This window comes from Emys orbicularis, chromosome 14 (genome assembly GCF_028017835.1).
Source record: "Emys orbicularis isolate rEmyOrb1 chromosome 14, rEmyOrb1.hap1, whole genome shotgun sequence".
Lineage (NCBI taxonomy): Eukaryota > Metazoa > Chordata > Testudines > Emydidae > Emys > Emys orbicularis.
Genome location: NC_088696.1, coordinates 30,067,082 through 31,182,741, shown reverse-complemented (window position 1 = coordinate 31,182,741; position 1,115,660 = coordinate 30,067,082). Strand labels below are relative to the sequence as shown.

Here is a 1,115,660-nt window from a genome sequence, read left to right as displayed (position 1 = left end):
TAATCGTGTACACATATTGTACTGTGATAGAAAACGCCGAAGCATTTGTGTACGGTTTCCATATACGCATCAATACGGTCTAGGAACGTATACCCTGTTCTGTTAATCTTCTCCTATAGTCTATCTTGAAACCGTCTTAGTTCAAGGGTTAGCAATTGACTGGGGGGTGGTGTATTATATACAGAGAGAGAGGGTCCACAACAGGACTCTTTGAGAAGTGCTATAACTTAATAGTACTACCAAATATACCGCTAGCTCAATCTCCAAAAACCCGGGCTCTGTTCTCCGATGTTCTGTCACCGTGGTTTGACTCTGTGCAAAGTTGCTATGATTGTAGTAAAGCCAGCCTGAGCCAGCAATCTTCCCTCAGGATCCCACCCAGAGTTAGTATCCAAAATTCCCTAAAACGGGTTTAGGGACTGTACAGCCTTGTAGAAATTCAGAACGGTTTGCTGAATGTCCACTAAAGTAAAAGACAACCCCACTAAACACTGCTCTCTGAAACCAGCCTCCATATCATAGTCCCATATGTTCGCTGGCCTTATGCGAGCTTTTCATTGCGTCTCCTTTTCACCATCACTAAAAGGTTGCTGGCCCAATACTTTATCTGCCCTCGTCTTTATAGGACTACGCTAATTAACGGGCCCTGGCGAAGTTTGGCCATTCCCATCCGTGTTCATTAGCGTTTCCATTTAGTTTAAGGTGGTTTCCAGTCCACTCTTTTTTTAACCAGTTCAGTTCACATTTTGAATGTTATTTTCAGTCTATTTGTTCCTGTAAGTCGGGTTCAACCCCCCACTCCTCTCCATTTCTTCACCTGGCAACTGTAGAACAGTGGAGTCTGTTGAGGGGTCAAGTTTCTGGGCTGATGACAAATTCGGCATGTGCAGCGACATTCCTGTAATGAGGCAGCGGATAAAGGACTTAGTGTGACCAACGTACAGAAAGGAACCTACCCAAATGGTGCCAATGTCAGGGTTAAACCTGTTGAAGGGATAACTCTGCCCTCGACCGATTCGTGTTCCTAAAGGTGATGTCAGGCAGGTGTGCGGATTTATTCCTCCTCTCCCTTCTTCTCCTGCTCCTTTTAAGGAAATTTAGGGAATACGCCAGTTAGAGGAGTAGATTTTTTATTTTTATTTTATTTTTTGCACACCCACTTTCTTGTTGTTCCAAGGTCTATGCCGAATCGAATTTTAGGCTTGATTTTTTTAGGAGCCTCTCAGCGGCCAGTTATTTCGCAGGATATTTCCCTGGTATGAGGCCAGTGTGAGCTGCTGATGTTTTCAGCTGCCCTGGCGTATACAGGTATATCTGGAATGAGTGGGAGAGAAGTAAAAAAAATAGGGTGGAAGTTGGTTTTCCTCATCTACGCTCTAGATCGGTCAAGGTCTCCTCTTTCCTCTAGACCCAAGCAGCCCTTTCTTGTCGCTGTCTGACTCCTCCCTCCCTCCACACACCGACGGCTCAGGCTGCCTACATATTTCCTCCATGCTTATTGCTTTCTAAATTGTAATCTCTCTTCGTTGTCAAGGCTCAGAGAGGCAGCCTGTTTCCCACCCAGCCAGCCGAATGCCTTTGTGACCTAGTGGATTTTTGCAATGACCCACACCCGAAGATTTGGGGCAAAGGGTCTCCTCCTCCTTCGCCCCCTTTTCTCTTCCTCCTAGCAGAGGTTTGACACTTGGTAACCCGGTCCATGCCCCAGTGTCTGTGCTCTCTGGCTGAAGGCGAGAATCTCTATTGGAAATCAATGTGTGTCACGGTTTCAATAATGATGGCAGAGCTGTAAAAACTAGCCATGGAGAAAACAGCAGATAAACTGGGGCAAAGGCCACCAATACAGGGAGCGTGGGTCATGCTACCCCCCGTCGCTTAGATCACTTCCCTTTCGGTGCTCGCTTTTAAAATACCTAGAAGCTTTTTGGGGGGAGAGGAGGAAAAAACTAAAGGGGGTGGAGCCCTTTGTGTCACCGGCTTTTTAAAAGCATCTTGCCTTTTCTAAGTATTAACACCATCTGGGGAAGTGGGAAACAGAACCGTGATTTTCTGTTCTCCTGCCTTGAAGAATTTGTGTCGTTCGCCTAAGTCATTTCCAAAAGCCAGAGCGAAGTGCCATACCAAGCACTCTCATTACGGTCTGGGTACAAACCGTGTGTTAAACTGTCCTCCATTTGAAATGGCTGCATGCTTTTCAGACCCAAACGCCACCATTGGTAACATCTTCATGCAAACTTTCTGTACACGCCGGAGTTCATTTCAAATGTGTTCCAGGCCATTGTTTTATACAGCATTATTACCGATCCAACCACTTCCACCAAACAACAGATGCAGCCTCGAATGCAAATATTGCCATTTCCCTGCTGAATTAGCCTTGTCACTTAGCCCAGAAGCTGGCAGCGTCAAGCCAGCTTGCATTTTAATTTGGCCCTGAAGTTACTTATTTCATTATTGATCAAACATAATGCTGAATCAATGTTCATCTTGTTACCTGGGCCATTTCCATGTAATACAGTGATAGCACTGCCTGGAGTTACTCATTCCCATCCCAAAGTGACTTTACCATAAAATCAATGCTTGTTTGTTACTGATATAAGGCAGCATCTATGGAATGAGGAGCAAATAAAGCAGTTATGCAATAGTAATCGCAGTATAAAAGTTGAGATAGAACATGTACCTGCACAATGGCTTTGATATTTAAATCAGAATGAGCTTCTGATTAAAAATATCCTACCCCCGCTCAGGGAATGGAAAATCGCAGGTTGAGAGATTATGGGCTTTTTGATACCTTGGGCGTTGCCATCTCTAAAGGTTACCTTTCAAGCTAGTGGAGAATTTGTTTCTGAATCCAAGTAGCATTCCAGGTGGATGTGGGTTGTAAGATCTTCGGGCCTGTTTGAATAAGTGTAATTAATACAATAATATTATTATAATAAGATTACGTCTCCCGGGTGATGAATGTAGAATGACGAAATGTACAAGATGTCAAAGGTCAGGAGCTACTCTGTGGTATCTGGAATCACATACAAGGGAGGATTACCTTTTATTTTATACAAATTGACCATGTGGATCTGATAGCGTCAAAATGCCCGTCTACGTGCAAAGTCACCAAGCAAATATGTTGGCTGGGGTCAGAAACATTTGATCCTGGTAGGGGTGATCGCTGTGGGGCAGGAGACGGGGTGTTAGTACATTTGAGGACGACCCATTATCAGACCCCTTTGGGGCAGTGCAGTTTTTAAAAGAAGCCCGGGGGCGGGGAGATAAGGGCGGGAGTAAATTTACAAGGAGCACGGTTGGTTAATGCAGGCTCTCTCCAACCTGGCAGGGTTTCTACAGACCTATCGAAGGATCTCTAGTCTTGGGAAGCACGACATAAACCGACCCGAGTTTGGTGGTTTCGAATCATGCCATAACTTCAGCTAATCTAATGGGGAGAGACGGGGGGCGGCCGTGGCTGGTTGGTTGGGGCTTGGCAGCCCATGAGCTGGCCCTAGCAGGCTCTGTTTACACTGATCAGTTAACGCGTCCCTGTGGCATTTGTCTAGAGGCAGCTCGCGGGGGGAGGAAAGAAAGGACACCCCCCCCGCGCCCATCTCAGCCTCAGAGTAAGCATCAGAGATTTCACCGAGGACAAACAAGGGTAAATAGCACCGTGCGGCAGGTGGGGGAATAATCAGGTCTAAAGTCCCTCATAAAACCCCAGGACCCCTGTTCAGCCCAAGATCAACAGAGGCTAATATTTACAAAGGAGCAGTGATGGGGGCACCTAAAGGACTAAAGCGACACTTGCAGCCCTGGCCTTCCCCATCAATTATTTCACTCAACTTCTCCGGCAGCCTCACTTTGTAGCCAGAGAGTCACTGGGCCAAACCTGTGTGTGTACGCCGTATAGTTTGTAATAGACGTGACTAGAATACAAACAACATAAAGAGTACGCAAAATGGGTCTTTCTGGCTAGAGCTGGCTATTAACCGGCCCGGCTGATACTAAGTGTGATGGGTGAATCTTTGATTTCAGCTTTGAAAGGTCTAGAGGAAAACGGATAGGGGAACTTTCCCCATCAGCATTTGTACTTTCTGCCTACTTTCCCCTCACCAAATAACCTCCCCTAGTTTATGAGCAAGGGAAACATCCCTCGCTGGATATCAAAGTAAAATAGCTAAATTAACACAAAAGCCACTCATTTCCATGGACTATGGAAACTCTAACAGTGTACATAAAATCTATTGGCATAAAATTAGTGGATTGTACTAACAGATTATAAATCACCTAAATGGTCAAACCACAGATATGAATCACGAATTCCTATAAAGATTAATGTTTCCTAAGATTCGCAGTAATTATGCATTTTTGGACAAAAGCCTTCTCCCAATCTCTCAGTCCTGAACACTGCTTTTCTGAAGTCTTTCCAGTATTCGGTGGGGTTTCTAATAAACCATTTACCAAGGGAAAGGTTTTATTAACACCTCAAAAATCTATAAAGTTTAAACAGAGAGAGAGAGAGAGAGAGAAAGGCAACAGATACGAAGTTAGGTAACACAATACAGTGACCGACTGGCAACATTCCGAATACAAATCTGCAGAGAACCACAATGGGGGGAAAGCTCCTAGAAATGAAAGAGAAACAATAATGCCGAGAGGCCAGCTTTTCCAAAGCGGTAGAGTCTTGTTTTCCAGAACTGCCCTGGAAGTCTAAAGCATCTGCTAATGGCCTCTTACCTTTGCTTAACCCTATATGGTAAATAGTATAGCTTGCTATGTTAAACAAAAACAAAAACTATTCTGTGCACAAAGGGGAACTATCCTGACAGGCGGTGCACAGAACTTTGGGAGTCTGAGAGGCACCAGTCTTCCATCTCGCCTCCATGGAGGACTGGAGATAATACTTAGGTCTACAGGTAACTGAGTCTGTTCTTATTCAATTTCCTTAAATGGCCGAGAGAGCACTTAAAAGCCCAGAGAGCTTCTGGCCAGCATTTTCTTATTAACTAATTTCACTTCGATCCTATTGAAGTGTATGCTTTATAACCTTCAAATGAACCTCTCCCTCCCCCCCCCCCTTTTCCCCCCTCTAAAACAAAACCATTACCTTTTAATGATAGAGTAAAGCTTTTAAAAATGTTGCTGCCTCCTTGGCTAATATTATAAAACGTGTGGCGCACAAATCGGTTTGAAACACACACCCCTATCAGGTTTTTTAACTACAGGGGGTGCGGCACCGATATGAAAATAGAACGTGGTCTCTTGTTGATGACAATTACTAAATACCTTTGAAATGGTCAGGGCTAGAGACGGCCCAGCAGCTGCCATGGACAGAGGGCGCTAGAATGTTATTTGGCAGAGTTTCTTTATTTCGCTTTTGGGGGGGGGGGGAATCTGTGTAACAATGGTTTTAAGATGGATACATATATTTACAATTTGAAAAGGGTTCTGCTGTTTCCTGGTAACGCTCCCCACAAATGGTAATAATAAAAGACAAAGTATTTTTTTTCTCTCACCGTAGGTCATTAGATTTACAGACAAGGCACTAAATCATTTTAGCTCCCAAACCCCTTAAGGAAACACACACACATTCTGGCCCCCTCCCTTTTGTAAAGAAACCTTAGATAAGAGGAGACAAAACAAACGCAAAGGTTTTATGAATGTCTCCTTCTAATAGCTTACAAATAAAAAAAGTTGATGTCGGTTGTAAAACGCGAATTGTCAGTGGCCTCTTCCCAAAGCCTTCACATGAAGGGTCATTAATTGTGTTTTCTTTCCAAATCATATGTCACTGCAATTAACAGATTTTGATCAAGAGACTCCTTTAAGATTGATTCCATATGTGATAACGAATGTGCAGCTTGTTATCTATCTGTCGCCTTGGAATTATGGAAAAGCTTCAAACGTGTAATTTGAAGAGTCTTTTACTCGGCTCTTTGATCTTTCCTTTTAGTTTTAACTCCTTTTTAACTGCCACCCTTTCCCTGATTTCACTTGTTTGTTTATACCCTGCCTTCCCCACCTCTAGGGCTTGTATATTGGCTGTTTGTTCAGTGTTTTCAGCCTTTTGTTTTCCCCGTGTTGATTGTGAAAATTGCCAACGCTTTGGCAATCCACAGTTCCTAATCAAGCAGTTATCATAATCGTCCCGGAAATTGGACTTCACAAGGGCAGGTAAGAGCCTAATTAAACTCACAGCTTCAGTGACAGCTTTTCAACAACTTCCAACAAGTAACACCCATTCTACCAGGCTGTGGTCCTGAATTCAAAGTCTCGACGGGTTATCTGGGCCATAGTTCCCCTTTTTCCTAGCTAGTATCTCTAGAACTATGGATGTTTATGGAGCGAGCGAGGGAGACGTTCAAAGGAAACAGAATAAAACATGGCACAGTGTCCACTTTATATAGTCTGTGACCTGATGTATCTGGGCGCAGCAGAATGTGAGTGGTACGAAATGTCAGGGCTATCAAGCCCATATAGGGTGTGACAGGAGCTTTGATTCACTTATATACATATTAAATAACAGTCCAAATACTTCTGGGCAGGGATGTTTTATGCACAGGGCTTGGGTCCTGCCTGCAGAATGTCTTCTTGCGCCCACAGAAGGACTGAGGCTCTGTTTGCATGGGGAGAAGCGAAAGCCGCAGCAGCTTCGGTACAAATGAACCCAAATCCAGCGCACGCTTATTGGTCTCACTCCGCATTTTCCTTATTACAGGGTCCCAGCTTCGGCCTCAGAGCTTGGAGTCAAGGAGGCTCTGTTGAAGTTTGAGGAGATTTGGTTTTAGCTCAGTGACCGTGTGAGTGAGCCGGAGAGTGAGGGAAGTAGACCCAGGGAGGGAGAGTATGGATGTTTGGGGTAATAAATCAGAAGCAGCTCTCCCAGCTTTGACAGATCCCGGCCAGAAGACACGTGTCTGTCCGGAGTAGGAGCGCTGCACAGAGACAAGCCGGCTGACCTGGGGGAGCAGCAGATACTTTCAGTCCTATTGGCTTTAGCCATCTTGCCCCTGAATAGGTTTCTTCTCCATCTGGACAGGCATATTCGCTGCTAGACAGCTGCAGGGTTCACTTTATTTCTCCTGTCTGTTGCCAGATGTTTAGCAAAATGTGTCCCACTTCTCTGCTTTGCATCCGTCTGCCGTCTATTATTTTTTTCTCTCTTCCACCCTTCCTTCAGCGTTGCTTTTTTCTTCCTTCCCACTCTTTAGCACTGCCTGGTTTGAAGGCAAGGCTGCTGTTTTAATGGCTCCACGCTTAGCAAGTTCCCTGCCCCATCCGCAGCCCTCTCCCTAGGCGGCACGGGCTGTCACATGCTGGTGTTTCCATCCTCCCGGTGCCATGTGCGTTTCTGGCCGGGGAGATGCTTTGAACATTCCCCTGCCATAGTTCGGCTGGTGTCTTTTCTCTCCCCTGCTCCTGGGGGTTGTTTTTCGGGTTTCTTTTGAACCTCTCCGCTTAACAGCTATAGCTTTGCAGATTTCTCCTCCAGTCCATTTGGTGCGGCTACATTTCCTGTCCGTTTCTTTCCCATTAATAAACCATCATTCATCCTCATCCTGACCTGAATTCATTCGCCCCCATAAATTTCTCGCCTCCCATATTCCCTCTGTCAGGGCTTGCATTTGCTCTCACGTATCTTCAATCTCACTTCTTTTCTCCGTGCTGTTTGATAGTAGGGTGAATTTCTACATTTTTATTTCACCTGGGTAGCGGCGGTTTCTCTCCCTCCCCCCCCCCCAAGTTTTTGGTTTTATCTGCACTTTAAAGAGCCAAAGAAACCCAGATTCCTTCTCTATACTATATTCAGCTTCTACTAATGTCAGTCATGAATTAGAATCAGTACAACAATCCATGTCGAACACGTGTATTTTCCCGTTCGGGATGAACTTATATTGATTGTATTGTTGATTAAAAATCTATCTTGATGACACAAGACAGTAGGATGAGATAATAAAATAATCTTGCCAGCTTCATAAAGTCAGTAAATGAGCAGTAGTGATGTCAATCGTGAAGCCACAATAAAAATACGCGTCAGATGCGTTAGGTCTGGGCTGTGTGTATGCAAATGTATCATGTGTGAGTGTGGGTACAGTATGTAATATGTATGTAGAATAGTAGGTAGAATTATGGGGCTACCTGCTGGGAATTGATCAAATGAAAATTAATTTCTCTGACACTTTTACCTTTCCTCCCTTCCTCCCTCCCCCCCGTATAAAATACATTCCTAAAAGTTGTGTTCCGCTTTGAAGCTATTTCCAAACCTTCTCAGAATCGCAGCGATCAAACCTTGCAATTTGTACAGAGAATTAAAAGAAACAAGGACACAGGCTTCACTCACTACTTTCCTTTTGAATTAAAAAGAAACAAACATACAACTGAATTTAATATTATCTCCATTACATTATATTATAAAAACCTATTACAAGAGCAAAGTTGACTAGGAGAAAATAAATTCCTCCAACCCAGAGTTGTTTTTGCGCTAGATTAGCAGATAGGGGATGCTATAAAGATGAACTTAATACGTTTAGAGCTGTTTCCTACAGATTTTCATATATTGATTCAGGGAATTTTAATTCTGGGTCTTGCTTTGCCATAATCCGTATTTATTACAAGATGATATAGTTTTATTATAGCAAGCTATGAAGGTCGATTCCTTTAACTGTATAATCTGACATGAATTTCATTTTTTAAAGAAATGTAGTTGTAAAAAGCCATACTGTGAGCACAGTTATTATACTGTAGCTAAATCATATTTTAATGGTAATAAATCCACAAAGTATTCAAAAACATGGGAGAATATGATTAAATGACTCTCCAGCATAACAAATATAAACGCCCCAGAAGAACCTTCAGAGGTTTGTTTTGAATTCATTTAATTCCAAAAAAGCAACAGTGGTAAATTCAGAATTTTGCCCCAACAAAGTCTTAACTCTACAGGTTGCCAAAACTTTTTATGTTCCATTTACTCGAGCCCTCCAACACAACGGTAACAAGTCAGGAGATACCTTTTCTTTCAAGACACCCACTTTGTCTCAAATGCATTTTAACTCCTCTTAAAACGCTACAATTACAATCCACACGCTGGTTGCAGAAAAACAGTATCTCAAACTGCGTTGATCATAAAATAAGGTTATCCAGTAATTAAAACACATTTCGACTTGCTCCCAGTAACTCTTTAAAACATTATGGCACTACACCCATTGCAATTGTTCTGTGTCCCAGGTAAGGCTGCATGTAGGGACTAAGCAAAATGATCATAAATTTCCTAATTAGAGATTTCGCACCAAGACAAAAAGGTGTTAATTAGTTTAATTCCAGTGCCTGTCATTGTCCCTTTCTTCACACCACGTATTTACTAATGGCCCAGAGGGCTGCTCCCGTCTCTTCTTTGTTAGGATTTTAATTTGCCTTCTTTTCTGCCTTTGATGTAAAATTGTGACCCTACAACTCTTTGAAGTCTCTTATTAGGAAGAAAATTAACTTCACTTTTTCACTGTATCTGCCCACTGTTAGGCTAGACAAAATGTAGAGAACTCCTTAAAGATTCAGAATTAGGAAATTTCAAACTGTCTCTGGAAATGCAAATTACAAAATCTAATAGACTTTAAATCTATATTAGGAGATGTAACCCATGCTAGGGCCGGGGGAAAGGGGAGGAGTAGGGGGAGGGAATATCTTAATAAAGAAAACAAAAATGAACCTACACTAGATAAGGTTGTAAACGTAAAATTCTGCAAGGAAAGAGGCTTTATTTAAATACGTCACATAACTTTTTGTTCTCTTTCCTGCGTGCAATTTTCCAACAGTTGCCAACCCCAGCTTCCTAATTCTTTTATTTCGGGGGGGACGGGACAAGGGGGCTATGAAAAAATAATTGTGTGTCTCTCTCTATATATAATACATATATAAATTATAAAACCGTAGGGCAGGGTTTAAACCTTTGTAAAACACAGAACTGATTGGCGATTGCTAAAACGAGATTTGAAAGCAACTCAAATAAAAGATCGCGACGTCAGTAAACAGATTTAGAGAAGGGGAGGAAAGAAAAAAAAGCTAGTGACAAACCCAGGGAGAGAGCTCTGGGCAGGAGAGGGAGAGAGAGAGAGACTTAAAAGAAATAGGAGGGGCTTGCGAGAGACTAGAAATGTCAATCAGAACCCAGAGTCCCAATAATCTCAGGCAATCTGTTAGGACCTGACCTGAGTCCACTCAGATCAATAGGAAAAGTGAGAGAAGAAAGAAGCGATCGGATCGTGTACAGCAGCGGCCGGAGAGCGAGAGGAGGAAGCTCACGGCCTCTCCAACACCCCTCTCTCCCCCTCCCCTCCCCACCCATGTCTGCAAGAGTTTGCGGGAGGCACTGAAAAGTGCAGACAGCCAGCAAGGGCGAGCGAGCCAGCTCCCTCCTCTTCTACCAGCCCTTCTACTTTCTCTCCTTTCTCTCCTTTTTTTCTCCCCCCCTCCTCCTCCTTTCCCCCCCTCCCCTACCCCCTCTGCCCACCATGTCTTTCCCCCAGCTGGGCTACCAGTATATCAGGCCGATTTACCCCTCTGAGCGCCAGGGGAGCGGCAGCGCTCGAAGCGGGACAGAGCTCACCCCGTCCGGTACTCTCTCCAATGTTTTATCCTCCATGTACGGAGCGCCTTACGCCGCCGCCGCGGCAGCTCAAGGATATGGTGCTTTCCTGCCCTACACCGCCGAGCTCCCCATCTTCCCGCAGCTGGTAAGAGCCGCACAGACCCCCCTGGCCAACCTCCGCCCGCATCCTCCACCCCCCCATGCCCCTGGCTCGCCCTCTGCCTTGAGGGGGCTTGTTTGTGTTTTCGGAACGATTCGGCTTTGGCCTTTGCGGAGGAGCGATTGGCACTAGCACGAGTGGAGAACCGGAGCGAATCTTTCCAAGGAAATCCGACTTGCCTGCCTTCCTGTCGCCTTAGCAAGCCCCCGATTGTTTTATAACCAAGCGACCATCTTCACCTGGATCTAATGCTTTCGATGGGGGGGCACCGGGCGGGGGGGGGGGGGGGGGAGAGTGGGGGAAAGGAAGGTTTTTTGGTGGTTGTTTTTTTTGGTTTTTTTTTACATTGCTTTCTGTTTGCGTGAAGCCGGGACAAGCGATACCGATTTAAGGACACGTTTGCACGTTGGCAGGATTTTAATGATTAAGGAGAAGAACAATGTTCTATTTTGATTTTATTTTTATTTTTTGGTGGCCGGTTAAAAGTAAGGCAGGTAAAGGGGGGCAGGGTTAAGAACTTTAAACAAACAAAAGTGGGGGCTTGTTGTTTCTTGCTGCGCCCAAGCAGGTTTGATAGGGGTGACAATCCGCCGGCGGTGTGAACGGCCGGGAAAAGAGAAAGATCCACGCACCGAAAGAGTGGCCTGGTTGAATTTCTGCCAGGAGAGATTTTGATTGACAGTTTCTGCTTGTGCTCTTAGGGGTCTCCGAAAGGCTTTAGAAGTGTTTTATAAACAGCACGTCACGCTACGGGGTCCGCTGCACTGGCCGCTGGCTGGCTGCGTTGTTGTTACAGAGGGTGTGTGTGTGTCGGTGTGTGTGTGCGCGCCTGCCTGCGCGCCCATTTTTATAAAAGCGGTTGCAAAGTTGCAAAGTGGGGCTGCAAAGGCAGGTCGGGGTGTCCCGCTCGGCGGGGGACGGCACCCCGCAAACGGGGCCGCCTAGGCAGCTCTGCGCGCTGCCTTTACAGCCAGGGAGAGACCGGGCCCCTTTCACTCCTGTCTGAAAAATCATCAAGCGTCCCCAAGCCCTGGCGGGGGCTCCCCGCACGCCTGCCCAGTGGCCCGGGACATCTCGGGGAGGGGAAATCCATCCAGAGCTCTATTCTCCCCCCCTGAAACCTTTCTCTCTCCTTCTCCCCGCTGGCTCTAGGGTGCCCAGTACGAGCTGAAGGACAGCCCCGGCGTCCAGCACCCGGCCTTCCCTCACCACCACCCCGCTTTCTACCCCTATGGGCAGTACCAGTTCGGGGACCCGTCCCGGCCCAAGAACGCCACCCGGGAGAGCACCAGCACCCTCAAGGCCTGGCTGAACGAGCACCGCAAGAACCCCTACCCCACCAAGGGCGAGAAGATCATGCTGGCCATCATCACCAAAATGACCCTCACCCAGGTCTCCACCTGGTTCGCCAACGCCCGGCGGCGGCTCAAAAAGGAGAATAAAATGACCTGGGCGCCCCGCAGCCGGACGGACGAGGAGGGCAACTCCTACGGGAGCGACCACGAGGGGGAAGAGGACAAGCGGGAGGACGAGGAGGAGATCGACCTGGAGAACATCGACACGGAGCACATGGAGAGCCACAAGGACGAGCTGGAGGAGGACCCCGACCTGCTGCACTCCGACTCCAAGACGGACTCGGAAGGCTCCGAGGGCTTCGAGGACTTGCCCGGCTCCGAGGAGCGCTTCCTCAAGGCCATGGAGGGGGAGCGCCCCCACCCGCCCGCCGGGGGGCTGGAGCCCCTCAAGCTGCCCCACCAGCAGCACCGCCTCTCCCCGCCTGCCCCGGCCTCGCCCCCGACGGAGGGCAGCTTAGCCAGCGCGGGGCAGAAGCCCAAGATCTGGTCCCTGGCTGAGACGGCCACCAGCCCGGACAACCCCCGCAAGTCCCCCGGGGGCGGCAGCGGCTGCTCCCCCCCAGCGGCGGCCCCCCAGAGCCTGCCGCTGGCTCCGCCTCCGCCCCACAGACTCGTCTCCTCCTGTCCGCTGGGCAAGTTTCCCAACTGGACCAGCCGGGCTTTCTCGGCCCACCACCACCACCCGCACCCGCTCACCTTACTGAACACTCCCCACCTGCTGGGACTCGGGGCCACCCCCGGCGCAGCCTCCAGTGCTGCAGCCATCGCTGCCTTCTCCAGACCCGCCGACCAGGCTCAGAGCACGGACTCCGCTGGAACAGGTGATGGCTAAGGGGTCTCCTGGACCTGGGGGCTGGGGTGTGTGTGTGGGGGGGAGAGGTGGAGGGGCAGAGCGCAAGAGGCCCACCCTGCCCTGCGGGCAGAGAAACTCCCCTTCTGTCACTGTCCCTTGCTGGCTGGATTCCCCCACCACCACACACACACAGACAATCAGCGCTTCCCCTTTGGGCTGAAGTGGTTACAGATTTTGATCCCTTTGACTCATCTCGGAGCAGCTACATAGAGGGCTGGGGGACCCATCAACCCAGAAACAGTGAAATGGCTAGTTTTAAAAAAATGGAACGACCCCAATGCTTAAAATCCCAACTCTTCCAAATTACTAGCAGCCCAAGAAAGGGGCGGGTGGGGGAACTGAATAGATAAACAATAATTGGTTAATATATAACTTCTTTGTTTTGAATGGTAAAATTCTTCTAGCTTGGCTAGCGGGGCCAGTTATATTTCAGGGCTAGTTCTCGATGTTGTTGCTTGTGTTTGTTTATATTTTGAACGTCTACTTTTAATTTAGCATTAATTGTGATGCTATGCAGTGACCTGCAAGTCTGAATTGCATAGTTGTCAGTCGCAATAGTCACTTACTGTGTTTCACGTGGAAGAGAATAAATAGGCGGTGCTAGTTCCTTTTTAATGTAACAGGGCGACGCTATTTATTTCGTACAAATAATTACTTGCCACCAACGGAGATTTTTGTTGTTGTTGCTGCTAACATGGTCATCGCTGGAACTCTTTTATGGGGAAGACTGGCGCTGAGACTTGCTTCAGTACTTTACAGTCACTTCTACAGTCAACCAATCCTTCCCCCTAAGCAACAATGTTATCCCCAGCGGCTTAATTCGGGGACGTGGAAAAAAGAGGGAGTTTAAAAAGGAACATTTTTTTCTTCTGTTTTTAGATCGATCTAGTGCCTTGGAAGTAGAGAAAAAGTTAATAAAGACAGCTTTCCAGCCAGTTCAGAGGCGGTAAGAGATTACTTCCTCAGTCTCCTATGGATATATATATAGAGAGAGAGTTGTAAATAGATCATTTTCTCTGCTACTTTAGTTCCCTTTACAGTATCTAGTCATAAGGAAGCAGCTTTTTCTTCCCCGGAGCGTTTTGTGGGGGTGTTATGATCATTTTTAATGTATAAGTATTGTTGACTTTGCAATTTAGTGTTCTAGACTTTGCAAACGATTCCTTGTGCAATGCAAAGTTGCATCAGGCACTTCTTGATTTGTGGGCTTACTATTTTTGTTTGTGTTAAAATAAATAGGCAACGCAGCAGGAATAGTTACCATAGTCCTTATCCCTTAAATAGTGCAGGTAAAAATCAGGCCTGGATAAAAACAAAGGGGGAATTCAGTGAATAATAGCAAAAGATACTGGACGGGTGGTGGGATACAAGAAACTTAAGCCTCATTCAGGCATAACTCCCACTCAAGTCAATGACACTTTTGCCGGAAAAAAACGGATTGGGCCCATCCTATATCACAGCTAATTAAAATGGGTATAAAGTTTATAGACATTTTTAATATTTATATTTAAATATTTTTTATTAAAAACAACAAAATGCTATCTAAAGTTAAAAATCAACTGTACCAACTAAGCCTGAATAGAAATCCTATTAAATATTTCTTCTGTGTCATTTTTTTTCCAGGCCCCAGAACCAACTTGATGCAGCTATGGTTCTATCAGCGTTGTCATCATCATAGTTAATTTTTATTATTATTAATATTGTAATGATTGTGTAAAAAAAAACAAAAACAACAACAAAAAACTCTGTATAGTTACAACTTGTAAGCATGTCCGTATATTAAAATTAAAAAAAAAAAAAAAAAAAAAGGAGGGAGAAAAAAAGAAAGAAAAGAAACCGCTTCTATACTATCATCTGGATTAGCTGAGTTCGTGAGGTTTTTTTTGGAAGTCCAGTGAGAATTAGGTGTCTCGATTTTTTTTGTATATACAGTAAAAATGTACATATGTGTGAACCAAATTGTACAAGAAAGTATATATTTTGGCTAATAAATAAACTGTTGCCACTTTGACTACATTCTCTTCCGCCACCAATGGAGTTACTTCCCTCCCTCTATTTTTTAAGCCTGAAAAGGTGGCTTGGAGAATTTAAAATAGGCCAGTTTCTGCCGATTCTATATGTCTTGTCTGCTCAAAACTTCTCTGGAAGGCGGAAGGAGTCTGGGGGTAGAGGATCGAGTCGTAAAATACAGGATAAAGGGCGAGTGGGAGAAATGATAGGGGAAACAATGGGAACGCGGCCGAGGAAAGGCAGGGTTGCGGAGAGGCATTTCTTTCTCGGGTCTCCGGTAGGGGAGACGCTGAAGTTCCATGTCTGGGGCTAGCACCACGTCCTTTCGGGGGTAGCGTTTTAATAGTGGGCGAGATTTAGGCGCCAGAGCTGCGGGGAAACCCCCTACAGAAACAGGAGCCCTCTTCAGTTATTCGCCAAAAAAAAAAAAAAAAGAAAAAAAGACCTTTGTGCTTGCCCCTGGCTCATTCCTGGCAGAGCTCCGAGGGAAGGCCAGACTTTTCGGGGTGTATTTTCGTGGGTACAGACTGTGGAGAGGGTGGGGTGCGGGGATTGCCAAGGCGAAAGCTAAAGGAATCAAGAGCAAAGCCTGTTTCAGAGGCTGGACAAACTGGGAGTGAGCTCCGGAGTGGAAGTTGTGCTGGGATCTGAGGGCTGGGGAAGGCTGGATCGCTATTTTACACGATTCTATTATATTTATTATGCTACCTTTTCTATTTATAAAGGCCTTTCCCAGCAAGTGATAGGGGGAAGGGGTGTCTTCATGGTAATGAGCCCAGGGAATTGGTGAAATCTGGAACTGGAGCGCCCTCTACAGGAGGAAAACACCCTTTCTCTCCTGCAGGCACCCTTGAAAAAATCACACCTCTACAATTACCTCGCCCTCTTCCCACCCCAACAACAACTGGCAACATTTTTCTTTTCTTTTTTTTAAATAGTTTCTTTTCCTCTCTTCTTTTGTCTTGCGTTCACAGTTTTTCTTTGAACGGTCTGGCGGTTATTTGTTTGTTTAAGAATCACAGCTGCTTTGGCTTCCAAAACCAATGGCCATGTAAGTTACAGCTGTAGACTGGTGAGGGTGATTTAAAAATCCCCTGGGGAAAAGTAGAAGGGGGTGGGGAGGCGTGAGTCTGGAGACCTTTCACTTGGTGAGCAATGGCTATCTGGGAGCAGCTCAACTGTGATCTATGACACCCCCCCCCCCTTATTACTCGGTGTTAGCTATCGCTGCCCTCCCCCCATACAAGTGGCAGTTGAATCATGGCGTAAGGGAGGTTTGAATTTAAAGAAAACTTTCGAGCGCCTCAAAGTCATAGAAGTCAGACTAGCGACGAGCGTTGCATTCTGTCCCTGGGAGGTAACTGCTTATGTAGGAAACCAGCTACACAGCAAGTTCAATTAATGGCAGCAAAACAACAACAGAAGGGGGAGAGGGGGGAGGAGTCTTTGTCGATTTGGTTTGACCTCTTTCTTTGTGCATTTCTTGGTGAGTTTCTGTTTTGAGTGAACGTGGCTTTTTAAGTGCTACCTAGTCATTTAAGGAATTGGAGACGGGGCCCGGCTACTCTTTTACATGATATTATTTAAAATAAAGATGGTTTGTCTTCTGCCAGCAGTAAAATAATGACAATAATTAATAGTATTTGGGATGGTTAAAATTTGTTGTGAAGTTGCCCTGCTGCAGGAGTGGTAAAACTTACAGGATCACCATGTGGATAAGTTATTGATGGGATGAATTCATATCATATGGGTAATATGTATACTCTGTATACAATATGCAAAGCTTTTAGAACCTGAGCCGCAGCTAGAGTGACCAGATGTCCCGATTTTATAGGGACAGTCCCGATTTGCGGGTCTTTTTCTTATATAGGCTCCTATTATCCCCTCACCCCCGTCCCGATTTTTCACATTTGTTGTCTGGTCACCCAACACAGCTCACTGAAGTCAAGGGGCATCTTTTTTCATTGATTTCAGTGGGCTTTGGATCATGTCCTGAGTTCTCAAAGTAAAAACAATATTCAAGTTCGAATACAAGTGCAGAAGGGAGCTGCAGCCCTAGTCAGGAGAATTTAGAGCAAAGAATTTTCTAATGAACTGTTACTTTGATTGGGGAGAGTGTTGCAAAACCTGCACAGTGAAAGGGTGGGGTTTACCCACCTAAAACGGGGGGTTTGTTATACCTAATCTAAAACACACCCTCAAAAGGCAGGGAGCTACTGAGATCCTCCCCGATTTGGTTTTAATTAAAATAGCTACAACTTTGCAAATTACATTTTAAGATGATGGCTAGCTGCAGCGTCGACAACTTTTAGCTTCATTTCCTTGGCAAAGTGCTGAAAATTGGTCAGATCTGTAAGAGGTCAAAACGCTTAGAGTCACTTCAATTCTACCTGCCAACTTGAGAGTGCTGGGAAAATCGTGTCTGCAACCTGAAAGGAGCCAGGGCTTCAGAGGGGGAGGACTTCCTCCTGCATTTGTCTGTGCTCATTAAGAAAATTAAAGCAGACACATTCTAGAGGCTGACCCCTTTGCTTTAGACTTAGTGAAATCACTACAATCAAATTAAAACCAGCCCAGGCCTTTCCCCCCCCCCCTTTCCGTCCCCCTGTTAGCTTCCAAAATTACATGTGAGCAATTATTGAATGTTAAAAGCTAAAGTAAAGTCTGTAATGAGGTCGAGCAGGGCGATGTTGAAAATGACACATCATATTGGAGCTAACAAACTATTGAGATTAACAACTTGGGCTGTATAAGCAGCAGGACAGTTCATGCCAGCTTGTGTTCAGAGCCTCTTGCTTATGTTCCCTCTGTAATTTTTTTTCCTCATACTGGAAGTGGCAGAATTTTGGAGGTGGTGATTAAATGGCTGGGGCCTTTCTTATTTCAGGGACAGGCCCTATGGGAAGAAGGGTGCTAGGTGCTAAGAGGCAAGAGTTAAAATGAAAGTTAAAGTACAAACAGAAGCACATAGCTGACATGCTTCAAGTTTAGACAGTGCAAGATATGCAAATGTGCAGGGGTGTGCAGTATTGACATTTTGAGGTCATAGTGATAGGAATGTATTATTTATAGGATTTGGTTGCAGTAGGCTGCTAAACTACATTTTAAATCCTAGACGTTTGTAAGCAGCAAGTTTTTTGTCCCCCCCCAAATTACATGATTGGTATTCCAACTGCCAGGCGTGTGTTATTGTTGCTGCACAGTGGAGTGAATATACCTTGCATTGTATGTGTGTGTGTGTGTGCACAAATCCCTGAGCTTGTGTTAATAATCACTGCAATGGAGCAGGCTCAAGCACACACAGAGGCAGGCAGAGGGGGCCCAGAGAGTTTAGCAGTTTGTAATCTGTGCGTTTTAACTTCTTTCTTTTTAAAAATGTGCTCTCCCAGCACCAATTACTCAGGAAATAAATAGGTTTGCTCCCTGCAGCCCTAGGTGTCTGTGCAACTCCAGCAGCCTAGCGTGTAGTTACTACAGATGAGCAAACTCCTTGGGTGTATAGCAGGAGGTTGTATCTCATGTAAATGGAACCCAAGTTGTTGTACTTTATTTCCCAGCTTCTCTTCCTTCTGGGAAAAGGTTAATCACACATAAGATTTCGGGGTGTGAGGGAGAGAGCCAGAGGCAGTTTCCTCCCACCCCTTCCTCCTCTGGAGTTGCTGGAGAAGTTGTCCTCCTCAGAGTGGGAGTTCTATTGAATGGGTGGTGTGGGCAGCCTGGAGGAGTCCATAGGTCTAGCCAATCCTCCCTAAGGTGGAGGAGACTCCCATTAATTTTGTGAGCAAAGATTTTGCAGTGCACGTTTCAGGGAGACATTCAAAATCCTGTTTACATGTTTGGAAAGCTCCTTCTCTCACTGTCACAGTTTACTGGAACTGCTTGAGACCTCTTAGCAAGGCCTCCCTGTCTTTCCCTCCCTCCCACTCTCTCTCTCTCTCTTACTCAGTCTCTTTTCTAGGCTGCTCTCTTCTGTCTAATCAATTATCTTCCTAGCTAGTCCTTCTTAAAGGTGAGAACTCATTATGCATATTCATAAATCACAGTGCCCAGGTCTGACACTGATTGATGTAATCATCTCCTGCTCACTCCCTTTCTCCATGGGGCAAGGATGGAGGAAGTGACACAGGAAGGAGATGGCAGGAGAATACTTCCAAGTTGTCAAACCAACTTCTAGCTGGGCCTGTTAGAAAACAGCTCTCAGAGTTAAGCAAGCCATGTAATGCTTGCCATTCATTGCAGCCAAAGTGCCTATCACAGACTTTTGATAAGAGAGGGGAAAGCTCCTCTGAACTAATAAATATCAGTGAGTTGTCTTCAGCACACTGCTTCCTCTCAGCGTACTTAACCATTTTGCTGACAAACAGAAAGTGGGAAGGAAAATATTATTTTAAAAACAAAACAAAACACCTTTTCTGCTATCTAGAATCAGAATATACCATAAAAATAAAAAAGAAACCTTTCATGTTAGCTTATACCCTTGCTTTTTATACTTCTTGGATAGTTCAACCCCATTTTATCCCAGTAGAAAGAATGCATTCTGTCACAGTACTTGATCATGTAAATCACAATATTAATGTCACAGTCTCTAATACGATAATATGATTACCATCCTTAATATTTAATCTGCAGCTGTTTTATTTGGATAAATTGGGCAAACTTTAAAAAAGAAAAATAAGTCTTGAATTAAATAAGTTATTGCTTCAGTGATTTGCAGGCTAACAGTCTCATTTTGACTGTTTCTATAGGGTTTCAGGATATTAATATATCTCTGATCTGTGATGATTTATGTTTTCCAATGTATGCTCAGGCATGGCAATTTTCAAAATGCAATTCAGACTATGCAGTTTACCTTCATGTCTAATATTTACACATTTAAAATACTCTTTTTTTATGACTGATGAGAAATATGAGTGAAACAAAACAATAATACAATCTGCCCTGGAAGCACTAACAAGATACAAATCAAAGTGAGCCCTAATCAAGTACTTTTGAAAGTGTTATCTTCCCTGTTAACAAATGGATATAAGAAAATTAAGGCTTATACCCAGATTGCATTTTATCTAAGAAAACCAATAAAGATATCACAGGTTCTTATTTTACATAGTTTTGACTATAAAACAGAATAAAGAGGAACATGCACCTTTTAAATATTCGTTTGGATGTTAACCCTTTAAGCAAAATAGTCTGAATCTGCAGATTGGGAAGAGGCTATGTTGCCGTTTGGGTTTTTAGGAAGCTGGTGTTTAAAAGTGTGACATATAATTAAGTCAAAATCTTTCATTAAATGCTGAAATGGGAACAAAGCGACAATGGCTGCTTGCTAACTATGAATGTCCAACAGGCCTCTTTACTATTCAGCAAATGGAAGATATTAAACAACATTTTGCTTAAAGGTACATTGAGGCCATTTCCATTAGGACATGGTGTCATTCATTTATTCACGTGTTAAGTGGGTGTCCTTGTGGCTAATGAGCAATAATCAACAGTGACTCCACTTTATTCCTTTGCTCCCAGCAATGCTAAATACTCTGATGGAGTCTCTTTGCTGACACACTAGAGAATACGATTAAAAAGTGCTACAGGACATTCTCAGCAGAGAGCAGTCACAGACAAACACATTGGAAATAGCACTTTTATTACAGTCTATTCTATTAGGAGCTTTGTTCTCGTTGTTTTAGGCAAGTCAGATGGAAAGCTCTGATATTCATTTGAAGATGTTTTATGCCTTAAATATCCAAGATTCTAAGCCTGAGAATCAGTTTGGCTATTGCTGTGAACCACCTGCTTTATAAAAAATTGGCCACCTGCTTTATAGAAATCAAAGGTATGAGACAGTACATTTGCAAGATTCTAGATACAATTATTCACAGAGATGTTCAGTAGAGGAGTGATTTAGGACAAAACCTTCTATGCAAAAATTTAGTTTGACATAGATTGTATAAAATAGAGTAACTCTGCCACCACTTAATTAATCCATTTTATTACATCAGCCTCAGCAGTTATGAGGAAAAAAACCTATATATTAATATAGTTTATTAACCTACTTATGATTGTTCCATTGCTTACGCTGGAGCCTGCAGCTTAGTTGTCTTCTGTGTCAATTCCTAAAGTTTGAGAGGTATAAATGAATCATTCTTGGTCATGATTAAGCTTAAGTTCGAAATAAAATATGTCAATCAATCTGGCTGAAAATGTTCCCGCTGTCTAAGTTGGTTATGCAAAGCACGCTAAGGTGTATAGGCATGATCAATTAGGTCAAGGGATGTGATGGCACTCCTAGCCATAACGGTGTGTCATTTGGATTCCTCATTATTTTTAGCAGTTGTGGAAATGCATGTCAGTAGGCCAGCTAGCCAGTCTAGAATAAAATTACTTACTAGCTATGCATGAAACTAAGGTTCTAATATATTAACATCTTATCACTACATTTATTTTCAAGCAAAACAGTGAAAAAGGAATATGGTCATCTCTGTAGAAAATATGTGAGCGCCACCACTGAATTGAATTCATCAATAATTATTAGTGTAACACACCAGAAATACACAATAATTGACACGATCCATATCCGCATAAATAATCCTACATACTACTGCAAGTGCCATAGGAAACAGTTAATTTGAGATGTATAAAATATAGATTTTAAATGAAATTAGATATAAACAGTAAGATCCTTCGTACTGATTTGCTTCCATTAACAAGTGATTAGCCCCTTCCCAATAATTTAATAAGAACAAGCATGTAAGAAATGTTGCAGGACAGCAGGGTTAGTGTGTGTGTGCTCATATGGAAGACATATACAAGGTATTATTTATTAATACAGCCCTGCAAATCTGCGGATAGCCATGTCTGTGGATCGCAGAGCCAAATTTTATAGCTAGAGCCCTGCAAATCTGTGGATATCTGCTTTATATCTGCAGCCCATGTTTGCAAATTTCGGATTGGATGCAGATACAAATTTAGTATCTGTGCAGAGCTCTAATTATTGAACGAGACTGTCAGGAAATTTAAGCTCAACATTTAGGTTTTGTTTAACAAATTAAATGAATAAACTAATATTAATAGAAATAGTTTCATGAAATTGAAAAACGAAAATTCAGTGGAAAGAAGTTTTCAGTCAAAGCCAGCTATCATGTTATACCCACTGAAGTCAACAGGACTGCTTTCTTGAACAAAGTAACAAAGATGTGACCCTTTGGTTTTAAACTTTTCCCTGCAGGTTCTGCACCCACAACATTGCAGCCTTATGCTAATACATGAGAAACTGGCAGTGAAATTGGCTAGAATCAAAAGTGAAACAGACTAGTCTGTTTTCACAATCCAAAAAAAGTAACCTGCATAAGTGGAGAAAACTAAATTAAATTTCAAAATGCTTTCACTTATCAACATCTAAGGTATAATCTGTGGCATGGGTATGGATGCTGGTTTTTTTAACATATGATTTTTTTAAACCTGACATTATCCCACTAAAAAAAAGACGAGGGGGATAATATTTTGTTCATTGCAAACAAAATGCAGCTAAACCTTGTGGATTAATATATTTAATCTAGTAAGAATGTCCCATTCTTTTCTTTCGGATATCAAAATGGAGCCATCATCAGTCAGTTAGTTAAATAGGAGAGTCTGGAGAGTAAGTAAATGGAAGAGCTTTCAAATACAGAGCTAAAACTGCCCAATGAATGTGTAGGGGACTCCAATAAAAAGATTTTGACTTGTGTTTTCACCCCTTTCCCAGTTTACTCATTGTTTACTGACACCTCTATGGACAGAGTATTCAGGCAATGCCCGCCCAAGCCCTGGGATGTAAAAATGTCATCTCTATTGTGCTGCTGGGCTGGCTTTGATGCTGCCGCAGCCCTTTGTGTACACTTCTAAATCCCTTTATAAGGCTATCCTGCTTGTCCATACTGAACATCACCACAAAAGCTTGTCTTATTGAGAAAATAAAGTCAGAGAGAAGCCAAATGATGGGTGATTGGGCCTTTGCTGTAAAAGGCCTACTATTCACATGCCGTAGTAATATTTTTTCATTCCAGCATTACAGGGTTTGGCTTGAAGTACCAGCAAACACGGACACCCTCATAAAAAGGCACATTTAAACAGTCTCTGCTCAAAGCTTATTTAAGTTATTATTACTATTATTTATTTGGAATGATGGCCTCATGCCTAGAACAAAAATGAAACCATTTGGACAGCGTTTACTGAAGAAGTTAGATTTTAGCAAAACAAACAAAAGAATTGTGCTGTGATTGTTTTGTCCCAGAAGTTTAGTAGGCAAGCAACTCAAGTTTAGTTCGGTGATTCTTAAAAAAAAAAAAAAAAAAAAAAAAAAGTGGCTAATGTTATGTTAAAGGAAGCAAAAAGGATAGGTTTGTCATTTATTATGTGAGAACAGATTTCAGCAAATCTTTTGAAAGACGAAACCAAGGTTGGGGGGATCGCTCTCTCTCTCTCTTGCTCTCTCTCTTTTCACCTCTAGCAGCTCTTCTGCTTCTTAATGCTATTCTAATTTTTTTTTAACTGAATGTTAGTGGGCAGGCTGGAGACAAAGGCTGGATAAGGTCTTATTCTTTAGGAATAGGCCGGCGGAATGGGAGGACAGTGATTTCATGGCTTTTGTTACTGAGGTTAGGGAACTGAATTCTCTCACTGAATTAGAATAGTAACAAGTGGGACTGGGGAATCTCTAGGGCTTTTGTAGTGCACTCATCTGAGAGATTGCGCTTTTCTCAGCCCTTCAGATTTATTTTGCCAAAGTTACAGGGCAATTATGGAAATGTGCCCTTTGAAGCTAGGCCGATTTCTCTTTATTTTCTTTCCCCTTCTCCTCCCGACAAAGCAAAGCTTCCCTTGCCTCCTTTTTTTCAGCAAGTCGGCAATCATTAGACAGTGGGGTTGCAAGTGGTGATTCAAACATTCTTTTGAATAAGTGATAAAAAGTTTTAATAAAAATATGTTAAAAATAGACTTTGAAGATTTTGAGAAGGACGTGTAAAATAACAGCAAGGGAATGACATCCTAGAAATGGCTTTGTGTCTGCAATGTGTTGGTACATGGAATCTCTCCTATGAAAAGAGCCTTAGTGAACTAAGACTGCAGATGACTGGCAGGCATGTAGTATGTTTGGCTAACTGATTGTCTCAGCTGTCTTAGTTCCTGCCATGCCAGTATAGTTGTCAGCTCTACAAATTTAGCAGGATAAGTGTTTTTCTCCTTTTACCTCACATCTTGGTAACAAGAGGCACAGAATAAACAGAATTATACTTTCTCAGCTTTGTACATTATTTATCATTGTAGTTCAGAATCTCAGTGCCGCATGTGAACTAATAAGACATATTTTTTCCTTCACTTGATACACTACCGTTAAGGAAATGTGTCTGAAACCAGATGGTAAGAGCTGGCGTTGGAAAGTACATGAGAAGGATTGTTCTTACCCCAGAAGCTCAGTTTTATAGCTCTGTGTTCAGCTTGTATTCTGTTTGTTTCTTTATGGCTTTTGGCTTACTCTGCTCTTGCAAGATAAATTATCATTTTTCTGGGACATTTAACAAATGCTATGGGCCAAATTCAGATTTGGTGTAAGTGGGTATGATTCCATTGACTTCTGTGGAAATTACACCTGCTTACACCAGGTCTGACTCTGGCCTGACATACAGCCTTTATATCAGCTAGAAATATGTGTGAACACAAAGTGTGATTGTTTGGTTTTGTAATTTGTGGGTGAACATCTTTTTTCCTCATGACATATTTTTTTATATAGCACCACAGCCAAATTTAAACCTGTGGTACAGATAACAGATTTTGTCCCTGTGGGTGCACTGTTTGAAAAATTTTCAGTAGAACGTTCCTCCTAAATACACAGCCACTTGACAGCATGCAAGAAAGGCTTTGCCTACCTATGGGAGTGGCTTTGCAATAAAATAATAATAATCATATTGGCCTCAGTCATTCGATTTGCTTCTGTGGAGTGGTTGCTATGGCAGATTTCTTATGGTGGGTGCAAAAAGGAGGAATGCTGCCTCTGTGGCATTGAGCCTCTGACACAAAGGCCCCTGAAAAAGAGCTTCGTGTGAACTGGGCTCAGTGGAGTTTTAGAAGGGTGGACTGGGGAAGAGCCACTATCTTTGGCATTTTTCCTCGTCCCATCTGTCCCTCATGCCCAAAGTCTTCTCTGAGCTTTAGCAAAAATGCTAAGGGCCCACTCCTGCAGTTCATCCGCCCCTGAATAGTCTAATTGATTTTAGTGGGACTAGTCACATATTTAAGGGCTGAAAAACCAGGCACCCAATTATCATAAATAATCAACTTGTCCAAATAATTCCAAGAGCAGGCGCAAAATAAACAAAAGAAGCATCAAGCCAGAGAATATGATGAGAGCTAGACCCACCTGCTAAGTCTGGATCCATATTTTAACACCCTGAAGTTTAAGGGTATTTGGGTCCTATTATAAAGTGAAGATGTGTTTGATGAGGTGTTTTAGTTAAACTTGTTCTAAAGATAGGGCCATTTATTGGATGCAGGTCTAGATGTAGGTGTGGATATAAAACTCATGAAGTATGGATGAGGTCAGATCTGGTGTTTTAGTTCAGGAGTCTCTTTAATTGCAATAGAGATCTGGTCATACTTAAAAGAAAGGAAAATGTGCTCAAAATATCAAGAAACCTGCTGATGCGTAAGCTAGTAGGGTGTGGAATTGGCTCCCAAGGTAAATGGTGGACGCCCCTCTGTCTGGTTGGGGCACAACACTACTAAACATGTATTGGGGAATAATCTTGTTTCAGCAATCCTGCCTTGGCAGGGAAATTGTCTAGATGATTTGATGGGGCTCTTTTCTGTCTGCTATGATTTTATGTTTTCAAACAACCTGACACTAAACAACATAAACCAAACAGGGTGCACAAAGATCCTGAGATCAACGAATGTCACAGACCTACTCTCCTGATTAGTGCGTGATGGATCAGGCCAGAGCTGCTGCCCCAAGATGGAGAACACTCTGCACTTGTTGTCATTAGATCAGATCATATTATATTTAGAAATGATTATAATTTTCAACCCCCACTGTTCACAATTGCCACAGTAGAGAACAGGTCAGTAACTGCTTCTTCAGGGATTCTGGCTCCATATTGTTTTAGCCTTTAAACAGTAATAGTAAAAGACTTTGAATCATACTTGCTAATGTAGTTTACAGAGCATAGGGGTTTGCCAACTCTCACAGATGAAGCCCCTTGAGCAGTCCTGCTTCTGTGTTCTGCATTATCTCCAGCCTACAGGTGGTTTTCAATGGTGCACATTACGGTAATCTGGCCTTGAGGCCGCAAAGACATAGATCGCCATGACAAGGTCTGTGCCTGGAATTAAAGGTCACAAATTTTGAATACTTTAGAATTTTTTTTTTAAAAAGCCACTTTTGACGATTGCTTTCATAAATAAAGAAATAAAAGCTTTCCAAGTTCAGATTGCTGTCAGAAATGACCCTCGGGATGCAAACCTCAGTTTGCTTGGGTTAAATCCCACCAACACGTAGGGCAGCCATCAAGCGATGAGCTCTTCCAGATGGCTTGTCCCACAATGAATATTTCCATATTGTCTGGGTTGAGTTTTAGCTGCTTGTCGTGTATTCAGTCTGCAGTAGAAGTGAAGCAGCAGTATTAAGATAGTCAGTGGCTCCCTACAGCTGCAGGAAGATAGGTATTAGCAATAGATATATGCTACCTAAGATGATGTTGCCTATTAGCTCTATGAGTGGACTTCAAATTGGTGTATTAATTATCTGACCATATTAAAAAATGTACAAGTAACCATTTTAGTAAGTAACAAAGCAGAGTACACAAGAATTGTTTGGTTCCTAGTGCAGCCTGTTCATGCTGACGCTTCTAATTTTATCATCATCTGCTACAAAACCACCATACCCACTGCTGTCTATACCTTGCTCACACTCTTAGAAGAAACATTGATACATTCTAAGTCTTTATGTGTGTTAAAAGGCGCAAAATCCACTTCAGACTTCCAAGGATGTGCCTGTGCAGCAAGGTCACTAACTATTAAGGGCCTGCTGCCTACCTGAGTAGCGAGAAAGAGGGCAAAGAGCATCTCCATTACTCCCCTAAGGGGGTACCCGCATCACCAGAACCTGTGCAGGAAAAGAAGGAGCAGTCAGACTACTATTCCTCCACGCGTACAATAGGGAATTTCCCACTGCATTACATTAGTTTTAAGCTAGTGAAATGCCATTGACTTCAATTAAGGTAGACTGGTGTAAAACTAGAGTAATGTAGTTCTCCACAGTTGTGGAGCTTTGTTTGAAAAGTCCAAGTGCAGGACAGAATCATGTCTGGTATTACTCTTTTGGGACACTGTGAAAGAGCTACTGAGGCATTCCATCATATTGCTCACAACCCTTAGTTCAAGGATATACCTGGAAGAAGTAAATCGGATATGGAAGAAGAACCTACAAGTGGCTAATATGTTAGAGAAATTGTTTCACTATATTTGATCCTTAAGCAAAGCTTAGCTTTAATTTGGGCACTCAAAAAAAATACAATGAAAAAAAGAATTTTTTTTTAAATCCCTCCCGTTTCCTCTTCCGGTGTACTTGTGCATTAGTTTCCTCTCACTCCTGCTAAGTGAGTAAGTATGTTTTCAGTGTTATAGAAATCTGGGTTGGAGAATACGCATTTCACATAAATTAGATGGGAGAGTACAGTTCCACTATTGTATTGTCTAAATTACATAGAAATTGGCCTTATGCAAGGAGTAAGTCCTCACAGAACAGGCCCTTAGGCTTTTTGGTTTAATTATCATAAGCTTCCATTTAATTAAACTTATTAAGTGAGTTGGTGTAAGAGTAGGACTACCGTTTTGCAGATGATTTCTGTGAAGAGAAAATATTTACGCTCTAAATGATTGGAAAAGAAATGAAACTGTTCTAGAGTAGTTTTCAATTTCAGTTTGTATGGGACAAGAATTTACCCATTTTTTTCCTCCAAAGCCTTGTCATGGTGATCCTCCTTCTGGCTTATTAGCCAGGATGGGAGGGCGTTAGGTGCTCTAATGTATATGAAATCTACTCCCTCGCCATTTGGCCTGTGAGTGAAAGCAGCCTCTTTGCAGTTGCTATTTCAGTTTATGGCCTGAAAGAGCAACTGCAGCGCCTCTCGGTCACTGGCATAGGTTATGGGGGTCAGTTGATCCATATAAATCAGTGGTTCTCAAACTGGGGCCGCTGCTTGTGTAGGGAAAGCCCCTGGCAGGCCAGGCCGGTTTACCTGCCCAGTCCGCAGGTCCGGCCAATCACGGCTCCCACTGTGGTGGGTTCACCGCTGCAGGCCAATGGGAGCTGCTGGAAACGGCACAGGCCGAGGGACGTACTGGCCGCCGCTTCCAGCAGCTCCCATTGGGCCGGAGCAGCGAACCGTGGCCACTGGGAGCCGCGATCGGCCGGACCTGCGGACGGGGCAGGTAAACAAACCGGCCTGGCCCACCAGGGGCTTTCCCTACACAAGCGGCGGCCCCAGTTTGAGAATCACTGATATAAATGCACAGCCTGCTCACTCTCAGTGCCTGCTTCTGGCCTCCCCCTACAGTGGCCACCCAGACAGCCCATACAGGGTTGGTACTGAGACCCTCTCTAGGGTACATGGTTGCTCCACAGGCCCTAAGTGTGGTAGAGGGCTATGTACTGATCAACTTCACCCACAGAGTTCATGCAGGCTCAAACCTTTATTTACTGAATCAATGCCAAGTGGCTCCATATGGCATGCATTAGCTTTGTTAACTTTTAGGAAATAGCGTATGAAAACATTTATTGAATAAATACCTATTATCTCTTATTTTATTGTATAATATTTAAACTTCCTAGGTGTCACACATGCAAGGAAGTGCTTCTTGGTACCATTCACCTAGACACGAGGTTGTGAAGCAGCAATACATAGTAGACCTTGTTGTTCTGCACTTAATTGCTTCCATTTTAGAAAAAATAATTAGGCAAAATTGTACAAACAAGATGCTATAAGGACAGGTGGGAAGCTGATTGAGTGGTTTTTCCTCCTAATAAATATGTTTAAGAACAAATAGGTAGAAGGAGAAAGTACACATGACTAATGTTAATAGAACATCTTAGCTGCCTAATGAATTTGAGAAATTGCTTGAGAATGGTTAATCTGTGTGATAATATGACCCTCCAGGTTAGTTAGATCTGTGGTGAAGTCTTAGCTTCTGGCTACTAGCAAGTTTCCTGAGATTCACACTGAATTCTTATAAAGGAAAAAACATTCACAGTTTGAAGAGCATATGCAATTCTGTTTTTTTTAAATGTTGAAATTATATAAAAAATAGAAGTATGGAAAAGCAAGCTCCAAGACTATGCATTGCTAATTATACTTTGATGACAATCTTTCATGACTTTTGAATACACTGCTGTGCAAGTTCTGATTTATCATAGACTCATATACAACTTTAGGTTAAAAAGGGTGTTTCTCCACAACAGTATTTGATTTTTAGATGTGTCTGCATGCTGAATTAAACCCTGCTCATGTGCTGAAAGGCAAACACATCATCTGAGTATTTTCCTTGTTCAGTCAGGCATTCCTTACACACCCTTTACAAAAATTTCATGGGAAAAATCACAGAACACCCACATAACTGTTTTTATAGACTAGAATTGTAAAGTGCTTAGTAATTGCAGCCTCGTCAGCATGGTATGAAGGGAGTTAATCGTGAGGTAGCTAAATATGTATATAGAGATTTTTTTTTAAAATGTTACTGTAGTAGACAGAGTCGTGTGTTACCATATGGGAGACCTCAGATCCAATATAACAATGAGATTCCTCCTTCCTGAGCCAGTGGAATCCGCTTGATTGCAGAGGGACGGCAATGGGGAGGCGAAATTAGAGGATGCTATGCCATGCTCTTAAGGCACTCCATGCTGGGTGCACCTTGGAGGAAGGTGGGAAGTTAAAGGAAAAATTCTACTGCAAATGTAATTTTTTTGATATCCATCAGAGCAAAACCAGAGAACCATTAGACTGATTTTTCAGAATGATCTAAGGCTGTTTGGTACCCAAATCCCATTGAAATCTCCACTGAAAATCTTAGCCTTAAGTGTGCAGTGACTTGCTGCAGCACCAGTTCCTTCTTTTTGAAGAATGGGGTAGATTTTTCTCTTCCAAATATGAACATACAGGTTTAGAAGAAAGGAAGAGGAGCAGCTGATTTTGCAGTAGGCCTGGAGATGCAACAGAGCAAAAGACAAGGCTGATCTTAAAAAATATTATATATAAAATGTGAAGTGAAGAAGCATGTGCTTTGCTCTGACTCAGTATCTATACTCCCAAACAGGAGTCTATGATCCACTTCTCTCCAGAGGTCTAAAGAAGCTCAAGAGAATGGTAGTCCTGAGAATGAAAAGCAGAGAGTAACACGTTTGAGCATACTCCCCACCATAACATGCAAATGAAAAGCGAGAGGGTATTTGTAACACCGGTGTTAATATTGCATAGTTGTACTCAGGAGGTCCTGCTGAAAATACTTATATATAATTTAAGAAAAAGAAGTTTTTATACTAAAAAATAATGGCTTAAAGCTTTCTTATTGGGAAAAATTCCAGCCTTTGTGCTCATATCCCAGTTATTACAGTAAAGACTTCCAAATGGGAAATATTTTAGAAGAGAACTGCACGTGGGTGATAAAGGTATCATGCTTATTTTTTTTAATGCAATGGTAAGCTTTTACTTTGGGAAGGTATTTTATAAAGTTCTGAATGAGCTAGTACAATAGACAAGCTCTGCTTGTAACATTTATATAACATAGATAAAGAAAAACAAAGGATACTTAAAAAAAGACTCAAGGAGCTATATAACAATACCATTGCAAGCAGGCATTTGTAGTCCCACAACTATTTAAAAATAGAGTTGAGGTGGAGGCATCAGGGTCTTTAATATATGGCAATAGAATAAGGAACAAGTTAAGAAGGACTTTGAAAGATTTTAGAAACTTACAAGCATGCTATTTAACTGCAAAATTGAATTAGTTATTCCACCTGACTTTTGTGGAAGAGATGTATCTAGGAAAGATATGTGAACTGATATAGTTACAGCTTTGAGCACTAGCCAACACAAGGTGATGGCTCTTGGCATGGTATTTGCTATTATGACAGCTGGAATATTTATTTTCGGTGATTTTATTAAAATACTGATAGAAATAAATTTTATCAGCAATGACAGAAATGCAAAGAAGATTGTGGAGTAAGATCTGGGTGTGTGAGAGGAAGATCAAAAAAGACATGACAAAATCTAACATCAGCATCATCTGTGATACATACGAGAGAAGCTTCAAAAAGATAAGAAGAAAACTGATGATGGGGGTGACAGAAGACGCTCCTCTCCAGGACAATGATGGAACAGTAATTATAGACAAAGATGACATGTGATGGAGAGTTTTACCCTCAAACTCTACAGGAATGGATCTAGGCAAACATGTATCAACATATTCTATGATAGCAGGAATGGGAAATGAAATGAAAGGTGAAATACATCTTCCAACTGAGCAATAACATCAGCCTTGTGATATCAGAAACGAGATGGGAGCCTAACAACAGCAGATAAACTAACAAATGTGTCCCTAGTAGAGAGACAAAAAGAGCATCCCTAAGACAGAAAGAACCTTGTCCCAGCAATGCATTGTCATGATTTATAAGAAAGCTGTCAAAGGACATGTAAGCCTTTGCATGTAATTTAGGGTTGGGCCTAGAAGGGGCTTCTTTCATGATGACCTACTGAAACCCTTCTAGAATATCAAAAGACCAGAGGTCTGGATGCTGCCTCCAATGAGCCTCAGAAGTGGTATTTGTCTCAGTTTGTACTATGTATATTTAAGAGTGCCCATCTTAGACTCTATGTGCCATAAAACAAAAGACTGTCACATTAAAAATTCAAACCACCGCAGCTCCTCCCCCCAGAACCAGAAATAATGAACAGTTGTTGAAATCAAAACCCCTTCCCACCCTTTCTGCCACAAAGACTGGATAAAGATCAGCCATGTGAGTGCCTTTGACCACAGTTACAAAAGCTGAAGGCCTCTCATGGAGAATGCCCTGTTGGCAGCTTCCTCTCTTTTAAACTGAGGGGGCTTGAACTTCTCCAATGACCACTCTCTGGCCTTGTGGAATTGGGGGGAGTGGGAGAAGTGGTCAAGCATAAGAGTTTCAAATGTTGTGAGGTGTGATCTGAGCCATTACCAGTCATGTTTTTATTCTGAACAGTACACTAAAAAAGGATGGCTGGAAGTGAGACCAGAGAAGTCAAGAGCCTATTAGACACCATATGGTTATAGTGCCCTAACACTGGTTCTTGCCACAGGGACAGTCTGTTTAAAAAAAAAAAAATCACACTTTGCCCTGCTTTACTACCACAATGCAAAAATAGTTCATTTTGTTCAAAGCAGAAGTAAAGCAAAGCATGGACACTGCCTTCCACTTTCACTAAGAGATCGGACAAGGTCCCAATTAAGACACACTGCAGCTTTAATGTGAGACTCTATGCTCCCAGGGGTTGCTCTTGCAGGAATACTTTCACCCAAGGATGGAGCAATTAAGTTATTAAATAATGTTCCATTTCAAACACCACAGAAAAAGTCATAATTTTAATTAGGATAATCAACAAACACATTTATGCCCTAGACTAGCTGTAAGATATTCACGTTCCATTAAAACATTTCTAGTTCACTAGGATATGACTTTTTATTATTGTACCTACATTGTCCTGTGGAGAATAATTTCCACACAAAAAATTTCCACACACAAAAAATGCCAGGAACTTTTATTATTTATATCACAGTCTCACCTATGGGACCAGATTAGGACCCCATTGTGGTCGGCTATACACAAACTTGTAACAACACTGTCTTTATATCTGTACAAAGCTAGCCAACAAGCTCATAGCAGATTGTAAATGCCCACCCATCACTGTGTCACTCTGAGTCCTCCATTACACCATTTTAGATACTCTCTATGAAAAAATAACTGTCCCATCATCAGCTCCCTATCATTTACATATAAGACACTGTCAAAGAGTTAGCTGAGACAGGAAATGCTATAGAAATGCTTGTCCTGTTCACACACACTTACTACTCATGAACTATGAGAACTGATAAAAGATCAAAAGCATATAAACTAGGCAAATTAGTGAAAATGAACTCAAACACTGTGAAAAGAACAGGAGTACTTGTGGCACCTTAGAGACTAACAAATTTATTAGAGCATAAGCTTTCGTAGGCTACAACCCACTTCTTTGGATGAAGTGGGTTGTAGCCCACGAAAGCTTATGCTCTAATAAATTTGTTAGTCTCTAAGGTGCCACAAGTACTCCTGTTCTTTTTGCGGATACAGACTAACACGGCTGCTACTCTGAAATCTGTCAAACACTGTGATCATGCTCAAGCATGCAAAAAAAAGAAACAGAAAAATTAGTATGGAATACAGAACTTCAGACAGATGTTCAAGTAGAAACAAGAGGAAATAAGTCAGGAGGCAAACCATGCAAAGTTGGCTTGAGAACATTCATGAATATGAGAAAAACTGTAAAGAACAATTTCCCATTTAGCCTGAAGCAGAATTAGGGCCTGATTTTGATTCCATTGAAGACATTGGTTCAATCAGCTTCACTGGGAGCCCCATCTGGCTACCCGAGTTAACAACTCAGAAACCCGTTTTCTGTATCCAAAAAAAAAAAAAAACCCAAACCCAGAAATTTGCCATCAGAGGAACACTTGTTCCAATCCTGCTCCTGTTGAAGTTAATTACAAAATGCCCATTGACTTCAGTACTGCTGGATCATGCCCACAACATATTATATATTGGCTAAGGCTGCACTTTTCTCTGTGGTCACTTATGATTTTTCTTTCATGCTTTAAAAGAAAAATATTTATGAGTTTAACATATTGGGATTCTTAAACATGCAAATTATGGTGTGATCATAAACAGATGAAGAAATGTCTGTGATGGCCTTGGGGGCTGTCGTGTTTAGTGGCAAACCTGTTGTGACTAAACCCTCCCCCCCCCCGCATCAGAGGATTCTCAATCAGACTTTTAATCCCCCAAAATGTCATGCAGTTCTTTGGCCTACCCCACATTGAAATCAATGGACGTTAGGAGCCTAAATACTTTGGAGTATCGGGGCCTTCCTGCATGAGTGAAGCAAGCAGAATCTGACAGCCTTGGGTGGACGTGAGCATTAAACTGTATGGGATATTTATCCAACAGTGGACTGATAGATATTGCTGCCAATGGTGGCACTGATGCAGATGAGTAGTACTGCATACCATGCTTACAAGGAATACTTAGCAGAAGAACCAGTGTTTGTCTGATATTTATTGTGGGATTGAATTAACTGCTAAACCGGCATCGCAATAGGGGAAAAAAACCCTTTAAAACGCAAATTAACAGATTGTGTGTTTCACTGCAGCATGTGTGGTCCTGAGAGTTACCCTCAAAAACCAATCAGCTGCCACCGTTGCTGGCATTGACTTGTGAGTCTCAGCAGAGAGGACAAGGAACAAATATGGATGAAGCTCAAACCACCTTCTCACCTCGCTAGGGTGTGGGCCCTGCAGAAAAAGGTTGAGACACATTCCCAGAGTGGTGGCAGAAAAGTTGTGTAATCACTGTCCATGCAGTAATTATCATGGATAGGACTTCAGCCACCTGGGTTTAAACTCTGATGCATTACATCTACTGACTCCTATGACATCTTTACAGGGCAGTGGGTATTGTCCAGGGTTCTCCGCTCAGGGTCTCATTCTGAAACCCTTGCTTTGACCAAGGCCTTCCCCCACCCCCTTTCTTTTTATTCATTCTTTGTTCCCTGTATTTAAGTTGATTCCATGGGGGCGTGTTTGGTCCTTCCCCACTGTTGAAGGGGGCACTCTTTGTTCTTTCTATAGACAGAGCCCCCCCCTTCAAGACACTGTCCATGTTTCTCTGCTCAGTGTATCCTTCTGGTTCCCCTTTAATGCCCCTCTGACCTCTCACCCATCCCTGCACATTTCATTTGTTCTCTATATTTGGGGAAATGTCTTTCACTGATAACTCAGGCTCTTATGTGTGTGTTGCCCCTAACCCCTATCCCATTCACACAAAAACCTCTGACCCAAATTTGGTGATGCATTCAACCCAAGCTAGCTGGCTTGTCTGGGGCTCTAGGCTGAAGTCTGAGTGAGGCTTTGCACTTTGCAATGAGGACACATGCTAACCCACTCAGGTGCTGATCGTCCTCCATTGCCTTCCCACAATTCTCCCTGTGTGTCCAGACAGACAAGTTCTTCCACAATTCCCTGGGAAAGCATCCTAGAGCAGCTCAGCTTACTGTAGCACAAAAAACCATGGCATAGTCCCCCCAAAAATTTTAGCAACACACACACAAGAGTGCAGCACTAGTGAGGACACAGTAACTCAAGTATGGTTTTGCAGTGTAGCAGCTCACATCAAGGCTAGGCTAACCCTGGTGCTCAGACCTGGGTGCCAATCACCCAAGTGAATGCTGCAGTTAAGACACATCCTTAATTGCTACCTGCCTCTTTGTAGTCTCTACTATCTCATGAGTGGAAGCCATGGCTGTTTTTGTGGGAAGGACTTTTCAGAGGTCTCACCCCTCATGCAAAAATTTCATACACTGATCCTTCATCACTACTCATTCAAATAGCATTTTAAAAATATTTAAAATAAATAATTGAACAAGTCATTAAAATAATTGTTCAGTGTATTTTCCCTCTCCACTGGATTGCAAAATCATCCGGAATAATGTTACCATCTCCTTAAAGTGAATCCACTTAGAGAGAATTCAGACATACTTAACTGTCTTCACAGTGGAATGGAATGAAAAGCCATGAGTTGTTTCAGAGGACTGCAGTGTGCAAAGTGAGATTCCAGAGATCCACCACATAAAATGGAATTGTTCTAAGAAAGAAAGAAAATCTATTCTCTCAAAGAGGGTTCTGCTTTATTTTGATGAAATATATTTTTTTATGTAACAATATAAGAAGTCTGGACGTTTTGTTACATACTTAAAAATAAATTTCTGAAATTGTCTTTACTCCATTTTTTTAAAATCATGAATTTTATCATGCTATATCATAACATAAAGTACACCTCATTGTAGCGTACTGATGCATGTACAGCTACACATAGACAACCTTATTACAGAGAAGCACTATTTACATTAATTAGAAGGAATTTTTTTTAAAAAAATTTAGTGTAAGCAAACCGTTTTGAACTGACTGTGCCTCTCAATCTACTTTCTTGTTATGTCAAGAAATTATGTGCAGTAACCTTGTCATTAGTCAGTTATGTTTGTGATATTAGATACATATGATGGCAATTAAAGGCAGAACCTCAGCAGATCCTGGTAGTATATTCAGGCCTTGCTACAGCTATTTTCAGCAGAGTTACACTTACTGCATCAAAGAATGTCATAGAGAAAAGAAAATATGGTAACTGTTGCTTTAAATTATAGCTATCATTACTTCAAAAGGATATTCAATCAGAAACCACTGCAGATTTAAACTATTTACTTTTTCTGACGCTGAAAGGAAAAGTAGGCAGTTTCAGCCTGTCATCTCTTAATTTTCTTGAATGAAAAAAAAAGCCGTTTGGTCTAAGAAAAGTCAGTTGGGAATTACCAGAAGGAATATGCTGAAATAGCTCTCCTGCTTTATTTTGACCTTTCCGTGCCTGTCAGCCTCCTTAAGTGTCCCAGGTTCCTTGCACGTTATTTTGCAGAGGCAACTGTAAAAAAAAGTCATGTTACTGTTTTGGCTACTTTAACATCATGTATGCACAGCAATTTAACAACAGGTGGAGTCCTTCTTACTCACACAGACATGTTTTCTTCCTAAAATGAGAAGGTAGAATAAATAAAGTCATGGTCTTCTGAAGAGTAAATTCCAAGTCAAAGCATAGGCTCATGTACAAATTAGCTGGAGGGATCAGAGACTTTTTCTAGTAACAGGAAAATACCATCTACCAAAAGTTTAAGCAAGGGAGTTCCTAGTCTAGTGTTCTATTAAATGCAATGTTTGTTTAGGTGGGTGTTGGCCGTGGGAAGGTCTGCACAATTCGCAGAAGCTAATCTTAAATAAAGTAATAGCAATTTTACTTATACAGGTATATCCTTTCTGCCCTTTCCCCTTGCCAACATGCTTAGGATGCTGAGCAAACAGTTAAGCTACAAGAATATTAAAGTATCATAAAAAGGAGAAAAGAAAATTTAAAAAAGCTAATTTAAAAGTGCAACATTGTTTAAAAAGGGTGGTGGGGGGGAGCAGTATCCTACATAGTTGCAAACAATGACCACTTTAAAACTAGAGAAAAACATTCACCACTGCAGGCAAGGAACATGTAGCACAAGTCAGGAATTAGGAGGTGAGTGTGGGTGTGAAGGTGGCCCCCAGAGAATCTATGTCCAGCGCAGACTTTGTGAGGTTAGGCAGTACAGTATGAAAACTCATACAGTTTAGAGGTGATCAATAAAGCTCATACCATAAGAAGGAAACTTGGTAAGCGCATAATGTGCTGATTGAATAAATAATAATGTATAGTTTAATCTAGGAGTGTGCTTATAGCACAGGTATGGAAGCAGATTTGAAAGGCAAGAGTTGATGGGTTGAGATTAGGCGTCAAGGGTGTTTATGCCAATTTCAAAGGTGGAATGTTTCTTCTGAACATTTTTGCTTGTAACCAGGTGGCTCTGAAGCCACAAACATCTCATGACTCATTCTTATTATTTTTTTATGTGCATTGGAAGTGATATCAGCCTTGCAAACATTTGCCTGTTCAAACCTCTCCAATGCCAGACATTTGTTATTCTTGGTCCCAGTGAAGCTGTTTTAAGGCCCAAATCACTCCCTAAGTACATCGATCCAAAACCCGGGCAAGAGATAAGGAGAGGGAAAGAACCTTTCCACCTATGGCATCCTAACTGCCTCATTCCAAATCGCCTTTGGAGTTCAGGGAGCTTCAGTGGAGTTGGGTTTTCTGGTATGCAGAAGATGTGCACCCTACACTGGGTCTCAGAGTCCTGTCCTCCAGTAGGAGCAGTGGAACCAGACTGATTCTCCTGTGAGAGGATCCTCTTCACCCATGGTGGTGTAAGGAGGGGGAGACAGACTTTACCCTGAACTGACAATCATGAGCACATGTGCATATACAACAGTGTACCATCAACTCTTATAGTCTCATCTCACCCTTTTAAAAGCGTCCTGGTTAAAAAGTTTAAGCACAAAGAATTGAGCCCTTTTCATTGCTGGAATTTCTGCCATATTCTAAATGTTAATTGTTTAAAAGCAATTTACCATTTTCCCACTGTTTTTTTAAAAGACTCCACCCAGAAGCAAGGTTTTGTGCTGTCTTGCCCCCCGCCCCCTAATTCTGCAGCATCAGTTAACATAGACAGCCACCTTCTTTTTACTGATATCAGTGGTCCCACTGGGATTCTAGATCAGAGTTTTGCCTAAGCAAGGATTGGGCCCATATCTGGATTGGGCCCATATACTTTTCCCAGGGCAGTGTGCATGTCAGTCAGTAACATCAAACAATACTAAGCCATGTCATTTTGTCTCTTGCATAAGTAAGAGAGTAAGAGTGAGGGAAAGCATGAATGTTTCCCATAAGTGGATAAAAATATTGTTGAGCTCCTCAAAGGACATTGAAAACGTAATGAAGAGATAATAGAATATTACATTTAAAACAGAGATTCAAGATTAAAACTGAGAGAACATCTAACCAGTGAAGTGGTGAAGAGAATATCAAAATTTGCCTGGATGTTTTACCCCAGGGGGAACACTGTACTTTCTTTATGCCCTAACTACTCAGTTACAATAGAATCAGTCTCATTGGTGACAAAGATGCATCAAGATTGTTAGCACTTCACACTAGACAGTCCATATGATAAGTCATGTAGAATGTAAAAGGTTGCTGACATTTTCCGTTATGTGTCTTTTCATTAAAGGTAACTACCACTTTAAGCAAATTGTTTCAGGGACTGGAATGTAGCAGTAGTGATCTAATTAGTGTAGGCTGTAATTTAGGAGGGTTCATTATGTCAGAGACATTATGACTCCTGGGTATTACTAAAGGACTCATTTGTAGTACTTGAAATGAATTTCTCATGAACACATATAATGTCACCCATATAACTAGTATGTAGCTTTAAGATGATTTGGTATATTTAAAATCTCTGATTTTGTTGGGGATTAAGTTTCCAGACCGTAATAAACAAATCAGCAAATAGCAGAGATTTACTTCTTGCTAAGAAAGAAAAAAAAAGTGGGGGGAGGGGGCTAATAGCCATTTCAGATTGAAACGGCAAGTGAACGCTGACAAAATTACAAAGGAAGCTAATAAATCATTTAAGGGGAAATATTTACAGTAATTAAACTAAAACTCACACACACCACAACAGGACAAAGACTTTTGTAATTTTGGGTACGATACCTATTGGCTTCAACCAACATAGCAGAAGTTTAGTGGTTCCTTAAGAGAAGCTGGTTTTATTTATTATTTCTTTTCCTAAAAGCCCCCACGAGCCCTACTTTAATAAAAAGGCAAGTTACAGACGTACAGGTAAAATTACAACTGTATAAAATACATGAGACAAATATATAAAGATGCCTTTTAGTGCAACTAGTTTCAGTGGCAACGTAGTTGAAATAGAAGCTGCTTTGTAATTAGGTTTAAATTGCTAAACTGAAAAGCTATTAAATATACAATCTCTAGTCTTATTTTTATATTATTTACTTTTCCTTTGGGGGCAGAGGGGTTTCTTACCAGTTTAGACATCCACTGCTTTTAGGAGAGAGTAGAAAATGTATTCTCCCACTAATGTTACTGCTTTATCCATTAGTCACTTACACCCTGATTCAGAAAAGCACCTAAGCATGTGCTTAACTTTAACCAGGGATTTAGCCCCTGATCCTGCATCCTTTGAGGTCAATGGCAAAGATCCCATAGATGTCAGTCATGTAGGCTCAAGGCCTTAGGGACCAATCCTGCACTATTAAAATCAATGGAAGTTTTGCCATTGACTTCAATGGCCTCTAAGGGTAAGTCTACACAGCACACCCGCCCTGCCTACACTTCAGCACCTGAGCCGCAACTTCAAAGCAGTGTCTACACAGCTATTTTTATGATCACTAGTCCAAACACTAGCCCGAGTCTGTCGACCAAGGCTGGGAGGCTTGCTCTAAAATGCTGACAGACATACCATAAGGGACCCTATTCTGATCCCACTGATCCAAAGTTCATTAAAATCAATGGGAGTTTTTCCATTTACTTCAGTGGGATTTGGATCAGGCCTTCAATGGCAAAACTCCTGTGTGTTTTCCTACTGTCTTCCAAAAAAACCCCAATTTTAGCAAATGAATAAAATATCCCAAATAATTAAGCAAAATATTGAAATGAATGCCAAAATTCAAAAGATAGTATTGCTCAGTCTTAAATGTGTCTACCCAGTTGTGCATTTTCAGGCTCTCATGAAAACAATGCAGAAGCTGAACTGTTTTATTGAACCTTTTCTCTTTCCATTATTGTTCAATTAATTTAAGATGATTTTGTCAGGCATAACTGAAAGAGTTTTATAAGACTACCAGAACTTTTTGGACATTAAATTTCTAACAGGAAATAGGTGGCTTAGAAAAATCTCAGCCATAGATTTCATTTCAGCATGTTGTTAGATTTCAGTTCCCTTACAAGTCTATGAAAACTTCTTTCATATTGTCAAGTTATTGTTACCTTGGTTGAAATAAATTAGCTATCGAATGCACCTTTATTACTACTGCTGGTTCCCTTTTTGGCTCTTACAGTTATTTTTTATATTTCTAAAAGTGTACAAAGAAACCAATTTTTTAAAAATACAATCAGACCATTTTTTCTAAAATTAAGTTTTGACAGGAGTTCCTTATGCCCACTATGTCCACTGTACCCATATGTGAAAAAGTGTCATTAAACCATGCTCTCGTACAGGCAGTACTCAGCATCCCTGTATCTGAGATGCTGTAGCACTGCATCCTAAAGAATGCTAGTTTCTTATATCTTTCATTATTGAGGTTCTTGTAACATGTTAGCAACCTTATTCTGTATTCAAGAAACATGAACCAAGCAATTGTCCAGGGGTGCAGTGGGTTTCTAAAAGTCCATTAATCTGATTAATAATTGGTCTGCTGACAACTTAAGTGTCTCAGTGCTGTTAAAACCAAGTATATTTTTAACATATCTGACTTCTTTCTATTATCTGTCATCTCATATGAAAAGATGGGCAAGTAAAAGATTGATAATTGTAAGTGTGTAGAAGCATCTATATCATTAACTTATTCCTTTTACACTAGCACTTGGTTTCTCATATTCAGAAATCTGTTCAAATAACGTATGCAATTCACTGACTCCTCATTTTGGTGCTTTCCTTATATAGTTAATGTCCCTAAGTTGCACCCTTCTATACTGAGGTATAATTTCCAATATCAACAAAGACCATCGACTTGCAGATATATGTTTAAAAATTGTGCTGCTGACTTTCATTTAAATGTATATGACTAAGTGGGCAGGGCACTGGCCTGCAACTAAGGAGACCTGCTTTATAACCCATGCTCTGCCACTGACCAGCTGTGTGACCTTGGACAAGTCACCTCACCTCTTGTCCATTTGCTCTTCAGAGTAGGGATTATCTTTTGCTATGTATTTGTACAGTGCCTAGCACAATCTCAGGTGGTGCCTCTAGGTGTACCTAGAGGCACCACCTGAGATTGTGCTAGGCACTGTACAAATACATAGCAAAATACTAATGTAATGCAATGTAATAGTAATGCAAATACTAATCATAAAGGTGATGGACTGACAATTGACATCTGAAGTAATCTGTTTATCCACAGCAGGACAGGAGTTGTGCAAACTCCTCTACAATGCCCCACTGTGTGTCTTAGTCATGACCTGGAGAGACAATTTGTATAGGTGAAGGGATAGGTCAGTCTTTACACCGGTTACATCCTTTGTCTCGCTGCTGAGTCTGCCAACGAGGTTCCTAGCTCATGTCAAGTGTGATAGTGTGCTTTGTGAGATGAAAACTTCCTCCCAGGAAACTGGACTAAGACCACCAACAACTCAATTCACCAAAGAACCATCAGATATGACTGATCTGGGCTGGATTCACAGTGGGTGTAATCTAGTGGAGAGGATACACTAGACTGGCAGTCAGAGGATGGGGTGAAAACAATGGACAAGTCATATACGTTCTTGGGGGAATGATGTATAAAACTGATCTTTCCCACTAACACTTCTGTTCCCAAGGCCCCTCAGCATCCCCCTGAACCTTGGTATTATTTGCACAACAGCAGCGGCTGCCTTAAAGAGTCTAGATAGATAATTATCTACATAAAGGCAGCAAGGTAGCTTGATTATAATAATTGTGTCTAACTTTTGAGTTACAAACCATATAAAAGCACAGGGGAGAGACTGGTGGTTTTGGTAAACAGGCTTCATTAGAGAAACTGAGAGAGTACAGAAAAACTACTCTTCAAGAATCATGGATAAAGCCAGACTCGATAAGCATTAAGAAATTATCAATTCCTTTCTTTTCTTTTTTTAAAATGATCTTGACCTAACATGACTTGAAAAGTTACCTGGTGTGCTCCTGTAAGAAGCCTGGTAGTAATTAGAGAACGAGGAATGTTTCTCAGAGCCTGGGGAAGCCCGAACAAAAGTTTTCACATAAAAATATTAACAACAGGATTACTTGAGAGAATGACTGCCCTGCATCTTTAAGTGGCGGGTGGGGGGAAAGGGTGCGTATTTGGCTGGCTGGCCAATGAAGGGAACTGTGCTTTATGGCTTGGGGGTGAGGGAGGTATGAAGATTGCTGCAAAAGGATCAGCGTGGTTGCTGAATCATCCCTTGGGAATGAGGGATTTAAAAGGGACAGCCCTGTGCCTTAACCCTCCCTTTTGCATGGAGAAGGCTGAGGCAGCATCCGTCCTTCCTCCATCTTTAGCTGGTAAAATATCTGGTTTGGTCCAGACCTGCTGTGGGCATTAGACTAGCCGCCCCTTTGTTGAGGGCTCTAAGAAGGAATTTTTCCCTTGCCACCATATTGGCCTAGGTGGAGTTGGGGTTTTTTCACCTTCCCCATAGCGGGTTCAGGTGGGCTCTGTTCATGCATGGCATGATGGGTGGCAGGCTATATGTCGCAACTCATTATTTAAGTGTAGGGCGGATGTCCAGTGCAGGTACTCCATAGGAAAGGTATGCAGTGACTGGATAAATGGCTTGGAAAAGGACTTTTAAAAGTGTTCGGTAAAAGAGCGAATAGGGGGTGGGGGCGCGGTTGGGAACTCCTATGATTGGTACGGCAGGGAGCCAACCCCCATTATTATGGCCCACCTTAACCCTCCTATGAGGGGGGTGGGGAGGTGGATGGTAAGGTCCCTGTAATGGATTTGCTGGAGGGACCTGGATGGAAAAGGAGGGGGAAGTGGTAAAAGTCCCCCGGGTAGTTATGGAATAAACATGGGGTTACCTGTACTGTACACTTTTATCTGCTGGGTAGGCCCAGACATCTAATAATAAAATTGTGGCCTGATTCAACCCATGTCAAATGTCTCCTGTCCTTCTTTCGGTATAGCCAAACAAGAAGACTGCAGACTGCAGAGCTGCAGACTGCAAAGCTCTACCTTTGCGCCAAGTTATTGTGAGTGTGAATGTCACCAACATATTCTGGGAATATAGTAATTTAGTAGGTAGTGGGAGATCTGGCAGTTCTGAAAATATTAGAGTAGAATTGTGAGATAAGATTAAATGCCTTATGTCTTGTATTATGTATCTAAGGTCTAGAAAAGAATACCAAGCTTTTGGTCATTCCTGTAAAAGAAAACCCAGCAACGGGTATCAGGCAGCCTAAGATAAGATCACAGCCTTTGGGGCTGGTGACGCCTGCAGCTAAAGAAGGAGCCCTGATTTGGGGAAACGAGAAATGTAAAGAAAAATCTCAGCTTTTGCTTTAAAAATAAAATAAAAAAACATTTCTAGCCCTATTCCTTGTAAAGAATCCCCTGAAAATATAAATGAACATTAATGGGTGAAAGGATCTGCAACAGGAAGCAGGAGGGAAAGAAAGATCCGATTCTGCACCTCACATACTTTGTATGTAAGGATTAGACTAGCCGCCCCTTTGTTGAGGGCTCTAAGAAGGAATTTTTCCCTTGCCACCATATTGGCCTAGGTGGAGTATGTAAGGATTAGTCTACATGCAAACTTGCATCAAAATAACTAAATCATTTTCAGTCCACCCCTTTTGTTATCTGTGTGTGCAAATTCTTTTTGTGGAATAAAAGTGTTCTCTTTCGCTTTTCCTTACGTCTTCATTTTTACTGTCCATGTACAGACTTGCTCTGAAATAACAAAAGATGTGAATCAAAACCAGTTCTTTATTTTGGTGCAAGTTTGTGTGTAGACCAACCTGTAATTTGAAGAATCATCTCCTTAACTCTCCTCAAAATATTTGGGGTGTCTCTGTGCATAGTTATGTGATTTTGGGAGACAAGATTCAGTTATTTGGGGGAGATAGTTTGGTAGGCCCAAACTGCTAAAGTTCAAGTGTGGATTGGATGGAATAAGAGGAAATTAATAAAATCTACCTCTTTCCCCCTCCCTCAAAAAACAAAACAAAAACCTCTAACGTAGGTTTTATCCCATATAGAAATAAGTAACCAAGCCTCCATGAAGTCCAATAGGGACTTAACTGTTGCTATTGGTTTTACATGGAAGGCATCCAGGTACTACATGGATGGGCAGCAATAGAAAAACCTTAAGATAGATGGATATGTCAATAGACCACGTGAGGGAACGTATTGATAATGGAATTGAATGGATTCCCAACTGCTTCAGAAAAATCAGTTTCATCTTGATTTGAACACTTTGCCCTGCACCTTGTACAAACAACCTTCAAGGCACAAGGGCTGGAATTTTCAGTCTGGCTCAGCATCTACAACTGGGGCCAGATTTTCAAAGACCGTAGCATGCTGGGTGCTGATCCCTTTTGAAAATCTCACTATAAAGCTATGTCTTCATTGCAGAGATAACTTGGGCCCTTACTTGGGCATTGCCCCTAATCCCCTTCCATTCATACACAAAACCCTCTCACCTGCATTTAGTGGTACTTTTAAACTCGGGCTAGCTGGCCCCACTGGTGAGATAGGCTGGAGTTCATCTATTTTCATCCAGGCTGGTAATCTGCCCACTTTGCAATGAGGACACAGGCTAAACCATTGATAGTCCTCCAGTGCCTTCCCACAATTCTCTCCATGTGCCCAGACAGACCAGCAAGTTCTCCCACAATTCCCCAGGAAAGAATTGAGCAGCTCAGTTTACTGCAGCACAAAGAACCATGGGATATGCTCCCAGAAGTTCTAGCAACACTCACAAGTGAGTGCAGCACCAGTGTGTTTTTAAACACCTTAGCCAAAAGTCTTAAAAACTGAGTGTAGACAAGGCATGCGCAATTTTGACGTGTGTTAGCTGGTCAAGATAAACTCTATGCTTGACCAGCTAACATGTTAAAACTGCAATTGCCTTCTCCAAAATACACCTTTTTCCTCGTGTAGACATGGCCTGAGAGAGAGACACAAGTCTAAAGCCCTTACTCCAGCAAAGAGAGCAGAAAGAAGCACAGGAGGAAGAGGATTAAGAGACCCGAGCATGCTTTGTCTCCCCTCTCTTCTGCCCATTCTTTTATTCCTATACCCTCCACTTAACAAATGGATCACTGTATGCTGAACCAACTGTAATTGTTAGATAACCCTCTTGGTCAGGGCTAGATACAGAAGAGTATGAAATTCCAGGCTAAAATAGGGACTTGGCCACAGAAATCTATACCTGTTATGGAATAGGCACTTGGCCAACTAAAGAAAGAAAAATATTTCTGAATACTACTGTTGTCATCCACTCATGATCTGCCATTGTCTCACAAGAAGCAGCAAACAACAAGACATTGCCTCTAAATATATATACAAAGGGGCAAATTCTGCATATGCCATGCAACCCCACGTAGGTCTCTGTGATTGCATGGGGTGAAAGTTCAGAAAGATTTTGTCCCCAAGTCCATATGAGCAAAATTCAGTTCCAGTGTAACTCACCTAAATTTTCACTAGGAATGAATTTGGCCCTATATGCCTGGTGCTAATCATTCATTCTGAGCCAATTTGAATGTTCTCCTCTCCAGAGACAGCATAAGTCTAAACTGAAACATTATGGGAAATAAAATGTCATTTCACTTGAGAGTGTAAAGTAAATGAGGAAAGAACCCCGTGAAAGGAACAGAATTCAGGAGGCACTCTTTTAAGCTGTCATTTATCACGTATGACACAAGAATGTTGACATCATCCTTGGATAAATGACATTGGCACCTGCATCAGAAAGATATTATTTGGCAAAATGGGCAGTTCTGAGATACAGCACCAGGGCACTACTTATAGGCTCTGGGAGCTTGCAAGAAAGGAAAAACAGATGATAATAATTTTCTTCCAAAGAGAACATAAGGGTTTTCAAGATCCATTCTCTTTTTCTCCCCATACCCCTTCAGGGGGCTGGGAAACTATTTTCTAGAACCTAGGAACGGTTTAAACTCAAGCTGTATATTATTTAAGAGCTAGATTGTGGCATTTAAACTACAGCCCTGTGTAGGGGAAGCATCAAGCCACATTGCTCCAGAAGGAAGACCAAGGATATAGTGCCTCAGACAGGCACAAGCTTGCCTGCTGCTGCTCTGTACACTCAGGAGGTGGCAATGTGCAATCTGTTCCATCTGCTATGCCTCTTCCTTGCTCCACCACCCTGTTTGGGGAGAACTTGTTCCCTGTTGAGGAAAGTAGGAACAAGCAGTGTCTGCCATCCCCAGAACATAGCGAGCACACAGACTGCTACTGTAGGAAGCTTTACTTTGCAATGTAAAGGGGTTGGAGCAGGAGAAGCTTCTTGCATAACTTATGCCTTGATACAATAGCCAATCAAGGGCTATCACAATCTGTTTCTAACTATGCAAGCAAAGGTGTCTAGAGAAATCATTTACAGCTTTGTCTCGAGATAGAGACAAAGTTGTTTTTATGCTTTGGAAAGTTGAAGACCTGTTGTATTTGTGGGGGGAAGTCCTGCTAAATTCAAAAAAAGAAAATGTCAGATTTGTTTTCATGTCAGATTTTCCATTGGTTCACGGAAATTAGAATGGAGATACAGTTAGGTACAAAGTTTAAAAATTTCCATGAGTTACTCTTTCTAGAATGAAAAGAAGAAGAGAAAAATATCTATTTGATTTGTAACAGAGGACTGAGGAGACTTCTTTAAGAGGAGGAAAAAAGAAGAAGATAAATCTATTACACAGGTATTTAAATCCATTCTCAGGTAATTTACACTCAGGGTATGTCTACACCCAGCCGCTAGTTCGGCGGCTGGGAATCGAAGTTCTGGGATCGACTTATCGCGTCTTGTCTGGACGCGATAAGTCGAACCAGGAAGTGATCGCCGTCGACTGCGGTACTCCAGCTAGACGAGAGGAGTACCGCGGCGTCGACGGGGGAGCCTGCCTGCCGCGTGTGGACCGAGGTAAGTTTGAACTAAGGTACTTCGAACTTCAGCTACAGTTGTGTACCTTAGTTCGAATTGGGGGGTAAGTGTAGACCAAGCCTCAGTGTCAACAAACTCACTACCTACCATCCAATCTCCAATTTATTCTAATTCTCAAACTACTGTCCAGTTTATTTATCATGTATAACCAACATTATTACATAACATATTTTCTAGGGGATACATAGATCCTTTTTGTCCAGCACAGTCAATACTATTTTCTAGAACTGTCAGGGCATGCAAGAGATTGGAACCTAGATGAAGTGAACCCAGGCAAGTCAATAGCAATACTAGTTGGAAGGAGGAAACACTCTGAGGAACTGAGGGGTCATTCTATGGATTGTATGGCTCATCCTCTGGGAGTTAGTACAGTGTTCAGCTTTGGGTCCTACCAGATTCATCTATGGTGTTGGGCAGTCAAACAGAAACAGTCACGATGGGATCTATCAAGTGGTTCCTATCAGAACAGTGACTCGGTGGTCATGCATCCAGGCTGTATTGTTGTAGCCTGGCCCTAGATAAGAAGTTGATGGGGAAAATACAGCTGATCTTCTAATCAAGATGCATATTACACTAGTGTGCCTCAGCCTACGCTGTCTTTAATATGAGGTCCTGTCTCATGATTTGAAAGAACCCAGCTTGTGGGCTGAGTTGCTTCCTTCTCTGGTCTCACTGGTCCAAAATTTGCTGAATCAAACAGGGAAGAAGGAAGGGGAAGAGCAGCACATGGCTCTAAGTGGTCACCAGCAGCTATAGCTGCCCCTTTGCCTGGGCTACTTACCTAAAGGCTGTTTGGGTTTGTCACACTGTATAGAGGGCAAGGACGTGTGTGTGGCCCAGTTCCAGCAAAGCATGTGATTTGTCCTGTTGAAGTCAATAGCCCTGCTCACATAAAATTGAATATGTGCTTTAGGCTGTGTCTACACTACAGACTTCTGCTGGCATAGCTACGTCAGTCCGGAGTGTGAAGAGATGTGATCCCTGACCAGCATAGCAGTGCTGGCAGAATCTCCTCATGTAGATGCAATTATACTATCAAAACTGCTTTTTTCGGTATAGCTCATTTCACTTGTGGGGGTGGTTTTACAATACCAGTACAAATCACAGCTTTGCTGGAATGACTGCATCCTGAATACATAGGCTGTCAGAAGCCCCTAATGTAGACACGGCAAAACACTCTTAGGCTTTTATGGCATGCCAGTATTCCTATACTGGTAAAGTGCTCCTAGTCTAGAGGGGAGCTAAGTACTCTGCTGGATCAGGGCCTGTGTGAGTGACTGTCAGCAACCTGTCATCTACTGGGGAGAAGTAATTTGTTTTTTTGAATGGCAAAATATTACTACAGGGTTTTAGTTGTTTTTAAATTGTTCTTTTATAAAGCACACATTTTCCTCCAACTCGGATTGGGGGCTTTTTTTGGAAAAATAACAATCAAAACACATCCTTGGTTCTCCTAACAGTTTACTTGTCACAACCTATTATTTGTTCAGTTTATACTGTCAAGTGCAAATAATGATGAAATAGTTTAGTAGTAATGAAGATAAATACTCTCCCAGAACACTGGGAGATACTACATCACAGTTTATATGTAATGCTTCCAAAATACCCTAAAGAAAATTCTTCTGGGCTGGTTTCAAAAAAGAATTTATACGGCTGATTCTGATTAAAATATGAGTTATTGAAATGTTATATTCAGTCCAAATCTTGCATCAACTGCTTGATCTGATAGATTGAAACAAAAATAAGGGGGGGAAAAAATCCTCCGAGGACGTTTTGTACTTTCTATGTTTTAGCCAGATTATGATCTAATAGCAGCACTGACTTCAGGGATGTTTGTTTATCTATTTTGAGCCCAGTTAAAATGATTTAATGCTGTTGTGGAGTTTCATTGGTGGTATGTTGGACCAAACCAAAGCATATCAATAACTCTGTCCTAAAGTAAAGTATTCACAGCAGCAGGTCAGTAATACTGACAGCATCATTTGCAGAAGCAGTACCTGAAAAATTGGCTGTATTCATTTATGAGTATTTGTGAACACGTGTTCACAGGTGACTGGATGTTTAAATACCTGATTTGCATATGCAGATCTATATCTGTGTGGCTGCAGTTTTACATATAAAATGTCAGGGCCAGTTTAGAAAATTTCTCCCCTAAGAGGCCTGTGAAGTGGTATGTACCCCACCATGGACCATGAATGGGTTAATGTGGGCCTAGGACGCCAGTTATGTTACCTAGCTGCACCTGGAAGGAGATCCGGGCTTAATTGATCATGAAGCCCAGCTAGGCAGGAGCGGGCTGGTTAGTATAGAAAGTATAGTAGTAGACATGGGCTTGAAAGGCTGCTGAGCCGAAAAAAACAAACAAACAAACAAAGACAAAGGCTGTGTTTTCACTAGAAATGCTGCAGCAGTGTCTCAATGTCATCACTCACTACAATGGGAGGGGAGGAGGTTCTCCGGTCACTGTAGTTAATCCACCTCCCCAAGAGGCAGGAGCTAGGTGGATGGAAGAATTCTTACGTTGACCTAGCGCTGTCTACACGGGGGGTTAGGTTGGCTATCGTTGCTCAGGGGTGTGGCTTTTTCACCCTCTTTTAAAAAAAAAAAAAAGACAAAGAAGGGGGGTGCAGGGAGACAAAGAAGGGGGGCTGCAGGGAGAGAGTCTGCAGTCCCTCTTTGGGAACAGGGAAGTGGTGAGGCGGCAGCCCGGGGAGGAGAATGAGCCCTGGGATCCTAACCTGAAAGAAGGGTCACCCTAGAGACATTGCAGGGAAGAAGGCCTGAGAAATTTGGGTAGGAAGGAGCCCAGGGAAACAGCAGCAAGGAGTTGGGCTGTGCAGACCTTGGTTGTAGAATCGAGATATGGGAGGAGAGACCACTACAGTGATGGAGCAGCCATCAACAGGGGGCTTCAAACCAAATGACAGCTGCTACAACACTCCGTCCATGGGGCGGCTCTCCGGAAGTGAGCAAACCCCTTCACAGGACCTGACTCAAGCAACAGGAGTTCCCCAAGAGCTGTGTCTCAGCTAGGAGTTCAGGATCAGGCCCTTAGGGTTTTGAAAATCTGCACTCCATGTTGGGCCACTTTTATAAAATCTCCTGTTAAAGGAAAATACAGCAAATTTGGGGGTAGCAGGAGGAAATCTGAAGCAATAAAAAATTCCATAAATATGAACTCAGTTGTATAAGGAGGCTAAGTATAAAAGACAGCTTCCTTGTAATGTCCAGCTGTTTCTCCTAAATATTTCCAGTGAACCCACATATGAATAGTTTCAGAAATGCACCAAGAGGGAATATTAGTACTTAGCTTAAAAAAATTATGAAGGATTGTTTAACGTTTCTTGCAGCTTCTTGCACTGAAATCTGTCAGGATTGGACAGGTGTTATTTCAGCATAGTACTAAATAGCTTTCCGACTGCCTTAACTGTGGATTGATCCATTTTCACCCCGTCTTGCCTTTCTGCAGTCAAACACAGATGTAAAACAGATTAAGGCTCTGTAGAAAATAATAACAATAAAAACAACACTTGAGACTTTTCTGAGTTCCTTTACAATAAAATGCAGAGAGGTGGGGAAAAAACCCCACAAGAGACTGAAACAAAACGACTAGGGTCTTGACTGATAGCTTCACGAGATGACAGCTCAGCAAGTTTTTAGACATCTGTGGCATGAAGACTGTTCTTGTCTATCCACAAGTTAAAACATATGTACAATCAAGGAGACTGCCTGCCTAGCTGTTGAAGTTTGTTTCTCCCCTATTACTTCTGTATAACAGAGCCTTTCTTTAGACTCTGTATTGGGCCAAAGGGCTAGAGCCACAAAGAGATTTAGGTGCCTAAGTCCAAAATGTAGATCCTCAAAAACTCAGCTGCCACTTAATCCCTATGCACCTACGCTTCCACTGGCAAAGCCCTATAGGTTCCTTAATTTCTGCCAGTGAGGTGTGCATAACCCCTAGGCACCTAGCACATGCCTAAGTCCCAGCAGCATTTTCAAACTAGGCAGGGCAAAACCTAGCTGATCTGTGAGGCCTAAGCCATCAGGTGTGCCCAATGCACAAGACAGCGCGAGGAGAGGGTAGTCCCCTTACAACTTTTAGCTCAGTGGTTAGAACATTCATGTAGGAGACCCAGGTTCAAATCCCTCTCCCCGCCCCCAACCTGATGTATAGCATGGATTTGAATATAGGTCTTAAACACCTAACTCTCTTTGTGCACAGCCCATCCCCCAGCCTACGTGTTTCCTGTTATCTGTCCTAGGTGGCTCCCCACTCAGATTGCTGACTTTTGTGGATCCCATTCAGAGGCGCCTAACTCTCGCCACGCATTGAATCAGGGTCTTGGGTGCCTAACTCAGGGCTGTAGATTCCACGAGGCTTGAGGGCACCCAAATGTTGGCCATTGCAATGCTGAATCTAAGTCCCCTTTGTGGATCTAGCCCAACACCCTTCGCTTTACAAAACTATTCTGTCTCCATTTTTAATGTTCTTAAGGCTAACAGTTGACAATGCCTGAGGACAAAGTATAACAACTAACGAACCATTATCAATATATTCGTATTTATATAGCACCCAAAATATGAGGTGCAAATAAAAAAAAATACACAATTCACTTTTCTATAGTGCTTTTCATGTATAGCTCTTTCCAAAAGATGGTCCATCCGATACACAGAGGGGGGTAAAGAGACTTGGCCAAGGTCATACTGAAGGTCAGTGTCAGAGCTGGGAATAGACACCAGAGAGTTGATTTTCTGTTGCCCTTCATCCTGTGTAGTTGTTTATACCAGTGCAAAATGAATGTGAAATGCTTCCATACTGACTTAGTAGCATTTTACTTTGTTCTGATGTAATTGCCTACACAGGGCAACAGAAAATCAAATCCCTGGGTTCTAGTCCCACCTCTACCACCAACCTTAAGCCTCAAGTCTCTTGCCTCCCCATCCAGTGCGCTGTTCACTGGAGCTCATAACACACTCCACTCATGACATTGTAGGTGCTCCAGCACAGGGACAATCTAATTTTAAATGTGATTGCAGTGAGTGTTACAAATAATAGGAGAAAAATAGGGGAATAAAATATATTTCATCCAAGGATGGGATGGGATAAAAGTTCCCCTTTGGATATATATCACTGTTACTTGTATATCTGAGCATAAGAAACGTAAAATCCCCTCTATAGCCAAAAGGCAAAAATAAGTAATATGTATTTTTAATTTGTACCCTTTCTCACCATTAACATCATAAAAAGCTATAACAGCTGGAAAACCTGGAGCAGGTTTTATACTTTTCAAAGTAATTAGTAAGAGAGGTCCCTTACAATTTAGAATGTTAAAATAGTCAATCACAAGGATAAGTGGTTAAAAATAGCATTTTTCATCTGTGGCTCTCCAAGCTTTTATCTGTGGCTCTTCTTCACAATGAAGGCAACGTGCTCTGCCCCCATTTTACAGGCGGATAAACAGAGTCACAGAGTGATTAAGTGACTGGCCCAGAGTCACACAGCAAGTGAGGGACACATAGGAGGCATATTTATTCTGAGGGTTAAAATATGGGATTTTAGTAACTGGGAGAGTCTGGATGGGTTAGAAATTAAGACAGATATTTCCACTGTACAACCAGAGGCTGAGCCTGTCATAGGAAAAGCATCACAAATGCCCACTAAAGCCAAGTGGAATTTAGGGTGGGCACCCTAAGGGATGCTGGAAATTATTGGGATTTTTGTTTTGTTTGGTCAACAGTTGTAACACTTTGGCCAGTTCCAGGACTTGAACTGGGGATCTTGGGCGCTAAAAGCATGAGCCAGGCTCTCAAAAGAAGTGGTGTAACAGACCCATGTCTTCTGTGCATCAGGCACAGTGGGGGACTCGTGCCCAGTGAGTAACAAATACATGAGGCTTGTTCATTGATTTAATTATATTAAATAAATGTGTTTTTGGTTTTTTTTAAAAAGATTGCCTTAACCGGGCCAGAATTTGTTATATTTTGATGTCAGCCAAAGGAAATATGTTGGCAACTCCACCAGTCAAAGTCTATTTTCCACACGCAGCATATTCTGCCAGGAGAAAATCCATCAGCCAGCCATACAAGGGACATTGGGCCAAGAGGCTTGAGTGACATGTGGCCACACCAAAAAACCTCAAAACACATGTCTGAGCTGCCACACGACTTGTAGAACACTCTTCATATGTACCAACCAGACAACAACTCAGTGAGCTGCATCTTCGGGATATTTTGCACTGTCTTGTAAACTGTTTAGTCAGAGAAATAGGGTTGGCAGCAGATATTAAAAGTGGTTTGGCCAGGGCAATGTCAGGGACCCTCTAATTAAAAAGAAAAAAAAGACAGAAACATTGAGTGGAAGGAATGCAAGTCACATTCTTATTTCAATACTAAGCACTTGAGCAGTGTAACTTGGTTATATACAAAAGACACGGTCATGGTCTGGATTGTTATCCAATGCAGATTTCACCCTGGAATTGAAATCACATAATTAAACAGTCGAGGCTGTATATGGTACTTGAAATGGTGCCAATCCCATAGAAATATTCTAATGATGTCGGGGAAATGGAATTCTAGACTGATGATTTAATTGGTTCTTCAGGATTCAGTTGGATAGACTAATCATAGAGAACTTGGAATCCCATGGCTGGATTCATGAGCAAGATGATAATTACAAACTACTTATTTTGTTAATTTCCCTTATTTTTTCCAGATTCATGAACCACTTTTCAGCATTCAGAAAATGATTCATGAATTGCTTGTGAGTCAGCAGGAATTATTAATTAGGCCATGTGCACTGAAATTGATATATTATTTAACCAATTGTTTATGGAGCTGGATTCATTTGTGGAGCAAGTAGGACATTTTGCAGGCACTAATATCCTGCTGTCTGTATACAGGAAAAACTAGAGACAAACAAAAACTCTGAACATACCAGACTTTTGGGAAATCAAGCTCTGGATCTGAACTTTGTGTTTTAAACTAATCTCTAATTAAATCAATCTAAGGAATCTTTTCAATGGTTTTCTGAATAATCTTAAGCCAAGAAAGTCTTTTCTTATTTCACATTCCTATTGACAGTGGCCAAACCCCACTCTCTGCTCCATCTAAGTACAGGGGAAATGGATGGGCCATATGAACCATAGAGTCTCCTATTCATTTTAGGATAGGATAGTTTAAATGTGTGAAAAATGCCTACGGCATTGACAAACAAACCTGTAACTACCTTGTTTAACTAAATCAGGAAAATCAAAATGAAATGAACAGTAAAAAAATATCAGCCTCTTCAAATTAATAAAGTATTTGGTGATTCCTACAAAAGAAATCTGACTCTCTAATCCTGGACTTGTCCATCTTCTGATGTAAAGTAGTATATATGTATGGTTTAAAGAAGCATTTCCCTTTTATGAAATCAGTGTCTCCTTTCCCCCAGTGGGTTATTATCTCAATTTACCTTTGTGCAAGAGGATTATACAGCCGCAGACTATCACTAAATGAACCTGGGGCCAGGACTTTTCTGTCTTTGCTCACATAAGTATTCATTTCTCACACACAAGTAGTCCTGTGGAAATCACTGAGTCTACTCATAGGACTAAGGGTTGTTCGCATGAGTAAGAGTCTGCAGGATCCAGCCCGTACTAATGACCTTTGATTTATCTTCTTACCTGGAAATTATTCAGTTTCATGCAGTTTGTTTTCATTCCATCTGTTTTCTGCCAGTAGATAGGGATAATTTCCCACTCACGTTCTTCCAGACGGTCAGTCAGAGGAAATCAAGAATAACTCCATTGACTTAATAGAGTAACTCCAGGCTTACAACTGTGTAACCAAGGGCAAAGTGTGACTCTTTATGCCCCTATCAGCAGCAGTACCTGGCCAGCCCCAGGGGTTCATTCTTATTCACTCAGTAACTGTCTTCTACTGACACATAATACTGCTTTTTGAAAGACTACACTATAGAGAGAGAGAGAGAGATTTTCATGGCAGCATTTCAGAGTTAAATCCTCCTTTGATACCGTCAGAAAATCCTTGCCGAGCTGACACTGTATGTTAAAGGAAAAGGGTTCACAATAACAGAAAGCAAAAATTAAACAGGATATTAATACCTTGTAGTTAAGGAAACATTCCCTTTTGATTTCACTCTTTCTTCGTGAATTAGCCAAAATGCATCACAGTATAATTGAAGCAGCTCATACGATTCTCCAGAGTGAGAGAGCAACAGGTCTCCTCCTCTTCCCAGACACACCGGTCCATAACAGCTGGTTAAAAGTAGCCCTCTGCTGAAAAGCTTCAGCTGTTAAGTATTCCCTTCAGAAATCTCACACGTTTAAAATAACCAGGTTTGCTTCATTTCCCCCCAATCTTTTATCCATCTTATTAGTTTCCAAAGAGACAAATATGAGGTGAGTTGCAATTAACCATCATATTAAAACAGCCCACGAATGCTAACTGCATCTTAGAAACTTGAAACATGTTTGTACCCTTCTGATTTGCTCCTTCTTCCATTTGGTGAAAACCGAGAGGTTTTGCTGTTGTTGTTTTGTTTCTCTCACTCTCGCTCTCTCTCTTTGCTGCAGAGAGAGGATTTAACATTAATGGGAAATACCTGTGTAAATCTCTAACCAGTTGAATGGAAAAATAGACCCTACTGACTTTTTCTCTGTTTTGAAGGGAGCTGTATTAACATGGTTGTGCTTATTTAACAACAACTTAAACCTAGTGGTAAATTCTTTCCAAAAGACCTATGAATTTCTTCTATTATGTACCATATGTTTTGGAGATCTAAGTCCACTTCTCTCGTATAAGAAACTCTTTATGATCCATTGTGACTTATTAGTGCTACACACAATAGAGTCTGAAGTGGCTCTTATGCATGACTTAAGATAGATGTTATATATTAAGGATAGTGTGGGATAAAATGTGTGACTGGCTTGTAAAAGGAATTTATCAGGAAACTAACTTTTTTTTTTAACTTCTCTAACTCAAATGATAGACGCCTACAGGGTTCTCTCCTTGCTAGCGATCTGCAGAAGGGACTATTACATTATGGAGTGGTCACCTAGGCCCAGTTCCTCAATGGGTGTTAGATGCTCAAATACCTTTGAGGATCTCAGCCTTCATAGTTAAGATTGCAGTCTGGCTTCTGTTTAAAACATAATGTTGAATTCTTTCCACCATCCACTACATATAATATAGTTTTTACTATATTTTAAACATGTTATTTATGCAATTCCTTGTGCAAAATTTACATGAGATTTAACCCCTGATTTTTGTGTGCAGATACTATGCTTTGTGTGCAGATTGGGTAACTGAGCCTGCAAATGACTGTCATTGGGTATATGCATGTACGTAACAGCACAGGCCAATTGGGCATATTGTGTCAAGCATGTTTTGAGCACATCACTGTGTTTGCAGATCAGACACTTTAATATTATATTAATAGCCCTGTACAACTTAGAGATGTGAGTCAGAAAGTTCAGCTTCCTGGCACAAAATTGGGGCCAAAACCATCATTTAATCCAAAAGAGGAAAAAAGCCTGAGCAATTATGCCAGTAAGATTGAAACAAGCACTATAAAATGGAAAAGCAACATGGCATAGGTTTGTGGTTCCTAGCGTAATGGAGCTAAACCCTAGCATCAGATGGTTTGTATTTTACATTATTGTCAAACAAAAATAAATCATCGGAATACATGGCAAAAATCAAGCACAACTGGCAGTACATATGTAAAAAACCAGCCAGTGGTTGAAGTGAAAATTAAGAAGTGCTGTTCGCCTCTTCCCAAAATGCCAGTGCCGTTAACCAGAAGAACCAGCTTACACTAGTAGGCTCTGCATTCTTGCCCCCATTTTTTGTAAACACTAGGCTGATATGCCATAGCAGAGTTCTGCTCCAGTAAGATTCTGCTTCTTGAGATTCAGAGATTAACATATTAAGTACATTATGTACTATATTTACATAACTATTGTACTACAGCACAGTTAAAATTTTGTCAGCATTTCTATTGTATACCCCAGTTTCATAGCTTAGAACGGTGATTAAAAATTATCTCCACCTGAACATCTTTATGGGGGTTCTGTGCTCAGGAAGTTTTTTATTTTGATACTATATATTTCACATTTAAAGAAAAGAAACAAACGGCAACTAAAAGCACAACAATTTTAATTAGTTCTGGAGGTTAATCCACCCATTTCTTCCAGTAATAGATGACCTTAAAATGTGTGATTTGGCAGGCAATTGTTCTTAAAATGACTCACCAGAGTTTACTATTGACAGTATTGCCAATCCCAAGCATTCAAAAATTATGAGTCAGGCCTCCAAAATCATGAGATTGCCTGAAAAAAACATGAAATGTTATAAACAATAAATTTGAGGGGGCGGTATTTGCCTTCTGGTTTTGGAGTCTTTGGGGTTTATATTTTCAAACTCTTCTCCAAGACTGTGAGGATTAGGAACCTACTTTCTTTTAATTAACCCTCTCACATCATCCCAGCATTCCAGGAGCTATGGCTTAAGAAAACATCAAAAATCGTATTATCTGGCAACACTGTATTTAATTGTTTTTAATATTTTGGTTTTTACTCTAGATTTTTCTAATACATTCTAGGAAGAAAGAAAATAGCCTTTGTCCATTTCAAAAATGTTAATATTTCCCTTTGGGTCAAATGAGCGCTGCACATACTTCCTCAGTATATTGGCATCAGTGTATGCATGCGCACAGTTGTAGGTAGCTTGTGCTCCCTCTATTGCCTGGATGGCTATTCTGCCTCATCAGAATACAATTAACATTAGGTCCTGACCAATGAAGTATCAGGAAGTGTGGATGTTTGTTTTTCCACCACAGTGGTAAACAGATTGTCTGTCTGAAATTGGCACCACGGGGCAAATCATTCTGCAAGGACACAACTTGCATAGCTGCGCTTTGCGCTCGCCTAAATGCTTTTGAAAATCATACTGGGGCCAATAGGCATCTTCAGGCACCTAAATACTTTTAAAAATCTGGCCCCTAGAAACATAGGCCCAAATCCTCGAAGGTATTTAGGTGCCTAACTCCCATTGAATCCCACTGACTTTCACTGAGACTGAGGCTCTTAAGTGCCCTAAGTCACTTTTGAAAATAGGACTAAGTCACTCGTGCATTGAAAAATTCACCTAATATCATCTAACCAGAAAGGATAGAATTGTAACTTTTAAAAAACTGAACACTTAAATCCTGCAGCAACTGAAGAAGGCACCAGAGAAGTGTAACACCTCCAGTCAGCTCAATATAAGTCCTGAGTCTATATGAATTACCATCTTGACAAAAATTCATTTTAAAAAATGAAGTCTTTATTTCTAAAAATTATTTATCGATTTCTTAGGATTATAAAAAAATGCCCCAAAAGCTGTAAACTTCACGTCAAAACAGATTTTATTTTAAAGAAAAGGTTCATTGGCTTATGCTGCATACCAAGTTGCAGTCATGAGGAAATGCTTATGCATGAGTTATAAAGCCCTGAAAATAGGTGGTAGTAGCAATGGAAATACATACAGACCATTAACTGTAATGGCTGGAGTGGGGCTATGTTGATACACACATATATATCAAATTTATTGACGAGTTACAGCATTTACCAGTTTCTAAAGTCCTAAAGTTGGAAAGTTTGTAGCATATGTGAAGCCGAAAGCCAAGCGCAATATTTCACCACTGAGGTAACTTTTGAAACCCATTCATTTACCTGGCAGTAGATCATCTTAAAATAGATCATGTGACAAATCTACATCAATGAGCAGTTCTTTTGGTCCCCAAGTTTACTATAAATTACACATTGCATTATGCAGAATGAGGTAGAAATCTTTAACGCACTGAAGCAGCTCACCTTGCTAAAGTAAACACCTGTCTTATTTTGAGTCACATAAAACTGAGCCAACTAATTTAGCGCAAATTTGGCTGTCCTCTATTTAACAAAACACTCACAAAACTTCAACTAGTTTATCCTTCAACATATTATAGAAATGTTAGTATTTGCCAATATGAAAAATTCTCTTTTTTTTGGCTCTCTATTTCCCAAACCTATTTTAAGATAAACACTGACAGCCGATAGTACTTGGGAATGCTGCCATGAATTCCCTTAGAAATGGAGTCCTCAAATATGGCCATTATCCACCAATTAGCATATTTGCTAATTAGCACAAGACTGCTCAAATATCTTCCATTTCCCCCTCTATGGAGAACCCTTCTGAAGAATTCTTATCTGATGCATCAGGACCTCCTACTAACTACTTACCCATTCTAACAGTTTCTGATTTAATGGTTAACACAAGGAATCAAACAATTATCCTGGAGAGCAAAGTCAAAATGTTAAAACTGTAAATCTTCAATTATCTTTTTTCCAGCTGAGCAACGCAACCAGCATTTGCAGAGTTAATATTCGAATGCCTTTTCTAATAAAACCAGCTTCCAGTTTTTCAGTCTTTTATGCAAGTTTAATAAAATAAATTTTGAATATCAATAAAGTACATTCTATTTTTCTTGGCATGTCTTTGCCTTGCTATATCCTTCTATTGCAGAAGTCATGCCATAGGGAGATCACTTTTCCACAGTCCATTGAAGTTGTGCCATAAAGGCTGGAGATGATTTGCTAAAATGCTCTAAAGGTATTCAAATTTCTTTAAAGAAGAAATTCAATTTATGTGCATTTATATTACAATGTCTGTCAGGAAGAAAGGTTATAATCACCAGCATATTTTAGACTTACATTTTCTTCTGTACATGAGGTAATGGTATTAGAGGTAAACTATGAGGTTTAAAGTTGAATTGGATGTATGGTACTATTTTCATTGCTGCTAAAAGCATGTTTTTGAAGTTCTAGAGGAAAGCATATGTTAGCATATGTTACTGAAATATCAAGAACAGGATGCTGGGTGGCTTAGAGGATAAACCATTTGTCTTTCTTCTCTACATCCATATGTAGAGTAGAGCTGGATTTGTCTAATGAAATGAGTTTAGGGTTCTCAGCTCACATGTTAGCTCTTCTCATAAAGTCCCAATATTTAGTTCACTATAAATGTCAGTCAGGCCTATCTCTGAATTAACATGAAAGCTAGAGGCCTTCACTTAAGTTACCATTGATTAAGGAGAAAGAGAGGCCTTTGGATTTTTGTGATACCAGTTATGTAATCCTCTAAAGAACAAATATTCATCAAAAATTAAAACAAAACCCCGTCACAACTACGTTGCTTTGGGAAATTTTTTCCCTCATTTTCTGCTGAAAATTTACCGCATTTACATTTACTGTGAGTGTATTAAATATTTACATGTTGATATTTTCTGTGAATGGAAAATGTTATCACAGTTCTTGTCAAGTTATATTACTTTTAAGTATATTTTAAAGATATCTGGAAACTAAATGGCCATTCTTATCTCATTTAGGTCACCACTGAATATAGTCAAAACACTTTGATCAGTAGACTTCAATTGATTCTGAAAATGTAGCTGAATATCCCAATTATATAAATACTCATAGACAGTTTGTAAATTTATTTTAGAATTTGACTGCTATGCCTTCAATCTTTCTCAGTAAGGAAGCATCAGATCTATTACTGTAATGGAATGCTAAACTATTTAGACACTAGGTGGCACTGTGAATAAAATACCTTATTTAAATCTAACTTTAGCCATACCTGGCAAAGCATTAAATGATCTTATGATGAACAGTCCGTATCTGGTACAGAAGTACATGCCATAGTGTCAACTGGGATTCAGAGCAGAAACAGAAGGAAAACAGTAACAAAGGTTCCAAAGAGAAGGAACAAAGCAACAAAGGTTGCAGGATCTCATCAACAGGCCACTCTTCAATGCACCAGAGAACTTCAGCTTTGACAAACCTTCACAATTGACAAACTGGAAACAAGATTTCAAATAGCAAACAAACTCCACAAAGAAATTGGAGATATACGGGTATCATCTTTAATTTATGCTATGGAGAACAAAGAAAAGCATATCTTTAAATCCTTTGACTCTACTAAAGACAATCACAAAGATGACTATGAAATGGTTCTGGTTATGTTTGATACATACTTTATACCCCAGAGAAATGTGGTTTAGAAAGAGCATGTTTTCACCAGAGAATTCAAGAACGAGGGGAAAATGTTGAATGTTTTATAAGAGCTCAGCATACATTGGCTGAAAACTGTGATTTTGGGAATGCACAACATGAAAATATCAGAGACAGGCTGGTGATTGGGTTAACAGATAAAACAGCTACAGCTGAAGAGAGATTTAACCCTGGCCACAGTTATATGGATAGCAAATCAGTCAGAATTAATCAAACAACAGAACAAAAGGCAGGAACCACTTGAAAAACCTGAAAGTAGCTTAGAAGATATAAACAGACACTGGAGTGCTAAACTCATCATTATAAAACCCCTGAGGCAAGGAAAGAGAACTCCGAGGCTAAAGGCTAGTCCACACTAGAAGCGCTACATCAACACAGCTGCACCGATGCAGCCGCGCCACTGTAGTGCATCTGGTGAAGACGCTCTATGTTAATGAGAGAACGCTCTCCCACCAGCATAGAGCTGTCCACACCGGTGCTTAGGTCTGTGTAATTTATGTTGCTCAGGGGGAGGGGGAGTGGATTATTCACCCTCCTGAGCGACCTAAAGTTATACTGAAGTAAGTGGTAGTGTAGACCTGGCCTTAGATGGACAAACTCCAGCCTACATGCACAAGGTGTGGAAAAAGTCATATCCCAAGAGTTGATACGTATCCAGCCAGAGACACACAGTGTAATACATGCCTGAAATATGGACATTTTGCAGCTGTTTGCCATGCCAAAGCAGTAAGGGAGTTGATTCATATTATAGACAATCAAGAGCCATTGTTTCTGGGATCTAACATTTGTGATGATATAGAACCTGCCTGGAGATTGAAACCTTATTGACTTTAAAATTGACTCAGGAGCTGATATCACAGTCATCTCAGAAGGGATTTACAATCCCTCCCAGAGCTTAAATCACCTGACCCAGCTCTGACCAACCCTATGGTATTCTGAACTGCATGGGTCAGTTCACCACAGAAACAGCTTACAAAGACAAAAGATATGCATTCAAAATGCAAGTGATCAAAGGATCAAAGACCAACAACCTTCTCAGCCGCAGTGTGGCAGCCCTGATGGGGCTAGTGAGAAAGGTGGAAGAACTCAATTGAGGATTTGATGATATTGGACTTTCAAAAGGAGATCCAATATAAATCAGTTTAAGAGACAATGCTGAGCCATATAGTGCACAAACACCCCTTGGAAGAAACTAACTACAAATGTATGTGAATTTAGAAGACACCATTACCTGGTCATCATGGATTATTTTTCCAGGTATATAAATAATGTACTTGAAAGACATAACTTGTCACGGAGTTATCAAGAAACTGAAGTGCACATTTGTTCACTTCGGTATTTCAGAACAACTAGTGACGGACAACAGGTCACAATTCACTGCAGCAGACTTTAAATCATTCTGAACAAAATATAATTTTGATCATATTGCTAGCAACCCACATTATCCACAAGTGATGCTAATAGAACTGTACAGCATGCCAAGAAAATCAGCTGGAAGATCCATTTCTTGCTCTTCTGATTGACAGATCAACACCATCATCAGCTACTAGATACAGTCCGGCACAACTCCTGGTGAGAAGACAACTCAGAAATATCATTCCAACTTTGGTAAAGGATCTCCTCCAAAGTGGGCAGACATGAAGAGAGTAGCCAAATCAGATAAAAAGGCTGAAAGAGCTTATGAATATTTTTACAACAGATTTCACTCAGAGAATTGCTGGGTCTAGAACCTGGTGACTGTGTTCATGCCAAATTGGATGGAGACCAGGGATGGACCACTCCAGCTGCCACAAAGAAAAAATAATTCAGCACCCAGATCACATGTTATTGAGACCAACAGTGGAGAGTTCAACAGAAGCCATCAACAGCTATAGTTTGTTCCTCAGAAAGAAAAATCCACAGAGCAAACTCCCCAGATGGCAGATGCAAAACAAGAGGAAGAAGACGCAAGGATTCCAAACCTACCACAGCCAGTGGTGGTTGCAACTCATGGACAGTCAGATGACCAAGTTATTATGCCTTTAGATGGTGTAATTAGAAAACTAGTAGGATTCACTTGGAGACACTTACCAGACTGTTCCATTCTGAACTCAAAGACAGTGTGCTAGTGTAAATATTGTAAATGGTAGGAACCTAGAACTTAAAGGGAGAGATGTAATGGAATGCTAAACTGTATTATACTGTTTAACCACCAGGTGTCACTGTGATTAAAATACCTTATTTAAAGCTAACCTTAGCCAGACCTGGCATAACATTAAAGGAGCTTATGATGAACAAGCTGGTGTGTATAAGCAAGCTCTGTAGCCAGTCCGTATCTGGTACGGATGTACATGGCAGTTACAAAGGTTATTGCATAGCAAGTTAATGGTATTTAAAGCCTTCTGCCAACTGAATTACCTATAGCTGTTCAACTTTGTAAACATTCATTTAAACAGCATCCTTTGGAAAAATACACACAGACACATTACTCACTACATATACTTTTCAGAGCTACAGATACTGTTCTTGGTGTATAGGCTTTAGTTTTACTACATTATGATTAGATTTTACCGGGCCAGATATTTAGACAAGCTAGGGCCCCAATCCTACAATCCTGTCCGCATGTGGAGCCTCACTGACTACACTGCAATCAAAGGGTATCAATGCACAGAAATAAATAACTTCAAGGAAGACAAATCTTTACAGATATGATAATTTTAGCCTTTTTGCTTTGGTTATGGTCTGTCCAGCATATCTCCCTTTCATTTACTCCCCCCATTTGCTCCCTTCCCTGACAGCCTCTCCACAGCTCTTAAATTGGTGTAAAATATTGCCATAGGCCAGCCTATGATGTCCTATGTTTGATTGCCCTCTGAAGATATTTATATGGCAGCTAACACCATAGTGTTTTACAATACCCGTGTAAGATATGGAAGCTCTATTTTCCTCATTTTACAGATGGGAGGTACAGAGAGACTAAATGACTTGCCCAAGGTCACTGTAGCAAAGCCAGTAACTGAAACCTGGTCTCTTGAGTTCTAGTCCAGTGCCTTAACCACAAGATCATCTTCTCACAACCATCTTCCCACCAATTAAAGGGGCACTGTCAACTTAAAAATAATTTCTTGAATGAAAACTTGACCCAATACCAATAACATCTAAGATGACTATGACAGAAGGAGAATAGAGGGGAAAAGATATATATCCAGTATGATTAATTTGTGCAATGCACTTTGCTTAAAGGGGCTGCTACAAAACAGAGAACTGGAATAACTGAGATCAGTTGAAATCAATAGGGCTGCTCACAAAATAAGTACCAAATGTGAGTAAGGGTGACAGAATCCATCTACTTGTTTGTATGGTCTGAGTTTTGAATATTTTTCAATGTCCTGGTTTTTGGTTTTTAATTTAATTTTGTTTTGTTTTTCCCTCTTGTGGGGGAAGGGGGTTGCCTCTGTTATATATATATATTAATTTTTGATTCTGTACTCATTACAGTTTTCTGGTGGTTTGAGTGCTCTTTCCTGCTATAGGTTGCTTCTGTCCGTTCTTACTTTCCTGTTCTTTTATACTGATCACAGTCTGTCCCTCTGCTTGCTTCTGCAGTGCAAACAGCCACTGAAAAAGGCTAGCAAACAGCACCCACCACCACAAAGCTTTTTTTTTAAAAAAAGTAATTAAAAAAAAGTTATGCTTCAACCTATCTTTAAAATTAACAGCTTACAATGGGTAACAATTGCTATTTACATTACTATCCATTCACCTCTGATACAGTGGGTAACATTTTTCCATGACAGCTGTAGGATGAGAAAATGAAAGTCCAACAGTTAGGATTTACCTACACTAGACTTTTATGGGGAATCTTCCAGTGTTGCATTTCTCTCCCCAGTGTTCTTTGGTTGTATGCTCCAGGCCCTATTTCTCCCTCAGTCTCTTTGCCTTAGCTTCACTCCACTGCTTTCCTTCTTCCCCTCTTCTTTCCTGCCCTGTTCCCCACCCCCCATCCACTTCCCTTCAACGTCCTTTTATTTTTCTTTCCACTTAAATTAGGTCCTCCAAACTAAACCCAGCCCCCACTCCCTCCAAATCGTGGTGCTAACATGTTGTTTACTCCTGTAACATTGTTCCCTCTGCTGGTGTATTCTACTCCTTCCCCTGCCCTGTGTTGGTCTTGTCTATACAGACTGTAAGTTTTTGTGTGCAGGGACCATATACTACTCTGTGTTTGTATAGTGCCTAGAACAATGGGGATCCCATTCCTGGTTGGTCCTTAGGCATTGCTATAATAAACATGATTAATAACATTGTCACTAGAGCAATTCCACTAGTGCTAACAACGGTAGCATGCTAGAGCAGACAAGATAACCTCATTTTTTAACACAGATATCACAACACAACTACCTAGTTTTGTGCTCCCATCACAGCTAGCACCAATTGCCTACTGTAGAGACAGCCAAAGAGAATCCATCTATTTCTTTGACATAGATCCTCCACACATGTCCCAATCTCCAGCTTCCCCAAAGCAGCAGCTTAAAGATAAAAGTGCTTCTCATGGCATGATCATCCAATCAGCCCTAGAAATGCTTTATCTCTATCACTCTGTGCACAAACAAGTTGTCTGAGTGCCTTCTTCAGTGAATTCCAATAGTGGTATGTTCTTATTTTTTAAAAGGGCCTCTGTAAGAGGGTTGGTGTTAGCACACACAGGCAGGTGATAATTGTAGCTTTCCCCTGTGGCTTGGTGTTAATTGACCTTCATACTTCTGGAGTTATGTGAGTGATTGGTGAGGGAGGTGCCAATTCTCTAATGCATTCCAGTGCAAATGGAAGAGAGAAGGAAAGGGAGTTTTAAGTAATACAAATAAGAGAGAAAAATAAAAAGCTAGAGTGCTAAAGAAAAGAAAGAGAAAAGATTGATTTGGATGCTAATTACAAGAACTTTTCTGACTTTAGAATTAAATTCAAAGGAGTATAAAATCAAAATTTTCTGATTTCAGAGCTCATTGAGGCTGGGGCCATGTCTTACATATTATATTAAAGTACCGTGGTATCTGCAGTGCGGAAAAATAATAAGTAAACAATGAAGAAAAACCATCCCAGAGTTGGAAGAGTTACTTTGCCTAGTACTACTAATCATTGCTAAATGAGAAATAAATAATAACGCTAATAGTAATGACACTGTGGTGAAAACACCCAAGCCTTTTCTATGCTAACTCGTGCACACGTGGATAAAGTGAGTAGCTGCCATGTTGGTAAAAAATGGGTGCTAATTTTCCTAACATAGACAAGGCCAGAGAGGCTGATGAAATACGGGAATGTAAGTAGTAGAAGGATGGGGCCATTAGGAAGGAAAACCAATGGGACACAAGCTCTGTGGTTGGGGAAGGAAACAGATATAGTTATTATACCGGTACAACAACCTAGTGTGGATGCAATTGTACCAGTATAAAGATGCCTTATTATCTAGATGTCACCACCTTCCACTCCAAGTGAAAGGCACACATCTCTGACCTTGCCTTCTCTAACAAAACACATAATAGCATATATGTTTTAAAAAAATTACCCTACCAAAACAAGACACTCTACTGCTTCTTCCCCCGAGGATCGGATGAGAGAACAATGACAGATGTTAATCACATTGCTTAGTGCACTAGGGAAGGTACTAGATACTATAGTAATGAGTGTGGTATAAGAATCTATATAGAATAGAATGGAATACTGATATAGCTCATCCCCTCCCCCTAGAAAAATATGCTATAAGCATGTTTATAACTCTTTAATAGTATTCACATGAAGGGGGGAATGTATTGCTTTAACTATATCAGTAGAGTCACTGTGGTACAACTTCTGTGTGTAGGCAAGGCCTGTGGGATTTTTGATAGCAGCCTGATCAATATGGTGATGTATGCACTGACACAGTACTCTAATAGAGATGATCAAAAATGTATTATATTTAAATTATGTTAAAAAAGAAAAAAACATTTTTCATTTTTCAGATTTTCAGCTCTTTATCAAAACCCCAAACATTTTGACAAGAAAATTTCTGTTTTGTCAAAAGGCCATTTTGCATCAGAAAACAATATTTGACCAGCTCTGCTGATTAGGGAGAAAGAATACTTCAGAGGATGGGTAAATATTCCCTTTAGGACAAACACTGAAGTGACATGTTTATGCCATGTTTTCTTATGTTTGTCTGTGCTTTTGGAAAAGAAGATTAAGTGTAAAGTGCTTAGTACATCCATTTCCTTCCCTTATTTTTACCATGTGAAGTTAAATTTCACTCAAGCAATTAGCAAGATCCAGAGACGTGTGTCATGTTTACTGTAACACAGAATACCATTTGTACATAGGTAATAAGACAGAATTATCTCATATTCTTCGTTAATGGAATTCACCCTAGAGTCTAAGATATTTACTGCATATGTGGCGGTTTTGTTTTGCTTTTTTTTTTTAAATTGAAAATGCAACAAGCTGCAAAAGTGCATTCACTTCTGGCAGCAGAAATGAAATCTCTCTCTAAGATCTACCTCTGCTGTGATACCTACAAGAAATTAGCCAACAAAAGTTAGGTCAACCCAACTTCGTTGCTCAAGGGTGTGAAAAATCCACACCCCTGAGCGGCACAGTAAAACCAACCTAACTCCCAGTGTAAACAGCCCTAGGCTGATGGAAGAGTTCTTCTGCTTATTAGCTATCGCCTCTTGTGGAGGTAAATTACCTACGCGGATGGGAGAACCGCTGCCGTTGGCAAGGGTAGTTTCCATACTGGAGTGCTACAGTCCTGAGACATTGATTTCTTTTATTTTTTAAAATTCCTTGTTGCATCATGCTGTACACTAGCTTCTCTACAGGGCCTCTCCACTAGAAAAGATTAGCCAGTATAGATATACAGGTATAGTATAAACCCGCCCAGTGTGGCCCCAACTTATACCAGCAAGAGTGCTTTTGCCACTGTAGCTTATACCAATTGCCTGAATGAAATAAGCTATACTTTGATAGTAAAACATTGTCTATACCAGGGCTTTTGCCTGTATAAAAATGTACACCCCTAGCCAATATTACCAGCAAAAGTTTTAAGTGTAGACCTGGCTTAAGTAACAACATTCTCCTTGTGATATTAAACCGGTACTTATTCCTGTGCCCATCTCTACTACCTTCTCACCCACCTGCCCTTGTTGTGCTATGTCTGAAAGTAGGCCCCGATCTGACTATTATTCCACAGCACCCAAGAGTGTGCTAGGTACCTCACCGCACACAGGGAGATAGGATCCCTGCCCGAGCAGGTTACAAACTATGGCCCTGATCCTGTAATCAGATCTGGGTGGGTGGGCCCATGCGCTCATGCATTGCCCATTTGGAACCAATTACAGGATCAAGCCCAGAGTCTGTAAGTTCCCTAGTCACAGATCATGTCTCCTTTTGTCCTGTGAGATAAATTAACACACACTTGGAGTGCTGTAAAATAATAGATAATGGTAATCAATTAAAATCTTCATTTGCTGTCCCAGGCTCCAAGAGCTACATTCAATCACTGACACTGCCATTGGAAATCCAGAAGCGGAAAAATAAAATAATTCTGGAAGGGGTGAATCAATTAAAATTATTTGGAAATTCAAAACCCGCCTACAGATTCAGATTATTGTTCTGAATGTTGTCATGGGAAAGAGCACATGATGCTGAATGTAAAAAATCACACTGGCAACAGCCAAATCAATGAGAAGCCCGGACACTTGTCTCTACTACATTTCATTGCAGCACTGCACACTGTACTTCGAAAAGCAGGGTAATCTGTGAAACTAATTTTGTGAAAGCTTCCATACATCTCCCCATGAAGAACAATTTGACTAGTATCTGTTACTAGCTGCGCGTGTGCTTTTAGATATTAGATGGATCAGTGCAGACCAGTAGCGAGGGGAAAAATGGAGAGGTTAAACACTTTAAAAATAATACTTGGCGCTTCTCTAGCAGCTTCCATCAAAGGATTTCAATGTGATTTACAAACATTAATTAATTAATTAAGCCTCACAAAGCCGCAGCAAGATAGGTAAGTATCATTAGTCTCACTAACTGCGAATCCAGCTAAGTCGCCACCCACCCTCCTGGGATCACAAGCTAGGGTGACCAGATGTCCCGATTTTGGGGTCTTTTTCTTATATGGGCTCCTATTACCCCCCACCCCCATCCCGATTTTTCACATTTGCTGTCTGGTCACCCTATCACAAGCCAACCTGAGTCAGAAGTTGCTCATCACAGAGAGCCCAAGCATTACTCCTACTTCATAGCTTGGGTGAGAATTCTTGACCCCTTTCTGAGGAATTACCCAGTGCCCGGTCTGGTTAACAGCTTGGTCACTGGGGTCAGGATTGGAGCCCAGAATACAAAAGTAGATAGAGTGAAAGCGGGAAATGTGTCTACCTGTTACGGCTTTCATGATCTGGCCCTGTGACACACTGCACAGCCCACATTATGGAAGCATTCAGCCAGATACTTATACATGACCAAAAATATCACTTCTGTTTCATGTGGCTCAGACTACCAAGGCAGCTGGCAGTCAGTGTCACAGGCAGTTCTTCTCAGTGTAGGCATATGGACACACTAATACCAATGGGCTCATTCTGAACGGTCTGGAGGCCAACATTGCAGGTACTCATTTCAAAAGTCCAAACAGTTGCATTGGTGAGCGCTCTGCACCACCATAGAACTGTAAAGCAACATATGTTTATGTTTTAAACTAACAGTTTTTACTTTTAATGCCCGAGATTGCTATTGAATACATTAGCAGAGCTCAATTTACAAGATTTAGGGCATCTGTTTAAAAAATGGAAATAGCGTTTTTTGAAATGGTATTTTAAATACATAATATGTGCTCATCACGATAGTCCCTGGGCACATGCACAATACTGAAAAAAACCAACACCAATATGTTGATCAGTAACAGTAGAAACAGACTCCTACCACATAAATGGCACTGTCTATGCATATACATAACCCACAATCAACCCCTCCCCCCCCCACAAGGCAAACAGATGGGAAGATAGATCGGCCTTGCATTGTGACTTAACAGTAAACAAACCTGGTCTCTGCTGGATCACTGGGGGAAGTAAATTCCAGAGCCCCTGACTATCTCCATTCATAAAAAAGGTGCCCGAGTTGGTAATAAAGTCAGCTAGTTGGCTGACGAGAGTTGGCAGCTGGACATTGAAAATAACAGCAGCCCCTCAGCTACCTGCCAGGCATTAACATGGTCAGGAAATAATTAGTTATCCACGGACTATAAAAATGATAAAAAGACAATGGTCCAGGTTGTCCACTGGCCATGTGCAATGGCAAAGGAAGCAAGACTCACAATGAAGGAAGGAAACATGTCCCTGGCCAGGCATGCTCTCCCGTGCAAACTTCCAAAAGGCTCAGTCCGATGACAGGAAAATAGCCAATCTGAATTTTACATGAGGGGCCCATCATTGTATCGAAGTGCCCCACCCAGAAAGGGAATAACTTTAAAAAAAAAGAAAAGAAAAAGCACCGTGGGCTAGAATATGTCCTTGGGCTATTTGGGGGCATACGGCAGCCCTAACTATCCTGTGGGGCTGCGTTAGCTTTGCCTGGATTGTGGCTTCAGTGTTGTGTATGTGTGGAGGGAAATGGGCTGTGTCTCCTATCCTCCCCTCACAGTCACTAACAAGTAACTAGGCAAGAAAGAGTGGAGAATGGGTCGGGAGTTGTTGGACCTATGTCTCTGTTCCCTCCCATGTACCAGCAAGTGGAGCTGGCCAGGCACAAGTGGTGAGTATGCTGCAGCTGGAAAAGGAGTGAAATAACTTCCTTCCCTCCTCAGAGGTAGGGAGACCCCAGGCACGGAATAAGACACAATACCTCCCCGTCCTAGTCCTGGGGCTGTATCGCTTAAACCGTTGACTCTGTGCTCAATCTAACCCTGTATTTGGTGCCTAAATACTATGGTGAAGATGAGTTAGAAATATATAGACAGGCAGGAAGAAGTTGATGTTTCCCTTGCCTTCCCTCTCCCATTCCCCTTGCTTCCCCCATTTCTATTCCATAGAGTCAAAAGCAGTTTACTAGATAAAAACATCATTTGCTTGACTGTCCTACGTGGAAAAAGCAGGGACATAAGTAGCAACAGAAATGTAGTAAGGCTAGTACAGTACATGAGATGGTTATTGACTTGAAATGTATCTGTTTGTGTGAAAAATAAGTCCAGATATTAGTAAGGCTGCTGCTCTTCTAAGGCAATTGGTTAACACACATGTGCAAAATAAGGATACATGTGGTATATTTGGCTGTTGCACTACTAATAGGGAAATGGTTCTGGTTTGTTGTTTACAAGGATCTCTGAATTAGAAAACAAGCCTCCTAATAGAAAAACTCCAAGTTAAATTATTTATTCAAGATTTTATATTAAATCTTGTAATAAAACATCATTCCTGCACAGAAAATGGATTTATTGCATACAGATGTGCCAAAACCAAAACATCTGCTCATCCAAAATAGTCAATAGCATGATATTTTATCTACTTCATGCAGATAAACCAAATAGCTAATTACTTTCTGATTAATTCAGTTTGGAAAGTCAATACACAAAATGTTTCTGGGGTATAAAGTAATGAAGTAAATATAGATTCCTGATATCATTTTCATTTGTACTTAGTATACTTACATTGAGTGTGCTTGCATCCAGTTATTGCTTTGTAAAATGATGTAGTCTGACTCAAACACTATGTCATAACATGGGTCTGACAATAGAAAACATATTTACTATTAATTTGCAAAGTATTAGCTAAGAATTCTAGATTTTTGGCTAATTAATGATTTGAGCAAGATCCTCTTTTTGCTGCTACTGAAATTAAATACTTCAGATCAGTAAATCTTTGTTTATTTACAGATGATCTCTTTGGGTGCCAAAGTCTTGTGTCATAATTACAATACTTTTATGAAAGCAGATGGAGAGCAGAATCTAATTTTTGACCAGTTCCTAAATGCCTACATTTAGCAGCAGGAAAATATTGAACAGGATCAACTAATAGTCTTCTTCCTGGACTGATTTGTCTTCCACTGTACGGCTTAAAAATGTAACCCAATAACCTAAGCACACAAGAAGTCTGTTTGTTTATTACTTTTGATAGAAAGGTTCATAACATCTTGTAATGTATGAGCATTTTTTATTCTGTCTAGATACTAGACACTGAAGTCACTGGGGACATTTATTAAAATGCATTCAGCTACTCTTTAGTATGATGTTAATGTTGAATTTATACTTCCATAGAGCACCATGTATAAGACTGTAATGACAGTTGTTTAGTACTTTATCCACGTACAAAACTGTTGGCTGTAAAAATTCAAGAAATATAAAGAGAGGTTGAGTAGTTTAAAAAATCATTAAAAGTTGAAAGATTTATGGAAGTTTGGGGAATAGCTTTATTGCTTGTTTTTAAATATACATTGCTAAAGAGTTGGGATGTAGATGTAGTAGAGACAAGTGATCATGTGTAGTTTAAAATCTGCTTTACTTTCAAAACTAAAATATCCACCAACACCTTTTTGCTGTTGTAGGAAGTTTTTAAGTCACAAAAATGTGCTACATTTTATCCGAAGATATCTTTGATATTTGATGGCAGCATGTGCCCAGCTGTACAGCTTATATGACAAATCTGATCTTTTTAGATAACAAAATCCCCTTCTCATTTTATAAGCCCTTTGCCAAAAAATAAGAAATGTACAGATTCCAAGTACAGCATATATTATGCAAAGCAACAGGTAAATTGAGACTTTGGGGCTAGTGTGGTGGAATCTAAACTAGGTACCAAAGCTGCCACTGACTGCAGGAAAAGCTGGTTACAAAGGATACTGGCTTAAGATCAATGTGGAATAAAGAGAAAACAATATATGCATCTAGGGCATAGTGCCAAGCCTGAGATCAGGCCCACTGGACAAATCTCCCCCAGGAATATTCCATCTACTCTTCAACGGAAGACATTAGCAGAGCTAGTTCACTCCCACTATTTGTTTGAGAGATCTCACATGCCATAGACAGTGGAGGTGGCCTTTCAAACAGAGGTTCTGGAGCTGTCATTCCAACCTCTTTAATCCAGACCTCCTCCCCCTTCCCCACATGCGTAGAAGCACTGATTGCACATGAGCCACTGAACCAGGCTATGGCAAAAAACCTTCTGAAAGAGCCTCACACAAAATTGTTAATGTGTAGGCTGCATTATAACAGGTGCTTTCCACATTCCTGTCCAGGTTCTGAAACCTCATGGTACATCTATCTCCCTGTAATAACATTTACAGATACTCTCTTTCTGGCATGTGTACGTGCCTGGACTCTTGCTACTACCGCAGCAGTCACTGTTTGCAGAGCTTGTCTGGCCTCTCTACAAGAGCAGATTAAAAAGCCTTCAAAAGAAAAATGAACATGACCTCCCACCAAGCACCAGCACCTTTTATATTTTGCATGATGACAAAATACATTAACAATAAAATAAACATGTGAGAGTGTTTAATGTTAAAAATGCATATGAGATGCACATACATTAAGACATGGCTTCATGAATTACATCAATATTATATTGTACATTATTCAATAAAAGCCAAAAGTGAAGGAAACTCTGGAGGTTTTTTTTTTTGCACTGCATAGCATCACTTATGTTTCAATATCTTCAGATGAGACAGTTCGTCAATTCTGCTTTCATTTAATAAGTCATTTGTGTGATGTGAGGGCAGATGAAGTGAACTGGGAATCTGAAAAAGGACTATGGGAAGACAAAGCTCTTATTTTAAAATTGGTAAGGTGCCTACTACAGTACTTTTAAATGTGAACCAAATGTAACTGTATGAAACAGTTGGGGGAATACACAGAAAAAATATAATGGCACTAAGTGGAAATGGCTACAGAGCAGCACTATTATTATATATTATTTGTGTAGCACCATCCGGGTGCTTGGTGCTTTATAGACAAGGAAGAAGACAATTCCTTTGACTCAAAGGGCGTGCAGTCTAAACAGCCAGTGTTCAAACTAAGGATGGTGAGGTAAGGAATAGCAAATCCTCCCACTGGCTCTCCTTTTATGCTTCACTAGGTTCAAGCTTCTTGTGAGGTGCTTTAAGACCCTTTATACTTATCCACTCTTCAAGTCCCCCTCTGCACTGGTAGTGATGCAGGTCTCATCTGCCTACTTGTGTGCTTCTACATCTTGGCAATTCCTTCTACTCTGCCCCTTATGCATGGCATGCTCTCTCCTTGAATTCATCCATAAAGGAATTGCCCTCTCCTTCAATGTCTTCTCAAGACCCACTTTTTTCATAATGCCTCAGGTTAGCACCAGCTACAGATAGCTATGCGGAGGGGCAGTGTGCATTGCATTTGTATTTATTTTAAAAAATAATGATTTGATTCCCCAAGTAATGCACAGAGTGTAAACACATACTTATTACTGTTACCAGCCTGTCCTTTGTTATACTCACTTGTTTTGTCTTAAGTTAGAATGTAAGCTCCTTGCAATAGGGACAGTGTCATACATGTTTGTGCAGCCCCAGCACAATAGGACCCTCATACTGATTGGGGTATTTGGGTATCACTACAGTACAGATACATTAATAAATTCATATTAACTGCACAATCCGATCTGATTTACTAGGATTATTATTGAAGGGGATCACAGATCTGTCTTCCTATTCACCTACATTAAAAAAAAAATAGGAACAAGAGTAGTGGGATCCCAGAAAATTATCTATCAGATACCAGTACAGTTCTGTCATTTCTAATGTGAAGAATAGAAGCAAGTCATTCACTGCAAACCTTTGTCCAGGTGGTTCTAAAGGGCGTGAGCTCATCTGACACTTTCTGGAGGAAGTTAAATGTACCACTGTGCTGTACTGAAGACGACATCCCCCCACCCCCGCTCCCTGCTGTGCAGAGAGATAACTAAGCCCCAACTGAGCCTTATGTTAAGGGCTTATGTGGTATGCAAGACCTGGTGTGGGCATTATGTGCTGGGGTGAATTTCACCCTGCAAGAAGGCAGATCACCTTCCACTGCTGGATTGCTGTAACAGAGCCTGGGGAATCTTAACCAGAAGGTACAGCAACTAGAAATCCGAAAATGGAAAAGTACCACTGTACATGGTGTGGATCCCATCCACCGAGCAGGCAGACAAATAAAACTCAGTAGCTAATAAACTAAGGAGATTAGCATCCTCCTGAGAAAGAGGGTATGAAGGGTCTCATCCTGCAAGCCCCAGGCACAGAAGGAGCCTTTGGCCTGTTCAATATTTTATCTGGTTTGTATATTGTTTTGTAATGTTTGTAATTGTCCGGCATTTTGAAATGTTTCTGCAGCCCCTCAGCTCATCTCAGTGGGTGGGTGTGGAGTGCACCTGTTTGGTTACTGTCTTCAGAGAACTATTATCAGTACGTGTTTACAAAAAGGGAATCAGGCCTGTTAAACTATTAAAACCAGCTTCTGCTTATATCTAAGGCGAATTACTGAAATTAATAATAAGGCGAGGTAGGAACAAGCCTTTCAGTGAAAGAATTTTGCCTGCCTAAACTTTGCATTTAAGCGGTCTCCACAGTGTTTTAATCTAAACATTTCATATATTTCCAATTAAATCCTTCTTCAGTCTCCCCCATGTATATTTAGGTAAATTAACTAACTCTAAACAGAAATAGGGATACAGAGATCAAAAGGAAATGCTAGGCTATAAATTACTTGATTCTGTCTCTCTCCTAGGACCATGAATGCCCACCAGTTAGTATTCATGCTTTTTCCTACCCTTTCTTTCCACTACAGAACTACAGGACCCATTTCTGCGTAGTCCAAGACTGAGGATGCTTTCCAGAGGAAGTGGGCTACGTGACACCAGCTGTAACAAAATGGGAGTTTCCATCAGTAAGGGAAGCCTTGGCCTTCCTGCAGTTTGGAGTTTTGAATTATCATCTTTAAAAAGCCTCTTCCGTGGCTCTGTTGCTTGAATTCTACAACTGGTCCTTCTCGGAGGGGTGAAGAAACTCACAGGGAGAGCACAGCTCTTAGCAGGATTGCACTCATGGATTGTGTGAATGAAATAAAGGGGGGAAACGCCCTAAATACATAAGCTGTGCTATCTAGATACAAAGGGCCTTGAAGTCACTTGAAAGACTTCCATTGACTTTAGTAGTCTTTGGAGCAGGTCCTAAATGAGGCTTGCAGACAAGTGTTGATTTGCTGTGAGGAAATAATGGAGGTCCTCTACAGATTGCACATTTTGCTTGTTTGTTTATATAGGGCCTGATTTTTGGTTGCTCCAGTCTGACTTTATATAATTTTCACTCTTTTTCTGGGGAGGAATTTACCTCTGTTATTTCTCTTACACAGAAATTCCAAGTAATTGGAAATGGAAATTCCATACTGGTCAGACCAAAGGTCCATCTAGCCCAGTATCCTGTCTTCTGACAGTGGCCAATGCCAGGTACCCCAGAGGGAATGAACAGAACAGGTAATCACCAAGTGATCCATCCCCCGTCACCCATTTCCAGCTTCTGGCAAACAGAGGCTAGGGACACCATCCCTGCCCATCCTGGCTAATAGCCATTGATGGACCTATCCTCCATGAACTTATCTAGTTCTTTTTTGACCTAAATATATTATAGATTCTATTTACCAGTTAGGCATTTGAGTACATATGTTTTGTTTGTGTGCATATGTGTGTATGTGTATATATATAAAACACATACACACATATGCACACAAACAAAACATATGTACTCAAATGCCTAACTAGTAAATAGAATCTATAATATAACATGTATGTGTATATATATATATATATATAACACATACACATATATGCACACAAACAAAACATATGTACTCAAATGCCTAACTAGTAAATAGAATCTATAATATAATATGTATGTGTATATATATATATATAACACATACACATATATGCACACAAACAAAACATATGTACTCAAATGCCTAACTAGTAAATAGAATCTATAATATAATATGTATGTGTATATATATATATATATATATATATATAACACATACACATATATGCACACAAACAAAACATATGTACTCAAATGCCTAACTGGTAAATAGAATCTATAATATATTTAGGTCCTTGTTTAGCCCAAATGATCTGCTAAATCAGTTCATGTTTACTTTAAGATCTATAAACCAATAGTTTTGTTTGGTTGGTTGGTTTTTAGTATTAGAGAACTCTTTGTCCAGTCATCATTTATAGTCACCAATGTTTCCTCAGGCTGCCTGGCCTAATGTGGCCAAGTCTCGCAAGGAGAGCTTTAGCAACAATAACTTTGTTTAATGCTGTTGATCACCTTTTTTTAAAGAAACTCCATTTTTCTTTAACACTCCCCCAGTATCTTATTTCAATTTTTTTTTAAATAGCTATTGCACTTCTATCATTTATGAAAAATGGACAGAGGTAAAAATGAAGCAAAAAGTAAGAAATTACCAAGTTCTGGAGCACAATTAATGCAGTCATGATTGGCAGTGTGGAAAAGGACAATCAAAAATCAATGGCAGGAAGGTGACCTGGCACCACCGTCTTCTGCAATAGCAATCAATATAATTCTTGCTGCAGACAGGAGACTCTATATATGTGATGTTTCATCTCAATGGATTTTATGCTTGTATAAATACTTTAAATAAATAGCACAAGAAGAACACCCAGGGCTCCTTAAAATTACATCCATATAAAGCAAAGGTGAAAATGGTTCCACTTGGTAGAATTTTCCCTTCTGTTCAAAACAAGATACTTAACAAAGAAAAAAAGAAACTTAATAATTGGTTATTTACACACTGTGCAAGTTTGTATTACACTGTATTCACATTATCATAAACCATTTCCAATTTGATAGAACTGCCTATAGTAAATATGCAAGCTCTGATCATTTCTTTTATATCCAGCTCAAAACTGCATAGAGCAGTGATTTTATTTGTTTGCAGTTTTAATAACATAAGAAATATGCAGTCCCAAAGCAAGTACCATTTGTTGAAAACATTAATTTTCATGAACTACTGTGTAATTCTCTTCAAAAATTCTCTGTGATAAACAAAAAACAAATCGAGAATGCTTTCCTTCTTTCCTCCCCCCTTCCCCACCCTTTTTCTGATAGGTGAATAGATTGGAAAATTATTGCTTAGCTATTTTGATATGGAAATAATACAAAGATATTGACATAGAGTGGTTTTGTATGTTGTTGACTAGCAACATCAATTATGTCTGGATCAATTTAATCAGGAATGCTATAAGCATATCCTTTACAAAAGCAGGTCTTCAGTTTTTTCCCTCCTTGCCAGGTTTGTTTTAGGCATGGAGATTCTGTTTTAGCAATGTCCATCCTATCTCTTGACCAAGTCCAGCTCCCATTGAAGACAAAGGGAGTCTTTCCATACATAAGCAAGGGTGTAAGGGCTATAAATCTAGTTACATTCTTGTATCCTTCTAATCAACTCTATTCATTTATGATGGGGTAAAAACCTTGTTCTTCTGGAAAAAAAAAAAAGTTACAGTGACCTACTGACCAACTTTCATCCCAAGAATGAGGTCTTAAATCCTCCAAGTACTTGCAGAACAAAAACAACAAATGTGAGAAGTATAAGATAGAGCTTATGTGGAAGGCACACTACCACACAGTATTTAATTTATCGTACCAAATCATACATTTGTATCACAATGCATGATCCTTTACATGATTACTGCTTGAAAACGGACTTGTAATTATCTGAACAAATGCTTCTCAGTAGCTCCCTATTGTTTACAGACTGTGAGACAGTGAGGCACCAAATAAGGGAAGTTCATTAAAATAATGAATGGGTGGTCACCCTGTCCACACATGGATTTGACTCCAAGGCTGAGAACTACTGTGTGAGAGTATCTGAGAGGAGCAACTACTTGCTTCCCTGGGTCTAGATTACATGTGGAATTACAAACATGTGGCATGAGCTGCAGAGTTATTTTCAGATTTGTTCTGTGGTCAATGTTTTTTATGGTAAATACTGAAAATTATTATATTGAATATTAAACACTTAAAGCGTATTGGAGATGTTTACATAAAAGTTTGCATTAAATTACTTTATCCTTTTGGTCCCCAATTCAGCAAATCACTTAAATACATGGTTAGGTCCTTGCATAGGGATGGTCTTCAGCATGTGCTTAAAGCTAAGCCCATGCCTAAGTGGTTTGCTGAATCAGGGTCTTGGAGAAGAAAAGTGATATAAATAGAGCTCAATACTGATGTCTTTAGCAGAGGGTTGTCTGACTAGCAAGACTGGATACTAAGCTTTTGGAAAGGTGTATTAATTAGAATGATGCCTCAGTCCTGCACATCAGCTATTGGACAAAATGAGTTTCAGCCAGAATAATATTGTTAAAGCCTGATAGAAAGGGAGCTATACCAAGTATTAAAACTATTTATCTTATATCTACTGTACTATATAAACACTAAATTTGTGGACTTGAGTAAAATAAGATGGTCTAAACTGATTGTTTTAATGGAGCAATAATATGAGATATTTATTAAGAAAAAATCTGTCTCTTTTTGGTTGGTGGAAGGGTTTTTAAACAGGAAGGAAGCTGGTCAGATAGCTGTCTTGTTACAGTCTGTTAGGAAAAATAGTTACTGAGAGAGACATTTTTTTAACACCTGATAAAACATGTGCAGGAATCAGGTGTAATTTTAAATGGCCAGAGGCAAATTTTCAAAAGTATTCATTAATTTTGGGTGTGTCAATTTTAAGATACTCGATATGAGATTGTGACGTTGTGCAGTCTATATGGTTTTATAAAAACATGATAATAAGTGAATATAATGTAACTGGAACATGCTTCATGCAAAAGGTCTCTTGTAAGGTATCATTACAAAGCTTATAATCTACTGAGTGTGATCATCCTATTTGTATAAATGTACCACTCTTGTATCTAAAACTAGAAATATAAAATATAACTCTGAGGGCCTATTGTAATTATGCAAAGTGTGGGCCATTAATGGTGGTTTGGAATCTTGATGACTCCCATTAACCAGGACCATTGTCTGCAGATGGCTGTGTTTACCTGTGAGTCTTCCTGTATATGTGTGTGCTGGCAAGTGGGTAATGAAGTCTTGCAGTGACAAGTGATCATGTCACCTGAACTGGAATCCATCTTTAACCTGGTGCTTTTCCAGTGAGGGGGGGTGGAAACCCAGAGGGACAAAGGGTTCCCGCCTTATGCAAAAGATATATAAAGGGGTGGAAGAGAACAGGGAGGTGGAGGAGCCATCATGAAGAATCCCTTAGCTATCACCTGGGCTGGAACAAGAGCTGTACCAGGGGAAAGAATTGTGCCCAGGCCTGGAAGGTGTCCAGTCTGAGAAAAAACTTACTTAAGCATCTCTGAGGGTGAGATTATCTGTATTCAGTTTGATTAGACATAGATTTGCGCATTTTATTTTATTTTGCTTGGTGACTTACTTTGTTCTGTCTGTTACTACTTGGAACCACTTAAATCCTACTTTCTGTATTTAATAAAATCACGTTTTACTTAGTAATTAACTCTGAGTATGCATTAATACCTGGGGGAGCAAACAACTGTGCATATCTCTCTATCTAAGCTTTATACAGGGTAAAACGGATTTATTTGGGTTTAGACCTCATTGGGAGTTGGGCATCTGAGTGCTAAAGACAAGCACACTTTTGTGAGCTGTTTTCAGGTAAACCTGCAGCTTTGGGGCAAGTAATTCAGACCCTGGGTCTGTGTTGGAGCAGACGGGAGTGTCTGGCTCAGCAAGACAGGGTGCTGGAGTCCTGAGCTGGCAGGGAAAATAGGAGTAGGGGTAGTCTTGGCACATCAGTTGGCAGCTTCCAGGGGGGTTTCTGTGATCCAACCCGTCACAGAGATATCTTAGGTAATGCTAACTGGAGTACCCAAACTTCTCAAAACATTGACCTTTGTCTTTTGTTACCTTGTATGAGAAAAGAGACTTTCACTTCAGGCATCTTGATTCCACCAGGGGCCCAGTTCAGCAAGCATCTAAGCCGTCTCATTGACTCCAATGGAACTACTCACATGATTAAAGTTAGGCATGTGTTTAAGCGACTTGTTGTTTCAGGGCACAAAAACTTGTTAGTACAGTTAAATTTCCTCACATCCCATTATATAGATATCACGGCATAAAGCATTTTAATGACCATCATAGAACTCTGTCAGCATTGTGCTAGGACAGCTACAGATTTGCCCAGTGTAGATATATTCTCTTTTAAAAATTTCCACAATAGAAGATTTAAAAAACCTGAATTATAAATCATTTGATGTCAGATTATTTGATACCATTGCCAACTCGTGCAGACACATTTGAAAATGCATGGTAGTGCAGACACAAATACTTTTTGAAGGAAAAGTGTTTAACATCTCTTAACTTTGTTTAATTAGTTGAACACTGTGGGGTTTTTTGTTTTTTGTTTTTACCCTGTAGCTTTTAAAAAGCTGATCTAATTTCCCAATGAATACTTAATGCCATTATATTTTGAAATATTTGCATTTGTTAGCTCTTGTGCAATCACCATTCATCCTTCCCCACTCTCCTCCTCTAACCCCTCTCACATCTGTGTTCCCTTGAAGGAATCGCTAATGCTAGTTTTTTACTTTCTTAGTCTACTCCCTACCCAAATGAACTCCTTCTTGCCTCACGGCAACTATTTCCTTAGCCTTAGAGAAGGGCTGGAAGAAGTAGCTTGTCAATGCTTTTCCAAAAAACTCCAGAGATGTGTAAAGCAATCCTTCTCCCGCTCCCCAGCACCACCTTTCATGCTCCCAATTCCTAGGGCTGAGTATTGAGCTTCCACCAGCACATCCTGAGCGGTTTAAAACAGAAAATTATAATCTCAGATTCAGGCCACATAATTGTACACCATGTTTGTGCAACTGCTAGACCACAAGGCCAATCTGTAATCATGATTCTTTGTGGGTGAAATTCACCCCATTCAGAGAGCCAGCACAACATCTCTGTGTCTCTTAAAATCTACTTTAAGCCCTCAAATGGGCCTTAATTGTACAAAAGGCTTGAGCTGGCCCTGTGCATAACAGTGAATTTTACCCAGTGTGCTCTACTCTCTGATAGTTCACAAACCACTAACAATCTCAATATTTGTAATATTGCATTAAGTCTCTATGAGAAATGTATGTTGTCATGTCTATGGCTAGGATTGTCTGGATAGAAATATTCAAAAAGTGACTAACCATCACAGCTATTGAGTGTTTGACCAGCTAACAGGATTAATAGAATAAATGAATTATAAGGTAAAGTAGACATTGTCTCAAAAATTTCTTTGAACTCTATCATGGCTTATAAAGACCTCAGTTCCCGGCCTGATAAAGTGAGCCTTCTAGCACCTATAAACTTATGGAGACATGTCTGCATACATTTTAGACAAACATTTCTTCGAAGCTGCTCAATTGTTTTTTCTTCCATTTTCATTTTTCATTTGCTTACTCAACCTCTGCAGCTCCTTTGTTGCTTGGTAATAAGTGAGATAGGCAAATACTGGCTACGGTCAGTGGCACTAAAGGGCCTTTCATGTTGTCGGCATTACAGAATAAGCAACTGATGTAAGCCGTCTTTGCAGTTTACATACTGTAGTGGCCTGCTATAGAAACTATGTAATTTGGTTTGCTTTGTTACTTGATAAAAGCAAGAAAAGCTTTGTAGCATGTTGACTAACCCTACTTGTAAGGTCATAGGCCATTGACTAGAGTAAGAGGATACAGCATGTTGCTTGATCCCAGAATGCCTTGAGATTGCCTGGGTGAGGTCAGATTTTTTAAAAAGTTACAGAGACCTTAAAAATAACTGAATTAGCTTTCAGGTCATTGGACAACAAAGTCTTATAAATAAAAGACAAAAGTGTTTTACATATATTCTTAATTGTGCACTCTTACACTGTCTAACAATGTAGAAGTTCATCAGAAATTAATTATGATCAAATAACATAAATAATATTATTTAGTTATTAAATGAAGATTGTGATCCACCTGGGAGAGAAAATCCCTTTTGGGCCCCAATCCTGCAAGCCTTTTGTTACATGAGCTATCCTATTAAAATCATGAGACTTCTCCCATGAGGAAGGGATTTCAGGATTGGGTCCTTCATTTTTATTTGACAAAGAATGATGTCTCAGCTCTTCCTGTGGCATACTAGAAAGAGAAATTAAGAAACCCTGGGGAGGGAGATGCAAAGACTGGGAGTGTGAGCTTTTGGCTCTGATTTGGCAGAATAGGTAGTAATACAACATGGAAATTAACAATGCGGAGCCTCCACGACATGCCAGCAACATGGCTGTGACAGGGACAGCTCTGAGCTGGTTAGGAGGCTGGTAGGAGAAGGAGGAAGAGTTGGCCTCTTCACCTATCCCCCTCTTCCAGAGCCTGGATTGGTTAGAGATTTGGGAGAAGTCCCACCCCTCCTCCTGTTAGTGGAGAAGCTCAGCTGCCCAAGTGGGAACAGTTAATTGGCTGTAGGCCACCTGTTCAACTCTAGGTCAATTGGTTGGTTTAAAGAGGCCTGTGGGGCAGACACAGGAGTAGAGAGCTTATTGTGTGTTCCTGGCAATGGATGTGTGCTTCTGTCCCCTGCAGCACCAAACACAACCTTGTCTCAGGCCTGCGATATAGGCTAGAGGCTGTTGTAATTTAGAGCACCCCCACAGAGCTCTAAATTACAAGGAGGCCATTTCTGCTCCTGCAGCAACACAGAATCTGCAGGGTGTAAAGGTAGCACATGGCTATCTTTGCCCTCCTCCTGTCCTGGTAAGCAGCCCCTAAAGGTGCAGCCCCTCAGGAAGCACAGTGTAGAATCAAAACCTTGTTGCAGAAATTTTATAGTTAATTAGCAATGTATGTGACTCTCAGTTGTTCCTTTTCAATATCATGATGGTTCCATTCATATCACTAGGTGGCTGATAAAGGTGTTGAAAGATATCTGCATATTGTAATTATGCCTGGGAAAATTGTTGCTTCCCTAAAGTATGTCCTCCACCCCAAGGCAAGGGGATGCTATTTGGACAATTTAGCAAAGAAAGCAATTGTCACCAGAACAGTACAAGTTCCACTCTAGGAGAGAGAACTGTAAGAGTGCTTGGCTATAAGTGGAAATTGTAGAGAAGCTGGTTTCACTCATGTTTAATTGAGATACAGTAACTGCATTATACTGCATTTTCACCATCTGTATTTTTATTATTTAATTGGGGGCGGGAAGGGTTGGCGCCCGTAAGCAGGGAAACAAGGGGAAGATAATTTGTGAGCTCTGGGGTTAACCTTGTAGCTTTTTCTGATTTTTTGTTATTTTAGCTAGTGTTGGCCTGCTTATATATTTTCTACAATTATCATCTTTTAATTACTGATGGGAACACTTTATGCAGTGTAAAGTACCAGAGTCACCAAAGGATTAATTGTACAAACTACCTATTCTGTTTGCAATTAGTGCACACTCCTCTCTATTTTTGTATGTAGAAATTCTGTTTTTTAATATGAATACCTGGCTTACTGTGTCTTGCTTAGTCCAATATAGTTGTGTGCCAATCTATGTTTAACTTCAGATTTGTCACCATTAAGGCATAGTGAGAAACAATCTAGGGCCTGATTCTGCAGGCGTGCCATGTAGATGATTGAGTGAATGTTTGGCATAGCTATTGTAAGGGGAAAGTATAGTTGTCTGCATTGGGTTATAGAGGCCCACCAAATTCAAGTGCAAAAAATTATTAAGTTGTCATTTCATTAAACGTTGTCTTAGGATAGGTGATATATGACTGATGTGTTAGTTCTCATGGATGGGAGAAGAGGGGTACAGACTCGGACCATCTATTCAAAACTTAACGTTTTAGATACTCAAATCCTGGGGTGGCCAACCTGTGGCTCTGAAGCCACATGCGGCTCTTCAGAAGCTAATACGCGGCTCCTTGTATAGGCACCAACTCCGGGGCTGGAGCTACAGGCGCCAACTTTCCAATGTGCCGGGGGGTGCTCACTGCTCAACCCCTGGCTCTGCCACAGGCCCTACCGCCACTCCACCCCTTCCCGCCCCCTCCCCTGAGCCTGCCGTGCTCGCGCTCCTCCCCCCACAGAGCCTCCTGCATGCCACAAAACAGCTGATCGGGCAGTGTGGGGAGGGAGGGGGAGGCGCTGATTGGGGGGGCTGCCAGGGGGTGGGAGGCGCTGGGAGCAGGGTGGGGGGAGCTGATGAGGGGCTGCTGATGTATTACTGCGGCTCTTTGGCAATGTACATTGGTAAATTTTGGCTCCTTCTCAGGCTCAGGTTGGCCACCCCAGCTCAAATCCAACCACAGTTTGTAATAAGAGTTGGGGAAGTTCAGATTCAGGGAATAGCAAGAAACCCGGGAGAACCCTGAACTTGACCCAATGACGCGTTGTAGTTGGAAGTGAATATGGCGATGTTTTTAAGGTTCAACTCCAAGCAGGATGCTCAATCGGTAAAGGGAATTTGTCCTGATATAACATAAATGTTCCCATGCACCAATGAAGTAAACAATGAAACGTGATGAGGCTATACTCTAAGTCCAAACTTACGCCTACAATGTTAAATAGCACCGTCACTGAAGACAAAATGTAGGATTATTGGGAATCTTCTGCTGAATCATTTGTCTAGCTTCAGATTTGGGGTGGGCTATTTGTGTTATGCTGTTTACGTGGTCAGAGCATTCAGAAACAATGAGTCATGGGGCCCAAAAAATAGTTATTGGCTTAAACCATGAGATTTTTTAAAAAGTGTGGTTAGCTGTTTGGTTTGAGTCTTTAGGTTACACTTGGGTCATATTTTCTGGATTTCCCACATAATTGTGAGGGCTGGAAATTTACTACTACTTTTTAAACAAATTAAAACTGAGATTTTGATGACCCCAGGAGCTGGAGAAAAGACATTGAATATTATGAGACTCGTGATAAAATTGTGAGAGTTGACAACACTGGATTTTTCTTCTTGAAAGAGCTAATCAAATGACAAATGTTAATCAATTACTGCACCACCCACCTGGGTAAAAAATATTATCTTCATGTGATAAGAACATAGGAATAGCCAGACTAGATCAGAGCCAAGGTCCAGCTAGTCCAGGAATCTGTCTCAGATAGTGGCCAGCACCAGATGCTTCAGAGGTAGGTGTAAGAACCCTGTAGTAACAGATGTGGGATAATCTGCATCCCCTCTGCATTAGGTCTCTTCATGGTCCCTAACAGTTAGGCCACATCTACACTATGGATCCACCAGCACAACAACAGGGTCACAGCTGTGCCACTGTAGCATCATAATGTAGCACACTTCCTACAGCCATAGAAGGCTTTTTCCATTGATGTAGGTAATCCACCTCCCCGAGAAGCAGTAGCTAGGTTGATGGAAGAATTTGTCTGTCAACACCAGCTGTGTCTACACCTGGGGTTAGGTCAGCTTAACTATGGAGCTCAGAAATGTAATTTTTCACACCCCTGAGCACCATAGCTATGTTGAACTAACTTTTAAGTGTAGACCAGGCCTTAGAGCAGGGGTTCCCAAACTTGGTTCGCGGCTTGTTCAGGGTAAGCCCCTGGCAGGCCGCGAGATGCTTTGTTTATCTGAGCGTCTGCAGGTATGGCCGCTCGCTCGCAACTCCCAGTGGCCGCGGTTCACTGTTCCCTGGCCAATGGGAGCTGCGAGCGGCAATACCTGCGGATGGTCAGGTAAACAAAGCATCTCGCGGCCCGCCAGGGGCTTACCCTGAACAAGCCGCGAATCAAGTTTGGGAACCCCTGCCTTAGAGATTGGCTTAAACCCTGAGTCATGAGGTTTAATGTACTTTCTAAAAAAAATTGTTTACATTATGAAAACATATAGATGGAGACACTGAGGCAAAGAGGTTAATTGACTTGCCCAGGGCCACAGAGGGAGCTTGGATTGAAGTTCTCCCAAGGACTATTCACAAGCTTAAAATTTAAGCATGTGCTTTGCTGGATCAGAGCCAGAGTGCTCATTGCCTTGCAGGACAGAGACCAAAGCTATCCTTGAAGAGAGTCATCTCTGTCCTGAAACCACTTTACAGCATCTCCATATAACAGCTAGAATTTTCCTCACATTCTCCTGTTCATATCCACATTCTCTTCTGTCCCAATCTCTCAAACTGTTCTGCGCAGGCAGAACCCTGTTGACTTCAGTGGTGCTCCATGTAGGTGTAGGGCTTTGTTCACATCAAGCAAGACACTCCACATCCTTCTCCCTCTAGAGAGAAGGCAACAGAACAAACAAGATGTGACAGATGTGTAGTCACATTGCACTACTGGAAGGCATTCAGATACTATGGTGATAGGCACAGTATAAAAACCCGAATAGAATAGAAGCAAGTTGCAAGAGCGGAGCCTTAGTCTTTTACCTTTCTTAAGTTTTTAAAAGAAGAACTTGCATTTTGAGAACAAAAATGACCAATTCTCATGAGAAAAACAATCCAGAAACCTTGGAGAGAGCAGCAACAGGGCATCATTCTGGCTAGGTTCTGGGCTCAGTCCTTGCTTGGTCCCCACAGCCAGCCATGAGTTCCTTCTTAGTTCCCCTGGTCTTCGGCAGCCCTCCCTGCACTCAGTCTTGCTCATACTGACTTGTCTGGGGTCCTGCTACTCTTCCAGGCAGCCAGGAACCTGATCTTCCCTCTTTCAGCTCCAGGCAGCAACTGACTGCTCTCTCCCTGTTGCTACTTTTTATATGGCCCTGGTGGCTCCTGATTGGCCGCACGAAAGGCCCCTCTGATTGGCTGACTCCCCTGCAGCCACTCTAGGCCACCTGGAGGAATTGTCCTCTACTCTTTTCTGGGGTGGGGTGTGGCAGGTCCGCAAGGCCTCCAACAGGGGGCCTCCAGACCTAGTCCACCCTTTCATAGTAATATTCTGCCTCTGCTGAAATCAATGGCAAAACTCCCATTGATTTCCATGGGGCCAGGATTTCATCCACTGTCTGGGTGCTCTGCATAACTATGCCCATCACTGGTCAAAATCTGAATAAATTATTTGACAAATTCAGTGAGTAGCTTCACTGCTTCACAGCTACAGCAATATATGAACAACTCAAAAATATTTACTGAGGGCCAGAGTCTGACATTTTTACTTACACTGAGAGCCCCTCACTCCCCCAATAGCCCTGTTGACTTCAATTGGTCATCTTATGGCGTAAGGTGCTACTCAACACAAATAAAAGTGGAATAATTTGGTGTCAAATAAACTATTTAACTGAATTAGCTATGCAATAGATAGTATTTGACCAGCTTTAGTTAAGTCAGGTTGAAGCCCCTTATCAAATGTGGCCTGTAACCTAAATGTTAATGTGCATCACATACCACCACTTCTAAGATTTTAAAGCTTTTCTTCTACTAAATGTTGTCGCTATTCACACTAGGTTGCTTATTTGCCTAATTCTACCTTCCTTTTAAGTTGCTTTCCCCTTGAGTGCTCTAAGTACACTTATATGACCTCAGCTCTATAGTAAATAAAGAATTGCCAATGTCTGTCTTGCAAAGGAGAATGAGTAAAAACCTGTTGTAGTGAGGTAGCTACATTAACAGAGCTCTAACAGAAGACAACAGATTAAGAGTATGGATGGGACAAAACCAGAAGCATGAGAATCCCCTACACCTCCTTAACATCCTGAAGAATCTCAAATTGCTTTAAAAAATCTCTCTATTTCTGCCTAGATACTCTGGAGATGATGAATCAGAAATCAGATAAAGAGATTGGGCAACATATGGCTTAAGAACATCCTGACTATTTTGAAACAACAAAACCTAAATGTTACAACATGAGCTGGGTGAATAACACATTTTTCAGCTCACTGGCAATTCTAAAAAATCGAAAAAAAAATCTTTTCAGATCAAATGAACTATTCTGTTTCAAAGTGTAAGTGTTTTTGATTAATAAAATCAAAGGCAATTTTGTACTGCAAAGTCATTTCAAATGGAAAAATTGAAACACTTTGAAATTGTCAAAACAAAACTTTTTATTTGTTTGTTTTTAGGGTTTTTCTAACCAAAACAATTTAATGAAATCAGCACAAATTTGCTAAATGTTTTTGTGTTGCCAAATCTGCCTCCCTTCCCAAAGTTTCATGTGAAAAATTTCTCCCAACGCTAGTTGCAATCATCTATCCTGACTGCAAGACGGCCCATATCCCTGCCTCTCCACTTGGTTACCTGTGACATGACCTCTAGAGGGGATTAAAAAAAAACTGGCTCACCTAGACCAACTATTTCAGAGTTCAGACTGGAAATCATTTGAACCTACTATCATATTCCAGGATGCAATCCAGATCAGTGAGCGGTTGTGTCACCCCTTGCCCTGCAATCTTGGGTGCCTCACAATGCTTTGCTATTATAGCTCCCAACTTGGGTCACTCACAATCAGCCTGTCAGCATGCGAGTCACACCCTGAGTGTCTGTGTACAGCCATAGCTCTGGGCCAGCAATTCTGACCCCAGCAGCCTGTCAGCTGCTGTCCAGTCATACTCTGGCTTCCAGTAGCCTTGGTTACTACCTGTAGGGTGACACCAACACACTCCCAGTCCCAAATTTCTCCCCAAAACACGTGCTTTATACACACACACACACACACACACACACACACACACACACACACACACACACACACACACACACACACAAATGTTCTTAAAGCCATACAGCTATAATGGCACATAATTTAACTGCACAAAACTACCAGTTATTTCTGTACCAACGATTCAACCATTCTTTGCTTTAAATCTGTAACACAAATGTGACTGTACGAAATATGCCTCCTAGTTGTGTAGCAGCTGGTGCGTAACTCTGTTCTTTCAATCTGTGTAACTATCTGTGAATGCTACTCACTTCTGTTTGTATTGACATATTTATCTAATTGTAGAGCTGGTTATATACCTACCCATAAATAACCCTTTCAAATATAAATAAACACTTAGTCTTTGTAGAGTAAAATTGTATATAAAATGGAATCATGACACTACTTCTGTTATTTCATGTGTGTAAATAATATACCACTATTTGACAAATATCTTATTACCCAATGTTCATAAGAGAACCAACCAAGAACCATTCCTCTTTCCTAGTGACAATACTGCAACCTAAATAAAAAATCTTTATGCAATATATTGATCTGTATCTATCACTACTTGATCAAAGTTTCCTGCCTTCTGTTAAGGTATTACTGATTTCCTAAGCCAAATCAAACAAGGCTACTTCAACTGTCTGAACAAGTTAGATGAAGTCACTTTAATTGCTGTCTTTGATGCATCCTTTCCTGCATACCAATTTCATCTCAGTAAGATGGTGAGCAAGCATTAATAGAAGCACTAAATTATGAAAAAAAAAAAGTCTTTCACAACCTGATTTTCTTATTCCTCCTTTCAATAAGAAAAGCCTAAGCTGCAGGGAGTGGCTGGCTGGAAAACAAGACTTCTGTGTCATGAAAAGTGTTTACATTTGGTACAATTACAATGTGCAAAGAAACTAAGATAATTCAAAAAAAAATTGTGAAACAATGAGTCTGTATAGCCCAGTGGTGGGAGACCCAGGTTTAAGTCACTAGCCTGAATCAGAGAGGAAGGATGGTTCAGTGTTAGGTCACTGGTTTAGGACTGGAGACCTAGGATCAATGGGAGCTCTGCCATGGACTTCCCGTGTGACCTTGGGCAAGTCACTTAGCCTCTCTATGCTCCAGGTCCCCATCTGTAAAACAGGGATAATAATGCTTCCTCACCTCACAGGGGTTTTTTGAGGCAATGTGTAAAAATGATTGTGAAGCACTTTGAGATCTACTGATGAAAAATGCTACATAAGCAATAGGCATTATTAATTATTAACAAGGCAGAGAAAGGACGTGAACCTAGTGCCCCAACCACTGGGCTCCCTGGTTGTGCTGGAGGAGCCTGGTGTGTAACATCCTTTTATGGGGTGCAGTACATCCTGCTTGTCGAGACCTCTTTGTTGGGTGGAACCATAGCCCCAGACCAAAAACAGGCTGTGTCTTGTTTGTGAGGAGGGAAAGAGGTAACCGTTACTCCCCTCTGCAACCATGTTGAACAAGGAGACAATCTAGTTCTTGAACTACACATCCTATCTGACTAGCTGTTCTATTTATTGCTTCCTATAAGCACCCAACACAAGCTGCACAAAGTGTTAATGCATTCATTGAAACAGAATGGAGCCTAATGACTCAGAAAGGAAACACAACCAATATCTTTGAGTAAATGGGCACAAAGTATTGCCAAGTGAGATGGGGTATGCAGACCCCAACCCTAAGCTGTCAGGGAAATAGTTAACCCCCTTTGTCAGGAAGGGGCGCAGCTTTCTATCCCTTTTGCAAAGACAGCTGTGGAGAAGGGAAGGCTGTCTCAGCCTTCCCTTCTACACAAAAGTTTGGGGAGGAAGAAGGACATGTGTGAATGGCAAGAACAGATACAAGTAAATCCTCAGACTGAAACCAGGAAGCAACGTAGCGGTATGAACCTTCCGTCTTCAGAGTTGGGAGAACCCAGGGACCGAACTGGCTTGAAAGAAGCCATTCACCCCTTTGAACGTGCTCAGAGACTAACACCAGCGTCAGCCTGGAGCGACTTCTTTTTTCTCCCCTGGAAAACTGGCTGAGGTTAGCCACATTGTGGCCCCAAGTGTACACCAGCACTGGAATAAAAGACCCCCAGCATGGCTGCAGCTGGCTCAGGTCAGCTGACTTGGGCTCGCTGGGCTCGGGCTGTGGGGCTAAAAATTGTTGTGTAGACATTCGGGCTTGGGCTGGAGCCCAGGCTCTGGGACCCATCCCCCCTTGCAGGGTCCCAGAGTCCAGTCTCCAGCCCGAGCCTGAACATCTACACAGGAATTTGACAGCCCCACAGCCCAAGCCCGCTGACCCAGCCAGGAGTATATAACTACTGTGTAGACATACCCTCAGAGGGCTGGGCTGACTTTAGACCATGGATAACAATGTTCAAAAGCACCTAAGTCACTTTTGAAAATGGGACTTTCCTAAATCACTTAGGCGCTTTTAAAATTTTACCCTTTGTCTATTGTGATGAACCAGCAAGGAAACTGACCCTGGAAGGATGTGGATCACTGACCCAGTGTATGTACACCTTCCATATGGGCAGTCATCTCACACCATGGGAAACACAGCAGACAGCATGCTGACTCATGCTCTCCTCATGTGCACCAATAGTCACATTACAGTCAAAAGAGCTACTCATATGAGTGGGATTTAGTCCCCTCTAAAATCTCTTTACTGTGCTTATATATATATATTATATTTAGACATATCTTATTTAGAGCCACATGTTAATATTAGTACTATTCAGACTGATCTTTACACCATTACCAAGTCATAACTCTAGACATGTTGTGTTATATCCATGATGGTTTAGATGCTACCAGCATGAGACTACCTGATGGTATTTGACAACTCGCTTGACAAAAGATTTGGATAGGAAGAGGAGAAATATTATACTTGAAAGTAAGTTCAGAGCCAGTTGGATTGAAAGAATGCTCTCTCCAGTTTTCCTTGTAGTGAGCACAGTTTGCATTGACCGTGCAATGGAAGTGAATGTAGCCCATTCATTGCCTTTAAGCTTCTATAGGTACACCCAATAAATAAAAATAGCCTATACAGTAATGAGAGCAGTATCAAGGCATCCAATCATCAATTCTGATTCTACATATCTAGAACTAAGCCATAGTGTTACCTGTGATCAATAAGCAGTACAACTGTAGAATCTATAGTATGCACCTTCATCTGTAGCGCTGTTATGCTGCTGTCACTGGCACCAGACTGCATCAAACAACTCGGAGGTAAAACACAGAGATCCACACTGACTTTTCACAGCTATCATAAGTCATCAGCTTCGACATAGTCAACTTGCTCACAGATCTAAGGGGGAATTCTGGAAAGCATATAAAAAACTGAAAGATCTGGATTAAAGAGATGAATTTGGAATATATAGGCCTAAATGCATCTGCTCCCAATGGCTCTGGAACACAATCTGTTGAAGATTTTTGCGGTGTCTGGAATTCTCATCAGAAACATTTCTGACATTGCTCCATCTTTGCTTCTTTAAAATTCCATATAGAGAGGGTCATGTTTTCTATGTCTGTATTTGCTATGTGATGAAAGAAAATAATGAAAGAGAATGGTACTCTTACAAGTGGTACAATCACATCACTATTGTTAACGTTGTGTCAAGGGCTTATAACTTGGCCATAGAAAAACTTGTTCTTAGCAGAAATCTGGAATATAAGTGTTTGGCCCTGAAGGGACTCTTTTAGAATATCAAATTAAGAATGTCAATTGGGTTCTTAGAGGATACTAAGGCAAAGTTAATAAAATAGATCTGCAACTTCCAGTGCTTATTTTTGCAATCAAATAACTTGTGTTAAAAACTGAAAATTGGCAAGTGATTAGTTTTCACTACAATTAATCACTGTCTCTCCCTCTCTCGGCATCTTATAAAAGAGATTACTTTATAATGTATCTGAATGGAAAATTACTTTATAAGGGCACCTTTATGGATTCTATCCCTAAACAGTTGTTTGTTTATAGAATACTCTGTAAGAACTCTGGGAACAAAATTTTCCAGTCCCCATACTTTGCACATCAAAAATTGCATGCCTGGGGGAGGTCCAACTTTTGGGGTGCCGAGCATTGTGTACGCCTGATTCTCTGGAAGGTGTCATATTGCTCAGTATCTTCAACTCCCATGAAAGTCATTGGAAGTAAAAGGTTCTCTGTACGGTGGAGTTGCATGTGCAAATCGGGCAGTTGGATACCTAAGTAGTCATTTTGCTCTCTTAAATACAGTTTGTGCACCTACATCCCAGTGATTGCACCCATGAAAAAAATACATTTTTTAAAACTCCCTGAATTTTACAGAGGTGCTAAGGAACTGCAACTCCAATGGAAGCCAATGGGAACTGTGGCTGCTTAGCACTTTTGCCAATCAGACGCATAAACAGTCAGAACAATTTTAAGCAAGCTTGGTGACCAGAATATGGCTTCTGAAAACATGGCCCCAAATGCCTATTATATGTCCTCAAATAAACATGTACATACAGTAGTCACATGACCCAAATTCTGGCTCATTAATAGACTTAACACCCTTTTCAAACCCTTACCACATTGTCCAGATTCAGGATTTTTTGTTGCTGGACTAGACAGTCTAAAAATACATGTAATTCGTCTCCCTTGTTTCACAATGCAAACGACTATGTTTGGAGCTGCAGGGCTTCAAACTGGCCATCAAACAAGAAGGGGAGCTTTACAATGATGCACCTGGGGCTGATGTTTCAATGAAAAATGGTAAAGTGTGAAAAACATTCATGCATTAAATTATAGCACTAAGTTTTGTCATTCCACTGTACAATGTTTTCGGAGGAAACGCCACTGATGTTTCCTGTGTGTTTTAATAGTTATTGCTCGTGTTTGATAGTAACACAGCATGTGTTGCTTTCTTCAGTCTGAAATATGCATAGTGCCGTTCCAGGGTGGGTAACATTCCGCCTACCTCAAACCTTCTGTAGCTTTAATTGGATGCATTCGTCTTCACTTTCTTACCTTAAACTATCATGTAACATTGCTGGCATTGCATAAAAGCGGCAGTGTTCCACCCTGGCAATGGCTACACTTCAGCAGTGGGTGAAATTAAGTGAAGTCTCATTATCATATGAGGCTACATTCTGGCCAGAATGTATAAAGTGGCTTAACTAACCCTAGAAAACACTTCACAAGCAAGATGCATATGCTCATGTATTCTGGCTCTAAGCAGTCCATGCAGAGCCATTTCTCTTGCTCTCAGAGTATTCTTACTCCAAGCAGAAATAATCTGCAATGGGGATTGATGCACAGGCCATTGCCAAGGCAGGTGGGTTTATACAGGCAGGACTGGCACTTCCACTAGGTGACCCTAGGCAGTCGCCTAGGGTGGCAGGATTTGGGGGGCGGCATTTTGCCGCCCTCAGCGGAAATTTGGCAGGGGGGGAGTCCTTCCGCTCCGGGTCTTCGGCGGAAATTCGGCGGCGGGTCCTTCACTCGCTCCGGGACCCGCTGCCGAAGTGCCCCAAAGACGCGGAGCGGAAGGACCCCCGCCGCTGAAGACTCCAGGCCCCCTGAATGTTCAGAGGAGGAGCGCTGCTGCCTAGGGTGGCAAAAACCCTGGCGCCGCTCCTGTATACAGATAAACATCATATGCCTAGGTCTCACCTAGGTCTCACCGCAGCTTTGGCTCCTGATATGGAGAGTCTAAGGAGCAGCATTTTTGTGGGATGTTTGAGAGAAGGCAGAAAGGTGAATGACAACTTCTGCCCTGCTACCTGTGGTGGGTTTTCTGGCGTCTTCCAGAATTTGGCTTCAAGTTTGTAATTAAGTAAACAGAGACTTGCAAATGGTTTCAGTATGAACGGTTCATAAGCAAGCTCTGATGTGCCCCAATCCTGCATTCTGATCCCCACAGGCAAATCCTTGTGTCCACTCAAGGTGCCGGTGAGGCTCTGTGTGTGTCTATGGATACACCTGTGTGGATCACATTGCAGGATTGGGGGAAATGTATCAAGATTCCTAGGCTCCTGTCTCTGTAAAAAGCTGGGTTTTCTATAGCCATATTCTACTTCCATACTGAAAACTTCACCTTGGCTGAGTCCTTCCCATTTGTACCTCTCTAGCCATTTATTGTTATGACGTGCATGTAAAATTCCTAATATAAATCTATCTCTTTACGCTATCCCTTAGCAATTAAAGGAACACATCCCTTCCTCCCGTGGGCAGCACAAGACAAGACTCCTTTCCAAGAGAACAGTACAAAACACCTTTCATACATAGACTGAATTATTTCACTAAATGATGGGCTCCTAAGTCTGTCCCAGGGCAACGAATAGCAACCATTTTTAAATTTTAAAATGCTTTGCATTCAAATAAAATAATCTGATAGTTTTGAACCTTCATAATCATCTTGGAGATGTCTGCATCTTTCCCCCTCTCTTTTTGTGTATATCGTAGCCAGTGTTACTGCAATACAAAAGGTAAACTGTTTTTGATTTGTTTCCCTTTATGCCCTAACACTATTCATTTAGCTTTAACAACACAAGTATTTACAATCTCAGGTTTTGGATGAATGCATTAATTGTCTTTGAATTCATGAGAGCAACCACTCTTGAGGTTGAGAAATATTTCTACTGTAAATACCAGATCAAAGATTGTATGTTTAGCTTTTGCTTTTCTCCATAGTGATTTTTGCATGCAGCTCATGACACAAAGGTGTACACAGTCCCCATAGCAAGTGGATATAGTACAGCTGCAACAAAACATTTCAGTTGGAAAGAAACTGCAATTTAATTTACCTGTTACTTGTGTCTATAATGCAGCTGTGCATCTAAACAAAAGAGTCAATGCTCTGTTCATGAGGGGCCATTTCAGTTTCTAAGGTCTGCTACTCACACCGTAAGTTATGCCCCTGCATTGAATTACATTGAAACAGGCTGATCATGAAACATCTTGCTGATAAACTTCTCTAATTGGGGCTGGAAAATAGCATTGCTTCAGTTTCAAAGCCGTGAACTCTTATGTGTGTCTGGAAATGTTTATTTGGGAATGGAACTAGCAACTCCTAGTGAAACTTTGAAAAAAGATCTAGTAAATTTTGCCTGTTTCAAATTTTTTTTAGTAAAAAAAGAGCTTGATTATTGGTTAGGTTAGTTATCTCAATTATATGGTGCTCCATTTAGCCACATGTGTGGCTAGCTCCTAAAACCACATATGTATGTACATTATATTCTCTCTTTCATACATGCTGTATGTATTAAAGCCTTGTATATGGGCAGATGACAAATAAATGGTATAGTTGTTCTCAAAGTCTATTTTCCATTCAGGGAAATAGTTAACTGGTCAGGCTTAGTAGTAAAACTGGAAATGGGAAAAAGAGTAAAATCAGACACAGGGAAAGAAAAACTTGGGTGTTTGCATTTTTTTAAATGAACTCTTAATGCCAGATTATCACTGGGCCTTTTTCATTACACCCAGAGCATTGGTGCAAGCTACAGCCGGTACCTGAGCACACCAAACGAGTGGGCTTTATTCTCCTTCCACTTACACAAGTGTCAATCAGAGGTAGCTCTGGAAATCATTGGAGTCACACTAGTGCAAAACAAATGAAGTGAAAGGAGAATCCAGCCCAGTGTGCGCAAATATTGTGCATGTCACTATGCAGTTGTGCGTGCAGTTACCAGTTCTACGCGCACTAATTATGTATCCACAATATTGCTTTGTGTGCTTGAAAGTCACTGAAGCTGGCCCGAACTTCTCAATTTACTAGTTTAGTGGATGAACTTAATACACTTGATGTTGGGGAACACGCTTTGAATAAGGGATTGTTGGCTAAAAAACACAGTATTATTGAAGGCTCAACAGTTCATTCTCCTCTAGTGTTAAACTATTAAATTATGCAGGTATAACAAATAAAAAAAGGCTTGCTTTCCCTTTAGATTCAGCTTTCAGGCTTTCTGTGTCGCAGTAGGATTCTTACTATTAAAGAGTCTCCCTAGGTACAACACTCTGTCATAGGTCTTAACTCAAAATCATTTATTTAACATCTGTTCCACGATCATTTCTTAAAGATTTACTTCCTTTAAATACAACTGGGACACTTGATCCGCCCTTGTTTTCAATCTGCAATATCCTTAAAAATAATAGTAAAAGATGTTATGAATACAAAACCAAAGCTGACACCAATAAATTTCAGTGACTCATTTCTTTTGCATTATTCCTGCTTGGCTGGTTTCTGGGAGGAGATGAACTATAGAGACACTCAGAGGCAATTTAGTGGTATTACAGAAAGACCCATTTGGTGTGGATTGAAGAGATCCACTCAACATTTATTTTTGTATTAGGGACTGAGAAACTTTTAAGACCCACCTTCCTAAATGAGAAACCCAAAATTGCTGTCTCTGCAGTTAATGTTGTATTCTGCAGCTAAGTACATTAGCCTGTGCTTTGGGAAAAACAAAGCACATACCTAGTTATGACCTTACTGAGTAGTCATTTATTTAAAGTATTCTGATTAGAGCAGTGCTTTCCTCTCTCTATTGCAGTGGGGCAGGTGGTCTTTCTGAAATCCACCATGGTACTTGCCTCAGACAACTAAGAATTAATTATAAGCAACAGTGAATGTTTATTGGGCTTTTATTTTCAAATGAGCTCAGGATTTAGATGTACATGTGCACTGTACTGCTCAACTAAGTTGTATCAAGTTTTGATGCTACAGCAGAGTGTTTCCAACTCTTGTGATTTTATCGCAAATCACGCAATATTTGTTTTTCTTATAGCCCCCAGTTTCTGGAGTCAAGTGATCGTGTGAGAATCCCAGCCTTCCTTTAAAAAACTTTCTTAAACCAGATGTCAGATCACTAGCTGAGGATTGGACCCCCTAGTCCACACAGCTGTGGAGAAAAGCTTGCAAATGTGACCTCAGTGCACCCCAAAGGCTCAAAAAGCAGCAGGCAAATAAAAAGAACACACAATTTATTATTCTTCAAAAAAAAAAAAACATAATTTTTTAGCCAATCTCATGACTTTTGGGGGCTTCACTCATGATTTTTTGAATGTATGAAGTTGGCAGTGCGTTAGCCTGAAGACTTTATTCTGCATTTGCTGGCTTTTAATTAGATTTTATTACCAACAGCTCAGAGAGTTCATGTCATATTGCTAAATTTGGCAATTTATACATATTAAAATATATTTTGTGTGGGAAAGCGTTTGATGAACAGTGTGGAATTAAAATCGGGTTTATGTGGGGTGAAGTATTGCTAATAACCTATATGAAAAAGGTCTTACTAGAGAGAGTCTTCACTGAATGACATTGATCACATATTCTTGTGTGGGACAGATTTGCCCTGGTGTTTGTCTGAGGTCTGCTCCCAAGGGCTGAAGGGTATGCTTCAGTTAGCTGCCTGTTCATAGTGGTGACTGGCTAATTTCATTGTGTCTAGTGGGGGTGGGGATGGGGATGGATTGGCATGGTAAGAAGTCACAGGTCCCAATAATCTGTGTTAAACATCAAGCAGCAGAGAAAAAAAAACAATGAGAAATCTCTAGAAACCAAAGTCATAACTAATGTTTTAAAATAAGTAACATTTTCCCCACTTATCCTATAAAAGGAAATGATTCTTTAAGCTGCACCCAAATATTTATCATTTAAAAGAGGTGATAACATTTTTGTGTGTCCCTTTTTTAGTGGCAATGCGCATGAAAAGTCCTGTTTTATCTTTAACAACAGTGAAAGAGCTAGGAATCTGAGAACTTCATACAATCTTATTTATAATATGATACATCTGAAAGTCAAACTAAAGTATATCTTTAAAAATAGATACAAATATTTTCACACACACACACACACACACACACACACACACAAGGCCTGACTCTACGTTTAGACCAATGGAAATCAGGAGTAACCCACTGAAGTCAGTGGAGAGAAACTGATGTAAAACCAGGGTGGGTGAATGGAGAATGAGACCCTAAATATGTTTTATTCCAAGTAAGGCACCACTGGAGTAAGATATAGAGCCTGATACTCCTCTGCATCACACCAGTGTTATATTGGTCAAACTCCAGTGAAGTTAATGGAATTAAAATGAAGAATTCGACTCATCGATTCCAGAAGAACCTCACTGGAGTTGCAGACACCACTGAATTATTATTTCACTAATGATGATTAGTGTGGAGCTCTGCTGCTCAGTGTATTTTACATAGCAACATTTAGCACAGCAATGTAGTTTATAATAGAGCAGCTTTGCTACCTCATCCCAAAAGGTTGCTTTACTAACACAAACTGCAATGACATCCATAAAATACTACACTCGCCAACTACACACATGAACCGGTGACTTGCATGCTCTTCATCTATCCAAACTGCCACCACAACTTTCTAAATACACCCTTAAAAATGACCCATGGCTAAGATTTGTAGTTTTGAACAAGATGGGCAGATTCGGTGTTCCTATATCTTCCCTTCTGTACACTATAAATCTCAGAAACTACTTTGTGAACATACTGTTTCACACAGGAACTTTTAGGAAAGCACTCAGGCCCGGATCCACAACTGGACTTAGGCACTGCGATGCTGAGAATCGCAACACCTAACTTGTAGGCACCCAGAAAATAACTGGAATCCACAACGCCTGAATTAGGCACCTAGGCTCCTTATACAATGCACGGGGAGGGGTAAGCATCTAACAATGGAATGCACAAAAGCCAATACTGCTAGGTGGGAAGCCACGGAAAAGAGCCAATGAGAGATGCTGGCGAGAGAAATGAGTCATAAACCCCACTCCTCTCAGGGAGTTAGGCACCTTCGCCCAAGTTGCAGGGAGGCTTCAGTCTCTGCTTGTGATCCGCAGCCTGGAACCCTCTCTTGGAGTCAGCCGGCTTAGCTGCCAATGCCGTTTCTTGCGTTTCTAACTCCTTTCAAACCAGCTAGGTGTGATGGGAGGAGGGTGTGTCCCACATCCCAGGGGAGTGCCCTAACCTGGTTTGAGGATCGCTCTGGGACTTAGGCACAAGCTAGGCCTCCAGGCGCCTGTCTAAGGCAGCAGTGCACATGCTCAGAGGAAAGAACTTAGGCACCTATGGAACCCTAATTTTAGGCCCCAAGAGCATTTAGGCACCGATAGGCTTAGTTGGCAGCTGCACCAGGGGGTTGTGGATCGCAATAGTGCCTGAATTTGAGATTTAGGAACACTTGTGGATCTGGGCCTCAGGGAGCCACAAATTAGCAATGGCCTGATCCTGTAATGTTTGTTCACAGCTATAGTGCCGTTGAAATGAGTAGCGATTATTTGTGTGAATCGAGCTTACAGGATCCTGTAATTGTACTTGGAATGAACTGTTAATAACTTGTAGACACTTTAACAAGAGTTATCTTAAAAATAAGTTACTGCAAGCTAAAAGGGCCAGCCAGCACCTTTGAGACTACTCCTCATGAACACCTGGGGGCAGAGTTGGTGCTAGCGCTGAGTCTGATATAGGGACACAATGCACACTTCCAATCCCAGGGTTTCCAGGGCGCCTTGGTCCCCCAGCACAACTTAGCAACGGCAGCCATGAGACTACCCTAATTTATTCTCCAGAAGTTGGAGCATAGGACTGTCACTTTTTACCCTGGAAATATCATGCCTATGTTGAGGGTGGAGGAAGAGTGTAGAGATGCTTAAGCTGGGAGGAATTCCCACTGGGGCAAACCATAAGGCAATGAAGGATTTTGCCCTTGGGGTTGTTTTTAAGGATTAGTGTAACTTGGCCTTCTTTCCTCACCAGTTGTGGATGCTGTACTACTGTGACTAGCACCTGATGCAGAAAAGCCTCTCCAGTGTACCTCAATAACAGCGTCACTGTGTGCATGCATGAAAAATTCCTTCCTGACCCATGCAGCGACTAGCTTGTCCTCTGAAGCATGAAATTTGATTCCCATAAATCCAAACTAGCAAAGCCACCTTACTATTCTTCAGATCCCTCCTAAAAACTCTCCTTTTTTGTGACGCCCATAAAAAAAAAACGTAACAGTTAGGCTGAGGGTATGTCTACACTATGAGAGTATTTCGATTTTACTTAAATCGAATATGTGGAATCGATATTACAAAGTCGAACGTGTGTATCCACACTAAGGACAGTAATTCGACTTTGTGAGTCCACACTAACGGGGCAAGCGTCGACATTGGAAGCGGTGCACTGTGGGCAGCTATCCCACAGTTCCCACAGTCCCCGCTGCCCATTGGAATTCTGGGTCGAGCCCCCAATGCCTGCTGGGGAAAAAAATGTGTCGAGGGTGGTTTTGGGTAACTGTCGTCATCCAACCGTCACTCCCACCCTCCCTCCCTGAAAGCGCCGGCGGGCAATCAGTTCGCGCACTTTTCTGGTGAGTGACAGCGCGGAAGCCACAGCACTGCGAGCATGGAGCCCGCTGTGACCATCGCTGCAGTTATGGCCATTGTCAACACCTCGCACCTTATCGTCCACCTTTTCCAGAGGCAGATGCTGAGAAATCGGGCGAGGAGGCTACGGCAGCGCGGTGAGGACATGAAGTCTGAGAGTGGCACAGACCTCTCACAAAGCACGGGACCCCGCGCCGTGAACATCATGGTGGCAATGGGTCATGTTGATGCTGTGGAACGGCGATTCTGGGCCCGGGAAACAAACACTGACTGGTGGGACCGCATAGTGCTGCAGGTCTGGGATGAATCACAGTGGCTGCGAAACTTTCGCATGCGGAAGGGAACTTTCCTGGAACTTTGTGAGTTGCTGTCCCCTGCCCTGAAGCGCAAGGACACCCGGATGCGAGCAGCCCTGACTGTCCAGAAGCGAGTGGACATAGCCCTCTGGAAGCTTGCAATGCCAGACAGCTACCGGTCAGTCGCGAACCACTTTGGCATGGGCAAATCTACCGTGGGGGTTGCTGTGATGCAAGTAGCCAACGCAATCGTTGAGCTACTGCTGTCAAAGGTAGTGACCCTTGGAAACATGCAGGTCATCATAGATGGCTTCGCCGCGATGGGATTCCCAAACTGCGGTGGGGCTATAGATGGAACTCACATCCCTATCCTGGGACCGGACCACCAGGCCAGCCAGTACATTAACCGAAAGGGCTACTTTTCAATGGTGCTGCAAGCACTGGTGGACCATAGGGGACGTTTTACAAACATCAACGTCGGATGGCCGGGCAAGGTTCATGACGCTCGTGTTTTCAGGAACTCTGGTCTGTTTAGACGGCTGCAGGAAGGTATTTACTTCCCGGACCACAAAATAACTGTTGGGGATGTGGAGATGCCTATAGTGATCCTCGGGGACCCAGCCTACCCGCTAATGACCTGGCTCATGAAGCCCTAAACAGGCGCCCTGGACACTGAAAAAGAACTCTTCAACTACCGTCTCAGCAAGTGCAGAATGGTGGTGGAGTGTGCTTTTGGACGTCTCAAGGGGAGATGGGGAAGCTTACTGACTCGCTCTGATCTCAGCGAAACCAATATCCCCATTGTTATTGCAGCTTGCTGTGTGCTCCACAATCTCTGTGAGAGCAAAGGGGAGACCTTTATGGCGGGGTGGGAGGTTGAGGCAAATAGCCTGGCTGCTGATTACGCCCAGCCAGACAGCCGTGCGATTAGAAGAGCCCAGTGGGACGCGCTGTGCATCCGGGATGCTTTGAAAGCTAGGTTCCTCAGTGAGCAGGGTAACCTGTGACTATTAAGTTTGTTTAAAGAGAAGCTGAACCTGCCCCTGTTTCTTTACCCGGTTAATGCTGACTATCCTCTCCAGCTACATACCCCGTTCACGCCGTCCCCCCCCTTCCAACACACGTTTAAAAATAAAATAAATGGAACTTTGTTAATGAACCCCGTTTTCTTTATTACGGGTTTCGCGGTAAAGTGTTGAAACTGGGACGCAGACTGTGGTGGGGAGCGGGCGTAGTGATGGAAAGAACGCTTCTAAACTCGAGGAATGACAGGCTCCTGCTCCTAGAGCGGTCCGCAGTGGTGGACTGGTTGTTTCAACGGAGCCTGCCACCCCTACTTTTCGGGATTCTGTGTGTGGGGGCTATGTGACTTTGTGGCGGGGGAGGACGGTTACAGATCCCCTGCTGCGTGGCTCTGTGATCCAGGATAAGGACCGCTGCATAAGATCTCTAACCACCCTCCCCCGCCACAAAGTCACATAGCCCCCCCCCACACAGAACATGAAAACCACCTCCCAGACTGACCAGGGTAACTAGTGACTGCAATGTGTGTGTGCCCTGCTGCTGAACCTGCCCCCGTGTCTGTACCCTGGTAAAGGTGACTGTCCTGTCCAATAACCAACCCCCTTCCCCCCCTTCAAACAGACTCTCCTCTAAAAGAACATGATGCAAACAGTAATTAACAGAAACGTATTTTTTATTAGCAACTACACAGTTAGGGGATGAAACTGGGACGGGGGCTTGGGTGAGGCAGGAAGGAAAGGGCTTATCAGATTTTTGGGAATGAGAGCCTTCTCTGGTACTTGAGCAGTCTGCAGGGGTGGAGTGACAGTTTTCACGGCCCCTGCCGCCCCTCCTTCTTGGGACTTTGGGTGAAGGGGGTATGGGACTTTGTGGCAGGGGAGGGCGGTTAGAGAGAGACTGCAGCGGGGCTCTGTCCTCCTGCCTCCGGTCCTGCAGAACATCCACAAGGCGCCGGAGGTGTCCGTTTGCTCCCTCATTAGTCCAAGCAGCGTTTGAGTCGCCTGCTGGTCTTCCTGCCTCCACCTCTCCTCCCGTTCAATGTGTGATCGATGGTATAGCAACATGTTCTCCCTCCACTGGGTCTGCTGGGCCGCCTCGGCTCGGGAGCAGCCCATAAGTTCTGAGAACATGTCGTCCTGTGTCCTTTTCTTTCTCCGCCTAATCTGCGCCAGCCTCTGGGAGGGGGATGCCAGGGTAGGTCGGGAGACAGTCGCAGCTGTGGGATGGGAAAAAGGGAGTGAATTCCTCAAAAAGATAATTTTTTGTGAACAATGAACATAGTCTTTCTCTGTGAACAAGACCATGCACAGCACCTATCACATGCGCACTCAGGACAAGGTCGAATTTTCGGCCTTCGCATTCAGTGCCTGGGGTCTTGCAGTGGAGATCAGACAAGCGGGGCAGGACAGCGGAATTCGGGTAGCAGGCTGACATGGTAAGCCGTAGACTTTTGGCTGCTTAAAACTTAAATTATAGCAGTTCCCTCCTTTCACGTTCAAAGCAATGCTCCTAGCGTTGGCCAGTTCCTGCTGCCGGCAATCCGGCAAGCATGAACTCTGCCCCTGTCCCACCCCCTCGCGGCTGTCCCCGGGAAAGATCCCTGTATGCTGCCCCTCTCCCGCTTCCACTGCGTGGCTGTAAACCGCCGGTTACAGTTCTGTAAAGGAACAGGCAAGCAGTCCCAATAGTAACATTCCCCTAATTCTAAGCAGGTCACCATGAGCGACATCACTCTGCTGAGGATTTCTGAGACAGAGAAAGAACGCATGCTGCGTCAAAGCCAGCAAAAACCAGGGCCGTATGCCGCCATGCTCTGCAAGGCAATGATCCCAGAGTACTTGATGATAGCCTGGCGCGGAAAAGTTTCCTACCACGGAGGACACAATAAGGCCGCTCTCCCCAGGAACCTCATGCAAAGGCTTTCCAATTACCTCCAGGAGAGCTTCGTGGAGATGTCCCATGAGGATTTCAGCTCTATCCCCGGACATATAGACCTTCTTTTCCAGTAGCTGCACTGGCAAGGACTAAAAAGTAGAGCGCCTAGGGCAAACTAATCATGATAAACCGGACATTGTTAGATTCTTTTGCAGTAGTTGCACTGCCAAGGACTTAAACGTTAAGCGCCTAGGGCAAACTAATCATGAAAAACCCATTGTTAATATTCCTGTTCTGTTCAAAATAAATGTTTACATGTTTAAAACACTTACCGACTGATCCTTCCCCTGATTCAGGGTCCGGGTTAACGCCTGGGGACGGTTGGTAGGAGATCTCTGTGAGGGTGATGAAGAGATCCTGGCTGTCGGGGAAATCAGCGTTGTAAGCGCTGTCGACTGCCTCGTCCTCCTCATCTCCTTCCTCATCTTCCCCGTCTGCTAACATCTCCGAGGAAGCGGCCGTCGACAATATCCCATCCTCAGAGTCCACGGTCAGTGGTGGGGTAGTGGTGGCGGCCGCACCTAGAATGGAATGCAGTGCCTCGTAGAAACGTCATGTCTGGGGCTGGGATCCGGAGCGTCCGTTTGCCTCTTTGGTCTTCTGGTACCCTTGTCTCAGCTCCTTGATTTTCACGCGGCACTGCATTGCATCCCGGCTGTATCCTCTCTCTGTCATGGCTTTTGAGATCTTCTCGTAGATCTTTGCATTCCGTCTTTTCGATCGCAGCTCCGAAAGCACGGACTCATTGCCCCACACAGCGATCAGATCCAAGACTTCCCGATCAGTCCATGCTGGGGCCCTCTTTCTATTCTGAGATTGCATGGTCACCTCTGCTGGAGAGCTCTGCATCATTGCCAGTGCTGATGAGCTCGCCACGATGTCCAAACAAGAAATGAGATTCAAACTGCCCAGACAGGAAAAGGAATTCAAATTTTCCCGGGGCTTTTCCTGTGTGGCTGGTCAGAGCATCCGAGCTCGGACTGCTGTCCAGAGAGTCAACAGAGTGGTGCACTGTGGGATAGCTCCCGGAGCTATTAGCGTCGATTTCCATCCACACCTACCCTAATTCGACATGGCCATGTCGAATTTAGCGCTACTCCCCTCGTTGGGGAGGAGTACAGAAATCGAATTTAAGAGACCTCTATGTCGAACTAAATAGCTTCGTTGTGTGGACGGGTGCAGGGTTAATTCAATTTAACGCTGCTAAATTCGACATAACCTCCTAGTGTAGACCAGGCCTGAGTCTCTCATGCTGACCAATACTGTCTCATTGCTTTCTTGTTCTCTCTCATCTCTCCATATGTTGTTCCTTGTCTTATGCTTCGATTTGAAGCTCTTTGTAGCTGGAACCTTCTTTTTGTTCTGTGTTTGTCATCCAGCCCCTGCTTCTGGAAGTCAGAGGTTTAGGGATACCCAGAGCATGGGGTTATGTCCTTTGGGCTCCTACATGCAACAATAATACAAATAAAGTAAAATAACTTGTGGTGCCCTTTGCCATAATTACTACAGGTAGATGCAATTTTTTTGGACAGCAAAGCTAACGAATATTATTTTAGCATATTCCTTTGCTACTTATACATACCCTAGCAGATCCAGGTTTAGAATATTATTCTTCAAAACAATGTATATGCCTGCATATGTAAACACATCCACTATTCACACTGCAGTTCTGACTTAGTCCACTCAGGTTCTTTTACTGGTAATTGACTGTATTTTAAATATCAGTAAATGCTGGCAGTGACTTCCCTCTTGTATCGAATTGGGATTGTTAGCTATTTATATTTACACTGACCACTCTCAGCAAGCCGGCATCTCTCAGTTGTAGCTTCCATGGGGTCTACTTCACAAGACTCCTAATGTGGTGGCCACTGTCTATCCATTACTCATGTGCACAGATCCTGGGCATATCATGCCAAGGCCTGCCAATTTACAGATAATAGTAATCATTTACATTTGTGTAGCATCTCCCAGGAACTCCCATACTCCAGGGATGAGAGCCACCTTAGTATAGATAGAGCTGAGGAACGCAAAACATTTTACAAACAGTAATGGAGGAGTCGGCAACATTTGGCACGCGGCTCGCCAGGGTAAGCACCCTAGTGGGCTGGGCCAGTTTATTTACCTGCTGACGCGGCAGGTTCGGCCGATCGCGGCCCCCACTGGCCGCGGTTCGCTGTCCCGGGCCAATGGGGGCAGCGGGAAGCCGTGGCCAGCACATCCCTTGCCCGCGCCGCTTCCCGCCGCCCCCATTGGCCCGGGACGGCGAACCGCGGCCAGTGGGGGCCGCGGTCGGCCGAACCTGCAGCGTCAGCAGGTAAATAAACTGGCCCGGCCCGCTAGGGTGCTTACTCTGGCGAGCCGCGTGCCAAATGTTGCCGACCCCTGCACTAATGGATTAACCTCACAATGCCATTTTACAGATGGGGAAACAAAGGCATAGAGTGCTAAAGAAAAATAGCTAGGGCCACACAGGCAGAGATACACCTAAAAAGAAAACCTAGACTGTCCAGACTACCATTACTGGACAGCCTCAGGATTTCTATTACAACTAAAACTGCTCAGGAAATGTGGTGAATATTTTTGAAAACTGACACTTCCGTGGATTTTTTTTTAAAATGAAAAAGCCATTTTCAGTCAAAACTTTGAATGGAATCGTTTTGACATGCTCGAGTTCTGCTGCCATAGCAAAGCAAATCAGGCTTTGGGGGAATATTTTCTTTTTAAAACAATAGTTTAAAAAATTAAAAAACTAGCAGCAAAGCTTGGCCTTCAACAGTCAGGAAAGCGCTCAATCTGCAGACACTGAAATACAAAGTAATCTGACAGAAGAGAGGTCATGTCTGAGTTTAGGACAATCCAATTTAGCCATTCTAAACCATCTAAAGAGATTGTTTTGCTGGGTTTTGTTTGTTTAGTTGCTTGTTTTTCTGGATTTTCAGAAGAGCTATCTTAGGCTGGTTCACAATTTAAACAGAATAAAATGTATGTATGGTTAGTGTGAAAACTCAGTAGAACTAGATTCACACATATAAGCCTGTATTCATGGGAACATGCACAACACCAAAGATTAGTGTTACCTATGGGGGGTTTTCCAACGGGGAAATTTAATATGAAAAAAAGGACCTTATTCATCTTAGTTATTGAAAAAACCTTCATTGTTGGATCTGCTCCAGATTTCCCACTTATCCACTTTGCTCCTGTATCTGGTAGTTATAGGTGCTTCATTCTTTGATGAGAAAGCCAGAAAATTAAAATCAATAACTTCTCATTACATTTACAGTGTTCTTCTTTTCACCCGAGTTTTCCAATCTTAATGTTTTACTATAACTTAAATACAAATCAGTGTTTGGTTTTATTAAAATGTTCCAATTTGATTCCTTTCATACAAATATTAAGAATAGGGATGCTATAGCTTTATTCTTTTCAAAGATATATGCTGAAAGGGTAAAAGCAAAGATCTCAGTCTTAATTCTTGAAATGTCCTGTTGAGTACAGCATCAACAAAAATACTTTGACAGTACCTCCAAGTGGAATAGAACAATTTAATCAAAGTCTTTTTAAAAAACAATGATCAGGTATCTCTTAAATTTATAATTTCATTTTCTGACAACAAGATTTCCTCCTAAATACTGTTCTTGTAGCTTTTTTGTATATTCAAATTAATAAATAATTGACACATTTTGTACTATATGAACTTCATGTATTATTAATTTGATGGAACTGAACAAATGATGGAGCACCTTCTTTATCTTTGTGGTTGTTTTCACCGATATGTCACCAATGCTGATATTGCATTGTCTGATGTGTCCTAGAGACTGCAAAATAGCTGTTGAAATATAGCCCCACCCACCATATCTTCTAAATACCTTGCCTTTCATTAAAATCATCTCCTGAAATTGTGGAATTGACTCTGAAAGACAAAAAAAGCTAGCAACAAATGAACCAAACTCTGAAAGTAAACCAAGTGTTAATATATCAGTGCAGTCTTTTGAAATCCTTTTTCTTAAAGCCCTAACAAGGTAATTGGAATAGGGCAGAAAACATATCCAGATATTAGGTCTTCATGGTGGCATAGCATTTTCTCTGCAAGAATTTTTGGGATTGCCATTCAATCAAAATGCTATCTGCCACTTCTATCTCATCTGAAATTCTGGCATCTCATAATGATATATTTCCCCAGTGATATACACACATGTAACCCCCATTTAAATTAATGGGTTTATGGCTGTTTTGTATCTAGGAAAAATACCCCCTTTTTTTTTTAGAGTGCTTGCTCACTATTCAGCTGGCAACTGAGATGTATTCAGATTTTCCCTAAGCAGGAATTAAGTCTCTACTGTACAGCATGTCATACTTGCCTGAAAGCAAAAAAGCTGCCTACTAAGCAAAAGACACCCTAATTAAAGTTGCCCAGCATAATACTGAACTATTAGTGTAAACTAAAGACCAAAGAGAATAATGGAAGTAATATTAGGATACCACTAAACATAACCTGAAGTCAAACACACTGATTACTTTGCTTTTGGCAATTTTTTCATTGTATACGTTTTCAGCCAGTTTCTGTCTCTTATGGTAGCTTTCCAAAGCCAAATCTAAACAGAGAAATGCATGTCAGTTTTAAATCACTGCCAAAACAAAAATAACAAATAAAAAACCAGCAATAAAATAATTGTCAATCAGATGCTCTGGCATGAACATTTCACAATAATGAGGTATGATAAATATTCATCAACATAGAATCCATACAGGCACATAGGAGCATATTTTATGCCTGTGTGTAACATATTATACTGGACAGTTACAGCTAATCACTGAATAATAACAGGGGCTCACAAAGCTTTACTGCACATTACAATTTGTTCACCTCCTAGACAAGCTGGAAAATCTGAACAGGTAAAAATTCTGTGTTTTTGTGTATACACTTTTTAAAAATTACTTTTCTTTTGAAAGTTGATCTTCAAAGAGGGCAGACAAAACTATAGAAGTATTCAACCCAGAAACTATTTTTTATGAAACATCTTGCCTAAAGAATAATCAATTATCTTAAATATGAAATTTTATATAGATCTATTACTTGAATTGAATGTTTCAGTAGCTTTTTATTCACTTAATGTAACAGCAAAAGGATACATTTATAAAACATATGATCAAGCTCTTTAGAAATGTCTACCTGTTAAAATTAGTATTTGTTAAAGAAACATAACTTTGAGTGTGACAAATATTAAACTAAAATTGAAAATTCCACAATAAAGGCAAATATCTATTAAATAAATACTTTCAGAGCATTGTAACAAACCAGAGCATGTTTCAAATGAACACCAAATAAAGGAACAGACCTATAGAGAATCTGTTTGGGGGCATGACAATAAACAGTACACTAAATCCTTTCTCCCATTTGAGACTGTATTGTACAGTTCTTAGAGCTTTTTCTACTGGCTTGCAAAAAGTAGCTGTGGGTTGCTGCAGAGTGTGTGTAGTGACAGACACATGAACATAAATTCTGCTCTAAATTGCATCAGACTTCCACCCCATGTAACTGATAGCACATTTCTCCAAAATTAATACGTGGGGCCAAATTCTGCCCATGTGGAGACACATCATGGTCTATCTTGACACCGGAACAAGTGAATACGGAGGTTTCATAGATTCTGAGGCCACAAGGGACCATTGTGATCATTTAGTCTGACCTCCTGTATAATACAGGCCACAGAACCTCCCCAAAATAATTGCTTGGAGTATAAGGCACCCTCTTACTCCCTTAAGTCATACCATCTCTTCCTGTGCGGCAGGGAGTGGGGGAGGATGGGAATGTGTGAGACATAGCAGACTCCAGAGAGCCACTATGTCCAACCTCATCTTGGATTTGGCTGTGAAGGGGTGGAGCCTTGACTCTCTCTAACACACGCAGCAGTTTAGCTGCGCCAGGGCATTGGATAGCATAAACTATGTCGGGTATAGACCTATCACACCATACTTCCTCACTAGGTGAGGAACTGGTGACTCAAGCAGTCTGTCTCCCTCCTGGGCTGCTCCTGGGGCAGCACAAGAACATGCTTCCCTTTGCTATGAGATAGGTTGTAATGTTACAGTCTAGCCCTTGATTCATCTCAGTGGCACTATGAGATGAGCAGAAATTGCCCTATAATTTAGTCTTGGGGTACGTCTATTAACATTATGAGAGAGACAAGGTGGGTGAGGTAATATCTTTTATTGGACCCAACTTCTGTTGGTGAGAGAGAAAAGCTTTTGAGCTACACAGAGTTCTTTTTAGGTTTTAGTGATCCATTCAAATGTATGTAAATTGTGTAGAGAATGATATGTATGGGTGACCAAATGAAATACTCCATTACTATGAATAGTAATGTAGTAGTAATTCTCTCCTCATTGAATATATCAGCATTTGGTAATTTGGCTGGCACTTTTATAATGAATTCTCTTTAACTAATTTTCTGTTTCAAAAGTATGTGTGTATTCTCCATTTCTTCTATGGGCTTCTGGCCCTAATAAGATGTATAAATCATGACCCTGAGTGCATGTAAACTGCTTAATTTGATCTCTATGCAGATTTTCCTTGTAAAACCCTCTTCAGCTGTGATTTAGTTTCTTTTGATTTGTAAGTTCCAATAAAAATCTGAATAGCTTTAGCCACTTGGCTATCAACTAAGCATCATATCATATCGATACCAAACATATTTCAATACAAAAGACCTATCCAATCAGTTCTGATAAAGTACATGGTTTGCTATTAAGCGTTACTCAAATACAAAAGCCCAATTTTTTTCGTAAACAATGAGTAAAGAAAATACCCAGTTTTGTAAAACAAATTAAAATAAGTCAGCTCGATACGCTCAAAACTAGTTGATTGTTAGGACAGGATTAAAAGCTATGATATCTACTTTTGAGCAGGGCAGACTCTCCCCTCAATCCAGGACCCAGATGTCAAATATTTTTCTCCCAGGCCAAGAATCTGGAGAATTTTTGTAGCTACAAAATAGCCACAAGTATGTACTTTAATCAACAAACTGTAATATTTCAGGTGGGTGGCTGCTTTATGAAGGGCCAGGGCCGCTCTCATTCAAATCAGTGGCAAAACTCCCATTGGTTTCAGTGGTACAGGAGCAAGCCTCGTCTATGAAAAAAATAAAAGTAGCTCTATAGATGAACAGCTACACAGTTCAGATCCTGGTAACTTGAGAGCTCTCTCCTTAGGCAAGTCTGCCACTTTCACAATTAGTAGTGGTGCTCGGGATTCTCGGGGGTTAAAATGGAGGTGGCAAGGCATCTATCAGTGTGGTCTGAACTTGAATGAATTTCTTTGATCTTTGAGGAATATGGATGACTTGATGGGGGCTGCTGGAATTTTATATTGAGTCCATAGAACGAGTGACTTATCTGTAGCTGTAATCAAGGACAGGTCTTGGAAAAGATGGGTTAGTCCTCTCATAATGGACCATGAGCTTTAGCTTGCCATACTCTTAGTCTTGTATGTACAAAGACATAGAACTATGGACAGGAGCTGTTAAAATATATTTCAACCCGTTAATAAATACAATAGTCATCGGATTGTTCTCAAAATAGTCGTTTTAAAAACCAAATATGATTAACGAGGATGTGTTGTGCAAGCTATGTTTGAAGGGCACTTATCTGGTTAAACTCTGCCCTGACTTGTATCCATTGCACCTTCAGCAGGTTCAGTGGAGCTGCACAGTCGAAAATCAGGGCAGAAACTGGACAGTTGTCTGGAGTTCTAGTGATGATATTGGACACGTCATTCACTGCAAACACCTGTACAGATGACCCAAGTGATATTTGTATCCCTGAGATTCTGCTCTCCCCCAAAACCTCATTAGTCTCTACAAGGTTTTGGCAGACCTAGCCTGGCCTGCTTCTGGGGCTCTTCAATTTGAGCATCCCTATGTGTCATCAAGGCAGCCTTGGGCCATAGTCCAGTAATTGCCAAGGCTTTCCAAGTGCCAGGAAAAAAACAAACTCCCATCAAATCTGAGTGGCTCTGCCAAGTTCAAAAGGTGAAATAAATGAATCTTTACACATTATAAGAACAAAATCAACATTCTTCTGTGGCATAAAGTGCCTGAAAAACTAGCAAGTAAAAGCAGGTGTGATGTGCTCCCTGTCAGCTAACGACACTGATAAGCTTGCTATGCCTGGTTCTGCTTCATTTCAAACAGACTGCTGGAAAAAAGAGGGGAAAAGCCAGAGCAGAAATAATTGCTGGAGCTTCGAGTTAGCTGAGAGAGCCTGCAGGCTAAGATCAACGCGACTGATTTCATCCTCTTCCTTTTATTTCTATAACCTTAAACGTTCTGCTATTATAAAAGTCATCATGTCAGCTTTCCCTCAAGCCTTAGCAGCGGCCTATTTTAAAATTGTATCAATTGGTAAAGCTCTTGGCTGGAGTATTTTCATCTTGATTTATGGTTTTTGAGCTTTAAAGATGAAGCAAAACTCCACTGACCTGATTCAAGCATGTATGCACATTGTCCCGGGCATATGTTTATAATCAGATCCTACAGAAACAACGTATGTTTAGGAAAGGCTTTAAAAATTAGATAGAATGAAGCAAAATTGCAAGTGAACGTTATTTATCACAAATTTGTCTACAGCAAACAAAATCACCCCCCTTTGATTAGAATATCTTCCTTTGCTGCTTAATACCAGAGATTTAAGACTTCCTGAGGCAATTGATAAGCTAAGTTTTTTAGAATGAAGAAACTCATAAATAAGAGGATCAAAATGTGGACATATAATACTGTGGCCTTGTCCTTGCTTCTAGATCAATGTAACTGATAAACAAAATCTGGAAGCATGAGGAATAATTGGTGGAGAAGGGTTTTGTTTGTTTTTTAAAAAACAGAGGCTGATCAAAAGCAAAACCATAACTTAGACCATTTCAGCAAAGAACCAGTCACCCAGTACTAAAGCACATTGCTTCCCTTTAAACCCTTGCAGCACGGACCCTAGAGAACACATTATTAAAATGTTCAAGAGGATCGTATTAGGACTTCAGAATAAATACCAACTTCCCACAACAATCTTCACACATTTGTCCATAGGGAACTATGGAATAATGACCCTTTGAATTTGGAATACAAAGGAAAGGGTTTTTTTCCTCCCCCTCCCCTTGCCAGCAGTGGGGTGGCACTACACACTAAAGAGACTGCACAGTTAGTGAAAAGGTTGAACTATTAGAGGAGGGAGGTGGAGGAAAGATGCTTACTCTAATGATTGAAACCAAAACTGGAACATAGAGACAAAATCTATCAGCATAATGGAGGAGCTGCATATTATGTAAAAGAGATGCCTATAATGACTCAAAGTTACACAGAAGATGATTGTCCTGTGCATTGTTTCAATCTTTAAAGTGAATTGTCTGAACATATCTTCCTTTGTCTGGGAAATGGTCACATTTGTGGAGCTATGAAACTCAGCTTTCTGCCAACCCATACTCTGCATAATGCACACAAGTAATCAGTGATTGCGTTGCACTTCTCAGCAAAGGCTCGAGAGCAGCGGTTGTAGTGAGATCTCACCTCTAGAAGATTTCATTCTTTTAACACAACCAGGACAGTATGAAATATGATCTTAAGTTACTACAACTAAACTACAGCGGACAAAGGCTGTGATTCAGCGCCACTGAAATCAGTGGAAGTTTTACAGAACTGGGCCACAACACGAGCCAGATCCAATTCCCAGTAAAGCAAATAGGAAGACTCCCTTTAGTTTCAATACGAGCTGGACCGAGCCCTGAATGAACATCCATACTGCAATGTTCTTTTCCTGTTATGTCGGTTTATGTACTCACTGACGTACAGAACTCATTAGTGCTCCTTTTGAGGACGGAAGAAGGCCCCATGACTCCAGATTTTAAATAATCCATTTTCTTTTTCTCTCTAGTCTCCTTCCTCTTTTCAAATCTATCTTGATAAAGCCACCTTATATATGTAGGTATCTAATAAATAATCTGGGCGGGGGGCAGAGAGGGGGAAAATCTCATCTATCTCCCTTCCAGATACAGGATTTCTCCCTGCGGTGTATTTTCTAGCTATCTTCAAATATATTCAAACGTGCAAATAATCGAAAGGGCTATTAAAAAATACAGTAGCTTTGGAAGCATTAAAAGTCACAATTTACTGTAACTAGGACTCTCTAAAAAAATCCCTGAGCTGGGAGGAAGGGGGGCTTGTGCATGCAGTCAAAGCCATAAAGGAAGGCCTTATTCTGAAAGAAGGTAATTGTGCTGAGAATGTTGACAGATTTGACAGAAAGTGTCTTCATTGAGAAATTGCATTTTGAAGTTCCTTCCGTTCCTTCAGAAATAAATGGACTAAAGCAACAGGGCTGGCTCTGACAGGAAGTGGGGATTCGGGACTTCAAATACAAACATTATGAAAAACAAGCAACATCTGCAAACAGTAAGTACTTATTTATATTTTATGGAGTGTGCTTGAGATTTTGACAGGTTTTTAAACAGAGCCTATATTAGGCCCATACAAAGGCGAGAATGTCCCTTTTAAAAATGCATTATGCTGCTGAAAAGAAGTCTAAATCTGCAGCCCAAGCCTCAGGTGAGCTCTGACCCCTCCTAACCAGGCCTAACAAAACACACATGCAGTGTTTGCAATAGAACAGTTTACTGCTACTTTCTCAAGGTCAGGACAAGACAGACACTTGAGGGTTAGCATTCAGCAAGCTTTTCCCTTGGCTGCCAGAGTGGCTTTGAACTTTTCCTCTTTGAACAAATAGGAAATGAAACTGTGAGGAAACAAGTGCTTGAAATCATAGAGAGGAACACATACCAAAAAGAGAGGGGAAAAATAAGCCCTAAACAGAGCCATTCCAACCATATAAAAAAGCAGCCTCACGTCTCATTTAAAATTATTCAGTGTGTAGTTTTGTAATTTTTAAAAACAACCTTTTTCATGAGCTAGCCCGCTACTTTTTTTTATAACAAATAATAACCAGTTGGCAGGTATGGCGCACAGTGCACTATAAAATATTTAGTGAGGCAATAACGACTCCCTGGGCAGCATAAGAAAACCACGATTATATTCAGAGAGAAAGCCATGAACAAACAGGAGGGGGAAAAATACAAAGGAAGATAAAGGAAAGCCTTTCATCAGGGCTTCCTGTCCAATAATACACTGAGGCTTGATCCATATGTTTTGAGAAAAATCAAAGTGTCACGACTATCAAAAATGTCAATAGCTCCAGTAAGGAATATTGTCTAACATTTTCTATTACACCGTTGAAGAATTTGCCTCCCAGCGCAATTTGGAAGAAAAAAGTCTTTTATTTCTAAAACACTAAAAAAAAAAAAAAAAAATGAACAAGGCACGCTTCTGTGTAACGTGTAATACAATAATGCTGTGGGCTCCCAAACTATCCTGGAAACTGATACTTTGATGAAAGTGAGTCCTTCTCCACACCTCTCATATTTTCTGTCCTTTCCACAGAGACAGTGCTGCAAGGCACATCCTGGTCAGTTTGATCTAATAGAGCAATCACCATTCCGCTTGAAATTGAAGAAGGCAAACTTTCATCAGCCCTAACATTTTTATAATCCTGCATAATGATCCCTAGGATTGGTTCGCAAAAAAACAGAACAAAACAACTAATTTTACTTAGCTCTGGGTGTACGTTTGTCTGTTCATTGTTTGCATCTGTGTGCATAGCCTGCACCCCCACTGCTTTCTGTCATCTGTAAACAAGCAATTTATTGCTGTCTTGGCAAAATGTAAACAAAACTTAGCACCTTGCCCTGGGGAGAGCTGCAGCTAACACACGGTTTGCCTGTACCTTGATGCGCAATTTCTATTGTATTTGTCTTCTCCAGCACCCTTCAAGTTCCAGCGGGGAGAGTACATCAGTGCTGCTGTGTCTTTATCTGGTGGAATCTAAACGAGAATTGAACATGTTGCAGACAATCAATATTACCCTGCAAATTAGCCTTTCTGACTGAAGCACTGGTTGCTCAGAGGAAATTTTTGAAAAAAAAAGTTGGAATGACTATAGTGTTATTTACAATGGGCCAGATTCTGCAGACCTTTTTCACAGTGAGTAGCACTTACTCAACCAGTCCCACTATAGTCAGTGTGCTACTCAACGTGCATGAGGGTTGCAGAATTGAGCCCGATGTTTTTTAGGCTTATATACTTGGGGCTAATCCTATCCTCCAAGCAGGGGTAGCTGGGCCCTGTGCAGAGGGGGAGTGTGGATTCCTCTCTCACAGGCTGTTGCCTGGAGACTGCAGCGCTGTGGAGAGCTCAATGTCTGGTGGATCAGTGAAAAAGCAGATCCAGCTGTCCTTAACCTCCTTACTCTTCCTATATCCCACTGATGCCCCCTCAACTGCCCAGGACAGGGAATCCCCAGAGAGTTGGGCCTTGCGATAAGCAGGATTTCTGCTGCTTCGGTGGTTGTGGAGCTTGAGGCAGGATCTAGGGTGCGATCCACCTCCTGTGAAAGTAAGTAGGACTGTTTCCATTGACTCCAATGGGTTTTGGATGGGGCCATTAATCCTTAAAGCAAGATTTTGAGTTCCTTATTCACTGAGCATTTACTCACAGGAGCAATCTCGGATTTCAGTGAGACTACAGAAAGGTACTATTCTGCACTGGAACAAGAGTCTGTGAATCTGGCCTTTTAAATGGTTTTAAAATTTATCTGCCCTAATAAATCTATAGTATGGTATTTAAAGATCCCACACAAAACACACATGCCAACATAATGTTGCTATGCAAAAAAGCACACAACTTTGCTCCATGGCACACAGTCCAGCGTAGTCCATCTTCCTCCTGTACACTATTAAATGGAATGGCTAACCTCAGGATGGACATTAGTAAACCAAAGCACAGACACTCAATGCATTACTAAAGAGATAGCGGGAAGATAAGCCAAATAGAACTTGTTTTCCTAAACAAAGCATACAGTAGGGGAAGAAATGTTATAGGAATCATTTTGTAAAGGACAAACCATGTAAAATCACCAGAGCTGGCTGACCTATTTCAAGTGAACAATTTATTCAACTAATGTAACCCCTTTTCCTGTTTGCAAATTAGCTGCAGACATTGATCTTATGAATCTATTTGCTATTTAGAATTACTCAGCAAATGGCTTATGTCAGCATATTGCAGTCTGTGGGTTCCTGGCAAATTATTTGCCATAACTATTACTTTGAGTATCCACTGTGTGTGTGGTTAGCTATTTGTACTGTACAATTGGTCACCAAAGTCACATGGTATTCTCATACTCTTTCTCTAGTTGGCTGATTCCCAAACCAACAAAAACTATTAAGATGACCATATACTTTTGGCACACATACATATGGAAAATATACAATCACAAGAGTACTCACAAGTTTTCTTGTGCACAGAAAGTTACTCATACTAAGGTTTGCAGAAAGTGAATAAAGACATTGTAAATACTATCAAAGTAATCTTCTGACCTTTCCTTTAAACTAATATTCATGGATAATTTTTTCATCTCTAAAAATAACCCACCACTTTCTGCTACAATAACAGGCTATATGCTAAATAATAAAGTTTAAAAGGATCATAAAATCCATGAAAGCTTCCTTCCTTTATGCAATGGATTTAAGGTTTTTTTTAGCTATCATACAACCCAGACGTTGCTTCTGAGACTAGCATACACAGAAAAATAGCCAGAAAGGATAAGATTGGATTGACTGTCACAGCTCCATATTCATTTCTGCCCCCAAATATACAACAGAATGATATTTTGTTCATCCTAAGGCTAGCTGCATTACTCTGGACACGCTAAGGCATGAGACTAATGTGTCAACAGCCTTTTTATTTGCTGCTACCCACTACATACATTTACTTTCTCACACTTCCATTAGCTGTGTTTGCCATGTACATCATTCTAGCCTGAATTTATAGAAAGAGCAAGATGGCAAGCATTTCAAACTTTTCCCTTCATAAGTTGCTTTTAAGACAGAAGTCCAGAAGGAGATTGTTTGGCTAAGATTTCAAGCATAGTATTTAGCAGAGAAATTACACAATTTTCCTTTAGAGAAAAGAATGATCCCCAGATGACTGAAATTTCCTTCTAGTCACTAGCAGTAAACAGCAACAGACATCAAAAGTCACAAGGGTACAATTGTCATTAGTATGTAAATTTTAAAAGCTCAGTCAAAAATATCAATACTTTCCACTTAATTTATTACTGTATAAAGATGGATGATAGTAAAGTAAAACATTGATTTTCAATGCCCTTTAAAACATGGTGATGAAGAAAATACTCAAGGACAACTACCTCAAACTGCACAGTCTCAAAATTAATTAGTGGGGGGTGGGTTGTTTGTTTTTTTCTTACAACTGCTTGTTCAGTTCAATCCTATTTGATTGCTTTTTTTAATGAAGAAAAGGAATAGACCATTTATGTAAAGAGCTTTGCAAAATTGATTAGATGTAAAGACAGGTTAGCATTTTTACAGTATTGGCAGAAAACCATTAACCAAGCAGCCTATAGACACGGTCACTGAAAGTTAATCGAAGTGAATAGTAATTCAGTGGTGCTTTGCGTGACAATCATACAAGCCTACTGCTGCTATTCACAGATTTTGGTTGTAACTGATCTCTGAGATGCATTGAACTGTCTCTTTTGACTGCACTGTATAATTACTTTTTGATTATAATCATTGAGTTTTAACATTTTTAGATAGTGTTTACTATTGTCACATTCTTGTTTCTAAAATTAACTACAGCATTTGAACATTGCATAAAGATTTGAGTTTAATAGCACTGTAAATAGTCTTGGTTAATGATTTCTCTTTGACTATATACCTTTCAGATTATTTCAGTCTACACTGTAAGATAAGGCTCCAACTAAGAAATTATTTTAAAGGAAACAATAGTTGTGGGCATTTTAAGTTGATGATTTTGCAACTTGTCCTGTACCTCTTGAGGAATACCACCTGCTGGCAGCAAATATGTTCTTAATAGTGATAAACTACAACTAGCCACAGATTTTCAGCCTATGAAAATGTCAGTAAAGCCAATATATAAAATGGTGAACAGACACTAGACAGAAGTGTCTGAAGAGACACTCAGTTTAAGCATATTTATTCCTCCCACATTTATAATTACACCAGGGTTTATTACATTTTAAAAATCCAGTTTTTTCCACCTTTGAAACTGATTTCATTGCATACTTACGTTTATAGTACGTTTTACTTTCAGGTTGTCAGTGCTGCAATATTTGGAGCATTTATGGACTGTATGGAAACATTAGTATCAGTTCTAGGTTGTTTTTTACAAAACTTAAATATTAGGCCAGTTTTGAGATGGCAGGGTCACTGTAAGGTCCCCTGCTTCTGAGAGTAATAATTTGCTACAGATGTTGGTATTTGGAGAATATGTTATTTAAATTTTTAAATTTTGTAAGAAAATTAAACTAAAAGTATTACACTTTATTCAGCTCCCACAGATTTGACTTTTTCCTGGAAATAATTAGTTTTAGATAATCTAACTGCAGATAAAGATTATTTACCAGCATCTGGAGTATCATCATCTTAATATTTAAATAGATGGGATTTCTGGATTGCATTGTGTATAGTGATGCAGTCCTCTTGCTTGTGTGTTCCTCTGAAAGGCTGCATCAGTGGGTTGGGGGAGCAAGTCTGGGTACAACTTGATTGTTTCACTGTCCTACGTCAAGATGATAACAAATAAAAGGATGAAAATTTTTTAAAGCCACTTCCAGGGCAAGTCCTGCCTGCCACTCAGTCCACAAGGCCATAAACCCATTGGGACTCCTATAGTTCTACTGCGCTTGACGTGAGAAAGGGAGCCAGACTGCAGAGAGGCCACGCAGGAGGCTCTGTGCTGCAAAGCTTTGCTCCAAGGCAGATTTCGCTGAACCCCAGCAAAGGGGGGCAGGTCTCAGAGCCCGGGGAACGTCTACACTGCTATTTTTAGCCGTGTGAGCCTGAGTCATTGACCCGGCCTCTGAGACTCGCCGCCCCATGGGTTTGTTTTTGTTTTGCAGAGTAGAGGTGTGGAGGCAGTTTTAGAAAGGGGCAGGAACAAAGCCAGTCGGGTCCTCCCCTGTATTGATCTACCAATTCAACACTTCCACCTGGCCCCGATAGAGGGGATTATGCAAGGCAGTGCTGTGGAGCTGTTGCACATATGCTCTTCGGCCCAGGGCAGAGGTCCCCTACACAAAGCTCACTTACCCATGGTTTTTGCTGGGGACCAAGATTTGGACCTTGGGTATTGCAAATACTTGGCAGGACCATGGCAACGTGTACTTTAAAAAAAAAATCAGATTAACAAATATTAAAGTGCCACTAACAGCAAATATTTAACAGCAGAACCACCTACAGTTAGCACAATCTGAACACAATCATATCCAGGCGCATTTGGGGCATGTAGCTGCATCTGTACACCTGGGCCATTAACACGGAATATCTCTCATGAAACATGATTAGCTCCATCACGCAAACATTATGAAGAGAAACTGTTATCTGGGTTGATATCCACTTGCCAAGCTTGACTGAAGTCTACCATTGTTTATTATGAGAGAAAATGCTCTGGCTTTTCGATGCAATTCCAGCCGTGAATGCATTTAAAGCAAATGAAGAAACTGAGACCCTCAAAGAACATCTCCCTTGTCAAAGTGAGAAGCGGTTATATTTGGAGTTTGAATATGCGGTGCCGGCTAAAAGCCTGGTGTGAAAAGAGTTCAATCATTTTCTTGTTTCGCTCCATAGGAAAACAGGAGCAAAATGCAAAGATGCTAAAAGCGGTAGACATGCAAACTCAGAAACACTCACCAAAGGTCATCCTGACCTGCAGCTGTTGCACAATATGAATTTAAGACCTTCCCCTAAGCAAATATCCTCCTTGCCTGCCTCTTTTATTAGGGAATTCTACGAACCCTGACCCAGCTCCGAAAATTTAATATTTTCCCCCAAATACTTTTAAAAAAATGTATTCTAGGGCCCTGGTGGAGTCAGGAAGTCTGGCAAGATGTAATTTGACATCTGAATTATTTCAAGGCCAATATGAAAAGCTATTCAAAGGCTTATTTGGGGATATGTCAATCAGGAGATCACTTGTACCACAGTGATGATGTCGGGAACCTAGATAGCTTTCAGGAAACTGAGATCATAAAAGGGAACTCTGGTGAATGTCATGTCTCAATCTAAGATGACTATGATTAAGAAAATTATCTTGGTAATATGCCTATTTCCACACCTGTAAAGGCATTTTAAAGTTTATTAAAAATGATAACCGTAAACAATGAACATGGTGTAAAAGCTCGCCTCTGCTAATTTGGTTGCACTAATTAAGATTTTAAGCGATGCTTTTAAATTAGAATGTCAGGCCTGGACTCCATGATGAGGCATCGAAGTTCTATGCTCACATTGGCTTGGCTAAACAACTGGCCTTTCAGGATTCTGTTGCACTGAGGGCCAGGCAATATTAAACATTCTTTTATTCATTTTATAGAAGATGTGGATGAATTAATTATCCTTGATTGTCCATGCAATGGGGCTTAAAATAAAATAGCCAAGCTTTTGCTTTTTCTTCTCTTAAGGTATTTCCCTGCAGATAAAAGAACAATGTTAATTATCCTTTGTTCTAATCTGAAAAGACATCAGCATTGTAATTATGGAAATCTGGAGCCATTTTGTTAGGACATGCACAAATTGTTTCTAAAAATTAATCAGCAGATAGGAAGGAAAACTAAATTAATGTTCGAATCTGCAAATTGTTAGTGGTAACATGTAGTTGACAGCTACTTGTCAGGGGAAAAGGAGAACTCTATTCATCTCCTGGTTTGCTGTTCACATTTTCCTTTGTAAGTGACACTGGCCAGTTTTTCATAGTTTTTCAGCATTTATATTGATCCAATATGTGACTCACTGGACAAAACCAGAGGGACGGGGCTGCAGACTTGGCTTCACTTCCCAGGTAGTGAGAGTGACCATAAACAGCTGGATCTGCGCACCACAAATTATTGCTAGGTTGAGGGGAGTGTTAGGCACCCCCACAAGCTGATCTGCTGCCCAAAGCTGCTACTGTGGCTTCCTTTGTATGGCAAGGGATTAGTGAGCCAATGGGTAGCTGTGGAAGTGGTTTGGTGTAAGCCTGAGATGGTGTAAGTCAAGCGATCGAAGTGGGTACTGATTTATAGTGTGGTCCATAGTTTGTGACTGGTGCCCACAGTCATATTGTGCATTATCTCTCATATTCCAGAGGTGTAAAAGATGACATAATCTGCTATGCACAAAGTTCATTTACTTAAATACCAGACTGACGGGTACTACAGACACGTCTTAAATGACAGGATTAGTCCAGCCATCCAGGTATCTCCTAGGCCCTTATCACCATAATATGTGAATGCTCACATAAGATAGAATTTGGTTTTAGGGCCCCAATTACACAATCTATCCTACAATCAATGAGTAGTGTTTGAATAAGGAATCTAGGAGCGGATCTTAAATCTATCTATAGTTAAAACATTTAATCGCATAACCAAATGTTTCACTTTATCTGTTTTTCAGAATTCATACACACCCCAATGCTCTTTTAAGGCTAATTACTATTTTGGCTCTAGAAAGCATTCTTCGGATGTCTTTTCCCTTTGCAAATATCTTTACTATATTTTAACAGACTTTCCCATTTTACTGGCCCACTGTGGTCCATTCCATATACAGAGCTGTAAATACCAGCTGCAGTTTCCATTCAGATCAATGCAAAGTTACAGTTCACGGACTCAATTCACTCAAGCTGACACAAGGACCAAGGTAAATGACTTCTCCCTGCACAAATCTGGACTTCTGCATCTTAGCGGGGATCCATCTCAAGCAAGATCAGCCCATGGCAACACAGCACTGCCTTCCCGCACAGTTTCCACAAGGAAAGGGCAGTTGGATGCTCCAGAGGAATCTCATCAGGGGAGGCTGTTGAGGAGGATGTGATGAATCAACACGGCCCTGACCACGCTCCATCCTCAGCCAGTGCTGCCCCATTTTGAACTCCCACTTTCCAGTTGTGCACCCTTCCCTCCCATCCCATTGGTCTTTCCCAATCTGCTTCTCCAGATCATGGAATGGTGACCATCATAAACAGAGAGGACACGACTTGATACTGCTAAGGTGGTAAACAAGCAGAAAAACTTTTAAAACACTCCCGGACCTTTTAGGCCTTCTTTATACAGCTTAAAGAGGCAAAGAAAAAGGGCACAGCCCCCATTTTCCCCTTCAGGTAACCCTTCAATGTTGAACTGTCCAGCCCAGCAGATCTGTATTGGTGCGGTCTCTGGTTCAGATGAATGGACCACTATTAACCTAGGGATATCTCTGCTGTCTGGACTCAGCCTCATTCTCATGCTTCACAAAGATCTTATCCACTTGCGAATCTCTTGAGAAAGGCTTGTTAATGCATTGCTGGCTGGAGAGATCGCTAATGTCTTGTTGCCAGGTGATTTCCATTTTAATTGCATTTTAAGTCTTCTCTAATTGGTCCCCTAAAAATTTCCCATAATGTAAATTGAATAAAGTTATATTGTGTGGCTGTCTTATTAGCTACCACCCTCTTGTAGAGCATTCTCTGCAGAAGATTTTGTCTTTGTGTTCTGGTCCTATGCTTCATTATTTTAAAGATTAAGATTAACCAGCAATTTGGTTATTACTGTTTAAATGCTGGCTCTGGAATTACAAACCTCTTCCTTCCATTAGAATTTTTTAAAATCCGAAGTATGAAATATGGTGGATTAGACCTTCCTAATTCTTGGTAATAGATTTTGACCTTTAACTACAGACATGTAGTTTCCTGGGCTTTCAAGAATGAACCCCAGCATCATGCCTGTTTGCAAGCTCTGTTTCATCTCTTGTGTGCTTCTAAGCATAAATGCTCCATACAGTCTCTTTGGTATTCACAAATCCCTCGTATATTAGGGGCATGGCTCCATTGACTTCATTTTTAATATTAAGGAGGCAGTACATGATGCCCTCAGTATTGACTCTAGTAAGTCCATTAATGACCCTTTTGTGGCATCACTTTAATTTACGTTTTGAAGGAAAACTGCTGTATTATGAGTCAGGGGCCAGAGAGAATATTGCTTATATTAAAGATCTGTATAAAAAGAACATCAGCTCTGACCTACTAAGGCAAAGTTGAGCATTCAGAATGATATTTCCTGCTATCAAGCACATAAGAAATTTTAATATGAAATTCCTGGGCTTTCATCTGATGAGGAAGATTTACAGATTCCATTGTTTACATAAGTAAGGAAAACAGGTTGCTAATATTTGTTAAAAGCCAAGATGCAAAAGAAGAGCACAGTGGTCCAAAATCAGAACGCACACACACACTATTCTCAGTCCATAAAATTATAATAGCCCTGAAACAGCATCCCTTCAATTTGCCCCATTGTGCTATATTTCTGCAGCACAAAGATCATTAAAACCACCACCGTGAGAGGCCTCTGCAAAATCTAAACATTACAGGGCACACTAAGGGTGGAGCTTCAGAACTTCCCGAGTCTTAAATCAGACCCTTAATAACTCTGAATAGCTTTGTGTATGTGTCAAACACTGCACCAGAACTAAGCGCCTTGTAATGAGATAGGACCAGATCTGTATTACAGTGAAGGATAAGGTGGGCTAATGGCTTTTGCTGCAGCGCAATGTGTGAGATTTCAATTGGTTAAAGTGAAGTGTAAGAGCGATATTTGCTAGAATGCGGTCATCTGAGGCTTGTTCTCTTGGATAGCCCTAGGGAAGAAACACTGCTGAAAGGATGTTCTGGAAACCGTCAAGGAGACTGTGTGAGAACTGCAGTCTGTTCTAAAAAAACAGCTTCTGTGGGTACAGTGGAAGGAACAAACTTGCTGTGTGCCAGAATTCTGGTAGTGCTAGTTTGTATGGCTAATTTACAGGAAAGTGCTGAAAGGAAGAGGTCTGGAGAATTCTACAATGGGCCTGCTCTATTAGCAATGGGATGGCAGATTGAGCCGCTGAATTAAAAAGAAAATGTAAAATAAACACATTATACAGCTGCATAGAGGTATGTTAAAGGAATTTGAAGCAATGCAGCAAATGCAAACAAACAAATTTGGATTAATAACACATTCACAAATGTGATATGTGTACACACACACACACACACACACACACACACTTTGTACACTTGAACACAAGTGCATACATGGATAGATAGAACATAAAGATTTCTAGTGCAGATCTTGCGATAATCTACAGGCGTGTAACTTGGGAGGTCATAAGAGTATTGCAAAAAGCTAGTGATCATTTTAGAAAGAGTTTCATTAAAAAATGCATTTGATCTCCTTAATATTCCAGCTACAAATGTAATAAATTCTGACAGCTCCTGGTCCAGCTGAACCTGAACTCGTATGGAAAGATGGTTGGTTGAAGCACCATCACCTAGCCTTCCTTGTGGGTCTGAAGAATCTTCTGTACCGTCCTTACCAGCAACCAACACCTAACTTCACCTGTTTGCTACATTTTGGAACTGGAAAAAGGCCAGCAAATTCATGTGAAAATATATATCTCAGTGGAAGGGCAATATTTCTCCATTAAGATCAAGGGTAGAACATGGGCCTAACTTTTTTTCCCCCCTTCAGTTGTCCCTGATGCAACATTTCCTTTCCTTTCTGGCCAAGTCACAGTAATGTTATTATATTTCAGTGAAAATGTGAACCATATGCCTCAGCATTTTAGAATTGTGTGTCCATGTTATAAAATCTCAAGACTACCAAAAAAACCAACCAATTTCAATTCATTGAGTTTTACCTGTCAGAAAACCAAAATGAAGCTTCCCCCCTCCCCTTTTTTTTCAAGGTCAGAAAAATCTGAAGTCTCAGTCAACCAGTGAGAACGAAGAAATCTGTTAAAATTATACCAATCCTCTTCCAGCCAGTAGCTTCCTTAGCCAAAAAAAAGAAAGAAAGAAAAAGCCTGGCAATAAGCAGCTAGGCAAATGTTCACAAAAAGCACGACTTTTTTTCATGTTTGTAAATGTCTTGTAAAATCATTAGTTAAAAAACAGATGTTGAAGAAACATCTCCTGGGAGGAACAAGCCTACATGTAATTATAAAAGGAGCCCAAGTTGTTAAGGTCTTCTCCTTGACTCAAACCTTAGCTATACCAATTTTACTTGGTTCACTGGAGAAATAGATTGAGATCAGTCTGACTATAGAACGACTTACTTTCACTTCGGTTTCAGAGTTAATGCCGCACTGCTCCTTCCTACGTACCCTGCAGTGGATGCTCACCTCTGTGCAGAACCCGAACATCACCCATCCTGCAGAGAGTCCCATGAAAAGGTAATATAGCCTGGAACTGGATTCCCTTTACTGCAGTCCCATGAGGGTTCTGGGGCTGCTTTTGCTGGAGGTGCCATATTGCCCAGGGGCTGCTGAAAATCATCCCTACTGCAGAGGCCTAGTGCTGTGCAGATGTCTCTGGTCTCCCTTGGCCCACCGAATTTCAGGGGCATGTTCAACAACCTTTCCTGTTAGAGGATCAAATCCACCCCAGTGGAACAATACAAGAGGCTCTCCGTGAGGGGGCTCCATGTCAACTTCCCATCCCCTTTCCATGGGTTTTACCATGGGAGTGGATGATCTGGGCCAATACAAGTAAAGGTGCCAGAATTGAGGCTGTAACATTTTGCAACGTTCTTTGCAGATGTATACTGTAAGTGCAAAGCATTTTATGTCTGATACTTTCTTAAGAACTGTTTACGCAAACTAAAGACCAAAGCCACCATTGAGCCATAGGAAAGAAAAGGCATTGTTTAGAGATAATATTTTGCACTTATTTTCGTGGTTATGGATAAAAATGTAGTTACAAATAGTAGATTACATTAAAGGAAATGAAAGGATAGCGATTAGAATGATAGCAACTCATTTTCTGGTTCATTAGTTTGTCCAATTTTTTCAATACCGTTTTCCGAGTGAGGCGACGTTGGGAGAAATAGATTCAATGTGAGGTGTGGCAGAGAGCGATAGAGAAAATGTTTCAAAAGCATCTAAGGGTATAGCTACACTGCAATTAGACACCCGTGGCTGGCCCATGCCGGCTGACTCAAGCTAATGGGCTGTTTAATTGGGGGCTTGGACGGCGAGGCGGGAGCACAGGGGACTCAGAATTCCACATCACTGAGGTGCTTTTGAAACTGTTACCCATAGGCTATAGGAGGGCAGCATGCAGAACAAATGGCTCCTTACCCCTCCTTATCTACTTTGGGTCAGATTTTTAAAGGTATTTGAGCGCCTGAAGATGCAGATTGGCATCTGGGACTAGATTCACAAGGGAGACATAGGCTCCTAATTGCCATTTTAGGTGCCTAAGTCCCTCAGTTAGATACCACTGGCAATCACAAAATCACCACTCAGCTACTGCTAAAATCTTGTGGCACCTACGTTTCCATTGGTAAATTTCCCTGGAACCTACATTATTTCTTCTGGGGGAACACATGCATAGCCACCTAAGTCCTGACACCACCAAGTAGCTCAGCACCTAACTCAGGCCTAAACCCCAGTGGGCTTCACAAACTAGGCATTCCTCTGCCGCAGGGCCTGATCCAGTAGGCATGCTCAGAGGCCAGCTAAGAGCCTGCAGAAGTGGAGAAGGTAGGGCCACCACAACACCCCTTGCTCATTCCCCATAATCCAGTGGTTTGTGCACTCTTCAGGGAGCTGGGAGATCAGGGTTCAAAACCCTGAGGTACATCAGGCCGAGTGGGGATTTGAACCCAATCTCCCATGTGCTGGGTGAATGCTCAAGCTATTGGGTATTAAGGGGGTGGATGGAGGGAGGGTAATGGCGCCACTGCTGCTGCCATCTCCTCCTTCAGCTGTATTTTGGGGGGGGCCTGATCGGATAGGCACACTCTTAAGTGGCCTCTGACCATGCCTCCCAGATGGTTAGAGCACTCACCCAGGCCATGGGCAGGTTCATATCCCCCTCTGCCCAATATGGAGCAAGGATTTGAATGCAGGTTTCCCATATTGCAAGTCAATCTCTGAACCACTGGGGTGCAGGGTATTTGGGGGTGATGCTCTATAAATATCTCCTATTGAAGCTGTTCCACTTTTTATAAAATACCTAATATTCACTGGGCCAAAGAGATGATGAGACTGACTCCAGTGTGAAGTTCAGAACAAGGCACGAATGTCAGAGGTAAACATCTTCCTCTGGCTATGATCTTTTGAATATTAACCTCCAATTATTGCTGAGAGCTGAGGGGATCACCTCCTAATGCAATCCCTTGACCCGTCCGCTGCCTCCAAAGGAAAAATCTTATGATGTCTTCTAGCTGTGGCATCCTGCACACTGGCATGTGTGGGGGACATTTTCCATTTTTGAAAAGAGAAGGAAAAGGGCTTATAAGGGCTTTAATTGCTTGATTTCTCAGGCCTGCGAACCTTTGTAACCAGAAATCACAAAAAGTATTTATGTATTTAATAGCACACTGTGGAAACAGTGGACCAAATTCTGTGGTCATTGAGTAAGCAAACTCATGGTCTTCAGTGGGAGTTTTGCTCAACATAGGACTGCAGATTTTAGTCCATTATTTCACAGATTTCTTCTCTTCATATAGGACAGTAATTAGCTTAACTCCTTCAGAATTAAGGACGCTTTGAAACCGTGTGCTGCAGAAAATGTCTTAGATTTTTAGGGCAAAGCTAATTTAAACTTCACGAGCAGTACGCTCCCTTAGGATACCCTAGGCAATATTGATTTTTCTTTGCAAACCCTCTCCTGTTAACTGTTGCCAAGTTTTGGGGTTATTTCATAATGCATTCACAATGTATATTTATGGGGAATATAACTAAAATCTGCACTGATTAAAATTTAATGTATTTAGTGCAGAATAAACCTGTGAATCATAGTCTATATAGTGACATAGATGCTTTTATATATATAAGGGTTGCTGGAGCTCCCTTCTACAGACCTAGTTTCCAGAGTAGCTGGTACAGCAGGTTAATATGTTGTATTTGTAGAGAGTCCCTTAAATCCTAACTAAGGTACATCACAAAAGAAAACTGAATCAGTAATCTCAGTCTAGTCCCCAATGGCCACATGTATGCATCCCAGAACTATTACACAATTAGCCATGATATTCAAAGTCTCAGGGTTGCATGGCTGGGATGTTAAGCCAGTATTAAGGTGCATTGGCAGTTATGTGGGAAAGGCAGCAGTCCTGGTGTAATTCTAGTACACACTTGATCAGCATTGTGCAGACCTGGTGGGGCTCTCATTCAGCTTGTGGAGTATAATCCTGTACCTAGCCCGTCTCATGGGAATATAGCATTTTCCCTCAAATCCCATGAAGGATTTGGCTTGAGAAATGCTTAGACACCACAATAACACATACGTGTTCAGGGAACATAAAGAAATGCAGCTTGAGCAGCTGATCAACTTGTGGATGGTACCTACCCAGAACTCAAATAGTCAGTACAAACAGGTGTTCATTTAATAAAGAGGAAAATGAGATTAACTTGAGTATGGCCTATAGACCCCAATATCCAATATTTTATGTGTGAATATTTACTCTGATAGCCCATGCCACAGCCCTCCAAAAATGCATTGATGTCTATGGCCTTCAGCACTTGCAGGTCATTAGTGATCCCATAGATTCTAATTCTGTATCTTATTCAAGTTCATCTGGAAAAAATTGTGAAGAGAAATAAGACTATATTGAACAGGGGCAAAATAAGTCTTGCAGCAGCGGATGCTGGGACCCAACTCAGCCTTCAAACAAACAACTGTTAAATGGAACATGCAGCATTTAACTGAGGGCAGAATTGGGCCTTAAGTATACATGTTAACAGGATGTTATGGGACAAGGTAATCCAAGTGAGAGAAGTCTTGATTCTATGCCTCTTCTATTATCCTTTGACCCAGTTAATAGCAGTTGACTCTGATCCAGCCTCTGGCTAGTCCAGCAACATCACCACCTTCCCCACCACTAGCTATTTCTCCACTAATCTTGTATACCGCAGAAATCCCCTGGCAGAAAACAACCTTTTAAGTCAGAGACTAATGCCACTTTTACTCACTGACATATTAGTTCTTTGATTATTTAAATGGAGTTAACCTGGTACATCTAGTCTAAAACTGTGGCTGAAACGTTCAAACCAGGATGCCTAAATTCAGCCACCTACATACATTTGCAGAGAATCTGCAGCACCTCTGAAAATCAAGTCACTCTTATTTAGGTGCCTGAATATAGATTTAGATGCATAACTTTAGACACTCATGTTTGGTGGGGAAAAATTGGCCTTTGACCATTGTTTTTAACTAACGTGGATTAGGTCACTTGTCATCAGAGTTCTTGTGGCTGTCACCTATGCCAGTCTCTTTTGTCTAGCATCCTTAATGCCCTTAAATAGGCATTTACCCCATCTCTTCTCCGGTTATTTTCTTAGGAGCCTCTAACACCGATGTGATGGAGTGTCTGGATGCATGAAGTCGTTAGAAGTGTATATTTTTTCTTATACAACGTGTGTGTGTGTGTGTGTGTGAGAGAGAGAGAGAGAGAGAGAGAGACGAAACCACCACTTCTGCTTTTCTGATTTTATCTATTATAGCAAAAAGCCCACATGTCTTTTCCCTCCCTGTTTTCCTTTTGACCTCTCAGTATCTGAACTTATTCTCTGACTTGGATAGTGTACCTCATCTCAGCAATGTACAGGGTTGAATGGCTTCCTATTTTCTAGAACTTCTGTTTTTTCTCCGCTGTATACAAGATATGACCATTACTGGAATTATGCTACGGCCCACCACTACTAAGCTCTGGGTACTTCTCATAATGGGAGGTCAAACTAAATGAAAGTAGGAGCCCAACTAGTTCACACAGCTAAATTTCAGCATTGGATATGACATGGCCAAGGGGAAAATATTGGATTTATTTTTATGAGTTAGTCATAACCCTAATGCCCTTAAGAGGTCCTGTGAGAAGTGAATCCATTCATGAGGCCAACAAGGTCACTTTTAACTTGTAAAAATAAATCCAATATTTTTCACAATGTCTGATTAGATCTGTACAATGCAGACAACCAGGGGTGGTTTGTTTTTAAAAATGTCACTTTGCACAGCTGCCTATATAACTTCCTAGCATGATCCTCATCGCCTTCATTGTGTCTCAGCTCCTCAGTTGTTTGTGAGGCGCTATCTGATCTTCTCTTACCTACCTTTGGTTAATGTTTTGAGATCCTCGGATGAAAGATGGTGAATTATTTACAGTTTTATATACATCCCTCACTCCAAGTCCTCTCTCCCGTCATTCTCCCTCTTTTCTTAATCTCTCCTAGTGTATGGTCTTCAATTGTTACACAGGGTTACCTTCTTAGAGCTCATCTCAGTGCCCACTGATAGTTGAACCATAATTAAGGGCCAAATTCCAAGCCTAGCATGTAACCTAAATAACTAGCCTACACACTGGTAAGCTCTGCACCGAGCAGGGGCTTCCTGAAGGCTGCAGGAGAGAGGAAGAACTGACCAATGGACTGGAATAGTTGCAAATCCATTGGTCCCACTCCTTCTGGTCTACTGGCCCCATCCATGTGGAATCCTATCATCTCAGGCAGTGGAACTTCATAAGGCCCAGGTATCTTCTAGGACCTGGGGGCAGTATCTGCCCCAGAGATAACAAAGGACCATTATAAGGCTGTTTTGAATTTTGCAGTTTATCACAATTTAAAAATAAGCTAGGCTAATGCTATGGGAGAAGGAGGAGGAACGGAAAGACCTTATTTAGGAGGTAGGTGAGAAAATGTCCATGGCAAGTTGTAAAACAGAGGAGGGCAGTTTTAACATGGATTATGATTTAAATGGGGGGTGATAGCAGCCTGGGGATGATGTGGTCCCACTTTTGTGTTTATACAAGTAGGTGGGCAGCAGTATTCTGTATATTTTAGAGTCTGGACTGCTGGGACTTGGGAGCTTTTTAAATTTGGGAGCCATAAAGGTTTACAGTGGTGTTTTGAGGATAAATTTTGCAACAGACAAAGCAAGAGGAGACGAGGCGGAACATTACAGAAGTGGTGAAAGGCAGATTTAGAGAGACACCTCTATGAGAGGTCAAAGGAGAAGATATTGTGTTAAGGAGGACACCAGCATACTGCGAGTGGAAGGTATGACTCAAGGAGGGAGACAGGCTAAAGTATTTAGATATAGCAGGACAACTTCCTAGCAGTTTCATTCAAACCTGTTGGCCAAATCCTGCTCTCAAGTGCATAAGGAGTTCCCATTTTCTACAAAAGGCCATGCACTTTTAAAGGCCAGAATTTGACCCTTAGAAAAATTTTAAAAAGGCACCTTCATTTATTGTGGATTATTAGCCCTTTTCATACACCATTGTAGTATGCAGAATAAATTCCCAGCCCAAGAATAAGAAACCTACCAAATCAACTGAAAAAGAGGGGCTTATGCCAATTACATTCTATTGCTTCCCCCCACCCCGCCACCATAAAAAAAAACCTGCAAAGGAATGTTGGTAAACCTGCTAACAATTCCCTCTAGTACATGTTAGCTTCTTCAGTCAAGCAGTGTTTAAAGTTTCTGAAAGCCATGAAAGAAACTTCTTGTTTCTTTTCATATTAACATTCCACAAAAGATAGCGTGAGAAAATCAAGCTCTGTTGCAGTTAAAGGAACTAAAAAAGAAAATCTTCAATATATGGCCTGATTCTCTTCTAATTTATCCTAGTTATCACCCATGTAGCAAACATTATCTTTAGTGTAATGACCCCTGATTTACACCAGTGAACATGAGAACAGAATTTGGCCCTCAGTGTTCCATGATTCAAAACTCTGCAAGCCTATTGTTTGTTCTCCCTACGCCCAAATTTTACAGTGCATTTCTTTCTGGCAACGACTTTCACTCACTCTGCGCTAGTGTAATTGACTACACAAGATGCAGGACAACGAAGAATCTGCGCCCATGTATTTCTAATTGAAAACAGGACATGCAATTCCAAGCTACACTGATGCACATTGTTACATATTCCTTTTGAAAATGGCATAGCCACAGCTTTCCGTTTTCAAAGCTTCAGCTCACCGTTTGAGTAGCAGCTTCTGACCATACAGTGCAATTTAAAATCTTGGCATTTGGCTTTCAATAATTCCCTGTTAGATTACTGTCTGTGGAAGAGTATATAACACAACTGCTACAAATGCTGGGAGCAAAATCTTCAATAACAACTTAGCGCTTATGATAACTTTCCCAATTTCCTGCATCTACACCACCTATCTCTTTACTCTGGTCTGTAGCAGCTTGTTTCTTTATTGAACATCTGCCTTGGGATCCACTGTCACAAAAAGTAATAAACACATCAATCCAAAAGAAAGAGTATTGCATGGTCCAAAACTACTTACCAATCAAATTGGCAGCTGGCAGCGTGAAACTAAAGAGATAAAACTCAGAGGTGCATTTTATATGGAGTATTTCTAATGATATTACACACCTGCTGCCATTTTGCACACCTAACTGCCTGAGCGCTCCTAATAAGTTAATTATACTTTCCAGCACCAATTATAGATTTTAACCTTTGTTGAAATATCAAGCAATGGGATTAATTTGTAAATCTGCTATCTTGCTGATATTTGACAGCTATTGCTTTGATTTTCCGTGCTACAAAATATGGATGGACTGTCTTGGGAGAAAGCGCTCTTTAACTAAATAAAAAAAAAACACAATAAAAAATGCCTTGTAGCTTATTATCCATAGACCCCACAACATGTAACTGTGACTGTAATTATAGTTGTTCTAGTTTCCTCTGCAGGTTTTCACCAAACAAAGAAACAAAAGATACTTGAAATGAAAAACAAAAGCAATTTGTGCTCTCCAGTTATCAGAATATAAATATCCACAAATTACTTGCATAGAGAGTTGATCAAATCTAATCTTTCAACAGTGTTCCTTCTATATTATAAATTACACTTACTTCAGATAGGGGTAGTTTGTCAGTTCATATCCACCTGTAAATTAGAGCAGTTTTGCCTTTTGGAGGAAAAATCCACTTTTGAAATGTGTCTCATTGACTTTGTATAAATTAGCAGCAGCAGATCCATGAAGCACTTTTCAAGATAGAGCTGTCTATTGGCACCTTTGAACAGATATAGATTGTACATTGATATTCATTAATATTCAGCTGATTTTTAAAATAAAATGAAGTAGCAATTTAACTACTAAATCTTTGTACAAATACGAGGAATATTAATTTGCATAATACTATAATTGACAAGCCATTAGTTCTTTTTGGTACAAGATTATACACCTAAGCTAACTTTCTTTAACTATCACATTGTGTGTGTTTAGAAAGACAAACTATTATTTAAACCAATATTTTCCTTTAGAGCGTATCGTGGTCCAATTTATTTTTGCTAGACCCAACCTTCCCTCAGAAGATTAGCATATGAAGGACTCAATCCTGTAAGGGGCAGAACACTCTGGCCCCAATTCTGCACAGCACTTAAATACATGCATTGAAGTCAATTGGATGGCTCATCCACTTAAAGTGTGTGCCCACGCACTTTGCTGGATCAGATCAAAGTGCTCAGCAACTAGCACAATGATGCACAAAATGTTAGACTGACCATTATAAGCAAAATTACCTTAACATTGTGCGTCTGTTGAGGGTAACTCTCAGGCCTGGTCTACACTAGGAGGGGGGATCGATCTAAGATACGCAACTTCAGCTACGAGAATAGCGTAGCTGAAGTCGACGTATCTTAGATTGACTTAGAATTACTTACTTTGCGTCCTCGCGGCGCAGGATCGACGGCCGCGGCTCCCCCGTCGACTTTGCTTCCGCCTCTCGCCGTGGTGGAGTTCAGCAGTCGACGGGAAAGCGATCGGGGATCAATTTATCGCGTCTACACTACACGTGATAAATCGATCCCCGACAGATCGATCGCTACCCGACGATCTGGTGGGTAGTGTAGACATACCCTCAGAAACTGTAATACTTACATAGGTGTTGTATAACTTGTCATCCATAGATCTCAAAGCACTTTACAAAGGAGGTCAGTGACATTACCTCCCTTTTACAGGTGTGGAAAAAGGAACCCCAGGGAAGCAAAGTGACTATCCTAAGGTTACCCAGCAGGCCAATGGCAGAGCTGGGATTCAGAACCCAGGTCTCCTGACTCCCATTGCAGTGTTATATCCACTAGGCAACATGGTCTCCCTTGTTCCTGTAGCTAGTGTCTCCCTTCCCTCCTCCCCTCCAGAAAGGTTTCATTCTTTAACAAAGACTGTGGATCTCCAGGAGCACATATTGCACTAAATAAGTGTGAGCCAACAAATTCTGCTCCAGCCACAGTAGCTTGAGGACACTGTGGCTAAACCTTCCCCCCCCCCACCCCCCAGCTATGGCAGAGGAGACTCATGAATGAGCAAGAATAATTCACCAGCTTGCCTCCAGCTTCTGTCATGCTTCAAAATTTCCCGTCATGCCTGCATTTGACTCTCTCGTGAATCACTGATTGAGACAGACAGCTAAGTGTTGATTATTGTATCACACCAAGTGTATGTCTGCACCCCACAAAAACAGTTAGAAGGACATGGCCCTGCCTCAAAGAGTTCATCAGCTGGACTTGACACAATAAACAAGGAAGAAAGCAAACAAGGGAAAGAGCTGCATGTGGCAGTTATCCTGTTTTCAGATGTGTTCAGCACAACAGAGTCCTGATCTTAATTGGAGCCTCTGGGTTCCAATGCAATATAGATATTCAAGTAACAGTAGTAATGGGCAGGGGGAGAAAATGGCTAACATAAATCAGGTCACACAGGGAGCTTAAGCACACATTGTTGGATAGGAATGGCTGTTTTTACAGGGTTGATCAGTTCACTTCTTGTAGACGCCATGGCAGAAGTGGGTTTGTTTAGGATGGAGACAAGGACGGGGGGTTGACAGATTGGTTCTGGGAAGGCATTCCAGGCATATGGGGAGAAGGCCTAGAGATGTTTGGGAGGCACTTCTCATTAAGGAAGAAAGCAGCACCTTAGATACAGCATAGTTTAACCATACTTTAAATGGTTCTTGGGCATAGGTGTCTAAGAAGCAGCATCATTACACCTTCCAAAAACTTTTACCCCAAAATTTATTACAAAGCCAACCACTTGCAATAGCCACTAGGTTAATAAATAACATATAAGGACAAGAATTTACTAGGTATATGTACACTGAAATTATTATTGCTAATTAATGGTGAAAATAATTAGGCCCACACCACTCACAAGTACCCATAAATTCTTCTGTTATGAGCGGCAGTGAACTTTGGCCTCTGCTGTTCTCTATAATGTTTGAGGGATTCTTCTCCTCTGTTGCTGATCACATTCTTTCTAAAACTGTATGCAGGGCCACTTGTGTGAGCAAAGTGGGACTGCAGTGCAGTACTTAATTTCAGAGAACATTACTCACTGGTAGGCAGGCAAAATGACTTCACTGCGTGGTTATCTGCCCTCCTAATGCAGAAAAGGTCTCAAACCCTTTCCCCATATGACTTTCCCATGCTTAAGTACATGAGTTTCCTGAGCTATTGAGTTGGGTTGCTTTTTAGCACTGTGCATGGCACAAAGATTTATGTTGCTCCATGTGACCATACCAATCATCCATCACTATTAGTTACAATAAAATCTCTCTCCTTTTTTTAAAAGCCCTTTGAGTTAGATTCCATTATGAAGTTCACACATCACAGATGGTCATGTGCTTATTCAATACAGGAGTGATTGCCTACTCTTGGAATTGGAATAGAGAGAGGGCAACATTTTCAAAAGCACCTTTGTGATTTAGGCTCCTAAATCTCATTGCAAGTCATCAATGAAAGTCAATGGGATTTAAGTTCCTAAGTCACTGAGAAACTTTTGAATATTTTCCCCAGGTTGGACCTTTGACCCACTAAGAGGCTCCTAAGATCATGACAACCTTGCATGCTGAAGGAAAATGGGGGCAGATATAGGCAGGAGGGAGATTAGTGAGCAAAAAACCATATCTGAGCACAATGATTGTTAAAAATCAAATGTATCAAATTTATCCACTGTAGTTAATGGCGTTGCACTAAGGCTGAACATGATTGAAATCATTATGTCTTCAGGATGTAGCCAGTGTGGGTTCTCTCTCTTCTTTCATCCTTAAAATTTACTTTCAAGTCGTTTCAAGTAGATAAAGAGATTATTTAACTTCTATTCACAAGGACACAGAACTACATTTGAACCATGCAAAATACTCTTATGATGGATTTCGTTGCTATATCTCCTTAACCTCGGCTCCATCCCATCACACATGAATTTGAACTATATTACTTCTGTTTAAAACTAAACTATAAAGCCATAGGTATATCCAGGTTCACAAATAAGCCAGGCCCACAAAAATCTTGAGGTTTTCTTATGTGATCTTTTTATTTCCTGCTAGCATTTGAACTTTTTGGATGCATTTTGGTGGCATTTCCAAGCTTTTTATTGCAACCATGAGGCCTAGATACTTCCTGTCCCTGAAAGCTGAAAGAATCTTCTCACATAATCACTTGTCTCCAGGAGCAGTGGCTTTAAGTGAGACCCGGAGCTGAGAGTAGACAACATAACTGATGTGACGAGTACCTCCCTATTACTTTAGATTAAAACCCTGATTTTGGGCCACATACTAATCCAGAATGAGAGGGAGTTCTCCCCAAGTCAGAATGTTCAATCAGATCTTTCCCTTCAGGGATCAAGAATTTGGGCCAGTATGGTGGGAAAAGAGAACAAAGCCAGGAAACTAATACATCCCATGGAACTACCAGGAAATCTACATAGACCTGTTTGGATCCAGGCCCATCCTAGTGCTGCAGGCCTACAGTTTGTACAGCACCTAGGACAATGGTGCACTCGTCTATGATTGGATCTCCTAGGCACTACCACAGTACAAATAATAAATAATAACAATAGATCTCTACCCCTCACCTCTAACAGCCTGGCTGCATCCCTTTGGAATAGTGCTGCTTGTTTGTAGCATAACAGAGGAATGGAGTTGGGCATGGGAAAGGCTGTTCATGTGTCCAGCAGGGATGGAAGTGGCTTTGCACACGATGCTCAGCAGCAAAGGATAAGGAATCCAGCAGTGTCCCTGCCTGTTTGGAATGAGGGGGCAATCTGTGCATGGAAGACTAACAGTGGTGGAGAGCAGGAGGATGGCAATGGAATAGGGTTTGTATATGCATGGGGGGGAGAGGCAGAAGCTGCCACCATACTGTTAAGGAGAAGCATAAAGCATATAATACCTGATCAGCAAACAACGAGGAAATTTGGGGACTTCTTAGTGAAAAGGGGAACCTAACCAAAGCAAAGGCGTTTAAAGACATTTCTTCTTTAAAATAATTTTTTTTTAAACTCAAGGAGGATTGTTACTGATGGTGTTTGCTATGAGCTCGGCAATAGCTGATGTCTTTCAGAGCAACATATTCAGGGACATGCTTGCATATAATGTCCTTACAGGATCAGACTATTAATCTAGTTATCATCAATTATTTTATAAATTAGAGTAATCTATTTCATCCAGTATCCTCCTGCTCCTGAAGACGATGCTCCCCTCCACCACCACCAAAACTGCACTTCTGTGGTGTGGGAAAATCCCTTCCTGACTTCCATAGCTGCGTGCCCTGAAGCATAAGATTTGATTACCCATATATCATTAGGTTTCAGAGTTATACATGTTGTTTATGGTAAGGAAATAAGCCCCACGACGCACACCCTTTAAAAAAAAAATCAAGACATTTTTTGTCTTACTGTATTGTGATCCATTCTTAGAGATCCCTCTATCATAAGCCCAGGTATGGTAATCAATGGGTATTTCAGCAGAGCTGCATTTGAACTGGGTATTTAGAGTCCTCTGGCTCACTTGAATCACTGTTTGCTTTTGAAAAAATCAAAACCCTAATCTTTCTCTTGCACAGCACTCTAAAAATCACATATTTTAGTACAGGACGGGTCAAATCCTGGGGTTACACCAATGTTCCTCAGAGGAGTATTTGGCCCTGTTTAAAGGTTTAAACATATATTAGGGAATGCTGTGTTTTATATGATAACATGATAAATGGCCTGACTTAAATGACCAAAGGGTATCTACTTTCCTTCTACTCTATTTAAAAGGTTTCTGTGAACATTTTACAAGCCTTATTGTGCGGATTGTGACTGTCTAATAGCAAAAGGAAACAATAGCCTCTGATGTCCACAAAGGCAGGGCTCACCACACAGGTGCCGTGTTTTACAACACCACTCTATCTTGTCATTCAGAACTGCTCCCTGAACAAATTGCCTGTCATATTTAAAGATAAAATCTGACAGTGTCACAGCTGACAAGTAGTCCTCAACCCTGACATACTACATGGAGCTGAATTTTGCTAGATTCACTGTAGATGGATTTGTCTTTAGAGATTCACAGCAAAGCCACCTGCTGGCAGAGCAGCAAAAAAATCTCACAACATTGCTACTAAGTGTCAGACATTATTAAGCGGTTGCTACAAAATAAAAATGTTCCAAGTGTTGATTTTTTGGTTGTTTGTTTACCCCACAGAAATTGTTTTTTACATATTGTACTTCTCTGTAAAATAATGATGTGCTCCTAAATTTAAAAAAACAGCAGCATTGCATTTCAGGAGATATATTTTCATTACTTCTTAATACTGAAGCATACAGTATTTATTATATAGACTGCTGTATTTTTTTAACCCCTTGAGGTTTTGAAAGGTATATACAGTAAATAAGAACTAAATAGTAATTACATAGCAGTTTTAGTCATTATAAATATATGGCTCTAGTGACTGCCTTTAAAAGCTTCTGGATTTTGCTTTAAACAAACAGATAAGGTTACCTCAGGACCTGCAGTATCCCTTATGGGAATACGTTGGGAATACCAAACTAATGTTACTTAACTGTTGAACGTGACTGGAAAGTTCTTAAGGGGGAGGGAGCCATTGCATAGTAATGTGAAAACCACAATGCACAATTGGTTTTTAAATAAACTCCTTGCTTTTTGCAAAATGGCCATATTTATCCAGTCTCTCACAATACATCTGCAAGATTTGCTAGTGCATCTCTTTGTAGCCACTTACATCTTTAGGCATAAATTAGATCACTGTACTTTCAACTATCCCTTTGTTCATGGACATACAAAGTTTTATCTGTACAAATGGAGGCCTCAGGGACTCTGTTCTCTTCTTTATGTTCTTTAGTCATGAATGCTGAGCTGTATGCTTGCTTTGAGGGGGAAATAAGGCCTAAAATATTAAGTGCAGCTCAACACATCACATTTCATCAAATCACCCTGCACAGACTCACTTGATGTGAAACGTCTTTTCATACATATTCCAGGTCTAGTGATGGACCAGTGTAAATGGAACAGCACCACAACAAGGCAAAAGTGACCATGCGTAGATCTGCACTCTTACTGACAACCCTGTTCCCAACTCTGGAACGTTTTGTGTTGTACATGGTTGGCTCCCCAAGAATATTTTGAACGTGTTACTTTTGAGGAAATCCTTGGCAATGGGGGGAAATGAATGAGAACACTTTCATAAAATCAAGAATTTTTCCAGAGAATATGTTTTGGGACCAGCCAAAATAGAGGATAGTGGCTGGTGCATCAGTGTAGCCCAGCAGCCTTGTGAGACAATTGTCTTTGTAAACACCAAACACTCAGAGTCAAATTGTGTCTTTGCTCCTTGAAGGAACAGGGACAGGTGATGCACACTAGTGCCTGAGGAGTGATGCTCAGAGGCACATGGCCAAAGCACTATGAAGGAGGTTGTATGTGTGTGTGTGTGGGGGGGGTGGTGGTGGTAAATGGGGGCTGAGAGCAGGGCTCTTTACACCTGCTGCAGAAATAGGTAGCGTGCACTCTCCCAACACCTACCTCTGGGTGGTAGCAGGCATGCAGGAAGGATGGGATCCGAACCACATCCTCTGAGGGCCATGTGGTGTCTCTTGGCAAGTTAGCCAGCCTCCCTCTTGTGCTCAGGCAGTGCTAGTGGTAGGTGTCTGGCCCATTCATATGTCGGTCACCTCCCTTTGCCTGTCTTCTGAACTTGGATATGCAAGATGGATGATGTATTTTAATTAAGCCAATACTGGCAGCTGGACAGGAGTGAAACCTACTGTAAGTAAGTCTTCAAGGGAAACAGGGAGCCAATAGAACTTTGGAATTACAAAGTTGAGAACAAAGGATCAGAGGCAGCCCCGTTCTCACCCATTCACTGGGAGTCATTTGTGCAGGCTCCAACTTATTTAAAGAGAAGTCGGGCTGTGATTTTAAGACTAGACCAAATTCTGGGCTGGCCTAACCCTCACGCAACTCCTATAACTTCAGAGAGAAGGGTAACTCAGGCCAGAATTTGATCTAATGTGTGTAAGTTTTAGAATATCTATAATTATCTCTGTAACAAAGCTTTCCAATAGCATGAACAAATCTCCTTGACATTTCCGTACTAACAAATTCTCTAAATACAGTATTAGCCTATATTTCCTATGGAATATGACTTTGTCTTAGGAATAGTGTTGGTAAAGGGTGTAATTACTGTTCTCTTCCACAGCAACAAATGTTATTTAAGGGTAGATCCTCTCACAATGTCTCTTAGAGGCACTTTTCCCAAGAGAAAACCAATCTATTATGGAGGAAACTGTTTTGACCCCATTAGCTGGACAGATGTGTATTTGAACTACAGACCTCTAAGCACAGGCAAACCATTCTCAATTCAAGACAAGCCAGGGCAACCATATGGAAGGGGTGCAACGTCTGATGTTCCCGAGATCTGCATTGTGCACCATGTGGGCAATTGCTGAATGCTCACTATGTGAGACAACTGGGAAACTAATATGTGACAAAGGAGTCTTAAAGAAGAGCGAATATTAGGGTACACAGAGGAATAAAAATTCCTGACAAAATGTTACTTTGGAAATATACCTTGCTAAAGGAATCAGTATTGGGAAGAGACTCTGTGTGATTTATGCCCTACACATCACCAGGCACTCTAAGATTAGTGTGTAAATATATAGATATACAAGATCGTATATGTTTTAGTATATAAACAGCTCTATTTCTATCTTTGTTCATGAATATTTGATTCCATCCCTTTGAGTGGACTGGAAGCTGCATAAGTAATCTTTAAGAGTGGAAATGTCACAACTTTAGTTAGAGAGACAAGAGAGAGAGTCCAATCTTTTATTGGACCATCTTCACCCAACTTGTCTCGCTGGTATCCTGGGACCGACATGGTTACAATTACACTGCATATAACTTTAGTTAGTTAGTTAATTGTGGTCTTCATTCTAACAATAGGGCTGTTGCACCACGAAATTTCACAATATTGATTTTTTTCTCCTACCAGCTGGGAGCTCTGCTGAAAGAACAATAGATTTAATAATATCAACAAAGCAAAGAAACCAAGAAAGAATGAGCTCTTGAAAATAAGTAGGTCAAGCCACAATCAATTTCCAGATTTAAAATTATGTTTTTAAAATGTATGTTTAATACCAGTTCCTGTTCTATGTTTAGCAAGTCAAAGCATGTAAGGTTCCAAGTTCTTGAATGACTGCTTTATCTGGTAGCCCAGAGTTAAGCCCCGGAGGTTAAGCAATAAAAGCGAAACAAAAATAACTTAACAGTTTTTGCAGCTAGTTGAACCCAGCAACAGCTCCTTAAACAGCTTTTACCTTGCTAGGGTTTGAAATGCTCATAAAGCTACAAGATGCATTTAAAAGCTATAAATTTGCTAAGTAGGATTTCGTTTCCCCTTCTTATTAGAGGTCATTAAATTTATTAGACGTTACTAAAATCCTTGTAAACAGAAAATATGAAGGCTTATAAAATGTGCTCTCTATTTTCAGCCTAATAATTAAGATGCAGATAGGAATAGGCTAATAACAGAGCTCTAATTTATGAGATGCCATTAGATCCAAAATCTCAGGAGTATGTATTATACAGTGAATTGAATACAATGCCTACTGAACCACAGTGATTAACCATACCACTATATAGAAATATAAACACATTATACAAAGGATGTGAGAGCGCTCAGAGTGAAGCAATGCATAGACATTACCTCTAACAGGATATATTTTCTATTGGATACAATCTCTTAAATCAAATTCACCACTCACTGAAAGGGCAACTATCCAGACTGCTATAGTAGGTCCAAATTTTCATATACTTTTCCTGGTTCTTTGCATCTGTATGACAAGCCCATGTATTTCTTTGGCTTTGTGCTGCTGTTTCTTTAATCCAAATGATCTTTAAAGAAAAGCAGCAATCTAATAAAAATATTTAATAAAAATGCGCTGTCATGAACCTGTGACAGCAAAATGCAGACATGGTGGCGGATAGACATAACGCACACACGCAGCATCAGGAATATAGCTTTAGACCTTCTGCTGCAGGAACACAAGCTTCACCACATTAGGTAAAGGAGAACTTCTATTAGCTGTAGTGGAGCTTGTATCCCTTGTGGGCCTGCTGCTCCAGGGTAACAATTGCTCAGTTGAGCAAAAGTGATGGGTGATAAGGGCCTTATTATAAAAGGAGGAGCATTAGTCTCCCCTTCTTGGATGATTTTGGTTATCGCAGGGCAAACTTTCTGTCCTGAGGGTAGAGATAAATTAAAATCTGAATGCCACATGAGATACTTAACCAGTCACTAGTAACACACACAGTGCACAGTGGCATTCATAGCAGGAGTCTGCAATCTCAGTAAAGAATGAGTGACGTGTCTTCTCTGGTTTTCCCATTTCACTGAATGAACGGAACTCCTATACTGGGTGTCACGAGATTCTGGAATTAACATTGCACATCTAAGGGCTTGTCTTCACTACCCGCCGATCCGGCGGGTAGCAATCAGTCTATCGGGGATCGACTTACCGCGTCTAGTGAAGACGCGATAAAATCGATCCCTGATCGCTCTGCCGTCGACTCCGGAAATCCACCACGGCAAGAGGCGGCAGCGGAGTCGGCGGCAGCGGTCGACTTTCCCCCGTCCTCACAGCCAGGTAAGCCGACCTAAAATACGCAACTTCAGCTACGGTATTCACGTAGCTGAAGTTGCGTATCTTAGGTCGGACCCCCGCTGTAGTGTAGACCTAGCCTAAGACCTAGAGAAGTGACTTCTTGACTGTAAATACTTAGGGCCAAATTGTGCCATTCGGGACTGGTCTGCATGGGGGCAGTGTGAAGCTACTACATGCCAGGAGGTAGCTCAGAGAACATGCCTCAAAGAAGGCACAGTCCTTTCCTGGGCAGATCAGAACACTGTAAAGGGGGGAGATGCAGAGTTTGTTCTATCCAGTATACCAGGCCTCCTCGGTAGACTGAGGCAGAAGGGCCCGAAACTTTTCCCTGCCCCATTCAGGGCAATGTACTGCCCTGAGGCACACAGATGGAGCAGTCCCTGCTTCTCCTGAGTGCATGAACTGTTACTGTCCTTGGCACTTGAGCTGGGGATGGTGAGGAACAAGCTCCTTGCATCCCAGTCCTTTCCCCTTGTTCGCAGTTCACACTAGCTCCTTTATGAAGAGGTCAGTAATGTGATGTGTTTCACCATTGCTAGGTCAGACTACAGGGCAGGAAAAATTAGGGGGTTCTTGGTTTTGAGATAGAAAAGTTGGAACAGACTGAGGGTATCTAGATGCCAAGCAAATTTGTCTTCATATTCCTGGGGGGATAGTAGTATAAAGTGTGTTACAGTTAGAGGAAAGAAATACATTTCAGGGCAATTCTTATTTCTTAATGGGCCTTCATAAAATTGCTTGTGCACTAACTTTTTTTTTTTAAATGAGGAAGTTGGTTAATCCTCTTCTAAAACCTAGAACTGGAAGAAAATGTTACATGCCAAGAAGTCAGAGTTGTTTGGAGTTTCCCCGAACAGCTGCCTAATTCTTTTGTTTCCTAGATTTCGATTTATTTATTTATATTCTATACTAACTCTTTTGGGCAGAAAGTCAGCAATCTCCATGTGCTTATGAAAAAAGAGGGAAAGATGATCCAAACAGCCATTCAGGATTTCAAACAGCAAGAAAAACACCAGTGCACATACAACCCTTGAAAGATTTCGCTCTTTCAAGATGATCCCTAAGCCAGTCTCTGTAAAATCGGTGGACAGTTCTTGACCCAATATATGGAGGGTCCAGAAAAACTGTAAATGGAGCAACCATTTTGGAAGTTCTAAAAATAGTACCACATTACAGAAACAGTGTACCTGTTCCAAAAGCTTACAATCTAGGGAGGAACTCTGAGATTGTGTGTCCAGGAAAGATAATTATCTCTTTCAAACCTAGAAATCAGAGGTAAGACCATAACCTTTCACTGAAGGAAGTCTACAGTTACCCAGGGAAAGCTAGTGAGAACCATTAATGGTAAGATTGCTATATCACTAGAGTGACTTAAGAATTTACCTTGCTGTGTTACCTGCAATGTAATGAAAATTCAGCCCAATTTGCTGCAGCTACTGCAGCAAAGCAAATCTTTAAAATATCTTTAGTGTTACCTGCTTTAACTCCTTCCTACCGCCATTTGTCAGCACGATCAAACTTACCATGTCCACGTCCCAACGATAATAGTTAGTACTTTCTAGAGTACAAACAATAGGCACAAAGTGTTTCTTAGATGTCATTAATATGAACAAAGACACAGTATGTACATCGATATACCACAATACATCTCATGGTGCTTTATAAACAGTCCTTAAAAGGAACACTAAACTCTAAAAAGTAAAAGTCTAATTGAACTGGCTAGAAAACAAATGTCATTAGACCAGGCTAAAACACCCCAAACAATATCTAAATACTGGACCAAAACAAAAAATGGAGATCGTTCCAGAACGGAGTTGTTCCACAACTCAAGATTTAACATATAAAGGTTTTTCTCTTATGCCTGTTGGGGGGCCACACAGCAAATACAGGGGTTGCCATTAAAATGGGTCATTTTACCTTAGTGATGTTTTAGATAACTACAATTAATTCCTGTCCTAAGTACACGAAAACATTGCAGTATCTAATATACCACTATGTAGTAAATATTGGAAAGGACTGGGGTTTTTTTGGGACAACCACTTTATGATCTTTTCATTAAGACAATACTTTTCGATACAAAATTTTAGATTTTTCATGTTTTGTGATCTTGATTTATGGAGTAATGATACTAGACTTAGAAACAAGGGTGCAGGAAGGGGTACAGGAGGGGAGGAAAGAGCTACACCTCTACCCCGATATAACGCGACCCGATATAACACGAATTCGGATATAACACAGTAAAGCAGCGCTCCGGGGGGGGGGGGGGGAGGCAGGGCTGCACACTCCAGCAGATCAAAGCAAGTTCAATATAACACGGTTTCACCTATAACGCGGTAAGATTTTTTGGCTCCCGAGGACAGCGTTATATCGGGGTAGAGGTGTACTAGCAATGAAAGCTGTGCAGAATGCTTTGATAAATGTTTAGGTAATAAGTTATTAAGAAGAAGTAAAAAAGTTGTGCCTTCAATACAGTGCTGCAGTACAGACTATAAAATAGGAGCCAGACCAAAAGGGCTAACAGGTTCATAGCAAGCATTCCAACACAGTTCAGGCCAATACATGTATATCTTGACAAACACCCCCCATCCTGACCATATCTGGATCTTTTCTGACAAGTTACTGGCAATTGTATCCATATTGTACGGTTGTACCATAAAACGGAGAAGTGTCAACACAGCTAAGAAAGAGAGAGAGAGAGCTGGACTAAATTCCTCCTTGTATATTATCTGTGGAACAGCTTACTGATTCCAATGAGTTGTACAGGCACAACCCATTGAAGGCATTGGGACAGCATGCATGTCACAGAGGGCTTTATCTGAAGACAAAGGTTTAACCCAGGGTTAAAGTGACCTGCAGAATCTCTATCACAGGTGAGGATGCATCAGAAGGAAAGCACCCAGCTTCACTTTCAGATCCCAGTGTGATTTTTGGAGGGAGGGCAGTCCAATAAAACATCTTTTAAACTCATTTAACATGGAAATAGTTGAGACAACAGCCATGGAAATATAGACATGCCATTTCTCAGAGTTACATTTGAAATCAAAACGGCACTTTTAACTTGTGTGCCTGAGTTTCTCCATGTAAAGCATTCTGAGTTCTGAAGATGAAAAAAACGCTTAATGTGCTAATATTATTAGTCATTCACATTTTCACTGAAACTCTTGAGCAGAGGTCCTTGACAAAACTATTTCTTCCCATTCCACATATGCTTAATGGGTACAATGAAATGGGATAAATTTGAGGGAAAACCTTTGGAAATGTACAAGGGTCTGCATCTCATTAAAAAAATTTACATAGACATTTATTCTCAAAGTGAAACCAAGTTTCTTAGGGCACATTGGAGATAGCAAATGGAGCCTTAGTCATACACATTTAGTTTCAAAGTTATGTTACTACTCACAGAGAGAAATCAATGTATAGTATATTAAAAACAATCATTGCAGCCCTTTAAATGATCAGATAGTTTAGCTTTGAATCCATTCGAGCTAATGGAGGCTTTAATGGCTTCTGACAGATTGTTCCATTGATCAAGGGATGTATGAAAAGCACTGCCTACCAAACTCTGGTGTGATTTTAAGAAAACTGAATGTTAATGATAAACAAAAGTAAATTGTTCACATTTTCATTGGAATAACTCTGTCTGACCTGTTCACAGAACCAGTGAAATAAAGGATAATTGGAATACTATACACCTGACTTTATTCTTTCATTCTGTAATCAAGAGGACTAATCAGACCAAGATTGTTGGCATGGAGGCAAGTATTTGACTATATGAGAAAAAGAGCTAATTTGAGAGCAAAATTCTGACTTGTGCCATGTACAATCGTAATGAAATCAATGGGGTCTCACAAGCCGTAAGTCAGGACAAAATTTTGTCTTTTACGTGATATGAACAATGAGTGGTGTCTGCATGCCAATGAGAGATAAATCTTAGACGATGCAATTTATATTTTGTAGGACTTCAGGTCACATGTGAACTGCTCTTCTCCATACCAAACTGCTGGCACTTTGATGTAACAAGCTAATCAGGTATTTCTGTAGCCTTAACAAATGCAGCCTCTGCAAATGTATGCATTATTTTCTCTTATTTAATGAATGGCCTGAAATGTACTGGCTTATTCTGAGAAGAAGAATGGGTATGTAAATTAAATGTTTATCTCAGTTTCAGTGGCACAGTTTCCATTGCATTGCAACAGGTCAATGGCATTACAATAGTATATCTGAGAGGAAAATTATGCCCATTGTTAGTCTCATAGCCTCGTCCATTTGCATTGTTTGTGATGGATTTTTTTATTCTTTTCTTGCCTTTTTTGTTATTATTATGGCTCTTGAATCCCCAAATCTGTCCTACAGCATTGCAGAGATCTTGCATGATTTGAAAGGACATCTTGCTAAGTAAATCCAGTTCATTATCAATTAAAATATCCACTATTTCATTATGATAATAAAGAGAACTGATCTGGATATTTAGATGTGGCAGGCTACACATCCTTGAGATTTTCCAGTTGGTAATTATTCATAGCATTCTTATTTACATTTTAGACATTCTCACTCTCTTGTAAAGCTCAGCGCGTAAGAATGGTGACTTTAAAATCTATGTTGGTGTTAATGTTTTGCATTTACTTAAACTTTTAATGAGGGGAAGAACCTGCAGGATGAAATAGTTTCATATGCCGTAATGTGAATAAAGCATTATGAAATAATTTCTGATCTACATGGCATAACACCTATAGTTTTCTATTGACCACCTTAAAATTGGCCGTCACCTTTCATCCCCTAACTAGTGATGCAATATTGATTAAAATGCATAGCCAATGGATTTTGACTACACTTGTGGTTCCTTACGAAAAATGTTCAAGAGACCTCAGCCAAGTTATTGACTATAGACAAAACATTATGGTGCAGGAAAGAAAGAGTTAATACATTGCCAATCCTTCTGGGAAGCAGGTTCCACAGCATATTCAAATCACCTGACACTGAAGATGTGCTCCCCAAAATACATCCCCAAAACCACCTGTATTCATAGAATGGTTGCTTTCAAGGTAGAAAGCACTTTATACATCACATGAGCTCCAACCCACCAGTTCCTTACCTTGTTGTTCTGTACCTTCCCTTATCTCTGTTTTCGATGTTACATTCTAAACTACTTGCCCATGAAGGTACCTATACTAAGACATAGAATAAATGTATCTTGCCTTTGACAGCCTGATGCCAAAGCTGACTTCAGCTTTGCAGAGTGTTTTGGGACAATTGACATGAGGGAACAAAATTGTGGGCAGAGAATAATACAGTCAGTTAATATAATTTCCCAACACTTTTATGTCATGCGCACAATGCCTGTTATAGTGGTGTGTACTATGCCTAACATATATGTATTGGCTCTCTCTCTTCTGCCAAAATTTTCCTTCTATCAGTATAAAACTAACTATAAAACTATTTTTAATAGTTATGTATCAATTTTTTTAAAATAAAAAGCCCCTGCCTTGAGCATTTCATTTGTATTGGTTCCATGTTTAGTCAGTAGCTTTTGTAAAATTGATGAATATTATCTAAAGGCAAGTGCAGACAGGCAAACAGATCTGTATCTTCTGTAATCCATTTAGCCTGACACACACATGCAAGGGAACTATTTTACCTCAATTCTTTCAGGGCTGATGAAAAGTAAATGTAAGCAAAGTCATGAACTTCACCATTTGAAAAGAATCACTGAATCCAACATTGGAAGCTAATTTATGCTTTTCCCCTGAAACAGAGTGACCTCAGTCCTCATGTATCTAGAGTATCTAGAGTCAATAAACAATTGCTATACATAGAACATCCATTAGAGGCCTCTGTTAAGAATGTTTCGTAGTGCATCCAAAATGGTAATGAGTTACCTAATGCTGCAATGTTAATGGCTGTGCTAGAGGTTTATTTCAAGAGGACCTCAGTCATAATTATTCAAATGAAATAAAGCAATTTTCTAAACCATTTTCTTATTATTGTCTGTTTCTAGTAGTATCTTGACCAAGGCAACAAGTATACCGAGTGCTCCTTTTTCTTGTCGGATTATTTATTATTATTTGTAACTGTGTTCAGGACCGGCTCTAGGCACCAACAAACCAAGCATGTGCTTGGGGTGGCACTCCGGGAGGTTTTTTTTTTTTTTGCTTCGGCAGTTGCGCTCTCTGAGGGTTTTTTTTGTTTTTTGTTTGCTTGGGGGGGTGGGGGGTGGGCAAAAAACCTAGAGCCGGCCCTGACTGTGTTGTTCTGAGTGCTACCATGTGCTCTGGACAGTTCCAATCAGCTTTACTAATTCATGGTTGCCCATCATGAGCACTGAGAAAATGGAGGGCTGTATTCGGATTTTACAGTGGCGTAACTTCAATGAGTTCAATGGAATTACTCGAATTTACAATGGTATAAGTGAAATTGGAAGCAGAAACAGAGCATTTAATCCTATCTGAGCCACCATTAGGTGTCGGAGTCTCGATATCTTGCTAGCGAACCTTAGGCCTTGTCTATACTGGGAATGTCCCCCCAATTACAGGCACCAGTGTATCTGCACTAGTGTAGACTCCTAGATTTTCATGGATTTATACCTGCGCCATTGCAAACTGTGGCACAGAGCAGTTGTATCTGCCTGCACTAGAGGCTCGGACTGGTGCGGCTAGTAATTTGGCTTCAATCCCCAGCCTAAGCAAGGCTTTAGACTTATGTATTTTTAAAAATTCTATTATAAACTGCCACCAGTCTTCTAAAAAAGAAAAGCCATTAATGGCCTTTGAATACTGCAGTAAATTATTGTTTGCCAATATATTTTTTAATAGTTATGCTTTCACTTGAGCAGCAGTCTACAACATTGAAGTGTCTTCTGTAATTATGGCGGTCAAATTCATTTCACCACTGCAATTCCCATGGTTTCTACCAGTGCTTAATTAAACAAAAATTAATCAAAGTAGCAACAGCAAAAACAAACAACTCCTCTCCCCCCCCCAAAAAATAAAACTTGTTAAATGTATTTTGTTAACTCCTTTCCAAAGGAATATCTGTCTGCATGAGAAACCGCCTTTTCTGAAGCAGAATCCCCACAACTTCAACTAGTTTATCTTTAAGTGATTCCCAAAGCAAACAGCATTTAGTGTGGCACTAATCCAAATGTATGCAGTTTGCCCTATGGTACAGCCAAGCCTTAACTAGAGCAGAAACAAAGCTGAGCTCATGAAATAGCATTCTTTTCAAGTCCTAAGAAAACTGACACAGGGGATATCAGTTAAATGGTGTGTACCCAGATCAAGATCCTAATCCAATCCAATCTAATTTAAGTACAATAGCTGCTTCTTTAAGGGTGTCTTACCTTTTTTTAAGGGTGGCTGATGGCCAGAGCAACAGTCCCAGAAATGTAGTGAATATACCATATACTCAGGGCAAGTCTACACTGCAAACTTTTGCCAGCATAGCTATATTGGCCAGGAATGTGAAGAGATGTGATCCCTGACTGACATACCTGGGCTGGCAAAAGTTCCTAATGTAGATGCAGTTATACTGCAAAACAGCACTTCTGTTGGTATAATTATTTTGACTTGGAATAAGCTATACTGGCAAGGACACAACTGCTATGAGCTGTGTCTACAGTCGGAGTGCTTTCCCAGTACAGTATACTGGTATAGCTATCCTGGCAAAGTGCACCTAGTGTAGAGTTGGCCCCAGTATGATTTTAAATAGAATAATCCCCTTCTTAGTAGCAATGTCAAACAATGAATACTACACGTTTTGGTTATATGACTTCAGGAAGTAAACCAGTTTAATTTAGAATACAATTTAAATTAAAGAAAATTAGCACTCTTTTATTCAGGATAGTCCTGCATAGTCCAGCATGGAATTGCTGGCTTTTCTGGAATATTATTTCAAAACAGATCACAAACAACCTTACTTTTAAGATCTCATATTTTGATGCTTAGTCCTCTTTTTTTGTGGCAATCACTAAAACAGTAGCTAAGAACCATAATCCAGTTACAAAGGGCATAAAAAGGGTAAAAAGCATATATCTGCATTCAGAGAAGACATAAAATAACTCATATGATTTAAGAGAATTTAAGAGATTTATTCCATTTTGACTACATTTCTTTCAAAAGGATGAACAGTGGAGCACTGGTCATTTTAAACTGGGAGCGCATCTTCTAGTGCTCCATCTACTCAAGCAGAGTTTGCAGGTTAGCAATTACTTCTTCAAGATCATATGGCAGAGGCATACTGGGATCGTCATCGTTCCAGAGGGGATGGCACTTTGGCTTTTGCTCTTCTGGCCAACTCATTGCAAGCTGGCATTGGCATCTGAAAAAAAAAAAAAAAAAGAGATGAACAAAGAATTACTTTTAAGAGAAGGAATGTCAAGAAACCAAACTCTCAGGAAGGTATATTTGTCCATCAAGATAAACAAACAAAGAGTGAGAGAGATAACAAATTTGTGGACAAAATGGGTTGTTCACTTATAGAGAAGCGACCGTGTTTTCTGTTGTAAGCTTTGTGTTATCTAGAGGGATTTCTTAGAAAGCCAATCAGAGAAAAAATTCAGTTTGCGTACCTTTTTATGGTGAATTATTTTTTCATTATCTCAGCTGTTATTTAAAGTACGTGATTAAACTATTATCAGATTTAAATGTTTGTGGGTTTTCAGTGTATTACTTGACTATTGAGAAAGATTAAACTGAATTTACTGCATTAAGGTCGGGGGATAGATTAAACAATATTACAGAAGCAGGATTGGCTTTGTAGATTCTAGAGATTTACAAGTGTATAAGCCTCCTTTGCTCTGAAAAAGGCAATGTAAAAAAGGAAAATTGTATAAAGATATATGCAAATGGAAGCTAATAACAATTTCCACTGATGAATTGGTAGGCAAAACTTCAATAAAATTAAATTAAGATGTTAGTGTATGTTAGTCCCCAGAGAAAACTTTTAAATTACAGTGTTTTTTATTAAATGGATTATTCATCAATACTAGTGAAGTCTAATTATAATATGCAGCTAAATTGCTGCCCAGCACAGGAAAGTTTTATGAGTAGCAACAGTCACATCTCTTAAGATTAGTTTGTAATACAGGCTGCCACTTATTTGCACTGCATTAGAAAATTTGTAACAATTCAGTGACTTTTTTTTTATTTACCATTTGCTGATTAATTAGCTAATGTCTGTAAAGCACTATGATGATGAAAAGTGCCAAGTACTATTACAATTATTTCATATGTTCAGGAGATGAATTCATTTCTTTACAAGAAACATCAGATCACATAGATAGAAATTAACTGCTTTATCCCCAGTAAGAAATATGCAAAATCATATTTTGTATGCAAAATGTAAATAGAAGTCTTTAATTATTTAAAAAATATAAAATGAAATTTATTTTTTAAGTGGCTTTATACCACTCAGGTGTCTTTCAGCTCTGTAAAATGAACAAGAACAACACACATAACTTCCTGGCCCCCTTTCGAGGCCTTCTGGAAGAGAATGTTCCCAAATGAAAGATGTCTTCTTCTCTTGGGAATTATTAATGGCAGTGTAATACCCATGAGAAAACATACTTCAACTTTACACCCATGTTGGTGTGCGGTTAATTGCGGCATCCTGTGCACTCAATCCATCGTACATTATACTACAAGGACAGTATTAACACATAACATTCCAATATATCTTCAGCTCTCCACATCAGCCCCTGATAATAGCATCTGTTAACATGCACTAAGTACTATTATGTAGCACATCACTTCATAAATAATAAGATTAGCCGACCTCAGGGCCCTGAGAAGAGTAATGTGTTTAAATGTTCTCATTATTTATTTAAAACAAGAATTAAAGGAACAGAAGCTACTTGTGACAATCCTCTTAGCATAAATATTAAACTGTTTGCATTGATAAGCTGCACTGTACAGAATAACAGAGGATTTGTTTTGCAGGCTGCTTTATAACAGTTGTTAGAGCAAATGCAGTTTAGTGTATGAGTTCTGAGAGGTACTTAACTGATTGTGCCATCATGTTCTGAAGACATTTTCCAAATTATATAAAGGAACAGGAGAAAATTAATATGCAAGAGAAGCTGAAACTAATTACAGCATAACTCTGTAAGGCTTTTAAAATCTTGCTTTATTTTCGGTCTCGGCACAAAATAACATGCTCAATTGGCTGGGTAGTATAAGATATTCCAGTGTAAGCATTTCAATCTAAAAGTGGATAAATTAAACCGTGTAGAGATTATTACAGCTGACACATCAAGAGGCTCTGCTAGTAAAGATTGCCAGGCCTATTATGTGCTTTAGCAAAAGTCAATTTATTAATAACAATCGCTTTAAATTCTTTGGGAGGGAACACGCATCACCTTTCAATGCTGTACAGTCATAATGTATATTCCTAACCTTCAGAGCCTCCCTATGTCATTTATTTCCTACCAATTGTTCCCTCACATTTGAATTTTGGGCATCAGTGTCACTTTAAATATACCAATAGTTACCAAAGTTGCTGTCATTTGGGCAGCCCAGGAGTGGCAGCGCAAACTGCTCCATTGCTCCTCTAGCAGAGACAGTCTGAGCGGTCACCTCACCACCTGGTATGGTTTGTTGAGCACATGCCTCATGACATGACAGTCGTGCACTTGGGAACCTTGAGCCACATTGTATTCTACATGAGGGATTGATGTCAGTGACCATCCACAAGAGTCTTCCTGATTCACAAGTCTGAGGCCAGAAGTGCGACTGAGAAGGGGAGAGAAATGGCCAGTGCCAGCATCCCATCATTTCCATGCCTTCCACAGCATATCTACCCAGTCTGGAGCTCCTCTGCAGGTCGGAGATGACTGCACTCTGATCACTTCTTCTACTTGTTCAGTCTACCTAGTTTAATGTCACTTTTCTAGTGAGAGAAGTTGCGAATGGTAAACATATACATTATGTAAATCACCTATTTTCAGCCGGGGTTTTCGGCCCTGGTACAGGCCCCACTGACTTATATGGGAATTACACAAGTAAAAAGGTGCCAGGATTAGGTCCTTCGAAATCACTGCTAAAGACGATGCTGTGCTGGCAGCACTCACCGTACCATAAACAACTTGGGTGACGCTGTCATCACATGAAGTAGCATCCACAACACTGAAATAGGCCATCTGATTATGTACCCCCTTTTTGATGTGAAAAGGAGTCAGTAGCCTTTTGGTAGTAATATTTTTAGTCCTAACTTTAATACATTTCCCCACAATTGTAAAGGGTATTGTCCCAGGTCTGGTCTTTGATACTGTAACAGAGTGACAGACCTGAGCAACCTGCATAGGGGCACAGGTATCTTCAACTGAAGCACTGTATCCACAGGCATTGAACCTCACATAAAAATATATAGCGGAATTACTGCTAAGCCACATTAACTCCTCCTAGGATATAAAGATGTCTCCTCCCAGAGGCAGAAGGAGTTAGGATCTACAACAGAGGAGGTGCTGTTGGGGAAACCCTAGGAACACCCTAACTTGGTGGGGAGTAAAAAGCTTAGGCTGAGGATTATATTTGGTGGTTGAAATTTGAGTAACCAAAAAAGGTCAACCCCTCAAAAGAGAGTAAGTTGGAACAATATGTATTGCATGTAGCAGGCTGGGAATGTCATGGGTTCATAGACAGGATAAGTGAGATGCTGAACTAGGCGATCCCTGCTGAATAACCTCACCGCACATTAAGCGGCGGGGGGCTGTTATCTGGCTCGTTCAAAGAGGTGTGTGCCCCTTTAAGGGCTAGAGAGCCAAGGGGGTGCTTTTGACTGCAGTGGCAGACCAGGTCAGCCTGGGGACGCGGATCCATCCTGCCCCCTCCCCCCCAAGTGACTGGAAGAGATGCGGGGGGAGGGGGGGACGGACTATATAGGTACATGCCGGTGTAGGAACAGCCCTCTTTTACCTAGACCAGGCAGAGCTACTGAATCTTGGATTCTTTCATATCCTGCTCACACAAGGCTGACTGACCAACAGCTGCAGCATATTTCCAACACATCAGCTGAGCGCCAAAGTGGCCCTCCAGCCCATTGGTAATATAAATCCACCAAACAGGAAGAGGGACAATTTAAAATATAAATGACTAGTACCTATAAACGTGTGGAAGATGTCCACATTTCCAAAGCCTCGCCTTCCCCAGGCCCTCACCAATACAACCCAAACCATCCCAGTTTCAATTACAATGTCCATTTGGAAGTAGCAGTTGATTACAATTCACTGTGCACTGATCTACATTCTCATTACCTCTCTCCTACCATATTCAACTGGTTTTGATCCTGGCTATGGGCATACAATAGGAAATCTCTTTTGCTTATTAATATTACCAACTAATTTTCCTTTCATAACAATTCAATTAAACAATAATATACCATTTTTATAAGAGTTGTTTGTTTCACCGAGATGGTGGCTAATCTCACTATGGGCAAGTATAAATTCACTAAAACAGATATTTCCCTGGTTATCATCTCTAGGGTTGCACTTACATTTTGATGATCAGGGTGTCAGCTACATTAGAGGACACTGATCATGATGCTAAAATTAACCACTTTAGCTAAAGTGTGTGTTAATTATGGGTATGCAAGCAGTCAATAAAAGGTTAATGCAAAAGTCAAGGGATAAATTTATTTCAGTATTGCATCATTCCACAGACTAAATGACTAACATTATACTTTGTGTTTTTAATCAATAGATTTTACAGTAATGTGATAGCCATTGATTTTAAAAACAGTATTCTTTCTTTCCCCTAAGTTTTGCAGCTAATAAGGAATAAGTATCAATATTCTTACATACTCTTATTTCAGGCAAATACTTTTCTGTTCAAGTATGCGGACTAGGATCACATGCAGAAAAATGTGGGTGCTATGGAAGTATGTGATTAATGCAACTGTGGAGTGTTGTCTCGTGATCAGAGTAAGGAATTGTGAGATATGACTCCTGGCTTCTAGTAACATGTTTATCTACCCCACAGAAGTGTAGGCACTTAGGGCAGGTCTACACTAACCCCCCAATTCGAACTAAGGTACGCAACTTCAGCTACGTGAATAACGTAGCTGAAGTTCGAAGTACCTTAGTTCGAACTTACCTCGGTCCACACGCGGCAGGCAGGCTCCCCCGTCGACTCCGCGGTACTCCTCTCGCCAAGCAGGAGTACCGCAGTCGACGACGAGCACTTCCGGGTTCGACTTATCGCGTCCAGACAAGACGCAATAAGTCGAACCCAGAAGTTCGATTGCTCGCCGCCAAACTACCGGGTAAGTGTAGACCTACCCTTAGAGTGGTTCACCCGGCACAGGGTAACTAGAATGGGGAGAGGGCACAGTGAGTCTATTCCCTGCCTCCCAGCCCACAGGAGGTAGTTGGCTTTTTAGTTGGCTTTGCTCAGGAGTGCAAACAGTGGTGGGGACCAGATAGGGGTTGGTGAGGCAAAACGGGGGGCATGGTGATGGCCTTGTCCCTACCACGTACAAGTAAGTGCCAAAAGCGGATAATTGAGGGGGACACATACTACATCTTTTATAGGTGCTTACTCCAGGATCCCTGGAGGCATTATGCTTTATACAGGAGCTAATACCCCCTATCCATCATTGCCAGTGCAGTAGGTATTCACTTAAACACTCCAGAGAATTGCAGAGTTATACCTGGATCCTTAATGTTGAAAATTGCTTTAAGATGCTCAGATTGAAAGCCCTCTTATTAGTTATGATCTCTATGCTCTCTCTAGAAACACTAACGCCACCCCTTTGATCACACATAGAAATGGAAAATATTGGGCACCACAGTGTGCTCGGTCAGTGATGCACTGGGCTGAAGAGATTGTCTAATATGTGGCACAGGTAAAAGGTCAATAAGACTGTTTCCAAACTGCAAGGGCCTGTTTTTGAATTCAATAGGAGCTGCAGGTGCTCAGCACCTTTGAACATCAGACTCTGAGGGCCTGAGCCACATGCTTAAGTGCTATACTACACCTCTACCCCGATAGAACGCTGTCCTCGGGAGCCAAAAAATCTTACCGCGTTATAGGTGAAACCGCGTTATATTGAATTTGCTTTGATCCGCTGGCGCGTGCAGCCCCTCCCCCCCGAGCGCTGCTTTACCGCGTAATATCCGAATTTGTGTTATATCGGGTCGCGTTATATCGGGGTAGAGGTATAGTTGAATAAAGCCAGCTGATGATGTCTCTTTAGGGCTGATTTTCAGCTTATGGCATTCACTTGTGCACATGCCAAACTGCATAGACATGTACATTTGGCCATAGTCCGCAGGTCTCCACAGCTGTATATGCACTTTCACTTGAACAGGTTTTAGAATTTTTAAAGTAATTGAATTTTCACACTCAAAGTCCAATTATTCTATTGAGTTTCCAGGATGCAAATTTTAACACTGTGTGCGCAAAGGTGTTAGAATTTTTAAAGCAGAAGTAAATGTACATCCTTAGGAAATTTTTCACATGCACAAGTGGAGGCTGGGTAGATGCCCAGATGAAAATATGGGCAATCTAGCATTCATATGCAATATTTGTATGTCGGTAGAATCATTAGAGATTTGCAAAGAAATGGGTTGTTATACTGAATAATCCCCCAATAAGACATGTGCATGCGTCAACCTTGATAAAAAGGATTTAACATTTCTAACATGTACACTGTTCTGAATAATAATGTTCTCTTTAGACAGCATGAAGATTCACAGAGATCTTACCAAGTTGGGTCCTGCCCATGCAAAGAGGTCTTCATGGTTGAACCACTGAGTCCAACTGAGTTCAACAGGGCTCTGCACAAGCACAGGCATCTATATACACAGTTCCCCTTGCAGGATTGTGGCCTAGGTCCTGAGCCTTCAAATCTTTCCTCTCCTGAGTAATTATGACAGATGAATAGTTCCACTGACTTTTAAGATTTTTCTAGTTCATTCTGAACCCACATCCTTAGCTGACTTAGCATTTTACCAGAGAATGCATTTCTCTCTTGAGTTATATATATTTATGTGCTCAACTCTATAGAAAAATATGAGAATATTAATGTGAGTACAGATTACTCAGGTGAGTAAACCTCAATAATTACACACACACAAAATGCCTCTCTTGCCAGTATAATGCAGCTACTTCTGGGGTGGTAAGCATCAGGCTTGGCAAAACTCCCATTGACTTCAACAGGCCCATGATTTCACCCTAAATGTTTACCAGCAAACAGCAACCCTGACAATGGCCCAAGGTAACAATAAAACATATCATATCCAACGGAAGCTGCAGAGAGACTACTATAAACTAGATGTAATTATCCAAGCTGAAATTTGGCCAGGACACTGAAATTTACATCCCTTTAAAAAAATCCAGACTTTTTAAATGTCTGATAGCAATCAGTTCTTTGGCCTTGCATCTCATCTGAGTAAATCAGCTGATGTAACTTGCAATCACAACATATAATCTTTTATCATTTTTATTTTAAGATGTCATAGAAAGAAAACTAAATCTGATTTGCTAAACAGACTGATTTGCTTGGTAAAGAACATGAAAAGTATTGCTTTTAAGTAAAGACTTAGTTTGCTGGTGGACAATGTCCTTCATCTTTGGTCATGGATGGCGGAGTGGGATCAATTCCTTAGAAAGTATCAAAACTGTAACATCTGCCATTAAAATAAATGATCTTGTACTATATTTTCATGGTAAATCGAAAGGTGTGAGGATAAAAATGCCTGACATGATACAGTGGGGTTAGGGGAAGCTTTGTAAAGAGAAAGCATTTATCCACTTAACCAGGTGGGTGTCCATTATGACATTAACAATTTAACAAATTATGATAGGCCTAATTTTATCCTTCCCTTCGCTCCAGGCACTTGTCTGGTCACAGTAGCTGTTAACGTGAAAATTTACAGCCACCAATTAAGGTTTAAGGCCATCAGGTAGAATGCTGAGAACAATTTTATACCCAGGTCTATTTGTCAGCATGTCAGTTACATAACAATGGTGATGAATGGGCTACCCTGACAGCTGAACAGTTAGGAGTTGCTGACCTCTGATCTCAGTCACATGATAGGGTCACCTGAAACTTGCATTGCTCCTACCTGACCGCATATAACAATATAGGGGTCAAATGGCTTGGAGATTATATGTATCATGTCTGAGGCAGCCCAATTATAAGCTTTAGGGAACGCAGTGTTGAATTCCATAGCTCTGCGGCATAGAGCTGTAGAACTCTGCAGAAATCTGTGAAACAAAAGGTATACAATTTCAGAGGTCTAAAGTAACTTTCCTTGCTGTTCAGTAGAATGGACTTATTGTCCTCAGAGAACAACAATGAAAATAAACACTTTTGAAAAAATGGTGACTCTACCATCGGAAGAAAAATGTACTGTACTGTAAATGTACTATGCATTTTCTCTCAGAGAGTTTCAATCTGGGGCAACTGTAATCAGAGTGGAATTACTACTATGCTCTGTCAGGAAGACCTTTTAGTTGGAGACTGGCCTTAGCGGCAAGGCTTACATTTGGAACTGGAGCTGAACTTCCCTAAGGTTCAGGGTTAAGGTTCAGTTCTAGGCATCTGGTTCAGCATGTTTTAGAGAAAGGAGCAGGCACAACGTCTAGATATAAATCAGAACTTCAGCAAAGTTCAGGGTGCTTGGAACTGGGGTGTGAGTTCATCTCCCTTGATGCTGCTTGTGCTTTCAAGGAGGACAGAATTACTTTCTGATCACTATAGTTATCTCTGTAAAATACTGGCAGGCCAACCCTATACACATTGGTTACAAGATTCTGAGTAAGAGATTCACACTAAAGTGCCCTATCAAACTGCTCTTGCTGAAAAACAGTGAGATAATGGAAATTTATTGAGTTAGAAGGAGTTTAGAGAAATGTAATCAGGAAAAAAACATAACAGTTTACTTCATATGGCTGGATGCTATTTTTTCCATCAGAAATAACAATAGGATGTCCTGGGATGATACAATTAAATTCCATTCTTTTTCAGAACTGGAATTTTGAGGTTCATTCTGAACCCACATTACCAATTTTCTTAGCATTTTACTAGTGTACTCACACCACGCTCTCTAGAGAAGAGAAAGGTGATCAATCTGTAGTGGAGACATTTTCTTTTTAATTCTTTGAGGTTGGCTCTTACCTGACAGTGCAAACTAAAACTTTCAAAAAAAAAAAAACAACCCTCAAACAAAATGCAAAATTTAGTCTGATTGACTTTAAGGGCCAGATTTTCAAAAGCACTCAGCTCCCAGTCAGGTCCTAAAATGAAGTGGCCAGATGAAAACTGAAGGGTGCTGAGCTCTTCTGAAAATCTGGTCCTAATGTGTTCCATAGTGGTCTGGCCCACTTACATTCAGCCTGTGCTGATGCTCTTTTATAAGCTGTAGCTAGAGTGTGCCCAACAGTGAGTAGTAGCTCAGAGCAGGAGCACTGCTCTTCATTTATAGAGGGAAGAGACAATTGAGAAAATGAATTTGTTCCCAGATGAGGAATTGGGAGAAGGAATGCCAGATTGAGGGTTGGATTGAGAGCGTTCCAGTTAAGAGTTTATAATCCAAGAAAAAATGAAAGGCTACACATGATCCTTCCACAGATAACCGCAGGGGTGGTAAAACATCCACTGCAAACTCTGACTCCAAAAAGCTGTAACCAAATGTGCCAGTGGTGAATTTGACTCTTACTACATTACAGAAGCTTGTAGTCCGGCTCACAAAAAAGCCTGAGGTTCCTGCAGGCATTCTTTCCATTGGTAATGAGGGCTCTGATGCAGCATCCCCTGGGGAATCACTCGTGACACAAGCATGATGACCTGAAATCAAACAGCATTACCGCTGTATGTGGTTTTGCAAAGTAAATCTGTATAAGAATCCAGTTTTTAACATTGTCCTGCAGAGAGTATTTTGCTGTTCTACATAGAGGCAGGGGTGAGACAAATGAATTTGACAATAAAGAGGTTTAAGTGACAGCTGCATGAGCTTTAAAAATGCCAGTGTTTCTATTATTACCCAAATTGCAAGCTTAATATTTCCCCCCACCCTCCATCTGCTCACCTGAGAACTGGATGGTAAGCTTGAGTCCAACTACTGGGTTTTACAGAATGTCACACTGATGGAAATAGCAAGGCACACACAAGTCAATACAGTGTACAAAAGCAGTACCTGTCTTTTCCCCTCACATAACGAATGTCCCAGGCCCTAAAACAATATCCACTTGGAACTAAGTAGAATCAATATTTTCATGCACATATATCAATGTATGTTAAAGGGAATTCACATATGTATACGCACAGGCACTCACATAGGACGGAGATTAATCAAATCAAATAAATTCAGAGGCTATGGGATATAGGAGCAATAATAGTAATTTTAATACTGTTAAGATTAGAATTTTTAGATGAGTTTTTATGTAACCTTTTGGAGAAAGCTTATATGGGCTTTAATCTCCGTAAGTCTGCTATTGTCATCACCACTCATATTTAATAACCTGATTGTGGAGCAGTACTGTGCTGATTAATCAAGGGCCAGGTAACGTAACACATCTTTCAAGGTTTCTTACATTTTTATATAGAAAATTGAATTCAAAATTTATTTCTCCCCGTCTTTGTTCTGGAATATCATGCAGAGAAAAATTAGACAAATAAGAAGTTAATCTCCTCCAAATGTATGATATTATAACAACCAAAGAGATAAAATTATACATTCAAAATCCCATGTTGATGAACTCACACAACAAAGATAGAGAGTTTAACCATGGGCATCAACAATTAGGCTCACACATTTAAAAAAAAATTATGGAAAACTTGTAATTATTGCAGTGAAAACGGAACTGACATCCAAGTTTTTCAATAGCAATGTTAAATAAACCTGTGCAAACATACTTCACTGCTTTTCTCACTTGCTAACATATTTAGCTGGTTGTAACTTCAGAAAAGAGCAAAGAGTGGACTGCAGGCTGACCTCTGAAGTGGAGGGTGTAAAATGAGGCTGAAAAGCCCCTTTTCCCTATCCCAAATCTTTCTCTCAACCCCAGGCAAGTGGAAAGTCCCTTCCTGGTGTATGGACTTTGCAGCTTTAGGTGGATGGGCTGGAGGAAGAAAGAAGACAAAGAAACAGTATGGTTGGCTCCGCTACATGAATTTCCAAGCAGAAATCCAACGAAGAGTTACCTCTGATCAGATTAGATCATGTCTGCCAAGCCCATAGTCCCAAATAGGCTGGAGGGTGGAGGTTCCTGGTGTAGTGACACTGGAGACTGCATGGAGCCATGCTACCCATAGGAGACCAGATAGCCAATGGAGTCCTGCTTCCTCTCTATGTCCTGAGATCTGAATGGATCTTACAAAGTCGGTGTGGTTAGTGGACAAGTCTCCTGCCAGTTCAGTTTGGGAACAAATTAGTCCCCCTGAGAGGACTAGGAACAAGCATAGTGAAACTCCCCATGGTCCCTGTTCCCCACATAGGAATGCCTGCATAGGGGTAGTGTGTGTGCCATGTTTGTCCGGTTATTTAATCAACAAATATGACCACTGTACTACAGGGGGTTACAAATCCCCCAGAGCAACACTTCATAAACAGCACAGCATTTGCAGAAACACGATGTTTAATCCAATCTAACCTACAGTTTTCATATTGTATATGTGCAACAACTACCTGTTTCCCAGAGACTTCTGTTCCCCGTTTCTTAGAATAACATGCGCGGACGCAGTGTATCCTGAATGCATGAGAATAATGTGTATGCATATTTATGCACACACCCCTCCATATGGACACTTACAAATAATCCCACCACTCCGAAGGGTTCAGCATTTAGAGGAAAATTTTCAACACCATAGGCGTGGATTTAGGCTTACTGTTCTCATTACAAATGACGGCTGTGCAGCAATTCTTGACTGAGAATACTGATTTGACTCCAGACAGCATAAAAATATCTCAACCTCAGTATAATTTATATTCCCTCAACAGGAACCTAAAATGCTCCATTTCTCTCTCATACAGTGTACGATCTGCTGTTTTACTTCACACACAATATGTGCTTTCCTATGATTTCTCAGACAAAGAAACAAAATGTCTACTAGGCACAGAGAGTATAAACACAGCTGACTTGTTTCCCTCAAAGTATTGATTTTATGCAGTTTTAAAATAACTATTTTCATCCTGTTTGCATTATCAACTGGGACATTGTTCCTCCATGTTCACTGAAATGCAGATGTAATTGCTGATTTAGGGCCTTTGGAGAGATTGTACTGTATTATCCAGAATCTACGCTTTTATTAACATAAAGTTTCTAGCTCTTCTGGTTGAGAAGATAGCCTGGACAATGTAAACTGATGCATGGTTATCTTGTTGCGTCCACAGACAGACTGATGCAATAGCACCTAGGGAGCTTTGAACTTCCCCCATTTATTTTACAAGGGGGTTTGCTTGGGGCCATATATGCTCTCCTCTGTTGTGCAGTGTGGCAATAAATAAAAGAGAGGAAAGAGGAGTGGTAATATAACCAACAGAAAATGGAGTATCAGTACCATGCTTCTCAGGAGGCTACAGATACTCTCCTCTGTTAACAGTAGGCTGGTGGGAGATTTGGGGGTGACCTATGTTAACAGTAGGCTGGTGGGAGATTTGGGGGTGACCTATGCACTACATGGACTGTTCTTCTCTCCTGGCTGAAACCCACACAAGAGTTAATGATGCTTCAAGCAGCATTTAATCTCCCCATCCATGCCTTTTAGCTCTCTTGGTAGGTGGAGAACGTCCAAGACTTATGAAGCAGAGAAAATGAACCGGTAGCATAGTTTCTGGGGAAGTATAGCAGCAGGGTGGGATTTCCATAGGAGGCCCCAAGATTTACAAGGAGGGAGCCCGATTTTCCCAAGAATCCTTAGTGTTTGAAGTCTGTGCCCTTTGTCTTTTCCAGGAAGCTGCACCCACGTTGCAGATTTTTGAACATGTGTTTTTCCACGGGAAAGGAGCATTTAGCACTTGCAGCTTAGTTATTAGGGACTACAACCCTACACATTTGTGGGAAAGGCAAATTGAAACCCATTGTTGAATGGAGAATCCTGATTTGGTGTACATGGGAGTGAGATCAAGAGAAGATTTTTTTAGACTGTGAAAGTTTCCCCCAAGGGAACTGATAGAAACCTCACTGTTTCACACACTTAAATGAGACTGAGCAAAACAGTAGAAAAATGTACTCTGACTCTTCAGCCACCAAGTTTTAAGATTCTTTCAGACCCAAACCCTCCACTGCTGCCCTCCCAGGTTCCTGAAACAATCCTGACCTGCCCCACCACCTCTGTTAGTAGTACCTCCAAATGTCCCATTTCACTAGCATCAGTTCTCACCTGCAACCCCCCTCTCAAACCCATCCCTCCCCCAAAAAACCCAACCCCCAAATCACTCCCCCCCCCCACCATTAACTCCCATCACTGTGCTGCTCCCGCCAACTTTGGTCCATCCAAACGGGATCTCTATTGACTGTAACGAAACCTGGTTAGTCAAAGAGTGAGCTCAGTGCAGCAAAGAAATGGTGACAGGCCGACTAAAGCCCTGTCTGCAGTGTGAAAATCTAATGTATTGAGGTACACCACAGTGCCTGAACTTTGAAAAAATGGTTTGATCTTGCAGTGTAGAAGGAACTAAGTCACATTTTCCAACATATTCCTCAAGTGTGCTCGAGCCTTGGAATCCATACCTTGGGGAAAACAATTAAAACAGGGTTCGGTCCTATTTACACTACAAGACATGCTGTCTTAAACATTGAATCCCACAGTAAGGGGGGAAATTTATAACAAAGATTGGGCCTGTGTCCCACAAGTGCAACACAATGCTAAGATTGAAAAGCATCGTTTTAAAAAAGTAATCTTTTCCCCTAGGTCATAGCAAGGTGAGAGGGAAGCAGGAAGGGGCAGATTCTGGGGAAAGTGGGAAACAAAAGGACAAAGAGCCACAAAAGGAGAGGGAGAAAATCTTTTTTTTTTAGTCAAATACACTCCTACAGTATCCAAACAGGTATTTTAATAATCCCTGAACTTCTACATGTCTATTTCTCTATCCATCCATATTTTATGGATAAAGCACTTAGAAATGTACTGTAAGGAACACTCCTGCACTGGCAGGAGGGGAATGCGCTAGATTATCTAAGAGGTCTTTTCCTAACATCTCTGATTGAATGTTCATGCTGGTACAAATAAAAATTGGATAACACCAATGAAATGCTGGAAAACAGTCTACCAGGGATTCTAAATCCTGGAAATATAACTTTACCATTGCAATCACTATCAACGAGTGTCCCTGATTATCAGTGGTCATGCAGGAGATGAAAAGCAATTGCTCATTTGTCATAAAATAATCAATGAGAGAAATGGGACACAGAGGAACATCTTTCAATTGCCATCTCCCAGTCACACCCACGACTATGACTGGCTGAGCAGTTCTATTTGTACTGAGAGAAATGTCAAAATGTTCAGCTCTCAGACAAAGGAAGGGGTTATATGTATCTTTTCCTATAAATAGCTGCAATATATTCTACGACATTCAAGGAGTGTGTGTGTGCATATACATATTCCTGGTTTTGCTGAAGAACTTATTTCAATATAGCAGAAACAGCAAAGATGATTTGTCCGGGCGAGGTTCCAATGAACTAGTGTTATGAATTGTATATAATGAATATAGGTTTGGTTTAGTGTTTTATAAATGGTGCAGCCATAACTTAGAATTTCTGCTACTTACTGTGTTCACCAATGCTAACAATAGGGTTTTCCTCCCCATCAGTAACTGTGATAGGTACCAAATTGTCTACCCTTGGGTTCTCTGTAATTATCTTTTTGCATTCCAGTATGAAATCTTCCAAAGCAATATATAGAGAGATATCTAATAACCACTTCTACTCCAGTGTAATAAAACACTATCCCAATCCATATACAGAGTCAAAGGATCACATTCTGAACTCTGTTACACTGGTACAGACCAGGAGTAACTCCAGTATAAAAGCAGTTTGAGAACAGAATCAGATCCCAAAAGATTACAGTTAAAAAAATTCTTCAATATTTTATTTTAATCCCACTAAAACTCCAGTGTGGACTAGAGAATGAATAAGAGTTTATCAGATGAGAACAAATTTTCTTGTCTGGATCCTGATCACATCCATCTTATTTAAAGAATAAGAATAAAACTGATAAGATGAATTACATGCATGTATCTGATCCTGCACTCCTTGCACAGTCAGAACTCCTATTGACGCCTATAAGGAATACAGAATCCAGCTCTAGAATGCACAAGTCAAAGTCATTAATTTTGTCCACCAACCACGACTGAGCCACCACGGACTGCAAAACTCACCTGCCAAATGCTTCCAACAGATAAAACGTGTAGCGCCCAGTATAGTAAATTTTCCATATTTATTTTCTATAGAGCAAAGGATCTTTCTGACCACAATGTCAGTACTGCTCACACAGAACGGGACTTTAGATTTTTTGGTGGTGCCAAACCATTTGCTTTATACAATATGATATACAGTACTGACTTTGAGCCATCTCACTACTGATGCCTTTGATGCTTTGTTCTCTTTTACTTTAAGATGGAAAAGAACAAATAATTCTGAGATCTTTCCTTACTCTTGAGTCCTTCTGATGTCTATCTTCAGAGCTCTTCGAACATCCAATTTATGTCAGTCTTTCTCTTTCTTATGCTGCGGATTCGAAAAGAATGAAGGTAATATAATATCCTGAGATCTATGGAAGATTGCAATTGCCTTCGGAGTAAACTTCAGTGTTTTTCTTAAAACTACCTTGCCTGAATGGAAACTACTAAATTGCTTTTCAATAGATAATGCGCCTAGTCTTGAAATTCCTTCTGGATAAAGTTATTGCCAGAGGGGAATATTTTAATGATAATAAAGTAGGTGGTGACGCTACCTTAAGAAGTAGTTCAAATGAGTATTTTGTGGGCATTTGCAACGCACAATTCAAATTAACCAGCAAGCACTTGTGAATTTTCTATGGATTAATCATTCACTGTGGCTCACTTAAGAAACCAAATTTGTCAATGCTGAAAACATAGGCGTTTGCTGAGCATACTGACCTGTAATGCCGTTGTGGCATTAGTCTGTCATATAAGATGTCCTTTTAGACCATCATGTAGGAATTCTAAAATCCTACTTCCATTAGCTAATTTAGGACCTGATTCAGCAGTCCACCAGAATTCAGCAAAGCTCTTCGCCATGTGCTTAAGTTCCACTAACTTCAACAATCCTTCAGAATGTGATTAAAGTTAAGCACGTGCTTATGTACTTTGCTGAGTAGGATGGACTTAAGTAAGTGCTTAAACAATTTGCTGAATTGGGGCCTTAGGGATGATCTAATTATACCAGAGAGTTTGAACCCTAGCCATACATGCATACCTGGTTAGTTGAGACTTTTCTTATGATAACAGTATTTTCTATTCTATTCAATATATAAGTGCTTATACTGTGCACATCATCATAGGATCTGAACACCTGCCAGTAGTGCATTAAGTGATGTGATGAACATTTGTCACATGTTGCTTAAAGTAACGCGTGGGTGAACTTTTCTAGAATCTACCAATGACACTATGAGTAGCTGTGCATAGTGACTTTGCTCAGTAGTCATTGTGTCAGGTGTAAACTGTATGGATCTTTGTGTAACATTACACACTTAAGAAATAAAGCCTTTCCTGTTTGACAGATGAAGCCAGATGAGTATGGCTAACTAAAAGGTTTAAATACCAAGACCTGTTTGATCAATAAGTGAGTCCATCCTTCCAGAGTTTCTGTGGATTAATGGGACAAGAGGGAACAGATACAATAAAGGATTTTTGCCATCTCTTTGACAATGGGTCCTCTGTTCCGTGCCTGCAAAAGAACAGCTGTTGGAGCCTGATGAAAAAAGGATAGTCTTGGCCTTCCAAATATTTTGTTTTGTTTATTTGAATGTTATTTGTCAAACTCCAATTTTCCTGGTTTCTTGTTTGCCAGCTGAGCCACATTAGTGCATGAATTGCTGATGAATATTTTCCCCTTCCCATTCCACAAGAGTCATTATTTCCTTGTGCAGGCCAGCAGATCTAATTCTTCCCATTTCTCTTCCTAACGGAAATTGCTATAATATTGTCCTGAACTACGAGTTCATCTCAGTCTTTGTTTAAATGAAATTACTGCTAATCCAGCTGTTCTTAATTCCAGGAAATTCATACAAATTTTGCTTTCTGATAGTGTCTACATACCATAGGTATATCATCCAATATCTTGTGCCACAGTCTCTCATTTTGTTTCTAGTGGAAACATTATTTCATTTTTTCATGAGATTACAAGTTTGGTTGAATGGTAACTGCATAGTTGTAATAGACCTAGACTTCTGCAAGGCTATTCTGGAAGTCTTCATACTGCACGGCATTCAGATTAAAAAAATAGCACTGTATAATATCAACAGCGCACACAGTAAAGTGATGGAGAATTGGCGTAGTCACAGATCTCACAAAGTAGTTGTCAGTGGGGAATCACCATCAAATGGAGTTTTTCTAATGGGGTTCCGCAGGGTTCAATATTAGGCCTCATGTTATTCAACATTTTCATTAATGATCCAGAGGTAAATATAAAATTGCTGCTGATAAACTTTGCAGATTACAAAAAGATTACATAAATACCAAGGAAGACAGAGCAGTCATACAGAGTGATCTGGATCGCTTGGTAACCTGGACCGATTCAAACAAAATGTGTTTTAATACAGCCAAATACAGCGTTATACACCTAGGAGAAATGCAAGTCATACCTATAAAATGGGGCACTGTATCCTGGAGCACTGAAAGAATTCTGAAAGAATCTTGGGGTTACAGTGGACTAGCAACTGAACATGAGCCACCAGTGTAATGTCGTGGCAAAAAGAACGAATGTGATTCTTAGATGTATAAACAGAGGAGAAAGGAAGGAATTTTACATCTGTATATGGCATTGACGAGACCAATACTGGAATTCTGCACACAGTTCTGTTGTCCCCATTTTTAAAAGGATATTGAAAAATTGGAGCGGGTGCAGAAAAGAATTCATTCAAAAATGATTCACGAGCTGAAGAAGATGCCCTACAATGTGAGACATAAAGAGGTCAATATGGTTACTTATCAAAAAGAAGACTGAGAGATGACTTAATTACCGTGCATAAATACTAGGGCTGTCGATTAATCAGGACAGCTTTCCCAGACCGACAATTAAAAAGGGCCCTGGGCTCCCGGCAGCGGCTGGAGCCCCTGGCCCATTAAATCACCGCCAGAGCCCCACTGCTGGACCCCTGGGGTAGCGGCAGTGGCCGGGAGCCCCGAGGTTCCAGCGGCAATTTAAAGGGCCAGGGGATCCGGCTGCTGCCGGGAGCCCCAGGTCCTTTAAATCGCTGCCGGAGCCCCAGGGCTCCCAGCCGCGGCTACCGCTACCATGGGGCTCCAGCAGCGATTTAAAGGGCCCAGGGCTCTGGCTGTAGTAGCAGTGGCCAGGAGCCCCTGGCCCTTTAAATCACCACCAAAGCCCTGGGGTAGTGGCAGCGGCTGGGAGCCCTCAGACTCCAGCAGCGATTTAAAGGGCCCGGGGATTTAAAGGCCCCGTCCCTTCCGCCCGACATCCCGCCCACCTTGCTCAGGACCCTGGCCCTGCGTACCGGTAAGTCCCTTAAGTTACTTTCACCCCTGGCCATATATTTCACGTTATAGCAGTCTCGGATGATGACCCAGCACATGTTCGTTTTAAGAACACTTTCACAGCAGATTTGACAAAACTCAAAGAAGGTACCAATAGCTCCAGCACTCGACCCAAGGTTTAAGAATCTGAAGTGCCATTCAAAATCTGAGAGAGACGAGATGTGGAGCATACTTTCAGAAATCTTAAAAGAGTAACACTCAGATGCGGAAACTACAGAACCCAAACCACCAAAAAAAAATCAACCTTCTGCTGGTGGCATCTGACTCATGATGAAAATGAACATGCGTTGGTTCGTTCTGCTTTGGATTGTTATCAAGCAGAACCCATTCTCAGCATGGACGCATGTTCTCTGGAATGGTGGTTGAAGCATGAAGGACATATGAATCTTTAGTGCATCTGGCACTTTCAGGTGACATTGTAAACAAGAAGCAAGCAGCATTATCTCCTGTAAATGTAAACAAACTTGTTTGTCTGAGCGATTGGCTGAAGTAGGACTGAGTGGACTTGTAGGCTGTAAAGTTTTACATTGTTTTATTTTTGAATGCAGTTATTTTTTGTACATAATTCTAAATTTGTAAGTTCAACTTTCATGATAAAGAGACTGCACTACAGTACTTGTATTAGGTGAATTGAAAAATACTATTTCTTTTGTTTTTTTACTGTGCAAATATTTGTAATAAAAATAAATATAAAGTGAGCACTGTACACTTTGTATTCTGTGTTGTAATTGAAATCAATATATTTGAAAATGTAGAAAACATCCACAAATATTTAAATAAATGGCATTCTATTATTGTTTAGCAACGCAATTAATCGCGATTAATTTTTTTAATCGTGACAGCCCTAATAAATACTTTCACAGGGAGAAAACACAAGGTACGAAAGAGCTCTTTATTCCAGCAGAAAAACACATAACAAGAACTAGTGGCTGGAAGTTGTAGCCAGACAAATTCAAATTAGAAATTAGGTACAATTTTTTTTTAAAAACAGAGAAGGTGCTTAACTACTCAAAAAAACTACCAAAGGAGCTGATGGATTCTCTATCTTTTGATGTCTACAAATTAAGACTGAATGCCTTTCCTGAAGATGTGCTTTAGCAATACAAGTTATGCTTCAATCAAACACAAGGTATCGTGCTCAGTACAAGTGATATACAGGAGGTCAGACTGGATGATCAAATGGTCCCTCCTGGCCCAAACTCCATGAAACTTTACCACAGAATTTAACTAACTGCTGAAAATTCTTTGCAATGTAGCTCTGTGCAAAATGGTGCACGGTAGCTGATATAGATATTCCAACAGAATGGAAGAGGATTTCTAGCATGATAGCCCCAAGAAAGGCAGTTTGGTATTTGAACCCTATGACAGTGTGGAGAGGAAGACCCTAAAGTGCTGACTGCAGACTGTCAAGAATATCTAATTGCAACACTGGATCTATTAACAGAACATACAGGCCAGATTCTTCTTTCTCTTATACATGTTACACACTGGCGTAATTCAACGGACTTCACAGGTCAGGGGAATCAGGCCAGATAATCAAGAATTAATAAAGTTAAAGAAAAAATAAAAAATATATAAAAATTACCCTTGATTTTTTATGTAAGTTTACAAAGATGCTCTCCAGGGGAAAGCTTAGGTATGGAATGTACCTATCTTCTCATTTACGCTGTTCCTCTTAAAGCATTCTGTAACCACTAAAACTAAGAAGGTCATACTGAATCAAAGGCCATCATCTGCCTGTTCAAAATGTCATTATGGAGGAGTCAGGAAAAAGGAGCTGTATTACAAGTCACCTTTTCAGCTCTCACAAACAAAACTATTAATGGAGAGAGTCAGCTCCTTGCAGTGCATTAAAGGACCAAGGTCACCTGGGAAACCACTTGGCCTCACTGCTTACCCAACTTGATTAGCTGCAAAAACTTCTGCCCTTGCAAAGGGACTGATGGAAAGTCAGGTTTCTCAGCAGACTGCTAAATTGGTGTTCACACTTTTTAGATGAACAGTTCTGTAGGCTAAAGTGCCTGGGAATTAACTGAAATATTAATGCTTCTCTGCAATGCTCATTATTAGGTTATCTATGGGATGACCAGACTCATAATTTGCCTACTAAAACATGCCTCTTTAAAAAAAATGAATATTTCTATAAATCCAAGGTTCTATAAAGACCCACAACAATTAATGTAGAATGAAACTTTGGAACTGTAAACTTTTGATTGTATTGCTCCATTTATTTATACAATCAAGGGACAGGAATATGACATTAGTAGATAAAGTACATTTTGGAAATAACGTGTAACTATAATGTCAGACATATTTAATCATTCTCTTTGGAATATACACAAACTAAAAAACAGGCTTTCAATATGTACAGAGATCATGGTCCTTTAGTGTACTCTGAATTGAATCAATCAATCATGTTATCTACCCTAACGTGCCTCTAGTTTGACCTTCTATAATGCACATGGAACCCACCCCCATACATGCAGATATTTTCCTTTTTTAAATCAAACGTGGGGAAAGATCTGTGGCGTTATCTTATACCTTTGTGATTTTTAAATTAAGAGTTCCATAAAATTAGAAACCATTTACTGCTCTAGCCACACATAATATTGTACTAACCTGCCATTTGGGGGGATTTCATAATAAAATCAATAAATAATATAGAGAGATATTATGTAGGGAAGGAAAATTCTCCCCACAAAGTAGCCACTCTTTTTTTAGCATAGAAATATTTGCTATCACATTATATTTGTTACATCTAAATTATTCTGAATATTTGTTGAATAATAGGTTTGGTTTATTGCATCTGTCATAGGCTAGGTCTACACTACAGCGGGGGGTCGACCTAAGATACGCAACTTGAGCTACGTGAATAGTGTAGCTGAAGTTGCATATTTTAGGTCGACTTACCTGGCTGTGAGGACGGCGGCAAGTCGACCGCTGCCGCGCCGTCGTTGACTCCGCTGCTGCCTCTTGCCGCGGTGGATTTCCGGAGTCGACGGCAGAGCGATCAGGGATCGATTTTATCGTGTCTTCACTAGACGCGATAAGTCGATCCCCAATAGATCGATTGCTAGCTGCCGATCCGGCGGGTAGTGAAGACGTGCCCATAGTCCCTCTACAGAGAATGTATCAGTCCTTACAGAAGCTATGACAAAAACCATTTCCTTTTAATAATTATATCCTGTGTTGATGATGTTATCAAGATACTACAGTCTTTTCAGTAGAATGGTATAACGATGTACACATTAAGTAAAATTCTACTGAGCGATTTATAATTTTAAAACTGGCAGTATAAAAGAAGGCAGCATTGTGCAGTGGTCCGAGTACAGTGGCAAATTGAGGAGCTTTGGTTTCTACTCCCGGCTCCACCACTGACCTGCTGTGTGACTGGGAAACATATCCCCTGAAGCTTCTCAGTGCCCTATTTCCCCCATCTTATAAAGCGGAAACCACAATCTTACATTAGAGAGATGTTGAGAGGGAAAATTAATTAGGTTTAACTTTTCAAAAGTGTCCGCTAATTTTGGTTGCCTCCATTTTTTGTACACCCAACGGGCTACAGGCACTCAGCACCGCTGAGAGATATCTCATTTGGGCACCCAAACCTCAAAACACCCAAAATTAGTGCGGATCTTTGAAGTTTGTAAAGCACTTTGAAAGAAGCTATAGTAGTGTAAAGTATTACAAATAATTTATTATAAAATCATTTTATTCACAATTCTAGAAAAAATACATCATTAAGAAAGTATTGAGGGAAAGATAAAAAAGGCATTTTTAATTTTAGCAGCATTATAACAATTGTTATCAATCTTATCAGAATACAAAGATCTCTAGTCATCTTGTGGGCAAATACAGGAAATAATGTAAGAAAAGAGTTAGTATAATTAAAGTTAAAATTTAACCTAAGAATATTGGGTTTTCTTCTCTACTTTCTGAGACTAGTGTAAACCAGGAGTAAACTGATTAAATTAAGAGAAGAATTAGGTCCCGTTCATTAGTTATAAATATTGCATTTTATGGTATAATATAGTTCTAATAACATAGGCTTTTAATTCAGCATTATCCAAAGTTAGGTAAGGATTTGGATAATGATACATAGTTAGATCCATTTTTTCCTTTTGCATATCCAAATTAGTAAATAGACTTTGATCCTTCAAAGACTTATATATATGCTTAACTTCATGCACTGAGTGTTGTCCTATTGAATGTCTCGAAGTACACATCTATTACTAATCCCGACAAGGAAAAGTTCCTTACTTATTTTCTGGCTATGATGATTCAGTGTTTTGATCTTTGCTCTAAATATGTACGATATGGAACTGAAGTAACATAACCAATTGTCCTTAATGAGAACACCCATGATTACTTTAATAATTTGTTACTATGTTTCTAAGACAACGTGATCTTGCATTTTTTCTATCACCTGTCACTTGTTTTCAATTGAGAAATGTTTAAAGATTCCTTCAGATGCATCAAACCCGGACTCAAGATTTTAGATGTCAAAAAGATATCTTCCAATGAAACATTGGATGGTGCAGTAAAGATTGATTTTTCTGGATTTACATGATTTATCTGCAAGTCGATCTGCTTCTAGTGCAACAGTGTTATTTATCTAGGTATTTTAAATGGCCCTCATCACGGTAGTATCTGAACACTTTACACTCATTAATGGATTTTATCCTCACAACACCCCTGTGAGTCAGAGCAGCATCATTCCCATGATAAATTACATAACTAGTCCAGTGCCACACATGATGATAGAGGCTAAGCCAAGAACTGAACCAGGTCTTCTGACATCTAACACAGTACCATCTTCTGGACCATTCTTCCTCCCCACTAACCTTCCTTCCTATGCTATTGTGGGAATAACAGACCATCTATTGTCAAATCACCATCCAACACCATTAGTACAGGCTGTAGGAGAAATGGGAGCAAGGAGAGGAAGTAAGGGCAAACACACAAGAAAAAAGTCCTGTTCCAGTGCTTTATCCCCTAGAACATCCTACCTACTCACAGCTGTCACGGGGATTGAAGTATGAACTTTGAAATGCCAACGTTTCGTTTTAATCTCTACAGATCCCTTGGGTGTAAAAAATCAGCTGAGAGTTTTTATTCATTGACTGATTGGCTAGTCATTTGGGAGATATTTTTAGAAACAAGATGACGCATATAGTACCTCCTCAAACTCAGTGAATGCAATATAGTAAAGATACTAAATTAACTAGAAGTAATTCATTTAAAATTCCTAACATGGGTTTCACTGTCACTTATACCTTTTCAAACATACAAATTACTTAGGAGTGTGGAACTCAATCTACCACTCCCAGGTTGCCAAATCAGTGTGGAGGAAATTGGCATACCTGCCCAGTATGGACAATTAATTTTGCCCTCCCTAAATCGCATGATATAAGAGGGAGTAATAGGTTTCCAGGGCCACTAGTTTTTAGATGTTATTTTTAGTGAAAGCATCACACTGCTTAGGAACTCAATGGAATCCTCAGTTCTTTACAGACCAGATTCTACAAGGTGCTGAGCACTTCATTCTCATGGATATAAACGGGAGCTGAGGTCTCTCAGCATCTCATTGGATTAAATGAATGAATGACAGCCACAGTTGATATTTTTAAGTGAGGTTCTAACAATTCAGCCCTGATCTACACTTCATACCTTGAGCACCGTAGCTATGCCAACCTATCACCCCTTGGTGTAGATGTGTCAGGGGTGACAGAAGAATGCTTCCATTGACCTAGCTCCAGAGTGGTGCATTACCTAGAGCAGTGGGAAAACTGCTTCTGTCGCTGTAGGAAGCATCTTTGCTACAGTACTACAGTTACAGTGCTGCTGTGCCACGATAGCACCCATAACATAGACAAGCCCTCAGTCTAAAGTATTGTACAGAGAAATAATTTTCATATTAAAATACTTCTTAAAAACATTAAATGCTGTTTAATATTTGGCATTATACTTATATTTGTTATGGAAGATGTATCAAATTCCCTTATTTAAAAAATATTTTTAAAGCGTTGTCGAAGCCGTGAGACACATTGGAGAGTGTGGTTACACTTGATAGCCACCCTTTTTGGATAGTTAAAGACATAAGGCCTGATTATCCATTCTCTCATGCCAGTTTTACACTGGAATAACTTAGCTGACTTCACTGTAGTTACTCCTGATTTACACCTAAAGCAAGTGGAGAATCAGGCCCACTGCCTTTCATTTCATTCCTCAAATTCACAGAAGATATGCAGGAATCCAATAAAACTGTACACCTTGCTCTGTGTTATTGTTTATATATAAACAATTTTATACTATGACAAGAATTCATATCTCTCAAATCTAGAGTTCATTTTTTCCCCCTGGAAGGAGGGACATCTGGTCTGTATAGTGCTGCCACATCAGTCTATAGCATGATCTGTACTGGTAAGAAATTTCAATTAGTTATTCTTTGCTTTCAGGTACCCTAGCTGCTAAAGCACTTTAACTTTAATTCCATCTGACTTCAGCTGTGTTCAAATTGCAGTAAAAAGGAAGAGGACAACAAGATGTAAATATGAAAAGAGACAGAAAATCATTGAGAATCCCGCCTTTATGAATATTTGATGAAGAAAGGTTAGATCTACTGCTGGTAAATTACAAGAAATTATGTCCATCATGTGACTCTGTCAGCAAAGGTTAATACAAATGGGTTTGGATTTAGTTGAGATGACAACGAGGATTAAAAAAGATTTGTCCTGTCCTCACTGCAATTAGTTTTTCTTCTATTATTAGTGTAACAGAGTTTATCATTAGGATTATGGCAACAGAACTACTACTCAATGAAATCATTTTGTTTTCCATAATACTGCAGCAGTTTTGCAATAAATTTTTCATGTCTACTAATCTTGCTCTTAATTGGCCATTTGCTGAGGGATGGATACAGCCATTAACCCATGTGTTGCTGTAATGTCTTTAATATCCACTGAACTGATATTTGGGCCCTTACAGGCTGTGACTACAGGCCCCAAGTTTTGCCAGTACTGCAATTCCACCAGTTATAACCACCAGGAAGTTGTTGTCTTGACAGGACATGATGCAGTATAACTTAGAGGTTATACTATTATAGTTAGACAATACAGCGGTGACATCTGGATCTGGTCTACAGTACAGTCTCTACCATTACTACTGCTGTTGAAGAAACACCGATGAAATTTGCCAGTTCAGATGCAGCCACAGAGTAAGGTCTACAGGATCAGGCCCTTCATTTCAGCAGTCTCAGAATGTAACAAGCTTCCTCTCCCTCCCCATCCCCCCCCAACAGAAAGGTTCAGTGAAGTGTGAAATGTACGTAACTGTGTCATAAGGGCTGAATTTGCTCTTCAGGCAATTTATGTTACAACTCTGTTTTTTTTAATCTGAAGTGAGCTTAAAACTTGGTGCATATATTGTCAGCCTGTCTAGATACGTTTTTTTTAAAAAGGGCTTAACTGGGCCCTATCTTGAAGACCTCATACAAATGCACACACACACAAGCCGTACTTATTCATGCAAGTTGTCTTGGTGATTCCAGGGTTTCCTCTCTGTGCATGAAGAAAACATTTCATTTGAGCCTCTATTTCTACACACCTACCTGTTAGGGATTTATATTTATGCATGTATACAGGTTATAAACTGACTTAAGTGGGACTGGTCACGTGAGTACTGCTTCCAGGCATATGCCCTGGAACTGGCTGAACGTTACTATTTATGCTAGAGTGCAAAATATAATGGATTTAAAAATCAATAATACTTTCTGCAGTATGAGTTACATTATATTACAACTACTGATGAGACACCCTATGCAAAGAAGCAGGGAGCTGACACAGAGCCCAATTCTCTCCCAGGCAATAGTAGCCTACATAAGGGATAAGAAACCTCACCAGTTTTAACTCAAAGTGCTTCCTAGGAATTCATCCATGGGGAAAAGGAGAATGGGGACGGGAACAGGGCAAAGGCCCCATGAAGGGATTTCCACAGGGTGGGGAAATGCTGAATCAAAATTCCCCACTCCTGTGGATCCAGACTTCTTTACCTATACAGACATGCAGGTGAACATTTTTGCCACTGCCCTCAAACTCAGTGTAGTTATTTTGAGAGCCTTAGAAAAGCAGGCATGGCGACATGTGCTGCAATACGCAGGTGCGTTGGGATGAATTAACGATGGAGTGGCATTCTCTGCTGGTTAACAATACTTTAACAGAGGTTATCGTTTTATATAATGATAATAAAGTTTTAGAAGTTTATTATACATTAGTAATATTCGTACAACAAATATGATATTTATATTTTCTGGATTTTTTAAATCTACAAGAAATAATTATTTAAAAGCTTTACTATTGCAAGGACTCTGCATTTTGTCATATAACTATAAGCTGAACTTAATATTTTCAGGGATACCATGGATACACAGTAGATGTGGTAAAATTTTATTCCATATACAATTCATTTTAAAAAATACACATGCATGACCCATTCCAAGGAATGCATAAATGTAAAATCCTAGAAACCTAGAGTGGACTAAAAAAGGTTTATATGAAATACAGATGCCGATGAATTACTGGAAAGGGTTAAAAGTGACTGGCAAATGACTAATTGGCATTGGCATGCCTGGCACAATTTGATCACAGGCAGTCATACTTTTGCGGTGTCCACTGAGAGTTGCTTTTGCAGTCGCACACACTTCTTCCACACTTACAGCCATGTGAAAGAAGGAAATTTAACACATCAAGGAGCCTGCTGGATTATCAGATCAACTAATCAATACCATTGACAATACTTCTGTCTAAAAGCACTGGAACGAGACATAAGTAAGATACAAAACCAGACACTGAGGACCTTTACCAATATATTACCTTTGACCCGTTGCTTCTACTGCGTGCCCAAGAGGCACCTGGTTTTTCCTTCCTCAGCTCTTCCACCTAACTGATTTCCAACTGCCTTGTTGAATAAAATGCACCCTTTGTAGTAAACTGTGACCCAGGGAAGAAAAAAATCTAGAGCCATGGCCATGGTCTTTGAGGCATAAGAAACTATGATTCAGGTCAGACCGTTGCTACCTTGCTGCAGCCATCTCATCAGCTGCATAGATCAGACTTGTGTAAATCTCAGCAACGCACTCAACATTACGGGACTCAGAGGGATACAAATGGCTTCTTCATGTACTAGGCTTGCTCACAGAGATTTGAGTTACCTGTGGAGTAACTTTCCCACTAGCTGACATACACCTTGTAGTCCTCAAAGACATCCTGACAAATTTCAACTCGCCGGATTTAACGCTCTAAAAAGCACCCAGATTTTATTGCTCAAGTTGAAGTTAACTCTAAAAGACAGAAAGACAGGGCTGCATATGTCTCAAAATACCTCAGATAGCATTAGGGAGATGAAGTGCAATGGAAAAAAAAACATTAAATTCATAGTATATGCAACATATCAAATTTGACCATTGTTCCTATGTAGTGGTAATGGGCATCTATCATCAGGAAAAGGACTAGATCAATCTATTCTGCAAAGAAACATCCCTCAGCACAACTCTAGTTAGTACACCAGAGTCATGGATCAGCAAGTAAACTTTTAAACATGTAGCTTCTATAAAGAATCACAAAGTAACACAACAAGGACAGTCATAACAAATGTAGAAGCTGTTCCCTAAAATAGGCACGCATCCCTTACAGAAAAGAATCCAGGGTGATGCAGAGCAGGTGAAATGTTTTTGTCAAACTTATCAGTGACTTGATTGTGTGTTTAGCAACGAGGCTAGGCAGCCTGCGAGAATAATTCTTCCATGTTGCATTGTGAAGTAATCAATGGGACACAGGTTATTTTAAGGACATGTTCCACATTCCATAGCTGAATCAGCCACTGAATTTACTCTCTTCTAAAAAAAAAAATGTGAGTATTATTTTATGATTGTCCAAACTATCACTCTTTCAAAGACTATCAAATTAACACCCCGGAGACATAGCTTTTTAAGTTAAAGAATGTGCTTTTTATTGTGCCATCGAAGTAGAATAGCAAAGCTGAAGTGTTCAGCTTTAAGGACAACATAATGAGATCAGAGATTTTGCTTGCAAAGAAATTAACTTACAGTTAATTAATGAAAGTAACTTTAAACAGTGGGCATGTTGGCAGCAAACAGGACACTGTAATAAATGGATAGGAAATAATAGGCCACTTTCAAAGAGCTAGAATACAGCAGCCTAAAAGAGAAATATGAGCAGGATACTGCTTGTAGATTTGATCTCAAATTCTTACGACCAATAAGTCTTATCTGCAACAGTCTTTTATAGTCCTTAACTCACTGTAATTTTCGGTTCAATTTAGATAGTAGATTTAATTAACTGTTGATGAAACAACAGTTATTAAATAACACTTATAATAAAAATCTAGTTCATAGCTATAGAAATTACCATAATGTCACTACAAATTAAAAAGACAAACATTTTGGAATGCTAATATTTGTTAAAAACCCAGTATCCCTCCTCAAAAATGCAGTAAGTGTATGACAAACACAAAAAATGTTTGGTGCACAACTCAACAGATATAATGTTTAAAGTTAAAGTGAGATTTGAAAATAACTTTGTCATACTTGAATATGTTTGTGTCAGCTGTACAATTTACAAGCCATATAGGCTCACTACTGCAAAGTTTTGAGTACTCTGACCCAGATCCAGCAAAACACATAAGCAATTTCAAGCGTGTTCTCTTCAACGGGATTACTCATGCTCTCAAAGTTAAAAACATGCTCATGTGATTTGCATGATCGGGCCTAGACTCTCAGCGCTTTGCAGGATCCTGGCCCATAATTGTATAAGGGGCAAGGATCATGACTTCTTCTCTATCTGGAAAGGCCTAGTAAATTACCAGAACTACTAGGAATCAACAAAAACAGTTCATCACAAGGAAAATGGCAAAGAATATGCACAACTTATTTCATGTCTCATTTTCCTGAAATAAAATGAAATCATAGTAATAAGACCTAGTAATATTGAATTGAAGATAGTTGGTTATCTGCCACTCTATGTGGATGGATGGCATATTACAGTATTATTCTACAAATCAGCTGGATATATCACTGACTGTCAGAAGAACTCCACCCGTTCCGTTCCTTTAACCAGCACCTCCTTTTTAAGTCCTTTACCAGGCCATTTATCTGGCCACTGGATGCCTTCCCTATGGCGTATCTGCACTGGACATCCGCCCCATACTTACATAATGAGTTGCAACATATAGCCTAACCCCCTGTTTTCCTCACCATAATAAGCCCTCCCTGAAAACCCGCTGGGGGGAAAGGCAAAAAAAAACACACACAAAACAAGCAAAACAGCAACAACACAACCCAGTCCATCTAAGCCAATATGGTGGTGAGGAAAAAATTCCTTCCCAGCCACCTCATAAAGGAGCAACTAGAACAATGCCCACAGCAAGTCCTAATATTCGCCACTTTGAGGTGAGGGAGGGTGGGTGCTGCCAGGCCTGCTGCATGGAGAAAGGACTTCTAATGCCAGGGCTTGACCCTTTTAAAGCCTCCACACTTACTTTCTGAGGGGATGAGTCAGCGTAGCCACGCTGACCCCCACCCACCTTTTTGCAGCAGCTTCTGACTGCCTTCCTCCCTCTGCCCATAAAGCACTGCTACCCATCCTCCAGCAAGCCCGGACAACGTCCGCACACACACCTCCTGCCCCACCCCCCGCTTCAGATGCGGTGCAGTCATTGACTTCAATGGAATTTCACCCACATAAAAGTGGAGTCACACAGTGAAGAAGCAGGCCCACTGCATTTGTGTGACATACTGTCTGTATGAAGTGGGAGTTTGCACAGTGCATGTCTTTCTAATAGAGGCCCATAGAATCAAACACTGCAGAAAAAAGGATCGTCCTAGGAGTATCACTGTTTAGGGCTGGGTCAAACGATGGCACTACCTTGGCTGTGCTACATACTGGGGATACCCATAGTGTTCCCTCAGCCACCACCAAACACCCTTTGTGCAAAGTAAGTCAGACATTTGATGTAATTTCTACACTAAGCTCTGACAGAATATTGTAAAAAGAGAAACAGGGAGGAAAGTTTTTGATTAATGACAATACAGCTCTATTTATGTAAAAATAGCGTGGTTATGGATATTTTGAAAGCAGATTGTTCATCTCCACACTGGGGGCTACTCACAATATAGTACTTACATAATAATGGACAATAGGAACATTCTTATATTGCAAATAAAAATGTTGATTTGCATCCAACTTCCCAAAGCAGGACTGGGGTGGAGGAGGAAGAGGAGAAACCAAACCTTTATTGATATAAACCAGGACATAGTGGCTTAACGTTTCAGAACTATTAACACTGTAATTAGGAATCATGAGTTTTTGCTTCAATTGTGGGTCTCTTACAACATCCTACTTTAATAGAATCTCTTGGAAATTGTGACTACTTTAAGCACAAGTTGTTCTTCCAAAGGGATGTTGACTTTTGTGGACTATTAAGCAAGCAATACATAAGTCAAAGAATATTCTTCCAGGAGCAAAGTGATGACGCAAGTACTGCAGGCCAAACTGCACATAAATCAGTTCCTTTTCCCCAGGGGCTTTGTATATTCACTATAAGACAACATTACAATAAACTTCAATGTTTAAACAATTACTGACCAGGCAACAATGGCAATTCAGACATCGTTACGTTGCCAGGTAAGACGCCAGCTGCTTTTCTCTAGTGAGATGGAATAATTGCAGGGGAAAAAAACCAGCTAGAGGTATTCTTTGGTTTGAGCCAAGTCCCAAGAGTCGATGTTAACGTACATTTCCATGCTGCTCGCAGCTTTTTTTGGTCCAATGAGATTCTGTTGAACCATAACATCTCGTGGTAAAATTCAGGGGCTAGATTCGAGAAACCTACCAGACAAAGGGTGGGGAGAGAGGAGTAAGGAAATAATTCACTGTGCTTCAGTACAGTGAGTATTCCCTTGTGAAAGGGAGATGAAAATCAGCTGCCTCTACAGCAGTGTCTCACTCTTCCCCTGGGCCCCAGAAAGGACACACTGTGCCTCCAGGGCAGGTCAGGAAAATTGAGTTCTCCAACAAAAGTTGTTAAGTACAGAGGCTGTATTAATGTTCCACTGGGCCCTCCAGGGTGCAGATCTTCCTTTAAAGACAGCTGGGATAGTCCTGGCCATAAGGCTCTAAAGAACTCATGCTGCAGGGGTGGGTGATACCAGGGGCACAGAACCTCTGCAGCAGATAGGGTCTTCTCACTGATGGTCTTGGTCTCCTACAGCTCATCGGGATCCTGCAAGATTTGTTAGTGTGCTCTGCTGTGGGGCAACCTCCCTTATAGCCCTTATAGGTTGTAGATAAACGCTTGAAAATATGACCAGATTGCACCCTGAAGGTGCAGAAACAAGAAGGCAAATAAAAAGAACTTAAAATGTATTATTTTTTTATCTCACGATTTTAAAGTCCATCTGATTATGATGTTTTTTGAGGGCCAACTCATACTTTTTTTTTTAACACTTGGGGTTGCTAATGTTGATTAACTATCTAGATTTCCACACTCTACCAATTACCATAATATTTGAACTCCCACTATTGTAGATCATCTTATGTGTTAAAATACCAAGGGGATTTAAAGGATGGAATATCAGCTTTGCCTCTGAATTACAGCACTTGGAAAACTTTAACTGGCTCTAATTTAGAAGCATTAGTGAAGTCTACTCTAACACTATGAACTTGGTTCATTAAGATGTTATTATTACAATGCCAAATTTGCAGTGGAATTCATGTAATCACTCAATCAGATGAGTAGAGGCTAGTGCACTGAATTTCATAAGACATCTCTAAATACATAAATACACTGCACAGTTAAAAACATCAAGATAGCAAATCCGCTATTAAATACTCAAAAGGCTCTATTAAAAATGCAAATACTGTCTGCCATCAAGCGTTCAACAGTGCAATTAATGTTCCTATACATTCCGGCCCAATGGCTTCCTCTGAGCATAAAAAACTGTTTTGGCAACTTATTTGTTGATTCAATTTCCATTTCAGAGAAACCATTCTTAATGTTGCTGTGAATTTTTATTTTATTTTATCTGTTTTTACTGGATTTTTTTAATGGAAATTCTTCAATTAGTTTCATGCTTGTTTGTTTGTTTTGTGCAAATTTAAACTATGGGTCAAATTTAAGTTGTCAGTGTCCCATTTTAACATGCCCTGTTCTAGATAGTCTTCTTAAATATATTATAGCGCCCTATTCTACAGGCTTTACTCACACAGTACTCCCATTTACTTTGATCAAAGTTATTCAAGGGTGAGGTAATATACACCTCTACCCCGATATAACGCGACCCGATATAACACAAATTCGGATATAACGCGGTAAAGCAGTGCTGGGGGGGGGGGGGACTGCGCACTCCAGCGGATCAAACCAAGTTCAATATAACGCGGTTTCACCTATAATGCAGTAAGATTTTTTGGCTCTCGAGGACAGCGTTATATCGAGGTAGAGGTGTATAGGAAGCATTATCAGGGTCAATTATCCCCAAAAGTTCAGAGGTCAGATTTTTAGAGAAAACTATTATTAATATGTAAATCAAGTTTCCTCTATACTTTCTTCAAATTCTGAATTACCTTTTTATTTCTAGTATTGATTAAAAAAAGTTATTTTCTTTCTATTCAGACTTCTAAATATTCCAGACACTTTTGTTGAGTTTCAACAATAAATGCATTATTTAATTTCTTCTAAAAATCTATTTGTAACTAAGCCCATATATTTATTATATGAATGCAGTAACTTCACCTTACATAAAAGGAAAAGCTTGTCATCACAATCTTAGTAGGATGTCATGCATTGTTAAACTGGTAAAATATTTCTGTATATTCCAATTAACGAAACCATTTACTGGCAGAGACGTTACAAAGAGAAATTTCAACTTTAAAAATAAACCCTTCCCATTGGGAACTCATCCTTTGTTTGACAATTCAGGGAATTTTATTTAGAGATTTTAATTGCTCCGTTGATCTGTGGCTGAATCTCAATAATCAAAACAATAGCACTGAGTTGGGTTCTTTTTTTGACAATTGTAATAAAATGCTGGTCGTGTTTGGGGGAAGTTAACTCTTTAGGACTGACACTGGCCGGATTTTTTTCATACTTTATTTTTTAATTTTAGACAATTAACAGTTCTTCGTGCTGCAAAACAAGAATAGCAATACTTAGAATGAGCAGAGCATTCTTCTACATTCAAAGCACTTTACCTACACTGTCTCAAATGCTACTTGCTTCATGCTTAGGAGCATTCCTTTTGACTATTCACGTCAATAGGGAGAGGAGGATTTGGTCCATTATAAATAATATTCTTCACTAGAGCTGGTTGGGAATTTTTCAACAAAAACTTCTTTTTGTTGGATAATGCCAATTCATCAAAACGGAAACTGTTCATAGGAAAGGGTTGATTTTGACAAATTTCTCCTGTTGAAAAAAACCTGAGATTTTTTTTTTTTTTTTTGAAAATTTGAAAGGTCCCATTTTGACATTTTCAAAACAAAAACATTCAGTTTTTTCTATTTGAAACAACTTTTTGTTTAAAAATTTAAGCTAATTATATTACAAAAATAAAATGTAAAAAGATCAAAATAAAACCATATTTTCTAAATTATTGAAACAAAACGTTTTGATGGACCTGAACTGAAATTTTGTTTGGATTGTTAGTTTGTGAAAAAGTTTGAGATTTTAACTTTTTGGCCTGACTTGTGATGGAATTTTTTTTTCAAAATCTCAATTTTTCCCCCAGGACGGGAAAACCATTTCCTGCCCAGCTCTAATCTTCACTCAGCCTTATTTTTATTATCATCATCATGATCATTATCCACATTTTACAAGTGTGGAAACTGATTCCCAGGGAGATTAAATGACTCATTCAAGGCCACAGAGAAAGTCCACATCCAACCAGGATCTGGAGTTGGGACTTTTTGATTTCTAGCACCATGCTTTAAATATCTCTCTCTTCCCAACTTATATGAGCAATTATTACTCAGTGCAGCCATACCCTATGTGAGTGAACAAATGAGAAGGAGCACAAGGAGATTTTCTCCCACCATTCCAGCCACTGTTCAGGTGCTTGCCAAAATCTTTTTACAGTGCAGTACCTGCTCTATCCGCTAATCCTGAGAGAAGGATCAGGGTGAGGGTAGACAACCAAGCTACCCAGATACAGAATGAGGAGCAAAGGAACTCAACTAACAGGAGGAGGCTTGTGAGTGCAGTAGGCAGAACTTTTACAGGAACTGGACCTAGACTATGAGACTGACTTCCTCAAGAGATAAGAATGACCATGGAACTACCTACTGAAATAACTAACTGCAAAATTCAGCTCTTCGATGTAGTGGTCCATCAGCTTTCTTCACTGACACACAACACACCCACTAGCATAAACAAAACACATTCCGACCAATCAAGCTATTTCTCCTGGGAAGGAGAGATTATTTCTTTTTCTAAACACATGGGAGATGCTCAAATATTATAGACAGCCAGACTCCTATTAGAGAGAAAGAATTCACCAGATGGGGATTTCAGCAGCAAAGCAGTTCCTCCACACCCCCTCTTACACAATCCACAATGTAGCTCAAAATCTTACCTTATATTGTATGTGCACATATTAGTAAAATTACACATTTATCAACAAATGATCAAAGCACTTCCTAAATTGTACAAGAAAAATGTTAAGTATAGCAGCATAATTTTATCTTGCAGAAAATAAAATTTTTGTGTAACATTCTCCAGCAGCTGGATTTAAATAGGAACATATTCTAAGAAGCTCTATACAGGTGTTTTTCTCTTTATTACATAACGTTGGCATTTGTGTAGTTACAAATAACCCGAGGAACTCAAAATTGCCATGTTAAAGCATCACAAAGACTGAATCAGTACTTAGAGCTGTCATCAAAAAGCTTGAGAAGTATTCAGAAAGCAATCATTTGTCCTTTGAATATTGTTTTGGTACTAACTCATTTAACAGGATGTAGGGAACCCAACAAAATCAGTTTCTCTGCCAAGGTAAAGATGACGGTTTGGCTGAAATTAACCACGCATGCCAGCAGAAATACAAACTTAACTAAACACTGAAGTCTGGATTGAGCTATAACTCTAAAACAGTTCAGCTGGTGAAGTTTTCATTTTAAATACAACTGGGAAGAAGAAAATTGCGTTTTTGTCACGTGGGGAGTTTCTAAGGCCTCCCCTTCACAATGGCAACAAAGAACCCACTGGCACTTACTAACAGACCACCCACATTATGTATAGTGTACTGGAAATCTCAGGGAAGCACTGCACGTGAAAGTAAAGAATACATGCCTTATTTCCTATGAAATACTCCAAGAAGGAATGCATATATTGGACCAATCTGGATTGTCACTCAAATATCAGAGCAGAAAGAGAAATTGCAGGGTTAGGTTTCTTGCCTACATTTTACCAAACTCTCCCCTTTCTTCCTCCACCCATAACTTTATTGCCTGTCACCACCTCCTGCTTGTTTCTTGTGCCTGCCCCAAAGAATCTGAGAGAATGCATGAGCAGCTTGCTCTAAGACCAGTACTCAAATTCACTATGGGTGGGCCAGCAAATGGGTACACTGTGATTGTGTAGTCTCAATCCTCCTGCAAGGCAGACAGCCTCCATTGGTACGAGGAGTAAGATTCCTGATTCCATCGCTGAATCTAAACAGCAAAGCAAGGCATTGTCACTGCATCATCGTGTTATGAAAAGGGGCTTTCGTCCTATGAAAAACAAAAGCTGACAAGCAGAAGTGAATTCCATTCAGCCTTGCAAATGTGAACTGGAGAACTCATCTTCACAGTGGTCCAAATGCTGCTGACTGGATTCATTTCCTGCACAGCTTAAAAGAACTAAATAATGTACAGCTTATGTCTGGTATACATCTGTATTCATTCTAGTTTATGCAGCAGTCTCACAAAGGTGAGAATGCAAGATACAAACATGCAAAATCAAGTTACAAATATTATGCTCTGCATAATTCTTCAATATGGAAAAATAAAACAATAGTGTGGAAATTAAATATGCAGGTCATCTGCGATAATTTGCTGCTCCGACTCGAAACCTCTAGATTTTAACATACAAATGCAAAGCACAACTTTCTAACGTTCCCTAGTAAGCAGCTGCTTTATGAATAACTGGAAGAAAACCTTTATGCTTGGTCACACCACCAGCAGGAGACAACTGGCTTTTCTCATGTAATACAGGGAACTGCAGCCAGTACTTCATTAAAACACAAGACACTTTGGCAGACATGGATGCTGAACATTGCTTACTGTTCACATCTGTGGATAATGACAGCTGGCTGAAACTGTTGCCTTCCACTAAAGAGCAAGTACATGATCCAGTGCAGTTAATCAATAAGATAATGGAATGAATCAATAGCAAAGATTTTTAGGAGGTCTTAATTAAACAAACACTTGCAGATACAAATGATGTCTTCAATCTATTGATGGTACCAAGGTGAGGGGTTAAACACGAACAAAACCATCAACTTTATTTTGCCGGCATGTATTTCACTAAACAGCCAAATAGCTTCTTGGCCTCTGAGTTGGTCCATTAATCGAGTCCCTGTTCAATTTCACCACCACGCTGCACAGGGAAATTAGTCTATAATCAAAAATTTTAATTACTGAACAAGAGGTCAAGATGTGATGATGAAAAATAGATGAAAGTGTCTTCACCCAGTGTTACCTCCTCTCTGAAGAAGTGTCGAATACCTGGGTACAAGGAACGGATGAGCTGATAAGACCTGTTTCCAGCTGTGAAGTGTAGAATTAGAATAATTAAAGAACACCTAAATTGATGGATTCCATTAATGCAGAGGAATTCTCCAGTGGGCCCTCTGCACAAACATGTTAAGTCAATATTTTTTTATTTCCCCAATGGTTCTGCACTAGGCACTGTTTTAAAGAGACATCAATCTGTGATGTCAGCATTTATCTAACAGTCCTTCAAAAATCAATGTCCAAGATGGTCCGCTTCCCGTATGCACCCAATTTGTCCATTCTCCAAGGGATGCTAGATAAAACTAAAACATCATAATAGCAGTAAACACTGACTGTGACCATTGTACCTGACTTTGAGGAGGATAACTTAAGAGAAAGAAGGAATGTGAGTGATTCCAGATTGTGTGTGTGTGTATGAGAGAGGCGGATAATGGGGTGGGAGTGGATGGCTTCCAAGGGAACAGGGACAATTCAAGGAGAATGAAGTGGCTCAGTTTAAAGCATTTTTAAAGCGCCTTCTTAAGCCATGCTACACCAAAACAACATAAGTAGATTACTGTTTATTTAAATTGATATAATGAGAAATGGAAGATTAATATCTACAGGATATCAAGATGACCTTATTTAATATATATTTCTCCTGTCGCCATTGCTAGTCAGTGTTTGTTTTCTGACAGTGCTCCACTCTACACCCGCCAGCCAGTTTTTTTCTATTCCTTTCATAGTTATTCAGCAGGAATAGCGATGTAGTTTCACTGAACTTGTGGATGCTTTCAGTTCTTTTCTTGTTAGCATTTATCCTCAGCTCATCTTCACGCTTCCGTCCACGAGATTCCTTGAAGCTAATATTTTGACATAATGTCAGATGGAAAGTGAAGGTCTAAGTTTGCTTCTTTCCTTCTCGTGTTTGTAATAAACTGGCCTGTATGGTTGCTATGAGGCAGGGCTGCCTCTAGTTTATAACTAGAGGTGACAGGTACACTGTTCACAGCTTTAGCAGATGGGCTGTCTTGTAATCTTTTTCTTTATGCACAGCAACTCCATCTCTTCCTTCTCTTTGGAGTATTTACTCTTGTTGGTAGCATGTAGTAGTTAGGCATGCCTTAGACAGTTCAAAGATGTGTTATGCGGTTGAATTAGTTGTTGCAGGATGCTTGTCTGCCTCCACTTGTATGCTACTTTCAAGCGTTCCAATTGCTAGACTTCTGTCCAATTAAATTATGACTAAAGGGCCTGATCCTGCGCTCTTTACTCACACAAAATTTCCACTGAAGTCAATGGGAGTTTTGACTGAGCTGGGTGTGCAGAATTGGGTCTGAATATATCGTAATTTCACCTTTCTAGAATGTCAGATTTCAGACATTCAGTTGTCTGCAAAATGTACACTTATAAAGCTACTTCTGTTCATTGCATAAAGTCTGTAATTTAACTTCTTTTATGAATGTCTTGTCTCAGATCCACAGATGATTGGACAGAGTGAAGATTTTTTTATACATAGAAAATATTTATAAATATATATTTGGCATTCCACAGAAACAGGGTGGCATATCTGAATTGATTTTCAGGGCATCCATTTTTTGTACTTCATACATTTTTTTATGTATATATAAATTTAAAGGTGTGACGCGCTTTTAGGATCCTTTGGGATGAAAGGCACTATATAAATGTAGCATCTTTTATCAGTTAGACACGTTTTTCTTACCCATTGGCAGCAGCAATATATATATAGTTAGAGAGAGAGTGTGTGTCTGTGTTTATTTACAAATCAGTATAGTTTTTGAGGAACACTAAGATCTCATAACATACATAAGATCTAATACTCTGTCAGGATTATTTTTTGTGTGTTCCACTGCGTTAGTGTGAAAGTTACTGTTGTTCTGTTTTTTATCCACAGACAGCACTGTGGGGCCAAGTCCAGTCCCCTGGGTCCAATTTCACTGAACCGAGTACAGTCACACCAGGGCTAAATTTGTCTCATGACACTTAGGCAAATCTAGCTGTTCTCTTTATTTAACTATCCTAATTCTTGACCCATAGAGCTAAATTGTCTCTACAGCTGAGCATACAATCTTTGCATGTTTACAAAACTTTCTGAAGTTTTCCAATTTTCTTAATATAAGGTGGGATTTTCAAAAGTGCCTAAGTGATTTAGGAGAATAAAGTTCCATTGGCTTTCACCGGCACTATGTATTTGGCTTACATATTGTTTTCCCCTTAAGATGACATTAAACATTGACTTAGATTTTGCATAAAAAGCATAGAGAACAATAAAGAAGAGTTTCTTCATAGTAAGTTTGATAGCTATTATCTGATTCTTCAGAGAGCAGCTTCTGAGGTATCTTCCATGGATATCAAATTCCATAACTGGCCATCGTAATATAGGATTTGCTAGACAAGATTACACCAGTCGTCTGTTAAGTCTAGCAGTGGTTAATACAAAGGAAGAAATAAAACCTTAGCAGCTATGCAATATTTTCAAGACTTTCTTACCCCCTGCAGCAATCAGTTTACAACTTGGCAGCATGTGACTTGATTATTTTTAATTTAGCATATTAAAATTATCCAGCTCTCTCAAAAACTCTAGCCACAGCGTTTGACTCAATGATGCTTTATGGTGAGGTGTATTTAATTTGCTTCCTCTTGAATCATTGTATATAGATGGTTGACGAATGGCCTCATTAGTTGTGGGAAATTCTTTTTTCCTAAGCTTAATATGTAAGCTGAGTACAATGAATAAGCGCTGCTGCCAGTGGGTAAGAAAAATGTGTCTAACTGATAAAAGGTGCTATATTTATATAGTGCCTTTCATCCCAAAGGATCCTAAAAGCACTTCGCAAACTTAAATTGATAAACACTCTAGCCAGACCCTAGGCTGCTGTAAATTGGCATAACTAAATTGACATCAGCAGAGCTAGGCTGATCTACACCAGCTGAGGATCTGACCCTCTATGAGAACAATCCTGCCTTGTTGGTTCAGTCCTCCTCAGACAGGCAAGGGCTCATTTTTAATTATAGTTTTGACTGTGCTAAGGATGTACGGTCAGGACATTATATATATGATGAGGACACACACACACACACACACAAATATAAACCACTATTTTAAAAACTGCTGCTTATCTTAACAGCGCTCAACAAGAGTACACAATGGATTAAAATAAGTGCAGAATACTATATCCAGTTGAAACTGAATGGGGAGGCTCTCCAATTTGTTCACTATTTGAAATTATTCACCAACTAGAGTCTGTGAATAATTCTTGGTCTGCAGATTGTACAAGAGCAGATCATTAAGAGTTTTCAATACATAACATAAAAGCTCTGCTGGTTAATTCTGAGAGATGTTATGGTATGTTTCTGCTCCCTGATTGGATAGTTTCTGGTGCAAATACTTGCATTTATACATTCAAAATATGCATGCCATGAATATTCACAATGTACACTCAAAGTAAGCTGCTTCCATGAACACTCTTGCTAATAAACTTGTTCATAGGAATATTAGTGGCAAGGAAACACAAAAGGGGCTTGAAGATAGGCAAAGTGAAATATTTCAAACATTCAAATAAATAGTTGTAGAAAATGTTTTTCAGTATTTACCCAGCTCTAGCAATCACTCAAGTTGGAATTTACCCAGCATACCTTATTTTTCAAACAGTGTGATAGGACCTTTAATGGCTAATCCCACAGTTTCACATCTCATACCAAAAAAAAAAGGGGGGGGTGGGGGTGCATCTCTGACGATATAGCGTCCTCTAGAACCATGCCACCATATTCATTAATTAATGACTTCAAGAGACAAATGCCACCTACAAATACCCAGTTTCTTTTAGGAAAGCACTATGTTGTTCCTTGAATGTCCCCCATCCAAGAACTGAATTGGCCTCATCCTTCTTAACTTGAGAAAGCTGGTTGCAAGCAATACTGATGCAAAACTAGTCCTTGTAAATACTAAAAAGTTGTGATTTTAATATGCAAGATTCATATTCTTACTACTAGGATCGAAATGACACTGTAGCCAGACGCTGCATATGTGCTAAGGTCCTTAGAAGTATGTTATGAAAACAATCTAAAATCAATAGCAAGAAACAATTGCTGCATCTGAATACCATATGGGTGAAACAGGCTGATGGTGGAGATGGTGAACCAGAGATGTACGTCAATAGCTGTAACAAAGTATTCTACAGCTTTTGCACAATGAGATATTGAGTAAATATCAATAAAGCAATTCCTATTATTACCAGTAAAATGATAGAATCAATATTATAAAATAAAAAGTTAGCCCCGTGGTTGAACTCTCTGTGAACTAGATAGTACTGTGGTTTGAACTGGAGGAAGCTGTTAGTCCCAGGCTTTTAAGTATATGGGCTCTGAGTGCAGAAAAGCTAACACAGAATGGCTGAATTTGCGCAGTGCTCTGATTAAAGGAAAGCAAAGTATGGGATAAATGGCATAAAAATAATTGCACCACAGAAATTCATTCAAAAAAGTATTTATGCCCTGGAAGGAAGGACCACATTTCTAGTGCACCTGCTAGCCCAGTGCACTGTTAAGAAACCTTCTAAGAGCCCACACTGGGCAATATGCTGCCAGCACTGTTTGGTTAATGGTAGACACTGAAGGACTTCATATTTGTCTGTGAAAAAGATAAATTAAGACTATTCCACTCCTGCCAAAAATTCATATGAAAACAGCAAGTCCCAGTAATTTTTTTAAAATGCAAAACGGGTAAAATTGTGAGTGACAGCCCATCTTCAAGATTCTGTTTGTAGCTCTGACCTGCATTTACACACAGGGCTGCTTAGCCTTTTGAACACCTAAAGTTAGCTTCCTTGTTTGCATTTCATAGAAACTACTATTGAAAGTAAACAAGAACCTTTGGTGAATTATTTAGCATACAAATAAACCAGCAAAGAAGGCTAAGTAGGCCAATATGAACTAACTGGATTGAAATATTCATCTGTAAATAACTCTTCAATCTGCTGCTTTCACGTACAAATACTACATGGAACATTAGACACAACTAGCTTCTAGGGATATTTAGGCTCACTAGAGAGCAATTTTTATGTCTACTGGCATCTGTGGGTAGTGATATGGACTGACTGTTAATATAACCAACATAAAATTTATGTGAACACTCACTGCAATAGCAACACACTGTCAGACAGCTGGTGGTTGATGCGTAGCACATGCGGAATTTATATGCGCTGCGTAAACTAACCTTTGCAATAAAGATTTAGCAGGTTTATTAGTTTAGGAAATCGCTATAATTAAGGATAATTCATAATGGCCGCTTATCCACTCTACAGCAATAGCTAGCTTAATTTAGGCTCCATTTCTTTGAGCCATAAATAAGTGTCGCTGCTATCTTCTGCACAGATGTGGCATTCAACCTGTTCAAGTTGGTTGGTTTTTGCTTGTGTTTTAATCAAAAGAATTAGTAGATAAGCCTATAAAATGCAGTGTGCTTGAAATAAATTAGCGAGAAATGCATATTGGAAGTTTTGAAACTCTACTAAAAAGCTGCCTTTTTTTCAGGTAGAACACTAAGAAATAGTCCAGTTGCACTGAAGATATTATGCTTTCACAGATCTGGCATGAGCTATAATGATGGAGCTACATAATTAATTAAGTGGAAAAGAAATATGACTGTGACCTTTGTGTGATTGAAGGTTTGACCTTTATGAGTATTTCTAACTATACTATAACTTTTTGTTACTTTCTTCCACCTCCCCAATTTTCTATGTACTATATGTTGTTACTTTAATGCCTATTAATAGTTCATATAAAAGGGTCCTTCCTTTTTAGATTTTCAGCCACTGTGGGTTCTAACTGGACGGAAACTCTCTGGGCCACCCTAACTATACAGCCACAGATGCCATTTCCTTTCCTCTCCTTCCCCTTGGAGAGGGGCTGTGTAATCTTGGTTTAGGCATTACATGGCTACTTATGATTGCCCCTCCCCAGGAGCAGAGTGGAATTTTGCCCTATCCAGTTGCTAAACACGCTAACAGTATCTTAGGGAGGATGTCAAGGGGACACAGAACATGGCACCAATTGCCTAATGTGTTCTTAACTTGGCTGACAATCTAAAACTGTGGTTTTCAACCTTTTTTCATACATGGGCCCCTAAAAAGTTTTGAATGGAAATCTTAGGCAGAGTCTGTGGACCCCCAGGGGTCTGGACCACAGATTGAAAATCACTGATTCAAAACAGTGTTTCTCAACAACCGGTCCCTGAGATCTCCCTGACACAGGTTAGAAAGGCAGCAAGCTGGTCCCTGGTTGCAAAAAGGTTGAGAAACACTGATCTAAAAGGGCCACACAAACCAAAGTTACTCCTTGCTACAACTGAGCTGGGGTGAAGAGAGGGACCCTGCCATAGTAGAGGTTCGCTGTTCTTGTTAGGGAGATGAAAGCATGGACCCTCCATGCTCCTGAAAGCAAGATCCCTATTAAAAAAAAATCTAAGCAATGTCTTCAAGTTGAGTGGCAGGCCTTGCTTCACTTGGCCAATAAAGCCGTACACGCAATTCATCATGAGAAAAAAAGTTTCCATATGTTTTCATCTGACAAGCTGCTCCGTGTCAAGTAATGACCCTAATACATGGTACACCTGCCTGCACATGTGGAAGGAGAAGAGGCATCCAGCAACTGAGTTATTAGTTCAGTAGCAACTGGTAGAGGCCCGGAAATGGGAATTGCGGGGTGGGGAGGGGAAGACAGGGCGTTGTGCAGTTAAACACTAACCACCAATAAATTGTCACTTACAAGCACTCAAGAACTAAGCTTCTGTTGCTATTTAGATGCAGAAATGCTGGGCTCTGATAACACAGTGCCCAGCACTATAATACAACTACACTTTCTGACCCACCATGGACATTCTTCTATGCTAGAGAGCTAAACATTGCTTCAAATAGTCACCTCATCACCATGTGCTGCTATCAGAAAGGCTTGTCATAGCTGATATGCCAAATGAGCTGGTCCTCTAACATTACCCTCCACATTTACCACTCGTAACCACTGCCAGATTTGGACTATCCACTTGTCACATGAAAGACGCATACACAACTGCGGGAGGATGATGTCAGGTGTCCACACATATTGTCTAAGGCACGGGGATGAGCTGCCATGGACACAAACAGCACCCTTCAGAACCAGAACTGCTTGGAATTTTTCACAAGGCCACACAAATCTGTGGCAGAGCTGGGAATAAAACCCAGATCTCCTGATTCCCAGTCTTGTGCATCACCCAAACCATCTTCCTTCACTCCAGTCATAATGATGGTGGTACTGCCCCTGTTCTTCCTGGAAGAACCATATATGGAAATGTTCAGTAAAAAACTGGGAAATCTAGCCCCACAGCAAGTGGCCAAGGGACACAGACCACATAGCAAAAGTGTAGGGTAGAGTCCTTCCTTCCCAATGTCTAGAACAACCTGTAATCTGTAGACATAAATCTGGAGAGTACTGGAGGAACTGTGTAGTGGGTCTGCTACTGCAGAGTTCTTGATATTTAAATTTTTGCTCTTTGGAGGCCCACTACATCTGCTCCACTTCAATTTTTGTAGGAACAGTGGGTCACACAGTCAGCTTGTGTGAACTGGCCAGGTGCCATTGAAGTCAATGGAAATACATCAATTTACACCACCTGAGGATCTGTTCCAGTGAATGGAGCAGTGGCTCTGGGGGGTGGACACTGCCCAGTTTTCCCATCTGCCCTATCTACTTTATGACTGGGGAATTTGCACCAGCCAATGCACTGGAGCTACAGAATTTTATCCAGGGCCCTATTTTAAATGCAGATTTGATGTTATTTGTTTTTTTTAAAAAGCAAAACAAAACTGGAAGTCCTGTGGTTATGATCACCCTTGGGAGATGCACAGGCATCTTATTTCATGAAAACAGCTATCATACTTTCCATATGTACATTGAACTTAGACTATCTAAAGCTGTCACCTATCACTCATTGATGGCAAATGGCTATACCATTCCACTCATTTGCTGTCCTATCTGATGAAGTGTTTGCCTTGAGATTTAAATCTCATTAATAAAAATCTTGGTGAAATAAAATACTAAAGTTGTAGGCTATAAAACAGGGCTGGACCTCAGAATTTAGGAACAAGTTAGGTCAGACTGTGACCTTAGCTTTGCCTCATCAAACATTAAGGTGGCAAGTATCAGTTTTGAATGAAGACCATGTTTATCAGCAAAACGTTTTTAAAAATAGTTTCCTTTCAGAGTCAAAGTTCACTGAAACATTTACCATTTGGGTGCACAAACTGACATCTGTACCAAAGCTTCTGAAATTTCAGATTTTAAATCACTGCTAAACCATAGAGTCAGCTAATGTCAATTCAAGAACACCATTCTCTGAGCCTTTAAAAGATTTCCATTATACCTCTGTGCACCCAAAAAAAAAAAAAACCTTCAGAAAAAATAGTCTGAGCAATATTAACAGCTAACGATATTTATATCATGCATGATACATCAAGGCAGGGAGATAGAAAGGGCTTGACATGGCTTTATAATCTTTCAGCGGGACAGATAATGGATGTTTAAATATAGAACACCCAGAAAGGTTTTCCTAGGCAAAACTATAGCATCTGAAGGAATGTGAGCATTGGAAACACAGATATCCCATTATCAGTGCTCTAAACTAAATCCTATAAAATGTTACTTGTCAGATACTGAGTATTTCTTTAGCTAATATAGGAACAGATCATGCTCAGCTGTTTCATGAGCATATGGAGATGTGGGGAGGGAAACGTAAGGAGCTCCCCACCCCTTTTGCAGCCCTGTGCAACAGCAAGGTCAATTGCAGCCCTTGCACTCTCCAGAGCACAGAAACTGCTCCTGTCATGCACCTCCTGGGGGCAAGCCCCCTGAAAGGGAGAGTGGAGAGCCTGCTGGGCATGCAGGAGAGAGCACGTTGCATACCCTGAAGGTATGTCGCAGCAAGTGTGCTCCCCTGCATGCTAGGAACTAAGAGAGGAATTCCACAAGGAGCTTCCCATGGTGCAGTGCATCTCTCACTGCCCTTTGGACGTAATTTTGGGGGGAAGAAGAAACAGGCATATTTTCCCCAACTTTCACAGGTGCGGAGGGAACAGTAGTATTTTTGATCTCCAAAACTTTCAGTCTCCATTGGAGGGGACGGGGAAAGAGGTGAGCTCTCTAGCCAGGAGCCCTGCTGTCAGTACAGCAGCTCTCTGCACCTTCTCTCCTCCTACTGAGATTCTCCTAACAGCTGTTGAGTGAGATAATAGCTCAGCCCAGTAGACCGGGCTCAACCAACAAGAGGAGTAGAAGGCAGAGGAGAAATGCTTTCTTTCTGGCATGCTGGGGGAAAATCAAAATTTGTGTCCGGTGGACAATACTTGTGTCTGGTGGATAATGTCCGGTGGTATTTCAACACCTGTACATAAAATATCATAATTTTTCATGGAATGAAACATGAGATATTCCTGAATTGCAATATTTCTTTTGGGTTTGTTGAACTGACCTGAAACACTTCATTTCCAGTCAATTTAACATTAAACTGCATTTCCTTAGGGTGCCACATGGCCTCACGAGAGTTATTATTCGTAAGCCTGATGCCCTCAACCTCCCCCTTGCTGTGCTACATCTCCCATGAAGCACCACGCAGCTTGGTAAAAGGGACGTCCATATTGCATCATAGGAGATGTAGTCCAGTCAAGGACCCCAACCCCTAGGAGAGAACAGGGACCCAAACTACAACTCCCAGAGAAATGCCAGTTAATGTTGAACTGACTCAAACAGAAAGTTTTGGGTCAGTCCAACAAACCAAAATATTCCAATTCAAGTCAAACTGACCCAAAACAAAATATTTTGTTTCAATAAAACAGATTTTTTTGGTCAAAACTAAAAATTTTACCATAGAAAATTTCAGTTTTGCAAGAATTACAGTTTCCACAGAAAAATTATTTAGACTCAGAGATCTCTGACTAGCTCTAATGCTGCCATCCCACAAACCTACATAACGATGTGGGAGGAGGAGAAGAATGTTACCAACTCTTGTGGTATTACAAGTTTCATGGTTTTGGGGGGCCTGCCTCATACTTTTTGAACACTTGGGGCTGATAAGAGTGCATTCAGAATTCAGGAAAAAGTACTTCTGTGAGGGGGGCAGGCAAACCCCCTCCACTGGGGTGACCAGGAGGATTTGCAAAGTACTTGGTTTGGGAGGGAACCACAGGAACAACAAAGAGCCCCAGGTTTGGGGAGACCAAAACAGGAATGACAGAGTCCTTGATGTGAGGGATGCAGGGAATGAGAGTGGCAGCCAGTTCTTTGCTGCTCTCTAAATTTTGGGTTAAAATGACTCCACTGACTACCGTCAGTAAACACTTAAAGGCATAATTCAGCTGAAAGTAGCCAGACTGAGATGAAAGGGGTAAATTACAATCAATAAAGCAATCAATTTATTTATAAATAAATAAATAATGCTTCTGTCCTCACCTAAAACTCACTTCCTCCCTAACAGATAAGCTACCGAATGTTCATATTCACAAATAGAAATAATGAAAAAGACAGACTGAGTAACTAGATTCCACAATGGTCTTCAGGGTAAGATTTTGTTCCAGGAACATTTTTTAACAACTGTTCTTGGGGAAAAAAAAGTTGTTGTTTTTTTAAGTCAGCAACACAACATTTCATCCTATGATGAGAAATGCACCATCAATGAGAATGAATTCATCCCCCTAACATACATGATAAATAGGAAAGGGACAGTTTCTGTTTTAGTTCCGGTGGTTGACAACAGCAGCTAAAGTCGTTATATTGAGCAAAAGGATTTTTTTTTGTTAATAATCATAAGTTGTTTTCATTTGATTTGCAGATGGGGACCTCTATTGGTATAAAAAATTACTAGAAATAAAAAGACTTACAAGGAAATAGCCTCACTGTCTCCCACTAAAATAACACTGGCCAAATTCTGATCTTAATTATGCCAACGTTAATCCAGAGTGACTCCATTTCAAGTCCAGTGTGTTAAAGGCAGATAGGATTCTTCTTTTTAAACCATAAAGAAATAAAAATAAAGATCACTACAAAGGAAGAAATAGTATACTTTGATGTTAACCTTCTCATACTTATGCCTGGGGCTCTTGTGCGTGTGTGTATTTTTACTACAGCCTTCGTGTAACCATGCAGTATTCTAGCTTTGGACTGACATATCTCTGTGTTGGGCAGGATTTTCAATCCTTCATGACTATCTATTTGTCACTGCAGGTGAGTGGTAGCACTCAGGCTGATCCCTAGCCACTTTCACAGTTACTTATCTGTCTTTATAGATTCATCCTGTGTGTCAAGTTGGTGCATAACAGCATTACTGTCAGGGTGACAAAATTGTCCCCAGAGTGTCACAAATGATTCCCTATCCTTATGGCTGCAAGCAGGTAGTAACACGTCGACACTGCCTTTCTAAGCACATCTTTCTCCAGTCATATGGCTGGGCCATTGTTCCCTTTCACGGGTACAAATATATAATTAACAGTTAAAAATGAAGATAGTTCTACTTTCAGTCTCTTAAAATGAATATGAGAAATGAGCAGAGCTTGTTTTATGGTTGAGATTTTTTTGAGAAAGTGTGAAGGCTCATTCGCTTTGTCTGATTTTTGAAGTATACAGTGTTTTGAGGGGGGAGGAGGGGAAACCTAACAGATCGACTGTGTCTGAATATAGAAAACCTGGTTATGAAATGCAAAATTATACCTAACATGTCTGAGAGGCTGTGGCTAGTGAATTCTGCTAAACTGAACTGGCCACTCCAGCTCTTATACTGTTGATGTGGCTTTATGATGTTTAGCTTGCATTTCCCTTCACTCCCACTGCATGTTAAATGTAGTTGTGTTTTGCACTCAGCTCCATTTCCCTTAAATAACGTGTTTTCTTCAATGTAGTGGTGGGGTAGAAATTTGCTGTGATTGAAGATCTTGTGAGCTAAGGGAGGGTCCACTTTTTCTTTTTTCTTTTTTTTTGTCTTTTCCACAACGCTACATCATTCTAAGAAAAAAAATTAATGTGTCAAGTTAAACACCTAATTTATAATGCCACCTGCAGCAGACTACAAATCTTGATTTAAAATGTGGGCTTGCCAACCAACCTTTATTGGAGGTCTGAAAATGATTACATGATGATGTAGTAAATCCAAGACTTTCACTGATCCCTGTATCAACCATGTTTAATGGGCAAAACTTACTGCACTTTTATCTATACTATACTTTAGTACTTCAAAACTCCTCCAAAACGAAGATATTTAATTAACTGCTTCTAGACAGTGTATTAGAGAGACAAGGTGGGTGAGGTAGTACTGTTTATTGGACAAACTTCTGTTTCATGAGAGAGACAAACTTTTAAGCTCATATAGAGCTCTTCTTCAGGCTTGTCTATCTCAGGCTTGTTTCTCTCACCAACAGAAGTTGGTCCAATAAAAGATATTACCTTACTCAGCTTGTCTCTCTAATATCCAGGCACCAATACGGCTACAACTATACTGCATCTAGACAGTGTAGGCTAATTGATAGGACATTGGGTTAGTTGTCAGGAGACTTTGGTTCTCTTCCTGTCTCTGCCACTGACTGTGGGCAAAACACCACACTGTGCCTCAGTTTCCCCTTTCTGTAAAAGGCTAACATAATACATACCCTCCTCAATAAAGCAATTTGAGATGATCAACAGATGCAAAGTATAAGATGTAAATATTATATTATTACTACAGGAGTCTATATTAAGGTACAACTCAGAAGGTAGGAGGCTTTTTTTCTGTTTGGAAGGCGAGCCATTTAAAGTACAGCCACAGCAACAACAAAAAATATGGCCAACTTCTGCTCCTATTTATATGAGTGAAAAACCTGAGTAACTTGCATAGCTTCAGGGTATCTAATCTGTACTAACATTCATGTAATGGAGAAGAGAACGATATGTGTACGCGCATCTCTGTTCGTTTCCTGATGGATACTCATTGTCTGGGTTTTTAACTAGGTTCAGTACCATTTCTGACACTGGAAAAACAAACCTAAAACCAATTTTGAAAACACCTGACCATGAAGTCAAAAAGCAAAATATCTAATCTCTGACCTCAGAGGTTGACATGGTTTGATAGGAAATTTAATGTAATACTCTGAGAAAGCCAAAAGGCCTATTGTCAGCAATGAAGTCTCAAAGTTAGCAGAATTAATAAAACTGTACAATGGAAGTGCCCTCGAGGGACAAGGCTGCAGAACCAGGGCAGAGGGAAAAATGACTTTTGAAGTCATTTTACTATGACATTCTGTCATCACTGCTAAACGGAAATAAAAAATCATCTGACTCACCATATGCTTCTGTGTGTGTCCTTTCCTTATCTAATATAAAGTAATAACACTGACGTTCCACGCCCCACCTAAGCTGTAAAGGGGATCTCCAGGGACCTGGGGAGCTCCATTTTGAATCGCTAAATGCAATAAGAATAAATGCAAGTGGGAGTCTGTTTAGCAGAGAGTGATGTCTGGTCTGTAGCCCATCAAAGCCCAATAAATCTCAATGCTTCAACAAGAGATGAAAATGGTTATCTCATCATTTCAGTGCCAGGGTGAAATTTTCTCTGAGCCAGAGTATTTCTACAGATGATTTATGTCTGGGAAGGGTAGTTGTTTAGCAAAATGGTTGATAATGATAAATAGATAGTAAATAGAAACAGCAGCAAGGGAGTGGTTCTTAGTTGCAGCAACAGAATAAACAATATACTTACATAAAGTATGTCATATGTAAGTACCATTATTCTAAACCCCAGCAGTTGCATATAACTGGGACTACTATAAAAATGATCTAGTAATATGATTTGTAGGATAATTGTTTTAAGGAGCTTTACATGAGCTCAAGGCAAATAAGGGTCAAATTCTGCTTTCAGTTATACCTGTGTTAATACAAATGCAGTGAAGTTATAAATAAGAAGAATTTGTCCCTATATTAATTGTATTTTAATAAATAAGTAGCATATTCATAAGGGAGGAATCTATAAGATGGAATACATTTTTCATCCTGCATATTTTCCTCCCCTTTTATGCATAGCTCTTATTCTCCATATATTTTAAAAGTCATCCATAATAATAAACTACTGTTATGGAAGAGGAGAAGATGCACACACATACGTGACTGCTATTTTTTTTAAAAAATCATCCTACACTATAAAAATTTTAAGGTCTAAATTTGGAGAGGGTGAGGTAACTGAAAGAAATTATTCATGGAGTAAGCAATGGGAGGAAAGTCTAGTTAAAAATAAACAGAACTGACTTTTTGAGCCTTTGAATAAAAGATAAGATGATTGCAAACAGAATGTCAAAATGGAGTTGGAAGTTGGGGGGGGGGGGATTCTGTAGCTGTACATGAAGAAAAAAAAATCTAATTATAGTTTTAAATGCCCAAAATGCCATGTCCACCAAAAGCCCGATGCTCATTAGTACTAGTAATTAACTTTACAACTGTCAACACAAACATCACACAGTCTGACAGATAGATAGCAGCTCGGAGGGTGCTAATAAATCCAGAAATAACAACTTGACACGCAGATGCACAAAAGGATGCAGGTGATAAAGAAATGTTGACATCAAATCTAATTATCTTCGAAACGGCCAACCACTGCACAATCCACAGTAATGCACTGTTATTGCTAGTGATGAGCCCCACCGGAATGGCTCTTAACCACAGCATATAACTGAGCTTTTACAGCCCCTTGTCATATCTAGTGAGGACAATATCCAAAAGGAAATTATGAGTGTCATGACCCCTCCAAGTCAAAAATCCAGTGATGAATATAGGCTCAGCAAGGCATAGCAGATTACCCCCTTACGAGTTTTAAAGCCAGGATGATATATGACATTTTTATCAGGCACTTTCTCAGGAATGTCACCAAGAGGGAAAATAAAGGCCCTGAAAAGAGACGACTAGGTGAATTATGCAACTGTAATTGCCGATCATAACCTGATATGAGCTGAAATTGCTCTGTTTTCATATTGAGATAGCATAAAATTGTCGGGAAATGCAATGGCTCCTTAATGTGGCCTAGATGAGTCTAATATTCTGATCATTTTTCACTCAGCTGCTAGGTAAATAGTGCTTCTTTAACACAACCACCGTGGCCCAGGGCAATCTGGGGGCCCAATTTTACACTTGAATTGAGAAAATATGTGTAAACTACAATTTTTCATATTTTCTGCATGCATAAGAAGATGAAACATCTTTATCATGTGTGTTGTCTGGCTGAGCTTATAGAAAATATTAGTTTATCTCTCCTACTTTGGTTTATTCCATAAGCGAAACACATAGATCTAAAGGACAGGCAATAATCTATATACAAAATAGGCCCATCTTTTATGCATTCTTATTTCAAGATTTCTTCCAGTATTTTGTTTTTAAAAAGCAAACAAACAAGTGAAGATATTTTTGCAAAAATAAATGAATAATTTTTTTTTAAAGGATTGCATACGTTTTATGGGAAATCAGTGTGAAAATGAAGTGCACAAATATCCATCTGCATGATCTGAGTTTTTATTTTAAACAATGACCTCTAGCAGGAAAAAGAAAGAATGCTTTATTATCATGTTCTAAGAGAAATAGTTTTTTCCCACCATTTCTGATGCATTAAATGGTTTATAAAATAGATTTGCTTAAAACCTGTGATGTAAAAAAAATAAAATAAAATTATGAAATGGAAAGCTCAATACTAACTATTCTTAGACAATGATCAGCAGTAATACCTGGGACAGAAAGGTCATAACCAAACTTCCAGGACAGTAATAATTCACTGTACAACTGTATGTTTAAGAATTAGTTTCATAGAGTCATTATCTAGACTGTTGGACGTTGTCTATCAACCTGACTTTCCAAAAGACTACCTACCATTTGAATAAAAAAACCTTTGCTCTCATGAGAAATACAGTCTTATTTATAATTATTTGTGTGTTTTGACAAAGCTCATGATGAAGGTGGCACAAATTGCAAGGAAGTCAAAATAGGAATGTAAAACACTGTGTATAATTGGGTTGCTTGTTCAAATTTCTAATTGCTTTCTCCCTGAAGGAACCCTTGCTGAAATGCAGTGCTCTCTTTCTCTTCTTTTTTTTTTATTCAGATCAAAAGTAAACAAGTGAAAAAAGTCAAAAGGATTAAGTCTCTTTGTTAGCATTTACCTTATCTGTTTTTAATTCCTATGTATCCCCACCTCATGTAGGTGCTTCAACACTAATTGCAAAGTAGCACTGACTAGCCGTAATGAGCCTTTGCACTTTGGAAAAAGCCAGCAAATGTTGCTGGTTACTGAAGATAAGAGTCCCTTAACAAAGTTGAATATATCTGGTCCGAATCAACTTACTTTCTACTTCGTTTTACATGTCCTGCTTTCCAGAGGCTGAGATTTGGCATGAAATCATGTAGTGCAGTGTGATACCTTGCTCCACAGAGAGGATTCTAACCAAGCTGACTCCAAAGGTTTCAAGATTTGGGATATATGGTATTGAAAATAATGCTCTGATGGTTTATTAATCCCATCAACCTTTGTAAATTATTTCACCAAATAAAATGAAATAAGGTTAAGATTTAGTATCTGGAAATTAATATTTTGTGACCCCAAACATAGAGTTGTTCAGATCTCAATGAATTTAAAATTAGAGACCCATCCATAATTATTACATAAGTAACCCTATTATGAACAGTCTTTATGGGATATTGCAGATTATGTATTCCTTATGCCACCTGATCTTAAACCAAACTTTGCACCCTCGATAATCTGTATGTTCTTCCCTGATAACCAGAACTTCTATACTTTAACTCTGTACCATTCACTTTTTTTTTTAACATCTTAATAAAAATTTTAAATCTGGAAATTAATATTTTGTAATCCCAAACATAGAGTTGTTCAGATCTCAATGAATTTAAAATTAGAGACCCATCCATAATTATTACATAACTAACCCTATTATGAACAGTCTTTATGTGAGTAACTCCCCAGCAGGGAATTTAAGAGATACCTGCATTAATTTTCACTACTCATTCTCAACGAATTAGGTACTGTACTGCAGTGATAAATAGAAGAAACACTGTTATGATCTTGCTTCTTTTTTGTTGTTGTTGTTGCAACTATTGGATTCAGCAGTGGAAAATATCTGATAATTTAACACAGGCTCATGGTTGATAAGAAAATATATTTATCCTTACATTTGCATTCCATTCTTATCATAATTTAGGAAGCCGAGTGCCGAAGTTCTTACTTTGCTCTATCAAAGCATCTGTTTATAGAAGGCTTTTCCTATAGTCATTGGCACTTACAGAAAAATAACTTACAACCTTAATCATTCACTAACAAAGTCAATCTCACTGAAACTGTATTTATTTTATCTTCCTGTCTCTGTATCCCCCTTCCGGAGACTTAGTGAAGAGACTGCAGCTCCTGTTGCTAAGCAACTATGCCATAGCGGTGCATCACCAATTACTAATTGTTCTCAGCATTTTCAGGCTTGCAAATGCGGAAGCTACTGTGACAATAGGAAGTGGCTAGGATTCCAAAAGTATGATCCAGACATTAAAAAGTTAGTGGAGGGATGGTAAAATAAAACAAAAAAAAAAAGACAATAAAATAGTAATAATAATAATGAGTAGTCATGGGTAGTATGACTGACAGTCAATAAGATTGTTGTCAGTATGGTGTCCACAAAATACTTAACCTATAGATTCATCATCTTTGCACTCGCCCCATAAATATGATCCCTTCAGTAGATGTTTTGTGGGTATGGGGAAGCAAATATACAGACACAGACTTTTGTCTCACTCTCCTCTCTCTATCTGTGGGTGTAAAAAAGCACCAAAATATCTCTGCTACTGAAAATTAATGCATGATCTATTAGTAATCAAATTTCAGCCTGGATTTTATGGTTAGTCTAACCGAGTTAATTTCTCTAATGTTAGCAATTCATAGAAGAGGTCTCCTGTGGCAGCACAAACCTGGGATTCACAGCAGCTGTCAGAAGAGACTCTGAGGAATTCCTTATTAGCTGGAATGCAACCAGGCAGAAAACTCATTACACAGTGCTAAATATACTTAATCACATCTATTAGAGAAAAATGAACTTGATAATTACAACAAATAACTAAACTGCAAAAAGTGTTCATGGAAAAACCCGTACCAGGATGTGTAAGAAAGGGGGATGTACACCAGTACTCTCTGGGTGAGCAAGCCATGGATTTGGCAATTATTTAGTTAGCAGTGGCGAAGGACATACCACAAGGTACACGATGATTTACGTTCCCTCCAAAAGTGAAATATTTACATTTCACAGTTTACGGTGCCTATGATACATGTTAAAAGAATTAACAGCAAAACTCTATTGAAAGTCAAGACAACTACTTCATCTCAACATGCTTCTTGAGAAAGAACGTACACTAGAGACATTTGATACAATAGAGGTAACTTTTAGTTATTCAACAGCACATATTGTTATTTTTAGTTATTCAACAGCACATATTGTTATTATAAAACATAACAGAAGGGATTCACACCCTGTGCAGCCCCGATTTTGGGATTTTGTGAGTGTAATTTGGTCCAGGATTTGGCCCATCAAGTTAGTCATATTTATTTAAAAAAAAAATTGCTGACACTTAATAGATCAAAGACTAAGGCTGTAAGAAAATTGTGGAGCACAAATTTGGCAGAAGCTGCAACTTTTAACTCATCACAACTTTTTATAGTTGCTGCAAATTTGAGTGGTGCTGTGACCCTGTGTACCAGGTTGTAACCCCACTCACTCAAATTTGGCCCAGCCATTCCTACATCATTTGAATGAATGGTGTTGTGTCCTGGCACATGGGGTCCTTCTCCAAATTTGGCTTGGGCACCCTTCTGTCATAACCCAGTGGGGGCGATAGCAGATGAAGATGGGGGAAGGGACCTATGTGGGCCCAGGCCAGGCTCCTCAGGGTGCTCACTCTGCTCGCTGTCCTGGTTTTCTGAATAATATGTATGTTGATTTTCCAACATAAATTTGTTTCAATAACCCTGCAATATACATGCAAGAGACTTTAGGGGTGCCAATGAAAGACACCAATACAGCAGGCAGGATTAGCATGGCACAGTAGCATTTAGTGCTGCAGGACTGGAAGAAGAATGGCAACTCTGCTATGAAATACATGGTTGGCACATATCAAATAATAAATAACAACAGTAATACATCAGGAACTGGGCATATCTCTATGGCATTCTCCACAAGAAATGACAAGTAGTAAATCTCAGACTTCCTGTAACATTCATAAATCAAAACCCCCAACCTTGATCATTTTAGCAGATGGTTCCACTCTTCTGTGATAGCAATTAAACAGATAGTGCCTAAGTGGAAAGCAAATTATCCAGGTTACGCACCCCAGTTTAAAAATGTGCAATCTTTCAGTATCTAGTGTCAATGGGACAGAATCCAAGAATCTCCAACCACAGCCTATGCCGAATTGCTATTATATTCAACGTCAGTCAGAACTTCAGAGAGTCCAAGGCCCTCGGCATATGTTCTTAGTTAAGAAAATGGAAACTTAAGCTTTCTAAGAACCCCTTGCCACCCTCAAAATAAACGAAAAAATTCTATCTACACTGATGAGGAATGAGTGTTATCTTCACATGCCAGCCAAGAGCTACATAGAGTATTTTGCTGAAGGTATGAGTTTAAAAGGAATCACCTAGGCTAATCTCATACATCCGTATTTAAAAAGGCTGGAAAAAATATTCAAAAATGGTAAAATTTTCAAAAGTACCTAAGTTCCATTGACTTTCAAGGGGATATAGGAACTTTTGAAAATGTTACCTATTCATAGAACTAAGCCTGCATTTCTCTGATATACTGAAAGTACTATGGACAAAAATGAGTGGAATACACAAAGGGAGAGGAGAAGGTGGGATGCTGCACTGAAAACAGAGGAAGTGCTGCATAAATGTGGTGATACTGTAGGATCTGGAGGACTGGACAGGATAACTCTTTAAAGTGAAATACACTCTTCAATCTCCCATTATCCTATGGTTAATGCCTCAACAACACTGCCAGTCCCTGCTGGCGCTGGGCTACAACGGAAGGGTACAGTAACCAAATTTTGGTTTCCTGTTCATTGGCAGTAGCTTTTCTATATTATGGCTCCAGTGGAAACACCCAAGTGAAGTGGCATTTCAAATTAAAGGTAGACTGGTTGCTATGAAGAGGTGCAAAACAATACCAATGTTTAAGAGTAAACAATGAATAAAGAGAAGATATGGAAGTTCAATTATACAACTAGTGAGCGTATATTAAGCCATCTAATGTCCAGATGACATGGTGTAAGTAAAAAAAAGAGGCACATATTTCAGAATCTGTACCATAAGAATGTTGATGCAGATTTTTTATATATATATAGCGGGTAGAGAGATCAGAGAACACTGGAATGTTAGCCAAAACAAGTTATCCAGCTGCACTGTGTTTCATCACATATCAATTTTTACTGAAAAGAAAACCATACAAATTTAATCAGTTCTTCATATGGTAATATTTAACATTTTTTTTCCAAGTTGTTTGATATTGTTTTAAAAATTCCTTTTTTCTCCCCCCAAACGTGATGTGTGATAGTGGCGAACACAGGGAAAATATCCATCCCTGGCAAGACTGAGAGTCTCATTTACAGTAGACTCAGTAATAAATGCACTGGCGTCTGTGTCAATTGACTGTCTCAATGAAGAACAGGTTACCATAGGGAACAGTATAAGTAAAGTCCACACTTGAACTCCCACATCCTCATCTGACGCATGTTTGCAGCATCAGTAGAAATTAAGTTGCCCTAATAAATCTTTCGGGGAAGGGGGATTTTCTGGCATCACTAACCCACATAGCTTTCCCCCTTTTTTGTAAGGCCATTGTCTGACATTACTTTAGCACTTTTAATTATTTGAAAATATATAATATAGTGGAGACATGGAAAACACTTATATAAATGCCTATTAAAAGGCTACATTTTCTCTCAGCAATCATAAAACATAAAACTCCTCTTAAAAGAATATAATCCCTTTGTTTTTAAGCCAAGCACATATAATAAGAGAGCTTGCTCCTTTTAAGTAAATAAAATGATTTGTATTAAATAAAACAAAATATTGTATGCACTATGTAATTTAACAATAGACACATCAAAGTGTGTTTTACTGTGAGCTAACCCATACCTCAAATGTGTTACTAGCCAAAGGCTTTAAATGGTCCAAGAAATGTGTTGTAACAGAGTAGCTAAAACCACAGTGCGTCATAAACTATTGGTCAGATGAGATGTCAAATCAAGGTCCTGACCATTTGTGGTCATTAAAATCCCAGGCACTTGCTGCACAAGTTAGGGTGTTAACTCCAATGTACTGACCACACATTCCAGTTTGGATAATTACATCCTGCCTATCTAAATTTTCCATGCCTTTTCAGTTAGAAAAGGTATTCTTCACTTCCTATCCAATATTATATAGTGTTGTTGTGCTCTGTTGCAATCTTGCCACGTTTCACCTCAGAGGTGGCTGCATTTCAAGTGGTGGTGGAAGTGATTCATTTGCATATGTCTCTCTATATATACATATATCTCTAAATATCAGCAGCTGCAATCCCACTGAAGTGACTGAAACAGGATTTCTTGGTTGCATTTGGTGGTGGAATTTGGACCATAGTTTGTAACACAATTTGAGATCCTTCAACTGTACTGTAAATGTAAGAAGAAGATTATACTATGAATAATCTTAAATAAAACAATGAAAAATAGCTTAGTAATGGAAAATATAACTGTATATTTGTAGAAGAAAAAATTCACTGAAATAAAATATACTTGGCAACATTTAGGAAAGTGTGTAGAAAAAAACACCTCTAGCTCAGGTAATTTTAGATCATGACATACAGTTTATAAAGTATTTGTGTCATTTTTATATGGATTAGGATTGTCACATGGCATCCCTTCAACACACACCTTCAGATTTATAAACTGCTCCTTAGCCTCCACCACTCTAGGTTAAAAATGTTTAACTACCTATACTAAATCAGAAGGCTTATTGTTCTGCTGAGTCAGTGTTTTTCCTAAAAAGTAAAAGATTTCTATCTGGGAGTGTTAACAAGGACAGTGTGGTTTTAAGCTCTGGTTGTGCCAACACTTTAATGGGGAGGAAATTCACTGTAGTTAGTAGTAATAGTAAAATCTTCCTTTCAAGCAGAATACGATGGAGAGAGGAAATGCATCGCAAACCACTAGATTTATATGGGGGAGAGGGGTGGAGAGTGAGTGAGTAGTGGCATAAAGTAAAGTGTGAACTGGAAAGTTATGGATTATAGAATAGGTTATAGATACTAGCATTATTCCATAGAAAGCAGCTTTTTTTCCAAGGCATGACAGAACAACCGATCCTATTCTGCATCCTAATTCATCAGTACAACATAACCAGCAAAGATACAAACTGTTATTTAAATACTATATTGTTATTTCTATGACTAAATATTTATCACTCAGTGTTCCTAATCACAAGGAGATTGATGGTTATGAAATCTGCATCGCAGTTGGTATAACAGGTATGGTGATAGAGAGAGCAGAGGAAGGCCACATTTATGTAATAGGTTTGTAAGAGATACAGAAAACTTGCTCTTTGCTTGTCAAAACAGTCACACATTCCACCAGAAAAAGGCCCCACTGACAACAACAATCATAATATGGTTATAATGTTTGCAAACCTCATTTTCAATCACAAAAGAATTATTACTGATAACCAATTAAACATAATGGAGTTTTTCAAAACTACACTTTTCAAAAAAATTTACTCCATTGTTCAGTCTAAATACACAATCTTAGACTAGTAACAAAACTATACACACTAGTATACTGCTCTACTTCATCTTTATACAGAAACAGCAGAAAAGAAATTAATAGATTTGGAGTTTTCAGGTACATATATCCATATTAGATGATAATATGTCATTAAGAATATATTTTAATACATACTGTCCATGAAAAATTATTTTACATAGATGTAAATTTTCATTTTGTATTTTAAATAACTTTATTTTATAATGAATATCTTATGCCCGATCCTGCAATTGAATCTGCATGGGCAGATCCCTGTGGCCATGAAGAATCTCACTGAAGTAGGAGGGAAACACTTGTCTACAGTCAGTTGCATGACTGGGACTTTACAGTATAAGAATTAAATATATAACATAAATGTAAATACAATGAAAGACACATACAGACTTATCACATATATAAATAAAGACATATATATGAGGAGCGTGAGTCTGTATGTGTCTGTTTTGTGGTATGTATTATTGTTATATATTTAAATATTACAATTTATATTATAAATACAAATATACACACACAAATATGGTGGATTTCAATGTTAATCATGAAATATTTAACAAAGATATTTTTGAATCTATCAGCAGCATTTTTATAGTAAATGTTACAACAACATTCTTATTGATTTTGATTTAATTGCATCCCTGCTTAAAAATAAACATTAATTTGCTTTTGATCAGATCCAGGTGTTATATCAGCCTGACACTGTTTCTAGCATGATGCCAAACCTCTCCTGAAGTGACCACACACCCATGCAGAATCACAAGTGTGTACACATAGAACAAACAGTGACCAAATCCTCATGTATTGGATCTTCAAATACTGCTGCACCATTCACAAAGACTGGCATCATTCAACTTTTAATAAAGGATTTGCTTCAATGACTGATACTTTTGGAACTAAACTGCTAAGAGATTTGTTAGGTTATGTGAGTAATTACATATGTAGAGCTACAGATGTTGAACAATAGTGGCTTCATCAAGATGTATACTGTAATATCAAAAAATAACCTGGCATCTGGTTTCTTTACCTAAGTACCTTTCTTAGGGTTTGGATCTTAATTTTTTACAGTTGACAGCAGTGTTATTTGAGCCAGTCAGTGGCATCTGGTTGCTGGGTGGGGAAAAAACAACTCTGTGCACTTTAATTAATTGTGGAGAGATTACATGGTCTTCCAACCGTGTAGTTTGTCATCAGAGCACATTACAGATTTATATTAGATGTTTCTCCATAGTGTCAAGAATAATTAAAAGGGGGTAAGAAATGATGCCAGCTAGCAATGCTTTACATCACTGGTGAAAGTTTTAAATTTATTAAAGCCATATCATTTTAAAAGAAGATGTCAATTCTGTAGTTTGATTGTGCAAGGAATAAATATTAGGTAAGTAAAGCAGCCAATATATTTAGTCTGCTTGAATAATGAGAGGTTCATGTTTAATCTATCAGACCTACTAGAATTGGTGTGGCATGTCAGAGTTATTAATGAAGCAGCATCCTCTTTTTTCATAAAAACATCCACTGAATACAATAACTAACATATGTTTTTTTCTTTTTCCTAAAAGGATCTCTGTCCAACTGTTCCTTCTGATTCATATAAGAACAGAAGTGTCAACTGTATGCAAATTTATTTTTGCTCAATTAATTTGCAATACACTTGGACTTGGGGTTCATTAATGGTATTGTTTTGGTGTGTATAAGCATAGAAATTATTCCTGCATTCGACTAACTAATGAGTCAGGACCATATTACTGCCCTCATCTATGTATGGACTTCCTTCCACGTGTCAATGAGGGCAATTATGGCGCTGACCTGGGGAACGTCTACCCAAAAGCTACAGGCCTAATTTTTGTTCACACATAGACTCAACCAAATCCCACTGAAATTGATGGGAACCTACATCTCCAAGACAGTTTCAGCATATTGCATTCTCAAACACTCCATTGTAAAGGAATGGCATAAACCCTCATTGTCTTAAGTTCAAATAGAGATTTTTGGATAGTCTGTCAATGTTAGAAGAGAATTACTAACTGCAGGTGTAAACTTTCCCCTTCGTGCTCCATCAGGTTTCCAGAATTTTCTAAAGAAAGTAGTTTCAGGAGAATTACTGCACATATTGGTGATCAAACTAATGTGGGCATTCATTTTTATTCTTTATGACCATAAAGCAGGCAACGACCAATCCCATATATGCAATGGGTGTTTTGTCTAATTTGTGTTTTTTAATAATTTCTATTCTGTAATAGGAAAGATGCACAAGTGTTACCCATGCATCTGCATCAACACCTAAGCCTTGCAGTTTGTCTTCAGAATTCAGATAGCAGCACTTCTGAAAAACACCTCCTTTGCGTATGCTAGGGAGGCAGTGTGGTCTAGCGAACAGGTCACTGAACTGGGAATCAGGAGTCCTGAATTCTAATCCTGGCTCTCCAATGACCTGCTGTGTGACCTTGGGCAAATCACATCACCTCTCTTTGCCTCTTGACAACCTTTCAATCATTGTCTGTTTTGTGAGTTCTTCAGAATAGGAACTTTTGGACACTATTCAGCCGTACAGACCTAGTACAATGGAACCCCAACCTGGGTTGGGACTAGAGTTGCTACTGCAACATGCATGTTAATAAAAACATCTTTAAAAGCCAGACTTGTGAAATTCCCCATCTTTGAGCGTTCATACTTTACTGGATATGAATAATAATAAAATACACTACACTTCTGGCGGTGGGGGTGGTGATAAAGTGGTATTACTGAATGTTCCAGGTGATTGAAGCTACTTTAAGTTTGACCTGCTCTACAACAATAAATGAATTGCAATAATCTCCCACCCCAAATAAATCTCCTGGGTTTTTGCTTGGTTTTGTTTTCTGCTGAATGATTACCTCATTTACCAAAAAACCATGACAATAGCTCTGTAAGGTTTCATAACTACGCTAAATCTATTTGGAAACTATAGGTCGGGCACAATCTGCTTGTTAAGTGGCGTTTCTTTCTGTGCTCATATTAACCTTGTGCTCTGCAATCTACACTGGCTGTCCTATTGGTTCCTGGGTAGATTTTAAGATGTAGGTTTTGACCTATAAAGCTCTAACTGTCCTAGAACTTACCTGTCTAAGGGATGTCTGCACTGTAATTTGGAGGTGTGATTGCAGCACAGGAAAGGGTACCCGAACTAGATCTGAATGAACGATTGAGCTAAAACTAGCAGTGAAACCGCACCAGCAACATGGGTGGTGACATAGGCTAGCTGCTCAAGTACAAGCCCATCCAGGACCCGGGTTACATACTTGGTGGCCAGCCCATGCTGTTCCCTGTGCTGCTGCAGCTTTACTGCTATTTTTAGTGAGCTAGTCGGATCAAAGCCAGCTAAGGTATGCCTCTAACGGGATCCCCGGGGTGCAGCCTGGGCCAGTGGGACAGCTGTGCCCCCTTAACTCTCCCCAGCCTGGGCTGTCTCTCACTATGCCTTGCTAGTGATCAGCAGCAAACCCCTCCAGGCGCTGTGATCACTCAGCACAACAGCATATGGAGGCCCACACCCAGCTAGATTGCATGAATGCTCCCAGAGCCACTCATGAATTACACAGAGAAAGGCACCAGAGCCAAATCCCCCCAGCTCCCAGCACTGTACCCCAGGAATATACCATCTTGCACTGCTCAAGATGAGCAATTCAGATTTATTAATTGGTTCACCACTTCATCAATGGAAAGTGGACATACACCAGCCTTTGCAAACCTGAGCACATTCGCCGCACACTTCAGGCAAACTCACTGGTAAAGATTTTACTCTGGAATTAAAACTAGGCAAGGCAACTAGGTTCAACTATATTTCTCACCTACAAAATATTATTTGGTGCATATCCCTTCACTGCTAAACTGGAGAGGAAGATCTGCTGTTTATGTTGACTGAGAATTAGACTGAAAAGCTGTTAGCTGTGAACTGATGGACCACTAACAGCAATGCACCAAACACTGTGCCAAGTTATACCTCCAGGAGAAAGGAGACGAAACTCTCAGTGTTTCTCCTACAGTACAAAATTTTAGCTCAATCGAATTCATACATCTAAAATTACAACTTAATACTTTAACATATGGTGTCAGGTATGATCCAAAGACTCCAGTATCATGAATTTGTCTGGGGAAATGGTCTCCCCATCTTGTTATTTTGTCCCTTGAACTGCTCTTTCTTTCTACCGTGCAATGACAGGTAGACAGTGAGAGCCATTAGTAGAGATAGGGCTGGTACAGTAGCTACCTTATACTTCGATGATCTGCTTTGATCATGATGCATCATATTCATTAGAGAACTCCTTACCCTTTCCATTCTCTGGAGGGTAGTTATCTCCTTTACAGATTCTCTTCTCTGATTACTATATCAGGCCAGGGGAATTCATAGCTTGCAATGTAGCTTTCGGTTCTGACACACCCAGAAGTGACAATGTTCAAATTTAAAGCTTTGGTTGTATCAATATACAACTATTTAGACTGAACCAATTCACTGATTAACAGTATTTTATTATTGACTTGAAATGTGGCCCACCTACATGCGGAGGACAAGCAAATAAGTTGTTAATATTCATTCAGCTATCTCCTATCCTAATCAAGGGGCAGCTGTCACAGCACATTCATTAACTATTATTTATATAATGAAAAATGTAAAGCATTATCTAATTACCTTGTCTTTCAAATGATTTAACAGGCTAAACATTTCATAAGATCCAAGTTTTGGCATTATTAAAAAAATATACTAAAGCCATTAGTTTGCATGAAATGCTAGGAAGGGATCAGAAAGGTGTCATTAGTATTACTGGTATTTCTAGGATTACTTCCCATATTGCTGGATGAGATATTTTTCCCTCTAGCAAATACCAAACAATAACAGTACAGTAATTAAAGATAATATAAAGTTGTTCCTAAAGTTAGTCTTCTGCTGCTTTGGTAAGAGCTAGGATTTAGAAGAAAGAAAATAATTACCGTTTTTGCTATTCTGGTTCTTTGAGTTCTTAACAATAATTTTATTTATTTAAAATGTTCTACCTTCACTCCATTCTGCTTAGGCATTCAAGGTTCCGCACAGAAAATTAGAACAAAGTAATAACCCACAGTTACATATCTTTTCACCGGTGGGTTTTGGGTGGGAGGAGGGAAGAGAGAAAGGTGTTGGGTGGAGCGACTGAAAAATACTCCCAAGCCAAAAGATCTCATGAAAACGGAAACAAGATTGTCCAGGCTTAACATATTTGGATACTCTGTGACTAATGATATTAAATGAAGGGGGATATTAGTGAGATTATCACTGGGAGAAATTAGGGTTATTTTGTTTTTATATCTTTAATATGCCTGGATGTGAACCTATCAACAGAAGGGCCCATGAAGGAATAAAAAGAGGGTCTGTGAATTTATTCAAACTTTCGTGCGTGACATTTTTAGCTAAATAAAAATGAATTAATCAAAGCATCTTAATTATTGCAGCTTTATTCATTCATACAGCTGCCTGGAAAAAATGTGACATTTTAAACTAAGGGATTGCACTGGGAATCAAATGGCTCTCAGAGCAGAATCTTTCCCCAATGCTACAGTGGTGCTTAGAAGACAATTACTGCTTTGCAAGCCAGGTCCTCTAAAGTGACTGTTACATACTGCTCTTTCCAAGAGAGTCCCTGGTGGTTCAGCAGTGACCCTGCTTCACCTCAGTGACTATGTCCTGTTCCTGATAAACATTTATCACCATATTCTTCCAGAATTCTTCATACAATGGCCTCAAAATTCTAGTAAAATCAAGGCTTGAAGACATCAAAGATTCTGACTCCACCGTGAATGATTACACTTTGAAAACCCTTGTTTGAAGAGCGCTTACATAATTTATGACTATCATTGGAGAATTATGGCCAGACAAATGGACTAGCTCATCTGGATCACACACTTGGGTCAAAGGGACCTGCAATTGCATGGCTGTCCCAAATCTCCAGGCTTCGGGCCCACATTTTGAAATGCCCAGCATTGTAGTTGGCTCTGGGCCATATTTACTCTTAATCCATTCCTGATGAATGGCTTCCTATAAATGTGGAGATAGTAACAGGAAACTCTGTTTGGAAATTAGAAACTGTGTATTACCAGATTGTTTAAATCATTAAATGATAGTAAAAAGAAGATTGAGATAAATAGGGTGAAGTCTAAATATTGAGAGGCAAGAAATGGAACAAGGCTTAAACTGGGACGGTCATTTGAGAACATCAGCTTTTGGGTGAAATTCTGGCCCCACTGACCTCAATAAGAAAACTCCCAGTGACTTCAATAGGGTCAAGATTTCGATCTTTGGTCTTATGCCTCAGTTCAGTAGTCTACCAGATATATTATATCATGCACTACAGATACTTCCTTCACTCCTTCCTTCACTTGTAAGAAGTTACATGTTCAAATTAAGAGGCTGTGGGCTACAGAGGTGATAATTGTGAGACAAAGAATTGAGAGACAAAAAACAAGGAGATTAAAAAGGTTTAAATTTAATAAAAAATTAAGGTCTTCCCCCCCATAGACTACTATTTTGAAAAAATAAAATAAAAAGGAGTTATTCGTTAAGATAATACTGTGTATGAATAGTAGCTACTTTTCATCAAAATCTCCATGTGTTCCTAGAAGATGGTGTTAGCGCATTTTTTCTAACAAATGGTGTCTGGCAGCTGTATTATCATGATAGAACTTAATGGCTCTGAAGAAACCTTTGTACTCAATTGTGTCAATAATGTGCAAATTAAAGTGTTCTCAGGTAGGCTTAGATACAGTAAACCAAAGGCGCCATTAAGAATCTATTTTGCCAATAAACCCCCAAAGCATAGAACTTTAGAGTTTAGAATGACAACTTTCTTGACTTAACCCCCTACATCTAAGTACTACATGGGGCTCAGAAGCGTGGCTTATTGCACATATAGTAATAGTGCTTTCTAATTGTATAGAACTAGGATATCAAGGTAGTTTGCAAACATTAATTAATTAAAATGAACATCTCCGGGAGGAAGGTATTTACACCTGTTACAAGAATGTAAAGATAGGCAAAAAGAAGTCAAGTCAACTGCCCGGGGTGGCACAGCCTGTCTCTGTCTCCTACACTTCCAGTATAAAACCAGTGTAAGTGGTTTTATGCTACACTCATCTTCCCCCCAGTGTATGCTGGGATGAGAAGGGCCATTACTGGCCAGTATAATAGCCCCCATGGGTCCAGTACTGCCAGGGCAAGTCAGAGCACCCCTAACTTGGTGCAGGGATTTAACTGGCCCCTGGCTGCCCCAAGTACTGGGAGAGCAAAATGGGTACCATACAGCTCCCACCCCAAGTCTCACAGTGAGTGCAGGTCAGCCAGATCCAAGAATATATGATTATATCAAAATGTACATAAAAACATTAACGGACGGATTTTCAAAAGATCGGAAGTCCAAGGCTTCATAGAAATATGTATGCAAAATTGTACAAATTGTAGTAACTATGCATGCCAGTTTTCACAACCACATTCACAAATCAGCTATCTCTGCCAGCAAATGAAAAGCAGTCACTGTCAGAGTGTTCCTGAATACCAGATTCGGACTCAGTATTGCCGTCGTTTCACATACGTTCTTAGACATGGTCTTGAGCACCTGTGCCTTTTTGAAAATAGCAGCAGAAGGAAGACAATGTTGTTGAACTGCTCCTTGCTGCTATCAAGGTTCCCGGTGTATGGCTTCATAAGCCATGGCATTAAGGGATAGGTGGGGTCTTCCAGGATCACAATGGCATTTCAACTTCCCCTTCGGTGATCTTCTGGTCCGGGAAGAAAGTCCCGGCTTGCAGCTTCCTCAACAGGCCAGTGTTCTGAAAGATGCATGCGTCACGCACGTTTCTGGACCAGCCTGCGTTAATGTCCGTGAAATGCTCAAGGTGATCCACAAGCCCCTGGAGAACCATTGAGAAATATCCCTTGCGATTAATGTACTCGGTGGCTGGGCGGTCTGGTGCCAGAATTGGAATATGCAAGCCATCTATCGCCCCACCGCAGTTAGGGAAACCCATTTGTGCAAAGCCAGCCACAATGTCACGCATGTTGCCCAGAGTCACGGTCTTATGGAGCAGGATGCGCTTAATGGCCCTGCACACTTCCATCAACACGAGTCCAATAGTCGACTTTCCCACTCCGAACTGGCTAGCGACTGATCGGTAGCAGTCTGGAGTAGCCAGCTTCCACAGTGCAATCGCCACACACTTCTCCAACCGCAGGGTAGCTCTCATTCTTGTGTCCTTGTGCTGCAGGGCTGGGGCAAGCTCATCACACAGTCCCATGAATGTGGCTTTCCTCATCCGAAAGTTCTGCAGCCATTACTCGTCATCCCAGACGTGCATGACGATGTGATCCCACCACTCAGTGCTTGTTTCCCGAGCCCAAAAGTGGTGTTCCACTGTGGTCAGCACCTCCGTGAATGCCACAAACAATCTCGTGTCGTAGCTACTACACGTGGCGAGATCAATGTGGAACTGCTATTGCCTTTGTAGTTTAAGGAACAACTCCACTGCCACTTGTGACGTGTTAGTGAGAGCGAGCAGCATATTGGTCAACAGTGCGGGATCCATTCCTGCAGACCGAAGAGACAGAGCAGAGTGCACAGTACACAAACCGTTGAAAGATGGTGCCAAATGCGGACGGAAGAACAGGGATTGCTGGGATGTGAAGCAATGCATCATGGGGCATTGGGAAGGAACCAGGATGCCCTGCGACCCTCTCCGCCTTCCCACAACTCTTAGCAGCAGAAGAGATGCTCTGTGGGGTAGCTGCCCAGAGTGCACTGCTCTGAATATTGCTGCAAGTGCCGCAAGTGTGAAGACACTATTCCGCAGGCAGCTGACAATGTGAACACACAACAGCAGTTTTCCTTCAGCGCTCTCTGAGCAGCACTGTAACTGCCGGCGCTGTAACTGCCAGTGTAGACATAACCTGAGGCTTCTCTAATACCCCCAGCACAAAAAGACAAATGAAAAGTTTCTATGGTCATACTGAATTGAAGAATTAATTCATTCCCCCTCCCACTAAAAGTCTTGGATTATGTACATATCATTACAAATAATGTACACCACAAACTATTACATAAAAGCAACATTAAGAGTCTACGCCAGTGGTGGGCAACCTGCGGCCCATCAGAGTAATCCGCTGGCAGGCCGCGAGACAGTTTGTTTACATTGACCATCCACAGGCACGGCCACCCGCAGCTCCCGGGCCGCAGGTTGCCCACCACTGGTCTACGCTAAACCCACAAAGGCACAGAAATTCTGAGTTAAGGCTGGAACTTTGTCCTCAGTCTTTAAACAACTCAGTTCTTGTTTCTTCGTTCTTTTTTTATTGTAGTTTTTGTTGGGTGAAGTCTTTATTTTTTAAAGCAATCAATGGAGGTTTTTTGGCAGTCTGAAAATGAAAATACAACTGGGGACAATGGAAACCATATAATCCAAACTCCAGCCAGGGCATCTGATCGTAAAAAATATTCACACACAAAATTACATCTACCATCTAAATTCAACAATTGTGCACACAGGCAGAGACAGAGAGCTTGAAAATATCATGACACTTTTGACTGTAGTTTGTCCAGTGAGTAATTTTTTTAAAATCAAGATCACCTTTATTTCAGTTAAAAAAAAATTGATCAGTATCCACTGAAGTCACTCTTTCAGCCTCTTTAATCCAGCCAAATTATTTACCTTTCAAGTCTAGTGGCATGTTGTTTCATTTTGAAACTCTGATGGTCAAGTCTGGTCAAAATTACCAATGAAAATAAATTTGTTGTTCCTCATTTGTGCACATCACAGAACGAACATCGTGACTGGATAAAGCAAGCAATTGATTAGATAACTTTGGCCAAAGACATCTCCCCTCATTTCTGATGTCTTTCATATGTACTCTTAACTAGAGATGAACACATAATTGATTTTTTGGTACAGTCGCCGAGCTGAAAAATCTAAAAAATAATTTATGCTGTGGTGACCCAAAAGAGCCATTTTTCGTTTTTTCTTGCTGAAATGAAAAACTGAAAAAAATTCATTTTAGGTCAAACAAAACATTTCATTCAACAAATGTGAATTTTTTTTCTTGTTTTTTTTTTTCATTTAATTTTCTGGTGTTGATTCTACTTTGTGCTTTAAGATAATGCAAACTAAATTTTGAAACAAAACTTCATTTCAAAACAAAAAGTCAAAATGTTTTGTTTTGGAAGTGTCAAAATGAAACAGTGTCTTCACTGTTGAGGATGTGAGGGAGATTCCCAAACCTGAGCCATTCTTTTTGGGTGACAGATCTGAGGAACTGTCCCAAATTGAGGTGTCATTAGAGGAGTTTTTGGAACAAATTGATAAACTAAACAGTAATAAGTCTCCAGGACCTGATGGTATTCACCCAAGAGTTCTGAAGGAACTCAAATGTGAAATTGCAGGACTACTAACTGTCATCTGTAACCTGTTATTTAAATCAGCTTCTATACCAAATGACTGGAGGATAGCTAATGTGACTCCACTTTTTAAAAAGGGCTCCAGAGGTGACCCTGGCAACTACAGGCCAGTAAGCCTCACTTCAGTACTGGGCAAATTAGTTGAAACTATCGTAAAGAACAAAATTGTCAGACACATGGATGAACATAATTTGTTGGGAAATAGCCAACATGGATTTTGTAAAGAGAAATCATGCCTCACCAATCTACTAGAATTCTTTGAGGGGGTCAACAAGCATCCGGACAAAGAAGATCCAGTGGATATAGTGTATTTAGATTTTCAGAAAGCCTCTGACAAGGTCCCTCACCAAAGGCTCTTAAGCAAAATAAGCAGTCATGGATTGGTAACTGGTTAAAAGATAGGAAACAAAGGGTAGGAATAAATGGTCAGTTTTCAGAATGGAGAGACGTAAATAGTGGTGTCCCCCAGGGATCTGTACTGGGCCCAGTCCTATTTAACATATTCATAAATAATCTTGAAAAAGGGGTAAACAGTGAGGTGGCAAAATTTGCAGATGATACAAAACTACTCAAGACAGTTAAGTCCCAGGCAGACTACGAAGAGCTACAAAAGGATCTCACAAAACTGGGCGACTGGGCAACAAAATGGCAGATGAAATTTAATGTTGATAAATGCAAAGTAATGCACATTGGAACACATAATCCTAACTATACATATACAATGATGGGGTCTAAATTAGCTGTTACCACTCAAGAAAGAGATCTTGGAGTCATTGTGGATAGTTCTCTGAAAACATCCACTCAATGTGCAGCAGCAGTCAAAAAAGTGAACAGAATGTTGGGAATCATCAAGAAAGGGATAGATAATAAGACAGAAAATATCATATTGCCTCTATATAAATCCATGGTATGCCCATACCTTGAATACTGTGTGCATATGTGGTCGCCCCATCTCAAGAAAGATATATTGGAATTGGAAAAGGTTCAGAAAAGGGCAACAAAAATTATTAGGGGTATAGAACGGCTTCCGTATGAGGAGAGATTAATAAGACTGGGACTTTTCAGCTTGGAAAAGAGGCGACTAAGGGGGGATATGATAGAGGTCTATAAAATCATGAGTGGTATAGAGAAAGTAAATAAGGAAGTGTTATTTACTCCTTCTCATAATACAAGAACAAGGGGCCTCCAAATGAAATTAATAGGTAGCAGGTTTAAAACAAACACAAGAAAGTATTTTTTCACACAACACACTGTCAACCTCTGGAACTCCTTGCCAGAGGGTGTTGTGAAGGCCAATATTATAACAGGGTTCAAAAGGGAGCTAGAAAGATTCATGAAAAATAGGTCCATCAATGGCTATTAGCCAGGATGAGCAGGAATGGTGTCCCTAGCCTCTGTTTGCCAGAAACTGGAATTGGGTGACAGGGCATGGATCACTTGATAACCTGCCTGTTCATTCCCTTTGGGGCACCTGCCATTGGCCACTGTCAGAGGACAGGATACTGGGCTTGATGGACCTTTGGTCTGACCCAGTATGGCCGTTCTTATGCTCTTAAACATTTAGACTAACTTTTTTTTTTTTTTCATTTTTTTCAGCTGAAGCTATTCTCCAAATTTGACCTGAATTCATACTTAGTTTTTGTTGACCTGAAACTGTATTTTTTGGCAAATAAACCATTTGTCCCAAAAATTTCACCCTGCTCTACTCTTAGTTACTAAGGGCTCAAATTCACTCTCCATTGAAATCAATGGCAAAACTCCCATTCACTTCAATGAAAACAGGATTAGGTCTTTAAAATATACTAATCAGAGTATCCTAGCCACATTTCAGCTACTTAACTAACTACACCTGCCTTGCATTTGCAACTGGAATTAGTATTCTCTATTTACTGTCCTAACTAGTTATGGAGTTTAGCCATGTGTTGTTGGAGGGGAACTGAAATGCTTGTAAAAATTGATCTAAAAGCTCTTTTAGGATCTGAAATAATTATCTGAATACATGTAGCTGTAAAATTACAAATAATTACATTTGAAAAGCAAACAATGTCCCCCCGCTTTTTTTTAAAACCTGCCAAGACTGAGGTCAGGTTTCTCTGTGCCTCCAACAACTACAAAAGCACCTCAAATATCTTAAACAAGGCTGGGAGCTGCAGACCTTACTGTGTTAGACGTGAGGCATGTCTTCAGCTCGTGTAGGTGAAAACACACAACCATAAAGTAAGATCCTAGTAAATACCACAAATAAGCAAATGGAAAATATTTCCATTAAAAAAAAAAAAAAGTACGTACCTATAGTTTTTAAATCAAACACTATTATCTGTTAAGATCTAGAGACCTCCCATTAAAATCAATGGAAAGACTTTAAGTGGTAGCTGGATTGGATCTTTAACTTTTTCCTTCTTTTGATATTTATTTTAAAAGCATTTTACTTATCTTTTAAAAAGCTGCTGTGTTGTAAACCAGAGGTGTCAGTATTTTAGTGATATGTGAGGTGATCCCTACCTATGTAGAGATTTTTCTAAAGTGTTTTGGGATCCTTTGGGATAAAAGGTGATATATAAATGTAAGATGATATTTTTGTAAAAAATACCAAAACCATGACTCCGTTATGGCATGAGTACACCTACACATGTGGGGTGAGGAGCTGCACAGGAAGATGCATTTTTGTTGTATAACTTATCGCTTTGCCCCCATGTGGCAAGGGAATTTTTACTTCAGATTCATAAACCTTCTAAAGCAAGTATTTAAAATGGAAAAAGTCTGGCCACTACTGAGTGCTACTATACTTCCTGGGCACAGGCATTTAGTTATGCATCGAGAAAGGTAAATGTTTATTATAAGATCTGTTTAAAAATTAAAGTGTATGTTGGATTTTAAATGTATGATATAAAATGTTTAATGTAGTTAGGAAATAAATAGCTTTACATTTTATTCTTTTGTTTCAAATGGTGTAAAAATTCTAGCCTTGATGTGCTTCTATACCAGCAGTCTTTGCAGCACACCTTTTAACCTTTCAGCACTCAAAAGTGGAGCCCAAATAGCTAAAATGTGGAAAGGGTAATGAAATATGGAACACATAATAAATTAAAGACATGGAAAACTGTGGTAATAAGAGCTTTGAGGTAAGTCTCCTCAAAAGTAGTAGCATTGTTTAGTGTACTTGAGCAATATGCCTGCTATTTAAGACCAACATGTACTGTGGAACTTTGCCTATTGGTTACATATAGGAAAACTCTTTCCAAGAAAAAGCTTTAAAATGTGATGCTATGCCAGAATGAGTAAGTGAAGGCCATAATTTTCACACAGGCCTGGTCTACACCTAAAATTAGATGGACCTAGTTATGTCGCTCACAGCTGTGAAAAATTTCATGCCCTGAGAGCCATGGTTAGTTAGACCTAACCACCAGTATCAACTCAGCTAGGTTGATGGAAGAATTTTTGCCATCTCTCAGAGAGGTGGGTTATCTACATCGACGGAAAAACCCCTGCTGTGAATGTAGGAAATGTCTACAACACCATCGTGCTGCTGTAATGGCTGTAGCATAGACATATCCTTAGCGACATGCACCTTGAGGTAAATGGGAGTTGTACATATGTAACCAATGGCAGAATGTGACCTTATTTTATGTGTCATGTTAATTGATAGGAATATATTTATATTAGCTTCTGACAGTATAAATTGCTGTCTAACTTCCTAATTAGGTGCTGGGTGTTGGTCAGGATGCAGGATGTGCTATGGCCCCTTTGTTGGGATCCATTAGTGCAAAAGGATCATAAGCCTAGCAGATCCATCCAGCTGAAAATTCCCTCTTCAGAGACCACCATGGAGCAGAACAAGCCCAAGGACAGGGGAGCTGTAAATGGCTCCTTTGCATGCCCCCTTTCTCAGCTGCAATGAACACACATGATTCACAACAGAAAATCTGGCCCCAAGTGTGCAACGTTGCTTATAGTGACCCTGATCCTGATTTAGGTCTTCAGGAGTCTTTTGTTTTCCTCACAGAATTACAAACGTGTCCTGATAATCCCATACAAAATATGACTAACTCTCTGGTGCCAGGAGATCTTATCAAAAAGTTTTACACAATGACATTGTTATGGAGGACCAGCTGAGGGGACAGCTACTTTGAAGTAAAGTGACATAAAGAACTTTATGCTGAAATAGGCAGCTGAACACTAATGAGGGGATGATGTCAATAATAATGAGGGGATAATGTCAATAATAAACTGATCAAGAAGCTGATCGAAATAGTTACAAAACCATGGTGGAGAATTCTCACATTAATAGTAAACAGATGAAAATAAAACTATTTTTGAGTCCCTGACTTTTTCTTTACGTATTATGTCTGAATGTCTCATTCCATCAGGCAGATAAAAAGGAAAAGAGGATACACAGGATGAAATTTAGTCCCCTAGGAATATAACTTGGAAGGCCATTTGATATTTTTGGAAGACAAGAAGTGGTTGTAGTTATGCATATTCTCTTTTATTAATTAATATTTTCTTTAACCTCAGCATCTAGCAATTTAGGCCCCAATACTGCAAGTATGCTTCAACCCTGTGCACATGATTAGTCCCACTAAATTCAAAGGGAACTACTCGCATGCATAAAGTTTAGTATGTATACTTAATCTTACCTCAGAGTGGGAGGAATGGACTAGATGACACAATGAGATCCCTTCCAGCCCTACATTTCTATGATTCTGTGTACAGAAGTACTTGTAGGATTGGGGCGGTAGTTTCCCATTGTGTTTCCTCCAGCCACTGGCTCAGCTCCCTACCACCAAAACCAAAATTTTTTAGTTGATGTCTAAAAACTGCAATGGGGAAAATACACAATAAATAATCAACAAGGGTAGGAAAAACATGAAAGTCATAGAATCATGAGGGTTCAAAAGGCACTGTAGATGATTGTCTAGTCAATCCCCCTGCACAGGGGCAGGACTGATATAATTATCAGCGTACATGGTTCCTGAAACTAGATGTGAAAACATGCTCTAGGTGTCATTTGACAAATGATAGCAAACATAGATCAAAATGAAGCAAGCGAATTGGCAGGCAAAAAGTGAATGACTGAATTGCCCCAGGGATTGCACAGGTGTTACAGGCATGACCATGTGAACAGAAATGTGCACAAGTTATCACATAGAACATCTTTGTACCAAGAAGTTTTTTTAATCTCCTTACTATTATAAAACTGTCAAATCAAATACATTTTTAGCAGCATGAAGGAAAATGAAATGACTCATTTCTATTTAATAGTTTGATATGTTAACTAGCGAGAGGGGAAAAAAAGAAACAAAATGAATTAAATATGTTGAGGCTGCCTGTTCTTAATGTCTCCAGTAAATCCTTGAACTATGGTAATTTCATGTTATTGTAGTGAGAGTGCAGAACTATCATTCATCTCACATATAAGCTAGGTACTCTTGCATGTCATTCTAGATCTTATCAAGAAGAAAATGAAGTCAGAGGTGGCTGTCGAGACAACAGGACGCAGAATGAGTAGAGAACCTCAAAATAGGATATATTTTTTTAACTTGAGAAATTTGATGGAGGAGGCCAGGAAATTTAGTCAGCCACTTTACATACACAGTACTTCATTGAGATCAGAAAGTTTTCCTCGAGCAAACATGTGCACAGGCATTTCATATGGATTTCCCAGTTTACTTCATTAGGATAGTGGAGAACTTGCAAAGAAATCAACAGTACAGCAGTTCAATGCACAAACGAAACAGAGTGGGTGGATATTGAAAAGGATCTCCTTTTATTGTTCCTTTAAAAGTTCCTGGAGAGATGGGATTGAGAAAAGGAGGAGATGTCTAGGACATGGGATTATTGACAGGATATTAAAAATAATCCTATGGTGGCAAAGTCAATGTAATTCTCATCACCACCAAAGAAATAGGCCTGAGGTATTCTATCAGTAGAGCGAGCATAAATACTATTCACTTTGGCTTTTAACAGAGCAGTGGCAGGAAAAAACATAAAAATTCCTAAAAAAGCAGAAATCAGAACAACGTCAGCTCTTTCAGTGCTGTTTGGAGGCACAGCATGCAGCTAAGAAAGCAGCACCCATGAGGATGCATATTGTTCTAAGCACTTGATAAGCAGACTGTCGCTTTACCTGCTGCTGCTGCATTATTGGGTGAGATGCAGAGGTTCTCCTGACGGGCACTAGTTACTGGAGGCATTCTGCTGGTGGTGCAGAGAGGCAGGAAAATGGCTCTTGGGCAGGGGACGTGGGGGGTGATGAGGAGAGAGAGGCTATAGCATGCACTGTTCTCAGCATCAGTCGGTGTAGAAAGGAGTGGGACCATCACCATGCTTCTGCCCAGCCCAACTACGTCCACTTTGGGGTCGTTACTACCGGTGTTGGAGTTATCGCTCCCCAGCACATCTCAATCAGGAAGCGTATGCACCAGGCTTTTGGAGGCCCTTTGCGCAGATAAACTAGGGGGTTGGCAGCAGGGCCGGCTCCAGGCACCAGCTTAACAAGCAGGTGCTTGGGGCGGCCAAGGGAGAGGGGCGGCACCTGCGGCAATTCGGGGGCAGCAGGTCCCTCACTCCCTCTAGGAGCGAAGGACCTGCCGCTGAACTGCCGCCGCCGATCGCGGCTTTTTTTTTTTTTTCCAATTGCCGCCGCCGATCGCGATTTTTTTTTGCTTGGGGCAGCAGAAATGCTGGAGCCGGCCCTGGTTGGCAGCCTCCTGAGCCCTCACCCCAATTGGCATACCGGCACAAAAGCAACCAGAGCCTGGCCATAAGGGTTCACCATTATAGCCACTTCTTTCCTCCCCAATGAACAATAAACATCGTTCATAGTCGTGAACTGGTCTTAAACTTAAACAAATAAAGATCAACTTTACTTAAAATTATGGCCACCATCCCATCCCGCAGATGCCCAATTTTTTCTGATACAGCAGCTGTCCTTTCAACTATCTCTCTAATTGGTTTAGAAAAACTCTTACATCAAACTGGTACTTTATTAAGTTTCTCATGTATCCAATTCATTTCAGGCTTTCAGGATGGCCAGGAGAGAATCCAAAGGGTACAGCTTCTGCATCCTGCTCCTACAGTTCACAGAGGTTCTCAAACTGTGGGTCATGACCTCATTTTAATGGGGTTGCCAGGGTGGGCATTAGACTTGCTGGGGCCCGGGGCTAAAGCCCAAGCCCCCTCAGCTGGGGGCTGAAGCCGAGGCTCGGACTTCGGCCCCCCCAGCCCGGGGCTGAAGGCGGGGCTCAGGGTTCCCCCTTCCGGGGTCATGTAATAATTTTTGTTGTCAGAAGGGGGTCGTGGTGCAATGAAGTTTGAGAACTACTCTAGCATAAAGCCTGTGCTGAGGGTTGAAGTGGGACTTAAGTGGTGCATATTCCTTGGGCTGGCCCACAGCACAAGGGTGAATTTCACCCATATCTCAAAGGTCCTCTGAAGAGGGGGGTATTCCAGTGTGGGACTTCTCATCTGGGTGTGATTAACACGTGGATGCTACATGACCTGAATATCCAACCAAAGCATCATACAAATTATTAGTCCAGTTCATGGCAGAAGGAATATATATTGGGGGAGTATATGAATACGGGCCCACATACACATTTCTTCTGCAGCACTGATATACCGATATATACTGATATATGCCCAAAAAGGAAAGGGCCTGAATTTGGCCATAATGCTTCAAGGTTGTTTTTTTTTCCCCTTCTACACTGAGACAAGACTCCGCCTACAACACATCAATTCTCTCCTTCATTTTCCCACTCTAATGTATTATTGACTACAATGTACCAAACTTGCACTTGCAGTCTAACCCACTATTACAGCATCTTGTATCAGTACTTTAAACATTGCTTAACAAGAAAAATATGTCAATATACAATGAAAGCTTTCATTTATGCTTTCAAATTGAACAAACTGCTGCAAGCTATGCTGTAAATTACCCCCAAGAATGTATAACTGGGCAAAATAGAGAACAAATTTTAGTGACATCAGACGTGACTGGATTCATAATTAGTAACACTTAACAATATATGAGGTTTATCTCCTTTCTATCCCAGTGACCCTTTCAGCTCTGAGCAGTGCTTGCATATGTTGCCATAAATCATGTCTCTGATTTGTCAACAAGCCCTGCGTACCTCTGTTATTTGAGAAAATTACAGAGTGAACTCCTTGTTCCAAAATTTGTTGATAATGCACTACAGGGTGGGCGGGAATAGTTTGATCACAGCTACACTCCACCCACTCTGTCCTGAACCTGGAAAAGGACTTTAATTAGTATATGTGCAAAGGTCCTTTGCTGTAATATCTGATGCTATTGACTGGTGGGACCATGCCAAACTGATCAGGTACTAATGCCAGGTTAGCACTCTGCCTAAAGCAACTGTCAACTAATGATAGATTAGACAAATCTGATTTCTCTATCAAAACATTCATCTCAAATCTTGATTAGTAAACCTATTGAATTATGATTAATTCACAAGAGTGCTGCTGACAGATAAGGTACTTTATCTGACAATGTGTAGTAGTTGCTTTGCCTGGAGCAAAAAAGCTCTGAAGTTGGTAAAATAAACAGTATCAACTACAACACACTGAGAAGGATAATGAAGCTACATGCACCTTTTAATTTAATAAAGGGCTGATCAGTGAGAACCTGGCCTCAGACACAAAAACTACAGGAAATGGAGAAGCAGGGCAAGGAAAGCATCAAAGTGTGTGCAGGGAGGGAGAGGAAGCACTGTATCAACACTAAGAGGTAAAACTGAAAGGCTGAGAGTATAGATCTCATTACTGAATAGGAATCCGCTTGTGTGGACTTGAATGGAATTCACTATTGGTATGCCACGTGGGCAGGACTGGGAAGAAAGTTAGGATTTTAAAAGTAGATGAAACAAAACTCCAAAACTGAACATCCACAAATATGGAAGAAGTTCAGATCCAAACTGAACTTGGCAACTGTCCTTTATCTCAATGACAGAACAAGCACCCTCAACTTTGGGGAAATTCAGGTCCTCAGATGTAAACTTGTAGCTAGACCTTATCTCTGTTTAAAATGAAGCATCTTGGTTTTATTGTTTATTATTCAGGAGTAGAACAGCACAGATTGTGACATTTTCTTTCCATTAGATGATTGTGTCTAATTTGGACTGTCTCATGAAGAAGGCAGGTCTCAGTAATTCTGGATGTTATCTATTATTTATAATTATTGTAATATATACATTATAAATGATAAATTATTATAATTGAAAACAGAGAGATATCACTTTTTATTATTTTATCTTTCCATGGTATCTTCATATAGTAGCAATGGGAATTGGATCTTTTCAATAAGAAAACAACTTGGATTAAGAAAATACATAGACATGAGATCAAACAATTTTAATGCATTTTATCCAACCCAAAGTTCAATACAAGGTCCTTCCTTTTAAGGATAAGGCTAAAATGTATTTCTTTCTATTCAGTTTTACTTAACTTCCTTAGCTGATTTCTGAATACTTGTAAAGATACAGATCATTAGACAGCACAAAATTATTTCCACTCACAGCAGTGTCAATAAGAAATTGGTATTGTAATATTTAGCTGTGATTTAGTGTAGAACCCACCATCTCAAAGTCATTTGTAAGGCTATAAGAAGGCATTTATTAGCTTATCATGACCTAACAATTTTACAAAAGCCTAATGCAGAATAATCCTGTTTTTGCCCAGCCTGTATTAACCTTTCTCTGACTCTTCTTTTTTCTTTCTTCCTTTTCTTTCTTTCTCTCTTTTTTATTTATATATTTATTTATTTACCCAGCCTCTGTTAATCAATTGTGAACTGCAGATGGGGGTCAAGGAAACCTACTTTCTTCTCTGATAGCCTCCAATGCTTCCACTCCTGGGGATAAAAATGCTTTAAATGGAGTTATATTCCAGGAAAATCAATATATGATTACTGCAAAGATTTGTATCGATTGTCCTGTTGCATTGCAAAGACGCTAAAGAAAAATTGCACAGCACATTTCCCTTCATTTTCTATTTCAAAGAACTTGCAGCAAATATTTTGGGCAAGCAAAAAGTGTTGGAACTTTATTTAATAACCCAAACTTTTCTTCCTTCAATCCAGTCACTTAAATGTTTACTCTGAAATGGTTTTATTCCTAAAGGCATCTTTTTTATAATGCCTGACATCAGACTGAGGTCTTGAGAAACAACTGCACTGCTGTAACTATCTAGTTTCTAATAAATAACAGCATTAGAGTTTTACACGTGTCCAAAAATAAAAACTGCACTATGTATTTTCACCCCTTTAACTGAGGGTGTTCACCCTCCTTCCTAGAACGTAAGCCATTGTTCATTTCAGCTCTGATCCTACTGTCACAGCATTCAGTGGCAAAAGTTCCACTGGCTCCAGTAATGCAGAAGCAGGGCCTCTGTGCCTGCTCCTATTCCCATGGAAATCAGTGGAAGGTCTCCCATTAACTTCAGCAGCAGCTGGATTAGACCCTTTTTTTCCTGTGGTATACAGGCAGCCTAACTTGAATAATTCAATTATTTCACTGTCACAGGAAGAAATCTTCAACAGAAGTGGAAAAAATGTAAAAAGGATAAAAATAAAACTTTGCATGCTGCTCTTACTTATGCTGTCTCTCAACTCCTTCCAGGGGCTGATCTAGCAGCCACAAATAAGCCAGCCACTTCCCTATACTGGAGTCTGGAAGGTGGGTGGTATAGGAGCTGTACAGTCACTCTGTGATATCTAAGGATGCCCCTTACCAAGGGAAATGTTCAGGTGGATGGATCTGCCAACATTAAAGCAGCTCTGACTGGAGCAGCACAAAGCAGACTAGAATTCAGGAGAATCAGGGCCAGAATTTGTTAGCAAATCATTTGTAACTTGTTCCCGGTTTTCTCTGAATGCATTCATGATTTGTAAGAAAGGGCCAAATACTTTGAAGGAAAATATACCAGTTTGCTTCGGTTATTTGGTATTCATTATTCATGTTGTGTGATTGGTCACCTACATATTATGGCATTGCTCCTTGAATGGATTGCTCCTGGAACTTTTTAAGTAGAAGACTAGCTCTGCCACTGGCCTGCTTAGTAACCTTGGGCAAGTCATTTTAACCTCTATGTGACTTAGTTTTCCCTCTATAAAATGGGGCTAATTCTTATCTCCTTTATAAAGTGCTTTGAGGTCTACATGTGCCTTGCCCTGACAAGAGGTTTTTCCAGGCTGCGCATTTCCCTGCCTACACTGTAATATCCCCAGCAAGTCAAATCACCTAAACAGGCCAGCTATAAACAACATAACTGCCAGCAGTTTTAAGTTACCACACAGATCTTTATGAGCAAGCACATTTACTCTTATGGTGAAAGCATTACAGAGATAACATACGAAAACAACAAAAGAACTTACATGCATGCTAATAAGTTTATCAGAGATCACCCCCCAACACCAACAAGGGCTCTGGTAGGGCTCAGTCTTTCAAATCCCACCAAGGGTTCTTCCCGTGGTTACAAGTCAATAGTGGCCTTAGCTCAGGACCAGAACAACCATGAATACTTTAGTCTTTCCATTATAGAGCCTGGGCCTTTGATCGTGGCCTCATGTAATAGGTGATCAGGAAACAAAGACCCATTCCTCAGGGAGTAGCTTCCAAAGGCTGGGATTTTGCATAAACAGGAGTGGGGAATTTGCATTCATCTCCCCCTAAATAGTTCCCAGGAAATCCACTTCATACATATTGTTCCAAAAAAAGTCCTCGTCTCACATGTTGTTCAATATAGTCCTTTGCTCATCCATGCACATAATAATTAAGGCTACGATTTAGTCATGGGTATTTTTAGTAAAAGTCTTGGACAGGTCACTGGCAATAAACAAAAATTCACGGCCCGTGACCTGTCCATGAATTATACCATAAATACCCCTGACTAAATCTTAGCGGGGGGGCACTGCTAGGGGCCTGGGGGCACACCAGGGGGCCGCTGCTGTGGAGGAGTTTGGAGGCCCCTGGGGGGCCTGAGGCCAGTGGCACCAGCTGCTGAGGGCCACCCTCCCACTGCTGCTCCGCCCACCCTGGAACCGCTGTCAGGGGCTGCCAAGCAGCGGCTGCCCTGGCGGCCCCTGGGACCACTGCTCAGGCAGTCCCTGGGGCCAACCGCATTGGCTGCTGCGGCTGGCCCTGGGGCCGCTCCAACAGAGGCTGGTGCGGCTGGCTGTGGGGCCACCTGAGCAACTGGCCCTGGGACCAGCTGCTTGGGCAGCCCTGGGGTTAGCCACACTAGCCACTACAGAAGTCATGGAGGTCATGGAAAGTCACAGAATCTGTGACTGCTGCGACCCCCAATGATGGACACGGAGCCCTAACATTAATACATAACCTATGGGTTTAATACAAAGGACTCCAAAGATACTTAAACTTAATTTAAGAAGATTGTCCAAGCATACTGCAGGAAATTGTCATGTGTCACACCCTTAATTCTTCCTACTGTACAGAAGCTCCCCGACTTACACAAGCGTTCTGCTCCGAAAAGCCTTGCGTAAGTCGAATTTTGCGTAAGTCAGGAACGTGTCTCCGACAATTACGCAAAAAAAAAAAAAAGTACAGAATTTACGGAACTTTTTCCGTAAGTCCGGATTTCCGTAAGTCAGGTTTGCGTCTGTATGTCTCAGAATGAGGTACAATGGGGGGAGGGATAGCTCAGTGGTTTGAGCATTGGCCTGCTAAACCCAGGGTTGTGAGTTCAATCCTTGAGGGGGCCACTTAGGGATCTGAGGCAAAATCAGTACTTGGTCCTGCTAGTGAAGGCAGGGGGCTGGACTCGATGACCTTTCGGGGTCCCTTCCAGTTCTATGAGATAGGTATATCTCCATATAAAAGTGATATTATTTATGAAAATACCTGGGTACTTACTAACATCATCACTGGTTAGTGTCACATATATGCAAACATTTGGAAATACAGGGAGGTATCAACCAGAACTTGGATTTGGTTTTTGAGACCACATCTGGGAGTTGCCAAGTGCGGAACCCTTTATACTATCTACCCACTTCATTTAAGTGATCTGGTGGGAGACGATAAAGAGTGGAAATGAGGTTTTTGCTGCTGGGTTGGGATTTACGTTAATTATTGGGTGAAAGAGGGTTCCTGGAGTAGTCTATTTGTAGAACTGTATTTTTAACAGATGTCAAGAAGTGCCTAGAGCAAAGTATGGGTGTGCCTTTTTTAGGGAATGTGTGTGTAAATTGAAAGTAAATAAATATATAAATAGCTCTTCTGAAAACCTGTCCCCTTACTTAGATGCTTAAATGGAAGGTGCTGGCTGCTGAGCTCTTTTGAAACTCTGGAACCTTTATGTCTACATCTGCCCACCTTTATGTCTACACACGCCTCATGCAGGGCTAGATTGGGACACTGCTTTCCAGCCATAAGCAAGGAGTAGTGCACTGCTATGCTGTCTCTGGGGCACCTGAGAGACACAGGGTATGTCTACACTGCGAAATTAGGTCGAATTTATAGAAGCCGGTTTTATAGAAATCGGTTGTATACAGCCGATTGTGTGTGTCCCCACATAAAATGCTCTAAGTGCTCTAGTCGGCGGACCGCGTCCACAGTACCGAGGCTAGCGTCGACTTCCGGAGCATTGCACTATGGGTAGCTATCCCACAGTTCCTGCAGTCTCCGCCGCCCATTGGAATTCTGGGTTGAGATCCCAATGCCCGAATGATGCAAAACAGTGTTGCGGGGGGTTCTGGGTACATGTCGTCAGGCCCCTCCCCCTCCGTCAGAGCAATGGCAGACAATAGATTCGCGCCTTTTTACCTGGGTTACCTGTGCAGACAACATACCACGGCAAGCATGGAGCCCGCTCAGCTCAGCTCACCGTCACCATATGTCATCTGGATGCCGGCAGACGTGGGACTGCATTGCTACACAGCAGCAGCAGCTAACTGCCTTTTGGCGGTGGACGGTGCAGCATGACTGGTAGCCGTGGGGCTGGCAGCCGTGGGGCTGCATTGCACCAGCCCCTTGCCTTTTGGTAGAAGATGGTATATTACGATTGGTATCCATCGTCATCGTACTACAGTGGCTGTCGATCATGGGCACCTGGGCAGACATGCTCAGTCCTATTGAACTGTCTTGACGATGATGGCTATCAGTCGTAGTATGCTATTTTCTGCCAAGCGCCCAGTATTTTCTGCTAAGCACCCAGAAGAGGCCGAGGGCGATCTGGGTGCTGGCAGACGTGGGGCTGCATTGCTACACAGCAGCAGCCCCTTGCCTTTTGGTAGAAGATGGTATATTACGACTGGTATCCATCGTCATCATACTGCAGTGGCTATCAGTCATGCTGCACCGTCGGCTGCCAGCTTAAGATGTAAAAAATAGATTTGTTCTGTATTCATTAGCTTCCCCCTCCCTCCGTGAAATCAACGGCCTGCTAAACCCAGGGTTTTGAGTTCAATCTTTGGGGGGGGGCCATTCTGTGTGACAGTTGTTTGTGTTTCTCCCTGATGCACAGCCACCTTTGTTGATTTTAATTCCCTGTACCTGTACGCCATGTCGTCACTCGCCCCTCCCTCCCTCCCTCCTTCCCCTGGTCCGTCAGATACTAGTTTCGCGCCTTTTTTCAGACCAGGCGCCATAGCTAGCACTGGGATCATGGAGCCCGCTCAGATCACCGCGGCAATTATGAGCACTATGAACACCACGCGCATTGTCCTGGAGTATATGCAGAACCAGGACTTGCCAAAGCAAAACCAGGACCAGCCGAGGAGGCGATTGCAGCGCGGCGACGAGAGTGATGAGGAAATTGACATGGACATAGACCTCTCACAAGGCACAGGCCCCAGCAATGTGGAAATCATGGTGTTACTGGGGCAGGTTCATGCCGTGGAACGCCGATTCTGGGCCCGGGAAACAAGCACAGACTGGTGGGACCGCATCATGCTGCAGGTGTGGGACGATTCCCAGTGGCTGCGAAACTTTCGCATGCGTAAGGGCACTTTCATGGAACTTTGTGACTTGCTTTCCCCTGCCCTGAAGCGCCAGAATACCAGGATGAGAGCAGCCCTCACAGTTGAGAAGCGAGTGGCGATAGCCCTGTGGAAGCTTGCAACGCCAGACAGCTACCGGTCAGTCGGGAATCAATTTGGAGTGGGCAAATCTACTGTGGGGGCTGCTGTGATCCAAGTTGCCAGGGCAATGAAAGACCTGGTGATATCAAGGTTAGTGACTCTGGGAAATGTGCAGGCCATAGTGGATGGCTTTGCTGCAATGGGATTCCCAAACTGTGGTGGGGCCATAGACGGAACCCATATCCCTATCTTGGCACCGGAGCACCAAGCCACCGAGTACATAAACCGCAAGGGGTACTTTTCAATGCTGCTGCAAGCCCTGGTGGATCACAAGGGACGTTTCACCAACATCAACGTGGGATGGCCGGGAAAGGTACATGATGCTCGCGTCTTCAGGCACTCTGCTCTGTTTCGAAAGCTGGAGGAAGGGACTTTCTTCCCGGACCAGAAAGTAACCGTTGAGGATGTTGAAATGCCTATCGTGATCCTTGGAGACCCAGCCTACCCCTTAATGCCATGGCTCATGAAGCCGTACACAGGCAGCCTAGACAGGAGTCAGGACCTGTTCAACTACAGGCTGAGCAAGTGCCGAATGGTGGTGGAATGTGCATTTGGACGTTTAAAAGCGCGCTGGCGCAGCTTACTGACTCGCTCAGACCTCAGCGAAAAGAATATCCCCATTGTTATTGCTGCTTGCTGTGCGCTCCACAATATCTGTGAGAGTAAGGGGGAGACATTTATGGCGGGGTGGGAGGTTGAGGCAAATCGCCTGGCCGCTGATTACGCGCAGCCAGACACCAGGGCGGTTAGAGGAGCACAGCAGGGCGCGGTGCGCATCAGAGAAGCTTTGAAAACGAGTTTTGTGACTGGCCAGGCTACGGTGTGAAACTTCTGTTTGTTACTCCTTGATGAACCCTCCGCCCCCCCCACCCAGTTCACTCTACTTCCCTGTAAGCCAACCACCCCACCCTCCCCTCCCCCCTTCGAGCACCGCTTGCAGAGGCAATAAAGTCATTGTTACTTCACATTCATGCATTCTTTATTAATTCATCACACAACTAGGGGGATAATTGCCAAGGTAGCCCGGGATGGGTGGGGGAGGAGGGAAGGAAAAGGACACACTGCAGTTTAAAACTTTAACTCTTATTGAAGGCCAGCCTTCTGATGCTAGAGCAATCATCTGGGGTGGAGTGACTGGGTGGCCGGAGGCCCCCCCACCGTGTTCTTGGGCGACTGGGTGAGGAGGCTATGGAACTTGGGGAGGAGGGCTGTTGGTTACACAGGGGCTGTAGCGGCGGTCTCTGCTCCTGCTGCCTTTCCTGCAGCTCAACCATACGCTGGAGCATATCAGTTTGATGCTCCAGCAGCCGGAGCATGGACTCTTGCCTTCTGTCTGCAAGCTGACGCCACCTATCATCTTCAGCCCGCAACTTGCTCTGTTCATCCCGCGATTCAGCCCGCCACCTCTCCTCTCGTTCATATTGTGCTTCTTTGTAGTCTGACATTGACTGCCTCCACGCATTCTGCTGTGCTCTGTCAGCGTGGGAGGACATCTGGAGTTCCGTGAACATATCATCCCGCGTCCTCCGTTTTCTCTTTCTAATCTTCACTAGCCTCTGTGAAGGAGAAACATTTGCAGCTGGTGGAGGAGAAGGGAGAGGTGGTTAAAAAAGACACATTTTAGAGAACAATGGGTACACTCTTTCACGTTAAATTTTGCTGTTCACATTACACAGCATATGTGCTTTCGTTACAAGGTCGCATTTTTCCTCTTATATTGAGGGCCTGCCGGTTTGGTGTGAGAGATCACTCACGCAGTGCCAGGCCACAGATTTCGGCTTGCAGGCAGCCATGGTAAGACACAGTCTTTTGGCTTTTTTAACCTTCTTAACATGTGGGAATGGTTTCAAACAGTAGCGCTCTCATTTCCCATACCAAGCACCCGTTGGGTTGGCCATTTAAAATGGGTTTGCAATGTAAAATGAGGGGCTGCGGTTTCCGGGTTAACATGCAGCACATACCCAACTAACTCCCCTCCCCCCCCCCCACACCCAATTCTCTGGGATGATCACTTCACCCCTCCCCCCCACCACGTGGCTAACAGCAGGGAATATTTCTGTTCAGCAGAGCAGGAACGGGCACCTCTGAATGTCCCCCCTTAATAAAATCGCCCCATTTCAACCAGGTGACCGTGAATGATATCACTCTCCTGAGGATAACAAAGAGCGATAAGGAATGGATGTTGTCTGCATGCCAGCAAACACCGGGACCATACGCTGCCATGCTTTGTTATGCAATGATTCCAGACTACGTGCTACTGGCCTGGCGTGGTAAAGTGTCCTACCATGGCGGACGGGATAAGGCAGCCCTCCCCAGAAACCTTTTGCAAAGGCTTTGGGAGTACATGAAGGAGAGTTTTCTGGAGATGTCCCTGGAGGATTTCCGCTCCATCCCCATACACGTTAACAGACTTTTCCAGTAGCTGTACTGGCCACGATTGCCAGGGCAAATTAATCATTAATCATTAAACACGCTTGCTTTTAAACCATGTGTAATATTTACAAAGGTACACTCACCAGAGGTCCCCTGTGCGCCCTCAGGGTCTGGGAGCACGCCTTGGGTGAGTTCGGGGGTTACTGGTTCCAGATCCAGGGTGATAAACATATCCTGGCTGTTGGGGAAACCGGTTTCTCCGCTTCCTTGCTGCTGTGAGCTATCTACATTATCTCCATCCTCATCTTCCTCGTACCCCGAACCCGCTTCCCTGTGTGTTTCTCCAGTGAGGGAGTCATAGCACACGGTTGGGGTAGTGGTGGCTGCACCCCCTAGAATGGCATGCAGCTCCGCGTAGAAGCGGCATGTTTGCGGCTCTGCCCCGGACCTTCCGTTTGCTTCTCTGGCTTTGTGGTAGGCTTGCCTTAGCTCCTTAATTTTCACGCGGCACTGCTGTGCGTCCCTGTTATGGCCTCTGTCCTTCATGGCCTTGGAGACCTTTTCTAATATTTTGCCATTTCGTTTACTGCTACGGAGTTCAGCTAGCACTGATTCGTCTCCCCATATGGCGAGCAGATCCCGTACCTCCCGTTCGGTCCATGATGGAGCTCTTTTGTGATCCTGGGACTCCATCACGGTTACCTGTGCTGATGAGCTCTGCGTGGTCACCTGTGCTCTCCACACTGAGCAAACAGGAAATGAAATTCAAACGTTCGCGGGGCTTTTCCTGTCTACCTGGTCAGTGTATCTGAGTTGAGAGTGCTGTCCAGAGCGGTCACAATGAAGCACTGTGGGATAGCTCCCGGAGGCCAATAACGTCGAATTCCGTCCACACTACCCCAATTCCGACCCGCTAAGGCCGATTTTATCGCTAATCCCCTCGTCGGAGGTGAGGTAAAGAAACCGGTTTAAAGGGCCCTTTAAGTCGAAAGAAAGGGCTTCGTCGTGTGAACGTGTCCAGGCTTAATTCGATTTAACGCTGCTAAAGTCGACCTAAACTCGTAGTGTAGACCAGGCCTCAGGCTCCCTCCATGTCTCCCCATTGCTCCATGGATATAGTAAACTGCAACAGGTCAATACCTAGTGCAGAGTATAGTGTCTGTTGCACCAGCATAGCTATATCACTGAATTGGTTGTGGTGAGGAGGGTGTGGGGACAGATTCAAAGCCCCATTCCCCCTCTGCCCCTTCCCACTCACCTGTGAGACTTGGGGATAAAATGGTACTGAAAGTAACAGTACAGTGGGCAGTGAGGCCTTATGCCCCCTTTCTCCCTTGCAATGGCACAATCTGGCCTGTTATTAGTATTACATACTACAAACAGAGAAAGAGTTTTCATAAAGAAATTCAAGCAGCACATTTTCGGCCAATTTGTGCCTTCAAATCTGAGAGGGAAACTCTACAGTGAGAGCTGTGCAGGCATATCTGACAGCAGAACTTGGCCTCTCTCTGAAAATGCACATTGCACACTCCACCCAATAAGGTCCATAGGAATCGCATGGAAATGAGCCAGATAATTATTTATGCATTGTGTTTAAAAAGAAGATTTACAGGAGACAAAGGAAACTAGATTTAGTGAATATCACTGGTCAGTATATTCATATATTCAGAAAAGTTTGTCCTGAATAAAACCAAAATGGATTTATATTTTTAAAAATTCTACTTTAATCTATTAAAAAGTGAACAAAACAAATATAGCTCTAAATGTCTATTCTACATCCAGAATGACTGGCTGTCAAAAACATTACTGAGATTTATAGAAAGCTTTCGCTAAAACAAATGGAAAAGTATTGCTAATGTTTCTGCATTGAGCTTCTCAAGTTGTGTCTTTTGACAAGTTATGTCACATAGTATATTGCTATAAAGAAGAAAATTCATCAACAGGGAAATATTTTTCTCCACTACATCTCTCTCTAAAAAAGACATGACAAATATTTTCCTTCAAATTTAAAAGCCTGCCAATAATTACTACACGTTTACCTCCATATTGTAACACAACATTCACTTTTAATAATATAATTTAAAATTACACATTATTTTTATAAGGATGTTACGAATTTCTGAAGGCCAGCCCACTAGCTTGCCAGCAGTATGTGGTAGTGCTAGATAAGAAATCCGGGGTTTGGAGCAACCGTGGAATTCCTGCACCACAGGCAGGTAAAGATCAATGCCATATATTAAAAGAAACCATTTGGTTGTGAACTGCACTGCCGTCTTAGCATCTTTTCCTCCCACACTCTCCCCCTATGAGCTATTATTTAAAAAGCAGAATGTCAGACCCCGTTCTCCTTTTCTGGCAAACCCACAACTCCCATCGAATTGAATCATCAATTGATATAAACTGTCAGAGCTCCACTCCGTACGTAGAGATAGAGCTATGACAGTTTACACAATCTGAGAATCTGCCTATCCCCGGGCCCTAACATTTCTCCCTGAGTCCAAGATGAGAAACATATGGGAAAACAAATTATGGCATTAAAAGGAAGGGACACAGTCCTACCCATAAGGGGCCACTCCTTGAAATGCGGTCTGTACCAGTGGGACAAAAACTGACCAAACGTAAAAGAACAGGGAGCTCCTCTCAGAAGAGTCACGCTGCTCACTTTTCATCCTATCTATTCAAAGATGTTATTTATTTATTAGGTGATTCCAATCATATTTGGATTCAGAAACTCTTACACTGATAGAGAGCAGTATCCAAAATGGCAGGCACATACACTATAGTACGTCAAACTGTATTTTGACAATCACGTACAAATCTGAAATCACCCAGATGGTCAAACAATAAGGTGATTGAGCTTGACTACGTAATCCAGGGAATTCTCTGTCATTGGTGATAAACACCACAGACTGACCAGAATACTGCAAGAAAGGGACAACTTATTAAAATAAATGTGCTCCAGCCCACATAACCGAAATTCTGCTGAGTGGTATATGGAATCTCTTATAGACATGAGAACACCACACAAGGTAAGATTATTGTATCTAGTAGAAAGTGATGCCGAACTTTATTACAAAATATATGAACAAAAAGAATAAAATGTTACCTTGACTACTCAGTTTAGAGATTTCACTCAAAATCTTCTGTGGTTATCAGACAACCTTATGAAAGTACCCTGGCACTGGTAAATAATTTCAGAATAGAAAGGACAGTTACCTGTTCCGTAACTGGCGTTCTTCGAGATTTGTTGCTCCTGTCTATTCCACAGTAGGTGTGCGTGCTCGCCACATGCACCGGTGCCGGAAGTTTTTCCCTTAGCAGTACCCGTACTGGGGGAGCACCGTGGCGACCTCTGGAGTGGCGTCTGTATGTCGTGCTATAAGGGGAGCTACAGGCTCCCCCCATCCTTGGTTCCTTCTTGCCAGACAACTCCGACAGAGGGGAAGGAGGGCTGGATGTGGAATAGACAGGAGCAACACATCTCGAAGAACGCCAGTTACGGAACAGGTAACTGTCCTTTCTTCTTCGAGTGATTGCTCCTGTGTGTTCCACAGTAGGTGATTCCAAGCAATATCTGTTGGAGGTGGGTAGGAGTTCACGATGGTTTGGGATGAAGTACCGCCCTGCCGAACCCGGTGTCATCCCTAGACTGGGAGACGATCACGTAATGCGAAGTAAATGTGTGAACTGAGGCCCAAGTGGCTGCCCTACAAATGTCCTGGATGGCGACATAGGCAGCTGATGAGGCCTGAGCCCTCGTAGAGTGTGCCCTGACAATCGGTGGCAGGGGAATCCCTGCCAAATCATAACACGTGCGTATGCATGAGGTGATCCAGCGGGAAAGCCGCTGGGTGGAGATGGGCTGCCCCTTTGCCCGCTCAGCCGAGGCAACAAAGAGTTGAGAGGATTTGCGGAATGGCTTAGTCCAATCCAGATAAAAAGCCAACGCCCTATGCACATCGAGCGTATGTAGGCGGCGTTCCTCGTTAGAGGAGTGGGGCTTAGGACAGAGCACGGGGAGGAAGATGCTCTGCTCCATATGGAAGGCGGAGACCACCTTTGGGAGGAACGCCGGGTGTGGGCGGAGCTGGACTTTATCCCTATGAAAAACAGTATAGGGGGTTCTGAGGTCAAGGCCCTGATCTCTGAGACACGGCAGGCCGACGTGATCGCCACGAGGAAGGCCACCTTCCACGAGAGGTGCAACCAGGAACATGTGGCCAGGAGTTCAAAGGAGGGCCCCGTGAGATGGGACAAGACCAGGTTGAGGTCCCATTGCGGCATGGGGGGCCTAGCGTATGGGAACGAACGGTCAAGGCCCTTCAGGAAACGGGAGGTCATAGAGTGGGAGAAGACCGAGTGGCCTTGCACCGGTGGGTGAAAGGCCGATATGGCCGCCAGGTGCACCCTGACGGAGGCAGGTGCCAGTCCCTGGGCCCTAAGGGATAAGAGGTAGTCCAGAATAAACTGGAGAGGTGCAGCGGAGGGGGACACTCCCCGCTCACTCGCCCACCTGGCGAACCTGGACCACTTCGCCACGTATGTCCGACGCGTGGACGGTTTCCTGCTTTCCAGGAGGACTCGCCTTACCTGCGCTGAACACCTATTCTCCTCCTCATTCAGCCATGGAGCAGCCACGCTGTCAGGTGAAGCGTGGCCAGATTGGGATGGAGGAGGCGCCCCCCGTCCTGGGAGAGGAGATCCGGGCAGAGCGGTAGTGACCTCGGGGGGGGGGGGAGGGGGAGCTGCTAAGAGGCGTAGGAGGGGCCCGTACCAGTGCTGGCGGGCCCACGCCGGGGCTATGAGAATGATTTTCGCCTTGTCCGCTTTCACCTTTTGAAGGACCTTGGCGATGAGGGGGAACGGGGGAAAGGCATAAAGGAGCTGGCCCAACCAGCTCAGGAGGAACGCGTCGGAGATCGCGTCTTCCCCCACCCCTCCCCTGGAGCAGAACCGGGGGCAATGCCGGTTCTGACAGGTTGCAAACAGGTCGATCTGGGGAGCTCCCCACTTTTGGAAGAGCTGGTGAGCGACCTCCGAGTGGAGCAACCACTTGTACTGAGGGGAGAAGACCCTGCTGAGACGGTCCGCTTGCGTATTGCGGACTCCTGGGAGGTGAGCCGCCCTGAGGGAGATGTCGTGGGCTATACAGAACTCCCACAGGTCCAGGGCTTCCTGGCAGAGGGCTAGGGAGTGAGTCCCGCCTTGCCTGTTGATATAGTACATGGCAGCGGTGTTGTCCGTGAGGACTCTGACCACCTTGCCTTGGAGGTGCGTGAGGAAAGCCACGCACGCCAGCCGTACCGCCCTGAGCTCTTTGACGTTTATGTGAAGGGGTAAGTCCGGGGCTGACCACGTTCCTTGGGTTTGCACGTCTCCCGTGTGGGCTCCCCAGCTGAGGTCCGAAGCATCGGACATCAGGTCTATGGATGGATTGGCCTCCCTGAAGGGAACCCCTTGCAGCATATTGCTCGGGCAGGACCACCATAGGAGGGAAGCAAGTATCGGGGACGGGACCGTGAGAACCTTGTCCAGACCGTCCCGAGCTTGGGAGAACTGGGAAGCCAGCCATATCTGGAGGGGCCTCATACGGAGCCTGGCATGGCGGACCACGTAAGTGCACGCCGCCACGTGACCCAGAATCCGAAGACACGCACTCGCCATGGTCACCGGGAAGGCCGTGACCGAGGCGATGAGATCCCTTAGGGTCTCGAACCTGTCCAGGGGGAGAGAGGCTGTGGCCCTGGAGGAGTCCAGCAGGGCCCCAATGAACTCTATGCGCTGAACGGGCACTAATGTCGATTTGGTCTTGTTCACGACCAGGCCTAGATCGGCGCATGTCGAGAGGAGTAGCTCTGCATGGGACTCCACTTTGAAACGGGACTCCCCCTTGAGGAGCCAGTCATCCAGGTAAGGGAAGATTTGTACACCCTCCCGCCTGAGGTAGGCCGCCACCACTGACATACATTTTGTGAAAACCCTGGGAGCCGTGGATAGGCCAAAAGGGAGGACCGCGAATTGGTAGTGGTCCCTCCCTACCATGAATCGGAGGAAGCGTCTGTGCCCCTCAAAAATATGGACGTGAAAGTACACGTCCTGGAGATCCAGGGCCGCGTACCAGTCCCCCGGGTCCAGGGATGGGGTAATAGAGGCCAGGGACACCATGCGGAACTTGGAACAGGTTATGAACCTGTTCAGGTCACGCAAGTCCAGAATAGGCCTGAGACCCCCTTTTGCCTTCGGGATCAGGAAGTATCGGGAGTAGAACCCTTTGCCCTGGAACTGAACCAGTACTCTTTCCACTGCCCCTAGGTGGATCCACCTCCTGACGCAGGAGGCGGACATGGTCCAGATCCCCCGGGGCCATCATGGAGGGCGGGTGATTTGGCGGGGGTGAGGTGAACTGCAACACGTAGCCCTTGGAAATGGTACTGAGGACCCATTGGTCTGAAGTTATGCGGGACCATGCCCTGAGGAAGGCAAACAATCGGTTGCAGAACACAAATTTTATTAATCGGGGGGTCGCCCTGGCAACAGGCCCGGTGCCCCCCTGTAGAAAGACTGCCTCTTTCCCTGCCTTTTGCCCTTAGAGGGACCAGGCTCCGGGGCAGAGCGGGACTGCTGCTGAGACCGACGCTTCTGGTCTCTGAGACTTTTGTATGGGGGCTCATATCTGCTCCTCGCAGGCTGAGCCGCCGGAAGCGATTTGGCCTTGTCCTTAGCCGGAGGGACATAGAGGCCCAAAGTCTGCAAGGTAGTGCAGGAATCTTTCATCCCATGGAGCCTGATGTCCTTCTGGTCCGCAAAGAGCACCTTGCCATCGAACGGGAGGTCCTGCATCAGAGATTGGGCCTCCGTCGACAGCCCGGACAACAAGAGCTACGACGCCCTGCGCATGGTGATCGCGGAAGCCATCGAGTGGGCCGCCGTGTCGGCAGCATCGGACACTGCTTGCAGGACAGCTTTAGCTGCCGCTGACCCCTCTTCTATCAGAGCCTTGAAGTCCTTCCTGTCCTGGTTCGGGAGGAGGGGCTCAAATTTAGGCAGGGACTCCCACAGGTTGAAGTCGTACCTGCTCAGTAAGGCCTGGTGGTTGGCTACGCGAAGCTGGAAGCTAGCAGACGAATAAAATTTTCTGCCAAAGGAGTCCAGTCGCCTGGCGTCTTTGTTTTTGGGGATGGGCGTGGGCTGGCCCTGACGCTCTCTGTGGTTTACCGATTCCACAACGAGCAAGTTAGGTGCCGGGTGGGAAAACAGGTATTCATGGTCCTTCGCCGGCACAAAGTATTTCCTCTCGGCCTTTTTTGAGATTGGGGCCAAGGAGGCGGGAGTTTGCCACAGGGAGTTGGAGATGTTGGCTATATCCTGGTGCAGAGGCAGGGCCACGCGGCCCGGCGCCGAGGGAGACAGAACGTTAAAGAGGGAATCAGACGGACCCTCCATCTCCTCGGCCTGCAGCTGGAGGTTGGAAGCCACCCGCTTTAGCAGGTCCTGGTGTGCCTTGAAGTCCTCCTGCGGGACCGATGGTGGAGGCGCCGCTATGGTGTCGTCCGGTACCGGAGAGTGGGCCCATACAGAGCCAGGTGCCTTGGTCAGTGCCGGGGCATCAAGACCGAGGTCAGAGTCCTGGCGCGGGTCCGCCGACTCATGACCCGCCGACTTGTCCTGTGGGCGGCCAGAGGAGGTCGATGGAGCTCGGGACGCTCCGGCGACCGAACGGGACTGCGCTTGGGCCGGCACCGATGGCCACGGTGCCCACTAGCACCACTGTCCTTGCCACGGGGTCCCTTGCCATTGGTTCGGCAATATGTGCCCCGGTGGAACGGCGTGTGCCGAGGTTGGGTGGACGGGTGCCGCGGGAGCAGTAGGAGCGGTGTCTGTGGCATTGTCTCCCTCGGGACCGGGATCTCGACGACGACGAACGGTACCCACGCGATAAACTGCTTCGGTACGCGTGGCGGCGATGCGAAGCTCGGTGCTGTGACGCCAAGGTACCCCGAGGGGAGCCTCTGGCGTGACGTCTAGACGAGCGGGAGCTGGAACGGGAGCGCCGACGTCTGTCCCATCAAGAGCGGCTCCGGTATCCACGTCTAGCAGGTGAGCGTTCCCGGTGCCTCTCTCGGTGCCTCCGCTCGCTGGCAGGCGGTGTAGAGGGTCCCCGCAAGTCCCGTCCCGATGACAGCCTGGATGGTCTGGCCGGCATCGAGGGTGGACGGGAGAGCGGTCGCTGCACGCCGAGTGGTGAGGGGAGCGCCCTTCGGAGCGGGAACTGCGGCTGCTCGGAGAGGTCTGGTGGGCACCCAAAGGGGGCTTGCCTCGCAACCTAGGACCTGTACTCGTTTGCGAGCTCGGGACGGGCAGAGACATAATGTCCTTTGCAGCCTGTACCGCCTCCGGCGTCGACGGCATCTGTACCGGAGGGGATGCCTGGGTCGACGGTACCAGGTTGCTCCACTCCAGACGAGTCGGAGCCTTTGAGCCCGGGGGGATCAAGGGCTGCCCAGCGCGGGACTAGCCTCCCCCTTGTCCTTATCGCGGCGGCGTTGGGAGGCCGAGCTTTTTGGAGGGAGAGCGGCGCCGACTGGTCGGAGGAGCCTTGCTACGTACTGATGACGCGGCGGCCGGCACCGAGTCCAATCTGCGCACCGGCGTCGGAGTCAGCGCCGACTCCATCAGGAGAGCTCGAAGTCTGAAGTCCCTCTCCTTCTTGGTTCTTGGCTTGAACGACCTGCAGATCTTGCAACGGTCGCTGATGTGAGTCTCACCCAGGCAGCGAAGACACTCAGGGTGAGGGTTGCTCCTGGGCATAGAACGGCGACAGGAGTCGCACGACTTGAAGCCTGGGGCATAGGGCATGCCCCGAGCCCGCTCTAACAACTGAAGAACAATCTACAACGGTACCGCTAAGGTCGAGAAGAAGGGCTGCAGCAGAGCTGGAGCACAAAAGTTCCGACTACTTTCACTGGCGGCAAGAAGGAACTGAGGGTGGGGGGAGCCCGTAGCTCCCCTTATAGCGCGATATACAGGCGCCACTCCAAGGGTCGCCGTGGTGCTCCCCCAGTACGGGTACTGCTAAGGGAAAAAATTCCGGCACCGGTGCACGTGGCGAGCACGCACTCCTACTGTGGAATACACAGGAGCAATCACTCAAAGAAGAACCCTAGATTTGAAGAATTCCAATTAAAAAAATCTCATTTTAGCACTGTATCCCATAAAAGGCTAATATTCTTAAATTAAAATGCAATATAGAACAATATGTAGAAGTCCAGATCCCATTTATACTGTTTGCATAATTGCTGTTCCTGTCTGATCTGTGAATAAAAAGAGGATATCATTCCATTTTCATTCAGGAACACTAAATTCATCGATGTGCAAACTGTAATATTTTATTAAATAAACACAAAATAGGATATAATGGCATACATTTGTTTTCATTACAAGTAGTAATGCACTCTTTCTCTAAGGCTTACTACATTAGCATTTCATTCCATGTTCTAAATGCCTTTGAACTTTCTGAAAAGCTACATCTGTTAGCTCCCTTGTATACACCAGAAAGTTAGCAAGTGAATTAAGTTTTAATATAAATTGCTTTGTTCACTATTAAGATTGATGTTGGACACACTATACTGTAAGTTGCAAACTGCAATTACAATTCACTGCAATTATCTCTGGTTGTTAATAGCACAAGATAGCATGTCATTTTTTACCAAGTGTATAATTTATCTTTTTTTTCCCCATGAACTCTTGTGGTATTCCAAATGTATAATCTTGTTGTATTATTTCCCAGTGGTCCAACAAAATGCACAGCAAGTGCTGACTAGAACAAACTAAAAAGCAGTGCTATTGACAAGCCGTCACTTGTGCAGTAATGAACACTCTGCCTCTACTTTCACCTCACCAAACTAACAGCTTTAATTTATGATAAAGCAAACGAGAGACAACCTCCAGTTTTATTGTACCCTCAGTGCTGTTTCAAATAAAGTAATTAGAAGGTCAAGAGACAGGTCTAGAAGCCAAATATAAATGCAACCCTTCTGCACCGACATTTAAAAAAAATCTTCAGTGTTCAAAGAGCATTTTATCCATCCTTCTTCTGCAGAGCAGCATGAGCCAGCTCTTTACCACCGTAACCAATCTGAAACAGTGGAGGTTCAATTCCTTTGCTCAGTAATTCAGCCCATATGTAACATGAGTGGGGTACCTACCAGACATCATCCTCAGGAGACTTCTCAAAATAGGGTTCTGCCCTCACCAGTGATTTATAATAAAGGTACAGGTGATTTTGAAAACATTTTTTATAACAAACAGAAACGTCATAGACGAGTAATAGATGAAATAGCTGTTTTGGCTGTGAGGACAAGAAACTTCAATGGATACCATAAGCTAATGTTAATAACATCTGAAGGATGAGTTGATGGCTAACAAAGAAGAAAAATGTGCATGTCTGAAAGGTTTGCTCAAATCCTCCAATATCCTTATTTACAATATGAGAAGAACTTTGCATAGAATAGTTGAAGAACCAGTTCTTGTTGTCTGGACTCACTGGAATGAATAGGCAGAGCTCTTTAAACTTGTTATGTCTTTGCAGCATTATTATACATCTTTATACATACAGATTTATAATCACGCTAATGCAGCATGTCTCTGTTTTCATTATACAATAGCATCCTAACTGTAAACTTCAGCTTTAATCCAAAAGGATCTCATAGCACCTAAGAAGCTAAATAAACTGATATCTAAACTATATGAGGTGAAACCTATACATCAAACCATTCTTATAAGAAAAACTCATGTCCTGAAACTGCCCCAAAGAATACTCCAATGTATTGATACAATTCTGATACATCTCAATTATAAAATTACCTCCTTTAAGTAGACAGAATGGAGATGCCTACATTGACATTTTAAGGGCACTGAGGTTAGCTAGCATACTTATAAAACATATCCTGGAACTTCTCATGACCACTAGAGGTCAGGACTTTGTTTAAATGTATCACCCACAATACGACAGTTCCAACGGTGTCCTAGCACAACTGGGCATGTATTGATCAGTAACAGACAGAAGAGTGCCGCCTACAGAACAGTCAATCTTACTTCCTGCAGAACCAAGATGTTCCACTGCAGTTGTCTACACAATTACTGACTCAGCTTGTCCCTTCTTAAATGATGAGACGTCAAGGGAGGATCAATACACAAATGGCTATGGCTGCATTTGAAACTTCCAATGTCTTTCCTACATAGCGAAGACACCATACTAACTAAAAGTTACACACACAAAAACTACACTAAAGGCACAGGATTGACAGTGAAAGAATAAACTTTATGGTTAAACACAACAGTGCACAGACAATTAGCATTAAGATAGTGCTGCAGTGCATATGGCTTATGCATAAAAGAGTTTTGTCCTCTGAGTATGAATTACCCTATTTTAGTAGGTGTGTCTCCTATACTTAATGGTCTTTTAATTATGGTTTTGTTGTGTAATTTTTCTCAAAGTAATTTTTGCACTATCATGGCATATTCACGTAATAAGTGTAATTGCACTTAATGACATAAGTGGTATAAAATATATGTAATCATATAATTAGAACATGTAATCACGTTGTAAAGGCCCTTGTGAAACTGTTAAAAAAGCCCAAAGATATTGCATGTACACATTAGCCAATTATCAGAGTTCAGCTACCTTTAACTTTGTTTTTCCAAACAATTCGAAGGGATTCACCCACAGGACTTTGTGGTAGGAACCATTCAAAGATATGATCCTTTTTTGTGATTCATTCTGACTGGCCTCCATTTTTCCACAATTTCCAATGGATACTTTTTTTTTACCAAGAGAATTATCTGTGAACTGTTAGATCTACAGCTCTAGCTGGGTTATGTGTGTATTCTGGTGCATTACAAGTTTTTTTTTTTTTTACAGGAGTATCTTAATTGTTAGTGCCTACCTCGCAGCTCAAAGGCTGATCTTAAAGATCTGCTCTACCAGCCACCAAATCGTATTCTTCCCTATATTTTGCAACAAGACCTAGTGAATTCATTTTTTAAAAACATCCCTAAAACATAAAAAACCCCACTTAAAAGTACACCTCTACCCCGATATAACGTGACCTGATATAACACGAATTCGGATATAACGCGGTAAAGCAGCGCTCCGGAGGGGGGGGGGGGCGGCGCTGCGCATTCCGGAGGATCAAAGCAAGTTCGATATAACGCGGTTTCATCTATAATTTTTTGGCTCCCGAGGACAGCGTTATATCAGGGTAGAGGTGTAATGATGAAAAAACCTCAATTGTGTTGCATCAGTTCACATAAGCATCTTAAAGTTGAATACTTATTCAGACTTTTGTTAGCCCTCCCACTAACCCCTGCAATCCTCACCACCATCCCTTTCACCAACGATTCTGCTTCCTCTTAATTATTCTTCTTGTGGGGAAGAAGGCAGAAGAGATGACCTGCTATCTCCACCAGGGGCAATTGGGGGTGGCTAAGCATCTTTAGTTAAGCTATGTACTCCCTCTAGTGTCTTCAACAAGGTATACACCCAATCTGCTTCTTCCCCAATGTCCGTCTGGTACATCAGCCCCCTATCTCCACCAGCTCCAAATATCTCTTCTTTGTCTTCCCCTTATCTAGTCTTCTCTTCCCCTAAGCAGGAGGGGGTCTCTACCCTTTTTGTCACCTCTTTCTCTATTCCCCCAGGACTGGGAGTTTCCCGCTTTTGGTGCACCCTCTTCCCAAGAGAGGGCCAAAATTAGTGGCTTTCTCATTGTCCTTGCTCCTCTACCTCTTTCCTCCACTCGTCCAAATGGGTTTTGCATGTAAACATTCTCTCACCTGCGTGTGCAGCTTTCGGTGCACAGAACTGCACCTGCCCAAGCAGAGATTGGGGTGAGCACATCAGGCCTGTAAATCCTAAACATGCTTGACACAAAAATAAAATAAATGGTAAATTACAAAGTTCTGAATTCTCTATATAACTCCAGTGACATCACAAACCACTTGGGTTTTCCTCTACTGCACAATGTATCTGTAGGCTCAAATCTGATATCTATTGTAGGTTTAAGGGATTCCTCTTTTGTAGTATTAGCTATTGAAATACTATGCAAATTCATAAGAATTAATTTCTTCCCTTCCTAATGTGCCACTGAAGAATTCAGAGAAAAAAATCAGTTTAATAATAGATAATATTCAGTGTCCAGCATCCTCCTTAGATATCATTAGTTGAGTTCTCAGAGTTGAAATAATTTGAGAGGTGGGATGAGTCAAAATGAGGATTCTGGGGAGTATTTCAGTGAGGCCTCCATTTTTCTCTCTGTGGCTTAGAAATGGTACTTGCAAAGCTTAACAGCAGTTCTCTTCAAACTGCTGTTATTCAAAGGGTATAAGCCCCAGAGGAAGTATAAAGGATATAAGGAAATCTTTGAATCAGTGAAAGATGTTGGTATGCAAGATTGAAGATATACCAGCTGGTCTACTGCTTCAGCTGGTTACCAGAGGGCCAGGAAGAAATTAGTCTCACAGCTCAGTTGAAAGAACACCTGGACATTAACCTGAGGCACTGGTTCACTTGCGAACAGGGTCATCTTTGTTTCCTCACCACACACACCTAGGAATTAAATAATAACCTGTTAAAAAGACTAACTCCCAATGTACTAAATCACTCAACTTCATTAAACCCCACCTCTGGCTCTCTAAAAAGTTTAGCAGAAAATACAACAGAGAATCAAGCTAAATCATCTCCTTATTCACAGATAAGACAGTGGCAGGAAAGTGCAGTGGTAACTTCAGCCTTTCAAAACTGGGAGCACCCAAGCTTGCCAAACTGAGGGCTGCCCTGGCAACTTCCCAGGTCCTGAACGATGCACCCAATTAGCATACAATAAAAGAGACTGCAGCTATCTTTACTTTTCAGTTGGAGGCTTGGCAAGTTTGAAAAGATATAGTATCACTCCGAGAACTAGAACCATGCTGAAGAGAACCCTGAAAGATGACTTCCACTGTTAGTACATGGAAAACCTGAAACAGAAGCTGGACCAGGGCAAGGCCTTCGAGGTGACATGCAAGTGGGACGCCAGCAACTACTTCCTCCCTGGGGGCAGCTTCAGCTGATTTGCCGACTGGAAGTTCATCCACACGGCCAAGCTCAACTGCATGCTGCTGAATGGAGCGGTCCACCACGGGAACTGGGACAAGCGATGCAGGAAGTGCGGCTATGCCAATGAGACGCTAACCCATATTTTGTGTAGCTGCAAGCCATATTCCAGAGCCTGGCAGCTGCGCCAGAATGCCATCCAAGATCCCCTGATCAGAGCCATCCCCCCACTCATGGGGAAGGTTGCCGTGAATTCTGCCATCCCTGGAATGGACAGACAACTGTGACCGGACATCGTCATCACCAATGAGGACTGGAAGATGGTGGTCGTCATAGTTCCCTTTGAAAACAGGACCCCGGCCTTCCACGATGCCCGATCTCGAAAGCTGGAGGAATATGCTCCTCTGGCCGACACCTTGAGAGCTATGGGCTACGAGGTTCAAACTCAGGCACTGATCGTCGGAGCCCTGGGTACATGGGACCTCAGTAACGAGCAAGCGTTGAAAGACTGTGGAATCAGTCAACGCTACGCTCAGCTGATGCGGCAACTCATGGTGTCGGACGCCATCAGTTGGTCGAGGAACATCTACCTAGAACACATCACTGGACATCAGCAATACCAAGAGAGATGATCTGGAGTGCTGATGAGAAGCAGTCAGGAAAGTAACTCAAATACTTTTCTAATGGACAATCTACCCTAAATTCTCAATTACTGAGGGACAATCTTTACTCATTGATATATTTGCTTTTGACAACCAACTCTCTGTATAACTTTTCATGAGTGATGTACCCAAATATTTGGATGCTAATATCTAAACTGTATTGTTAAATATACTCATCTAAATTTGGGTTATTGCTGATTATGTACTATATGTATCTTATGACTTTTAAAACAAACTTTGTATTTTTGGATAACCTAACCACTATACCCAGAGTGTACAGACACTCTTTTCTTAACCTGTTTATTATATAATTTTTTAACATGAGTTTTAATAAAATGTTTATATCTGATGTTGGGGCCCATAGCCTTGACAGACAGCACTGCTATATTAAGGGCGAGTGGCCTCACTATAGAACTTGTGCCACAATTTGGGCTGCACTTTTCCTTACTCTGCATTATTGCCTTAGGATAACATCATCCTAAAAATGAGCTTTGCACAATTTTTGTGGACAAAATCCAGCACACAGCTAACTACAAACTATTAGTGGTGGGCAAATAGATTGATATTGTATTTGGCATCATTGAGATTGAGATTGCCAAATTCAAATATCCACTAGTTCCAAATACATGACTGAATCTCTCTCTTCTGTTCCTAGATGACCTCTCTTCTCCACCACTTTTCTAAGGACAGACCTTTTCGCCCTCTCTCCAACACAGAGCTGATAAAAAAAATTCATTTAATTTTTGTTTCTACCAACAATGTATTTTTTTTGTAGGAAGCAAACATCTTCATGAAAAAAAAATCATTCCCTTCAAAAATTTTCAATTTTTTGAGGAAACAAATGCAAATAAAATTTTTGTTTTGTTTCAAATAGAAAATTTTAATTTAATTTCAATTGTCTTTTTTGTTTGTTTTTTATGGAAAAAAGGATGGAAAAGGGTGAATGTGCCCCTGTAAAAAAATCTGATTGAAAAGGATATTTTCTATTTAGACTGAAATGAAAGGAAAAGTTTTGATTAGAAATAAAACAAAATGAAAAATTTTGTTTTAATTCCTGTCATTGAAAAAATCTGTGAAAGTTTTCAAACAAAACTAAAATTTTCATTTAATTCGATTTTTCTATTGAAAATACCTGTCATTTTAGACCAGCCATATTCCAATACTCGCAGGAGATAAATGCTCAATTACCATCAAGCAACTGTAGTAGTTAGAATTTGCTTCTCCTGCTAGCCTTTTATGGAGCTGAGAGGTGCCCTATTACTACTGAGGCAGGAGGTATGGTAAATAGACATTCAGCAGGACCCACTGGGGAAGGTAGACGACGTTCCCTTTTATAGGCTAAAAAAGCCTGAGAAAAATTTACTCTCTCAAACATATAATCTGTCAGAAATTACTGCCAGAGGCATTAACCGAGTGCTGTTCACTCATTGACGCAAGGTGGGGTTGCTTCCCATGGGCTAGTGGGTTATCCATATGAAAAATGGGTCATTTGACGGTCTGGAGATGTTAAGAGGTTTAGAATAACGCTTCTCAGAGGAGAGTCAAAGGCTAGAAGCTGCTTGTATGTAATCCCTTACTTTTTAAATGACAAAGGGTTTTTACATTGCTGACTTTTGCAATAAAAAGTACAGTATGTTTTACTTTCCTACAGTGAGACATTATTTTCTCCCAATTAGTGTCAGCACTGCAGCCAATCGCAGTCTATCAGTTCTAAAATATACATACAGTATGTACAGCTATTCCTAAAGGATGACTGGGAGTTGGCAGCTATATTTAGGTGATTATGGAATTTATTAATATCACGTAGAAGTAGAGGCCAATTATGGAAGTATATATTATCTGAAGTTTCCCAAGTTAGCAATTGTTTCTTTTCAGTATGCACTTATTGAAGCTTCTGGCTCGGGGCATTTTTCTTTAACATTCTGAATTAGTTCTAACTATCCATATTCAGATGTCATGGAACAGAACAGAAACACTCTTCCCCCCCACTATGCTAACCACAATAGGTTTATCTAGTCTGGTAGTACAAGAGTAATAGCTACCCCAGCCAGATACGAGAGATTCAATTTTCCATTTTGGGGTCAACCTTCATTTGCATGTTATACACATGCTGAAATATTTTCTCTCTCAATCAGTTCATATCGGCACATAAAAGACACTTCCTATAAATTCTCTACTACAGCTTTTGATTCAGAAAGTATTTTATGGAAGACATATTTTAGGTTGTCCATCCTTTGATTTCCCACAGAAACTAATAAATAATCAACAAAAATATGATTAAAGACACTGCTTGAAAACTCATCCAAAAAGGAATACCAGCTAGTGGAAACATCTTTCTGATCCAAATCTATTTATCTTAGAAACAGAATTCTAACTTAGGTTTTGAAAAACCTGATGAAGGCTTCAGCTAAGTTTTGACATAACATTTTCATATTCAAAATATCTATGGAAATAAGGGGAAAGGGATATGGATCTTGAAATTGCAGAAGGATGAAATGGAGCTTAGTAAGCTAGAAAGGGAAATTACTTATCTGTAATTGGAATTTTCTTTTTAAAAAATCCCTTTGAAATCATATTCAACCAATTTTCAGTCATGTGTACTTGTGAGCATTGCTTTAACCCTTTGAAAATCTACTGCCGGCAACAGATTGTGGATAAGGAAATCCTAACTTATATCTGACTTCTAGTGTCAAGAGGTTAAGAAACGCTAAATGTCTTCAATTCTGTATAGTATATTTCCACTGTAAACAACAATACCCTTTGAACCTACTTATTAATCTGCTACAAACCATCACTCCAAACTTCCTGGATAGGTGCAGAAAGTGAGAAAGTGCATCTAAATATCTAGTTATTACATTAGTTAGAGAACATAGACATATATTTTTTCTTCTCTAAATTAAGATGTTGATCATTAGGCCTGGACACAATACAAAACTTAAGAGATGATGTAGCAGACATCATAAATCATGGTGCTTTGGGTTACTGTGCTCGTCTTTTACACAACTTCAAATTCTGGCAAACTGAGCTCATAGAGGAAAACGAGTTTAATGGTCTCAGCTGAGCCTCAACTCCACACGACCAAACTATGGCACAACTAATACAATAAATAATGATAATTCCAACTTGCACTTAAACAGTATGGCACTTTTTAAACAGCCCTGCCTCCATTTGCACACCCATGGTATGTGGGCACAGAACTACAGATATAACTTAGAGGCTATTTACTGGTTGATATCTGAATATATAATTAGCTTGCAATTTGACACAGGCAAAAATGAGGGCCAGGTTTGGCTATGGGTGGGCCTGAAATCTGGTCCAAGATGACTAAGCGTGAGAGATTAGATAGAAAAAAGGAGAGTGTTGTAGGTGTTTCCATGGCCCTATTACTGTAGTATCTGAATACCTAAGAGCTGAGAAATTAACCTTCTATTATAGCATAGAAGAGAAGTCTTGGAACAGAGAAGTCATCAGAAGGACAGTGAGAGTCATCACATAAGTAGGAGTAGAATAATGAAAAGAAGAAACCAGAGACAGTTTTCTAAGGAGCTGGGTAGCAGTGATTATAGTGTCATAGCACACTGAGATAATATGAATGTTATAGGTCATGATTAAATGCATTGTCAGAGCTATAGAAAATGCTTGCATGACATCAACATCTGACCACACTAAACCCAATTCTAGCTAGTCGTCTTAGTATGAATACATGCATAAAATTAGGAACAGTCATACTATTTGTTTGTCATAATGGGTTGAGACAAAATGAAACAAAGCTAAATTGAACTTTTTATTAAAAGTGCTCATCTCTGATCTGAATTAACCCTCTGGGGTTGCCAAGAGAAAGGTGAAAACTACAGACTAAGTCTGAATATAAACTATAACATATGGAATACGTTTGAACAAAGAGTACTCAGAACATCTAGTCCTAATAAAACTCAACAGAGGGTGGAACCACAGATAAAGCAATAGGTCGAGAACAGGAGGATGTACGGTTTGCCCCCTTTTATTTGCATCCTCATCCTCAGTCAACTGACTTAGAAGATTATTCCACTTCCCAATTTCTCTTCTGTAAGAACTTCTTCCCAAGTGCCTAGCCTAAACTGTCTTTTGGTAGCTTCTGAGTATTGCTTTTTCTCCCTGACTGGGAGAGGGTACAATACTATTTCTACTTGTGACCATCTGTGAGTATTGCTATCATAAATGTGACAGATGGACCTGTACCCAAGTTCTTCATCCCCAAATTTGGGGGAAGATCAGATCCAAACATCATCACTCAGACCCATCTTCAGTAAATATAAAATTATTAGGCAAAACAGAACACATAACTTTATCTGTCACCAATTCACACAGATGCAATATTCATGTAAACAAATTAACGCATAAGCCTATACACACCATAAGAAGTTACTTATTGCTCCAGTAAGAAGAACTGCTTGGTCCATGATAACATGGTATTCTAGCAGCCTAGCAATTTCTGTGATGAGGAGCAGATGCACAGAACCAGTCTAATTTGATTTGGAAGAAAGATGTCTCTTTAATACATGACCTAACACAGGGACTTTGGCTGTTTTAACACTAGCTAACAAAACCTTATTAGAAGTCATTCCTTTATAGTAGCAAACCAGAAACCCTGGCAATTTAGAAAAGTCCCCTGTGATACAACTGTTTACACACGTCTTCAGATGGTAACAGCTGAGTGATAAAGCTTGTACATAATCAGGAGGAACTGATCATCTTTCAACCCTTGTTTATTCCAACAGAAAATCAGAATACTGAAAGTTTACACACTAGAATAATGTAGTGCTCCCAGGTACTATATATCAGCAACGTTATTTAATTCTTAATTCCCTTTACATCTGGCTTGAAGCAACTAGGCTCTGTCCTCAGAAAAGAGAAACAATCTTCAAAACCAGTACAGGCACATAGTGTCCTATAAAAATACATAGATAAATTCACCTCTAGGCAGAAGGCTCTCAAAACAGTACTCAAGTGAGACTGTAGTGTGCATAGGCTTTCTATTGGTCTTTGTAATGGGCTGAATTTCTGCTACAAAAAGTCATAAACACTTCCCATATGTTGTATAACTGAAATATGCTGCTTTTTCATTCATGAGACCAAGCCAGGTTGTCAACCACTGTGAAAACAGCTTACCTTTTTCCACTCTCTAATGGTGATCCCTAAGTAGATTTTTTGAACTTTATGAATGTTCCCTAAACCCTAACCACAAGAAGCAGCCATGTCTGAGCTATGGATTCTGTGCCTTTGAAATAACATTTGATAAAAGAATCACGAGTTCTGAAACAACGACATCCCATTTGTGTGTTAAAATTGACTGTTTTTTAGCTGTTACACATATTTCCCCTGTGCGCATCAGAAAAGGTAGAGAAAGAATACTACCCCCTGAAAGACGATTTCACATTGTCAAAACCCATGGACCCAGGAGTATATGAAGTTCGGGTATATAGAGCAGTTTCTTATGCTGAAGGACTATTCAAGAGAGAACAGTCTTAACCCCAACTCATTGTGGTAACACATATTGGACTAAGAATCTGTACATTATTGTTTATTTGTAACATTCTTTTCAATTACAGTGTAGTTCCCAGCCTGCTCTGAACAGAATATACTGTACGTTGCCCAAATTTAGCCCTTTGCTATGGCTCTGTTTGATTGGTAACTCAAATAACTACCACCAAACATAAATCCCAGCCTAAGCTTTCTTCCCACACTTGGCTCTTCCTGTGGTTTCCCCTGAAGGAATTCTCAGTTCCAGACGTAGCTCCCTGTGCCCAGAGAGATAACCCAACGCCTCTTATATCGTCCTGGAGCTAACAAGGTTCTCTCTGTTAGTATGATTTAGCAGTAATTATATTCAAGCACCTGATATATTGATGACTCCACAGAGAAGCCCCGCAGCCCTTTGCAGGATTCTAAAGTATTCTTCCCTAATACAAGGAGAATGTTGTCAATTAAGCCACACTGTCATACAAAATAACTTCTAAAATATTAATTAGCAGTTCCATGACCTTATCTTACCACATCCTAATCACTAATACATAGCATGCAAGAGTGTTTTGTTACAGAGTCTTTGCAGGGTCTGTAAAACAGCAACACCAAAAACTGGCTCATGGGTTCAGAACCTGTAATGTTAGTCCGCTAGTTTCCTTTTTAAGATATTGGTCCAAGTTCTGCCTGAAGGTAGCCATTGGCCCATTATGTACTCACTAACATGTTCCTTCTGCCTCCAGCTGCAGTAGATTTACCAAATGCTTTTCTTTCAAATATCCATAGACTGTGAATAAATTTGACTTTAAATATGCCATATGCATAGATATTAGAGACATAAAAGATTGACTAAATAATCCAGTCTATTCTTCTGCCACTGCAGGACGGCTCCTTACAGTATACTTGCTAATAAACTGCCCAGTGTCATCTGCCCAAGGAGACACAGGGAGCCTGACAGAGCCAGGAACTGAACCACATCCTCCAGTTCAGTGCTTTAACCACAAGACCAATCTTCTTCTCCACTATGCAACCAGCTTCCATTCTCCTTTCAAAGGAAAATCAAAAAGCAACAATTAAAATGTAAATTAGTTTGCACAAATCTCTGCAGTGAATGACCTCACTGACCACTCTTTTGGGGGCAGTCAGCACAAAAAAAACCAGTTTAAACTAACCTTTTAAAAACATTCCCCCGCCCATGCATACTACACCTCTACCCCGATATAACACGACCCAATATAACACGAATTCGGATATAACACGGTAAAGCAGTGCTCCGGGGGGGGGGCGGGGCTGGGCACTCCGGTGGATCAAAGCAAGTTCAATATAACGCGGTTTCACCTATAACGTGGTAAGATTTTTTGGCTCCCGAGGACAGCGTTATATCGAGGTAGAGGTGTACCTGGTTCACTGAAGAAATTTCAGCATGAGACATCATAACTACTAGAAGGCTCAATACAATCTCTGTATATGTGAGGTCACAGAATGATGGGTACTAGGGTAACTTCAGTGAACCAGGAAGCAGCAAAAGGATTCCAGAGGGGGAAAAAATCAAGGTCAGTTATATATATATATATATATATATATATATATATATATATATATATATATATATATATATATATATATTTTTTTTCCTGTGCTGATTGCTCCCCCATCTAGTTAGTAGGATTTTAAGCAAAGATAGGTGCATTTTCAGTTTTCTGTACCAGTTTATAGGTCACCCTTAAACTAGTTTAAGATAAAAAAAAACTTTAATGTTTAATAGTTACACAAAATGTTTCATATTTACCTAGCTTTAAAATGGGATGTCTCATCATCTCCTCTAATTGGGCACCCGGACTGCTGGTGTAATGTTGGGCAGTTAACAGCTGCAGTGCAGTGGTCTGACAATAAAGCTGCCACAGGTGTGCAGCTTAACAAGGTGTTAATTGTGTAGCTGTTGGACATAAATAAGGAGCCCAAAGGGTGTGTAATGGGGGTTATTGTGCATGAAGGACTAGTGTGAATGCAGAGCACTGAAAACCAAAATAAAGTCTAACTGAGCTTGGCTTATCCACACTCCAGCACCTTGTAGTATCACCATTTTAAAAAAAGATCATTTTTACTGAGAAACGCTCAGTAGCACAGATGACTTCTATTTCATTCCTAAACAGAGAAAACTGTTTCGTCCCATATGACCTTTATGTTGTTATTTATGCAAAGTAAAATGGGGAAAAGGTGGCTAAGTCAATAACATCTGCAGATGCCAATAACAACATCACCATTTGTTGTCAATTTGTAAGCAACCACCTTGTGAATCATGATATAAATACTTGTTATTGTCCAGTGCTGGCTAGCGATGTGAATGATTACAAAAACAATGAACACCAGAACAGCACCAACATCTATGTGATATTTGTGTCTGTCCACTCCCAAGTGATCGGTCTTTGGCCTTTAGCTCATTTTCTATAAGGTTGTTCGTTCACTTCTTCCAAATTCTGACTCAGGCTATGTCTTCACTAGAAATGCTGCAACAGCAGCGCTGTAGTGCTTCAGTGTCGGCACTCACTACAGCAATGCAAGGACTTCTCCCATCACTGTAGTTAATCCACCTCCCCAAGAGGCGGTAGCTAGATTGACGGAAGAATTCTTCTGCCAACCTAGCGCTGTCTACACTGGCAGGTAGGGCACCTGAACTATGTTGCTCAGGGGTGTGGATTTTTCATGCTCCTGAGTGACACAGCTGGGTTGACCTAACTTTTTAATGTAGATATGGCCTTACATTTCTGACAATCCCATGGCGAGGCATTCCCTCTTGCAGCATGTGCATCTCTGCATCCATGATGGACCCAATCTCTGTGCATATCTTGGATGAAATCCTGGCCCCACTAAAGTCAATGGCAAAAACCTATTGATATTAATGAGGCCAGGATTTCACCCCTTATGAGTAATCCACCCTGCAGTTCTCCACACAGGGAAAATCAAGAGTGTGTGAAATTTTAAATAGAAAGGTGCTGGCTCCCAGTGCAGACTAAAATATAGTACCATTGCCAAATCCACACCTGCTGTTTGGCATATGTAAGGAAGGCAACCGTAAGATGGGATTCATAGGAGAGGTCATAAAGAAGGAGTGGGGCAACATGGAGAGTCGTCACACCTAATATGAAGTCCTAAATGTGTGAATTTTGTATACCTTAAACTCTGCATCATTGGCTTCAAATTAATACTTTTAATAAGTTACCCGAAAGCTTTCATTTCCTTTAATACAACACAACATCTCTTTCCAGTGTACAATATCCTTCAAGAAGGTCTGAATGTGCTTTGCAATCTTAAAAATTAACTAAGTAGTAAACATGTATTTGTTAAACTGATTTTAATAACAACAGTAGAGAAAGATCCATAACTCAAGTGAGTTATCACTACAGAATGATAACCATTTTTCTTTTCAATATCAGCATCATCATGGCCATTCCCTTCTCTGAAATATGAACAAATTCTCTCACAGAAGGGAGATAATTCCTTTTAACTTACATGAACATATTTGCCATTTAACTTTTTCCATAAGTTGCTTAAACTTGAAATGTCAAAAATATGAGATGAGTAAATCCTCATGCAACATAATCTCCTAACCATACAGAAAGTTTTCACAAAAAAATAGAAATACCATTTTGGGATACAGAACCCATTGGTAGTTTACTTCTCTAGGTCAGCAACTCTTGTCAAGTTTGACTGCTCACTACATCTAACACACTGTATCACAATATTTATGTAAAATGTGATGTAATATATCATTTGAAAACTAATAAATTACTGATCAGTAATATTCTTGTGTGATGCATGTTCAGGGTGCGTACAAAGAGTTATGAATATGTGCTAGAATTATGTTCTTGAAATGTGTTTGGCAAGCAATGCATAAGCACGGTCTGCCCTAGACAATGGATTGTGTATTTGCTTGACTGACCAGCCTGATCACCACGCAGAGACAATAAAGGTTCAGTTATATAAAAGGTAAACAAAGCCATCAAGTTCCATGAAGAGGAGGAGGTAACGACTCAATTATCATCAGTGAGGGAGGAACCAGCATGAAGCCTTCACCAGATCATATGGTGTTTCTTCCCAGGAGGAGAAAAGGAACTTTATCTGAGAGTACATTTCAATGGTTTACTGGACTAGAAAAGGGCCTGAACCACAAATGATAAATAATTGAACCAACTGACTGTACATAATATTGTATTTTAAAAGTGGATCAAGGAAGGTCTTTTCTGAAAACTAATGACACACCAGTGACTAAGATCACTGTGAAATTTATGTATTAGTACTATATGAGGAAATATGGATTCACACTAATATTATGCTTTCAAGTCTGTCACCAAACACAAGGAGAAATAGGTTTTCTCCCAGACAGGAGGGAAGGTAGCATTGTGGAATCAAAACATGGAAACCTGATGTATGTACGAATCAGCAGCAGGATGGGAAGTCACGGGAAGGGAAAAACAGCATGTGGTCATCCTGAGACAGAGGACAAAACAGTGAGTTTGGGAAGCTATAAGGAGAGAGAAGAAGCCATCTTAGAATCCATCACTGGGCAGACACAAGGGGCCAAGCTAAGAAGGATGGATCCTTCAACTAAGGAGGCTGACATTTCTGGGAACTGAATATAGGTGAGAAATCTGCTTAGGCAACAATCTTTCACCCAGGAAGACAAGGGAACCCAGCCTCTTGTACTTCTGTGGAAGGTCCTGATTGAGGAAAAGTCAGCCAAGTCTGGAAAGAAAAATACTGTAAGAAATCTACCTTGAGCCAAGGCTGCACCTTACTGAGTTAAGTCTTAGCCACTACAACACATACTTTCCTCTTATTTGCTTGTCACCACTGTGTCTTTAACCCTTACACTTGAACTCATGTAATACCGCTCTCTTTTTGTTAATACACTTGTTTTACTTTTAATCTAAACCAACCCAGCGCTGAGCTTGAATTGAAGCGATTGTTAATCCCAGTTAAAGTAAAAAGCTGAGCTTTTGTCTCTTTTAAGGAGCAACGAACCTTACGAATTCTCTGAGTGCTCCAGGAGGGGTGGACACTTCAGGGTAGATGGTTTTGGAGAAATCTGGGAGTGGGGTTGTTTTGGGGTCATCCTGCAAATAGTAACCAGGGCTGGTGGAGACCAATGTGGGGCTGTTGTGTTGTCAGCGGGCTGCTGGGGTCAGAGTGCTGAACCAGGGCTGCACAGCACAGAGACACTCAGGGAACTACACGCGAGTCTACTGGCTGTTGGTGTCTGGGCTGTGAGCCACAGCAGCAGAGCATTTAAAGCACCTACAGCTACAGGGCAAGCAGTGACACAACCTCTCACTGGTCTGAATGGCATGCCAAAAGATGACATGTTAAAAAAAAAAAGCCCAAACAACATGAAGATTCTTGAGAACTGGCGACAGCTGTCTCAGAGGGAGGAGCTGAGCAAAACTGTTGGTCACCGTACAAAATAATTCCCATTCACTATTCTAGAAAAGCCGATTTGTTTGGTTTTTTTTAAAAGTAACTCTTAAAATGAAAACAGAAAATTGTATCATATAGTCATTATGCCACCCATGTGAGCACTTCCCTCAAAGCATAAAGCAGCAGCTAAGATACCCAACACATAATTTTGGCGATTGCATAGGGCTGTCCCTGGGGGGGGGGGGGGGGGCGCGGGACATAGGCGCTGAGTTTCTAATCAGCCGGGGGTGCTCCCCCCGTCTCTGCCCAGGCCCTACCCCCACTCCACCCCTTCACCGAAGGCCCCACCCCTGCCTCTTCCCTGCCCAGTTCTGCCCCGCCTCTTCCCCACCCAGTTCCGTCCAGCGCCTCTGGACGCCGCAAAACATCTGATCCATAGTAGGCGCTGAGAGGGAGGGGGAGGTGCTGATCGGCGGGGCCCGCTGGTGAGTAGGAGGCGCTGGGGGGAGGGGGAGGTTCTGGTGGGGGGGACTCCTCCTCGCCTCCGCCCCACCCCCCCCGCCCACCTCTCGCTTGCCTCACTGTTCGCCTTTTCACCCCACTCGCCTGCCAGGCTCCCGCCTCACCTCCCCGCCCGCCTCCTGCAGGGCCCCCCAAAGCACAGGGCTCGGGGTAGTCACCCTGATTCGCCGTACCCAAGGGATGGCTCTGCATAGCACAGTAAATTAATGCTCCTGTATAATGCTGCCAGAATGAATATTTGTTTCTTCAGTTTTATATGGTTGTGCTCACTTTGTGTGGATTACATGACTTAAATGCATCAAGATTCAGTATGCTGGGGATGGCACTAGCATGGTTCCTTTGGAGGCTTTGGTTCATGTAGTTATTCAAATGTGACACCACTTACAGGACCCTATGTACGTACACCCCCACTTAGTATTAAAAATCATCCTTTCCTCCACCACTATTCTGGAGACTGGATAGAGGCCTCTAACAGTCTATTGAGTGGTCAGAGGCTGTCAGCCGGCCACTCTGGCCCTCGGGTGGTCTCTTCTGGAGGCTGATCTGGGGTAGACTTACTGGTCTATGAACATTTTGAAAATGCATCCCTTCTATCATCAAACTCCATCTATTTCAGCCTTCTGGCCACTTGTTATTTCAGGGGTACATTTCAAAGCTGTGCCGGATGAGTTCTGAACACAAATACCATTATTTGTAATGTGGATTTATGCACCAGAGTTCTACACAGTGTTTTACACTTAAAACTTTGTACTTAAAATCTTTTACATTTTTTATTTTGCGACATTTCTGAAGTGGGCTAAGCTAAAAGAAATCCAATCCCAGAACTCCTTTTCTCTAGAATATGAATCACTGTATAAATCCACATAATGATTTCTGAATGACATGGGTAGTGATCGTAATATGCTTCTGATTTTAAGTGAAGGCTAGATTCTTATGCCAATAGCTACTGTACAAGTTTCCAGAGAAAGATTTATTTCATAGCTACATAGCTTATCTTGAAATGTTACCAGTCCCTAACGAAATGCCAGAGGCAAAATTTACTACAGGGTATATGCCAGCAGGGGCTGGTGTAGACCCTATTGCAGGGCCCCTGGGGAGGGCATGTCCAGCTGGCAGTGTGCAAGGTGACTGCAACCTCACACTTCACATTGTGACTAAGCGCATCCCAAACATGGGGTGTAACTCTGGCTAGAGATGGCTGTGGTTACATAGCTAGAGGATATTGCTGACTCGGTGTTTATCTGCTGCAGCAGTTATAATTTGTTTCTATTTACATATATAGGGCCAGATTTTCAAAGAGGATTCAGCCAGCCCCTAATTTGGGAGCCAGCCAATCTGAGCCCAGAATTCATTGCTGGAACAAAACTGCAGGTACAAAATTAGAGCATAGGCATAATGACCTTTACAAATATGCCCGCAAATCAGGTATTTTGTTGTCCGACATTCTATCATTTGCACCTACATTTGATTGCAGGTGCAAAACTAGGCTTTTTAAAAAACCATGGCCCTTAATGCTGTAGGCAATACTCACCCTAGTGGAAATTCCATTTTAAAATGGGTGTTACGGGTTCCAGTTTGCAACTAGATTTTGGAACAGGCCAACAGTCCTATTGGAGCACTTTCCCCTGGGCTTACTGGTGCTCTACAAGAGAGAAATGCAGAAACCCATACAGACCATTTGAAAGATTCTAATGGAATCACTGGAATTTCTGCAGACTTTTAGCCCTTTCTAACTTCCTATTTTTGCTTAACTGATTTGTTTTTAATCTGAAATATATTACTTGCCAGTCAACAGCATTTGGAAATAAAATGGAGAATTTGGACCAAATTATGGCTGCTCCTGCACAACTGTGCGGGAGCATAAATGGAAACAAGACACCCATTTCCACCCCACGCACATGCAAGAGGCAGCCATAATGAGGTTGGTTTTTGCTGTCTGAATATAAGGATGAGTGCTGCTAGCATTGTCACTATTATTACATCCTTCAAAAGCACTAGGACTCCTGCCCTACGCTACACCATCTAACATCTGGTGAGCTTTACTGCAGGGGAGCACACCCTTTTGTGCAATGTATGGTCCTCCCGAGAGTTCTGGAGTTATTATGTATCAAGAAGGACTGTTAGCACTGTCAGCAGCATCAGGGTGTGGATGGGCAGGGTAATGCCCCATATCTATTCTAGAAACGTTGGCAACCTGGGCCTATCAGTGAGGTAATATACACTGCACCCTTACAACGGGCGTATGCAGCTGCTGCTCTCTTGGCTTCCACACTAGGAAAAAGGTTGAGTTTAGGTCAGGATTAGGTAACACAAACCAGCTAAGCCCAACTTGCGCTCTTTTTGTAGTGTCACTTAAGGTCAATTTTAGCAATTTGAGTTATAGCCTTTCCTAGTCTTGACAAGGCCAGTGTTTGCTACCCCTGCGCTCAAGGGTAATAAGAAGGGTTTCTTCAGGTATGTTAGCAACAAGAAGAAAGTCAAGGAAAGTGTGGGACCCTTACTGAATGAGGGAGGCAACCTAGTGACCGAGGATGTGGAAAAAGCTAATGTACTCAATGATTTTTTTGCCTCTGTCTTCACGAACAAGGTCAGCTCCCAGACTACTGCACTGAGCAGCACAGTATGGGGAAAAGGTGACCAGCCCTCTGTGGAGAAAGAAGTGGTTCGGGACTATTTAGAAAAACTGGACAAGTCCATGGGGCCGGATGCGCTGCATCCGAGGGTGCTAAAGGAGTTGGCGAATGAGATTGCAGAGCCATTAGCCATTATTTTTGAAAACTCATGGCGATTGGGGGAGGTCCCGGATGACTGGAAAAAGGCTAATGTGGTGCCCATCTTTAAAAAAGGGAAGGAGGAGGATCCGGGGAACTACAGGCCAGTCAGCCTCACCTCAGTCCCTGGAAAAATCATGGAGCAGGTCCTCAAGGAATCAATTATGAAACACTTAGAGGAGAGGAAAGTAATCAGGAACAGTCAGCATGGATTCACCAAGGGGAAGTCGTGCCTGACTAACCTAATTGCCTTCTATGATGAGATAACTGGCTCTGTGGATGAGGGGAAAGCAGTGGATGTGTTATTCCTTGACACATAAGCTTTTGATACGGTCTCCCACAGTATTCTTGCCGCCAAGTTAAAGAAGTATGGGCTGGATGAATGGACTGTAAGGTGGATAGAAAGCTGGCTAGATCGTCGGGCTCAATGGGTAGTGATCAATGGCTCCATGTCTAGTTGGCAGCCGGTTTCAAGCGGAGTGCCGCAAGGGTCGGTCCTGGGGCCGGTTTTGTTTAATATCTTTATTAATGATCTGGAGGATGGTGTGGACTGCACTCTCAGCAAGTTTGCAGATGACACTAAACTGGGAGGCGTGGTAGATACGCTGGAGGGTAGGGATCAGATACAGAGGGACCTAGACAAATTGGAGGACTGGGCCAAAAGAAACCTGATGAGGTTCAACAAGGACAAGTGCAGAGTCCTGCACTTAGGACGGAAGAATCCTATGCACTGCTACAGACTAGGGACCGAATGGTTAGGTTGCAGTTCTGCAGAAAAGGACCTAGGGGTCACAGTGGATGAGAAGCTGGATATGAGTCAACAGTGTGCTCTTGTTGCCAAGAAGGCTAACGGCATTTTGGGCTGTATAAGTAGGGGCATTGCCAGCAGATCGAGGAACGTGATCGTTCCCCTTTATTCAACATTGGTGAGGCCTCATCTGGAATACTGTGTCCAGTTTTGGGCCCCACACTACAAGAAGGATGTGGAAAAATTGGAAAGAGTCCAGCGGAGGGCAACAAAAATGATTAGGGGTCTGGAGCACATGACTTATGAGGAGAGGCTGAGGGAACTGGGATTGTTTAGTCTCCAGAAGAGAAGAATGAGGGGGGATTTGATAGCTGCTTTCAACTACCTGAGGGGGGGGGGGTTCCAAAGAGGATGGAGCTCGGCTGTTCTCAGTGGTGGCAGATGACAGAACAAGGAGCAATGGTCTCAAGTTGCAGTGGGGGAGGTCTAGGTTGGATATTAGGAAAAACTTTTTTCACTAGGAGGGTGGTGAAGCACTGGAAAGCGTTACCTAGGGAGGTGGTGGAGTCTCCTTCTTTGGAGGTTTTTAAGGCCCGGCTTGACAAAGCCCTGGCTGGGATGATTTAGTTGGGAATTGGTCCTGCTTTGAGCAGGGGGTTGGACTAGATGACCTCCTGAGGTCCCTTCCAATCCTGATATTCTATGATTCTAAGGAGACATTCTGTCTGCCTCTGTCCTGCACACACTGAATGCCTCCAGCCGCTGGTTCATTGCTGTGGCCCTCCACACTCCCTCCTTGTGTCAGTGGTTTCTAAAGCTACAATACAGCCCTTAGTCTAGTGGTACCCTTAAAGACATAGTATATTACATGGTGTCCAGTGATCACTCAGTACTTAATGTGCCTGCAAGAAATATTTATTCTGTGTCCAGTTCCAACTGGCTGTGCATAACAAGAACTTCATGGCGTCCTGCCCCAACTGTCTGCCTGGGAAGCTCACGGCTTAAAGACACAGTCCCCAATACTACATCATTGTTTCTCAAACACTTCCTCATATTTACTAGCACACTATAGATCAGAGTTTATTTGAGAAATGTAAATATATTAGGTCAAAGCTTAGATAAACATTCCTAAGTTTGTATAGCCAAGCTTTTGCTGCCCCAAGCTTTTTCTGGTCCCAACAGTCACATTTTGAGGTACAAATGGCCTGTTTAAGATATTGCCTCTAACTAACTGATTTGTCTCTGTAGAAACTTAGAAGGCGGTTTCAGGCCTCTTAGAAAATTTGGGTCTTGATAAGCAAAGCGAACACCACACGTTACAGTCATGGCAACCTTCACACTCTCAAGCGTGAAAGAAGATTTTGGTCATTTCTTCCTTTCCCCCATATTAAATGATGACCCCAAGTGTGCATTTTCCATTTGCAGGTAACAGGAGTATGAGGTAATATGTCCATGCTGTGCTTTGTTTAAATCATAATAAAAAGTTAATTTTAAAAGAAGTCTTCCTTAATGCTTCAAACATAAAAATAACTGCAGCCTGTCCAAGTTTAACACAGCGGATTCTATTTCCAGCTATAATAAATACAAAGCTCCAGCACTCCTCCTAAGTTATTACAAGCTTAATCTAATAATCACAAAGAAGCTATTATTATACTATTAGAGAAACATCTGTCAACTGTGTTTATAGTTTTTAAGAAACTATGAGATAATGAGATGCTATACTTTGTGCTCAGACAATTGCCCTGTAGATTATGTCTATGTCCTACAAATCCTGCCATTATTGAAGCACAAAGCACAGCTTTAGTTTTTATCACTCTTATAAAACATCAACCAGATTTTCATTCAGAAATAATGCTTTTTGGGGAGAAACACTTTCTTATGTAACATCATAACATTCCACACATAAAACAGAGATGAAAGTTTATGGTAACATGATGCACATTTTAAAAGCAGGAGTTGACTATTTAAGGGGCCTGGTAGGAGAGCTAGGCAGAGTGAGAGGCAGAAACGAAAAATGTAAAATAACCTGCTATTTTGTTATAAATTGTTGTGCTGCTTTTCCTAAATCCTTTAATAAAAATAGCAATTGTATTCCATGTTAGCAGTTATCTGCAAAAAATCACTCTTAATTGCTCTTATGGCTTCGTGTTTTAGTTTAGCCTGGTTCACATTTTATTACAGAAGACTAATGGGGCATAGGCTCCCAGTAGAGGTTATTTTAAACCTTGGTCCAGCCAGCAATAAAAAGAATATAAAAATAGTTACAGAGGCAAAATAAAAATTAAAAAATATAGCTATGCTTTCAGATTTACAGTTATAATAAAATGAGTCATAAACTTTTGCTTTCATTCCAAAGCTTTTGTGTTAAGAACATGCTGAATCTCTTGCTATTTTGCATATGTTCACATGTAAAACCCTTTTGTTTTCTTCATTTTATGTATAGTCTTGATTAGCTATCTGTAATTTCTTTTAATTTATTACTATTTCATTAAATATCCGAGCTGATCAGAGCACAGAGGTGATAAGACAAAGAACACATTACACAGTAATAATAACTTAATGGAGTTTCTTGTTAATGAGGTAATAACATGCAGCCTTCAGCCTCCCGCCTCCAAGTTTATTTGGCCAGAGCTACTGTTATTATTACCTTATTAACAGGAAGAACCCTCAAGTTGTCATTAACTATGGGAATCTGAAGATGTACTGGGTTCATTTGTCAAGCTAGTCAAGGAATCCAATCATAAATCAGGACTGAGATCTTCTCCAATATCACAAGCTTAGCCGAATCAAACCCACTTAGTATATGGACAGATGACATTTGACTTTGGTTTCTGGAGCAAGTGACTGGTGTTGGTGACTCAAAGAGAGGCACTGATGAAGGGCTTGTCTTCACTACTCTAGCTACGTGAATAACGTAGCTGGAGTTGATGTAGCCTAGCTCGATTTACCATGGTGTTTTCACTGCGCTGCGTCAATGGGAGACGCTTTCCCGTCGATTTACCTTAATCTTCTCAGGGAACTGGAGTACTAGGGTTGACTGAAGAGCGCTCTGCCGTCGATTTAGCGGGTCTTCACTAGACCCACTAAATCTATCCCTGCTGCATTGATTGCAGCAGTGTCGATCTCCCCGTAGTGAAGACCAGCCTTAGCGTGATGGGGGGTTGTTCTGCTGGAGATAACATCTTTTGGATGAGATGTAAGGCTGATGCCCTGATAATCTGTAGCATCTAATACCGTGAAGCACTTTTTGCACCAGTAGGGGTATTGGCTCTGGGGTCCTTGCAAAGTTCCAGCTTGTCCATTGCATTCTGCCTACAAACGTCCCCTCTGCAGTTCGAGTTGAACACTCTTCTTTTTCACTGTCTGCCTTAACTGTTGTGCAGCGTTAATGTGTCAGAGGAGCCAATGTTATTGCAAGACTCTGATATTTGGTGTTTTTCTGAAATCCCCAGCTCCTGAAGTCATGTTATGATATGAAAATCTCAGTCTACATTTTTAAAAAAGTAAAAGCACACAGCTGCCGAGAAAAACTTGGAAAAGTGACCTATGTGTAAGACTCAAAAACCAGAAGTAAAATAAAAAGAACCACTATTTTTTTTTTTTTATAAAACACATGATTTTAAGGGTAAACTCACTCATGATTTCTGAACACCTGGGGCTGACAATACTGTTTGTATGCTGTAAACTGCTGTCAGATTTCCATTCACATTAGCAGTTGGGCCTTATCTCCAATCAGCCAGCACAAGTCTGTAGGTCCAAAAAGTTGCAGAAATTACACATTACTGCTGCCATGCTAGGCAGTATAGAAGAGTGAGGGAACAGAACTCAGCAAATGCATTTTGTGCCCTCAGATCAGTTACACATGGAAGCTTAGAGAATGGATCTACCAAAGGCCATTAAGTGCCTGATCAGTCAAATGAAAGATTCCCATTTACTCCAGTGGGCTTTGGATCAGGCCAGCGACAACAGCTGTGGCCAGTAGAATCAAAACCCTTTGTATGTGGACTGTGTCTGCTAGTTCCTCTGTGCCACGTTTTAGTGTCCACAGCTCAGCTAGATGGACACCTTACCCAGATACATCATGCTGAGACTAAAAACTTTTATTCTCCAGTTCTGCGACATCCACTTGCATTTTCCTACAACCAGAGCCTGCATCCTGGGGCTTTGCACTATTTTTCAGGATGAGGATTCATAGAGCTTTGAGATCCTTCAGGATGAAAGCAGCCACAAAAATGTGCATCATCTGAATTAGTTTTGTGCGATTATTGTGATTTATCTAACTAGACTGCTCTATTTGCTACTGCATCAGAATTAATCTGAACCAATATTCTTCACGTCAGAAACATTCTCATCTGGTGGGTGTATGTACAGTGAATGCTCTATAAAGGAAGATGTTTCATTAAGTATGACAACAGGCAATTTGACTAACTTCCAAAATGGTGTGCATGCATATATGTATTAGAAATCCATGAAAATATCAGCTATAACAGTATTCTTAGAAGACAAACAGCCAGCATGTCACTTTATTTTTAATTCCCCACCACCCTCTGATGCTGCAAACTGTTTTAAATAGAAACATCTTGAGCTGGTTTACATTAGTCCCCAGCAGGCACATTTGTAAAGATAAAAAGAACAAGGATGTTTTCTCTTCCTCCATATTGTGGTAGTTATTTGGGGAGCGGGGCGGGTGGGGGGAGGGGGAAGAGGTTGGAGAGGGGATGGAATGTTTAGCTCAGCACTAAAGCCTGATTTTGTAGAAAAGAGAACAAGAACAGTCAAGTAAAATAACTATGTTCCTACACTTAGGCTTAAATTTCCATGCCAAGTTGTCTTTTAAACTTCTGCTTCTCAAAGTTTTCCTTCTCCTAATCCTACTTGCTAAAAAAATTGTTTTGTTTTTTCATCCTACAGCTTCTGGCAGCAAGTGGTATGTAAATATTCAATAGCTCATCTGAACCCTATTTTATAAACTGAAATTGTTTTGTTCCAAGTGTTTGACTTACTTTAACTAAATCTGAGGATTTACCTACTGAAGCTCGAGCAGTTCCCTTTCAACTCTGAATGAGGGAAGAATTATGAGACTGGAGTTATTCAATGAGAGCTATCTGTCCTGGCACTCAATCAAAGGGATTAGGATTTGGAAAGAAAAGCCTACAGGTGATCCTCCAGGAAGCATACCAAGCAGTTATCAAAAACATACAAGTTCAAAGCAGCTCAATTTTCATATGTTACAAGTATTTGGATGAAGCCCCAGGCTTGTTTCTAGGTAAAGAACTGTGTTAAAGCTGTTTGTACTTGCATACTTAATAGACAAGGGAATGAAATAGCATGTGGTGAAGCAGTACTAGGTCCATCTAACCCTGATGTAACACAATAAATCAATCTTGTTCTGTTGGTGAAACATGCTCTGATATTGTGTCCAGGTTTCACAGGCTCTTTCCTGACTTTGGCAGCTATAACAGATACTCATTTACCTCATCAACAAAGAGAGCTGTCATAACACAAATGCAAAGATGTTACATGCTACATAAGCATTTTAATAACTGTGATTAATCGGGTAGCTGGGTTCTTTCCCCCCTTGCCCTACCACACCATCCTAAAACATGTCTAACAGCTTTATTTATACCACAAACGTTTAAAAAAAAATGCCAAAAATGTGTTAAAATGTAAAGCCATAACTGATCAAAAGCCACGAAAATCCAAGTTAAGGCTGAAACCTTAACCCACCTCAATGCACCAGAGTGACTTTATTTACCACAAGTGTTGCAATACCTAAGCACAAAAGAACAAGTTATGGACAATATGCACTATGTTCCATTCTGTTGCCAAGAGCGGAAGGGAGCAATTGAGCAGTAACTGGAAAAATTATGTTGAAATGGGAAACAGTTTAGAAGGCAAAGTAGGTAAGAATTATGCTTGCCATCACCATGTAGCTAACAGTAGCTTTATCTACCAACTCTGTGCAAGCCATTCTGTGGGCAGGGGTAGGAAGTAGCCACTGTATACAGCATGCTCCTACCTAAAGCCAGTGTAAATCATATGGCCAGTTGCAATGTAACTTAATACTGAGTTATCCTTAATATAATTTGCCAACCTATTCTGTGACTACCATCGGAGAGGTCACAGAGAACTAACACACACTGATAAGCAGTGGTAGCACAGAAACTGAGTCATGCTTCCAGTGCAAGCATGTGGCTTTGTGCTACACACAGATGGTTAAGACCCAAAGATTTTAAAAATACATAGCCACCAATCTTAGTCTAACACAAGAGCTAGAGGCCAATCAGTCTGCCTCTGCCCGCATGAGGGGAGCATGCCAGGGATCTCCACAAACGGAAAAGCACTGGATCATTCAAGGTGTGTGTTTTTCCCCCCCGGCACACATTTCTATGCAGGAAGGTCAGGCTACAACCCAGTGTCTCAGCTTTCAATCCCTTCCTTACATTATTTTAATAAACTTTTCTGTATTTCATTCTCTCTGCATTATAATGTTGATTATTTAAAAAAAAAAAGATAAAAGAAAAATGTCTCATCGGATTACATGGGAATTGCTTCAATGGCTCTCAAGGAGTCACCGTATTATAAACTCCTGAAATACAAACTTTGTATAACAGGGCTACCAGGCACCACTGTAATGAGAAACAATCCCATAAAACTGACCTTTTGTGGCCTCCTTTTGCCCTTACATTAAGTGGAGAGTTTAAACAATCTTCAGGGGCAAACCTTGTAGTTCTCACTCAGGCAAAACTCCCACTGAAGGGCAGCAAGATTTGGCCCTAAACTATTTAATAATGAAATAATGGGGGAAAACTCAAATTTAGATTCTGCCCCTGCAGCTCCATGAGATGGGCACAACCATGTGCCTGTATGCAGCCTCACTTACTTACACATGCAGCTGCAGGATTGGTGCCTTACATATGCACAAGAAAGAAATACAAGAAAAAGCTTCCTTTAAAATTATTCTCTGAATAGGCAGAGAGTTGAATACTGACATGTACAGAAACAATAGCAAGTTATTAAAGTATTCACTTGTTCCATGTAGAAGAAATTATGTGAGTATACATTCAAAATAAATGAAATAAACAAATAAATCAGAGTTGCCTTATCTTACTAATGCAGGTTTCAGAGTATTATTTACCAGTATGAAGTGCAGTGTAATATATTATTGAATAAACATCTTAACTGTTAGCATTTTTAGGCCATTGTTAGTTTGTTCAAACAGTGAGTGACCATAGCCCCATTGTGCTTGGCATTGTATCCACACATAGTAAGACACAATCCTAAAGAGCTTACAATCTAAATAGAAAAGTCAGATGAAGGATGGAAGAAATGAAATATTATCCTGGTTGTACAGATGAAGAACTGATTCACACAGAGATTTAGTGATTCCCCAAGGTCACAGAGGAAGTCTGTGGCAGAGCGGGGAACTGAACACAGAGCTTCTGTGTCCCTGTCCATGACATCAAACGCAAGAACATCCTTCCTCATCTCCTTTAAAGTTAGTTGAGGGCAGTCAGTACCTTGTAACCTCAGGACAATAGACAGAAAAATTTCCATTTTCAGTAATTCAACTCACTAACAGCCAAATATTGTTGTTATTTACACTGGTATAAATCCAGGGGGACTCTATAGACTTCAGTGGAATTCCAGAGAATAGTATTTAGCTCATAAAGAGAAGGGTTATTAAGGATGATGAATTTTGTAATTAATCATAACTAACTTCAATGGAGTGCCTCTGGATTTACACTACTGTAACTGAGAGCAACTAACTGTGCAACTAAATGATACACCAATACTCTTATTTTAGCTTTTCACTTTGTCTCCTCCCTAAATATAGAGTGTTGTTACCATCACAACATACATTTTGTGTATACTAATTTTGTGTTAAAAAAAAAAAAAGATGTATCGCATGATTGGTACAATTTTGTTTTCATATCTTTTTGCCAGAAAGAAAATATGGCTTTAATAGAAGTATACATCTGCGTGGTATTACATGCATGTAAAACAGATGCAAGCTAATTACATTTTCATTTAAATTGCTAAATAGCTACTTAAGTAAAAAGCTAAAATAACATACAAACAACAGTTACTATAATAACAAGTGTACTTAGAATTAAATGAAAAGGATCAAAGCTATGGCATACAAAATTTGAGCTGGTCTTTGAAAAAGATACAGTGACATTACAACGCTGTATTGATTTACTCAGTAATTTAATGTCTCTACAGCTCAGCCAGAAGACACATCTCAGTTTAGCAAAGACACATGGAGGAAAATCCATAAAGTTTATATAAAGACTTTGGGTTTCATGAAGATTAGATACACTGTAGTAGAGATTATGTAGCAAAATCCCAAATTGGAAATTAGAATAGCAATGCAATACAGTCAGCTTGATTCTAGTTTTAGGTAGGCCTCTCTGAGCTAGACTCAGGACTCAAGTCCTAAGAGTGAAAGCAGAGCATAGGGTTTTTTTATTTTTATCAGAGGAGTCCAGTCTTTAAAAGAGTACCATATTCATTTCCATCTTTCACTATGCAAATACTGTATGTCCAGTAAAACTAAATTTTATGGGTCCAATCCAAAACCCACTGAGCTCAATGGAAAGATTCCCTATTGACTTCATTGGGCTTGGTCTCATTCTCTTAGTTTGAAAGGAAAAAACCCTCTAACAAACATTGAGATTAAATTTAACACACAGGGCTAAGATATCAAAGGCTGGACATGGTCACAAACACACGCACACATCCATGACATGCCAAAACCTTGCATTTGGATGCACAGACTGGGTAACTGCACATGCAGTTGGGAATCTGAGAGCACAATGACAAGTTGGCCCGTGCAGATTCAAGGTTTTGCAATCACAAAAATATATGATTCTTTTCTAAGGGAAATGGAGACATTTGGTGAAATCTTGCACTAATTTTTTTAAATTTCACGAATGTCACTTTAACATTTGTTACAATTAGGGCTGTCAACTAATCACAGTTAACTCACACTATTAACTCAAAAAAATAAATCATGATTAAAAAAATTAATCGCGATTAATTGCAGTTTTAATCGCACTGTTAAACAATAGAATACCAATTGAAATGTATTAAATATTTTGGATGTTTTTCTACACTTTCATATATATTGTATTCTGTGTTGTAATTGAAATCAAAGTGTATATTATTTTTATTACAAATATTTGCACTGTAAAAATGATAAACAAAAGAAATAGTATTTTTCAATTCACCTCATACAAATACTGTAGTGCAATCTCTGTTGTAAAAGTGCAACTTACAAATGTAGATTTTTTTTTGTGACATAACTGCACTAAAAAAAACCAACAATGTAAAACTACAAGTCCACTCAGTCCTATTTCTTGTTCAGCCAATCGCTAAGACAAACTTTTGTAGCCGGCACTGCAAGGTATTTACATGCCAGATATGTTAAACATTCATATTCCCCTTCATGCTTCGGCCATCATTCCAAAGGATATGCTTCCATGCTGATGATGCTCATTAAAAATAATAATGCATTAATTTAATTTTTGACTGACCTCTTTCATTGTATGTCCCCTGCTATGTTTTACTGGCATTCTCCCATATATTTCATGTTACTGCAGTCTCAGGTGATGATGCAGCACATGTTGTTCATTTTAAGAACACTTTCACTGCACAAAACGCAAAGAAGGTACCAATGTGAGATTTCTAAACATAGTTACAGCACTCAACCCAAGGTTTAAGAATCTGAAGTACCTTCCAAATCTGAAAGGAACGAGGTATGGAGCATGCGTTTAGAAGTTTTAAAAGAGCAACACTCCGATGCGGAAACTACAGAACCTGAACCACCAAAAAAGAAAACCAACCTTCTGCTGGTGACATCTGACTCTGATAATGAAAATGAGCATGCGTTGGTCCGCACTGCTTTGGATTGCTATCGAGCAGAACTCGTCATCAGCATGGACGCATGTCCCCTGGAATGGTGGTTGAAGTATGAAGGGACATATGAATCTTTAGCGCATCTGGCACATAAATATTTTGCGATGCCAGCTACAACAGTGCCATGAGAACGCCTGTTCTCACTTTCAGGTGACATTGTAAACAAGAAGCAGGAAGCATTATCTCCTGCAATTGTAAACAAACTTGTTTGTCTGAGCAATTGGCTGAACAAGAAATAGGACTGAGTGGACTTGCAGGCTCTAAAATTGTACATTGTTTTATTTTTAAATGCAGGGGTTTTTTTGTACATAATTCTACATTTGTAAGTTCAACTTTCATGGTAAAGAGATTGCACTACAGTACTTGTATAAGGTGAATTGAAAAAAATACTATTTCTTTTGGGGGGGGGGTTTCAGTGCAAATACTTGTAATCAAAAATAAATATAAAATGAGCACTGTACACTTTGTATTCTGTGTTGTAATTGAAATCAATATATTTGAAAACGTAGAAAACATCCAAAATATTTAAATAAATGGTATCTTATTATTTTTTAATCGTGCGATTAATCGCTATTAATTTTTTTAATCGCTTGACAGCCCTAGTTACAATATAGCTGTAAGAAAAGAGTAACAGTAATCTTCAATCTGCTGTGAATCCTCCTGCTTACTTTGCCCAAACACTTTTCAAGAACTGTTTGTTTGCTCACTCTTCTCTGGTATTTGTCTTTTGTTTGCTTTTCTTTTTAAGTCACTGGCTGCTCTTATTGGAGGTGGAGAGAAGATGCTGAAATCTATAACCAGTATTATGAAGCAACTGATTTTGAATCTAAAGCCTAGCTTAACTATACATTCTCCATTACTGATCTCTAAATTAAATTTATGCTTGTTAGTTAATTACATTATTCATAAAATGTTGGAGGGGATTCATACAGGCATGAGTTGGATGAAAGTTTTGATTAGATAAGATAATCAGTTCTTCTGCTTCAAGACTAATGGATACTGAAAAGAAAGTTTTTATTTGGACTTATGATACATCTGACCATGAAAAAGATTATTTGTCAACTTCTTAGCAAAAATAAACTGAATATGATAATTGATCTCAGTGTAGATAATAAAGTATCTACAAGAATAAGAGTATATATTTTTAATTTTCTGTCATTAAAATTGAAGATACAAAGGAATTCTTTACCAGGAAAGACTATATAAGTACACACAGGGCCACACAATTTCTTGATCTCTTTGGTATTCATACCCTTCAAAAATGAAAAGGGTAAAATTTTCCATCTTTCAGATAAGACAAGACAAGATAGGCACTTGCGATCATTAAAAATCCCATAGAATTTTCTGAAAAAGAATCAGATTTTTATCCCACCATCTTAGCCAAGTTTCTATTCCGGTAATTAGAGTTTGCCTACCTAAATTCCCACAGGAGGTTCAATGGATAGTCTTGGAGTATTTTTATTTCCCATCCTAAAAAGTTGTGTAGGGAGGCTGTGTGCTATTAAGCATTTGCTAGGTTTCTCCCAAGAGGTGACTACATTTTTGCTCTGGGAATTATGTGGGATGTATTCCTAAAGCACTTCAGGATGAAAGGCACTCTGGGTAAATAACTGGCTCAGTTGAAGTCAATGGCAAAATTCCCATTGTACCTTGCGAGTGCAATATTATTTCATATCTGAATAGAAATGCATTGTGTGTAGCAGGACGCAAATGAGCGCACAAGCATCCCGCCTCATTTAAAATTGCCATCTCCAGTGCCAACACTGCACCAAACTTTTTAAATATCCAGCATGTTGCTCCAGTTCATTGTAATCAAGGTTTGAGAGACTAACTGAAAGAGTGTGCTGTGCAGGTGTGTGCAATGGACAATGTGCAGGAAAGATACCGCCATGTGCATGTGTGGGTGTGTGTTGAACCCCTTCATACCTGTAGAAATGCTTTACTTTGTCACCCATGTTTCTGTTTCATTGGTAAGTTTTCTGCATGACTCTTTACAACATTTTGCTGAGCTGGTCAGAATGGCTTTGTAAGAACTTGTGAAAGCTTATGATTTTGTAGCAATTATTTTTATACTACAAAAGTGTTATAACAGTTATTAAATAATTGTTCAGAATAATGCTGAAGCAAACATTCAGATTCAACTGCCACCTCTAATACCTAGAGGCCATTCGTTAGCAGTATTAGCACATTAACTAAACTTCACACTCTTTGGAAACACATCAGAGAAAGAGTGGACACACCATAGTTACTCCACTCAAAAGGAAGGAAGAAAGAAAGGACAATGGAATCAACTATTTACATATGCCTCTTCCAACCAGAATCCCAGATTGGGGGAGTGGGCAGGGGCAAAGGTAGCAGATGTTCAACAAAAAAGAAACTAAAAATACCAAACGAAAGGTCAGAGTAACAATATTCCTGCTTTGCCTGAGGACTTAACCTCTCTAAGAGGTGATTATGCAATCAGTGATTAAACCATATTTTACATAGCTGGAGCTTGGGGTTGTCTTTTTTTTCTCTAAGTTCTCTTATCATGAACTTCTAGTGTTTGCCCCTAAAACATTTAGGTTTCTTGTACATACATACATCTATCTATACACACACACACACACAGCAAAAAGTTATTATATATATATATTTTTTTTTTAAAGCAATCCCACCCCTCCTTTGTAAAAAGCGCACTTTTCAATGGAATCACTTTGCTGACACTACAGCAATGCATCAGAATGACAGCTACAAGTCTCTAGGTTTCAGTTTGGGAGACTCCTCCCTGATAAGCTGCACCCCTTGTTCTTTTCTTATGTTTCTTGGAATTTTACTCTTGAACAACACCACAGCAAATTCTAAGAAATGGCAGAGTTGAACATGCAGTTTATCACCAGTACTGATAGCAACAGGAGGATCTGAGTGAAGAACTGAAGCTACAGAAGTTGTTCAACCCCCCTGTTTCCACGCACACATATAATGTTTAAACTGGAAACCTTGTGGCTGCTAATTGATACGGATCAATCCTCCGAGATTCTAAGCAATCTCAGCTCCCACTTAAGTCAACAGCAATGGAGGATGCTCAATACCTCATTGCAGTCAGAATAAGGCCCACAATGAACAGGATATTATTTGCAAACGAATGGAGAAAAAAATCCTTTTATGGACTCCATTGTCTATATTCTTTTTTGGTACATTATTGCAGTTTAGCCCATTGTTGGTTTTACCTAACACCAGTCTAGAAACCACTCAAAGAGCTAATGTAGCTAGACAATTTTTACATGGGTGCACAAAGTACATCTAGATTCTTGCCTAAAAAATCCAAATGTGTGTCAAGATTAATGGCCGGGCAACCAAAACCAGATTTTACCGTTAGGGCACAGGCCTGCTTTGGGGGTTGTGAGGAACTCCAGGATGCATTACAAAACAGTTAGGCACAATGACTCTCTGAGTTTGCGGTGCACAAAGAGAAGCAGCCCATTGCACTACTCATTACAAAGGAGCATAATACAGCACCTCCACTATCTAGTATGTGTATATGTGCTAGAGGACTGCAAGGTAATGGCTCTGAATCTTCCCAGCTCCCTTTTTAGCCTGACTAGAGCACACAGCGGTTCTAGCTGATGGTAGTCAGAAGAGTGCAGGGACTGCAAATGTCCCTGGCTCCTGTGAACAGCACTTGGTTCCTCTGTCCCCTTTGCACATCCCTTCTAGGACCAGACACAATATGGTCCCCCAAGTGTTTTGTTAAATAATTTGGTGGTAAAGAGACAAAGACCAACTGGAGAAAAGGTGTATTTGCCTTAAGATGAGCAAGGCTGTAGCAATGCTTTCATTGAGGAAATTATCTTCATTAAAAGTAACATGATTTAACTTGTCAGTCAGATGCTATTCTGGTGGTCTCCTCTGTGCGGTCCGGATAGAATAAATCAACTTTTTAACAACTTACATCTTCCCCAATACAGCAAAGTCTTGTTACACTATTTATAGAAATCTTGTGATCTTTAGAAACAAAAAGGAGATCTGTATGTTTCTTTTCAACTGGCAAAAGTAACAGTAGTTACTTTATCATGAAAGGCTCAGTGTTTGTAGTGATGTACATTAAAAAACCAACACTTCTAAAAGATGAACAAGTCTCTGACCCTGTTTTGAAGGACCAACATACTCTGGTGTTTGCATTTTAAAATATTTATTTCCTTCATAAAATATCTATGTGTAGATCTCAGTCCCTCTGGAGTAAATATTCTTATTTTCAAGTTAGTAGAAATCCTGAAGTAACATGATGCTGCAATGCAAAAGTACATTTTACACTTTCCATACTTGAAACTGTTCTGTCTTCTTACCAGTTTCTAACTTCAGAATCAGATGCATAAAACAGAGTGCACATGTGTATGTGTAAAAAATTGTACTGCCTTTCCTTATATTAATCTCTAGTCCATTCCATTCTAATTTTTCTCAATCTGGAATATTATTACAGGAAAAAGACACATTTAGTGAAGAAGTCATTTCACTTTTCATCCATATTTGCTCCCTTTTCAGATGAGGGTGTCCTTCCCTCACAAAATGGATCCTATCACCATTGAAGGCAGAGGTTCTGGATATAAGCCTGCTAGTCAAAGATTTGTGGAGTGCCATCATAGTGTGGTTGCTATTTTTCCTAGATTATCTGCCAAACAGCTAGGATCAATCCAACCTGGCAGGGTAAATCACTAGCTACCAAGAAAAACACCCCAGCTCCTGACATAAGTTGTCTTCCATAAGACAGGTCCTACCTCCAACTTCAAGGACAAGGCTAGTCTTCCTCAAGAAACCTGTTAGTGGTAACTGGTCAGCAGATTCCAGTATCAAGCCCCTTTGGGCTACTAACTTTACTCACCCCTTCCCTTCTCCTCTCTCCTCCTCAACCTTTTGCTTGCTATAGCAAGCTCCTCTTAAAGCAGAAGCATGCCCTGGTCTCTTCCATACTTGGAAAACCCCTCTGAAACCCCAACTTCCTCTTTAACTACTGCTCCAACTCCCTTCACCTTTCTCCTCACTGAACATCTACAAATGTTGCTTCGAGATCCTCCCTTCAAATTCCTTTCTGGATCCTCTCAATCTGGCTTCTGCCTGCTCCACTGTCCCGAAATTGCCTTCACTGAAGTTTCTAATCTTATTTCCCTAGCCAAATCCCAGGTCTGTATTCCATTCCCATCCTCGGCCACCTCTCTTTCAACACTGTTGATCGCACGTTCATTAAATCTTAAATCCCTTGGCTTTCATGTCTCTAAAACCACATCATTGATCACTCTTTCAACGTTTGCTTGTTTCAGAGGGTCCTCCTCCTCCCATGACCGACAGGGATCTCTCCTTAGTCCATTCTTCTTCTCTGTTGACATCTTTTCTCTAAGTGATCCTATCTATTCACACAGCTTTAACTACTAACTTTATGCCAACAATTTACAGCTCTTTTTCTCCACTCCTGACCCCAGATCTCAACTCTCCCTCCCTCCCCCCCCCCCCCCGACATCACTTCTTGGATGTCTTGCCATCAATGTAACCTTAATATGACCAAAACTGCACTCTCTTCCCTGGGCCTCCTCCAATTCTTCCCTTCTCTGTCACTGTACAATGGGCTTGGTGACTCGGAAGACTACCCCCAAGGTACATGACCAAGTTTCCATTAATAGAGTGTATCCTCTACCAACATATCTGGGATTATATATATGCAGTTAGTAGTGGCCAGAATGTTTCTAAAGAAACGGAGAGGAATGCATTTGCTATTTTTCCATTTTATACTATTTTATGGTGCATAATGGAGCTAGAGATATTCCACCTCCAGTTCCCCTTGCTTCCACTAATATTCTATATAATTGTAGTGGGTTCATATAATTTAGTATTATCTTCATGGTTTGATTAGGTAGTATGGTTAACTTGATAGTAATTTGCTGCTTAAAAAGATACCCCATATTATGTCCTCATAGTTGAGGTGTAGTAAAATCAATATACTTTGAATGTATAAAACAGTGACTACATCCAACAAGATAATATCCTGAAAAAAGAGCCAGAGCCCTGTGCCAGAAAAAATGTAGAAGGAACAGAAAACTCCATGAGCTGAAAGTCATTGAGTTTCCTTCAGACAGGAGAATGTGGAAATGTGGTTTGCTTCTAACAGAAAAGGCAAGGACCTTACTTTCCCGTAACCTGAAGATGCCCTGAGAACAGCAGAGACATCCTCTGGATCTTGGGACAGCAGACACTGGTGTAGTGTGTAAACACTGTCTTCTAGGACAGGGGTTCTCAACTTTTTTCTTTCTGAGGACACCCAACATGCTATAAAAACTCCACGGGCCACCTGTGTCACAACCACTGTTTTTCTGCATATAAAAGCCAGGACTGGCATTAGGGGGTAGCAAGCAGGGCAATTGCCTGGGGCCTCACACCACAGGGGCCCCCTGTGAAGCTACAATGCTCAGGCTTTGGCTTCAGCCCCAGGTGACAGGGCTCTCCCACCTCAGTTGCACCCACTTTATTTCTCCTCCAACTGTGCAGGTGAAGGAGTCGATGGAGACACCAAACTCATGATGTATCTGCTGTGGGCTTCTGCAGCCTCTGGGAATGGAGGGACATATCTTGGGATTGTTGCTTTCCCTACTTTGCATGTTTCTATCAAACATGCACCCACTTGAGTTCTCCTCCACTTGTGATCAAGCACAATGTTTTTTAAAGCAACTTTACCAATTACGCATGACACATGCACATTTTTAAATTTTATTTGGGTCTTTCCATGTAAATCTGCTGAAACCAACCTCTCCATGTAACAGGCTAAAAGCAATTTGATTTTAGTAACTGGCAGTTAGAAAGAGCCCAGCACTTTCAAAGAAATAATATGGAGAGAACAGAAGACATAAAATGGAAAGAATGGCATAGAGAACTCCTTCTGGGACCCTTAAAGTTTTATGAGAATAGCCCCAGCAAAAGATCTCTGAACATGTAAATGTCAATTAATTGAAGCAATTGAATCTATCTGTATAAATTTGTTATGCTTAACAATTAAAATCTGTTTAAATGTTAATGATCTAAATTTTAAAGTGTGCCCCCCATTAACTGCAAAGAAACCTTCTGCAGTTTAATCAATATTAACAGGGGGGAAACACTAAGGTAACATGGACAGTGTTAAACATTGATATGAAATGCTACTGGAGAGTAGGAATTCTTGGGGAAGTTTTCTATAAACAGTTACATATGACTCCACATTCTGTTATGCATATTGTGTGATTTTAAGAAGAAAGGAACTGACATTTCTGCATGCAACTTGGGAAGATTATTTCATCACAAAGGATTGGTGAAGTATATACTAACCAACAACTGTATATTAGAAGTCTAACTTGCAACTCTAAGAAGCTGTAGAATGACATTTAAAATAATCCATTTATCACTATCTCTTGTACACAAAATGTCAGTGACAACCTCGTAGCATTCAGAATTGCTAGGTAGTGACTGTCTTTGAAAATGAACCTGCAGTGTAATACCAGTTGAGGGTTGCTATATCCTTCAGCTGTGTTTTATTTGTGAGTTACTCATATTTTTGCATAATTTTTAATATGGTCATTTAAAACAACAAGCCTCATCTGTCAACATACACCTTTTTATTTGCTGAAAGATGAATTCTCTGCATGTTCATTTGTGTTCTAACCAAGAAATTAATTTGCTGGTTATTCACTCTCATAATTAGGCAAATGGTTTTTACACTGTCTTTTAACTTACATTTTTTGTCTAACTACAATTTTTATTTTTTATGAGCTCTCTTAACAACAGGGACCATATCCTGGCTCGTGTCCCTCCTGAGCTTGGTGCAGCTTGAAAGAGAAGGGAAAAGGGTAGCTATGAACCCATCTTTATGCTACTCCTGAACATGAGGCTGATCTCAGAGCTGTTCTACTTTTGTGCCCAAGTGGCACTTATAGCAGATGGGGGTCACCAAGGGCATAAAGACAGAGTTAGAGGAAGAGTGGCACAGGTGGCACTGTGTCACCTTTACATCACCAGATCACTCCACCATGCAGAGGAAATCCTCAGTTGGCCAGATCCCTGGATTTATGGCTACTCTGTCCTACTAGAGAATCCCTTAGGAACTGGCCCAGTCTTTAACTTTGACTGAACCACAGCTACAAGTAACCATTTTCTATCATACCCCTGGAGTAATTTCTCAATCTACTTTAATGGTGTGAAATTTCAGAGAACACTGTTCACACTTACTGCAATCAATTTGGATAGAGCAAACAAAAAACACCTAAGAATGTAATAGACTTGCAGATTTTCTCACTTTAAAAAAGCAAACTAAATCACTAAAAGGAATCTCCATTAATTAGAAGGAATAACTCGCTGACCTGAGGCTGTGGTAGCCGTGAATTGGGTTTCTGCACAAGAGACATAGCTTTGTGAGCTATCGTGAGTCTATCAGCTCCAAGGGATTGAAATGAGATGCCTGTCACTATGCTTATATGATGCTTGTATCCTGAATACTGTGAGAGAATTCTGTGTACTCTCTTTCCATGGACCATAAACATGATATTCAGAAGGGATGTGCCAGCCTCCTGCATACTGGAATTAAGATCCCAGTTTATTGTTTCCAAGTGTTTTCCACACCTGACACTATTCTCAGACATCTGTGGAGTTCCTCTGACATCAGAATCTGGCCTAGCAATCAGAATATATATGTTACTTTTCCTTCATGGCACATGGATGAACTCTGATATGGTTCACCTTCCATATTTTGTTTTCATACCACACAAGATTAAGAGAGGAAAGAAGATGTATGAAGATGACAAGCATCTAATAACAGATTAAAATAATAATTATAATTAAATTGTTTATGATGGTACCCACAACTTTCTAGGGACTTTCTGGAGGCACACAGAGAATGCCCACTGCCTGAGTGAACAGCTTATAAGCTACAAGTCAGCCAGGCAAGAGAAGGATGCAATACAAAAAATGAAAATCCTGAGACATCCTGACAGAAAACAGCATAAAAACCAGTGGTATTTAAAGGTGATTGAATTACTAAGTGTGACCATGGGCCAGAGGTACCACCACAACCACAAAGGCACACTCTCTGCTAATGAGAAATCCTCATTTACAAGATTCTACTAAAACCCCTACGGACACATGAACAAGAACAGGAATACAATTCTTTATTGCCTGGCTCATGTAAATGTGCTGTTATAGAACGTGTAGTTTGTGTTTGGAATGGGACTTCTCAAATAAGTATAACCTTGAGATGCTCACTAAATGGAAGGAGTGTTGGGGGTATAATGGACATTATAGGGTTAGATGAAAAGGTGCAGCATTGCTCAAGAATAAGTGCATGCTGGGAGGAGGTAGTTAGGAAGGTGGAGGTAGAGAAAATTGTATTACAAAGGGTTGAAACCTGCAGTCCTTTCTTAGGCAACACTCCCAAATGGGGATTTGCCTCAAATAAATTAACTACTGTACATCAAAAACCTATATCCTCTGTTCTACCATCAGTGCCTGAAATGAACACCACCTAATCTGGACTAATATATATGCCTGTTTGGGTTACTAAACTCTCCAAGTGTACCAAAGATCTTGAATGAATAAGAAATCACATTTAGGTTAGGCAATACTTAAGGGCATGTACAGAACCCAGAAATTATTAAGGCTGGAAAGAATCTTTATTCTACATAAAGGACAAATGCTGTCCTTTAATTAACAACATTTATCTCTGGGACAAGAACATCAGGTATATAATATAGGAGATTCTTTTAATATAAAGGACAGATGGCAACTTCACCCCTGGGACTGACTTAGACTGACCCAGAAAAAAAACCCACCATAATTTTAAAAAGCTTTGAGAATCCCCCAAGGATTGCTAGTCTGGTTACAAGGAAGTCTGACTACCCCATTTGCAAAGCAAACGATACAGCATTTGAATAATGTTTAGAAGTCTTAAAGACTAAAATGTACACAATTAGTTTAAACAATATGCTCCCTTATCTCCATTGTAAGACTGATTGTCCTTTCGTACACAACATTATTTTATTAACATAATTTCTGATGGTGTAACATTTAAGTGCAACACGGCAGGTACTATAGCAGGGTAAGGATATAGTTTACTTGTTATGTTTTGTTTTTAAATGTGCTGCAATAGTTTTACAACTACCAAAGCTCAAGTGAAATGTATAACCTTTAAATGAACATTTCTACCTATCCGAATGCATACGTATATGTCTGTGTGTTGGATTCCAAGTGCATGTTTTATACTTCTCTAACTAGGTGTTAATATCATAAACAGTGGATCAACACTTCTTGTCTGAGTGTTAATATCTGTTAATGTCCTGCTGAGTAAAACAATGATAAAGCCAGCAGCAAACAGTATTCTAGACTCTTTATTTCTATAGTTAGCCCTTCTAGCTTTGTGCCACAATTTAGTAAAAGCAGCTCATTAACAGAATTATCAGGAAAGGCTCATTAATTCATAACTATTATTCATTTTAATGTTAATTTTCTTATGAAAAGAGACTTGAAATATAATGTGAATCCAAAGGAATTTGATACTGCTTTAAAAAAACTGGGACAGTTTCTGATTTCAGTTTCCTCATAAATCTGGGATAATGCTAAAGTCAATGTTATTACTCTGGATTTATACTTGTGGAAAGATGATCAGAATCTGGTCTACTGACCTATGTACATCTCTGAAACTATTGCGTTAGATCACAAATGACACTTTTTTATCTCTTTGAGTTTTCTTTACATTACACTGATGCAATGTACAAGTTGGAAAATAATGTTTTATAATGCTTTCTTAAGCTTGCTTCTGTAGAAAATGCAATATTTTAAGCAAGATTTTTTTTCCTCCTGCAATTCAGTCTAAAGTTTCAGAACAGCAGTATTTTGTATTGCATGAAGTGAACTTTAAATAATTAAGCCACTCAACTCCATCCCTAAATAAAAAAAATATATAGAACAAGCATAACTATCAATACAGGATTTGCCCCTCTCTAAATTAATCCAATTATTCAAATGTCAGTTATAACTGTCAGAGAGTGGCTCCTTGGGCTTGACCAAACTGTTAAAAATTAAAACTGTTTTACTTCGTTTAGTCTCTCTGCCTCTTTAATGTAAAATCCATGGTCTTGACAAAAAGTTGTGGGATTTGACACCCAATGCAACACAACCCTATTTCTGTCATACATGCATAATTCACTTTGGAAATTTGCACTTGCTTTAAAATATTACTAAAATATACATGTAACATATGCTAATTTAGCCGCATTGGCTTGTACGCTCCAGTCACTAGGTTATATGTAAACTTTGCCAAGTGCATACACTGTACATAAAGGGATTATAAATGAAAGGAAAGATCACTGTCCCTAGCTTTCACTCTCCAGCCTTGGCCAAACTGACAGCCCCAAATCCCAGCAAAATCTAACATGCCCTTCCTGTGGAGAAGACAGCCTGTTCTCAGAGTCTTAATTACATCCCAGCTGACTGCCCAGTGTTGCCAAAATCAGGCAACAAACGATGCACCTTCACTCGCAATATGGTCTGCTAAACAGACTCCCAGTCACACAGAAAGAAACTTTCACAACAAGGAGAAATAAAGGGACAAGCAGGAGAGCGAGGGAGAGGGCAAGCAGCAATCACAAAGATGAAAAAATCTCTTCCCAGACTCCTTGGGGAACAGCAAGCAGCAGAATGTAACAAACAAAGCTATCCCTTGCTCACAACGAATTCACAGCCCAAGGTGCCTCACGCCAAGGACTGCTGTTCTCCAAGATGGGCCACAGTAACTAAGACTCAATAGATTAATGATTGTTAAGGAAGGCTAACCAACCCCACACTGCTCAGGCCATTATAATTACAGAAGAACAGCATGCCGCATTCTGCAATTGCAAATGGTATCATATGTTTTCCTGGCTGGTTTGCAGGAGCTTTATTTGCACAGACATGAGATACAAGAGCTTTAGATTTAAAGTAAAACAAAACAGAACTTTGAATATGAAAACTACTAGCAATATAGGTGTTTTCTGGATAACAATAGCATGAAAAGTACATTTAGCTATGATTCAGCCTTGTAGGCCTCGTAAGATCAAAGCCTTACTTAAAGAGATTCCTCTCCTCTGCTCGCTACTTGATGCAGATGGTTATACTTATTAATATATTTAAAATGTAGAACAAATTATGCTTCTCCAGTTATAACAAACCATATTAATAGAAGTGATATGAAGGACATTAATTTAAGATAATGGGACTTTTTTTTTTTAGGATCCGTGAAATGAAATGTCACTCTTAATAAGATATTGTCCTTGAATGCTAAAGGGATGCAGAAATTAATTATTACTAATTCAGAGAACTGGTGTTACTGTTGAAATTACGTTCAGTCAGCAAACTCTATAAGAGCCGAGAGAATTATGTCAAAAGAAGGACTTGTAATTCTTTTATTGTTATAAACTCATCCTATACAAGTTGTCATACATAAATATACTAAAATTCTTCTCAACCATTCTTGTTAGAAATCACGTTAATAATTGCTTAGGCCACAATGATTCTTATAATAGGGTAACTAATAAACATTTAAAAAAATTACCAAAGTACACATTTACTTGACAGAAATACATATTTTAAACTAAAAAAATATCCGAAGTGGGCTGTAGCCCACGAAAGCTTATGCTCTAATAAATTTGTTAGTCTCTAAGGTGCCACAAGTACTCCTGTTCTTTTTGCGGATACAGACAAACATGTCTGCTACTCTGAAACCTGTCATATTTTAAACTAGTACCCATTCTAAAATATGTATTCGCCAGATGGACCATAGCAATATGATGTCAGCTACATGCTACCTGTACTAATATATATATATATATATTCCCACAATTTAAAGAATACTCTTTTAAAGAAAGCATGCTAGTCTTTCCATTTAATCTTTAAAAATTTACATAATGGACCAATTCTACTCCCTTGGGAATCAACAGTATTTTAATGGGAGCAGGACCAAACCAGTCTCTTCTAAATAATTCTAATTCTCAACATATAGCGCCACAAAACTCGCTGGTGATTCATTTATTTAGCTTCCTTGCTGTCTTTTGGTTAAACCTTTGCTTCAAGAGCCCTTCTTTGCAAACATTCTTTTATTTGCACCAGGAAATATTTAGGCTGAATTCATTTTTTGATGTTTTTGATAATTATGCTGTTAAACGTTTTGAGACAGACTGTGGCTGCCTCTACAAAGATGGACAAGAGAGGAGTGGGGCACAAGAAGCTTCCCAACCTTAGGTATGCCTTTCATTTTCAGGGACTGACCATAATCTCAGTCCCTGACATCTCTTCAGTGCACTAGATACCCTGAAAAAAACAGGGAGGAAACAAGATCATAGCTCTTCCTCCTTTCCCCCCGGCCTCCCACTGACCAGCAGAGTTGGCTAGCCACACAGGGAGACTGTGTGGGATCTAGCAGCAGCCATACTCCCCTGTGTGCCTGAGAGCTTCACTGAGCAATGCTTCCTGTTGCCCCCACTGGGGAATGTGACTCAGCAGCACCCCCAGAGTGTAGCTGTTGCTAAAAGCACAATTTTTACGTGCCTCTAGAAAACAAAGGGAAGCCCTTCTGTGTGCTCTTCTCACATTGCGGACAACATACAGTCATTTAGACCTATGTCTACACTAGGGATAGCTATACTGGCAAACCCTGCTAGTACAGCTTATATGGGCAAAAGTTTTTGCTGGTATAGTTTATTTTATACCAATTCCCCAAACAATATAAGCTATACAATCAAAAAGACTTATTTTTGCCAGTATAATGCTGTCTACACTGGGACTTCAGTTGGCATAATTATGTTGGTTAAGGGTATGGGTTTTTCACATGCCGGCAAAGCTTTTGAGTGTCGACCAAAAGGCACAAAGGGCAGAATACATTGCAATGCACAAATCAGCACTTACTCAGCATAATGTGAGGAACTAAAACTGACGTGTGAATCCAAATGCAAAGCTGGATGCCCTAACTTTACATATCCAATTTTGAAAATTGAGCCCAATTTTTTTTTTTCAAAATTGTGGAGATTTAAGATACCGGATATAATACCCCCTATGTTCTTTTGCTGAAAGTTTTTCGTTTTTTTAAATCAGGATATCTAATATTCTGAAAACTGTTAAATTCTCTCACTACCCCAGATTGGTTTCAAATTTTCCATGGCAAATAGCAAAGACAACCTTCAACTGTTTTAGGACTGGACATGATTTTAGCAGGTCAGAAAAGTCCCCCTGGGAACAAGTTGCTATTGAGGCATGGAACTGTGCATCATCCATCAGTCCACTAATCACATTGTTAACCCCTGCCCATGTCAGGCTTATGGAGCAGTGTGGGGTTCATTTCTCCAGGTGCCAAGCAATGTTCGTTTTTCTGCAAGGTCTCATAATGGCAGCTAGAGATGCAGGCACAGAGTGCATTTTTGACTGGATTTCTCAGCTTGTAAAACCAGTCTGGGATTGGCACCCACAATAGGTAGAAATGGTTTGCTCAGACACATGGAATAAGGATCTTGTTGCTGGAACTAAGGGGAAAGAGTCAGTTATCCAAACACAAAGGTGTAGGTATCAAAGTCTAATAACTCTTTGGGAGAAACAGTGTGGTAAGAACTTTATAACAACATAGGCATCTATGTGAGGAAATAAATATTTGATTTAGTTGGGGATTGGTCCTGCTTTGAGCAGGGGGTTGGACTAGATGACCTCCTGAGGTCCCTTCCAACACTGATATTCTATGATTCTATGATTTATGACTGGCAAATGGGTGCTTTTACTATTCCATACTTAGACATTATTGTTTCTTTGTTTCAGTCTATTATGTACCTTTGAATGTCTGATTCATTAGTTTTTGTGCCTATGGATATTTAGATGACAATTTACTTAGACCTGTAAATGAATATATCTCTTTATTCTTCCCATACCGGGTGACTGCTGCCATTAATCTCCAAGGGGTCAAGCCTGCAAACATTTACTCAAGTGAGTAATTTTACTCAAATAAAGTAGGCCAGTTGAAGTTCTGGCTGCTTTGTCTTCCTTTTGTGGAGTAAAATTCTTAGGGAGCAATACTGATTTTGTATCAGTTAGATGGAAAAAACGCAGGCATCACTTTTCTACATAAATTACACAAGTATGAGGCTACATCCCATAAAATTTACTACACTGTTGATGCCTCATGTATCTAGCATAGTCGCAAAACACATCTCTGATGCAGCCCCATGTACCAGGTACATCACCAACATTCCACTGAAATATCATCGCTTCAACAAACACAACACTACTCCTGTGGGAATTCTGTGCCCCTGCTGAGGCGCAGAATTCATACCTTCTGCAGATTTCTTGTCTCCCCCACAGAAAAATGGGGGAGCAAAAAATCTGTGGGGACAAATGCCCCTTCCACGGCAGCCCAGGCATGTCTGCTGGGAGCAGCCAACAGCAGAGGGCAGATCACCGTGGGGGAGTGGAAGGGGGAGAATGGGCATGCATGCATGAAGAGATGTTAAGGGTGTGGGGCTGGGCCCGTGCCTGCATGCGAACAAGTGAGAGAGACTCACTCTGTCCCTCTCGCTCGCTTGCTATTGCTGCATCCCGGGCTTGGAGGCGTAGGGATGTGTGAAGCAGGCTCTGTCCCTGAGACAGAGCAGAAATGTAACAACTAAGCAGGCAGGCTACTATTGTTCTCATTGTTAGTCAATTAAGGCTCCTTTACCTTGCCAGAGTGGTGTAAAGGAGCCTTATTGTAAATGACAGTAACGGAATCCTCAGCTAGAAGATCTATGTGCTTTCTCGCTTTTTTTCCTGTGCCAGAGAGGCACAATGGGGTTAGATTACAGCTTCGGATCTATTTTACTTATCCATTTAAAAAAAATGCAGGACAATTATTAGCAAAACTGTATGACTTTCATTTGTGAAGTCTGAGCAATTTAAAGCGACATTCTACTTTACAGAACACCAAACACCAAAATAAAAGTAATGTAATTTAACGAAAATCCAGGATTATAACTGGAATGCCAGGTATTGGGTACCAAGTATTTGTAACTTAACTTTCATGTGTTTAGGAAATGCTGAACAGTTATTGTGATTTTTTTTTCTGTATGGTAGTTTAAATAAATTACTAAAGTAAGTGAAACCGGTCTGATTATATTGCATTATTTTGACAAATAAAATATGCAGAATTTTGCATTTTTTGGCGCAGAATTCCCCCAGGGGTAACAGCACACAAGATGCAGTGAAGACCAGCAGTTAATAGGACTCATGAATTATAAATAGGAAGCGAAGAGTTAAGAGACCAATCACTTTGTAACAGGGTGGCAGATTCATGGACCCTCCATGGGGATGCAGGACTCTTTTCTTGAACCTTGCCTAGAGATGCAGAGCTACTGAGTTAGTCAGAAGTTAGAATAGATATATTCAATAAGAACTAAAGTAAGAGTATCAAAGGAGTTGCAAGCTCTTGCGGAGGCAGAAGGAACTAAAGATGGGGATGAACTACAGGAATTGCTACATTTGGGGAGAAAGCTTAGACTGATACTTTTTTGTTGTTTTTAGGACTTAAAATTGAGGACAAATACAAATTTGAACTTCACTTGATGTGTGTAACCTCTTATCAAAGGCATGGTTGAAACTCCACCTACTTACACACTTCTACTGGTAAATGACAAATTATTTTTAATACACATTTTAAATGTCAAGGTCTTGCATTGAAAATAGATCAGCATTGTAATTGCAATATTTCCTTTAAAAGTTATTTCATGTTCAATTGCTTTTGTGATATTGATTTTTAAAGTAGTACAACAAGCAGTGTTTTGTTTAAGGTAAAGTTGCATTTTTCTGCAATAGAAAAATAGGACTATAAAAATAAAGCTCCCGCTATTTCCAAAAGAAGCTGCATGAGAACTTTGTCAGTTGCAGTGTTTCCAAGGGAAAAATAGCACTTTATCTGCTATTGGTTTGCAGATTGCAGCAATTCACTTTCAGTAGATTTATGTGCAAAAGGCCTAACACATAAAGAATATTTTCCCATGTACTGTTGTGCTCACTGGAAATAGCATGAACAGTGTTGACAAAGACATATACAGGTGAGCCAAATGGGACTATCAACTAAGACTTAGAATGGAGGAAGAGTGACTACATCAGGAGCAGAGACGGGAAGGAAGTAAATGGGTTTCTAATACAACAAGGCTTGTTTTACTTTATACCTGTACACAGATGTGCTACCAGCCATACACAGAAGATGGAAGTCAACAGCTGGTGATGACCAATTGCCCCTTATGTCCAAATGATTTGAAATGTGGCATCTTTAAGAACGCTATTTGCCATTTTCTATTTTATTCAATGTACACAGAACAGGTCTTGGTATCAATATTTCCAAATAACAGAGTATCATCAATGTTCTTTTCATACAAAACTATCTCTTGCTCAATAGAACCTACACACTTGACCTTGGTCTGGAGGGATGCTTTAACAATAATGTCAGCTGATGCATCAGAATATTGCATCTTCAAAGCTTAATGCTTGTTTCCTCTTAAACAGAAAGAAATGGGAAATCTGCGAAGTGCCACACCCCAAAAGTTTGACAGCCCAATAGCCCCAACGGGCTGAAGTTATTACCAGCACAGGGATCTGCCTCAGCATGAAACAGCTTGTCCTTGATAGCACATGACACTTGGGTACAAGTACTGAATATCACACTAGAATTTCAACCTTTCCTTGCTGGGTTGAGGGCCCCATGATATAGGGCCCCCCTGTGGCTGCAGCTTTGGCTATGGTGCAGTGGGAGCATATGGTATATTCTGTTAAGGATGCTGACCTAGGAAATGTTAATGCTCAGCACCTTGAAGCTACTATGGAACTTGCAGGATCAAATCCAAAGCAAAAATGTAAAAATAAGGCTAGAGACCCCAAGGGTCAAACAGTCTGAGCTATAATGAATATAAACCAAGAATACACACAATTGTTTTGTCTAGGGAGGACTCAACTTTTAATCAAGACAGATGGAAAGATCCCATTAAAGGAAATGCATATTCCCAAACTACCTCCCAATCTTTATTATGGAGAAGTCTCCTGACATACTGTAACTCAGCTTCCTTCATCTGAATCACTTTTGGTACAAGTTATACATAGAGTACTATGTAAAGATTAGTTACTGTATGTTAACAGTCTCAAGTTCTACTTGCAGAGGTTTTTCTTACTTGCTTCCTTCTACTGTCCCAATAAAATCATGCCAAGTGAAATGAAACAAGTGGCCTTTCAACTAGACTTACCTAAGGTCGCAAAATTCAACACAAATGCCTAGAGGCTCATACCTTTGTGTATCATAAATTACATTTTTTTAAGTGATTGCCTAATGATAATATACTGAGCAAAAGGCCATAAAACTTATGCTTGCCTCTTGCAGCATGGTATGGACGACTGATGAGAGCTAGATATTTCATGGACATTCATGAGTTCCAGCCTGACACATTATAGAGACAGATCTAAGCTATAATATTCAGATTTGCATCTGAATCTCCCCAAGGTATGGGCCGTGGGAGGAAGCTTTAGGCTTTGTTGTCTGGTTCAGACTCCTCTCTACAAAGAAATAAACAAAAAAGCCATGTGAGTCTAGGTGTAATACTACTTGGCATCTGCACTTTCACTCTTCAAAGCACTATATAAATATTAAGGGACAAACCCTTCAGCCCAAATAACAGCCATGGATGGCCCTGAACACTGCAGTGCTAATGAAGTTCTCCTGTGCTGTGGGACACTGGATGCCACACTGGACGGGTCCACCATTCTCTGCTTTGTATCGAGCAGAGGTGTGCGGAGATTGCTCCATGTTAGCATGGAGGCAGATCTTGTGCTGGAGAGGAACACAGCAAATGGACCCATGAGTTCATGGCTTCTCTGGCTAACTCCCTGGGACAATGGAGACCAGTAGCTTCAGGAGCGACTGTAGCTGTGAGGCTTCATTAGAAGCAATGGAGATGAGGGTTTCCTTACCCCATGGAGTAATCCTGTGCATAGCCCATTTATTATTTTATCAAAAGCAATGCACAGGGCTAAATCTTATTCCCTAGCTAGTTAAGGTTATCTTACCTAGTCATGTTATCATGCAAACAGGCCAAGCTGGAAGCCTCTTGTCAATCTGTCTTGTTCAAAGAGCTGCAAGAAAAGACTCAGGAGGGATTGCCTCACTTTTTAGAGCGGGAGGAAGTTAAGGGAAGCATTTGAGAGGTGGAGTGGTAGTAATCTTTTGAGGCTCTAAGAGATCTCCCCGCTCAGCAAGAAGAATCACCCTGAATTCACTGAACAAAAAACACAAACCAAATTAGGAGATGGAAAAAACTGCAAGTCATTTTTAATGTTTGCCCCTTCAAACAGAACTGAATTCCACTGTATAATTCCAACCCTCTTTTAATTTTATCATTGATGGCATGTAATTCTTTTGATGTGCTATTTAAGAATGTATTAAATTTGCATTCAAAATATTTGTTTTAAATCAACATTTGATAAAACTACAAAGGCAACATTTATCTTTATTACTAGCAGCATTGAGATTTAAAAATGGCATTCCTCTTAGATGAAGGAAATACATCATCCTACTACAGTATTTGGTTAGTACAATCCTTGATCCTGGATCTGAGCATACACTGAGTGTGCTTTTCAAGAATGCACAAGATGAATGCTGTATTCACCCAGCACCCATAAATCAACTTGAAGAATTTAATACCTGTTGCAATTTTCTCCAATTTATTATATGAAATAATAACATGAGAAGTAATTACAATAAAGAAAAAAGTTCAGGTGCTACAGCATTAGTTCAACATCTAGGATCAAGTGTCAGTGAGATTAACAAATTTCATTCATTTTATCTCCAGTACTGGAGACACGCTGCTACTAGCTTTAATAGTCAGGAATGTCTGTTAGTTAAATGACTTTGTAAAGGCAGTCAAGTGAGGGCAGACAGCGACAGTTTAATTAGGCAGCTTGCTATAACTCTATCTGGGAGCTGTAGGCACAGGACTAGGAACAAGTGTAAAACTGCACTCAATAGTGAGTAGCAACAACAACAACAAAAGAAGACACTTTTGATGGCAGGGTCTCTCATTTACTCTGGCGTCAGGTTGGCTACAGGTGAACGGGAGCAATGTAACCGCTGCAGCAGAAGAAAGGTGAGGTTAAGAGAGCAATCATTTATCTTGTATTGATTTCTGGACACTGTGTCCTAGATACATTCCAAGATAGAATGGCAGCTTTCTGCTTTGTGTCTGTAAGAGAAGAAAATGACTAGTACCAGGACCCTTTGTTTTCCTATCATATTTCCTTTTAGAAACATACCACACTTAGATTTTTTCAGACAGGGAAATCCAAACAAGTTTATCACAGAAAAGGAGGGTTAGGGTGTGGTTAATCAGCCATTTGTCTTTGCGGCTCTGTAACTTTGAGTCAAGGGGTCAAAACCAAGCACAATTGAACCATTTGGTTTTATCTCAGGTAACCCCACATCTCTGGTAATTAAACCCATTCCATTCGGTCAGAGTTCCTGTCAGTCATATTCAATGTCTGTCATTACTGAGAAATGTTTCATGACATATTACACTGACAGAACCACCACTGCAAGACTGGCAAGATTCCCCCGGCACCAGAGATAGAAGACAATGGAAGCTTCTTTCAGATCAGTGATGTTTAACGTTTTATGTGCTGACATTGTGACTGTAACCGCAATACAATGAAAGCCTAGTAAATGAAAGATTAAAACAAAACCATACTTTATCTACTTCAGAGACTACCAGGCAATATCCAAAATAAAAAACTGGCAGCTCCAAGGCCATTTGTACAAAAACACTATGTCTTTACAAAAAGGTACACACACACGCACATGCGCTCTCTCTCTTAAAATGTGCCAAGATGCGAGATTCATTTTATTTCTGGCAAGATGGGCCATGCCTTTTTCACTCATTTGTTAATCACAGAAATCAAATTCTCTTCTTTCTTTCACAGTTTATAAGCCTATAAACTACAAAGAGCAAGTGGGCAGCAGAATTTGGGTGTTTAAAGAGAATAATCTTACCATATGTTAAAGACAAAGTCTAACACCTTAGCTTTTGAAGTAATTGTTGCCTGTGCTGTACTCCCTATTCAGGAGAGAGACCAGGTTTCTGAGAACATAAGAACGGCCATACTGGGTCAGACCAAAGGTCCATCTAGCCAAGTATCCTGTCTTCTGACAGTGGCCAATGCCAGGTGCTTCAGAAGGAATGAACAGAACAGGTCATCATCAAGTGATCCATACCCTGTCGCTCATTCCCAGCTTCTAGCAAACAGAGGCTAGGGACACCATCCCCGTCCATGCTGGCTAATAGCCATTGATAGACCTATCCCCCATGAACTGATCTAGTTCTTTTTTGAACCTTTTATAGTCTTGGCCTTCACAACATCCTCTGGCAATGAGTTCTACAGGTTGACTGTGTGTTGTGTGAAGAAATACTTCCTGTTGTTTAAAACCTACTGCCTATTAATTTCATTTGGTGACCCCTAGTTCTTGTGTTATGAGAAAGAGTAAACAACACTCCCTTATTTACTTTCTCCAAACCAGTCATGATTTTATAGACCTCAATAATATCCCCTCTTAGTCATCTCTTTTCCAAGCTGAAAAGTGCCAATTTTATTAATCTCTCCTCATATGGAAGCAGTTCCATACCCCTAATCATTTTTGTTGTCCTTTTCATGGATTTATATAGAGGCAATATGATATTTTTTGTCTTACTATCTATCCTTTTCTTAATGATTCCCAACATTCTGTTCACTTTTTTGATGGCGGCTGTGCATTGAGTGGGTGTTTTCAGAGAACTATCCACAATGACTCCAAGATCTCTTTCTTGAGTTGTAACAGCTAATTTAGACCCCATCATTTTATATGTATAGTTGGGATTGTTTTCCAATGTATACTTTGCATTTATCAACACTGAATTTCATTTGCCATTTTGGTGCCCAGTCACCCAGTTTTATGAGATCCCTTTGCAGCTCTTCACAGTCTGCTTTGGACTTAACTGTCTTGAGTAGAACACTGAAATCAGCTTCCTAATTTTCAGAGTTGTCCCACTGGGAAACTTTACAAGAGACACCGTATTCCGTTATTCCTCAGAGGTATCACTACGCTTTGTCAGGGTCTTCTCACTTTCATTGGAAGGAACATAATTTATCATCACAGATAATGCATTTTTTTCCTCTGTAAAAGTGCTTGTGCCTCAGTCTAGTACAGGCTAATAGTGATGCAAGTACTTTTATTTAATATTTTATTGTGATTTAGGTAGGCTTAGTACATTTAATCACTTCCTGTAAAGAGTATGGGGGTGAGATCTTCAACCCATTTTACTAAAGCTTTAAAAGCCATTGGTGAGAAAATAACTAGACCATGTTTAAAATTCCATATAAATATATCAACTTTTCTTACCACTAAAATAGTTACTAGATTCCCATTGGTTGTTTTGCTGGGCACCAAAAGCAAAAAAAAAAAAACCCCTGTAATCAGCAGAAGTATCTGAGTGAGGGGCATAAAGTCATCTGGACTAGTAAATCATTAAGATTTGACAGTAATCTGCTTAAATATAAACGTTTTATAGCATTTACGTTATCATTTATGGTTTCTAAGCCTATGTTGTATTTCTAGTTTGATAATTTGTGTTGTACTGTGAAGTACAGATCCACACATTGCTTTTAAACAGATTTAGGAACTGCAATTTGCAGCAATAAAAACACAGTTTTGATATTCAGTAAGAAATACAGTATATGTGAAGAATAGCACAATAATATAGTCATTACCAAATCTAGCACAATAACCATTAAATAAAGCAGGATAACATAGCTCCTATAACTAATGTACTGCATCTATACTTGAAAGAGCTTTCTAGAACGGTGTCATCTGAAGAGTCCAAAATTCTGTTCATATGCCCACTCTTTTCTACTAGCCATTTCCCCTATTTTCCTGCACTGAATGGTTTTATATTTCAGACAGTGAGCAGTGTTCAAGATCCCAAAGTCCTATGGCCAAACACTCAAAATTAATGATATTCAGGAGAAGCCTAGCAGGGGAAAATGTGTTGTAACAATTTTTCTAACGCTGAAATACCACATCACCAAATGTTCCTGTCAAAGCATGGTTTAATTACCTTGGCACCCATGCCACTTATAATCACCTGTCATTAGCAACAATGCTTGCATCTGTTTACACGTCTGTCAGAAACGCCAGCCCAGCTGAAGTCTAAGAAAAAAGACAAGTTTTACTAGGACATGACCCAGATGTGAAAAGGTCATCTTAAGGTTATCCATCCCCAGAGTGAAACGTGCAGATCATCAAAAAGGTAGCAGTGTTCAGTGGACATTTTTAACAGATGTTTTTAGGAAGCACACAGATATTTGTTAATATTTCCCTAGTTTATAATCCACTCAATTTTTTTTAATATAAAAAGGCTTGATGTTATCAAAGCAATAATTTTGTTATTTCAAAACTTTATTCTTTTCAACATTGTTCTGGGCTTTGGGGTTTGTTTTTTGGTGGAATATCTTCCAAATTTAGCTTCCTTTTACCCAGGATGATAATAATTTGCTGAGCTCTACTCCATTAAATTGTTCATTTATTGATCACCTGTTTCCTTGAAGGCAACCAAGAGTCCAGCTTCTAGAGTAAATACCTTTCTAATTGAAACAGGCTTTATAGCATATAGTTCCTTTAATAACAGAGTGAAGCAATGATGTCAAGTGGACATTTCTAAATTGTTAAGAATCTATTGGCAATAATATTGTAAAAACTTCAGATTTTGCCATACTGCAGCTAAAATCCAATTCCATAAAACCAATTCTTCATACTGCTGCTGAAAATTCACATCTCTGGCAGGCTGCCTCTTCAAATGTCAATGGGCTAGTCCAAAAGTGATGTCTTGCTAATTCTGGTTTGGATTTCTCCCACATAGGGAGGACAAAACCCTTCATTTGAGACAAACTTACTTTGCTTCACTGTGTCTCTACAGATGGCAAAGTGAATTTTGTAGATTTTTATGGTACTAAGAAACAGTATTACTTTGGTCCTAGAAATCCATCTCAGTAATGAGATTTTGGATCCAGTGAAGTTCTTTATAAGCAGCAGAAATAGGTAAAATAGATAATGTGATATCTTTTCTTGTACTAACATGTGTCTCCTAATCATACCCAAAGGTATAATTCTTCAGCGGAGACATTGTAGGCAGTTTTTAGGATCTCTCTCTCTCTCCTTTATGAAGCAATATAATTAGTTTGTATTTTGATATGCATGTTCATTAGGTATTACAGGTTGTTTATCTATTTCAATACATAACTTACCATTATGAAGTTTTTCACATGCTGGCAGGGTCTCCTTCTCACCCCTACACTCCTATGCATGACACCTCTTCTGAACAAAGCTTTTCATAGTTAAAATGCATTTGGCTTATTGACTTATGCCACCTTTGATATAGATATATCAGTTACTAACCTGCTATACTAACCTTCTTGTTACAACAACTATTATTGTCAAAATATATTATTGTACTATATCTCATTTCTCTCATATATAAAAACCATAACATTGTCAATCCCCTTCCCCTTTCCACCACAAAAAGTATGTGTATTTTTAGCTACACAGATTCCCCAACTTGGCTTCTATGAAAGTCATTATATATTATAACATAACACCATTCATTCAAGGATGTCAAAGTACTTTAACAAAGGTAGAATAAGTATTTTAACGACATTTACGTGGGAAAATTTGAGACAGAGAAATTAAATCCTAGTTCTACACCCCAAAGTTACTCAGAACTGACCCCCTGCAGACTCTGAATTATGTTTCGGCAAACCTTGCTTACTAGGAGGAAGTAAAAGGTCATACTTTCCATCAATACAGCATATATTTAACAGATGTGTGTGTGAACGTACATGCATGCACAGTGGGTGGGGTAGGGAGATATTCAAATGGAGTAACCTGATTAAGCCAAGACAGAACTCATTTCAGTATTTTTCATGAAGTTTTTAAATTAAAGTCTTGAAAACAAAATTTATTTCCTTACTCATTTTTTTTTTGCTGAGTGAGTGGTGGTGAACAATGAAGCATTTTGGCCAGAATCTCACTACTGTGTAACAACCTCTGGAACAAGCACATTTGTAGTCCACAGAAACAAATGTAGGGGCTGGTCTACACTGGGGGGGATCGATCTAAGATACGCTATTCGCGTAGCTGAAGTCGAAGTATCTTAGTTCGACTTACCTGGCCGTCCTCACGGAGGCAAGTCGACCGCCGCAGCTCCCCCATCGACTCCGCTTACTCCTCCTGCTGAGGTGGAGTACGGGCGTCGATTCGGGGATCGATTTATCATGTCTAGATGAGATGCGATAAATCGATCCCCGATAGATCGATTACTACCCGCCGATCCGGCGGGTAGTGTAGACGTGGCCTAGGACTCAATCCTGCAAATACTTACTGTTTGCTGTAGTACTTACTACCATTACTACTCACAATAGACAGCACTATAGCCAGTAGTCAATGTTTGGAAGGAATGGTCCTTTAATATATGCCTGTATTCTTGCTGGGAATGGCCCACCTACACACATATTTTTCCCTTTCTCTACACCTGTATGTGTGTAGCACAATGCACAGTTGTCATTGCTGTCTTCATGGGTACATGATTGTGCACAGACCATCCATGAACCTTATTATGAGACCTCATCTTTGTGTCACAACTGCCTGCATAGAAGTGCCTCGACTTTGAAAGGAGTCAGAATGTAATTCAATAGAAGCTGTGCACTTCAATCTAGGCCAGAATTTTCCCCTTAATAAATTGTCATAACTCACTGTTAATTGCAAAGATTTGAGTGTTGTAATAGGCTGAAGCTATTACCTGGAGGATTGGGAGAACTCAAGGTACATATTCATTCTGGACTGAAAAAAAAAATCTTGGAAACTGACTCTTTATTTGGCAACGTTTATTGTATGAAGCTTTCTACATCTCTAGATTTTTATCAAACAGAAGTTTGCAATTGTTATAGAAACATGTGGCAACATTTGATGGTAAATTTTAATGCATTTTCTACTCCTGTAACACACCTGAAAGGAAGCCAAGAGCTCTTTTTCCTTTACATTATAGTGAAACCTAAACTAGTCTGACTGACTATAAATGGTTACTGTTTGCCTCGGCTCCTACCTGTATCAGATTCAGACTAAGGAATCTTAGGGAAGAAATTACATGGGATAAAATGGATATTTCTAAATTACAAGCCTGCAATTCCAGTTGTTCAGTATATTAGTTTTCTGTCTCACCAAAGAATTCCGTAGAGAAAATTGTGGGATCTGACAACAAAGGATCAAAAACATTTACTTTCATGAGCCAAATGCTTCTTGTTTAGATTATAATGGAGAAAGAAAATGCAGATCAAGATCAGTTATATTTTATTAATGAATTTAACAATGGTAGGTTACCAAGGGTGTGATGCTTGACTTTAGTCTCTGCTTTAAAATTTACGCAATTACATTGAAACCACTGTCACACAGTTTTTAGTTTTTTAAAACTTTAGATTCTGTAAGTTTCTTTCTTTCTTTTTTTAAGTTATAATATTAAAAACTGAGGGGGAAACAGGCATTGTCCCTGCCATAACTGTTCAGTGAGAGAAGACTTCAGTCTCTAGGATTGCCAACCCACCTTCCTTCACGAGCACTAAAAATTGTTTGCATTGCTACACTGGTAGATATTAAGGGCACAAATGTGGACTGCAACATGTCCTTGCAAATGGCTAAGTGGTCTTAAGGTATCCCCTTACTCCTCTGCATGAGCTACCCATGTCTAATAGCAGTGTTGGGGGGAGAGCAACATATGCAGGGCTCATACTCCCCACACTTCCAAGCAAATGGATGAAAGAGGGTGGGCATGGGCAGAACCTGGACTTCACTCCTCTAAAGTGCCAATTAGCACAGCATAGAGGAGGAAATAATCTGTGCGAGGTATAAAGCAGATTACTTTCCCTCTGGTGCAAGGGGATAACTAGGAACTAGTTTGTGATCCCTAGTCTTCAAACATGTGTTGCCTCCTTAAATCAGGGCTTATGGCAAAGCCACAACTGGCTCTAACTAGGCAAATTCATTTTTAAGAGATACACCCCAGAACAGTAACCAGTGAGTTAAAGGGAAATTGATTGCACCTGGTTCACAAAGAGCCAGGCCTAATTTTCAAGCATCACAGCTCCCATTGCCTGTAATGCTCAGCACCTCTGAATATCAGGCCATTGGGCCTAACTTTTGAGTTTATAAGTGCATGATGTATCCTTCTGCTTCTGGGGTAGTACCACAGAGAGGCAAATCACCCCCTGTGCATGTTTTTCCTGTGTAGCAGCCAAGAGTTGGAACATTTTGTTCTCTTGAAGAGGAGTGGTCCATCTGTGCAGAATCTGTGTGTCTCCACATGCCACACAGTACATCCCCCAACCTCAAAGAGCCACAGACTCATGATATCCATGACTGCAGTTGTCCTCTTATTACTCATCAGTGACAGGGCAGGATTCACCGTGGAGTGGCAGAACCAATGTAAATTAATGTTAAACAGAGCAGTTGGCAACCCAACTCCATACCATCTCTTACTCTACTACTTCCTACACAGGACTGCTCTCCCCATACAGAACCCACACAAGATTAGGGGAAAAGAAAAATTTTCTTAACTAAACTCCTGGGGACAGGCACCATCCTCTATTTTTCTAAAGCATCACACTCTGCTGCCACTCAGCAAATAATCAATAACAACTTGAAACAAGCCGGCAGACCTTTCACTCCAAATTCCTAGGTTCTATTGTACCTTTTCATAACACAGGATGAGTTGGAATACAGGATAAGAATACAGTACAGTATAAAGCCCCATGTCTAACAATAGCGGATCTGATTCTCCTCTCACACTGGTATAACTCCACTGATTTCCACTGGGTAGTTTCCGGTTTATACCAGTGTTAGTACATAAATTAGCTAGTAAGTCTGTGACCCTATAATATTAGCTGAAATAGCACAGAAGTGTCTTCAGCCTCAGTTTAACTAAGACCACAAGAGTTCACCAGATATTCACTAAAGATGAAAAGCTCCTAAAATCACGAATAAGAGGAAATGTTTATATGATTTTTCCCTGAATAAAAATCATACTCCTATTCCTTATTCTTAATTGATGAAGTTATTCTTCATGTAGCTATGACGCAGACTGCTGCAGCTTTCCTATTGTGCCTGCAGCACTGCCAATGCGAAGCACTCAAAAATCATGAGCCAGGTTCCAAAAAATCATGGATACATAGCAAAATAAATCTGGGGTCTCTTTACTTGCCTTCTCAGCAGCCATGAGGGCTGGAAACTTACTTTTAAAAAAAATTGTAAGCTAAGATTTTCATGTGATTACATGACTCTGAAAATACCAAATAATGTGAGATCCATGATAAAACTGTGAGTGTTAGCATCACCAAGCCCAACAACGTTCACGTCCTCAACGTTCCATGCAATATGTGAGCACAGGCCCAACACTGTCCTAACAATCTGGCGTGTTTAAATGCGATTTAGCTCTTATTAGATAAGGAGTGATATTGACCAATGATCTTCAAAGACCATAAAACTCATCCTACTTTCAGTAGGCCCCAGGCTGAACGTGGTTTCGTTTATATAAAATTAGCACTTTATCTTTTCATTCCATTATTCAATACTCATTCAATGTGGTACGTTATAAGAAATGTGTGTTGCCTGATCTATTGATTGTGTATTGATTACTTTCGAATCCCCAAATGACAAATTAGTACTCTGAGGTTTGGCAGGTTCCAGCTCCAAGATCAAGCCCAGAGTTATTAGAAATACAATTAAATTGGAAACCTCAATATACATGGATGCAACACTCAGACTTGGGGAAAAGCTTTTGACTTTGCAATAGTCTTATTAACACAATTAGTAAATACAGAAGTTCCGATCCAAACAAGAATATAACAGTCATGCATTATTAACTTTATGTCCAGTGTCATACACATACTCTCCCAATTCCCGTGGAGACAGGTGGTGGTCCATTAGGGTTCTATCCTATCTCTGGCATGGCAAGCGATCCAGTGGTCGAGTCTCAATGGTCTAGTCCAGTGGTTCTCAAACTTTTTTTTTTCGCGGACCACTTAGAAATTTCTGAGGGTCTCGGCGGACCACTTAATGATCTTTCCAAATGTTGTTTGTACCATTAGCTAACTATTGTAAAGCACTTTGGATAAAAGCACTATATAAAAAACCCCTTAATAATAAACATTTTTTGTTCTACAAATAAAAGCACACAACTCATATTTTAATATCGGTAGTCTTACCTTTCTAATGCGATGGATGCATCCTCTCTCCCCCCGCTGCGGCACCCCTGAGCTGGGGCTGGGAAGGAGTGGAGTCTCTCCCTCTCTCCCCCACCGCGGCAGTCCCCAAGTTGGGGCTGCGAAGGAGCGGGGTCTCTCCCTCTCTCCCCCGCTGCGGCATCCCTGAGCTGGGGCTGGGAAGGAGTGGAGTCTCTCCCTCTCTCCCCCACCGCGGCAGTCCAAAAGTTGGGGCTGCAAAGGAACGGGGTCTCTCCCTCTCTCCCCCACTGTGGCACCCCTGAGCTGGGGCTGGGAAGGAGTGGGGTCTCTCCTTCTCTACCCCGCCGCAGCAGTCCCCAAGCTGGGGCTGGGAAGGAGGGGGATCTCTCCCTCTCTCCCCCACTGTGGCAGCCCCTGAGCTGGGGCTGGGAAGGAGCGGGGTCTCTCCCTCTCTCCCACGCCTTGGCAGCCCCCGAGCTGGGGCTCGGAAGGAGGGGGGTCTCTCCCTCTCTCCCCCACCGCGGCAGTCCCTGAGCTGGGGCTGGGAACGAGGGGGTATCTCCCCCACCAGAGCAGTCACAGAGCTGAGGCTGGGAAGGAGGGCCGTCTCTCCACGGCAGCCACAGCCCTAGAACTGGGGAAAGTTGCCTCTTTCTCTGGCTGCTGCAGCCCTGCACGTCCCAAATTCCCCCAACCACCTCTTCTCACCCCACTGCCCCCTCCCACCTACCTCCTGTTCCCCCCAAGGCCACCACCTCACCTTACATGTGCGTCTTCTCCAGGTTCCAGGCACCTAATTAATGGAGCCATACCTGCACTAATTAGATGGGTGGCCCTTCATTCTCTTGTGTGTGGCCGCCTAGGCGCGCACATTAGAGGGATCTATCCGCTGATCACCTGAATGGAGCTCATGGACCACAGTTTGAGAACCTCCGGTCTAGGCTGTAGTTAGCCCTATTACAGGATCTGACGCCTGCCATGAATATTCATAATGTTGAGCCTCCTTTGCCCCTAATTAATTTCCTCTCCCTCATATTGTTGGGGTGTCCTTATTCTACAGGTTTGCATATTAATTATCTTAACTTTATTAGCATATACATCTATTCGTTACTATAGCAATCCTGCTGTTAAGCATCCGCTGATGTTCCTATCCTACAATACTGAAACTGGCATCAACTAACTTTTTGCAGGTACCTATCAGCACTTTATACAAAATTTCAGCAGAACTGTTTATTGCAAAATTATATCTTATACCAATTTATAACTTAGGGGTACTGACGGTCAGCTTATTTATGCTTATAGCCCTAACTTCCTTATGCTAAGTGTTTACACTAATGTCTTACAGGTTTGGGCCTGGAGGCTTCTTACATTACTGCCTTACACATATATCTTATCTTTTTACTTAAAAGCTAACTTTAAACTAGTAAATTAACCCATAAGCTAAGTCCTAGGCTACATGTGTAAGGAGTAAAGCATTTTCCAAACCATGATTTAAAGTGAGCCATAACTATCTAAAGTTGAAGGAACTTCCTCCCAAGAGATGCATTCAACCTCATCGAAAAAGCAACCTATGTTACTTGTATATGCTCATTATTTTCACTCTTTTCATTGTCCCAGATTTGGAATAATAATTTCCAATAACTGTGTCCTTAAGAAGAAAGTTCTCAGATATTATGAAACAGGATTTGGGGACCTGGAAATGTTTAGCCACTTAACATAAGTTAGTTCTACTCATTTCTTATTTAAATACACTCATACATAATGAACCCCAGAGCTGCAGCATCCTAAATAAGATACATTATATATTAGCAAAGATAAATGACTTATGAAAGCTAAATTAACATATCTATAGCAAATATATTACCACTGTATAATATGGGACATAAAGGTTTGCATGTGCATCATTAGCTTTGCTATAATAAATGATGCACTGAATGTGATGTATAATACAGTAAAGAAAACACAGCTGTTTGTTTCTGTTGAGAAGTGCATAGGTGCCCTGCACCTGAGAGTGCAAACACTTAATAACCCCTCAACAGTGAGGCTGTGGTGCTTATAACAGCTATTGCTGATAACCATTATCTATGGATAATTAACCATGTCAGGACACCGAGGTCCTTACATGAGGTCCTCATAATTCCCCACTAAGGGAGAGACAGTATAAAATTATTATAATATATTACTAATATTTAACAATAAGACCATATCATTTGTGTTTTATTAATGGAAGCTGTATGTTATGGCTGGGTTTAAATTATTATTGGTTTCTCTCTGTGCATTTTACACAGTGTTTTACAAAACCTAGCTCTTTACTGCTAAACAAAGTGACAAGCCAAAATCAAGCACAGTATGTAAAGAGAACACATTTTCATTTGTTAATACATTATTCATGTTCATGCACATTTTTAATATATTATTAACACATTTGTCTAGCATTTGCTTTTTGAAAAGCAAATTTAGAGAGAGGGGAAAAAAGTAATTCCAAAATAAAACTTCTTTTTCACTCCCCCCAAACAATGCAAATCAACACATTTTGAACTCTGGAAGCCCTCATATTTCTATTCCAAGCACTTTGTTCATTTTTAAAATCAGCCAATAAAAGAAAATATTTTAATCACTCAATAAAAAGGCTTTTTGACATGTGAAGACAAAAGCCTCAGGACATTTATTAAGAGACTTCCTACTGTGCTGGGCTTTGTTGTATCTCGTAATTAAAATCACACCTGAGCGGGACCATCTGTGAGAGTGTATTAAGTTTCTTATAAAACATGAAAATTCTTTTATTTTTTCATGCAAACGCCAATAAATCTTGTACATACTTTTGTGTGAAACAGAAAATAATATGCTTAAATAAAGCTAAGGCTTTGACTTAAAAAGCGAGCCAATTAAAAATTAAAGGTGAATTCTCTTTTAGGATTCATAATTGATGGCACCTAATGACACTTACGCGTATTTAAATCACAATTTGTAATTACAAAAAAATTTAAATAAAAAGAATACGAATCTTTTTCTTCATAATGTTTCTGACAATTTGTGGTTTTCTTAAAGTTTCCTTTTATCAGATGAAGAGAGAGAAAAAAAGTGAGAATTCCTGGATTAATATTTTTCATTTAAATGACAGCTGAGGGCACTCAGCAAGGGGTGATCAGCATCTTTCAGGATCAACCTCTACATTGATGGAAACAATTATGTTACGATTATAAAAGTGTTTAAAACTTTGAGTCATTATTTTAAATTTTGAGAGGAAATCATTATGTATTTCATAAACAAAGACAGGATATTATAAAAAGTGCAACAGTTACATGAATTCCAAATAGATACAGAGCAGGATTCTATATAGAAATACTCAATGAGAAAGCAGATCTCTAAACGTAACCCTGGTCTGTGAAGCATATAGGTGCCTATGCACCTATGTATTTTGCCGCCCCAAGCACAGCAGTCAGGCGGCTTTCGGTGGCATGCCTGTGGGCGGTCCGCTGGTCACGCGGATTCAGCAGCATGCCTGCGGGAGGTCCGCCAGTCCCGCGCTTTCAGCGTCCCCGCCGCCGAATTGCCGCCGAAACCGCGGGACCTCCCGCAGGCATGCCGCTGAAGGCAGCCTGACTGCCGCCCTCACAGCGACCGGCAGGCCGCCCCCCACGGTTTGCTGCCCCAGGCACGCGCTTGGTGCGCTGGTGCCTGAAGCCGCCCCTGCCTATGCAGCAATGTACTTTAAGCACACGTTTTTAAAGCATGTGCTTAGGTCAGCGGTTCTCAAACTTCATTGCACCGCAACCCCCTTCTGACAACAAAAATTACTACACAACCCCATGAGGGGGGACGAAAGCCTGAGCCCTGCTGCCCCGGCTGGGAGGGATGGGGGCAGAGCCGAAGCCCAAGGTCTTCAGCTCTGGGCAGGGGGCCTGTAACCTGATACCCACCGCCCAAGGGCTGAAGCCGAAGCCTGAGCCCTGCTACCAAGGTGGTGGGGCTCAGGGTTTGGCTTCAGCTCCGGGCCCCAGCAAGCCTAACACCAGTCCTGGTGACCCTATTAAAACAGGGTCATGACCCACTTTGGGGTCCCGACCCACAGTTTGAGAACCGTTGGCTTAGATCCCATTGACTGAAAGTCCATTGACAATGGGACCTAAGAATATGCTTAAGGTTAGGCACATGCTTAGCTGAACTGGGGCCTTAAGCACATGTGTAACTTAAGTACATAAGTAGTGCCATTGACGTTATTGCAAGGTATGTTCCTTCAATAGGACCATTTATCAGCTTAAAGGTACTCATGTGCCTAAGTGCATTGTTGGACTGTGGCCTAGGTGTGTAATGAAGTTCTTGTTCCTTGACCATATAACATGAATCATGCAAATACAATTACATGAAATGTATGTGGTCTGAACAATCCTATTGAAGAAAAATTTTAAACTTCTGACTCAAGACCAATTGTAAAATGGCTCTCTTGCAAAAGGCCCATTTATCAGAAATTGGCCATGAAACATTGAAAAGGGGCTAAGTGCGACAAATTTATTTTTCATCTCACTATAGTAAAGAAAAAAAAGGTTTGGCAGTACTGGCAAACAAAAATAATCCCCAAATGTCTCCCATACTAGAGTCTGACAAAGGAAAAACTAGTATGATAAGAGGTTAATGGCAGGGACAAGAAATAACTATGCAATTTGATCTGCATTGACAGACTTCTGTGTTCATTCAGAGCCTTGACAACTTCCAAATTCCACATGTACATATAGGTACTCATATATGGATTAGAGTTTATGATTAATTCATGTTCCAAATAAGAAAACCAAAAGTTAAAGCCACCATGCGATGTTTAATTTTCGGTGCTGGAAACAAACTAACACCACAGTGATTTTTTTTTAAAGAAGAATACTCAGGCTTTAATGTTTATTTGTGGCAATAATATAATAAAGTACATTTATGCATAGGCACTTATGTGCTTCATGGGGTTACATTTAGAGATCTGCTTTCTCATCGAGAATTTCTATAAAGAATCCTGCTCTGTAGCTATTTGGAATTCATGTAACTGTTGCACTTTTTATAATTTTTTGTTTTTGAAATATATTATGTTTTCCTCTCAAAACTTTGATTTAAGTGATTTCAGTATTTGTATATATTTGTTTTACAAATTTTTTTTTTAATATTTACATATTTCTGTACCTAGTAGATTTCAATTGCACTGGGAAAATGCATACTTTCATATACATACTATTTAAAAAATGTCTTCCTTTATGCAAAGAAAAATGTCTGATCGGGTTTGTTTTACAAACTGCATATTCATAAATAAGAGCTTCTAACTCTAAATAAATTGCATTTTCCCAAAAGTGTTTTGACCTATTACTGATCCTACCTTAAAAATTCATTTTCTTCCTGAGTTGTTGACCCAACAGAATACAATGACTCCTTTGGTGCAGTTTTGTTCTATCATGTCAATCCAGCTGCATCCAAAAAAAAACCCCAAAACCCAACAGCCAAAACTCTAAAATTTCCAGTCATTTTTTTTAAACTCTTCAAGTGTGACAGCAGATTTCTATGGCAGCCACTTTTTAGGCTCTCCTCCTCCCCTCCCCTTTTTAAAGTAACTTTAATATGTTTTCCCAAATGACCTATGGCTTCATAATATCAGTAGTTCAATCACTTTCCAAGTTATAGTTTTTCTTTTGAAGTTGGCCTCAGGCTATACAGTGCAGGGAAACAAAAGCACTTTATTCTGGTAAGGTTTTCTTTTTCAGTTGTATAAAACAATTTTTTTATATTTAAAAGAAATACTTCTGTGCTGATAGTTTTGCATGCCCAGTTCAGTCAGAAAAGACTTTTTCCAACCAAATCTCTCTCTCCTGAAACAGTATTAAAATGGAAGTCTGAGAGACCCTCATATTGACAATTTGAAAGACATTTACTGAGGCCTTATTCTGGTCTCTGTTACACTAAATTAAATCAACGGTAACTTTATTGAAGTCAGTGGAGTTACACTGATGTAAAACCAATGTATGTGAGAAAAGAATCAAGCCTCTAGGATTCATTAACACTTTTTTCATATAAATCAATATACCTACCTCTTTGAAGCATGCAATCATAGAATCATAGAATATCAGGGTTGGAAGGGACCTCAGGAGGTCATCTAGTCCAACCCCCTGCTCAAAGCAGGACCAATCCCCAATTAAATCATCCCAGCCACAGCTTTGTCAAGCCCGGCCTTAAAAAAGCCTCTAAGGAAGGAGATTCCACCACTTCCCTAGGTAACCCATTCCAGTGTTTCACCACACTCCTAGTGAAAAAGTTTATCCTAATATCCAACCTAAACCTCCCCCACTGCAACTTGAGACCATTACTCCCTGTTCTGTCATCTGGTACCACTGAGAACAGTCTAGCTCCATCCTCTTTGGATCCCCCTTTCAGGTAGTTGAAAGCAGCTATCAAATCCCACCTCATTCTTCTCTTCTGCAGACTAAATAATCCCAGTTCCCTCAGCCTCTCCTCATAAGTCATGTGCTCCAGCCCCCTAATCATTTTTGTTGCCCTCTGATGGACTCTTTCCAATTTTTCCACATCCTTCTTGTAGTGCGGGGCCCAAAACTGGACACAGTACTCCAGATGAGGCCTCACCAATGTCAAATAGAGGGGAATGATCACGTCCCTCGATCTGCTGGCAATGCTCCTACTCATACAGCCCAAAATGCCGTTAGCAACAAGGGCACACTGTCGACTCATATCCAGCTTCTCGTCCACTGTAATCCCCAGGTCCTTTTCTGTAGAACTACTGCCTAGCCACTCGGTCCCTAGTCTGTAGCAGTGCCTGGGATTCTTCCATTCTAAGTGCAGGACTCTGCACTTGTCCTTGTTGAACCTCATCAGATTTCTTTTGGCCCAATCCTCTAATTTGTCTAGTCAGGCATGCCTTGCCCTTGGTGAATCCATGGTGACTGTTCCTGATCACTTTCCTCTCCTCTAAGTGCTTCAAAATCTGATCAGTCCTTCTGAAACTAGTACTGGACTCCAGCAATCTTAAAAATTACTGCTCTATCCCCAACCTTCTCTTCCTAAGAAAACTCATCGAAAAATTAGTGACAACCATACTTTAACAACTGCTAATCAATGCAGACATCCTTAATCCTTCTCAACCAGAATGCAGACTGAGCCACGACATTGGGACCATTTTGGTGACACTGATGGATGATCTTCATACGGTTATGGTCAGAAGTCAACCTTCAGTTGAGAGACAAGGTGGATGAGGTAATATCTTTTATTGGACCAACTTCTGTTGGTGAGAGAGAGAAGCTTTCAAGCCACAGAAGATGGTCCAATAAAACCTATTATCTCACCCACATTGTCTCTCTGATGTCCTGGGACTGATATGGCTACAACTACACTGCAAACTTTAGTTGGTCACACAAGGTGTTACATATAGGAGCCCGGCAGGGTGGAGCAATGTAGCACTAAATGGTATACACCAAAAATAAATAACTCTTTCTTCCTTCCCTTTACCTCCTCCCCCGCCCCTGGGAGCAAAGAAAGGAGAAAGCAAGGGAGGAATTGTGTCTCTGAGGCACAATGCTTCTGGGGCAGGATGATGCAGTTTGCATATCACACCTGCTCAAAGCTGTCCCTGAAGGCATAATCTAGCCCTGAATAACAAAGATAGATAAGATTCAATGTTCCGGTTCCTTAAAATGGTTGAAATTTAGGAGTCTATTCTCTTCTCAAGAGAAGAACATGCCTCAGGGTATGTCTATACATACAGCAGTGCAGCTATACTGATACAACTGCACCACTGCAGTTCACGTGGTGAAGATGTTTTATGCCGATGAGGGGGAGGGAGGGAGAGAGAGAGAGAGAGAGACTCTTCCATTGGCATTAAAAAAACACCAATGCGAGCAGCAGAAGCTCTGTCGGCGGCAGAAGCTCTCCCACTGACATAGCACGGTGCACACGAGTGCTTATGTCGGTGTAACTCAGGGGGATAGAATATTCACAACCCTGAGCAACATAAGTTTTGCCAACATAGGCTATATCTATGCTACAGGCTAAGTGTCCCATATTTGGAGGGGAAATGGACCTCTAAATGTGTCAAAGACACATTTCCTGGAATTTCCAGGGGGAAAAAGAAAGTGACAATGAATCTATGGTAGCACCTCACTAATGCACTTTTCAATAATTTCTACATGCAGATGCCTCCTTTCCCCCACTTTGCAAAGGTTTAAAGGCAGAGTGCTTATAAACTAAGGTCTCACATACCAAAACTTCATTATTTTGAAAAGTTTGCTCTGGGACATTATAAATTATCAAAAATCATTAAAATTGAATTACAGCTGTTAAAACAAATGAACAAACTGCATGTTGTGATGCATTGTCCTTGCCGATTTTTATTATTGTGCCTTTTCTCCTTAAGTCAGTTCACAACATTTATTAATTCTCAATGGCCCTGTGTATTTGCATCCGCAGCACCTCTGACTGTATGTGGAATTGCACAAGCACCAACTTTCAGTGTTCATTCATCTGCCCTCCCAGCTGTAGGCAACAGGGGGAGATACCAGTGACTAAATATGGGATGCTTTTAATGGTATGAAAGTGCAGAGAAAACTGCGCCATCAGAAAACCTGACTTGTAGTTAATAAAGACAAATGCTTAGGGGCACTCCCAAAGCGTGAAAGCTTTCAATACTAACTCATGATCCAGAATTTCAAAGGAAGAGCCATCAGCAATAAAAGGGCATTTACAGTAACTATACAAATATGCTTAATGAAAGTCTCATCTAGTTGTGAGCACTTTGTCTTTTTTTTTGTTTTTTGTTTTTTTGAAGCCCCCAAGGGTTTGAACAGAGTTTGCAATTCTTGTGAGAGAAAAATTAAACAAACACACACTTCATAAAAATAATCCCAATATAAAAACATGCTTATGTAATGCCAAACTTTCATACAAATTACTTAGCAATTAAATCTCACCTCATCAAATTATGTATGTGAAATAAAAAGGAACAGATGTGCTCCTCCAAACCAACCCCTTCCTACAAGTAAATTAACAATCATTTTACAACCCAGTGAGTTACTGGGTGTGTGCGTATGGTGCTAATCATTCCCCCACACTCCCCACCACCACCACAGCCCCAACATAACACTGAGTTATTTATAGAGTTATCTATCTCAGACTTTGCAGATGATGCCTAACATCATGACAACAGTGAAGAGAAAAGGTCTCCGTACCTGCCTAACTAAAACAAGTTTCTGTAAAGTAATGAATAGAGACAGCTTGGGGACCATCCACCTGCACTGCCTGCCTTTTACTGCCTGCAAAGCGAAACCACAAGGGATTGGCAGAAGGTACTTGTCTGACAGGGCCAGGACAGCCTTTCTCCTCAGTGACAGTCTGGGCCTAGCGTCTTAAACCTGACCCACCATAATTCCTTCACAATGCAGCAGCAAGGCAGCTGACAGTAGCAGCTGCACCTCCTAAGCGAGATGGATGGAATTTTCATAACTAGTTCCCCAAGTTACATTTTACCTTCAAGATAATTTATGAGCTGCTCTGGAGCCTTGAAGAGACAATATGCTTGCCATAAAATTAACTGTAACAGTCTTGTAGGTTATAATTAACACTGGGAGGGTAGCACCAACTGGATGAAACACATGGCATAATTGATGGTGAAACTGGAAATTAAGGAAGCTAACAATATCATTACTGTGCACATCACTTTAGTGAAACCTATTCTTTCCGGGCGTTAATTACACTCTCCTTCTAATGTACACATTGTGATGTGGAGTGGATGAGTGTCACAGCTAGGAGGAGGTAGATTTGCTGGCAAGGCCACCTTGCACCTGGGCTGATGTATATATTGTTTTCTGCCTGGAAGAGAGATATACATGTCAAAGCAGCAGCAGCACCTGAACATCTGGCAGTATGACCACTGTAGCTTAGAGATAGATGATTGCTCAAGCCTCATAGAATTTTTTATTTTCTCTGTAAGCAGTATCCTTTTTCCTGTAGGAAAAAAAATCCTCCCTGAAATTTCACTTAATGGCACACATTATTAATTTAAATGACTTGCATGACTAAGAACATTTTAACTTTACTTTTACATTGCCACAAGTTAGCAGTGAATTAAGATTTTCCACTAGTGTATTATCCTCCAGGTTTATTACATTAGCCTTTAGAAACACAGTAGAGTGATCTTTTTAGCATCTTGTCTGTCAAGGGGATACTGAACAGACGTAGAGATGCTAGTGAGCTAATTAATCAGAAATAATTTCATAAGCTGCTGCCGTCTTTGAAAAGGATAACATGCCATTCATCCACCCATACCTAATACTCCACTCTCTAACCAAGACGGAAGGAACCATTAATGCAATGTATTTATTTGAATCTCTCTCAAATTATTCTAATGTAACTCCTTTTTTTTTTGTCCCTAGACAAGATATTGGACAATGTTCAGATAAATGATGAAACAGTGTCACCTACAGGCAAGCAAAGCTATTAATAACCCAACTCCCATTCTCTCACTTTGCAACTGACAGCTGAATTTAGGCTTCATCTATAAGCTGGGAAAATACATTGAAGGGGAAATGTCTAAGATACACTTGGGACGCCCTAATATAAAATAAAATTACTGTTCTTCGTGTGTGGCAAATCGTCTGCTAAGATAAACACTGTATACAGTGAGTGATTAATCCATTATAGACTGGACAAATTGTTAACCTTTCATCCCCAGGGCATCTCCTCAAATCAACCTTGACCATGATGGTCAAAAATCATTCTTATTAAAGGATCTGAAAACTCTAGAAAGACACATTTTGGCCTTCTAAGATATATAAATATATCCCCAGTATCAGACAAAAAAAAACCCACAACTCATAACCTTTATTAAAATTCTGCTGAGGGTGCAATTAGTAGAGAGTAAAACACCTTACTTATTTACCACAAATCAAGATTGATCGTATTAGTGGAAAACTAAAGATTGGTGAATACAGAAAAAAAACCTGTGAATATTTCTTTTTATTTTAAAAGAAAATTCTTTTTACTGCATTTGTGTCACACTTTTCTGTTAACTTGCCACAGATATTCTAGCAAATTAATTTACTGGCAGGAATGTTTGCAGAAACAGCAAATTTTAAGCAAATGTTGGAAAATTCCAAAAAGTACATTCTGAATTCATAATCACACATTCATGCGAGAACCCAATTCTAAATAGTCACTCTCATCCAACCAGGAAGCAGATACATATTAAATGAGTTGTGTGTTCGATCAAAACTAACCAATATGGTTTCAGCTTCAGATACATAATTGCAATGACCTGTTCATAAACAACCTGCGGACCAAGAATTCTCCATAATTATTTACCAAATAATTTCAGATAGTGAATAAATCTGAGAAGATAGCAATCTGCTCAAAGACAATTTGCAGAGAAAGAGGTGAAACTAATATAATGAATTATTTGTTCTGTTTTATTCACGACATATTTTGGGCCAAATTCTAACATCAGTTACACCAACCTTACAAATGTAACTGATGAAAAAAAATGGCCAGTCTTTCAATGAGTCTGGTATACCCTCTCAGTATCAGGTTCAAAAGCTCTCAAAACTCTCTCTCTGAAAGCAGGCTACTTTCTCTCTTTCCCTCTCTCCTTCCAAGCTCTCACCACCTCTGCTTTTAATTGTCTAACACAGGGGTCGGCAACGTTTGGCACACGGCTCGCCAGGGTAAGCAACCTAGCGGGCCGGGCCAGTTTTATTTACCTGCTGACGCAGCAGGTTCGGCCGATCGCGGCCCCCACTGGCCGCGGTTCGCCATCCTGGGCCAATGGGGGCGGCGGGAAGCTGCGGCCAGCACATCCCTCGGCCCGCGCCGCTTCTCGCCGCCCCCATTGGCCCGGGACGGTGAACCGCGGCTAGTGGGGGCCACAATCGGCTGAACCTGCTGCGTCAGCAGGTAAATAAAACTGGCCCGGCCTGCCAGGGTGCTTACCCTGGCGAGCCGCGTGCCAAACGTTGCCGACCCCTGGTCTAACACTTTCCCCTAACTTCTTTTTCTATACTCTGCATATTCACTGCCTTTATCTTCTAAGAAATTATTTTTGGTCCATCTCCAACTGCCTGTGTTTATGATTTTGCAATTATTTTTCTAGATGACACCAAAGCCAGTCATTAATATTCTTTAATAAGCTTCTTGCCCATGCATTATTTCTGCTTCATCACCAACCCACGTTAGGTAATTCATAGTATACTCAGTATGGTACTATGAAACATTTCAGTGGTATTGCAACTCATGAGCATATTTGTTAGTAATTCAAAGGTATTGCTTTCCTTCTAAAGGTTTCCTTTTGTAGGCGTAGATCCCAAGAAGTTTCAGTGGGTTACAAAGTATTTTTCTTTCTACTACCACCTTATAATCCCTAAACTGTTTTCTCATTCATGGTCTATAGACATTCCCTACATGTCATTAGGACCATGGATATGAAAACAATACAGTTTATGTAAGAGGCCCCTTAGTCCTTATCTTTTTAAACAACATATCTAACCATAAACTTCACAAATGTTAGAAAGATGCCATCTTTGCAGCTACAGGGACTATACAATAGACTATATTTCTAAACATTTCTTTCCAGTTCGTCTCATTCCCCTTGGCCTGAGACCCAGCCTCTGGTCTCCAGACAAAAGTTGCTTCCCTTCCTGTCCACTATTGCTGACATGGTCCTGCAATCTGTAACATGGCTATCACCAGTATATATGTGATAAATGTGTATATCTGCACATATTTATACACACACATATTTTTAAATACATGTAAAAGCTCGTTATGAAGACGACTACAGAGGGATGTCCTCTCTTCATATGGAAGGTACAGAGCAGGCAATGGGTCCCCCACTCATTGGAAAAATAACTTGTCACAACCCTGGCCTGGAGAAACCACTTCTCCTGTTGAGGACATATTGTTCTGTTGCTATGTCGATTTGATTTTTGGTTTCTCTGAAAACATCAGCAAGGGTATAAATTAGTGTCTGTTGTGATAGTGGCATTAAATACACACTTGCCTACTAGGACTGAAGAACCAATGCATTTTCTATAAGCCATCAAACAGCAATCCAAAAGGAATAACATTTTGGCACTACCAACCTGATCCACAATTGAACTAGTGACTGGAGATGAAAGGCTTTGTGTTTCATTATTAATTCCCAACATCATCAAGTCCCATATATGTGATGAAAATTTAGTAACACACAAGATTGACAGTATCCAAGACTTAAGTCCTGTACTTGTACCTGTTCACTTATATCTTTTGCAATGGTGAGAATAGCACAGAATTTGGCTGACTGCATTTAATTTCCCCATGTTATCCCACAATTTTTCCATATTAACATTATATGCTGATTTTATAACCCAGATCCTCAAAGTTCAAATAGTTTTATACTACATAGAGCTAAATTTAATACAATGATAACTGTAATAACATTAACAATAAAGTCCCCATAGGATAAGGCATCAGTTCTTGGAAAGAAAAGGTAGTTCCATCTCTAGCCTCATTTAATCCCAAACTTCTATTTTTAGTTTCAGTTTGTACTAAATTTGTGAGCTGGTTTTATGGAGATATTTGGTTCTGAGGCATAAAGGACACTCTGCTAAGGGCATAGGAAAATAAGAAACCTCAATGGATGGTTTAAAAATAAACCTATGACATTCTTTCATTCACTGGGCCAATCATTCCACATCCCTAGCTCAAAACGCCAGTTCTTTAGCTGGAGAGCCACAGAGCAATAGACAACAGTTCCATATACACACGCACACTCCTGCTTTTCGCCTCCTCCTTGGCCTCCTCCTTGGCCTCTGGCAGACACCATTGTCTGTAGCAAGAAGGATGACAGCTGATGCTAATGCCACTTTGTGGTTCAGCTGTCAGATGATGTAGCTAACACTCTGTCTCCACAGATTATAAATTGGTCAGCTCTGTGATATACTTGATCTCCACCATCCTGCAGCCTGAAAACCCCATAATTTCTGTTCCCTGAATTCAGATCTGCAAGTGGGTAGTGAGTAAACTGTTGCCAAATCGCTTCCTTGCATTGCAATCATGAAATCTTATATAAATAAGGAACAGTCACTAGTGCTGACTTTAAAGCCTTGTCCAGATTAATTGAATTCAGACCAACGTATAATATTATAATATTTTATTAACAGGCAATTATAGGTACTTTTCCATCAGAAAATGAGCATTAAGCGCACTCCAGAAAACTGCAGCAATTTCAACAAATTCTCTGTTAGGCAAAAAGTTGGCTGTCTGAATCACCAACACTGCTTTTTGGCTTGGACACTTTAATCATACTGTAATGAGGGCTAAAATCTGTGTCACTTGCCAAGCAATTGGATCTGTCTTTGAAGACCTGGCAGACACACATAAAGCGGGTATGAAATCAAACGAAAAGTGTCAACTAAGATTTCTATATGACTATATGATTTCTGTCTAAATTTGGGGTATTATCACTGTCAATGCTACTCATGAGCTTCTAAATTCTAAAATTGAAATAAAGTGATCAAGTGGCTTCAGAGCAAACAATCTGTACAGTTTGTTGTAATGAAAGAGCCTGCAAGGCTCATAAAAAACAGAGTAAGTAACTGGGACTCAAGTTTTGTGACAAACTTTTACAATAGACATCCCTAAAATGCCATACAACGTGAGTCCTCTCAATGGATTTTATACTGAATCTATAAGGTCCTTTGCACCAACTGAAGTTTTTCATGAATTGATTGCATCACGAGGCAGAATGCAGGGTTATTTGTAAATATCCACAGCTTTTAGATGCAAAGTCTTTTCAAGGTTAGAGGGTCAAGATAGTTTCAAAGAAAAAAAATCATGGCTGTTAAACAGCAGTATTTAATCAAGCATCATTTCCATTGTTCTTTAGAGTACTGGCATCTACTGATACCAAGCCTGGCTGGTTCAAAGGCTTTTGAATAGAAGAAACACAGGTGAAAGACTAAAGCAGAAAACAGGAAGGGTCAGAAGAAGCAAAAGAGCTGGCAATAACCAACCGAAGAGATGGCAAAGGTCACCAAGGACAGATGACCCTCAAACACAACATGAAGAGGACTGACACCTTCACTGAGGTCTCAGAGTTTTGTACATCCATTTAAAGGCTGTAAGTTTGGACTTTCAATCTGCTTTACAGAGTTTTCATGATGTATGTACAATATGCACTGCCAGCGTCCATACCACAAAATACCTTTGCCTTAAAATAAGCGATATTAAGAAAACTATGCTTTCCACAAGTTTGCTTTCTGATACATAGTGGAGACTTGAAAGTCTTGCTTCTTTTTAATAAAAAATAAGTCAAGTCTGCTCTTCCTTTACTTTTCTTGGAGATTTGTTAGCCACAGTATCCAAAATGGTGAATATGACTTGTCCTTGTGTACACTTGCAGGTAGCACTTCTTCAGCAGCAGTTCAACAGCTCCTGATGCTAACATACATTGTCAGCCCTGGATTATTTTTGTAGTATAGAGAAGCCTATTGGGGATGTCAGAGATGTGCAGAATGAGCTCTCAATTTAAAAAGTAGGAGTGCTGAATTCCTATAAAGAGAGATTTTCTCCTACCTGTGTTAGTTAAACAGGCATTAATGAAAACAAACAAAAACTAAGAGTTTTAAATAATCTGAAAACAAATCTCCCCTGTACTCAATCAGTTTTGTGTCTTTGGTACTTGAGATCTATCCATCTTGGATATTTAAATAGCTCCTATTACTGTATCTGAGCAACTCACAATATTTAATACATTTATTCTCACATCATACCTGTGAGGTACAGGAATGTTATTTTAATTTTACAGATGGGAAACTAAGGCTGGGAGAAACTAAGGGCCAGATATTTGAGATAGGCGCCTATGTGCTTTTGAAATTCCCATGCAGCATCTTTAGGCACATAAACATCTTTCAAAATGTGTTCTGGTTCTAAGTGATTTGCCCAAAATCACACAGGAAGTCTGTGGCAAAAGAGGGATTCCCTGGGACTCCCAAGGCCCAGGCTAACCAGTGGACCGTATTTCAGGGTTTGAATCTTTAGATCCACAATACAGGCCTCTACCACTTGAGCGAACAGAGTAAGTACTAGTTCTCTGTCCTTCCAGAGGGTCTTCCTGGGTAGACAAGTTCTGAAATTCTAATGTAAAAAAGACGCAGGAAAAAAAGAAAACCTTTAGGACCTTCTTCATATGTCATGAACCAACAAAATAAGCCAAATCTTCCCACTCATCCCTCAGCCTCTTTGGATGGTCACTGTCAACATAGACAACACTTCTTGAATGTCAGCTTTACATTATTATTTTTAGTACTGTAATACTTATGAGGCCCAGTCATGGACCAGGAATCCCTTTGTGCTAGATGCTGTACAAACATAGAACAAAAGACAGGCTCTGCCCCAAAGAGTTTATGATCTAAGTATTTCTATTAATCTAAATATTTCTGATGTCACTAATGCAGAATGATAAACAGTCAGGTAACTCCAGTGTAGTGTGAAGTAAATTTGTTTCAAATTAATGGCATGCCTTGAAAGAAAGAAAGTAAGTAGAGTTATGATGATTCTTATTTAACATTTGCATGTAGTGCCATAGGCATTGACTAGCCAGTCAAGTGGGACCATTTCTAGAAACCCAAATTCTTCAGTTTCCTGTTGTGACAAGCATGGAAAGCAAAGGTGAGGGGGGGAGGAACCATTTTTCAGACTCAGGCCAGCTGTATGACAACTAGTGTCTGGTAATAGTCTCTTCTGAGATCTCATCTCGGGCAAACGTCATCAGCTGATAGTGACCTTACTGTTCGGTCTATTCATTGACCAAGAACATTGCTTGATGCAAGGTCAGTAGCTAATAATGACTATACGATTCATAAATTAATCATGAGTGAGGCCTCCAAATGTGCTTTTAAAACCAAGATCTGGGTGAATAATTTGGCTTGCCCTTTTTTAGCTCAGCTCTGTCGGTGCTGAGGCAGGACCGGTATGTAATACCCTTACTTCAGCTGTAGGTAGTGCCCAATTTCAAAATCACATTCACTCTTGTTTGAGAAGTTAGAATATGGTTAAAATGGCAAAAGTTGCAGTGTACAGCACTTCAGAATTCCAGTCTGAGCTAACTGAGTTTTTGACCCACCTGGTGTTGGAGACACCCAGACTTATTGTTCTGGGTGAATTTAGTGTTTGAGCACACAGTAGCTCTTCTGGGTTGGCCTGGAATTTTATGGATGCCTTGAAAACCAAGGACCTACATAAAAAGCCTTCAGGCTCTACACAAAAACTTGGATCATATTTTTGGGTGGGATTTGGTGGTTAATAGGGGGTAAAAATAATACCTCTGTCACAGTCAGACCATCACATCCCTCATATTGGCATCCAGGCTCACTACTGATCCTTTGGGAGTGGAGGACCTATTTCACTGGTGCATCCATGGAGATGAGCAGACCCAAATGGGGTTCAGATTTCTCTATTATGGAACACTATACATCCAGTTGCCAATTCTCTCAGTAACCTCATAGGACATTATGATAATCTTTGTTCTTGACTATTGATATGATTACCATGAATCTCTACTTTCTTTCTAATTTTTGGCCTGTCTTATTTACTCTGATTCCAGTTGTAATGTGGGAAAGTCAATGGGTTGCCTGTGCGATGAACTCAAATTTCTCAAGGCTTGTAAAATTAAGCAGGGAGGTAAAGTAATGAACAATGGAGGGCTCTGATATGAGGGGAAATATAAAAAATGGGAAAATGAGGATGCTCTTCTAACTTAAGAGAAACTCTTCCATCTTTAGACTTTTAAGCTGAAAGATGAGGTAAAATCACATGTTCACTTGGACAGGTCAAAAAAGGGATGAGTCAAAGGGGGTCAAAAAGATATGAGCAGTTGAAGATAAAAGTGATGGGTCTTAACAGGATAGGAGAGAGTGGCCCATGGTTTGGAATAAGATAAATGAGAATAACAAGGAAGAAAGAACTTTGCTTAGCAGAAAGAACTAGATAATGAGCTACATGGAAGAACAGGCCAAAGCAAAACCCAAAGTGAACCCATATATATATGAAGTATATAATCAGAGATGAGTGAAAAAATGAGAGGGAGCAACTTTTCCAAGTACTTTACTAAGTCATACAAATTAGAGATAGGGTGTGAGTGTCAGGATCAAGAAAGTTTTTTGTTTGTATTTGCTTTTTGAGGAGCTATACTGACAAATTTAGTAGAAATGGGAGGATAGTGGAAGTCAAAAAACTTATTTGCAATAGTTGCATAACAAAAACCTTATACTATCTAAAAGGTGTGTTTGTGTGTAAAGTAACAAATGTAAAGATACTCTTATACAGAGACCTGTCTACCAAATGTTAGTTGTATTATCGGTCTCATAAAATGGATTTTCTCATTGTATTGTATTGTCCTAAAAAATGAATCAGGTGCAGTTCTTGGATTGTACTTTTTCCGCCTTTGGTCTCACTTTTCAAATGATAATTTCTTCCATGGTCACCATTAAATCTTAATCTATTCCAGCTCTCCGCATGGGTCAATGATTCTATATGTACTGTGGTTATTTTAAAATGTTCCCCCTTTTTTTTTTTTTTTTTTTAACGAGGGAGAGAGAGAGAGAACGCAAGTGCTGTCTAGAGCCAGATGGGTAACTTCACACTTCATTTATCAAACCCAATACATTAGACTCTGCCCTCTCTTGCCCACTATGCAGTTAAACATCCATATAATTTAGTAATAATTTTCATTATCACATGGTGACCCCAAAAAACCTCCACTGGTTTGCATGGTCAGTTCAAAATTCACAGCTGTTCTCTTTAGCCTCTGCTCACTACAGTAGATGCTAAGGTTCCGCCTGCTTTATTAGCTGAAGACTGACCTTTTGTAAACTGAGGTCAAGAAGGGGTCAGTTCAAAGGGCTTGAGCAGCTCTTTAACAGCTATAACAACCTGTCCATCAGACACTATCAAGCAGTATAAACAAGTATGAGCCTTTAGAAACTCTGGGTCATTTCTGTTAACACTTAGAGCACATTCACATAGTCCCACCTGAGATATTTTGGATCATTACCACTCAATATAGATTAATTTGCATCCCTGAAAGCCCTGTTTGGATAGCATTGTCTAGGGGTTACCAGTATGCAAAATGGCAGGTCATAATACTCAGTGTACTACTGTGTGATCTGAACAGTTGTGCTGTAACACAAACACATTGTGTAATTTCAGCCAGTCATTATGCAGAAATGCTGGCATAACTAAAAGCAAAATCCACAGGGACATGATTTGTCTGATTAAGACAGAAATTCATGTTAGTGAAATTCTGATACTTCTGTGAGGAAGACTCACAGGCACAATCACCTTAGAGCTGTGTTACTGTTCCATACTTTTTGTTTTTGTTTTTTTTTAATTAAGGTATCAGTGCCACAAGTGAACCTGCTGAAACAACAGAATGGCTACATTATTCTAAGAGCACAGTAAAGTTTTTGCCAGCTACTCTCTTAGTTGACCTAAATTTCTTCAAGTTGTACTGTTCATAATGTGCTCTCTAATGTGCAATGTAAGGTAATTAGAGTCATCTGTATTTAACTTCCAGAGGAAAAAAAAAATCTATTATCTAATCTAGTTGATCCCCTGATAGCCTGCTGAAAGTAAAATACTGTAGCCTATTGCCTGCCCTTTGACAAGTGCTAATTATTTCCTGTCCAAGCACATTTTTCTCATGTAATTCCAAAGTACACAATAGACTGATCTCTAAAACACGGGCAGCACTGCTAGCAATGCGGCGGATGTTTTATAACTTTCACCACCGCATGCTTGATGACTGCCATAGTCAGTGCTTCATTCCAGACATCTAGCTGAAGCTTTGATGAGGTAAAGTGAGGTGTATGGTAACAGTCTGTTTATGTAGATCATATGGATGAGACTCTTAGATAGGTCACTGGCATGGGAAACATCAAATGGAAAAAAAGGATTATGGTTATTTAATACTCAAGGGACACTTTCTTTCTGAACTTTCAAGACACCATGCTCTTGAAATTTTCTTTCAGGTGTTTAGTTTTAAGGAGGCCTGCACTTTGTCTGCTTCTAAGCTTTCCCACCACCATCCCCCAAAGTACTTTAGCATTTTTGTGTCAGAGACTAGACTTTGTCTGCCACATCAGTGCTGGCTCCAGCTTCTGATTAAATTGTTAGTAGTAAGCAAAGGCCAGAAACAATGTAACCAGAGTCCTTTCAAAACAAGTCATTTTTTGTCATGATCCCTGATGATTTGGTATATTAGAAAATTATTGTTAAACTAAATGGACCCTAAGAAGACATGTCAGTCATCACAACGCTTTATTCTTTCCCTGTCTCTAGAAAGCCCACTATTTGGTTTAACATATGAAGAGTGTAGTGCTCCAGGTGAAGAAAAGCCCTTAGAGATCTCTCCAGCTAATGACATCCCCCTCCTCCAACTCATTTGGTTTAATTTAATAAGACAAATGATGCAGCATGAGAGACTTTAAAAAACATCCAGGAGATTCTTTGGAAAGCAGGAAACTAAATGGAGAAGTGAGTGACATAACATGAGGAAATTGCAAACTACTCTAAGATAGGTATTTTTCATTCTGAGACTTCATCTGATTAATATCATAATGCCTAGCCCCCTACCCACTAGAAGAAACCTTACTAGACAAGGTCGCTAATTTGTTCAAATAATTGTTACTTTATTGTAGTGTTTAATCCCTGGAGTTTTTGGAGTGTTTCAAGAGCCCATACAGTACAGCAATATTGAGAACAGCAAATCCAATCAAACATCAGGTGCAGCAGCCTCTAATGACTTTTTGAAATAACTGAGGTCAAGTCTACAGAACTTTCAGTCATATGAAGCACTATATTAAGGGTACAACAGAATTCTCCTAACTGGCACACACACCACTGGAAACAAATTCATGCCAATGAAGCAATTACCCTGAATACCACAAGTGTCACAATAATACATACATTAGGCCAAAGTTTGGTCTTACATGCAAATGCAGGACTCCTATTGATTTTAATGGGAGCTGTGTGCACATATCAAAGGGAAGAATTTGGCCCACTTTTGCAGTAGATGTTTGTATTTATTTAATCGATTGTCTTAAAAACAAGAAAAAACAAGAGATGCATACATCTGCAGCTTTTAGCTATAGAGCTAAGAAGCGTAAAGTAAAATTGACTCATTTAGTAGCCATTACCGGCGCAGGAAAGTGGAATGAAGAAAGCAAGGTGGCACGCAGTGGAAATTTACTCTAGTAAACACCAAATCACATCTGCTATAAACAGGTTTTCCAACAAGAACAGGCATGGCATTTCAAACAGGCTAAGAATATCATTTATCGATAGTCACTGAAATGCATCCCACTGAATATGTTCCTGGGCGTTTATCACAGTTAAAGGAACACTGTCAACTACAAATTTAGACAATTAAAAAAAATGTGTTAAAAGTAGTTTCAGTTACTGAATGCATCATGGAACCTCCTTACCCATTTTTGTCATTTAGCTGAATCAGTAAAACTGCCTATACACAAAGTGTTGCCACATGCAAAAAACAAGCCATCTGAAGGGGAAAAAATAGAGGATTCTCCTCAGCTTTTTTCAGCTATTGACTGTAATCCTGTAAACACACTTGTCCATGTGGAGTCCCACAGATGTTATCTGGATTCTGTGTGGTTGTAAGCATCAGCACCGACATATCTAAAGGCTGAGTTTGTACCATAGTACTGTTCTGTTCAGGCTCTTATACTGAGCCTATCACAACCATGAGACATTAGCAGGTATTATTTGTAACAATAGTAGGGAAAACCTTTTTCGACAAAGTGTGATTAAATTGACAGTATCCTTTAAACGGGCATGCTGTTTATCAGGGTATCAATTGAATAGATTGCTGTATCCACATAGTAATACAACATCACACTGTTAAATTAACTGTGAAATCATATATAGTAACGTTTGACTATTTAATTCACACAGAAATGTAATTGGAAAAGCAAACAGTAAAACTCTTTTTTAAAAAGACTTGCCCAGCTGTTTTTTTCCCTATGTGCATCTTTATGAGAATGGTTGATCATGTGTTTTTTTTATTTCAAGGTCTCACTATATTTTCATTTTCCTTAGGGCTCTCACCTTGCTGTCCATTCTTTGCGTAGCTCCTGTCGCTCAGTAAGAAGTGGCAAGAAGCAGCTGATGATTTCATTCCTTTGTTCCATGATTTGTTCCCCTTTTCCAACTTCACCGAGCACCAGGCTTGTCTTAAAGGGAAAAAAAAACATAAAAAATTATAATCCAAAAAAGCATAAAATTAATAAAAAGCCCATAAGCAAATAAGGACAGTAAATCAATGGGTTTTTTTATTACAGTTGCACTGCTGACAAATCAATACAGTAAATGATGGTCAAAAATGGCCACCATATATTTGGTATTTAATCAATGTACATGGCACATAAGGTAAACCTTAAAGCTTCATTGCCTTAAGTAACACACCAAGATATTGTGCATTCTAGCTCTCATTTTCTCAAGACATAATTCCTTTTCTTTTGTGCTTTCTTGTATAAATAATCATTAGAAGTTATTTTCCTAATGCAATTTTTTTCTTTAATGTTTGCAGAGTAACACTGAATTTTTTTTTTCCTGACTCCTGGTTCAATCTATCTGTACTATACCTCTGTACAGAGAATTTCTATTGTTAGTGCTACTCTTATTTTTTCCCCTTTTTCTCTTTTCTGTTTCAAGGAAGTAAACAATCAAACAATTTTTTTTCCAGTTTCTGAAATGAATTACATACAATTAGAAAGTGTAAATGCAATGAACTTCAGTCATCCTTCGACCAAGATAAACATTCATCCCCAGAGATCATATTACACTTCAGTTTGTAAGCTATGAATACACGACAGTGTTTTCTTCTTCATTGCCACATTTATTCACTATAACCTTAACCAAGACCTGGTCTACTCTGCCATACAACAAACTCAAATTCCACGCAGTTCCACAGCAAAAACCCTCAAATCCATGGGAAACTTAAATTACTGATTTTTCAAAATACATTACTCAGTCCCAGCACAGGACCCCAGCTCTTGGAGTCATGTGATTACATCAGATTGTAAACTTTCATTTAAAAAATAAATTCTAGCTCTTATGGCAATAGAGTTAAGTTTGAAAACACAACGCGGAGTGTAACCAAAGCAGTGATATCTGGCTGAGAGAACTTGACACAATAACTTTAAGGAGGTAAACTGACTCATTCAGCTCAAAACCACCTTTGCTTCTCCCTTTCTTCCGTTGCAATGGGAGGACCTCTGGCACTGGTGAGTCTCTGATCAGTGGTATGTGCTCACATTATTAGAAGGGACTTCTACACTTTCATGGATGGTAACACACATCACTTGACTTTCAAGACGAATATACCCGTTAACCCCTAAACTTTTACACTTATCTGTGCATAACATGTTTAATGCTGTTTTATAGCAGGGGTTCTCAACCTTTTTCTTTCTGAGGCCCAACCCAACATGCTCTAAAAACCCCATGGCCCACCTGTGCCACAACAACTGGTTTTCTGCATATAAAAGCCATGGACGGCGTTAGGGGGTAGCAAGCAGGGCAACTGCCTGAGGCCCCATGCCACCGGACCCCCACAAAGCTACGTTGCTCAGACTTCGGCTTCAGCCCTGGGTGGCGGGGCTCAGAGCCCCGGGATTCAGCCCCATCCGGTGGGGCTTTGGCTTTCTGCCCTGGGCCTCAGTGAGTCTAACGCTGGCCCTGGTTGGTGGACTCCCTGAAACCTGCTCGCGACCTGCTAGGGGGCCCCAGATCCCTGGTTGAGAACCGCTATTTTATAGAATAGTTTTTCTGTATATTTTATTACAATCAAATTACAGCCATGTCACTTATGTGGCAACACATGTCAAATCTCACAAGAAACTCAGGGATAGTCTAGGTCACTGCTTGGTTCAGTACTGGGAAGGTTCTACAGGAAATGATAATGCAAGTGATCCATTAGTAGCACTCTTCTTTCTGAGTCAGTACCAAACCCATTCTTTTGCACAGGGTTTAGGGCTCTGCAGTGGTAGAGATGCAGTCTTTTGGATGAGACATGGAATCAAAGTCCTCTAAACACTCAGGTCAAATGATGCTTTTAGTAAAAGTAGGGGTGTTAACCCTCATGTCCTGGCCAATTTCCAACTTGGGTAATTACATTCTGCTACCTAAACTACTCTACAATTACATTTTCATTTCACTCTAGGATGCAGCTTTATGGTGGCAATTTAGGAGTAATTTAATTTTTACTGAGAGGGTAAGTATAACACGTCATTGGGAAATATGAAAGTACTACATGCCAAGTTTCGCACTAATACCCCAAGTAACTCCACTGACTTCAACAGGATTGGATGGGGTTTAAGTCAGAGATTAACTGAGAGACTGGCACTATGAGTGTGTTTTAGCGGTGTTTCCGTCAATGAAGAAAATGTAGTGATAATCATCAGCAGCACTTCTGCAGCAGCTTTCATTTCAGAGTCTCAAAATGCTTCACATACATTTAAACCTTACAACGCCTGATGAGATACAAATGCTGCTAGCTCTGGGGTGAAACAGCACTATTAAGCAGCATGCACCAACACTACACAGCAGTTTAGCTTACTTTTTATCTAAGACCACTGAAGTCAATCAAGTCACCGGGGGCCTGAGTGCAGGATATAGTATATCGTGTTTATGTGTTTCTGAATGATACGTTCTATTTGCTGTCACAGGAAAAATTTCCAAACTGTAACAACAAAGCAATAGCCTAGAGTGAAAGGAAAATGTAAAATACCCCCTTTTTGCAAGAAGGTCATACTTGCAAGGTATTTCCTACCTAGACCTTATTTTAGGATTTATTTTTAAGAGAGATTAGAAAGGGATCCAATGCACCCTGACTGAGAAAGGTCAAGGGTTCAAGAAACTCGGTCAAAGATGTTATCAGCTGGGAAAGCCATTTCCTCACATCAACACTGATAAAAATCCATCAAAAACCCAGCCGATACCACCCCTGTTTTAAAGGGCAGGGACAGCCTTCTATTGAACATTCCTATAGTTGCACATCCCATCAAAGAAAGGCTGACCCTGTGTCTTCATTCATTTAATCATCTTTAATGACAGATAATTGTCTGCTGAGGCCCCTTTTCTCCGATGCTGAGTGAAGCCTTTACATTTCTAAACTGGACTCAACACTGCCTCAGTTTTTTTTCAAAACACTTGGGACTACAGGGCAGGAGAATAAACAAACAGTGCAAGCAATCGTATGGCCTGCCTTATCTCATCCTTCTGTTAGCAGAGGGTTTTGAGGGTGCTAATGTTTACGAATTGTTGAAACTTTCTTTCCTCTGTTTCCTGAACTGGTGAAAACATATCCTGGACAACCTCAGCAAAGAGATAACACAAACTGCATCTCACTGGCTTGGGAAGTCACTGGCTCTCTTACTGGGTGGGGTGTCTTTTTATATAGCATTATTAGTGCTTTGTGTTGATCTCCCCTATTTTTAAACTAGGGGCCACGTATAGGAATGGATAGGGCTTTCCTAGATAATTGCCAAAATGATCTGGCTTTTAAAAAGAAGTGGACTAGATGCTCAGCTGGTGCAAATCAACATACCTCCATCAACTTCACTAGAACTATGCCAGTTCACACCAGCTGACAATCTTGCCATCTGTGTTAAATTAGTGATTGAGTTTAGCGATTACACCTTTTGCCTATCTCCTGGTAAGAAGGCAGAGTTGGAGGTAAAGGTCTGCTGACCTAAAAGGTGGTAGCTACCAAAGCAATTCCCTCATACATGCATACTAGAATGAGATTTTGATAGTAAAATCATCCTCCTCCTCCAGTCCCTACTAATAAAATCAAACAACAACATGGTATTGGATAAAACTGTGTTATAACCATGCCCTGGCCTTTACCTTAGATAAGCATTCATAATTAGATACATTTCTACCAGTCTTTTTTTTATAATTAATGGAGATATCCTATCTCCTAGAGCTGGAAGGGACCTTAAAGGTCATTGAGTCCAGCCCCCTGCCTTCACTAGCAGGACCAAGTACTGATTTTGCCCCAGATCCCTAAGTGGCCCCCTCAAGGACTGAACTCACAACCCTGGGTTTAGCAGGCCAATGCTCAAACCACTGAGCTATCCCTCCCCCCACACAGCTAAACTCCGGCTTCTTACCAGGGTTATAACAACATATTTAGTACCATCCAAATAGGGTTGCTAACTGTCTAATCACACAAACACAAACACTTTTGCCCTGCCCCTTCTCTGAGGCCCTGCCCCGCTCACTCCATCACTCTCTCTCCCCCACCCTCACTCACTTGCACCGGGCTGGGGCAGGGGGATTGGAGTGCGGGAGGGGGTGTGGGCTCTGGGCTGTGGCCAAGGGGTTCTGAGTATGAGAGGGGGCTCTGGACTGAACCTGGGGCAGGGGGTTGGGGTGCATGGGACAAGCTCTGGGAGGGATTTAGGTGCTGAAGGGGGCTCAGGGCTGGGGCAGGGGGTCAGTGTGCGGGCTCCGGGAGGGGGCTCCGGGCTGGGGCAGGGGGTTGGGGTGCAGAAGGGGCAGTGGGTCTCGGCGCGCTCCCCCTGCCTGCAGACACCACCCCCACAACTCCCATTGGCCTCACTTCCCGCCAATGGGAGCTGCAAAGTCAGCACTCGGAGCCCCCAGGGGCTGCAGGGACATGCTGGCCACTTCCGAGAGTGACGCAGGGCCAGGCCAGGCAGGGAGCCTAGCAGCCTAAAATCTCCCGGTTTGGCTTCAGTAGCCTCCGGGAGATAGAGCCTGATTCCGGGGAGGCTCCCGGTAAAACCGGGAGGGTTGACAACCCGACAAAAGAAACAAGAATATTACAATATGATTGGGCCACTACCATGTTTAATCATGTTACTTGAACGAGTAGATTTCATACTTACATTTTTTTCTTCTAAAGCTACATATTTTTCTTCCTTGACAGACTTAACAGGGAGGTACACATATGTTTAGAAGTACTGCATAGCCAGAGACATGATACCTAATATTCTGGCAAATGAATGATTCTATCAGTCTGAACTAAAGTGGCACTTGGGACTGTTTGTTTCTTGGTCCCACTTTATTTGGCCAACAAATGCGCTTTTCACCTCTTTGAGTAAAGATTTAATTTACTCATTAGGCTTTTAAATAGATTAGCAGGATAAACTTCTGAGTCTTTACTAATCTCTTCCACTCCAGGGCAGCACTCAACTATCAATAATCCAGAACTAACAGAGGAAGAGAAAAATCAGGTGTTATTACATGTGTAAGCACAGCCAACTATTTCAGTCCCTACTGCACGTCTTTCTTGTAATTTTAATTAGTTACAATGCTATTATTCGCTGCAAGAAGGATCCTGATGGTCTGTGCAGCTGCAACATGGTAGCTTTTATGGAAAATGAACCTGAAATCTATATGACATGCTTGTTTAACATGACTTCATTGGTATATAGCAGAGGACTTAGTAGTAGTGACTTTTTTTTGTTATTTAAAGAGTATATTAATGCACTCCATTCTCAACAATAGGATGGAATTAGCCAGTATGTTTTAGGTTATCACCAACAATTTGGACATTTTAAACACAACTGACGGCCTTTTGTTTATTAGTCCACCATGCTAGATAGCAAAGTTTCACTCAGCAACTTTCTGTGCTTTGGATGATGTTGAAAAATGGCTCATGTTTGTCAAAGAAAGTGGGGGAAAAAAAAGGTGAGGAGGGAAAAAGTGTTGTTTATAGAAGCCAGCTGCTCAGACTTTGGCGCCAGCAGCTCTTCATCCTGCTATTTTACGCCTGCAACCCCCACTGCCCCCATTGGCACAGGTACAACTAAATGTTGACTTCAATGCTTCAGAGAGCACTCAACTGATTCTGTACATGATTAATTGCCAAAGACATGGCCGACCATATGGAACAGAGAAAGCATCAAGTAATTCATACTTCTGTATATGATCATTTGGTCCCTGTTGTTTTAATGTACAGGAAAGAGCTAGTATAGCACAGACCTGGTGTCTTGCCCTTGACAGCCCATTAAGAAATCTCAAAGCACCTAGTTGAAGTTATGCTGTTGGCTTTTCAATAGCAGCCTAATAAAACAGAAGCAAAGCTTTCCAACTAGTCTTAAATCTTTCACATACAGTACATTAACCACTGCTGCTAAAATAACTGGTTTCTTACGATAGGAAATGGGATTTGATTTCTAGCCTCTGCATACTTACTGAAAGCCTTTTTCTGACCTTTGGAGGGTTTACAAAATCATTGTTCATTTTTCCTGCCATTTTCCAAGCTTTTTGCCATGGTGATCCTAATAGATTTCTTTAAGGTTCAGTACATTTTACTCTTACTAGCTGTTATATGCAACCTGTACAATGAAGGCATACTCAGGGGAGCTGAAAAGAAACAAATTATTAACTGTTTTCTTTCTAAGAGTTATAGAAATCACTACAATATCTAAAACATCATCTTCCTTCAAAGAGCCTATAAAACAAAACTAAAAATTCCTGAAAGAAAGCAATATACTAACGTATGCTTTCTTTTATCAGACTGGAGACAAATCATTGAATTTCATTTGAGAAGGAAGACCAATTTATTTTAAAACTGTACTATTCTTGGGGATGTCTGACACAGATCTCAATGAAAAGAAAAAGGTGCAGACTTGGATTATCTGTCAGTATTGCTAACAGTATATTAGTTTTATCTACCGTTAACATCTTTTCAGACAGTTAAATTCAGTTAAAGAAAAATGTTTAAATAATGTTTTCCTTTCAAGACTCTTAAATGACAGTGCTAAAAAGTTTAATCCCCATCTGCACAGATCTTTTGGCAGTTTTGACATGTGTTGGCAGGGATGTCTTTGTTGGCACCTTCCATTAGAAAATATTTACATGGTTTTTTGTCTGTGGATTTGCTAGATGTCCAAATTATCATCATACTCTAAGGAACCATATGTGAGAAATCCTATTGACTGGATGTTCGTCAGTAGTACTTTCCCAGGCCACTGAATTCATCTAAAAACCCACTTAGTACTACAAGAGGATATATCAGTAGCTCAGGCCAATATAAAATTCCATAACTATTCTCCTTTTTCTGTTTCCTAGGGAAAACATTGGCACGTTTCAAGCTCAGAAATTCAAGTGGGGGTAGAATACTAAGGCTTGGTCTACACTAACCCCCCAAATCGAACTAAGGTACGCAACTTCAGCTACGTGAATAACGTAGCTGAAGTTCGAAGTACCTTAGTTCGATCTTACCTCGGTCCACACGCGGCAGGCAGGCTCCCCTGTCGACTCCGCGGTACTCCTCTCGCCGAGCAGGAGTACCGCAGTCGACGGCGAGCACTTCCGGGTTCGACTTATCGCGTCCAGACAAGACGCGATAAGTCGAACCCAGAAGTTCGATTGCCAGCCGCCGAACTAGCGGCTGGGTATAGACGTACCCTAAGAAACAGTTGGGAAAAGTTTTTTTTTTGGGGGGGGCATTTGATTTGAGCATTTATAACATTAAAAATTTAAATTAAACGGTGTGACTGAGTCAAATACTGCATCTGCACTGAAAAAACTACAACTAGATAATGTTATGACAAATGTACCACCTTTGTACTTTTTACATGTTAAAGTAATAAAATCTCATGCTTCAGGATGTGAGGTGATTGCCTCAAAGATTAAGGAGGATTCACCCTTTCCCTCACATACAGTACTGCACAACTAGCTAACGCCCGATACAGCAAAGCACTGAAACACATGCTAAATTTAAACATCTGAATAGTGTCACTGATTTCAGTGGGAGTATCCTCATGCTTAAAGTGAGGCATGTGCTCAAGGGGCAGGGTGTTCTGCATCCCACTGAAGTAATCAGTGCTGACCACAACACCGGTGGAATATTGGACTTGATGAGTGAGTGATTTGATCTGACAAAACCTATATAGAGTAAACAACATAGGCAGAGATTTTCAAAAGAATCTAAGGGCATGTCTACAAGCACTACAGCAGCAGACCTGTGGCACTGCAGCTATGCCACTATAGCACAGATGTTTGCTACACCAACAGAAGGGGGGTTTCTGTCACTGTAGTAAATCCACCCCTTCGAGAGGCAGTAGTTAGATGGACAGAAGAATTCTTCCATCGACCTAGTGGTGTCTATGCCAGTGCTTAGGTCAGCCTATGTTTCTCAGGGGAGTGAATGTTTCAGACCCCTGAGCGACGCAGTCAGGTCTACTGAAGTTTTAGATATAGACTAGGCTGAAGGGCATATCTGCATTAGAAAGTTTTACCACTTTAACTATATCACTATAGCTAAAGTGGTACAACTCACCTAGTGTGGACGCAATTATCTCAGGTGCTTTATAGCGGTAGAGCTAGTCCCATACAGGAAGGGAAATAACTATACCATATAAATTACCTTTATACCAGTATAAATGCATCCACATGAGGGATTTTGCCAGTATAACTATGTAGGTTAAAAAGAAAATCACATTCCTAACAAAAATAGATGAAGCAGTAACATTTTCAAGTGTAGACCAGGCCTAACAGTTAGGCACCCAATTATCATTTAAATATAATGGGAGTTTGGCACCTAATTCCTATCAGCCCCTTTGAAAATTTAGCTAAAATTTGTTGTTGCTGACTGTAGAACAGTTTTAAGGATTACTAATTAGTAGAGACAAAAGAAGCTTTTATCATAGCAGAAAGTGGGTGATATGGTATTTTCAGATACAGAAGGTAAAAGCTAATAACATTATTCTCAGAAGTATTCAAAAACACCTACAAAAAATAATGACTGATTTATACTAGGTTACTTTGGCATCTCAAACCTGAATGGATTCTCGGTGATAATGGCTTAGTCTTTTTACCTGGGACATTTCAATCTGGTTAACGGCTGAAACCCATTTAAACAAGGTCTAGGAAATGGGTGTGAAAAGATCACTTTTTAGGTGTCTTTACTAAACTGTTCAGCAAGCCTCTAAAAGTGAAGTATAACGCATCACACCGAGAGAGAGAGTGAGTGACTGAACCACTCAAGATGTTGGCTTAGCACCCTTAGATCTATGGGTGAGTGAAAGGTTACCCTTTAGCCAGTTTCTCCCTCAGCACAACCCCCTCTGCCTCCCAAACATCAATAATACAAAGCCTGAAGTTGGCCTACCGTGCATAGTGGATTATATGAAGTGTAAAACATTGGGGGTAAAAGCTTTTGAAAGGAAGCGGGAAAAAGAAATCACACTTGCAAGAAGATCCAGATGACAAGCTAGTCTCTAACAAGTGAAACAAGTGAATATGTTTGAAAACATTGTGAATGCAAGAAAAGAGCATGCCTTTTGTTTCCAATCCTACCGTGTGTCTTTAACCCAACTGCTGCCTGCATGGCTGAACATATGTTTTCTGCACAAGAACTGAAGCAGAAAGGGCTCTTTGTTATAATTCACTCCTTTGTATGTATCTCTCTTTTCCCTTTTTGGTCACATCCAAACAGTAGTTACTCTGAGCACTTAAGTTCTGAAGGACTGCCACAGCAGTGTATGCTTCAGTGATAATTTACTATTGCTGAAAACAGTTGAGCTGGATGCACAGTGAGAGTCACTTCACTAACGTGCACTCTGGATAGCCCACACTTTATGATACCAAATCATGCCTAGCACAACCCATATAACTAACTTGGCAGCTGCTGAGAACCTTAGTCACTATCAAGTGGGCTCTCAGTTTTAAACAAAATGTTTGTAAAAACCAACACAATGGTTTTATCTGTTGGAAAATCGCATTAAGGCTCCTGTAACTACACGTATTTACAATGTAGAAATTAATAGGACTGGAATTGAGGTGTTATCTACTGGTGCCTATATGAATGATTTCAAAAGAAGGTGAAAGAGAACCATAAGTTCAAATCCAAAGTTAGTAACAGGTAATTAAACTCAATTGTCTAGCAATATGAGGCTATACAATTATATGAATATGTACTGGGTCAAATCATTGCCACTATAACTCCATTGAGGTCAGTGGAATAATGCTAGGGATAAATGTGGCTTATTCTGTCTGCTGCTATAAATTACATCCAAGCTTCAATATTGGTCATTTACCTAATTTTTAATATTTCTAGAAATGGGCCCACACCAAACCCAGAGAACTAAACACCCAAACTTTGTGGTGGTCAGAATCCAAACTGGGATCCGGATTCAAATTTTCCTATTGACTAGTTGCTCTTAACAGGCCAAACGAAAACCCTAGATTCAAACACCCGAAGCTTTATGGGTGTTCAAAATCCAAACCCAGAACCATACCTACATTTGCACATGGGTCTTATATAATGAGTCAAACCAAACTATCAGCATCAAACATCCCCAAACTTTGAGAAGGATGGAGATGCAAGAGGGTGTCGAATTCTGGATCCAGTACTGAATTTTGCAGCTGGAACGCATAGTTAAACATTTTACTAGAAATCAAATTACTGATTTCCTTGAACACAATGCTTGATGTCTGCTTAAAATGGGAAAGCCTAGAGCAGCACTGAACTTTCTCTCACTTGAGTGAAGCCATCATCTGTTGCAGCTCACCAGTTTCTTGTTTCATGTCCCTATCCAACATGGGGTCTGTTATAGATATTGGTGGGCAAGTGTTCGGATGCATTTACAATGCTTGTTACTTTTATTGAAACTATTTAAAACACAGAGGGCCATATTAATACTATGAGCATTGTAGAATGCAGAGACTGGTAAGATGCTACTGTCACTACATGGGCAAAATCATCTTTGGGTGTGCTATCTCCAGGATGTATGCTGCAGTAGAATAGCAGAGTAGTGCATATGTAAGATAGCCACACACAGCTGAATCAAGTCTTGGAATGATATGAAGGGGTAGTGGATCAAGGAGTTCACAAACATCACAATATAACACACTATGTCCATGAGGAATTCATGGTCATAGTAAGAATGGAACTCAGGCCTTTCTGTTCCAAAAGTACTGGCTCTTACCACGTTAGCTAAAAAGAACATCTGTATTAGCTGCAGTATTACTGCACCCTCAAATAGATCTGCCATTTCCATCCATTAGAGGACAGTGATACATATACACACTAACCAGCAAGTTACAAAGGGCCAAACACAGAGAATTCAATAGAATATCACAGTGCCTGGAAAAGTACAGGAAATGGAAGCAAAACAGCATCACAAGTTGCTTTTATTCATGTGCAGGGAACATGAAATAATTCAGGCTGCTAAAAGGCAAATTAAAACACACAATGCCCATTGTTAGAGGTTGTCATGATGACAGTAGCTGGGGACTGATAACAGCCTCACTGCACATAAAGAAGTGGGGGCTGTTGTCTGGGTTGTTGGGAAAAGTGTGTGGCCTCTTTTCAGGGCTAGAGAGCCAGAGAGTGACTTGCTGCAGCAGCTTCAAACCAGGGTCAGCATGGGGAAGCTGACCCATCCTTCCCCAGGTGACTGGAAGAGAGGGGGACTATTTAGGTCCATGTTGGTGCAGGAAAGGCCCTCTTTTACCTGGACCAGATGGAGCAGCAAGGAATTAGTTAAATACCAGGTTTTGTCATGAGCTGCTGTGGGCAGTATGCTAGTAGCTCCTTTCCTGGGGGGGCTGGGAAGGAATTTTTCCCTCACCACCAGATTGGCCAAGGCAAAGTGAGGGGGGGGGGTTTGCCTTCCCCACAGCGGGTTAGAGGCTTAGTTGGGACAAACATGAAACAGGGGTTAGGCTATGATGTCGCAACTCATTATGTTAGCATGGGGTGGCTGTCCCGTGCAGGTGCTCTGTAGGGAAGGGATATGGCGATCTGATAAAATGCATTAGTAAAGGATTTAAAAGAGGGAATCTTTAAAAAAGCAGAAATGGGGAGTTGGAGCTCCTATGACTGGTATGGCAGGAAGCCAACCCCTCCCCCCTCTATAGCCTCCCTTAACCCTCATTTGAGCCAGTAGTGGGCTGGCTAGGGACAGGACTGGTAAAGGGGGAGGGCTGACAGTAGCGCCCCTCCCCCCCCCCGGATTATGCAATTACCTGCACTCTTCACTTACCTACCAGGTACTCCTGGACATTTAGGAATAAAATTGCGGCCACATCCAGTATCTCCTGTCCTCCTTCCGGCATAGCCGGACAATAAACTTCTCTGTACATTGTAGAGAGCAGTGTTGTTGAACACTTGAAAGTTAAAGGACCTGAGTGTTACAAGGGTTTTATACAGCTGTTTCAGTGCAGTTTCATCTTTTACAATTTTTCCATATTATTATTTATACAGTGCTTTATAGTACAGATAAATGGCATGGCCCTGACCTATTACGAGCTTGCAGTCTAATTTTAGACATGATGCACAAGTGAGTTTAACAATAGGAATGATGGGGGAGAGGACAAGAATTACATTAATAAAATAATGCGGTCACTCAAGTAAGTTATGTGTGCTTATTTCTGCCCCATAGTCATGCTCTGTGCTATGTATGTAATTTAGGAGGGCAGGCTATGGCACATTTTTTACTTTGCGTGGCTCAGTGCATTTTTAGGAACAAGCAGCTGCATTTCTTGTGTACTGATTTATCCAGCCAGGAAACATATAATTCTTACAGTCCTGATGCCTTCTACGGACCGTGATTTCTCATTAGAATTGATAAAAGGATATATGTCCAGCCTGTTATTAAATGTTCCATGCAGTCAGTAAAAATATTTCTTGTTTTTGAAAACAAAAGACTGATAGTAAAAGTGAGTCCAACAGCTACAATACACTTCAGACTCTAACAGAGGCAAGATTTCACTTTGGTTAATATTTCTGACCAAATGTACTTATTTGTCTGCAGCACAAATAGCTAAGTCTAAGACATTTCCAAAACATTGGTGAAAAATTATTTGCAGTTAAAACTGAAAGTGAACTCAAGGCCATATTCTCTACTCCATGTACCAAGTTGAACAGAAGGGGAGTATTGATCCTCCACAGTTGTGTGGGCTCCATTGGAACCCACTCAACTTCATCATCCTGACTGGGAGCTGGAGGTAGTGCATGAGCAGAACAATCAGGCACACGGGCACCACATCTTCCAACAACAGGGTCAGGTTCCACAGATTCTGGCCCATCTGTTGTCACACAAAGACTCCCACAATGCCAGAAGCATACCAGTCTGCCATGCCATGCCACCCATTACTGGCCCTCTGTCTGCTACATGTCTATAAACACTCTGTGGTTTATAAAAGCTGCAGATGGGAGTTACTGCTGGCAACAGATTATGCTACCCAACTAAGGACCTCCTATGAAGTGGCTGTTCCCTTGATTTCTGCCCCTCAGGCTAGACAAGCTTCCTTGGCACCACAACTGAGATCTTATGTTGTGGCCATGCAGGCGTGGCTACATCACTGGTCAGTTCAATGAGATGCCACTTTTCCTTTCATGGATTCAATTTTTCCACATTCTCAGGGGCTTTACGCACTTTTACTCTCCTCTGCACTCTACTGAGGAAGGGAGCAATGGGCCCAAACTACTAACTAGTCCATCTCCTTGGGGAAACTTGTTCTCAGATATTTTCCCCCCTCGAAAGTAAGCTCGCGCTCTCACTGATGCAACAATTAAAACATATCTGGGAGTAAAGCAGTAAAACAGTAGCAGGATAAAGCTAAATTGGGTAAGAAAAATGTATCCTTAGTGTCACCTACAGGTAAATTTTAAAATGTTTCAGATTTGAAAATGCTTTTCAGTTCAGCCTTCTGTGTGATCTTGTTGTATTCTCTTTCCATAAATGTTCAAGGGCTCCCAGATGAATTATTGAAAAAAAGTTAATTTTAAAATTGAATATTAAAGAATTTCAAATTTGTACTTTAATTTTTCAAACTCAGAATTTGCACCAGTTTGTTTAGCTACTTAAATCATCCAATCAGGAAACTGAAACATAATCATGTGACCTGTGAAACTAACCAATGCAGCAAAAATATGGGTGTTCACAATGAACTGGTGGTGAATTATCTGCAGACAAGAGTTAATTGCTTAAGATTTTGACAAGTCATTAGGAATAATAAACAAGAGATTTTCATGATCTCATAAACAAAACAAATACAAATAAACAAATAAATAAAATTTGTTCAAATGATTACTCGCTGTTATTCACTCAGCTGTAGTGTCACCATTCATCAGTGTGGACTTGTATATGAGCAACAAATAAAATACAAGGCCCCATGCTCAGTTGCAGATACTCTGCACTCAACATAGGATCTGAGGGAGGCAGGAATAAATGTGGTTGAGCACGACTTTTATGTTTTTCTGATACTGGAAGCTGCTGAAGGCTGGTTTAATCCTTGGCACAAGTTAAAGCAGCTTCAGGGCTGCATTAAATGACACTGACTAGGGGTCCTCTATAACAGAGAGAGCTACAGCCTGCTAGGGATATTCCATAATGGAGGAGTCCTCAGCTACCCAATGAGGAAAGCTTCATGGTTCTTTTGCACTGCTAAAGCAATGCAAAGGAGCTTTATCCGGGCCAGGATCTGTCCCTCAATGTTCTTTCAACAGTGACATACTGTCTAAAACTCAATTACAGTATTATATCCCATCCACTCCACACTCCATTTTAACAAGTATTTATCCACAACAGTCAAAATCTGAGTTTAGGGTATTAAAAAAACTGAGTTCACACAGGATATACACTACGATAACAATAACCCATGCTATTAAGATGCTGTGTACAAATCTAAAAAACCCATAGCCATTTTGCCAATAACTTGGTCATCTGCATATTTTATTTTAAGCCTTTTTTAAATTTTGCATATAGTATTTTAATGGCAGATTTTTAATTATGAACTTTTCAATTATTTCAGGGATAAATCTAAAATCGCATGGGAAGAAGCAAGTTAAAACATTTTCAAAAGGAAATGTATTATCTTTTTAGAACATACAATTGCTTTTTCACATTTACCACTGATTCTGCTGTTAAGAGGAAGGCACATTTCTAAATGCTTGTGGTGTTAGTATTCATTTTTGTGGTTTAAAATGACATACATTTAATTTTTCTGTTACATTTTAAAGGAATGTTTCTTAATAGATAACACTAATATTGGAATATGTTTCTAAGTGCTTAAAATCTTCCTTCAAGGTCAGCAGATGCCATCCTATTTACATTTTTATGGCTATTCAATCCAACAACTTTTCTTGAGCCCAGATGTCCATAGATCTAGTTGGTTGAACTATTATATAATGCTAGTGAAACAGAAACAACAATTTACATATCAGTTCTAAGAAGCTTAAAAGCCAAAACACTTAATGTAAACTTGTCTGCATCTGTATCCTAATAATATAGCAATTACACTTAGAAAAAAATGTTTCAAAATCCATTTTGGAAAATAGGCTATTGTCATGTATGTAGCTTTTAAAACACAAGAACTGAATGTTATGAATTGAACTTCGTGTTGGACAGCTTTCACCTCTGAGAACTCTACCTGTGTTCCTTTCAACAGCAGGTTGGTAAACAAAAACCAATTTTCTATCCTGATTAATACAATTCAAAACCCACAAAGTACTATTGCTCTTGGCATGAATTCCTACTAAACGACAACTTGCAGTATTCAGAATAGTGTTCTGCTTTGATAAGCATGTATTATTGGCTCATCTTCTAGAGATAATGGTCTCCCTTTGCCTTGTTCAGTGTTTATAAATTCAGTACACACAGAGAAACTCTAGCATAAAGTCTTTTTGTATAAAATATAGTGGGTCAGATACTTAGCTGGGAGATGCAATGATTTACACCAGCCCAGGATCTGAGTTAGTGTGTCTGATTGAAACAGACCAGAAATAAGTTAAACTTAAGGTCCAAGATTTTCTAAAACAGGAGTCCAGGCTCCGATGTCCATATTTAAGCTCCTAAATTAGTGGTCTGATTTTCAAAAGCGCTGAGCTCTTATTTAGGAGCCTAACTTTAGGCTGCTGTTTTTAAAATCTTGGTCTGAGTCTATATGCCTAAATGTACATAGGATAAAATTAGAGATGGACATGAGTCACAGTTTGGATTTAGAACTGGATATGAAATTTCCCAGAGTTTTAGGGTATTTGTCTCCTAGGTTCAGGCCCAATCCTGGATAAACAAAAGCAAAAGAAGCCAACAGTAATGATTTATCTCCCAGACTGAGTCTACCACTGGCTTTTTCATTAGTTTCAGTAACAAGGTGACTTTCATGTTTAAGGAATGCATTTACTGTTGGTTGAAAGGTACTTTTCCTCGTACGTCACCCAGGAAAGCAACATAAACACATTATTGCATTCTCCCAAATACATTTTAAAATATATATATTTTGTTCATCTTTAACAAAAATTAGAGTACAGTAGTATTACATAAAATACCAAGTGCTGATGTACTGTATTTCTATTTCTTAGCTGCAGTTTTCAAGTAAAAACTTTTACAATGATTTGTAATTATATGTCACTAAAGTAACAGGTGTTATCAGGTAAACTGGCATGTAAAAGTTTTTGGAGAAAAAGCCAACTCTAAGTCAACTGTTAAGAACATACTAAACAGTGAACGGGAGAAAGCATTTGTTTAAAAAGTGAATCTGTAAGGTCAGTAAAAAGTATCACAGGTCAAAAGAGCAAAACGGCACAAAAATTTTCTGTCCATTGACAAATGAATAAACTGGCTTGCAGTTGGATGCACAAGGCTAATGCTAAACAACTGTGATATGGAGACAAAAATATGCTCTCTTTGCGACGGTTTTACAATAAGTCTTGTGAACACCCTTGCCTCGCATCCCCTGTGTATACTACTTCTGTACACATTAATGAAAAACAAAGGGGGCCCATTTACATTGTAACTATGCAATGGGGTTAAGCATGTGACCTCAAAGTATGGTGCTTTTGTGTTCAGTGGAAAGGGTCTTGACAATATAAACAAGAGTTACTGCTGTTACAGAAAGGGAAGACAATTAACAACAATCTAGGATGCTTGTTGTACAGCTGTTCAAGTTTCAGCTCCATATGACCTCTGAAAATGGTGCATGTTGTACTTCAACAACTTGAGACATTTTAGTGTTGTTTATTGAAACACTCCTTTATAAAACTAAGTGTTTATGAAAAAAATTAGGTTTTACACTGGAAAAGTCGTGCAATTAAAACTGAATATTATTTCCAGAATATGCTAATATACACAGCATAATAGGATATTATGGTCTACGCATCTTTTTGTCAGCCTATATAATATTTATAAGTACATAAGGCTAAGGAAAATGAAACCTTTAAGTGTATTGCTTAAAAAGGATGGAAGAAACAGTGTTTCATAAACAGTGTATTTCAAAGGCAGAAAAGGAAACAAATAATGGCCCAAATCCTGCAATTAAATCAGCATGGGCAGACCTTTGTACCATGCAGAGTCCCAATGACTTCCCCGAAACTCTGTGTTGGCATAAGGGTACCATTGAGTGGATCCAATTGCGGGATTGCGGCCATACTTCTTTTTAAGATGAATTTCAGTAGGCAACAATACCAAATATAATTAAGAAAAACCTTTTCTCTCAGGAAGCTGTAGTTATGGTTAGTTATTTTCTTTATATGTTCCTGAAAATATTCTAATAATTGGAGGGTGCAAACACTAATAGATAACAGAAAATTACTGAATTTATGCAATACTTTTTTCTCTTTTTTACCAGTTGATAGAATTATTTCTTATAGCAGAAGCCTGAAAAAATAAGGTAAGAGAAACAAAACTTCTAAGAAAAGAACAGAGATGTTGGCTAAGTTTCTCAAAACCACAATTTCCCTGCCTTTTTGATCTTCCTACAGTCAGCATAAGCCACTGAAACTCCTCCACAAATGAAAGGCATTCATGGGAAGCCATCAGAAAGCATTGGTCTTCCTCTGGGACACAGGACAATAAAAGAAAAGTTTGTGTCCGGCACGTGGGCCTACCACTGGGCTTAAATGAACAAACCGTTGCAATATCCTTTGGCTTTGTGAAAGTGATACTTCCTACTTTCTTAGCAAGAAAGGAAGTCGTATATAAACAGAACAAAGGGAAGAGGCAACACAAGCCGAACCTCTCATAATAAATATTACAGTGAAAGTTTTGCTCATCAAACTAAGATTAAAAACATATTTTAATCTCTCGAGTCACCCAGCTTTGATGTATGCCAAAACAGAAAGTTTATATATTTTGTAAGATTTACAGCATTTCTACTGGGAATAGTTTCATATTTCATTTTTCTCCTATCTGAGATTAAGAATATATTAGAGTTAGTCTATCCCCTGATGTGTGTGTAAAATTAAGAATTTCTTCAGAGTATCTTTTTTACTTAAATATAGCATTCTCGCCCCCTCCCCCCAGTAAATAAGTTAGTTTTCCAGTGAGTAAAGCTCTGAGAAACCATCTGGTGTAATTATGACCATTGAAACAATGAAATACTTTGTAAAATGTCAGTTTTCCTAGACCACAGGAATGGAGAGTTCAAATATCTGCACTAATTCCCATAGCACAGACAGAACCACTAAATAGCATGTATTTCTGGTGCTAAAATTAGGAGAAAAATATATAGTTTGGGTAGAAGAGTGATAATTTATCATCTGTGATATCACCACTACATGCCCACAACACAGCCTGACATATCACATGAAGCAGTAATATTTTCCAAAAAATTACAACAAACAAAGCATAAAAATTGTGTTTCAAAGACTGCCAAAATGACATACTTGATTCCCATTGGGTAACTTCCTTGCTCTTACACCCACTCTTCCAACAGCTTGAACTCACTTTTCTTGTTTTACCTTTATACAGTGATAATTTCTAATTCAAACCGGGCCTGATACTTAGGGTGACCAGGTGTCCAGTTTTTGACCGGAACACCAGGTCAAAAAGGGACCCTGGTGGCTCTGGTCAGCATCGCCAACCGGGCCGTTAAAAGTCTGCTGCGGCGCTAAGGGAGGCGAGTCCCTACCTGTCCTGGCTGGCACCGTGCTGAGCCCCAGAAGCGGCCAGCAGGTCCAGTTTCTAGGAAAGGGGGCCACAGGGCTCCACGCGCTGCCCCCACCCTGAGCACTGGCACCGCACTCCCATTGGCTGGTTCCCGGCCAATGGGAGCTGGGGGAGGTGTGCCTGTGGGCGAGAGCAGCATGTGGAGCCTCCTGGCCCCCTCCCGCCTAGGACCTGGATCTGCTGGTTGCTTCAGGGGTGCGTGCAGTGCGGTGCCAGGACGGGCAGGCAGCCTGCCTTAGCACACACACCCCCTGCAACGCTGACTGGGAGCTGCCTAAAGTAAGCCCAGGCCCCAACCCCGAGCCCTAACCCCTGTCCCAGCCCTGAGCCCCCCCAAAACCCAGAGCCCCCTCCTGCACCCCAAACCCCTCATCCCTGGCCCCAGCCCAGAGCCCTCACCCCCCCTTACACCCTAACCCCCTGCCCCAGCCCAGAGCCCCCTCCCACACCCTGAACCCCTCACCCCCTCCTGCACCCCAACCCCCCGCCTCAACCCAAAGCCACCTCCCCCACTTTGAATCCTTTGGCCCCACCCCCCAGCTTGGAGCCCCCTCCTGCACCCCAAACCCCTCATCCCTGGCTCCACCCCAGAACCAGCACCTCCAGTTAGAGCCCTCACCCCCTCCCACACCCCAATCCCCTGCCTTACCCGCATCCCCCTCCCGAACTCCGAATCCCTTGGCCCCACCCCACAGCCTGGAGCTCCCTCTTGCACTCTGAACCCCTCATCCCCAGTCCCACCCCAGAGCCCACATCCCCAGTTAGAGCCCTCACCCCCTCCCACACCGCAACTCCCTTCCCCAGACCAATGAAAGTGAGTGAAGGTGGGGGAAAGCGAGCCACCGAGGGAGGGGAATGTAGTGATTGGGGGTGGGGTCTTGGGGAAGGGGTGGGGTCTCAGGTGAGGGGCGGGGCTAGGTGTTTGGTTTTGTGTGACTAGAAAGTTGGAAACCCTACTGGTACTGCTTTCCCTAGTGCTATCTGCTGTGATTCCATGGAATTACTGTTGATTTACAACAGGGTAAGTGAGAGAAGAATCAGGTATTGTATATTTAATGGTGTTTCTCATAAAATGAGAGATGAAGCAGCTGAAAGCTAGAAGAGAAGTGGCAGCAAAATAGGCAGGGATTTAGACCTAGGTAATTATGCTCTCTCCAATTTTACATGTACTGTACAGCAGTATATTGCCTCCTGAACATCAAGTCATCACAAGTAATATTAATACCTTGGCGCATCACTGTAAGTGAAGACTTTGTTTTTAAGCAAATACTTGGGCAAAAGTTTAAATCTGAAAAATAAACAAACACACACCACCTCAAGACACCAGGATTCTGCATAGAAACGATCCAGTTAGCACAGCACAAAACAAATTCTATTCAATATTACTAAACTATGTTTAACAAATTATTAGCAAGGACATTTTACTTTAATGTCAGGAATGTTTTCAAAATTAATAAGAACACTACTTTCTAGTTAAGTATAACCCCCAAATCCAAGCATGAGGCTCACTGGGAGGATCTCCATGGGGTCTGGGGGACGGGAATCCTCCTGCCATGGAGTGCAACTGAAGCTGCGTTCATGCTGCTGCACCCCTATTCTAGCTGATTTTTTATCTCCTACCCCACCACCAGCCCTCCACAGGAGAATGACCAGTGGCTCAACAGTCATGTTTCCAACTGCTCAGCCCTTCAACCATGTGAGCCTTCACCACCCCCTAAAACCCCATCAGGGATCAGAACCACTGAACTCCAAAAGAGATGTGTGGGAAGAGAAGCACAGATCTAAGCAATGGCACAGTGTACAGAGTAAGGAAGAAGAGCTTGATGTGGAAGGAGAGAACAGAGGAGAGGTTCAAGGGGTTGAGGCGATGCACTATTAGAGCAGAAGACAATGTTAATAGTGAGAGAGGAAGCTCTTAAAAGCTGCCTTTTGAATAGACTTGAGGGAAGAGATGTGAGATGCTATTAGAGGGGAGAAGGAGGTTTCAGAGCAGAGGGCCAGAACCTGTGTTTTAACTAACGGCACTGACAAGAAAACAATGGTTTCAGAAATATTACAGTAGGAGTAACAAGATTACAAGCAGGAAGTAGAAGTGGCAAGGCCTGGATGACACCACAATGGTGAGCTTCAGTGACCATGACAGGGGGATGGTGATGTTGTCAATAAAGGACCGGAAGAAAGGGGAGAAGCACAGATAGATCTTAAGTCACTTGCCTAAGGCCTGGTCTACACTACCCACCTGAATCGGCGGGTAGAAATCGACCTCTCGGGGATCGATTTATCGCGTCCCGTCAGGACGCGACAATCGATCCCCGAATCGACGCTCTTACTCCACCAGCGAAGGTGGGAGTAAGAGCCGTCGACGGGAAGCCGCGAAGGTCAATTTTGCCACCGTCCTCACAGCGGGGTAAGTCGGCTGCGATACGTCGAATTCAGCTACGCTATTCGCGTAGCTGAATTTGCGTATCTTAAATCGACCCCCCCCTGTAGTGTAGATGTAGCCTAAGGCACATACCATGCAAATGGAAGTGCAAAAGAAATAATATTCAGGAGTCCTGTCCCCCAGACTCCAGTTCAAATCTTCAGAAAATACTTTCCCTCAGTGTTGTCATGTGGTATTCATGTCTGTGAGGATAAGTGGTACTTTGTACCACGGTGTTTCAGTTTTCATGATACTTTACAAATCTCATTATTCATTTCACCACCTTCCACCAGCTCCTTGATGACATCCAGCGATTGTTTCCTTTTCTTTCCTTTCTCTTCCCATAAAAAGAACACAGTCAGGAAATAATAAGTAATTATAGCTCAGTTTTAACCATTTAATTTGCAATGAACTTTTTAAGAGAGATCTACATGTCCTGTGGGTTATGATACAGTGATTTTTTTTATTTAATTCCAATAATATCTTTCACAACTTCATAACTGAGATGCAGAATAAATGGATTTCTCTGCCTTCACAACAAAATTCACAAAAGATTCAACAATTTGAGCACTGTTCAGTTCAATCTGAGTTTTCAATGTAAAATGCAGAAATATGACCTAGTGATTAGGAGGGTTTGAGAGAGGCATTAATAAAAATAACTCCTATTGGTAAGTTACTATAAAGAATATTTTGATAAATGGAGAAACGTAAGAAAATCAGCATGGAAAATCAAAAGTAGAAAGATTTAGCACAGACAAAAGCAGTGCAGGCTTCCCCATAACAGTATGCCCATGTATTTCAACTATGAGCAGGAAGGATCACCTAAAAAGGGAAACTGAACTACCCAGTCAGCATCAAAAGGACTTCTGGCAGTGAAACCAGAACAGTCCTCAAGTGGGGCAGGTTTGGTCACTATTCTGATAGTTCTAGGGGAAACATCTGATGGAGAAATCGTGCTATCAGAGGACTGAAAGGACCCAGAGAGTCATAAATCAGGGCTAAAGCACAAGGCTTCTATGTCAATTACTTGTGATTTGCAGATCTCAAGGATCCACCATGTTTGGTAGGGTATACCTCCCTGCTTCTTCCACAGTCCTTTAATGGAAACGGCCTCAAACTCCGTAATGTGAAGTTCTCTGAGCTTCCAATCCCCTACATGAAAGTAACCCTTGAAACCACCAAAGAAACAGACACACAGGGATGTGTGTCTAGGAAGTTTTATATCTGGATAAGACCCCATGTTTGAAGAAATTTTAAAGCAGAATGAAGTAAAGCTAAGTGGTCTTGAAGCTCTTGAAAACTGGACTACAGTTAAAAAGTGTAGGATTAATAATGAGAACACGGAAAACAAGGAACAAAGAAAAAACTATTTCCCTTCCCAAAAAATTGTTTACAGACACTCAGAGCACTATCCATTTCAGATCCAATGCAAGTCATGTCTGCAGGAAGATTATCCGCAAAGAAAGGTGAAATTCCCCCTAATTCTCAGAACAGTGTTGATTCTGTGTTACATAGAGGAAAAAAATCTGAAAATTGCCCGTTAAAAGGTATGCTTGAATATAAAGAATCTTGGATTGGAATTTTCCTGAACTCCACTATAAGATTCATGAAAACAAAAAAGAAAACGTTCACCACTGTTTATAAGAAATTATCTGCACCAGGATTTTCTTCATCTGTCCTTTACTTGGTGAGACTGAAAATAGAGTATGCTGACCAGGTTTACATCTACAGAACATCCAAGGAAATGACAACATTTATGTTGGCCAAATTACAAGAATCCTCAGACCACTAAGGGACTGCCATGCCAGATCAGACCCATAGTCCATTTAGTCCCATGTGCTATCCCCAACTGTGGCCAATCTCAGATGCTATGAGAGAAATTGTGATGCACAATCATGCAATAACATGCTTATGGAGGAAGCTTCTTCTTAACCCTAAGCAGCTAGTGGTCCTCTGAAACATGAGAGTTCTCATGCTTTATACATATTTATTACTCTAGCTAGTGTAACTGGGGATATATAGCACTCTAAAAGACACTGATATATACTCAATACTGTTTGATATTTGAAGGACTTATATCTCTATATTTGTTTAAAACAGAATATTTTGATAACTCTACAGGTTTTGTTTATTTTTTGGTTATATTTTGTGTACACTGGTTGTCTAATAATTGTTTATGGGAAGAGTCATCAAGCAAAATATTATGAGTTATAAATTCATAACTTCAGCGACTGAGTTAATATGTTACTTATACAAATCCATTTTCCAGCCTTTTCAATGGCAGTAATCTATAATGAAATTCATATATCAGTACAAAAGGGCATACTACTCCTGCTAGTAATTACAGTTTTACCTGAGCAAGGTAATAGTTGCACGTGATAGGCATGATCCAAAACTCACTGCGGGGGAGGGAGGGGTGACTGATTGATTTCAGCAGGCTTTGAATCAGGCCTAGTAAGATTAAAATCAGACTAGTATATATATTTTGGTGGTCACACAACAGAACCAAGAGGCAACCTGCTCCTTTACTCCTTTACTAAAACAAGTCTCAGTTGTCAGGGTTGAGTAATACTTGCATGAGTAAGAGTTTGCAACCAGGGCTTTGGCTAAGAAATACTATACATAAAAATCTCACCTTGCCTTTTTTCAGTAGCAAGTAGGTCTGTGCACAACAAGCTTTCAACAAATATCTGCCTTTTTTTAAAATCAGGTAACTTTGCACCTTTGAAGTTTCACTTTTCCACAGAATTTCACAAAATAGCTGTTTGTATATCACACATATGCAAACCCTCAAATTGTAGGCAAATTTCCAACTTGCTTTTCTCTTAATATAGCCCTAACATGAAACATAATTCACAAAAATGTCAAATATGGACCCATTTAACAGTTCATAAAGATACAAAAATCAGATTTTGAGTAGTTGTGCCATTTGTTTTGAATAATTTGTACACCTCTTGTCCTTAGATGCAAGGGCTTATATTTTTATTTAAACATTTCTCTGAATGGAGAAATGTAGACATGTAGAAAAAGTTTATTAGACTAGACTCGGGATTCTTTTGGCCAAATCCTGCAGTGCTTATCTAACACAAAACGTCCATTGAGGTAAATGAGAGATTTCCCTGAATAAGGTCTGAGGAATAGGCCACCAGACAGTGAAAGACTTATGAGCTCAGGAAAGCAGATATCTGTCCATTGAATTTTTCCCCTTCCATCACTTAATGTAGATTTTCTAACTTCCTTAATGCATAACGTTGATGAAAAACACATCATAAAATAGACGCAACACCAGCTTTAAAATAAATGGTTAGATTTTCATATTAATTTTCTTCACATTGTTCACTACAAAGTAAATTTAAAAGGTATTAAAACCACAGTTTCACTCTCTCTGATATAAATCTTCCTCTTCTTCCCCATTAAAATTTTTCGCACCTTCCATCATTCTTTTTGTGTTCGTCTTCCCTCCCTAATCTCTGATCCCACTTCTCTTTACACTGTTCCGTCCCTCCCCCCTTACTTCAGACACTATTTCTCTCTCCATTCCCTTTGCTCATCCTCCCTTTCCTTTCAGCTTAAATCCTTCCAGGTTCTCCCCCCACACAACCCACAATATCCCCTCGCCTTAAATACCTCCACTCTCCCTCCTCCCCCACTTGATCTTCCACACTTTTCTTCAACCAAAATCTCCCTCCCACAATTCCCCACACTCTCCTCATGCTCTGTGGTACGGGAGTGCTACCCATTCACCTTCCTTCTGCAGAGCAGAAAAACAACAAAAGCACGGGTCATCCATTCATAGCATAAATGAAACTAATGAAGTCTGACTGAAGGCTGGGGGAAAGGGGAAAAGACAGAAAGAAGCCAAACGACTGCTTCATATTTGTACAAGTGAAATAAAACTAACCACAGGCCAGTACTTGAATGGCAGACAGCAGTAAAATAAGCTTAAACAGAAAGTCATGTAGAAAGCCACACTACCATATGCAAGGTTCCCCCTGGAGTATGTATAGGAAAATAGTCCCCCTAAAATTTTAGCATGTCTGCTTTTTATCCCACAAAATAAGGCTAATTGTCCGCAGTGTCTGAACTGTTTTTCTTGCATGGTAGAGTAGAACAAGTAATATCTCTTCATCTGTCTGCTTGAAATATTGCCACTAAGGCAAAAACAGCACTAATCATGGTACTCCAGCAAGCCATGAAGCCAGTCCAGAGAGTAGTGAGCGAGTGAGCGCATGTATAATCACACAAAGGAGTGGGGGAAAGAGGAAAGCTTCATCAGAGGAATAGTTAGACACAAGCATCTCCCCCTCGGGAATGAGCAGGGAAAGGATAAAAGCATAGAGAGATTCCAAGGAATAAAGAATGGAACTATCCCTAGTGCTAGAAGACTACTGAATCTACTGGAGAAAACAGGCATTTGGTGGTAAACAAGTATATTATTAGAGTTCTCCATATCCTGCAAGTCTGGTGAAATACTTGTGGACTAAGGCTCCAATTCCCCAGGACCCACACTGTAACAGCTGAGCCAGTCTACTTTAAAGCTCAGTTTCCTAGCTATCTAGATTGCTTTGAGAGGGGCAGGATCCTTCTCTGCCCATTTCAGAATTGGCAAGGCCTCTGTGAGGGAGCTAGACTTTTAACTCAGCAATCAAGGGAGGTCTAAGGCACTACGTCAGCATTGCCTGGACTGAGTAGGGCTGGATTTACTAGCATCTGGGGTGTGAAGTGTAGAAGAGCCAAGTGAGCAGCTCTCTTCATTTTCAGCCTGTCAACAAGAAAGTTTTTCTTGCTCTTTGACCACTTGCTGTGTGCAGACATGCAGCTCATAAGGCCTAACCATTAGAGAAGACAACCATATCTTCTTACAGAGCTTCAGCTGTCAGCTGATATTGGAAGCTTCGTCAATGGATATGATCAGCCAAAGAAAGGTTTCAAAGTGAGGCGAGGAGAGGCCAAGGTAGGTGCCCTTGTGGGACACCCACAGAATGTAGACTAGGAAGGACTGCCCTTGGATGAGGGAATCTCTGGGTGCTGTAGAGTCTTGTGCTTCACCCCTCCCCTGAAGGCCCTGGACACAGGGTGTATGTTAGGGTCACATCCAGGGACGGGGGTAGGGCCAGGGTGGTGGTATGCTCTAGAGATCCTGTCTACTGTAACAGGACCTTGGGGGACACTTCAGCTAGGCCTAAATGGGGAAGGTCTAAATGACCCCAGGAGCCGAATCAATGTTCAGCCAGCCCCAGGATCAAAGGAATACAAAGCCAGCAAAAGCCACTATTGCTTCCTCTTCCCTGCTTGGGTCCTGCCATGAGCATAGCTCAGCTGAACCCGAAGGGTCAGGGCCATAATGTTTAGAGAGCAGCTAATCTCTATGGTTAGGTGAGAGAGTGATGGGGCTGATGCAGTAATAGTTGTATCAGTGAAAGTTTTGATATCCCTGAAGGCCTAAACTGAGGTATACAAGAAAGCAAAGGAAAAGCAGAGACTATCAGGCAGCTGAAAATTCAGGGGCAGGGACCTCTGATAGCACCTAGGAGACACATTATAAGAACAGCCACATTGGGTCAAACCAAGGTCCATCTACCCAGTATCCTGTCATTTGACAGTGGCTGGTGCCAGATGCTTCAGAGGGAGAGAACAGAACAGGGCAATCTGTCAAGTGACCCATCCACTGTTGTCCCATGCCAGCTTCTAGCAGTCAGAGATTTAGGGATACCCAGAGCCAGGGTTTGTGTTCCTGACCATCTTGGCTAATAGCCATTGATAGAGCTATCCTCCATGAACTTACCTGATTCTGTCTTGATACCACTTGTACTTTTGGAATTCACAACATCCCATAGCAACAAGTTCCACAGGTTGGCTGTGTATTGTGTGAAGAAAGTACTTCCTAATGTCTGTTTTAAATCTACTGCCTATTAATGTCAATGGGTGACCCCTGGTTCTTGTGCTATGTGAAGGGGTACATAACGCTTCCTTATTCACTTTCTCCACACCATTCATGACGTTATAGACCTCTATCACATCCCTCCTCAGTCATCTCTTTTCCAAGCTGAACGTCTCAGTCTTTTTAATCTCTCCTCATAGGGAAGCCGTTCCATACCCCTAATCATGTTTGTTGCCCTCCTCTGTACTTTTTCCAGTTCTAACATAACTTTTTTGAGATGGGGCGACCAGAACTGCACAGTAGTGAAGGTGTGGGCGTATCATTGATTTATAAAGTGGCAATACAATAGTTCTTGTCTTATTATCTATCCCTTTCCTGCTGGTTCCTAACATAGTTAGCTTTTTTGACTGCCTCTGCACATTGAGCTGATGTGCTCAGAAAAGTATCCATAATGACTCCAAGATCTCATTCTTGAGTGGTAACCGCTCATTTAGACCCATCATTTTGTATGTATAGTTGGGATTATGTTTTCCAATGTGTATTACTTTGCATTTATCAACACTGAATTTCATCTGTCATTTTGTTGCCCAGTCACCCACTTTAGTGAGCTCCCTTTGTAACTCTTTGCAGTCTGCTTTAGACTTAACTATCTTGAGTAATTCTGTATTGTCTGCAATCTTTGCCACCTCACTGTTTACTCCTTTTTCCAGATCATTTATGAATATGTTGAACAGCACTGGTCCCAGGACTAATCCGTGGGGACCCTGCTATTTACCTCTCTCCACTGGGAAAACTGACCATTTATTCCTGCCCTTTGTTTCCTGTCTTTTAACCAGTTTCTGATCAATGAGAGGACCTTCCCTCTTACCCCGTGGTTTCTTACTTTGCTTAAGAACCTTTGGTGTGGGACCTTGCCAAAGGCTTTCTGAAAGTCCAAGTACACTATGTCCAATTGTCCACATACTTGTTGACCTCCTCAAAGAATTCTCATAGATTGGCGAGGCATGATTTCCCTTTCCAAAAGCCGTGTTGACTCTTCCCCAACCTATCCTATTCATCTATGTGTCTGATAATTATTTCCTTTACTATAGTTTCAACCAATTTGCCTGGTACTGAAGTTAGGCTTACTTGCCTGTAATTGCTAGGATCACCTCTGAAGCCTTTTTTAATAATCGCATCACATTAGCTGTCTGCCAGTCATCTGGTACAGATGCTGACTGAAGTGATAGGTTACATACCAAAGTTAGTAGTTCTGCACTTTCATATCTGAGTTCCATCTGGTCATGGTGACTTATTACTCTTTAATTTATCAATTTGTTCCAAAACCTCCTCTATGGGCACCTCAATCTGTGACCGTTCCTCAAATTTATCACCTAAAAAGAATGGTGCGGGAATGTCCCTCATATCCTCTCAGTGAGGACCGATGGAAAGGATTCATTTAGCTTCTGTGCTGCAACAGCTTTGTTTTCCTTAAGTGCGCCTTTAGCACCTCAATCGTCCAGTGGTCCCACTGGGAGGCTTCCTGCTTCTGATGTATTTAAAGAAAAATTTTGCCATTAGTTTTTTTGTCTTTTGCTAGTTTCTCTTCAAATTCCTTTTTGGCCTGCCTAATTATACTTTTATACTTGACTTGCCAGAGTTTATGCTCCTTTCTATTTTCCTAAGTAGGATATGACTTCCAATTTTAAATGGTGTCATTTTGTCTCTAACCTCCTCTTTTACTCTGTTGTTTAGTCATGATGGTCTTTTGGGGGGGGGGGTACTCTTGCTTTTTTATTGTTATTTGAGGTATAAATTTAGTTTGAGCCTCTATTATGGTGTTTTTATAAAGTTTTCATGCAGCTTGCAAGCATTATTCCTTTTCATTTCTGTTTAACTAGTCTCATTTTTGTGTAGTTCCTCTTTTTGAAGTCAAATGCTACTGTGGTGGGTCTCTTTGGTATCCTCCTTCTCCCGCCCCGCCCCCATGGGATGTTAAATTTAATTACATTATGTTCACTATTACCAAGTGGTTCAGCTATACTCCCCTTTTGGACCAGATCCTGTGCGCCACTTAGGATTAAATCAAGAATTGTCTTGTGGGTTCCAGGACTAGCTGCTCCAAGAAGCAGTCATTAATTTTCTCTCTCCATCCCATCCTAAGCTGACATGTTCCCAGTCTATATGGGGATAGTTGAAATCGCCCATTAACATGGATTTTCTGTTTTTGTTGCCTCTTTAATCTCCCTGAGTATTTCACAATCACCGTCACCATCCTGGTCAGGTGATCAGTAATACTGTTATACTCTTATTACTCAAGCTTGGAAATTCTATCCAGAGAGATTCTTTCACATATAGTGCCACTCCCGCACCAGTGCAACCTATTCTGCCATTCCTATATATTTTGTATCTTGCTATTACCATGTTCCATTGATTATCATCGTTCCACCACGTTTTTGTGATGCTTATTATATCAATATCCTCAATCAATACCAGGCACTCAAGTTCACCCATCTTAATAGTTAGACTTCTTCCACTGGTATACAGGCACTTATAAAATTTGTCGATATTCAGTTGTCTGCCTTCATGTGACGTAACTGAATGGAACTCTTTTGTGTTTGACTGTTTCTCTTCTGTTTCTACCTGTACTTTACCTTCTATCCTCTCCTCTTTATTAATATCACCTTTAATAAACCCTCTTCTAAGGGATTTGTCTGTCCAAACTGTGTGCTCCTCTACACCTGTTGGCTTTCCTTAGCTCTTAGTTTAAAAACGTCTATATGACCTATTTAATTTTACATGCCAGCAATCTGGTTCCATTTTCGCTTAGGTGGAGCCCATCCCCTGTATAGATTCCTTTATTCCCAGAAGGTTCCCCAGTTCCTAATAAACCTAAATCCCTCCTCCCAACACCATCATCTCATCCACACATTAAGAAGTTCTGTCTAACTGGCTCTGCACATGGAACTGGAAGCATTTCAGAGAAGCCACCCTGGAGGTCCTGGACTTTATTCTCTTTACCTCGCAGCCTAAATTTGGCCTCCAGAACCTCTCTCCTACCTTTTCCTATATCGTTGGTACCTACGTGTACCACCAGGGCCGGCTCCAGGCACCAGCCGAGCAAGCTCGTGCTTGGGGCAGCAGATTCTAAGGGGCGGCATTCCCTCAAATCCTTTTTTTTTTTTTGCTTCGTTGCTTCGGCCGCCCCACAGGTTTGTTTTTGGTTTTTTTGTGCTTCGCTGCTCCGGCCGCCCTGTATGGGGCGGAGGAGGGGAGCGCCCTGCTGGGAGCGGGCTGCGCGCTGCGTCTGCCCCGGCTGGTGCCAGGTCTGTAGCAAGCCCGGCAGGGCAGCCCGCATCCTTCCCTGCCCGTCGACCGAAGCGGCGCGAAGCCCTCCCGGCAGGCGGCGCGGCGGGAGGGGCCGCGTGGCGAGCGTCCCGCTGAAGGAAGCCCTGGCCGCCCCCCTTCTCTCTCTCCCCCCGCTCCTGCTCCCTCCCACTCCCCCCCGCTGCCTGGGGCATATCTGCAGCGCCGGGAGTCCCCCTCCACCCGCGCTCCGGCCACCCTGCACAGTTTTTTTGGGGTTTTTTGTGGCTTGGGGCGGCAAAAAAGCCAGAGCCGGCCCTGTGTACCATGACCACTGGCTCCTCCCCCGCACTGCACATAAGTCTGTCTAGATGTCTCAAGATGTCTGCAACCTTTGCACCCAGCAAGCAATAAACCACGCCGTTCTCTTGGTCATCACAAACCTAACTATCTGTATTTCTAATAATCAAATCTCCCATTACTATCACCTGTCTCAATTGCAGAAGGGCAAGAAGAAGCCAACACAAATGATTTTACCTTTCCCCTTTATGTCCCATCAAAAGACAGAAGGTCATACAGCTAGTTTGGAGAAGGGAAGGAGGTACCCATATTACGAGCTGTGCGGCCTGCATGTTGATGCCTGTAAGGGGACCAGTTACATGTTATAAACAGGCTCCTTCACTCAGAACAGCTGATAAAGGCCCTTTTATTTTTTGCCATATTCCAGGCATTTTCTTTAAAGTGGCTCCTGACGAGAGCTTGACATACAGCATCGGCTTCTATAGAGGATGAGCAGGAAGTGGTTCCTGCATACAGTAGCTTCAAATCATCCATCTGCCTGTCTATCACTGGTGGAGAGAGGAGGACTTATTAGCACCAGCGCCAGCCATGCCCATCCACTTTTTAACAAAAGAAACAAGCACAGAATTCATGTCCCCTGAAGATTTGGCCAGGGAGGTGCTGCAATTACACCTTTTGCCCACCAGGAGCCGCTGTGGTACCAGAAGAGGGGGCAGCTGGCTCACCGTTGGAGAAGGAGGGGGCACTTTGGCCTTGCCTCCTCCTCCCCCCATTTCTATAAAGGCCCCATTTCTGGTGCCCTTACTTATTAGTATGGAATACTGGAGGAGCTACTTGTTACAGACAGAATATAGAGCCTTATTGTGCTCCCACTTCCATTGACAGCACGGACCAGATTGGGTCCTTAAGGAAATAGACAACAACAACAACAATAAAAAAATAATAAAAAAGTAAAGGTATAGTCATTTTCAAATAAAACAGAAAACACAAAAACTTCAGTGGAAAAAAACCCAGATATATAAAAGAGGAAAAACTCACTAACTGCTCTAATGAAAGAGCATACCTTTGACCTCTAGTGACTCAAATAGGGTGTTAATTGCCAAAGTATTAATACCCATTGCATTACAGATAATATAACTAGTCATCAGGAAATTACAACACTGTATATAATCAAGAAACGCTGAAGCCTCCCATAGAATTATGCAGAAGCCGTGGAAGATTACTAAAATGAGAAACTAACAATGTATCACTTCAGAAGGATTCAATAACTCACAGCATTATGGAGGACAACTTAATACTTAAATGTATGAACACACATATTTTATATCTCCCTTACACTCTCTCACAAAATAATTCACACATTTTTACAAGCGTACATATAATTTTAAAACACTAAAAACTATGTTTACATAATGCTAAATGAAAGACTTTTGCACTGTGGAACACATTTGGTTACATCTTTATTACTTTAAAATCCATTACCTTTCAACATACTTTAAATAACTTCCATTGCCATTTTGGCTAAGTATCAAAGATATTTGTTGTTTAAACAAGGGCTTCCTCTCTCCCTTATAATCCTCATTTGGTTCTGCCGTGAATTTGTGACATCATGGAATATTTCCATAGCAAAAAAATGGTGGCAGTTTAAACACGGGATTATAAGTTTACAGAAGAATCAAGGATCAGATCTTTATTCAAGAACAAATATCTACAATAATAGCTGGTGAAAAACAACAGAAAATTACTAGCCACCCAACACCTGTCAAGAATTGAAATAATTCTATATTTTTAGCCCTACTTTATACAACTTATAAAGATAAAAATTTAAAGGGATAGATGATAGGGTAATTTCATATGATGGAGAGATTTCAGAAATCTAATAGTAACCAAATTCTTCGGACAGCAAGAGGATGAAAACAGATGATATCAACTCCATTGTCCTAGCATTTAACATCTGCCTACCAGTTGTGCAACAAAAGTTTCCTCTATCTGTTTATATGTATCTAAGGCTAGGTCTACACTACCCGCCTGAATCGGCGGGTAGAAATCGATCTCTTGGGGATCGAATTATCGCGTCTCGTCGGGACGCGACAATCGATCCCCGAATCGATGCGCTTACTCCACCAGCGGAGGTAGGAGTAAGCGCCGTCGACGGGGAGCCGCGGAGGTCGATTTTGCCACCGTCCTCACAGTGGGGTAAGTCGGCTCCGATACGCCGAATTCAGCTACGCTATTCGCGTAGCTGAATTTGCGTATCTTAAATCGACACACACACCCCGTAGTGAAGACCTGCCCTTAGTTCCCTCTGCTGGTTGGATGCTAACATGACAAAACTTAACTTTAATTGGTTTATGACAGGCAGATGTTACAAAGAGCAACTTATCTGTATGCTGGGTAGCTCATAATCAAAGGTAAAATGCACATGAGCATTTGTTTGCTATGAATTGTATGTATAGGTATGTTGGCATTTAATTATTTACTTATATAAATGGGCAAAGAATAAAGGTGGCCTTCTGAGAAAAAGAGATAAAATATTAGCATATACAAACCTATTCAGTACAGAATTTCCATACACATTCATAGTAAGTGGGGGTTTTGTTGTTGGTTTTTTATATTTTTTGTTTTAATAAATATTTATTTAATTACAGCTCAGGGTTCAAGTCAAGCCACGAATAGCTCTGGGCTAGAAGCCATGAATACTAGGTTGTACTCTCTAATCAAGCAGCTTTCCCCAGCTCTCTAGCAGGATGGGTTTCATTGGAATCATAATGCCAAAGCTCCCCCAGGATACACTCAGATTGACTTTTTAAAAGGGGGTTCCCAGCATGGAGGATGATGAAGCTCAAACTACATTAACCTTTTAATCATATTTAGTAGTGATAACCAGGAAAGACTGGTGGAGACAAAGGATGCACATCCTCTTGACCATACCACAACAGTGCTTTCTCCCCACCAAGTCCAGAAACAGAGTTGGATAGTGCCACAGAATCAACTGACTCTTCTAACTGCACATAGGAAGGGTAATATCCATGAATGGCAAGTTGTCTCCATATGAAGATGATGAGATTGGGGGAGAATGGGTAAGAGATTATCTCAAAATACAGCTGGCCAAAATCTTAATAAATGAAGCCTCTGGATTTTAAATGTCTTAAAATCCTGACATTAAAATCTACTGAAAGCCTCAGTAAACTATATCTGCTTTTAAATTATGTCCATTTACTGGCAAATATCATCTATTTCAACATTTTTCAGACCTACTACAAAAACCATAGGATTCATCTATGTAATAGAATTTATAAATGTGTTATACTTTAGGCTGTTCCACAAGAAAAATCACAGCTTAATTAAGTTAACTAAGCTGATTAAGCCTTGCTCTTTCACCTATTACAGGAAATATTTAGCCCTGGAGCCATCCTAAAGGCACCTCATGCAGCACATTACATGTTTTGTAGAGATACTGAGTATACTCAGTCACGGGAGATAGAGGAAGAAGCCAACACCCCACATTGTCAGCCTGCCTGCAAAAGAGCAGCAGAAGTATCAACTGCTAAGACTCCCTTCTTGCCTGAAAGGTAGGTACTGTGCTATAAAGGAATAGCACAAACTGAGAGAATAGTACTCAAAAAAGTCCACATCTCTGGGTCTATGCTAACTGCAATTATTGTATAGTTAAGTCTCTGATACTACCATTTGAGTCAGTGTATTTGCAAACAGCTCATACAAAGAGGTTAAACGTAATAGATAATAGCATCTTTGTTTTCAGCTAAATTTAGTTCAAAGTCTTGCCTTCGCTGCATCTAATGAGTTCATATTGTTAAAATAATTCTTTAAACGTTTCAAAATGTCTAAAAGCAATTTTCTAGTCAAATAAAAAAGTAGCTAAATAGGAACGCAAAATGCTTATCTTTGCTCCTGCTGGTGCAAGGGTGCTGCTCTGTGTCTCAGAAAGATTTCTGGCATAGTGAGAAAACCTGGTCAATTTCAGATTCTTTCCTGGGACCTGTCTGAAGTGTCGACAAGCAGCTAAGCTGAATATTAATATGCTCTCCATCATCAAAAGCTGTTGCATACCCAAAGGATGAGAAATATTTTAATCAGCTTTCAGCTTGTCTAGCAAAAGTCAGTTTATTCCTTTGGGATTATACATCTATGTGCTCAATTTTTGTCTCTGTGCTCTCTCTATATATATTACTTTTGAAACCAGCAGTAAAGAGCCCAAATCTGCTGTTTTGTCAGAAAAGCTATTTAATGCTGTGATTCAATTACAATATTTTAGATTTAACAAGAACATCTAATAGATGAAAAGCAAAGGAAAAAAGAGTTGAGAAACCAGCCCTTTAGTATCCTTGTTTTACACAGTAACATTTTTTTAGAGAAACCGAGGCCCAGTTGGCTTTTTTTGTTGTTTTCTTTAGTTAAACATTTCCATCAGTATGATGAGTTTTCAGCAGTCGTTTCTCTGTCTTTCTAGCCTCCATTTTCCTTACAATCGTCATGCAAGCTTTAAGTTTTTGATTGACACAGTTCCTTAGAGAAATTACAATAATGCTATGGTTGACAACTATATCTATACAGATATATATGTAGACACATATTATATATAAATAAAACACGTGAGAGGTCGTTGAAGCTAAGCATTTGCCACATTTTTTGTACATCTTCAAAACTGTAGTAGGGTAGTAAGCCTAGCTTTATTGTGGTTCCTCAGAGAGACTATGTCAATTACAATGCTGCTGCACTAATGAACATACTGCTTAGGGGTAACTGGAGAAGACCTATATAAGTGCAAAATATTATTATTTATTATCAGTGATTTTTTAAGCCTTCCAAAAAGAGTATGAAGTCTCAGACTAATTTAGAGTCAGGGTTCCTTGTGCACCTCCCACTGTGTGTCCATGTGAATACCATACAGAGTTACATCCCCGCTGTCCTGAGAGAGCACACACCACAGAGGAGATGCCATGGCTCTGTCCCTCTCTCCATGAAGAGATGGCTAGTGCACAGGGGGTAGAAAGCTGTCTCTGATAAAGGTTTTCAAGTAGGTGCTCTGCCTCTGTTCACCTGGGAATTCCAGGAGGCACAACATGGACCTCTGTGTAGACATGGCTTTGGGGGAAAAGCATCAGCACATGGTGGTTTGTAAAATAGTTGCCATCCAAATCCTTCTACATTGATATATCTCATTATAGTGAAACAATATGTTCATTCTTTATTTTTGTGCAAAGGTGTAAATGCGAAATTGCTGATACTGCAAAGTGCTTGCAACTCAGAACTGCTATTTCACTACCCAGAAATGTGAAACAGGACAGAAGATAAAGCAGCGCAATGGGTAATGGGACAATCCTAAGTGCTATTGCTTTCTCCGCCACTGAATTACTGTGTAAACTTGTACAATTCACTTATTCAAACTGTGACCCACAACACATCTGCAAAATGGCCAGACTGCTACTTATCAAGCTCACAGAAATGTTGGCAGGCTTTATCAATTAGCATTTGCAAAGCACTTGAGATACAAGGCCAAAATGTTGTCATTAAACATACATATGTAAATCTGAGTCATGTTAGCTATTGCATAACTATATTGATTCTAAACATCTAGGCAACACAAATTGTAACAATTTCCCTTAGCCTCCAACAACACATTTTGCTGAATGTCACCTGCTAGGTACTGGGGAAAATGCATCACGGATGTAACTCCACTGACACCATTCTCATTGACACCACATCTGAATTGACCCCCGTCACTGGTCTTTAAACCACTCTATTACTATTATTTTTAAAAGATTCAAAATGAGTCCTATGAAAAGGGATGCCATTTAGTCCAATTGTGATAAACAATCACATTATTACACAGAAAACAACTTAAGAAGATTTGTTACGCTTAAACTTTAATATAAAGCCTCTGCTGTGAGAATTATTTAGAGTTCAGATTCACTGGCGGTCCAAAGAGGGCTGCCAAAACCCGATGTTAAGTAGAGACATTTGAGAAAAGCCAATAATTACTTTCCTGCTGCAGCATGGTAAACATTAAATAGATAAGCTGCATTTTATTGTGACTACAGCTTCAGGATTACTAAACGGAAGTGTGTGTAGTAAGCAAAATAAATGAAAAGTGCAGAAAAGTCTTGCCCAAGAGCCCATAAGAGCCAGGACTGGAAACTGAAATGGATTCCTGGATTTTATATGGGGAATGATCAGGATATGCTATATGGGACTAACTCCTGCAATTCAATTCACTCAGGCAGAACTTTGCCATACGCACTGCCCTCTTGAGGCAGAGCTCGTCATCACTGGACCTTACTTTACAATTGGATCCATGTGGATAAACCTCATGCCCACACAGATCTGCACTGACTCAAATCTTCTCTCTCACCGGCAAGATGATAGTGAATAGTTCTTTTACAGCTACCATAATTTCCGTATATTTACGGTTATGGTAAAAATCAGATGTGGAAATTGAGGCTGATAGAGTGCTTAAAGTTTGCCACCTAAATACCTATTTTAGACACAGAAATTTTGACTTGGGGGCACCAGATTTTGAAAATCAGGCTTAAATTACTTGTTCAGATTATACACTGGTGATGTTGGTGATGGAACTAGGGTTAGAAGATCCCAGGTTTCCTGATTCCCATTTCCAGACCTGATCCACCAGACCACAGTGCCTTACATGGCAAGTCACTGAATTATTCTGAGCTTCAACTTCCTCATCTGTAAAAAGTAGGCTGTGGTTTTTACCATAAATGAAATTCTGAAAAAAACAACAACCTGTAGTAGCTACAAAAAGAGCTATTCACCTATGATTTTGCTAATATGAGAGAGGACTGGGGATCAGACAGAATAGGAGCTGCACAGTTCCTGGAAATATTGACTGTTAGACAAGCATCTTTTCTTTTGCTCCCATCCACATTTACAAATTATGAGTAAAATGCAACTATATCTGTCCATGCTACAGAATTTCCACTTGGCCTTAGCAGCTAGCATGGGAATGGCTAGTGATGGTCAAGTCACTAAAAGGAGCTAGCAGTAAAAAAGGGTTTAACAAGTATTCGCTGTACTGTGAAAAAATTACAGCAGATGATGACATTTTAATCACACTCATTTGATTTATTTCTCGTAGTTTATAACTTTGTCATAATAAAAACTTCTCTGGTCAGAAACTTTTTTTAACCCACAACCATACCTTTTAACATATTACACACACACACTTCTAAGTAATGAGTACAAACAAAATAGAAGTTTTGTGTTTCTCATCATTCCTGTGGCCCTGTAACTCAAAACTAATAGCCATTTACTTGAAGTATATCAGAGTATTTAATAAACTGAATAATTGGTCTAATTAAAAAAAAAAGTTTCAACCACACAGGTGTTGCTTTTTTTCTATAAAAGTTAATACATATTTTCAGCAGAAAGTTGTCACAACTTTCATCAGATTTATAAAATTAAACAATGAAATGGCTCTCTAAAACTTATGATGGGCTTTTGGATCAAAATCAGCCTATTAAAAGTGACAGTACAATAATACTACAACAGACAAATTATAAGCCTCTAAAAGTGGGTAAATAATAACTGATCAATCAAAGATAGATCATGCACTGTGGTGCATATGTGTTCATCCAAGATATTAGCATAAATACAGCAAAGTAAATATATATAAAAACCATGCTAGCCTCATGATTAAAGGCCTGATTCTGCTCCCATTGAAGTCTATGATATAATTCCCATTGACTCTGATGAGGAAGTATAAAGCACTGAAGACATACTGTATGTCTAGCTATACCTTTGTATAATTTCTTTAGTTAGGAGACTAGCTTAGTTCATAACAATTGCAATAAACTGATGTATACACACATACATACGTGGACGTGCATGCATGTACAGATTCTGCAATTTGATCTGTGCATGCAGACCCTTGTCTTGTGCCTGCACAGAGTGCCAGTCAAGGCTACAGGGTTCAATATGGGCCCAGATTTCAGATTCCATGAATATGATTGTAGAATTGGGATGTGTATATATGTGTATATATATGCATATAAAAGTGAGAGAGAGAGAGAGAGAGGAACTTATTTAAATAACATTAAATTTTGTAGCACAAATCAGCAGAAGTCTAGTAATTTAAAACTGAAGGTAACCCCCCACCCCCAACCACACACTTACCTCACAACATTGTCCTAACTCCCTCCCTGGCATGTATCCGATGCCCTATTGCACACAAATTGGGGTAGCCAGGCTACAACTTTGAGTTTGCTGGGTTATGCCAACCCTCATGTTTTCAAGAGTTGTTTTTTAAGTATACCATAAGAGTTACAGGGCTTTTCATCTCAACATTCCCAGTTAGTAATAGAAATGTTAGAAGTGCTTCATACCAACAGAGCTCAGATCTCAACTAGCTCATGTAAGGGTTAAAAATAGAAAGTGCTATCCACTGGTTTGCTCTGATGTTCCTGTAGATATTGTCACTGGATGTATCCTCAGTAGAATTCTATTCAACACCTCTGTCTTTAAGTACAAAGCTGTAGGCTGTAGCAGCTTTAGGAAACATAAGTATCCTTTTTTCTACTGCACAGTATCTGTGTGTGAAATTCTCTAAAGGGGTTTAAGTATTTACCCTGAACACTATCAGACAGTTTCTAAAATTTTCCTTATCCTGTTGCAAAAACACTTCAAAGAGAATCATAAACACACTCCTTTGTGCTTTCAGCACACATTTTGTTTTGGAAGCTTAAATCTGAATTCTCTCAGAATTGTAAATATATTTTTAGGAAGATGTTGTGCACAACTATTTTTTAAAATTTTTGTTAATGATTCTCCAGTAAACAATGCTGAACGTGCTCTCTCTTTTCTGAGGAGTGGAAATACTGGAGTCAAAGAAATTAGTGGGATAGAAAAAGGAAAGAAACTAATAAAATACCAGACTTCATTATTAGTTTTTTTAAGTAAGGGTAAATTTCTCTGAACATTTCAATCCTGGTATGCATAAAAATTGACCTAACAAAAAAAGTATCTTTATTTAAAGTGTCTGGTATAAGCAGATAAGAAAAGCCCAGAAATTCAGGAGTTATGGCTGAAATTCAGTCCTTTAAGTAGCCATGTTTTGCAGCTCAGTAGGCAAATATGATCACCTGGCAGTCTGAGGCCCTCCACCACAGGACTGTGACAACTGCAATATCTAAGCACAATGTGAAAGTTAGGGATGGAATTTAAGCCTTAACTCAAAATTTCCTGACTTTTGGCTGTCAAAGTCAGATCCTGATAACATCTGGCACTTACATAACACTTTACATTTTCAAAGCCCTGAAGAGATATTAACTAATCAACCTGCCAATTCCTTGAATCTAATTTTAGCTGTTTAAAAATGTCAAAATAACAGAAAATTCAGAGGATTTCTTTTAAAAAGATAGACTGTTTGCCTTACAGATCATCATAGTTATTTTGGCACTGATACACATTTAAACCTTTTAAAATGTTGGGAAAAATATAAACAATATGACAGTCCTGGACTGAGATTCTATATCTTAAGCTTCAACCTAGACTCAATTTTTACCGCCAATCGATAAGCTCCTGACAATAGTGGCTTATAGCAGAAACTCTGAAATATCTTCATATATAGCAACAGTAGCAAATAATGAAACAGAATTCAAAAAGGAAACAAAGAAAAATAATCTAAAAAGTAAATATTTTGTCTCTCCAATTTCAATTTAAGTGAAAGAATGATAGAAGGGTACTATTGAGGATAAGAACAACAAGAAAAGCATGATTAGTTGTACTGTTACTAAAAAAAAAAAAAATCCCTGAACCTCTAAGATGAAACAGTTGTGTTTCAAGATACCAGACTGCATGGAATGACACTTCATTCTTTATAATCACATAAAATTTATACATTCCTGTATGTACAGTACATTTATAAATTAAAATGAATGGTATGCTGCATTTAATCATTATTAACTGTTTAAGCATGCCAAAACAATAAAACAAATGGTATGAGATTTCCTGAATTTAGACTACTTTATTAACAATTAAATGCCAAAAGCTTACGCTTAGCTTCTGTATGTTTCATGCCTTCAAGTGAGACCTTTTTACAGTAGACAAACAGTTATGCTATTAAAACTCCAAGTCACTTCTATATTTCTGTACATTTTAGTGCCATGATTTTCTTCCTCTTGCCAAATCCCTACATAAATGGGTGGGATTAAATGGAGCCTAGCCTACCTAACATAATTATATATGTTGTGCTTTTATACTGCAATGAAACTGATATATTTTAATAATCCCAGTCTTGGCTCTTACCCACTAAAGTCAATAAAGGTTATTAAGGCCAACTGCTATATAAATACGTTGCTCCATTGCTAAATGGTCTGCCAAAGCAGGAAATACAATTTATGACAAACAACACTACTAGTGTCTTCATTTTTTAAAAGGAACATTAGATATGTTAACAAAAATCTTGAAGATTTGTCATTCATGTGTAAAATCAAAGTTGATTCACTTTTCATTTCACAAACAAAACCATACCAGTGATTTACATTTTACTTGACCAAATTTACATTAGAGTTTAAAAAAAGTCTTAGAATTTCCCCATTTCCTTATTTTTAATTCTTTCTTTTCCCACAGCTTTGGTGCAGTATTAAACATTTTTATAGGTAAAATAAATGTCAGTTTGTGAGGTTTGCATGGTATCAGACCCTGAGAGACAAATTGTCTTTCCCCAGAATCTCAGAACAGCTACAGCAAGACTTCTTCACATCACATGAGATTTCAGCTTTTCAGACTTCTCTTTACCCAGAAAGCAAAGCTTGTACAGTCCCTTTCAAATGGTAACTCTCTCTTTGAATTCAGTGAGCACTTATCCTGATGTTGCACATGATAATGTGGTAATCTTGGATGACTTTTTTTTTTTTTTTAATACAAACATTTGAATAGCCTTCATATTTTTAAGGGGGGAGGAAGGGCTGTGAAGACTGGTCAACCTGCTTTGGATTTAAGGGCTCATAAATTCTTGAGGTAATATTATGGGGAAATGTGATGTTTTATCAGAATGTCATTCAAATGAAAGGTTTAACATTTACATCACAAGAGTGAGCCCTGAGTAAAACTATCCTCAGGGAAAGAAATGCCAGGAATAAACATTATGATAAAACTGTATGCTTACTATAATGTATAAAAATATTAAATAGAGCCCTGAGGTTTGGAAACATTGGGTTAAACTTTTTGAATTATTATTTTGTTGCGACACTGGAGCAATTACAGCTAGCAGAATTAGAAGTAGTTTTGGAAAAAATATTTTTTTTAAAAATTATCTTTAAACAGGAAAACAGAAAACAAAAAGAGACGAAGACCTGCTTTTGAAAAATTCTAGATACATACATGTAAAAATGCATGATAAGAGTTTTATGGCTCATACAGAGGTAAAGAAAAATGCACTGCTTATTAAAGTATTTCCTTTTAGAAGGAAACCTCAATAGTGCTTCTGTACAGACAAAATTAACAGTAGCAAGACATTCAGAATTTAGATTTTTTTCTAAATTATACTCTAAATTGATTTTTTTATAATCATTCAGCTAAAATGATTTTATTTTACCGAAATATATTGACCGTAGACTGGCAGGTACCTCCAGAAATGTTGTTTTGATTTAACTTATTTCGATAGAATCCAAATGTGCACGAAAACACTGCACTTTTTATGTTAAATTGCTGTTGAATTTGTTAACCCACAATTGATTTCCTGTGTTATGGAATCTTAGAGATTACAGCTAACTTGAAGCAACAGGGATAATTCTTGACAGTTAATGCTACATTTCTATGTATTTTCTCAAGCCCAGTATTGTTGTTACATTAAAACTGCAGCTCAACAATGCCCCCTACTGTCAGTTTTTAAAAGACTGTGGTACATGCTGCAGGTATAAAGAGAAAGAAGAACAGAACTGAAAAAGGCTGCTTCTGGGTCCCAAATACAGTAAGCACTAAATTTACTTAAAGACTCATCAAAACAACAGACATTCTCAATTAAAATTCTCTACTGTCTCCCTCAATAGCTGAAATTAATTGTGATTAATCATAAAACATTAAAGCAATTTTTAAAATTTAAATTAGAAGCAGCTTCTGTCTTGGCCTAAGCCTTCAGTTTGCTGATAAATATCATCCTGAGGCCTGTTGAAAGGAGATACACTGACGCCACCATGTTTCTAATTAGAGACACATGGTAATGTCACACCAATTGCAGAAAACCTAGCCCTTGAGAATTTCTGTGTGTGCTGTTTTTCCATGTTCCCAACACACAATGGTTATAAAATAACAATCAAACAATCTTGCATCTGCCTCACTAAGTCTTTGTGTTATAAGAAAATAGATAGTTATTTCAAGGAAAAATAAACGGAAAGGCTTTTTTAAAAATGATAAGTCATTTGAGATCCAAAAACATCAGCAGAATGGGAGTGCATGGATTTAAAAAAAGAGAGACAAATGCATTAAAAAAAATAAAAGTTACAAATCACTTCTTTCTTCACTGGTAAAATCCAGGGCTCTCTGATTTCTTTCTGCAGCTGGTAGGAGCACAAACATCTACATTCTGGTTTTCTGTAATGTTTTGAGTGTTTGGGATACCAGTTGCTGTAGAAAAAGCTCAGGATGTAGAACTTGAGCTCCAGTAGGCAAAAACATTTTTCTGTTCATGGTATAGTGTGAACTGTTATCTGCTATTGTTGGTGAAGGAAGAAACTTTCCTCAAATTGAAAGCTACACATGAGGCCTGATCTGTGTACCTGTAAATACCATTGATGAGCTGTCAGTACTCTGCAACTCTCAGGATCAGGTCCAAATTCAATGCCACGGAAACCTAACAACTACTCAAAGCAGATACTCAGGCTCCTTGTCTACAGTGGGGATTTGTCCAAGGTCAGGTCTACACTACAAAGTTTTGCCAACATAGCTATGTCAGTCAGGTGTGTACTGTAATGAAGTGTGATACCTGATCGCCATTGGTGTGCTGGCAAAAGTCCCTAGTGTAAACACAGTTATGCCAGTAAAACTGCATTTTTGCTGGTGTAGCTTATTTCACCCAGGGCACTAGAAGAACTATACCAGGAAAAGGACAGTTTTGCTGGTATAAGCTGTGTCCACACTAGGAGCTCTTTACCAGTATAATATATCTTACTGGCAAATCCTTCCATGCATAGACCTGGCCCTAGTTACAGCCAGCTACAGCCAGTCACCAGTGCAAAAACTTCTTGTAGACGGGCAATACTTGAAACTATGGTAAGCTGTGCCAGTTACAGCCATCTACAGCCAGTCACCAGTGCAAAATCTTCTTGTAGACAGGCAATACTTGAAAATACAGTAAGCTGTGCCGGTACAAACAGAGTCTTCTAGCAGTTTCGCAGTAAGACATCATGGATTGCACAGGTGTAGCTACATCAATGGCTGGCCACCAATGCAAATCCCCAGTGTAGACAAGGGCAGGGATATATTTTCAAAGGACATAGTGATCTTAGCCACTCAACTAGCATTGCTCAAGACACTATTTAGCCTTGCATTCACTAGCATTCTTCTCTAGTCTTGGTCTAGCACAGTGGTTCCCAAACTTTAACAACCTGTGAACCCCTTTCACTAAAATGTCAAGTCTTGTGAACCCCCTCTTAAAAATAATATTTCCAGGGATTTTCTCCTTTACCTGAGTATAAATTATAAAAGCAGTGATCTTGGAAATATAAAATTTGTTTTTGTGACATGCTTATTACACACTATGTATTATTAATTATTATTTATCATTACAGTATTTTTATTGCGTTATGAAAACACTCTTCCAAGATTTCACTTTCGTAGCTTGTATCACTTTGAATAAGCTTGTTATAAGACAAGGCTCCTATGTTTCATCAAGGAGTGTCAGATGTGAAACAGCAGGAAGGTATTTAAGAATCCAACTCAGAGTTCCTCCTACACAAGCATTCAGGTCTTGAGCAGTCCAGGCAAACAACGCATGTTACAACAAAGCTTAAACTTGTTAAGAACATAAGAACGGCCATACCGGGTCAGACCAAAGGTCCATCTAGCCCAGTATCCTGTCTACCAACAGTGGCCAATGCCAGGTGCCCAGAGGGAGTGGACCAACAGGCAATGATCAAGTGATCTCTCTCCTGCCATCCATCTCCATCCTCTGACAAATAGAGGCTAGGGACACCATTCCTTACCCATCCTGGCTAATAGACATTAATGGACTTAACCACCATGAATTTATCCAGTTCTCTTTTAAACGCTGTTATAGTCCTAGCCTTCATAACCTCCTCAGGTAAGGAGTTCCACAAGTTGACTGTGTGCTGTGTGAAGAAGAACTTCCTTGTATTTGTTTTAAACCTGCTGCCTATTAATTTCATTTGGTGACCCCTAGTTCTTGTATTATGGGAATAAGTAAATAACTTTTTCTTATCCACTTTCTCCACATCACTCATGATTTTGTATACGTCTATCATATCCCCCCTTAGTCTCCTCTTTTCCAAGCTGAAGAGTCCTAGCCTCTTTAATCTCCCCTCATATGGGACCCGTTCCAAACCACTAATCATTTTAGTTGCCCTTTTCTGAACCTTTTCTAGTGCCAGTATATCTTTTTTGAGATGAGGAGACCACATCTGTACGCAGTATTCGAGATGTGGGCGTACCATCGATTTATATAAGGGCAATAATATATTCTCCGTCTTATTCTCTATCCCCTTTTTAATGATCCCTAACATCCTGTTTGCTTTTTTGACCGCCTCTGCACATTGCGCGGACATCTTCAGAGAACTATCCACGATGACTCCAAGATCTTTTTCCTGACTTGTTGTAGCTAAATTAGCCCCCATTATATTGTATGTATAGTTGGGGTTATTTTTTCCAATGTGCATTACTTTACATTTATCCATATTAAATTTCATTTGCCATTTTGTTGCCCAATCACTTAGTTTTGTGAGATCTTTTTGAAGTTCATCACATTCTGCTTTGGTCTTAACTATCTTGAGCAGTTTAGTATCATCTGCAAACTTTGCCAGCTCACTGTTTACCCCTTTCTCCAGATCATTTATAAATAAGTTGAATAGGATTGGTCCGAGGACTGACCCTTGGGGAACACCACTAGTTACCCCTCTCCATTCTGAGAATTTACCATTAATTCCTACCCTTTGTTCCCTGTCCTTTAACCAGTTCTCAATCCATGAAAGGACCTTCCCTTTTATCCCATGACAACTTACTTTACTTAAGAGTCTTTGGTGAGGGACCTTGTCAAAGGCTTTCTGGAAATCTAAGTACACTATATCCACTGGATCCCCCTTGTCCACATGTTTGTTGACCCCTTCAAAGAACTCTAATAGATTAGTAAGACACGATTTCCCTTTACAGAAACCATGTTGACTATTGCTCAACAGTTTATGTTTTTCTATGTGTCTGACAATTTTATTCTTAACTATTGTTTCAACTAATTTGCCCGGCACCGACGTTAGACTTACCAGTCTGTAATTGCCGGGATCACCTCTAGAGCCCTTTTTAAATATTGGCGTTACATTAGCTAACTTCCAGTCATTGGGTACAGAAGCCAATTTAAAGGACAGGTTACAAACCATAGTTAATAATTCCGCAACTTCACATTTGAGTTCTTTCAGAACTCTTGGGTGAATGCCATCTGGTCCCGGTGACTTGTTAATGTTAAGTTTATCAATTAATTCCAAAACCTCCTCTAGTGACACTTCAATCTGTGACATTTCCTCAGATTTGTCACCTACAAAAGCCGGCTCAGGTTTGGGAATCTCCCTAACATCCTCAGCCGTGAAGACTGAAGCAAAGAATCCATTTAGTTTCTCTGCAATGACTTTATCGTCTTTAAGCACTCCTTTTGTATCTCGATCATCAAGGGGCCCCACTGGTTGTTTAGCAGGCTTCCTGCTTCTGATATACTTAAAAAACATTTTGTTATTACCTTTGGAGTTCTTCATAATAATTTTAAAAACAATACTAGCTGCCTATTTAATTTTAAAAACAGCAAAAAATATCAACCTTCAAGACTCCTTATAAGAAATGGAAAGGGAGGTGAAGTCTCCTCAGTGTGATAGATATGCTTGCTTTGATCTGCTTAGCTCTTGGAAGTCTAGGGGCTCCGGGCTGCTGGCCCCGTGCTGCCTGGGGTCCCTAGGGACAGCTCTGTCCGCCATTAGGGAATTTTTCCCCGAGAACCCCCTGTAACATTTCGCGAACCCCCAGGGGTTCACGAACCCCAGTTTGGGAACCACTGGTCTAGCACAAGCACTGGTGAAACTGCATACAGATGTTTTTACCTGCAGACCAGTAGAGCTAGCTACCTTGGTGCTATATGAAAATAGCTACCTTGGTGCTATATGGGGATAGCGCTGAAAATTTCCTGTGAAGACAAATTGTTATTAAGTAATAACCCAGTACTTTGACATCATACTTTACAGTAGTCAAAATGGACACTAAGCAACATGTCCTGTTGTTTTTTGTTTTTTTTCATTTTGTTTTGCTATTTTATTCCCTCTCCTGCTTTGCTGTAGGATTGGAAGGAAGCACTGGCATTATAGAGAGCACACAAATACTGAAAATTTAAAACCTGATTCTACCACGCAGTTACAATGGGTTCTGCATGCAATGCATCTGCAGAATTAGGTTCTTAAGAGCTTTAGGCTATTTGCTAGTACTTACCATAAACTCCATCTTTTTCCAAAATTCTTCCAATTTAGCCATTGGTTCAAGCCACCAATCAGTGCACTTCCTATAGCGTTTGCCCTGAAACCAAAACTGCCTAAGCCACTCAAATTCGACCTGCAAAGAGATGAATGATATGTAAGGAGGCATAAATAATCTGTGCTCATTACTTGGAAAAACATATGAATCTATTCACATCTGTGCTGCTACTTATAAGATGGGGGCATTGAGAGTTTCTCCAATAACAAGTACAAAGGCAACTTTACACACAGAAATGCAAGCTATTTTTAATTTTCTTTTTCATGTCAATTGAGGCAAACATGCCTCAACCCTTGGCTTACTAAACTACCACTATGGGAGGGAAAATAGTTCAGTCCCCATAAATATTGGCCAATCTGATAAAATTTTCAAGAAGTGCATGTACTAGTGCAAGTTGTGGAGGTGGTTTTTATGATGGAGACAACAGTACTGATACTATAGGATAATTTCAAATAGGTCGCCAAACTACCACCAGATGATAAATTTTGGCCAAAGAGGATCTGGAAGGGAGACCTAGAGATGAAATGATCTATTTCCCAATACCAATTCCTCTGACCCATCAGATCTATCATTTACTGCTTGGGGGCCCCAAAACAATTCTTTGTGCTGCCTCCATCAATTCTTTATTCACATAAAACAAACATTTCTTACTCTAGCTGTGCAGAGAGACGCACACTGCAAAAGCAAAAAAGGGTGCGCTCTGCTTAATTCCAGGCCACCTGAAGTCACAGATTCTGGGAGTTTTTCAGAGTGATGTAGCAGCAGACATTATGCTAGTGACGCCTCAACTACCACAGCACTGCACTTAAGCATGCAGACAGCCTTGAAAGGCTCACATAAAAGAATATTGTCCTAGATTACAAGGTATGCTTGGCAACAATCTTTTCATTTTTTAGGATTATTTTATATTCTTCAGAATATAAACTAAACTACTTTTGAAGTCATACAGCACACCTCCATGTGCTGTAGTAAAATATATTTTCCTGACTCCTTTAAAGGGCTAGTTCTATGCTGCAGCAGAGTACTGTGGGAGATGGGATGTCACCAACAGAGTTTATGCTGAGGCACCTCATGGAGGCAATGATCTGAGACACTGAAGGATCTGACACACCTCAAGAAGCTAAAATGACAAGAAAGCTAAGTTTAAAAAATAGTTATGTGATGCACACCCCTTTAAGCCCAGGAGCACTAGGCACGTAACATACAACAGATAACCTGTGTGGGTTGTTTTTAATACCATATTTGCACATCATTCAGTACTATAGTTATAAAACATCTTTAAGACTGTATAACACACTGATTATTGTTCAAGCATAGTCATTCCATTCATCTTAATAGCCACCCCCCAGTCTCTGTTTTTCATTTGTTGTTCTTTTTGTTGATTTTTTTTATTAGTGATTTACAGTTCTGGTCTCTTAGATTTTTGTATTTATCTTTGTTATGGTAGTTATGTTTCACACAGAGGCTCAAAGCTGCTTTAATCTTCACCTTTACCACAAAGAATTCTTTTGTTTACCCCTTCGAACTCTGATGAGGCAAACAAAGGCAACCTGTGAAGGTGAAACAATAATGAAAATGGCTTAAAGCCCTCACCTGAGAACACCTTTTAACCAACAGAACAGCTACAAAAGACTGAAAGTTGTTTTAGTTGACACTAACTAAATGTTTGTTTGATATGTGTAACTGATTTCAATAAAAGTAGTTTAAGCAAAGAAGCTGTACATACAATATTAAAACAACCCCATTGGTAAAACATGTCAACAGGATTAGAAGACATTAGTTGAGGTAAATCTTAAACGTTTTGAAAGTGTCATTCAGCTTTTCTTAGTACTCAGGTTTAAAAGCATATATCCTTCCTAATAAAGTTCAAGTAAAGTTTATTGCTCTTAAAGCATTATCCAGGTATGAAGTGTCGAGATGCATTTTGCCAGGCCTGTCTGGGACTGATTTTCAGGTGTGTTAAGAACTAGCATCTTGCACTGACTTTAACTGGAATTCTGAGTGCTCAGCACTGCTGAAAATAAGGCCCAATGGTAATTTTTTTGTTGGCTTCCTCCATTAAAAAGGCAATACCCTATAAAGTCTGGCAACCACAACGTTTCAGGAAATAAACCATACTGGGTCATTAATCAATAAAGAATTCTGCTTTAAAAATAATAAAAAAAATCAATGTGACAACATGACCCATTATGACAGGAATGTGAATTCAGTCAATCTGAATTTTGACTAATTATACTGATTTGTCCTCTTGATCTATGTAAATTAAATCTAATTTAAATCTTTGGCACCCTGGTCACATTTTAAATACATCCTGGGCTTAATTGACAGGCAGTAATGGAAACGGTGGCAGCACCATTTACTAGCACAGCATGAATGCTGCAACTACAGCCACACTGCTTAGTCACTTGTGACCTAGAAGAGCTGTATTATTCTCTAGGTTTTAGAGGTAAAGTTTAGTGGTAGGCTAGTTAATTTTGTGCAGGATTAGTTGGTCCCTCTAGGGGGGAGCATGCCAACCATGCCAAATTGTGACATATGTGCTTGTTTAATGATATGGACTACTATTCACCAAAGATCTCAAACTGAGGTCCAAATTCATTTTACCTAGTGTCTCAACTTAGCATCTATATGGAGTTAAATAAAGATGAAAGGTCAATCAAAGTTTTATCCACTACATTAGTCTTCAAGCTGATCTTCATGAAGTAGTGCAGGCAGGCAGTTATTTGGTGGCAAGAGCAAGAACTGAAAGTCAGGTGACTCCTGACTCTGCAAAGGAACCTCTCTGTGGCCATGATGTCACCATCTGTTTACTCATCTGTAAAAGGGGGATACTGCTACTTATTTTTGTAACAAGCCTTTTGAGATCCTCTGAAAGATAAGTACACTTTTTTTTTTAATTAATGCATGGTAGCTATCTTCATATCATGTTATAGACTAGGGTGACCAGATAGTGAAAAATCGGGATAGGGGATGGGGGGTAATAGGTGCCTATATAAGAAAAAGCCCCCAAAATCGGGACTGTCCCTATAAAATCGGGAGATCTGGTCACCCTATTATAGACATACCCTGAGATGAGCATGTGTTAAATACTTTCCCAACATTCTTAGAAGTTATATTCAGAGTTATACTCTCCCCTTCTTTCTTTCATTAAAACAAACCAACTCTTTAACAACATCTTTTCTTGGATCAACTAGGGGTTAATGAGGCATTCACACCTGCCTTCCTACTTCCCACATTTTCTATGACTAGGAGGATGCGAGGAAGAAAAAAAAAAAAAAAACATTGGAAGGTTTTTAAAAAGGTAAGGAGGACGAACTCCATATAAAAACAAAAGGTCTGTTATATAAATCATTAGATTCAACACTTAAGGCCCTAGAATAAAACGAAATAAGACAGATAAATGCAGCAATTCCAACAGATGGAAATCATAGTACAATCACCAAACAGCTAGACACCCAAAGTAGCTGAGGTCAGTGAATATTCACATACCAGATTTGAATATCAGGTTAACAGTTGTGCCTCGTCTTTGACTACAGTTTCTCCGATGCAATTTTACATTGGAGACTTCCTTATACCAAAACTAAACTGAATGGCAAGAATGAACATTTAAAAATGATTAAAAATAAAATAAAAAAACTTTGGGCCCGATTTTAATCTCACTCTGTTTTCACTGCTGATTTACACCGGTGTTAAGTAAGACTGGAATCAGGCTTGTTATGTCTAACATCAACTCATCCTCAAGTTGTCCTTTAAACAATGATTAAAGGCTAATTTTTAGGTTTATAGTCAATACTCGGCAGTAAAAGGCCAACAGCATCATTTGACATTTTGTGAGCCTGTGGTCCTCAGTCAATTATTAAAAGGTATTGGTTATTAAATGCGACCTATGTAGGTGATCTATATTTCCTCTCTATTGTACCAGCCAGCCACCAACTGTGCTGTCATTTCACACTGATGTGGTAAAACACACATTAACCTTACTTTTGCTGTGTACATCACCACTCTTCTAAGCAGTTGACCTAAGAGTTTAACAACACAAACCTCTTTCAATTTAGCTTTTTCTACATCACGCTATATTCAGAAATAAACTCAATCTACTTTTGCCATAAGGAAGGATTTGATGTATGCAAGGAAGTGACCGTTGCCAGACTAGAGGAACAGCAGACCATGAAACTATACCTTCAAACCTTGGTAATCGAAGTCCTGATCCAAAACCAACTGAAGTCAATGCCCTAGTCTCTGCAAGCCTAAGTATTCACTAACATTCACCTATTGTGAAGTTATAGGGCCTGATCCTAACCATCACACAGCCAACATCCTACTACTAAACTTCATCTCACTCCAGAACACATGAGCCCAGTGCTTGAAATGCAAAGCATAGGAAGGAGTTGGTTTGTTCTGCAAATATTTTATATTTATTATTTATATCCATGAGCATTTAAATCACCTGCTTGGTAATGTTTTGTTTTGTTGGGGGTTTTTTGTTTGTTTTTTTTAAAGGTGTCTGCTTATCTATGGGTTCTCCCAACTTTCTTACAGCTCCATTCCAGACCCACCCAGATAAAAACACCCTTTGGAAGCCAAGAATGGTTCAGCACAGTCAACAGCTGAGCACTCAGTCAGCTTTGCTAGATCATTTACTCCAATGTAAATTACTACTGATGAAACATCCCTTTAAGCAATCAGGTGATTAATTTAATTCAATCCGTAACACTGTGTGCATTGATGTTAGGCTACTGTACCTCACAACCGTACAGATAATTACTTCTGTTCATCCTACTATACTTCGCTCATGGATACGCTGCCACTAAAGTATTTGTTTTGTAGTTACAGCATTTCAAGACTGACTACCTTGACAATCAGCAGGCGGACACTATTGAGAGTGCCATTATTTACAATGAGCTATGTGCTTGGAGTGAAATGACTGTGTGAACAAAGCAACAGCGATTATGTGGTCAGTAATAACTCAAATGCAATCTCTGTTTTAAAGACAGAGGCCACGACACCAAGGTTATGACCAAAGAAATCTAACTTTTACCTGGCCATCCACCAGAGATGCAAAGAAGGAACAGCTGTGAGTGTGAACCAATGTTCAACTGTGGAGTTTATAATCAGTCTTTTCTAGCCTTTCAGCAAACCATTCATGATTCTTCGGATGCCTATTTCGGAGATGCCATCAAGGCAAAGTGACAGTTTCAGAAAAAGTCATAGCATCTAGCAATCACTATCTGGGATAACGTTTCTAAAGAACTGCATTTGTGGCAATACTTAAAAGTAAAACATGGCAGCCAGTTATTGTGAGTTGGAAGATGTTCAAGTACCATCATTTTCAAGGCTGTCTCTGCAGCGTATACAAAAGTTACAACTTTTCTGGCGAGGCATAGATCTAGAATAGGAAGTAAGTTGCACATCAGAACAGAGACACAGTGGTAGAGTTGTTTGGGATCCCCACGCATGTTCACCCATATGGTGATTTGCTTTAGCCAGCACTATAAGTTTCTCAACTTTTTTTTTTTTTTTTAACTGAAAAGAGGAAAATTGCAGGGGAGAGGGTGTTAAGAGTTGTAGCCAAATCCTGATCCCAAAGTCAATGGCAGATCTGGCATATTCTTCACTAGATCCAGGATTTGGCTCTTTGTGTGGAAATTATTGTGCAATTTTTCTATAAATAATGTACAGAGTTTGAACCTACTAGTTGTATTAGACCATGAAACTACAGAACTTTATCATATAACTTGTATTAAAAAGGCATGTGGATTTTTTTCCCCCTGAAAGAAAAGAATGAAAGACCTGTATTAGCCTCACAGACATTTATGGTTCCAGTTAATAGTGATACACAGCAAAGGAACGTATGTCTACCACAATGTAAACCACAGAAAACTTGCCTACTTGTGTGGTAAAAAAAGAACAATATCTGACATAGCACTTTGACATATGGAATTAATCCCTCAAAAGAAGAGATGACCTTGAAAAATCAAAAGAGAGTGGATGAGTGATTCTCTTTTCATATGGAATATAGATCCAATGTCTCTATTCAGTCAGAGTGTACAATATATATAGCCTGACCAGTGATTTCTGGGATAGTATATCCCATATGTATAACAGGAAACACCACTGTATGTCACATGGCAAAATTATTCAGGTTACTGCAAACACTTGGGGTCTACTCCTCCCATGGTGTAAATCACATAGCTCTTTTGAAGTCAATGGGGCTATGCTGATTTACACCAGCTGTGAATGTGGCCCTAGTTGTACAAACTGATATATGCCTACAGTCTTATGAACTAAGCCTGATTAATATTTCATAAAGTATTGCAAGTACTAGGCTGATTTAAATTATACTGGCAGCCATTTCTACCAAAATCATGGGAGCAGAGCTTTCCCCACCCTACTCTCCTCAGCTGCACCAAAAGTAAACACAGTGCAGCCAAGAAACTGACCCTCAAAGTTTTATGGAAGTTGTAAACGTTTGTCTTCTTCCTGAATAAATATATTGTACCTTATGAATTAAAAAAAATATTTAGAGCTATAAATGCATCCCTATACTCTAAGTGAAACTTATACTCTATACATGTCCCCGTAGGTCAAATACTGCTCAAACTTATACTAGTGGAAATCCAAAATAACTCTTTGGAATTTATGATTATAACTGTGCTGGAAAGCACCACTGAAATCAGAGAATTGGTCAAAAAAATTAGTACTACTGTATACTAATTAGTCAGTGTTACTCCTTTGACATATAGTGCTCACCATTTATGCTTTGTTAATCAATAAAGGTCAACACAAGTTGTATCTAAAGATATAGCTATCAGGATAACAAAAAACAAGTCAAATCTGTTGTTTTTAAATACCCTAGAAAGTGTTGTTGACTCTACATTTTCCGTGGCTCTCTCTTTTTATTTAAGTTAAAATTTAAAGAAAATTCAATTGAGCCTCTCTGGAAACACCACTGGCACCATCACAAAAAGAATGTAAGCAAATTTACCAAACCCTCTGCAAGATCTTAATGATTGTGTCACACTGCAACTCTTTCCTCTGACACTGAGAATTAGCAAATCAGCATTGTCCAGGATACCATGTAATTTTATAGCTCAGATAAAGTTACCAATTTCCCAAATCTTTCTGAACACTACACTAATACTTTCTGTCTAACTTGATGAACACCTTGGTCTGTTAAATGTATTTGCTTGCTAAGGACCATTTCTGTACTGAAAACAGAGGTACATTCAGTGGGATTCCTTGAGGGCATATTGGTTCACTGCATGGTCCTCAGTACAGGATCAGGGCCTTGATCTTATTTTCAGGAGCTTGATTTCTACAGTATTTTCCTAATACAGGCATTAAAGCAGACTCTGTGTCATCATCCTGTCCTACATCTGTTTTGAACATGATTGGCTACTATTTTAGCAGTAGAGGAACAACTCAAGAGGTTTGTAAGGGTTTCACTTGCCCCTTTCCTTTAATTTCTTTACCCTCTTACTTTTTGCCAGAGTAGAACAGCAGGGGAGAAATTAATCAAATTTGTCATAATGTAACCAATGTTCTTGCTATAGCTGCTCCTTCAATTAGAAAAATGGAGTCCTCCCCCTTGTGACTTTGCATTAATCCCAACCAACACACCCAAATGCAAGAGTCAATGCCATCCAAATTTGAGATACTTACATGGGGCCATGTCTTGTGAGTTTTTGAACACCCTGAAGCCTATTGACTGCACCACCTTCAAAGAATCAGGCTTAATGTACTGTGAAAACCTTCCCCTCACCTCGTTATGGATTCCTTCCACTTCCTTTACAACTTGGACTTCCAGTGATTTCAAAGATAAAGCCGCTGAATCAGAATCAACCTGTAAATTCTGAAGTGCAACCTCACACTGTCCAAAAATATATTCCAGTGTTCCTGTTGAGCACTGTAAGAGAACAATAAAAAAATTAATCAGTTTACAGATCCTTTGGAAGTAATACTGTTTAAGGCAAATAGAAAATAAGATTCAGTGCAAGCCACTGAAATAATCAAAATAATAAAATGAGAGAAAAAGGGACTGCATTTCTGTGATTTAATTTTATTATGTTTTAAAGCAAAATAAAAAAGCTTATAACATTTAATACATGCCAGATTGTTTGTATTGCTATTTAAAATTATTTGCATTGATACAAAAAAGTTAACATTTACAAAACTAACTCATTAAAGATATAATAGACTATTAAAAAATACCCTACACATTTGGGGGAGGGGGGGGAAAACCCCAAAACACTGTGAAACACATTTTAAATCTTAGAGATTCAAAAGCATGGCTGAAAATTCTTTTTTCTTTCTTTTTTCCTCCCTGCAGATTAGTATTCTAGAGCATCTAACAGTTGGTCACATTTTGCCCTGCATAGGACTCACAATGATGTGGAAGGGTAGTTTCTCATACAGCATGAAAGTAGAATGTACTCCTAAGTGTAACGCATATAATACAGTTGCAAAGATTAATTGTTCTGCCTTTACTTTGTTTTTAGGAATATAACTTCCTTCAGTGCTGAAAGAAACATATAAATATCTTTCTGACACAAAATAAAAAGATAGGTCTACCTTATAATTATTTTCAGTTAAATATTTATAACATTAGCTAACTCCCTAGGAAAAACCTTGAGTAAGGACTCCCAGTATCATAATTCTTTGTATTAGAATTTCCATACTATACAATGTGAGGTCACAAAGGTTTATAAAAACAAAACATAAGCTTTTAAAGTGGAAGCTTTTCAAACTGTGGACATAAGTGTATATTTTAATATCAGAATAACAGAGTGTTGGGAGCACAAGGTTAGAGAGTTCATCTTTTTTGCTGAAGAAAAATAAAGAACCATATGCTTCATGCATACAGTACAATGCACATTATATTAGGTTTATTCCAAAGCTCAGCTGTAGTCACCAGAATCTGTGTTTGTTTTGAAAAATATGTTCCTACATGACAGAAGTTAGACAGATGTGTCCTTATACCATCAAATCCTTAATCTAATTTGGAAAAATACTGTGATATAATTTTAATGTTACAATGCTTTCTTTTCTGATTTATTTATTTATTTATTTCCTTGTTGCCCTCATTGTTTTCTCTACACAACAGCCAAAGGGAAAAGCAAATAATAGTGAAAACAAAATTAAATACATTCCCGTTGAAATACAACGCACACAGAGATACTTCAACAGTAATGCATTTTGACTTGATAAGACAAACAGTAAAATGTGATTAGTTACCTTTGAAAGAATTATTTTAAAGTGTAATCTCGTGTGATGTTTTTAAAAAAAACTATTATTTGCTTTTTCCTTTTGGTTGCTGTACAGAGAAAAATAACTATGAAAACAAGCAAAAAAATAATCACAGTACGAAGGACAAATACCTCTATTTTCTTTATGATTAATGCAATTATGATCAATAGTCAAGAGTATTGAAAGAAGAAATAAATCTAACAAACAGCACACATCAGCAATCTTGGAAGCACTGGGCTGAATCCTCAGACTACCTGAGAAATGCAAGAGCTTTGTGCACTTTTCTGCTTCCACCTGCAGTTCTAGAGGAAGCCGGAGAATCCAGCCTCATGGCTGTTCCACATTGCCCTGACTTGAAGTAGCAGCCTAGGGCTGCTGGGATTGCTGGTGTGCAGTATGTTTAGACCTCATATCCCTTCCCATCAACAGTATGCCTCTTAAATGGAGTATGGCAACAACAAAAAAACCTGAAAACATTTTTTATAAAAATGTGATTACATGTTTTTGCATTTCTTTAATAAACTGTGGTACTGCAATGTAATAGAGAAACTCTATGTGAGGTTAGGCATAAATGGCTCATAGACAAAGAAATTGCCCTTCTCCCATAAAAATCAATAAGAGTTCTTCCAACAGTAAGCGAAAAGCATAGAACATACACCTCCCACAAAAAGTCGGAGTCACCAGTAAAACCACTAATCATAGTTTAAAACAAGACTGTGTGATCCTAAGTTCATTTTGTCAGCCACTACTAATAGTGCGAATGACCAAAAAGCAAATCCTCTTTCTTACTCACCTCTGCCACTCTGTGGGTAGAGCTGAAACGCGGCTGAAAACCAGCCAGAACACAATGCTGATGTGTCATATTGAGATCATCTGAGGACAGATTATAATCAGTTTCAGTCTATGGAGAAAAATATACTAAATACAAAATTTATTCCTACCAAATATGAATAACAGACACTATAAGGCAAGTATTTTGAACACAATACAAGGACTTTCCTCTTTTATATCTTTTTAGCTCTTATAAAGTTTTATACGTTTTTCATTTGTAGAGCTCGAGTGCTTAGAGAAGGTAAATATCCTGTTTTTAACAAATGGAGAAACAGAGGCAGAGAGATGAATTGAAAATCTGCTGTCTGCCCTATCCACTGAACCACACTCTCTCCCCAAATGAACACACAAAAATAAACAAAATTGAATTCTTTTAAAGTGTTTCCTTTAAACTGAGCTCCCTTTTCCTTATTTTCATTGCACTTCATGTTTACATTCATAATCATGAAGAAGTTTAGCAAGATTTTGGAATATAATTTGAAGTGTAACTATACTTCGGAAAGTTTACACTGTAAAAATGGCAGAGTGAGGTTTTGTGTTTGTAGTCTCTCAGTGCCTGAAAATGTCTCAATTATCTCTCACATTTGCTCAGTTTACAAGTAAAAGGAGAATTCCTTCCCTCCTCTCATAAAAGACAGTTCTGTAACATGAATCCAGGGACTGATAAACAAGTGGTGTTCTTTCTGGCTGATGCACTGTCATCAGTAAGAACTAGAGCTGTCTGGAACTAGAATTCCCATTCTGTGGGAAATTCCAAAATTTCTCTTCTCAAAATTCCCCCCCCCACCCCCTTGAATAAACCTGTTCGGAAATGTAACCAAAAAGAAAAGAAACTTCAAAATCTACCATGGAACAGGAATTCCAAAAATTTGTTTTAAAAAGATCAAATTTCCATTTTGATCTTTTCTAAGCTTATCCAAGGCTTTCTGAGCTGCCTGGAGCCCCAGCAATCCAACAAGTAGGAAGCAGGCAGCTCAGGAACCCTGGAAGCCCCAACTTCAAGGATGTCCACTTTGAAGGCTGCTGTGGAGCTGGGAATCCTAGAAGCCTGGGCTGGTGAGGAGGCAGGAAGCTGGAAACCTGGAAGCCCAGGCTCCCAAACAGCCCACCTGGTGGGTTGAGCTGGTAGGCAAGCAGGCAGGTATCCCCTGGTAGGCAAAGTTTGATCAGAAATTCACTGAAGTCATCATGATCCCACAGAATGATCCACATGATGTTTCAATTTTGACAAATCAGAATTTTCCAGTAGAAAAACATTCAGATGGAAAATTTCCGAGCAGCTCTGGTAATAACATTTTTGCTACTGCACTCAGAAGCAGCAAAAACAAGGGTGATGTCATGCTAGGAGTCTACTACAGGCCACCTAACCAGGTGGATGAGGCTTTTTTTAAACAACTAACAAAATCATCCAAAGCCCAAGATTTGGTGGTGATGGGGGACTTCAACTATCCGGATATATGTTGGGAAAATAACACAGCGGGGCACAGACTATCCAACAAATTCTTGGACTGCATTGCAGACAACTTTTTATTTCAGAAGGTTGAAAAAGCTACTAGGGGGGAAGCTGTTCTAGACTTGATTTTAACAAATAGGGAGGAACTCGTTGAGAATTTGAAAGTAGAAGGCAGCTTGGGTGAAAGTGATCATGAAATCATAGAGTTTGCAATTCTAAGGAAGGGTAGAAGGGAGAACAGCAAAATAGAGACAATGGATTTCAGGAAGGCGGATTTTGGTAAGCTCAGAGAGCTGATAGGTAAGGTCCCATGGGAATCAAGACTGAGGGGAAAAACAACTGAGGAGAGTTGGCAGTTTTTCAAAGGGACACTATTAAGGGCCCAAAAGCAAGCTATTCCGCTGGTTAGGAAAGATAGAAAATGTGGCAAAAGACCACCTTGGCTTAACCACGAGATCTTGCATGATCTAAAAAATAAAAAGGAGTCATACAAAAAATGGAAACTAGGACAGATTACAAAGGATGAATATAGGCAAACAACACAGGAATGCAGGGGCAAGATTAGAAAGGCAAAGGCACAAAATGAGCTCAAACTAGCTACGGGAATAAAGGGGAACAAGAAGACTTTTTATCAATACATTAGAAGCAAGAGGAAGACCAAAGACAGGGTAGGCCCACTGCTTAGTGAAGAGGGAGAAACAGTAACAGGAAACTTGGAAATGGCAGAGATGCTTAATGACTTCTTTGTTTCGGTCTTCACCGAGAAGTCTGAAGGAATGCCTAACATAGTGAATGCTAATGGGAAGGGGGTAGGTTTAGCAGATAAAATAAAAAAAGAACAAGTTAAAAATCACTTAGAAAAGTTAGATGCCTGCAAGTCACCAGGGCCTGATGAAATGCATCCTAGAATACTCAAGGAGCTAATAGAGGAGGTATCTGAGCCTCTAGCTATTATCTTTGGAAAATCATGGGAGATGGGAGAGATTCCAGAAGACTGGAAAAGGGCAAATATAGTGCCCATCTATAAAAAGGGAAATAAAAACAACCCAGGAAACTACAGACCAGTTAGTTTAACTTCTGTGCCAGGGAAGATAATGGAGCAAGTAATTAAGGAAATCATCTGCAAACACTTGGAAGGTGGTAAGGTGATAGGGAACAGCCAGCATGGATTTGTAAAGAACAAATCATGTCAAACCAATCTGATAGCTTTCTTTGATAGGATAACGAGTCTTGTGGATAAGGGAGAAGCTGTGGATGTGGTATACCTAGACTTTAGTAAGGCATTTGATACGGTCTCGCATGATATTCTTATCGACAAACTAGGCAAATACAATTTAGATGGGGCTACTATAAGGTGGGTGCATAACTGGCTGGATAACCGTACTCAGAGAGTTGTTATTAATGGTTCCCAATCCTGCTGGAAAGGCATAACGAGTGGGGTTCCGCAGGGGTCTGTTTTGGGACCGGCTCTGTTCAATATCTTCATTAACGACTTAGATATTGGCATAGAAAGTATGCTTATTACGTTTGCGGATGATACCAAACTGGGAGGGATTGCAACTGCTTTGGAGGACAGGGTCATAATTCAAAATGATCTGGACAAATTGGAGAAATGGTCTGAGTTAAACAGGATGAAGTTTAACAAAGACAAATGCAAAGTGCTCCACTTAGGAAGAAAAAATCAGTTTCACACATACAGAATGGGAAGAGACTGTCTAGGAAGGAGTACGGCAGAAAGGGATCTAGGGGTTATAGTGGAACACAAGCTAAATATGAGTCAACAGTGTGATGCTGTTGCAAAAAAAGCAAACATGATTCTGGGATGTATTAACAGGTGTGTTGTGAGCAAGACACGAGAAGTCATTCTTCCGCTCTACTCTGCTCTGGTTAGGCCTCAGCTGGAGTATTGTGTCCAGTTCTGGGCACCGCATTTCAAGAAAGATGTGGAGAAATTGGAAAGGGTCCAGAGAAGAGCAACAAGAATGATTAAAGGTCTTGAGAACATGACCTATGAAGGAAGGCTGAAAGAATTGGGTTTGTTTAGTTTGGAAAAGAGAAGACTGAGAGGGGACATGATAGCAGTTTTCAGGTATCTAAAAGGGTGTCATAAGGAGGAGGGAGAAAACTTGTTCACCTTAGCCTCTGAGGATAGAACAAGAAGCAATGGGCTTAAACTGCAGCAAGGGAGGTCTAGGTTGGACATTAGGAAAAAGTTCCTAACTGTCAGGGTGGTTAAACACTGGAATAAATTGCCTAGGGAGGTTGTGGAATCTCCATCTCTGGAGATATTTAAGAGTAGGTTAGATAAATGTCTATCAGGGATAGTCTAGACAGTATTTGGTCCTGCCATGCGGGCAGGGGACTGGACTCGATGACCTCTCGAGGTCCCTTCCAGTCCTAGAATCTATGAATAATTTAGAACTCTTAAAAATGTTCTAAATCAAGTTGGTTTTGATGTTCAAGTGTCAGAAATTAGGGTCTATGGGTCTTTCAAAAATGGAATTTCAGTAGGAGCTACAATGGACAGATGGAGCATGCCTAATCCACTGAGGTGCACTCATTCCAAGCAAGAGAGAAGGCACAAGGAAGATAGTGTGAGAAAGTGAAGAAGAAAAGTGGTGAATCTGGCATCATAAATGGAGCGAAGCAAGCAAGATTGATCCAGTGAGAAAAAAGGTCAGAGATAGAGCCTGAGTGGTAAGAAAGAAATTTTTCAACCTGATTTGGTGGGCAAGAGAAAGGCAGCAGAGGGACTGGAAGAGGGTCTGAGTAGCTGCTGGAGGGGAGCAAAATGTGTTAAGGGGGGTCAGGGATATGCAGGATACAGCAGATAATAGTAATATTAATAATGGAAATAATAATATTAGACAATAGGCAGGAGATAATCGTGGTATCTACGGATGGACATAGGAAGAGTGACGAAGGAATAGATGTTTGATATGTTATAGGGAAGGCTGGATGTATGGGGAGGAGGAGAGATAGGAGTCATAAACTGTCCTCAGGTAATGAGCCTGGGTAATGGGGTGGGATGATACTGTTTTCAACAGTGATGAAGTAGGAACACAGAGGAGGCAGGTAAGGAAGAAAAACGAAAAGTTCTAGTTTGCCATACTGGGCTTGAGCTGGCAGCAAGACATCCAGGATGATGCAGTCACAACTGGACTGTCAGTCAGATCAGTGCGGAGAGGAAGATTTGTGAGTCATCAGTATAGATACTGTAGGGTAAATGAAACTGTGAGCTGAAGTCACTCAGCAAAAATATGTAAGGGAGAAAAGAAGGGACTAGGGACAGAGTCCTACCCGGATGCTGACAGAGAGGGAGGAGGGCTCTGCATGCTGTGCTCTGAGTAAGAAGGTGCCATTTTTACTTCAGCTATTACTAGTGACTATTGAATTTGATCGCAGTACGGGAGTCTGATTTCAGAAATGCTCAGCCTCACATACATCCTCCCCTAATAAATATTAAGCCCTTTAAAGATGTCACAGTTTGCATACCCAACAAAACTGAGGAACCCAAAATCCCAAGTCACTTTAAAAAAATTAAGTCATAGTTACTTTTTCTGACCATAACCACACTTTGTTAAACTGAATACCCTAGTGTAGTTTACTACCTGTGAAGTTTAATATGCTATTCTCTCTATTAATGAAAACAAATATGATCTGAAATCTTTACTATATTTTGTAATAAGTCTGAAATTCTCAAATTGGCATGCACACTGTGATAAGATTTATTGGATTTATTCCACTTGCAAGAATGAGTTCTCTTCTTTCAATGGATTTTATAGGCAGCTGTAAGAATTCATGCACAACAACGCGGCATCTAGCATTATAGATATTAGGAGAAAAATGCAGGTGGATGGTTTCATCCTTTACCATTTCTGTTGCTGTATGAAACATGAAAACAGATCCCAAGAAGGGATGTTTGTCCAGTGCATTCAACAAACTAGATAAAGAGAAAAATGCTCACATATCCCCATCAGGTTTAGGAAAACTTATATCACTTGCTAGTATTTGAACATTTCTCCACTGCAGAATAATGCCAAACCATCTAGGTATCACCAATAAATATATTTAAGAAATAATCCATTATGACTATTGCAGAACCATATTATAATTAGTCACTTATACATTAAACCTGTGGCCACCTAGGAATTCACAGCTGTCTTTCTACTGCAAACCATGGCCACTGAGGTCCACAAAGAGAAAGCAATATTATGATTCTGTTCCTTTTGCTACCACTTGAGTGAAGAGAGAAACAATTTGGTACAAATGTAAATTTCTGATCGTGAGAGGCTTAGGGCTGGAATAGGAGGAGTCTTACAGATCAGGACTGAGCTGCACTGGTAAGATTATGTGGGGAAGCTTGCACAGTATCTGCCAGTGTGATGCCTGCATGAAACTTCATTTCAATACTTTTTAAAACAAAGAGAGAAATCACTGCTGTACAGACATATGAGAGTTAAAGGGTATCAAGCCAAATCTTGAAAACAAAAACATAGCAAATCTGGATTTTGTAACACTAAGTATCACAGTCATCTCTATGAAGAAGGATCACAAAAAGCAGATTGCTTAAGTACTTTTGTTCCATTCAGTACCAATTAATTTGGTACAGTCTGTGTAGCAAACACACCATTATAAGTAATACATTTTGATTTGCACCTTCATTCAAACCCTTGGCAACCCTTTCATTGTGGGGCTGTCTCTTCTTGAAATTGCTTCCAACTGTCTCTAATCCTTTATGACTTTTAGAAAGAACCCTGTAATTTTAATTTAAGAGTTTATAATTCATCTAAAACTGTAATTGTATAAAAATGGTTGAAGCTTCATGGATCATATGTCTCAAAGGATATTGAAAAATACGTTCTAGGCCTTAAAAGATTACTCCAAAGATTTTTTTTCCCTACAATTTGAAAGAAAAAAAATTGCTTGTTAAAAGAGACATTGCCCATTTGGCGGCAGTCACTTTTAACTAACAACATTGCATACAAATTATTTTATCAGTATTAGAGGTAGACTAAAACCTGGCCAACCCTGCCACGCCCACTTTAGCTTCCTTGCATACTGATGGTTCAGATAAAATACAATACATATGGATATACCACCAGTTTTTAGTTTTTGCAAAATTAAATTCTATCTGATGAGATTTGCAAACCCAAACCAAGGCATCCCGCTCAACTTTAAAAACATTATACACCATATGGCTGGGGGGGGTGGGGGGGATAGGTTATCAGTCCTGCAGAAAGATCTGCTTGCATAGACTTTTACTACTTTAGAAGTCCCACTGAATGTGTGTTGGATTAAGGGTCAGCATGGAGCACAATTTCAGTGGGACTCCCACAGGAGTAAGGTCCATGCATGCAGATCCCTTTGCAATTTCAGAGCATTAGTCAATAAAGTATATAAACAGTATAATAACTATGCAAAGTGAATTTTTTTCAAAGGGACGCTTTCAATTTTAATCTTAATCGCCATCAACTGAATCCCAACAATGAGCTAAACACAAGTACTACACACACAAACTTTTTACATATATATGGAAGACAATGGACATGATAAACAATTTTCAGAGACAAGGATGCTCTTTAAGTTGATAGCATTCTTTTGTCAATTGCCTTTTTCATCACATATTAGCAAATAGAACTAATGGCACAGGTACTACTGCATGATATGGCCGGTATACCCTTTCTAAAGTGCCAATGTCTGCAGAAGCTGGGAAACCCTTTTTCAATGGACTACTGCCAGTTTCTATAGTTGTAACCTTATCTCTAAAACTTGATCAAGCATTTCTCAAGTTTGTAGTGTTCTAGAATCTCTAAACTATACCAAAATTAAGATGACAATTCATGAAAGATCTGAAGCACACACTTAACTTCAACATATGCTTAACTATCCTGAGTTTCCTTGAATTGGGGCCTAAAAAAACTGCTTGTGTATGATAAAAACTGAAATGCCTAAATCAACTGCCCAACATTGCAAAAGGCCTTATACTTAAGAGAACAAACCAAGGAATCTAGTGTTGCTCAGTGTTGGGAGAGATAACTTCCGATTTTGTATGGAGTACTATAAAAAAGAAGGGAAGATAATTTCATCGATATACATAACACAACTGGGGGGGGGGGGGTAGATCAAGGTGTATTGATTTCCTATTTCCTCAACTTTCTTCCTGCCCATTTCCAACAAATCATCTGCCACTTTGGAACGAAGTCCCATTAGAGGACTTCTGTTTCTGGTAATTCAATGCATGATTTATTAGAAGAAATTAATCACATGCATAACTGGGTACAGGTGGTCAAATCCACCTTGGAAAACAAATGTTATCAACTTGCAGTCTTTATAATCTTGGGTGGTGTCGGATGGATGGTATACAAAGATGTTTTACTTCACAGATGAAGTTTGGAAACAGCAGAAGAGCAAGTTTAAGCAGGTCTTCCTATTGCCAAAAATATTTTTTTAAATAGAAGATGATACAGAATCACCTGATACAAATACCTCAGAGGGCACACACAACAGCACACCACAATTATAATACAGAACTAGAAGGAGCAAGGATTCGCTGCAGAACTGAATTGCTTTTAGTACAGACCTCTGTCGCTTGAGCTATCAGAGTAACTTGGAGCAGCAAAAGTGTCATGATATCCCCTGTGTGGGCCAGTCACTGACACATATTGTGCAAGTGGGTCCTGCGAGTGTTTCCTGGACTGCAGAGGAATGTTGGGACTTAGGTACCCTAGACTCTATTACAGGTTCTGAATGGGAGTATGTGCTACTAATTACAGAACCTTCTGCCTCTATCCCCACTAGCCTTCCTCCTTCTGACTTTGCCCCCAGCATGTCCCCCTGAGACTACTACCCCAGCCTGTCCCTTTCCTACACTACAGCCTAACCCGTGTCCTCTTCTGCTCCTATTTTCCCACAGCCTAACTCTATCTTCCTCTGCTCCTCTGCCCAACCATACCCCACCCCAGCCCCTATCCACTCCTCACTCCTCTTCATTTTGAGTCAATCTGCTTCCTCCTTCTCCTCCACACTGCTTAGTAGGCACCAGCAGAGGGAACAGTCAGAACACAGAAGAAATTTTTCAAGAAAAGTCCTGCTCAGTCCCTGCAACCCTGGGATGGAGCATGTTCAATACAGACAAAAAGTTCAGAGAATTTAGCAGCCAAACTCCAACACTCCTCTGGCTAAAGATGTGGAAATGACAATTTTCAAATGTTTATTACTCAGCCAAATTTGAGCAGATTTTCAAGGGGACAGCAAAAGGCACTTCTCTGACCACAGTGCAAGAGCCCTGCCAAATTTCAAGTCCCTGCTACCAAGCACTGAGAAGCTAGAGCTTATCAAGAAAACAGTGAAGAATTTTTTTAATATTGGCAAAAGAAAATAATTCCCCTGGCCTCATTCTCTAAAGTGGCTGAACTGTTTTTGCTTTCAAAAAGAAATTCAGCCTGAGGCAGATGCTGAACATGGAAAATTTCAACCAAATAGTTAAAGTTTGTCAATGTTACACACAACGAAAACCAGGTCCTCTAATAGAAAGTGTTAGGCAACCTTACCTATAAGTGTCTCTGTCAGCTCTGCCAATTATAATGTCTTTGTAAGTTTCCAGACCTAAAAATTATATACTCAGACACAAAGGTGAACATGAATTACTATTAAATAATTCTTTCTTCAAAAATAGGTGACAGCAATCTTTCCCCTCTCAAATTGAAAGTTATAGATCTTAGAAAATTACATCTTTTGAGGGATTTACAGTCAGTTGAAAGGTTCCTAGAAAAGAAGGTAAAAAGATGGCACAAGATTACACCAAAATGGACTCAAAGAGAAAAACATTTTTTTTTCTATTTCTGAAGTTCTTGGCTATTACATGAGAATGAATTTGAAACAGAGTTCTTGAGGTTAACCATTCACTGTTACTACTATATTTTATATGGTGATCTTTACTTCCATGGGACATGTCTGGCTTAACTATATTTTCCACTTTTTTGGGCTGCCTAAAGATAAATGGTATGTTTATGTTGTTTTTTATTTTGTTTGCTTGTTTTTTATTACAATCATGATTTGATTATCTCTGTGCTACAGCATTAGATCTGTACATGTATAGCTTTTGTCAGAGAAGTGGATGGATGAGTGTGTGAATAATTGAACTGTGGCATCAACATAGTGACAAACCAATGCAGACACAGGGAACTGATGGTTGTAATTCCACATGCTACTGCTACAGACTGTCAAAATAAACCAAATACAGGAAGGAAAGAAGACATAACTGTTTGCCCGATCCTGTGATCACGGCTCCTACTGAGTTCAGTGAGACTTACTTGTACAAATAAGGATTACTCTAATGAGAAGGGCTGCAGAGCTGAGCTCTCGATTATTAGTATGTACAATGATTCCTGGGAAGAGCAATGTAATGGCTTGCAGTACTAACGACAACAATCAATTTTTTGCCTTTCCTCTCTGCTTATTGTTTCTATTGAACCTCTTCAGATAATTGTCTTTTTATCATCAATGTTGCCATGTATGATGCCTCTAATTCAAAGTGCAGCATAATTTTCAATATTCTAAATGCAAATATATCTAACAATACAAACATGAAATGGAATTGGGCTATTTATCTTCCTAAACAAAATATGTATATAAAAAATAAAGATGGGTATTTATTCTTGTGATCATTTTAGTGTAAATATGTATACAGACACAATGGAGCTACAATGGTTAACCACGATTCTGCCATCTTTCTGGTTCCATTTGGATTTAGTCATGCGACTGAAACTAAGGACGTTTTTTGATGACTGGTATCCCATTATAATGAGCTATGCAAAAGATAGTTTCTAAAAATAAGATACACAAGCCTTTTTCCCCAAAAAATCATCTGATGCATGCACCAATAGGGATGAACGACCCTTTTGCAGTGCTGTGTGTTGTGCATATCACAAACTGGACTTGCAAAACTAGTTACAATTCACAAACTTGATTCTATCAGCATTATCTTACACAATCCACAAGTTTGGATGGATGAGGTAATGTTACAGGAAGCAATTCTCCATAGGTCTACCCCAGGGGTCTCAAAGTCCCGGCTCACGGGCCATCTGCAGCACAAGAACCTCCCCACTGCGGCCTGCGAAGGAGAGACGCAGGCAGACACGCTGCCAGCAATGTCTGCTGCAGGTGCCACCCCCCACAGCTCCCATTGGCTGGGGGAGAGGGACAGAGATACCATCACTAGTCGCCAGGCAGAGTCAGCCATGGAGGCAGTATTATTAGTTGCCGGGCAGAGTTAGCCATGGAGGCAGCATCACTTTTTTCCACAATGAATATAAACAAGTCAAAATACCGAACACAACTATCTGATGCACACCTTTGTGGTGTTTAGATGCTGCATGTGATTATTAGAACTGGGAGCACTGGCTGTTGGGAGTCTGAAAGGACAGGAAACAGGAAGGAGGGGGGAGGAGTTGAGGAGGCTGAGTGAGAGTTACAGAGTGTGCAGTTACAGCTTGATAAAGAGGTTTCCACTGTAAATAAAGTTCTGTTCAAGTTTGTTAATACCTTGCCTGGGTGATACAACATTTTGGCGACGAGGATGGATCTTCTGCCTCTGAACCCACCTGCACCCTTTCTGCAAAGCCCAGGTGAGCCTCCAATTGCTTTTACTGTCTGGATCCATATGTTTGAGACTTATCTGCTTGCAATCAGTGCTACAGAGATTTCTGCAGTAAGAAAGCGTGCTCTGCTCATCCACTGCCTTGGAGCAGAAGGGCAGCGTATATTTTACACGTTTCCCCTTGCAGATGATAAATATGACACTGCACTCACTGCATTAAAGAACTTTTTTGTGCCAAAAGTGAATGTAGTAGCTAATCGCTACAGATTTCGCCAGCGTGAGCAGAAACCAGGGGAGACTATAATGAAGTATATTGCTTCCCTGAGGAGTCTGATTGTAACTTGTGACTTTGGGAATATGGCAGATGAGATGATTAGAGACCAGCTCATTGAGAAAACAACCATGCTTCGCGTAAGAGAACGCTTACTTCTAGAACCACAACTTACACTAGAAAAAGCAATAACCATTGCTACTCAGATTGAGTCAGCTACAGCTGAAGCCAAAATAATGAGCAAGGGTACAGGAGGCCCAGTCCAGGCTGTGACTCCTTTGCAGAAAAGTTCACTATCACTGCAGACAAACAATTGCAAAAGGAAAACTAATTAAAAGCCACTGAATCAGCAAATGCAAAATAAAGTAAAAGCATGCTGTGGATCCCCACATCATCTTGCAAGCTACACAGGATGTCCAGCAAAAGTAGCTCAGTGCAATCATTGCAAAAAGATTGGGCATTTTGCTAAAGTATGTCGCAGTAGTCAGTTCAATCAACAGGTGCATGCAGTTACAATACCAGATGTTACTGTGCTGAGTGTGGACAAAATCACTACTGCACATATTCCAGAACAGATAAAGTGCACTGTAAATGTTTCTGCCATACCCTCAGGCAAATCACACTCTATTCAGCTAATGTTGGACACTGGCTCAGCAGCACTATACTACCTGATTCCATCTATTTGCGTTACTTTAAAGATGTGCCTCTTACTGAACCCAAACTTCACTTGGTGTACTATTTGAAAAACCATATTCCAGTACATGGCTGCCTGCCAGCAATAGTTACTTTTGGTGATTGCTGTGTAACTGCGGAGTTCTACATTGTCCACAAAGGCACTGCTATCCTTGGCAGAGATTTATTAGCTGCTTTAAATCTCAGGGTAGTTAATGGACGAATTGATCTTCCTCAGCAAAGCACTCTTGCGGTACACACACCAGTTTCAGCTGGGACCCAACTCCAGGTTGAGGAGAAACTCGGCTGTGCTTATGGGTTTCTGCATAAAGTTAAAATGCGAAATAATGTGATGCCTGTACGACAGAAATTACGGTGCTTACCATTTTCAGTCAGGGAAGCTGTTTCAGAGGAACTTAGAAAACTTGTTCAAAAGGACATTATTGAAGAGATTAACTCCTTGGAATGGGTTTCACCTATAGTAGTGATGCAGAAGAAGGGTGGAGACATTCGCCTTTGTGTGGACTTAAGGGAGCCAAATAAAGCTATTGTGATTGACAGCCATCCTCTTCCTCACATAGAAGTAGTATTTGCAGAACTCCGTGGAGCAAAGATGTTTTCTACTCTTGATTTGCAGAGCGCATACCACCAGGTTATGTTGCATGAAGATAGCAGAGACCTCACAGCATTTATTACACATGAGGGACTATTTCGTTTTAAACGTGTTCCATATGGTCTCGCATCAGCCCCAAGTGCCTTCCAAAAAATGATGTCATTGATTCTGAAGAATCAACATGGAGTTCAGTGCTATTTGGATGATATTATTGTGTTTGGAAATACTACTGAGGAGCATGACAATAACCTGCAGTCTGTACTAAACTGCATCAACAAAGCAGGCCTCAAGCTCAATAGGTCCAAATGCAAATTTAGACAAACTGAACTCTCCTTTCTGGGGCATACAATTTCACAGGCTGGACTAAAACCTGATCCAGATCATATCCTGGCAATTTCAAATGCTCCTCCTCCAACAGATTTGCAAACCTTACGTTCCTTCTTGGGTCTTACCTCCTGGTATGCAAAAATTCATTCCCAATTATGCTTCTGTCATTGAACCGTTACGAGAATTACTACGGAGAAGTTCAACCTTAGTGTGGACAATGGATGCACAAGCTAGTTTCGAAAGGGTGAAAGACTTGATTGTACACAGTCCAGTACTTGCACTATTCAGTCCTGCATTGCCCACAATTGTAACTACTGATGCTTCTGATTATGGACTTGGGGCTGTCCTCACACAGCTTCATGAAGACAACACTGAGAGGACTGTTGCATTTGCTTCAAGGACACTAAGTAATGCTGACAGAAAATATTCTACAGTTGAAAAAGAAGCACTTGCTTGTGTCTGGGCTACTGAAAAATGGAGAACTTACCTGTGGGGCCGCACGTTCAAGTTGCGCACAGACCACAGCCCTTTGACGACGTTGCTCACCATGAAAGGACTGGGAAGAGCAGGATATCGTATTGCTAGATGGTCTGCAAGACTACTCTCTTTCAATTATGAACTGGAACATAAGCCTGGAAACGAAAATGTGGTAGCTGATTGCCTTTCTCGCTTGCCTTTGCCTTCACCAGATGGTCCACCAGAGGATGAGGATGTAGTAGTTGCGCTTATTACAAGCACTCTTATTGCAGTTACAAGAGAACAATTTCAAGCTGCTTGTTCAGCATGTCCAATTCAACAAAAACTATGGGAATTTCTGACAAAGAGATGGCCCATTAACCCTAAAAACCTTGACCCAGTTTTGCTGCCTTATTTTAGAGTTTGGGATGAACTTTCTTTGCTCGATGGCTGTGTGCTACGAGGTACACACCGGCTACTTGTGCCAGAAGAATTACAGTCAAAACTCATACACCTGGCACACGATACTCATCAAGGAATTGTCAGAACCAAACAACGACTACGGGATCTGTACTGGTGGCCAGGGATGGACTCTCAAACTGAAGCACTCATAAAATCCTGTGTCACTTGCCAAATGCATGATAAGACAGCAATGACATGTAACCCTCCATTACAACCTGTTCCTCTTCCTGAATCTGCATGGGAAAAAGTGGTGATTGACATTGTAGGACCCTTTGATACTGCTCCAATTGACTGTCGTTATGCCATCACTTTAATAGACTATTTCAGCAAATGGGCTGAGGTAGCGTTTACATCGCAAATTTCTTCTGCTATAGTAATTAAGTTTCTCTCTTCAGTTTTTAGCCGGGAAGGTAACCCCAAAGAACTGATTTCAGATAATGGTAGTCAATTTACTTCCCTGGAGTTTGAAACTTTTCTAGCAGAGAGGAACATTTTACACAGGAGGTCATCCCTATATGACCCTCAAGCCAATGGAGAAATCGAACGGTTTAACAGAATTTTGAAAGAGAGTTTGCAAACAGCTAAACTGGAAGGGCGATTGTGGATACCCTTCACTACTGATTTTTTGCAAGCATACCGGGCTACACGACATGCCACAATGCAAAGATCACCCACAGAGTTACTGCATGGGAAACAGCTGAATACTAAACTGAACATTGCTGGATTGTTAAAGGCACGACCTGATGCCCCAAACAAGGATGATGTGAGAAAGACAGTTGAACAGAACCAAGCAAAGTCTAAGGCTTTCACAGACAAATGGCGGGGTGCTAAGGAACCAAAGTTTGAGTGTGGTTCCTTTGTTAGAATACGAAAACCTGGAATCTTACGCAGAGGGGACCATAAATTCACAGCTCCTCTTAAAATCATAGAGAAGAAGGGCCCTTACACCTATCGACTTTCTGATGGGTGGATATGGAATGCTTCTTATCTTGCACCTGCCTATGCACCAAGAGGAGATTATGCCAACACCCAGTCTGCATTGGATGACTTCACAGTAGAACCAATACAACAAGACATTGCACTGGAACCGGGGCTTGAGAGACGGCCTGTCAGGCTCAGACGACCACCTGCCTGGACTAAAGACTATGTTATGTAGTATCTACAGTGTTTTCAGTGTAATATTCCTGCCAACAGTATAGTGTCTTGTTTGATATTTGTTTATTTTAATTTAGAAAGTTTCTTAAGAGAGGAGGGAATGTGGTGTTTAGATGCTGCATGTGATTATTAGAACTGGGAGCACTGGCTGTTGGGAGTCTGAAAGGACAGGAAACAGGAAGGAGGGGGGAGGAGTTGAGGAGGCTGAGTGAGAGTTACAGAGTGTGCAGTTACAGCTTGGTAAAGAGATTTTCACTGTAAATAAAGTTCTGTTCAAGTTTGTTAATACCTTGCCTGGGTGATACAACAACCTTGCTGCAATCCTGAAGGTTTCAACTGCTCAGTCACTGAGGCCAAACATCAACGAACTGACAGAACTGAAGCGTTGCCAGGTGTCTGGCAAACACTAAAAACTCTCCGGCAGGCGAAGAATTCTATAAAGTCGTATGACCGTTTTATTATTTCTAAGAAATTCAAAATAAAAAATACAATATAAAAGTTTTCTTTTCTGAACACCATCTTCAGTGACATTATTGGCCCGCTGGGAGGATTTGAGGACTGGCACTGGCCCTAAGGTAAATTGAGTTTGAGACCCCTGGTCTACCCCTTCACACACAGCTTCATCCCTGCATTTCAATAGTAGCGATACAAACATACAGGTAGCAAACTGTGGGGCTGTTGCAGCAATGTTAAGGGAATGACCCCACACAAGTTCAGTTTCCTCCCCACAAGAAATTATAGGCCAAAGAACCATCTTCTACTCCTTTCATCACCTTCATGGAGAAAAAAGTGGAATATAATAACTGGCCCTAATCAGGGAATATTTGCAGTATTTAAACCAAAAAAGTGTGTGTAAAGAAAACACAGAATGGATTAAAAGATTGAACTGAACAATGTGTCAGGGATTTGCCAAACTATATGATCAAAGTTTCATAACAACAAATACATTTCTGGGGCTAACAGTCTTAATAATCATGGGGGAAAAGAATTTAGATCAAACATGGGAGTCAAGAGAGCAAACAATAAAGTTAAAAAAACCATATTCAAGATGCTAAAGAGCAAAAAAGGTTCAAGTTAATATATGGAAGTACAGGCAGATTAACTGGCTCAAAATAGTTTAATGAGCCACTACATACATGTGGAAATGTTTCCATTAAAGGAATATCTCCAACCACAGCCCACCCCCGCAACGTGTGTGCCTAAATTCTGGTTAATGAAAATAATTTTTGATGCTCCTTGAACTATAATTTGTTCAGGAAAAAAAGACACCATCGAGTTCATCTTCAAGCTGCTTTAAACCCCTAACCTTCAAGCAACATTTGATCTATGGGAAACAGCTGTGGAAAAGTAAATCTTCCCCCTTTGAAAAAGTCCAGAGTGTATTTTTGTTAAGTACGTTTTGAAGTCATGGTAGGAAAATTAGTGAAAATTGTAAATCTATTTGCAAATCTGGTCGTGTCTAACTCTAAGTTTAGGGGAAAGATTCCAATTTAATAGTAAGACCATGACAACCCTAGTTAAGCATGCTCTCGACCACAGCAGCTGGGGCTCTTCGCTCACCTCCACGTGCTGTGGATTTATTACATGCACCTAACACGTTTCATATTAGACACCCCTTGACTGTGTACTTGAGACAGCAGTGTTCAGTATGTGTTTCCTCTACAGACCAATATATTATTCTAAATTGAGCTAAACTGTTTCCGTTTCATAAGTGCTATAAAGTTCAGATTCCAGTTATCAGGCAGCAGGTTTGCAGTCCCTCTGCAGGGCTATTTTTCATGTGAGAAATAAAACAAAGATTATAAAAAAAAAAGGTAATGCCATATTAAAGCTAATTTTTCCCCCCTTAAATCAAAAGTTCTTTTTGATATTGTGATAGCTTATCTTAAAATAGACAAATTTGAACACCTGATGTTTGGCATATAATATAGAGTTCAAGACATGACTCAATATAGCAGCATATTTCAACTGAAGACAAGAGCTGAGAAAGCAAGTGTAATGCTAACCTTAGATATTGCATTTTTAAACACAATTCTTCTCAAAGTAACAAAGAATCATATCATAGAAGCGCCTGTGAGCAGGACACCCTTTTTTTTTTTTTGAAGGGCAAAAAAATTCATCCACTTTTTCCTGTTCTTTGAAACACTATTTAAAAAAAAATACAATTTACAATACTATGTCTCTCAAAAATAAATGCAGAGGTTTATGGAAACAGCACATTTGGATTGAATTTATTTTGTGCCAAAAAGGGCACGACCAAAGTACATAACTGTCCAACAAAAACCTTATAATTAAGGAGTCTCTATTTCTAGGCTAATGGCGGTTGTATAAATTATAGTGTTGACGTAGCCATCTGTCAGCTTTTATTAATAATAAAAATAATTTGTATTTTGAGAACTTATCATTAAAAATGTCAGTATTTATCAAATGTTCACACAATCGTATTGATGAAGAGATTGTGCTACTTCCTGTACATACATAAGCAAAGGAAACAGAGTATCTCAGATACCGCTGTGCAATAACTGTTGATCAATGCTGGCTTTTAAATGATTAACAGCACACTGAATCGGACATCTTTTCTCATAACACTCATGTAAAGTAAACATATTATTTTACAAATGGAAAAACTGAGGCACAGAGAGGTGAAGCGACTTACCACCATCACATGAGTCAAAGACAGAGTCAGGAAGAGTACCCAGAAGTCCTGACTGTCATTCCCCCTATTGTAACCATTAAACATGCTGCCCCCACCCTACATCAGCATCTACTAGCTGATTCCCAAAGTGACACTGGTACAAGTCCGGACGGTACAAATTCCAGATGGATCAAACAGCATGTTCCCTAACTGTTTCCATTGTTTTTGCAACCATGATGGAGGAGGTACCAAAGGTAACTGAGAAGAAGATGAGACTCTGGAATGCGTGAAATGCCGAAATACAGGATAAATTAATTAATATTTGGTCATTTGCGATCATGATACCTCTTATATAATGTTCCCATATTTTTAAATCTCCAAATATATTGAATCACACCTTATGTCATCCCACACATGTATCTACTCTTAAAATAGTGTGCTTGCAAACCAACAACATGAAGAAGATATAAAACAACCCAATGCTAATATAGGTCCCTTAATTACACGTTACTACAGGGGTAGGAAACCTATGGCACGCGTGCCAAAGGCGTCATGCGAGCTGATTTTCAGTGGCACTCACACTGCCTGGGTCCTGGCCACCGGTCCGGGGGGCTCTGCATTTTAATTTAATTTTAAATGAAGCTTCTTAAACATTAAAAACCTTATTTACTTTACATACAACAATAGTTTAGTTATATATTATAGACTTATAGAAAGAGCCCTTCTAAAAACATTAAAATGTATTACTGGCACACGAAACCTTAAATTAGAGTGAATAAATGAAGACTCGGCACACCACTTCTGAAAGGTTGCCGACCCCTGGGTTACTATCAGCTATCTTAAGTCACTCATTTCAACTAATAAAATAGATATGATTTAGTCAGAAAGTTTCATTTCTAGGATGGACCCTTCTATACTATTACTGCTGTTAAATTCAAATAATAGATGTTTCTGTTAATCCTGCTAAAAGGTAACGTTAAATGATTTAGAAACCTAGAAGAGAATATCTAACACCTGCTCTACAGAGTCCCAAACAGTAGTTTTCTATGAAGAATTAATAGGAAAGAGTGATTTATACACCATAACTGGAAAAATGTTTAATATGTCCTCTGTTTCCACCTAAACATGATCAGGATGTTGTTAGGTGTTAAATAAAATAAAATTTTTGACCCGTCCTTTATATAGCACTTCCAGCAGTGCCTGAGCTACAGTATATAAAGTTAACTCCTATCAGGGGAATAAGGAATGTCCTTACCATTTGAAAGTTTAGCCAGCTATGAATTACAGTACTAGAATAAACAGTACTAAAATCACCGATGATGAACATCCATTCCACAATTTGTCTTCTGAATCAGCTGGTCAACAAGGCTGATTAGGCACAAACTTTACAGTAAATAAGAATTAGATGAATCTGTCCATCTTATGTTAGAACAGCTATTGCACAAAGATGGATTACAAACTCTTACAAAGGGAATTAACTGTCACATAACCTTCACTTTGAGTTTAAAAAAATCTCTCTCTCTCCAGACTGCCAGCCCACATCCTAATGAAAGAAGAAAAGTCAGACGCATCTTCTGTATCACAGTATTCCAGGATTTCACACAATTCCGTATCTTAATCTGTGAGATGCTCAAGTCTGAAAGTGTTTAAAAGCACAATGGCCACACTCTGCTTTTAGTTACACATATGCCACACTGTTAACCCCAGTGGGGTTGTACAGGTGTAACTCAGAGCAGAACAAGGTACAAGATATTAGCAGGCACTCTGAAAAAAATTCATTCGTGGTAACTAAGTTGTTCAGTTTCACCTGATAGACAATGGGGAAAAGCGAAAAGGAAAGCTACCCCAATAAGTAAGCAGGTAGGAGGAGCTGTTTTGTGGAAGTACCTTGGGCCCTCTACTCGGGCCTCTGCTTTGTGGAAGTACCTTGGGCCTCTACATTTGCTAAACAACCAGTGGGGCCCCTGGATGATCGAGATACAAAAGGAGCGCTTAAAGACGATAAAGTCATTGTGAAGAAACTAAATGGATTCTTTGCTTTAGTCTTCACGGCTGAGGATGTTAGGGAGATTCCCAAACCTGAGCCAGCTTTTGTAGGTGACAAATCTGAGGAACTTTCACAGATTGAAGTGTCACTAGAGGAGGTTTTGGAATTAATTGATAAACTTAACATTAACAAGTCACCGGGACCAGAGGGCATTCACCCAAGAGTTCTAAAAGAACTCAAATATGAAGTTGCGGAATTATTAACTATGGTTTGTAACCTGTCCTTTAAATCGGCTTCTGTACCCAATGACTGGAAGATAGCTAATGTAACGCCAATATTTAAAAAGGGCTCTAGAGGTGATACCGGCAATTACAGACCAGTAAGTCTAACGTCAGTACCGGGCAAATTAGTTGAAACAATAGTAAAGATTTAAATTATCAGACACACAGAAGAACATAAATTGTTGGTCAAAAGTCAACATGGTTTCTGTAAAGGGAAATTGTGTCTTACTAATCTATTAGAGTTCTTTGAAGGGGTCAACAAACATGTGGACAAGGGGGATCCAGTGGACATAGTATACTTAGATTTCCAGAAAGCCTTTGACAAGGTCCCTCACCAAAGGCTCTTATGTAAATTAAGTTGTCATGGGATAAAAGGGAAGGTCCTTTCATGGATTGAGAACTGGTTAAAAGACCGGGAACAAAGGGTAGGAATAAATGTTAAATTCTCAGAATGGAGAGGGGTAACTAGTGGTGTTCCCCAAGGGTCAGTCCTAGGACCAATCCTATTCAACTTAATCATAAATGATCTGGAGAAAGAGGTAAAAAGTGAGGTGACAAAGTTTGCAGACGATACTAAACTGCTCAAGATAGTTAAGACCAAAGCAGACTGTGAAGAACTTCAAAAAGATCTCACAAAACTAAGTGATTGGGCAACAAAATGGCAAATGAAATTTAATGTGGATAAATGTAAAGTAATGCACATTGGAAAAAATAACCCCAACTGTACATACAATATGAAGGGGGCTAATTTAGCTACAACGAATCAGGAAAAAGATCTTGGAGTCATCGTTGATAGTTCTCTGAAGACGTCCACGCAGTGTGCAGAGGCAGTCAAAAAAGCAAACAGGATGTTAGGAATCATTAAAAAGGGGATAGAGAATAAGACGGAGAATATATTATTGCCCTTATATAAATCGATGGTACGCCCACATCTTGAATACTGCATACAGATGTGGTCTCCTCATCTCAAAAAAGATATACTGTCACTAGAAAAGGTTCAGAGAAGAGAAACTAAAATGATTAGGGGTTTGGAACGGGTCCCATATGAGGAGAGATTAAAGAGGCTAGGACTTTTCAGCTTGGAAAAGAGGAGACTAAGGCGGGATATGATAGAGGTATATAAAATCATGAGTGATATGGAGAAAGTGGATAAGGAAAAGTTATTTACTTATTCCCATAATACAAGAACTAGGGGCCACCAAATGAAATTAATGGGCAGCGGTTTAAAACAAATAAAAGGAAGTTCTTCTTCATACAGCGCACAGTCAACTTGTGGAACTCCTTGCCTGAGAAGGTTGTGAAGGCTAGGACTATATCAGCGTTTAAAAGAGAACTGGATAAATTCATGGAGGTTAAGTCCATTAATGGCTATTAGCCAGGATGGGTAAGGAATGGTGTCCCTAGACTCAGAGGGTGTCAGAGGGTGGAGATGGATGGCAGGACAGAGATCACTTGATCATTACCTGTTAGGTTCACTCCCTCTGGTGCACCTGGCATTGGCCACTGTTGATAGACAGGATACTGGGCTAGTACTAAGAAAATCTCATCCTGAGCCAAGGAGTCAGAAATATCAAAGACAACAGCAATATACACAACTTGTTTTTATAGCTATATATATGGAAATTTTAAAAACAAATGAAATACACGTACAGTCCATCTTCACCCAAAACTGCACAGTCGGGGAGATTTTGTAATAAGACAATGAAGTAGATGGCTATTGTTCCCTAGGACAATTGTGTCTTGAAAGGAGGAAGAGGACGCTTCAATTAAAAATAAGGAATAAACATCTCAACTTCTCATACCGGTAGTTTATCCTGTAAAGTACAAGCGGAAGAAATTTTCCTATTGTGCTGAAGCTAACCTCAATTGCAATCTGAGCATCAGATAGGGAAAGGCTTAACAGGTAAACTTCACTGTGCACCACTAACAAGGAAGAAAACAAGAAAAATATGAAGAAAACAGTCTCCAAAGACCAAAAAACCCACAAAGTAATGACACATTCTGGCCAGATCCTCAGCTGTTGTAAGTCACCCCCATCCCACTGACATCAATGGAGCTATGATAATTTACTCCAGTTGATGGTCTGCCCTCTATTTTCAATAAACATTTGCATTCCTAAGCCTTTGAAAATTACCCAGCATAAAATAGCAGTCTCCTGGGTGAAGGGGTATTGCCAGTCCAGGTGTCTTTATGTCCCATGCTACCTTCAGGCCTACGTGCCAATCAGCTGGGTCTCTCCCTTCCACATCCTGTTCATTAACTTTGTCACTTGCAGAACCTAAAAAAGAAAAAGAAAAGAGAAATAAAAATAAAGAAAAAGGCAAAGAAATGAGGCAGGATTAGAACCACACAATACAAAGAAGAATTTAGTAGAGCAAACCCAAATATGTTAGGTATGGTCATAAGCCACTGAACCTAATTTTCCATTGCCCTGCACCTCATGGAGTCACTGATGTCAATGTAAAGTGAGTATAAAGTGGGTGTAAAACACTACTAACCCAAAATGTATACAGGAGGCACAGGATGATGGAGAATCAGGACAATAAAGTCTGGCACCACATCTAAAATTCCCTACAGTTCTGGGATGTTTGGATCTGGGGTTTTGGTTTTGTTGTTTTTTTTAAAATACAGATTATTAAAACTATAGTAATATGCTTACCAATATTAGAGCGGAACAATGATACCACATATGTAAGAAGAAAGAAATTCTAAGATACTTTGAGCCAAGGATTTCAAAGCACTTTAAAAACAATTAAACTTGTTTACATGTTATTAGTTCTAATTTTACCAAAGCATAAACTAAGGTTCAGTGAAGTTCAAGTGACTTCTATAAAGCCACACAGAAAATCAGCAGAGTTGAAGAGATAATCCTGGAATCCTATCTTGCATCCTCTTCTCACATTATTAGACTACTCAAACATGTTAGAGAGGGCAACAGTCAATGAAGATTCTGTACAATCTTATCTTCATGTGGTTGTCTTATCATTAAACAACATGAATGTGATAAACTAGGAGAAAAAATAATGCAATGAAAAAATATTTGGAGCTCAATCTCTCAACTAGAACTATTTTCAGAGGCTGAGTACAATGCTGTATTAAGTGAAAGTTACAGTCTGCATTTATAATAAGGTATGTGGAAACTATGGTGTAACAGTTTAATGGCTGATGTAACAGTGCATTTTGTCAGGGGGAGGACGAAGCTATTAATGAGCAACTGGTACTCAACTACCATCAATGGCTAGTAATAATCAACAATTGTATGTTGCCTAATTTTTAAAGAATCAATAATTAACGATTGGTTGAATATATCTATTTCACTGCCATGACAAATACACATTAATGTCCTAATTTTTGTAGACTTTAAGCTTAATTATTTTTAGAACATAAATACTAGAAAAAAGATTTATAACTTTCATTATTCTACACACACTTACAGAGTAGTGTTGACCTCATGCCTTCAGAATATTCAAGTCATTCATCACATGTGGCTACTACAGTGTTTACTTAGTTGGGGGAAGGCATAATAGTTAATAAAATTCTAATAATTTTCCAGATGATTTAAATTTTGCTTAAATTCTGGAACCAGGAAGAAAAAAAAGTAAATATCCCAGAGCCCAAACCTGATGACTTTGTTTACTCAGGCAAAACTCCTATTATAAGATCAGCCCCACAATAGTGCCCCTCACTATTGTTCTTCTCATCCTGCTAAAGCTTTGTCTCAGGATCAGTGCACAGCTCTAGGCTGTTCCATCAAGGAGCACACAAATGAGAAAACAACAGCTAGCAAATACTCTGAGAAAAATCAATACTAAAGTCTTTCAGGGGCTTTCATATTTTCTGCCCTGTTCAGATAAATCGTAACTTAATTTAAGAAAAAATGCTTTCTGAAAACTGCAAATAGGATGGCTTTCAAGGCATTTTTAATGCAATACATCATGGATATTATAAAAAGAGGTAACCTTTGTGGGTTAACTCTGTCTGTTATGCTGCTTTCCCATTCACTTTGGCAGCAGCACTGTTCAAAATATGGCACCAATAAAATATAGAACTACAATCAGAGACAGCAATTTCAATCAAAGTTTCCTGGGGTCTCCTCATAAATCCAGCACCTTTGGAATGTGCTCGTTAAAATGACTTAGTTTTTTGCAGTTTGATAAAATTTTTATTGCTTAAGTACAGAGTTCAAATGTAAGCTCACAGACTCCCTTTCCCTATGTTCCCAATGAATGCACCTAATAATTATCTGCAGCAGTTGAAACTTATTACTCTTACCATGTTATTCTGGAAACAAATGGAAGCAAGCTGCTACTTGCTTCTGTCAGTTATGCCAAAGTGATTTTAAAACAAGGCTTCTCATCATTTGTGGCATATCCCTACATTAGCTGGCAAAACTTATATGTAGGGAGAAGTTATAATAAAATCCTATTGTAACCTCAAGCAGCAATGAGGCTATATATTTGTTTAGACAAGTATAGTTCCGGTTTAAGTTAAAACATTTGGATGTTTCAAGTTCTACAACTAAACTATAGGTATTGTAATCATATGGGTCTTTCATATACATAGCACCTTTAATACAAATAGACCTTAAAGAGATTTGTTTACTTTGGAACAAACTATACAGAAATTGCCAAATTTAGCAGTACTTAATAAAAACAAAGCAAAACTCCCATTGATCTGCTCAATAAAGGACTGCAGAATCTGGCCCTCGGGTATTAGTTTGCTCACATCCAAAATGAAATGCTGCCACTATGTAACAAGCTTACAGCAACACTCCTCAACGGTTTGGACGTACAGTACCTACCCAACCGTAATTAAAGAGGAAGTTGTGATAGAGAGAACATAGTAACTGAAGTAGAATTTGGCCAGAACACCAGGCTTGATGTCCCAGTCTGGTATTTCAGAGGTATTCTAAATCCCAAAATCTTGAACCTGCCTGTCACAGCTTGCCCAGAGCAAGGCAGTTCATGCAAGGAGCTCCTTCCTAGTCCTTCAACAGTTAATTAAAGTTCGACTCAAATATTGGCCACCTGAATCTTTGAACCTCAGAACAAAATAACCAGTTTGTCACATTGCTTCAGGTGAAGGTACAGAGGATGGCTAAGCGCTGATCAGGACCTGGGGTTCTGGATTAGGACCAAGGGAACTCCCCTCCTGTCCAGCTTCACCCTGCACTCCTCCACAGAAGAAGCAGGCAAGCCTTCTTATCGCTCTTGTTGGGTCCTGATTGGCTACTGCCCCTTCCCAGCCCTTCTAGACTCTGGAGGACCATGTCTTATTGCTTCTGTCAATACCACAGACTGAATGTTAGACAGTGCTTGGAAATCTGAACTCATGGGCCCTCTGACACTTTTTTTTCAGGTGGGGTGTGTCAGGGTGGCAACATCCCAAGCAGGAGACAGAGAAGGCCAGACACATTACATCACACTGTCCTTATGATTTTGGGCCACGCCTGGACCCAGAACAATGAAGGGCTTGTTTTTCTAGATCTAGTTTAGTTATTGGCCCACCATGGAGGAAGTCTTGCAAAGACAGCTGACTTTGAGAGGTTTCTTTGTCATTTTGGGCCAAACAGAACAGTTTGAGAGATTTTAACACTTTCAACCCCAAGTGCTCCCTGTTTTAACCTTGAATTGGAATGCCTAACCTAATCCTAAATTGAATCCTAAATCAAACCCTAATGCCATGTCTCATTTCTTGTAAGAAGTATCATTGCCAACCTATGCAGAAAAACAAACTGGGTAATATTTGGTTTTGCTGTTGACCCCAACTGACAGCTCTCATACAAAGGCAGAACAAAGCATTATGCTTGACAGAATTATTTATTTCAGTTTTTAAGCTGTGCCCAGCCAGAGATTTGGGCACTTGTACATTGTTTCATGAAACATACAAAGTTTAATCAATTACCAAAATATAAAATCCCTCCCTGTTCCACCCAAGCTGAGACTCCACTATCACCCACTATTACCCAATCAGTTCACTTTCCCACAAAAAGCCCAGGAGAAAAGATTTGCTTTGCAATATGAATTAAAGGTCAACAAATCTAGCCCCTGCAGGACCAATGCCAATGGTGACGTCCAGAATAGAGGACCTTTCTTAAAAATAAAAGATGCCCCACCAGCAGCCCTCCCCCACTCAAAGGTACTCAGGAATCAAACCATATTGCACACGTTAAATTGGACTCAGAAATCAACTGGAAGCCGTGACAGATCATGCAACACTCTGAATGAGAAGCCCCATTCAACAGGTGGGTAGTTTTAATCTTCACTATCTGAAGTTTCAGTGGTTGTGGTAAAGGATAGCCCCATATACAGCATATTACAATAATCCAATCTGGACGTCACAAAACACATATTTCTGTGGTTTGCACCCTGGCCAAAAACTCTTTATAGTTCAAGATTCTTTATAGCTCAACTCATCTAACTTGGACTCTGACTTCCACCACAGGCGCTCTAACCATCTTTTTAAAAAATGATTCTCTAAAAACAATATACCGGTATTAACAAGGATGTCATTTAAATTTTCAATTCCAACTGGGATTTATATATACAAAATTCAAGGGATTTCCTGAAACTGCATTCTTATCAATTTGTCCCTTCAACAGAAGTCGCAATTTTCTCCCAACAGTTAGTGTCTGAACATATCAGGCACAAAAGCACTACCAAAAATAATAATAATAAAAAAAAAATTGGGGAAGTTCTTTCATCTCTAAATTGATGTGGGAGAGAAATCTTATTGATATAAACAGTGATGCTGATGAGAAAAACAGACCGACAGCTTTAATTCACATAAAGATTTAATATTAACATTATGAAGAGCTGCTATTAACTTAACTTTTCACAAGTATATCATTGTTATAGACAGTTATTAACTTGTTGAAAAGTACTCAACAATTGCCCTAAACCTACCTGAGAAAATTACCTCTAGCTGGTTAATGTCTACGAGTAATGACCAACTTCTAGCAATTATTGCATAATTATACAATTCACACACAGAAATGAGCATGTAGCTACATATTCAGTGCCAGGCAGTGAGGAAATATTTTTACATGTGGCATTTCTTTCCACAGTCAGTATCTAGAACATATTACTGATGTTAGAAACCACTGACGATAACTGCTTTTATGTTGTACAAATAAATTATTCAGTGTCCATTAAATAGCAAATAGAGGAGATTACTGGTCAATTATAAATCTTTAGGATCATTCCAATTGTTAATTATTATTAACCACTGAGGAAATGGTCAATGTTGCATCTCAGTTTCTTTCCCCACTATTGTAGAAATGATGGGGCAGTTATTAAGTTTAGCAAAGGGATGTTTCTTTTAAAAACATGAAAAACACAAATTTGACTTTATGAAAGTAAAAAATAATGGTTCCTTCAAAATTAGTCTTTACTGCAGTTAATCATCGGTTTTGTTAAACTGTTAAACATTAACCTGTCAGCTAACAGATCCAGCCGTTTATTACTCTAAGAGATTTACACAGCAAGCAGCTCTTATAGGGCAACAAGCCAAACAAAATACAGTAAAGTATACAGAAGAAAACTGTTTCTTCAACCTCTAAACCAGCCTGTGAAAATCCCACGTAAGTGAAAGACAGTGAATTAGGGTCATTGCATGATTTTCCATGAGAAAAGGGTTAGACTCCTTGGGCTAGAGGACCAATGTGGGCCTAAAGGAAAAATCTCCTTGCAACGCACACTCTTTTCTTGGGTTGTTTGTTTAACTACAATTATTTCAGGCAGGTCCATAATGAATTAGGGATATACAGCCCTTATTGGGGGGAGGGATAGCTCAGTGGTTTGAGCATTAGCCTGCTAAACACAGGGTTGTGAGCTCAATCCTTGAGGGGGCCACTTAGGGATCTGGGGCAAAATTGGTCCTGCTAGTGAAGGCAGGGGGCTGGACTCGATGACCTTTTGGGGTCCCTTCCAGCTTTATGAGATAGGTATATCTCCTTATATTATATATTATATTATATTATATTATATTATATTATATTATATTATTGTGCCTCTATTTTGGAAAGCCACACCAACTTTTCTACAGAGCCAAAGGAAAATGAGTAAGTCTTGTTCATTATATTAATGGTCCCATGTGATGGGAGCTCAGGATAGCATCTTTTTGGTAGACTCAACACTATACTCCTGGTATAGAGTTGGTTGAAACTCAGAATTCCTGTTTCACAGGAAATTCCAAACATTCTAAAAAAATCCATTCCAATTTATAAATTTCCTGTTGAATAGGAATTCCAGAAAAAAATACTTTGAAAAATTGAAAATTTTGTTTTGAATTTGACAGTTTTTTATTTTTATATTATTTTAATATAATTTATATTATTTTGAATGTAAAATTAGTTTTATATTAAATTATATTATTCTTCAATTTGTTAACAATTGCTACTCCAATTAGCTGAGTAAAATATTTTGTTGTTGTTATGAAACTGTTAGACCTGTTGAACAAGAAAATAAGATAAGCACTCAATATTAACTGAAGTAGCAGCTATTTTTAATATCCTTGTGTTAGCCTGGAATTATTTTTCTAGGATATTAAAAGCAGCTGCTACTCTCATTAATACTGATCAAAGCATCAAACTATTTCATTATAACATCAAACAAGAGATACTTTGAATAAGAAAATAAGATAGTATAGTAGAGCATTTTAATTAGAGTAGCAGATGTTTTAATAATTTTTAAAATGAAATATAAAAATAAAGTTTATTAAAATATAAAATAAAATAAATACAGTTATATTATATACCTTTAAAGCATTACACACAAATTTAAATTTCATTTAAAATAAAAAGCCAGGTGAGCCAGGCAGCCCAGGGAGCTGGGCAGCGGACTCCCTGCCTCTCAGGGCAACCCCCTGGTGAGCAGCCAGGAGCCTGGAAGTCCTGGCTTGGCAGCAGCCTGCCAGCTGGTCTGCTGAGGAGCTGGGATCCTGGGGTAGCATCAGAAACCTGCCTAGTTCCGGTTAGAATTTCAACAAATTCAATAAGTTCCGGTGGAATGTTTCAATTCTGTTGAATCAGCATTTTCTGGTGGAAAACTGTTCCATCAGAAAACTTCCAAACAGCTCTACTTTGTTAGATGTAGCTTTCACTCTTTTAGTAAATACACACCAAACACTAGCCGGGACAATCAGGCTTGTAATCAGTAAAATGAGAATTGGTTTTAAATACCAATAAGGAATACTGACATACAGTGGGGCAGCTTCTGTTTAGGAGATTGAGAATGGGAATACAGTCAGGAGATGTCGTCTATTGAAGAACCTTCCACTGACTTACTGTGTGACCCTCATCATATTACTTCTTCACCTCTCAGTACTTCAGTTACCACATCTGTACAATAGAGATGGTAATACTTGCCAACTACAGCAAATTGCTGAAATCTACAAATGAAAAGTGCTATAGAATTGTGAAGTATTGTCTTATTAATATTGATAGACTTATCAAAAATTTTCACGGCTCACAACTGCCAGCAGTTGAAAACTATAACTAGGAAAATTACAGAAACAGTTCTTTTAAGTTGTCTGATATCTTTCGGACAATGAGAGCTTCTTGGATGGAGAAGTGGGAAAAAAGTGTACATATTCAGCATTAATTGATAACGGTATTTGCTGCTTATTTAACCTTTTAAGAGTAGTAACTGTTTTTAAAAGTTTACCCATTTCCTTGGATTTGTGAAATTAAATGCTTGGGCTATTCCTGTATACTATGTAGCTTTACTGCAGAGAAATTCAATAAGACTACTGACAAACTGTACTTAGTAAATCTGGACAGGGAGAAACTTTTGTAACAGTGTAATGCCATCACATACCAGTGCAGTAAAGGTCATTTTATGCAAGGTATTAAGTGCCTCCTGGCAATTGCTGAGTGTCCTCAAATCCCCACTGATGTCACTGGAAGATAGTGGTGTTTGGCACCTATCAGGAGGTGCTGAGCACCTTGCAGAATCAGGTCCCAGTTTAGTAACATTTCCGTCTTAAAAAAAAAAAAAAAATCTTTTCTTGTCCTTCTGCATATTGTCTCCAGTTAAGCTATACTCCTTAGATTTCCAGGTCCTGCCAAGAGATCATTATTAACACATGTGTCAAAGTCAGGCTTTGAGATGCATTGGAGAAGAAAACGTACAAACTTCAAATCTGAAGTGATCTTCCCATTTTTAAAAAGTAAAATGATAAAATGGTTGGTATGGTCATGAAAATGGCTGATATTTGGAAGTTTTCACCTCTACTTTTAAATCCTTTAATGATTTTTAATTCTAAGCAGAGCCTCTCTTTTATACAGCTCACATTTTTTTTAAAAAGTAATAATATTCTCGCACAATGGTTGGTTAAAACCAACAGAATGTGTGCTAACAGTCTATATTACACTAAAAAACAGGTTAAAAGAATAAAGGGTCTGTTTTCAACCGAGGAACTCTTTTGTATTCTAACCCATACCTTGGTTTGGCCTTTGTAGTGGTTTTAAAACATGGGATGATCTTACTTATCCTATGTGCTGCACTCTGTGTAGGCACCATTGGGTAAAAGAAGAATCCAGAGGCAGCTTTTAATTATAAAGAAATGCAAGACCTTTTTCTTTATGGTTAACTCAAATATGGCTGAATATAAAGGGCCCAGTTTTCTCATCCACTTCCACAAGTAGGTTTACATTAACGCAGAGAGTGTTTCATGTGTTATGAGAGTGCATGAACACTTCCGCTTTGCCTCATGCTTGTGGTTCTCTTATTTAAATGGGTGTGTTTGTAACAACCCAAAATAGAGTGTTAATTTACTGGACATATAAGTATACGGCGGGGTGGCCAAACTTACTGACCCTCTGAGCCGCATATGCTAATCTTCAGAAGTTCGAGAGCCGGGGTGCGTCTGCTGGGGCTTGGGGCTTCAGCTGAAGCCTTGGGCCCCAGCAGGCGTGCCCCGCCAGCCTGAAGCTGCGAGACCCCCCCACCCCACTGGGCAGAAGCCCCTAGCCCACACCCCGCCACAGGGCTGAAGCCCCGAGCTCCCCCTCCCCAATCTGATAGGTGGAGAATGGGGGGAGATGTGGGGTTCTCCACGAGCCACACAAACTGTAAAAGAGCTGTACGTGGCTCGTGAGTTGCAGTTTGGCCACCCCTGCTATATGGTATATGTATACCATCCATATCACATATACAACTGGGGTGACATTTAGAAACATACTTTCATAAATAAATCAGCTTTGTTAGGTAATCCAGAAAAAAGTTCCTTATAAACATGGGCAAATGGGATACTTGGACAAATGGGATACTTTTATTAGCAGGGTGTACGTAGGGAGCGGGGGGGGGGGGGGGGAACAACTCCATTACAATGTAAATGTTATATAATAAGATGAGGACAGTTTAGGACAGGGGTCGGCAACGTTTGGCACGCGGCTCACCAGGGTAAGCACCCTAGCGGGCTGGGCCAGTTTATTTACCTGCTGACGCGGCAGGTTCGGCCGATCGTGGCCCCCACTGGCCGCAGTTCGCCGTCCAGGGCCAATGGGGGCAGCGGGAAGCGGTGCGGGCGTGGAATGTGCTGGCCGCAGCTTCCCGCCGCCCCCATTGGCCCAGGACGGTGAACCGCGGTTTGGCCAAACCTGCGTCAGCAGGTAAATAAACTGGCCCGGCCCGCTAGGGTGCTTACCCTGGCAAGCCGCATGCCAAACGTTGCCGACCCTTGGTTTAGGATTTTACATGAAGCGAGAAAATACATATAAAAATACCAGCAGCTGCCTATGCACTATGGTCCTGATCCAAAGCCCACTAAGTCAATGTGAGTCTTTTTACATTTCAAAGGGTACAGCAAAGCCCATAGTTTCAGTTTCTAATTATGAACTTGCAATGGATCATCAGCATCTAAAAATCACATAGATTAGCTGTCTATATTCTATCATTTGTGCCTGCAAGACTGGATGCCATTTTTGAAAAAAGTAGCCCTCAAATTAGATGCTAAAAGTTACCCAGCCTTAGATAGAATTATGTACTTTAAATACACGCACACACACACACCTTTTCTGTTTTCAACGGAGGACAAAGAGGCAAAAGGTATTTTAAACCATGAAAAACTGATAATTTTATTTTCATTGCTCTAGAACTATACATTTTACATAACTCACATTATGTTTGAATAGATTTTTAATAGAAGAGCCTGTATGAAGTGACATAAAACAAGTATTTACAATGGAAATCCTATCAGACACCCCTCCTCTTAAGTACAACAGTGCTGTTGAGTTCCAAGACAATGGAACAGTACAGCAGGCCTGGGCAAGAATTTATATAGTTCTCTGTAAACATAAGAATACCTTTATATAAAGCCAAGCCAGCATGTTCTTTGCAAAGAAAGGACAGTAGTAAAATCAGCATGAAGCAGAGCAAGTCCATATTTGACAAATCACTCTACTAAAGACAGTGATGTCAACTATAATAAAACATTTTACAGACTAGAAATATGCACCTGTGGGAACCTGGGATAGAGATTTGACAGATTTTGTTTTCTTGGCTCTTTATCAGCAAGTTAATTATAGCAACTTTTCAATCCACTTACAAGTACTATACATAGGGCCAGCTACAGTAAACACAGGTATATTTTGCTTGGGTAAAGAAAGGTAGAAGTGACAGTAGTGCTTACACATGAAAAGATAATGTTAATTACTATCATATATTCAGAAACCAGTGGCAAATCTAGACTAGCAGGCAGGTTTGCAGGTGTGTATGCTCATACAGTAAAACATAAAAAAGCTTCAGGGCATTAAAACATTTAGACCAATTGCCAAATCATATTGTGCTACCTCCCCACTACTCACCTTCACAGCTGTAACTGTACACAGCTACTGTTGACCTTTCAACCAGATTCTCATCATGGTGCCAGCTCACTGCCATATTCCCCATTCCAAAATAAGGCTCTTGTTTCAAGTACGGCATTTGTAGAGGATCCATATAATTCAATAAAGTCAAGTTATAAGATGTTCTATACTTCAGACTGGTGCAGTCATTCCTTGGTGTATAAAGACTGCTTTGATCTTCTAAGAGGGACCCCTTAATAAAATTAGAAAAATCCTGTTCTCTATCTGTGACAGCAGTATCTTCAGTTTCTTTGGTCCCAGATAAATTTTGTTCTTGCAAAGCCTGGACTGCTTCTATATTCAAGTAGTCATTAAGTTTGATTAAAGCTTTACAAGCTGTAAATAGTTCAGGATGGCAATATTTTATTTCATAATCCTCCATAGGCCATGGAACAGTAAATAGTCTTGTGTTCAAGTATTTGTAAGTGCATCCTGGGTTTCCAATTAATATACGAGATACTGGTGTAAGAAAATCTTTTCCTTTGATCCTAACAAGATCTTGGAAGAAACAATCATGTTTTTGCAAGGTCAAAAAGGCTTCTTGCACTATGTGATGAAGTTCTTGGGGTATCTTATCAGCTTTCCTGAGGAGGAGTTTGGAATATCTGGTCTTCCACTAAAAAATAAATAAATAAACAATTCATTATTTTTGTAAGAACCAGAACATATTTTAAATATCCAGGTATATATTTTTAAGGCTATGCTCATATTCACTGCAAAGTAAATCTAGAATGTGATGCAATAAGGAAGACATACTACTTTATATTTGTTTAGTACTTTAACATTATAAGGTACAAAACATACATACAGCATCTCTGAAATACATCAGCCAAGTGGGATGCTGCAAAAGCACATCAATAGAGGGAGGGAAAATTTTGGACAAAGACCACAAGGTAAGGAAGCCACATTGTAGACAGAACGCTGGCAAATTGGATCAGTTCCAATATTGACCTCAGGACTCTTACACTCCAGCTTAGTAGGAAGAAACAACCAACTCTAGAGAGACAGGGGCAGGGAGGGGAAAGGGTGACTACAGCTGTGCTGTGCAATTCCTTAATGGTGATGTGGGCAAAGCTTTGTAGCATTACTCTCCTGTATAATTCTTGCAACATTTTTATTAAGGTGATAGGAGCTTGTGAAAGGTGTCAAACTGACATTATCCTGTACAGTTAGTGCGTGTTTGTGCCATTTATGATTTTGGCCACCATTGTTTGTTTTAGGGAGATTAGTAAGCACAAATGCAGAGGTTTCCCCTCCCCACCACATTTTTATGGGTCAGGCTCTGTGGTTAAGATCTGCTTGTCATGCAGTAGTGTCTACAGCCAGGCAGTAGTGAAACTGCTAGGGCAGCTGGTGTTACATACAGCATTCCTGCCAACATAGGTGCATAGTTTACCATTAGATAACAGCACTTCCAAAAGGTTCGGATTTGTCTTAAAACAATTTAGCGCCGTTAGAGGGTGTGTGGCACAACATGTGCAGTAATCTGTACTATGTACATTTTCAATGTGTTTCTAGTTCTTTTTCAATTTTGGCATTTTCTAATTGTATCAGTCCAAAATCTCTTTTAACATGTAAACTAGTACTTAGATACCACTGTGGTGAATGTACATAAATGCCTATGTTGATTGGATAGATAGGATGTATTAGATATACACTGGCAACAGCCAACTGTTTGGAGTACATTACTTGGACACCAACCCACACGGAATAACGTTCAAACCAGAAATATACACATACGTATAACTGATGCTTTAAAAAGGGCCAATTTCACAAAGCTGAAAACAATTATGAGCCAAATTAGCTAGAAGAAAGAATTTGATGAAAAAAATTTGAGTAATAATAATCCTTAGCTTTTTATCAGTAGGTCTCAACTCACTTTACAAAGGAGTTCAGTATCATTACCCATAGTACAGAAAGGGAAACTGAGGCACAGAGGTGAAGCATCTTGCCCAAAGTTATCCAGCAGGCCAGTGGCTGAGCTGGGAATAGAACACAGGTCTCCTGAATCCCACTCTAATGATCTATCCACTAGGCTACACTGCTTCTCCATGATAATTTTATTTGATACCTAAAAATGCACAATAGAGAAAGAAAGCTACACTGGTTAAAAAACCAACCAGGCTTAGGGGAAAAGTGAATGCAACTATACAAAAAATAAAATATATTTCTCATCACGAACAAATGAAAAAAAGGGGAAGCTAATAGCAATGAACATAAATCAGAAGCTTGAAATTGTAGAAAATTGATTCAAGAAGCAAAAAACACACAAGGACAAATCAAGGGCCAGCAGAATTAAGGTCAATAAGGAGTTTTTTAAAATATATTAGGAACAAAAGGAATCCTAACCATGATACTGATCCATTGCTAGATAGAAATGGTACAATTGTCAATAATGCAGAAAAAGCAGAAGTGTCCAATAAATATTTCTGTTCTGTATTTGGTAAAAACCCATGTGATACATTTATATCATGATGATGGTGATGATGATGAAATACTTTCTATTCCACTAGTATCTCAGAAAGATGTTAAAACAGCAGCTACTAAAGACAGACTTTTTAAAATCATCAGGTCTAGTTTACTTTCATCCAAGAGTTTTAAAAGAGCTGGCTGAGGAGCAACTGAACCAGTAATGTTGATATTCTATAAATCTTGGAATACTGGGGAAGCTCCAGAGAACTGGAAGAAAACTAATGTTGTGCCAATATTTAAAAAGTTTAAATGGGATGACCCGAGAAATTATAGGCCTGCCAGCCTGATGTCATTTCAGGGCATTGTAATGGAATGGCTGATACAGGACTCAATTAATAAACAATTAAAGGAGGGTATGTAATTAATGCCAATCAACATGGGTTTATGGAAAATAGATCTTGCAAAAATAATGTAATATATTTTTGTTGACATTACACATTTGGATGATAGAAGTAATCATGTTGATGTAATATACTTAGACTTCTGAAAGGCATTTGACTTGGTACCACATGACATATTAACAAAATAGAACAATACAACTTTGACATGCCACACATTAAATGGATTAACAACTGGCTAACTTTTAATTTTAACTTGTAATTTTAAAAGTGGAATCATTATCAAGCAGCTGTGGTTTTAGTGGGATTCTACAAAGATAGTGTAGGCCAAGAACCAATCTAACATTTTTATCAATGACCTGAAAAAACAAAATTATTTCTGATAAAGTTTGCAGAGGACATAAAAATTGCGGGAGTGGTAAATAATGAAGAAGACAGGTCATTGATATTGAGCGATCTGGAGTGCTTGATAAACTGAGCACAGGCTAACAATATGCATTTCAATACTGCCAAAGGTAAAGCCATATCTCTAGGAACAAAGAATGCAGGCCATACTTGTGGATTCTATCCTGGGAAAGGGGGACTCTGCCAATTAATTTCAATTTTCACCACAAGAAAGGAATACAGTGCAGTTAAATTAAATCTTTAAGGTTATCAATCCAATGCACTAATAATTGGGCTGACCATTTGTAGAATAGGGCTGTACCTCCATCTAGTTTTTTTCCCTTTTATCAATCCAGGCAAAAATCAGCATGTCGTTCTTTATTAATAATCTAGTCACATTTTAAATGCATCCTTACATAACACTTAGAGCTTCGAACAAGAGAAAGTACATGGTTGCTTCTTAAAGGAACACTATTTTATTTAGATTTATAAAATATGAAGAGGTATCCATCCCAAGCTATAAGCAGCCTTGTATAACTTAATTTTCACAACACATAATAGGCTGCTTGTCCTACTCTAAGAAAAAAAAATACAAATATGCACAGCTGACATGATAAAATAAAATAATATCCCTTCTATATCAGCTCATTCCTTTCAAAATCCCTGGGAGAAAAAAATTGGACCTTGACATTGCTGCAGTTGTTACTGGATGTTAAATGATTGCAAATAGGATGGGAGTTGGACCATAACACAAGCTCTATCTAAGGATTTGATCCACACTGTGAAAAAAGTTTGTGAACCCCTATTATAGAGCAAGTGTCAGTCCATTATCTTTATATTTACTCTGCTGAAAAAAACAAAACAAAAGCCCAATCATTGCAGTCCCTCTGTGAGACATGTCAACAGTTGAGACCATTGCTGAACACTAAACTGGAAGACTGCTAGCTGCAACAGGGAATGCACAAAAAATACAGTACTAGTACAGCTGGGTTAAGCAACATTGAAAAATCTTCCTCTCAGGAACTGTAAGGTTATGACACCCATATAAATAAAGAGGAAATAATACAGTAAAATTCATCAGCAGCAAAGTTTTTTTTATTATTTTGTGCAAATATTTCGATGTATTATTTGAAACACTCTGGGATTCCCATTCTACACCTTGCAAACAGAGTATAGGTCTGAGATGCATCTTGCCTACCTAAAGAGAAGTGACTGTAAAGTATTTAAGGCCTGTAGAATGAACTGTTATCCTGGAACTCTGGGTAAAATTCTAAAAACACTTAATCGCAACAAAAGCACTTAAGCAACATGGATTTTTGTTTTGAGAACAGGATTTTTGTTGATGTTCCTGACCTGTGCCAAAGTTATTCAGTTTACAAACAGCGCTTTTTGAGTGAACACATCTAGTGGGAAAATGTGGTAGAGACTTTGATCAACATCCTGCATTTTTTGCATGTACAAACTGAAAGTTTTAAATACTAGGGAATGACTTAAGGGCTGGTGGGTTGTTCATCTTTGCACTGTGTGTGTTCAGTGTGTCTCTTTCCATTTGCATTTACTTTATATTCTGCTCCAAATTATGGTCTTAACTGGATTAGTTACAGACTTCCTACCTCCAGGCCTTGGTGTTTCTCATTCTGACAATTTAACCCTATTCACCCTTGGACAGAGGCTGCCAGTTCACTTAACACTGCCTTCACTGGTCCCTGCCACCAAGAAAGGGAAGAGTCCATCAAGCAACTGGGTCTAGCTTACTAGTACAATCTTTGGGCCAGAAGATACATCATCCTCTTTTTAGCCTGAGTTCCTGCTCAGCCAAGGAAAGAGCCTCTGTCTCCTGCCTGAACCAACAACAATCACATTCACAACCGCCTTTTCATCACCTAACCATCAAAGGTATAACTCAGGATCGGTTCTCTACCTAACTATATTTCCATCTTCTGTCTCTCCAAGTTTAAATGGTTAAACTTGATTTTGTAACTTGCTATTACACTTAGGTTTTGAAAATCATGTGTTATTAACGAGTTGAAATAGAAAGCATCCAAAGAACGCTATTTTAGCAATAACAATGGGGTTGCATTAGATACTATCTAACTGATTAATAAACCATGACACTATTGGGTGGTATACCTCTACCCCGATATAACGCTGTCCTCGGGAGCCAAAAAATCTTACTGCGTTATAGGTGAAACCGCGTTATATCGAACTTGCTTTGATCCACCGGAGTGCGCAGCCCCCCACACATTCCCCCCCCGGAGCGCTGCTTTACCATGTTATATCCAAATTCATGTTATATCGGGCCGGGTTATATAAGGGTAGAGGTGTAATTGTTAAAATTAATTTAATATATTGTATGCTAAAAGTTTCACATGATTATCCACAAAAATTCCCAAGGAAGCATTTTTTTAAAAACTGATTTCAGTGGGAACTGCAGGTACTCAGCAACTCTGACAATGAGTTGAGCTCAGCTGCTTGGAGAACAGAGCAGCAGCCAAGACCCAAAGAGCTAAGAAGATGACTACTTCCCCGCTTTCCTGGCACATGTGGGGAAGGAGACTCTGAGCTGGGCCACATGACTACTGAGCCCCATGAGCTGCTTGAAGAATACTGTGAAAAACAACATCAATAATAATCATTACTGAAAATAATTATTGAGGAATTTTATGTCAATGAGTATTTTCAACTCTGGGCCATATTTGTGTGTGTGTGTGCGTGCGCGCGCGCACATGAGGATGGAAATGAAGGCTATTTCATGGAGATAAAATATTTAATGCTACTACAGAATCTAGGGGTGCTTGTTGTAGTATTTAGTTCTTGCCACAAAATCTGATCCCATTGTGCACGGGTATATAAGGCTCTGCAAATAAGTAATGCTTAAGGAATAAATTAATGCTTTAGTAGTTCACTTGTGTAGCATCACTGCTGGATTTCTTTGCACAACTTTAACATAAGAGAAGCCCAAATTAGACTTTTATATTAATCAATAGCCAAATCACATGCATCATCATTACAAATTTAGGAAGGCGCTGTATATTTTAATACAGTTTTAAAAACACCATTAATCTACTGAAGTTGTTACATGAATCGCACGAGTAAAGTTTCAAGCAAAGAAATAACAAACAAAGAGAGGATGGAATTAAACAAGATGCTGCAAAGCAATTGGAAGTCTGAAAATACACATCTGAAAGGAAGATGCAGAGCTTATTCAAACGCACCAATATTTCACTCTCCTTTTAAAACATGGAGGTAATGTGTTCCACATTTCAATGTCAGCCAAATCAGAAGCATGTTACCTTTGGCTTGTGCACTAAGATTACATGCTTAAAAACTATTTTATCAATATTTCTTACATGGTGTCTTTAGAGTTCTACCCTAAAAAGCACACACTGGTATCTCAGAAGAAAACAGGAAGTGGAAACACATTTTAAACATATCATCTGAAAATACTGTTTGGTATTCTTTAAATCTCCAACCAGCCGTCATGCTATGCCCTGCACAAGGAAAGCATTAAGGGATCAGGAAACAGGGTAAACACTGAATTCTTATTGAACACCACCATGTTGGTTGAAAAGAATCATGTCCTGTATGCTGTCACTCTTACAGCAGGTGTTAAAGGTCAGTTCGTATTGATGCTGCTAGAAGTAGTTATGGCACTGATAACTTCAGGAATGAACATGAACATTCTGTGCTTAATTTTTCATATGTGTATTACATAAACAGTATTTAAAAATTAGCCATGTTGTGGCGTCTAACACATAATTTATTTTCAAGAGACATGATAACCCCACCACTGAAGCACCTGACTACAGCTGCAAACCAGTGAAGAGGTCCCCTGATAAGCAAGTTGACAGTTATATTTCACATCATGAGATGTTATGTTTCATTGAAGACATTTGGGAAATCCTCTGATTTATTACTATGATTTTTTTCTAGTGTTTTTCTCAGATGCTGTTCACAATTTGATTTCCAAAAGGGACATTGCTCTGGGTGAGGTTTGTGGTCCCATTCTAAAATCCCTGATCGGGAAAAATGCCCATTGAAAAGGAAGTGCAATGGAAGTACTTTTAAAGTAGGGACTTCGGGACTGTGCTCAGAATATATCTTCCTGCCTGTAGGCATGCAGCAGCTTTTGAATGATATTCTACCTAACCCTCCCAACATCATTTTGTTCAAACCACATTGCTCACAAGTGGGGGATTCTTAAGTAAGACAGGTCGTTCAAAACAAGGAAAGCCATACAGACTAACCTACAGTACATCATCATGCATTTTGTTTTATTTTGGGTATGTCTTCACTATCGGTCGGATCGGCAGGCAGCAATCGAACCAGCGGGGATCGATTTATCGCATCTAGTCTAGACGCGATAAATCGATCCCCGAGCGCTCTCCTGTCGACTCCTGTACTCCAGCTCGGTGAAAGGCGCAGGCAGAGTTGACGAGGGAGTGGCAGCAGTTGACTCACCATAGTGAAGACACCATGGTAAGTAGATCTAAGTACGTGGACTTCTGCTACGTTATTCTTAGATCGATTGTTTTCTATAGTCTCTCCCTTTTTTCCCATTTAAGTACATGTAGGTACTATGGAAATAACATTAGTGGTAGGAGCAGAACTTTGTGACATCCACAGCAGCTATTTAAGTAAGAATTTAAAATTCATATCATGGTTATTAAATGAAAGGTGTTTGTGATGTTTATCGTTACCACATATATGTGCAAATGCACATGCATGCACACACAAACTAAACAGGAGGCATATTTTATGTACATACATTGCAAACTTACTCAGTATAATCCTTCCAAGGCTATAACAGTTCAGTTGTTATCTCACCTTCTGGCAATCAGTTCTACCCATGTTAATTTGGTGCTTGATCCAACGCCCACTGATGTCAATGGGAGACTTTCAGTTGACTTTGTGTAAGATCCTTGATCTTTTCAATAGCACTAATTACTTTAATTTGGTCTAATTTGATTGCTTAACTTCTTCCCAAAGCCCTTCTACCTGTATGGATGCTGTGAGACTCCACGTGGCAGCCTCAGCTCAACCATGTCTTTCCCGGTCACCTCTACAGGGAAGGGCTAGGGAAGTGTGGAGGACACACAGCTAGGCTCAAGCTATCAGGCCCAGACGCTGGTTTAAAAGGAAGTGGAAACAGACAGTAGGGGATGTAACAGGATCAAGGAAGGAGAAAATGGTGATTGGCTCAGACCCTAAAAGGGGCAAGAACTTTTACTGAACATTGGTGAGACCCTGAAAAGTCTGTTTGCTGTTTTGGTTTGGTTTGGGAGAAGGACGCTAACAAGAAAAGCACTCCATAATAGTGCTTTTCTTGTTGGTAGCGAGTTTATCCACCATGTGTTTTATTACTATTTATATTACAGTAAAGGCTCCAATAGGATCTCTGTCCCATTGTGCTAGGCACTGTACAAATATGTAAAAACAGACAAAGCCCCAAAGACCTCAAAACAGATGAGAAAGACAAAGGAGAGAAGAAAGGAAATATTATCATCCCTTTTTTACAGATGGAGAGTAAGGCACAGAAAGATCAAGTGACTTGCCCAAGATCACACAGGAAGTCTGTGAAACTGAGCCAGGAGTTGAACCCAGACCACCCTTTCTCTCTGCAATGTGGAAAGCTGCCATCTTAAAATTCTTCTTGTACATGAGCTCCTGCAAAAAAATACCCTCCCTTCCTGCAGCACAAGACCAAGGCTGTTTTTTTGCTACTATATGCATCTTTGAGCCACATGTCAATACAAGAAAGTTGACACGGCTGTAATGTAGGAACTCTTGCTATAGTTGTTCAGGCTAAGTAAGAGATTCCTTTTTATGTCTTTCATCTTACTGAATGTGTTCCAACCTCGTTTGACTGAACTTACAATTCTTTCCACATGTTTTCTATTTGACCTGAGAAAGGTCCAAGATACACGTAGCAGTATTCTTCTAGCTCTTTAATGCTATGCCTCTGTATACTAATTTGGTTTAGTTATGTGACTATTGGGCCTGTTTTAGCTTTCCTTAAATTTCATTTGAGGCATGCGTTCTGGCTTTTGTAGTTCAGGTTCTATGCCAGGTTTTAACCATTGTGTATTGTTTGTGACTAGAATTATAAGCATAATTAAGCCACATATTCTAAATCTCATTTTTAAAGCCTCTTCATCTCTGCCAAATCCAGTCTACAGAACATGTTCTCTATATGATTTAAGTCATGAAGACCTCTGAAAGAACAGTGACTCCTGGTGCTCTTTTTACTCCAGTCAAGCATGAGATATTGCAAATCAACGTCATACAATTCACTTGACCACAAATTACAAGAAAACACAAAAACAGAAAGTTCTTTATATGTTATGTGAGCTTTTACTTTAAACAAAGATTAAAAAGGAGATTTTTAGAGCTACCATTTACAAGTGTGAACTAAAGATCAAATGGTAAAATCCTGGTCCTGTTGAAGTCAATGGCAAAACTCCCATTGACTTCAGAAGGATTTCACACCAAGGTTCCTGATTCTGCTCTGTCCTGAGTGCTGAAGAATCTCACCCTTCACTTCATACACCAAGACCCCACCTATGTCAGTCCTCAGAAAGGAATTAGAAGAAGTGACATTTTAGTCTTGTCAGCTCTAATAGTGGACCAGTAAATAAAGATTGGTTTGCTGTTTGATAAGAATGCCCAATCAAGTTTACTATAAATAAGGTTAAAAATAAGATACAATACCAGTTGGTGGAATTCGGCATCTCTAGGTGTCAGATATGGAAGCCAACTCTCTCCAAGTTCTTCAAGAAGCTTTTGTTTCTGTTTAAAAAAAAAAAAAGTATGACATGAAATTAGTCAAAGAAGCCAGCAGCAGTTAAATAATAAACTAGTTGCATTAGGAATATAAAAAATATAGAAAGTTAGTATTGTTTCACTAGCCAAAATTTAAGAAAACACATCTTAAATAAACAAGGAGAAGTAGATGCAACCTCATCTTAATTGAGTTTCCCCAATTTCAGTTGAGTATTTCAGAGGATTAAATACAGTACTTTTTGGTATCCTCATTTCTTCCTTAGGAGAATCTCCCTTACTATACTAAAAAAGTACACTCATCCTTAAAGGTTCTGCAGAACTTTGCCTGGTTTAAATGCTGAATCTTGTTTATTTCTTTGCTTTTCTTTGTTTTCTGCTTCAAATTCTGGGTTTAATGGATGTAAACCCTTGTGTACCCCAGGCTGTGGTTTATTAACAAACTCTAAACAATCCTGAATTTTGTTTTAGACTGTCTCTCATATAGTGTCTGTTCGTTCCCGCCAATCAGAAAAGAAAAGGAAACTTCGTCTTCTTTACCTCGTCTCCAATCCAATCTTCCAACTTGACTTCATGTGGACCAGGAAATCTGCCTGCCCAAGGAAATAGCTTCATATCACAGTTGTGGCTCATAGTCACCTACCACCTGACTGTAAAAAAGAAGAGCTTCCCCCTCCTTTTCCTTCTCATGTTTTTTCTTTCATCTTTGTTTTTTCTGAGTGGCTGGGGCAATTAATTTGACAGAACTAACAGCTTTCTGAGTAAAATGAGAATGTTTTGGTTGTAATCTACTTAATATTTCTATCATTTAAGAAAAAGATTAAGAAAAGCAGGTTTGTAACCTGTAATTTTCCTCCATGTATGTCTTAATAAAATAGATAGCTGACACTGTGTGTGTTTATTATGGAGTTAACACCATAGACCATGAAAGAGAGAGAGTTTGGCACTAGCCATAGAGTTTTTGAAGCAATAATTTTTAAACCATGACAGACCAATGTACATTCCACTCCATCAGTCAAATTCCATCTTTGCCTGAACCGGATATAAGAGGAGAATATTGAGAAAGTGTAAGATTCTGCTCAACATTCCTGGTCAATATTTCCTTTGCCTCTCCTAGTGCATCTCATCTGTGTCTCTCTTTTACCTTTTAAGGACTGTATCTTGTGCAGTACTGAGCATATCACTGCTCATTAACAAATAATTAATAAAAATTATATTGATACTAACAGCAGTTAGAAATGCCACAAGAGGCTAAAAGTTAGCCTTAACATTTGAATACTTGGATACAAGGGGCTTCAAATCCTTAATATATTTCTTCTTTAAATATTTTCCACCATATAAACACAACTATGAGAAATATTTACTTTTTTTGCATATTAAAAATGTTCATGTGGTACAAGAAAAAAGTATGTGTATGAAATCAGATATGTAATACATTTTATAACAATGTTAAAACTGTGAAACAAATCAAAAAGCTCACATCAAATTAAAAAAATCAAAATTAGTAGTTACACTTTCTAATTCTCCTAGTCCATTCCTCTGCCACTGAAAGGATATTCCCTACACCCCTACAGTTCTTTCTCTAGTCTTAATCTGGCTTTTACTACTTCCCGCTTAGAATATTTCACAGGCTACAAGGTTTCTTTGTCAAGAAGATTTTCTTGATATTCACTAAATTTCCCTTTTTATAATCACATCCCATTGCTCCTGGTTAATGTGTCCCATGTACTATCCTAAACTGATCCTCCCCATCCTGGTATTTGCATCTGAGAAGAATGAAAATATTACACAGACCAATCTCTGATCTTATAATAAAAACAGAGACAAAACAAGCTAAACTATTAAGAACACAAATGCAATGCTAGGGTATAAAAGACAAAATATAAATTTTCACTATTGTTGTCCTGAGGTTATAGCGTAAGGCAAGTAAAGAGTATGCTTCACTTGTGGAGGGGAACACTGAAGTATTATGGCTATCAGGTTGGTCAGACAGTCTGAACCAAAAGCAGGTAGCACAGACTAATAACATCACCACTGACATTAACTGATCCTAACTAGACTGACAAGAACAGCATTGACATTTACAAACTAGAAATGTACTCTGATCTCTCAGTCTATAGTTTTCTTTGGGAACACTTGATAAACTGACAATGAGTCATTGGTGAAACCAAGCAGAATGTAATTTTAGATTAAGTTGGCAAACATGTTAGTGTGCTGCATATTCCCAAACAGTCATTCTTTTATGTTACAAAAAACATTGTATGACTTTTATGTTAACATTATTTATTACATTGAAAACAGTAGGCTGCCTTTGCTGACTTTGAAACATACACTTATAACTCTTTTCTTGTTTGTACAATAAAAGTATATTAAACTAAACAAAAATCAGAATGCAAGGCTAGCAGACAGAGGAGGAGAAACACCTCTGACAATTTTTTTGTCAAATGCCAAGCTCTTGGCAAAAGCACACAACATTAAAATGCACTCTTGAGTGTGGGTAGTACTCGCTCACATTTGATTGTCAGATCTGGCTAAGTGCTGCTCCTCAGCTTGATGTACAGACAAATACACACAGCTGGGTGGTATAACACACTGCTCTTCTCATATACAAGAAGCTGTCTCATAGATGTCAAATACATCAAGCTACTCACAAATTCCTCCAAAATATATAAAAAAAGAGAAAAAATCAAAGACCCAGCTATACCAGCTGGCTGTAGACTAAGTATAAGGAGTGTTACATAAGTGGTGTATTTACAGCAACTTCAGCAGGTGCAGAAAAGGTGGAAAGATCTTTTAAAAATGTAACATTATCCATTACTAAGTAGCTTAAAGAGACATTTTTTCTACATCTGACTCCTTAAAATTCTTTGTAATTAACAAGACCTTAGAAACAGAATATTGATATCTGGTTTCAAATAAAATCTCTGCTTGTGTCTTCCAATTGGCTTTTATACTGAGACTGTCTGTTGACATGTGGGGATTATGTCTTGCTTAGATGCATCATCATCATGTACTTGCACTGCTCTGGAAATCTATATACGCCTGCTCCTCTGTCTTCTGAGATAGGAGTGGATCTCTGTGTAAATACATTTCATGGATTGCTATGACTGTTAAGAGACATTATTTAGGTGTGGAGCTGAGTACAGAACTGGAAGCCAGGAACACCTGCATTCTAAACCCAACTCTAACATTTGTAATAAACTGGCATTATGCACACGTGTGTTCTTAGTGACTGGCTCATAGTGAGGATAAGGAATGTACTACCACCAGTTAAGCGAGCTCTCTGTTAGCTTCAATGATAGAGGACCGTGTTTTTGTGCAACTTTCTCCATGCAATTTCTGTATGTCTATATCCCTTTACTAGCAATGAGTTAATGTACCAGTAGCCGTTGCTAAGATCCACAATGAGATGTGGAATCCATCTCCATAACTACACGCCTATTTGTTGACAGCAGGAACAGTAACTGGTGCAGAGAAATGCCCTGTCTGTTACATAATCAGGGAGTGTAATGAAGGTGCAGCAAAAGTACACTGCCTGACTTTACATTCTGAAATATTATATACCTGGTTAACTGTTTACCAATTAAGCAGTTCAAGGGGAACACTTAGTGACATTCTCCAGCCAGGCAGCATGGCTGTACAAAAATTATCTGCCTAATGTATCATCATGCAAGGCATCAATACCATTTCCAAATAGATTTCCTTTCCTCTTACTTGTAAAACTACACAACACATAAGAACCCTATTCAGTGTATGTGCTATGAAAACTAAGCACGGACTAGTTTTTCAAATGAAAATTCCCCACCTGTGCAAACACCATCATACAGGAAAGCCAGAAGATTGTAAAGTACCTCCAAGTTACAGACCAAGACCGTGGTTTGAACCCGTACTGTAGATCATATTTAGACATATGATGTTACAAGAATTTCGAACCATAAAATATCTTTAGAAATGAAAGAAGCACAAGTTAAATTTTGCAATGTAGCATATGATATATGTATCATTCATTGAAAAGATGATATTTTTCTCACACAAATAGTCTCAATGACATCAAGGCAAGCAAGATTTGCCTCTTAATGGGGAATTTAAATTTGGATTAGGGTGTTCTAAAATAATTAGGAGAAAAGAACCATGCCGCATCATTACGGCTCTCTCTTCTGTCACTCTCAAATGCAATTTTAAAGGTGCCTATCATCTTTGTATCTAAGCGCTGAGTACAACAGGTATCTCCACTTTTGAAATAAGTTAAACAACAGAAGTGAAATACTTGGCTATTACAAATAATTAACATTAAATTGTTACCATGCCCTTGTAGAAATGACAGCTATCAAATTTGTTGACAGTTACAAGAGGATGATATACAACCACAGAAATGGGTGGGCACTGCTTGAAACAGGATTAATATGACCAAACTGAATGACCCAAACTAACTCCAAAGAGTGATCAATTTACCAAAAAAAAAAAAAAAAAACACGAAAATCTGGTCGGTGAGTTAAAGATAGCCCTGGGCATTCTGCTGCCATGCATTTCTCACATATGCAGGATGGTACTAGAGAAAAAAGATCAGTTTCACTACACCAAGTAATCTCTCTGGACATGAAGCAAGACCACATACACATGTAATAAGTCAGCCATACACTTCCAAAATATACTCTACAAATAACTATTCCTTCTAAATGTTAAGAACTATTGATTTATAGCGATGTACCAACCTTTGACCTTAATGAGTCAGACAGCCAAAATCCCATATAACATTTTGAAAATACAGGAGATGAAGTTTAAACAAACTAAGGGCTTGTCTACACTCACCAGAGGATCGACGCTGCAGCGATCGATGCATCAGCGGTCAATTCAGTGAAGACCCATCGACGTTGCATAGTGTGGACCCCGTGGTAAGTAAATCTAAGCTACATCGATTTGAGTTACACTATTCACATAACTCAAATTGTGTAGCTTAAATCGACTTTTCCCTTTAGTGTAGACAAGGCCTAAGATTCTGAGGCCTTGTCTACACTATGCCTGAAAGTTGATCTAAGCTACACAATTTGAGTTATGTTAATAGCGTAACTCAAGTCAACATAGCTTAGATCTACTTACTGCAGAGTCTACACTATGCGATGTCGACTGGAAACATTCTCCCGTCGACTCCCCGTACTCTTCTCAATCTGGTGGAGTACAGTAGTCAACGGGAGAGTGATCGGCGGTCGATTTAGCGGATCTTCACTAGACCCGCTAAATCGACCACCGGTGCATTGATCGCCGCAGCGTCGATCCTCCAGTAAGTGTAGACAAGCCCTATAAAAGCATGAGCGAGAAAGTGGATTTTCCTTCCACCAATACCCTCCTCACTGTTCTCTGAGCAGGATCTGCAGAGCAATGCACTCCTGGACTGAGAGATCACTCTCATCATATGAATCATTCAGGAAAGCGTTTGGATTTTTCTCTCTTTGACGTGCAGGTGACCTTTGAGAGAAATGGAGGCATGAGATGAGTAAAGGGCCACTATTGGTCTTAAATTGGAGAATACACCAGTGCTACTACATCCAATACTGCAAGTAAAGGAGGAGACAGAAAACTGATTGAATGGGAAAAAAAGTCCCTGTTGATTCTGCTCAGAAAATTACAAAGGAATAAGGGCAAAGGGAATAAGAGAAGACATCCACCCATCTGTACATAGGTGAGTAAAGCCAATGATGCCTGTCTGCTTGGCAGTTGGCATCCTCTCTCTCAGATGCACTAATTTAAGACTAGATAAAGGAAGGTGATTTACCCCAGGCTGGCTGGGAGCACTGGCAGTACCAGAAGGCTCCTGCAAACATTGACTATGCCAACTGAGATATTGTGGGTGAGGAGGTGACAATGGACCCACTGAACAAGTACCAATGAAGCAGGCAGCTAATTCTTGGTCCTCTATTGAGAGGAAAGGGCTGTTTGCCTGAGTTAACAGCAGGAGAAGCTGCTGTCCACAGAAAGTTATGCTCATCCTTCCACATCATTTAGAAAGGGAATTCTCATGATTTAAAAAAAAAAAAATACCCCACTCTGAAATCCCCACATCAAACCCTTTCCTTCGGTCCAAGCACACACCTGCCTATTCTCAACTTATGATTGGCGGCATGCAGAATAAAGTAAAGATCTGTCACATCTCAGAAGAAAAAAGCATTTAGGCAGCTGTTACAAAAATAATGAAATGACCCAAGTACAATATTAATCCTATTGTCGCATATTCTTAACCGTTCATCATCCTGTTCCCTGTTATTTTCACATAAAATCTTGCATAAATCTTTGATGGTTTTTTTCATATATGCTGTATATCTCTGAAACATACAGGGAATAGGAGTCTCCTATACAATTAAACTATGAATAATTATAGAGTAAAAAATGGAGGTGTATGGATACCAACCCATAAACATAAGCTATTTATTTTCTGTACAGGTGATTAAAAGGTATTTTGAAATTGCATAAAGGGCCAGACCGTGGCCCATCCTGCATGTCAACACAAGGCAGCAAAAGGGGGTGTAAGATTAGATTGTTGCCACTTACACACAGGGAGAATGGATGCTCAATAAAACCTCTATGTCCCCACCTTTGCACAGGTGGGTGGAAAGTGGCAAGAGAGGACAGAGCCTGGACTCCATACCCCAGCATTTGTAGCAGTATAATTTTGGCAGTGCTTTGGGGAGCAGACACTGCGACACGCACAGACCTGTTGCAAGGTACCACCTCCTTAGAGCATAGGATGTAGGTGATACTGTGACTCCCCAAGTCACCATCTCACTCCTGGGTTGCTCCAGAAGCAGCGAAACAAATGCACTGCCTCTTACTAGGGGCAGAATCACAAACTGACTGCTTAGTCCAACGTTTATTTAATAAATATTTTGAAAGAAGCATTCCAGTTAGTTTAATTTATCCAACAAGTGTCTCGGAAAGTTAACAAAGTCCCATTTTGTTATGAAGGTTTCTTGACATAGGTACTGATTATAATAATGAGCTTTGATTGTAATTTCATCAGTTCATGTTTAATGTCATTGAGGAGTGTGTACTTTAAGTCCTTTTAGTTTACTCTTTCAAATCTGTAACTATTGAAAATGTACTTGAGCTGACTTGTCTGATAGAAAGTAAATAATACTAATTGCAAAGTAACAATTCTGCATATTCAGATTCACCCATGCTTGCAATCTAATTTAATTTTCTGAATCACAACCTAACTCATGTTATAATGACCTTCAGTCCGTAATCTAACTGCTGCCTAAATTTTATTTGGATTGGATTATTCATTTTTCAAATGAAGAGATGAGATACTCCTAAACATATTCCCTCAGGATGTCACAGCCTTAAAATAGGGAAAGACAGAGATAAGAGAGATGAGAATTTAATCCAGACAGAGTTTCTCACCTGAGGGCCTGAATCTCCCTTTTCCTTTGGCAGATGGGAACAGGCCAGTGTTGGATTGCAGCAGAAAGTGCAAATGGGAAAACACAACTGTAGGCATGTTTCCCATTCTGAGAGCCCACAGAAATCCCTTTGTGTGAATTCCACGCATTCTGAGATCATAATGAAGCAGTTAGAGGGGCAGCGAGACATGGCTGTATTAACTGCTCTCTGTGTGTTTTACTGGAATGCCCAGTCGAAAAAGGGCCATGGCGGCTCCGGTCAGCACTGCTGACTGGGCCGTTAAAAGTCCGGTTGGCGGCACAGCAGGGCTAAGCCAGGCTCCCTTCCTGCCCTGGCTCCACGTGGCTCCCAGAAGTGGCCAGCACGTCTGGCTCATAGGTGCAGGGGCGGCCACGGGGGCTCTGCTCAAGCGCCACCTCCGCAGCTCCCATTGCCGGGAACTGCGGCCAATGGGAGCTGTGGGGGTAGTGCTTGCAGGCAAGGGCAGCGCATGGAGCCTTCCTGGCTACCCCTGCGCCTAGGAGCCAGATGACATCATCACTTCCAGTAGCCACCTCAGGTAAGCACTACCTGGAGCCCACACCCTGCACCCCCTCCCGCACACCAACTGCTTGCCCCAGCCCTGAGCCCCTTTCTGTATTCACAACTCCTCTGCCCCAGCCTGGAGCCCCCTCCTGCACCCCAAACCCCTCATCCCTGGCCCCTCCCCAGAGGCCATACCCCCAGCAGAAGCCCTCACCTCCCCCGCTCCCCAATCCCCTGCCCCATCCTGGAGCCTCCTCTTGCACCCTGAACCCCTGATTTCTGGCCCCACCCCAGAGCCCGTACTCCCTGCCCCAGCCGGGTGAAAATGAGCAAGTGAGCGAGGATGGGGAGAGCGAGCGACGGAGGGAAGGAGTGAGTGGGGTGCAGGGCCTCGGGGAAAGGGTGGGGCAGGGGGCGTTCAGTTTTCTGCAATCAGTCAGAAAGTTGGCAACCCTAGGTTTTACACTCCTCTGAGAAGAGAACAGTGAATTAGGCCACAGTTCAGCAAAACACTTAAGTATATCCTTAAGTCTCATTGACTTCAATGACGCCTTACTGAGGAGGAAGAAAGGGGGAAGGAACCGACAGAAGCAAAACTCCCATGGGAGATGCTAGCAGAGGGAGGTGGGGGCCTGTCATCAGCATGAAAGGAAAGTCCATCCCCAGAAATGGCATTGCTTAGACAGCCTTGTGTTTTGTTTTCCCATAGGTCATCAGAAATTGTGAGGTATGTAAGCTGTGTCCGTGTCCCCACCCTGAGGATGCAAACACCTCTCCCCTGGCGAAGACGACTGCCTCAACTCCATGAAGCGAACTCCTCTGAGTTTTTGAATGTGTCTCTCCCACACTCACCTTTGGTGCTTCCCATTGGAGGGGAGCATTAGTCCCTTTTAAAGCTGCAGTTGAATATGAATGTTCCCCCAGATTATATATAAAACCAGACTATGTTACCTAAACAATCTCACTGCTCAAATGTTGTCAGGTTAGATGGATTTATAAAATGAAGATGGGATAGTTATATGGGCAGAACTTAAAACTTTTTAATACACTGCCAAGCCCCTCCCTAGAAAGGCTTCCTCACTTTACAAGACCTTTCTCAAATTTGCCCCCAAAATGTCTTATATTTTAAAAAATAACATTTTAAAAACCTGAAACATAAGGCCTAGAACCCCAAGATCAGTGGTTTTCAAACTTTTTGTATTGGTGACCCCCTTTCACACAGCAATTCTCTGAGCGTGATACCCCTTACCAATTAAAATGGGAGGGGGGTAATTTAACTTAATGGGGGCTTGGGGCTATCAGCCCCACGGAGCTGACAGCTCACGACCACCATGTAACCACCTTGCAACCCCCTGAGGGGTCGCGACCCCCAGTTTGAGAACCCCTGTCCAAGTTGTTTTGTATTGATATGTCATTTGCCTCCATTACCTACAACTGTTCTTATTACTTGCAGTTAACAGTCTAGTTGGGGGGAGAGGAAAGAGGGGAGAAGGGGGGACTTAACTGGTACTATACACCTGCGAAACTGGAAATCTTTAAGTTGAAGATGGAGTCCATTATAGCTGTTGTCCACTAATTATACACAAAACATAATATATGAGGTTATGAAACTACTTCTGGTTTCACAGTTTGATATATCATTTGTAAAATTCAATCCAACCTCAAACTTGGCATAAAAGTTCTCAGATCTCGACCTTTGAAATTTGTTTTTATTCATTGGATTTAAAGTTATAGTTGTCAATAAAAAGATCGTATTAGTTTAAGAAGTTTGTTTTCACTCAAATAATATAAAATAAAGGTCTGATTTGCATAGAACATAGCGTGCACATTCAAAATCTTTGCAAAGGCCATGTTTACATTAGACGCACTCCAGCTATACTTTTGTGCTAATATACTCTCTTTACTCACGTGTGATCAACATTGGACCCAGTAATTATGGACCATTGTGTTAGCTGAAAAGCTTTCAGCTTTTACCGTGATTACTCTCAACAGATGGCTTACAAAAATCTGGCAAGTCTTAGCAATGCAAAACAATTAGTCTTAAGAATGATCCATACAGTAGATATATGAGCACATGGATTCCTTTAATCACTTATGCTGAAGACAGGAGCTGGATTAAAAAGTCAGAAGTCTTCAAAAACCCCTTTCCTTATTAAGATCTTATGAACTCCTATTCGTTTTGTTCCCCATATACATCACCCGTGTGGCTTCATTTTTTTTAATTGCCTTGACCAACTCTTTCTGCAGTGTCCTCTTTCCTTTCCCATTTTCTCTAGAAATCCCACTTGGCTCTGTGCTTGGACTTCTTTCCTCCCTTTACAACTTCAGTATGGGTGTCCTCATCTTCTTAAACAGCTTCAACTACCATCTGTATGTTTACTTTCCCACCAGTAAGGAACTTCTCTTCAAACAATCCCGAACCTTGGCGTGTACCTCAGACATTTCCTCTTGGATGTGGATGTCTCACTGTCAACTTAGATATAACATGGACAGTCCTGAACTTCTAATCTTTCCTCCAAAGGCCTCTCTCATTCTCTGTATCTGCAGACAATACAACCCTCCTCTATCATTCAGGCCTGCAATCTGGAGGGCGGGGGCTGTCTTTTATTCCTTCCCTTCCTCCCACCTTTCATATGCAGGATGCCTCCAAATCTGGCTGCTTCTTCCTAAGTATCATTTCTAAAATCCAAACTATTCTTTGTGCCCACACAGCAGGCCCACTAGCCCTGCTCATTAAATGTTTATTTTTACTGTAGGTGTACAAATAAAAATGTTTTGCAAGTATTGGGCCTTATTTGCTTCTCACTTACATCAGTTTCAAACCATTGTAACTCTATTGTCTCCAACTGAGTCAATTTCTGTTGTAGCAAGTTAAATATAGATTTTTATAGATGAGTACAGAGATGTCTAGCAACTTACTTAAGTTCACACAATTAGTGACATAACTGGGAAAAGTGAATCTTCAAAAAGTGCAAGCAAAAATATTATTTGCCTTTCATTCCTCCTTTGGGGGCCTGATTCAAACCCCACTGAAGTTAAAGCAAAGACTACCAATAGATCAGACCTTAGACAAACACATTCTTGGATCACAGTCTCTCTTGGGTTCACGGCTTAAAGTCTCATGTAACTTCATAGACAGTACAGTCACTGTTCCATTTGGGACAAATTCAGTGTTCACTTGAAAGAAGCAGGTATCATTTTCTTTTTATATTTATGGGATACTGACAAATTGATTTTTTTTTTTAAATCTCAGTTTCTGATAAACAGCATTTTAAAAAATAAGTCCTGAAACTAGATTTTAAAATTCCTGAAAAAAACAAAACAAAACAGCCTTTTTTGCTCTCCTGAATATGAGTCTTTTAGCACAGGAAAAAACTGACTATAACTGTGAAACTGACTATACCCAAAATACTATCCAATGCGCAAAGTAAGTTAACTAAAAATAAGTTTTCTTCTCCTACCTTCGTTTTATAATATTAGATGTAATTTGCAATTATAGTAGTTACAAAGACCTCAGGCAGAAGTGTGATTTTCAAGGTGACAGTGCTTCTTTAAACTGGTTGGTTGGTGTTACCTATTAAAACTTTATAGTAACTGAGATCATTCAAATGGTTCACTGAATCCAGTTCAGTCAGAAATGAATCTTTAGCAATAAAAAATGCATTCTAGAAATGTACTGTTGCTGTTTGTACTTTTCTATACAGTGCATTAATTATCACAAAGAAAATTTCAGATAATTTCTTCTTTTTTCCATTTTGATTCAAATGCAGTGTTATATTTTCAATTTTCTTTCATTATACTCAGATTTACCAACAGTTACACTATCATTCTTCCTATAATCCAATCTGTCAAAAAATACTGGCAGACATCACACCACAATCTGCACTGTACTTAGCACAGTACAGCTCACCTTCCCTCCCCATATCATATGTCAAACAGGCTTTATAGGTTCTTAAGGCCAAGAACCACATGACTCCATCTAGACTAATATGAATCAAAATTCATGATCTAGAGTTATCTAAAAATACTTAATTGTTCATAACTTGTGTTCCCAAATTGCACTCCATTTCCGAACATTTTCTGGTTTATGTAATCATTGTACATTTTACTGTCCTAACGAACAAACCAGTCAGATTACGAAGTATATAGGACCTAATTAACTGACTGGGTCATGGAGGGAGGAAAATAAGTAATGTACAGACTATAGGAATGCAAACAAAAAATCTCAGTTCTAATACCAGTATTTATAACTGAGCAGCTGTCTAAAAACTGATATTCCTTCCTGCTAAGGTACTGTTTGGCTTTGCTTACCAAGTCCAACCTCTCTACCCCTTCTCATAAATCAACAGGCCCACATTCTGGTTCGTTCTCTCTCTCTCTCTCTCTCTCTCTCTCACACACACACACACACACACACACACTACTTGACTGATGTAATTGAACTCAGAGTTAATTTATGCATTGAAACAGCTTAGCTGTGTGTGAGAAATGTCTGCTATCAGTATCCCTTCTCAGAGGCCTGACTTGATATGTTAAGGGTCCTCTAATTGTTGTTTTAACCTAAGGGAACATTGTTCTTTTGCCAGTAGCTGTTAATGAAACGGGACTGGCAATCTTCTTGCCCAGTTGAGTGTTAGATTTGTCACACATGATTTAGCACTTTAAGTAATTATAATAGGAAGTTGAAATGATAAATCATTCAAACACGGCCTCTTTTTGCTGATAGAATGCCCCTGAGCCCCACCCCAGCAGACCCTATCAATAAACTGTTGGCATCACTGCAAGCACCTTGACAGCATCATCCATTTTTTAGTCCCTTTACCATTCGGCATCCTCCTTCAGCAGGTATAGACTGGTTACTGGATCAGCTCTACACTGGTGGAAAGCAAGCAAACTTCTTGCTTTGGGAAAAATAATTACCTACCTTTACACAGATTCCAACATCTATTAATCGTTCTTCAGACTTGTATGTGTGCGTGTGAGAGAGTGCGCACACGTTTGTTCAGGGTGGGAGGGCTTTTATATTTTTGGATTAACATGGCTTTTGTGAATTGTGAAGGATCTGAAAAAAGCAAAGACTAAGGACTATTTTTGCTTGGCTTTCTTCCCACCATTTCATTGAAAGACAATCAAACAGATGCTGAGAAACTAAATACAATATATACCACTTAACTAGGCAGAGCTTTATCAGGATAGCTCCCAGGGAACCAAATTAGCTTAATGACAGTAAATGGAAATGGTTTCTACTTAATCCAGATAATTGTAGCAAAAATTCCTCCTAACAGACAATGTCAAAGAGTTAAGTAGTGTTTGACCAGGTGTTAAATATAGGTGTGAAATGCTAAGCGCCAGTCTTAACACAGAACATGCCAAGCAAAGATTTAAAAAAAAAAAGAGAGAGAGAGAGAGAGAGAGAGAGAGATCAAATAAAGATAAAATACTGTAATTATAATTCTTCCTCTCATATTTTTATTCCACAAAGAGTTCTACTCCATTTTAAGTGGGAAACAGGATGGTGTTGTGGTTAAGACGGATGGTAGATAGTTAGGGGATTGGAGTTCTATTCCTGTCGCTGTCATACACTGGCTTTAGGCAAGTCACTTAACTTCTTTATGCCTCTGTTTTTCCTCATCTGTAAAATGCTAGGAGGGGGGGGGGGGAGAGATTTGCCTAAGAAGACACTGTGAACCCTAATTCATTGGTGTTTGTAAAACACTTTGAAATCATTGGACTGAAGGTGCTAGAAATGTACAAAACATAATTATAATATAATATTATTTAGGTCTCTTCAACTGATCAAGCAGTTCACTTTTTTTTTTTTAATGGATTCTTCTCTTCGAGCAAGATTATTTCTTAAAATGTATACACATGCCCAGTGGATGTTCTGATTTGCACCCAGACAGGAATAGGTGCAAATTCCAATATGCATGTAAGCATGTTGGCACAGGCAAAAGCATACTTGGACTTCTTTAAAAAACCTAGTCTGCAGCAGGAGAGCTGCCTAAGCAAAAAGCCAGAGTGTGCACGAAGTTCCCAGTTAAGTGAATACATTAAAATTTTAATATTGATTTAGGCTTGCTAAAGGCTTAAGACTCAACAGATGCTTTTTGGCATCACAATCTGTGATGGTCTCACATTCTAATACAGTGGTTCTCAAACTTTTGTACTGGTGACCCCTTTCACATAGCAAGCCTCTGAGTGCGACCCCCGTCATAAATTAAAAAATACTTTTTTGTATATTTAACACCATTATAAATGCTGGAGGTGAAGCAGGGTTTGGGATGGAGGCTGACAGCTCACGACTTCCCATATAATAACCTCACGACCCTCAGTTTGAGAGCCCCTTTTCTAATACAACAGCCACCATCTTGCCCGACACACTAGAACTAAAACCATGTGTTGCTCCAGAGTCTCTAGAAGATGGTGTTATAACAGACTCATCTTCTTTGCAGATCAGACACAGGGGAATTTGGAACACAGACTCATTGATGGGTTATGCTAATTTCTCTGATTAATTCCCATTCCATGGATAATTTGTGCATAACAATACAGTGAGATTAATGTTAAAGTTTGGAGATGGATAAACTAAAAGTGCACTTGGCCTCAATTCTGAGCTGGTATTTGTATGTTCCCTTCCATGAAAATGAAGGGCAAACCTTTCAGGAAAGACAGGAAGAATCTCTAAGAAGCCAAAAATTAGATTTTCATCCTAGAATGCAAATTCTTCAGAGCAGGGACCAACTTTTCCTATGTGTTTTTACATATCCCACAAAATGGGGCCTTGATCCTGATAACTGACCTCTGGATACTACTGCAATACAAATAAATGATAATGATAATAATGAGTTTATTAAGTGATATACTGTTGCTGTAGCAGTCACTGCGGAAACATGGGTGGAGGCATATAGCAGAAGCAGACGGGTATCTGGATTGTGGAGGACAGTGGAAAGAAAAATGCCTCTGGGTCACTGGGGGAGTGTAATCAACTGTGACTCCTACTAGATGCAGCACCTCCAGCCACTGGGAACAAGCGATGGGGAGACCATAGCCATGCCGGTGTGGAGTAACTAGCTCTGCTGACTAAACTAATATCCCGCTGCACTTTGCATTTAAGAAGGGCAAATACCAGGATTCTGCCTGCCCCCTGTGCTGTTTGTTGCTCTCTGTGCCCCCTCACCACTTTTCAAGCTCATACATGAGCCACTAGAACTAGCCCAAAGGCTTTATCATAGGGTGTAGTCAGCTAACATCCATTATTGCAGAATTATTAGAACAAGGTCCAGATTTAGGGAGATACAACCAGTTTCTCTGCAGCCCCCAGAAAATATTGAGCACAGTTGAGAATTCAGGATGGTTTTTATTACTGATAACAACAACAAAAGGATCTGAAGTCTAATACGAGTATGTTTAAAAAACAAAACACTAAAGATTTTTTTAAAATCATCTGAGTCTTAAAATATTATTTAAAAGACCTCGCACTCAAAAATAAATGAAATAAAATGAGTCTAGGAAAGTTCTACACATTTTAAAGGACCCCTGTTTGATATGAAGAGTGGTTTTCAAAGTCCCCTAGATAACAAAGCTAAAGATAGTGTTAATGTAGAAACAGCAGGTGCTAAGTGCACATGCTTGTGCCCATACCATCAGCTAAACGGGAGATCAATAAACAGCCAGAGCATTAAATTTCACATACTGTAACTGTCATGCCCATTACATAGTATTTGAACATCTTCACAGCATTACAAAATTGTTGGCTCTCGACATTTTCTCTCGGAGGTAAATTTGAAATTATTTTCCATGGATTTCACTTGCCCAGTAGGGTTATAAAGCCAGGTGTCACAAATTTAGCAAAACACGTTGAACTTCACAGCTTTCCAGAGGCAGAACCCCTTGATAATTTATCTCATTTTTTATTTTATTTTTGGGGTTCGGCGCTGACAGTTGAAATATTTATTATGTGTTATACTGAACATCTAAAAAACCAACGTATTATCAATTTATATTGGGCGTGGAGGAAGAGACACTCTTAAAACGTTTGGGGCAGGCCTATGGTTCCACCTGCCCCAAACATGTTTTTGTGGTTCCACCTGCCCATCTAACACAAATACTCCACAATGTATAGCTAGCCTAGGATTTTGAGGGGCCTTGTGAGATGATACAATGCAACACACCCCAAAATTAACAGACTCATTTTACTTTAAATGGGGGGGGGGGGAATAGTTGGGAAACAGCCAGCATGTTAGGTCTCATTAGCCTCTGCTGCAGAAGTGGAGCCCAGCTGCTTACTCCCTTCAATACTTGTGATTAAGTTGCCCTTGAAAAAAGGACATTGCTTTTATTTTTTTTAATGGAAATGTCTCTAAAATCAGAGGTGCCTTTAGCCCCAGACTTCACTGGTGGTGCGGGTCTCAAAAAAAGGCTTTGAATGGCAACTTGGCCACAAACTCATGACCATGGTTCCATAAAAAAAGGTCTTATGCAAAGTGTCGGCACCTTCTAAACAAATAGGACAATCAGTGCAAAGATTATGTATTTTCTAAACTAGTGTGCATATAACATCTTTTCATATGAATGCTTTTAACGGTACACTAACTGATGGTTTGCAGGAAAAACAGGCTCTTGGGGCCTGATCGAAAACCCTTTCAAGTTGATGGGAGCTTTTCCACTGATTTCAAAGGCCTTTGGATCAGGCTCTTGAGGCATAATTACAGAATTCATTTACAAATAAATCTATATAAAAAAAACCTATGTGAAAATGACATATGACTGGTGATGACACCATTCTTGCAAGTGTGTGAAAGTATTTGACCAGTCATTCACATATAGATTTATGTATATATTACATGCATAGAAAAATGCTAAGTTTTATAAGCATCACAATACAAGAATTTTTTCACATAGGATATGTATTTTACATTAGGTCTCAAATATCACATTGTGCCATATGCCAGGCCATAGAGTACTGTGCACATCTACAATAAATACTTCCCAATATATTTATAATAAAAGCCACTTTTATATTAGTTAATCTGTTCTTCTAATAAGTGTGAGATATATAAAGCATATGTTATTTAGAATGGATATCAATTATATGTATATTTCTTCCATGTGGGCAGAAACAGTCATATTGGTAACATATATCAAATGCTATCACTATGTTAAGGCAAGAGAAGTAACTTTCCAGTCCTCTGTTCTGAAGGCAGGTACTGAACTCTATCTATTCCTCATGGTCTGGTGCTATCTATCTGCAATCGGTAAACAGATAGATAGTACTTACCGGCTCTTTGAGCACTGCATCTGTTTCTGCCCCCTAACTCAGTAAGGCCTCTAGTTTAGCACATACACTGTCACCTGAAGAACCACATTCCACCACTGCCACTCTGCTGGGCTTTTGCAGGTAAACACGTACTTGTATATTTTTTAGTTTGTAAAAAGAGAAGCAGCATGATCTGGAGGAATGAGTGCAACAAAGAATGTCAGGAAGTCTGGAGATCTGATCTAGGCTCTGCAACTGACTTATTGTGCCACCCTGGGCAACTCATTTTTCCTGTTTTCCCATCTGTAAAATGGTGATGATGGTGCTTACCTACAATACCTAACTCAGAAGAGAGTTGTGAGATTCATGTTCATATACTGCTTAGAACATACACTGCACTATTTTAATGCTAAATATAACTTATTGTGATTGGAAATAATTATTTAATTTCCCTCTACAAGCCTGGATGGTTTGAGATCCTAAAACACCATCATTTAGTTTATAGTGCACTGAGAGGCAAAATACAATAGAGCATTGAACTATTAGGAAAGAGATAGATCTGTTAAGACATTTGCTGTGTGCCAAACCAAGACATTCCATAATACAAAGGAATCACTCTTTAACAACTTGCTTAAGAATACATCCGTTGCACAACAAAGTTAGGCATTATTGCTTCTTAAAAGAATGCTGTTTTATTAATCACAATAAACCACCCTAGACACCTGGGAAGAAAAATTAAACATTTAACTCCCTGTTTTCTATTTTATTACTTGAATGTTTAGGGGCCTATAGGCAAGGGAGAACAAAGTAATCAAACCCACATTCCCTCCCAGCTAGGATTTCACAGAAATGCTGATTGGCTCCTTCCATCCCTCAGCAGTAGAAATGCAGTAGAGGTAGGAGGGATGGCCACTGAAGGGCAGAAGACAGAGGGAGGTGTGAAAAGCCATTTTCAGAGAGATCCCTGGCCAGATGCACAGAGAAACTCCTCCATGATCTTACCTCCCTCACTGCACCTAGCCCCATCAGTGGTAACATGACAGACTAAGTACCGGTAGTCCTTTTGCCATTAATGCAAAGATCATATCTGTGCTTTGTGCACAAGGGGTCACACAACATGAAAGGGAGGTAACGAGGCTCTGACCAGCATTTTGACCATACTTTCAGTACACCTCTACCCCGATATAACGCTGTCCTCGGGAGCCAAAAAATCTTACCGCGTTATATGTGAAACCGCGTTATATCAAACTTGCTTTGATACATCCGAGTGCGCAGCCCCGCCTCCCGGAGCCCTGCTTTACTGTGTTATATCCGAATTCGTGTTATATCGGGTCGCATTATATCGTGGTAGAGGTATACTTATTTACATATACAGAAATTCCATCCTCAAGATGGGGAAACATGCTTAAGCCAACTGGCCCCTGACTCTTCCCTCCTCCTTCCCACTCTCAGAAATGCTGTGTGGAGTTTCTGCAGATGACAAAGTGACAGGTTGACAGAGAAGGGATAGTTCCATCTTTTCCCTCCACACTTTGTCCAATTTCACCAGGTTTTGCTCCCTATTGTGGAGCAAACTAAATTTTGTACTACTGTGTATTTTAACTGTCAAATTTAACAAACAAACACCAGGAAACAGCACTGGCTCACTTGAGTGTAGTTGAGAGCCATACTCCGAACAAAGTGAAAGCAGGACAGCCATGATGGCCTGCTGCTGCCGACACAGAAATGTGTCAAAGCATGATAAGAAAACAGTATTTCCCAGCCAGCTGCTCAATGCTTCATGACATATGCTTGGCCAGCAAAAGCACTGTGCCCATCAGCCTGCAGTACCTGTTTCCCCTCCACCTTATTGGATCATTAGGACCATAGCACTTAGCAATCCTACCACAGGCTCATCACTGCTTTCTCCCAGCCCTTAGCTGTGTCCCTTTAGGACTGACCCCAGAAAGAGGTTTACATGGCCTCACGTGCAGAAGTAGGACAAGTTACACACTCAATATCTGAGTCCTTTCCTTTTTCTGGTTTAGTTTTAATATCACAAAGAGATGTGTCAAATAGTGGAATAAGTTTATATAATCAACTTGCAATAGGAACAACTAAAATAACATGTTTAAAGAAAAAAAGGCAACATGTTTCAACAGGATGCCAGACTTTAGTATGCAGCATGGAGCTGCAAGGCTCCTTTGTTGTTGAGTTATCCTGATATCTGATGCTTGAATTCTTCATGAAGATGCAGTGTAATTACTGCCGAGTCCTACTAGCAGGTGGAACTTGTTAGCGCCACTCAGGATATCAGTGGGGTTGGAGTATATGTCTGGACAGAGAAGTCCTGTACGGAAATCTTAGCAACAACCAAGCTTAGGGACAAAACTTAGGCTGAGCTTTATACACCTCTACCTCGATATAACGCTGTCCTCAGGAGCCAAAAAATCTTACCGCGTTATAGGTGAAACTGCGTTATATCCTCCCGGAGCACTGCTTTACCGCATTATATCCGAATTTGTGTTATATCGGGTCGCATTATATCGGGGTAGAGGTGTATTTGGTGGTGGCTGTTTGAGTTTCTGCTAAAGCCAAACCCCACAGAGGCATTAAGTGTAGGGTATATATGGAGTGTTTAAACTTCTTGTCATCACTTTTCAAAGCTCTACATAATTCTGGCTCTCCCTACTTATTTTCCATTGTCAAGCTTTGTGGTGTCCTCCCCTCCACTCTGCTAGTGCTCCCACTTTCATCCTTCTGTCAGATTCTCTCTCAGTCTCTTCCTGCTCATTTTCTATGCAGTCACCTGCATGGCATGACCTCTCTGAGCTCATCAACAGGCTCCTGACCTGTTGACATTTAAGTCTCTTAAAGAGCCACTTCTGCTGGGCTGCCTATAGTGAATTCAGTTGCCTTTTATATAAATTTTCTCTTTTTGCTTCTCTTTAGATTGTGAGTTCCTCAGAGCAGGGACCATTCTTCTTAAATGTTTTGAAAGTGTGTGGTACACAGTGAGCACTACCATAAATACATAACAGTGCATTTTGTTTAGAGTATGATGGACTCTACATCCGCTCACAGGAGTGCAGAACTTACATAAACAGCAAGCAATATTTCACATTGTATAGCATCTTTCATCCTAATAGAGCCCAGAACACTTTGTAAGCAACAGGATATACTGTAGACACCACTGAACCACAACCAGAACTGGGTAAAGGGAAGCAGTCAGACTGTCAACTAGCACTCTACCCAACTGTGTGTGTGTTGAGGAGTGATTCTGTCCAAGTACACAAAGGCTAACCTCTCTGCCCTTATGAAATTCTTTAATTCTCACAAACCTACTCAACTTTTAAGAACACATGTCAGAGACTCGCACACAGCAAATTGCACTTTACTCAGAACGTCTTGAATCAACCTTGTTGTTATCTGATCTGGTGGTTCTGCAAGTCTAGGTGCTCTTAACCTGAAAGTCACAAAACTAGGCCACCATTCTACATATACTATGCACTTATAAGTAATGGCCATCCAGGTGACAGCAGCTTAGATGCATTAATAAAAGAGATGGAGGTCAAGGAGCTGACATTAAGAGAAAAAACTGTCGGGGTCACCTTTGCTCTTGTTTATTGACTATACCCTTCGAACTGGAAGGGAGCTGCCTGTTGAAAAACAGCATACGATGAAAGGAGGATAAAACAAGGACAATGCAGGATATTAAAAAAAGTTGGAAGAAGGAATTTTAAAATATAGTGTATCAGACAAATGCAGTAGTTATAGACCAACATTTTTAAAAATCACTACTTTGAATCCTATCTAAGCAGATAGCGACTGAAAGTAATCAACATCTACCCGCTTTTCTATGGACTATGTGAAATGAGTTGATCATCTCAAGCCATTACTAAGTGTCTGTATAACTAACACCATCAACCATTATAATCTGCACTAATTCAGCAGAGAATCAAGGACTTGATGGAAGTTAAACTACACTTGCACCCTTATCACTGGCCTAAAGGTGGAGGGTACCCTGAGAGTGTAAGATGGGGAAGCCTGCACTGCTACTGTCTGTAGTAGAGGACTTCAGACTCCAGGGTTGGCCAGTCCAGTATTGCCCACTAGCACTGCATCCTCTTTTGGATTTTATTTTTTCACACTTTCAGCAGAGCAATTTTCAACTAGCTCACTTTTGCCTGATAGTAAAAAATACGGAAAACAAGCTGTTAAACACAACCCCAGCCTTTCTATCTCTATCCTCAGAACATGGAGGACAAATGTGTATTTCTACATATCACACAAGCATAAACATTAACATTAAAATGCTTGTGTGACTTTCCTCTTGAATAACTAAAAGTAGAATGATCTGCACAAAAATTAATAAAGGACTGCAATATGCTTCTAATGTGTATAACCGTTAGGAGGAGTCCATGGGATCTAATTATTTTTAAAGCTACTCATTTATTTTTGATTGTTCCAAAAGTTGAAAAGTTAACTGTATTATGTTTACAAATCTTCACTAGGCTATTAAATAAAAACTGAAATTTGTTTGCATTACACACCACAGGACTCAGGGGAAGTTAATATATACCCATTCAAAACAATTGTGCAGAAAATAGTGGTGTTGTACAGGGCTTAGGCTTTGACCTGCTTAACTTCATTCATAGAATGCACAATCCGTCACGTACAAAAACACAGAGGAAAATGTGAGGTGTTGGTAAGTACCACTGTTAGTGAGAAACTCTGCTAATTATTACACCAAATAACCATAGTTAACAGGCCAGAGCTGTGAGAGGGGCATGTTTCAGGGCATTAAATGGCTGCCTTGGATGGAGATGAATATATTACACTATGCCCTTTAACAATAAAACAATTTTCCTGACATCTAGAAATCCATGCAGCTGTAGCAGCATAGGGGTAAGACTCAAGACTTCATTTTGCGTACAACGATGTTTCAGTGCCACCTAGTGACGTACACTTTAACTTGATTGTCTCTAAAGACTTACAGTACAAGTAAAGTTCAAAAGCTGTAGCATCTATATGGAACTGAAAAGCAACCCCACGCCCACCCTTTACAGGGAGAATTCAGGCAGAGGTAGGACATGCTGAGGCAGTTGTCTCTCCCTCCCGTGTTTCTGAAACATAAAACACCTGTTCAAGTGTATATTTATTAAAACGAAAAATACACGTGTTTTTACTGCAACTTTCCCTTACAAGCAACACAAGATAGAGGGCTTGCAGAAACGGACAAAATATAGTCTACATTAAAAACCAGAGGAAGCTCAAAAATGAATATATTTTTTTAATTTTATTTAATTAATGTTAACGAAATATTTTATCAAATTAATCTACTTGAAAATTTTCATCCCGCTGTTTTCTCTTGCTAGGATATGTAGCAAAACTACAGATTCTGACAATGACTGATCTTGCACGAAGTATTCTTCTGAAGTGAAACCTGAATGAAGACATGGGAGGAAAAAACAAAAATAGCTCAAAGGCCACATTACTACTACTCTCGGTGCACTTCACAAACCAGGAATTTAGCAACTTTCAATCTCAAAATTAGATCAGTTTGAAGATATCAGTAATGAGTTCAAATACCTAAGTGTTAGAAAATTAGAACAACATCCAGAGAATTCTATTTCAAAACAAAAAACACATTTAAAATATAAATTCAAAACACAGAAATGAATTTAAATGTACATAGGGCCAGACTCACCAAACTAATGCAGAGAAGTCCAAATGACACCTCTCTGCACCAGTTAAACACTTGAATCCCAGGAGAGATTAATCTCAGCAGGCGGCAGTCAGTATTTAAATCAATGCCCTCAGTAGGGTTTCTGTTTCGGTGGGCAACTTCATTCCCTCCATGGAACTTCCTTAGAACTCAACTGCAAAAGCATCTGAGGGCTCATATTCTCTGCATCATTCCTCCTACTCTTCAATGCATTATGATCCCTTGCATCTCTCTTTCCTATTGCTACAAGTGAGGTTGCAACCATTTTCTGTCACCACAACCCTGTGGTGTTTCTGCTGCTGACTACAGCCTATGTATACACTTACTTTGCAGTGGAACTATCCTAACCAACGTTGCAAAATGGCTGAACTATATAGAAAGAATCCTTACGTTGGGAGAGAATTGAATTAACATCAAGGAAACAATCATTTTCCAAATGTAGTTGCACAGTAACTTACAGACTAGCTTTTACAGGAGGAAAAATGATACTGAATATATTAAACTGATAACCAAAAATAAAATTGCACATTCAGAATGTTAGATACCAGTCACTAAACTTATCCTATTGCCTACAAGCTCCTTGAGTAAGCCCATCACTTCGATGTCTTTTCCTCTGCTTATCTCTGGGATCTAGTTTCTGCCCCCTTCACTCCACAGAAAGAACAAGTGGCCTCCTCCTGGCTGAGTGTGAAGGTATCTTCTCTATTCTCATTCTCCTCAGTCAATATTCTGTTTTCGACACAAATTATTTCTCCCTCCTTTTCCACTCCCCTTCCTCCGTGGGATCTTGTGATTCTGTGATTGCCCGCTTCTCCTCTTTTCTTTCAATCTTTTTCAACATCTCCATTGGTGAGTCCTCTTCCTCCCCTCTCCCACACTCTATTCATAACTTCATATCCTGAGATTTCTTCCCTTTTCCTTCTACACTTTGTCTTTGGGTGGACCTTTTGGGAGGTCCTTTGGATGTAGGACCTCATGCAGTCCTACAGCATCAACTACCACCTCTATGCAGATAACTTCTGTGATGTTGCACCCCATAATGCTTTATAGAAATATGCTTATGAGTGTAAATATGACATAACCAGGGCCGGTGCAAGGAAGTTTCGCGCCCTAGGCGAAACTTCCACCTTGCGCCCCGCGCCCCCAGCCCTGCGGCAGCTCCCCGCCCCCCTCTCCACCCTGAGGCACCCCCCCCGCGGCAGCTCCCCTCCCCCGGGAGCCGTGCGGCAACTCCCCACCCCAGCTCACCTCTGCTCCGCCTCCTCCCCGAGCATGCCACTCCCGCTCTAATTCTCCTCGCCTCCCAGGCTTGCGGCGCCAAACAGCTGATTGGTGCTGCAAGCCTGGGAGGCGGGAGAAGTGGAGTGGCAACCACGCGCTCAGGGAGGGGGCGTAGGAACGATGTAAAAAAAAATTGGGGGCACCGCTTTTTGGCGCCCCCAAATCTTGGCGCCCTAGGCAACCACCTAGTTTGCCTAAATGGTAGCACCGGCCCTGGACATAACTGAAATATGTTTTATGCTAGATATGCCATGTAACGTATCTTTGCAAAGGTTATGTTCTTCTGTATGTATTTATCCTATTCGTATGCATGTATCATTTTTATATCTGAAGTTATGAGCGTTGGCTCTAGGCTTGTATTTAAAGTGTTTGCTGTAGAAAGTATCTAAGGCAGATTTGGTCAACATAGGGTGAAGGGGTTATTCAAGTAATTGGAAGTACTTGGTTAACAATGAACCTTGACAGACGCCAATCCACATAAGAGCTTCCTTGGGAACCTCCTGTAAAGAATGGCATCATGCATGGACATGTGACTTGCCCATGTGACTCCAAAACTCCATCTTGGAGCTGGATACTGCATAGAAGAGGAGGAGGGGTTTCCACCCACAAGAGAAAGTCTATTTAAGCCCCTGGGAAACCCCTCCATTTTGTCTTCAGCTGGCACAAAAGAAACCAGAACAAAGGACAGTAACTACAGGGATGTGAAAGGAGGAGGAGAAAATCTAGTCTGTAAAAGAGGCTTAGTGGAACATCTGTGAGGGTGAGATTTACCTACATTTAGTTTTTACTGTATTAGGCTTAGACTTGCATGTTTTATTTTATTTTGCTTGGTAATTTACTTTGTTCTGTCTGTTATTACTTGGAACCACTTAAATCCTACTTTTTGTATTTAATAAAAATCACTTTTTACTTATAAATTAACCCAGAGTAAGTATTAATACCTGGGGGAGCAAACAGCTGTGAACAATTTATGAGTTTACCCTGTATAAGCTTTATACAGGGTAAAACAGATTTATTTGGGGTTTGGACCCCATTGGGAGATAGGTATCTGAGTGTTGGAGACAGGAGCACTTCTTAAGCTGTTTTCAGTTAAGCCTGCGGCTTGGTGGGGATGTGGTTCAGACCTGAATCTGTGTTTGCAGCAGGCAAGCGTGTCTGGCTCAAACAAGGCAAGGTACTGAAGTCCTAAGGAGGCAGGGAAAACGGGCTCAGAGGTAGTCCCAGCACATCAGGTGGCAGTCCCAAAGGGGTTTCTGTGATCCAACCCATCACAACTTCCATACCTACCTTGCTGGTTTAGATTGATCTTGCCAGTATCTCCTTTTAGATGTGTCATTCTCAGCAGTTGAACCATGGGGTAGGGAATAGCAGTGTTCCACCAAGTTCCACCCATAAACCAAGAGCTGCCCACTTGAGACACCAAATGAGAGTAAAAGATGTGAAGATCTTCATATAATTTCCCCTTCTCTTTCTTGTGGACTTTAAGCAACAGTTAAATAATTAAACAATGCTGATATTGAAATCCTCATTATGCCTCAGCAACCACTCTACTGATATGAGTAGTAATTGTAGCAGTGGGAGGAGGAGGACTCCAAAGACCCAACTGGGACTGGGGATCTGGGCATCGTGAAAAACATACAGAGTGAATCCCTGCCCTGAAAGGTTTACAGCAGGGGTCGGCAACGTTTGGCACACGGCTCGCCAGGGTAAGCACCCTGGCGGGCCGGGACAGTTTATTTACCTGCTGACGCGGCAGGTTCGGCCGATCGCGGCCCCCACTCACCGCGGTTCGCTGTCCCAGGCCAATGGGGGTGGCGAGAAGCGGCACGGGCGAGCGATGTGCTGGCCGCGGCTTCCCGCCGCCCCCATTGGCCCGGGACGGCGAACCGCGGCCAGTGGGAGCCGCGATCGGCCGAACCTGCCGCGTCAGCAGGTAAATAAACTGGCCCGGCCCGCCAGGGTGCTTACCCTGGCGAGCTGCGTGCCAAACGTTGCTGACCCCTGGTTTACAGTATCAACGACAGTTCACACCACTTAGAGCTATTGTTCAGGCTGTCTGAAAACTTTGGCATACATAACTGCATTGGTTTACACTTTGTAGATAAACTAAAAGGCTTTTTCTTTTTTTAATACATAAAGGCTAGAGCCTTAGGTTGACCCTACACTAGCACTTTCGTTGGTATGAAAAAAACACCTCCGTGACTGACCTAAGTTTCACCGACAGAAGAGCCAGTGTGGAGATGCTCTGCCGCCGACATAGCTACCACCACTCGTTGGGGATGGTTTAATTATGCCAGCGGGAGAGCTCTCCCCTGCCGGCATAGAGCAGCTACACAGGAGACCTTACAGCTGCACAGATGCAGCAGTACAGCTGCATAGACATAGCCGTACATGTCCGTAGCGTAGACATAGCCGTACATTCCTTTGCTGCTTTTTTCATGGAAGCTTGAATTCCAGAGTACAAGATGACAGCCTCTAGAGGAGTAACATATCACCTTACCAATTTGGAACCTACTGCCTTCCAACTTCAATAAAATTCCATTTAAAAAATGTTGTCCAGTGGAAAACCATCAAGTTTAGAGGGAGTGCAGGTGTATGTAAAGCACCTGCACCTATGTGCGGACTGTATTGGGTGTGCCTAATTTCAACTGTTAGCTCATTGACACAGAGACCAAAGGTAAAATCATGGCCCATTGTAGTCAACGGGAGTTTCTCCATTGGTTTCAATGGGGATAGGATTTCACCCAGGTCTTGTCCTGTATTTGTCAAGCACTAAATACACTGGTAGTGCACAATTAATAATAGTTCTCAACCCTAATTTTTCAAACAGTCTTTGAGGCACGCTGAGTGAGCTGCTTGGATAACAATGAACACATGCACTCAAATAACTATCCATACCCTTACGTCTGGGTGTAATGCAAACCAATGATCAACTGCAAAGTGATGTGGAGCTTGCAGGGGTGGCTGTGCTTTTTCTTATGTTGTGCTATTATGAGAACATATTACATGAGTCTTAATAGTGACTGACATTTTAGTACTCAGTTACCCCGCTGATGGGCATTTTATACATAGAAGGATACACTAGCAGAAGAAACTTAACAGCATGAAGTGGGCATTGTGGACAGTTTGACTTAATGGTTAGAGCACAAGTTGGGAGCCAGGAGGCAGGCCGAGTCGGACACCAGGAGATTAGAGTCCAAGACAGGCCAGAAGACCAGTAGTCAGGTGTCAGGAAGCCAGCAGAGTCAGGTTACCAGGATATCAGAGTCAGGTGATGCAGGGGAGGCAGTCCTAAGCAGTTGCATGGACAACTTCCTATTCCTCTGCTTGGTTTAAATGGAATCAAGGAACCAATCAGAACCCCTGATCATCCCATTAGAGGATGAGTAATATCAATCTTCAACCCTAAAATATTAAACTATTATTGCAGGAGAACACTAAATTCTACCATCCTGTCCATGGCACTGGAATCTTCTATCAAATCAGAGAGTATTAGGAAACATTATGCTGGTCCAGACTGGCTGCTCTGTAACATCTCCCACAAGATTTAAAAGTGGATGATTCAGTCAACTTCTGCAGACTTTATAGTTAAAAGCAATTTTAAAATTCTAAAGTGAGAAAGAAGTTGTACTTGAAGACTAACAAAGGAAGGAAAATAACCTTATAAATAATGTATATAAATATAAATATTATGTACACAGTCAGGGAGCTACACTTGGCAAGGGAAATGTCAGGCAAAGTTTATCGCCATCAACTAGGGCTCAATGGAATTAAAATACAAAAAAAAAAAAAAAACCAACCCCAAAACCTAGTGAGGCTCTGCATGAGCATTAGTCATGATCATTGCAGGATCAGGGCCTTGAGGATTAATTTTTTCTCTTGGGGATGGTTGAAGTACCTGCTTTAATTGCAGAGATAAAGTCTATATCTGCATCAAACACAGTTCAAATGATGTGACGGGGCAAAAGATGTTCTATTTGTGGTCAAATTCCCACCCTGAGGGCCAGATTAAAGGAATATGACTTTGTGGATTAAATCTTTCATTGTATTAGACAAATACTTCTACATAGTGGCTAGATATCGCATGACTGGAAATCCCTAAGAAATACACTTTTTGTAACAGCAAGAACTGGAGAAGTATCACCCAGTGGGAGGCACCCTGTAACTGTAAGTCCGGAAACCTCCATTACAAATATACTTCAGATGCTTAATCAATATCATGCCTTAGGACCTAAGATGCTACCATAAAATCAATATTGCCTCTATTTTAAGTAGCACAACAATGGGATTATTTTCTTCCTTACAAGTCTGCCATGGAGAATCTTCCTCGTGGTTTCTCATTTTCTGCTTGCAGCTTTAGGGAACCTGCTCTTGGAGCATTCTCAGAGCTAGGACACCCTTGAAAAGGGTAAAAGGAGGAGGCTGCAGGAAAGGATGCCTTGGTACAAAAACATGCACAACATAGTTCCCTGCTCTTATACAAGAGTGCCAGTGGACTCTACTATCAATGAGAAATCACCACATGCTGATCACGGCAAAGAGGGAAGTTTAGGAATGCCACCGACTCATTATATTGACACTATTGCCAAGATCTTTTTAAAAACAATATTAATAAAGATTTTTAAAGGAATGCTTTCTCTTGTTCTATTAAATGGTTGCTGCTGTGCAGAAATAGAATTTGGGTAAGACAGTGAATGATAACTTCTCTTATCATATATAGCAACTTTCATTCAGAAAGACCCCAAAGTGCTTTAGAAACAGGCCACAAAGTCAGTATGAAAGCCAAGAATGGTCCTCCTACTTTAGTTCCTAGGCATGTACCCAGATATATAGACTGTGTTTATGTTTCAACTCCAATATTTTAAAGTCCAAATATTCAATTCAGCACAATGCCCGGCAACTTGGCACTCATATTCTATTTAGGAGCAATGCACATGAAAATCTTATTCCAATATAGATTATTGCTATGCTGAAAGATGTCCTATGCATGCATCTTCCTCTCAAAGATGGATAAAAATCTGATTGCCTCATCATTGGGGAAATGGAAAACTTCTAGCACAAAACTTCCAGATATATTACATAGAAAGGATACATATAGTAGTAGGATTATGAGAAATCGAGTTAAAATAAAAATCTGCAGTGAAGAAAGAGCAGTGTCAGTGTAACTCCACTCTTTCCTTGAGGACAAGTGATGGGATCTAGCACCACACAAGAACATGAGTTCAAAGAGCTGACCCTAGGGACATGTGTTCCTCCTCACCTGTAGAGCCCCCAATCCAGCTGAAGAAAACCACTCCAAAAAGGGAGTGCAGACTTCCTGAGCTTTGTAGTCTTCTTAAACCTATTTATCTGCCACCTCATTACTTCAAGACCACAACAGCTAGTTGTGACTGTAGCATAGCCTTCAAACCTGACATCAGCAGAAGCTGCCATGGCATATTTTGCAGATTTCAAGCAATGAAGTGGGTCCACCTCTGCGTCTGTGTTGTTCAGCCCTCACTTAAGGCACCTTAGCTAATTCCTGCATGGTGCCATGCTAACATTGTCAAGGACCCAGCCTGTCCTGTGGTCAGAACTCCACCTCCCTTCCCATACCACACACATACAGAGTCTTACAGCCAGAGAGGGGGAATTACTGCTGGTTGGACAGCAGTAATCTCCCATGATGTTTACACTGGCAGATAAAATTGTTCTAAGGGAACATGCCACATTAAATGGCTGTTCCCCTGACCATATTCCTTTTGAATACAACAAAGTTCCTTCACAACAATCACAGAGGGAAGAGAGGATGCTACATCTTTGGGGGAACATAGCATTTAGTGGAAGGGTCACCCGACAATGGTGAGAGTTTCCATACCCCCTTCAATCCTTGACTTTTCTGTTAAAGTGGCCAGTAAGGATGCCAATAGTGGATTAATAACAACCAGACACAGAAATAAATCACTAAACATCCGTCAGAAAGCAATACCAACCTGGGCCAGAATTCAGACCAACAAAGTGGAGGTGAAAGATTCCGTGTTATACTACCCCATCTGTTCAGCCATTCAATCCCCCACAATTCTAGTCTACTCTAACATCAAGTAAACTGAATGATTTTTTTAGTAGCAAATTCTAAAACAATATGTGGATATCAAATAGCTACATTTTTTCTCTTTTGATGTTACTCGTAAAATTAATACAGAAAAAAGAAAAGTGCTTTAATGTTATTCTGTTTTACTTCATTTTCAATATTAACAATTTGTTTTAATTCTGTGACATGACAGATCATTAAATCTAAACAGGTTTATAATAGTAAGACAAACTTCATACAGTATTTAAAAAAAAAATCAATTTACTTGTCACATTTGTTTTATTTCTTTCCTATAACTAATAGCTACCTGAAATGATTCTACATTAAAGCATGGGAACTTCCACCACAGTATATCTTCTCTTGATCCATTATGAAATTAAGTTATTATTCTATACTTCTGATATATTAAATTTCTACTGAAAATTATGTAAGAATCTAAGCATGACATATTTTTAAAAGAACATTACTAAGCAATACAAACTATTGTATAATCATCATTTGCAAGTTCTCAAAAAAACAAAAACAGGGCAGCAAACACAACGATCATGTAACTCAAGGATTTTGGATACTATAAAAAAGGATTTATTTCACATATGACTGCTAACATATGCAACCACAGGAAAAATATGGACATGTCATCTTGTATTTGTGCATTCTTTGCTTATAGTCACATTATTTACTTTCTTTTGTACTTAAATAGCAGATTTTTAGGACCAGCTCTGATCTGTTAACCTGATGTAAGTCTGGAGCAATTCCATGGACCTCAACAATTATTCTAGTCTTATAATAGAGATCAGAATTAGGTTATAGTACTAAATATTTGGATGTTATATGACTAAGTATTTATTCATATCTCTAGTTCTCTCTTTCTAAACTCAGTAATCCCTTAAACATTGCATAATAGGTATTGAGTGATATACACATATTAAGTGTCCTGGTTACATCCATAACAAAGTCTTGTCTAACTAATGAAACTTCATAGATTTCGAATCAGAGGTTTAATAGGATTATAACTCGACTTCTGTTTTTAAGTGAACCCCATAGGAAAGACCTCCCTTTACAATATGCATCTTACAGCAAAATCCACACCAAATTCCCTGGTTATTAAAAAAAGACACCATATAGCCTGAACTGTGTTGCATTTGATTCTATTCAACTTAACAATAACCGCAGTCTCTTTTCTATTGTCAAGTTGCTCTCTATACATGTAAATATTTAATGCTATTACCATCATTCACTCAGTGATCATATTGTCTGATCAAGCCTCTATTTCTGTCTCTTAGATACACTTGAGAATAGCATTTTTTCATGTCTGCTGCTCAGTCACATAGAGCCCTTGCTTCTCAAAGGTTCTTCAAAGTTCAATAATTTATTAAACACTGCATGCAAGGGTCTCTACCATTCGCAGAAATGCATAACTGTAGAATGTGTTAAACTATGAAAACATCTCTGATGAAAAAGGTTATTTTTTAAAAATAATGACACCAGCATGTTGTGCACAAAGTATTTTACACCTGTGTGCGTAGGCACTTTATACAGTGAATAAGCTGTGTTTATGCTGTGGGTTCTGGAGACAATTTAAAACCACAAAAGTGAATATCAAGTATTTACTGGTCACCAGCAAAAAAAACAAAAACAAAAAAAAAAAATTCACAACTTTATAAAAGGTACTGTTTGAGTACACTTTGTTTCATAAAATTCTCTGGTACCAAAACGGATACCAGAGATTAATTTTATCAGTCTTATGTAGCCATATGCATTAGTCGTTATTTTTCTCTTGGCATTTTTTGGATTTTCTACCAAATTCCTCTGTTCTTCTGATCGTGTGCGTGGGTGTATATGTCTGTGTATGTATACACACACACACACACATGCACAGTTGAACCCTTGGTTTCTTTACTGCATTATAACAGCTTCTAAGCATTTAGGGAGATAAATGTGCCATTTTTTGTTCTATTACATAAGTTCATGGTACTATATTATGTCATATGCTGTAATTATGTGTGACAGTATGCAATACATGTGTTACACACATATTACGTGCTATCACATGCCCACAGGACCAAATTTTCAAAAGAGATTACTACCCAACACAGCTTCCAGTAAAGCACCAAAATAATTGGCCAGAGATCCACAAGTGCTCAGCACCTGTAGGTCCCATTGTTCAAATTCTCTCCTGATATACACGAGGGCAAGTTTCCACTGGTTTCAATGGAAAATATGCCTGTGTACGTACCCGAGGAGATTAACTGTATTATACTGTACTTTGTGGTCCAAGTTTTCATGTATCTACATACATATCCTCTGCAGTCCAAATTCCACCCACACAAGCATTCAAACGAAGCTAAGACAACATGGGTGAGATTTTCAAAAGCATTCAGCATTGGCCTAACTCTGCTCTCATTGCAGTCATTAGGAATGTTACCACTGACTTCAATGGGGGCAAAGCAGAGTTAGGCCAAAGATTAGAGCTTCTGAAAATCTCACCCTCCATGTATAACAAGAGGAGCTATGAGGAGTAGACATTTAAAAATAGATAATGGTCACATATTTTTAACAAGTTGAGCCTATTCTTCTTTTACTTTTTAAAAACACAATATAATTTTTAATCATAATGCTTTTTTCATTTTATGAAGTACAATAAAAATCCACTGCATCAGTCCAAAGTAACACTTGGGCAAAACTTGTTTTTAGATTAAAAGTTTTTGTCACTTATCTTTTCAAAGTGAACCTCCTTTTTATTGTAGTTGAACAGCAAGCATTGTGACCAGGGCATTTAAACTTTATTGAAATAGTGAGAAAGCACAATTATTCTTTCCATCCCAATGGACTTTTACTCAGTATGAGCATAAGACAAGATCCTGCTAGTCTTCAATGAAGCTAGAAGAAATGAAAAAGCTGAATTCAAAAATTCTGCATCTCATTTAACATTGTTAATGCAAATTAGGGTTAAATATGAATTACATTAATATTTAATAATTTGAAAACTTTTGTTTCTTTCTACTCTTTAAACACTACAAGTTAATTATAAAATAATGTAAAACAAGTATGGATTTAAATGAACTTTTTCAAGATTTGCATTATTAGTTCAAGACCTATTGTCACTGAAGAAGTGGAGTCCTTGACACTAAGCTGCCTTAAAGTACCATTCTTGCAGACAGACAGCAGGACCACAAAGGAGGGCTGTGGTAGGAAAGAAGTGAGACAGCAGCATGGAGTGGCAATGATGGGAGGATAGCTTGGAAAGGATGATCTATGTTAAAAGGAACCAAGTATGACAGGGCGGGGGGAGAGGGAGAGAAGAAATCAAATGTTCCAGCTATAGAGGAAGGACCACAGTATATAGTCTTACATCTCACTATGAAATAACAGTAAAGCGAATAGGAGCACAGTCTGATGTTATGTGATGACAGGGCACCACGTATAGCCACAGATGCAAAACTCTCAGAGCGTGCACTACTGAAATACCTTTTCAAAGTCTTTGAACTGTATTTATAGGGCTAGCATCCTTGCTGTGTGAAACTCTCACAATAAAATCCAATGCAAGGTGTAACTTGCCTCCTTTAGGGTTTTATATGCAGAGTTTGCCATTAAAAAAAAGTCAGCATTTACCATCAATTACCATGTTGTGGTAATGGAGATACATACTTACTTCCTACTCTAAATACAGGGGAGTATTAATTGATTTATCTCATTAGACTGACCCAACACTTGGTAAAGCACCCCCATCCTTTCATGTACTTATACGTGCTCCTGTATTTTTTACTTCATATATCTGATGAACTGGGTTCTAGCCAACGAAAGCTTACTCCTCATATTTTTTGCTAATACAGGGTACGTCTATACTTACCTCCGGGTCCGGCGGTAAGCTATCGATCTTCTGGGATCGATTTATCGCATCTTGTCTAGACGTGATAAATCGATCCCGTATCGATCCCGGAAGTGCTCGCCGTCGACACCGGTACTCCTGCTCCGCGAGAGGAGTACGCGGAGTCGACGGGGGAGCCTGCCTGCCGCGTGTGGACCCGCGGTAAGTTCGAACTAAGATAGTTCGACTTCAGCTACGTGAATAACGTAGCTGAAGTTGCGTATCTTAGTTCGAAGTGGGGGGTTAGTATGGACCAGCCCACAGACTAACATGGCTACCACTGAAACCTCCAGAAACCAGTGTCATAACTGTTGGGAAACGCTGACTTTGCAAATTGGCCACTACTATATATCAGTGAAATATATCTCTTTGCTAATATGAATGCTTCCCTAATACACAATACCGCTCAATACAATACATTAGGCATTAATACAATACAGCTTTTTCTGGAAGGTGAGTGAATACCAAGAGTTGTAATAATAGTTAAACCTTTTCCAAATATATGCTGGAGGCAATCCACTTGGACTCCACTGCTTATTTGTCCCTGGAGCAATCTTAGGTGATCATTGCCTTTTTTTCCTGAACAAATTGGAGAGGTGAGGCAGGGATGAGAAAAATTGTGTGTGTGTGTGTGTGTGTGTGTGTGTGTGTGTGTGTGTGTGTGTGTGTGTGTGTGTGTGTGTGTGTGTGTGTGTGTGGTGACTTGCCAAGTGTGGTCAAATAAGGAGAGAGTGGAATTTTATTATTTTTACATAAAATGTATTGTTAGTACAAAAGGGCCACAACTTCTGAGCAAATGGACCCATAAAGATTTACTAGACTGGACCGTTACATTACCTGTATTTTCTCAAAACTTATTTTCCAACTAATTTGACTTATGCTAACTGGATTTTACAATAAGATGTCTAGTAAAGATGGAAGTTTTATTTCTTGTTATATAATGTTTCCCTGCATTTCTGTGTGTGCCTATTTCAACTGGGTTTTGTTGACTGTCCTCTGCAACATAAACTCGATTCCCAATCAGGTCTACCCTCATTAAAAAGTAACCTTTCACCTCTTATGCAGCGATACTAACATAAATTACATTTTGTTGTAGCCCAAAGGTGATAGAGATGAAAGTAGGATAAATAAGGAATAATGCAGAAGCCAGTTGGGTCAGCCTTTCATTATATTCCTTTCAGATGCTATTAATCTTGCTTCTAGTCAGTGGGCTGAAAATAATTACTTCTTCTAACCTATGTTGTACACTCAGCTAGCAATAAGGACAGGTCATGAAAGACAAGTAATTTTTGGTCCTCATAAAAAGCACTTTAAAATGGTACTATCTGGGCATCATGGCATGCTGTTTACATTCTGACACAAGTAGGAGACAGTTCAACAACTGAATTTATACAGCCACATACATGGCACGAGTTTGCTCACAATATGTCACGAGCAACAGATAAAATATTAAAAAATTCAGCAAATTCCAGGCCACAGTACAATATTTATTTACTTTTTATAGCAAGCTCCTCTCTCAAATTCAGCCTAATTCATGATGCAAACTAGGGGACATCTCTGAAAAGTTATGACAGGAGGAAATACAGAAGAGACCCTCAGACTTTTTCAATCTATCACCCAGTGTGTCGTGGTTGCCCTCTGGTTTCCAACAATCAGCAGTAACTTAATCACACCTGAAAGTAGATGGTGGTATGGAGGACCTGATGGGAATCCTTAGATTCCAAGAACATGTACATTACTATAAAGCACCACAACAATGGAAATTAAACTCTAAACAATTAGTACAAGTACAATCTGGACAGCCACAGTGAAAATGTAGATTGTGCTGTGCAATTTCCAAGTAGCTAAGTGCATGCAACATTTTTATCAATGACTTGGAAGAAAACATAAAACAAAGATTGGCAGAGTGATAAATAAGGAAGAAGATAGGACACTGATACAGAATTATTTAGATCTGTGGGTAAGCAAACAATATGTGTTTTAATACAGTTAAATGTAAATGTATACATCTAAAAAGAAAGAATGCAGCCTGTACTTACATAATGGGGGACTCTTTCCTGGGAAGCAGTGACTCTGGAAAAGGTTTGGAGGCCCTGATGGCTAATCAGCTGAACATGAGCTCCAAGTGTGATACTGTGGCCAAAAGGGCTAATGCAATCCTTGAATGCACAAACAAGGGAATCTTGAGTAGGAGTTGGAAGGTTATTTTATGTCTTTATTTGGCACTGGTGTGACCACTGTTGGAATACTGTCCAGTTCTGGTGCCCACAATTCAAGAAAGATGTCAATAAATTGGTGATGGTTCAGAGAATAGCCATCAGTGTGATTTAAGGATTAGAAAATACAGCTTATAGTGATAGATTCAAGGAGTTTGTTCTATTTAATTTAAAAAAAGAGAAGGTTAAGGGGTTACCAGATCATAATCTACAAATATGGGGGACAAATATTTGATAATGGATTCTTCAATCTAGCAGACAAAGGTATAACAAGATTTAATTGCTAGACAAATTTAGAATGGATACAAGACATATATTTTTAACAGTAAAGGTAATTAATTAATGGAGCAATTTACGGAGCATCATGGCGGATTCTCCATCACTGGCAATTTTAAATCAAGACTGGATTTAATTTATTTAAATATTTATTTATTGAGATATGCTCTAATTCAAAAGGAAGTATTTTGGGGAAGTTCTTTGGCTTGTGTTATACGGGAGGTCAGGAGATCACAATGGTCCCATCTGGCCTTGGAATCTGTAAATTGCGAAGGATGTTGCTGACCAGTCTACCCAATGATGAGAAACTGGGATGCTGTGATATGTGCACCTGAATAGATCCCAAAAGAAAACTATTTTTGTTTGGTTTGGTTTTTGTTGTTATTTTAAAGTTATTCTAATGAAAGCAGGCTGTTTGAGGTTTCAGGGGGAGGGGAGTGGCCAGGGGCTGATTTGAATGTAAACATTTCCCTGCAGTTTTTGGAACCCAAACATTGCAACCCAATACTCCTATATCAGAACCAAAATGTTAAAGTGATTGTTAAAGAAAAAAAGTAAAACTGACTTGTCAATTGTATTTATTCAAATTGGGTAACACTGAAAAGGCATTAGTTATTTAACAATCTTAAAATTCTTTAACTCTAAGCTTTTTTGGAAGGCCTTGGTCTGTTTGTACAGTACTAGTACAATGGGACCTCACATCCTTATTGAGGACTCACAACAGTACTGTAATATAAATAATTTAAAACACAAACTTAATTACTTGTTCTACTAATTATTTTTAACCTAAAAGTGTCCCTTTAAGAAGGTCAACTCTTAGGGCCCTATCCTGCTCCAATTAAAATCAATGGCAAAACTTTGATTGACTTCATTGGGAGAAGGACTGAGAACTTAATGCACTGTCATAATCACAAGATTACCCAATACTTTATTTCATCACCATCATTATTTACATAGCTCTGTAAATGTGCCTGCGGCTGTAAGGAAGGCAGTGTAAGCTAGTGGTTGCAGCACGGGCTTGGAATTAGGAGACCCGGGTTCTGTTCTCAGCTCTGATACTAAATTTACTATTTGAACTTGAGCAAGTCACTCAGCTCTTCTCGAATTTAGTTTCCCCATCTGTAACTTGCAGCTAAAACTAATCCCTCCTCCCAGGGGGTTGTGAGATTTATCAATTAATGTTTATGAAGCAGTAAGAGGCGATCTTTAGATGCATGGCTGTATAAGTATTTATTATCATTAGGCAAAAAGAATACAGTTTAACACAGACCACTATGATATATATCATTCAGGCACAAGCAGGTGTAGGATGTTTAGTCGAATTCAGATCTGGTATAAGAAAGTCAATACCACTGACTTCAGTGCAGTTGCATCCATATACACCAGATCTGAATTTGGCCTATTGCCAATGAGGAGATTAAGGATCATGGATATCAAGATGAGGCAAGGGAAAGGAGGCTGTCCAGAGTCTAGCTATATAAGCATTAAAAGTGCCAGGGGAAATTTGCCCAAGGATAAGACGCACATGCCTACAAGTGAAGCTTGAGAACTAAAAAAGCGCAAAGCAAGGCAGAGCAGAGCAAGAACTAGAAAAGTATAAGAAACAGAAGCAATCATGAGCAAGGACTGGAGCAAGCACAGGCAGCTTAAGAGTGAGACCTAGAGTAGTGCAAGAGAACCAAGAGCAAGGTCCAACACTGCAGGAAAGCAAACAAACAGCAATATAGTGGTTCATATCTTTTAAAGAAGCAAGTGCAAACCTGGGTACTAGCCAGGTTTTATGTGATCTTTGTATTTCAATTACAGATTTTAGTGGTAGGAAACAATAATTTAGTCTACCTGCATCTCCTTCCTTCTTTTGGTACCTCATGGCCAATTATGGTAAAAGTTGCTCAACAAGATGCACATGTAAGAAAATCCCTTTCACAGACCAGATGCAAATTTAATTACTTCAAGTTAAGCCTTCCATCTTGTCTAGGGGTCCTTCAAAAATGCAACTGTAAACAAGCACTATATTGCAATCAGGTGTCAAGGGCTTATTTGATCTCTTGCAAAATATGTCACAAATCACTGGCAGAAACTGGGTCGAGAGGGAGAACAAAGGAAAAAACTGTCAATGGACTAGGTAGCTCATGTGAGTGTGCCTATTAGTGCACTGGATCTTTCTGCTCCTGTCTAATGCTGTCCATATAAAGTGTTCCTAGTTTGACAGTGTTCTGTTATCTTGCATTTGATGTAATTTTTCTACAGTAAGCAGAAATCCGTGGAAACAGCTGGTAGAGTAACCAAAGGAAACATTAAAGATACCAATATTATTCTACTATAACATCAACTGCATGTTATTCTTCATTTCTTAAACAACCACATAAGTTTTAGAAGCAAATTAGCTTTACTTTCCAACAGGCTTATTGAAGATCCCAAGTAAATCATAGCTAACATGGTCTTTAAAGAAAGAGTATGACAGCATCGTAACACCTCGATAGGGGCACTATGCCTCTGAAGCATTAGTCTGTGACATTATCTGATTAAAATATGACCATATAGATCATTGTTACAACCACTGTTATATATTCGCAGCAAATATTGTACGAAGGTTGTGGAGTAAGATGTCTATGAAAAGGTTAAAATTTGCTGGTTATGATTATGCTATCTGTATGCGTGTATCATTTTTGTATTTAAAGTTATAAGTATTGGCTCTATACCTGGATTTCAAATGTTTGCTCCTGGGGTAACGCCTACGAAGTAATCAGCCAGATACGTCATGTAAGATATCTGCAAAGATGTCATAATTTGCTAGATATGATAATCTTGTTTACATGTTTGTATCACCTTTGTATTATGAGTTATAGATATGTCTGTATTTTGAACTTATGTTATGCTTCTGGGTGACACCTCCAGACAGTTTGGCATCAGCACTGCATAGCCTGCTTGATGACCCATTAAGGACCATCAGCTATACAACTGACCCATTGAGAGAGGGCAGATACACCTTACGATTCAGCAAGGCATGCAGGGAAATGCCTATGGAGAGAACTCTAAGGCTTCCAAGCCATGTGCTGGGCAGCTTGTGTTTGAAACAAAGGAAGCACAGGCCACATGGTAAGAGACTATAAAAGGCAGCTGCATCTTCTCCATTTTGTCTTCAAGCCTGCTTCTTACCTCTGGAGGAACTTTGCTACAAACTGAAGCTCTAAACCAGGGGTAGGCAACCTATGGCACGCGTGCCGAAGGCGGCATGCGAGCTGATTTTCAGTGGCACTCACACTGCCTGGGTCCTGGCCACTGGTCCAGGGGGCTCTGCATTTTAATTTAATTTTAAATGAAGCTTCTTAAACATTAAAAACCTTATTTACTTTACATACAACAATAGTTTAGTTATATATTATAGACTTATAGAAAGAGACCTTCTAAAAACATTAAAATGTATTACTGGCACACGAAACCTTAAATTAGAGTGAATAAATGAAGACTCGGCACACCACTTCTGAAAGATTGCTGACTCCTGCTCTAAACAATGGACTGAATGACCCATCCAAGCTGTGGATGTACTCCAGTTTATTCCATCACTGCTACAAGCCTGAGTCAAGAACTTTGCCATTACTGTATGTAACTGATTCCTTTAACCAATTTTAACTCTCACCTTTCTTTCTTTCTTTTTATAAATAAACCTTTAGATTTTAGTTAATAAGAATTGGCTGTAGCATGTATTTGGGTAAGATCTGAAACATTTGTTAACCTGGGAGGTAATGTGTCCAATCCTTTGGGACTGGTCGAACCTTTTCTATGATGAAATAAGATTTACAAAAATTTTCATCATATTTGATGTGAGTACCTGGATGGAGGCCTGAGGCTGGATCACTTTAAGGGAACTGTGTTTAGGGTGACCAGATGTCCCGATTTTATAGGGACAGTCCCGATATTTGGGGCTGCATCTTATATAGGCGCCTATTACCCCCAACCCCCTGTCCCGATTTTTCACACTTCCTGTCTGGTCACCCTAACTGTGTTGTTTGGACTTCTGAGTAACCAGAAGGTAATAAAGAAGCTGTTTTATGCTGACTTGGTGAATCTAAGTACAGTAACTCCTCACTTAAAGTCGTCCCGGTTAATGTTGTTTCGTTGTTAGGTTGCTGATCAATTAAAGAACATGCTTGTTTAAAGTTGCGCAATGCTCCCTTATAACGTTTGGCAGCTGCCTGCTTTGTCCACAGCTTGCAGAAAGAGCAGCCCATTGGACACTATGGTAAGTAGATCTAAGTATTTCGATTTCAGCTACACTATTCACATAGCTTAGATCGACACAGCGCAGTAGTGTAGACGAGCCCTCAGACCCAAAGAGATGTCAGGTGACCTACTCCCCACTCATTTATTTCCACTAGCTCAGGCTCTAAGTATTCCATTACATTCAGATGCACAAGATCCGACAGTCCAGGAAATCTGAAAAGGATTTGTGCTCCAATTACACTGGTCTACAATTTTTGAGAAGTCGTCTGCTTCAGAGATAAAATGTGCTATTTATTATGTATTTTGATGTGCTGAATTCAAATATGACAATTAAAACAACTGATTGGCTACTGTTTCTAAGATATTTAAGTTTTTACATTTTATGTCTATGTATACTGTGTAGATAGTAGAGGTTTAATCATAAATTGTAAACCTAGGTCATTTCATGTGTTTATGGTTGCTTTACATGATAATATTTCACCTGTCCTGTTTATGTAACACTTCAAAAATCAGCAAAAGGGTTATATAAATAAAATTTATTATGAAACAAAAGGCAAAAAACTATTATGTACATAGTTTCGTCCTATTCAGTGTCTACTCGGCGCTTCTTGGCTTGTCTCTTGCATTCATTAAATGGAGCATCTCTTGTCACTGTCCAGCAATAGCCTGCAAGCATTGATGGGCTCCATTTGCCCTGATAGCGTTTCTCCATTGTTGCAATGTCCTGGTGAAATCGCTCGCCGTGCTCGTCGCTCACTGCTCCGCAGTTCGGTGGGAAAAAAATCTAGATGAGAGTGCAAAAAATGTATCTTTAGTGACATGTTGCAATCAAGGCTTTTGTATGCCTTGAGGAGGTTTTCCACCAACAACCTGTAGTTGTCTGCCTTGTTGTTTCCGAGAAAATTTATTGCCACTAACTGGAAGGCTTTCCATGCCGTCTTTTCCTTGCCACGCAGTGCATGGTCAAATGCATCATCTCGAAGAAGTTCACGAATCTGAGGACCAACAAAGACACCTTCCTTTATCTTAGCTTCACTTAAACTTGGAAATTTTCCACGGAGGTACTTGAAAGCTGCTTGTGTTTTGTCAATGGCCTTGACAAAGTTCTTCATCAGACCCAGCTTGATGTGTAAGGGTGGTAACAAAATCTTCCTTGATTCAACAAGTGGTGGATGCTGAACACTTTTCCTCCCAGGCTCCAATGACTGTCGGAGTGGCCAATCTTTCTTGATGTAGTGGGAATCTCTTGCACGACTATCCCATTCGCAGAGAAAACAGCAGTACTTTGTGTATCCAGTCTGCAGACCAAGCAAGAGAGCAACAACCTTCAAATCGCCACAAAGCTGCCACTGATGTTGGTCATAGTTTATGCACCTCAAAGTTGTTTCATGTTGTCATAGGTTTCCTTCATATGGACTGCATGACCAACTAGAATTGATGGCAAAACATTGCCATTATGCAGTAAAACAGCTTTAAGACTCGTCTTCGATGAATCAATGAACAGTCTCCACTCATCTGGATGGTGAACGATGTTGAGGGCTGCCATCACACCATCGATGTTGTTGCAGGCTACAAGATCACCTTCCATGAAGAAGAATGGGACAAGATCCTTTTGATGGTCATGGAACATGGAAACCCTAACATCATCTGCCAGGAGATTCCACTGCTGTAGTCTGGAGCCCAACAGCTCTGCCTTACTCTTGGGTAGTTCCAAATCCCTGACAAGGTCATTCAGTTCACCTTGTGTTATGAGGTGTGGTTCAGAGGAGGAGGATGGGAGAAAATGTGGGTCCTGTGACATTGATGGTTCAGGACCAGAAGTTTCATCCTCTTCCTCGTCTGACTCAAGTGAGAATGATTCTGGTGCATCAGGAACCGGCAGTCCTTCTCCGTGGGGTACTGGGCGTATAGCTGATGGAATGTTTGGATAATGCACAGTCCACTTTTTCTTCTTTGACACACCTTTCCCAACTGGAGGCACCATGCAGAAATAACAATTGCTGGTATGATCTGTTGGCTCTCTCCAAATCATTGGCACTGCAAAAGGCATAGGTTTCCTTTTCCTGTTCAACCACTGGTGAAGATTTGTTGCACAAGTGTTGCAGCATATGTGTGGGGCCCACCTCTTGTCCTGATCTCCAATTTTGCAGCCAAAATAAAGGTGATAGGCTTTCTTAACCATAGTGCTTATACTGCGCTTTTGTGATGCAAAAGTCACTTCACCACAAACATAGCAAAAGTTATCTGCACTATTCACACAAGTACGAGGCATCTCTGCTCACTTTGGCTAAACAGAAATGTGTCCCTTTGCAAAATCAAACACTGACAAATAAGAGAGCACGACACTGTATGATTTCTAGAGCTGATATAGGGCAATTTGTTCAGCAGAGTGATGTAAGCTTCATTATGATTGCATCATCCATGACTTCTAGGAATAACATGATGCAATTCATATCATGTATGACGCAATACCAGCTTCAGATTGCATCATTCATTGTTTTGCCTAAAAAGCAAGTACTGTCCAAACCCAGTCATAGATTTATTCATAGATCCAGTCAAAGATGTATTTTAGTCATTTCTGGTTTAAATTGAGATCCCTTCCCTTTATAACTCACTTATCCTCCGCCATTCCCAAGTCAAGGGTCGTATATACTGACCCAATAGCATATCTTGAAAACTAGAGCCAATCAACAATTTTAAGCATCATTTTCGTTCTCAGTGACCCAGAATTAGTAAAGTTTGACTACATTTATTTCAGAAGCATTTTGGCTGTAGAGCAGTGTTATCTTACGTTCAGAAGAACAAGTATGGGCAAAAAATAAGGGAACTGGAGGGCTCGGGATCCAGATTCACAAGAGGCAGTAGGGTAAAGCCTGCATGTGAGCAAGCGGAATTCCAAACAGGCCTACTCGCCGTCTTTCTGGGCTAAAACAAAACACCACTTAATTTTAAACCAGGTTTTTAGACTCTTTGGATTTTGTTTTTCCACCTCCAGGAAGCTTCAATTCCTGCTTCTAGTTCTCTTTGCTTTTGAGAGAAGATTGAGATCTTCTTGCATTCTGGAATGGACCAGTCTAATACCATGAATCATTAGAAAGAAAACAACAACAACTCTGAATCTTTAAGAAAGGATAGTTCAGTAACAATATTACACTGACACAGGAAAAGAGGCCTGCATTTCTATTTAGGGTCATAAAACCAGCTATCCTGTTACAATGTAAAATAACGTTATAAGAAAATCTTACAAAAAACACACAGTACTGGGGAATGAAGATGGACATGGGATAGGGACTTATTTTACCTCTTTAGGTAGCTATTTCTGTTATTTTAACATAGCTGGAGGTAACATTTAAAGGACCCTTAAAAGTGCTTCTCTCTCTTGTATGTTTTATAAAAATTAATATATTTTATGTATAATTTATTTGCTATTAAGCAGATATACTATTCTTGACAGTATTTTTTTAATTTTCCCAGCATGATGTTGTTAGTAGAATATAACCATTTTAATAAGAAATTTATAATATGCGTGTTCAGATTTTGTTTTCAAATGTGTTTGACTATGCAATTTTGGGGCCAATTAAAGTATTCATATACTGCACTAACACTATGGACATAGTATATTTCCTTGGCCTGGAATAGATTTTTTTTTAATCCTCCAGAGATGCTTCTTTACACTGCATTTTTTACCAAAAAATGTGCTAGTTCTATATATCTCATTCCAATAAAATTTAAACAGTACAAAATATTATTCATATCTCTATATTATGAACTGTTGTGTACATGAAGTGGATAATAATATTAACACTAATGTTTCTGTAGGCTATTCGGCAAATAAATGGATGAAGTAATTCCATCTACTACTTATAGAGCTCAATTTCTGTTGTAAATGAGAAAATTGCAATAGACATACTGAGTGAAAATCAGAGCCAACACAATAACTGTAACAATATATCTACTGTGTAAAGGTACTGTTTATATAAAGACAGACTAATCTGTGATTTTTCATCACCGGTAACAGTACTATCCAACTAGATTTCGAATTATATTTTACATGGCTATATAATCTACTCAATTTAGAAAATTTATCACTCACTTTAGAAACAGATAAAATTAAAAATACCATTTCATTGTTGTATAAAAATAGGTGCAGCATAATATCAAACCACAACATTTGACTCAAACTACAGCCAGCAATATGTACTGTACCTTTCACTGGTAGGTAACTACAAATGTGACATACACAGTTTTGTAGGCATAATGTCATAAAGCCATACCAACTGTCAGTAGAAATTCCATGAGGTTTCTTGTTAACATTTCAGACACCACGTGATCCCAGCACAGAGGCTGCACCAGTAAATGCTCATGTAAAATTTTTAGTTTTTGAGTCATCTCCCTTAAAAACTTTGATAACAAAATAACATCATGTCAGCATTTCCACTAACCCCATAAGTAGTGTTGGGCTGAATAACATGATCTGTTTATCTACGGCAAATTTGGTAAGACTTTAAGACTAACTACTCGATACATGAAACACCTGCCTTTTTTTTTTTAAGCAACAAATCTCTTGTAAAAGGAGCACAACAACAACCCAATTCACCCCCCAAAAATAATTAACCCCACCATTGACTCTCACATCTACTTCCCCTTTCTCCACACCCATGCCCCAAAGACACCACTTCCTTGCAGAAATAAAAGTCTAAAGAGTTCTACAGAGCTAACTGGATTGGGAATGGCTGTTTTCTACCCTCTTACTGTCATGCTGTTTTCAGTTTTGTACACCCCAGGCTGCCTGGGTAACACTAAGATGGAAGAGGCCTGATACACCAATGCACTATTTAATCAGTATACAGAGAGGTATGAAGACTAAATTGTTGCCTTGATTGTTAGGAATCTAAATAAAAGATATTTATTGAAAGTTCATAGATTCTAAGGCCAGAAGGGACCATTGTGATTATCTACTGTGACCTCCTGTAAAACAAAGCCCTAGAACTTCCCCAAAATTATTCTCATAGCATATCACCTCTCTCCAGAATGAACACTTTTTCACTGGAAAGGGAGCAAATTTTGTTTCAACTGACATTATGACATCACATTAAATGCCAAGGGAAGCATGGAGCTGGGGCAAATTCACCACCAGCATAAAAAAGTGCCACTCCATTGACTTCAATAGTACACCTCTACCTCGATGTAACACTGTCTTCGGGAGCCAAAAAACCTTACCGCGTTATAGGTGAAACCGCGTTATATTGAACTTGCTTTCATCCACCGGAGTGCGCAGCCCCACCCTCCCGGAGCACTGCTTTACTGCGTTATATCTGAATTCGTGTTATATCGGGTCGCGTTATATCGAGGTAGCGGTGTAGTATGTCTGCTTATGCTCCTTTGTCAGTCGGTAGTCTGTATTTATTTGGCTTTTTCACGCCTAGAGAACCCCTCCCCACTATAGCTGTTTTCTATACAGCTACAGTGAATTGGAAGTAAACTTTTTGTCTTCAGGCTTCAAAGAGAGAAATTTAATGTTTGACACTTGCAGTCGTCCTTTGAGTTTTTAGCATCGTGATTTACTTATCAGCAAGCAAGAGTTAACATCCCCCTTGGGATCATACCTTATTTTGTTGTAACTGAGCTCAATACCCAGCACTGATAAACCTTCCAACTTCCTCATTGACTGTTGGGACTTCTTAGATAGATAACTTAATGAGCTTCAATAACAATATTGCAGAAATTGCATTAATTCTATTGAAACCTCTTTCCACATCTTCTGGGGAGACAGACGTGAAATCTTTTTGGTTTTCTGTTACAGATATCATGCGTAATATTCTGGACACTCCATCTACACCTTAAATATGCATCTTGCTTTTTAAACACTCAGCAATCTTTAGTGTGCTGAGAAAAATGCACATTTGGCCTCCTCAAGTATGAAACATGAACCTAGAAGTCAATTACATATCTTATGTAGTTTGTCTTTTGTGATAGCTTTAAAAAAAAAAAATTAGCACCATCTAAAAGGAGTAACTGGCCCATTGTATGTGCTAGGGACTAAATCCTTAATTTATACTAAAGCCTCAATTGATGTGATAAAATGGTGCCATCGTTTGACCTTATATTATTTTCCTTATTTATTTTCCCCCACTTACATTTATGGTCAGGTTTGAAAAACTACATTATGTTTCTCCCTGGTTCTACATCCTGATTATTTGGACAGGTGTGTTGTTTATCTTGTTTGTTTGTTTTGTTTCAGTACTTACTATACTCCCCCTTAAACAATATTTCAATAAAAGATTAATCAAAAAGATGTTTATGAAATTTCATTAAAGAAAAGCAATAATATTTTAACACTCCTGCACCTCTAAAGACATACTCCTACACTGGGGATTGTGCAGAAGTGCACCCTTCAGCAGGAACACTGAGAGGCATTGCTTGATTCAAGCATAATGCTCTCTGGAGATTCAGAGTGTGCGAGGAGTCTCAGCCACTGCTAGGGTGACCAGATGTCCCGATTTTATAGGGACTGTCCCAATTTTGGGGTCTTTTTCTTGTATAGGCTCCTATTACCCCGCACCCCCGTCCCAATTTTTCACACTTGCTGTCTGGTCACCCTAGCCACTACACTGCCTTGTGAGATGAGGCAGCATGCACTCCTACCATGTGAGGCCAGCTCTGACCCCCAATATTACTAGCTCTATGCAATCCTTGAGCTTCCTGACCTTGAAGAACAGAAGTTGTACCAGACCTCTATTTTTGATGTAAGGTGCAGAGCACTCCTTGAGCACACGCCTCCTTTGTACACCAAGACAGGGGCTTAGAACTAAGTTTGCCCTTAATCTCTTGAGTGCTCAGAGAGTACATGACCACTGTAAAGGAAAACATGGTATGTCGCTGTATATTTGTGTGTGTCTGGCATAATATTCATCAATTTATCCTCAGTCATTACTTTGATACAACTTTACGTCTATAGTTTTATTAAACACTTAAGTTATCTCCATATTGCCATCTACGAATTTTCTACATTCCAAAGTAATAAGAAATAATGACCCCCAAAGTTATCTTTGCTTCAGAAACATAAATGGAAGCTATGGATAATAGGTGCACAAGATCTTGGTTGGGGCTCTAGGTGCTGCTTAATAATAATAAGCCTTTTACACTAGGAAAGTGTCTGCTCAAATCACAAATTGTGATTCGGTTCAATATTTAAACACATACATTACCCCATGACTCAAGGGATGTCAGAGTCTTTGTTCATTCACCAAAAGGCCTAAGACAAGTGAAAACCAGGGTTAAATGCAGAACTTGAACCTTGAAGGGCTGAGGTCAACGGACGGAATCTCTTGGTACGTGCGTATGTCCTATGCTACCAAGAGCTCACACAATAAAGAATCACTGCATTTCTTCACAACCTTATTTAGTAATGTAAACCTTTCTTTCCACCCCCGAGTATATTTTATCAGTAGCTAGAAATGTCAAATACTTCTATGGGTAAACAGAAATATCCTGGCCTTTTTTATTTTTATACATGCTGATAGTAAAGAAGGTGACAATATAATCTGCCTAAGGCAACTATCACCATCCACACTAGACAGGTCATTTTCCTTTTATCAAAGAGAAGAGTAGGTCATCACATTTTAGTACATGTTGACACCACCGCTAGTAAAAAAAAAAAAAAAAGAAGAAGAAAAAAGATAAGAATTCAGTGCCCTTAAGGTACCTTAAGCTCTATTTTACCTAATACAGATATTTCACAGCTATTGCATTAAAGCCAGAAGAGAGACAGGTTTGTACCTTCAAAGAATGCACTACAAAGGTCTCAACCTTTGAGACAAGCTGATATTTATACTGCAGAGTATATATGTGACAACGAAGCACTTCCCTTAAGGTATCTCTCATTCTTTTATTTTGGATAATAGGATTTATTTCTCTTTCGAGAGACAACATAGGACCATAGATCTTTAGCCTCTCAAACATACATGTATATTTTTGAATACTTCTTGAAATTGGAAGAAAGAATCCAGAGAAAACATCTTGCAGTATGCCAACAACTTCAAAAGTTTCTTTCCTTCCAAAAAATCCAGAATTTTGTTTATAGTCTGGTTCACATTGCAAACAGAACTCCACATCACAATGGCACCTATCCACACTAGTCCTCATCCACAGTTGTTTTTCTTCCAACATCTCAGTCAAGTCTGGGCTTGCCAACTTTATAATATATAAAAACCAGACACCCTAGTAGGAGTGCCGGAAACTCCCCTGCCCCGCCCCTTTCCCCTGAGGCCCACCCCCTGCCCCTTCTTCCTGAGGCTTCACCCCCAGTTCCCGCCTCTTCCCCCTCCCTCCCTCACTTGCTGCTCTTCCCCTCTCCCCTCCTCCCTGTGTGGGTTGGGAGGGACTCTCCTGTAGAGCTGGGGCTGCGAGCTGTAGCCGCTGATGCAGGTAGGACTAAGTAGGGGCTGGCACAGGTGATTCCTCGGCGCCTCCCCTCCTTCAGTAACCAGACTTTGTGGGATGGTAGATCTGACCAGACACCATCAGATCCCCTTTTCCACTGGATTTCTGGTTGAAAACCAGACACCTGGCTGGCCACCCTAAAGTCATTGGTGCAAGTTCACTGTTTTTTTTACTACCCTGGCTTTAGCTAGCTAATAGCTTTAAGCTACTGTTCCTCATAACATGTAAGATGAGGCTGGGATAATATAAATTACCATCTTCTGCCTATTATATATTTGTCATTCTATACCATAACATCCAGAGCATGGGAAAATATATACACCTTTTTTAAAATAGCTAAACTGGTTTTTCCACATCTTTTTGTAATAGTTCTAGAAGCCATCAGTGTGGCAACTAATAAATGCACAGAACAACATCATGAAAGGCTATACTGGCCAAAACACCAGAACAAACCTCTTTATGAAAACTATAATGGGATCGTTAGTGTTCACAAACAACTTTGTTTTTTCACTTGAATGATATGCATGTGTGTGAGCATGCACACGCATGATAAACTGCATGATGGTACTCTATTTCTTCCTCACAGAGGAACTGTCTTTTTGTTCTGTTTGTACAGCACCTAACACAATGAGGCCCTGGTCCGTGACTAGGTCTCCTGTGTGCTACCGTAATGCAAATAATAAGCAATAATAAAAGGTATGAGTCAAATTTGCCTAGTGATTAAACTGTGGTTCCAGGGAGACTAGGTATTCCACCCTTAATACAAAACCTTCCCTTCTAATTAACTGGAAGGGCTGATGTTGACAGACTTCGAACTTTTCTATTTTCCAGGAACTGAGCATTTGGCCTCCATAAAACTAGAGCCCACTAGGAATACAAGCCTGATTTTGTTTCCGCTGAAGTCAATTGACTACAACGGGAGGCAGGATTGGGTTCCTGAAGACCATGAATGTGAATCAGTATTACTTTCAACTGGAAAGAGTCCAGCTGATTTTGCTGGGACTCTGTGGTGTAATTTTAAAAACTATACAGGCCAAAATCGGGTGCCTGCATGTTCAGATACCTGGTCTGCAAGTACAACTGCTAAATGAATTAGGCACTCAGTTATGTGCTCGTTTTTTGTATGCACACAATTTTCAAAAATTAATCCCTGCACCAAAATGTATTCATTCAGTGCACTTATACATCCTTTTAAAAAAGTGGGTCCCCCCAGCAGGCATTTACTAATAGCAACGTTAGTGGTCACAAGTATTAAATACTGTTTAAGTGAAAATGGTTGTACTGGTTGAAAACTATACAGCAAATCCTGATAAACAGGAATCAGCTTGCTTGGTAAATTAATTATGTACATTTGTAGTGTGCACATATTTGAAAATGTACAAAAAATTATAATCCATCTCAGATATTAAAACAAATGCACAAGCAAATACTGAAATCAAAGGATTGGACTGTTTGTTATCAGACAGTACCAGCATTTGAGATTAACGGCAAGAAGAAGGGTGAAGACTTCATGTAGCCCTCCATGCCATGATCTAATTTTTGAGACCAATGCTTTTGGACAGAGGTCTCTTGCAAGTGACACTGACTATCAACAAGGGAGAGTGAAAGCTGCCTCTGAAAATACATAAAGGGCATAAAAATATGAAGTGAACAAATGTGGGTTGCTATTTCTAGGCACTTGCCAACCTTCAACTTTATGTGATTTTATTGGTTTCCTTATGAAACCTGGAGGTTTTGGGTGAGTGGTTATTTTTAAATGTACAAAAATATTTACAAATAAGCACAGTGAGTATAATTTAACCAATTGGCAAGATAGTGCTATTTCATTTGATTTGGATTAAAGTTTTACATTGTAAAGAACCTATGCTGAATCTAAACCTGTTAATCTGATATTTTCCTTTTAAAATATATATCACTTGAAATGTACAAACAAGGACATTATGGGAGAAAATATAGGGACACCTTTTAAATCCATTATAATAAATTGCAGTAGAGAAGCTTTTTGCAGGAACAGTAACAGACAGTGAATATTATGCTAAAAACAGGACATGACCCTCCTAAATATGAACAGTTTCTATGCACAGTATTCTGCACTTGGACAGAAAAATGGCTATTCTATATTGCCTTTGATTTCTTATTTTATTATAATCAATTAAGCTTTCTATACTGGACTCCTTAAAGTATACTGTAGCTGACATAATCAGTACTTCAGCTATTCACAACTGCTTTTCAAATCACACAAGCTGACCTCTCTCTCTATATTACATTACAGTGAGATCCAAAATGAACATTGCAGTTTGACAGTTAACCTCAGGCACCACTGATCTAGTATCTAGTTGCTTATACTGCTGCTGAAAAGCTGATAGGATACGCAAGACAAGCTGAGAGTTTAACTGGCAGAGCTGCTCAAATCTAAATTGTGTTATTTGAAACTTAGACCACAAGAGACAACAGTTCACTTTTTACCCTGGCAACAGATTCAACCTCTTGGCCCTGTGAAAGTCATCTGAATACATACAGCACACACACACACAAAACTCTTCCTATCTTATGACTGAAGATGTATTCAACACACTTATATTTTATGCACATTTGATCATCCTGTTGACAGCCCTGGAAGTTAAGTAATATGGACTATTGCACATAGGTTTCAAACCTTGATGGAGCCCAATAGCAGGCTACTTTTGACAATCAAATAATGACAAGCACATTGCAGGCTGATGCCCGTCATTCATGAACATCTTGGCCTGCTCCAACTGCTGCATAGCGACTAAGTGGAGGGTCAAAGGTTAAGCTCTAAGAAGACAGCAATGAAGGGCAACTGTCATGCACCACTGCATATTGTGAGGCAGCAAAGAGTGGTTGTCTACTGAAGAACATGCAAAATGTTCTCATTCTGTCCAAGCAGACACATATCTGAAGGTCCTAAACGAGACCATTGCCAATTCATGAAGAGCCAAACTGACAGCATGCCATTCAAGCTGTCTGCCTCAAATTTGACTTATTTCTATTTCAAATCACGAATGCATGCAAAATATAAGGTTAAGCAGAGCTCTTCAGCAATTGTTTAAAGCAAACTAGACTTTTTCTTTCTTTTTTTAAAAAGGCACCTAAACTTTTTTTTTTTTTTTTTTAAATGTTAAGCAGGAAAGTCAACAATCCACAAGCATTTATTTGGTTCTCTCAGCAGATTGTAGTCATTTTCAAATTATACATACTGAACTCTGTTTTCTAAATACTGAATTTTCTTTAAAATATGAGAAGACTGGATCCTGACATCTTATAATCAGAGTTAATAAAAACACCTGGAACGCTGATTTGATATTTGTGTATTAATATTACAATAGAACCATACCTATTACAGCACTGCAAATAAATATGTTGCATTGTTCTGTAAAATCATAATAATTTCCATTATAAATTGTTCAATAACAATATTTTAATATTTATTTAAAAGCACTGTTTCTGAAGAGTTATGTTTGCACAGTATGATCAACAATCAAATTGCACTATTTTGCATAATCCATATAAACCATATTTTTAACCAATAGCCAACCAAGATTTATATTTTCTGTTTGCACATTTAAATTGTGTGATCATATTCAGGTTTGCCTGTATTAACATATAAAATACTTATGGAAAAAAAGAAATGCTTTGTTGATTAGATAAACAGTGATGCCTCCCATCTTTCACATAAAGCGAATGCCAGACATTAAATTTAATCAGGCTGACAAAGTGTCATAAGGGTTAGGTTTTTTATGCCCTTTTCATGAACAGCCCATCTCTCCTGCACTTATGGGGGCCAAATACTGCCCTTTAACAAAACAGATCAACATGCAAAGTGCTTGTTTCTCTTTGCTGGGTCACTGGTATCATCCCACTTGTGACACAAGACAACGCTTTGTACCAGTTTCTGTCATGCCACCGACATATTAAAGGCCCTATTCACAAATTGTGTGCTTTGTAAATGAAAAAGAGAGTGAATCATCATTATTTATGAGGCATACATTTGGGTCAAAAAGCAGAAAACTACTTGCCTGTCTCATACACAAACGCCTTATGCACAAACTCCTCAGTGAGTTGTATCTTTATTTGGGTCTATTATAGTACCGGTCACACGGTCAGCACTTACCTAATTATAAATAATAATGAACCTAAAGAATTTGTGAAAACAGCCTAATCACTGCATTTCAAGGGTCTGCAGGCCAAAAAAGCCTAAATCATAAGCATTCCTCTGCAGCTGTGAAAGGCCCTATCTGCAGAGGACATGGTGAATTTCCACAGAAAAAAATATACAAATAAACCAAGCCACTTGTCCTCCAGGCTGGGAAGGAAGAAAGTGAGAGAAAGAGTGAGAGGAAGGATGGTTACACTGTTAGCTTGGAGACCCAGGTTCAGTTCTCTGCTGTGCCACAGGCTTCCCGTGTGACCTTCCCGTGTGACCACTATGGGCAGGTCTACACTTAAAATGCTGCAGCAGTGCAACGGCACTGCTAAAGCGCTTCAGTGAAGACACTACTACACCAATGGAAGAACTTTTCCTGTTGGCGCAGTTAAAACACCTCCACGAGAGGCGGTAGTTATGTTGACAGGAGAAGCCCTCCTATCGACATAGTGCTGTCTACGCTGTGGCTTAGGCTGGTCTAACTGCGTCACACAGGGGTGTGGATTTTTACACCCGAGTGACATAGTTATACTGATGTAAGTTTATAGTGTCGACCTGGCCTTAGTCTTTCTGTGCCTCAGTTCCCCATCTGTAAAATGGACATCACAGCCATACCTCACAGAGGTGTTGTGAAGATAAATGCATTAAGGATCATAAAATCCTCAGTGTGACAGATATGGTAATTTCCTGCAATATCCTTGAAAGACCTTATTGTATTAAGTTTGCGTATTATTGTGGGCCAGGATTGTCTGTAACCTCTGTAAGAGGGAGATGTAACAGATATTGCAACACCATGTAGTATCTTTTGGGTCCATTGTTTTTAATGAGTGGTTTATTTAAGATTGTGTGCTAATCATGGGGGAGGGCTACCACAGCTCCTCCAGGAACTAAAAACAGTGAGTGGGTGGTGATAAAGGCAAATCAGTAAGGTTGAACCCCTAAGAGAGATACTATCTCCTGGGAGACCTGCATATATTAGTTCAAACTAGATTCTCCAGAGACCAACAGACAAAAATAGGACGTTTGGATATATAGCCCAAGTTTAAACTGACTCAGGCCCTTTATTTTTGATTCAGCAAATGGACAGGACCGTATGTCGAAGTTGGGGGCCATTCTTAGGAAAGGGTTGTAAGGACTTAATCTACTAGGGTCCCATAAGGCTGATAGGTAATCTGTGGTAAGCTTTTTATCATGCATGTATGTTCTTTTATTGTTTTAATACGTTTTCTCTGTAATGCTTTTACCTTAAGAATAAATGTGCTTGCTTGTAAAGAATTATGTGGTAACTTGTAACTGCTGGCAACTACTCTGTTCTTACCATCTGGAGAGGAAGCATAGAGTAGACATTGGCCTGTTTAGGCCATCTGGCTTGGTGGGAATATCACAGGTAGGCAGCAAATGGTGCAGCCTGGAAAAACCCCAGTCAGGAGGGAGACAGACGTGGGTCTCTGCCACAGGAGGTGACTACTGAGGAGCTGGAAGCCTAGAATGGGTGCCCTTGATGGACCACAAGGGGAGGACACAGGTGAAGTAGTCCTGTGAACTGTGACACTCAGATAGTTAAGTAAAGGAAGCTACACAAGTAACAGGTAGACAGACAGACTGTAGTTCAAGTATTATGGTGATGGGGAACATATAAAGACAGATTAGGGGAGCCTGGCAAAGGTGTCGACACTTTGTGAGACAGTGGAATATAGTTCCACAATTCTCTCTCTCAAAGTCAAACAGACTGGTAGTGCTGTTAATCTGCTGCTACATTAATCTGCTGGCCACCATCACCCAAGGAGTAGTGGCCTGGATTCCCTAGAGCATCAGAGCTGTAACACAGCCTAGGGATGAGGATAATTTTATACGTAGAAGCTCCCTGCACCAACTCCATCTGCCTAGGCTGGGTGAAGTGGAGAGCTAGAGATATTTGCCCTTAATTAACAGAACTAAAATAAATTTTTAAGAAATGTATATAGTTGAATCACATTACTGGGGCAGAAATACCATTTGTAGTATCCATTAGCCCATTGTTTTATATCACATTTGTCTCCACATGTAGGACTCAATCATGCAAAACACTGGCTACCATACATAGTGCTAATACCCCATTGACTATTTCACAGGGCTACTTCCATGTGGTTACTCACTATAGTAAGCACCACACCTGGTAATAAGTGTTTGCACAACTGGACCCTTAGTTTATTTTCAGCTGAACCACCAGCAAAACAGAAAGTGACATAAATACTACAAATACACCACATCTTGCAAGATCAAGCCGTAACAGTACAAGTGCCTAATCCACTATCCAGTTTCATAGGATGGGAGAGGCTTAATTCCAATTAGCATGTGTCCAGTTCCTTTTCTATGGAAAGTTTATCAACCAACATCTTATTAAAACTTTTAAGAGAAAGCACAACAGATTAAAAGATGCACAAATATGACCAACTATCTATAATTTTTTTTTAACCACAAACTCTAGGACAGTAGTTTTCAGACTTTTTTCATTTGTGGACCTCTAAAAAAATTTCAAATGGAAGTGCGGACCCCTTTGGAAATCTTAGACAGTATGCAGACCCCCAGGCGTTGAAAAACACTGCTCTAGAAAACAGAGCAGGGAAGCATCAGGTGACGATGGCCTAGATTTTGGGGTGAGGTGGGGAACAAAACCGTAAATCCCCTGTTACCACAGATTCAAATCCTAGCATAGTTGATTCAGCTCTTTCTCCTTCCAGATGTTTTTTTAACTCTGCTTGCTGTGAATGGGCAGTAAACGTCCCACGGCCCATTACATAACACTACTTATTCCAGTGTATTTATCGATTACAACCCATCTCTGTATTAGAGCACTGTGTGCCAGTTAGGCTCTTACCTAGAACTGGGCAGAACTGGATTTTCATTTTGTGGGGATCGCACGATATGCAACATTGCATGGAACAGAGAGGAGAATTTTTGCTCTTAAGTAATTTCAATTGTTTCCATTGTAGCCGTAAGACTCATTGGAGTCCAATCCTACTGTCCTTTAAGGAGCCAAAACTTACAAGTAATGTGAGTTGCCTCTAGTCAGGCCCTTAAGGAATTTAAACATAGATTTGCTCAACTTGTAAAATAATCACAAAAATATCAAAGTGCACAGTTACTTAAGACCTAAGCTATAATGTTTCCAGCTCTATAAGAACAAAAATAGCAACACCTGTTTTAACCATACTAGGTACCCTTTCAAGTATTCAATGCATGGAGCACCAGTTGCCTCGGGGTCATGAAATAATACTAAAAACTTTATAAGCATTCATTGATTTAGTTTTCAGCATAGTATATCATTTGAATCCAATGGGAACATAAAGAGCTATTTGTGAGGTCAACCACAGTACAGACAGAGGCTGACATGATATCGATGGCAAGGTGGAAAGAAATTGCCAAATACAGCAGATCAATACCTCGTTTCACTGTTACAGCCTTCTGCAGACACAAAATATATATCTTTACAGCTACGAAAATAATAATAATGAAAGTGGGAGATAAATGCTTCCCTCAAGGTAAACTATTTGATTAGCTGAGGGCAAAGGTGACAACAGCAGTTACACTAAAGTAACTTTACACTCTTAAATAAAAGTAGTGGGATGAGCAGCAGATAAAAGGTCAAAATTAAACTGAACAAATTCTAGGAGATAGAGATGTAATTCTTCTAGGAAGGGTGCATTATGTGCAGTATAATGGAAGAGAGGCTGCTTAAGTAAAACACAATAGTCCAGAGTTTCCTTCCACAGTAAGACTATCATAACTTTAAAACAAACGATTTGTAAACTACTGCACTATCATTTATTATACAGAGGATTTCAAGAATCCATAATAAAGTATATTTCATAACAATGTTTTAAATGGTAATAGTCATAAACATACTTTGCAGTTCAGTATCAAATATAATAGAATACAATATTATACTCCCATTTGGTAACAGAAGGCAAGAGGATCATTTAATATTTTGATGCTCTAGGTCATTAAAGGTAAACTGAATAACTGAGAATATGGATGAATTATTGTAACCATAATTAGAACCCAATCCTGCTCCCACTGAAATCAATGAAAGTTTTATCACTGTTTCCATAGGGAACAACGAGACTCCATCATGGTTTAATTTCAAAAGGGAAGATTCACTTTTGGAGCTGCTAATGTGGAATGCCATTAACATCATGTGCTGTATGTGCAGAATCTGAAGACAGATTCCTGTGGGCTGCTTCTGGTATTACACAACAATATACCCCAGTTTTATATGATCAACACAGTGCAAAAATTAATTTTATCCAAATAAAACCAAAACTGTGCTATCCCTGCCCAGAAAGAGGACCATTGTTGAGTGAAAATTGGCCTATTTGCACACAAAGTTCTATTTTCCTTTAAAAAAAATCCAAGGGGTGGTTTTATTTTTCTTTACTTTTGTGGTAAATCTGCAGACATATATGCCCTAACTTCAGATTTAAAGGTTTCTGAATTTTATTTCAAATATTCCACATAGTTCTAGCCACTACTGCTTTCACACAGTTCATTAGTGCACAAAGAAAAGAGGCAGACAGGCTGCACCATCTTTCAGAGGTCAATTCCTTTTCAACCATACCCATAAAATAATACTGTGGATATACCCTGAAAAAGAAGGGAGCAGATAAGTGTAGCTTTATATTGGACAGTGCCTTCCGAGGAGTTCCGAGAGAACTCCAAGGATTTGATAATTTTCTTAATTTCAGTGCTAGCTTTTAAGGATCTCTACTTTGTGTTCTTGAAGATTATGGAAGAGGGGTATTCACTAATGAAGTTAGAACTAAACAAATGACATGGAGCTAGATCATCCCATCTGTGGATATAAAGAACAAAAAACAAAATGGATATTTGTTCAGGTGTGGGGCCTGAGGGGACACATGAAAGGATATGCCACCATTCTGGCATCATTCCCCCATTTCCCCAGAGGTACGTCCACGGAAGTGTCCTGGAGATCCAGATCTGAGCACGGGAAGAGGCTTGAGTTCTGTCAGAATGTTGTTCCTCCATCCCCACCTAAAGCAATTACTTTAGACACTTTTCCCCATACACGTGAGCATACGCGCTAACACACTTAAGAGGGATTCTGGGGGTAGCAGCGGGGGGGGAGGCGCGCTTTGGGCACCTCAGAGATTCCACTGGTTTAAGTTCAATGGGACTAACTTGGGTGACTAATAGTTTGCTTATGTAAAAAAAAAAAAAGAAAATTAACTGCACTTTTTGGAGACTGACAGAAATAAATCTTAAACTTTTAATGTCATGTATCAAAATGTGGAAGAAATTGCTATGGAGCGGCTAGCCTGCAAACACTGAAGCATGTGTGTAATTAAATACATTACCCAGGGGCATGGGATACAAGAGTTATCCTAGCCTATGAATAGGAATTTTAAATGTCTGTTGAGCCCCATCTTGCAGGCAGACCTGTATAACAAAGCAGAGCCCACTTGAAGCTTATGTACAGTTGCAGGATCAAGGCCTAAACCTTTTGCAGAAGGCACACATAATATACTCTTGGTAAGGCTGATTCTTTTAAAAATAATGTAAGTTGGATCCATTACAATAAAACCAAAAATAGCAATGAGAGGGGTAATTAGCAATGCTTGTAGAAGTGTTTACTTTGTAGAGTGAAGATCAACTTGACGCTTTAAGCATAAAAAAAAAATCTGATTTAAGATTTCCCCCCTCACATCTCAGGGTGAATCATCTTCATGCAACATTACTAAACACTTTTCTTAAAAATAATCATCCGTCCTCCAGTTCTAGACCCTGATCTTGCAACAAGAACTGTTAGAATGTCTCACAAGCGATCTCCCAATGACTTTATTAGCACTCCAAAAAGGGCACAGGTCCATGTTAACGAATCCTGATGCAGGAACATGGTCATAGAAGCAGTTTTGCTGTTTTTAAACAGCTCCATTTTGGGAAGTGGTGTGCACCTGCAACACCAGTTATTATTACTAATTATCTGTATTACAGTAGTGCCTAGAGACCACAACCAAGACCAGTGCCCCACTGTGCTAGGCACTATACATATAAAAGAGCCAGTCCCTGCCCTTTTATCTTACAATCTAAATAAATAAAACAAACAAAGGGTGAGAGAGGCAATGAAGAAACATAAGAACGGCCATACTGGGTCAGACCAAAGGTCCATCTAGCCCAGTATCCTGTCTTCCGACCGTGGCCTATGCCAGGTGCTCCAGAGGGAATGAACAGAATAGGTAATCATCAAATGATCCATCCTGTCACCCATTCCCAGCTTCTGGCAAACAGAGGCTAGGGACACCATCCCTGCCCATGCTGGCTAATAGCCATTGACGGACCTATCCTCCATTAACTTATCTAGTTCTTTTTTGAACCCTGTTATAGTCTTGGCCTTCACAACAGCCTCTGGAAAGGAGTTCCACAGGTTGACTGTAGATTGTGTGAAAAAAATACTTCCTTTTATTTTAAACCTGCTGCCTATTATTTTCATTTGGTGACCCCTAGTTCTTGTGTTAGGAGAAGGAGTAAATAACACTTCCTTATTTATTTTCTCCACACCAGTCATGATTTTATAGACCTCTATCATAAATCCCAGTCTTATTAATCTCTCCTCACATAACAGCCATTCCATACCCCTAATCATTTTTTTTTTTTGCCCTTTTCTGAACCTTTTCCGATTCCAATACATCTTTTTTGAGATGGGGCGGCCACATCTGCATGCAGTATTCAAGATGTGGGCGTATCATGGATTTATACAGAGGCAATATGATATTTTCTGTCTTATTCTCTATCCCTTTCTTAATAATTCCCAACATTCTGTTCGCTTTTTTGACTGCTGCTGCACATTGAGTGGATGTTTTCAGAGAACTATCCACAATGACTCCAAGATCTCTTTCTTGAGTAGTAACAGCTAATTTAGACCGCATCATTTTACATGTATAGGTGCGATTATGTTTTACAATGTGCATTACATTACATTTATCAACACTGAATTTCATCTCCCAGTCACCCAGTTTTGAGGGATCCTTTTGTAGCTCTTTGCAGTCTGCCTGGGACTTAACTATCTTGAGCAGTTTTGTATCATCTGCCAATTTTGCCACCTCACTGTTTACCCATTTTTCAAGATCATTTATGAATATGTTGAATAGGACTGGGCCCAGTACAGACCCCTGGGAGATACCACTATTTACCTCTCTCCATTCTGAAAACTGGTAATTTATTCCTACCCTTTGTTTCCCATCTTTTAACTAGTTACCCATCCATGAGATGTCCTTCCCTCTTATCCCATGACAGCTTAAAAGGAACAGAAAGAGGAAGCAACAACAGGTCAGTGGCACAGCAGAGAATAGAACCAGGTCTCCCAACTCCCAGTCCAGAACCTGTCACCTCTCACTGAAATCAATGGGAACTGAAGGAACTCAGCAACCAGGTGCCAAATTTGTAAAGTTACAGATGACAGTGGAAATATATTCAGAGCTTTAGGAGATAATATTTTCAAGATAGTAAAATACAAACATTCTTTGTGTTAGTCTCTGGTACACTCTCCTCACAGGACACAATCAACAAAACAACCTAGAGCTTGCAATAAAAATCCAAGTAACTTACATTCTTAGCACTTATTGATATCTTATACCTGCAAACTTCTAATCTGGGCAAGATGGGCCTGTTCTTATTTATAACAAAAACAACAGACAGTGTAAAACAGCATGTTTAATAAATCTGGGGACATAAAGTACCATCATAATTCAGACCAGCAAGACAGACACTCACTCCTTAATTAAGTGGGTGATGTTCTATTTAAAACAAAAAGACAACCCTGGGCTATAGAGAAGATTAAGCACTCGCTCTTGCAAAGGAAGCTCCAACTATTATCAATGTAAAGGCTTTAAATAATGAAAAATAAACCATCTAATAGACTGTATTCAATAGTAAGTAGAAAGTCAGGACACAGACTGATTTGGATTAACACATTTTCAGTTATAACAAGTAATTTTACAGAGGATTAGTATCTTGATGGTCTGATCAATACTAGGCACTGCTGCTATTACAGATGAAGAGAAAATTACCCCTCAGATAATAAAGTGTGTGTGTCTTGGTTCTCCTTCATTTGCTGAGTCCATTACTGTAATGGTCCCAGCATTAACAGCTGGGGCAATTTAAACAGCAGGGTTGTGATGAATTTAAAAGTAGGGAACATTTTACTCTGCATATGCAAGGCCTCTACCTGGTTGTTTCCAATATACAGATCATGTTTTATGTGACAATCAACACTATTCCTCAATTACTGTCTCATTAATAACGTTAGGGCCCAATAATGTGACTAAAACAAAAACTGCTAGTGGCATACTGGCTGCTGATTCTGCTAAAACTCGCACACTGTTTACCTCAGCAAGAAGCATAACATGACAACAGGCTTATCTGAGTGCATATAAAGTATTATGTTCACATTATTTCACTTAGATACAGACACTGTAAGAAGACTGACAAAATAAATTTAATCAACAAATTTAACATTTTTATTGTTTTATTAAGAAAAATGCAAACAAGAAAAACGGGAAATTAAACAATAAATTACACCAATGCAATATTAAAGCTGAAATATTTAATCATATAAAAGAGATTACTGTTTTCCAACATCAACCTTAACTCCTCTCCCTTGTTATGTTATTTTGAGAATAGTTGGTTACATCAGTGGTGTATGAGAAAGTGATAAAACACCCTATTTAAATGCCTATTTGGTATGTGCCAGGCAGCAAGTTAAGAATGATATGGGGAACTGAATTCCTGATTTTCGATGGGATGAAATCTCAACCTCAACATTGTGTTACTATATTTGTAGAAGACTTCCTTTTTCTTTTCTTTTTTGTAAATAAAATTAAAAAAATTATGATATTTTAGCACAGATTAAAGAATTCTCGATTACTTTCCCTTTCAACCCTGCTCACATGTGGAACAATCACACACCAAAATATACAGATGCCACTAAAATCCTTTCTGAACATTCAGATGTCTGTATGTTGATACATTTTCTTATTTGTATTGCCATAGCCCCAAATGATCCCAACTGCAGAGCCAATTGTACTGGGTGCTGTACAAATATATATTTAATGACGGTGAGACAGATTCATTGCAGCTAGCTCTTGTTTGTTCGTATTATACAGTCACTTTCACCAGTGTAAATGACTACACAAGATGCAAGTTAATACTGAATTGGGTCCAGTAGTATCATCCCCCAAAATCCTACAAGCTAATCTTATTCAAGTTAAGGAAGATAACATTCTGGGGGGATTGGTATGCCATTTTTCAAACAGTCCTAATTTAATTCCTAATCCCACAAACTCTTACTCATGCAAGATACTACCTGCCAACTGAAGTTGCCGGTGCTTAGCACCTCTCAGGCTTACGTTTACTTTTAAACTTTTTTTTTTTTTTTTAAAACCCACAAACACACAAAGTAATGCACTCATTGCTTATTGAGCAATACATACTTGCCATGGATTACATTTTAAAAGAAAACCGTGACTATTAATCAGACAAAGTATCTGGAAGGTGAAAAATCCTTGTTGGTTTTTTTTAAATGTGAGGGTTTTTTGTTTTTTTTAAATTAAAAGTATTTCAAATATTCAAAAAATATTCAATTAAACTTTTAAGGGGAAAAAATAGATTCTGGGCTGAGACGAAGCATGGGAAAGTTGGTTTTGAAAAGTGTACATTTTCTTTGTCCAATTAAGTAAAGGAAATGGCCAAAACTATGTCCTACTCTGTAACGAAGTAAGGAACCCAAATAAAAAGCAGATCAGACTAATTCCATTTAAATTATGTGTGAAGAGAAAGGAAACTCTCATAGGTGTTGAGTGCTCAATTAAAATGTCTGTCCTGTTGGAATCACCAATCAATAACGTCTAGCCTAACAGCTCTATTTTCATGTTGAACACTACAATGCACACAAAGACAATATTTTGGTGAAGGCAGGATAGGAGAGCTAGGCTTAGGACAAATAATGCGCTGAAATTAATTGGCACTCATCACCTTGAGGAAGTTCAACTCCGTGAAGTTCTGCTAGTTTCCATCACTTTGCACCCATATGAATATTCAGCCCAAGGGCACTAGCATTCCACAGGTCATACGGAGACCAAAAGCATATAAAACATTGCAATTTCATCATTACATTGCAGAAACTGTACTCTAAAGAAATCCCACCACAGTCCTTGGAGCAGGAGAGTTCTTCTAAAATAGCACAAAACAAAAACTTTGATGATGTGCATGAAGGCTTCCTTTGAAGAAAGAAAGGTAGCCTGCTGCAGGAGATCAGTGCTTGATCATCAGTAGGGCCTAACCTCAGCCTCTACTGATATGTGTGTGTGCACACTTCCTCTTGCACTATACCCCTTGCACTATAGTTCCTCTTACCCCTAATTTATACAGGTGTAAGTGAGTTCAGCTGTTTGTTTTAAAGCCTACATGTTGCACATACTTAATACAAAATATACAGGGGCCTTATATTCTCCTTTCACTTACACTGGTGCATAGCGGTAACGCCACGAAATCAATGAAGTTACAACAGTGTAAAATCACCAATAAAGGAGAATCAGATTCATAATATTAATCAAATATTGTATGAGGGTGCTAGAGAGCCATACAAAAAAATATAGTTAATAGTGCCTTCAAACTATATAAATTAGTACTCTGGGTTAAATTTTCAAGGTGGGCTCGTAATATCATTAAACATACACACACATTCAAGAAAAAAATTCAAATGCCAGAAAGCTATAACATACCTAATATTCCTATCAAATCCAAATGATTTTATATTAATGTATCATCTGGGCCGGGGGGAAATGTTTTACTGGAAAAACAAAAGCACACTTATTTGGCCATTTATTAAGAAGATACTGGGGAAATAATTTAATGTGCATGTAGTCACAAAAATTACTCTGGGTGAACATTATAAAGTTACCACTAAGAATGTAATCCAGAAACCATGAAAGACCTTGGAAATGGCTTCAAAAATAGTCACAGTTTCAAAGTTATTTATATAAAAAAATAATTAAATCTAGCATGAGGACAGCACCAATTTTTAGCCACCATCCGGACTGGGATTAGCACTCAGAGGCAGCAGGCTCCCAGCCCTGTGCTCAGGCCACACCTCTTACAGCTAAAAGCAAGGCAATTGTGTCCCATTCTTGGTCTACAGTAAACAAATGGCCTGTCGCAGGCGACCAAAACGAGTTCGTGACCAAGAGGTGGAAGGAAGTAGCCCTGGGAGACGGACACTGCCCTGTAGACACTGAGACTTTTCAACTCCACCGGAGAAGTCAACCACAGCCACATGCTTGCTGAACAGAAGGCCCCAAGCACAGTGCGGACAGCGCCAGTGAAGGGCTGCGACCAGTGACCCACCAGGGCGCTGCAATATCATGGGAAGAGGGGGAGGATTTGAACCCAGGACACCTGGGTGGGGCTGCAGTCTAACGCCCCGGCAGCGCTGATTAACACTCGGGCCCCGCAGGCAGACCAGTGTCGGGCTTCTGGTTTAATCCTAAACTGAGCGGCCGCCTCCTCCGCGGTGGCGCTCAGACGAGCGGGCCGCTGCTGGAATTCACAGCCGGGGAAGGGGGACAGGGGTCCCGGCCCGGAGCAGCGCCCAGTACCAGCCCCTCCTGCCGCGGGGGACGGGGGGGTCCTGCCTGGGCAGGGATGCTCCGGCAACCCCGACAGGCTGGGGCGTGATGAGCTCCCGCGCAGGCAGCACCTGGCCTGCAGAGCCCTGCCTGGGGGCGGGCCGGCGCGCGGCAGAGACGAGCTCGGGGGGAGGGCGGCCTGACGAGGCTGGGAGGGGCAGGAAGCAAAGGGAAGGTACCTTGGCTTCTTTTTTCTCTCTCGCCCCTGCTCGCCTCTTCATGCTGCTGCCCGCCGTGCTCGAGCACAGCCCCAGACGCGTGTGGTGCCCCACACCGCCGCGCTCGGCTTCCCAGTAGTCTTTTCAGCTTCTTCCTGCCGGCACCAGTGCAGGCCCGGCGCTCCTGGCAGGACTACAACTCCCGAGATGCAGCGCGGTTGACACACGGGAAGGGAGGGGGTGTAGTCCGGAGCCTGGAATGCTCGCCGCCGAACTACAACTCCCGTCAGACAGTGGGGCACAGCCTCGCCGGCTCCCCCCGTCGGCGGAAGTGACCTTTTTGCGTAGCAACAGAGGCCGTTGCTAATGGAGTATGAGCGGCCGCGGGGGAGAGAGGAGCACGCAGGGCCGTGAGTGCACAGGGAGCTTTACCGTCCTTGGGACACGGGGGCCGTCGGGTAGGTCCCGTGCAGGGCTCGGTGGGACATATGGACGGAGCAGGGAAAAATTAGCGGGTGCTCTGCACCCACCGGCTGCCAAGCTCCCCACTCCTCGCCTCCTTCTCCCCAGCTTCCCGCCCCCAACAGCTGTTTGGCGGCGCTTAGCACTTTGTGGGTGGGGGAGGAGGGCCCTGGACGGCACTCAGGGGAGGAGGCGGAGAAGAGGCAGAGATGGGGACTTGCGGTAAGGGGGTGGAATGGGGGTGGGGCAAGGGCGGAGCCAGAGGGTGGCCGGGGGTGTCGAGCACCCACGGGGCAGAGGGGAAGTCGGCGCCTATGTCAGCATCACCATGTTGCACGATAGACACTTGACAAAATTACTGGACTTAGTGACGGACATTGGCAGGGGGGCTGGAGGGGGTTGTGGGCTGAGGCGGGGGTTGGGGTGCAGCGGGGTGAAGGCTCTGGCTGGGGGTGCAGGCTCTGGGGTGGGGCTGGGGATGGCTGCCCCTGCAGCTGCTATTGGCCATGGTTCCTGGCCAATGAGCTGGGAGCTGTGGAGTCGGCGCTTGGGGAAAGGGGGCAGAGGCAGTGTGCAGAGCCGCCTGGCCCTGCCTCTGCCAGCAACAGCAGGGACGGGAAGTCTTTCCTTGGGTGGCTCCCTGTCCCTGCTCTTGCTGGCAGAGGCGTGGCCAGGCAGTTCTGCAGGCACCGCCCCCCACAGCTCCCATTGGCCGCGGTTCCCAGCCAATGGGCTGGGAGCTGTAGAGTCAGTGCTCGGGGAGGGGGAATGGAGGTACCGTGCAGAGCTCCTTGGCCGCACCTCTGCCAGCAACAACAGGGATGGGGAGCCGCGGGGAGCCGCCTGTGAGCACCCCCCACGGACCTAAAATTTTTTACGGTGAACATTTGTGTCCATGTTGCAGACCCCGCGACAGAGCCGTACTATGGTTTGTCTAGCCATGGCCTACCCTGGGCGTGGGGTGGTTTTTTTTTTTTTTTTAAGGTAATGGGGCTGCCACCTATCCTGGTCTATGCAGACTTGGGGTGGGTCCCGGTCCCCAGATCACATGGGGGCCCATGAGATGCCATCCTATACCAGGGTGCCTTGCTCCCAGAGATCTGAGCACAGGAGTGTGGTTGGCTACCCCAAGGGCTAGTCTCAGTCCTGCTCCTGGCTAAGGGCCAGATGCTTCCCACAGATACATAGATAACACTGGTCTCAAATGGGAATTGCACTCCTCTGCCTGAGGGGAGAGCGTAGCTTTAAGATACGCATGGGCTCTCGCCTTGTATACATACACCACCATGTTTTCCCCTAAGGTTACCCGTTCTTGCTAGCACTGGTTTAGCTACACAGGTGGGAGTGCAAGTGTAGGCAAGGTGCTGGTGTCTCCCAGAGTTTCAAACACTGTCCCACCCAGACTGTCTTAGTCTAGGTCACTCAAGGTTACACTGATGGCTGTTAGCATATAGGCTTTTTTTTGTTAGCCTGAGATAGAATTCTGGGTTTGATTTTTTTTTTTTATACTTTTATATTTTATACTACTAATATGTGTGAAGAACAAAGACACTGTGTGTTCCATTTCCCACAACCAGATGGGTCTTTTAGTACAATGAGAAAAGATAAGGGATAGAGCTAAAGTGTTACAGGTCTGGTAGGAGTGTAATATATGAGCATACACTGGAAGGCTGCCTGGCTCTTTTCTCAAGGCAAGGTCAAGCAACCAATTGGGAGGGGATGGGGGGAAGGTATAAAACACTAAAAGGCCAAAGAAATGCCTGTCCCTGACCATAGCACAACCACACACCTCCCATGGGATACAAAACAGGTGGGATAAAGACCCTAGACTCATGATCTTCCAAAATGGAACATGACCATAAGTTGTAAGGTGTGGGACCAAGGGCGTCCATTGCAGGTATATTTGGGGCTGCTAAGAAGGAGGAGGTGGGGAATGGGAAGGGGGAATGAGGAACGGGGACACAGGCAAGGCTCTGCGGCGTCAGATCTGGGAAGGGGGACATGGGGTAAGCGCTCTGTGGCATCAGAGCTGGGAACGGAACACTGGGAAACAGACTCTACCGGCGTGTAGAGCTCTGGATATTCTTGCTTGGAACTAACCCCAATAAATATTGCATTGCCTGCACTTTGGACTTCTGGTCTTCTGCTTTCTGTCTGCATGACGAGAACCAGGGGAGGGGGTGAAGGGAAAGCCCTCTAACAGTAGCTGGATAGCCTGTCTACTCTGGGGCTCCTGCCATTGATATCGCCAGTAGAACTGCAACCAGGGGGAGAAGGCTAGAAATCGCTTCTGTGGCAGTTCCCAGATTCCTAATGTCGGGACAATGATATTTACCCACTTACCTCGTATAGGGTGGCTGCAAAATGTAGTGAATGTTTGCAGAGTATTTTGAAGGCAAACCCCTGTATAAGTGTGCACTTGTTATTTATTTGTATAGCATTAGCAATTAGAGGACCCAAGTGCATTTCTTGCACCAGTTACTGCAGAATGTGCCAATGCACTGAGACAGTGAAAAACAAACAAAACACCTCAACATTGTAACATCTAGAAAAGTGTGAAAGAATATTGGACCATGTGTCTATGCTCACTCCTAAAAAAGAATGTGAGACTATTTTTAATGCCATCTCCCAATAGGCACTGTTTCTTGGGGGAAAAGATAAATGGTGACCCCAGTACAGTGTAAACAGTTACCTCTGATGTATGGCTAGAAGAAGAATGCAGGGTGTAAGGAATTTACAAATTTGTGGCTCGGAGATATTTGTTTGTTTGTTCCCTAAATTATGCTAAAAATGGCCAATATTTTCAAATGGAAGTGCCTAAAATTAGGCATTTAAATCCTTACTTAGCTAAATAAGTATCCTAATTTTCAGAGGTGCTGAGCATGTATGGCTCCTATCGACTTCAATAAAAACTGCACCTTTTAGCCTTGCTGAAAATTAGATTACTAATTTAGGTACCTAACGACAGTTTAGGGGTAACTCCATCTGCCAAGTTGAACCGTATCCAAGTTGAATGGGCTGAAGCGGATCAAGAGTCCACTTGCACATTCTTTTTGCAGAATTGGGCCATAAACAGGTATTTAGGTGTTTAGCTTTAAGCAATCATGTTTGGCAATTTTTGTCCTTGTGTGCAAATTGTAAATCTGTATGTAAATTTCTTTGTAATGTTTGTCAAATACAAACAGTGCTAAAACAATTCCATAAACTCAGTGCTACAGATTACAAAGCTACTATTTTCTGCAGTATAAGTAGCGCTCTGGAAACTTCATGATTTTATGCTAAGGCCCAAAAATTATGTTGGTTAATCACAATATTTCTAATTTCCTTCTTCCAATTGTGAAGTTTGTGCTTCATTTCCAAGGACAGGAACTGAGTAGTAATCAAGTAACCATTATCCTTTATAGGGTAAACTATTCTGGGGGCAAAAAACAGTCAGAGTTGATGGGGTGCAGGATACAATGGAGGAGGGTTTGTGTGTCTTCCTATTGATTAGTCCTAGGGCAGGGCAGGTCTGTACTTAAAACAAACCACAGGTGTGTTTCTTTTCAGACCCTGTAGACAAGCAAATCTTAGCAGTCTTTTGGTTAACCATTTTAGCTACTTAGGAGAAGGGTGAAATAACTAAAGAAAATAAATTAAAGAAAAGAAAGAGAAAAAGCTAATTGCTTACACAAAAAGTCAACAGCCTCACCTTCATCATTCATTCAAACAGACTGCTCATACAAAGGAATTCTCTGTCTGTTTGGAAAACAAACAAATAACTAGACACTGAATGAATTTGAAACACCAGAAATTAGTTATCTAGATGCCAAACCATTCTCTTAAAACATAAGGAGCTTGATGGCACATTACACATAGAATTTGTTTTTCTCCCTTGTTGTTCAGGGAAAACAAAGTCTTCACTCATCCTGTTCTGAGATGTTACAACACCACAGTGGTGCAGCTGTGCCCTGTAGCACTTCATTGAAGACGCTACTATGTTGATGGGAGATGTAGTTAATCCACCTCCATGACAGGTAGTAGCTATGCCAACTGGAGAAGCTCTCTCTAGAACTACATCTCTAAACTATAAATACAATTGCTTTGTTGTAACAAGATTGTGATACACTCTCATCAGATTTGATCAGTTAAATTGATGCCTTACAATTATGTAATTTGGAGACCTTTGGGAAAAACCCATGCATTTTGGAAATGATGTCAGGACGATCTGATTACAGAGGCAAAACTCCCATTGACTTCAATGAGAGTTTTGTTTGAGCAAGCAGTTTATGATTGGGCCCTGAGTTAGTGTTCAACAAATAACCCTGACATGTTTCTATGGGGAATTGCTCTTCGGGTGTCATGTTTCAGAGGAAAGATGATGGATACTAATGGTCATTAAAGATATCAGTGCACTCCTTGCAAGAGTGGTGTGTTAGAACAAATATGCACCAGTATTGCAAGGCAGAGGGTAACAGCATTGGTGTTTGATTTGGAGGAAGTTACTTGCTTTTCAGAAGAAAAACACAGCTTTGGGGTAAAATGGACAAATGGTTCTCAGAACGCTTCCAGGTCATGTAGTTACTCTTTTCAAAGTGGTGTCAATCTTCAAGCAGTGATACTTGCTGCTAATTCTAGCTCAGTCTCTAAACTTCCCAAGACATTTCTGGACTCACTATTAGTTTTCAGAAAACCTACCATGAGGGTATGCAAATTGGAATCACTGATCCCTGCACAAGGCTTCATGTCTTTCTTTTATGTTAATTCAGCTTTGGTCAAATTTGTGGACAGCACCAAAACTGGAGAGGATGTAAACCCACAAAAAAATAGAACCAAACTGCAAAATAACCTGGAAAAGTTAGAGCAGTATGGCTGCGCAGACAGTGAGGTTCTAGTATTATTCCTTCATGTGTCTAAGCATTCTGTTTGCCTCATAGAAGATGCAAGATCAGGTTTAGGAGATGAGGTGTCCATAAGAGCCTCTGTTTTAAGCAGTGATCCTTAGTATGCAAATATTTGAGAACCACTTGAGGAAAACTAAATGAGAAGTAATGAGGCCTGGAAAGGCAATATAAACAGGAACACCCTCCATTTCTCTTAGGCCATTCACAATGGGGAACACAGCAGAATGTTCCACCTGTTGATGCTTTAAACTTCCTGCTATAAACAGTAGAAATCAATGAGTTTGGATCAGATACTTAAGATCAATGGAAGTCATTCCATTGATTTCATTGTGCTTTGTATCAGACCCTGAAAAAAAAAAGTTTAATCTACAGCCCTTTTTAAAATAAATTATAGGAGCTGTACTGTAGAAAGGAGTATGTATGATATACTATGATTCAAATTGGCATAATGTTAAAAACTGAAAGTTTTTAATGTCCCCTGAGTCATACATTTGGGGCAGGAGGTCTTACTATAATGAGTCTGTCATTACAGTGAATCTGTCATTACCTTTTTCTTATTCATTTTATATGATGTCATTATTGTTCATTCTAGTCTCACAGTTTAAGTTACAGATGGAAAAGGATTTCATATGTATTTTGTTATCCACAGATAAACCATGTCTGCTCCAGCTGATGAAACTGCAGGAGACCTGCCTGTGAGAGATGTAGGTCTAAATCTAGCTGGAATTGGAGGATTACAAGGTTTGTACCAGCTGTTATTTATTACAGTGACAGACTTTGATCAGTGACTTTGTTGGCATCCTTCTAAAAATGTTTCTGATATTCACACTTATGAAAATTAAGTTCAGATAATATTCAGAGTCTGGGTTATATTCACAAAGATATAAGATAATTCAGAGTTCATCGTACTATTTATATAGAGCTCAGGCCTACAAGGTGCTGGGCATCTGCAAGTCCATTGAGCCATATCCAGTTTATCGACTGATGTTAGTGCGAGCAGAAGCTGGCCCATTGAACATGGGAGCAGAAGGCACTCAGCATCTCTGAGGAGGTGCTCTGCTCCTTTTAGAATCAGATCCATTGTATGTACCGTCGTCTACTGTGTTGAGGCTTATTTCATACATTAGAGTGAATTTCCTGGACTTTATCAGTTAATGTTTTTATAGTTTTGTGTGAATAAATTCCCTTTGCTTTTAAAAAGGACTCTGTCCAATCTATATAAAAATTACTTCTTAGATTGTGTGTTTACATATGAAGTACTGTGAATCAGTTAAACTATTTCCTCTCTATCATCCATTAGCTACCCACTTTGCCATGTCATTTGTATGGGTATTCTATCCAAAGGATTGGAAAGCATTAAAAAGATTAGAAAATATGAGTTTATGATCATCAATTGGCAGACAGACTTGGCCAGGTGTTGAACATGAAACTATATTAAACTCATTTTTAAAAACTGGCTAGGTTTCAAAATGATGATATTCCTTTGGGAACAGTGAAAATAATTTGCTGTGATTTTGTTTCTGCTTGTTAGAATCATCAGCTGCCCAGAATGTGAAAGCTCGGCAAGCTGTCTCACGGATTAGTCGTGAGGAGCTAGAAGACCGTTTCCTGCGTTTGCATGATGAAAACATCTTACTTAAGCAACATGCACATAAGCAAGAAGATAAAATTAAAAGGTTTGAATCTTCTGATTTTTTTAAACCAAAATCAAATTTGGAGAATATGTTCTTGTAAACCTTAATCATCAACAAATCAAAATCATGTAAACTGGAGTAATAAAGCCTTTCAGAGTGGTCTGTGAAATCCTTAGTACTCCTAATATGGCCACAGAACTTTTGCAGTGCAATGTTGTGTTATGTACATTCCCCTCTCTGATCTTACTCCACTGAGCTGATTTCTACTGAGGGTACGTCTACACTATCCGCCGGATCGGCGGGTAGCGATCGATCTATCGGGGATCGATTTATCGCGTGTAGTGTAGACGCGATAAATCGATCCCCGATCGCTCTCCCGTCGACTGCTGAACTCCAGCTCGGCGAGAGGCAGAAGCAAAGTTGACGGGAGAGCCGCAGCCATTGATCCCATGCCGCGAGGACGCAAAGTAAGTAATTTTAATTCGATCTAAGATACGTCGACTTCAGCTACGCTATTCTCGTAGCTGAAGTTGCATGTCTTAGATTGATTTCCCCCCCCCCCCCCCCAGTGTAGACCAGCCCTCAGAGGCAGATCATAACACCTGAAATAGGATGTGCTGGTGCTACCTTTTCAGTTCCCAGGCATGAACTGCTCCCCTACTGTCATAAGCATGGTAGGCCTGTAGATCTTTAAATTCTGAGGAAATAGAGATGTAGGTAACCAAAAAAGAGATGGGGGGAGGAGTGGAAAGGAGAAAAGGAAAAAGGATCAACATTTTCAAGATAAGGAGAGAGAGAGAGTGAGGAGGAGACAGTGCATGCTGTCTTTCAAAAACCTTTTCATAGTTAGACCAGTACTAAGTTTGGTTGGGGGAGGAGGGGCAAGAGGAATAGAAAGTAGTAAAGATTTGGTGCCACATGTTGTAGTGATTGGGGGTCTTATATATTGCTAGATAAATATTGAGCAATAGGCTATTTATATGCAAATAAATATGTAAGGGGAGAAAAGAAAATGTAGGAGGAATTAAGGAAAGATATAGACTGAAGAAAAGTAAATGAATTATGCCTTGAAAGGACTTAAATAAAAAGCAAATGGAGAAGTATGAGATGGGTGGGAGTGTATGTGTTTGTGTATATAAAAACTTTATATAACATTGCTAATTTAGTGCTATTTGTGCTATGATAGAGAAAACAATTGTCTCACACCCTCCATTTTGAACATGTACTTTTAAACAGATACATTCAATAGAAAAATAAAAATGTATTGCAATATTCCCTTGTTTAAAGTGCTTTGCTTCATGTTACTTTAAAATATGGAATTTTGCTCATGAAAACATCTCTTCCATTTCTCAGTCCCATTTAACAAGTATATTCTCTATTGGAGCTACTCTGGATTCTGTTTGAAGCGAGATGACTCCGATTTTTTTTCTGACAACTCATGCTGTCATATAGTTGTATTAGCATATGATGATATGGATGATCTCATCTGTTTAGGTATGTATCCTCTAGCAGAGCTTCTCAAACATTTTTATAGTGTGCACCACACCTTAATAGAGAAATTGTTTTTTCGACCATCTGCCCTCTCGCTTGTCATTGCACAGATCACTTACCCTCTCATTTGTAAACATATAACATCTTTTGGCCACTACAGAAATCGGATACCTGTAAAACTATTAGAAAAGTATTTGTGGATTTTTAGCTTCTCTTAATTCAATTTAGCAGCTGGGAGCCAGGAGCAGAGCTAGCACAGTGTGATCAACCAGCTTGCCATGGGCTGCTGGTGTTCCACAGATCACAGTTTAGGAATCTCCGATTTATAGAAACCATCTCTTGCGTACTGTCAATTATGTCTAGTTTGTATATACAAAGTACTTTTTTGACATAGAAGAATGTAAACCATCCACACCCCCTCAGTTTGGGGTGAATCCTGCCTCCTTCGCTATGGGATGTAGTGCATCTGTGTGGTGAAGCAGGTTTTGTGAATCTGTGCATTGGTGTACCCATCTGCCATGCACATCTTGGAGCCCATCTCCATTGGGGCTTTCATTATGTTGTTGTGTGGGGACAAAAATCCTAAAGGCATCCAAGAGGTTGAAAAAAGAGGTTGTAGAGGCACAAGCAGGGCCTGGAGACTTCATTCCACATTTTGGACAGTCCATATGCAGCAGTTCAGTTCTCTATCCCCCAGGTCTTCCCATTTTTACTTATCCTTTTAAAAGTGGCCAGACTGGTGCATTCTCAACTGTTTTCCTCATATCTGCAGAGGAGTAGCTGTTCAATATCTTAAAGATCTTTAATTAGATCTAAATATGCCACCTTTTAGGCTCTTTAAGTGTTTTATTGTTTTTGTAGTATGGGACAGAATAAAAAAGGATCTCTCTAGCTCAGTCTGTACAAGTCATTATTTTACATATTTGCATTGTAACTTTCCCCAAAGCATCTAGTACTGACTGCTGTCAGGTACTTGATCAGATGGCTCACTAGTGTCCTTTTGTGTGGAATTTTCTATGTTTGAGACCAATGAAAGAAGCGCTGTGGACTGCGTAAACTCACCCAGTGTTCCTGTAATTGGCCACCTAGGTCATAATGCAGTGGATGCACTAATTGGTATTTTAAATAAAAAAATCAAACCCTCGGTGCATTGTCTCTGTTGTCTGTGAGGAAGAAGTCTTAACTAATTCAGCTGTGAATTTCTTCCCAATGCTGGAGTCCTTGTAGCTAGAAGTGTGGATTGAATATGCAGTAGAAATATATATATCAGAAAACTGCTTGCAGGCAGTTCTGTGACATCCCAAAGCTATTTTGAATTTTGTTGTTGTTTCACTTTTGTTCTTTTAAATAAAAGCTTCTGTCTGTACCCATGCTAAAGTAAAACAAACTCCTTTAAACAAATGAAGTGTGTCTTTGTTTTCAATCTCCTGTCTGGGCCTCTGCAAAAATAGATTCCCTATAAACTAGATACAGCTCTTAAAGATGTGCGACCAATTTTGTAAAGTCTTGAACTTGTCTCCCTCATCAAAGCCACCTTTTCTTTCTTTCTATGCCAAGTTTTTTCTATTCACTGCTGGGCATGTTTTATGTTCTTGCATATTACATCACCCCCATGTGCCCTCTCTGTCTTTTGTTCTGGCTTACCAATGTTTATCAAAACTAAAAGAAATCAAAGGTACAACTCTTGAGATGCCAAAAGCAAAATTTGTATCCTTTTAAAGACAGATGAAAACCACACTTCCTGTATCTAATTATATCCCACAGCTAATCATTACTTCTCTTAGCACATTGGTACTACATGCTGAATATAAAATTTAGCATGGCAACATGAACTATTAAGATTCTTTCTCCTGAGGAGCTTTTTAGGCATGCTCACCTACACTTTTTAGCATTTTTAGAACTGAAATGTGGTTTAAAATCCTCTTGAAAGTGGAAACAATACATCACTGAAATTCTGCATATTATTAGTATAATGTCTTGTGGAATTGTAGTTTTTATACATTGCCCACCACATCCCCAATCTGTGACTGTACTTAACAGAATGCAGAGTTCCTCTATAAGGTCATGCGTTAAAAATTATATTTAAGGAGCATATGGAGTAAATATGTGTCCTCTCTTTACTAACCTTAAATGATAAGCCTGAGGAAACTGTTATTTGTCAGTGCTATAAAGCAGATTGCTGCCCAGTGGTTTCAATTATCTTCAAAGGGTTCTTCACAGGCAGTAATAGTTGTATCAAAACCTGCAATTTATTATTCAGGTTTTACGCTGAAGTCTTCACAGTGATTATGTTCTTTTCAACACAATGGTTTTTATGCTGACTTTTCACATTCTTTTTCATCTTTTTATTATTTCCCCAGAATGGCCACCAAGTTAATTCGGCTTGTTAATGACAAGAAAAGATCTGAGCAGATTGGTGGTGGCCCCAAGCGGTTGGGCCAGGATGTGGAGCTTGAAGAAATGATTGAGCAGCTGCAAGAGAGAGTTCGTGAGCTCGAGAAACAAAATGAAGGCATCCGCAAGAGGCTCATTTCAACCAAACAGCAGCTCCAAGTTCAAGGCCATCGGCACACTCCATACAACTATGTTCAATCTCGCATTAACACTGGTCTCAGAAAAGTGAACGAGGGTGTCGCCATCCAAGATCGCACAAGGAAAGGTATAATTAAAATTGAGATTATGTGCTAACAACTTTTTAAGAGACAATATCCCGATTAGCTCTTCACCTAAGAGCTAATCGGGATATTAACTAAGAAGTAGTTACATATACGGTCACATGCTAATTTCTGGTCTTTAGCTCTTTTGTGGGTAGAGGTCCCTTCAGGAACTGTTACAAGAAAGTGAGCTGTTCTCCCTTTTTAATTTATTTTACTCTTTGTTGCAGTCATTATGTCTTGTTCATGTTGTATGTCTTCATTTGAGAAGCCATAATGGTATTGGCAATCGGAAAACAGTTTCAGGTACAATCATTATCAAACGTAGCATACTCTTAAAAAAAAAAATAACCTACAGTTTTAACATATTCATGTAAATTAAAATCTCTGTAAATGTTAAGGGCTCATGTAAAACCTAAAGTATATGAAAAGACAGCTAGCACTAACACATTTTAAAAGTTATACATCTTCAATTTTTCACATATTTTTCCTTATTCAGTTTTAGGGCTAGGCTCTACTCTCCGATACATGCGTGCATGACTTTGCAAATCTTTGAAAAATCTATTATACGTATGTAGATTCTGGAAGTTATATGGTGAGATAGAATCATAGTTAATGCAGGTTTTTACATTCAAGACTTGCCGTTGACTTACAAGAGGAGTAGAATTGGGCACTCATTTTCAGTCTTGTATTTGGGGTAATTAAATTATATAAGAGAGTTCAATTATATATGTTACATTTTTATAAGGAGAAAGTTTGTGAAGGGATTTGTGTTTAGATAGTTTATTGTATCTATCCAAATAACTTGTAAAAAATAGTCATATGGGGCCTGATCCAAAACCCATTGAATCAGCTGGAGACTCCCCATTAACTTCTATGAGTTTTCTGTCAGACTCATAGTCAGGTACACTGCGTTTTTGTCTTTTTCAAATTTTCAGTTTCTCCATAAAGAGAATATCCCATACTCTTGCAAACATTCATTCAGCTGGGAAAGCACATTGAGATTATTCGTTACTATGACACTTCGACCTGCCAAAAAAAATAATTCTGACACTTTTAGACAGGCAATGAAAAGTAATAGGCATTTGCATTTTACTCTCCTAATGTTTATATAGTGTGAAATTTTTAATACCCAATAACTGTTCTTTCAGCCTTTGTGATGTCATGAATTACACATTAGACATTTCAATTAGGCTGCCTCTACAATGCTGTAGTTAAAGGTGGTGCAAGGACAGAAAACTAGGAATGCTCTGACACACTATAAATGGTCTTCAGCTTGGAAGAGCAAACTATTGTGGCCTAGGCCTATTCTTGCAAAATTATTTCAGATATATTGTTAAGCGGAAGTTCTTTCTATTTGTTTCATGTCTCTCTGTGTTGCAGTTAAAGATTGCCTTCTTGTCTTTAAAAAAAAATGTGATAACCCTAGTGTCTTGGCTAATATTCTGTTTATCAATAAAATAGATTTTGTTCTCCAGGGCAGTAGGTGAGCATTGCCTGCTGTATTTGCATACCTAATTGTAGCACTATCAGTTTCTGACTACAGTAACTCCTTTTTCTTTCTGCGTAAAGCATTTTGGGATACCTTAAATGAAAGGAGCCCTGTTTTTTGCTTTATTTGCGTTTGTACGTTTTAGTCTTATGGGGGAGAAAATACAACCATGGCAGCTAAAATTGGCATACATGCACTTTGTGGAAAGATTCAGATATTCTGTTCTCCTGCATGGCAATCTTACAAAGATTTATTTTATTACAAAAAAGAAAACATACTCTTCTTCTTATGATATTGCCTCTGCAGAGCCCTACTGTTGAAGTTGCATGGCTGGCAATGTTAGGCCTGACAGGAGTCTGCACTTTTATAAATCCTTTCTTTTAGGGTGTGTCTACACAGCAGTTGGGAGGGTTCTTTCCAGCCTGGGTAGACAAATGTGCACTAAACATGGCAGAGTGGCCATGGCAACACAGGCAGCAGCTCAGGCTAACCACCTGAGTACAGTCTTGCCCAAACCCCTGGATATGGGTGGCCAGCCCAAGCTACCACCATGGCCACACAGATATTTTTAGCACACTAGCTTGAGCAGAACTAGTGCATGTCTGTCTGCCCACACTGGGAAGCACCCTGGCAGCTGATGTGTAGACATACTCGCAGGTTAAGGATTCCCTTGTAAAGTTAGTTGAATCTGGTGTACAAAGCAAGTGCTTAGAGCTTGAGTATGGTAGTGTTTCCTTCTCAGCAAGTCAGAGACTCTGTACTGTGGTGTTCACCATCACAAAAATGTCTTGAATGTTGTCTCAGTTGTCTCTTTAGATAGAGTTAGGCATGGATGCCTTCAGTCTGGGTTGAGGAACACATCTAAGATCTTTGACTATATGTGGACTTTGGAGACTTCCAAAGAATCATTAACTTGCTAGAACTGTGGGCTGGATCTCAAAATCTTTCTTATAGATCAAAGGGAAACCAGTGCACCTTTTCAGAGACAATATGGTTGCTTAAACAGACAAGGGAGAACTTGATTGCCTCTTTTGTGTCAGGATACAAGGTATCTACAGGAATGAGTCACTTTATCTCAAGTGTGCCTATCTGCTATGAACCTGGCAGGCCCACAAACGTCTAAAAGAACTAGATAAATGCATGGAGGATAGGTCCATCAATGGCTATTGGCCAAGATGGGCAGGGATGATGTCCCTAGCTAGAAGCTGGGAATGGGTGACAGGAGATGTATCATTTGATAATTACCTGTTCTTTTCATTCCCTCTGAAGCACCTGGCATTGGCCACTGTTGGAAGACAGGATACTGGATTAAATGGAGCTTTGGTCTGGCCCAGTATGGCTGTTCTTATGACTACTTGAGTCAGAAAGGTGTGGCTCAGTACAAGTAGTCATTCAAATCCTCAGTGGCTTTTCTGATATTTTACCACCTAGAGAGACAACGTGTGTGAGGTAATATCTTTTATTGGAACAATTTCTGTTGGTGAAAGAGAGACAAACTTTCAAGCTTACACATCAACTTTTGTGCTATTAGAATAATAAAAATCCAACCAGGAATACTCTGGATATGAAGAATGATTAGCTACTCTTGGAATAACTGAGCTGCTTAGAAAGTCAAACAGATGATTTGTAACCCTTGGAAATACATAAAAGGTCAAATTATCTCAGTTCAAAGACTGCCTAAGTAGGTAAGACCGTGCATTTAGTTCATTTTATGATCTTCCTGGTGTTTCTGTGTATTGAACATCTCACAGCTCACTCATCTAGAGGGATGGCAGCCTCAGTGGCATGTGTCTTCAGTATGCTCTTGTCTGAAGTCTGAAAAGCAGATGTATAGAGTTCAGTTCACGCGTTAGCAAATCACTAATCTCTTGATGCTGCAATAAGATTAGATGCTGGATTTGGGAGGACTGTTCAACTAGCCTAGCAGCGCTCTTCGGGAAGGTTACATCTAGCTAGCCCCTTTCAGTGGAGCTTTGTAGAGGCATAGTCATGAAGGAGAAGGAGTTACACTGGCCATCTCTTTTCCTGCTTTGGAGCCCAGATCTAAATAGAGTTTCTGGAGGTAAAGAGGAACTGAAAGACCTTTAAAATTGATTGGGATACTTATACCATCAGTCGGTGCAATGTAAGACTTGAGGAAATTATTTGGACCCCTAAGTACAAACTACTAATCATGGTCCTGTGACTGCTAAGCTAGGTACATGACTCCTCCAGTATGGCTCCATGGAGATAGTCCAATCAGAGAACTAGGTTCTGCTAGGCAGTAACCACTTTTTAAATTATCATTACTGTTAAGTCTCCTTGCACTGAAGCTGGCATTTATGTTCTTTGCTTGTCAGATTACAATAAATACCTTCTAGAAGACCCATATCAAAGCCTATTGATAACATCTCCCTGTAACTGTGCATGCTGTTTTGTCCATACTGGAATTTTGATACCTGAACTGTGTGGTGCGTGTTCTGAATTTATACATAGCATTTGTTGTGTATTTGATATAAAAATACCCTTTCTGATATCTATATAGTAATTATAGACATTTATATTGTGTAAGGATTTTCCCCCTTATGTTAAATATTTTTTTCATTAACTTCAGTCTCAGAAATATGCCTCTCTGTTTTCTTTATTTTTAGGAATGAGATTTCAGGATGTAGAACTGAGATCCCCCCAACCCATGCTTCCAAGATACGGACATAGTTTGCTTGAAGAAGCAAGGGCTGAGATAAGAAATTTGTATGATATTTGTATTTCTTAATTTTCTATAATATACAATTATTAGTATATGTAATATTATTGAGAAAAAACACATTTTGCAACCATCAAGGTGTTTTACAAAGCTTCCACTCCAACAAAAAATGGGGCCTTAGGATCTGGCATTGATTGTATTGGCATCAGCAACGCTGCACTAGAGATTTAGAAATGGAAAGTATAAGGATCCCTTATCAAATTGCATTGGACAGAGAAATTTAATACAGTAAAATGTATGTACTCTAGTTGGAATTTGATCAGGTTTTAACACCCTTACTCATGCAAAATTTGCCTTGGAATCTTTTTATGACTTTTAGTGGCCAGAGCATTGGTTTTTATGTTTCATTCAAAAACCAGCACTTCTTGCAAGCACAGTGCCCCCTATCCCCGTGCTAGGCTATTGGGGTTAACACTGACAGAAGGAAGAAAGTTACCTATGAAATTATTACCAAAACACACTTCTTGAAGCACCTGGGTTTTAGTCTAGAGATCTCGCATCAAAGTGGTGACCTAACTTAGATGTTGCTTAACTGATGAAGTATGAAGATTCATAGTCCAAGCGAGTGGGCCAGATTCTCTACTGTGCGTCTTGGAAGATGCAGCCTGGGGAATGGAGGTGGCAAAGCTGGCTTTAAGGGTATGTTTACGCAGCAAAGAAAAACCTGCGACTGGCCCATGCCAGCAGACTTGGGCTGTGGTGCTGTTTTGTTGCTGTGTAGACTTCCGGGCTCGGGGACTCTCTCACCTCGCCAGCCATGGATGTCTAGTAGCTGTGTAGACATATCGTGAGTCATCTTTGCATTTCCTAGGTTCCGGGCTCCTCTTCGATTCAATCTGGCATGCACTGTAAGTTAGACTTGGAGCACAGAGAACTTCTGGTACATCCCTGCTCTGAGGGTTGTGTTATCCAAGGGTGTGGCGGGGAGGGGAAACATGTAGCAAAAGTAGTTAATTTCTTACTTAAAGTTACAGAACTCTGTTATATCATTTCTCTGCCCTAAAACTTATCAGTAGCTATTCTAGTTTTCTGAGGTCTGGCTTTTCCTAAGTCCATTTTTTGCGTATGACAATCATATTTCAGTAATATTTATCCAAGTCAGATTTATTTGAGGTCCCATAAGGGCTAAATTTTCAATATAGGCATAAACTAAATGGTCCCTTGGGTGTAAATTCCACCCACTTAAAGGAGCTTAGAATACTGTTGATATGACCTCTGAATTTGGTCCTTGGTGAACAGTTAAAAGGGTGATTTCAAAATACAATATATAATAATTTTCACTGAGTGAAATATGCAGTAATTGTACCTTACCTGTTGGAGTGAATGGTGAGCATAGTTTTCTCAAGATTCAACATATACTTTTACTAGAAACTGTATCTAACGTACAAAAAATTGTATAGTGGAAGATACTATTAATAAAGACATACAGGGTAGCTACACACAGTACTACCTATGTAACTGCAATGCGAAAAAATATGAGGTTACTTTGCCAAGAAACATTCCAGATCTGGACGTTTGTCTACTAAAATGATTCTCAAAGTTACTAATATACCATTTTTTGATTAATATGATGTGCTGATCTGCTCATCCTTCAGGGCAAACCCAGATCTGGGTGGAACTCACCTGAAATATCACTTCATCAGAATAAATTCCACTGCTTGTAAAAGTTAGTAATTTTGATGCAGATTGCCTAAACTGCATTGTACACCACCACATAACCCAAAATAAAAGGTTAAAAATGGAATTCGCTGTTTTAGTCCATTGAGGATTCGTTAATCTTCTCATGCCTGGAGGTGAAGTTTTCCTGTCCCCAAACCTTCTGGCAACAGAAAATTAAGAATAGGACACACTTAATATGCCATGTAAATAAATCAGATGTGATATGACATAGTAGCTTGTTCATGCTAAACAAACTAACTTAATTTAAGCCATCTAATATATGCTGTTTTAAAGATGTTATGAAGGGTTTAGCTATTGTAATTGAAAATGTGGCTAATGTTTGATCATCTAATTTTTTTGGACTATTTGCAACCCCCTACATGAACTAAGTATGCACTAATCATCTTCATGATAAACAAAATTCTAGACGTTCAAGTTAGCACCTTTGTTCAAATGGGTGAGGAGATTTGATCCAGGAATGTAACTTCACACAGGATACTTTTTTCTGCTTTCCTTTCAGCGTCTAATTTTTATCTAGTTCTTATAAAAAAAACAACAACCTCTAAACGCAAGCTGCTTTGTTAAATTGTAGGGAAAACGTGATTGAGTCACAAAAGGGACAGATTGAAGAATTGGAGCACACTGGAGAGGTACTAAGGAGTCAGATAAGGAAGAAGGAAAAAGAGTTTGAAGAATCCGTTCTGCAACTGAAAGAGCAACAAGCAACAGGGCAAAGGTATTCTGAAAAATGGAAGCTTCCATATCACAAAGCCATAATGCCTTCTCTAATACATAGGTATTAGGGTGAAGCATTAGAGAGTTATGTCCTAATTCATATATCCTCCATATTTCTCAAAACAGTACAGGACATTTAATGATTCTAGAAACAAATGAAGTTTGTTGTGCTTATTTCTTTGTGTGGTAATGCTGAGTACTAAGGCATTCAAGTAAAGCCTTATCCTGCCTGACCCTGGCCAGTTAGTATGCTGAGAATAGTCCCTGATCCTAAGTTTACACACAGGGTTGGATGTAGGGGCAGGCAACCGTTTGGGATGCTGAGCTTGGGAGGCGCTGGGCTTGGGATGCTGTTTTAGTTGTTAGAGACAAAAGGGAAAACAGAATGCTTGAAGTAAAATGTTTTACAGATCCTAGCTTGTAATTTATCATCTTATGTGACCAGGATAAATCATGCATGCAAATCATGAATCAAAGTTGTGAAATGGGCTGCAAATGCAATAAAAAATTAGGTATTCAAAAGTTTAACAAATGGAGAGAGGGGGCACCGAAGACGCTCTTTGTCTGGGGAGCCATTTGTTTTAGGGCCAGCCCTGTTCATGCATATGATGATCTCAGTCAAATGAACATGAAGCTGTTAAATGCAATAAAATGATGGCCTGCACAGATGTTTGAATGAATATAGCAGAACGCCCTTTGTAGGTATGCAGGGGAAGAAACTGAAGACTGTTGTATTCTTTCCTCTTCTTGCTACCTCTCATTTTTTCCCCCAACTTCTCTTTTTGTTTTTATTCCTATATGTTTCTCCTTCCACTTTTCCTAATTCCTCACTTTTCTTATCTTTCCCTTTCCTCTTTTATCCTCATCATCTGTCCTCCTTTTTTGTTCTGTTATTCTCCACCCTCAAAACTTTCTTTTCTCCTTTGCATTATTTTTTCTCACAACATTTTTGTTTCTAATTTCCCTTATTTTTATCCAGTTCTACTTCTGTGCTTACTTTTTATCTTCTTCCTGACTTACATCTCTCCTGTTTTGTTTAAACTTAATCTTTTGACTTTTTAGAACTGAATTGACGCAAGAAATCTCTCTGCCAGCTCTGGGCTGAAAGTGGTAGTAATGTATCTTTTTAAGAGTTAGACAGGACAGATCTGTTGAGTGACCTGATCTTGTTACAGCTACACTCAATAGCACTTTGCTCTCCTTGTGTCTTCCTCCTCAATCTTAACTCACCCCCATTATCTATTGCTACTTTTCATTAGAGTTTAATTTAGGGCTCACTATTCTATTCCATGCAGGCAAAAATCCAGTTGACTTCAATAGAAGTTTGTGCAGACTTAATACTGGCAAATCAGGCCCTTAATTATACCATACATCGTTCTGGGCAGGGACCTTGGCTTATGTGTCTGTACACATCAGTAGCACTACATATTTAATAAATGTTGATGTTGAATTATTTAGCATATCATAATTGATCTCAGTCTAAAATGCCTTTCTTTTAAAACATAACGTGAATAGTTTAAAAGGGTATTAGCAATACTTCCACTTAGAAAAAAATCTGTATGTATTATGTATGTATTTTACCTTAATTTTAGAGATTCTAAATACATGCAATCTGTAATAGTACTGTAAATCTATAGTTATTTAAATTAATAAAATGACTGTACAGGTTCCAGTAACAATATTATATCTAGGTTTCCATTCCTGCCTGCGTAAGCTTAGGTTTGAAATTCTGGAAGTATTTCCTAGATATCTGATTCCGGGCCCTGAAATGTTAGAAATCTATATACGAGTACTTCCTGACATTTATGGCACATAATCTTTACAGAAAATATTATTGACGTTCCTTGCAGTTGTTGCTTAATTGACCAGTTTGGTTTGTCATCAACTTGACATAAACTTTTAGTCATTCCAAGCCTGTAATTGGCATGAAATAGGAACTAAAACACCCTTTTATTAAAATCATGTTTTTTTCCTGTTGTTGTGGCCCCTAGAATACTTAGATGTGATTTTTGCATATGTTCCACATAATCTTTTGTTAGCAAAACTCTTGTGTCCTTGCAGCCTATGTGTCTGTGGTTTTTAAACCAAATTCAATATAAAAAGTAAACAATATAATGCATGTAATTTGCCTATTTGTAAAGGAGGTCCTACAGTAAATATAAAAGAGTTCACTGTGAATCACATGCACATAGATATTAAAAAGTAGAAAATTAAGTGTCCAATAAAGAATATTAGAATGGTTACAAAATGTGCTAATAGTTAGACTTCACCATGTCCATGTAATGGTATGGTGGGAGAAATAGCTAAAGGAATGCTAACCTAGTCAACACAATAGTATGGAATAGTCACTTCTGTTCCATAATTTCTAAATTGATCCCTAAATTTAAATGGTTTATGCAGTGCTCTCTATGTGCATATTATGGAGCATGAACTGCAAGGATCCAGTAGCCTCAGTTCTATCCTTTCCAGATTTGGTTATGGGTGCACATACCTTCACTCATCATCCTAAGAGTTTAGTTTGTCTTTCTCTCTCAGGAGCCCTACTGCTGTCATCTGACATGCTAATATAGGAGGATAGTCTCATTCTGCACCATGATCCACCTGGCAGCTTGAATTATGGGACTTAAATAAGTCTGGTCTTCTCTCCTCTCAGAAAGTTTAGAAAATTCTATTGCAATACAGAAGGCTGTTGATATTAAAGTGCTGCTATCAGAAATAGCGGTGGTTTGGTCAGCTGGCAATGTCTCCTTGTTCTGCTTCCAGATCAAGTATTTTGGAATTTTATTATACCTAAAGTCCCCTCCTTGTCTTAAATTAGCATACATTTGGCTATCGTCTGGGTGTATTAGTTTCCAAAAGGCAGCTCAGGAATTAATGCGGGGAAGTCCTATGACCTTTGTTATACAGGAAGTCAGACTTAGATGATCACTGTGGTTCCTGCTGGCCCTATAATCTATAAATCTGTCTTTAGAAACCTGGTGATTGTGCGATGCCTGAAGGACCCGATGAGTGTGCTTCCAACAGTCTTTAAACCTGTCCCATCTTGGGATCTCAGCTTGGTGTTCACAAGATTTAAAGACACTTTGAGCCTTTAGGAAAAACAACTTTTACCACTTTATGGTTAAAAAAGCATTTGTTATTGCAAGACACTTGTAAAAAGTAAGTGAGCTACAGAATGTGATGGCTGATCTTTCCTTCATTGAATATCATGAAGATAAGATCATTGCATGTACATATTCCAGGCTCTTACCCAGTGTGGTAACTGAGTGTGACCTTAATCAGACTATTAACTTCCTGGCCTTCTTGTCAAACACTCATTTTCTTCCTCGAGAAACTCAGTGCCACATTTTAGATGTAAAGCATACTCTTTTTATGTTGATTAGACTTAGAATTTTAAGAAGTCAACTAAACATCTTGTGACTTTGAAAGTGCAATACAAGAGAACTAACAGATTCCAACCCAGGGGTAGGCAACCTATGGCACGTGTGCCGAGCTGATTTTCAGTGGCACTCACACTGCCCGGGTCCTGGCCACCGGTCCAGGGGGCTCTGCATTTTAATTTAATTTTAAATGAAGCTTCTTAAACATTTTAAAAACCTAATTTACTTTACATACAACAATAGTGTAGTTATATATTATAGACTTATAGAAAGAGACCTTCTAAAAACATTAAAATGTATTACTGGCACGCAAAACCTTAAATTAGAGTGAATAAATGGAGACTTGGCACACCACTTCTGAAAGGTTGCCGACCCCTCTTCCAACACATGCTATAGCTTCTTCATGGAATTCTAGAATTACCCTGGCGCAGTACAAGAATAGGCTGGACATAGGACCAGAAGTATAGCAAGGGATTTGGCTAGTGTGTTCGTGGTCCAGAAATTCTGGCTTTCACAGCAGCATGTAGACTGCAGTGTCAAAGCTAGTGTAAGTCAGAGCAGCCCTGTGGATTGCTCTAAATTGTACTGGGGACCACCCCAATCCCCAAAGCAGCCTGAAATCCAAGAATCGCAAAGGTGGCTTAAAGCCACTTTGACCTCCCCGTTCCACCCCATCCTGGGCTTAGATTTTCTATGCTGCACTTCAAGACAGGCACAGCACAGAACATAGACTAGTGTCTGTCCAAGTGGGTTAGACCAGGGGTTCTCAAACTGGGGTTCAGGACCCCTCAGGGGGGTCACGAGGTTATTACATGGGGGTCGTGAGCTGTCAGCCTCCAGCCCAAACCCCACTTTGCCTCCAGCATTTATAATGGTGTTAAATATATTAAAAAGTGATTTTAATTTATAAGGGGGGTCGCACTCAGAGGCTTGCTATATGAAAGGGTACAAAAGTTTGAGACCACTGGGTTAAACTATGCACTGAGGTGACTATTGCAGCACTCACTGGTATAGCTGCAGATACTGTGTTTCTTATAATTTCCATTAGAAGTTTTGTTTTGTTTTTTAAATGGGGCATATTACTTTGAGAAACTTGGCACATAGGTTATCAGACTGGTTAAATTTTTTAAACATAACATTTAATTTAATTTAGTTTGGTTGTTTTTAATTTAGAGATGGGCAAAACATCATTACCTCATGGTTCGATGATTTCTACAGAACATAGTGCTCAAGCCAAAATGCTTTAATTCTGAACAATTACATTTTTGCAAGCAGCTAGTCCTTCAAGTAACTTAATTGCTCTTGGTATTTTCCAAAAACATATTTTGAAGCAGCTCAGAAGCGCATTTGTGAAACAGATACTTGACAATGCCCTTCATCTGTCAGTATAGAAAAATATGTATTTTGTATATATAATAGCATTTTTTCTGCAACAGAACTTCAGGATCAGGCCTATTGAACACACAGATTTAGGAGTATAGTACATTAAATTCTCTTGATTACAGTTTTTGCATTGTAGCAGTTCTATTCCCAGATTAGAAGGACCAAACATAGTAGACCTAATATAGCATTGGGGATTCAGTAGAACTACACATGAGTAAAACTTTGCCAAATCGGACCCAGTGCAAACATAAACTTGTACTCACATTTCCATCTGACTTCTCACACCTGACTTCTCATGCTCACACTTGTTTGTGTGCCTGCAGACGAGGGGTTTGCTGATTGTTGGATAGGTATTTATTTAGCTATGCACACATCCAAAATCCCTATTTCCACATGCAAATACTGAGTTGGACTGAAAGCAGGAATGTAAATGTGCACACAAAGGGTACGTCTACACTTACCGGAGGGTCCGGCGGCAGGCAATCGATGTTCTGGGATCGATTTATCGCGTCTGGTTTAGACGCGATAAATCGATCCCAGATCGATCCCGGAAATGCTCGCCGTCGACGCCGGTACTCCAGCTCAGCGAGAGGAGTACGCGGCATCGACGGGGGAGCCTGCCTGCCGCGTCTGGACCCGCGGTAAGTTCGGACTAAGGTACTTCGAATTCAGCTACGTTATTAACGTAGCTGAATTTGCGTACCTTAGTCCGAAGTGGGGGCTTAGTGGGGACCAGGCCCAAGATGCATGTTGTCCTGATTTCTGTGTGTATGGTTCTAAATTGAAATGGTTAATATATAATTTGATATGTGAATTGAAATAATTCTAGTTTCTCTTGTATCAACATCTGATAATGACAGTAATGTGATACTTAGAGTAAATGATGGCTTTTTTTTCTTTTTCTTTTTTATTTGACCACCATTAAAAGAAATAAGAGGTACAAAACAAAAACCCTATTAAAAGTGTTACGGACATGACTTAAGCCAGTATATAGTTTTGTCATTTCAAATGTGTTTGTAGAAGTGACAAAAGTATACACTGTGGTGATACTATGTTTTTTACTTCCATCATTAAGATTAACCTGAATAAATGTCTGGGGCATTGATGGGAGACTGATCCTGTTCTACTGAAAAATATTGGCCGGTTCTCTTATTTCTCTTTCTTTACCTCTAAATAGAAAGGGAAGAGGTCCTGAAAGTTGTTTTCTGTTTGAATGTGGGCTAACAATATGGAAAGAGTTAAGAGCTGCTTGCTTAGCTGATATGGCAATAGGAGCTGTCTTCAAGAAATATCCATTGACTGCTGTCTCAGTGTTGTTACATTTGATAGTTTGCAGATCTCAGTGACATTAATGTAACTACAATGGAGCTATTCCTGATTTAATTTCACTGGTGTAATTGATATGCAAATAAGAAAAAAGTAAGCCCATAATATTAAATGAACTCTTTTTATTCTCACCTGGAACTTTTTTGGGTGGGGGAGGAGGGCAAGTTATTTTGGGCCACATTTTGGCTATAAAGGGAAAAGAGAGCATTAATAGGTGCTCATATTCTGCTTCATATTAGACTTATGACCCCTTTGCATAAACCATTTCTGCTCAGAGGCAGAATAATTGGAATGAGGTACTGTTCTTTGTCCAGGTGACCACTTAAGTATATGTACATACACTATTCGTAGGGACCATGTCAACTTCTCTCTGACCACTGTCTCTTCAGCTGCTCTGTGATGTCAGTTGTGGAAGACCTGAGGAGTCATATCTCCATGGTTTTATAGGAGAAGCAAAATAGGAAAGGCAGCTTCTGCCATGTGTTTCCACCACTGCCGGCAGGCTTTTAGGTGTGCACCCATGTACATGATCAGCCAGAACATAGCCATTTAATAGGAGTAACGTGAAAATGATGTATGTCTGAGAGGAAAAACTTCATGCCCTTGCCTTTGTAAATATTTGAGAAAATATATATTAAAATCCATACATTGTTTAAAAATAAGTGTCATTTACTTTCAGTAGCTAGCAACTATATGTAGTTAGATATTGTCAGAATTGTCATAACTAAACTCAATTCTAATAAACATCTATTTTTCCTGATTTTGAAGGGTTGGTGTGGTAATAAGCATTGGCAAAATCATTCAAATCAAATACTCTTTTTGTCACTGTTGAAGATAATGGTTAATTTTGATTGTCCAGAGCCATTGGAGTTACATCTGCACATCATAAATCTCACTATCATGTGCTCCTTTTGTTTACTTAAAAAAAAAAAAAAAAAAAAAAAAAAAAAAACTCCTGTAAAAAGCGTTTGAAGGGATCAGTGCTGTTTGTGTGAAACAAGATTAATAAAAATGTGCCACTACATTAGCTTTTAAATAGCTAGTAAGAGACAATGCTGCTGTCTATAAGCACCACAACTTTAATTTATATAGATAACATGTTTTGGACACATGGTTATTTTAGCATTTTCTTAGGGTTGTTTCTTGGGGAAAATCTCAGGTTTATGAGCTTGTTTATCATTTGTGTAAGGACAGTTTACTGGGCAATACCAAAACACAACGAACTTTGATATTTTTAAGAATAAGTATTTCAAGTCCTCAGCTGGTTTACAGATGTGTAAGCTTTGTAGTCCATTTTCTGTTTCCAGCATGGCATTGTGACAATTTTTCTAATAGTCTGTGATAGATAAATATTAGAGGAGAAATTATACATTTCAAGCACTATTGCTATAGTCTCATTTTTATATCACTTTATTTTGTATTTGTAGAAAGCAGTTCAGGGGTTTCTCTTTGTTTGGCTTGAAATATATGCAAAAAATAATGAGCTCACCTTTAGCTGTTCGAGGTAAAAGTTTTTTGGAAACATTTTTTTAGGTCTTTAACAAGCTTTTCCTATTAAATAATGCATTCTCAATTAAATCTCAGCGGGGGAAATATATAAAAGAATTACAGGCATATAGAGTTTCTGCATAGATGTTAAGCGTTTTTATATAGTTAAAGACACATCTGCAGCTGATTTGAATGCTGGACTTAGGGTATTATCTGTGTAAAATGCTAAGTCACTTTCCTTGGAAATACTTAAAAAGTTTAAGCTCTGAGAGCAAATTCCAATAAGTAGTAATCCTATGACACATACTTTTAAAGAAAGTGGATAGATTGCAAAACAAATGATCCTTCTGCTTTAAGCATAGGATTGCTCTCTGCACTGCAGTATATCTTTAGTTTTAATATTGTCAAGAAACATGTCCAAATAATGATTGATACTTACATGTCATCTTCCAGTCAAACGTGGAATTACTTAAAATCTATAATGCAAATTTTAAAAGAAGGAATTAAGTTGGCTATTACATGCTAAACCTTCCCCCAAGTGAGTTGTGGAAGTAAGAAGCCATGAAAAACTGATTTGCAAGGGGTTTTAAATTTTCAAGGCAAAACTAATAAGAAGACTGTTATTGTACCTTGAATCTCACTGAGTTTATTTTTTATACAATTTTGAAGGTTAAACATTCGGGACAATGTGGAAATGATAAAGCTCCACAAACAACTGATGGAGAAAGGCAATGCTTTCTCAGCAATGGAAGAGAAATTTCTTCAGCTTCAAGAGGTAACTAACTCACAATCAGTAACATTCCATTCTCACATCATATGACAACACTGAACACTTGAGAATAGATTGTATAAAATATTACACACATGCTACCTGAAATTTACAATGTTTCCAGTGTTAAAGTTGTTTTGCAGATGGGTCCAGCAGGCCCTACAGTTCTCACTTGTATGCGGTGAGCTCGTCCATGGGAGTGCAGGGGTTTGGTGTGGTCCAATTTTTGTTATACAGGTAAACTGCAGATTTCCAGCTGTCTCAGGTAAAGATTGAAATCTTTCTAAAACAGGGTTTCATAAAACAAATGGTGGTTTCAGTGTGAATTTGAAATATGGGGCTGGAGCTGAGTGTTGATAAAACAGAAATGTGGCTCTTCAGAATTCTGAGGATTGGCTTTTACTTGTGTCTATAATATAAGGGAAACCATTTTTAAGGACCAGTTTAAATCACATGAAGCATAATTTTCTGTAAAATAACCACCAGAAGTCAGGCTGTTTGCTGCATGGTGGACTCCATACATGAGGTCTGCAGGTCCATATCCTTGCTGCCTTCTCCCCCTTCCCCTCTCATGTATACCCATGGAGGGCCCTGTGCTGGTCCAGGGAGAAGTGGGACAATGGCAGTGAGGCAGCTAACCATTTCCCCTCTGTGCTGTTTGGACCCTTCAGGCAATGAACCTGTGCGGCTAGAGGGGGTCCCCCTCCTTAAAATGTAGCAGTACCAGATGTATTTGTTATTTATAAGGGGTATAGTTTGGGGCTATTGTTTCTCACATCTGACAAGGGTGTCATTTAATTCACAGTAAGTGAAACGTTGTTCAAATCCTTTGGCTTTTTCTGATGTTAAACCTTTCTTTCAAATTCTTATAAGCAATTGATTTTCTGTTTATGCCTGTGCAAACTTCCTTCCCAGTTGCAAACTGAAATAGTGATCCAACAAATAATAAGTTTCTAAGTCAGAAAACTTACTGAAATAAGAGTGACACATTTTTAAAACTTCAGGCCAAAGAAACCCTTGATGGACAGTTGCAGTGCTAACAGTGCAGAATAAGGGATCAGTAAATACAGAATAAATAACAAGCAACTGAAATAGAGGGCTATAATTCCATTGCGGGTTCATATGGGTGTCATTAAACCCGAAGAGCAAAGCTCAAGTATTTGCTACGGTCAGAGAACCCTGAGATAAAGTTATCATCCTGAAAAAAGTAAATAAGACACACACAGTTTTAGTGATAATTATGAAATGTAACTAATCATAGAAAACAGCACAGAATTTCTAATTTGAATAGCAAACCAACACACATTGATAGTGTAGCACCATTCAGTAGTGATGTGTTTTTCAGAAGTATACTTGTTTTCATAAATAGTGAAATTAATTACTATGTACTTTCAATTTTCACCAGTTGAAATGCAAATACTATCTGCCCATTTTCCATTTTAATCTGGACCAGCACAATTACTATGCAACCAGGGGATAAAAGCTGAAGATCCTACTCTAGCTAATGGCCTGAAATATGTCCATGTTATCATACACGCATAGAGAAAGTGTTTTAATATAGTGACAGTCATCATTGTGTGGGCCGTCTGGATGAAAGAATCATGCAATCTGCTTAGAAACTCTCTTCTGATTATTTATTTACTATCCCTTATGCGAATATTAAAAAAATAAAGAGGTCTTGATTCTGAAACTGATATTCTGGATTCAATGAACCATAGAGCGATACTTGCTAAATTATTATTATTTTATGTTGTTTCCAATTTTAGTTCTAAGGAGTTAATTCTGCTCTCACTTACTCCAGGGCAACTATTGATTGCACGGATGTAATTGAGATCCGATTTGATTCTGTGGCCTGATTCTATGGGGTACTTTTACTGCAGTGTAGCGCCATTAATCTCAATGAAGTTACTCCTGATTTACACCAGTGTAAGTGCAATCAAAATCAAGCCCTTTATTTTTTTATGTGCAGGCATGTTTTGCAAAGGATAAAGTGCAAGACACCAGTGAAATCCAAAAAACTAGAAATCACGAACCCAGTTACCAGCTTGAGACAGGGTGTAAAATGAGAACAGAAAAGAGCCAAGCTCAAAGCCCCTCTGCCAGAGAGAGTAGGGGAGGGGAGGAGGAGTACTCACTATAAGAGATGCTGAAAGAATGGTCAGAGTTGTAGAAGGAGAACGAGGAGAAGACTGTATCTTAAAAGACCAGTGAAGATAAAGGGTGAAATCCTGACCTCATTGAAGTCAATAGCAAAACTCCCATGGACTTTAATGGGACCAGGTTTTCACCCAAGATGTCAAGAGCAGGATCGACAGTATGTATCAAAAAGAAAAGAGAGATTGTGGAAGATGAGGATAGCCTACAAGCCCTAGGTTGTCTGGGAGTGGGTTCTTAGAAATTCTAGTGAATAAAGTTTCAGTAAAGTTTAAAAAGATCGGAAGCCAGATTAGAAGGGATCTGAGACAGACTAGGACAAGAGAAAATCGGTGCATTGATTGTAGACTATATGTTTAGTGATTTGAGAGATGAAGAGAAGGAGAAAGATGGGGTGGTACATGGAAATGCAGGTAATATTGAGGGATTTTTATTTATTGAGGTTAGGAGAGTTGAGGGCATGTATATTTTGAGAGAGGGAAGAACCATAGGATAATGAGAGGTTGAGAAGTAGGGCAAGGGAGGGGTTGAGTCGAAGGGTAATGTAAGTAAGGAAGTTGGAAGGGAAGAGATTAGAGATGGAGGACATCAAGGCTGATGACTGGGGAGAAGGGGAGGAGTTTGAGGAGAAGGGAAATGAGTGGAAAGAGAAGGTGGGATAAAGAGTTCTCAGCAGATTTTGTCAGTTTTTTTTTTCTCTTTAAAGAAGGTAACAAATAATGTGCAGAGATAAAAAATGGGGAAGAAGGCAGGGGAGTGTGACAGATATGACAATATCCTGCAATAGCCTAGTTTAACCTTTGGGAATTAATTTTAGGAGTTCATCATATTAAAAATGCAAATACTTATTTGTTATTGTGTTAACTTATTTAATGTAAACCCTAGGATGTGTTAGGTGCTTGAAAGGACTCTTTGAAACAATGTGCTACACAAATTAGGGGGATTTATAGGAAATACTTGGGAGGGGGGGGAATGCAAATGACCCACCCCAGGATCCATTCTTTTGAAGCCGCACCTTGGACAGAAACCTATTGTCTGTCCAATTATCTATTCATGGTCACTTCAAAGACCCAAACTGAAGATAGGAGGGGGCTCAGATAAATGAGCAGGTTTGTTCTGAGCTGAAGCTGTGATGAACTTGTAATCACAGGAAAAAACCTTGTGTGGGGTTTGATAGACTAATCACCACCCAGAGCCCTTGCTGGTGTTAGAGGTGATCTTTGGTAAGCTTATTGACATGGGTATAGATTGTTTGATTGTTTTTAGTATGTTTTCTCCGTAATGCTCTTACCTTAAGAATAAACGTACCGGTACATGCTTAGAAAGTACTGTGGTAAGTTCTACCTGTTGACAATTACAGTCTACCATCTCTGAGGAGAAAGCAAAGCAGGCCTGTCTGCCTGTTTCTAGGGAGGCCAAAATATAGGTAGGGAACTGTTCTTCCACCCCGATCAGAAGGTGGAGAGACATGTGCCTCCCCCCAAGAAAGGCAATGGCTGTGGTGCTGGAAGCCTAAAGTGGGTGTGCTCGCTGGACTATAGAGGAGGAATACAGGTGCAGTTGCCCATAACTGGCTTAAGAAAGGAGTCAAAGGCTGCAAATAAGTGATGAGGACTATGGACAATATACTTAATTTGTTCTGCGATTTCTCTGGTATAAGAGCATCTGCCATATTTGATGTTTTACATAAGGTTTATATTATGGATAAATGGGAGGTAAAAGATCAAGTGGATGACTTTTTTTCTTAAGTCATTTTTGAGAGTAGTCATTCTGCACATAGACTTCTCAGAAAAGACAACAAAATTGCACAGAGTTCTCTATCAGTTTCTGTCTTAAACTCCTGAAAATATTACATGACATAGAATTGTGGAAAACATGAAAACTAACTTCTCCCATCCAAAACCATCCATACAAGACTCCTATATTTATATAATTACATGTTGGGTTTAGAGAATGTTAAATAGCAGACTGACCAGAAACAAAACAGCCTAACAGCCATATTTGTCTGAATGTGATTTACAGTGAAATTCTTTATAATGAATCGGTGTTACTAAAACACTGTGAAATATGAGGGGTATAATCATCAGTAATATGCTGGAAATTAGGTTCTACCAGCATCTTACACTAATATTAAGGATGGTTAAAGTATCTACATTTAATCCAACAAAGTAGGTTAAATTTTAAAAGAAATTGTAAGCCTTTCATTAAATTATTATTTCCAAGGAAATGTATCTGAGTGAATTGTGAATATAAATCAAATGAATATCTAAAACTATGGGTTAGCAGAGCTGTCAAGTTCTGCGATTAGCATAGCTGTGGTCAGCCTTAACTTTTGCTTGTTATTGCAGTGTTTTTGGTCAGCACATCTAACCACTGTAACCACAGCAAAATGTTTTAGTTGCTTTAACAGATGTAGTTTTGGTCCTTCTCATCACAACTAACTGTAAGATGTTAATGTTGAGGAGAGGAAAAAACACCACCTTTCTGTTGGCCATGTGTGCTGACACTGATCTTTCAGTTCCTACAGGGGGTCAAACTTAGTTCAAGAGTGCCTCCTGTTGGAGGAGTTGAAAATGTGTATTATGTGCTGGTTTGCAAGATCAACTACTATTTGAATATATACGTATTTATAACTCAGGAATTATTTCATCATTGTGTTATTATTGGAAGCTTAACCTTTTCTTTTTTTCTTCTCCATTCCTTTTTATAGAATCAAAGGAACCTTAAGGCCAGCCATGATGCTTTAATGGCAAACGGGAATGAACTCAATCTGCAGCTTAAAGAACAGCGTTTAAAGTGCCTTCATCTTGAGCGAGAATTACAGTCGATGACTTTTTCAAAACTAAGGATAGAAGAGGTGAGATTCCATATGGCTCAGGCATTGATCTGCATTCAAATCTAATTCTGGAAATATTTAGCGAGAAAATTGTATTTTCAATTAAAGAGATTATCTAAATGTTGCTCTGCAAATCACTGCTGATTGACTTTTTGGTTAAGAGAAAAATATAGTATAGATTTAACTTCTGACTCCCTATGTCTAGAAATTATATCCTATACTTGCTGCTTGTTCAAATAGGCCGTTTACATATTTGACCTCTGTTTTTCTGCATACGTTTGAAGTTTCATGTTGACATTAGGCTGACTTCATTTATCGGTGAAAATTTGGTTATTTTAATATAGTGAGTTCTGTTACATGTATCAGAGATATTGTACATTTCAAAATATTTCCTATGCTTGTGAGACATGCTTAGAGTTAGAGGAGTATTCAGGTAAGCATTAGTATTTAGAAATACTTGTTCCAAAAAACAGCCATAGTACATATTTTCTTGATTGATTTTTACTGAGACTCCTTAGCACCACATTTTTGAATCACAGCAAGTTTGAACATCTACCTAAAATCTTTTAAAATGATTTTTTCACATAACAGATGACTGTCCTTTCCACCTGGAAGCTCAAATCAATCACTTTTTCTGTTCCTGAGCTCCATTAGCCAGAAGAATAGAAGTGCCACAGTCAGCGTTGATCCAGATATAGGGCCCGATCATTCAGTCCATTCCTTAATCCCTTAGTAGTTCCACTGACTCTGTGCAGGAGAAGGGGTTTGCAGGATCATAGTTCAGGTTCTTCCATTGTATATCTTGCTACATTTAGTCATGCCTAAAGGTTGGCTCATTATGAATTTATTGTTACATAGACAAAGCTTAAGCTTAAAGAAACTCATCCCATATCTAATAACCACTAAATTGTAATAATATACTTGGGAAAGTACTTAATTTTTTTTAAATGTCTAATGGCTTTAAAATTCTTATCTCCCTTCAATGGACATTTTGAAACAAGCAGTCAATAATATCTGTTTTTGTTTGGCTGATTCAAAACAAAATTAACTATACAGAAGCCACTAACTAGCTAACACCATTCCTAGAACAGTACTAAGATCATCACAATTGTTAGTGCCGAAAACAAATCTTCTTGGCATAAACCACAATATAATTAGATGCTGTTATTAAACACAGACCAGACTTGTTAATTTCATCTCCATAAACAACATGAAAAAAATAATTGTTGTCCAAGTGGAGATATATTGGTGGGGAAAAAATATTATTTTTATGCTTTTAAGAGACTATTACACATAATGCTGAATTAAAAAAATAAAAGCATGTTTGACAGTGTCTACAGATATTTGCTAATCACCTTTATAACTTGTTGTTTTTAATTTTCTCCTGTGTTGTGCATTACATGTAGTTTTCTTCTTCATTTTAGTTGCAGGATAGAATTAATGACCTAGAAAAGGAGAGGGATCTTTTAAAGGAAAATTATGATAAACTATATAACAGGTAAATTATAAATGATTTTTTAATGTCACTTGACTCCCTTTCTTGTTTCCTAGCTCCTCTTTTATATATATATCTATATCTATATAGACTTAACTATTTCTCACTCCAGTTCCTAGGGATTCTCTTATCCATAAGTGTACGTGGAAACTTATGCTGCCATGCCTGTGTTGCATATTTTGTTGACAAAGAAAGGGCTTGAGCCTCCAGGATTGTCAATCCAGTGCTCTTCAAGTATTAAACTCATTTTAAAAAAATCCATTAAAGGAACAGTCAGTAGTATAGGTCGTATAATTTTGACCATCAAGGCAAGATGTTCAGGAGTAGGTGTGAATTTACATTAGAAACAGTGTACGTGGCTGCTTTTTGAATGATAAGGAATCCATGTATCTCTGGACGTAGGATTCTGCAGATTAAATTTATTTTCTTGGATGATATTTTCTTGAATTACTCCTCCCATCCCTGCAGTAGAAGTGAAGTGAGGCTAATGTTTGTGACAGTTTTGGTGACATTTTCTAATTGTGTTTATTTTAATAGCAACTGTTTCCTTTGTGCTGGTTCTACTTGAAGCTTATGTGAAGGCTCTTGGAGATAATAGCCTGTGTAAATCCTGTCAGCAGTGTTTAGAATCACATAAATAAAATATTAAATGCTAAATCTTCTGAACATGAAGCTTGATAAGGTGCAACTCAGTCTCTAATGCAGAATAGGAAATTGAAATAATTAGTCAATTTGCAAAAGTTTAATGAGAAAAAAGTGATGTGAAATAAACTTTTCATGAATTGAAGGCAACAGTCTTTCTTCTAATAGAAGGAGAACATGACCTTTTCTGTCCAGGTGGAACAATTAAAATAATCAGGGACATATTGTAAAGTTAATTAGTTTCCTGGGGAAGTAGCCAGAATGCTAGAAGTCTTTTTCTTTTCGCCCCCTCTCCCCTCTACCCCCAAATGACTTGTGTTTTGAACTTGTATTTTGCAGTTTGTCAACTTGGCAACTCTTAGAGGACCTCTGGGAAGTAAATACAATAACATCTGATGATATTTGCTGAGTTGTTATTATATTTGTTACCTTCCTGCTAAAAAACAAACAAAAAATGTAAATAGGTGAAAGCATTTGAGAACCAATTATTTTTAAGGATTGTTTTAAGGCTAAGTGGGTAATGACAGCTTTCTATGTGAAGAAGCTTTATATATGGAAAGAATGGTTTTGTCAGTTGTCTGTTGCTGAGGTTTGATGTGGATTCCTCTGGCTTTTAAATGGTGAATTAATATTTCTTATTACACCATAATTCCTCCTTTTCAATTATGCAAAGAAATAACTTTTGTTAAAGCAAAGCTTGTAATCTTATTTGAAGTTATCTCTTGCCTTGCAAGATTAAGTGGGGCAACTAAAAAGAACAGATCTTTAAAATAAACTGATAAATTAAAACATTACTTAACCATATCCCAATAAACTGAAATTCCCAGTTAACTGCCACATGGATTATTCCTCCCTCCCTCAAATAACCCCTCTATTAATCCATAACTTCATTTATCCAATTGATTTCACTGTCCCTTCAAATATAAAGGATTATATTGTAGAGAGAAAGCCAATGAAGACAGGTAAATCTCCAGTGTAAATAAACTGGAAGCAAACTGATTGTGCTATACCTTTTGTTCTGTAGTTCCAATATTGTTACACATATGGATTGTGCCTATATTTACTATTGTTGCTAGCAGTGGACATACCAGTGACCACAGATGCCAAAGGGATGATATCATGATATAGGAGCTAGAAAATAACAGACTCAACCCCTGCATTCCTTACCCTATACCTTATTCACAGAAACATCCTTTGAAGTGAGTGGGAGTTTTGCTGAAGCCAGGACTGCAGGCTTTGGCCCCAAGACTTTACAGAGAGCAAGTGTGAGTTTTAGAGAGACAAGGTGGGTGAGGTAATATTTTTTATTGGACCAACTTCTGAGAGAGACAAGCTTTCTAGCTTCTGAAGAAGAGCTGTACGTAAACTTGAAAACGTAGAAGTTGGTCCAATAAAAGATATTACCTTTCCCACCTTCTCTTTCTAATATCCTGGGACTGACATGGCTACCACAACACTGCATACACAAGTATGAGTTTGTCTGTGAAGTCTTATTATTTAGGCAACATCCAAGAAAACCAGTTGCATGAATAACAAGGTTGTAGGGATTGTTTTCATAGGCTCTTGTAATGCAGATCTGGTCATGCACACAATCCATGCAAAGGAAATGGTTTCAGATGTGGCTTACCATTTATAGTTACCCAGATGGCTCCAAGTGTGGTGGAATATAGTAATTTCAAAAGAAATCCCACATAAATTCAAATGGAATGTAACCCTAAATTTAAAGGGGCAGATAGCTATGGACTGAATTCAGACTAACTTACACATATTAACATTAGCGTTATGTGGGTTTGGAAAGGACTGACTTCTAAATTTGTTCTTAATTTAAATAATCCAAATTCTGATATTACTGGCAGAACAACTGTTGGTGATCTTTGTGCCCATATGAAGGGCACTGGAGCATAGCATTTTTGACAACTGAAATAATGTGGACCTGTATTTTGTTATGTAGCAATTAAACAGTCGTATTAACCGTAAATATAGATGAAAACCTACATAGTAGCATACTCACAAGAACTTGCAATTTCTTCTTCTTCAGATGAGTGAAGATTAAGGACATATGACTTTTTTTGTTTAAGATTTAACCAGATATAATTTATGTTGAAGTAATCCATTCTTCACATTAGTCAGTCAGTCAAAACATGAATAATGTAAGTCTACATGTTTCCAAATATTGCTGGTACCATGGATTCAAGGAAACCTCTCCAAAACTATAGTAATGGAGGGAGAAGTACACGTTATTACTTATTTATATTACCGTAGCACCTAAAGGCCCTAACCAAAATCAGTACTCCATTGTAAAAGGCACTCTGCAAACACAAAATCAGACAGTCCCTGTCCTGAAGTGTTTCCTATCTAAATAGACCAGACAGACTAGTGGTGGGAGCAGAATGAGAGGCACAGAGAGGTGGAAGTGACTTGTTCAGAATCACAAAGCAAGTTAGTGTCAGAACCAGAAATAGAGCTCAAGTCTTCTGACTGTCCACTAGCCCAGTGTTTCTCAACCTTTTCGATACCAGGGACTGGCTTTCTGCTTTCCTAAACTCCCTCAGGGAAATCTCAGGGACCAGCAAGGAGGCTGCCACAGACTGGCGCCGGTCCATAGACCGGTAGTTGAGAAACACTGAATAACTAGGCCACACTGCCTCTCAAATTCATTTCTTTGTAGAATATGTTAATAGCATTGAAAATTAACAAATGGTGAACATTTAACTTTTCACTTATTGCATTCAGGGAAAACATGAGATGTTCCCGAGTATCTTGGAATTATTTTAGTCAGCTAAAAAGTAGGGTCAAGATTTCATGTTACAATAATTCTTACTTCAATTCCTTATGCAAATCCTAATCCTGATTCATTAGATGTAAATTCACTTTTACTTTATCACAGCCAATCCATTGAGACATCCAATTTCCATTTCTATTTAGGTGTGGAAAGCAGATCTGTGTGAGTTTGGGGGTTTTTTGCTTGTAGTTTTTGTTACATACCTATTCCAGTTGGAATCAGCTTCTCCAAATCAGATTCATGAGGAGCTGCCTCATATATTGTTGAAGTTAAAGTACAGTTTCAAATTATTCACAAAAATGCAGAACATTTTTTACAATTTGCACTTTGGTGAATAAGCTAGTTTATGATTTGCTGAAGCCCAGGAGAACATTTTTAAGCCAATGAGTGCATTGTTAAATAATGATGTGAACAGCACAAAGTAGCATTCATCTTGTTAACTATGGAAAAACACATTGCATATATCTTTACATGTTCTATCCTAACTGTGAAGCATTTCATATGTTTATTCTTGCTTCAAACTGAATAATTTTTTGTGATGGTTTCAGAAATTCTAATTCTGTGTCCCATCCCTATTGCATACAGGTTTTTGGTTTAGAACCAAATAATGTGTTACGACAAAAATAGTTATTCTTATCCCCTAGACTTTTTTTTAGTAGGACACAAGACTACTTTGTGTAAGTGCCTCTTAATCAGAATCATTTTACAGTATGAGAACTGTTGTCACTTTATAGTCAATATTTCTTTGAACAGGCAACAGGGCTTTAGACTCTCTATGTTTCGCAGATGTTAAAAGAAATCAGGTGGGTAATCACAGGTCTCTACATTAAGAGGTTTTGTATGCGGAAAGAATGGTTTTGTCAGTTGTCTGTTGCTGAGGTTTGGAGTTGTGGATTCCCCTGGAATATGCATCTGAATTCCTTTTCTAGTCCCACAAATGTTGCACACTGCCAACTTTTCTGACTTTGGAGCTCTAAATTAAGACCAGTTCCTTTGCTCATCCCACAAACTCTTTCATGTTCTTTAACCGCAGCCTGAGAAAGGCGCCTTGGTTTCAACAGCAGCAGACCAGCATATGTTTACTTAATTCCTAAAACATGATGACAGTAGTCTCTGTGCCACTAAAAGCTTTTTTCTTTATTATTTTTGTTTAAGTTGATTTTTAAAAGTTCTTCACATGCCACATGTTTTATTGCAGTGCCTGCAGTGTGAGCCATGAACAGCAATGGAAGTTAAAGGAACAGCAACTGAAATTACAAATTGCTCAGCTTGAGACTGCCTTAAAGTCTGACTTAGCAGACAAAAGTGAAATCCTTGACAGAATGAAACTAGAAAGAGGTATATTTATAAAATAGCAGTCTTTTTCTCAGTGTGCTGCATGTGCAAGCTTCTTCTGCCTTTCTAGTTCTAGCCCAGTATGCATGTAATAGAAAAGTTGAGTTCCTATAACTGGTGATTATGGGCCACACTTCAAGGCCTTGATTGAGCAAGGTGCTAAAACTCATGACTAACTTTTAATCACATACATAATCCCATTAAAGTTAGGCATGTGCTTAAGTATGTGCTGAATGAGGAAGCTATATCCATTGGGATTTTAAAATTGCATTAATGCTTTCACTCTAGGAAGCCAGAGTAAAAGTAGGCTTATTTACTGTCATCCTTCACTGTGATAACTTCTCTCTGACAAGAGGGCGTGTCTGACATTCCCTCCCAAAATATGAGCCACTGTTACTCAGACTCCACGCACTATACTATGGTGTGTGTGTATACCATACAATCATTTGGAGGTTGTACAGTTGTCTCTATTTCACCCATCATGTGGCCAGCTATTTTTTAATCTTCTCTATATAAATTAATTTTTGTTCATAGCTGGGTACAAATCCAGTTACCACACTATTTTTTTATTCTGATTTTCTGATCACCTTTTCCAGTTAGCCTTTTTCCTGTGAAGCAGGATATCATCTGATCCTTTAAGGTTGTGAGTAGATCCAGTGACTTCAAAGTTAAGCAGGTGTGTAAGTGCTTTGTTGGATTGGGGCCAAAGAATTTGCAGCTTAGTTGATACCAGAATGGATAAAATACCTTAAGATAAAGGTTACAAAACACTGATTCATGTGTGTCTTTAGTTTATAAACTAACTGTTGGGAATCAGGGCTTTCTGATCAAACAGTCTAAGGCAAGAGTACAGTGTGGTTGTCGAAGCATGAAAGTGTATTGGTTAAGAAAGGTGTGATGGCTAGGGATGACCTGCACATGTGATATCTTTGCTAGTGTCTCCTGTGGGCACTTATTCCAAGTGACAGGTTTCCACCTGCACTCTTCCTAGAATTGAATCCCATTGTTCACCACCCCACTTTTGACTGGATCACCAGGCTAAGGCAACCCCTGTTCTCACCATCTTGCCACAGTTATAGGGTGAGTATAGGGTAAGTAGTGTCTTATACCCCCTTGCAGTCCATCACAAGTGACACCCCCTCCTCTCCCTCCCCCATTGACAGGTTCTGGAAGGTATCTGGAAAACACAACTTTCCAGGTGCCTGTGACCCAGAAGCATATGTTGAGGCCAGGGACCTGCTGTTGCTTCCGGTACCGGGGTCACCAGAGGGTAAGGACTTGGCACCGCCGGTACTGAAGGGAGATAGGGAGGTCTCCGCTACTGTCAGAATGGCACCGAGACCAATCTCATGAGGAAAACCCCCTTTGAGTGCCTCTCCTAGGGCCTCTCCACGGTACCGCTCACTGGCACTGGATGGCTCGGCACCTCCATGGTCTCCCTGTTCCTCCTCCATTTCCTCTTCGGAGTCAGAGGCAGCGTCTGTCTATTCACACCATCGAAGCCTTCAGGATCGTCGGCACCATTCCACACGTCAGTCTTTTGCGGCTGGAACGGCTACTGCCATGGCGCACCCGGGCGCTTGGCTGATGGAACCATGGCGACTGGCACTGTTGCGGTGACCGTTTTGGAGCTTGTGGGGGTTTCCACCAGACCAAGGCTCCGGTTTGAGATATTTGTGTTCTTTAGCCTCTGAGAGCCTAGTCCTTCTGGTACCGCACCATGAAACCCCATAACCTACCTCCGGTACCAACCATGGGGAACTGCAAAATCCGACACGGAGCAGCAGAAACAGGCTCCTCCTGCAGCGGGCGGGGCAGACACTGTTCTGGTACCGTGCGCGCCACTGCCTCCTGCTCACCTGATAAGGCATTGATGGCGAAGGAGGTGTCTCCGATCCTCAAGGCCCACCAGGAGTTACTAAAGTGGGTGGCATCTAACTTAGGCATTTAAGCGGAGGAGGTGAAGGAGTCTTGTGAGGGTTTCCTGGACATCCTAGTGACAGGTGGGCCTCAAGGATAGCACTTCCCCTCCATGAGGCTATTATGAATCCCATAAAATCTCTGTGGCAAAATCCAGCCTCCCTCCATCCTATGAGTAAGCGAAGGGAAAGAAAGTACTTTGTACCAGCCAAAGGCTGCACATGTTTATTTTCTCACCCTCCCCCAGGATCTCTTGTGATGATGGCAGCCAATGAGAGGGACCGTCAAGGCCAGATGGGACCGACACCGAAGGCAAAGAACCCCAAGAAGCTAGATCTGCTGGGGAGAAAGGCTTATTCTATGGGGGTGTGTGTGTGTGTGTTACAACTCCATATAGTGAACCAGCAAGCCCTGCTGGCTCACTATGATTTTAATATGTGGGGAGCAATGGACAAGTTCAAGGAGAAGCTTCCCCAAGACTTGTAGAGGAGGGCAAAACAGTGGCCAGGACCTCTTTGCAAGCAGCCCTAGACACTGCTGATTTTGCGGCCAGGACAATGGCCACAGCTGTCACCATGTGCAGGAGCTCATGGTTGCAGTCATTAGGATTCCTGCAAGAGGTGCAGCAGACAATACAGAATCTGCCCTTTGAAGGTTCCTCGCTCTTTTCAGAGCTCATGGACGTCAGACTCCATGGTCTTAAAGACTCCGGAGTGATACTGAAATCGCTGGGCCTATACATGCCCGCACATTCAAGGAAGTCCTACAGGCTTCAGCAGTTTGGCCGATATTATTCTCAGCCACCTAGGCAGGATCAGAGGAGGAGATGGAACAGGGGGTTTGGACAAAGGCTGCCTCCATCCTCATCCTCCGCAGGGCCCTCTCAGCCGGCCCCACGTCAGTCCGGCATTTTGAGGTACTTGTTTTGACGTAGCATTCGAGGATGACCTACCAACAGCCCTCTTGCAGGATCCAGTCAACCCTATATTTTCCAACTGCCTTTCCTATTTCCTCCAAGCCTGGGAATGCATTACTTCAGACCACTGGCTCCTAAGTACAGTGGAATCCGGGTATACCCTCCAGTTTTTCTACCCTATCCTCCTTCCCAGTCCCTCTTCAGGGACCATTCTCTGAGCTTCTGCTGGAGCAAGAAGTTTCATCCCTCCTTTGAATGGAAGCGGTGGAAGAGGTTCCACTAGATCTAAAGAGAAAAGGGTTCTATTCCCAGTACTTTCTGATACCCAAGGCCAAGGGAGGTCTCAGACCCATCCTAAACCTGTGGCGGCACAACTGCTATCTCAAGAAGTTGAAGTTTCACATGGTCTTCTTGGCCTCCATCGTCCTGTCTCGAGATCCAGGGGATTGGTATGCCACTGTCGACTTGAAAGACACATACTTCCATATATCAGTATTCTGGGGCCACAGGAGATTCCTGAGGTTTGTCGTGAACCAGACCCATTACCAATTCACGACTCTGCCATTTGTTCTGTCAGCTGCCCCAAGAGTCTTCACCAAGTGCATGGCAATGATGGTGGCCTTTCTGAGGAAAAAGAGGGTCTACGTTTTCCCATACCTCAACTACTTGCTGATCAAAGGTTGGTCCAGAGCGCAGGTGGAGGCCAACATCACTCTCATACAATCAACCTTCCAGTCCTAATAAATGTTCAGAAATTGACCCTCATACCTGTGACGTGAATAGAGTTTATTGGGGGTAATTCTTGACTCCCTACAGGCAAAAGCTCTTCTGCCTGAGGACTGTTTCTACGCAATCTCATCTCTGATAAGCTCCCTTCAGTCCCTACTGATCATGACGGTTCAGGTTTGCTTGAGCCTCCTCGGACACATGTCATTGTGCACCTATGTGTCAGTCACGCAAGGCTGAGACTCGGACCTTTCCAAGCCTGGTTGGCCACATATACTTGTCCTCCAGACATCATCTGGACAGGGTTCTCACGGTACCTTCTCAAGTCCTAGATTCATTGGCATGGTGGTTAGACCGCAATACTGTGTGTGGGGGGGTATCTTTTGCAAAGCTCCGGCCATCTGCATATCTGGTCATCGATGCCTCGGCACTGGGATGCGGAGCCCATCTCAGTCACCTCTGTGGTCTCGGGAGGAGCTGTCACTTCATATCAATATCAGAGAACTCAGAGCTGTCCACCTGGCTTGCCAGGCGTTCTTGCTCCACATCGCAAACAGGACAATCTCAGTTCTTATGGACAATACCACAGCCATATTCTATATCGACAGACAGGGAGGGGCTCATTCTTCCCCCCACTTTTGGGAGGCAGTTCATCTGTGGGAATTCTGCATTGCTAATTCAATTGGCCTCGAAGCATTTTACCTACCGGGGGTGCAAGCTCAGCTCAGGAAGTCCTTCTCTTCTGACCACGAGTGGTCTCTTCACCCGGATGTCACACGGGACATCTTTTTCAAGTGAGGATTTCCCCACATAGACTTGTTTGTCACTTGCACCAACAGGAAGCATCAGCAGTTCTGCTTCCTGAGGGACCACAGCCCCAGGTCTCTAGCGGAGCCCTTCCTGGCGCCATGGTCGACTCACCTGCTCTGTGCTTTCCCCCCATCCTATTGATTCACAAGGTTCTGATGAAGATCAAGCAGGAGTGAGCGCGGGTCATTCTAATAGCTCCAGCATGGCCCAGACAGCATTGGCAGTAGCCGTTCTTTTGGTGGACACTCCAATCAGGTCCCCGTTATTCCCGGACCTGATTGCTCCACCCAAACCTCAGCACATTGCATTTAAAGGCCTGGAATCTTTGTGGCTAACCTCTGATGAGCAAGCTTGCTCTTTATAAGTTCGTAAAGTCCTGTTGGGCAGTAGGAAGCCCTCCATGAGAGCTACTTACTGGGAAAAATGGAAGCGATTTTCCATTTGGTCTTCATAGTGTGGAGTTCGGCCCAAGCAAGCATCCCTGCAGCTCATTTTGCATTACCTCTTATCCCGGAAACAGCAGGGCCTAGCTCTTCAATCAAGGTCCACCTGGCGGCCATCTCATCATTCCATTCTAAGGTTGACACTATATCGGTCTTATCTCACGAGATGGTAAGCTGTTTCCTCAAAGGCCTGGAGAGAGTTTTTCCTCAGATGAGAGATCCAATCCCGCCCTGGGACCTGATCCTTGTCTTATCAAAGTTGATGGGCCCACCGTTCGAGCCGCTAACAACATGTTCGCTGTTACACCTCTCTTGGAAGGTTGCATTTCTGGTGGCCATCACGTCAGCCAGATGAGTGTCAGAGATCCGGGTCTTCATCGCGGAGACCCATATACAGTTTTCTTTAAAGATAAGGTTCAGCTACACCTACATCCAAAATTCCTCCACAAAATGGTGTCCCAGTTCCACTACAACCGACTGATTTTTCTCCCATTTTTTTACCCTAAGCTGCATGAGCACAGGGAAGAGCAGCGCCTACACTTCTTGGACGTTAGGTGGGCCTTGGCTTTTTACATTGAAGGGACAAAACTGTTCCGCAAGTCGCCTCAACTCTTTGTAGAAATAGCGGAAAGGATGAAAGACCTCCCCATTTCTGCACACAGGATCTCGTCTTGCATCACGTCATGCATCCGAGCATGCTACGACCTGGTGGGGGTTCCTTCAGAGCTGGGCAGCTGGAGAGCAGCAGCTGCTGGCCGGGAGTCCAGCTCTGAAGGCATAGCCGCCACCAGCAGCAGCGCAGAAGTAAGGATGACATGGTATTGTATTGCCACTCTTACTTCTGCACTGTAAGGGTGGCAATATCGTGACCCCCCCTAAAATAGTCTTTTGACCCCCCCCCCGCAATTCCCTTTTGGGTCAGGACCCCCAATTTGAGAAACGCTGGTCTCCCCCATGATATCGGTGTAGTATAGCGTAAAAGCACACAAAAGACCAGATTTCATAGGGGGAGGCCAGATTTCACGGTCTGTGACGCGTTTTTCATGGCTAATACAAATGAAAAAGCATCATGGTAAATGGTGGGGGGATGTATGTTTATGTTGTGGTGGGAAGACAGCAAGAAAATAGTAAACAAAAGAGGCACTCATTGCTCTTGGGGGACTATAGTTTAGTTCAGGGTCGGCAACCTTTCAGAAGTGGTGTGCCGAGTCTTCATTTATTCACCTTAATTTAAGGTTTCGTGTGCCAGTAATACATTTTAACGTTTTTTAGAAGGTCTCTTTCTATGTCTGTATATTATATAACTAAACTATTGTCGTATGTAAAGTAAACAAGGTTTTCAAAATGTTTAAGAAGCTTCATTTAAAATTAAATTAAAATGCTGATCTTACGCTGCCGGCCCGCTCAGCTCGCTGCTGGCCTGGGGTTCCATTCACCTAGACCGGCAGCGGGCTGAGCGGGGCCTGCGGCTGGGACCCCGGCTGGCAAGGGGCCAGCAGCCAGAACCCCAGACTGGCAGCAGGCTGAGCAGGACCAGCGGCCGGGACCCCAGACCGGCAGTGGGCTGAGCAGCTCAGCCCGCTGCCGGTCTGGGGTTCCGTCCGCCGGCTCCTGCCAGCCAGGGTCCTGGCTGCCGGCCCCACTCAGCCCGCTGCCAGTCTGGAGTCCCGGCCCTGCTCACATAGAGTGGGTACCTATCTTCTCCCTGGTTTTAGCCCATTCTCTTCCTCTCTCTCTGCACTGAGCTGAGGGTGGGAGTGCACAGAGCACAGGGCTGGGGGTGAAGGAGCAGGCTGGGGGTTGGGGTGTAGGGTCTGGCTAGGAGCTAGAATGAGGGAGGGGGCTCAGTGTTGGGGCAGGAGGTTTGGGTGTGGAGTGCTTACCTGGGCAGCTCCCATTTGGTGTGAGGGGTTCAGGTGGGAATGTGTGGGGGGGTGCAGGAGCTTCCGTTTGGTGCTCAGGGTGGGGATGTGGGGGGTGCAAGAGTCAAGGCATGGGGTGTGGGGGGGCTGGGTATGTGTAGGGGGTGCAGGAGTCAGGACGGGGATGGGTGTGTGTGAGGAGGGTGCAGGAGTCAGGGCATGGAGTGTGGGGGATCTGGGTATGTGTGGGGGGTGCTGGAGTCGGGGCTGGGTGTGTGTGAGGGGGGTGCAGGGGCCTGGGGAGTGTGGGGGGTGCAGGGCTCAGGGCAGAGGGGTGTGGGGTGTTCAGGAGTCAGGGCTGGGGGTGTGGGCAGGAGTCATGGGGATGCTCCCAGCCCCCTGCTCTGAACGGCTCATGGCAGGGGGCTGGAGGGGATATGCCCTGATTCCACCTTCCTTCCCCAAGGCCCCGTCCCCGCCTCCACCTCTTCTCCGGAGCAGCGAGCACACTGCGGCTGCGGTTCTGGCTCTGCTTCTTCCCCTCCCTCTCCAGGACCATCAGCTGTTTGGCCGCAGGGAGGGAGAGGAGGAGGGGCAGGAACCCAGCACGCTGGGGGAAGAGGCGGGGGAGGAGGGAGATTGGCTGCCGGTGGAGGCTGCCCTGCAGCAGCAGCTGGCAGGACCAAGCTTCTGCCCCCTGCCCCCGCAGGAGGGAGCGGTGGGTGGGAGGCAGAGAAGAGCAGGCTGGGCTGGGCAGGATTTTTAATGGCATGCTGCTGCCTGCCAGGGTCCCGGCTGCCGGCCCCGGCAGGCAGCAGCGTGCCATAGGTTGCCGACCCCTGGTTTAGTTTATCCATAGGAGCAGATTGTGCATGATGATATTTGCTACTTCTCCAAGTGACTTCACATTTCCATTCCATTTAAGGTGTGTGTATGCCCAGTGCACTAGCATCAGAGATTTTTCCCTTAGTAGTACCCATCAGGGCGGCGCGTGCACCTTCTGCTGTCTCATGGTGTTGTATAAAGGGCAGAGCTGACCCCAATCCCCCTCAATTTCTTATCGCCCGTGACTGTTGTCAGAATATTCTATCTTGCTACTGGAAATGTTTCCCTTTCTTATTGTATATAGTTGATACTTGTTTAATAGCTTTAGTCTCAGTTTAGCTTTTACTAGTAGGCTTCCTTTTGCTGGCGTACTTAGTATACTCTTCAGTTCCCGCCATTTGGGTACTGGTGTCTGGTACTGGGGCGTGCCTTGGTCCCCGAGCTTCAAGCCTTGTAATGGATGCAAGAAACCGATATCAGTCAGTGACCTGCACTCCAGGTGCCTGAAGTGCCTAGGAGAACCTCACATCATGGACAGTGCCACATCTGCAGGGACTTTAAGCCCAGAACTAAAAAGGACAGGGAAGTTAGGCTAAAGCACTTTTTTATGGAGGCAGCCCTGGTCCCACCCTTGGAGCCCCCCTCTTTGGTCCATGTACTGAGCACATCTGCTTCAGTTAGGAGCACTCTCCCTGTCTTGGCTGAGTCTCAATACCAATCCGTCTCTGGTACTAAAGAAAAGGCACCAGGAGACAACATCGAAGGACTTGGCGACCAAGAAATCAAGGTCTCTGGAACCAAAGTTCAGCAACCAAGCCGAGATGGAGGATTTTGTTCAAATCCGAGGCACTCCCTGTTGCACGTAGCACCTCAGGCGGGGTCCAGTGCCAGTACAGGCCACTGAGACTGACCTCATGGCACCAGCTGGTTCAGTAGCGCTGTCATCTTTGACTCAGCAGCAAGAGACTATATCAGGGCCAGAGGCATATGCTGCAGCATGTAATCTGCTGAGTCTCTTGGTACCGGCTTCACCAGCAGGTCATGAAACATCTCACCCAGTACCAATGGACACTTGTATAGATTTGCCAACTACCAGCATTCAGCACCCATTACCGAGGGCCCCTCTGGGCAATCTAGTACACCCTCATATCTGATAATGTTAAGAGGCAAATCAGCTATGATTTCTCCAGTGCTGTCCTCTGTGGACTCCTGACACTAATCTCTGGCACCAAAAGGTGCTGCACCTCGTTGGTCAGATGAATCTGGTTCAGAGTCAGAAGTTGGCTTGTATATGTGTCAGCCACATCACGTTAGCCATCACTCCTCTCTGAGGGGTTTTCACCCCTGGTATCAAGTGGAAGCTCTGCATTGGCCTGCCACTAGAGACCTTTAGGCTGTAAGAAATTGGGTTCTGGGACCATACCACTGGCCATATTGGAACCCTGGGGGGTTTCCACCTGCCTCCAGATCGTCTTTGCACCCTCCCTGCTCTGCATCTTCCAGTAGGTATCCACAATCCTTCCTGTCAAGAGCCACAAGAAGCTGCTCCTGGTACCAGGCTCAGTACTGAACGTGAACAATCTGCTGCAGTCTACTGCAAAATCCAAAGATGCAAAGAAGCTTGATCTTTTTGGGAGGAAAGTTTATTTAACAGCGGAACTACAACTCTGGGTTGCTAATCCCCAAGAATTACTGGAGGGTTATTTCTCCCTCTGGGACAATGTTTTAAAATGTATGGACAAGTTGCCAGAGAAGGCCAGGCAACAGTTTCTAGCTGTGGTGGATGAGGGAAAGATGGTGGCCAGGACCTGTCTTCAAGCTGCTGTGGGTGCTGCAGATTCTACTGCTTGAGCCATGGCATTGGCCATTACAATGCATAGATATTCATGGCTATTGATCTTCTTCAGGAGGTCCAATGAACCATTCAGCATCTCCCTTTTGAGGGACCAATGCTTTTTCACAGCAGATTGATGACAGGCTTCTTAGCCTTTTAATTATATTGGAATTGGGATACACCTTTCAGTTTATTTCTGCCCCTCTTCTCTGTCCTTTTTCAGGGACCACTCTCATGAAGGAGTTCTGCTTCAGGAGGTACAATTTCCCCTTCTGTTGGGAGCCATAGAAGAAGTTTCTCCTTTTCACAGAGGAAAGGGGTTTTATTCTTGCTACTTCCTAATCTAAAAAGTAAAGGAGAGTTCAGATCAATACTAAACCTGAAGGAGCTCAACAGATATCTAAAGAAAATAAAGTTTTTCATGGTCACTCTGGCTTCCATGATCCCCTCCCTGGGTCCTGGCAACTGGTATGTTGCCATCAATTTAAAGGAGAGACATTTCTATGTAGCAATACATCAAAGCCACAGGAAATACCTCAGTTTTATGGTCAACTGATCCCACTACCAGTTTGCAGTCCTGCCATTTGGCCTCTCTGCAGCTCAGTGTGTTTTTACACAGCTTGTGGCTGTGTTCCTGAGGAAATTAGGAGCTCTAGTGTTCTGTACTTGGATGACTGGCTGGTGAGAGGCTGATTCAAGAGGTATTCCCCGCCACTGTTAAGGTCCTGGGCTGAGATCCGGTGGAGTAGGATGGGCCAGGTTCCCCATACCCCCTGCTGCCAACCTCACCCCTGGGGTGGCAGCCTCCCCAACTTAGGCCAGATGGCCTGCGTTCTTTTGCTGTATGCCCCAGCCAGTGAGCTGGACCATAGACTGCTTTTGTTCTGCCCCAGCCAGGGGACTTAGGCCTGACTGTTTGCTATCTGCGTAGCCAGGGAGCTGGGCCACAGACTGCTTGTGTTCTGCCCCACCCAGAGGACTGAGCTTGTCACTGTTTGCTGCCTGCCCCAGCCAGAGGGCTCGCTATAGACTCCTTACTGACTTACATTGCTAATCCTCTGCTGATCGGCCCTCAGCCGTTAAGTGGTGTAGCGAGGCGGAGTGGCCTCCTTCTGAAGCATATGGGCACATATACTTATGTGGTTTGACATGGCAGGCTTCGTCTTAGGAAGCTGCAGGGCTGGCTGAGTTCTGTGTACTCCCCAAATTATCGTTCACTGCATATGGTGGTTTGAGTGCCCATATACTTGGTGTCTTAGCCTCTTTTCACTGGTGGATAGACCTATCCAATGTATGTGTAGGCATTCCATTTGCTTCCACCTAACTGACTTTGACTTTATTTTAGACTCTTCTGCTCTTAGATTGGGGGGCCCACTTGGAATCTCTGTAGACTCAAGGGCTATGATCAGGTGGAAGATGTAGTTCTCCATACAAATATAAGATAGCTGAGAGCCATTCATGTAGCTTGTCACATCTTCTTTCCCCATATCAAGGGAAAGGATTTACTAGTATTTATGGACAATACAGCAGCCATGTTCTGTGTGAACAGACAGAAAGGGGCCAGATGGACCCTTCTTTGCCAAGAGGCAATGCTGCTCTGGAACTTTTGTATCAACTCAGTCCATCTCAAAGCCTCACACCTTCCAGCTGTCCAGAACACTCCAGCAGACCCAACTGAGTAGGTCTTTCACAAGTCACCACAAGTGGTTTCTGCTCAGATACAGTTAAGTTCATTTTCTAACTGTGGGGAATTCCCCATGTTGACCTGTTTGCAATCTGCATCGACAGGAAGTGTCATCAATTTTATTCACGAGCAGGTCTCTCAGAGACTCATATACTTTAAGGTCAGAAGGAACCATCATGATCATCTAATCCAGGGGTGGGCAAACTTTGCACAACTGTATGGAGGGCCGGGTAGGGAAGGCTGTGCCTCCCCAAACAGCCTGGCCCCCGCCCCCTATCTGCCCCCTCCCACTTCCCGCCCCTGACTGCCCCCCCTCAGAACTCCCAGCCCATCCAACCCCCCCTGCTCCCTGTCCCCTGACTGCTCCGACCCCTATCCACACCCCCGCCCCCTGACAGCCCCGACCCCTATCCACACCCCCGCCCCCTGACAGCCCCGCCGGGACTCCCACACCCTATCCAACCCCCCCCCCGTTCCCTTTCCCCTGACCAGCCCCTCCCGGGACCCCCCCGCCCCTAGCTGCCCCCAGGATCCCACCCCCTTTCCAACCCTCCCTGCTCCCTGTCCCCTGACTGCCCTCCCGACCCCTATCCACATCCCCACCCCCTGACAGGCCCCCCGGGACTCCCACTTCTCCCTGCTCCCTGTCCCCTGACTGCCCTCCCGACCCCTATCCACATCCCCACCCCCTGACAGGCCCCCCGGGACTCCCACTTCTCCCTGTTCCCCATCCCCTGACTGCCCCCACAGAACCTCCGCCCCCTCCTCCCTGACTGTCCCCCCCAGGACCCCCCGCTCCCCGCCCCCTTACCAGCAGCAGGAGCTCGCAGCCGCAACACCCAGCCAGAGCCAGCTGCACTCCCCACGCTGCCCAGCAGGAGCAGCGGGCCAGAGTGCGGCCCGCGCGGCGGTGTGGCTGCGGGGGAAGGGCCGGGACTAGCCTCCCCGGCCAGGAGCTCGTGGCCGGGCCACCCCCCGGGCCTTAGTTTGCCCACATATGATCTAATCTGACCTCCTGCCCATTGCAGGCCACAGAACCTCACCCACCCAGTCCTGTAATACACCCCTAATCTCTGTCTGAGTTACTGAAGTCCTCAAATCATGGTTTAAAGACTTCAAGTTACAGAGAATTCATCTGCTCATAATCCAGGGTCTCTGACGGACGCTTTCCTGGAAAGATAATCTCATGAATACATATCCTTCAATTCCTCTCCTACTCAGAATGTTAGAGGACTGTGCTTGAGTGATGCTTATAGTATTGACATGGCCTCACCAGCATTGGTTTTGTACTCTGCTGAGCCTCTCAGCCAGGGTTCTATTGACACTACTACTAGACCCAGACCTGACCTCACATGACTATAGTTGCCTTCTCCATACCAGCCTAGAGGCCCTTCACCTTACAGCCTGGATGCTCCATGGTTAACAGCTCAGGAGGAGATCTGTTCAAAACATCCTTTGAATAATAGGAAGCCTTCTACTAGGAACTCTTATCCATCAAAATTGAAGAGATTCTCCATCTGGTCTCAGCAAAAAGGGGTTTCCCCAGTCCAGGCTTCAATACAATATGAGCTGAAGTTTTTGTTATACCTGACACAACAAACTCTTGCCATTAGTTCCATCAGTGTTCACCTAGCAGCTACCTCAGGTTTTCACCCTCTAAGTGATGATTGCTCTCTTTTCTATAATCCCATGTCAATTGTGTTTTTGAAGGGTCTGGACCAGTTAGGATCCTCTACCTGGTGATATATTTCCCCTTTGGTACTTAAAACTAGTGTTAGCAAAATTAATGAGTCCTCCTTTTGAACTGCTGGCCAACTGTTCATTGCCCCATTCTCAATGAAGGTAGCCTTTTTGATGGCAATTACCTTGGCTAGGAGAGTAGGTGAATTGAGAGCTATGGTATCTGTAACACCGTATACAATCTGTAATGACAAGGTGTACTTGCGCCTTCATCCAGTTTCTCGCCAAAGTGGTTTCTCACTTCACATCAATCAAGCAATATATTTACCAACTTTCTTCCCTAAGCTTCATGCTCAAAAAGGAGAGGAGAAACTCCACACACTGGATGCTGGGAAAGTGTTAGCATTCTACTTGAACAGGACTACATTGTTTAGATTGTCCTCACACTATTTGTGGCACTTGTGAACAGGATGAAGAGTCTTCCAGTCTCATCTCAGAGATCCATTGGCCGGGAACGGCAAACCGTAGCCACTGGGAGTTCCGGGGGGCCATGCCTGTGGACGGTCAACATAAATAAAATGTCTTGCAGCCCACCAGCAGATTACCCCGATGGGCCGCGTGACGAAGGTTGCTGACCCCTGGATCAGCACAATGTGTATATTGATTACAGCTGAGGATATTAGCACAAAAGAACTTTGAAAATTGTTTGTTTTGCCAAAATATTCTCCTAGAAGCTGTTAAATAATTCTGTGTTGGAAGGACATAATTTTGAAAAAGTAAAATATTGAATACAAGACTGTTGTGATTGGCAGAAACTGCTGATTATTGCTAATTCAGAAGTAAGGAGTGGGTCTGAGAAATCACTTAGGTTTGATCCATGAGATTCTGTTCAGATTTGGGTGAGAGAAACTTTTTTCATAAATTCATAGATTCCAAGACCAGAATGGACCATTCTGATCATCTAGACTGACCTCCTGTATAAGGCATAGAATGTCCCCAAAATAATTCTGAGAGCATATCTTTTGCAAATCACCTCTTCCTTTCTGTCACTTGCATTGTTCAGGAAAATTTTGGCAGCCTGACAAAGTAATAAGGGAACGGAACATTAACATTCTAATGTAAGGGTGGGCTCCTACTGGTACTGAAGTAATAATAGCACACACACTGCACAAGGAATCCATGGAGTAGACAGTCTCTCCAGGAGGGTGGGAGAGACCTGGGCTGGGCACTCTCCCAACAACCCTCCCTTCACCCCCAGAACAGTCTCAGTGGCCCAACCCCCTCCTTTGGGAGCACTATATGGCATATTTCTTAACTCAAGTGCTTGACTTTGCAACCTAAATGACATTAATTTAACTTCATTTGTTTGTATGTAATTAGTATATAAGGGCTTGAAAAGTCCTGTCACCCACTTTCATGAGGTGGATCTTTCCTGACCATGTGTTTCCCGCAAGTTTAAGCTTTTGCTTAAGAAAGATAATGTTTCCGTAACACTTAGAGTTGTGAAGATAACCCTCTAAGCAGTAACCCAAATGTAAATTGATGCAATGATGTCGTCTTAAGTCTACGGAGACAGCTCATGTCACAGCTTGTGTTAGGGGGAAGGAGGCCTACGTGCTGCTGCTGTTGCTATTAGTGCAGCCACTACCACAGGATTTATGTGCCTGGGGAGGAGTGTATGCTGACCCCCCCCCCCCCCATACACCATGTTTTCTCCATGGTTGTAGAGAATTAAACCATGGTTAGTGGTTCTGTATTGCAATTGAAAGTGAGTGTTTTGTAGCGGGAGGGAGTATGTTTGGCCATTATGATTTTTCGGTTGAAAGGCATATCGGTTGAGATGGCTGTGTATAGGAAAGTTGATTTAGCTGATGAGTTCCCTTAATTTTAGTGATTGTGTCATATAAATACAGAAAAATGCCAGTATTTGAAACCTTCAGAACTAGAAACTCTGGTATCTGCTGAGTTTAGTCCTCAGAACTAAAAAGCAACTCTGTAAATATAGATAAGCTATGGAGCATGTCTTGAGGTTAACAAAAAAGGTCTTAGCATTAAGAGGGTGTCAAAGACTATTTTCTTGAAAGGAGAAGGATATACTCTCAACTAAATGTGTAGCGTTTTATCCAATCAACTCCTATTAGTGCACATGGAAATTGCAAAAGCTAATGCTTGCACATCAAGTTGACTGTGTATCTCTAACCAGTAAAATGAATTTATAATATTACAGCAAAGGATGAGGGAATATAATTTTGGGATCCTCAATAGATAGTCAAGGGAGGAGGAATACACATTATAGAAAACATTGCAATAAACCAAAGAGAGTGGTAGACATTTTCTACATCTGTGTCTCAGAAACCTCAGTAATTTGGAAAGGGTTTAAATTTAGGACTGGTCTATATTAGAAAAGTTGCACTGGTAGAACTAAATTGATTTAAAATCATTTGGCCTAATCCTGAAGTTTCTTTACTTCATCCTTACTGATGCAAAATTCCTATTAAAGCTTGCTAGCTATTGATATGGATTTAATTGCATGTTAGTGGATAATTTTGGGAAATCTTTACACCCCATGCCAGATGAGTTAATGGTTGACTAAGGATATTACACAAAAATGGTTGAAAATACTTAGTGTGATGATGTTCAAGGTTTCTCTAAAAAACAACAGAGGGTCCTGTGGCACCTTTAAGACTAACAGAAGTATTGGGAGCATAAGCTTTCGTGGGTAAGAACCTCACTTCTTCAGATCCAAGAAGAAGCTTGCATCTGAAGAAGTGAGGTTCTTACCCACGAAAGCTTATGCTCCCAATACTTCTGTTAGTCTTAAAGGTGCCACAGGACCCTCTGTTGCTTTTTACAGATTCAGACTAACACGGCTACCCCTCTGATACAAGGTTTCTCTGTATTTCAGTATGTTTCTTTTTAAATGTAGATTTTTTTTTAATGCATTGAGTTGAGCTTTAATGTCAGTAAGAACAACCCTCCCTATATTAATTCCAACTACCAGGTCAAGAAAACCAATGTTCAACCTCATCTTGCAACTAGCTAAGACAATATGACTTCCTACATATAAGGAATAGGGGACAAATATTTAAAAATGCATTTATTATATAGAAGTAGATTTGAAAATCAGTATCACAACTTTTTGAGTTATATTGGATTAAATGGAGTATGGTGTTTGTTTTTTTGTTTAATAAGACCAAAATGAGAAGCTGACCCAAGAGAACAAAGAACTGCAATTGCATTATCTGGAACACAAGCAACAGCTAGATGAACTGAAAAATCGCATGAAGTTTTTCACCAAGGTAAACTTTTTTCTGTTTAGAAAATGACCAAAAAAAGCTTTCTATGTTTTATGCATAGTGCACATACTCTTAAAAGCAAAACCAAAAGAATGCAGAAGTATGATGGAGTTTATTTATTCATGATATCAGGCAAAGTGTCATGTTTAGTGAGAATGCACCATGTTATTCTGAATGTATCTCTCCATTATTCATTCACACATTCATAACACCTTTTATTGACTATTTCTGTTTCAGGAGAGTGATACTGAAATGGCAGAACTCAGTGAAGCCCTCATGCTTATAAAGGTAACTTATACAGAAATTGATCACGTTTTGATCTGTCCCACTCTACTTTTTAACTCTTTGATGACTTTTGCATGTTCTCTACACAATGCCTCTTCAAGAGGTGAATCATTTGTGCATCTTTTAGTAGCTAATGCTTCTTGTTCGTACATGTGCATATGTCACTCTCCAGTTACAGGAAAGCAGAAGGGAGAGAGGAAAAGATGGCAGGATGAAATTTATTTAGGTTATGTACATATTTCATAATAACATCAAAAGTGAATTAGACCAGATCGGCAGACACTTGCTTTTAAAACTTTACCTTTTTTTTTTTTATTTCAGTGAAAAGAGTTGCTGTTTTTTTATTTATCTCTTTGCCCTATTATAGTGCTGATCAAAAACAACTTTTTGCTCACTAATTTTGAAGGCAATGGAAGTATACTCCAAACTAAAATGTTAAGCTCTGAAAGCACGATAAAAAGATGCTCTCCGGTGCCTGAACACCTGTTCCTGCTTATTTATAAAAGAACCAGAAAAATGCATTTTTTCTCTTGCACATAGTTTGTAATTCTGTCGTTTACAACAAGACTGCAATGAAGTGAAAGAGAATAAATGAATGGAAAAGATTGTTTCCTGTGTTCAGGCGAATCCTTTTTATTGATTTTTTTTTTCTTTTAAAAGATTCACATTTTTACATTATATATGATCCATCTTGGACTCTAAAAGATAAATATCATTTCTAAAATCAAAAGATCCCCCAACAAAAAAAATCACTATTTTAAACTTTTTCTTAAGACTGGAATAGAAAAAGTATTAATATCCCACTAGTATTGAAAACCCTAGTGTCTGTGGCTGAGGCAATGTAAAGGATTATGATTTTGGGTGAAAAGCCAATAAGTTCTTCCAACTAAAACTCTATGCATATAGATTTTCTTTATTTAAAATAAAAAAAGTGGGGGAGAAGAATCACTTGACCTGGACTTTAGGTGTCATACCAGTTTTTTTTTTTAAAGCATAGAAAGCACCACAAGAATAATAACTCTGTCTTAACTAATATGTGATTCAGCTCCCATAATAAAGACCTCCTCAGAATATATTCCAACTCATGTCTCCTCACCAACCTGTCTAATGGCCCATATATATGTGTTGACTAAAACAGGTGATAAATATACCTGTGCATGAGCATGCCCTCACAGTAGAAAAGCAATCCTCTCAGATGTCCTTAATCCTAAAGAATAAAACAAGATTAAAAAGAAATCTAAACAAAGTAAATAATAACATAATTAGAATTGTATCTAAAATAGAATATTTTTCAAAGTTTTCAATGAGACATCCATGCAATCCTTTTTGCTGAACTTGACAGGACTCTGTATTTTCATTAGTCTGAATATTTTGGATGAGCCTGTAATAATGCAGAATTGACTAACAGCACTTCATCTGATTAAATTTACACTGATGACATCATCTTCAGAACTGTAATAATCCAAATGCTATAAAATCAAAGTCACAAATTACATTGGGATTAGCTGATTGATTGAATTTTTGGGTTTTATACTGGGCCCCATAACAATAGTATATAAGCACCTTCCATGTAAAATCAGTAGCATTGGCCAAGTCCCTAATCAGCTTTAAAGAATCTCTAACACTTGTTCCTTTTTGGGTACAAAACACTCGTTGGATGGGTTTTAAAAAGATGTCTAGTGACTTTCTGTTTTGTTAAGGGTTTATGGGTAGAGGGAGGTATCAGTGCTGGGAGTGACATTCTTATGATGAAAGCAACAGAGGGTCCTGTGGCACCTTTAAGACTAACAGAAGTATTGGAGCATAAGCTTTCGTGGGTGAATGCCCACTTCATCAGACGCAAGTAATGGAAATTTCCAGAGGCAGGTATAAATCAGTATGGAGATAACGAGGTTAGTTCAATCAGGGAGGGTGAGGTGCTCTGCTAGCAGTTGAGGTGTGAACACCAAGGGAGGAGAAACTGCTTCTGTAGTTGGATAGCCATTCACAGTCTTTGTTTAACCCTGATCTGATGGTGTCAAATTTGCAAATGAACTGGAGCTCAGCAGTTTCTCTTTGGAGTCTGGTCCTGAAGTTTTTTTGCTGTAAGATGGCTACCTTAACATCTGCTATTGTGTGGCCAGGGAGGTTGAAGTGTTCTCCTACAGGTTTTTGTATATTGCCATTCCTGATATCTGACTTGTGTCCATTTATCCTCTTGCGTAGTGACTGTCCAGTTTGGCCAATGTACATAGCAGAGGGGCATTGCTGGCACATGATGGCATATATAACATTGGTGGACGTGCAGGTGAATGAGCCGGTGATGTTGTAGCTGATCTGGTTAGGTCCTGTGATGGTGTTGCTGGTGTAGATATGTGGGCAGAGTTGGCATCGAGGTTTGTTGCATGGGTTGGTTCCTGAGTTAGAATTGTTGTGGTTGCTGGTGAGAATATGCTTAAGGTTGGCAGGTTGTCTGTGGGCGAGGACTGGCCTGCCTCCCAAGGTCTGTGAAAGTGAGGGATCATTGTCCAGGATGGGTTGTAGATCACTGATGATGCGTTGGAGAGGTTTAAGCTGAGGACTGTAGGTGATGGCCAATGGAGTTCTGTTGGTTTCTTTTTTGGGCCTGTCTTGTAGCAGGAGGCTTCTGGGTACACGTCTGGCTCTGTTGATTTGTTTCTTTATTTCCTTGTGTGGGTATCATAGTTTTGAGAATGCTTGGTGAAGATCTTGTAGGTGTTGGTCTCTGTCTGAGGGGTTGGAGCAGATGCGGTTGTACCTCAGCGCTTGGCTGTAGAAGATGGAAATTTCCATTACTTGCGTCTGATGAAGTGGGCATTCACCCACGAAAGCTTATGCTCCAATACTTCTGTTAGTCTTAAAGGTGCCACAGGACCCTCAGTTGCTTTTTACAGATTCAGACTAACACGGCTACCCCTCTGATACTTGACATTCTTATGATGGATGATACTTATGTCATAATAAGATCATGATATCCATGGATCGGATTTCTCATACTACAAAGAATCAGAAACCAATTTTGGAGAAGCAGGTTTAGACAAAGATTTAAAAAAATGGATGCTGAACATTAGATTCCTAATTTTGTATTTAGGCACTTATGAAAGTTGTCTTGCTTTTCAAAAGTGCCAAGCACCCTGGAACTTTAATATGCTTTGGATGTCCAGTAAAGATGGAGGAACTGCACAGGGTCAGGGAAACTGTCATATGTAGCTGCCCCGGGTTCCTGTACTGCCAGGAGATCCATATGGATGCACTTCTTTTAAAGTTAATAACTGCTCTGTGCGGATGCAGGATCTAATTTAAGAATTGGATCCTAAATAAGGATTTAGGAGATGAACTTGACACTAATGTTTTTTAAGATCTTGCCTTAATTTCTTGTCAGTTGCATTAATAGATTGAATCTTTTCAACTTGGCAAAAGTCTTCAGATCCTCTGTATCAAGTCTTTTCAATTGCTTTGTTAAAACTGTACAGCTTTGGGCCATGTAAAGGACAATTGTAAAGTTATTTTTATCTTTTCCATAAATATATATATGGCTGATTCTTCATGTTACCAAAATATTTACATATTTTTGGAAAGACCATATGTTATCTTTCAATTCTTACTGCTAAGTCATCAAGTCATTGTCATTAATGATTCATAGACTATCAGGGTTGGAAGGGACCTCAGGAGGTCATCTAGTCCATCCTCCTGCTCAAAGCAGGACCCATCCCCAAACAGATTTTTGCCCCAGATCCCTAAATGGCCCCCTCAAAGATTGAACTCACAACTCTGGGTTTAGCAGACCAATGCTCAAACCACTGAGCTAACCCTCCCCTAAAGTAAATCTGTAGAAATTTATTAATTTCAGTTGATGAATAGATATTTGATTTCTTCTAGGTATCTTGTGTGATGTCATTGGTTCCAGATAGACAATTAAATATAGGATAGTGCACAGTCCTGAGAGGTGCTGAACTATCTTTTCTCCCATGCTCTGGCAGGGGGCACTTGGAAACTCACAGAATTAGTCCTATCTTTTATTTTGTTGCCAAAATAAGACTGAATATCCAGTGTCTTGTTCACGGTAGATTAAAACATGCAAGCAAACACCTAATTGTACTGCAAAATTGTTCTCCAATAAGAAAACAAACAAACTTTTTCTTGTAGGTTCGCAAACAGCAGAAGAATGGGGACCTTACCTTTTTAGAGAAAATAGAAGATGACATCCATAAAGACATGGAATACGCCATGCGGGAGCTTCAAGCAACACATGCAGAAACAGTGCAAGAACTTGAAAAGACACGGAATATGTTAATTGTGCAGCATAAAATTAACAAAGATTATCAGGTACTAAACTGTTCGCAGTGGAAAATAACCTGTAACAAAATACTAATATTAGCAGCACCTTAACTTTTTTTTACTATCAAGAAATTTGAATTAGTGGTTAAGACGTGTGAATTCAGGAAGTTTTCCGCATAAAGAACTAAATATTGATATATTTGAGGTCATTGGGAGATTTCCCATTGTGATAAATATTGGCTATAAGGGTGAAATTCAGAGGAGTGGGAGTGGATGAAATCCACATTCCATAGCCAGGGACAGCGTAGCCTGTTTGCATCTGCAATGTTCGGTTTAGTCCACAGGATCCACATGGTTGTAAGCTTCCTCTGCTAGCTCATTCCTTGAATACAAGCCTATCTGCAGCCATATGTGAGTTCTGATTTGAAATGTACAGGCAAAGCAAAGCTTCTGGCCCAGTCAGCTACTCTGTTCACTCCTCCTCTGGCAAACTCATCTCTGGAACTGCAGACCTTGTTCACATAATGGATGTCATTCTAAACCCATAAAAATTTGAAATGCAACATTAGAGCATTAAACTGAAACAATAGCTAATCACTATTGTTAAAAATGAGGCTTGACTACACAGAGCAGTGTTAAAGCACATTAGGAAATCTGTAGAACACACCATCAGAGTTCACACAAACCATTTAATACGCAACATATTTGCGCTTTAGAAATCAACCCCCATAGGATGCATTACCCCATGGTGTAGACAAGGCCTGAGTCTATTTCTATTGGAATTAGAATAGATCGTTGTGTTAATTAATTGGAAATGGTTGCTATTTTTGCATAGTCTCAAAATATGGATTCAATCTTGAATTTAAATGATTTTTTTTCTATTAGTCGTCATTGTAAATCCATGGTGTGTGCCAAAGAAATGGTGACCACTCTAAAACTGTGGTATATAATGTATACAAAAGTGGTAACAGCTCTTCCCCTACCAATCTGGGCTGACTAGAGGTGATCTAGAAGCCTAAGAATGAGTGCACTTAAAAAGTCAGTATTTGCCAGTCTGTAGTCACTACAGTACCACAATCTCTGCTCTCCTAAGCAATAGGGGGATACTATTCTTATTGCAGCTACTTGGAACAATAAATGTTGATTTTTAAAAGAAATTATTTGATATTAATTCACCTAATCTATATTCCATTATTAGTCCCCTGAGCTGTCCAGTTTTCCCCAAAATTAATTCTTCAATTTCAACAGTTGACATCTGTCCTTGTACATAATTTAGAATATTTCTGTTAATATTATATTTTTTAACTCAGCCAAAAAAAGGAAATGACACCTTTTCCCCCACATATGATAAATTATCAGAATATACTATCTTTACTAATATTCTTTCAGACTGAAGTTGAAGCAGTGACGCAGAAGATGGAGGGTTTACAGCAAGATTATGAGTTAAAACTTGAACAGTATGTCCATCTTCTTGACATTAGGGCTGCACGCATCCGAAAATTAGAAGGTACATTTTTAATCCAGTTTTTGATCCTATTTGATATAGCTAATCTGCCCAAAATTATTAGGATTTAAACATTTATTGAAACTATAGTATTCACCACAAAAAATATAGTGTTGTACTGCAAATGTTGATGTCACTTTATGCATAAAGGCAAAATTGGAAAGGCTTTCAGAGCAACCAGTTCACATGTTTGCCTCAAAAGAGAGGTCTCAAGTATGAGAAAATGTTGTACAGTAGAACCTCAGAGTTACAAACACCTTGGGAATGGAGGTTGGTTATAATTCTGAAATGTTCATAACTCTTAACAAAATATTACGGTATTTTCAAAAGTTTACAACTGAACGTTGACTTAATTCAGCTTAGAAATTTTACTATGTTGTGTAGAAGAAAAATGCTGCTGTCCCTTTATTTTTTTTTGTTAGTGGTTTACGTTTAACACAATACTCTACTGTATTTGCTTTATTTCTTTTTTGTTTTTTTTTGGTCTCATCTCTGCTACTGCATGATTGTATACCTCCAGTTTCAAATGAGGTGTGTGGTAAACTGGTCAGTTCATAACTCTGGTGTTTGTAACTTGGAGGTTCTACTGTACATAAATAATTTTTAACATCTCTGGTTTATCTTACATTAGAAACAGTAATACTCCAGCTTTTTTATCTTATTGTTAAAATATTAAATTAGGCCCAGTTGTTTTTTCATTTTTCTATTTTCAAGTTTACATTTGAAATGGCTGTTATTTCCTAATATTTAACCTTCTTTTAATTCTTCAAAACTCATTTTATTTTTTCCATTAATTCACAAATTATTGCGGAGTTGAATGAAGCCAGCTTTGTTTTTCTTTTTCATATAAAATATGATTTTACATGTAAAAATAAAAAAGCAATAACTAACAAGGATTAATGTAATAAGAATTTTAATAATGGCTCGATTCTTTTTATGTACTATAAAAGTGTATCCTATGTACTGAAGAATGTTATGGTGGCTTGCGCCCTGGTTTTATTATTTTCTCTTTCCCCAAAAAATAACACTTATTTTGTATACTTACTTATTTGTATACTTCAACTGCAAAAATTCATCACACCTGAATGCAGTGGGTCTTTGGTCAGTAAGAAAAAGGGGATGGGGCTCTTTTACGGGTCCCACATGTATCTGATTAGAAGGGAGGAGAAAGGGAGATGGACTTACCTGAACAGAGCCAAGGTAGGAACAGGAAGATGGCAAACCAGTAGGGTGGAGGTATTGACCCACTATATGCATCAGGGGGAGGTATTTATACCCTATGCATTCCATAAGGAACTCCCTCTGTCATTAATCCTCGATCAGCTTTGCAAAAATATGTAGCTTAAATCTCTGGTATGTTTTTTAATCCAGTGCTTCCTTTTTTTAAAAAGATGTTTCATTTTAAGGCTTCTTTCTCATAACTGCCTTGCAATCGATTATTAACTCCAGTGCGCTGAAACTATGGTGTAAAACCAGTGTATCTACATGGAATTCAGTGGAGTTATTCCTGATTTATACGAGTGTGACTTATATGAGCACCAGGCCCCATATATAAAACTTGTGAATCATTTGATACCTGGAAGCAATTATACAGATTAGGAGCACTGAAATGTTTGAAAAAAATAACATTTTTTTAACATTATTGAATTACCCTTTATTTTCTCTGTATTCAGTCATTTAATCGAGTTCTGTTGCAGCATTTGTTGATGACTAGAAAAAGATTTTCATGTTTAGTTCAATTTCATGTTGTTTGTTGTAGCTCAACTAAAGGATATTGCCTATGGTACCAAACAGTACAAATTCAGACCAGAAATCCTGCCAGAGGATCCAGTAGATGAATTTGATGAAACTGTCCACATAGAAAGAGGAGAAAACCTGTTTGAAATTCACATCAGTAAAGTGATATTTTCTACAGAAGCTGTGCATGCTTTTGGTGACCAGGAACCTGCGACTTTCTGTACCTATGCATTCTATGACTTTGAACTACAGACAACCCCAGTAGTTCGTGGTCTTAATCCATCCTATAACTTCACTTCACAGTATCTTGTGCGCATTGATGACTTTTTTTTGCAATACATACAGAAAAGCACTATCACTCTTGAGGTTCATCGTGCCTTAGGCACAGATTATGAAACCGCTGCAGCATGTCAGCTGAGGTTCCATGAAATCTTGGAAAATAATGGCAGGATCTATAGTACAGCAATTTTAGTTGGTAAGTAACATTTCAAAGTGTATTATGTGTGATATTTTAACTGACAGTTATAACAGTACATATTTGTACAGCACTGAATTAATGTTTTACAACTTTAAAAAAATAAATATTGTATATACAAGGCTAAATTCTGGTCTGGGATGTGAATGTACGTTTCACATTGATCAATTAGCAGTTGTGGGCAGGCCCTGAAGGGAACAATTTTGCCCATAATGGAATGAACATTCAGGATGTGTATAGCAGTGATAACAATGTAGTGGTGTCTGGCTATGAAATATATTAGAGACAATGTGGATAAATTAAACTAGCAATTTGGTTTAACTTTCCATTATGTGTTTTCAGATGCTTATAATTTTGCCAAACTTTAACTGTTCCATGCTTGTTTTCTGCTTCTGGGTTTTTTGCTGTTGTTTAATACAGTTTTTAATGATATAAAATCATAGAAATGTAGGGATGGAAGAGTCCTTGAGAGGTCATCTAATCCATTTCTCTGCACTGAGGCAGGACCAAATATACCTAGACCAGGGGTCGGCAACGTTTGGCACGCGGCTCGCCAGGGTAAGCACCCTGGCGGGCCGGGCCAGTTTATTTACCTGCTGACGCGGCAGGATTGTGGAATCAATGACAGGGATTCCACAATCTCCACTGGTAATTTCTTCCAGTACATAACTATTCTTTTAGTTAGAAAGTCTTTCCTAATAACTAACCTAAATTTCCCTTGCTACAGATTAAGCCGATTACTATTTGTCCTATCTTCGGCAGACATGGAGAACAATTGATCACCATTCTCTTTAAAACATCCTTAACGTTTTAGAAGACTGTTATCAAATCCCTCCTCAGTGTTCATTTTTCAAGACTAAACATGCCCAAACCTTTTCTGATAGATCAGGTTTTCTAAACGTTTTATCATTTTTGTTGCTCTCTTGTCCACATCTTTCTTAAAGTGTGGCACTGAAAACCGGACACGATTCTCCAGCCTCATCAGTGCCGAGTAAAGCAGAACAATTACCTTCTGTGTCTTAGATGCAACATTCCTTTTAATACACCCCAGAATATTACGTGTTTTCGCAACTGCATCACACTGTTGGCTCATATTCAATTTGTGATCCACAGCTCCTTTTCTGCAGTACTAACATCTGGCCAGTTATTCCCCCGTTTTGTAGTTGTGCATTTGATTTTTCCTTCCTAAGTGTAGTGCTTTGTATTTGTCTCTATTGAATTTCATCTTGTTGATTTCAGACCAATTCTGCAATTTGTCAAGGTCATTTTGAATTCTAATCCTGACCTCTAAGGTGCTTGCAACTCCTCCCAGCTTGGTGTCATCTGCAAATATTATAAGCACTCTCTCCATTCCATTATCCAAGTCATTAATGAAAATATTGAATAGTACCAGAGCCAGGACAGACCCTTGCAGGACTTCTATATAGAAGGAAGTTCTTCTTCACACAGCGCACAGTCAACTTGTGGAACTCCTTACCTGAGGAGGTTGTGAATGCTAGGTCTATAACAGCATTTAAAAGAGAACTGGATAAATTCATGGAGGTTAAGTCCGTTAATGGATATTAGCCAGGATGGGTAAGGAAGGGTGTCCCTAGCCTCTGTTTGTCAGAGGGTGGAGATGGATGGCAGGAGAGAGATCACTTGATCATTGTCTGTTGGGTTCACTCCCTCTGGGGCACCTGGCATTGACCACTGTCGGTAGATAGGATACTGGTCTAGATGGACCTTTGGTCTGACCCAGTACGGCCATTCTTATGTTCTTATACATCCTCCCAGTTTGACAGCGAACCACTGATAACTTCTCTTTGAATACTGTTTGTCAACCAGTTGTGCACCCACCTTATAACTAAAACTATTATATGCATATGCACATGATCACCTGTTTGTTCTACAAGACTTGTGCCTCATTCAGTGCAGAGGATGGACAAGAAGAAAAAGGATGTTCTCTTTTGTTTAGGCACTGGAGTTGGCTGCAAGAGAGCTGGCTTCTGTTCCTGGTTCTGCTATAGACTACTGATGCAGTGCTGTCAGACCATATGCATATTCACAAGAGGGTAGAATTAATTTTCCACAGGCGGCCTTACTTCTGGCACTTCCTAACTTTTTAGTGTTTGCTTTGCTACTGAAATGTTTATGTAATTAATTTTTTTGTATGTAATATTATATATAATAAAATATTCTATAGGAAATGGAGGACATATCCCAAACTATGGCACAGTGGATTACTGGGTCAGGTTACGAGTTCCTATGGATCAGGCTATCAGACTCTACAAAGAGAGGTCAAAAGCTCTGGGATACATAACATCCAATTTAAAGGAACATGAAAAAGCCCCACAGGTAAGCTAATTTATTTTTGGTATTCACATAGAGTAAGTTGTTCAAATTTTTTTCTTTCAGTTCAATAGCTTCCTTCCACTGTTAGCTTTTGCTGTGTATATAAACTCTTTTCATTGCTTTTTAAGGGATCTTGAACAGAAAAGTTTTTGATTTTACTAGTTGTATGATATAATATATGGTTGTGTCAGGGAGAATCGGTTTTAACCATCAGTCATTAATTGTCGCTAAAACTACTAGCTGTTGCTAACTTCTTGGCCTGAAAGTAGTGAAATAGTAATGAGTAAACATTCTGTTTAACTCTCTTGATTCTGAGATGCCAGATTTTTCCTACATGTTGCTCTACTGCAATACCCATGAGTTCTAGGCTGGCCCAGTAGCTCAGCCCTCTAGTACATGTGAAGTGCTTGAGCAGAAGAAATCGTAGGATTTTTGTTCTTTGGATAATCAGGTTGAGACTGTGTTTTATATTTCTCAGTCAGGAGAAAAAGAGAGAGAGAGAGAGAAAAGTGGCCTGTCAAAAAGGTTTCAAGAGTGAGCAAAAACTCAACTAAAACAAGAGCTAATTTAAAAAAAGAAAACCACTTCCTGTGAAAGGTGTCTATAAAACAAAATACATCTTTTCTTCAAAAAAATTGATTTATTTTTTTAAATCAAAGATAAACATTTAAATGGAAAATGTTATCAACATTTCAAACTTTCTCAGCCAACGTGACTTCTCAGCAATACAGGCAGAAAAAGCTGCTGTTGAAGAAAAACACAGGCATCCTGGATCATAGCTTATCTAGGAGGCTAGAGATGAGTATTTGGGTTCATATCTCAAACTGCCACAGATAAAATGACTGTACAGAAATTCTCCATTACTTGCTTTTAATTTTCAAAGCAAGGTCAATATTTCTACTGTTGACCATGATCTTACAATTTGCTTAGCATCTCCTCCAGTTTGCTAAAGAAGCCTCATGAACTCCAAGTAACTAAAAATTAGAGCTGATTATCACCTCTTGCAGAGTTCAGTGTGTTATCACCTTGCAGGATTGGACCCATTGCTATTTATTTTATTATGTGTTATGCATACTGTTGCACAGAATATACAGAAAGGCCTGGTTCCAAAATGCTTACAAATCCTTTAAACTCAAATGGCTGTTTTCTTGCTCTTGAAATTACAAATGTTAATGAAAAATACATTAGCGCTATTGCAGAATTCTGCAGTCAGTCCAGATTTAAAGGGGTTAATTTGAAATTCCGTAGTGGAAATACAGGATTTCGTGTTTGCTTATATCAGTTAGACTGATATTGCAAAAACAATTTAACACAGTACAGTAAATAATTTTACCAAATAGCTTTTCTTTGATAGTTTCACAAATTTACAATAAAGTTACTTAAGATATACTACAATCAACTAATATTTTTTACACTGAGCTGTTACTTTTTGCTTTTTGTCTAGACTATTAACGAAGTCTATTAACATACTTTAACATATGACTTTACTTATGCATCACAACAACAGTAAGCAACAGTCAGGAAGTAAAAGAGGAGAAGTTCAGATATGTTTGACATTGGCTTAGGAAACAAAAATCTTTAGCTAAACAAAATGAAACACCTTCTCTAATGTGATAGTGAGTCAGTTTTGCTTTCAGTTTGTTAGTGTAAATCTGGAGTGGCTTCAGTGGAGTTACTCCAGATTTACATCAGTGTAAGCTGAGAAATTTGATGCAGTAACTTAAATTTAGATCAATGCAAGCATTTTCAATTTGTAGTTGTTAAAAATGATATAGCAGTTGATAATACCAACAGTATTGCAATTTCTTACTCTGGCTTCGTGTTTACAAGAATTGAAGAGTCTTTTCATTGTCCAGCTATACCAAAAGAAGGACAGGAGACACTTGATATGGTTTTAATCAGGCCGCAACTTTATTATTAGATGTCTGGGAGTACCCGGTAGATAAAAGTGTACAGTGCATAGGGCCGGCTTTAGCAAGTGCGGGGCCCAATTCCTGGGGCTTGTACTCACCGGGCGGCGCTCCCAGTCTTCGGCGGCACTTCGGATTGCCAGCCAGGGGAGGGGGGTCGTGGGGCAGCCGTGCTCCGGCCGGGGTCGCGGGACCATGGGGCTGCTGTGCTCCGGCCAGGATCGCGGGACCACGGGGCTGCCGTGCTCAGGCCGGAGCTCCGGCCGGGGCCGCGGGGCTTGCCACGCTCCGGCCGGGGCCGCGGGGCTTGCCACGCTCCGGCCGGGGCCGCGGGGCTTGCCACGCTCCGGCCGGGGCCGCGAGGCTTGCCACGCTCCGGCCGGGGCCGCGGGGCTTGCCGCGCTCCAGCTGGGGTCACGGGGCTGCGGCGCGCCGTCCAGGGTTGTGGGGCCGCAGGGCTGTCATGCTCCGGCCGGAGCTCCAGCCAGGAGAGCGGGGCTGCGGGGCTTGCCATGCTCCGACCGGCGCTCTGGCCAGGGGAGCGGGGCCGCTGAAGATTTAAATTAAAAAAAAAAAAAAAAAAATTAAAAAAAATTAAAAAGGCACCTAAGGTGCGGGGCCCGATTCCAGGGAATCGGGCGAATCGGCCTAAAGCTGGCCCTGACAGTGCAGGTAATCCCATGTTCATTCAATAACTACCCAGGGGGCTTCCGGCAGCCCCCTGTCTTTTTCCGTCCAGGTCTCACCAGCCAACCCATTGCTTGTACCTTACCATCCACACCCCTCTCATAGGAGGGTAAAGGTGGGCTATAAGAAAGGAGGTTGGCTCCCTGCCAGATCATTCATAGGAGCCCTAAATCCACCCCTATTTCATTCCTTTAACCAACATCTACTTTTTAAGGCTTTTACTAAGCCATTTATCCAGTCACTGTATATCTTCCCTAAGGATAGGGCCCTACCAAATTCACAGTCCATTTTGATCACTTTCATGAACAGAGGGTTTTTAAATTGGTCAATTTCATGTTTTCAGATGTTTACATCTGAAATTACATGGTGTTGTAACTGTTGGGGTCCCAACCCAAAAGGTACCCAGTGGGTCTGATTTCCCCCCACCCCCCAAGCAGCCATGCAGGGGAAGGACAAGTCATGTCCCTCCCCAGCCCAGTGGGGACTCGCAGCTAGGAACCCCAGGCTACGGCACGCCCAGCAGCAGGGAGAGGTTGGACTCACCTTCACAAACCTCCTCTGGCTGCAGGAACCTCCGGGGCTGTTGCCCAGCCCCAGAGCTTCCTGCAGAAGGGGGAGGCATTCAAAGGTGGGTCTGATTTCCCCCGCTCCCCTTGAGAGCAGCCGTACAGGGGAAGGACAAGTCTTGTCCCTCCCCAGCCCGGCCAGCACTTGCAGCTAGGAGCTCCCCAGTTGGGGGTTCCCAGCAGCACGGGGGAGATCAGAGTTCATGTTTTTCACAACCATGAAATTGGTAGGGCCCTACCTATGGAGTACCTGCACTGGACATCCGCCCCACGCTTAGACTGTATGTCGCAACTCATTATTTAACTCCCTTCATGCTTCACATTAACAAAGCCCTCCCTGAACGTGCTGTGGGGAGGGCAAAAAAAACCCTCCACTCCACCTAGGCCAAGCTGGTGGTGAGGAAAAAATTCCTTCCCAGCCACCTAAAAAGGGGCGACTAGCACAATGCCCACAGCAGGTCCTGACCACATTTGTGTTTTTGCCACCTAAAGGGAGTGAGGGTGGGTGCTGCCTCGCCTGCTCTTTGGAAAGGGGCTTATCCCACCTGGGGTTGTCCCTTTTCTACCCTTCCATTCCCAGGGGATGAGTCAGCATCGCCACGCTGACCCATTCCCCCCTTTTGCAGCAGCTTCTGACCTCTCTCCTCTCCCTCCCATCTGTAGACCCGTAGAGCACTGTTCCCTTTCCCTCTGCCAGCCAGACAACCCTCCCCCCCCCCCACACACACACACTTAGAGGTGTGGTGTGGTCATTTAATTGGTGGCTGCTGGCAGTTGTTAAAACAAGCATTAGAAGCTGTATTTTGTGGGGAAATAGGGTGGAAAGAAACCTTACACACACCTGGCTGAATCTCTTCTGCTTTCAGAAATATTTCCTGTTATAATTTGAACACAGGTAATAATATTATGTGAAGGGCCCAGTATATTCCTCACCTTCAGAACTAGTTGCTGTATTGTGCTCCAGAATCTAAGCTTTCATTTATTTAAAAATAACAAAAAAAACCCTAACCCTTATGGTCACGAAGATACAGTGATCTTGAAAATGTGACCCTAATACAATCTGTTACAAACAGATTGTCTCCCTGAGTCTAGTAGCCTGAAACAATAGCTCTGAGAGGTGTGAAATGCTCCATTCTCTCAGTTGATAAATCTGAAACTGTGTTCTCTAGTGACAACATTAATTGATCATTTTAGAGAAAGATTACTCTAATGTGCTTTATCCCACAAAATCAAATTGTCCAGATATCAAAAGCCACACCTCAACCAAAAGTTCCATCTTCCCCCACCAACTTCTGCAGTGCAGTCATGCGCTGGCAATACAAGTATCTCTGGCATATTAAAAACTAAAAATGTGGAGATAGAATAATTAATTTAATTTCAAAATAAATAAGAGGGGAGATACTGAGCTCCACTGGATTACTCATTTTTATATTTAATTTTAAAATATCAATATTAAAATTACAATTGAAGCTGTTGTGGAATTCTTAATCTACAAGAGTGCCATGGAGTATACAGGTCTTGTGCAAAATTTATGTCCACCTCCCCCCAGAATATGCAAGGTGTTGAAGATTGTATGTAATAAATTAAGAAAATTCCATTGACTTTACAGTACTATTGCACCAATGTCAGTTGTAGGGTATTGCTACACTTCAGAACATTTTATTATTGCTCTTTATATGCTGATTTTTTAAAATAAAGGCTTTGGATCCTGGGGTGGGAAATTACTGGGACAAATAAATCCCCGGTGTAACTCTAGAGACACAATAGCAATTAATTTGGATAATTAATTTTAAATTATTGAAAAATGTATGTACAAATGAGGTTATAATTATAAAAATTATATCTGGACATTGAATAGGGATAGGAATAAGTGAAGGATGAGATGCTTGACTTTTTCATCTTATAGGGTTAAAAATACTAATATAATTTTATACTATAGTTCATTTGATTACCTATAGAACAATGATAATAATAGTTTTTTGGACTGACTGAGTTAGGGCTCGGTGAATTTTTTAAACTATTCCCAATTTTATGTAAAGTTTGGAGAATAGTTTCCCCCCAAATTGTTTGTTTTTTGTTTGGTTGAATGTTTTTTGGGTTGGAGTCACAAGAGAGCTTTAGGAGAAGGCAGCCTCCTTATAACTTTTGGCCCAGTGATTAGGGCACTTAGGTAGGATGACTGTGAATTGCCACTATGAATAATTAATGAATAGTCATTGGACCAAGAAAAGAGAGTGAGAATGACTTGGGCACTCTCCTAAGACCTAAATTGAAGTCCCTGCTAAAATAACTATTAATTATTTATAAAAAGTGGAAGAGCTTCAACAACAAGATTGAGAAGAATCCATACTAGAATCCCGATTCCCTAATTCATAGGGCACTTTCCTGCACTGTGGGCGACCTAAGTTCAAATCCCTGCTCCACATCAGGCAGACAGGGAACTGAATCTGTATCTCCCACAACATAAGTGAGTTAAAAGTTAGAAGAAGAATGCTGCTGCCACTTTCTCTTCTAGCCATCTTGTGAACCTAGTCCCCTTTTGCTTTTGCTTAAAATGCCCTCAATCAAAACAAAAAAATTTCAGTTGGGTTGAACAAAACATTTCATTCAACTCCACTCAAATTTTATTCTGACTTTTCAATTCAATGAAAATTTCAAAAGAATTTGTTTTGGTTTAACTCAAAATGAAATTTTTTTTTCAATTTTTTTGAATTGTCAGCCAACTGAAAAATCCACTATTTGCCCAGCTCTGACTGGCACATGGATCATACAATTTTACAAGAAGAAAACAAATAAGTAGTAGATATGAAAGGATTAATCTCTTCTTCCCCAATACTTATAACCAAAGTTACTGAAATTTATTGTTCAAGTAAAGTTTTGACACACTAAGTTAGTTAAACAGTAGTTTGGTTGTCATTTAAGCAGGCAGCTGTTTTTGCTTTTTATATAGCTCTTCTGCACCAGGATAAGAATTCTAACGGGTTTTAATTAACATGTGCTTTTTTCAGTTAAAGCAACCGATACACAGAACTGCCCAAGTCAGCACTTCAGCAGATGGCGACTTAAATGAGCTTCATATTACAATAAAATGTTGTAACAATCTCAAGTCCCGAAAAAACCACCGTCAGCCGAATCCTTATGTTGTCTACAAGTTCTTTGATTTTGCAGACCATGATACTCCCATCATTCATAGCAGCAACAGCCCTCAATTTGACGATCACATGTGTTTTCCAGTGCCAATGAATGCAGATTTAGACCAATATTTAAAATCGGAATCTTTGACTTTTTATGTGTTTGATGATGGTGAAACAGAAGAAAGTGTTTATGTAGGGAAAGCCATTGTTCCTCTTATCTCTTTAGCGCATGACAGATATATTTCAGGTAAGAATTTGACCTTTTCAAAGCTAACTAACTTTACACCTACTGCTTCATGATATATTTTATGTGTTTAATTCATCACTGTGTTTTCCCAGTTTTACACCAACATAAATTGAAATTCTGATGTTGGGGATCTTTGCTTTGCATCTAATTACCACCAGAAAAGCAGAATGAGTCAAAGTTGGCAATCTGTAGGGTTGAATGCAAGGTCCAGCTTTTTGCACAAGTCTTCTTGGAATGATGGGGACAATTGTATTTATTTAAAAAACTTCCCCATGAGTAAAAAAAGTAAAACCAGCAGAAACTCAGTGGCAAAGTTCTCATTCAGCCTGCTCACAATAATGACAAGTAACATTTTTTTACCTTTTGACCCTGTGTTCTTCTGCCATGAATGGGCATTTCGACTGTGGCATGAATACTATATGATAATTTAGCCTGATTGGTATAAATAATCATTCATTAACAGTGACTGAGTTAATTGCAAAGATACCATCTATATTTTCTTTATTCTAGTAATATTTTCCTTGCATTTAACTTTTTGATCATAGATTTGACTGTCAGAAATCTATCCTGATTGGTTGAGTTGTCAATCTGATGTATTTCTCTGACACCACATCATTAGCATTTGTATTTAGTGTGGTAATAGAGCATTGTTAGTGTTAACATCACTTGGAAAGTGCTAAACTAACCATTAGATTTCCTACCTTGCTGCTTTATTAAAATGTAACAGGGCCTCTGCAAAGTACATAGAAAACAAATATAGATTAAATGAGTTTTCTTAAAAGAAATCTTGGAAATCCTCCTGAATGCATCTGTGTGATTAAAAAAGTTCTCTGGATATTTTGAAGATCTACTTTCCTGGCATTCTTTTTAAATGCTTAGTGACAGTAATAATCTTATAATAGAAAGCATTTTGTAGTTGTTTTCTCTCCTTTTTCCAGTGATCTTTCTTCATTTTTCTAGTAACAGCATGCTAATTTCCTCCATGGTTACCTTCCATCCTTGACTTCATTTTTTCAGAATTTTCCTTTAATCATTTTAACTGAAGTGCACTTAAAAATCAATCAGGACATTAACATGAGAAACCCTTTGTCATCTTTCAGCAATAGAGAAAAGAAAACAGGAAGGTCATTTGAACCCATTCTGTGCAGCAGACAGATAATAAATGTGAAAAAAATCCACAAACTAAACTAACATAAATGAACAAATATAAATTTGACTTTGGGGGGGGAAGTCTTAAGATATTTATAATGAGGCTTCATTTTAGAGAGAGAGAGAGAGCAATATTTTGCACATCTATTAAGATGTCACTTCTAAGGCTAGGTATACACTACCCGCCTGAATCGGCAGGTAGAACTCGATCTCTCGGGGATCGAATTATCGCGTCTCGTCGTGACAATCGATCCCCGAATCGACGCGCTTACTCCACCAGCGGAGGTAGGAGTAAGCGCCGTTGACGGGGAGCCGCGGAGGTCGATTTTGCCGCCGTCCTCACATCGGGGTAAGTCGGCTCCAATACGCCGAATTCAGCTACGCTATTCGCGTAGCTGAATTTGCGTATCTTAAATCGACACACACACACACACACACACACCCGTAGTGAAGACCTGCCCTAAGACATATGTCCAAATACTGTATCAGTTGAGCCCATGGTCCTGCAATCGGATCCTCACGGATGGACACTTGCTCTCATATATATCTGACTGCGGGATTGGGGCATATAGCGGGAATAATTTGGGAATATGTTGAAATATTAAAACACTGCCTGTGAAGTTTTGAATTATCTAGTAAACTGAAAGCTAAGTGAAAGGTATTGCTACTTTTCTTTTTTGTTTTGTTTTTAAAATAATGCTGTCAAAGAAAAACATTTAGCATATATGTTATTAATCTTATACTTAGCTGCACTTAATTGGTGCTGTAGTTTATGTACTTTAGGCTGCCTGTTTATATGTATAGCTTATATTTTTAGAAAACCTATTTATTTACAGTAGATAATTATTGTTCCTTAATGCACCACTGGAAAATAACTTAATGAAATCATTTGCAGAGATCCATGCTGAGACTCTAAAAATGTAATTCTATTATGTATTGAAGAGAAAATATATGTGGTGGTTTGAGTTAGGGAAAAATGTTTCTAATGTGTATTTAAAATAGGAAAACATTTCCCAGGTCAGCTGGGCAGTGGACTCTCAGAGCTGTCCAACTTTAACCATTTTATTAGTTACAATCTGTGACTAAAGGCGAATAGAAGCTGTTCTTCTTCGAGTAGTGTCCCTATGGGTGCTCCACTCTAGGTGTATTTGCATCCCTGCACCCCAGATCGGAGATTTTAGGTAGCAGTGTCCATTCAGCCCGCACATGTGCTCTCCTCTTCTAGTACTCTGCCTTGTTGCTACCACCCTGAGTTCCTTCTCAACCACCCTGGGCCTGAGACGTAGCCTTAGCAGAATCCATTGGCAGAGTTCTCTTAGCCTTTTCTTATTTGTTTCCTTCAGTATTAGACATAGTAATAGAGCTTCCATTAGTGTTATTACTACTTTTTCCTTTCCTTTTCCTTTTCTCCCCTCCCACCTAAAAATAATTCTTATTTTGCTTGTAGAATAATTATTACTAAGGCTATGATTTAGTCATGGGTATTTTTAGTAAAAGTCATGGACAGTTCACAGGCAATAAACAAAAATTCACGCCCATGACCTATCCATGACTTGTACTGTAAATCGTAGCTTGGGGGCACAGGGAGGATGGAGGGTGCAGGGGGCAGCTGCTGCTTGCGGGAGAGGGTTGTGCCAGGGTCAGTGGCACCAGCTGCTGGGGGCTGCCGAGCAGCGGCTGCTCCAGCCACTGCCGGGACCACCCGCCCGCTGCTGCTCCAGCTGCCCCTGGGACTGTTGCTGGGAGCCACTGAGGCCAGCAGCCCAAGCTGCTGGGGGCCCGCTGAGCAGCGGCTGCTCCAGCCAACCCCAGGACTGCTGCTCAAGCAGTCCCTGGGGCCAGGTGGGGCGGTCCCCAGGGTCAGCTTACTATATCCTCAGGCCAGTTGCCCAGGGCCGCCTGAGTAGCGGCTGGTGTGGCTGGCCCCTGGGCTGCTCCAGCCGCACTGGTGCGGCTGGCTGCAGAGCCACCCAAGCAGCTGGTTGTGGAGTCGCTCCAGCAGTGGCTGGTGTGGCTGTACCCAGGGCTGCCTCAGCAGCTGGCACCCAGGCCAGCTGCTTTGGTGGCCCTAGGGTCATCCATACTGGCTGCTGCAGAAGTCTCCGAGGTCGTGGAAAGTAACAGAATCAGTGACTTTCACAACCTCCCTGACAGACATGGAGCCCTAGTTATTACCCTAGTGTAAGTTAATTTTCCTTCGTTTCTTCCCTTTTGGGAAGTGAACCCTAAAAAGGGTCTGGCTCCCCCAGGTTTAAACGTTGCCTCTTCTGTCTAGAACCCATTCCTGTCAGCCATGGCCATTCCTACAGCATTTGCTGCCTTGGAGAGTAACAGGTGCCTCAGAAGAGCACATTTTGCCTCAAACTTAAATCAAGAGCTAGAAAAAAATGTGAGCTAAAGTTAACACGGCTCATGATGGAAAGCTAACTCTGACCAGCCTCCAGACCTAGGACATTACCTTCCTCCCATACAGCGATTCCTGATGAGGCTGATCCTGTCAACATTGTTGGCTCGGCATTCTGGTGACTTCAAAGAGGAATTCCTCTCAAAAAGTCTCAAAAAAGCAGGCCACAAGTCCCATGAGTAGGGAATCACCCAAGAGAATGAGGTCTCCTACAAGGTTGACTACCTCGGCCCAAATTGCACTCCCCATCAGTGAGGCCTTGCTCAAAATCTATGTGGTAGACATCAGCTACAATATCTTCTACATGCAAACAGGCAGGCAAAAAATATGTGCCCTTTAAAGACATGGACTTTTTATTTTCTTACCCATCCGCAAATTCCCTGGTTGTCAATGTTGTTAACGAACGTGGCAGACACCACCACACTAAAACGACAGCATATGACAAGGACTGGAAGCGACTGGATTTATTTGAACGTAAATCATATTCTTCAGTGACCCTACAATTTAGGACTGCTAATTACCAAGCCCTATTGGCAAAATGCAACCATATCAATTACTCTAAGTTAAACACCTTTATTGAGCACCTCCCATCAGATCAAAAAGAGCAGTTTCAGGCAATTATTGCTTAAGGTCAGCTCCTCACGAGGACAGCATTACAGGCTTTGCTGGACACTGCTGATACAGCTACTTGTTCCATCTCGATAGCAGTGGTCATGAGGAGAGTTTCTTCGCTTCACCTCTCTGGCTTTTACAAGACATGGTAGGGTACCTCCCATTTGAAGGATCAAAATTATTTGCATAAAGAATGGACTAATCCCTCCACACATTGAAAGATTCTAGGGCCACATTACATTCTCTGGGTATTTACACTCCTGACCAAACAAGGAGATATAGTAAGTATCAGACAAAACAGAGATCCCTGCTGGCTCACTTTCTTCCTCCCCAGAGGCATTATGAACCCCAAAATAAGAGACAAAGAATGCAAAAACAGAGATTACCCCACAATCATCGACATCACAACCTTCTACATCCAGACAACATTGAGGCCCCACATTACTGCCCCCAATTTCATTTGCTACAACAACTCGAACATCTCCACATTTGCCTTAGTCCTTTTAGTCAAAGCTGGGAGCGTATAACCATAACCATAGACAGATGTCTACATAGAGTGCTTCTGCAGACGTGCACAGGCTGAAATTGTGAACAAACACCATCACTTGCCTCATAACCTCAGCCGTACAGAATGCAACACCATCCACAGCCTCAGAAACAACACTGACATTATAATCAAAGGGGCTGACAAAGGAGGTGCTGTAGTAGTCATGAATAGGTCGGATTATGAACAGGAGGGTGCTCTCCAACGCCACATTCTACAGGCCACTACCCTCCGATCCCACTGAGGAGTACCAAAAGAAATTACGCCATCTGCTCAAGAAATTCCCTGCTATAACACAGGAACAAATTTACACAGAGACACCCCTAGAGCCCCGACCAGGGGTATTCTATCTGCTACCCAAGATCCATAAACCTGGAAATCCTGGACGCCCCATCACCTCAGGCATTGGCACTCTTAAAGCAGGGTTATCCGGCTATTTGGACTCTCTCCTCAGATCCTACACTACCAGCACTCCTAGCTATCTTTGAGACATCACCAACTTCCTGCGAAAACTACAATGCATTGGTGATCTTCCTGAAAACACCATCCTGGTTACCATGGATGTAGAAGCTCTTTACACCAATATTCCACATGAGGATGGACTACAAGATGTCAGGAACAGTATCCCTGATGCGGCCACGGCACTCCTGGTGACTGAGATTTGTGACTTTGTCCTCACCCACAACCATTTGAGATTTGAGAACAACTTATTCCTTCAAGTCAGTGGCACTGCTGTGGGTACCCGCACGGCCCCACAGTATGCCAACTTTTTAATGGCTGACTTAGAACAACGCTTCCTCAGCTCTCGTCCCCTAGCGCCCCTCCTCTACTTGCGCTACATTGATGACATCTTCATCATATGGACCCACGGGAAGGAAGCCCTTGAAGAATTCCACCTGGATTTCAACAATTTCCACCCCACCATCAACCTCAGCCTGGACCAGTCCACACAAGAGATCCACTTCCTGGACACGACAGTGCAAATAAGTGATGGTCACATAAACACCATCCTATACCAGAAACCTACTGACCGCTATACTTACCTACATGCCTCCAGCTTCCATTCAGGACACATCACACATTCCATTGTCTACAGCCAAGTCCTAAAATACACTCGCAGTTGCTCCAATCCCTGAGACAGAGACAAACACCTACAAGATCTTTATCAAGCGTTCTTAAAACTACAATACCCACCTGGGGAAGTGAGGAAACAGATTGACAGAATGAGACGGGTACCCAGAAGTCACCTACTAGAGGACAGGCCCAATAAGGAAAATAACAGAACACAACTGGCCATCATGTACAGCCCCCAGCTAAAACCTCTCCAGCACATCATCAACAATCTACAACCTATCATGGAAAACAATCCATCACTCTCACAGACCTTGGAAGGCAGGCCAGTCCTCGCTTACAGACAGCCCCCCAACCTGAAGCAAATACTCACCAGCAACTACACACCACACCACAGAAACACTAACCCAGGAACCAGTCCCTGTAACAAACCCTGTTGCCTTCTCTGTCTCCATATGTACTCTAGCGACACCATCAGAGGACCCAACCACATCAGCCACACCATCGGGCTCATTCACCTGTATCTCTACTAATGTGATATATGCCATCATGTGCCAGCAGTGCCCCTCTGCCATGTACATTGGCCAAACCAGACAGTCTCTACGTAAAGAATAAATGGACACAAATCAGACATCAGGAATGGTAACATACAAAAGCCAGTAGGAGAACACTTCAATCTCCCTGGACATTCAGTAACAGATTTAAAAGTAGCCATCCTTCAAGAAAAAAACTTCAAAAATAGGCTTCAAAGAGAAACTGCAGAGCTACAATTCATTTGCAAATTTAACACCATCAATTTGGGCTTGAATAGGGACTGGGAGCAGCTGGCTCACTACAAAAGCAATTTTCCCTCTCTTGGTATTGACACCTCCTCATCAATTATTGGGAGTGGACCACATCCACCCTGACTGAATTGGCCTTGTTAACACTGGTTCTCCACTTGTTAGGTAACTCCCTTCTCTTCATGTGTCAGTATATTTATGCCTGCATCTGTAATTTTCACTCCATACATCTGAAGAAGTGGAGTTTTTTACCCACAAAGCTTATTCCCAAATAAATCTGTTAGTCTTTAAGGTGCCACCAGGCTCCTCATTGTTTTTGTGGATATAGACTAACACGGCTACCCCTCTGATACATAGACAAGTGGGTATTAGAGATCATCTCTAAGGGATATTCAATCTACTTTACCTCCCTCCACACCTCTTCCCCCCTCCCCCCATCCCTCTTCAGGGACCTTTATCATGAGCACCTTTTACGTGAAACAAACCACCTCCGAAAATTAGGTGCTATAGAATCAGGTCCCTCCCAACACACAGGGAAGGGTTTCTATTCCAAATACTTCCTGATACAGAAAAAGAATGGATCCAAGGGCACTCAACAAGTTTGTAAAAATACAACGCTTCAAGATGTTTACCTTGGCAGTAGTAATCCCATCTCTGGACCAGAGGGACTGGTTCTCGGCCCTCGACATACAAGATGCTTACTTTCATATCACGATCCACCCATCCCACAGTAGATTCTTAAGATTCACTCTGGATCTAGATCACTTCCAATACAAGGTACTCCCATTCAGTCTATCATCTATGCCTAGGGTTTTCTCAAAGGCGCTTTCTGTGGTAGCGGCACACCTTCGCAAACAAGACTTCATGATATTTCTATATCTAGACGATTGCCTGCTCAAAGCACATTCCTTCACCGACACACAAAAGACAACAGATCTATTCCTGCAGCTGGGACTACAACTAAACACCCAAAAGTCCACTTTCACCCCACTGTAACAGCTGGAATTCACACACCATTCAGAGCAAGTGGTTCCCTCTCGAATCCACACTGCATATCAACTTATTAGAGCTTACAGGAGTCAGGAACATCTGCTCACACTTCCTACCACTGATCACAAGCAAATATGTAAAGATTATGACAGACAGCATTGCATGTATGTTCTGCATAAATCACCAGGATGGAGCAAGATCGCCTTCACTGTGTGCTAAGGCAGTGAAACTATGGAACTGATGCATTTGTCACCACATCAACATCTCAGCAACCTACCTTCGGGGCATACAGAGTGCTACAGCGGATATTCTCAGCAAAAAATTTCCCCAAGAGCATGAATGGGAAATAGACACCACCATCCTTCGCAACGTATTCAGACGTTGGGGAATTCTAAATATATACCTATTCGTCACAGCCAAGATCAAGAAATTCTCCCAATTCTGCTCCAGGGCAGGCCTGGGTCACCATTCTCTCCGAGATGCTTTTCTCCTCAGATGGAACAGGCATCTATTATATGCTTTTCCACCAATTCCGCTAATATCCAGGGTCACATTCAAGATGAAGAGAGAAAGGGCTAGGGTTATTTTATAGCTCCAACGTGGCCAAGACAGACATGGTTCCCATACCTTTCTCGGTGGTTTTTCTGCCAACCACTCTCCACCGGGTTCCTCATCTCCTTTCTCATGATGTGGGCCAGATCCATCATCCCAATCTACAAGTTCTCTGACCCAAAGCATAGCTCCTTGATGGTTCCAAAGCTTAGAAATGAACTACTCTGAGGATGTGAAAGAGATACTGTTACATAGCAGGAAAATAACTGCTCATCACACATACATTCAAAAATGGAAGAGAGTCCAACTGTGGTGTGATGCAAGACAACTTACCTCTGTGACGGGTTACCCCCGACTCCAGGCTGCCATCTGATATACTGGGGTCCCACTGAGCCTGCTCATTCCACCAGCCTGAGTTCCCTCACCCTGTCCTGCTGAGCCAGACCCTCAAGCCTTCTCTATCACACACACATACAGATAGGGACATGCCCAGCTGCAGAAAGACACAGATACTGAGATCAGCTCTGTGTGGGAAGACTCAGCTTGGGGATTGCCCAGTACTCAAGTGCACATCTCCTCTGGAGTGTAAATCCAAAATTGTATTGTCTTGCGCTGCACAGAAAACTGTACAGCATAAGCTCATGAAATTTGCTCCCTCCCTCAATGTGGAGGATAGATATGCACAGCTTTTTGCTTCCCCCTCCACACCCAGTTATAAATTGCACAAACTGGGTTTTAGAAAACAAAACAAGTTTGTTTAACTACAAAGGATAGATTTTAAGTGATTATAAGGGATAGAAAACAGATCAAAGTAGATCACTGAGCAAATAAAGCAAACACGGAAACTAAACTTAATACACTAAAGGAACTGGATACAAGTAGTAATTTCTCATCCTAAACGTTGTTTTAAGTAGGTTGCGGAGATTCTTGAAAACAAACTTCTTTTGCTTGCAGCATAGAATTCCAGATTATTCAGTTCACAGGCCAGACACCTTCTAGCCTGGGTCCAGTTTTGCCCCAGTTCAGTCTTAGGTGTTTTTAGCAGTCATCTTGGGCCAGGATTCAGTGAAGAACCGACCCTGATTAACTCACTCCCAGCCTTAAATAGAATTTACATATGGCGTGAATCCTTTGTTTCCCAGTTTGATCCCCAGCCCCTCCTAGTGTAAAAATACTAGCAGTTCCAAGATGGTGTCCAGTACCAGGTGACATGATCACATGACCCTGCAGTGTCAAAGCAGCATCCCAGGAAGCTTCTCAGGAAGGTGGGAGATCAGCATCTTCAAAATCCTATTGTCCTTCCTAATGGCTTATTGACTAACCAGCCAGATTGATTGCATTTTGTCTGGTGGGCGTTCACCAGGTGCAAACACTTTTGCAATTGATACATAGTCAATATTCCTAGCTTCCTGATACAGAATTGATGCATACAAATAGGATAATCATAACCTTTCCAATGATATCTCACATGACCCATCTTGCATAAAACATGTTGTAGTTATGCCATATTCATATCATAACACTATATCTATGAAGAATATGGGGCATAGTGTCACAAGCTCTACATCCTCTCCTTTACCAGTTGTGCTAGACCACATCTTAGAATTAAAGAAATCAGGGCTATCTTTAATCTTGGTGAAGGTACATCTTGCTGCCATCACCGCCTTCCATCAGAAGATAGATGGTCATTCTGTGTTCGCTCATGCTACAACAAAAAGATTTCTTAAAGGTATGAGTAATTTTTACTCTCAAATCAGAGATTCTACACCAGCATGGGACCTTAACCTTGTCTTACAAGATCTCCCTTTGAGCCTATGGCCAGTTGTTCACTTCTGCACCTCTCTATGAAAACTGCATTCCTAGTGGCCATAACGTCTGCTCGGAGAGTGGGAGAAATAGGGGCCCAAATAGCATACCCCCGCCCTTTACAATTTTCTTCAAAGACAAGGTCACATTACAATCACACCCCAAATTCCTACCAAAAATACCTTCAGCCTTCCACATAAATCAGCTGATCCACCTCCCAGTCTTCTATCCCGAACCTCACCAAGATAAAAGGGAAGCAACACTACACACATTCGACGTTAAGCGGACATTAAACTTCTATTTGGAAAGGACCAAACATTTCAGAAAATCTCCAAGACTATTCCTCTCCATCGCAGACAGATATAAAGGATGCTCGGTCTCTAAGCAAAGACTCCCTAGATGGATATTGAACTGCATTAACTACTGCTATTGTGCATATGATCTTGAACCTCCTTCTGGAGCTTGAGTTCGCTCTACAAGATCTCTGTCAACTTCCATAGCCGCCTTCAATAATGTTCCGATCACAGAAATATGCGGAGCAGCGACTTGGGCATCTGCTTATACATTTGCTGAGCATTATGCAGCACCTGTGACTAGGCATCTGATGCTATATTTGGCTCGACTGTACTATGGTCAGTATTGCACTCAACTCTGAAGTCTCACCCCTCCATCAGGGGTACTTCCGTAAAGTCATCTAGAGTGGAGCACCCATAAGGACATTACTTGAAGAAGAACCACAGTTACTGCACAAGGTGAGGAACCTCTTTTTGCTTTGCCAATCTCGATTTCAGGATTGGGCAAGTTTCTGGCAACTCCACAGATATTTAAAACCCTCAGTATAAATTGTTTAAAACAAAAATCAGCCTTTAGTAGACTCTGAATAAATTGTTTTAGATAAAGCTATTTTGAAATATTACAGTAAGGACACAGAATATGGTATCTGAGAGAACCTGTTCTCCTAAGGCCTGAAAAACCTACAAGGTAGCCGTAGTGCATGTAAATCCATTGTCCAGCCACGATGGAAGAAACATGGGTGGAGTTGGATGAGGTTTAATTAGGCCACAACTTTATTCACTTAAAATATCTAACAGTACCCAGCAATAAATTGTATAGGGCAGGTTGTCATCCTTTCCTTAATTATTTCCACCATCCCTTATCTGGTCCCAGCCATCTCATGGCAGGAACCCCTTGGCCCTCCATTTATATGAGGGCTAAGAGGGCTATAAAAGGAGGGTGTTGGCTCCCCGCTGTACCAGACATAGGCGCTCTGAACCCCTGCTTCCTCAGATCCTTTAAGAGATGCTTTCCTTCACACCCTTTTTCAATCCATTTTATCTGACAATTGTATCCCTTCCACAAGAAGTACCTGCCTTTGGCTGTTTCCTCTTCTTCCTCCACCCTCCCCCCCCTCCCCCCACACACTTCAAGGTTCCCAGATATTTACTGATTTCTTCCTTAATATCAAACAAAAGTATATCTGTTGCCCAATTAGTTAGGTATACCCCATCCTCCCTGGGTGCCCAGTTAAATAAGTCCAGATGAGTAATTACCAATCCCTCTTGGTCACATATGAATTTAGCCACATCCCTATTCATGTACTCTCTAGCCCAGTGGTTCTCATCCAGGGGTATATGTACCCCTCGGGGTACACCGAGGTCTTCCAGGGGGTAGATCAACTCATCTAGATATTTGCCTAGTTTTACAACAGGCTGTATAAAAAGCACTGGTGAAACCAGTATAAACTGAAATTACATACAGACAAAATGAGAAAGTAAACAATTTTTCAGTAATAGTGTGTGATGACACTTGTATTTTTTATGTCTGATTTTGTAAGCAAGTAATTTTTAAGTGAGGTGAAACTTGGGGGTATGCAAGACAAACCGACTCCTGAAAGGGATACAGTCTGGAAAGGTTGAGAACCACTGCTTTAGCCTTTGCAACGCATGGAGGCTTTATGTCTTCCTTCTATACTCTCTGTTGCATCAGTTCAGACCAAATAATCATCACTCCCAGGAAAAAATTCTGGATCTGCCCCAAATCCCATTTAGCTCTGATCATCAAGTTGATTCTCCCACACATTCCTAAATCATTTTTACTGAAGTGAAAAATAGTCACATCCAGTGCCTGTTACCAGGCAAGGGGATACAAGGGGTATCAGCTGGTCCAGAAGTATTCCCCCTCTTTGATCCATTCCTTTGCTCCCTGTAGATTGCCCTTCCATCCATGCTGACTCAGGAATGCTTCATTATTGAGACCCAGTAGGTGAACCTGTGGGCCAAATGCACAATATTATGCACACTCATCTGTCACCAATTCCTTTGCCCAATCGTGATCCTGAAGGAAGGAATAAACATGAAGCGTTTTAGTACATAAACACTGAATTATCCTTGTTGACAGGGGCCTCCAACCTGTATGCATTTGGATGCCACCATTGATAGGCTTGATTTGTTGGGCTCCCATTCTAAGGTATCCTGTGGATGTGACCAATCAATCCTGAACAAATTCGCTAAGGGAACCTCAACAATAGGCATTCTTTTACGATGTCATGAACTGAAATTTCCTTCTCCAAAGTAACTCCCTATGACAGTAGCCCTCAAACTTTTTTACTGGCGACACCTTTCACATAGCAAGCCTCTGAGTGCGACCCCCCCCCTTATAAATTGAACACACTTTTTAATATATTTAACACCATTATAAATGCTGGAGGCAAAGCGGGGTTTGGGGTAGAGGCTGACAGCTCACGACCCCCATGTAATAACCTCGCGACCCCCTGAGGCGTCCCGACCTCCTGTTTGAGAGCCCCTGACCTAGAGGGAAACACTAGGAACAGCCTCACATGGATAAGAAATTTTATCGCTATGTTGTGTTTGAGAACCCCTGCCCTACGAGGAAAGAGTGGCACCTACACTACACTACACTTTGCCTGCTTTGCACTACTTTTTTCCCTCTTGTAATTATGGCCTTCCCTCAAAATCCTTTGCTTTAAAATACTCTCCATGTGAGACTTGAAATTACAGGAGGCATCCTTTTGCTTGGAATTAATATTCTAAAGCCTGTCTTGGATGTGGTTCTCAAGGGAGCTCAAGAAACTGAATGCTGTTCCTCTATAATTTTTGCATTACATGCTGTTTCACTTGGCATGATAACTATATAGCTAGATGGGTTTTGCACTCTCCTTTCAGGTACATTTGAACTAACAGATTCTGAAGGACATTCTGCTGGCACCATCAACGTTGAACTAAAATGGAGGTTTGCCTATCTACCTCCAAGTGGATCAGCAGTGGCAGCAGACCTAGTGAGTTACATCCAAAATGAAAAATCGATGGCAACTAAATTACCTGTGAAGGAGGAAGTGCCGACTCTAACCCTGACCCCTTCTTTTACTTCATCAATGACAGTAAGTAATCTAACAAATTCAAAGAAGTTTGAGATAGAAAAGATCTATTACAGTAGGTCATTCTGTCCAACCTTGCCAAGTAGGTTTAATCCCTACAATACAGTGCATTTAATAGAGACTAGTAGAAATACTTCATACAACCACCAGTTGGATTTCTGCTGGAAGAAAAAGCCTCCATGATGTCACTTTTGAAGCTTTTAAAAGTCTTCTGTACACATAGACAATTGTATAGGAGAGACAAAGCAAACACTAACCTCTTTAGATATAACCATTTTGTAGACATTTTAAATTATTTACCTTTTTGTTTTTAAAATAAGTAAATTCCAAATCCTCAATCAGATTTTACAGGGAAATATTTCAGTCTTGTTCATTAATTTTCCAAACATTGCTAGCTTCCACTGTGTTTCTACGTGTCACCTAGAAGTTCCCAGAAAAGGAACTGACGAAAATACAGACATCAGGAGAGCATGAGAGGAAAAAAGACACTCAGAAGCTGAATTATGAGGTAGTAGGCTGTGGCAGAACAGGCATGCCTGCGTCTTTGGCTTTCAGCTCTCTCCAGGCTTTTGGCACTTACTGTGTGGCTGGAGTGGTCAGCCAGCAAGTCCCTCTTGCTGTTCTCCTGCTTTCAGCCTTCCTCTAGTAACCACCTACAGCTTTCTCCAGGGACCTACTGAAGTTTCGTGGTGTCTGGAAGCTCTCCCAGGCAACTCTCACCTGCCCTTTTCCTGACTGACTCCTCCACTCTCTGTTTCTTCCCCGTTTCTGTGGTCCAGGTGCTAATTAGGAAGCAACTTATGAGTCATGGGTGCTTTGGCCTCTTTATTCTTAAAGGACCAGTACCACATTGTGGCAAACACCTTTTTTAATTATATTGATTTATCCTAGGCACCAAAGCCCAAACCAAGACAGCGTACTGCTCTAGCAGACAAGAAAGTGTCTTTTATGGATGTCAGCATACTACAGATTCCAGTGAGGTTTAAGTATTTTCTTAAGAGTTTATGTATTGAAAATGTACTCATGCAATAATTTAAACAAATTATAGTACCAATAATTACTATTTTAATCAGCTGAAGCCAGTTAACTAAAATGGAGTCTCTAACATCAGTTGTAAAATGTCCTGAGATGAGTGTTAAGTGTAGTTTATTATTTGTTAATATGGTGTATTAATTATATTTGGGCTATATACAGTTACTTTCTTCTGTTCCTAAATGCATTTGATAACCTTAATTAATCATATTAAAAACATAGTATCAGTGCTGATCTACAACTCTTCCTACTGTCAGTTAAATTTTAGTCAGAGTAAACTTTGTTTTGAACAGTAATAAATACCAAAGAGCATAAGTACAAACTAAGTCAGTCTATTGTAAGTTCACCATAGAAAATCAAATTCAGCACTGATTGAATCAAACTTTTTCAAAAGCCTGAATCTGAAAAATGAAAGTAGGAAGTGTGTGTGTTTATATGAAATATGTAAGGCTTCCACTTAAATGTAACTTTAGTCACATTAGACATATATAAGTAATATAAACATATTTTGGGACCAAATTTATTCACAAGGGCCATTCCCCCACCCCTTCCTAATTTGTCCCCACAAATATTTGAATACACATTTTTTGCCATTTGGAGTCTGTATACCTGATTTTCAGGTATAATTTGATGCATACGGTTGGGATTTTTAAAGGGAGTTAGGTGCCCAAACCCTATTGAAATTCAGTAGGATTTAGGTGCTCAACTCCATTCTTTGAAAGGTCCAGCTTTGCTGTCCAAATGACCTAAATTGCTAGCAAAAGTAATATTAGTAGAAGTTTCCATTAATTAAATAAAAAGAATCAAAACAGCTTTTTGTATGGATTATAGCCCAGACATTGCAGCATTGTACTAGTGTAAGAAAATCAGAAACACAAATGGGTTAGAAATAAATGTAAACCTTAGTAGTCTATGTACTTTGTCTGGTTATGATGCACTCAGGTTCCTAGATATTCATGTGACCATTTTGACAATACAAATAATTGCAGCTGCAAAAAGGAGGCTCGTTTGAAAGCTGGGCTGAGAGTCTACCTTTTATGTGCTAATTTTGCAATATCAGTTAAATATGTCTCCTTATTGTGTACCAATACCTTAGAGCCCTATTGCTGATGAAGACAATGAAGAAATTTCACAGAAAATTAAGGCTGATACACCCACTGTTTCAAATGTTCCAGAGGTATGAGGTGGTTCAAGTTTTATGATGTCATATACCAATTTGCGCTTGAATTCTGTTGATATGTTGATAGCTGTAGCAGAAAATTCAATATCAGATTTGTTTAGTCATGCGCTAAGAGTAAAACTGTAATACAGTGATATCCTAATTGTTTGGTAATTAGAATTTTAATTGGTTCTCTTGATGAATAACTATAGTAAAGAAATTGACTAAGTGGTCAGGAATGAACTTGGTATCAACATTATCATCCAAGTGCTGTGTGTTCATCAACTGCTAAGTAACTAGGAAATCCAAGATAAGAATCTAAGAGAAAAAAATTACTTGATTTGTCAGGCAGGTCAAATGAATGTTTTAGTAAATGGTTTTATACAGGCATACAAGACATGTCATGTTGTATATTAAAGAATCGAAAGTACAGTGCCAAAAAGGATTAGAGTTCATGGAAGGAACGTGCATAGTGCTCCCATTATGGGCTGCTGTCCGACTTACTGCTTCTTTACATGGTATGTAGCCTTCCAACTGTACATGCAGAGGAAATAGAAAGGGGAAAAAAATACATTTAACAGGCTAAGCCTGGATCAGTATTTGGATGGAGGAAATTTCATTAAATGCATTGAAATATAGGTGATTCAGTGACTGACATTATTTCCTCTCAACCACTACTAAGCTAGTAATATTCCTAATAATTTTTTGCAGTTTTCTAGTGATCATCTTTAAAGGCAGGGAGGAGATGCATTTAATTCAAGTGTTAAAAGCATAATAAAAGTTATGCTTTTAACACTTGAATTAAATGCATCTCCTCCCTCCCTTTAAAGATGATCACTAGAAAACTGCAAAAAAATTCCACCAACTGTGGAATATATGCTGAATATGTAAAATACCAAGGGTAAGAAAAGTATTAAATACATAATTTATTTTAAACCTACCCTTTCTTTTCTTTTTTTATCTCTTGAAATGATGGATAACCACCTTTTGGTTCACCTGTCCAGTGTATTACACTAGTGAAGTCACATTTGCCATTTCACTAAACTGGAGACTTTACCTTTCTCTGTTCCCCAGAGGAAAATAAGGATAATTAAATCGTTTTGGAAACCTGTGCAAGGATATTCATTTCTGGCACCTGGCCTTCCTTCCCAATCTAAGACATTTAGATTACACCTCTCTTACTGCCAGCAGTGGCTGCAGCAGAAACTTGGCAGAAACAGTGCTCCTGACAGATTATCAGTCTGGTGAGCTAACAGAACAGTGGTTCAGTGCTCCTGATTTTACGTTCATACTCCTCTGTTTAAAGCTTATTTTGAGGGCAAATAAGCAAGCTAATTCCTCCTATTCACCTCAGGAGAACACATTTAAAGGGGTTTGGTTTTCCTGGCTGCACTCTTTCTGTTTGTTCCTCCTTCTCCCTTCAAGGCAGAGCAGGCCAAATAGAATGAGCCAAAGACTACAAGGAGTTCCATCTGTTAGGAGATCATCTCGTGAGCTGCAAAAAGGGAGCTCTGCCACTGCCACTGTTTTTCATAAAGAATGCTCCACTGGCCAAGGATTGTCTGGATCACACAGTGTCCGAGCTCGGACGTGTCTCCTGTGCCAATGGAGGGCCTAAAGCCAGCTTCATACCAGAAGAGAATTGTTCAATTGGTGGAAGAGTCCTCAGTGGCTTCTTAAAGTTCATTTGTTAGGCTGCAGTGGTCTAGAGTGGAGGGACTCACCTGGCCCAAGAATAGAATGGTTATGGGAAGCCTTGGAGCCCCATGCCTCCAATATTGTAGGAGGACAGGTGAAGCTCAAATGTCTGACTTGGGAGAGAAATCAGACCCAGAAAGAAAATGATCTGGTAACAAACTTTACTGGGCTCCCTATAGAGCAGATAAAACTTACTCCAGCAGAATTGGTGGGTGTAATATCCCTGATTTAGTACATATTGAAAAAGGTACCATGATCTGTGATTTCAGTGGATCTGAAAGAGGGGGGAAAGAGAACTTTAGAATAAATTATAAACTAAAGGCTTCTCTTATCCTAGATTTTTGAGGCATTAAACATATAATTTTTAAACTGGCTCTTTTTTAGTGCTATTTGCAGTTCATGAAGACTAATGCAGTGCATGAAGGCTAATCAAGGTTATAAAAATACCATCTGAATAATATTTTTTCTAAAAATAAATGGTTTAAAATACAAGTTAAATGTTTTGAAATCATCAGAGACAGATGCCAAGAGATTTTATGAATTATATCTTTAGAAAATGTAAATGGTTATGAATGTGTCCTTTTTACTCTGTCAGATATTTGTTATTGCAGTTGATAATTGATGAGCTTTTCATTGCTCTCTGTCCTGTTTAAGCTATATTGTTACTAATAGGTCACATATATAATGCATACGAGCCATAACTCTTCAAGTTTTAAGTCTCAGTAACTTTTCCTATTCTAGTAGGTATTATAAATACCACAGAATGTCTATAAATATACCTACTTATTTGAGGTTATACAGGAAACAGTGGCAGATGATAAAGTAAAGGAAACTTCTGGAGAAATTCAGCAGGAAAAAGATGACCTCTCTCAGCTATCTGAGGGTCAATTGGCTGACCAGAGCTCGGCTACTTCTGGAGATGAAACAGAAATAACTGAGGAATTGGAACCAGAAGGTAACTTTCATTTTTATAAATTATAAATGAATCTATTTAATTAATAAAGCTACCACTCTTTCCATTTTAAGCATTTGTTGTTAACAGTGGGAGCTATCTCATTATAAGAAGGTTCATGACAGAAATTATATGGCTGTACTTGGGTGGGTTTGTTGGTGTTATTCTTAGCCCAACTGGAAGCTATATAGTAATTGAATGCAAACATTTGGTATCTGACCTAGTTTCATAAAATATTAAAGGAAACCTGGCTTCTGTTTTAAATGTCTTTATATTCTCCCTTCAGAAGAGTGACGTTCTAAAGAATATTTTAAAAAGTGTTCTCCTTTTGTCTGCAGATAACAGTATTATCAGAGATCATCTCAGAAAATGAGAGGGCAGTACATTTTATCACATCTGTGACTTCAAGTTGTTAGCAGCAGATTTATATACAGACTACAAAAGCCAGGTCATCCTATTCTAGCTCTTATTTTAAGCTTAGTATCAGGGAATCAAGCTGAGTCCTTGTCTACTAAATAAGGGCAGGAACAGGATACTAGATTTTTACATTCAATTGTTTATAGCTTCTTGTTAGGCCTTCTGTTCTCATTAGGAATGCAAAAATCAAGAGTTAACTCCCTTTGCTTTTTATTTTATTTATAATTCTTTTTTACTCCAGCAAAACTGAGCTGAAGGCTTTGTAGAAGTGTCTGCCTGAATCCAACCCTAACCTGTTTCTGAGAAATTATTTTGCAATGTAGTTATTTATGTGCAAGCTGCTGAAATCTAAACAGTGGAAATCCACAGATTAAATCAATATCCTTTTAGGGGCTGTCAATTAATCGCAGTTAACTCAAGCAATTCAATCAAAACAAATTAACTTGATTTAAAAAGTTAATCACGATTAATCACAGTTTTAATTGCACTGATAATAACAGAATACCAATATACATTTATTATAAATATTTTTGGATTTTTTTCTACATTTTCAAATATATCGATTTCAATTACAACACAGAATACAAAGTGTATGGTGCTCACTTTATATTATTTTTATTACAAATATTTGTACTGTAAAAAAGATGAAGAAATAATATTTTTCAATTCATTTCATACAAGTGCAATCTCTTTATTGTGAAAGTGCAACTTACAAATGTAGAATTATTTTTTTTATATAACTGCACTGAAAAACAAAACAATGTAAAACTTAAGAGCCTACAAGTCCACTGAGTCCTACTTCTTGTTCAGCCAATCGCTAAGAGAAACATGTTTGTTTATGTTTACGGGAGATGCTGCTCCCTTCTTCTGATTTATAGTATCACCTGAAAGTGAGAACAGGTCTTTGCATGGCACTATTGTAGCCAGTGTTGCAAGGTATTTACATGCCAGATACGCTTAAACATTAGTGTGCCCCTTCATGCTTCAACTTGTAGATTATCTTTTTTGCAGTGCAAATATTTGTAATAAAAAAAATATGAAGTGAACACTCTACATTTTGTATTCTGCATTGTAATTGAAATCAATATATTTTGAAAATGTTGAAAAACATCCAAAAATATTTATAATAAATGTAAATTGGTATTCTGTTATTGTTTAACTGTGCAATTAAAACTGCGATTAATCGCAATTAATTTTTTAAATAATTTGACAGCCCTAATTCCTATATTAAACTAATCTTTGTTTACCCTGTTGTTTATCACAGGAGATTTGATACGATTGTATCTCTGTTTCCACCATCATACCCATTAGTGTTTTTAGCAGATCAGAAGAAAAACAAGGTGACTTTCTAGACCATTTAATAGTCATTGATTTGCCTGTGTCATGGTCTGCAAATGATAAAAGATTTGCATAACTCTCTCAAACTATATTTATTAGAAAAACTAATATTCTGCACCTAGGTTTCTCAACAAATCTCAAATGGACTACAAGTATAGAATTTAACTGTTTCCCCCCCCCCCCCAACAGATCAAGATAATAGACAGGCAACTGATGCCATGGAATCAATAATAACTGACAGTGATGACTGTATTGTTCCTAGCCCAGTGTCCAAGAATATTAAACAGGTCAGTCAGTATATTTATGGCAATTAAATGCTTCTGTTTGGGAAATTATGTAAATCTAAGAAAAACATACTTTAAATGCGTCTTCCTCTAATATCAGCAGTGAGGTATCAAGGGCTAGATTTTCAAAGAGCCTTCAGTTTGTATGTGTACCTGTTTTCAAACTGAAATAGGGAACTTGTGCACACACATCAGGTAACTTAGCCTAATGACCTGATTATGCATGCAAATAGAGGTTTTCTATACATATAAATTAAGCTGTAAATTTTCAGTGATCTTCAAAACTTGGGCCTCAGGTCAGACAGTTACAGATCTGACTATATAATACATGTGCAGATACATGTTTGTAAGCATAAACAAATAATATTAAAATTATATGCAGATATCTTTTGTGTCCAATACAACTGTCTTGCTTAGGAAGCATGTCCCTGCACTGCTTCCCGCAGCTCCCATTGGCCGGAAACGGCGAACCCGTGTAAACAAACTGTCTCACGACCCGCCAGCAGAATACCCTGACAGGCCACGGGCCACAGGTTGCCCACCACTGATCTGGAGGAATCCCATTTTCAGTCAAAAGGAGTTCTGCAGGAGTGCTGGAACAGGCTTTGGTAATTTTTGGAATCAGATTTCAGTTAATCTGAATTTTAAGGGACAGCAGTTTTAGAAGTGTAAATGTTACTAGATTAGACTATTCTAAAAATTAGTCTTCTTTTAGTAATTAGTAAAGAAATGTAATTAATTTTTGTGTGTTAATTAATCTAATAACTGAAGATGTTGTTAGGAATTGTATAAATTCTAGAAGTTCTGTTCTTCAACAATGATGCCATTACCAAATTACAAGAAGGCTTATAGATAACTTGCCTTTAATGTTTCAAGAGGTGGAGAGGCCATTTTCAGTGTAAGTTCCATGTCAAATTATAACCACTTGTTGATTAAAACACTACTACCAAAATCTTAACAGTAATATTTAAATGTGTTATTTGGTTAAAATATATTGCATTAATTAATTTTATGGTGCCTGCTCGGTGATACCAGAACCACACACAGTATCTTGTTCTATAGAATAAAAGTTATTTGTGAACAATTTTAGCAGTGGATGCTTGTGTTAAGATATTTCTGTAATAATAGTATCTGCTTTACAAGAATTGAATATGTTTGTAATTAGAATTTATTAGAACGTTAATACTTACAATTCTTGCTACTAAAATATTTGTGCTAGTCTAAACTACTGAGAAGCATAAATCTTGTTAGAAATTCTGCAGTTAATCTTATCGATGTGTGACTGCTGTGCTTTAAGTACTTTAATTTTAATTTTTTCCCAATTTTAATACTTACATCTAATCTTCTATAGACAAATTATTTTTAATAATTAAGGGTCTGATTGATCCTCAACTCTTAAGAGTTAGGTCAGTAGGAGGCAAGAGGAGGAGTAGATTGAGAAAACGACCCTTTGGGGTGGGCACGTTGGAACTGGAGGCTGATTTGCGGAGAGGGAAACTGGGACAGTGAGTTTCAATGGGAGGGGAAACAGGTACTGACTGGGCAAGGAGAGTTGGACTGAGATCTAGTGGGGCAGGGGAAATTAGGGGAGAGGAGACCGATCTGATTAGGAGCTGGAGCAAAGGGGGAGAACAGGGATTGACAGGACAAAGAGACTAGGATCTGGGGGGGAGGGGAGGAGCTCTGAGATTGGACATGGAGCCCAGGGCGGGAGATTGGGACTGAAAGTAAGTGGGATGGAGAATGTGAACAGTGGGATGTAACTGGAGGCCAGGGTGGGGAAGAGAGACAGACAGGGTGAGGAGCTTGGAACTGGGACTTGCTGGGCAAAGAGCTGGGGACAAGAAGCTGAGAGATTGGGGGGGGAGTGGAACCTGGGAATGGCTGTATGAAAGAGATTGGGACTAGCATGAGAAACCTGAGGAGTGGAGACTGGGACTGGTTACATAAGAGAATGTGACTGGAATGAGGAGCCAGGGTGGGGGAAAAACAAGACTGGGACAAGCACAGGTTGGAGGAGACCAGGCAGAAGGGGTCACACTTGGGGAAAATGGGCAGAAGAGTCTATGCCCACTAGAGAACACCTCTCCAGCGTCTGGAATAGAATCCAAGATTCCTGAGTCTCACCATTCCTCTGCTGTCAAAAAATATCTGTAAAAGCAACTGGTAAAGTGTCCCATCTTGTCTAGTGCTGGCCCACATGCAGGATTACAACCTACTACAGCTATTATTTACGCCATTGGTTGAAGTGGCAGACGTCTGTGTGGTGGATCTATCATGCTGATGACCCGTGTGGGTGTCACTGTGATGCCACATGATGGAATTTTTCAGTTTGCTTTTTTTAAAAACCTGGGAAATTACACACACACACACACACACACACATACTGTGTTGGGAGGACTTTGTTAATGTTGCAAAGTCAAGCACTCAGAAGCTAGAAAATGCCAGAATTAAGGTTGCATGAATTCAGGTCCCTTGTGTATGCATTATGTTGCAGTCTTTAATTACATGATGACATACAAAGACCCCTGCCTCCTTCAGTGAACAGTATGGACCTGCTCTGGGGATGAATTTGGGGGGGGGGGTGTAGTGCAAGAGGCTGTTTTCTGTAAGAACCCTGCTTCATTCATTGCAGAAGTTGGAAAGTGTGGAGTGAAAGAGGCAGGGTGGTGCAGGATGAGAGGTTGGTCTCATGGTTATTGAATCCCTGCCTCTGCCACAGAATTCTGTGTGATGTGATTCCAGTCAAGTCACACCAAAATTTCCATAGTTGATTACTAATTGTGTTCCTCGTTTTCTGGGTGCCTGACTTGATGTCCTGCAGTCTGATTTGCAAAAGTACTGAGCACATACAACAGGACCTGCAGTCAATGAGAGCTGTTTTTGACATATATTGTAAAATGCTGCATAACGCTAAGTACTCTGAAAAATCAAGTCCTAGGTGTCTCAAATTGGACACCCAAAATTAGTGGAAACTTTGGAACTTAATATCTCTGTACTTCCATTAAGTACAGCTCGGGCTACTAAGACCTAACACCTTGAAAGAATGCTGTGTTGGGCTGACCCGAAACCATGAAAGGGATCTCTGTGAAAACATAGGAGCTACCATTTATGATTTATATTATTGTTTTTTTCATTTATTGTTTGTTAAACTGCACAAAAGGAAAGTGCAGCTAGAGGCTTTCATCAGCCTGGTGCCACTTTGAGTTAAAACAGAACTCACGCATTAATTGCTTGCCCATAGAGAGTAATTGTGTTTGAAACCTGAATCTCCAAGAAACTTTCTCTCTTGTTATTCTCTTCCTGATCCTGTACTTCATGCAGAAAACCTGCCAGTGATTGTCTTATTTACACAGAAAGCACCAGTTCTCTCTCTGTGGCAGACACCATGCCCACTGTTCAAGAGGAGTAATTTCCATTCTCATGACCTCCACAATACCAGAGTACCCACCCTGTCCTTATCAGCCCCTTGCCTCACTTCCATTGACTTTAAGATGTTGACAACACATTAAACTGATATTTAGTTTTTAATCAGCTGAAATGTTCACAGATCATTTTTCTTATCCTTCCTCATCTTTCTTCTAACTGCAGCACTGAGAGCCATTTTTCCAAAGAAGCTTTTTCACAATCTCTGTCTTCGTGGTGCAACTTTGCTCATGCACTCTATTGCATGTACTGTTTTGTGCATTTGTATAAATGATAGAATGTGAAAAGAGCATTTCCTTGACTTTAGCATGCAAAGGGGAGTTTCATGAGTAGTTTCTACTGTTGTTTGTATGCACAAGAGATAATAAAAATGGTTTGCACATAATTACACACACACAACATAGAACAAGTTTGGAAAACTTGGTTCTGTACATTTTCTTTACTAAAAATGTGGTAAGTGTCTTCTAAAGACAAGGAGAATAAAGACTTTAATTTAGCTGAATAGACCTGAAGTTGAGTCTTTATAAAGTAAAGACGTTAGTTCCTCGAAAAAAATTGACTGTAAGATTTCTAACTGTCTCAAGTACTTGAGTGATTTTTCCTGTTGTGTCTGAGAGGGTTATTTGAGTGATATCACACTGTTATAACCTACTTGGGCTGAGTGACCTTGGCTTTTTAACATTCAAAAATGTGATTATCTACAATGGTCAATAATAGTCTGATTTGTGGTCAGACACTATCTCAGTAAAGCATGAGCAACATCTTATAATGTAACCAGCTACATTAAGCAATGTTTCATGCATGATTGGCTGCACATCTATTCATCATTTTTCACAGAGGTTCAGAAGTGCTACCACATATCTGAATTAGAGAGAGATACCTAAGTAATTTTAATAGGTGGAACTGCATTATATTTAATTACTTAGTGAATGCCATAAAATTCTTTAATCTGTAACAGTGTGAACTAAACAGGAAATTACTCATCACCATTAAGCCAAACGATGTAGTTGATGAACAAATTTAGAGTTGTACTGAAGTTTATCTTATCAAAATGATTTAAGCACAATCATAAAAGATTTTCTGTTTTAGAAAGATTAGTTTATGGATCATTAGCATCTTCCTTTCCCTATTGATCTGTTCACCAGGAAACAAAGCAAATGTGCAAGAAGGTAGATAAGATTACTGAAGAACCTAGAAGTTTCTAAGTATTACATCAATAGATTTGAAATAAGGTTGGTGTTGGTGGCCTGGAGCATATAATTCAAAATTAGGAGAAAAATGGGTTCCTGTATCTGAAAATTTAGTTAATTCAAAGAATACAATTTATAAAACTTAGATTGAACTAATTTTCTTTTAATTAAACATCAGTACCTTACTTTTATGTCTGAGATAAATATCCTGCAATCATTAAAACACTGTAAATAAAACTTCTGATTTTTACAGATCATGCTAATTATACTGTGAATCTGAACTGCATGCCACACTGTTTAAGCCATTTAAGATCATACTATTTCTTTTTTGCATGTTGCAAATCAGACAGTTCATGGTTTTTGCTTAGATATGTTGATCATAAAAGGAATCTAACAGATTTTCCAGTACTTAGCTGTACTACTTGCTTCTTTCTCTTTTCTTCATGTCTGTGATGTATAATTAATCATAGATTACTTCATTTTGTTTCATTTCATTTACAACATTTATGAGCTTCACTTTGTCGGTATGAAATGCTTGTCCCCTTCTTTCCTTTCCAAAGTGGCGTAATTAGTGTTAGCATCTTTTTAAACAGGCTACATAAAGTTTAGTGGCTGGATTAAATCAAGTCATTAACATAATGTGCTATACAATTTGCCCCTATCTCTTTTCGTTTCCAGTACATCAAAGTGCCACAGAGTGCCAGTATAATTGGGCCTTGCTAGCTTGTCAGGTTCAGTCAGGCTGATGGCTGATGCTTTTACTAAAAAGCTTCCAGGCATGATAATTAATAGAGAAAAAAGTCAGGGAAATGTAAAACTTTGGACAGTTCTCTATGAATATTTCATACATTTGAATAATCCGAAGTTAACATTATCAATTTGATGTATAATACATTGATTAAAAGCCTTGTTTCGGGTCCTCAAAATATACATCAAAACTAGGAATTTGCATTTGCTTTGGCATAGTCTAAAAAAATTAACAATTGCCTTTTCTCTTCCATCCCTCCTCCCTTCACCCCCACCTCTGCACTTTATCATCTTGAGTAATAATATAGTTTTCAATTATCACAATAAAATTTACTGCTGTCAGCTTCCAAGTTATTTTAAAATGTGCCCGCAAGGCAATTACTGGCAAAAGCAATTTATACAATGGTGGTCCCGTTTTCCTTTTAGGTATGTTTACATCTTTTTCCTTCATGGCAGATATGGTAAGGGCATTTTGCGTGCACTAATAGTAGTTTAATGAAAACTGTCATAATCAGTTTCTCCAAATGAAGATCTCATGATGTAATTAATTTGGATGTTACTGTTAAATAACAAGAACCAGCAATGCCAGGTGGTTGTGGTTCTGGTGTTCAGTAAAATGTGTTGTGAAAGGTTGAACATCCATAATGCACACAGTGAAATGTGCATAGTAAGAAGCAATAAACACTTTTCAATTTTTAATATGCTCCTTTTGCACTGGCATTGAATATCATTTATGAATTATATGCATACATCAAAGGGGAGAATATATTTTTATCATTACAGTAGATGTAATGGGCCTGATTTTCATTGGGGCCTTATCCTGGCTTCCATTTGTGCATACAGGTCTTCTTGCATGTGCATATACTATGAAGTATCACCCACATGTAAGTTTGAAATTCTAATGTGATTGGATAGAACTTACCCATGTAAAACCTGGCACCTGCACACACAAACTTGCAAATACAGGTGTTACAACCCCAAATGGATTCATAGGTGTGCGTATGCAGAGCTATTCATACATAAGTGGAGGCTGGGGCCTGAAAATCAGGTACACTGGTCCAAATCTTCATCGAATGTAAATCGGTACAGCTCCCTGAGTCAGTGGAGCTGTGCTAATTTACACCAGCTGAGGATCTGGACCATTACATTCAATGTTAAAATCATGGCTGCCTTCTTATGCTCCCCTCATCCTTCCCTCCTGCAGGACTATAATACATTCAGGTTACTCTGGCTATATTTGCTTGAGCTCTAACTTCACTGAGGGTTGCTGGGTATTCAGCACTTTTGAAAATCTGACTACTTATTTAGGTGCCTAAATATAGATTTAGGAGTTTCTGATAACCAATTTTTAAAATCTTGGCCTGACTCTGTCATGTGAGGCTGGTGCTTGTACTTTGTCCAAAATTTCATAAGCCTTAGTCGTCTTTCATTTTCCACTTGTATTTCATTCATGATTTTTATCCGCTAGTAATACCTCTGTCTTGCCAGGATTTGACTTCAACCAGCATGCTCTCATCCAAATCCAGCCTCAGTCAGACATTGGGAAAATATGAACACCGTACTGGCATGTATGGTGAAGGAAGAAATTGAATCCTTCATCTAGTACCATCTACCCCACTGAGGTTCTGAAAGCAAGCTATTAAAACCTCATGGTCAGTGTTTTCAAAGGCTGCTGACACATTTAAGAGAATAAGCATTAACCTATGACCATATTCCATCATTAAGAGGTCATGATTAGTCAATAAGATCAAAAAAGGACTAAAGCCAAAGTGAAAGGGTGAAAGAAGTGTGAAGAGTCCAGGTAATATCAAAATTATCTTTCAATAACCTTCTCAACAATCTACTCTGATAAAGGATTTGATGGACCCCACTTAAACAGATAAGGTACCAGTGTCCACAAATTTCTTCAATGCACCATAGCAAGGAACAGGAATGAAGTGCATAGCAGTTAAAGGGTATTGGATTTCTAGAAGGCAAATGTCAGGAAATTGAAGTGTAATGCATACCAGAATTTAAAAGAATTAGCCAGTGAACTTACTGAACCACTGACAGCTATTTCTGAAAAATTATGGAGAACTGATCAACTGCCAGAAGATTGAAAAATAATTAAATATGGAATCAATCTTCTGAAAACAAATCAGATTGTAGGAGTTACCAAATGATATACGTTACTTCTGAATCTAGTGAAATAATGGAACAAATATTAAGAGGGAGGGGGCTGAGATAAAAAAAACACCACCACTAAACATCTAAAAACTAATGGACTGTGAATGGTAGGCTGTATGAATTTATGAAGAAATAATCTTGCCAGACGAGCTTAATTCAACTAAATAAATCAAATAGAAAATATTAGTAAAACATCTGATACTACAGTACATCATGAAATCTTCCCCTCACAACTAATTAAAATGGCTTGGATGTTGAAAGCTCTTTAGCCTGTTTTCCTAACAACAAAAGTGATATAAGGAGAAGTTTCAAATAGCGTTAGAAAATTTATTTAATAGCTTAATTGATTAATGAGAAGATGGTGCAAAGAGCTTAAGAAAATTTACTGGTGATATTGGGCAGAAATATTATAATACAAAGGTGCCAAGTGAGTTTAGAAATGTGGGTAGAAAATAGCACATGATTTTCAACATGAAAAAACACAAGCTAGTACATTTTGAGGAAAAATGAAACCGAAAACACAGATATTCACTTGGAAGAAAAAAAACCTGGAGAGCAATAATGTTGGAAAAGCTCTCTAGATAATAGTGAACAGTAATCTAGATGTGAATGCGCAATGCAATATAATCACCAAAAAAAAAGACTTGATTTTTGTTCTGGATGTTCAGAATAGACGTTTAGTGCTTCTGTATACAACTCAGGTTCAGCCAAACCTGGAATATTGTAGCCACTTCTGGGAATCTTTGTGAGAGTTTCTGTTTTCCTATAGGCTAAAAAAAGATTGGGAAACCGTTGTGGTTTTTTTTTTTAAAATGACATGTTACAGTTACTGTTCTGATCAGCAGTATTTAATTAGTCTGTTCATTGCCACAACTGTCTCCACTTTCTGATATAATACAGAGCTATCAAAAAGCTGGTTTGACTGCTGTTTTGATCTGTACCTCTCCTTGAAAGTCTACATTTAAAAGTTGGGAAAAGAGAAAAGTGCAAGATGCTACTCTGTAAGATTGTAATATACAACACAGAATTCTTGATAATGACATTGACATTATTAGGACTGGTTAATTTATTTACAGTTTGTTCCTAGACAAAAAGCAAAAGAAAAGAAAACCCATAGTAGATCTCTTCCATAAGTGAAAAATTGGTAAGAGTGCTGAAGTACTGCTAAAGTATTGGTTAACACGCCTTTGTTTGGTACAGCTGAGCACTCTTCATTTTCATGAAAATAAAGAGAACTTTGTTTATGGTTGAACATTATTTCATAGTTTGAGAGACTGCCACGTAAGAAAAATGTAATTATTTTTAACTATAGTAAAGAGGGAAAGACTGAGGCTAGGTCTACACTGGGGGGGGGGGGAATCGATTTAAGATACGCAAATTCAGCTACGCAGATAGCGTAGCTGAATTCGACGTATCCGATCCGACTTACCCCGCTGTGAGGACGGCGGCAAATCGACCGCCGCGGCTCCCCCGTTGACGGTGCTTACTCCTACCTGGGCTGGTGGAGTACGCGCTTCGATTCGGGGATCGATTGTCGCGTCCCGACGAGACACGATAATTCGATCCCCGAGAGATCGATTTCTACCCGCCAATCCAGGCGGGTAGTGAAGACCAGCCCTGAGTATTTGACAGACATAACATCACCATAAAAAACAGCTGAAGAAGAAATTAATGGAAATGTTAATGTTCCCAGAACAAACTTAATTTTTCCAGTGCAGTTTTTATGTGGTAAAATAAACTAAATGATTAAATGCTTGGCAAGTACGTTGTGAATTTAAATAGATTGGCAGGGATATTTTAGTTAAAACAATTCTGAAATGAAACACTAAATGATAGGTTTCTTTATGGTTCACAAAGCCTGTGCTACGAGTCCACTTGCTTCAAGCTGCACTTACAAAAGACTTAATAATAGTCTTTGGCCATAGAGAGACACCCAATTTCAGAATAAAAAAACACAAATGGTACAACATTTGGAAGTAAGCAATTTTGACTAGGTTTTGAAAGAAGAGCATAGTGTCTCGGTAAACCAAACCAGGCCCATTATCTTAGTTGCACCACTGTGACTTGTGACTAGACTGTGGAAATCTATGACCAACTAGAAGAGCTCGCCCCAGACAGAGTACCGGTAAAATGTTTGCACCAAATGCCACTTAGGAAATATCTTAGAACAAAATATGTTGCAGGAGAATTTGAGGATCTGAAAAGGACAGCACCAAAGATAGGTGAGAGTGAAGAAAAAAAATTTACTCCTTGAGATATAAGTTTAAGGCCATTTATTTTTTATTTTTGCTCCTTTTTTTTTCCTGAAAAATTCCTGGCTTTAAAAAAACTATTATTGAGGTTTTACCAATTTGTTTCTTCACCCAAATTTTGGAAGTGATGGAACTCCCTAAATCTGGCTCATTGCAGCTACATCATGGTGGCACAGAGCCACAGTATCGAGACCATCACCATGAGTATAGAGGCCACTGCAACCTGTGAGTTTCAGACATCATGGGCCCTTTGCTTTCAGTTTTTACTGATTTTTCACTTTTTAAAATGTTTTTGTGATAAACACTGATACATTCCTGGGAAATTTTAAACAAAATAAAAACCAAAACTAAAGGGTACTGATAAATGGTTGTATAGTCAAAATGGAAATTGACAAAAGGGCTGCAGTTTCTCTGTTTTCAGACAGGACATATAAAGATTTGGTAAGGTGCCTTTAGATGAAAAACAGTGTGTACATAAATGCTATGTCAGAAATTATAGTATATTTTTGGTAAATTCCAGGTAAAAGGAGAATACCATAATAACTAGTATAATTTGAATTTAACTTTAACAAGGAAGCCAATGGTTATAAGTAACCTATTGACTAGTTGACTCTACTAGTTGATTAACCATTAATTAAAAACATCTATTAATCATTTATTAACCCTTTATAAACATACCCTTAATGAAAAGAGTGACCTAAAACATTAGTATTTTTAATTACCGGTATATTGGATTCCTTCTTAAATTCTTGAATACTTTTCATAAGGGTGAAGAAACAGTAACTGGGTAAAACACTTATGCCTAAATTGGTACCAAATGAATGTTTTCTGGAAAACTGGAGCCCTTAAGTGGCTGACTTATTTTATGTCTGTGGCATCAAGTTTTACACAAAATAAAAATAGAATGTATGATAATAGGTGCACATCAACACTGCTTAGTCACCCATTCAGAGGGACTAAATATTTTTTTAGGCATCTGCCAAAATCTACACCTGGAGGGCAAATGCATGATACTCAAGTTCTGCTCTGGCAAAAAAGGCTTTGTACAAATAGCTTTGTGAGGTTCTGTATTTATTTTGTTGCAGTTATGTGCAGATAAACTATAATAATTTTACAAGTAGAAAAAAAAGGGTTTTGGATTTTTCCCTAACTATAGCCCTAAAAAACACGGTCTAGAATTTGAATTTTCTCTAGCTCACACACTACGTGTAGTAAAGAGTCATTAAATGGAATATTAACAGTTCTATTGGTGATACATAAATTCAGAATAGAATACAGCTCACTCACTCAGCTGTATTGGCTCTGCTCCACTGACAGGAAAAGAAAGTAGTACGAACTTACTTTTGTCACTAATTAGGACTTGGAATAAATGAGGAACAGGTGTACTGAGCAATAAGCTGCTATTTACATAATCACTTTTCATAGTACTGAAATGTACTTTTACTAACTGAAAATGTGCTGTTTGATAATTCCTTCTGTATTTTCTTTATACTCCTTTCTAAAGAAACTAACATGCAAAATACATAGATTTTAAAATATAAGCCCCTCCCCCCCCTTCAAAGTTAGGCCAGAGTGGGGCATTCAAAGTTTTTGGAAAGTGTAGGGGACAATTTCCTGGTGCAAGTGCTGGAGGAATCAACTAGGGGCAGAGCTCTTCTAGACCTGCTGCTCACAAACCAGGAAGAATTAGTAGGGGAAGCAAAAGTGGATGGGAACCTGGGAGGCAGTGACCATGAGATGGTCGAGTTCAGGATCCTGACACAAGGAAGAAAGGAGAGCAGCAGAATACGGATCCTGGACTTCAGAAAAGCAGACTTTGACTTCCTCAGGGAACTGATGGGCAGGATCCCCTGGTAGAATAACATGAGGGGGAAAGGAGTCCAGGAGAGCTGGCTGTATTTTAAAGAATCCTTATTGAGGTTGCAGGAAAAAACCACCCCGATGTGTAGAAAGAATAGTAAATATGGCAGGCGACCAGCTTGGCTAAACAGTGAAATCCTTGCTGATCTTAAACGCAAAAAAGAAGCTTACAAGAAGTGGAAGATTGGACAGATGACCAGGGAGGAGTATAAAAATATTGCTCAGGCATGCAGGAGTGAAATCAGGAAGGCCAATCACACTTGGAGTTGCAGCTAGCAAGAGATGTTAAGAGTAACAAGAAGGGTTTCTTCAGGTATGTTAGCAACAAGAAGAAAGTCAAGGAAAGTGTGGGCCCCTTACTGAATGAGGGAGGCAACCTAGTGACCGAGGATGTGGAAAAAGCTAATGTACTCAATGATTTTTTTGCCTCTGTCTTCACGAACAAGGTCAGCTCCCAGACTGCTGCACTGGGCAGCACAGTATGGGGAGAATGTGACCAGCCCTCTGTGGAGAAAGAAGTGGTTCGGGACTATTTAGAAAAACTGGACGAGCACAAGTCCATGGGGCCGGATGCGCTGCATCCGAGGGTGCTAAAGGAGTTGGCGGATGTGATTGCAGAGCCATTGGCCATTATCTTTGAAAACTCATGGCAATCGGGGGAGGTCCCGGATGACTGGAAAAAGGCTAATGTAGTGCCCATCTTTAAAAAAGGGAAGAAGGAGGATCCGGGGAACTACAGGCCAGTCAGCCTCACCTCAGTCCCTGGAAAAATCATGGAGCAGGTCCTTAAGGAATCAATTCTGAAGCACTTAGAGGAGAGGAAAGTGATCAGGAACAGTCAGCATGGATTCACCAAGGGCAAGTCATGCCTGACTAACCTAATTGCCTTCTATGAGGAGATAACTGGGTCTGTGGATGAGGGGAAAGCAGTGGATGTGTTATTCCTTGACTTTAGCAAAGCTTTTGATACGGTCTCCCACAGTATTCTTGCCAGCAAGTTAAAGAAGTATGGGCTGGATGAATGGACTATAAGGTGGATAGAAAGCTGGCTAGATCGTCGGGCTCAACGGGTAGTGATCAACGGCTCCATGTCTAGTTGGCAGCCGGTTTCAAGCGGAGTGCCCCAAGGGTCGGTCCTGGGGCCGGTTTTGTTCAATATCTTCATTAATGATCTGGAGGATGGCGTGGACTGCACTCTCAGCAAGTTTGCAGATGACACTAAACTGGGAGGAGTGGTAGATACGCTGGAGGGTAGGGATAGGATACAGAGGGACCTAGACAAATTAGAGGATTGGGCCAAAAGAAACCTGATGAGGTTCCACAAGGACAGGTGCAGAGTCCTGCACTTAGGACAGAAGAATCCCATACACTGTTACAGACTAGGGACCGAGTGGCTAGGCAGCAGTTCTGCAGAAAAGGACCTAGGGGTTACGGTGGATGAGAAGCTGGATATGAGTCAACAGTGTGCCCTTGTTGCCAAGAAGGCTACCGGCATTTTGGGCTGAATAAGTAGGGGCATTGCCAGCAGATCGAGGGACGTGATCGTTCCCCTCTATTCGACATTGGTGAGGCCTCACCTGGAGTACTGTGTCCAGTTTTGGGCCCTACACTACAAGAAGGATGTGGAAAAATTGGAAAGAGTCCAGCGGAGGGCAACAAAAATGATTAGGGGGCTGGAGCACATGACTTATGAGGAGAGGCTGAGGGAACTGCGATTGTTTAATCTGCAGAAGAGAAGAATGAGGTGGGATTTGATAGCTGCTTTCAACTACCTGAAAGGGGGTTCCAAAGAGGATGGATCTAGACTGTTATCAGTGGTACCAGATGACAGAACAATGGGTAATGGTCTCAAGTTGTAGTGGGGGAGATTTAGATTGGATATTAGGAAAAACTTTTTCACTAGGAGGGTAGTGAAGCACTGGAATGGGTTACCTAGGGAGGTGGTGGAATCTCCTTCCTTAGAGGTTTTTAAGGTCAGGCTTGACAAAGCCCTGGCTGGGATGATTTAGTTGGGATCAGGTCCTGCTTTGAGCAGGGGGTTGGACTAGATGACCTCCTGAGGTCCCTTCCAACCCTGATATTCTATGATTCGGGTTTGTTGTGTTACAGTTTCTTTTTTATAAGATATAACTACTTCATATTTTATCCCGAATGTCATGTAAACAGCTGGTACACTCATTCTGTAACCTCAACATTGCCTAACTCCCTACAGACAGACAGAACAGAAGTGAGAGCTCTTTCCATTTCATCCATTAATATCTAAGGAGTCCTCCTAGCTTTTGAAATTAAAGGTAACTGAAGCCCACATAGCATTTGCAATAATTTTCATGTGTGAATAGATGGTACTGAGGTGTCTAACTGGTTATTGAGGTTGACACTTAGTACTTTACTGTCACTTCATCCAGTTCTTGAAAAATGAGTGGTCAGTGTTTTACCATCGAAAAATCAAATTACTCTCTTCCTTGTGCTAGGCTGCAGTACAGAAGTGTGGGTTCCAACTGCACCGTTACAGTAACAATTATCTTTGCTGCATGCATAGCACTACTTGGAGAGGAGGAGGGAGCATTACAAAGCCATTGGAGCTTGTAAACGCTGCAAGTCAAATAATTCCAGATATTTATCTTTTTTTATTTATTCCTCTTTAAAAAGAAAAATTTGTCAACTAGGGGCAGAGTCGAAGGGGAATGTGTGAAGAAAGCTTAAGCATAGCCAAGCTCAGGAGGAATCCCAAACAGCGTTTTATGTTATGTAAAGTTAACAGCAAAAGCAAACCACATAAAGGAAGGAAGTTTGGACAATATCCTCTGTGTGTCTGAGAACAGCATTAGGAGCAAAGTGCAAATGCCCCCTGCTTATACATAGGTTTAATGCTGTCATTAATGGTCATTTAGTAAGTAGAGTTTCAGATCCCCGCAATACCTTTTAGAGTATTTTCTAAGGTATTTGGTGTATAAGACCAAATGTAGAAAAGTTTTGGTTATGTGTACGCCGTTGGTGTGTGTGTATTAGAGGTCCCCCTCTATGCAATCCACAGAAAATAGGAGTTGTAAGAGCCCCCTAGCTATAAAGTTTTGACTCTTTAGCTCCCTCTATAGCTACTCATGCGTTTAGCTCTGGAGGTTCCCAATTCAGTCCCCTGTGCGTCAGCAAAAACAGTTCGCCCTCTCATGTGTGCTTAAGGAAATAATGTGACTTGTGGGGTCTATTTTTATGCAGTGTTCTATAAGGAAATAAACTTGACAAAGAATGTTAAATGGTGAGCTAATTCTGGGCTCAATTATGCCTTATAGACACTCCACCCCCCGTGTAGGGAACAGTGCAGAATCTCACTGCCCCTGAAGAGCCCCTCAGCATGCAAGAGAAGTGAGCCCTCTGCATAATTCATTAGATAGGTACAGTGTGTAGTCCCTTCTGCAACAGTCCAGCTCTCCTGGCTAATTTGGATGAGGAGCAGGGCTGTGGCCCTGTTTCCTCCCTGCCTTCAGCCTCTCTCTTTTTGGGAAGGTGGAGCAAGGGAGGGCAATTTACAGGTAGCAGTCCCTGCCATGTAAGAGAGCTCAGGTACTACAACATAATTAGTCCATTGTAGGGGAGGCTCCTTACTGCACACATTCAAGGGCCAGGTGCAATTTGATTTTTCTCTTTATAGAATGAAAAACAGTACTCCCTTAATGAAACTCATATAATGAGTCATATTTACAGAAATAATTTCTTAGTCCTAGTCCACTTCTTCGCTCATATGAGAGGTGGATGCCCAAATCTTTCTTTTTCCTTCACCCCATATTTTATACATTAAGTCTTTGTGTTTAGGGGGGGGAATAAAGTGTCAAATAAGCTGGACATCTAAAAACTGCAGTCAAGGAAATTTCATTCGTTGTTGAAATATTCAGTATAGCCTCATCTAAGTCTTATTTTATATCTAACTTATGTAGTATCTCACCACTAGTATTTAAAAAGTCAGAGCTGAGAAATACAACGTAAGATGAACATAACTACTCAGTATCATTTTGACAAAGAATCTAATACTGGCACTCTGACAGATAAGAGAGCTGCAAACTCTGCATGATTCACTTTTTACCTCAGGAGTCTACACAGGTTTCATTTTTTGGCTAACTATCAAATGTAGATGTTTGATACTTTGGTAGCAATTTAAATTTGTACATGAATTTACAGATATGAAATCTTAATTAAATAATTCAGTCGAAGCAAAAAAATATGATTCTGACAGACTTGATGTGCTCCTTTAGGTTTCCTGCCTCCATTCTTACAAGCCTACTCTCAAATTCTTTCTCTCTGTGAAGAACTTTGCCACCAAAGCACAAGAAGAGTATAGATTTTCTATAGTAATAGTTCAAGTCTCCATCTGGCAGACAGCTAATATAAAGAAAGGGCACATGGATACCACCTTCTCCCACAGGTTACCATAATTTCCAAATGACTAGTTAAAGCAGAAGGGGAGAAAGCTAGAGCAATATTTGAAGATGATTCCTTCTAAGCATAACTTGTATTAATGTGCCATGGCAGTGATTGAAAAAGGATAATTCTCATTTCCATGACCATTGTTTCTGCAAAATCCCAACCAAGAGATCTTTTTTAAATTGTGGGTTTAATAAGGGTCTGACAGATGAGAGTGCTATTAAGAAACTGACATTTTTATCTCAATCACATGATCTGGGTCAGGGTTGTCAAAGGAATTATTGCTGTCATCTGTTGAGTGAGTATCTACTGGATCCAGACTGTTGGTTTGTTAACAGAACCACAGTTCACATTGTCATGCATCTCTAATCAATAAAATCAATCAGACTGGCATTCTTGTGGCAACAGTGTCAGAGGGAGGTGAAAAAAACCCCACTGTTTTATTTACTTTTCAATCACTTTTGCTTACTCAGGTGTTAGCTGTATTTTGAGCTGTGAAAAAACCCAGGTTTTTAAAGAAAATAATCCAGTTATTTTTTTCAGTGTTAATTGGGTTTTATCATTGTGTTTTTCATTAATTCTTGATCTTGTGTTATTCACATGTATTTGTATGCATATAACCTATTTGAAAGTGTTTTGTTACTAGAAACATTAATTTATTATTGTAAATACTAATTTCAGCCTGTGTTCTAAAATGTAAAAACTAAAAAAGGAGTGATGAGAACTTCAAGGTTAGGCCAGTTAGGAAACCATAAGAAAGTTATAGAACATTCAAACTTTTAAAAAGGTAATTGGTGAAAGAGGTGTTGCTAACAGGGGGAATCAACTGGCATTGGATATGGAAAGGAGGATTGTGTATGGAGCTGTGAACTATTGGGAAGCTTGATTTGCTAGAATCTAAAACTTCAGGAAGGAGGGGAAAGACATCTGATATCATGGTTCTATGTAAAGCTGGCTAGCTTAGCTTGTTTTTCAGGCTTCAGTTTTCAGTATTGAATTTACTAGCTGGTGGTTTCTCATTCAGTCAGCAGTAAATGTGAACAGTAGTAAATGCATTACTGCATAACAATGCACAAAATGATCGATTTAAAGGAAAGGTTGAATCAATATTCCCTGGATATATACTCCCCAGACATATTTAAATTCACAAGTCTGCTACTAGTGGCTGCAAGTGAAGAAACTGAGAAAAAATGAAAGGAAGAATTAAAATAACCAGAATTAATACAAGTTGGTTGGTAAAAAGAAAAAAAGTGCCTGCTGCAACATTTATGTGAGTGGGTCTTTGTCCAAAGAAAAGGGTGTTGCCCCTGTAAGGCCTCTCTTAGAGCAGGTGGGACGAAGATGGAAAATTTACTGGGCAGGAAGCAGTTGGGGTCAGGTTAGGACAAGGTCACTGCATTGCTCTTCCTGTTGACTAGAAGCGCTGGGGAAGTATTTCTATCCCATGCAGCCTTGTAGAGGCACTCCTTTACCAGGATCAGGGTGGCAGCACCCACCCAGACATGAACTTGGCAAAAGGACATGTTGTGGACATTAGGCTAGTTGCCCTTTCCCTTCCCCTCACTGCCATATTGGCTGAGGTGGTTGGGTTTTTTGCCTTCGCCATAGCTAGTCTGGAGTAGAGTAGGGGGGTTAGGTTATAGTGTCGCAACTTCATACATAAAACTTGTGGAAGATACTCAGGTACTCGGTATGGAAGGGATATGGTTGTTGAATAAAATGGATTGGAAAATGATTTGAAGGGAAGCATCCTGTAAGATCGCCAAATCAGTGGAGGTTGGGGCTCCTCTGTCTCCTCATCAGGGAGCTCCCCCCCCACTTTTTCTGGCCCCCTTTAAGGGAGTTACGGAAAGGGGTTTGGAGTTCTACATCTGGATAGTGGAAAACAAACTCCTCTCCTTCATGCAGTGTACAATTGGTTGCCAGGTTCTCCCAGATATTATAAGTGAATAAAGTTATGCCCTTATTAAACCACATCTATGAGTTCCTGTCTTTCTTCTGGCATGGACAGACAATGAGAAATGACTCTGTAATGGCCAGAAACATCCAAGCATGTTACTGCCTAAAACTATTGATTCTGAGGGTGAAATCTTGGTCCTTTGGAGTTTTCCCATTGATTTCACTGGGGTCAGGATTTCATCCTGGGTCTGTAAAGAAACTGCAGAATATAGAATACTAGTTGCTGTAGATGCCATCCAAGAGTGCATAGAAACATATTCCAGGTTTGTCTTTGCTGTTTGCTCAGACAAAAAAAAATTAAATGAAAAAGCCAAGAAATAACTGCAACTACTCTAAACTTCTGATGTCTGAGTATTCAACACATTACTTAAACCTTCTTGAAAAAGAAGTAGCATCTAACACAGTCCTAAAACACACTGTGGGAGTTCAAAGATTCTTCTAAGTTCATCAGCCTCATAAGGCCAGACCTTCAGCTGGTGTCAACTGGTGTATTTCTAGCTGAAGTCAGTGAAGCTATGCTTATTTACAAGGGCTGAGGATCTGGCCTGTCTTTTGGTTTGTTTGTTTTTTCCCTTGAAGTATAGGATAACTGAAGCCCAATAATACTCAATGGAACTATAATATAAATTTCTATAATAGAATCCAAACACCCTATGTATGTTGAAATGAAGTCTGAGGAGGATTTTCAGCAATGCATAGCACACAGCTTAAATTACAAAGGTCTCTCCAGAGAGGCATTAAACTTGACTTGACAGATCACAGACTGATGATAATATTGTTTCATTCTTAGGTATCTAAATATAAAAAAAATACTCCTATAGATGATTAGAAGCAACATGTAACTGAACTATGCTAACACTAATACCATACACTAATTAATGCAAGCCAAAATCCTGAAATATTAAATGATGTATCATTGGTTTAATAACAGTCTATCAGTAGCACAAATTGTTCTATCATTACTGCAACAACCCATATAATCCATTGAAACATTTCTTAAATTTTGTTTTATTATTACATCAACAACAAAATGTTGAATTTCCATCAAAACAGAATTATTTGAAGGGAAATAAGTGGTCATGATAAACTAGTTATTTTTCACTGTAATTAAACCTAGTAGGTGGGCTGTGGAGAATAAAGAAAAATCTAACACTTAGAGAAACAGAAAAATATAAATATATAATTTTCTGCAGCCTAGTACCAAAAACTGTAGTTTAAAACTTCATTCATAGCTGATATTAGTTGTGACATTTATTTTTATTTATACTAAATGTGTGGTTTTTATACTAGTAGTGAAATATGACTTCAATACTAGCTGTTAGTCTTTAGCAGTTGCATAGTTTGATTTGCAAATGTAAATTATCTTTAAAAAAAAATCAACTTATGTTTTCTTTATTATAGACTACGTTGCATGCTTCATAATAATAAAACCATGACTCTAAATATTCTTTTTTAAAGTCTAGAGCAATTCATTTATTTTTCTTTTAATTTTGTAACAATGCAACTTACAATTATTTGTCGCCTTAAAAATTAGAAAGCAGTATGCCATCAATAGGTGGATTTTCCCCTCTCCTCTGTCTGAAAATGGAAAGTAATATAAATGTTTTTTTCCTGTAGCATACTATTACAAATGCTAAATATGTCAAACAAAATTTTAAGTTATGAGAAAAGACTTGATAATACAGTATATTTGGTTTTCACTTATAAACTATTGTATGTGTACAAACTAGTTTGACATAACTGCTAAATAATTTTTCGGGGGGAGAACCCCTCAGAATATCACTTTAAATGCATCTGCTAATATATCTGTACAATGCAAAAAGAAAAGAGTTGTTTCTGAAGTAAAATTAGACAATAGAGCCAATTTCATTTTTTATGCATGTGAATGTAGAGTGCTTGAGGTTATTAGTTGAAACCGAGTAACCTTTCTTGGCTTTCATCTCTTTCTTTTTGAATTTGAATATGAAAAGCATATTCAAGTCAAAGACCATCACTTTAATGACATTTGGCAGTCATTTGATTTATTAGGTTTTAGAAAAAAAATTCCTTTAAATATTTCATCATACTATGCTAATCCTAGTAATATTGCCAGCTGAAGCCGTGTACCTGTATTAGTGGAGACAGAATGGTGTGGAATTTTCTCTGTCATCCTAGTAAAATTTCCATGAATCTACTGAATAATAAAACAACCTTATTGAAATATTCAGATTTGGGTTTTTAGTTAAAGTGTCTTAGGATACATAATAAAAGAAAATGTCTTTTGAAGGAGGGGGTAAAATTACTTCATCAAATATTGAAGGGGCTTGACAGCAATGAAAATTTTTCTTTATGAAGGATATTTTTACAATAGGATACTCATGCTTTTCAATGTGATTAATTATATAAATATGCTTTGAAATGCATCAGCAACCACCATGATGTGGGTGAATTTGCTGTTCTTACACTGAAGTCTAGCAAACTGATCTTCTAAACATGTCTTATTTTTGAATTTTATAATTGTTACTTCAGATGATTTGAATTTAGAACCAGAAGTCTTCAAACACCACATAGGAGAAATAGTCATTAATGCAGATAACTTTAAAAAAAAAAAAGTTAAGAAAAACTTGACAGTTGTGAACTGCGAGGAGTGCTATTTGCTCTTTGAAGAACAGAATCTCATCCTTTGAATGTTCATCTGTGTAGTCTAATTTTGAAATCACAGTGGTTTTTCTTTCTTTGAAATCACAGAGTTATTCAAGGAAATGTTTGTGACCCCCCTCTGTTATGTTTGACTCCTAAACTCTCCATAGTAGGGTACAGTACATTATAAAGTTAACAAACAAAACAAACATACACAAAAACCTGCCAAGATTGCAAAAATAGCAAAGGGGTACAAAGCAACAGTTTCAAATATAAAAATGTCAAAATTAAGACAAAAATATAAGGAAAAAGAAAGTATGTTGAAGGCCAATTTAGAGTTTTTAAATGTACTGTCAAAATATCCATTTAAACATTTATTTAATTTAACTAGACTAGGTGAGTTTAATATGTGAAATTTCCATGACCCGTAAGTACTGTATTACTTCATGTGACATCATATGTTCTATATCAGATCTAGTTTAATAGCAACGCAATCTTGAGTAGGCATATAGTGATAGTCATCCAGCTGGAAAAGTTAGATCCATAATATTGTTGAGACTTTTTCAAGTGGGTTACTAAATGATGATAAATGTATATACAACACCTTTGCTACTGTGTTGGAAGTATTTTCAACCTCAAATACAAATGAGGAGTCTATTGCAAAAACAGTTAACTGCAAACACAGGGGCATTAGAACCTCAGTGTATCTCTGTCATAATAAATCATGTTTCACCGTACAAAACATCCCAGTGACTTACATGTTTGTTTGTTCAAGTTGACATTACAAGAAATATGGTGTGTTTATTGTTTGTTTGTTTGTTTTTAAAACAGTCAATAGAAAAAATTCGGATTGAGATTATATCCCTAAGTCTCACTGATTCCCGAGTTGCAATGGATGACACAATACAGCGACTGTTTGTAGAATGCAGATTCTACAGTTTCCTTGCAGAAGAGACACCAGTGTCACTTCCTAAACCAAAAAGTGGACAGTGGGTTCACTACAATTATAGCAATGGTAAGTATGATATATTTGTGAACACCCTCATGTCTTCTATTAAAGTCAGTCCTATAAAAAATGTTTAATAAATTCTGATTCCTTAACTCTTTTGATTACAGTAAAGTTAGTAGATATTCCAGTTGTATCTGCCATTTTTAAATATTCTTTTAGAAAATAGTACAGATGCCATATAATTAATATATATATATATATATAGATATATATACACACACACACACACACATATAGGGGTTTATCTCTGCTGGTGCAGATTCTCATAGCTGCTTTGAAATCAATGAAGCTATGACAATTTACATCAGCTGAGAATGTGTCACATAAAATGTAAACAATTTAATTTATTGAAAATGGAAATACCTATAGAATACCAGAGACTAAATTATCTTTATCATATTTTAAACAAAGTGTTTAACCATCATACTACAAAAGAGTCAAAACCACCCAGAAAGTCATTAATCAATAGAATCACATAGAATTCCAACATCCAAACACAAGTTTAATGAAAAATCATATAATTAGATGTGCCTATATCTTTGGAACATACAGCATTGTTTTAAGCATAGTCTCTTTGCCAAACAGGAAGTTATTACTGCTGTAGTAAAGGCTGCTAATATTTTGATTGTGAGTCTTGAATTCTAAGTGACTTCACATTATCTCAACCTTGAAACTTGATGTACTTGCTGTATTTTTTTCTATTTAACTACAAAAGTCTATTCATATATTACTCAATCCAAGCTTCAGAAATGTGATGTGGTCTTAAATATGAGAACTTGAGGTCTTCTCTAACTAAAGTACATAGGAACAGGTCAACTGATGTGATAGTTTTGGCGAACTGGGGAGATACCTTCAAATCGAAATTAGATTTGGAAACCAAAATATATAATCCATATATAACCAATATAGAATGGCCTTTATTAACAGGTATAAGAATGAGTGATCTTATGTACTATAATCCCTAAAGCACATTAATGGGCCCTTAATATATGAGGCCTACACTATTTTTAGAAGTGCTGATTCAGTAAAGTTGGACTGTTAGACTAACATCAGGTAGCAAATGAAGAAAGAAATAGACATACTGGGTGAAATCCTGGCCTCATTGACGTCAATGGCAGAACTTCCTTTGACTTCAGTGGGGCCAGGAACTGAATCACAGTGGTGGTCTAGAGACAGGAAAAAACAGAAATGGTTTGGTGATGTATGTAAAAAGATTAGCAGTAGGACAGTTCTTAAACTATACTGACAATCTGTATTAATAATATTGCAATTTCTAATAATTTTTTGGTGAATGTCAATTTTGGGTGTTTTTTCTTAAATCCCCAGGTCTGGAGTCATGTGATTATGTGAGACACTCAGCTTTCATTTAAAAACTTTTTAAAAGTTTCTAATGCTTATGATTGCTAAACCCTAAAGGCCCAAACATCAGAATCCAGAATTTATTATTTTTAAAATCTCATTGCTTTTTAAGTCAGTATCATGACTTTTGGTTGTGACTTGTGATTTTTGAATGATTGGGGTTGGCAATAATACATTTAATTGTTTTTAACTTTACTAATCAAAACCTGGGATATAACAACCCTGTTTTTCCATTTGCTGTTGTAATGTAAAACTGTTTTCATAACTTAGAATATCCTAGCAAATAATTCTTTAGAAATACTTTTTGTCTTAAAGGCTACAATGTTCTAATTTGCAGCACTTTTCCAATACAATTGATTTATTCTTGCTACTGTTTTACTTCGATAACTGGTCCTCTAATTTCTACTTAATACTGGCTTTGCATATAAGGGAAAAGTCCTAATGAATTTGCTGTTTGATAATGTCAGTGAGGAGGCCAATAATCTAATAGTAATGAATTCTGTGTGTGTGTGTGTGTGTGTGTGTTTACTATAGCTTTATTCCATCTCTTATTCATCCCTAATTAGATTTGAGTATGTAGAATATTTGGGGTTAATTGAATATTTTCTTTAATAAAAATGAGATTTACATGCGGAGAAAGAAATGTACTTTGAGCTTAGAGGCAAGCTAATAGTCTTCTAGATTTTGTATGAAAAAAATCATAGTAAATCCACAAGTAATTTAAGAAATCATTAATTCTGGTAAATAAAACCTTATTGAGTTTTTATTATTTTATTTATAACTGAAGCAGTGTTACGTTTTTGTTTTTTAAATGCTGTTATGTCTTAGCTGACATAGAATGATCTGTTGGAATCTTTGGTTAATAAGGAACAGTTATTTTAATTATTTAACACTTACATCACCACCTTAACATTTGTGATTTCATTATGAGATAGATGCAGACTAGCTTTACAATTAGTAAAAACAAATCTTGTAAAAGAATAATATCTTCGATAATCTCAGTTGATCAGTGCATGGAAGAGCCAATCCACAAAATGAATTCCCCATTTCTAGGCAGAAACAGGGTAGTACCCCTATCGGTAATTCTCTGTAGCTCCCCATAAATGGAGCTCTGCTGTACTCAGAGAACAGGGAGGGAAGCAAATCTCTTAGATTTTGGCATGGAAATCTTGGTTGGAGGTTTAGAGCTGCATTATGTCACTGTAAATTCCCTATGTAGCTGTCCTTTGGGACAGGCTCCGCAAGTAAATTTTCCTAAAAATCCATGAGTGCTTCCAAATCTACAGCCCCCCAAACCATCCCAGGTAAGGCAATAGTGCGAGGAAAACTTAATCACCTCTTCTTCATCTCAGGCTTCTTCCTACAGTTTTTCTTTCACAAGAGGGGGTGATCTGAGCCATAATAAGTTTATTCACATAGACTTTTCAATACAGGTGAAACATTTAGAATAAAATTAGTGTCTGCTAACTATATGAATGCCACGTCAAAGTACACATTTCAGAGTGAACCTAGCTTTTATTTCATACAGTCTGAAAAATATGGGGAACATTTTGAGGATCCAGGTAAAGCCCACATTTTGTTCGACCTGGAATAAGTAGGTACATTGAGATTTGACTCTTAATTTCACCTAAAATTTATTTTCAGGACAATACAAAAGATCAGGTTTAGTTGACAAACATTGATAACAAGGAAACAGCATTTATATTTCATAGGGATGGAAAATATTGCTATAAGAATGCTGAGAAGGCAAGAAAGTGGTAAGGAAATAAGATAAATGATAGCAGGTCTGAAGAATGTTATCTTTGCTTTATATAAACCTTCCAGGGAATTGACAATAGAATGGAAAAGATTAATGAAATCTTCCAAAGTTTTTATGAGACTTATACAGATCAGAAGCCTTTGTCTCTGAGGAGTGAAGAGTTGATTATGTGGACAAAATGGAGTTACGTTAGTAGATGAAGAGGATACAGAACTTCTGATTTCCTGGTTAATGGTGCGATACATTTTGGTTTCAAAATAAATTAATGAAGGGGCTGGACTCTAAGGGAAGATGGGTTCCTTGGTAAAATTCTGTAACAACGTTAAGGCAATATTAGCCCTAATATTGGAAAGCACTCTTGATTATATAGTTCAAAGAGATGAACTACACAGCAACACTAGTTGAGGCATTGATTCCTCATAATTGTGATGGGACCCCTGTTTCAGCATTTACAGTAAATACCTCTTATTAGAGTGGTCCCAGCAAGTATTAAAGAACTTAAACACAATCTTCTGTACTGATATTATGGTGGCTGTCTTGGAATACACCATACCAGTAATCTTTAATGAGGTACAGGAGCTTCAAAATCTTTCAGCTTTTAGGGTTACTTTGGAACAAATTGAAAATTATCATTCTGGATACAAACTGCCATTAGTTAGTGTTAGATAGTCCTCCAACTATTGGACACAAATATGAGATGCTGTATGCTTTGGAGCAGTGTTGTAATCCTGAGTTTTGAGCATTTGAAAGCATAGTTATTCACCACTGAATCTAAAAACCAAAGTTTCTCATCACTATGGTTAGTCATCCTCCACCCAGGCTTGCCTGAGTTTCTTAAGATACACACTGTACATGCTAGATTCTCCATGGGTGAGAAATGAATTCAGACTGTTCAGCTTTGAATATAGATTTTCATTATTATAGAATAGTTTCAGATTTAGAATTAGTAGATTTAGGAAACTTCAGCCACGGTCGGGAAGTCGCTGGTGATGTGGCAACTCCTTTGAAGTTGTTTGGTTGTCCACCTGTCTGCCTGCTGCCTCCCCATCAGTTCCTTCAGGGGTCCCTGGAGTTTTCAGTTGTGCAAATAGCACATGTGGGAAGGCATCCACACACCCAGAGGAATACCAGATGGCAGTGATAACTGATTTTGCTATCTGCCAGTATAAGTAAGCAGAGATGCTGACGATGGAGGACTGAGAGGATTTAGGGGTCTGACAAACTGTGATGACTCCTATAGACTATTGATCCTTTGCTTTCCTTTAACCAGAGGATGCAAAAATGATGTGATTGCAGGAAGACTCCAGATCTCAATGATGTTGACTGTTACCTGGAAATAACTTATACTAATAAGGATGCTTGTTTCTTTGCTCCTGCTGGAGAGGTGGGGATCGGGAAATGGATTTGGATTAATCCCAGCTCCACTGATCATGTTCATACAATTAACTGGGAACACTGGAGAGCCCAGGACTCTGTAAAGCATGCTGTTTGTAGCAATTCTTCTCTTCATAAAGATTTGAGAAGCCCATCTGTGAGGAATTAGATTGAGCCTCCATAGAACTCTTTGAACTTCTGGATCCCAATTCTCTCTATTCCCCAGTAGGATGCATAATTCCCATTGAAGTAAATGTGTGTTACTCATACCATGAGGAGTGGAAGTGGTAGAAATCAGGCACCCAAGAGTGTGTAAATTGTAGACTCCTGTTAGCAGGAGATGAGGGATGAGAAATCCTTAATGTGAGATGGAGAGAGGAAGAGGTATTCCCGTGTGTGTATAATATGGTGTGATGAGAGGGAGGGTAAAGGGGGATTTCTTAGTGGTGAAGGGAGAGTAAGGAAGAGATTCCTTAAATAGGAAAAGGAGAAAAGCCATTTCTCTGTTCACATCTCCTTCACATGATCTTCCAAAAACACCCCCCAATCGGAGATAATGGAGTGGTGAGTCCCCTCCAGTCCTGCAATCATGAGTTCAGCAGGGGAAGTAGGACTGTTCATGTGAATGGAATGGAAAAAAAGGAAAAACGTAATAGACACAATATCTGTCATATACATTAGAGATGGAACAGATTTAGGAGTTCCCAGCCAGCCTGACCCCTGGAAGTCAATGGACAGGTGTTCCCTACAATATGATTTCCACTGCTTGAAATTGTTGGGTTTTAATTGTCCCTATCTGATGGCGTTTACACCTGTTCCGCTTTAATACATCTTTTCAGGAAGTTTCTCAACCTGAAATCTTTCTTAATGTAATTTCTTTACCCCTAGTTTCACCTCCATGCAGTGAATCTAAATAATTTCTCCTCTCCCTTGCTTTTTAAACCCTTCTAATTCTTGTAGACTGTTACTATGTCCTAAGAAAGAGCCCCCTTTCCAATGAAGGAAGTCCATGCCAGAAACCTTCATATGGAGTTTTCTAAAACCCTTTTTCTAATTTTCTCATCATGGTTTTACTGTCAGTCACTTTAGTGGTACAAAAAATGTAAGTGGTGGGTGTGTTTTTAAACTGAAGCAATACAGCTTTTTTTTTTTTTTAAATAAACATCAGGCTGTGGATTTCCTCAATCCACTGGTCTAGATGCCTCTCTTATTGCGTGTTGTGGCAGGAGAGGAGGATTAAATTACCGAGGCTGTCAGAAGGGACAAGCATTCTGCCATACATTATCATTATCACTAGCTTCTTGGGTGAAAGAAAATGCAGTAAATCCTCTCATATACAAAGCAATAAAGACCACTGGCTTTTACAGTCATGACTGCCAGTGCTGTTAAGAGAAAATGACAGCCATGTGGCACACTTAGATGCTGCTTCTATCTTTTCTGACATTGTGCACATAAAAGTGGCAGTGACATGCCATTAGATCACATGACTGTTTAGATTTAATTCTTGCTTTCATTGTTGCATTTCTTAGGAAGCACTGAGGAAGGAAACTTGTTTTTTCTCATCTTTTTTTCTCTAAATGCCAAAACCAAGATTATTCTAATTTTAGTTTATAACTAATTATCATATTCATTTGGGGTTTTTGGTTTGCTTTCCAGTGATTCACGTGGATAAGGTGAATAACCATGCAAGGAGAGAATTCCTAAAGTCTGTACTTCAAGAATCAGAGTTGAATACTGGCAGGTAAATATTGGTGGTGAAACACACCAGACAAAATCTTTGTAAATATATGCATACAGTCTGTGACATGGCATACCTTGTAACAATTTCTTGTTGAAGAAATATCTATGAGAAGTTGTTAGAATTTAACACCAACTCAGGATAGCTTAAGATTGATTTAACTTCCCAGTAGTATGTTATAACTGCATATTATAGTTGACTGCAATATAAAGCAGAGCTGTGGCTCTACTATAGTATTTTACATTTTATGGCATGTGATATGCCTTCCAGTGACATGAATTGCATGTGTCACACTGGCTTGTCAGCCACCTAAACTTTGATGTGGTGACATGCCTGTCCTTCACTGAGTGGTTTTTCATGTGCCTTGAAACAATGCAACCCTCTCTCACTGTTCGTAAAAACAATTTCTATTGTGTCACATTTTGTTCAGCACACAATGTTCTGGGAAAGTTAAGTAAATGAATATTATCAATGTTATATCTGTGACAGATTTAAAAGTGCATTTATGAATTAAGATAATCCATTCATTGCTTGCTGATCTCCAAGTATTCTAGGGAGTGTAGGAAATCCACAGGGTGTCTTGAGTCCTGAATTTAGTCTAAAACTGTGTATAAGTTCATGTAGCAGACTGATGTTAGCTACATAAATGACAAAGTTTGAGCGTAAATTAATTGTACCGGCGCTAACTGTCATTTACTATATTTGTTCAGGTCCAAACTTCTTTGGATGATAGCATACATATTATTTGTTTTTACTAAAAACAAACAAAAAACTCAACAATACTTATTGGAGGCCAGCCATCACAAATTTAGAGGACCCATTGATGTGAAGATCCATGCCATTTACAGGATAGTGGAATACCTGCTAATTGTGTTTGAAGTATGGGGTCATTTAATTATTTACATATTCACAGATACCCAGTGACATGTCTCTCTTTCTTCCATTTAACTTTAAAATTGAGTTCCATCCCTTGGCCAGAAGACAATTTTTAATTAAATCGGACAGGAAGCAGATCCCATAAGAGCATGGAAATATCACATCAGAAGCACTTTGACCTTCCAAAATACAAATAATTTTTCATTTCAACAAATAAGCAGAGGGCTTCAGTTTTATCATGTAAATTAGCAAGTTGGAGAACACAGTATACTAGAGAATCCTACAGCACTGAAAACAGTCTTGTTTTTTTCTACCAAGGGTACATTCAGTGCGACAAATAACTATTTCATGTAGGCCAAATACAATAATTATATTCATTTCAGACATTTGCCAAGCAGCATCTGAGCCATCTTGCAGAACAGCTCATAGCCACTATGAATAACGAAAGGAAGTAGAAACAGCAATGGCATTCTCACCATAACAAAAAACCCTTCTCTTTGTGCTCACTTTCACTTAAATTTATTTTGTGTTGGTGGGACATTTATCATAGCTTAGAGCCCTGGACTATGGAGATATTTGAATTCTGCACTGACTCAACATGAGGACAAGAGGCTTGCTACTAGTCCAGTCTCCTGTCCTGTTCCAACAATGGGACCGCTAGGAGAGGAAACCCATGGCATGATCCTCCCCAAACGCCATTGGTTTTGGACCTTGCTCATTTTAAAACTAGCTTAGCTGCTTCCTCAACACGTTTGCTATCACAAGGCCTTATATAATAACATCCGGGCTTTTTTAGCTGAAACAGGAACTAAACTAATGCTTTAAAGTTCAGGAAATCAAATGATTATGAATATAAATATCAGTCAAAATTGGCTGCACATGGTCAGGGCAAACATTTTGGTGTTTTATAAATGCAGTTCTATGACGGGAGTACAAATTCAGGTTTTGGTGGGGAGAGATCACCTTGTGCAGCTTTTCAAACCTTACCCTATCATATGCAACGCTGATGAAGTGACATTGTAAGGACACTTAAATACTACAGTGATGGGGTGCTATATTAGAACCTCCATAAATATGTGGCCAAGATGGTAGACATAATATCCAGTTTTGCTCTTCTGGGAGGAAAATCACGGTAATGAAAGCCCTTTGAGAGATGGAAAGAAGTAAAAAAGAGATGAAATTCAGAAATCCTTAGGTCTTCATGAGAAGATCCACACACATTCCTGGTAAATATATTCTTACATGTGAAATTAGTCTGATAAATAGCATATCTCCACTCTCATCCATTATCATTTTCTTAAAGAACAGTGTGTCTTTCTTTTAAACTTTCCCTTTATTATTTTAGTAGTTTAGATTTAACATAGTACTGTAATGTGTTTGCTTTTTTTTTTTTTTTTTTTTTTTTGGTCTCTGCTGCTGCCTGATTGCGAACTTCTGGTTCCAAGTATGTGGTTGACCGGTCAGTTTGTAACTCTGGTGTTCGTAACTCAGGTTCTACGGTATTGGAAGCCAAATGCTGTTGCCATTGGTGTTTGATCTTCTGGATCACTTTAAAAGTTAAAGTACTCTCTAAAGCCACATCTACGGTATAAATACAGGGATTAAATCTCATTGACGTTGATATTTTCATAGATTTTTAATATAACATATTTGGTAATAAGCTGCAAAGCCAACTTTTGTGATGTGACCAAATCTGATTAAAGTGCTACTGAAAATAATAAATTTCACATTGTATCTTCATGTTCCTTTGAGGGTCTATATTTACAGGTAAACAAATGCAATTTAACATGGCAGTTCATATAGTCAAAAGACATATATTCTGGCTGTTCGTTAGAAAATAATGTTTTAAAATTAACTCAAGTGTTCTCCATTTTTCCTACTGTTCCACTTCTTCATGTAGAAAACTTCGTTCCTGAGGTTCATTTTGGTTTTATACTTAAATAAATGGCTTTATTGTCAGAAACTTGCAGTGATGTTTGGCATTCAGCGTATGCCACTTTATACTTATCAACCAATAAGAAAATATGCAGCTAAATAGAATGCTTTACTATATTTAACATATGAGCAATAGGTAATCTGAGGACATGGGGGCCATTCCTGGAATCACATTTGGGTTAGCAATTGTGGAGTACCACACAATTTTCCTTCTTATGAGGCCCCACTAACTCTCTCCAGAAAACTCTTCATTTTTTATCAGGAAAAGGCTTTGTCACTACACCATAGAACTCAGTCAGAAGACTCAAGTCTCCTGCATTTTCCCCACAGACATATTGTATAACCTTGGGAAAGCCACTTAACCTCTCTGAGCCTCTGTTTCTACTTATCTTCCTTACACAAGTATTGTGAGGCCCTACTTCATTAATGTTTGTCAAACTTTTTGAAAGCATGGATAAAAGTGCTAAATAAGTGAATATCTCTTTTGATTTTGTGTGCAGTGTTGTAGCCGTGTTGGTTCCAGGATATTAGAGACAAGATAGGAGAGGCAGTATCTTTTATTAGACCCACTTCTGTTGGTGAAAGAGACAAGCTCGAAAGCGTGCCTCTTTCACCAAAAGAAGTGGGTCCAATAAAAGATATGACCTCTCTCCCCTTGCCGCTGCTTTGATTTTATTTTATTTATTAAATTCACCAGTTATTATTTATTAAAATACACTAGGGCTGTCAAGTGATTAAAAAAATTAATTGTGATTAATCGCGCTGTTAAACAATAATAGGATACCATTTATTTAAATATTTTTGGATGTTTTCTACATTTTCAAATATACTGATTTCAATTACAACACAGAATACAAAGTGTACAGGGCTCACTTTATATTTATTTTTTATTACAAATATTTGCACTGTAAAAAACAAAAGAAATAGTATTTTTTAATTCACCTAATACAAGTACTGTAATGCAATCTCGTTATCATGAAAGTTGAACTTACAAATGTAGAATTATGTACAAAAAAACCCTGCATTCAAAAACAAAACAATGTAAAACTTCAGAGCCTGCAAGTCCATTCAGTCCTATTTCTTGTTCAGCCAGTCGCTCAGACAAACAAGTTTGTTTACGTTTGCAGAAGATAATGCTACCCGCTTCTTGTTTACAGTGTCACCTGAAAGTGAGAACAGGCGTTTGCATGGCACTGTTGTAGCTGGTGTTGCAAGATATTTACATGCCAGATGTGCTAAAGATTCTTATGTCTCTTGATGCTTCAACAACCATTCCAGAGGACATGCGTCGATACTGATGATGGGTTCTGTTCGATAACAATCCAGAGCGGACCGACGCATTTCATTTTCATCGTCTGACTCAGATGCCACAAACAAAAGGTTGATGTCCTTTTTTGGTGGTTCAGGTTCTGTAGTTTCCACATCAAAGTGTTGCTCTTTTAAGACTTCTGAAAGCATGCTCTGCACCTCCTCCCTCTCAGATTTTGGAAGGCACTTCAGATTCTTACATCTTGGGTCGAGTGCTATAGCTATCTTTAGAAATTTCACATTGGTATCTTCTTTGTGTTTTGTCAAATTTGCAGTGAAAGTGTTCTTAAAACGAACAACATGTGGAGGGTCATCATCCGAGACTACTATAACATGAAATATATGGCAGAATGCAGGTAAAACAGAGTAGGAGACATACAATTCTCCCCCAAGGAGTTCAGTCATAAATTTAATTAACGCATTACTTTTTTAACCAGCGTCATCAGCATGGAAGCATGTCCTCTGGAATGATGGCCAAATCACCAAGAGGCATATGAATCTTTAGTGTATCTGGCATGTAAATGTCTCACGACGCCAGCTACAACAGTGCCATGTGAATGCCTGTTCTCACTTTCTGGTGACATTGTAATTAAGAAGTGGGCAGCATTATCTCCCTTAAATGTAAACAAACTTGTTTGTCTTAGCGATTGGCTGAACAAGAAGTAGGACTGAGTGGACTTGTAGGCTCTAAAGTTTTACATTGTTTTGTTTTTGAGTGCAGTCATGTAACCAGTAAACTACATTTGTAAGTTGCACTTTCATGATAAAGAGATTGCACCTACAGTACTTGTCTGCGGTGAATTGAAAAATACTATTTCTTTTGTTTATCGTTTTTACAGTGCAAATGTTTGTAATAAAAAATAATATAAAATGAGCACTGTACACTTTTTGTATTCTTTGTTGTAATTGAAATCTACCTCAACATTTGTTAAGTAGCTGGCACCCATTGATCACAGTCCATTACACTTACAATAATTGTCTCATTGTTACCTTTTTCTCTTCCCACTACCCCCACACCCCAAAAATCCTTGTCTGTAAGTTGTCTCTACCTGTTGTCTCTTGTCTTATATGCAGAATGTAAGCTCTTTGGGGCAAGAGCTATCTTTTTCTCATAGGTTTGTATAGTGCTTAGCACTGTGGAATTGGGTCTCAGAACAATAATTAATAATAAAATGTATTAATTTCCTCTTGCTGCCAATGGTAGTCCTGTATATGGAGTACTCACTGTTTAAAGAAATTCTGTTTAAAATTCCTTTATCCCTCGGACCTCCATTGGCATACAAGGTTTGTTTAGGTATCCACTCTATTCCCTTGGATTTTTTATAAATTATTTCTCAATGGTACCTTTGATAAGGTGGCAAAGTCTTTGCCTACTCTGTTAGCAGGTAGTGGACCCTGCCTGGAAATGCTGACTGGTTGCTGCTGACTCATTGGTAGTACTGCAGATTAGCCTAGTAAACCACAGAAAGGGAATGTAGGGGGTGGTTCTCTGGGCAGAGGGAACTAGAGTCTGTGAGAGAGAACCTAGAGCAGTGGTTCTCAAACTTTTGTACTGGTGACCCCTTTCACATAGCAAGCCTCTGAGTGCGACCCTCCCTTATAAATTAAAATCACTTTTTTATATATTTAACACCATTATAAATGCTGGGTTTGGGTTGGAGGCTGACAGCTCACGACCCCCATGTAATAACCTCGTGACTCCCTGAGAAGTCCCGACCTCCTGTTTGAGAACCCCTGACCTAGAGGGAAACACTAGGAACAGCCTCACATGGATAAGAAATCTTATCGCTATATTGTGTTTTTGCTATTTTAACTGCCAATAAAAAAGAACCCTACAAAGATTGAGTTTGGCCACTGTGTATTCTGTGCCACAGTGAGGTAAGGACTGTGCTGGTTCACAATTCCCTCCTCTATCTTCACCATCCCAATCACATAACTGATTTCTCCAAGTTTTTGAGTAACCATAGTTGCTGAATCACTTTGGCTGCATTCTGTGCTTTTAAGAATAAGTGTACGGTATTCCAAACATGCCTTTGTCTTTTAGAGAGTTTAAATAGTTTTCTTTGACGTTCATTTGATACTTCTCTTTTGTATCCAAGAATTATTTCCTTTTTTGCTTTTTGTTTTTTTATTTATTTGCACCTGTTGCTTAGTGCTATGCCAAAGATTTTAGAGTTGTATCCATCATAATCTGCCAGATCTTCTGCCTTCTTAATGTAGTTTCTGAGGTATTTTTCTTTTTTGTTCCCCCACCCTTTTTTCTTATTTTCTTATGTTCGTTGTGAGCTAAAAACAGGCATTTAAGTAAGTGAACTAAATATTTATTAGTTATAGCAGCTGAACACAAAAATACAACACTATAAAAGCATGTTGCAGTGGTTACTAATACTGTTAAGGGCTTTTAGGAGGATTTGTTTATTTTTTGTTTAAGGTATCATCTCTAATGGGCCTGGATTTTGTATAACTTGATTTTCTCATTTTGGATCATGGTTATTGAACAAAATTTTACGTGGTAAAGTTTACAAGGATTCATGGTTTAAACAACATTGCCAAGATATATCAAAAGAGTAGTTAGCTCTGAATTCCTGTCATTTGGTCAGTCCCAGTGTTTTTGGCCACTGCACAAGCCACTAATTGAAGTCAGCTCCAACAGAACACTACAATTATATGTTTAGAAGAAAAGTAATACTTGGATGCAGTGACTGAAATTTAAGTTTGCAGAAGATATGCAAATATTTTGTATAGCTGTTGGGCTTAGACATTAGGGATGGGCAAGTATTCCCTTATTTGGATTGGATAATAATTGTGTTCAGAGGTCTTACCAAATACACTATATTAAATTTTTTTTTAAACATACAGTGGGTACACAGTGATGGGGATAAAATATTAACTATATTTGGCAGGGGAATGAGGGCAGCAGCATAAGAGCAGAGAAAAAAAGGGAAATTAAGATTTTTTTTCTTTTATGGATGTTAATAATAGGACATGGCAAAAAGACAGGGATGGGGAGGTAGGGCCAGGACCGGCTCTAGGCACCAGCAAACCAAGCACATGGGTGGCACAATTCCAGGGGTGGCACTCCGGCCACCCCACCCCCTTTTTTTTTTTTTTTTTTTTTTTTTGCTTCGGCGTTGCGCTCTCGGAGGGTTTTTTTGCTCCTGGCGGCAAAAAACCTAGAGCCGGCCCTGGGTAGGGCACAGCAAAAGGCAACTGAATAGGCAAAACGTTTGGCAGGTATGTATCAGGCATTGAGTGCATGCAGCTGCAACAGCATGAGGACAGGTAAAGAGAAGATCAGAACTGATTTTCTTCTATTTAAATTGTAATGAGTGTCTTTGTACCTTATGAAATTATCATAGCATTATTGATTAAGACAAGAATCACTCTTTACTGACCGTGGTAACTAACGAAGGACTCAAATTAATGAATGCCGGAAATCCATATGGAGATGCACTTGCTGTGTATTTATACATGACTGCTGGATTTAGTTATTATCCAGCTTTGAACACCAAATACATAACACTCCATTACAAAGATGTTATTCTGGGGCAGCAGGCTTTGGATTCTAACTTTTGTTGTTGTTTTGGAACAAGAAATAGTGGTGGTTTTCTTAGCTAGAATATTCTCTTCTAGTAACTATTACAGATGAAATTCCCAAATATCTTACAGCTGAATATTTTGCAGTTGATTTACTGCTTCACTGAATATGGCTAGTATTTCTGCTATCTGGCTGATTTATTATTTGGTTTGCCCAGCCCCTGTATCTCTACCATCTATTTATCATGATTCAGTGTAATACCAAGAGAATGAGTGACCTTTGCATTTTGTTGTGTGGCTAAAGTTTATTATGTGGTATAACACTGAAGTAAAGCAGCAGATCTTCTGCTTGATGGCTTTCTGTAGTACAGAAAGATTTAACCAGCAACATTCTGATGATATTTAATTAATCATTTTTAGCCTGAAGGATACATATGGCAGCTAAGATTAAAAACATAACATGGAAATTGATTATTCCAGGTTCCCCCTCCACCCGAAGACAAAGTTTATTTGCCATTTCAAACAAATTGCAAATAAAGGTCATCACAGTAAAAAGCACAATAGTGATTTACATTTTCAAAGCATTATACATACATGAGTGCTCATAAAAAGCTCTGAGAGTTATATGGGAATAATCACTTTCTGTACCTCAGTTTCCTAATTTATAAAATGGTGAAGTGATTGAACAATATGAGCTAAGAATTTAGAAGTTCCTGGCTCTGAGAGCTATGTTCAGTCCTGTAGACAATTCTGCCTCTCTTAATATATTACCATGTGGACAACAATTGGGTGTCACCTTATGAAAAAATGTATTTAATCTAAAACAGGGGATCTCAACTTGGGGGTCACAAATGACCAGTACTTCCCATATTGCTAATTGGAGGAGGAGGCATATCTCAGCCAGCTGGGAAGGCAGTGGAGGTGTACCTGAATGATGTGCTATGAAAAATTGAGTCCTGCTATGGAAAGTGTTGAGAAGCACTAATTAAAAGCAGTAGCTTTCAACCTTTCCAGACTACTGTACCCCTTTCAGGAGTCTGCTTTATCTTGGATATCCCAAGTTTCACCTCACTTAAAAACTACTTGCTTACAAAATCAGACATAAAAATACAAAAGTGTCTCAGCACACTATTACTGAAAAATTGCTTACTTTCTCATTTTTACCATATGATTATAAAATAAATAAATTGGAATATAAATATTATACTTCCATTTCAGTCTATAATATATAGAGCAATATAACCAAGTTGTATGAAATTTTAGTTTGTACTGAGTTTGCTAATGCTTTTTATGTAACCTGTTGTAAAACTAGGCAAATATCTAGATGAGTTGATGTACCCCTGGAATACCTCTGCATACCCCCTGGGGTATGTGTACCCCTGGTTGAGAACCACTGATCAAGAGTTGTTTTATATGCTAAACTGGAAATTTCTAGATATGCTCTGCCTTTATATTTGTTTGTTTTATTGTCTGGATTTAGTCCCCAAGTGATTGGGTGTTATGGATCATTTCAAGAGTGAGAATTTTTGTTTTTTTCTCAGCATACGATTTACAGTGGTTAGTGACCCTCCAGAAGATGAACAAGATCTTGAGTGTGAAGACATTGGCTTTGCTTACGTCAGTCTAACGGAGATATTTCAGAAAGAAAAAGACATAATTGAGCAAGATATTGATGGTAAGTTTAGCAGAGTTCTTAGTTTTAACTTTTGACATCCGTTCATTTCAAAATTTTACTAGAGTTTTTCTTCTCTGCTCTGAGAGGTTTCATACTTAATTATTTAATTATTGTTATAATATTGAACCATACAGCATCACTTTAATAAATTGTCACAATTCATCTGCACATACAACTTATTCCTGAAAATAAATAGTATTGCCTAAAACTTAAAGAACTTAATATAATTAGTATTATCTTCTAACTAAGAGTTACACAGTCCCTGGTTTGGAAAAAATCTGAACAGTATTACTAGTAAAGTATTATTAGATTAATCAGTTTACAAAACCTGAGACTGTTAGGCCTAATTACTCACTAGTATATTTTTATCTTTTGTACAAGCAGAGTATTATTAGTATTAAATGCTAATAAAGCCTCTGAACTTATTAATTTTATATTCAACATTTTTGTCAATAATATCCTACTACAAATAGCTATCTATCCATTGTAGGCAATTATAGCATTTCTGTGGTGTCAAAGGGCCAAATGTTGGTTCTTTTTTGAGTGATTGCTCATGTCTATTCCACAATAGGTGTGCGTGCTCGCCACGTGCACCGGTGTCGGAAGTTTTTCCCCTAGCAGTACCCGTAGGGGAGCGCCCCAGCGATCCCTGGAGTGGCACCTGCATGGCGCGGTATAAGGGGTGCCACGTGCTCCCCCCCACCCTCAGTTCCTCCTCCTTCACCTTAGAGCACAGGGCCTGGCGCCCTCGTCTGTCAGGGTGCACTTGGCGGCCATATCGGCCTTCCACCCACCGGTGCAGGGGCACACGGTATTCTTCCATGCCATGACTGGCCGATTCCTTAAGGATTGTCTCTTCCCATACGTTAGGCCCCCTGTCCCGCCTGGGACCTGAACTTGGTGCTTGCCCAGCTGACGGCCCCCCCGTTTGAGCCGCTAGCTACGTGCACCTTTTGTGGAAGGGTAGCCTTTCTGGTAGCGATCACGTCGGCTAGGCAGGTCTTGGAACTCAGGGCCCTGACCTCCGAGCCCCCGTACATGGTGTTCCATAAGAATAAGATCCAGCTTCGCCTACATCCTTCGTTCCTCCCGAAGGTGGTCTCCGCCTACCACATGGGTCAGGACATTTTCCTGCTGGTCCTATACCTCTGTTTTAAAATGTGTTTTAAAGTGTGTTAGCTAAATGTCAAGTTTTTAAACACCATTTAAGCACCCAATGTAGACAAAGATGTCAATGTTTTAAAAATGTGTTATCTGGACACGGTTCACCAGGGTTCACCAGGTAAGGGGGAATAATGTCTTTGTCTACACTTGTCTACAGCATGCAAGAAGCCTGGAGTCAAAATCATATTGTGCTTCACCCAGACATCATCAACTTGTCATCTGTATATTAATATCTGAACTGCACGATTCAAGCCCCAATCATGCACACAGCTGGCTATAACAATTCACACTTCATCTGCTTGTGTACTAATGCATAGATAACAAGGGTCTGATTCAACTGCTGCTGAAGTTGATGGCAACACAGTCATTGACTTCAGCAAGAGCAGGATCAAACCCTAAATGTATACGTTTCCTCGTGTGATATTTATTTACTATGAAAAATGAACAAACAATTTGCGAAGGTATATAATAAATTCTGCTTTCTTAGCTTGAAAATTAAACCTTGCACCAATCATTATTGAGGTGGAATTTAAAGTATTCCTCCATCCTAGTGTTGGAAGGTCTCAATCCTGTAAGGTGCCGAACACCATCTCCTCCCCCTCACTTCAGTTGGGTGGATAGTACTCAGCATCTTGCAGGATTGAGCACTAGAACTGACAGCTATTTTTTTAACCTTGTATGGGTGCCTTTTAATCTTCCCAAATGCTAAAGTGAAATTATTGTAACACAAAAACTAAATTAAATTGCTAATATTGTTGTCTGATGTTTTCTTTCTAGTTTTCGATTCACAAGATGATAGTGCAGTAATTGGAAAGCTCAAAGTAACAGTGGAGGCCCTCCATGCTCTGCACTCAGTCTATGAGGAACACAAAGATGACTAGAAGGCATGAAAGAAAAGTGTGCCTACAGATGCTTCTTCTCCCAGTGTAAATACATGCTTGATAGCTCTTCGAAGATGAGATTTTTGTAATTACTACAGTATATTTAATGTATAATTTATATGAAAAGGATGCTTGATTTATAGTTGTAAAGTTTTGTATACTTTTCAGTCTGTTTGTTTTTATATTTCCCCCTAAGGCTTAGACTCCCTCCACAATGGACAACGTCTTGTAAATAATTAATACCTACATGATTGAATGATGTGCTTTATTTGCATTTGCAACATTTTTTCTTACATAAAACAGTAATAAAATGCAAGTTGAATTTTTAATTTTTAATAAAAAAGCTTAAGCCTTAGAAAACTGATTAAAAATACTTTTATGTTATCCCTAATCACCCCACTAAATGCAATGCCTGTGATTAGCCTCATTAAGAATTTTATACTGTGAAGATTTTATTAGAAGCAATATATGAAAATTACTTGGATTAATGTGTTAATCTGCCTCTTTAAAATGCTAATATCCATTTTATGCACATTAAATCTCAGTATGCGTTTTCTTTGATGCGTGCAGTTTCTATCAATTAAATATAAAGAATGTGGCTAGTCGCAAGACTTATTAAATTACTGCAAGCTTTTTTAAAAATAACTTTTGCCCTTCTACTAACATTATAAGTAGTTGTTTATGATTACCATGATTTGAAGGAGGGGGAGGGTGGACTCAATTTTCATATACAGTAAAAGAGATTTACAGTTTCAACCAACAGCTATCAAAGCATAGAAAGAAAATATAAAAGAATCAATCAGATTCTGTTCCGCTTAGTTTGAGCTGTAGGGACAGGCAAGTGTTTTTTTGATCACTTTTAAAACTTACATCAAACACATACAATGATCCTTGTATCTGGATAACCAGTGGCTAGAAAGGAGCTTGGAAAGTTAATTTTCTAGCTTTTAACCAATCTCAATGAAAGATTTAATTGATATTTTTAATGGAGCTGTGAATCAATGCAGCAAAAGGATTGTCTCTGGAGAACTAGGATATAATGCATTTCATTTTTTAATTTACTTTATTTGTCATTTTCTTCAAAGGATTTTATAGGCTGTGGGTTTTCACTGTTTGCAAACAGGCTATGTTTCTTCATAAGCATATGTAAAGTATTCAGAGAGATAAGTAATTTATTAAAATCTACCTAATTTGCCGTGATATATTAAATCTCTGCTTCAGTGATCACAGACCATTTCATTTAGAGAATTAGGCATTCGCTCTTTGTGTGATTAAACCTCTGGAAAATGAGTTCTTTGCTCCTATTTGTGAACATTCAAAGCCTGCTAATGGCAAGAAGATGGAATAGATTATGAGACAATTCATTACAGTTCAACAGCAAAAAAAAAAGCAGCTATAATGCAAAAAAGCAAGTTTGAATATCTGCATACAGTTTGAACCATCTGTGCTCTAATCGTGTTAATAATGCCTCTTCGTCTTTAGGAGGCTTTGAAATGACATCCATACAGTATTAATTTGTTGATGTACATTATGAGGCCAATGGAATATATTCTGACCACAGATATCTCTAAATTTTACCATGAATTGATGGATGCCTCCATTTTAGGGCCTACCATCTACAGGAGCAGTATTGCTCTCATCCAGACTTTGTAAATCCTCATAATTCAATCCTCTGGAACATTCTGGAGACCGCAGGCATTTGCATTCCTAAACTCCTCCATTCCTTGTAAACAGCCATATGTATATTTGTCACTTGGGCTGGCTCTTAGCTCATCGTTTTGGACACTATTTCTAGCTTTCTTTGGCACTGTGCATCTGTATTGTCATTAAGACTGTTGTTATGTATTTTGGTAATTTAAAACAGCTAGATTCAACACTGAGATTAACCAAGTGGCTTTTCAGAAATTTTGTTGTGGTATTCTACCAGGAGGTTCATATTATTATTCCGATACTTGCAACCCAAACTAAATATCTTCCATATAAACAAAGGAGTGAGTTGTATTGATTTTTTGTGACTGTTTACTGAGTTACAGAACTATTATTAATGCTTATTTTCTTCTGAAGTAAACCATGTGGTAAAATTAGAAAATCAACCATATTCATCTTACATGTTCAACCATGTTCATGTTACATTTACAGTAACACCCTTAACATTTAATCTTCACCATCTGAAGTTGGAAACTGAGGCTAAGCTACCAAATTCATTACACATCGCTCTCTATGGTAAATTACTGCAGTATATTCTGGTTGATATTTGGTTACATCATGGTAACAATTCTCAGTGACGCCGACATTAACATGTCTAATATGCTTCAGGTTCTTAACCATATTTCATTGTAAAGCTGACTATTTTCTAGTTTCTGATTTAAAAAAAAATTATCCCAATTTCTTTTCATATTGTTACTAGTAAGACATGTTATTTAGTGTGGATTTTCCCAGCAAATGAACTCGACAATATTACATCTTGTGTAGTTTTTTTCCCCCCTGCAGTAAGTAGTTTGTATTTCCAACCTGCTCTTAATCCTGGTTCCAAATTGTAACTAGTGCAGGAAAAGTAACACAAAGAGGTACATATAGAAACTGCAATGGTATCATTAATATGTGCATAGATAGCTGTGAGCAGCCTGAAAAAAGTCCCCTTCTGCAAACGGTTCCATCTATTGCAACTACTTTTGTCTAGACTAAAACAAAACTGTTTTTTAATGTACTGGCAAACATTTTAAGTAAGTGCTGCTTTAAAAAACATGTTAAACTCTCTACTGGATGCTAACACATTTTTAACAGTACTTAATTTAAACATATTAGCTAATATATTAAAAAAAAAAAAAAAAAAAACTTTTCCTAGTCTAGACAAGGCCTTAGAAACGGAGTAAATTGTTTAGGGATGTGTACAAAGAGGTCATGGATAAGTTGGGTTGGGCATGTACAGTCAAACCATACTCGCGTACCTCCTTTGCTGTGCCATATTATACCCCTCTGCTTTACTTGTTATGGCCTGCATGGCAAGCTCCTTGTAACTACAGTGAAACAAGGATTGCAGAAGGTTTCCTTTGCTGTGCACTACAACAACTGCGCTGCTGTTCCTGCAGGCTTTCTGGTGTTTGTGTCGGTATGCACAGGTAAGCCAAAGTTAGGCACAAAGTGTTCCAATTTTTGTCTACCGTTCCCTCTCATATAAATGGTCAGGTAACTCAGGAATAGAACACTTAGGTACAAAATACCCCATGCATCTAGACAGTAATCATGTGAATTCAGTTAGTCAATTATGCTATATGAAGAATCACCACTTATTTTATTGTGCATTTATACTATTATATATGACTCATGAAATTATCTGTGTTGAGAAGAGTTTGAGGTTTCCTAAACTTGACTTCATTAGCACTTTTACAACCAAAGACAATATTATTAGTATAAATATTTTTGGTTATAAAACATTTTGTTTTCAGTGTACAATAGCACATTTGCATAATATCACAAAAACACAAAGGATAAGTAGGCCAAACAACAGCTGTTGCATTCAGTTTTCTCAGTTTGTATTAGAACTGATCATTGTGTACAAATTCAAATCCTCCTATAATTTTGCCACATATATTAATATGTTTGAAGGCAAGAAAAACTTCATTTTTTGTATACAGTTGGGTATTCAGATTTGTATGCAGGAGTATGATAATATTTCAAACCAATTTTTTGTGTGTTCCACAAAGGGACAAATATTTACAATTAGTTTTACTTTTTGAATTGGTCATTCAAACTTTAGGCATTAATAATTAGAACTAAGCCCCAATCCTGCAACTGTGCATGGATGGACTGCATTGCCTGAGCAGAATCTCACTGAATCTCTGCAGATGTCTCTGTATCATTACTGCAGAATAGGAACCACAGTCCGTTCAAAGACTTGTTGTTGTTTTTTTAAGTTTACTTTTGACAAGGTATGCAAAAGGTATTACACTGCTTTTGTTCATTTATTTTTGATATTGCTGATTAACTCATGGAATAATTGTACATGCATTTTTGAAAGCAGGTAAGATAAATGTTTGACTTCAACAGAGTTATTACTCAAAGGAAGAATTTGGCCCTCTATGTTGTATCCCTTAATACTGAGTAATTTTACCTGTTTATAGGTTGAGAAAGAAGTAGTAAACTAAAGATACTCTTAAAAGAGATACAATAAAGAATGAACTGAAATGACATGTCTTTTTTAACAAATAAGTGAACTTTATTAATTACAAATTAGTGTAATTCATTGAGGGCTTGATCCTGCGAGAGGCTGAGGAATGTGACCCATATAAGTGATTCAGACAGGGCCGTCCGGGGGGGGGGGGGGGCAAGTGGGGCAATATGCCCCGGGCCCCTCAGGGGCCCCCACGAGAATATAGTATTCTATAGTATTGCGACTTTTTTTTAAGGAAGGGGCCCCTGAAATTGCTTTGCCCCAGGCCCCCTGAATCCTCTGGGCAGCCCTGGATTCAGATAAAGTCAATGGGACTACTCACATATTTAGTTAACTATATGCTTAAGGACAAATCTTAGATTCTTCGGACTCTATAAGAAATTTGTCATTGACTGAAATGGAATAAGAATTTAACCCTACGGTCTTTCCTAAATCAGCGTCAAAGTGCTCAGCACCTAGCAGGATGAAGTAGTAACTTAATGTCAATGGGTTTTAGTTACAAAACATCTGTTTCTAAATTATTAGCACCCAGTTTGGAACATTTTGTCTGAGGAGGTAAAAAGGTGGCTTAAGAACTCTGAAAACTGGGATAATGGAAATGCTTACAGGCTCTTAATTGAAGTAGCTCTACCATGTTATGGCATAATACTATGTTAATGTACAGTTAACAGTTAATTTAACATTGATTCAGCCACTTAACATTTTGTACAGAAATATAAATGATTGGAGGCATTTTAGTGTTGATTTACATGTTTTACTGCTCACTGTAGTAATGGTGTCAAATTTCCATCCACTCTCTTGTGAAGCAATTGACAAAAAATAGCTACAGTGTTTTATGGTTAGCAATGTGGTTTATTCAGGGGTTTGTTTGTTTTTTTTTAGACTTTCAGTAATAACACATTTTCCAGTTTACTGCTGCTTTACTTGCATACAGTATTTATTTGGTTAGGGGGGAGGGTTTAAGAGTAAGAGAGGAACCAGATTAATCAACTAAAAAAAAGCCCAAGAGAAAATGTATGCTTTTCATGTCCTTCATTCATTATTGTTAATGCAGGAATACTTGAAATTATGAGCTGTGAGCTTGGAACCTCTGCACACACCCATGTCCTCATAACAAAATGCAAATTATTGAGTAATCCGACAGCAATAGCAGTAACAACACAACACAGGCTTGCATGTGTTCTAACAATCTGATTAACATTTTTGTGGATTTGAAAAATATATATTATATTTAGTCAAACTGGCATCTTTGGTGAATGCAAAATAATTTCCTTATGCATTAATGCAACAGGAAGTGAATTGTGTCTGTGAAAGACTACCAGGAAAAATGTGGTCTGTCTAAAAAAAAAAAAAAAAAAAAAAAATCAACAAAATGAAGTTTTTTCTATGTTAATACCAGTCAATCAATTATTAGTCTGTTTATTCATTCCTAAATATAATAAGGCATCCATAGCTGAAGGCCCTTGGCTTCCAAGACAGAGAAGAACTAAAAACAGGATTTATCATACATAAGGCAATTTGCCCAATGCGATCAAAGAACATGCATAAACTCCACATAAGACACTACAAATGGAAAAGGGAACAAATAAAAGTAATAAAACGCACGGTAGCTAGCAGTCTTTCTACATTTTAAAACAATTTTTTATAGTTTTTCTAGTACAGTCAATTTCATTAGCATACCAAAAGTAGCACCATTTTGGAACTTATTTCTGGTGGGTTTGGTCATGTCTATGCCCTAATTTGCCTGTGTTTCTTATTTTAAAACACACAAGTTCAGCAAATTATGCTAATGATGTCTTTTTTAAAAAAAAATAAATGTAACTGGAGCAAGAACATACATTCTTAATATATTGCAACCCACCTATATTCATTTAAACCAAAATCAGATAGTGTAAATAAATAGTAATATTTATTTTAGAGTGAAATTCCCACTCATATGCTACCCAAGGGCTAACTAATAGGGCACTGTACAGAAAACTCCATAGGGGTAGTGAGGGAATGAAATGTACACATCCTATCACCTGCATGTAGGTTAAGGGTCTGCAACACAGACCCTTTATGGCCACTGTCAGCTCCTACAAATAGGTTCGCCGCCGCTGGTTCTGCATACTTGAGAATCCCATTCCCTTCCCCAATTCCTTCCTTCCCTTAATGCACTGGCCTGTTCAGGCCTAGCTCAGAGACCCCCTCTGCAGTGTACAGGATTCAGAGATCCCCTGAATGAGCTCTCCATCTTAGATAGTCCCTTCGCACAATCCCACCATAGAGGTCTTCCCACGGGGGGGGTCAATTTCACCTTTAGAAACCAACTGATGAGAGAGATGTGTGAAACATAGATAACTGCTTGGATTATGATGCTGTGAACTAAAAAGTCTCGTATTTGCCACACACTTTAGCTGACTGAAAATCCTCATCCCATCACACCCATAACTATGATTTTGTTTTCTCCTGGATGTTGGATGGCTGTTTGAATTCTGAGGAAATATGAGCACATTTTACCTGTTTCAGGAGTGAACAAATGGCCTGTTTTTGTACCTTTGCTAAGACATGTCCTGTGATGCAAATCTTCAAAAATTTTCTCAATACTTTTAAATCCAGCACTTTGTGATATACCTGGCATGAGAACCATTGATTCCAAGGGATTTAAAGTGCAGTGAGAAGACCTGAATGCTTAATTTAAAAAAAAAAAAAAAAAAGTTCAGAAATTTGTCCAGGGATTATAAATGGCACATGTTCCTGTTTCCCTCATTGCTAAGTAAAGTGCTGATCTGGACCAAGCTGTACATCCTATGGGGTATTCTGAACTCTGAAGCTTCTGTGGAAATAAATGAAAGATGAATAGATTGTGCCATTGCATGGAGGCAACACTTATGGCTTCACATTTTATGTTTAAGGAACCAAGGTCTTGTTAATGATGGAAGGGGAGAGACGGATATTGTCACATTACGTGGTGTTAAAAGCCAGTCATATACAACACTGTGCCAGATGTGGGAGAGATGGAAGGGGATGCTGCCTCCCCAGTGCCTCCTTGCAACTTCCCTGGGTTCAGTTCCTAGCGCTGAGCAGGGGCTTTTCCCCCTTCTTCTTTCTGGAAAACGCTGCACTTCCCATCTGCCTCCAGCAGGGGCGGCCTGTGTGCAGCCAGCAGCAGAATGCTTGTTGTCTTTTCTCTGCTGGGTGCCAAGAGCAGCCATCGGCCTCCTGTCAGGCACGTGAGGCTGGCCCTGGGGGGCGGGGCGCACCCCTGGGGTTGTGGGAGGCGGAATGGCTGGAGGCGGCAGAGAGGGTTCGAGTGGGTGGGGAGACGGAAGCCTGGCCAGGTCCTGGGAGCGCTGGGGTTTTCTGGGCAGACTGGGCGGGGGAGGGCAGCAGTGGGGACCTTACAGAGTGGGCATGGGGAGACACTAAGGGTCTGTCGACGCTCCCCGCAACTATGCCCAGGTCTGTGGGACCCAGGCATGCGGGACTCGGTGCTCCCCAGCCCGTGCTTGAGCGTCCACACTGCGTTGTAAGCAAGGGCTGACCGATGCTGGACCCGGGTCTCACAACGGGGCTGACATGCCCGTTCTGTGCTTCGCACACCGCCTGACTCCGGTCTGCATCCACACTGCAAAACCACAGGGCTTGGGCCCAGGTCTCAGCGGGACTTGGGCTCTGCCCCTCCCTTCCCCCAGCAGGGTCCTAGACCCCAGGTCCTGAGTCAGACTGATTTCTGTGCGAATGGAAGGGGGGCTTAGTCTCAAACCTGAATCAGGCCTCAGTTTGGAGTGCCGTGTAGACATATTCCTCGAGAGCCCAGGGAGGGGAGGCGGGACAGAGGTAGGGTGGCCAGCTGTCTGGTTTTCTACTGGAACCGCCCGGTCGAAAAGGGACCCTGGCAGCTCTGGTCAGCACCCCTGACCAGGCCGCTAAAAGTCCGGTCGGCAGCGCAGCGGGGCTAAGGCAGGCTCCCTGACTACCGTGGCTCTGTATGGCTCTTGGAAACAGTGGCATAAGCAAGGCTCATATGTGTAGGAGCAGTCAGGGGGCTTCGCGTGCTGCCCCCGCCCCAAGCACAGCCCCTGTAGCTCCCATTGGCCGCAGCACCAGTGTAGGAGCCGGAAGGGGGTCATGCTGCTGCTTCCAGGAGCTGCTTGAGGTAAGCATCACCCAACCCTTCATCCCCAGCCCCACCCCAAAGCCCGCATCCCCAGCCAGAGCCCTCACCCTTCTGCACCCCAATTCCTTGCCCCAGCCCAGAACACCCTCCCACATGCCGAACTGTTCAGCCCCAGCCCGGCCCCACACCAGAGCCCCCACCCCAACCCGGTGAAAATGAGCGAGTGAGTGAGGGTGGGGAGAGCGAGCGACAGAGGGTGGTGGGGGTGGAGTGAGCAGGAGTGGGGTCACAGAGTAGGGATGGGGCAAGGGTGCTCCATTTTGTGCAAGCAGAAAGTTGGCAACCCTAGACAGAGGTGGAATGAGAGGTGGTAGAAGAAAGATCCTGGGATGAGGAGAGAGAGAGAGAGAAAGGTAGGAAGAGATTGGGGGTAGAGCGATAGGAAAGGGATGAAGAAGGTAAATAGTAGAAGAGGCAGAGAAGAAAAGTTAATGAGAGGGAAAAGAGAGTGGCAATAGTGGAAGGAATGGAAGGGTTGGGTGGAGAGCGAGCTAAGGAAAAGCAAGGTGGGTGGCAAATTAATCTGCACTGCTCAATAGAGAGTTAGATGCCGTCGGCCGAAACACACACATCCTGTGCTTGCTATTAAATCACACTAGGCAGCAGGAAGCATGGTTCTTTAGGCCGAGGGTGGGCTGGAGAGCCTTGCTGACAGAGGTGAGAGTTGGCACTACACTCCTGGCTGTGAATGGAAGGAAGCCCCAGTGTTGCTACATATGGAGAAAGGAATATGCTGCTTTGTTTTGTTTTTCACGCTATTGAGTCTGGGTTTTTTAAAATATTTTTAACACCATTTTTTTGTGCCACTGTGGTTTTGTGCATGTTTATTGGTATTCTAACAGAAACAAGCCTGCCATCTGAAGGTTTTGCTAATGTAGAATTCCAGTTAACTATCAGCAAGATTCTTAATGATGAAATTCTTGATGAAATTCTTAAAGATTCTACACTTGGATGATGAGAGGGTCTGAACATGCTTTTTATTAGTCTGCATAAAATATCAGAGCCCAGTAAAATTCATAAGGTTTAGAAGTTCAGATAAGTATAAATTAACCTGTTTGGTCTCAACATTGGATTAGAATTCTCCCAGTACTCTCACTTTCCACAGGGTGGAGCAGTTTAATTCAATTATTTAAATCACTTTTGATTTTCTACCACTGATTTTAAATCTAGCCAAGACATTGTAAAACTGATTTGAAAGTTTATGCTATTGAAAATTTAGATACTACTGATAGGATATCTTACCAATTTTCTAAACTATTATAGGCAAAAAACAAAATATTGAAAATTAAGGCCCTGATTCTGCAAACACTTAAGCAGGTACATAACTTTACTCATTTGAATAGTCCTACTGAATTCAGTGGGAGTACCTGTTATTAAGGTTAAGTATGTGCATAAGTGTTTCCAGCAACAATTGCTAATATTTTTTAATAACAACTTTTCTCTCAGTGGTATAAAATCTTTATCCCTTCAAAATTAAGATGCATAAGTGCTATCAATTAAAATGCATTTATCCTAGTACATTAACATAATTATTGAGAATCTTTTTATATACACACAGGCCAACATTTTCAAAACTTGTCATATTTAAGTACCTACGTATCTTAGTGACTTAGGTACTGAAAGCCCTGATGGAGGGTATAGCTTGGCTGAAGCATTTTACCTTTCTTCACTTGTGGAAGTAGAATATGTTGGAAGGTAGTTTGGTTGCACATACAGCATGGGCTATTTGCTTATCAATTTTGTGTTGTTCTCACAACAAGGATGTTAATGAGGCATTAGACTTGTATTTTTGTTTTTGTTTTTTTAGCATAGATGAGCATTTTAAGTGTGAAAGTTCTCAGTAGAAAAACATCCCTATGTAAAATCTGAAATTCTACTAACAATTAGGAAACGAATTGAAGAAACAAGTACAAATAGCCACTTTAGCCATTTAAGAAAATTAAAAGCTGCCAGTTTGTCAAACTATCTTTTGTTATGCCAGATAAATAAATAAATAAAAATGTGGTTGATCTTTATTTATTTATTTATTTATTTGTTTAAAATAATGATTTTCAGGCACCCTGACTCCCATTGACGTTTCCATTACTTCCTGGTATCAGCCAAGTTAGACATAGGGGAAGACATTTTGATGCCATTGAAGTCAATGGCAAAACTCCCATTGACTTAGCAGGGCCAGGATTTTACCTTTAGTCAACAGCCTTGCTTTAGCCAAGCACGTCTGGTCTTCTCTAAAATGCTAGAAGTACAGTAGGTTAAATTCATCACTGGCATAAGCTGGTAGAATTTCACTAAAGTGTGTGGTGTTGCACCCATAATTGTGGTGAATTTGGCTCATTTTTCACTTAATTAAATCAGATTAATTTGTTCCTTTATTTAATTTGACTGAAACCTAAGAAACCAAATAATTTCGTACATAGGTCATGCTTAAAAGCTTTTCAGTTCACTTAGATAACTAAACATTATCTCAATGTTTTCAGTATTTCCTAGGTATTACTACTAGTTATAGGAAAGGGTAGGGAATATTGCAAACACTGATTAATCAAACTTATCTAGTCATCCAAAGGAACATAAACCCATAATTCCCTTCTGTACCTCATAGGCAATTTAGGAAAGGGATAGATAAGAAGACAGAAAATATCATAATGTCACTATGTAAATGCATAGTATACCGACACCTTGAATACTGTGTGCAGTTGTGATCACCCTGTCTCAAAAAAGATATGTTAGAATTGGAAAAGGTACAAAGAAGGGCAACAAAAATGCGGGCTGATACAGCTTGCATATTCAGAGAGATTGAAAAGACTGTGACTTTTCAACTTGGAAAAGAGACAACTAAGGGGGGATGTGATAGAGGTCTATAAAATCATGAATGGTGTGGAGAAAGGTAATAAGTTAGTGTTTTTTACCCCTTCACATAACACAAGAGCCACATAATACCCAATGAAATTAATAGGCAGCAGGTTTAAAACAAACAAAAGGAAGTACTACTTCACACAACCCACAGCCAACCCGTGGAACTTTTTGCCAGGGGACGTTGTGAAGGCCAAAACTATAATTGGGTTTAAAAAAAGAACTAGATAAGTTAATGGAGGATAGGTCCATCAATGGCTATTAGCCAAAATGGTCCAGGATGCAACCCCATGCTCTGGGTGTCCTAAGCCTCTAACTGCCAGAAGCAGGGATTGGACGACAGGGGATGGATCATTTGATAATTTCCTTGTTCTGTTCATTCCCTCTGAAGCATCTGGCATTGATCACTGTTGGAAGCCAGGATATTTGACTAGATGAACCATTGATCTGACCCAGTATGGCCATTCTTATGTGCTCTTTATGTTCTCTGTCAATAATTTTTCCTTTGTTTTGCTCAAAACAGAAAGGAACAGGTGATGCACATTCTAGAAGAGAGAAGAACAGTGAAAATTTACGTTAATAGAACTGACCATTTCCAGAAAACATCTTCAATTGTTTCCTTTCATGATAAAATAATGAGCCTTCATGTATTGAAATCCTCCATAGCTAGATGGATCAAAGGCTGTATTACCAGCGTTTATTCAGCCATAGATAAAGCTCTTTCAGAAGAGATCAGAGCCCACACATTATGTTTCACACTGGTATGAAACATTGTTGTCCACCACACAGGAAATTATCTGCCCCTTTGTCATCCATCATTACCTTCATGATGTTTTTCCAGTTTGATAGTCATATCTTTGCAGATCATGCTTCGGAACTGCCCTATAATGGGTCCGTGCTACTTTTTAATTTTAGTGATGGGAGAACATTCTCCTTTCAGTCCTACCTTATCTCCTCCTCTCTGTTCATCTCTCGTACGTAATTATGTGACCCATGTTACTGTAATATCTGAGCATCTTACAGTCTTTAATATATTTATCCTCACAATACTCCTGTGAAATAGGGAAGTGCTAACATCTCTGAGGCATAAAGAGACTAAGTGACTTGCCCAAGTAAGCCTGTGGCAGAGCAAGGATCTGAATCTAGGTTTCCTGATTCCTAGGCTAGTACCCTAATGACTGGATCATCCTCCCTCCCTCCTGACTTTTCCTTATTGTTTGTTAAGTACCAAAAGTCTCAGATATGAAGAGTAGCCAGGCTGCACAATGGGAAATTTGTTCCCTGAATGATTCTCTGTCTAGAACTCATCTTTTCCCCATTCATCCCCAACCAATAGAGTTTCTTTAGGTATTTCCATGGTGGCCTTTGAGTCAATGCATATACTTAATAAGGTGTGTTACTGTTAAGAAATTCATATTTAACCAACTAATAGGAATGTAGAGTTTCTATACAACTTTGGAAGTACTTGTCTGGCTCCAGGGCAGAGAACGGTCAGGGCCAAGCCCCAGAGCCTCTTTTATAAATCTGACTTGCTTCTAAGGTTTGAAGGAAATGATGTTCAGCCTTAATATCTCAGAGTGGGCAGATGGTCAGTCCCTGAAAGAAAATAATCAACTAACAATTTTTTCACTTACAGGGCTAAACTGGACTTTCGATTTCATAACAGAGCAGCACTACACCTCTCCAGACAAAAAAAATCATTGACTACACAAATGATGGTATAAGGTAGTTATATCTTTTTCTAGTTTTGACCCAGTTGTTGTTAGTATTTGCTAAAATTGGATCTGGTCACATTCAGACACTACTTAAAAAGTGAATTTATTTTCTTTTCATTGTGATGATTCTGATGGTTTTGTTTTTAAATTACTCTGTCAATATCCATCACGCTTGTACTCATTGAATATTTACATGTAAATGTAGGTCACAATGCAGGAACTGCTACAGGGTGTTCCACATCCACTAATCCTTGTTTTTTATGTTAAATGCTCTAGTTGTGAAGAAAAAATACAGTTGGGACTGTGCTAACTGCAACAGGAGTTTTAGGTTTTATGGGTGTAATTTAGAGCGTAATCTGATCCTATATTTTAGGACATAGGGAGAGCCATAGTTAAGTTGTTTTTTAATTGGTTTGTTTTGGTGATTTTTATCGCATGGGCAAATGAATTGCAGCAGAGAAGTGATGTAAGTCAGGCTTGTGCATTCCTCCAGGAGCATATAGTTATGGTTGAAATTAAAAGCTAGAGGCAGGGGGGGTCTGCAGGGAGATTCTGTTGAAATGTTCACTGGCCCTTCATTGTAGCTACAGTAGCAGATATACAGATTTGTATTTGTTGCACTTCAAAAGTTTCAGGGATGTTTCAGATAAACATCTTAAAGCTGTTGTGCTAGAAACTGGTCTGTAAATATAATCAGAACGGTTTCTCTTGGGTCAAGGAGGTGTGGGATTGGGAGTTCATAGTTCACTCATAGATATTTAAGCCAGAAAGGACCATTACAATCTTCTAGTCTGATCTTCTGCGTAATACAGGCCATAGAATTTTACCCACTGGTTCCTGCTTTAAGCCTATAACTTCTGGTTGAACTAGTGGAAAGGAGAGACTTGTGACACTGTTGAGTGCGTCTGTGCAACCCGTTTTTCTGCTTCAATCTGAGTTTTGCATTCAAGGGTATCCCAAAATTAAGTTGAACGTGCCAAGTTTTACTTGGTTTTGGCTCAAAGTCTCTGAGATTTACGTGACTTTCATTTGAAACCATGATTTGGCCCAGATTTGTTAAAACTCATCCTAGGAATAGTCATCACCCTCTGTGAATGTTTCAGCAAACCTGACTCTAGTTTGAGGTTCATAATTACCTGGTTTGTGATTTAATTACAAACATTTGCACTGTTCTAATTGGCAGTCTTTAGAGTGAAAATAGCTGCAATAATAACCCCCTGGTCACCCACCCGTCCCCTTCTCCCCCCCCCCCCCCCCAAAAAAAAAAGATGTTGCCATTTTACCAGTGAACTGTAAATTTAATGGCAGTGCTATAAAATCCCATAATCTTGAAAATATAAATATACACCAAGGGACAGCACTAAAACTGTTCGGAAAATATATTATTTCATGTCCTGATCCTGTACCCATTGACGGTAATGGCAAAACTTTCCTTTTCTTCGGTGATGTAGGATCTAGCTCAAAGTGCACAGTATCATACAGACCTTACATCCTATTATGGGTAACTATAGTCATTCTCATATGCAAATCTCATATTAATGAAGGAGAAAAGATTACCAGCTTTATTAACTCTGAGGGGTCTTTTCCTGTTCTGTTTTTGTAGAGTCTTAAACTGCAAATTTTAGAACTCACTCCTCCAAGGGGGAATTGCTTATCAAAATGGAAATGTGTAACTTTTTTTTTTTTTTTTTTTTTTGAGTGAAACCAGTTTCAAACAAATCCTGTAACAGTCAACTGCAGGGATGTAAATTTCCTTCTCCTTCATTTCTAAAAGGGTTTTAGATTCCAGTTTCTTTGTTTGTCTTAGGTTACTTTTTTCTTATATTTAAACCACTTATTCCCTCAGCACATGCCTGGATAACAAAACATGAGTTTAAAAATGAAACCTTACATTTACCTTGTCGTCATAGACCACACAATGAGCTTGGTAAATACTGTAATTTACCCCATTTCATTATTTATCGTTATATTCTATATCAGTGCATAAAATATGACTTGTGGGGAAAAGTTGCCCCCTACTGTCCTTGTATGACATGTACATACAAACTATTTTATTTGAAAACTTAAGAGACTCAATCATTTTGATTAACGTTAGATCCATATTTTAGAAATAATGTACTTTGCAATGCAGCATATGTACAGTAGGGATATTTGGGGAAGAAATGCATTCAATTCAGAACAGAAAAAATAGGCTTGAATCTCTTTAGAAATCTTGTCAACAATGGAATTTTTAACCATGGAGTAGCTGCATCACTACAAACCCCTAACGCAGATGTGCTGAACTGGTGTAAACCATGACTTGTGCTGGTGACGTTTCCCTAGGCCCAGAGAACATGTTAAGGCCAATGATTAGTTCTCAAGTGATGTACGTACGATAATAGCTATCAGTTTCGCTCATCTAGACTTGCACTTGAGTTTGCAGGGATGACATTTAGTAAAAACATCTTTTAATTAGCAAAGGGAACAAAGTTGAAATGGAATAATTGAGGGGCAATAAATTTAAACTCACAATGTTATTTTTATAGTCACTTTTCAGCACAGAACTTCACTTTAATATGGTCAGTATTTATTGTTTAATTAAGGCCTTGTCTGCATTGGGTTTTTAGGCACCGTTGTAGCTACACGGATGCAACCCCCTATAGTAGACTGTAATTTACACTTGTGCAGTTTACCCTGCATAGGCTGTGGGGCTGAGGTAAGCTGCACGAGTGTAAATAATGGTTATACTAGTACAGTACGTCTACTCTGGGTGTTTGTACCCATGGAGCTACAGCAGTGCCCGAAACATCAATTCTGACACGGCTTTAATTAATAGTAATTATTTTTTGGCTTATTTATTATGACAGAAATTCCAGATTTATCAATCTGAATGATTCTCTGACTAGAGAACTAGTGAAATTCTGACATCACATAAGACAAGAGATGGAAGACTGATTGATTGAAAAGGAAAGTGAATTTTAGATAGGCTGTGCAATAAGGATGTGACGCACAGAAATGCTTGTGGGAGATTGATCCTTATTTCTTGGCCTAGTCTCATATTAGGATTACAAAAGTTTAATACTCCGTCACCTGCCAGAGAATCAGTATCAATAAACTATGGTGGTGGTTATTACGGCCCCCTAAAGAGCTTTGATTTTTTTAACACTTATTTAATTGCAGTGTCTAATGAACACCTGGGAGAAAGGGTATCTTTGTTATAAATTTTGTCACCCCTTCAGTTGAAGTATGAGAGCTCACAATACATGTTTTAGAGATCCCTAAGAAGATCTCCAGGAAGGACCAGACTTGAAATTCCTGATTGTATGTAGGATGTTTTTAAGAAAATATTTCTGGCCTTCTTTATTACACCATAAAGAAATAAAAAAAGGACACAACTCAATTTAAAAAAATGTTTCCATATTACCTTAAAGTTGACTTTTTGTTCTATAAATCAGTAAGAGATACTTCAGCTTAATTACCTTTGGATACTTCATGAGAAATGTCGTTATCACAGACAAGCTGCACACTTGCAAACCATTAAATGAATACGAACCTTAAAGGCTGATGAGACAAACTTCTAAAAAGTTTGCAAAGCGTTGTCATAAGTCAGAATGTCAGATATGTTCTTATTTGTACTACACAAATTGTACTTGAAATAGCTACAATGATAACAAAACAATTGCCAATGTTTATGTTTTCAAGTTATATGTCTATGGGAGCAATTTGCATGTAGGGATCTTGAATTATTCAGCAATCATGCCACGCACAACATTCCCAACAAATGACAATTGATACCAAATTATTGTTTTTACCAACTTTAAAATACTGTTCTTTCTGTTGGGTATTTTTAATAAAATAACAATATTCACAAATAATAATAATAATCAATAATAATCTAATTGTGCATTTATAATAGCACTCTAAAGCCTTCAACAAACTATGCAGTAAACAGGGAGATTTTGAAAGGAGCAAGTGTTAGGTAGGCCAAAACTCCCATAAAAGGTCAATGGGAGCTGGATACACAATTCCCATTTTGTGCCCATATTTATAGTAATCATGTCACATACAAGGGCACTGAAGCAACTTCTGAGATGAGATATGGCAATAGGAGGGGGTACTGCAACACTACACAACATGGAATGTTGGACAGAGTGATAAAAAATGCTCATCCCAATGGAAACTGCAGGGGAAATGTGGGTAGATAGACAGTAATAGATAGAGCTATACAAAAAAATCAGTTGCAACTACAAAAGTACATAGTCTTGTGTCAGATTCAGTCTGTTTATGAGACTCAGTCCAAACTCACAAAAGTTCAGCAAACATGGACTCGGGTTATTCACATACCTGGGAAGCCAGTGCACCTCATTTCTCCACAGACAGCCATCACTGCAACCTACCTAAACTTGCCCATCCCACAGGAAGCTCTATTTTCTTTCCTTTAATATCTTTGTGAGGATTCCAGGGCCTTGGTGGGGGTTGGCATAGGGAGAAGTCAACCATGAATGGTTTCTCTTGAAGGTTCAAGTTGATTGAAACTGAGCCTAAATTCAAACCTATGGAGTTGTTTTTCTTTCAACCCCATGAGCTAACCTGTGGAGTTCAATTCACAAATCAAACCCTAAAGGGTTTACACAGTCCTTGTAATTAATCAGTGTGCAATTTGGCCAAGAAAACAAGTGTAACATTTCTTGTATAAAGCAACAGAGAGTCCTGTGGCACCTTTAAGACTAACAGATGTATTGGAGCATAAGCTTTCGTGGGTGAATGCCCACTTCGTCGGATGCATGTTAAACAACAACAAAAAGTGTCATGGAATTCTTAGATACCAGAGTGGTATTAACATATAACATACAGCACAGACAGGATCCCTAGTTTTCTGGCTTAATTGAGAGGCAGCACACCACTAAAGACAGAAAAGACAAAAAGGTAATAATAAATTTTATTAAGAAAGCTGGGGCCCATTATGTGTCAGCTGCAAGGAAAGCAAATATTCTATTTGAATCACTTAGGTTCTTTTCCATAGATTTCTTAACATGGTAGAGGCTGTGAACTGTACTCAATGCAAACGAAGTCTCCTTGGGAAGATTATAAACATAGAATATACATATTTGCATTAAATAAAAAAGAGACTCCATGTATGAATTCCAAGACTGGATCAAACCAGGATTCCCTTTGGTCCAGTATCCTATCTCGAACAATGGCTAATACCAGGGGACAAAAATAATGCAGTAGGCAGTTACAGGATTATCTGCTCCGAGGGGAAATTTCCTCCTAACCCTCTAATAGGTAGAGGTTGGCTAAAACCCTGAAGCAGTAGGCTTATATCCCTTCCAAAGTTCTTATTCGTTTTATTTTTTAATTATTGTTTAACTGAAGACTCTTGCTATCTATGTAAATGTCTAATTTTTTCTAATCCTGCTGAGCTCTAGGCCTCTACCATACCTTGTGTCAATGAGTTTCACAGTCAAATTGTGCATTGTTTCTAGAAGTATTTCCTTCTATTACTTTTTAATTTACTACCTTTGATTTTCATTGAATGTTCCCTTGTTGTATAAGACAAGATATATAGAAATTTCTGTCCTACCTTTTCTAAGCCATTCATTATTTTGTTTACTTTTATCATATCCTTTCTTATGTATCTCCTTTGTAAGGTAAACAATCCCTTTGTTTTCCATTTGTCTTAATATGCATTGCTCGTCTCTTAACCTCATCTATTTCTGGTATGTCCCTTTTGAAATGAGGTGACCAGAAGTGAAGATATACCACGGAGTTTATACATATTTTGTGTCACTGAGTATATGTGGTATATATTTGTACCACATATCACTTTGTGTGTACATATAAATAAATGATGGCATTATAGTGTTTTCTGTATTATTTTTCAAAATACTTTATAAATCTGTTTTGTTTTTTTTATAAATCCTAAAATGTTGTTTGGATTTCTTTTTCCACTGCTGCACCCTGAACAGAGGTCTTCATTGAGTAGTTCCATGCACGGAGGCCTCACATAATCATGCCTTGAATTTGAAGTTTATGAAAGGCAACAAATAGAATGAGAGAATATTAATGAAAGCAAAGATAAATGGAGTTATTATTATAGGCAATGCTGACATATCCCAGGGTAAAGGCTGCTTTTTAAAATGTATAGCAAGGCAAAAACTCATCTGTCAAATTAATAGAAAGGTCCTGTTTCAAGAAACAAATTTCTACGTGTGTCAATACATTTCTACGGTAGTTTTCCATTAAAGCTTGTTGCTAATTTCCCCCCTTCAGTAGATGTAAAGTATTTGACTGAAAAGTAGTTGCAATAATGTGAAGTTTTTAGAAAAGTCATGAATACCTTATGTAAGTGGAAACATTTTCAACTGCCTGTTGCTGCACAGCCATTAATCTGATGAAAAAAGACTTTGCCCATGGGCTCACTCAGAGAGTTAACATCTGATTTTACATGGAGATATTTAACAGAAAAAGTACAACATAGCCTGAAGCCTATGTAGTGAGAGGCTAGAGATTGATTTAATGTACTTTCTTCCTTTGGTTTTTATTGTATTGCCTCCCCTTCAATGTAGTTTTGAAATGTAAAGTGAAGAGGAAAGAATTCAAGGAAAGTTTTTATTGGACCAAAATAAAACATCAAACACCCCGTCCCTTACCACATCACCTGTATTAGTCCAGTATTTGGCTATCATCTGTGCTGAATAAATGGATTCCTCATTCTCCTCAAGTATGTATATCATATATAAATATTGCTCGACCTGCAGTGGTGCTTTGCAGATCTAGTACAGGCCAGGAAACGCCCTCATCCATCAGTATGAAATAATCCAGTTGCTCTTATTTATTTAATATTGTATTTATGGTATTAGTTAAGTAAAATGTACACTTTAAAATAGATATAAATACAGAAAGAATAATCAAGGAAAATTTGTTTCTGTGGGGAAATATGTTCTATGTCTTAGCTATTGATCAGTAGAATATATTGCTGTAAATTACAGGGCTTAACTGTATTCCAACTTAATTTTCATATGAAGTGATAATGCCTTCTTATTTTCTAAATGTTTTAGCATCCAGGAGATACAGGGGCTATAGTCACAGGTGTGACCCGCATTGCTGTCAGTGTTTCCCTGACTACTACTTGTGTGACTGGGCTGTGGAAGGGGGGTGTTGTCTTTTTGGACCTTCTCTCTGCTTTCACTACAAAACCAGATCCGTGGAGAAGAACAGAGCATATGGCGGAAGGAGAGAGAGCTGGGCTTTCTGTGTCAACTAGTTTGTTTCTTTAAAGCAGACCAGGCTGAACAACTCATTAATGGTAAGATCACGGGGGCTGAGTTCCCAGCGTTTGTCTCTTTTGGACCCCTGTGATGTAGCTGTTTGCTGATTGCACTGAATTGGAGGCAGGTGTCTAATCTCTCTAGTCACGGGTTGGCATTTCCTTTCTTTCTTTCTTCCAGTTACGGCTTTGACTGGGGAGGGACATGGGTTGGTGGGTGGCCTAAATGGCAATGATGGTGTTCTAGTGGTGTGCCAGATATCCACAGAGTGGCAAGGCTGCTCCACTCCCGGGGACAGAGTTAAGGTGAGCTGTAGTTGAAGATCTGTATGTGTGCTTGCCAGATGCCCCTGGAGTGGCAGGTGTACTCAGTGAACCCTAGCACAATGCTGCTGGAAGGGGCAAAGTTGGAAAATTTCTGCTCTATAGAAATGGAGAGTGAGGATGCAAATGGGAGATTTTTAAATGTTAAGTTAAAGGGTTTGTTAAGCTGTTTGGACATGGCCAGGAGTATAGCCGAGGACCTGAAATGGTGTCTAAGAGTCATGTGCCTTCTCTGCTTTGAGCAAATAGGCCATCTCAGCATCACACAAGAAAATTACACTTTCATTATAGCCATTAACACAGAGATATACAATAAATGGGACCTGCTCTAATACCAAGAAGGCAGAATATACATTCTATAAAATTTGCATAGGGGCCATTTTTCCCATTCAATCTGAACGTCGAATTTCGTTTTTTAAATAGTGCATAAATATGGACTAATAACATAAGGTTGTAAAAATCTATTTATGAAGTTTTTACTGCACTCTATTATTTAAATGCAGGTATTAGGAAAGAAAGATATTTTAGGATACATGGAAACCAGGAATCTGCTTTAATCAGCATTTTTAAAATTCTTCTTCATCAGTTCTCTGAAACCATGGCAGACTCGATTACCCTACATGTTATCACCTTACATGGTTTAAAATGAGAGATTTCAATAAGTGTGTCCTTCAGGTGGATATATGGCATTCGGAAACACACTAAAGTGCATGTGTAAATTGCCCGACGTGCATTTTACATAATATTTCGTTACTGCGTACTGCACAAAAGGACAGCAAGTTCATTGTGTTAACCAGGGACAGTCTCAGGACTCTTCTTCTTGAAGATCTTACTCACTGAAACTTAAACCTCACACTATCACAAGTTTGCCTCCATTTTTCATGCAAACTTTTCTCAGTCTGTGTTCACGTTGTATTTTGCTTTAAAGGCAAGAGGAGACCAGCCACCAACAAATGGGTTTATCTTCTGTGACAGGGTCAGGCCAGATGGCTACAGAGAGTGTTAGAAGGCAGATATATTAGTCCCAGATTAAGTAGATCCCTTTTCCCTGGGTAAGGTGACAGGGGCAGTTCCAGAACAAGCAGGAACTTGCTGGAACCAATTAAGGCAGGCAGGCTAATTAGGACACCTGGAGCCAATTAAGAAGAAACTGCTAGAATCAATTAGGACAGGTTGGCTAATCAGGACACCTGAGTTTAAAAAGAACCTCACTTCAATTTGTAGCGTGCATGCGAGGAGCTGGGAGCAAGGGGCACTAGGAGCTGAGAGTGGGGAGGCGTATTGCTGGAGGATTGAAGAGTACAAGCATTATCAGACACCAGGAAAAAGGTCCTGTGGTGAGGATAAAGAAGGTGTTGGGAGGAGGCCATGGGGAAGTAGCCCAGGGAGTTGTAGCTGTCACGCAGATGTTCCAGGAGGCACTCTAGACAGCTGCAGTCCACAGGGCCCTGGGCTGGAACCTGGAGCAGAGGGCGGGCCTGGGTTCCCCCCAAACCTCCCAACTCCCGATCAGACACAGGAGGAATTGACCTGGACTATGGGTTCTACCAGAAGGGAAGGTCTCTGCACTGTTCCTGACCCACATGGTGAATCTCTGAGGTGAACAAATCCGCCAATAAGTGCAGGACACACCAAGATAGAGGAGGAACTTTGTCACACTTCCCAGAATGGCCTCTGCTCTGAGATGATCTTCTACCATCAGTCCCTACTCTGATACTCATAGTACAAAAGCATAATTTAAAAAAATCTATTAAGGCCTCAACTGGCAACAAAGAGGGAAGGAGGTTATGCAATCCTGGTTGCTTGTTTACCTATTCCAGGCCTTCTAATTCCCTATCCTAGGATCTCTTACAAAAAGCTGCATGAAGCCCGCCATCTGTTTCATGTCTTGTGTCTTAGTTTTAGGGACACAATTCACTTCCCCAATACAGCTGAAGATAGTTTGTCAGAGCAACATTTGTTGACTTCAGTGGATTTCCTAACATGCTAGTGGCTGTGAACTATACCCAAATGGTAATTGAGTGTCCTTGAGAAGATTATAAACATAGTGTATATACTGGAAACAGAACTACTGAGGAAATCTAGATGATATATGCTTACAGGCAGGTCATGAAACTTGTGGCTGCCAAATATTTGGGTCCTGCTTTGAGGCACATGCTATGCAGCCTGTAGAATCCAGCTGGCCCATGTATTTGAGATGCAAGCCAAAAATCCTTGGATGGCTCATGGCTGAATGCAAATACAGGCAGCCAAAAGCAGAGACAGTGGAAAGGCTTTCTAACATTCTGTTTTAATTTTAGCTGTTCTTTATACACAACTAATAATAGTGGCTATGCACAAGAGCCCCAATTCCTCCAGACACCATTCATCTATCCTGCAACCCCAACTCTTGAAGTGCTATGTACCAAGGTCACCCAGTCTTTCAGTTTGTACCTCCCTGAGTTGCTTTCGGTGCCTGGACATGATTTGGGGTAGTACTGCTTTCATTATCTGGCAAGAAGTTCTCAAAAGAAGGCTTCCTTGCCTTGTCCATTCCTTGGGAACATAGATTCCAAGGCCACAAGGGACCATTGTGATAATCTAGTCTGACTACCTGTATAACACAGGCCATAGAACTTCCTCAAAATAATTCCTAGAGCAGATCTTTTAGAAAAACATCCAATCCTGATTTTAAAATTGTCAGTGATGGGAAATCCACCACTAACCTTGGTAAATTGTTCCAGTGGTCAAGTTCCAATGGTTAGTCTCGCCATTAAAAATGTATGCCTTATTGAGCAGTGTTGGTGGAGTGCTTCATCAATACCATGGTAGAAAGAATTACCCAAATCCAGGTGGGTGGTGATACATGTCCAGAGAAGTTTTATTGCAATAAACGAGCTTGTGTTCAAACATAATTCCTTCTGACTATTTATTAAATAAATAAATAAATAAATAACTCAAAAATATCTTTACAGTGATCAGTAAGACTTCTAGCTGCAGTATGAACGTGGGAGTTTCAAGGCTTGGGTGTGACACAGGTTGTTCCCTTCAGTCATCAGAAGGTTCCTCACAGAGATCTGTCCTCAGAGTACACACAAGTTCTCCAAGGAAGGCTTTTATAGCCAATAACACTCTGAGCATTCTCTTTCCTAAAGAAACTGTATACATTGACTATTGTGTGTTTAATATAACTAAAGAGGTTTGTCCTATAATCTCCTGAAAGTCTCTCAAGTTTTGCTTTAGGTATCTAAGGTTTCTTGGTGTGTAACTCAGGCATATTGACTGTTAAAGGGATCTCTGACCTGTATGTTTAAAGCTACCAGAATCACTCTTGAAAGCTGATGTGCCCTATCCATGCTGGACTAGAGTTTTATTTCAGAGCAGGATATGACCTTTACTTAGCTTGGTAACTTTCGATGGAAGATTACAGAAGAGGTATCGGTATATAAGCCATACAAAAGAGAGGCTTCCTCGGCCTACGGGAAAATGAAAGATGGAGCAACAGATGTAATGAGAATAGAGGGTATAAGAAAAGTATGACACACAGGATGTTGATAAGAAACTGGTCTTTATTTCCTGGCCCAGTTATGCAACATGGTACAGGGTTACACCAGATTATAGCTCTAGAAGGTAGCTACTGTTATAGATGAACCACCACTGCTAATTTGGAGATAGAGCTAATTTCCTTCTACCTATGGTTTCTGGAAGACATAATGGCAGTACATATTGACCCCAGATTGTGACAGTGGGGTCTATATAGTGTGTTAACAGCCATCAGCTGCATGTAAAAACTTGCTTCCATACCCTCTTGACTGATTACAAACAAACCACAACGCACCACCGTGAGATGGAATAAAGACACAGGTCTGTTCTTTTATTGTGGCTTCTGGCTGAAAGTTTGCTTCTCAGCAGAACAGTGTACACATATGAAGGGATACCAATATTGTATTTTAAAATAATATGGTAGGGATGTAAATACTTAATTCTGTATCTTAGTATTTATTGTCCAAATCAGTAATTGCAGATATCCCATTGAGTTAAGAATGAGTTAAATACACGGCTGTGTGTGGCATAAGCAAAGCATGCATATTCATGTCCAAATCCACATCAAGGCTTGTATCAACTCAGTATGACAGAGAGCCTGCGAATGGCTGTTTGCAGAGCTCTGGCCAGCATTAGCAGAAAAGCAGGGTTTGCGTTCCACTGTGGTGGTGTAAGTCAGCCTCCTCCATGTGGGTACGCATGAGTTTTCTCCAAGCACATCCTCAGTTCAGACTTAACATATTAACTGTGACTCACATGGATAACCTGACATCTAATCTTGCTAAAAGATGGATTAACTACTCTGCACACATGCAGAGGATCTAGCAAAAGAATTCAGTTCGTTATTTAAATAGTCCATTTTCTTCCATTGGAGACCTCTTTTTGATTAAGGTGAATATATGCCCTTGAGCAATGGTTCTCTCTTATTAATGTTTTAAAGGAGAGGGTCCCTTGCTGCCATTTAACCTTAGAAAGCCCCCTTTTTGGGGATGCGGGAGGACTCCCTGCTCATGCTTATTAGAATTTTCTTATAATCACAGTTAGCCATCTTCTCCGTATAGCCATTGTGGAGGCAGGTCAATCTGCAGACCACACTCTGTGGCTAAATACCTCCCAAATCAGGATTAGCAGTCATTGATAAGAACCCCAGAAGCTTTTAGGGACAGAATTTGTACTCAGTTGAACCCTTAAACATAGGACAGATCTATGATGAGCTAATGTGATAATAGTTTTATTAAAATTATTTGATAGCCTTGTTTCAAACATTAAAATACAGTTACATGAGTGAATCTGAACAAATAAAATAAACTGCACCTCTTCTGTACATCACTTAGTATAGGATCTTAAAGCACTTTACAAACATTTAGTTTATTAAACTTCACAATCCTTTGTGATTTAGATAAGGATATAGAGGGATCATTTTACCTACCATCACACTGCTAAACCTCTGAGTTAGCACATAGAAGCTATCTGATTAGCACAAAACTGTTTAGAACAGAAAGTTAAAGACATACTGTATCTGAATGAAAATGGGGGGAGAAATTAAGGAAGGTAGAAAAAACAACATAAAATATAGTGTGATGGGCTATTTAATAGACACAAGTGCTCAGGAATGGGATTTTATATCTCACCCAAAAGAATGATCTGAATCAAAAACATATTTGGCCAGGCCAATCAGCAGAGGATTCATTTTTCTTAGTACTATACAAAACAAAAGTATGCTCTTCTGCACCTACAGTAAAATAAATGTGCACAATTTCCTTATAATAGAAACAATGTTTCTATTATAAAAAAAGGAAAATGCATGATAATTCTAACTATTGGAGAGATGTGTGTTATATTTCTGTTTACCTGTTCAAGTTACAATAATATCTAAAATGGAAAAATTCACAATTGAAATTTCCCATTACCTTTCACTGTTAGATGGAACAACATATTGTTTTATATTTTGACTATCACTTAGTTTATCGCCCAAGGCTGCACACGTCCACATGTTTGTAAATTTGCTTATACATTCACTGCCAAGTAGGTTTTTCTCCTTCAGTAGTGATCAGACATTAGTTTGACTGTGTGAGGAAATGTGCAGTAAATCAATGATGAATTTTTCCATATGTCTTGCATAAAAAACTAAAATGATCATCTAATGTAAACCAGAACATCAGAAAACAAAATTTACTGTTATATATTTTCAAAAACCAAAACAAAATAAAAGCACAAAAACTTAGCACTGAACAGCCTATCACAGAACAAAATAAAATAAGATAAACTGTTGACCTTTGTAAAATGTGAGATTAATTGCTGTCACTGTATCGTTCAAAAATCCTTTTGACTAACAGCAATGGGATTTTGTTAGAGCAGGAGATGATTTTGTTAACAAATTATTAAATATCTTTGTCCAAGGGTTTAAAAGTGCTTTCACATTTTAAGTGACCAAGCTGTGATATGATCTTGGTAGGCAAAATATCATGATAAACTGGCTGCCCAGAAATACCAGCCAACCTTAATCCTCAGGTGCAATGTGAGGTGTGAAATGTAAGGGGAACTTTCTGAAGTGTGTTATTACTGCTCTAAGGGTACTGCTTCTGCTGCCATTGAAATCAGACACAAAACTCTTAAGTGACCTCAGCAAGGGAGGCAGGATCAGGCCCTGCCTGGGTTTTGTTGTGCTTTTTAAAAACGTTGTTAATTAATCCTGGCCCATCTTGTTATTTTTAAAGATGCCCACAAAGTTGGAGCTTCCTTAGCAAATAAAATGATTCTTTTCATAAAATCTATTTTATGAAACTCAGTGAGGCAAATCCAGCCAACCCTTCTCCATGTGGATGGAAGGTCAGATTGGCTACAAAATCAGTGGCTGACTTGTACTTCATATATTTATAATTTTTTAAAAGTAAATACATGTGTTATATATGTGATCATAAGTTCTTCAGGCAGAGACAATAGTAACTCCGGTACCTACCATGAAGGAGGGGCCTGGGTGCAGCAGGCCAAGCAAGGGCTGTGGAGCCACTAACCTAATTTCCTCATGAAACTGGGAGGCAGAGGTGGTTATTGTAGCTATGAGGTTTCAGTGCCTGCCAGAGAATTGAGAGTTGTGCCGTGTTACCCCTCTGTGGACTGGTGGGGACTATTCCTTTCCGCAGACTTGCCCAGCTCACATACTTGGTCTGTGCCCTAATTGCACAGCTATGTTCTTTTACGTGTTCAAAATGACAAGCTATCTATTTATAAATAACAAGACTTTTTCCAACACTTAGTCTGGGAAATAATTCTCATCGTACCCTATCTGTATCGGGGGAGGAGCAGAATGATCACGTACAGGAATGCAATTTAAAACAAGTAAGAGGCAGATCACAGAGTCACACACACTTGAATTTGTTGGCACATCCTTTGGGCAGTTAGGATTTTAAAACTAAGACATTCAAGTTATTAGATTTTGGTAGTTCCTCAGCCAAAAAGTTTTAATTTTAGATTAAGTAAAGCACACAGATGTTTGAAAAATTATTTTGTATTAGTATCAACATCTTTTCAAACACTTTTCAACATTTTAAGAGACAAAATTAATGTCATTCTGTGATGGATTTATTTTACCAATTTGCCTGGGGCTTCAGGTGATCAGGCTGAGGCCACAGGATTTTTAGGGGAGGTGATGAAGGAGCACACCAAGTGACTAAGTTTAAAGCTTTATTAACCAAATAACAGCGGTGAGTGCTGGGTTCACCCCATGTCACTCAGAGGGAGGAAGAAAGTGTTAGTGCCCGAGCCCTAACCCACTTTCATATTTATACACGCACAACCCAAGGCTGGTCTAGCCTGGATGTAACATAAGAAGAAGAGGGGGAAGGGTAGACAAGAGTTCTGCCCTGTGCACAGGTCGTCTAGAGTCCACTGTAAATCTCCGACTTGCTTCAGCTCTTGGGAGGGTTTTAAGCCCTGGATTCTTCTGGGGGCGTTTCCTCCAGGGACCCCCGTCCCCCGTGCTCTCTGTACCAGTCCGAACCGGCCTTTCACGGCTTCCTTAGCTTCTCCAAAACACAACGGTTTCAGGGTCCGAGACTGTTGTGTTCCAACTCGCTGACCTTCGCAATTTTACTAGTTTTGCAACCCCTTCAGTTCTGTCTGGCTCAGTTCTCCTTTCTCACGGCTGGCCGGGGTTGAGATCCAGGCTTCCAGCTGTTTGGCAGCAGAGAGCCTGTTTGTGTGCGCTGGCCTTGGGCTGCAGTTAGTTCCTTATCTTCGGACCTAGCTGGATCGTCGAGTTAACCCGTTCCTTTCTCCCTTCCTCCCACTCCAGCCTCTTGCAACCTGAAAAGGAATCTTTCACTCCACACTTACACCTTCAACCCTTCCCAAAATCCTTTCCAATGCTGGTGCTTACCCAGGGGACCCCATTGTGGGGGGGGGGGGCAGTTTTTATTGTGACATTCCCCCCCTTGACCCGGAATTAACACCCCATTGTAAGGGGTTACCACTTAGGTTTTTACCCTTTTTTTGATACCGTGGCTAGTGTTACCGTTGGCTTTTTACATAAACAGCAATATAGCAATACTTTGAATAACAGCGGGCCAATGCACCGAAAAATGTTGCGCTTGAGATTGTAACAGCGAGTCGAGGGGCACCCTGAGGTAGGTGGTCCTCCAAACACACACAGAGCTATTGGTAAACAAATGTGCTTTAGTGGGGGTGTATCCCGATGCTTCCCCTTTCCAGCAGATGTGTTGACCCACCTTATAAAAGCGGCCTGGCATTGCTCTTTTTTTACTCATTATTTGAGGGGGCTTTATAGGCCATAGCTGCCAGGTGTTGCCCTCTGCAATTCATGTGTGCTGATAGTCAGGGGATGCATCAGCATATACCGCGTAGCTGTGTCATTGGGGGGAGCCATTTCCCACACGTTGCGATGGACCATCCAGTCCCAGAGGCAGCCTTCCCAAAGGCCTGGTTGGATTTCTATAGCAGGGGCCCATACTTTATTTATGGGGCCAAAGGCCATGAAGGAGCAGGCTATGCCTGTGCACTTCCAGTTAGTGAGCTTTCAGGAATAGCAAAAAGGCCATTTTTCCTGGGGAATCCCTGAGTGGAAATGGATTTCCCCGGGCCAGGCTTTATGGAGCACATCCTCCTGGATGCTGGAGACTTGCTGGGTTAAATATTGTTGGAGCTGGGAGCACACAGAATCCCAAGCTACTTGGTCCCCGGCCTTAATTATGGCCTTAATTAGTCCCCGCGAGGTGTCTCGCGTATGGAGGGCCAATTCAGCAGTATGTTTGAGGGTGGAGGTGGTCACTGTAAGGTGGGTGAGATCCGCACTTGTGACCAGCTCCATGGCCTTTTTGAACCGTTTTAACCGCTTGTTTTTTATGGCCCCTTGCTGAATATTCCAAATGCTAGCTGCCAAATTGGCCCCATCCCACAAGGAGCTCACCAAGGTCCACTTTTACCAGGGGGACAATGCCTGCGTAAGGAGGGCAAGTTGGAGGGTGGCCCCCCCAGTACAATTGGGAAGGAAGGCTAGGACTTAAAAGCGCTTCAGAGGCAAATAAATGTCTAAAGCTCCCAAGGTGGCATTGAGGAGGATCCAGCGTTGAGTGGCTGCCTCCCATTTGGTGGCTGGTAAAATTTGCCACCACAGCTGGTGGGGGGGAGACGTGGAGGTGCTTTCTTAGGACCATTCCCTGAAGACTGGGGGCTAAGCGGAGGAGGCTGCAATTTAAAAGGGATGCTGGAAATTGTTCTGGACATGTAATATTTACCTCCCCACACTGTCAGGACGTGTGTGTGGATGAGTGGGTGATATAAGTAATATACCAACATTTGGAACAACGGGGACTGGGTTGAACCCTACACCATTCGGGTACCAATACGCAACCACATTCTGATGCCAGCTATTGATGTGGAGCACTGACTTAGCTAGCATGTTGAGCTTTTCTGTGATATTGAAAACCTCCCCATGTACCTTTCCATCGGTGGTTCCCTTGAGCCATTGCTCCCAGGTTTTTTCTTCCTAGTGGAACCACAAGCGCTGGCAGTACGAATAGAGATCTTTTTCTTTCAAAGGTAGGGGCCATTGTTCCCAGGTGGAAACAAACTCTTTGGGAGTGGGGTTTAGATGGAGATGGGACGGAACATTGTCCCGTGCGGTGCTGCCTAGTGGGGTATGGAGTTCTTCTGGGTTAACCCTGTTTGGGATTTAATTGGGGAGGGACACGCAGGGCTAGGGGACCTTGGGCTCTCAGCAGGGGGCCACCCCTGGAAAAATGCCCAGGTAATATGCGGTGCCACGTTCCCAGGATAATGTGCCACAATTGCCCCCCTGCCAATGAATAATAAACCTTTTTTTTTTTACTATGGCCAATTTTGGATTGTGGTAAAATTAACAAAGGAGGACAAAAGCATCGGAAACCCAAGGATTCCCATAAAAATATGCCTTCATACATACATTGTATTACAATGAAGGATTCTGCAGGCCTGAAGCATCAAGAGCGGTCCCACCACTTCTGTTCGGGGTGTCCCTGGGCTCTTGCTATTACTGCCTGTTTTGTTAACAAAGCAAAAGGGAAAGAAAAAGAACAAAGTAAATGCACCTATTGGGGGAAATTGAGGCACATATGAAAACTATTTAAGTTATTAGTTGTTTTGTTATAGCCCTTTTTTGTTTCCATCATGGATGTTGTTTGCCTGGTTTAGGAGGTCACAACAACAATATTGCATTTAGGGATTAGAAATTGCTATTGCTTGCCAAAGGGCCTTTTATTCCTCTCCAGGCCTTTACATGAGGAACACAGTTTGTCCCTCTGGGGCCCAGGGGAGGTCCACGGCCACTCACCAGATATTTTGCTGTAGCCCTATTGTGTCGATTTGGACTATATACTGCCTTCAAGGCACCTTCCCTCCAGCCTAATGCCACACTGTGGCTTGGGCCCCATTAGCAGCTCGAACCAGGGAAAGCCTTTGGAGGTATTTTTTTTATATAATTATAATTATTTAGATAATTCCATGAACAGATGGAAACCCGGATAGTCCAGGCAGATGGCTGGTCCACAACGGAGGCTCACGATACCATAACCAGAAACCTAGGGAGAAACATATGTTTTGAGTTGATTGGCATGCGCTCACTTTAGTTTGCTTGGTAGCTGAAGCTGGTACACTACCGGGGAGATGCGATTCACAATGGAGTACGGACCCACCCACTTGGCGTCCAGAGTGTGGGCCACCTTCCCCAGCTTTTGCAACATTACCTTGTTTTTAATTTGCTATTTTTAGATGTTTTTAACAACGATTTTTTTATGCTTGGCTTTTTTTAATTTAAAGCAGCTTTTACGGCTTTGCGGGTTTTATATAGCTCCTTTCTTAACTGGGCAAAGCTGAGACTTTTTTGGTTGTGGCAAATAGTAAATGTGATTATTGGTAAACACAGTACTTACATTACATTTACATTTGTTTATTAGCAAGTTGCTAACACTTTTTTATTTTTTTAAACTTTTTTATTTTAGGAATTAACATATACATATTGCTTATTATACAGTACTTTATATACAGGATTTTAGTGAAATGTTTTTACTACAGGGCTTTGGAGCAACAGGCAAGGACAAGCATACCCACTTTTGAGGAGTTCACTTGGTACAACCTTTGGTGTCCAATAGCTTCCCTCCCTCCCCAGCCCACTGGCTCGAGGTCTGGGGTAGCCAGAAGGATTCCATGTGCCATATAAGGAGTGGGATAACTTTTTATATTTTTGCTTTTAGAGCTTGTTGGTGTGTGCAGTATGTTTCTAGCATAGTAAGGCCAAACCTTTTAATTAAAAAAATTGTTACCTTTTCAATAATACTGGACTGTACACCAGATGTGAGTCATGTTGAACAAATGACGATGATCATTCGTTTTGTGGATATGGAAAAGTCTGCAAATGAAGATAATGTTGAAGTGCTCATAAAGGAACATTTTTTGTGTTTCGTACCACTGAAGGAGACGACTGGAGCATTTATGACTGAAACTATTCTACAAGAGCTTGAAACAATGTCATTATCTGTTGAAAACTTACATGGCCAAGGCTATGATAATGGGAGTAATATGAAGGGTAAAGACAATGGGTTCAAAGAAGAATGGTGGAAATCAATCCTAGGGCCTTTTCGTTCCTTGCGGTGCGCATTCTCTGAATTTGGTTGTCAATGATGCTGCTAGATGCTGTTTGGAGGCAAGCAGTTTCTTTGACCTGGTGCAACGTGTTTATGTGTTTTTCTCAGGCTCAACATGCCGTTGGGAGATTCTGACTCACCATGTGACTTCTCTAACTGTGAAACCACTTAGACAAGATGGGAGAGTTGCATTGATGCTTTGAAGCCTCTTCGCTATGAACTTGGAAACATTTATGATATCCTAATTGAAATTTCTGATACTACCACCTTTACTGGATCATCTGGCAATATGGCACGTTCAGATGCAGAAGCTCTTGCAAATGGCCTTTCCAAGTTCAAATTTGTGACTTCCCTCATTTTGTGGTATAATATCCTTTTCGAGATTAACCTCACTAGTAAGCAGCTTCAGGAAAAGAACTTGAACATACATTCTGCTATTCAAAAACTGCAGCAAACTAAAAATATTCTGGAGGAATTCAGAAGTGATGATGGATTCAAAAGAACACTGGTAGATTCTCTCAAGCTTGCTGAATAAATAGACTTTCCAACATAATTTGAACCAGAGCCAGTTCGCATTCGGCAAAAGAAACGGCAGTTTTCGTATGAAAGATGAGACACACCCATTCAGAACCCAAAACAAAGGTTCAAAGTGAATTTCTACTTCGCAGTCCTTGATACTGCTATTCACTCAGTTGACGAAAGATTTCAACAGATGCAGCAGCTAGTGTCAGTATTTAGCTTTCTATATGATAGCCACAGCTTGCAAAAGAAAACAGCAAAACAGATAAGAGAATTTTGTATAAAACTGGAGTCGGCATTGACTCATGAAAATTCAAAAGACATTGATGCTACAGATTTGTGTAGTGAGCTTCAGGCTTTTTCAAGACGACTTAAGAAACATTCCACTCCTGAAGAAGTACTGAAGTTTGTTTGTGAAAATAAACTCACAGACAGTTTTCCAAACATTTTGATAGCTCTATGCATTCTTTTAACTTTGCCAGTTTCCATAGCTAGTGGGGATCATAGGTTCTCAAAGTTAAAATTGATAAAAACATATCTGCATTCAACAATGGTGCAAGAGAAACTTGTTGGACTTGCCACAATGTCAATAGAGCATGAAATAGCTGGAAAACTGGATCTAAAAGAACTAGTGACTGAATTTTCAAAACTTTAAACAAGAAAAGTCATGTTTTAAGAGCACAGAGTGTTTTCTATTCGGAGTGTTTTGTAAATACAGGTTAAAGTTCATTGAGGAGTTTTCTTATTTCTTTCTATATTAGATGTGGTGGTAATGGCAGTTAAAGCAGGATAGCGTAATGGATGATTTTGGATTTGTAATAAAAATTATAATTAACATTTTTAATGCATTTTTATTTGAAATCGGACAGAAATATCATCTAGCTGTCGTGTACAAATCTATTCTGAAAATTTCGTGTCCCTACTTTCTGATCTCAGAAACATTGGTTGGACAGATGGATGGACGGACAAACCGAATAATTAAGCCTCTGTTTTTTTTCTAAACATTAAAAGGAAAAAAGGGGCAAAATGTTTCCCAGTTTACCAAAAACCTCAGCCTAGATCTGCCTTTGGGGTTTGGGGGTGGGAGCGCCGATTGCATGGTTCGCCTAGGACGCCAGTTGCTGGCAGCTAGTCTAGGGCCGCCCCTTCTTACCTTTAGCATAATAGAAAGGATAATGGGTATAGGAGATAAATAAATGTAGTTAGATTTGGATTTAATTTTCTAAATGCATTTGCTATCCAGTGCTCGACTGACAACCCTGGAGATGCCCTTAAGCAGAGAAACTGTTAGAGAAGAAGGTTAGATTAGTATTGGTAATTGCTGGACAGAATGAAAATTGAATACCACCAAGTGTTTTTCTTTGCTTCTGTAGTTTTGTTGAGGCTAACCAAAACAAATGAGCATATTGAGAAAATAAAGAAAACTGGTATTTCAAATAGTTCATAGCGTAATATAAAGCCATGGTAATATACAAATGCAGAATACCTAGTAAACATATTCCTGTTACAATACAAAATTCCAAAATGATATTGACAAGGAAGTATTTACTTGTGTTATGGCTCCATCTACAGCTTAGAAGAAAATAATCTACAATTGATAGCTTTAAAGTTGCAATCTTTGTTACTGGAGCTACACTGACTTACTATACTTAATGTTAACAAAATCACTCCTTTTGTGTGTCACCATATTTCCAGCAGATTTGTAGCCACAATTGAACTATCTAATATTTAATTACTTCCAGAAAGGCAGCTATTAAGATTATATTCACTGTTTCTTTTATATTAGCACTCTTTGGTATGGATGGTTTAAATTTTAAGCTACCGTATGTTGAATATTAAAGGCCTGAGCTTGATCTCATAGCAAAGGAAGAAAGGTTCGGGGCCAACACTATTTCTGGTTATTGTTAGTTTTTAATAAAATAAGTTTAAAAACTTGAAGCAAAAAAAAAAAAAGAAAGAGAGAGAGAGAGAGAGAGAAATACAGTGCAAAGTCAGCAGGTTGCTAGTAACCTTCAGGCTGCTCTAACTTACACTGACTGCCAATCATCCCAAAGGTCTGCTATTGCAGCTGATCACTGGGGTACTCAAAAGTCATGCCCTTTGTCCTTAGTCTCTGCCTTTACCGTAGCTGTGGGTCCCAGGGGTGGTGTGGAGAGTTCCATACCTACTCTACCCTAGCCTGGAGTGATTGTCCCCTGGGTGCTAATGCTGATTTTAAGGCCAAATTTGTGCCACCAGCAGAATGAAAACAGATGCTATGTGGGGACAATCAGGGCTTCAATATGTAAGCTCTTTGATGACTGGATCTTGTCTTCTGCAAAACATCTAGCACGTTACTGCAATACAAATAATAAAGAATAAGACTAAAGGGTGTAGAATGGCTCCTTCTCTCCTTGTTCAACTGCTTCCAGGATCTGTTGCCTTAAAAGTGTTATCATGTTAAGTTCAGTTAAAATTGGTTGCAAGATTTTGGCTATTTTCTAGATAAATTATGTCTGCCCTCATTTGCTTCTGCATCCAACAAAGAAATACAATATTAAGTAAACAGTAAAGAGAATGCAGAGGAATAGATAAGTTGCTTTAAAACAGTACAAGACACAGAGATAAGACACAAAATATGGAAATAAATCAGAATTATTGTGTGCTTGGGCATTTTTTTACATTTATTTTCTTCTAATTTATATTAAAGCTAGATTAGAAACAAAATTCCATCATATGTGTACTCATGTGTTTTCAATTAAAATTTAAGATTTTGTATTCCAGACAAAAGTTTATTTTCCATAGAATCACTCTTTTAAATTAAATATATTTATGGGAGGATATGACAAGGCAATATCATTTAGGGAAAAAGCAGAAGATTCTTACATAGCTAAAATTGTTACCATGAGAAACTGGAGTCCCCAGCAGGCAAAGGCCTCTATAATGTGAAAACTTACAAGTTCATAGAGCAGGAAACATTTTTTTTTGTAAATCACATTTTTAGCTATGTATGCTGTTTTTTTAGAGAGACAAGGTGGATGAGGTAATATCTTTTATTGGACCAACTTCTGTTGGTGAGACAATCTTTTGAGTACACAGCTCTCTGTACTTGTCTCTTTCATGTGTTTGGGTGGGGAGCTAGTATTTGAAGGGTGTAAACTCTAAAGACTGTATTTTTAGGCTGGTATAAAAGGATAGAACTGGGAGAAACTAGATTACATTAATAAAGGGAAGTGTTTTACTGAAAAACTTCCTAACAATGAGATGAATTAGGCTGTGGAATAATCTCCCAAGTGAAATTATAGAATCCCCTTTGCTTAGGACATTTAAAACTTGACTAGACAAAGCATGCAGTCCTACACTGGCCGGAGGGTGGAACCGGTGACTTAAGAGGTCGTTTTCCATCTTTAATTTCTTTACCTACCTCAATGTTGAACATTTTTGAAAGAATGTATATTTCAGTGTGAGATTGACTATTCAGGGAGATTAGTCACTTTGGACTATTGCATGTGTTACTTTTTGTATGTTTGTTTCCAAATGTACAATGTAATTAACTAGGGATGCTATCACTTTTGCTATTTTTCTGACCAGAAGAATAAACAGAAATTGAAATTAGCACTTTCCTTGCTGCAGCAGCACAAGCAGTGGGATGGTCTAGCTGCCCCGTTCATATACCCATCTGAAATGCTACGTATGTGCTTAGGGGCGGCGAACCCTTCCTGCCACTTGCGTCACCACAGCTACACGCTATTTTTAGCTAGCTCAGGTAGAGCTAGCCGTGGTATATCTGCTCAAGCTGGGAATTACATCCCCAAGTGGTCGAGTGGACATACCCTTACATGAAAGCTATTTATGCACACATTTTGGGGTTGAGACCAAGCCTGGTAAACTTCAGTCCAAACCAATTTTTTTTTCATTGTCGTGTGCATCTGAAAGCACTAAGTAACTGTAATGAAATTCAGTTTTATTACCTGATCTATAGATTTCTCTATCAAAGAACGCTATCACATAAATATACTTTTATCTGAAAGATCTATAATATTGCAACTTTAGAAATCCTACTGTCAGTTACGAAACAAAACAAGTCTACATGGTAAATTATTTTTAAGGATACAGAAACTTTTAAAAACTGTGTGGTCTAAAAATGACGCATTTCCAAATCAAATTGAGCTACACAGAAGAACTTGAGGAAAAAGTCCTTAAGGTGACTTTTAAATGAAATGTCTCTTAGTAGGTTTTTGAAGTACAATATTACAGACTGGTAGAATTGTATCTCATTAATTTCAAACATAGATTTTTATGTGAGGCTATTTGATTATAATTTGATTATCTGACCTTGTAATTAAAGTTTATTGCCAATTTCAAAGCTTATATGTAAAATGACCTGGTTTTCTTCAAAGCAATATACAATCCATTGGACTCATTGACTTCTAGTTTTGCATTTAAATCGAAAAGTCTGTTATAACATGACAAACAGGTTCAGTTTTTGATCATTAATCCTGCTAAGCAATATTCATAAATTCAATTTTGAATCAGTTGGAATACTTTTCTTTTATTAGTTTCTGTGTTATTAAATGAGATTGTTTCTGACTAATATATTTCTGGACTCAAATTGTAGCTCCGAGCTGTTATTCAAATCAAATAACATGCCCCTTACTTGTGCCTAGCACTAATAAATGCCAACTTGTGATACATTTGCTGGAGATTGTCACGAATATTAAAGGAGGCAATAATGCCACTAATGTTGCATAAGTAAGCTGATTTTTCTAAAGGGCTGAAATCAGTCATTCTGGGTGTTTGAGATGGAAACCTCTTAGACTTAAAGCCTAAAGCATTCTTTTACTCAGCTAAACATTATTATTGAAGAAATAAATGACCAAGAAATTATAACAAAAAATATAATATGCAACTTCTGGCACCACCCTGAGCAACAGAGTCAGAAAAAATAGATTCACTGGCCAAGTGTACACTGGGATTAGTAGAAATGCATGTTTATTAGCTTAGAGACATGTTCTCTCCTCTTGTGTTTTGATTCCCTCCTCCCTTCTGCTATTATGTCAACCTCCTACTGCAGTCATTCTGAGATTGGCAAATTTAAAGTAATCAGTGTATGGTGTCAGCTGCTATTCGCAGCTTAAACTAATAGCACATACTGCACTGATCTTCCTGTTGACTCTGAACATCATCAAGATTTTTGGCTTTAGGATAACAATAATACATTATTCTTCTATAACTTAAGATACAAGATTATGTGGGGCAAACTGTTTTCTACATACAGTGCATTCTTCTTTCACTTTGCATTCTATTCCATTCTTTTATGTGTGAATATTTTTTCTTGTTTTACAGATAATGGGACTTGTGCGCCTGTGGTTTTTTGAAAATTCCAACTTGTGTGACAAAATGGCTGAAATTACGCCCTTAAACTTGCAGGCTTCAAAAGGAGGGTTGGGTTGAAAATTAAGCTTTCAGGTTACCAATAAGGTTTATTAGCCATCTTTCCCTTTCTCATGATTCAATCTAGGCCTGATTATGTAAGGTGCTGAGTACCCTCAACTCCCTATGAGTTCAATGGAATGTGAGGGTATTCTTGTAGGTGTGCTTAGTGTAGGCTCTTTTGATGCATGCACTTCAGTCACTGGTCAGACTATTATCCACTTTGACCTCTTCTCAGTCTGAGCTTCCTCCTAATTGTGTTAGGGATACACTACTTATTCTAGTTGTCCACTTTGTTATGGCTCCATGTGTCTCTGCTGCTCTTCCTGCCACATTTTCCCCATCTTTCTTTGTTGCCCTCCTTATTATGCTAAACATTTTCCCATTCTGATGTCCATTTTGAGGATGCCTCCTTCCATATGCTATGGAGTGTGGTTCCTTAGATGTCTCTCAGTAATTCCAGCTCCATTTTGTGACCCTCTAGCTTCTCCTCCAGTGTGAAAAACAGATGTATTCTCCACATAAAATTTATAAAAAACACTCTCAGAAGATAAAACAAAGGTAACCCAAATGGTTGGTCGATTCCAGAGAACTATCTGATCTATTTGGTTTTGGTCAAGGTTTCGATAAAATTCCTTTAAACTTGCATAGTTTTTTAAAAGATTCTCTTGTGATCTTTCATAGGTCTCAGTGCTAAAATGAAAGTGCCCAATATCCTAAAAAAATGGAGGTCAGAGCATTACTTGTCTCTTTTGTGCTTGTGCTTTGTTTTCATAAACTGCCCAGTGTTGTTCCAGGGTTTATTAGGGCTTGATTGAGTTTCCAGTTATCTGTGACTTCCCATGAGTTAGCTGTTACAGAAAGATTATGCTATGCAGCTCACTCAGAATTTTTGCAGCCTAGATGGAATGCCTGTACTGTTCACAGATTTCATTATGGCCTGCAGCCATACCACCATACCTCGGGCTGTGATCTTGTCAAAATTCATAAGCTAGCAGGGTCAGACCAGTTCAGTTATATGAGTGCTGTCACCTTCTAAGGAGGTGTCACTCTACTCTCTGAGTTGCCAATAAACCACTGACCTAGCACTTTGCTTTTAGATTTGCTGTCTTTCATATAAGACAGAACTAAGCTCCTGATCACTTGTGATAATTAAAAAGGTCATGGAACTTTTTGTGAGGTACAGGGTAGCTAAATTCCATATTGAACAGTTGAACTCTTCCTTTCTAAAATTTCCTCTGTAATTTTAATTTCTGTTTGATATTTCTTCTCATTCTGAACTGTTATTTAGTTAAACAGCTGCTGCATGTCCCCCAAAGGTGAATGAATATCAGAGAGTCCTACATGTGTAGTTTGTAATTGGTTTCTAAAGCACATTAGGAGGCTTTTTAGTTGAAAGATGCTATATAATTAAAAGAAAAAGGAAAGCTGAACAATTTATTATTATCCTATAATTTCATTGCTCCGGTTACAGAGAATGCAGACTGCAATGAGCAAGTTTGAGCTTATGCACAGCAGGCTACAGCTGATGAGTATGCAACACAAGTTGGCAAGGTAGAGTGCAAAGGTGATGTAAATCTCATCTTTGCATTCTCCCAATCCTTGGACTCCTCTGTGCAACTGGTTTCCAATCCATAAGTCAGAGCAGCCTCAGACTGCACAGTAATGAGTAAGTCCCACTTAAGACTCCAAAAATAATTTTCTAGTGGGGAGATGGCCCATGAAAAGTTGCACACATTTCTTCTGGTAGGAAATACTTCTCTTTACTGTTTGCTATATATCCAGGGCCGGCGCTACCCATTAGGCGACCTAGGCGGTCGCTTAGGGCGCTACAATTTGGGGGGCAGCGATTGCGGCGGTATTTCGGCGGCGGGACCTTCCGCCGCCTCTGTGGGGGGCGGCATTTCGGGGCAGAACCTTCCGCCGCCTATGGCGGCAGAAAGCTGGCAGCGCTCCTGTGTATATCGCTGAAATCTTTTCATTGTTGTTGATATTGCCAGGACAGAGAACCTGAAACAGTCCTATTGATCATTCACAAGCTGTACCAGAATGAGTAGTTTTTCAAGAGCCAATAGTGTGCCTGAAAAAAGTCAAATTCCTTCTCTCTCACTGTATTTCCTTTCAGAAGTTGGAAGTGCAAGTAGTAACTAGGGAGTAGGCAGCACGCAAACCTGTGCAGATTAACTGACATACTGTGCTTAGAAGTGACACAGATACAAAAAACCAAACCAACACGTGGTCTGTTGTGATGAAGTAATGGGCTATGTAATATAACAGTTTCTTCAAGCTCAAGGTAAAAAGAGCTATTGTGTAGCTCAGAGGCAGAGTGCTCCTCTAAGATACATTTATACCACCAATATTTTACAGATTTTTTCATCTCAATATGTTAACTTGTGTTCTGTATTAGTGCTGATAAATTAGTGTTTCTATCTTATTATAATCAGTAAGAGAAAATATTTCTTCTCCAGTAAAATTTTTGGCTTCACAACACTTCTTGTTTTCAGTATACAGTGAGTCTTTATCATCACTGTATACTTTGCTTTTGAAGAAACAGGCTAGATGAGAGGAGAGGGATAAGAGCATAACCAATTGCTCACAGAGTTGTCCTCCGATTTTTATTTTTATTTTAATAAAACCAAGTGTGCTGTTTTGGACATGGATTGACAACACTTTTGGATAAGATTTGTAGGAACTGTGGAATGATGAAGCTCTATACCTTAGTAGGACATTGATATTCAAAGGCCAGATCCTTTGGTGAGTTATGGTTCCTTTGTGCTGTACCCCACAGTGGGCTATGAGAAAATATATAATGAGACTTCCATCTCCTTACTCATTAATTCTGTTAAACAAATATACAGACCATATCACATTTTGTTTTAGCCAACAATTGTTTGCTTGTTCTAGATTCTCTAGACGAGTGGCCCTGATTTGGCATAAGCTGCTTAACCTTAAGTACGCGCTTAAGTATTTTACTGGATAAGGATGGGTTTTCTCACATGTAAAAGTTAAACACCTGTTTTAATGTTTTCCTAACTCAGGGCTGTAACTAGCTCATTCAAGGAATTATGCTAAAGTTTTATTTTTTCATTAAATAAACAAATAAATGGAATTGCTTAAAACTCTTGTTTAACATTTAATAAAAAGTTAGTTAATCTTGGCATGATTGTTTAAACATTGCATAAGTTACAACTGTTGCTTGAAGCATTTCTTTAAAGAAACCTCAGGGATCTGAATATCTCTGTCAAAAAGATCACTGAAAGCAATTAAAAAGTAATATTTTAGAAGATAAATTTCAAATATTTTTCTTATGCATAACTCACCAATGGAAACATTTCTTTTCCAGCTGTCAGACAATTATCTAAACTTTCCTTCCCTATTAATATGGAATTAGAACAATAAAATATGAAAATACTACCATTTTAAACAGCTGTCATGTGCAGTGTCAGTCACCAGAACCTACTTACCATGCTCTTCATTTCCAAAGCTCTTGAGGCCCCCTCTCTCAATTAGGGTCCAAAAATCTCTATGTCCATCTGTCTTTTAAAAAATGCATTCAGGCAGCCCTAGCTGCACTATGCTCGGATATGAGAAACTCAGGTCCTAGAGCAATCTTGGAGATTGTCCATCTGAGCTTCAGTGAGGTTGGTCCTGTCAAAGGAGAACCTAATAGTCTCAGATCCAGCAGAATGAGGCTGTGTTGTGTATTGCACCACACCTTTACTTCTTTGTTCAGGACTGTCACCAGCCCAGCACAACACTATAATTTTACATATATGTTAACAAGAGTAGCATCACTCATTTAAAGTAAAAACAACGAGGAGACCTTGTGGCACCTGAGAGACTAACAAGTTTATTTGGGCATAAGCTTTCGTGGGCTATAACCCACTTCATCAGATGCATGGAGTGAAAAATACAGTAAGGAGGTATAAATATACAGCACATGAAAAGATGGGAGTTGCCTTACCAAGTGGGAGGGTCAGTGCTAACGAGGCCAATTCAATCAGGGTGGATGTGGCCCATTCCCAACAGTTGACGAGAAGGGGTGAGTATCAACAGAGGGAAAATTCCTTTTTTAGTGACCCAGCCATTCCCAGTCTTTATTCAGGCCTAATTTGATGGTGTCAAGTTTGCAAATTAATTCCAGTTCTGCAGTTTCTCGCTGAAGTCTGTTTTTGAAGTTTTTTTGTTGAGGAATGGCCTCTTTTAAGTCTGTTATTGAGTGTCCAGGGAAATTGAAGTGTTCTCTATCTGGTTTTTGAATGTTACAATTCTTGATGTCTGATGTGTGTCCATTTATTCTTTTGCGTAGAGATTGTCTGGTTTGGCCAATGTACATGGCAGAGAGGCATTGCTGGCACCTGATGGCATATATTACATTGGTAGATGTGCAGGTGAACGAGCCCCTGATGGTGTGGCTGATGTGGTTAGGTCCTATGATGGTGTCCCTTGAATAGATATGCGGACAGAGTTGGCTACGGGGTTTGTTGCAGGGATTGGTTCCTGGATTAGTGTTTCAGTTGTGTGGTGTGTAGTTGCTGGTGAGTATTTGCTTCAGGTTGGGGGGCTGTCTGTAAGCGAGGACTGGCCGGTCTCCCAAGGTCTGTGAGAGTGAGGGATCATCCTCCAGGATAGGTTGTAGATCCTTGATGGTGTGCTGGAGAGGTTTTAGTTGGGGGCTGTAGGTGATGGCTAGTGGCGTTCTGTTACTTCCTTTGTTGAGCCTGTCCTGTAGTAGGTGACTTATGGCTCCGTCAATCTGTTTCTTCACTTCTCAGGTGGGTATTGTAGTTTTAAGTATGCTTGATAGAGATCCTGTAGGTGTTTGTCTCTGTCTGAGGGATTGGAGCAAATGCGGTTGTATCTTAGGGCTTGGCTGTAGACAATGGATTGTGTGATGTGGACTGGATGAAAGCTGGAGGCATGTAGGTAAGTATAGTTCTGGTCCAAAATCAAACAGGTCCAACTGTTTCTTTCCACAAAGAAGGTACAATATCAGTCAAGCTGTTTTGGAGTAACAATTCATTAAAAATTACTCAGATATCAAGCTAATCAGTAGTTAGAGTTGCAACTAGGATTCAATTATAAGCCCTTTATTCACTCCCCTTGTGTTCTCATTTTTATTTTCAGGGCACACAAGGGTTTCTTTTTAAAAGCTGAAGACAGTTCATAAAACTAGTTTTCAAATTAAAAAGACATATTTCTGAAATTTAAAAGCATCTAACGTTTATGCGCCCTGTAGCCAAAAAACAGCTTGACTGTAAAACTTTTGACTCTTCATACAGTTAAATATTGATTCAGTTGGGCTAAGCTATTTTGGCCCTTAATTTGCCAGTTGCCTTAGATAACTAGTTAGAAAACCTCATTATCAGTATTCAAGGTATTAGGTATATTAAGACAATTTGCAAATTAAGGGACACCAGTGTATAGCATTGTATGTAATAATTAGAGAACTTAAAGGTTAGATATACTTTGCAGAGTGTTAGATACTTAAATACATTTTCAGAAAAAAGTGTCATTTTTAAGCATCATGACTTTTAAGAATTGTCTTCAAACTTTCAAAAAAACATTCTAATGTGTGGTAACTTCTTACTCAGAAGATTTGCTCCATGTGTGTACTCATGGTCCTGCCTACTTACTTACTGACAAAGCAACAAATACATTTTAGCTACTTTTTACTCCTTTCAGCACAGCAGAGACTGTGCAGCTATATGAAAGTGAGCTGGATTTTATTCTAGTTTGTGAATTATCAACAGAATTATTAATTAATTTCCAACTTCAGGACTGGTAGTGTAACTGTTATGCTAATGAGGCTGTAGTTCCTCTTTTATGGAAACTATATGTTTATGTTTCTCTCTCTCTCTCTCTGTGTATATATATGTATGTATATATATATATATATATATATGTATATATCTGTATATATATATATATTTGTTGCTTTGTCAGTAAGTAAGCAGGGAGGACCATGAGTGCACACATGGAGAAAATCTTATATTTATATATATATATATAGAGAGAGAGAAATACTGTTACAATAGTTGGCTTTAACAAATGGATTCTCCTACTGAATATTTGTTATTTTATTTATTTTCCTTTATATGCTCATTCCCTCATGGAGTTCAGTAAGAATTTGGTGAGTGAAGGGCTCACAATGCATGAAATGTATTCTTGCTATATTCTTCATATAATTAAATTACAGAGTTGGGGGGGGGGGATTCAGCCAAGGTCCAAGAAATCTGGACTTGATCCTATAAAGTGCTGAGTATTTAAGCATATGCTTAACTTCAAGCATGTGAGTAGCGCCACTGAAGTCAAATAGCACTTCTTGCATTTTTAAAGCTTTGCTGGATTGGGGTCAGAGTGCTCAGCACCTTGCAGGATCAAGCGCTCTTTGAATAGCTATAGGATATATTTAAATGATATTTTACATAAATTAGCAAAATGTGTAAAATGTTTTTACACCACTTTGTATTTCAAGAACATATTTTTCTCCTCAAATTTACTCATTATTCAACCAGTGAAAGTATCCGATTTGCTAACGCTTGTCATATATTAAACACGTATTGGCAAAAGTGTGGCATAAATATATTGCTCATTTACATTTTCCAACATTTATTTTGGGGGAAATTACGTCTCACATAACTCCCAAAGTGTACTTAAACTTGCTAGGTCAAATTCATTCATGAAGTCAATGGCATTACACTGGGGTGAGTTTGTCCCTGTGACTCTTCTACTTGGGCATTGCTTTCAGAGCCTCCCAATCACCTGGCTTAATTCATTCTGGATGCCAAAAGTAACTATGCAGAGTTTCACACTGACTGCAACAATGTGGAGCTTCAGAATCTGTGCCACTGTGATGTCATAAGGGAGTCATTAGTGTAACAGTGGATTATGTTACATTGGAGCCTGAAGCCCCATGTCAGTTAATCACCTTCCTCTATACAATTGTGTGAAAGGTATCAAGTTAATCTTTCTGATAAAGTTTAATCCTTCTGACCTGTCAGAAATGTAACTATTCCCTGAAAGTGGGAGTGTGTTAATGGACACCCCAACTAAAGGCAGCAATCCTTCAAAGTAACATTTTTACATTATTCAGATCATTCCCACTTGTTTCTTCCCTCCTCCCCAGGAGTCTGTTATTGATATAAAGGTTGAAGCTCAGGCAGCTTAACTGTTATGTGGAATGACCTTTATTTTTAATATTAATATATTATTGTAGAGTCTATGTGAATCATAAATGCAATTTTGGAATTCATATAAAATGCCATGTGCTGAACCTATTGCAACTTTTCCTCTAGTCCTGTGGCAGGTTGCAAACTGTGTGAATTAATATGCATCATATTCTTTCCCTTTTATTTACTTAGAGTGGTTTGCCGAGCAACTTTATCAAGAGTAACATTATCAAGAGCTTTCCTGCAAGCTTCTTTATCATATTCACATCCGTGCCTGCTCGACACTTGTCACTGTCAATCAAATCGCAATAATACGCAGATGATTTGCTCATTTGGTTTAATAAAATCTCTCTGCTTATTTGCACTGCAGTCATTATGCCACATAATTGCTCTGCCGCTGAGGTGAAAGGCAGCCAGTTGCCTGGGGGATAAGAAGAGACTATTGCTATATGAAGGATTTGTTTCTTTGCCTCTGTCTCTCCCTAGTCACTCATATCCCTAAAATTAATATTGTATTTGAATCTAGTCCTGCTATTCTTATGCAGGCTAACATTGTTATTACTTATTATTTGGATGTGAAGTCATTTATTTTTAGTTTTGATGTCCAACCTGTCAAGCTAAATTTCATTGTGAACGGCCACATACAATTTTTAACTGCCATTTAAACTAGATTCAAAATCCAAATTATAAAGAGACTATGTTCAAAGGAATGGACTGACAGGAAGTATAGCCACAATCGTTTTTTCCCAAGAAATCAAAGTATGATCTGTTGTTATTGTTCTGTGGTGTGGAAGTGTGTGTGGTCTTAGTACTTCATAATCTTCTTTGTATTGGCTGGACACTGTGATTCAGGTAGAGAAGAAAATGGGGGCATTTATGTGCAAGAGCAGCCCTTAGGGTGCAAAACTAAGACATCGATTTCTAGAAATGATGGATCATAGAACTAAGCCCAACTTACTGTTGTAAATCAATGAATGTTTTGTACTCCTTTTTTCTAACAAATTCTTCTCTCATCAGAGATGGAAGAGGAAATAGGAAAGTCATATCACACAAGGCAGAGCTCTCCTAATGCACAGTTAATGTATTAATAATTGCCATGGGGCAGTATTCAGGATTCCATCTTGGAGTGGGGGAGGGGCTGGGTGCCCAAAATTTCAATATTTTGAAATGACTTCCAGGCTGTGAGTACTAATAACTTGTATTACAGAAGGTAAGAAAACACTCCTTAACTGCCTATGGTGGGAATCCAGGTTGAATACTCTATGCAGAGACGTTTAGTTCCTCACAGATTGTTCTGACCTTGGCATTGTGCTCAATGGAAACTATGGTGAGATGTCAGACAAACTAAGAAGTAACAGTTTAAATAACTTGAAATCACCATGGTCTGGATGTAGATCTTGAAGACCAGGGGAGCATGTTTTCTGTTTGGTTTTGTAAACTTAGCCTTTCAATATTCAGAGTGCTGAAAATACATTCCACACTACATACAACAGTAAGTCAAACAGCTTTATTTGCCTGAATTTTAGGAAATCCAGTTTTAAATAGAAGCTGGGTTCATACAGTAAGAGAGTTTAAGGCCAAAAGTGAGAATTAGATGTAGTCTGACTCCTGTGTATCATAGCCCATTAACTTTCATTCAGTTACCCCTAAACTGAGCCCAAAAACTTGTGTTTGACTAAAGCATATCATCCAGTGAGGCACTGGGTTATTGATTTGAAGACATCCAGAGATAGAGGAACCACCATTTCCTTTGATAGTTTGTTCTAAGGGTTCATCATCTTCACTGTTGAAAATGAGTGCCTTGTTTCTAATTTGAATTTGGCTGCCATGAGCTTCCAGCAACTCCACCAGAGAGGTCCTTTGGGGCCATCTGCCTGTTCCAAGTCAGGATAAAGGAGGAGGGTTGGGTGGGGGGCTAGCAACTCCACCCCGTAAAAAATCAACTTGCTACAGAAACGCCAAAAATAGAGATAACAGAGACTTTTAGCCTGGAAAAAGAAGGGTCTTCAACTCGAAGACGCATGACGCTGGGTGGTGAAAGTCGTGAGGAAGCCACAAAGCCGATTACCCTTCTTGCAACCAGGAGGATTACCATCGGTACATGGAACGTGAGGACCATGTACGAGTTAAGAAAGACGGCGCAGGTCGCAGCAGAGATGAAGAGCAACAACCTGACCCTACTAGGCATTAGCGAGACAAGATGGACACAAGCTGGACAGAGACGACTGTTGACCGGAGAGCTGTTGCTGTATTCCGGACATGAAGAGAGCGACGCACCCCACACACAGGGAGTAGGCTTCATGTTGTCCAAGCAGGCACAGAGAGCACTGATTGGTTGGGAGGCACATGGTTCCAGGATCATCACAGCATCCTTCAGAACTAAAATGAAGAGGATTAAGATGAATGTTAATGTTGGTAAGCTGCCCTCCATGGATCACTCTACAGTGTATGCCGTCATATAAGTTCTTAATCAGGTTAACCACCTTTGCTGGGATGCCATAGTGCCGAAGGAGCTTCCAGAGAGTCTCTCGATCCACGCTATCGAATGCTTTCTCATAGTCAACAAAAGTGATGTACAACGAGGAGTTCCACTCCATAGACTGCTCGACTATGATGCGTAGCGTTGTTATCTGGTCCGTGCATGATCTATTTTGCCGGAAACCTGCCTGCTCATCTCGTAGCTGTGGATCGATGACCCAGTCACACTGAACGGAAGCCCCCTGGAAGAAGTGCAGTCCTTCACCTACTTAGGCAGCATCATCGACCAACAGGGTGGCACAGACGCAGACATCAAAGCAAGGATCGGTAAGGCAAGAGCAGCTTTCTTACAGCTCAAGAACATCTGGAGCTCCAGAGAGCTGTCTTTGGCAACAAAGATTCGACTGTTCAACTGTTCAAGACTGTGAAATCAGTCTTATTGTATGGAGCTGAAACCTGGAGGACAACTAAAACAACCACCAGGAAGATCCAGACCTTCATAAATAGTTGCCTTAGAAGGATTCTCCAGATCCGCTGGCCAGACACCATCAGCAACATCTACCTCTTGGAGAGGACTCGTCAACTTCCAGCAGACGAAGAAATTAGAAGGAGAAGGTGGGGCTGGATAGGACACACACTACGCAAGCAGCCAACCAACATCACTAGACAGGCATTGCGGTGGAACCCCCAAGGCAAGCGGAAAAGAGGCCGTCCAAGAAACACCTGGCGACGCGACCTTCAGGCTGATAGCATAAAAATGGGCTATACCTGGAACCAGCTAGAGCAAATGGCCCAGGATAGAGGACTCTGGAGATCTGTGGTTGGCAGCCCATACCCCGATTGGGGTGACGGGCATGAGTGAGTGAGTGAGCTTCCAGCCACTGGTTCTCATTATGCCTTTCCCCATGAGATTAAAGAGCCCTTTACTACCCAATATTTTCTCCCTGGGAAGGTACTTATATGCTCATCAAGTCACCTCTCAGCGTTTTTTTGGTTTTTTTTTTTTAGACCATAATCAGAGTGAGCTCTTCAAGTCTCTCACTCTTAAGCATTTTCTTCGGTCCTCAGATCATTTTGGAGACTCTTTTCTGTACCTTCTCCAATTTTTCAAACACCAAACCTGCATACAGTATTACAGAATTTGTCACACCAATGCCATGTACAGAGGTAAAATCCCCTTCCTACTCACTATACCCTATTTGTACATCCAAGGATTGTATTATTGTTATTTATTTATTTTTGACATATTATCACACTGGGAGCTTATGCTGAGTTGCATGCCCACTATGACCCTTTTTCAGTATCATTACTGTCCAAAATATGGCCTCTAGTTCTGTATGTATGGCCTGGTATTCCTTGTTCCTAGATGTTTAACTTTGCATTTGCATTTTGTTGAATGGACCCAGCTTATCAAGCAATCAAGATCACTCTGTATTATTACTTTGTCCTGATTATTCACCAGTTCAGTATGGGTGTGAGCTTCTATGCACCAAGTACACTGTATCGGGGCATAGCTGGCTCTGAGTTTGATCACTAGGCAACTCAGCTAGCTCAGCTGGGCCCAGTGAGCCCCCTCCAAATGGTTGTACTTCCTGACTGGGTAGGGGAGCCAGCAATCTGTTAATTGAGCCTTGCAGCAGCACAGCGGCTGCTCTATGCCTACCATGCCTGCAGCTGCGCTTACGCTGCTTTGTCTCCTGCCTCTGTTATGGTTTCTTACTCCTGGTTCCAACTCTTGGCTACATCTCTGACTACAACTCTAGCTTACCCTTCGGCTTAGACTTGACTTCTGACTCCCGGCGCTCATCCCCTGACTATGTGTCTGACTACAATTTTGGCTTAGTCTTTGGCTTCTGACTCTGGGGCTTGGCCCTCCGACTCTGACTCCAGCTTCACCCTTGGACTGGTGCCTGATCCCTGGATCTTTGCCTGCCATTACTCAAACTGCCAGGCAAGCCCCAGCAGCTTAGTAAAACATTTTTGTTTGTCATAGGACGGCACCTGCCTGGAGTGCCCTACTGAGGCAGGCTGCAGCATGATAGGCACACTTGCCTCAGTTTCTTCTTTGAGTCCCCAGTAATTCCATGCAAGCTCTTGATACACTAATGCCCTCCTTGGGGGTGGTTTATTATAAAACAGGGTGCAAATGGTCCTAAACATATGTCCCAGAAACACAGTTTATTTCTCACCCAGTGCAAATAGTCATTAAGATTACCCGATGGCTCATCCCACAACACCCCACATAGGCATCTTTGAATCTGGCCGTCCTCCCCTGTCCATGTACCAGGACATCCCCTCCAGCCCTTAAAACTGGTGTGTAACCCCATTCTTCCCAGCAGGAACCACCACAGTCTCTCTGCTGGGAGATCATCTTTACCAGGAGAGCATCCCTCATGCTCCTTGGTATTCTCATGGTTTGTCTGGGTCCTCACAGGTTGAAGGAATAACTGGGGATTCATTTACATCCCAGATATCGTTTCATAAATTCATTGTCTTACTCCTAAACAGGATAACCCCTGCTGTTTTTGCTTTTCCCTGTCACCTCTGCAATCTATTGATGTGCATTTTGCTGTGACTGTAAACGGGCATCCATTGTGAACCGTACTATACTTAGTTTCACGTGACCAGCCAGAGTGAGATAAGCGTATTTTCTCACCATCTCACAGGGACATGAGGATCACCTTTTGGTGATCTGCCCTAACTCACACACCTAGAAAACATATTTTTTAGTATATATACACACTTCACATATTTTCCATACACGCATCTCACAATAAATATGATGACCAGTGGGCACAGGCTTTCATTACAGTCTTTGGCAGACTAGTATGTAGATATCAGACCTAAGGTATTCCTGTACCCCTGTGCCATCTGGCAGTTGGCGTCAAGAGGTCCTTGGGTCGCAGGAACATCAGCCAGCCTCTTGCTGTTTTCCTGCTTTCAGCTTTCTCCCAGGTCCCAAACATGTTGTTTCCAGCTGCTCTCACCTACCCCTGACTCCCACTCAGGCAGTTCTGATTCACCTAGTCTCTCCCAACTCTCTGGGTTTCTCTTTTTGTTCTACTCTAGCTCCAGGTGCCCTCTTTAAAGCTCTCTTAATTGGCCAAATTGGAGTGTGTTGATCAGGCACAGATGCAGGGCCCTGCTCCCTCTTGAAGGGCCAGTGTCATCCTTTGACAAGAGAGAAAAAGTGAGTGAGGTCTAATATCCTGGAACTGATACATCTACAACTAGACTGTATCCTTTGACAAGGTCTTTTACAGACCTGCCTGTAGAGTGCTATGTCAAACTAGGATTATAACAGCAACCATTATTCACGTAACACTGCATGCCTTTCTCAGGCAAAATTCCTTATCTGTTCATCGCATATGGTAATATCACATTTCAAGAGAGTACTGGATAGGTAAATGGGTGTGTACAAATTTCCATCTGACAATTTCACCTCTATAGTTGGAGTTTAATGAGTGTGGAAAGGAGTGAGAATGGGTATTTTCTTTCATATTTAGGTGTTTTAGATGAGACTTTAGCAATCCCAGTCCTTCTCTTTCTACACGGATGTGAAAGCTCACCAAATACCTGTGTTCTCCACTCCGGATGAGGCTCATTTTGGTGGTCTATATGGCATATTGTGAATCTCTTTGAGGATCCTTCAGGATGCAAAGTGCCATATAAATAACTAGTTACCTAATGTATTATCATACTGTGATAAGGAACTATTTTATGAATAGACAGAAAAAGATCTATACTACCAATTGTATAGAACTCTATTAAGAGTTCTTTTATAGAGTAGGGAATTACAATACTTAGCTCATTTTAGGCCCGATCCTGCACAGTTTTAGTCAGTGGGAGTGGAGTAGGATCATGTTTGAACTCAGGTTTTAAGCGGTGTCAGCCCAGTACATGAACCCATCTGTGCACTGAGCCCTAAGGTATGTTGTGAAACAAAGCCCATGTCTCAGAAATAACCGCAAAGAGAAATACTCGGGGAAAAATGTTTTGTAAGTTCATTTCCTTCTCCTTGTGGTCGCTGCTGATCCTCTAATCTCCAGTATTAAAATGATCTTAATTTTAAATGCACTTATTTGTAATGGTGGCTGATTTGGCTTCATGAGATGTAATGATCATTTGGAAGGAAATGTTAACTATTGTATGCTTAGTGGATTTCTCACATAGAACTGCAGCAATTATACTTATATTAATTTTATGTCGGCTCCTGCTCTCTTTTTCATATGGAATATGATCTGATATTTCCATTGTATTCCTATACAATAACCTTGCTGACAGTTGAGAGAGAAACAAAAGAAAGAACTTGCAAAGTAAATGATGATGATTAATTATTTGTACACCTAATAAAAAGTATTTACTTCTATCGTGCAGTAAACTGACACTGTGTTTCACAAACATCTGAAAACGAATTCTGGGGCTTGACAGGACTATGAAATGATTGTGTGTTTTGACACTTGAACTTTGTTAGTGTAGGGTATATAAAACATTTTATCTAATTTCTATGCATATTGACCAGTTGGGGTAAGTCGAAACAACAGGGATTAATGGTAAAACTTTCTCCTCACCTGACAATTACTGATGTAGTATTCTGGGCAGAAATTATTAGGTTCACCTGAAGGTTCAGCAAACATCCTCTTTTCTGTATGATTGATAAGAGTCACCTGCATTTTGGTGAGAGCCATTGTAGTAAACCAGATTATGCTGCTCTGAAACTGATATCTGTTTTGATACCAGGATAATTAAATTTAGTTTGTTTGCTCCCCTAAGTAAAGAACAAGTATGTGGACTTTGAAACATAATAGCACTTTAAATAATCACTCTCATTTCAACTATAAAATTTAAAAAACAAACAACCCTTCCCCAAAATCTAAGGTGCCAAGTCCATGATAGAATGTATTTTATGCATAGACTTGAAGTGCTCAACTTTTTCAAAGCAACTTCTAACTCTGCAGCCCATGATGTTGAACATCAAAAATCTCAAATTCTTGTGTGAGAATTGGGTGGTTTCTAGGCCACATCTGTCACCAGTGTGTATCAGTGTAACACCATTGACTTCAATGGAACTATGCTGATTACACCAGCTAAGGAGGTAGCCCTAGATGTCTAGCATGTAAATTACCATTTGCAATTTTAGATCACCATACAAGTCTGAGTGTTGATGTTAAAAAAAAAAAAATAGTTCTGTTTCCAAAATCACAAGTCCAAAAGTTGGTGTACAGATTTGTCCCAGGAAATTTAGAGGCCACTTTACAAAATTTGCCCCTAAAATTAAAACATAACTACATATCAGATCATAATATACTACCTAGATAATATCACCTTCAGTTTAACTTACCTGTTGTTCCTACTTAAGTGTTCACTTTAATTTACCTCTGACAATGATAGGATTCTGTAATATTCTTAAAATGAATGTGCTTCCTAACTTCTTATATGTACTGCTATCTTGATTTCAGACAAATTATTTTAGAAAGTTAGTAGTATTTACTAACATTTATTCTCTCTCTCTCTCTTGCTCTTGTATGTGTCACAAGTCAATATCTACACAGTTCAGCCATCTGACTGCTATATCACTTAGAGTAGCAAGGTGTCGCAGTATACCCTCCAGTCTTCTAACTGTGCACTCCTTCACTATGTGTTTGACTGTCTATATCATTTTTGCCCCACAGTCACATTGTGAAATTGGGCTAGGCCAAATTTCTGCAATGTGACATCCATCTAGCCATTCCAGTCAACAGCCTGTTAAATCTAGTCCAGGATCTGTGTCCCAGGTTGCAAAGAAGTGGATATAAATTAGGGCTTTTAAAGTTCGCCAAGTTGCCTGCCTCTCTGACCCAGAGTTGCTGCCACTCTGTAAGGATGTAGCTGTCATTCCTGATACGCCATTGTTCATGCAAGATTGGCACTTGGCTGGCAGCACTGGACAGAGTGCATGAATGGCTGCCACAAAAGAATGTCAGGAAGTCAGATGTGGCAAGTCAGCAGGAACTGCAGGTGTAGATGTTTTCTTTTGGAGGTGGGCAGATCTTCTTGTGGGAAGTGTGTGTTGCTCATTTGCACCTGTTGGGAATCGGGCTTGGCTTTGTGTGCTGCCGGTGGTTTTCATTCGTCATAGCCCTCTCTGCAGTTTTAAGCGTGATGGCATCTCATTGAAGATTTGGAGGAGCTAGATAAGCTAACATGTAAATTAGATGATAATGTGTGGCTAAGGCAGTCACTAATGATTCAGGTGGCTGTGTTCAGCTTTGAATCAATGAGATGTGTGTGCTGAGTTCTGTCCCAAACTGCTGTACCATATTCTGCTGGAGCGAATACCAGCGCAAGGACTGAGGTTCATAGAACATTTGCCTCTGCTCCCCAAGAGGATCCTACTAGCTTTTGGATCAAGGAGGTGATCTTTTTTCTTTAAACGTTCTGAATGGGATTGGTATGTTAAACTCTGGTCTAGTTTAACTCCTAAATTTATTGTAAATTAATAAAATACCAAGAGTTGGTCTCATAGTACTATAGACTTGATTTTCAGAATCACATACACCTCTACCTCGATATAACACTGTCCTTGGGAGCCAAAAAATCTTACCGCGTTATAGGTGAAACCGCGTTATATCGAACTTGCTTTGATCCGCCGGAATGCGCAGCCCCGTCCCCCCAGAGCACTGCTTTATCGCGTTATATCAGAATTCATGTTATATCGGGTCGCGTTATATTGGGGTAGAGGTGTACTTAATTTTGTGTGCAGTTGCCATAATAGACGGGCATTTATGCATCTGTATGGCTACTTGTCCATGCAAACATCAGCTGCAATTTTCAAAATATGCCTATGGGATTGGGTCTTCCCATTCCATCCAGATCCTTTTAGCACCTTTGAAAATTTCAGCCACAATGTTTTTCACACACAGTTGTGGTAATTGTACATAAATATTAGGAATGTAGTAGGACAGCACATTTTTAAAAAATCTGAAAAGTTACTCCATGTTGACAGCAGCTTTTAAATTTATTAGTGGACATTCCGCATACAATTTTTTTTAACCATCTAGTTTACTATTAGTCTAAATCCTCATATCAAATAGCACAGGAAATCTGACATCAGTATAATTTAAGAAGCATTCTGTTCAGTCTTTTCAGAAGAACGATAACTAATATTATACACTCTCTAGTAATTAACAGTGGATTTACTATCTGGAAGAAGGTGTTTAAAGTACTGCAAAATGAAACACGAATATCTCCACTCTAGTCTCTTAGCTCTAATCTTCATCTTCCAAAGGCACTAAGGGATCCTTTATTTGCAAAGTGGAAAGAATTAAGGATAATTAAGATGAATGTTCTGTTTGATGGAGGAAAATCTCATGATGTTTGAAAGTATTCAGTTTAAATACAGTCTTCTCAGTTCACATTCCTACTTTTCAGAACTAAGTTATTGTGTAATGAAATGAACAGGCCACAAATAATCAAACTGGACTTAAATATTGTAGAAATTTTACTTGCATTTTCTAAAAAGGAAAAAAACCTCTCTCTCTCTTTGTGTGTGTGTGTGGGGAGTTATTTTGTTTTTAATAACCAGATCAATATAGAGGACAGGACTAAAACCTAATGAGAACAGGAACTGAAAATAGGGTGTTCATCTGGAAAATGTGAAGGCAATATACAGGGAAACAAAAATCATCAATAAAGTTGGGACACAAATTGCAAACTTTTTAATGTTTGTCCCGTGGGGGACCCTCCCCCCAGATGGAATAAAAGCCTACAAATTGACACAAGGAAGGTTAGAAAAATGTAATCCAAATGTAAAACAGATACTGGCAGTTTATAGGGATGTAGGTTTTGACAGAAACTTTGGGCCACGATAATTACTTACTGTAGAGACAAGACACTTTAGTGGTACCAGCAGGGCTGAAATTCCGTCCCCAGTTAGTGGATGGAAATTTTGCCATTGACGTCAATGGGACCAAGATTTCCCCCACAATTGTTAATTTTGGATAAACGTAGGCAAACAGCTACGGTAGACTGGAGTTTCTACACTGATAAGGACACTAATGATTAATTTGAAAGTGCTTGAGAGTGCTAGTAACTGAACACTCTAACAGCTAAACATTTTGGTGTTTGATAAGGATAGTCCTCTTGTGTAATATTTGAACAATGCTGTTACAATGTACTGTCTAATAAAAATTAGACTTGGAAGAATCCTGTTCATCCACCTAATCCATCTCTTTGCCATGCCAGTGCAGGATTGTTTGCTACACTACATTTTCTAGTATTTTGTCCTGTCTAGTTTTAAATGTCCCAAATGAAAGGGGTTCTGCTATTTCCCTTAGTAGTCTGTCCCATGTCTGAGGGTATTAGAGAGTACCAAACACTGTTACTTAACTGTACATAAATTACTTCCTATTGGACAGATCTTTATTTAATTATTCTTTTATTAATGTTCACTTTCTTACTAAATTTCCCTGGAGAGCTAATCACACTGTTTAGACATCTTATAGACCATTTGATTATTTATCCTTGACTACAGAGACTCCTTAGCTAACAGCCACCATCCCAACACCCCCACCCTGAACTTCAAGAATTTTTTTATCCAGATCCAAAATTTGGGCTTGATTGTGTCTTTATGCACTGCTCTGAGCCAAGTGATATGTGAGCTACACCACACCAGGAATAGCCCTGGCAGCACTGTGCCTCAAGCACCCTCACTCCTCTGAGTCACAGTGCCCTCCTTGCATCCCCCTTACTCCATGGGGGTAGTACTTGCTGGCTTACACTAGCAACACATTTCTACACTGCATTCAGCAGGTCAACCGTGTGGGTTGGCACACTGGGAGCAGAGCCACAGCTTTACTATTTCCTGCCCAGCTGCTCTAGCAGAGCAATAGTAGCTATACAGCATCTGTATCTGTTCATTCCTGCATGCTAGGACCCAAGGTCAGTGTAGGCTGTGCAGAGGGGTTCATGCTGTCCTCTATTTACCTGCGTGAACATGTAGTCCAAGTCACAATCTAATCCTGTCAAAATTCTAAGGATAGGTATTTTTTCTTACTGTCCAGCTTTTGGCATTATCTGCATCATAACTTCCGTTAGCGGTGCGCCTGGATTACAACCATTTGGATCTTAATCCAGATTCCAAACAGCTCAGTTTGAGTTTATTTCTTAGCTTTTCGTTCACCCTTTGTAAAGAGAGGCTCAGATTTAAGCATGGATACCCTTCCTGCAAGTACCAGGTAGGGTTTGGTTTGAACACTGCTCTAAGGAGGGAAGGAGGTTGAGCTTTGTTGTTATTGTCTCCTACAAAATCAGTGGTCAGCCTTGTTTCTTTTCTGTAAAGGACCAGATCCTGCAAAGTCTTACTCAAGTGAGCAGTCCTTACTTATGTGATCAGTACCATTAGGTTCAGTGGTACTACTTACTAAAGAACACCAAATCATCTTGATTTGGAATTGTGAGTATTAGCTGACCCAGGCAGATACAGTCCTTGGTAATGTTGAATATTTTTCCATTTACTATCATATTTTCTTCTTCCATGTTTCCAATGAACATGATTTTGGTCTTCTGCATATTAATCCTGAGTCCACAGTCTTTACTCTTCATATTCAGTTCTTTGATCAGCCAAATGCTAGGTTTTTTAAATATGCAGCTTTTTAAAATTATCTACTACTTACAGCCTTGTTTAATATGTCACTTTACTGGGAAAGTAATAAGGAGATGAAAGAAGGTGAATGACTTTTGTGTAGAAATCTGGCTCCATATGCAAGTTGAAAAAAATATAGTTCTATTTTATTATGTCTGATCATCTCTAAAATTATGTAGATATTTTTCAGTCAACAAATTAATTTTCACTTGAAAAAACACAGTTTTAAATTGGTTTCAGTCTGTCTTTCACTCATCATGCTATACAATTACAGCTATAACTAGAGTTAGTAATGATATTATGGAAGGTACTGATCAAAGGTTGTTTACATGGGCTGTATTTACTGATTTGATGAAGTTGTTTGACACAAATGATCATGCTTTACTGACTATTCTCTGCAAAACTGATTTCTAAAATACTCCTTCTTCAATCTGATTAATCTGTTATCTTCAGTTTTATTCTCAAGAATGTGCAGTTACATGAATATCAATCTCAGATACGTTTCTTACATATTCATTGTTCAAAGGCTTTCTATGGTATAAAAAGCAGTGTGTGTGTGGTGGGGGGGGGGGGTTAAAAAGAAAACTACTTACATCAATAATCAATAGCAATTTAAGTAATGAATAGTAAAGGGTTTAATGATTTTTCACAAAACTGTGCATAATCAAAGGGTGGTTTTGAATAAAAAGCCTAAGGCGACCAATTTTAGTTCATCAAACAGAAATTAATATGTCTGTGTATGAATACAAATGTAGGTCCTCATCCTGCAAACACTTACTCATATATGCAGCTTTGTGCATTTGAACTCTGACTCTACTTACAAGCATAAGTGTTCGTAGGGCTGGGGCTATAGAGGGTATGATTACACTGAAATAAAACACCCATGGCTAGTCCATGTCAGCTGAACGTCTACACTGCAATTTTACAGCTTGCGAGCCTGAGTAAACTGACATGGACTAGCTGCAAGTGTTTTATTGCAGTGTAGACACAGCTACTTAAAAGCTCATTTGTAGTTGATGTCCATGTGATAAATTGCCAAAACATGTGATAAATGCATTTAGAGCCGGATTTTGCCATTCATTCTCTGTTGAGTAGCACCATACTCAGCGAGTATTCTCACTGAATAAGGAGAGCAGAGTTGGGCCATAATATATCTCCCATGGGACTTATTCTGACATTACAAACCTGCATCAGGCTTCAAACACCCAGCTTTTTAAAAAATCCACAGGTAAAATGTTTCATTCAGCTCCTCAAAATGTGATTTCCCTCCCAAAAAAACTACACTGGGCAGTGGCAATATTTGTCCTGGCTGTACTAGTGATTTTCAGCTTTCTAATGGGACCCAGCACCCAAGATACTCCACCCTCAAGATATGGCATTTGTAGGTAAACAAAAACTATTTTAACTTATTCTGTGCAGTAGGACTCATAGTAACCAAAGCACCTTGTTTTACAAATGGAGGCATTTGAAAAAAAAATTAAATAGTTTTTCTGCAACATGTGTGATACGTGGAGAAAGCGTGATGAAGTTCTGTGGGATGACCTGAATCAGTCTCATGTGGCTTTGCTACTCATGGGCAATGCAGACAACCCAAAGTCATGCCAATAAAACTTGTACATACTACTATAATAGACACATATACAAACATAAGTATCAAAATATTTATATTCCTTGATTATAAATGAGTGGCGAGGGAGGTTGGGGGCTGCCTCCTGGAAATAAATATGTTTCTGGTCGCCCAGCGTGTGCCACAGTTAAAGTTTATGATGCTGTTGTTTGCTGACCGCAGAATTCAAGAGCCCACTCCTGCAACCCCATCATCTTCAAAACTCTAATTGAATTCAATAGGAACTCTATGCGCAAAAAGTTTGCTGGATCAAGCTCGATATCACATATTGTATATCTACCCTTTCCAGTCTTGGTTTATACGGAAATTATTTGATACATCTCTTCATTATATTATTGTCAGAGTCAATATGCCTTCTGATGTTTTTTTTTTTTTTACGGGGCTAATTCTATGACACGTGTCACTGTTCTTCAATATCAATCTCTTATCTGGACCGTCTTTGGTGGGGAGTTGGCATCAATATCTACTGATTATTTATCATAGCCATATCTTCCATTGGAATGCTCTTAGTAACTACTGGATTACTGTTGCACAGAATTCAACAAGCTGCTTTAAAATAAATAAATCCCCTTTCAAAATGTACAGTGTGACTTTTAAATGGGTAGCTTCCTTTCCTGTCTTTTACCTAGTTTTCACTAAAGTTGAGCAGACACTCTAAATAAATAAAAGTTCATGAGAATTTATTTATCTCCTTGCCAGAACCAGGCCTGGAGCCAATTTACACAATCCAAGTGAAGCTCTAACAGCACCTTTAGCATCTAGGATGCACACTCATAATCACTTTGGGTATGTCTACACAGCAAAAGCTGTGCACAGGCTGACGTACTCTAGCTAGCTTGGAGTCAGCTAGTGTGGGTAACAATAGCCATAAAGACAACACACTATGGATTTCAGTATGGGTAGTACCAGCCCGACATGGAGCCTGGGTATGTACTGGCACATTAGCCTGCTGTGCTTCCCAGAACTCCATGCCGTACAGTGGGCATGCACCTGCTACACCACCCATTAGCAAGGTACACCAATCTCTCCTCTGCACATTAGACCAGCCAGACTTCCTGGGTGAAGAAGCAGTATAGTCAATCCCAATAGTTAAAAAATCATAAGTCAGCCTCCCGCAAAACCATGAGATTGGCTAAAAACTCATGAGATTTTTAAAAATAACTTTCTTTTAAAATGTGTCTACTTTTGTCATAGCCCGCATTAATGTTTTCAGGCTTTCCTCTGCAACTTTTTCTTTTTTAATGAAAGGTGAAATTTTCACATAATCACATGACTTGGGGAGCTTGGGCTTTCAGAAAAGCACCAAATATAATATCATGACTCATGATAAAATTGCAGGAGTTAGTTACAGAAGGCGAATGGCTGGAGCATGGCCATGCCTTTTCCCCCCTTCCTCTGGACGAGGTTGTGCACCAGAAGGCACTAGCAGGAAGCTGTCCCTATGATCAGGATATCAATTGTACCTGGTACCAGAAAAGGAGTTGCAGTATGGAGGAAAGTTTCCTGTACCTTTTCCCCACTTCTTCCTTTATCCACCCACACTAGGGGCAGGTACATTCTCGCCCTTAGGATGATGGGGGAAAGGAGAGAGACACCAGATTTGGTTAGCAGGAGACCGTGGACAGAGCAATTGGTCATTCTGTTGTAATAAAGTGCAGGAACTATTACTCATTTCTAGAAGCAAAATGAATCCTTTTGAAGGATCTGAAATGTTCATTATTTTTTGTCCTCATTTTCCACTTTTCTTTGCACACACAAGGTCTAGGCAAGATCAGTTTGAAATGCAGAATTCTATTAAGAGAGCATGAACACTCGCTATGTCTAGCCCAAGCAGAAGTTTAAAAGACCAGAAATCTTGAGTGAAAGCCTGTTCTAATAACATTGCCAGTCAAAGGATTCAGGGCTGCTCTAAACTTTTGTCAGGCTGCAATGGCCTGCAAAGGCCACTGCTCAGGATAACACGTGTGCAGCTGCATTCCAGCCATATCCTTTCCATGCCCACTATGTATTTTGATAATTCCCATATGTCAGGGGAATCCCCGTGTGGTCCTAAGAAAATATCTGTTAGTTTAATTTGTTTTTAAAAATGAGCTCAGCTAACACTGTTATGTCTTCTCCATGTACAAATCAAAACAAGAATTTTCAGTCTGGATAACTTATTTTAGATTAAAGAAAGCAAAACAAACAAACAAAAAAATAAGAAAGAACAATCATAAAGTCTCCCTGGCAGAGAGAACACAGTGACTTGCTCTGTTACGTAAAATGGTACCTGCTGCACATTTTGTTTTGCCACTCATGAATAATGTGGCCATCCCAAACTCATGCCACTAAAACCTTTATACCACGCCACACAATAATGTGTATCAGTGTCCTCAGTATCTATTGAAACTAACATGAGATGAGGGTGTTCAGCACCTCTCAGGTCAATCTCCTCCTTCTCCCCTCCAATGCCCAAGATGGTGTGGATCCTATGGCAGGCAAAATCCAGGTCCTCAGAACAAACTGTTCCCATAATGGCAAATCCTGCAGCTCACCTCTCTGCAGCCCTGGAGACCTTAACCAGAGCAGTTCTGTTTCATGGAAGGAGAAAGGCAAGATGCCAGAAGCCCACATAGAGGATCTGTATCCCCTGCCACCTGTGAGTTGTTCTCCATGGGAATCCCGGATTCCCAGCATGCCTGGGTCCTTTAGGAGAGGGCAGACAAAGGGAGGAGGTGTTGGATCAATGAGCTTTGCTAGGCATGCTTGGCCCCATCCTATTGGAATGAAGTGCTGGAGGTGCAGGGGTGCTGCAACCCTAAGGTAACAATGGTGACAGTGGAGCAAATCCTTGGCTACAGAATGAAGCATCCTGGTCCCACCCTATGGATCAGTTCAGTGCTGCGAGCAGTTATTCAGGCCCCAGGCTTGGATTAGGATTTGCACTGTCATAGTATACCATGGGATCATGACATAATTAATTACAGGTGTCTGAACCTTACTCTCCCAGTGGACAACTCCTGCCATTGCCTGCTTTGAATTACCCCTTTGCCCACTGACCTCATCACAGATGGATTTAGAATGAATGTTAAAGCTGCTAAATATCCTAGTATTGCTAAAATGTGTTTGCGGGGGCTTTGTTGATTTCTCTGTCTTTAGTTTACCTGCTATTGACAATTCCACATTTGCCACCCAATAGATTATCTAATTGCAGACTAATATGAAAAAACTAAGCCAATCTCAGAATCAGAAAAAAAATTGGAAGTTCATGGTCCCACAAAGACAAAATCTTGAAATGGCAAAAGGTTACAGTATATCTATTATTATTTAGGGTTATTTGTCAAGTATTGGCAGTGTGTGCTGGTGCTGTTCAAATCTCAAAAGGAGATGCATTCTAAAGTGTAGAATTTTTTTTTTTAAACCACTGTTCGTAATTTGTAATCGTACTTCATTATATTCCAAAATTAGGAAATTCCATCTTTCAATCTGACATTTCTAGAGAACCAAAGTGATACTGATATCAATATTTACCAAATAAGAGCATATTTTGCACAAATTATGTAAATCAGTTATCAGTATTAATTATGCTGGTGTTATTCTGTGTGAACTGCTGTGGATTTCAGTGGGAGATCAGCACACACACACACTGCAGAATTGGTCCTCATCTGTTTTCCATGTCATACAGTGTATATCATATGTTTCAATCAGTAAAGTACTGCTGTCACTTATCTGCCCATGGATTAGAATATGCGAATAGAACAGTTGCAGAACACCATCTAGTGGTGCTGTGTATTACCTTAAACTAATTAAATACATTTTAAACATTTCCTCACATCTCTCTGTGGTTATTTCTAAGGCACCTGTTACCACAGAGTGAAATTAGGGCCCCACTGAAGTCAATGAGAATTAATCCAGAGTATCTAAGGACTGTACAATTAAACATAGCACTAGGTATGCCTTAAATCAGTGGCTCTCAACCTTTCCAGACTATTGTACATCTTGCTGGAGTCTGATTTGTCTTGCATACCCCAAGTTACACCTCGCTTAAAAAACTACTTGCTTAAAAAATCAGACATAAATATACAAAAGTGCCACTCCACACTATTACTGAAAAATTGCATACTTTCTCATTTTTACCACATAATTATAAAATAAATCAATTGGAATATAAACATTGTACTTACATTTCAGTGTACAGTATATAAAGCAGTATAAAGTCACTGTCTGTATGAAATTTAGGTTGTATTGACTTGGCTAGTGCTTTTTATGTAGCTTGTTGTAAAAGTAGGCAAATATCTAGATGAGTTGATGTCCCATGGAAGACCTCTGCGTACCCCCAGGGGTAAACACACCCCTGGTTGAGAATCGCTGCCTTAAATGGCACTACTCTCACAATCGCCTTGTAGGTGTGTGAGTTGTTTTGTTTTTCCTGATGTATACATGTGCATTTGTTTTAAATGTTTTTTTCTTTTTTTCCTATGCCATCCTAAAGTGGTTATTCTGACCATGACATTAAGTATAAATGATTATACAGTGAGGGCTTACAATTAAAATAATAATTAATAAAACAAATAGCTTGGGGGACATATGGATTTTTATTTTGACAGCAGAGTTTCCTGAGTTTCACTGGCTCTGTATTTTACAGAAAGCCTGTCTCCCCATAATCTCCTGAAAGAATTCAAATCAACTGACACATTTTAAGTGATAGTCCCTTGGTTTAAACTTGATGGAGCTGTTGTCTAGGCAATCTTTATGTGTGTATAGAAGGGGTACTTTAATAAGTATCTCAAGCTGGCCCAACAAATCACGTCTCCTTGACTTCAGATCACAGTGCAAAGCCCATGTCTTTTTTCAGATATTTGCTTGAGGGGATTGGATGGGTGGGGAGATAAGATTGGGGGTGGTAAGTAATTGGCGTTGATGGAGAAATGAGAGTTAGGATGCTTTCTTTGTGGGGGATGATTCTTTTTTTCTACCTCTAGAAGAGGCAGCAAGAAATGTATTTATATGTGTCTAAAGGCTTGTCTACACTGGTACTTTACAGCGCTGGAACTTTCTCACTCAGGGGTGTGAAAAAACACCCCCCCGAGCGCTGCAAGTTTCAGCGCTGTAACGCGGCAGTATAGACAGTGCTACAGCGCTGGGAGCTACTCCCCTCGTGGAGGTTTTTTTTTAAAGCGCTGGTGCCACAACTACACAGCCATGTTAAAGTGCTGCCGCGGCAGCGTTTAATGTTGCTAGTGAAGACGTGCCTTTATTTTCTGTGGGTACTTTGATGCAGGTGAAAGGGAGCAATTTAGAAGACTAAGAAAATAAATACAGGAAATATAGTTTCCATAACTTTTTAAAGTAAAAGCAGAAAGTATTCTTCTGTGTGAAAATATCCAAAAAACATACCAGGCCAGATTGTGCTCTTACCTCTAGCTGAACAAATCCAGGCGTACTGCATTTTGTTCAGTAGAATTCATCCAGATTCACACTGGGTAATAAAAGCAGAATCTAATACACTGTATTATATTCAAAGGATCATAAATTTCACCCAACTTGTTGGACAACTTCCTTGTATTCCATTTCTAATACAGTTTTTTCTTTCACACTCTAGTCTGAGGACATATTTCTGTTTCAATGTTCCTTCTACCTGTTGTGCTTCAAGGGTGGACTGGGGATATTATGGGTGCTGTTATCCGGAGCTCAAAATGAAAAGATGTTAGATTGAAAAAAGAAGAAAAGAAATGATGTTATATTGCACTTACACAATCACTATTTCTGAGTAATGAAGTAATGAGTATTGCAAAGTGTACACAGAAAGAGGCAGATTTACTCTAAGATTGCATGGGCATCCTTATCTTTGGCACTTCCTGACTTCTTGGCATTGTTTACCCATTCAACTGTAGCATTCTTTAATGTAGGTTTTTTAAAATGAAATTTTTGTATGAAATCAAAATTTAAAAAAACCAACATAAAAATAAATATTAAATCCCCCTTTGCAGGGTTCAATTGTACCAGAAATGGAATGGCTAGACTGCAGGACAGGATTATATTTTACAAGGCCAGTGCACAAAGCCAGGGCTCCTTCCTACTTCAGCAATAATCCTCTTTGTCTCCCCTCTGAGCAGGCAGTCACCACGTGATAGTCCTGAGGGCTGGTCATTTTAGTTGCAAGTGAATGGGGCTGTGGGGTGCAGGTGAGTGGTGCTGGTGTATATATAAGTGTGGATAAGAGATGGTGCTGGAACTCAAGTACAATTTTTTTTTCCTTACCAGAGGTCCAAGACAAGTATCAAAATGTATTGGTCTTGATAGCATTTAGGAGAGTCCTGCAAGTGTGTTTCTCTAGTCTAACTTGACAAAACACAGAACATTGGCCTGTAAAGTGTGGGTAGCACTTAAATTTTTAAAAGTGAGATTTCCAAATCAATCTGTGTTGCATTGCAGTCATGGGAGCAGAGGAAGGCCAATGATGAAACCTTTTGAAACCCCACCCTAAATTATGTTCTCGATAGTTTTATTGTTTTAAATGTTAATAATATAAAACTTTCTAAAAGAAAAGTTAATATTTGAAGAAAACAAAAACAAGTGGATAAAAGGGTGATATGATAATAGCCTTACTTTCCTCTTTGGATGGCATTTTCAGAAATTTTTCCGTAAAGGAGCAGCTGGTTACAGGGCAGAATCCCTAGGCATTCATGTTGGTGCCTTTGAAGTGGCTTACTGGATCCGTCAAACATTTAGACTGCTGATGTGCTGTCAGGGATGTCATGTCCTCTGGATTGTCATTTTCCTTTGATTTACCTTTGAATCTGGTGCTTTCATCTATATGAGAAGAAGAACCTATGCAAATACCTTAACAAGATCCAGTCACAGATACTTTTGGTATAACAGGGTATTTGCTCATGCTTTTTATTATGAAGTGTTTATTATTAATTATTATTATTATATTATTATTACTATGTGAATATCTAAAAACTGACATCAGATCCAGGAGTAGCCAAACAATTACAAAAAACCATTTCTCAAGAAGTCAGGAATAAAATCAATCACTACAACACAAGTTTATTCTATATAGCATCTTTTCATAAAAACGTTATCCCAAAATCCTAAATATTTCAGAGTAAAATCATACAATTATCTTTATGTGTGTAGAATATACAGAACTGTAGTTTAAAGTCTCATCCGCCCCCCCCCCCACACACATGAGTTCTTCAGGTAACATTGTTATTTCTAACCCTGGAGAGCAGTAAGTCTGGTGCAGGCGCAGGGAGAGAGACAGCAATCCCAGGTCAATATATAAAGGGGAGAACAAGGCCTTCTAAGGGGAAAACAAATAGGATCAGTGTTGGTGAGGTCGTGATTTTATTGCACTTGGCAGAACAGCACTGAACATAATTTTAATTTTGAATTCAGGAATATCTTGTTTGAGGACTGCCTTATATTTCTAATGAAATGATTGAGAACCCACCTTCCATTCCTAGTGAAGTCTGCTAGTGATTTTACCATGGACATCAAAAGGAGCATGGTATGTGAATAGTAACCCTGGTATGTGAATAGTAACCCAAAAGGAGCCCTATGTGAATAGTAACAAGTAACTCATCTTCAAATGGCATTGATACATTTTATATAATTATAAACCATAAAATACCTTAATAAAAATGATTTACTTTGCTTTAAAAGCAAGAGCAAAGTGATCTACATGATTATTGGCTGAGGGCTTGGAGTCTGACCTGATGCCAAGTAACCTATGTTCATTTTGTAAGTACTTTAGTAACAGTAATAATAATAAATATTTTTTTTTTGCTAAGTCCTTTCATCTCAAAAGATCTCTAGATGCATTATAGACTTGATGAGCAGCAATCACTCAACCTCCTCTGAGGTGGAACACAGCAGTCACTGTGCACCAGCAATAGTTTTTAGGCAGGTAATTGAATAATACGAATATGATTATAGATCTAACTGTAATAGACACAATGTACTATGATCATAGTTTTAATAATAAGATCATAGAAGTTAGAAATGGAAAATCCATCATTAGCTCATGAAACCCATTGTCCTGAAAGTACAGGATAAAAAAAGATGGTCCCTTAATAGATGTATCGGATATTAACTAGACACATTAGATCTTATTCCAAAAAGCCAGTAAGAAGGCACATACAGGTGAATTATTTTATTGTGTGTGTGTGTGTATATAAATATATATATATATACCCTACTTAAATAAAAAGTTTAAAATTACAGTGTACTTGGCCTTTGTAATGTCAAGAGTATGGTACTTAAGGGTGGGGAGAAAAGTTTTCTTCTATTAGCGATACTTGCCTTGCCTCTTGGTACAAAAGTTAAAATGTGAAAATTCTGCCTAACATTATCATTATGATATATCTATTCAGCACTGTAAATGTACAGAATGTTGTACACAACTCACACTGGGACATGATCCATGCCCTAGAGAGCTTGCAGTATAAGGTACTGATCTTGCAGAAGGATCTACTCAGACAGACACACCCTGCAACATCCCACTGATTTAAATCACCCTTGGATTGGGACCTAATGCAGACAAGACAATACACAGGTAGGTGGGTGTGGAGAGACCAGTGATGAAGAGATAAATGTAGAAAGGATTTCTGTAAGAAATGGACTTTAAAGAAGAGACAGAAGGAGGAGAGACAGGGCTATTAGCAGAAAAGAGGTGGGAGGCTGTTCTAAGTGAAGTGGACACAACATGAGAAAAGGCATCATGCTGAAAACAGGAGAAAGGAGCGAGCATATGGAGCAAGAGAGTAAGTAGAATGAACTTATGACAGGAATTTAGGTAGGGGCGAGATTGTACAGGACTCCGAAGGTAAGAACGAGGAGCTTGAATATGATGCAATAAAAGATAGAAAATCAAGAAGGGCAGTAGTGGTATGGTTGGAACAAGAGAGGAAAAGGACTTTAATGGCATTTGGAAAGATTTAGAAGCAGCATTTTGAAGTTAAGCAGAGAGGAGGTTATAATAATCAAGACAACTGATGACAAAGGCATGAGCATGTTGGTGATATGACAGAGACTTTAAAACCTGTATTTACTGATTTGTCATTTCCCCTATAATTTGTATACTTCAGGATGGCATGGATTTTGTTGCCATTTTCCAAACCTTGACAAATAAATGGCTTTAGCAATGGTACATCACTTTTGTAACTTTACTCTACCGGACTCAGAGAAAGACCTAATTAGGAATAAGAACAGATTCCACTGAGTTTCATTCATGTTTTGCTTGTCTTATTTTGCAGCTGTGTAGGGCTAAACTATTGTAACTAAAAACTTCTCATTGATACTTATGTATTGGAAACTGGTTTGTGTTAGTTAGTTGTCAGAAAAAGATTAATTTAGTATTTGCTATGTATGCTTTGCCAAGAATCTGATGGCTCATTAGGAGGACTAATAAAAGAAGCTGGAAGTATTCAGGTTGCACATACATTTTCTTAGATTATATAACATCATTAATTATAGCTCCCCAGAGGAGTTCCTGAACTGATTAAAATAATACTTTACAGCTTATTGATACTAATGAAAAGAAGACTGTCCTACTTTATCCCTCTCTTAGCCATTGCAGTTCTTGTATGTAAAGTCCAGTAAAATTATACTAAACTGGTATCTCTAACCCTATTAGAAAGGGTTATACTTATATATCTGGACAATGTATCTAGTACTGTGGGTAGATGAGTGTTGTTTATCTAGCCCCCTGTGGTGATTTTTGTATATATCAGAATTAAAAATCCATTTAAGGAACATTTATATTCAAGACTGATTCTTTAATGGAAATACCACACTTCCTTTCTTGACTAAGCATCTCCCAGAAGCCAGGGCACATTACCGATTGTCACAGCAGCTTTTCACCTCTGTTCAAATCTGTTTTGGATTACAAGAGAAGTGAGTACATTGGTTTTAATACAGCCACTAATGGGTCTTTGTCTTCACCACAAAACGACCACAATTTGACCATATTAGCAGTTTATTGCTATGCAGAAATCCAAATGTAGAACAGCAGAGAGATCCCAGGTCAGATATGAAGTACTGTCAGAGCGTTATTCTCTTACTTTTATAAGCACTAAAACCTCTCACCCTCTTGTCTTCTCCCACATAAAGGGCCTGATTCCCTGTAACCCTGTAGTCATTGAATGTACAGTAGTGCAAAGCAAATGTAGAGTGGGTGTCAAACATCGCCAGATCAGAATGGTAGGTTCTTACATTCACTTTACAGTGGTGTAATGTAAGTGACTATATGCAATGCAGGGCAATGGTGAATCAGGCCCAAAGAGCCCACCTACCTGAATAGATCTGCAGAGGAAAACATGCTCTCTGGAAGAGCACTCTCTGCCCTGCCCTAGCCACTATGCAGTCTCCTTAAATCGCCACTAGAGCAATACTCCAGTACAAGATGCATGGTCTGGCGACTGGCTCACGTGCGGAATTACATGAACCCCGAGCAGGTTACTAAGAACTGCAGGATGAGGTGCACCATGAGCAAGGGCAGTAAAGTATATTGAAGCAAGGGTGTCACTGGGGCGGTAAGAAGCAGGACCGGATTCTCAGCTACTGCAAATTGGCATCACCGCGTGACCAACAAAGCAACCGCAAGCCCGCCTCTGCTTTGTAGAAGAGTCTTCCTACACCACGGCGTCCCTCCGCTAAGCGCGCCCGAAACTGCGGGCGCGGGCTGACGCCGACGGAGTCCCACAGCTGTGATCTAAACCCGGCTCTCTTCCCCCACAAGAAGCCCGGAGCTGGAGCCGGAACCCCCCACCCCCTGCCTGCTGCAGCTCCGACTGTCACCGGAGGGACGCCGGCGGCTCAGCAGGTGACTGGAATCGGGACCCTCACACTGCGAGAGGCCAGCAGCTGGGAGCAAGGAGCGGGGCCTGGCTGTTTCCCAAGGGTGGGGCAGGTGGAACATCCACAGCCCCGCCCCAGCGCCTGGCCGCTGCTAGGCTCCAGCCAGTCACAAGCACGCCCGACCCCACTAGTCCCGCCCCTCAGCAAGCGACGGCTCTGCCAGCCAATCGCTAGCATAACCCTCCCGCGGAGAGCTGGCCTATCAGCCAATCGAAATAATTCATCTAGCCATTTACCCCGCCCCCGGGGAGTGACACCTGTATCTGCCAATCGTTGTCACTCACAATCGCAACAATGCCCATTCCTAGTCATCCATAGCCCCACTAAAACCGCCCCCAAGTGCTCTAGCCAATCGTCATCGTCCTCATTGGCGACGGGCAGCGTACCTTGGTAACAGGTTGCGGCCGCGTTTTTAGCGTCATAGGAGGAGCGGAGGTTTTGATTGGCCAGTGTGGTAGTCACCGAACCGCAGTCACAACACTGCCCGGAACGGTCGGCTTGTGATTGGCTGACTCTGCGGCCAATGCGTGTCAGAGGCCGGCCGGATATTGCTGCTAGGGGCGGGTGGTAGAGCTGCGGACTGGGTGAGAGAGGACGGAGGTGCTGGTGGGGACTCGGCCGCGCTCGCAGTGGAGTGTCAGGGGGACTAGTGCGGGTGAGTGGGGCCTTGGAGCCCGCCTGCGCTGCGGCCCCGCCCGGCTCCCCTGGGCAGTGGAAAAGCGCGAGAACGCGGGGTGCCCCCTTACAACTAGCATAACAACGGCGGCCGGGCGGAGACAGTCTCTGCAGGAAGGCGAACGCGTTGAGGGCTGCTTGGTGGGGAGCCTGCTGGGTGGGCGGGGCTGCTGCCGGGTAGGTGGCTGGGATGCTCTGGCGGCAGCGGGTGGGGCGGGGTGCGGCCGCTGCCGGGATGGGGCGGGACTGGTGCCAGGGGCAGGGGGTGTCCAGCGCGTGCTCCTGGCTCTGCTCTCCTCGCGGCTGAGGCGGCAGCGGGTCGGGCCCGCTCCCCTCTCAGGTGCGGCGGCCCGTGGGCGGGGCAGGGGGGGTGTCACGGGAGCCGGGGGGTCCGGCTGCCAGCGGCTCGCCTGCCCCGCGGGAGCGCCCGGGGACGGGCGGCGGGGGAGGGGGCTGTGGAGGCGGGGCGCTGGCCTGGGCGGGGAAGTACAGGTCCTCGACGTTCCTTCCCACTCAGCTCGCACGCGCTCCTGTTCAAAGCTATAACCGCGGCCTCTGCTGCGTCCGTCTCCGGTGCCTGGCAGCTGGGCCCCCGCAGCGCGCCGCGTCTGCGTGCTCTCCTGTGACCTCCGTGCCCTCCCCCGTGCTCTCTGAGCTCGAGTATCCCAGCCCTGGCTTCTGACCCGGGGCTGCTGCGTGCCACCCACTTGTGCCTGCGGACGGGCAGCTCTGCAGGGCAGAAACTCGTGGGCTGGTGCAGCTTCACGAGTGGCTCAGTGCAGGGTCCAGGTATGGAGTGAGGCGTGGGAAGGGACTGGCACGGCACTGGCACGGCACTGGGAGGCCTTTGTATAAAAGTGTGACCACGATACTCCCTTGAGGAAGCAGAGTTGCAGACAAGTTTGACTGGTCAGAGATGTCTCAGTAGTCCTGTTCGTTCAGCATTTCTTATGCTAAATGATTGTATTAGAGCCGCCAGATATTTGTGGGGATCAGAAGTGTGTGTTTGAGGGGGCAGGAGGAGAAAACAGGGATGGGGCTTATTCCCTGTATCTTGACTCTTGAATGTAAAAAACATCTGTTGGCTGGAGGGGTCATGCAGGAGAACCTGTTCATAAGGATGTGATTGCAAAGTCATAATCCAGGTGGGTGGATGGATGGCTTGAAAATGAGTGGATGAAGCTTGAGAAGACTCAAAATCGGAGGGCTTCTCTGAACACCGTTCATGTACCAATTTTAACTATATAGTTAAATCGGTGAAACACTTAACCCTGGTCTACACTGGGGGTGGGGGCTGGGTGTCAACCTAAGATACGCCGACTTCAGCTAAGCAAATAGCGTAGCTGAAGTCGGCATATCTTAAATCGACTTACCTGGCCGTGAGGATGGCGGCGAGTTGACCGCTGGCGTTCCCCCCCGTCAACTCCACTTCCGCCTCTTGCGAGCTGGAGTTCCGAAGTCGACAGGGAGCGCGTTCAGGGATCTATTTATCCGCGTCTAGACGAGACGTGATAAATCGATCCCCGATAGATCCCTACCTGCCGATCCGGTGGGTAGTGAAGACCTGCCCTTAGTGTGGATGAAGTTATATTGATATAAAACTGCTTTATTTGTATCTAGTTAGATTTTTCAATTTTTAGCAGATATGGCTTTGCAGAAATTTTGCTGAAATTTCACGTTTTTACAAGTGCTGCTTTAAGCTTAAAGGAGCATTAGCTTACCTGGCTGAATGGAATCAAATTGTGTAATGAAAAACAGGACCTTTAGTCCTGACTCAGACTAGCCACTGGTGATTATTTGATCTAGGAAAAAAGCTATTATAACCGCTATAAAAGAAATGGACAGGCATTAATGGTGAATTGACTCATGGATCATTATCCTACAGATTCATATAGAAGTTATATAAAACTGTTTCAAAATGCTTTAGAGAGACAAGGTAGGTGAGGTAATATCTTTGATTGGACCAGTTTCTGTTGGTGAGAGAAACAAACTTTTGAGCCACACACAGAAGTTGTTCCAATCAAAGATATTACTTCACCCACCTTGTCTCTTTAATATTCTGGGACCAACACAGCTACAACTACACTGCATACCAAAGTACTTTAGTTACTATAACTAGAGATAGGGAGGGGGAAAAACAGAAGAAATTAGGGAGAGAAATTCAGAGTTGGAAAGAGGTGGAGAAATGGGCTGTACCAGAGAGGAGCGGCTTCAGACACACACAGTAGCTAAAATCTCTTTAAAGGAGATAAACTGATGTTAAATAAGTAGGGGGAAGGGGAGTAGTTGAGCCACTTACCATTTGGATCTCTGACTCTATGAAATTCGCAACTCAACTGAAGTACTTTCTATTAGAATTGCTGATCATACTAAGTCCACATCATGCTTTTTGTAATGGAACACAATAATAAAAAAAAGGCTACAGAGAAACTTCTGGATTCTGTGACTTTATCTATTCCTGGCTGCATTTCTATGCAAATGAAAACAAAATGACACACATGATGAAAGCTCAACAAGCTTCCTTCATTGTGAATGGCAGAGACTTTTCAAACTAATACTCTTAAAAGGCTTGTAGAGTCAGCTGATAAAAACCAGGGACGAAAAAACTTGCCCAAGATACAGAATAGGCTATTAGAGTCCCATGCACTGTTGGACTTAACTGTTTGTTGGGTAGCTTAGTTTTCTTGCATTCCCCATTGGGAAGCTGCAGGCCTGTCCAATGGCATCTTTGCAGAGAGGAGAGTGTAGATGGGAATGCAAAGAGAATGGCTGAAAGGTGCTATATACGTTCAAATATGATTTCTGTTGATCTTTATGAATGTTTTGAAATATTTTGGAGAGGTTTTGAACTAGTTGAGGTTGATTACTATTACATAAACTTTTTTTTCTGAAGTTCAGAATTAATGTTGTAATATTGTCCTAATAGGATAATTAGGTCGGGCCTAATTGTGTTGGAATCTTTGTTTGTTTGAACACTCTTTAACTTCTAATTCTGTATGTTTTTAGGCTAGAAAGTGACATCGAAGTGCTGGAGAGGGTCTGGAGACATTTGCAGCCCTTTACTTGGCATACACGTTATGAACCCTTTCTGGAGCATGTCTACAAGTTCCTCACGCAAGGTGGAAATTTTAATAAACAGTATATGCATTGTTAATTGTTCACTTCTTATCAAGCTGTACTGCATAATATCACAAAACAAATTTACATTTATCAAAATATAAAGCCTGTAACTATCTAAAGTGACTTAAAATGAAGCCCCAGAATCCATCTTGAAAAAGAAATCTTGACGAGATAGTGTTATTGAAGTGCTGTGGATTTCTTGACTCACCTAGACAGCCATGACGTAAACATAAGGTAGCTCTGCTTAGTACAGTCTGTAAAAACTGAATCCTCTAACTTGCAGTATTATACTGCAATGTCTGCCTAAGTATAAGTCTCTTCATGGGGAAACTGAAATCCATGACTACCTCATCAAGAGGTGGATATTAGTAACTTGAATCATGTTGAGTCTTATCCAGACTTATCCAGGTTCTTGCAGCTGCGATACTCTGGGCCAAGCTTTAACTAGATGTTTATTGGACATAAGGTGCATACCTGGGACTTCTGTGTCTATTTGACCTAAATGATGAGCACAAATAGCAGGCTTCTAAAAGGTCAGATTTTTAAAACCTGTCTTCTGTCAGCAACTCTTTGGGGGAAAAGAGCAAGGAGTGCTCTTCAACATGGTTCTCTCTCTCATTCTCTGGTCCTTCACCCTGCCACCCCCAGACTAGTGCTGGAAAATAGCAAAACTATGGATTGCCTTCTAGGTTTGGCAAGTCCTGATTGTCATTGTTGTGAATCCAAAAGCTGAATGCCTCTCTAGCATTCAATTAGGGCCATGTCAATTAAATACCTTAAAGTTGGGTGCTTGGGTGGGCACATTTGAGTGCAGATCTGAGGGTTCTTCCTCTGTGCTATGTCTTTTAAAGAACTACCATCTGTAATAGATCTAATTTATATGCCGCTCTGAATGTGAAAAAAAACAATGAATAAAAATACTGGAAAAGGTTGCTGCTGGGTGGAATACTTGGGATTCTGTATGGTATCTTGAAAATTTGAATAATCTAGAGTGAATGTACCCTCTTAAAAAAAAAATTAGTGAAGCAGCTCAGATTTACGTAAAATCCTGTTAGAAGTGGTTTGCCGAGGTGTGGAGGCGTTCCCCACCCCCTTAGTTGTGAGGACACTTCTGTATTGAGTTCTAGTTCTAAACAAGGTAGACAGAATATCCATATGTTATTCAAATAGATGTAAGTCTGAGGACTACCTGTATTGAACGACACAATTGGTTCCTGCAAATTGCGTCGTAAATTGAAACGTCGTAATTCGGAACTGCAATCCACTCCACTGCGGGACCAAGCGTCGTAGTCGAAACCAATTGTCATAAGTCAAATCAGTGTCAATTCAGAAATGTTAGCCGAATGTCATAAAGTCGAGGACCGCCTGTACTAGTCTGAAGCAATCCTTTCGGTCAAAAAAGTACCACACAGGCATTAACAACTTACATATACTCCTGAGGGAATTCTATGCCAAAAAACTAAAAATTCTCTGCACAATATTTTAAAATTCTACATATTTTATTTGTCAACAAATAAATGTGAAGGTTTCAGCATGGCAGCGGGAAGCATAGGACACTAGCTGCACGGAGGTGGGAGATTACCCTGCAGCCCAGCCTAGCCTCCCAACCGCCTTCCTACTCTTCTTCTTCTTCTCCCCCCGCAGACATGGACTTGGCGGTGAGGCTGCACTCAACCCTGACACAGCGCAAGGGCTGGTCCTGCCTCAGGAATACCCTCAGGCTCTGCTTTTGTGTGCTAAGCACACCAAGATAGCAAGCGAGAGGGACAGAGTCTAGCGCACATGCCCAGCCTTGGCCCTGATCCAGGTGTGGGGCAGGCAGGCTCAGCCTGGCAGGATCCAAGTGTGGAGTGGCTTAGTGTGGGAGGGATCCAGGTGTCCAGTAAGAGGGTTCTGTTTGGGGTCCAGGTGCTGGGGGGTGGAGGAGGGGAATGAGACTCTGTAAGGGGGGTTCAGGTGAAGAATGGTTGGGATTCAGTGGAGAGGAGTCTGCATGGTGGGGGTGTTGAGGCGGAGTTGGGCTTGGTGTGGGAGGGGGTCTGGGTGCTGAGGGAGTGGGGCGGGGGGAGGTATGGAGAGTCCGGATGCATTGGGGTTGGGTGGACCAGGGAGCATCTCCCTGTACAATGACCATCTCCTCTTCCCACCCACCCTCAGCTGGGGAGTGGTGGGGGCAGGAAGTGGGGTGTGTGTGTGTAGCTTCCTGCAGCTGGGGGAGACTTCTGGAGTTGGGTTGGACCTGGCCCTGGCTGCTCCTTCAAGGGAAGAGGAAGTCCCGTCCTCCCCAGCCCAGCTGGGACTAAAACTGAGCCCCACACAGGGTAGAAGCCACCGGCAGGGGCATCCCCAGCCCCATGGTGATTTATCTCTGCCAGCTGCTCCGGGCACCCAAAACAACGCGCCTGTGGTGCTGGGAAGGGGAGGCCTGCCCTCTCTTGCGGCTTCCCTGTCAGAAGTCAGTTTTCTTCAGGGAAGCGAAGAAATCTGCAGGGGACATGAATTCTGCGCGTGCTCAGTGGTGCAGAATTCCCCCAGGAGTATATGGAACAATCTGTCCAACATGTCGTCGTCATTTATCAGGAGAAAAAACAACTAAAAGTTCAGTCTGAGGCCTGTTCAGTCTTCTACTTCCAAAATTCTCAGCAATGGTGGAAGTTATAATGGTGGTGATGATGATGTGGATGTCGTTAGGTCAGTTCTCAGACATTTTACAGAAGACACCAAACAGTCACATGGTAACTTTCCATCACTAAAACTGTAGTCTAAATTCTAACCAGTAACCCAGCAGCCTGTGTCTTGGCCTACCCACTGAACCATAACTAAGTTCTCCCATATGTAGAGTGAACACTTTCTCAGGTCTTTTGACTACTTAACTGCAGTGGTGATTATTTCCTGGGCAAAATAGAAAGCATGATGGTCTTTAACTGGTTAACATAGTGAAGTACTGACAAATGACACATGTAAAATCTGTCTCGTGTGGACGGCTGAAAGACTATAGGCAGCCCAGGCCATCTAATGTGATGGTTAAAAACAATGAGGGTAGGCTAGTATAATCTACCCAGTTGTGCTGTGCCTGCCTCAGCACAAACATTTCCCACAGAAGTGGGAGGCATTCTTCTCTTGAACTCATTGCCCCAGAATGTTCCACCCTCTCACCTCTTCTTTACTATACTAATCATTCATATATTTAAATTGCAGAGAGACTTGTTAGTGGAATTGAAGTGGTTCATCTCAGTACATTGAGTGTTAGAAATGAAGACTGACTTGGAAGCTGATGTTACATTACCCGTCAGTTTCTAATTTAATGCTGTGGAGGTGTAATTTGCTTTAATCTACAGTTTTACCGCCTGCTAGGAACTAAAGCAGTGTCTGCTCAGATTTTAGCCAGTGCCTGTAATAAAGAAAATCTGTAAGGAAGCAACTTGTATGGAGTCTATGACTATGTAATAACTAGTAAGGTGAAATCTTTCAAACCTAATTAAACTTCCTTGGTATATAATTGAAAAGAAGCTTTAGCTTGCAGCCTAAACTATTCAGTGTTTTATAAAATATAAATTTGAAATGCTAATATATATTGTATTTGTATTTAACATGTATATGTATTTAACAGAGACCTGAAACTGAAGAAAAGACTCTGACTGGAGAGTTGAGAATCAGTCCTCCACGCACCTCTACAAAGAAACAGCTGCCTTCTATTCCAAAAAATGCTGTGCCGATGACCAAGCCTGCTTCTCCTGCCCCTTCATCCCAGTCTACGAATGGAACACATGCCTCCTATGGGCCTTTCTACTTGGAATACTCTCTCCTTGCAGAATTGTATGTTGCTTTAGTTTCAAAATATTTAACCTTTTTAGCTCACTGGTCTTGTACTTTAGAAAACTTAAACACAATTGCAGAGAGTAGCTTTAGAAACAGTTCTTGTATGGAACTTTTGAAACCATACCCAGGATGCTCATTTAAACACTAAACCCTGCAAAATTAATATAGTCTTTTATCTTGGAGAGGAGTTACTCTTTTAGCTATAGTTTTGGATAGTCTTCTTGTACATAGCAAACTTAAAATCCAAATATACCTATCTTGGGCGCAAGGCATCCTCATAAGATTAATAATGTACACTAAATTGCTTTTAGGAAGAAAGTATACTTCAAAAAAAAAGAAAAAAAAAAAAAAGGATAGCTTAACTAAAAGCCAACAAATGTCCAGCAGAAAGGTACCATGCTATCATCCTAATCTCACCACTGGCTAATATGGGGGATTTCAATATGGAGATATACCTATCTCATAGAACTGGAAGGGACCCTGAAAGGTCATAGAGTCCAGCCCCCTGCCTTCACTAGCAGGCCCAAGTACTGATTTTGCCCCAGATCCCTAAGTGGCTCCCTCAAGGATTGAGCTCACAACCCTGGGTTTAGCAGGCCAATGCTCAAACCACTGAGCTGTCCCTCCCCCCGTATCAGGGATAGAGTAACCATACATCCTGTTTTGGCGGGACAGTCTCTTTTTTTTTTTTAAGCCCTGTTCTGGCAAAAGTGGGCATTTGTCCCATTTGTTCTTGCCAACTTGTTCAGATGGCAAGAGCAAATAGGACAAATGCCCTCTTTTGTCAAAGGGTGTGGAGGAACATCCGGTGGGGGAGTGATAGTGCTGCCCTGCGCAAGGGGGCAGGCAGGGCTTAGGCAAGCAGCGATGCCAGCTCCAGCCTTGTGATGGGGGCAGGCAGGGCTCGAGCAAGCAGTGCTCCACATAGGGAGCGGGGCTCAGGCCTGTGGCTCGGGCCAGCCCGAGGTGGGGGGTGCTTGTACAAGTAGCTGAGAAGGGGCCTCAGACTAGCCCCATGTGGTGTCCTGTTTTTCCCTTTGGGAAATAGGGTTATCCTAATCAGGGATTCCCAGACTTTCTCATACTGTGGACTATTCCTCAGTCATGTGTGATCAAATGTGCAGCAATTAAAGTGGATACTTACATGGAAAGTCAATATTAGGAAAACAACAAGGAGTCTGGTGGCACCTTAAAGACTAACAGACTCCTTGTTGTTTTTGTAGATACAGACTAACACGGCTACCCCCTGATACTTGACAATATTAGGAAAGTCATCTTCTAATGAATTTTACCATGAAATTTATAAGAGGAGGAGCCAATGAAATGTAACTAATCAGCTTTCCATGGACCACCAGGAAGTGCTCTGGACCACTGCTCCATGGATCAGTCTGGCATCATGAATGTAGGAGGGAGCAAAAAATGCAAATTTGTGTCATGTCAAATTTTTCTTCTTAGTTACATAACTTGTCTAGTGACTTCACCTGCTGCATTCTCAGCTATGAAACTGATTTCTGAATGCAATTCCCCTGAGCCCTGATGCAATGCTAATTTTGAAATACACTTTTTCCATTTAAAAATCTTAAATTGAAGATGAGAATTCTTTAAAAATATTTTAGTTCTATTTACATACACTTTTTCATGCTGTGGGGCTCTAGTTAATCTTCTGACAACCCGAGTTTCTAACATATGTTAATCAATTTAAGATGCCAGTGTCATGGAGTGCAGCGGAGAATAATGGTCTCCTGTTGCTAAGCAATTGCTGATGGCATTATGGAAATCAAAGTCTTAGCGGAAAGCACTGATATAACAAAGGTGGTTTTTTTTTTTTTTTTTTAAAGGGGTACTATAACAAATGATGTCATCTAACTTTGATACTGGTACAGTCAGAGACAGTTGTTCACTAGTTCATCGTTGGCCTGCTGTGTTCAGCTTAAAACAGACTTGTGTGTGTGCCAACTAATCAGAGAAGGCTATTTATAAATTGCTTTAGCTGAATACTGTGTTAAGCATTCACTTTCAGTGAATGGCTCAGTAAAATTCTATTTAGTATTTCCAACACCATGTTGGAAACATACCAATTTTTTTGTTTCCACTCTCCGGGAACAGCAAAAATGTTGCATTGTGCTCTTATTCACTCTCAGCATTGCAATGCTATTTCCATGATATAATGGTGTCTACTAAAGGGCAAAAACAATAGAGAGGAAGGTGAGAGGAGAAATCAATTGTAATCCGTTAGACATGAACGGCTTAAATCCATGACAAAAAGTAGAGGGCTCAGCTCAAACTTGTGTGACCAGTCTCAAATGACCAGGGAGTGGGAAGGGGGAAAATAGGGGTCAAAACTCAGGTCATACTTTGCATTGTTTTCTTGCCTTGGATTTGGTGATTCAAATCCTCTCTGCTCCTGGTACTCTTGAGGCCTTACTTGTCTAAAATACTTTCTTGCGCTTGCCTGCCCTCCTTGGTTGGCATCTTCACTTGCCCTATTCTGTTGCCATGCCACTTCCCCCTTGACCTACAGTAGTTACCATAATTATGACTGAAAGCATTGTTTAAATTTCAAGTTAAAGCTTTTGTCAATATTAAAAAAATAGAACTACAAGCAGTTTTATTCACTACACTTGCCCCAAATCCCTCTGTCAAATTATGGTTATACAGATACATTTTCTTCTTTATAAAATGTCTCTTCCATTGCTGTCTAATAGCCACACAAATGAGGGAAACTGACTGTATAGGAGGAGAGTGAAAATGACTTGACCCAGTGCTGACTTGTTAAATATATTACTGAAATATGAACTTTCCCTCCTAATCTTTCGTTTCCAGTAATCTTGAACAAGAGGGGTAAGAATTTCCTGCCAGTATCTCTTTAAATGGGGGGGGGGGAGGGGGAGGGAGGGAAAGTGGATTCTTTAGTTCCTTACCCCTCCCCCCTGTGAGCACATCCACCCTTGGGATTGGAAGGGAAATATTTCTAAGAGTCCCTTGTTGAGATATTGGCAGCAGTGGCCTTTCTTGTGTACTGAGAAGTCTTCTGCAGAGTGCATGTGCTAATCCAGTCCTCATACAGCTCTGTATCCTAAATGACTGATTATTATTACAGCACTTTGGTCGTAAAGCAGAAGCTGCCAGGAGTTTATGTGCAGCCATCTTACAGATCAGCATTAAGTAAGTTCAGGGGTAGTTCTTTTATTTTTACCATATTTAAGGCATTTTGCACCAATTCATACAACTCTTCTTCCTTACAGTGTGGTTTGGAGTAATATTCATAAGACATGGCCTCTACCAGGATGGTGTGTTCAAATTTACAGTCTACATCCCTGACAATTACCCAGATGGTGACTGCCCCGTAAGTGCTGGAGTAATCTAACAACCATCGTGAAAGCTTAGTTTCCTTTTATGGTGTTGGAGAATGGCATTTGTTCAGTTCCTGGGACTGGCTTTGTTCACTGGTTGGTGAAGATTAGGAACACACTTCTGACTGGCTTGTACACCCTACTTACTGTCAGTGGAGGATCATCTTGTTACTCTGTAGCAACTTCTCTGTGTCTGCATAGGGTGTGGGATTGACTTTCAGGCTCTACCAGTCCTTCTAAATTAGAGGTTTAGGACCTGCATTGTGGTAACTGTAATTATGACTCCTGTATGATAGTAGCCCTTGAAGGAGTGGCTAACTACTTGAAGTATTTTCTTGACTATTAAGCTTGGTTGAAGGTGGGACTGGAGTTGTCATCTGCTTCTTCGTTTCAGTAACTTCATGTTTCCTTTTGGTATGTAAAATGAAACAGTATTCCTGTGCCTTTGTACAACTTTTGTTCCTTCCTAGGATCAAACTTTTTAGGACTGGCAGCAGAATATTTTTGCTTATGAAATTGGTCTCCTCTGTCAATATGATTGCTTTCAGAGCACAATGAAGATGTGCTTAGCCAGGCCTTTGTAATTTTTTTATGATGTTGACAGAACATTACAGCCACAAACTCCTGAAGGAAACAGTTTAATTGACAGCTTTAAAGAAGTAATTTAAACACTTTTTAAAGGGACAGCATCAGTGGGGAAACTGTCAGTTGAAAATGGTTAATTCTGCACCTGTTCCTAGGTCCCTCTGCCAGTTTTGGGGTTTAAAATCATTTTCCTATTAAAACTAACTGCCCTCTTGCTGTAGGAACTTAAACAATAGGGAAAACAGTGAATTGGCCAGACACAATGCTGTCAAATGTTCAAAGTAAAACCGATTCTCCCCCCCCCCCCCCTTCTCAATTCAAGCAATTCGAGGGGTTGCTTCTAACAAAAGTAGCAGAGGTCTCCTTAAGGATTTGGGCACCCATTAACAGGGTCCTAAAAACCATAAAAACACATCTAAGTGAAAGTTGATCATAAATCAGATGATAAACCATAGGCTTGAGTAATTTCACTAAAGCAATTTTGAACTTTTATCTCTAACACAGCGATTGGTGTTTGATCTACCAGTCTTCCACCCACTAGTAGATCCCCTCTCAGGTGAATTAGATGTGAAAAGAGCATTTGCAAAATGGAGGTGAGTACTAATGTACTGGTGTCTAATACAGAAATGCTGTACCTCTGTCCCTCACTAACTAACTACTCTCTTCCTAGGCGAAACCATAACCACATATGGCAAGTACTAATGTATGCTCGCAGAGTCTTCTACAAGATTGATACGACCAGTCCTTTGAATCCGGAAGCTGCAGTGCTGTAGGTGTCATCCTAAACTGTTTTGGCTATGTATTTAGAACTTCATATTCTATTTTCATTAAGCTTTTTGTTTTATTTCTTTACTTACAGACAAAATGCCTGTGCCAGTCTAGATTAAACAGCTAGATTTAGCTGTTTATCATTTATTTTTTAGCACCTGTTTATGGTATATAGCATCAGCTAGCTGAACAAACTTAAAATACCCCATTTCCCTTAGCCTCCCCCATCATGTTGAAAAACCAAGACTAGTTTACAACTTGCTAATTTCATATGGTGAAGTTTTAAGAAATGTCTCTCTTATAGATATGAAAAAGACATTCAGCTGTTCAAAAGTAAAGTGGTAGACAGTATCAAACTATGCAGCAGTCACTTATTTGATCAGCCTAAAATAGAAGATCCCTATGCAATTAGGTAAGTAGCCTATGCATTATACTTAATTCCATATGTTCTACTATTCTAAATTCAAGCACACTCAGTATAGCTTTTGATGCCAAGTCCTAGTATGGCCATCACTTCTGGTCTAATAACCCTGGCGGTTCCTTTCTTCTCCTCCTTTACAAAAATCCCTTTATACACACATCTGCATCAGGGTAGTTGACAGTTAATACTGAGTAAAAGATCAATGCAGACTGACACAACTTTGCTAGAGAGACAAGGTAGGTGAGGTAATATTTTTTTTTTTTTTTATTGGACCAATTTCTATTGGTGAGATAGACAAGCTTTCAAAATTGCACAGAGCTCTTCTTAAGATCTGAGAAAGGTATTCAGCATGTCACAGCTAAATACGAGGTGGAACGGATTGTTTAGCATAAGTAGTTAAAGCATTTCAAGGGACCATTCAAGGTGAAGTGGCCGGTTAACACCTCTCCAGTCATAGGGGGCAGAAGGATTAAAAAAAAGCTTTGGGGCCAGTTTCCTCCAGGACACAACTGACTTCCTCCACAAACTCCAACATTAACAACCTCCCTCAGAATGCCATTCTTGCCACCATGGATATCCCCTCCCTGTACACCAACATCCCTCACAATGATTTCATTGCTGTGTACCTCAAGTATTTACAAGACAATGGATAACCCTCAGATATCCATCCCAAACACACCGTCCAACTAATCCATTTCATCCTTACCCATATCAGTTTTTACATTCACTAACAAACACTTGTTCCAAGCCATGGGATCAGCCAGAATGGCTACTCAGTAAGCCAACCTCTTTGTGGGCCACCTGGAAGAAGAATTTCTGGACAAATGCACCACAAAACCAGTGTATCTCCGGTATATCATTGATATTTTCGTCGTCTGGACAGACTGTTGAAACTCATTGATAGATTTCCACCACATCTCTTTAAACTCTCTAGAGTACTCCCACGCTAGCATCAACTTCCTGGACACCATGATCAGCTTCAGCAACGGAACCCTACAGGCAACTATGTACAAGAAACCCCCTGATCACCACACCTGTCTTCACAGATCCAGTAACAACCCCAGACACATGAAGAATTCTGTTATCTACCTACAGCCAGGCACTCAGATACCACAGAATAAGCTCTGAGGAGAAAGTCCGGGATATACACCTTAACACAATCATAGAATGGGCCACCCAAATACCCTGAGAGATGCTGTTTTGATACAGTAATAGAACCCTCTCTGACCACACCTCTGGCTGTCACTCACCACAACAGGCAGGAATCCACTGGGGGTATTTTCAAACAATTACAATCCACAGTTGATGGGAACCACATCCTGAAGGAAAGCTTTCCCGCACCCCTTTTCTGGTCATCAAACAACTTCCAGCCTCTCCAAGCTCATCATCAGAAGTAAGTTCCCCACAGACCCGGACATACCAATTCAGTGACTCGAGACCCTGCCAGAACAAGTGACGCAAAACTTGTAGACCCATTTCCACTGCTGTGATGATCAACACCCCGCCTCCCCCACAACACACCTGTCAAAATCCATGCATCCTACACATGCCTATCACAACATGTGGTGTACCTCATCCACTTGCTAAATGCCCCAGTAACCGCTATGACTGGTTTCACCCACAATCACTACACACTCGAATGAACTCACACAGAAAAATGGTAAGACAAGCACACAGCATATCACCTGTGGATTAACACTTTTCACAAAGCAGTGACTCAATCTGACCTCAGTCCTCATTCTCAAAGCAAATCTGCCCAACATCTGCAAAAGACAAGCCTGGGACGTTAAATTCCTAACATTACTCGATACTAAACATCATGGACTGAATAGATACACTGGATTTATAGCTTTCTACAATCTAGAACTCACTTAAACCCCCCAGCTTCCTCTCCCCCCCCCCACTTCCTCCTATGTCTGGAGAGTTGTTAGCAGGCCACTTCACCTTGAATGGTCCCTTGAAATGTTAACTACTTATGCTAAACCATCTGTTCCACCTTTTATTTAGCTGTGACACTCAGAGTATGTATCCCAGACCTGAAGAAAAGCCCTATGCAAGCTTAAAGCTTCTGTCTCTCCAACGAAAGTTGGACCAATAAAAGATATTACCTTATCTACCTTGTCTCTCCAATATCCTGGGACCAATATGATTACAACAACACTGCTAAACTAATATGTAAATTTCCTTACCAATTATCCATTAAATATTGGCTTGCTTAGTGAATAACATAAAAGAATCTGGTCACTTTAAGGGCACCCATGGAACAAATCTGGTGTTCAGATATTTACAAGTTGAACTTGCATGCTCCGTTTGAACTGTTGTAGTGGCAATATAGCTCTGTGAAACTTCGCTTTGGTACTAGGAGTTAGAACTGTCAACTAGTCACTGTTAGTGTATTTAGCATTTGGTGGTGAATTCCTAATTTTTGGTGCTGGTATGAGCTGAAATTAGTATTTGGGTGCTTAACACTGAGCAGATGCATGTTGGATGAGATCTGTGATGAGCCACTTTGTGAATTAGGTGTTGGGAGAAACCAGGTTTTGCAGCTCACTGAAAGCTCAGAGTAACATTAGAAATCGTCCCACGCTCATTGCTGTAACTTTTTCTGAAGTGGGTAGTTGGGTGAGGAACATTAAAGCAAAATGAAGTTCATAACACTTCTGCTTTCTTCTATAGCTTTTCTCCATGGAATCCAGCTATACATGATGAAGCTAGAGAGAAGATGTTGACTCAGAAAGTATGTAGACAAAGTCCAACTTATTTATACTACAGTAACACTCAATGTATTGGGCACTGTAGAGCAGGGATGGTCTTCATTCATTTATTTTGTAAAGCGCTTGTAGTCTATATAAAAGATTTTTATAAGTGGGTGTCAAAAGTTGGGCAGTTAAGTAAATGTCTTGAGTTTCAAAAGCACAGCGCACCCAGCAGCTCACTTACAAAATAATCTTGGCTACACGGTTCTTTGCTGCCTGGGAGCACTGTTAAAGGTTCATGTGCTTTATTTCTATTCTATTCAAGTGCTGGAAGTGACTGTTAATGACTAACACTAGCTACTGTCTGGTAGCCTGTCCCAGGTTGGATATGTTCAGTATTGTGTTCCTGTTGCTTGAACAGGTGACTACTTGGATTTACTAAAACTACTTGGATGCTGCTGCTATTCCCCTGGGGAAATGTCAGCTCACCAGCAGAGCAAAGAACATTTCTAGAACACTAGAAATAACTTCCCTAAACAATTTGGTCAATACCATGGTTGCTTCATGTTATACAAAATATAAAGCACAAGCCATGGTGTTTCCTGGTCACTAGGGATGCTGCTGTCACTCCCTATACCATGCACTTGCAAAGGTATGTTACTGTTGTGATATCTATGGACTCTGGGAGGTTTGGACTCATACCATAACATAGTCTAATTACACCCATCCAGCTGGACTACTGGGTAAACTCTGGACTTTGGAGATCAGGGGTAGCTATGCTGATAGCTTTTGGGCATGAGAACACCTTGCTGTGAGAGGCAGGAAATGGAGGAAGCTTTCTCAAATTTTTGGTTTTATTTACTGTGAGGACAAGTCCCTGTTCCAAGGTGGGGATCTCCAATGGGGCTCTTCCACCCTCCCGTCCCCTCCTGGCCCCCTCAATCAGAAGTGTCTACTGAAACTGAACCACATCCGTGCATGGGAACCAATTGTGAAAACCTGACACTGCACTCTGAAGTGCAGCATTACAGAGCTTTATCTACTTGCAGAGCATGGGATTCCTATGTTGGTGGTATCCTTGCCTGACTGATGCATTGCAGATTTGCAGGATGACTGACTTGGGGAAAACCCTCCACCAGCTGCTGACTGCTGTTCTGAGAAGCGTCTGATGGCAGGCCCTGCTGCTTCCTCTGCAGGCTCAGATTTGCATCTCCATGCATAAAGTCTCAGCTCTTGTGCTCATGTTCTCTGGCCTGAACATAGGTTCTCTATTAGGCCTCAATGATATGCTGTCTCTACATGCTACATGGCAGTATTCTTAGCAACATATAACAGATGCTGGAGTGATACTGCTCTTCTGGGGGTTCTGAGGCTGCAGGAGGATAACCTGAGAAATGCATTGTAGTTCTCTGGTTTGACTTCCCTCCCCCCCTTGTTCATCTACTCTAAGGGTCCTGGGAAAGAGATTAAGCAGTCGTACTTTATGGAACAACTGAGATTTGCAGGAGAGAAGACTGCCTAGGGAGGCTTGGGGTTGTGCTGGTGGTAGAGGTGAGACTTACCACCACCACTCAGGTACATCAGGGCCACATCTGAATGAACTTCACAACAAGCCTCTCTAGTAAATGGCTTGCATCTAGAAGTCGGTCTGCAGAAAAAAGTGTGAGAGAGTCTTCATTCTTTTTAAATGGAAGCCTAGGTCTCGAGCAGTCATTTGATGCCTCCTACTAATCTCGTCAGAGTAGGCTTTCTATAGAAACATTGCTAACAGCATTTAGTTGATTAAATGCCAATAGCAAAAAAAAGCTGAGATCTCTGAATCTTTAGTGTCATTCTGCCACCTCTTGGCCAATTAACTTGAAATATTGTACATACATTTTACTTAAATCCTACTACTGATGAGATTGAGACTTTGTGGATTTTAGATGTGAGCCAAAATAGCTTACTTCAAAACCGGAGGCATTTGTCTGTGCCCAAAGAACTTGGGGAAACAGGATCAGGCATGTTGAATTTCAAGGAGGACTTCACCCAGGATCTCTTGCCCTCAAACTGAAATCCACATTGCAGCCAGCAACCCAGCAGCAGATTTCAGTGTGTGTGTGTGTGTGTGTGTGTGTGTGTATTCCCAGCACCTCCCCCTTTCTTGCTGTTTTGAACTGGCAGCTACCATTACCAGAGGCCCTTGTTGTCACTGCCTGACAGACGTTGCAGGGCTGCCTTCCTCCTGGAGACTCTGTGGGATTCTGCCAGCATGCTGACACTTCAAGATTAACTTTGGGGTGAACTAAGAAACCACTGGCTTACCTCCAAGGATCTGCTTTACTATTGGGGCACTGCTTATACCCACATGGATCAGTTAAGCTTTCTGCCTAGCAATGCTATCAGCATGTGAAACTTCCACTGCTCTCCCATCCAGTGGGGTATGTCATCCTGCAGAACTGGTGCATTGTTTAAATGTGACATAGTGGGCATACACATAGGCCTCTCGATACTAAAAGCCTAAGAGGAGTCTACTGCACAATCCTCAGCAACATGGTGGATAGAGATACACATCCTTTCTATACAGAAATCTGCAACCTGATCTCCCTTTGATCCTTTGCTAGATGCTAAAGTGAATATGTAATCTTCAGAAGGTGCCTTAGCCCCTTGCCTGTTGCCAGCTGCAGTTTCCTAATCTACCATCTCCCTCAATTCCAGTCCTTTCTTCTGCTTGCTCATTCTCACTTCTACATTTAACTTAGCAGTTAAGTAAGGTTTTGGAGTGCTGCATCTTGTGTTCTACTGTTCTATTGCCTTCTAATACTCATTCACCAGTTTAGAGGACCCCTTACTACAAGATTGATTGATTGATTTTATTTAGGACTCTGGAATCCTCTCTGGGTTTGGGAGGGTGCCCTCTGCCTCTAGCACACTAGGATGCTGTGGTGTCCAGAAACCTTCAGGAAAGCTGCTACCATCTTCAAACCATGGATCCTACACAGTAGTACCATTATACTGGTGGATGAGTAACTATAATAGGACCAACTTGAAGTAAAAAACAGAACAAACCTTCTTACTGTTAGTGTACCTTTGCTTAGCTGTAAATGGGATTGACTCTACTTTTGACTACAACTTCGGTAGGTAAAGTGGCAAATGCTTGCTATGATAGGGTGTTGGGAATGGGCCTCAACAGAACAGTTTAAAAATTATTAAACAAAACAAAACCAAAAAACCCCCAGCTTCTAGCTTTAGGTGCAGAGTAGAGTAGCAAAAATGTACTGCAGCATTGAGATTCCTAATGTCATACTTTGCATGTCTATGGCATTAGCAATGTGTAGTGGCTTTCAGATTGCCAGGCTACCAACATATCCTTAAAAATAGTAGCTAGCTTCCAGTGCATGCATTTATAATAGTGTCCCTGTCTGAGAGGCAAGGACAGGTATGAAGATCTGCCAAATGTAAAAATACCCAACAAAAAACAACTATATACTTTGGTGTGTTTAAAAAAAAAAAAAAAAAAAAAAATGTAGTGGGTTCTGACTCTAACTTTGTTCTGCCTAGAAGAAGCCAGAAGATCAGCACTGCAAAAGCATGCAGGTGTCTGGGCTGTCCTGGGTAAAGCCTGGTTCAGTGCAGCCTTTCAGTAAAGAAGAGAAGACCATGCCTACCTAATTCTTCTGGACCATGATGCACAAAACACTTTCTGTAGGTGGAGGGAATGTAACGGAGAGAGAAACGGCAAACTAGCAGTTTCCTTCTTGACAATGGATTAGTAAAAACTGAACGATAGCAGTGACTCAAGTAAACCTGCTCAATGGATTTTTGTGGACTCTTCTCAGTGTTTTACATATGCATTAAGTTTTAACAGCGGCCTGGAGGACGGAAGTATCTCTAAATATTGCAGTAATTCTATTAATGAAGACTGCCTGGGATGGTAACTCCCAGGGCTCCAAAATGCCTGGAGGGTTTGTCTAAGCTTTTATTTTCCTTTCAGGAATAGCAATTTTGAATCTTAAGAAACTGGCAGAAGTATTAGCAGGAAAAACTGATGCCAGAGGTAAGCTGTGTTCCTATAAACTAATATAGCAGAGTTAAACACTATATATTTAATGATTTTTAAATACATTGGTTTCTATTGTAAATACATTAGGATTTTAAATTGTAAATAGCGGGTTCAGTGACTCAAACTAGCACTTTCAAGAAAGGCAGAGCTGAGATTGGCACTCGGCATATGATGTATTACTGACTTGCAAATGGATGTTGTCACTAAAGCACACATTAGTCTGACAAGATGAGAGCAGAGTGTTAGGTTTACTAGGCTTTTATTACATAAACACTAAAAATCAAAGCTTTTATTGGTGGTTTTGATCTAATAAAATCTTAAAGGATGTTAGACTTCCTATGTGTTAAGACTGCAGGGATTACTAGGCTAGTTTGGCTAATGTGTGTTAATAGTGACATCTTAAAAAATAAAAAAAAAATGTTAACCTTGCTGCATTGTTCCTTTGTTAACTACACAGTAGTCTTGAAACAAATATCAAAGTAGTTGTTGGTATGAAGACATCAGATTGTATGTTACAGATATCTTCTTTGTAGATAAATTAGTCTTACCTACGTGCTTTGTCCAGGGTACTAAAAGGAATCCTTAGTCTTATGTGTGCACAAAGGTTTCAAATTGGAGATTTTTACCTTTGACACTAATCCTTTAATGTGAGGCAGTCTGACAAGGTCTGTTTTCTGTTTAACCTTTTCTCAGACACTGACATACCTGCTTCAGTTCCAGTTTCCAGACTCCACAGCCAGTACTCCTGCTTTGCTTCTCATGCTCACATTTTTTTTTTTTTTTTAAGAGACTCTACCCTTCTTAATTTCTCATAGTAGTAATGGTTTAATACACAACATGTTACCAGGCTACAACAAGTAGTGGCTTCCCATATCGTATAGAATTCTTTAATTGGATTTTAATTTTTTTTAAAGTTGCTAAATGACAAGTTCTCGTCATTCTAAAAAACTCAAACACCTGCTTAAAAGCCAGGAAACAAATAGTTTAAAGGCATCACAAATCATACACTACTACTGCTACACTAGATTAAAGCAAGAAGTGACCATTGCGATCAGGGAGTGCATAGCCTCCTGCATAACAAAGGCTATAAGACTTGCTTGAATTAATTCCTCTTTGAACTAGAGCATATAGATATAATACGAATTCGGATATAACGCGGTAAAGCAGTGCTCTGGGGGGGGCTACTCACTGCAGTGGATCAAAGCAAGTTCGATATAATGCGGTTTCACCTATAACGCAGTAAGTTTTTTTTTTTTTTTTTTTTTTTTTTTCCCCCCCCCCCCCTCCTGAGGACCGCATTATATCGAGGTAGAGGGGTGTGTGTGTGTGTGTGTGTGAACACACACACACACACACACACACACACACACACACACACACACACACACACACACACACACACACACACACACACTCATCCACTCTTGACTTCAAGCTCTAATCAGGGAGACTACACCACAACTTCTAAGCAGTTGCTCCAATAGGAATGTATCTAATAGACAAAAGTGCCTGTTCCCTCCCAACACAACTTTAACTCTGACAGATGTATTGAAGCTTTTTATCTTGGTAGCTAGGTGGCAAATACATATTGGGTGAGATTGCTTTAAGACCTTTTTAAGGGCCCTTCTAATGCTGGGTTATGGTGGCTTGCCCCAGGCCAGTCTAAATTACATTAGTCTCATGGGTCTGCCTTGGGTTTCAGGAGTGCCCAAGGCCTGGCATGCCCCCTACACCAGGGCTTGCAAGGGCGGTCCCAGACAGCAGTTTAACAGCTGTCTCTCTCAGTTCTTGCAGTTTAGGAAAAGCTCCCTCTGCCAAAACTGGGGCTTCTAGGGTCTGTGTATGCCATGTAAAGGAGCTAGAGCAAGGTAAAGACCTTGACCCCACTTCCTAAGCAATACTTTGTAAGTGAGATGTTAATTGACAATTTTTTTTTTTTTTTTGAAAAGTAACTTGTATCAACTTATGGTGAACTGAAGAGCTGGATTTGCTTTTATTCAGTAGCAGAATAGGTGTATCCATAAACCAAGTTATTTCAAGAAGGTGTGTACATTGAGAGAATGACTCAAAATACATTACTGAGGGAAGAACAAAGTTTAAGGTGACTGTGCTGAAATCGTGTCAGAGGAAAACATACTTAAAGCAGCAATTCTCTGTTAAGGGATAACCTGACACAAGCAAGAGCAGGGACCACGTAGTAGCGTTAGTGAGCAGTCTTCATCTGTAGTCAGTGCACAAGCTTCCCAAGAGATTCTCCTGTATTGTACAGTTGAAGGTTATTCTGGGGGAATTCTGCACCACTGCACAATGCAGAATTTGTACAGAAATGAATGCATGCAGAATTTCTTCCTCCCTCCCCACAACTATGGGCTTCTGGCAGCTACTAGGGACTCCAGGACCTGGCAGAGCACAGCTTGCAAATAGAAGACACTGTTGGGAAAGGGGGGTGAGAAAGCTGGAGGGTTCCTGGCAGTTGAAGTTCTCCGCATGCCCTGAAGGAAGGAGGTGGCATGCAGGAAACTCCGTACAAGCCTGGGACCCAGCATCATGCTGTTTCTCCCTCTGGATCCCTGGGCTCTGGCAAGGAGGACATGTGGGTGTCTGGGCTGGGGGAGCACCCTGCAGCTGGGCTCTAGAGAGGGGGTGCAGGGATTGGGAGTGGGCACCCCGTGGCTGGGCTCTGAAGGGAAGGGGGCAGAGAAACAGGAACTGGGTTGTCCTAGGAGTTTCTTTAACTCTACTCCTGGGGCAATTTTTTTGTGTCTGTAGTTAAACATATTTGCTTACAGGTATTTTGAAATAAATTACCAAAATTGAAACTGGTGTGATTATAGAGTGGTTTTGACAAAAAATGTGCAGAATTTTAGAATATTCGTATGCAGAATCTTTAAAGTTTTTGTGCAGAATTCCCCCAGCAGTAGGAGGTATAAGCCTGTTTTGAGTTTGAGGCCAACAGATGAGTCTGCTTCAAATCAGAATATATGGGACCCAAACTTAGAAGTCCATTTCTGCAACAGGTAAATTCAACCTCTTCTGCCTTCAAAATAAATACAGCACTTTTCCAAAGTCAGTGTGAATCTAAAAAGGTGCTTAAAACTAGATGTTTGCTGGAATTTAAACCATCCCTGTCCTAGTGGAGAGGAAATAAGCAGTGGATGCCTAAACTTAGACTGATAAACCCAAATAGGGAGTTCTGAATCAGTGGCCTGGTTTAACAAGGGCTAAGTAACTGTTAGCAGCTGCCTTCAGCAGGAGCCTAGTGCTTCCATTACATGTGCTGCAACACATAATACTGTTGGGCTTGTACCTCACCCTCCCCATCTATAAAGGGACCGAGTCAAATGGAGTAATCTCAGGTTCCGTTACTAAAAGTGCTCTTACAAACTTGGGAGTACTATGGTGTTGGTCACACTTTCCTATTTTAACCAGGCTCTCTTCCACCCTCCTCCCCCTGCTGTGAGAATGACCTGCAAAAACTAGATGCCTGATCAGGCAGAGACACATCAGTAACTTGTCTCAAGGGAACAGTTGTTGATGATTCCTTGTGTATACATGTGTTTACAAGATTGGGCCTTACACCCTTCCTTCTCGATGCTGGGAAAATTCATAATCATCCCTATATGTGTATCCCCAGCTATAGTAGCCGCTGGAAGCTGTACTATTGATAAGGCCCTACCAAATTCAGGATCCATTTTGGTCAATTTCACAGTCATAGGATTTAAAAAATAGTAAATTTCATGATTTCAGCTCTTTAAATCTGAAATTTCGGAGTGTTGTAATTGTAGGGGTCCTGACTCAAAAAGGAGTGGGGGGGGGGGGGGGTCATAACATTATTGTAGTGGGGTTGCGGTACTGCTACCCTTACTTCTGTGCTGCTGCTGGGGGTGGCGCTGCCTTTAGAGGTGGGCAGCTAGAGAGCAGCAGCAGCTGGCCGGGAGCCCAGCTCTGAAGGCAGAGCTGCTGCCAGCAGCAATGCAGAAGTAAGGATGGCCTGGTATGGTATTGCTACCTTTACTTCTGCGCTGCTGCCTGCAGAAAGGGACCCTCAGTCAGCAGCTACTACACTTCAGCTGCCCAGCTCTGATGGGAAGCAGCACAGAAGTAAGGGTGGTATGGCATGATCTGGTATTACGACCCTTACTTCTGCGCTGCTGCTGGCTGGGTGCTGCCTTCAGAGTTGGGCCCTTGGCCAGGAGCTGCTGCTCTCCAGCCACCCAGCTCTGAAGGCAGCAGTAAGGGTGGCAATACCATGACCTCTCCTCTCCCCCCCCCCCCCAATAAGCTTATGACCCCCGTGCACCTGCCTTTTGGGCCAGGACCCCCAATTTGAGAAACACTGGTCTCCCTTGTGAAATCTGTAAAATATAGGGTAAAAGCGCACAAAAGATCGTATTTCACAATCTGTGACATGTTTTTCATGGCCATGAATTTTGGTAGGGCCCTAACTATGGACAGGGCTTGCCTTTTTTACTACTTTTTTCGCATGTGTCTCAGCTACATTAATAAACTGAAAACAATAACACTTTTGCCTCTAATCCAGGGGTGGGCAAACTACGGCCACATCTGGCCCTCCAGACATTTTAATCAGCCCCTCGAGCTCCCACCGGGAAGCGGTGTCTGGGGTTTTCTCCGCTCCAGCTGGGGAGTGGGGTCTTGCCCCACTCTGCACGGCTCCCAGAAGCAGTGGCATATCCTCCCTCTAGCTCCTATGCATAAGGGCAGCCAGGAGGTGCTGCATGCTGTCCCTGCCCCAAGCACCACCCCCACAGCTCCCATTGGCCAGGAACCACAGCCAATGGGAGCTGCAGGGGTGGCGCCTGCAGACAGGGCAGTGCGCAGAGTGGCCTGGCCGCACCTCCACGTAGGAGCCAGAGAGGGGACATGTCACTGTTTCTGGGAGCTGCTTGAGGTAAGCGCTGCCCAGAGCCTGCCGCCTGCCCCCCTCCCATCCTCTGAACCCCTTGAACCCAGCCTGGAGACTCTCCTCCACCCCTGATCCCCAGCCCCACCCCAGAGCCCACACCCCCAGCCCTCCCACATCCCAACCCCTAATTTTGTGAGCATTCATGGCCCGCCATACAATTTCCAGACCAAAAACTTTGCCTACCCGTGCTCTAATGTCTTGGACTCAATAACAATCCTTAACCCTTTCTGCCACATTTATACTGTGCTTCTGCTTAGAGGTGAAGAGGGTACAGGATAAATAAGGGTGCAGAAAAGTATTGGATAAAGGCTATGAGTAAAAAACTTTCAAGTAAGCCAAGTGACCCAGCCACTTTTTTTGAAAATGGGACTTAAGTTCTTGACATTTTTGGCTATGTGGAGAAAGAGGCTTGCAGAAATTCCTTCTCCACCCTCCCTGCCCCCCTTTGAACATGTTCCTGTCTCCACTGTTTCCATGTCCAGTGCTATTCTGGAAAGTGCAGCAGAGCTGTCTTCCCCTCCCTTCCTGGGATATGGGCTGGGGGGGAGGAGAGGAGACTTCCTGCCATGCCCAAATTCAGCCGAATCCTTCTAGAGCAGCAGCTCACTGCCACAACTGTTGCCTGGGAAGCTAATGTGTAACTGCATCTCAAGTTGACTGTGTTTGGCTTCCAGCTGTAGGCATTGGGGGAGAAGGGAATATTTAATGGATAGGTTACCCACTGACAGTGAAACTAGCATAGTCTCCAATTCCCTGCTCTCACACTGACTTAATATGTCCTTGAGTAAGCCATTGCCTCATACTATAAATTAGGGTAAGAATGGATTCCTAGTTCCCAGTCACCCCCCAAAATCCCTACTTGCCGTCCAGGATCCCCAAAAACATGGATTTGCATCCTTCTCTATGTAGCAGGGATGGGGAGAGAAGTGCAAAGAACCCCCTTGATGGCTTAGTGAGTTGGGGGGTGAAATGAGTTACAGAGCACACTCCTGTCAGCGCTGTAAGGGCTTGCAGGCAGTTATTTTCCAGGTGTTCTCCATCAAGGCATCAGGCTCATCCCTGGTGATTGCTTTTCTTAATAGGAAATCTGTGTCAGCTGGGCTCTTTCCAGTCACCAGAACACAGCAGAAAGTGGCTCAGTTTTAGCTCACAGTCCTCATGAAAAGGTTACCGGCTTTGTACACTATCAACAGACTTACAGAGTGCCTGTTTCTCTGTTTTCTTTGGAAAAGACAAGACAAAGCTACTTCTGAATCCTTGAGGAAAGGGGGTAAGTAATTTTACTGATAATCTCTTTGTTAAAGAGGGAAGGGCTAGTGTTTTTGGTTAGAACAGCATTGTAATTCTATATTTTGCTCCATTTCAATTTTGAGTGTTCTCCCTGGCTAAAGACCAGGGGGAGGGAGGAAGGAAAAAAGTTCCTAGGTTGCACAAAGTAAGAGTTTTCCTTCACATCCATCTTCTACTTCACCTTGTTTTAAAATTTTAAATGGAAAGATGGGCTATGTAGATGCCATGACTGGATTAATGTCTATAGAATAAAATATGTATCAGGGATGAGCCTACTATCCTAACCAGCTTTTCTTGCTCAAAAGAGGTTTAGTCTATGTAGAAAGTGCAAGGTCTTTGGAGTAGTGCCTCTTTCTTATAAAAGACTTACAAATGGTAAATTTTAGTTTGGACAAATGGCAAAGCTATCCTTTCTAGCTCAATTTTAAACTGTGAAACTGTCATTGCTGTCCAACTCCTCATGTGTTTTAGTAAGCGTCTTATCCTTTCTTTTTCTGTTTAATATAACAGATTACCACATGTTGCACCAGGTAGATATGACTTTTGGAAGCAGATAAGCCTATACTTATACCTATCCTAGGATCATAATGAACAGCAAAACTAATGTCTCAGCCCAGTTCTGATAGTGGATGAAATGGGTATGCTGAGCCTTACATTTACTAGTTTGGGGTAAGCTGTTGAACAGTGTTGTAAACAGAGTAGCAACGATCTTCGTATTAAACACTAAAGGTGCATTGAAAATATTAAATATTTCTGGGAACATACCCAATATGTGTGTGGTATGCATGAGTAACTACCTGTCTTTAAGCTTAAAACCTCTAAGTGTAGTTTCTCTTCTGTTCACTCTACCTCTTCCAGAACTAGGGAAGTTGTGGGTGGACCATTGTGATTTCTAGTCTCTTGCCTTAGCCACAAAAATATGCTTCCTAGAGCATGAGAATGGCCCAACTAAGACAGACTAATGGTCCGTCTACCCCAGTATCCTGTCTTCTGATGCTTCAGAGGGAATGAACAGGGCAATTATCAAGTGATCCAGTCCTTGTCCACTCCTAGCTTCTGGCAGTTGGAGGTTTAGGGACACCCAGAGCATGGGGGTTGTGTCCTTAACCCTCTGTTTCCTAAGATAGTCATTAGTAAGGTTATGTTTTAATCATGGGTATTTTTAGTAAAAGTCATGGGCAGTAAACAAAAATTCACAGCCCATGACCTGTCCATGACTTTTACTATATATCCTTGAATAAAACTTGGGGTGGGTGGGGGAGTGCCATGGGGGTACTGGGGGGGGGGGGGGAAGAGACAGTTCCTCAGATTGATCACATATATAAAGAATTGCTCAGGTGTGGAAATCTCCCCCATATCCTCTGCAGTGAAGATTGATGCAAAACATTCATTTAGCTTCTCTGCAATGGCCTTGTCTTCCTTGAGTGCTCCTTCAGCACCTTGATCATGCAGTGGCTCCACTGATGGTATGGCAGGTTTCCTGCTTCATATGTACTAAAAAAAAAAAAAAAAGTTTGCTGTTTTTGTTCTTTTGCTCATTGCTCTTCAGATCCTTTTTTTGGCATGCCTAGCCCAGTCTCTCAGGTTTTCTCCATTTTCTTAAGGAAATGAGTCTGCCTAACACATTAAGGAAATATCTCCTGATGAGTATAACTTTGCATTTGTTTCATTCCATACTCCTTGGTATCCTGACCTTCAGACACTTTGCCAAAGTGATTAATGGAAGGTCTATTGTGTGTATCTATATATTTAGTGCTTTTCATCTTTTCTTATGTCATTCTCTCTCAAACTGAACGACATAGCTGATCAATTGCCTGCTGCTAGGGGAATCCCCAGAATTGTGTGCAATGTTCTGTCAGTGCAGTGTTGCACTTGTAAAGATAGGCTAGAGTAATTCTGGCTCTCATTTTCTTTTATATTGAATTACACAGTCACCCTTTGTCCCTTAACATGGTTTGGTCTCTCTCTTCTATTCCATTTGGCATTGCCCTTGTATATCAAACTGCACTGTTAGCCAGCTGGTACATGTAGGGGATAGATCTCAATATTGATACAAAAATGGTTAATACAATTACTCTTTGTAATAATGGGTCATTACAAACTTGCTAGTGCCTTTACTGAATTTTAAAAGATAACTACAATTATGTTTAGACCCATGATGCTTGGAGAATATAACAATATTTATTATTTTGGTGACTTGTTTTATTATTTGAAATATCGGGCTAACAAAGACATTCCAGGAGGTTTCTGTCAACTAGTGACAAGCCAAGTGTCAGGGAAGATAACACCTCTTTAGCCATAAAAACATGTTTATTACATCCGTCTTACACAAATCCTAAAATCAGCTTTTAATTGCTATTTATAAATGACAGGTCACAAATCTAAGGCTCTCAAGGCAAATAGACAACAAATTCTCTCTCAAATAACAGGACATGGTTCTTGTCTAAAGTTGGTATAGATATCTTAGCTCAAAATCTGAACTTTCAAGATATTTTTGTTTTTTAGAAATTCCTGACCTTAGAAGCATGCAATGGTGCAAGAAAGGGGTGATACGTGGGAAGTTGTAAAATTGAGCTTTCCTTTATCCTCCCCCCAATCCTGCAAGGAAAAACCTCTAATTAAACCTCTGCAGAATTCTTGCTGAAAGTAACTAACTTGTTTTGTAAGCACTCTATAAGCCTTCAAACGTCTAGGAAACCTTGATTGGCAAATGTTTTACAGAAGACATTGGTTACTCCTAACAAACTCATACTTCTCTCAGAAGTGCAAACATTATAATTCTTTAGAGGCTTAAATATGACAAGCCTCCTTAAAATGTAAATTTACAAAACATTTGCAAATATACATGTTGTTTAAATGCAACCATCTGATGTTATAACTTCATAATGTTGTGAATAGATGCATATGTATAAATATATGAATGTAATTTGAGATAAGACTAACTATTAATACAAATAGTTAATATTCATATTGGGAAGTGAATTTGTAATCTAGCGATACTTTAAGCAATTTCTTCACCCAACTCAGAGTTACCTCTCCAAAGATTTAAGGAAAAAAGGACAGTGACTTCCTTAATGACTATTCAAGTTTAAAGAATCTGAGTTGTCTTAAAGAACTGTTTTGAGAACTGCACACACAATCGGACTTGAGAATGATGTGGACTTAATTGAAGCAGAATTTCAACTCCTCTTAAACTCTGATGGAACTGAAGAAATATCTCAAAATGACTAATGAGATAAAACTCTAATTTCTAAAGGTATTCTCAGAATTTCCAACCCCAAGAAACAAAACCAATAAGGAGCATATTGCATATATATTAAACAGACTACTTAATCCCAAGATGATCTTACTAAGTCCAACCCACAAAGGCATTGAGCCAGTAAAAGGATGAGAGCAGTTAACTCTAGACACACCCCCGGAAAAAGTTGTGCTCGCTGCCTTTCATGAAATTTTAGAAAAAAGGATATAAGGTCTCTGAATTGAGAGAGCCAGCAGGTCCTGCTCATCTGACATCCCTCAACTCCATGCAACAGCCTCTTGCCTCTTCTCAGCTGTTATACAAGCAAGACAGCTAAGGAGAAAATAGCCATACAACAACTTTAAGACGCATCAACCTTAGATTTCAACAAGAATTGGTAAGATGAAAGTTAGCCAAAGCACTGACAAAGTAGTAACATTTCAATATTCCATTAAAATCATTACAAGAAAAGTTTACTATAATTGGGATATGAATCTATCACCAAATTCTTTAGCCCATTTATTCTTGGTGGGAAGATGGAGGCTAACCAGGGGTAAGCAGAGAAATAGTGGGATTTAATTCTGATTGAAGATTCTTTTAGTTTTTAGTTAATTTGCCTGTTACAAGAAAGCTACTTGACTATCTTTTTAAGTTTATGACTTAACTAAACCCTATGAAATCAAATTAAGTATTTAAGATTACTCACCTTTATCTATTTATAAACTGTCTAGGTTATCCAGGATAAACCAAACAGGACTCCTGTGCCCTTAAATGAAATTATTTCCCCCATCTATAGACTGTTATCTGAGAGACACTAAGATGGTACTCGCTACTAATTTTGGTGGTCTTGTACCAAAGAGAAGACTCTCCTTGCCAGAGGTGGGCCACTCCAAGCTTGCTGCAGCAAGCCATGCTGAAGTGACCATTGTCTTTTCTTGTTTTTGTTTGGGTATTTTTTCCTTATCTTTCCTTAAGATAAAATAGTTATACTTTTGCATACCTTTTAATTGGTGTGGTAATGAACTCCATGTGACTAAAATGGTGGGTGTCAATCCCTGTATTGGCATTCAGAGAGAGAGAGAGAGCTCTTACCATGTCTTGTTTCTCTAAAGTGTACATTTTCAATAATGTTGGGAAAAAATTATTTGGCATTCAGCAGTTTGTCCTACATAGGTTATGACAGCCTCTTTTTGCCTGTTGTTCTCAGTGGTGGTTGTGACAACTCCCAAATTAAGAGGTGCTTTGCAAGCTTTACATTGCAGTCATATTAGGGTTTGCCCAAATAGACTTTGGCCACTAGTCAAAGTTCATGTCCTCTTCTTTAAAGTAGAAATGTAGTAATTGGTGTGGATTCCAGTGATCCTGTACTAAAAGTTTTAAACTGAACAGGGCCAAATGCAATTTTATTGAGACCTGCCCAGAAAAGAGTTGGTGTTTTGTTTTTGGTTTATGGGGGGGAGGGTACTGTGATGTTTCTAGTGTCTTAATTTACTGGCCCAAGGTATAGCTTATCCAGGTCTTGAGAACAGTGCCTCATTCTTTACTGGTGTTTGCAGTTTCGTTCAGGCCTGTAAGACTCACCAATTTCAGAAAGGGAGTTTTTCACGACTTAGAATTGTGTATGGAGGTAAAAATGGATCTGAAACGCTCTTGACCAAACACACAATGCGGTACAGATTTCTTGGGGAGATTGGACCATTTCATTAAATTGGAAATGGAATGTACAGATTCCGAATTTGAGATTTCTAAACAATTACAAGGCATTAGGTGGATTATCAGTCACAGAGGCAAGGTAAATCTCTCCAGCCCAATAGATAGAGGACGTGCACCTATTACAGAAGCTCAGGTGAGGGGTCCACCATTAGTCACCCTGCTTAAAATCCCACTGCCAGCTGCTGCCAACATGGGGGTTCTAACCAGATTGCCCTCCCTGGCCTCTGCTTTGGATGCACTTTCATCACCACCTCCATGAGCAGTTTCAAGCCCCAGCCCCCTATGAGGTAGAAAGGGATGTTGAGTGCTAAGTAACTTTCTACAGACTGTACATTTTTAGTAATATTAGTAATAAATCAGAAATAGTACCAGTTTAGGATGTCACCCCCTCCCACACTATTAGTCACATGGGGTTCTTGCTATGCCTTAGGGAACACCAGGATTAGAAACAAGCAGAATAATCATAAATATTCTTAATAAATGAATTCTTAGCATTGGTCTTGGAGGATGAGGGAGATTCCCAAACCTGAGCCATTCTTTTTACATGACAAATCTGGGGAACTGTCCCAGATTAAGGTGTCAGTAGAGGTGGTTTTGGAACAAATTGATAAATTTAACAGTAATAAGTCACCAGGACCAGATAGAATTCACCCAAGAGTTCTGAAGGAACTTACATGTGAAATTGCAGAACTACTAACTGGTTATGTAACCTATCATTTAAATCAGCTTCTGTACTAGATGACTGGAGGATAACTTAATGTGATGCCAATTTTTAAAAAAGGCTCCAGAGGGCGATCCCAGCAATTACAGGCCGGTAAGCCTGACTTCAGTCCTGGGTAAATTGGTAACTGGAAACTATAGTGCAGAACAGAATTATGAACATAATTTGTTAGGAAAACCATGTTGAGACTTCCCTAAAGGGAAATCATGCCCCTCAATCTACTAGAATTCTTTGGGGGAATCAACAAGCATGTGGATGGGGTGATACAGTTGATATAGTGTACTTAGATTTTCAGAAAGCATTTGACAAGGTCCCTCACCAAAGGCTCTTAAGCAAAGTAAGCTGTCATAGGATAAGAGGGAAAGTCCTCTCATGGATTGATAACTGGTTAAAAGATAGGAAACAAAGGGTAGAATAAATGGTCAGGTTTCAGAATGGAGAGAGGTAAATAGCAGTGTCCCCCAGGTTCCTGTACTGGGACCAGGGGTAAACAGTGAGGTGGCAAAACTTGCAGATACAAAGTTACTTGATAAGTCCAAAGCAGATTGGGAAGAGCTACAAAAAGATCTCACGTGACTGGGCAACAAAATGTCAGATGCAATTCAATGTAGATAAATGCAAAGTGTAATGCACATGGGAAAATTCCCAACTATACATAAAAATGATGGGGTGTAAATTAGCTGTTACCCCTCAAGAAAGATCTTGGAGTCATTGTGGATAGTTCTTTGAAAACATCCACTCAATGTGCAGCGGCAGTCAAAAAAGCTAATAATGTTGGGAATCATTAGGAAAGGGATAGATAATAAGACAGAAAATATCAAATGCCTCTATATAAATGTATGGTACACCCACCTCTTGAATACTGTGTGCAGATCTGGTCGCCCAATATCAAAAAAGGTATATTGGAAAAGGTACAGAAAAGGATAACAAAAATGATTAGGGGTATGGAATAGCTTCCATATGAGGAGAGATTAATAAGATTGGGATGTCTCAGCTTGGAAAAGAGATGACTTGGGGGGGGGGGGGATATGATTAGAGGTCTATACAATTGAGTGGTGTGGAGAAAGTAAATAAGGAAGTGTTGTTTACTCCTCCTCAACACAAGAACTAGGGGTCACCAAATGAAATTACTAGGCAGCAGGTTTAAAACAAGGAAGTATTTCTTCACGCAACACAGTGGAACTCCTTGCCAAAGGCTGTTGTGAAGGCCAAGACTATAACAGGGTTCAAAAGAGAACTAGATAAGTTCATGGAGGATAGTTCCATCAGTGGCTATTAGGTTTTGCATCCCTGCCCCATCTTGGCTTTCTCTGAAGTATCCCTTGCAGGGCCGGCTCCAGGCACCAGCGGACTAAGCACGTGCTTGGGGCGACACCTTGGGGCAGGGCGGCGCTCGTTTTTTTGTTTTATTTGTTTGTTTGTTTTTTGTTTTGTTCGGCGGGGCAGCGCTGGAGGGTTTTTTTTGTTTGTTTTTTGTTTCCCCTTGGGGTGGGGCGGGGCTTCGGGCGGTGCGGCGCTTTTTTTTTTTTTTTTTTTTTTTGGCTTGGGGCGGCAAAAAAGTTAGAGCCGGCCCTGATCCCTAGACTTTGTCTGCCAGAAGCTGGGAATCATCACTTTGATTACCTGTTCTGTTCATTCCCTCTGAAGCACCTGGCATTGGCCACTGTTGGAAGACAGAATACTGAGCTGGATGGACCATTGGTCTGACCCAGTAGGGCTGTTCTTAGGTTTTTATATTGAAGAAAGGAAAAGTGAGAAACAGACAAAAAACTCAAGCAATAAACAATGGTTACTTCGGTTACAATCTCTTCTGCATGTCCCGCTGTGGAGAGTTTTCAATAAAGATTATACCTTAAGAGGGGTATGTTGTGGTGGAAAACTTGTCCTTAGGTGAACTAAAACCTTAATGATGATATTCCCCAAACCAGCAATGGGCCCTGTCTCAATATATCATAAATAGATATCTCAACTGGCTAATATAGATGGGGAAATTTAATTTGAGCTGGTGAATCCTGTTTGGTTTAGCTTGGGTATCTTAGGAAGTTTATAAGTGGGCAAAGGTGAGTGATCTTAACTAAGGAGGCCTGTGAAACCAGAGACTCATCTAAATAGATTACTTAAAAGAAACGGAAGAGTTCAGACATAATGAATAGTAAGAATCTTGCATTTAAACTGTCCCAAATTTCTGTTCACCAAGGTTAGCTGATGTCCCCCGAATACACTTTGTGGTATTTAATGGGAGAAGCTGGAAGCACCTTAAATGATGATAGCATTTAAATATTTTTCTTGAAATGTTTTAAATCCCTTGGCAGTGCTTTTGTGAACTCCAGCTCACCAGCGGTGTTTAAAGTCTGTGATGTCATGTTGCAGAAGCAGTGCGTGGCTAGAAAGTTTCTGCTACGTGATGCTGTGGTTGATTGTCTTGCTGCTGCTGCTGTTTGCTTATTTGTAAAGGTGTTGAGATTAAATAACTGTCTGAACCAAGACTGTACAAGAGAGTCTGAGTTTAATAGAATAAGTGTAAGTCTGTCTTAGTTTCCATAGTCTCACTGAAGGTAGAAGACCCATCTCTTCTAGAGATTTAGCGGATATTTGAATTAATCCATCAGCTGCTGTCACCTCATTAGCTCACATGCTAGCATCTTCTGCTCCTGAATATGCAGCAGGGTCATAATACTTTGACTTATTGTTACATTGCTCTTGTCTTTGTGGTAGGGAAATTCTCTGGACCTTTTAAAAGATAATTTAACTTTTGTTTTAAATTTTGTTTGTTAGTTATTCAGTTCATTTTTCTGAGATCCCTTTAGTTCCCTCAGGGTTTTATAGGGGTTGAAAGTTTGAGGAATTCAAACACTCCTCCTTCCTGTGTCTACTTTTAAATTATTATTAGTCATTTTAAACCTAAATGCTTATCAAATAAGGCAGGGTCTTGCTGTTCCTTAATAATCCTTAGTTTGTTCTTGTCTTTTTGAGTTTGGTAAAGAGTTGCTTAAGCGTTGCCAGATAGCTAATCCTGCCCATTAACAGCAATATTTTATATTCAATCAGTTATCGTATGACTTTACGGTATTTGTACATCTTACCTTTCACCAAACGAGGTAGCGTGCAGCTATTTTAGGAAGGGCTCACATTTAGATATGATGTGTAAATAAGTTTCCTTTCAGACATTTATCTTAGACACTGGAGGGACAAAAAGGCTTTCAACCATTGAAGAGGAAACATGAGTTGGAAAACATTTTACAAAAGATATGGGTTACTTCTAACCATTAATGTTCTCAAAGTTTGAAGTGCCTATGAACAAAATCAGTTTCAATAAAGATATTTCTAGAATTCTTTGGGGGCTTACAACTGAAGGTTTTTCTCTTTTACAAAGAGGCCTAACTTTCATGGCTTAAGCTGCATTATTAGAACTATAAACCAATAAAGACTAGCCTCCCACCTTTATACAAGCAGGTCTCTTTCTAAAACAAATCCTAAGTTTTTCTTCTTAAGATAAAGGTCAGGTCTATACCACTCTGTCTTGTATAAGGAAGGAGCCCTGTTGGTGGTGGTTTGCCTTTTGACCTAATGGTTCCTAGATTTATAATCTACTATTTGTGGTACATTTACAGTTTGCAATTCAAGGTTCCTGTCAAATATTCTATACAAAGCACAAATCATAGCAACACTTTATAACATTTTCTTTCAAAATGTCAGTAAGCTCTGCATTCCACAGTCAATGTGAACACATGTTGGAGGTAATAGATATAGTCTTATTGGTAAAGGTGTCCTCTCGTTGACAGATTTCCTTAAATCATGCACTTTCATAAAAGAGCAACCAAACTATAAGCTATCATTTTCCAAGCATCTGGTGCATGAAATTACTAAACTTTCAGAGATGCTTGCAATTAAAGGTGAAGGTAAGATTGTATGTAACCTACCATCAATTGCCATTTTTAACCGACCATTGTTGCATCAGTAGTGAGGTCTGGCTCCTGCAGCAGCAACTTCATTTTCCCCGTTGCATGATGCCTCTCCTAGGGTGCAGGGAAGGGCTCTGGCTCTCACTTGAACAGTCTCTACTGTTACTCAGCATTCTACCATTTAATAGTATCAAAAATCAGATCATTTCACTATTACCACTTCAGGATTTGAGTAACAGTAGTGAATCTGAACAGAGCTGCTCCTTTTACTAGGTTACTAAGTAGCAAGAGCCACAGTAGCTGAGGAAGACAATATTACACAGATACACATTTTAAAGGGGAAAGTTTTACTGGCCACTGTTAAGTAGACTTGTTATTGTAGACTGAGTGATACCCTAGTAGCCAAACACTGGCATTTGTGGAGGTACAATCAGGATTTCATCCTTAATAGCTGCAACATTAATACCAGGAGGCTGTAACATGATGCTGTAGCATTCTATGGCTCTCTAATGTATTCATAATAGCCCCATAACAAGCCACCAGTTGGGGCTTAGGTGACTGTTTATCTTTCTTCATGCCAACCATGTTCAGAACTGTATGTGCAAAAATGTTTAGGATTCAGCATTTGTGATTGGGGGGGGGGGGGGGAGTTAGCTGTAAAATCCCTCTTGGTAGCAGTTCTTTTTAATCCTTTACAGGTAAAGCAAGTAAAGTGGGCACCTAACCAAAAGAGCCAATGGGAAGGTAGAACTTTTTAAAATTGGAAAAGAAACTTTGCCTTTGTCTGCTCTCTCTGGGCTGGAGGGTCTGAGCAGCCATGCTATAAGCAGCTAAGCCAGGTATGATAGTCATCAGATCACACTTAGAACTCCAAACGTGTAAGTAGATCAATGTTTAGCTAGACACGATTAGGGTTATTTCTTACTGGTTTGTAGACTTCTCTGTACTAACCCCAGATGCTTTTGTTTGCTTGTAACCGTTAAGAAAGCTATTTTGGGTGCTTGATTTTTGGTATTGCTCTAAGTTCCAGATGTATTTTTTTGTTTTTAAAAATTAACACCAAAAATCCAATCCTGTTCTTAAGAGGTTTGTGCATGTTGTTTGACTAGCTGTTTGCCACAGCTAATTTCCTTTCTTGGCTCTTCTGGGGGGGTGAAAGGGCTTGGGAATTCCCCCCTGGGTTCAAAGGGGGTTTTGTTGCATTTGGGTGGTGGCAGTGTTTACCAAGCCAAGGTCAGAGAAAAGAGTTTAATGCAAGTGTTCATTTTTAAAATCCATGTGGGCCCCACTTCTGCACCTGGCTGACTCCCAATTCTGACACTCCTTGACAGCATTAATTGCAGAGATGCAAACCAGTGCTCCTTTACTTCTTAGCTGCTGTAACTTCTTGTGTGCAAACATACAGTACTTGCAGATGTTTATAATGGTCTTTATTGAAAAATACACTTCAGACAAAAAGTAAGGTTACAGTATTGTAATAAGAATGACAGTTCATAAATATTTTTACAGAAACACTCAACCGCTGTTTAATTTCAGTATCTTCGTTATGAAAGTTAACCAGGAATTTGCTTTTAAATTCAATTTACAACTGAATTAAATCCTAATAGTTTCCATAATTTTCCATTCTAATCATTGTCTGCACAGGAATCATTGAAACATGGAATTTATGTAGCTGTTTAACAAATCTTGAAAGTGATAAATGCTGTATTAGTGGTCAACAATACTCTTCTACAATTAATCTCTTCATGTGAAACATATTTGATCGCTTCCCCTCCCGCTGTGTCTATAATCACTTATGCCTCTGTACACAAGTACATTTGCTCTGGTGCTGGCACAGCCCTGCCTCAAGTATAAGTAAGGGTGTCAATGAAATTTGTCTATCACTTTTCGCAGTGCCACTGCTGTACAGAGATTTTGGGGGGAAGAGGGCCTTCATTGTACCCTGCCTCATGCTGATGTATTTATGTACTAGTTTTCTGTTTGTGAGGAGAAGAAATGTCTCCTGGGCATCCTGATTAAGTCTAGTTCAGTGAAGGTGCCATTTAAAAATAAACCTCAAAAGGAAGATACAGTTGCCATCCTTTTTCTCATGAGGCAACAAGATGGCTACCTCCGAAAAAGCACTAAAAAAAATGATTGAGTTTGAAAAAACAATGTATGTGTACAGAACTGCTTGGGGGGGGGGAAGCAAACTTCCCATATCAGTACTTGCATATTCACAAAATTAGTTTTAGCTTAACATCATTTACTGACAAGATGTCATATTTGAAAATAAATAGAAAGTCGTCATTTTAATACAGAAAAAACACATCTTTAGCCTCAATTTGAAAAATATTTACATTCAGAAAGTGCCATTGCAAATATACAGCAAAACTAACTTACAATTTATGCTTTACAGCCCTATCAAAAGTGCCTCCCCTTGAACTTGAGTTCACTTTAAAACATTGCACAGCTAAAAAAATGCATTAACAGAATTGCCTACACAGCAAAGTGCCCAAACATTAAAACAAAACAACCTAATTGTTCTAACAGCCTGATCTTGGAGACTCAGTTTAGGTAATTTCATAAGGTATTCTTTACCTACCTCCTTGGAAAAAAAATATATATATATATCCATCCCCAACCTGGGCTGTCAGCATTCCGAGTTGTAGCACTAGAGATCATGGTCATCCCTACCACAGAAACAGAGAAGCTCCCCCATGAGTAATTTGAATATCTTGGTGCAATACTCCTGGATCTGACCAGTACATTGTGGCTTGCTAGGCAAAAAGAATGGTAAAGCACCAAGAAAAACAGTGTATGCAGCTGGGGGCTAAACCCTGTACACACAATTCCTATCACAAGCTAGGAAACTATATAGGGTACATTGTCTCAGCAATAAATATCAAAATAGTTTAGAAAGCAATTTATATATAAAAACTTGCACATGTCCTCATAGTAAAGCACAGCATATAAGCTAAATGTGAAATCTGAATGCCCAGGGTTAGCCTCAGAGGTGGAAGTATCACTTAGCAATGTGCTTGACCACAATGGGACAAAGTGTGCAGCATCAGTCTCCACTCCCCTTTATGGGACAGTTCAAAGACTCAATGCAGTCTAAAGGGAGATTTCTGTTTTGAAGATCAAATACTACCATTCTCAGCCACAGGTTAGCTAGGAAGATGGCAGTCGTGAAATGGAAGATGCTCAAAGGCTTCATGAATCCACAAAAAATGCTTAGTATTCACACCCTGGACAGATGAAGAAAGGACATATCTGCTCTGGAACACAAACAATTGATGAAACTCAGTGAGAACCTCTATCATTTGCTACATCTTGTAATCTTCTTAGTAGAGCAGTGTGATTCTCCTGACAGATCCGTTTGGCTGGTGATTCAGTACCATCTTCCAAGAGAATGCCTCTTTTCTTTGTGGGGGTCTCTCCAGTTCTAATCATGCTGTTAATCTCGCTCAGCCTCTGAAACATAATCATAGAAAGAACAGGAAATGTGGATATCCACAGGTTCATAGGGTTTTGCTTTAGACTCATCCCGTCTCTTTGCCAACCTTGCATATGAGGAGAATGTCATTCACTGACAGACTGAGTAGCCTTAACAAGGATTCCAAATTGGTTTGTTACTCCCATGTGCACCAAAGCATGACCAAATAAGCTTTGAAGGAAGCAGAGCGTTACCCTCCACTGCCGTAGATTTGAATCAGACCTAAATTAATGCTCATGATAGACTATTTATTCCTTCGTTGTAACCCTATTCCTACTATTTCCCCTTCTGTGACTGTACTGATCAAAGTTCTCCCCACTGTAACTAGCCTGTATGACTATTGGCATTTCAAACACTACATTTCTTTCAGGTTTTTTTCCCTTTATCATTGCTTTTCTGTTACTATGGAACTTGCTAGACTGAAATGTCGAAGGATAATGCTCTCCAGCCTGGCTCGCTGGGTTTTCAATTACTCTGTGTGAAATCTGAATAAAAATACACTATCATATTTCATGTGCAGCAGCTCCCTATTCTCTTTTAGAACATTTGATGTACTCCCATTTGAAAAAGCAGTATGTGAAGTGCACAGCGGCAGGATCTCATGGATAGTTAGCGCACTGAAGCGCTGTAGTTACACCCTAGCTTGCCATATACTAAATCCCACTTTCAAAAGTGACTTAGGACACTAAGTCATTAGAGCTTTATTTTTGCACATGCAGTTATTTAGGTGTAACAGAAAAGGCAGTTTTAAATGTTGCAGGCACACTATTTATAGGCAAAAACAGCATTTGAGAGCGAGCTCTGAATGCACCCACAAATCTCACAGCTCTGCATGGTGGTTTTTTTTGTTTTGTTTTTTAAACTTGCAAAAAAAATTTTTAAAACAACCACCCCACAATTCTTGGAATATTAACCGTTTACTCTTACCTTAGAGGGGCTACTGCTGAAGTAGTAGAATATTTTCTCTCGCGGAGAAAGTGTAGACTCATTTTTGTGTGGTGAGATGTAGATTGAGTGATTCTGGGACAGCTGTATTCTGCGGGGGGAGCCAATTCTTACAAATGGATAAGGAGATAGTGGAGGAGCATCAGTCTGTTAAGGTAAAAGAACAAATCAATCGCTACCACTTTTCCAACAGAGAGACTAGTGCAGGCATAAGCCCCTTTTGACTTTTAATGCAACTGGATGATCCAATTTACGCTATCCCTATACATGGTAAAACATACAGATACTGTAATGTTTGTTTATAAAGCACAACACTATTATTCTTCATGGGCAGCCAGAGATGCATACTTCACTGAAGGAGGAGGGCACTTTCTTCCTCTTAAATACTAAAAATACAGTTTGGCATGGACATGGCACAAGGATCTCAAAATACTTTTATGACCAATTAAAGCTCCCCCATCCTGGAAGGCAGGGTAAGTACAAATGCTTATTCTCTGCTGCTACTGTAACACTTTTTTTGTTTTGTTTTGTTTTTTAGTGAAAAAACACCCCTCTCATGGTTGCTGATTGCAACACAGATCAGGTGGCAAGAGCACTTTACTATGTGTAAGATCAACACACCAACAGCAGTTGGTACCTCACCCACCTTCCTGCTCCAGCTTTTATTTACTAATGACAGTAATTAAGAGCACTTACAGCATTTGTGGAAGAGTACTTCAGGGCAAATTCTTTCATTTGTTCAATATAGATGTTGTTATAGAACCGAATAAGGTCCCCTCGCTCTTCCTCCTCAATATCACTGTTTGTGCCGGTCAGTCGTGTGGGAGTTGGGGGGGCACTAGTCGGCTGCGGAACTGGCAGGGTGCTGCTAGATCTCATGACAGGACTAGAGTCTCTGCTAGCTGGAAAGGTAAGAGTAGCATTTCCGAGTCACTTCAGCTCCAGTTGTTGCTCTTATAAAACCACATTAAAATTGTTTAAGCTCTACTCAAAAGTAAAAAAATGCCAGATCTATGGTTGGCTGCGCATTTGTCCTGTGGGGAAATACTGCATACACACACGGGGACAGAATTAAGGTTGGGTGGGCAACTAGAAATCTGTCATTTCCTAACAATGAGTGCTAGATACTGCAACCTAAATGTTCTTTTAACTTGGAAATTACCTTTTTCAAAAAAAAAAAAAAAAATTTTTTTTTTTAAATTTTTAAAAAATATTTGCAACTGTATCAAGCCCCACCTTCCCACAAATACTTCATAAACAAGGTTTGACCACTGAAGCATCAGCTCTGGCTTCTACCACTTAAGCTCCAGGGCAGATATCAGCTGGAAGCAGCAGAATGGGGGAGCGGGGAGGAATGGACCAGTGAGTGCTAGGGAGGCTGGTGGGCCATATACCCAGGCTTGTTCTTACCTCCCCCCACTCCTCAGGCCAGGGGAAAAAGGTGGAAGAACTCAGCTCTCTTCCACTCCCTCGTTGATGAAACTTGCAAGCATGAACTACTTATAGTCACAAGCATCCTTTAAGATGGACATGTTAGGCAACCTAAATCTAGGGATCACAGCCACCATCCTCTATAGAGATTTCAAAGGGGCAGTGCGATGGCGTTAAGTCTGAGCAGGTAAGCGTCACTTTCTTTGCACTTTAGAAAAAGTGGTACCTGCACTCAGGGAATGGATGTTCAGATTAGGCCAAAGCAGGCGGCCTTGAGAGAGAATCCCTGATGTGTGGATGGAAAATTCCTCCTTTTGTGATGCTAATGTAACTGGGGTACTCCTATGTTCAAAGAGAAAGTGAAGGGTCATGGGAGTGTCTGCAGTGAGAACGCCTCCCAAGCATGCGTTCAAGGGCAAATGGACTTTGCGTGAATGTTTTTTTCAGTTCTCTTAGAGATGGTGCTGCCCTGCCTCACTTCTTGCTAATGCGGTCTTGCAATTAAGCTCTAGTTCTTCTCTAGACCTAGAAAAGAAAGGCTGCTGCGCTTCCATTTACTTATAAAGGCAGCCTAAACACGAGTAACCACTTTTGATACTTGCTGGCTTTCATTTTGTCTGGAAACAGTTTATTTTACAGGGGAGTCTTCTGCAGAACAGCACTAACTGGTGCATCAACCTATTGGCTTATGTGTCTGCCAACGCACATAGCTTCAGAGAAGAGCGGGGGTTGACTGCTATAAAAGCCCAAGCCAAACCTGAGGGAGACTGGCTGGGTTAGGGACAGCAACGATCAAAAAGCCTCTACTTGTTTGATATAAATTCTCTCGAGTAGTAGCCATAGATGATGGGGGATTAATTGATGTTATACTCAGCTGTAGAGACAAAATTGTCAAGGGCAGCACCAGTATCGAGCAAATTTACTTGGAGTTAAATTCTGCAGCTGTCTTGTTACTGAAATATTACCATAGCTGTCTAAATTTAAAATATCTGGTTGCCCAAGAATTAAGCCATTTGAATTTGACTTTTACTACTCCACTTTGAAGTAGTGAAATCCATACATGAGAAGTGGTTGTTCAAATCTTCTTTGAAGTTAGATAAAACACTTCCTTTCCCCAGGATTAACATTAAGATGTTCCCCATTTAAAAGAGCTGTCTAGTTCACATACACATACAATGGTTTGGAATCACTTGCCTCTGTCTTTACTTCTCTCTGTTGGGGAATTCTGTTGGATACTACTATCACTACTGCCAGAACGACGGCGCTGTCTTCTGCCCTTTATCAGGACAGTCCGATATACCTGCAAAAAGCCAGAGATGAACAAATTGAAGGAAGGATCGTTAACAAGGCAGCCATATATGCAAGCAACAAAGGGTTTGTATGAAAGATCAGTACTTTAAGAGTTGTTTTTATTACAAGAGAAACTACTGAAACAATATTGACTATCCCAATATACATCCTTTCTAAAAGAATATTTTTGCAGCCTCATTTTCTAACCACTAATACCATCTTCCTATTTATTTACAAGATCATCATCAATGAGGGCACTGTACCTTATGTTTTAAATGAAGACATTCAGAATCTAAACCAAATTTTGTCAAACACCATGTAGTTAGCTAAGAATTTTGGATTTAGCCATCCTCCTCTTCAAAAACTATTAAAAGATATTGGGCAACCTGCACTCTACCAAGCAGGGTTTATGGAGTTAACATTTTTGGGAAGTAAATGGAATCCTGTTGGAACAAAGGAATTTATACCATTTGAGTGTTAAATTCCACTAGTGAAGATTAAAGTCACTCTAGATTCCCATTCAGGGAATATACCTGAAGATGGTAGCTACTATAAGTAATTGACGGGCTCAGTAAAAATATAAACCCCATTACTTCAGTATTAATTGTACTTGCATGACTCCTTGCTTGTGGTTGGGTCCTATAGCAGCGCATGATGTTCTGAAATGACTTATCTTCCTTTGTAACCTAAAAAAGACAATGAGTTTTTTTTTTATTTGGTGGGGAAATGCAGCTGCCTTACATTACTAGTAATCCTGATAAATTTTGTTTTACTGTTATGAATAAAAAGCAGATGTGTATTTTATTCATCTTACCTTCGCCATTACATAAATGGCACACATTAACAGCTGGTCTAAATGTCTGTCCATCATGAGCTCAGGGCACTGTACCAAGGAAAACTCAAAACATGTCCAGATTTTCTTTCTCAACTCATCAGAAATATCCAGTTTGACACAGAGATCCCGCAGCCGAACACTTGCTAAATGATAAACCTTTTGGAAGGAAGGACCCATACATAGAGCATTGATTAGGACAAAATCAAGCTCTTTAAACTTACATGGTTTTCTAAACATAAAACTTTATCCACTACACTGATTAACAAAAAGGAAAGCTCAGCATGTTTTTTTTAATATGAGCTGTTTAAGACCTCAAATCAATAGGCAGCATGTATGTGTACAATAAAATGTCTATTTTAAGCCAGATTTGAAAATTAGTTCCTTTTGCTTGCCTGACAAGACCTGGGTTTCAAGATTGAAACCAATGAAGGAACATGCTGTGTTTTAAGTACTTATGATACTAACTCTCACAGGAGAAACACGACTCTGAATTTCAAGTCCTGGTAGGCAAGTAATGGTTTTCAAAAACTTGGTTTTAATATATAATGTAAACAGCCTGTAACTAATTAAGATTTCTAATTTTACATTGTTCTGTACGTTTCCAGTAAAGCCCATACTGCAGTGACATGACATTTCACAGTGGAAGGTACCTTTCTAAAGAAAAGACACAGAGAGCCAGTCTTGCGGGGTTTGCTGCTGCTGGTGGTAGAGAACTGCTGGTTTTGTCTTTGTTGGTCTCCAGAAGGAGAGATCTGTTGAACCGCAACTTGGCTTGGTAACTGAAGGGTTGTCCCACTCATCTGAGTGTTAAGGGTACCACCAGCAAGGGTCTGGGCACTGAGTGGCTGGATGGAGCCAGAGACAGCTTGAGCCTGACCACCTACATTTACCTGAACTGGGAAGAAAGTTATTCCTCCATTTTCATTGGCGATGCCTGTAATTTAAACAAAAATGAATTCAGTAAAGGGTGTCTTCAAAACCCTAGCCATGCATGCTTCCTGAGCACCAGTAACCTTTCTAGTGATGGACAGTTATTTAATAAGTGTGTAGTGGCAGGTAACTGAAAATGTTCAGGAAAGAACACTGAGGAATCCTGATCATAAATGGCCCAAAAGACCTTAGTTACTTTCAATAAATGAAGAGGAGGCTAGTTAAACAGATGACTTCTATACAAGGCAGTTGGAAAGCAAATGTACATTTGCTCCAGTGTTCAACAGCTAAATAGTACCCATATCTTTTCCCATTCATTACTTTCCTGTTTTACAGCCCACAGGCCTTTGTTTCTCATTTCCTTCCACTCCCACATGTCTACCTACTCTTTCACTCCCTATTGATATGCAATTCAGTGTTTCTGGTAATAATCAATGCAATCCATTCTCCCAGAGCTTCCCCCTTACCTTGTACTGGTATTGTAACAGTTTGTCCGTTGTTGGCTGTGACAGTGGCAGTTGCTACAGTAACCAAAGTCTGTCCAGGCACTGGAGTAACTGACATAGTTTCAGGTGTCACATTCTGCACTGGCACAGTATTTACTACAGGCTGCTGTGAAACTCTTACAGGAGTTCCACTGTCAGGGGGATTATCATTATCCACAAATAGCCTTCTCCTAGTAGGATTGGTTGTAGGAGAACTGTATCTGTCATACAAGGTGGTTGGAGAAGACGAAAGGCCTGAAGATATTTAAAAAACAACAACAAGCATTTAACTTGAGCTTTACACCTCATCATTGCCCCAGTGCTGTAAAAATTCATCTAATCAAAACAATGTCCTCTAGCACTGTTCCCAGCTAGGTATCTTTAAATCTCTCTGAAGCCACAGTGGTGAATGGCCCATCTTACAGGATGTTTTAAGGATGTCTCCTATTCATACACTTAATTCCTAAATACTGTTTGTTATCACAGGACCACAACTTCTAAAACTAGCTTCCCATCGGAGAAACAGGTTGGCTATAATATAACACACTTTAGCAGAAGCAACTTTTAAGAGCCAACTTAATTGCTATATGAACAAGATGTCCATGTCATATGCAACTGTCTAAATAAGGCTGCAGTTTCAGTATATTACTAAGAAAGCAAACTGCTTGGGCCATGAGTGAAGGTCATTAAACAACTTTTGATAATCTCAAACATGAATAAACGTTAGAGAATTTACTTGGTTTTTCTATCAGATTCCTAGAAACAATAGCCGAGGTGGGTTTTTTGTTTTTTTAAATTATTATTCTTGAATAGTTTGTGGGGCAGGGAAAAGGGTAGCAGAAAATCTCAGCTTGCTACTTTTTGTTCCTTTATGACTATATCCAGTAAGTGGAGGATTTATATGCAAGATCCTATTCTTTGTGGCACTAATTACAATTAGTGAACACTACAACAGACCTTAAGTTTACTTGCTCTGATCCCCAGGTTATACTATTGGGTGCTACCTTAAGGCTTGTGTGTGTGTGTGTGTGTGTGTGTGTGTGTGTGTGTGTGTGTGTGTGTGTAAACTCACTAAACTCTTAATTGCTCCATTTTGGTAAAACGCTTTATCATTGAGCAAGAACTTATGTGAGCCATAACCTCTTATTGTATTCTATAATAGAACATCTGCACTGTCATTTCATAGATTTCATTTGTAGGCTAATAAGGTTGAACAAAGATTTCAAATGAAATATTACAGGTTTTTAATGCATCTCATTTGCTCTAATGTCAGTATTAGAACTGGGCAATTTTTTTTTGGGTCACAATGCGGTTTCCCCCTCCCCCCAGTGTTCTGAAACTATTAATGAATTCAGGTCAAATTGGATGAATAGCCTGGGCCTAGGAAAAGCAATTTAAAAATAGTCAAATCTTTTATGACTTCATTTTGACAAAATTTTGAATTCATATTTGGCCACGTTTTTGTTAGTACACCAGAGGGGTGAAACAGCAACACTAAAATTAACGTTTTTTTGCTGAGTTGACAAATGTTTCACTTGATGCAAAATATTTTTTTTTTCTGATTCAATTACAACGGAACTGGATTATTTCTCAATTTGGCCTTGTCAGCGGGCAGCTGCTCTTTATGGGGACTTTTAAGGCCCATTCTGCCTTACGAAGGCCTCACTTGGGGGTAACTAAGTGCCCCAGGTAGCTGCTTAGTTGAGCACCTGGACCTACTGAAGTGGTTCCCTCTCACTGAGCTTGGGTAACTCCCAAGTGAAACAGAACACTCCTGGGGAGGGGAGTTCCCAGGAGAAGCTTGAGCCAGAGGGCTGAGCAGGGAGCCCATCAGACTGGAGAATCTCCAGGGGTGCAGTAAGCAGGCAGCCAAGAGGGTCTTGTCTCCCAGGCAGTGGCCAGAAGCCTAGCCTAAGCAAGGATCACCTGCTGTCCCTGGAGAAGAGATGTGTCGACAGACCACCCTGCACCCTTGACTCCCGAGAAGGACATTAGGCCAGAAGGGGCAAGAAGCCTAAAACCAGGTGGGAAGAGCCTGGGTAGAGGCAAGCCTTGAACTCAGGTGGGGGACATGCACTAAGAATGACCTAATCACCCTGGTGGGGATGTTCAGGTGAAAGTTTTATATTCTGCATTAGCTTTTCTCTTAATAAAGGAGATCCTCCACCAGGAGGTGCTCTTTAGCATCGGTCTGGACTTGGCTGAGGGGGAAAATCAAAGAAGGGCCCGCTTGCAAAGGGGCATGCTGTGTCAGACTGGAATTATGACAGTCCTCTGAACTGAAAAAAAATCTGTTATTTGTTTAGCTCTAGTCAATGCATAGTTGCAACCTTCCTTGATGCTATTTGGAACACACATTAGTTATTTTAAACATGTAGCAATATTCTATAGCTTGTATGTAACTGAGTGCAAACTTTCTACCACACAGCATGTATCACTTCTAAAATGCAGGCTACACTTTTATTTTTTTAAACATCTCACCTTTTCCAAGCCCTCCAGTTTCAGCACGAACTTCATTGATCCTTCTTGGAGTCAAAGGAGAGCCTACCAGACTGTTCCCATTAGATCTTTCAAAATAGTGAGGTGGCATTACCTAAAATAATATTGATGTAACAGTTAATTTCAGCAGGTTTATTTAATTAATGAATTAATTGAATAATCCAACTGAGTTCTAGCCCTGTTTAGATACTGATGCACTCTAAAAATCAGGCCAGTTTAAGCAGCACATTTTATCACGGTGTCCAATTTCAAAGAGCAAGTTATTGGAGAGGGGAATGAACCAAACAAGTGAGCGAGAGAAATCCTATGATAAAACTCTCAGTAAAGTCAACAGGGCCAGGATTTTATCCATCTTATTTACCAGGGAGAGGAGGAGGAGGAAAGAAGCCGGAGTTGTGCCTTATAACTGCATATATCAATTTTGTAGAGAGAATGCCAAACGCTGCTATGCTCGCCACAGCAACTTTTAGGTGTGCAACTATTACTACCTTGGTTTCATTTTAAATAGGTATTATTTTAGAACATTTGACAACTTACTTCTGTTTTCCATTATTTTAATCATGATGCTACTTCATCTCAATATTCACATGTTGAGAAAGACTTGCTCAGGTTCCCTATGAGGCCTTCATATCCCAAATGCCCAATGTCTGAACTACTAAGGAGTGCCATCTAAACTGAACAAGGCCTCTTGAAACTTATAACAAGGATTAAAAAACTAAAATAAGCTGTCACTTCTCACACTTACCTCCCCACAGGTAGGAACTTTGTTCTCATTATCTCGGATTCTGTCCCACAATGGAGATTCACGTTTCCATGCCATACTCTCCAAGATTTGCTCTTCAATATGATTAAGGTGTTTTACCACCTCTCTACAAAGGCCATCTTCTGCTCTAATAAAAATCTCTATTACCTGCAAAGTGAGTAAATATGAAACCCACTTATTACACTGTTAAACCAGGACATTGTGTGACCAATACAATAAGTGAGATCATCATACCTTTCATGTATTCCCTTTCAAATGGGTTTATATTAAATTTGTGAAGCATCACATTAATCCTGACAGAAAAAACAGGTATACCTCAATAATAGTATGCAACTGTCATACTAGTTCCCCAGCAGCTAAATACAATTAAATCTACATCAATCACTATAATTACAGCTTTGTCAGATCAAAGTTACAAGATTTGAAAATAAACATTTTCAATCAGTCAAGAAGTGACATAGAAAGTGCCCATTATCCCACGTAAATGTTGTGGTCCAGTGCCATTATTTTGTAACTAGACAATTTGGACACCACCAATGCATTACACAGTTAACAGTACATGATTTTAAATACAAGTGGCATTTGCACTCTGCAGTTTAAGGTAGGAAAATTATTTGATTTTTCCAGCTTAAATTTCTCCAACAAAAAAACCTCACCCCACGTATGACCATTTTCATAACTTAGATTTTTTTGCCATTACACATCCATTTGAGGAAAAAGTAACTTGTTTCAAGGAAAAAGAACTTTTTTAGTGAGTAGAAGTAACTTTATCATGACTGGTAATCATCACGATCAAAGCCATTTACCTTATAAAAGTGATAAACAGGTACATCAAAGATTTCAGTAATAAATGGGAAAGTTCCAGGAGGCTTGTATGAAAAAGTAATTATCTCAAGGCAACATGCCAGGAGAGACCTGTGAAACACATCCTGCTCCAGTATTGCCTGCAAAACAAATATTAAAATAAACTTCAGCCTAGCTTAGAAAAACATGTCTACATTAAAGAAAAAAGGCAAACAAATAGTCTTTGGTTTGAACTTTATTGTATTAAAAAGTTAGATATTTTAAAAAACAAATATTGTATAACATTGTTTGTTTGAATTTACAACAATTCACATGCATTAACAACTCTAACTACAGCTGGGCAAACTGCATTCTATTCTGCCTTTGCATCATCAGCAAAACTGTCACCTAAATTCTGCTGCCAGGATTGAATCCAGAGTCAGTGTGCAGTGCCAGTTAGAAATATCATAATCTTTGCATTTGCAAACTGAACAATCCAATATGGAAATTGTTAAGAGAATAACTTCACTATGGAGTTATCTTCCCTACTAATTTTGAATGGCTCAACAGCATTTGTCATGCTGTGCAACTAATTCTTTCTGAAAGGAACAAGTTTAAAAGTGAATTATCGGATTGATGACTGATTTTACTTACTGATAAGTCAGTGTCTCCTAATCTTCTCCTCTCCTGCTCAATGACAGACTCTAATACCTTGTAGTAAAGAACCTCAGCAAGACGAAAATGCTTGCCAGCATTATCTGCAAGAGGAAAAAAATAATGAAAAATGATATTAAAAAACACTCTGTATATCTGATTTAAGGTCCACCTATTGCCATTAGTTTTTTTTACTATTAGCTTTTTTTCATAAAAATGAGGATAAAAATGACTTTATTAAGCGTAAGTAACAAATGTTGTGATTACATTTATATAGCTTTTCAGCTTGGGAGATCCAAAAATGCTTTATGATGGGGTGGTGATGGTAAGGAGGGTTGAAGAAGATTGGAGGGAAAGTGAAGAATAGCTTTTACTACTGAAGCCTCAGGGGGAAGTTCAGGAAGGCAGAATGTAACTGCAACAGAAGCTGGAATTTGACCAGGACACCAGAGCTAACAATCACCCTTAATCTTGCTGTTTAACAAACTTTTGGTGAATTTTACTATAATTACAGAAGAGGTGCATCAGTACCTCAAGCTACAGATATTCCTTCAAATTTGTATTGTGAGTACAAACAATAAACAGAAAGCAGCTTTAAGAACTGGTAGATACAAAATGTCCCATATTGATAGAGGGAAATTGTCCCCCATGTTTTGTCCTTCAGTAGCTGAACTGTTTCACAGGGAAATCTGACTTACAACATTCTGATAGTTTTGCAAATAACTCTTTTGGTTGTGTTGTTGTGCTCATAAGCTTCCAATATATCTGCCAAAATTTTCAATACAGTGAATAGCTTTTGCTCTTCACTCAGATTCTTCTTGTATTAATTCTAAACATAATTTCCAGGTTTGGAAGGAGTACATTGGTAAATGTCAAACGTCTATTTCACCATATGCACAAGCCATGGAAAAATATTTACACTGACAATAACAAATTTACAGATAGGCAAAGTAAGAAAAATACTGCTTGAGAATGTAGAGTTTGATTTAAGGATGTTTACTTTGTATATTTTGACATGTGATGTTGACAAGTTGTTTTAATGGTTACATGTTTTGAATCAACAGCTACTGTCACTAAATAATTTGTCTGACTCCTACTTACCCTAATTTCCCACAGCTATGAAAATTTAAATGGATACAAATAGAAAAAAAATGCTTGAATAAACATTGATAGTCAAAAATAAAAACAAAGCCTAACTCTTTCTAATAAGTATTGTTTCCTATTTCCTGGAGAATTTCCATATATGGGCTAAAATTGCTATGGGATTTTTAAAGAGCACAAGTGGTCTGCCTCATCTGTTTCATTTCGAATTCAGAAGACTGTAGCATCCAAAAGCACCGTGCACCATAAAGCCACGCTGGGCATTTCTTCAGTGCTGACAGAGAAAAGTGGCACCTGCAGCACCTATTTCTCCCTCCCGCCTCCCTTCCTGGAGGTCTCCCATTGAAGTACTTATGACATCTTACATGGAGGTAAATTTTCAGTATGGACCCAGGGGAAAACATAAAAGGCATAGCAGAATTCCCCAGAAAGGATATGTGGTGCAGAAATCTTAGATTTGTTGAACCAAAATGAAAGAGTCAAACTATAAATTACTTTTAAAAGAGCACAGTATTTTAAAGATATTTTTAATTCTTACATTTTAGAAATAAAATGTCTCACCCTTGGAGAAATTACTGAATTCTCCCTCAGATTGTGTGCACTGACAATATACTTCATACATTTCTTTCACTCTTTTTGCAATAGATTGAGAAGGATTCCTGGAACATGCCCTGGCAAAATAAATATTTTTTTAAAAATGCTTTACCAAGCAGGAAGTCAGACAGAGCCTTATCTACTTTTTATAAATCTTCAGCATAGTAGTTTTAAAGCTGTAAAACTGATGATGATCTAGGACTTCTTCTATCGTGCAAACACCATGTGCATAACTTTATGCACTGTGATTAGACCCACTCAAGATGGACTGACTTAGTGATTTAAATCACTGATTTAAGTCAGCAAACAGAAATCCTTGATTTGATTTAAATAGATTGTAATCTAGTTTTCCATTTGTACTTTTTAGCTATTTCCTAAACAAAAAGTGATTCTCATTAGTAACTATTAAATCATATTGATTTGCAACTAAATATAGCCACTAAATTTGGTACTTCTGTTTGCTAACCAGGATGATGCACTATCTATATACATTTATTTAAGCAATTATATCAGAACACATTTATTCACATTTAATTTTTATTATGTTAGAAAATAGTGCATGATGCATATTTACTACCTTTTAAAAAATTGATGTGTCAGGCTCTATTTAGATTGAAACTGGAATCCAATTAAAAATGCACAAAACATTTTAAAATTACTAAATTCAGTTACCTTAAATGTGCTTACATAAGTATATAAAAACAGGTCTTGCATTTAAAACCAATTAATTAAACAAAGAAATATTACCTGTAGCTAGCTAACGGTACTGATTATTTCTGGTCACAATGTCCTTAATCTTTAGAACTAGAAGAACTCATCCTCTCACACTTAGTTTTTATTCATAGACTGGAAAAAGAAAATAAGCTTTCCTGCTTTTTCTACTACTAATCGGGTTTCTTAACTTAGAACAAACTAGTTATTGAACTGAAATGAAGAAAATATTCTCTCTGCATCCTTAGAAGAAGCTATTGCCATCAAAGCTGGTTTGACTTCAACAAACTTTGGTTCTAGGTGCTTTGCCAGTGACTTCCACCAGTTCTGTGGTTTGACTTTCTTTAAAATTTTGGCAGCAAATGTGTACTGCTAATATATACTAATTTATACTAATTTAAAGTTAAGCACAAGCACATCTTTGCAAGATCAGGCCTAACATAATAATTTAATAGCATCTTTCCAGATCTTACTTTATAAAAGGGTATTAAAATATATTGATTAACGAGTTATAAAATATAAACACATGGTATTTTATATTTAATAGTCTCTTAGTGTGTAATGGTTTTAATTTTTTAGCTTTAAATAAAAAGTAGTAGGGGAAAACAGACAAAGATACTTTTCTTACTATTTTCCTGTTTTAAAAGGGGGTTGATCCTGTAGTCATACAAATAGTACTTATCCATGAAAATATTTCTATTGACTTCAAGGACAAATGTGAATAAAATTACAGGACCAGGACCTGGGGATTTTAACTCTTCTCTATGGGACTCCTATGCCCTTCTGGAGCTACCTGCCAGCAGCTTCCACTACTCATTTACTTGACAAAATTACATGATTTTACCTGAAGAGCTCTGTGTATCTTGAAAGCATGTCTCTCTCACCAAAAGAGTTGGTCCAATAAAAGATATTACCTTACCCAACCTTGTCTCTCTAATATCCTAGGACCAACACAGCAAATATGATTTACCAGTGACAGTTGTAATACAAAACATTTCTCTATTTTTAAAACTGTATTAGTTGGCCAGAAAAATCATGTGATCACACTAACCTGAGTATTTGCTCCAGATTTTCACTGGGGGCATTTTTTAGTCCTGTCAGCATTGTATGAAGACGGCTCAAGTTGTATGTTGCTATGGAAACAGGGGTCACATTGGGGTTGCTCTCTTTAATATACTTGCGGCCAGTAAGAGGTGTTGTAATTCTAAGTGATTTAGACTAAAAGACAAAAATTGCAAGATTGTGTATCAGTTTGTTATAAAATTGCATTATATACCCAAGAAATGCTAGAGAACAGCATGATAGGAGAAGGGAAAACTAACATTTCACATCAGAAGAGTTTTTTCTTACACTGCATACTTCATCATGCATTAAATTCACCTCCAAGTAACAATTTCCGAAGTACTTCTCCTAGTTAAGGCCTTTTACTTCAAACAAAAGATCCCCCAGATTGCTTTCAAAGGGACCAAAGCAGATAAGAAATATGGTTTCTCCTACTGGCCTTGAGTCAGCAAGAATCCAACCACATTTCAGACATCAAATTTCTGAGTGTACCTGCTGGCAGCTAATGGCCTGCTGACAGCTAATGTCACATGCAGTTGGAGGGGCAGAATTGTGTACTTTTCCACATGATGCAGGGTGGTCAGATATATTTCTTCTTATACTTTTAACATGCTCTGTTTAATATACCTAATACATTTTTGCCTACACTCTCACTAGCATTTTAGGTCAGGCTGGCTGGCCAGCCATCAGCCATCACAACAAAGTGTAAACTGAAACAAAATACACGAACACATCTAGGCTCTAAAGCCCTTTCCATGGATTTTCTACCCAGGAACATCTTAACCATATTTTGTCTTTGGTAAATCATTTTTGAAGAGGATATTTTCATTATTATAGCTCCGAGGAGCCCTAGTCATAGACCATCTCCCCACTCTGCTGGCACTGTACAAATACAGAACAAAAAGACACTTCCGGCCCCAAAGAGTGATTGAACTTGGTTCTCAGTTTTATTATAGATTAAAAAAAAAAAATCAAATAAAATGAAAATAAGCCACCTCTCAATGTCGTTATCTCTGGTGCTCTTCTGCCTCTTCTGTTCTATATCTCCCAACTTCCCTTGGCAAAGTGACAGACAAGCATAAACAGTATGTTTTTTTTCTTTTTTTTTTTTTTGGTGGGGTCACCAAAAAGCACCAGAAAACGGTTACCTACCTTTTCATAACTGTTGTTCTTCAAGATGTGTTGCTTATGTCCATTCCATTCTAGGCGTGTGCGCACCCACGTGCAGTCGTTGGAGATTTTTGCCTTAGCACTATCCATAGGGTCGGCTGTGTCGCCCCCTTGAGTCTTGCATTCATGCGCTGGTATATTAGGCACTGCCGGCCCTACACCCTCTCAGTTCCTTCTTGCTGGCAACTCCGACAGAGGGGCAGGAGGGCGGGTAATGGAATGGACATGAGCAACACATCTCGAAGAACAACAGTTATGAAAAGGTAGGTGTCATAACTATAAAGGGAAGGGTAACAGCCCTCCTGTGTACAGTACTATAAAATCCCTCCTGGCCAGAGACTCCAAAATCCTTTTACCTGTAAAGGGTTAAGAAGCTCAGGTAACCTGGCTGACACCTGACCCAAAGGACCAATAAGGGGACAAGATACTTTCAAATCTTGGTGGGGGGAAGGCTTTTGTTTGTGCTCTTTGTTTTGGGGGTTGTTCGCTCTTGGGACTGAGAGGGACCAGACATCAATCCAGGCTCTCCAAATCTTTCTGAACAAGTCTCTCATATTTCAAACTTGTAAGTAAACAGCCAGGCAAGGCGTGTTAGTTTTTATCTTTGTTTTCTCAACTTGTAAATGTACCTTTTTGCTAGAGTGTTTATCTCTGTTTGCTGTAACTTTGAACCTAAGGCTAGAGGGGATTCCTCTGGGCTCTTTAAGTTTGATTACCCTGTAAAGTTATTTTCCATCCTGATTTTACAGAGATGATTTTTACCTTTTTCTTTAATTAAAAGTCTTCTTTTTAAGAACCTGATTGATTTTTCCTTGTTTTTAGATCCAAGGGGGTTGGATCTTGATCCACCAGGAGTTGGTGGGAGAAAGGAGGGGGATGGTTAATTTCTCCTTGTTTTAAGATCCAAGGGGTTTGGATCTGTATTCACCAGGGAATTGGTCAAGAGTCTCTCAAGGCTACCCAGGGAAGGGAATTAGCACTTTGGGAGTGGTGGCAGCGGACCAGATCTAAGCTGGTAGTTAAGCTTAGAAGTTTTCATGCAGGCCCCCACATTTGTACCCTAAAGTTCAGAGTGGGGAAGCAGCCTTGACAGTAGGTAACTGTTTTTCCCTTCTTTGAGTGCTTGCTCATGACGATTCCATTCTAGGCGACTCACAAGCAGTATCCTGGGAAGTGGGCTTGGAGTTCACAGTCTTGCGGCTTGCAGCACTGCTCTACCGAAGCCAGCATCGTAATGGGATGTGAACGTGTGGACAGACGACCAGGTGGCCACCCTACAGATGTCCTGGATAGGCACCTGGGCTAGGAAAGCTGCCAACGAGGCCTGCGTCCTGGCTGAATGGACTGTTACAATCACAGGAGGGAGCACCTTTGTCTGATTGTAGCAGCAGCGAATGCAGGCAGAGATCCAAGAAGAAATTCTTGAGCAGACACTGGATGACCGTTCATCCTGTCGGCCACTGCGATGAACAATTGCATTGACTTGCAGAATGGCTTGGCCCTTTCAATGTAGAAGGCCAGCGCCTTCCTGACATCTAGGGAATGCAACCTACACTCCTCCTCTGACTCATGCAGCTTTGGAAAAAAGACAGATAAGTAAATGGCCTGGCCCCTATGAAACTGAGATTACTTTAGGCAGGAAAGCTGGGTGTGGCCACAGCTGGACCTTGTCTTTGTAAAAGATTGTATAGGGAGGTTCCAAGGTAAGCATCCTAATCTCAGAGATCCTGCAGGCAGATGTTATTGAAACCAAGAACACAACCTTCCAGGAAAGGAGAAGGAGAGAGCAGGAAGCCAGAGGCTCGAAAGGGGGTCCCATGAGCCATGACTGCACAAGATTCGGGTCCCCCTGAGGGACCGAGTCCCTGATGTGCAGGTAGAGGCGCTCGAGGCCCTTGAAGAACCTGGCAGTCATGTCCTGGGTGAAAACAGACCTACCCTTGAGCGGCAGATGGATGGCCGAGATAGCGTCCAAGTGGACCTTGATAGATGAAAGGAGCTTGAGATGCAGAAGGTAATCCAGGATTAACTGCAGTGAGGCCTGCTTGGGCTGAATGCCTTTATCCGTGGTCCAACAAGCGAACCTCTTCCATTTGGCCAGATAGGTTGCTCTGGTGGAGGACTTTCTGCTGCCCAACAGGACCTGTTGGACACTGGCTGAGCACTCCTGCTCCGCTGCATTGAACCATGCAGCATCCAAGCCTTCAGGTGCAGCGCCTGATACAGGTTTTGGGACAGCAGGTCCGGCCTGAGCGGTAGCTGTAAGGGAGCAGCCCCTGAGAGATCCAGCAGTGTGCCGAACCAGTCCTGACACCAAACCAGCCAAGCCGGAGCGATGAGGATCACCTTCGCCCTGTCCTACTTGATCTTCATGAGGACTCTGTGAATTAACAGCACTGGAGGGAAGGCATACAACAGAGTCCCCGACCACGGGAGCAGAAAAGCATCTGACAGGGAGCCTCTGTCGATCCCCGAATAGAGCAGAAAACGTAGCATTTCCTGTTCTGCCTGGACGTGAACAGGTCCACCCAGGGAGTCCCCCACCTCTGGAAGATAATGCTGATCACTTCCGGATGGAGGGACCACTCGTGGCAAGATGAGATGGTCCTGGCCCCGGGGAGGTGTGCAGCTACGAGATGGATGTCATGTTGTACATACAAGTCCCAGAGCCTGAGGGCTCTGCCTTGCTCGCTGCTATAGAACATAGCTGCTGTACTGTCCATCAGGACCTGGACTACTCTGCTTCTTATGCGAGGTAGGAAGGCTTGGCGGGCCAGGTGAACCGCTCTGAGCTCCCGGACATTGATGTGCAGGGAGCGACCGTGACTCGACCAACGACCTTGCATGCTGTGATTGCCCAGGGGGGCTCCCCACCCCAGGTTTGAGGCATCGGAGATGAGGGTCACAGATGGGGATGGAGCCACGAAGGGAACTTCCTCCAATGCCAATGCAGGATTCTGCCACCATGTGAGTGACAACAGTACGTGGTTATGAACCCTGACTACACGGCCCATGCTGTGTCTGTTGGGGACATTGACCGACGCCAGCCACGCATGCCGGACCACGTAAGTGCAGGCCTCCATGCGGTCCAACAATCGCAGGCACATGTGAGCGGTGGTGTGAGGGTGGGCTTGCATGCACGAGATCAGGCCCATCATGGCTTGGAACCAGGCTTTGGAGAGGAAAGCTCTAGCCTGAGTAGAGCTGAGGACCGCTCCAATGAACCCTATGCATTGCACTAGAATTAAGGTTGACTTTTTCTCATTTATTAGCAGCCCCAGGTCGCAACAGGTGGAGCAAACCAAATCGAGGTGCCACCACACCTGATCCCTTTATTAGCCAGTCATCGAGGTACAGGTAAATTTGAACACCCTGATGCCGCAGGTAAGCAGTCACTGGCGCTATGCACTTTGTGAATACCCTTGGGGCTGACAAGAGACCAAAGGGAAGTGCTGTGAATTGGAAATGGCACTGGCCTAGCACAAAACGGAGGAAGTGCCTATGCCCTGGGAAAATGGACATACGCGTCCTTCAAGTCAAGGGTGGCATACCAGTCTCCCAGATCAAGGGAAGGGATGATGGAGGCCAGAGAGACCACGCGAAACTTCAACTTCTTGAGAGACTTGCTGAGGCAATGCAGGTCCAAAATGGGTCTGAGGTCCCCTTTTGCTTTCGGGATTAGGAAGTAGCGGGAGTTGAACCTTTTTCCTTTCATGTCCTGAGGGACCGCCTCCACTGCCCCCAGGTGCAGGAGGTTCTTGACCTCCTGAACAAGAAGGATGGGGAAAGAAATTATGTTGAGAACCCAACCGTTCGAGGCGCAGGCGATTGAGGAAAGAGTAGGAGTGTGGATCTTGGGATGTGACTGGGGCGACGTCCTTGAGCACACCCTCAAAATGCCTGCTTCTGGCCTCCTTGGTTCCTGGAAGGGCTAGGCTAAGCAGACAAACAGGAAGACGGTAGGTGTCGCTGCTTAGACCCCTTGTCTCTAGCCTTTCTCCTGTAGGTGCTCAGCTGGGGAGTCCCCCAGGACCTAGACTGGGAAGGCGGAGAAGGCAGAGGATAAAATAGCTTTCTGGCCTGCTAAGGGGTATGAAGGCCCAAGAAGCGGAGTGTGGCACGGGAATCTTTAAGGCCATCGAGCCTTGAGTCTATGAGCTCGGAGAAGAGCCCTGCCCCCTCAAATGGGAGGTCCTGAACAGTGGCCTGCATCTCCTGGGATTACCCAGAGGACTGCAACCAGGAGCTGCGCTTCATGACCACCGCAGAGGCAACCACCCTGGCTGCCAAGTCCGTAGCGTCCCAAGGCCTTCTGGAGGGCCCCTCTCGCCACCGCTGTGCCGTCTTCCACTAAAGCAGCAAACTCCTGGCCTCGGTCCTGTGGGAGGGCCTCCTTGAATTTGCTAAGGGAGTCCCACAGATTAAAATTGTACCTGCCTAACAAGTCTAGTCTCCTGGCGTCTCTTGTTTTTTGGCATGTCACTGACTTGGCCTTACCTGTCTCTTTCATTAACAGCAGACATGACCAGTGATGCCACTGGAGGATGTGTACACAAATATTTGAACCCTTTTGCAGGGATGTAGTATTTCTTTTCCACCTTAGAAGTAGGAGGAATGGAAGAGGGGGTCTGCCACAGCGATTTGGCAATCTTAAGGATCCCTGGGTGGATGGGCAGCGTGGCCCCGGGCCAGGATGGAGGAGGATAGAACATTAAAAAGGTTGTCGGACTCCTCCGTGAACTCAATTTTCAAGTTCAAATTGATAGTCACCCTTTTTAGAAGGGCCTGGTGCTCCTTGAAGTCATCAGTGGGACTGCCCATTTGGGAGGGACCCGCCACCACTTTGTCCGAAGATGACAACGGGTTCACCTTCCCTCTCTGGGGATGGCTCCTTATATGTTGGGGCCTGCTGCGTTGCCCCCACGTGGGATTTGGTACTGTGTTCCGACTCCCATGCCGGAGACAGTTTGTCCGAGGTGGCCAGGGAGGAATGGTGGGAATACAGGACCGGCATTACAGGTTCCAGTTTGGGCATTGAGTGGGCCACTGTCCCTGCTGCCATACCGCCGCTACAGATGCTGTAGCGGTCTCGTAAGTCAGCGGCGAATCACCCTTCCTTGGCGAGGGACTGAACTCACGGTCTGACTCGGACCATTGTCCTGCTGGTGACCAGGCAGAGCCATAGAGGCCTGACCCTGCTTGGCGATCAGTGAGAAGAGGGCGATGATTGGTGCCTGCCCGACAAGCAGTACTAAGGAGGTGGAGACCAATGCCGAGATAGGGAGTGATCCTGCCCCGGTGGGGACTGACGTCTGGGAGACCGTCGAGGTGAAAGTGACCTGCACCTCGGCGATCTTTGGCGGGTAGCTTGCCGGTACCAGGGACACAGAGACCAGTGCCTCAACTTCAGTGTCCCATGCCTCATAGAGGGAGAGTGCAGCGCCGGGGTCCTAGGCATCTACGCCTGCGGTCCAGGGACTGAGGATGCTCCACTGCCCTATGGGGCGGTCCCATGACCGGCTTGCCCTTGGGTGTTGGGGTCTTAGCTAAGTCCGGTGCGTGGTGCGGCGTCTGCAGTGCTGGCCAGCCAGCCTGCTTGTTCTTTAGCCACTGGGGCCGCTTCGGGCAACGAGGGCCCAAGGAGAAGCCGGGGTCCCCTGTCGCTCCCAGGAGTCGGATCCCTGGTCAGAGTAGGGGTTCGATCGTAGCAGTATCCCTGTGAAGCTCTGGGGTGGGCATGTGGCATGACATAGGTCCTTTGCCCGAAGCCCCTCTCCCTTCCGGTGCTGAGAGGCTCTTCTTTTGCTGCTTCTTAGGCACCTCCATGAGGAGGGCCCTCAAGCGGATATCCTGCTCCTTTTGGGCTCTAGGGCAAAAGTTTTTACAGATTTTGCACTTGTCCTTTCTATAGGACTCCCCCAAGCACTTCAAACAGCTGTTGTGGGGGTCACTAATAGGCACTGGCCTGTTGCATGAGGAGTGTGATTTGAAGCCGGTGGGAACAGGACATGCCCCGCTCCAGGGCGAAATCCCACCCGGGACTAACTACCAAACTAATCTAACACTTACCTTAAAGGCTGGCTAACTACCTACCTACAAACTATATACAAAGAAGATAGACAATGGGTTGCAAAGAACTGGTAATGCTCTTGCAATGCAAGGTGAGGCGCTCCAACCAACCATCATAGACAGTAAGAAGGAACTGAGAGGGCATAGGGCCGGTGGTGCCTAATATACCAGCGCATTAGCGCGGCACACAAGGGGCGCCACAGCCAACCCTACGGATACCGCTAAGGCAAAAATCTCCGATGACTCTGCACGTGGGTGCACACACCTAGAATGGAATTGACTTGAACAAGATCTCACAGAAGAAACAAAGTTCTAACACAGCACAGCTGTGGCTACGTACAAGCAGAAGCAGCAAGTTTATAAATTGGTATAACATTTTTAAAAGGTATTATTTAATTGGCAGTTGAACATGTTCTAAATTTACAGCAGAACAATGTATAAAAACAGTGACTGAAGTTTGTTACATGTGGATGTAATGTCAGAGCCACAAAGACTGAGGGTTTTTTTAAATTGACAATTTAACAATCAGTTTGCCTCATCCTTGTGTAATACATGCACATGTTCTAATAGCCGAACAACCATCAAGTATCCTGGGGGGGTGGAGAGGCTCCTTCTTTAGCCAGCTGTGACGGGTTGGATCACAGAAACCCCCTTGGGAGCTGCCACCCAATGTGCAAAGACTACCCCTGCTTCTGTTTTCCCTGCCAGCTCAGGACTCCAGCACCCTGTTTTGCTGAGCCAGACACTCCAGTCTGCTCTAACAAAGACTCAGGGTCCGAATCACTTGTCCCAAAGCTGCAAGTTTACCCGAAACCAGCTCACAGGGGTGTGCTTGTCTTTAGCACTCAGATGCCCAACTCCCAATGGGGTCTAAACCCAGATAAATCCGTTTTACCCTGCATAAAGTTTATGCAGGGCAAACTCATAAATTGTTCGCCCTCTATAACACTGATAGAGAGATATGCACAGTTGTTTGCTCCCCCAGGTATTAATACATACTCTGAGTAAATTACTAAATAAAAAGTGATTTTATTAAATACAGACAGTAGGATTTAAGTGGTTCAAAGTAGTAACAGACAGAACAAAGTAAGTCAACCACCATGAAGAAGTGGGTTGTAGCCCACGAAAGCTTATGCTCTAATAAATTTGTTAGTCTCTAAGGTGCCACAAGTACTCCTGTTATTTTTGCGGATACAGACTAACACGGCTGCTACTCTGAAACATGAATATACTGTAGTTGAGATTTTTCAAAGCCATATAAGGGAATTTAGACACATCTCCCATTAGTTTCACTTAGAAAATCTCAATGTATGTCCTTTTACACTGTCTACAAGAGAGAAGGGAAATAAATAACAACATTAAAAAGTGGGTCAGTAACCTATCCATGCACAGTAGAAGTGTCCTTTATTTTTTGGGCACCACGCTAACAGTGCCTTACCTTCTGGAGAGGCCAGGATAGGTATATATCCCTTTTGAAATGATTATTCTGACAAAACCATGTAAAAGAGGCTTTCCAGCTCCCCCCTCAAAGACTCTCTCATACCTGTCTGAGGATTGCACACTGTCAAATAGTACTGCATATTCTGTGAAGTCAGCTATGATGCTCATATATGCCCTGTGTAGCAGATGTCAAGTAGAAGACAATATTCATCTATATACAGCTACTGAGAAGAGAATTAAAAGGCCTACACCTATCTCTATTGGGAAGATGCACACTGACATCAATGGTGTGGGGTACAGAATCAGGGCCCAAGCCTTCTGTCTGCATTGCTCATCTCTCTTATTCCACTAGAAATAAGAAAGCTGCATGACAGGCAGGTGCAGCCTGAGGCAGGAATTTACACTAGATGGCTAGTCTAATGTTTGGGGGTCACTTTGGCAAATACCCAAAGTTTGAAAGGAATCATAGAGTGTTCGTTCAGTCGGGCCAATTGAAAAAATAAGTAAACAGCTCAACTACAGAGGAGCAGATAAAAAAAAAAAAAATCTAACAAAAAACCCAACCAAATAAAAAAAAAACTAGGCCTAAAACCACAAACATTTTCCTATCAGTGGTCTTCACTACTGAAGCAAGGTTTTCTTTCAGCTCTTTAAATCAGACTTGAACTCTAAAACAGTCTCTTCTATAGTCACCAGCCAACTCTCATGAGCATTTCAGCTCAACAACCTCAGAGCAGTCCCTCATGTAAATTAATTAGTACTGATATGCTCTTTGGATGAGCATATAATACTTTTTTTGAGTAAAATAAGATACCCCTCCTAACTGTCTTTCCAGGACTGAATTACTTCAGAATGTTATCTCACTGTAAAGCACACTCTCCTTTTGCACTTCTGTCACCAACAAGCTAAGTAAAGTAAATTAAGATTGTTTTACACAAAGATTTATTAGCAACAAGCTTTTGAAAAGTCTCAACATACGTATAATGTCAAAGAAGAACTGGCAGTGTGAGTAAAAAGAATGTTGTCAGTATAAATGCTGATATAGTTGGCAGCCCTGAAAATACTGCCTGATAAATAAAAAAAAAAAGGTAAATGTAAAATGCATACACTGAACAAAATTAAAATATTAATCTATAATCAGTGATTGTAACAACTGTGCTGTCTGCCATACGCAAATGAAACAGAGTGGAACAAAAAGTAGTAGCTGTTAAGCAGCTGCATCTTTCTTTGACACAGCCTTACTCAAATCATCCACGAGACGAAACATAAAAACAGTCAGTGTGTAACACCGACCATGTCATACTCACTCTGTCAAAGTGCTGCTGCAGATTATACTTCACTTGCACTCTTTCAGCTGTTTCCATTCCTGAAGCTGTGTTTAGGCACCTTCTCAGAGTTCCAATTTCCTCATCTGCATCCTCCCCCAGAAATATCCGCTCGTCCAGATTTCCAACTGACAAAACATACTCTTCATAGGCTTTGTTGATGGCCTTGCTACAGCAGGGGGAAAAAAGCATCAGATACTCAAAACAAAAGCTGTATAAATATCTGCAACAACTGATGGGTTGCTGTTTTATCTACTTATTGTATACATTTATCTGTTACTTCTGCCTGTTGGAAATTTACTGAAGATATTTTTAATCCTAATTTAATATTTGAGATTTATGTCATGGGCCATAATATCACAAGTATGATAACAGCAAGAACATCTACCTGTCTTTCCTATCCAATTGGACAAGTGGCTATGCCATTTAGTAAAAGCCACAGAGCTAATCGAAAGCAGTATTAGATTTGCCTTAGCCTCCTCTAGCTTTCCATACTACTGAGAAATCTGTATTTGCCTGGAAGTTCCTCCTAACTGAGAGCGCCTCCTAGAATCAATCAGGAAGTGATTCTGGGTTTGAAGGCACATGCGTCACCAATAAATCATTTTCAAAAATCCTAAAGGATGTTATGGAAGTTTAAGCATGTTTTTCCCCCATTATAAAAAAGGTTAACTAAAATTTTACGTACATAATGTTATCCTAAAATTATTTATGAGTATGACTTAGCAGAAGCAAATAAATTAAAAATAAATTGGAAGTGGGTAATATGAAAAAGTCTGTAAGTGAATAGTTTTTAGGATCAGAGTATATTAAATTAGCAATCAGCTGTCCCTCATGAGAAAACAAAATGAGTAGAACCCCTCACTGCCAGTACACAGAGAAGGCAAAACAATGTCTGAATTACTTACAAATTGTATGTAACAGGCTAGCTGAGGATTCCTCTAGTGTAAGAAAACCTTAGGGTACTGAAGAGTTCGCATACCAGGCTTGACCTTGTGGCCTCTGGTGAATAATACAGAGGCATGGCTAGAGAGCTGCTGCATTCCAATGATCCCCAACTGCCACAGCGGTCCCTGGGGGCTCATTGCAGCTGAGCAAAACAGAACAGCCTGAATTGCTCTAAATTGCACTGGGACATAATGCATGCCTAAAGATGGGGAAAACACACTTTTGTGCTGAGCCCTTCTTCTTTCCCTCTACAATTAGGCCGAATGCAGATGGCGTGTGTGTGCGCGCGCGCGCTTCAGAGAAGTGCGTGTGTGTGTGTGCATGCTTCAGAGAAGTGCGTGTGTGTGAGTGCGCGCTTCAGAGAAGTGCGTGTGTGTGTGAGTGCGCACGCTACAGAGAAGTGCGTGTGTGTGTGAGTGCGCACGCTACAGAGAAGTGCGTGTGTGTGTAGGTCTCCCACTGTCTGAAAAGGGGATGTTACCTCACACAGGCATGTGTGCTGCAAGACAGGGTCAATTTCCACAAACTCCTGCCTTCCTTAAGGAGGCATCAGATACACACACTCCCCGCCCCCTTCACATTAAAGAAAACTTTTGACTGACTGTTTCATGACAAAGGGGCAAGGCTTTTACTACACCAAGAGAACAGAACCATAGGAGCACTCTTTCACTGGCCTTGTCTTCCCTACAAAAAAGTGTGTTCTTAACTCAAGTTAGCTAATGTGAGGTAAAATCCTAGTGAAAACAGGGAAGTTTGTAATTTTCACACAAGTTAGCAGGTTGAGTTAAAGACCATGGGGGAGCTTAGCCTTTAACACAATCTTAGAAACTTCCTTGTCTTCGCTAGGATTTTACCTCATATTAGCTTACTCAAGTTAAGAACAGCCTTTTTTTGTAGGGAAGACGGCCATTAGGACCATGATATTCTGGTGTAAAACTGCTTTTCTTCTGAGTGAAATTTTCAAAAGCACCTAGGTGATCCGATTACGTAGACCCTTGTGAATGTCTCACCTTCCACCTTTTAAAAAACTCCTTATATTCCTATAACAAGATATTTTTTTTAAAAGTTGATTAATTTTTTCTTTGGTGGAGGAATCAAGGGATGGTTTTGCTCTGTAAAGGGGATTTTAAAAGATTTTTACTGTATGTCTCGAAGTATGTGGAAAATACACATTTGATAAGTAACACAAACATTTGTTAGTAATTCATCCATGATGTACACATCTTCTTTCCTTAAAAGAAAAGTATAAAATTTCTAGCAGATACTTTTCTCTCAAACATATACTAAAATTAAATAACTCTGATCCTTGATATTGTTCATGAGAGACCGCCTTCATAGTCCTCTTCTCCCTTACATAATGCTGTGAACCTTACTCACAAATGAGTTTGAAATCATGTGCCTAAATGTTTAGAAAACAACTCTTCATAATTGGAAATAACACGCTCACGCTCACCTGCCATTCTTCAAAATGGCCTATCAGTGTCCTGCATACCTCTGGACCCAGAACCACTTCCCAATTAACCCTAGAAGGGATTTCTGGACAAACATGGGCTCTTCCGCTGGAGAGAATGGGGGCAGCACTAAGGCAGAACTTTTGATCTAGTACAACCTTCTCATGGGTCTGAGACAACTGCCAGGAGGCATGGCCACATGACAAACATTGAATGGAAAAGAGAAGTAACACATATATCTGTAATCATTTCTGAAGATCTGAGGGGGAACAAAATTCATGCCAAGGCTTTTCAATATACAGTACTTTTACTGTCAAATGCATTTCACAGTTTGAATACTATCTAGCTCGCAAACAGCCTTTTAAAAAAAAATCATATGAATAGATTTTATTTCAAAGACTTTCATTCAGCAAGTTCATTAGAACAAATGTTATGTCTGAGACCAGTTTGTTTTAAATAATTTCCTCCATTCCCAACACTTTCAGAGAAATGAGGGGAAAAAAAGAATCTTTCTGAAAAGATTTGTTTTTCATCAAGAAATCCTCCCTCCATATATCCTAATTCACGTTCTCAATATGAAAATAACTGTCTGTGGCTCCAGACCTCTCTATTAGACAACACGAATAAAATAAATCTCTCTCTCTTTCTGGTACTCTGATCTCTATGGAAGGGATACTAAAATAATGGAACACAGCAAATAATTTCTTCCTCAAGAAGTATGAGCCCTGAAATATGCCTGAAACTGAGATACCTCAAAACAGGAATCTGAAAATTACATTTAATTCAGGACTTCAAGCAGTTACATAAATCAACTAGTTAATATTTTATTACCACTCAAAGGTGCAAAACATAAAAACACACAATGTCAATACAGCTGTTTTTGTTTTGAAATTTGGAAGGAATTTTTATGCAAAACACTCACAAGCTGTCTCCAAAGCTCCCAGGATCTAAAAAACCAGTCAGATTTTCTTCCTTGCCTTTTAAAATCTGTAAGAAAATTTAGTACAAATGGTGAATATTTCAGTAATGTGCCATTTTAAAGCCAGTCATTAAGCAGATTTCTTCCCCCTCTACAAGAAATCTTTTAAGTCTATTAGACAAACCTTCTTGTCAAAAAGTTTCCTAATATATGGCTTCCAAAAATGTTCCTTTATGCCTTTGGCATCCAAAACCAAACCATCATGTAAGGAACAGAGTTTTTCAATGATGCAGGGAGGGTCAGAAGATGGTTTATAATCCTTACTGTGAAAGTCTTCAGGAAGGCCTACAAATGAAAGAGAAAAATGTGATATTTAGTTATGTAAATTCCTGTCCTGCTAACCAAATATATCTATATAAAGAACTAATATACTGCAAGACTAAAATAATTAGCCACCTTGAAAAGCACTGATGAATCTTAGAATGTCAACTTAATTTGACAATATTATCAAACACTACTTATAAACATTTTTAATTTGTGACAGAGAAAAATAATCACAAACATGTAAAACCATTTTTTTTCTAATGGAAAATTGATCAAATACTTATGAACTGTAAGAATTAGTAAAATATAGCCAAAGAAGTGGTCCTAAAAAGAGGCTCCCATCCTCACTAATGCTTAAACTAAGCTAAAATGTAGGAAAATGTTAGAGGCAAATAAGCTAAAAGCTCACTGCACTGAAAACAAAAGTTTAGGTCTGAAGAAAAAAATTATATTACTGACTCAATGGAAACATTTCACTATTTAATTATTTGTATGTGTTTATCATGTCAATTTACATTTTGTCACTGTCTATTGTCTTTAACAAGAAAGCAGTGGTTGATTTGCTAGTTTCCCTCAATGGTGCTTTCTTTGTAAATGATATTCCTGGCTTCTCTATGCACCATTAGTGAATTCCAGTTGTTTATTTCAGAGTATACTGTATAATGGAAACCTGTTAAATTGTACAGCCAGTTAGAGCAAAGAATTAATAGCTTCAAGATGTTTAGTCCTTTTCATGGATCAAGCCAATATTCTATTATTTAGTCTCTGCCCTACACAGTCTCAAAACAAGGATTTAGTTTTAGCAGTTCTCATTGTTTTGGATTGAAGAAAACTTTTTTTCTACATACCTTTAAAGGTAGGATTCAGAAGTTCCCTACGATTAGGACACTGTAGAGCATTTCCATACACTAGATCCAAAGCACATAGCAAGAGATGGTAGGAATTGACTAAGTCATCACTGATCATGGGAAAATTTCCTATGTGATTAGAAATATACATCGGGTTAATTTACAATAATATCAGCTTCAGAATTCTGAAAACAATTCACTCTTCAGATTTATTCTATAATCATAATGCAGAATCACATCTCAAGATCTATCTCTTTGGTGACTGTAATAAATATCTGTTAGAAAAAGGGAACGATAAACAGATAAACATTGTGTGTGTTTAGGAATAGTGTTAACTTTACTGGTTATTATTACATTCTGTTTTGAAAACAAAACCAACAAAATGTTAACATAACAGGCTGGATGTTCCAGTCTGCCAAGTTCACTTTGTGGCAGTGAAGCAGAGGAAAAGGAACTTAAAGTGGTCAGAGAACGTCCCTAGTGAATTCACCCACGCAGGAGGAATCTCCACTAGTACAAAGCTGACAAATGTGGCTTTACTGCCGCCTATACCAGCTCCACTACCTGGCTCTGCCACCTCCTGCACCAGAACCCCTCTGCACCCAGCATGAGAATGCAGGGAGTGCGTCAGAAGAGACAGACAATGCACAGTGGGGAGAGGCTTTCCTTATTTTATATACTTTTATGTATCCCTTCCAAATTGAAGAGTCCTAATAATAACAACCTCCAATTTCATCATATGGAAGTCTATCCATGACTCCAATCAGATTTGTTGACCTTCTCTACAATATTCTTTTTCTGCAGAATCTTTTTTGAGGGGTGATGATCGGAATTGAACACAGTATTCCAAAGGAGAACATACAACTTATATAATGCCATTATAATATTTTCAGTATTGTTCTCTATAACTTAAATACAGACTAATTGCATTTACTTTTTTGATTCTTGTTATGCTCGGAGATGTTTCATTGAGTGTGGTGGTATAATATAGGTAGACTAGAAGAGAAAAGAGCTGTGCACTGAGTAGACGTCTTCACTGAGTTATCCACATCGTGATAAGTTAATTTAGAACACATCAATGTGTACATATAATTCAGATTTACTTTTTAAGATGCATTTCCTTGTATTAGCCCACTACTACATTACCCGTCTATTGAAATTCTGCATTAAGTTCTCTCCTCCACACTAGGTTCCATATTTGTTAAAAGATAATCATTTCATCATTGCATCTTTTCAGTAAGAATAGCACTTTTGATGGTAGAAGCGGTTTAAGACCTCCAAAATTTTCAGGAGAGGGGTGGCAGGCAGGGCAGTAGGGAAAGAGGAGCCAACTATGTTGCTTTCCCACTTCTCTCTGTAAAACACCCTTCCAACCTCAGTTTTGGAGCACTATGCCCTGGTCTACACTGGGGGGAGAGGGGGGAGAATCTAAGTTACACAACTTCAGCTACACTTAGATTGGCTTACCGAGGTGTCTCCACAGCGGTGAGTCAACTGCTGCTGCTCCCCCGTCGACTCCGCCTGCGCCTCTCGCAGCGGTGGAGTACAGGAGTCGACGGGAGAGCACTTGGGGGTCAACTCCCCTAACTCCCCTACATGTCCTTGAGGTTTCCCAGCTCTCTGGATCTGTCAGAGTACAGAACCATCATAAACTCTGTCAGGGAGCCTGAAATCTGCTGTCTGCCCAACCTATTACCCTAACACCACCTCCATGCCAATTGGCAATAGGTTCACTGTTCTATAACAACAACTCCTATCAGGCCTGACAAACTCATTACACCGAACACTTTGCTGTCATAGTCTTTATCCGTAAAGAATGTTGTGTGCTATCTTAAATGAAAGCCAGGATCATTAATATTGTGAAATGTATGTACTGACTATATTTGAAAAGTTGTGTCTATATACCTCAAATATGTTCTTATAGTATATTTCAAGGTGTTACTCCCCAGCAGAGATGAAAAACTGGTTTTGCCTGAATAAAGCATGTGCCTAGGTCCATACATAGAGAAAGCATTGCAAGCCAAACATAATGGCAGTTACACATTTGTATTTCAAGTGAACAGAGTCTGAAGACAACTTGGAGCCAGCATACCTGAAACAACAGGGGGTTATCCAGACTCTGGGATTAAAACGGCGAGTATAAGGACAAGCAAAAAAGTCATTTTGGTATCCATGGACTGAGGAAACCCCTTGTCGGGTGTAGGATATTCATGAAAATTTGGATCCTGGTTTTGACTGAAAACCAGCAGCTCTATCAAAGAATGAATCCTTGAAAGAAAAGAACCATTAAGAAGTGTAGCTGTAGGATTGCGTTTTATGTTTCGTTTGAGATGTGTAACTAGTTCTGTTTTCACTCATCTTCTCTCGGTATCTCTTAAATCTAAATCTTTATTAATAAACTTCTGATTGTTTTCGCTATAAATAAATTTCAGTGCTATAATGTTAGAACGATCATGAGTTGCACAAGCAAAGCTGCATGTACACTGTCGCTCTGGAGACAGCTTACTTGGTATTTCTCAGAGCATCCAGTGGTTAAGCAGTGGACACTACAGGGAGCACTCTGAGGACTAGGGGGTCCGTGTTTACCTAGCTGAAGCCTGCACAGAGGGAGCGAGGTTTGTAGAGACTTGAAAGTCAGTGCAGAGGCTGTTGGTTTCAAGGAGCTGACCCACAGCAGGCACACACAAGGCTGCTTTATGCTAAGGGCAGGTAGTGGTGAGGTACCCTCTCAACCCTAGGTACCTCTGGGGAGCATCACTCCATCCTTCTACAGTAATTTAGAAAAGTCCCCTCACTGCATGTGTGCCTCCTGCCCTCTTCTCCTACCCTCACTTGGATGGTCTAGTGCAGGGGTTCTCAAACTTCATTGCAATGCGACCCCCTTCTGACAACAAAAATTACTACACGACCCCAGGAGGAGGGACCAATGCCTGAGCCCACCCAAGCCCTGGGCAGGGGGACCCAGAGCCCGAGTCCCATGGCCCCTGGTGGGAGGGCGGGGCAAAGCCGAAGCCCAAAGGCTTCAGCCTCAGGCACGGGGCCTGTAACCTGAGCCCCACCACTCAGGCCATGGGGCTCGCTAGACCCAGGCCTCAGCAAGTCTAAGATAGCGACCCCATTAAAACAGGGTTGCGACCCACTTCAGGGTCCCGACCCACAGTTTGAGAACCCCTGGTTTAGTGATTTGCTGTGATTGGGGAAAAGACAGGGTGGGCTGAGGAAGAAAGGGAAAATAAGATCTGCTACAACTATCTCCACACCCAGGGGAGGAATGGAAAAGAATGTGATGCTACAATATACCATCTGGGAAGAGGAAGAATATGATGAATCTAGGCTCACTGCTGAAGGTCTGGGATGGGATTGAATGCTGGAGCAAAATTAGGAAGAAGAAATGTGAGGCAGGAGAGAATCAGGGTTGCTGCTATGGCGAGAGTGGCTGGTAGTTAGGAGTTCAAGTTCATGCCCTGAAAAGTCAGCTCTGCTTCCCATCAATCTTAGATGTCAGAATAACCAGACACATAGATGAACATGATTTGTTGGGGGAAGAGTCTTTTGGTGTTTCTTATATTTTTTCAGGGTAATAAATTCCCCATTCTCAAGAGTTTACTGTAATATTTTATGCTTTTACACTTTTAATTGCTTTCCAAATTATTTAAGCTCTTGTGATTGAGATCCTAATCATTCAGGCTCCTTCATATAGCATAAGAGGGACAGAGTGGCATAAAGGGGCCCCTAAAGCTCACAAACCAGCCCGGGGAAGATTATCTTGATGCAGATATGGTGGAAACAGCCAGGACCCCTTCTGAAATCCTGTCACGTAAGGAGTGTGGCCAAGACTGCAAAGTTTCTGGGCAGCCCTGAGGCCCACAGGGCAGACTGGGGAGGCAGCTGTAATTTACGTGCCCAGGGCTGTCTAAATTATATCAGGGGCCTCTCCAACTCCTGGAACAGCCCATGATTAGGAGGATGCAAAAGTCATGTAAAGCCCCTTTAATTCTCCCCCCCAGCCAGGGTTCAAGTACCACGCTGCACCTCTAAAAAAATGCACAAAATTGCACTCTGTAATTCAGTAATCAGAATAAATGGAGTTACATTCTGTCACCACTTTAAAAAAAATAAATAAAGACTTTTCCATCACGTCCTAATTAAGGGAAGTTATTCTCTTACTCTCAGTTTATGGGAAAGCATAATATTTAAATTGAACATTCTCCTTGCCTGAATCCAGTGGGAATTCTGGTTTCCTTTATTCCAACCTGAAATTCTTACGTTACCTGCCTGATAATACTGCTTCAAGTTTAGAAGCACAATACCTTCCCCTCTTCTTACAGTAACTGTAAAATCTTAAAAAAAAAACAAAAAAACTTGAGGGCTTATAAAGACCCTCCAGAATCCAGTAGCGTTTTATCTAACTTCCCAAAGAAAATCCTAGAGCATATAGGATGAATAAGGAATATGAAAGCGTAATTTCACACACACACACACACACACACACACACACACACACACACACACTATCACTCAGTCAACCTTCTTAGACAGTTTATTTCATTCTGGCTTTCTTTGAGAAGTTTTGCAGAAGACGAGGACAGGCTAGTCTTATAAAGTGAATCTATTGTATCAGTTATATGTACACACAAATAAGTACTTACGTTCTATACAGGCACATCAGAAATGACATGACATTTTGAACTTCTCTATATGTTTCTTGGTTCATCAGTACTGACAATAATAAAAAATGTACTTTATAATCCAAGACCTGGCCAAAGTGAGCTAATTCACAGAGCAACAGAAAAGGGTTACATATGTTACGACAATGTCATCTGCATAGGAAATGATTTTGTTCTGGAGTTTCAATTTTGGGTTCTGCAATATTTTCTTTAATTATAATTTTTTCAGCTCCTGGTTATTTTCTATTACTAAGGCAAATAAGAAAGGCAATAGATATGCTAGATCTCTAGTTTCCTTTTAAAAGTAGTATTTCTCTAGGGAGAAAGTTATTTACAAATGTGCATGGTTTAAAATGGTTAGCTCTTTGTGTACAAGACATTCACTTGTTTTCTGAATTTTATCAGCTTTATGGCTGTTAACTTTCAGGTAGACATACCTATTGTTAAAAACATAGTGTTGCCAACTCTCTCAATTTAATCACGAGTCCAAATGCTTTTCTTAAAACTCCAGCTCCTGGAATCAGGTGATTGAGAGAATCTCAGCTATCATTAAAAAGTTGCCAGCCCTCATGATTGCAGAGAAAACTTTGAACACAAGACCTCTAAAGGCTCAAAAAAATGGAACACAAATAAAAAGAACCCCAATTCATTATTTTAAAAATCTCATGATTTTTTAAGCCAATAGTTGTTTTAGAGGCTTCAGTTTGGGAACACAGAAGCATACAGCTTTCACACCACATCAAAGGTAAATTTTATGGGGTACATATTCAGAATTATATTTTGATTTCTCATTGGTTAATATATTGATCTTTAACCCCTAGAAAAATAATGGAACTCTAAAAATCAATCGCTATGGACGTGAAAAACTAAATTCACCAATTACTTTCATTTCCTTTATTAAAATGAAAGAGTTTAGAATAGGCGATTCCTCTAAGCTATTCATTAACTGTCTATTCTGCCTGTCATTGATGCTTAAAGTTCCATAATAAGAATTGTAAATGGTGTAAGATAAAGATATATAAAGGCAAATGCATCAGTATGGTCTAATAAAAGCAGTTAAAATGCCTGGTCGTCTTTTGTGGTTTTACCTTCCAAGAAGAGGAATGGCAGGAGAGCCATCAAGAGAAGGATTGCCCCTGCTCCTGTCCCTGTTAAGTGAGAACAGAGCAAAGGGGAGACTGCCACCCCAGATTTGGGAGAAATGACATTTGCAAGGCTCTTTTCAAATGCATCAGTATGGTCTAATAAAAGCAGTTAAAATGCCTGGTCTTCTTTTGTGAATTAATTTCCTCTTTTACTATCCTACAATTTTAAGGGATCGTTCAGTTGGTCAGGTAGCTGCATTGATAATATGGTATAAAAGCCTAGAAAGATAGAACTCAATCATTTCATTAAGAAATTTACATCAGAAATTGTCTAAATGGTGTCAAGTATCAGAGGGGTAGCCGTGTTAGTCTGGATCTGTAAAAAGCGACAAAGAGTCCTGTGGCACCTTATAGACCAACAGACGTATTGGAGCATAAATGTCTAAATCGTGTAGATTCTGGGAGGTGATTTCTGTGTTTTTTTCAGGCATTTCCCCAATAGATTGAAGATTAGGAACATTTTTCCCATAGTGAAGTTGATGTGTATTGCATGTTTTGTGAAAACAGAAAAAAGAACAAACTCATGACAGAAAAATTTAATCCATTACACATGAAGGATAAAGCCTATGGGCCTGGTTTCTCTTTTTGTTTTGTTTTATTTTTTAGTTACCCCATTATAAAACCATTGACTCGTTTAGAGTAATATCAGATTTATACAGTATAAGTGATACTAGAATCAGGCTTTCTGAAATTATTAAATACCTGGAGGGGTTCACATAAACTTTGATCACCTTTTTAAAGGGAAAACATCACCCACTTGCCAGCACACAGGTATACAGGGAGACTTACAAGTAAAAGAGAGCCATCTGCAGACGACTGTCCTGGTTAATGGGAGTCATCAAGATTCCAAACCACCATTAATGGCCCACACTTTGCATAATTACAATGGGCCCTCAGAGTTATATTTCATATTTCTAGTTTCAGATACATGAGTGGTACATTTATACAAATAGGATGACCACACTCAGTAGATTATAAGCTTGGTAATGATACCTCACAAGAGACCTTTTGCATGAAGCATATTCCAGTTACATTATATTTAACTCATTAGCATATTTTCATAAAATCATATAGAGTGCAACATCACACACACAATGGATTTGGCCTGATGTGAGGGGTTCTCTCCAGATGCTGTTTTTAAACCGGTCTCAGAAAATAGCTCACGAACAAGAGAAGCGGCTAATCAAACCTGAGAGTGACAAATGGTGAACACTTGGGTTTCTGGAATGGCAAAGAACCCTTACCATGGGCTTGGGTGCCATGAGGGTTCTCTAAGAGACGGGAAGCATCACCAAGTTAAGGGCTCCAGAGAAACTGGCCAATATTTTCAAACTTTAGGATGCCTGAATTTCAGCCCCTAAACCCACTTGTAAGCAATTAACTAAAAGTGACCTGATTTCCATAGGTGCTGAGCACTCGAAACTCCTAGTGAAATCAACAGGAGCTGTGGGTGCTCAGCTCCTCTTCAAATCAGGCCACTTATAAGTTATTTAGGTGCCTAATTTAAGGCATTTAATTTTCAAAATGTAACCAAAGCCTATTTCATGCCGTTACAGGATGAGTTTTGCTAATAGCAGATATCACTGACTAAAAATCCAACACAAACGGTGAATCAATGGGAATGATGTCATAAAAGGATGACATATCCCCTCTGGCTTGGGTAACAAATGAAGTAGCTGCCCATTGGTTCTCAGACAACCAATCAGAAAGTATGTTTTCTCTGTCTGCACTGAGGTTATAAAAGGCTGCAGGCTCAGACAGGGTCAGCACACTACTGTGGTGATTTCAAGAGGTGGCTTAGCCAAGCCACACTGTGTCAGGCCAGTCATAATCAGGCCAGACCAGGAAGAAATCAAAGAAGGCAAAATAAGAGAGAGAAAACCAAGTGAACAGAGCCAGGAACAGAAGGAAAGAGAGTCAGGCAAGCCAAGCAAAGAAAGACACAGGCAAGTGGAGCCAAGCTAGGAAACATCCACTGAAGCCAAGCAAGTCAAGAAAAAAGCTAGGCAGGCCAATTCCTGAGTAAAGACTCAGGTAAACCAAGCAGAGAAAACAAAAGAAAGCCAAGCCAAGTGTTGCTGGAACACTAGAAGTCTGCAACATGTCTGAGACTGAGTCTGAGCACTCTGGTGAGACCTCAACCGCAAAAGACCCCAAGGCCAAAATCACCCGTTCTTCCCGGGCTGGGCTGCAGTTCTCGGTCAGTCGCAGAGACAGATTGCTCCGCAAAGGACAATTTGCAGACCGTATTGGAGCTGGAGCCCCAGTATATATGGCCGCGGTGCTTCAATAAGTGACTCATGAGATTGTGGATATTGCTGGGGAAGTCGCTCCACGCAGCAAGAAGCGTCGGATTTCCCCACCGCACTTGCAGCTGGCCATCCACAGCGACTCAGAGCTCAAGAAACTGCTGGGAGGTGTCACCATCTCTCAGGGCGGAGTCCTGCACTTAAATCAGCCTGTGGTTTTACCTTCCAAGAAGAGGAATGGCAGGAGAGCCATCAAGAGAAGGATTGCCCCTGCTCCTGTCCCTGTTAAGTGAGAACAGAGCAAAGGGGAGACTGCCACCCCAGATTTGGGAGAAATGACATTTGCAAGGCTCTTTTCAAATGCATCAGTATGGTCTAATAAAAGCAGTTAAAATGCCTTGTCTTCTTTTGTGAATTAATTTCCTCTTTTACTATCCTACAATTTTAAGGGATCGTTCAGTTGGTCAGGTAGCTGCATTGATAATATGGTATAAAAGCCTAGAAAGATAGAACTCAATCATTTCATTAAGAAATTTACATCAGAAATTGTCTAAATGGTGTCAAGTATCAGAGGGGTAGCCGTGTTAGTCTGGATCTGTAAAAAGCGACAAAGAGTCCTGTGGCACCTTATAGACCAACAGACGTATTGGAGCATAAATGTCTAAATCGTGTAGATTCTGGGAGGTGATTTCTGTGTTTTTTTCAGGCATTTCCCCAATAGATTGAAGATTAGGAACATTTTTCCCATAGTGAAGTTGATGTGTATTGCATGTTTTGTGAAAACAGAAAAAAGAACAAACTCATGACAGAAAAATTTAATCCATTACACATGAAGGATAAAGACTATGGGCCTGGTTTCTCTTTTTGTTTTGTTTTATTTTTTAGTTACCCCATTATAAAACCATTGACTCGTTTAGAGTAATATCAGATTTATACAGTATAAGTGATACTAGAATCAGGCTTTCTGAAATTATTAAATACCTGGAGGGGTTCACATAAACTTTGATCACCTTTTTAAAGGGAAAACATCACCCACTTGCCAGCACACAGGTATACAGGGAGACTTACAAGTAAAAGAGAGCCATCTGCAGACGACTGTCCTGGTTAATGGGAGTCATCAAGATTCCAAACCACCATTAATGGCCCACACTTTGCATAATTACAATGGGCCCTCAGAGTTATATTTCATATTTCTAGTTTCAGATACATGAGTGGTACATTTATACAAATAGGATGACCACACTCAGTAGATTATAAGCTTGGTAATGATACCTCACAAGAGACCTTTTGCATGAAGCATATTCCAGTTACATTATATTTAACTCATTAGCATATTTTCATAAAATCATATAGAGTGCAACATCACACACACAATGGATTTGGCCTGATGTGAGGGGTTCTCTCCAGATGCTGTTTTTAAACCGGTCTCAGAAAATAGCTCACGAACAAGAGAAGCGGCTAATCAAACCCGAGAGTGACAAATGGTGAACACTTGGGTTTCTGGAATGGCAAAGAACCCTTACCATGGGCTTGGGTGCCATGAGGGTTCTCTAAGAGACGGGAAGCATCACCAAGTTAAGGGCTCCAGAGAAACTGGCCAACATTTTCAAACTTTAGGATGCCTGAATTTCAGCCCCTAAACCCACTTGTAAGCAACTAACTAAAAGTGACCTGATTTCCATAGGTGCTGAGCACTCGAAACTCCTAGTGAAATCAACAGGAGCTGTGGGTGCTCAGCTCCTCTTCAAATCAGGCCACTTATAAGTTATTTAGGTGCCTAATTTAAGGCATCTAATTTTCAAAATGTAACCCAAGCCTATTTCATGCCGTTACAGGATGAGTTTTGCTAATAGCAGATATCACTGACTAAAAATCCAACACAAACGGTGAATCAATGGGAATGATGTCATAAAAGGATGACATATCCCCTCTGGCTTGGGTAACAAATGAAGTAGCTGCCCATTGGTTCTCAGACAACCAATCAGAAAGTATGTTTTCTCTGTCTGCACTGAGGTTATAAAAGGCTGCAGGCTCAGACAGGGTCAGCACACTACTGTGGTGATTTCAAGAGGTGGCTTAGCCAAGCCACACTGTGTCAGGCCAGTCATAATCAGGCCAGACCAGGAAGAAATCAAAGAAGGCAAAATAAGAGAGAGAAAACCAAGTGAACAGAGCCAGGAACAGAAGGAAAGAGAGTCAGGCAAGCCAAGCAAAGAAAGACACAGGCAAGTGGAGCCAAGCAAGGAAACATCCACCGAAGCCAAGCAAGTCAAGAAAAAAGCTAGGCAGGCCAATTCCTGAGTAAAGACTCAGGTAAACCAAGCAGAGAAAACAAAAGAAAGCCAAGCCAAGTGTTGCTGGAACACTAGAAGTCTGCAACATGTCTGAGACTGAGTCTGAGCACTCTGGTGAGACCTCAACCGCAAAAGACCCTAAGGCCAAAATCACCCGTTCTTCCCGGGCTGGGCTGCAGTTCTCGGTCAGTCGCAGAGACAGATTGCTCCGCAAAGGACAATTTGCAGACCGTATTGGAGCTGGAGCCCCAGTATATATGGCCGCGGTGCTTCAATAAGTGACTCATGAGATTGTGGATATTGCTGGGGAAGTCGCTCCACGCAGCAAGAAGCGTCGGATTTCCCCACCGCACTTGCAGCTGGCCATCCACAGCGACTCAGAGCTCAAGAAACTGCTGGGAGGTGTCACCATCTCTCAGGGCGGAGTCCTGCACTTAAATCAGCCTGTGGTTTTACCTTCCAAGAAGAGGAATGGCAGGAGAGCCATCAAGAGAAGGATTGCCCCTGCTCCTGTCCCTGTTAAGTGAGAACAGAGCAAAGGGGAGACTGCCACCCCAGATTTGGGAGAAATGACATTTGCAAGGCTCTTTTCAAATGCATCAGTATGGTCTAATAAAAGCAGTTAAAATGCCTGGTCTTCTTTTGTGAATTAATTTCCTCTTTTACTATCCTACAATTTTAAGGGATCGTTCAGTTGGTCAGGTAGCTGCATTGATAATATGGTATAAAAGCCTAGAAAGATAGAACTCAATCATTTCATTAAGAAATTTACATCAGAAATTGTCTAAATGGTGTCAAGTATCAGAGGGGTAGCCGTGTTAGTCTGGATCTGTAAAAAGCGACAAAGAGTCCTGTGGCACCTTATAGACCAACAGACGTATTGGAGCATAAATGTCTAAATCGTGTAGATTCTGGGAGGTGATTTCTGTGTTTTTTTCAGGCATTTCCCCAATAGATTGAAGATTAGGAACATTTTTCCCATAGTGAAGTTGATGTGTATTGCATGTTTTGTGAAAACAGAAAAAAGAACAAACTCATGACAGAAAAATTTAATCCATTACACATGAAGGATAAAGCCTATGGGCCTGGTTTCTCTTTTTGTTTTGTTTTATTTTTTAGTTACCCCATTATAAAACCATTGACTCGTTTAGAGTAATATCAGATTTATACAGTATAAGTGATACTAGAATCAGGCTTTCTGAAATTATTAAATACCTGGAGGGGTTCACATAAACTTTGATCACCTTTTTAAAGGGAAAACATCACCCACTTGCCAGCACACAGGTATACAGGGAGACTTACAAGTAAAAGAGAGCCATCTGCAGACGACTGTCCTGGTTAATGGGAGTCATCAAGATTCCAAACCACCATTAATGGCCCACACTTTGCATAATTACAATGGGCCCTCAGAGTTATATTTCATATTTCTAGTTTCAGATACATGAGTGGTACATTTATACAAATAGGATGACCACACTCAGTAGATTATAAGCTTGGTAATGATACCTCACAAGAGACCTTTTGCATGAAGCATATTCCAGTTACATTATATTTAACTCATTAGCATATTTTCATAAAATCATATAGAGTGCAACATCACACACACAATGGATTTGGCCTGATGTGAGGGGTTCTCTCCAGATGCTGTTTTTAAACCGGTCTCAGAAAATAGCTCACGAACAAGAGAAGCGGCTAATCAAACCTGAGAGTGACAAATGGTGAACACTTGGGTTTCTGGAATGGCAAAGAACCCTTACCATGGGCTTGGGTGCCATGAGGGTTCTCTAAGAGACGGGAAGCATCACCAAGTTAAGGGCTCCAGAGAAACTGGCCAACATTTTCAAACTTTAGGATGCCTGAATTTCAGCCCCTAAACCCACTTGTAAGCAACTAACTAAAAGTGACCTGATTTCCATAGGTGCTGAGCACTCGAAACTCCTAGTGAAATCAACAGGAGCTGTGGGTGCTCAGCTCCTCTTCAAATCAGGCCACTTATAAGTTATTTAGGTGCCTAATTTAAGGCATCTAATTTTCAAAATGTAACCCAAGCCTATTTCATGCCGTTACAGGATGAGTTTTGCTAATAGCAGATATCACTGACTAAAAATCCAACACAAACGGTGAATCAATGGGAATGATGTCATAAAAGGATGACATATCCCCTCTGGCTTGGGTAACAAATGAAGTAGCTGCCCATTGGTTCTCAGACAACCAATCAGAAAGTATGTTTTCTCTGTCTGCACTGAGGTTATAAAAGGCTGCAGGCTCAGACAGGGTCAGCACACTACTGTGGTGATTTCAAGAGGTGGCTTAGCCAAGCCACACTGTGTCAGGCCAGTCATAATCAGGCCAGACCAGGAAGAAATCAAAGAAGGCAAAATAAGAGAGAGAAAACCAAGTGAACAGAGCCAGGAACAGAAGGAAAGAGTCAGGCAAGCCAAGCAAAGAAAGACACAGGCAAGTGGAGCCAAGCAAGGAAACATCCACTGAAGCCAAGCAAGTCAAGAAAAAAGCTAGGCAGGCCAATTCCTGAGTAAAGACTCAGGTAAACCAAGCAGAGAAAACAAAAGAAAGCCAAGCCAAGTGTTGCTGGAACACTAGAAGTCTGCAACATGTCTGAGACTGAGTCTGAGCACTCTGGTGAGACCTCAACCGCAAAAGACCCTAAGGCCAAAATCACCCGTTCTTCCCGGGCTGGGCTGCAGTTCTCGGTCAGTCGCAGAGACAGATTGCTCCGCAAAGGACAATTTGCAGACCGTATTGGAGCTGGAGCCCCAGTATATATGGCCGCGGTGCTTCAATAAGTGACTCATGAGATTGTGGATATTGCTGGGGAAGTCGCTCCACGCAGCAAGAAGCGTCGGATTTCCCCACCGCACTTGCAGCTGGCCATCCACAGCGACTCAGAGCTCAAGAAACTGCTGGGAGGTGTCACCATCTCTCAGGGCGGAGTCCTGCACTTAAATCAGCCTGTGGTTTTACCTTCCAAGAAGAGGAATGGCAGGAGAGCCATCAAGAGAAGGATTGCCCCTGCTCCTGTCCCTGTTAAGTGAGAACAGAGCAAAGGGGAGACTGCCACCCCAGATTTGGGAGAAATGACATTTGCAAGGCTCTTTTCAAATGCATCAGTATGGTCTAATAAAAGCAGTTAAAATGCCTGGTCTTCTTTTGTGAATTAATTTCCTCTTTTACTATCCTACAATTTTAAGGGATCGTTCAGTTGGTCAGGTAGCTGCATTGATAATATGGTATAAAAGCCTAGAAAGATAGAACTCAATCATTTCATTAAGAAATTTACATCAGAAATTGTCTAAATGGTGTCAAGTATCAGAGGGGTAGCCGTGTTAGTCTGGATCTGTAAAAAGCGACAAAGAGTCCTGTGGCACCTTATAGACCAACAGACGTATTGGAGCATAAATGTCTAAATCGTGTAGATTCTGGGAGGTGATTTCTGTGTTTTTTTCAGGCATTTCCCCAATAGATTGAAGATTAGGAACATTTTTCCCATAGTGAAGTTGATGTGTATTGCATGTTTTGTGAAAACAGAAAAAAGAACAAACTCATGACAGAAAAATTTAATCCATTACACATGAAGGATAAAGCCTATGGGCCTGGTTTCTCTTTTTGTTTTGTTTTATTTTTTAGTTACCCCATTATAAAACCATTGACTCGTTTAGAGTAATATCAGATTTATACAGTATAAGTGATACTAGAATCAGGCTTTCTGAAATTATTAAATACCTGGAGGGGTTCACATAAACTTTGATCACCTTTTTAAAGGGAAAACATCACCCACTTGCCAGCACACAGGTATACAGGGAGACTTACAAGTAAAAGAGAGCCATCTGCAGACGACTGTCCTGGTTAATGGGAGTCATCAAGATTCCAAACCACCATTAATGGCCCACACTTTGCATAATTACAATGGGCCCTCAGAGTTATATTTCATATTTCTAGTTTCAGATACATGAGTGGTACATTTATACAAATAGGATGACCACACTCAGTAGATTATAAGCTTGGTAATGATACCTCACAAGAGACCTTTTGCATGAAGCATATTCCAGTTACATTATATTTAACTCATTAGCATATTTTCATAAAATCATATAGAGTGCAACATCACACACACAATGGATTTGGCCTGATGTGAGGGGTTCTCTCCAGATGCTGTTTTTAAACCGGTCTCAGAAAATAGCTCACGAACAAGAGAAGCGGCTAATCAAACCTGAGAGTGACAAATGGTGAACACTTGGGTTTCTGGAATGGCAAAGAACCCTTACCATGGGCTTGGGTGCCATGAGGGTTCTCTAAGAGACGGGAAGCATCACCAAGTTAAGGGCTCCAGAGAAACTGGCCAACATTTTCAAACTTTAGGATGCCTGAATTTCAGCCCCTAAACCCACTTGTAAGCAACTAACTAAAAGTGACCTGATTTCCATAGGTGCTGAGCACTCGAAACTCCTAGTGAAATCAACAGGAGCTGTGGGTGCTCAGCTCCTCTTCAAATCAGGCCACTTATAAGTTATTTAGGTGCCTAATTTAAGGCATCTAATTTTCAAAATGTAACCCAAGCCTATTTCATGCCGTTACAGGATGAGTTTTGCTAATAGCAGATATCACTGACTAAAAATCCAACACAAACGGTGAATCAATGGGAATGATGTCATAAAAGGATGACATATCCCCTCTGGCTTGGGTAACAAATGAAGTAGCTGCCCATTGGTTCTCAGACAACCAATCAGAAAGTATGTTTTCTCTGTCTGCACTGAGGTTATAAAAGGCTGCAGGCTCAGACAGGGTCAGCACACTACTGTGGTGATTTCAAGAGGTGGCTTAGCCAAGCCACACTGTGTCAGGCCAGTCATAATCAGGCCAGACCAGGAAGAAATCAAAGAAGGCAAAATAAGAGAGAGAAAACCAAGTGAACAGAGCCAGGAACAGAAGGAAAGAGAGTCAGGCAAGCCAAGCAAAGAAAGACACAGGCAAGTGGAGCCAAGCAAGGAAACATCCACCGAAGCCAAGCAAGTCAAGAAAAAAGCTAGGCAGGCCAATTCCTGAGTAAAGACTCAGGTAAACCAAGCAGAGAAAACAAAAGAAAGCCAAGCCAAGTGTTGCTGGAACACTAGAAGTCTGCAACATGTCTGAGACTGAGTCTGAGCACTTTGGTGAGACCTCAACCGCAAAAGACCCTAAGGCCAAAATCACCCGTTCTTCCCGGGCTGGGCTGCAGTTCTCGGTCAGTCGCAGAGACAGATTGCTCCGCAAAGGACAATTTGCAGACCGTATTGGAGCTGGAGCCCCAGTATATATGGCCGCGGTGCTTCAATAAGTGACTCATGAGATTGTGGATATTGCTGGGGAAGTCGCTCCACGCAGCAAGAAGCGTCGGATTTCCCCACGCCACTTGCAGCTGGCCATCCACAGCGACTCAGAGCTCAAGAAACTGCTGGGAGGTGTCACCATCTCTCAGGGCGGAGTCCTGCACTTAAATCAGCCTGTGGTTTTACCTTCCAAGAAGAGGAATGGCAGGAGAGCCATCAAGAGAAGGATTGCCCCTGCTCCTGTCCCTGTTAAGTGAGAACAGAACAAAGGGGAGACTGCCACCCCAGATTTGGGAGAAATGACATTGACTTGATTGCAAGGCTCTTTTTAATACATGTAAATTAGAATACATGTTTCCTTTGATATAAAAATCATTAGGCTTATTAGAACAAATTGCATCAAACTCTTCCAATTCTGTGTATCCTGAATGTTCTTTTATTTAAGTGTTATACTCTTTATTTACAGATCTATTTGCAAGCAATTAAACAAATGTCAGAACAAGGCAAGCTCTAGAAATGGTACCGTGTTTACTTTTTATTAATTAAGTAGGTGCTGTGTCGCAGCAGTAAAATGAAAGCCTAAGTTAAGTAAAACAATAATCACGGACAGCATCACAGTCAAGAATAAATCTAATTTTAAGAGTACCAAAAGATTATTCCAAGCTATATTTCCCCCATCCATAGCATTTCAAACAATGGTCTACTATTTTCCCCTTCCCAAATCAAAACCAATTTACATTCTGCTCAATGCAGTAAGAAAAACAACGCTCTATTTCCATTTTAACTGAAAACAAACAAAGAGAGAGAGTTTAAAGAGTGATTCTCTGACAAGCAAGATAAAGAGCAACATAAACAGCAATGATACTAGATTACAATATCTTAGTACTAATCTTACAAATAAAATAAAACCAGTCACTGACTTACTTTGCTCCAGACAAAAAAAGGTTTAAACAAGCAAATCTGCTGTATTTTCTGCACTGGAAAAGGAAGTTGCACACACTGCTCTTCAGCCTGGGAAGCTTGTTGCACAGACAAGCCCCAACTTGTCATCGATGTGTGGTTGCTACGATAAGGATAATGGTCAACCCTCAAAACAAAATAAGCAACTTTCAAAGCAAAAAAGTGCCTTTAATGACCCTGAAGGTCAATTTAATGTAATAATCTTTGTTGCCCCATTTTTATATCACTACTAATTCTGTGTTTTAGGCTAGGGATAGCTCCGTGGTTTGAGCATCGGCCTGCTAAACCCAGGGTTGTGAGTTCAATCCTTGAAGGGGCCATGTAGGGTTCTGGGGCAAAATCAGTACTTGGTCCTGCTAGTGAAGGCAGCGGGCTGGACTTGATGACCTTTCAAGGTCCCTTCCAGTTTTAGGAGATAAATAAATTAATGGAGATATCCTATTTATTTATTTATTTATTTAGGATGCTATAGGTTATATGGCACCTATGCCAGGCCAGATTAATTTAAATCTAAGGGATTTAAATCAACAATTTTATCATGATTTCAAAGACCAAGCAAGAAACCTTGAACTAAACATTGATTTAAAAAGGTATAATCTCATATATTAGCATAACTATAAAAACATGCAGATTTGAAACTGACTACAGCTTTTACACTAAATTTGGTGCTTTTTGCTAACCAGGAGCATACACTGTGTATCTACACATTTATTTAAAAAGAACAGGAGTACTTGTGGCACCTTAGAGACTAACAAATTTATTAGAGCATAAGCTTTCGTGGGCTACAACCCACTTCTTCGGAAAGCTTATGCTCTAATAAATTTGTTAGTCTCTAAGGTGCCACAAATACTCCTGTTCTTTTTGCGGATACAGACTAACACGGCTGCTACTCTGAAACCTGACATTTATTTAAGCAATTATACAGCTCAATATACATAACTACCTTAAATTGAGTTGAAAACATAAGAAAAGATACTGAAGTTTGAATGAATTAGTCCAAATGTATTTAAATGATACAGATTATAGTAAGTATAGGGTTTAACACAGGTTGTCAGAATATCAAATTCAATTTTAAAAAGGATTATTTTAAAAAGAAAATGCATTTTAATTTAAACTAAAACAATCCATTTTTTTTTTTTTAAAAAGTCAATTTTTATCTACCCTGTTCTCTTCTATTCTAGGCAGCGAAGTTAAGCTGTGAATCAGAAGTTGCTCACCACTGAAAGCACCAGCTCAAAAATCCATAGCTAGTCAAAAATGTTAATTATAAATCCAGCAGAAGCAAATGACAAAACACCTACCCCGCATTCCTCAGCAGTTTCAGGGGTGGCAAAGCTTTGTCTAGGCCAGCAGAAGAAAAAAAGAAAACTCTTGGCCTCTTTAAGGATTGCCCCCCTTTCCCTGTTTCCTCCCATCCTTCTGGAAACTCAGACTTCTTGTGGACTTGAGGAATGAGGGTTGTGGCAGACTGGCTGGATACGAGAGTAACCGGCATAAGCCTGTTGTTCTCCAATGCACCCAAGGGAAGGTCTTATAAACACTGCACCCTGCCTGGGGGCACTATTCTACACTGGGAAGAAATTCTAATCCAAATTGGAGATGTGGGGGACAAACCTGGTTTTGGGGACTTATGGGCATTACCACCTTTTTGGTGCGAGGAAATAATTTTTTCCCTCTCACTGCCAGACTGGCCTGGAGAGAGGTTTGTGGGGTATGTGTTTTTTTGTTTTTTTTTATTCTCAGCAACCCAGGCACGGTGGGGTAGGTTAGATTATAAAATTCATTTTGTTGCAACATGGCAGCTACCCAGTGCAGGTAATTATTAAATGCGGAGTCCAGTTCCCTGATAAATCAGAATTGGAGCAGATTAGTAAAAGGCAACTGCTAAAGGAGAGAAATGGATACAGCAATGTCTGGTACAGCAAGGAGACAACCCCCAACCATAACCCCATGGTAGCAGCCTTCCACCATGTGGAATAGATTACAAAGGATGATCTGCACCAGACAAGTTATTGCTGGGTAGTTCTCAGATGTGTTACTAAATAAAACTGTGGCCTCGCTAAACCATATTCCCATTGTCTTGTTTTTCTTTCCGAGGTGTCCGGGACAAGGGAAAACTCTGATAGTTATAAAAGTAAGGAATAAGAACCAGTCACCCAGCATTTATTATGCTTGAGTAAACTAAATGACTAAGGTTACCCTTACCAACTTCCAGTTGCAAGCTACAACAACTTCATGTGTAGGATATTAGGTAAGTAAGCTTAAAATGATTGTCTCAAAGTTTCAAGAACCATCAAAGTTTCTGCATCCTACCCTCCTCCCCCACACCTGCTCTCAGGCAGATACCAAAATGTACGTGAGAAAAGAAAAAACCCTTCAGCTTTCTTAACTAGCAGCTGCCTCCTAAGCAATCTATTCAATGATGCCAGTGCCCTTTAAGACATCAAAATGGATTTAATGATCATTACTTTTATAAAATGGGCCCATCACAATTGCTACGGGCACATGCACAATAGTACAAAATTAGCTGACTATAAAACTTAAATGAAACCTTGAGTGACTCTCTCACTTCCCCGAGATGCCATATAAGCAGAATTGTAACCCAGCATGAACTCAGACAAAAGCTGTAGTAAAACAGATGGGTTTTATACTGTGACTGAAAGTCAAACAAACTTTGGTTTGGTTATACTAGTGGAAGAACCAAATTCCAGAGTCAAAGCCCTTCCATTGAAAATGCTCTGCATGCAGACTCCAGACCGGTTCAATTTCAGGAACCAGGATAACTCAGCCACTGATCAATTAGGAGGGTTCAATGGGAAGTGGTGAAGTTTCTCATACAGCTAGAATAAAGACTAAACTGGGCTTTAAATATTAACGTCAATCCCCTGCATAGCATGTGAAAGAAATAAGAAGTCAGTACAGCTTTTGACACGCTGGTGTAAAAGGCTCCTTGCAGGCAGCTGCATCCTGCACTACCTGTATATTCTGAATGGCCCTCAAGGCCATGTAGTGTGCATTAGTCATCCAATATTAAGGTGACAGAGGCATGAACAACCGTGGCAAAGTCCACATCAAAGAAAAAGTTGCAATTATTGCATCAACCATATCAAAAAGACAGTCCTTCTGCTCACCAAGGCTCATGCCATGATCTATCAGAGATTCAAAAACCTTTCTAAATTATTAATCTAACTGTGAGTAAACCCCATCAGTCAGATGTGTAAGCATCATCCCTGCCATTCTCTTTAGATGCTTTCTCCAAACAAAAAGCACCACCTCTATCTTACCTGTATTGAGTTCCAGTGAGCTCATTCTCAACCAAACCCTATTTCAAGTAGGCACCGAGGAAGCAAAAGAACCATAACATCCAGATTTGAGAGAGAAAAAGACTAAGCCATATCAAGGTAAACCACCTCCTTTCACCGTGGGTTTAAGATAGCTCACTGTTACAAGTCTCACAGATTTTAAAGTCAGAAGGGACCTTAATGATCATCTAGTCTGACCTTCAAAGTCACACGCAATTTGTAATTATTAAACAGTGTAATATTCTATATTTTTGTCAACACAGGAATTAGTGACAGCACAGGGTTACTCCCCGTAGGAAATTTTAAAAAAAGAGACCCGTCTTTGTAGTTATGTTTCTTTGGAAGCACATTGACAGAGAGGATTTTGAACAAAGACAAGACAAAATTTGTTTTGGTCTATAGAGAAGTTTTGATTAAATTCTTTAAAGGAAACAGATTTGCCTGTACAAAATGCAGCTAGTCACATTAGATACAGATAGCTTTATTCACTGTCATAGCAACAGGTTAAGAACACACACAGTGAAAGGCCTGCTGTATAAGCACTGAAATGTATCTTTTAATAGATATATTATCTGCAAATGAATCCAATAAGCACATTTTCAACACAAAAATAATGCCTACTGTATAAAGATGTCAAAAATACAGAGAAGACTGAATATAAGATAGTGGGTGGACCAACATGAAGAGATTTAATATAAATATATGCAAACTGATGTGTGTAGAACTGATTGTGTATTTAAAAATTGAGAGAGAAAAATGAAACTCCAAATCTACTGTAGATAGATTTGGGGTATCTGTGGACAAACTGAACAGGAGATCATGTGAGTTGTCAAGGCACCCATTTGTATTCTGGGATGAGGTGGTGCAAGTATACAGAAAATTCTCTTATATGCCCTACGAAATTCACGGCCACGAAAAATGTGTCATGGATCATGAAATGTGGTCTTATGTCTGCTTTTACCCTATACTATTATACATTTCACAAGGGATACCAGCACTTCTCAAACTGGGGGCCCTGATGCAAAAGGGAGTTGCAGGGGGTTTACAAGATTTTAGGGGGGTCACGGTATTGCCACTCTGACTTCTGCTCTGATGCCTTCACAGCTGTGTGGCTGGAGAGTGGCGGCTGCTGACTGAGGGCCAAGCTCTGCAGACAGAAGTGCAGAAGTAAGGGTGGCAATACCATACTAAGCCATCCGTACTTCTGTACTGCTGCTGGCGGCGGCTCTGCCTTCAGAGCTGGGTTCCCGGCCAGCAGCCGCCACTCTCCAGCTCTGAAGGCAGCACCATCGCCAGCAGCAGGACAGAAGGTAGCAATACCACATCCCCTCCTACAATAACCTTGTGACACTGACACACACACACACACCCTTTTTTGATCAGGACCCCTACAATTATAACACCGTGAAATTTCAGATTTAAATAGCTGAAATCATGAAATTTATGATTTTTAAAATCCTATGACCATGAAATTGACCAAAATGGACCATGAATTTGGTAGGGCCCTACTTATATGATGTTATAGGGCTATCTGAATACTGCCTACATTTCTGGTGTGTTCATTTAAAAATAAATCCATAAATAAAATACTAAAAGAGGGCAATCAAAAGGATGAGAATTTTATTTGTGATAATTGTTGAAAGAAGAACATCCACATCTATAGTTTCATTATTTACCCTTCTAAGCTTATAGCAAAGAGAATAAAATACTATAAGTGTAGCTAGAAATACAAGAAAAGTTTGGTCTTATCTTAGTCACCAATGGACATGAAAATCCACAACATGAACATCTTAACACGAATCCACAAAAGTTTCAAGAGGCTTCCCCCTTTTAGAGACACAAAATGCTGGGAAAACTGAAAATGCAGCCAACATGAAAGTTACAAGACTAAGGGCACGTCTTCACTACCCGCCGGATCGGCGGGTAGCAATCGGTCTATCGGGGATCGACTTATCGCGTCTAGTGAAGACGCGATAAAATCGATCCCTGATCGCTCTGCCGTCGACTCTGGAAATCCACCGCGGCAAGAGGCGGCAGCGGAGTCGACGGCGGCGCGGCAGCAGTCGACTTGCCGCCGTCCTCACAGCCAGGTAAGTCGACCTAAAATACGCCACTTCAGCTACGCTATTCACGTAGCTGAAGTTGCGTATCTTAGGTCGACCCCACGCTGTAGTGTAGACCTAGCCTAAGTGAGCTCATCATTGATCTTAAAAATGTGTGGAAAGGTAGAGCTGGAGAAGTAAAGGCAGGGAAAAAGAGGGTCACAAGGTCTGTTGTGGAATGGCTTCTTTATGGAAATTCAATGGGTTAAGATATGCTGAACTTTTTGATGCTTATCTGATGTTCAAGGATCACTCCTTTTTATTCATATATAAGCTATACTGGAGGCTAACAAAGAAAGTGTGCAGCAAATGTCATTCTTAACCAATCTCTTACCTTTTGCATGAACAAACAGCACCCAACAAAACTGGAAAACTTCAGAGACTGTGCAAGGCTGTCGTCTTTTGGAAAGAAAAATATCATAAGAATATAGCAACAAACTCAATGCATTCACAGTGACAAAACAGCGTGCCTTAAAGTGTCCCATTACTTGATGGGACAGTAGACTTCTACAGATAATCCTAAGGATGGGCACAACGGTACAGGGAAGATTCCACAGTGCCTGCTCTCCTGCACAGCACTCTCATTGGGTATTACTAATCCTTCGCAGGGTTCTCAATTAAAAAATGTGAGTGAAAATAATTCATTCACTTTAAAAATAAATAAATAAATAAATAAAACGGACAGATTTGCTTGTATTGGGTATTTGCTTGTTTCAGTCTGTAGCACAGAAAGAGGCTTATTCTGTTTCAATAAAAGTTAACTATAAGTTGAGCAGCATCAATAGTATTTTTTTTACTGTACATTTAAAAATTATCTTCATACATATACCAAGTGTTGCAAAATTACTGAAGATAGTAATAATTAGCAATGTGTTCTGAGAGTCAGAGTACAAATGGCTTACAAACACTGTGTTTAATCAGTGGGGTGTGTAAAGTCCATCAGCACATTCTTGTAAACAATTAAGTATGCAATGTGTCTGGTATTTAATCAAGTGTATTTAGTGAAAGCCAGATTTTTAGAATTGTGCACTCACAAAAACTGTGGCATGCATTTGTGCATACACAGTTCTACAAATCAGGCAATGTATTTTCAGTGTTCCTCGTGTCTTACTTCAGTTAGTGACTAGACGAAATCTACCCTAATAAAACATAGATCTTCAATGTGGCCTTCATATAAACCAACAGTTTATCTACTGCTGCTACTATTTTGTTTAACACTGGCATATCAGCATTTTTTGTTTTGCTTTTAGACCCAGGTGGTATTCTATTATTTGTGAATACCTGTTTCCCAATGTTACGTTTTTCATTTTTGGAACCTGAGATAATAAACAATTCATAATTTAAATGCAGAAACCTCTCTGTTTCTAGCACTGTCATATCCATTTTATGTCAGCCTCTCTAATAATCATCACTGCTAGTTAAATAAAAACAAATACTATGAGTGCTGTAAAAGAGCAGTTCTCAGTCTTAGTGTGGTGAAGTTTTTTTTTTTATAGGGACTTGCAACATTTTCTAATGAGCATAAATTTTCCTTTAAAAAAAGTTTCTAGTCTTCCTAGGAATGGAGACAGCCACCAGACTGTGAGGTGCTATAGTAATTAGGTTTATTGAATATGCCACAAGAAAATGAGATAAAAAACAGTTCAAGTGCCATATTCTGCGATGCTCTGGAGCCGATGCGGCCCCTGATGTGAGATAAAGCAGCCCTAACTTAGAACAGCTTTATCTGGATGCCAGTGGATCATTCCATGGCCCAGAATTACCAAGCACAAGTTCCAGTGATGTAAAGGGCACAGATTATAATGGGCCATGGTTGGTTAAGGGCCATTTTACAACCCCTGCAAACCCTTATAACAAGGAAAAAGACAGTTCCCTTTTCCATAACTGGTGTTCTTCGAGATGTGTTACTCATGTCTATTCCACAATAGGTGTGCGTGCTCGCCACATGCACCGGTGTCGGAAGTTTTTCCCCTAGCAGTACCGGGAAAGGAGTGCCCCTAGCAACCCCTGGAGTGGCGCCTCCATGGCGCGGTATAAGGGGCGCTGCACACTCCCTCCACCCTCAGTTCCTTCTTGCCAGACAACGACAGATGGGAAGGAGGGCAGGATGCGGAATAGACATGAGCAACACATCTCGAAGAACACCAGTTACGGAAAAGGTAACTGTCTTTTTCCTTGTTATAAGGGTTTGCAGGGGTTGTAAAATGGCTCTTAAGCAACCATGTCTTTTCTTCTTCGAGTGATTGCTCATGTGTATTCCACAATAGGTGATTCCAAGCTATATCTGTTGGAGGTGGGTAGGAATTCACAAATTCTCGGGACGGAGCACAACCCTGCCAAACCCGGCATCCTCCCTGGTTTGGGAGACGATCGCATAATGTGAGGTGAAAGTGTGACCTGAAGACCATGTAGCAGCCCTACAAATGTCCTGGATGAGGATATAGGCCAAAAAGGCCTGCGCCCTAGTTGAGTGTGCCCTCACAATTGACGGCAGGGGGATTCCCATCAAGTCATAACAGGTACGGATGCATGATGTGATCCAATTGGAGAGCCGCTGAATGGAGATCGGCCGACCCTTCATGCATTTGGCCGAGGCGATGAACAGCTGCGAAGACTTTCTGAAGGGTTTTGTCCGCTCCAGGGAGAAAGCCAGAGCCCATCGCACATCCAGCGTGTGGAGGCGGCTATAGACCTCCTTCTCTAAGACTTCTGCATTTGTCAGGCTAAAAGGTTTAATTCTCTAGCTAGCAGATATCGGTTACATTTTTCCAAGCCTTTCAATAATACATTTGATGAATTGGGAAATGTTAAACTGCTATTGTTATAGATTAATCTAATGGCTTGTCTATATAGGTAAATCAGTGCAAAGGAAGCTAGGGTATGAATTTAAAATGCATTAATTTCCTGACTGGACATTCTTACTGTGCACTCAGAGTGCCTTTGTGCGCATCAGCGTAATGCACTTTGGAATTGTACTGTACTAAACTGTTTGCGGGGGGACTCAGTGCACAGAAAGAGCGTCCACATGGGGAGTAACTAGTATACTTTAAGTTCACACCCTGGCTTACTGTGCACGAATATTCCCCTCTAGACAAGCCCTAAATCAGGATTTTGCAAACATTTGTCATTAGATTCATTCCCTAATGGAACAAACAGAAGATCCTCTGCACACAAATTTTGGGGGAAGGAGGGGGAAATCACATGAGTGCGCGTGCACACTAGGTTTGCCGGGCATCTGGTTTTCGACCGGAACTCCCAGTAGAAAAGGGACCCTGGCAGCTACGGTCGGCACCGCCGACTGGTCCATTAAAAGTCCGGTCGGTGGCAGAGCGGGAGGATGGAGTTAAGGCAGGCTCCCTGCCTGCCTGCCCTAGCCACGTGCGGCTCCCGGAAGTGACCGCCAGGTCCCTGAAGCCCCTAGGAGCATGGGCGGCTCCAGGTACTGCCAGCGCCCCGAGTGCCAGCTAAGCAGCCCCCCCCCCATTGGCCGAAAACCGCAACCAATGGGAGCTGTGGGGGCGGCGCATGCAGATTTGAGGGCAGCATACGGAGCCTCACTGAGTGGCTACCCATGCACTTAGGGGGCCGCAGAGACCTGGCAGCCGCTTCTTGGGAGCCATGGCAAGCGCCGCTGGGACCCCACACCCCAATCCCTTACTCTAGCCCAGAGTCCCCTCCTGCACCCAAACTCCCAACCAGAGCCTGCACCCCACACCTCCCTCCACCCCAACCCTCTGCCCCATCCCTGAGCCCCCTCCTGCACCCTCCCCCCAGCCCCACACCAGAGCCCACACCCCCAGCCAGAGCACACCTCCTCCTGCACACCAAACCCCTTGGCCCCAGCCTGAAGACTCCTCCGTACCCCAAATCATTCATCCCCGGCCCCACCCCAGAGCCCGTACCCCCGGCTGGAGCCCTCACCCCCCCCCACCGCAACCTAACCCGGAGCCCTCTCCTACACCCTGAACCCCTGATTTCTGGCCCTATCTAGAGCCCGCACTCTTAGCCCAGAGCCCATACCCCCCCATCCCAGTGAAAGTGAGTGAGGGTGGGGGAGAGCGAGCGATGAGGGGGGGTAGAGGGGGTTTGGAGCAGGGCAGAGGTGTTCAGTTTTGTGCGATTAGAAAGTTGGCAACCCTAGTGCACACGTGAGAGAGATCAATTCCACTGTGAGCCTTCAACCAAAGAATCTTCTGCTGAGAATGAAATTATGCTAATAAATCCTAAGCAAGAAGTGTGGGAGAGAAAAGCATTCCTTTTCTCCAGTTTTTCATTAGGCCAAACTATTCTGTCTCCCTAATACTGGACCTCTAAAAAGAGGAATATTGGTAAATTTAATAAATCTTTCCATATTCAAACAATCCTAACTGTAGTCTTCGGAAATCTGAGTTTCCAGACATTATGAACCTCTCATCGAGTGTTTGAAAGAATCCAAATATTTTCAAAGGGCCTCTTCTATCATCAGTAATAACAATGCCAAATGTAAGACCAACTCTCCTATATAAAAAAGACAATTGTAATTTTACTATTTTTGGTACCTCTCCCTCCTTTTCTAGGAAGGGGTCTGAACCCTGCTGAGGTTACATATTAGTTAATACCATGTGCTATTGTTATACAGCAATGTTACCCAATCAGCCAACTCATCCCAAATGAAAAATGCTTTGGTGTCAAAACAAAATCTCCACTCAAAAAGTTATTTTATTCCAGTAGCTCCAATTCCCCCATTCAGGTTTAATACTGAACAGTCTTCATATGTTCTGTTTGATCTGGCATAAATCTTGATCAATACAGGTGGAATAATTCTTCTATTATTTTTCCCTTAAACTGATTACAGCAATGGTACCTAAAATCCTAATATCTGATTTACTGAATGATTTGAAAGGACGCTAGTACTTCCACATTAGGTCAGAACTACCTTTTCTTTATAAAGACTGATATTTTAAACTCCACATCACCAGTCCTTGCTTCTCTGAAAATAAACCACCCCAACTGACATGTCCTGTGCCACACCTCATCCCCAGGATAGAATTTTGCTATGAAATGTAGACAAAAGTAATAAAGTACATGTTTCCCAAGTTTTCTTGTCCTTACACTTTTAAAAAGTTGCCTAAGTTGGTTTGTACAATAGGTTTATTAGCCTCACATACAAGGGATCTTTGTATGACTTCAAGAGGCCGCATTAGTGCCTCTCCATTTCTGACAGTACTTCTGTTTTGAAAGACTAAATTAGTTAAATGCTCCCTTAAGTAATTCTATTTATTTACTTTTTAAAATAAATCAACAAGGAATCCAGTTAACCTCAAAATTCTCCTTTGTCCATTTCCTCTATTTCCCTCTCTAATAAGTTCTTTTTTTAGATTCTGCTAGTTTGATCAATGTAATTTGTCAAGAATTCTTAATCAGCTTTTATTCTGTTGGCACCATATGCCTATACATGGAATCATCTTAAAAGATTTCCAAACTATTTTTTTGTGTGGATGCTCCTGAGTGTGATTTTCCAGTTTAATCTCCAGAATCATATTAGATCTTCTCTTGGTATTATCCATGCAAACAATTTGCAAGATTTACTCTTCTTATTATAGAATTATATATGGGATTTACTATAACTTTCTACTTCCATGTTATAATCAACTAATTCATTTTAATAACTGGTTCTGTTTCAAGTGTTTTAACTCTATGTTAAGCACATTTAATTTTTTGATCTTCCATAACTCAAAACCAGTATTTGGACAGTCCCAAATGGTCTTATGAGTAAGGTTTAAATAAGCTCAGTTTTAAATATGGTACTAACGTGCTCACAGAAACATGCATTAAATATAAGAACTGAGAAAAAAATTAACTTAAGTGTTAGAAAGGGAAAATAAAGGCTGTGCACAATAGACATGAAGAATGCATCAGCTGCACAGATGGAAGCACCAATGAACGGGTACGTTTCCATCTTGGTTAACCAGTCAAAGGAAATCAAGGGAAGCCATGCTCAACATTAACAAACTCAGGCACATGAAATTTTGACAAGTACAGAATCAGAAAAAGAGGAGTTACACCAAGCACATAAAATCTGATTATGTACAGCACATAAAATCTATTTAGTCTTTCAACAAGCCAATGGAATAGAAATTTACTACCATAAAGAGAAGCCCAGAAAAAAGAAGAATGACCTATTATTCAAACTGCAGGAATTACTAGGAGATGCACTGAATTAAAAAAATATAAAACTAAAGCACCAAGAAATTATCAATGAGCATTGCTCCAAAATCAATTAGAAAAAGTAACAAACACACACCTCTGTTTTCTTCCTCTTTGTTGACGAGGTTGATCATCTTGAGGATACGTGAAAATGTCCTGGAAAATGGGTTCATACTTCTTAAAAATTACAGCAGAAACAGTGAAGTTTCTCTCCAGTCTCTCAGTACGTTCTCTGAATTGCAAGGGTAGATTTGCCATGTCTTCCCATTTCTTCATCTTGTTAAAAAACTCAATCAAGCTGAGAACATTTAAAAGATGCGGATGAGGAGTTTATTTTTTATGAAAAATAAAAATACTTATTTTTTATGAACTATAAAAAACATTTTACAACAGAACGCAACACGGTTTACACTTCAACTGTTGACAATGGTATATACAGTTTGATAACATTGCATGATTACAAGCAGGCAAAGACAATTAAAACTCGGAGCACTCATGAACAAAGTTGAGTTCAGACACCTAACAAGAACATTGTACCATTACTTGCTGGTGCTCACAGTGACTTTACACTGCACTTTAGTGGCTTTTTTCCCCACATATGCACCATCAGTTGCAGTGGCTCAGACTAGTCTGCATATTAAGCTTCCCACATTTCCCTGAACCACTTATCTACTTTGGCAGGAAGAAAAAAAAAATACCCCTGCACTCTTCACAGTACTAAGGAAAATCTACAACCACAGAGGGAAAAGACAGAACATGACATATGTATAATTTCTGCTATGCTTTTAAATAAGCTACATCAGGGGCTCTCAAACTTCATTACACCTCGACTCCCTTCTGACAACAAAAATTACTACACAACCCCAGGAGGGGGGGACGAAGCCTGAGCCCACCCAAGCCCCACCGCCCCAGGCAGGAGGGGATAAAGCCAAAGCACAAGCCCCACCACCCTGGCAGGGGGCCCAAAGCCCAAGGGTTTCAGCCCCAGGTGGGGGGCTGTAACCTGACCCTGCCACCCAGGGCTGAAGCCCTTGAGCTTCAGCCCTGAGTGGTGGGGCTTGAGATTTAGCCCCCGGGGTGGGGTTCGGGCTTTGGTCTCAGGCCTCAAAGCACGTCTAACGCCAGCCTTGGAGACACCATTAAAATGGGGCCGCGACCCACTTCGGGGACCTGACCCACAGTTTGTGAACCACTGAGCTACGCTATATTTTTCATTTGCCTTATGGTTTTATTGCCCTTTCTTCCCTGACTTCTAATTGCCCCCCTCCCCCCAACTTGTCTTTTATAGCTGGATTCACCTAAATTTGTATCCTGTGTCTTTACCTTCCTCTATTTCTTTTTGCTTTTTTTAACAAAACTTTTCTGCATTTTATTTAAAATGTCCAACAATATACTTTATCAATTATTATTGTGTATCTACGGTTTCCTGCTATAATCATTTGTATGTTAGGCTGCTTGATCATCACAATTGCATTACTGATTAACACTGACACAGCTTACTCAATAGCTTTAGAAAATAATTTATTTTATTGCTTTTATGGATTTTAAGCATGTGGTAAAAAGGGATTTGTCAAACTATGGTACAGATCTTATCACCTAAGGCGTGTTACAGGCTGAAGTGTGGAGGTGAAATGGAGGTTACATATCTGTAACTGAAGGTGCTTTGAGGTGCATTGTCCCTATCTGTATCCCACAAGTAGATACACAAGTGCATCATGCACCTGAAACTAGAGATTTCTAGCAACCCCCATCTGTAGGTTCGTCCCTGTGCAGTTATTCTCCTTGTGGTCTGAACTGATGATATGGGGGCGGGGCGGACCGATGACTCGTCAGTCCCTCTTCTCATCGCAAACAGGATAAGTTTGAAGCAGAGAGGAACAAGGGTGGGTAATAGAATACAGACAGGGATTACCCATCTTGAAGAACCTCCAGTTACAGGTAAAGATCTTCCATTTCTTTTTCGAATGCAGGGCCCTATGCGTATTCCACACATGTGTAATTGTTAAGCAGTCTTCAAACAGGAGAGGGTTCGAGGATACAGTTGGTATAAATGTCTGTAAAAGTACTGTCCCAACAGATGTATCTGCAGAAGAGGACTGGATTAAGATGTAATATTTTGTGACGGTCTGGATGGAGCTCCAGATAGCCATCCTACAAATGTCCAGCACAGGTACTTCTCTCAGAGATGCCACTGAGATTGTTTGTGCTCTACTGGAATGGACTCCCACTTCATCTGGGAGAGGAATATGTGCCAACTGATAACAGAACAATGCAGCCAGAGAGCCACATAGAGTCTCTGAGCAGATAATGCTTGTCCTCATGATTACTTTGCTATAGCAATAAATAATCTTGGTGATTTCCTGATTGTCTTTCTATCTGCAAAGAAAGAAAGCAAAGCCCATCTGACATCGAGAGAGTAAAGTCTCCTCTCCTCTTCGAAAGTATCAGATTTTGAAAAGGATACTACTGGTAAGTGAATATGCTGATTCATATGAAACTTGGAAATTACCTTGGGGATGAATTTTGGATGAAGTTGAAGGGAAACCTCTAGTATGGCATATGGCATAAGCCATGAGAGCTCCTAGTTCACTTACACTTCCGGCTGATATGACGGCAACTAGGAAGGGGACCTTCATAGAGAAGGAGGACACTGAACACGTCATCAGTGGTTCAAAGGGTGGTCTGGTAGTACTGATAGTATAAGGCTGAGATCTCACTGAGATATTGGTTTCACCGCCGGTGGTAAACGAGTCCTTTCAGGAATCTGATTGTTGTTGGGTATGTAAAAATGGAGTGGCCTTCTACCAAACAGAAGGCACCAACTGCTGCTGGGTGGATCCACAGCAAACTAACAGAAAGCCCTGAAGTCTTCAGGGACAGGAAATAGCAGGAATATCTGCTGATTCTGGGGACAGCTGGTTCCATTGCATCCAGGCTGAGAAACACCTGCATTGAGCTAAACAGCATTTTCTGGTGGAGTCTTTTCTGCTTCGATTGAGAATAGACTGAACGGTTGCCAAATACGAATGGTCTACGTCGGGTATCCATCCAACAGCCAGGCCATGAGGTCAAGAGGGTTTGGGGTTGGGATGTTAGATTTTGCTGTTCTACTAGCATACCTCAGGTGGCTTGTTCAGGATAACAGGAGAGCCTTGCCTCTGGATAATCAGACTAGTGCTGCTCTGAGGCAGTACAGATGGAATTTTCTTGTTCACCTGGGAGGCGAACAGATTCCAAGATGGCATTCTCCACTGAGCCAAGATGTCTTTTAGGACATAACTGTGTATCTCCTATTTGTGGTTTGTAGAAAAGTTCCTGCTGAGATTGTGTGCCAGAGCATCCTGCAGATCTGGAAAAAACGGTTACTCATCTTCTCGTAACTGTTGTTCTTTGAGATGTGTTGCTCATATCGATTCCAATTAGGTGTGTGCTCACTGTGTGCACAGTCATCGGAAAGTTTTCCCCCTAGCAACACCCGTGGGGTCGGCTGTGGATCCTCCTGGAGTGGCGCCTCCATGGCGCTCAATGTATGACCCTGCCGACCTGGCGCCTCCTCAGTTCCTTCTTGACGGTTACTCCGACAGAGGGGTTAGGTGGGTGGGTTTGGAATGGATATGAGCGATTGCTCATTTAGATTCCAATTAGGTGACTCCCAAGCCTTACCTAGGGGTTGTGGTTGGAGTTATGGAATCATTGATCGGAGCATCGCTCTGCCGAAAGCTGCATCATCTCTGGCATGCCAGATGATGGTGTAATGAGAGGTGAATGTATGTATCGAGGACCAATTTGTTGCCCTGACGATTTCTTGTATCGGGACCTGGGCCAGGAACGTCGCTGATGAGGCCTGAGCACTCGTGGAGTGTGCAGTAAGAGCTGGGGCCAGTATTTTGGCCAGCTCATAGCACGTGAGGATGCATGACGTAACCCAGGAAGATATCCTTTGAGATGAGGCCAGGAGTCCTTTCATCTGGTCTGCTGGTGCTATGAACAACTGGTTCGACTATCTGAATGGCTTAGTGCGCTGGATGTAAAAGGCTAGTTCTCACCAAACATCCAGGGAGTGCAGCTTCCACTCATGGCTACTGGCATGAGGCTTAGGATAAAAAACAGGCAGGAAAATGTCCTGACTAGTGTGGAAGTATGACACAACCTTAAGAAGAAAGGCCGGGTGAGGTCTGAGTTGCACCTTATTGCTGTGGAAAACCGTACAGGGTGGGTAAGAGGAAAAGTCCTTTAACTCAGACACCCTCCTTGCTGATGTAATGGTGACCAAAAAGGCTACCTTCCACAACAGATTAAAGAAGTGAGCAAGTCGCCAGCGGTTCAAATGGGGGTCCCCATTAGTCTGGAGAGGACCAGGTTAAGGTCCCACGCGGGGACAGGCTGTCTGATCTGGGGATGTAGCCATTCCAGACCCTTGAGGGATCCACCAACCATAGGGTTGGCGAAGACGGAGCATCCAGACGCTTCCAGGTGGAAAGCCGAGATAGCAGCGAGGTGTACCTTTATGGAGGACGCTGCCAGGCTTTGCTGTTTCAGGGGGGAACAAGGAGAGCTTGCTAAGCAATTCACCGCAGTTCCAACGATGGCACTGGCGGTAAGAAGGAACTGAGGAGGCACCAGGTCGGCAGCGTCATATACTGAGCGCCATTACGGTGCCATTACACAGGGCTCCACAGCCAACCTGACGGCTGCTGCTAGGGAAAAATCTTTTCGACGACTGTGCACGCACACACCTAATTGGAATCAATATGAGCAATCACTCGAAGAAGATAGGTTGCCGGAGTGCGATGTGGTTTCTGACGCACCATTTCCATAACTGGACTGGAATTTATGATGCGTGTCATGGATCTCCTCAAGACAGATCTGGAGTTCGGTCACAACTATCTGGAAAAGTTCCTGGAATTGCCTGTGGTCATTATGCAGGGACGGCAATAATGGAGTGATTGCCTTGTCAGGTGAGAATGATGATATGCCCATCGGAACGGTCAATACTGAAAGATCTGGTTCAATTTCTCTCTCAGTATACTCCAACGGAGCTTAGTGGTATCAGCTAGGACAAAAGGGTGGGTGCAATTCATGCACGGATCTGGGATGTCTAACATATGGATCCCATGAACTGCAGTAGAGCCAATATGAAGGGTCGACTGGCTGGGGAGACACCAAGACACGGTCTATCATCGATCCCCTGGATAGTTGTACGTTGGGGGAAAATGGCTCCAATACCTTTTAGAGGTTCCATCTGGGCTTGCCTCCTGTAAGGAAGCAAAGGCTCGTCTAGAACAACGGACACGGCCAACGAGAAGGTAGGCTCATGTTTTACCAGGGAAATAATGTTCTGGCTTGTGCAGGGGGTAGGGGAGAATCCCCTCTCCTCAAAGTGGTTTCTTCTGATAATGAAATGTGTCAGAGGAGGACCGGACCAGACAGGAAAAGACATTGTTGTTAGGGCAAAGTGAAAATATCCTCTGGTAAGGTAAATGTTTCAGTCCATCCTGGAGTTTGCGGAGTCCCGGGTGTCAGGACCAACAGATCCAAGACATCCAAGGGCACTATCATCAGCAGATTCCTTGTGGAGTGGGTCAGTACTCTCAATAAGGATTCCAACATGGAGCTCCCAGTCAGTACCTGGCATATGACTATCCTTCAGCCTCTAAGTTGGAGCCAGACCAATGGATCCCTCCTCCTTTGCACCTTTCTCTCTTAGGTCCTCTTAAATCTTATGCCCAAGTCCTTAAGACCCATGCACAAGGATTCACAAGACCTGGAATGAGTTGGGGATTCTCTTAGAGGCAGATTAGGCAGGGGATCAGTCCTTATGCCCATGAGTATGCCCCTTACTCCTGCAAGAGGCAATGGTTTCTGAGGCTTAGCGGTTTTGGCCTCTGCTCTGGAACTTGTGCTCAGAAAGGTGCCTGGATCCGACTGGGGAGACTATACTAACTAGACTATAAAAAACTCTAAACCAAGAAGAATACTAAAAACTACATACAAATATATTTACAAATTCAGAAGAAAATGTGAAGATTGCTTCGGACTCAGAGGATTCTGAATCAGGCCATGCAGCAGTAACAAGGAACTGGAGAGGCGTCAATCTGCCCCACTCCTTATATCCTCAGCTTGGAGCACAAGGACAATAACTGCATAGCCACAAAACAACAGACACTACTTAGTAGAAATCTCCAGTCTCAGGTGCCTGGAGTGTGTGGAATACACACAGGGACCAGAACTCAAAGATGACATCTCTCCACTGTTTGAAGGAGAAAGTGTATGTGCACATCCATGTGTGTAAATGTCTCATGTGACTAGCGCAACTTAATACATTCACACGTTCATTTGGTTATTAGCACTAAGTACATTAGAAAAATCAAGACAAGAATATGAATATTATGTATTAAATAGGCAGCTCAGCTTTTACTTGATTTCACCAAATAAACCCCCCAAGACACCCCCACACATCACTACTACTTTTTATGGGCCTGCTTGTGATTCCTGAGGTTGAAAAGCCAGCCTCAGAGATAGAAAAATACTGTGGTTACAACATGCTAATGATTCACGTGAATTGTGACTAGATATAAAATCACAACAAAGTCTGTTAAAATGATTTTAACCTTCTGAGTTAAACATCCTCATTCAGAATGATGGAAAGTTTATATTAAAGACAAACTGTCTTTAACTCATGATAGTGTCTGAGAACAAAGGTCTTGCAATATAACAACACTGTGTGTCAAAATGCAGGAAATAAGAGTGAGTTAAAGATAATTTTCACCCTTCACTCTCAATTTCTAGACATTTGCAAGGGAAATGCAGACTTTTACATTTTAACAACATAGTTGCACTTTTGAAAGAGAAATTACCTCTGTTCTGAACAGCGCAATATTCTTGTTAAGGATACATAGTTTCCCTCGACTGTCCCTCTGCTCACAGTTGGGACTGCTTTTCTGCAAGCCACATATAAGGCACATGCTAGCCAGTGTAGATCATTCCCCTGTGAAATTAAACATTACGCCATTTAAAGGATACACTGATAAGTGTTTCTTTTACTTCAGCTATGCATCCAATATAGAGAAAAAGGCAAAAAATAATCCAGTACATTTCAAGGGAAAGATTGTAAAGCTTAACTCAATTATTCAAAAGCTCTTTCTAGTTATAATGTAATTAAGGAATTTAAAAAATGCTAAAATTAGGTAACATCAAAATTACTAAAGAATCAATTAACTTACACTTACCAATTGCTTGTTAAGCCAAATTTTACATGGGGCATTCAGCATGCTTTTTTACTTCTAACAAGAGAAGATTATTTTAAATGTTCTATCACCTTGTGGATATGAAAGCAACTGCTCCTGGCTGCCAGAACATTCTTCTTCCCCAAATATTCCTAAGGACACTTGTTCATTTTTCCCTCAAAGACTAAGAATGAAAGTTTTCAAGTTTGAGCTCTCCAGTCTGGCTGCACCCACAATCAATACAGTTAGAAACTTATACACTTGGTCCGGTTTCATATGTCTATTTCATCAAGGTAATTGAAAGTGTCATACAGATGAGATTCAAGGCATTTTCTAGCAGTGGGCACATATATCCTAGTGTCCTGTCAGAGAATATCTTATTGGTAAGTCTATCATGTCACTCTCAATGTTCCAATTGCCAATATATACTCTGGTGGATGCCTCTCTATCAAAGCCATAATTTTCCTGGCCTGCAGAAAGATGATGTATTAAGACCAGACAAACCTATTCCTGATAAACAATCAGTAATACAAAAAAAACCAAACCAAAAAAAAAAAAAAAAAAAAAAAAAAAAATCAGAACTTGGTAGCAATTTAAATAAAATCATAAGACCTCAACTGATGAAGTACAAATCAGGGAAATCCTAACTGCATACAGCAGACATCAATGGATAAAATGTGTTATGCAGTAAGCTACTTTTTCTGCTGACAATGAATTGTTTGCAGTGTCATCGTAGCTGTGTTAGTCCCAGGATATTACAGAGATAAGGTGGGTGAGTTAATATCTTTTACTGAACAAATTCTGTTTGGTGAAAGAGACAAGCTTTCAAGCTATACAGATTTCTTTTTCAGGGAGATGTTTGAAAACTTCTACCTTCCACTAACAGAAGTTGGTTAAAAAAAAAATTAACTCAAACACCTTGTGTCTCTGACACTGAGTTAACATTCAAAATCTGGAATTTTCTAAATGACCAAAAAGTTGATTTTAAATGTGGTGCTTTGACCTCACTGTTCCTTTCCAAATAAATCAGGCTTTTGATGCACGGTAAGAGGACATACATAAAGGTCCTCAAAGGAGGCAGAGTTAAGATTGTATAATGTGGAAAATATCCCATTAACTCAGCTTTTCTTGGTTTTCTAACCTCTGTGGTTTGGTGATTTTTTTTTTTTAAACAACTTTCTTATAAGAAGTATGTAACAGAAGCTGGTATTGCATCCTTTGAGTTTGGGAATTAAATCATCATATGCTGGTAGGGCACAAGCAGCACAGGGTGCTGGCTGAGTGCTTGTATCTTAATTCCACTTTAAATATATTTTGCATATGAATAAAAAAGTTATATTTGCACAGTAAATTATATTTAATTGCCATCCTACTGTATTCAGATATACACATTAACACTTTTCTTTACTGCCAGAAAATTATCAGGTAGAAATATTTTTTAAATAAATCTGAATCTCAACTTCGGGGGATCAAATTTAAAAGCTGTGTTTCCAAAAACTGACCACACAGAAGTATGTGCACAATTATGTGCTAGAACACACATAGAAACTGTGGTTATTATGGTACTGCAGATATTTGTATGCTCAATAGGTACCTATTCATGTAGCAATATGTGTGTGTACATATATCAGATTTTCATTGAATCACAGTAGCTGTGTAAGCAAACTGGATGTGTATATTTCTGTTGTTAAATCCAGAAACTAGTGTAATATGTGAAATAAAACCTATTTCAACATTTGGTAAAATACCAACACAAAAAAGTACTTTATCTGAATATAATACACGATAGCTGAAAAACATCTTTGCACACATTACTAGTAAATACACTATGGTAGAACCCCATTAGTCCATATGGGAACATACATTGTGAACTACTAAAAAAGAACAGACTAACACGGCTGCTACTCGGAAACCTGTCATTGTGAACTACTGAATTCTGAAAACAGCAAGCCAAAGAACCAACAGAAAGACTGAGGATACTGCATCACAGAATGTACTATGTTAATTTATAAAAACACTTCATACCACCAGCAAATATTCCTTATTTTATAAAAGCAGCAAAGCTTTAGAAATAGTAGACTTCACTTAAACGTCCCACTTTTTAACAAAGGTTTAATAGACGAGAAGAAATTTGTATTAGACTCGGTTTAACACATTTTTGGAATGTTGCAGAAACAGACACATGGCAATTTTGAAGGAATTGGAGAGAAATATCCTGGTTTGCAACTATCTCAGGCAGGAGAACAGTTTGGTTTTTTTCTCGATTAGGAAAAAAGTTAGAACCTCAGGTTAACACATCACAGGTCAGGGAATGCAACCCTCCTTCCCTCACGGGGCAAACACGAACATCCTTTTTGTGTGTGCAGGAGGGGAGGGGCGTTAGGACTCCTGCACAGAGGGCTACCGAGCCATTTCCTGACGCTGGGGCGGAGAGTCTCTGAGGCAACAACAAGGGATGCGAGTCCCACAGCGTTCCTGGTCCGGACTGTGTCTGTCACAGAGACACCCCCCCCCCCCCCTCGGCAGCCCCTCCCCCCTCGCCTTGCCCCCCCCCCCCCCCCGGCCGCCCCTCACCTCCAGGGTGTAGTTACGCTTCATGCCCTGGTAGCTGAGCCAGGCCTCGGCCCGGGCGCGCTCGTCCATGTTGAGGCTGCTGCAGAGCTCCTCATAGCGCTGCCGAGTGCCCCACTCCTCCGCCGGCGGGGAGGCGGCGCTGCCCGCGACCCCCGCTTCGGCCTCCTCCTCCTCTTCGCCCGGCATCCCCTACCCCGTCACTAGAGGGCAACGCCGCCCTGCCTCACACTGCGCCTGCGCCGGTCAGGAGTGGCGTTCGAATCCAAACACCCCGGCGCCGAGCTCCGCCCCCGCCCTCTGCCCCACCCTGCACCCTCATTGGTCTGGCGGGGAGCCTCTACCAATCAACGGGCTCCTCGCAGGCAGGCGCAGTACACTTCTCCCTACGCACCCGCCTGCGAGGGCGCCTACGTGACCTATCCCAGCAAGCCGTGCCAACCCCCCCCCCCCATCGCATCCCACAGCCAGGCAGCAAAAACTACCACGCCCAGCATGCACTGCGATGGCTCAGGCGGATAGGCCAGGCCCGTTGCTGCGCTCGGGGATGATGGCAGCTTCACGCGCTGCCTCTCTGCTAGAGACCCGCAGCGCCGCCCTGCGGCCCGGCCGGCCAGCCACAGCCAGCAGCCGCCCCTGGGAGCTCTGCCCTGAACTAGCGCGGCTTGGGGGCACGTGAACGCGCAAGCCACGGGGCATCGCCGCTGACGTTTAACACGCATCAAAATTTAGGGCAGGTCTACAGCCCGACTTCCGCCCGAGTCACCTAACGGGTTTTTAATCCCCATCTTCTGTTCTCTCGGTGCAAGCCCGTGGGGATGCTCACTGGGGAATGCAAGTGTTGGGTTTCAATTGCTCCCAGCCCCAGTTCTTTGTGAGATGGAGGGCACAGTCCTGTTACACGATTAGAATCCGAACTGCTGGGTTTTACACCTGGCTCTGTCACTGCCTTGCTCTGTAACCTTGGGCAATTCACCGACTCCTTAATCTCATTTTTACCAGCGAGGAAACTAATATTTACATACCTTGCAGGGTTACATGAAGTTAATGAATGTTCACTAGATGCTTTGAGGTCTGCAGATAGAAGGCACAATAAAATTACTAATTGTCTTTCCTCTGACACAGTGAGGCATTCAATTAGCTAAAAAGCCAATTTATATAAAATTGACCCCAAAAAACCCCAAACATTTTTCTAACGCCAAATGAAATAAGGCACTGGAATTCAGTGTCCCAAAGAAGTTTTAGACTTTTATGAAGAATAGGTTCTGCAATTATGGGCAGTAACTGTTAATGGAATATGCAGTCTTTCCTGTCTGATTTCAATCCCGCTGCTTGTTGATAGTGATCAAAAGTCATTACTATCTGTCAGTCAACCTGAAATGAACTGGTAGGTCTCAATTTTCAGAGGATAAGTGGTCATATAAAAAAGTAAATCCACTACTATTGGCTCTTTTCACCAAGAATAGACGGGGAAATTGAACAATCCTCTCAAACTTATGTACCGATGAAGTTTTAATACTGAAAATCAGGGAAAGTCAAGAACATTTTAGATCTTTGCTGTGAAAGGTGTTTTAACTATGTCTATTTGGTCTTGTACTAGTCAAGTTTCATATCTAAATCACAAATATTAAGAACCACGGGGATGATTTTATACATAAAAGTGAAACTGAAAAGCAGTGAAGGGTGACTTGTGCAGCCCAAAACAATTTATTTTCCAAGAACTAGGATTTGACATTTGTAGTCTACTCTAAAAACACTAGATGGCACCAGAGAATTAATCTAAAGAGCATGAAAGGTTACATAACTTTTGCTAACAGTTACTATGAGTCAAACCTACAGTCCCTAATGTAGCAACATTTTCATTTAAGTCAATAGTACTTCAGGGCCCAATTCCCCCTGAAGTCAAGGGACAAAGTCCCATTCATTTCCATGGGAGTTGGATGAAGCCATGGGACTGGAAGACTGGGCTCTAATATGCTAATTGTTAATAGACTAGTTGGAAGGTAAATTAAATTTACCTTAAAATATGACTAATGGGAAAAGAACAGTGCCTTTTAAAATAGAATGGTAACATTTTCATATGGTCTTATATTCACATGTTCATAACATTGTGAAAATTTCTCCCTTCTAACAGAAATTTTCCATGCTTGATTTTAGTCTGAGGTGATTCTCCTTCCTCCCCCCGTTTGAGCAAGCTGATTTGAGGTGGGGTGTGTGTGTTTAAAAACACTTTTCTGCTCTGATCACTCAAAATGGCTAAACCTTTTAAATTTAAGGTCCTGATCCTGCAGATCCTCAGCTGGTGTTAATTGCCATAGTTCAGTTGATTTCAGCTGAGCTATAGCAGCTTACACAAGTTGAAGATCAGGGTCTGTGAGCAGTCCCACTGAAGTCAATGGGATTACTCACACAATGCATAAAGTGAAGCACATTAATAATTCTTTTCAGGATTAAAGCCTAGATGTTCAGGATGACTAAATCCTCATTGAAAATTACCCAATAACTATTTACAAAAATAATAAAAACAAACCCGAGTTAGAAAGTTAAAAGCACTTAAAAACAGTCATTTTCCCAGTGTGGGGGCAACTTTAAGTGAGGCACAGTCTATATAGCTAACTCTGTGCCAGCCAGAAAGGTGTATGCCAGGGACAATTGTTTTATGGTTTTCCTGTTAAGCTACATATACAATATTACTGTCAAGAAAAAAGCAATTATAAATATTTTACCACAATGTTTTATTGTCTAGTGATAAATATATTAACTGATCATTTCCCCCGAAGAGTCTCCCTTAAAAGAAAATATTTAGAGACAGAAATCAAGATAACAAAAATAACACACATAAAAAGGTCAATAAGCCATGGGTCAGAAGTAAGGTTGTTGTGTGCTGATGAAATATGCATATTTCCCTACCTTTTTATGTGCCGGGGTTTTGTAAATGATGTGATAACTACATTGTTTTCACTTAACAACTGTAATTATTTATTTTTAAATAAAGTTTTGTATTTTAAAATATATAGTATCTACCTTTTCTATAGATATTTCAAATTATATATTGAAATCTTGTTGCTCTTGCAAAAGAGCAAGCTAATCTGCTAATATGCACAAAGCTCAATTGTGCAAAACCAGATCAACACATCTTAAAAACATTACGAAAAACAAACCTCATTTAAAATTTTAATTGCTTAACTCAACTCATTGTGTCCCTCTAACTCACTTCTAAGTGCCATCTAAGGCCCTGTCTACATGAAATTTTCAGCCACCAGTACTACTGTACTGGTGCAACCCCCTAATATAGACACTGATTATGTCAATGGAGTTCTGGTCCATGATTAGGGCTCCTAGATGCTGCAATATAAATAATCAGACTTTTCACCCCGGAAAGGGCCCTGGGAAAGATTGGGAATAACATTTCTTACAAGACCACCAGGTGGGAGCTGACGGGTTGTTCCTGGGTTTCACTTCCTGAAACAGCTTAATCTCTTTGAATGCAATAGTTATAAACTGAAATTTCCCCTCACAAAATGGCATTCTAAAAGCCAAATGTGTCTAATACTGTATAGCAACCAGTGCACCTAACCTCACTGGTGATTCTACCAGAAGTTGTGTGGCAGCTAGCTCAAAAATCCTTCATACATGGCATTGCTTTGTGATTCTATTTTATGTAAGCTACTGCCAGGTTGGTGACCTAGTTGAGCGATTGCAGTGACCTAGCTATGTAAACCAAATGGGTTGCACTCTTGAGGGCCAAGGTAACAACGTCAAAATCTTTGCACTGGCAGATGACCGAGCCCAATCTGTTCATCAGGGTAGCAAAAGAATCAATGTAGGGGCAGATTTTGAAGTAATGGCTGCTACCTTGCCATCTACCTTGGAGACTAAGGGTACATCTATACTACCTGCCGGATCAGCGGGTAGTGTTCGATGTATCGGGGATCGATTTATCGCGTCTCGTCTAGATGTGATAAATCGATCCCTGAATCGACGCCCGTACTCCACCTTGGCAAGAGGAGTAAGCGGAGTCGACAAGGGAGCCGCGGCGGTCGACTCGCTGCCATGAGGACGGCCAGGTAAGTCAAACTAAGATACTTCGACTTCAGCTACGCGAATAGCGTAGCTGAAGTTGCGTATCTTAGCCCCCGCTAGTGTATCCCAGGCCTAAGAAGTACTTCTCAAAGGAGACAGGATACTTATCAGTCATAGCTTGGTCCAGATTAGGCTAGTCCAAGTCAACCAACTCTTGGAGAGATTTGTGCATGGGGAAAGTAGTGCATACCTAGGAATTTTCCTCCGAAATATGATTCTTAGCCTTTCCAATGTGGATTTGCATCATCAAGGTAGCCAGTGCTCTTATTGCAGTGTTGCCAACTCTCACAGTTTTATTGTGAGTCTTGAAGTAGATGTTTTACTTAAAGCCTCAGCTCCCAGAGATAAGTGATAAGAGTATTTCAGGGTTTTTGTTTTTTTGTTTTTGTTTTTTAAAGCAGTTAAGTTACTAGCCCTTGTGTTTGCTGAGAAAAGCTTAAAAAATGTGATTGGCGTGCACCCTGAAGGCTCAAAAAACAGAAAGCAAATAAAAAACCTTTTATTTTAATAAAAAAAAAAAACCACAATTTTTTTAAGCCAATCATGATTTCTTGGGGCCTGACTCATGATTTTTGAATATTCAGGGCTGGCAATACTATGACTGTAAGGGTTTCTGTGTGTTTGGGAAGATGAGGCAATTCCTTATTTGATTCTAGAAGATGTGTGTTGGGTAAAGTCGGGGGTAAACAAAAGTTATGTCTATACTTTATGGCCACATACAGAGTACAGATGCTATATGCCCACCTAGCAGTGTAGATTTGAGGCATGGCTTATGAGAGTAGATTAGAGCAGTGGTTTTCAAACTTTTTTTCTGGCGACCCAGTTGAAGAAAATTGTTGATGCCTGTGACCCAATGGAGCTGGGGATAATGGGTTGGGGTGTGGGAGGGGCTCAGGGCTGGGGCAGAGGGTTGTGGTGCGGGGTGGGGCCGAGAATGAGAGGTTTAGAGTGTGGGAGGGGGCTCTAGGCTGGGGCAAAGGGTTGGAGTGCTGGGGTGAGGGCTGCGGGGTGGGGGTGCAGGCTCTGGGGTGCGGCCGCGGATGAGGGGTTTAGGGTGCAGGAAGGGGCTCTGGGTTTGGGTGGGGGCTTAGGGCTGGGGCAGGGGATTGGGGCACAGGTTTACCTCAGGCGGCTCCCTGTCAGCGGTGCAGCAGGGGTGCTTGGAAGGTACATGCAACAGAGTTACAGCTTTATTTTGACAATGTTCACGTATTTTTTCACTTCCACAGCTTGGGTGGCACTCCCACAGTAGTGGTAAGGGTTTTAGGCCACCGCTGATTTAAAAGGGACCGTTAAAGAAATCCTGCATTTGACTACAAGCTGAATCCCAGACAGTGTCCTTTCCTGCTAAGGCAAGGGTGTTTATTAATTTTGCTTCAGTAAGGAGGCCTGATGCTTTTTCCAAATTTTTCAGGCGTTTTTTATGGTTTTGGGCTTTGTTTATTGTTTAAATAGCGGCTACTCTAGTTAGGCCATGCAAAGCTCCTTCCACCAAACCTCTCCTTCCTTGATAAAAACTTTCCCACTGCACAAGCTGGGCCAGTTGAATGGCCGCTCTCTGAAAACAATTAGGGTACTAGGTAGTTATTTGGAAAGCAGAGAGGGAAATGAGAAAGTGGTGGTTCTTATAGTAGCATTTAGCACAATTCACCACTGTAAACAACAATTCCATCGGTAGGATGTGCTATACCACATTCGTTGTTCCGAGACTTGAATTTCCCTGAGGCTATGGCCAAACAGATTTGTATGGGAATTGGAGAAGATACAAGGGGGAGTAGCTGGGGAGCGGGGACTAAAACAATGGGCAACCATATAGAGCCGGAATACACTGCAATACGACACAGGCCAAACCGAAGGCTACTGATTGGCCAAGATTTAGAAAAACAAAAACAACACAAAAAAATTACTTTTTCCCTCCCCACCCCAAGTTCGTTAAGGAGGAGAGGCTGAGAAATATTAAAAGTTTCATCTTTAGGTAGTTTTGGCTAGCTTTCGCAAGCTATTCTTTAAGATTTTGTAGTCTTAGTTCACTTAGCTGTCCGGCAATGAGGCTGCAAGGGAGGGGTTACCAGCACAATTACCATGCTTGGTTGGAGGCTTTATTATGGCCTTAGGTGGAGAAGTTGTTTTCTTAGCAAGGTCCGAAGGCTTAATGGATTTGTCAGCGGACAAGAGTCCCTTAGCATGGGGCCAGGGCAGTTCTTTGCTGATGGACCCTTATGCAAACCCAGTTTCTGGTTTTAGTGAGTGGCAGGACTGCTGTATATAAAAAGACCTAACACATTTCGTTAGTGCCTGACTATTGTGTAATTTATTAAATGACTGTTTATTTGAGCCAGGCCAGCAGGGCACTGTTGGTAGTTGCATTGGGTGCCCTGGTAAAAATTTTTATGAGGGCTGAATCTGGTTCTTTGATTGAGAGTGGCCTTTAAAGGGCATTTGGCCATACTGGATCTGTGAAGCTGCACACAGCTCTTTTATAATCAGTTTAGATATGCCAGATTGTGATACAAAATTCTTAAGCAAAAGCTTCACAACAGCCCATGCATTACATATTTTACCAATGCAAAACTGTTGCAAAACCTCCGTCCAAGATCCTGCATTTGCCCTTCTTGCAAACTTACAATTATATTATCCAAACACTTGATATTAAATTAATTTAAATATTTAGAAAGAGTTTCCAAAGAGGGAAAAGTGCTGCCTGCCCAATCATCACGTCACTGGCAGTAGTGCTGGGCCACAGAGGAAACGTTTTATTTAACTGCAGCAATCAACGGTGCACTGTCATCCGGTGATGCACACGAGCAAATAGGGCCAGAGCACCTGAGGCGCAACCGTCCAGGGAGTGCCAAAGGTGATCAGGGTATAAGATGTACCTAGCAACACTTCCAGATTTCTATTTGTGGCTTTTAGTTGATATTAGCTTTTACTTGCTATTTGTTACCAAAACAGATTTAAAATTTTCCATTCTTTTGGCTTTGACTATTTTGCTGCAGCCACAACTTTGGTCTTTATTTTAAACACTTTAAATTTTATAAAGCATTAAATTACTTTGAGGATCAAATGCTAAATACCAAAATTAAACAACACTAGAAAACATCTTAAACTTATAAACAAAAAAATTATACACACCAGGAGCGTTTCTTAACAAATTTAACTAACCCTTTTTATATAGTCAAATGATTTTACCTTAATATTCTTTTGCCTGGATTATTTACAGACACTCCCAAAGGAATGGCTGCAAAGAAACCAAGAATTTCCTTTTTTTTTAACATTTATTTATAGTTTTACCGCTTATGCCATTTGTGACGGGTTGGATTACAGAAACCCACTTGGGAGCTGCCACCCAATGTACCAAGACTACTTCTGCTCCTGCCTTTCCTGCCAGCCCAGGACTCCAGCACCCTGTCTTGCCGAGCTAGACACTCTAATCTGCTCTAACACAGACCCCGCTGAATTACTTGTCCCAAAGCTGCAAGTCTACCTGAAAACAGCTTACAATAGTGTGCTTGTCTCTAGCACTCAGATGCCCAAATCCCAATGGGGTCTAAACCCAAATAAATCCGTTTTACCCTGCACAAGCCCATGCAGGGCAAACTTATAAATTGTTTGCCCTCTATAACACTGATAGAGAGATACATTTTATATTTCCAGTTTTAGATGCAAGAGTGGTACAAATTAGATGACTATACTTAGTAGATTATAAGCTCTGTAATGATACCTTACAAGAGACCTTTTGCATGAAGCATATCCCAGTTGCGTTATATTTACTTATCACCATATTTTTTCTAAAACTATTCCAGTTACATTATATTGACTTATTATTAAGTTTCTATAAAATCATATAGACTGCACAACGTTACATTATTATTTAAGCAATTACTATTATGAAAGGAAAGAAAGCAAGAAGCCAACTCTGCAATTACTTAATTTTCACCAGCAACTACAGAGTTAACCCCTCAACCCCCCCCCCTCTTAACTTCCTCAAACTGCGGTTGTCTGCCCGCTTGGGCCCAATCCTTTTTTTCTTATGGGCACAGGCACTGTTTTACTATCAATTCAGCAGGGAGGGTGGGCTGTTTTTACCAACTCTCCTTGTAGAAGAGGACCAATTATTTATCAAAACAATTATTATTATACTTAAAGAGTGGTTAAACAACACAACAACACTAAAACACTTGCTATCATGCTGGAAGAATAGTTAAACAACACTAAAATTTATATTACACAAACTAGAACACTGCAATTAGCATTTTTATTTGGTTTTCTATCTTTTTCTTTTTTAACCTCCGTTTCTCCAGGTGAGGTCCACCCAACCTCCGTTTCTCTAGGTGAGGTCCACCCAACCTTCGTTTCTCTAGGCGAGGTCCACCCCTTTCAACATTCACACACCAATAGGAAGGATTTATAAGGGAGGTCCTCGCATGCACCCTGTTCAGCAATGAGTTACCAATCCGCCTTTAAAAGGAACGGGGTAGGATGCCCGATTGTCCCAGGTTTTGGCAAACGATTTCCAGGGGCTCCCCTTTAAACACAGCAAGGGGAGGGAGCTCACTCCACAGTGATCCAACCCACACGCGAGTTCTTGCTCCAGAGGAAGATAAGATTCGGGGAAGGGTTTTTGGTCGTAGGTCAATTACACGAAAAATTAGGAAAGCCTTGGTCACCGTACTCTCCTCCCCCAGTAGAGAGCACCGGCCCGTCTTCAAGAGTACGGGATGGGATACTCTACTACCTAGGAGTACTAGGACGGATTCCTTAGGGGCCCCCCCGCTCTCCGAGCAAGGAGGTGGTCGCCGTACACTCCTCCCCCAGCAGGGAGCACCGGCCCGTCTTCAAGAGAACGGGATGGGTTGCACCACTGCCTAGGAGTACTTGGACGGTTTCCCGGGGCCTTCCCGCTCTCCGAGCGAGAAGGGACACAATTGTCACTTAAATGGGTAGAAAAGGGTGGGGACCTACTACTTTACTTACACAAAACGGGGGTTTTCGCTACTTCACTTCACGGTCCCTTACCCCGCCCGTAGCAGGTCCCGGAACCACCTTACGACCTACAATCACACCACACCTAAACTGGGATCTTTGCTATAACAGTCCTACCCAGCCATACAGCCTGGTGCTGGTGGGAGTCCTGCCAATCCCCGGACCGCAGGTCTTATCAGTTCACACAGCCTATTGCTAGTGTGGTCCACCAGCCTATTGCTAGTGGGAGCTACTCCGGCCCCTTCGGCTGCACCGGGTCCTCCTGGATTACGCCCCAACTCCTGTTGAAGTTCAGGCAGTGGATTCCGCCCCCCCTCTACTCTACTCAGGGGATTATACCCCACCTCGCTTAAGGGGTCCACCCGCGTCCTACAGGTTCGGTGGATTACGCCCCTACTTACTATGGGGTCCACTCTCCCGGGGTGCTCCTGCAGCCGGTCCCTATATTTCCCCGCGTATCTCCCCTCCCTCTGGGGACACCACCGCCCAGAGGGATATGGCCACAAAGCTAAGCAAGCAACAATATAGAAAGCTCAAAAAGGCAAAGCATAGGAGTTTGGCGTACTTCTTGTTCTTATTAAGATTAGAAACCCTTTCAGTTGTTTACCTCTAGTCCTCGGGCCACTTAGTTCTTGAGTCAGTGGTGGTTTCCTTTATGTCCCAGAGAGATCACCCAGCCTATTCAGCCTCTGTTCCTGCCTGAATAATCTCCTGTCATCCGAAACTTGTTTTTATTCTGGGCTGGCACTCTAAAAGTGTTTAACTGCCAGACGGATGTCCCAGTAATTTCACCGAGGCTGTTCCAAAGAAACCGTTGGGTTTAAGACCTCGTGTACACACCACAAAACAGACAGTCCCCTACGCCCTCCCCCCCTAGCTTATAGCCTAAGGAAACAATGATAGAGAAAGTGCAGCATGATGCAAGAATTTAAACAGACAAGTTACAGAACAGACACACACAAAACGAACAGGCGTCAGGCAAATGAGTCTTACCTCAAAAGGTTCGGATCACAGCGCGCCCTTACCTGAACCCAGAGCCTATGGGCAGCTCCCCACCGAAGCCCAAATAGAGACAAGGGTCTCTTACCTGGCGCCTGGGATCGGTGTGAGAGCGGTCCACGGTCCTCCGGTCCGGTGGGACGTCGAGTGATCCCGGACGAGCCCCCAAATTGTCGTGGTCAAAGACCCCCACGCAGTTATTTTAGTTCAAAGACTCATAGCCTGAGGCCTTTATTGACATACAAACCAGTGCGCACTGGGGTGTTGGTCTCCGGACCACACCCCAGTGCGCACTGGTTTGTATGTCAATAAAGGCCTCAGGCTATGAGTCTTTGAACTAAAATAACTGCGTGGGGGTCTTTGACCACGACAATATGCTATCTCTCTCTCTACATGTCTAAGCAGTGATTCCCACACCTACACTACTGTTTTTAGCAGTATAGTGTCCCGCTGCCTCTCCCCTGCCAGAGCCTTCCCTCACTACAGTGAAAGGCTCCCTCCATTGCAGAAGTGCAGAGCTGAGCTCTAGCCACTCATTTGGTCAGAACAGACACAATTGTGATCAAAGCAGCAGGAAACACCCAAGATGGCACAGCAGCAGCCACAGCTGAACTGCAAGACAGAGTCTGAGGAGAGGCTGCCACTGGCAGGAAGACATGGTAGAAGAGAGCCCCTATCCAACAGGACTCCCAACTATTGGAAATAGAGTCGGTAACAGGGTGTCATCTCCTACATCCCAGAGAAGAGTTGGAGAGGTTGCAATGGGAACTGTCCCCCATCAGCTTAGACACAGGGCAGGGATAGACTGAAGTGAGGGAAAGAAACAGCCAAAATATCTCTCATGCATAAAGGTGGCAGTAAAAGGGATGCCCAAAGCAGATCTTACCTGGGGCACTCACATGGGGTTTTGCACCCTTAGCCCGTGCTCAGAGAGGAGTTGGAGAGCAGGCAGGGAAGGAAGTTTTTCTCTCACAGAGGAATCTCAGGATCACCCTTTCACCTGGAGTTTCTGACTTATACTCTTCCCTGTTCCTTCTTGTATTCCTTCCTTCTCTTTTTTATCCATCATCCTTCCGTCTGGGGGAACTGGAAGAAGAAAAGCAGAGAGATGAAGCATGGGCTACCTGATTCCAGGACAATGACAAAAAGGCACAAGGAGAGATTAGTCTCAATCTGCCTTATTTATTTAAATTAATGTTCTTCTTGATAGGTGGACATTCCATAGTCTCTGAATCATTTTAAGTCGTATAGGAGGAGGCTCTTGTACAGTGGTAATTTTGTTTTCAGTTATCTTCTACATTGTTTTAAATTAGAGTCCACAATATTGAATTTTATCCAAAATTAATACGACAGAAATAACACAGCATTTTCAGGGAAGAGAAATTATTCAGAATGTAGACATCCATCTCCACATTCTCCTTGTTGGTCAGCCCACATCACCTCAACCAAACCCTTAACTGTTCACTTTTAACTCTTGATGGAATTACACTTGCAGGGAAGAAAAGAGTATTTTAATTTTGTAAATTCAAAACCAGACATTTAAAATTGTTCCACCTCAGTTGGGGTAAACTGTCATAGCTCACTGACTTCAATCAGAACTATGACAATTTACCTCAGTTGAGGAGCTGCACCTATGCTCTTGTTTGTGTCATCAACATCTCAAGTGCTTCACCAGATGTTTCATTACCACAAATGGAGTAGGATTTTGTCTTTAGAGAGTAGACCACCACCTTTGTTCATGCACTGAAACAGGATCCAGTGAAGGAACACAAAGTTATTAGGCCAGATTCTCTATTTCACTTGGATCCTTTTACTCCACCTGAGTGGAAATCTCCCACACATATCCAGCAGGGGATACCTCCACACAGGAGTCTCCTCAGAAGGCATAGTGTTGACAGAGCCAATTTCCTACACCTCCCGTCCGAACCAGCAACATGCAGCAGTGCAAATCCCACTTTACATCAATGAAGGTTCTCTACACTAATACTGGTATAGCTAAACAGTGCAAAAATTCCTAGTGTGGACAGACCTTAATAATCTTCACAATGCAAAGTATGTATTATGTATTACATCCCAAAATGCTTTATAAAATATCAGATATACAAGCCATACACAGAGATCATTTAATCCGCCTCTTGAATGCAGCCAATACTAAGGTGAAACGTCTTTTTGACAGCGTAGTGGTGGTGTAATAATTTAGGGGAGGAACTGAAGAATACCATATCCAGTTGAAATTGCAGGGAGAGTTTAGGTAGAATTAGAATCTTGGGCTGGAATTTGCCCAAAACAGCAGATTTAAAATCTCATCTGGTATACCAAACACTATGAGTCTTGAATGACCACTGATATTCATGACTTGTTTATCAGGTACACTTTGCTTCCTGAGGTGCTAACTCCATGCTAGGATATTGGTTGAGTACCAATTTACAAGACTGTCACTTCATCTGTACCTATACACTGCAGCTGGGAGCATGCTTCCCAGCTTGAATAGACACATGCTATCTCTGCTCAAGCTAGCAGGCTAAAAATAGCAGTGTAGCAGCACAGGTGGCAGTTCAGGCTAGCCACCAGAGTGCAAAACCACCCAGGACTCCTGGGTACATACGTGGGCAATTAGCCCAAGCCATTGTGTGTGCTACCCCTGACCACACTGCTATTTTTATTGCACTAGATCAAGTAGAGCTAGCACATGTCTGTCTACTCAAGCTGGGAAGTAGAGGTACTCACTGAGTCACCAACACCATTGCTTACACCAGTGGTTCTCAAACTTTTGTACTGGTGACCCCTTTCACATAGCAAGCCTCTGAGTGTGTCCCCCCCCTTATAAATTAAAAACACTTTTTAATATATTTAACACCATTATAAATGCTGGAGGCAAAGCAGGGTTTGGGGTGGAGGCTGACAGCTCGTGCCCCCCCATGTAATAACCTCACAACCCCCTGAGGGGTCTCAACCCCCAGTTCGAGAACCCCGGGCCTACACAATCTGTATATTCCTTTGAAATCTCTTTCAAGTACTGATCCTTCTACAGTTTAACTTGTGAGAGACCTGAAAGGATTACATCCAAAGATGGTATGGCTACGAACCATATATATATATATATATATATATAATTTTCTTTATTTATCAGCTGCTTTGAAATGTATGACTATTTCTTCTCAAATGAGCCCTTTGAAATAAAAACAAAGCTATCAGAGCTTCTGCCAGATCTCCAAATTTAAAATAGAACAATGACATGTTAACTAAATTAGGTATACATTCATCTGAAAAAGGAATAACAGAGAGCACACTCAAGACCTAAAGATAGGATTCAGATGAGAATAGATAAGATGGATGCCACTGAACTAACAGTGAGTAGCAGACTGAAACAAGAAGGCGCAGACAACTAGGGACCGTACAGGAAAAATATATTTATCCTGAGTGGCTTAAACTAAAGGTAGCAATAGTAATTGCAGCTGCCAATGTAATCAAAAGATTTAGACAAGCACTTAAAAGGTAACAGGATATAAAAGCAAAACAGATTGACAGACAGATTTAGATGGGCATTATGGCTCTCCCAGCCACATCCACCTTCTGGCCTAATATTTTACTATGATAAAATACTAGAAATAAATGCCTTTTAAAGCAAATCAAATTTTGGGCCTAAACCTTGACAGTCTCCTCTGTCTAGCTATCAGGTGGCATATTTCAAAGATTGTGTGGTTATTAATGGTTTATTTTGTTTATAGGATCAGAGATTTATTTTCAGTATAATTTGGCTGTTATTTTCCGTTCAGATTTTCATAAAAATTAGAGATTTAAGTTTCATAAGATTATCTAGTGCCTTCCCCTGGCTGTGCAGGATGTGGGATATATCCGTCATGTTTTAAAATTACCTTATTTTGTGTAAAATAACCTGATTTTTTTTTAAATTGAACTGTTCTTGGTTCAGCAAGTTATCTTGTTATAATACTGTATCTGAATAACGCTGGTAGAATTAGCACAATACCCATATAAATGCTACAGGAAATAGGCTGAAATGGATTCTCTCAGAAACCAGGGAAGAACAACAGTAAGTTACCATTAACTAATTCACAGAATTTGTATGTAGTTATATCAAAACAGTTACATGACCTTGACTTAAATTCTTAACTTTGAATAACTTCAAGTTTTATATTTTGTAACGCATCTTAATGTGTGTTTTAACACCTTGGAATTTTACTAATAGCTTCACCTACACTGCTCACAGGTATAAATTTAATCTGCATTCATGTTAAAAATTATTTTCACGTATCAAGCCTGACATCATGGGTAGTCAAAGAATATGTTTAATAAAAAATAATTAAACTTCCATTTCCTCTATAGAACATCATAGAAAGTAATTCAATAAATTACAAATGACTTTTTAAGACGCTTGTTCAACTACAGAAAGCAAATTCAGACTACACAGAACACAACTGGCAAATATTGCAAATGTCCAAAAGAAAAACTGGACTAAGACTTGTATCATGAAGCCTGAAACAAGGGATAGAAATACAAGGCAGTAATAGCTAAAGTTCTTTTAGTAACTACCAACACACACTTTATGATCACCTTGGATATCCTTTTAACTGTAACCTCAGTATTAGTGTAAATCTACTGAAGTTTCCTTACAACCCTTAACTTTATACAACCATATTTGCATATTGTTTAGCTGATAGTGGGACACATTTTTCCTCTTCCAATTGATAATGATTAAAAATAAATCCAATACATTATGTTCAAGTCTATATCAGCCTTAATTATTTTAAACTGTAATTGCCTTATTACACAGAAAGAGAATCATAGAACGGTAAGCAAACTCACTTGACCATAATTAGGAAAATACTTTATTTAATAAATTTGATATAAATTAGGTTTTAGCCACAAGATTTAGTATTTCTTTTGTGGGGTAAGGGTGTTGTTGAAATACTCCATCAGCAAACTAAGTTAATAACTGTGTTTGAAAAACTTTGGCTATTTCATAGATGCATCCTAGTTAAACAAAAGTGCTATATTACAAAGGGCAAAAATATTAAATATGCAATACATCCCTTCATGATGAAGAATTGCTACACCCTTCTCTTGGCAGGTTTTAATTTTCACTATTGCTAAGACACTGTATGAAAGGCCAAAAATCAGAATACTATTATGGGAAAATACAGTAACCAGCACAATCCAAATGGGACTTGTATAATTGTGTAATTACATGTAATACTGCTTCTAATCATGGGGTTAATTATTTTGCACATAGAAACGTATAATGTATTGGAAAAGTTCTTGGTAAAAAACAAAGTCTTGTTTACTATACAAGCGAGCAACAGAACTATATCAAAATATACAGTTTGTTTTTTTTAAATGTATCCCTTTGAAAAGCTTTTTTCAATGACTTCTACTAGTACCTGTATATATTCTCTCTGAGCACTTCCCTATTCTTGGACCACAAATGAGATAACTAAAGTCAATCGAAATCTCAGTTCAAACATGTAAGTGTGAATCTGGGCCTCTACCATGTCAAAGTAATAGCAGCTTCAGCAGAAAGAGGAATCATATCACACATCAAATATTAGACTGATTTTATACAGTAAAGGGTTCTAAGGATTTGGATTTGAACAGATGTCTTATGCCCTGTTATTGTTGTTTCCAGGAATAATTTATCTGTCTTTACTATTCAAAGTGCTTTTTTTTTTTTATTTTAAATTGGGCAACTCAGCATAATATATAAACTAAATCCTCAAGAATGATTTTGGGTAACATTTCATCATAACATTTAGTCATATTTAAACCTGTAGAGAAGTCTAAACTCAAAATGAGTTTAAACTATCAATATTCTTCTTTACCATTATCATCTGGTAATCCCAGGAGGCTTTGTTACATAAAACACAAATAAAAATCTACACAAACAAAGCAAACAAACATTTTTTTACATGAAGTATGCAGTGTTGAAAGGTCTTTTCAGTGGCACTTCATGACAGTTTGCCTTTTCTGAGTTTTGGGGATACTACTCCTCAATCGAGACATTGTATTTCTGTGGAGGGAGCCCAAAACTTTGCAAGGTTTAAACTAAATAGGTCTCTGTGGTGCCAAAGAAGGATGAGATAGGACTATTTTGTGTCAACTTCCCTTTACTGTTATCAGAACGCTTCTGGTGAGAAAAAACAGTCCTATCTCTTGCCAGATTAACATGATATCATAGAGGGTGTGTTTAAAAACAAAACAAAACCTAAAAACAACTATAGAAACCAATGTAAACTTCCTAAACTAACTCAGCTGAGGTAACAGATAGCCAGTTTAACTGGCTGATTGGGAAACTTTTTTCCTCCTTTTAAACACACTTGTACCTGAATTGGAAACATCAGCAGTGCATCGCAACACTACAGCATTTTCATGTAATTAAAGCAATGGATGGTGATGTAGATTCTACAGCTTTCATGACATTCATTAGCTGCCCAAATTATTGCTGAGTTTTGATCTGTAAATTATAAGTGTCAAGGAGGCTGTAAAACTATATTCAAATTAAATCAATAATATGCCGAAAATATTCTGTGTTCACTGCAAATATATTAAATATACAGCTCTTACTGAGCATTATTTTCATAAAATAACCTCCCAACAAAATTATGCCATTTGTTGTAATTTTACACCATTGTGTATTGATAGTACATACAAGTTCAGAAACTTATGAACTTCAAGAAATATTACATGCAAAACATCTCTGAAAGCAGTTTGCACTTCTAAACAAATACTGAAAGTTCAGTCAATAAATCATTTGATGCGCTCAACACTGGGTTATTTACAATGAAATAATTAAAGAATAAATTCAAAATCAGTTCATAATTTAAGTACATAGTCTGGGGTCAGTCTTCATCACTAGAATCTGAATCCTCAGATGAAGACGATGTACTGTCAGATCCAGATGAAGCATCTGCTTTCTCTGAACCCTCATCTGTGCTGTTTTCATTATGAGAACTTGGCTCTGTTCCCCCTTTGTCTTCCTGATCTCTAATCCTAGAATTCTCCTCCTTTTCCTCTGTAGCCTTGGCTGAGCCTGTGTCATTGTTTTCAGTGTTCTGTACATCAAAAATATTGGATTGGGACAATGCTGGGATATGAAGATTAAGGCCTGGAGTGAGAAGCATCCCTGGATAAAGTATATTGGACAAAAGTAACGGGTTAAGAGCTAAAGGGTTGGCAGCAGCAGAGGACGTAGAGGGAGAACTTGACACAGAGTCTTCACCACCATTATTTGCATGTTGGTTTTCTGTCCTTTCTTTCTTTACATCTGGCTCTTTTGAGTCATTTCCCTTTTTCTCCTCTGAAACAGATTCTGTAGACTTTGTTAGGAGTCCTCCCATACCCAGCAAGTTTGGTAATCCAGCCATTCCTGACAGTAGCATGGGGAACATGGCAGCCATATTCTTAGCTTCTCCTCCAGTAGTTAGTCCAGCAGGCATTCCCATTAATCCTGCTGTTACTTGCAGTGATTGCAAGTTTTGCAGGTTTTGTTGTAAGGCCTGAAGAGTAGATAGATCCACTCCTGGAAGTAATCCATTAGCTAGCAAAGGGTTGACCGAAACATTTGCTGCTGTGGCAGCTGCTGCTGCAGCTGTTGCCTTGGCAATCTCACTTTTAGGCCGTCTCCCCCTCCTGCTTACTTCTTCTCGTACAACAGGCCCAGTGAGAATACGGTCAAACATACCTTCAGGAAGAAATCCCTGAAACAGATACATTCTATATTAATATATGAAAATTAATGCCACTACAGGAAGATAAGGTTAAAGCTATGTTGGTTAAAAATTAAATACTCAAGAATAGTTCCCAAAACAATTCTGTTTAACTAAATTTAGCACAGCAGTTTGATTAACCAGACAACTCCCTGAAAGTTTGTGACTGATCTGTGCTGTCACTTCCCAAAGGTACCTCATTCAAGCCTCAATCCTGCAATGAGCCCTGTAACCCTGAATGGTCCTCTGTACCCACATTGATCCCTACTACCTTTAATGGGGCTCTCCACAGGCCCAGAGGATCATCCTCAAAGGGTTTATTAGGATTTGGCCTAAGCAATCTGAATTTAAGATTTAAAATCTAGTGTGGATTTAGGATCTTTCAACAGATTTTAATGTAATTTCCAGATTCCAATAATTTATTTGATTTTTTTAAATACCTAGTTACTGTGATTACAAAGATAACAAGGCTATCCAATTTAATAGGAAAGATAATTGTGCATTTTCATGTGGAGGCATGATCTGGGAACATTTTAATGTTTCTTCACAGTTTGAAAGTCCAAATAAATTGAAATCCAAGACACTTAAAATCTTTTCTTGGGACCTAGAGTGGTGTTCTGCCAGCTATGTAAGTCCTATCTAGTGGTAAAGACAGGACTCTAATTGTGCTCTGGTGTTCTTTTTGAAGTACAGTTCTGCCTTGAAAACTGACTATAAAAATGGCACCACAGGATTCAATTTTTTATTATAACTCAAAATAAAATTTGCTCAGTATACAAGATCCCTTAATTTAAAAAAAACTGTCAGCCCTCATATTCAACCAGGGATTTGAAAATCAAGTTCTATTCTTTCTGCTTTCAGGATCACCATTAAAAAAAAAAAAAAATCTACAGGGCAAATTCTATTCTCATTTATGTCTTGGTAATCATTGTCACCAGTTCTGCTCCTCGTTACTGCTGTGATACTTCATTGCCCTGCATGGAGGTGCCTGGGTATAAAAGAGGGCAGAACCTAGTCCTGCAACTGGAACTTTACAATTCTGTTGGCATATTAACCAGAATAGAATCTAGCTCACTGTTAGCTGTACTGGCCCTGCTATACCAAGAAAAAAAAATAGTAAAAATTACTTTGTCACTAAAGCAAGTGCTCAGAACTTTCAATGAACGTAAGGATGAGTTAAGTAAGAAGATACTATTTTTAAATACTATAGTACTTATGATTAACTGCAGAAGCCTAAAATGTTGTTAAATAAATAAATAAAAACCCTGCAATCCTCTGCCTGAGGCTGACTGTGTACAGCAAATGTAGTACAATCCCTACCAGTTCTGGCAGGTGGAGATACAGACTTCACAGGATTACCACCAGAAATTATCTTAATCTCTATGTGGACATGAGGAGTGGAAGGGTAAATAAAGTTCCCAGAGCAGGATTTTGTTATCCAACATTTTGAGGCCTGCACCTCTAGCCACTTCTATTTGCATGGAGATAAAGGAGGGTAGGTTTACAGCTTTGTGTCCATAGGTGGGTGGTGGTGGTGGTGGTGTGTTTAAAAAAAAAAAAAAAAAAAAAAAAAAAAAAAAGGGTACTCATCCCAATAAAACAAAGGACAGATGAATCAGTTATACAGTTTTCACAATGAAAATATATGCATGCTGTTTTGCTGAGCCTGAAGACAAAAAACAGCATCAATAATTAAATGAAAATTTCCCTTTCAACTTACTGGGGTACAAACCTCAAATAAAATGATCTGTGTTATTTTGATCTACTGCACTTATAACAGACTGTCACTTTTTACAGATAACAGGATTTGTTTTTTGGGTTTGTTTTTTCATTACAGAAATAAAAACATCCTTGTAGATTCCTTCTTCTGTACCACGTGTCCCATGAGATTTGGATATTTCCTACAAGTTCTACAGAAAGGGGAAAATTTGTAAGTGGCCTCAGAAATTGTGGTCACAAATTTTTGCGTACACCTATGTGTGCACAAAGTCTACATCTGGCAAATCAGGTTGGCACATGCACAATTATTTGATCTGCAAATGTGAATGCAAACTGTGTGTCCACAAATAGTTGCAAATTCAGTTTTTCAAACTAAATTAAAATTTGGTTTACAATGCAGAAGGGGCTGCAATAAATGTATATTCTTAGAGCTACATTCATAAGTCTAACCTGGGAAAAACTACACATTAGATGCATCTTGCTATTGGCATTAAGCTGCTCCCGTGCCAGTGGGGAGCATGTTCCTTCTGTCACACAATTCTAGTAGCACATACAGAGTGGAGAGCCAAACAGAAGAAACAGCACAGGTGAGGCCAGAGCAGCACAAACCATGCTCCTGGGAATTAGAGGGCACAAGACACTAGAGTAAAATTTTCTGAAGTGCCAACTGATTCAGGAGCCTAAGTCCTATTTTCAAAAGAGACAAGTCACATTTGAACATGAGACATAAGCAATTCAGAAAATTTTGCTCTAAGTCTAGTTTATGATCTCTACTTTAAAAGCCTGCTCACTGTAGAGCTGTAAATATTAAACACATTTTTTATTCTACAAGGACAGATGTATGACACCCCAAACAATTGAACTTTTACAATATATAAATCTCACTTCCACTGGAATCTGCCTAACAGTACAGTTCTGAACTAGAAAATAAAATGCAGAACATAATAGCTATTTTCATAAATAGTTGGCTCTTAAGTTAGGTACCTAGTACAATTAAATCAATCTTCAAAAATTCTACTTGCTCATTTTCCCAGGACAAGTAATTTTATTTTGATGGCCAATTAAAATTTTAATTTTGTAATTATCTTCATCATTGTGGCAAAGGATAGATAAGTAGATATCATGGGTAGGCAGGTAGATTTTCCTAAGAGCATCCAAAGGTACATTAAATAACGGTTGCCTGACTCTAGTACCTGAAACTAATGCTAGTATCGGTCTGTCTCTTTCTTTAAAAAAAAAAAAGCAGACTTCACATCATAGATTACATTGTTCATCCTGTAAATACTCACAGACTGTTTCACAACATCTCCCCATTCAGGAGCTACTCCATACTCAGGATTTTCTTTCAAGAATCTGCACAAGTCCTTCAGTGGTGGAGCAAAAGCACCTCCCACCTAAAAAATAAAAAGTTTTGAGAAGAAACATTTCTCAGTTTACTTTGGATTTTCCTGATTTGATACTCTGGTTTCATTTATGTCTTTTTCAAAAAATCAAATATAACCTGACAGCATTAGAAAGCGAAACAGCACTCCAGGTTTGTCATTAGTTTCTGTCAGAATGGAATAAAATAGGTACTCTATAAATTTGTACCAGTCGTCAGCAGCCACTAAACTCACATATAGCAACTTCAATATCTGACAATCTTACTAATGTAAGATTTAGTATAAATGCCAGGGTTCATTTCAGAAATGTACTGAAATGGGATGGTGTCACACGAATAATGAATATATGAAAACAGGTGTCAAAGTTTTAAAAGGAAAATTCATACTCTTTTTGTTTATTAAAAATTGCTTACCTTTTGGTGGGTGAATCAGTTCTAACCTATTACCCCTGATTCTGCTTTTCAAGAGGCACCCTTTTTGTCTAATAAGAGCTGCCCTTTCTGGCAGGTTAAACTATTTATTTTCCTATAGTTTCCCACACACACACAAAAAATCAAACTTTAATTTTGAGTTAAGGTTTCTAAACAGCATCTCCCATCAATGCATCCCACAAAAAGCAAAGAAATAAGCAGTTAAGTCATCAAAAATCCCTGTCATCAACTCCCCTTTTTTATACCTCATCATGACATGGAAGGGGAGAAGTAGGGTTTGATCTAGGACAGAGCTGAATGAAAGGAAGGAGAGGGAAGAGGAGTGCTTCCTCTGTTCTTCTCCACTCAAGCTCCTTTCAGCTCAAGCCTCATTTTTAATTCACACTCCCCATGTCCTCCACATCTCAGTTAACTGCCAGACCTTCTCTAACCAGCTCTTCATCCCTCCTTGGCAGTGGCGGATTAGCCACTGGGCCAAAGGTGCCTGTGTCCAGTGGCCCCAGCCAATTGGGGCGCCCCTCCACCCCAACCTGCTCTGCCCACCTGGCGCTCCTGCTGGGGAGCAGGCTTCCTCTGCTCCCCAGCAGGAGTGCTGGGCGGCCGGACACGGGGCTGGGCAAGCCCCCGTGTTCTGACCCTATTTATCCGGCAGTGGTGCCGGAGGGGGAGGGGAGGCACTTGTTCGGGTCCAGGGCCCCACAAAACAGAAATCTGCCTCTGCTCCTTAGCTCCCCATGGGGCTGCCGCATGGATAACTGAGAGAACCAAAAAGGGAAGAGCAGAAATGAGCCAGGTGATCGGGGATGTTGGGGCAGGGTAGTGATTGGGAACATAGAAGGTAACGGGGCAGGCAGTTTACAGTGGTGAATCTCGTTGCAGCAAAGAGGGAGTATCACTGTGCAGGCAGCTGGTGGCGGGGAGAGCTCAAATGTCTCTGCACTGGGACAACCACCTTTGATAGGGTTCCCCAGTGCTGTTGGCTCAGCTCCCTGGGATACCACCATGGGAGAACATCGTGTGTTTGTGTCAAGACACTGGCACTGGCTCCTCCTGGGGCTGATGGGGAGCTTAGGGGAGTCCTTCCAATGCTGGTACAGGCCTTGGTACAGACGCACTGGGATTCCCTCATTTTAGACCCTCCCCCCCCAAAAAAAATCACAGACCCAGGCCTTCCTGAATCCTGCACTCCATCCAGGCAGCTTTATGAATGAGTTGGCGGTATTAGAGGGCCTAAAAATTGGGCATGGGGGAGTGAGCGGCTAGCAAGGGACAGGAGGTTTGGGGATTTTAGTTGCAGAAGAGTGTTTTGACTGGGGGTCCTCAGGCCACAGAAGAGGCTTCGGAGACCAGTGCTTTTGAGGCAATGGTGCTTGAAAGTCTTCCTGGTGCTGCTCCCTCATTCTCCTAAGCACAGAGCCACTAGGAGCCCTTGATTGATACACCAGTATTTATGTGCAGCGTAGCTCCTTTTTCCTGGCACTGCTGTTTGGTGTGCTGGACAGCCAAGGCTGCAGTACCAGAAGATGAGGCTTTTTTTAAACAACTAACAAAATCATCCAAAGCCCAAGATTTGGTGGTGATGGGGGACTTCAACTATCCGGACATATGTTGGGAAAATAACACAGCGGGGCACAGACTATCCAACAAATTCTTGGACTGCATTGCAGACAACTTTTTATTTCAGAAGGTTGAAAAAGCTACTAGGGGGGAAGCTGTTCTAGACTTGATTTTAACAAATAGGGAGGAACTCGTTGAGAATTTGAAAGTAGAAGGCAGCTTGGGTGAAAGTGATCATGAAATCATAGAGTTTGCAATTCTAAGGAAGGGTAGAAGGGAGAACAGCAAAATAGAGACAATGGATTTCAGGAAGGCGGATTTTGGTAAGCTCAGAGAGCTGATAGGTAAGGTCCCATGGGAATCAAGACTGAGGGGAAAAACAACTGAGGAGAGTTGGCAGTTTTTCAAAGGGACACTATTAAGGGCCCAAAAGCAAGCTATTCCGCTGGTTAGGAAAGATAGAAAATGTGGCAAAAGACCACCTTGGCTTAACCACGAGATCTTGCATGATCTAAAAAATAAAAAGGAGTCATAAAAAATGGAAACTAGGACAGATTACAAAGGATGAATATAGGCAAACAACACAGGAATGCAGGGGCAAGATTAGAAAGGCAAAGGCACAAAATGAGCTCAAACTAGCTACGGGAATAAAGGGAAACAAGACGACTTTTTATCAATACATTAGAAGCAAGAGGAAGACCAAAGACAGGGTAGGCCCACTGCTTAGTGAAGAGGGAGAAACAGTAACAGGAAACTTGGAAATGGCAGAGATGCTTAATGACTTCTTTGTTTCGGTCTTCACCAAGAAGTCTGAAGGAATGCCTAACATAGTGAATGCTAATGGGAAGGGGGTAGGTTTAGCAGATAAAATAAAAAAAGAACAAGTTAAAAATCACTTAGAAAAGTTAGATGCCTGCAAGTCACCAGGGCCTGATGAAATGCATCCTAGAATAGTCAAGGAGTTAATAGAGGAGGTATCTGAGCCTCTAGCTATTATCTTTGGAAAATCATGGGAGACGGGAGAGATTCCAGAAGACTGGAAAAGGGCAAATATAGTGCCCATCTATAAAAAGGGAAATAAAAACAACCCAGGAAACTACAGACCAGTTAGTTTAACTTCTGTGCCAGGGAAGATAATGGAGCAAGTAATTAAGGAAATCATCTGCAAACACTTGGAAGGTGGTAAGGTGATAGGGAACAGCCAGCATGGATTTGTAAAGAACAAATCATGTCAAACCAATCTGATAGCTTTCTTCGATACGATAACGAGTCTTGTGGATAAGGGAGAAGCTGTGGATGTAGTATACCTAGACTTTAGTAAGGCATTTGATACGGTCTCGCATGATATTCTTATCGATAAACTAGGCAAATACAATTTAGATGGGGCTACTATAAGGTGGGTGCATAACTGGCTGGATAACCGTACTCAGAGAGTTGTTATTAATGGTTCCCAATCCTGCTGGAAAGGCATAACGAGTGGGGTTCCGCAGGGGTCTGTTTTGGGACCGGCTCTGTTCAATATCTTCATTAACGACTTAGATATTGGCATAGAAAGTACGCTTATTAAGTCTGCGGATGATACCAAACTGGGAGGGATTGCAACTGCTTTGGAGGACAGGGTCATAATTCAAAATGATCTGGACAAATTGGAGAAATGGTCTGAGTTAAACAGGATGAAGTTTAACAAAGACAAATGCAAAGTGCTCCACTTAGGAAGAAAAAATCAGTTTCACACATACAGAATGGGAAGAGACTGTCTAGGAAGGAGTACGGCAGAAAGGGATCTAGGGGTTATAGTGGACCACAAGCTAAATATGAGTCAACAGTGTGATGCTGTTGCAAAAAAAGCAAACATGATTCTGGGATGTATTAACAGGCGTGTTGTGAGCAAGACACGAGAAGTCATTCTTCCGCTCTACTCTGCTCTGGTTAGGCCTCAGCTGGAGTATTGTGTCCAGTTTTGGGCACCGCATTTCAAGAAAGATGTGGAGAAATTGGAAAGGGTCCAGTGAAGAGCAACAAGAATGATTAAAGGTCTTGAGAACATGATCTATGAAGGAAGACTGAAAGAATTGGGTTTGTTTAGTTTGGAAAAGAGAAGACTGAGAGGGGACATGATAGCAGTTTTCAGGTATCTAAAAGGGTGTCATAAGGAGGAGGGAGAAAACTTGTTCACCTTAGCCTCTAAGGATAGAACAAGAAGCAATGGGCTTAAACTGCAGCAAGGGAGGTCTAGGTTGGACATTAGGAAAAAGTTCCTAACTGTCAGGGTGGTTAAACACTGGAATAAATTGCCTAGGGAGGTTGTGGAATCTCCATCTCTGGAGATATTTAAGAGTAGGTTAGGTAAATGTCTATCAGGGATGGTCTAGACAGTATTTGGTCCTGCCATGCGGGCAGGGGACTGGACTCGATGACCTCTCGAGGTCCCTTCCAGTCCTAGAATCTATGAATCTATGAATCTAAGAGCTGAGTGTCTGTGCATTGATGAAACAGCACTTGAAAGGCTCCCTACAGTAATGCTGCTTTGGGTACACTGTTCAGACTCAAAACCACACCCACGCCCACCACCCCAAACTCACTCCGACATGCGGAAGTGTTATCCACTTTATTTCCCTGCACATTACCCTTCCCCAAAGCCCAGCTGAATTCCTTCATGCCCTTCCCAATCCCTGATCCATCTGCCTGCAATTCCACATCCCTACCCCAAGCCACATCTCTCCCCCAGAACAGCTCCCTTTACCCTGCTATGAAACCTGCCAACATGACTCATAATGGGTATGTTGGTGAATCAGAATGCAGGTTGGCAGAATGAACACAGAAATAGCTGACAAATCTGAGCAATTCTATTAGCCAGTCTCAGTGCAAGATAACCTATTGAATTAATTTTAAAAACCTTGAAAGTAGATGATGTCTGAAATGTAATAGAAGGTATGCGTGAAGTTTAGAATTTCTGGTGTTTGTGGCTGTTTAGCTAGAGTCATCCGAAGTGTACGTAAACCAAGGCAAAACTTCAAGGGGGCATTTTTCAAGTGTTTCCTTTGGAAAAGTTAGCAAACCCTTTATTAAGAAAGATTACATAGAACATTAATTTGTCCTCTGAAAATTTACAGTGAACTTGCTGAAAGTATAATTCTCAACACAATCATAACTAAGGAATCACTACCAGTGCTTGTCTAATATACCCCTCCCCCCTTCTGTTTGTTCCCTCTTTGTTTAATGTCCGGCTAAGACTCCTTTGTCTCCATCACCCATCAGAGGCTACTCACATTTGTCTCTGGAAGTGACAGACTGGACATGACTGAGAAGTCAACACTCGCCAAGAGACGCTATACCATCAGTATACTTATTTTCTATTTTAAATATTGGTGTGAACTGTAGTATCTTGGATACCACTCAATGCCAAAACAGTAACATTATAATAGCAAGCACTGTATTTGTGATAGATACTTAACACAAATAACACTAGGGTTGAGATCTATTCTTGATCAGACAACACACAGTGCTGTCTTTGGAGGATAAAAATCATGAGAGGTCAAACAGACCAAATACACAACCATACAACCTGAAATGAATCATGCATGCAGAGGGTTTACACACACACAAAATCAAATGTCGAAGAAACAGGACTGGAAGCTTTATCACTTTGGCTGTGATCTTTTCAGAACTCCTATTAAGAAGGAATGTGATGGGTCATTACTTTGACAGAAGACATCCAAGGTTCTGAAGAAGTGGTTGGTGGTCATTTTTCCCTCCAAAGTCAGTATGGAACCAATATTACTGAGGGTCTTGTGATGCTGAAGATTACAACTTTCAGGTGACATTTAACACTAAGGACTTGACCTTTCATACCACAGCAATTTTTGCAAGAACAGGGTTGTTAATCCTGGTGTTCTGGCCCAATTCAACTTGGGTAATTATGTTCTGCCTACCTACAATTCTCCCTGTTATTTCAACTGGATGGGGTATTCTTCACTTTCTGTTCTAAACTGTTGAGCAATGTTCCTGGGGACTTTTAAATGGTTGCAATACTTCCATGATGGGTGAAGTGATTTTGTAAATAACTGAGATCCTTCTGCATGAAAGGTGTTATACAAATGCAAACCATCATTATATGTCAAGCATCACAGACTTCTCAGTAAAAAAGTCACCACACTTTTGTAATAATGGATATTTTTAAGATTTACAGAACCACCACCAAACAACATCAAGATCCAGCCTGTTAGTGAAGCGTACTTTCAGTGTTCTACAGTAAAAAGCCACAACATCTGCAGGCTTTGGCTGCATTTAAACTTTTGTCTTCAACCACACAATAATACATCAGTAATCTATTAATGCACACATTGGTGAGGCTTATTGCAAACTCCACCTTAAGCAAAAACGAAACACATGTTAAAGTAGTTTATGAAACTATTCTTCCATTATGTAAAAAATGTTCATAGTAGACTGATAAAAGGAAATACTAGAAAAAAGGATTTTCTATGCAATTTTAAATATATTTAAATTAATTTTCAGTAACTTTTTTCTTTATTGTTAAGGTTCACGGACTCCTTGGATCCCTTTTCTCTCTTCTTATTCCCCCAATTTGCTAAAGCCCCTTCAGAAGCACACATTGCATCCCTCTTGTGATTTCCAGGTCATTTTCAACAGTAACTAAACTGAGAATATTGAATTATTATTAAATTTTTGAAACAGAAATTGAGAACTGAAAGTGTCCAGAGGTTTAAAAGTACTGGGGCTCATGAGACGAGATCATTTTAAAATCATCTCACCTCTTGGTTCTTCAAGTACATGACTCTCTTGTGTTAGCAGCCCATCATTAGCTAAGGGGACATTTCTTCTCCTCTATCACCCTGTAAGGGTACAAGAGGATGAGAGGAGAAATCTATAGATTTTGTGGAGTGCAATATGCTGTGCTGGTACAAGCTGAGCTGCCAGAAGTTGCTGCAAGAGCCATGATGAAAGAGAAGAAAGGAAATTTTCACCTGCTAAGTAGAGGTCTGCTTGTGCCTAATTTTTAGGCCTGACCCAGACTCAAGCTCACTTGAGTGAGTAAAGTTATTTTCCAACCCAACCCAGACCCTTTCCCACAAACCTTAGTCAGCACCATCACTGCCACCTCTTGCCCAGGGAGCTGACTCTCCTCCTCCTCCAGCCCAAGGGACTGGCATGGCAGCAGCTACATGCCTTGCTGATGCCATCCACTGCCCCTTGCTGTGCTGCCTGCAGTGTGGAATGAGAGGCGCTGTGCGACTTTCCACGCTCACTCTTCAGCATAACAGTGCAGCGAGGTGGGGATGGCCAGCAGAATGGGGCATGCAGCCGCTGCCATGCCAACCCCACGAGCAGGAGGAGGACAACTGACCTGAACCAATACCAGGAGGGTCCTTTTGTTTTCCCATCTCACCCGGACCCAACATTTGTAGTTGTGTCCCACTGGGTGCAGGTCAGGTCTACTCCTGCACTTGCAAATCTGGTGAATTCTTTTTGCACTCACACTACGAATCATGCAAAAATTACTGGCAGCTCAGCCTGCTCAACTCTGTAGATTTACCCAACACAAACCCTGTAGATCTAAAACTGTCTCTACCCTACCAGGAGGATGGAGAAGAAATGTCCTTTAATGAGCTGTTAACATTAGAGGGATGTGTGTTTGCAGACAGAAGAGTGAGGTGCCAGGAAATCTAGTCATTAGTATGTCTGTTTAAACAAAACTTTTAACCCAAGTAACAGGGTTGACAAATTTTTAACACTTGACAAATTTTTAATAAAATTATTTGCTGGAAATATTTATACTAAGTTAACTCTGGCAGGGATGGTCTAGCAATATCCAGAGAGGGGGTCACAATGGAATTTTAGCTTAAAAAAAGTTTTCACTCTTCTGGGAAAGAAAAATTACTGTATTAAAACATCAATTTAAGAATATCCCCCTAATAAACGTAAACAAATCCAGAGCAGCTCCCACTTATCAATCTGTTTTTCCACACGGTGACGCCAACCCTATAGCTGCATTTTCACAGTACTTGATCATTTACAATTTACTCGTTATTATGAAGCCTCAGTTTAATACTGTACTATTCTTAGCAGATGAAATTCACCCCAGAGCAGGGGGCTCATGCACGACTCTATAAAAGTCTTCAAATTTTTTAACATGGGGTTGGAGTAGCGCATAGGACATTGTGCAGGCCCTTTATTGGCTGAATTCCACCCAATAGAAACATACAATGCTGTATATACACTTAGTGCGTGTAATTTTGCACAGAATCTCCAGAATAATTTTGCAGCAACTTATGAAAGTTTCTCCATTTACTAAATCCTGATTTAAACACTATAATTACCCTTCATGTCCCATTTACAAATTAACTTAATAAAACAAACTTTAGACTGTACATAAGGACTTCCTAGCAGAAGATATGAACACTTAATTTCACATAAATTTTGTGTTTGGGCAAAATGCGAGTGGACACAGTAATAGGATTACCTTTCTAGCATTTCTTCTATTGATCAGCTGAACACGTTCTTCACCAGTGAGACTATTAACATCCAGTTTATTAGGGTTTCGACAACGGTGTCTTTTTTGTTTGGGCCTCCCATCATGAAGCTGCATTCTCTGTTTTAGAGGGATTTAAATAATGAATTATTAATATTAGTTTTCTAGTAAAACTACTTACAAAAGTGCTGAGAAAGTGGACTTGTTTATTTATTCTTATAAGCCACCCTCTCATTTTAAGGTAAATCTTTTCGTATTTCCAACATCACAAGCAGTCTTACCTTGTACAGTAACTCCTGAAAAATGCTACTTTAAGCAAAACTATGTTAAGCGAATCCAATTTCCCCATAAGAATTAATATAAATGGGGGGGGGGGGGAAAGCAGGAGGTTCAAGGGAAAAAGTATTCACCAGAGAAAAGACTATATATATATATATACACACACACACACACACACACACAGTATAAGTTTTAAACAAACAATTTAATACTGTACACAGCAATGATGATTGTGAAGCTTGGTTGAGGTGGTGAAGTCAGAGGGTGGAAGAGGGTTGGATATTTCCCAGGGAATGCCTTACTGATAATGATGAACAACTACTCGGAGACCCCTCAAGGGTTAACACATTGTTGTTAATGTAGCCTCACACTCTACAAGGCAGCACGAATGGAGGGAGGGGAGACAGCATGGCAGAGAGAGACAGAGACACACACCGTGTGTGTGTGAGTGTGAGTGAGAGAGAGAGACACGCGCGCATTGCCCCTTTAAGTATGCTGACCCCACTCGAAGTACACTGCCTTTTAAAGTAGATCAGCAAGTTGAGACAGCAGCTGCAGCCAGCAAGCTCCCTCCGTCCTGAGCCCTGTCATGGTCCCCCCCGCTCTTTGGAGATAGGGTAAAGGAGTGGGGGGAAGTGGGGAGGGGGACACCCTGACATTAGCACCCCTCTTCCTCCCCCTTGCACAGCAAGCAGGAGGCTCCCGAGAGCAGCTCCAAGGCAGAGGATAGGAGCAGCACATGGCAGTCGGGGAGGGACAGCTGAACTGCCCGGCAATTGATAGCCTGCTGGGTGGCTGCTGCACAGAAAACATAGGGGAGCGGGGAGCTGATAGGGGGGCTGCTTGTCCGCCCTGGTTCCAAAGCCCCCACCAGCTAGCTCCAACGGGCTGCTCTTTCTCCAAGCAGTGGACAAAGCAGGCAGCTGCCAAACGACATAAGGGAGCATTGAGCAACTTTAAACCAGCATGTTCTCTAATTGATCAGCAACGCAACAATGAAACAATGTTAACTGGGATGACTTTAAATGAGCAGTACTGTACAGCTGTTATCTCCTGATTTTAAAAACTGAGACAGTCTCAGAGCAGTGCATGGCCAAATCCCCTGCACTACTCTGAAAATCTCAGTATAAAATTCTGGACATTCAGACTATGTTCTTTTAAAATGTATCAATACACTTAAGTAAATGTATAATTGGAAAAGATTAACTATCAGCTGGTCCACATATAGTAGAGTAATGGCATTCATTGGGATGTAATGAGTATGAAACACTAAGTTGTCACTCCCAGTTGCTAGTTTGCTGGGGGAGGAGAGTGGTGGAAAGAACAGGAAAAGGAAAATTGAGGTGACTTAAATGAAACAGGAGGCTCTTTGAGATGTGTGATCTGTGTTCCACACATGGATACGCATGCACACCACATGCCTAAGTCAAGAATTTTTCACAAGCAGCATCTTTTAACTTGCACATGTGCCATGGCTCTCCTTGTGCTCCGAACCGAGGGTATAAAGGGCGGTCTGGACCGATGCCTCTCCAGTTTCTACTCTTACCTCAAATCCAAAAAATCCGGAGCAGAAGGGACAGAGGGTGGGGAGTGGAATACAGATAGGGACGGCACATTTTGAAGAACCTCCAGTTACAGATAAGTAACCTGCATTTCTTCTTCGAGTGATGGTCCCTATGTGTATTCCACAGGTGGGAGATTAACAAGCAGTACTCAAATGCATGTTGGGTGTGAGGATGAAGAAGTGATAGCTGACTGTAATACTACTATCCTCACAGCTGTATCTTCCAGTAACTGCCCTACATATCTCTACTAGGTATCGGCCTCCTGGCAGGGTAGAGACAGTTTTAGAGATGTAGCAGAGGTTCCTTGAGCTTTAGTAGAATGAGCCCTCACTCCCTCTGGGAAGAGGGGGAAATATGAGCTAGTTGATAACACAAAGGATAATACAATCAGAAATCCATTTTGAAAATCTCTAAACACATACAGCTTGACCCCATGATCTCTTTGCTACGGAAACAAATAGTTTAGATGGCTTTCTAATGTCTTTTGTTCTTTGTAGGTAAAGGCCAATGCCCTTCGGACATCCAGAGAACACAGCCTCCTCATTTCATCTGAGGCACGTGGTTTAGGGGAGGAAATGGTAAGTGGATGGTATGACTCATATGAAACTCAGAAACTTCTTTAGGGATGAATTTGGGGTGGGATGTAATGAGACTTTTTCTTTAGAGAAGTCAATATACGGCGGGTCTACCATAAGTCCGCCCAGCTCGCTGAATCTTCTGACTGATGTTATAGTGATTAGAAAGGCAAACTTCATAGACAGAAGAACCATAGAGCATGTGGCCAGAGGCTCGAGGGGAGGCTGGTGAGAAATGACAGAACTGAGGTGCAAACTTCACCAATAGTGGAAAGGATCTAAGAAGCCCCTTCAAAAAGTGAGTTGTGACAGAATGAGTGAAGATCATGTGGTTATCTGCCAGAGGATGAAAAGCACTGATTGCTGCTAAATGCTCTTAGAAGGAACTGAAAGTGAGACCTGGGGACCAATAGGTAAGAAAATATTCCAGGATAGCAGGGATTCCAGCCAGTTCTGGTGTTGCTGAGACCAAGTGGAGAAATGCTTCCATTGGGCTGAATAACATATCTTAGTAGAGTCTTTCCTGCTTTGTTAAAGATAGATTGCACCATTCTGGAACATGAGCACTCTACATTTGATGCCCATTCAAATACCAGGCTATGATCTGCAGTGGTTCTGGACCAGGGTGCCTGAAAATGGGCAGATGTTTATGGTGGCTGAGCTGAAAACTTCAGTAGATCTGTAAACCAGAACCATCTCAGCCAGTTTTATATAGATTCACAGATTCCAAGGCCAAAGGGACCATTGTGATCATCTAGTTGGGCACAATAAGGATGCTTTGAGCTCTGTCTTGAGAGATTTTCTATAGAACCTGTGGTATTAATGGAATGGGAGGAATGACATAGATCCTTCCATAATAGCAGCTGAGCATCTCCCAATGAGACCTTGCCCAGGGCCGCTCTGGGGCAGTATGGGGGATGCTTTTGTTAATGTGTGAGGCAAAAAAGGTTTGAGGATGGCATTTCCCATTGCATGAAGAGAACCAAATTGTGACTTTCCCATTCATGAGTAGCAGAAAAATATTTGCTGAGATGTCTGCTAGGGAATTCTGCACCCTTGGTAAGTATACTCCTGATTGGAGTATGTGATGGCTGATGCACCAGTTCCAGAGGTTGACTGCCTCTATACAAAGTGGAAGGGGGATCTCGTTTCCCATTACTTGTATATACAGAATATAGTTATCCTATTGTCCAACATTACTTGGACATGCCAGGATCAGATAAGTGGGAGGAAGGCATTGCAGGCTCAATGTACCCCTTGAGTTCTAGTAAATTCATGCATTCTGGACTTCCTAAGGGTCCAGAGGCCCTGTGCTGTATGATCACCCACATGAGCATCCCAACCTAAGAGGCACGCATCAGTGAAGATGACTGCCTTGGGAGTCAGTGTGAAGAAAGGGATTCCCACCTGAACTTTGGCTTTATCCACCAGATGACAGAGTCCAAAACCTTGGATGGAATTGCCACCTCGTTGTTGATGTTATCTCTCTCTGGTGAGTACACAGAGAGAAACCAGGCTTGAAAACAACGAAGATGAAGCCTGGCAAATAACATCATGTGTGTGCATGGTGCCATGTGGCGGAGGAGGGAAAGGCAAGTTCTGATTGAGGTCCAGGGTCTGATAGTGACCTGGTGTAGGAGAACTCCCCTAGCCTGAAACCTCTTGAGAGGTAGATAAATTCTTGCTGTGGCCAAATACAATGTCACCCCTATGAAATTTATGGGGGTTAATATGGATTTCTTGTAGTTAATGCAAACACCTAAGAAAGGCAGTAGACTGAGCAGGAATCTCTGGAGATTGCAGGTTGCTCTCCAGACTTCTTTGTAATATCTGCTCATCAGAAGCCAATCATCAGGGTATGGAAAGATGGTGAATCCCCTTCTTCTCATTCAAGCTCCACCACTACTGAAAACCTTTATAAACACCCTGGGTGCTGCATGGCTAGCCCAAAGGGGAGGACTCTGAATAGGTAATGGTCTTGATCAAAGAGGAACCTTAGGAACCTTCTGTGGGGTGGGTGAACATCTATGCAAACGTATGAGTCTTCCATGAGGACAGCTACAAACCACGTGCCCTCCTCTAAGGATGGAATTATTGATGCCAAGGCAATCCTGCAGAATTTTAAAGCTTTTGGATGAATAAGTTCAGTCGTCATAGGTTGAGAATGGGCCTCCATCCCTCATTCTTTCTGGGGATCAAAAATGAAGGGGAGTAGAATCCCCTCCCTTGTCATTTAGGTGGAACCTTTTCTCTGGCTCACCAAAGGAGAAGTGAGTCCACTTCCCGTCAGAGAATCATCTCATGAGAATGGTCCCTGAAAAGGAACTGTGAAGGGGGTTTGTGTGTAGGAGTAGCCAGAAACTCAATCAGATAGTTGCCGTGAATAATTTCCAGTACGCATTTGTTGGCAGTTAGGGCCCTCCAGTTGCCAGCAAAATGGGTAAGGTGGCCTCCAAAAATCTGAGGAGGAGAATGATGTGGCAACAGTAAAGGTATGTGGGAGTCTCTACAGTCTTGTCAAAAGAAACTCTTGGACTAGGGGTTAGAGTAAGATGTTGCAGAGATTGTATTCCTGGACCTATAAACCTTCTGTCTTTTATTTGCCTGAGGACATTGATGATAAAAGAGCTGTGGAGGCAGTCTCACCTTATACCTCTGTCTGTGATGTTTTCTCTTGGGAGCATGGGTACAGAGATGCCAGAGAGTGAAGAGTTGTCTTTGAGTCCTTGAGGAAGCAGAGAGATTTATCTGTCTCCTCATGAAACAGATTGATCGTATCGAAGGGCAGATCCTGGATGGTAGTCTGTACCTATCTAGGGAAACCTGAAGATTGTAACCACAAGTCTCTCCTCATAATAATGGCTATAGCTGTTCCTCTAGACCAGTGGTTCTCAATCAGGGGTATGTGTAAGAAAAAGACTGGATCCTGGACTACTGAGAATACTGATGGCTGCGCACCAAGGCTGGCAGGTTGAGAAGGGAGAATTACTCTGTATCCTTGGGATAGTCTCTTCCTCTGGAGGGACAATGTCCTGAGATAAAGATGATCTCGACAGGAGGGGCAGATGATAGGGGAGAGCAAAAATGTCCTCCATGGAGAAAAAGATCTCAGACCGTCAGGAGGCGTGGGGAGAGTTCACTGATGGAGCCACTGGAACAGGAATTTCCCTGGTTACAGTGGAAGTCTGATCTCACCTGGGCCATGTGCTTTAGGCACCATGTCTCCTCTGTTTGTCTTGAGCCTTCGCCATAGGAACTGATGCTAGAATCAGCGGATCTGTACCCCTGCATGCCACTTTCTCCTGCTGAGATTTACTCGGGCCTAAGTCCCTGATGCCCATGTGTGCAGGCTCTTCTGACTTTGACAGGGTCAGGGAGGGCTCCTTTCTCTTCAAAGCAGTCCTCAAAGAAGACAGTTTGTCCCTACCCCTTTAATCTCATGGGAAGCGGCTTAGAAGTCTTAGCCTCCATTCCTGAACTTATGCTTGATGAGACTGATGTATTGGGGGTGGATGGGTGTCTCTGACCTGGATCTGATTGGTGTCTCATAGGCTTCTCCATCAGGTGTTTCCTAAGTCTCAGTTCCCAACCCTCATGAGTTCTGGGGGGAAAGGAGCAGCAGATGCTGCACTTGGCTGAGATGTGAGCCTTACCCAGGCAGCAGACACAATATTGATGTTCACTGCTCACAGAAATGGAGGGAGGGCAGGAAACGCAGTTTTTGAACCTCAGAATCCCAGACATAATCTCAGCCTTTTTGGGGGGAAAAATTCCTTCTTGGAAGGGGTAGAGGGAAACAGAAAATAACTAACTATACTATATGAGAAAAATACTAAAACTATTTAAAATATATTTACAGAAGTGATACAATAGGAAGGATCTGAAGCTATCAAAGATTTCAACTCAGACCATCCAGTGGTAAGAAGGACCTGGAGAAGCATTGGCCCGCACTGCTTCATGCCCCCAGTTCAGAGCACAAGGAGAACTACAAAGCATATGCGGCCCAACAGACAATGCTTGCAAAAAATTGTGTACTCAGGCGCATGCATACCCATGTGTGGAATACACATACAGACCATCACTTGAAGATCACTTGAAGATGAATGGTAAGTTCTGTACTAACTTGTGGCAGACTCCTCAAGATGGCCTACAGGCTGCACCACAGCACAAAATCTCTGCAGTGATCATCACTATGGACTCTCACCAAACTGCTTGACATGCCCCCTCCAGCTGGAAGTTACTCAAGGGACCGCATAGTGACACTTACATTGGACCTCTGGTGCTCCTGTGCTGGGGAAATTGTTCCCCAGTCCAAGTACTTCACTAGAGCAGCATATAGGGACCACAACAGGAGGCACACCTGCAGAGTTTTTACTACCTTTGATGTCCCATACAGTCACTGACTGTTTTTAAGTATTACCGTAAGAACGATATAAGCCGAGATGTTTAATTTATGAGTGTACTGACTGCTTAATTTTACTATTTGAACAAAAAAACTGGAAATAGCATTTGGCTGAAGTCAAATTTGGATTAGACTGGTGGCTACAGCAATAATGACAGAAGTACATGTATTACATATTTATTCTAATACAGCAGGATTATTAACAATGCCATAGTTAGTCAAAATCATAACTTTGTAAGACAAAGTATTCGTTAGATATGACTTTCCCTGTTAGCGTGAAGAGTCTGCACCTGAGGGGCATGTAGATAATCAAGGTGCACTTTTATTATCTATCAACCAATCAGCATTCAGCATTCTGAAGACTTGACTATTAAGCTAGTTAAAAAACCACATTGTTTAACGTGCACAGGCAAGATCCTGGAATAAAAATGAAATATTTACAACAGATTGTATTAATATACTTAGTCATTCTGAATAAAAAGAGCACCCTCAACTGCCTAATACCCTGATAGGTTTACTACCAACAGTGCACGGACAGAATGGACAGGCCTGACATGAACCAATCACGAAGAAGAGGAGGAGAAAAAGTGGCTGAGAGGCTATGATACAGGTAGCTGGAGAATACTGATGCCTCCTTTTAGTTATTCAGCTTCTAATAGTTATTTGAAATTATTCTTAAACCGAAATATTAGAATTTAGTTAAAAATTTAACTAAATTTATATACACCCAGTGCAAGACAAAAGGTACACAAACAATTCCATTTCAAGCTCATCATTTCCTGCTTCCCCTTTTGTACTGATAAAGTTGCAATTTTCAGGAGTACTTTACTTCTGGGTATACCAGTTTACCCGATATTACTTCATATTAAAACACTTTTACAGAACAGAAAATTTTTGGTTGTAATCCCATAAATGTCTGTTCTGTACAGATTTATGGGTCAGTAGATCACAAGCGCAGAAGTATCAAGGTGCGAATAGCAAATCCATTTCACATTTGACACTACTAAGCATTTAAAATATAGGTCCCTATGACATTTATCCCACTGTAACCAACTTACTCCTCTTGCATAATTGTGAAAATGCACATACACCCATTTTCAGTGTCATTTATAACTAATGAAACATCACATAGATACATATTTCCTAATTTTCATTAAAGAAATATTTGAAATTGATTAGTCTCCATAAAAAATGGCAACAGATAATGCATCTTGCTATTGATTATTTTTCATTAGTGATTAAATGCTATATTCATGGACTGGCCTTAGTGTACAAATTGCATGGAGATGGGAAGAAGAAAGATAGCAATGAAGAGACCATCCCATCTACCTCCTCTTCAAATAAAGTGAAAATAAAGAAGGGGAAGAAAAAGAAAAAAATAAGAGAATAAGGAATCCCATGTGGCATATATTATAAATTTAAATACAGTATGCAGAGGCAGAATGAGACTCACTGTTTAGGTAAAGCAGAGTTCAAAAGAATACTCACAGGAATAAAAGCTCCTAAATCTTCAACATAACCAGGATGTTCCTTAAGCCATTTTTCTAAATCCTTCCTTTTTGGTGCATCATCCCCTGCAAGCCTTGTTCCATCTTTCAGGTTAATGACAGGAACTGGGCTTTCTGCATCAAGTAGACCTTGGGACTGAGCATAAGTAAGTGTTGGGTTTATTACTGGAGCAACTTGCGAGGTGTTAATGCCTGGACTAACCTGTAGAAAGACAAAATGTTCTGAGAAATATGCAATATATTGGAAAATGAATGTCACAAAGAATTTGTAGGTGGTCTCCAATTTAGTTAAATACACAGCCAATTACATTCTGAAAGAGATCTATATGTAATTTTCCATATTGTAATTAAGCAATATTATAGATGTGGCTTTTTGTTTGTTTTTAATAAAAAACCTTTCCAGTTCGCATTTAAAAGATTATAAGTAAGGCAATACTTGAATTGTGGAATGATTATCAAAAAATTGTGAACAAGCCATGGAAAATTGCAGAAAAGTAATAATGGACCGTATTATTTGCAGTAATAAAGTCCATTATTACTTTTCTGCGATTTTCCACTTTCGGCCACCCATGGCTGAGAGTGGTGGCTCCCGCTGACATCCGCCTGGGGCTGACAGAAGGAGCCGGGGCTCCCACTGTCAAAATTGCAGTGGAAGCGTAATATTGCAGAATCTGCAATTTTCACAGCATTGCAAGTTAAGTAGGACCTTAATTATAAGCTTATACTGATTAATTCCAGATGAAATAATTTGAATGCTAAAGTTTAGCAATTATTTGTTCACAGCATAATATGCTCAATGAAGACATTCACAGTAAAATGGAACTCATATTTTGGATATAGAATCACATTTACTTACATGATTAGGTGGTTTATTTCTATTTATAAAGAGGATGTCAACTCCTTCTACATTCTTCCTCCTTCCTCTCCTCTTTTTGACTACAGGCTGGCTGTCGACTATCACTCCATTAGCATTAGCTGTTAACTGATTGGAAGCACCTATCAAATTAATAATGCAATATAATTAGTCAAAGGTGTGTTCCGTCTATAATCAGGAACACATTCAATAAAAAAGTTCCATAATTTGAAAGAGTAATTTAAAGATAATTCCCACATATAAACAAAAAATCATCTAACTGCTAAAGAGACCCTGTAACAAGTACAGAAAAAAAAAGGGATCAATACATCATAGTTGCAGCTGCTAGTACTATTAAAATTAAAACTATCAACTATTTTTCCATCTCCATTGTATAAGGGAAAGATCATTTAACTCCAAATGATTTAATTTAATTTTCTAGTACAGAAGAAGCTATCGGTGCATTTTATTTCTTTATTTGCGAACCAACATCATTCAGTGCTGTTAGCCTGACCATGATTAGCTCAGAACAGTGTTTTTAGCAGACAACCGCTCCAAAGCCAGCAGGGAAGACACAACCGTTTGTGAAGTATCACCCAAATTGGTGATGTTGAAAAAAGGAAAGCAAGTGTTCTTAAATCAGTATTCTATATGTAAATATCATTCACCAACATACTGAACCAATTTTAAGGTAACATGTTTTGGACTTAAATTCCTAGAAAGTTGTACCCATTTAAGAATCTCCATCAAGATATTGACAAGCTCAACATTCCAAATATGAGAGACTACACCATCTTCCAAAATAACATCTTAAGATTGACTTAAAAACATAGTGGTTTTGGGTTTTTTGTTTTTGTTTTAAACCCCTGTTTTTCACCTGTCTTTTGATTTTTCACCTTTACGGGGAGCTGCCCATGCACATTGTGTATGTGATCATCTTAGGGTCAAAATGCTACCTTAAATACACACAAAAATGCAGCATCTTTTTTTACTGATTAGAGGCAACTCTGCTTACCTTCTATTGTCCTCTTGGGGGGCATGTGGCAATTCCATTCTATCCAGTCCTTAGCTAAATAGGATAGGCAGCTGCTCCAATCACATTCTTTCTGCATGTTTCCCCACAATCTACTGTCACCTACATTCACCCCCACTCATATTTCCCTCCCTCACAGTTTCTTACCCATCACATTCTCTTTCACACCACATTCCTCTGCACTCTTTCAGCTCCTCTCACTTTGCCTTCATATCCTCCTGCCACCTCTCAGATGGCCTCCTGATCCCAACATTCCCTAGTACTCCATCCCCTCTGTACTCTGCTTCTCACATTCCTTTGATTCTTAGTGCCCTGTCCAGTTCCCTAACCCACTCCATTCCCTGATAGTCCCTACAGTCCCATTCCTAACACCTTTATATTTGCCTGGCCCTCAGTGACTAATGGGACACTCTCTTCCCTGAGAGTAGCCTGGCTTCAGAGCCATTGGAAACCAATAGAATGTCATCTATCTTTGCTAAGGGCAGCCTCACTTTCATCTGATAAGGTCAAATGGATAAACAATCCATCTTGCTAAGGGAAGCTTTTGCCTTCAGATCCAGATGGTAATGGGATATGGCAGCCATTTTAGATGAGGGCAAAAATTTGCAAGATTGAAGAAAAAATAAGACATTAACAAGAACCCTTAAAGATCCCAAATATTGCACAAGTTGACAACACTGTCGTACATATTTAATAGGCTTAAGGATCTTAGATGTATTATCCTGTTTTAAGTTGAAACTTGACATACCAAGTTTCTACTTCTGTATTTTTATGTAGCTTGTATTCAACAAAATGATTTCAATAAGCTTCTATTCTACATAAATGAAAAATGTGTACATTTTTCAAAGTTAAAGATATATTTTGGAATTGCTGTAACTCGAGCTTAGATTTTAAAAACTTTGTAAACAATTGGTCAATATTATGAACATCTTAAATATTGTGTCTACTTCATGTTTACAGACATTACTTTTCATAAAAGGTTACTCACATGCATAACTCAGGTATACGTGAGAGATTATAATGTCTCCATAAGAGTCATTACGGTCTACTGGGTTACTATATATATATATATATATATTGTGTGTGTATATACACACACACACACACACACACACACACACACACAATTATATTAAGTTCTTAAGAAGCTATTGTAATGTACAGGGTAAATAATATCCCTTTTAGACATTTTCTGAATACATATTTATATAATAAAGCATTGACGATCACTAGGCTAAATATCCATAGAAAAATCTAAATATAAGTTTACCACAATGAGACCATAGTGGCACCAAAGAAATCATGACACCATCACAAGAACTAGAAGGCATCCAATGAAATGGAGAGGTAAATTTCAAAAGTATAAAAGGAATGCCCCCCCCCCCCCCCACGTGTAATTAACCTCTGGAACTTAATGACTTTCCTAGCTATAATTAGAAATAGATCCAAAACAAATACCTAAATCTAAACATTCCTTGTTACGAAAAATTGAGGATCCAGATCAGAGGCTACTTTCTAGCTGTAATACATATTTCTGATTGAACTATAATACAGTTTTGTTCAGAATATTATTAAGGATCACAGTAGTAAAGCACAAAACTGTCTCTATACTACTATACTTGACTGTTTGATTGCCTCAGGCACAGGAGACAGATTATAAAGAATGCACAGAAAATTAACACCGATAGAAAATGGCAGACAAAGTATAATGGCTCTTTGTCTATTTCCCTACAATGTACAGTCTCAAAGAGATTCTTGTGACCAGGGAGCATTATGTAAATTGACACTATTATAAGTCATAATGTTTACCTGATTCTGGTAAGGATTTTGGAAAATTGACAAGGCTGGTCTCTGAAGCATTCTGGAGCTCACGTAGCCGAGCCAGGTATTGCTGCTGTCCTAACGTGCCTTCTTCACTTTCAAAGAGCCTTTTCTGAGAAAACCCCTGCTTCTGAAAAGTCAATTTCAAACCACCTTCCTGTTAAACAAATGCCAGGGTTAGAAGTTCAGAATTCTTGCATAAAACACATCTATTCCAGAAGAGTTGAGAGAAAATGAGATCACACAAGACTTTAATCAAGCCTTGCTTTTCTTCCAAGTAACCAATCTAACCAGAAATTTTACAGGACCACCTTTATGAATACAAATTGTGAATAAATTAATATCTTAATTGAAAAATTCAGACACTGAACATCTATCTACTTCCTTAGTCTCATCCTATGCAAATCCCAAATCCAATTACTAGAACAGAGTTCTCATCCATTTGTACTTACTACCAACAACTCTCAAATTACAAATATAGGAAATGGGTATTTTAGACACCTCTAGTATGTATGTGAAACTACAGAATTTAGTTGTAATCTTTTTAAAAGCACGTGAAATTATAAAGTGCTAATTTGAGTAGGGCATGCTAAAATGTTCAAAAAAAAGCCAAACTCACTGGAAACACCTATTATTTATGCAACTAACCAGTTTGTTAGAAACTGCATAAAACAGACCATTTGAGGAAGCATCTGAACAGCAGGATTTCAGAAGTTTAAAGAGGGACATACATTCAATGATGATCCCTCTAGTAGGATATGCAAATTTAAAATTGCTCAATGCCCAAAAGAAACATATCCAAATACCCGTAAACTAATGTGCAAAGGAAGTAAGAGTGAGAGCAGGCAGCCACTTGCAGGTAAAGCATGCCGCACACCGCAATCGCAATCAGGTCCTAGGGCAATAAAAATAAACATACGTCATTGATTTTCACTGTAAACTCCTTTTCTCGTACATGCTTCTTCACCTTTGGCATCTGTGGCGACTGATCATGTTCTTCCTTAACACCTGCAGTTGGGGGTGTTGGTGCACTAGGTTCACTGTAGTCTGCAGCTGCACCCGGGCTGTCCAGAAGTTTGGTTGTGTAGAAAGATGCTACTGTATTGCTGTCATAACTTCTTCTTGCTGAAGGCCATTTACCTTTCAACACTGTTTGACAAATACTGTCTAGTCGGTTAATCATAACTCGATCCTAGAAAAAAAAGAGATTTTTTTTTTTTTTTTTTTACAAAGGAACTGCTTACCAAATGTATACATTATGCCATTCAGAATGCAAATCTTACTCTTCTACAAAGAAGAGAAAGGATGATCTTATGGTTAAGTCACTGGACTTGTACTCAGGATTTGGGTTCAATTCCTGGCTCTACAACATGTGACTTTAGATAGATCACATGATCTCTCTATACCTCACATAACCATTTGCAAAATGTGGACAATGATACTTCCTTTCTTCCACTCTGTGTATCTTGTCTATTTAGGTCCTGCTCCTGCAAATACTTAAGCACATGCTTTGCTTTACTCACATGAGTAGTCCCATTAATTTTAATGGGAATACTGTGGATAGTAAAATGAAACAGTGCAGAAGTGTTTGCAGATTTTTGGCCATGACCATTTGGGCTATCACCTAACATATGTTTGTTCAGTGTCTAGCTTAATGGGATCCTATTTAGGCTGCGGCTTGTAGGTGCTACAATAATATAATAAACAACCACAAATATAAAAATAAATGCGCACGCTCTTATTCATAGTTTCTGTTGTCATGTTTGAATCTGGAACGGAACAGATTCAAATACCTTAAGTCCCAAGCCAGCAGAGCACTAAGCATATATTTAATTTTAAACACACAAATAGTCCCACTGAAACATCAAGCATGTACTCAGACCTTAAGCAATACATGCTGATTTCCCCAAATAAAATGTAGGGGACCCTTTTAGAAGCTATGTAATATAAAAATAAAATCCATAAAGTTTGCCGATACGTTAGAGCATACATATTTGTCCAAGATATGTGAACACTAAAACTGCCCAATATATAAAATGCTCTTTACAGTTCTCTCCTAATCCTGATTATGTTCTACACCACTATACTCAGAACAAGGGCCTACATTTTCAAAAACGATTAGTTGTTTTGTTATGCCTCTATTTGTGGGTGTCCATAAATTGGCCTTCCACCTTCCCTATGAAAGTTAGATCGTTTAAGAGCTCAAGTGGTGCTCTTAAAAATTGAAAATCATGAACATTGAAATCAAAGTTCTTTTTAAGAAAAATATTCGTGACGTTAATATAGTGGAGATTAAAAGCTCCTGAATTTCAGATACTAATACTAATCTCTCTCTTCTGAGCTCCCCCACCCTTTTTGTCTCTTCCTTTGTCATGAAGTTCCCTTTCAGGCTCTCCCTAAGCTGTTTGACTTCTGAAAGCAATGCCTTCATCAGAAGCTTCCAATCTGGCTGCGTATTTTCAAGCCTCAGTCCAATCCATGCCTGCCTCCGGTGAATGAGATCTCTATCACTGCAAATTAAGAAACCGATAGCTATTTTTTGTAATATAGTACATGCCTTTAACAAATACAATGAAATTTTACTCTAAGGGCTGGTCTACACTGGGGGGGGGGGGGGGGGGAATATCGATTCAAGATACGCAACTTCAGCTACGTGAATAGCGTAGCTGAAGTCGAAGTATCTTGGATCAAATTACCTGGGGTCTGGTGGAGTTCCGGAGTCGACGGTGAGCGCGTTCGGGGATCGATATATCGCGTCTTAACGAGACACGATATATCGATCCCGGATAAATCGATTGCTACCCACCGATACGGCGGGTAGTGAAGACGTACCCTAAGACTGTGTTATCGGTAACTACATAATTTAAAACTGTTTTGTAGAGGGGAACACAGATTCTTTGGAAAGTAGCATGTAGAAGAATTATACCAGTGACCCTTACATTTTACAAAATTGTGTTAAAACAACTTTAGAACTACTGAATAAAATATAAATCCCAGAAAATTCAAAAATGAAGTTGAATCTACTTAAAATCCAACTAGCACCTCCAAGAAGTAGGTGATTTTATAAGCCAGATATACTGCAAACCATAAGCATAGCAGGGGACTGTGAAAACAGGATTGGCTTTAGACGCCCATAAAGTATTTCCCTTGGGTCCTCTGATTTTGACTTCAAGTGTCAAAGCTAATCTAATCTTTCATTTTTAAAATAATATCTATCCTTTTCCACTGTGAAGGCAATTGTCAAAAGTATACTAAACACTAGGATTAAAGTTTGTATTTTAAGTATACATTTTATCAAATTACAAAATCTTCTTAGTTTTCCACTAGTGCAGTTGAGAATAAGCCACTGATGCATGCAAAAGGATAAATTTACTCACCATGCAGTAAAAAATGGTTACTGGTTACCTCTTGTAACTGGTGTTCTAAGATGTGTTGCTCATGTCCATTCCGTTCTAGGTGTGTGTGCGCCCACATGCACCATTGTTGGAATTTTTTGCCTTACTGGTATCCATAGGGCCAGCTCTGGCACGCTCTGGAGTCCTGGTATATGAGGCGCCGCCAGCCCTATGCCCTCTAAGTTCCTTCTTGCCGGCAACTCGGACAGAGGGGTAGGAGGGCCGGTTATGGAATGGACATGAACACCACATCTTGAAGAACAGCAGTTACGAGAGCTAGGTAACCTTTTTTCTTCTTCGAATGCTTGCTCATGTCAATTCCATTCTAGGTGACTCACAAGCGGTATCCCTGGAGGTAAGCTCAGAATTGTAACACTCCTCTGCCAAAGCTGGCATCACCCCGAACCTGCTGGGTGCAATGGGTATGGAGGTATGGATGGATGACCAGGTAGCGGCCTTGCAGATATCTTGAATTGGCACCTGGGCCAGGAAGGCTGCTAACGAGGCCTGCGCTCGGTTGGAATGGGCGGTAATGATCGCCAGCAGTGGTACCTTTGCCTGTTCATAACAAAACCTGATGTAGGTGGTGATCCAAGAGGAAATTCTCTGAGCAGAAACAGGTAGGCTTTTCGTTCTGTCCGCTACTGCGATGAAAAATTGTGTCGACTTACAGAACGACTTAGTTCTTGCTATATAAAAGGCTAGTGCTTTCTTATCATCCAGAGTGTGTAACCTGCGCTCCTTATCAGATTTATGAGGTTTTGGGAAGAAGACCGGTAAAAATATGTCCTGATTAGTGTGAAACTGCAAAACTACCTTTGGTAAAAAGGCAGAGTGCAGTCGCAGTTCAACCTTGTCCTTATAGAACACCGTGTAGGGTGGCTCTGACATAAGCACTCTGATTTCAGAGACCCTTCGAGCTGACGCAATTGCCACCAGGAAGGAGACCTTCCACAAGAGGAGCAGGCGGGAACAGTTGGGCAGGGGCTAGGGAGGGGCTGCTGCCAGGTTCATGAGCGTGCCAAACCAGTGCTGGCGAGGCCAAGCCGTGGCGACCATGATAACCTGTGCCTTCTCTCTCTTGATCTTTGCCAGGACCCTGCTGATGAGAGGAATCGCAGGGAACGCATACATCAGGTTCCCTGACCACGACAGGAGAAAGGCATCGGAGAGGGAGTCCTTGCCCAGGCCTGGCCGCGAACAAAACCGGTGGCATTTCCTGTTTAGCCTGGTAGCGAACAGGTCCACTCGGGGAGTTCCCCACACCTGAAAGATCATGCAGGCTACCTCCATGTGAAGCAACCATTTGTGGTGGGAGGAGAAGTCCCTGCTGGGGTGATCTGCTAGCGTTTTCTTGATGCCAGGGAAGTGACAAGCTTCCAGATGGATTTCATGGCTGATGCCTAAGTCCAAAAGACAGAGTGCCTCTTGGTAGAGAATCTACGAACATGCTCTCCCTTGCCTGTTGATGTAGAACATCGAGGCCATATTGTCCGTCAGACTCTCACCACCTTGCCCGACAGGTAAGGTAGGAAGACTCCGAATGACAAGCAGACCACCCTAAGTTCTTTGACGTTTATGTGTAACACCATCTCCTCCGGGGACCACATACCCTGGGTCTGGAGGTTGCCGAGGTGCATGCCCCAGCTGAAGTCTGAGGCGTCTGATACCAATTCGATGGAGTGATGGGGGATATCGGACAGAACCACCTGTAGGATGGTCATGCGATCGGTCCACCATTGCAGTGAGGTGAGTACTGTCGGGGGAAATGGTAACGACCTTGTCCAGGTGATCCCTGGACTGGGAATAGACCGTCGCCAGCCATTGCTGCAGGGGCCGCATCCGGAGCCTGGCATGGTGGACAACGTATGTGCACGCTGCCATGTGACCCAGCAGGCACAGGCAAACCTTGGCCTTAGTGAGGGGGAATGTGGAGACCTCCGCGATGAGGTCCGTCAACGTCTGTTACCTTCCTAGCAGCAGGAACGCTCTGGCGCAGGTCGAGTTGAGCACCGCTCCGATGAACTCTATCCTTTGGACCAGAACGAACGTAGACTTTTTGTCATTCGCCGGTAGCGTCAGGATCTCCTGCACTGCCTGCAGAGACTCGGGTGTCGATGGGACTTCGAGTTGACGGAAGCCCTCGTCACTGTCCGGTGTGGCAGGCATAGTATGGGAGGGGCTCGACATGAGCTGGGACCCAACTCCCTGATGGAGGTGTTGAGCCGCCCAGCACGGGTCTTGGCTTTCCTCCGGCCCTCTCCTTTCCCTACGGTAAGTGGGAGATCTTCCCCTCGCGGACCTCTTGAGCTTCTTGGCTGGAGAGGGGGATCGGTGCCGGCTCGTAGATGGCATTGGCGGGTGCTGGGTTCAGCGCTGACCCCATCAGGAGCGCCCCGAGATGGATGTCTCTCTCCTTTTTCATTTTGGGTTTGGACGACTTACAGATGCAACACGTGTCACTTATGTGTCCTTCTCCTAGACACCTTAACAGCTAACGTGCGGGTCGCTGATGGGCATGGGCCACTTACAATGATAGCATGGTTTAAAGCCTGAGGATCAAGGCATGCCCCGTCCCTAGGCTGAGTCCCGTCTGGGACCAACTAACAAGAACTAATACTAAGGGTAAATACGAAACTATATACAACTATTTTAAAAAGAAACGTTTTTGAGACACACTGAACTAAGCGAAAGCTAGCTGAAGCAGCAGAAGTTCCAGCACCGTGACTGGCAGCAAGAAGGAACTCAGAGTGGGGGGAGCCGGTGGTGCCCCTTATACCGCGCCATGCGGGCGCCACTCCAGAGGGCACCAGAGCCAGTCCCCTACAGATACTGCTAAGGGAAAAACTTCTGGCACTGGTGCATGTAGCAAGCACACACACCTAATATGGAATGGACATGAGCAAGCACTCCAAAAACTATAGATTTTTACCTAGCACTGTCCATCTGGTCCACCCATGTGCCTCTGCTCTCCTTGTGCACCGCATCAAGGGAATAAAAGGGGGGATTGCCAGACTGCCACCATCTCAGTTCCTTCTCTACCGCCAGTTCCCAGTAGGAGACTAGGGAGCGGGGAAAGAGGGGAGGTAGTGCACTATATATAGGGAAAAGATATCTCAAAGAACTCCTGTTACTACCCATCCTCCTTCTTCCAGGGATTGTCCCTATGTGTAGTGCACTACTGGTGATTCACAAGCCGTGTCTCTAAGGAGGCAGGTGCCTAGAAACCTATGACATAACCGATTGCTTCTCTAGGCAGGGTAGTTTTGCATCAGACGCAGTTGTTCACACCCTGTACACAGTGTCTAGTGAAGGCATGTACCAAGTGCCAGGTTGCTGCTCTGCAGATTTCAGTAACAGGGATATCTTTAAGGGAAGCTACAGATGCTGCGCCTGAGCATTAACTGAGTGTGTTTTCACATTGCTTGAATGTGTTTCTGGTGTAAATTAAGCAAGGTGTGACCAAAGACAAAGAAAAGGACATTTACATGCATGGTAAACAAAGCCATCAGGAGAGCAAGTGGGGAAAGATGACCACTTAATCTCGATAGGGTATGGAGAGTGCACCCCCCGCTCCCGAAACCTTCCTGCCTCTTGAAGCAGCATCACTGAACTTTGGGAAGATATAAAGAAAGAAAGCCATTTTGCCTTCTGTCACATGAGGGACTAAAGGGGCCAGAGCTCTTGAAATCACAGAATGGTGGATCCCTTAACCAAGCAGTTTGAAGTCTGTGGGAACTGAATATAGATGAGAAAACTGCTTAAGCAAAGATTGCAACCTGTTGAAATTAAGTTTTAATCTTAGAAGCATATTTTTACTTTTGTTTGCTTGTTTAATGAACTTGTTTTATTTATACTATACACCAACTCAGTGTGTTAACCCCAGTTAAGTTAATAAGCTTCCGGGTACTGTCTCTTGAAGGGAGCAGCAAACTTAACTTCTGTAAGTTTTCGGTGAGAGGGCTGGACACTACAGGGCAGACGTTTTGGAGAAAATACAAGACAGGGAGGGTCTTGGCATCACCCTGTGTATGCCAGCTGTTGGTATCAGGGCTGTAAGCCACAGCAGCATAGCATTTAAGACATCCAGAGTTCCAGACCAGGCAGTGACACAACCCGACTGGTCTGAGTCGAAACCCAAAACGTCATATTGGCATAGTCACAATAGGATTTACCCCCAGCTTGCTATTTTAACTCATCAACCCCCAAGAAAAATGACCCAGCTATCACATTTGAGCTTGAAAATGGTATTACAAACTTACCTTTGGCCAATAGGATGCAGCCAACATATATCCACCTTGCAAGAGATAGTTGGAATTTGGCGTCCCGTTGTTCAACTGGAAACAGTCCTGGGTCTCATCTTGTGTGGTGCTCAGAGAGGCTACGCTCTCTTCGTCATATGCTTTGATGTGAGGGGTTCCTTCTGCTAAATAAAAGTACTACATATAACTTGAAGCTGTATAGAAAAATATACCTTTTTTTTTTTTAGGATGCTCATACAAAGTATGTAAAGGTTTGGAAAGAAAAATTTGAACACTAATATAAAATGAAAAATGAAATTTTTATTCTGGGTATATGCAAGGCTGATTTTTAAATTAGGAGTGCTGAGGCTCTTCTATGTAAATTGTGAACTACTACTACTCTGCACATAACTATATTCCTATGCTCTTTTCTAGAGCTTAACATGTGAAGTATTCAGATATTTCAAAACAGGTTGCTTGCTAAAGTCTGATATGAAATCCCTTGTGTACTTTTTAGAACACGCACATTTCATTTTGAAGTGAAACGAAATGTGAGTTCAAGACAATAAATCAATTCCATTTTTAAACAGAAAAGTAAGCATGGAAAGCAAAGTGGCTGTCACCAGAGTGTGGTAAATCTATTGGGGGGATATTACTTTTTATATCTAGTCCATTTCACTTATTGGATGGGGTGTAGAAGGCTCCATTTGCCTCCCCAAATTTTTTTTTAAATGATGTGTCTACATAATATTGCAATTTTAAACATGCATTTTTAAAATCTGAGTTTCTTTTCAACTAACATTCCACTGTTGTTTCTTCTCCCCTGACCCTCACCTATTTTCCCCACATTCCAACCTCCATTTTTTTCATTTCTTTTCTCTTCCAGACCATCTCCAACAGAAGAAGAAAATCAGGGATATTATGTCTCTGTGTTTGCACAGTATAAATTTCCTTGTAGCAAGGCCAGACATATTTTTAAACTAACAGCCACAGATGCAAGAGCAATGTCAGATAATTCTGCAAGACTCAAACTTATGTGTAACAAAAAATGCAAGATTACAATTGTGTACATAAGTGAGAGCGAAAGATGGAGATTTTCATTGCTTTAAATCAGTTAATATCATATTTTAGCTGTGCATTGTGTGGTTAAGTTACGGAGGATGGGTGGGTGTGAGTGGGTGAGGTTTTTTATGTTTGTAGAAAAAGCATTTGTATCACAACACTCTACTTTCTACAAAAAAGTGTTTCCATTATCACTCTAATCATAAAATATTGATAAAAAATGCTACCCACCACTTATTTGCCAAAATATTACAAGTTTTCTATGGGAGAGGACCACACAGCCTCTCTGCTGAGCCCTCCCCCGCCACTCCCTGATCCTGGGCCAGATGTGCCTCAGGATGGTCCCAAGCATAATTCAGCACAGTCTGAAAGTAGCTGTCAATTGTACCACCTGCCAATAGCACCAATGGACTGATAAGGCAGGTTGGAATCAGCAGGGTGTAATACAGTCCTAGCAACGTCTCCTTTCTCTAAACACAATTAATGACTAACCTAGCTCTACACCACCAGACGATCCCCCTGTGCAAGGGAGACTGAGGGGATATCATCTCATGGTGCCTAAGCTGGCTTTGCACCCAGAATCTACTTGTGGCACAGCACCACCCACCATGGACCTAGTGCTCCCAAGCCACACAGCTGATTTTGAAAATTCTATCTTATGTGTTCCTAGGTCCTACACTAATCCACAATCTCATTTATATTTTCTGAATAGTCTTGAAGTCTGAATATCAGTGCAAAAATGCTTGAAAATTTGTCAGTGAATGCAAATACATGTTGCACTGTGTCAGACAAGCATAAATGAATGAGCATACACCACTTATATAATATGCTAATATCCCATAGTAACAAATTACATATTTGCACCTAACTTCATAACTGACCCTTGCTGTTGCAGCCTAAAACCTTACCTTTAGTGGTGGGAAATCTCTCCTAACCCACACAACCCAACTCTACTGCCAGAAAGTTAATGATCACCATTATATAACATTCGTTGTACTCGTAGGGGAAACCAATCTAAAGCAGATCTTGAATATTAGCACTTTTAATGTATTTTTCTCTCCATCACAGAAAACAGAGCAGAGGGTTATATTCTTAACAGTAAAACAGTTGAATTGAGTTCAAGACATTGAGAATCATGCTCCCCCCATTGTCTAATTCCTGTCATGACAATCTTTGAGCTAACACTTTGGCAGAATACGGTTCTTATTGTCGCAATTCTTTCTGCTGTTGGGAAAGCATTACGTGGCATGATACTTTGCTGCTTCAGGAAATACTTTAAGATGAGGTAAAGAAGAGACAAATAGAGTGTTGGGGAAACAAAAGGAAGGGACAGGAGGCACAGAAACAAAAGGGAGATTTTATAAAAGGAGGGCCTGTTGCTCTAGATATCTAAGTTTGGTAACCAAGACTGGTCCCGTCATGCCCATAGGTGGGTGCTGAGACAGTACCTCAAATTACTCTTAATGATCTTTGGCAGACTGTAGGTCTGTGAGTTTCCAAGAGATTCCTAGGAGTGGTGCAATAATGTGGGACAAGGGATGAATGAGGAGGGAAAAACAGAAGAGGCACCAAAAGAACCTAAATATGGGAGGAAAGAAAAGAAATGGGGAAGAAGAGGGGAAATTTTTTTTTTTTTTTTTTTTACAGAAATTCTGACAATTCATCCTTCCTCCCACACCTGAGTTGAATGGTGAACACAGTTCTCTATGAAATCAGTCAACGTGACTCATTGAATTGACAGAGGCCTTGGTAGGAAGCGATGGGAAGTGTAGAATATTTGCTTTTACTATGTATTCTCCTATTCCTACGCCTTTTATATGTTTTTCAATATTCAGTATTTTTACTTTTTAAATTATGATGTAGCAATAAGACTTTTACCACTTACCTCGCTTTTGTGCCTCTTCGTCATCACTGTCACTCTCTTCAGATGACGACGATGATGACGACGATGATGAAGAGGAAGAGGATGAAGAGGAAGAGGATGCTGAAGAACAAGAGGAGGAGGATGAAGAGCTGGATCCTGACCGGGAGCGTGAACAAGAAGAGGAAGAGGAAGAGGACGATGAAGATGACCTGGAAGAACAGGATGATCTGTCTGAATCAGAGTCAGAATCAGAACTAGAGTCTGACCCTCTTTTGTTGACTCTCTGTTTTTTGGAAGCAGGGTTTGGAGTTAGGGGCTCTGTCCTTGCTGCAACCATACGCCTGTCAGTTTCATTCTTCACACCAGGTTTGTGGTCTGTAGTCTGTAATGGCGTGCCATTTTTGGGGCTCAAAGGTTCAGATTTCATCATTGTCCGTGTTTCCTCAGTAGACATAGATTCCTCTTCAGACGACTGAGGGTCCTCTTTAAGGTTTTCATTTTTAACTTTTGTATCCTCAAGAGCATTCCCTTTAGTATCTGGCAATCTTGACTGAGGTGTAAGAGGAGACGCAGACAATGCCATCTGATACTGATGTAAAAGTGGAGTAGAAGTCCTTGATAGCGCCACTTTATTCTGACTGTAATTCCTCTGGGCAGACATAAATGAGAGTTCAGGATCACGAAGAATGTGATAGTCTGTTCTGCTAACCCCATGTTTAGCAGCTCCAATAAGTAAATCCCTGTCATGAGTCCCACACTCCCACCAGACTGGCAAGTCTGGATTTGGCTGACAAAGTTTCAAGCGTTCAAACAGCTGTGGATGTCGTAGGGCCTGTTCTCGTACCTTCCTCAGGAGTTCAATGCGATATAAGGTCCGAGAAGCACGCTCCTCTGTAATTGGTTGGATAAAAATGGTTGGGTCTACAAGTTCTGTATAAAAATAAAACAAATGGGAGTATCTGGCAAACAAAACCTTGTAATGCAGATTACAAGCAAGTGACATTAACCAGTTAACACCCAAGTCCCACAAAACATTGACCTCATGTTCCACAGACTTTTCCCCATTTTCTTCTCCCCTAATAAAATTTTGGGAAGCAGACAAAGTTGTAGCTTTTTGGAAAGAGGAAACAAACAATATTTTGTATGATCAGCATCAACTACATGATTCAAAAAATATTTTTAAAACATACTGTACTCTATTTTCCTACGATACATACCTTCTTTTGAGGGAAGGCGACAGACTCTCCTGCACATAGACATAAATGCATACAAGTACTTCTCTAAACTCTCATCTGTTTTCTTATGTAGCCTAGCCATGGCTCTAAATTTTGTCCAGTCAAATCGACCCCCGTCAGGATCAAACACCACTCCAAATGTGGATACAACCCTGTAAAAATCAGCTTCTTCTCTTCTTGTCCATCTTGGTTGGCAATAGAAAGAAAAAAAAAAAACATCCATCAAGTTTGGACATTTAGTAATGTTCTTAATATTATCACCTGTGACAATTAGTGACTACAACTTTAAAAAAATCTGAAGTCTTTTTGAGTTTCTATAGGCTCATGCGTTTAAACTGAATACTTTTACTTTGCACAAACCTTTGTTGCCTTTCAATCTTGGCTGCCATTTTTGGATTTAGAGCAGCTTCTTCATATGGAGGCTGCATTACAGTGGCCTGAACTGGAAACGTTGGTTGGATTTGCTGGGCCTGCCTGTTCTTACTAGTACGTTGGTAGGCTGTTATTAGGCGGCGCAGACGTGTTGTTAAAGCAGACTGAGTGGGCCAATAAATTTTGTCTCCTTCCATCATCTGACCATCTATATTAAAAGAAAAAAACAAACAAAATCAAAGAAACAAGTCAATTATTGATGGTGCCTCGGGTTCTGCACTACCCCCAAAGCAGGGCTGCGCCAAGATATGATGTAGTCCAGCATGATAGGATACTATATGTTAACAATAACCATCATATATTAAATTTAATTTACTTTACCTCCATCAGCTATTACTAGATCTCCTGGCGATGAAGCATCATCCTAAAAAATCCAAGATTTGAAATAAATCAAAAATATGAATCCATCAGAGACGTAGTTAAACAACACACACCTTAGGTAGATAACTAATAAAAGTAAAATAAGAATAATAGTATTACGTTATATTTTAGACAATTGGCTATTAAGGCATCTTTAATATGAAGGGATCACACAAAAATACTTTTTAAAAGACTTCTATGAGACTTATACTTAAGCTGTGCATGTATAGGAAATATTAAAAATGTTAAAATAACTAGCTCCATGAAGTTAGAAGTAACATTTTCATTATGATAGAAAGAACTAAAAACAGATGCATACCGTACCTCCATATCATCTTTAAACATTGCTGGGGCTGGTTTATATTCTGGATCTTCTACATCCCTGTTAAAATTTCAACACAGCAAAATAATCTATTTTAATACTCTTTTAAGAGGACCTATCCTGCTTGTATTATGCAAAGCAATTCTAAATCAAGATGGATTTATTCTCTGGTTAATTTTCTACTGGGAAATCTCAGTCACTGTACTTTGGAGGGGAAAAAACATTACAAGAGGAACTATGGCTTCAACATTTTCCCTCTTTCCAAGAGGACTTCTATCTGTGGCCCTAAATTGTGGCCACCAACCCCTGTCTCATGAAAAATGAACTCCTCCTCCTCTTTGGAAGTTATCAATGCTACTCAAATTGATTTAAAGGGGTTGCTGTTTAGCAACACTAGACATTTCTGGCCTCTAGAGGAAAAGTTGACTAATGTGGTAGCACTCCCAATTTCTGCTGGCTTTTGTCCTGAGGAATCAAACTCGCATCTCTGATATAGCAATGCAAAGCACTATCACTGCTGTATGGATAACCTTACGTTACCAATGAATTCCCATGTCTAAATATTGTGCTATAAATACACTTGGCCTGATTTTCTTTTCACTTACACTGGAATACACCAGAAATAACGCCATTTATACCAATCAACTTACACTGGTGTAAAAATAGTGTGAGAAGAGAATCAGGCCCAGTGTATAAGTTTAGTTCAGTTTACATCAAACAGCTTGTAACAAAACTGAAACATTCATACCCATCAATGTAATCATTTGCTCTTTGTTCAGCAGCAACTGCTTTCTCATCTGGTTTGCCCACCCTTTCCAAGAAACAGAGTGCGGGATCTGCTCTAATAGTGTTGTACTTTTCATAGCCTGAATGGGAAGAAGCAATAACATACAAGTGATTTTTAAAAGAAGGCATAAGAGAAAACAAGAGGAAAGGTTTGTGTCAGGGGAAAAAATACATATATTTAGTCATCCAGTCATCCTTATTACTTACCATGCTTAAAAACTCCAATTAGGAGGGATTTATCTGCATCTGCATCCCACCATTCTGCAGGGACCTCAGAATGCTCTGGCTCAGGGACCCAAACATCAACTTCACTGAAAAATTCACCAATAAAACAAACATAAATCTACACAAGGAAGGATGAAATTTAATTTGTCTTTGTTATTTCACATTTTATACTTCAATTTTTAATAGAAAGCAGCAGTAATTTTACATGTCCAAACACACAAAAACTAGCCTCTGATCAACAAGCTAAACATCATTTTATTCACAGTTTCCATGTTGGTTAAAAGACTCAAGAGTATATAAGCCACATTCTCTTTTACAAAAGCTGGCATTCCAAGAAAAAAGAAAAAAAAAAGCACTGACAGATGCATAAATCATAAACAGTGCAACATAAATGAAAATGACAATTTTTCCACTGAGGACTGAGCGCTTTGGTAATTTGCAGCTAAATTAAAGCATATAAATTGCTTTTGATAGCACTGAAACCAATGGAAGTTTTGTCATTACCTTCAATAAGGGTAAAAAGAGACCCATTATCTGAATTCTATCACTAAGCAGCATGGGAATCCTGCTGACAGAGTATAAATCAGGTGAATTTGTATTTGTCCTAAATATATTTACATTTCCTAAAACTTAGAATTGCTAATGATAAAAAAAGTAAATACAACAGAAACAGTTTTTTCATGGGCAAAAATTGTAAATGTTATTTGTTGTTATTGTTTTTCCCTGTGAGGTATTCTTACTTAATAGTTTACATTTAAAAACAAGCAAAAAAACTTCAGTATAGTTCACCTGGCATCAACTCCATCAAACACTTTTTGGCATTCATTACCAATGACTTCTTGTTTTAAGTAATACAGCATTCGTACTCGAAGCAAGACCCTAAAAACAAACACATAAGAAACAGACATTAGAACTCTATCAAGATTTATATTTGGAAGGCTTTTTTGTGAAATTAACTAGTTATTGGTTTTTTTGCAATGCTGCTTTTTCCTGAAATGCAGAGGTAACTGGTAGTGATCGTATATTTAGACTGCCTAACATTTAAGATTCGTACAACCTTTACCTGAGAACCTCTAAGACCTCCATTCTTTGCAACAAGCCTTTGAAAGTCAAGGCATGTCTCTAACCTTGTCCCCTGCAATTCTATTCAGGTTTGGCTGGGTTATAAACTGTTAAAAATTGCCATTTCCCTTCCCTCACTTGCATTCCTCAGGAAAAATGTTGGCAGCTCACCAATATAACATTCTAGAAAGCCAGGCCAATAGCAAAGCAGCAGCAGCACCACGGCCATACACTCTACTGGAAGCTTCCAGAGCAGCAGGGAGAACAAGAGCCAGGCTGGACAAGCCTCCTGCCCCCTGCAAGAACCTTCCAACATCCAGCAAATGGCCCATCTGCCCCTTTCAGGGAACAACGTGCAACAGGAACTCCTCAAACTCATGAGGGAGTGGGAGGAACACCCTCAAAAGATGAACTTGGTAGCTTAAATTCATAACTTTGCTACATACGAACAATGATGGACTGACCAGAGACATTGAATTTATTGCTTATTACTACCATCTATAAGCCCATGGGCTGCATGTCACATGGGCAGGGGAAGGCTGTGCCTCCCCAAACAGCCCGGCGTGGCCCCACCCACGCTCATCCCTGAGCCCCCTTCCTGGCTTGCTCTTCTCCCTTGGCCCCAGCCCAGGCAGGATGCTCCTCTTTCAGGGCAGTGTGCTGGGGCTAGGACAGCCGGGACTTGGGGCGGCAGGGGGGGAGGGGCAGGGTGCTGGGGCTGCCCAGCGCTAGGGGCCCCAGACACTGGGGCCACAGCACCCAGCACTCGGGGGCAGGAGGCACTGGGGCTGCCTGCCCTGTGCTTGGGGGAGGCTGGGGGCATTGGGGCTGAGGAGGCTGTGCGCCGACTGCCCTGCGCTCGGGGGAGCAGGGGCATGCACCCGCTCTGCACACGGGGCCGGGGGGGCTGCGTTAGGGGCGGCTGGGGGAAGGGGGCAAGTCTTCGGACGGGGGAAGGGGGCGGGGCCGGCTAGGGGCCTCCCCCAGCCGGCAGTTCACCCGCCGCCCCTGTATAAGCTCCCAACCCCCCCCACTCAGCTTTTTCCCCCCCCTCTATGACTGGAGAGATGTTAACAGGGCACTTCACCTTGAATGGTCCCTTGAAATATGTGTTAAATATTAATGCTAAACAATCTGTTCTACCTTATAGTTAGCACTGTCACGCTGAGCACATTTCCCAGACCTGAAGAAGAACTCTGCGTAAGCTCAAAATTAATTGTGATTAATTGCACGATTAAAAAAAATAATCGCTATTAATCGCACTGTTAAACAATAATAGAATGCCATTTATGTAAATATTTTTGGCTGTTTTCTACATTCGCAAAAATATTGATTTCAATTACAACATAGAATACAAAGTATACAGTGCTCATTTTATATTTATTTTTTATTATCAATATTTGCACTGTAAAAATAAAATATAGCATTTTTCAATTCACTTAATACATGTACTGTAGTGCAATCTCTTTATCATGAATGTTGAACTTACAAATGTAGAGTTATGTACAAAAAATAACTTCATTCAAAAATAAAACAATGTAAAACTTTAGAGCCTTCAAGTCCACTCAGTCCTACTTCTTGTTCAGCCAATCACTCAGACAAACAAGTTTCTTTACATTTGCAGGAGATACTGCTGCCCGCTTCTTGTTTACAATGTCACCTGAAAGTGAGAACAAGTGTTGGCATGGCACTGCTGTAGCCGGCATCACAAGATATTTACATGCCAGATGTGCTAAAGATTCGTATGCCCTTTCATGCTTGGGCCACCATTCCAGGGACATGCATCCATGCTGATGACGGGTTCTGCCCGATAACGATCCAAAGCGATGCAGACCAACGCATGATCATTTTCATCATCTGAGTCATATCACCAGCAGAAAAGAGAGTTACCTTTTCCATAACTCGTGTTCTTCGAAATGTGTTGCTCATGTGTATTCAACTTAGGTGTGTGTAAATATTGCTGTGGATACTGCTGAGGGAAAAACTTCCAGCACTGCTGCATGTGGTAAGCACACACACCTAAGTTGAATGGACATGAGCAATCACTCGAAGAAGGAGGTTGATTTTCTTTTTTGGTGATTCAGGTTCTGTAGTTTCCGCATCGGAGTGTTGCTCTTTTAGACTTCTGAAAGCATGCTCCACACCCCGTCCCTCTCAGATTTTGGAAGGCACTTCAGATTCTTAAATCTTGGGTCGAGTGCTGTAGCTATCTTTAGAAATCTCATATTGGTACCTTCTTTGCATTTTGTCAAAACTGCAGTGAAAGTGTTCTTAAAACTAACAACATGCTAGGTCATCATCTGAAACTGCTATAACATGAAATATTTGGCAGAATGTGGGAAAACAAAGAGCAGGAGACATACAATTCTTCCCCAACGAGTTCAGTCACAAATTTAATTAACAAATTATTTTTTTAATGAGCGTCATCAGCATGGAAGCATGCCCTCTGGAATGGTGGCCAAAGCACGAAGGGGCATACAAATGTTTAGCGTATCTGGCACGTAAATACCTCCCAATGCCGGCTACAAAAATGCCATGTGAACGTCTGTTTTCACTTTCAGGTGACATTGCAAATAAGAAGCGGGCAGCATTATCTCCCATAAATGTAAACAAACTTGTTTCTCTTAGCCACTGGCTGCCCAAGAAGTAAGACTGAGTGGACTTGTAGGCTCTAAAGTTTTACATTGTTTTGTTTTTGAGCCCTATTATCCCAGCCGGGACCTTAGCTAACAGCTAACTATGCTACTAAACACTAACTACAATTAAACAAAAGGCCTGAAGTCCAATGGAAAAAAACCGTTCGCTCAAACAAGCAAGAGAGGCGCTCCGACTGACCACCACGGGCGATAAGAAGGAACTAAGAGGGCATGGGCCAGCAGCACCTAATATACCACAGCATGGGTGCGGCACACTAGCGGGCACTACAGCCAGCCCTACGGGTACTACTAAGGCAAAGATCTCTGATGGCCGCACACTTGGGCATGCGCGCACACCTAGAATGAAATCGACATGAGCAAGCACTCGAAGAAGAATCAATATATTTGAAAATGTAGATAAACATCCAAATATTTAATAAATTTCAATTGGTATTCTATTATTTAACAGTGCGATTAAAACTGCTATTAATTTTTTTAGCATAGTGAGAAATTTTTTTTGAGTTAATCGCGTGAGTTAACTGCGATTAATCGACAGCCCTAATAAATAAGTATAATTCATTATATTTTACAATGCTTTATATTCATGCTGAATTCTAGAACACTAACATTAATCTAAAGTTACATGCTGTAACCTTTGCAGCTTTGCACAGCTGTGTTACTCTGTATACAACAGGGGAATACAACAAGGCTTGAGAAATACACTCAAACCAAAAGCCTTTCGGCATTCTGCTATGCTTGGCTACTGCAGACAGGAGCATAAATATGGAGCCAAGTAAGAAAAAGTCTGTAAGGTTTATAGTGTTTTTGTAGAACTATAACTTTTATTTATGTTCCACTTTCCCCCCAAATGCTTTTTACTTATGTTAAACTGTTTAAACAAGAGGAGATGTGAAGTATTGTAATCTCTGTGTTAGCTATAGAGTCATTCCAGAGAACAAGAACCAGATGAACAGTTTTGTTGATTAGCTAACATGCCCTCTGTTCCAAGCTATAACTGGTGAAGGCTGTCTCTAAAGTTTTGCCGATTTCTGGAATACTATGGTCAAAACAAGGTCATAAACAAGGTTACAAACTTTGCTCTGTTTAATGCAGGGTCTGTGCAAGACTTTCAAAACATGTCAAAGATAATAGATGAGAAGTAATGCAAAGAAATGACGAAACCCTCAACGCTAATATAAATAGAGCCAGAGTGAAGCTCAGATTTTGAGAAAGCTTACAAACTGCATTGCTGCCTCCCAGATTGGTGGTAATGTATTGGTCTTTCTGTATTACACCGTTTTAATCTTTGACTAATAATCTTTGATTAATAAAATTGATTGAGCCTAGCTATTTACTGAGTTAAATCAAACCCATAACAACCTCTAAAGTCCAGCTGGTCCCATGCCTTGCAACTGTTTTAAAACTGAAATGTATCTTCTAATGCCTGTAACCTCAACATATAGCTTAACCCAACAACACAAACCCCCATACTGAAAGAAAAACAGGGAACCGATGGTAAGATTTTAGAAGCTGAGATTTTGCAGAAAGGGGATAGACAGAGGGCTGCTTCTACTCCTTCCTGCCATTTATGGACAGCTCCATGCCACCCAAACCCAGTGTGCTTGTTAGATGTTTGGCACCGACAAATAGGTGCATTCTTAATAAGAAAGAGCCAACGAAGACCAGCAAGTGCCACACCATCACCCAGAGATGTGTGGCCCACCCTCCACAAGCCTGCCCGACAAGCAGGTGCTAGTATCTCCTTCTGCACAACACCCATAATTGTGAATTCTGTGGTTCTACAGAATTAACACACTTCCCAGATCTCTGTTCACAGAAGGATACGTTGGCAAACAAGAAAGGAAACAAAAAATAGTAGTTAATATTTGTAAGATGCTTTGGGAATGTACAATAAGATGCCATAAAGGCTACTACTACTACAAGAGCTATGTTACTTTCTGCTTCGTAAAATCATCGGTGGGGAAAAATTAATGCCGCCCCCCCGCCGCCTCTTTGTTCTTTAAGATATACTTTTTAATCTTTCAAGAGTATAACAATGAAGAACTAAACGAAAAAATAATCCTTTATACGAACTGAAAAAATACATTCACATATTTATACTAGTACTTACTTATTGCAGTGATGCTTTATGTGTTTTTTATATCCTTCATCTTGCAGTAGATGTTCTGGATTATATTTTCGAAGCCATTCTGCTTTATGTATATCAAATGTGCTAGCCTGAGTCTTCACTTTCTTTCCTTTTCTACCCCTGGGAACAGGTGCTGACAAACCTACACAAAATGAAAATACAAAGCAATGGACAGTAATGTACAACTGGCAGATGCTTTGCAGTGTTTTTTAAATTAATATATTCTAAAAGAGAGGTAAACCCTGGTGTGGTGACCTCAAATACCATATGGGAGCTCAGGCTCTTTATAGCTCCTTGGTCTGCCACACAGGAATCTCTAAGAGGTGTATTTCATCATTAGGACAGAAGGGTAAAGGAGAGACTGCATGTTGTCACTGTTAGCACACAGTGTACTAGGTTTCAATGAGCAGGAACCAGTGGGAAAGTTAAGTTTACATACAGTATACCAACCCATTGTGGAAAGCCAGCAATAGCAAAGAATTGGAAAAGAAAATTCTCCTCCTTTTTCCCATCAACCTTTTGAGATACCCTCAGCAAAATCCATTTGCTTTAGTTATTACATTACATTATTCTTTAAACATACTTAGAAAATGTCACAAACTTACATTCAACAAGTTGTCTAATTACAGTTCCTTACCTAGGTGATTCTGTAGCTCTCGTGTTTGCCCATCCTCTGTTGGGGTGATGAGATCCCATATAAAACTTTTTATCTTTTCATCTCCTCTGTAGTGAACAAGGCAATATGCTAGGAGTGCTCGGCAAATTATCTCCACATCCTGTTCATTTAGTTGCCTCTTGAAGCGACCATGTGATAAAATCTCTCTCCAACGACCCCACCTGATCCAAAGTGACACACCCAGCAGAGTTTTTAAAATACAATTTTCAGGCAATCTGTATGTGAGTATTATTGCAAAAGGAACTTCTTAAGATTTTGTGGTTTTCACTTTTTTGGTATCTTCAGTAGCTTAAGTTACCAGAGTGCAAAGGACTGTTAATTACTCAGGCTTCAGATACATGATGAAAATATCAAAATAACTGTTTCAAATGAAATTCTGAAGAATGTATATCTCAAATATGGATTATTGGTTTAGATTTTTCAAAAATGGTTATTACAGTACTGCTAAATGCACATACACTCTCTCTCTCTTTATGTAAACTATGGCCAGGATTTTTGTTCCCAAATGTTAGGCTCATCAATAGTAGGCTTGATTTTCAAAAGTGCTGAGCATCTGCAAGTTCCTATTAAAGCCAATTGGAACTGCAGGGTGCTTAGTATTTTTGAAAATCAGGTTGCTTACACACCTAATTATGGATTTATAAACCTAACTTATGGCATCTCTTATTGAAAATTGTGTCCTGTTTTTCCAGACTGATTTTAAAATGAACACAAACAGAAATTGCATAATATAATGCAATTTCTAACTATGCATAGTTCTTTCTATGCATACATTATTTATGTATAATCTGTGGATTAACAAGTTTCTCACATTTTGATTAAAGAGGAAAAAACTCACTCCTCTATTAAACTTTTCAGAAGGGGAAATACTTACACAGGGTACAGAACAAAACTCCCATCCCAAATAGATTCCCCCAACATGTCTCATGCATAGGACTCTGATTTAAAAACTGCTATAGTCTGACAGCGTTATTTGTGAGCTGCAGTTCATCTGAGCTCCTGAAAGCACTCCTCTTAACAGTCAGGGAAGATGAGAATTAAAAATAGTACATTAGAAAAATGACTTTAAATACTGAAGAAAAAGGAAAGGAGTTATGCTGCCAATGTATCTCATACTTTACTAGTTTATAAGTCTCAACACTTGGCAACATTTAAAATGCACAAAAGCATTTTACATCTTAACATCTGTAATTCATTCTTGTTTATAAAACTAAAAATATATTCCATAAGTAGGATTTAGTATATTTAGAAATCACCACTATGTTGTGAGTTTCACTTTAACAAAATAGAGTATATTTTACCCATAGACTAATAAGTTTTTCTCCACCCGAAAGCACTCTGTTCTTCCATATCCACTGGAGCGGTCACAAGGCCTGCGGAGTTTTGGTTTATCATCCCCTTCACTCTCTGCTTCTGATAACTCAGCCAGCTCATCTTTTGTGGCACTAAAGGGTCTTGTTTGCTTCCTAATTCTTGGGGTATCAATAACCAGGCTGTTCTGTAAAATTTTAACAAATATTATCTAAGACATGTTTGGTAACATTTTCTAAAAGTACCTGACAATTTTGAAAGGGCAATTTCTATTTAAATTCCATTAACATTTACACAAAAATCAAAGAAATTACTAGCTGTACACCAATTATAGTATTCTTATGCAACAGAAACAGACATTCTTCATTATTTACTCCTTCAATGAGACCAATACATTAGTTACAAACTAGATGTAATATCGTATTTTATTTGTACTAAATACTGCCATAGGTACTGGGAACCAGTTTCTTCCCTATGCTCTGTGCAATGCAAAGGAGATATAAAGACATTTTTTAATTGACTACCTAGGGATTCCTTCAGCACAGGGTAGCGTTAGGATTGTGTAGAAAAAACGGTTACCTACCTTTTGTAACTGTTGTACTTCGAGATGTGTTGCTCACATCCATTCCATTTTAGGTGTGCACGTACCCACATGCACAGTTGTCAGAGATTTCTGCCTTAGCAGTATCCGTAGGGCCGGCTGTGGCGCCCCCTGGAGTGGCGCTCCCATGCGGCGGTGTATCAGGCGCCGCCGGCCCTGCGCCCTCTCAGTTCCTTCTTGCCGGCAACTCCAACAGAGGGGTAGGAGGGTGGGAAATGGACATGAGCAACACATCTTGAAGAACAACAGTTACAAAAGGTAGGTAACTGTACGTTTTTTCTTCTTTGAGTGCTTGCTCACGTCAATTCCACTCAAAGAAGAACCGACATTGTGGCTCTCTCATACTCCGAAGTGCCCATGGTAGGGGTTGTGGCCAATGGAAACAAAGCAGTCAGACTGCCTCTTGTGTTCCAGCCATCCTTAGGTGATAAAATGGTCTCCTGGGTCATTTGGGAACCAGATTTACATTAGAAAAGCCCTGAAGCTGCCAACTAATGCACTGACTAACCAAAGAAGTCAATTTAAAATAACAAGTGTGATGATTAGTTTAGGTGTTGGTTGAAAAAGTTTCATAAATCCAACACTGCTCTCCTTAAAGGCCAAAGGTTTTAATATTAATTTCCAAAGGTGGTAACTGGATAGTTCAATCTGCTGAATATTCAATCCACATGAGCAACATGATTGTGAGAAAGACAAACAGGACCATTAAAAAGCATGTATACAAATGAAAATATTCACACATAAAAAATACTTACTCTACCACTGATGGTATCTATATCTATTTCTGCTTTTTTGGCCCATTTCTGCCAGAAGTTGGGATCATCTAATGAAATATCAGTCCTATTTCCAGATGCAACAAAACTAGCCTGCAGTAAACAACATCATATTCCATTAACGGCATAAAACTGTAATAGAGAATGATTATGTTAAATATACACCAAATTATTCCTTTTAAATACTAAGCCCCTCATGTTCAATGTGTGCATCAAAAATGCTTCAAAGTCCCATAAATTTATAGAAAATTAAGGAAGCAGCTAACTAAGAGAGGAGCTGCTAAAAAAAACATTGTAGCCTCCATCAATTTGGTACTGACTAAAAGCACTAAGCGAGTACATCCTGACTGCCAGGGGCTGGCTGGTGGACAAGATATAAACTGCTGAGAACAATATTTCAGAATTATTATTGATTTGTGCTCTAAAAATGTTGCTAAAACATGTACGTTGCGACTGAGCTTGCAGAGTTAGAAGGGTTTCTCTATTTAAAAGCTACTCCCAATTCCTTAAAGGGATCAGAACATTTAACTAAATACATAACACTGGCAGAACCGCAGCAGCAAAAATATTCCCATGCAAAGAAAAGAGATGGACAGCGTCCTCTAAAAGACATTACAAAAAGGAAACTATCTAAAATAACCAACTGCAGTATATCCTTGACCAAAAACATGCCATAAGATCAGAGGAAAGAAAACGAGAGCTGGACCTTTCATTTTGAAAAGAAATCTCACAAAGACAATTTGAATCCAGACCCGTCCTACAATCATGCGTCTAATTAAGATTTATGTTTGGTAAAAATTATATAGATCTCCATGTGACTGCCAAAGAGATCTCGAGGCAACAACACAGAGAATAGGCTACTCTAACTAACACATCATAACTGTAATGTGCCTTCACATAATGCACCGTTAAAGCCTTCCGCCCCCTACATTCCCTTTTGCAGTAGTTTCTGACCTACTCTCCCCAACCACCGCCCCCCAAGCTATAAAACACTGCTACCTTTCTTCGGCAAGCCCGGAAAACTTAAAGGTGCGGTGCCGTCATTTGAAATGTTTCAGATGAGAGGCAGAATAGTGTTTAAAAAAAAAAAAAAAAAAAGTTGGATGGACTTTCTAAAAAGCTTGTTTATTCTACATATCATGTAACTTAGGATACACAAGACATACAGCAAGGTCTCACTGGTATGCATATTATAGCAAAGGAAAAATTACAGGCAGGATACAAGGAATTCTGAACACGTATACAAAATCCAACAAAGGCCCTGATTTTACATTTAGCTCCATTTCGGCACAGGGTTTCACCTGAATGGAGCCCACTGCAGGATCAGGACCTAAATCTTTGTATGTAAAGTGAATGAGTCAGTAGTGTTTGTAACTTGTCAATTTTGTAAAAAGACTACATGGCTATGACTCCACAATCATCCCTCAATATATCACCTGAATCTTCAGAGGAGACCTGGAGTGGAATTTTCTTAAGTGTATTTCCCTCATAACTTTTAAAGCAGGAAAGGCAGAGCACTAAACATTTTAACATAAGGAACTACTCAGCACTGGTAGGGAGGAAGGACTAGATGACCCTAGGAAGTCTTTGCTGCTTTTAATTCCTATGACTAATTTAGTATAATGGAGAGAACTCTCTGAAAAGGCCACATCACCAAATAGGGATTTCATCTTACATAGGTTTTGTCTACACTACTGGGGTAAGTCAACCTAAGTTACGCCACTCCAGCTACGTGAATAATGTAGATGGAGTCAACGTAACTTAGGTTAACTTAATACGGTATCTACACCGCATTGCGTCGATGGGAGATGCTCTCCTGCTGACTTACCTTAATCTTCTCGTTCCGGTGGAGTACCGGAGTCGACCGGAGAGCGCTCTGCGGTCGATTTAGGGGGCCTTCACTAGCCCTGCTAAATCGACCGCCGCTGTATCGATTGCAGCAGTGTCTATCCCCGGTAAGTGTAAACATGGCCACTGAGATTTCATTTAAGTGGAATACTTTAAGGGAATGTTCTGATTTCCAGCCCCATGTCATTTAAATTAGGGGTCTGGGGGCAGTTTAATGCCAAAGATAGACACGCAAATAACACTGGCATGGGAAGAAAAGGTGAATTAAGTACAAAAATACTTTTTGGTTGTTCTCATAAAGAAGATATGATAGCATTAAGCTTCCTGATTCGTCTTTCCTAAGACTAGTTTTCACAAGAAACCTAATTCCACAAACAATAAGATTAAATGGATCCTCAATCAATATAACTACATGCATATTCTGAGAGACATAAAAAAGCTAAGTTATTCTGTCCCCCTCACCCTTTTTCGTTCTTTTTATTTCTGCCACTTCTGTCTGCTATAGTGAGTGTTAGATGTCAGTGGCCTAACCAGTTTGAGAAAGTTTATAACTCCCCATAATTCACATTGTTTGTATTCATTCTTGCAATCAAAAAATGCTTTAAAATTATTTTCAAGGGAATCATTTTAAACAAAGAGGTTTAGATGAATACAATTAGAAGTAGCCATAAAATAGCGCAAGCATGGCCCTTGCCAATAACCAGCATAGAGTATATTCTATTTTCTGTCTTAGATGTAAAAGCTGTCTCTAGCACCATTAAGAAATTAGTATGGAAGTATTTTCCCCAATTCTATCCTTGTCCCACACCCTCATTTTCTTTTCTGACATTTTATAGCTCTTCATTTCCTCTCCTATACAACCATCCTTGCTTTGCTTTTCAAACACCTAACAAGAAAACAATATGGATAAAGAGATGCCTCTGCATTTCCAGTATAAACCTGACAGTTATCCTTTAATCCCATTCAACGTTTATTTGCTCATATGTGCTTTACACCTGCAATGACTGTCTTAGTTTATGTACTTAGTGTATGAATAAAGAAAAGCAAAGTTATAGTATTCTCAGTAACTGTACAACCTCTATCAAAAATATATTAGTACTCATTTAAAAAAAAAAAAAAAAAAAAGCAACACCAGAAGTACACAGCTATTGTTTTGCCAGCACGTAGTCTCATACTTTTGAGCATGCAATTTACTCAACATATACCATGCCAATCAGAGATTTTTCTATGTGCACATGTCCATATAGGTCTCTCTCTAGCAAGATCAGCATGCAAAATCTCTCTTGGGTAATGCACAAAAGGGAAAGTAGACACAAGTGTGTGCGTGCAAAAGAACAGATGCAACGTGGGCATCATATTTTAAAAACAAACAGTCCCATGAAATTCTTCACTGACACAAAGTTCTACAAATCTCACATTCTGAACCTAAGGCCTGGTCTACACTAACCCCCAAATTCGAACTAAGGTACGCAACTTCAGCTACGTGAATAACGTAGCTGAAGTCAACATACCTTAGTTCGAACTTACCGCGGTTCAGACGCGGTCCACACGCGGCAGGCAGGCTCCCCGTCGACTCCGCGGTACTCCTCTCGCCGAGCTGGAGTACCGCAGTCGACAGCGAGCGCTTCCGGGATCGATTTATCGCGTCCAGACCAGACGCGATAAATCGAACCCGGAACTTCGATTGCCAGCTGTCGAACTACCGCGGTAGTGTAGACCTGGCCTAAGCAACAATAAGAACTTTCTTAAATAAAAGGCAGAGTAGCATGATCAAATGGAAAACAAGTTGCTGCTACTGTACCTTGGCAAATGTTGAACCCCTTCCTTCTGATTCAATTGTGATAGTTTTCGTACGGCGCTGCAAGATTTGGTCTATATCTTCTTCACAGAATTTAGAGCCCTCATCCTCTTCATCCATAATAGCACCATAGGCACCTCTTCGAAGCAGGTCTTCTATTTCTTTTTTGGAAAGCTGTTGGATCTGTACAAATTATTGAAGGTGTTTTTGTTGTAATTTGTTGTAAAAATTGGTGAAAAATTCTCATAAGCATATGTGCAGTATTTTTTCTACCGACTTCCATAACCAATATTTTTATAATTAAGTTAGCTCTCCAGATTTGTAGATTTAGTATCTACCTTTTTATAATTAAAAAAACAATAAAAACAATAAAATGATAAATACAATTATATTAAATATATATAAATATCGTAACATATTTCGTGTGACCTTGCTTCTACATTTGGGCACCTAGTGAGTACTTGATGAATCAAGGCTTTATTCAATGTAATGATTAATGGGGGACTTCGGGAAAAATAGCTTTGTGCACCAGTTTAATCAATATCTAAAGATGTATATGATCACCAGTATAACTCAATTAACTCTTCCTGTATTAAGGCTACAGCTTATACTCATATAGAAGGATATAAAAATAAAGTGGAGGAAAGTTTTATATTACATGGGATTTTTTTTTAAAAGAATGTATGTGGAGTAAAAAATATCAAACTATGATTTATCAAAATTTGATTGTGGAGCTAATCTAGTCCTGCCTTCTTCCATACAAATGGAAAGCTGCATAGGAAATGAGATAGGAATCCTGTCTCCCTGTTCTGCAGAATCTGTAATGAATGTTGTGAAATCTGAAGCATAATATTTTAATGATTCTAGGTACGTGGTTTGGTATAATCTCTACAAATAAAATAAATAAAGCCTACGCCATTTAAAAAAAAAATATGGTAAGCAAAATATGTCACTCTTTCAGATACATCACCAAGGCAATTATCTACCCTTTGGTTTAACAAGGAAAGATGGAGGAAGTAGTCTGTGCAAGAGTTCAAAGCAAATTTATGGCTAAGCTTTAGAAGACATTTCCAAATGTTCATCTTTGCCTTCATCAGGAAACATCACATAGCTATGCACACATTTAAAAAAAAAAGCCTAAGTTAAAATTAATTAAGCTGTTCCCTTGCAATTACAAGTAGCTTTAAAAATGGTAGTTATTCTGGCCAAAAACAAGAAGTCTACATACACCACCAACACTATTTTCTCTTCCACTCATGCTCTGTAAAACAGCTTTATCCAGACCCAATTTCAGACTTGCTCTGTCAAACATCTCTCTCTCATATGAGTTCCGAGTTATCAATCTGTAGACCTTTACTGCTTTGTTCTGACCAATCCTGTGACAACGGGCTTGGGCCTTTGAAAGAGGGAACAAAAATAAAATTAGATTTCTGTGTAGGAGCAAGCTATATTCCTTCTTCTAAGAAACCTGCTCTGCTATAAAGTAATCTTAAAGGGACACAGTCGACTTGAAAACAATCAGTGTTTTTAAATGGAAGTTGTACAAATAGAGCAGAGGTTTGGAAAGTTAGAAGTAGACTTGGAAAGATGGATTAGTAGGCAGAATGTTGGTGAAGTGGTCTAAGTTGCATGATATGTTATTTATCTCACAAATGAATTCTATGTATATTTTTTTCACAGTACTGATCTCTCCACAGATGCTAGACAAAAAGTCACTTGATGAGGATTTCTGAGATTTTGATTCCACTTCCTCTTCCTTAAATTCAGTCCATTTTCTAGGTGATCTTACAATTGAAACATTTTTGTGCTACTCTAAGCTGAAGGTTTCTACTTTCAATTTTAATCTATTATTTCTAGTTTTAATAAGTGATGAGAAATCTCTCCATCTTTGCATTATTCTTTTATCTACTTGTATTAACAGTCTCATCTCTTTCTTCCCCTATGTCCTTAATGGATAACCTCAGTTTTCTGAACTTGTACATATTTCAAATCTCGCTTCTGTGTACCCCCTACAATTCCTTTTTTATATACTAAATAGTCCTCTTGATGCAATCTTCAGTTATTCTATATGATACGCAGTAGAGTGTCCACAACTGTATGCCAAATCCCAGCTGTAATCTAAAGAGCATCATGTAACTAAGGAGACACTTTGTTCCCATTCTTACATGCGATACCTCTAATTATAATTCCATGATTGTATCTACTTCTTCACTTCAACATCACTTCATATACATTATTAACTTTTCTCTATTATTTACACAATTTTTCTGCACTGATAATGAATAGCCACTGGCTTTCCACTGCAGTTTTTGGTGTGTGGATAGTTTCTGAAAGTCATTCCCATTCCTTCTCTAACACTATGAGCATCACAGAAGTAACTGAACCTTAGCATAGGCCCAAATTCTTCTCTAGTTCTACTATTCTAAATCCAGAGCAGTTCCATTAATGTTTATTCAATTAATTAGTGTATGAGAGAGTAAAATTGGTCCCCACTGTGTTCTGTGATATCCTCAAAACCGTCAGAGTTTTATAATCTCACTAATAGTTTACCTGTGTTGCACTTTATATATTGCAAATATATTATGATTTAAGCGAAGAACTCATTTTATTAAATGAATACAGAAAAAGTCTATTTTGAACATTTTTGGGGGGAGAAACAGGAAAAGTTAAAGGAGAAAGCCTTACAAAATTTACATTTGTATTCAGATTTCAAGACAATTATAGAAAGTGGGGTGGAAAAACATAGCTGTGATTATCAAAGAGACAGCCCAGCCAAATACAGTTGATCCTCTGCTTGTATACTGTAATCTTTTTGTTAAAAAAAGTTCTGTTATACTGTTACTGAAATGTACAGCATGGTGTTTTTTATGCTCCAGTTATAACCTCCAATGAATTTACCTGGAGATCATTCTGAGGATTCCAGTCAGAATCAAAAATTATACATGTATCAGCTGCAGTCAAATTAATGCCCAATCCACCAGCTCTGGTACACAGAAGAAACACAAACCGATCAGAGTCTGGTTTGCTAAACCGATCAATAGCAGCTTGCCTCAGATTTCCTCTCACTCTCCCATCAATTCTTTCATATAAGTACCTAGAAAATGCAAAAGAAACCCCTTATTTAGAAAAACAATCTGTTATCTACAATGGAAAAAAGTTATCTTTGCTTTCTACTTACCTCTCATGAACAGCACTGATCAGGATACACAGGTGAATGAAGATAAACACAGGGATGGATTTATATGGCTGGCTGCAACTTTCTTACCTTAAAACTGGGGAAGTGTGCTATCTGTCCCGACTTGCATGCACCAGGCATTTAATTGGATCCAACAAGGGGATTACAGGGCTCCCACCATATAAACCGTAACTCAGCCCACACTTCTGAATCATCTCTCAGACTCCCAGAGAAGGTATCAAAAGTGAAATCTTGGTCTGCAAAGCCTTCAGGTCTTTCCTTCTCCCATAGGCCTGAGGTCCACCAATGAAATCTCATGTCTCTTTTACTTGTGGGAGCTGGCCATTTGGCCTTTAGCCATACCAGATACTGGTTGCAAGTTGTGACAAATTAAACATTCCTACAAATGACTAGTATTGATTTCTAAGTCCTATGTCTATTTAATTAAACTGTACCTCCATGATGCTGCAAGGAAGGTGAAAAAACCCATCAGGCCTCTGACAATTTGGCCCCAACAGGAAAAACTCCCTTCACACCAAAACATGTGATCATCCTAAAAACACAGATCCTATGCTACAATTACAGGAACGGAGGGTAGAGCAGCAAAATGTGACAAAAGGCTCCAAAAGACGCAGGCAGAAGTTTAAATTAACGAGGGGGAGGACAAGGAGTTGGTCAGCTTCCATTTTCCTCTGGCTGGCCAATGGGAGGCAGTGGGGCTCCACCCCCAAATTCCCATGCATGTGTTCCCCCCTCCCTCTGGAGCTGTCTACCACATTTCAAGTCTTTAACAGGGCTCACACAAAGTGAGTGCAAATTATAACATACTTTGGTTTCATAATGTAATATGCTAAATTGTCTCATCACATATGGTATTATTGGGTAATCAGTATAAAGCAATGTTTAGATAACTGTCACTTGACAAACCAGTATTTGGATTGTGAACAAGTATCGCTTCTAAAAATAAATTAGTCTTTCTTTACATTTTAGCCTAGTTTATATTTGATTAGCTTACTTTTTTTTTTTTTTTTTTTTTGTGCAAAGTGTTGAACATTAGCCTAGCTGTAATAGGATCGATTTCTATTAAACTAATAATTTTGTTCTATCAATCTCTCTAGACCAAGCAAACTGGAACAAGAATAAAGTCACCACACCCCCAAAAAAAGTCTTTAAAGAGGCACCAGTGAAACTATGTTTTCCTTAAACCTAAACCTAGTTAAATTATTGCTCCTTTCTTAACTTTTATAATTACAAAGACTCTTGTACTCTTGCTGTAATATCAAAATATATGTGCTTTGCTCCCACACCTTAAACCGTAGAAACATTTCTCTGCAGGTGGTAAGTGGAGTAAGCTGCAAAATTTGTATTTAATTGTCAGTAGAAAGCTTCACAAGCATTTTTCCTCCTTGCTGATCAGACATAAAATGGCACAGCAGATAATCCACAGCAATTTGTCAGTCAGCCATGCTCCTGGTGTCATGCATTTTGTCATGCATTAATTCTGACAATTCTAACCAAAGAGCAAAGCCAAACAAGTTCATACCTCTATGGCATTCAAAAGAAGAGTCAACCTGTTCAGATGCCGCACTAGTCTATGTATTATTTGCTTACAGAACAAGGAACATCTTTTTAAACACATTTTTAAACAATATCACAACTGAAACAATGTGAATTGAAATCAAGATACTGATACAAGATACTGAATTCCTAGTTGTGAGTAATTGCTAATTTGTACAGCAAGTATGGAAAAAACCAATATACAACTATGGTCCTAAATAAAATTGGCATCATAAAGGTTATTAAATATATGTAATGCCAAGTCTATATAAGAATGTTACCAACTTTGCTTATTTTTATTTTTATTTCAGTAGGTTGCAATCATTTATGAAAAAGATATCCCTGTTGAGAACAGCACACAGAGTTTATGAAATATGTAGCATTCTACCTTTTATGTATAAGGTAGTCCTCAAGGATGTCAAGACAGCGCACCATTTGAGAGAAGATAAGCACCTTATGGCCTCCTGCTTTCATTTTTGGGAGAAGTTTATCAATGAGGACCAATTTACCAGCAGACTGGATCATTGCTTGTAGATGAAAATCAGGAGCAGTTGGGATATATGTTTCCCTAAACTCCCCAAGGATTTTCTCTTCAGCACCTGTCAAATAATAAAAATGTATGACTAATCTCAAAAGAAATGGTGGTTGTTGTTTTTTTACCCACACAACAAGTTAATGATCACACAGCTTGGTTACCCCACATTATTTCACTGTTTAACTGTTCACTTTGGGGCAAATTCTGTCCCCCGCCCCCAGCCCATTTTTAAAAACAAACACAAAACAAAACACAACACAAAACAAACCACACATTACAGGGTACAGCTGTAAGTAAAAACAGAATTTTTCCCACATGAGGTCACCTCCCCCCAAGCCAGGCTCCCCTATGTTGATGTGACAGCACAAAGGGACAAGATTACCTGGCTTAGGGAGAATACCCCTAGCAATGGCCCTACGTAAGGCTTAGGGTTGCCAACCCTCCCAGACTGGCCGGAATCTCCTGGAATTGGAATCCATCTCCTGGTGGCTACTGAAACCAATTCGGGAGATTTTAAGAGGCCGCAAAAAGTCCGGTGAATGGTGCAGCAGGGCTAAGGCAGGCTCCCTATGTGCCCTGGCTCTGAGTGGGCTCCCAGAAGTGACCGGCGCGGACTCCAGAGCTCCCATTGGTCGGGAACTGCAGCCACTTGGAGCTGTGGGGGTGGTGCCTGCAGGCAGGGGAAGTAGGAGATGGACATGACGGTCGCTTCCGGAAGCAGCCCAAGGTAAGCACTGCCAGGCTGGAACCCACACCCCGAACTCCCTCCCACATCCCAACCCCCTGCCCCAACCCTGAGCCCCCTCCCACACCCAAACTCCCTCGCAGAGCCCGCACCCTGCACCCCAACCCCCTGCTCCAGGCTCAGCCTGGAGCCTCCTCCCACACTGCAAACCCCTCGGCCCCACCCCCCCCAGCCCAGAGCTCACACCCCTCCCACACCTCAACCCCGGTGAGAGTGAGGGAGGGTGGGGGGAGAGTGAGCAACGGAGGGAGGGGGGACGGAGTGAGCGGGCAGGTGGCCTTGAGGAAGGGGCAGGACAGGGACATGGTCTTGGGGAAGTGGCGGGGCAGGGGTGTTTGAGTTTGTGCAATTAGATAGTTGGCAACCCTAGTAAGGCTGCCATGAAAACCCTGTTGTAGGAGGCATGCTGGGGGCAGTAAAGGTATATTTGGGGTCAGGAAATGTGTGCTGCAGAAATTCTAGAAGAGCAGACACCCATACGTAGCCAGGGATGGGCTGTCTAAGCTGAGGGGAGGGGTCACATTGGCTTTCAGAACAGTCCAAAATCAAGACGACACAAAGACGGCTTAAAGAGACAGAGCACATAATCACACCTGTCGATTTATCTTTCTGAGTGGCCCTAAATTCTTCAGGCCAAATTCACATTTTATGTACCTCCTCTGATGGCTACAGATTTCAAATAAGTTACACTTGGGCTGAATGGAGTAATTCATTTTAAAGTTAGTTATGACAAAAAAAAGAAACAATATTTAGGCACACTGTTTCAGACAATGGAATTTAAGGAACAGCAGTTGGTCTCATCCCATAGGAAATCTGAAATAATTTACAAAGGTTTCAGAAACGTTGTATTAACACAAAACTAGCTTTTCACACTATAGGTTTACAGCTACAACATTCATAACCAATACAATTGCAATTACTGATTAAAACAAAGCCACTGGTCGCTAAGAATTTTGTTTTTTAAAAATCAGAAGAGCATGGAAAAGAAGAAATTACTCACCTTGTGGAGTAACTGAGGTTCTTTGAGATGTGTCCTCCTATGGGTGTTCCACTTCAGGTGCACATACACCTCTCAAACCCTTGACTGGAGATTTTCAGTTAGCTGTGTCCGTTCAGACCATGCATGGGCCCTGTGCCTCCTCTTGCCAGATATCGAGGCTATATAGCGTGTGGGAAAACCACCCTCAATTCTTTGTCCACCCAAACTACCCATAAGAAACAGTCTGAAGCAGAGGGCGAAGGAGGGCGGGTAGTGGAGCACCCATAGGTGGACACATCTTAAAGAAACACAGTTAGTACACAAACTGAGTAACTTCTTCTTCAAATAGCGTTCCTATGAGTGCTCCACCTCAGGTGACTTGGGGCAATATTCCCAGATGGAGGAGGCAGCTTCAGAACAGTTCAAAACTGAAGACAGTACTGCAGAATCAAGTGCCAAATCAGATCTGATGGAATGGACCAAGGCATAACGTTTTGAAAACTATGTACTGAAACCCATGTAGCGGCTCTATATATTTCAGATACCAGTACATTCTTTTATAATGCTGTAGATCTTGCTTGAGATCTGGCTGAATATGCTAACACCCTTTGGGGGGGAATGAGCACCCACAACATCATAACAAGAAACAATACATCCAGATATACATCTCAATAGTCTCTGAGCAGAGATCAAGGACCCTGTTGATCTATCTGCAAAGGAAATGAAGAGCCTATGTGACTTCCTAAATTTCTTCATCCTATCTAAGTAGAAGGCCAACGCCCTTCTAACAGCCAGGGCATGTAAACAGAATTCAGGTAGAGAACTGTGTGGCTTTGGGAAAAACACTGGAAAATGAATGGAATGATTAAGGTGGAACTCTGATAGAACCTTAGGTAAGAATTTAGGGTATGGATGTAAAGACACCTTGTCTTTAAAGAACACTATAAACGGGGAGTTCTGCCATCAAGGCTCGAATCTCCCTTATCCAACAGCCTACATGGAATTTAAGGAACAGCGGTTGGCTGTTGGCTACTAAAAAGGCCAACTTCATAGATAAATGCAATAGAGAACAGGTTGCCAGTGGTTCAAATGGAGATCTTATAAGGTCACTGAATACAAGGTTGAGATCCCAGGTTAAAGCAGGGTTTCTAGTCTGTGATTAGAAACAGAGATTCCCCAAACCCTTAATAAACCTACACAATACTGGATGAGCAAATACAGAGAATCCTTCTACCAGAGGATGAAAGGCTGATATTGTGGCCAAATGGACCTTAAACAGACTAATTTATAACTCTGGTTTCTTTAGATCCTACAGATAATCCAGGATGACTGAAAGTGGCACTGAATCAGGCAGGAGGCAACAACGACAACACCAATGGAAGAATCTCTTCCATTTCTGCAGGTAAGTAGTGTGTGTTGATCTATTTCTATTATTCAGTAACACCTGTTGTACTAATGTAGAGCAGGAAGATTCTAACCCCATGAACCATTGCGGAGCCACACCGTAAGGCAGAGAATTGCTAGGCTGGGTTGAAGCACATGACCCACATCCTATAGCAGGAGATGAGGAATGGACGGAAGCTCAAATGATAGTTGGATACATAGGTGAAACAGGTATGGGTACCAAACTTGTCTCAGCCAGGTCAGCACTATAAGGATAACTCTGGCTCTGTCCTGTCTGATCATTTTCATCACCCTCAGTATCAGCAGCATTGGAGGAAATGCATAGAACAGACCCTTCTTCCAAGGAGTGGTGGCCCAGATCCCCTCTTGAGCAGGGAAGAGAACACTTCCTGTTCCTAGAGGTCGTGAAGAGATACACCTCTGGTAGTCCCCATCTTATGAATATGCTGAGGAGAAACTGGGTGTCTAGTTCCCATTTATAATTCTGTGAGAAGTGTCTGCTGAGGACATCAGCTGTGTTGTTCTGAATACCTGGGAGGTAGATCCGAAATTTGGATTTGATGAGCTATGTACCAATTCCATAGCTTCATGGGTTTGGCACGCTGGAAGGAGGATCTTGCTCCTCCAAGCTTGTTGATATAGAACATGCAGGATATGTTGTCTGCTGTGACCCTAACTGATTTGCCCTGATGAGGGGTAGGAAATGAAGGAAAGCATTCCTGACAGCCCTGAGCTCCAACAAATTGAGGTGAGTTCCCCATTCCAACAGTGACGCATCAGTCACTCAAGGGGCTGGGCGATGGAAAGGGACGCCCGCACAGACAGTGAGTTGATCCTTCCACCAGTCTAAGAAGTTTCTCACACAGAGAAACCGTCACCTGACTATCCAACGGGTCTCTCACTGGAACATTGGTCATTCTGAGCCAACCCTGGAAGCAGCAGGCCTGCATGATTGGTCCAAAGGTACAAGCTGCCATGTGTCCCAGGAACTGAATTCCTATTGTGGTTCAACGGTCCCCTGAATTGCTCATCCCAGACCTGACAAGGTTACAAATCTGACTAAGGAAGGTAGTCTCTGGCTGTCAACAAATCCAAATATGCCCCTATAAACTGTATTTTCTGTACAGGGGTTAATATGGACTTTTTTTACATTAAGCTGCAGATCCAACTCCTGGTACAGAGCAAGGGCCATCTGGATGGAAGACAGCACTGCTTCGTAGGAATGGTTGCCAAGGTACAGGAAGACTAGAATCGCTTCTTGTTGGAGGAAAGCAGCCACTACTGCCAGGACTTTTGAGAACACCATTGAGACCGAGGAAAGGGCAGCACTCAGTATTCGAAATGATCTTGGCCTACAGTGAAACATTGGTATTTCCTGTGCAATGGGTGAATCTTTATATGAAAATAGGCATCTTATAGGTCGAGGGCCAAAAACCAATCCCCTTTCTCTAGTGAAATAATTATAGCTGCCAGAGTTACCATCCTGAACTTCTCAGACTTTACAAACTTGTTTAGAAGTCTTAGTTCGGTCTTCACCGTGTCCTTCTTTGGCACAAGGAAATACGTAATCCCTTGCGTTTATAAGCTCCTAAATCGAAAGGAAGTTCACTTCTAGTCTCGATAAAAGCTTGTGAGAGGGGTCCCTGAAGAGGAATGTGGAAAGGGGGTGGAAGAGAGGGAGTGACATAAAATGGATGGTTTAACCAATGTTATGACCTCTATTACCTACTGCTTCCAAACATATTGGAAATAGGCAAGGCAGTCTCCAAAGTGGGAGAGGTGTGCTAATGGGCACAGCTGTCAATACAGAGGTGCAGGAGGATTAAAACTGTGGATAGGTGGTCACAGAGGGTGGTTGGGCATCCCTATTTCTCTGAAATCTATGTCTCTTTCTGGGTGGTTCGGTGGATTTATGGAATCTGGAAAACTGAGCAGGATGCGATCTTTGAGTAGTCTGTGACCTATTAAGCCCTTTCTTATTTGTAGATGTATATTTGCCCAGGGATTGTAAAGTAGCCCTAGAGTCCTTTAGATTCTGCAGTGACTCATGTTTTCCAAGAACAGTTTATGACTGTTGAAGGGGAAGTCTTCCACGGTTTTCTGTACTTCTCTCAGAAACCCCAAAAGATGGAGCCATGATACCCTGCGCATAACCACTGCCATGGAGACAGACACTGGCCGCAGTGTCCACAGCACCTAAGAATACTTGAAGAGCAGTTCTGGCCACCAATCGGTCCTCTGAGATGATGGACTGGAATTGCTCCCTATGTTCTTGTGGCAGATGTTCAATAAAAGCTGTTAATCTGTTATTTGTAAAATTTTATTTGGCCATGACCGCTTCGTAGTCATGATCCTGAATTGCAAGGTTGCTGACGAACAGGCCTTTCACCCAAAGAGATCCAGCCTTTTCTAGTCCTTGTCACATGAGGTAGACTTAGAGAAGTGCTGCCTACCCAGCTCATTTACTGCATCCACCACTAGGGAGTTAGGTGGAGGGTAGGAGAACAAAAGGTCCAAATACTTAGGGAGAACATAATACCTCTTGTGCGCCTGCTAACATATGGATGTCAGGCGTCTGCCACACCATCTTAGCCAGATCTAGGAGCCCTCATTGATGGGCAACACCACCTTGGAGGATGTTGCTCACTGCAAGATATCAAAAAGTTTGTGCTATGAATTCTTGATCTCTTCAAGAGGAATTTGAAGAGTGTCAGCTACTGTCTTTGTGAGGTCTTGAAATTGCCAAAAATCAGCAGCCATGGATTGTGGTGGAGGCATAATCACCTCACCCAGAGATGACGATGAAATAGGTTCTTGAAGGGTGGCCTCCTTAACTGCTCTAGCTTCCTGCTCCTCAAACATCTGCTCCTGTGGAGGAGCAGGTTGAGGAGGAGAGGGCTGTACAACTCTGGCCCTCCTATGAGACAGTGGTGGTCTGGCAAATTGCTGTTGATAGACAGCCCGGTGGGCCAGTACGGCCACGGAGATGGGCCATACAGAAATGGGAATGGTATACAAGGTTGGTCCCCACCGCCCTTGATAATGATGCCAATCTTCCGAATAACTTTCAGAGTGTGGTTTCCTGAAGGGATATGTTGGAGAACCCTGAACAGAAACAGAGGAGACCAACTGGAAGCCTCCCTCATCCTCCTCCATCTCCTGCAGAAAAAAGCGGAGAGCCATGAAATACCGAGGGTGGTAGTCCAGAGATCAGGGTTTGGTACAAAGAGACATTCAGTACCAATGAGGAGTGGGGACTCCAGTTCATCCATTATCAAGAGGTCCTTAGTATATCTGAACTCCTGTGGTACCAAACAGAGGATTGGTACTGAAACAGTAGCCAAGGCCACAACTGCCAAATCCAAGAGTACCGATGACGGTGGGCGTATTGAAGTTTATGCCGATGGTATCTGGCACCGTTGCTTGCTTGGTGCCAAGGGTGCCTCATACAGTGGTACCAACATCTGGGCTGAACTCAACAGTGCCAGTCCAGAGTGTCTATCCTTGCTCTCTTTGTTGAGAGGAGGTACCAAGGCCCTGTCGGAGCCATCTCTCTTCTCCGTGCTCCTAGACTTTACGACTCAGCTGGTACTGGAAGAGACCTTTGAATCAATGGTATTGAGTGAAGAGATTGAGGCTTCAGAGACAGTAGATCTTGCTGGAGACTTGGATTTTTTCAGAGCTGACTCCTTAAGGAGAGAGTTTGCGCTCCTCTTTTAGGAAGCCTCCAAAGTCTTCCCTCTTTTACTGGAAGACTGCACAGAGGTAGAAGGGGCACTGGTTGTGTCTGGAGACAAATGTACCGGGGGGGGGGGGGGGTGAGGGGGAGGGCTCCTGACCTGACTCAGAAACTGGCCAAAAGGAGCATTCCAGCAGCAGCAGTCTAGAGTTTCATCTCCCTATTTTTCCTTGCCCTGGACTTGAGGGCCAGGCAGAAGTTGCTTGGGTGAGTCCCATGTCTTACAGAAGTGCAAGGGACACAGAGTAGCCATTGTTCAGAGACATAGCTTCTTGAGAGGAGAGGTAATCTTTAAAACATGGCGAGCCAGGAATGCCCTACTAGGAAAAGAATAAGCATCCCCGAGGGGAAAGAGCAAAGAAACAATCCTCTCACTACTTATCTAATTAAATATAACTATATTAACAACTAAAAATTAGCTATAAAAGCTTATTTTAACCACTACAGAAATATTAGAAAAGCCAAGGCACACTCAAGATGGACATGCTAGGGCGCCATCTCAGGCCGAGGCGGTTGAGAAGGAACTGAGGATGGTTCACCTGCTCACCCCTGAATAGCCTCAGCATCTGGCATGAAGAGCTCCCCCATAGCTTTCGTATCCAGCATGAGGAGGCATCCACCCCAAGGAGGCCTGGAGTCGAAAGGACACCGTTAATTGAAAATCTCTGATCAAGGGCTCGAGAGGTATATGAGCGCTCCTGAAGAGGAGCACCCATAGAGACACTACTTCAAGAAGAAGAGGAAGGATCAGTTGTGGGTCCAATTCTGTTCAATATTTTCATCAATGATTTAGATAATGGCATAGAGAGTACACTTAAAGTTTGCGGACGATACTAAACTGGATGGGGTTGTAAATACCTTGGAAGATAGGATTAAAATTCAAAATAATCTGGACAAACTGAAGAAATGGGCTGAAGTAAACAAGATGAAATTCAATAAGGACAAATGCAAAGTCCTCCACTTAGGAAGGAACAATCAATTGCACACATACAAAATGGGAAATGACTGCCTAGGAAGGAGTACTGCGGAAGGGTCATAGTGGATCACAAGCTAAATGAGAGTCAACAGTGTAACACTGTTGGAAAAAAAGCAAACATCATTTTGGGATGCATTAGCAGGAGTGTTGTAAAAATGATACGAGAAGTAATTCTTCGGCTCTACTTCGCGCTGATTAGGCCTCAACTGCAGTATTGTATCCAGTTGTAGGCATCACATTTCAGGAATGACGTGGACAAATTGGAGAAAGTCCAGAGAAGAGCAACAAAAATGATTAAAGAGCTATAAAACATGACCTATGAGGGAAGATTGAAAAAACTGGGTTGGTTTAGTCTGGAGAAGGGAAGAGCGATAAGCATTTTCAAGTACATAAAAGGTTGTTATAAGGAGCGAGAAAAATTGTTCTCCTTAATGTCCGAGGATAGGACAAGAAGCAATGGGCTTAAATTGCAGCAAGGGTAGTTTAGGTGGGACATTAGGAAAACCTTCTTGTTAGGGTGGTTAAGCACTGGAATAAATGGCTAGGGAGGCTGGGGAGTCTCCATTGTTGGAGATTTTTAAGAGCAGGTTAGACAAAACACCTGTCAGGGATGGTCTAGAAGATAATCCTTAGTCCTGCCAGGGGTGCAGGGTACTGGACTAGATGACCTTTTGAGGTCTCTTCCAGTCCTAATATTCTATGAAATTTCTTGGGGTGGGGGGAACTTAGGGGGAGTTTAATTATATTTTTTTTCAAAGTATGTTGTAACAAACTAAAAAGAACCCAAACTATGTTATTCTGATACTTGAAACTGGATTTGAGGATTGTAAAAACATTTTAAATACCTTTCCTTCACTTACTGTAGAACCGGCTTTGAGTGTACAGAGTGTATTTTCTTACGAGTACAGAAAATAATGAATTGGAAGAGATTTACGAATAGGAATACAAACTACATGAACATTAAGGTACACTACATATTCGGTTGCAAGAACCACTCAAAGTTTAGAAGTTAAATTTCTATTCTCTCTCAGTATGGCTAAATTTTAAAGAGATGTAACATTTGCAATCAAAATTCCATTTTGGAAAATATTCTGAGAATATCATGTGCATATATTTAAATCCAGAAGTCCAAACCTCATGTAAGCCTGCAGCTACAGCACAACTTTAAATAATGTTTTACTTTTAATTTTATCAGGGTACATTTCAAAGCAAGACCAAACATTATAGTTCTTATCAAAATGTGATAAGATTTGGGAAAAAAAAAAAAATACTTAGAAACCATTCTACCAAATGTGACAGGAATAGCAATTTCCTGCAATATCCTGAACAAACCCTACTGAATTAAGTTAAACCTTATTGAATTGAGTTTAAGTATTTTAGCAGCTCACTGTATTAAAAATACAAATGGTTATGTGTTATTGCAGGATCGTATGTAACTAGTCTAGGAGACATGACTAATGTAAACCTTGTGCTATGTGCATCAAAGGACTCTTTTCAACAATGGGCTAAGACAAGAATGAACTGTTAGTTTAAGTAGGTTTCCCAGGAAATCTCTAGGAGGAGGGGCAAGCAAATGCACCTACTCTTCTTATGCAAGAACTCTGCCTTTGAAGCTACTCCTACAGGAAGGAAACTTTTGTCTGCTGACCCCGTTACATGAGGACAGATCAGAGACCCAAAAAGTATTTAAAGAAGTAACTCTCAGATTAACAAGTGATCTTGTTCTGAGAAAAAGAAGTTATGAACTTGTAACCCCAGAAAAACTCCTTCGTGGGGTCTGAAGGACTGTTCACTGGCCAGAGTCCTTGTTGGAGTTGAGGTGATCTCTGGTAAGCTTATTAGCATGTATTTTTATTGTTTTAAATATATTTTCTCTATAATGCTTTTACCTTAAGAATAAATATGCTTGCTTAGAAAGAGCCGTGTGGTAACTGAACTGTGGCAACTACACTGTTTACTTGCTCTGTGGAAAAAAGAAAAGCAGGCCTGCTTAGGCAGTCTGACTTTGCTGGGGAATTCCCAGTCCAGGCAGGGAGCTGTGCAGACTGGAAACACCATGGTCAGGAGGGAGAGAGACGCATGCCTCTACTAAGAGAGGCAATACTGGGGAACCAGAAAATTAAGAGTAGGTGCCCTTGCTAGACTATAGAGGGGAAGTACAGGTGCAGTTGCCCTGAACTGTGACACCAAGGATGGAAGTATATCAACTGAAAAAGTCAGTCTTAATTTATAATGTTTTACCTTTGATAAGATACGGGTGGTTGCAGCACTTTCTGAGTTCCATCATAGTGTTAACTAGATTGGGTACATTAGCTTGGCCAGCTCCTTTCGACAAGAATGCAAAGTTCTTCTCCAAAATTGCCCGATAATATTTCTTCTGGATATTAGTTAGTTCTACTTCAATTATAGTTTCTTCCTTGGGAGCTAATTTTTTCTCTACATCTTCCTTCAACCGTCTCAGCATCATTGGTTTCAGGATAGCTTGTAACTTTTGCACCTGAATAATATATATATATATATAAAAAAAACCTGGAATGTATGCAAAGGTACAAAAAGAAGCTTAATTTAACATTTTACAATCTACATTACCTATTTGCCAGATTTACGTGAAATATTTGCCTGGAAGGGACATAGTCTCATTTTCAGAGACAAGTTACCAAAGTAATTTTTCAAATGCTTTGATTACAGAAAGGAAGCTTTTAGCATTTGTCAGCAGACAATCTGGCCTCAAAGAGGAAGAACTTGGATTTCCATTAATCTCACTCCTTTATTCATCATAGGCACATAATTTGTTATTTAATAGGAAAAAAATGAATTATTTAACATCAAATAAATAGCAAATCTTTACAAGTTATATTTCATTTAGAAATGTTTGTTCTGTACATCAAATTTGTGATGGCAAGCACACCTTCTTAGCTTGCTTAAAAATTTGAGAGGGTGAGCCCCTTCTTTACCGTCTAGTGTCATGAAGTGAAATTACATATCTATGTGAAGAGGTGATTTGTGTGACGGTTGATAGTAAGTTAGTCAGCTAAATTACTTTGGCACTGACTGAAAGGGCAGTGGAGGCAGAAAGGATTTAAATATAATCCATTTACAAACCATGGTATTAAAGAGAAAAACAAAACAAAAAGCATCCTCAAATTATTCACTCAAATTGCTATTCTGCAAGTAGAAAGTTAAGAAGTCGTTTATATGTACCTGTTCCTCCGTTTTAAGGTCCCCAAATTCCTGCATGAATGTAGATTCAGCAGGAAAACGCAAAGGTTCAAGAAAATGAAGCAGGCTAAACAGTTCTTCTACTGTGTTCTGCAGTGGTGTGCCTGTCAACAGCACTTTGTGCTCCTATATAAAGGCATAGATGTCACATGAAATTCTTATGTGCACAGTTAGCAAAAAGATTTTTTTTTAATTTCTGAGCACTAACATCTAACTGATTTCACAAGCACTAGAGATCTGATGGTTTATAAACAAAAGGAAGAGCATCAGTAAGCAAACTATTTGAGAGCTAGAATTTCTCTAAACTTTACATTAATATTATGTGCCCAATGGTCCATGGCTAAGATACTATTTTAATAAACTTCGAACAACATTATTAATCTGTGATCAAAAAAACTCGTTACAGCCAAGTAATAAAGAAATGGTTATACACTTTATTTCCCTCTTTCTAATATTCACACACACTTCTCTCTCAATAATTACTGAAGTTTATAGTAGAAATTTGAATATCAAATTAGACAATTGATACATTTAGTCTAGTACTGTGCTTCCGACAGCAAGCAATATCTAATGCTTCACTGTAAAGTAAAAAATTATAAACTCAAAAAACCCCATAATGCATCTAGTCATTTGTGCATTATAATACATGAGTAGTCAGTGGCAATGAATTCCTTTTAGAACCTTGCAGGAGACCAGGCAATGGCCTCAGGCATAAGGTTTGATAACCCTTAAATCTTAAGCAAGTAAGCTGCAACCATATAAGCAATATCATCATCCAGTTCCTTTTAAAGGTGTCAATATTTGTGAATACAAAGAAGTTGAAAAATACTATATAAATGAGAAATATGACTGCAGTTAAAACTCTCATTCAAAATAAAGTAGGCTATCAGAAACAGCTCTAGTAAAAATGGATTCTGCTTACAGTTTATGCAAGTTGCATTTTAATCCCACAAAAATACACTGAAAAGGTTTCTGAAAATTGTATACCTTAAGCTGTGAAAACTATCAATAGTGGAATAACAGAACTTTCATAGACTGCCCTCATATAAAAACCACTCTCTTTAAGTTTAACAATTAAACAGCCTTATAATTTATCGTAGTATTCTCCCTAACAGGAAAGAAATCTCATTAAACCAAGTAAATGAAATGCAGCCACTCACAAGATTCATGAGTTTGAGTCCCTCCAGGAGTTTGCAATTTTTATTCTTCAGCCTGTGTGCTTCATCAATAATAACACACCGCCATTCAATTGCATTGAGTTCTGGACAGCCACCAAGAATCATTTCAAAAGTGGTGATAATAGCTTGGAACCGGTAAGTACCTCGAATGATACGTCCCTAGAGATTTATTAACAAACATAACAGTTTCTCACATTATCTTGAATCTTCTCATTTTTCATTCTCAAGTTGCCAATTTTGCTACTGAAATATTATCCAGTAGTGCTTTAAATCTTGAGATATAAATCCTTTTCATCTTATCAGAGACTCACTACGATTGTGCAATTCTATAATTAATACTAAATGAATAATTGTCCATTTCAATAATGCTGTGTTGTTTCATGGACAATAAATTTCTAACCAATTTGCACTGCTTTCCAATCATTAAGTGTCCTATCAAATAGAAGCGTTTAGATAATAGCACACTTATCTGAACAAAAGTCAAAAGGCTATCTTAACCGTCTACAAAATGGAATCTAGCCAATCAATCATTATACTGGATGGGACACCATTATGCACTAGTAAATTGTGAAAATTGCACATCAGCCACTCAGAATCAACTTATTCATAAAACATCAACATTAAAAAACCCTGTAATTTTAGCAATCTATAAGTCAGTTCCACAGAAAGGCAGAATACAATAGCTCAAACAGTACAATGAGCAACTATCACTATCACACCCTATTGCAACCAATCTCAGTCATACACTTTGTACCATTCAATACAACAAAAAAACATTTTAAATCGACCGTTGTCTAAAAGAAAGCTAAAACAACATGGTTTTCCTGTTTTGGATCAATGTTTTAGTTTTGAAAACAAATGTTTCCTTTATACTTTTATATTCTGCAAAACCTTGATCTTGATATAGAAGCAAAAAGGGTACAGTAACTCCTCGCTTAACATTATAATTATGTTTCTGAAAAATGCTACTTTAAGCAAAACGATTTTAGGTGAATCCAATTTCCCCATAAGAATTAATCTAAATGGGGGAAGGGAGGGGAAGTTTCCAGGGAAATTTTTTTTCACCAAAGGACAAAAGTCACACACACACACACACACAAAGTTTTAAATAAACAATACTGTACACAGCAATGATGATTGTGAAGCTTGGTTGAGGTGGTGAAGTCAGAGGGTGGAAGAGGGTTGGATATTTCCCAGGGAATGCCTTGCTGCTAAATGATGAACTAGCACCTCGCTGAGCCCTCAAGAGTTAACACATCGTTGTTAATGTAGTCTCACACTCTACAAGGCAGCATGAATGGAGGGAGGGGAGACAGCATGGCAGAGAGAGACGGTGTGGGAGACACACACGTGTGTGTGAGAGAGAGAGACGCACATTGCCCCTTTAAGTACGCTGACCCCACTCTAAGTACACTGCCTTTTAAAGTAGATCAGCAAGTTGAGACAGCAGCTGCTGCCAGCAAGCTCTCTCCATTCTGAGCCCTGTCATGTTCCCCCTCCCCCCCGCTCTGTGGAGATGGGGTAAAGGAGTGAGGGGAAGCGGGGAGGGGGACACCCTGACATTAGAACCCCTCTTCTCCCCCCCGCACAGCAAGCTGGAGGCTCCCGGGAGCAGCTCCAAGGCAGAGGGTAGGAGCAGCACATAGCAGTGCGGGGAGGGACAGCTGAACTGCCCGGCAATTGATAGCCTGCTGGGCGGCTGCCGCACAAGGAACTTAGGGAAGCAGAGAGCTGATGGGGGGGCTGCTGGTCCACCCTGACTTCAAGTCCCCACCAGCTAGCTCCAACGGGCTGCTCTTTCTGCAAGCAGTGGACAAAGCAGGCGGCTGCCAAACAATGTTATAAGGGAGCACTGTGCAACTTTAAACGACCATGTTCTCTAATTGATCAGTAACGTAACAACGAAACGTTAACTGGGTTGACGGTAAGTGAGGAGTTACTGTATTACCCTGTAACAGTTCCATGGACATTACATCCTTCCTACTACAGGCCCCAATCCTGCAAGTTGTTCAATCGGCTCTGTTCAGGCACGGGTTCTACCTAGGAAGAGCCCAAATGAACTACTTTCAGCACTGTGGCCTAGATCAGAATCCTGGATTACTTATTTTGCTAAGACTGCCATATTATTTATATCTCCGAGCACCTTTAATAAAAATATTATGTATTTGCTCTAGGAAGAATTATTTATGTACAAATAAAATGATCAATCATATTATGTAGGCACCAGTCCTGACTCCATAGTTAAGGATGAGTTCATATCATACATATCGCAACAAATAAAATACATCAGTGAATTACTGATAACTTCATAGGCCATCAGATTATTGTTTCTTTGAGGTCCGGGATCTGTAAGTTTAGTTTCACTTATAATTTTGAAAATGAAGTAAACAGAAAGGTAGAGGGAAAATTCTCAGACCTTCTTTACACACTATGAAAAGGTAAAATAGGACACAAGTCAATTTAAAAATATCTTTTCCATGTTACATTTAATGTTTACAATTTCAGTTTTGTATTTTGAAAAAAACTACAAAACCAAATATTAATGTAAATTTAATTAATATTTTTAAATGAAAAAAATGCCTTTTTCAGGAAGTAAAAAATGGCCTTTGTAATGCTGGAAACAGCACACAAGAATCAGAAAACAGTTTAGTCTAAGACAAGGCTTATGCAAAAAGAAAGACCGTAAATGATGAAAATGAAATCAATTTTTTTTTTTAGTTATTTCAATAAAACACAAAAGTTATTAGTAATACGTATAAACTTTTTTAACATATACAATTTGGATCTCAGGAATGTTCATTTAAATCCTGAAAGGGAATTAATAGCCTTACACAAGGCAAGTAAATTCGCTTTCTTTGAGACTATGTAAAGCTTGGAGAACTTCACCTTCTTTTCCATCTACTCTGCAAATTCAGGCCCAGCTCCTGCTGTTGACTATATTTGGGCACACCCTCGCCTCCACATAGAGCCCTACTGAAGTCAGTGATAGGTTACACCATGCATAGTCAAGTGCAAAATTGGAGGGGTTCAATGATCTAGAGGAACTGGAACAATACCAATTTTACCACATATATTAAACTCACCTATTATCACACACTAAAGATTGAGAAAGTCATTAAAAATATATACTCTGATGTAAAATGGCTCTTACTAAGACACATGCCACTGAACTTTACAGTATGGTTTTCCTAGTTATCTGAACTGGGTTACAGATGAGCTAGTGTACAAACAAATCACTACAGTACCTGTGAGTCCCTGAAGTACATCTCATACTGCTGTATCATCTGCCTGCTAACCATGCTCCCATGATATACCACGACATTAAGATCAGTCCACGTGCGAAATTCTCTTTCCCAATTGGTTATAGTGGAAAGTGGAGCTATGATCAGGAAAGGCCCTCGTATACCAGTCAGGAGGATTTCATAGAGGAATGTAATTGACTGGATGGTTTTGCCAAGACCCATTTCATCTGCTAAAATGCAGTTTCGTCTGAAATTACAAATATATTTGTTATTAGGCTAGAGGGAACCATAAATGTTGCTCTTTTACTCAAAAGGACAATATCTGAAAACAATTAAAGTTAATAAAAATATAAGTCTAAAACAGATAATCAAAACTGAGACAGTGCAGAATAGGCTCAATGGTATTCCTCCAAATGTAATAAAAGCATGAAACTGGGTACCCACCCAGAGGTCCAACTGTACCTTTTGATGTAAAAAACCGAAGAGGCAGTTTGGGAGGAGGAAAACTCCACAAGATTCCTCTTGCAGAGTTTTCTCCAATTTTCTCTCTCACGGCAGTGTCAGCCTAACCACCGTCCTCCCAGTAGAAGTAGGGATTTGGGCTACAAACCACAGATTCCCTGGATCTACTGGAGGTGAGGTCCTGTGATTCTACATCAGCTCCTGGCTCTGTGCATATTCTGTGGAGGACCCAGCACATGTGGGAGGGGTGAGTGCCATGATTGGAAGATCCCATCTGCACCCAGATATAGGACCTATGACATCCCCATCTCCAAATTTTGGCCACTACAACTAAGACAACAGGTTTAAGTCCCCCAGTGCTAGCTTATTAATATGTGTAACATCCCTATGTCTAAGCTCCTGGAAATGCTATAAATATATGCATTTCCTTATGTTCTTTCTTCAACCTGTTTGTCCTTATGTGTGCTTCATTATTTTTTGAGGCGCAGAAGCCAGCAGTATAGAGACCCCCACCTGTTCCTTCCACAGCTCCTTTCCATTCCATTCTGTGCTATAAATGTTCAAAATCCTGCTGGTAACTTATTGCTGGATAAGTCTTGGCTTGCCCCCAACCTCCTCCCTCTTCTAATGTTTTTTACTTCCCCTTTCTCTGGTACTCCAATAAGCAAGGGTCTGACCCTTTTGTCTTCCCTGCATAAATGATGCACTGGTGACCTGTGCACTTGGCTGTCTTCCAGGATCCAGCTTCCAGTAAAGTGCAGTGTTTAGGGTTTAGTTAAGTGAAAGAAATATTAATAGAACTTTTTGTTTGTTTGATTGTTAGTTAAAATAAAATCTCAAGGACTTGCAAAAGGATGCACATATCCAGGCTGACAACCTGTATACCAAATTTCAATCGAAAGCCCCTTAAGTATTTTTCTAAGTTTAACTTTTCCGCTTAAATACAGAAAAGTCAATGCAAATGAAACTAAGGCACTATTCCTTCACTATAATATTGCAATCCATTTTACCTATAACACATGTTGAAATTTACATCAAAATGTTTAGTGCCCTTACCTATTGTACCAGTTGAAAAGGAGCCAGTTGAGTCCTTCCAGTTGGTATTCCCTGAGCTGGTTGCCATTTTTATATTCTCTGGACTGTTCTATCTTCTTCCAGGAATTAGGAGGAGGTCGGTCCTTAAAGGAAAAACAAAAATATTTTAACTAAGCATAAATATTTTCCTGTTTCCAAAACATTGCTGTACTCAGTTTTCCTTAGAGAGTGACTTGAAGGATTCTGAGTTTGCTTGTTTTTCTGTGGTTGCGAAGTTTCTTGTTATTGTTACTCTCTGTTGATTAAATTAACTCATGAATGTGAATTTACATTTATTTATTACACATATGCCTAGAGATCATGAGAAATGCTTTATTAATTTGAAAAACATAAATTAAAATCAAATGTAACTGACTTTTTAGAAATAAATGCTAATGGTAAAAAGATTGCTTTGAATGTTACAGGAAGGAAAAAAGATACAGTCTCGGCAGACTGAAAAGGCCTACTAATTGTTTGTTCAGATGCCACTTCCATCAAGTTTGCTGTTTCCCCACCCTACCTCCGAAAAGAATTAGGTAACAGATATATAAAACACTTCTGGAAAATGGTGACATTTTAAACAAGTACCAGAAGAATTGAGCAAGATACTAGCAAAAGAGGCTAATATGGCCTTCAGAAATAAAGAAATAAAATGCAAAGCCTGCACATTAAGCAACAAAAAAACTGACTGTACAAAAAGTTATGCGCCCTCCCCACCCGCCGATTATTTATTTTGCCATAAAATACAATCAGAGTTTTACTATATATACTTTTTATAGTACATTGTGACAATGACATATATGGCTTCTCTTTGAACAAAAGTAATTTATTTGTTGTACATAATTTTCTTCCTATTAAGTTTTTCATTTGTTCAATTATTATCAAGAGGAGAAAAATAAGTCAGGAAATAGCTATGGAGTATATTGTGACAGTTATGCTTGCATATTTGCTCTGGTGTGGAAATGCAAGACCTAATTATCTCTCTGTTCATTTTAGTTGTGGATTTCTCTACAAAAGCGTTTAATCTACTCACCTTTATAAGTTCTACAATGGTAATTTACTTTGTATTACTCATCTCTTATTTTAAAGCTTTGCAGAAAGTTATCAGAATACTTCTTTAATTTTTTCTGATTAATAAAGTATTTTACTAACAGCTATATATGCAGGCAGTTAATGAGAATAGGAACATTTACAGTAGAACCTCAGAGTTACAAGTACCAGAGTTACGAACTGACCAGTCAACCACACACCTCATTTAGAACCAGACATACCCTATCAGGCAGCAGCAAGACAGTCCCCCCCACCCCACCCCCAAAAAGCAAACACAGAACAGTCCTGTTTAACGTAAACTACTAAAAAAAAATAAAAGGAAAGCAGCATTCTTCTGCATCGTAAAGTTTCAAAGTTGTATTAAGTCAATGTTCAGTTGTAAACTTTTGAAAGAACAACCCTAATGTTTTGTTCAGAGTTAAGGACGTTTCAAAGTTATGAGCAACCTCCATTCCCGAGGTGTTCAAAACTTTGAGGTTCTACTGTATCCATAATTAACTGAGAACGTCTTGTCTGGGTAATAAGGTTCACAGACCTATTACAGTAGGTCTTCACCCTATCTGCAGCTTTGGAGGCAGAAAAAGAAATGTCTGTCACTGGCAGGAAGCGGATGGACCAGTCCTTGATGACCCAGCCAGTTTTAGTTCTGCCTCCTTAAGTGCAGGCAGACAGTTCTAGACTCTCCCTGACACAGAATATACCACATCTGTGACCTTAACATATAAAAGAGAGAGCTGTGCTGCAAAGAGCTTACTGCATAACTCAGAGTATTTTCAGTACACCTTACAGATTTTCAGTGAAATTTATACTATATTTTAACACAAACAGTTGAAGCTTTAAAGCTGGAAGGGAAAAATCCTATTTGACAAATTAGGTATATTTTTACCAATCTCCTTGAGTCAGGCCTGGAAGCTTGCAGTTGTTCAAATTCTTCTATTTTTGCCTGGTCTACATCTTCTTTTAACTCCCAGGTGCTGTCTTCGTATGGCAATGAACACCATTTTACTAGGTAGTAAATAACAGGCTGCAGGAAAAGAAATCCTTAATATTAGCAATTTGTGTACTATGGACTCGATACAGAAATTACTGGCTTGAGTTTTGCAGGAGGTCAGACTAGATGGTCATAATGGTCTCCTCTGGCCTTAAAAAAATGTCTATGAATATGTGACTCCTACAGCTCAATTTAATGTCCTCCATTCCCTTTACACACTTCTCTATTTTGACTAAGTTTTTAGGACATTAATTTTGTATTTTATTCTTCTCTAAATACCCAGTACACCTAGGCTTCTATTATTATTTTTATTAATACTACAAAAAATGAAAAAGCACTGCATTCTGTAGAGTTTCTATTTTCCTCAGAGGGCTCAAAATACATATTGAACAAAAGGAGTGACAAGCTTATATACACACAAATATTTCAATCAAAACCATTGACGAAACTCACATCATTAAGATTTTATTCTGCACTCCACTAAAATAAAAACAGGTGATACAACCACAAAACACAGAGCATTTGTGTTTTTGGCTGACTTCAAGTTACGTTTGGTCAAATATTTACCTCACCAGTGTCCTTATCTTCACAAAAGGAGACTTCTAGCACCCGGTCCACTTCAACATAGTCAGGATTAAAAGGTTCTTCTTCCATCTGCAATTCAAGAGTAATATAAATAGTAATTTGGGGTTATGTGGAGAGGAGACCAGTGCTGCTGTGATTTAATACACCAGCTTTTACCTCTTTAGATATAAATATGAGTAAGCAGTCTCAATCTAATGCCTGTGAGCTTTCGTCCACATTATCCACCTCAAAACCACTGCTCTGCTGTGATACCTACAGAAAACTTGACAATGGTTAGGCTGCTGGTATGCGGAGAGCACAGCCTATCATGCTGACCAATTTTGTCTGTTTCCTTGTTCTCTCTCAGTCTGTCTATATCCATCTGTTGTCTCTTATCTTATACTTAGATTGTAAGCCCTTTGGGGTAGTAGCTGTCTTTTTGTTCTGTGTCTGTACAGAGCCTAGCCAGGACCATGGAGTTCTGGTCCATGACTAGACTCCCAGGCCCTACAACAACAGAAACAACAATAAAAACAACATCACTAAACAATTAGAAAGACAACTGATGCCACAGAAAGACCTAGCTCAAGAACAGAAGTGTTGTAATTTAGGACTGAAGTACACTGACATAACTGTGCCAGGAAGTTTGCACTATACAGTCCTATCCATACTCTGCCTGTCTGTCAGTCATCAATAGTATCAGTCTCTCATGATCACAAAGTTACTCAGTTAATCCTGACTTTAAAAGACAAGTACTTAAGTAACTACAGGTGACATTCTTTTGCATCAAATAAATTTAAAAAAAGACAAAAATCCAAGACCCTCTTTTTATTTAGCATTAAAATTCAACCGCGTAATTCAAAATTATAAAGCTTTTGGCAAGCAAAAGTTTAATTTACTATGTATTTTTCTTACATCTGCAAAAAAGTGGGCTCTTTGTGCTTGCCTCAGCTTGAACCGTTTAATTTTCTGCTGGATTCTTTTATCCTTCAAAAGCTGCTGTTCTGTGGCCCATTCACAGTGAAGATAGGAGCTAAAATTATAAAACATTAAGTTAATATATTATTACAAGAAAAGTTTTTCTACTTATTTTATCCTACAGTTCCCACAATATGCAATCATCAAAAGAGGACAGCAATGTGTCTTTACATACATTTTTATGTGCACAATATGTTCTACCATTTTGTTCAATCAGTTTATTCCCCCTCCTTCGACATACATTCACTTTAGATTGACCCCATGTGGCTAAGGTACCCTTAATGAATAACATATCAAACACCTTTCCCCTCTCTAGAGCTCAAAAGACATTTTAGGCCCTAATTCTGCAATGTGTTGCATATGGAGTGATCTCAGCAAGCGCATGGAACCCCAGTGAAGTTAACGGGGCTCCATACAGCTGCATCAGTTCACCCACACACCTCACTTTGCAAGATCAGGGCCTTTGTTTACACAGTGATAAGATAATTAACATCTTAATAGAAATAGCTTATTAATAAAAAAATTCTCGCTGAGTAAGTTTCAGTTCTTTTAGTGAGAAAACTTTTAAACCGCAGAACATCAGGGCCCCAATTCTGGAGGTTTACACTGAGGAGTAACAATTTGATGAGATTATTCACATGCATAAAATTAAATACGTGCTTTAAGTCTTTACAATTTAAAGATCTTAGTGATGAGAGGAAAGGGGAATAAGCCATACGAAAGACGGCTTTTTTTCCATCATCAACCCTTACTATTTTCCATTTTGGATTCAAGTTGATCATGGTGGATAAACTTTGTACACTTTATATGGTTTTGTTTCCTATGGGCAGAACTCCTTTTACTTTGCTACAAGAACAAATTCCGTGGCAAGCCCGAATAAATTCTACCACAACACCCATGGATTTGATGCCAATGTTAATTTATTCTATGTCCAGGAATTACCTTTCATTCCTGTACTCCCCCTCCAAACATACCCTTCTGATTCATAGTTGAAAATACTAATGTAGAATTTGTCAGTTACTATTTTTAGCAACTATTATGTTTTATGATACTTTCCCCCAAGTTTTCTCGGCAGCCTGTCTCCATAGACCTCAACAATTGTGATGGCATCCAGGTGGTCCAGTTCAGAACATCCTCCCCACCTTAAGTGTGCCAGGAAAAGGGGGAGTCTTGTAGCTAGCTTCAGTTGCTCCTCTCTGTTTTCCCTAGTGGCAGCCTAGCTCACTAGTCTGCACTTCAGCTTGCAGCCATAGAACAAAGGTTGAACCAGAAGTTCAGATTGGGTTCCCCAACTCCATATTGCATGGCTCCAAGGAAAAGGGTAAGGAATATACACTGTATCCAATTAACTTCCGGTTACAGGGAAAGCTGGAAATCAACAGGCACCTGCTGGCAGGACCCAGCAGGGCAAAGCCACAGGTAACACACTGTGGGAACTTCTGTAGCAAAAATGCTGAATTCCCTGAATTCCCAAATTCTGTGGGAGCAAAAATATGTAGTACAGAAGGGCCTTATTTAACAAGATGCAGCACTTCACATATCCTAAAGCTTGTTTCAGGCTTTCTACAAACTCAGGAAGACAACACTCATGTGGTATACCTTCTGTTCACATATTTATGTTTTCTCCACAACTAGAAGAGCTAGAAACATTTTTCTTAATGAAAGCTGATATTCAGGAATACTTGGCACTTAATGAACATTTAAATTTTCATTTTTTTATTTAAATAAATAAGAATGCCATTTTATCTGAATTTGAAAAAAGCAAACAAAACGTTGTTCATTGTGCCTCTATGAATCCAATCATCCAATCTATACTCTTAGCAGTTACTTAATATCCCCGAATAAAATTCTTACCAATTGTGAAGTGCTGAATCACAAAGGCAGATGGGTTTTGGGAGGACAAATAGCTTCAGATTTACTTAATATAAAACCAATGAAATTAAATTTAACGTCAGGTAAGTACCTCTTGCTAAATCTGACCTATATGAAAACTCACCCTGTGGTCAGAGATTGAAATTTTTAAAAATAATTATCTTTTAAAAGTTGTCATTCCTAGACAACATTACCACTACTGTAAACTGGTTATATTATAGGTACAAGCACTATTGATAATTTGTGTGTAAGAACTGAATAAACAGTAATTTACATTTTTTAAAATGAATGGGAGTACTTGCGAAGAAAAAAAACAACTCAAACATGAGGGAAAGTGGCAAAATCTGGCCCTAAATGTTTTTTAAAATGTTTCTAACTGATGCAACCTATAATTCATAAATGGGATAACATCTAACTAGAAGACTTCTTTTGCTTTTTAAGTAGCCAACTTGTACAATCAAACAACTATAATACTTACTAGTTCTTGTATTTTACAAAAAATTCTTCTTCTTCCATTGTCATTCCAGCAGATATCTAAGACAGTAAATTCAAGATTTTTTAGACTCATGGACATTTAAAGCACATCTTAGAATAAATAATTCCCTTGTGCACACACCACCCTTTTTAGTCACAATTACTCACTTCTTTCTTCACTATCCTGGAGGATAAAATTTTATCTACAATTGCTGCATCTTCTTCACTTGGATTCTCCTAATAAATGTGGAAAAATAATTAAATGATTACAGTCAGTACTAGGCAATCTCTTTAGAGATGTGTAAGGCTGAAAAAGCCTGGGGAACACAGTGGTACAATAAAAGGCCAGCATATACTGCAAAAACAGTTTCTTTTTCTCTTTTCTTTAATGTACATAAACTTTCTGTTTCCTTTCAGCCAGTGACAAAAATCTTTCAATAAATCTTTCCCTTGACTGGTTATTAACTTGTCACTTTATTTCAAAAAAATCCAGATGAACACAAAATCAGTATTTTTTAAAAATGTATTCTAAAGTAATCATTGTACCTTTTATTTTGGTGAGGTCAATTCAATCCATTTTCTGTACCATGTATAAAAAGAGCATAAGAACGGCCATACTGGGTCAGACCAAAGGTCCATCCAGCCCAGTATCCTGTCTACCGACAGTGGCCAATGCCAGGTGCCCCAGAGGGAGTGAACCTAACAGGTAATGATTAAGTGATCTCTCTCCTGCCATCCATCTCCACCCTCTGACAAACAGAGGCTAGGGACACCATTCCTTACCCATCCTGGCTAATAGCCATTAATGGACTTAACAGCCATGAATTTATCTAGTTCTCTTTTAAACCCTGTTATAGTTCTAGCCTTCACAACCTCCTCAGGCAAGGAGTTCCACAGGTTGACTATGCGCTGTGTGAAGAACTACTTCCTTTTATTTGTTTTAAACCGCTGCCCATTAATTTCATTTGGTGGCCCCTAATTCTTATATTATGGGAACAAGTAAATAACTTCCTTATTCACTTTCTCCACACCACTCATGATTTTATATCCCTCTATCATTTCCCCCCTTAGGCCTGGTCTACACTAGGCGTTTATGTCGAATTTAGCGCCGTTACATCGAATTAACCCTGCATCCGTCCACACCACGAGGCTATTTAGTTCGACATAGAGGTCTCTTAAATTCGACTTCTGTACTCCTCCCCAACGAGGGGAGTAGCGCTAAATTCGACATGGCCATATCGAATTAGGCTTGTTGTGGATGGAAATTGACGCTAATAGCTCCGGGAGCTATCCCACAGTGCACCACTCTGTTGACGCTCTGGACAGCAGTCCGAGCTCGGATGCTCTGACCAGCCACACAGGAAAAGCCCCGGGAAAATTTGAATTCCTTTTCCTGTCTGGGCAGTTTGAATCTCATTTCCTGTTTGGACATCGTGGCGAGCTCAGCAGCACTGGCAACGATGCAGAGCTCTCCAGCAGAGATGGCCATGCAATCCCAGAATAGAAAGAGGGCCCCAGCATGGACTGATAGGGAAGTCTTGGATCTGATCGCTGTGTGGGGCGATGAGTCCGTGCTTTCCGAGCTGCGCTCCAAAAGATGGAATGCAAAGATCTATGAGAAGATCTCTAAAGCCATGGCAGAGAGAGGATACAGCCGGGATGCAACGCAGTGCCGCGTGAAAATCAAGGAGCTGAGACAAGGCTACCAGAAGACCAAAGAGGCAAACGGACGATCCGGATCCCAACCCCACACATCCCGTTTCTACGAGGCACTGCATTCCATCCTAGGTGCGGCCGCCACCACTACCCCACCACTGACCCTGGACTCTGAGGATGGGATATTGTCCACGGCCGGTTCCACGGACATGTTAGCGGACGGGGAAGATGAGGAAGGAGATGAGGAGGACGAGGCAGTCGACAGCGCTTACCAAGCTGATTTCCCCGACAGCCAGGATCTCTTCATCACCCTTACAGAGATCCCCTACCAACCGTCCCCAGCATTTAACCCGGACACAGATTCAGGGGAAGGATGAAGCAGTAAGTGTTTTAAACATCTAAACATTTATTTTTAACAGAACTGGAATATTAACAATAAGAACAATGTGTTTTTCATGATTTGTTTGCCCTAGGCGCTTAACTATTCAGTCCCAACTATTTAAAAAAAATCTAACAATGTCCGGTTTTGCATGATTCTGCTGCCCAAGCCGCTCCACTCTTTAGTCCCTGCCAGTGCAGCTATATTAAAATGTGGTCTATATGTCCGGGGATAGAGATGAAATCCTCCAGGGACATCTCGAGGAAGCTCTCCTGGAGGTAATTGGAAAGCCAGTTCATCAGGTTCCTGGGGAGAGCGGCCTTATTGGGTCCTCCGAAGTAGGAGACGTTTCCGCGCCAGGAGATCCTCAAGTACTCCGGGATCATAGCCTTGCACAGCATGGCGGCATACGGCCCTGGTCTTTGCAGGCTTTCCCGAAGCATTCACTCTTTATCGCTGTCTGAGATCCTCATGATTGTGATGTCGCTCATGATGACCTGCTTTGAATTAGGTAGGGGACTGTTAGTATTGGGACTGCTTGCCCGTTCCTTTACAGAACTGTAACCGCCGGTTTACAGCCACGCGGTGGAGGCGGGAGAGGGGCAGCATACAGGGATCTTTCCCTGGGACAGCCGCGAGGGGGTGGGACAGGGGCAGAGTTCATGCTTGGCTGATTGCTGGCAGCAGAGACTGGCATTGCTTTCAATGTGAAAGGAGGCCAGTGCTACTATTAAAGTTTTAAGCAGCCACAAGTCTACGGCTTACCATGTCTGCCTGCTACAGAAATTCCGGTGTCCTGCCACGCTTCCCAGATCGGCAGTGCAAGACCCCAGGCACTGAAGGCGAGGTCCGAAAATTCGACCTTGTCCTGAGTGCGCATGTGATAGGTGCAGTGCATGGTCTTGTTCACAGAGAAAGGCTATGTTCTTTGTTCACAACTACATTTATCTTTCGGAGGAATTCACTACCTTTTTCTCATTCCCACAGCCACATCTGCGACTGTCTCCCAACCCAGCCTGGCATCACACTCCCAGAGGCTAGCGCACATTAGGCGGAGGAAGAAGAAGACGCGAGAGGACATGTTCTCAGAACTAATGGGCTGCTCCCGAGCCCAGGCAGCACTGCAGAACCAGTGGAGGGAGAATTTGTCCCAAATGCACCGGACACACATGGAACGTGAGGAGAGGTGGCGACAGGAAGACCAGCAGGCGACTCAAACGCTGCTTGGACTTATGAGGGAGCAAACGGACACGCTCCGGCGCCTTGTTGATGTTCTGCAGGAACAGAGGCAGGAGGACAGAGCCCCGCTGCAGTCTATCAGTAACCGCCCTCCCCCGCCACCAAGTCCCATACCCCCCTCGCCCAAAGTCCAAAGAAGGAGGGGCGGCAGAGTCCGTGAAAACTCTCACTCCACCCCTGCAGACTGCTCAAGCACCAGAAGGCTGTCATTCCCCAAAATTTGAAAAGTCCTTTCCTTCCCGCCTCACCCAAGCCCCCGTCCAAGTTTCACCCCCCAGTTTCATGTGTGGTTGTTAATAAAAAATACGTTTCTGTTCATTACTGTTTCCATCATGTTCTTTTGGAGGAGAGTCTGTCTGAAGGGGGGGAAGGGGCTTGGTAATTGGACAGGACAGTCACCTTTAGCAGGGTACAGAGGCGGGGGCAGGTCCAGCAGGAGGGCACATACACAGTGCAGTGACTAGTTACCCTGGTCAGTCTGAGAGGTGGTTTTCATGTTCTGTGGGGGGGGGGGGGGGGTTGCTCTGTGACTTTGTGGCAGGGGAGGGCAGTTACAGATCTTATGCAGCGGTCCTTTTCCTGGATCACAGAGCCACGCAGCAGGGGATCTGTAACCCTCCTCCCCCTGCCATAAAGTCACATAGCCCCCACATACACGCAGTCCCGCTCAGGAGGGCTGGCAGGCTCCGTTGAAACAACCAGTCCACCACTGCGAATCCTGTCATTCCTGGAGTTTAGATGCACCATTTGCATCAGTACACTACACCCGCTCCCCACCACAGTCTGCGTCCCAGGTTTAAAACATTCCCGCGAAAACAGTAATAAAGACAACAGTGTTCATTAACAAAATAAAACTGATTTTATTTTTTTGGAAGGGGGTGAAGGGGGTATGTAACTGGAGAGGATAGTCAACATTAACTGGGTAAAGAAACGGGGGCAGGTTCAGCTTCTCTGTACACAAACTGAAAAGTCACTGGTAACCGTGCTCACTCTGGAACCTAGCTTTCAAAGCCTCCCGGATGCACAGCGCGTCCCGCTGGGCTCTTCTAATCGCCCGGCTGTCTGGCTGGGCGTAATCAGAAGCCAGGCTATTTTCCTCAACCTCCCACCCCACCATAAAGGTCTCCCCCTTGCTCTCACAGAGATTGTGGAGCACACAGCAAGCTGCTATAACAGTGGGGATATTGGTTTCGCTGAGATCACAGCGAGTCAGTAAGCTTCTCCATCTCCCCTTGAGACGGCCAAAAGCACACTCCACCACCATTCTGCACTTGCTCAGCCGGTAGTTGAACAGTTCTTTTTCAGTGTCCAGGGCGCCAGTATAGGGCTTCATGAGCCAGGGCATTAGCGGGTAGGCTGGGTCCCCAAGGATCACTGTAGGCATCTCCACATCCCCAAGAGTTATTTTGTGGTCCGGGAAGTAAATACCTTCCTGCAGCCGTCTAAACAGACCAGAGTTCCTGAAGACGCGAGCGTCATGAACCTTGCCCGGCCATCCGACGTTGATGTTGGTAAAACGTCCCCTGTGGTCCACCAGTGCTTGCAGCACCATTGAAAAGTAGCCCTTTCGGTTGATGTACTCGCTGGCCTGGTGCTCCGGTCCCAGGATAGGGATGTGAGTTCCATCTATAGCCCCACCGCAGTTTGGGAATCCCATCGCGGCGAAGCCATCTATGATGACCTCCACGTTTCCCAGGGTCACTACCTTTGAGAGCAGTACCTTAACGATTGCGTTGGCTACTTGCATCACAACAACCCCCACGGTAGATTTGCCCACGCCAAAGTGGTTCGCGACTGACCGGTAGCTGTCTGGCGTTGCAAGCTTCCAGAGGGCTATGGCCACTCGCTTCTGGACAGTCAGGGCTGCTCGCATCCGGGTGTCATTGCGCTTCAGGGCAGGGGACAGCAACTCACAAAGTTCAAGGAAAGTCCCCTTCCGCATGCAAAAGTTTCGCAGCCACTGGGATTCATCCCAGACCTGCAGCACTATGCGGTCCCACCAGTCCGTGCTTGTTTCCCGTGCCCAGAATCGCCGTTCCACAACATCCACATGACCCATTGTCACCGTGATGTCCTCGGCGCTGGATCCCGTGCTTTCTGACAGGCCTGTGCTACTCTCAGACTTCAGGCCCTCACCGCGGTGCCGTAGCCTCCTCGCCTGGTTTATCTACATCTGCCTCTGGTAAAGGTGGATGATAAGCTGCGAGGCGTTGACAACGGCCACAACTGCAGCGATGGTCGCAGCGGGATCCATGCTCGCAGTGCTGTGGCGTCCGCGCTGTCACTGACCAGAAAAGTGCGCAAACTGATTTCCCGCCGGCGCTTTCAGGGAGGGAGGGAGGGCAGTAGTGACGGACGGATGACGACAATTACCCAAAAGCACCCTCGACACATTTTTTTTACCCAGAAGGCATTGGCGGCTCGACCCAGAATTCCAATGGGCAGTGGGGACTGCGGGAACTGTGGGATAGCTGCCCACAGTGCACCGCTTCCAATGTCGACGCTTTCCCCGTTAGTGTGGACTCACAAAGTCGAATTACTGTCCTTAGTGTGGACACACACGTTCGACTTTGCAATATCGATTCCACATATTCGATTTAAGTGAAATCGAACTACCCTCGTAGTGTAGACATACCCTTCGTCTCCTCTTTTCCAAGCTAAAAAGTCCTAACCTCTTTAATCTCTCCTCAGATGGGTCCTGTTCCAAACCCCTAATCATTTTAGTTGCCCTTTTCTGAACTTTTTCTAATGCCAGTATATCTTTTTTGAGATGAGGAGACCACATCTGTACGCTGTATTCAAGATGTGGGCGTACCATGGATTTATATAAGGGCAATAAGATATTCTCTGTCTTATTCTCTATCCCTTTTTGAATGATTCCTAACATCCTGTTTGCTTTTTTGACTGCCGCTGCACACTGCGTGGATGTCTTCAGAGAACTATCCACGATGACTCCAAGATCTCTTTCCTGATTAGCTGTAGCTAAATTAGCCCCCATCATATTGTATGTATAGTTGGGGTTATTTTTTCCAATGTGCATTACTTTACATTTATCCACATTAAATTTAATTTGCCATTTTGTTACCCAATCACTTAGTTTTGTGAGATCTTTTTGAAGTTCTTCACGGTCTGCTTTGGTCTTAACTATCTTGAGCAGTTTAGTATCATCTGCTAACTTTGCCACCTCACTGTTTACCCCTTTCTCCAGATCATTTATGAATAAGTTGAATAGGATTGGTCCTAGGACTGACCCTTGGGGAATACCACTAGTTACCCCTCTCCATTCTGAAAATCTACCATTTATTCCTACCCTTTGTTCCCTGTCTTTTAACCAGTTCTCAATCCATGAAAGGATCTTCCCTCTTATCCCATGATAACTTACTTTACGTAAGAGCAAGGTTTCTCAAATAGGGGTCGCCGCTTGTGTAGGGAAAGCCCCTGGCGGGCCGGGCCGGTTTGTTTACCAGCCCGTCCGCAGGTCCTGCCGATCGCGGCTCCCACTGGCCGCGGATCGCTGCTCCGGGCCAATGGGAGCTGCTGGAAGCGGCGCGGGCTGAGGGACTTACTGGCCGCCGCTTCCAGCAGCTCCCATTGGTCCAGAGCAGCGAGCCGCAGCCAGTGGGAGCCGCAATCAGCCGGACCTGCAGACGGGGCAGGTAAACAAACCGTCCCGGCCCGCCAGAGGCTTTCCCTACACAAGCGGCGACCCATTTGAGAAACCCTGCGTAAGAGCCTTTGGTGAGAGACCTTGTCAAAGCCTTTCTGGAAATCTAAGTACACTATGTCCACTGGATCCCCCTTGTCCACATGTTTGTTGACCCCTTCAAAGAACTCTAATAGATTAGTAAGACATGATTTCCCTTTACAGAAACCAAGTTGACTTTTGCCCAACAAGCTATGTTCTTCTATGTGTCTGACAATTTTATTCTTTACTATTGTTTCAGCTAATTTGCCCGGTATTGACATTAGACTTACCGGTCTGTAACTGCTGGGATCACCTCTAGACCCCTTTTTAAATATTGGTGTTACATTAGCTATCTTCCAGTCATTGGGTACAGAAGCTGATTTAAAGGACAGGTTTCATATTTGTCACCTACAAAGGACGGCTCAGGTTTGGGAATCTCCCTAACATCCTCAGCCGTGAAGACTGAAGCAAAGAATTCGTTTAGTTTCTCCGCAATGACTTTATCATCTTTAAGTGCTCCTTTTGTATCTTGATAGTCCAGGGGCCCCACTGGTTGTTTAGCAGGCTTCCTGCTTCTGATGTACTTAAAAAATATTTTATTACCACCTTTTGAGTTTTTGGCTGGCTGTTCTTCAAACTCCTTTTTGGCATTTCTTATTACATTTTTACACTTAATTGCCAGTGTTTATGCTCCTTTCTATTTACCTCACTAGGATTTGACTTCCACTTTTTAAAAGATGCCTTTTTATCTCTCACTGCATCTTTTACATAGTTGTTAAGCCACGGTGGCTCTTTTTTAGTTCTTTTACTGTGTTTTTTAATTTGGGGTATACATTTAAGTTGGGCCTCTATTATGGTGTCTTTGAAAAGTGTCCATGCTGCTTGCAGAGATTTCACTCTAGTCACTGTACCTTTTAATTTCTGTTTAACTAATCTCCTCATTTTCGCATAGTTCCCCTTTCTGAAATTAAATGCCACCGTGTTGGGCTGTTGAGGTGTTCTTCCCACCACAGGAATGTTAAATGTTATTATATTATGGTCACTATTTCCAAGCGGTCCTGTTATAATTACCTCTTGGACCAGATCCTGTGCTCCACTCAGGACTAAATCGAGAATTGCCTCTCCCCTTGTGTGTTCCTGTACCAGCTGCTCCAAGAAGCAGTCATTTAAAGTATCGAGAAATTTTGTCTCTGCATTTCGTCCTGAGGTGACATGTACGCAGTCAATATGGGGATAATTGAAACCCCCCACTATTATCGAGTTCTTTATTTTGATAGCCTCTCTAATCTCCCTTAGCATTTCATCGTCACTATCACTGTCCTGGTCAGGTGGTCGATAATAGATCCCTACTGTTATATTCTTATCAGAGCATGGAATTACTATCCATAAAGATTCTATGGAACATGTGGATTCATTTACGATTTTTACTTCGTTTGATTCTACATTTTCTTTCACATATAGTGCCACTCTCCCCCCCCCCCCCCCCGCACAACCTGTTCTGTCCTTCCGATATATTTTGTACCCTGGAATGATTGTGTCCCATTGATTGTCCCCCCACTCCACCAGGTTTCTGTGATGCCTATTATATCAATATCCTCCTTCAACAGGAGGCACTCTAGTTCACCCATCTTATTATTTAGACTTCTAGCATTTGTGTACAAGCACTTTAAAAACTTGTCACTGTTTATTTGTCTGCCCTTTTCTGATGTGAGATTCTTTTTTATGTGAATGTTTCTTGTCTGATCGGGCCCATACTTTATCCTCTTCCATCCTCTCCTCCTGACTAAAACCTGGAGAATCTCTATCACTAGACTCTCCTCTAAGGGAAGTCTCTGTCCGATCCACGTGCTCCGCTGCAGCAATTCCCCCATTTCTTAATTTAAAAACATGCTCTGCAACCTTTTTAATCTTAAGTGCCAGCAGTCTGGATCCACTTTGGTTTAGGTGGAGCCCATCCTTCCTGTATAGGCTCCCCCATCACAAAAGTTTCCCCAGTTCCTAATAAATCTAAACCTTCCTCTCTACACCATCGTCTCATCCACGCATTGAGACTCTGAAGCTCTGCCTGCAGTGGTGCTTTGTTGGTCAAAAATTTAAGGATGTAATGCTAAAGTTCCAACATGTGCTAGCATTTTGCTGATCCATCACACTATTTTTTCTTTCAGTTAAAGTATAAAATAGTTTCCATATTTTTTAAATCAAATGCCTATTTCTGTGAAGCTCACAAACAGTCACCAAAGCCCCTCTGGGTTCTATATATTCATGAAAATGCTAGATTGAACTGAATACAGAACCTTTTAATAACCTTCCTTTCTACACAGTAGGTAAGATGTCACAATTTTTAATAGGTACTTATCTTTAACTGTAACTTAATTATGCTGGTTAATATTTTTGTCAAAGAAGGAAAAGTGTTAATTGGCCATTTAGCTGACAGCGTTCATGAAAGCTTAGCAAGATGCCAACTGCATTTATATAAAGTGTATTTTAATAATAACCATGTTTTAATTTCTAATTGTTTTGCTTGAAGGTTAAGCTGGTTTGGTTTATAATATTACTTTATTATAGGTGAGATATGGCATTATTCAGCACAATATATCCTACATAAGATATGGATATCTTATAAAGCAATTTTTTCAAAAACATCTCAATACGTATTTGTTGGGTTACTTCTTATCCTCGTAGAAAGGTCATCTGGAAGCAACAATGTTTGATTATTAGAGACCACATAAGCATATGTTGACGTCTCATGGAAAGTTAAAAATCATGGTAGTACAGAAGGCAGTATTATCTCTAGAACGTATGTCTTTTCTTCCTTAGCTTTTTTAGAATCTGAGAATGAAAATAGGGCATGAGCTCTTTTCTACTGTTTACTTTCTAAAATCATACCCCTCTCTTTGAGTCATCAAAATAATTATTTCAACATCAAACTGATATCACCAGGGATCCTAGTTTTCCGTTATATAAAAAAAAACCAAGTTTGCCTATAAAAAAAACCCCCATAAAAATCCATGTTTTTCCATGACTAAAATGAAATGCTGAACTTGAATTTCCCTAGCCACAATTTATACAGGTATCAGTTGAACATAATGTGTTATTGATGTATTTAAATTTTTAAGCAAGTCTGAAGCCTACCAGTGCCATCTATCATTATAATAAAATAAAATTAACAGAATTGTGATTTGTATTTCTTATATATACACCAAATACTTCTCGGTCTCCATTCTGTATTTTCAGCTAACATGGCTTGGCCTGTCCGCCCGGGCAGCAGGGCTCGGACGCCGCCCGGAGCTCAAGCCCAAACCTGCAGCCCCAGGCTGAGTCTGACAGCCCTGGTTCGGTTAATATGGACAGCCGGATAACGGAGGCTCAGATAAAACAGGGTTCTACTATATACGTTTTTATTTTTTCACAAAATGCAAAAACTAAAGATTTACTGTAAAAATGCAAATTCCGTATTTTTCCATGGCAAACAGATTTCTACAATCCCAGTATATCACATAGAGAATGTTTTCTGACACAGAATAAGCAGCAGGCACATATTATTTTTCATTAACAAACATCTTGTCTTAAGGTGTCAAGCTTTCCATCCACAATTTGCCAACTGAGGCTTCCCAGACATCAATCTTTACAAAAAACAAACAAAACAAAAAAACACCTCTCTCAATTTATGAAAAGATAATAATTAATTACAAATATATAGGGAATATCCCATAACAAAAAATACATACATTGGTAATACCTGCTACATACTTGTATCTTAAGTGAACATGTATAACCTCTCATTTGATATACTTTTTATTTTTAAATTTCAAAAGAAAATTTTTTAGAAGTTAAACAGCCCATTAACAGGCAGTGTTCACACTGTCAAAGAACTCTGACTTTACTTTGATAGTTCAGTATCACCATACATTAACAAGAATTAAACCTATGTAAATAAATTGCAGGATTATGCAGCAGATTGCTATCATCCTGCACCTCCACAGCTGCACCTGCAGTCCCACCCACAAATTCATTTCTGCCAGGACTACTTCTAATACAGTAACTCCTCGCTTAACGTTGTAATTATGTTCCTGAAAAATGCGACTTTAAGCAAAACGATGTTAAGCGAATCCAATTTCCCCATAAGAATTAATGTAAATATGGGGGGGTTAGGTTCCAGGGAAATTTTTTTTCACCAGACAAAAAACTATCTACACACACACACACACACACAGTGTAAGTTTTAAACAAACAATTTAATACTGTGCACAGCAATGATGATTGTGAAGCTTGGTTGAGGTGGTGAAGTCAGAGGGTGGAAGAGGGCTGGATATTTCCCAGGGAATGCCTTACTGCTAAATGATGAACTAGTACTCGGCTGAGCCCTCAAGGGTTAACACATTGTTGTTAATGTAGGAGCAGCACATGGCAAGTGGGGGGAGGGACTGCTGAACTGCTGGCAACTGGTAGCCTGCTGGGCGGCTGCTGACCAGGGAACTTACGGGAGTGGGGTTGCCGGTCACCCTGGTTCCAAGCCTCCACCAGCTAGCTGCAACTGGCTGCTCTTCCTCCAAGCAGTGGACAAAGCAGGCAGCTGCCAAATAACGTTATAAGGGAGGAGTGCACAACTTTAAACGAGCACGTTCTCTAATTGATCAGCAACATAACAACGAAACAATGTTAACCGGGACGACTTTAAGTGAGGAGTTGCTGTACTCCGAATTGCTTCATCTTTTGAACAGTTCAGTTTTTTTAAAAGCCCCTTTCCACAAAAATGTCCTTCCTTCCCCTCAAACCATGGAATTTTCCTTCATAGTTTCACTGGTCTGAAGTGCTTGATAGGCAAATTCCCTCCATAGTTACATTGCTCTGAAGATCTGGATAGGCAAAGCGCTTGGAACAGTGACAGGTTTAAGGTCCTATGCCTTGTGAATCATAAGAGCTAGAAACACACCTATTCTCAGCACTCCGCCCTAGCATAATGCTTATACGTCAGATGCAGCCTTTGTGATGGCCTTTCTCCAGTCTGTACTAGACAGGCTTCCTCAGCACCTGCCCCCTTAACATGGACGCTGCTTAGGAGCTACCTTAAATGGAGCACCTTTAGGGACAATTACTCAAAGGAAAGACTACTTACTTGTACAGTAACTGGAGTTCTTCAAGATGTTTTGTCCCTACAATTACTCTACTACCTGCCCTCCTTCTCCTTTACTTTGGAGTCCTTGCATTAGGCTGGATTTTGCAGTGAAGAAGGAACAGGAGCAGCAGTGGTCAGCCTTGCTTAATATGCTCTCAGATTGGGGTATGAGGGTATACAAAGTGCAGACATGGGCCATATGGACACTGCTATCCAAAATCTCTGATCAGAGGCACACAGACATGTGGAGCACCCATAGGAACAATTACTCCAAGAACACTGAAGTCCTGATAGAAAGCCAACTGAAGTCAATTAGGATATTTCCATTGGCTTCAATGGGCGTCAGATCAAGCCCTCAGTAAGCCAGGGCTGCCAAACCTGCAAGAAACAGAAGTAGCAGCACTTCATCACTTTGCACATGGAGCTAGCTGTTACCTGTTACCTTTGCAGCTTACTCCACAGCATCTGAAGAGGAAAGGTAATTTATCCTTCTCAGGTTGCTTCTACAGCAAAATTTTTATATAGTGAGATGGAAAGTTTATCTGTTGTGGTGAACATACACACCATTTTCCTTAGCAGCCTGCTCTTGGTAGCTGAAAAGAGTCTTTACATGGACAGTAAGAGGACTGATAGGGAAAAGTGATTAGGATGCTAGTCAGTTTTCCTCTCCAATCAGTCATGTGTAAAGCGCTGCAGTTCTGCCAACTCTGCAAAGACGGTGAAATAGAAAACCAGGGACAAAAGGAACAAAAACAAGCATAAAGAAGTGGAAACGGAAGAAGTTAAAAAAAAAAAAAGGTATCAAACATGGCAAGGGAAAGAAAAGGGAGAAAGAAGGCAAAAAAAGGTACAAAAAGAGAAAAAAGGTGGGAGACAGGCATAAGTGTGTGGTTGTGCAGTTTATAAAAGAAAAAACGCAAAGGAAAAATGTCTTGCAATTGCCCCAATTTGTAGAAAAATATTCCATATCTCAAGTCTTAAGTTATTACATACAAAACAAAAATACATATAAACAAAGAAAACAATGTTAAAAGAAAGTTAAGGTTTCAAAGTCCACCACTCAGAAGTTCAGCAAGATCAGAACAAAGGTTGCCATAATTCTGCCCCCTTGTGCAAATGCATAAGAATTTTTAATTACATGATCACATCATATTTTTTTCCACACAACACCTTGCCAAAGTGTGGGTTGTTTTTTTTAAGCAAATACAAAAAACAAAAATTCCATAATGTGGTATCCGACTGACCCCAACATGGGCCATCAACAGAACTGGAACTGGCAGGAAATGAAGCGTAGGAATAAATGGTTAGTATTCGTAAGGGAGAAAGGTAAATAGTGTGGTCTCCCGAGAATCGATATTGGGATCTGTGCTGTTCAACATCTTCATAAATGATCTAGAAAAAGAGGTGAGCAGTGAGGGCAGACTGCAAAGCTGACTGCAAAGAGTTACAAAGGTATCTCACTAAACTGGGTGACAAAATGGCAGAAGAAATTCAATGTCACTAAGTGCAAAGTAGTGCACACTGGAAAAATCCCCACTATACATACAATATGATGGGGTCTAAATTAGCTGTTACCACTTAAAGATCTTGGAGTCATTGTGGATAGTTCTCTGCAAACATCTGATCAATGTGCATCGGCAGTCAAAAAAGCTAACAGAAAGTTAGGAACCATTAGGAAAGGGATAGATAATAAAACAGAAGGGATAGATAATAAAACAATGAAGGGATATACAATAAAACAGAAAATATCATAATGCCACTATATAAATGCATGGTATACCCACACCTCGAATACTTCATGCTGTTCTTGTCGCCCCATCTCAAAAAAGATATAGAATTGGAAAAGGTACAGAAAAGGGCAACAAAAATGGTTAGGGATATGGAACAGCTTCCATACAAGGAGAGGTTAAAAAGATTGGGTCTGTTCAGCTTAGACAAGAGATGACTAAGGGGATATATTATAGAGCTCTATAAAATCATGAATGGTATGGAAAAAGTGACTAGGGAAGTGTTATTTACCCTTTCACATAACACAAGAATCATGGGACACTCAATAAAATTAACAGGCAGTAGGTTTAAAACAAACATAAGGAAGTAGTTCTTCACACAATGCACAGTCAACCTGTGGAACATGTTGCCGGGGGATGTTGTGAAGGCCAGAAGTATAATTGGGTTAAAAAAAAAGAACTAGACAAGTTCATGGAGGATAGGTCCATCAATGGCTATATAGACAAGATGGTCAGGGATGCAACCCAATGCTCCAGGTGTCCCTAGATTTCCAGCTGTCATAAGCTGGGTCTGGATGACAGATGACAAATCACTCAAAATTGCCCTGTTCTAATTCATTCCCTCTGAAGCATCTGATGGCAGCCACTATGAGAGACAGGATACTGGGATAGATGGACCATTGGTCTTACCCCGTAGGCCATTCTTGTACTCTTGTGACCTTTAGCCACAGCAAAGACCTCTATACCATTTGATCTAGTGAAGAAGTGGGCTATTAAAGTCTAAGTAGGCCTGCCAGTAGAGGAAGATAAACACACACTTGGCCAATGAGTTTCATGGATATTTGCTGACATCAAAGGCACACTGGGACTCTATTCCAGGTTTTGGGAGGGAATGATGCATCTAGTGGTTACAGATCCTCTTAGCCTACCTGTCTGTCTCCTTCTGCCTGTCTCCTGGAATGTCCCTCAACAGCATATTCCCTTCAGTTCTTGTCACTCCCTCTTCTATTACTCTTTGCACATAACAGTCCCACTCTGCTCCTGTCCCTGCCTAGGCCACAGGTTCTCAATCTTTTTGGGCTCAGGATTCATTTGTAAACCTCGATGGCCTGTCACAATGCATTAAATAGCTTTAGTGCAAAACACTTGTGGCTTACTAAATATTTCTTATCCACAATATACAATATCCCCATTAACATAACAAGTACTACATAACTACAACTTGCACACTGTAGTGGCAGCTCCTGTCCATTGGTGCTAGCTGGGCTCACCTCCCTGTTCCAGGCACTGTGACCTCTGAGGTTGCAGCACCCCTCAGGTTTGGAGTAGCCCCTCTGACTCAGCACCACTTACTCTAATTTTCTCCCTCACCCTACATCATGCCAGCAGGACATCTGAGCCAAACCTGAGCAGCACTGCAACCCCATGCACCATATTGCAAAATGCCCCAAGTGGGGAGCAGAGCCCAGCCAGCCCCACATGTCGGGAACTGCCACTGCAGAATGAATGAGGGGTAGGCTCTGCAACTCCCTCCCCAAAGGCAGGACCTGCCCCCGATACCCATTCCCCAGGCCTCCTATGCGACCCTTTGACACACATGGAACCCAATTTTGGGTCGTGACTCCACAGGTTCAGAAACCCTGGTCCAGACTGTACCATTCTTCCCTCTACTCCTGTCCATCCCTCAAATACGTTGCTATTTCCCTTCTCTTATCCCCTGTACCTGTCCACCAATGGACTGCTCTTCCCCCCACCCCCCCCTCTATTACTGAACCCAATGGATTCAAGAAAGTTGGCTTCTGTCTCTTCCTTCCTGCCTAGGTTCCAACAGGGGGAGTATTGAGAACACAAGAGAGAAAGTCTCCTTATTCTAAGCTCTAGTGCCCACAGTCACAGAAGTCATCAACAGCCAGAAGGAGCAACTGCAGGAAAAGTCCAATTCAGCTCTGGGCTGGAACATGGCAGTTCTGTAGAAGTGGAGCATGCTCAGTGGAAATGCAATGTCCAGAGAATTTTGCTGCCATTTTCTAACAAACCTCTTTGGAGCATGTGGAAATGGTAATTTTTAGAGGCTTATAATTTGGCTAAATTGGGGTGGATGTTCAAAAGAACAGGTAAAGACATTTCTCTGACCCTAGGATATACCACCAACCATGTTTCAAGTCCCTGCTCAAAAGCATGAGGTGCCATAACTTCTCAATGAAACAGTTGCAATAATTTTGTAACACTGGCAAAACAATGTCATTTTCTCTAACCCAGTTGTCAATAATGGATGAACTGTTTTTGCTGCAGCTTTCCAAATAAGTCGTATTTATGTCAGACACCAGATGACCTGAAAATTGGAAAGGAGAGGAGAACTGTGTGGAATCTGGGCAACTGCTACTGTGCATCATAATTATTGGGTAACTGACCTAAGTCAGCCAAATAAGGCTAACAAAATAAGCTTTACCCAGGATATAGTGAAGTTAGTTGGAAGATTCACACTACTCACAGTTCTGGATTTTTACTTACCACAAATAACTGTAAGGGTTGTTCAGCAGGCAAAGGCGCAGAACTCTTTTTGATTTTCACAGAAACTTTAGCCTCTTCCTCGGACTGTTTTCCTTCTCCTTCCTCAGCATACTTTTTTCTTTTAACTTGACGATTTGATCTTCTCTTCTGCAATATAGTAATATCAAAATAACATTTTTACTGATCATTCTTTCGAGCAAGAACTGCTTATACTGAACATTTGTTAAAAATAGTCATTCAGCTACACTATATATTACTATAGAAAATTTAGTGAGCAGTAATTTTGATAAATGCACACATTTAAAAAAAAATGTAACTGTAAAAACAATAACAGGGTGTGGAGATGCTAGGCCACATTTTGGATCTACAAATCTTGTTAATGTTTCTTTAAGTTATATATATATAATAAAATATAAAAGTAGTTAGGTGGCTTTGTCTGTATTTACAGCTCAGAAACAAAACTGGAGTAATGTTTTCTGGGTATTTAGGAACAAAATTCAAGTGAGAGCTATTTTGTTTCATGAATGCACTGTAATTTTTCCCGATAGTAATTTCATAAAGATAACTACAAAAGACCACTGTGTGCTATTAATCTATCTAAATCAATAACCTATAAAGTGAAGATTTACACAATGTGCATAAGTGACTCCTCTATGAAATAAAAGGTCACTTTTGTATAAACCAGTATCACAAAGACTCTCAGAAATTAAGAAAGCCCCTAGACAAGTGAATGATTTCAGATGTGTTAGTCTGTATCAGCAAAAACAATGCGGAGTCCTTGGGGCACTTTAGAGACTAACAAATTTATTTGGGCATAAGCTTTCGTGGGCTAGAAGTGGGTTCTAGCCCACGAAAGCTTATGCCCAAATAAATCTGTTAGTCTCTAAGGTGCCACAAGGACTCCTCGTTGTTTAGACAAATGAAGATAGGCAACAACAGTAAACACAAAGCAAGAAAAGAAAGGAAGATTATGTCTGTCTGTATCTGATGAAGTGGGCTTCAGCCCATGAAAGCTTATGCTCAAATAAATTTGTTAGTCTCTAAGGTGCCACAAGTACTCCTCGTTCTTTTTGCTGATACAGACTAACATAACCTGTCCTTTAACATGGCTACCACTCAAACAGAAAAGAAGAAAAATGAAATAACGCCAAGAAAAGAAAAATATAGTAAACATGAGACAAACTGTATTTTCTAAAAATTATCAATTTGATCAACAATGTTGCTATTAGAGCTGTCGATTAATAGCAGTTAATTCACGTGATTAACTCAAAAAAAATATTTATGATTAATCGCAGTTTTAATTGCACTGTTAAACAATAGAATACCAACTGAAATTTATTAAATATTTTGGATGTTTTTCTACATTTTCAAATATATTGATTTTAATTACAACACAGAATACAAGTGTACAGTGCTCACTTTATATTAGTTTTATTACGAATATTTGCACTGTAAAAACAATAAAATTCACCTCAATTCACTTTATACAAGTACTGTAGTGTAATCTCTTTATCGTTAAAGCGCAATTTACAAATGTAGATTTCTTTTTGTTACATAATCGGACTCAAAAACAAAATGAAGTAAAACTTGAGAGCCCGCAAGTCCACTCAGGCCTACTTCTTGTGCAGCCAATCGCTAAGAGAAACAAGTTTGTTTACATTTACGGGAGATAATGCTGCCTGCTTCTTATTTACAATGTCACCTGAAAGTGATTACAGATATTCGCATGGCACTTTTGTAGCCGGCATTGCAAGCTATTTACATGCCAGATATGCAAAAGTTTTGTATGCCCCTTCATCCTTTGGCTACCATTCCAGAGGACACGCGTCCATGCTGATGACACTCATTAAAAAAATAATGTAGTAATTAAATTTGTGACTGAACTCGTTGGGGGAAAATTGTATGTCTCCTGCTTTGTGTTTTACCCGCATTCTGCCATATATTTCATGTTATAGCAATCTTGGATGATGACCCAGCACGTTGTTCGTTTTAAGAACACTTGCAATGCAGATTTGACAAAACACAAAGAAGGTACCAATGTGAGATTTTCTAAAGATAGCTACAGCACTCGACCGCAGATTTAAGAATCTGAAGTGCCTTCCAAAATCTGAGAAGGACGGGGTGTGGAGTATGCTTTCAGAGGTCTTAAAAGAGCAACACTCTGATGAGGAAACTACAGAACCCGAACTACCAAAAAAGAAAATCCTTCTGCTGGTGATATATGACTCAGAAGATGAAAATGAACATGCGTCGGTCTGCACTGCTTTGGAAAGTTATCAAACAGAAATCATCATCATCAGCATGAACGCATACAATAAAAATGAATATAATTATCACAGACTTTGGTATACAGGGAGAGCATACAAGTGAAAATAATTATGCACAAGCCTATTGGAATGGAGCTGTCTCTCTATATTAGATGGTCCTTGTCAAAATTGGGGGGGGGGGGGGGGTTATGCATGGAGAAACCGTAAATTTACAGGTATCCAAATGCTACAGCATAATTAATAAAACACATTAGTCAGCTATCTCTGAAAGAGGCATTTCAGGAGAAAATGTAGGCAGTTATAGAAAATTGTCAGTTTATCAGTATGAAAAAAGAAACTGGAGGGGGATTTAAAGAAGTTAAGTGAGCTAGATAAAAGGTCAACTGTTCAGTCAGACATTTCAAATCCTAAAACACTTGCAATATAAAGGAACAGATGAAGGCAAGAGCAATTGCTGAATAAATACAAATCACAGTGGATCAGAGCACAGGCTTAGAGATAAGAAAAAGAAAGTGAAGGGACATACGAGTAAGAAACAAAGATTGATTAAAAACACAGATCCTAGTCTTCACTCAGAAAATATTAGCTAGAATTTAACAAAACTCGATCTAGTCAATTACAAAGATTTTTTTTTTTTAAGCAAAGTTATGGACAGGTTACAGGAAGCATCATAGGGAGACATAAGTTTCCTAAAAATGTATTAGTAACAGTGGACTTTTCAGAGACAAATCATGTATGTTTAAGATACATGGACTGAGAAATATGTGTATATAATTAAGATAAACTAATGATTTAAGACTAAATTTATAAAAAAAAAAGTGGCACATTTTAGCTAATGTAGTGTTGTCTTCTTTGTTGGGCACATTTAATACAGAAGCCAGCTGGGAAACTAAACATGTCAACTGAATTAAACAACATGATTCAAAAAAATCATCCCAGAATATAAAAACAGAAAACCATCTGCAAGACAAAAATCACATGTTAAAGTCTGAAAGCTAAATGAAAAAATGAGGTTGAACAGCCTTGCAGGTTTGTATGGGATAGTGACAGGATAGCAGCAGATGAATAAACATTTAATGATATTTCAAAAGGGGATCTCAGCTAACATAAATAACTACAGAAGAGTCAACTTGCTGTCCATTACAAGTAATGTTTCCCTTGGGTTTATCTTTCTGTAGTTAAAGGATACAGTTGATAAGGCAGGTGTATTCAGGCTTTCTAAAAACTAGAGATTGTACTGATCAGATTTCCACATTGTGACAAATCACTGAGAAAAGGTTCATTCAATCACTCATTAACGGTAAGCTTTATTTAAGACAGGCTTTCAACTAAACCTATAGGGAGCCATTCTGGGAAACTGAAGCTATTTGGTTTCTCTAGTATAGATATCAGGGTCATAAAGAATATTTGCAAAATACTAAAAGGGGTCAACTCTTTTTTATTGCTATTTTCTGACACTATAATCAAGTCATGAAAAAAAAATTACCTTTGGATACACAGATTACATTTCACTGGATGACACTTTATGATCATTGATTGAACCTTTGCAGATGAAACTGCCCTAAGACACAAATGATGCATATCTCCAAGGAGAGATTTTACTGTAATAAGTCTTAAAGCAAAGTAGTTATAATTTTTATTCCAGATATGCATACACTGAAAACCACCTCTTAAGAAGAGTTCATCTATTTTGGAAGCAACCAACTGTACATAAACAATGAGCTGCACTACTACAAAATACATCAGGGAAACACTTCAAAGGATCTAAAGACGAAAGAGAAAGCCTACTCCAACAGTAACTGAGGATCTTTGAGAGTCGCCTCTACATTTTGACACTTGCTTCTGAACTTAAGGACTCTTCTAGAAACGCAATGCCAATTGGAAACTCACATGTAACCTCAGATGGCCAAACATTTAGAACCAATGTTATAAGAGGCCATGTGGTCTCCAACTGCTTCAATTTTTCTGTAAAGCCCCTGAATCCTTATCAAAGTAGAACACAGAGAAAAGAAGAAAGGTGGATAAGCAGTGAGAGTATGCAGAAGCAACATTCTTAAAAAGCCACATTTACTAGCAAGTAATCTCTATGTATTCTTTCAGGTGGCATTATGGTTATTCAGAAGAAATTGCCAACTGAGAGGTGACAATAGATGGCCCTTTCTTGTGGCATCTGGGCCTCTTCTTGGGTGGTTCTACAGTTCTCTGGGAAGTTTGGCAGGGGATTGTCTGAGACGATTGGGCTGTGTGACCGGCTAAATTTTTTCCTGGTTGCCCAGCAAGCAGAGGGTTGCTCTAGAATTCTTAATGAATGAAAGGATTCATCCACGTTGTCACTGAAGAGCTTGGGGCCTTTGAATGGAAGTTCTTCCACTATATTCTGGACTTCCCTGGGGAAGGAGGGATGTAGCCATGAAGCATGGTGCATAGCTATGTCAGCTGCATCCAAAGAAGCTTGCAAAGAGGGTTTGGCAATCCTCTGACCTTCAGTGATAAGAGCCTGGAACTGGGTCCTTCTGGTTTTGTGGCCAATAATTAATAAAAGAGAACTTACTGAAATTTGCATAGTCATATTTAGCTACCACGAATTTTAACACTGCCAAAGAACAGCTTTTCTCAGAAAGGTCGAGACACACGAACTCTGTTTCTCTCATTTACGACATCAACACTAGGGAATTCAGGATGAGGTGGAAAAAGAGATATTCTGAGCCACTGGCAGGTACACAGTACTTCTTGTCCACCCTCTTGCAAGTAAGCAGTATAGTGTCTGGTGTCTGCAATATTATTTGGGCTGGTAACAGAAGAACATCATTTCTAGGTAAGGCTATCTCGCCTTTGGGAGAAGTGTGTAGGATATCTGCCAGGGCAGATTGTGGTTCCTGGGCCTCTTCCAAGGAGATTTATAAGGATTTGACTATCACCTTCAAGAGCTCTTGGAAGACTGACATCATTTGCAAAGGATGGGAGAAGAGGCTACCTGCCTTGTCTGGTGAGGAAGAGGAACTTGTTAGATGGCACTGCCTTTTCCTCAACTTTTGAGGGTCCTCTTGAGGAAGGTGGTCTTGAGGTACAGGTGACTGCACCTCTTGGCAGTTCCTCTTTTGTCAGGATACCTACTAAAGAAATAGTCTCCATACAGGACCTTAGATTCCAGAAGGCCCACTGTGGTGGGTCATAAGGGGAGGAGGAGCAGCTCTGAAGGTACTCCTGCCATGGAGGTTGTCAGATCAGTTGTCAACTGGTTCCTAGGGTCTCTTCCTTAGGATATACCTCAGGGAAGGGAGGTTCAAATGGGGTACAACTTCTCTCATCTGTCAAGTCGCAGCTTATCTGGGGCTAGATTTTTTTTTTTTTTTTTTTCCCGCAGCTAGTCCTTCATGGCTAGGAGGCAGAAAAATTTCTCTCAGTGGAGAACTTCCAGAACTGAAGAATATTCCTGTCCTATACTTGTTAACTGAAGATGCTTGGTTAGAGCCTGTTTGCACTCTGGGGCATGATTACACCAGTGTGTAAAATCTACCACAAAAAACCATCAGCAGATATGGACATTTTTATTTACTATGATGCAGTTTGTACCATGAACGTAAGATGGCTTTAGACCTAACAGTAATCACAGACAGGGAGGGAAAGGAAGTAGGCAGAAATGGCTAAAAGGGACTACTACAGGGAAAACTGGATCAAGGTTGGTTGTTGATGGGAGGATACCTCACAGGTCCCTATCAGTCTGAGCTCTTGTCCAAAATGTTGCCCAACTGGCTTATGAGACAGAAACAGATAGTCAGAAAAAGAAAAATATGCTTCTTTTGTACAGCACAGCACACATTTAACTGCTTACAACTCCAGATAGTTTAACACTTTCCTAGTTTGTCTGCTTCCTCATTCTCCTATTTTTCCACTCCAGGAAGTTTTGGAAGCACTACTAGCTAATTCCCCTCCAGCATCACCTGGATAATGAAAGCCCAGTAAGTTCTGTTCTTCCTTGAATGAGAAAAGGTTGGGCATTTCCTTGCATGGCCTGTGGCTACCTTATAGATATACTTCACTACAGGTTGCTGAAGAAACCTATATCATTGCATTCAATGATGGAGGATTACCAAGAGGAGTATACCTCTGCCTTCTACTTCTTTCTGGGCTTGCCTGACATTCCTGTGCAATTTGTGGTCTTGCAGCAACTCAATGAAAAGGATCAACTCCTAGCAGGGAAGTCTTCAGGACAAAAATGCATAGCCTAGGCAGAAGATCAATGCTTAGGATCTGAAGGATCTCCCAGCGCAGAATATTTAACATATTGCTTAATTTACACCTGGTGACTGACTGACTGACCTGTGACAACAATTAATGTCCACAGACCAAGAAAAGAAAATGGCATTTAGTGTACAATAAAGAGCTACAAGTTAATAAAAACTGATGACATCACTACTTGGAATATTAAAATATCTGAAAAGCTGGTAGAGAATTAATTTTATTTATCATAGATACTATTTAGAATAGTAGTCTTATTATCTTAATATTAAAACTAAACAGACTATCAGCAGCTCAATATATGCCATCCTGTACAACAATTTTTCTTTTTAAAACTAACCAGTGAGAATTTTCATCTAGATAAGGACTCATCACCTTAGGATTGCTACATCTATGGTTTCACGCAAGTCTATGTTGTTTTTAACTTCCTTTTGTTAGGAGGTGTTTATACTCTTCTGCAGCATGCCTTCAAAAGTTTTGCTAGACCTTGCCAGTCAAGGTATATAAATAATAGGGCTGGCAAGTGATTAAAAAAAATTAATCGCAATTAATTGCGTGATTTAAAAAATTAATCACACTGTTAAACAATAGAATACCATTATTCAATTAGTTTGGGACATGTTCAACATTTTGAAATATATTGATTTCAATTACAACACATTGATTTCAATATACAGTCTCATTTTATTTTGATTTTTACAGTGCAAATATTTTTCAATTCACCTAATAAAAGTACTGTAGTGCAATCTCTTTATCATGAAAGTTGAACATACAAAAGTAGAATTATGTACCAAAAAAAAAACTGTAGTCAAAAATAAAACAAATAATGTAAAACTTTAGAGCCTAAAAGTTCACTTAGTCCTACTTCTTGTTCAGCCAATTACTCAGACAAACAAGTTTGTTTACATTTGCAGGAGATAATGCTGCCCGCTTCTTGTTTACAAGATCACTTGAAAGTGAGAACAGGCGTACGCACAGCACTGTTGTAGCCGGCATTGCAAGATATTTATGTACCAGATGCACTAAAGATTCACATGTCTCTTCATGCTCCAACCACAATTCCAGAAGACATGCTGATGACGGGTTCTGCTCGATAAACATCCAAAGCAGTGCGGACCGAGGCATGTTCATTTTCATCGTCTGAGTCAGATGCCACCAGCAGAAAGGTTGATTTTCTTTTTTGGTGGTTTGGGTTCTGTAGTTTCCATATCGGAGCGTTGCTCTTTTAAGACTTCTGAAAGCATGCTCCACATCTCGTTCCTCTCAGATTTTGGAAGGCACTTCAGATTCTTAAACCTTGGGTCGAGTGATGTAGCTATTTTTAGAAATCTCACATTGGTACCTTCTTTGCATTTTGTCAAATCTGCAGTGAAAAGTGTTCTTAAAACGAAAAACATGCTGGGTCATCGTCCGAGATTGCTATAACATGAAATATATGGCAGAATGCAGGTAAAACAGAGTAGGAGACATACAATTCTCCCCCAAGGAGTTCAGTCACAAATTTAATTAATGCATTATTTTTTTAAAGAGCATCATCAGCATGGAAGCATGTCCTCTGGACTGGTGGTCGAAGCATGAAGGGGCATATGAAAGTTTAGCATAAGTGTCATGTGAACTCCTGTGCTCACTTTCAGGGGACACTGTAAATAAGAAGCGGGCAGCATTATCTCCCGTAAATGGAAACAAACTTGTCTGTCTTAGCGATTGGCTTAACAAGAAGTAGGCCTGAGTGGACGTGCAGGCTCTAAAGATTTACATTGTTTTGTTTTTGAGTGCAGTTATGTAACAAAAAAAATCTACATTTGTAAACTGCACTTACGTGATAAAGAGATTGTAATACAGTACTTGTATGAGGTGAATGAAAAATACTATTTCTTTTTTGCCAGCCATATTACAGTGCAAATATTTGTATTAAAAATAATAATGTAAAGTGAGCAGTGTACACTTTGTATTCTGTGTTGTAATTGAAATCAATATATTTGAAAATGTAGAAAAACATCCACAAATATTTAATAAATTTAAATTGGTATTCTATTGTTTAACAGTGCGATTAAAACTGCGATTAATTTTTTTAATCGCTATTAATTTTTTTGAGTTAATCGCGTGAGTTAACTTCGATTAACTGTCAGCCCTAATAAATAACATTAATAAACTTTTAATGATAATCATTTTTATGCCACCTTATATCCATAAACCTCAGAGCAACCTTACAACCTTAAGTTTGGTGTTGTGTTTCTTGTTAAAAGCTATCTGGTATCTTTGTATTCCTAAGATGAAGCATGATGCTCAGCATCATCACAAATTTTATGCTGATGTTTACTTTTTATTTTTTAATGACCTGATAATAGAAGTCTAGAACAAGTTAATTATATTTATATAAATGTTTCTACACATTTGTGTTGAAATTTAGACATACTATAACTATAATCACAACCTCAACACAGCTTAGTATATTATAACACTTTTGCCATAATGAGCAATTTATCTCTTGTGCAAGGAAGAGTATCTGAATCATTGGTTTACAGACATTTGGTCCCACGTTCTACTCATTTAAGAGCAGAAACCACAGAGTCATAAACATCAATTTGTATAAACTCAATAGCAATAAAAAACCCTCTGCCTTCACGAATAAGTATCACTAATATAAAAAAATGTATTTTGGAGTTTAAATCTATAATGGTGCAGAAAAATCTTCAAAAGGAAAAAAAGAAAAATTATGAATACTGACCTGAGAGTCCTCATCTTTAAATGACCGCTGTGGAGTCTGCTTAGTATCAGACATTTCATCTGAAGACTCATTCTTTCTCTTCTGCTTTTTACCCAATGTGATTATAAGCTTGCTGTTTCAAAACAAAAGTAAGACAATGTTAAGACTGTGCATATATGTTTATATACTATTGTGCATTTTGTATTTAATGTCTGGGACACTGTCCAGGACAAAGTAACTTTAATTTCCTTACTCTTTTTACTACCAGTACCATAGAGTTCCACCATATCACAAACAAGAGGCAGAGACATAGGCCTAATTCTACTGATTTTGCCACTGACTACAGTGGGAGCGTAGGACTGTACTCGTCGTTATTACTAAAGAACAAGGATGCAACTTTATAATAATTAGCATTTGATACTACTACTGATTATATCCCCAAAAGCCTAGTGGAAACATCTGTATGTCTTGCCACAGGCAAATCTCTCATGCATTCCTCAACAGTGTTAATATTTTAATTGAAATGTTTAAAAGTAAATTTATGATAGGAAAATGTGGGGCTGAGTTGACAGGGTCCTTTTAACTGTGAATGCAGAGCTACAATTTACCATACCTATCTCCTCCAAATTACAGAACCCCCTAGATGCAATAATTTCTCTCTCTGTGAAACATGGAACGTGTGATATATTTACTCATACAAGAAACTTTAGTTTGACAACAATAGTTATACATTACATGATTTAAAAGCCCATCATATAATATGCAAAATTCATAGCTTCATGTAAATTATTAGATGGGAAAAATATGAAACTGCAAACTTTGACTTTTTGCAATTTCACAAAAGCAAAAATTAGTGAAGCCTAGGTTTATCAACAATGGTTTCATCAGTAAACACGGCTGAGGACCAGAGCTGTGGGGCAAATTATAATTCTACAGGAAAAATACTAATTATTTCTTAGTTCAAATTCTGAAGTCACACAGAGAGGGGCAATATCATTAATATCATTATTTGTTTTTAATGATAGGGTGACAAAATACATGTTTTCTTTTCATCTTTGAAATCTGACAAGTGCTACTCTTCAAGTGTATTCAGAGGAATAATCAGAGTGATTACAATCAAAGAATCATGGATAAAATGATGTCCTTAAATATATACTTTACATAATATAGATTTGATAATTGCATACTATGTTAACAGTGAGAAAATTGCTTTAGCATACAAATATCTTCTCCCACCTCATGGCTCTAACTAAAGACAAGACTTTGGCCTTTCTTCACAGCCAGTACAATTATTTTACATCAAAGCAGCCTGACAGAATGTGCACCTGAAGAAAGTAAAAAGCACTAAGAAAAAGGAGACTGACTGACTAGTCTTCAGCCTCAAGTTTCCTCCTAGGAAAAGTGCAAAATAAGGCAGGCTGATCATAGCAAATACATTACATCTCCAACAGTCCACAGAGAAAATACAAACCCCGAAATCCTGAACTACCAATTCACTACTGTTAGTGACAATGCAATAGTTCCCAAAATATATAGCACAGTTGCATTTCAAAAAGAGACCAACATTTTCCACCAATTATTAACATCCAACCAACAAAGCAAGTATGCTTACTGGGAGGGGGAAAAGGGCTTTTAACAAGAAGTTTTCTTTCTGCTATACAATTTTGATTTCTAGTAGAAACTGAAATGTACGCTTAAATTAAGTGGCTGTAAACATAGGCTGGGCAATTCTAAGTTCAAGGGGAATTGCTTGCACGTGTCTGTGGGACAGAAATTGGCTCGTGGCTTCCTCACACCGCTGCCCCATCATATATTCTGTTAATTCTTATGTCCAAAAAATGTTATTTTTCATTATCACAAGGAATAGATTTTAAAGAATGAACACACTGATTTTCATATTCTGTTTTCAAAAGTAGTTTGCTTTCTTCTCCTTTTGTGAATACTAACAATTGTCTATTAACATTTATTCAAACTTGAGAAGCTGAACAAGGTATTTTCATCCTACGATTAACTGACTTTTCCACCGTATTCCAGCTTCATTTTCCCTTCAAGCACAATCCTCCAGACCTCCATGGATCACCCAAACTTGTTTATTCAGCTTTCCTGGTTGATTGCCTAATGGTGTCTGTTTTATGGAAAAGTGTTTGACTTGGATCACTGCAATGTATGGCCTAATCTAGACTAGAATTTAAAGGTATGATATCGGCATGTTAACTAGCATGTTTTAGAAGTATAGTGTAGACAAGGCACACTGCATATAACACATGCTAAACTGGTTAAGTTAAAGCAGTGGTTCTCAACCAGGGATACATATACCCCTGGGGGTAGACAAAGGTCTTCCAGGGGTACATCTATTCATCTAGATATTTGCCTAGTTTTACAACAAGCTACTTAAAAAGCATTAGTGAAGTCAGTACAAACTAAAATGTCATACAATTACTTGTTTAAACTGCTCTATATACTATACACATCATGGAATTACAATGTTTATATTCTATTGATTTATAATTATATAGTATAATAATATAATAATAATAATTAATGGAGATATCCCATCTCCTAGAACTGGAAGGGACCTTGAAAGGTCATCGAGTCCAGCCCCCTGCCTTCACTAGCAGGACCAAGTACTGATTTTGCCCCAGATCCCCAAGTGGCCCCCTCAAGGATTTAACTCACAACCCTGGGTTTAGCAGGCCAATGCTCAAACCACTGAGCTATCCCTCCCCCCCAGTAAAAATGAGAAATTAAGAATATTTTCAGTAATAGTGTGCTGCGATACTTTTGTATTTTTATGTCTGATTTTGTAAGCAAGTAGTTTTTAAGTGAGGTGAAACTTGGGGGTATGCAAGACAAATCAGACTCCTGAAAGGGGTACAGTAGTCTGGAAAGGTTAAGAGCCACTGAGTTAAAGCCTCGACTTCCCCCCAGGCTTCAACTAGACCATTTCATCATGCTGAAGGCAGTCTTGTCCACATTAGACTTCTAAAACATGTTATAACATGGGGCAACATCACACTTTTAAATCCTAGTCTAGATGATCTAGGATTGTAAAGAATGTAACAGTACCTGGGGAAATCCATGAGGTCAGAACAGTCTAAACATCTAATTCTGCCAGCCTCATGTTGAGTGGTACCTTGCTCCACAAATAATCCCATCAATTTCAATAACCCAGATTGTCCCCTTTAGATTTACACGTGGAAAAGACACTCCACACACTCATCTCCCAATGCTGTGCTGAAGTGGGATGTGTGACAACTGCCACCTGGACACTGTCCCCCCATCCCATATAGACTCCAAGGAGACTTCTATGTGGATAGGTGAGGAGACTGGGAGTGCGGATGGGTTTTGTTTTGTTTTTACAGTGGGATGTTGGAGTGGTCTGGGAAGCAGCAACCATGGATAGTGAAGCTTTATTGGAGTTGTGCTGCCAAACAACCAAGAAGGGAAGAGCCAGGTGGGGGCCAGATCTGGTTCAAAAGCACAGAAGTGTCTTTCTTTGTGAATCCGTCAGCATTTGCCAGGGATTTGGGGCCCATTTAAAATGTGTGTGTAATTGGGCTAGTAGCCCATAGGATAACACACACATCACAGAGCAGTGTCTAAACAGATTTAATATTTGTATACATTTATCTACATAGTCTTAACAACCAATCTTATTTTGTATCCACATGTTTTTCAGCAGACTCTTAGATATAAGAGCATTATATTTTTGTACTTTCATGGAAACCTAACATTCTGCAACTAATTTTAATCACTTGGTCAGCTAATGCCAAAAAGCCACACTTGCTTCTTTTCTCTTCACAGAAGTGACACAGAGATTATTTGCTCTTGTTCACCGTTTTCATATAGAAACATTTGGGATAGAAGAAGAGAAGAGTAGTGAGGGATGCAGGCTCGAATTCATAAACAATCAGTTTGCCCTGGTGGCAGTCAGAAGACTAGGCATTGGTTGAAAAAAACAGGAATCCTACAAACTCTAGTCATTTCTTCAGAAAATTTACTGAACACATAGAAGAACCATCTTCTAGCATGGCATTCCTCCACATGCGCATTAACTCTCCTGTAAAATGAGCAGTGTAGCTACTATGTGGGATGACTGTCAGAGAGCTCGCTAGAAACAAGTCCTATGTCACTTGGATTTTATAACACCATGCCTGGGGTTCACGTCCTGCTTTGATTATTTGTTGATTTTGGGAGTTGCTTGTTGTTCAGCAAAGGTATGGTCTCTTTCTCCAACCCATACTTGGCAGAGGCGGTCAAAGGTTCCTCACCCCCTGCCTATCGCTGAAAGAACTAGTGGTCTGGGTGGAGGGAGAGCAATATTGATGAGTTAGAACTGAGTAAGTGCGGCGGGCAGGTTCTTCTAGAACAGTGGTCTCCAAACTGACTGTGCACCCCCTCCTGTGCCGCAGGGCCAGCTCTACCATTTTTGCCGCCCCAAGCAAAAAAAAAAAAAAGCCGCTCGGACTCACCCCCGAACTGACAAAGCAAAAAAAAAAAGCCCGAACTGACAAAGCAGTGCTGCTCCCCACTTTGGAGACCACTGACTGTACAAGAAGGATGGAACTTGACCATGAGCCAAAAATGGAAAGTCAGGATTTAGAAGACACATGAGCAGTTGTGATCTCTTCTGTTGTACATGGACCTTATATGGGGACAATTTGGCTGGATTACTGTAACATACTTTATGTAAGACTGCTATTGAATATGATCCCAAGTGGCAACTACAGCAGAATACAGAAGAGGCATGCTTACATGTCCATACTCCAGGAACTCCACAATGGCTGCCAGTTATCCAGCATAGCCACTTCAAATTCTTATTAGTATTTAAACCCTTAAATATTGGATCAGAGTATTAGAATGACCATGTGTTTCTTCACATCCCATTTTGATATATCAGATTAAACAAGATCAAAACTAACAACTCATAGTATTATATCCAGAGAACGAAAGACCTAAGATTTTCTGTCAAAGATCTGTGATTCAGGAATGTTCTACCAGTGAAGTCAGAATACATCTATGGCATACCTCCAGGTGAAAAGATAACTTTTTTTTCTTTTACTTTTATGGGGTGATAATGTTTTACATTTGGGTTGGAACACATAGGAATGGCTGTATAATTTATGATATATTTGAAGGGTTAATAATGAATAAAGCAAAATCCCCATTAGTTCTTTTTAGGGCACACAACAATGCACAATTTATGATAACAGAAGGAAATTTTGAGGATAAGAATTACTGTGCTGAATGTGACATTAGTTAAAAAGAACTGTACAAAATTACATGTACAATATGATGAAGGGAACCTCCAACATTTTTGGGGGAATTTAACTTCTTAATGGTTTTGTCCTGTACCTCATCACATCATCACTGAAGAGCTTTTCATTAGCCTCCCATGCTATCTAAAGTTTAACTATATGTATGAGTGCATAGCTGTAATGGAGTTACAAAATCTAAGCGTCAGGTCTTCTTTTTTTTTTTTTTTTTTAAAGCAAATAAAAAACGCATGGAATTCATTACACCTCTGACAGAAATCTAGACTCTCATCAAGGATTCTTAAAAATGCACTTATTGACATTAATGTTTATTGTCTCCATACTGGAATTCCACATTTAATCAGCAGGGAAGCCCATAATAAATAGATGTGAAGTCAGAGCAAAAGGGAAATTTAATTAAATCCTTATCAAACACCTTGCTGAAAATCTAGAATAAGGAAATGGTTTTGCAGTCAGATTGTTACTGTAAAATAAGCATGTCAATTCAGTGCTAATTAATTAGATTCCATAACCAACCCATAGAACAATTTACTTGAAGATCATCAACCAAATTAATTTGGTTATCCTAAATTAGTAAACTCATGTACTCCTGTGGATACTGTATTACAGTAACGAATGTTACTTACTCAAGTAACATTTATCCAATTAACTAGACACGGAATCTAATTGATTTAGAACCTGATTCAATGCCCACTGAACTCAATGGGAGTCCTTCCACTGACTTCAATGTGGGCACTGGATCAGGCCCTTTATTCCCCTACTTTAAAGGGGATATAATCTGCCTAGGAGCACGGGTTCTCAAACTTCATTGTACCGCGACCCCAAGCCTGAGCCTGCCCAAGTCCCACCACCCCACATGGGGGGGGGGGCGCAAAGCCAAAGGGCTTTAACAACAGGCAGGGGGCCTGTAACCTAAGACATGACGCTCAGGGCTGAAGCCCTCAGGCTTTGGCTTCAGTGCCGGGCGGTGGGGCTCCAACCGCGAGCCCCAGCAAGTCTAACGCCAGCCCTGGTGACCCCATTAAAATGAGGTCACGACCCCACAGTCTGAGAACCGCTGATCTAGAGATAGATCCTTAAAATATATTTATCTAACAGTGGTAAAATTCACACTGTTGAACTTTGAAGCTGTTCCAGAAGCTGTTAAGAAAGATTTATAAGGTCTACATTAAACCCCAAATGACATCCCAAATTACACCTCTACCCCGATATAACGCTGTCCTCGGGAACCAAAAAATCTTACCGCGTTACAGGTGAAACCGCGTTATATCAAACTTGCTTTGATCCGCCGGAGCGTGCAGCCCCGCCCCCCCCGGAGCGCTGCTTTACCGCATTATATCCGAATTCATGTTATATCAGGTCATGTTATATCGGGGTAGAGGTGTATGTTTAATATTTAAAAAGAAAAACAGACTGTTCCCCAAATCTGGAGAAAGCGTGACCTGGAGCTTATTCCTTTTTGCACATCACAATGATTAGTAAATTCCCATCAGTTATACCTGGGAAAACTCATTAACCGTCATGGCATTGCACAAGAGTCACTCAGGACAGAATATGACCCTCAGAACTTTTTATGAGACACTCAGTATTAGGAAAAACAGACCCAGTTTGACACACTGAATTTGCATCTCCGGTAGTTCGATAAAAACAATTTTTATTTGTAAATTGAGACTATTTGATATGGAAATAATTGAGAAACAAACATGGGATCCTCACAATGTCTTTTTTTTGGGAATGATTTTTCAAAGTGGAACTGCTTTTTAAAAAACACAATTACAACTTCTTAAATACACGTGACCCAGTCAGTTCCTGACACTGCTATTTACCTTTATTGACATTAAAATGTCAATTACATTTTTATTTATTTATGTTTATTTGTTAGGGGAGTAGTCTCCAGTGCATCCCATATTAAATGGCATACCGCCCCCACCCCAGGAGATAAATTATTTTATTTCTTGGTTTCTTCACATTGTAAGTCTTTATTTAGTGTGCTTGGATTTTAGGGGGGTGAGGGTCTTGTCACAGAAAACATGTATTTTTATCTCCTAATTTCCCCCCAAAATAATGAAGTTTGAAGTCCCAGCGAGAGAAATTTAATATCAATGTTCTCTCCCAATTTTTGGAAGATCTGGACATATTAGGAAAATCTTTATTCCTACGAGAAAACCAAAAGTTTTCATAATATTTCAGGCTTCTTTTTCCAAACTATGCACCTACCCCTCCAAACATATCACAGGAGAGCATAGTACTTACTACAGTGAGTAGTCCTATGAAGCTTGATTATTAATTATATTATTATTATTTAGCTGGAAATTTCAAAAGGGGCTTACAGGAATTAGAGGAAAGTCCAGTGGGAGCTGGGCACCTAACTACTGTAGGCCACTCTGCAAATCCCATCGTTCTGTTTATTTTGTAGGAATGCCTATAATGTGCTCATCACTGTACAAAATCACAGGAAGAGACAAATCCTGCCCTGAAGATCTTACATGGGACAGTGCATGAGCTTGAGTTGGCTTTAATGGAACGTGATTTTTTTTTTTTTTTTTAATTGTATGTTTTGCTAACAAACTCTCCTGATTCTTAAATGTCCCTATGTTGATTTGGTAAACTTTTCAAGCAAGATTTTGTTAATTATAGGATTTAATTTTTTTATAAGATTAAAATAAAGTTAAAAATAGATAATATTACCAACATGAAGTTATCTACTCTCCAGCCTCACTTTTCATCTAATGAAAATTTGAATTATATTAGAAACAGGACTTTGGTCCTATAACTAATTGCTTTTAGGAAAATATTTTAAGAACAGTCATTTTATTAGTTCTTTGCTAGAGACTATTTTTGTTATGATAATGGTAACAATTGTTCCACTGCTGACAAGGGACCTAGCAGGATTTCCATTATGAACCCATATAATTTAGGGAATTATGATTCACTTAAAAATTCCTTGTGTTTAAAATTGCCACGTCAGATCTTTGCCAAACATTTTTCTCTCTCATATCACTATTTTTATTATATATTTTATTTATATACTACATATTATAAAATATGTTAAAAGAACACAATTTTGGTTGCAAAATTAAGCACTTGAAAGTTAGGAAAAGCCATATTTACAGCTGCCCGTGCAAATCTACAAATACTATACATGTAACTGAAACAACCCCTCATCATCTATTATCAGCAGGCTTGAACCTTAAACCTTCATCGTTGCAGCATACAATGCTACCATTTCAATTATTAGACATTAATTAGCAGCAGGAGAAAGTTATCACAGAGTAGAACCGCCAGTAAGGCAATATGCAGCATCTGGGTGGGAGTGGGGGGAGGGGGCGCTACTGAGGGGCAGGCTCTCTCTTTGCAGGAATTGGGGGGCTCCTGCCTCAGATGGCATGCACATGCTAGATGCAGTGCTGGGAAATCTAACCCAGCTCTCTTCGCCGCCCACCACCTCCCCTGCTGCAGCTGCTCCCAGGTTTCCCCAGTACAGAATGTGCTTCTGCTGCAGCAGCAGCAAAACCCCAGCCTTGAAATTTGTGTGTTATTTTGGAGTGCTGCCAACATTTTTTCTGAGGAATACAAGTGAGAAAAGGGAAAGAAGTTACTCACCTTGTGCAGTGCTGATGATTCTTTGAGATTTGTGTCCCTATGGTTGCTCCACTATAGGTGCCCTTGTGTCCCTGCAATGCTGCCAGAGAACTTTCGCAGCAGTGTCCATTTGGCCCGCACATTCAGTGTATCCCCTCATGCCTCGCCACTAGACTAAACCAGCACGCACGGGGTAACACCCTCCATGCCTTCTCTACCGCAGAGTCCTTGTCAAGAATTCTGAAGTAGAGGGGAGGAGGGTGGGTTGTGACGCTCCCATAGGGACACACGTCTTGAAGAACCATTGTTACTGCTCAAGATGAGTAACAACTTCTTCGAGTAGTGTCCCTGGGGGTGCTCCACTGTAGGTGACTCCCAAGCAGTATCCCACTGGAGGCCTGGGGCTTCAGAGTCAAATCAGTTACAGATGACAATAATGTGGAGCCAGAGATGGCATCAGAGGCGGAGTCCCCAGTAATCACAATGTTCTGCAAAGGTATGGACTGACGCTCAGGTTGCCACTCTGCAGATTTCTGAGATAGGGACATTCTTGAGGAAAGTGGCAGGGGACCAATCTCGTGGAGTGACTGAACAGCAGCAGGAGGTGTCACGTTGCAAACCTGATAACATTGTTTAATACAATTCAAGACCCATTTGGAGATGATATTGCTGAGCCCCTAGATCACTCCGCAACAGAAAGGAAAAATTTATGAGACTTCCTAAAAGCCTTTGTGCTATCCCGGTAAAAGGCCAGGGCTCTCCTGACATCTAGCATATGTACAGTATAGCCTCCCTGTTATCACGGTGAGGACAGGGGTAAAGAGTCAGAAGGTGAATCAATTGGTTTCTGTGAAAAGGAGACGTCATCTTGGGAATGAACGTCAGGTGCAGTCTGAGTGTGACCTTGTCCTGAAAGAATATTGTATAGGGAAGAGGTGCCACTAGAGCCGCTATTTCCCTTATTCTCCTCGCCAAGGTGATTGCCACCAGGAAGGCCGTTTTCACTGACAGGTGTGTGAACAAACAAGTAGCCATTGGTTCAAAGGGAAGGTCTAGTCAGGCTTTTCAACACTAGGTTTAGGTCACATGTAGGGGTGGGATGTCAGGGTTGGGGAAAAAGGTTTACTATACTCCTAAGGAATCGTTTTGTGGTTGGGTGTGAGAGCACTGAGTATCCCTCTTCTTGTTGATGGAAGGCTGCTATAGCTGAACTCTGAGCGAGTGAAGAGAAAGTCCTGATTTTTTGAGAGTCAGTACATAGCCTAGGACCCTTGGCAGAGTCACAGATGTCGGGGAAATGTGTCAGGAATTGCACTAAATCTGAAACCTCAACCACTTTTGCGGGCAAGTACAACGTGCAGTGGATTTCCTACTGTTTAGTAACACTTCCTGTACCTCCTCCAAGCAGGAGCTTTCTATGCGCTGGAGCCAAGTCTTGAGGCAGAGTATTCCCAGGTTGGGATATAGAGTAAGTCCTTTGTTCTGCGATAGGAGATATGGAGTGGGTTGAAGGAAGATCAGCAGGCATGTCACAACTTGTGACAAGTAAGGGAATCAGGTCAGTCTCGGCCAGGTGGGAGCAATCAGTATGACATGAGCGCCTTCTCTTTTTATTATAAAAAGACTTTCGACAGAAGGAGAAGCAGGGGAAAGGCACAGAGAAGTTCTTCTGCCACGGAAAAGGGAGGCTGTCGCCCAGAGAGTGCTGTCCTATCCCTGCTCTGCAGCAGTAGCATGGACATTTCTTGTTCAGGTAAGTGGCCCCCACTGCATGAACGGATTGTAAAGCACTGCTAGGTTTATCGCCCATTCATGGTCACAAGGGAACTTGCGACAGACTGTCAACTACCAAGTTTTGAACTCTGGGAAGGTAGGCTGCTGATAGTGTGATCTTGTGGGAAACACACCAGTTCCGTAACTTTAGTGCTTCTGTGCAAAGGGAGGACAACCTGGCTCTTCCCGGCGGTCAGGAAGGAACTGAGGGGGGTTAGCCCGCACGCACTAGTTAGCCTTGTGCCAGGACACAAGGGGAGATAGTGTCCGTTCGTCCCGCACATGCGCTGCTACCAAAATTCTCCGATCAGCAGCATAGGGGCGCAAGCGCACTTACAGTGGAGCATCCATAGGGACACTACTCAAAGAAGAAAGATGATTTTTAACAATTTATATCTCAGCAAAATCAACATGGAATTCATGAGATAAAGAAATGACACTTCAGTAGCCTGAAGTATACCCCACTGCCAAATATCAAAAGCCAGCTGGGAACAACAGAAGTATGAGAAACTGCTCAAAGTAAAGACCACAAAAAAATAAATACATAAATAAATAAAATAAAAAAGGCTGAAATTTTAACGAGATAAACCATGGATACAATTTCAGTTTTAATTCTGAATGTTTTTACTTTGTTCACATTAAGTTAGTCTTCATACAACAGCAACTTTCGTTTGTATAACTCATTTCACCCAGAAGGATCAGAAAGTGCTCCACAAGCAAATTATACAGAGATCACTCAATTCACCAGTAAAACACGGCCAACTCTGGAGTACAACACAGGTCTTTAACAGCACACAGTAATGCTACACAACAGAATAATATAGAAAACTAACTAGCTCCATAAAATAATTAAACTATTTGTGGCTGCAATTAATAAACATGCTGAGGCTACCAGATTCCTTAATGATAAAGAAAAAGTTTCTAAACTGTAAAGCATAGTTAGACAAATTGCTTTTTCGTTTTTAAATGCCAAATTACTAAAAACCTACTGGAGTAAATGGGAGTCTTTCTAATGACTTCAATATACTCTGAATTGGGCCCAAAATGACCAAATTAAATGTATTATATTTTTGAGTACTACACTACTGTATATTTGGATTTTACCTGTCATGAACTCTTACTTGAAAATGAATCCATATTGTCATGGATAAGAACAATGTTACGTGAATTGAAAACTGACTGAAGAACTGTAAACAAGAGGTAATGACAACTTATTTATTTATTTTGATTTATACAATAAGAAGGGGAGAAGTCTAGTGTGGTATACCATACGGATTAGTTTTAGATAAGGTCTTATTAAATACATTACTCCCCCTTTTGGGTCATTAATTAAAAAGCATGCTAATAATATTCACTGATAATATTAAACTGGAAGGAGTTGCTAATACTAGTGAAAACAACAGAATGTGATTCAACTTGGAAAGCTGTGAGTTCATACAGCCTGAAAAAATGATTCAACACACAAGTTATTAAACAGATGGGAGAAACCTGGAAAGCAATGATGCTGAAAGAGACCAGGGTAATAGTGGGCATGAAAAAGAAAGTGAATTATTCAGTGCGGTTCACCAAGAAATTCAGGGAAGAGATTAAGCCCAAGAAAATTTAGGTTGAAAAAAAAATCAGGAAAAGTTTCATCAGAACGTTATTCATTATATTGTGGAATAGCCTCTCAAGGTAAGTGGAACATTTAAGAACTAGATGGCACAAAATTCTAGAAAATGAACAACAGGGATTAATTTTACATTTTCAGGGAGATTAACTGGATGACCTAAAAAAGACATTTCCATATCTATCATCTGAGTATATAATACCAAATTCAAGCACAGATAAAGACGTTGATTTAATATCACTATTCTTACAAAAAAAGAGCATATTTTTGGGAAAAAACACACAAATGGTCATGACGTCTGTTTTAAGCTTTGTTTGAAAGTTAATACCTCAAATTATACATTGTCTTTTAAGACCACAATTGAGAACTGGGTCAGTAGTAAATCAGAGGGAGGAGTGCCACCTACCGAAGCCCTAGCAGCACTTTCTACAACACCTTTAATGTCCCATGCAGTTTTCCCATCAAAGTATTGACACATATTGACCCTGCTAAACTTGCAAAATTTCAAGGGATGACAGAACAAGTTTGCATGGATGCAGAATACACAGTAATTTAAAAAAAAAAAAAAATCAAAATGTGATCGCAAATTCTCTGTTATGTTGTGGACTCTTCTTGTCTACACCACAGTTTCTCAGGCATCTGCATTAATGTTCGTTTGCTAATACGCTAATTAGATGTCCAGTTTCTCTTTATATAGTATCATGGCTCTCATCTCAAAAGAAATACGGAGACTGATAAAAAATAACACTGATAATACATCAAATAAAAATTTTATAACTAACCAAAAGGCAACTTAATAAACAAAAACAGATGGGTTCAAGATATTTAGAGGATGAATATCTATGATTAATAAGCAGTTTCTGTTCCAGTCAAATGTTTGCAATTTGAAGGGAGTTAAAAGGAAATTTTAGCCTACTTACCCAATTTTTGTTTTGTCTTTAATTTTGGATGAGGAACCAGTTTTAGTTTTTTTGCTCTCCTTGTCCTTTGGTTTGGATTTAATTTTTCTACCTTTCTTTTCCTCTCTTCCTTCAGCCGAAACACTGGGGAAGTTTTCAGGGCTCATTACTCGTGGAATGTTTCTCTCCCCTCTCTCTTTTGCTTTTGCGATTGCCTCCGATATTATACGATTAGCCTTCTCCTGCTTACTTTCCGATTCCACTTTTTTCTTCTGTTTCTTTTCAGACATTGCCCTCACCTGGGTATTCTGCAATTTAGTATATGTCCCTGAAACATCAGTCTTCTTGGAGGAGGGAGGCTGGAAGAATAAAAACATTATTTTAAGAAAATAAATATATTTCAAAATAAATTTGCAAATATTGCTCACTGAGTTCTACAGCAAAGTCAAGGATACATATAAATGCAATAAACAAGGAAAATGATTGCGTATTACTCCACTATAGCGTGGGTTCCAGAATAAAGAACACCAATTGTTACATATAAACTGGTTCTACGTACAGAAAAATCAACGAGAAACAGATTTTCTAAAGTTCTCACAGCCTCCTTTACCAACCTCTGTAATTAGATGCTCCAGTTCTTAGCCTTTGAAAATGTTTTATGGATTTAGAAGCGATTTTCCCTAGCTATTTGCTTCACAAAACTTGAAAGAGTAGGGAATTAATAAAGGTATAGCAACAATATACCTCTGAAAGTAGTATCAAAACAGGAATAATTATCCTACAGTTAAATATAAAATCAACAGCACTATTTTACGACCAACAAGAACAGATATTTGACCAAATCAACGCTTTAAAAAAAGAACAAACACAGATTATGCAGTTTTCTACACCAGTAAAGTATTTAGGAAGCATATATTTAATTTATTTAAAATTACATGTTATACTGTTACTTGAAGGAGTTAACTTTCACTTTTTCCCCCCTTTGTCACTGTTATATCTATACAGAATTGTTTATGCTAGAACTAGGAATTCTACATTCAAATTAGCAGTCTATTTGAAATCAACTAGAAGGCATGTTGTTTAACCTTACGGAATGTAAAGAATTTCCTATTCAAACAGACAAAAAAATAGCAGATAACAGTTCTGTTATGTTCTCACCCGTAAATGTGCCTCTCACTACAGCATGGGGAAAAGACACCAGGAATTTCCAAACACATTTTCAGGCCAAATCCAGTGCGCTTCACTGAATAATTTTTCTATACGTGCCTCATCAAAGGCTTAATAGCAGTGCTGCAGCACTGAGAAGGACACAGGGTTTAGGATCGCTCACTAAATGCCACCTTAAGGCCTACAGGCTATAACAAATAACCAAGACCCGAGAAAACAGCAACAAGCTCAAGATGGCGATGCAGCACGACTCCCGCAGCAGCAGCCAGTAATAAGGAAGGTTATTCAATCCCATTAGCCTTTTAGCCCAAAGAACCCCTCCTCCTCCCACTCATTCAGGCTTTCACTTACCCTTCCTCTTGGCCTCTTCACTGAAGACATTTTTGGCGTCAGACAAAGGCTTGCCCTCTGCTTTTTCACCACCCCAGGCAAGGCTCAAGAAAAAAGCATTGAAAGAAGATTGCTAAATGGCCTATTTAGCAAGCTGCAGCCAAGATATGCACAACCCTCCACAAATACACATTGTGATTTATCAACATATTTCTTCCTTGAGAAGTATACATCCACTGTTCATCCTACTCAGGTATGACAAAGACTGCCATCTCCCCTAAAGAGCAGAATTTCAACAACAGCTGTAAGCAGATAGCCAGATTCCAACAAAGCACAGAAAGAAATGAATGCACAAAGCATCAAAATGCATCAGCATGAATATTAGAGATGTCGTTAAAAATACTGACTCCTTCTGCGGAAGTAGGCCAGCAGATGGTGCTACCAGTTATTATTCCATTAGACTCTGCAATTTAACCCCCAATGGACTGCTCTTCCCTACATGTGGTACAGTAGTTAACTCTTACTCTTCCACCTCTTACAGTAATGAAAAGATTGTATTTTACATAGGTAGAAACAATCTTGTAAACTATCACTTCCAAGTAATGTACTAGCCACTGCTGCAATTTTACATTTCTGTCAACTTTATTTGCAATAACCAAAATCTTAAATAAGTCTGGAGAACAAAATATTTTACAGAGCTCAATATCAAGACGTTGTAACAAATTTAGCCCAGAGGATAAAACATAGGCAAAGTAGACTGTGCACTTATTTTAGACATTGAGAGTATTTTACTACAGAGATTTCATACAGAACAGATCACAACAACACAAAATGGAAGCATTCCTTTTCTTGCTGCTGTTTCTTTTTTTCCCCATGGAGAAATAAAGAATATTTTGAGCTGGAGAGCCTTCAGTTAGATGGAACATATGCTGTAATGAGCTCCTATTTACTCAAAGGTTTATAATTTTAACATAGATGGAATATTTTACATTTTGATTTTAGCATTCAAAATTAAAATGCCACACTAAGGCATCTTGTATCTTTCTAATATTTAGCCTCATTTCCACCAAACTAGGTGAGCAGGTACATTGATTTTTGTAAAGGTTATTTAAAATATAGAACATGATAATTACTCCCTGTCCCCTGGCGATTCTGTTCTTTTCACAATCAAAAAAAAACAAACCCCAACACAAAATCATATCAGGCAGGGTTGTCATTTTTCCAAACACTATTTATCATGAAAACAGTAAATGACAATCACACTTTATAGTGAACATTTAAATGAAAAGCCCCCATGATGCTACAATGACTGAGCTTTTAAGAGTTTACATTGCTTAGGCCTTCATTTTTATTAATAGTATACTTTAATTCACAAATAGGTTATTTACTTCAGAATTAACTTCCCTATCTGTTGAGAATACAAGTGGTATAGACATAAGTAAGTTACTGCTTTTGTCAACAATATTATTTTGATTTAAATAAAACGTCTCTGTGTGCTTGTTGTTTAAATCTAATACCTTCCCTTGAGTCTTAAATTATTTGGCGGTTTTAAATAAATAAAATTACAAAGTGCTTGTGCATTATAGTTGTAATACATACAGTAATACAAATTACATTGAATTTAACATTAATAAAGGTATGTTATTTTACAAATTAGGTAAAACACATTGTACCAAATATGTTTTTCAGTCTATTTTTAATTGTCTTGGCACAACATTCTTGCTACTGGGTTTTCAGTAAAATTTTAGGATCTGATCCAATGAAGTTGGCTACTGACGTTGATGGCAGTTCAACGTGTATTTTATCAGGGAGTGTTTCTTGCATCCCAGGCTTGTAGAGAACACTACACAAGCAGCAAGCATAGTAGCTAGGGAACAGGAGGTACACTTTACTGTTCTAGGGCAACATCTCAGGCCAATCTGGAACAGGCATTATGAGAATCAAGGAAAACACCAGTCAGTTCTCCTCAGCTAAATAAAGGTCACAATAAATCAGAATATAAGTCTGCATTGAAAGAGTCATCACTCTGATGGACACCAAAACCAAAAAAGATGAATACTGAAATATATTGTCAGGGGGTGAGAGGGGGCACGGGGGTGGCGGTGACAACACCATAAACACACACCCTCGCTCCCCAAAATAAAAAAAAAATTGCATGAACTTTGCAACCAAATTTAAAAATAAAAGAAAATATAAATGAAAAACTCAAAAGCAAAACTAGTTACATTTTTATGTATTCATCCTATTAGCCATTTAATTTTCTGTAATTTCAATATTGCAGCTTTTAACTACTTTTAATTCAATGAACATAATACACAGAACTTGAAAAAATTATCCGGCACTTATAAGGTTTTGTAGTAAATTTTTGGTTTGTCACTACTTTTTGTGGCTGATGATAGCACTCTAGATGGGGATATCCCTTTGTCCAAGGCTTAAAATGCTACTCCTTTACTTTCCAATGGTCAGAGAGAAAGATTTCTCTAGCAAATGTGCAAGGGAGAGGGGATGTATTTAGAACTTATGTTTTATTTGAAAAATACCTTTCCAGCTCTTAAAGTTGCAAAAATAATCTTCCAAATTTAACTGAATATAAACTGAAGCAGCGTTGTCTTCTTGAGTCTGCAAAAAGACAGCTCCAGGTTATCTGCTGGTGCTAATAGCTTTGCCAAGCAGCAGCAGTGTGAAATTAACAAGGCTCTAGTCAGTTCCCCTGCTGCTATTCAAGATCCTGTGGACAGCAATGAAATTGTCAAGAATCATGACAATTTCATATTGCTGCAGCTGCTTGGGAAAGCCATTAGTAGCAGCAGGCACCGCGAGTGTAACTATTGACAGGGCAGAACAAACAAATACAGTTGAGGGTGGAGTGAAGACTTCCTTTCCTATGACCCACCTCACAGCCTTCAGGAGAGAGGCAGTGAACATCAGCCCTCTGAAGTGGCCAAGAAGCTCTGGCATGCTGTCCCCGAGCTACTAGACTTTACGTCAATTATGACATAAATTACGTTTATGACACCAGACACCTAGGCAAAGAGCTCTCCCTTGTTGTTTACGAACAGCTCTCAACTCAGACTGGACAAACTCACCACACTAAACATCTTACAAGATACCAAACTAACACAAAAGCAACCAACTCCCTGAGTACAGTCCAGGGACCAGAACTGTGAAACAAATCTCTTCCTTCCCAGTAGCTAGCAGCACTGTGTTGGCAGCGAGCCTCATCAAGGCACTGCCCCTTGACCACATTAGTGGTAGATATCTGTGGGTATTTTTTGGTTTGTTTTGTTTTTCTCTATGACACAGCAGTTCCTAAGGAAAGAGTTCCCCCTCATTGTTTGCAACAGCTCTCAACTCAGACTGGACTCACCACACCAAACACATCTGAAAAGATGTTTATCCATAAAGAGTAACGTGTAAGACATCTACAGAAAGCTCGTAATTTGTCGAGACTCAATCATTGTGAGATGTATGTACAATAATGTATTTATATTGAACCTATGCTTTATGGACTTGGGTAAAAATTGATCATCAGGGATAGTATACATCAGTGATGGCCCATTCAGGCAGGAGAGAGTTCTCATACTGTCCTGTCTAGCTGGGGATGCAATGCAAGGCTCAATTGTTGAGCCTTGCTCAATCCCAAATCTTTCAATGGAAAACCACCAAACAATCCAAAACTCTTGAAGATAAAAAAAAAAAAAAGGAACATTACAAGACTGGTTTCCATTCATAGATAGGGCAAACCCCTATGACTATTTCAATATAACAAAAGAAGGAGAAAGACCCTCTGTATCCTTTCACTGGAGGAGACATCTCAAAGAGCAATGTCCTCTCAAGAAAAATGGGATCTTGGTTGCCGTGAAGCCAGCCAGGTCTAGCACAGACTGAACTTGGGGGTGGGGGTTAGGAGGAAGAAACCTACTTTATTAGATAGGAAAGATAATTATTAGTAAGTGTAGACCCAGGTAAAGAATTTTATTATTTTGTTTTGTATTATAACCATTTGCTGGGTGCTTCACTCACTGCGAGCTGGAGAGCTAGGCTCTGCAGAGTCCAGCAGCCCCTAAAGGCCACCAGCACCTGTGCAAACCCAATTCTGCAGGGAAACATGAAATTCTGCAAAGAACATTAATTCTTCACAAATTCTGCACTGTGCAGAATTCCCCAGAAGTAACTGGAAGGCATCCTGAAACAAGAACTGTAAGAACTGCTCTAAGGCCCAAATCCTAGCCCCAGCACACAGTCTGAACTGGGAAGTTCATCTGGGCTTGGGGATGGAGGAATTTTCCCCTACCATGGAAGAGGAAATGTTCAATGGTCACTACTCCAAATTCATAGCTTGAATAGTCTCCACACTGTTTGTGTTCCCACTATGTGGAGAACAGCAGCTAGTGGAATTATGTAGCAATGAATCCCCTACCCAAACCTACACTGCACAGCAACACAGACACAGCCCCATAACGAGGTGGGTTTAGCACAGTGAGTGTGCATTTCCCGGAACTTGCTCCCCAAATTCTGCCCTACCTGCTCCAGAAACAGAACCACACTAATTCTATTATAAAAGCCTCTTCCATGTAATTTAGGGACGGGCAGGACTTGCACTTGAGACATTTGAGCTGCTGCCATTTATCTAAGGCTGTTGCTACACTAGAGAGCTTAAGCGACAAAGCTGCATCGCTGCAGCTGTGCTACTCAATCTCTCTCCTGTAGCTGCTTAAAGCCAACTAGAGAGCTCTGCCGTCGACTTAATTAATCCACCCCCGATGAGTGATGGTAGCTCTCCTGCCAGATAGCGCTGTCCACACCACACTTATGTCATTCAGGGTATGAATCAGTTATACCAACATAAGGGTAGACATAGCCTCAGTGTGGTGTAATTCCAAAGTCTGCATGTGTGTAAATTCAAGACTTCATATATCCATCTCCTGACTAACCAACAACCTACATGCACTTCAAGTGCTGGTAATGAGTCTTCTGGCTACTGACCTAGTGAATTGTGTGTCAATGGCTTCATTGTGTAAACCTCCCCATACTAAATACCCAAAATGAATCTTCACTTATGGATTAACATGTCCAAATAACAACCTTATTATGATCCTATCCACTCTAAAGGAAAGGAGACTATGGGGTTACATATTTGCTTCTCAATGTTTTATATAATTCCTTCCAACAGTAGTGGAAGTATGTACATCTTTGAGAAGATACTACTAGGGAATTTTATGCATGAGAATGTACCAAAACATTTTTTTACATTACAATCACCAGAATAATCTTAATCTCTTTATAATCTAGTACTGGTGAAGAGACTAAAAATCTGTGGAGTCAACCAAAATAGGTAACTAAGTGTGGCTTTTTCTATTTTTTTTTTTTTTAAATATTCCCAAGTATTAGTATTACACATGATATGATTCAGGGGACTTTACAGTTGCAGTTCCAATAGTAGATTTTCTTAAGGGAATATATATTTAGATAATATGAATTGTAACATTTTATTCAGAAATTAAATTCTGAAGAATTTGTAACCTAAAGTTAAGTGGCTTTTGAAGTCTGCTAAAATAGGAACAGTTGATGGTTTTAATCAATTTGGTACCATCCATATATATATATATATATATATATATATATATATATATATATATAGGCCCTTCCCATATGGGGACCTCTGAACCTGGCCAGGGGTCTTCTGATTAGTCCTCTTTGCACTGTGTATTACCTCCAAAGGACTACAAAACTTCCAGTTCAATCATAAGGGCTATGCACTGAAAGGACTATACATCCCATGATGTAGTATTTGGCACTCTCTGGGACATTTTGACCTTGGCTCTGTGATCCTGTATCTGGGCCGAAGTTGAAAGTCAGGAGATCCTACTGGTAGCCTGGAGGGCTGGCTAAAGGAAGCTGGAGGGGCAAGAAAGCTGATAAAGATGAAGTGACTGAAAAAGAGGAGCTGGAGGTTCATGAGAACGGGAGGCTAGGCCTGGAGCCAGCAGTGCTACTTCACCAAGTTTAGAGGTCCAGCGGGATAGGACCTAGTAGTAGTAGTCTGTGTTTAGATTGAGAGATTTGGGAGACTAGGCTGCCCAGACGTTCCAGCTGAGACTACACGACCAGTATTAAGCCCACGCTGCACCTGCATGCCTGCTAGCATCGAGCTCCAGCACATTTATCCCTTCTCAGCAGCTGAGCCAGGAAGTGATCATACTGGCAGATCCTGAACTGTGCAACCCAGGCAATTGTGAAAAGTACGAGTACCCGAGAGATTATCCTTGTTTGGGGAGACCTTGGAGATCTGATGTGAAAGTTCTTGTGCTAGGGAAAGTACCTCTTTCCAGGACACCGGAGGTAAAGAGCAAGGAGCTTATAAGAAAAGCAATTGCCTGCATAGAGATGGTGGCTGTTTTATAACTTGATGATTACCGGCTACCACTGTGTCAATTTTAACCTGCTCTAAACAAAAATGTCTCACCCCAGTTATCTGGACTCTCTCTGCTATGTCAGAAACTCCTAGTGCTTTCCATTGAACTCCCATTCATCAAGTATGCCAGCGCAAGAAAGTACCTGGGATTTTAAAATTAAAGGGGAGCACATACTGTGGGAGGGGATTTATATAATATTAATGGTGAATATTCTTGTGTAAATTTAAGTTTCGTTTTTACATAAAGCACTACGTCCTGCAGCACAGGCATAAGTTTACTTTAATGTTTGTAAGTTGCCACCATTAGCTGAACCTGTTGCAAATCTTATTGATTTGTTGCAGTCATTACAGTAGGTACTCTATTTTATTCTATTGCACTGTCATTGTATTTTGCTAAATTACTTCTAAGTAAAGTTGTTCCTTGCTCCAACTTGAGTGTTTAGTGCTTCTTTAGAGCAATCGTATAAGTTGCCCTTATCTGCTAGGGCTGCTGCATGATTTAGGCCAGAATTGTTCCTGGAAGTTACCAAGATATCCTAATAGAGGTATATAGTGCTTATCCCCTGTGACAGGCCCAGACCAGTGGAGTACAGGAGTCTGGTAGAGGGCAAATATACTGGTCACTGGATGAGTAGTTTTCTGTTCCCTGAGTGACCAAAGCAGGGGCTCCATTAGAGTAATCAGGAACCTGCTAGAACCAGTTAAGGCAGGCAGGCTAATTAGGACACCTGGAGCCAATTAAGAAGAAGCTGCTAGAATCAATTAAGGCAGGCTAATCAGGGCACCTGGGCTTTAAAAAGGAACTCACTTCAGTTTGTGGTGCGAGTGTGAGGAGCTGGGAGCAAGAGGTGCAAGGAGCTGAGAGTGAGAGGGTGTGCTGCTGGAGGAATGAGGAGCACAAGCGTTATCAGACACCAGGAGGAAGGTCCTGTGGTGAGACTAAGGAAGGTGTTTGGAGGAGGCCATGGGGAAGTAGCCCAGGGAGTTGTAGCTGTCATACAGCTGTTACAGGAGGCACTATAGACAGCTGCAGTCCACAGGGCCCTGGGCTGGAACCCGGAGTAGAGGGCGGGCCCGGGTTCCCCCCAAACCTCCCAATTGACCTGGACTGTGGGTTCTTCCAGAGGGGAAGGTCTCTGGGCTGTTCCCCAACCCACATGGTGAATCTCTGAGGCAAGAAAATCCGCCAATAAGCGCAGGACCCACCAAGATAGAGGAGGAACTTTGTCACACCCCGTAGAGGCACCACAAACTGTCATTCTTCTTAAGAGCAGAGAGCTGCTGCGAATGGGTGGATAGAAAATTCTCACCTATCCATGACCACTGTTAGGACGTTCCCAGGATTTCCATTATCTTCAAGAGTATCAGGCACCCAGGCAAGAGGTGAGCACTTGCCTGACTGCAGGTGAACGGAGAGAGAAGACTTGTGTTACACATACATTTATTCAGATTCTTAATTTTTACTTCTTAAATTATGTTAGAAAATAGTGAATGACATTTCTTATTTACTAGATGATACTGTTTTACATGCAATTTGTGTCAAACTACAACTGGGTAAAAATTGGAATTCAATTAAAATGTACAAAAACAGCATTTACATTTTTTTTATTAGTTAAATAAAACTACTTAAATATTTTGGATCCTTTTTTCTTATGTAAGTTTATCAAACAGGTTTTGCATTTAAAACTAACTGATTTATTAAACAAAGGACATATTATCCGTAATTAGTGAATTGCAGATTGTTTCTGGTCACCATGTCTGAGATTTTAGGACAAGTATATCTCAGTTTTTATTCACTGATTGGAAGAGGAAAATAAGTTTTCCTGTTTTTTTCAATTCCCAATTGGTTTCTCAACTTTGAATGAACTAGTCATTGACCTGAACTAGCTGAATAAACTGAAATGAAGAAAATACCTCTGCAGTTGCAAAAGAACCTGCTGCGGTCAAAAGCTGGTTTACTACCTCACTGAACTGGTAGAAGTTACTGGCTAAACACCTGGAACCAGAGTTGGTTTGACATATAGATTAGGGTAAATTTACATGGAATATAGGTTAATTTAATTTTAAATTGGCTTATTTCTAAAAAGAAAAATGTATTTAAATTAAAAAATCTGATTCTAATAAAGATCAACTTAAATAATTTTTATCCTCTCTGATGCATTTTCATGTCCTAGGATCATGACTTATAAGTCACCATTCCCTATACATAACAATTGGGCTTAAGGTGGTTGAAATTATTTCCATTCCTCTTCCTATGTTCATCTTTACATTCAATCCACTGAATAATAAAATAAAATAATAAAAACAACAACAAAACAAGCAATGGTATCAACCTGGATAGGCAAGGCAAACAAATGCCATATTTCTAAGCCAACCTTTGACAGCCATAAATTCTTTGGCTCTAAAGTACAATGGGGCTTATACAAAGAGAGAACTTGAATTTTCAAGTATGAAATCTCCTAAGTTGCTGTTTCGGCTCTCAAGATATTATTGTGCACTGACATGCAAGTGATCAAACTGTGCTGCTTGATTTTTATCCAATAGTTTGCTTATAGTCTTCTTGACAAAAAGCAATTTAACTGCATCAAAAACAAAGGAGCAGTAAAGTATTAAGCGCCAACATTTCTCCAGTATATTATTTTGACTAAGTGGCTAAAATATCAGCATCACTTAGTAGCGCTACATTTTAATATCCTTGTTTTTCAGCTCATTCTCAGTAGATTCCAACTTTGCTTTCTGCCCTTTATTTCTCTCCATCTTTCCTGCACATTGGAGACTCACTAATTTGCACCAATGACTTAGAGACCCCATGGAAATTTACTAAATTTTGTATATTAGTGTGAACACACACAAAAAAACACTGGTAATAAATTGCACAGTGTCCTTTGCTCACTTATGACAAGTGCAATTTAGTTTTATTGTATTATTTCAATAGCTGACTAATTTAAAAAAAATGAAGCAATAAAAGATATCACCATATTGTTCTGATATTAAATTATTGCAGAGAAGTACTGAGACTGCCTTTTCTATGTGCAAATTCAGCCTGCATACTATGATAGCTCTTTTGTAATTAAATTGTGCCCTTCCAAAAACACTTATGTGTTGGCCACCTTCTATTTCAGAAAGTCTTGTACCCACATGTTCAGACCTGGGACTGTACACGACCTTTATTCATTGCTAATGAGAGTTCTATGTGTGGTTAATATTTGTATTTCTCCAGAGCTTGTCTAAAGACTCTGGGCAAATTACAAAAATTAATTTATAATACTGCAGTGGTAGTACACAGTTCTAAATGTGTCAGTTCCAGCTACTACTGCTTCCAGTGTCAACATTCTAGGGCCCTAATCCTGCAAAAAAAATTATTGAGATGCCTAACTTTAATTGTATTAACTCAACAGGACTACTTACGTGCTTAAAGTGAAGTACATGCACGTCTTTGCAATACAAGGGCCTAAGTTAGGCCCCTAAGACTTCTATAAAGTAATATTTCCTACCAACCTCAAACAAAAGAAGTCTGCCTGTAAAGGCTGAGTTGTTGTAGTCACGTTACTCCCAGGATATAAGAAACACAAGGTGGGTGAGGTAACAACTTTTCTTGGACCAACTTCTGTTGGTAAAAGAGACAAGCTGTCGAAATTACACAGAGCTCTTTCCCAGGTCTGACCTGACGAAGAGGAGCTAGGTGCAAGTTCCAAAGCCCGAGGAAGAACTCTGTGTAAGCTCAACAGCTTGTCTCTCATCAACAGAAGTTGGTCCCATAAAAGATTTTACCTCACCCACCTTGTTTCCCTAAAGACAAAGATTAATTCAGAAGGCCAATGTGGAAAGGAACAAGCTCTGTTACCTTTAAGTGTTTGAGTCAAAAGGAAGCTGAGCATTAGCACTTACTTCCAGAACCACAGAGATCAAGAAGAAAAACAAAGACCCAAACAGAACATAGTGCCTCTGTTTGCCTCCAAGCCTGGAACACTAGCAACACCCTAAATGTTAACCAATTATAAATTCTTACAACTATGACCCAAAACAAAGAAGAATTCAGATTTCAAATAGAATGCAAAGTGAAATGAATAAAGGACACTCTGCTTTACCAATGAAGGAAGGAAGGAAGAGCAAAGACAACAGTCCCCTAGTCACTGAAAGAGCTGATTAATTTCTAACTCATTTTAAAAGGACAGGCTGCAAGAACAAGTATTGAATGGATACAATCCTACTTGGAAACAGCCCCATATTAAGCAGAAAAGAACTCCCCCCCCCCCCCCCCCTTCTCCCAGGTCTCCAGCTTCGCTACTGGGACATTTCCCTGTCATTCATGCTTTTGGCTACCACTGCTGTGGTTAACAGAGGTGGCCTTTTCTCCCATTCTTCATTGTTCCACCTGCTAGTGTTCTCACTCCCTGTTTTGGGCGCTTAGCTTTAGGGTGATCATGGAATAGAAGAACGCAGCCGGATTCACTCTTATCCAGCCCACCCACTCACAAAGAACCACTTCAGCACCGCCACTGGAAGACATTCCAAGTGTAGAGTAGGGAACTTGAGAAAGGAAGGGAAGAGAAAGGGTAATAGGAAGAGAGGGAAACAGGCCTGCCACTGGCTTCCACTCATATGGGAGGCAAGTAGCAACACACCTGGGATACACACCTTTGTCCCCCCAAACAGGATTGGATAGAGAGTTGAGGCCCAAGTAGATGGGTAAGAAATTACTAATTTGAGAGGTTTACAGGGCATGTTGTCGGTTCTCCACCAATCTGGATGATTTCTCACGACCCTTGGTGTTTTATCCATCACTGATTTAATACACAAGGGGTTTTTTAGTGGGATAGAGGGAGGGAGGAAAGCATGTTATTTAAAACAACGTTGACCATAGCTATTAGTATTTTAAAAATATTGTCAGGATTATTGGGAAAACTCCACAAGAGTCCTAAGGATTTGTACATAGTCAGCTGCTGGGCATGTTATGTATATATTCTGGTGAATCACAGCATAATGGAACTTGAATATCTAAATTTTGGGCATAAAAAGGGTACACATCCCTGAACAGGCTTTCTTGTGTGCACCTGTGTTATTGGGCTTCTTGGTAGGAAAAGGGAGAGTAGCATGGGGGGGTATTTATTCGCCTCTGCATTCAGTGGAGGCGAATAAATACAAACTAGCTTATATTTTTCATCTGCAGACCTCAAAGCATTTTAACAAAGGAGGTAAGCCCCTCTACTCTTATTTTACAAATAGGGAAACTGAGGTATCCAGCGGTCAAGTGACTTGCTCAAGATCTCAAAGCAGGCCAGTAGCAAAACTCAGAATATAACCCACCTCTCATGAGTCCCAGTCTAGTGCTCTATCAACTAAGCCAATGTTTTCCACTATTTTCCCTAAGAGCAGTGGCGAGGGGAGAACCAGCAGAGTTCCCCCCCTCCCTGAGAATATACCAGGTTTCACCTAATACCCCCCTTCTCCACATAAGAGAGGCAACAGGACCTTTACTCTCTCTTCTCCACTGGAGTTCCCCCATTTTCTCTGGTTACTAAAATCCTCCTATTCCTTTCTCCTTCATTTCTGTACTCTTCTACCACAAAGGTCATAGGTAATGAGTGTAAAGGGGGATTTCTTTATTAAGGCTAGGGTGACCAGATGTCCCGTTTTTAAAGGGACAGCCCCATTTTTGGGGACTTTTTCTTATATAGGCGCCTATTATCCCCCACCCCGTCCCTTTTTCCCCCCACAGTTGCTATCTGGTAACCCTAATTAAGGCTGTTGAGGAAAAACCCCCACCAAAAAACAAAACGAACACCCCCCCCCACCACCACCAAAACTAAACAGAACAAACCCCGCTACCCCCTTTACTTCACTCTACATCCCAAACAAACGTAGCCTGTGCTTCCTAGTGTCAACACATATGGACTCTAAGTGATGGCCTGGCCCACAGTCATGGAAGGGACTAAACTACACTACCTACTCTGTTCTCCCCTTTGTGTTAGCCCCCTACTGTCTGTTCTCTCCAACTGCACATGGATGGGAGAGCAAATTCTGCTGCTGTAGTAATGCATGCAAGGATAAGTACCTCCATGCAGTGCAGAACCAGAAAAAGCTTGCCTCACTCTGTCGCAGCATCTCCCCTCTGCAACTGTGTGCGCGTGCATGCAAAGAACAGCTGGGGCAGGCCTGTAGAAGTGATACTACTGACACAGGCAGTACCTTAAATGCTACCTTAAATGCACTCAGTCACAGTTGTCGATTTTACTGACAAAAATAAGTTTTTATTTCTTTTTACTCACAGTATGGCTGCAGGACACCAGAGCTGAGAGTGAGAGCTAAATTCTGTTTGATGAACTACTTTGTGAACAATATTGTTTAACAACTTCCACCTATAAAATTCCATTGAAGGCAACAGGATTGCACAGGAATCATTACAGCATAATTGGAAAAAAATGTAGGGCAGGTGATGACACTTTGAGAATCAAAGAACTTAGCTTGAAATTCAGATCTCAGGCTAAGTTTGCATGATCTAGTTATAAAAACAGCCACATCCATCTGACTCGGAAAACACAGACACAAACAGAACTATAATGTATTTAAAAAAAAAGTTTTGGAGGATGGAATCATTCTTTAAAGTGAATCAGTTATTTAGGATTGCAAAACATCCAAGAACAGTGTGCTACAGCTGAGGCAGTCTCACCCAAAACTGGACAGTAAGCATGCCTGAATGTTAATATCCATTGTTTCTTCTTACATGTGTTTGTACAACTTGGGTCAGAGAATAATAAAAGTTAAGAATATAGGGTTTGGTGGATTCCCATCGCCAACAGAACACAGCTGTCATGAAAGCTACTTACGTTGAAGCCTTTATAATGAATAAAGGCTTATCAAGAATAACCTTACATTCAACAAAATGCACAAAACATTTGGGTGTCTATGGGCCAGAAGCCTTCTTAGTTGAAGAACTGTCCCAGAAAAGCTATTTTTATGTTAACTACACATATAACGAAGAGGCTATTTAACTTGCCTTTGAATTAACAAAGGCAGGTGTGGTAGCCTTTTCCTTATACAGTAGAATCTCAGAGTTATGAACACCTTAGGAATGGAGGTTGTTCGTAACCCTGAAATGTTCGTAACTCTGAACAAAACATTACGTTTGTTCTTTCAAAAGTTTACAACTGAACATTGACTTAATACAGCTTTGAAAACTTTACTATGCAGAAGAAAAATGCTGCTTTTAACCATCTTAATTTAAATGAAACAAGCACAGAAAGTTTCCTTACCTTGTCAAATCTTTTTAATTGTCCCTTTATTTTATTTTTTAGTAGTTTACATTTAACACAGTACTGTACTGTATTTGCTTTTTTCCCCGTTTCTGCTGCTGTCTGATTGCATACTTCCAGTTCCAAATGAAATTGTGGATGACTGGTCAGTTTGTAACTCTGAGCTTCTACTGTATTCCTTAACACCAATGGTCACAGCCAGAATTCACAATGATTTGAATTTCAGCAATCTTGGATAACAAGAGAGCAGATTACTACCTTCATGAACACATAACATAGCCTTTCTACATAATAAACTGGGAAGGAAAAGCAAATGAGTTTAAAACAAAAAACTTTTATTTACCCCATGTTCCAAACAAATATTAAATATGTACTACATTTAAAAGCAGCTTGCAAAGAACACTGCTTTTTCCATTTAAAATGAACAGGAAAAACTTGTTCCACTTCATTTCATGCAAACTTGTGCCTGTTTTCCAAGACGACGACAGTCTGCCAGGAACTGAACTGAAAGCCATCCATAAGCAGAGGTAATGAAACTTCCATGGGTACTGAATAATTTTAAGCATTTTAAAAATATTTCTATCAAACCTACCTTTCTTTAGGACACTAGAATTTTCTTAATTTTAACAAATATACCCCAAGGAACATGAGAGATTCCCCCACTCCCTGTCCACCACTGCTTTCCTACGAGAGGGCATGGTGTGTGGGAGGTGGGCCAAAGGCCTAAGAAAGAGAATTGAGGATCATTAAAATCCAGCAAAAAGGGACTGGTCTGGAACTAGAGGTGGCAGCAGTAGGGATGAGACTCGATAAAGGAGGGGGTTACACCAAGATCTCTTGTAAAGCCTCATGAAGGTTTGAGAACTCTGGACTGCAGGAAAAGCCCATAGAAGGAAGAGGCATCCAAGGACTTCAGGAACAATAACAGGTATCAAAGAAAGTATGGTGAAGGACTCAAAGTAGATTCAGGGGAGGGATCAACAGAAATGTGTTCGGGAGGCATGCCTTGGAAGCCAAAGGGAGAAGGGCTTAGCATAAATTAATCTCCATGCTGCACTAATAAGGCAATCTGAATTGCGTCAGGCTGATAACCTAAGAAGCAAGACCAGAGTCAGTGGGAGCAAAGGTGTTTTCATCATATTGGCTGTGGAGTCCTATGGGTCAACACGTATTGTTACCAACAGGTGGCAAGATGACAGAATAGCTAACGAGACAGCAGTAGATTGCCAATTAGGTTTTAGGCAGAGCAAAAAGTACATGGACATATATGCCTCTTCCTGCTATAAGCAAGGTTCGACTATGGTTTTTGAAACTGTTCTAAGTTTAGTTTAAGCCTGTCTACATTTGTAGTTAACCCATTTTCAGCACGAGTGAGCTGCACGTTGCCAACACCAATATCTGTAACATATATAAATTCCCTAGTGTAGACAAGATTTCACAGTAGAAAACTAAATAGGTTTTACTGAATTTGTAGGGAAATGATTGGTTAGTTGACTTACTTCCAGAGAGAAAGGAAATCTACATTAGAACCCCACTCTCATGAAATGGATGGTATGAAATAGGGTGGTAAAAACAGGCACATGAAGTATATTCCTTTTCATCTATGTTTTCCAAGGGTATACTTATTAGAATGAAAAATAGATTAAAACCAGTTCTGATTTTATTACTGTAAAACACTTTAGAAATACACATTTTAGCTCTCTGGGTATGTCTACACAGCAACTACAGTCTGCGTGGTATAGACAGTCACAGATAGCAGAGCTCAGGACTGTTTCATTGCTGTGTAAATTTCTGGGCTTGGGCTAGAGCCCAAGCTCTGGGACCCTGTGGAAGTCTACACAGCAATGAAACAGCCCCACAGCCCAAGCCCAAGATAGCTGGCACAGGCCAGGTGCTACGTAGACATACCCTCTATCTCTCTCCTCCCTCATCACTCAATTTTCCTATTCGTTTTTTGAGCAAACTGAGTGAGACACAGATTTGTCCTACCACCACCACATTGGAACTCTAATCTCTACAATCAGCAGCTTAAGTAAGATCTAGAGTAAACGGATAATTTTTACACTAGTCTGAAATATGGGATTTGCTACAATTAATCCTGGATTGGAGCCAAGAAAGCATTGCTAGACCATGGGACCACTGAATTTTAGAGTCTAATCTCTCGGAACCATTAGAACTACAAAGTATTGTTGGATATTGCTAGAAAGATGGCATTTCCCAGCATACCAACAGCATATATCATTTATTTCAAATCACGACAGGTCATGACATCTCAGATATTAATATCACATTCTGATGATCTTGCATCCCTCCCACAACCGCAAAGTACATTCTAAAATATTTTACTGTGATTAAGATATAAAGGTAACTAACCTTTCTTTAGAGGATCTAGTAACTGGAGTTCTTTGAGATGTGTGGTCCTTTTGGGTATTCACTGGGGGTGCACATACACACTCTTTTCAGGGGGACCAGAAACTTTTCAATAGCAGTGTCTGTTGGTTCACACCTGTGCCCTTTGCCTCCTTGTGCTTTCAACTGAAGGCAGAAGGCATAAAAGGCAGTGAAGACCTACCGCCTCTCCAGTTCCTATTCTACTGCAAATCCAAGAGGACCCAAGCATAAGGCAAGGAGGGCAGGACACGAATACCCATAGAGACCACATATCTCTAAGAACTTCAGTTACTATAAAGTAAGTAACCCTCCTTTGAGTGCTGGTCCCCAAGGGTATTCACTGGGGGTGACTCCCAAGCAGTGTTAATTGAGGAGGTGGGTGCAAGGACGTGCTCTGCACCACAGTTTGCACACCACTGCATCCCCAGCCATGGCTTGAATCAAGGCATAGTGCCTGGTTGATGTGTGAATAGAAACCTAAGCAGCCTCTCTACAGATCTATGAGAATGGGATTCCTTGCAGGGAAGCCACCAAGGCAGCTTGAGCTCTGACAGATTGAGGAGGAAGGGCTTCCATAAACTCAAAGCAAAGGAGGATACAACTGGAAATCCATTTCGAGAGTCTTTGGGAAGATATTTTCTGTGCTTTCATTCTCTCAGCAACGGAGACAAATAACCTTGGAGATCATCTAAAGCAGTGGTTCTCAAAGCCGGTCCACCGCTTGTTCAGGGAAAGCCCCTGGTGGGCCGGGCCGGTTTGTTTACCTGCTGCGTCCGCAGGTTCAGCCGATCATGGCTCCTTCAGCCCGCGGCGCTTCCCGCAGCCCCCATTGGCCTGGAGCGGCGAACCGCGGCCGGTGGGAGCCGCGATTGGCCAAACCTGTGGATGCGGCAGGTAAACAAACGATCTCTTTCCTGCAAAATGAGGCATACCTTGCTTCCTACTGTTTGTTTATATAATAAACAGTGGTCATGTTGTCTAACTTGACCTGGATCAAATGAAGGACAAGAACCTCTGGCATGTTTCATGAGTTAATTGAAGTTTGAGAAGGTTGATGTGGAGTGTGAACTCTTGCAGAGTCCAGGTGGCTGTGCAGGTGCGCATCCCAGCCCAGGAGAGAGATATCTGTAACAAGTGTCTTTGTGGGAGGGACGGGAATAAAGGGAACCCTTACACAAACCTGGTCCCTATTCTCCCACCAGGTAAGTGACATGAGGACACTGTGAGAATGTGAAACTCTTTTGTTCAGGGAGTCTCCGCTCTGAGTGTAGACCTTCTTCAGCCAAGCTTAGAGATCATAAGGGTGGAGTCTTGCAAAGGGGTCACACAGTCATATGTGGCCATGTGACATAGCAAAAACAAGCAGGATCAGACTGTCATCTGAGGATTGAAATGAAGTCAAATATGAGATCTCATCACAAGGAATCGTCACTAAGTAGGCTCTGGCTGCAGTCATGTCTACACTGGCTCCAATAAATTCTATAGAAGTTGCAGGTGTAAATTCTAGTCTATGCTAATGAGGGGAAGCTGTTTACCTGAAGTCCCAAGGAGCGGCACTGGTCTAGTAAGGAGGGGATTGCTACCTATACCTCCTGATATGATCATCCCATGAGCAGTCAGTCATCTAGGTAGGGAAAAATATGGAAATGCACTGATGGCACAGGTGCACTCCCACCACAGCCATGACTTTTGCAAAAACCCTCGAGGCCATCGAAATGCCAAATGGCACTGCCTTGTATTAGAAATGCTCTAGGCCCACCGTGAAATCTAAAATCTCCTGTGTGCTAGATGGACATCAATATGAAAAGAAGCATTGTTCAAATTAACAGCCACAAACCAGTCGCCTTCATGGGAGGAGATTATAGCAGCCGTGGTAATAATTCTGAATCCTGAGCAGCAGATGAAGATGTTCATCTGCCCGACATTCAGGATAGGTCTCCAGCCCCTTCTCTTTTGAGAGATTAGGAAATATTTGGAGTAAGAACCCTCCCCCTGTAACGAGGGGGTACTGGCTCAACACCCCCTAACTACATTAGAAGGTCCACCTCCTCTAGGAGGGTGCTGTCATGACAGCAGTCTATGAATAGGCATGGGGAAGAGATATTCGATCACCTACCCAAATGCAATGCCCTCCAAAACCCATTTGGTCTGATGTTAAATGCTGCCACCTTGGAAGGAAATAGGCCAGGAAATCTCTCCCCACAGAAAGAGGTGGGGAGAGACTTGTTGTGCAAGGACCGATTGACAGCTCTTGAGCATCTCATCACAATGTTTTCTCGGTAGGCTGCTACATCTGGAGAGAGCATGGCAGTGGTGAGGTGTGTCTGCCATGCTGCACCCCCTGGGTTTTCTCGGTGGCTCATAGGTCCTCTGCTGATAGACCAGCTGAGGGGTTATCCGGTAGCTATCCAGCAGTGGCTAAGAATATTTCCTGTGAGAAGTCAGGGTATATATTCTCAAGGAACCGACGGTGAGAGAGTCTTTAAGAGAGAAGTGACTCATTGGTTTTTCCTCACTGAAAATGTTGTTACCCTCAAAGGGGAGATCTTCAACCATCACCTGATCTCCTTGGGAAACCCCAATGACTACAGACAAGAGATCTGCCTTGTGACCACTGAAGTCACCATGGCACAGGAAGCTGTGTCCACTGCATCAAGTGATGTCTGTAGGGATGATCCTTCAAACAGCTTCCCCTCACTAGGATAGACTAGAATTGAGGCAGTTTACTGACTAACTCCAACAACTTTTTCTAATTAGTAAAGTCATATTTTGACATGGGTGCCTTGTAGTTCGCAATTCAGAATAGGTTGGATGAAGAAAAGTTCTTTCTGACGAAGCAATCTAGCCTCTTGGCATCTTTGACTGAAGAAGTGGACCTGGGCTGGGGTAACCTGTTCCACTCTGTGACCGCTTAGACAACCCAAGTGTTCAAGTTAGGGTGGGGAGAATAGATATTCCACCCCCTGGGAACACTTCTTTTCAGCCCTCTTAGAGGTTGGGGGACTAGTGTGTGCCAAATGTCCTTAGCAGGCTCTAAAAGCAGTGCATTTTCAGAGCACTGGAATCTCCCAGTATCAGCTTTGTCAGTCCAAGTTCCCCATGAGCTATAGAGGCACCTACTCCGGGGCATGGAGTCTCACTCGGTACCAAGGGAGTTGGCAAGGCAATCCTTTTCTTTGAGGATGTAAGAAGTGACTGTTGTCTCTTCTTATGAGGGTGTCTCTCTCCCGAGGGTGTTTCACCATCTCTTCGTGTTTTTGTTTCATGGAGTCCTTGGTTCTTAGGGTCCCAAGCTCAAAGGTGCCTACGTTGGAAGAGCACTGCCCAAAGGCTCCAGCTGACAAAAAAGAGGAGGAGGAATCCAGATCAGACCAGGGCCTCATGGAGACCTCCATCAGGTACCTATGGAATCTGACTTCCCATGACTGCCTAGGACAAGGGGGAAAGGAGTGGCAAATCTCACACTTCAACAGACTGTGTAATTTCCTGAGGCAGCGCAGGCAGCTCTTGTGTGGGTCACTTACCAGAAAGACCCACCAGGCAGGGCTTGAAGCCTGGGGCCTGGAGCATACTAAGTGCCCCAAATGATGGGGGAACCCTCTTGATCCCCACTAACTATAAGCTATATATTATCTACTAAAATAATAAACTATTTACAATATATTACAGGTAGAATAAGTAGAGCTATAAAGCTACAGACTCAGAAGGGCATCAACTCACTCAGACCGCAAGCAGCTGTAAGGGTGATCGGTCCGCACTACTCCTTGGTTGAAAGCACGAGGCAGCGCAGTGTGAAGGCTTGGAACCAACAGACACTGCTACTGAAAAATTTGCTGTCCCCGGACACAGAACACAGGAGTATCCACGAAGTGAATATCCATAGGGACCGGCACTCAAAGAAGAATGTAATTTTAGCAACTTCTATCTGGATAGCCCACCAGAACTAGAAAGTAATGTTCTAAATTGCCTCTGAGTATGCCAAGCCGTCGGCATGACAAGAGTATAAATCTTTCACTCTAATGGTTTCTTCTAAAAGCATCCCAGAATTGAAATGCAGAATACACACTATAATAAGAACGATAAACCTATGATATGGTATCCCATGGCCTACCAACACTAGAAACATTGTGTAATGGGGTAGCATGCACCTCTCGCGAGTGCCCCTTTCTGGTCAGGTGCGTCTAAAGTCTTTAAACAGTCCCAACTGTGGTATTGGGCCATATCCCCAGGGCTTCCTCCCTGGAGGCAATGGTTTCATCCTCTCCAGGCCCTTCCAGCCCTAGCTCTCCAGCTGGGCCACTAAGTAGTTCAGATCCCTTTCTGGGGGTTTATTGCTGTCCAACTGTAGGCCAATTCCCCAGTGGCCTATGGAGGGGACCCAGGCCCACCCACTACTCCAGGTCGCAGCCCAGGGACCCTAAGAATAGCAACCATGCACCGTCATGTCCCTTTAACAAAACCATTTTCAGTTCCCTGGGCCACTTCCCTGTGGCCCCAGCCTGCACCCATGCTTCACCCAGCAGCCAGCCAGAAGCTCTTTCCTCACTCCCCTGGTCTCTGCCACCACGGAGTGTCTGTGGTGCTGCAGTTCCCTTTGGCCAGCCAGGAGCACCATCTTCACTCCTGTGGCTCCAGCAGGGAACTGCCTGTCACTGGCACTGCAGCTCCTTTTCATATGGCCCTATTGAGCCCCAATTGGCTGCTTCCTGCAGCCTCCCTGATTGGCTAGCCCTTCGCAGCCTCTCTAGACTACTCGGAAGACTCAGCTCCACTGCTCCTTTCCTGGGATGCATGTGGCAGGATCCTGAGGCCTCCAGGAGGAGGGCATCTGAGCCTAGTCCACCCTGTCAGAAACTGACAGACCAAAATAAATATTTTCAGGACCAATACCTTTTCTAAGCACTGGACTGAGGCCATTGAATTTTCTCTCTCTCCACAATCCTTCACAGAGCCCTGAAGGTCAGCAGACCTGGGCTCTGTCAGACCAACAGGAGGAGCAAGTGGTAAAGGAACTCTGAGAATTCCTTACTTCCAACCTCAAGGCATTCAGATATATGGTTCAGTCAGGAAAAAGTATTTGGGTGACAAACTGATGACCTAACTATTTAGAAACACAAAACATTCTCACAAGAATGAGTTTCATATACATGCACATACTGGAAACTGCACAACCATTGTGTAATGGGGTGGCACGCACCTGCAATGTATTTGCATACACCATTGCATATGACAATCCTGAATTGCAAGCATATACTGGGTGTTTTGCAAGTAGGAAAGTGTGCACAGTTCTTAAAGCGTGGGCCTAACTGGGAAGCAAAAATCTGAAAAAGGTTATATGATTCTATTCAGCCAATTGTCTTGGGTTCAGCTCTTTGAAGTCCTCCCTTCCTGGCAGTCTAACCCTTTCTCCTTTACCTTCATCCAGTTTAACATAATTATAATGATTATTTATGCATTCCTCTACCTTAGTTTACCTGCCTCCTCTTTGGTGTTCTTTAGCTGCAGCAGCTGGCAGCTGCTTTCAAGGCTCATAAGAACTAAGGTTACTCTTCACCACCTACTTCAGTGATTTAATAGAATTTCTACAGCAAGCTGACAGAGCAAGGCTTAACCCACAGTAGCTGTAGCTTCCACAATCTAGTGAAGAAAAAGGAACCCAACTCCTAAGAAAGTGCAAAATCTCTTTTAGAACTATGTTCTTATCCCTTTTAGACCAGTGACAATCTAAGCCAAAGAGAGTATGACGTAAGTCATGGAAAGCATGATGACTGTTTTTTCTAGTAAGATTACTTACAATTACTTGAAGAATCTTTTTTCTGAATATTTGAATTATATTTAAATATATTCCATTGCCTGAAACAACTGGTGCCATATTCTAAAGCAGTTCCTAAAGTTTTTTTTTTAATTGTAGATGAGAACAAGTATTCCCTGTTTTACAGCATGATGTTCTGAACATACAAGCATAAAAACAATGCTCAAATTCAAAGATAATGTTCTACTTCTCCAGTAAAAGTGCTAATGTACAAATCTTTTCAGGTTTGTTTCAATAACCATATGCTAGCTATGGTTAGAATTCCCCTTCCTCCACCCACCCCAACAACTACAGGTAGAGGCTCTTGTCACTACCAATCATAGAATATCAGGGTTGGAAGGGACCTCAGGAGGGCATCTAGTCCAACTCCCTGCTCAAAACAGGACCAATCCCCAACTAAATCAATTTAGGTTGTTTGGTGAAAAAAGGTCTTGAATACGGAGATATTTTGAAGACTGGTATTTCAATCTGCAAAACATGAAGGGAAAATACCACAAACAAATGCAATGTCACAAGTCAACAGCTGCCACTTTTTGTAATAGAAATTGATTATTTTCTTTTAAAGTAGAAAGAATGCCAACAACTTTCAAGGATGCAAAGTATGTGTCAGTTATTTCTAAGAAACATCTAAGTTACATTCCTGGATTCATTTTTCAGAGACTTAGCATCAACATTCTCAATCAGAGCCATCAAATCGAACTCCACTTGAAAACTTGAACATAGGCTGCCCTTCTTTGAAATTCATACAACTGGGTCTGTATTAGGTGGTCATGCTGATTCTAACAGATAGCTTGGCAATCAGTAAAAGCTTTAAGATGTAACAAGGCTTACCGACTACCAATGTGAACCAAAGTACACACGAGCACTTCAGTTTTAAAATAAATTGACTGTTTTATGTGTTGACAGAAAGCTGTTATAAAATTAAGCAGCATTGGACAAAATTTTAAACCTTAAGTACCTAAAGTAAACACACATCCATATTGTCAACTGGATTGACTACACAAAAAGTGGCCTGATTTTCAAGGGTGCTTAACTTCTTCAGCACCTGAAAATTAGAGTTGATGAACAACCATAAAAGCTGGCTGACTTTCATGCAGGTGAAAACAATAATAATTCAAATGTTAACTTTAGACACTCAAATTTGGGGGGCGGGGGGGGGGAAGAGATAAGGCCACTTGTTCTTAACTTCAATACAGAAGAAAAGCAGATTCTTATGGTTAAGGTACTGGACCAAGATTTCAAAGATATGGGTTCTGTCCTCAGCCCTGCCCCAAACTTCCTATCACCTGAGCAAGTACCTTAATCTGTCCTTCAGTTCCCCATATGTAAAATTAATATATATGGTTTAACTATTAGGCTTTATCTAAATAGAATGTTTTACCTCTTGATTTTGTATAAACAAATTCAGACTAGTATGGACTATGTATAAACAAATCATTCTTGCTACATTTGGCACTACAGAGTGCTTCTGAAGTACAGTAGTAAGTCACTGTTGAATTTAGGGTCCAGTGAAGAGCTCTCCTTTTAAAACATAGGCCAAGGCCTATTTGTTTAAGTAATAGGTATAGAGTGTCCTGTGGGGGGGACAAAACATAGGCAACCATCTGAACTGATTGTATATATAATTGCAAGTAATTTCTTGCCCTGAACACATCTGTTTCGCCTCTGCATGACTCTCACATTTTAAACTAACAGGAACATATGCCGTAAATTTGTGGTTTTGAGGAACAATGGCCCCAGATTCATCCTTGAACAAAAGGATCCTATGACCCCTGTGTTTCAGAAGACTTGCAAGATCCTGTTGCTGGCTGAGCAGGATAGCTGAGAGTGACAGTGCCTCCTATAGGGGAAGAAGCAGTCACATTCTTGAGTTTTGACAAAAAATTCAGAGAAGGCGGTATTTGCTAGATGACCTTCATGTTTTTTTGAGCACTGTTCTGTGTATGAGAGTTCTGAATTTTCAGTGTACAAGTCTTTCCTTTCATAGCAGGATTTTAACAGGCTGTTGTTTCCACAATTACTTTGTTCTTCTATTAAAAGGTGGTGAGCACTTTGAATCCAGGGTGCTACTAAGGAAGACTTCGAAATTACCTGTACTGAACATAAGGATATAACCCTATAGCCTGGTGATCTGCTATCCAGAAATTTTAGATGTCACTCAGTGGGGTACATGGAGCAGGCAGAAGATCTGTAGCTGCTTATGGTCCCCCTAAATTCCTTATATAATCTCAGACAGACAGTTGCTGACTTCTTTAATCAAGAAGATTTGCTTTGGAAGGAAGACACTTCACATCCAGTCACTTCTTTGTTCCCTAGACTTGTACAATGATCCCCTAAAAATATCTTTTTGCCTCAATTTCTTGTAAAACCACTTAACTTAGAGTTGAGTCAAGACCCGAAGCACAGAAAATCACAAGTTATCTTGTTTAAAAAAAAAAAAAAAAAACCAAGAGCGCTAGTGCACAAGGACAGATTTTGCAATGAGGGTAATTTTGTAGTTAATGATCTCCCCACATATAGACATGTATATATGGTATAATTTTATTGACATGAGCTTGGAACAGCCACCTTACTCTCACACAGTGAAACAATTATGTATGCAGGTTATCCAATACAACTGCCAGAAACTACACCATATGAACTGCACCATAGAGTCATGTAATTCTGAATATGCCACAGATTATTTTTATAAACAGAAAAATTAATTTAGAGTTTGAAATGTTGGTATTTTTCATATCCCTCCACCTGAAAGGCAATGTGTCTTAGCTATCATGAGTCAAACTATAAACTTTAGAGGGAAAGAAAAATTGTAACAAGTATATTTTAGAAGCCTGCAAGTACCCTCAGATAGTTTTTCTGTACTTAATGATCTGATTTTTAAGTCGTATCTCAGAAACTTTCAGAGCAAGAATCAACTATCGTAAGAGATTCAGAATCTTCCTTTTTTCAATACAATGCTCTGGTTTCTAGCCTTCTTGCATGTCTTGAAATATCAGACTTTTAAATTAGTGACTTGCTCAGGAGTGAATACTTCCCACCTGAGTGTTGGAACAGTTGAATGTTTAAAAGGAAAATTCCACATTTAGAAAAATAGAGGACATACTTTTCTAGCAAGTTGGTTTGGGGGGGGGGGGGGAGGGGAGGAGCAATGGGGAGGAAAGGAGGAGTTAAGTGGAAGCTGCTTATAGACTTGAAGTCTCAGAAGTAATGTTGCAGAAAATAATTTAGTGGGCACCTGATTCAGATTCCTCCTCATCCTACTTCTGTCCTTTTTGCATCTGAGTGGACTGACACACAAATGGGTCAAATGGACACCACATTCAATGGATTGCTCCATTTAGATAAAAATCCAAGATATGCTTGACTTTGCTTCCTCTCTAGCTAGACAGCTCTTCTTCCAGCTACTGAACTTGCATAATTAGCACATGATTTTATCACTAGGTTAGCACTTTTCAGATAACTGAATTACTTGATAGTTTTCTGAATGTTGTTAGCCAGACATCTGTGGCATCTAATAATATTTATACATTCAGTTGTACCTTTGTGGATCTCTTCTGCAACAACAATTTAAAGACTATTTTCTAAATTATTCTTTTTGGGCAATTGGTCTACTCTCACTGGCATATGTGATAACTCTGCAAACATGTCTTGACAGAAGACTCCTTCCATGCCTGCCATCTGCTAATTAATTCTTGAATTTGTTTCACTATTGTATTTGGCATAGTAGTCATCACATGAATTCTAAATACATCTAACAGACCCTGCAATTATCCCAGGGGGGAAAAAAAAGATATTCAAAATAAACCTAAACCAGAAAATATTTTGAGGAAAAAATACACAAGTTTACAAAATCAAAACAGAATAACCTAATCATGTTTGACAACCAGAACAATCTCAAAAGGACTTAGATAATCATTACAATCAACCATTACTGCTAGTTAAAATTCAACAAAAGTAATAAAAGGAATGATTCAAACACCTTAATTCTATCCAAAGATGGATAAGTAGCAACAGTAATACAGTGCCAACTGCATAAATCCAACACTAAAGCAGATGCTATAAAGAATGATCCTCATAGAAAGATATTACAACTCTAACTGTCTTTGCCACTTCCCTGACGAACACTGCACAATGGCAAACAACATTTTTCATATAAAATACTAGGCAGAAAACTACACAAATACAATAGCAGATGAATTAGGGACACATGAAATACACAGTATACCACATAGATTCTAACTGTCTGCAGTATTATTAATTTTTTCTTTTTTTCCAGGCATTTTATGATTTCAAAATGTTTCTGAATTTTAAGTATCAGGGGGTAGCCGTGTTAGTCTGTATCTACAAAAACAACAAGGAGTCTGGTGGCACCTTAAAGACTAACAGGTTTATTTGGGCATAAGCTTTTGTCTGTAGAAGTGAGGTTTTTACCCACGAAAGCTTATGCCCAAATAAATTTGTTAGTCTTTAAGGTGCCACCAGACTCCTTGTTGTTTCGGAATTTTAAGATGCTTGCAGAATTATCAGAGCTTCATAAACTGAATAATAGAAAGCTTGCACTATTGTAACTTCGTTCCACATAAAAACTATAGAAAGATACTTGTTTCACTTAACCTGTAAGGATGATTTCAAGTTGATATTTCTGTGACAGAGTATGGGGTGAATATACGGACTAAGATAAGGACTGAAAGTGTACTATATAATGATTAATATTAGAAAAATGTCTCACTTTTCCCCCCTCACTTGTGTATTTTGGATATTTGACAGCACTTACTGTATACATTCCAAGATCAGATGGGACCATTGTGATCATCTAGTCTGGCCTCCTATATCACACAGGCCATTGAACTTTCCCAACATACCATATATACTCGTTCATTAGCCCGTCCATTTATAAGCTGACCCCCCAAAATGGATAAATAAAAATAGCAAAAACTGTATGACACTTTCATAAGCCGACCTTATATTTCAGGGGTTGGAAAACTTTGGCTCCTGGCCCGTCGGGTAAGCCACTGGCGGGTTGGGATGTTTTGTTTACTTGGAGTGTCTGCAGGCCTGGAGCCCCTCAGCTCCCTGTGCCTGCGATTCGCCGTTCCCAGCCAATGGGAGCTGCGGGAAGTGGCTTATGAACAAGTATATATGGTAATTAATAGAGCATCTTTTAAAAAAAATCCAATCTTGATTTAAAAATGGTCAGTGATGGAGAACTATTAGTGATGGTAAATTGTCCCAACAATTAATTTCCCCAACTGTTAATAATTTACACCTCATGTCCATTCTGAATTTGTCTAGCACCAGCTTCCAGCCATTAGATCGTGTTATACCTCCCTCTGCTTAGACTGAAGAGCCCATTATTAAATAGTTGTTTCTCCATATAGATAGGTGCTTATAGACTATAATCAAGTCACCCCTTAACCTTCTCTGTTACACTAACTAGTTGTGCTCATTGAGTCTATTACTATAAGGCATGTTTTCTAATCCTTTAATGATTCTCATGGCTCTTCTGAGCCCTCTAATTTATCAACATCCTTCTTGAATTGTGGGGACCAGAACTGGGCACAGAATTAAAGTAACAGTTCAACCAGTGTCAAACAGAGATAATATATCCTCCCTACTCCTACTTGATATTCCCCTTTATATTTATATCCCAGGATCGCACTAGCTTTCAGCCATATCTTCAACATTTGTGCTCATCAAAGGAGCAGCTCACTGGGCCTACCACAGGTATTACACCATTGCCGTATATTATTCTCTTGTCTGAGCTCTTTAGGGTGGATATCACCTATGGTTAAGAAGAACAAAATGAGTTCTGAACTCCTTCATCCATAGACTGGTACTATGCAGGGGGTGTATGAATGGAATAGCCATACAGGAATATCTGTGTACCGTGGATAAGAGCAAATGGTGGAGCTACATTTACTTGAATCCACTGGACCCAAGACTCCAAGGAACTAATACTAAGGGGTTGTAGCTGCTATTCCAGTACAAGACTGAAGTTCTGTGATCTGGATTGCTGTGTGTGTGTAGATTACACCTCTGTAACCCTGCTGTATAAAACCCAATTTCTTAGGTTTTATGCAGATGGAATGGAGGTCACTCTCAGATAGATAGATAGATATATATAGATATATATAGATATATATAGATATAGATATATATATATATATATATATATATATGAAAACAAATTTATACACATACACGTATATTCATGAAAACATATATATGTGCATGCACTAATGTATACCTCACCAAAAGCAGCATCTACAAATCTTGGAATTTCATTCACTTTTTTTAAAGAAGGGCATGACAAATTCATTTTACAAATGCAGTGTCATCTGTTGCTTAGTAACAAGAGAGCAAGCAAGTACAGTTAAGATCTTGTGCTCACCAGCACAAATACAATTTTAGTTTCCTAGTCAGTCTGAAAATTGCAATGAGATTTTTAATTCACTGAATATATTAATTACAACAGTAAAGTTAGAGTATCTGACTTTTAGCCAGAAAAGAAAAATTCAGAAGTTAAAACTACCACCACTTTATCCTATTTCATCCATGTGTATCAATACTGCTGATTAGATAAAAACCTTCCTTTGCTCCTCCGTCTGTATTTCCCTCCTTTAATACATGTAATCAGTCCATTAACAATAGTGGTGGCAGCATACTTCCGTAAAATGTTTACAAGAATAAAATTAAGTGTGCAATGGCCATATGCTCACTGAAAAGTATGTATTTTACAGCATCTGTCTACATTTGTTTTTATGTGGAACACAGTTACAATAGTGCAAGCCTACTTTTCTTTAGACTGACAGTGCTTAAAAATTAATATGAAATCTAAATATATTAAAACCTTTTCTGTTTTGGTAGTTAATAAAATCAACAAGACCACCAAAATAGCTTAATAAATGTTAGGCAATCTGAGATCCTAAGATTATGAAATGGAAAATTATCTAAGTCAAAACTAAAAGTTCTATTATCAAATTCTAGTATGTTTTTGTAAAAAAAATTTCCCTAAAAGATAAAAAACATACGATTCCTCATACATTTCCAGCATCTCAGACTACAGTGGATAGGTTTTAAAATCCATAGTACAATTCCATTTGTGTAAATATTTTCAAAGTTAAGAAAAAGCATATTAGCAAACCAAAACTTTCTAGAGGATTTAATGCTCTTTGTTATTAAGGTACACTGTGGTAATCACAATGTTTAATATTTTGCAACACCTTAGCAGGTCTATTTAAAATTATGAAAATGAAGTTTTCAGCCTTACATTTTAAGTTTTTAAGATACAAATGTTCTCAAATTCCGAGATGATCTCTTGCATTCATGGACTAAAACGCCACAAATTCATTCTCCAGTTGTCAGGCTGAACTTATTACAACGTATGTTACACCATCTTATGAACGCCTAAAACATTACAAAAGTAATGCAGTGGGAGAATTCAACAAAATTTGCACTAACTCAGTTAAAGCACTTCAAACAATGTTTCCACAATCATCAATCAGTATCATTTTGTATTTTCTTCTTATTGCATTGATCTATAATAAAATATGCACAATTGAAGACTATAAAATTTATGGTTAAAGATAATATTGCATTGTTCTTGCTGCAATTTAATTACAGCACCTACAGAAAATACATCATGACCACAAAACATTCTAGATTATCCCAGCTTTTAAACTGCACATAACTAAGTTTTAGTGACCATGGCATGTTTTAAAAACTAATGTGTATTGAAATAAAAGATACACAAGTAACACTGCAGTGAACATATTTCATATGAAATGAGCATTTTCAAATGATAAACCACATTAAGTTCCTCTATTTTCCCTAATTTAAAAATCAATTTTAAAAGCTAAATACAAACCTATACCTACATAATGAGTCCCCCCCCCCCCCAAATTACAGGCTTCATCTAATAGCTACAGTTAATAAAATGATTTTTTTTAAAAATCAGTCTGACATGGTATTTTTTCCACCCACCTTCACAAAACTATTAAAACTTGTGAAAATAATCAAGCCAACTGATAGTTTTCTCGATATTCAAAATTAGCATATTCACTCACCACTATGGAAAAAAGTGTCTGGAAAAAAAACCCCACACATGGGCATTCCATAATTCATTTAAATAGTATGTAACGAGGGCACACAAACAGACCCCCTACCCAAATCTACTCCAATTCCGAAGAGAAATGGTCTTCTGAGAGCAGGGTATCAAGACACTTGATATCCTACTCTCACTTCATTATTTTGCAAGAGAAACTCATAAAACAAGCTTCTCTTGGACAATACATTCTACGTAACTGTAAAATAAAGAATTAAACACTGGGCATTTCAACTACAATCTTATTAGTTTTAATATAGTGTACTGTAATATCTGACAACAGAAAACCTGAAGTATCTTCATAAATTTCACTCACTATTCGATAAGGGAAATTTTTATTAAATATTTATTTTAAAAGAAGTGTAAATGGTTAGCTTTCTTTCTGTCAGAATATGTCTTGTGGTTCTTTTGCAATGAATATTAAATAACCAGTTTATTTTTGAAGAAAACAAAAAGTCTGCCCTGTTAAAGAGAAATCAGAATCAGTATTACGCATCTATGTTCAGATTGCACATACACAGTATATTGTGTAAAAATATTTTCATAACATTTGGTTTTGCTAGTTTCATTCCAAAGTTCAGGGCAAGGCTGACAAGGTATACTTGAGGTAAAGTGCTTTGTTCTCATAATGAAAATGAGCTAAATGTTCGGTAGGCCTCAAAACCTTTGCTCTAATTATGTCCGTTTCAAAACACTGTATTGTAACTGATGTCTCATTCAAAGATTGAGTATTCTTAAAAGAGTCTGAAGCATACAACAGTAATAAGTCTTAGCAGCAGGAAGAATTTCGTTAGACCTACTGTTCAGTTTGGCTTGGATCCTACATGCTCCTCACATACTGGACTAATCCATGAATTTCTCGCAACTCCACCCCCACTTTTCCTGGAATCTACTTCCTGTTCACCCTTCACCTTAAGTATGCACACTGGAGGCCAATAGCCTGAAAGCTACTGTTAACAACTCTGGTTTCTGTTACTCATTCTCTTGGCAGGGAGCTCAGAGCTCTGCTTCCTTTGCAGTACAGTATGCAGAGTAATAACTAGGATCATATTTCACCACTGACTGCCATTCCATGCATCTCCAGGTTATAGAGGCTTTTTGCTAAGACGGAACTGACGGAAGCGACAAAAAAACAGCCACTATGGGCTGTCTCCCATGACCTTAAAATTAGTATGTTACTAAAAATGATCAAAATCTTAAGAAAACACCTATATTTCATCTTAGCTGATCAAACCACTATGAAGCCTAGAAATGTGCACATACAGTACGTATCAGATCTATAACATTTACGAAGAGCAAGTTTTTTTAAAGAATGTTGCAGTAAAAGAAATGCAAACAAACATAAGCAGAGGATGAAATAATGAAGTAGCAAACATAAAAACAAAGATGAACTGTGCTGCACCAAAAATACTTTCATTTTTTAATGTCATGTCACAAATGGAAATGGTAAGTAAGGTGAAGGACAATTTTGAAAAACGTTTTTCCCTAACAAAAAACAATTTCTCACTTTCCTCATAGACACTGTTCGGCTTGTTGCCTCAAATTAAAGAGTCTATTAAAAAAAAAAAGTGTATCAGTAAGAGGGATCTAAAATGGCAAAATAATAGTTACTGTACATTTAGCCATATGTCTTCTAACATTTATAATGCTTATATAGGCATATATTTGACATTGGTTACTTCAATTTGGAAATACAAAGTTTGACAATTAGAGAATAGGTTTCTCACCTATTTTCCGCCTGCCACACCCTCTAAATTAAAATTTCCACTTAAAATTAGCATGACCATTTATATTACTTGTCTTGTTTACATACCAGGCTTACCAGATGGTATCGCAGCTCTGGAAAGTGTTTCATTTTTATTTTTTTAAAAAGAAGAAGTAAAGTTTCATGCTTTTGCAACACTGGCGACCCAGCCCTGGCAACTGAATTCCTCTATTTATCAATAGAACAGTATGCCACAATCAGTAGCAATGCCAGTTTCCTCATGACAGATATGATAGTATCCTGCACTATTCTGGGCAAACCTTATAGAATTAAATTAAACCTTACTGAATTAAAGTTTAATGCCTTTAGTGTCCATTGTATTGAAAACGCAAATGTTTGTGTACTACTGTGGGATTGTATGGAACTTCATGAGTAGGAGAATTGCCAGCAGATCAAGGGAAGTGATTATTCTGCTCTATTTGGCACTGGTGAGGCCACATCTGGAGTACTGCGTCCAGTTTTGGGCCCCCCACTACAGAAAGGATGTGGACAAACTGTAGAGAGTCCAGCGGAGGGCAACGAAAATGATCAGGGGGCTGGGGCACATGATTTACGAGGAGAGGCTGAGGGAACTGGGCTTGTTTAGTCTGCAGAAGAGAGAGAGTGAGGGGGGGGGATTTGATAGCAGCCTTCAACTACCTGAAGGGGGGTTCCAAAGAGGATGGAGCTCAGCTGTTCTCAGTGGTGGCAGATGACAGAACAAGGAGCAGTGGTCTCAAGTTGAGGTGGGGGAGGTCTAGGTTGGATATTAGGAAACACTTTCATTAGGAGGGTGGTGAAGCACTGGAATGGGTTACCTAGGGAGGTGGTGAAATCTCCATCCTTAGAGGTTTTTAAGGCCTGGCTTGACAAAGCCCTGGCTGGGATGATTTACTTGGTGTTGGTCCTGCTTTGAGCAGGGGGTTGGACTAGATGACCTCCTGAGGTCTCTTCCAATCCTAATCTTCTATGATTCATTAGGAAGAACAAGGATTAATGCAATCTCTGGGAGATAATGTGAACTTCAAAAGGACTAGACTGAACAATATAGCCAACAATTGATCTTTTGGAACAAAATGTGTGAAGTGGAATTCATAGGAAGTACTAGGGAGGAGGGGACTGCAAACCCCAATGGGCTCAGCCTTTGAAGCTTTGCCCTGAGAGGGGGACCTTTTGTCTGCTGATCACCTGTTACAACAGGACAGTTGAAAGGCCCAATCTGTCTCTTGGTCCCTGGAGAATCCAAAGAAAGGATTTTGAGATAAATAGCCTGGCTTTAAACAGGATCAGGGGTTTTTGTTCTGATCCCCAGCAAATGGTCAGGACTTCCAGTTGACAGAGGGCCCCAATCCTTAGGGAAAGGTTGGAAGGACTGACACATGCCAGAGCCCATGTTGAAGAAAATGGGGGTGATCTTTGGTAAAATGTATTAGCAGCCATATAGGTTCTTTTATTGTTTTTGATGTTTTTTCTATAATGCTTTTACCTTAAGAATAAACAGGCTTGCATAGGAAGTGCTGTGGGGTAACTTATAACTATTGGCAATAGCACTGTGTGCCATTGCTGAGGGGAAAAAAGTGAAGGAGACCTTCTTAAACAGATTGACTTTTCTGGGGAGTTCACAGCATCATCAGGGAGCTGTGCAACCTGGAAATACCCTGGTCAGGCGGGAGAGAAATGTGAGGCTCTGCCCAAGCGAGGTGACAGACAGGGAGCCAGAAGCCTGAGAAGGGTGCCCTTGATAGACTATAAATCGGTGGGGTGGGGGAAGGGGAGGAGATTTGTGACAACTCATACACTGCAAAACTCAATTTGGACTAATCACCTCTGTGTGCGGAGAGGGTATTTAACCCATTCTCATTTAAAATCAACTCTTGGCTCTTCTACAAAGACCAAAATGTGACAAGGTAAAAATATCAGTTGATACACACTGCATACAGTTTTGCAAACCCCAAACTATTAAATTCATGGCTCGGGTCCCAACAAATCATGGGACTGAATTAAAAACCTATGAGAATGTTAAAAAGCAATAAATGTTGGCAGCTTTTTTATTTGCTTTTTGAGCCTGTAGGGTACACTCACAATGTTTACAAGATTTTCTTCTCAACTGAGAGAACTAAAAACTTGCATTAAAGACAAAATCAGAGATTCTCACATAAATCACAAGACTGCAGTAGCTAGACTAAGAAAAGCACCAAATATTGCAAAACGTGTGACAAAACCAGAGTTTGCTGGCTGTGCAGCATTGCCAAAGGAGCACTTTATAAGTCCAAAAGAAACAGTTTTTAAAAAAGTATTTATCAACAGGCATAAAAGTTCTAAAACAGGCAACTGCTGTTTTACAGAGGTAGCTCAGAAACACATAAGCAAATACATACACTCACACACACGCACACTTTATTAAGCCAGTTCCTTAGGGTTAATTGTTCTGCATGTGAAAATGGAAGTCTGCAATTAAAAACTTACACAAAAGACAGGGACTTTCTAACTCAGAGGACTGATAGCAGCATATGGACTTTTTCACTAATAGGGTGGTGACTTGAACCTCTCTAAACAATGATTTAAAGCAGAGGTTCTCAACCTTTTTCTTTCTGAGGACCCCCCAGCATGCTATAAAAACTCCACTGCCCACCTGTGTCACAACAACTGTTTTTCTACATAGAAAAGCCAGGGCTAACATTAGTAGGTAGCAAGAATGGCAATTGCCTGGGGCCCCATGCCAAAGAGGCACCTGCGAAGCTACATTGCTCAGGCTTTGGCTTCAGCCCCTGGTGGCGGGGCTCAGGGCACCGGGCTTCAGCCCCATGCAGTGGAGCTTCAGCTTTCTGCCCTGGGCCCCAGCGAGTCTAATGCTGGTTCTGCTTGGTGGACCCCTTGAAATCTGCTCATGGCCCCCCTGGTTGAGAACCACTGATTTAAAGAACTTCTCTTTGAAGCCCGTTTGGTAGCCTATCTGAAAAGGTTTGGTTGCTTCAGTCCCAGTTCTTGGTGGATAGATGTACACATTAACAACAGCCATAGTCACTACTGGCACCCTTGCTGGATTTAGCGCACATGAAGTTGGAACTAGAGGTGGTCTCTCTATAACTTAGTTAAAGGAATATTACCCTTAGGTAGCTATTATATGCATTATTAAAAGGGACTCAAGTACACAGGATTCTCAATAGGGTATCTATAGAAACCATTAAATAAAAAAAAAAATTTTAAACATAACAAAATGTGAATATTATTTGTATTATTGTAGTTATTGCCACAATAGCAAATTGGTCATCTGTCTATTACAATCTGCTGACTTCTTCCAATGAATAGATAATATAGACTGTCAGATGGATACAGAGTAGTTTGAAAATTAGATATACAGTAAAAGCTGTTTTCCGGCACTCAATGAACCAGAAAGCTCAATTAACCAGCATTTCTGATATCTCCCAATACAAATCTTCAATCTAGTAACTGGGACTAGTATACTGCCCAGCATGTTATTCAACTGCACAGTCTGCATTCTACTTTTATGCAAAAGAGGCAGAAGACAAGCAAGCAAGCTGGTATCAGGGGTTTATTAAAAAAAGCAGCTTCCAGGGTGTGTCACAGGGTCATTACAAATTCAGCCCAATTTCCTACACCTTCTATGATAACTGGTGTTGATAATGATGACCCTGAGGCACCGCAAGATCCTGAAGTGTCTTCTGAATCAAACATTAAATTATGTTCAGTATAGTTTTAGTGTGAAGTATATTTTTAGTGATCTGGGTGTACACCATGCATTGCCCCTAGTGATATGTAGTGTCATAAGATGACCTACTGTATAGAAAACTTCATACACTTAAGTGCTTCAAGCAACCAAGCACTCTGCAGTGCAGTACTACTACTGGATTGGTAAGTACCTGTACACTATTTTATACTTTATTCATTTTATTGTATTCTAGTTCTTTGATAATTGGTATTCCATTGGTAAAAATAACTCTCAGTTAACCAGACTATTCAATTAACCGGTACCCCCCATTTCCCCAACATGTCGGATGACAGAGCTTTTACTGTAGTTGACCTCCTACCTGACTGCTTAATCAGGACAAACAATGAAACACTTGAAGATAGACTAAATAAATCTTATTTTCATAAACCGTTTTATTGCATTGGGAGTTTAATATAGCACATTTCTCTACACTAAAGAATAGCCTGAAGACTGCTGAACACCATTTTTGGTTCACCAGTTTATTCATTGTGGTCCAAATATTTTTCTTGATGCACAGTAAATAGGCTGTGCATTAAGGAGGGTCACAGCTGCCAATATGGCAAGATCAAATTGATCTTTCGAGATCTCATCTATATTGGGTAAAGATATTGTGCTTGAAACATGTTAAACAATGTGGTAAACACAATTTTGAATTTATGGACAAGGAAAGTCATGTTTAAAAATGCATCAGCTGATTGTGGTTAACCATATTTTTTAAATACAACTGTCCTTCGTCCACACTGAAGGCAATTTTTTAACATCATGTTATTGAACATATTTTCTAACACTATTCTTTTTTCCAGTACAGATACTGCCCCAAGCTTCATTCTTATGGATGCAGTATAACAGGTGAATGCTTTCTTCTGCAAAGTATAAGAGAGGGTAACTGAAGAATCCAACAATCCTTACTCCTCACTTTTTCTTGGCCTGACCCACTCTCAAAATCCTCTCGTTAGACTCCATGGCACAGAGGGACCTGTAACAGCTAGATTGGCCACTCATATCCATCCCAACCGGTGCAAGAGAACCTCAGTGATTTTGGTGTGTTCTTGCCCCTAAAAAAGTGCGAGAGGAGGTTCCTTATTTTTATCAAGTACATTAGAACTTTTTTTTTTTTTTTTTTTTTTTTTTTTTAAGAAAAAAGGAACCAGAATCTCCTACACATAAGAAGCAATTTCATAGCATGACAATACTTCTTGTCTAATTTTTTACACTTTGAATACGGTCAACAGGAAGGAACACATTAATGCACAAACAGAGAATATCACTGGGAATGTGGGATCGCAAGATTAAAAGGGTATTCAGGGTGCAAAATTTTGCTGTAGTAGTTGGAGTTGGAAATTCCTGGTCACACAAAAAGATTACCTGTGCATGGTCTCTGTCCCTCAACTGCAGGCAATCAGGTAAAGAGTTAGACTGCATGCTCTATCTTTTAATTGATTTGGGTATTTTCAGAGGCCACTGAGAGCACCTTTCCCTCTGCCAAAGAGATTCCCTGTAACTGGAAGGCTTCAGCTCACTGAGTTCCTCTAATATGAGAGAATAACAGATTAGATATCAAGGCAGTAGGTGCCTTGTAAATACCTAAAATAGGTAAGTACTACATCAATATTTTCAAAATCCCTCTCAATCCTAGTGGTACAGAGAAGCCCCACAAGTGTCTAACCTTATAGGGTAAAATTCACACATGCTAAAGAGGGCCAGCAAATGGCAATCTGAATGACAATCTGTACTTTAGGGCTACATGGGAGATAGCACAGGCCTACTATGCACAGGAATCTGTGTACTTCCTGCATACCGTGAAGAGGGTTTCTGTATTGGTCCCAAATAGGGTGGCAGAGAGAGACTACAAGGGGATAGACTAGAGGACAAGCCAAGGAATCTGTAGTTAAAGAATTTCAGTAGCCCCAAAACCAACTACAATTGCACAAAGTGCTGCAGTGGTTATTCTAATTTACAAGTTGTAATAGTGGCTGGGGAGAGGGCCCAGGGTCAGAGCCTTGTGTCTGGATGAGGGCAGGGGATGGACTTCACTTTCCAGCTCTCCTTTACTATATCCACATAAAGCTTGCTTATTTCAAGCTCTATGGACCTGTCAGATACTGTTGTGATTTCAAGGTAAAATGCTGTGCAACTGCTTAGTTAATACAGTCTACACTACTGTAACAAAACTCCCTCGGCACCAGTTGAAACACCGCTCCCTCTCAAATACCCCAGTAGTGAAGAAGGATCACCATTCAGCCTTACGGCTGCTCTTGCACAGTCCCTCTTTCCAAGCAGTACAGACAGCAGTAACCAAAATAAAACACATGGAAACCCCACAGTTTAACGTGTAGTTTTATTTTAAGCGTCAAGCTAATAATCTTGAAGTAAATTAGTGTTTTATGATGGGCGCTCCCACAAAGAGTAAGTTACAAGAGAGATGTATATGCATTCCTTAAGTAAATATATTTTCCTCCTTCCATGTTAAATAATTAAATGCAAAAAAACCTATGTTAAGATAATGCATTTAACACAACAAAGTAAGGAACTGAAAGTGTTATTCAACAAACCTCATGCCCGTCAGTCACTAAACCCCTGAGGTTAAAAAACAAACTTCCCTTATGGGCATGTCACTGCATAGTTGTCTGTTATGGAGACTTGCTCCTTCTTCTGAAGTACTGGCCATCATTGGGAAACCAAATATCTGACTAAACAGATCACAGGTCTGTTCAAGTATAGTACTTTCCTATGTTCCCAAATCAAGCCATGCTAATTTGCTTGACTACTTACATTGTACACACACAGTATTTTTATGTCCAGACAAGTTAAAATTGGCATAGGATTTTTCACTTCCTTACTTTTCTGATTTAATTTCATAACAGTGCTGGAATGTAGGGTTTTTTAACATTTAATTTATTTTCTCTTTTTAAAAATAGAAAAAAAGATTGCTTAAGGCTACTAATGTTAACCAAAATTTTCAAACGAAGATGCCTAAGGCTGATATGGTCAAAGGTAAATAGTGGCTGGAGAGAGCTAAATAGTGGTGCCCCCTAGGAATCTGTACTGGCACCAGTGCTGTTCCACATATTCATAAATGATCTGGAAAAAGGGGTAAACAGCAAGATGGCAAAATTGGAAGCCTATACAAAATTACTCAAGATAGTTAAGTCCAAAGCAGACTTCAAAGAGTTACCAGGGGATCTCACGAAACTGGGTGATTAGCAACAAAACAGCACATGAAATTTAATGCTGATAAATGCAAAGTAGTGGGGATTATGTTTTCTATGCACATTGGAAAACATAATCCCCACTACTGTTACCACTCAAGAAAGATCTTGGAGTCACTGTGGATAGTTCTCTGAAAATATCCGCTCAATGTGCAAAGGCAGTCCAAAAAAAAAAAAAAAAGCTAACAGAAGGTTAGGAACCATTAGGAAAGGAATAAAAAGAAAAAAAATATAATGATGCCACTATATCAATCCATAATAAGACCACAGCTTCAATACTGCATGCAGTTCTGGTCGCCCCTTCTCAAAAAAGATACATTAGAACTGGAAAAGCTACAGAAAAGGGCAACAAAAATGACAGAGTATGGAACAGCTTCCATATGAGGAGAAATTAAAAAGACTTTTCAGCTTGGAAAAGAGAGGGGATAGAATATAGGTCTATAAAATCATGAATGTGGAGAAAGTGAATAAAGTAGTGTTATTTACTCCTTCACATAACACAAGAACCAGAGGTCATCAAATGAAATTAATAGGCAGCAGGTTTAAAAAGAACATAAGAAAGTACTTCTTTACCCAACGCACAAGCCTGTGGAACTCGTTGTCAGGGGATGTTGTGGAAGCGGAAACTACAATGGGGTTCAAAAAAAAAAAAAAAAATTAGGTACGTTCATGGAGGATAGATCATCAATGACTATAAGCCAAGATGGTCAGGGATGCAATCCCATGCTCTGGTTGTCCCTAGCCTCTCACTGTCAGAAGCTGGAAGTGGACAACAGGGGATGAATTGCTCAACGATTGCTTGTTCTGTTCATTCCGTATAAAGCACCTGGCATTGGCCACTCCTGGATGACAGGACACTGGGCTAGATGGACCATTGATCTGACCCAGTATGGCCATTCTTACATTGACAATCAGCAAAGAATTAAAGGATGGTAGTATTCTGAATGCCAATCACCATGATTTTATGGAAAGTGAGTGTCAAACTTTTTTTTTTTTTTTTTTTTTTTAAAAGGAGATCACAAGTTTGGTTGATCACGGTAACTGTGTTAACGCTACATGACATTCTGATAACATTACATTATGCACAAAATCAATGCAGCACATATTCAATGGATTAAGAATTTGTTAACTGAAAGATTACAAAGAAGTTACTGTAAATGGGGAATCATCATCCAAAGTGGGTGTTTCTACTAGCGTCTTGCAGGGATCTGTTCTCAGCCTTATACTAGTCAACATCTTGAATATAAAATATTATGGTAAAATCTGCAGAAGATACAAAACTTGATGAAGTGGTAAATGATAAGGACAGGTCAGTTACGTAGACTGACCTGGACTGCTTGGTAAGGTGAACTCATTTGAACAACATACCTTTGAATATAGCCAAAAGCAAGGTCATACGTTTAAAAACCAAAGAATGTAGGTCACACTGATAGGATACAGAACTGTATCCTGGAAAAACAGGGATTCTTAAAAGAAGAGGGGTAAGGGATTATGGTAGGTAACCAGCTGAACATAAGCTCCCAGTGCAATGCTGTAGCTAAAAGAGCAAATGGGATTCTTGACTGTATAAGTAGGGGAATATCAAGTAGGATTAAGGAAGTGGTATCACTTGTATATATGGCATTAGTGAAACCATTACTGGAATGAAAAAGGAGGTTAAATGTTCAAAAAGAGATGTTAAATTGGAAAGCTTTCAGAAGAGAGCTACAAGAATGATTTAAGGTCTGGAAAACATGCCTTATATGGAGAGACTAAAGCTCAATCTATAGTATAACCAAGAGAAGGTTCAGAGGTGACTTGATCATAGTCTACGAGCAGCTACAGGAGGAAGGGATTTCTGATAGTACATAGAAAGGCATAAGGAGACAAACAGTTGCAAGCTGAACGTAGTCCTAGATAAATTCAAACTAGAAATAAGAACGCACACAAAAAAACAGTGACGATAATTAACTTTTGGAACAACTTACATGGTGAGGTGGTGATTCACCATCACTAAGACTGAACAGCTTTCTAAAAGGTATGCAGTAGCTCAAAGAGAACTTGTGGGCTTGATGCAGAAGTTACTGGGTATGGTGTAGGCCTGTGTTATGCAGGAGTTCAGAGCAGGAGTTCAGACTAGATCATAGTGGTCCCTTCTGACCTTACAAATCTGAGTTTAAATGGCTCACAGTCTTTCAAGATCACACCACTGAGTTCAGTGGGGTGAGGTGAGTGCACACCTTTGGTGCTGCAAGCTAGAGTGGAGTTTTCTAAAACGTTGGGTTAACAGGACAGCATTGCACTGATTTACATGAATTCAGGTCTTGCTTATCCTAGTTTTCTGTATTTGTTTTTCTGGAATGGATAACTTGAGAACTAGTAAATGTATGAAATCACAAGAACAAAGAAGTTGACTAAAATCAAAGATGGAAGTGATTTTTACTCAGTAATTTTCATCAAACACCTATTTAACATAAGCACACAACTGACAAACAGGTGAAAATGAAGATCACTTTAAAAAAGACTCAACACAGCCACTCATTCAATTAAGGGCTAAGAAAGCTAATCCACTTCTCGTGTCCTCCACAGAGACTATCAGCAACAAAAGGCAACAACACAGGATTTAGCATTTCTGGTATCGAAAGGTTAGGTAAAACAAGGAGTTTTTTTTCTTAGTTCTTCAGGCTTTTAATGAAGCAGCATTTTTTTCCATTCCCCTAAAATTCAACAAGCATTATAGCTTTCAGGACAGCTCCTTGTCTTTCTACTCACTCAACATAGTCAAAAACTTACCTAGTAGGGAATATATACAACTCTAGTTACACTGCAGGTAGTAAAGTAAAAACCTGTGTTATACTGAGCGAAAAACAATCCCTCAGACTCTTAAAGCTATACTTCAATCTTTTTTATTAAAACTAAACTACATATAACTTCTTAAAGTGTATTTGTACCTAGTACACATTAGTGACAAATTCTTACTGCAGCAAAAATAAGATGTAGACTGCAGCAGTTACACATAAGGTTCTTAGTTCCAGGCGAATACTGTAGTAGTATTTCTAAAACTAATTCTGTATTAACCATTTTAGTACTTAAGAAAGCTAAATTAGAGATATTATTTATCCATTTAGACAGGAGTATGAATTGTAAGTGTTCAGTGTAACAACCAATGTTTATATTTAGGGTTTGACTTTTTTAGGGATATAGGCTGTAATTTCTTTTCAAGTATAGAAGAGTTACTTATTCTTTACTAACAAATGACCAACAACAGATCAGAGATTTTAGAGTTACCTGTGGACAAAGAATTAATACTTACCAACATGATTAAGTTCACTGGAACAATTACGCCACACCCTCCCAAAAAAGGGCTACATACCTGCCCTTGCAAAGCTATACGATTTCTGTCTTGTAGATGCCGATTAGAAACTGAAGAATGCCAGGGATGCATCTGATTTTGAGACTGTGTCCGAGCAATATCGGATGACGGTGTTATTTGCTGTGGGGTAATATGGTGTTCTAGGTCATGCTCTAATATGTGGCTTGAAGTGTCCTGAACAAATGCTGAATCATCAAATTGGGGTAGGAGATCTTCCTGAAGGAGGTCCTCTGGATCAAGTCCTGTAAATGGTTCAGCTTGAGACTCAACTTGATGAAGTAAGTTCTCATCCAAAGATGAAAAACCATTGCTTTCTATAGGATCACCGAAATGGCTTATCTGAGAAGCAGAACCCGCAGAGGCTGGAAAATTAATGTTCACAGGAGAGAGTTTTGAACTACTGAAGCTGCCCTGAGGATGTGCTGAATGCAACATTTGGAAACTATTTGAATTTAAAGGTGTGTTAGGATTCAAGAGGTGCTCGGTGGTTTCTTGCTTGGTCCCTGTTTGAGATGTAAAGGCATCACTTCCAGTATAATCAGATAAAGGATGCGTTTGTTGGCTAGTAGAAAGAGCGGTAGAAGACTGTAGAAGGCTGGTAGGAGAAATGTGGTTATTAGAGTAAGAATATGGAGAAGGAAACTGCTGTGTATTATTAACAGAGCAAGGAGTCATAGTTGGAGATTGTCCATCAAAGTTTCCTTCTTGATTCCCACAAAAATGTATTGAAGCACTGGCATTTTGAGAAAACTGTTGAACAGAGAGAGGCTGCTGTGAAGTTGATGGATTAGCAATTTGAGGTGGATGGGTAACACTGACTCTGCGTGGAGCAGATACGTTAACCTCCATAAAGGTTTTTGGCTGATTCAGAGCGTCTTGCCCTGCATTAATGTTGTTTCTGCTTTGTTGCGACTGTAGTGAGGCACACTGATGCTGTTGTTCGTTGGCCTGAAATAAGGCAAAGTCATGGTGTGCTACAAAACTTTTAGTTTGCTGCATAGACTGAGAATGTCCTTGGTGAAAAGGGGACCCATTTTGATTTGGAACAGTTGTGGTAGTTTGATGACCCCACATAGGACTACCATCAGCCACATCAGGAAACATTCCATTGGATTGGTTTTGTGGATGGATTGGTGAGCAATTAAATTGAGAGTGTGGCGATAAAACACTGTCAGCTGGGCTGCTGAAAGACTGATTTACTTGAAGTTTCAGTGAATCATACTGATTTAACTGCTCAAATTCGCTCATCTTTTGTTGAGTTTGAGTATCTTGCACATGGTTCAATGAGTCTATGTGCAAAGGCTCAAATTCTGCACCCAAGTTCAATTCATCAACAAGTGAAACGGGTCCAGGTTGTACAAAGGCATCATCCGACAAACCTTCCAACGTCTCGCTAAAAAGGTTGGCATCATCAAAAAAATCCATCATAGGATCAGTCATCTTGATACCTCCACACTGCTTCGTCTCTGAACTCCAAATGGAGTCAATTTAGCCTCTCTGCAGTGAACAGCAACAGATTACTTCCAGTGGTCACCACCTTATCCAATGCATGTCAACATCCATTAGTGCTTCTGAAGAAATGTATGTCTTAAACTGTACAAATATCCTAGGGAAGAAAGAATAAGAGCAATGACTTTAAACTTACTTTTCTGGAGTTTTGTTTTATTTAGTTTTCATTTCCTCCTCCTCTTGGTATTAGTTTGTCAATTTTACTCTATATTTATATAAACAAAAGTGAGCAATTAGACTCATTTTGACTTTTTAAAAAACAAAAACAGAAAACTGTCAAATTCTAGTCATGAATGGGCTGCTTTATTTTTGTCTGTGTCCCACAAATAAAACAAATATGTAACTATTCATTTATTTCCTTTCCAATGTTATATTTTATACAGTTGAAGAATAAGTAATATTACATGCAATGATTCTGTATATTCTAGATCAAGTAAAATCTGAGAGGAGAAAGGAAACAGTCCAAACACTTGAGAGAGACAGATCATCGTGAAATAGCTTTAGTAAGATGAAGCTCAGATAATCTATTTCTTTCCATTAAACTGAATGAGTGCTTGGTCATTTCAATGAAAATCTTAATTATTCAACATTTTTGTTGTGATTTTCAGTCTAATTAACCTGTCAATTACCATTACATATTAATAAAATGGTTAAGTCACACACTGCTCATGGATTTTGTGCTTTCACAATGGCAACCAGGAAATATCAAGTAATGTATTTTTTCAATATTTTTAAAATGCAATAAACTGCAAATCAACTTCTAAAATTTTTAGAAGTGAACACATGCATAATATGCACAATTACTGCACTTATACATGCAAATTGTGTATAAGCAATTGTGAAAATCTGTTACTTTGTATATAAGTAAGAGGTGGGTAAATGGTAATTATTCTTCAGCTGAACAGAACAAGTTACAAGAAACATTAAGTTATGTTTAGATTAATTTCATTTAAACCCACTTAACCAAAACACAGTAGAATCCACAAAGGCATAACTATTAAACAACTTTTACTGTATTTGGAATCAAAACTTTCTTCTCATGAGGTCAAATCCCCACCGAAATCAACAAATACACAGGGAAATCACCACTGGCAGGATCAAACCCATAAAGAAAATCTTGGGGAGAGAGTATGTATATGCCAAAGAAAAAGAGCAACTCATCAAGCTTTAGAACAGAACTGGCTAGAAATTAATTGGCAAAACTAAGCTAGTCACCAGGTCCCTGAAATACAACATATTCATATTTCTGTTCAACACAACATCCAATATGCAAGCTTGAATGAAAATATGTTCTATTACTGCTATATGTGATAGTTTGACTTCCTAGATCATCAGAAAACTTAGTCTTCAAGAATGCGGAAGAAATCACTTTAAAATACACATTGGTCTTCTAACAGTCTTTCCCGACTCGTACACAACAAACACTAACATTCAGATGGAAGAAAAAATTTTAACTCTTGAAATCCACCATTGCTAAAACTTATCCATGCTCCCCCAAAGCTCTTTCCTCCAGTGACTGACTCCCTGGATATGACCTCTCCACAGCAAGTTTTGTGGTCTTCCTAGGGACATCCTAGAAGGTTGAAAATATTTTCCTTCTGGACAGAGCCCTATATTGTGTGTAGGTATCAAAGACGTCTGAACAGGAACTGATACCTAATATGCAAAGTGATGGATAATGAGTCATAAAAGGCTTCTCCCCCATCCATTCCAAACTGTATATGTATTTTGTTTACTATTTAAAGCAGGGGTGGGCAAAATATGGCCCGCGAGCCGGATCCAGCCCGTCTAACATTTCTGTCTGGCTTCCTCTGCCCCCTCACGACCTCCGGGCCACCAAGTCCCGTGGCGCAGCAGCCGGCTGCTGCTGGCATGTCTCTGCACGCCCCGGAAACTGGCCAATGGGAGCTGCAGGGGCGGTGCTTGCGGGCACAGGCAGCGCAGAGACCCGCTGCCTCCCTCCAAGGGGCGCGCAGAGACATGCCAGCAGCAGCTGACTGCAGCTGCTTCCGTGAGCGGTGTGAGGCCACGGCATGCAGGCAGCCTGCCTGAGCCCTGCTGCGCCGCCGGCCAGGAGCCACCTGTGTTAAGCACCTCCCGGCCAGAGCCTGCACTTCGCACCCCCTCCCGCAGCCCCAACCCCAGGTCAAAACCCCCTCCTGCACCCAAACTCCCTCCCAGACCCCGCACCCCCTCCATTAATATAGTAGAAATGTGCGGCCCATGACGACTTACCAAAATTCATGGAGTGGCTCCCCTGCGAAAATTATTGCCCACCTGATTTAAAATAAGGTTATTTAAACTTCCAAGTTGCCAGAAATATTTGTCAATAATTGCAATCATAAATTGGTCACTGTTCTGCTCTAATGCTGGTTAATCAGACAGACTTGTCCATTTGACAGGATTAAAAGCAAGATAAGACCATTCTGATGGTGCTGTCAATATCAAACAGCTCTCTTTTAGTGATATCGCAGCCAACATTTGGAGCCAGATCAAAACATATTTTGGAGTTTTCTTGATTTTGGAGTTTTTCTTTATCATAAAGTGATGCTAACAAAGAATAAGTTGACATCCCTTCAAATTCTGATGTGTTCAATACAATACAAATTCTGATGTGTTCAATAGAAATCGCTCTGCAGTATTTTGAAGGACAAGAAGAAAATGAGGCAGTGCACCATTCTGCACATTAAATTATGAGTTTGTAAATTAGGGTTTGTACTGATACATGGACCTTACACATCTGAGGTACTTCACTATTTCTAGTTGGTCTACTTCTTTAGGCAATGCCAACATCAGCAAGCCCTAATCTTGCATTTCCCCACATAAATAAGAAGAATGTGCAAGGAACCAGAACATCATCAGAAAATAAGTGGAAAGGAAAAGGGAAATAAAGGTGGAATTACCTAAATGCCCCAGAAGACCAGTGTATATTTTCTTCATCATTCTAATCAGTTGTGCTTTGGAAGAAAAGCTAAATATACTTTTCTCTACCAGATTTCACATCACTTATGCTAACAGAAAAATATAGCACACACTTCAGTATTTTGAAGTGAAAAATTATGAAGATTGATGTTTCTCTTCATTTGTGATAAGCAAAATGTGTAATAAACAGCGTATTTTTAAAAAGCATTGCTAATAGTCAGATTTCCCACTTTCCACATTCATAGGGATATAGCATAAAACACAAATTGTATCATCCACCTTTGACCAAGGAGGGGTGGAAGAAACTAAAGCAGGAGAACATAATCAAGTTAGATTAAGTATGACGTACAAGTACCATAGCTGGTGGTAAATAGGTCTAGTTCAGAGGGGACCCATTACATCAATGGACAGGTTTACTATATTTTATTAGCTGTCTGTCCATCAAGGACTCCTGTGTTTAAAAAAAATAATCAATTTTAAATGCCTGCATAATTGAAAATGTTTTAAATGAAAATATATCCCTCTGGTTTTCAATTATTATCTAGGGCAAGTATTAAATTCCCCTTCAAAGGGAGGGAGTAAAGAAAAAAAGTGAAGTCCATTGTTTACAAATGAATGTCAGACCACAGACTAGAGTGAATACACAAAATATTGTAGTATTACTTGCACATACATAGTTCTTGTGTACTTCCACAGATCTCAAACCATCTTTCATAAATTGGATGAGTGGGCACAAATCGTCCCCCAGGTCACATACGTAGTTGACAGTTCTGATGTTCTCCACCCACACCAATATTTTGTCTACCTGAATGCTTAAACACTATGCGCCATCGAGGAAGAAACTGCGTAAGACTCCATGGTAGAACCCACAAAAAGCTGCGTGTAACTGTAGTTAGATAAAGCTAGCCATGGTTTGTGCTAAACATACAAAAAAAAAAAAAAAAAAAAATCTACCATCCACTTTCTGTGCTCTAGAACTATAGTCCTCCTGTCTTTCAGCATTAAAAAAAAAAAAGGGGGGGGGGATGAGGGAGACTATAAGCAGCCAAGCTTTTTCCACTACAAACTTCTGTAAATGTCACCAGAACTCCATAAAATTGAAAGGCCCAGCAAGACAAAAAAGGAAGAGGCGGAGAATGCCAGTTTCAGGGATTCCAACCCAAGATGAAAAACCACAATTTGATTTCCCAATTGATAAATCATCTGGCATCTCTGCGCTAGAGAGAGGATAAATATTTCCAGGCAAGTTAGTTCTTGGAGAAAACCAGTAGTTTCTTATAACAAATCCAGATAGCAATTAATTTAAGCAATTCTAATTTGTTGAAAGTAGTATCTAAACATACCAGTAGCTTAAAAGAGACAGTGAAGCAAAATAAATTTCAAACAAAGATGAAGCTCAAAAAACTGGATACGTAGATTCTTGTCAGTTTAATAACAATTCCTCTTTATATTACATATTATAGAAAAAGAAAAGGACTCAAACTGAAAAAAAAATTGTTTCACCAGAAGTTGCCCTTGTAAGACAACATGGAAGAGGCATGCATAACACCATTGTTATGGTTAAGAGAACATTTCTACTCTAAACCTCTGTTTTTGAACACTTATGTAAAGTATGTAAAAATGTTAGACTTTTGTCAGAAATGTATCATGTTCGATTTAGCACAAATGCAAATTTGTTTGGAAAGTTTAATTATATTCTGCTTTGGAACACTACCATTCACACTAAGACATTTTCCAAACTTGTTTTGGTGTTTGTGCAAACCAAACTGTTTTGCCAACCTTCTCCTTCTATCATAAACAGGTGGCTAGTGATATAACTGCAGCACTGTGTTAGCACTACTTAGCCTTTTTTAGCTGTCTGTCTCCCTCCCTGCTAACAAGGTAGTGTGTTAGGAAACACTGCCAACCTGTTACAGATAAGTTACATGGAAATTGTAAAAGGAAGGAGTTTAGAAATCTAATCCTCATATTTAGGGCTACATGCCCAGGTTAACAAATAGAGATTCTGCAAGATCAAGTGGGACGCAAGTTTCATAGCCAAGTATCCTCATGGAAGATGTCCTTCTAGCATACCCCCATTTTAAACAGAGTAGGAAGTCTAGCCTTCAGCATGTCAAATGATTGAAATTGCAGTAATAGCTTGAACAGGCAGAATGTGTAAGATACAGTTAGAATGAATTGGTACCTATTCTTTTATCTCTAAGTTCCTTTACTTTAACTTTTTCTTCCATTTTGGCAAAACTACATGTTTACTGCACCATATGATCACTCAGTGTTTTGAAAGAAAACTTAACTCCAGATTTAAGGCAACTGGAATTCAGTGAGGCTTCCAGATCAAATCTAATTTGCCACCCTTGTGCATATTCAGATGTAAAATTTTGTGACAAAATAAAATTTTATCTGGAAGCCTCACTGAATTCCATGACTTTATAGGTTTTAATTCTTATCCATAATGGTGCATTATTGCACAAGGTTTAATGTTAATTCGAAGAAAAAAAAAAACTAATCTCATCACAAGTTTCAGATGGCAAGGTCCTTTTATAAGGTTGAGGTTTTTTTGTTTTGGACACTTAAACATTAATGAACTGCCTGTATGAAGCCACTGGTACAAGTGGTGACCAGCCAAGAAGATGAATACATTCTTGTTAGAGTTTTTAGAGGTCATTACCTCTTATTAGCTAGTATAATGTACATTTGATAAATTCATCTTTTCAGGTTTCTCTCAAATGTGTTTCATTTTTAAATCAAAAAGTGGCATTTTAACTCAAATTAATCTAAAATAGTTCCAGAATTTTTTTCAGTGTAAGCAATACAATACAAATACAATGAACAATGTGTGTCCTGTTCTTATTTGATTTCTCTCATTTCTTGCAATCTCACAAGCTCGGTATTTAGGGCTTAGCTCCATGGGGAAACTGACCAGCACAGCCATTCCAGAATAATTTTGAGTGGATACTCTACGCATTTGTTTCAGAAACTTTATTCCAGAATAATTACTCCACTTTGCCTAAAATGAATAACCAGGCCACTATCTGCAATAACCCTTGTCTTTTCTCAGCTGAAACATGCTATGATTCTATGATTTGTCATCTTCAGTCATGACATCACATCTAAAATGTAATATGTAAATTCTCTGTGACGGGAATCACCTCCCACCCTTACTTTTTTGTCTCAACCACTGGTCATTCAACAAAGCACCTAAACTTTAATCTATTCGGGTTTTAGTAATGCATAAGAGATCTACTTCAAATCAGAGATTAAACCCTCAGATTAAAAAAAAGTGGCTCCTTCAAATAGGTCATAAAGTGTGCAGAAAAATGTCTTAGGTGGGGGTGGCGATGCCATACCATCAATTTCTGCACAACCTGGGCTTCCATTTAAAATCAAATGAGTGTGTTAACCCTTAGTTGTCAAGAAAATAAAACACTACAAACTTTTCCAATTAAAAACAGGGTATAAAGCAATGCAGTGCTGTTCCTCTCAGCCTGCCCACAGTTCCTCTCCAGCACTTGGCCATATTTTCACTGCAGTTTAGGTCAGTTTTCACTGCTGATTTTCAGAACTATTTGAGCAGCAATAAAACTGGTAATGATGAGGACAGTTTCAGTCTGCTGCGAGCAATAAGAGGTGGAAAATATCAAAACCAAGCAGGAGGATCCAGACTGGACTGAAGCTGAGGTAAAGTAACTGTTTTTCGCACGCATACCTCACAGAGAAGAGGAGGAAGGGCTAACAAAGAGAGAGAGAGTACACTTTCTCCATTACATCAGTCAGAGGGGTTAGTGGTTAGGATTCAAATGTATCATACCCCAACGAGTCAGAAGCTATGAAAAACTAGACATCCTAAGCGGGGTATATGGATGGCTGGAAACCTGGTAGGAAAACAGTAACTACCATTTTCCCAGCAGTTGTGGAAGCTTGGCTTTTTACCTGGCATTGCCCATATCAGTCTTTGGTTGGTGTGTGTAGCCCTCTGATTTAAGTGTCTTGTAAATTCTGTAAGAAAGTGTATGAGAAAGGATGGGATTAAGGATTAATGGAATGAATTAGCAAAGAAATAGACATAAATGCTAGAGAGGTTGTTGGGGGAAGGCGGTGGCAAGAAATAGGAGAATGAAGAGGAAAACATAGTGGGGAAAGAATATGGGGAAAGAAAAAGAGGAAAAATGGGAGGGGGGGCGGCATGTGGGAAAAAAAACAAATGAAAGAAACAGTGAAACCAAGAAGGAAAAGAGTGTAAAAAGGCAAGAGACAGCAAGTTATGCTTGTAAAAATTTATTAAATGAAAAGTTGATGGACAGCATCACAATTAAATACAGGACACTATAAAGACTACGGAACAGTTAGATTTCTTTAATTGCAGAGGCAGTGGGTTTTGGGGACACAGGAGCTATTATTCTTCCTGACTAGTAGGCGCAGTCCTTCGGCTAGTAGATGTTAAGTAAACATTCAGCTCAATATCCAAACACAATGTCATCACGTTTGCCTACTGTAAATAAATCACTGCTCCACACTGAGAGGGCAGATTGTTGAAAAGTACAACCACTTCCTGCCAGAAGTGATAAAACCTCAGCCATCAGTGACTGCTTTCATGTGGAAATTTGAGACATCATCATCCACTTTAAGGTTTGTGTCCATTCAGAAGGCCGAAGAGGGTTAAAAAAAGAAAGCTCAGTTATGGACATGATGCAACAAAATTCAAAATACTTGTAAAAGATGGGAGTTCATTCATTTCTCTAAGACTATAAAAGATCAAATTAAGGAAAAGTTTATATATTATACACAAAATACATATGCACCTTTACCTTTCTAGCGGGGAGGGAACTTCTTGACCCATTCTATTCTAATTGCAAAGAAATTTGACCCTGATCCATTCAACTCTTGAAAGTTTTTACAAAAAAGTGCTTCTAGCTCTAAATTCAGAGAAAGTCTTTCTGCAGATAGAAAAAAATTCATTTCATTGTGATGAGCAAATGTGACAGCAGTGGAAACCGGGCTGAAAGCATGATAGCAGTAGTATCTGATGTAAAGCACTGGGAACTATAGCCAGGAAGGAAGATCTGAAGTTTGGGGGTTGGAATTTGGGGCGGGGGGAGGGGAGGGAATAAAAGAAAAACAGTTTCATTTTCTTGGACTTAAGAATTGCCCTACAAAACAGTAGAAGAAACTTGCTTCTAACTGGGCAGAGGTTTGCCAAAGAAAGTAAGATGTAACAAGAATACCTCTGCACGAAGTTAAATGACACATTTTCATGTGCTATGTACGTTCTTGATTATCAAATCCCTTTGTCCAGTGGTTCTCAACCTGTGGTCCATAGACCCTGGGAGTCTGGAGGCTATATCCAAGTTTTCCACACAGGTCCACACCTCCATTCGAAATTTTTAGGGGGTCCGCAAATGAAGGACGGTTGAGAACCACTGCCTTAGTCATTGGTTGGACAAAAAGTACACAATATCAGAGATGTAGACAATAGCAAAGATGAACCTAAATTTTATGTGCAGGAATAAAGTGATATTTTAAAAGCTTTTGTGGTTTTCTCTTGCATAATAGAACTAAATCCAGACATTCTCTCTCCAGGATCAGAGACATTCACATTCTTATTTTTTGTGTTATTTTCATCTTAGTCAAGGTTCTCTTCATTTGAAGAACTAGAATGATAATGTAGAAGTTATTGCTCTTTGTTTCCAGATAAAAATTATGCTAACATGGACTTAAGGTTGAGTGTATATATAGGTATTTTACAGTTACAAAAAACAAACCAGGATGGTATAATTGTCCCTGAAACATATTCTACACCATGGAAATTCAGAGTTAAAATGAAATCTTATGCTAAGATTGGTTAACATGTTGTTGATGTGTTAAGGTACAGAAATGCAGTTAGGTTACCCCGCTGTTAGGTAAACTCTGCCCTGCCACAACACCATGCAATAACCATACATTATGACTAAAGCATTTTATCATCTGTAGTCAGACAGATTCAACTGCTTTTCCCCCTTCATGGCATGACTACAGGGCAAAGTTAGGTTACTTAGTTATCCCACCTGTGCATTTCCATACTTTAAGATTAAATTTAAAAAGTCCAGATATACATTAACACGGATTTTTCTGCATTTATAATGCTTATTTTGGAATATTACATCATCCTTATATCACATATACTAAGATTAAGTTAAGGTTGAGGATATACAATTTGTGCTTGGGAATTTACTTTTTAATTAAAAATTTCAGACATGAACACTGAATTCAAACCCCAAAAGAGAATGTTTACATGTGATATTTCCTGTAATATGAAGAATGGAAGAATCAACCTTAATGCTTTAAAAATTAATTAATTAATTAAAGAAAAAAAAGAAGGTAACTTTTAGGAACAGGATGCCTTGGCTGCTTTATGCTTCTACGGAGCAGCACAAAGCAGTCAGAGTGTACTGGCTAGTTGAGATGGATTTACAACTCCCTGCAGCACAAAGCATACCCCCCGTTTCTCCCTCCCTCCTGCACATCACACCCAAAGTCACTGCTCCATCCTGCACTCCCCCCATCCCCCTGTACTCAGAAGCCCTAGTTTTTCCCTTCCTCCCTAATTTCTCTGCTGACAACATCTGGTGCAACAGGTAGGTTTTTGACAGCAAAATTTAGGATTAATGGTAAATGTCTGACATTCTTCATAACTCAGTTTCAGTCCGCAGAGACAGACAGATGATGTCCTACTTCAGATAATTACACAAAAAATGGCCATTTGGAAAGAGGACACATCTTTTATTACTCTCAATGTGAGAAAAGCTAAGCTTCCCAAAACAGGGAAGATAGTGGCCCCTAATAGCAGAGAGGGCCACTATCTTTTCTGCTGACTGCAGCTTGGCCTCAGTCCAACTGAGAACAATCAGACATGGCAGCAATTTTAAGAGGGCACTTCTTCATAGAATTCTCTGTAGCAGATCATTTGTCAGCCTCTGCTGAACAATAAACTTCCAGTTATGAAGAATATGGCAAAAAATTACTATTAATCCAAAAACTATTCCTTCAAATGCAGTCTATGAAGCATACACACATTTTAGTTTTAGCTAGAAGGAAAGTTTGAAAATGTGTTACTGATATCATTAGAGACAAAAGAGCTTTGAGGCCAGTTGCTACAGTTCTTAAAGGACGTATTTTAAAATACATTTTAACTCACATTAATTGATTTATTTGTAAATTCTCAGAAAATTATTGTATATTCAAAAAGTGCTGAAATTTTGGGGTGGATACACTGTATTATATATAAACTAAGTGATAGAATCACTGCTACTTAATTCAACCTCAAACATGGAGCTGCAAATGGTGCCTTCATAATATGCTGAAAAGTTGTGTGTTTTTTTTAAACCCAGCATAGCATGACCAGTCTCTTACATATGAAAACGGTGGATGTTTATTTAGAGAAAAACAACAAAACTTGAATATGGGTGTCCATTTGAAAAGCATCTCAGATTCTCCCTAAAGTCAGATCTTTTATTACTATATGTGGGTATATGCTGCTCAATAAGTGAATGAAAAAACGTATGCAGTATGTTTCAGATGATATTTGTTCAAAGCATTAAAGAGTGTATCAAAATTAAAACAGAAACAGACTCATGAAGTGCTCAGTCTTTCCCTCTTTGCCTGGAGGATGAAAGTGTATAAAAGACCTGTTCTGTTGAACAGAATCTCCCATCCACCTGAAAACTCTACCTTGAAAATGCAGACTATTTTCCCCAGAGTAAAAATGGGTTTATTTTATACTCCATAAAAGTAGTCTTATAGGTCAACTTTTGAATATATACATAAACTTAATCATTCGGTTCCTCTAGCTCTAAAAATCATCGAGACGGGATGGCTGAGTTAAGATACTGATACTTGTTAAGAGATTATTCTGTTCCTAAAATGTGCTTTTATTAGTCAAAACAGGTTCAAAATTACTACAAGCTAATACAAACTCTTAGATGACGCTATGACGTAAACTCTGATTAACACAGAAGAATCTGAAAAATAAATTGTTGAAAGTGAAATGTTCTTACTGAATTTTTTTCATTCTGTAAGATACTTGATAAAATGACAAAAGTCAAAAATCAAAAGAATCCTTACCCATGAATTAAGAGTCCATATCCTTTGTGAAGAGTCAAGTAACTCAGGGTGATGCCTAACCCAAAATAGGTAGTTCATTATCATTAGGGACCTGAAAGTAAAGCACAGTAACAAAAGACAAATCACAATCACACTTCAAGGTCATAACTTAGCATCTGATAATTCAGCTACTGAGTACATCTATGGCATTGATCACTTGGGAAACATGAGAATCTCCATGTATTCATAAATAAATTTTTAAAGCAATTTTGCAAATTTCTATTTGCTCACTTACCTAAGATAAGTGAAGTGTTTTTGTTTTTGTTTTTTTAATATAACTGGAAAAGGACAAAATGAAAGGGAGAAGGACCATCATTGTAATAGAGATGTAGACAGATTTTGTGCTGGAATTTTTTATAACTATTTAAAAGTGCTTAATATAAAAAGTATGATAATTTTCAAGACTGAATAAAACGTGTTCTTAAGGGCTGAGGTTTAAACTTGCCAATGCTTATACATTAAACTATTTAGCTGATAGCAGAAGGGAAAGCCGAAGGTTGCTGTGATTACACACCAGGGCTTAACAGAGGTATTTGCCAATATCAAGTAATATTGCTGAATTGGGGGAAGTGCACTTACTCGACAGTCATGCTCCAATCCCCCATTGGACATAGCGGGGAGTGGAGCCCACAGAGCCTAGAAGAGGCACCAAATGTGCAAACACACTGCAGGGAAGGGGAGGGGTGAGGGGAGAAGTAAAAGCTTCTGGGATCCCTGGAAGAGAGAAAACACAATGAAGCATACCATTCCCCTTCCCCAATGCTGCGTGGGAAGGAAAAGGGGGGAAATAAGTGGATTTGCATTCTAGATAGATTTCCCCATACAAAAACATGATCCTTTTCCTAGGCAGATAGAGCAGCCTTAAATTCTGTTAAATACAAGCCTTCTCAGGAGATCTTTCATTAACGTACACTCACAAATTTATTAGTCAAGTATTATTCTTAATTTTATATCATTTTATTTTTTGAAACTTCACAGTATTTTAATCAGGATACATGGAAAATGAGTTGTATCTTCCAAACAATACACAACACAGTTATCAGGATAACAAGAACTGTTTGTCATAAGCTGGTAACTTCATGTTAAAACTGTATTTAGTACGCACTCTTGATATACATGCTGCAATATCTGCTCTTCTTTTCTCATTTAATAACTTGTAAACTCATTCTAAAGTTGGTAGACTGAAGTATGCCTAGCCTACTTACAGGCTGTTCTATGTTAGGAATTCTTGAACCCTAAAAAGATTGATTGTGTCTAAAACAGTTAGACAGACACCCGTCTGAAACATCCTCTAATCTGTCCTCTACTATCTTAGACGATATGTACAAATTTTGTACAGGAATATCCACAAAAGTTTCCTTTAGATTTTCTTCTTATACTGCGATTTCATATCACAACAGAAAAAAAATCAGAGATCCCTTCAGAGATTCAAAAACCTCTCTTCCCATCTGTCAATCAAGTTCAGAACCCATACTTCTAGAATTTAACAGTCAACTATTACTAAATATACAAACAACTTTTCTGAATAATAAAGAGTTAATTGGTTAAGAAGTACTACAAACAGGCTAACTTATAGCATAAGGTTTTGCAATACACAGATTAATGGTATTTTATTTTCAACGTTATTTAATTTAATCTGGAAAAAATAAACCATGATCTTGGAATCAAACGTTGCCCTCCACACTAGTTTACAAATTAAAAATATCACACTTAGAGATTTCTGCACTTACCAACTGTGGCAAACATCAGCTTGCTTAAATGTTTTGTTATCTGAAACATAGCTGTCAATCACAAATTCTTCCTCAAACTGATTCTGTCAATAACTCAGAACAGGAAAAAGAGGATTCTCACTCCTCAAGCCAAGAGAGACCACTTGCTTGACCAGCCTCAGATATTAAGACAACCATGGAGTATTTGTGGCTTTGAAGAATCTTGTGTTAAAAAGAAAAAAGAAACATAAAAGATGAAGTAATGAGAAAAATAAGGCATTATTAAAAGCATTAAAAAGTGTTACCCATGCAAACAGATAGCTCAATGACAATTACACCAATACGTTCATAAAAATAAAATATCTATGCAAAATTACAGAAAGCTGCATGCACACAGCTTAGTCACAGTCAAAGAAAAAATAGGATCCAGCCCATTCTCATATTTCTGGTTTATTTAAGCAGTATTTCTTTACTTTGTGCTGTCAATTAGTTATTTTGCCAAACATATAGTAAGTAGTTACATGATGCATCAACTCAAAAGGAGTTCAGTAAAGCTTCTGTAGTTTCTATTGTTTGCCCTGAAATGTGTGGATGGGGTTAATATGTTGTATATAAATTGTAAGGACCAATTTTATCAACATGAACTGGAATGAAGATTTTTTCCAAACATGGCTCGTTTGAACAAAGCTACCCTAGAAACAACACCTTTAAAAAATGATCTGCCATTACCCAAACAAGGAGGCCAGTATTCTTTTGTAAAATAACAACAACAACAACAACAACAAAATCTTCCTCTGCATACATGTACACATACCTATATTACAAACTGTATAACTCTGAAAATCCCTAACACACTCTTGATGGAGCCAAAGCATCACCATTTCAAAAAATCCTTTGGAACCATAAACAAAAATAATCTACCTTCATTCAATTTAGACTCTCCATATACATTAGTAAAAAGTGGAATATACTATTTATTTCAGTTTATTTGGGATAACCACTCTGCTCCAATTGTAACAAATTGTGATATCACATAAAACTCATGATAACAGAAAACTGGTGAGTTAAAGACTATTTACTTGTATGTGCTTATGACCAAGAGCTTCTTCTATACAACAGAAGGTTTGATTTCAAATGAGACTACTCCAACGCTGTAGAAAAAACTTGCTGGATTGGAATATTTCTTTGCAAGCACTGGTACCAACACAGGTGTGCGCTGCACCTTGTCAGTAAAGTTGATTTTAACAAGTTGAGATAAGAAGGAGTTAAACAGTCTTGAATATTCTGCTCTTAGAAAAAGGAGACATGCTAATCCAAAACTTCTCCATGGGAGAAAAACTGTCAGGGTCCAAAATTTCAATGGTAAGATTACTGGAAAATGGAGCAAAATATTATCTTATTCTACTCTTTCAAGATAAAAGTAATCTGGCGTTTCCAAAAATTATCTATGAAGGGTTCTGTAGTCATGATGACAAGTTTCAGGACTCCACATAGTGAATCCTGGTTCACTTTATAACTGAAAGTGAACCAAAGTTCTCCATTTCCTCACCCAAATACAGCTTATCTGAACATGCCAATATGAAGAGCATACTTTTCCCTTGGAAGATCAGAATGAAATATATTCTTTAAGTGACCTGTGTGGAAACCAAGACCTATCATAAGATTAGGAAAACATTTTAATTTGGGGAAGGAGGTAAAAGGTTTATTTGCTTTTATTTAGGATTAAATATGAGATGCTTTGCGTAAGTTTTTAGTATTTATAAAAATAAGTGATAACTTAGGAGACAACTACAGAAGCTTTGCTACACCAGAAATAGATTCAAATCATCATTCAAGTTTTGTCACAAGTTCTGCCAATGCACCTCAAACCTGACCTGCAGTACCCCCATTTCTGCAGTCCAAGATTTTTCCTGAACAATTACGTGGAAGCTGTGTGATATGGACAAATATTCACTAAGAACCAGGTAAAAGCTCTCTCTCATTTTCTCTTGTGGCCTAAAACAAGATTTCATTACAGATCTCCAGAGATAAAATAATGAACTACTAACCCATTTCACAATCTAACCTTCTTTCATCATACAACTCTACTCATACACATTAATCTTGACCTTCAGTAACTCTGGTATTCCAGTTTCATGACTGTCCTGGTGAGCCATTGCCAGCCACCAGGTTGTGTGGTGGTTTTCTGAGCTGTGATAATTTTATTACGTGAACAAGGGTGTAAACAAGCTCAAAGGAGAGACCATATTTATTTTGCTGTTGACTAAGGCTGATTTGAACACAGATTGACAGCACTGAAAACTGTTTACACATAAGCGTAAGTAATTTTCTGTGCAAATTCAGAAAAACAGAATTTCAAGCCTCAATGAAGCTCAAATTAAGGTGCCACAGATATTCCTCCAGATATTACCCTATATATTGTGCAGAACAAGTGCAGTTTCAGGCTTCCCTCTCATCATCACATTTATTCACAAGGAAAGTCCCACATCTTTGAGATGAAGAGCACATAAAACTTCTCTAACATTATAATAGTGCTCTAATACAGATTTGACATACATGGGTCCCAAACAATGCATTGCAGAAAAGTTTTAGACTTCCTTAATAGATTGCCTCTTTTCTAACTTAAAAACAAAATAAATTCAAAGTGACAGTATCTTAAACTGTAAGTGAATGCCTTCTTGAATTCTAGTCATCTGAGCACAGCAGTGAAAAGATAGGAACACCTGAGCTCTTATCCCATTTTAGCATCAACACCTTTTGTCACAACCTGTTTCACTGCCACCCATCAGTAAACTGGCAACACATACCTATTTCACAAGTGGGTTCTGAGGATTATAATTGCGAATTTCTCAGAAGACAAAAGATCTAGATTAGGGACTAAATTTTGTGACTTCTGCAAAATGGTGATAAATATTTTGAAAGACTGTACATTTCAGCCATCAAGAAACACAGACCCAATGCCTGATTCTTTTCACATTTACCCTGGTTTTACCTACAGTTTAATTCCACTAACTTCAATGGCGTTATGCCTGAGGTACTGCAGTATGAGAAGAGAACCAGGCCTAAGTTCATTTTCAATAGTATAGTGGTTAAAAATGTCTAATGATTTTTTTAAATAAAAAAAGAGTTTTAATTTAAATTAGATTTTTTTAAAAATTACCTATTTAAAATTTAATTTTAAATTGACAACTTATATTAATAAGGCCTTAACTCACTATAATCTACTAAAATAATTTAAACTAAATACAAAATATAATATGTGATATGTTTGCTGCTAAATTTTAAAGAAAGTCAGACTACTGAACTGGTGGAAGTCACTGGTTTAGCACCTGGAACAAGAGTTTGTAGAAGTGCTAAACCAGTTTTTGGACAGCAATAGCCTCTTCCGAAGGTGCAGAGAGAATACTTTCTTTATTTCAATTTATTCAACTAGTTTAGTTCAATGACTGCCTCCTTCAAAGCTGAGAAACCAACTGGGAATTGAAAACGCATGAGAAAATGAGATCTACTAGTTCTAAAATCTTGAAGGACATGGTGACCAGCCACAGTCAGTTAAATTCACTAACTACAGAAAAAACTTCCTTTGTTTTCAAGGCAAAACACGTTTTGATAAACTGTTTTTCCCTTATGTATCCAGCACAAGTAGTATTAAATTTAAAATGCCATTTCTGTGCATTTAAAATTCAATTTGAATTTCCATCCAATTAGAGCATGACACAAATTCCAAGTAAAAAATTAAATCTAGTAAATAAGAAATGCATCATTCACTATTTTCTAAGAATTAAAAGGTAAGAATGAAGAACCTAAATAAATGCAAGTTAAGCTATGCAATTGCTTAAATAAATACATACAGATACAGTGTATCCTCCTGGTTAACAAAAAGCAGCATTAAATTTAGTGTAAAGGCTATATTTAGTTGCAATCAACATGTTTTAATGGTTGCCAGCCAGTGAGAATCAACCTTTCTTCAGGAAAATAATGAAAAAGTGCATGCAAAACCTGATTAAAATTGATTATTTAAATCAAGGTTTCCTGCATGTTCATTTAAATTGATTCAAATTGGCAATGTAAATCAACCCACCCTGTACAGAAATGACAGCAAGTTCACGTTATTCATATTATTAAAGGGGTAGACTATTATGCCATTATATGTAACAGAAAGTCTTCAGAAGCTATTACAAGTTTTTCTCTTACGAGGTTCAGTAATGTGTTAATCTTTAAAATAATTATGAGATTATTTTTATTATTATATTTTTATTATATGAGATTATTATTATTTTATTTACTAGTAAAAGCCTATGCAATTTTCTAGAATGAACTTTGGAAGACTATCTAAACTTCTAATATATTAAGCACAGAAAACTGTTTTTATTCCTCATGTGACATAAAGGAGAGTAGTTAACACCACACTGAAGGAGGAGATCAATTTGGTACTCACTGTTAGTAAATTTTCTATTAACTATATAAAGCACAGTCAAAATTGGTATTTGGCCACAAGAAGTGAATGGGATGGCCGCATCTTGTGATGGACTCTGCTACTTTTTATGTAGGTACAAACTTTGAAATGGTTAATTTCATAAATTAACAGTCCTCAAGTGTCAGTGTTTTTGAGGTCAAACTAGATGATCACAAACATCCCTTCTGGCCTTTAAAACAAAACAAAAAGGTAAACAAAACAAAAAATCAATGACTATCAAAGTTATGATCTACAAATTCACTCATAGTTATATATAGTAGCCAAAGATGTTAATATCAGACATCTGTTTGGTGTGCAGGCTGAATCAAGTTGGAGGTCTCAGTACAACTGTTGTCCACATCACACTGGCACCTTTGTTGTCAAACAAGCCAAGAACTGAGTGAAACTGAGGACAGAACCACCTTCTCATCCCAAGTATGTTCCCTCCAGTTTTATAAATGAAGCATGGGGCAGGGCAACATGAAAAAGAACTTTAGTCTCAAATGCTGCAACACAAACACCTTAAATGAGCTCTCACTAAAATGTAGTTGAGTATCTAGCTGCACATGCACCGTGCTGAAAATATACCAATACAATAAAATAAACTCAGCATTTCTAAATATTTACACCTCTCTGTGTATGTTATAGATTAAAATGCTTAAATGCCTAATGTGTGCTTTCACTTGCCACATTGCTCTAATACCACAATTTATTTTTGTTTATGTTTTACAGTTCAATATTCTACAAGTTCCTCCAACATGTGATCTTTTTAGATTGCAAAAGCAACTAGCTTTTTTTATGTTTTCGTTATCAGAATGTTGCACAAAAAGAGAAATACCCAGAATTTACATTGAAAAGAAGAGTCTCTACATTCAGATGGCCAGTGGCCAAACAAGTTCTCTCTTGCCTATATGAACTGGCCAGAGAAATAAAAAATGATCAGCACACTCTGATCATATTTGAATTAAGTGCTAGCAACCCATACTGTGGTTATTGCATCCCTGCAAATTTAACATGGTGAAGGTAAAGAAAAGTCTTCACTCCTTCCTCTTGCTGAACAGGAGAGATGCCCTTCAGGGAGTCCAGATGACAGTGGGATTCCAGCTGTCAGTTCTTAGAACTCTGGACTCACAAAATCCCATGGCTGGGCTTTGGGTACATCCATTAAGGTGACTTCAGATCCTTCAAGTTCCTGAAAGCCCTGTCTCTTGTCCAGGAAAGAGGCTGATTGGGAGAAAGGGGAAAACAATGAAATCTGAGCCTGAAAGAGAATGAGATTTCCTTAAGTGTATTGAGCAGTCTGCTCCTTAGTCTGAAAGGGACTGTGGCTGTAACAGGAATGATCAGAGAAGTAAACTGAATGAAACAATCTATAAAAAGTAAGAAGAGCAAAGAAAATTTACTCAGGACTCAGTTTGTGGGTAGCATAGGAATCACAACTATTACTCAAGTCTGGATCTGTAAAAAGCAACAGAGAGTCCTGTGGCACCTTTAAGACTAACAGATGTATTGGAGCATAAGCTTTCGTGGGTGAATGCCCACTTCGTCGGATGCATGCTTATGCTCCAATACATCTGTTAGTCTTAAAGGTGCCACAGGACGCTCTGTTGCTTTTTACAACTATTACTGTAACCCAGAATTGTGCAGGACCAAACTAGAACACTGCATTCTCCTCCTTCTGTTCCAACTTCTGTTCATCATTCCTTCCAAAATAATGCAATGCTCCAGAGTCTAAACATTTACATGAGGTAGACACAAGGACTTATACAGCAGGCCTGATATATGGGAGACAAGGCAACACATTAAGGAATCCTACCTGATAATCTCTGCTAAAATTGTGTGGCTGACCTATTCATTTTATAATATTTCAAGTATGAGTTGTAGTTTACATTAAATGAAGTTTGTAGCAAAATGTTAAATGAATAAATAATACAAAATAAAGAATTGTTAGTGCTCCCCACACTGGGGTGGAGGGCTGGAAGCATGTTGAAATTAAAACATACCTATTACCTAATGTCACAGGAGTAGAGCAGTATAATAAAACTGTGTCAACCTCATTTTTAATCTCTCTAAGTCACTGGCTCTTGTCTATTTTATAGAAAGGAAACACATGAACAAGGTCTGCTTTAAGGCTTTCATAGTCTCCGTGTGATGGTCCAAATCAGAGCACTTCACAGATACAATCACTAAAAACATATTTTCCCCCACTCTGAGCTTTCATCATTTACCTAATCAAAAATGACTAGGAACTCATGGCTTGATTTTCAGAAGCCCTCAGCATCTACTGCTCCTGTTGAAGTCAGTGGGAGTTGAAGCTACTCAGCATCTTTTAAAAATCACATCTCTGTAGTCATAATAATGATAGACAGGAGTCCAACAAGTCTTTGGGAGGCAAGTTGGGCTACTCTCCACTGTAAAGATCTATTAGGAGCTTATATACCAAACCATTTGCTGACATATGTGGCTGAATACTAACAGCTTAAGCAACACTGACTAACTTAATGATCTTAGCACCTTTGAGTATATCTTTATACTCAAATTAATGAAGACAAGTTTGGCATAGTATTTCCCAATTTGTTTCCAGTGTCATGCAATGCACAATTGGTAAACCGCATATTGTGATGTTCCTAGAATGGCAAAATATTGATTGTTGCTGACAAGCTTTTGTTGAAGATATCCTATAAGTAACAGTTTCACTATGAAGAAGTATTTTTCCTGTGGATGGTTAATTGTTATGATATCCATGACTGTCAAAAGCACAGCTCTGTGAATTGCTTATGTGAGAGTAAGAATTTATTTTTTATGTTCATGTGTTAAAAAAGGAATTGAAGTCAGTAGTGTTTTGCAGCCCCATCAAGCAGGTGTGTCTGAACAGTTAAAGAATTAGCAGATGCCTACAAGCAGGAACATATCAGGTTGTCTTTTTGGGTGGAGACCATATGACTATCAGGAAATAAGCAGGATATTATTTTGCTCTCCCACTTAGGTAATTATCAAAATCTGAAGTAAAACACATAGGTTGTAAGATTTTGTTTACCACTTGAAGGAAGTCAGCACAAATATAATATAGGCTATTTCACCTACAGATATAAACCAAAATTCACAACCCTTGCTAGATAGAAACTCTGTAACTGCTCAAAGATATTAAAGGAAGTAGAAACTATTTACCTACAAAGTCCAACATAGTCTTTCTGCTCAGAAGTTTTCAGTTATGACTACTATATTAAATTAAATGAAAAAGGGGGGATAAAGCTTGCACCTAACAAACTGGTGTTTCTGGACTGGCACAGAAGTGAAATGGGGTACAGAAACCTCCTATGACAGACAAGCCTACTTTTCTTATGGTGGAGGTTCAGAGACAACTACTTTTAAAAGCAAAGTCACAAGACCTCAGAGAAAAGGGGCAGAGGAGGTCAGAACCCTTTCTAGCACTATCATGGCTGTTGCAGCATTATATTTATTAATCCTTCCCTTTTTTCTGTCTGCAGTCTCCATTTTCTCCCCAGCAACCATGCCTGCTGGCCCAAGGCTCTTCAGTCTCTCCTCTGCAGGAGACACCAGATCTGTCTGTATCTCCTCATAGTGAGGTGATACAGCTTTCATTAAAGTTTTTAGTTACTATGGATATGGTCTTTTGCATGCAAAAGTGAATAAGGAGGGTGAAACCTTCCTAAGAGATGAAGGCCTTGATGTCACCTTTGCAAAGAGAGACTTCTTGAATGTTCTCTTCCTCTCCTCCCCTCCCACCAACCTGTCTGGGAAAATAGGTTTTCTTCCACACCATCCTGTTTGCAGTAGGTCCCTTCGCCTCAGCAGAAAGCTGTCACAAGCCTCCCGCCTTCAGCAGAGACACACACTCTCCTGACATATATTGTTCCAATCCATCTAACACACCCAGGAGGGAGATAGCAGGGTGGTCATTTGAGGCTATCCCAGGGACCAGCTTAAACACCCCCCCCCCCACCTTGCCTATTAGCAACCCCCACAATCTGCACTCCAAACCCCTTTTAATCTGCCGAGGGGAAAAGCAGCTTCCCATCCCCCGTCCCCGCCCTGGCCTCCCTGCCTGGTGGAGAAGCCAGGTCCGCTGCCCGCACCCCAACGCACACCCCTCCTCTGCCTCATAGGCAGCCAGCTCCAACACGCCCCCTTGCCCAGCGTGCAGCCAGCTCCGTTCCGCTCGCTTCCCCTCCCCCCCCGCCCAGGGGGCAGCCAGCTCCAACCTCAGCCTCCCTCTCTGCCTGCACCGCCCCGCACCCGCCCTCTCAGCGGGCAGCAGCTCCAAGCTCGCCAGTCTTCCCCCAGCCGCCTCGCCCACTTGCCGGATGGGCAGCCAGCTCCCATCCCTCTCCCTCCGCCGCCTTCCTGCCCGCTGGGGACCAGCCCCCGCCGACCTCCCGTATGCTGGGGCCCGGCTCCAACCCAGCCCCCGCCCCTCCACCCTGCCTCGGGCCCAGGGGCGGCCGGGGGGGGGGGGCGCCTGGTGGGTGCGAGGGGCAGGGGCGACCCAGACTCTGCCGTCGCCCCGCGCCTGCCCTGCGAGGGGCGGAAGCAGGCTCAGCCTAGGCAGGGCGAGAGCAGGCCCGGCCGCGCCGTCCCCTCGCGTGGGCGGGGGGAAGCCGGGGCCAGCCCGTGTCTCCGGCACCTGAAGCGCGGCCTGCTCCGGGGGCGGCGGGGAGCAGCCCGTCCCCTCGCACGCACTCACCGCCGGGTTCGCCATTACGCGGCCGCCTGGCCGGCACGCGTGGGGAGAGATGCCCCGCGCCTGACAGCTCCCTGCCTCGGCCAGACTACGGGGGAACGGGGCGGCGGCGGCTCCCCTCCCCCCTCGGGGAATCCCCCTGCCGCTCCGGCCCCGCGGGGTGCGCAGGCAACCGCTGGCTGGGGGCACCACTTACCGGGTGGCTGGCACAGGCCCGGGAGGAGGAGCGGGAGGAGGCGGCGCGGCGTGATTTGCTCTTCCCCCGCCCGGGCAGGGAAACAGGAGGGCTATTGGTGAAGTTTCACTAGCTCCGCGCCGCGACCCCACCAGCCCCAGCGAACCCGAGGGGACGGGCTGGGGGGGGCACATTTGCATATTTGTCACCCACTCGCTGATTGGCCGCCCGGCCGGGGCCGCCTCCGCTGGCTGACACGGTGCCTCCGCTGGAGGGAGGGGGGGAGGCAGGCAGGGAGGAGAGTGGGTCTGCGAGCCGAGGAGGAGTGAGCGAGGGGTGTGAGGAGGGGAGGAGCGCGCGAGTCTCCTTCCTCGAGACACCTTCTCCTCACGCTTCTACAGCCCGCAGGGGCGGGGGGCGCCGCCCTGGGCGGGGAGGGGGTGGGGCGGGAGCATCCAGGCAGATGAAAGAATCAGAGCCGCTGATAAAATGGTGCGTGAGCGCAGCGATGCGCTGATCCAATATGGCCCCCTTCACTGACAGAAGCCAATCCCGGGCGCGTTTACTCTGGAGGTTCCCGCAGAGACCTGGATGCTGGGCAGGCCCCGCTGCGGGGGAAAGCCAAGGGGCGAGCGCAGCGCGGCGCTCCGGCGGACAGTGGCGCCCTCTTGCAGCTGCGGGCGGCCGCGGCCTCGGCCTCCTTTCCACCCGCCGGTCCCAGCCCTGCTGCCATGGCTCGCACCTGCTGTGCCAACGTGCGGGGAGAGGGGAAAGGGGTTATCCCCTGGGGTAAGGACCCCTTCGGCTCACGTGCAGGCCAGTTAAATACCGACCGCCTCATCGCCCACCCCACAGTTTTCCTCATAAAAAACTCCCGTGGCTGTCTCCTGTAGAAAGCCCGGGGCACCCGCTGCCTGACGAATTCAGCTGCAGGGGGGACATGCTGCGTGCGGCGGAGTAAATCCTTTCTGCGTGACGCTGCAGTTCTGGCGAGAGGGGCAGAGGCTCCGCCGGAGGTGTTCTCTGCTACCAGTTACTTCCCTGCAGCAGGGGTGCGCTGTGGCTGTGCCTGACGTTTAGTTTCAGTAAGAAAGCTGCACTAGTGTTTCCACTTCATTTTAAACTAAGAAAGATACTTACCACTTCTTGGTTCCCAGGGTCCAGGCGTAGGAAGGGTGCATACTAGACAGAGTGCTGACACCAGCCTCAATACTCATACTCGTTTAAGGCCACTTTTTTAAAGGGCCTCCATCACTGTGCTAACAGCTGTGACAGTATATATATTTCTACATGCAAAAAGAAAAAAAAACCCACACATTTGTAGATGCACATTATAGTTCTTTAAAATTGTGCTAATACCCACCCACTTTTGTAAAGCTCTGAGAAATATGGTTGAAAAATGTGATTTAAGGACAAAATTAAACAGACAGTACTTGATGTACAAATACGTTTTTTATGTGCATCATTTACTCGAGGACATTGGAAAATGTCTCTTAAATTATAGGTCTCCACACCAAGAAATTAAGCTACAGTTTCAACTCTCTATGATCCATGGATTCTCCTGTCTGAAATGTCTTCCATCCTCAGCATTTTTGTCATTAGTCCATTAACAAAATATTTTATATACCTGATACCTTGTATAATATTTATGTATCACGTCACTTTAAAGAATGGATCATACACTTTCTGAATAGCTCAATTAAATTTCAATATATGCATATTGGAATATTATATGGGTCTTAATTTGTTGTACTTGTTTGTATATTAATTTGAGACAAATTTTAAATGTGATATTTGGATACCCCTACTTCAGTAATTCTTTTTCCTTCAGTAAGGAAAGGTTTTAATCCTATGTAAAAGTTTCTAAGCTTGTAAATTCTCCGCTACGTACTAGTCCTGATGAATTACCCCCATTTACTTCCTAATCCCACTCCCACAATATCAACTGCTCCTTCCATACAATATTTTGGGAAATAACATAAGAAATCATTGGAAAAACTCGCTATCTCCCAAAAGAAATGAACCAGCACTCCACTCACTCATCCCTCAAAGCAAAATAGATAAATGAACAAACTTACATAGGGAGAGAAAGCATGTATTATTTTATAATCATTTCAAATTGCCATTAGTCAGCCAGTTGTCCCACTTCTGTAATGTGGCTGTCAGCACCATTATAATTTTGGTAAATGTTCTCAGAGCTGTAGCCAGGCAGAATGGTAGAGCCTTAAACTAAAAATACTGGCCCAGAATGGCATAACATGTGAGTCACTAGTACAATTGAAGATTAGGAACATGGAAATAGTCACTTTGTATTTTGCTCACTCATTGCCTGGATGAACTGCAAAGACCCCGTTTGGAAGCTTGATGCTCTGAATAGGAAGTTCATCTTCATAAAGTCTAAAAAATGCTTTATTGTTTTCTTGATGGAGGAACCTACAATTCTGGTCCTCTAGGACTTAGACAATGGTTTCAGTCTTCAACTGGTGGTTCAGGGTGTTTTGAATCCCTTCCTTTTGGTATGGGTTGGAGGTGGACAAATTTGTATAACATTGATTCAAAGGTTTGATACCACCTCTTATGATAGAACCAATGTACTATGATTTCCAGGAACCACTGGTTCACCATCATTTGAATTCATGTGTTAAAGAGGACCACTGTCTTGGTCTGAAGCCCACTGAAGTCAAGGGAAAGATTCCCAGTAGCCACTGGGCTTTGGATCAGTCCTTAGAGACCATTAGTGGCCATATGGAGTACTCTCTGGCTAAAAATCATGGTGTCTGAAGAGCATGTAATATTTGGGGAAGGAGGTGGGGTTAGGGAGAGAGCTGATGAGCAAACTGTGGCTGAAGGTGCAAAAGGTGGTAAAACATTGTCTGGAAATGATAGGCTTATAAATGAAAATTAAACAATGGGGGGACCTTCTGCTGGAATTGCATTCTGGCTGCTACCCTCTACCCTAGCTGTGCCTTCCATTCTACCTCATGCTAGGGAGCTGCTGCACTTTAACTTTAAGCAGGAACTAGCAAAGGGACTGCAATCAGGGATTGCTGAAAAGAGTTTCTCACGGATGTGAGAGCTTATTTGGAGCAGTAACAGTCATAAGGTTTCTTTCTAAGTAACAGTGAGGGCAATTAAGCAGAGAGGAGGTCTTTTCTGGCTCTCTCGTGATTGACTGAGTTGTCATTTGAATCCCAGCACATGTAGAGCTACTGTAGGCTAGGGAGCCAAGCATTTCTAAAAGGCCAGAAACCTCCAAGAAAAATGCCTGCAGTTGGAGTGGCAAAGGGGGAAGGCAAAGCTTCAAGTAACAAAATGTTTTCCTAGCTGTAACTCCAGACAGCAGGAGGTCTGCACACCCTTGAAACTGCCAAGAGACATACTGAACTGGGAATTTTCCCAGAAGGAGAGTCCAAACCTCTTCATGACTGACAAGTCCAGCCTCCTGGCGCTGCAAGCAGAGGAAGCACCACTGAGGGAATGACAAATCTGGATATAATGAAGAACACGTGTCTATAAAGAGGGTTTTTAAACATCAATGGCTGGAGCTTGGCTGGTATTAATCTGTGTAGTTCCACTGACTTCCAGTTGAGGATCTGGCTCCAAAACTATATCACTTGCACCCACAAAACTATAGGTGAAAAATCACCTGTGCCTTTTTGAAAATGTGGCATTACAAATAACTTCATAAACTCATCAGCATTGCTATTCTTTACAGCTGCAACTCTTCTCTCCTGAAAAATCCCAACTTCTTTTTTGTAATTTTGTCATTTCATATTCAGAACTCCTCTACTGTATATTCCTCTGGTCTAGCTGTTTGCTGTCACACTACCACATATGCCAATATAAGCATTATTTAATTAATGAATAATTGTTGATTTATTGTGCTTAAGAGATGAGCAAATTATAGAAATGGACATAAATGTATAATTCCTTTTATTGTACAAATTAGGAAAATATAACATAATACAGAAAGGAAATTATATGCCACAGAACCAATTTAATAAATTCTTGCTTTCTAAGGCATAAATATATTGGAGCAGATTTGATGGATTTAATTCAATTGCATGTAGTGAAATTAGATCATTACTAGTGTAACTCTCAAATGCTTGTATATTATGACCTTAATAACTTGACCCTCAGAAAATAAATAGTGTTATGTTAGCAACTATTTTTGGCAACCAGAACTGTAGGCACCTAGACAGAAGCTTTCTTTGACCCCATTATTGCACACAGGCAAAATGGGTATTTTTACCATCTTTTTGGTAGTAACTGTATAATCCTATTTTAAATGTTTTGTGCCTTGAGTCAATAATTGAAACTTTTCAATGGTATGTCAAAGAGATGACCTTCTTATGACTTACTCTTCAAATTCTTATTACCAAAGCAAACAGATGTCTTGCCTATATTGCTAATTGTATCTTACACTACTAAAGGGAATACTCTTTAAAAATCTAACTTTTCAATATTTATGCCCACTGTTTATTTTCACATTTCAGTTTGGAGAATGAAAATAAAGTCAATTTCACTTTTGTTTAGAGTCAGTTTTTGTGCTGCAATATTTGCTTTTCAAACAAGACAGTGGTGGGATGTATTTCTTTGAAGACAACCCTGTCTTCCTTGATACATTAACATTTTATTGGCTAAATTTTGAACCACATAAAGCTAGCAAAAAGTCTATTTTTTAAAGAACTTAAAGTAGACTGAAGTAATCCAATGGGCTTTGGATCAGGCCCTTATAGAAAGTGAGATTCTTAGGACATTACTCCTATATGGTGAAAATCACGCCTCTGCAGAGGATCAGTACATGGCCAATTCAAAATACTCCTGTTGACTTTAATGCAATATTGCTAACCTCAAGCAAAAATGATGAATCAAGCCCACCCCCTACAATCATGACTGAATTGAGGGGGAAAAAAAAAAAAACCACTATACCTTCTAGGCTTATTTACCTTCTGGTTTTTGAAGCTTTACAGTACAATTGGGTCATGTTTTCAAACTTCTCAGTAACCATAAGGGCCAGAAGCTTTCATTATATTAAAAATAAAATGAATGGTGTGATTTTAATAGTCACATGACTAAGAGCTGGGTTTTCAAGAAAAGCCACACGGTTGTGAGACTTGCCAACTCTCACCATTTTATTGCAATGCTATTGTAGGGCCTAATTCAAAGTTCATTTACATTTACAGAAAATTTGAGGATGAATGACCAGAGTGGTCTATTCTGATAATTGTGGCTAGGATCTCCAATCATCCCCTGTTAAATAACTCAATAGTATCAGCTTCTTCAGCCTGCTTACTTTCCCACAAAATTAATTAGTGTCTTAAGAATGATCAGAAGCAGGAAAACTAGTATTTGTATTTAAAACAAAACTGCTCAGGCAGCTTCAGACCAGTGGCATAACCACAAGCTCACCTACACAGATACTTGTTTTCTTCTGTAAAATGCTTTGAGATCTGTGGATGAATATCTGGAAGTTCTAAGTTACCACTTCTCTTTATGGACTTCAGTCTGTGCTCACTTTCAGATTGATGATTTCTTGTTTGCACTCATACTTCTACTCTCACTCTTACCAGTCATAGCACAGGGGTGATAATTTGCTGGGAATAGTTATGGCAAACACGGTTGTAGCCTGCATTAAAAAAAGATGAGAAGTGGTCACCACTTCTCACTAATAAAAATCAGCCCAACTCTTAGTTTGATTCTACATGAGGGGGAGGGCTCATAGAAAGGGTATAGTCTTGCTGTGGCCTTCATTCAGAAAATGAATAAGTACATGGTTAAATCTAAGCAGAAGCATAAACTCCCTTGGCTTACATTTTAGGACAGATCACTGATTTTTGTTTTAGTTTTTGTAAACTTCAGCCCAGTTACTTAGAGAAGGCATTTGCTGCTAGCCGCATTGGCCATGCTTAACTTTAAGCATGTGCATAAGTGGTTTGCTGGATCAGGGTCTAGATACTCAGGCAGGTAGGACAAGGTGTCAGTGTGTGACAAGCCTGGAGGGGCTTATTCTTGAGATGCAAATATACTTAGCCAACTGTCAATTTCACCAGGTCTGATGGATCTTCTAGGTGGCTAGACTGGAGTTCTCAAAAATGGGACAAAACTGACCCTGGGACTGAAAACAGTGATATTCCTGTTTATGGGGGTAGCATCATCGATTATAAGTGGCATAACCACAAGTGGGTACAGCCCTCAGCACATAAGCCAGTTAAAATGGGCTCAGGCAAGCATTTTCCTGTTTTGCCTTATGATCATAGACATGCTGACAAAGCTTGCTGCAAAATTGTCTATTCAATTATAATACTTATTTCCTCCTTCCTATTAATCTTTCTATTAGACTAACAGTGAAATCAACATTCTGAAAATTGTTCTCACTTGATGCAATGTCTTATATTCTAATACAACAAGCTTCAATGAGTGTCTGATCACAAGACGCCTGTCACTCCAAGTATAAGAAGTGTGAAGGTTTGGGATTACTTTCTACAGAAAGAGAACCATTTATCTGATGCTATTTCATATACTAGATCATGACTGAATAGTAATAATCATGATTCCAGTGCTTAATTTGTAATGAAAGAGGTGCCAGGGCTCAAGCAATTTGGTGTTGAGGCTCAAGCAATTTTTGTACTTTCATAACTGATATGGCAAGCCCAGAGGGGCTGGGGCTATGAACTGCCAAGCCCAGAGATGCCAGGGCTCAGCCCTTGCAAGCCCTGGCACAAATTAAGCACTGCATGACTCAATCCTCAGAATCTGAAACATAAGGTTTCTCTTAACTTTTTGCTGCTTCAACTGCTGAATACTTAAGAGCTCTTGCTGCCCCCTTGTGGTATTTAAGTGGATAAACTATCACATTACTCTTTCCTGCAAGTTTATGCATCAGTCAACGTACTGGATGGATTGAATGAATATGAAACTTTTGCTTTTAAAAAATAGTGAAGTTGTTTCAGGGTTCAAGAGGAAGGGCTTTAATCTCCCAGATATTCTGCAATTTAAAATAGGTGTATATTTGTATGGCTAGTTTTTGCTATAAAAGGGTGTTTTGCTCTTTGATGAAACCTTTGTGATACATACACAGAATGAAAGTGTGTTCAAAGATAGCTGTTTTTATGAATTTTCTTTATTTGGATATTGGTCAAACCTTTCAAACCAAAGCTTCAAAAAAAATCTGCAAGACTAGCTCCCGTTGTACTAACACCCTGATTTCAAATTTACATATGCACGTAGTAGCTGTATCCATTTTGGTGTCTGTCCATCCAAGTGTGGTGACTTTCCTTTGGATTGATAAATAGGATTTTTGTATCATTTACCCACTAAGAAATCCATTGAAAATCTGGCCCTTAAATATTTAAGTTCATACACTTTGTTTTTATATATAGAATCATTTTATTAAGAATTTGGTTCTTAGGCGCTGTAGTGGATCTGATTGTGCTTTCATGTCAGTTTTACACCGTTACTTAGTTGACTTCAGTGAAGCTACTGATTTACAGTGATGCAAATATGAGAATTGATCAAGTGCATTCTTGTGAATTAAACACAGCACTAAGGGAAGGAACTGTAATATGCCTTCCATAATAAATACAAGAAACTATTTAAATAAAACATGTAGGTTAGTAAATAATATTTAATTTAATTTGACATTAGATTGGCTAAAATAAGGAACAGTTGTCACAGTGTAAGTAGATGCATTGTTAATCCAGTGTGGCCAAAGACAGTTTTTGGCAAAGTAATAGCTGGTGGCATAGGTGTTGGTCCTCCTAATCTGAGGTGTGAGCGCTTCTCCTAGCCTATTCACCTCAACAAATTTAACAACCTAACTGGGACTAAGCAGATAGTATTATCTGAAGAAAATTTTCAAATAACTCTGAAAAGTCAAAAAATGTGAAAGGCTTTGGAACGGGGTGCAGACTCACCACAGCGGCACCTCCTGCTGGTTGGTTTGGGAATTAGCTCCTTCAGCAGTGCACCTTCACTAGTGGTGTCTCACCCAACATTACTCTCTCGGTCTCCACTGTTGGACCCCCGTCATTCCCGGACTGAGACATCCGCTTCTGGACACAGCCCTCCGGCTGTGCCTGCTCCGCTGGCTCTCCCCCCCCATTCTGGGGGACCGGCAGCTTGTGGTTCTATCACTTGCCTTAGTGGCTCACTGCAGTCCTCAGTCTAGCCCAGGGGTCGGCAACGTTTGGCACGCGGCTCGCCAGGGAAAGCACCCTAGCGGGCCGGGCCAGTTTATTTACCTGCTGATGCGGCAGGTTCGGCCGATCGCAGCCCCCACTCGCCGCGGTTCGCCGTCCCGGGCCAATGGGGGCGGCGGGAAGCGGCGCAGGCGAGGGACGTGCTGGCCGCGGCTTCCCGCTGCCCCCATTGGCCCGGGACGGCAAAATCGCAGCCAATGGGGGCCGCGATCGGCCGAACCTGCCACATCAGCAGGTAAATAAACTGGCCCGGCCCGCTAGGGTGCTTACCCTGGCGAGCTGCGTGCCAAATGTTGCTGACCCCTAGTCTAGCCCCTTCCTCCAAGGGCAAACTGCAGTCTGGCTTAGCTACTCTCATCACTGGCAAGGGGGTGAAGGGAGAGCACAGGCCCGCCCACTACACTGGGCCCCAACCCAGGGACCCTCTAGCGCAACCATTTTAATCCAGTCCTCGAGCTCCCGCCCAGGAGCAGACTCTGGGGCCACTCCAGGCAGCTCCTGGAAGCAGCAGCATGGCCCCCCTATGCATAAGGGCAGCCAGGGGCCTCCACTCTGCATGCCGCCCCCATCCCTATAGCTCCCATTGGTCAGGAACTGCAGCCAATAGAAGCTGTGAGGGCAGTGCCTGCAGACAGGGCAGCATGCAGAACCGCCTAGTCACACCTCCGCATAGGAGGGACATGCCACTGCTTCTGTGAGCCGCTTGAGGTAAGCACCTCCCAAAGCTTGCACCCCTAAGCCTCCCCCCATACCCCAGATCCTCCTCTACTGCCTACTTCCCTGGGCCACTTTACCATAGCCCCCACCCCTTTTCTGTCAGGGCCCCAGTCTGGCAGTCATCAGCCCTGAGTTCTTCCAGCCTCTGCTAACCCTGCCCAGCACTCAGGGCTGGCTCCAAGTTTTTTGCCGCCCCCAGCAAAAATATTTTCCTGCGCCCCCCCGGCTCCGCCCCAACTCCACCCCTTCCCATTCCCCAAATCCCCGGTCCCACCTCCTCCCTCAGGTGCACCGCATTTCCCCTCTTACCCCTCCCTCCCAGGCTTGAGTGTCACTCCTTGGAGAGTGTCACCCCAAGCACATGCTTGGAGCACTGTTGCCTAGAGTCTGTCAGCGCTGCTCTGCTCATCTTCGGTACTTCTCTAAAAGCCACTTTTTCTCCTTTTGTTTTCTGGGGAAAGACTCAACTCTTTTCTGCCCTGCAGCCTTCTTATAGGGCTCAGCCTGGCCCTGATAAGCTGCTTTCAAGCCTCCACCTGATTGGCTCCCAATAAGCCCTTCCATGAGTGGCTGGGGCTCTGCACAGCCTCTCTGGCTTGTTTTAATCCCTTCCACGCACTACAGGCTTGTCTAAACAAAAGTTATACTGATTTAACTAAATTGAGGAATTTTGGGGAACTGTTAGCATAGCCCTTAGGCAGTTGTAAGTTATACAAAGTCTGAACTAGCCCCTGCTAGGCCCCAGCATTGGAGGAGCAGAAAAGTGTCTCAAAGCCAGTTCCTTTCCTACCTCTCTGCCCCCATTCGACATAGCCAAAGATCTGGCCCCTTGTATAGTTTACGGGCCACATTTAGTAATAAAAACAAATATAATACACTGCGACATACCAAGAAAATGACATACATGGAACTGTGCTTATTCCTCACTAACGATGGGGAGACCCAGTGTGAATTAGAGAGTTGGCAAACAACCATAATTAAAAAAATAAGGTGCATATGTATTTTATTCAGTTATTGATTGTAGCTTTTATTATATTTCATATAATAATAGTAAACCTGAGAATATTTTATTCACCTGAGTGAATAATTTGAACAGACTATTTAAAAAATATAGCCTCACTTTCTGCCGATAGACTAACCACAAGCAGATTATTAAAGATTTATATTACAGTAGCACCCAGGCACTCCAATTATGGCTGGGGTTCTATTATGCTGGATGCTATGTAAAGACACAGGGTGAGCTCCTGATCCTGTTGAAGTAAATGGAAAAACTCCTAATGACTTCAGTGACGCCAGGATTTTACCCATAATTTCTGCACTGAAGTTAACAATCTAGGAAATTATGAATTCCTCAAACGGATTCCTTATGCACTGAATAAATTAAAGTATCTTTTGAATCTTGATTTGCTGATAGCAAATATTTGAAATGCGCTTGCTAGTGGATTGGTGAGAAATATATATGACATATCAATATTCTTAATAAAGAATAAATTAGACACTGAAAATCACTTTTTCTCTTTGCAAAATATTCATGAGCAAATTCCCAAATTTATCTGTTAGCTAGCAAACAGTACATTGCAAACCTTCAATATCTGAACTTTTAAATGTATGCTTTATTGGTTACTTGCATAAGTTACATGCTATTGTTTCTGTTTCCTGAATGGGTGACTTATGTAACTAGCAGCACTGATCAAATTTAGAATATTGCCGTCAAATCCACAATTTAAAATTTGATTTTGGTGGATGTTTTAGCATTCATCTTGCATTTTGTGAATTTTCATGCTAGCGAAGCTTGACCACTGGAATGTCATGGAAATCTAACAAGATACTCTATCCAGACAAATAGAAATTATTTCTTAAATTTGAATGAATATTCACGGACAGCCCCCTCCCCCAACTGTTCTCTCAGCTCTAATGTTTCTTTGTGGATGTTTAGCACCCAGGTCAAGATCAATGTGGTTAAAACAGCTCTGAATTTCCCCTCCCTCTTACCTCCTTTGTTGGTCCCTGTGGACAACACCAACATCTTGCCTTTCATTCATGGCCATAACCTGAGCATCATTTTCAACTCAGACCTCTCACCAGGAAAGATCCTCACATCCAGGCTATATCTAAATCTTGCTGATTTTTCTGCATAACATCTCTAAGATAAGGCCTTTCCTATCCAGCCACAACTCTCCTCCAAGGTTTTCATCATCTCATGTCTTGATTACTTCAACATACTTTTCTCTGGCTTTGACAAATGCAGTCTTGTCCAGAATGCTGATGTATCGTCCACTTGTTAAATTTGTGCTTTCTCCCATGCTGCCCCTCACGCTTGATAGGTGCTCCCTGTAAACATATTTACACCTACTCCATTATCCTCTTTAAGCTTTCCTTTTCCATCCTGCCTGTGATGCTGTTTACTCCATGTCATCCCTGAATGTGTGAAGGTGACTCAGAATAGGCTAATTAACCTGGTAGGCTGCATCTGGGGAAGTGAGAAGCACTAATTGAAGATGGAGCCCATCTGGTCAGAAGCAGGCAGGGCTTGTATAAAGTCAGGAAGGCAGCATAGTGAACTACTATATGAAAATCAGAAGAGAAAGAAGAAGTCAGGATAAGTTAGAAGACCTAGGCTACTGGTATAGCAAGTAGATGTTTACCAGAATGGATGGTTGTGAAGAGAGCCTACAGAGAACAGTAGGAAGAAACTCAAGGAAATGGCTGTAAGGGTTAAAACCATATAAACCTTGGGTGCTGATTGTAGGGTCCTTGGGCTGGAACCTGGAGTAATACATGGGTTTAGGTTCCCCTACTAGTCATTGGAAAAGTAGTGCTGTCTTGACTAGAAAGACTTACCAGGACAGCAGGTCTTGTGAGATTTCTTTGGTACCCCAGCAGGGAAATGCATATAGTGATCTGGCTGGAGGGATAACATGAAGAAGAAGCAACAGCATTGCAACTTGTGAACAAGAGGGGCTGTGGTGTAAGTGAGTGACAGAAGGGAGTGTCAGTCTAGACAGACTTAATCCCTAGTCACAGCAACAAGGGGGATCTCCAGTGGTAAGTAAACCCTGTTACAATGCCTCCAAAAAGTTTGACAATGGTTAGGCTGCTGGTGAACTAAGATCTGTTTATCATGTTGACAATATAGTTTCATTGTTTTACATCTGCCTGTATCCAGCTATTGTACCTTGTCTGGTAGTTAGAATGTAAGCTCCTTGGGGGTATTTTAGTCCTGAATCATGACTAGGCCTCATAGGCCATATCGTAATACAAATAATATTGACAGGCTTATACATGCTAAAGAAGGGCTCACCAATAGTTTATTGCTAAAGTTTCAAGTTATTATTTTTTATTTTATAAAGTTTAATAAGTATAAAATACTCCTGATAAATTCCTCTCACTGGAGGAGAAACAACCACAATACATTATTCAATAACTTTTTTTTTTTTTTTTTTTTTTTTTAAATGACAGAAACTGAGATTATAGACTGGTCATAAGACTACTTCTCTCTCTCTTCCCCCCCCCCCCCCCCCCCGATCCTCTCCTCTTAAGATCTCACAATGGAGAGCTAAGGAGCATTGCCATTACCCAACCTCATCTAGTTAAAAACACACTGAGCAATCCAGACAGAACAGAAGAATAATCAGATTCAGAAGAATCTAAAATTGTTCAAACTCGTGCAGGAAGTTGATTGCAGAACTCTGTTACAGAGCAGTGACAGTAAGTCAATGTTATGGGACAGTGGGTGGTGATAAAGACTGAGACTAGGACAAGATACATAGAAAAGCTACTTCATCTTATTGAAAATGAGATGGAAAGACAGGCTGCGTGATTATAACAAATCATTATTTATCTACCAAAGACTTAAGTGTCACTAGACAGCTCAGTAGACAAGCTATCATAGGAGGGGGTGTTGATTTAGTAGAGATTAATTATAGCCTCCAGCACACCAAGTTTATTATGTCCAATAAGCATGACAAACAACTGGAGGAACAGGTTTGTCTTTACACATGATAGCGTTCTTCCTCAAGGCCTGACTCATGAAAGAATAATTAGGTATTTAGGTTGAACTGTTTATATTTCATGTTTAACGTATGTGTAGGATGTAGATTTTTATTTTCAAATGTATATTCCACAATTCATTTGGATGAGCCTGATCCTTTAGTTGTTCTGGTAACACTCATCTAAGGGTACGTCTACACTTACCTCCGGGTCTGACGGCAGGCAATCGGTGTTCTGGGATCGATTTATCGCGTCTTGTCTAGACGCGATAAATCGATCCCGGATCGATCCCGGAAGTGCTCGCCGTCGACGCCGGTACTCCAGCTCAGCGAGAGGAGTACGCGGCATCGACGGGGGAGCCTGCCTGCAGCGTCTGGACCCGCGGTAAGTTCGGACTAAGGTACTTCGAATTCAGCTATGTTATTAACGTAGCTGAATTTGCGTACCTTAGTCCAAAGTGGGGGGGTAGTGTGGACCAGGCCTAAGTGATAACTGGACTTGCAGGCCATGCTGCATGATGTGAGAGCAGGGGCATTTCCTGTGCTAACTAAAAGGTGACCTATGTATTATAAATTAAAAAAAAAAATACATTGTCAAACTTCCCTGGTTCACTATAGGTTAGTTTGGGGTGGTTGTTAGAAATTTTAATGGAAGATGTCAAAATCGCATTGAAATCAATGGGAACATTTGAATCTTAATTTTGACTGTTTTGGGATGAAAATATCTTAAAAATATAAGAATTTTCTATGGATTGGAAACATTAGTTTGTGTCAGAAGGGGGGGGAGGGGGATACTGGGTAGCATTGTGCCCATAGGCCCAGCCTTGAGTAAGGACAGGAGTGTAGGTGTAAGCAGCACCAAGGCAGGGGAAGACCCAGGAGGGACTGTACCTCATGCACTCATTGCATAGAATTTTATCTCAGCTCTGGGAGTTAGTTATCTGCTTCTGGCTGTTACCAGTAGTCTATTAAGAAATACCCATGCTGGCTTAGCTGTACTGGCCAGTATGTCAGCTCTGCCCACTTCTCCCAGTGTATTCAAAGCCATAGTCTAGCCTAATTAAAATGCAATGGCATTGTATAAAGCAGGGGTCGGCAACGTTCGGCACACGGCTCGCCAGGGTAAGCACCCTAGCGGGCCGGGCCAGTTTATTTACCTGCTGACGCGTCAGGTTCGGGCAATCGCGGCCCCCACTGGCCGCGGTTCGCCGGGCCAATGGGGGCGGCGGGAAGCCACGGCCAGCACATCCCTCGGCCCGCGCCGCTTCCCGCCGCCCCCATTGGCCCGGGATGGCGAACCGCGGCGAGTGGGGGCCACGATCGGCCGAACCTGCCGTGTCAGCAGGTAAATAAACTGGCCCGGCCCGCTAGGGTGCTTACCCTGGCGACCCGTGTGCCGAATGTTGCCGACCCCTGGTATAAAGCAATGGTATGCCCTCACCTGAAAAACTGATTACTGTAACTTCTCAGTAAGAAAACTGACCTTTGTAATGAGTAAGTTTTAGCAGAAGTTTTTTTTATAATTGGCAGTATTTATTTTTAAGCATTTTCTTCTAATAAAATTTCACAGTTGCAGGAAATTATGGACAGGTCATATAATCTAACCATAGATTTTGAGATTGAAAAAGTTAGGTTCATAACCATTAAAACACATGTAAACATCAAATGCCAAAAAGTACCAAGTAAATATCCTTAAATCCAACTCTAAGTTCTCAAGCAGCATTTTTCTACCTTTGCCTATCAGTAACTTTTCAATTATTGATGGAAATACTTTGTTTGTGTACAGTGAAATCAGCATTTACTAATTAAAAATCCATTCCTTCCAACCCTACTCATAAAATGCCCAAGGTTACTCTTAATTTTGCTGATGGAAGAAGGTTGAGTGGTTGGTTTTATAGAATTTTGCATTTAATGTCCTAGACACTGACCATGTCATCTTAGGACCCAGGTAAGGACACACCAGTTCCCTCAAAGGTTTTATGTTCTGTATTTTTGATATTGGGAATTGGGGGTGGGGTCATGAGTCTTTGTGGCATGCAAAACACTGAATAAATTGGTGGCTCAAACAGGGCTTTATCAAAAATGATGCTAGCTAAGGATGACTTAATTTGAATTTTATTGGACCAAGCTGCATGGTTTCAAGGTTGGCCTTGCACCTGATTTGCCCAAAGGCCTTGGAGGGAGGTGCTGTAAGGCCTAGTAAGCAATGATTGAAAACCACAAGAATCAAGGGTAAGGTCTGATGTTCCAGAACCCCTAACTCTGATTTCCTGGGGGAGTAGAGATCATGACGTCAGCAAATCGGGCCATTCCAGCCTTTGACCAGTCTCTCCCTGAACTGAAAGGAGGCCAGCTAGTGAGAAGTGCTCTGTCAGCAGCAACATCTGATTCCTTGATTGCAGTTCCAGCTGCTGCTCCATGCGAGTCTAGAAGTCTGAGAGATGAAGAGTTTGTGAACCCTCCTATCTTGTCCTCTAATGAGATGCCCCACTGTCTTTATTCTACAATTGTGGTGTGTGTGTGTGGTTGTGTGCAAGCATGTCTGTATAGACACCTATCAAGATCAAACATGGGAGGTGTCACTACACTGTCCATAGTGTGACCCCCCTTTAGGAGTTGTGGGGAGCATGCATGTGAGTCAATTATCCCACTGTAGGGGGTTTGCAGGGCACATCTTTCTAGCAGGCCAACACTCAAACCTCTGGCCAGGGCCGGCGCTTCCACTAGGCGACCCTAGGCGGTCGCCTAGGGCGGCAGGATTTGGGGGGCAGCATTTTGCCGCCCTTGGCGGAAATTCAGCGGCGGGGGGGGGCGGTCCTTCCGCTCCGGGTCTTCGGCAGAAATTCGGCGGCAGGTCCTTCACTTGCTCCGGGACTCGCTGCCGAAGTGCCCCAAAGACGTGGAGTGGAAGGACCCCCGCCGCTGAATGCTCAGAGGAGGAGTGCTGCCGCCTAGGGCGGCAAAAACCCTGGCGCCGCTCCTGCCTCTGGCCAAGGTCTTTTGGCTGTTTCTCCCACTGTCAGGGTCCCAGGTGAAATAACAAAACAGCCTGCAGTCAGCAAATGACATTAAACATCAGAAAGGAAAAGAAAATATCCCTTCATGATATGGGCCTCTCAATTCAGAGTTCACTGGGTCTCCATGCCAGTATTAGTCTCGTCTCCTCCTCCTCCACAAGGTTTAAAATGCCCTAAATATTGTCTCAGAACTTTCATTACTGTTCTGTGACCTGTACCAAAATTTACATATGATATTTTAAACATAAGAGTTAACTTATGCTGACCATAAAAGGTTCTGCTGAAGTCTGTATTATATTTCTGCAGGGTTAGAGGGAAGGGTTGGCCATTACACATGCATTGAAGTGTTAGGCGGAAGCTTTATTATCGGCTCTGAGATCATTGTTTAAATACTGGACAACTCATTTTCAGTTTTTTTGTTTGTTTTTTGTTTTTTTTTGTTTTAAACTAGCTCAAGTTAGATTTGATTGTGGGGCTTTTTTGTTTGGTAAAATTCTTTGGGGGTGCCAAATAGAGTGAAACAATCGTGTGTGTGTGTGTGTGTGTGTGTGTGTGTGTGTGTGTGTGTGTGTGTGTCATTGGCCCATGTTCAATTTGTGATCATCTATAACCCCTCAGATTATTTTCAGCAGTACTACTACCTACCCATTTATTCTCCATTTTGTGTTTGTGCATTTGATTTTTTTTTCCCCCCTTCATCATTAGAGTACTTTGCACTTGTCTCCATTGAATTTCATCTAGTTGATTTCAGACAAATTGGAGAATTTATTAAGTTTCTTTTGGATTCTAATCCTGTCCTCCAAAATGCTTACAACCCCTTCTACTCCATTATACAGGTCATTAATGAAAACACTGACTACTGAGACCAACCTATTAATTTGACCTTGTTTTAATAGTTGTATACTTTAGTTTTAGTTTAATAATAGCACAGCTTGATACTTTAAAATAAAGTTGATACTGACTCATATTTATTTTAATAAGCACCATGGAATCAGATGGTTTGAGGACATGAGTGGTTACCAGCTGGTCAATGTAAAAGCCTGACCAGCTCTCCACAACTAACCTTTGGTTCTCACCTAGGGATGGGTTACAGAAGTGATGTGAGGAAAGAGGGGAAGGACTGGGATTCTTTTTTTTTTTTTTTTTTTTAAAGGGTCATAATAGTTAAATTTTTTCTTCATAAACTTATTTGACTGTAATTGTGTATCTAAAGGGATAAACTGAAAGGCACCAAACTGATAAAAAGAAATACTTATTTAACACTATACATAATTAACTGTAACACTCACTGCCATAAGACATCATTGCCACAATCCAAGGCAACTTCACCTATATTCTCCTTCCATGACCTCTAGAGGACACCCACCCTAGGCCTTTTGAATATTGGACATTGGGGGAGAGAGCAACTGGATACCCCCTAAAGCCAGGAAGGAAGAGAGGCTCTTGAAACTGGTATGTAGAATAGGCTGTCAGGGCCTTTCCTAGAAGACTCCCAAGGTAAGATGGAGAGCTCTGCTTTAGGGGCAAAGCGGGGGGGGGGGGGGGAAGCCAACAAAAAGCTGCAGAACCAGTAGGTGGTAGCAGCAGACTGAGCTATTCACTAGCCTCAGTCTTTTGTTTATGTTTGGGGGTTGGGAGAGGGGATAGAGCTCTGTACACTATGCAGCCTGAGGAACCAGAGGGTTTGTCAGTCTGTAGCAGCTCTGATTGGTTTGCTATCCCCAGGAGTGGTGGGAATGAGAGGATAGAGGGTTTTCCCCATAGACTAGGTCTTCTCTGTAGCCCCATAGATGGATCTGAAAAATCTGTAGAGCTGATAGGACAGCATCACTTCAAGGGCTTAGCTATGTGGAGAAGCTGGTGTACATTCTGACTGCAAGTAGGTAGGCCTTTGTTACTGTTCATATCTTCCAAACCACATTTACTTAAGTAATATTTTGGTCTGTAAATTATCTTTTAATGTATGGAATAAGTAGATTCTGCCTTGAGGATCTACAACAGAATAGTAGCAAGTTAATTTATGGCTCTTTCTTCTTGTTGTGAAAGATAAAATGGGTAGAATCCAGTTGGATATCCCTATACCAGTGGCACTTACAGTGCTGTTTTATAGATTGGTTACAATGAATTCCAGATGTATTAAAATTACTTTTTGATTCCAAGACCCCTTCTCTAACCACTTGAGTGCTACATCCCCATAATATAAGCAGGTGGGTGGATAGGGGAGGCTGCTCAGGGCCTCCTGCTGTCTCACTCATGAGCAGCAGGAAGGAGGACTGATCAAGCATGCTGTTCCCTAATGAACACTGTTTGAGCTTTGTGCAGTGCCTTCTAGTAGGCATATTTTAGAGGGAACGTCTCTCTGAGCTACTGAAAGGTGCGGCTGGCTTGTAGAACTTGCCTTGCACTGGATCAGTGAGAAACAGTACTGGCCTTGCAGCCCAGCCCAGCCTGAATACATAAGATATATAAGCTACAACATAAGGGAGTAGACAGCTACAGGAAGAGTTGTCTGGTTGCAGGAATGATTACTAAAAACATGTGGGAAGCTACAGAAACTGGGTTGCCTCTCAAGAACAGTGTTCTTGTGGATTTTAGCTTTTTTATTTTTAAAAATGCAATACTTAATCCATAAGAACAGCCATACTGGATCAGACCAAAAGTCCATCTAGCCCAGTGGTTCCCGAACAGGGGTTTGTGAAATGTTACAGGGGGTTCTTTGGGGGGGGGGATTCCCTAATGATGGACAGAGCTGTCCCTAGGGACCCTGGGCAGCACGGGGCCAGCAGCCCAGAGCCCCTGGACTTCCAAGAGCTAAGCAGATCAAAGCAAGCATATCTATCACACTGAGGAGATTTAAACTTCAAGACTCCTTATAAGAAATGGAAAGGGAGATGGATATTTTTTACTGTTTTTAAAATTTAAATAGGCAGCTAGTATTATTTTCAAAATTATTATGAAGAACAAGTTTAAGCTTTGTTGTAACATGTGTTGTTTGCCTGGACTGCTCAAGATCTGAATACTTGTGTAGGAGGAACTCTTTGAGTTGACTTCTTAAATACCTTCATGCTGTTTAACATCTGTTATTCCTTGATGAAACATAGGAGCCTCATCTTCTAACAGGCTTATTCAAAGTGATACAAGCTACCAAAGTGAGATCTTGGAAGAGTGTTGCTGTTTTCATAATGTAATAATACTGTAATGATAAATAGTGTGTAATAAGCATGTCCTAAAAACAAATTTTATATTTCCAAGATCACTGCTTTATACTCGGGTAAAGAAGAAAATCCCTGAAAATATTAATTTTTAGGAGGGGGTTTGCGAGACTTGACATTCTAGTGAAAGGGGTTCACGGGTTGTTAAAGTTTGGGAACCACTGATCTAGCCCAGTATCCGTCTTCCGACAGTGGCTAATTTCAGGTGCCCCAGAAGGAATGAACGGGAACAGGTAATCAAGTGATCCATCCCCTGTTGCCCATTCCCAGTTTCTGGCAAACAGAGGCTAGGGACACCATCCCTGTCCATCCTGGCTAATAGCCATTAATGGAGTGATCCTCCATGAACTTATTTAGTTCTTTTTTGAACCCTTGGCCTTTACAACATCCTCTGGCAAGGAGTTCCACAGGTTGACTGCATTATGTGGAAAAAATACTTCCTTTTGTTTGTTTTAAACCTGCTGCCTATTAATTTCATTTGGTGACCACCTAGCTCTTATGTTATGAGGAGTAAATAGCACTTCCTTTTTTACTTTCTACACACCAGTCATGATTTTATAGACCTCTATCATATCACCCATTAGTTGTCTCTCTTCCAAGCTGAAAAGTACCAGTCTTATTAATCTATCCTCACATGGCAGCCATTCCATACCTGTAATCACTTTTGTTGCCCTTTTCTGAACCTTTTCCAATACCAATATCTTTTTTGAGGTGGGGCAAAAAACCACATCTGCATGCAGTATTCTAGATGTGGGCATACCATGGACTTAAATAGCAGCAATACGATATTTTCTGTCTTATCTATCCCTTTCTTAATGATTCCCAACATTCTGTTGGTTTTTTACTGCCGCTGCACATTGAATGGTTGTTTTCAGAGAACTATCCACAATGACTCCAAGATCTTTCTTTAGTAGTAACAGCTAATTTAGACCCCATCATTTTATATGTATAGTTGGAATTGTTTTCCAATGCACATTACTTTGCGTTTATTAACATTGAATTTTGTCTGCCATTTTGTTGCCCATCACCCAGGTTTGAGAGATCCTTTTGTAGCTCTTCGCAGTCTGCCTGAGACTTAAATATCTTCAGTAGTTTTATATCATTTGCCAATTTTGCCTCCTCATTGTTTACCCCCTTTTTCCAGATCATTTATAATACGTTGAATAGGACTGGGCCCAGTACAGACCCCTGGGGGACACCATTATTTACCTCTCTCCATTCTGAAAACTGACCATTTATTCCTACCCTTTGTTTCCTATCTTTTAACAAGTTACCAATCCATGAGAGGACCTTTCCTCTTATCCCATGACCACTTACTTTGTTTAAGAGCCTTTGAGGGACCTTGTCAAAGGCTTTCTAAAAATCTAAGTACATATATCCACTGGATCTCCCTTGTCCACATGCTTGTTGACCCCCTCAAAGAATTCTATAGATTGGTGAGGCATGATTTCCCTTTACAAAAACCATGTTGACTCTTCCCCAACAAATTATGTTCATCTGTGTCTGACAATTTTGTTTCTTTACTATCATTTCAACCAGTTTGCCTGGTACTGAAGTCGGGCTTACTGGCCTGTAATTTCCAGGATCACCTCTGGAGCCCTTTTAAAAAATTGGAATTACATTAGCTATCCTCCAGTCATTTGGTACAGAACCTGATTTAAAGGATAGGTTTGCCAGAGTTTATTCTCCTTTCTATTTTCCTCACTAGGATTTAACTTCCACTTTTTAAAGGATGCCTTTTTGCCTCTTACTGCTGCTTTTACTTTGTTGTTTAGTCTTTTTTGGTTCTCTTACTATATTTTTTTAATTTGGGGTATACATTTAAGTTTAGCCTCTATTATGATGTCTTTAAAAAGTTTTCATGCAGCTTGCAGGGATTTTGCTTTTTGCACTGTATCTTTTAATTTTTGTTTCACTTCTGAAATTAAATGCGACAGTGTTGGGCCGCTGTGGTGTTTTCCCCGCCACAGAGATGGTAAATTTAATTATATTAGTCACTATTACCAAGTGGTCCAGTTATATTCACCTCTTGGACCAGATCTTGTGCTCCACTTAAGACTAAATCAAGAATTGCCTCTCCTTTTGTGGGTTCCAGGGTTAACTGCTCCAAAAAGTAGTCATTTAAGGTGTGAAGAAACTTTATTCCTGCATCCCGTCCTGAGGTGACATGTAGTTGAAATCCCCCATTATTGAATTTTGTATTTTAATAGCTTCTCTAATCTCAATGAGCATTTCAGTCACTATCACCATCCTGGTCAGATAGTTGGTAATATATCCCTAATGCTATATCCTTATTAGAGCATGGATTATAGAGCATAGAGATATATCCATGGAAGTAACTTCTCTTTCAGACAAACAGCTCATTGAGACCTTAAGGGCCATTTTAAGGAGAAATTTAATGTAACAGAAAACATGTTTTCTATCCGTCTCAATTCAAACTATTGAGTATCCACACTGCATATTTACACACTAGGTATCTGATCATATTCCTTGTGGTCTGGAGGAATGAGAACAAGATTGGGAATCAAGAGTTCCTTATTTCTAATGATGCTCTCACTGACTTGCTCTGTGGCCTGGGGTAAGACATTGCATCTTTCTGCCTCAGTTTCCCAATTTATAAAATGGTGTTGATTTACAAATTCTGTGAGGGAGGTATGACTATTGGCTAATGTCTGTACTGGGCTTTGAACATATAAATATATATTTTTAATAAACCTTTAAAACTAATTGGGGTAAGCATGTTTGTGAAGTACCATATTGTATTGATCAATTTGAGATTTATTTTTTTAGGCAGCAAAACACAGCTTGTGTTTCTAAAGTCAGAACAGATTGTTGTGGTTCCATTTCCCTAGTGTATAGAAACAGACTTATTTGATAGTGCAGCATTCTGTTGCTAAGGTGAGGATACAAAGACTGGCTTAGATGGTTGAATACTTCCTGTTTGGCTGTTCACCATCTTATTTTGTTAAGTTCATAAATTGCAACCTACTAGTGTCCAAATTAACCCTGACCATATCCTATCCATAAATTAGAGGAATAGAGGCTTTCCTTTTCAGCCTGTTACAAGGGGAGTGAACATTATTAAACTAAAGTTTTCACATAAGGACTTGAAACTTAACAAAACAAACTGGGGAAAGAACGGCTGCTTCCCTTGTACAGTTGTTATGGTTCTTTGAGATCTTTTGTCCATCTTCCATAAGAACAGCCATATTGGGTCAGACCAAAGGTCCATCTAGCCCAGTATCCTGTCTTCCAACAGTGGTCAATGCAGGGCTGGCTCTGGCTTTTTTGCCGCCCCAGGCAAAAAAGCCTCCCGCCGCCCCTGCCCCCCGGCGGGGAACGCGGCAGGGCACCGACCGCGGCCGGGGCCCTGCTCTCCCCGGCCAGCCGGAGCGCCGGGGGGAGGGCGGCCCCGCTCTCCCCGGCCAGCCGGAGCGCTGCCCCCCTCCAGGTGCCGCCCCAAGCACATGCTTGGAGGGCTGGTGCCTGGAGCCGGCCCTGGGTCAATGTCAAATGCCCCAGAGGGAATGAACAGAACAGGTAATCATCAAGTGATGTATCCCCTGTTGCCCATTCCCAGTTTCTGGCAAACAGAGGGTAGGGATAGCATCCCTGCCTAACTCGGCTACTAGCCATTGAGAGAGCTATCCTCCATGAACTTACCTAGTTCTTTTTTGAACCTTGTTATAGTCTTGGCCTTCAACATCTTCTGGCAAGGAGTTCCACAGGTTGACTATGCATTGTGTGAAAAAATACTTTCTTTTGCTTGTTTTAAACCTGCTGCCTATTAATCTCATTTGGTGAGAACACTGTTGGTGTTCATGCACTAACAGCAGCATTCTCTCTGCAGCCAACATCAGCAGCATAGAAGTGCAGGTCATGAAATATCAATTCTGCTGAGCTGGCCACTGTGTACATATGCCTGACACTCACCTCTCAAAGCAAGTACTCGTCTCTCAGTTAAGTCAGGGAAGAAGGACTCACAGAGGGCAGCGGAAGCATTTCAAAGACATACTGAAAGTACATTTAAAAAAAAAAAAGGCATCAACTGAACAAACTGGGAGGACTTAGTGCAGAACCCCCTGACACCCCACCATACACCAAGCCACAGCTCACTTTGAGGAAAACAGATGTGCTCATGAGACAGAAGCAACAAAGGAGGAAAGAAAGGGCACAACACTCCAGCCAACAACTGTCTCCTCCAAGATTACACCTGTCACTTCTGTGGGAAAATCTGCAGGGCAAGAATTGGGTTACTCAGCCACTTAAACTCACCAATGAACCCCCTTGGCAGATATCATCCTGGCATTGAGGGATAGCCAAAGAAGCTGGTGTTCATGCATACAAATTTGGAGTTCTGGCAAGAAATCTCTGTAGGGGTAGGCATGCATACCTCCTGTCTGCCCTCATGCTTCCCAGCCAAGAGCATAAAGGGAGGAATAGCCTGAACACCACTGTTTCCTTACTGATTACTCTTGGGGAGAATTCTGTGCCACTGCGAGTGCATAGAATTCATGTTCCCCACAGATTTCTTTGCTTCCCTGCAGAAAAATCCTTTTCTGACAAGGAAGCAACAAGAGCTGTTATGCACCACTTCCTAGCCATGCAGGTACATTGTTTCAGGCACCTGTAGCAGCTGGCAGAGAAGTAAATCACTGCAGGGCTGGGGACACCCCAGCCAGTGGCTCCAACCTGAGCCAGGATCAGCTGCTAGTTCCAGTGGGCTGGAGGCAGAGAATGGGATTTCCTCTTCCCCTGCAAAGAGTGGCTGGGGCTGTCAGACCCACCCCCAGAAACTACTCCTCAGCCCCAGAAACCTCCCCTCAGCATCTTCCCCTGCTTCCTGCCCCCATTGCTCCTCAGATGAGGGGGTCCACTGTACAGGGAGCTGCTTTCCCATCTGCCTAAGCCCCATGCATCCAGATCTCCCATACCCAGGCACACACCCACCAAGCCTCACCCCATACATCCAGAGCCCCCTAGCCTTCCATACCCAAATCCCACCCCATTGAACCTCAACCTCTGCACCCAGACTCCCTGCCTCTGGCCCCACACCCCTGCACCCAGACCACCCCCACTAAGCTCCCTGCACTCAAACCCACATCCTGATGAGCCCCCACATCCAGCCCCCATACCACTGACCCCCTCCCAACTAGCTGCACCCAGACCCCTCCACTGAGCCCCAACCACTTTCACCTGGAAGCCCCTGCAGCATCCCATTGCCCCTGCACCTGGAGCCCCCCAATGAGCCTCTGTGCATCCAGATCCCCCCCCACCTAGATCTCCCACTGAGCTGCCTGCATCCAGATTGTCCCACACAGAATCCTCTCACCGCACACCTGGATTCTCTCTTCTCCCCCTTCCCCCCCCCCCCGCATGAGCCCCTTGGATCCTGCCTGCCCCACACCTGGTGTGCCTGGTGCAAAGGGGCAGGGCCCTAGGGTATTTCAGGCCTTGAGCTGTCAGGGTCAGGTGTAGCCTTACCACTGAGTCCATGTCCCAGGGAGTGGAGAGGCTGCAGGGTGATCTCTCACCTTCGTGCAGCCAGTGGCCTTTGCTCCCCACTGCCATGATGGAGCCTCTGCATTTATTTATTGACAAATAAAACTTGCAGAATTAAAAAATTTTTGGCGCAGAATACCCTCAGGCGTAACTGATTCAGACTTGCAAAGGCGATTACTCTGAAATAGTGAGAAAGGAAGGCAGGCTATAGCACCCACACAGTCAAAACCATTTTGAATTATAGTTGCTGTACAAGGTAGGCAATAAATCTTCCTTGGAGTATTTGCCCATGAAGATCCCACAGTTGATGACTAGCAGTTTCTGACCAACAGGAGGGTCGAAGGGCTTTATCTAAATAAAGATTAGAAGATTGTTCTCCTGAATCTCGGCTCTTGCAGCCAATTCAAGGGAGTAGTGCTGAGTAAACATGGAGCTGGAGATCTACATGGCTGCTTTTTGTACATCTCTTATGAGGAAGCAACTTTAGCCCTAGTTTAATGGGCCCTAATTCCTACTGGAGAGAGTAGCCCTGCTACTGTGTAAAAACTCATGGATGCACTATCTGATCCACTTAACCTCTGCATGGAGCCTTACTGTCATAAGTTAAAAATACTTGGGGTGATTGCTTAAAGGTTTTGGTTCTGTGTAAACAATAAAGGACACTGGAAATGTCAGTGTTGCTTTCCTAGGTTAGAGTGGAGATTGGGGAGGATGGGGGTTGGGGAATGGCTCAGATGGATGAGTGACCGTTATTGAAGTGACTATAGGGTGATGTCTTAGCACCATTTTATCCCTATGGAACACTATACAAAGTTAATCTGCCATTAAGGCCTGTATTTTAGCAATTCCTCTGGAAATGGTCATCAAAAATGCAGGCTTGAAGGAAAATGTCATGAGAACAATTATCCATAAGGTCAAACAAGCATCCCGTAAGGTCAGTCAGCAGTATGTTTGTCTCCAGTGGGAGGCAGTACCCTCACCAGTGGACAGACATGCACCAGTCTTCTAAAACTTTAATTGTAGGGTGAGGAAAAATGAACAAATAGTCTTAAACAAGGGGCTAGTGTCCTAAGACTGTTAAGTTCACTATGGCAGACCTGATAAAATGTTTTAGTTGCTGTTTAATGGTTCTAGATATTTGGGCCAGAAACTTCCATAGGGTCTAGCCTCTCTTGTAAGGTCCATTTGAAAACTTTCCACTTCATTTTATATAGATGTAATTCAGGAGGCAACCATAAAGGATGTGCCGTTGTCTAGGAGAGAGCCAGCTGACCTGTTCATTTTTGATAATCCTTCTGTTACAAGCAGCATAGTGCTTGAAGCCTGAGCCCTTTGGGCTGGGTATGAGGCAGGGATGCTTTGGTTTACTGAGTAAAAGTTCTCTTGCCATTGAGAAGACCCAATAAGTTATGTACCTAAGTATCCTAAACTAAGGGGGTGGGGGCCTGGGATAAGGGATTGTATTAAACTAAAGTCTGGCAACAAGAAACAGGGCAGCACAGATTTCCAACTGGTTGCCAGTGGCAGTAAGAAGGAACTGAGAGACAGCTAGGGCCATGTATCCCTTTATACCTGCAGGTGGGGAGCATAAGGACGTACAGGGTGTGTGCACAGCCTTCAACTGACTCTGCAATACATGCTGATATTAATAGTACGATCCACACAGATATGGTCAAAGACCAGTTTATGTAAAATAGTTATGAAACGGCAGCAAGAAACACTGCAGAAAGTGTCATTCTGCCATAAGATGGTATGGCTGAACATCCAGAAAGTAGAAACACATGAAGCATTCCAGCAAGTCCCCAGAGCTGCATCTATTGTATTAAACTACACAACATTACTTTAATACTTCTTTAACTCTCACTGATACTCTCCAGTAGACCCAGACACACACAGGTGTGTTTTTTGTTTTTGTTTTTTTTTGTTTTTTTTTTAAATTTACCCATGATCTTGAACCTCCAATTCAATTATTGGTGCAAAGACAGCTCATTTGAAGGTGCATATACTTTTCTTTTAAATTAGTTGCTTGGCTTTTGTAACGTAGTTTGAGTGCAGCTACAAAAGCGAGCGTGTAGTTGAATGCAGATGCAAGACTGAATGCTGGGCTGAGGCCTCTGTGAAAATGTTGCTCACAAGATAATTTTGGAAATGAAATAGGGTTATAGCAGAATGTTTTAGGCATCTTAAGCAACACTACCTAGTTCCAGACTGTGTACCTAGCTGTCTAACTCAGATGCTGTCCCCTACTAATTATCCATCAGATATAACTTCAGGGTTCATGCTGATCCTGAATCCTTCTCTGTACTTTTATTTTGCTACTTTTGCTAACTACTGTGTGAATGCTTAATAGAATATTGCTATCACAGGGTGAGCCTTGAGTTGCCTGTTTCAGTACAAGAGGATCTAGAAGCCCTGTTGTGTTGGGCTCTTTACTATGGAGGGGGGCTAGGTGTCAAGTATTCTATGGGCTGCCAGGCACTGTGGCTGCTACTCCAACCTGCACTTTAATTTCTTCCCCTATGTATGTGGGCAGCTTACACGGAATGATGCACAGGAGTGGAAACAGATCAGACCCCCACAATATTTCCATTTTGGGGGCACTAGCTTCCCCCCACCCCCCCTCGTGAAATTTTGGTTGTGGCCCTGGACATAAGTGCCAGGGCTGCAACTGTGGTGTTCACCCACTTAACCCTTTATTGGCCTTGCTGACTGGCTTCTCCCCTGACCTATACTCCTTCCCAGTGCTTAATTTGTGCCAGGGATGAGCCCCGGCACCTCTGGGCTTGGCAGTTCGTAGCCCCAGCACCTCTGGGCTTGCTGTATCAGTTATCACTTGAGCCATGGCACTTTTCTCACTACAAATTGAGCACTGCCCCTTCCAGTGTTCCAGTGGTGAGTGCTCCTATAGTCCGCTCTCACTAGATGTTGCATGCCTTGTTTTTCTTCCTGCACTCATTAACACCACCTCTTTGGAACTTTAATGTCACGGAATCATAGAAGATTGGGGTGGAAGAGACCTCAGGAGGTCATCTAGTCCAACCCTCTGCTCAAAGCAGGACCAACCCCAAGTAAATCCTCTCAGCCAGGTCTTTTTCAAGACGGACCTTAACCTCTAAGGATGGAGATTCCACCACCTCCCTAGGTAACCTATTCCAGTGCTTCACCACCCTCCTGGTGAAATAGTGTTTCCTAATATCCAACCTAGACTTCCCCTACTGCAACTTGAGACCATTGCTTCCTGTTTTGTCATCTGCCACCACTAAGAACAGTCTAGATCCATCCTCTTTGGAACCCCCCTTCAGGTAGTTGAAGGCTGCTATCAAATCCCCCCCTCTCTTCTCTGCTGCAGACTAAATAAGCCCAGTTCCCTCAGCCTCTCCTCAGAAGTCGTGCCCCAGCCCCCTGATCATTTTCGTTGCCCTCCACTGGACTCTCTCTCCAATTTGTCCACATCCTTTCTGTAGTGGGGGGCCCAAAACTGGACACAATACTCCAGATGTGGCCTCACCAGTGCTGAATAGAAGGGAATAATCACTTCCATCAATCTGCTGGCAATGCTCCTACTAATGCAGCCCAATATGCCATTAGCCTTCTTGTCAACAAGAGCACGCTGCTGACTCACATGCAGCTTCTCATCCACTGTAATCCCCAGGTCCTTTTCTGCAGAACTGCTGCTTAGCCCGTCAGTCCCCAGCCTGTAGTTGTGCATGGGATTCTTCCGTCCTAAGTGCTGGACTCTGCACTTGTCCTTGTTGATCTTCATCAGATTTCTTTTGTCTAGGTCACTCTGGACCCTATCCCTACCCTCCAGCGTATCTACCTCTCCCCACAGCTTAGTGTCATCAGCAAACTTGCTGAGGGTGCAATTCATCTCATCATCCAGATCATTAATAAAGATGTTGAACAAAACCGGCCCTAGGACCAACCTCTGGGGCACTCCGCTTGATACCGGCTGCCAACTAGACATCGAGCCGTCTCCTGGTCCCTTCTCTCTGGTTCAGAATGTCTTGTTGTAGATACCAAGGTCATAGGTGCTCTTGAAAGGCCCTCAATAGTCAGTTTGCTCTTATTCCTGTCTAGTTATCTATCCTTTTGAGGGAGGAGGAAGAAAGAGTATTATACTTGTTACGTAGTTAGGGCTTTAGAATTTTCTAGAAGCAGCACCCCTTTTGTGTAAATTAGAAGAGGAGCGCTGATTTGTATGTTGGAAAGGGAATCAGAGCAGCACCATTACCACATTAATCCAAGACTCAGCAAAAGGCCACAAACAAAATAGTAAGTGCTCCTGTCTCACTATCAGTAGTATTGCATGTAATTATCTTGCATTTAGTAGGAACACATACATGATATCAACACACATCAGATTTGTTTCCTTTGTGGAGCTTTCACTGTTTCTCCTGTTAAGTAGAAGAAATTTTTGTTAAATGGAAGGTGACAGTGATGTCAAGTTAATGCTCAGCCAATTAACTCATCCAATTGGCTGAGCATCTATTGGCTGAATTATAAAGCAATGAATATATCACTTCACTTCTCTGCAGTGCATATGCATGTATAATGGATCTGATTTTTGAAAAATTGCCTCCAATTTTATCAGTTTTATACCTGCACTTGTAGATGCAAGCAATAGGATTTAGCTGCCTAGGTACTGACTGCACTTTACAAGCTGGCTAGTCTGTAACTTGTGTCCTTAAGCTAGCAGACTGACTTATGTAAGGAATTTTTCCTATTTAAAGAGAGGTCTTGTATTGGGACAGAGGTAGGGAAATGGAAGCACACTTGTTACAACTTGCCCAACGTCACGCAAAAAATCAACGATGGAACCAGAAATAGAATCCAGGTTTCTGAACTCCTAGACCAGTGCCCTATTCACTTAGCCATGCTGCCTCCTTTGCATTTGACGACACGTTCATATAAAAAATGACCTTTCCCCTCACAACTATTTCATAGGTGCTGGTATTTGACTTCTAGCTACAAGCTGAAAGATTTAACTAGGTTGGCTTGTAGGTGAATTATGGTTTGGGTATCTTTTTCCAGTCACTTAAGGATTTGTGGAATGCTTTCCCAAGGATCCCCACTAGGTGGTGACTGAATACTAGTTCTTCCTTTAACAACATTAATACTTCAGTGTTGTACAATACTCCTTGCTTAGCCATCAGTAATCTTTAATTAAAAAAAGTGAGAAAACATAACTATTTAGTTTCTATCTCTATAGATAGAGAATAGAAAATACAGGTTTCCAGGTCCTTCCTTGAGATGACACTGATCTTACTTCTCACTTGTCATTGTTTACATTGACATTTCAGCAGAATTTTGAAGCAAGAGTCCAAAACTTTTAGCCATTATAAAAAAAAAAAAAAATTTGTCCCCATTGTATTTCATTAAACTTCTAGATTAAAATAATCATATAAATGGTTTATGCAGGAATTGTTCGTACTGCGTATTTTTCAATTACTTTGTTTTAATAGTTAAAAAAATACATCCTTCTTCAAACTGTCCAACATATTTCCTTCTCTGGGAGCAGTGGTAGGGTGAGGAGGGGAGGAGAGACCTCTCAGGCTTCTAAGTTTCAGGATGAATAGAAAAGCAATGCCCATTGGGACTGAATGAACACTCCATTATGGCATTGAACACTCAGAGCAAAGGTTATAAGAGGCTATGTCACTTCCAACTGCCTCAATTCTTCTTTTTCCATGCTTAGCTGTAACAAGTAAAACCTTTTGCTCCATGCCTATATAAACTCGGTGTAGTTTAGGTAGTGCATGTGCAATTGTATTAAGATGGCTGCCCTGCCTCTGACCCAGTTCTGATCAAGAGATCTGGATAAAGTCGTGTATTTTGTGCAACATCTTCCTGGAGTTGAAGGCACATAATGTTTGTGCCATGGGGAAAACTTCCCAGATAACTGCTTAACATATTACATATTAGGCCTGAAGAGAGTAGGGTGACCAGATAGCAAGTGTGGGGAAAAAATGGGACGGGGGGGGGGGGGGGGTGATTGTCCTACATAAGACAAAACCCCTAATATTGGGAGGGTTCAGATAATGGAACATCTGGTCACCCTAGAAGTAAGGCACACCTGGCTCCAAGCCTTTCTAATGATGGAAGCCCTACAAGCTAGACCCTCAGATCCATCTTCTAGGCAGAGCTCCATTCCCCTTGCAGGGAAAGAATAGGCCTATGTTGCTTTGAAATCTAGTTTCCGCATGCATTTCCATTATTCTTCCTTCTCTCCCAGCCTTTGGAGACCTTTTGGTCTCAGTTACTTAAGGCATGAAGTAGAATAGTTAGAGATTACTGGATTTAGGGAAATTGAAGTTACTTCAGAAAATTCAAATTCCACATGACTACTTCCATATTACTGTAAGATTGGCTATGAGAGGTGCAGGCACTTTCAGTAAGACTAAGATTTGCCCTCTCTACAGTGCCTGCAATTCCCTTTGACTTTAGACATATTTTGGTGCATTTTGAGAGCTCAGCAACTGATGATCACGTCTTGTTGTTTGAAGTTGGGCACCCAGGAAATGGGACACTCAAAATCAGAGGCCCCTTTAAAAGCTTGGGTCTCAATTCTTATACATACTCTGCAGTACTACTTTCATTCTTAAATAAAATAAGAGGGTGGGTTGGCTGGAGGGGTCTACTGAAACAGGAGTGGGGAAAAAAAGCATATTGAGATAAAAGATCCCAAGATGTCTGCAGTGTTCTGCTTCCTAAGGCAATTTTCTAAAAGAGTATCTTTTTGACCACACACTGTTTCTGCAATGTTTATGATCAGCAAATCTTACTTTGGCAACTTTTTAGCACACAAGTACTCTTTGGGAATATCTCCTTTAATTTCTCATTGCTAGCTTTTTATTCCTTCCTTTCTGCAGGTTAGGACTTCATAGATGACCATTCTTATAAGGATTACTCCTTTCTCACCCATGTTCTAAACTGTCTCACTTGAAAAAAGTTAGCACTTAAGGATTCTTCCCTAGCACCTGAAATTCCTTATCGTCTCTTGTGGGCCCAACATGGAGAAGGTGAAAAGATGTTTTACTTGTTGCATTGCAGTCCTTTTTTGGAGGAGATAATTTTTTTTTTTTTTGTTAACTTTCAACTAAAGAGAGCAGCATTATCCTGTTTTATGTAAGTGACCTAAAATTATATTTGCTGTCTGTCCCACTGATGTTTATTGCCCTTCTGTCAGGAATTTTCTGAAGTTTTTTTTTTTTGGCTTTTTTTTTTGGTATCTGAATGTGTTTGTTTCACAAACCTAAAGCTTTTGGCTTCTCTTCCCCCCCTGCTCCTGCTGCATATTCTAGAAACAGCCTTTCATCTATTGATGTTACCAACAACTCTCTCAGCAACAGCCAGGCTCTGGTTGGCTTCAGCCAATTCTTGTTTCCATAGCAACATAACTAATTTTCCATCCTGTAGTTCCAGTTTTGAAAGGAAATGCATAATAGTTGAACAAATGAGAATCCATATTTCATGGTCAGTTTAGAACACCACCTCCCCATTTTTATTTGACTACAGATCTAAGAGTATGTTTATCTCCTTTGTCTGATTAAATGGATAGAGAAATTACTTAGCAACTGTGCTTTACAAACACCAGAAGAAACAAAGATGAGAATACTCAGTGTTGCAGCATGTTACAGAGCATATTGTACCATCATAATTACGAGTATCTGTTTGCACATTTTTTTCCTCCCGTGGCACTGAGGGAGGGTCAGTTTGATTTAGTTAAATAACTAGTACAACATCCCCAAGGACTAGATCTTTGTTTGTATAGTTTGTTGACCACACAGAAGTTTGTGGTTTCATGGGCCTCCTGCATTCTAACAGATATTCAAAAAGCAATGCACTAAATTCCCTATCTTAGCTAAGAAGAGTATTTATCTCATAAGAACAGTTTCTCTTCATTTCTTCCCTCCCCCTCCCCCCCCCCCACAACACACCTGGGAAAGAGAAAATTCTCAGGAATAAAGACTTCTCTGAGAAGTTGTGTGCAAATGTATTCATGTTTGACAGCTGAATTCTAATAAGTATAAACAATGTAGGTCATAGTAATGCTAGGCAGCAAATTCTGGCGGAGGAAAACTTGGCAGCTGGCTACATTGTAAATTGGAGGATTGAACATTCAAAATTACTTGAGAGCAGGCCTCTCCAATATGAATTTTATTCTTGGTGTATTCATTCCTAAGCCCTTTAAAAAAAATATTACCTAGACATTTGTAGCTATTGACTAGATAATATTTCAAAATAGTCTGACTATTCCAGCTATATGCAGAAAGTTTGAAAACATACATATGGCCCAATAGTGGACAAAGCATTCAAAATCTGACCTATTGCAGCTACGGTTTTTAACATTCCTATCCTGTGCCTATGCAGGGCCAGTGCTACCATTAAGGCAAACTAGGTGGTTGCCTAGGGTGCCAAGATTTGGGGGTGCCAAAAACGGTGCCCCCCACTTTTTTTACAGCGCTCCTATGCCCCCCTCCTCGAGTGCACGGTCGCCGCTCCACTTCTCCCGCCTCTCAGGCTTGCAGCGCCAATCAGCAGTTTGGCGCCACAAGCCTGGGAGGGGAGGAGAATTAGAGCGGGGGCGGCATGCTCGGGAAGGAGGCGGAGCAGAGGTGAGCTGGGGTGGGGAGCTGCCGCACGGCTCCCTGGGGGGGGAGCTGCCGTGGGGGGGGGCGCCTCGGGGGGGGGGCGGGAGCTGCCGCAGGGCTGGGGGGGGCGCAAGGTGGAAGTTTCACCTAGGGCGCAAAACTTCCTTGCACCGGCCCTGTGCCTATGATACAGGTCAAGTGACCTCACTTTTCCTTTGCCACTCCAGCTGAGAAATCTTCATTCATTTTACACTGAGGGAAAAATATAGCACAGAACCTCTGATCCAGGTACCCAGGTTGTTGGATCCCAATCTGAACTTCCATAAATTTTAAAAAGTGACAGAGTCCTGTGGCACCTTTATAGACTAACAGACGTGTTGGAGCATAAGCTTTCATGGGTGAAACACCCACTTTGTCAAACGTGGCTACCCTTCTGATACTTTCATAAACTTTGTGATTCATGCCCATCTCTTGTCAAGCTATTTCCACATATAGTACCAGTCCTGTGGAAGACGGGGGGGGGGGGGGGAGGGGGTCTGAAATCCACACAAATAGACTGGCAAGTAGCAAGGGGCTGGGAAATACTGAACCTGTGATGCTAACCCTGAGTGAGCTACTTTAAAAGGCTCCCCATCTTGACTAATGCCATGGGAAAGGATAATAATTATTCTAAAACCTTCCCTTCTGGTCCTCCCAAGGCAAAGTGGCAATAAACATGGACTGTATTCATTAGGGAAGAAAAGCTATGGGTGGTGCTTTTTAGGTGTGCTGGTGATGACCCCCAGTCCTGCACTCAGCTGTTGCTTCTGGGTGTTGTAGGGCCTTAAATCTGCTTGCGAGAGGAAACCAGGGCCTTCAGAGCTAGAGCTTGGCAAAGAAACTTCCTTACTCCCTTCCTCCTAAGCTTGCTTGTTTGTTGTTTTTCCTCCTAATCTCCCTAGAATCTGACAAGTGCTGACTAATCAACAAGGGAAAACCCTCTCCTTCTAACTTCCCCTCTTGCAGTTCCACTGGCTGGGACTTCTGTCTTTGGGAGGTAAATTTGCCTTATGTACTTCTACTTCTGACCAGGTCTGCACCTCTTTTCCACATTATCCATCAGACCTTGCATCCCTAACATTCTTGAGAATTGTCACTGTTGTACAATATGCCCATATTGTTATCTCATCGTTGTACAGGAGAGAGGCGGTCTCTTACTATATTCTTAACCAAATGAATCTCTGTGGGAGTCTATAGAACTTCTGTACAATTATGAGACTTACTACTCTTGCAGGCTATCCTATTATACAGCTGTAGTTTCATGCTCTAGTGTACTTGGCATAGCTATTTGCAGTGCTACACTATATATTTTAAGAACAGTTTCAAAAGTCAGCTTTTTTCCTAGAGGAAACTAACCAAATATGTCTTAAAGTACTCTGTGGCATTACTAGCTTGTAATTAGTAGTGGATGGATCATTACTATCATCCATCTACTATAAGCTAATTATACGCCACTCTTGCCTACTCAGAACTGCTGGGATAGAATGCTAGTTGGCATTTTATAATTGTATACAACTGAATCATTCCTTGGCACCTGCTGGAGACTAAGGCCTTGCCTGCATTTAAAAGTTAGGTCGGCATAGCTACAGCACTTCACTCCTGAGTGTTACAGCTATGCCAACCCCAGTGCAGACAGAGCTAGGCTGACAGAAGATTGCTTTTGTGGACCTAACTACAGTCACTCATGGAGGTGGAGTTCTACAGTGAATGAAAGTCCCTTCCTTCACTGTCGGAAGCGTCTGCACTATGGTGCTACAGAGGTGTAGTTACTGTAGCTCCCTTAGTCTAGACATGGCCTAATATTGGTACATTCTGTACTGCATGCTTGAGTTTCAGGTACAGTCTTGCTCTTCAAAATATGTTGCAAGTATGCCACTGATTCTTTCAAGGCCCCAGTAAAAAAAAGACTGATTTACAGTTCAGTTTAGTGCAGAGAACTGTTTGGTTTTCTTTCTCTCTCCTGCCCCCCCCCCATTCTTACTTTCCTTTAGTTTAAAGGTATGTCTGCACTATGGAGGCTATACCAGCATAGCTCTGTTGTATAGACGCAGCCTACACTGACAGAAAGGGTTTTTGTCAGTGCAGGAATTCCACCTCCACAAACGAAATTAGCTGTTTTGATGGAACCCATCTTTCGCTGACAAATCCCCAGTGTAGCTGTAGCGCTTGTAGTATAGACCTACCTGCTACCTCCAGGAGGTCTTTGAATGAGTGCCCTATCCACTCAACCCTGGTTCATTGAAATCAATGGCAAAAAGTCCCATTGGATTCAGCAGTGGTAGGATTTCATCCAAGGTGTCCACTCAGGCCCCTGAAGGCCAAATCTCTAGACAAACAAACAAGAGGTGAGGGCACTCAATGAATCACAATATAGAACCCTTATTTATAGTTACATTTATTTTAAAAGTGCTTTGCAAATGGCCAATTATTTCTACAACACTCCATGAATATAAGTAGTATCCTAATTTACCAGTTTTGGGTACACTGCTTCTTGCTAGTTTCTCCAAGGGGATAAAGTCTGAATCAATGGTAGGAGTGGAACTCAATAATTCCTGGTTTCAAGTCTTGTGTTCAGACTGTTAAATCACATCTCTAATGTTGAATCAACAAAAAGCCTATTCAGACACATACTGTGTATAAAGTAAACCTCTCATAATAATATTGTGGCAGACTACAGAGAATATCAGATTATAAAGCTGTAAATATTTACTAGGTAGGACAAGGCTGTTGCTGTGACAGCATAGGTTTCTTTCCTGCAACCTGCCAATATTTCCTGGCAACTAAGCTCCAGGGTATTTTTAAAGTTAAAATTAAACAGACTTCTTTTGGGCAAGATAAACGTGAGTTACTCGGCTAGAACAAGTGCTAATGAAAGAGCTTCTTAGGTTGCAAACCTGTGTTCTGCCGGCTGCAATATGCTATAGGCCTTTATTATACAGTGCTTGATTGGCAGCATTGGTAGGTTGTCACAGAAACCAAACATTCTTGCTCTTAACAATGCAATAGGAAGGGCTATTTAGCATTGAGTTCTCTTCCTTCTTCAGTCCTACAGCACGGGGATCGTATAAGATCTCGGCTACAGACTTTCATACAGAAACATCACTTAACTTGCTTTGGGAACATAATACCAAGATGGGCTGCAATACCAGTAAGAGTACAACGGTGGTGGAATCTGCTCAGAAGCCAGGAGAACAACCTGAGGGGGAAGATAAGAATCAGGACACAAGTGCTGAAACAACTGCAAATGACCTCCATAACTCCTCTGTTAAGGATGGTGCTTCTGATATAACAAGCTGAAATTGAAAAGTACTGTGCTCCACACACACACACAACGTAACTATGAAGTAAGCAATTTATTTACTGTTGTGTATTTTTTTTTTTTTTCTGGCTGGAGCACACAGATTGTCATCTTATTTCCCTACAAACTGAGGGGTCGATGGAGGATCAGGGAAGAGGATTCTTCTAGATAAAATCTTTCATAAAGAACCTCAAGGAATCTTCCTGGAAATACCCACTGTACATCACTAATGGATGTAAAATTCTGTCATCTAACTAGATTAAATCTGAGAAAATAGAGCTCTTCCCTCATGAATACTCAAGGAAAACTGCATACTTCTATGGGATAGGAACTAATCAACCATCAATGCCACTTTCTGGAGACGGGCAGGTCTGAAACAAATTCACATTGACATCAATAGACTCCAACTGATCAAAACCATTCCACATTCAAATCCTATGTTTATGAAATAGTTTGTTTCACATGACTATTCTCAGTTTAAATAGCAATTTTATTAGTTTATAATATGCCTGTATTGTATATGAAACCATGCTTCTGATTTTATTTGGAAAAATTCAGACATGATGACTTGAAAATGTTAACTAATTCATGACATTTCACAAAACTCTAACATAGTATTTGGTGGATTATATGAAATTTTAATCACATTTCAAAGCAATAACAATTTATCAAACTGGCACATACGGCTATTTACAATTCATTTTTATAACTGATATCGGATTCTGCTTTCACTGTTTAAAAAAGTTGAGTATAATTTTGTAGTCTTGCGTTTGAATGCTTTTCTATATTTGAAATGCATATCAAATTCTCAAAACTTTATTTGTAGTTAAACAGTCTTGCTGAAAACACAGAAGAAAAGCTATTTCCAGCCATGTTACCTATGACTGTATTTGGCCGAGGAGGAAGGACGACAGTTAAAATTAATTTACTAGATGATTAAATAGCATATTGCAGTTCCTTAGCACTTGTACTGTAACTGTTAACTTGAGTAACATGATTTTTTTATAGTGAGCTTTAAACATATTTTCCTTTTCTGTTTAGAAATTGTCCATAAACTGCAGTTTTCTTATTCATAATTTGAAATCAAACTCCTGAGAATAATTCTTGGTCTGTGGATCACTTGCAAGAAATTCATGTATTCAGTACCTGAAAAGAAATGTTTTGGCTGGGCATGTAAAGGTACTTGTAAGATTCCTTTCTGTTGCATGGAGGGGTGTAACTCAGGCTCAAATTTACAGTTTTTATTTTTATTTTTTTATTTTAAGGATTCAGGATTTTATTTTAAGGATTCAGGATTATCTTTTCTGTAGTATTTGCATGAAATTCAAGCATTTATAGAAGTCATTCAATCGTTAGAATTTCTGCTGAAAACATTGTTTATCTAAAGCCTTTGTAACCCGACCCAGCAGAGTTGGGATAACAGATTTTTGGTTGTACTCTGCAAAATTCATACCCCTATGCACCTGGATGACTCCTTCTGTGATGATAGTAGGCCTTCACTTTGTTCCTTGATTGCTATGTATATCTGTAATGCTAATAACTCAAGAACAAAAATTTATTAAAAGGTGACTAGCTCATATAAACACTTTATTTTAAAAGTTTTATGGGGGGGACATTTAATGGAGATATCCTATCTCCTAGAACTGGAAGGGACCTTGAAAGATCATTGAGTCCAGCCCCCTGCCTTCACTAGCAGGCCCAAGTACTGATTTTGCCCCAGATCCCTAAGCGGCCCCTTCAAGGATTGAACTCACAACCCTGGGTTTAGCAGGCCAATGCGCAAACCACTGAGCTATCCCTCCCCCCCAAAGTCAGTCTAGCCCCCTGCCTTCACTATTCCAGCAAAGTAATTAATCCTTTAATTTCTTGAAAGAAATTATTGGGCAGTGACAAAACCTAGCTTTCTGCTGATCCTGAACAAATTCTAGTTGGAGTGGGATTTGCACACCAAATTTTAGTCCATTGCAAATGAAGAAATCTTTTAACACTCCAGAAGAGATACATGTATGCTTGGCTACTTGTTGTTTAAACACTCAAAGGCCAGCACTAAAGTTGGAAAATATTTATCTCAATTTGGAACATCATTAGAAGAGTTTCAACTGCAGTGTCCTTAGTAATGAAATATCTCACTTTGGGAGAGTCATAGCTCCGATAGAATAGTTAGTGTGTGTGTGTTTTTCTCATTCTGAAGTGGGATCTACTCTCTGTAAGAGTGAATAGCAAGTGGCATAAGCCCTACCATATATGGAGGTAGAAAACAAATGGAGTAAAAAATGCTTAGGGTACTGAATTTAAAATTATCTATTGTTTTACTGTGCAGTAGTAATATTGTCCTAAAGATCAGATTTCTGTCTTGTTCTAATAGTTCCATCTGGCCTTAAAATCTATGATTTATGTATTTTGAAACTGATCTCCCTTTTGTGTAACTTCATTTGACTCCTAGTTTTCCCTGATAAGTGGGAGAAGAATCGGACCACATGGGTGACTTATGCAAGTTGGTAACCTGCAGTCATTGAAAGACAATACTACGTATTATCAAACATTGAGGCCCCAAATGCTCTTAACACTGTGGTAAATAAGTCCAGTCTTACACGCGTTAGCAGGGTTACACTGTAGTCACTTTCATAAAGCTGGTGAAGTCGAGGAGGTCAGGTCTATATTGTTTTGAGCTATGTAAAAGTGGGTTAGCTCTAGATTTTAAGCAAGTACTGCCTGAGTTGTTTTTTATATTGGTGCAAGCAGCATGATTCTCTGGCGAGAGCATGAGCTTTGTTGCACATGAATTCTCTAGGGGAGGAAAATATTATTTTACACTCTATTCTTAAAGGATAGGAAATGTAGCATTCTTAATCAGAAATATTGCAAGGAAAGATGCTTTTTTGCCTAAAACAGCATATTATTTTCTGCTGAAAACCTTTTTTTAATTAATGTTATGCTGAGTAATCAAGTCAATTAAAAGATGCAAAAGGGAGGGGTGAATTAGTGAAGTTTAAGAACTCTGCCAAGTATTTCATGCTAGCGATAGACAATTCTTCCCCTTTCTGCTTTGGTGCTGGTGGCAAACAGTAATGAAATAGAGGCATTCTGGATTCCAAATAACTGTTAAAAGTTAGCAGCTGATCTAGAAACTTTCTGAAATCATGTTGATAAAATGTGGACCAATCCTACAGGCCTCACTTAAACAAAATTCCCCCTTAGCCTTTTAGTTAAAGTTACAGGTACTCAACTGAGTGAAGACTGCAAAGTTCGGCATATGGATTTTATGTTGGTATCCTTTTTGATAGAAATTGAATTTGCTTTCCATGAGGGGAGAATGCCCAAAATGCATGGAAATATGTGCAAGCTCTTTCATGCTTATCAGTAGATTCTTTCTCAACCCCCCACTAGTGTCATGCAAGCTCCAACATGCCACTAAGTTAACTTTTAACTTAAATCCACCAGGTTTCTTACACAACATTCAGAGGCTACAAAAAATTAACTCTGAGTTAAACCACAAACAGGAGCAATTCTGTTCTTAATGTGCTTCAATGCTATAATGGGAATATTACAACAGGAATCAAACAAATCATGGATGTTTTATCAAGTTATGTAACTGACTGATCTAACCCTAAAAGTTCAGTTTGGAGAGTGCTTAGGTCAAATCTGTTTTACTAGTGATATAAGGGATACTGTCATAAAATATAAAGAAGCACCCAAACCAACTTGGGTTAATGCGCTGTCATCTGAAATTGAGAAACTTTGACATGGTGAAGTCCATCAACTCTTCTTGTGGCCTTAGGGTTATTGATCGATGCTATTCATACTGTAATGGTGGGCATAGTAAGTTCATGTACTAACCTGGGAGGAGAGGCTGGATAACATAAGCCTCAGTAGTTGATGAAGGGGTAGGTGCGCACACAGCCTTCTGCATCAGGAACTAATCTTGTCAAATTTGATACAGTGAAGAAGGGTCCATGTGTAGCTGCTGATTAACTTATTCATCGTAACTGCACTTCTACCCCCAACAAGTCTGTCTCTACCTCAAAAATGCATTAAACTTTGGTTGTGAAGCCATTCTAATTGGTACACATGCACTATAGCTGACACAAATCCACACAAAAAGGAGATACTATTAAGAGGCTTAAATATTTCATATACCCTCTGCTACTTTATTCAGAAGCATGCACTTACCCATGACTGCCTAGGAAGGAGTACTGCAGAAAGGGAGGTGGGGGTCATAGTGGATCACAAGCTAAATATGAGGCAACAGTGTAACACTGTGCCCCTCCCCTTCCCCCTCTCCCCCCCCCCCCAAAAAACCAAACCTTATTCTGGGATCTTTAGCAGGAGCATTGTAAGCTGATTAGGTCTCAACTGGAATATTGGGTCCAGTTCTGGGTGCCACATTTCAGGAAAGATGTGGACAAATTGGAGAAAGTCCAGAGAAGAGCAACACAAATGATTAAAGGGCTAGAAAACATGATTGGGGAAAAATTGGGTTTGTTTAGTCTGGAGAAGACAAGATTGAGGGGATATAAATTTTCAAGTACATAAAAGGTGGTTACAAAGAGGAGGGAGAAAAACCATCCTCTTTAACTGCTGAGGATAGGACACAAAGCAATGGGCTTAAATTGCAGCAAGGACAGTTTAGGTTGAACATTAAGGAAAAACTTCCTAACTGTCAGGGTAGTTAACCACTGGAATAAATTGCTTGTGACAGATTCCACAACCTCCCCTAGAGATTTTTATGAGTAGGTTAGACAAACACCTGTCAGAGTTGATCTAGGTAATACTTAATCCTGCCTAGAGTGCAGGGGACTGGACTAGAAGATCTCTTGAGGTCCCTTCCAGTCAGGGGTGAATAACTTAAAGGACTTACCGGTACACACAGCAGCTGGGGTCCTGGGCAAGGTGCGGGGGGTGCTCTGGACCCGTGGAAGGGGCAGGGCCTCAGGCAGAAGGGGTGGGGCTGGGGCCCGACTCCCCCAGCCAGCCCTTCACTGCTGCCAAGCCTGCGCCGCCTGGGGCTCCGGCACTGTTTTAAAGGGCCCGGGGCTCTGCCCGCTGCTGGGAACCCTGGGCCTTTTAAATTGTTGGGCCCCGGGGCAGCTGCCCCTTTTGTGTGCCCCCCCCCCCCAGTGGACCTGCTGGCAGCGCTTTAACAGCAGCTGTGTACCTGTACCGGTGGCCACTTTCTTACTGGTATGCCGTACTAGCTTACTTTCACCTCTGCTTCTAGTCCTGATTCTCTGATTACCACTGTGAGTGCATGCTATAGACGACAAGCCTCAATCTTAATAATAACAGGAGTACTTGTGGCACCTTAGAGACTAACAAATTTATTAGAGCATAAGCTTTCGTGGGCTACAACCCACTTCTTCGGATGCATCCGAAGAAGTGGGTTGTAGCCCACGAAAGCTTATGCTCTAATAAATTTGTTAGTCTCTAAGGTGCCACAAGTACTCTTGTTATTTTTGCGGATACAGACTAACACGGCTGCTACTCTGAAACCTCTCAATCTTAAGTCTGCCTACCTTCTCCTCCTATTTTCCCAGAATGCCAACCTTTCACCCCCTTCTACCCTCAGTCCTTTATCAAAATATCCCTCCTAACACAGCCAACTATTAAATCAAATGTCCACAACTATTAGTGGGGGCAGGATAATCTGGAAGTGGAGGGTCAGAGTTAAGATTAATATATGGGCTACAATATATAATAGTTGAAGGTGTATGTGAGTGGAGAAGTAGAAGGTATGTTCTGTTATGAGGCTTAACTTCATTACCTTGCTGTTCTGTGTTCATGTCAGATGTATGTAGCAACTCAAATTGTTACAAAAGATTCTGTTGTGGGTGGGTCAGCTTTTGTGGCCCGCATCATGCGGGAGGTCAGACTAGATGACCATATTGGTCCCTTCTGACCTTAAAGTCTATGAGTCTATGAGTAAAAGAATTTGTGAATCTTAATTGAAATAGGTTTTAATTAGATGGAAAAATAGATATTATGTATGATCCACTTTTTTTTGGTTCTGGTTACAATTAACTTGAAATATAGGACCACTTTTGAACTGATGCAGTAAATCCTGTCCCCTAGGGGCAACATTTTAATATTTTACTGCTAAATTAACTTTTAAACCATTTAAAAATCAGGGGTAGTATAGTCCTACCCCGTGTAATTAGCAGTATGCTGACCAAGGGCTTGAGTCAACTTCCCCTTAATAAACTTGATTTACTTTTTTTTTTTTCCCTTGGATCAGGGCTTCACTAAGCAGCAAAATAACTTGTAAAATATATCAAGCTTGGAAAATTTAAAGCCACTAGAACTGCAGAATTGAATTCTTTCATAATAGGAATGTGAATTTTACTCATCATTTGTTTGGGTACTTTAGGTAACATCACAGGGTATCTAAGCACCTCCCCCAGTATTGATAGAGTGACTCCTCACAACGTTCCTGCAAATGAGGAAATACTGTCCCCATTTTACTAATGGGAAACAGAGGCACATCGAGATTAAATGACTTTCCCAAGCTCCCCCAAGAAGCCTCTGATAGAACTAGGATTTAAATTCTGATTTCCTGAATTCCAATCCAGTGCCTTAAAAATATTATGTTTATATATCTCCTCAAATGTTCCACACTCTTATTCACAGTGAGTACATTACTTGCTCTCCTGAAACAGGCTGCCCCCAAATCTGAAGCAAATACTCACCAGCAACCACACAACAAAAACACTAACCCAGGAACCTATCCTTGCAACAAAGCCCGTTGCCAACTCTGCCCACATATCTATTCAGGGGACACCATCATAGGCCCTCATCACATCAGCCACACTATCAGAGGCTCGTTCACCTGCACGTCTACCAATGTGATATATGCCATCATGTGCCAGCAATGCCCTTCTGCCATGTACGTTGGCCAAACCGGATAGTCTCTACGTAAAAGAATAAATGGACACAAATCAGACGTCAAGAATTATAACATTCAAAAACCAGTTGGAGAACACTTCAATCTCCCTGGCCACTCGATTACAGACCTAAAAGTTGCAATATTACAACAAAAAAATTTCAAAAACAGACTCCAACGAGAGACTGCTGAATTGGAATTAATTTGCAAATTGGACACCATTAAATTAGGCTTGAATAAAGACTGGGAGTGGATGGGCCACTTACACAAAGTAAAATGATTTCCCCATGCTTATTCCCCCCCACCCCCCTACAGTCCCTCATATCTCCTTATCAATTGCTGGAAATGGGCCATTTTCATTACCACTACAAGCAGTTCTTTTTTTCTCTCCTGCTGATAAAAGCTCACCTTAACTGATCACTCTCCTTATAGTGTATATGGTAACACCCATTGTTTCATGTTCTCTGTGTGTGTGTGTGTGTGTGTGTGTATATCTATATCGTCCTACTGTCTTTTCCACTACATGCATCCGATGAAGTGGGCTGAAGCCCATGAAAGCTTACGCTCAAATAAATTTATTTAGTCTCTAACGTGCCACAAGTACTCCTGTTCTTTTTTGATGGTTCAGGGCATTAGTAATGATACGTCACAAGTTCACTGGTAACTTGGATTGAATTTGATCATCTGAAAGTTGTCTGGTGTTGGTCTAATTTTTACTGGAAGGATATTCTCACCTCAGAATTTCCTTTGCTAGTGATACTGATTGGTGCCCTTATTCACAGTCTCCGCAGGGTGTGCGAGGACTGCACAGGTGTTCCAAGCTCTTATACACTTTTACTCTTCTGGGTGGTTTCCTGTGGGAAGGGATGAAGCGGATGGCAGTAGTTGTGCAAGCTCTTCTAAGATAAATTTTCTGTAGTTAAATATTACTGCAGTCACCTGGGCTGTCAGCCTAGCTTCTTTCTTAAGCACAAAGTCACACAGGCAAAAATAAAATAGTTATTAAATTAACTGCATCGCTATAGTGCACCTTGAGATGAAAATATTCTGTATATAAACCATTCATTGCATGTACGCAGCACTATTTACCTTTTGCTTGTATAGCCTATTCCCACCTAATTGACCCCTTCTCCTAAGTCACACGTTGTACCCCTAAACAATACAGTGCTGAACTTTGTACTTTATCTGTAAGAGATGGTATGGCACACTGCTCATTTGGAATGAATGATGTGGCAATGCTACTGTACTACCACATAGTGATGAGCATTTCACATTCTTTTTATGCAATCAAAAAGCCTACAGCTTAGCAGTCATAACAATGGCTCCAGGCCCTGCCAGCTTTCCTGACTGCTGCTACAGTGTTGCAGACACAATTGTAATTAACCAACTGCACACATAGAACATCTAGGATAGGAGAGAGCTCTTGTTGGACCCTTAGAACAGAACTTAACTGCCCTTTCTCAAAATGGCTCTGTGCTCTCCATGCTTAGTTAAAGATGTGTAACACTAAAACTTTTGTTAAGTCTCCTATTAAACTGGGACCCTGCTGTCTAAACTGACTGTATTAACCCTGAGGCGAAGAAGAAATAGCAGGAGAAGACCTCTCCTGAAAGACCTCCCTTGCTGTACCATGTGGTGACTTGGGCATCTGCCTCCAGTAGTTTAGGATTAGCACTGAGCTGTTTTATGTCTCAGCAATTAACCACTCTAGGAGCTCAGTAGATGATAGAATCGTTGCTTTAGAGCAGTCTTGGACCTAGATGATTGTATTACATCAAAACAACAGCAACAACCCCCCCCCCCAAGAATCTAAAAGATTTGTTGAGCATCTGCTCAATTTAGCCCACCCTCAAATACCAATGCAGTCAATATGTACTGGAGGTGCTAAGTGCTGGCAGGATAAAACCCGAATTCAGAAGTCTGTTACTGAGCCTTATTTTGGCCAAATAACACTGGTAGTGGTGAATTTACATGTCTTGGTTTAAGTCTGGGAAGATTCAATCAGGAGTACACAATGCATCTCCTCTCACTATGCCAACTGACGATTTGGCCATTTATGCAGAGCACCTTGCAAAGTGCTTTATTGGCAGTGAATGACAGATAGCAGATCAACAATGTTTTCTCTTACCCAAGTATGAACCTATAGCGTATTGAATAGTTCGTTTAAACCTAGATGTCTCTAGCAGACAATGTTATATTAGCTCATGGAAACACTGAAAACCCAGTTGACTAGAACCTCTAGGGTGTGTTTGTGGTGGGGTTTTTTTTTTTTCCTTCCCAAATACTTTATAGCAAATACAATAATAATGGAACATTACATTGACATTAGAATCTCATAAGTCAATGGGTGTGCATAAACTTCTGAACAGAGATCTTTAGATTCAAAAGCTCTCATGCACAGTGAAGTCAAGGAGCTATTGTGCAATTGCTGGCCAGTAACCTATTCTCCAACATCATGCCCATGCACTCTCCATTTATAATACACTACTTTTACTTCTGAGTTGCTTGTTTAGTTCCAGTCCTGTTAAAGCATTAATTTTTAAAATAGTTTCAGCTATCCAGTCAGTGTCTAACTTACCACTTCTTGATAAAATGGCAGAGCAGATGTGTAGCAAAGAACTTGCTTCATTGCCTGGTAACATGCTGTTTTCTTAGAATGATGTGTGTGTGTGTGGTGGGGGGGGGAGGGGCTTTTTAAATAATATTTTCAGTCATCACTTGGATGAAGAGATTGTGAAGACTTGAGTTATTTGTACTGCCATTCTTGAGCAAATTGCTTCTCCCATGTCACTGAATTGTTGTGAGGGCATAGTCATGGATGTTCAAGAACATAAGTATGAAGACCATAAATGATCCTAAAAATGGTAGTATGATTTGCTGGTTTCAGAAACCCAATTTGAGCCTGGGGGATACTGGCTACCTCTTAGGTTCCTGATCATCATCTGCAGCAATCACTGAGCATCTTGCAGAACTGGGCCATTGAGAAAGTGGTTAAAGTATTCCTCCATTTCTGATGAAGTGCCATCACCAGTAGTTGATCTTGAGGAGGGGTCCCTGACTGACTTTTTTTTTTATCTTGCATGTCTCCATTTGTGAAGTCAGTCTTTGCTTCTGAAACACTCCTAAAATTCAGCATCTCCTTTGATGCAGAGATCTTGATTCATCATTGTCCTCCTAAATAAGTTTATTGTAATGATATACTTATTTGATATGGGACCTACTTACTGTACTGGGTGCCATCTGAAGTCTCTCAGAAATACTGATATCGTCATTTTATGGGAATTGTGGGTCATTTATAGCTATTATGCACTTGGAAATTACTGTATTGCCTTTTGACTTCAGAAATAGCTTTTGTCTTTCCCTTGAGTATAGTTTTAAAACATACTTATTTTCACTGATCCTGACTAATTATTAACTCAACAGGATGGAATAACTTTTAACAAGTACTTGGAGATGCCTCAAGATAAGGCGCTATAAAAATTTTAAGTTGCTGCTATTCTATTAAGGGCACACTGTTAAAATGTTTAAACCCAAATCCAACTTCCCTTAAATTCTCTCATCTTGTAACTCCGAAGCTTCAGAGTCCGCTGACACAGACCTTGAACATTATTTTGCAGGCCCACTCAAAAATGATGAGGCCGCCTCTCTTGAAGAGTATGTAAAAATTTGACACTCATAACGTACTAATGGAACCTGATTGTGTAAGACCTGCTAGTGTATTTGTGGATAATAGTTAAAACAACCAGTGGGCTCTAAATTTAAAGCTGAAGAGGTTTGGTTTAAATGTTTACATCATTAAGTCAGATCCATTCCTTTTGTGTGTACATATTTGTTTTTAATAAAAAACCTAAACCGTATACTATATTTTTGTTCCCTGAAGTTGATGATTACACCAGTGTCTATAACTTTAATTGCTTGAGTGCTTTCAGCTGGTAGACTGGAGAGCTACACTGTGTGCAATCAATTTTGGGTCACACTGAAGGGTTTTATTTCTGTGAAGGATTTTTACAGTAACTTTTGTTTAGTTACAGATAGAACAGCAGTATCTTTCACATTCACAGCATCGTGGGTTCTTATAAATATGGTGACAGATTGTACCATTAAGGCACAGCCATGAGTGGCCCTGGGAATTCTGGAATCACCAGTTAGGAGGTTCAGTGTGTCCTGCACTCAGGAACCAGCCAGTCTTCTTGGATAGTATGGAAAAGGGTATGACCCTAACTCTTTCCACCTCTTTAGATGCTAATCCTAAGCAACCCTTGTACTCATAGAGTAGCTCAAGGGCTCCAGGTGTGGGTGAATTCTGCACAAGACTCTTAAGAGAAGAAAGGCTCTTTGTGACTTCATCTTATTGTGTGGCTCCTAGTGGCTAGCCCCATCTGGCCTGGATCACTGTGGACAATCGGCCTTACATACTGATTGTTCCTTGATCTGCTCTTTTGCACCGACAGAAATATTTACTCAATGCTCTCTTGATATTTTTGACACATCTTTAATTTAAGTTTATCAAATGCAGTGTCATATGCACTCTCTCACCTGAGACCGTTATTCTGATCCTTCATTATTGGCATATAGTTCACTACAAGCCATTTACCTAGAATCTAAGTTAAGTGATATCCTCACACTAAGCATTTTTTTTTTTTTAAGTTTTCATTCCATGGTAGAAGAAATGGTGTGTTCCTGCAGATCATGGAAACAAAACTGCCTATTTTGTACACAAATCTCACATTCTGACATACCATAGTGGAGAATGAATAATGTAAATCAGTGATCTGGATTGGAATTTGTGTGATTTGATGTATCACAATTTTGAAATTAGGAACAATCCTTCCCATCTACAGTTACAAATATTTTGTAATTAAGTATAATACCAAGTAAACATGGAGTGTATGAAGGAGAAATCTGCATCACCATCTACTTTACCCATGGAATGTTTGATGCATACAAAGCTATTTGCAGAGAGCAAATAAATGTTGCAATTCTAGGAATGTGTTTAGCCACTGAAGCAAAACAATGCATCAATTGTATAAGAAAATGTTTCCATATAACTTAAGGTAACACTAGAGGGCAGTGATGTAAAAGGAATTAAGAGACCGAAGGTCTACTAGAAAATGTGGAGACACCTTTGTACTAGTACCGAATGGAAAAGGTATTCTTACACGATTATTCCAGCTCTACCTGTCCAGTTAAAATCAAATCTATACTCTTATGCAAAGTAAAATAGTTTGTTTTTTTTTATTAATGTGAATTATGGAGTTAGAAAATGCAGCATTTTTAAGTTGATTATCCCGAACATTTAAAATAAATTTTCCAGTATTTGTATTACATAATATTTTCCGTTTTCTAATCTTTATTGCCTAATTTGGGCCACATTTTATAGCTCCAAATGTTAGAGGGGTGTATTTAGACCTACAGGATTTGGGTGTGTGTGTGTGGGGGGTGGGAATCCATCTCTAATCAGTGAGCTCTTGGATAATGATTTAAAACAGCAGTTTTAAATCATAATACCTGAAAGATTGCAAGAGGGCACCACTGACTCTGAGGAATAACAGAAACAAGTACAATAGATCCTAATCAAAGGTAAGATGCACTGAACTGGCTTGACAGTGGCACCCTGTTTAGAGCCCTTTAGCAAGATACAGGCTATCTCTAAAATCAGTGGGTTGCTCCCTTTCCCCCCCCCTGCCCCCCCCCCCAGTCTAATCTAAAAGTACCACTGCAGTTTGTGGAAACTTAATCAATAATGCTATAATGTTTTAAGATGGGGATTTGCAGTTGTGCTGTCTCTTCAGGAAGTACAGCATTGCCTTTTGGTCGTAGCACTCCTGGGAGTGCACAGAAGGCCAAAGATTTAGCTTGCCTTTGTCTATGTTTCAGAGGGGTAGCCGTGTTAGTCTGTATCAGCAAAAACAACAAGGAGTACCTGTGGCACCTTTAGAGACTAACAAATTTATTTGGGCATAAGCATTTGTGAGCTAAAACCCACTTAATCAGATGCTTTTGGGCATAAGTTTTCGTGGGCTAAAACCCACTTCAACTGATGAAGTGGGTTTTAGCCCACGAAAGCTTATGCCCAAATAAATTTGTTAGTCTCTAAGGTGCCACAAGTACTCCTCGTTGTTTGTCTATATTGCATACCTTAGATTTCTATGCAGTCATATCTAGTCATGCCTCTGTTCTGGCATAAAAAAAATAGTTCCAAATTATGTCAAACATCATCCATAATAAGATCTTTTTCTGACTTAAAAAGAATATCCTTCACAAGTTGAAGAAAAGTAACTTTATTTCCACCAGTGGAAACATACAGTAGACTTAAAAAAATCAATTTTAACTTAAATGCATCACACCCTCTTGTACTGCAGTCAGAAAACTAATTACTTCTAAACATACAGTAATATGGTATGGCTAGACGATATCATTAAGAAGCTAAAAATTCCTCATATGAAATAAATTTATACCACAGAGGAAAAATACTGATGACTTATTCATAAGTGTGTTTAAGTACAGCTAGAGAACTCTAAAAGTCATGAAACCTTAAAGGCAGACTTGCTTTCTGTCTAGCAGGAAGCAGCACTAATCATTTACTATATCTTACTACCCTGTTAAATGAAAGTTGTAATGTTGAATTTAAGTGTTTAGAACATTTTTGTTTTATCCATATATAGTACATTAAAAATTGCTGGTCTCTATAATAGTCACTTCGTTAAGAACCGGATGGACAAGAAAGAACTATCAATCAATGCTATTGGATAGTCACTTTTTAGTCTATCCACTGTCTTCATTGAGAACTTAGAAAAGTCCACAGAAACTCAGTGAAGTTAGACTTAGGGAGGTCAACTACTCACAATGTATTTGTATTCATTGGAAACAATTTAGAGAACTGTCTTAAGAGCAGGGTCCTTGTTCAGAGTTTTTTGTTTTGTTTTGTTTTAGGATGTTTGCCACTGCAGCACATAGATCAGTGGGTTTTCAATCTGGGGTCCACATACTATGTCTAAAATTTCCAAAGGGATCCACACTTCCATTTGAAATCTTTTAAGGGTCTGCAAATGAAAAAAGGTTGAAAACCATAAATAAGACATAGCCCCCTGATCCATGGTTTCCTAGGGGCTACCATAATAGGAAAATTATTTCTAAGGTAATTCTAGAGAAGTCATTCTAAGATTTTGTGTACCTTCTGTCACTCGGTCCTTGCGGCTCAGTTGTACACACCTCTCCAATTGCCATAAGAGAGACAGATTGAGGATTCCAGTCCTTATCTATTCTGGCATTTGGTGGAATGCTTTCGATGTTAGACTTAAATGTCTAACAACTATTAATGTTTGTGGTAGTTGTGCAACAAATGCTTTGAACATCAGACTGAATGCTTACTTTCTACTGAGCTAAAGTTTGCTCTTATTCTTTCAACACACTATGGAAGCTGGGCCAGATTCAGCACAGGTCTAAACTTACACCAAGGTTGAATTTGGCCCTCTCATATCACAATACCGAAGGAGGTAGAGCTTTATGAAAAACACCAAATACTATAAGACTTGCGATAAAATTGCAAGAGATGTCATCTTCTCTTACACTTAAATTGTAAGCTTTGTAGGCTGGGGGCTGTCTTTTTGTTTGTAAAGAGTTTTAGCACAATGGGGTTCCTTTCCATCACTAGGGCTCCCAGGCCCGACAGTAATACAAATAATAATCTCCACTGAGGGACTGCAGAATCGAGATCCTAATAAGTGGTAAAGAACTAAAATTCAAAACCATGGTATGAGCACAATCCATAGCTGAACAAAATAACACAGAGCCTACAATTTAACCTCTGGACAGGAAAACAAGCATATGGTCTGTTTCAAAAAAGTAATTCATACAAAACACCACCATCCATCTTTTAGATGGAGATTCTTCAATTTCTCATCTTGACAGAAAACTTGGGGTCTTCTGGCATAGAGATGAACAACCTCCACCCTGATCTCACAACACCTATTCCTAACTCTGAACACATTCAGAATATAGCTTCCCTTCCAAGTGATGATAATTATGTAATCATGAAAAATAATACTAAATTAAAGTGAAATCTAATTGCTCAGCTAACTCCAATATCTGCCAGAAGATTTCAGTAGGTAACAGTATTCTATGAGCTGGAATTTGTTACTGGTGGCAACCAAAAAAACCTTTTTCACTTTAATCTGCAGCTATGTTGGCAAATAATGGAAAACTATTTGTACAAATGCAAAAGCTTAAGAAAACAAACTTAAAAAATTTACTCTGACACCATTGTGTTGAAAATGAATCATTTTGCTGACTGGATATTTTAAAGTTTATTAAAAGTAAAGAAGCCTTCACTAAGGTTTTTATCCTACCAAGCCATATTAAAGCTAATCAATTTGAGCGAAAAATATATTGGAAAATCATTCTTATATAAATGGAAACTATTATAATTTAAAAGGGTACAAATGAAACCATACATTTTTGAAGGAGATCAATGAAAAGGACTTTATTAGAAAATATAAATCACTTTTTAATTTCAGATGCAATAAGAAAAAACACTCACTTTTTCAGTGCCATTGAAATTGATTGGTACACCTGAAGAGAAAAGCAGCTTTATCATCTCATTATCAGTCAATTAATATTCAGGTCTAAATGTGAATACTATTTCAGTTAACTATAAACGGAGGATTTTATTGAAGTGTTAATAGACCAGGAAAAGCAGATTTCCACTCTGCTAAATGAGGTCAGCGGAGGGGGAGGGGGATCAAAATCAGTAGTTCTGTACAGGATCTAAAATCTTTTCAATATTTCTGCAACTTGAATGGTCACCTGCTTCAAATAAGAATCCATTTTACCTTATATGAAAGTGACATGAGTGAGGTGAGTAAATCTGCAAATCGTGTGTGTGTAAACTCTGCATCCTTTTTAAAATAATAAATTTTTAAAAAGTCAAACTTTTTTTGGAATATTAAAAAATTCCCCAGTCAGTAGTGGAAAACTCAACTATATATTGTGTTGGCTCTGGAGATCCCAGTATTCTGGTGCTAAAATCTGTTTTGACATTCCTGGTGAGCAATAAATTTCATCTCCAATGTATGCACTCTAAACACTATTTAGGAGTAGGCCCAAGCACCCACAGTTCTACTGACTTCTGGGGACAAGGATTGGAAATGATAAACTTTCTCTTATAGCAGCCTGGTGACTCCCTGGCGATGTAAAATAAGGGAACAGGCAGCCATTGATTGTTGAAAAACCTACGGAGGACTATTGGGGGTATAAAAGGGAGGCTGGGAGGGGTGGAAAACTTGTTCCATGGAAAAGGAGAGAGCAAGAGGCTGGCTGGGACAAGGATGTTCAAATGGTGTTTGTACATCTCTCTGCTCTGTGAACAGTTTCCTCTTAGTTTCTGTGACCTGTATCAACCCATAAACTAATACCCAATTTGAGTTGGTTCAAGCTACGATGAGAGCTATAGTTGTAACAGCAAGAAAAGGTGGTGACCAGGTGAAAATGGCAGGCATTGTACGAAGTGATAAGTATGAGTAAAGTAGGATTTGTTCCCTCGTTAGAGGACCCCATTCGGTCCAATAGCTTTTATTTTCTATTTATAGCCCCAATTCATCACAATATTATGGAGGTACTGTCACACTCCATAGCTGAGGCTGCATTCTGAAATGGACTTAAAATGAGGCCTAAATTTCTATTTATTTTTCTCAATGTAGGTGGCCTTTCACTGCGAAATGTCCATGTTAGTTTGTGTCCCTTCATGGTCACCCATTAGGAGTGCTGTGATCTAAGCCTCCGTTGCTCTGGATCAAAGATGTTTCAAGCTTCTGGAGCTTAAACAGAGCCTAGACACTACCCCAATCTCAGGATGCCTAGGCACGCTCTCGGCACATAGACCTTCTATCTGGCACCCCCCACTTCGAATGTAGGAACTCGCTGTCCAGCTGCCTAGCACCGCTGGGTTCAGCGCTGACCCTTCAGACTCCCTGATACTTAAACACACCTCCTCCCAGAACTCAGGGCCGGCTCCAGGCACCAGCTGAGCAAGCTGGTGCTTGGGGCGGCAGATTGTTCGAGGCGGCATTCTGCCCAATCCTAGGGCGGCACGGCCGCTTTTTTTTTGTTCTGCTCTGGCCACCCTGTAGGGGGCAGCGGCGCGGAGAACCAGAGCGCCCTGCAGGGCAGTCCTCTTCCTTCCCTCCCCGCCGACCGGAGCGGAGCCCTCGCGGCAGGAGGCGGCGCAGCGGGAGGGGCTGCTTGGCAGCGCCCCCGCTGTAGCCCTGGCCGCCCCTTCTCTCTCTCTCCCACCCGCTCCCTCCCGCCCCAGCCGGTCCCCCTGCACCCGCGCTCCGGCCACGTCGCAGGTTGTGGTTCTTTTTGCTTGGGGCGGCCAAAAAGCCAGAGCCGGCCCTGCCAGAACTCCACCCAGAACACGTGAAGTTTCTGGTTTGCAGTTTCTCAAGGGCATGCTGTAGCTTTGAAATAGTCAACGTATTTATACTTTGAACATTCTAAGACCTTATTGCTGTTTTATACTTAATCATGTAAACCACATGAGAGTACAGATCATACAAAACAATAAACTTCTGAAACTGCAAATGTCCCTTACTTTCTAGCTCATCCTTCCCTTTTGTGTCCTTGGGGAACCATCTGGGCCCTGGAAGGCAAGTAGGCAGGGTGTCCCATCCCCATACAGGCTGTTGCAATGTTAGCTGGTCTCTCTCTCTCATGGAGTCTCTTATTCAGCTTCTATGGCCTTGCTGTCTCCTGCTCCATGCTTCATCTTCCTGTCTGTCTTCCCTGTTCCTGTGTGTCCTATTATTTAAACCTACCTGGCTTCCTTTCTTCTGTCTTTTGGTTAACTTTCCACTGCTCCTGCCTCCTCCACTCCCCTTCAGCTAAATTGGATTTCCAAGGCATGAGCTGCTTTTTTAACATAACCTTTTGAGAGGTTTAAGTAGCAAGTTAACCTTAAGTATTTCCCATTGTATCTTTGCTACAGAACCTGTCAGCAGTGGAGGATCCACATACACCTATGCACTCACGACAAACAATACAAGTTCACAATATCAATCAGAATTCATAAATTCTATGGATTTAGCCCCCAAATGCTCACAATTTGTATGTCCTTTGAATGCTATGTGTAGTTTTATTTTCATGAATGTTTAATAAGTACTACTTGAAATTGTGCCATGGTTGAAATTTGTCATGGAAGTCAGTTTTTTTTTTTTATTTAAAAAAAAAATCTACATATTGGTGAATTTGAGTCTAAAATACATAGACACACAAAAATAAAAAATAGGAGTGAGGGTCACTTTTAGCGTTTTTTGTCATAACTAACAATATACGTACAGTTGGTAGCCATAGGGGAGAACCTTCTCTGTCAGCTGTTGCACTTGTGGCTCGCTTCTAGGAGTCGCATCCTTCAGGGGTGTGTGTGTGTGTGTGTGTATGTATATACACACACCTATCTGTATTAGTTATGTTTTGTGTAGCTACCTTAAGTGTTTCACAGTGAAGTTAATGTGTTCAGTTCCTCTGGGTTTTTTTGGTTTGGTTTTTATATATAGGAACTGAACACATGAACTTCACTGTGAAATACTTAAGGTAGCTACACAAAACATACCTGATACAGAAGTAAAGAGAAGTTAAGACCCCTAACTGTGCATACCATGTCATCCAGACTCTGCCACTTCTATTGCACACCATAGCTTAAACTCTGCTCTCCAGGAATACCAGCCTTCTGTTACATCTTCCCAGCACAACTGTCTCAGCAAACATCTTTAACTAATTGCATTGGGAGGAGGCAGTTTGGTAAAGGTGTGTCTTGAAAGGTAGGTTGAGGGGGTAAGTAAGGTGGTTTAACTTCTAATATCCTTGGTTTTGTGTCTAATGTGTGTAGCAATCTTAACTCTCTCAAATTTTATGGTAGATTAGGTCTATGGGTTAAATCTAGCAGACAAAGGTGTAACAAGATCAAATGCTTGGAAGTCGAAGCTAAACAAATTGAGATTGGAAATAAGGCAGAGAGGGTAACTAATCATTGGAACAATTTTTGAAGAATTGTGGTGGGATCTCTATCACTGGCAATTTTAAAATCAAGATTGGATGCTTTTCTAAAAGGTATGCTCAGCAGTTCTCAGACTGTGGTTGAGGACCCCAAAGTGGGTCGCAACCCTGTTTTAATGGGCTTGCCAGGGCTGGTGTTAGACTTGCTATGGCCCAGGGCTGAAGCTGAAGCCCGAGCCCCACTACCGGGTTAAAGCCTAAGGGCTTTGGCCTCCCCGCACGGGGCAGTGGGTCTCGGGCTTTGTCCCCCCCCCCTCCTGGGTCATGTAGTAGTTTTTGTTGTCAGAAGGACGTTGCAGTGCAATGAAGTTTGAGAACTCCGGGCCTCAAATAGAAATTATTTCAGGGAAGCTCTATGGCCTGTATTATCCAGGAGGTCCATGATCCCTTCTGACCTTAACATCTATTAATCAACCTATTCAGGTTCTGAACCCTGAATGCTGATAGTGCTAGTGATGAGGCCAGTTACCAAATGGGTATTATGTTTTTAACTTAAATATTATAAGAATATAGAGCTGTATTCTGATACCATCACTCACGCTGAATAGAACCAGAATCTGGCCTCCAATTGTTAAAACTAGTTTATTTGGAAGACTTCCAAACAGATCTAGTCCCTGCCCGGTGACTGGTCTAGTCATTGGAATACACAAGCCTTTCCTGTACATCAAGGTAAAGACCCTAGGGAAGGACAGGTTATATACACATACTCAAACCATAGAAAACCTGACATGGTGCCAAAACCTTACTGCTGGCATTCTTGTCTGACAATTGTACTTGTGCAATTGTACTAGCCTTAGAGCAGGAAAGAATAGCCAACTTCTCAATATACTGCTCACTCCTTATTTTGCTCTACCTTGCATCATTTCTAAGAACCTGCTCCTTAGAGCTCTGTGCTATCACTCCTCTTACTGGATTCTAGGCTTCTTCCACCACAAAGTGACCTTAATAGAGATTGTCTTTACATGCAGTTCCTAGTTTCATAGCAGTGCTTAGTCATACAGGTTGGTCTTATTAAGTAACTATCTAAGCTCCTGGGCATGACTCCCACCCCCCCGCACCCTATCTTGCCCATTTTCAGGTTACCAGAAAGCATTTGACACTGAAATTAAGAAGAGGCTTATCTGATCTTGTCAAAGAGCAAATGTTTACTAAATAAGCTTAGCCACCCCAGAGTTCCTCACCTCATTGAGTTATTCCAGTAACAGGCAATGGCCAGCAAGAACCCTCCTGCACCAGCAGTATTTTCCTCAAAATCAAGCAATAGGTTTCAACACGAGCTTTTTCAAAGGGCCTCTCCACGTAAATGATTTAACTAGAGCTGGACAGGATATGGTGTTCTTGACCTGTGAACATTTTTACATTTTTTTTTTATTTTTATTTTTTTTTTAATTTCCCCATCCCAAATCATGACAAAGTTGAAATCTCAAATTTTTATGAATTGAAAATCCAGGAAAACCTTTTGATGATTGGGTCAAGCAAAATATTTTGTTAAGATTGTGACCACTTTTTGTGCTTTAAAAAAATTAACTTACATTTCAAAACAAAGTTGCTTCAAAACAAAAAATGGAATTTTTCATTAAGAAAATAGCTCAACATTTTTTTGAAAACAAAATTTGTCAAATTTCCCAAGAACAGTTTGTTTTGATGAATCAATATTTTGGCGCCAAAAAAATTATTTACCATCTCTAAGTTTAATGGAGCACTTGTTCCTCATCTGTCCATTAATTCCTTCCTGCTCTTAAATGCATCTCTTGTGCTGAATTTGTGTCTTTGTGATAAGGTTTGGGGGCATATCAGCTATTTTCTTGGTCAGTCATGATATATAATATGGGAGATCCTATTTTGAAAACAGGGGGATTTACCTTCCTAAGCCCTTTATAGCTTACTACCTCTCTGTGGCTAACAAGGTGGAAGGCTGCATAGATACAGTTATTACAGTTGTCTCCAAACTTCATATATGCTGCCCATGGAACAAAAAATAAATAAAAAATCCTGGTCATCCACTCAAAAAACCCAGCCCTCTGCCTTGTGACCTAAAGGAGCTGCTCCCCTCCTTCGGTCAACAGAAGGAACTCTTGTAGAAGGCAGTAGCCTGCAAGGTATGAAAGAGAGAGAGAGACAGATTCTGCACTGTCCGAAGAAGAGTTGATTTAGCACAGGATGCTCTCTAGCCTTTACAGCTTATAATCTTACATGTCAATGTGCTCCCTTGCCTCTTTCAAGTGCTTTTGTGTTTGGCTAGAAAACATATCCACTTCTGCTTAGAGAGACAGTTTTAATGAGTTACAAACTCAACAATCTCTATTTGGCATTGTACCCAGTACCTCCTGAACCTCCAGATTTGGCATGAATCTTTCTTCCCATGCATGAAAACTGCAAACAGCACAGCAAAACCAAAATGCCCGTTGGCATACAATGATCCACATACACTTAATGTCAGATTTAAAGACAAGCAGGTGAAACTGAGCTGGATGTAAGGGTAATAAATAGCTGGTTCAATAGCTGCTTCAGTCATTAGCAAGCTTTCCCCACAAACCCTAATTATCTAATTTATCTAAACGTGTGAGGCATAAGACACTAACCACTGCAAAGGGTCCAAACAATCATTAGTAGACTCCCTCCATGGATAGAGTAGGCGGTGTAAAAGTGTAAACTCAATTAAAACCCTTTTTAGGGACCACCCCCCAGGGGAAGATACTCATATACTTAAAGGGATTGTTATCTCTCAAATGCAAATTCTCTCTCCAGCTTCTATATTATAAAATACAGTTATTAATCTCAGATTCCCCACATCCCATTCTTCTATTCAACATTCATTAGCGAAAACTAAATCTTTCTACACTCAAAGTCATGGCTTAATTTTATTGGGGTTAGTGACCTTTGGAGTACTATCATGTTTACTCTGACCCTTGGTATCCTGGCTATTTTGTCAACTGGACTAAGAAATGCATCTTTTACTTGACTGTGACCCTCCCACAGAACATTTGTGCTTGTACTTCTAATTTCCTTTATTGTCACTGACACAGGCACTTGTTATATTGTCACTCTGTACTGCTGAATGGTTTAGTCCCATGCTAGCTGCCTGGCCTGTAGTAAAAAGATCCTCTGCCAATTATTGAAGTGTCATTAGTTTACAATATGTGGAATCATTTCTAAGTGCAGATTAAAATTCCACTTTACCCCATAATCCTCATAATTTAATCCAAATATGAGAGTGACATGATAGCTCTGCTCAGTCTTGCAGCCCGTGGACAGTGGTACTAACTGCTGACCTTAGGTACTATTTTGGACATTTTATGGTGTTTGTTCTATTCCATTCTTTCATTCTGTCAGAAATCCCCTTTAAATTGCCTTCCTCTACGTGTGGCAGGAATAATGAATCCATTATTGGTACAAAACCAAGGCAGGAAAAAAATTATCATTGTTTGTCTAGTAAGACATTTTCTCTCTTCAGTAAGACAGCAGTGAGTGAGATCTTTGAGATTCATCTGGAGTTCCTGGGTAGCTTTTGTAATGTGACTCCTCTACTTGAGAAATGTGAAGAAATATCATTGAATATACACTAGTAATTTATCTCTAGGGATGTGAAAGTCCAATAATTTCACAAATGCTACCTGCAGAACTAAGTAAACGGACACTCAAGGGAAATCCTTGATGGGAAGAAGTTAGGGATATAATAGTACATTTTGCTTCCTTATACATCCTGACTGAACAATTTTGCCAAAGCCAATTTTACACCTTTGAATATTTCACATATCTTTCAATTGTGAAGCTTTGAAGTGGAGCCTAATATCACTGAGACTGCAGCAGCATTCCCTGTTTCACTTTCCTAAGGTACTTTAAATTTATTTCTTCAATTTCCCCCCCCAAATACCTGTCTGGAGGCAGTAATTGACTGATCTGTGACCTATTCATTTGTCAAATGTTCAGTATGTTTAGGCATCTGTGTATGCTAAGGTGTAACATGGGCAGCATTATGGTCTCTGGATCAGATTGATCAGTACAACACCTGTCTTGTTTGCCCAGTACTTTTCTGTCTCTGTTGTTCAACACCTTTTGAAATGTATTGTAAGCTAGACAGTTATGAGGTGCCTGCTTTTAATCACAATTGCCAGCAAACCTTTTGACCTAATGAGCCATGTACTGATCAGAGCTGTGAATACATAACGTTAATTATTGGCCTTTTTTCAGGTATAAACTCTGAAAAAGAAGCTCCTCCCCCCCTCCCCCTTCTTCCTGCAGTCGGTGCTATCTTTAATCAAGATTTTGAGAGCACGTCTCCCGAAAGTGCCTTTTCAGACTTCTTGGCTGCTAGTTTGTGTTGTGACACAGCACATCAGGTTGCATCAGCCACATCATGTTATGTTGTGTAATGTAACATGACATCACTGGCAAAACCAACATGACATGTGAGATAAGAAGCTTTAAAAGGTGCACGTTCTGAAAATGCAGCCACAGAGATGATTCCCAACCTATAGAACATCCATTCTGGCTGTTTGACACCCAAAGTGTTGTAAGTAATTGAAAGAGAGAGGTGTTGTTTTCCCCCCTTTTAGCATTAGATTTAACTGCGAACATACAGTATTTCAGGATCATATCCGGCATACTAAGGAGAATTGCAAAAACAGGTTCCAGTGTATATTGCTACCAGCTATTGACCCATTGCAGCTCAACAAAGATTTTTTTCTAGCCTTAACAAGTGTGAAGTGTCCACCGATTTCATGTGATACCCAAAATCACGTGCAGTTGACATTTAGAAGATAGCTTAGTCAGTGCACATCACATACTGCATGTGTGTCACCACACTTTTTCTTTCTTTCATGGTGTATATATAATAATGGTAGTAGGAATAAACTACAGTCTGAAACCCTATGGGGACCCCAAGGGGAAAATGTTTTGGGATGCTTGATTTATTAAAATTATTACATGGGATGCTCACTAGCTGCATAAAATGACTCTCTGGGTTGAAAGGAAGCATTTTCACTTGTGTTTAACACAATTCATTAGAGTGAAGGAGACAAGCAGGGATACAAGAAAGAGTGGAGATAAAATGAAACCAGAGATGAGATTAAACCAAAAAACTGTGCCGTGGATAGATCTTTCTCTTTGTTCCACCCACCTTAATTAAAGTCATTGGTATATTTGGAGGGGGAAGGGTGCTAGAGATGGGAAAGAAATGGAAAACACAATTGCATATATCTTTATTGTTTACTCAACTAGCAAGAAGCAAATAGCTATTTGGGGTATGTGGCTGATTTCAAAAGAGGAGAGGAGGACATACTTCTCTTTGTATGCAGCTCTCAGGCACTGTGCATATGTGCATGGGCACCATACTGCATATGTCTAAGGCTAGGTCTACACTACCCGCCTGAATCGGCGGGTAGAAATCGACCTCTCGGGGATCGAATTATCGCGTCTCGTCGGGACGCGACAATCGATCCCCGAATCAACGCTCTTACTCCACCAGCGGAGGTGGGAGTAAGCGCCGTTGACGGGAAGCCGCGGAGGTCGATTTTGCCACTGTCCTTACAGCGGGGTAAGTTGGCTGCGATACGTCGAATTCAGCTACGCTATTCGCGTAGCTGAATTTGGGTATCTTAAATCGACCGCCCCCCTGTAGTGAAGACGTAGCCCTAGGCAGTTGTTGAATCATGAGGAGACCGAGAGGAGTCAGGTGACTTTGACATGCATGTAACATACTGATGTTGACAGAAAACTACTTTCAACAGCTCTAGAAAAAACAATTGATGTTAAATATGAATCAGTGATATTTTGGAATCACTGCAGTTTGAGATAGTCCACTTAAATCTTGGAGTGCTTAGAAGTGACAGTGGCAGTTGGATATTTTCTAGATTTTTTTTTTTTTTTGCCCTCCTTTTTACAGCCAAATATGCTCCTTTTCCATTTGGTCAATCTAGCTCTTTCTCCCCCATCTCCTTCTCCCGTGTCCCCCATAAACTTTGTTTTTCTTGTTTTTTGGGAACCCTGAGACCTGCCCTTTCTTTTAGCAGGGGAGAGGGAGTTGCACTCCCGTGGATTCTACATTAGCCCTTAGACTGCAGGGTATGCATTTAATCACCCTCCTGCCCAAAACCAATACTAAATAGCCGGAAAAATATTTTCTTGTTGGAAAACCACGTGGCTGCTTATGGGTTTACATCTCATTTTCTTTCCCTCTTTCACATGTAGTATCCTTTCACATTTATCTTTAGGAATACGAAGAGAGAATGAAAAAAGCATAGGAGTAATCTCCCAGCAACAGGGAGTTTTCACTCCCCCTGCATTTACTTCTCTTTACAATGAATTGAATATTGTGGATGATGCATCTCTAACCACTATCCTTCATATAAAGGTGATAGAATTACTTGAAAAATGGACATCATGTACTCATCCTATTAATTTCTGGTCACCTTTAATTTAGGGCCTGCTTCTAAGGCATGCTGAGAAGCTGCATCTTCCCACTGTCTTTAATGGTAGTTGCACTGAGATGCTTGTCACCTCTGAGAATCAGGCCCCAAATGACTATAAAATAACATTTTTGAAAAGCTCCGAATTACTATAGCTGACAAACATGGAGATGAGACTCCTTTACTTGATAATTCATCATCTGCCTGTGCATGGTCCTTTTCCTTTTGGATGCCCTTTATTTGTTGCTCTAAAGAGCATATTTGAATTGAGCATGCTTAATTTAGCAGTGCTCCAGATCAGCTCGTTTGAGAAATAGAAGTTATTATACAACAAACTCTGCATAATGATTTATTAGGCTTCCTGTGAACCACAGTTAGAAAATATCATGGCTGTCAGATGTATTTTTTTACATGTTGTTTAGTTGCGTTTTTTGGTCCAGCAGCAGTGCTGCATGCCACGGTGCTGTACAGTATAAACACATCTAACCAAGTCAGCCATCCCTCTTTAAGTGTGTAATTGGTGTTAGTGAGAACTAAAATAGCACCAAGTACCAATCCCTGTCTGAAAAGAACAGCTGGTTTGGCAGTCTTGGCAACTGCCAAAGATTAAAGTGCAACAAAATTGGTAGCAACATCCATCCCCGATCACTATATGGCAATATCTGGATCAGCAGCAACAAACCAGCCCATCAGAGGGACTGACACCAGAGTAAGGCCAGGCCCTTAAACAGGGTTTATATTTGAACAAATCAATGGGTACAAATATTTTTTTAAAAGATTGCTGATCTGTCAGATTAGTAAAATATTTATTACAGTGTAAGGGACATGTTACTGCCCATATATTTACCACTTCTTCCTCTTCCAATAAAATCCAGTCAGGTTCAGTACCTCTCATGAAACAAAAAGGTAGGAGTTATCAGAACAACTAGAAGCACAAAAAACCCTAGTAAAAATAGCAGCAGCAAAAAGCAGCAATTAGCTAGGGGCAACAGTTATTAGACTATTGCTTAGATTTCATACATTTTTAAGTTTTCCAATCCTATACCGCTACTATTACTGCATGTTGGCTAAAAATAAATCCTCAAATGTTCATTTTCCTCTTATCCAATGTTCTTTCTAAGCAGAAAGGGTAGAACTGATGATCTGAAAGAGATGAATGCTATAAATGGACTGGTTAAGAGGACCTGGACACATCACTGGGTTATCAGGGAGGCTTCAAGAGAACCAACAAACACCTGAGGAGGAAGCTACAGAGGTTTTAGGTGAAGCACAGAACATATTGTCAAGCCAGCATAGTGTGGTAGGAGAGGGTGCAGAACACATCACCGGACCACTAGAGAAGAACAAATATAGTGTCCAGATGGGTTAATGAATATAGTACCTTTTTTCTTCTGTTATTTGTGGTCTACAAATCCTCATGAAGCGCCACAGAAACTTGGCCCGAAAGGCAGTGCAATGCGTTGTGGGAGAGGTAGTCTGGCATGGGAGTACATCTCATAGAGGAGAGGAGAACATAGTAATGACGGATTTGAAACAACAGCTCCCATTAGGCAGTGGGGTGGCTCAGGCAGATGCAGAGTTTAATCTTCTAACCTGAAAGGTTTCATTTCAGGAATGTGGAGACATTTTGTTTTGATCCAAAATGTCAAAACAAAATATCTTCCAAATCTACAATTTTTCTGAACATTTTGTTCTAAGAAAAGTTGTTATATTTCTCCTTTTACATCCCAATTCAGGGCAAAAACAAATGTCCTACTATTGGGACTTTTCTGTTTTTCAGTCAGCTCTAATTAGTGTGTGATCTATGCCGGCCAATATCTGTCTAGTGCAGATGTGTAAAGGACTTCATTGTTTGGGCTGGATCAAAATTGAACTGTGTAGTGTTCACCCTGAGTCAGGATTGGTACTGAAGTTTGGTGATATTTGGAGTTGGATCTGGTGACAGTGAAGAAAATTCATACTAACTGTGACAGGGTGTATAAACCCCATACTAGGACTGAAAGGGTTAAAGAGCAACTCTGAGCACAGACAACCCCACCTAGCTGCACATACAAAGCATGCTCTGGGTGGAGGTGGGGCTTAAAAGGAAGCCAGACAGCTCAAAGGGGGCTGACAAGGCCGGGACAAGGACCTGCCCTGGAAGGTCCTGAGAAGGGACACTGGCAGCTCCTTTGGGAAAAGGAGCATACCTGCTAGGCCCGGAAAGACTAACGATGCAGTTAATACCTTTTCTTCAGTAACTTTGACTACACACTGCAAAGCTTGGGCTGTAGAGTGGGGTGTGTGAAGTGGCCCAGGGAGTGCAGCTATAAGGCGCTTTTGGGCATGTGGCCTTCAGTAACCCTCGCAGTGCCCTGGGCTGGAGCCCGGTGGAGTGGGAGGGCCCAGGCTCCTTTACCAACCCCCCTCTGAATTAAAGAGAAACTGACCCCCTAATCACTAGGCGATGCTTCCATCAAGCACCAGTCATCACACTAACAATCAGAAAGGGGTATCCTCTCCGATTGTTTCTGCTCTTCCTCCCAATCTCAGCCTCTTGAACATGTTGCCTTCTTGACATTTCTCAATGAAGACAATATTTCCCTTCCATAAGGTTTGTAGCACTACTGTCCCGTACTGTCTTTAGGACTTCTCCTTTGGACAGGATGGCAGGGACAGAGGGCACAACTGCAGCAAAGCTGATGGCAGCAGCATCATGCCCCTTTTACTTGGGTGCAGCTGGTATTCTAGAATTCTTCAGTCTCTGGAGCAAATCCTGTCCTAGATTATACTTGTGCAACCCCATAACTTGGAGTGGGGTTACATTGGTGTATCTGAGGATGGAGTTTGGGCTCTTGAGAGGAGAATTTATACTAATGTCAGAATGATGGATAAGGGGTTGTATCTGTGGATAGGGATAGGATTGGAGGTATTTCAATGTATTGTGAATTTTATTTCTCACCTTCCATATTCTTCAAAACTTGTGATTCCTACGTGCTGTCTCATGGAAGACGTTATTCAAATATCTCAGATACCGAAACCATGCTGTGTAAGAATTTTTCAGTACAACTATTTTCCACTGATTTTATAAACCAGTGTTGCAATGATGTTCTTAACACTGTAGGAAAACAAATGGAAAGCTATTACTCTGTCAAATACCAACACAGTGGAAATAGGAATTAATTATTGAAGAGCTTGGTACAGTATTAATATCTTTCTTCCTTAGCCAGATGCAATGTGCTTTCAGAGAGAGAGATTGGGCACCTCAAATACTTGATTTTTAGGAAGACTTTTGACTCAATCCCACACAACATTCTCATAAGTAAACTAGGGAAATGTGGTCTAGATGAAATTATTATAAGATGGGTACAAAACTAATTGAAAGACCATACTCAAAGTAGTTATAAATGGTTTGCTGTCAAACTGGGAGATGTATCTAGTGAGGTCTCGCAGGGGTCAGTGCTGGGTCCAATACTAGTCAATATTTTCATTAATGACTTGGATAATGAAGTGGAGAGTATGCTTCTAAAATTTCAGGATGACACCAACTGGGAGGGGTTGCAAGCAATTTTAGGATAGGATTAGAATTCATAACATTGTTGACATATTAGAGAATTTGGTCTGAAAGCAACAAGATGAAAATCAATAAAGACAAGTGCGAACTACTGCACTTAAGAAGGAAAAATCAAATGCACAACTACAAAATGGGAAATAACTGGCTAGGTGGTAGTACTGCTGAAAACTATGCGGGGGTGGTTTATAGTGGACCACAAATTGAATACGAGTCAGTTGAGGCAGGTGCTAAAAGAGTAATGTGATTCTGGGGTGTATTATCAGGAGTGTCTTATGTAAGACTCGGGAGAGAATTGTCTATCTCTGTCTGTGTCCATTTTGGGGCATCACATTTTAAGAAAGATCTGGACAAATTGGAGAGAGAGTCCAGAGGAGACCAATGAAAAGGATAAGATGCAGAAAACCTGACATATGGAAAGGTTTAAAAAAAAAACTTCAGAAAAGAAGACTGTGGAGGAAACCAATCAGTCTTCAAATAGGTTGAGGACTGTTATAAAGAAGATGATCAATTGTTCTCCATGGCCACTGAAGGTCAGCCAAGAAGTAATTGGCTTAATCTGCAGCAAGGGTGATTTTAGGTTAGAAATTAGGAAAAGCTTTCTAACTATAAGGATAGTTAAACACTGGAATAAGTTTCTAAGGGATGCTGTGGAATCCCCATCCCTGGAAGGTTATAAGAACAGGTTAGATAGACACCTGTCAGGGATAGTCTAGATTGACTTGGTCCTGCCTCCGTGCAGTGAGCTGGACTAGATGACCCCTCAAGGTCCCTTTCAGCCCTACATTTCTGTGAGGCTACGATTCTTTTGGATCAAATTCATAAGTGATATGTAGGGTGGTGGAAGAGTAACTAACAGTAACTGAGGCCCACTTAAAGTCTCTTACCTATTAAGAGGATGGGTGTAAGTGGATAAGAGTCACTCTTAGGATAGCTCCATTTAAGATTTCCTATACATTGCTTCTGAGTTTGGCCCTTTGAAATCAACCAAATGTGACTTAAATGTGAGCTGAAGGGGCTCAGCACCTTGCAGGTTCAGGCCCCAAGAGCGGGGTTAAACAAGCCTTTCATGTAAAAACTCAATTTTCTGGTGTTCTCACTTACATTATACTGTTGACAACAGGTGGCTACCTATTCAAACAGAAGAAGACAAGGATAATTCACTTTAGTAGATAAGAGATGAAATAAGTGTACAGCTTGGATATGTGTATAATAGGCAATCTCTGTGCAGTAATAACATTTATCTAAAATATGCATATGGGAAGTGTCTGTCAAATTTTGTATTCTGCTGAAGTAGATTATTTGATTTAGGAAACCTGCGTTGTTTATATATCTAATCTGTGTTCCATAACAGATTTCAGATTACATCTCTTTAAAAAAATGTGTAGAATTTAGATGACAAAATGATTCTGTTTCTGTTTTATTTAATTTTGATGGTTTCTGGCAATCTTTTTTTCACATTAGACACACAAAACAGATTACCATACAAATACTGTTTCTATTGCCATGTTGAGTATTACAGTGGATAAAGCTGTTAGATGCTCAGAGTTCATGGCAATAGTCACCTTGCTCATTATCTATAATGAAACTTGCTGCCCTTCCCAAAATGTCTTATTTACATTTTCTTGTTAATTCTTACCTTCGTGTGAACCAGCATACTGGCACCTACTCTGTGACAGGAAGGATTAGTGAGCAGTTGGTAATATTCAGAAATAATATGACAGAGATCCACCAGCATAAAGGTGGTCTATGAATTTCTTAGAGACAACACATTGTCTCTATAAGGAAGCCCTCTGTCATCTGCCTGCCTGCAGAATACCAAACATGCTTTTGAAGCTAGGATATCTTAGTGCATTGCTGCCAGACTAGGTTTGCCACATAGTTTGACTCTTTTAAACACAGTAGTTGGTAATGCCGTTACCTAGAACTTGTGATAGTAGTATTGACACAATGAATCAGTATTCATGCTGATGAAAGGATCAATTTAAACACTGTATGGAATTATGCAAAGTCAGGCAGTGTGAATCTTGGCTCTGATCTTTACTTTTACTAGTAAATGAAATTAATCTTAACTGCTGAGTTAATTGGAATGAAAAATGTGACATCAAAACCAGAAATAAGCCTAATGAAGCCCATTAAATAATTTAATGATTACATAATTGTATTCATTTAAAATTCAGGAATCGATCACTTCAAAATTAATTTTGTTGTCTTAGTACCTTTTAAAATACATTTATTTAGTCTAAAGGGAAGAATTATTTTCCTTTGACTGGCATTTTGCCATTAATACATTCTCATTATAAAGAGAGAATGTTGTGTGTTTGTTTGTGTGACCATTTATTATCATATCAGGGAAAAGCCTGTTCAATGTGGAGATCACTGCAATTTAAACAGACTTAAAAATCATGACCTAATATACACTGTAAATTGAATGAGTGGAAAAGGTATGGGTAAAAGGCCTTAAAGTGCTTACACTTGTATAATAGAGGCCAGACTTTTGGCTGACCTCCAGCTTTTTGTACATGCATATTTTTCTATGTGCATGTAACTACATGCACAAAATTGTATTTCAGGCTTTGACCAAAGAATAGTGAGAGAGAAGACATTGTAAGCCATTCACGTTTCTTTTCTCGCTCTATAACTAAGGGTAGGTCTACACTACCAACCGGATCGGTGGGCAGCGATCCATCCAGCGGGGATCGATTATCGCATCTAGACTAGACGCGATAAATCGACCCCCGAGTGCTCTCCCGTCGATTCCTGTACTCCAGCGCCGTAAGAGGCGCAGGCAGAGTCGACGGGGGAGCGGCAGCATGTGACTCACTGTGGTGAAGACACCACGGTAAGTCGATCCAAGTACGTAGCTGAAGTTGTGTAACTTAGATTGATCCCCCCCAGTGTAGACCAGGGCTAAGCTGCAAATTCCATATCTTATAGTTTAGCTTGTAAGTGTAAATCTAGATATCCTAAGCAATCCATTTATTTTTAATTCCATGGTGTCTCTGTTTTTAGTCTTGGTCAATCTTACTTTTGTGTGCATAGTTTTATACAGACATCCGTTAAAAAAACCCATAACCTCTAAGGAGAAATGTTGAAAGGTAAAGAATTTTGGGACCAACACCCCAAACCACTTCAGACTCTAGTGGCCAGGGATAGTATTCCACTCCCAATGTGTTGTACAGCTACCAGGCTGCAGCAGATGAATGCAAGAGGAGAAGCTGAAAGACTAAGGAAGAGAGAGGTGTTTGCTCACAGTGATGTTTAGAGAAAAATGAGGAATTTGACTTATTTTTATGGTTCCTTTCTTTAGTCTGACATGGTTGGGTTTTTTTAATTGCATTTGTAAATATTTGTCAGATGTGCCTCTTATTTTAATTGGATGGTTTGGAGCACAAGCAAGTGTGTGAGGGGGATGAGGGTGTCTCACTGCAATCCCCGTGTTGGGGCTGGGCACCCCCACCCACCTTCTCATGCTCAAGTGGCAGATGCCAGTTTCAGCTCCTGCAGTGTCTTGCCCAGGCCTGCTGGGGGCTGCTGGGAGGTGGGGTTGGCGGCCGCAGCAGCAGTCTGGGATGGAGGCCGTCCAGGTGGCCAGTGCCATATAGTGACCCCCCACACTCCCTGAGATGGGAACTAGCCAGCCACCTCCCCACCCACTTTTTGGAATAAGACCAGTCCACTGACCCTCCCTTATGAGTAGCTGTGGCCTCAGTGGGGAGGGTAGAAGCGGGCAAATGCGCAGCAGTTTGACAGGGGACTCTGCAGCTGTTCATATTTTGCAAAATTCTAAAACTTACCCATGATGCTGCCATGACTTAAAAAACTCCACAAAACTCGTAATTTACAAAGGGCCTTAATCATAAAATCAGCGAATCCTTATGAGATTCCTACCAGTTTGGGCTGATATCATTCAATACAGGTAAGATTTTAGTGCAATCAAACCGAAACCTAAGCCCAAACCCAAACCTGAGCCTAAATAAAATCTAAATTGAAATGTGTAGACAGTCTCTTTGGCCCGTTGTTAGACATAAGTAAATAGACCAGTCTAGTCGCTGCACTTCCTGTTTATGTGAAATACATGCCACCAATATCTAGATTTGCCTACTTCCATTGCCAATGTATGTATAATAAGGAGCCTGACAATCCAAACATACCTAGCCAATTAACAGAGCCCCTCGTTCGGTACTTAAATGTATTATGGGCCAAAAAGTAGAGGCCATAGTCTATGGGGGAAAAAGTGCAGCTGCTATAGGATGCAATTTTTAACATACAATTAAACATGCATACAAAGATGGCTAAGTGCCCTAACTAGCCGCCAACTTTCACATTTGTGTTAACTGTTCATAAGCATGGGCACACTTTTGTTTATATCTCCTGAGCTGAGAAATAGGCTCTTGTGGTCTACAGGTACTGTTTGCCCCAAGTCTGAGCTACAAAGAACCATGCTAAACTTTTTTCTTAACTTGAAGGAAGTCACTTAGACATATCCGTTACGGCAGTAATAGGTTCAATCTAGGTTCAAGGCTGCTTTGATGCAAGGTGCTGTGAAACTCTGTTATGATGGCATTACAATGTAAAATTATAATTGCAGAAGAATTTCAAAGCAGGCCTATAGAGACTATAATATGATCCCATTACCATGCCATTAGTGTTTGATATTACAATGCCAAAACAGTTTCAGTTGAACTGTATGCAGAGTGGAACCTATTGCAATGTCACTTTGATGCCATTACAATGTAAATTAACAATGCCAAAATGATTTTAATGTAATTTTATGATCTACTAATTATAATGCCATTACCATACCATTATTATGTGAGGTTACAATGACAAATCAATTTTAATTCATGTCTTTGAATATGCCATTCTAATGCAAGTCCATGGAAAACATGTTGTGGTGATGCCAGAATTATGTGAGATTCTAATGTCTAAGTAATATTTTTTTTATTCCATGGAGTCCATTTTTAATGGTAATATGAAACAATTATGAGAGCAAATTACAGTGCCAAACAAGCTCATTGCAATGGACATCTTGTGATATCTATGTCACTTTATGAGAGTTTGGAAATCTAAGTGAACTTACAAATTCTAGTCTGATTTTATGAACTCTCTGTGTTTTTGCCCTTATGATTTTTTTTCACTATATCCTTGCTTCATACCTCTTGTGTTAAGGGGAGGGGGAGTGGCACCTGGGTCTCTGCCACTGAATGGAAAAGGACCATCAACAATTAAATAACTTGCTTTGGTGGGACAATGAGCTGCCTAACACCTGGGGAAACTGTTCTTCCAGGTGGATTGATAAACAAGGAACACCTGACAAAGGACTTGAAGTCATCGAGGTGGCCACCTTACAAAGGGGACTGCAGTTTTATAAAAATGACTTGCTCTGGCAAGCGGGATGGAGGTGGGGAGCGGACCAGAAGCAGACAAAACTGTGCAGGAGGATTCCTGGATCCCCTGAAAAGACACAGACTGAATCTCAAAAGACTCTTGAAGTGGTGAGGAAACTGAGGCAGGGATTTGTATGCAGGTTTTGTTGTCTTTTCCATAGATCTGTGTATCTCTTGTGCTGGCTAAAAGTAAAGCATGCATATGTTACTTACACTCTCATGTAGTTCCTGAGAGGACAAATAGTAAACCAGAATATCCACAGCTCCGGTGGAACTCAGTGCATGCAACAGGTACTGGGGATGAGTAGGTTTGTGAGAGCTGATGCTCATTTAGGACCTAGGTAATTGGACTACATGGTCCTCACGGCCAAGAGGGAGGCCAGACACTGTGTATCTAGATGCCCAGAGCCAGAGAGAGAGAGTCTAAATTGCCAAGCCCCAGCAAACCAAGAGTACATGAGACTCAATGTTTGGGTCTAGGATATCAGTCTGGTGAGCGTCCCACAGGAAGAGCTCATCCAGGATTGTAACAAACCACCATGACAAAATATGTGCCAGAAATGCCGCATGAATAAGAGTTTAATACAAAGTTTGTATAAAGTTTTATATAAACTTGTATTAAACAAGTGCTATATTTATGAGCATGGGTGATTTTTACCATGGATTGGGAGAATTTGAAAATGTTTGCTTCAGAGCCTGCAAATGTAGTGGTTTTGAAAAACATTGTCAATAATTTTCCAGTAAAAAGAAACAATGCAATAAAAGAGTTGCTATGACTAACTACTGTATGCTATTTTTCTTTAATGCACTAGTAAGATACTCTGTGCATTCTACACAAAGATTTAAGATCATCCCTATTTAAAAAATCTTGCTTTTAATACTATATATTTTTGCTTTAATTAAATACTCTCAAAAACCTTCTATGGTGTATCTTTTAGCCAGGAAGAACACAATCACAATAAAACTTAGAAAAAAAGAAATGTTTTTTTTTCCTCCTAAAGATCCTAGAGCAGGTGAGTTTCATTTGGTCTTGGCTATAATTCTTCAGACATCTTTCCCTCTCTGCTTTCAGGCCCAAACTGTCTCTTCCTGAACACCTTTTCTTCTGTTTCTATCCCAAGAACTTCCTCTTTAATAATTCCTATGTTGCCATGCTACTTTTCAGCTGCCAAAAAGTGTCTCTTGATGTCAATGTTCTTTCTTTCCTCCCCTATGCTCTCCATCTTTTTGTTGCCAATTCCTTTCTTTTCTTAGGGTATGTCTACACTGGCAGAGTTACAGCACCGGCAGTTACAGTGCTGCTCAGAGGGCGCTGAAGGGAAACCACTGTTGTGTGTTCGCACTTGCAGCGGGATACAGAGTGGTGCACTCTGAGCAGCTATCCCATAGAGCATCTCTTCCTCTTCTGCCGCTAAGAGTTGTGGGAAGGTGGAGGGGGTCGTGGGGCATCCTGGGTCGTGTCCCAAGATGCATTGCTTCGCATCCCAGCAATCCCTGTGCTTCTGTCCGCATTTGGCGCCATCTTTCAACGGCTTGTGTACTGTGTGCTCTGCTCTGCTTCTTCGGTCTGCAGGAATGGATCCCGCATTGTTGACCAGTATGCTGCTCGCTCTGACCAACACGCCAGGAGTGGCAGTGGAGTTATTCCTTAAACTACAAAGGCAAGAGCAGTTTGACATTGATCTCGCCATGCATAGTAGCTATGACACGAGATTGCTTGTGGCATTCACAGAGGTGCTGACCACAGTGGAACGCCGCTTTTGAGCTCGGGAAAACAAGCACTGAGTGGTGGGATCACATTGTCATGCATGTCTGGGATGATGAGGAGTGGCTGCAGAACTTTCGGATGAGGAAAGCCACATTCATGGGACTGTGTGATGAGCTCGCCCCAGCCCTGTGGCACAAGTACACGAGAACGAGAGCTGCCCTGCCGTTGGAGAAGTGCGTGGCAATTGCACTGTGGAAGCTGGCTACTCCAGACTGCTACCAATCGGTTGCTAACCAGTTCAGAGTGGGAAAGTTGACCATTGGACTCATGTTGATGGAAGTGTGCAGGGCAATTAATTGCATCCAGCTCCAAAAGACTATGACTCTGAGCAACGTGTATGACATTGTGGATGGCTTTGCACAAAAGGGCTTCCCTAACTGCGGAGGGGCGATAGATGGCACACATATTCCAATTCTGGCACCAGACCACCTAGCAACAGAGTACATTAATCGGAAAGGGTATTTCTCAATGGTTCTCCAGGCGCTTGTGGATCACCATGGGCATTTCACAGACATTAACACAGGCTGGTCTGGAAAGGTGCATGACACATGCATCTTTTGGAATACTGGCCTGTTCAGGAAGCTGCAAGCAGGGACTTTCTTCCCAGACCAGAAGATCACCGTAGGGGAAGTTGAAATGCCCATTGTGATCCTAGGAGACCCCGCCTATCTCTTAATGCTGTGGCTTATGAAGCCATACACTGGGAACCTTGACAGCAGCACCGACCGGTTCAACAACAGGCTGAGTGAGTGCAGAATGACTGTTGAGTGTGCTTTTGGCCGTTTAAAGGCCCGCTGGTGCTGCCTATATGGGATGCTGGACCTGGCCAATGACAATATTCCTATGCTTATAGCCGCTGTTTGTATGCTCCATAATATTTGTGAAGGGAAGGGTGAAAGCTTCACTCAGGGCTGAACTGCTGAGGCTCAGCATCTGGAGGCTGAATTTGAACAGTCAGAGACCAGGGCTATTAGAGGGATGCAGCGCGGGGCCATAAGGATCAGGGATGCCTTGAGGCAGCAATTTGAAGCTGAAAGCCACTAATATTTGTTGCTATGCTCGAGAGTGCTGTGCTTGTAATGCTAGGAGGTGATTGTGATTGGTGCAGACGATGCACTATGAAGGTTTAAGAAAATTGCCTGTTGCTTTGCAGGGCTCTGTTTACTTTCAATTAATGGAATAAAGATTGCTTTCAAACCAAAACAATTATTTTATTAAAAAACAACAATCGGAGGAGAGAGACAAACAAAAAAAACCACAACAGCACTGAGGGGGATGGGGGAAGGGAGGGTCCAAGGAGGAGGTGGGGTCCCGGGATGGTTAAAGATTTGTGTATGTCCAGGTATCCTATCCAACCTTCTCCTTTGGACTACAGTTCAGCGGGTACTGTACTTCAGCAGGGCTAAACTGCAGAGGGATGGGTGTTGAGTGCAGTGGGTACTGGGAGTTCCCAGGGTTGGACTGTGATGGGGGAGGAGTGGAATGCAGTGGGTACAGACTGGAGCCAGGAGGTTGTTAAGAGTGTGTTGGCAGTGTCTTGGGGGCGCATGGGAAAGAGTTTTGCAACAGGAGAACTCTCACTTGTTAACATGAAAGCCATACTTAATATCTTGTTTAAAATGCCACTTCTGTTTTTTCCTTCTTTTCTGTATCTGTAATAAAAGGTTAAAACAATTTTTAGTGGTGTTTGACATGGTACTAAGCAGGACTCAGGTTTCTGTATACCAAACCTTGGACCTTGTTCAAAGCTGTTTAATGTTGGACGGTGGCAGGGACATAGTAACACCTTTCACTGTTGGGGCCCATTGATTCCATCTACACCAATACAACAGACAATAAGATACTGGTCGAGGGAGGTGCAGGGTCCAGAGGACTGATTTAAAATGGTTTGAGTTTTTCTTGGAGGGATGTACCCAAAATATAGTAATGGGAATCTGCATCTTCCCCAGTGGAACTTTCACTTGTGGAGTCCATTAAGGATCAGTTCTTTATCTTGTCCTATTGAATATCTGCATATAGACACTAGGAGACCTGGTAAGATAATGCACTCCAGTGCCAAAAGTATTGCAGATGCGTTGCTCTGTCTATCCTTCATCACCCTTGCTACCAAAATGACCCAGTGCTTGGAAGAGTTTAGCTCATGGATGAAGAGCAGGTTGTTGAAGATGAACCCAAGCAAAACAGGTTTGTGCTGGTTGTGAGAGGAAAGCACTTTGAGGAATTCACAACCATGGCGACTCTCCTTTGTTTGAAGACACCTTCAATTGATCAATTCAATCTGCAGTTTTAGAAGTGCTCTTTGATTCCTCATTGATATCAAACTCTCACATACTCATTGATGCAGCTATATGAGCTAATGCTTTCTATTGTCTTTGGTTGGATAGGAAACATCACACTTGGCCAAGGTGCTACATGCCTACATCATCTCTCAGCTGGACTATGGCAGTGCAGTGTATCTGCACATGAACTTGTGAGCCCTAAGGAAACTTCTACTAGTACCTTACATCTCCTCAGCCATACAGGTTGCTGTGAGCACATGAAATCTGTCTTCCACCCTCTACACTGGGTTCCCATAGCATATCAAGTTTAGTTCAAGGTCTTTGGTCCTTATTTTCAAGGCATTGAATGGCTAGGCCCAGGATACCTAAAGGTCACCTAAAAGTCCAGGATGATGGTGGCTGACAATTCTGCTCCGTGGGCACAATGGAGATGCACATCGCAGAGGTGAAGCTTGTCTGTGCAGAAGGCAGAACTTTCTAGGGGACTGGTCCAAGATTGTAGAACAAACTCCTATAGTAACTAAAGACAATCATAAACCTCACCATTTCTCATTCCAAGTGCAAAGTCCACTTCTTTGGCTTTGCTTTCATTAATATAAACACAAAACATGTTCTATATATCTTTTATATGAAAAAGATAGACCAACTCATCAAAAGAAAAAACACTATGCCGCACACAATTTTTCCCCCGGTAAGAAGAGGAGAGCGCACAAACCACATGTGATACCCATTATTCACTCATTTGGTACTTTACTGGAAAGGGCTGAGATACTACGGTGATGAGGTCACCATAAGAATTTCTCTAGAATAGAATAATGCACTGATAAGTAACTTTGAAGTGCTGGAAAGCCACTTTGTCCTTAAATGGATTGTAGAGCCCATAATAATTGGAACGTTACTTCCTTTCTGTCATGTTTTGCTTCTTGTCCTTTATTGCATAATCATAACTCCATGATGCAAACATGGCAAACACTATTGCATCACATTTGGTCACTGAGCTTTTGCAATGGAGTATCCTTCACTCTGGACTCCACTTCCCAGCTGATCTTGCACAGTTCAAAGGCTCCTTTACCTCCTCTGCTCTGTCTTCCCCACCAACCGTTTTCTTCAGACCTCTTTCTTGTTTATCTGAAAAAGAATGTCCATCCTTCATTATGATCTTATGTTGCAAGGCAAAACTAATTCAGTGCAAATCCATAGAGATATGTTTATAAAACAAAAATGGGTCCCAAATGGGAACATCTGGATCAGGATGCAGATTTCCAAGCACCCAAAATTTGTATGTTTGAGGGTAAATATTTGAGTCAGACTCTGGATTTGGTTAAATAAATTAATAAAGTAAAATGGACATAAACTACAAAAATAATGCTGAAACACAGACAAAAATAAGAAAATCTGAAGTCCTGAAATGGTCTCTGTTTAATCCATTCTCCTTGTACAGACAGCACGTGATTAGATCCTGTTCTAGAGTTTTCCACAACACTGAACAATGATACATGCCACCAAGAACCCTTATTTCACCAACATTTCCTAAGTGCGGAAACTATTTTGTTGCACCTAGGGTGACCAGATGTCCCGATTTTTATAGGGACAGTCCCGATTTTGGGGTCTTTTTCTTATATAGACTCCTATTACACCCCTCCCCTCTCCACACACACACACACCCACTGTCCCAATTTTTCACATTTGCTGTCTGGTCACCCTAGTTGCACCACTTCCACACAGTTTCTTTGTAAAACATCCAAGGGATGCAACATCATATGAAATGTTTTGATATACAGTATTTGCTCTGTTGATAGTGTTTTAGAAGCAAATGGCTGAACAAACATTCTGAATGTAATGTTTCATAGTGAGAGAACTAAAAGCTGAACCATTTTCTGAAACAGTGGGCAATTGCAGTACAATAAAGACAATTTAGCCTTATGCAAACAATACTATTTAACTAAAAAGAAACAAAATATCAGCTTGTGGTTCCCTTTTGTGTGGTCAGGAACATTGCTGAAGCTGGATTAATGCCAGGGTAAAAAAAATACTGGAAGATTCAGAGTGCCTGAGAAATAAAATTGCCAGTGCACTAAAAATTAAAGGAACTCAGTGAACATAAATAATAAACCAAATATTGATTGAAATTCACAATGTCTCAAATTTTTTCTTCTAACCAGTCTTCTAAGTCAGACTATGGTTTCAAATATCAGATTATACATTTAAATGTTTCCCCCAAACATTCTTTCTATTCAATATAAATTACTGTATGTAGCGTTCATGCCTTGATCTTCAGCTGCCATGACAACAGGATACAGAGAAATGTATTTCCATAACAATCATGGGCAATGTTTAGTATCACTGCTACTTTTTGTCAAAGTGCTGCTTGCTCCAAGAAGAAAATAACATAATTTTCTTTAACTTGAAAGGAGCTTTTGTTGTAATAATTGAAGGAAAAAAGTGCACAAAAATGATCATTTGAAAAAGGAAAAAAAAAAAAAAAAAAGCCAGTGAAATGATACGAAGTAAAAGGCGGCTGCTATTTCTATAGTGACTGAAGATGGACTTTTTTGCAGTTTTTGACCAACTTTCTTAGTGATACTGTTTGTTTGTATTTAGAGGAAACTGTAGTTAACTGATGTCACCTTTTCTTCAGATGGAAGGTTATTTAATATCTGCTAGAATGGGACATAGAAGAATTCCTTAATAGATTGTAACTGGTGTATGTTGTCTTTTAAACTGAGGTCTTTTGAATCCTAGCGGAAGAGTCTGATGTACTCAGATTAAATTTCATATTCATATCTTTTATATGGACACTGCATGAGTAAATACCTATAGAATTGGTGGCGTGCTCCTTCTCCAGTTCAGGGCAATGGAGAGTATAATGCTGGGGTACTTAGAAATATTTGTATTTTGTACTTTGATTTGATTTGGTATTACCTCTGATTTACATTGCTGATCCAATGAGCTAGTACTGTGTTAGCTGTAGTTGCTGTTTTTTTTAACTAAACCCAAAGTCAACTCATGACTACCTGTGGTCATTAAAGCTTCCATGATACTTGTCACAAGAGTATGGGTGTCCTAGTCAAATTCCAGTTAGAGTAACTACATTCTAACTAAAACTGCTCCTTCAATTTCATTTAGGTATTTCCTGACCTATACTATTGTGCAATGTTATCTTAAACTCTTGCCATATTCTGCTCCCGAGGCAACAGAATTTCAAAACTCGGAAATGTCTTTTCCAAGTATTGTACTGTTACAAAAAGTACATATTCTGAACTGCACAATACTAAATAAAAGTGCAAATATGGGATGTTGTTGCTCCTGTAGTATTCCAATCACACGGGACAAATTGGTGCTTACTATCAAAAGAGTAAATCTAACCAAATAGAAAATGCTAGGAATCCAGCAGAACTCATGGAGTATTTTTTTTCCACAGTAAAATTCTTGACTGGCAGATTAAATTCTGCAGTTTCTCATAGCTATAGATCAATAAGCTTGGAAGAATTTGATTTTTTTTTTTAAATCAGTAAACATTGATTGCACCATACACACACAAATTGACAGAAATATTTTCTCAGATGATTGGAATTTACAGATAGGCAAAGTAAGAAAAATGCTGCTTGAGAATTTTAGTTTAAGAATATTTATTTTTTATATTTTGACATGTGATATAGACAATTTGTGTTTTAATGGTTATAAATTTAACTTTTTGAATTTGTGTCTACTGTCATGAAATAATTCTGTCTCCCATAATTTCTTGCAACTGTGAAAATCCATAAAAATAAAGGCTTAAAAATAAACCAATATAGCCCATTAAAATTATTTAAAAAATTCTGCAAACCTACATATAAAACATTTGTAAACATTTTAAATGGAGCATTGAAATGGATCTGAAAACTATTATCATTCTTGTGGTTGGTACAGAGTAATATATTTTATATTGTTACAGAATTCAAGTTTCTTTCAGGATTCTTGTAAACCCTCCATAGTCGTGATATCTACCAAAAAAAAAAAAAAATTTAGACTTGAAACAACACAACACTATTAAAAGAAATGCTTCTGCACAGAATGCTGATGCTATGTAGATTATAGGTCAAATTTAATTATTTTTATTAAGATGTTTAAACAAGACTCCAGAGTTAGAAGAGAATGTGTTTTTTCATAAAAGCATCTTTAAACTTTTGTTTCAGTTCTGCTACCCACTTGAAGTGGTGATGAGGAAATCTCAGAAGAGTTGGATGTTGGGTTCAACTAAGCACCCAGAAGTTTGGATATGTTTCCATATCTCATATATATAAACTATCATTTTTGAGCCTCCTAAAAGTGAGCTCAAAATCTAACAGGCTTTCATAGTGTGTGTAAAACATTCTCATCAGTATTTGAAATTTGAGATTTTCACATTCCATTTCAAATTTTTGAAAATAGAATAACTTTTAGGAATAATCCTGCATGGTTTTTGAAGTAAAAATGAATATCATTTGACTGGGAGATTGTTCTGCTTTTGATGACAAAAATCTGCAACATTTTAGAAATTTTGTTTAGACAGAAAAACATCAATTTTCAGAATAAAACATGAAAAAATATGAATGTGTGCATGTTTCAATGTCAAACAAGACCAATGGTGAAAAATTAATGAAAATGAATTTCATGATCCCAAAATCGCATGTCTGTACGACAAGAGAGAAAAGTCAATTATTTTTCACTTCTCTAATTTCTCATGAGATTTCTAGTCCTGTCTCCTTCCTGTTGGCTCAGAATTTGTAATGAAAACCAACATGGCTTGCGTTACTTTGGCCCTTCCAAGTCTGGTCTTGGATGTGACTGTGTTTCATGCCAATGAAACTCTCTCCCTCTCCTCTGCCTGCTGTAAAATTCACAGAACCTATTTAATATTAGAAAAAAATAGCCTCAGGCTTAGTGTGTATTTTGAATTTAGAGCAGTTTTTGTTTTATCCAAACTGACTCACCCGTTACTAGGTAGTGTGAAGTAGGCTAGAGTGACAAATGATAATTCATAGCATTTCAGCATGGCATACAAAATATTGGCCAGCTCCCCCCCACCTACTTGTTCCTTGTGTTTCATTTCGCAACAAAAGCATGTAGCCATTCGTTTCTCTATATCCACATGAAGTTTTAAACAGGAGGGAGACTTAAAATAGCAACTATGGAACCAATAAAAAAAGTAAAATGAGAGGATGTCTGTAAAGTTCATGGATGCCTTATGCAGTAAGTATTTGAAAGTCTAAGTGGTAATTCCAGCAATATCTGATGTTAAATTATAGATTGCTGCTCTTCTGACTCTTTCCAGATCTTCTCAGTATGTGTTTTGATCCTGTTCTCATTAAAGTCAGTGAGAGATTTGCTACTGAATTCCAGGGGCATAAAATGGGGCCTTATGCTTCTGTGTAGTTTTATAATATTTGAAAGTGAACATGTCTTTAACCTTTTATTTTCAGATGACTCTTTTATGTACTTCCCTTCAATATTTAGAAAGTGAATTAGAAAGAAGGAATTTAAGGATTTGGAATGGTGTCTGCTTTTTCAGTAAAAAGGAAGTTTTGTCTAAGTCCTTTGATGCTGTTTCTCTGCAGACTTACTCATCTTCAGGCTTTACTCCCTTGTCAGTGATCAGCTGGAATAATTAACATCAGATGTTAAATAGCAAACAAGTAGTATTGGTAATTATCCAAACACAGTGTACTGCAGTGCATGTATTGTCTAGAAAATTCAGAGATTGTGAAGCAACAGAGTAGGTACAATATGGAGAGTGCTTAACTGAGCATTCTGCCTTGTGTCTGGCATTGTATGTTTTTTCCTCCAATCTTAAATATAATTTGCTCTAAAATGACACATTTCTTCAACTAAGAAACTTTTCAATACCTGTGTTCATAGAGAAAACAATCATTTTTAGTTGTTGTTTTCATGATATGACCAATGCTTCTCCATGTTGTCCAATTTCTATTGCAAGGGAAAGTGAAAACAATTACAACTGGTCATTGTGCAAACTAATATATTACCCAGCATAGGGAACTTTTGCAGGACCAGAGAGATGACTGCTCATTTTTCCCCACACATCCTTAGCTAAAAACTGACATCACTAGCTCCATCTTCCACCCCTCCCCAAACTCTCTTAATCCCTCACCCCACAAAAAACCCTTGTAGTCTCTTTAATGTTGGAATCAGCTACTTAAATCGGCAGTACTCCTGTAATATTTAGGGCCCTACCAAATTCATGGCCATGCAAAATGCATCATGGACCATGAATTCTGGTCTTTCATGTGCTATACTATACATATTTCACAGGGGAAACCAGGGTTTCTCAAATTAGGGGTTCTGCCCAAAAGGGAGTTGCAGGGGGGTCACAAGGTTATTGTAGGGCAGTTGGGGGATTGCCACTCTTACTTCTGCGCTGCCTTCAGAACTGGGCTGTCAGAGAGCGGCAGCTGTTGGCCAGGCACCCAGCTCTGAACGCAGCGCCCCGCCAGCAGCAGCACAGAAGTAAGGGTGGCAATACCATACCATGCCATCCTTACTTCTGCGCTCTCCAGCTGCCCAGCTCTGAAGAGAGCAGCGCAGAAATAAGGGTAGCAGTACCGCAACCCCCCTACAATAACCTTATGACCTCACCCCTCCCAACTCCTCTTTGGGTTAGGACTCCTACAATTACAACATGCTGAAATTTCAGATTTAAATAGCTGAAATAATGAAATTTATAATTTTAAAAATCCTATAACCATGAAGTTGACCAAAATGGACCTTGAATTTGGTAAAGCCCTAGTAATATTACTTCTATACTTCTGGGTAATACCTTACACTGTTTGTGAGACCACCCTTATTTAGGGAAAGTTCTTTTTTAAGCTGGTGCCTCAGAGAACCCTGAATAAGTACTTGAGAGGATGCTGAAGATGGGTTTCACTGTATCTGTACAGTGCAAGTAACTTCTATACCTATAAATGTTGTGTGTCCTTACATACCCCTACGTAATATTCTCTGTATTTCTACTTAACCAGATCTTCTGCTTAACCAGATCACCTATGTACATTCCTAGGTAAATAATATGTTGCACCTATGTAGTGCTTTTCATGCAAGAATCTGAAGAGCAGCATTTTGCAAATGTTAATGCACTGAGCATTAGTATACCAATGAGTACAATACACACATGACAGATGCACAAACTAAGCTTAAGTGACTTGCCCATCATCACGATGTGATTTTTATGACCGGCAGAAGGGAAAAAATGAAGGAGTGCTCTGACTCCCCTCCCTAACCATTAGACAGCATTGACCCATGTGAGCAATCAGATCATCTAAAACCTCTTTCTTTGTGTTTCTAAAGAAAAAAGCAGCATCCAAATGAGCTGGAAATCTGTGATATTACTATGTAAATACTGTAGATGGCCGCACATTTTGTGTTAAGGCTGATGAGAATTGCAGAATGTATCTGATTGATGTTTCTGTCTGTACTTGTATGTGGCCACATTCTCACTGATTTAAAAGTGAATCTCGATTCATTTTAAAACAGTGCGATAGCAATAGGCATTGGACAGTATAATTGAATGACTACTATTGTAAAGGCCCCAAACCAAAGGCAACTTCTATGCTTAAATACTACTTTAAGATGCATTTGAGGCTGTGAATAAAATCGGTGTTTTTAAGGGAGAAAGAAACCTTAACTGTAAGTTGAAGATTTAAAACACCAGTGACTGAAATCCAGGTAGTTCAGAATTCAGGTTCTATTTAAAGGAAGCAAAAACCAAAATAAACACTGGATATTATGTCAATACAGCCATCTCCCATTGATGGAAGGCACTGTAAAAGTACAAAGTATTAATATAATTTGGAATGAGTGTCCTAATCCTGTAGTTGACCATGGAAGTGAACTGTCTGTTTGCAGGATTGGGGCCATACATAATATCAGCTCAAAATTTTCAGTTGAATGTTGGACTACAGTGTTAACAGGAATTTTGTGTGTAACCTCTATGCACTGTTATAGAAACCGGCCCACTGATTAGAAAAATCAGCTTTTCAAGGAGTCTGAAAGTTTCCTGATGAAGTGGTGAGGCAGAGTTTTCCTTACCATGCAAGACATAAAGTTTAGTGGAAAAAGTCCCCTCTCCCCCTTGCATCTATTGTAGTCTTTTCAAGCATGACAACTAAAATAACTTTTAGCTATTTGTTCAGTGGTTCAATATATATTGTTTTATATCAAATATTTGATAGTTTAGGAAATCCACTTGTTAAATTAAAGTGGATAAGATGGCATTTTAAGGTCACCTATGCACGATCAAATATGATGCTGACATTTACAATACATTTCCATTGCTTCTCATGTTTTTGTAAGGTAAAATCAAGTTCCTCAAATTTTAAAAGAATTTCAAATTAGATACTATAATTACATATGACTTTTGACTGAACACTCAGTTCAGTTGACTGAATCCTCATTTCCATGTTATATACCATTTAAATATATGCTTTGAGCATTATTATCCAGATATAATTTTATCACTATAAAATCAATTTCTATTTCTTCTGTTTTCACACTAAGATCATGAGAACATGTTCAGTAAAGTATCAGAAATACCCTATATACTGACAACCTTTTAAAAAAAATAACATCCTTGAGTATTACACAAACTGAATAATTGTTGTCAAGAAGGTAAATGGTATTATTGTGGTTCATTATAAGTGACAATCAATTACAATTCTGTATAGTTATCTGTTACCAAAAGTGTTGTGCCATAGAGCTGAGCTGGGTTTTGCACTAAAAGAAAACATTTAGCTATGTATGAAACATATAGCATATCTTGCCCAATATTAATGCACTTGTTGAGTATAGAAAGAATGTTCTGAGAATTTACAAATAATTATTTCAATTAGTTTGAGTTAAAATGAATTAAAATGCATCCTTCAAGAAATTTAGTATCTACCATCATTTTTTTCTCCTAATGATCTTAATACATTGATCTAGTTTTCAAACTTCTCATAGGCTATGTCTACGCTGTGAGCTAGGAATGTGAATTCCCCTCTCCTCCCAAACTCATGGTACCATGGGCAGGGGCAGCGGAGGTATGCTGAGCCATGTTGAGTACGTACCCACTTTCAAGAGGGTTTGGGACTGAGGTCACACACTGTCCTTGGCAAAGAGAGCTCGTCCACACTGTTACTCTGTCCCAGGAGTATAGGGGGATCACTATCTCCTGTGAAGGCAATTTTATCTTTTTACTTAGGGTAAAATTAAGGCTGTGTGTCTGCAGGACAACGTAGGAGCCAGGAGAGAGGTATTTGGGTTTGTGTGTGTGCAAGAGAATATAGTTGGGTGCTAGAGAGAGAACTGTGTGCACAGGGCAATGGACAGAAGAGGAGGAATCATAGAAACTGGGGTGTACACTGGAGCAGCTTTGGTGCTCAGGTGATGCAAAGCAGCTGTAAACTTAGTTTAACTGGCCAGTATGGTCTGGCTATTTTGTTCGGTTTCAGAATGGAGTTGGGCAGCCAGAGCGTACCAGTGAATCTGGATTTAGAATTTAAATGAAGTTTGAGTCTTCCCGTGTCCAAATGAGAACTATCACATGGTATCATTCTTTGACATTCTTGGTTAATATTCCAGTGTGAAATTGTTTAAAAAAAAAAAAAAAAGGAATTCCCAGACAAAAACAGCATTAAGATGGAATTAAGACTGAGTATATATTAATAAATTAGGATCAAATACATTCCATGGAAGTTGAAATTTTCTCTGAAAGAGGCATTGTAAACCCAGGAAATTCAGTTAAGGATAAACTTACAAGAAATCCAAACATGAAGGTATAGAAATGCACATTTAGGTAACCAAACAATTTTAGCCTGGCTTTGTAGATATCCTCCAATAAACATTCCAGTATTTAGGCATTTTAATATTGTGGTTTTACCTTACATTTCTGATACAGATAATTTTTTTTTAAAGAAACATCAGATTCATCACACACATGCACGCAGGCATGCACACACACAAACTCCAACAGTGTAACTACAGATAGGAGTTAAGGTTGTTTGGATGCCCTACCTATGAATTTCTCTACCTTTAAGATGTTTGTTTCTTTTAAGTTCAACCTTAACACTGAGATTCTTCTGTTTATAATGTTTATTTCTGGGATAATTTTAATTTTCCTGTAATATGTTACTTTAAATTACCAGTGAGCATTCTTAATCTTCGCTCCAGTTTAACACAATCTTTGAAAGATTCAGTTATTATAAGGCTGAGACACTTGTTTACAGTTATGGCTATTTTAAGTAATTTCAGAAATGTTTTAACATTTAATTTAAAACAAGTGAACTTTACTATCACTTTAGACTGCAACTAGCGCTAATGTTGCCCTTTTGTTTGTGAATTACCTTCTAATAGGCTTGTTTTAATGAACATGTTAGGTGCCCAGAATTGTCTTGAGAAATATTTCAGTAAGCATGTTTCAAACTCAAGGTGTTCGTAAACTATTCACGTTGACTATGTAGCATTTGACTTTTAGTCACATCAGCCACGTGCAGGTCCCTGATTAGGCAAATTAAGTTTTTATAAACAGGAGTGATGGAAATTTAAAACAAACTAGCAAGATTGCAAGATGGGTGCCTGAATGCTTAATATAACCCCTTAGGCAAACTTTTATTCAGCCATGTATTGCAGAAAATCACTTGTTCAAATGTTCATAAATGATGAATATGAAGGTTTGTGAATACAGTCGAAGTAAATTCATAAATTTTTACTCAAACGAATTGAGAATGTTATAGCTCTAATATTGACTTTATTCCAGCAAGTGTGCTGCAGGATTGTCACCCAGTGAGGCAGGTCCTCTGTCTTTAGTCCACTAACAAAAACCGCATCACTGTTACATATTTATAGTTTATGCTTTTTTTGCCAACTGTTTAATCTGATCATGATTAGCCTCATAAACAAATCTAAGCTTATCAGAAGGCAAAATAAGACATTTTTTACTTGAACTCAGAATTAGGATGTTCTAGGAACAGAAACCTGCTAAAACAGTCTGGGTTTTGTTTTTGAATGTCTTTATTCTAATATAGTGCCATATTGGAACAAAATGTCAATTGAATATAAAGTCCAGCTGCCATGAACTTCTGAAACAAATTATTTTTCTCTCCAGTTTGTTTAAAATATCACAAATTCATGAAGTCTGCGCCCAAGCAATAAGAAAGGGTCTTGTAATGTAGACAGTTTGGGTATGGGTATACACGTAGCACTGATGTGAGAAGAGAAATGGTTCTGTTTTATTAGCATCCATATTACAATCCCAAAATAAATTAGCCTGTTGAATATTTTGAATAAGTCCAGTGACATTGATTCGATTACTCTGGGTACTATACAAGTGTAGATGAGAATAGAATTTTGCTCTTTGTTTTTTCCCCCCACAAACTGCTTTATCCATTCCAAAAGTCTTAATTAAGTGTGAACAATACAGTTTTAGAGAGTCAGAACTCTTCTCTATGTTTTGGGAGCTAAACTTTTCTGTGGCAGCATAGTTGCAGAATGGTAAGATGGAGAGGCCTGAATAGAAAATTAACCAGCATGAATATTGCTGTTAAACTGTAGATGTTTAAAATAGGGAGCAAAGAGTTAACAGAATAATGATACTTATGGCACAATGGAATCCTGGTTCTTGATTAGGACTCAGTGTTATGTTAATACAAATAATAAATACTAATAACCCTCAATTTATCACTTTTCCCCAGCTGGGACACTGTTTCCAAGACTCAGAAGGAAAGAACGTGTGATTGAGTATTGTTTCTATGTTTTCTTTATACGTGTATATTTGTATTACTAGGGCACTATTATGGTATCTAGGGCCTTGAATTATTGATTAATTGTCTGTGTCATCCATAGGGTTGAAGTTGAACGGGGAGGTAGTGTAGTGTAGATGCACATGCACTCTAGGGATCTTATGCTCTCTAACTATTGCACTTGGAAAACAAGCTATGGCGTGACTGGCTGCAGCTGTCACTGGTAGCCCTAAGTAGACAGTGTTACAGTATTCTGCAGACATGGATTACTATAGCCAGGTCTGTGTCCAAAAGGAGTAGACACATGTCTTGCCAGCTGAAGATGGAATAAATGATTTCTGGCTTTGCTTTAACATGGGCATCCAAGTATAGAACTGTGCATTGCCCTGAGGACTAATGGGCATTCTTGTCAGTGAGGCAGTCATGGCATTTGCTAGGTGTTTGAAGTATTTTCCTAGCTACTTCTCACTTATTGTGGTCAAAACCTGACCTAGCTGTTTATTACCTGTCTGATGCTTGATGATGTTTGAGTTGCTACATTCCACTTTCTGCTCCAAATGGGAAGGATTTTTTCTGCTGTTCTATATGTACTCTACACGTAGCCAGAAACTTTTTCTTCAGTCAAAACTGTTTCTCAATCTCCCATAGCTCCTTGGTGAGCTTGGAGAAAACATTGCTTCAACTGTCTCATCCAGTTAACTTTTCCCATCCCATGTACTGTGGGATAATGAATCATAATATTAAAATTCTGGTACATTTCTCCCTGAAGAAATCTTAGTCTTTGCAAAAGATGAATTTTGATTGTGCTTGAAAACACTCTTCCCCAAACTGCTTCCTTGAAATAATCTACTGGCTAGTAGAATCCTACTTGTTCTTTTTGTTTTCCTGAGCGACTTTTTTATTCTATGGCACTGACACCGTAATAAGTTTAAAAAGACCAACACAAAATACACTCTTTGTAATAAAGCATGTTGCCTATGTAACCCACACACCTTCTGGGTGTGGTGTTCTGTCCCATCTAGTGGCACCCAGACCACTTAGAGAGAGAGATAAAATGGATCTGCTCTATAGCCTTATCTAAAAGCCAGTGGCTTTTAGCTCATGCTGTGGAGGCTCATGCACTAAGCTCCAGAGGTCCCAGGTTCCCACCTGCTGACAACTGGGGTCTGTCGGTGTTATAAGTGGGAGCTCATCCAGGATTTCAACTGGGAAGATTCTGAAGCTCAGGTTGTGCTTCCTCAGCTAGGGGAAGTATGTAACCCACACACCTTCTGCGTGTGGTATTCTGTCCCATCTAGTGGCACCGAGACCACTTAAAGAGAGAGATAAAATAAGTCTGCTCTACAGCCTTAGCTAACAGCCAGTTGGCTTTTAGCTCATGCTGTAGAGGCTCATACACTAAGCTCCAGAGGTCCCTGGGTTTGATCTTGCCTGCCGACGACTGGGGTCTGTGTTACACCTACACTGGGTGTTTTGGATAGAGAGAATAATAGCCTTTGTTTAAAAATGTACCAGAATACTCTATCTGGTCTTGACAATTATTCAGCATGATATTTCTGTTAACTTGAAAGTGCCTTCCTTTTTCACAAAAAATAGGTACAGTAGCAACTGCTTTGAACAACAAAATGTCCGAGGTCAGTTAACCTTGTCTTCTCTGCTGCCCAAATTACTTTCAGCTTTGTTGCTACACTTCCAGTCACGCTGAGAGAATTTTTTTCTGGTGTGACCCTCAAGCTAATTTGAACTCAAGTCTTTGTAAAAAATTTAACATAGTATTTAAATGAAAGAGGTGGAAAACAGTAAATACACACACACACACACACACACACACACACACACACACACACACCTCTCAGGAGGTCATCTAGTCCAACCCCCTGCTCAAAGCAGGACCAACACCAACTAAATCATCCCAGCCAGGGCTTTGTCAAGCCGGGACTTAAAAACCTCTAAGGATGGAGATTCCACCACCTCCGTAGGTAACCCATTCCAGTGCTTCACCACCCTCCTAATGAAATAGTGTTTCCTAATATCCAACCTAGACCTCCCCCAATGAGACCATTGCTTCTTGTTCTGTCATCTGCCACCACTGAACAGCCTAGCTCCATTCTCTATGGAACCCCCGTTCAGGTAGTTGAAGGCTGCTATCAAATCCTCCCCTCACTCTTCTTTTCTGCAGACTAAATAACCTCACTTCCCTCAGCCTCTCCTCGTAAGTCATGTGCCCCAGCCCCCTAATCATTTCCGTTGCCCTCCGCTGGACACTCTCCAATTTGTCCACATCCTTTCTGTAGTTGGGGGCCCAAAACTGGACACAATACTCCAGGTGTGGCCTCACCAGTGCTGAATAGAGGGGAATAATCACTTCCCTCGATCTGCTGGCAATGCTCCTACTAATGCAGCCCAATATGCCGTTGGCCTTCTTGGCAACAAGGGCACACTGCTGACTCATATCCAGCTTCTCGTCCACTGTAATCCCCAGATCTTTTTCTGCTGCTTAGCCAGTTGGTCCCCAGCCTGTAGCGGTGTATGGGATTCTTCTTTCCTAAGTGCAGGACTCTGCACTTGTCCTTGTTGAACCTAATCAGATTTCTTTTGGCCCAATCCTCCAATTTGTCTAGGTCACTCTGGATCCTATCCCTACCCTCCAGCATATTTACCTCTCCCCCCAACTTAGTGTCCTCTGCAAACTTGCTGAGGGTGCAATTCATCCCGTCATCCTGATCATTAATGAAGATGTTGAACAAAACTGGCCCCAGGACCAACTCTGCTTGATACTGGCTGCCAACTAGACATTGAGCCATTGATCACTACCCGTTGAGCCTGACAATCTAGCCAGTTTTCTATCCACCTTATAGTCCATTCATCCAATCCATACTTCTTTAACTTGCTGGCAAGAATACTGTGGGAGACTGTGTCAAAAGCTTTGCTAAAGTCAAGATATATCATATCCACAGAGCCAGTTATCTCATCATAGAAGGCAATCCAGTTGGTCAGGCATGACTTGCCCTTGGTGAATCCATGTAGACTGCTCCTGATCGCCTTCCTCTCCTCCAAGTGCTTCAAAATGGATTCCTTGAGGACCTGCTCCATGATTTTGCCAGGGACTGAAGTGAGGCTGACCCATCTGTAGTTCCCCAGGTTCTCTTCCCTTTTTAAAATATGAGCATTATATTTGCCTTTTTCCAATCATCCGGGACCTCCCCTGATCGCCACGAATTTTCAAAGATAATGGCCAATGGCTCTGCAATCACATCAGCCAACTCCCTCAGCACCCTTGGATGCATTAGATCTGGACCCATGGACTTGTGCATGTCCAGCTTCTCTAAATAGTCCTTAACCTGTTCTTTCACCACTGAGGTCTGCTCACCTCCTCCCCATACTGTGTTGCCCAGTGCAGCAGTCTGGGAGCTGACCTTGTCTGTAAAGTAAATATGAGATTTGAAGACTTTTTTTTTTTAATTCTTTCTGTAGCCCTGAAAACTCTCCATCTTAAAAGCAGTTTAATAACATCTGTATTTTCATGTAATTCAGAGTAGACTGAGCTCACAGGGACACTAAAAAGGGTAGCATAGGCAAAAATAAAAAAATCTTTTTTGTAATACTAGAGTCAATAGAAGTAAGTAATCTCCTCTTGGCTTTCCAATCCCAGGATGAGTTCCCCACCCCTTCTCTTCTGAAAGCTCTTCATTTTATTTCAATCTAGTTGTGGCTATACTAATAAAAAGGATAATATTTTAATGCTTCCTAGCTTGTCAAGATCAACTGGATGTTTGGAATACTTTTTACATCTTTCATTTCTTCATCTGTAACAAGAGTTGAAAGATATATTGTAGAAAACATGTTTTTAATTCATTTCCCCCCCCCCCGCCTTAAATTTAAATAGTCAACAGTGTTGTACTGACTTCAGCTTGATACTTTGTATTTTAAGCAAGCATCTGGTCCATACTACTGCTCTTGGGAAGTTGACTTTTGTTTAATTCCATGTAGGATTACATTTTAGTTAGTAATTATAATTCTAGCGTTAGTTTCTATAGCTGTTCATAGTGTGGAGAAGGCAAAATGTGTTTGAGAATGTATATTTGTATTGAAAACATTCTAACTAGAATTGTGCAAATTTCACAATGCTATTTATGATTTCCTTTTTTTTGGTTTCCACGTGATCAAATTTAACTTTATTTTCAGTGTTAAATAGCTTTGCATCAAAATCATGCAAACTCAAAAATAGAACTATTTTCTCCTAGAAATAGGTAATTCAAAGAAATTTTCAATGAAAATGTCACTTTTTAAAAAATTCAAAGCAATATGTACACATCAGAATTTTCAAGTAATCTTCAAATCTTTCATTGCATTATGAATATTTTGCACTGTTCTGGTCACAACCTATCTTTTCAATTCCATTGCTCAGAGGCATCATAATATAGTAATTTTAGATCATAGTATGATCATTTAATTTATGAAACTGAATGAAACTGATGCATTGACAGATTTCTGCATCTCGTGAAGTAAATAGACAAGAAGGAGGTGGATAATTAAGGGATCTGCACTATGGGCTTAGCTGCTGGAGTCATGTGATTCCATCAGAACCTCAGCTATCATTTTAAAAAGTGTTCTCATGGATGCAAAGAATAGGTTGTGTAGTTAGTCATTGGCTGCGTGTATGCTGCACTGACTCTGGCCAGATAGCTCATACAGCAGGCTCCGATGGAACCATCCAAAAAGACCACAAGACTTGGTTTAGTAGTGAAGGCACCCGGCCAGTTTTATTGTCGACAAAGCACGGTATTAGCACCCTATACGTGCTACAAGTACACTTAATTCGTGTATGCCCGTGACAATGGATTCAGCTCAGTGAATGGCGGGACTTTCCGTTGCCCCCTCGGCTGGCCAAAGACATTTCCACTGAGACCCCCCTTTATACATCGATAAAACAATTTTTACGTATTGCCCCTCTGACGTAGTTACCACCCTTTACATTGTATATGTTGATTTCATCAAAACATCTCTCTCCATTATGCTGTTATCTGACCTTATCTTTAGGAGGGGGTCAGTGTGTCCTTGAATCATCTTCAGGGAGTGTGTTTGTACCATACTTGGTATCAGGGTGTTCTGGTACCACGCTTCTGGACTGTGTGTGTGTGTCCTTTGCCTAGTACTTCTCAGGAATGTGTGTGGTTTTGCAATACCAGCCCTGTTCTTGCCAGTTTCTGTGAACTTGCAAGCAGGCATGTTTTATAACAGGGCCTGCCTTCTGTTCACCGCCTGAGTTTTGCTCAGTTGGCTTTATATTAGCAAAGCTTGACCACTACTTTAGTTCATGTCTCAAGCCTCATATTGGGCCTCTTATACCAGGCCTCATTTTTCAGGCTCTCTTTCTACTACAGGTTGAACCGTGACCCAAGTGTAACTGGTGCAATGATGTCTGCTTGAATCTGTAGACAGCCTGAAGTAATAGCTCTTACAGGAGTGAACAGCTCCATGTTGGCTTCAAGAACCATGGAGACCCGCCCCCACATACTCCAAGATGCAGAGCTTTGAGGGAGCTGCACCAATACCATCCAACTCCTCTGTGTTTGGCAGGAGGAGAAGAGTGCAGCAGTCTAAGAGAGCCCACCAACTTGCTCAAGCAAATACTTGGTAGCAGCTGGGTTACATAATGAGGCACCACTGTTGTCTCTGTGGGAGGGGATTCTGCTGCTACTCTTGCTGTTGCCATGTCACCAGGGGGTCTTGCTGCCACAGTGCCAGCCACTCTGGGAGGGGAGCTACTGCCACTCCAGGCAGGGAATGGAGCTATAGAGCAGAGGCAGGGTCACAGAGGAGCCATGTCACAGCCAACAGTCTAGGCTGAACATCCAGAATGGAAAGTTGTCTGGCTCACGCTGTGGAGACTATATATTTGGGAACTGTAAATGATTTGCATTGTGTCCCCCTTCTCTACACTCAATGCAAAAAGAATGTATGTTAACCAGTTGGTTACATGAAGGCACCAGATTGCCTTAATCTGGCCTTGGAAGTATGAGTTCATGGTGCTGATTCTATTGACCAGCCATTGACATAAAAGTTAAAATTAATTGAGCGAGAGAGACAAAGTATTCTTGTGGTTCGCTTTGTCTTTGTATCTTTAAATGTATATTCAAATAACCCACCTTTTTAAATATGATTTTTTTGTACACTCAAACCAATATGTTGGTGAGAGAGGTTTTCATCTTGAGATTTGTAGCAAATTTGCATTCTGGAGATCATTGTGTTTGCCAATAGCAAATACACTGACTATGTGCCTGCTGTATTCACTGCAACAGGAATGACCCATTCCTCTGATTTGAACAAGAAAAATGGGTGACATTCATAATGTTTGTTCAGATTTTTTCCTGTTTGTCCTATTCACAGTCTCTGAATGCATCATGCACATGACTTGCTACTAGCAGCTGGAAGAGCAGCTAATGATAACATTCATTCTGTCCAATGTACTGCATTTCACCCATATAATTGCTAGTACACAACCTCCTACCTAACTCTTTAAGCAACTCATTTATTTTAAATGGATGGAACACATAGTTCTTTTATGGAGATATAAACTACATAAGGGAAAATGAAGGCTTTATAAATTCTCTTAATGCTGTGGCTTTTCTGTGGACTCTACCAAAAAAAAAAAACAAAAAACAAAAAAAACCCAAAACAAAAAAGCACAGGCCATATAAAGGGTATTTTCATCTCCTTCTGTGTAATTTAGCAAATACCCTGTGGTACCCGTTGATGATATGTGTGTCTGAGACAAAAAGGGTTAGTTATCAGAAAAGATTAGCTCAGGGAGAAGGTATATTCAGCATTTCATCTCCCAGTTTTGTGTATTCATTTATCTATGAGAAACTTGTGGTATCCATGACAACTCTGCCATTTTGTTCCTGTGTTTTTCTTGGTATGGGGAGTTACTTTCTCCATGGGAAAACTTCAAAAGCAAAAATAACGAGCAATAAAAAAAAATCCAACCCTATTTAGCAAAGCACTTGACCACGTGCTCAGTGAAGCTTAAGGACACGCTTACGTTCTTTGCTGCATAGGGTACTTTCCTGCATTCGAGCCTATGGGCTTACTCTCAGCAGCTGAGTCCCCTCAACTCCCACTGTCTTTAAACAGAGTTAAGGGTGTCCAGTACATCACAAAAGTGCTCAGCACCTAGCAGGACTGAGTCCTAATGGAATGTTCGTTACCTTTATAATCACCCTGCTAGACTAACTTGTGGCCGGTAAGAGGTAACACAATGTCTACTCTGTGTGTCTCCCAACAGCTGCCTCTTTGGAAATGCACCAAATGTTTTCTGCCAGGGTTGACATCTGTGTAGATAAGAGCTGAGCTTTTCTATTTAAACATTAACTAAAAAAATCAGTCTGTGCTGTTCTGTAAAACGATGAATGCTTTTTCAGGGCAAATCCATCATTGGTCACTGGAGGGAGGAAATGTCAGGGAAAGTTATGGTTTGTTAGCTTTTACTTCTTGACATTATACAAGAAAGTAATTGAAGTACAACAAATGCCATGTTGTTTTACCTCATCTATTTATACAGCAATGTGACAAGATGAATATATATGTTACAATACATCTGGAAACAGTGATATAACTGATAGCTTTCTTTCTAGTAACTTCTCAATAGTGACCAAATACTCTTCTCTCCAACATCTATATGTAGTAAAATCATGGTATCCTTACTATTTATTATTGCCCTATTATACACTATTGTAGAAAGTACCCTTACTGTTACTTTAACCATTATTCCTCTACATTGTAGATTTCTTGGATCCAGCCAAGATCCAGGTAGTCACAAACTTACAATAAGAGTGTCACATGACTAGCATTAAGTGAAAATTCTTGTAATGCAAAAATACAGTAAAGTATGAGTATTATGGTCAAACTATCTCCATTATTTCTGTATACATTGGCATAGATTGGTTGGTTGGGAACTAAAATATAAAGGAATCATTTAGGAGTCTTTCCTTGAAAGCATGGTAAATAATTGAAGGTATAAATATATTTTCCTGGAAGAGCCCATATTCAGTATATTTTCTCCTATACATTTGGTGTAGGAATCATCCATTTAATGTAAAGAATTTATATATAAATAGATGAAATACACAAAGTGTGATTGTTAGAACATTAACATTTACAAAGATATTGGGGAATTGTTAGCATTCGGAATATTTTCATATTAAACTCACTGAGCCAAATGCTGAAATCTTTATTCATTTCTATTCAGTCAAGATTCCCACCTGAAGGAGAGTTTTGCCTGATTTAAGGGATTTAGGGTTTGGCTCTACATTAATTGTTTAATGTATATATAATGTGAGTATTTTGCATGTATAAAATGCTTTTAGTATTGTGTGTGTCTTTGTGCGTGTGTAATATATATGTGTATGTAACATATAAGTCCTACAATGCCGCAAGATCTCAATGATGAAAAAGCACCTCTGGTGCAGTCAAAACAAAGGTTAGCTTTCCAAAAAGCTATTTGAAAGGTTTCAGATCAGGAGCTAATGACTATAACATGCATAAACAACGTGGGTAGATTTTGCTAGCTCATAGTCCCTACAAGGACTCTAAATATTTGCAACTAAAGAAGGGAAAGTCTTTTTGTAGTAACTTGTATAATGTGTGGAATATACAAATGCTGTCAGTTCAAAACCTTTGCTCACCTCATGCTAATGAATTTTAACAATGTTGGTTGAAGTTCCTCCACTTAAGGCAAATGATGTCAAACTTTACGTCTATTGCTGTAATGGGCCAAGCTAAGACTCCAGATCTGAACATGCTCAGTCTTTGGAAAAGCTCAGATCCTGATCTGGAATGTAACTTTCCACCTCAGGCTGGGGTTTTCATAGAAGCCTGAGGGAATTAGGTGCCCAGATCCCCTTAGTCTCCTTTGAAAATCCCAGTCCTAGGCAATGTTTCTGCCTAATCAACCGAGGGCGCATGGAGACTTCGATCCCTAATCCTGGCTGAATCCCAAACTGGAGACTACAACTAGGACTGAGAATTTAAACCTCAATCATCCACCTGGCATCACAGTGCAGATATTCTTAAGGTTTTCCTGAAGACTGATGAAAAACAGTACTTGAAGGAGACCGGCATCATTTTCTCTGACATCACAAGCAACCACCCCTAAAGAATAATGAAGGTTGACCCAAACACTTCATAAACCCCTATTACTGAAGAGGTGGAACACCACTTACCTCAGGCCTATGATATATGGCCTGCGTATGCATGGCTGACTTTTTGTGTACTGATTCTATTGAGTTGGCATTTTTAGTTTCAATTTGTGCATTTCCTCCTCCTGCAGTTCTCAAAGAATTTAATGGGCCCTTACTGACTGACTAAAATGGCTCAGGTTTTGTGAGCATCTGTCCAGAAGAGGATTATGCTGTAATTCTTTAGAAAGTCCTGAGTCTGCAGTTTGACCATGTGCAAAACATGGCATATAGAAACTGGCAAGCCACCATTGCTCCTCCAATACCACCCACACTGACAGTGGGTAATAAACATAGGAAGAATATCACTGAAGGTAGCCCACACATTTATTTCTGCTTGACAGAAAAACTGGGTTGTGAAACCCTGTGAACAGATAAATATCTGTGAGTGAAATGGCTAATGACAAAAATATACATCTATATAGCAGCTTTCTTCCCTCAGGATCCCAAAGCATTTGACCAACTGATTTATACTATATAGATGTATAATTTCACTTAGCACTGAAATGCCACCACTTCTCAACCAAACCAGTTTGATTCTTCAAATTGATGATCACGTAAGCTTGAGCTCAGGCTCAAGCCTAACTCCCCCGCCTTCCATCTATACACAAATTGCACTAACCCAGAACTTGGGCCCAGGTTCTCCAGACCCCAGGGAGGTGGAGGGTCCATGCTTGAGTCAAGATGGGACCCAGGGTTCAAACTCTGTTGCTTTGTAGTAGACGCAGCCCCACTGGACTTGTGCTCTGGGAATCCATCAAACTATCCCACAAGCTGACTTTGTCTTCTGGCCAGTCAAATTTGGTGAACAGTCATGGTTTCCCACGCTACACAATGAATAAAGGATAAGAGCAGCCATATTTGGACAGTGCTAGGTAGTTTGGCATTTGGATGGTTGGACTCAGGCCCACATAATGCAGTGTAGACACTGGAGCCCCAGGTTGGGACCCAGGGTTCAACAGTTCCTAACTTGAGGTTACAAATGACAGTAGATGTTCAAGCCCTAGATTAACAAACCCAGGATCTACTAACTCAAGTTCTACTAACCCTGGGCCTACACTGCAGTGTAGACATACCCCAAAAATGCAGGGTACCTGATCATGCATTAATGAATACTGTTGTCTGGTCACCAAATTGCTTCAGACCATTAGCTGGAGTAAAACCTAAGGGCTAATCTGCACTTGAAAGTTGTAACAATAAATATAACTATGTTACTTAGAGGTGAGTTTTTTAATCTATATAGTTCTTCTGTTATAAGCCCTAATGAAGTCTTCTTTATGTTGGCATAAAGGTCTCTTATACCTGTATAGCTGCTACTCTTCCCATACAGGAATAGCTATCCTGGCATAAAGCTTCTTTATAATGATATAACTGTATCCACATTAATAACGTTGGACCCCTTCAACTATACCAGGATACTAAAAGCAATACAAATTTTTTGTGTATACAAGACTTAAGAAAAGGAGTGTCAGCTAAGTGCCTTATTGGATGAGAATCTCATCATCTCAGACTCGCCCAATTCTTCTCATGTCACAAAGGGCTCACTCCTATTCAATAGGCTTATTGCTGAAATCTGAAGTTTGATTTCCATGAGTATCCTAGTTTGTGAGCATAATATTCACTTTCTGTAAGTGTTCATGTTAGGTAATCTTGTTTTCTTTCCTCAGTGATTAATGCAAACCCCCCAAAGGAGGCGTAAACGTGGCTGAAACAGACATGTAAACTATTTGTAAAGATTTTTTTGTGCATTTTTTTCAGTATTCACTCATACCTAATGTTTTGTGAACCAGAAGATCAAGATGACCTGTGATAGTTGTCATTTATCACTGTGATTTGGATGGGAGTTTTCAAGTGGCTTTACAAATAATGAGTGTATATATATACACACTCACTCACTCCAAAAGAGTTTAGAAAACTCAGTCTGAAGCTCTATCCTGTTAGGTTCTAGTATTCTCCAACTAGGCAGAAATGCACAACTTGATAGTCTGGCAAAAATATAAACTTTTAAAAGATGTCTGCAGTTTCACAATTCTAAAGCTTTGGAACCTGTATCTCCCTATGAGTGTCTGTCTGACATGTGGCAAAGGCTGCATCAGATGCAAAAAGGAAGTTGGATGGGGGTAGGGAACTGAATATGAATTAACTCACTGGAGAAATTAAAGAGCTGCTGATGCTGCATGGAAACTTTGAAACACATTCTGTTTAGATATTCTTCTGCCTACGTATCACATAGAGGTTTGTGGTTTTGCTTCGCCTAGTTTCTATTATTGGACTGTTTTGCATGAAAATGAGAGTTTTGTTTTTGAAAAATATACTTATCCTTCTGCACATTTCCCAACAGAAGTCATGGTTTCCACAACTGATTGCTGGAAAAAGGATTATGTTGCAAGTAGAGGATAATAAAGAGAGGTGTGCCAATCTGTTCAGTATCTACTGCCTCGAATGAAAAACAATCCAAACTTTTGCCAGTACTTATTTGGAATTCTTTTGTTAGACTAAAGAACTTTCTTATTATGATCATTTATATTTCTATAGTGCCTAGGAGTCCCAATCATGGATCAGGACCCTATCCTGCTAGGTGCTGTACAAACACAGAACAAAAACACAACCCCTGCCCCCAAAGAGCTTACAATCTGAGTATAAGACAAGAGACAAATTAATTGTCTCCAGGGGGTAATGGGAGTCTCCAGTAATTTAGTATCCTATATCTAACAGTGACTAGAACCAGGTACTTCAAAGGAGGTGCAAGAAACTTCATAGTGGATAACTGGCTACTTAATGGCTCTTAGTGGTTGGTTTATACATTTTATACTTTTATGCTGCTTTTTCTCTCTCGTTTAGGGGTCTGCATATCTTTTGTACTGCCTGCTACTCTGCACTTGTTCCTTAGGAAGCCTCTATATTGAATATAAAGATTTCAATTTCCTCTCTTTTGACTTTAGTGTCTCTTTTGATTAGCTTCCTCATTTATTTGGCAACTTCCTTTCTAAAGTTTTAATGTGTCAATGTGTATTTTCAGCATGATCCCTCCCTGAGGATTTTGAACCTAATTATATTGTAGTTACTATTAGTTACTACTTGAACCAACGCCACCATGTTATTTAAGACTAACCAGCAGAATAGCTTGGCCTCTTGTGTGTTCTAGAGCTAGCTGTTCTAAGAAGACTTTATTTTTTAAGGTGCTGAAAAATTACTTCTCTAAACCTTTTCCCTTTCTGATATGGCTAGTTTATATGCAGGTACTTCAGGTAATTAATTAATAGTTTTAGTTGCCTTCTTAATTTGATGCATCATTTTACACTTAAAATGTTTTTCCAGATAAAGCAGCCAATAGTAAATCGTCTAATATATTTGCATTCTTCTGACTTGGTATTTCTATTGATACAGTACTGTTTGGCCTTCTCTGCTCAAACCGAACTGGAGGTGGGAAAATAGTGTTAGTAGTACTATGCCCAACAAGTTGGATGTTTATCTGCTTGGGGTGAGCAGCTAAACATGTGTGTCTGCACAGGTGCCTGCTCTCTCTGGTAATATTTTCATTGGGGCCCATGCTACTGCTCACTTCAAAACTGGCTGCGCAAAAAAAAAAAAAAAAAAAAGAAGGGGGGAGGCAACTAGTGAAAATTAGACGTTCAGCTCTGGCTACGTCTTCAAACACAGATTTTTTCCTTCCTGCTATATACCAGGGCTCTCCAGCAGATGGCAGTTTGATCAAATCTGTGTTTTTATGACTTACATGGTGTTCTAAAAAGCTTTAAATATTTATCCAAATTCAATAAAACTCTATTCATCAAATCACATGCTTAGAGTTCATTCTGTACATGGAAATGATATTAACTAGTTCCCCAGCTTCCTTCACTGTCTGATTATATAAAAATGGATATTATGGGTCTTGACTTAAACCCACAAACCCAAGGGAATTCAAAGCTAAGGCTGAAACTTTATCTTTGAACAGCTCCGTGTTCTCCAGGCTTTGCAATAAATGTAGAGTAGAAGCTTTTTAGTTGATTTTATATAAAGGCTAAGCAGCACATTTTTCATCCCATCTTCTTGCCTGCACTAACAATATTTGTGACCATAGCTCTACTGAAACCCTCTTGTTTATGTGGGCAGGATAGGAAATTACATGTGCAGATGTATGTAGCTAGAGTTGCGCGCACACAAATATGGATGTTTGTGCATGCAAAAAAGTGTAAAAGCCAATACTGCATGTCCATTGAAGGAGTCAAGCTGTACAATGGCCCTTACTGAAATCTCCCAAGTTAAGAACTACCAATAGCATAAACTGCAAGGAAGGCCATTGTTATGCCATATTAAGGTGAACAGAGAGCTGGGTGTGGGTGCGCGCGTTGTGTAATTAAAAAAAAAAATCAGTTCAATTGTAAAGTCTTTAGTCTTGTAGTTTAATGCACTAAACTGGGACTTGAGAGATTTGGTTTAAGTTCCTGGTTCTGCCACTGACTCAATGTGTGATCTTGGGTAAGTCTGTGCTCCAGTTTCCCCATATGTAAAATAAGGAAAATAATACTCATTATCTGCCATGCTTTGTCTTGTCTATTTCGATTGCAAGTCCCTGAAGTGCAGAGACTTCTCTAACTATGTGCATGTACACCTAGCACAATGGGACCTGGATCTCAGAGGACATCTAAGTGCTACTGTAACACTGCTGGTAATAGTAGCTACTTGTATCATGTGACATGCAGAGAAAACAATGTTCTAAAAACATGACAAAACTGATGTAGGCTCTGCAGTTACTCTGCAGTTACTATTACATTTAAATGATAATGAGGATGCTGACTTATTTTGTATAGCACTTTGGGAACTACTGTTGAAAAGTGCTATAAAAGAGTGAGACATTGTTTATTATTTGCTTAATTCAGTTAGGAGTATAGACTGAACAATCTAATCTCACAACTATTGTTAATTTGCAACAGAACCTTGGCACTTTCTTGTGATTAATTTGGGCACCAGTTATAGACCTGGAAAACACCCAGAATCCCAATCTTATAGCTGTCAAGAACTAGTTCTTGGCCATTAGGGAATCATTATCAGTTTTGTGCCATCGGTTACTGGTAGTTGTATCAGAGCTCATTTGTCACAATGACCTGATTTTGCAGTAACTGACCAGGAAAACTCAGTAACAGCATTCCATTTTGTGGTTCACAATTCTGTAGTCTATTTCCTACTTCTTGCTAAGCCACTATAACAGTAATCAGTCATATCTATACAATAATGTATGTTTTTCTAAGTTACTGAGTTTTGTGTTTCTGATGTAAGCAGAGTCTGGATGAGCTCTTCCCTGGCATCTAGTGGTGAGCTGTGGAAAAAGACTTCAGAAGCTGATTTTGTTTGCATGGACACACCCATCCTGCCTAGGTGCTCTTAGAGGCACCCAGGGGTGGTGTGTAATTGTCCCCGGCCACTGGGTGGGGGCTTGAGCTGGTTTTGTGTTGTATTGTTGAAAAGGAACCCCTAGGTGCTCAGCATGATGGGACTGCTTGCCCAAATGATCACTTGTGGCTGGTGTTGGATCCCCAGTCTCCTTGTTATTGGGGCAGGAGTAATAAAGGGTTGTTATCCTTGTTGTGTGAACTGAGGGCAGCAGAACTGTACCTGGCATACCCCGATGGAGGGACTCACCCTCAACTGAACAGCACGTGCTAGGCAGGGAACATGGGTTACAAAACCCAATGAGTTGAGAGAGGGTGGGGACAGGTACTTGTACCTGGTGGTGTGGGCCCTGTTTAAGGGTCTTAGACACCATTTGAGCCTTCCTCTCTCCATGGTATAATAAAAGAGCTAATTTGGACTCAATTGAGAGGCTTGTTGCACACTGCGGAGCTGAAATCACTGATATCTAGGTCTAAGTATTAGACCTACTTTGGGACAGTGTCTCTATTGCAAGAGACTGCCCAGAGTGCACCAGCAATGAAGCTCCCCCACTTCCATATGAAATCACTGAGAGCTGAAATCACTGAGAGCTGTGTTAAGTGTGTCACAGCACACTTAAGTGGGGCTGCACTGGCCAAGACAGCAACTGTGAGTGGGGTGAAGAGAAGGGACGGGCACATTAACGGGACTTTTGGGTTGCAGGACTTAAGACCCTGAGAGGAAAAGGACACTGCCCAACTTACTTGGAGGTGGGTCTTTTGCTCATGGTTTATGTTTGAGCCCTATTTGCGGTGTTTTCCCAAATTAATGCTGAGTTAATTCCCTCCTTTTAATAAAAGTTTTTGCTACCTTCAGACTCTGTGCTTGCGAGAGGGGAAGTGTTGCCCCTTAGATTTGCCCAGGGGGTGGTGTGTAATTGTCCCAGGTCACTGGGTGGGGGCCCAAGCCAGTTCTGTGTTGAAAAGGAACCCCTAGATACTGAACCCGGCCCTTGTTGCTGCTGGCTCCACCTGGCAGAAGGGTTACACTTAATTAAAAGTAGGGGAGGCTCAGAAGAAAAGCCAACACTTTTTTCTACTGGACGTAGCCAATATGCTCCTCTTACAATGTTTGTTCTTCAGTTTAAGCAGAATTTCAGTCTCTCTGTGTAAAGCAAAAAGGAAAACCTTGTTTGTTCTAACAAATCTATAGATTGAATCAAATATATTGGATGCTCACTTACAGTTAAGCTGTTGCATTTGGCACAAGAGATGTTAATGCCTCTTATGAAAGCTTTATAGCAGGGGTGGCCAAACTGGCTCTTTTACCATTAAAGTACAGCTCGCAGAGTCCCCCCACACTCCACTACCAGACTGGGGGGGGGGGAGGGGGAGTTCGAGACCTCTGCCTTGCAGCAGGGTAGTAGGGTAAGGGCTTCTGCCCAGCGGGGAGGAGGATTTCAGGGCTTCTGCCCGGTGGGGGTGGGAGACAAGAGGGCTGCAGCCCCACTGGATGCACCTACTGGGGCTCTGGGCTTCAACAGGAGCGGGGCTGAAGCCCCAAACCTCAGCAGCTGCGCCCCAGCTTTCGAACTTCTGAAGATTATCATATGTGGCTTGGAGGATCAGTAAGTTTGGCCACTCTTGCTTTATAGAATCCTACACACCTCACAGCCTCATGTTTTCTGCTAAAGTCCTGCACATTTTCATTTCTTTCTCACAAAAATATTTAGTACAGAATAATTTGATCAGGTACAAACTTGACACACTGAGTAATCTGTAATATGCTGACATTTCAGTATAATGTTAGTATTGCATTAGACTAATATGACACTAATACAAAATGACAGAAAAAATGACTAATACAATAAGACTTTTATATACTACTTTAGGGCTGCCATACATGTCCATTTTAATTCACCTGAAACCCTGCTTAGACGCAGACTGGGAGCTGCATCTGAACACAGTGGAGAGGGAAAAGCCTCTTAAAAAGGGGAAGTAAAGACCATTTCAAATATCATCCAGCAGATGTGGTGGAAATGATTTTCCAACAAATGCACTTTGTGTGCCAAGAACTATGGTAACCCTTTTCCCCACAAAGGCACATCACAGAGATTGCCCACAATATTTCTTTGATGAAATCGTAGCCCATTGAAAGCAATGGCAAAACCACTATTAATGTCAGTGGAGCCAGGATTTCACCCTCTGTGTTTGGAAGTCAAGTAGTAGGTAATTCTCTTCTGTTCTGGTAATTTTGTTTTTTGCCTATCCATCATATGCAGACTTCCTAAATTCATATTTAGATGAGACAGAGGTAGCATTATACTCTAAACCATGTACTGTACATGCTTTTGGCAATGCTCACAACATTTTCTTGTGGTGAGTAAGATTCTCATGTCCTGGCCAATGTTAATAGCTTCTCCCCTTATGTTGTCTCAATATGTAGTCCATATGTAATCCATGCCAAAGTGCAATTCTATATCTATTTTACATTTACAGTAGATGATCTTAAAACAGAAACAGTATCTTGAACACATTATTGACTTTACCCCCCATAACTTGTGTTATTTCCCTATTTTAGCACATAATGGAAAGATTGTTGTGCAGGAGCTTAAATTACCCTTTTGCTCACTTAGGACAGCTAGTAACAAAAGTTCAACTCAGCCCGTTATACAAAATTGTTATATAAAAATGAGACAAAGTTGAAGACAGATTTGAACAAATTGGCTGTGTTTTAAGTCAAGGAAATTTGATCAGGAGGTCTTAAGGCTCTTGGGGGAGGTCACATGTTGGCATGACAATAAACTGAAAGGTTCTAGAAATGGGTGGGAGCTTATAGTGAAAATCTCTGAGAATGTATTTTGATGGCATGAGATTGCTACCCCGTTTCTCGACATGGCTTATCTGGATGGCTGGATGTTTTGAAGGAACTGGGCATCACCATTATAGCTGCCACTGCTGTTCCTTAGCTTCCTGCTTATTGGGGTTCCAGGATCTACTGGTCCATTAGGTCTTGATCATCCTGATCCTAAAAGCTGTCTTGACCAGACCCAACAGGGAGGGAACCAGTTGACATCAACCCTCTCCATCCGATTTGCTATTTCAGTTGTAAACCTTAGGTTCCTTTGTCACTTTCCTCACCCTTTCTATCTATCTTTCCTATCCTCTAGACAAGACAACTTCATCTTTCACCACACTGCTGTGACCCTGTGACCAGAATGACTAGCTGAAAGCAATGCCTTAAACAGTCCATTATTGGTAAAAGTTTGCTACCTCTCTAAATAGTGATATTGTGCCTGTAATTTTCGAGTAACTAGCTTACAAGTAAGTGAGATAGAAGGTGCATTTTCTACCTTTTCCTTATCCTTTCTTTCTTCAAGTATTTGTCTTATTTTTGTCTTAAGAGGAACAGGATTGGACTTCAGCAACAATAACTCAAGACCAATTAAAGTAACTTTGTTTTCTCCCCAAAGGACGGTTAATACCAGCTTTAATACTACTTATAAAAGGACTGTTTAAACAAGGGATTTTTCCATATACAAACTCTGTACAACTAAAATGAAAGAGAATGGGATAAATTGTTAAAATGAAAACATTACCTAATTCTTTAAATTTAAACGTGCTTTACTGTGTGGTATTCTTTTCTTGTAAGATTAAGAAAAGATTCAGATGTTTCTGGTGGTGGCTATTACTATGAGAATAATCCAGTGATAACTTGGCTAAGAAAGCAAGTGAAATTCTTGGAGGTAGAGCAGTGGTAGGGAGGTGGTATCTGCATTCGTGAGACCACTACTGGAATACTGTGTCCAGTTCTGGTGTCAACACTTTAAAAAGAATGTTGACAAATTGGACAGAGTTACAAAACCAAGAGCTACATGAATGATTCGGAGTCTGGAAAACATGCCTTTATAGCAGCGGTTCTCAAACTTGTTTAATCGCTCCCCCCTTCTTTGTCTCCCCCCACCCCGCCACACAAGTACATATACTGATAAAAAAATCAACATGCAACTCTCACCAGGGCCGGTTCTACCATTTTTGCTGCCCCAAGCAAAACAAAACAAAAAACAAAACAAAAAAGCCGCTCGGACTGCCGCCCGAACTGCCGAAGCGCAAAAAAAAAAAAAAAAAGCCACTCGTACTGCCGCCCAAACTGCCGAAGGGGGGGAAAAAAAAAAAGCCGCTCGGACTATGCCACCCCTTAGCATGTGCTGTCCCAGGCACATGCTTCCTCCGCTGGTGCCTGGAGCCAGCCCTGACTCTCACTGTATATTAAAAACAGTAAGGCATTGATTCAAACAGAGCCAACATTCCATTGTAATAAGAGCAAAAGCAAAACTGTGATTGTGGTCAATGCTTACAATTAAATGTGCACACTGTATTGTAGCAAACAGATTAATGGATGGATGGCAACAACTTTGTATAATATTATACAAGCTTAACAGAAATCCATCAAAATGAACAGCGCCATCTGAGGACCTGATATGTCTGGAGGAATCAGCTTTGCTAATTATTCATTGCTGTGGGTAAAATGTGTGCAGTAAGTTCCCCCCCCCCCCGCCATAGGCTTCACACGTCCCCCTCCCCCCGGATACATTTTGCACTCCCCTGGGGAGGGGCCACCTCCCCATTTGAGAATCTCTGCTTTATAGTCAGAGTGCAAAGAAGCTCAATCTATTTAATTTATCCAAGAGAAGGATAAGAGGTAACTTGATCATGGTCTGGTACCTACCTGGACAGAAGATTTCTGATAACAGAAGGTTCTTTAATTTAGCAGATGAGGGCACAAGAAGATCAAGTAGCTGGAAGCTGAAGCTCGACAAATTTAAACTAGAAAGAAGGTGCATATTTTTAACAGGGAGAAATTAACCATAGAGAACCTACCACATCCCTCAGTAGATGTGTTCCCATCACTTGAAGTCTTCACATCAATATTTGGATCTCATTTTGGCTCATTTCGACGTAATGGGCTTGATGTAGGAATCCCCGGGCCTGTTTCTTGCTAGAGGGCAGATGAAAAAGGGTAAAAGTTTCAAAAATGCCCAGGTGACTTATGAGCCCTTAAGAGGCTTTTGAAAACTGGACTTGGTAAAATTTTCAAAATTCCGAAGTCAGGTATTTTTGAAAAAAATGATATGGCCTTTTGACATGTGATCCTGGACTACACGTAACGGTTTACTGCTAAAGCCCTAAACAGTGGTGGTATTAACATCTTATTTCTTCTTAAGCTTGATAGATACACCCTCCCCTTACACTGACTGCTTCATGTACAATATTTTTTTTCATGGAATGTTAAATATTTCCTCAAGGTTTACCCATTTCCGATGGTACTCAAACTTTAAACAGTGAGAGGCAGTGGTAGATGTGGTAGTGCCACCAAGAGACCTAGCCCATCTCTCAAATGGACTGCAGGAGCAAACGCTATCTTATGTAAAAGGAGAGAGCTTTCTAAGGGCTCCACTATCTTGGTTGTGTCTTTCTAAGGAAGAAAGGGAAGGAAGCAAATCCCAGCCACAGAAACATGGCCAGAGGTATCTGAATTGTGGGAGAAGCCAAGGACCAAAGTGCTGGGCAGTGACATGCCTGACATATATAGCTGAGAAGGGTTTGTAACTTCTGTGGGTTTTCCCTATTGCTGAGGATTTCTATGGATGTGATGCATCTATCTGTGAAAGGCATAGACTGGCTTCATAAATCAGTGACTTTGAGCACCCACCTGGTGGAGTTATTTCCCCCCACCCTCTCCAAAATAAGGCCCTCAACAGTAGTCTCTCTTGTCCCTGGCCAGAGATGGACTTGAAGGGACACCCTGATTCCATACCTTCGTTGCACAATTGAAGAAGTGAGTTATTCTGTAGATGGTTAGCTTCCCTCTGAATCAAATGAACAGCATTGTGATGGGGTAATGCACTGATGGCAGAGCCATATTTTGGATGAGACATGAAAAGCTGAAGTCTTCACTAAATCTGCTCTGGCACTGTTTGCAAGAGCAAGAATGTTTTTACCCCAGTGTCCAAATCAGATTCCCACCCAGGGATTTGCTTTTTACTCTCCCAATTCTCCCTGCTGTTTCAACAGACTTCCTGTATTCTTTCTCATATGCTATGTGCTGATAAACAACTGTTCTAACAGCCAGGAGGCTTTACTCCAACGGAGAAAGTAAAAACATAGGTGATAAAATGCAGTTTTCTGGCTCATCCCAATATAGAGAGAGATGTCCAAATCCCCTTCCCCACCCCCCACAAACAGGAAGAAAACCCTCTGGGTTGTTCAGTTTTGGGACATCCAGATTTACAGGTGTACTTCTGCTCTTGCAGTTCACTGCAGATGAAAATAATGGCATTTTTATGACTATCTGACTGCATCCCCAAGTCAGCGAGTTAGACCTGTCTTATGTGCTGTCACTTGTACCCTTTCTTAATTGTATGTGCAAATATGGAGTTTATTTCTTAAAATCAGGCTCTTAACAAAAGTTTAAAATAAAGATGAGCAGGGCTCTGTTCTTGATATTTGTCCCCTTTCCCAATGGGCTTCATTGTTGGAATATTGTACGTAAAGGTCAAAATGCAAGATGTGATATTACTCTGGATCTAACTTGTGTCTGTAGATCTTAACCCTACATTTCTCTTTGGGTTTTATATACAACCTGTACTTGGGTACGGTTTGGGGCATTAAAGAGAGTGACAGTGGATTTCTTTACTTTACTTGGTTTTAATCAAACCCACAACATTATTTTAATGTATTTAACATTCCTTAGGGACTGAGCTTGAAAGAAAACAAGGATTTTGATATTTTACCTGCTGCTGCTAAGTAGCTCTTAATGTAGCCTGAATAATGTTGCATATGTAAATTGTACGAGAGCTCATAAGCTTGGAGAGCTTAGCCATGCTTAATGTACTGGACAGTTCAAAGCTCGCCTCGCTTAATATATAGGATTAATGTTTATAAACTCAACATTAACTTTGTAACCCATTGAATGGTCTGTAAGGTACAGTGTAAATGCACGAAAGGAGTTTGTGCTGGAATATAGGGGCATTCCCTGCCTAGCATTCTACGGCTAATACTGGAAACACCTTAAAGGCAGGGCTGAGGGAACAGCACACAACTTTTTTTTTTTTCGGAGCTGTCTAACTATTTCATGGGATTATTTCATGTTTGATTTAAAATAAGCAAACACTCTTAGAACTGAAGTAACCCTATCTACTGCTTCCTCAGCATACATCAACAAAAAAACAGTTTCAGTTTAGTAGCCTGCCAGCAGACTCTCCCTGCAATTACAAACAGGACATTGTCATGGGCAGCTTTAGGTTATTTGCTATAAAGTAATAATATCTTAAAGAATTGATTCCTCCCAACTAGTCCCCTGCACAAAGTGCACACCATTCATAGAAATATTAAAATTGGGGGGAGACCTAAAGTGCTTCCTCTAAGCAATAGAAGTACGCATCAAAAATGAAAAAGGCTAGGATATTTATGCTAGAAATGGTCCCTAATCATTGTGAAATGCTTTAACAAAATGGTAGACCAGATGTAACAGCCATTTGAAAGCTAAGCAAGTACTTAAGCTTTCTGTACCCTGAGCCATAAATGAGTAAAGTACTCCTCCTTAGCTCTTTCCATTTGATAGAAGTTTGAATTGCTGTGTGTGTGTGTGTGTATGTATGTATGTATGTATGTACACATATATAGAATGTGAGGGGTGTGTGTGTGTGTGTGTGTGTGTGTGTGTGTGTATACATACATATATAAATGCACAGGCACACACACACATATATTCTCTCTTTCTCTGACAGATTTTCATTCTCCATGACAGACAGATTCTGTGGGGTTCAGGGGAAGACTCCCTGCTGGAGTTAGAGGACCTTGAATTAAGAGTAATCACAATTAAAGGAGAAAGTGGCATCAGAGGTGCTACAGTTTCCCTTATCGTTATGGTAGGAGATAACTTTGGCACTGTACAAACTAATGGCTGGCAAATATTGACTTTTTAATGACTGCTCTAAGGATACATCTATACTGCAGCTGGGGATATGACTGCGATATACCTGTGCTGCACTAGCACGTTTGACCCCTGGGGTATCTGGTCATGTTGCTAACCTGTGCTGAAGACCAGGCTGCAGCATCCTCACTTCTACTTTTAGCCCACTGGATTAAAGCTAGCATGGTTATATCTGCACGAGCTGCAAATTGCTACCCTAAGTATATCATCGCTGTGGGACTAGCATATTGCTGTAACCGTTTCATGTGGAGGGGAGTTTGAACCTTCAAAGTGTTTCCAGAACCAGACGTGCTGTGCCTGAATTTGAGGGGAAACAAGAGTGTAGGGAAAGGAGGAGGATCTGTAGGCTCCATAAGATACACAGGGAGATTTTTTGCCA

At 40.5% G+C, this 1,115,660-nt stretch overlaps 6 protein-coding genes across 9 annotated transcripts; 3 read left to right on the top strand and 3 right to left on the bottom strand.

Moving 5' to 3' along the window:
• The first annotated feature begins 10,490 nt into the window (after nt 1-10,490).
• IRX3 (iroquois homeobox 3) lies at nt 10,491-14,613 on the top strand. The gene is made up of 4 exons (XM_065416711.1): nt 10,491-10,712; nt 11,880-12,903; nt 13,815-13,881; nt 14,559-14,613. The coding sequence occupies exons 1-4, from the start codon at nt 10,491-10,493 to the stop codon at nt 14,611-14,613; spliced, it is 1,368 nt and encodes a 455-aa protein (XP_065272783.1).
• A 139,325-nt stretch (nt 14,614-153,938) lies between these two features.
• On the bottom strand, nt 153,939-498,960 carry FTO (FTO alpha-ketoglutarate dependent dioxygenase). Its single transcript, XM_065416387.1, has 9 exons — nt 498,811-498,960; nt 433,460-433,537; nt 423,516-424,170; nt 412,842-412,985; nt 390,757-390,836; nt 388,480-388,623; nt 380,676-380,795; nt 333,290-333,414; nt 153,939-154,267 (listed from the first exon to the last, which is right to left on the bottom strand). The coding sequence occupies exons 1-9, from the start codon at nt 498,850-498,852 to the stop codon at nt 154,126-154,128; spliced, it is 1,530 nt and encodes a 509-aa protein (XP_065272459.1). The 5' UTR covers nt 498,853-498,960; the 3' UTR covers nt 153,939-154,125.
• A 4,235-nt stretch (nt 498,961-503,195) lies between these two features.
• Nucleotides 503,196-628,719, top strand: RPGRIP1L (RPGRIP1 like). Its single transcript, XM_065416580.1, has 26 exons — nt 503,196-503,267; nt 504,784-504,875; nt 505,666-505,810; nt 509,620-509,918; nt 514,036-514,135; nt 516,400-516,543; nt 524,789-524,894; nt 529,753-529,899; nt 531,303-531,376; nt 535,996-536,135; nt 552,025-552,131; nt 552,366-552,416; nt 556,560-556,739; nt 558,081-558,198; nt 559,955-560,407; nt 562,593-562,744; nt 568,913-569,285; nt 582,378-582,592; nt 583,481-583,564; nt 584,718-584,798; nt 587,271-587,433; nt 589,375-589,472; nt 610,936-611,119; nt 617,262-617,346; nt 626,541-626,674; nt 628,616-628,719. Exons 2-26 carry the CDS (start codon nt 504,791-504,793, stop codon nt 628,717-628,719), a joined length of 3,822 nt encoding a protein of 1,273 aa, XP_065272652.1. The 5' UTR covers nt 503,196-503,267; nt 504,784-504,790.
• A 70,375-nt stretch (nt 628,720-699,094) lies between these two features.
• AKTIP (AKT interacting protein) lies at nt 699,095-718,396 on the top strand. The gene is made up of 10 exons (XM_065416572.1): nt 699,095-699,174; nt 702,201-702,313; nt 705,925-706,130; nt 709,234-709,298; nt 709,379-709,479; nt 710,576-710,664; nt 710,742-710,840; nt 711,144-711,251; nt 713,937-713,997; nt 717,497-718,396. Exons 2-10 carry the CDS (start codon nt 702,272-702,274, stop codon nt 717,605-717,607), a joined length of 882 nt encoding a protein of 293 aa, XP_065272644.1. The 5' UTR covers nt 699,095-699,174; nt 702,201-702,271; the 3' UTR covers nt 717,608-718,396.
• Nucleotides 718,397-735,200: 16,804 nt separating this feature from the next.
• Nucleotides 735,201-803,969, bottom strand: RBL2 (RB transcriptional corepressor like 2). 2 transcript variants are annotated; one of them, XM_065416396.1, is made up of 22 exons: nt 803,871-803,969; nt 800,928-801,058; nt 794,168-794,368; nt 788,219-788,283; nt 765,842-765,970; nt 764,854-765,014; nt 764,673-764,737; nt 761,334-761,520; nt 751,337-751,503; nt 749,542-749,651; nt 747,880-747,983; nt 747,249-747,386; nt 746,425-746,589; nt 745,662-745,773; nt 743,163-743,435; nt 742,416-742,699; nt 741,745-741,921; nt 741,545-741,616; nt 740,835-740,940; nt 738,909-739,111; nt 738,192-738,356; nt 735,201-737,242 (listed from the first exon to the last, which is right to left on the bottom strand). In XM_065416396.1, the coding sequence occupies exons 1-22, from the start codon at nt 803,937-803,939 to the stop codon at nt 737,072-737,074; spliced, it is 3,255 nt and encodes a 1,084-aa protein (XP_065272468.1). In that variant the 5' UTR covers nt 803,940-803,969; the 3' UTR covers nt 735,201-737,071. The 2 variants fall into 2 exon arrangements, with proteins under 2 accessions (XP_065272468.1, XP_065272467.1); XM_065416395.1 differs by lacking the exon at nt 803,871-803,969 and adding an exon at nt 802,599-802,616.
• A 16,753-nt stretch (nt 803,970-820,722) lies between these two features.
• On the bottom strand, nt 820,723-1,006,214 carry CHD9 (chromodomain helicase DNA binding protein 9). Of its 3 annotated transcripts, XM_065416619.1 has the most exons (42): nt 1,006,061-1,006,214; nt 996,728-996,928; nt 995,577-995,711; nt 994,959-995,049; nt 982,431-984,036; nt 938,945-939,282; nt 925,806-925,917; nt 916,572-916,718; nt 900,427-900,495; nt 900,263-900,318; nt 897,850-897,967; nt 896,938-897,024; nt 896,266-896,403; nt 894,312-894,433; nt 892,797-893,040; nt 889,534-889,710; nt 888,356-888,499; nt 887,396-887,651; nt 877,165-877,375; nt 874,943-875,138; nt 873,273-873,440; nt 872,048-872,227; nt 868,381-868,491; nt 867,015-867,211; nt 865,675-865,874; nt 865,020-865,179; nt 859,980-860,069; nt 859,173-859,276; nt 858,928-859,045; nt 858,182-858,239; nt 857,819-857,861; nt 857,426-857,645; nt 857,048-857,250; nt 855,852-856,760; nt 852,926-853,089; nt 846,188-846,460; nt 845,257-845,425; nt 842,418-842,557; nt 841,542-841,763; nt 833,224-833,352; nt 824,662-824,766; nt 820,723-821,644 (listed from the first exon to the last, which is right to left on the bottom strand). In XM_065416619.1, exons 5-42 carry the CDS (start codon nt 983,868-983,870, stop codon nt 820,787-820,789), a joined length of 8,676 nt encoding a protein of 2,891 aa, XP_065272691.1. In that variant the 5' UTR covers nt 983,871-984,036; nt 994,959-995,049; nt 995,577-995,711; nt 996,728-996,928; nt 1,006,061-1,006,214; the 3' UTR covers nt 820,723-820,786. The 3 variants fall into 3 exon arrangements, with proteins under 3 accessions (XP_065272691.1, XP_065272692.1, XP_065272693.1); XM_065416620.1 differs by lacking the exons at nt 982,431-984,036; nt 994,959-995,049; nt 995,577-995,711; nt 996,728-996,928; nt 1,006,061-1,006,214 and adding an exon at nt 940,442-940,471; XM_065416621.1 differs by lacking the exons at nt 982,431-984,036; nt 994,959-995,049; nt 995,577-995,711; nt 996,728-996,928; nt 1,006,061-1,006,214 and adding an exon at nt 940,442-940,471 and having other exon boundaries at nt 846,236-846,460.
• Between the last annotated feature and the right edge of the window lie 109,446 nt (nt 1,006,215-1,115,660).

Excerpts from the sequence above, each read along its gene's own strand:
- FTO (XM_065416387.1), bottom strand. The coding sequence starts at position 498,852 with ATGAAGAGGCGAGCAGGGGCGAGAGAGAAAAAAGAAGCCAAG. Across the intron at positions 433,538-498,810 it reads GAGAGAAAAAAGAAGCCAAG|AAACAAAAGCTTCTTGAAGA; the intron begins GTACCTTCCCTT and ends TTTTTTAAACAG. Across the intron at positions 380,796-388,479 it reads TGGAAGGAATCCATAACGAG|GTCGAATTTGAGTGGCTTAG; the intron begins GTGAGGGGAAGG and ends ATCTCTTTGCAG.
- IRX3 (XM_065416711.1), top strand. The coding sequence starts at position 10,491 with ATGTCTTTCCCCCAGCTGGGCTACCAGTATATCAGGCCGATTTACCCC. Across the intron at positions 10,713-11,879 it reads TCCCCATCTTCCCGCAGCTG|GGTGCCCAGTACGAGCTGAA; the intron begins GTAAGAGCCGCA and ends CGCTGGCTCTAG. Across the intron at positions 13,882-14,558 it reads TTCCAGCCAGTTCAGAGGCG|GCCCCAGAACCAACTTGATG; the intron begins GTAAGAGATTAC and ends TTTTTTTTCCAG.
- AKTIP (XM_065416572.1), top strand. The coding sequence starts at position 702,272 with ATGAACCCTTTCTGGAGCATGTCTACAAGTTCCTCACGCAAG. Across the intron at positions 709,480-710,575 it reads ACCCAGATGGTGACTGCCCC|CGATTGGTGTTTGATCTACC; the intron begins GTAAGTGCTGGA and ends TCTCTAACACAG. Across the intron at positions 713,998-717,496 it reads AGAAGATGTTGACTCAGAAA|AAGAAGCCAGAAGATCAGCA; the intron begins GTATGTAGACAA and ends TGTTCTGCCTAG.
- CHD9 (XM_065416619.1), bottom strand. The coding sequence starts at position 983,870 with ATGACTGATCCTATGATGGATTTTTTTGATGATGCCAACCTTTTTAGC. Across the intron at positions 833,353-841,541 it reads ATTTAGGAGCTTTTATTCCT|AGAATGCAGCTTCATGATGG; the intron begins GTGAGTATTCTT and ends CCTCTAAAACAG. Across the intron at positions 821,645-824,661 it reads GAGATGTTGTGAAACAGTCT|GGATTTCTTCCTGAAGGTAT; the intron begins GTGAGTATTTAC and ends TATCTGTTTCAG.
- RPGRIP1L (XM_065416580.1), top strand. The coding sequence starts at position 504,791 with ATGTCTGCTCCAGCTGATGAAACTGCAGGAGACCTGCCTGTGAGAGAT. Across the intron at positions 562,745-568,912 it reads AACATGAAAAAGCCCCACAG|TTAAAGCAACCGATACACAG; the intron begins GTAAGCTAATTT and ends TGCTTTTTTCAG. Across the intron at positions 587,434-589,374 it reads TGAGGAATTGGAACCAGAAG|ATCAAGATAATAGACAGGCA; the intron begins GTAACTTTCATT and ends CCCCCCCAACAG.
- RBL2 (XM_065416396.1), bottom strand. The coding sequence starts at position 803,939 with ATGGACGAGCGCGCCCGGGCCGAGGCCTGGCTCAGCTACCAGGGCATG. Across the intron at positions 747,387-747,879 it reads TAGGAGACACTGACTTATCA|GCAATACTGGAGCAGGATGT; the intron begins GTAAGTAAAATC and ends TTTGTTTTGCAG. Across the intron at positions 742,700-743,162 it reads TGTTACAATACCAGTACAAG|GCATCGCCAATGAAAATGGA; the intron begins GTAAGGGGGAAG and ends TTTAAATTACAG.